Raw genomic sequence first — 1,099,017 nt, forward strand, 5'->3', positions numbered from 1 at the left:
CCCACGACTGGACCCCCCCCCAAAAAAAAAAAAAAAAAAAAAAAAAGTGAAGTCCATATGCAGAAGACTGAAACTGGATTCATGGCCCTCACCTTGTACTAATATAAGTGGTTCATAATGGATAAAAGTTCTCAAGGTAGGATCTGAAACTTTGAAACTATGAAAGAGTAACAAAATCACTAGAACTTACTGGCATAGGCAGGAGCTTCCTGAATGGAACTCCAGAGGCTCAGCAGATAGGAGAGAGATGTGACCAATTATATTCTACCACAGCTGAGGATATAGTCACTAAGCTAAAAAGAAAGCTTACAGAATGGGAGATCTTTGCCAGCCATCTACCTGACAGGGCCTATAACCAGAATATAAAAGCATAAAAAACTAAAACCCCAAAGAGTCAACAATAAATCCTCCAGAGAATCAACAATACCATTAATAGTGGTCAAAGGAGGTAAATAGACATTTCTCAGAAATAGAGCTGCCTCCTTTCCCCCAAACACTTGAGGAAATGCTGAATGTCTCTGGCCATAAAGGAAATGCGTTTTTCATTTTTACAGTGACTCACACCTGTTTGCCTTGAGTCACCGAGGAGACCAAAGTCATCATAAGTCTGGCTTTTGCGCAATGCTGGAACAGTTATAACTTTTAAGTACACCTGGAGAAAGCGTGAGGAAATGTATTTGGCATTATGAGCCTGGAAGCAAGGTTAGAAAGTTGAATTTGGAGACGTGAAGTCATCCAGATGCTGATGCGTTCAAGGCTTTGTCAGCAGCCTGTGAGGCATTGAGGGGTAACGGAATCTTCGGTAGGCAGGGCGCAGTGGAGGGGAGTTAGGTCATTGGGGTGTGTGTTGTAGGACCCCCAGCCCCTCTCTTCTTGGTTATCCTGGCTGTAGTGAAGGGATCTCATCCATCACATTCTCACTATGGTGTGCTGCTGTACTGCTGCAGGCTTCATACAATAGCACCGAGAGACAATGGACTGAAGCCTCAGAACCCGTGACCACGGTAAACCTTTTCCTCTTTGAAGTTGATTTATCTCAGCCTTTTGTTTCGAGGGCTAATACAGGAATGAGGACAAGGTTTTGGCCCCATCAACTGAAGTGAGGAAGACTGTGAAAGCTGCAGACTTTCCGACGTAAGTTTGAAATGCCCATTAGACTATCAAGTGGTGCTGACTAGACAGGTGAAGCAGAGGCTCTGGAGTTCATGGGATAAATTTATACGAGACAGAAGTCTGAGAGTCCTCAGTGGAGTGATGGCTCTTAAAATCACAGGATCAGATGAAGTCAAGAGTGAAGAAGCACTGATAGAAAAGGCAAGTGGCTCAAGACCGAGTCCAGGGCACTGTGGTAGCTAGAGAGAGGAGGGACCAAGACAGTAGAGAGGATCAGCAAGGATTAAAAGTTTCCTAGGGCCAGGCACAGGTATGGCTCATGTCTATAACCCTAGCTACTCAGGAGGCTGAGATCTGAGGATCATGGTTCAAAGCCAGCCCGGGCAAGGAAAGTCGTGAGACTCTTATCTCCAATAAACCATCAGAAAACTGAGAGTGGAGCTGTGGCTCAAGTGGTAGAGTGCTAGTCTTGAGCAAAAAAAAAAAAACCTTAGGGACAGCACCCAGGCCCAGAGTTCAAGCCCTACAAGTGATTTAAAAAAAAAAAAAGTTGGGCTGGGAAAGTGGCTCAGTGGTAGAGCGCTTGCCTTGCATGCTCGAGGCCCTGGGTTCGATTCCTCAGCACCACATAAGCAAAAAGAAAAAAGCCGGAAGTGGCGCTGTGGCTCAAGTGGTAGAGTGCTAGCCTTGAGCTGAAGAGCTGAGGGACAGTGCCCAGGCCCAGAGTTCAGGCCCCAGGACCAGACCCCCCCCCCCAAAAAAAAAAATTCAGTGGGCAGAGCTGTGTGCATATACTAAGATGGTGCTCCTGCAATGTATCCCTCACTGGCTGCATCTAGAAAATTCTCATTGAACATTCCGTTGTGATAGTTAGGCCTCATCTTCCATAGCTCCCCAACCGCCACCTCCCTCTCCATTCATGCCCTTCTCTGTGTCTTTCCACAGTACTCAGCTTACTCTTCTTCAGCTTCTGTTTAAACTTCAGTCACGTGGTGACTCCCCTGTGCAAGGCTCCGGCCTGGCTTGCTAGGTGCTCTTGCTTCTTGCTTCTGTGGCTTTGTATGTACCGCTCCCACTTCCCTCTTCTACACTGCCTCTCTTCCTAATTTTATTTTTCTTTCCTCACTGATGTTTCGTGTATTCATCACAATGACCCTGAGGGACGGGAAGTCTGCTATGCCCTCTACGCTCTGTCTCTGTCTCGTTCTCTCTATCTTGGCTTTTGTTGCTCTGGGTTAAAATTACTTATCTATTAGAGCCTGCCATTTGATCCTAAGCTACTTGAAAGCCAAACCTATTTTTTTATACCAGAATCAAACATAGCCTGATCCGCAGAGAGCCCAGGAAGTGCTCGTGAAGTGGAATATCTGTGTCCACATGTGCCTGGCACACTCCGCTCTCCCTGCTACAAGGGTATCACGCTACAAGGGTACCACGAGGCTGGCGAAGGCAGTTGTAGCCTATCAACTGCATTTTCCTTATCTTCCTCTTTTACGTTGGCATTTTCCTGTGAAGCATCATTAGAGGAAAGTAAAATGTTACTTAGATGAAGGAGACTCTGCTACCAAATTATAGGAAATGAATAAACATATCTCTGGAGTGTTTAAGTCAGCAAGTATGCCCGTCTATATCCCACAATTGCTTTACATTATAATTTACTTAGCGACCTTTAGAGAGGGAGAAAATGGTTTTCTAATAATTCTCAGTCTCTGAAGATTGTCGCTGGAACGCATGCCTTGCTCACAGCCCTTAGGACGACGCGTGTGCTGTGCAGTTATTAAGGCGCCTGAGTGCAAAGGCAGGTTCTCCTGGGCTCTGAATTTCACCATGAAGAATTGTTCTTCTGTGTGTGTGTGTGTGTGTGTGTGTGTGTGTGTGTACACGTGTATAAGGAAGTCATAGAATCAGCTCTGACTGGGGCCTTGAAGTCATTTGGCATCAAAGATGCACTGCTCCTGTGTCACATGATGCTATGAAAAACACACTTGGGACATTTTCACTTTGGTTATGATTCAGGAATCACGTATTGGAAATTCATTTCTGAAGTCAGGACTGAGAACACTGCTTATCACAAGCAATGAATAGAGAATCTGCCTTTGTCGTTTCCCAACTCCCAGGACCAGAAGCTGTCAGATGTGGTGTGCACCGCTGAGCAGAAAGGGGGAGGTCGTGTGTTCGGGGCCCATTGGTGGGTGCGCACTCCGACTGCCGGTCCCTGCCAGCCACAGCTCTGCCTTCCTTCCACCTTCTCAGTGCTGAGATGTGCAGTCTAGACATCCCCAGCTAACCAGTGAAGAAGCTGCGCTGAAATGCAAACCTGGTTTCTGCTATGGAGAGGCTCAGGCCTGCCGGGCTGAGCGGCATGTCAGTTACAGACGTCAGTGGGACTAAACGCCTGTGTGACTCTGAACACAGGTCCGGACCCTCAGGTGTGGGTTGCAGCAAGTCGGGCCGGGCATTGGTTTCCTCATGTGAGGGGTTTTGTGATGTCATTCTTATTTCTGATTCCCAGTTGGCAGTAGTTTTCACCCCTTCACCTTTTTTTTTTTGGTCCGGTCGTGGGGCCTGAACTCTGGGCCTGGGCTCTGTTCCTCAGCTCTTCAGCTCAAGGCTAGCGCTCTACCACTTGAGCCACAGCGCCACTTCCGGCTTTTTTCTTTTTGCTTATGTGGTGCTGAGAATCGAACCCAGGGCCTCGAGCATGCAAGGCAAGCACTCTACCACTGAGCCACCTTCCCAGCCCCACCCCTTCACCTTTGTGTGTGTGTATGTGTGTGTGTGTATGTGTGTGCGCATGTGTGCACACACACGCTTGTGCATGTGCCCTGCTCGCTGTCAGTTAACTCATATTCAGATATAACACATCCTTTTTAGAAAGAAGGAAAGAATGTGTGTGTGTGTGTGTGTGTGTGTATGTTTGTATGCATGCACATGTGCATGAACATACCCATCCTGGAGCTTGAACTCACTGGTAGTTAATTGGAGATGAGTCTCATATAGGGCTGGGAAGGTGGCTCAGTGGTAGATTGCTTGCCTTGTATGCAAAAGGCCCTGGGTTCCATTCCTCAGCACCAAATAAGCAGAAAAAGCCAGAAGTGGTACTGTGGCTCAAGTGGTAGAGAGCTAGCCTTGAGCTGAATTGCTGAGGGACAGTGCCCAGGCCCAGAGTTCAGGCCCCACAACAGGACCCAAAAAAAAAAAAAAAAAAAAGAGTCTCATGGACTTTCCTGCACAGACTGGCTTTGAACAGTGATCCACAGATACCAGTCTCCTGAGTAGCTAGGATTACAGGTGTGAGCCACCAGCACCTGGCTGGAACTTTTATTTATTTATTTTGAGTGGTTAATTAGAGATGAGCCTCATAGGTACTTTTCTGCCCTGGGCTGGTTTCGAACTGCCATCCTCGGATCTCAGCCTCCTGAGTAGCTAGAATTACAGGCATGAGCCACTGGGCCCAGGCTGTAACTACTATTCTTAACGGGTCTCACAGATGCCAAGCCCTGGTCGATCATTCCCCATCCATGATTCAGCTGAACCCTCATGAACATGGTGTGTGGTGTTGGTGACCTCTCTTCTGCAAGTATGGAAACAGATGGAGAGAGGTTAAGTGACCAGGCGCACAGCCAACCCCCATCTCTCCTCACTGCAGCCCACAGGGTGGTGGATCCAACAGCCTCATTATTTGTTCTGTGCATTTACTTGGTGCGTCATGACGAATGCGTCAGTATTGAGCCCTCAGAGGAGACATCAGATGCTGTTCTCTGCTCCTGGGGAAGGCGGTGGAGGAGAGCGCCTACTGCTGGTGTCAGTTTACTCCATCTCCAGGGCCTGTAGGGCTAACTTTGTGGAAGGCAGCACGGCAGTTCTGCTAGGAGCCATATGGGACAGTAGAGGTCAGAGGATGCTTTGGATTTGCCAGTACCTGGCCACTGCCCAGCCTGCCCTCTGACCTCCATTCTAGGGAAGGTGGTGGTTCTAGACTCTCCCCTCCCCTTTGGAGAAGCCTGTTTCTGCTTTGAGACTTTGTGGGTGCTGGTACCGGGGCTTGAGCTCAGGGCCTGTGTGCTGTCTCTTGGTTTTGCTCAAAGCTAGTGGTCTATTCTTGAGCCACAGTTCTACTTTTTTTTTGTTGTTTTATTTTTGGTAGCTAATTGGAAATAAGCATCTCACAAACATTCTTGCCCTGGATGGCTTTGAACTAAGATCCTCAGATCTCAGCCATGCCAGCCATCCGAGTAGCCAGAATTACAGGCATGAACCACCAGTGCCTAGCTGTAACTTTGGGCTTCGAAGGGTTCATTTCAAATTGGCAGCATGTGTAGGATTAGTGGATCATATTCTGTCTTCTGCTAGTTTGGACGTTACTCTGTTTTTCTTCTTTTCTTTATTTGGGAAAAAAAAAGAACCTCCCAGAATCTCAGATAGGGAACATGACATCTCATCATATATAATAATAAGGATGGTAATACTTTTTTTGAGGGAGGGGGGGTCCGGTCGTGGGGCCTGAACTCTGGGCCTGGGCACTGTCCCTCAGCTCTTCAGCTCAAGGCTAGTGCTCTACCACTTGAGCCACAGCGCCACTTCCGGCTTTTTTCTTTTTGCTTATGTGGTGCTGAGGAATCAAACTCAGGGCCTCAGGCATGCAAGGCAAGCGCTCTACCACTGAGCCACCTTCCCAGCCCCGGATAGTAATACTTTTATGTGCGGTACTGGTGCCTGAAGTCAGGGCTGGGCACTGACCTTACTTTTTTTTTGCTCAAGGCTAGTGTTCTACCACTTGAGTCATAGCTCCACTTCAGAGGCTCACTGACTTTTCTGCCCAGGCTGGCTTCGAAACTCCTCCTCAAATCTTAGCTTCCTGAGTAGCTAGGATTACAGGTGTGAACCACTGGCACCTGGCAAATAACCTTTTGCTTCATTACAAATCCCATTTCTGTGCTGTTTCGAACTCCATAGTCTGCCCGCTATGACTGGCTGCTTGTGTTCTGGGGACCATGCCTCTCTCTGGGCAGCCTGTACCTCGGCCTCCTTCTTTTTGGGCTGTATGCATGCCTGCAGAGTGGGGGTGAGGACTAGGAATAGGGGGTGTAAAACCTTGGGCTCCTTGCTTGGGCCAGTGGCTTTGGCCATTAACTGGAACTAAGTTCAAGTCTCGGACGCATTACTTTCTAGTCTGTGACATCAGCACAAGGTTTATTTATTTATTTATTTTGCTAGTCCTGGGGCTTGAACTCAGGCCTGGGCACTGTTCCTGAGCTTCATTTGCTCAAGGCTAGCACTCTACCACTTGTGCCACAGTGCCACTTCCGAATTTCTCTGTTTATGTGATACTGACAATCGAACCCAGGGTTTCATGCATGCTAGGCAAGCACTTGACCACTGATCCATGTCCAGTCTACAAGGTTTACTCTTTTTTTTTTTTTTTTTTGTCGGTCGTGGGACTTGAACTCTGGGCCTGGGCGCTGTCCCTCAGCTCTTCAGCTCAAGGCGAGCGCTCTACCACTTGAGCTACAGCGCCACTTCCGGTTTTCTGGTGGTTTATTGGAGATAGGAGTCTCACGGTCTCTCCTGCCCGGGCTGGCTTTGAACCGTGATCCAGCAGATCTCAGCCTCCTGAGTAGCTAGGATTACAGGCGTGAGCCACCAGCGCCCGGCTAAGGTTTACTCTTAAGAATCTGCTTCTTAAGGAGTCTTTGGAGTGGAGGCTGGTGGGGGAGGGGTGCCACGCTTCTCAGCATATGCATAGGGGCAATGCTTCTCTCCCTTTGCAATGTCTAGAATTATGTGGGGGCCTTGGAAATCCTCCCCAAACCCAGGCATTGCTCCAACTCTGGAGTTAGGATACAGGGAGCCATTGCTTGATAAAGCCATTGTGCATCCCTCCTGCATGGCAGCAGGTTGGGCCTGTGAGGGCTGCTAAGCCATGTGCTCCACGACAAGCGCTCTTCCATACCATCCTCAGCACGGCTCGCACGCGAGCACATCGGTAGGTTCTTTCCAGGCTGCATTTGGTGGCTGATTTAGAGAGCAACTCTGTCAGGGCCATCATTAATCCCTCCTTTGCAGTGCTTGAGTTCTCTGTGCACGTGGCTCACCTGTGTGCACTGCCGTTCACCTGTATTCATCTGATCCTATCAATGCTTGTGACCACCCCAATACCCAATCTCCCCCTTTTCCTTACAACTGCCCTTGTATCATTGGGGGCTGCAAGATGCTCTGCTAAAACAGCCATGTTTTCCAGCGCTCACACTAGCGTGCAATAAGCAGACTCTGTGGCATGCAATGTTCTGGGAAGTTCTGGCGGGAACCATGCTATCTTCTGTCCTTCAACAGCTTTTCTCCTGCCTGGAATGGGCATGGTTTGAATGGTTCAGACACTTAGGGATGAGGAGGAGGCCTTGTGGAAATGTAAGAAGGATCTTGGGGTTTTGGTGATTTAATACAGCTACCATTCTTAGCCCTGTCATTTCTTAGCTCTGAAAATTCAACCACTCCCTTGCTTGAAGCATTGCTATTTCTGGTCTTAGGTCTTCGTTGCTAGTTCCTGAATTCATTAACCTGGTGTGTTAAAAGCAGTTCAGCAAATGCTGGTGACTCTTGTCCACAGGTGAGTTTTATCTTTACACTTCATTTCTCCCACCCCTCCCCCCTGGGGCTGGAACTCAGGGCCCCGGCTCGGTCCATGAGCTCTTTTGCTCAAGGTTGGTGCTCAACCACTTTTGAGCCACAGCTCCACTTCTGGTTTTCTGATGGTTAAAGTCTCATGGACTTTCCTGCCCGAGCTGGCTCTGTAGTGCGAGCCTCAGATCTCAGCCTCCTGGGAGTAGCAGGGATTACCGGCATGAGCCGCCAGCACCTGGCCACACTTCATTATTTTTTTCTTCCTGTATCCTTGTGTAAGCATTTTGTTATAGTCCTTCCCCTCCCCAAATTATAAAAATGTATATACAAGATGCAGGACACTGGAATCAGATACATACACTTCATTTTCAATCCCTGAAATCCATCGATTCCATAGCAACATCTTAATTTCTCAGAAATCTGTTGACCCCGGGTCTTCCCTTTGCAGGGTTGGCCGAGGGTCATTCAGCTCCTGTGGGGTCACTTTGTCCCCTCACAACTTGTGGCTCTGAAGGCATCTGAGTTTGAATGCCCCCCATCCCTGCTAAGAGGGGCTGGCTGAAGCCCCTGCGCCTTTCTCTCCCAGCCTCCCCTGACTCAGTGCCTAATACATGGGGCTTTTATTTTGTTGTCTCTCCGAAACTCAAAAAACCCAAGCAAATACCTGGGGGAGAAATCAGCCTCTCAAATGTCAGGAAACAGCTGATGTAGCCTCTTCCTGGGGACGACTCTCCTTGCTTGCCTGGTTGCCATTCCTAAGGGAAAGCTGCAGGCTGAACACAGGCTCCCCGGAGAGCAGCCGAGGACGCTTGAATGAACTTCCAAGAAATCCAGAGGACATTTACATTGGGTATTGCTCAAAATGACTTTTGTTTTTCTTTCTTTTTACCACGTTGTGTGCTGACTCTGGTTGTACAGTGGGCTCCAGCTCAGCTTGCTCTCGTGGGGGTGGGTAGGGGTGATGTAAGGGATTTCTTGGGACAGGCTTTGCCCACGGGCACGACAGCCTACCCCTGCGCTCCAGGCAGCTGTCCTGGGACCAGGACCGTCTGCTGGAACCAACCCAGGCCCCCTGATGAGAGCCCAGCGGGGGCTGTGGGCTGGGCTGCTCCACCAGAGCACTATTCTCAGGACGTTAAACGTCCAGGCCGCTTGCACACACGCAGGTCTCAGGGAAAAACAAACACTGGATGACGAGTAAGCTGTAGTTACGATTCGAGGCACACACTTGTATGGGAACTCAGTTGTGAGAAACAAGAGAGGCCACATTTTGAGAGGTCGAATGGGGAGCATCACACCAGCTACGCAGAATGCATTGGCAGTAAGCACCTTGACTTGAGATGAAGACAAGAAACGGTGACGTGGAACTAGAACTCTCCAGGTTACCACTAAGGTCTTAACGGTTAATTCAACAGCAGAGAAAAGTTCTAGCTCCTGGGTACTAATGGAAGCTGCTACAGGCAGGAAGGTGACTGGGTAGCAGCCTGAGCAAGCTCACCACTCTGCCTCTGCCTGCTTTTGAACTGGGAGGTGGCTACCACTGCTGGAGGAGCATGGGACATGTTGGTGGGGCTGACCGTGGGCAGCTGGGATGGAGCCCCGTGGTGGGGGTGGGTAATTTGACCCAGCCTTGCTGCAGGTAGGCTGCATTGGACTGTGCTGACTGGGCACCTGATTCTTTTGTTATTTGTTTGTACCAGTCCTGAGGCTTGAACTCAGAGCCTGGGTGTTGCACCTGAGCTTTTTTTTTTTGCTGTTAGTGCTCTACCACTCGAACCACAGCCCCACTTCTGGCTTTTTGGTAGTGGTAATGGGTATTTGAACTTCTCTGCTGGGACTGGCTTCAAATCCTCCTCCTCCTCAAATCTCAGCCTCCTGAGTAGCTAGGATTATAGGTATGAGCCACCAGTGCCTTGCTCCTAATTCTGAGAGAATGTATTTACAATCTCAAATTGCTTTTTCGTAGGTGATGTTCTTACTGAATAGCCTATATAAGAAGAGGACTTAGAACTGTAACAGCTTCACAAAAGGATTTTTATTCCATATAGATTTGTGAAAGCCATTATATTCTAGTCCTCTGGAAGCGATATCACTTACCAAAAATTCATTTCTTCTCAGAACCAGGAGCAAAGTTACTTGGAGTCCAAGCGTGGCTTTTTTATTGATTTTTGAGAACGCAGCCACATATCCTTTGTAAGTCTATCTTCTATGCCATCTCAGATTGTGCCGGCAATATTAGATTCGATGTACTGGCAATATTAGAGAGGATGTGCTGGCAATATTCCAAAGCACTCCAATTTGAGAAAATCTGGTGTGTCTTGAGAAAAATCACTTCTATGACTTATTAATGTACGGGGTAGGCACCAGTTTCATAGGACTCATTCACCCCGATTTATCATCAAACACAATTTAAGTCAGAAAAAAGAAATCAAATGGAGTAAGTGAACTCAATTACATTTTAATTTTAAAGTTAATTCAAGTCCTGTTTGAATAATGTTAGCATTGCCGTTTGTCAAGGCGTCAAACTGTCCTGAGAGGAGCCCACATTCCTTTCCAATCTCTGGCTGGCTCTTTCTTCTGTTCCTCTATTCCTTCCTCGTCCCTGCTGCGTCCTCATCTGTGGGGGTGCCCATGTGCCTTCTCTGGCTTCCAGTAGGTTCCTGTTAGGCAGGTGAGAGGGTAACAGATTTCCTCTGAGGGTCCCGTAGCTGGTCATGCCCCCACTTAGGGGGCAGCTCGGACTGTGCCCCTCAGGCTGATACCAGCCCTGCCATAGCATCCCAGACCTATGCAAGACATCTGCTTATTAAATTCATAAATTCTCCCCAATTAAAGTGTGCTATATGCTTCGTATGGGGACCTACGCAGCTGCAAATACACATCTGATGCACAGAGATAATGAGGGGATTGCTGATTCACTAGTAAGCAAGCGAAGGAAGGGACCAAACCAGCCCAAGAGAAAGCATTTCAATTGAAAACCACCACCTCCTTAGGAAAGCTGCCCTGGGGGCGAAGGGAGCGGGGGGACTGCTTTAATTCTTGGGGGTTCCAAGCACCGGGCCTCTGCATTTTATATGGAGAGTACTCCAAGATTGTTTTGGTATGGGTTTCTGAGGGTAACAGAGTAAGACAGCTCACAGGATATGACATGCTAACTGTCACCAACCATAGAATAGAGGGACTCTGACCCCAGTCACTTTAGAACCAGCACCTGTGTTGCAGGGAAATGGAAAAGACCAATGAATGTTGGCACAGATGATGTTCCAAGCATGTCACCTATGTGATACTGTAGGAATGATCTAGTTTGAAGGTGCTTTTCTCCCGTTCTGAGTTTTGTCAGTTCCTCCTTAGAAATCACTCTACTAATTAAACAAAGAGTGGAGGCTTTTGGCTGAAATTCAAGCTTTAGAAAAGGCCAGTGTTTCTTCCTCAGGTTGCCTGAGGTTGGAAATGAGTGCATTTTCTCCACATTTAGACCTTCAGCGCTGCTCCTGGGAAGAAAAGGGGCTGGGCCGGGAAGGGGGCAGGGGAGGGCTCACAGAACCAAGCCATGCTCCGGCAGCTGTACAACTTCTCTCTTTTATTTTGTGTGCTTTTTATAGGATATAAATAATGACAAAAATTACAAAATTTATAACTGGAAGCCCAAGCTTATTTACACATATGCTTCTGTTTTAGCAGAGCTACCATTTACTTTGCTCCTATACAATATCCTTTTGGTTCCATATTTTAGTGTTACTTTACTCTCCATTTACTCTACATACATATCAACAGTGAATAGGCAAAATATGTACAAGGAACCGTTCAGTTCAAGTAATTTAATATTGTATTAAAATTCCTCAACACTGAACTAAAACCATATATATTCGTCAGTTTGAAATAAAATTTAGTCAGTCTTCAAAACTCACCAACTGATGTGATCATCTCAGGTTTAAAGTAATATTGGTTAATAAAAAACATTAATAAGACAATTCCACAATTTATCAATATCGCTATATGAACTTCAAAATGAGTCACAATATATGGTTGGTTAGAACAATATACATTAAAATGTCATTTTTTTCTATAATGATATTAGTACTGTTTATATAATTTGATTCTACACAAATATACATTATGGTATCATACAAATACTCCACAGAGACATTAAAAAATTAAAATACCTTAAAGAAATGTAAGTAAATTTTATTTAGTCAAATAGTAAGCAAACATTTATTGTTATTATTTTTGTTTCAAGAAAAGTTTTATTACTTTGGAATTAAATCTTTTTTTTGTGTGTATTTATATTTTGTAGAAAAAAAAAAAACCTCTTTGTGATAGAATCTTATTAACACCTTTCTCATACAAGGTTTCCAAATGGCAGGAATCTTGAGAGAGCAGGAGCCCTGGACCAAGATGATGATGATGATGATGATGACGATGATGATGCTTCTTAAATATGTTCTTTTACAACACAAGATTATAAAAACGCTCTCCGCCGGCCGCGGGCGCGGGACGGGCGCTGGGGGCCGCGCGGGGCCTCCCCCGTCACGGGGCCTCCGTCCTTCTCGCTGGTCGCGGGAGACCTGTGTGGAAGCGCCGCGCACGGCGAACCTGGTTTTCTCACCCATGCGTAGTGGAAACATTCGTTTAAGAGGAGGAAGTCACACAGGACACAGGCTCCCCCCCGCTCCTCGGTGCTGGCGTGTTTTAAATTCGGGACCAAGGATGAGTGAAAGGGTTTTTCTTTCTTTCTTTCTTCGTTATCCCCACAGACCTGATCACACAGAAAACGCACCCATGGAGAGGGGGGCGAGGGCTTGCTGGCAGCCGTGGAGGTGGTTCGGTCCCGCTGCGCTCCACCCGGCTCAGCGGGACGATTTGACTGATGGTGGTGGTGATGATGGTGGTGGTGATGATGGTGGTGATGATGATGGTGATGATGATGGTGGTGGTGATGATGATGGTGGTGATGATGATGGTGATGATAGTGGTGGTGATGATGGTGGTGGTGGTGATGATGGTGGTGGTGATGATGGTGGTGGTGATGATGGTGGTGGTGATGATGGTGGTGGTGGTGATGGTGGTGGCGGCGGCGGCGGCTCCCGCTGCACAGGCGCTCGCTGCGCGGCTCTGCGCGGCCGGGCCGGGCCGGGCCGGGTGGTGAGCCCCCGGCGGCGCGCCGTCCGCCCTACTTTTTTTTTTATTTTGAAAAGAACTTTGTTGTTGTTGAAATCTCTATGTATACCGCGTTGGACGGCGTCTCCCCCGTCGGAAGCAGAGCGGGAGTGGGGGAGCCGCGGCCGCGCGGGGTGGGGCCCGCGCCGCCTCCGAGCGCGCGCGCGCGCGCACGCACGCACGCGCGCGGCCGGGCGGCCGCGGCTCCCGGGCGGCGGCGGCGGCGGCGGCAGCGGCGGCGGCAGGGTGCGGGAGGGAAAGCCCCCCCCCCCCCTCGCCGAGCGCCGGCCCCGGCGGGCGCGAGCAGAGCAGTCTTCCTCCCGGGCCGGGCCGCCGAGGAAAGCCTGCTCCGGGACGGCTGGCGAGCCAGGCGCCGCGAGGACGGGACGGCGGCTATCAGAAAATCGTGGTTTCATACTTGGTATTAATGCCCCGCTTGGCTTCTTGCCCCGGCTCCACAATCCACGGCAGATTGGCCAGAGTCTTTTGCTCAGAAGGGTCGATCTGCTTTAAAACAGAAAGGCTGATGCCCGTTATCCGGCGGCCGTGCGGCGCGGCCCGCACCCGCCACCCACCCCGCGCGCCCCGCACGCGCGCGCCCCGCGCCCGGCCGCCCCCCTCACGGCCGGGAGAGCCCTGGATCGCCACCCCCGACCCGTGGCCCCGGCCTCCCGCGGGTCCTCCGCATCCGCGCGCCCGCGCCCCCCGGGCCTGCCCGCGCCCGGCGCACGCAGCGCTCACGCCCGCCCGCAGGCCTCGACGCCACCGCCTCCCCCAGGGGCCGCGCCCGTGACACTCGGGACCGAAGCGCACCCCGCTCGTGCGCTCGCCTCCCGCCCTGGCCGGACACCCCCGTCTGCCCCTCCTCCACCACACCGGCCCGACAGGCGGACATTCTGCCTGCCGCGCTCCCCGGACCCGGGCCACGCTCCGGGCCGCGCCTGGCCCGGTGGGCGCGGGGCGGCTCTGGTGGAGTCAACACGGTGTGGAGGGAGTGAGGCTGTGTTTAAGGGAGAAGTGGGGGCCCCGCAGGTGTCGGCCTGGCGAGGGAGGGAGGGAGAGCAGGTGCGGATCTTACTAGAAGGCTGTGGCTGCTGGCGCACTGTGCGGGGCGGGGGGCACGGCGGGGGGGGGGGCGTGGAGAGGGGAGCAGGTGGGCAGGACGGCCCGTCACTGCTGCTGTGTGCGTGCGTGGCTGGCCCTGGAGGGGCTGAGCTCTGAGCTCCGAGGAGGGGCCTGATAAGGAAGCCTTCCCCCCCCCCCCCAGCCTCATCCTTAGGTGGTTCCGATGCCCAGTCTGCCCCGCCTGGCCACCCTGGCCCATTCTCACCCAGCCTGGCACTGCAGCCCCCCCCCCCCCCCAGGCTGCGGGATCGGTGCCCACCGAGGCTGGCTGTTCCTATGGCTCCACAAGGCGGTGTGGGCCTTCTGATGGTCTTAGCGACTAAAGGGGGGGGGGGGGGCCGAGCCAGCATGCGAACTGAAGGGACAGATCCCGAGGCAGGCAAGGCCAGCAGCAGCACTCACTGGATTTTTTTTTTTTTTTCCCGGTTTTCCAGTGCAAGTGTCTGGATAAATATTCTAGGAGCCTGCATGGTACTCAGCCCTTTGTGCTCTCCTGGGAGAAGTCCATGGGGACCGCAGTGAAGCCGGGGAGGGGGATACCTGCTACCCACACATTCATCCCGGCTATCTAAGAAGGAATTCAGTACTTCCAAAGACACTATAGACTGCAGCAGCCCACTCATTCTCAGACTCGTGTGGTAACGCTATTCTCAAGCCCTCATTTGTTTAGCCCCATCTTTTTTTTTTCACATGCACTGAAGGCCCGTTATGGCCCTGCTGTGACAACACAGATTCCTGCATACATGAAGCTTATTTTTATTTTATTATTATTTTTGTGTGTGTGGAAGAAGACAGGTAACAGCAACCTCAGTTAATAGATGCTACACTAAATTAAAAGCAGGCAATAAAGCTTCAGTGTGCCTGGGCTGGGTGGTCAGAAGCCTCTTCATAGATGACAAGACAGAACAATCATAAAGAAATCAGGGAGAAAACATTCCAGGTGGAGCAAACAGGTGAAGCAAAGGCATCAGGTAGGAATGAGTTTCATAGTCAAAAGAATGGGCAGGCCTGAGCATCAGGGACTGTAATGAGAAGCTAGGCTTGGGTATTTGGGACCTGGGTACCATGGTGTGGTTTCTGCAGTGTGGAGGAGAGGATGTGTGGGCTTTGTGAGAGGAGGGGGACTGGGCGGATGGGAGGAATGTTCTAGGTGGGCAGTGAAGGGGCTTTGTTTCTGGGTTGGATACAGATGTGGGTAGGGGGTGGACGGAGGTGGAGAATCAAGGTGATTTATACATTTTTAGCCTGATGAGCCATTTTTAGCATGGTGCACAGACATTGTTACCTACTGATCTGGGAAGGTGGAGAGGGAGGCAGTTCTGGGGGAAAAGTCTATGCTTGATACACCAAGTTTTAGATGTCTACTAAATCTTACGGTAGAAATGGTTATGAATGAATGAATCTTAATTAAGCCAGGTTCTGGTAGTTCATGCCTTTAATCCTAGTTACTCAGGAGGCAGAGGTTCAAAGCCAGCCTAGGCAGGAAGGTCTGCCTACCAAACTGACCACCAAAAAGTCAGAAGTGGTGCTATGGCTCAAGTGGTAGTGTGTCAGCATGAGCGACAAAGCTCAGGGATGGTGCCTGGGCCTGAAGTTCATGCTCCAGAAAAAAAATTGACTCTGATGTGTGCCTCTGGAGTTCTGATGGAAGGGCAGGGCAGGGGAGAGAGAAGAGGGGGGGAGGGATGGGGAGGAGGAGGGAGAGAGGAAGAGAGAGAACTGGGAGCCATGGGGTAGAGAGGGCAGAGGCGGGAGGGCCAGGGGTGGAGTGAAGGTCTTCAGAGGGATGAGGTCACTGATGAGCAGTCAGGAGTGAGGGCGGGGTGGGGGAAAAGCTCTCACCTAGGGCAGAGAAGAAAGCTATAAGGATGGAGAGGCCAGGGGTGGAGGGACCGCCCCTGGGTGCCAGAGTTGCCAAAAGTGAGACGTGCGTGTCCCCCCAAGAGAAAGTTTGTACATCAGAAGCCACACGGTCACCAAGGAGGTGCCGCTCTGCAAATGTTAGGAATACCTATTTCCATGACAGGGGGCAAGGGGGGGGGGCTCCCCTGGGGAGGAGGAGACAGATGGAAGGATTGGGGGGGAGAGGGCAATGCACTCCGGGGGGGCTGCCTGGTGCCAGTGCCAGGGTTTCTAGAACGCAGGATGGCAGCTGGAGCAGAAAGCAGATGGGAGGTGGGTTGGGAACCTTCCAGCTTTGGGGTGTCTCTACTAGCAGAGGAGGCCGCTTTGGAAGTCATGCAGCCTGTTGGGACAGGATGTCTGCAGAGCCTGTGGGAGGGAGGAAGGAAAGGAAGTTCCTAAAGGAAGGCAGATGATGATGAGGAGGGAGGGCTGTCCCTCTGACAGTCACCGGAGGGGAAGCTCAGCGGCAGGAGGGAGGGAAGGCCCCTGGACCGGGGACATCAGCCTCGCAAGGCTGGCTCTGGGGCCTCACGCAACAAGCAGCTTCTACCAACTGGGGGGACAGGGACGCTCTTCCCTGAGCCTCTGTGAATCTCTCTGGAGCCCAGGGGCTTGGGAGAGGCTTTGCCCTGTGATGACTGGCACGGAGGCCTGGAAGTGCCCTGTCTGTACCCCTGCCTCCCACTGTTGCTGCCACAGGTGAGAGAGAAGATGGGATTCCCTCCCCCCCCCAAGACTAAGAAAGAGTAAGAGGGTAGGGAGTAGAGCAAAGCTGGATTCTAAATGGCAGCCACAACCCGCAGGGCGGGGCTCACGGACCCTCTCCTCCCTCCTAGCTCAGGATTGCGGGACACCTCTCTTCTACTTACCACGGACTTGCGAATGCTGACGCGGGGCTTGGGGATGGGCTTGGAGGGCTTGTTTTCAAAGCTTTCCGGGAGTGTGGAGGAATGTCCCCCTTTTCTTGCTTGCAGTGCGAGCTGGTAAGCCACCTCAAATGCCTGGCCCAGTGTGAGGATGATTTCGTAAGCTAGATTCTGCAAGAGAAAGGAGAAAGCATTTACCCTGGGGGGCACATGGCAGGTCTGAAGGAGCTGCCAGGCTGAAGGGCACGGTTTGGGGGCAAACTCGCTCTACCGCACCGAGGCCGCAGTGACTCACTCACATCTGTGGAGCCTGGACACAAGGCTTTAGCTATCCATCTCCATGCAGGGTCTGCACTTGGCCCCTCAGCGCCGCTGGCCGGCCCTGGGCATGGACAGATGGGCGGGGAGGGGGAGCGCAAGCGCGCCTCCACCAGGCTGTGAGGCCCTGCCCACTCGCTCCAGGGGAGGCGTTCCTGAGAAGTTTGGGTCTTTTTACCAGTGAACGTCTACGAAACAATCAAAATCTAATTTCGGCGGAGGGGAGAGGCATTAGTCATGCTGGTGTGGAGTCTCTCAGTGGCAGCAGCGAGCGTGCAAACAGTGCGCGAACGGAGCCAATTACCCGTCTATTTCTTAAGGCTGCATCTCTCCCTGTGGGTCCAGTCTATATTTCATCATCAAACCAGCCAGAGACAGGAGAGTCTGTCGGGCCAGAATGCTGTGCCAAGCCACACCGGGAGCAAGGTTCTTCTCTTTGTTTTTGACTTTCCATCACACCATCAGTCCATCTCTAACCTTCCTTCTCTCTGAGCAGCTTATCTTGGGCTTTCGTCTTTTCTTCTCTGTGTAGCTCTACCCTGTCTTCTCCCACTGAGAGAACATGACACGGGGCCCCAGAGATGCAGGGTCTTCAGAACCCTGAGTTCCCAGTACAGCAAAGTCGGTGTATGCCTGGGGACTGAACCTATGGTCTCAGACCTGCTAGGCAAACACTTTCCCAATCACCACAGCTCAGCCTGGGAATGTTCTCGAGGTTACTGCGCTAGCTGAGCACAGGCACCATCGATCCTAAATTTTTTATCCTATAAATGACCCTAGAATGTCTCAGCATGGTTTCTCCAAATCGCAGACAGCATTCTGCCTTTGCTGAGATGCGACTGTGCCTTCCTGTCCCCGCCCACCTCCACCCTTACTCACCACACTGTAAGCTTTCTGGAGAGAAGTCTGGAGACTGTCCTAGGGCCTGCTGAACATGGATACAGAGACACTGGGTAATTTTCTGAGACCATGGGGAAGAATCCTGGGGATTCTAGACCCATCAGACTTTAGGTCAATGTCATGGTCACAGAATTAAGTAGGAAAACACCTCTGAGCTGCAGAGTTGGTCTGACAGAGGATGAACCTGGCACCCCCGAGCTGTTTGCTAGGTAACAGTGGGCCTGCATGACACATGTGATGCCAAGAGTGCATCTTGCACAGCAGCTGGGCCCTTCCCTGCAGCGCACGCAGCCTGTCTTTGCCTCCAGGAATGAGTCAGACTAGTAAATTAGTAACAAACCAACAAATGATAGTGGAGGAGGACTGGGAGACAGCTCTGACCATCACTTCCCACTGCCTACACTGTCAGCGTTGCCTCTCAGTGCTGCACGGGATGCTGGGAAAGGTGGACGAGGCTCCCCATTTCCTGACTCACAGAGGGGGCAGCCCTTAGTCTGGCTCACTGCTCTTGGGCAAGAGAGTCAGTGTCCATCCGTGGGGGACGTTGTGGCAGATACTCATGGCAGGTATGAGACCTAGTGGCCGTATTATACGCGACCTTTACAAGGCAGAGCCAGAGAGCTTAAAGTGTGAATTTCTTTGTCATTAGCCTAAAACAAGTTCCTGTAAGTGAGAGTAGCTTCATGCCCGGCTGTCATCGACTGGAAGCTGGAGCTGCTCTTTTGAGCAAGTGAGATTTTTCACATGACTATTATGGGAAGCTGAGAAGTTCTGCAGGGTAATGGGCTAGAGGTTTTGCTCTTTTGTTTTAACTTTGTTTCTGCTATTAAGAAACTACTCCAAGAAGACACAGAGACAGGACTGCAGCCAATTTTCTGCCAATCCACCCCTCCTGGTTTGGCTTGAGTTCTCCTTGACCTTTTGCTTTGGTTTTGTTTTATAATGCTTTATAGTGATTTTTTTATGATGAGGTATAATAAAGAGTTGGATCTTGTTATATTTTTCTATTTTTTCTGCAGTCTTAATTTTTTTTTTTTGTCAGTCATGGGGCTTGAACTTGGCCTGGGCATTGTCCCTCAGCTCTTCAGCTCGAGGCTAGTGCTCTACCACTTGAGCCGCAGAGCCACTTCCAGCTTTTTCTGTTTATGTGGTGCTGAGGAATCGAACCTAGGGCCTCATGCATGTGAGGTAAGTGCTGTACCACTGAGCCACCTTCCCAGCCCCAGTCTTAATGTTTGAAGTATGGATACTGGACACCAGGGTGGCCCATGGGCACTGAGGCTGGCACAAAGCCCTTTGCACCAGCCCTCGGTGCAGGTGCAGGTGATCTTTCTTAGGTTTAAACCCGGGGCCTTTCGAATGCTAGAGGCAGGCACATACTCCAACGGGGCAGGAAGCCCCATTTGCCCAATCATTCTTGTGGACTCTTCGGTTAATATCCTACTGTGTGCAATAGGAAGATGGCTGTTATCCAGAAGGCCCATATTGCTGGGATGAGAATAAAAATTCTATTGCAGTAGTATTTAATTAATTGTGCATTAAAGACCATTAATCTTTGTTTTAGAAGCTAGAGATTATAAAGTGTAGAAAAAAATGTTGCTGAATTTTGATGCCAGCATGAGATTTTTGTCTACTTCTGGTTCTCATCTATCTGTATAAAACTTCTGTTCAAGCCGGGTTTGGCTCAGGCCTGTAATCCTAGCTACTCAGGAGGATGAGATTTGAGGACCGTGGTTTGAAGCCAGCCAGGGCAGGAAAGCCTGTGAGACTGTTATCACCAATAAACCTCTCAGAAAAAGCTGGAAGTGGCACTGTGGCTCAAGTGGTAGAGGCTAGCCTTGAACACAAAGAGGCCCAGGAAAAGTGCCCAAGGCCCTGAGTTCAAGCTCTAGGACTGGCAAAAAAAAAAAGGAGGAAAAAGATTCTGTTTGTTGTTTACTATAGGATTACTATTACATTTTGAGGTAAACACAGAATTTGTATTGCTTGATAAGCTACTACCTTGTAAATGAAAAAAAAATACTGTACCTCAATTAACTTAATGGACCAATACAATGATAAAAGATGTTTTCTTTAAAAAAGAAGAATGCATCAATTATATTAGCATAGTAGTTATAACATAATGACAATTCAATTGTCATGCAAATTGGGAGTGGCCCTGACTCTGCTGGGGCTTTCTTGGAGCACTGGTTCATGCAGGGGGGCTATCCAGTAGAACACTTGTAGAGGACCCCCTCCCCCGCAGGCATGAAGCCCTGGAGGAGCGATCTGAGCTGAGGCTCTAGATGCTGTGTGGAGCAGAGAACCACAGTGACAGCCCAAATCCTGACCGACAGGAATGTCACCATAATAAAGTGGCTATGCTGTCCCATGCCGCTGCCCACTGGGGTGTAGTCTGTAACTGCATCCTCCCTTGTCGGGCAGCACGAGTGGCTGCTATGAGTAGCACTGGAGCCCAACCCAGAGCCACCCGCCTCCCAGCTGCTGGTCCATCCTGGTCACAGGAGCCCGGGGAGCACCGAGGTTTCTTTCCATTTGATAGTTCAAACTGCAGAGCTGCAGTGTCCTTTTAAGCCAGCAAGGCCACACTCTCATCCTGGTTACTCTGTTGGGTATGAATTCGAACTCTTAGTTTGGCACATATTACCTCTTAAATGTTGCACCCCTGCCACCGGTCTCTGAGGGGCTCCTTCCTCCTGGAGCTTATTAATAGAAACATATTCCTTGCCTTGACTTTTCCAGTATGAGTTTCTTGAGATGCGCTGTGGCTTTGAGTAAGTTTTTTTCTACCTTACTCCGACCAGCAGTGTAAAAAGGAAACAGGAATGCACATGGATTGGTGGGGCCTGGGGAATAATTACTGTACGCTGCCTACTTGGAGCTTTGCTTTTCTCATCACAAAATGGGAGATGATGCTACTCACAGTACCCACCTTACTGGATCATGTTGAGGCTCACGAAGGGCATTGTTTTATGTAATGACCACACTGGCTAGCCTTTATCATTTACTGTGCCATGCACCATGGTAAGCGCCCTATGTCGGCCGTAGCATGCAGTTCACAGAACATCTCTGTGCCCATAGGTCTATTAGTATTTTCCTTTTACATGTGAGATCTAATTAAGCCTAGAAAGGTTAATTTGCTTCAGATTCTAGCACCTGCCTGGGCTGGTATTTGAATCCATGCTGATATGTTTTGTTCTTGACCACTTGAAAGCATACTTGAAGCAAAGTTAAAGTTGTTGGATGACTGCTCCATTTTCAGATGAAACCGGTTAGGGTCTCATGAGAGGACCAGTTAGGGGACATCCTTTAGACATAGGATGTCTGTCCTTTGTGACTTGACTGAACAGTCAACATTCCCGGCTCCAGCAACAACTGGGATAAAGGCAGGGAGTGTCCTGATTCAATGGGATCAATGCACATCACCATGTCCCCTCTTCTACAGGGATTTCAATGTACGTGTTAAGAATTGCTCTAATAGAGGACTTGAAGAATCTATCTTAAGCACAGATCTGAGAGTGACCAGGGAATGCAGGGTTATTCTCTTAAGCAACATGGGCCTATGTGAGCCGCTGGTATTTAGTGTAGGCTCCTCAAGGCAGCCAGGGCTGTGGTTTCACATCATCGGGGTATTCACTGAGCTCTTCTGAAGTGACAGGGACTGTATCCTTGGCACCTAGCTGATGCCTAGTCTATAGGGTCCAGGAAGTGCTCACAGGATGAATGTGGGAAGCAAAAAGGCCCACCAAGTCTATCTTCAGCTCTCAAAGACTCATGCAGAGACAAACAGATGCCTCTCATTGGCCTGCCTCCGAGTGAATGAAGCTGTAACCTGGCATTATCAATCAACTTGATATTAGAAAAACTGCCTCATAGATTATGGACAATCTGTCTCCTAGGATGAGATCTGATACCCAGGTAATGAATTTCTTAGTTTCTTAGTCTGAAAATCTATGCTCAAGAGTTCAATGGCATATGTACAAGAAAGCTCATTATAGTATGTAAAATTTTCAGGAACAGGGGACTGATTAAGTATAGTATATTATGTATACAGTTAGCATACTGGTTCCATGCAGTGGAATATTAACTAGGTAGTCATTTAAAATGAAAATTGAGTCATTTAAAAAAAGATTAACAAGCTGCGTAAAAGCCAGGCATAGTGGTACATGCCTGTAATCTAAGCACTTGGTAGGTAGAAGAAAGAGGATTTTAAGATCCTGTTTCAAGGAAAAAAAAGAGAACAAAAAAAAGCTGTTAAAAATGTATGCACAGAAAACAGAGATCTTTCCTGAATGTTAATAATAGTTATAAGTGTTGAGATTGTGGATGGCCGTTCTCTTTTTTCCCCTCTTTTTTGTGGTGCTGGAGATGGAGCCCAGGACCTCAGCATACGCAAGACAAGTGCTCTGCTACTAAGCTACTCCCCAACAGTGGATGACGTTTTTCTTTAAATGTTTTTTGTGTTCATCTTTGCTCAAATAAAAATGTGAATTTCCTGCAATCCTAATACACAATTTTCTATTTTATTTTTGCTTTGATAGCAAGTATAAATAAGTGAAAGCTTTTGAATTCAAAATGGTCTTATTCATTCTTTATGGTTCACATGTGTGAACCCATGTGTCTCTTTCTTTGGCTGGGAACGGTATTCCACCAAGATCTAGGATCTGTGTGCAGGTGTTAGCATGGCCCACCTCCATGTGCCAACAGGCTGGCCATCCATTTGGCCATGAATCTTGTTTAGATTCTTTAGTTTTTCACATTTGATGACAATTCTTACATCTGCTTTGAATTTAAAAATGCCTAGCTCTTCCTTCAACTGCAACCCCCAAGCCTCTTCTCCAAGCACATTAAAAAGAGTTAATGCTTTATAGCCTAGCTTCCATCAAGCCCAACTGAAAGATGCTGGTATGTGGGCATGAGCCAACCTATTCTCCTAGCTGTGGATTTGAACCACAGAGTTGAGACTTCTACACTGAAGATGAAAGAGCATCTCAGCCGCTCACGCCTGATTCTGCTTGGTGTGCACACCCGGCTCAGGTCTTGGTTTTCTGTGGACCATATAGCCTTCACAACACCATACAGGGGAGGAATTAGCATCTCCCTTTCGTTTGTTTTTTTTTTTGGGTCCGGTCATGGGGCCTGAACTCTGGGCCTGGGCGCTGTCCCTCAGCTCTTTAGCTCAAGGCTAGTGCTCTACCACTTGAGCCACAGCGCCACTTCCGGCTTTTTTCTTTTTGCTTATGTGGTGCTGAGGAATCGAACCCAGGGCCTCAGGCATGCAAGGCAAGCACTCTACCACTGAGCCACCTTCCCAGCCCCTAGCATCCCCCTTTCAAGCCACAGTGCCACTTTCCACATGCAAGAGACTCAGCATCAGTGCCATTGACTAAGTTGGCCAAGTTCACACAATGACTTGGTGTCAAAGCCAAGATTCAAACCAGGGCTAATTTCAGACCAGGGCAGTCCTGCCATAGGTATAGATCTTCCTTTTACTGTAATTCAGATTTGTGTGGATCTACATTTTTAGACTTATCATACCTATCTCTAAAGGCTGCCTGAAATCCTGTATAGACTTATAATTATGCATTCACTTAGACATTTATCCAGAGCTTACTTTTGTTTACCCCAGGACTGACAAAATGGCTGAGCCAGTACATGAGACACAGACACAGAAACAGACTGCTCATCCTCTGGAGGGTGTACACAGAGGAAGCAAGCTGAGTGGGGAGGAACACCGCAGGCAGAGGGGGCTCTCTGGATCCAGACTGTGAAGCTGCTCTTTGCCAGTGGTCCATTCAGATCTGACTGACAGTACTTTCCATTAGCAGTGGGAAAACAATGGCTGCAGTTCCTTGACTAGAATGGAAACAAAGGTGTTGGCTCCACAGCATCCAAAGTGGCAACCAGGACCTGGCTGTTCTATGCCTCCAGAGCACTTCCTGAGCTCAGGAGAGGCTCTCCCACACCAGGAAGAGCTACAGACCTGACATATGCAAGGCAAAGGCCACATCTGTACCTGGAAGCCCAGGATGGAGGTGCCTTGGGGATCTGCTGCACCTGTGCACATCAGTGACAGAGACTATGGTCAGAGTGCTGAATCAGCTGCCTGGGCTAAATCCATCAGAGGCCGCCTCTCTATGGCCCCCATCATTGCCAGTGAGGAGAGGGAGTACAGTCAGTCTGATCCAGGTGACTTTTTGGTCTCCTTCTACAGTGGGAGATCTAGAATCTTCTAATGACAAAAGCTATTGCCAGGCTTTTGCCTGGTCAACTGCAGATACAGTTGGGACATTGACGACATGAGCTGTGGGCTGGGAAGGTGGCTTAGTAGTAGAGTGCTTGCCTATCATGTATGAAGCCTTGGGTTCGACTACTCAGTACCACCCAAACAGAAAAAGCCAGAAGTGACATTACAGCTCAAGGTAGAGTACTAGCCTTGAGCAAAAAAGCTCAGGGACAGTGCCTAGGCCCTGAGTTCAAGCCCCATGACTGGCAAAAAAAAAAGACATGAGCTGTTTAGAAGGGCATGCAGAGTTGATGCTATGCTACACAGCCCAGACCATAGGACTCAACAATCTACTAGCCAGTGCTTCAAGAGGCCATGACCAAGGGACTGGATGTCATCTTAGAAAACATTACTATACTACCCTCAAACTATTCCAAATGGCTGGGCATTCTATCTATTATGAACTGACTTTTGTTACTGGTAATAAATACACCCTTTTCTAAGATCCCACCTTTGCTGGGCGAAGCTACTGCTTAGTCTTTAAGAGTCACCTCAGGTGGCTGAACCTCCAGGTGTCTCTGAATTCCCCTTCATGTCACCCCAGGCTAAACAGATGCCTCTTCTTGGTAGCCCACACATCTCTGGCATGTTTCCACCTACTCTATCATATAACTCCCCACCTCACCGCCCCCCCCCCCCCCCCCCCCCCCGCCAGGTGACTGACTGCCTCCAGGGCTCAAGTCTCCAAGGGCTGTGCAAGTCTAGGGCTTGATGTATGACAGGTGGCCAGTGAGCATTCATTATATCACGTGACAAAACCTGCCTGGCCCTTAAGATAGGAGACCTGCACTTCAGAGACAAGGGTGAATGTGGATGGCCAGAGCCAATCCCTTCCTTCTATCTTCTCTCCTCATGGGTACATGCTGAACCAATACCAGCAATGTGGGAAGGTTCGAAGACAGAGGAAGGTATCTTTAGTTTGGGTCCAAGGGTGGGATCTCCCAAGAGATATTCTATTTCTCTTTGCTTTGGACTCTGTTCCTTCTTTTTTCTTTTTCTTTTTTTAAGAGCTAGGGTAAACCTCATCTACAACTTTCTGAACCTTCATCCTGAGGCTAAAATAATTGAGAATATTCTGGCTATCTTCACAGAATTCATCTCTTTAGTTCTCCTTAGAGCTAATTCTCTCATGTACCAAGCCAGAAAGTAATCTGGATAACGTACAGAGATACTTCCAATTCTGGGTCTAAATATTTAAAGATAAATATGAGGAATGTTGTTAAGCCTGTCTAGATGAGGACTGACAACCGGCTAACATGCAAATTCCTTTTCTTTCTCTCTCTCTCTTTTGTGTGCCAGCACCAGGGCTTAAACTTAGGACCTTGTGCTCTTGCTCAGCCTTTTCACTCCTATCTGGCTCTTTATCATTTGAGCCACACCTCCAGGCTGGTATTTTGCTGGTTAACTGGAGATAAGAGTCTTAAGGACTTATCTACCCTGGTTGGCTTTGAACTGTGAACTGATCTCAGCCTCCCAAGTAGCTAAGATTATAGGAATGATTGACTGGCACCTGGCTAGATTCCTTCTTTAGGGCTAATTTCAGCTATCTAATAAAAGTTATGAAATTTCTCCTACTCTCAATAATGATAGGGGTGCATGTGAACAATACTGAAAATACAATGAATAAAAGACAAAAATTAAATTCATCTATAGAATTGCACTGTTGAGATAAAGCTACTGCTAACATTTTTCTTTCTTTTTTCTTTTTGGTTGGTTATGGGGCTTGAATTCAGGGCTTGGACTCTATCCCTGAGCTTTTTTTGTTCAAGGCCAGTGCTCTACCACCTTGAGCCACAGCTCCACTTCTGGTTTTCTGGTGGTTAATTGTAGGTAGGTAAGCATCTCATGGAATTTCCTGCCCGGGTTGGCTTCAAACCATGATTCTTGGGTCTCAGTCTCCTGAGTAGCTAGAATTACAGGCATGAGCCACCAGTACCCAGCTACTGCAAACATTTTATTGAATTTTTTATTTGAGTACACACATATACTTTTATACACTATCTGCATATTTATATATGTGAATTTACATACAAAATTAGAATTATACTTAATGTGCAGTTTCATAAGCTGTTTTTGTTCACAGAAGGTTATATCACAGTTTTTGCCTGCCATTACATATTCTTCACAAACCATACTTTTTTTTTTCAGGGTAGGTTTACTTGTTTTATTTTTAGATTAAGGTGGGGTATAAACCCCAGTGCCATCAGCCATCAGAGAGAGAGAGAGAGAGAGAGAGAGAGAGAGAGAGAGAGAGAGAGAGAGAGAGAGAGTGTATGTGTGTGTGTGTGTGTAGAGACAGGCTCTTGCTGTGTAGTCCAGGCTAGCCTGGAACTCTCCACCCTCTCAAGTGCTGGGACTATGGGTATGTGCACCACCATACTCAGCTTCGGGAACCTTTCTTTGTACTACTGGGCATTTTGAAGCCAGGATTTCCCACATACTAGATATGCACTCTAGTACTGTGTCCTAGCCCTGGGATGACTTTATATAAATCATACTTTTGAGGATGGTAGAGCATTCTGCTGCCTGCTAAGGTTCAACATCATGCCTCATCTCAAGTTTGGGTTGGATCTACTTGCTAAGTCATGACTTTTTCTTAGAATGGTCCAGACTTTCCATGGAGGTTACTTGTCTTTATGGAACCTCTATCCAAAGTGGATGGCCAGTAGGCCCCTCACACCCACCTGAGGGTCACATGTAATCAAGCTGATTGGCAAGGACCTGACAAAAAGGCAGAAAGGAGAGATTTGGTGTATTTCAACCTCTCCTTCCTCTTCAGTGGAAGTTCCTGGTGTGAGTAAGCTGCCGTAAACTCTTTACTAATTTAGGAAGCCTGGAAAAAGGGAGCACTCAGCAAATTTAAGCCCTTAGCTTAAACCTTGTGGAAAATATTTCTCCAATGGACATGCCTATTTCCTTGATTGATTTCCAAGACCTCTCTTGGGATACTCCAAAGTGTGCTGCATTTACAGCATACAACTTATATATATATCCTCTTGTGTCCCTTCCATCATCTCTAGTTTATTTATAATACCTAGGAACTTTTATGTAACTATTGTCATATTACATTTTTAAAGGGAATAATGACTAGGAAAAAAAGAGTTTGTATCGGTTCAGTATAAATGCAATTTTTTTTCTAAGTCTTTTAAATCCATGGTCGGTTGAATTCAGGGATGCAGAGCCTGTGGATATGGAGGCTGACTGTAAACTGAAGTGACTTTTTCTTTGCTCATTGCAGATGTCTACCTAATGCCCCGAGCTCATCATTCTGAAGTGAATTAATGAATTGTCATGCCTCCAAATTTACCACATGCTCACACCAACTGAACATCCGGTTTCCAGCCGGAGTATCCCTCCTCTGGGAGATCTTGTCCTGCCGTGTGCTGCCATAACTCCAGGATGGCAAGGCTATGACTTTATTATAATTATTTGTTTACGATCCTGCTTTTACAACAGTACTATGAGCTCTGGGGAGCGCAGACCTTTGTCTGACTCATGGTAGACACAATAAATAAAGGAATACTGTATTTATATGGATTTTCACTCTTTCCTTCAGCAGCAAATACGTTGTAAATAAAAGCCTAGGGCATAAATCTTCACCCAGGGTCTGATGATGAAAATAAACATCATTCTATCTCCTCTTCCTGTTCCCTCCCCATCTTCATGGGCTAAAGCACTATGTTTTAGAAAATGGGTATGTGCTACCATATTCAATCCTTATAGTATCCAAAGGTGGCTACTATTGTTATCTCTATTTTATGGATGAGGAAACTGAGGAGAGGTATCCTTGCCCAAACAATGCAGCTGGGAAGAGCCAATCTGGCATTCAAAATCATCCTGATTCTAAAGACCTCATCCGTAAGTGTGACACTTGATTTTAAAATATTTTGGAGGGTGGTGTCATGAATATACTCATCTCTCTGTGTTAGTGGATCATTATCTGTAGCAAACAAATATATCTGTGTGGAACATGTACAGATGTCTTTTTTTCTTTTTATCCAGTAAACAATATAGGATGAGAAGTATTTACATACCATTGACATTTTAAGTAATCTAGAAGTGATGTAAAACATACAGGTGTGTGTAGGTTTTAAGCAAACATTCCATCATTTTATATGAAAGATTAGAGCATCTGTGTTTTTTGGTATGCACAGGGTACTGGAACCAGTCCCTCAGATACTGATGGCTGATTATCCATATATAAGTGTGTAAAGCAATCCAACTATAAAGAAATCAGAATACTTAAATTTTTTTTAACTTTACAAAAAATAGATTGTTAACTCACTGATAATATTCAACAATAACAACAAAAAAATGAGAAAAGATATCTCTACCCATTCACTTTCGACTTAATGGCTTCACTAATTCTTAGTGGAGATAAGAATGAAATCTAGCAATGCTAATTTATTCCCCCCCCCCCCCCCCGCAGTCTTGGGGCTTGAACTCTGGGCCTGGGCACTGTCCCTGATCTTCTTTTGCTCAAGGCTAGCGCTCTACCACTTGAGCCACAGCATCCCTTCTGGCTTTTTCTGCTTATGTGGTACTGAGGAATCAATCAAACAGGGCTTCATCCACTCTACTCCGAAGCCACATTCTCAGCCCTCTATTCTTTTATTAGATAGTGTTGAAGGAGTAGTATACGTGCTGTAGAAGGACCACAGGCTGGAAGTGCTGTCTTCCTATTTTTTCCTTAATTCAGTTAAGAGTCATTGCTCCATGTAATCCCTCCTGACTTGCTAAATTTCAGCTGGCTGGACAAGTTAGGGAATGGCTTCTACTCTACATGCAAGGTGAAGTAGCACCTCTACTTATTGGTGGGAAACTAACCATATTTTTTCCTTTTATTATTATTTTTTGAGTAGTGTGAATTAAACTCAGGGCCTCCCACTTGCTAGACAAGTGTGGTACCACTTGAGCCACACTCACTGTTCTTCAGTTAGTTTTTTGGGTAGGATCTCACAATTTCCCTAGGCTTGACTCCAAGGTGATCCTCCTACCTGTTGCCTTCTGTCTACTTTTGTCAAACAGATTGAGATCATTTTTATTTATTAAAAAAAAAACAAAACGAGGAAGGGAATGAAAAAGACAACCTTCTTCTACAAACAATATTTAGTTGTCAGAAGAAAACCAACACCACTACTACCTTCATAGCCAACATTTCTTTTATACTTTAAATTTCTCACAACCGCTGCAATGTAAGCCATGAATACTTTTTGTCCTCCCCCCCCCCCCGTCCCCCCCACCCCCCCAAGAACCTGAATACTTCACTGAGAGCTTAAGAAAGGGTTTAGGAATTTACAGTTCATTAACCTGATGAGAACACTAAGAAACCAATTCACAGCAGACCCAAAGTAAGGCTGGTGTAGGTGCCCCTCATCTGAGGAAGGAGTGGAAGAGAATTCATTTTAAACATTCACATTTCCTAATGCTTCCATCCCTACTGCTGCCTTTTCTCCAAGATGCTGCTCTTTCCTATGCTTTGGCTTGCTCAGCATCAGTGGCTGGTGGAGTACTACTGCATGCTAGGCCAGTGGGCTGACCATGTTTTCCTGCATGCTGTCATTTTTGTCTTTCCAGTTTGGATCCTTTCATGGCCCACACTCCGTGAAGAAAGCATAGGGACACGTGCGCCCACCCCCCAGCACCACGGCGGTAACATTTTTGGCTGAGCCAGCCTCCGCCTGGCCGTGCAATGCACACTGAGGAGGACAGAACTGGGGAGTAGTAAGTAAGAGAAAAATGAGCGTGGTTAAAAATACCAGAGGCTGCGAGCACTTTCTTTATGAAGTTCGAATTAGCAAGGAGCTACTGTAGCAGCAGAGGCATGGCTTTCAATGCTACTTAAAAGAGAAAACAGAAAGAGGAAATCTTTCAAATGCAAACCATTTCAATGACCTCTCCAGATTCTAAAGCACATCTGATGCTCCCACAGAGAACCCACCGAAATCCTTCTCATAAACCTATGTAAAAATCGTATTAAGGGAAGTAAGCCAGACACAAAGAAATATAGGTCCCATGGTTTCCCTCATTTGCAATAATTAGTATAACCTAGGATAATCTTAGCAGATGAGCAGAAAAGCTAAAAAATATGACCAGATAAGATGATGCTAAGTGAAATGAACCCCAAGATATGGACAAAAGAGGTTTTTCTTTGTTATTGTTGTTTTTAATGAACTATGTGATTTTTTTTTTTGTTTCTATTGTATGTTCTTACCCCTCTGGTATATCTCCTGTTGTCACTGTATTTGATTTTTGGCACCTTACATCTTGTAAATACATTTATCTAATTTGGGGAGGGAAGGGGAATAACAAAATGCTGAAACAAGGACCCATTGCAACAATGATACTCATAAGACACTAGGTTGGAAATGAACTCTACAACATTGGGGGAGGGGGAAGGAAGGAATAGTAGGAGAAAAACAAAGGAGGGGGTAACAACGATTGGCAAGAAAGATACTCATTACTCATGTAACTGTAACCCCTCTGCACAGCATCTTTACAATAAAATGCAATTAAAAATACTTATCACTGAGAAACTTTACTACTGAAGAATCTAGAACAACTGAGTGAACACAGTACGGAAGATAAGTTTTCAGGCTGCCTTGGTTGTATGTGTGGCTCACCCTTAGCGTCTTAGGAAGCATCTGGGCGCCCCTCACTCTCTCAGTCCTATTTGCACAGAATCTCCTGACTTCCATTTAAGGAATGAGTGCAGGAGTGGAAGCTGAATCTACTCTTACCATTGGTAACTTCTGGTCTGGTAATAACATATTTTTCTTTACCATCATCCCCACTGCTTCCTCTTCTCCCAAGACACCACTGGAGCTTGGAAACCTTTTGTCCTACAGGCTTACCTAGTGAGTGATGTGAATTGAAATTAGCTATGACCATAGTGCGGCCAAAAATTCTAGAATTGCAAGGTAGCCTTGATTCACCTGTAGGAACAGACTGGATTCTGTTCTTGCCATTCCCAATTCTGTTTCACTTTAGAATTATTTTCATCTCCCTGTCATCTAAAACTGAAATTATCATAAGTTGAACTTATTGTAGATTCTAAAGTAATGGAAACGGGTATAGGAATTATCCGGTGTAATATTTTGCCAATTGTGTTCTGCAGAAGGCCAACCTTGCAAAAAGTGCTCTGAAAAAGGCTCCTGGGGCCAGGTAAATGTGGAGACAGCACTCTCCAGTGCCTTCCTTGCATCTGTGCATGTTCAAGGCATCAGTGTGCACTGTACATAAAACCATGTTAAAACTCATTCTAGCTTTGTGGTTCTTCCTAGATCACAGAATTTCCACAGGAAAATGCTAAGTTTCAAATCTAACTGTCCATAACCTGAAAGCTTGCTGGACACTGAATGTTCTTGGTGGGAACAGATGAAAACACACCACATGATGGCAGTACTTAAAAACACAGGTCACTGAGCACCAGAGGGCTCACGCCTGGAATCCTAGCTACTCAGGAGGCTGAGATCTCAGGATCGTGGCTTGAAGCCAGTCTGAGCAGGAAAGTCTGTGAGATCTTTAACTCCAATTAACCACCAAAAAGCCAAAAGTAGAGGTGTGGCTCAAGTGGCAGAATGCTAGCCTTAGGTTAAAAAAGCTCAGGGACAGTGTCCAGGCCCTGAGTTCCAGCTCCAGGACTGGCAACATACAAACAAAACCCAACAAATGAAAATCACACAGATGATAAAAGGTTTACAGGACTGAAGAAGCAATAAGCTTGCAATTAGAAATGTTTTCATACTCATCTCTATCAGCTCAAAGGTCCCTCCCTTCCTCTCTTCCTCCTTCCATCCCTCCATCCTTCCAAAATATTTCCTTTTTTGTGTCCCAGGAGACTGACATTCATCAAAAGAAGTTTAAGGCTTTAAGATTGGACTGAAATATTGAACTGCCCTATATATAAATACAAAATCCCTGTTCAAAGAGTTTTTAAAAAATATTTTTTTAAGTACAAGGAAAGCTTGTTGCATTCGGAATTGCTCAAAGGCCCAGGTCAAGCCTGGTGGCCTTTGTTGCTATTTTTGAAGTTAGACAAACTGTGTTCACCTAGAGAGGATTAAAATGGCAGATTTGTGTAAGACGAAAATCCTTCAGAGCAGATATGAGAATGCTCAACTGGAGTGTCTACATTAAATCAAACATCTGGATGAAAAGATAAAGCTGAAGCAAGTCTCCACGTTTCCACATGTATCAGGGACACCTATGCTGCTTGTAAGATAAACAGTTTGAGTTACAATTCCCCCTGCATCTTTCTTTCTTTGCTCTTCCCCCTTCTTTCATCAGACCGATAGGGCAGATGGCTACACTTTTATCTTGAATACAGAATAATACTTTGGATACGTTCATGAAAGCAAATGATATATTACCTTAAAAACCAATTGTATGCAAAGAAATGCTGTGTTGTGCAAGGATATGCTGGGGATCATCCTGAAAAGCACTGGAATACTAATGGTGATGATGGTGAAAACACTGCTGAGAGGCAGCAGGGTCTGAAGAACCAGTGCTTTCTTGCTATTGTTTCTCTTTTAGTTAACAAGCAGCAAGGCTTGCTCCTGTAAGCCAATTTCCTGCTTTAGCTTCTTGAATGCTGCGATTATAGGCATGTTGTCACTATGCCTCATATTTTTTTTCTTTCTAATCCCGGGGCTTGAACTCAGGGCCTGGGGAAGGCTGGTACACTACCATTTGAGCTCCACTTTCAGCTGGCCCAGGCTGGCTTCAAACTATGATCCTTAGATCTCAGCCTCCTGAGTAGCTAAGATTATAGGTGTGAGCCACCAGTGTCATGCCCAGCAGCCTACTTTACCCTTATTTAGTACTTTCACTTGAAGGTTTTACAATAGCATTGGGGAAACTCTACATGATAAATATACTTCTGGCAAGCCTATCTTTTTCTTTAGTAATAAAAGGGACAGGCTGCCAGTTGATGTCAGTTGGCAAGGAGAAGAGAGAAGGAGAAGGGACTCTTATTATTTACTAGGTTCTCCAAGAATGTTCTTTCATTTCAATCCTGGTAAAAACCTGTGGGGGGCACAAATCTTATCTTTGTTTTATAGATGAGAAAACTTGATTCAGAAAGTCTTCAAATTTGCTCCCATTTGGGAGTGAGGAGGCAGCTAGTCTGGAATGTGAATGTGGACTGTATGTTCTATGACACCAAGCCCGAGACCCAAAGTACATGTGGATAGAATGAAATTTGTTTAAGAAACATTTACAAGAATGGCAGACTCTGTGCCAGGCGTCAGAATTCTAATACATCTCACAAACCCTAAATGAAATTACTTTAATCAACACTTCAATCTCGTACAAATAACCACATCCAGAAGTATTTAGAGCAGCCTTGGAGGCTCTGCTTTACCATCCTTACTGTTACCACCTACTGCTTTTACATTATTTTCCTCATGCTTCCAAAAATAGAAGGAATATTTCTAACGGCCCATGAGCATTCTTTCTCATTTCCAATCACTAGAAACCTAAAGCGCTGATCAATGTGCAGCAGGATAAAAAGGTTATGAGCGTGAATGTGAGCGACAGACCTCAGGATGGTGTAAATTTGGAAGGCGCTGGCTTTGGTCCATGGTGTATGTGTCAGAACCAGAAGAGATTGTTCCAAATGGCCTTTTATTCCTAACACTGAACTGTAGGCCGACTCCTAAAATATATGACTGTTACTTCTCTTTAATTCTCTAAATCTGTGCTTCACAGCCTGGGATCAGAGCAGAATAACCAAGTTAATGTGGCATTTTCTGATTCTTCTGATTATACGTTATTTCACATACAGTCATATCTGTTTTGTTTGGTCCACCTGTATAATTCCGGGTATTCTATATTAGAAACATCTTCAGGCAATTTGTGCTATCTTGAGGGCATATGATACCTACAGGAACATTTGTTGTTTTCTTGAACTGTTTTCATTTGCTAAATTTGTAACATATAAATTAGTGTTTAGGCTTAATGACAAGTATAGAATCAGTGGTGTAATATCACAAGGAAGTCTTAAGACTCACTTGTGAATGAGCATATGGGCCAGGGCTTGGAGCTCTCAATTATTATTTTTTTAAGTGTCTAATTTGATGGCTATGCAAAACAGAAAACTGTAAATATTGTGGAGGCAAGCCCATCTATTATGACTGGATTTAGAAATGGCTGCTAAACAACTGACAGGGGTATTAAGGAAATAAGGAGGCTAGAGGCTCTTCACTGTACTTGGGTACCAGAGGCAGAAAGAAATTTCTCAAGTTGAAAAGTGAAGCAGGTAGTTGAGTGCAGACAGCTGAGATACCAAGATAGGAGTACAGCGCTGAGTTGAATGGAGAAGTATAATATGGGGGTGGGAGGGGAAAATGCTGAGCCTGCATAAATTATGAAAAAGCCAAAAGTTGAGGACGCCAAAGAACTTTATACTTGGTGTTATGGGTTAAATTGTGACCCACGCCCCACTTCTCACCATTAGGTTGAAATTCTAACCCCTGGTATCTCAGGATGTGCTGGTATTTGAAGACAGGGCCTTTAAAGAGATCACTGAGTGCCGGGCGCTGGTGGCTCATGCCTGTAATCCTAGCTACTCAGGAGGCTGAGATCTGAGGATCGTCGTTCAAAGCCAGCCCGGGCAGGAGAGACCGTGAGACTCTTCTCTCCAATAAACCACCAGAAAACAGGAAGTGGCGCTGTAGCTCAAGTGGTAGAGCGCTCGCCTTGAGCTGAAGAGCTGAGGGACAGCACCCAGGCCCAGAGTTCAAGCCCCATGGCCGACAAAAAAAAAAAAAAAAGAGATCACTGAGTTAAAAGGAACTCACTAGGGACATCTGACTGATGTCCTTGCAAGACAAGAAACTCTGGACATAAACATTCATGGACAACGGAACGGCCATGTGAGGATCAGGGAGGAAGGTAGCCTTCTTTTCAGCACTCTCACAAGAAACCAACCTGCCAGTTCCTTCATCTTGGACTTCTGGCCTCCAGAAATGTGATCAAATAAATTTTGTTGTTTAAACTACTCAGGATGTGGTATGTTGTTATGGCCACATGAACCAACCAATTTGCTTGCTCTACCTTAATCCACAGCAGACAAGCCAAGATGACAGGTGAATTACAAGTTGGGCCTTCATTAAAATCCAGGCATACTTTGGGAAATAATCTGTCCAAAGAAGGTGAGACTCACCACATCGAAGGCAGTAAACACGTGACAGTAGTGGTGATTGGACTTCAAATCTTTTGTGATATAAGCAAACGTTGAGAGGTCTTCAGGGTCTTGGGCAGCACAGGAAATATTACGAATTTCATGCTCAGCAATTATGTTCTGGGGGAAGAAATAAGACATAAATAACCATTGCTTTCCTAGGCAAAACAGCACATTTTAGGACCAAGGCAAGTAACCTGGGGAGCAGGTGCTTTCTTTTCTAGAATGTTCTAGACTAGCAACATTCAAAGTGATTCAGCACACTATCTGTGGGCAAATGTACTCTGGGTCTGGAAGAGATGTTTTCATTTAATGAAAAACAACTTAAAATAGTCATATCCTGGAGCGGCGGCTCCCACCAGGTGCTGTGCACGGAAGCAGGCACTGCAGACGCTTCTGAGAAAAGCTGGGTGGCAGACGCTTTTGCAAGAGACTGTAATTACGCAGCATTTCACCATTTCCATTCCCCACGTCCAGCTGTTGGTATGCAGCCCTGCCTCCTGCTACTTCTGCCCAGGGAGGATCATTTGTCACTCAACAGTGACCCAAGCAGGTGTCCAATTCCCTTGCCATTATGCTTTCCCTGTTCTTTTTCCTTTTTTTTTGAGGTGCTGAGAATGGAAACTAGGGGCTCATTTATGCCAGGGAACATGCGCCCCATCATGGAACTACACCTCCAACCTCTGCCCTCTTCTTGTGACCCACCCTGTCCCCCAGATCCAAGGCAGACACAGCCGCAGGTGGTCTAAGACATAGGGTCAGGACCGGGGGCACCATATTGCAATATTCAGGCCTTGGATGTATGATCATCTCTCCTTCCCTCACCCCTCCGTGTATATGATGGGATGTGGTTTGCTGTTACTGCCTTCATCTTACAGGTGAGAAGATGAGCCTTGCTTGCAGTGCCTCTTGCAGGTCAAGTGTGCAGCTAGGGCTGAAGTCTGAGATCATCTGCAGAAATCAGGCTCTTTCAAAAGTACTTTAATGCTGTTCGTCGACTCTCCCTTTCTATTCTGAAAGAATCTCATTTTTCCTTTCTAGCATTTCTCTGTGCCCCCCCCCTCATCCCATCCCTGCCTGCTTGAGAGTGGTTTAGTACCATTGTCCTGAAATACAAAATAACCACAGAGCATTATTTTTCCTGCAAAACCTGCTAGAAACATTTTTTGTCTGTCAGTTGTGGGGCTTGAACTCTGGGCCTGGGTGCTGTCCCTGAGCTCTTCAGCTCAAGGCGAGCACTCTACTGCTTGAACCATGGCACCACTACTAGTTTTCTGGTGATTTATTGGAGATAAGAGTCTCATGGACTTTCTTGCTGGGTCTGTCTTTGAACCTCAGTCCTCAGATCTCAGCCTCCTGAGTAGCTAGGATTATAGGCATGAGGCACTGGTGCCCATCTAGAAACTTTTTTTTTTAAAAGAAATTAATTAATGAGCTGGGAATGTGACTCAGTGGTGGAGTGTTTGCCTAGCATGCATGAAGCCCTGGGTTCAATACCTCAGTACCACTTAAGCACAAAAAGCTGGAAGTGGTGCTGTGGCTTAAGTAGTAGAGTGCTAGCCTTGAGCAAAAGAAGCTTAGGAACAGTGCCCAGGCCTTGAGTTCAAGCCCAGGACTGGCAAAAAAAAGAGAAATTAATTAATATACATTGTAAAGGTGATGCACAGAGGGATTACAGTTATGTAAGTCAGGTAATGAGTGCATTTCTTTTTGAACAGTGTCACCCCTCCCTCATTTTCTCCCACATCTTCCCTCCTGGCCCCCATTCCCTTCCAGTTGTATAGCTCATTCTCAATATAGTGCCTAGTGAGTGTCACTGCTGATTAGTTCACCCTTTGTCCCACCATTTCCGTGCTCCCCTTGACCCTTCCCCAAACAGGTAAACTTACATACAAGACCAAAGGAACAGAAATCAAAAATGTGACAAAGGAGGAACCCTCCCCCCCCCCAAAAAACAAAAATGAAAACAAAAGGCAAAGTAACAAAAAAACTCTTTTACCAATTCTTGGGAGTTCACGTCAATAAACATCATTTTATTTGATCCTATGCACAAAGCTATTGAGCCTTTGTGATCTTCTCCTAAGAATATCCTTCTTTGGTCTCACTGTGTGAATGCTGAGAGTCCTTTTTAATTTACCTTGTCTGGGTGTAAGTTTTTGTCTTTTACCATCCATTACTTGTAGATTTATAGGCACATTCTAATTTCTACAAATGAGGGAAACTATGCAACCTATGTTTCTTTGGGTCTGCCTTACTTTGCTTAATATAATTTTAGAAACTTGTTTTGATACTTAGTTATATATATATGTGTACACACACACACACACACACACACACACACACACACACACACACACACATATTTTTTGTCAGTTGTGGGGCTTGAACTCTGGGCCTGAACGCTGTCCCTGTGCTCTTCAGCTCAAGGCAAGCGCTCTACCACGTGAGCCATAGCACCACTTCCGGTTTTCTGGTGGTTTACACGGACTTTTCTGTCCAGACTTGCTTTGAACTGTGATCCTCAGATCTCAGTCTCCTGAGTAGCTAGGATTACAGGCGTGAGCCACTGGCACCCGGCTCATAATTATATTTAAAAAGAAAAAAGTTCAATAAGAGTGCAATCTTTTTTATCTTATACTAGCCCACTTACGGTTTTTTTTTGCAGCTGTCATAGATCTAAACCCCTCAATGTTTTTGTTACCTAATTACTGTTAACTGCAAGTCTTAAAGAACCTGTTGGCAATAAAGTTTGCCATGTCTACCCATCAATGCCTAAAAATGCTTACAAAATGTCCTTCCCTACCAGCAACCCCCAGCAAGCACTTCACATCATTTACTCTACAGAGTTGTGTATTTGTGAAGCAATTACAGAATTAACACATAAAAGAAAATTAAGTTAAGACATTCTTCACTGTGGCCTTGTACGCTGACATTACATGCAGCCACTCTGTCAAAAATAACTCAAACTGAAATTGGAATTCCACAAACAAGTAACATTCTTCTACTGCAAGACAATTTCAAAATAAAGGCCACGGTCCTATTCTGGCATTTGGGCAGCATGTCCTCAAGTAGGAAGCTAAAATAGGAAATCGTGCATCTTAAAAAGGAATTTTATTCTCTGAGTAGATCTTTAAAGGTGCAATGCCCACAGGTGTGGGAGAGTTGCATCATTGGGTGGGGGCTGCTAAGACCCTGGGAAGTGTGGGTGGAGTTGGTCTCATCTCTTGAAGATCGATGTCATAGGTAAAGGTAAGGAGCACTGCCTCCAACTTTACTAAACTGGCACTTTGAATTTTGTGGATCCTTTGTCTGCATAGGGTGGATCAACTTCTTGGGGGAATGGTTAGGGTGACACATGCTGGTGATCTGAATGTGTATTTCTTTTTTTTTTTTTTTTGGTCGGTCATGGGGCTTGAACTCTGGGCCTGGGCACTGTCCCTCAGCTCTTCAGCTCAAGGCGAGCGCTCTACCACTTGAGCTACAGCGCCACTTCCGGTTTTCTGGTGGTTTATTGGAGATAAGAGTCTCACGGTCTCTCCTGCCCGCGCTGGCTTTGAACCACGATCCTCAGATCTCAGCCTCCTGAGTAGCTAGGATTACAGGTGTGAGCCACCAGCGCCCGGCTGAATGTGTATTTCATTCCTGGACGGTGCCAGTTCACCTGACACTACTCTTCATGAATGCACTGGTGTGTGGCGGTATCCTGGCTTTAAGCCAAAAAGGTAAAATGGGTCTTTGAAGTTTTCCTTTCTTTCCTTGTCTTCTCCAGAACTTTCTGGAGACCCTTTCTCCTTTACTCTTAGGAGCCCAGGCTGTTTTTTTAAAAAAATTAATTAATAAACTAATTAATTGTTTTACGGTGCTTTGGATTTAACCTGGGACCTCATGTATGTAAGGCAAGTCTGATCTTTAGCATTCTACCACCAAGCTGTGCCCTCAGCTACAGGGCTGGCTTTTAATAGCGCACTGAAGCTTGTCTTCTGTGATGCTCCAGAATTTAAAAACCAGCCTCCTGCAGAGATGGTTATTCCTATTCTTCTCACAGTCTAAGCTAGGAGAAAAGCTGGCTAATAAAAGCTGTATTCAGGAAGGAGAGAATGTAAACCAATGCTAGAATGTGTGCTCTATCATGTGGGACTTCACTGTGGAAACACTGACTTGCCCTGTCTTGTCTACCAGTGTGGGACGGTGAAGCCAGTTCTCTACCTCTCATACAGCTCCAAGGCCAAGGTCTCTGCAGCTGCACCTGGAGACGGGCTGGCTGGCTTCCTCCTTGGTGAAGAATCCAGGAGGATAGCATTCTTTCCTCTCCAGCCAACCATCAACTCAAGTCTCCTCCATAAATTAAAAGGTGCCACCATGTGAAGTTACAAGTTGCCTCTCGGTTTAAAATTAAGACTCTTTGTATGTGATTAACCTTTCATTCTCAGCATGTTCTAGGGAGAAAACAACTTTACAAAGGCACAAAAGAAGGATTGGGGAGAGGCTCATCCTACTGTTCCTTTGGGATAGACAGTTTGGCATCTTGGTACCTTTCAACAGGGAGGGATTTTTGCCTGACTGCTACCCTTCTTGTTGAGAAACAGCTAAGACGGTAGCCTGGCAGGGGCAAGAAAGCATTGTATGATCTGGCCAATGAATATGATGGTTCTAAGAAGGAAAGAGATTACATAGTAACGAAGCCTAGAAACTTGCCCCTCACTGAATCTTTCCATCTGTGCGCCACCATTTAGGGCATTTCTCAAGACTTCCTCCCCAGGCCAGGCTTCTCCTCAGGGAGAGAGTGCATCCATCTCTCCAGAGAGAGTCCCAGAGCCAGGGCAGGAGCCCTGGATGAGGGCTAACTGGAGATGGAGGAATGGAGCAGACTAATAAACTCTATTACTGCTTCCTGATTTTACTTTGGATTTCCCTCAGTGGGCCACTTTGGGCTGAAGACCACAGCACATATACCGAAATTGGTCTTTACTACCTCAGAGCTGCTTAGAAAAAACAGTGGGCATTTGTTTCAGTTAATGTTCTAAATTATTTGATGCCTAGAAAACAGCATAAGCCATGTTTGAAGCCTGCATTTGAAAACAACAAAAACTCAACATCCCTCACTCCCCCCCCCCCCGCCCCCCCACAAAAATACCCAACAAAACAAAACCAACCAAACCCTGGGCTGTACTGTTCCTAATTTAGCCAGCTGGAAGGCTGAGAAGGTCAGCACAAGGAGGCACAGTCATTACTAGATGTGGGAACTAGGTCACCTTCGGAAGACCCTGTAGATCTGAAGAAAGGCCTGTCACCACACCATCACGGCCCTCCAGGCTAAATCCATACCTCTGGCCAAAGGATCGAGAGAAATCCGATGTGATTCCTCTAAAACATTTTCAGACTAAATCTAAGCCAAATTCCATTTTAAATTCAAGATTGTTTTCTGCTTCTTCCTTTTTAAATCAGGGTTAGTGATTCGTTTCCTAAGTTGCTAGGCAGTACATTTATGTGTTTCTAACAAGGCTCTAACCCTTCCCCATGAACTCAGCCAGACCTATTTATTTATGAGAATGAAAGGGAAGAAATGCTTCGCTGGAGAGTTCATCTTTCTCACAGTGTAATGGGGGCTAATAGGAAGGGAAGAGTAATTAACACATAATTAATTATCCCTTGTACTTTAATTGGTGGAAGGTAGCTGTGCAGCAATAGGAAAAGCATGAGGTTCAGGAGTGGGGAAATCAAGTTTTAGTCCTTCTCCATGACCAGCAGGCGGTGTGTCCGTAGGCAGCACTCAGTCAAGGGACGTCTGAGGCCTTATGTCCTGCATGCAGATTAGACAGTTACCTTCATTTTTTCCAGGGAGGTTGAGGGAACATACATTAGGAGAACAGTGTTGGAGAATAAACACTGACTATCAATAGGAAGGTGTCTGTTTGGTTGTACCTTAGTGCGGGATTAGTGGCCACTGGTACATGAAGTGGCAATAATACCTTTAAATTCATGTCTACTTCACAAATCCAGACACATTCAAATTCACAAATCCAAATTCAGACCAAAGTGGCCCAGCAAGACAACACTGCCCAACGGGGGAAATTTTCCAAAGGCAAAATCAGGAAGCAGCAGTGGAGTCCATCAGTCTGCCCCATCCCTGCAGATTCTTCACACCTTCAAAGCCAGTTCCTCAGCTCTGGCTGGTTCTCAGGTTTCTCAACCTTCTACAGTTCAATCCCACACATGCAACACCAATCACTTTTTTTTTTTTAGCCTTCTAAATACAATCTTTTCTCTTTGACTTTCCAAACAGTAAGTAACTACCAGGCTTTTGCCCAAGGCATCTAATCTCTCTCTTCAGTGTCCTACTGGGGAAGATTGCTGACATGGCTAGTCCAAGTGAGTGCCCCTTAGGTCATGAAAGAGCCAACTATGTTGCTGTGTAGTCACTGACAGTATGGCGCTGCTTGCAACCATCCTATGCTACGCACTTTGCTTTTGCTCTAGATCCTGAACCTATGTTGAGACTATACTGCATGATCAGAAAAAGATGCTGGCTTGCTTTACTCGGTGCCTTTAGCTATATGAAATTCACCAGGTATCAGTGGCCCATATGCAACCTTCAGCTACTCCAGAGGCTGAGAACTGAGGACTGTGGTTCGAAGCTACTGGGGAAACAAAGTCTTCCATAGATATTATTGTGCTGATACTTCCCAAGAATATGACTGGTGAGCAGCAGAGGTCTACGGATAGTCATCTTACCACCGGTGAATTGAATCAGAAATACTCCTAGAGATACAGGAGAATGGATTTCTAATCTTTGTGTGTCGACACCATGCTCTGATGGTGCAGGTGGGAGAGAGAGGATTTACTGATGCATCTGCCCCCAGTCATACAACTACTGTATGATGAAAATGGCCCTGAAGGTTTTGGAACTGTCCCAGCACAAATACCCCTTGTTCAGAAATAATTAGAGTCCAACTCAGCCAGACAGTGTCAAACTCATCCCCTGAAAATAGGTTGCTTGTCAAGTTTTTCAAATGCAAATAGGATAGAAAAAGTTGCTCTACATTAGGAGACAAAAATTCAAGTGTCAGACCTTTGGTTACATTTAGATACAACAGATACCAATGAATGCTTCATAAAGTTTTAGAACTTTTTAAACAACTGACTATAATTTAAGGATAAGGTGATTTTATGTACCAGGACTACAGTTGTCTGCAAGAAACAGAAAAACAACTCAATTGAAATTGTTCTAATGGGAGTCTCTGCAATTGCAATCTGACAAAACTAAGTATCAACAACACAGCGCAGCTCAAGTCACCACTGCAGATAAGGCATCTAGCCTGAATATCCTGTGGCTATTGTCAACTGTATCTAATGCCATGCTAGAAGCTTTCTGCCTACGTTTCAGAATTTTTTCTAAAACTGGGAGATTGTTTTCCAAAGAAGATTTGGGGAGCTGAGGCTTACCTTGCTAAAGATGCAATGATTTTTCAGAAATCCAATTAAAAAAACTTCTAATTGGTTGTCTCAGATGTCCAGGTTTATTATAGACACCAAAGAGTCACTGTGCATGTGACTTTCTCTGATATTTACATCTCGTTGCTTTGGCCCTAACTTACTGCTGATTAGCTTCACCATTCCTTTATGACTTTCCTCCAAAATGGAGTTGGAGAGGGAGTTTAGGTGGGAGCTCACAAAAGGCAGTATGGAAAACAAATGCCATTCACTATTGGCAAGCACCTCATTTCTCTTTTAGCTGAAGGGATTAGGGAAATAAAACACACAGACCTTTAAGAGCTCTGTGAGGAAGAGCAGTTAACTTGGAGTTTATGGATGGTGACGGTGGTTATACTCAAGCTTTCTAGTGAGGATTTTTGTGGTCTTGACAAAACTCAACCCAGTTTCCCACGTTTGACCTCAGAGCTGTGACCAGTTCACATGGTGAGCATGACACGTAGGGCCTGAGCTGCTTTTCTGATTGTGATCCCCAAGAAAATCAACAGCTGAAGCTCTCTTAACATCTCGGTAGTTGGGAATTATGGCAGTCACAGAATAAGGAAAGTCAGAAGCTCTGCTCCTCAGGTCAGGTGTTCTTCACAGGTATGAAAGGAATGAAAGGTACCCGGATCTCTAGAGGTATGCAAAGGCAAATGTTCTAGTTCTTCATCTAGCCTCTAACTTCTGTAACTGATTTTTTTTAACTGCTTTAATGTTCTTTAGATCCAAGAGAACCTGCCAGATAAGTAGGTGGAGTCTATTAGAGAATCATCATGAAAAAGAGCAAAATATGTACAGCAATTCTAGTTCCAGTCTCTCTCTCTCTCTCTCTCTCTCTCTCTCTCTCTCTCTCTCTCTCTCTCTCTCTCTCTCTTCTCTCTCTCTCTCTCTCCATTATGGAGAGTGATTAAAATGGGAATACTAAGATTTTTAGATCACACACTCAGGATGGTATGTGGTGTTTAAACTAGAGCTGTGACACCTACCTTATTTGTTGCATCAATAAACTTGACTCCTTTATATGAGACTGAAAGAATAATAGTAGGGACCTTCTTCATTTGCTCTGTAGACTTCTGAAATTAAAATTAGAAAGCTGTTAGAGCAGGATGTGTTGCATGGCAACTAAAGAACATAATCTTTCTTCTTGAAAGATAAAAATGAACACAAGCTAACACACACACACACACACACACACATACACAAAGCTCAAATACTCTAATTTAAGTGTTTGTCTCTCTTGGGATTAGCTATGTTTTGGACTTTTAAAGTCCATGTCTTACACTTGAGGATTAAGCAGTGTGGTCATTGGCCAGCTGCTTCCTGTGGGTGGAAAAGCGTCCTTCTCTCAGACATAGGAGAGACAATGATTCTGTATGCATTCTTCTGACATGGGTCGAGCACATTATATTTAACTCCATTGATGTACTGTACATGATCAAAATATGTGCCAAGCGGCCCCTTTCCCCCCAGTCACCCTCATTCTTCAAGGCACAGGAGCTGTTTAGATAGGGGCTTAAAACAGGGATTTAAAACAAATCCTTAAAAAAAATTCTTTTTTCAGTACTGGGGATTGAACTCAGGCTGTTGCCCGAGTTTCTTTCTGGTTAATTGGAAATGGAGTTTCCAATGACTTTTCTGCTTATGCTGCCCTCACATTTTGATCCTCTGGATCTCAGACTCTTGAGTAGCTAGGATTATAGGCATGAGCTACTGGCGCCCAGCTTGTGAGTTTTTCACAAAGCTGGTCAAATCCGTGGAAGCTGATAGCAAATTTATAGCAGACTCACATGTGACTCCATAGTTCATAATACTGTCCCATGCCAGCTAAGCCCTCCAGGAGCCATCTGTATCATGAGCCACAGCAACACAGTCCAGGTAACCTACTTTATCAGGCAGAGCTGCTATATTCCCTTAGGCTAAGTGCTTATGATAGATGTTCATGCCAGTTTAACGTGCTTAGGGTTTGTAGCTACTTCAGTTTTATGCAGCTGCAAAGAAGTTTCTCTGTAATTGAGTCTGTGCCCTTTTTGTTTATTTTCATCATTCATCATCAGTGACCAACAGTCTGTTTATTTCATTTTCCTCCATGAGTATTCTTAATAATCACATTAGATACCAAGAAGAACTTACCTGACAGTTAGCCTGATGGATTTTCCAAACAAGACAGGTGAGAACACAATAGGAGAGAAAACATAAAAAGGTGAGCTAGAGGAAACCATTTCAATAATTCACCAACAGCATAAATTCATGAAAAACTAAAGATGTCACAAAGAGAATAGGCTCTGCAGATAGATGCAGATACAGTGACACTGTTATTTTAGAAACTGCTGCAGGCTTCCCCAGATTTCGCCTTTCCTTTTCATTCTGTTTACTGCATTGCACAGTCTCAGAACTGACACACAAGAATCTTCTGCTTTAAGCTTTCTGCATCCAGCTGTCTTATGTGTATTAGAGGAATCAGGAAAAAAGAACTTTCTTATCTCTCCATTTATATTATCCAACGTTTCACTTTTAGTTCTGAAAGGTGCCAGAATTAGATAAAGTATTTAACTGGTGAGTGAATCACACTGAACTCAATAATGACAATTCTATTAGAATCTTTCGCTTGACCTCCCTAGGAAAGGTATTTCACATTGTTCTGATCATTTTTATACCAGCATCTTTTTGAGAGCTCTCATACCTGTCCTGGAAACAAAGGGATTTACTAAGAGCAGTATTTGATATTTATTGTGCCACACAGTATGGGAACAAGAAGCTCTCTTGAAATGTTTTTAAACTAGTTTCAAAATTACCTAGACTCACCAATTTTCTTTTGCAGTTGCTGAAGAGAGATATTATGAAAATGGAATCAAGATTACATACTTTGATATCCTTAATGATTCTCTCAATGACTACTTATAAGTGTGCAAGACAAATCAAAGGCAAAGCTAGAAGAAATAACATGCAGTATCCAAGTTTTAAGGCAAAGCAGTGGCTGAATTCTGTAAGGAGAATATTGTCCGTGGAAGCAGAGACAATAGTCTGGTCCACTGAATTATGTGTGAAGAACTCTTTGTAAAGCATAACAATGGGTTTTAACAAATCACCTTGCTCATATCTTGCCACATGAATACTCTCTCATGGAGAGGTCTTTCAATAACATGAAACAATACACAGATAACATCAAAAGGAAAATATCAATATTTTATTTAGTATTAAGAAAGATCCCATTTGTTATTGGTTCAGCAATTGAGTGGATATTTTGGGTTGCTTACTGTACTCACTGGAAAAGCTGAGTCCATTTTAAGGATGCCATATTGTGTGCAAGTGTCACTGCTGGCAATGGCTGCCTGAGTGAGAGGTGTGTTGAGGCTGATGAACCTGCCACTGGGTTCAACAGGAGAGGAGGGCTGGGGCACCATGAGCCCAGGGCAGTGAGGGGAGAAGAAGAATGGACACATTAACGCCATTCTTGGCTGGTGGAGCATGAAGAACGGCCATGATGCAACAACAGGAATATGACGAGAATGCGTCTGGAGCAATAAGCAGGAAAGGTGGCACCTTGCCTAAGAAGACTGGGCAAGTCTTCATTCATTCATTCAACCAATCAATATTGACTGCTTAGGGTGACGAATATGAATTTTCCAAGTGGTAAGAGAGGGGAAAAAAGGGCATTTAGCAGCAGACCCCTCACCACGCTCCAGCATGTTATAAGTGAGAAATACTGTGGAGGGTGGAGGTAACTGGTGGGGAAGGAGCGTGACATAGTATGTTTGGAGTTGTCACTGCCTCTGCCAAAATGGGACCCACTGGATGCTTAATTAGGGAGTGAGGCAGCAAAAAGATAGTTCTGGTGGCTGGATGGAGGATGGAAGCTAGATAGATGCAGGGAGGCAGGAAGCTGTTTCCAGAAAGCACCTAAGCTGCATTGACACAGAGGTGATGGAGCGCACAGGGAGGAGGCTCCATACTGATGAGGATCTGTTGATTAACCCACTAGGAAGACGAGGAAGCCATTAGTTGAGACAGGAATACTGAAGGAATCATGCTTTTGCACAGAGATAATAGAGGTACTTTTGCAGATGCTGAGGGCGATAACCAGGCAAATCAGACATGAGGAGCTGATCTGGAAATCCATCTGCCTAAAGAGGTAGGTGAGGAGATGGAAACAGGCAAAATGGCTTAGAAAAAACAAGACTAGAACTAAGAATCACATCTCAGCAGAAGGTTCTTCTTTCCTTCCTTCCTTCCTTCCTTCCTTTCTTTCTTTCACATTGTCTCATGTAGAAGAACTGTATTTTTCTTTAAAAGTTGTATTTACTGTTATTATAAAGGTGATAAGTATATTGATTTTTGGACAGTGTCACCTACTCCCTCGTTCTTTCCCAGCTTTTCCCTTCCTCCCCCCCTACAAGCCATACAGTTCATTTTCAACACAGCGTTTAGTGAGGACCACTACTGTATTTGTTCACCCTTTGTCCCTCCATTTCTGTGCCCCCCCTTACATTCCCAAAGGCAGATAAACAAGACCAAAAGAAAAAATGAAATGGCAACGAAGAAAACATCTCTGTTTCCATTTCCTGGAGTTCATTTCAATAAATATTATATTGTGTGATCAGATGCGCATGGGCATTATGCCTTTGTGTTCATCTCCTGAAGACTGTCCTCCTTTGGTCTCATTGTGTGTGAATGCCTAGAGGAAGCTTTTTTTTTTTTTAATTGTGAAAATACCGTACAGAGGGGTTACAATTACATGGGCAAGGTATGAGTACATTTCTTATCAAGCATTGTTGCCTCCTCCTTTGTTTCCCCTTCCCATCCCTTCCCATCTCCCCCCGCCCCGACCCCAGCACTCCCCACCCCCCATCCATCCCCCCCACACCCCCCGCCACCCTGGCCAAAGTTGTAAAGTTCATTTTTCGACATAATGTTTTGTACATCTCATTGTTGCAATGGGAAGCTTAATTTTTTTTAGAGCCAGTGAAGGAACCTTTTGAAATGGGGTTGGAAGATGGCCACAGACGACACTACAGAAGCCAAAGAGGAATGGCTTAGATGGTGCCCAATGTTCTAAGGTCTAAAAATGGTGCCTAGTACAGTGGCTGTTACACATAAATTGCTAATTTTTTGGGGGCATGCTGGATAAATCCCTGGCTCTAGTAGCAAGGAAGATTTGTGTTGGTCGTGTGGCTTGAACTCAGGGCCTGGGTATTGTCCCTGAGCCTCTTTTCCTCAGGATAGCACTCTACCACTTGAGCCACAGCTCCACTTCTGGCTTTTATTTTTTGATAGTTCACTGGAGATAAGAGTCTTACAGCCGGGTGCTGGTGGCTCATGCCTGTAATCCTAGCTACTGAAGAGGCTGAGATCTGAGGATCATGGTTCAAAGCCAACCCCAGGCAGAAAAGTCCGTGAGACTCTTATCTCCAATTAACCACTAGAAAACCGGAAGTGGTGATGTGGCTCAAGCAGTAGAGTGCTCGCCTTGACCTGAAGAATGCAGGGCTAGGGCCCAAGCCTAGAGTTCAAAAAAAAAAAAAAAATAAAAGTCTTAGAGACTCTTCTGTTGGGGCTGGCTTCAAACTGTTATCCTCAGATCTCAGCCTACTGAGAAACCAGCTACCAGTGCCTGGCTTAGTCTGTTTTCTTTGCTTCCTTTTTCTTTCTTTCTTTCTTTTTTTTTTTTTGAGCCAGTCTCACATTATAGTCCTGACTAGCTTCAAGCATTGGAAATCCTGTTACCAGACTTGGCCTTTTGTTTCTCATTTTCAAAGGCAAAATGACCAGTATGGGAATATCCTTTTTCTGAGGACCTGGATTCCCTGACCTCCAAGTGCATTTTCCCAAGAAGGAATGAGAAAAGAGAGATTTACAACAGTGGGCACTTCCATTGTGATTGGATGTGCTGGGTGGAGGTCTGAAGTGGTGTTCGTGTTCTCTGTGGAAATGGTTTGTGCGTGGGTCAGTAGAAGGGTGGGGACGGGGTGGAAGAGTGAAGCAGCCTGTGGGGGGCACCCCACATCGTTCCCCTTCCAACACCCTGCTCACTCATAGTTGAAGCTGAGACACGTCTGCTGGGAAAGGCATTGTGCATGGCACAACTATAAGCCAAGGCGTAACTATTAATTCTACCGTAGAATACTTTCCTTAGATAGCGTCAAAGTTTAATTATTATATTCATTTTCAGCAAGTAAATTAAAATAGGATCAAACAATTATGTTTGGTAGCCCTCAGTGACTGTCAAATGATGAACAAAATATACTACAACAAGCAGCACTGTGCTGGTTCTACGTGCGGAAAAGCTAGCTAGCTTGTGGGGATTTGAAGGCATTAAAGTTGGGCCATAAAGCATCTGTGTGAAGTGAGCCCCTCCACCCTCTGAAACTCTGTGTGAAGGGCATTTTTAGGGAGGCTTCCCAGGCCTCCTGGCAGGCAGGATGGCCTTCTTCCTGCGTCCTCATCTCGATGCCTCCGCACTGGCTCTCAGAGACCTCTGTTTCCCTCACTGTACGGGGAGATATTTGAGAGTCTCCCACACTTGTCTCGATCTGTCTCCCCATAATCACTACGAGGTTGCTATCTTGCACAAAATTTGCTAAATATAGCTATTTCAGAGGACACAGCCTTATCTGCTGAAATTCAGGCCTGTGAAAGGAACAAGCCGAGGGAGTCTTCTGTAAGGAGCACGACATCCATGATATAAAGAAAAGGCATCATGTCAGCCTTGAAACACACAGCCTTGAAACAAACTTCTCAGGGATGTAAGTGCCCACAGGCAGAATGGAGGCCTTGGAGGCACGGAGGAGAAGGTAGACACGACTGCAGGGTGAGCAACGAGCTCCTGTGGAGTGGAGGGCTGTGCTCAAAGATCCAGTGAGTAGCCAGCCCCAAGGGGAGCAGGGTGACTGTCAATTCCTCCTCAGGACAGGGGCTCCACTTGCAGGTGAGGAGGAAAGCAGCAGAGGCTTCTTGGAGGGCAGAATAATTACTGGGGGCAAAGGGAAGTTGCTCTTTAAAAATACTTTGGGCTTTCATGTTACTAGTCACCTAGGACTGGGAAATGAGGCTTAATGATCTCTCAAGGGCTTTTCTGGTCAGAAAAGCTCTTGGCACAAAGGCTGCCACAGAACCTAACTAAGACGATGCGAGCAGAACAGGCAATGGGGAAGCGGCCGTGCTGACCACTTCTTATTGGAAGAGAGGAACTCATCAACTGTGGCTGAAGTATGACAGGGAATAACCTTGTGTTCTCCATCCCTATTCTTCTACCCTCAGCAAGGCAGTCCATCAACACAGTGTCCTCAGCAGATGCCTGCGGACCAAGCCAGTGGCTCTCCAACAAGGAGAGCCTGGTGAGTAAGATAGCTTCTTCTGACTCAGGGAGTGGAGGTAGGGCCTGAGAATTTGCAATTCTAATCAGTGTCGAGATGCTGCTGATGCTGCAGGTCTGGGGCTTACACTTGGAGAAGCTGATCAGTTTGATTGAAAGTCACTGTCAGAACTGTTCTCTGCTCCTCTGCACATAAACTTGGTGCTGCAGCTCACATTAATTTAGAGAGAAGCTGGTTTATCAAAACAGGCTTTCTCCACTTGACAAGTGATTTCCAAAATTCCGTGGTTAGCATTTAGCCATAGCTCTTGTTCTTCAGAGCAATTAGTAAGAATTATTTAATCCTTTCATAGTTTTGCTCAGGGACTGTGAAAGTAGAACATTCCTCACAAAAGAAAGAGACTTGGAGTTGAAGGCAGATTCTAGCTAGAGTTTCAGTCAGAGGACCAGGCTTCACAGTGACAAGCATGGTTTCTCATCAAGTCCCCTGTGCTCCCTCTACCAGAAGAGGAGCAGACCCAGATAACAAGCATGTGCATTGGGGAAGTGGGCCACAGACACCAACAGGTGCTCAGCGCTACTCTAGGAGAATAAACAAACACAAGTTTTCTAGAAAGCAATTTTGCAACAGTTGTCCAAAGTTTCAGCTGTGAATGCCCTTTGACCTAGTTGCTCTCTATATGTGGTGGATTTTCTAAGGAAATCATTGGAGAGATTACAAAAGATTTAGGATACAATGCTTGGCAAGAAATGTACTCATTGCCTTACTCATGTAACTGTAACCCTTCTGTACAGCATCTTTATAATAAAAAAGATTTAGGGTAGAGGATGTCACCCAATTTGAAAAAAAATACAACAAAACTGGAAATGATTCAATAATCAACTGAGGGGGGGGGGGTAGGAGGCTGCATTTCAGTTCAACTATGGACTGGAATGATGTAAATTTTCCAAAAATGAAGAATACTCATTGGGAGAAAAATATTTCAAAATACACTGTGGTTTAAAATAGGGAGTAAGCAGCAGGTGTGGGTATTTTTGTTCTCCAGTAGATATGCCATGAACACACAAGTGAACCATCTGAAGTCATGCATGAGCGAGGTGTTAGCAGTGAGGCATCTCCGTGTCTGAGAGGCAAAGCTACAGTTGTTTTCATTTCATCCTGCTGGTCAAAATGGACAAGAACGTATGCATCTCACATTTGTAATAGTAAACAGAATGAAGTTATAAAAATATATGATTTTTGCTTACAAAGCTTATCGTAAGTATATGAAAAAAAAATGCACTGAAGTTTTTAACTCACTGTAAGCGCAACCTTGGTTATGGGTGTGTGTCTTGTGTGTGTGTGTGTGTGTGTGTTTGTGTGTGTATGTAGGGCCATCTTGACTTTATGATGAGTTCCTGCTTTGTGTACTGCAGTGAAGGAAAAAGGACAGAAGGGGTTGGGCGTATCAGTGCATACCTGTAATCCCAGACACTTAGGAGGCAAAGACTGGAAGGATCCTGGCTTTAGGCTAGCCTGAGCAAAACATTAGCAAAACTCCATTTCAACCAAGGCAGACATGAGGTTCATGTCTTTAATCCCAGCTACATGAGAGGCATTAATTAGGAGGACTGTGGTCTGATGCCAGCCTGAGGGAAAAAAGTAAGACTCTCCTTGACAAGGAATTTAAAGGAAAAATGGAGTAGGAGTGTGGCTTTAGTGAATGACTAGCAAACAGGAGGCCTTGAGTTCAAACCCAAGGCCAGTACTGCCAAAGAGAGAGAAAAGAAGGGAAGGTTAAGACGGAGAAGAAAGCGGAAGGGGGGGGGGGAGAGGGGAGGGGTAGAGGAGACAGAGCATGCCATAAGTTATGTCTGGATTTCTGATGTGCTGTGTGGTTTGCTGTTGAACCGCTGTTTAATTACCTCATTTGTAAAACAGATATGTTACGGCAATCTCTCTTTGTAGAGCTGTCCTGGGATTACGTAAGAGAATTTAGTGCTTAGCACAGTTTGCTCTGAACATGGAGGCACTCACAAGGCCTCCTTGTAAAGCACCGCAAGCCACTGGCAAAATAAAGCAGGAGCAACAATGAGCATTCAACACAACAATATATCTAGTTCAAACATGATCACATAACTAATGAATTTATACAGGGTCCAGTTATGTAGCCCGGGCTGGATCCACCTGCCTCAACTTCCTCCATGCTGGAATTACAGGATGGGACTATTGTGCCCTGCCAACGACAACCAATTACGTTGAAATATTTGGAAAGAGAATTTTCAACAAATGAATTTAGAATTAGAGACAGAGGAAGCTCATAAAATATTTCAATGATATAGGTGTAGTAGTGGTGTCACATGGGAGAGAAGAGCTAGTAATATGAGCAATAAAAACAACGGTAAAATAAAGGGTTCTGGGACAGGAAGCTGCCATGGGTGCTGCTTAAGTCTTCTACTGGGCAGTCCCCTGAGGAAATATGCATAAAGGAAGCAGTGGATGTGAGCAAAGCTCAGCAATACGGAGTCAGAAATGTGGCTGTTGCTTGCATATACTTCTATTTTAAAATACCATGCTATCAGAGAAAGTAAGATTGTACAGAGCATTAAACTCAATATACTGAACTATCCCTTACAAAATAGCAGATGTTGCAAGGTGCAGCGGATCAAGCTAGATACATGAAAGCAGAGGTGTGTGTGTGTGTGTGTGTGAGAGAGAGAGAGAGAGAGAGAGAGAAACAGACAGACAGACAGAGACAGAGAGAGAGAGAGACAGGGAGAGAGAGACAGAGAGAGAGCGAGAGAGAGGTTCAAAGCCAGGCTGGGCATCCAAGCTCAGGGGACTCCATCTTAACCAATGGCTGGTCACACAGGTGTGTGCTTGTTACCTCAGTTCTGCCGGAAGCACAGTGGCTGCTTTCCCTTATCCCCAGGGATAAGGGAAAGCACAAGTAGGGAGATCGTAGCCTAGGCCTGCCTGGGAAAGAAAAGGAGACACTACTTTGAAAATAATCAACACAAAAAGGGACTGGAGGTGTGGCTCAAGTGACAGCTAGCCCGGCAAGTTAGGCCCTGAGATGACACCTCAGTAACATTAAAAAAAATGTGTCCTAATAGTATATTTAATTTAATTAGGAAAGCAATGAAGTGCTGTCTATTAGTGATAATTAAACCCTGGAGCAAAATTCAGGGTTGGGGGTAGGGTATGTATAAGACTAGGAAAGCAAATGGAATAGAACTGCATCAGGTCAGAGCAAATCCCCATTCACCAAAAACTGGAGGTCTTGGAATCTTCAGGTTGGAATTCTCCAGACCACTGAATGGCCAAAGCAATATACTTCTTACTGTGTCCTATTTGGTCCTGCAGATGGACACATTATTTAGAAGGGGTAACTCCAAACATAAAGCTGCAAAATTACATTTACTACCTAATCAACAGTTTCCCTGGTTTATTTTTTCCCCTTCTTGGCAATGGCCAAAAAATGGAAATGGAAATAAAAGTATGCATCAGCCGCAAGGTTCTTCCAGAGAATCGAACCCTGTGCATGTCCTCTGCCTTGGAACTAAGTTACGTTCAGAAAACCAGACTTATTTGAATCATAGCTCTAAAAAGTCCTAAGATTTGGGATACTCTTACCTACTGTATTCTAGAAACTCAAGATTCTATCTTCTACAAAGCTGGGAGATGGTGGATTACTGCCTGTAATTCTAGCTACTCAGGAGGCTGAGATCTAAGGATTGAGGTTCAAAGCCAGAACGGGCAGGAAAGACCATGAGACTCTTATTTCCAATTAACCATCAAAAAGCTCAAAGTGGAGCTGTGGCTTGAGTGCTAGCCTTGAACAAAAAAGCTCAAGGTCAGTACCCAGGCTCTAGGTTCAAGCCCCAGACCAGCATGCCCAAGCACGTACCCACGAAACCAACACAAATCTATCCACAATTTCCTACATTTCAACCCTTTGGAGGAAGAATCTAACATGTTTTGAAATGTTATTAAACTAGGCACTTTACGTGCCATCACAACATCTGGTCAGGTAGCAATTACAAAGCAGGTGCGAGGCTCCAGTGTACCAGGCCCCTGCTTCAGGTGGTATTTATGTGGTGCAGTGTGAGGTATGACAGTAAGGTTCTCTCTTCTAAGGGGAACATGTCAGGAAGCTGATCATGCTGAGCACCCCAGGGCCAATGCTCCCCTCAGGAACAGTTCCAGCAATGAAGACTGTGCATTTAGCCAGATAACCCAACCAGCAACATAAAAGGCAGCACTAAGTGACTCTGTTCAGATTAAACACATATCCTTTACAACTCTTCACACATCAGTAATATGTTTTTAGATTAAAAACATCTTAAGTAGAAATGTCTGTAAAGCTGTCATGGTAAAGAAAATAAGCAGCCTGACTGTACTATTAGGGAGCAAACTAATTTGTAGAAATCATTCCACCTAAAAATGCTTCAATATTAAAGGATATTTAATCTGGATTCTATTAAAGAAAACAGCAAAAGATAAAACAAATTGCAATTTTACTTATGAAAAAATATCAGGTTTTAATGCAAGCTCACATTGACTCATATTCACTAAACACAATTTAGAAGCTAATCTTTTTTATTTTTATTTTTTATTGTGAAAATACTGTACAGAGGGGTTACAATTACATGGGCAAGATAATGAGTACATTTCTTATCAAGCATTGTAGCCTCCTCCTTTGTTTCCCCTTCCCATCCCATTCTCTCCCTGGCCCCCACCCAACCCTCCTCCCCCTGCCACCAAAGTTGTAAAGTTCATTTTCGACATACTACTTGTACGTCTCATTGTTGCAATGGGTTAGAAGCTAATCTTAAGAGTTTGCATCCAGGAAAAGAAAAATCTTAAGAGAAAAAAAATGCATACAAATGTTTATAGTATCCTTGTCATATTTACCAAAACTTGGAAGCAATCAAGCTACAATAGTGAATGTTTAGATTTTAATGCATCTGTCAAAACTCAGAACACTGTACAGTATAACATCATGAACAGACTCCAATGCAAACCATGGGCTTTAGTTAATAACGTAACATCAATACTGGCTCATAAATGTGAGGAATGTACCATGCTAATTCAAGATGTCAGGAATAAGGAAAACCATGAGGGTGGTAGCAATAGAGGGAATGAATAAAAACTCTGCTCAACATGCATACATTTGCATACATGATATTTGTCTTAAGGTTATTAAGATTAAGATGCTACTTGCCTAAAGATTTTTCTTTCCCTGGATGCAAACTCTTAAGATGAGCTTCTGAATTGTGTTTAGTGTGAGCATAATCAATAGAAGCTTGCATTAAACTTTGATACTTTTTTTTTCCGAAACTGAATTTTCTGCAGCATGAAGCTACTTCATGTGATAATGGTGGATACAGGTCATTATCACTTTGTCCAAATTCAGACTATACAACACCATCCTACAGTAACTGTGGACTAGGGTAATCGGAGTATGGATGCAGGCTCATCAGTTAAAACAGCTGAACCACTTTGGGAAGAGATGCTGGTAAGGATCTCTGTATGCTGGCAGGAAATCTCTGTATCTTCTTTGCATTTTTCTTTAAATGTAAAGCTGTTCTAAAGTCCATTAAAATAAAGTAGTTTAATTTTAAAAAATCTTTTTTTTTCTCTTTTTGGTCATGGGGCTTGAATTCAAAGCCCGGGCCTAGTCCCTGAGCTCTTTTGTTCAAAACTAGCACTTTACCAATTTGAACCATAGAGCCATTTCCAGTTTTCTGGTGATTAACTGGCGATAAGAGTCTCATTGACTTTTCTGCTCAGGCTGGCTTTGAACCTCAATCCTCTGATCTCAGCCTCCTGAGTAGCGATGATTACAGGTGTGAGCCACCCAGTGCCTGGCTTAATTTAAAAAATTTAAGGAGAGTTTGAAGGGGTAAAAAGACTGATCACAGAGAGAGAAATGGTATGATACTGTAGAATGATGGGAAGTAAACTTCTATAGAATATACTAGTTTGTTTCATCTTTTCTTTTTTGTGTATGTGCCACTTCTGGGACTTGCACTCAGAGTCTGGGTCTTTTTTTTTTTTGGTCAAGGCTAGTGCTCTACCACTTGAGCCACAGCTCTAACTCTGCCTTTTTGGTGGTTAGCTGGAGATAAGAGTCTCACAGCCTTTCCTGCCCAGGTTAGCTTTGAACTATGATGCTAGATCTCAGCCTCTTGAATAACTAGGATTACAGTTGTGAGCCACCGACACCTGGCTGCTATTACAATGTATTTCTAATTGAAATAACATAGAATAAAACACCAGGAAGTTAGAAAAAATGAACTTTCTTTCAAAACTGAAGGGGACCTCAGAGATGAATGAACAGGCTTAGATAAACTTAGAAGTTAACCAATTATGATTATCAAACACTTGGAATGCTTCTGAGGAGATGGGAAAAAAGTAACTTTTTTGGGGGGAGCAAAAGTGACTGTTAAAGTAAATGTTGTAAAACATTTTATAGTTACTAAGGATGCAGAGAGGACTGTTCCAAAAATACTGTTTATGTTAATACATGGGGCTGTACCTATCTGTAGATGTATCTGTGTTTAATTTAGCCAGTACATTCTTAGGGACTATTTGCAGACAACTAAAGCTATCTTCTTTTCTTTTCTTTTTCTTTTGTCGGTTGTGGGGCTTGAACTCTGGGCCTAGGCGCTGTCCCTCAGCTTTTCAGCTCAAGGTTAACATTCTACCACTTGAGCCACGGTGCCACTTCCAACTAAAGCTATTTAGCAAGTCACGTAAGTGACCTGCTTTTTAAGATGTCTTAGAACTCAAAACAAGGTTTGTTCTGTATCTTAGAGAAATGATCTAACCTGGAGAGTCAATGTGGGTAGTAGAGTTCCACTGCTTACATCCAAATCCTGACTCTACCTCCACTGCTTGAATTTGGACAAGTTTCTTGACATCCCTTGACCGCATATGTAAAGCGAGGACAACAGTTAGGATTAAGCATCATTAATCTGAAAATATAAAGTCCAAAATGCTCCAAAATCTGAAAATTTCTGAGTGCCAACATGATGCGCCAGGTGGAAAATCCCACATCTAACTTGGTGCACTGGTAAAAAATGCAGGTTCACCTAAAACACCGCTATGTGATATGAAATAACATTTGGTGTTTAGAATGGGGTCCCATCCCTAAGACACTTCATTATGTTTATGAAATAATTCTAAAATCTGAAAAATTCAAAATCTGAGCATTCCTGGGTAAAGGATATTTTGGATAAACAATAAAGTACCTACTTCATGTATTAAATAAAATAATGTACATCATTCTCTTGGCTGGGCATACATGTATTAACTGTTAGGAATCCTGCTGATCTGGTTTGGGAGATTATGACTGTTATTCTCAGGATCACCTATGATGATCCCTTAGGCTGATGGTGATGTGAAGATGCCATGGGTGGTACTACTCTGGGGTCATTAAATGTTTACATGCCTTTTTCTATGGGGCTGGCAACTCAGTGAGAACACAGACAGACATTAATCATCTTTGCTAACAAAATACATTTATGGAAACATTTGCTCACAACCAAATAAGCTACTCTGATTTATTTCTTACTGGAAATTTTAGTTTTAGTTAAGGTGCACACTGTTGAATTGAAAGCTACCTTTTTTTCAATTAAAAGAATATGCCAAGTAAAGTCTTGATCTACAATACTTTGGCTTACATAATATTACTGTCTACTTTTTTTTTTTTTTTTGGTGTTGGTTGTGGGGTTTGAACTCAAGGCCTGGGCACTGTCCCTGAGCTATTCAGCTCAAGGCTAGTGGTCTACCAGTTGAGCCACAGTTTTCTGGTGGTTAATTGGAGATAACAGTCTCATGGACTTTCCTACCAGGGCTGGCTTTGGACTGCAATCCTCAGATCTCAGCCTCCTGAGAAGTTAGGATTATAGGCCTGAGTCACTGGCGCCCAGCTTTCTCTACTTTTAAGAGCACCTGGATCCTAACGTATTTCCCATGGGGGGAGGGGAGATGATTATACTGGGATTTGAGGCTAAAATGCCACCAGGTTGAAAGCCAAGAATACAACTTTTGGTTCAAAGTGAAAATTAACTGCAAGGTAAAATCAACACTATTTTTAGTTGATGAAAGCTTTAATTCACAATATGATCAGCCCTGAAAATAGGCACTCTATGCTTCTGACATTAAAGGGCTCCATAAACACAATCTGGCCTGAGGTGTATTTAATCAGGATGAGAAATATGATATTCTAAGAAGCTAAGAAAGTTTCTATTTTCATATAGGCTACTTAACATAAACATCAGGGGCAGGAAACCAGTAAAATGGACCAAAGGCAGCGTTTTCTAAGTTTCATTTTAAGAAGCATACAAATATTTAACTCAATTGTTCACTCCTAATCTATTCAATGGCTTTATTATTGCTATCAGATATAATTTCACAGTCACTCAATTTTGAGCATTGAATGAAACTCTGATCACAGATCTGGTGTATTTCAAATGATATTATACAAATAATACAATATTTATGCTGATTAGAACACTGAAGTAGCTGGACTCAGGTAATTTACTTAATAGTACTAAGTCAGATATGCCAAATTAATTTCATAAACATGCTTATGAAAATCTCCAAAATGATTACAGGGCCTAATGATTAAAATTTTCCCCCATTTTCTCATTTATTGGTAACACAATTTAGATCTGTATACATTTAGAATATAAGATTCCCAGAATTATAGAACCAGAAAAACCCTTCAGTCAACTGTTATCATTTTCCAAGCATGAGAACAGAAGTTTAGAGAAATTAGGGGAATTTAGTGGTTGAAAGTCTGTGTAATAGCAGGGTGCCAGTGGTGCATGCCTGTAATCCTAGCTACTCAGGAGGCTGAGATCTGAGGAAAGCAGTTTGAAGCCAGCCCAGGCAGGTAAGTCTGTGAGACTCATATTTTCAATAAGCTACTCAGAAAAAGTTGGAAGTGACGCTCTGGGAAAGCACCCAGGTCCTGAATTCAAGCCCTAGTACCAGAAAAAAAAAGCCTGTACTCTAGTGTCAGACTTAAATTCCAGTCTGAATTTATTTGCTGTGTGACCTTGAGAGAGTTAATTAATCTCTTTAAGCCTCAGTTTCTTCATCTGTAAGTGGGAGTAACAATTACTCAAGGGCACATTGTAATTACTCAGTGAATGTTTGCAGCTAGCATATTACAAATAAAGTGACTCTCAAGTAGAGAAAACAGCAACAACCATCTATACAGTATCTAAGATAGACAATCAGTTGATATTGCATCAAAGAGATGAAGACTATTTTAGTCTTTTTGCTTTGGAATTCATCAATATATTATTAGTGATTACATACAGAAGTTTCATTTCATGAAGTCACACTTTTTTAGCTTCCCATGAATAGTGGATATTGTGCATTTATCTTTGTAACTAGCTTAATTGTATACTTTTACAACTTTCCCACCAAAAGATGTTCATGTAAAATTAGTGAAAGGAGGTACTGTCCACAAGTAAGAGATTTATTCCTTAAATTTGACTTCAGCTAGTTTTTCTATTGACTAAATCTAACATTCTGATTTTGGACTATTGCTCAGATATTGCCATATTCTCTATACACTTGCTGTGTACTCTTGGTATACATCTTCAAGAAGAAACGAGGCAGTCTGAAAGGAGAAGCTGTGGTCATGGGTAGGGTGTAGTTTTGGATATAGGTTCCTGGAGATCCAGTAGCCACTGATCATGGACATTTGGAATTGCCCTTTTTGTTGTTTACTGTTTTCCATATTTCATTCTACTTAGAACTGAATGTTTTTCTTTCACTTACTTATTTTTTTCTTTTTTGGGTCCGGTCGTGGGGCCTGAACTCTGGGCCTTGTCACTGTTCCTCAGCTCTTCAGCACAAGGCTAGCGCTCTACCACTTGAGCCATGGCGCCACTTCTGGCTTTTTTCTTTTTGCTTATGTGGTGCTGGGGAATCGAACCCAGGGCCTCAGGCATGCAAGGCAAGCGCTCTACCACTGAGCCACCTTCCAAGCCCCATACTTACTTATTTTTAAATTTTGTGCTGGTACCAAGTCTTAAACTCAGGGCCTTGAGCTCTCAGCTTTTTTACTCATCATTGGAACTTTATTACTTGAGCCATACACCTCCAGTCAAGCTTTTCTGCTGATTAACTGCAGTCTCATGGACTATTCTGCCAGTCTGGCTTTGAACTGTGTGATCCTCAGATGTCAGTCTCCTGAGTAGCTAGGATTGCAGATATGAGCTACCATTGCCCAGTTAAATGTAAAGTACAGCATAATTAAGAAATCACATACAATATTTGTTTTATAGCGTACATTACTGATTCTTGTGCTTTTGATAACTTTTAGTTTCTTGGCAGTGTTGTCAGTAATGTTGTCAGACTGTCAAGTGGATGCTTAAAAACATTTTTTTTTTTTGGTGAAATAAACTAAAGACCATCTGTGTCTCCCTCCCCCATGGTATAACCCCTGTTTTCACTGTATTTGATGTTGGTATAATTTGTGGAGGGGAAGAGAAAAAACAAGTCGTTTAAATAGGGATACAGGTGGACCCATTGCAACAATGAGATGTACAAATCATTATGTGGAAAAACGAACTTTACAACTTTGGGTGGGGGGGTGGGGGGTGGTAGGGGAGAAGAAGAAGGGATGGGAAGGGGAAACAAAGGAGGCGGCAACAATGCTTGATAAGAAATGTGCGCATTATCTTGCCCATGTAATTGTAACCCCTCTGTATGGTATTTTCACAATTAAAAAAATAAAAAAAGGATCATCTGTGTCCTAATCTGGAGAAGTATCTGTATTTATAATATCTGCATCTATGTCTGTCTACATCTACACATAATTGACTTTTAATCCCTTAAAAATAAGAGCAAATGTAATCCTGTACAACTGTATCAAAGAGACATAAGTTACAATAAGACCAAGTGTAAATATGAACAAAATGTAAACACCTTTTTATGTAACACCAATGTGATTCAGCAGACCAACGGAGAAAGAGAATAGTAATCTGAAAGGTAGCAATTTGTACCCATACCCAGTATTTAGTATTTCAACTACAAGGAATAATAAGAGTTTGGCAAACTTACCCTCATTTTTGCGCAAGCATCTTGGGTGGATTCTGTCCCCCTGAGCTCTTTTATCAGCATAGAACCTAAATACTAAAATACAAAAAAAGAGATTGATTTATTACAAGGCAAGTATAAATATGAGTCATGATCTAAAAACAAACTCTTGTCAATACTGGTAGCTATAAGTTGAAGAAAACTTAAAAAATTATAGTAACTAATCCTTGTAAACAGATGCATTTATAGAGAGAATGCAGCAGAACTCATCATAAGTTTGTGGGGGGGGGGGCTATAAACTGCTCTTTAGAATGAAACTACAGCATTTTCTAAAGATGTCATCTTTCAAATCATATTTAATTACAAAATGGGAGCATCTAAAAATGTTTTCCCATTTTTTTGAGGCAGCAATGTCTGCAAAAATAAATCACACTACTTTCTGTGTAATTACAGGCTTGTATGAGACAGCTGAGAAGCTAAGCAACATGTCCCCCCACTTGGGCTTATTTGGCAGCATAGGTAATTAATGTTAGGCTGTTCTTAGGCAGAGATGCAGTTTTGGACCTTTTTCATTCACAGCTGTGTGCCCTGTGTTGATCCACCTGAGAACAGGATTGGCGTGGACGGGGAGTAAGACTGTCATACTCAGTTTCACAGCGGACAGGACTGAGTCCCTGGGGCAAAGAAGGTAGATAAAGGCAGGGGAAAGAAAGATAAGACAAACCCCCAAGCCATTTTGCTGTCTGGAGTTGACTAGATTCAAGAATACCTTGATCAGAAGCTCTACTCACTCTGGTTGCAAATGAACAATTTTGAGCAAACGATAGGCTTTTTATTAACTGACTCCTCATCGCCCTTTTGAAGCTTCAATTGTTCTTTCAATTGTTCTTTTGTCACACATATTAAAAAATGAGCTAATAAGAAAAAAAAGATGTCAGCTTCCGACAATAGTAACAGAACTTTGCTATTTTCTGGGGTTTGGGTTTTTACCTTTTTTTAAATGGAGTGTGCTGGATGTCTTTTACAATTTTGTTCAGAAAATTGCAGAATCTGAATCTGTCTATCTACCTATCTTTCATTATATATGCCATACAATTTGATTTTTTTTGTTTCAGTCTTAGGGCTTGAACTCAGGGCCTGGGTGCTGTCCTTGAGCTTTTTTGCTTAAGGCTAGCACGGTACCACATGAGCTCCACTTCTGGTTTTTTGGCTACAACTTGAATTTTTAAAAACTCTAGTTGTGCTGTCAAGTTTAGGAAAAAAGTAACCTGGTTTACTATGTTGAATTGGCATTGCACATAATTTTATAGCCATACTGGTCTAGAAACACCAAACTTATTTTTTCCATTTATGCAAGGGTAAAGCATTATATTAAATATATAAGGTCTTGTGTATGTGGTTTGATTATAGAAACTAATGAAGTATTTTCTACATTAAAAAGTTAGCTAAAATAATTTCATAGAGATTTGAAGATGTGGTCCTGACTTAACTAGAGACACCTGGCCCAGGCACACATGAGGTTGAGAGTTCTGAGGATCTGGGAAGTCAGTGACTTGGCGGCGCACGATAGCAGAAGGAAGGCCTGGTTTAGGCATGTTCAGAGAGGCTCAGAGATTTGGGCTTTTGCTGTGGAGGAAGTGATTTCAGCCTTGTGGTTTTGGGGCAGCAACCGTGAAAAGAAATGCAATGCTTCAAGATAATGAAGCAGTAAGAGAGGGGATAGCCAAAGTACAAGGTGATATCCAGAATGCTTACATCTTAATCAAATTAAGGAAAATGACCGTGATGAAAGTCTTATCCATTAAGTTCTCAGGAAAGTTTGCCCTAATTGGAACATTTCTTCTAGAGAGGTGGCTTCTGTGTGCTGCAGTGGGTTCAGTGTTTGTTTTCATTTTCTTTTTTTCTTTCCCCTGCAGTAGTCATGACTACCACCACCTGCCCCAGAGCCTACAGGATTGTTTGAACATTTACGTGTTTAAATTATCACAATTCTTAGCTAAGTATAACTATTCCCTTGACTCTAAAAATAGAAGGAAAAAACCTACAGCAGCAACAAAATCCTTTTGATGACAATGAATAGAACCTGATATTCTTATTGAAGCACTAGCTCCAATGTTAGAGATCACTGTACGTAGATGAGACATTTATCTTCTTTGTGATGCTAGGAATGGAACCCAGGGCTTTCCTCGTGCAAGGGGAGAACTCTATCATGGAACTACTTTCTTAGTTACTCATTTCACTTAATACTGTTCTTTAATCATGTTTCTTTTGAAATATTCAACACTATAAGAAGATGGCAAATCAGACCTTAAGTTTACAAGATTTAAAGGGTCTCAAATAAACTTTTCTTTGTATGGAATGTTACCTTAAGAAGAGGAGAGGAAGCACTTCAGGAAACTTCAACAATGGACATTTTGCTACATTTTCAGAATAAAAGCAAACTAACCCCACTGGTACCCCAACACTGAATCCAAGGGGACTTACAAAAGCCTTGTAGTCACATGACTGGAAGATGAGCTTCTCTGGGTGATGCTGCCAGTACTGCACTGGAGTTGAGGCTGTGGCTTCATTTGGAGGCCGCAAGGTGATAGAAGGTTCTCCCCAGTCTCCTGTCTGAAAATGACATTAATTCCAGAGGCGGTATGAGCAGCATGTGATGTTCATTCCCCCTACTCGATTAAGTTCACCTACACTTGTGTGTTGTGAATGTGCAAATGCATGCGGGCCTAACATAAGTATATGAACGCTAGCTATTAATTTTCACAGGTATTAGGGCCATATTTCCCAAAGCTAAGTTCATCTTTGAAGCGTGAAGAAGTTGCATTATTCTATTCTCAGGATAAGACCCTAAGCTAAGTGATTTTTAAGATAAAGTATGAAGACATTAATGTGATTTACTAATTCTTCGTTTTGTGTTTTAAGCCTTGACTGCTGGAAATTTTTGGTTTGAATTACTTTCAAATTAGAAATTTTGGTTTCTACATGACATGTGCCACGCACTTTGAATAATTTTCTATCTCTGGAAAAACGATTCTTTAAGTAGGATATTAATAGTAACTTTTACTAGTAGGTGGGAGCTAGTTTCTCTCACTGGAGTTCAGATGTGTAACACAGTGCTCCTGGTGCTGCTATGGATGGACTTAACCATCCTCCCTAATAAATGTAAACACCAGTGCAGACAGTGAAATGCATCTGTAGGCACATGAAAATCCTGATTCCCAAGTACAAGCACACTGCATATGACTGATACATGAGTATCAATGTGTCACATGAGTTATTAGCATCATTTCATTTCTCACTTTTATTTATTTTTAGTGGTGGCACAGGGGTTTGGACTCTACTTCTCGAGCTACGCCTCCAGTCTTCATTTATTACTTTCTATAAGTTAGGCTCAATTTGTTATTATAAAGACCTAGTGAGAATTTATGAAGTTAAAATCTGTTTTGGCAGGGTTTTTTTGACTTTAACCTGTTTTACATGTAACACATGGGATATTCTTTTGGGGGGGGAGGTACTGGGGTTTGAACTCAGAGCTTTGCACTACTTGAGCCATATTTTTGCCCCTCAAATTCTTTGCATTAGTTACTCTTTTCAGCTAGGGTCTTGTGCTTCCTTCCTGCAACTCCTTGGCCTGTGATTCTCTTTACCCATATTTCCCAGCGAGTGGAATGATGGGTGCAAACCAATCTGCCCAGTTTGTTTGTGGGGTAAGAGTCTTGCTAATTTTTCTTTTTTAATGTGTGTGGGCTGGCCTCACACTGAAATCCTGCTGATCTCTGCCTCCCAAATAGCTGGGTATATAGGCATGAGTCACTGTACCTAGTCACGTAATATTTTTTTCTTCTTCCATGGCAAAGATTTTGGTTTCACAAAGTTTAGTTCTTTGTTCTCAAATGGGCATAATTAAAGTGATTAGAGGAAGATTTACAAGCTATTGTCTTCTAACCTGAATTTGGATGGCCTTACAGATTTAGGGTAAATTATTTTCTCAGGTATTTCAAGAGTGTAAACAGGTCTCATGAGCTCCAAAACCAACTAAAATCTTGGCCACAGACCAAGTCCCATAGAAGTACTGGGAAATGGATGGACACACTGGGAGGTCTTGAGGATTTTCAGGGAGTCTGTAAAGGAATGTACACATTCAGATGTGTTTTGGGGGAAAAATGCAGTCCATGGCTTTCATTAAATTCTTTGAAAGGATGTAGAAATCCTATAGGTGAAGAAGTAAGCACAGCCTTTGAGGCTCAAATGGAGTGTGAGTCCTGAGAAGAGGACCAGCATCCCAATGATGACTGTGCAATTTAGATTTAAACTAGGTAGAGTACAAGGTAGCTGTCAAAGGTGGCCTTGCTTTCTGGAAATTTCTGTGTGGTTTTGAAAGAGAAAGGGGATTGAGAAGGGAAGTTCTCTAGTCTTTTAGGAAGAGATGGGCTCTGCCACAGCTGTGGAGGGCCAGGGGGTTTCTCCTGTTGGTGGATGACTTCAAGCATAGAACCGGCCAAGTCTGACCATTCTACGTCCACCGCGTGCACCTCACTGGAGCGTGGCACCAGGGAAGCTCCTGAAGCTCCTCTTGCTGTCTTCTGAGTCCCTCTCTGTGACTGATTTCTTCTAGTTCATGAGATTCTTGTATATTGCTTGATCCTCATAATCCCTGTCTGTTGATGTTTTTTAAATTTTACCTGTAATATTAACTTAAGCACTTTTGTTTGTTCTATGATTTCTCTCTGACTCACTTCAATTTTCTTTTCATATTTATATGGGTTTTCATTTTTTAAAAGCAATAACTGACTGCCATTAATTTTAGGATTTGTATTTTGATTTTTTTCTTTTCCTTCTTTCACAAATGCCTAGGTTTTAATTATCTTTCTAGTCTTCAACTGGCTAGGCTCTTCTCTTAAAAAAAACAAACTAGTGGCAGTTATATGGATTTCATTATTATTTTGAAGCTGAATACTAATCTTTATAAGAACTTATAACTCTAGACCTAGTGCAGCTATGACTTCTTAAATAAAAACTCCCCCAGGTGTGGCAAACCATCCTCTAATTTCTCCCATTAAACTTTTCTCGCCCTTCCCTCCTCCCTCAAAAAAGCAACAACATAGCAAACAGGTATCATACATTTAAGTCACAGAGGACATTGTTAACAGAACAACAGAATTTTGCACACAACTCTGTGGGATGATACAAAAGGAGGACCTGGGCGACATCAAAAGATCCTTCTAGCCAGTATCTGCTGATGGGACAACTCAAACCAAGCATCGTCAGTTAGCCCTACAGTTTAGCTGAGCTCTAACCTTGGCCAAGCTCAACAGGCAGTTTTCAAATAAGCCTGAACAGACATGACAGGAGCTGCGGGTACCAAAGGTTGCAGAGAAAGGATTGGAACTAGGGTTGGGGCGGGGAGAGGGAGCAGAGAGTGGGTGCAGTGAAGCTAAGGAGATGGGGACATTGTACAGGTCAGTACAGTAGGCATGCAAATCATATGCAAACACATTCTGATTGTTCAATTAGCTCACACACTTTCATAATTAAACTTCAATGTGAGTTCTGTACACTTTAAAAGCAGAATTCCAAGCCAATGCTGAACCAAAATATTTACATCATCCACAGAAGCTGTAGCAGCCACTGTGGGAATAACAAGCCCCAGCACATATACCCTCCACCTAGACATCTGCGATCTCTTACTTGATAACCACTCCACCAAATGAATGTGAACCCACTAACGGGTTAGACAGCACCATCGTCTGCTCTCCTGTGAGTCTGCTTCCCCCAAGTCACAAACCACCTGCTTTGAATCCAGAGTTATCTTTTTGCACTCCCTAGGAAGCCATGAGGGAAGATTGCTACCTGAGGGAGGAATGTAATCCTTACTTTATTTCCTTTGTAGCCTTGAAATATTGTTCCATTCCAGATATTTTAAAATTCACTTCAGGGACTGATTTGACCTTTCTGGAAATAGACACTGAATTTTTTCATACTTTGTACTCTTCCCAGAAACTCAGATTCAGAGGGGAAAGTGTGCTTAAGATTGAGCTTATAATAAATTTCTTTTCTTCCTGAAAACTCATCAACTTCCTCTCTGTTTTTTAAAAAAATCTTAGATCTACAAATATTTAGTAGAGTCTACAATGCAGATGTTGGTTAGAATTAATTTAATGGGAATGGAGAGATTCCAAACTGAATTTAACATCACACTCTTGTAGAATACAGGAATGACCTTGGACACTGCCTGAGATTTAGCTTTATCTGGTTAAGTGCGAGGAAAAGACAAAAAAAAAAACAAACAAAAAACAAAGAAAGAACCAAACAACACCCCCTTCCCCAAACCAAACCAGTTCAGAGATCTACGATGCCTTGCATCTCAACTCTGTCAGAGGTAGGAGTAGGCAAGGCAGGAGGTAGGTAGAGAAGTTATACTGAGAGGCAAAGAGACTGAAAAAGAAATAGAGATTTTCCCCTTATACATAAAATAATTTTGAACTGTGAAGTCTAGTGTTACCTCCTTTTAAATTTTTAAAATTATCTTTAAGTAGTTGCATAAGGGGATTTCAATTCAAAATATTAATTCATGAATGCAATGCAGATCTAGTGTTACCTCTTAATAAAGAGCTAACATTCATGTATGTCCAATACTTGTATCTCCCAAAGCAAACATTTTAAATTAAATCTAATTGTTTTCCCACTTTAAAAAGGCTTATTAAAAATCAGTCCTAAGAAGCATTTTCTGCAAATAATAGTTTATGACTGAAACTTCTCTTTAAGGATAAGTACATTTAAACCTCTGAAATAATGATGCAAAGATATTTTATTAGAATAATAAAACAGGAAAAGCTTGGGATAAAATTCTGTCATGGTCAAAATTCTTACTGACACAGTAGTCTTTAGAGTGCTTCCCAAGATAATTAGAGAGAAATGAAACGCTTACTAAATGTCTTTGGGGTTTAAGATCCTTAGAGAAAATCTTTCCTTTAGGTTAATAGATGTAAATGATCTCAATATTCTAAGAATTTGATCATGGCTTAAAACCTCATTTCTTTGGTATTTGTTGGCTATTTATATGTATGCCTTAAGGGTTTTTTAGTTTTTATAAATATGGACATCCATTAAATAGAAGCAATATACATGGTTAACTATCACCTCAAAAATAAATAAAATTTAAACACTCCAAAAAATTAACCTTCCACCACTAAGAGAAAACCTCATTTGAGATCACAGTTTAAAATAGAGTGTTGGTTCTGGCTAACAGGCTCTTGCCAACTGCCAATCATAAGCTCCTAGTCTGGTTTGGCTTGGAGGACTATAATTGGGCCACATATAATACAATGCAATTAAACATTCTCTAATATGATCAGCTGAAAAATGTAAAGACACTGTGAATTTAATTACAATATCTGAGAAATTCACAAGCGTCTACAGATAGATTTGTACTGCATGGCAGACAGCAAAAGATGCAGTTTTAACCTTTGCAGTATTTCAAAACATGGTAAAGAGCTACAAGTTTAGAGTTCATGTGCACCAGATACCTAAGGCAATTTCTAAAACAGATCTTATTATGTAGCTCTCTCCTCCACAGGGAAAATGAATATTACATACTACATGTGCTCTGAGAGTATAAAGGGGAAACATGGTCTACATTCTTATTTTTCTTTAAATAGAGAGATTTCCTAAGGATGTCAGTAAATAATTAAAAGCCATGATTATGACTTAGCTTTCTAACATTAGCAGAAAGATATGGTATTTTCTAAGTCTTGTATTATTATTCTTTTCAAAATTAAAAAAAATTACAATTTAATTGAATCTTTTAAATAGAAGCTTTTAAATCCATTCTGTTAGGAACAGTTCCCACCTACTTGCTTGTAAATTTAGATCTGAATATTAACAAACATTCTCTATTTCTTCAGAATACTTAATGAAAAGATAAAACTAAAATGATTTTAAATGACAACTGCCACCTTAAGGTTTTACTTTTAACAATTTTGACAAATTTCAGAAGTGGGCTATTCAAGCATACATGAGATACAGGTGATTCATTTACTGCCTGCCATCTCTAAGGCTTTGAAGAAGGCTACATTGGAGCTCTAGGCTTATAAATCCATATGCATATTTAGAAGTGATTATAAGGGAAGGTCTTCAAGGAGCAGTCACCCAAGTGAAAGCAGGGCACTGTAATAGTTCTTTGAAAAAGTCTTCAAGAATGAGTAATGCGGGTCTGGCCAGATGCTGTTGGTTCTACCGAATTTGTTCTTTTGAGGAAGAGCAGAGATGGCTACTTCTGAACACATAAAAGCTTAAGCTAGCATTTATGAGTTCAGGAGGAACTGCTAGGTGATGGAAGCACCAGTACCAAGCAACGTACAGACATCACAGCCTTGAAGAACCAGAAATCCCATGCGTGGGAGAACACATGTGCCAGATGTGCCATCCCAAGAGGCCCTTCACATGCCACTTCAAGAATTCAGTGATTCTCAACCAAATGTCCCAACCTCTCAGACAGCACAGCATCCAGTGGGGAAGAATTTCACAGTACTGCATTTTGAAATACAAATTTAAAGTACTGACTTTTCAAACAATTAGGATTTTTCCCCCTAATGTAAAGGTGAAGTGCAAATATCTGGATATTTAGCAGCTCAAAGTAAAATGGCTCTCAGTTCCCTGCACATTGCAAAGATCAATTCAGTACTGTCAAACAGAAAAAGGCTGAGAATCACCTCATAGCTGTAACAGTGCTTTCTAGGGCTGTGCACCTCCCACATTTGCATCAAATATATCAGAATTTCATGCAAACCATTCTCAGTCTTTCTCACAAGGAAAGCGCATGAATCTTTGAAAGTTATTGGACACAAGGGGCTGAACAGCCCATGGACATGGGGGAAGTACAAAATATGGAAAATAACACTGATATATATGTATATCTATATATCTATATACTTATAGATATATATCTATGTCTCAATCAATCAATATACCCTTTTCATTTTCCTGTAAAAGCAATTTAACACAGATGCTGGAATGAAAGCCAAAGCTCACGTGGACGACTTTTAACTGTAGACTTTAAAACCATGTATGTTTCTCATTTAGGACAATGTTTACACATCAACCAGTCAAACAAGGCACAGTAAATGAAGTATAATAGACAATTTCAGGAGTCATTAGACATTACAAATTTTCTGCATTGCCAGACATGGTACTTGTAGCTAGTGACGACACCCTGCAACACATCACACAGCGCGAATTCAGGAAGAGAAAATAACCGTTTGTAACCTTACATTATGAACCTGATGGATCGCTGAGAAAGGAAATCCAGCATTCTGATTCGTCCATATCTCACAGACAGACGACTGCTGATATAAAAGAAAACTATCTTATCTTGTCAATATTTAAAACATGACTGCTACGAAGGTAGCATCCGGAAAGGGAAGGAGGAAAACTTTAATAAAATGTAAGAATCACATTTCTTGAAAAAAAAAAAACCCTCAATGGTTTAGGGCATAACTGACTTCAAAATAATTCTTTTTGATTAAAAATAGTTTGGGTTGGCTGGAGGAAAAAAGGCTATTTATACACTACTGTTAGATCAAGGGAAATTACCAATACATTCACCTCTCAGAGAAAGCAAACTGTTCATAACAACTGCCAAAGTTACTTTCAGAGGATAAATGTTTTTTATTAAGAAAGAGGGAAACTTTAGTTGTGCTGTCAACTTTGGAAAAAGTACCAGTTTACTGTGTTGAGTTGGTATTGAACAGAAATTAATGGCCATATTGGTCTAGAAACGTTAAGCTTAATCTTCTTCCATTTGTACAGGGGTAAATGCACTGCATTAAAATGTAAGTATCCTCTAAATAAAAAAAAAAGAAAGAGGGAAGAAATCTTTAAAGTGAGTCACTTTTTCTTCGCTTCAATGACCAAGAACAAACAATACAATACAATGACTTTCCTGATTTAGTGATTGCTCCACTTGGTAAACCTAGGTGATGTCCATACCTCCAGGATTCTATGGGCAAAGCTGTATGGCTATGAGTTTGCCACTCAGCAGTGGGTACGATGTTGGAGGCAGCAGAAGAGGAGGAGAGCAGGGAACAGGGGTCAGGGAGGCTCAGCTCTCTTAATCAAATAGAAACTTCTGGAAACAGCATTTGTGAATTGAATGAATCAGTTCCTTAATTGAGTTCTCTACCACACTGTTTACAACTTATGGCAATAATGTTTGCTTACAACTAAACACCAAATTAACCAACACTAGAGCAGAAAGCATCAAGCAACCTTGCCTGAGCTCCAGGCCTGACCTTTTCAGAGTTATTTTCCTGAATGCTGTCATTCTAAAGGACACTGTGAAATTAAATCAGTAAATGGTTGAGTGCCTGAACCTACAAAGTAAGCACGGAGAGCATCTCCAGAATTCACACTTGGACTCAAAAAGCTCGGATCACTGCAGAAGGAGATAAACATGCACCCACAATTCGGCTTAGAAATCCAGTCAAGAACAATAACAGCAGCAAACAAACTATGGAAAAACTCATCCTTGGATAAAACCTTCACAGCTATCCTCCTAGAAGTTAAGCATCTTTCTCATTGACAGCTGTGTCTCCATCCACATCTCTCCTTTGGCTTGCCAATGCCTGGTAATCTGGACAGCTTGCTGGGGACAGTCACGTATGTGGTACTCTGTAAGGGAGTTAGGTCTCTAACCTCTGGCCATCACCTCCCATTTGAACTTTCTCTGCTATTCTTGGCTCCCTCTCTAAACATCATGCCATTCCCCCCCCCCCAAAGGGATCTTCTCCTGACCTTAAAAAAAATTAGTCCTTTAGAAAGTTAACTCTGGTCCATTTATCTTGCCTCTCCTTGTCTCCAATAGTTACCATCTGACTTAAATACACAGTTGTCTTTTGATATCTGTTGGGGATGGGTTCCAAGACTCCCAGCAGATACCAAAATTCAAGAATGCTCAAATCCCTGATATAAATTATTATGACATATTCCAATGCTATACATTCATTATACTGTATAGTTTAAGGAAGAATGACTAGTAGAAATATATACATGTTCACTGAAATTTTTTTTTGTCAGTGTGGGGCTTGAACGCAGGGCCTGGAGTTCTCCCTGAGTTCTTTTTGCTCAAGGCTAGCACTGTACTACTTTGAGCCACAGTATCACTTCCTCAAATATTTCTTTTTTTTTTAGATTTCTTTTTTTTGGGGGGGGAGGGTGTCTGATTGTGAGGCCTGAACTCTGGGCCTGGGCGCTGTCCCTCAGCTCTTCAGCTCAAGGCTAGCGCTCTACCACTTGAGTCACAGCGCCACTTCCGGGTTTTTTTTCTTATGTGGTGCTGAGGAATCGAACCCAGGGCCTCAGGCATGCAAGGCAAGCACTCTACCACTGAGCCACCTTCCCAGCCCCTTCCTCAAGTATTTCTGATGCCCATATTGGTTGAATGTACAGATACAAAACTCAAGGACACTGAAGGCTACCTTGTACTAACTCAAGGCTGGCTGGATCACCATCTTTACTGGTATCAAATGTTCTTCCAGGATATCCTTTACCCTTTCAGCACTGTTTTTATGTCCCTGAGCTTATTCTTCACAGCTTCTACCATCTTCATGCACTTCTAGTACCAGTGTCACCACTGGTCAGCAGATGGATGAAGACTAACACTCGCAGATTCAGTAGTTTGCTCAGGTACACAGGGAAGGCTCTTCTGGGGTGGATAGGAAGGTCTGCAAACCTGGTACCCACTGTGCTAGGAGGCAGAGGGGAGCTACAATAACAAGGGACTTGTTTGAATTTGAAACAAGTATACAGAAATGCAGCTACTTCACAGAACAGTTTAGAATCCAAGGCATCCAAATACCTAAAGCTTTGAGATTTTCAATCATTACACCCCAATGGTTCTTGCCAGTTTCTCTGCCCTGATGGGCACCAAGCAACTTATCATTCTGGGTCAAAAGCATAGCTTCCTGATCACTTTTGAGTCATGAAAAATCAACTTTGTGTCAAACTCTTAGCTTATACATGATCCCAATTTCTCTTAATAGTCCAGCCTTGGTCCTTAAGATATGTATGTATCAGATGCTTGGGTGTACTTTGCCTTCTCCTGGGAAAAGGGAGAAGCAAGGTGAATGGCAACTCTCAGGAGGTCTGGACCTCAAGCGCTACTTCCTTACAATGTTTAGCTAGAGAAGAATGGGAGAAGAATGGAGCTTTTCTCTTGTCCTTCTGTGGCTGAGTTCTCTCTACAGCAAACACTAGGATAGGATACAGGGGAGAGGTATGAAATTCTAATCTCCTACTGCATATCACGAGATCCACATGCTATGTAAACACCTTGTCACAAAGGATGGCAGAAGGACAGGCTGCTTGACCAATACATTCATTCTCTGCCAAGACATCCCTAAATGTCTCTTCTTAGGCTATGTAATTTACCTGCCAGAAGTCTAACCTGGAGAGAGCGGCCAGTTCTCCTTCCTGACCAGCATCCCTAATCTGGATGCAGAGTCTCTAAGGCCACTAAGCTGGTGGAGCATAGGGACACATTGTCCTCTCACCCATGGGAAGGTGGGAAAAGCCTTAGCCCTTCCACTGGGGACTGTCAGTTCTTGCCTTTCCTCAGCTCCAACTAATCTTCTGCACCTATGCGCAGGTGTGTACTGTGGCAAGGTAGACTCAACAGCTCTTGGCAAGCCCTGTAGAGTTGTGTGTCTGTACTGTGTGGTACTTAGTGCCTTCAGGACAAGTATCACTTCTATGGCTACATGAAGGTATCTTCTGACAGCAACAAGGTTACCAGAGTTACAGAGGGAAGAGAAGATCCCATGCTGTACTTAATTTATTTGATGAAATTCATTAGTTCAACAAAGGGGAAAACACCCTCACTTCCAGAGATATACACTGAAGCGTGGCTTCAGCATATGTAAAGAGGTATAATAACTATTTTCTTTCTTTTTTTCTTTTTTGGGTCCGGTCATGGTGCATGAACTCTGGGCCTAGGCGCTGTCCCTCAGCTCTTCAGCTCAAGGCTAGCGCTCTACCACTTGAACCACAGCGCCACTTCCGGCTTTTTTCTTTTTGCTTAGGTGGTGCTGAGGAATCGAACCCAGGGCCTCAGGCATGCAAGGCAAGCGCTCTACCACTGAGCCACCTTCCCAGCCCCTATAATAACTATTTTCTATTTATAAGCTATATCTAAAACTCAGAAAAGCAAAATCTTGATAATTTCTAACAGTTTTAAGAGTCAACATAAATGACAAGAAGTCATATTTTAAAAGTTATTTTTTCAGTTAATGTAATCTTTTTTTTTTTTTAAAGCAGATACAGTCTAGACAGTCATTTTATTGGCAGTAAATAATTTACTAGGCTCACAGAAAAGCAAGAGCAGGTATATGAGCTGTAACTAGTGTTTCCATACTATGAACTAGTTCTTCTCCTGAAGACAGGGCTATGAGACTAGGTGCTGGAACACAATTTAAATACAGGAGAGTTCTTGCCATACAAATTCATTCTATTTATGAAGACACCGAGTGAAGGAATATGTATTGAAGTACTGAATTTTGAAAAGAAAATAGGATGCCAGTAATAAAATTTCATCTGGGGCCTAAATTCCTAGAAAAGCAGTGATGTAAATCGCAGTTGTAATTAAATCTTAGGTCTTTCTCTGCAGAGAATAATAGTCTTGACCTACTTACTTCACCAGGTTGTCACACTACCCAGGTTAAGCTTCAGGAGGGAGGGAGCTTTCTCACAGCTAAATTTCCAGGGCCTGAAACACAACAGGCTCTCAGGCACATTTACTGAATGGATGGAGTCTTAAAAATCCTTGGTTAAGTGGTCAAGCATCACGAACATTAGTCACTGATATTATTTGTAGTAGTTGCCACTAGTAAACTATGTCACTACCAACACACTTCCGGTAAAATACACCAGACATTAACCTTGCAGACTTCTTGTTAGAAGAGTCCTCATTTTTTTCCTGATAAAATTCTGACACAGGCCTGCCAGCTTTGCTGAAGAGAAAAGGAACATTTGTCATTACTGCTCCCTTCTGTCAAAGGGCTGCTTGTAGAGAGCTCGGAACAATTCTGTAAATGTGTGTTAATTACCTCTTTGCAATTTCATTTGTTCATTAATATTCTCTCCCATCTCTTTTCCACCTATACTGCAAAAGTTAATTTGGATGATCTGAACTTGAATTAAAATGAAATCCAAATATGGGACTTAAGATATAGTAGTTTTAGAATTTCAGTATTATCAATATTTGAATGCTCATTTCTTTGGTGATGCAATCAATGCACATTGGAAGGTGTTTATTTTTAGTTCAGACTTCTCCTTTGACTCTGCAAAATGTTTTCTTAAAGCACAGCACACATCATGCTCTTGTTATCTATCATCTTGTACCTCACGTGACCACGCCTTCAGTTTAGAAAATACAGTCTAATCACACAATATAAAAGAATGTTTCCAGTTTCCAAAGTTCTCCTAGAGATGGACTTCTTTTCTGCTCAGCAGTCCAGTAGCTTACAAGAAAACTGCCTATCATCCATTTTGCCCACTCTCTAGAATATTCTCAAAAAGGCGCCTAAAGCCTTCCATTAACAAACTCTGTGCTTTAACCCATCAATCTCTATGTCCATTTCTGTTCTGTTTTAAAGGAAAACTATCCAAGAATTATCTCTATTGTCTGCGCTTTCTCTTTTCCTTTGCTCACCGGAGGCCATTCTACAAACTCATTTTCCTTGATGGATCTGATACGTTTCCTCTCCCTTTCTATTTCTTGGTCTCTCTCTTGCTAAGTTTGTGCTTATGCAGAGTCTCTTCTTGCCACAAAGCTGGTGGAGCATGGGGACACATTGTCCTCTCACCCAAGGGAAGGCAGGAAAAGCCTTAGCCCTTCCACTGGGGACTCTCAGTTCTGTGCCTTTCCCTAGCTCCAACTAATCCTCTGCACCCATGGGCAGATGTATACTGTGGCAGGGCAGGACTCAGCAGTTCTTGGCAAGCCTGTACAGGCGTGTGTCTGTACTGTGTGGTACTTAGTTTATCTGGTCATCCCTGGAGCATTAGTCCTAGATTTTTCTCTAATCTTCCTTGGCTATATGAGGTAGTCTCATCTTATCTTGATTTCCCAGTTTGTAGATACAGCCCAGGCCTTCCCAGACATCTAGCGGCCTTCCTGACATCTCTACTTGGACACTTAAAGGACATCTCAACCTGGAATGTTCTAATGAAGCACCTGATCACACCTCCCCTCCAATCATTCTTTTTTTTTTTTTGGGTCCGGTCATGGGGCCTGAACTCTGGGCCTGGGCGCTGTCCCTCAGCTCTTCAGCTCAAGGCTAGCGCCCTACCACTTGAGCCACAGTGCCACTTCCATTTTTTTTTTCTTTTTGCTTATGTGGTGCTGAGGAATCAAACCCAGGGCCTCAGGCATGCAAGGCAAGCCACCTTCCCAGCCCCCCTCCAATCATTCTTATCTCAGCAAATGACAGCCTCCTTCTTCCCCCTCTCCATCCTTCCTCTCACATTTCACATTTTACCCAGCAGCAAGTCCTACTGAATCCTCCTTCTATCACTACCTGGTCTAAGCCATATCTCTTTTACTTAAATTATTACATTGGCTTCCTAACTACTTTCCATCCTTGTTCCCTTATTGTCATTTTTTTTTTTTTTTTGGTTGCTGGTCCTGAGGCTTGAACTCAGGGCCTGTGCACTGTCCCTGAGCTTCTTTTGGTCAGGGCTAGTGCTCTACCACTTGAGCCACAACATCACTTCCAGCTTTTTCTGAGTAGAATATTGGAGAAGAGTCTCATGGACTTTTCTGTCGGGCTGGCTTCAAATCATGATCCTCCCAGCCTCCTGAGTAGCTAGGATTTACAGGTGTGAGACATCAGCACCCAGCCTTAGTGTGCATTGTTAATACAAGAGCCAAGACCCATTTAAAATTAAAGCCAGACCATGTCACTCAGCTCCATTTAACTGGAAAGAAAATTTAAAGTCTTCACAGTGGCTGGCAAAGTTCTCATCTTCTGAGCCCACACCTTCTGCCTCTTTGCTCTCTCTCCTACAGCTCACTCTGTTCTTGACAGCCACAAGCACACTTGCTTTGAGGAGGCTGCCTTTGTTCCTCATTCTGCTGGAGATGTTTTCCTTGGAGGACTGTAGGGTAGTGAACTCTCATTCTGCATATTTGTCATGATACTTTTTTAAAGAAGTCTTGTTCAAGCACCCTGTATCCCAACCAGTGTTACGGTTCCCCACTGTCGAAGGACTGTTATTTTGAACTGTTATTTTAAGTTTTAAGGATGCATCTTCCTAAGACCCTGACATTCATCCCAAGACAGCTATGGGTCATCTACTACATAATAGGCATGGGTTGCCAAGTAGGGATCAGTCCTACTTTTAATCAACACATATGGAAGGGCAATTTCTATGGATACGGTCACTTCTCCACGGTCAAGAGCCAGTAGTAAACAGAGTTGGGAGTTGGATGGGGGGTTGCCAAACGGAGTGTGCTGATGACAGCTCCATCTATTCTGCCACACCAATTAGGGTCTAGAAACCTTCTGGGAGCCTGTGGATATTGTGTAGCAAGTTTAATAAGGAAACTTTTACGAACAGAGCCCTCCAGTCAGATTCTATCAGAGATGAAATTTTCTTCCTTGTTCTACCTCTGGAAAAAATAACAACTTTTCTTCTGTTTCTCTCATTTGTCATAATACGTTCACACTTCGGGGTGTTCAGAAATTGACCAGAAAGAATTCAATAAGGAATAGGAAGGTTCAGAGTGAAAGCTAATGGAATAGCCAAGTACATTTCTTCTCTTGGATGACAGTACTTATAAAATAAAACAAAAAACAAACTTGGAGTGCAAACAATACAGCTTCAAAGGCAAGAAAAAAATAAAAAGGGAGTGCCAAAAAAGGAACCTTGGTCAGCAGACAGCAAACTCAGTGATTCCTTGAGAAGGACTTAATGGAAACCTGTCAAAAGAAGAGTCAAACTCAGTGCAGTCAGGCAATAGTGCATCCATCATTTTATAGGCAGACTTCCTTCCAGCAGCGATGGCTCCATGGTTGCTTCTCCTCATAGTACTAACTGAACCCTGCCTGGAAATGAGAAAATCAGAATCTTCTGCTTCTTCTCCCAAGTTACCCAGAGGCTACTGTCCAGCCTCTGATCACTTTCTCTGTCATATTAATGTAGACAGAAAAGCAAGTCTCCCTCTCTCCTGTCACGTGAGCTTAAGCCTCTAACTACAGTGTGTGATCTTGATCTTCTCTCTAACTACACTGCTAGCTTCTTAGTTTCAGTGTTGATTATATATATATGCATATATATATATATATATTTCAGTTTTAAGAAGTCAAATAAATGCACTGCTGATCCCCTTTTTAATAAAAGGTTTCAGATGAGCTATTTTATTTGAAAATAATGTCAGACTAAAAAAAATGCTGCTTCCTGTTCTTTATCTTTCTAAAGAGCAGTCCTTCAAAATCTTCAGGAACATGACCTTCCTCAGTGGGGAAGGTTCTTGGACAGTTCAGTAAATCTGCTGGAAGGGAAAAGCTAGGCCAATAGTTGCTTTTCCAACAACACCTGCATATGTGAACTGCTACACCTGGTGTGTTACTCAACTTACTGGAGGGGGAGGATGCAAACATCAGGTTTGGTTCCATCATAAATTGACTGGAATGACAGAAATCCTGCTAGTAATGCCCAACTTCAAGGTTTTTCTACCTAGCGTCGTATTCTTCCTGTCTGTCCATTCCTTTCTCTTTTCCCTTCCTTGTTAACTCTGATTCACATAAACCAAGCCCTCAGCTGTCACAATAGGAGAGAACTATAGGCTTATAGTATTCCTGTTACCCATTTGTAGAGATCGTATATAACCTGGATTCCCTAATATGACAGTTGTAGCACTTAATGGCATTACACAGTTACTTGTTAAATCTCTCCACAGGGAAGGGAAGGGAAGTTGTCTGTATAGCCATACACAGCTCCCCAGTTCCTTAAGTGCCACAGACACTTGGGGCAAACTGGGATCAGGTATTTATAACACCAGGGACTATTTCACTTGTTCCACCTCAAAGTCTGGATGCCAATTACAGACGCAGATGTATCACAACAAGTAAAAAAACAGGAACATTAATAACATTCAGGAAAGTGGCCATTAGGTTTAAAAAAACATAACAAATGTCAGTGAATAAGCTAGATTTTTCAAATCAATGGATTTTTTGTCTACACTGTTATCTTTAAAACATACATTATGCTTTTTTTTTCTTGAAAACTGAGGCTGCCATTTTTCTTTACTTAAACTCATTTGTTAACTATATGTTAATATACAATTTTTGTTTCTTGCTTCTGGTTAAAAATGAGGTATTGGACAAAACCATTCATTCAGTGATGTTTATTGAAACCCCACTATTTCTCATTTCATCCTTAAAAAAATGCAGAAAAACAAGATCTAGATGAACAACCAGCTTGAATGATGCTAATCCAAGAGGTCTCTCTGATAGAAGGCTTCAGTTCCCTTCAGTCCTCCTTGGTCATGACTCAGTACATTGGAGAACTACTTGATGAGTGTGCTTATTAAGGTAACCTTTTAAGATTAGCATGGTACACAGTTGGAAAGGAGTGCTGGTACCCTGAGAGATAACCAAGTTCTTCAAAGGCCTCAATAGTTCAGGATTACTGAACAAACAACTGGATAAATGCTTTATCTGTAAAGCACTACAAGGTCAAACCCAGCCCTGTTGGGGGCTGAGAAAGGAAGCATGCTTCATGGCCATTGATAAAGCCTTGAACCCTTTCAGTAACAAAAGCTCACTAAGAGTTAATAATATGTGAATGTTGTTCAGCACCAACATCAACAAAGCAGACATGCACACAGCTGAAGGACCAGGATGCTGTGTAGCTCACATTCCATTTATCAGAATGACACTGGCAAGTACGTGAATATATTTAAAATAGAAAGGGGAAGGTATTGTCTTTGGTCTTAAATTACTATTCTCAGCGCTAGGGAGAAGGTTTAATCTTTGTGGTTTCACGAGACCGCATTACATTTTAGGAGGGTTTATTTCAATAGAATATAGGCATAAGTTGTATCAGTTAGAGTGTCCCTGATTACAGGACTACCTTGCAAAGAAATAGCCAGCAGTGAGATGTTAAAGCAGAACTTCTGGCTGGATGTATTAAAGTGCTTGTATCAATTAAGAAATAGGGCTAATATATTTTCTGCTCTCTTTTTTCACCCCCCCAGATTCTCTGCTTTTTAACAGATTCCCATAATCATCTAGCCACTTTTTATATCTGTATCTATTTCAACATTACCTATTTTGTGGTTCTATATTCTGTACTGAAACAGAGACCCATACAGAAAAGGATCATATAATTTCACAGTGGTTTCCATAAAGAAATTGTTTGCAATACTTGACTTTTTAAAAATATTAGCTGCCAAGCAAAGATTCCATTTCAAATACAGTGCTTACCCACACCACTTGAGTGCTTCAATTCTCTACTAACCTTGAATTTATGTAGTAGGTATTATTAATATAAACATTTTAGGGGACTATTTTTATTTATTTATTTTATTTTTTGTGAAAATACTGTACAGAGGGGTTACAATTACATGGGCAAGATAATGAGTACATTTCTTATCAAGCATTGTAGCCTCCTCCTTTGTTTCCCCTTCTCATCCCTTGGGACTATTTTTTTTACTGGAGTCTTTCAGGATTTTAGAATTTTTAGGATGTTTCTTAATGGCTGGTACCCAGTTTATAGAGGGCTGGGTCTGATACTATGTACAATAAACTTCTAGGAGATATAATATTGTTCCAGGCACTTTATTTCCTTAAAATAACTTGATACTGTCCTAATTTCCCCTCCCCCCCTCACACACACACTCAACATACCTTTGTGATTAATTCAGAGATGGATCATCCACTAAACTAGGATGATCCAAACCGATGGGGCTCAACTCCAGGACATTTTTTTTTGGAAGGAGGAGGACTCTTGGAAGGATAATCTCTTTTCCTTGTAGGATTATACATAAGAGGAACTGACTTTGAAATTCACCACAGTATAGAAAAAGCCTGTTAGGGAAAATAGCCAGTGCAGAAGAGGGCAGAGCTGGCACATGGAAACCAGGGAGCGAAGCACATAGATGTTCCTGGCTCTAAGACCTCCTGAACTTTGATGTGAAGTCTGAACTTTGTTAAGTGACTTGCCATGCCTTTTCCACTAGTCATCTTGAAGTACAATTCTGTGTTATTCACAAGCATCCCTGAGAGTTCTTACAGACATATTACTTTAGCCATATACCAACGAAATTAACCGAGATGCAGTGTCAAGTCATACACAACCAATCTTATTTCCTCCAGATGTTAAAAATCCTTCTTTACTTTTAATACCAAAAAAAAAAAAAAAAGGAAAAGGAAGAAGGAGAATAAGAAAACTCTTCTACCCTTTAAAATTTAGCAAGGTCAGATTACAACAGCCCAAACTCTGACCTGAGGACTCAAGAACTGAACTGAATATAATGAGGAACGCTGCCAAAATTTAACAAGTGGAAAAATAGCCTGGTTTGCTTCTTTGAGAACAAGCTGCTCAATGTCAGCAAGCCTTAGCCACTACGAAAAATCACAAGGTCAATTCTACCGAAATAGGGTTTTTTATACATTGTCATCTTTCTTATCTATTTAGTTAAGAGTAGAATCTTTTCTATTGATTAAAAAAAAATCCACAGCCTGGTTTTAATTAGCAACAACCCCTTAGATTAAGCAGCAGCACAGAGAGGAAAGGTGGAGACATGAGAGCTACTTTAGTAGTAAAATGGCAGAAGGTGTCTCTCAGGACAAACTCTCGTCAAATTACTTGCCTCTTAGATGGACCTGACAGAAAATGAAAGGTTCCAGATGAATGTAAAAACACTAAAAGGAATTTATCTGGATGTTGTCCTGTTTCATTTATTTATTTTAAGACCGACATAGAAAATATACAAGACACTATCATGTTAGAATTTCTAACCCCAAAGTTGTCAAAGATAGAGCAAGGTTATTTTGAAAACAGGCAGTTAATCAACTGCATTAGTAAACAAGCATTGTCTTCTATTTGTGCTTTATGTGATGCCTTTATGTGATGCCTTTAGTAATAGGTGGCTCTTGGTCAAGAGTTCTTGGCTTGAAATGAGGCAGACATATTATCAACATCTTAGATTATCTCTGAAGCTGGGATGTCAACCAGTAGCAAACTGTCAACTAAGCAAACTCCCGATAGAAGAGCTTACTGATACATTCTTAACATTCTTTTTTGGTTATATATTATATGTGCCTATGCGTAAGAATTAGAAATTGTTATTGAGACCTCACTGGAAGAAAAATTTGAAATCCTGGACAGGCTGTACCTTTCAAAGTAGACAATGTGATAAACACCAAATTTATGCATATTAAAAAAATCTGCTGTAGCACAGTAATAACAGATGTGTTTCTTTTTTTTAAGAGTTGTTATTTTCTGAAGGTTCATTCTGTAAATCCCCATAATGCTACCGTGATGGGTAGAATTTCTAGAAAAAAACAGCTTTCTCCCTCAGAAGCAGAATTATACTGTTTCTTCCATTCTAGAGGGCTGTTTGCCTCATAGCTTTCAGGAGTAGCCATATTTCTGTAACACTTTCATATACTATACTACATATTTCAAAAAAAGTTTTAAATTTTATGGAAAAATATCCTCTCTCAATGTTTTAAATAACCACATTACAATAGTAATGTTATTTGTCATAAGATCTGTGGCCACATTTTAACTTGAAGTAACAGAGAAGGATTCTTCTTTTTCTGGCTTGTCTGGCTTTGAGATATGCACATCCTTCTGCGTCATGATATATGCCTCTTTTAGACTTTGTTTTAGGCAGTTAAAATAGTTGGGGAGAATTCTGCACTTCCAGTTTAAGAATATTCTTTTTTTTTGCCAGTCATGGTGCCTGAACCCTGGGCCTGGGCACTGTCCCTCAGCTCTTCAGCTCAAGGCTAGTGCTCTACCACTTGAGCCAAAGCACCACTTCCAGCTTTTTCTGCTTATGTGGTGCCTCATACATACAAGGCAAGCACTCTACCATTGAGCCACCTTCCCAGCCCGATTTTAAGAATATTCTACTATACATAAGTCTAAGAATCAATAACATTGGAATAGAAAGATGATCTTGATAGAATGTTGCAACCACCTGACATTTGTCTTTGATATTAACTGGCCCTACAATAAATCAAGGAGATTTGAATTAGTGACAGTTGATATATCTGAATTTACAGCCATCCATCCATCCATCCATCCATCCATCCATCCATCCATCCACTCATCCTTCCTCTTTGGTTTATATTTTTTACTTTGCTTTCACATACAAACCTGAAAGGGATGTTATCTACAGTTTAAAGACAAGTAAAGTGAAGTTCAGGTTTCATTTTCCATATGTATTTCTATAAATGGAAGCCTTCCATAAATGTTTGTAACTTAAAGCATTTCGAAGCTTTGGGTGTGTGTTGTGTTAGTACTACAGCTTTATTTCAGAACCTTGAGATCTTGTTTGCTAGTACTCTTGTTCGGCTGGTACTTTATATCTTGAGCTATGCCTCCAGTTCCAGTTAGTCCAGGTTGCCAAGCCAGAAAGAAACCAATTCAGAACTTCAAAATGAAGTCATTAAGTAACACTTGCACTATTTGGAGAAAGACTCCCTGTAAGAATTTTGCTGTGTACAGAATATTCCTGCACTTATATACAATGCTTTTTGCAAACTTGGGAGGAAAGAATATTGCCAAGTCTCCACTAAAAGGATCAACAAATAATGGCTGCAGTGTTGCATTTAAAGCGTATTCTGGTGACAACTGTAAGTGAATTAAGTTTCCACTAAGCTACTTGTGATTTTCTCCTTGCTCAGTGTGCCGATACAACAGGAATCGGCTATAGCACATGAGAAATTAGCGTTTGTTGAACTGTTATCCCAATACTTTATTTCATTTTAATACAGAGGCAGCCCACAGGCCATCAGGGGCTATAGAAGAACAAGTATATAAAGCCAGGAAGATGAGAGCTTGAGTCCCAGTGCTGCTGTTCAACAGCTGTGAGGCAAGGCATTACTCCCCCTCTGCTACTCCACATGTCAATGGGCTACTGGGAGGATTAAATAAGGTACTGTGTGTGGACTCCCAGGCATGGGCTGGTCCATATGGTGTTTCTATTTCCCTCCTTCAATGATATCAAAATAATACATATTTGTAGAACTAATACATGTAAAGTACTTTCAAGTAAGGAAGTCATTGATCATTCTTAAGTAATATTGTTTAGCTCAAGAAATATCAGATTTTCAAGTGAATTAGCTTTCTAATGATTTAGAAACAATTTAGAGAAAAAAACATTAGCATATCTAACATATTGCCCCAGGCAATATTATTGGGCTGTTTTGAGTTCAATAACAGCATTCAAAGAACCCAGGATTCCTACATTAGGGATTTTCCTCATTAATATTTAAACTGAAGATATATGTATATATATACATTTCTACTATTGAAGTTTTTTAACTTTGAAAAAATTCAAATAGGTTTCATTTTCCATATGTATTTCTATAAATGGAAGCCTTCCATAAATGTTTGTAACTTAAAGCATTTCGGAGCTTTGGGTGTGTGTGTGTGTGTTAGTACTACAGCTTTATTTCAGAACCTTGAGATCTTATTTGCTAGTACTCTTGTTTGGCTGGTACTTTATATCTTGAGCTATGCCTCCAGTTCCAGCTTTTTGCTGGTGAATTGGAGATAAGAGTCTCATGAACTTTGCTGCCTGGGCTGGCTTCAAACCACTGGTGCCCAGAAATGTTTCTTTTTTCTAAGTCTGGAGAATGTGGCTTCTATACCTTATTAATTCCATCACTCTCCTCTCCTTGATTCATTTCAAGAGTACTCTGACTTCTATTAAGTATCATTCAAGAAAACTTGTAAGGAGTGCAATTAGGCCCTAAATAGTGAAAATATTTATTCCTTACGGTATATTTCCCAAGTTTACATTTACTACCTCATCTCCACAGAACTCAAAATTAAGCACTGATCCTTTATGTGCTATATGTACATCAGTAGAGTGTAGGACACCTTGTTTGTGTTAAAGGGAGATAAAACACATGTCAAAATACTTTGGAAATTTAAAAGCACTATGCACATTAAGGTAAAATTATGTAAGTGTGAATATAACATTTTTTTATTAGAGGTAGAGAAATAGGGAAGTATTTTAGATCTCTTTGGCTAATGAATCTAATGTAGACTTATAGGCCAGAGAAGCTATGTTTTTGTATGGTAGGAGACCCATTTTTAGATATGTTTACATCATTACATTCAGTGATTTAAAAAAATGCTATTAGGGTTGCCTTTAATTTTATTTCTTACATATTAATTTAAGACAAGATGCCAGAATATTGCTTTTATCAGAATAAAAGCATAGAGCCACAATATTTGTAAATTTCCTATATTCTAATGCAGGTATTTCTTAATATTGCTTAAAAATATAAAAAACAAGTTCTATTCCAGTCTTACATTTTAAATATTTGCTAAGAAATTTAATAGGTACAATGGACATTAAATTTATCTCAATTTAATCTCAACTTTGATTTTTCTCACTTAGGCAAAATACCCTTAAACATCTCTGGGGCAGACCTTCTGTATGCAAGGCAAGCGCTCTACCACTGAGCCATCTTCCCAGCCCCAATGGGCAGACCGTATGAAGGCAAAGCTCCTACGAATTATTGCAGCATTCAAGAACTTAAGGTATCAAGCCTAAGGCTAGAATTCCAAATCACTCTAGTGAGGGCTCAGCTGAACAGGAAGTAGGGTGTTGAAAGAAAGTGAACTGTCCTGGTGATTTTCTATTAACTCATTCTCTTTTTTTTTTAGTAGGTAAGAAAGAAAACCTGCGGTAGGCTTCCATCTTTTAGTGGGAAACAGACAGGCTTTCCAAGTATTAACCCACATTAAGTGTGCCTTTTGGGAGAAACCCCCTAGAAAACAAGCACAGGAACTTTTCTTTGGGTTGGGAGAAGGTATGATAAGCTGCTTGCTCATAGGAATTTTACTTGCTCATTCAAACCTATAGACTCAACTTTATTAGCTCAACATACAGTCCCAAGGAAAAATGTGGTTTAGAGGTAGTATTTAAATTGTTCTAAAGGCAAGTGGGTTTCAAAAATTATAATAGCAAATGACCAAAACCAAGAAAGAAAAAGGAGAAAAAAAACAGAGTAATTGAATGGCTAAGGACAGAAAAAAGTGAACTGTTCAACAACAAAATGACCAAGTATATCATATTTTGACACGTTAAAGCTTTGCAGTGACACTAATTAAAATAGGTGTGCATTCATTTCTCCATGATATTTGGCCATGTCAGGCTAGAGAACATTTCCCAAACAAATTTTAAAACTATAATTAACACAACCTAAAAAGTGCAATCCCAGAATCCTCTTTTCTTATGGATTAGATTCCTGTAGTGCCATCTCCCATTTTCTCTGCAGCTAAAGTACTATATTGAACTGCAGGATTTCAGAAAGCTTCTAGTATGCTCCTGTTTGCTAATAGAGCCTATGTCTCTATTAGTCATCCGATCCGTATTAGTCAGACTGGAGTAAATAAGCACATCTCACAGCTGTGCTGCAGTTTGCTGTATTCCATCAAACTGCTCATCTCATTCTGCTGTCCTCTTTCAGGTTTTTCTTACCTGGCCAGATAAAAGTTCATTCAATTTTCTCAAGGCAAGACATTTCCTAAAAGGGATTTTTTTTTTTTGTTTTTTAACTGAAGTGACACTAAAAATATTTTGGTTATTCAAAAAATATTCTTGCCCTTGCTTGGGATTCTCAGAAAGAAAATAAGGACACAATTTGGCTAGATTACCTCTGAGTATTCAGACACAGAAAGAAGTGTAATTAATTCCTCTTTGGAAAAAACACCCTAGGTGGATAAATTTCATAAATTATAGGAACAGCTGAGACAGGAATTCTATGACTCAAGTTGACACAATCAATAATAGGTAATATTTATTAAAGAACCATTCCGTTTTACCCAGGAAAGATGGGTTCAGAAAAGACTAAGTTTCAGTTAATATATAAAGATAACATGGTTCAAGGTTACAACAAACCACATATCTGAAATGCTGCCATTAGGTAAATAGATCACATATTTGGTAACAATTGTTAACAAATGCCAGGAAATTAAGCTAGGGTGTGGAGGCTGACTTTCATACTTCTTATTTAGGAGAACTTCCCTGAAAATAAATAATGCAGATTTAAAGACAATGCCTAACAGAACAAGATTATTCTTTTCTTGTCTCTCCTACATTTTCATCTCCCTTCACTAAAAGATATCCTAATCCTAATGTTGCCACTCCCTCAGAACAATTCAGTATTGAGAGACTGGAAAGGAGACATACTATCCCACATCCTCTTTCTCCAAGACATCTCTCAGGCAGAACAGCCACGGTTTCCAGAACATTCTCTTCATACTTTTCTTCCTTGAGCTGCAGCATAAAATGTTTAGCAAATTTTTTTTAAAACAACACAACCACCAAACAATTGGGAAAAAAAATGACAACTAAGGCAAAGCAATTACAGACAAATTTTCACCTCAAAATTCTTATTTTAGGTGTGGGAGGGAGAGAAAAGACTCTTAGCACATCCGTCTGAACCTAGAATAAGGATGAAAAGAGTTTGATTTTTGCCAGTAGCTGTCAATACATCCGTATCTTTGAATCTTAGGACAAAGCTGTAGATCTCGGTCTCCATCTGAATGGGCCTTAGGAACAGTGTCACTGTTTGGCAATGGTTGACTTGAGTTACTGAGCAGAGATCCAAAGACAGGCTAGAATAAATACCCATACCAAACAGGAATAGTCAGACTGTGACAAAAGCTCTTTTCAATCTGTGTGTGTGTGTGTGTGTGTGTGTGTGTGTGTGTGTGTGTGTGTGTATGTGTGTGTGTGTGTGTGTGTGTGTGTGTGTATGTGTGTTCTGGAGCTTGAACTCAGGGCCTGAGCATTATCCCTGAGTGTCTTTGTTCAAGGCTAGCGCTCTTCCACTTGAGCTACAGCTCCACTTCTGGCTTTTTGGTGGTTAATCGAAGAAGCTCATTGGCTTTTCTGCCTTGACTGGCTTGAAACCTCGATCCTTTGGTCTCAGCCTCCTGAGTAGACAAGATTACAGGGGTGAGCCACCAGAGCCAGTCTTTTCAATTATTTTATCAGTCAGCACCATCTTCAGCTCCTCAAGGTTACAATATTAGACAATGTAACTAGTCCCAGTAGAACAATTCTATACAAGCATGTAAACTTGGGAGGAAATTAGCAACATTACAAGGAGTTAATTCTCCCTCCTCCCAACTTCTTCCCTATCATCCTACCAATTTACACTTAAAATCTAAAACTTTATCATTCATTTTCATTATGTCTTGATTCAGATACAATTTTAATTCCTTTAGAGCAAAGACATCATGGGCACCAGAGATTAGACATGATTTCTTCAGTTAGAATGGATAATGACCATATTAGGTATATATTCATCCCTTAGGAAGGTCTGTTCCAGGCTAGTTCAAGAGAGCAGAGAAGAAAAGACACTATAAAATGGTAAAATTCTGTTGTGAGCTACAGTTAAATCTTTAAAGATGTTACCTGATACAGGTGAAAGGCAAACATATCAGAGGCTTTGAGTACCTTACCTGAGCCATCTGCCTCTCCAGTTTTGATCGGGGAATATCATCAAAGTAGTTTTCATTTCTTCTCCTCCTTGCATCGCCCTGCATGATAATGTGAGGAACGTCTAGGGAGCCACCAGTGGTGTAAGTGCTTTGGCTAAGTGATGGAGACAACTGAGGAGGAGTGTGATTACCACTGGGTTCCTGAATGGAAATACATCATGAAATAAATACCATGCGCTCATGGCTAACCTTTGGTTTCAAAATTTTGAAATACTAACAAGACAAGCTGAGAGTGAAGAGTTATGAATCAACTTCCAAGGAATGAATGATATTCTACCACTTACTCTATAAATAACAAGATCATGTCAATACACACCCCCCTCCATCCCAAGTATTTCACGTTAGAGGTTTAAAGTACAAAGAATAAGGCTCTATTTTCTTAAACCAGCACTGTGGATGATTACAGGAGGGAGGAAAACCTTCGTTTGGCACCCAGACACTACTGTGTGTGTGTTTACAAGGGAAGAAACTGTGGGAAGGATGTCTTCACTAGGGTAAATGCAGGGATGAGAAGCTAAAATGGGACCTAATGGGTCCCAAGCTTCACCAAAGAGTAGTCTGATGATAGGGCCAGGAAGAGGACACAGTACGGCAACACAGCATGTCACACAACATATAGAGACCGCAGAGCAATGCATATAAGGACAGAAAATGCTTTTCAATGGCAAAGACAACGCCAGCTGGAAATTGGCCAGAAGATAAGAGGCTGAGCTTTGGTGCTTTCAATCAGCTGATTCTCCAGGCCATTCTCTCTGAGATGTCCCAGACTGCCTTTGGCTGAGCAAGCTTACTTTAGCTGGGAAATTTCTGTCTTTGATCAGTTTTTTGTTCCCTCAAGTTTCTTCTGGGGAGTCAGAGTGGGAGGCTCAGAAAGGAAAGGTCAGGAAGCAGGTAAAGGAAGCTGGAAATCATTCCTCCAAGGAGTAATTTCAGGAGAATTACATCAATGGTGCCTACAGCTTCCTTCCTTTCCAGATAGCAAGAGCTAGCAAGACAGTAAGCCTCTTCCAGCCTCATTTACTCCCCCCCTACCCAATCTATTGGAGGTGCCCATCCTAGAGGGAGAAAAATAAGTCTATTTCTTCATGCCCCTCAAGTAGCCTGCATATATCCCATTCTCTTCACTGGGATCATTTTATTCTCCTGACTCTCTCCTGCAGCCAATTCTTTTGGATTTCATGGAAACTTTATTTTCTTCTTCAAAGCTGAAGCTAACTCAACTTTATGACAGTTCCTGTCTTATGGAACCCTTTGCTATGCTGACATCAATCTATCATTTGTTCAAATTCACTAATCAGAAGCATTTCTCCTTGGGCATTTGTGTCTAAGGGTCATGTTTCACCCTCACCATTTATCACCCCTACCTTTTCTACCTTTTCTGATGCTTGCCAGAGACAGGAATCAAGAAGCAAGCAGAGTGAACAGAGCTGAATCAACACCTTGCCAAGGAAACCCCAGCTTTTGGATCAATTTTAGAAAAGATCTTGTAGGGTTCATGAAAACCAGGGACTGTCAGTCTACTCCCTTGCCACTGACATCTCTTTAGAAACCATCTCTCTTGACTTCTCATTCTCTGCCCTTCCTTCTCATTTTCCTTCCTGCTTTTGCCTATCTTCTACAGTTTCTAAGTTTTCTTCCCATAATTCTAAAATATAGCTGCAAGATATACATGTAGCTTATTAAAGTTTTAGATTCCCTATTCTTAATTTTTAAAGTGGGTAAAAAATGGTCAATTTTCAATTCTGGAAAAACAGAGGGCCCTGAGGTTAATTTTAAATTGATCTTTACTTAACGGTGGTCTTTGATCAATTTCCTTTCTGTGGGTTTGAGGAGCCTGACAGAAAACTCATTTCCTCTCTCTGCATAGATGGGAGTGTGGGACTGGAGGTGAGGGAGTGGTTCTTTAAGGGTGGTGGTTTGTCAGACTGAATTCTATTACAGGTGTACCGCTGACACTCCAGTGTATATACATTTAAGTAATTATGAAGGCCAAATCTTACTTTATTAAAACATAATCAAAAGGGAAATTGTTTTCTGTACTGAGTACTGGTCCATTGCTTTAGTCATTTTATTGCACTAAGAACCTTTTGAGGTATGGGCGGAGAACTGAATGAACACGGTGTCACTTACCCTGAGGGTGATGGACCGAGGGGGCTTCTGTGGAGGATCTTCGTGCAGCCTGTCTCCGAGAGAAGCCAAAATGCGTTTCCTGTGGCCAATCAAACTGATTTTTAAAACCTGAAACAACACGTATTTGGGTTAACTATTTAATCTGAGAAAAGAATATTTTTTGCATGTCCTAAAACATGAGGAATGAATGTCCAAAGTTAGCTCTTCTCAGTGACAGATAAGATGTGAAGTCAGGGGGTACACTCAGGGCCAAAGCTAGGAAGTTGGAAAGTAGAAAAAGGAAGTAGAGTTGGTATCCCTGGACTTCTGCTGCCTAGAGTCCACAGCCAAGAGACCCTTCAAAAATTCAAGCTAAGCCAGGTACTGGTGCAGCTGCTCAGGAGGCTGAGTTATGAGAATCTTGGTTCAAAACCAACCTGACCGAATACTTGAAAGTATTACTTCCATTTAATCAGCAAAAAGCTGGACCTGGCATGGCTCAACTGGTAGAGTATCAGTGAAAAAGTCATGTGACAATATAAGGGCCTGAGTTAAAAACCTTGATATTGGCATAAAACTAAACCAAACAAAATGAATCTGCCCACCCCCACGCCAGCTGAAAACTCTCCTGAGGCTTCTTACTGCTCTTGGAACAAGAACTAGTTCCTACTTGGGTCACAGGTAACAAGCCTGATTGTCTCCATCTTTCTCTCTCGTGCCCTTAATTCTCTTCCCTCCACACAAGATGTTCAGTCGCAGGGGCTGCCTGAATGCCCACATTCATTCTTGCCTTTGAGATTCTACCTCTGTTTGTCGGTCTGCTTGGAAAGCTCCTCCTGAGATGTGCAAGTAAGTCCCCAGCGACTTCCCATCCCTCAGTTCATATGTGGTCCCCGTGGAAAGATGCTTCCCCATCTCTTAAGCAGTCCCCACATTCAATGGAACTAAGAACTGTTCAGTCTTAATCCCCAGACCTGTTCCTGGTGCTTTACAAATGCTACTCTTTTCAGTCTTCCCAAACATGTGCTCCTGGAAGTTCTCTTTACAGTTGAGAAAGTGAAATTTGTGCATGCTCTAAGATATCAATCAGGTTTTCCCAATTTCAAAGCTGTTTGACTCCAAGGCATATAAAGATTTGGTGCTGTCTTAAAGTGCTGCCAACTTTTAAAATATTATGAATCCACTAAAAATGTATTTACCCCTTCTGTGACTATGTTTATGATTCCAGGATATAACAACTCTTTTTTTTGGGGGAGGGGGGAATCGATCGGTTGTGGGGCTTGAACTCTGGGACTGAACGCTGTCCCTTAGCTCTTCAGTTCAAGGCTAGCACTCTACTACTTGAGCTACAGCGCCACTTCTGGCTTTCTGGTGGTTTATTGGAGATAAGAGTTCCACGGGCTTTCCTGCCCAGGCTGGCTCTGAACCTTGATCCTCAGATCTCAGCCTCCTGAGTAGCTAGGATTACAGGTGTGAGCCACTGGTGCCCGGCTATAACAACTCTTGATATGCAACTAGTTTCCAAAGTAGTTTCTCAATAGGGAAAAAACTGTTTCCCCTCTCTTCAAGTTTTACAGTAGAAAAGCAAGCATTTCTTTGGCACATATATTGTGCTGCATTGAATTATTATTTGTTGACCTATTGGCTTTTTTTGCCTAAATTGATTTAAATTTTCAAGTGGCCCTATACCCTGTTCCTTTTTCACTCACCCTCTGCCCCATGCCTTTAGTGATGATGAGATGATGACTGTTAACTGGGACAAGTATCCACCCGCACCACATCCCCAAGCCTTTACAAAGTTGCCTCGATAAACTTCCGTCTTCCCAGATTGATGAATCTTACTCTCTGCGAGTATGTTTTCACAAAGCAGCTCTTCTTTCCCATAAATTATTTTACTTGGCCTTCTTTGGACCTTCTTCTACCCTATTACAGCTGCTTAAGGTTGTTGAAAAATGGTTTATAATATTCTAGGTATAAGTGAACCATGGTTTTATGCCTGAGCATAGGCATAGGACACTATTCTCTCTCTCTCTCTCTCTCTCTCTCTCTCTCTCTCTCTCTCTGTGCAGGTTCTGAGGTTTGAATTCAGGGTCTAGGTGCCATCCTTGAGCTTTTTTTTTTTTTTTGCTCAAGGCTAGTGCTCTACCACTTGAGCCACCTATCCACTTCTGAGTTGTTTTGTTTGTTATTTGGAGAGTCTCACAGACTTCCCTGCCCAAGCTGGCTGGCTTTGAATCGCAATAATCAGATCTCAGCCTCCTAGTAGTTAGGACTATAGGCATATACCACCAGCACCTAGCTTGTTTTCTGCTTCTAATGTTCCTTTAAAAATGTTCTTTCTAAGCATACCTGGCTATTTTTTAGCTGCAGTTGGAGTAACTAGAGACAAAGGTACACACTATAACATCTATTAATGTTTGCTACAGCTGATAGTTCAAAACGCTTTAATCTTGAAAGAATGGTTTATTTCTCTCTAAATTCCTTTATCTTACTGTTGTCATCCATGCAGAGGCCCATATGCCATCCCTTTGCCCACTCACGTACGCTGTGTTGTCTTTCTGCATTTATATTAGCCAGCTTGACATTTCACTACCTGGAAGAGCTTAGCAGATTTTTGCAAATCTGGATATTTCACTGTGTACTCATTCTTTCAGATGATTTATATATATGCTAAGTAAGTGTGGTCCCAGTGCTGAGTACTTGCAGCAGCATTATTTATACCATCCATAGAAATGCCCCTATATTCTTGCATTGTTGGGTTTTTTTTTAAGGCATCAAGATCAAAGAATTTCCCCATCTCAGAAAAATACAACATTAACCTTTCAAAGGTATTTTGCAAGTCTAAACACTACAGTTGGTTTCGTATTCTCTTTTATTCTCATTCTCAGTTGCTTTGCCAAGGGCTTTTCTTATAGGATACAAATTCTTCCCATAAAATCCCCACAGTTTTGCTCCCAATAGGTAACTGGACCTGATGCTGATGGGGCTACTGTGAACCACTGAATCCTGTTAAGAAATGTAAAGTCACTCAAAATTACTTGGACAAACAACCGACACGAAAGAACAAATAACTATGGTAAAATGGAACTGGGGAGCCCTCAGTTGCTAGTCATTTCCTCTCTCACACTCAATTCTGGGCAAGTGATTTCACTTCTCTGACCTCAGTTTTCTCATCTACCAGAGGAAGAAGCATTAATGTTGATCTCTAGTGTCAGTGGGAAGATGGAAAGGAAATTATGAGAAAGATAGCACAGAGCATAGCACATAGAAGATATGACCTTCACTGTGTATTTGTTCCAGAGAATGAACCCTGAAGCTATACAGAAATCTTCACCCAGAAGAACTAAGTCTTGGTCGTTCTCATAAAGCTAATCATGTCAAATAAGGTGATCGTTTGCATGGAGAAATGATTCACTCTGGAAAAGCTCTCATTGAAGTAACTCATTTCGGTAAGAATATGTTTGATGTCTAGTTATTTGGTCAACAGACCTATTTTAAAAGAATGTATGTTTTTCTTCTATTCACTCCATTTAATCTCCAAGAGGAGGTAAACTGAGGCATTCCTCTACGCCAGAGCTCTGACTCCTTTACAGAACGACAAAGAAGATAGTAGGATAGATTAAGTGGGTTATAAATTAACACAGAATCCTTTCATGTCAAAAAGATGTGGGTAACTCTCCTTAGTTATCAGAAATTATCTCATATCACTGACAATAACGACCATTCATCAAACATTGCCTATGTTTGAGTTCTGTATAATAGGTGTGCTAACATGCATGTTCATTATACACCTGTACAAATACCTTATTTAATAATTAATGTAATGATATCATTCCTGTTTTACAGATGTAATACATGAAGACCAAAAATACTGAGTAACTTGTTCAAGGTCATGATACTAACAGGGGTAATGGCTGAGACCTGCTGGGATCTGAATTTAATTTTTAAAAATGTATATTCTCTGCATTTGATTCTTTACCTGCTCATTCACTATGCTCCTCTTCCTGCTATTAACCTCAATATCTTCTAACCTTACCTATCTACAGGTCATGTCATAGAAGGATTTCTTATAGTGCTTCTTATTTTTAAAACATTTATTTTGGGATTTGGCCATTCAAAAAAGATGAAAATAATTCACTTTTGGACGAGGCTCATAACAAATTTAAAAGTTTCAGGCCAAAGAACAGGAACTTCACAAAATTGCTTGTGGAAATACATACAAAGACAAAGGACAGGAAATCTTCATTACTAATATCAGAGTGGTAGAGAAGGTAGGTAACATTTGTCTCACAATATCCAAGTCAACAATAAAAAAATGGATTGGCAAGACAATACAGAAAGAATAATCCACAAGAAAGATGGTCATCATGGAAAAGTTAAGTACAAAGGCAATTGGTTTTGCCTCGTGATAGTAGCTCAACCTCTGACTATCTTTATAATTAAAGCTGTGAAGTGGTGGAATACCTAGTTTCAATAACCTGTAAACCTTTTGTTAAAATGAAAACAAATACCAACACAAACAAAACCCTCAAATAATGGTTACTGTGTTATTCTGTAGTTTTAATTACTACTTGGGTGAAAACTGGAATTCAAATGGGAGTAAAAGATAGAGTAATAGTTATGTATTGGGCACTTATTATAGTAAGATACTGAGGTTCAGAAAAAACTCAGCTCAGAAACAACTGAGTTTCTGCCAGAAATTATTTGCAAGACCCAAAGGGGAACATTTACTAACAGAGCTTACAATATTGATGAAATTAGACTCAAATAGCAGAAGTCTTAAACTGTTAACTAAGAAAAAAGTGCTGTACAAATGAACGTAAAAAAGTGGCAGAGTTCTAATAATAATTTGCTGCATGTTTTTTTTTTTTTTTTGCAGGTCCTGGAGCTTGAACTCAAGGCATGGGTTCTGTCCCTGAACCTCTCTGTGCTCTTTGCCACTTGAGCCACAGCGCCACTTCTGGCTTTTTTCTGAGTAGTTTACTGAAGCTAAGAGTCTCGTGGGCTTCGAAACATAATCCTCAGATCTCAGCCTTCTGAGTGGCTAGTTACAGGCATGAGCCACTGCATATTTTAAAAAATGGCTTCTACTATACCTGTCATAGAAGAAATGTAGGTCAAAGGCAAAGCATATTGTTAAAACAACATAGGCCTGCAGGAATTTTCTCCAGTATCAATTAAACAGGACAACCTCAGAAACCCCACTTCAAATCTGGGCAGTAAGAGGCTATTTGTGCCGAATGACAATGCCATAATATTATGCCACTGTCTTTGAAGAGTCTGGATTTAGCTGTGGGAATTCTGCCAGATAATATCATGACATTATCCTTGTACTGAATAGTTCACATCAGAAAATATGTCATAGCATAGGGTAGACTATTTTTTTCTAAAATTTAATGTGATATTAAACATACTAAGTTCAATGTGATAAAAATTAAATATGTGTTTTCTTTATTCTCACATTAGAAGTTAAACATTTTTATTATACGGATAATACTTTTCTAAGAGAAGTTATCTACAAGTTATTAACATTTAGGTATAATTCCTTTATTTCGCCCATATTTTGTGGTTGCCATATTGTAAGTATACTTTTCATCTTGATGTTTTTCACTTAATATTAAAAGTTAAAGAACTCAGCTTTACCCTAAATTATGCTAAGCTAAGAAGTCAGCAGTACTGGAGATTAATCTGAGGGCCTCACTCATGCTAGACAAGTATGTGAGCCATACTCCCAGTCTTCTGTGTTTTACTGTGTTTTCAAAGTCTCGGTAACTTTCCTTAGGCTGGCCTTGAACTTTCTATCCTCTTGCCTCTGCCTCAGGATTAGTTAGGATAACAGGCGTCTGGCTGAGTAGACATTTTAAAGAAACTCAACTTAATACTGCTTGTATAGTATTTATTTCATAATTCATTAAACATTCCCTTATTGTTAGAAACATAGTTGGTGCTTCTTTTCTGTATAACAAATATTACACTGCTTAAAAATCTCATTATTCTACAATTTCCATTTTCACTGTCAAATTGAATAGATGCAATATGAAAAACACTAAATGAAACTGCAAGAATGCACATGAGTCACAAAGCAAAGTCATGTAGCGACAGTCTGTCTCCATGTTCTGTATGAAATCTTAATCCATTTATTACTGGCTGGGCTAAGTCCTCAAGGGAAAAGCACAAATCCACATAATGTTCCTCAGTGTCACAATTTGCATTTGTTATGTTTTAGAGTTCAGAGTTAGCTGACAGATGTGAAACAGCACATGTAGCTAGAAATCTCCAGAGATGCCACATGCAGCAACGCTGAGCACATGAGCAATTCCAGTTATTACCATCATGGGACTGCATGCTTTGTATTTCTGGATTTTTAATAAGGGGAGAAGGAAGCTTCATCGTACGTGGAACCTCCTTCCATTTTGTTTTTTGAAAAAGGGGTAGATAATTCCTTCTTTTCTTTCTGAATACTTGTCAACTAAAGAGAATAGCTCCCATGCAAGTCTATGGAGCTCATTCAGAGTGTGGCCTCTTCTAACCAAACTGCAACATGTTGAGGAGCTCTAATGCTTTTAATGCTGAGTGAACAGAAGTTTATTTGCTTTATTCTCACTTCTAGAACTAAAACTTGAGTTAAATGTAAAAGTGCCTATATCCACAATTGGACAAATGATTTCTACACACTTGCACCTAAGAGCAGCAAGGCAATGTGGTGTGGACCATTCCACCTCACCTCCTATAATCCTAGAGGCTCTCATGTGAACTTGCATCCATCTGATGACTCATTTGTTGGATTGCCATAATTCATGACTGGACTGGTATGGGGGACACAAGGACCTCATAAGCAGAAAGCCATGACATTTGTATCTTTCCCATATTCTTCTTCTAGTAAGGGACCTTTCACACCTTGTGATATGAAGTGGACAATAAAAACCTTAACAAACATTTGTAAAGGGGTGTATATATACACATATGCCTCAATATGTGAATAAATATCACTTTCTATTCTTCTCTTTGTCTTCTATGTATCCATTCATCTATCTTTAGATAGATAGATAGATAGACAGACAGATAGACAGACAGATAGATATGCTTATACAGCCTTCCCAAACTAGAAAAGGTTCCTGAGGATTGAATGAGAATGATTACGAATTATGAAATATTATATTCTTTCTTTTTAAGTATTACAGAGGGTTTAAACATTTCTAAACTTATATTTGAAAACTATTAGTAATACTTTAGATATTATTTCTGTTAGTTAAATGTATTAATGTCTCTGGATAGATTTTATATTAAAAAACTGGGCCTTTCATTTCCTCAGCTCTTCTTCTTACCTCCTTGGGTCTTCCCTTCATATATACACACTGCATATTCTAGAATGTGTTTGCCTCCTTTGCCCTTCCTCCTCTTATAAGGATTTCAAGATCCACCTAAAGCTTTCCTTGCTCACCTTGGATTACATTTACCCCTTTCTTTGAATTTCTCTAGTATCTGTGGTCTGCTGTTGACATCTGACACCTCCTGGCATGTACAGCTAGCTCTCTTTTTATGTGTGTATGCTTTAACGGATCAACCTGACTGCAAGCTCCGGGAAGCAGATACAGCATCCCCACATCCTAGGCTCCCTCAGGGCACAGAGCGTACAAGTAAACTTCAAAGGTGCATACCTAAGGTCTCAACTCTGATCATTTTCAAGATGGACAACATGTGAAACAAGGAGAAGTCTCTGAAAGGCAAAGAGGAAAGGAAAAGAACTCTCATCTCTTATTTCTTTTCTTTTCTACCCTCAAGACTTTCCTATTCCTCCTGAGCTTCTGTACCTTAATTTTTATACACAACCTTACCACAGGTTATGTAAGAGTTTCTTACCCTTCACCAGTTTTAATGCCTCTTCATTCCCACAGGTTCACCTAAATCCTTACCAATTTTCCAAATTCTCTTTTCCTTCTGTTACTTGTCAAAATGATCACCAAATAACAATTAGTATGACAAATGCCAACAAAATACAACTGAATTCATCTATGGGAAGAAAAAGGCTCCAAATTATATAGATCAAAGGACAGTGTGAGAAAGAGTGAGGAGGGGGAAATGCCGGTTTCTGAATACAGCTGTTTCAACAAACAGGAAATAGTAATTATGAGGAAATGAGACCATCTTTGCATGGAAAGAGAGACCTTAATGGTATGCCTCTGAGCATCTAAAGGTTCTGGAGGTACAAAGCCTTCTTTGTAATCAATGAAAATCTTAGTGGATTTTTTTGTAAAGCTCTCTGAATTACCTCTTGATGAAGGTACTAATTTTCTGATTATATTTTCACATAAACAGTGCTCTAGAAGATTAAAAAAATGCAAAACAAACCAACCAATTGGTACCTAACTAATTTCCCTGTAAGTTCCTTTGAGTACAGCTTGCTGCAAGTTAGGTTTTCATAGGAGAAATTTGGTTTGCCTCAATCAATAACACAATCACTGGGATGACTGAGGGAAAAATTGATTTGAATTTTGTTGAAATTGGCAAGCTTGTGCAATATTCACATTATAAAGTTATTTGAGGGGATGCGATGATGTGCTAGAAGCATCTACAAACTGCAAATTTCTCTGTGGTTTTGTCAATACATCAAAATGTTTTGCATCTCAAGAAGCACAGAGACCCTGTTTTGCTAACAATACCAGATTTTTTTTTACACCATTTGGGGTATCTTTTCAACTTACTTTCGACTTTCGGGATCATAAAACGTTATATTGCATGATTCATGATCTCAATGTTGTAAATAAAATTATGGTTATCAAACTTCATTACTGACATACACTCATACATAAAAATAGGGTAAAGATGCAAAATACGTGAGTATCTATGAATTTGTTAAGATATGGATCTGAAAAGACAGTCGGGTGAGGTCCATTCAGGTTCTGGACTATGAACAGTTTTTCCTGTTCTGTGGCTGTGTTGCTCTCTTTGTGTTTGGCTACTTTAATGGCATCTAACACCCCCACAGAGGACAGAACAGTGAAGAGACAATGAGTTCAATCCAGACAATTCTGTTTCTTGTCAGCAGCTCTGATAAAAGAATTTGATGTGGGAGGAGATAGAAATCAATCTAAAACTAGCTAAAAATTAAGCTTTTAAAAATATATCCTTGTGTTTTAGCCTTGCTGCTGTACTACTGCAATTTAGAATTTGGGTGCTCACCATATTTTAACCTGTTTGTGTTGGGGAAAAAGGATGCTAAGGGTTTAAAAACTGTACTTCTAAAGAAAGCAGAGGTTTTTAGTACCAAGGGCAGGTTCAAGATGTCAAAGGACAGGGTGATGACAATGACAGAGATTCTGGATAATCCCTTTATTCTCCCACCTCCACTACATCACTATTTCAAACTTCTTTGTCTCCTGGAGAATCACATCACAGAATAAAACTGGGAACTGATAGAAAGCTATTAAGATGACTAAAAGAAAAAAAAAACGATTGACAACACCAGGTTGTGGAAAAGGTATGGAATAACTTAGGCCTTTGTACTGCTAGCAGAAACACAACTTTTGGAAAACTCTGTCTCTAGGAAACATGACTCCATTTCTGAAAATACAACCCAGTAGGCCCAATTTACTAGTCATACTGAAGAAATGAAAATCTATGTCTGCACAAGGATTTGTATACAAATATCTAAATAGCATTATTCATAATATCTAAAATTTGCAACAATCAAAATGTCCCATCTCAACTGGCGAATGGATAAATAAAATAGGACCAATTAATGAAATGGAGTATTTTTCAGGAATAAAAGAGTGAGCTTATAAGTACAGGCTACAGCATAGATGGATCTCAAAAACATTAAGTAAAAGAAGCTGGGCACAAAGGATTGTATACTGTATGATTCCACTTAAATGCTGTTTCTAAACAACTATATAAAACTATATATAAATCTATATAAAAGACTATATATAGAGAAAGGCAGATCAGTAGCTGCTTGGGACAGAAATGGAAGGGGCAATGTCTGTGACATGCATGAGGAAATCTTGGATAGGGAAAATGTTCTAAAACTGGATGGTGTGGAAACCTGAACAGTTGTGTTGGTTTATTAAAACTTACTTATGGCTGGGCGCTGGTGGCTCACGCCTGTAATCCTAGCTACTCAGGAGGCTGAGATCTGAGGATCGCGGTTCAAAGCCAGCCCGGGCAGGAGAGACCCTGAGACTCCTATCTCCAATAAACCACCAGAAAACTGGAAGTGGCGCTGTAGCTCAAGTGGTAGAGCGCTCGCCTTGAGCTGAAGAGCTGAGGGACAGCGCCCAGGCCCAGAGTTAAAGCCCCACTACCAACAAAAAAAAACAAAAAAAAAAACTTACTTATACCTAAAATGGGTGATTTTTATGATTTGTAATTATGTTGCAATAAAGCCTGTTAAAATAAAAATAAAATGTTCAAAGAATCCATTCAGTGTTCAGAAGGTATAATATAAATAGGCTATTTCTGAAGTCTATAATTCAGGATACTCTGGAGAGAGACCTCCACACTCATGAACTATTACTTACCAGCTGAACAACATATAACAGGTAAGATGCCCAGCTCATCTAAAGGGAAATGTGACCTGTAGGGTAGTAGTTTTGTTCTGGGAACCTAGTATTGTTTAGCTAAAGACTAATGGACATATTACATATTCTTTAATAACATATAATAACATATTCTTTGTTACATGTGTATAATAAATTTGTACTTCTAATATGTGGATATACTTTTGATAGTCCCTTAAAACATCCTTTAAAATTCCTTTTTCTACTGTGTCTACTTCTGTGACAGGAAGCAGGAATCACTGAATTGGTTTTTTGGGTATCTAGACACCATCTTATTAACCTTACCTGACTAGATTGGTAATTATCTCTATGTTAGAGGTTAATGAATGGTAGCTAGGTGCTAGTGGCTCATGCCTATAATTCTAGCTACTCAAGAGATTGAGAGCTAAGGATTGCAATTCAAAGCCAGCTCCAGCAGGAAAGTCTGCAAGACTTTTATCTCCAATTAACTACAAAAGCCAGTAGTGGAGCTGTGGCTAAAGTGGTAGAGTGCTATGCTAGCCTTGAGCAAAAAAGCTCATGGACAGTGCCTAGACCTTGAGTTCAAGCCCTAGGACTAGCACGAAGAAGGAAAAAAGGAAAAAAGAAAAAAGGAATAAATGAATGGCTATTAAGGTACCTGTCAGAGTACTGATAGAACCCAAATCTGGTTCTGACTTTCAAAATTCATGCTCTTTATATTCATCATATCATGCTGCCAATTCTCTTCCAGCATTGCCATGAAGCTCAAGGGAGACCATTTTAATGGAAAGCTAGCACTGTGCCTGGCACTTACCTTCTGCTCAAAAGATGTTGTTATACACCCCCCAGAGGCTCATTTAGGTATAAATTAGATACCTCTCTAAAAGATGGACACTGTATTATGTATTATAATATGAATTCTGAATTCTATTCTCTATCTTTTCAAGCTTATCAATAAATCTAACTACCACAGTAAAGAGTCTGTGGAATTTTCTTTTCCTGCTGACCACTTTCTAAAGTCTTTATTGCCAGAAGAGGAAGCTAGAGCTGGGAAAGGTACTGAAGCTTTGAGTACTATCTGAAATCTGTCAGTCAGTAATGTGATTCAGATAATTAAAACTTCTTTAAAACTTAAGGTAATTTTCAAAGGCTGCATTAGTGGTTCAGTATTGCATGATAAAACCTCAATTACCTTTAGGAAATGAGGTAGTGCATTAAGTAATGGAAGCATATGATGTGCATATAAAATGCATAGAATTTTCATTTAATTCCCTTAATTAGTTTATCTTATGGTAAAATGATTCTTACTATTTTGAGTGCTTTCTGAAAATGTATGCATTTTGTTTCTTCTCCTGCCTGGGTACAGTGCATTGATGGTTCTTTCCTTCTTTCTTGGCTATATGGAGTTTTGCACTGCTGGGAAAGATCATTTGTCACTAGGACACAGTGCTGCTGCTGGAGGTGGCTGAGGAATATACACTGGTCCAGCAGTAACCTGGAAGACTGTGCTCATTTTCATAGATAAATTCTTAGGAGCTGTTGGTTATCACTGTCTCTTGTACTAAAAACAAGAGCTGGTGTTAGTTACCTAAAAGTTCTAGTTCATGGAAGCTTCATTGTAGGAAGCAATCCTTGGCTCATGTGTGTATGTGTGCATGTTTCTACAGGTATGTGTGTATGCACCCCTCTTACTTTTCTCTCCATCTTTCTCTGGGCCTAGGCCAGCTGAGATACACAGAGCTGGAGAACGAAGAGTTATAAAGGCAGCCAGGCACTGGTGGCTCACGCTTGTAATCCTAGCTACTCAGGAGGCTGAAACCTGAGGATCGTGGTTCAAAGCCAGTCTGGGCAGGAAAGTCCATGAAGCTCCAATAAACCACTAGAAAACTGGAAGTGGTGCTGTGGCTCAAGTGGTAGAGCGTTTGCCTTGAGCTGAAGAGCTCAGGGACAGTGCCCAGGCCCAGAGTTCAAGCTCCACGACACCCCCTCTCCCCCCCACTGACACACAAAGAGTTATTATAAAGACAAGGAGTAAGTCACTCAATCCTAGAGAGAGGAGGGGTGGCTATAATGATCAGGTTGGCCTGTGCAGAGGATGAACTAAGCACCTTTGAAGAGAAGAGAGCATTTGGAGGATGGAGGTCATCTTAAAAGCCAGGACATCTTAGTTGCAATAAACAGGTCAATTCCATCACGTTCTTTAGCTCCCTGGAGCAGGTTCCAATGTACTTTCACGTGAGCTGGGCCATTTCTATGTAATGTCTTTTACCTCTTCTTCATCTGGTGAACTCCTACTCTGCTTCCAATATTTCAACATCAAGATCAAATACTATTTTTGTGAAAAGTGAAACTTCTACCAATACCATTTGCCATCAACTCCTCTCATTAATGCTACTGTTTATATGTTTCCTTCTCTTGGCCCCAAACTTCTGGAAGGCAGAAATAAGCCATATTCTCACTGTATTTCTAGCATGTAGCATAGCAGAAGGTTGAAAAATCATACCCAGGAAGCCAAAACAAAGAAGCTTCAAAGTAAGTAATAGCAACAGAACTTTTGAATGAATTAGTCCATAAAAACTTAGATTATGTTAAAAATATATGTTCTATATGATTGACATGTAAAAATCTGCACATACTGAACATACTTGATGAGGTAAGGGATAAATATATATCCAGAAAATCATTACTACCATCAAAACCATACACATGATCATAAAATATTGTTAGCTATTGGCTAAATAGCTAATATTATATAATAAAATATTATATAAAAGTATTTGCTGTTGCCACTATGCTGTATGATAGATCACAAATATGTATCTTGTATAACTAAAACTTTGTACCTCTTGACAATAGCCTTCCTGTTTCTCCTTCTCTCCCAGCCCTAGGACAACACCATTCTACTCTCAGTGGACTGTGGGTCTTAACTATTTTAGATTCCACAGGTAAGTGAAATCAGTGAAAATGCTGTCTGTGCCTGACTTATTAAGCACAATGTCCTCTAGGGTTGATATATATCATCATCCACGGCAGGATTTCCTTCTATTTCAAGGCTGAATAACAGTGCCTTGCGTGAACAGAACACTTTTATCTATTCAATTCCAGATGGGCATTAGCTATTGTGAATAATGCTGCAGTGATGATGGCAATGTATGTATCTCTTGGCGATCCTGACTTAAATTCCTTTGGATAAATACCTAGAAGTATGATGGCTTGATCATATGATATTTCTATTTTTAATATATGTTTATTTTCTATCAGGTTGCAAGCTTGTTGTTCAAAATTCTAAGCTCAAGGTGGCAAAGGAAGAACAACCACTTCTAAGAAGCAAGTGCTAAACTAGCAAATGGAAAAGTAATCTATTTGCCAATTCATCATAGCTTACAAGTTAAAAAAAACCCAACCAATCAAACAATGACTTAGACTTTGACAGAAAATGAGTCATAATCTCCATTTCTCTTTAAACTCATTATCTACATATATTATTGTTTTCACCTTAAGGTAATTGCCAAATTAAGCCGATAAGAACAACAACATACAATTAAAAATTGGTAATTTATTCTTGTATGTGCCTAAGATGATGACAGCATGGAGCATGTCATTAATTAATATAAAGTCACTTATATAGTGAGCTCTTGACACTCATGAAGTGTGTAATTCATGCCACATTGTTAATATCACAATTACTGATCATATTAAGTTTTTTTTCTTCTCATGTCTAAATTCAATCACTGAAATCCTTGTTCCAATTTTTTTTGTGTGTTGTACATGGGGCTTGAACTCAGAGCCGGGTGCTGTCCCTGAGATTTTTTTTTTTTGCTCGACTAGTGTTATATCATTTGAGCCACAGGTCCATTTCTTCCTGCCCAGGCTAACTTTGAACTGTGATCCTCAGTTCTCAATTTCCTGAATATTTAGGATTATAGGAGGTTTGAGCCACTGGCACTTGGTTCAACTTTTTATGAGATTCAAATAACCTGTGATTTTTGGATGATGATCTTAAATGCCAAAGTTCATTTCCAATGCATAATACATATGTGTATATGAATATATGTGTACATACATGTGTATATGTGTACATATATGTGTATATGAATACATATACACATATGTATATATATGTATATACATGTATGCACAGAAATGTTTTCATCTCAATTCTTTAAAGAATTTTGAAAATCATTTCAGGCCTCAAATGCTGAAATCACATGAAAGTGGCTTTCTTTCCTCAGCACTTCTTTTTTAATATTTAGTTTTGTCTTTCATCAGAGTTCATTAAAAAATATGGTATTTATATCATGTGAACATGACAGAATGTGTTGAAGGCTCCCTATGGGAAAACATGGAATACAGGTGTAAACTCTTTTGAGATCATTAGCCGAGTGTCTAGTAAAATGTCACATATGAGAAATGCTAATTAAGGAGGCTGGGAGAAAAATGATGCTACCTTTCCTAACCTAATACTTAAGAAACAAGTATTACTAGCATGGTTAGTAGGTTAGTATGGCTTTTTTCTTTCTTACAAAAAGACTGCATTTGGGCAAACCAAAAAATGAATGATTTACATTGTGAATTTGGGATACAAATTATTTAGCTAGAAATTTAATGAAATGCAGCTTTTCAAACATTTTTGGTTATATAATCATTAACATGACTATTTGCAAAATCTCTAGTTACATAAAAAGTGAAAAAGGCCCTCTAAAGTTTAGAATAGCAATAAGGTATTCATTTCCATGATTTTTACAGGCAGTAACTTTTTAAAAAAATATAAACTATAAAAGGGCTTAAAATCATAGTGCTTAAGTTTTTTTTTGGGGGGGGGGCCGGTTGTGGGGCCTGAACTCTGGGCTTGGGCGCTGTCCCTCAGCTCTTCAGCTCAAGGCTAGCACTCTACCACTTGAGCCACAGCGCCACTTCCGGCTTTTTTTTCTTTTTGCTTATGTGGTGCTGAGGAATCAAACCCAGGGCCTCATGCATGCAAGGCAAGCGCTCTACCACTGAGCCACCTTCCCAGCACATACAGTGCTTAAGTTTTTGAATGAGAACTAATTCCTTAGAATCCTTAGATTCCTTAGAATCTTGCCTATACATGAGGTCAAATAGATGCATAGCTCTGGTGAATTTGGACTGAATGCCAACCAACTTATTAGGAAGCTGGGATTGCTGAATTGATTGTTAAGACAAGAAAACAAACGGACTTTGTCTGATTGGTTCAGTTTACTTGATAATTAAGTCATCATGCCAGCAAAAAATTTGCTTGACTTCCAAGTCAGACAGATAGAAATTCCATGTGTTTTTATCTAGAACCCTAAATCAAAAGGGCCCATTTTCATAGGCTCAGCATCAAGTATCTCTATTCCTTGGGACATTGCTGAATTATGTCTCAGAAGATGGAAGGACTTCCTGTTGCCCTATTTCCAGATCTACTGCTACACTTCCCATAACTGAAGACCTTTGGAAGATAGGGAATTTGGATATCAAATATCAGGAATTAAAAGTGTCTGGGCTATCTTTAGTGTATACTGTTTTCCCAAGGTTTCAGTTTGATAGTAAATTTAGGCAGAAAGCTTCATTTGGAGTTTATAGTATGTGTCCTGCATAATGTAGGTGATGGAGACCAGAAATGCAATATTTAAGTGGGGGAGAGAGATTCTCTCCACTTCCTTGGTCCAGCTGGCCAGTATTCCCAGCTTCACAAAAATCCAGCTAGCCAAGACCTAGCCTCATGAGAGGCACAAGTGCCTTTGTTACTTCAAGTACAAACCACTAAAGGAAGACAGCTTATTAAAGAACCGCAGCCTAAGTGGTAAACTGGTCACTGTGTCCTTGAGAGCTGTTACCATCCTACAGTTTTAAGTCTCCACTGGCAGCTTCTAGTCTGAGTATCATGCATTGGTGGAGAAAACAATATTCATATAGTCATTTGTTCATTCAAAAAATACTCCTGGAGAGATGACTGTATTGGCTGATATCAGGCTCTTGAGGAGCACTCAGGAATGAAGCAGACATAATTATTGTGTGGAAGAGATCCTGGTCTGGGGCAGGGTGAGGGTGGGGGGAAGGAGGAGTGACAAGTTATGGGAGCTTTAAAGGAGAGGTCCAGAGTAGTATGAAAGCCCTGGTAGGGAGGGAGATCCTATGCCTAGCAAACTGCAGATGCCTCTTGGTGTAGAAGACAGACATCAGGGAAAAGAGAAGGAAGGGAAGGAACATATAGGTAAAAGAGCTACTGTGAATATAACAAGGCTCAAAACTGTGCAAGACTACAAAAAGATGACGTCTGTTAGTTTTTCAAAAGTTTATTCCTTTCCAGGCACTGGTAGCTCATGCCTGTAATCCTAGCTACTCAGGAGACTGAGATCTGAGGATCAGGGTTCGAAGCTAGCACAGGCAGCAAAGTGTGTAAGACTCTTGTTTCCAATTAACCACCAGAAAACTAGAAGTGGCGCTGTGGCTCAAGTGGTATAGTGCTAGCCTTGAGCTGCAGAGCACAGGGACAGCGCCCAGGCCCAGAGTTCAAGCCTCATGACTGAACAACAACAACAAAAATAGTTGATCTATTCCCCAACTAATTTTGGTGAGGAAGAACTGTGTGCGTGGCGGATGGGAGGCTGTGAAGGTGGGTCACAGGCGGACTGTTAGGGATCTTTCTAAACGAATGTGGTCTTCAATTTACTTAGCAAAGGCTAGTGAACCGTTTTAAATGATATAGGATATGTAGAGTATACTAAGCAAATACAAGCAGTGCTTTGTATGCTGTAGTTGATGAGAAATCAATACAGTCCTAAGAAGTGAAAGGATGAGCTCAGAGTTGGTTTCTAATAGTAATTCTGATGGCAGCATTGAGAATGGTTGAAGTGAGGAGACCATGTCCACGGATCAGCAAATGAGGGAAAAAAAATCCCAATGAGTGAGGAATGAGGATAGGGAGTAGGTCCTGCTCACTACTGTACTCTCAGTGTTCAGCACTGGTTGAATGCAGCAGGTGCTCAATAAGTAAGGAATAAATAAAAGGCAATGGGAGAAGCAGATCTAAGAACCATTCAGGTGGCAGAAATAGCAGGGCTGGTGAGTACGGGATGTCGGAGGGAAAGGAAGGGGAGTTGTTTAAGGTTGACTAGAAGATTGGGCTTGGGAGTATTTGGTGTTGCCAAATATCGCAATCAAAGAGAAAGGAGGAAGAGCAGGGTTGCCGGGACGATGAGACTCTGTGAGTAGTACTCTGCATCTGCTAGGTTTAGCCTCTCAGAGTGTTGAGACAAAGTTGCTAAAGGCAGGCAGAAGCCCTTCCATGGAGCTATACCCGTCACTCTAGGCTCCAAGCCTTGGTGCTTTCTTTGTTAACTCTCCGAGTTTGCTGCTGCCTTTTGTTTGTGAGAAGGGAATCCAACTGAGGCTCAAAAAAGGCAGAATCTGAACTTCAAGTGGGTTGGGTATGTAGCTCAGTGGTAGGAACACTTGTCTGGCATATACGAGGTTCTAGGTTGGACCCTCAGCACCACATACACATAAAAAAACACCTATCCATGAAAAACTAAAAACCAAAACCAAAACCAAAACCCCTTTCCCACACCTTTCTGCCACAAAACCTGTGCCTTTTAAATTCCATAATATAACTCCCTCATCAAAATGAGAGTTTAGAATATGGTATATTCCACATTCAGAAAGCCTGAAGGAGGTGCATATTTTGCAAAGAAACCACAGTATAATTCCTGCTAACTTTTTGCTTCATGACTCCAAGCCTGTCTTTCTCATTGACAGTTATTATGAGGAACCAAAAAATAAGCATGCAAAAATCTTTCAAAACTATAAAACCACCTACAAAATGAGAAAGAATACATAAGGGGCTGCAGAAAAGCACAGTACAGGAGCTGGATACTGTATCAGAACCTACAGGAACTGGATGCTGTATCAGAACCCTGTGACCGGCCTCTTTCAACCATGTTTAAAGTACTTGGTGAGTTTTTTTCATCTTTATGGGTCAATGCTCCTAACATGTGAAAAACTGGATTAGACGTATGTAAAAAAAATGATTTTGCCTTCCAAAGTCAAGAGTTTACTGTTTTCATTTCTCTTTCAATAATAAACTTGAATCCTTGTCACAGTGTCTGTAGATTTCTATTAAGGACTCTGGATGGGAAGCAAGAATGGTATGTGCTGTCTCTTCATGACAGCAAAGCCACTCAACAGCCCTGGAGCCGATGGAGAGTTTAGTAAGGTGCCTCTTCCTGGTCACAAAGCACGCATGCTGAGTAGAGGCTGTACCCATATTCTCAAGGTGGCCACAGTCCCTAACAGGAGCTCACTATGTTACTTAGATTCTTCTCTTTGCTTGTCAAGGGTTGGGCTCCTTCTCCCCACTCAGGTCTCATTTTAAATGCTACCCTGTTAAAGAGGTCTTTGGTGACTGCACTCTTTAAGTAGCTTCCTCCTGTTACTCGTTATTTCTTTCTGTCTACCTCTCATGTGGTTCTTCTGAGAGTTTACAATCACAAATGTGCTTATGTATGTGCCTCCCTCTCAAAATATACTTCAGACCCCCAGAGAGCAGGAAGCCTGATGTCCTTATCTAATCCAGTCTTTGACATGGATCCACCAGCAGGCCTCAGGACTTAGTTGTTGCTTTAACGAACAAATGGTGCTAAACCTTAGATGAGACATGCGACAAGAAAGCAGCCCTTCAAGGACTTAGTTATGATGTGGTTCAGAAATGGATAGAGGATTGGTTCACCTGTGTGTTGAGGCTATCCTTCTGGTCTTACCAAGTGGTGAGCTGATGGGCCCCACACAGCTCAGAGGAGCAGAACACAAACATCACTTCTCAGGTCTAGAGTAGGGACCTTGCTCTCTTAGTTAAATATGCATGGTACATAAAATAATTATGCAGACAGAAGGATTCACAGTTGCTCAAACTAGACAAAGAAAGTGTTCGAACCATTCAGTGGGTAGTACCCACTGGGGTGGGAAGAGAAACTACTCCAGGAAACGGTACTGTATGAGACAACTTACATGGGAGGGTCTGCACCTGGATTTGTTCCCCTCTGTTTCTATCAAAGGAATCAGTCGTTGGGACCTAAAATGAGTAGATGGTATGAAGTGATCTGGCTTGTGATCAAGTCTTATGTGAGACTATTTTTTATGGGTGAGTATGACACATAAAATTTACCACATTAGATCTTTCCAAACTGAACTAAATTATCATCCCTTGTGTTGCAAATGAGGAAACAAGTTCAGAGAGGTTATACAAGCAATTGAATCTGTTAGATTTTAACACTTGCACTTTCTTCACCATAGAGTTGAAGTCTGGAAAATGTAATTGTTGAAAGTATAATATAAAACTGCTTTGCAACAGCATTTCTTTTTTCTTTTTTTCTTTTTGTCGATCATGGGGCTTGAACTCTGGGCTTGGGCACTGTCCCTCAGCTCTTCAGCTCAAGGCGAGCACTCTTGAGCCACAGCGCCACTTCCGGTTTTCTGTGGTTTCTTGGAGATAAGAGTTTCACGGACTTTCCTGCCTGGGCTGGCTTTGAACCGTGATCTTCAGATCTCAAGCCTCCTGAGTAGCTAGGATTACAGACATGAGCCACCAGCGCCCGGCTCTTGCAACAGCATTTCTTAAACTTCTTACAAGTCTTTTAAGCGTCAGGAATAGATATCTGACTGTAGGCTAGAACTGCAAGATGGCAGCTTTCAAGAGACGGGGTACATTTTCCATTTAGAAACAGTACTAGGGTAAGGATGGTTTAATTTCCTTAGTATCAATTATAGCAGTCATTTTCATCATGTTTCTCACTGAAGAATTTTAAGCCAGATAAACAATAACCTTATTTTTTGTCTCTTTAGGAACTACCATCTTACAAACACTCTCCTTTAAAAATACTTATTCAACAATATTTTCTTTGACACCTCTAAGAAGGTTCTTGGATTCAACATCCTGGCTATAGTTGTTGAGAGGTAAAATATGCAATAGCCATATTTATAGCACCAAAATCTGTCCCCATGCTGTGTTTTGCTGATCTGTTCATCCTGAAGGGCTTCAGTGCTTTGAATATGCCCACACATCACTTATTGCTGGCTAATGTGCTTACTCACCAGTTTTGGAAAACAGAAGCATATTCTAGAACCTATTTAATTCTCTGATGTTGAAAATGATCATTTGGTTTTCACCAAAACTATATGGAATACCTAGCATATAGTAGGTACCAGGTAAATAATGAACTGCTAAGTGCTCTTTCAGGAATTCTATGGATACATAATTTGGAGAATTGCATTGGCTTAAGTACTGATACAGCCTATATAAAGAAATGGTGTAAAAAGTTTGGGAAATAGAGTTGTAAAATTGTCAGTTATTACAGATAAGGGAAACCAGGGACCTGTGTTTCTTTGAGTCTGGCTTACTTCACTTAATATAATTTTTTTCTAAGTCCTTCCATTTCCTAACAAACGGGGCAGTGTCATTCTTTCTCATGGAGGCACAGAATCCCATTGTGTGTGTGTGTGTGTGTGTGTGTGTGTGTATATATATATATATATAATTTTCTTGATCTATTCATCTACTGAGGGGCATCTGGGTTGGTTCCATATCTTAGCTATGGTGAATAATGCTGTGATAAACATAGTGGTATATGTGTGTGTGTGTGTGTGTGTGTGTGTGTGTGTGTGTATGTATATATATATATATATATATATATATATACACATACACACACACACTGTGGATTCTATGCTTCCATCAGAAATAATGACACTGCCTCATTTGTAAGGAAATGGAAAGACTTGGAAAAAATCATATTAAGTGAATTAAGTCTTCTCTGATTCTTGATTCCTTCACTTGAATCATGTCTGTCTCAGTGGAAGGTTGCAAATATAAATTAAGCTCTCAGCCAGACACCAGTGGCTCATGCCTGTAATCCTAGCTACTCAGGAGGCTGAGATCTGAGGATCACGGTTCAAAGCCAGCCCAGGCAGGAAAGTCCATGAGGCTCTTATCTCCAATAAACCATTCAAAAACTGGAAGTGGTGCTGTGGCTCAAGCGGTAGAGAGCTCGCCTTGAGCTGAAGAGTGCAGGGACAGCACCCAAACCCAGAGTTCAAGCCCCACGACGGACAAAAAAAATTAAAAAAATTAAAAAAATTAAAAAAATTAAGCTCTCATGAAAAATGTTCTTTAGATGTATGCATCATTGGTTAGGAATATATCTGAGGCCTGGTAAGTAGTTTTGTGATATGTACACAGTGTAATTACAGATAACTGACCATAAGTTTTACATATAAACCATTCTATCACTAGTACAATCTACTCTCCCTAGTTATTAGTAACAAAAAGTACACTGGCTTTAACATGAGACAGAATCAAGTTTGAATCCTAGTTGTACTGTTAGAGGCCGAATCCTTGGGAAGGTATTTATCTTTTTTAGTTTTAGCTTCTTTATCTATAAAAGATAACGATATCAACTTTTTAAATCTACTGAAAGTATTCAATGATTATGTATTATGGCTTGAATGTGTCCTCCAAATTCATGTGTTTAGAAAATCAATCCCCAAATGTTACTGGCATTTGGAAGTAGAACCTTTGGGAAGTGATTGGGTCATAGAGCTCTACCCTCATGAATGGCTAACTCTATTCATGGATTAACGAGTTATGTGTAGTGAGCTCTCTTTGGCAAGCCTGCTCTATGTTACCATGTGATGCCCTCTTCAAGTTACAATGCAGAAAAAAAAGCCTTTACCAGATGCCACTGTTTCACTGGACTTTTCAGCTTCTAGAACTGTATGCTAAATATATCTCTATTATTCATAAATTATCTAGCTTCACATATTTTGCTATAGCAACCAAAATAGATGAAGTGTACTTGTTAACAAAATGAGTTGATTTTATATGTGCATTTTCCTGGTATAATCTTAATAAATGTTCCTCTTCCATTATGTCCTATCATTTAATGTGATGAGAATGGTCAGTACTCATACTTGCCTTTTCCTTCTAGAGGTTGCAAAGAGTAGTGTAAGATGAGGACCTGGGAAGGGTCAGCTACTGAATGATCTCTGTTGATCTAAGAGTACAATGATTGCAACAAGCGAGGTAGGGACAAAAGAAGAAAAGCTAAAACAGTTCTAAAAGCATATTTTATATATCTAGAAGAATGTGCAGAAAAGTACATCATCAAAAGGAAGTTCCTATTAGAGAACAGAAATATCATGATACAGCCAGAGTGTTTACTTTTACTAAGTCCTAGTCAGTGAGAAGATAAAAGACAGAATTATGGGACACACATTTGCTAGAATATCAACTCTGTGAGACAGCCATACAAGAGAGACATGCTCCCTGCATGCACATATTCCCCGAACCTACACACTTCCTCATTTGAATGAGTGTCCAATGTACCTACATAAGAGACTATCCTGTCAGGCTTTGATTAATTCTGTATGAAAACACAATATGCCATGGGATCACAGAGTAGGAAGTAGTTATTTCTAAGAGGATAAGACATTTGTAAGGAAGCAGGGAGTCATTTAAGGAAGATAGAGGATATTCACAGGGAAGGGGAGATATAAAGGCTTTAAAGGCCTGTGTGACAGCATGAGTAAGTTATTGTAAGTAATAACTCTAAGTTTTACAAGTACTTATCAATAATACAGTCATGCTGGTATTGCTGGGCACAATGACTTCAGCATCCAAGCGTTAGGGTTATACTGAAGGAGATCTTGGGGCTGAAAAGAGAATGAACGCAACTTAGGGAGGGAGGGTGGGAAGAGACCAGAGTACAGGATCACTAGCTTTGGAGAGAAGGAGGAATGTGTATTTCTCTGAGAAGGTGACTCTAGGCTTGGATATATCCATATAAGGAGACAATAAGTTCTAAGAGAACATGCCCCTGACCTTCATGCTCTTGAAGTGGTAGATGGCAATATTCACTGGTTGATTGACTGAGGCAATCTGACTAGGGTAGAGGCTTCAGAAGCATAAGATTAAGTGTGAAGAACTATTTATGGGAATCAGAAAACATGAAGCAAATGAAGGCTTGGATTTTGAACTCAAGATATTTGCCATCTAGTTTAAGGACATCACACATCTTTTTAATGTAAGGGAAGTTAAATGAACGATTCATAAAAAGGGAAGGTATGCTTATGAACTGCTTGAGAAATCAGTATATAGTTGTGTTTTGTGCACTCTGGTGCCTCCTAATGTTTTCTGGGTAAGTGTTCCCTTTTCAGAGTCACCAAATCTCTTAGCGAGCCTATTGGACAATGTTATACTTTTAATTTTACTCAAATTTTCCTACAATACTTGGTGTACAGTTTTATGTATCAGTTTTAATCATTCCATGCATTCTGCACCTCTTCTTTTGCTCCCGTCCTTAGACATTGCACAATTAAGGCTAGAAGGAGAGGTTGGTGCTATGTCTTAATGCTAGGCTAAGCGTTCTCAGTTCATGGACCACGAGGTGCAACAGAGCAGGGAAGGGATGGCTTTTCTTCGCTGCTGGAAATTGTGATGGCTGACCTGGGCTCTTTGGAAGAGCTACCGCTACTCAATACCACCTTAGCATTCTCCCAGTTTTCCTTCAGGGTACGTCTTGTGAGCCATCTGTTTTCTGTGAGATGAGCATGTATTATCCATTTACATTAAGACTTTCAGCTCCCTTAAGGCTATTGTCTCTTTCTCAGATCTCAGGCGACTGAGTAAAAGCTATTTTCATGGATCTTTCCATTTGCTGAAAAATGCTATCTCTAGTTGAGACGATTCCTCATTACTGTGAATAATTTTGTTCTTGAGTTTTTAAAAGGGCTAGATTGTAAAAGAGCTTTTGGGTCTAACATCAGAACTTCTGACCCTGCAACTAAGAATAGACAGTAATGGGAGCTCAAGCTCCCAAAATGGCCTCAATAGAATACTCACATATGTGGCAGTATCAGAGCCTAAGTCTTCAAAGAGAAATATTTTGAAAATTCTCACTGGTTTTTGGCAAGAGCAGCAAATCCAAATTTTTCAGTTCTTTATAAAAACAAGAAAAGACTAACCATTTTAAACCTGAGCATTAACCAACTATTTAATAATGCCAACAAATGAGTTGAGCTCTACTGTAATTCACTGCGGGAAGATTAAAACAAACCTAAGAGCTACAAATAAGCCATTATGAACAGTTTATAGTGATTGAACACATGAGCTGTGATTAATAATGAATCAGAAGTAAAGCTGTGAATGCCACCAAACAGTATTATCAGAAAAATAGAATTTGAATATTGATTCACTGGTTTTACAGGTAAGAACAGAAAAAATACAATTTTATTCAATACATTTAGTTGATCAAGTTCAATTGTTAATTATGAGACACTTAAATCAATATATCTGAATAAAAAATAAAATTATACTCACAAAAATAAATAAATACAGCCCACCAGGTGTAAAAGTATGGTCTGTGTTAGTCTTTTAAACAACTGACTTTATATATTCTATTTTTTTTTTATGTCATTGAGGACAAAACAGAAAAGATTTCCTAAAAATCTGACTTTTGGGATAGGGAGGTTTTCTTCAGCCTTGTTCATATATTTGGGTCTATATACTGGCATCTTGAATTGTGACAAAATATTTCCACATTGATTATTTGGATTCATATTTTTTTCATTACATGTTTTCTTTATTCCGTTATTGCACAGGCAAACAGAAGCTAAACTGAATTGATTTTATAAGCTGTAATACGTATGGCTCCAGAAACAAATGCAAATGGAATGAACAGTTCTTACCATATGTTTCATGCAGGCTATTCACGTTTTTTCTCAACCTAAGATGATTTAAAAAACCTACTCCATTATTGTGTATGCAATTCTGCAATCTCAAAGATTTTTTTCACAGTCCTGATATCCTAATATCCATCATTTTCATACCTAGATGCTAAACACAGACAAAGGAACATGAAGGGGACCGTGGTGTTTTTCATCATATGCTAAACCTGTTTTGTATCAGCTCTGTACACAAAGGTCAAGTGGAAGAAACTCCCAACAACTGAATTTTAAGAAAAAAATGATATAGTTTTGTCTCTGTAAGCTTGACCCTTTGTTGTCTATCTTTGCTCCTTAGAGATACAAGCATGCCTTGTGCTTACTGAGTGAATACTAATGTCTTAATTAAACCTTAATAGAGAAGCACACTAGCGCCCTCATTTAAAATATGCACAAAATTAAAGGGGGAGAAAGAGCAGGATGTTGTAGGTCCTTCAAAGGGGAGAGAGAGTCCAGATTTGTTCAGACTGCTATTTCCCTAAAGGCCCTAAAGCAAACAAAGCTTGCTCTCATTTCCACTCACTGAAGACGTCTGCTAGTGATTTTTCATCAATAAACAAGAATACTGATAGATTTATGGCAATCTGAAAGACACCCTTCAAGGTCCATCTGTTCTCAACTTCTCTTGCAGTTATATAGATTGGAAGTACCTTGAATTTTCATACCACAGAGATATACTTCACTCTCTTCTCTGTATGGGGTACTGAACACAGGGCTCTTGCCATGGGCCTATACCATTAAGATATATCACTAGCCTTAGATTCTCCTACAGTAAAACGAAATCAGCCTTTTCTCCTTTGGAGTTTATGTAAGTTACTCTCATAGTTTCCAATTCTTAGTGAGGGTACTGATGTAAGATTGATTGGGCTCTGTTTCTTTCCTTCTCTTTCTTTCTTTTTCTTTTCTTTTGTTATTTGTGGGCCTGAACTCTGGTCCTGGGCACTGTCTCTCAGCTCTTCAGCTCAAGGCTAGTGCTCTACCACTTGAGCCACAGCACCACTTCTGGCTTTTTCTGCTTATGTGGTGCTGAGGAATCCAACCCAGGGCCTCATGCATGCAAGGCAAGCACTCTACCACTGAGCCACCTTCCCAGCACCCCCTCTTTTTTTTCTTTTTTGGAGAACTGAGTTTGAACTCAGGGCCTTGTATTGCTAGGCTATCCTATGCTGAGCATGCATCCAGCACTGTTTTACACTTGTTTTTAGGAAAGGATATTGCCTCTTCCCTAGGTACTGCCCAAGCTGAACTTCATCTACTGTAAGCTTCCTAATCACCAATGGAATCAAAGGTATGTACCACGGCATTCAGCTTCCCTCTGGAGAGATAGTATTGTGGACTTTTTTTCCCAGTCTTTAGAAAAATAAAGTTCATGATAGAGCAGTTATAGATTTACAGAAAAGTATGAAGACAGGAACAAAAGTTCCCACATACAATGCATCCAGTTTTCCAGGTTTTTTTTTTTTTTTTTGTACTACTAGGATTTGAAATCAGGGTCCTGAACTTGCTCAGTTAGAACTTTACCACTTGAATCATCCTTGATCCTCCAATATCAGGCTCCCGAGGAGCTAAGATTACAGATACCAGTACCCAGCTCAGTTTCCCCATAGAGACTTCTTGCCCAGGCTGGTTTGCTACCACAGTCTTTTCCATCTCAGCCTCACATGTAGTTTGGGATGAAAAGTAAGTGCCACTATGCACAACTATGGGTTGTGTTAGGAAAGATTCTCAGTAACTTTTCTGCTAGGAGTGGCTTCAAACCAGTTCTCCTGTTCTCAGTCTCCCAAATAGCTAGGATAACAGGTGTGAACCTCTGGCACCCCTCTTGCTCTTGATCTTAACATTTCTCATATCAGTTTTGCTACAAAGACTTTCGTAGTCTCAAATTTCCAATATAAAGAGAATGCTAACTTAGGGTCTCTGGGGGAAAAAGAGGGAAGAAGTGGAAGTAGATCATCCTTGATGTTCTAATGATTCCATATGGCTGGATATTATATGCCTTCTTGAAGAGAAGTAGACTTCAGCAGCCTCAGCAAATGACCAAAGATATACTTGATGATGGAGTTAATGCAGTCAATTACCAACATTTGAAGGAAAATAATGCCTGCCCAGCTGTTGGACTCATCAGAAAAATTAAAACCACAACAATTATCTTCAAAGAGGGTTTAATTCATGTTTGATTCTACAATATCAAGTAAAAAATTTGATACTAACTTCTACCCTGCAAATACTCATAAAATATTAGAGTAGTAGCAGGAATTCTGGCAATTTAGTAATTACTTTGCTTAGTAAGGAAGGATTTAGGTTTTTGAAACTAAAACTCAAGAGTAATGTATTCAAGGTCACCTGTAGTTAACAGGGAAATTTAGACTAAATCCTAGGACTTCTTGAATTCCAATATACTTTTCTTTTTCCCACTACAAATAATAGTTTTTGAGATTCCTACTTTGAAAAAGGAGGACAAAGTGACACTGCCGTTTCCTTTGGGGTTAGCTTTCTTTTATGGCAGTTGAGTGCTTTTTTTTTTTTTTTTAATCTTGACCTTGTTTCCACATGTTTAAAATATTAATATTTCAAATCCCATTTTCTTTCTCTTTTACATTCAGTAATGATTTCTGAGAGGCAAATCTGCTATATCAATTCCTAAAGGTAGGAGTTTAGGTCAGGTCTCCTTTTATCAAAATTGTTTTAGCCATCCTTCAGTGTAATACGATTTTTGTCTGGTGATGCTGACATTAAAATTTCTTCTTAAAGTAAAACTAATGACTTGACCTTGACACAGATGATTACAAAGCTCAACCGAGGTCAGTCAGTCTGAGCTGAAAACCCATCTCACCACGTCCAGCAGTGTACCTCAGAGAGTGAACTTTGGTCTGCATTTCAGTTTTCTCATATGTGACATATTTTATACGTGTTCTCGTAGTATTGTGTAGGTGGGAAGTAAGAGTTTGTGTTGTGCAGTTCTTCACAGAGGTCCAGAGTAAGTACTCAGTACAGTCAGTAACTACTATTATCATTCAAAAATATTTAGGAGTATTTTATATAATCATAGTGGTAGAATTCAGTTTTACAATCCACTGGGAATATGAACTTTCATCATTTAATCTGAATGAATCCTTTAACAACAAAATCCTTTGCTCAAATAGCATAACTTAGCTGATTTTCTAATATTGGGAAAGTGTATTAACACAAACCAGTCCCACATTCTAAGTATTCACTGAGAAAAAAATAAGCCAAGCATAATAATAGACTCTCATTCCCAGGCATGAATCAATTAGTGCATGCCTTCTCTGTACTTTCCCTGTGCCAATTGCTACTCAGGACAACTTTGCTTTATATATTACATACATTTATGTACTATACATATTTAAGAGTTCTGAAATATGGTGTGTGAAATGAGCATTTCTACAGGGATATGTTCACAAATAATTTTTCCAGTATCAGAAAATAAATCTCTACCACAGACTGTTGCAGTTAATGGTCCAATATAATAGTCCCTGCCTGAAAATCAGCACATCATTCCTTCTGACATTCAGTGTGTTTACTCTGCCCTCCTCTATGTGAAGTTCATACCATCCCTGGGCCTTGTCGCTGACTCAATCTGGACCTTATCCCAAGACAGGCTTCTTCAGGTTCTGTCAGGGGAATGGGTGATTACAGTATTGTCCTGACTAATCCAGTTTTTATGCTGAGAGTGGACTTCATTCTCCCCTCCTACTTGTAAAGGTATATTAACCATAATGACTAATAATAAAAAGGCTCTGGCCTCTCTCCCCTGAGAACCAAAAAATAGCAGGGCTTTTCCACAGTTCTGTTGGACCATGGCTTCTGTGACCTCTGCTGCTAACAGGCTCTCCACAGGCAATGAACAGGAGACACAGGCTATGCAAATTTGAGTGCAGATGTACCCCATCAGCTGCAAAACCCACAGGGAGTTGGATGTGACCCAATGGAGGCTCTGGGCTCAAGCCTGATTAGGAGAAAACCTTGACCAGCCTGATTATGGAAATAACTTCCAAACTCCTCAGTGAGGTACACAAAAAGCACATGTTAGTTTTTTTTCTAAAGAAGGCAATGAGTGTGTGAGTTGTTCAATATTAGAGTGAAAAAAGGCATTTATCTACATATACCTACATTCATATATCTATAAATATATATATATATATATAAATTATTACTCTTCACATTTGCTTGGTTGATAGGTATTAGAAAAAAATGTTATTTTCTCATTTTAGTGAATTCTTGAAAAATATCTGGAACAGCAAAATTTTGTCGGTTGGCAGTGAGGAATAAAATGCTAGAGATGTAAGTGGAGAAGTCTAGAGATAGCAAGACAGTCTACAAATACTGAGTTATTTTTCCACGGTTATCTGGAGACAAAGGGAAAGCAATGAGAATGATGGCTGATACATATACCCATGGCAGATGGGCTCACAGTTTTGGAAGTGGCTGATGGCCATGTTGATGGTCATGCCATCCATGTTATGCACTTTAATATCCATTAAGAGCTAGAATCATCCCCCCGACTCTATGTTCCTTAAAGGAAGGAACTGTCTTATCTTATTGTTCCCCTTGTTAAATCTGATGAGCTCTTCATGTGTGTGATGGTTACCTTTATATGCCAACTGGGCTGCAGCAAATATTAAATATACTTTTGTGAGGGTCTTTTAGATAAAAATTAATATTTAAAAATCAGTGATTATTGAGGATACCAGACAATTCCTCCTAATACGAATGGGCCTTGTGCAATCAGTTGAGGACCAGAGTAGAACAAAAGACTGCTTCCCCCAAGAAAAAGGAATTCTTCCAGCAGACAGTCTTTGGGATTGAACTGCAGATTTTACACTTGCCAGCTTCCATAATCATCTGGGACAATTCCTTAAAATAAATCTCTTGGTACATATATTCACAACCTATCAGGACTGATTCTCTGGAGAACTGACTAAAACAGTGTCCCAAAAAATATATAGATTACTGAGCTCATTGCTTCTTTCTGTCTCTCCAAAGCTATCCTAGATCCTCAGTACTCCTGGTTTTTTTTTAAACCTCATCCAGACCTCCATTCCCTGTGGTTTTCCTTTATTTCCCTACCATTTATCCCTTTAATGATTTCCTTCCTTCCATGTCCAGGATGAACTAGAGGGTGCTATACATCTTCCCCCTCCTATTGCTCTTATCTTTCCTCTGCTCACCTTGCAAGCCCTCAGCAAGGAGGACTATTCAAACCATGTACCTTCCTATCTGACAGTGTTTTGTGCCACTAGCTGCCATACACCGATGATACTTAACTGTAGCTGGGCCTTTAGACCCCTCAGAACACTTCTCTAAGTCCTTAATCAAGACAAAAATACTTCTATCTTCATGGACCTTACATTCTAAAAGGGAAGAAAGATCATAAACACAAAAACAATTTAATTTACAGAGAATACTAGAAGGTAGGTAAGTGCAAACAGTAAAAACTAGAACATGAGGAGGGTGGAAGGAATTCAGGTGTCTGAAGAGTAAGGGTAGTGTGTTGTTCTAAACAGGTGGTCAGAATAGGCCTACCTCAATGCAAAAGCAGCATCAGGGGCAAGACTAGAGATGAGGAAGGGACTACACAGGTACCTGGGGCAAGTCACTTTCAGCAGAGGTAACTGCAAGTGGTAAGGGCTGGTACTCGTTTGTCTGGGCTGTTATAACAATATACCACAGACTGGACAAGTGGCTTATAAACAATGCCTGTGCATTGCTCACCCTTCTAGAGCTTGGGAAGTCCTAGGTCAAGATGCCAACAGACTTGGTGTCTGGTGAGGGTTCTTTACAGATGGCTGTAAAGAACCTGGGTAGAGTCCTCGGGTGGTTTGTTTCAAAGTACTAATAACTTCTCAAAGGTCCTACCTCCTAATACCATCAATTTGGGATTTAGAATCATGATTTCAACACATATATTTTTTTGGGGGGGGTTGGTAGTGGTCACAAAACATTGAGATCCTGGCAGGCCTCAGGACAGGAGAGTCCCTGGTATGTTTGTGGAGCAGCAAAGAGGTCAGAGAACAGTCACTGTGCCCTTCAGCTATAGCACTTAGGTGAATGCCAATTTGTTCATCTCACTGCTGCCATCCCAATCTGGTCCTTTCTCACTCATAATAACAGGCTGGCTTTCTAAATAGTTTTCTTATGTCTTTTCTTACCCTACCCACATCTATTTCCTACCCTTAGCTACAGTGAGTTTTCAAAATGCAGATGCTTCTGGGTCAGTCTCCTATTATATATGGGCTGATGTGTGCATACAAACAAGATATAGCCCTCTCCCACCTGGCTCAGCCCACTGCTGAGCCATCTCACCCATCTCATCCAATCTTGGTGATATGACCATGGGGCCCTCTATGACTGCGAACTCAGGCTGTTCTCTTTGATATCTGTGCCTTTGTGCGTGCTGCTGTCTTTGAGAAACACCTCTGGCTCCTAATCACTTTTGGTAACTGTCTGCACACTGAGAAGAATGGCCTGGCCAGCTCAGTCACCCCTGTCTTCCTCAAAGAACATTACATCCTGCAGAAAGTTTCTGCTGACCTTCCTCTGGAGCATCTCTTCCTTAATTTGCATCCAGAACTGGGAGCATCTCTGTCTCTGTCTGTCATATAACACAGTACCCCCACAGTCTGTTTTAGCTCCCCAAGGATCCTTGCTAGTTTCTGAGCAGAGATGAGGATCATGCTTTTTTAATCTGTCAGCAGCTAGCACTTCACTTGATACATAGGAGGTGCTACATAAATATCAGTCAAGTGAATGAATGGATACACATACACACATACACACACAAACACACACACATCCCCAAATGGAAAGTTATGGATTACAGAGGTGAAAAAGATAAAGGAAAAACATGCATGGAAAACACACAGAAGCAGAATCTGTAAGTACAAGGCAGCTATGCAGGGGAGCAGAGTAGTGATTTGTACTGCTTCTGTCACTACAGGTTAGGATGAATTTGGGGGCCAAATGGATTGCCCTAATCTCTCTTTAGAGTCATTACAATAAACACCATCTCAAGGACAGACTAGCTCAGCACTTGATCTCTTTTGTATTCTGGTTCACACAGTGTGAGGACCATCTCCAAACAAGACAATCACTGGTTTCATGGACAAGAAGAACGTAATCCATTTCCCACACGTGACAACAAATGAAATTCTGAAATGGCATAAAAATGTAATGGTGATATTATATAGACAGGAAAGATATGAATCAAAATGTGATGTGACCAAATGCAGTCAGTGGAGAAGGGTAGGAAAAAAGGAGCTGTCACCTTCATTTCTTTCATACTTCTTAAAACATTACGTCTTCTAGAATGAAAGTAGGTTTTTTTCTTTATATATATATATATATACACACACATATATATATATATATATATATATATATATATATTACTTCTTAGTGATTTGCCATGATTGGAAAGTTTGAAGCTGTTTCTGGATTATTAGAGCCCTCCCCCCACTAGCAGAGCCCAACATTTCCACCTAACAGTATTTTCCTTTTGTCTCCTCAGCCCCCTGAATAAAACACACTGCATACTGATTAATAAACACATTTCAGCAGATCTAGAGGGGAAAAGGGAAGACTCGTATACACAAATGCAATTCAAGGCCTGAGGGGGCTGGAGACAGGCACCAAGTGTGGGCTGCGCATGGAACGGGAACACTGGTGTTAGGTGTGGGCTGCTGGGAACGTCCCAGGAGCGGCTTGCCTCATGTTACAGACTAGAAATCCAGCTGTCTGGAGGTGGAAGGATCCATGGATGGTGCACATTGCAGAAACAGTTTCATAATCTTCTGCAGGAGGCACACGTTAGGAAAAAAGCCTACACACACACACACACACACACACACACACACACACACACACACACACACACACACACACACACACACACACACACACACACACACACACACACACACACACACACACACACACCATTAAATGGCCCAGAGCATTCAGATTCCATGGCTTACATGGAATCTCCCAAATTCTCTCAAATATTGACAGTGCAACTAAATTCCCTCTTTAACCAAAGGGCCAAATATATGAAAAACGAACTTCTCCAAATGGGCTGGTTATCTTTGGAAAGGAAGAAGGCTCTGTGCAGAGCCAAATTCACCAACAGGAGAGCTACAAAGGAGAGCTAAAATGCTTATTGTGGGCCTTGGGCCTGTGTGATACATGTATAACAGATGGGAGCTTGCCTTATTGTGATGTGTTATTATTTACTCAATCTCCTGCCAGCTGAGGCTTGGGATGGAAAGACCTCTCTACCTGAATCCATGGACAGATGGGTGAGAACTTTATGAGAGCTACTCTTTATATACTATGTAGCTAGTAGGTTTCTAGTACTCTGGTACTTAATGGTCAGTCTCATTTTACCTCTTACATGGTTCTTTCAGAAAGATAACTTGTACCCATTTTGTGGAAGATAAGCACAAAGGCTCTAAGGATGTTAGGTTCATGCAGGGCACAAAGATGAGAAGTGGAGAGAGAAGACAAGGGTGTAGGTGTCAGGCAGTAAAGCCTACCTCTAGGCCCAGAAGCTACTCTGATGGATTCCAGCTCATTCTCTTGCAGGGAACAGAGCAGCCCTTGAGCCTTCCTCCCCTTCTTTAGTGCTGGGTAACCAAAGTCACTCAGGCTGCAGATTCCATGAGAACAGGAGGTTCCACATTTCTCTTTAGTGTTCATTATGGCTCAGTGCTTTCACAGAGCTCAGTGCATACTTGGTAATCATTATCTATTAACAAATAAGACCCAACTGGGCACTGGTGGCTCATGATTCTAATCCTAGCTATTCAGGAGGCTGAGATTTGAGGATCTCAGTTCAAAGCTAGCCTGGGCTAGAAAGTCTGTGAGACTCTATCTCCAACTAGGCACCAAAAAGGTGGAAGTGGAACTGTGCTCAAGTGGTAGAGCAGTAGCCTTGAACAAAAAGACCTCAGGGGCAGCACCCAGGCCCTGAGTTCAAGATCCAGGACAAGAACCAAATAATATAGATAGATAGATAGATAGATAGATAGATAGATAGATAGATAGATAGATAGATAGATAGATAGATAGATAAGCCCCAGAGCCTGGGGAAAGCATATCTATCTCCAGGACTAGCTTCCACTTTGGCAAGGGTAATATCAATATCCTCCCTTGGTTGAACCTTAGCCAGAACGTGCTTAGGGAGGATTAATCTAGGAGTACAATCCACCTACCCGTGCTTCCATTCCTCTCACAATAATGTGGTCACTCAGCTATTCTCTGTCGTTTAACTGCTGTGCGACTCGCTGGTTATACAATGGGGATAATAAACCTTCTGTCTCACATGAAGAGCATGTGATAGAATAGGCTAGTGCTCTGAACAAGTGTTATCCTTTCCACTCTGAGTGGAACAGCTCAGAGGATGCTCTGGATCCCAGCCCAGGTCCCTAGCCACCAGGAACCAGTGCACCTATGCTTTGGTTTCTTTACCTGTAACGAGAGAGCAGACATGTTCTCAGATTCTATCATCTTAAGAAGACACAGTGAGAATTCAGTGATTTAACACATCACAGGCACTTAAAAATATTTCTTGTAATTATTACTTTGCTTTCAATATCAAAATACAGTGAATGGTTGAGTCTGGTCAGATGGTAATGTACTGGATTGTCGGCTTGGCAGATTTGGGCCAATGGAAGTGATAGTCCCAGAAAAAGGTCTGTTAGACAGAAGAACCAAATAGAGGGACATTGGGGATTATGTATTCTTTATATCCACTTCCTCCCTTCCCCCTTTGAAATATTCTTCCCTATTAAAATAAGCCAGAGAATTGAGAACTGCTGGGGAAGAAGGTATGATAACTACTGGCATCCAGCTGGTAGCTAATGAGAAAACAGGCTAAGCCCTTGCTATTCCATCCCATTCACTCAATCTTCCCATTAACTGGGAGTAAGGTGGTAGCTCACTCCTGCCATCATACAACAAATGCAAATATACACACAACCTGAACATCCATGTTACCCTCTACACCATCCTGCATCTGTGACTTGGGGCAGGGACAGGTAAGGTGTCACTATTTCATGTCATTATTTCTCATCTAAAGAAAATTATATCCCACCCTTTGAACTGAGTTGAGGTCTTTTCCCCTTTTTAAAATCTGCCTTAAAGACATCTTTTTCATTGCACCTAAAGAATGACTTTCCACATGTAGTATACGTGATTTTCAAAGTTTCTTATATCTTACGTCTTTTGAACTTCAAATTTCTCTTCTTTCTAAATCAATTTCATCTTGGCAAGAGTTTTTACTTTCTGCCCATATTGGTGCTATCAGCTACATTCTTCTCTCTTTCATCACAAATCACAGTTTATGCCGATATTTAGAATAAGTTCTGATATTTAAAATCTAAGGATTGTCTTAAATGTCTATCCAGTAATATCTCTATGGTGGACAAATGCATAACAGAACGTGACAGACACAATCTGACTGACACAATCATTTGCATTTAAACAATAAGGGAGAAAAACCTCCAGAAACAAAAGTCTTGCACAAATCATGAAGATGTGCATGGCCCAGCTAAAGTTAGAACTGGCATCTTCTGATCATTACACAAGTTTTCCATCAAAGGCCATCCAAAAAAAAAATAACAAATCCGTGAGACTGCAAGGAGAATGCAAGGAAGGACATTTCAAACTCATATTTAACAATTTTTACCTCAAGGATATCTGAGAAGCAGTTACACATTTCAAAGAGGTAGGGGTTTTTAATATTCTTCGCCTACATTTACATTTTGTATGATTATATTCATCTAAATGAACATAGATAAATATATTTCTACAGTGGAAATAAAGTACTAAACATTCAGCAGTTTACAGCCTAATCATTTTACCAATGTTAATGGATGTGGTGTAGCTTTCACTGTGGTACACAAAGGTTCACATACTGTCACACGTCCTGCACTGTTAAGAACAAGTTTAGTATTTAATGACTTCTGAATTCTGTGATATTTTAATTCTGAACATACCTACAGAGGAAATCTAGGATGTTTATGATCATCTTTAGCCTGAATGTAAAATACTGAAATAGCTTTGCTGATCCCATAGGAGCTTATCATATATACCTTCAGTCAAGTCAAATGATACTGAAGTCTAGTCATGTCATTAGTACAAAAACTGAGTACAAACTGCTAGGTCCAAAACTGTATCCCCAAACTATATCTGCTGAAGTCTCAATATCAGTTGCTCTGAATGAGACAATGGAGAAGGGGGCCTTAAGAGAGTTAATTAAGTTAAAATGACATCATCAGGGTAGGCTCTAATCCAATATGACTGATATCAGTATAAGAAAATTAGGACACACACATCACAGAGGGCTTACCTTATGAAGACCTAAGAAGACAATCATCACACCTAGAAAAGAGGCCGCAGAAGACAACTCTGGCCATGCCCTGATCACAGACATCCAACTCCCAGAACTATGAGAATTCACTTCTGTGACTTAAATCCTCCAGTTCGTGCTACTGTGCTATGACAGTTCTAGCTAACAGATCCTAGCTTAACAGATCTAATACTTGTTTTCCTCTTGCAATCTTGGTCCTTGTTTTTCACAGACATAGTTTCTCCTTGATCTGCCAGTAACACAAAGATGAACGCATGTGAAAGGAAGCTCAAGGTAAGTTGAGAGTTAACCATTTCCCATGAAATGCATTCCCTCCTTGTCGGTACAGAGACCTCATCCTGATTCCTGCAGACCTTCAGGTGGATTCTTCTGAGCCTGAATTTATGTATTGTGTAAAGGTGTACACAGCACATATATACTACACTGTGTTAGAATTGTTTCCATTGATCATTTCTTGACAGTCCTGAAGATGCTTTGAAAAGAGGGATTCGTTTTCATAGTCCAGTGTTGGAAACATAGATTAAATATTAGTTGTCATTAAATATTAGTTGTCTGAATGGATGAATAAATGAATGAAATAAAGATACCTCCAATTCTTCCCATTTCAACCGCTGAATAAACATGTAAATTCCTCTGAATAAGCATGTAAATAAGCTCCTAACACAATACAGTCATATGTAAGTGCACATATGATTGTTGAAGAAGAAAAATGTGAAGTGATAGGAAGCATCTAGAAAGTAATAAAATTTGTGGAAAGTCAAATGCTTACTGATAGGTTTATTAGTGGAGAAGAAAGTAACTGAGTATGACAAAATAGAAGTCAAAGCACTTAACTTGCAGCTTGAAATGGTTGAATCCTGGAATAGATTTGGTTAGACAAATGCTCACTTGAAGGAAGAAATCATGGGGCAATAAAAATCAGACACAAGTGCACCCAATTTAAATACCTCTTCATGAAGTTCAAGAGCCAAATAAATATCAGCTCACACAGGTAATCGTACTACTCAGATATCTGAGATATAAGGAATTGTGGTTAAAGCCACAATGGACAAGCAAATCCCCAAGACTTTTATCTCCAATTAACTAGCAAAAAGGCAGAATTAGAGGTGTGACTCAGATGGTAGAGAGCAAAAAAGCTGCTCAAGTGGTAGAGTGTCAGCTATCACCAAAAAAGCCAAGTGAGAGCTCAAAACCTTGAGTTCAAGCCCCAGTACTGACACACAAAAGAAAAGTAAATTTAAAAAAGGAACCAAAGACAGTTCATGCGCAACTGAAAATATACAGTCATAGACCTGGAGGTAAAACTAACTAGTCTTCAGTAACCAATATGAGAGAAGGGGGGAATAAATAAATAGAAATGAACCAAACTGTGCCCCCTTGTGAAGGGAAGGGGAAACAGACAAGCTAATAGTACTGGTTTGTGTAAAGGGAAAAGACACAGCAAATCACAAAAGCATGTAAGACAGAGGTGCCGGCTGGTAGCATGGTGAGGATGAAGTCAGAATGACTTGGAAGTGATGTGAGAAGATGGCTTTGGCCACATTTTCCTCTAGAAATCATTCCTCTGGCTAATAAAAGACATATAACCAATGGGAACCCAAATATTCAGGCACCACAGAATGAGAAAAAGGAGAAGAGAAACTCAATGCTGAAACAATGAAAGTGACCCTGAAAAATCACAATTTGGCAAGCTTGCAATATTGTGAGTAATAAAAATATGTCAACATCTAGAGGGAATAAACCTAAAAGTAATAAGGAGCTAAGCTTTATGAAGGAAAAAAAAACACACCAAATTTGATTGCTTTTCCGATGGAATTACACGATTACAAGTTTAAGGGAGTGGAGCAGATGTGATATATTTGAATTTTATTAGAGCATTTGGAAGAATGTCTCACACAATTTCCTTCACCAAACTAAGTGACTCTGGCTTGAACATGGACTGCGGAGGTGATCAATGAAGGGAAACAATACAGTGCCTGGAGGAAGGTGTTTAAGAGGTACCAACTAGGGGTCTTGTGGTTTGAGGAGGGTAGAACATTCTTGTTTTAATGGTCTGTGGAAAAGGGAAGAATTAAAGTGGCAGACAGAAAATATGAAGATTTATTGGACAGAGGGATAAGAAACTTGGGTAAAAAATACTTGAATTTGGGAAAAATGGAAAGCTAACAGATATACTTATGCATTTAGAAAAATAAATATATTTGGAAAACAATTTATAAGAATGCATGCATCAAACAAATCAATTAACACTGAAAAGTACCTAGGAGAAGCTGTTTGTTATAAATTGCACCCATAAGGCACACATAAAGTTGTATAACGTACACCATCTCCTAATGAAGACATATTATACATTTTGCCCCAAAGTAACTTATTAGCTTCAGAAGAGTGGAGTCTTACTCATCTTTGGATTTTATAACTGCAAGTTTTAATCTTCAAGTTTAGCAACAAAACCAATCAGTTTACATGAACTATCCTGAGATGGGGACAAATCACCCACAGTCCATCTGAGATGCTGTCTTGCGTTTTGTTTGACTCTCGGTAAAACCCAGCTTTACCCTCAATCGTTTCTTGGTAAACAAACCTTCTCCAGTGCAGACATGATAGATTCTTAGGACTTGACTTTTGCACAGCATCTCTGGGGAGCTTAGCTTCTGCCAGCACCTTTATATGTCTCTTTTCAAAGTTAAAAACATGTTTTAAAATCAGTTACCCAATGCTGCTAGTAGGTTCTGAGAGATAATGATCCAAATCTTAAGGTTCATGAATCTGGAAGAGAGTCATCTAAGTATGAAGTAAGAAAGCTCTGGAGTTAACCAGGGTGGACTTAGATTGGTTACTTCGTACCTCAATGACCTTGTTTCATTATCAAAAACAAGCGATTATTGAGCCAGGCATGATGGGTCACACTTACACTCCAGCTACTTGGGAGATGGAGATCAAGAAGAACACAGCGCAAGCCTAGCCTGGGCAAAAACCTACTTATCTATAAGTTAGATGTGATGATGCTAAGCAGCATAGGTAGGAAGATCACTATCCAGGCTGGCAGGACAAAAACTGAAGACCTAATCTGAAAAATAACTGAAATGAAAAGTACTGGGGGCATGGCTCACGTGGCATAGTGCTTGTCTAACAAGTATAAAGCTCTGAATTCAAATCCTAGTATCACCAAAACCAAAATGAAAACAATGGTTAACATTAGTGCTTTCCTTATAGCCAGATGAAAGACTAAATTAATTAGTAATAGGTGAAATCACACAGTAACCTTCTACCAATGCAGAGAACTGCCCTATCAGTGAATTATGGATACCTGTTTTCATCTTAGATTTTGCCCTTATTTCAGGTGCACATCCACTGATTCAACCTCGGGCAATTTCACCTCTGTGCTCTCAATGTGATCCATCTTTGCTTCTCCACTGCTCAGGTGCTAACCTGAGTACAGACTTCTTTTTCTGCTGACATTCTGCCACAAACCAGCTGTACAAGAGAGAAACAGAGGCAGTTTATCTCCATCTTGTCTTCCACTAATCTGTTCTCTCTGCCATCACAATAATCTTGCTGTAAAGCTGACCACATAAGTTCTTCCTGTGTAAAGTGTCCTTCAAGACAGGTCTCAGTCTAAACACTTAAAGAGAAACTTCTCTGAAGAGGCAATAAGAATGGCCAATAGACATATGAGGAAATGTTCAACCTCTCTAGCCATAAAAGAAATGCAAATCAAAACAATAGTTGAGATTCCATCTCACCTCAGCTAGAATGGCTATAATCAAGAAATCTAATAACAAGCTGGGCGCTGGTGGCTCACACCTGTAATCCTAGCTACTCAAGAGGCTGAGATGTGAGGATCATGGTTCAAAGCCAGCCCAGGAAGGAAAGTCCATGAGACTCTTATCTCCAATAAACCACTAGAATACCAAAAGTGGCGCTGTGTCTCAAGCAGTAAAGCGCTCGCCTTGAGCTGAAGAGCCCAGACAGCGCCCAAGCCCAGAGTTCAAGCCCCACGACTGACCAAAACAAAACAAAACAAAAAAACTCTAATAACAACAGATGCTGGAGGGGATGTGGCCAGAAGGAAACCCTACTGCATTGTTGGTGGGAATGTAAATTTGTTCGACCTCTTTGGAAAGCAGTATGGAGGTTCCTCAAAAGACTCCATGTAGAGCTCCTCTATGACCCAGAAATCCCGCTTTTGGGCATTTACCCAAAAGATCACAAACAAGACCACACTAAAGCTACCAGCACAACTATGTTTATTGCAGCATTATTTACCATAGCTAAGATATGGAACCAACCCAGATGCCCCTCTGTAGATGAATGGATCAAGAAAATGTGGTATATATACACAATGGAATTCTATGCCTCCATCAGAAAGAATGACATTGCCCCGTTTGTTAGGAAATGGAAAGACTTGGAAAAAATTATATTAAGTGAAGTAAGCCAGGCCCAAAGAAACATAGGTTCTATGGTTTCCCTTATTCGCAATAACTAGTATATGTCTGGGACAAGCAGAAAAGGTCAAAAGCTATGTACATATGACCAGATAAGATGATGTTTAAGTGAAATGAACCCCAAGATAGGGACACAAGTGGTTTTTTTCTTTCTTGCTATTGTCCCTAACGTATTTATAATGTACCTTGTGATGTTTTTTGTTGCTTTGTATGTTCCTCCCCCAGGGTATAGCCTGGGGTATTTGATGTAGGTGCCCTGCATCTTGTATATGCACTTCTCTAGCTTGGGGAGGGGAAGAGGAAAAACAAAATGCTTAAATAGGGATACAGGTTGACCCATTGTAACAATGATATGTACAAGACACTATGTTGAAAAATGAACTTTACAATTTAGGTGGGGAGGTGGAGAGGGGGAGTGTAGTTGTGGAGGTGGGAGGGAAGGAAGGGTGGGGAAAAACAAAGGAGGAGGTAACAATGCTCGATAGGAAATGTACTCATTACCTTGCTCATGTAACTATAACCCCTCTGTACAGTATTTTACAATAAAAAACATATTTAAAAATAAAATTAAGAATGTATAATGGAAAAAAAAGATAGGCCTCAGTGTGGGTATAAAGCCTTGAGGATCTGGTCCCTTGGGATCTCTACAGCTTCATTTCTTCTCACCCTCCTCCTCCTCTCCCACACTCTAACCTGAAGCACTTCTGGCTCTCTGGCAGCTCTGCTGCTGGGATGCTTGTCCTTGGGCATTCCTGTCCACTCTTCCTTATTTCCCTTTCAGGGTGTCATGTGGACACACCTTCTGAAAGAAGCCTTCCTGGTCCTCTCTCCTCCCTTCTTTCTTTCATTACTTTCTCTATTCTGGCCTTTACCATCCTCTACTACAAATGTTTACATGTCTGTTAGCAGTGGGAGGCATGAGCTCTTCATCACCCTTTATGTCGATAGCCTGAGACACACAGGAGGTCCTCGGGATTATGTTCAAAGAGCAGATCCAGACTACCAAACCATTCAAGGAGTATCCGCCCTTAAGACAAGCCTGGGCTTGTGATCAAAAGTGTGATGGCTTTGTGAGTAGTGTACCTCATCCCACCACAGGATGGCAAGGATGATGTAACTGGAACATACCGGTAATATGTGCCAGAGGATTATTACAGTATGCAAGCTGTTGGCCTGTGGCTCTTAAATTCTGCCTTGTCCATTCATCTAGCCTAGAGAATCCTATTGTTTAGATAGATCCCTGTGAGAACTATCCTAAAAATAAAACATTAACTTAACAACCAACGTAGAGGAAGAATGCAGACTGAACCAAAGTGGCCCTTCCCAATTACAAAGCAATCAAGTCCCTTAAATCTTCCTATCCCTGGGATGCTGGTGTATAATGACCTTATTTATTTCCCCCTTCTCCTCTTCCGTCTCCTCCCAGTCAGCCATGTGGCTCTCTCAGGCCTCCAAGGCTTAGCACCTATGTATTTTTCAATACAATATCCTATCTCCTTCCTTTATCCTCTCAGGTTTTCCCTGAATTCTTCTCTTAATTTTTATTATTAAGTAGTATACAAAGAGGCTATAATTTCACAGGTCAGGTTGTGAGTATGCATCTTGATCAATGTCACCCCTTTGGTTGTTCTCCCCCATGCCCCCTCACCAGTAACTCTTGATCATCTTTGAAGATGCATCTCATCTGTCACCTCCTATGAGCTCTCTTATAAAGATGCCCTTGGTGTCACTAATGTACCTTGTGAGAGGTTTGGTCACATGGACAGGGTACAACTATGTCTCTCTGTTACAACCTTGATGCTCTCTCATCCATCTTTGCATCCTAGGATTCTATCATCATGCCTGGCCCAGATGAAGAATTCAAATTATGCCAAACTGAATTTGTTAAATTCACATGGAAAAGAATACCTCTTCAAAGCCCAAAAGGCTACAGTGGTGATCTTTGGATATTTTTTGACAATAGGGAGCACCGTGGGAATGAACTAAAATGATCACGAATGTACAGAAAGACCTTCAGAACAGATACCATTGGAGCTATCAAATATTTTAGTTTCATCAACTGGAGACAAGACAAACCATGAAAAATAATACTTAATGGTCTTACAATACAGTCAGGAGCCATATATCATTTTTAGACTGCTTTTAAAAATTTTTTAGAAATAAATCAAAGGACTGTAAAAAGCCAAAACCCAACCTTATAGAAGTGACATTTTATACTAGGTATTTAAATTCTATCTTCACTGTGCGTTTATTCAGAGTAAATGCACAATAAAGAAAAGCATTTGGCTTTAGGTCACTACACATATATAGCTAGATTATGCAATTAGATGACATGTAATTAACCAGCACAGCAAGAGGCAATCTAAGGGGGGCAGTTTGGGTCTGAGTGACTCATAAAGACATTCTGCAGTTAAGTGATAGACACCTATGAGGACATTAAATTCCAAGCGACCCAGAGACTAATGTGTCCCTTCTGTGACTAAAGAGATAATGGAGAGAGGTCTCAGAGATAGGACAATGTCAATGGAAATTATGCAAAAGAAGGAGCCAAGGTGTCATGATATTACCCAAATAAGGTAATTCTTACTATTTAAAACTTCTAAGGAGGCTAGAAATCTCTCCAAACACACTGCCGTCAACATTATCATGTTGAGCCTTCCAATACCAGACTCAAGAAAGAAAGAGCACTAGCTTACGCTTATTTCAAATCAAGCTCACAAGACGATTTACTCAGGGACTACAGCAGGATGAAAACTAGTAAAGCTAGTGGCAGAACTGTCCAAATTAGCTCTCTTCCCTTTTCTTGAAAGATTTATACCTGACAAGCATGAATAAATAAAGTTATATAACAGAGACATTATGTCTTTTGTAAGTATCAAGTTTTCTGTTGTTCTTCTTCTACTTTGTCCTTGAGTTTTGTTTCCTTGATTAAGATAAGGAAATACTCTGTTTGAAAGGACTCAAGATATGGTTGAGAAAATATCCATCAAGAATTATTACCCCAATTACTCTTCTGTTTACCAAGAGGAGTTTTGCCAATGGTGTTTTTTAAAATGCGGCAATGAATTATCTGAATTATTTCTGTGTGATACTGGAGATTAAACCAAGGACCTTAGCATGGTGGGCAAATATGCTGTCATTTGAGCCATACCCCCAGCCCTATTATTTTTAAAATTGTAAGTGAGGAAGGAAGTTAATCCTGCTATTTAATCACAAGGGTATCCTTTATTACCCAAGACCATACATATCCCATGGGACATATTCATGGGACATGACTGTACTAAGGCTTGCTAGAAGCACCAGAGGTGTGGGAGACTCAACACTTGCCTTGTAACAGCTCACAATCCATCACAGGAATCAGATCTGTCACTATGCTTTCCTTTTCTAAAATGGCCTAAATATGAAGCATATACTCTGCTGGTTTAATTAAAGTTGACTATGGATACACACTAAAATGCTATCTAGCAGAGAAAGGGAAAATTATTCTTTTTGCTAATTTCTTTTTATACAAGGAGGATACAAGCAGAGAAAAAAGGTTGTTTTGAAAAGATAGGAAAAATATCCTTCATTCTGGGTAGCCTAGTAGCTCATCCTATGTTTGAACATTTAAAGAAGTGTCCTACTGCTTGAACCCAGAAAGCTAACAGAGGGGTTTGTTGATAACAAAATATAGTTCTTACTGGTGTATTAATGTGCTGCTTTCTCCAGCGAGGGTGCTCCTAGAGGGAGAGTCTAGTCTTTTCTGTTGTTATAATTCAACGCCTAATATGGATCCAGCCCAAGGATAGCCATGAGATTAGTATCCAGGGAAGGCTGGAGGACTTCATTTTTATTTATTACTAAGTAGTGTACAAAGAGGCTATAATTTCACAAGTCAGGTTGTGAGTATGAATTTTGATCAGTGTTACCCCTTTTATTGCTCTCCTCCAGGAAAAGAGGAAAGAAAGCTAGAAGCATATACACATTGGGAAGTTTCATTCAAATGAGTTAATGCAATCACTTTGGTGAAAGAAAATTAAACAGATTGGCAGCAAAAGATGGCATAACTGATATGATGATCAATAATTTCATCTCTCAAGTGACACCACTGATAGCTAGTGTGCCCTTTTCAGAAGATGGTTCATATGATGGTGTCTGAGTCAATAAATCAAGAGCAATTTGCTTCCTTCCCCCTTTGCCTTTTATACAAAGGTTTTTTTTAACTTAAGGGATAATAAACAAAAACCCCAAACCTAAGACAGCAAAAATTTTAATGCCTTGATTTTTTTTTTTTGGTGCTAGCCCTGAGGCTTGAACTCAGGGCATGGGAACTGTCCCTAAGCTTTTTTCCTCAAGGCTGATGCTCTAACACTTGAACCATACCCACTTCTGATCATTTTGGTAATGAACTGGAGATAAGAAGCACATGGACTTTCTTGCCCCTGTTGGCTCTGAACTGTGATCTTTAGATCTCAGCCTCCTGAGTAGCCAGGATTACAGGTATTACCAGTGGGAACCAATGCATTGATTTTTAAGCTTGTTTACAGACTCTACTGAAACAGACATAAGGAAGAACATCACATTGAACACATTGTCTTTGAGAGTGGAACCTCCAGATTCTGTACAGAGGACAAAATATGAGGCCACTTTCAGCCACACTGGATTTGCTTCAGGCATTATGTTCTTGTTCTGGTTATACTTTTTCAGATCCAGCTGGTTTAGAAGTACTTTTCATGGCCTTTATCTTGGGGATATAGTGACCTTTGGGATCCAAGGATGAAAGAAACTCTTTAGATGTCTACAAAGTCTTTTATAAGAAGGTCTATGTTGGAACTTTCATAAATATAATTATTATTGGGGGAGGAGGGAAAAAGGGAGAAAAATGAGGAAGGGGGTAACAAATTAGACAAGAAATGTACTCACTACCTTAATTATGTAACTGTAACCCCTCTGTACATCACCTTGACAATAAAATTTTTTAAAATATTATTATTTATTGAGCATTTACTGTTTGTCAGAGGGATATCGGTCACTGATTTGTCTAATTATTAGTTCTCAGAAAACTGTACAAAGTAGATGAAACCACCATTTTACAATAAGCAAAGTGTTGAGTCTTAGAAATGTTGCTTAGCGCTCAATGCTAATGGCTCACGTGGTAATCCTAACTACGTGAGAGGCTGAGATTGAGTGGATTATGTTTCAAGGCCAGCCTAGGCAGAAAAGTCTGTGAGATCCCTTTTCAACCAATAGCTGGACAAATGGCACGTACCTGTTACCCTTGTCCTAGCTAAAATAGAAGTCTAAAATAGGCATAATATGGTCCATGCACATGACAGGACAGGAGGCGAGACCCCATCTCAAAAACAACCAGTGCATAAAAAGGGCTGGAGGCATGGATCAGTGGTAGAGTGCTGACTTAACAAGCCTGAGGCTCTCAGTTCAAATCCCAGTACCATTTACAGGCAAGAAGGATGCTTAGTGATTTTCTCCAAAGCACACACAAGGAATAAGGTCTGGAACTAAGGTAGAATCCACAGCTCAAGGAGCAATCCCAACCTCTTCATTCTTTCCTCTTCCTCAGGAAAAAAATGAAGCAACTTGTATCAGTTATTCTGTTAGCATGTTAGCAACACTTAACATTTTTCATTTAACTTTATTTCTCTTGCTTCTTGTTTTTCTTCCTAGCTCAAATGTCAATTCTTATTCCTCTTACAGTTTTGTGGCATTTGAAAAACCTTTGCTGATAATCCCTTAACAGTATCTGACAGTCTTTTAGAAGTATCATAAAGTAATATTTAAATAAAGTGTCACCTGGTGTGAAAAATTATATATAGGCTTTCAGCAACTCTGAGTATTAGACAAATTCTCCTGGAATCTTCCTATTGATGAGTTTGCACACATACACACACACACACACACAGAGCACAGATACACACATGAATACCTACAAATACATATACACAATGATATACAATTGAAATCATTTTTACAACCTGAAAAGTCATTTTCTTTAAAAATGATTATTACTATATAATAAAAAATTATTAATATTTATTATTACTTTCACTCTCAGCCAAGATTCCATGTTGTCTGAATAAACAGATATGGAGCTAAACACTGAGGTTCACTGCCTTTCCTCTGTTTCTGTACCTTCTGAAATAATGGTTAACATGTAAATAATATGTTTGTAATACAAATCGAAGCCATCTCCAGTGTTCTGCAGCATGTGGCCTTTGCAGACCTGAGGCTGTCCTTTGGACAGCTATAAAGTCAAACCTTGAAGTTTTCTTTGTTATGGTCACAGAACCCTTTTTAAGGCAAGTAAAGCCTCAAAGTGTAAGAATAACAGCTCCTATTTGGGACTATCTAGTTTCTCTGTGGATACCAGGGCTCAAGGATCAAGAGAAAGAGAAAAAAAAAGATCTCAATTAAAAATAGTCTAACTAACTTAGCAAAAGCAACTACAAAAGACAACTTGATGCTGGAAAGTCCACTCAAATAGAAAACACCTAAAATAAGAAAGCACTCCAAGGAAAGACAGCAGTTATGTGGAACAGGTTTGGGCAACAATAAGCCAACTCGAAATACAAACATCAATCAGCCATCACTGTGGTGAGTGTACAAGTATATCCAGATTCAAAAGGTGGTCATACAAAGTTCTGCATAAATATGATTTTCTCTAAAATTACAATAAAAAAGAGGAGAAAAATATAATGAAATCTTCCAGTAACTCCTAAATAATAAAGAGAGAAAAATTAAATGGTCAACAGACGTAGGCTGTGACTCATGGTCTGAGAAGTTAAAAAAAAAAGGATCACAAATGACTATTTGATTAGCAGAATATTTTCTTAAAAAAATGGGGCAAACTTGTGTGTAACTAGGAAGTGAAAAAAAGAGGAAAGTTAAGAAAGTCGTTTCATAGTTATATTTAAATGCTATAATGATAACTACACACTGTATCATAAAGAATCTTAGGATTTTTAAATTGTCCTATAAACTGCTCCATTCTTCAGTTCATATTTCATAATACACCTTGTCCATGGTGTACACAGCACTACGAAAATTCAGTCATCAATTATACCAGGCCGCTTTCATGGCTTTCTAGGCAGTGAGAGCTGTAGTTTATTAACTACATGTAAAGCATTTAATTAGAAGATATTATTAAAGTGCAGTTTTCCCTATTAAGTTATTTCTACACAAGCCAGTTTCCTAGTATGCTGACTTGTAATGATAGGGTTACCTTGAGTTTATCCAACACACAGGTGAACAAACTCATCTTTGCTTTCTGATTCTCCAGACTGCATTCTTTGTGCCATTGTTGAAAATAGTTTCTCCAAGCTTTTTTTTATGCTATTTTCCTGTAAACTATATCTTTTAGGACTAATGGAAATGCTAACATTACATATTGTGATATTTATTGTGTTACAAAGGGAATTATACCACAATATCTAATTATCTAACTACAATCGTTCTAATACCGATGTGCAATGTTCAAAGATAAATTTCTCTATTGTAGTACAAATCTCCATTTTGATCTTGCAGTTTAAAATGACCAATCAGGCACTGGTGGCCCATGCCTGTAATCCTAGCTACAGTTGAGGCTGAGATCTGAGGATTATGGTTCAAGGCCAGTCTAGGCAGGAAACTGTGAGACTTTACTCTCCAATTAATCACAGAAAAAGCCAGAAGTAGTGTGGTGGTTCATGTGGTAGAGTGCTAGCTTTGAGCAAAAGGAGCTCAGGGACAGCACCCAGGCCCACAGTGCTAGCCCTAGGACTGGCAAAAACAACAACAACAACAAAACAACAGCAAAAACCCCAAACCCACAACCATGGCAAATGATGGAGATTTCTCAACATAAATGACAGGAGAAAAAAGTTTGGGATCAATCTATTTTACATGGTTTCTTACATGCATGAAGAATTACTGGAGCAAATGAATTCATCTGATACACATACTATAGAGAAAACTCAGAACCTTGGCAAGAGATTCACTGGTTGTAAGGTTTAAGTTACAGATTTTTTTTTTCTTTCAGCAATTACTTTTATTGAAGAGTGCAGCTATACTATTGCTTATTGTGCAACACCTGTACTACACTGTTGTGGCTTCTTAGCTGTCTACAGAAAGGTAAAACAAAAAAAAATCTGTCAATGTCTTTAGAGTATATTTTAAGTCCACTGTTACATCCCCATGCAGAGCAATAGTTCCTCAACAATTACAGCTTTAGAAATAACAAGCAACACAAAGAAAAGATATTGACTTTTTAAAAAAAATTCAAACTTTAGCTGGGCACTGATAGCTCACACCTGTAATCCTAGTTACTCAGGAGGCTGAGCAGTTCAAAGCCAACCTAAGCAGGAAAGTCTGTGAGAGTCTTATTTCCAATTAGCCACCAGAAAAGTGGAAGTAGCGCTGTGGCTCAAAGTGGTAGTGCTCCAAGGTCTCCCTGATAAGTGGATGTTAAATCCAAAATGTAAGGTGATATGACAAAATTAACAAGACTTAAGAAACAAAGGACTTCCACTCATCTGGTTGAATCACTACTAAATAACCCCATGCTGCTGATCACATGTATGGTATATATGTGCACACTGGAGGGAAACCAGGAGGATGACATAGAACTATAGGGAATCAGGGGAAAACATACAACAGCGGGACCCATCAGCTGCACAGGACATTGATCAGAATGAACTAAGCAATTCAATGGCAGTGATGGGAGGGAGGGAACAAGTGGGAAAGAGGGAACAGCTGATGCTATGCAAAACAAAAGAAATGTACATATCACCCAATGTGGAAGAAATAACTGTATTGCAAAGCTCATAGAACTCATAAATGTTATAGATCACGATAGGCAATTTGCCTCATGAAAGTTAGAATGTGTTTGTGACTTTAACTAAACATCACTATCCCACAATACTATGAAATTTGGGAACACATATAATCACTTAATCACAATAAAGAATTTGGGGAAAAAAAGAGAAATGGAAGTGAGGGTACAGGATATGGGTACTTGCAAGAGGGAAGGGGGGAGCCCAAGGAGGAGAGGTAGATGAATGAAGAGGGGAAGGAGGGAGAAGGCAGTCAAGAATTCACTGTGGGTTGAAGAGGGGTGAGAATATTGAAGGGGACACTGGTCAAGATGCACTGTATTCATAAACTGCTTTGTTAAATGGTACCTCCTTTGTACAACTACTTAAAGATAATAAATTTTAGAAAAACCAAACAAAAAAAAGTGGTAGTGCATTAGCCTTCAGCAAAAAAAAAGCTCAGGGACAGTGCCCAGGCCCCAAGTTCAAGCTCCACAATTGACCAAACAAAAAAGTAAGCAAACAAAAACAACCCAAGAATTCAAACTTTATAACATTTGAATAGTTACTATGGTGAGAAACACCTCTTTCCAGATGATGAACCATACAATTAAGTTGGAAGGTATGGCAGTGCTATTATCAAATAAAAGCCATGCTATTGTTGCTATGCTAGAAACATGATTATTCTTGGTGGCAAAGATTAATGATCACTTAAAAAAATTAAAACAGAGTGAGCTTTGTGGACTAGCACAGCCTTGTGAATTTGCAGTAAAGTACAACCAGTTTGTCTCACCATTATCAATATGTAATACTTTAATGTATTGGATATAAATAACTGTCACTGAAAAATCATCTGCTGCATGTTCAGATAAAGCTATAGAGATTTTCCTTGTTACCTAGCAACTGGGCAAGTAACTGCCATACTGCAAAAAATAAATCTTATTTTTTTAGGTAGAATGTTCACAAAGCTGAACATTAGGATGTTAATTAAGCCAAAGTACATAGTCTAGCACATTTGCTAACCATTTTAAATGCATCTCTGGTCTGTGTTTTAAAACACCAAGCAGTAATGAAAGTTGTCAATATTTATATCTCCTGTCTGAGCTGGTCACAAATAATAACCTATTTTTTAAAAAAGAGAACCACCATGGTTACTCATTGTTTTATTGTACTATCTCATAGACAAAGGAAGTCCAGCAAACTCTTATCTAATGACTGTTGCTTATTAAAAGGCCCATGCTTACTTTTGAAGGATACAACATAGCTATTCTGAATAATTAGTTCAGGTTTAGGGATCCCAAATTACTCCTTACGTTTCACATAACAGCTTAATGCATTAAATTTATGTTATCTAAGGGAATCTGACTTGCCAGCTATGCTAAGTTCTATTTCAATTTTGTTAAAAATCTGGATTCTAAGACTGTGTATATAATCTCCTTAAAAGAGCAATAGGCAGCTGGGTGCTGGTGGCTCATGCCTGTGATCCTCTCTACTGAGGAGATTGAGATCTGAGGCTGAAGGGTCAAAGCCAGCTTGGACCGAACAAATCACAAGTCTCCATCTCCAATTAATAGCAAAATGCCAGACAGGAGGTTTATCTTGAGTGGCAGAACACCAGCTATGAACATAAAAAGCCAAGCAAGAGCACAGGCCTTGAATTCAAGTCCTGACACGTTAAAAAAAAAAAAAAAAGAGCAACAGGCAATTGTAGCAATAATATGATTTGATCTTTGATGTCCAGAATTCACACACAGCCAGTGTTTGAACCCCAGTCTGAAACCAATTCCTTCTTATTCATTGTCCAGTGTCTACATGATGGTGGCCACAGGTGAGTGAAGAAAACCTCACTGTTCTGCCACAAGCCCAAGCTGTTTACCAGGCACAAACAACCACACTTGATCAGCATATGACAGGAACCCAAACCCACTATATACAAGGCACTTCTGTGTTGGCAAAATGTATGATGTTTTATTTATGTTCAAATATAGTGCAGAGACACAAGCTAAAAATTTCTTCAAACATGGAATCAATATAAAGCAGTCTAATTAAGGAAGAACTAAGCTGGAAATGAAATAGTTGAATATGCCACATGGTTTCTGTTGGTTTTCACTTCCTTTCACATTACTACGGAGCCCATTCTCTTTTTGTGGATAGACTTCATTAAATATGCTAAATCAATGTTATTCTAAATCAAGAAGAGGATGGAAAATAATCTGAGAAGTGGGATTGGGGAGAAGGAGCAGGCAGTAGTTGGCTGAAGACAATTGGTCAGGAGCCCCACTCCTTAGGAGCAATGGAAATGTTTGCTGTGGTTGTGGTTTCCTTTACCAAGACTCCACATGCCTTTAGCCTCACAGCTCTCTAGCCTAGGGAAAACTCATTAATATCACTTCCCAAGCTTTAACTGATAAGGAATTACATACAGACAGTGGTCCAGCTGCAGGACACATCAGTTAGTCTGGAAGAGAACTGGATTTACAGTTCAATTTATAAAACATTATCCCTTAAGTCTGAACATAGAAAAGTCTGAATGTACTCTGTACATATAAATATACATAAAAAGGGGGCTGGGAAGGTGGCTCAGTGGTAGAGCGCTTACCTTGCATGCATGAGGCCCTGGGTTCGATTCCTCAGCACCAAATAAGCAAAAAGAAAAAAGCTGGAAGTGGCGCTGTGGCTCAAGTGGTAGAGCGCTAGCCTTGAGCTGAAGAGCTGAGGGACAGTGCCCAGGCCCAGAGTTCAGGCCCCACGACCGGACCCCCCCCAAAAAATAAATATACATAAAAAGGTTTAAGATGATGATCTGTTACCTGATGTGTCAGGGACTTTCAGCATGTAGTACTATCATAAAGGCTATGGGCCCTGCCCTTGAGTGGCTAATAGTCTCACAGAAGATATACCATTTGTATCCAAACACAAAAGCAAAGGGACAAAAAGCTGTAGGAGCTCAGAAAAGGGTTAGAATATATCCACAGTTACTCAAGAATCCTGAAAAAAGGACAGGATTTGAAACAGTTTGAGCAAAGCATGGTGGAAGATATATATGCTGCATGTATCCCCATGGACCAAGTCTCCATCACTTACCCCTATGCTGAGCTAGCTTTGATAAGGAATGCTTCATCTCCTCCTGACCATAAAAGCTTCTTTCCATTTACTTCAGCAAGTAAGATCACTAAAAAAATTTTAGCTTCCTGATAAAATTATACAATTGAAATTATCTTGAATTGTAAAGTTAAAGGAGAAAGCTGGCTAATTAATGCTAAGCATTAACCTAATTCATTCATACTAAAAAATTTCAGATGTTTCTTGGGTTAAGAAGTTTACTCTAAGTTTAGAGTCCACAAAAGATAGTCTGATTAGTGTATCTTCATTATAGTCATCCCTACATTTATTTTCTTCTAGTAGGCAAGTGGCTTTAGATACTCTCTAGAAAGGAAGCTGCTTAGATGTGTTTGTGGCTTTTTGATCTTTCCCTAGTTCAAACTACCTAATTGATATTTCCATATTGATTACAAATTTTTCAGACTTAAAAATGCTTATAACAGAATTTTTGGGTCCCTTCTTCCACTAATTTCTTCCTTTAAGTTCCTTCGGGCACAATCTGCTCATGATGCACTCAGTTGCTATGCAAAAGATGGAGCACTCACTCTAACTCAGTCCCTTCCTTCATCTTTGAAATTAGTTCATTAGCAAAACATCTATCTCCACAACAGTTCAACAACTGTTTAGCTTCTGTAACCCCATTTTTTTGTTGTTGTTAAATACAGGAAAACAAATTTTAATAGTTTTTATTTAAAAATAGTCACTGCATTCAGGAGTCTGAAATCTGAGAATCATGGTTCAAAGTCAGCCCGGCAGGAAAGTCCATGAGACTCTTCTCTCCAATTAGCCATGAGATAATTGGAAGAGGTGCTGTGGCTCAAAGTGGTAGAGTACTCACCTTGAGAGAATAAAGCTCGGGGCAGTGCCTGAGTTTAAGCCCCAAGATTGACAAAATAAAAAAGATAACTGCAGTATGATTCCATTGTTACAAAATTTATCTTTTCATTTACTTATTGACCCATTTGTATATACAGTATGCACTGAAAGATCACTCAAACAACAGGTGTCTAGTGCAGAAGATGTTATTCCTAGGTAGTGAGGTTTGGAGTAAGTGTGTGTGTGTGTATGTGTTTTGGACGGTTGTGGGGCCTGAACTCTGGGCCTGGGAGCTGTCCCTCAGCTATTCAGCTCAAGGCTTGAGCCACAGCACCACTTCCAGCTTTTTTTGTTTATGTAGTGCTGAGGAATTGAACCCAGCTTAATGCATGCAAGGCAAGCACGCTACCACTGAGCCACCTTCCCAACCAAGTTTGGGGTAATTGTAAGAAATTAATGTTTAGTTATATGTATTGACTGAAAAATTGAGTGGAATCATATGACTAAATAGTTTTTAAATAATAGTTCATTTTTTCCTTAAAAAGGTAAAGGTAGCCTGGCACCAGTGGCTCACGCCTGTAATCCTAGCTACTCAGGAGGCTGAGATCTGAGGATCCAGGTTCAAAGCCAGCCCGGGCAGGAAAGTCCGTGAGACTCTTATCTCCAATAAACCACTGGAAAACCGGAAGTGATGCTGTGGCTCAAGTGGTAGAGTGCTCACCTTGAGCTGAAGAGCTGAAGGACAGTGCCCACGCCCAGAGTTCAAGCCCCATGACCGACCAAAAAAAAAAAAAAAGTAAAGGTATTAACAGATATTGTTAGAGAAGTTATTCTTTGTATTTTGTGATTTTAATTTTAGATTTTCAAAGTTCTTCAAAGTTTCATATTCTGCATTTGTCTGTTTCTTTTTGCTGCTACAACACATTAGTTAAATCATAATTATTTTTCACCTGAGCTACTTTATTTTTCTATTATTTTGTCAGTACTAGGGTTTGAACTGAGGACCTCCCCCTTGCAAGGTAGGTACTCTACAGCTGAGCCACAAACCAAGCCCCTTTTTATTTTTTTTTCAGATAGTGTTTTCTGCATAGGGCTACCTCTGAACTACAAATCTCTGTCTTAAGCCTCTGTGTAGCTGGGACAACAGTTGTGAACCATCATGGCTTTATTTCATGGTTTATTTCAACCATGGCTAGTTGAGATGGCTAACTTCTGTGTGGCTGGCCTGGAAACAAACTTCCCTCTCTCTACTTACTAGTAAGCTGAGATTCCAATTGTGCCACACCTAGCTTCTGTCATCTGGGCATAGTATCCACATGTCTATGTAGAAGAATACCATGTGCCTTGGTATTACCCAGTCTTCACACAACAGCCATTATTAAGGGAAAGCTATCACCCTTGTACTTTAAATTTTCCAGTTGCTTCACACTGATTTAGAATAAAATCTAAACTTTCTACAGTGACCTCAAAGACTATTCTGAACAGGATCTAGCCACACTAGACTGCACTATGTCCCCTAAATACAATGTAGTTGTTCACTCTGGAGGACTCACATGAGCAGGGCTACTGGCCCTGTAGTGCTCTTCCCCAGCTGGCTTCTAGATGTTGTTCAAGTCTTTGATTGCAGGGTCCTTACTCAGGCAGGCTGGATCTGAACAGCTCTCAGAGCAGTGGCCTTTGCCCTTCACATTGCTCTGGAGCACTTTGTCTTGCTGTTTGGCTTTCAAGGCACTTATTGCTCTCTGAAATTATCATCTCCATATATTTATCTCTTTGTTTTGGACCAACTCTCCCCCACTGGGCATCTGCTCTGAAAAACAGGGACACCTGCTTTGTTCCACTACATCTCCTGCCTTAAGAACAGTTCCGAGAAGACAGTCTACATTCAGGTAACTACTTCACCAGTGAGTGTGTGCACCCAGAGGTAGTTCCTCATCCTGAAAACCTATCTTTTAGGGCAGTTCTTCAGAATTAAGAATGTACTTTCTTTCAAATAAATGACAAATAGTAGCTCAAGGTTATAGCTTACAAGACTACTGGACTCCATAATAAGCTAAAATTCTGTATTTCTGCAATGAAAATACTAAAAAAATCAACATGACTAATCACTGAAAAATACAACAACTTACTTGGGTATGAATAGATTATAGCTATTATTCATTCATATTTCATACTAGTAAAGACTTTGTGGGTACCTGAAGGGGACCTGAGTTTTTGGTCTGGTTTTTTAGGGGTGTAACTTCAGTTTGAAACCTATAGGTTTTGGCTGCTTGATCACAGACATAATGCCAGAAACGTTGTGAGTGTTATCAGTCATGCTTTGTCACTGCTATTAAAAAAACGCAGAAGAGGTGAGGAAAAAAAAAAGAGAAAATGAGCAGGTATAAGGGGAAGGAGGAGACTAGGAGGGAAAGGATGGAGGAGGTGTGATTTAAAAGCTACCTGATAAGGGGGAATGATGGAAGAGGTAACACTGGTTAAGACACACTGTTCTGTAAACCAGTATGTTGAATTGACACCCCTTTGTACAACTACCTGAAAATATGAGAATGCTATATTAAAAAAACAAACCTGAATAGCTACTCGGATTAAGACAGTGAATGGAGTAAAGGGGTCCATGCTGAGTGGTTACAGGAAGATGGGTCAATGAGTTTTTCCTGATAGCTATGGAGAGAAATCTCATTTCGAATACAATGGGTCTTTTGTCTGGAGTAGTTGTGAGTGGGTATAAGGAGGAAGAGCCAGTTTGTAAATACTGTTGAAACTTGGGAGGGACTATATACTTCTAATTTGGTTTGGCATGAGTTTTTATGACTAATCTACTAGTAAGGAGAAACAAATAGCATCATTCATACAGGGGTACCAAACTCTAAGAGCAATTGAGGAGACAACATTAGGCCTTCCATTGTGGGGGGGGAGGGGGGTGTTTGCTGTAGTGTAAGAAAACAATCTGAACCATTTTTTAAAAAAAAATATTGAGTTGATGACCAAGACAACATATTAAGATACAAAAGATAATGCATATGGTCTACAAATCTTTTCTGGAGAAATGGATGATGTGGATGAAGAGAAATACCTTTATTTACAGTAACATTTTATATTTCTAAAAATAATTTCAACACACTCTTGATTTGTAACTACAGGGAAATAAGACTTTCATGAATGCTATACAACACAAAACGTACCACCTGTTGCATTTACATGCAAGTTATTCTCAAGCTTTAATCGAAACAAAAAACAGATCATAAAACTTATGGTTATAAAAATACTTTAATTAAAGCATGCTTTTAAAATGACAGGATCTAAGATATTCTTAAAGTACAATTTTTCAGCCTGGCATTGATATAGCTAGACCAATGCCTATAATCACACAAATAATCCTAGCTACTCAAGAGCTGAGTTCAGAGAATTGAAGCTCAAAGACAGCCTGGGCAGAAAAATTCGAGAGACTCTTATCTCTAATAAACCAGAAAAAAATTGGAATTGGAAGTGTGGCTCAAGTGGGAGAGCACCAGCTGTGAGCAAAAACAGCCAAGCAAGAGTGAATGCCATTGCCAAGAAATTCTTGTTTTCTACATGACCACAAATCCTAGCTCTGCTCTGTTACTAGCATTTCAGAACTGAGCAGCATCTAAACATACGGCAAAAATAGTGGCACTCAATGATTCCATATCTTCTCATGCACCTCAGAAGCTTCTTTTTACTGTGGCTGAGGAGCCTAAATGTGGCTACTCTGGGTATCTAGGAAAGTCTTACAGCAGTCAATGACTTCTTATAGTTCAAGCTCTGAGCATAGTAGGTTCATTGTAATCAAATTCTAATGAGCTATCTCCACTATAGTCATTTACAGAGCAACTCAAAACAGAGTTCTATAAACAACTGTGTCCTGAATTCTCCAAACAAAAACTCACTGTACTTTGAAATAGATATCAGAACCTGTAGTTTTGCATTAAGTACTGGTTCTGTTATTTGTTGATTTTCCTCCAATTCCCACAGAAGAAACTACTAATAAGTCTTTGTTCAGTAAATATAAGAATTGAGAGATGGATTAAATATAAAGATTTTTAGAGAACTAATTTTGGATTTTCAGCTAAATAAGCCAATACTGCTCACAATTTTTTAAAGAATAAAAAAATGACAAAATGACTCAGCTTAATCATATTTTACTTCTAAAAAAATCATCTTATGATCCCATGAGGAGACAGCAAGAATCAGATGAGCAGGAATGGTTTTCATCTCACACTAGAATTATAAAAAAGGTTAATTTTTACATGAAAATTACATCTACATAAAAATAGATCTCTGGAACAATGTGATATTGACAGTTATAAAAGAAGACAAATGTACTCATGAAAATGTTCTTTCTCAAGCACATCATTAAATTTATTGACAATATTGCACATTGAAACATTCAAAGAAATCAAATATTAATATGAGTAAAGACATTAAAGCTACTGCATTCTTTTACTCAAGGCAAACTACTTATAACAGTTTTTTTTTCAAAGTTTACTGATAGTATTGCTACTGAATTCAACAGCAAACATTTATGCTCTGTATTGCTAAGGACCAGAGAAGGTAAAAACACATAAATTTGACAGATTCCATGCACACTTCTGTTCACTACTGGTGGCCTACAGAAGAACTTATATTGTATGAATAGAGACACCTGGAAATTATAACCAAGTTACTGCTTGAAACCCAAATGTAGAAAAACCACACATGTCTAAAGAAAACCAATGTTTTACTGATTGTTAGTCATTAATCAAGCAGATCTTCTTAACTGATTTTGCTAATTGCTCACTCCTTCCAACATATACTGGCTTGATAGATATCACTATGACATATGCTGACACCAGCATCTGGTCAGAAATGAGGGCATCAATAAACTCTGCCTGTTTCTACAGACTGTGCCAATACTCTGAACACTGACGGTAGAGGAGTGTTTATTTTGGTTTAATACTTAGAGAACATGTCTGCCTTTTATGTAAAGGGAGGAGAAATGTGCTTCCAAACATTTGGTGCTCAAAAATACTTATTCAGTGAACAGTGAAATGACAATGACTTGGCAAACTGGAAAGTACCTGCCAACATTTAAAGAAGGATAGTATCATCAATGATAGGAAAAGTCTTTCCCATACAATGAATGCTCTACTAATTTATACCCTATTTAGAACACACAGAGTAATTTTTAAATACTATTTTACAGAAAGCTAGTTCTTTTTTTTTTTTTGGTCTGCCGTGGGGCTTGAACTCTGGGCCTGGGCGCTGTCCCTCAGCTCTTCAGCTCAAGGCGAGCGCTCTACCACTTGAGCTATAGCGCCACTTCCAGAAAGCTAGTTCTTAACATTTCTGATCAAATGCATCAAATGACAAAAATGTTAGTAGACCTCATTTGCATATATACGTTTAGTTAAACTTGCAAACTTCTGGATTTGTTTTTTTTTCCTCACAGTGGTGGAGATTGAGCTCAGGGCCTTGTGATTACTGGTATGCATTCTACCACTAGAGCTATGCCTGCCCTACCCTTTTCTATACCTTATTGAGGTAGGGCCTCACTTTATGCCCAGACCCCTCCGCCTCCTCCCCCCCCCCCCCAAGCTAGGAATACTGCTCCTTGTGCTTCCTATTTATGCTTCCCCAGTGGCTGGGGATGATAAAAGTGTCCTACTACCCTTGTCTGAGATGTTGACTCATGAACTTTTATGCCCAGGCTGGACTCAAACTGACATCCCTTGATCTATGTCTCCCAAGCAGCTAGGGTTCCAGGCTTGAGCCACTGAGTTTGGCTTTAGGTTCTTAATAACTCCTCAGAGATGATCATGTTAGATTGCTGACCAACAAATGCACATTTACAGCTTTTTATTTAAACCCAACTTATCTCAAGTATCTTGTTAAATATTGTACCTTGTTTTATTTATGCTTTGAAGTTATTGCAGTGGAGACCTGATCTCCAAACAGGGTCAAATCATTGCTGCTTTCTGGTCTCCATTAGGGGAAATGTAACCATCCCAGGTCTCCTATTCTAGTACATGAATCTATTGCCATTTTACTGTCACTAGTAGAAAAAAAAAAAAAGACTGCTTCTACTCATAGTACAAAAGTGCATGAAGCAAAGTTAACTCCAGTGCAACAAAGGTCCCATCCTTGAACAGGATTGCTCATGGAACTCCACTTTTTCCCCATTCTAAATCTCCTAAATTGTGTGTGTGTGTGTGTGTGTGTGTGTGTGTGTGTGTGTGTGTGTGTGTCTATGCCATGGTCACTATCTCCTAGCAGCAGGCATTTGTCTTAATTCCCATGTACTCTTTACTCCCTCCTTTTTCTCTCGGGCATCTGAGCAGGAGGATCAAGGCATCACACCAAGCGCTACTCAGGATTGACTCCACAGAACTGGGTACTGGCGAGGACGCTGTTGGGGTGGCAGAACTCCAGCGCCAATCATTACAGTCTATTTTGTCACCGAGCCGTCAACACTACGGACTCAAATAACCCAGGCACCACCGGCATCTCCTTACACAAGCTCATCTGCAGAGTACCAAAAACACAGGTCTGCAAGGAACTGGGGGGGGGGGAGGGGGGAGGGGAGGCTTTCTAGTATAACCTCTCCCCTTCTCCCTTCCAGCTGGGAACTTCTACGGGAATCTACCTATTATCAAGACTCATCGAAAGGAGGAAAATTAGACCCCCCAGGACAACTCGTGTAACGTTTCAATGCATCTCACACTGGACTTAGATTCCTCGTGTTGCCATTCCAACGCCACATCCTAGTCTCCAGATGCACGAGTCCACACCGCAAATACCGTACACTGTTTAAGCATAGTTAACCGCCCCCACCCCACCCCCAAAGTTCACATGCCTGTCATCTACAACTACAATGCGTTCTGTGCGGCCCAGGGGCTGAAATCTCAGTCCTCAAACTAACACGTCCCTGACTCAGAGCAGAGAAACGGGGGGACTGCAGTGAGGACACAAGCCTTCCTGGCTCATGCCTGAAAATGCCAAAGGCTTCCTGGGCTGCCCCTGACATTATTATTATTTTTTTTAAAGGGCTCGTGTTTATAAGCTGCTAGTTCCCTGGGATACATTGATATTGACAAATAATGGATACAGGAGTAGTGACAGCATCCTGAGATGATGATGATGATGATGATGATGATGATGATGATGATGATGATGATGATCATGATCATGATTTTAAATATTGAGACCCTGCTTGGCTTTGGCAAGTTTTAGCCTGGCGTAGGATTACGTGCAAGTTCCAAACGTGGAAACTGGGATTGCACTGGGGAAGCGGTCCCGATCTGCCCGAAAGCCTTACATTGCAGCCGGGGATGCCCGGGCAGGGCTGAGGCGTAGTAGCACTGGACAAGTGCCTGCCCGCTCCCCTCTCCGCCGGATCGATGGATCCAGACATGGGGGCCGGGGGCGGGAGGGGGGATATGAGGGGAGAGCCACCGCACCTTTGCCGCCCGTTCCCGCGGCCGAGGCTCCCGCCGCACCTGGCCGGCGAGACCGAGCACACCTGGGCGCGACACGCGCTCGGCGTGGCTCGCTCATCGCGGGCAGCAATGACCTCTGCAAAACCCAGACTCGTGCAAGTCCCGGCCGTTTGGAAAGACACCCGGCAATCGATCGCTTCCAACTCCTCGGAACCCCCAGGGTGAGGACCTGGGAAATGCGCGCAACCCGGAGGAGGGGTGGGTGGGAGGGGGGTCAGCGTCCAAAACAGGTGGAGGGAGACCCCCCCAAAGGAAAAGCCCAGCCGCCGCCGCCGCCGCCGGCGCCCCAGCAAACCGTTTCCGCGGCTTTCCTCGGGGGTTGTTCCGCCTCGGCTCCGGTTTTCCTCTGCCCCGGCCACAGCGCCACTTCTTCCGAGCCGCGTCTCGGCGGCGTGCGGGGGGCCGCGGACCGCGGGGGGCGCCCGTGCCCCGCGCCGCCCGCCGCCGCGTACTCACCCGAGCCGCTCGGCACCGGCGACGGCAGCGGCCGCCGACTGGCGGCGAGCCGGGATCCGCGAGGGCTGGCGGGCTCCGGCCCCGGAGGACGCGGCGCGGCGCGGGCTGGCTCGTTCGGCCGTTCCCTTCAGCCTTTGCCGCTCAGCATCTTTCTGGACGCCCCCCAGCGAACGCGAGCGCCGAGGCGAGGGCGAGCGCGCCGAGGAGGGCGGGAGAGGCGCCGAGCCTGGGCTGCGCCGCGCTGCGCCGAGCGCCGGCTCTGCCGCCGCGAGCTCCCCGGGCCCGCGCGCGCGCCTCCAGCGCCCGCCCCTCCCGCGCCCGGCGCGGCCCCGCGACCACTCCCCCGCCCCCCCCGCGGCGCGCCCCCGCGGCCACGCCCCCCGCCTCCCCCCCCGCGGCGCGCCCCCGCCCCCCGCGGCGCTCCCTCGCACGCGCCCGGCCCCACGCGGCGCGCGCCGGCTCCCGGCGACGGCGGCGCGTCCTCCCCCGGGCGGCGTCTCCGGGGCCGCCGAGGGCGCTTTCCATTGTTCTGCGGCTGCCGCCCGCGGGGAGGGTGGCGGCCGGGGCGGCCCGCGGTGGGAGGTGTGGGCTCGGTGGCCGCGGAGGGCTTACCTTCGGGGCTGAGCGACGTGGGCCGGGCTCGGGCTCGGGCTGGGGCTCCGGCTGGGCGCGCGGGGGCCGCCTACTCCCGCACGCGCTCCCGCTCGCCCGGCGCCCCGCGCTCGCATCCCTGTTACTATGGATATCTGGCTCCTCGGCCGCCCCCTCCGCGCTCCGGGAGACCGGCAGCCTGCGGGGAGGGGCCGGCGTGGGGAGGGCCGGAGGCAGGTCCTGCTCCACACCCGCCCTCCGCCAGGCCCTCCACCTGCGGCCGGCCGGAGCCACCGCAGCCCTCCACCTGCCGGCCCCGCCGTCCTGTCCCGGGGGCTCCGGGGTCCGGCCCGCCACTCTCCTGAAAAGGTTCGAATACCCCCCCCCCCCTTCCCCGCCCGTGTCCGCCAAAGTTTCCCCGGTGCTACCGAGTTGTAGAAATTTACTTTGGCAGAGGCTTCTTCTCGAAATCATGGCGATTAAATGAAAGACATCTGATTTGAGCAAAGGTTTGCTCCCATTCCAAACCATCAGTGGTTCCCCCCCCCCCCCCGACATAATCATGTGTCTTACGACTGCTTATAGCACAACCATAGCGCATCTGGCCACTCACACCCTTCAGTTCGGTTCTGGGTGCTTCCACTCTGCAACCCTAAGTCTGAGTTATACCCACTTGGTCTTGGATGAGAGCCAACAGCTATGGTCTGAAAACGGCGAATAGGTGGAGCAATAGGAATGCAGTTCAAGTGAATGTACTTAAGGAACGGTTAGGATGAACTTCACACGGTGCTTGGGCAGGGCACGTTCACTTTCTACGCTTTACAGAGGGTTTGCTGGGTTACAAGACTTCAAGCCCCCCCCCCCCCCCACACACACAAGAAAAAATGTGATGTTTTTTGTAAAGGTAACATTTACTGACCACTTAGTTTGCCAGGCTTTGGTGCATTATCTCATTTAATTCTCACCAGTTTGTAAGTTTCATGAGCCTCATTTTGCAGAAGGGAAAAAAAAGATCTGCAAATAAGAGGAAGGAACTCTTTCTTCAGAAAACGGATTTTTCATCCTCGTGTCATGCTCTGCTTTTTGTGAAATTTGTGAAGTTCTGAGGCCACTTTGCAGCTAAGGGCAGAGCTAGGAAACGACTCCCACACCCATCAGGCTCTGCAAGCATGAACAGTGAAAAGTATGAGAGCCACTTCTCATTTGTATAATGAACTATTCAATGAAGTTTTTGTTTTGTCCCTCCCCCCCCCCTCCTGGTGGGGATTGAATTCAATCAAGCCCTTACACACGCTAGGCAACTGTTGTACCACTGAGTTACATTCCCAGCCTGAAGCCTTTGGAATCTACATCTTACAGATGGCCATGGCTGACTGGCCATGACCTGCCTTATTGTGCTCTGAATGAATTGTGACCTGACTCTGACTCTGACTGGGGCAGGTTTGGACAGCTATGTATTTTTGAGATGAGCAAACTTTCCATGGTGTGGAAGTTAGGTTATTTAGTTGTGTTTTTACTTGAAGTAAAAATTGGTGGCTTGTTTTTTTTGTTGTTGTTGTTGTTTGGGGTTTTGCTTTTGCTTTTGCATTATAATCAGAAAAACAAACTTGACATTTCTCAGATTATCATTCTCTTTGGGATAGTCTTTACAAGTAGCAATAGTGGGCAGACTTAGGGATCTCATTTATTGGAAGTGAACTGCATGCCATTTGGAAAGGACGTGTACTATCATTTTATTCTTGTATTGAGGTCTCTGTACTTTAGATGCATTTGTAACCTGTTTAATGTCTGTATCACATCTGTAGAAAGTGATGGAAACCCTAGTGCTCTGTCAGTCTTTGTGCTGGCTGATGAAAACATCTACAAGGACCTGGAAAGGTGAGTCGTTGTCCATGGTGGGGTTACTGTACTCCGTTCAACATGACCAGCTCGGGGCTGGGAAGGTGGCTCAGTGGTAGAGCGCTTGCCTTGCATGCCAGAGGCCCTGGGTTCCATTCCTGAGCACCACATAAGCAAAAAAAGCCGGAAGTGGCGCTGTGGCTCAAGTGCTAGTCTTGAGCTGAAGAGCTGAGGGACAGTGCCCAGGCCCAGAGTTCAGGCCCCAGGACCTAAAAATTAACTCCAATATGGTACAGTGAAATGTGGTAATAACCTCCAGGTATGCATGTTAAAACATAAAGGTTATCAGTGTACAAACTTCTACTTTTACTGGGGTAGAAACATTAAATAACTCAAAGAAGGCTTTTTACTTTTTGCACTAAAATAGCCATTACTTGTTGGCATTTTAAAATTTCATGTTGTAAAACAGCATAAAATATATGAAAACTTGCTCACAGGAAAAGAAAAGGAACTTGGTACCTAGAGAGGTTAAGTCACTTTCCTAAGAACCATTGTCACTGAAGACAGGAGGAAACCATGATTTTTCTTTTCCCTGTTTCTTCAGAAACCTTGACACTTTGGTGTTGTGGGATACTAAATGTCAGAATGATTTCTTTTCCTTCAGTAATTTTATTTTTCTAAAAACCATTTGGGTTCCAATTCATATCATTTGAAAATAACTGTGTTGAATATTCCAGTTTGACCAATCCAAAGATGGCAGTAGGTTTTATTAAAATATGCAATGTGTTCATATGAGACCTTTGTACAGATTTAGAGGAGTAGAAGGTTAATAATTCATTTCTTTGATGGTAGTATAATGAAACAGTTAAGCACTTTAGCATTATATCTGTGGGTTCAGTCATTGCTATTTTTATGCTTAAATGCTTTGTGATCTTGAGTAAATTGCTTACATTTTGAGGGCATTCCAATTTGTAAAATAAATGTGGCAATTATGAAAGCTACCTCATAAAGTTTTTGTGGTTGAGAGGAAATGAGATTACCCACATAGTGTGGTTCTATGCTAACCTGGCTCTTTAAAGATCCAATTATTTAGTCTGATACCAACTTAGATGATGCTGTAAAGGTATTTTATAAATGTGCTTAAAATTGACAGTCAGTTGATTTTAACTATGTGAGACTATCATAGAAAAGTTGATTTGATCAGTTCAAATGCTTTAAGAGCAGCAGAAGAAATTCCAGCTGTAGGTGGCAGTTTTAGCACTTCCCAAGTTCCTGCCTACCCTTTCTGACTGCCTCTCTGACCGGATGGGCATGTCAGTCTGGCCAGCCCCACTTCATTTAAGCTAATTCTCTGCAGTAAGTCTCTTAAAATATGTTTCCTATTGGATCTGCTTCTCTAATGGAACACTAATTGATGTACCCTGTAAAGCATAAACTGTAGCATCTGCCATAAAATTAACTCTTGAAAAAAATCATAGCTATGATTTTTTAAAAATGTATTGAACATGTCTCACATTCACAGAGTGCTTAAAAAAGAAGTAGTTCTGAAAGAGAATAGGGATAGTTACCTATTGCCTTCAGTGGTAGTTATTGTAACCAGAAAGGGATTTCATGTTTTAGCAAAATTTCCTGAACAAGGAAGAAATGCCAACAGGGTTGATTATCCCATCTGGAGCTATGTAGGAAAATTATGCACGTATGGTATGAGGACAGTTTCCTAGGTTATGGAGATAATGAATACAAAGGCAGTTAGTCACTCCTCTCTCAACAGACCCATACAGATTTAACACCTGAAACAAAGATCAGCTATCATGGCTCAGCTATGAAAGTCCATTATATAATAATACACAGATTCACTCATGGCTTGGTCTTAAGATACTAGAATTATGTAGTTAAGAGAACTGCTCTGTGATTCTCAGAGCAAGAAATATCTGCATATTATCATAGTAGACCTCTCTTATTGTTATATTAGTATTCCATATTATGGTAGTCTAGATTTTGTCATTTGTTTTGAGCATTTTTAAGCATGGAAAAAATAATTGTTATTTAACACTTAAAATTCAGACCCCACACAAATCTACTTACATAGAACTGTCTCTGTCCTTCAGAATTGTAATGCCAAATTTACAAAACTTAAAGTTATCAGCTAAATAAGCTCCCAGGGAAGTTGTCTCAGATATAAATAGGATTAAAAGGTGAAAAGAAGTAAAAGAGCTCACCTTTGGGTTTTATATTGAAGCTCTGATAACTATAATGTCCTAAATTTTATATGTGTTGTGTGTGCATGTACATGTGTGTGCATGTGTATGTGTGTATATTGCAACAGAAAGCTGTTTTGTGATTCTTTATACCACATCAGTGATTTTTTCAGTGGCACTGATAGAAAATATGTTTATCAAGTATACTGAGGGTTTTTTGGAATGCCTATTATGTCAAATGGTGAGCTGACTTCTCAGGGTTAGGAAGGTAAAGTAGAGATGTATTCTAATTTTTGGAAACTGTTTATCTAGGCAACTGAAGTTTATTCTTAATGAATTTCAACTAATATGTGGCTTAATTTAGGAAAAGTTTTATACTTCTCTTCCTTTGAATGCTAGTTCAAAGGCAGTACCCTTTAATAGTAACTTTGTTTTCACTAAGCTTGCACTTATTATTTTTAAATGACTGGTTTAGCTATAAACCTCTCCAAAATACAGCAAATCTAGGGCCTTGTTTATATAATCTTCTATTTATGTTCAGCTCCTGACCCTAAATAGGCATTAAGTTAATATTTAATGGACAAATGAAAGAAAGCTTGGGACATGTTGGATTTCAGTTGCTCTCTAAATAGAAACAAGAAGAAACAAGACAGAAAATACATCTACAGCTCAGGAGAGGTGAGGTTAAGAGACACAAATCAGCTGTTAGCTGATTCCTGATGGTTTGAAGGCCTGGAAGTGAATTGCCATCAACAGAGCTCACATGTCAAATGAAGTCAGCAAATTTTTCCCACTATATGAGCAAGTTTAAACAAGTTTAAACATAAAATATAGGGCCAGAAGCATATATACAATCAAACTGACTAAAAATATGGAATATGCAGGGGGTAGATTTCAGTGGTATAACTCCTTTGAACAATTAATTCACAGTTTAACAAAATGAATACCAAGCTGAAACATGTATTGTCTGAAGGGGATAAGGTTTAATGAATGGAGAGAGGAATGGTGTACAAATATAGTCATAATAGTCGATGTATATGTATGAAAAATGGAATCCGGTAACTTGGGATGGGTGGAGGTGGGATAGATTAGGAGGGAATGATTGAGAGGGTACCATTGATCAGGATGAATTGTACTTATTAATTGATGTGTTGAACTGAAATCCTTTTGTACAACTATTTAAAGGCAATAAAAATAGAAGAAATAAAGATATCAGAACTTAGATGTTATAGAGATGAGAGCACTATGAATATGGATTTATAATTAGGATATTATGAAACTTTACCTTCCAGCATGTAGGAACCAGGGTTTTGAATTTTGAAAGAAAAAAAAGTTGGTATGCTTTGATAGAGGGCCTAGGGCATAAATCAAAGAGGGAGGAGAGAGCAAGTGTGCATTCATAAAAGAGATAACAAGAAAGGGGGCGGAGCGGGAGAGAGAGGGCTATTATGAAGAAATTGAGGCATTCCAGGGAAGGTTCAAGTGGTGAAGGACCTGCGTGGCCGTTGGTGGTGTATGTCTGCCACAGAAGCAACACAGATCTTCTCACTTGTACTTAGGACCTAATTGTCATTAATGAGACTGGTATGGCATAAAAGGACTACCCAGCATCATAGATTAATCATTTGTATTGCTCAATCATGCATTTTCTGTGGGAAAAAAACCCTTTTTTTGGATGGCAAATTGAAAGCAACTTATAGACTGCCTGTTAACCATGGCCATATTTACAGATCTGACTACCATACTGAAACAGCCTGGAGTGAGCAGAAGGGACTTAACACTTTTTCCTGAAGGCAAGCAGGCTTGGATTCCAGGGGGAATGAATGTAAACACTGAGACCCATCTGCCAGAAGTGTTCTGCCCCAGTCTTCGAATTAAGACCTAGAGACTTCTTTTGGATGTTAACTACATTCAGGGCCAAGACACACGCAGTTCCACTGAGCCATAGCTAAGCCCTCTGCTTGCAGTCTTTGCTTACAGTTTGCCCCTGAGAGATCATTTTAGCCACACGGCATAGGTGGTAAGTACCTCATTTTTTTTAACACCCTTTAACCAACAGAGCATCTGTGCTCAGTACCAACTTTCTGGGCTAGCAGTGAAAGGAAGAGGCTCTTAGTAACATTTTTATTTTTTATACTAAATGACCATACATCTAGGTTTCCTAGGATAACCCTCTTTTACTGAGTCAGATTATAATATCTCATTTTTGGTTCAAGAAAACATGGTTTTAGGAATACTAGAAACTCAGAACTCTCAAGAAGGGACTAAAATTCAGAAAAAGTCCAGTGTCTCAGCCCTGGATTCTAGTCTAGTCTTATTTTTTCTACACTCTGAGCAAGTTGCTTCTCATTGCTGCACCAAAGTTTCTGTATCTATAAAATAGGAATAATTTTTCTTCATGGATGTTGTTTAAGGATTAAATGAGTGCACCCATGCAAAAATCTAGCACAATGCCTATAGCACAGTACTTATTCATCCAGAGAATTAATTCACCCTAGCATCAGTTCATTCACTCTAATGCCCATCCACAAGCCTTCAGAATCCAAGGGCTACTCCAAATTAGCAACAGACCTAAGCAACAAACTCCTCCCACAGCACTTTCTCCTAGGCTTATGAACTAAGTGAGGAGCACAAGGCCGTGGGGGTGGATAGTAGATATGTATGTGTGGGGGGGGGGGGGGGGTCTGGGGCTTGAATTCAGGGCCTTGGTGCTGTCTCTTGAACTTTTGTGCTCATGGCTAGCATGCTACCACTTGAGCCACAGCTCCACTTCTGGCTTTTTGGTGCTTCACTGGAGATAGAAGTCTTATGGATTTTCCTACCCAGTCTGGCTTTGAACTGAGATCCTCAGATCTTAGCCTTCTGAGTAACTAGGATTATAGGCATGAGCCACTGGTGCCAGGCTGGATAATAGCTTTTGAATTGTAGACTCTTAAGAAAGGTCTAATTTTTTTTCACCATGGGGCTTGATAGAGCATCCCATAGTCTATCATTTGCTGGTGATTATATGTACATTATTAGGATAATTATCTAGCAATGCTCATTAAGGGTGTTGAAATATGCTAGAAGGGCAAAGGAAGAATTACATGATAAATATTAATTTGGGGTTGGAATGAATGAATCTTAGGATAGGAAAGTGTGGTTGGAAGCTGTTGTTTGGTGCCAGTTAGCAGTCATTCTTACTGTTACCATTAGTCTATTTTTTAAATTAGGGACTTGTTTCTTCTCTACTCAGCCATGAATGCTTGATAATCCTACAAGAGCCATAGATCAGTTTGGGCCTCAGAATACCAACCAACTAAACAAAAAAACATGGAGTAAGAGTCTAGGAGATGCCAGTGGTAGGCTTTTGTGGCTCAGGATACAGTGCATCCCTGAAACATTTAGACTTCATCTCTAATGTAATTGTTTCTCATTTTGCTTCTTCTGTTCCATTGGATTTGCAGCACTTGTAACTGAAAGTGTCCTGATGTATTCAAAAGGGAACCCAAAGTTATTTCAACCTTCTATCTGATGTATGAATCACATCTTCAACTTCTTATGATTTATATAATCAAGCCTTGGACTCTACCAGGGACAAGGAGCTCATTACCAATCGAAAAAATCCTATCTCATAGCTTTCACTACAACTAACTATTCCACTTAGTGAACACTTCTAATTTTTTTTTGTGGCATTATCACTTATTTTGTACCACCAGCGTCCAGGGACCATGTGCTAATATGTTATACTAGCTAGTGTTAAATCATCTCATTTAATTCTCAAAACATTCTTAGGATATTAAAATTTATATTGGAAGTACTGAGGAAAACAGGTGAAAAATCAATAAGGGACTAAATTAAAGGATATAGAGTGGGGGTAAACACACTGAGCATGTGTTCAGTGTTATGTAAGTGTAGCAAACAGGAAGAAGAAGGTGAGAGGGAAAAAGGAAGCTCAGATGACCCCCTGAAAGGAGATAAATGGTAAAAATAAAAAATGGTGAGAAGAACTTGGATGGGGAAAGATGAAGGTTTTCTGAGGTAGGGTAAATGACAGGGTCATTTACTTCATGACCACTTGATAGCTATAAATTTCTTTAAAAACAACATTAGGAAATCAACAAGAATGGGAATGGATTCACAATAAGAGCAACATTTTTAAAGACCTTATGATTTTTGTAGAAACCATTAATCACATGAGTATGGGTCAGAATAATGTTTTAATGTTCAGCCCTCAAGGCCAGTTTTTCCCTTTCTGGACTCCTGCTGGTACCCCAGGAGGCAGAGGAAAACTGCAGAGAACGCATCATGAGAAGGAGCAGAGTGTAGCCAGCCCAGGGATCCCCATCTAATTTTGAGGTCCAGGGGCCGAAGGGAAGTGCACATTTATCAAAGACGTTTCTGGAATGGGAAACAGGTAGAAAAGGAAGAAACGTATTTCTAGTATCCCTTTATATGCACTACTGTAACAGCTCTAGAGTGCCACTATCATTATTTTGCTTCTTTTTTTTCACGGATGAAGACATGAAAGATCTGAGACGTTAAGAAATTTTCTAAGATTACACAGAATTAAATTATCTCCTTAAAATTAAAAGTTATGATAATCTCCTCTGATCTGCTGGGGGTACCTTCTAAGCCCCCCAGGATGCCTGAAATTATAGTATCAAGCTATTATGTTTTTCACATACATACATATCAGTGATAAAGTTTGATTCATGAAGTAAGCACAATAAGAGATGAATGATAATGACTCATGAAGGACAGCAATTCTGACAAAATGCTATAATAATCATTACTTAAAATTTACTAATTTCTTCTGGTGTTTTCCATTAATCTAGTTGCACAGTTTATTGAAACTGAAGGAAAGATTCATGTATGAGATAACTTCATAGTTGACAGAATATACAAAAATGATATCTCAATTAACTGTTGAAATAACTCAGAAGATTAGAATTACTAGTACTGTTTCTATCTTTTTTTTTTTTTTTGAGTCCGGTCGTGGGGCCTGAACTCTGGGCCTGGGTGCTGTCCCTGTGCTCTTCAGCTCAAGGCGAGCACTCTACCACTTGAGCCATAGCACCACTTCTGGTTTTCTAGTGGTTGATTGGAGATAAGAGTCTCACAGACTTTCCTGGTTGGGCTGGCTTTGAACCTCAATCCTCAGATCTCAGCCTCCTGAGTAGCTAGGATTACAGGAGTGAGCCACCTGCACCAGGCTGTTGTTTCTATCTTGTAGATCAGGAAATGCAATCCTCAAAAGATTCATTGACTGGCTCAAGGTCACATATTTAGTGGGCAGAACCAGGGCTGGAATTGCAAATTCCTAACTTCACATAGTCTGTATTTCCCGCATGGCACTGAAACTGCTACACTGGGCAAGCTGTTAGGGTCCTGGGCTTCCTCAGAACCATGAATGTTAACACCTTGGCTCTAAAATGTTCTTTCCCTGGAAGGGCAGTGCCCAGCTGGATGCTTGAGGTAATGCCTGCTTTCACCCTCCCTGGCTCACAAGACAAAACCCCCAAGGACAAAAGGACCATAGGTCCCTGGGAATTTCTGACTGTAGGTGGAGAAGATAATCCTTGAAGGACCCCAATCCTTTTCTGCTGAACAGTAAGGAGAGGTCTGAAGTGCAAAGGTCTGACTGCACCCAGTCTTCTAGGTCTGTATGCAGTTAGGACCAAGGATAAAATAAGGTTCCAGAGGACCCTTAGGGCAGACATGAGACTCTTGGCAGAAATGATGAGGGAAGCCACATTAACTCTTTCAGACCATTACCCTGTCATTTAGTAAATCACCACTTCCAGCTAAATGGATCTCTAATGTGTACAGGGGGTGGGGATGTTCTAATTTGCCTTTTCTCTCTTTCTCTTGCTGCTTTCTCTAATTAGAATGGAGATGTTTATCTTTAATAGATGCTTTATCCTGAGTCATTGGATACTCTAATAAATATCAAAAATGCCCCCTACAGATCTGCTACATGGAAATGTGTGGAATTCATGTGTAAAATATAGGAGAGTACAGGCTTTAGTTCTCTGGCTGGGCCATCCAGACATAAAGAGTTCTGAGTTAATGCATGGTGTGTGACAGAAACCTCAATGCTCATTAAAACTTGAGTGGATGGGGGGCAGATCTACCTGAAGCCTTGGGGCAAAAATTTCTTTCTCTTACTTAGATGGGAGGAACAAAAACTCTGATCTGAGGAGGATCAGTATCTCTATCTTGGCACATGTGTTTCATGGGTGATGAAATTGAAAGGCACAGATGCTACCTTAGATGGGTTTCACTCTATCTCCTAGAATGTATAGCAACTGTCAGTTAATGTAGCTGACATGGAGTTCATTTTTCTTCCCTGGTGAGGAAACAAAAGGATCAGAGGTCTTCTTCCAGCTTGTAAATCTGGAGCTATGAAAAGCCTATAAAAAAGCCTTACCTCCAACTTACAATCCTCCTGCCCCTGCCTCCCAAGAAGCTGGAATTATATGTATATATAACTATACCCAGCTTCTTCAAGGCGGTTTCTAGGACTACATTCTCTTCTCTGATGACATGAACAAGTTATTCTGCTAAGGTACAAAAATACATTTCAGTTACTCCTTTTAAAAAGATACCTCCTAAAATAATGGGGGTTTACGGAGATATTTCTAAGATTATTGAGACCAGCAAATACAACATTTAAATATTTATATATTTTCTTTTTTTTTTTTTTTTTTTGTCGGTTGTGGGGCCTGGACTCTGGGCCTGGGCACTGTCCCTCAACTCTTCAGCTCAAGGCTAGCACTCTACCACTTGACCCACAGTGTCACTTCCGGCTTTTTCTGCTTATGTGGTGCTGAGGAATTGAACCGAGGGCCTCATGCGAGCAAGGCAAGCACTCTACCACTGAGCCACCTTCCCAGCCCCGTTTATATATTTTCAAGGTATATATGTGATGTTTAGATGTCTATTGTGAAATGATTTCCACAGTCAAGCTAATTCCAATGTCTTTCATGTCACATAGTTATGTGTATGTTGAGAATATTTAATGTCTGTTCTCTCAGTGAATTTCAGTAACAAATTAGAAACATTATGCTGCCTCCAAAACTTACTCATCCCTTGACCAACATCTTTCCATTTGCATTCTTTTTGTTCATTAGCACTGGCTCTGGGGACATGCTATGGGGTTCTCTCCCACCTCTCAGAGGGCCTCATGCTTGTTTGAATGCTCCGTTTTAATTACAGTCTTGTAATTCTAAATAATTTTAACTGTGAGTCTTTCTTGTGTATGTGCATGCTGATGGGATTACAGTAGAACTAGTACTTAGGTCTTCCATGCACATGCAGTCCTGACTTTCTAGGATGCTTTGGCTGCCTCTTCTCTTCTCATGCTCCCTGCCTTGCCTGCTGTCTGGCTCATGCCACAATCACTGCTCTTTTTTTCATAGATCACAATCAGGAGGTATTGACAGGAGTGGGAATGGGGCTAGTCTGTGTTCAGTCCTTTCCCTGCCTCCTCCTATGGTGGTGGTAAGGGGTTCTCTGTGTGAAGGCTCAAGTGGCCTCTTGGGATAGAGAAGGTTGTAGCCACCTTTGCCCCTATCTACAGCATTATGGCTTGTTTAATGAACAACACATCTATCTTTGACCCAAGTATCAGGACCACCTACTTTAGAGATTAGAATCCCTTGGGTAGCCATTTGTTTGCTGTACATTGCATCCTTTTCATGATGCCTGTAGGAAGGAAACACTGTTCTCTTTCCTTGGCCAAGCTTCATACTGTCATTGTTGTTTTGTTGGTTTTTTTGTGCCACTCTAGGGCTTGAACTCAGGGCCTGGGCACTGTCTCTGAGCTTCATTTACTCTACCACTTGAGCCACAATGCCACAGTGCTACTTCTGGCTTTTTCTGTTTATGTGGTACTGAGGAATTGAACCCAGGGCTTCATGCATGCTAGATAAGCACTCTACTACTAGGCCACATTCCCAACCCATTCATCTTGTCATTGTATGTTGGGTTCTACAATATCTAGACTTGTCTAGCTATGTGTTCAAGCTATCTGGGACAAGTATATTGCTATTACTGTGTCTACTTACATTGTTTCTCTTGCTAGGGGAGGCCACTATTGTCTTCTCTGTGACTTGTACTGGCGATAGCATTTAACAGTATGTCATTCTACTTAATCCTCACAACAAGTATCTTGTAGGGCTTGTACTTCCTGGTGGCCTGCTCACTTCCCTGAGTTTTAGTTTCCTTATTTGTAAAGCTGTTATAACAGGGCCAACTTCACAAGGAAATTGTAAGAATTAAATATTCTGGAGTGTTCACTAAGAGGAGGAGAGGATTTTATTTGACTGCATTACTCCAGCACTGTATTTGTTTGAAAGAAACATCTTGAGGAGCTGAGTGAAATCCCATGGACATACTCAGATGATACAAGAAATTCACCTTGTTTTTATATTTATGACATAGAGTTTGGATTGTTCCTGAGAGGAAATAAATTTTGGAAAATGAGGAGTCAGTGAGGGCAAAGGCTTTGTATATAAGAGGATACTAATGACAATATGGTCTTTGGAGAATGAAGATACTAAAAGGAGTTTTAAAGTCCCCCATTATCCACCATCACGGGTTCCTTAGTAAACATAGATTAGATTAACACGGGGGGGGGGGGGAGGGAGGAAATGAGGGTCAGTGTCTGAAGACAGATTTGCATCCATGTTGGCACAAATGAAGATAGACAGCATGTGCTGGAAGCTGAGTATAGCACAGATGCTGAGTTATAGCATTATTGGATTGTTTCCTCTGAGTGATCTCTGTCTGGGCCGTGTGTGTGTGTGTGTGTGTGTGTGTGTGTGTGTGTGTGTGTGTGTTACAAAATAGCTATGGATATTCTCCTCAATTTATCTTCTTCCACAAGCCTCATCATCAGGCTGGGCAGACAATCAAATGTTGAGTGCTGATCAATATGTGTAATAACTACTAAGGGAAGGAAACTATGTGATGGTATATAATTATTCCACTGACCCTGCCATGGAAGAATTCATCTCTCCAGTTTAGTGATGTGTAGTATATGAGGCTCTGAAAGATTGTGGAACTTACCTGAGGTCATGCTATAAAAGTGGCAAAATAGAGATACTAACCCAAACACACTGCCTCCTGGATCATGTAGTTGCCTTAAGCAGTCTAGCTAAAGTTTTGGTAACATGTAAACCAGACCCTATCCATATCGATATATACATCTTTACTAAGGAAAGAAAAATGAGACAAACTGATCAAGCCCTTCTTGGGGAACATAAAAGTAGGAAAGAAGAGGATGAACCAAAAATTAAGAAACCATAAATCACATAATTCAGCTATCCTAGAGATAATTGTAGGATTGTACTGATATTAGTCATTGTACTGTAAACTAAAAAGGAAACTAAAAAAGGAATATGCCAGGTAGTTGCAACCTATCGTGGAAGAGTGAGCTGCTTCCAATGTGTCTAAAAGAAGCATGGTTCCTTCTTCAGCCAAGTCAAGTTCAAAGGAGCACATGAATAATTGGCTACAGCTACCCTTTAAGCAAGTGCCAGCTCTCTCTGTTCAGGTTGATACATCTCCAAACCTCAGGGAGTCAGAATCAGCTGCCAGCAGCCAATGGACTTCCGAGCATTCATAACCAGACCAGGTGCTGATCCATCAAGCTAATTAGCAGCCTGTGGGCCACAGTTAGCTGGGAAGGTTTTTGTTTTTTTTTAAATCTTTTCCTGACAGTCTGTGCCTATTTTGCCTTCTGAACAGTGTTCTATCAGTAGAGCCACAAAATAGAAAGCATTTATTTTAAAAAGGAGGCTAAATAAGAGAGATTAACAAAATAAGAGAACTGTAACTCACAAAATAACACAGATGTATGTATATACAAATATTCTATGGAACTTGAATATAGAATAATGTCATTAAAGAGTATTCATTCAATAAATACCTGCCCTTATTAATAATGACATGATGATATTTCAACAGAAATAATAAACAAGAGGAGAAAAACAGGGCAGAATTACAAAGGAGCAAGATATATAGCTTGTTGGCTCCTGATGTCTATTTAATCATCAAGCTCCCAAAAGAGCAGAGCAAACAGAATTAGCTTCGGCTGAAAATATAGAGAATATGTTGAAAGTTCAGGAAAATGGAAGACTTATTTTAACTGGAGATAAAGGAGATGAAGCACATCAGAGATAGTGTCACTTCAAATTACCAGACTTATAAACCAAGATGCAAATCAGTAGAGGAAAGGAGCTAGTAAATTTTAGTAAGTTTGTAAAAATGTTGTAAATAGTGCATTTAAAATTAGTTTTAATGTGATGATCAAACAGCAAAACAGAGCCAACCATCAAGCCAACACCATTACAAATGTCTTCACAGACATAAGAGAAGCTTTTCCCTCTAGTGTGTTCAATATTTAGTATTATAGTGAGGTTTTGTTTATCATGAATCCAGTATTTTACACTGGAGCAGTGCCAAAACATGATCTAGAGATATCAAGTAATAAGAAAACATCTTTAGTCCTTAATGTAGCCAAATACCAACATCTGAGAAAATGGCAAGGCAGGATGCTGGCAGAAGACTTCCACACAGAGGTAGCATTTATGGAGATGTCTGCATGGGCTCTCTGTCAACATATGGAAAATTGAGGAAGGGCTTCAGTAGAAGGAGAGTTTCAATGACACCCCATCACCACCATCTGGAGATAAAAATCCTGTGGTACATGTTTTTCAAATAACTGATAACTTCCTGATGAACTTGATATTAATGGCAAGATCCTAGCCAACATTCCCTTGGACTACTTACTATAAAACTGTTTACTGCTTGATTCAGGGATTTAAAAAATGAATTCATGCTTTGGCAAGGGACAGCTGCCATTGTATTTGTTGGACCAAATAATTAAGATGATGAAACTGAGATGATTTCGGAGTCTTTAGTGTCCTGAAGAAAACATTATACAGTCAGAGGAGAGGTGGATGTACTAGATGTAATTGCAAGCTCTACTGTCCCAAGAACTAATCTAAATGTTGAGATTATATGCACAGATCTCTCCCCAAATATTTACCAAGTAAAAATATGAAGAGTGGTTCATTCGGGAGAATAAGGACACAGATTGCTATAAGAAGTTAATAAGTTACTATGGACTAAAATCAATTTAGAGATTGCTATTCTTTTAAACAACCTTTAGTAGGGGTTTCAGTGTCACTGGATTCATGCCATATGAGAATTCTCTATAATGCTTCTTAGAGTATTATGTATGCAAAGCTGATGAGGCACAGGCCTGTCCTGTGGAAGCCAGTACACTAGTCCTGCAGCAGCTCATATCAAAGCAGCTCCCATTCCTACACACCATCTCCCTATGGTTTAGTCAGAGTGATCCACCAAGTGTTTTCTACTTGTGAAGGCATATCTTTCTAGTCTCAACTCTGGTCCTCCCTTAGTTGACTCCTTTGACACACTTGTTATGGTTACCCTCGTAGGTGGCTTTACTAAAAGACTTGCTCCAGCCTTAGCATCTTTCTTAATATATTACCTCCTCCTGAAAGTGTTTCTTTCTCTTTTCTTTTTTTCTTTTGGGTGGTTGTAGGGATTGAATCAGGGCTTTGAGTTTGCCAGGCAAATGCTCTACCACTTGAGCCATGCCTTTAGTCCTTTTGTATTTTTAGTTTTATTTTTGAGGTAAGGTCTCTCCAACTCCTTCCGTGCCCTCAATGCTAACGAATCCATCCACACTCAGCCAAGGCATCATTGCTTCCTCTTCCGGTTCCTACTCCCCCAGCTTGGAGAAGATTAATCCTCCACAGCACATACCCACTTAGCTGTGCTAGAGCACTATCGGGCCATCAATCTGTGAACTCTGAAGATTTGAAGAAGGGAATGGTTTCATATGTAAGTGCCTGGAGAGTATAGGTTTTGCCTAATATTTTGACTTTTGTACTAAGATATCTTCCAGCAATTTTGGCTTCCTGCTTCTAAGAACAAAAGGGATTCAATACAAAAGAAATTCCCTGGAGAATCATGACAAATGCTTAGCTCTAGTTTCAGAAAGAAGCAAGACTGTTTGTAGCTTAAGGGCTCAATATGAAAATGACCTGGACTTAATTTGTCCTTATGGCTTTGATTTGTAAAATGTTAGACTAGAAGTACCCTTGGAGATCATTTGGCCAGGTATTGCAATCTGGTGACCTAGAGATATTTTTGTGAGTCATTTTATTACTTGCTTCTGTTTTTCATTTGAACACTTTTAGCGGGACATTTGTTATTTATTTCTCTATATTCTGCACTATACACTGTCTTAATGTACAACTTCACTAATTTGTGTCATCTGACTCTGAAAGGAATTAAAAATAAAATGTCTGACTAGGCCAATCCATTTCTCTCTCTCTCTCTCTCTCTCACATACATACACTGTCTTCCCCCACCCTTCTGTTAACAGCAAAACCCTTAAATATATACTTTGGGTCTCCAATTTTCTCATTAACTCATTCATCGTTCCTTTTACTGATGTGGGAAGATAATGGCCACCATTTTGCTAAATCTAGTTCCTAGCTTTTACATAAGTCCCTCTTCTTTGGTACTTAGGACTATGTTCTCCTGGTTTGTCTCCTCTTTCCTGATCACTGTTTCTTACTCCTCAGCTGATTCCTCCTCATATCCTCAACTGCTAAATGTTGGATGCCTTAAGGTGCAGCCTCCTTAACCTAGCTTTTTTCTCCATCTGCCCTTACTCCCTTAATGTTTGTGAACAGGCTCGTTAACTTGGTCAATACATTGACACTTCCTTAATGTACAATCTCCAGATGGGGTTGACTTGTCTAGTAGGCATTTCCAAGTTAATACAATCAAGCAACAACCCTCTTAAATTCCACCTCAAGCTGCTCTTCTTATGGTCGTCCTCAATTCAGTTAAGGTTATATTCAGTCTACCAGCTGATCATGCCCAAACCCATGGAATCCCTCATTGGTTATTGCCATATCCAAATCCCCATCTCTGCTGACTTCTTAATTTTACTCCTACAGCACCTCCTCACTTCTTTCAAAGTAAAAGCCAAATAAAGCTTAAGAGTGATCCACCTGGACCTTGATAGTCTAGTTCTCTTTATTATTTCCATCTCCCCATCTTTTTTAACTTCTCTAATTCATTTTCTATCACTATGCTCAATTGACCTATATCGGCTACACTATGCTACCTATTGTTTGGGGACGGTCAAGACAGACCTAGAACATCCCTTTCCCATTTTTCTCTAACCCCTCCAGGTACCAACACAGGTTTATCTCTTGACTACTCCAATGAATCTTTTCACTGAATCCTGACCACTCTGTTTAAAATGGACTCTTCCATTGTTTTTTTCTTTTGTCCGTCGTGGAGCTAGAACTCAGAGCCTGGGTGCTGTCTCTGAGCTTTTGTGCTCAAGGCTAGTGCTCTACCACTTTGAGCCACAGCTCCACTTTTGGTTTTCTGGTGGTTAATTGAAGATAAGAGTCTCACGGACTTTCCTGCCCCGGGTTGGCTTCAGACCAAGATCCCTCAGATCTCAGCCTCCTGAGTAGCTAGGATTTATGGATGTGAGCCACTGGCTCCCAGCACATTTTAGTTATTTTGTTGGTTCATCTCTCATTTATACTCCATTAGGGAAGCATCTTTGTCTTTTTTGTTCAAAGTTTAGTGTAGGGCTCAGAACATAGTAGGAACTTATTATGGGTTACATTATATCTCCCATCTCCCCAGATTCATATGTTGAGGTCCCCATGATCCTTTTTGGAAGTAGCATCATTGCAGAACTAATTAGTTCCCATGTGGACATACTAAAGTAGGATAGGCCCCTAATGCAGTTTGACTACCGTCCTTGCAAAGAGAAAGAGACAAAAAGGGGGAAACAATGTAAGGAGACACAGGGAAAAGATGGCCATCTTTGAGACAAGGAGAGAAGCCTAGAGCAAATCCTTCCTTCACAGAACTCATCCTGCAGACACCTTGATTTTAGACTCCTAGCCTCCTAAATAGTGCGACAATAAATCACAGTTGTTTAGATCACTAAATTTAATCCTGGGAATCCTAGAAAACTTACAGGATACTCAAAAATAGTCAATAAAAAATGTGGGTGAATGAGTGAATTAACTTCCCATGAAACCTAATGACGAGCAACTTCCCAGAAACACAGTGCTAAACTGGCGGAACCAAGGAGAAAATCCAGGCTCCCTTCCTCCTGTCCCCATGTAGCTCTCAGCCACCACGGTGTGAGGCGAATTCCACCTGTCTCATGTTCTGAGATCTCTGCTGTCTCACCTTTCCTACCCTCTGACTGAACACCCCTATCTGTAATCACATACTCTGGACAATGACTGATGTACTGATACGGGTATGAGCATTTTGAGCTCTTCTCAAAGGAAAGCCCTGTGCATGACTCTTCCATTTTTCCGGAAGTAATTAAAGTTATAGTCATAATATATGGGGAAAAAAAAGAATGATTCACTGCCGAGCCCCTGAGCCTCAGGGAGCAATCCAAGGTTTAGAAACAGACAATCAACTATGATAAGTCACGATGATGTCACAGTGGAATATACAAATGCCTCAGTGGGCTGATCCAGAGGAACAGCACAATTAAATCAGCTCACTGCTGAGCACGCTTCTCCATAAGTGAGGCGCTACTCTCCATTCTGACAGCCGCATTAAGGAGAGGTGATAGAAGGAGGCGGCAGGAAGCAGCGGTCTAGGAGCATGCCCTGTGTAGGAAGAAATGATTTCAAATGGCTACTGAGTCAATTAATATTGTTCACATAGAAATCTGGAAGAGGGCAAGCATGTTTGAACACTTACCTAACAGGTCAGGAACATAGTTTTCTTCCCAGAAAGGACTGGGCATGAGAGACAGACATGAGCCAACCTGGTGATACTTGTGAAATACTTTATAAAATACCTGCAACATAGGCCACCAACTGCAGGCACAACCTGAGAAGTGCTTATCTGTGGCTGTGGTAAAACTCACTTGGCTAGATTTAGAGAGTTGCCCTTCGCCACTTGGACCTTGGGTTTAGTTTCTTCATCACAGGGTGATGTATCACTGTTCGTTACAGTGTTACCAAGGTCAGTGCTAGTCTTGTGGCAATGCCTGGTAAATGTCAAATTCTCAAGGATAGCAAACTTTTATATGTCATTATTATAATGGACACTAGAAAATACTAATTTACTTAACCCTTAAAATTCTAAAAGTTAATGACTTCTGCTATCATTTTACAGATGGGAAAAACCTAACATAGAGATTAAATAACTTTCTCAAAGCCACTGGCTAACCAGTGGCAAGCCTGGGTCACAGGACTCAAGATGTCTGGATCTCAGGAGCTCAATCTTTGGTCTATACTACCTCAGGGAATGTCAGGCCACTCTCTCCTACTGTGTGCTAAAGAGAGTCCATGTCTCTCAAGCCCTCTGTATCAGTACCTTAATGTTTTAGCTCAAGGACAGTGGAGAGGACCTCACTGTCCAGAGCTCAGTGAATGACCCTTTTTCCTATGTCTAAGTTCATTTACATGAAGAGAGGGGGAAAACAACAATACAAAAGATAAGGTCATGGGGCTGGGAAGGTGGCTCAGTGGTAGAGCGCTTGCCTTGCATGCATGAGGCCCTGGGTTCGATTCCTCAGCACCACATAAGCAAAAAGAAAAAAGCCGGAAGTGGTGCTGTGGCTCAAGTGGTAGAGCGCTAGCCTTGAGCTGAAGAGCTGAGGGACAGCGCCCAGGCCCAGAGTTCAGGCCCCACGACTGGACCCCCTCCCCCCCCCAAAAAAGCTTAGGGACAGTGAGTGCCCCAGCCCTGAGTTCAAGCCCCATGACCAACAACCCATGACCACCACCACCAACAATAAAAGACAATGAGGATGCAAATCTTCAAAAGATAAGGTCACAAGGCTTCTGTTTATACCTGTGTATTCTTTTTAACATGTACTAATTGTGTACATTTATAGGGTATAATGTAATATTTCATCACTTGTATAGAATATATACACACCAAATCAAGGTAATTAACATTGCCATGTCCTTATCATTTCTTTGTGATTGGAGTTTTTGAGCTCTTCATATAAAATCACCTATAAAATAGGTGATTATGAACTTATAGTCACAACACAAGCGTTTATTCCTTCTTCCAGTTGTGTTTTGTCTTTGTAGCTCAACTACTCCAAGCATTCAGGGTGAGCTAATGAATGATGCCATGATGACCAAAGTGTGCTACAGTTCTGAGATGACTGAGTGGCCCAATGCCTAGGGACTACCTTGTGAGACATGGGGTTTGGGAGAATGCAAGGGGGAGGGAAGCAAAGAATGAACATTTGTCAAGCAGCCACCTCATGCCAGATATCACTCTAGCTGTCTGACCTTCATCTTTTCCTTTAACTCCGATAACAACTCAACCACTCAACAAGCACTTAAGTGCCAGGCACTGGGGTTACAAAATTAAACATATGATCCCTGCCCTTCTCAGAGAAATGGATGAAGGAAAGCAGAGTAGGAATTTGACCTCAATGCAACATTTTTGATATGGGAATATCCTATACAGTCTAAAGTGGCGCCTACCATATCTATAGCTTCTGCACATGGAACTATTTCGGCCTGTGTTCTAGGCTTTGGGATACCACCACTATTTCTTGCTTCCCCCAATCTCTTCACAGCAGAGGTGGTAAATTGGTGAAATGTGTGATTCTCTACTTAGGAGTTTATATCCGGAAGCAGTGAGGGAATCAGGCAATCGTTTATGGGAAGAAACTGAGAAGGTGATCAAAAAGGAGGGCTGAAACAGAATGGAGGGAAGCTAAGTGGCTCATGTGAAAGTAGAAGATGTGAGTTAAAACAATGATTAGTATGCAAAGAGGTTGGTAGTGGGAAGGGAAATGTGTAGATTCACAGGAAACTATACCTAATATAGTCATCTCTTCAATATTAGATTATTTTTTTCTGCATTACAGTGGATATTTCGATGAACATCCTTATATATAAATGTTTGTGTTTCTTAGGTTACTAAGAGTGTTTTAGGACTCTTGAGCCAAGTGTGTGTTTTCCTTTCCAGGTAGATAATACTGATTTTTTTTTTTTTACTTCCTTATATAGGAAAGGGTCTACTTCAACCCATTATAAACACACTGAATCTTGGTCAGTTACAGAAAGGTAGTAGCTATTATCTTATTTGTTTACATACTTTTCGTATGTTTGGAGGTATTTGTATTCCTTCTTTTATGAATTATGTCTTTTGCCCATTTGTCTATTGGGCCGCTTATATTTTTCCTACTGGTTTATAAGAATGTTTTATATAATATACTAATACCAGTGCTTACTGACATATTTTGCGAATACTCCCCTGTAATATTTATTTTTTGTTTTTAAACTTGTTTGAGCCAAAAAATTTATATATTTTAGGGCTGGGAAGGTGGCTCAGTAGTAGAGTGCTTGCCTTGCATGCACGAGGGCTGGGAATTGTCCTCAGCACTACATAAGCAGAAAAAGCCCGAAGTGGTGCTGTGGCTCAAGTGGTAGAGTGCTAGCCTTAAGCTGAGGAGCTCAGGGACAGCACCCAGGTCCAGAGTTCAGGCCCCATGACTGACCAAAAAAAATTATATATTTCAATATACTGATATTTTCCTTTGTGGTTTATTTCAAAGTATTCTTTCCCACCAAAATTAATATTTTTCTTTTTATACCAGGAAAATACATGGTTTTCCCCCATCTTCAAAAATGTCTTTTTGCTTTTTAATTCTTCTGTACACTTGGAATTTATTCTGATATATTTGAATCTTTATAAAGGAAGATTTTATACAAATTAAAGATAGGATTGTGTGATCCTATTCCATAAATATCTAATTTATGCTAAAGCTTTTCCCAGTAGAATTAGCCATTAATGACTTCCAATAACCACTATAATGAATTGGGCACACAGAGATCCATTTAAGTACATAATAAAGGAGAGCATATGATCAAGGGCTGGGATGCCATCATTTGTGTGCTTTGTACAGAACATACTCTTACTAAATGGAAATTATGGTTGCTGAATAATTCAATCTACTTAAACTCTTACACAGGATCACAAACCCTCAATTCTTGAGCTGGGCCTGTTCTGGTTTAAAATAGGACTCTTAAACACATTGTACCTCCTTGACCTCAACACCACTTTCCAATTGCCAGTTTTTCAAAACTAAGTAGATTTCTTTGAGAGAGAGAGAGAGAGAGAGAGAGAGAGAGAGAGAGAGAGAGAGAAACATTTTGTCATTTGGAAGAATTTTTCTTTCTTTCTTTCTTTTTTAGTTTATACTTATTTAAAACCCAGGGAAATTTCAACTTTATATTTTCATAGTCTCTTTCAAAGTGTAGTAATTGAATGGAAGCTATGTGGTTACCCTGGCTATGTTTTATTTTTTTTAAATATGCAATTATAAGTGTAGATAACACAATAGCTAGTTTTAGAACATAGTAAAAGGCAGGTACACATGAGTGACCACATTAGACTTTCCAGTTCAACATTTTCAGGAACGAGGAGAAGCTCACTAAACACTCACTTATTTGAAGGTGATGTTTCATTTATTTGTGAAGATTGCTATAATTGAAGACCACAAGCTGGATGCCTTGAACAACACAAGTCCATCATGGGACTACTTTGTGTGTGTGTGTGTGTGTGTGTGTGTGTGTGTGTGTGTGTGTGTGTGTGTGTGTCTGGCAATCTTTGGGATTTTTGGTGAATAGAAATATCAGATCTCTGCCTTAGTCATCATATGATATTCTCCCTCTCTGAGTGTGTGTGAACAAATTTCTCTTCTTTTCCTCATAAGGAAACCAGTCATACAGAGTACACCAATGACTCCATTTTAACTTGACACTTCTCTAAAGACCCCATCTCCAAATAAGGTCACATTCTGAAGTACTAGGGTTAGGATTCCAATATATAAATATTTTGTGGGGAAGAAGATACAATTCAATCCAAAGTAGATAGGATTATGTAGTAATTATTGGGCTAATTACTCAGATGAAATGGACAGAATATAGGAACCTTATGGATAAACTAGGTTTCAATCTTGTCTTTTTATTTAGTCTCAACTATAGAGGAGAAGTGAATGAGGTAATATTTCTTTCTCCATCAGATCAACAAGAGTCACTAAGGGTCAGCTAACATGGAAACTGTCTGGTATGTGTTATTTCTCTTTCTCTGCACATGTTGATATCATAATAATATTCTGTGTGGTATAATTTATTGTATTGTGCAAATAGATAACTGGCAAAGTATTCAAGGGGTAAAAAAGGAATATTCTGAGGGATATTACTATATACTAACCTAAATATTAGCTAATGAAAATGTAATGGGAGAATTTTACTTACAAGGTTTTCATTCAACACATTTCTGTGTTTATGGTTGTAACCATTTAAGTTGTCAGGCTTTTGAAGGATTTCAGATACTCTTGTAAAGTGATAAAAGAGTCACCATTTAATGATTCTTCAAACTTAAAAAAAATCTTTAAAATATATTTTAAATAGCCTTGACATGTAAAATGGTTGCAAATGAGTAAAATCAATGGATTGATACATACTTTTTTCCTTCTTGTATATGTTATTCTTTGGAATATGTGACCTACTTTGAAACCAAGTGAAAACAATGAGTCAGTACTTCAAGAGGATTTGTCATATTTCATTGTTCACTAAATTTGATGTTTTAGTCACTAAACCATGTCCCTGTGATATTGCATTAAGAAAGAAATATCTTGTGTGACTCCCCGCCATGGTAGGCTGGAAAATATGCCAGAGAGAAAAGTTCTTGTTTAGATGCTTTTCAAAATCTCTTACCAGGCATGTGCCTTGTGCCTTTCCTGGGAGCAGAGCATCGTGATCTTCCCGAAAGATACTTTATAAAAAAATTCCTAGGCCGGGCGCTGGTGGCTCACGCCTGTAATCCTAGCTACTCAGGAGGCTGAGATCTGAGGATAACGATTCAAAGCCAGCCCGGGCAGGAAAGTCCATGAGACTCTTATCTCCAATAAAAACCACTAGAAACCAGAAGTGGTGCTGTGGCTCAAGCAGTAGAATGCTCACCTTGAACTAAAGAGCTCATGGACAGCACCCAAACCCAGAGTTCAAGCCTCACAACCAACAACAACAACAAAAAATCTAAGGCAGTGGGTTAAAAACTACAAAAAATTACTAACATTCACAGAGGAATGCATTCCTTTCTAAAGGAAGACATAACACATAGACCCATCTTTCTAGTTCATGTAGGATTGGGGCTCTGGAGATGCTTGCTTTATCCAGTTTCTCTGCAACTTACAACCAGTTATGCACAGAGGTTCTGCAGAACCCCCGGGCTCAGCGGAACAATCGGAAAGCCACTGCCTTAGAGCTAATGTGTAGAAGAAATGAAGGCACATTTTTAGGCAGATCTACTTGTTATTATAACTAATCACAGGAAGTAGTCTTCAAAGAAGGAAAAAGGAACCATATTGATACATATGCCCTATGATTCATCTGGAAATTGTAACCATAATGACTTCTGATGACTTCACATGGTCTCTTATCCATTAGCAAAGGAGGATTTAGTTTTAGAGACTGAAAGTAGCTAACATCTGCCATTTCTTTAGGGAACCCAGGTACTGGGTAAAGGTACATTTTGGAGCACCTGCTCTTACTTTGACAATCAGGAATCGTTGTAGCAATGTTACACTGATGTTATCGAAAAAGATGACTAGTTTGGCCTTGAGAAGTAAACTCAATGAGGTTAGGGACCATGGTCTTCATCATGCTTACATCCCCAGTGCTTAATCTAGTTACTTATTACTACTGTTATCAGTTAATGCTACTTTAAAGGCAAGTAGCACATATTTACTCTTCTAATCATATCTAACAATATCTTTTTTGGTTTGCCGTAGGGCTTGAACTCAAGGCCTGGGCACTGTCTTTGAGCTCTTTTGCTCAAGGCTAGTGCTCTACCACTTGGATCCACAGAGCCACTTCCTCAAACTGAATATCTTGTTTCACCCTTTCGTAGTTTAGTAGATTCTATTGCTAATCTCTTATGTATGGGTAAGAAAACTGTAGCACACACAGAGAAGTAGCTTTCCCTTTCCCATGTTGCTAAAAAGCAGTGGACCTGGCTTTCAAACCCAGGTAGCCTCTTTTCCTACTAATACTAGACAAGATAATTTAGCATTATTTTTGGAGGACACTCAATTACCAGATATTGTTCTTGACACTGAGGCTGTGTGGTGAACAAAACAAATGTTTTTTTCTTTCCTCATAGCATTTAGGTAGTGAGATGCTAAGTAAATGCCTGACAAATACTTGTTAAATGGGTAAATTAAAAGAGTATGTTTCTATATTTACTATATTTGTAGATGAAGTGATTGAGTCTCAGAGAACCAAGGAACTCTCTTCAGGTATCACAGCCCTGGGTCTGATTCAAACTCAGTTCTGTATTCTTTGAGTTCTTGCCGCTAACTAAATATATAATCATTCCATCTCAACTGTGCAAAGTGAAGGCAGTTTTGATTTTCAGGAGATTCTCAGAGATAGAGATTTCAGAGAATCTTCTTTATCTCTAATCTTTTGCATACACTGTTTCTTTCTACTTGATATTCTGTGATCCATAACTTTGACATGGATACAAACTTGGCCCAGATACTCGATGGATAAATAAAAATTGTAGTAGAATGCATGCCAGGTAACATGGTGAGTTACACAGTGTGCCTATGTATACCTCCTGTTCAATTTCACATTTTGTAGATCAGAGGGATAAAGCCACAATGTTTGTTCAGATTGTTTAAAGAAAGTACTTTCAGATTTGTTCAAAGTCTGGTCATCTAGCTCTAGATAGAATGCTGCTAGTTGTTGGTTCAAGTGATTGTTGATGTACCTACTCCAAGAACCGAAGTGTATCAAAAAGCACACACAGCACTTAACAGGCTTTGAATCATCAAATGCTTGAAGCCAGAAACAACTGCTGACTTACAATGAACTCTTCTCAGATAGCTTCAATCATTGAGCTCAGTAAATAAGTTACAGCTGAAAATGTGCTATTTTGTTCTATGCTAAATACTAAGTATATTAGACTCCACAGAATCAGAGTAATTTCATTAACTGATAAAAGCAATGTATAGAAACAAGTTATTCAGTTTTTCAAAACATGATCCAGCACACATCTGTGTGTATGTATATAAGTGCATGTGTGTGCCTATATGCATATGTGCACGTCTGTCTGTCTATGTATCTATGTATCTATCTATGTATCTATCTATGTATCTATCTATGTATCTATCTATGTATCTATCTACCTACCTATCTATCTATCTATCTATCTATCTATCTATCTATCTATCTATCTATCTACCTATCGATCTATCTATCAAGGGTATGGTATGGGGGATTGAATTCAAAGCCTTGTGTTTGTTAGGTAGGCATTTGAGCAACAGCCCAGCTACTTTTTCTGTCAGTTAAGGTAAAGTATCACTCTATGTTCAATCCAGCCTGCATAGCAGTCCTCCTGCTTGTGTGTCTCCATGTTTCTAGGGATGACAGGTTGCCACCATTCTATTTGGTTGAGATGGAATCCTAGGAATTTTTAATGCCTTGGCTGGTCTCTGGGCTCTCCTTGTTCTCCTAATCTCCACTTTCTAAGTAGTTAGGAGTAAAGGTTTATGCTACCATACCATACTTCTTCTTTCTTTTTCCCTTTTTGAATTCCCTTCTCTTCTTCCTTCTTTCTCTCTTCCTTTTCTTCCCCTCCTTCATGTTTTCTTTCCATTTACTCAACAAACACTTAAGGAACACTTACCACATGCCAGAGCATATGCCATCTGCCAAGCATGCACTCAAAACACTGGGATAATTAACAGCAGTCCCCACTTTCAACTATCTCATAATCCAGTAGAATTGTAGTTACTTGAGGATAGAAACCTATTAGTACACTTTCAGTGCTATTTGGGTCAAAGGAATCATCTCAAATCTCTCATATGCATTCCATGAGTTTCCTTTTCCATTTGTCATTGATTTTCCAGCTGTGGTTCAGCTTAATAGCTATAATGTTATGTTACTCATTCAAGTAGCTCAGCATGGTTTCTATAGGCCCTGTCAACTATTGCCATGTTCTTAAAAGATTTTAGAGCAAATGCTTGACCATTTGGGGGTCATTTAATTGTATAAGAAACATGGCCCCCCTCTGATGCATGTCTTCTATCCAATGTATAAAGAGCAGAGAGAAGAATGAACTAAAAGGGTCCCTTGTTGGCCCAATGCTGTGATCTGTTTGGCTGCTTTCATATGCTTTGATTAGAATGCATATGTTCTCTGAGGAAATCATTATGAAAGTGATTGCAAGTGAAGATGGAAATCTATTTCTAAAGATGACAACTTTAAGCGATTATTGGACACTTAGTATAGAACCTCTTTCCCAGAAAACTTCACGTCTTAAATTTTAAAAAGCTCCATAGGACGGGCTGGGAAGGTGGCTCAGTGGTAGAGTGCTTGCCTTGCATGCCTGAGGCCCTGGGTTCGATTCCTCAGCACCACATAAGCAAAAAGAAAAAAAGCCAGAAGTGGCGCTGTGGCTCAAGTGGTAGAGCGCTAGCCTTGAGCTGAAGAGCTGAGGGACAGCGCCCAGGCCCAGAGTTCAGGCCCCATGACCGGGCCAAAAAAAAAAAAACAAAAAAAAAAAAAAAAAAAAAAAAAAAAAAAAAGCTCCATAGGTTGAGCTAAAATTTTTACCTTTTAGAAAGGAACCTAGAGGAAAAGCAATATCTATAGCACACAAATATTTTCCTTCTATCACCCCAAGTAAATGTGGGGTGATTTACTCTCTTTTTAGACTTTCAGAATCACTCTGCAATTGCGCAGTGCTCCTGTCTCTACCCTCAAGTGGCAGTTCTGCTTGAGACTGGTATTTTTCATTATTTAGAGTTTTCTGTAATTTTATGGCATGAAGTTAATATTTAATAATATCACAGCCCCAGAGGCATCTTTGTGCAACTTGAAAATATACACATTTTTGTCCTGTTTTTACCATTTTAACTCGTTATTCCTCTAGTACTCTGAATGTCAGGAATCCATAAGGTTTTTAGTGAGGGTTTTTGGTCCTGGATCACGGCTATTATTCCTCGTGAGTTTTCTTTTGAGGGCATAAATCTCTGCTCCCTACACATTGTTCCTAATTTCTTCATCAGAGATGTGAATGTGACAAGGAAAGTAATTAACTTGGGGTAGTTCTCTCAATATCTCAATGTGAATATGGCATATACACATACGGTCTGATTTTATTTATGGACTCCTATGGAAAGATAAGAGTCTCTTAGAAATAAATAAACATGAAGCAGTTATTATGCATGACAGTTGATTCGATGAGGGTTTTCTTCTTCAGGGTCTCATGGTGGTGGTGGTGGTGTTATGTCTGAGGTCAGTACTTCCCAGGTAAGATAACATGCTTATGTAAGGTGGGACTGCTTAATTTGTCTGATATATATATACAGTAATTATAGTTGTCAAGCCTAAAGTTTCCTAAAGGTTAAGTTTAATTTTTTTGTTTTTACCTTTGACTGACATTTGAGCTCAGGAGCTTCACACTTACTAGGCTGGCACCTACTGCTGAGCCATGTCTCCAGCCCTAATTTGCACCAGCTACTTTTAGGATAGGGTCTCACTCCCCGCCCCAGCACATTCCCGGAATGTGATGCACCTCCTTCAGGCTTCTTGTAGTTGCTGGGATCACAGTTGCCTGCCAGTACATTCAGCTTCTCTCCATGGAGATGTAGTCTCTCAGACTTTTTTTTTTTTTTTTTTGCCAGGGTAGCCTGGATTATGATCCTCTTAATCTTAGATTCCTATCTACCTTGCACACAGTCATGGGTTAAGAAGGGACTTCACAAACTTTTCCATCTGAACTGGTCTTGAACAATGGTGTTCCCAATCTCGGCCTCTCCAGTAGAAAGTTTAGTTTTTAATTACTTTTGTTCTGCTATTCACAGATGCAAAAAACAAGCTCCTACCTGAATGGAATAGGTACACTATAAAAACAGACTGGATTTTACACAAGTAATTTTACGCAAAAACTGTTGGTCGCTGATCCACCTCATCCTCGCTCTTGGCCATCAGTATTATATGGCGGAAAAAAACATTCATTACCTATTTTGACAAGAGGTGGAAAGGACTTGGTTTTAGTATGAAGAGGAAATGCAATCTGATAGGTTTATCATTTAGTCCCCCAAATCACATCCATTTCTCTTTATTCATTTATCTTTCCTACTTTTCTCAGGGTCATTTATTTTCTTCCAGTGCCTCCCTTCTTGTTGTCCTGTTTTGGTCTTAATTTCTCTGGGGAAACTAACGAAGCTGTTTTTCTACATTCATTAAAAACAGGCTTATGGTTTTTACCTTCTTGTTCAATTTCCAGTTGAGCTGCAAGCAAGAAATAAACATTAAGGCAGATGGGGACTGGGGCATGCTGACCTTCAGATGTGGATGCTGCCGCTTGAACTTGGTGGCACCCTAGTCTTCCTGTTTTCACCTTAGGAAAGGAGGAACATGGGGTGGCAGGACCAAATTAAACATAGATAAGCCAGATGCCAGAGGCTCAGGCCTATAATCCTAGCTACACAGGAGGCTAAGATCTGAAGGATCATGGTTTGAGGATAGCCTCAGGCAGAAAAGTCCTCAAGACTCCATTGCCAGTTAACCATCAAAATGCAGACTAGAGACATAGCTCAAGTGGTAGTGCTCAGGGTTGGACTGCATGTAGCCAATGTCGCAGAAACACGTCCCACATTATTTCAAGATTAAATAGGCCAATATTCCCTCAGGTGGTTCTATTACCAGAAGGTAATTGTCTAATGCCTACGAGAAGTGCCATTTTATTTTCTGTTTATTTCTCTGTTCTGTAAGGTAGTTAGTTCAGATTTATTTCTCTGTGCAACTTGGTAGTTAGTACAGAATTAAGGAATATGTATATATTTTTTCATGAGACTTGATTTATTTTTCTTTCTCTTGCCTTCTGTACAACAATGCTGTATTTAGTCTTGAGAATACAAATTGATTCCAAGTGTTTTTGTGCATTTGACTTTAGAAAACCCAAGGAGCTTTTCCTCAAGCTACATTCTGTCTCTCCTTTCTGTTTTGCTCCCCGTTGGCCAGTTTTACCTTGTTCATACATACCATCAACCTAAAGGCACACTGCAGTAGAGGAACAAATGTGAAATTGATCTACTTAGTTTCACTGTGAGGTCATGCAGTCCCTCTGCAAATTACTAGACTGTCTTTTGTTGTCAGAAGAAAATGCTCTTCTGTGTAAAAGCTTTAAGGACTGTTGGAGAGGAATTCAGAATTGAGGCTAGCTTCTTTTGTTTCTTAATCGATTCACAAAATAGACTCTATCACATAGCAAAATTATTCCTCTTATCCCAAACTGAAACATTATTTTGAAATGGATTATCAAAAAATGGTACAGAGTAATTTCCTTAGTTCAGTGAGTAAGAAGGCAAAGTATATTATTTGCTAATACAAATGATAAGCCTGCTCCAAAAATTTTAATATTCAAATTCCAGATGGGACAAGGAGACAAAAAGTTGTTCTTTTAGTAATTTTCCAGACCAAAGTGACCTATAACATACAAAATATGGTTCTATTATGTGCCATGACACTTGCTTTGTTAAGAATAATGAACTACAGCAGAATGGCATAATGTAGAGCTCCACTGCTGATAAGCTTTCTGCATAAGAACAGAAAGAGGACATTTCTTACATAGTTTTGTGTCCACAGCTTGCTTTGAGAAAGCACTTAATGGCTATTACTGCTAACAGTAGCTGCATTAACTGGCCTATAATGAAGCAGTAGAAACTGCTGATCTTAAGGTTGGGGTATAAAAGGGGAGAAATAAATATCTGTACTCAGGCTATGCAAGAATAATACTTGACAATGTAATTTCACCTTGATGTTTCATTTATCAATGACAAACTTGTCACTCATTCCCTAAGTGAGACATCAAATCCCACCTCCAAGCTCATAATTCTCAAATTTATATATTCAGTCCTGACTTCTTTCTTAAACACTAGATCCAAATAGCCACTTTGCCACCTGACATCTGAATTTATAGAGCTGACAGACATCTCGGGTTAGGTGAACCCTAGACCAAATCTTTGGGTTTTCCTTCTGCCTTTCTTCTCTCTGTTCTTTTCATTATGAACACTCATTCACTTCGTTTGCTAGGCTTGTAACCTAGGAATCAACATTCTCTTTTTCCTAACAATCTCTTTACGGTCTCTGTTGCCTTACCTTTAAAATATATCTTAAATCCAAGCAGATATCACCAGTTGAAGCATTGTCTTTAAGTTGCTGCCATCTTTCAAACTAGTCCCTTCCTCTCACTTTTCTTCCTCTACTGTTTCCTGTCTTTAAGGTAATCAGTGAGCTTTTGAACATGTAAATTGTATCATGTCATCTTGCTGCCCAACATGAAACCTACCAGTGGTTTTTTCTCTATCCTTTACAGCGAAAGGAAGCTCCTTACTTATCCTAATCTACAAGGCCATTTTTATTATTTATTTATTTATATTTTTTAATTTTTTTTATTGTGAAAATACTGTACAGAGGGGTTACAATTATATGGGCAAGATAATGAGTACATTTCTTATCAAGCATTGTAGCCTCCTTTGTTTCCCCTTCCCATCCCTTCCCATCCTCCCCCCCACCCCCCCAATCCTCTCCGCTCCCCCCCCACCCCCACACCAAAGTTGTAAAGTTTGCTTTCGACATAACCACTTGTACATCTCATTGTTGTAATGGGTCCACCTGTATCCCTATTTAAACGATTTGTTTTTCCCTTTCCCCTCCACAAATTATAGCAACATCAAATACAGTGAAAGCAGGGGTTATACTGTGGGGGAGGGACATATAAAGCAACAAAGAAATAATCTTATAAATGCATTAGAAACAATCGCATGAAAGAAAAAAAAACATTTGAATACATATCTTAAGGTTCATTTCCCTAACATCACCTTATCTGACCTTTTCTGCTTGACTCAGACATATACTAGATATTGCAAATAAGAGAAACCATGGGACCTATGTTTCTTTGGGCCTGGCTTACTTCACTTACTATAATTTTTTCCAAGTCTTTCCATTTCCTAACAAATGGGGCAATATCATTCTTTCTGATGGAGGCATAGAATTCCATTGTGTATATATACCACATTTTCTTGATCCATTCATCTACTGAGGGGCATCCGGGTTGGTTCCATATCTTAGCTATAGTAAATAATGCTGCAATAAACATAGTCGTGCTGGTAGCTTTAGTATAGTCTTATTTGTATACTTTTGGGTAAATGTCCAAAAGTGGGATTTCTGGGTCATAGGGGAGCTCTATGTGGAGTCTTTTGAGGAACCTCCATACTGCTTTCCAAAGTGGTTAAACAAGTTTACAGTCCCACCAACAATGCAGTAAGGTTCCCTTCTGTCCACATCCCCTCCAGCATCTGTTGTTTTTAGAGTTCTTGATTATAGCCATTCTAACTGGGATGAGATGGTATCTCAATGTTGTTTTGATTTGCATTTCTTTGATGGCTAGGGAGGTTGAGCATTTCTTCATGTGTCTATTGGCCATCCTTCTTTCCTCTTCAGAGAAGTTTCTCTTTAAGTCTTTAGCCCACTTATTTATTGGGCAGTTTTTTCTTTGAGGATTTGTTGTTGGGGGATTTAATTTTTTGAGTTCAAGTATATTTTAGATATGAGACCCTTGTCCGTTGCATGGCTAGAGAAAATCTTCTCCCAATCCATGGGCTTTCTATTGATCTTGCTAGCTATGTCCTTTGTACAAGGCCATTTTCTGACCCAGTCTTTTTTGCTAGATCTCTTCTTCTCACCTCTTGAGACTCTTCTACCAGCCTCCATTCCCATTCCATCATTTGCTTAGGGGCCCCCAAATTTGCCAGTGCTCCTTGCTGAATTTGCTGTTTCTTGGGTCTTTAATGACTTTCTCACTTACTTCAGTGACTATTCCTTGACTATTCTTACATAAGCTCACACCCTTCCAACTGTAAAGTTTGCTCTAAGTCTCTGTCTTCTTCTGCGTTAATGCATATTCCAACCTAAATCTGTATTATATATTGATTTTTTTTCTTATTGTGTCCCTCTTTCTCAAAACAATCTACATGAGGCTCGGACCACTGCCTTAGTCACTCCTGTGTCACCAGTGTCTAGAGTAGAGCCTGACCACAGTACAAGAAATGCTTGTTGAGTAAGTTAATAATGGGATGATCTCTCCATTGTCTAAAGACTGAAGTGTAAACTTTTTTCTCTTCCTTAACCAAGGTTATCCTCTGCCTAACTCCCTTCACAGTCTCACTTTCTGCTCTTTCCAGTCACAACTTCTAGGTATCAATCACCAAGCACTACCATGTCTCAACAACTTAGAGGCTCTACTGTGATGTCCATTTCTCTTACCTCTTTGGCAAACCGCAGTCCATCAGTCATGTTTAGCTGTTATATCACCTTCTCCTCAGCTCTGCACTGAATTAAGTTCTCCCATTAAAATTCATTTGATATCTATTATAATAAATACCATATTGTATTACATTTGGTTATTTATGTGTCTGGTTTTCTTTGGTAGAATGTGAGTATCAGTACATTAGGCCTTTCTTATGTTGTGCCTCTAGCACCTAAGATAGTGATTGACATATAGTTAGCATTAAATAAACATTTCATAAATGAATAGGCTTATTTCAAGTCAGAAATTGTCTCCAGCCCTCCTCCATCATACCTTCTTTAGATTACACATGATAGATACTGTTCTCTAGATGTTTCTGAAAGACTTTAACATCAATAGTAATGTGGTGGTGAGAAGCACATCTAGAATGGTAGAGTAAGCACCTTTGAAACACACTCTTACATTGAAAGCAAGAACACTGGCAAATGGGTCATAATAAGGTGACATTGATCAAGATGCATCGCACTCATAAACATGTTGAAACCCCTTCATACAACTACTTAAAGATAGATATTAATTTTTAAGAATAAGCCTTTTCAGAATTTAGGATTTAACCAAAGGCCTTCTTTTTTCTTTTTGGTTGGTCATGGGGCTTGAACTCCAGGCTTGGATTCTGTCCCTGAGCTTTTTCACTCAAGGCTAGTGCTCTACCACTTTGAGCCACAGTGCCACTTCTAGTTTTCTGCTGGTTAATGGGAAATAAGAATCTCATGCAGACTTTTCTGTACAGGTTGCCTTTGAACTATGATCCTCCAATCTCAGCCTCCTGAGTAGCTAGGATTATAGGCATGAGCCATTGCTTTTAACAATATGAAAAGCACTTATATACAATGTGGCTTACCATTGGTGACAATAAGTTTTGTAGCATTTTAATGACTTACTACAATTTACCTTGCTACAGATTCAAAACATTCTTGAAAATCAACAGCCTTGCAAGCCTGGTAGCTGTGATAGCTTGGCAGCCTGGAAGGGGGAACTGGCTTGGAGTTCTCTGTGATGTTCCATTCCCAGAGAACTGTCACAATTTAACCAGTCTGGAGGCCTGATAAAAAGCTTGAAGGGTTTGTCTTTATTTGTCTCAATTTTAAGCTAAGCCTTGTCCCTGGAGCATTTGTTGAAACACCAGGAGCAATTGTTTAACATCAAAGCTTCCAGACCCAGTGATACTAATTAAGGCTAAAAACAGGATGATCAAAAATTTCATGTCCATAGGGGCTCATGAAAAAATCTGACATATTTCTGGCTATCTAGATGGCCGTGGCTTGATATACACACTGGAAAGATATGACAAGACCCTAACCCCTTTGGCTCACTTGGTGATTTTGTGCAAGGTGGATGCAAAGCTAAATTGTTAAGTTGTCTGTTAGAGCATTTAAGGTGTATCTACACACACACACACACACACACACACACACACACACACACACAAGAGTCTCTTTACAGTGGTTCGGTGTCTTATTGGTTGAAGGCATTTAAGGAAATCTGGGTAATCTTTAGCTCACCCTAGCCAACAGAGCACAGACTTCTGTGGTTATATTGAAAGTGAACGTGGTCCAGGAAAGCCACTAAAAAAGTAAACAGCAGCAACAACAGAGCAACAACATTCCTTAGAAGGAAGTAGTATGACCTTTAGAATTAGTTCAAAACATGCAGTATTCAGGAAGAAGGAAGCATACATACAAAGAGCAAAGTGTGGCACATGCACAAGCAAAGAAGTCAATAGCAATTGTCCCTAGAAGATGTTAGATTTGCTAGCCAAAGATATTAAGTCATATAAATACTAGAGGAAAGTCTGCTTAAAGAATTGAAGTAAAGCATAATAAAGTATAAAAGACAATAAAATAGAAATTGAGACTGGAGAAGTACAATAATGCAAATGACAATATTATTATGGTCCTAAATGGAAAAAAGGAATAAATGAATTTGAATATAACGTCAATTAAAATGAGTTTGAGAAGCAAAAGAAAAAAGAATGACATCTGTGGAATGCTATCTGGGACTTCCAGATAGACAGGAAAGAAAGAACAATAAAGACTATTTGACATATTCTAGCTATCATAATAGCTCCATTGCAAAAGTGCATAGGACCACATATAATGAAGCATATCAAAATGAACTCCAAGAATTAGAAAAAGAGGTTCTTAAGTCCTGTATGTAGTTATTTTTCTTTTATTATTTCTGTTTCAGTTTTCTGTACCCTTGGTCTTACATATAAGCTTATCTGATATGTGGAAAGGAAAGGGAATCACAGAAACAGCAGGAAAAAGGATGAACTAATGCAACAATGATACTCACTAGACACTATGTGGGACATGAACTTTTAACTTGGGGTAAAGGGGACAGGAGAGTGAGGAGCTGGTAAGTAGAAGAAAATGAGGGAGGGGTTAACAATGTTTAAAAAATGTACTCATTACCTTACTTATGTAACTGTAACCCCCCCCCCGTTGATCACCTTTACAATAAATTTTTAATATTTGAAGAAATAATAGCTAGAAACTTTTCAAACCTAATGAAAAATGTTAATCTGTACTTCCAAGAATTTCAGTAAACTTTAACACCCTGACCCACTACCATCAAAACTGTCCAATGCTAAAGTCAAAGGGAGAATCTTGAAAATAGCCAGAGAAATGTGACTCATTAAGTGCAGGGTACCAAAATAAGATCAACATCTAATGAAACATCAGAAGCAAAAGAATGGCTTATTCAACATTCTGAAAGGACAAGACTGTTTAAAATAAATTTATACCTGGTGAAATTATCCTTTGAAATCAAAGGAGAAACGGAAACATACTTAGATACACAGAGAGAGCTCACCATGAGCAGATCTGCTCTATAGCAAATAGTAAAGGAGAGCCTCATACTGAAATGAAAAAACATTGGACAATACCTCGACTCCACATGAAAGAATAAAGAACACTAGTAAAAGCAACTGTATTTGCAAATATGAAAGGTAATATAAAGCAAATCGCTTAAATTGGGATACAGGTGGCCCCATTACAACAATGGGATGTACAAGTTGTTAAGTCGAAAAACGAACTTTACAACTTTGGCCGGGTTGGGGGTGGAGTGGGGGAGTAGGGTGGATGGGAAATGGGAAGGGATGAGAAGGGGAAACAAAGGAGGAGGCAACAATGCTTGATAAGAAATGTACTCCATTATCTTGCCCATGTAATTGTAACCCCTCTGTATGGCATTTTCACAATTTTAAAAAAAAGGTAATATAAGTGTATTTTTGCATGCAACTATTTGCTTCTAATTTAAGTGACTATTTGCAGTGGAATAACCATAAAATTATGTCAAAGTGTTTATAATATACAAAAATGTAATTCTTGTGTCTAACAAGAAAAGAAGGAAGAGGGAACTATCTTGAAGCAAAATTTTTATTGTAGTTGAGAGTTTGCTGAAATTAATCCTAAACAGGTTGTTTCCGTTGAGATGTTAATTGTAATCCCTAGGGCAACAACTTGGAAAAATCATTTGAAAGTACAGTAAAAGAAACAGGACAAATGGGGAACCAATGTAACAGCGATATTCACAAGACACCATGTTGGAAATGATCTATACAACTTGGGGGGGGGGAGGGAAAGAGGGAGAAAAGTGAGGAAGGGGGTAACAAGTTCGACAAGACATGTACTCACTACCTTACTTATGCAACTGTAACCCCCCCTGAAACCACCTTGATAATAAAATAAAAAAAGAAACTCAGGGAACTAAAATAGGATACTAGAAAATAACTGTGTTACAAAAGAAATAAGTAACTGTGCCCCTCAGTAGATGAATGGATCAAGAAAATGTGGTATATATACACAATGGAATTCTATGCCTCCATCAGAAAGAATGACATTGCCCCATTTATTAGGAAATGGAAAGGCTTGGAAAAAATTATATTAAGTGAAGTAAGCCAGGCCCAAAGAAACATAGGACCCATGGTTTCCCTTATTTGCAATAACTAGTATATGTCTGAGTCAATCAAAAAAGGTCAGGTAAGTTGATGTTAGGGAAATGAACCCTAAGATACGTATTCAAATGTTTTTTTTCTTTCATGTGATTGTTTCTAACATATTTATAAGATTATTTCTTTGTTGCTTTGTATGTCCCTCCCCTAAGGTATAACCCCTGCTTTCACTGTATTTGATGTTGGTATAATTTGTGGAGGGGAAGGGAAAAAACAAAACGTTTAAATAGGGATACAGGTGGACCCATTGCAACAATGAGATGTACAAGTTGTTATGTTGAAAAACGAACTTTACAACTTTGGTGGGGGTGGATGGGTTGGGGCAGGGGAGGGATGGGAAAGGATAGGAAGGGGAAACAAAGGAGGAGGCTACAATGCTTGATAAGAAATGTACTCATTATCTTGCCCATGTAATTGTAACCCCTCTGTACAGTATTTTCACAATAAAAGAATATATTAAAAAAAAGAAATAATTAACTGAAGCTCACACCACAAGACACTGAAAAGTAAAGAGCAAACTACACCTAAAACAAGCAGAACAAAGAAATAATAAAACATAGTCAAAATAACTAATAGAGAGAACAGTAAAACAAAAAGCAAAAGCAAATTTTTTTTGAAAAACATCAAGAAAATCAAGGGACAAATCTTTCTGTAGACTAAGAAAGAAAGCAAATTATTAAAATTAGAGGGACATTCACTTATGGAAATAAAAAAGATTATAAGGAAATGTGAAAAATCATATGCCAGCAAATTAGATAATCTAGATAAAATGGAAAAATATCTGTCTAAAACAAAGTAACTATTGAAACTATCCCAAGAAAAAAATTTTAAAAATCTGATAATAACACATAATAATTAGATTAGTAATCAAAACATTTCCCATAAAGAAAAGCCCAAGTCTACATGACTTCACTGGTAAATTCTGCCAAATGTTTACAGAAATAACACCAATCTTCTCAGACTCTTCCAAATAGAAGAAAGAACACTTTTGAATTAATTCTATTAGACCAGTATTATCCCGATATCAAAATGAAACAAAAGCAGCAAAAGAAAACTACAGGCCAATACCTCTTAAGAATAAAGAGCAATAATGGCTGGTGTGGTAGTCTTACCTGTAACCCTCAGGAGGTTATAACTATAACTCAGGAGGCTGAGGAAGGATGCTTGAGAGTTTGAGGCCATCCTGAATCATATAGTTCTAGGCAAGCCTATTTAAGAAAAAAAAATTCAAGCCAGGTGCCAGCTTGAAATTTGCAGGCATAGAGCCTGTAATCCTAGCTACTCAGGAGGCTGAGATCTGAGGATCATGGTTCAAACCAGCCTGAACATAAAAATCAGTGAGACTCTTCCCTCGTAATTAGCCAGCAAAAAAGCCATGACTGGAGGTGTGGCAAAACAAGCAAACAACAACAAAAACAATAACCAATTTGAAGAACATATTAACAAACTGCACACAACATATTAACATATTCTGACCATTGTCTTTCCTTTGAGAGTTCCCATACTCTGTTACGAGTGTGCCTTTGCCTTTCTGCTTGCCTGCTTGCCTGCTTACTTAATAAAGCTTTGCCAAGTTTTCTTACCATTAAAAAATATGACCGCGATCAAGTTGTACATATGCTGGGAATGCAAAATTTGTTCCACATACAGATCAGTTGTACCTTCTATTAATATAAAAGGATAAAATGATCGTATGAATAAATTTAGAAAAATCCAACCCCTTTTCATGACAAAAATTGTTCAACAAATTAAGAAAAGTTTTCTCAACCTGATAAAGGCAATCATATACAAAAGACGTAGAGCTTACATCATATGCAATGGTGAAAAACTCAGTGCTTTCCATGGAGATAAGGAAGGCATCTGTTCTTTTTTTATTATCATACATTAATAGTATGAGTGTATTTCATCATGATAATTGAATAGATGCATCCATTGTACTTTGAGCAAGCTTACCCCCTCAGTTATATTTCCATATACTCATCTCATTCCTACTCTCTTTTCTCTTTGTTGGGTTTAGTTATCTATATGTCTCTCTCTCTCTCTCTCTCTTTCACAGACACACAAAACATAGTTTGGTCCTCTACATCTTCTCCTCCTCTTCCTCTTGCACTCTCTCTAGAGAGTCTCCCTGTACATTCATGTCCCACTATTTTTAAAATTATTATTATTTTATATAGCTATATAATATTAAATGCTATATCAACATTATATTATTATAATTATTTTAGATTATTATTTTAGATTCCACATATGAGAAAAAATGAGATATTTAGCCTTTTGAGCTTGGCTTATCTTGTGCAGTATGATCATCTACAGTTCGATTTTCCTGCAGATGACATAATTTCATCTTTGTTTATGGCTGAGTAATGCTTTATTGTTTACATATAAAAGACTCATGTCACTTTCATTCAACATTGTACTGAAAGTGCTAGCCAGGATAATGAGACAAAAGAAAGACATCTAGATCAAAACAGAAGACTTAGAGATGGGGATATGGATTAGTGGTAGAGTACTTGCATGAACAAACCCTGAGTTTGATCCTCAGCAAGAGAGAGACAGAGACAGAGACAGAGACAGAGGGGAGAGTGGGGGAAGACAAAGAGAGAGACAGAGGGGATGGGGAGGGGGGAAGAGAGTTCCTTCTGCAGATTTTATCATTTCACTTGTGTATATAGAAAATCATAAGGAATACATATGCTTAGTACTAATTAGGTCAATTCAAGATAAATACAGTGCTAGCACATGACCTATGTACATCCTCCTATATATTTTAAATTATCTCTTGATTTTTAACAGCCAGTACAAGGTAAATGGTATTATTTAAAGAGTAACACTCAGGAAGAAATCTTAGAAGTTTTTTCAAGTATTTTCAATCCATGAATGGTTAAATCTGTGAGTATTGAACCCATGGATACAGAGGAAAAACAGAATGTAAACATAGGTGTATTTCTATATTCTAACAATGAAATTTGGAGTAAAGAAAAATATTCCTTATGTAGTAGCACTAAGAATAAAATACCTAGGAAAAGATTTTAAAATAAATTTTGTTTCATACTGGAAACTACAAATACCATTACAAAAAAACAAAAGAACCTAAATAAAGGAAAGAAAACTCATACATCAGAAACTAAATGTTGTTAGGAAGGCATTCATCCCTGAACTGATCTAGAGGTTAAATGCAATGACTCTGAAAAATAGAAATTAATAAGGTAATACTAAAATTCACATGGATATTTAAATGACTCAGGATAGCCAAAGAAGACCTTGAGTAAGAAGAACAAAGATAAGAGAACTCATACTTTCTGGTTTTGGAACTTGCTAAACAGTTACATTAATCGGAATGTTGTGAGTAGAAATGTAGATTAGTGGAATATTGTTGGGAGTTCAGAAATGGAACATTATTAATGTTTAACTAATTAATTTTCAACAAGGGTGCCAAAAGCATCTAGTAGAGAGAAGGGAGTGGTCATTGACAAAAGGCTCTAAGACAACTTTAAAGGATGAAGCTAGATCCTTATGTCACATGATATACACAAATTTACTTAAAATGAATCTAACCTAAATGAAACCTAAGTGAAAGTTAACACTGTAAAATTCTCAGAAGAAAACAAAAGAATAACTCTTTTGGACAATAGACTAGGCAATGTCTTCTTTGAAATGATACCAAACAGACAAGTGAGAAAGGAAAAAAAAAAGTATAGCTGCAGTTAATCATAAATAAAACCTTTTAGGACTGGAGCTATAGTACAAGTGGTAGAGTTCCTGCAGAGAAAAAGCAAGTTCCTGAATTCAAACCTGGATAATTGCAAAAAACAATCTCCAAACAGCAGCAGCAGCAGCAACAACAACTACAAACCAAACAGACTTTTGAAATTCAAAGGGCTAGTTAAGAAAGTGAAAAGACCACAGGAATGAAGGAGATATTTGCAAATCAATTATCTTACAGAGAGTTTCTATTATTTGTACTGAACTGTTATAACTCCTCAACAAAAAAAAAATTTTAAACATAGTTAAAGGGGGCTGGGAAGGTAGCTCCACAGTAGAGTGCTTACCTTGTATGCATAAGGCCCTGTGTTCCATTCCTCAGCACCACATTAGCAGAAAAGGCTAGAAGTGGTGCTATGGCTCAAGTGGTAGAGAATTAGCCTTGAGCTGAAGAGCTGAGGGACAGCATCCAGGCCCAGAGTTCAGGCCCCACAACTGACTAAAGGATTTGGATATAAATATTTCTCCAAAAGTAAGTATGTAAATGGCCTATATAAAATGAAAAGCTACTCAAATTCATTAGTATTGGAAAAACACCAAATGAAAACTACAATGAAATACCATCTCACTTCCATAAAGATAATTAAAATAAAAAATCAGTAATAAGTGTTAGCAAATATGTGGAGAAATTTTAAATCACATTGTTTCTGATTAATTGTATAGCCACTTTGGAAAATAGCAATCGTCAAAAAGTTAAACTTAGAGTTACCATTTGAGCAAACCATTATACTCTTAGGTATAGAACCAAGAGAACTGAAAAATGCCTACACAAAAACGTGTGTTTCTAGCAGTATTATTCATTGACTAATAATGCAAATGATCCATGTTTATAAACGGATGAGTGGCTAAATTAATAAACCATCGAATGGGATAAATGGCATATCTATTCAAAAGAATACAAGTAGATTAAATAAAGTATTTACAACCATATGGACAAACCTTGGAAACATTGTGCTAAGTGCAAGAGAACAATACATAGATATCATAGATTCTATGAAATATCTGGGGGAGAAGCTGGAGAGAGAGACAGAGAGATGGTTATGACTCCTAATATGTACAGGGTTCTTTTTCAGGACATGAAAACATTATAAAATTACCTAGTGGTGATGGCCACATAATTGTGTGAATATAATAGGAAACACTGAATTGCACTTAAAAGAGTGACTTAATAGCAGATGAATTATATTTCATTAAAGCAATGCTGTGTAATTTAGTTCTTACTTCCTCCTTTCCCCGCCTATTTGTACAACTCTGAATTTACCATGCTGTTGGTAGCTCTGGCAGAAAATGATGGTGACAGCAAATGACATTTTAGGAATGGCTTTTAAGGGACCAGGAGCAATAGCCTGAGGATAATAAGAGTTGTTAGGCCATTCTTCTACCCTGGAAAGGAAAATCAGCCTGATTCTGTCCATCACAAAACCTGGTGGTTTGAGTTGTTGATGAATGCTCTGTAAAGTTTAGCATTCTCTGTTATGGTTTAAATGCAGAGCCAAATCAGCAACATCTTTCAGACTTGGGATATTTCAAGCACAGTTGAAGTAAAACTTGAAGGAACTTGAGGATTTCTGGTCACTGGCCCAAGGAAAATGTATTTAACATTAAATAACATCAAGTAACATGGAAATGTATTTAACATTAACTAAAATTATTTCTTTGCTGCATGAGGATTAGGAGAAGCAAAACAACCATTATTGAGATGCTGGGTAAATTCATTTCTTCCTGTTTTTGTTTTTGTTTTTAATTAGGATTATAGTTGAGGATTGATCTTGACCAGGTATGGCCCTGTAAATTTCCAAGATAAAATGAATTTAACTTTGAGACAGTATATCCTATGTTATGATTTAGAAATGTACCACCAAGGTTTTGTTAAGTCCCTAGGTGGTAGTGCTATTTGGGGAAGTTTATAAATGTCAATAATGGGGCCTAGCTGGAGAAAGTGGGTGACTGGGGGTGTGTTTTGGGAGCTGCATCTTGACCTGGCCTATTTTGGTCTGTCTGTCTGTGTGTCTGTCTGTCTCTGTCTCTGTCTCTTTCTCTCTCTCTCTCATACACACACACACACACACACACACACACACACACACACATACACACACAGAGTCTCTCTCTCTCTCTCTCTCTCTCTCTCGTTCTCTCTCTCCTCTTTCTCTCTCTCCTTCCTGGCCACCATGAGGTAAATAGTGACATCTGTCACCATAATGGATGGCCCAATATACATCCACAGAGCTGAGTGATCAGAGTATCAGAACCCTCTGAAACTATAAGCCAAAGTAAATTTTTCCTTCTTTTCAGTTGTTTTACTTTTGTCACAATGATGCAAAGGGGTAACATACACTGTGTTACTATTTTTATACTGATGCCCTATTATACTATATGTTTTTGTCCTTGGAGAAAGAAAAGGATGTAAGTTTGTCTTAAAAAATATTCCTAGACATATCCATCTGTGATAAGAAGAAAAATCATCACGAGTTTGTTTTCAGAGTTAATTTTCCTCTTTACCACTGTATTTACTCCCATCCAGCTTTGTCTCCCTGTGTTCCGATTGGTTTGTTAACATTACAAACCACAATTTCACTTCTGTAAGGAGATGGTAAGGAGGAAGAGATGGGTGTCTGATTATACTTTCTCCAAGAGTTCTGGGGACTCTTGAGAGAAACACTTCTGTGTATTTGATCTTAAGTCCCAAATCTATTTTGTGTTGATCAGTGGTTGCCCAAACAGCTGAGTAAAATAGTGGAAAAATCCCAGCAACCTCAATGTTCCTGGCTTTCCCAGAAGACAACTCTCTCCCACCTCTCTCTGCCCTCTTCCCATGTAGTGTCCTTCTCCTTTAGCCACTCTGGCAGGGTCTGATGGCTAACTGCAACTTAGCCCTGTGTTGCTCCTCCTGTTTTTGCTCAGGTCTTTGAGGTTTCCTTACTCTGGCAGGCAGTACTTCTGAATCACCCTGAAGCTCTGCCACTGAGAATTCATTATAAAGAGAAAGCTTTCTTTACTCATAGCCATTTGGGTAAGGAAAGATGTTTTCTCTTATAAGTTGTTTGGTATGCTGTACAGTCGTTTCTTCTGTTCTGAAAAGCTCACACTAAATGGGATCGTTTAATTCCTGAATGCTCAGAACCACTAAATAATACCTTTGGTTTTGTCTTTCCAAAACATATTTTCTATTTGTGAAAGGAATCATGTTTGATGAGTGGCAAATGATGAAGACTAAAGATTTATCTGTGTGGAATTATTGCTGTAGAAAAAAGCCATATAATCTTCACTGTTATGTGCCAACTAAATCTTATAAAGGGGTAGGAGAGCAGTATTCCATCTGGCATTCACTTTCTGATAATACTGAGTAACATATCAAAAGGTTTCTTTAGATAAGCATTTTCCAAACTACTTTACATTGAGTACTTGTTCCTGTATGATATTAATATATAGTCTTGAAAACCAGGAAGATTTGTATGGCCAAATGTATTGGAAAAATTTGTGCAAAGTTTAAACAAATTAGTTTCTTTCCTTTTGCAGAATCTTTAATAATAATGTATTTAGTAACATCAATACAGTTATAGTAGATTGTCTTAAAAATACCAATTGTTTTCCAAAAATTCATATGGAACAATAAAAGACCCCGAATAGCAAAAATGCTCCTCAACGGAAAGAACACTGCTGGAGGAAAATCAATACCAAATTTCAAACTCTACTATAAAGCCATAGTAATCAAAACAGCTTGGTATTGGCATAAGAACAGACCTCAGGACCAATGGAATAGAATTGAAAACCCAGAAATGAACCTACAGACCTATAGCCATCTAATCTTCGATAAGGGAGCTAAAACAATAGAATGGAAGACAGACAGCCTCTTCAGTAAATGGTGCTGGCAAAATTGGTTAACTACATGTAGAAAACTAAAGCTAGATCCTTATATATCACCCTGCACCAGAATCAACTCCAAATGGATCAAAGACCTTGAACTCAAAGCAGACACTCTGAAAACATTACAGGATGGAATAGGAGAAACCCTAGGTCTCCTTGGCTCAGGCCGAAATTTTCTGAATAGAGACCCGGAAACACAACAAATCAAAGAAAGGTTGGACAAATGGGATTGCATAAGGCTGCAGAGCTTCTGCAGGGCAAATGACATAGCTGGCAAGATCAATAGAAAGTCCACGGATTGGGAGAAGATCTTTACTAGCCATACAACGGACAAGGGTCTCATATCTAAAATATACTTGGAACTCAAAAAATTAAACCACCCAACAACAAATCCTCAAAGAAACAACTGCCCAATAAATAAGTGGGCGAAAGACTTAAAGAGAAGCTTCTCTGAAGAAGAAAGAAGGATGGCCAATAGACACATGAAGAAATGTTCAACATCCCTAGCCATAAAAGAAATGCAAATCAAAACAACATTGAGATATCACCTCACTCCAGTTAGAACAGCAAAAATCAAGAACTCTAACAACAACAGATGCTGGAGGGGATGTGGACAGAAAGGAACCTTACTTCATTGTTGGTGGGAATGTAAACTTGTTCAACCACTTTGGAAAGCAGTATGGAGGTTCCTCAAAAGACTTCACATAGAACTCCCCTATGACCCAGCAATCCCACTTTTGGGCATTTACCCTAATGTTTACAAAAAAGACCACACTAAAGCTACCAGCACAACTATGTTTATTGCAGCATTATTTACCATAGCTAAGATATAGAACCAACCCAGATGCCCCTCAGTAGATGAATGGATCAAGAAACTATGGTATATATACACAATGGAATTCTATGCCTCCATCAGAAAGAATGACATTTCCCCATTTGTTAGGAAATGGTAAGGCTTGGAAAAAATTATATTAAGTGAAGTAAGCCAGGCCCAAAGAAACATAAGTCCCATGGTTTCTCTTATTTGCAATATCTAGTATAGGTATGAGTCAAGCGGAAAAGGTCAGATAATGTGATGTTAGGAAAACGAACCCTTAAATATGTATTTTAATGTTGTTGTTTCTTTCATGCATGTGTTTCTAACGCATTTATAAGATTATTTCTTTGTTGCTTTGTATGTCCCTCCCCCACAGTGTAACCCCCGCTTTCACTATATTTGATGTCAGTATAACATGTGGAGGAGATGGGGACAAACAAGTCGTTTAAGGATTCAGGTGGACCTGTTGCAACAATGAGAAGTACAAAATGTCATGTCAAAACGAGCTTTACAATGTCGGTGTGGGGGGGGGGTATGATTGGGTGGGGGGGAGGGGGGAGGCTGGGAAGGGAGGTGAAGGGTAAACAAAGGAGGAGGCTGCAATACTTGGTAATTTGTATGCATTATCCTGCCCATGTAATTGTAACCCCTCTGTACAGTATGTTCTCAAATAAAATAAAATAAAATTTAAAAAAAAATACCAATTGTTTTATTTATTGACATTTCCTCTTAAAATTAGTATTTATTATATAATTATTTATGCAGATAACTTTTTCTGTAGTCATCAAATTTTTACTTTATCAAAGTAACAGCACATAACATGAGATTTTTCTGCCTAACATAATTTTCGTTGTACATTATCATTGGATAGATACAAAATTGTACAGTAGATTTCCAAAGCTTAGACATCCCATTTAAATGAAACTTCATGGTAACTCTCCATTTTCATTCTGCCCAGCCCTGGAAACTAACCATCCACTCTGTGATTCTATGAATTTGGCTATTTCAGATAACCTATACAGATGTAATCATGCAATATGTGTCTTTTCAGTGACAGCCTGATTTCCTGTTAGTGTAACGTACTCAAGATGCATCTGTTTTTGTTTCATAGTGAAGAATTTCCCTTTTTAAAGCTTGTATTGAGCTAAGAAATTTGAGTGAACAAGTAAGTGGGATTGGGCTAGGTGGGTGGGAAGAAGAATGAAGAAGAGTTGACACTGCATTGTATGTACAAATTGACATGTTGAATTGAACCTCCTTTGTACAACTATTTGAACATATATATGTACAATGTATATGTACATATACATTCATGTAGCTTTAATAATTTTTTATTTTATACAAATATGTATTGTGTGAGGGGGGGAGAGAGAGACAGACAGAGAGAGAGAGAAAGAGAGAGAGAGAGAGTCCTAGCTACATTTTCTTTATCCACTCATCTGTTGATGGATGTTTAGGTTAACATGTTTTGGCATGGTGAATAGTACTGCTATGAATGTAGGAGTGCTATTATCTCTTTAAGGTCTTGATTTCAACTATTTTCTGTATAAACACAGAAGTAGGATTTTTTGATCGTAGGATAGTTCCATTTCTAATTTTTGAGGACTCCCCAGTACTATCTTCTATAGTGACTGCACTGTTCCCCATGCATTGTCACCAATAGTGTGTATGGCTTCCAACTTCTCCACATCCTTGAAAATCCTGGCTGGTTTTTGTGTCTTTCATAATAGGCATCCTGACAGGTGTGAGGGGAGAGCTCATGTGGTTTTGAGTTGCTTTTCCTTGATGATTAGTGACATTGAACATTTTTCCAATAAGCCCGTGGCCATTTGTACATCTTCTTTCGAGAAATGTCGCGTCAAGTCCTTAGCCCATTTTAAGTCTGATTATTAGTTTAAAAATATTGAGCTAAGTTATTTATTTATAAAATTGTGGAGATCAATCCCTCTTCTTACATACAGTTTGCAAATATTTTCTCTCATTTTCTAGGTTGCCCTTTTATTCTATTGAACAGATCCTTTTCTGTGAACAAGCTTTTCAATTTGATGTCCGGCTAATAGGATTTTGTTTATATTTTCTGTCCTTCTGGTATTATAACTATGAAATCATTGCCAAGACTAATGTCAGGAGCCTTTTTCCCTGTGCTTTTTAAAAATGAATTTTACAGTATCAGATTTTATGTTTAAAAATTTAAATATAAAATATTTTGCTATGCTTTTTTGTGTATGAGATAAAGGTCAATGACATTTTTTGGTATGTGGATATTTGGTTTTCTAAACACTATTATGAAGAAACTATTCTTTTCCCATTGCATATATTTTACATCAACAGTGAAGATAATTTCTGAGCTCTTTGCTTCTTCTATTGAGTGTGTGTGTGTGTGTGTGTGTGTGTTTGGTATACAGGTCCTTGAACTCAGAGCCTGGGTGCTATCCTTGAGTTTTTTGCTCAAGGATGGTACTCTACCACTTGAGCCACATTCCACATTGTTTTTTTGCTGGCTAGTTGGAGATAAGAGTGTCATAGACTTTCCTGATTTGAAACATGACCCTCAATATTTCATCTTCCTGAGTAGCTAGGATTATAGGCATGAGCCAATGTCATCTAGCTTCATTTTTTTTCTTTCTTTCTTTTGTTTAATATCTGTTTTTTTTATAACCACATGTATGATTTATTTTTGGGAAAAATAATTAAAACTAAGGTTTTTGCAATAATGTAGTGAATTAACAATAAGACATCATATGCTGATTACATGTTAATTCCACATTCTTCAGAATGTGGGTATGTTTAACATGTATTCACTGACATGAATGATTAACACTTGAGATTTAAATCCTTAAATGTTGAAATAAATACCTAAAAATAAGCGTATTTGAAACATAGAAGTCTGACTGTGTTTATATAGCTCAATTCATTGCACACAAACAGTACTGCTAACAGAATGACATTACTGCTAGTTTCTACTTAATTTCTTCATAATATAGCTGTTGGACAAAAAATTTATATTTTTCTCTGTTTCTATTAAAAATACCATCAAAATTGTAGTAGAGGTTGTATTGAGTCTATCAAGTAATTGAGGAAATATTTTAGCAATATTTTAGCAATATTGTCTTTCTACTCATGAACATGGATATGTGTTATCCAGCTCCCTAATTTATTAAATATTTATTCTTAATAAATTGTAAATCAGATTGTTTTTCTGATTTCCTTTTCAGAGTACACTGTCAGTTTATAGAAACAATAACTTTTTCATGTTGACTTTCATCCAGAAACTTTATTATATTTGTGTGGTTTAGATATAATATTTCATAGATGGAATATTCAGGGATTTATATATAAGAATGTGTCATTTATACAGGTGGACCCATTGCAACAATGAGATGTACAAGTCGTTATGTCCAAAACGAACTTTACAACTTTGGTGGGGGGGGTGGGGGGCTGGGGGGAGTGGGGAAGATTGGGTGGGGGGGCAGGGGGAGGATGGGAGGGGATGGGAAGGGGAAACAAAGGAGGAGGCTACAATGCTTGATAAGAAATGTACTCATTATCTTGCCCATGTAATTGTTTTTTTTTATTTTTTTTATTTTTATTTTTTGTGAACATACTGTACAGAGGGGTTATAAGCTGAAAAAAGTCATTAAGTAAAGCCAGGAACTATTTGTAGTGGGAAAACTAAGCCCCATAGCTACAGAGTGACTCTTTGGGGTCATGCCTGTCATTAAAGCACACAGACACCTGGGACACCTAAGACTCAGGCCAGTGTTCTATCTACTGTCTTACATTACTCAGCATTACTGCTTCATGTAAAGTTCATTTTCGACATGACAACTTGTACTTCTCATTGTTGCAACAGGTCCACCTGTATCCTTAAACGACTTGTTTTTCCCCATCTCCTCCACAAGTTATACTGACATCAAATATAGTGAAAGCAGGGGTTATACTGTGGGGAAGGGACATACAAAGCAATAATCTTATAAATGCGTTAGAAACAAATGCATGAAAGAAAAAAAACATTTAAATACATATCTAAGGGTTCATTTTCCTAACATCACATTACCTGACCTTTTCTGCTTGACTCATACATATACTAGATATTGCAAATAAGGGAAACCATGGGACCTATGTTTCTTTGGGCTTGGCTTACTTCACTTAATATAATTTTTTCCAAGCCTTTCCATTTCCTAACAGATGGGACAATGTCATTCTTTCTGATGAAGGCATAGAATTCCATTGTGTATATATACTACATTTTCTTGATCCATTCATCTACTGAGGGGCATCTGGGTTGGTTCCATATCTTAGCTATGGTAAATAATTGCCCATGTAATTGTAACCCCTCTGTACAGTATTTTCACAATAAAAAAAGTAAAAAAAAAAAAAAGAATGTGTCATTTATATACAGGGATAGTTTTGACTTTCTTTTTTTCTTTCTTGCCTAATTTTTCTGGCTAGTACTTCTAGTATCATGTTGAACAAAAGTGAGACTACACATCCTTGCCTTGTTTCTGATCTTAGAGTAAGATGTTATTAACTGTGGGCTACCTATATATGGCCTTCGATATGTTGAAGTTATTTTTTTCTAATTTTAGTTTTATTGAGAATTTTTTTTGGGGGGGGGGGTCGGTCATGGGGCTTGAACTCTGGCTTGGGTGCTGTCCCTCATCTTCAGCTCAAGGCTAATGCTCTACCACTTGAGCCACGGCACCACTTCTGGTTTTCTGGTGGTTTATTGGAGATAAAGCCCAGCCTGGCTTTGAACCATGATCCTCAGATCTCAGCCTCCTGAGTATCCAGGATTACAGGCATGAGCCACCAACACCCAGCAAAAATTTTTGATCATGAAAATATGATGACTTTTCTCAAATATTTTCTGTGCTATTCAGATAATGGTGTGATTTTTAAAAAACCTTTTATTCTGTTAATATAATGTGTCATTCTAATTGATGGTAAGACATTGGTCCATTTTTGCATCCCAAAGATAAACCTAAATGGTACATAATCCTTTTTTCCTTAGGGACTGGGATGGGGGCTGTGGGGGGGGGGGGGTGGTGATGACATTACCTGTGGGTTGAACTCATGGTCTTGTACTTGCCAGGCAGGTGCTCTACTATTTGAGCCTGGCTTTACTTTTGAGATAGATTTTCACTGACTTTTCTGCCCAGATTGACTTTGAACTCCATTTTCCAGATCTCAGCCTCCTGCGTTGTTAGGATTACAGTGAATACAGTGAGTTACCAGCACTTAGCTTGTGAACATCCTATTGCTCACACTGGCCTCAAACTGTGTTTCCTTCATCTCCACTTCCTAAATAGGATTACAAGCTGTTGATACCACTCCTTACAGTGAGATCTCTTAAATATGTTGTTGAATTCAGTTCAGCAGTATTTTTGTTGAGGAGTTTTTACATCTATCAGAAATATTGGCAATAGTTTTCTTATGGTATCTTTGATATTGGTATGAGAGTAATGTTGACCTAGAAATGTGTTTGGGAACAGTGTGAGCAGAATTGCCATTAATTCTTCATTAATTAGTAGAATTCAGAGCTCATCTGGTCCCTAGCCTTTTCTTTTTTAGGAGTTTTTATGGTAGGCAGGCTTTATTCTTGGGTGAGTATTTCTCAAGATACTAATTCTCTGTGAAAAAGCTTGTGATGTGCATTTTTAGCTTAATTTCTATTAGGATAATGAAACGGTTAAGAGGGAAGACTTTGAACAAATAGGAATGGAATCTATCTGTGAGTCCTTTCTGAGTTAATTTACCCAATTAATACAATAATATGTGATATAAATCGTGTTATTGAAATTAAATAGTATGTGTGTACTAACAAAATTCTGGGCACTTAGTAGGCTTTCAATAAATGCTGGCTCTTATTGTATATAGAAAAAGCTTGTTTAGTTAATTTTTTTCAAACCAAAAACATGCATTTCTTTAATTTACAGTAATAATTGAATGGAAATTTCCAAAAACATTTTCTACATGATCCAGGAATACTAGTCCAATTTTAGTAGTTAGCATAATTTTGTCATTCTATTTATTGAGACAGAGAGGGAAAAGAATATCTACTGAAATTTATTTAGTATTTTTAGCATTGGTATAGATATAAATTATCCAGCCTGATTTCACTGGCAAACTTAAACTAATTCTCCAAATTCATGCAAAGCATGGTACTGTTAAGATTCAAACTCAAGTCTCAGGACTCCAAAGCTAGTGTTCTCTCCATATGATGCCATACTATGTTCTTTAAAAATAAAGAATTTATTTTTTTATATTTTAATAACTCTGTTACTTGGCACCATTTTATTCTTCATTTGGTTTAAACAATTTTTCTTCTGGATCTCCATGAGCTGGTCTAATGATCTTTCTATGCTGCCTTTGACACAATTTCTTCCATGTTCAGATAAGACAAGGAAGAATTATTAGCTGAAAACCAAACTATATATTCGGATCCTCTTGACTTCACATGAAGCAGTAATGCTGAGTAATGTAAGGCAGTAGATAGAACACTGGCCTGAGTCTTAGGTGTCCCAGGTATCTGTGTGCTTTAATGACAAGCATGACCCCAAAGAGTCACTCTGTAGCTATGGGGCTTAGTTTTCCCACTACAAATAGTTCCTGGCTTTACTTAATGACTTTTTTCAGCTTATAATGGTATGAAAATGACACACATTTGGTAGAAATAAAACTTTGAGTCTTGATCTTTCTCTAGCTATCAATATGCAGTATACTATTCTCCTAAGATGCGGGGTGGAGGTGGGGGAGCTATAGTTCTCATCCAGTCACATGATTATGAGGGGAAACAACTGATACTCTGCAGTTAACTATATGGTTAAGTTATGATGTTTAACTATATGGTTAAACTGCAGTTAACTATATGGTTAAGTTATGATGTTTCATAGGTTAGGTATATCAAATGTATTTTCAACTTAGAACATTCTCAATTTATGAGGGCTTGGGGGGATGTAGCCCCAATGTAAAGTTGTCCTACTTTCCTTCTAGATTTTCTGAAATGTAGATATTATTTTGTGCTCTTTCTATGTCTGCAGGTGATACATATTCCAGGGATGAGCAAAATGATTCCCTGGGGTAAAGGAAAATGATACCAGAATTTCCATTTGTAGTAACTTGTGCAGAAATATGTTTGACTTCATTTACTAGCGTATGTCTTTGAAGGGCAATTGCTGTGCCGCCTTCTTCTAGCACCTAGAATGGCCCCTGGTAGTTGTTGCATAAATATTGATAAATTATGTAAATAACAAATGAGTTGCCAGAGTACTAAAGAATGTTAAAATCTCCATGTAAATGCAAAGAATCATTAGTAATAACATATATTAAGTTCTCAGAAGTTTCATCAAAATATCTTAAAAAAAATCTCTATCAAAGGCCTCAATGTAAGACTTGATACCCTAAAAATATTACAGGAAGAGATAGGGGAAACACTGGGCTCTTTGGCACAGCTTGAAACTTCCTAAGTAAAGATCCAGACAAATAAAAGATAGGCTAGATAAATGGGATTGCATCAAACTGAACAGTTTCTGCATGGCAAAGGACATATCTAGCAAGATAAATAGCCCACAGAATGGAGAAGATCTTTACTAACTATGCATCAGACAAGGGGCTCAGATCTAAAATATGAACCCATAAAATTAGAACTCAAAAACTTAAACCTCCCCAAAATAAGTCCTCAAAGAAACAACAACCCAATTAATAAGTGGGCTAAAAACTTTATGAAGAAGAAATAAGAATGGATAATAGATACATGAAGAAATGTTCAAAATCTCTGGCCATAAAAGAAGTGCAAATCAAGACATTGAGATTTCACCTCACCCCAGTTAGAATGGCCATTATCAAGAAAACTAACAATGACAAATACTGGCAGGGATGTAGCCAAAGGGAATGCTAGTACATGGTTGGTGGGAATGTAAACTTGTTCAACCACTCTGGAAAGCAGTATGGAGGTTCCTCAAAAGACTAAACATAGAGCTTCCCTATGACCAGTGATCCCTCTCCTCTGCATTTATCCAAATGACCCAAAAACCAGGCTGCACTAAAGCCACCAGCCCAACCATAGTCATTACAGCATTGTCTACCATAGCTAAGATATGACATCAACCAAGATGCCTCCCAATGGATGAATGGAACAAAAAAATGTATACATACACAATAGAATTCTATGCTTCCATCAGAAAAAAATCACATTGCCCCATTTGTAAGCAAATGGAAAGGTTTGGCAAAATAAGCCAGTCCCAAGAAATATAGGCTGCCTGGCTTGGCTTTCCTCATTTGTAATAATTAGAATATGTGTATAAACCTAGCAGTTAATCCAATGGATAGTAAAAGATAAATGATTATGCTTGGATATTATAAGTTAAACAGGACTCTAAACATTTGTACAGTGAAAACAAAGGAGAATATTCTTAGGAGAGGACCACAGTGTCTCAATAGCTATGTGCATATGATCATATAAAATGATGCTTATGGAAATGAACTCCTAGAACTGGAAACAAGAGGTTTTTTTAAAAAATTGTACTGTTTGTAGTTTTTTTCTTTCCTTTTTTTTTCTTTTGTTTATTCCCTTTGCCACTTTATTTGTAACAAATAAAGTGCCCTTTGTCTTGTATATAAATCTATCTGATTTGGGGAGGGGAAGGGGAAGCACAGAAATAGTGGGACAAAGGGTGAACCAATTAATTCATCAGTGGTATTCACTAGACAGTATGTTGGAAATGAACTATACAACTTGGGGAGGGGAAACAGGAGGCGAAAAACTGGGAGAGAATGAAGGAATGGGTGACACTGTTCAAAGGAAATTGTTAAGCCGGGTGCTGGTGGCTCACGCCTGTAATCCTAGCTACTCAGGAGGCTGAGATCTGAGGATCACGGTTCAAAGCCAGCCTGGGCAGGAAAGACCCTGAGACTCTTATCTTCAATAAACCACCAGAAAACCGGAAGTGACACTGTAGGCCAAGTGGTAGAGTGCTAGCCTTGAGCTGAAGATCTGAGGGATAGTGCCTACGCCCAGAGTTCAAGCCCCACTACAAACCAAAAAAAAAGGAAATTGTCCTCATGCATGACTTATGTAACTGTAACCCCTCTGTTCATCACCTTTACAATGAAATTAGAAAAGAAAAATCTCAATCAAGTGATATGAGCAAAAAAAAAAAATTCCGACACTGGTAGAATTGCTTTTCAACTCTGCCTTCAATTTGAATTGACATTGTCAAAAATATATAAAACATTACTGTGGATACTCGAAAGACTAGACATAGAGCTTCCCTATGACCCAGCAATCCCACTTCTAGGCATTTATCCAATAGAACACAAACAAGGCCATGCTAAAGCCACAAGCCAATACAGCATTGTTTACCATAGCCAAGATATAGAATCAATCCAGATGTCCTTCTGTGGATGAATGGATCAAGAAAATGTGGCATGTATACACAATGGAATTCTATGCCTCCATCAGAAATAATATCATTCCATTTTTAAGGAAATGGAAGGACTTGAAAAAAATTATATTAAACAAAATAAGCCAGACCCAAAGAAACACAGATTGCATGGTTTCCCTCATATGTGATAACTAGAATGTGCCTATAAATCTACAAGTAAACACACTGGATGGTGAAAAACAAAAAATACATGTGGACATGATAAATTATACAGTATTCTAAATATTCACACAGTGAGAGCAAAGGAGGATAATCTTATGAGAGGATCACAAAGTTTCAACAGTTTTGTACATACAATCATATAAAATGATGTTTATCAAAATGAGCTCCAAGAAATGTGAATAAGAGGGTTTTTCCATCCTTCCTTTCTTCCTTCCTTCCTTCTTTCCTTCCTTCCTCCCTCCCTCCCTCCCTCCCTCCCTTTCTTTCTTTCTTTCTTTCTTTCCTTCTGTCTTTCTTTCCTTCTGTCTTTCTGTCTTTCTTTTTCTTTCTTTCTTTCCCAGTCCTGGGGCTTGAACTTGGGGCCTGGGTGCTGTCCCTGAACTTCTTTTACTCAAGGCTAGCACTCTACCACTTGAGCTACAGCACCACTTCCAGCCTTTTCTGTGTATGTAGTATCAAGGAATCGAACCCAGTGCATCATGCATGTTAGGCAAGCACTCTACCGCTAAGCCACCTTCCCAGCCTGAGGTTTTTTTTTCTTTGTTGCTGTTTTTGTGTTCTGTACCTTTTGTCTTGTTTATAAGTTTATCTGTTTTGGGAAGGTCAAAGGGGGCACAAAAAGGGCGGGACAAAGGGTGAACAAAGGCAGCAGTGACATTCTCTAGACACCATGTTGAAAATGAACTGCTCAACTTGCGGGGGGGAGGGGGATTGGGAAGGAAAAACTGGGAGAAAGTGAGTGAAGGGGTAGCACTGTTCAAAAAGATATGTACTCATTACCTAACTTCTGTAACTGCAATCCCTCTGTCCATCACCTTTACAATAACAATTATATATAATATATATTGATATATTGAAATGTGCTGAGGTGGCACATGTCTGTCATCTCAGGTACACAGACTGCATGGTTTTCCTCATTTGTGATGACTAGAATATGTGTATAAATCTACAAGTTAATCCAATGGATACTAAAAGATAAGTAATTACACCTGGATATGATGAGTTAAACAGGACTCTAAACATTTGCACAGTGAGAACAAAGGAGAGTAGGAGGATCATGGTCTGAAGCTAGCCTTGGGCAAAATTGAACACCTTATCTTCCAAAGTAACTAAAGCTCAAAGGCGCTGAGAGTATGGCTCAAGAAATGGAGTACCTGCCTAGGCCTAGACCATTCTCACAGGAATTTCTATTCAATTGGTATGGCTGAGGTCCAGATATCTATGGTTTTTAAAAGTTCCTGGATGAGCTGGGTTCCAGTGGCTTATGCTTATAATCCTAGCTACTGGGGATGGAGGTTTAAAAGCCATCCCAGGCAGGAAAGTCCATGAGGTTCTCTTTTTTCTGTACATTTTTTTTATTATGAAAATGCTGTACAGAGGGGTTACAGTTACATGAGCAAGGTAATGAGTACATTTCCTATTGAGCATTGTTGACTCCTCCTTTGTTTTCCTCCTACCATCCCTTCCCTTCCACCTTCACAACTTCCTCCCCACCCTTCCCCCACACCAAAGTTGTAAAGTTTGTTTTCAACATAGTGTTTTGTACATCTCATTGGTACAATGGGTCAACCTGTATCCTTATTTAAGCATTTTGTTTCTTCCCTTCCCCTTCCCGAATTAGAGAAGTGTATGTACAAGATGCAGGGCACCAATATCAAAAACAGTGAAAATAGGGGTTATTCCATGGGGGAGGAACATACAAAGCAACAAAAAAAATCACATGGTACATTATAAATATGTTCTTATCTCCAATTAGCCACCAAAAAGCTGGGAGTGGAGCTGTGGCTCCAAGTACAGAGCACTAATCTTGAGCACAAAAGCTCAGATACAGCACTCAGGCCTTGAATTCAAGCTCCAGGACCAGGCAGGAACAAAAAAAGTTCACAGGTGATTTTTTTTATGTCCAATAAGGGCTAAGAACCACTATTCCAGATGCCATGGGCAGAAAAAATGAAGGTTCCTGGGAAAATCCCAGTCCGATGGAATGCTTTTCCTAGAAATGCAGCTGAGGCTGTGAAAGATTCTTTGGTACCCTGTCTTTCCTTGTAAGGTTCAAGTCTGTCCTTGGGGAAGAATACATCGAAATTGAAGTTATTTGAGAACAAACTACTGAGTCACTTAGATGAAAACGTGAGAGTCTGAGACCTCCCAGCAGGAGTTCACTAAGAATAGCCTATGTCACAGAAACCTGACAATTTCTTGGAAGGAAAGGCTGAAGACATGAACAAAGGCAGTGCAGAAGAGGAACAAGTACTTCATAGAATGAGAGAGTTGAGCAAGGTGAAAACATATTGACCATTTGTAATGAAGTAGAATAGGAGTGAGTGAGAAGATGGTGGGGTTAATGGTAAGAAGTTACATCGGGTTTTAACAAGATAACTCACAGAAAAGCATTTGGAGACTAAAGGATGGTACATGGAAGGGGTTATTAGTTTTATGAGTAATATGATCAGGTCTCTCCAAAGTACTCTCTGGTAAAGACTACATCTCAGATTACATGAATAACAAAAAGGCTAACAGTTGATCAGATCTAATCCTGATTTTTGCAACAAACACCTCTTCCCCCACTTTTTCTCCTTGGGAGCTGTTAGAAAGTGGAGTGTGATGCCAAATTAGACTCTGACTACATCTCTGGGGGTAAACTGTGGGTGAACATCAGCTAATATTAGCCTAGAGTCTATGGAATTTCAAGTTTCTATAAGGATGCTTTTGAAAAACCTTGTTAGGATTAGCACATACGTTGAAGGCGATTTTCTAGAAAATTATAGCAAAAAGCTGATTAATGGCCCTTATTAATCTGTGTCTTGGACATCAAGGCCTCCTGGGTAAAACTCACCCACTTGCATCCATACTAATGTGGCCAGGGCTGCTTTGGAATTGCTTACACTGTAGTCTATAAATTGACTGTGGTGTCTTTTGCATTAAGAAAGAATTTACTAAGCAGATGCAATGGTGCACCAAAGGTCATTGCAGTTCATCTTTTTTTTTTTTTAAGAGAATATTTCCAAGCACTTAAGTGCCATGTGTTATAAATCATACCACTCAGAGACCAGTTACAAAGGCGTCATCTCTGTTTGTTGAAGCTGGACAGGCAGGACCTCTGGTGGCAGTGGCTAGTTAGCAGTGAGATGATTAAAGTTGGAGAAAATACACATTGCATTTGTTTGAATTGCTGGCTGACATAATTCACACGGACACTTCTCCCCATTAGCCCCCAATGCTCATTGCAATTCCTGGTTGCTCAAGTTGTCATAAGTTATCTATGTGTGTTTCTTAGAACACCCATAGAAAATTGTCTGATTCCTTGGCCAGTTGGACTCTTGGACTTCGTTATAAGTTTGGATCTGGAGTATCTCTCCAAAGGTCTATGTATTAAAGGCTTGGTCTCCAGCTTGTGGCATTACTGGGAAGTGGTGGAATGGGGTGGAGCCTAGTGGAAACAAGTTATGTCACTGAGGGTGTGTGCCTGAGGAGGGTATTGGGATCCTGGCTCCGTCTTCTGTCTCACCCCCTGTTGCCATGAGGTAGGGAGTTTAGTTCTGCTACATGCTTCCCACCATGCTATGCTGCCTTAGCTCCAGAGCTAACTGACTGTGGGCCAAAACCTCTCAAATCTTAAGCCCAGACAATTACCTCTGCTCCTTTAAGGTTGATTATCTGAGGTATTTTGCCACAGCAGCAGATTAACACAGATTTCTTAAAGTACTGCTGACCTTTGGGACAGAATAAAGTCAATAAAAGATCATTTTGGGGTAAGGTCTCTCTGTGTCACACAGGCTAATCTTGAACTCTTGGCCTCAGGAGACCTTGCTACCTAAGCCTCAAGTAACTGGGGTTGGCTTGTGCTGCCATGCCTGGCTTTGATGAAAGTTTTTAATTGGTTCTTGATTTTTAATATAACCAACTTACTTTATTCTCACTGTATGCCTAATGGCCTGAAATAGCCATTTGTCCTCTGAATTTGAATTTTCAAGTAACAGTGAAGAATGATTTTGAGATCTTCTCTGTTGGTGGGGGTGGGGAGAGGGTAATTTAACAGGGGAAAGCCCCAGCCACTGCTAAATTAACCCCAATGGACAACAAGCCTCACCTTGAGATCTACAGTTATATGTGAACCCTGTCAGAAAATGAAACAGCAGGGTACAAAAATTAATTTATGAAAATGTGGTATATATACACAATGGAATTCTATGCCTCCATCAGAAAGAATGACATCGCCCCATTTGTCAGGAAATGGAAAGACTTGGAAAAATTATACTAAGTGAAGTAAGCCAGGCCCAAAGAAACATAGGCCCCATGGTTTCCCTTATTTGCAGTAACTAGTATATGTCTGGGACAAGTAGAAAAAGTCAAAAGCTATGTACATATGACCAGATAAGATGAAGTTAAGCGAAATGAACTCCAAGGTAGGGACACAAATGGTTTTTCTTTCTTCCTATTGTTTCTAACATATTTATAAGGTACCATGTGATTTTTGGTTTCTCTGTATGTCCCTCCCCCATGGTATAACCCCTGTTTTTCACTGTATTTGATGTTGGTATAATTTGGGGAGGGGAAGGAAAAAATAAAATGTTTAAATAGGGATACAGGTGGACCCATTGTAACAATGAGATGTACAAGAAAAACGAACTTTACAATTTAGGCGGTGGGGGGGAGAGTGTAGTTGTGGAGGTGGGAGGGAAGGGATGGTAGGGGAAAAACAAAGTAGGAGGCAACAATGCTTGATAAGAAATGTACTCATCACCTTGCTCATGTAACTGTAACCCCTCTGTACAGTATTTTCACAATCAAAAACTTATTAAAAATTAACTTATGATATGTCTCTTCTCCCACCCCTTCCCCAGCACAAAAAATACAGTCAGTTCTTAGAATTCTTTTCTTGGTGGTATTAAGGTTTAAACTCAGGGTCTCATACTTAGTGCTCTACCATTTGACTCATGTCCTTAGGCCAGCTTTTGGCTGGTTATTTTGGAAATGGATTCTTACAAACTTTTCTGCCATGTTGGCTTCAAATGGCAATCATCTAGATTTCAGCCTCCTGGGTAGCTACAATTTATAAGATAAGACACTGGTACCTGGCTCAATTCTTTCTATTCATGGTAGTTAGGGTCTATAGTAAACATAATAAACACTGAAAATTGCACTTACTGAAAATTGCACCTAGGTAAAATACAGAGAATACAGGATTATCTGTGTGTGAGCCTCTGGTCACAACATGTTTCCTCTCAATATCTAACCTTATTATTTATTTTCCAGTGTTGGGATTGACCTTGAGGCCTTGCGCATGATGACCTTCAACCTATCACTGAGCTCAGTCCTCATGACCTTGTTTGTGTGCATGCCTATGAAAAGATACCATACTTAATATGTATTATTGGTCCATTAACATTGAGCTCAGAACCCGTAAGACTGTAATTCATGCTCTAGTGCAGCCCGTCTAAAATGTATTTTCTTCTTAAGGTTCATCGCAGCCTATTTTCATCATAGTTTTCATTTATTTAGGGACATGAGACAGTACTTCAGCAATGTGCTTAAGGGCATTTTAAACAGTAAAATTGCCAACAAACCCCACAAAAATGTGAAAGGATAATACTAAGTAGACCACAAAAAAGACAGTTATTTACAGTATTAGAGCTGAAAGAAGACAACAGAATGTTCTTGTTTGACCTCCACTGGGAAGGTGAGCATCAGCTAACTCTTTTTCTGTTTAGTGCATGAATGTATCCACAAACGACTGCAAGTATTGATGGGGTTACAATGAAGTCTTCTCAAATATGGAATCTCCAAATAATGAGGATTGATTGTATGTGCTTTAAAAAACCCGAGGGCAAATATGCTTCGCGGTGTTGTAGTGTTGTAGTTACATAAAACATTTTAACTTGTGTTTTTCTCCAATTTTCCAAATCTCTAAAATTAAATGAGTTCTTTGGCTGGTTGTATGGTATAGTAAGTTGAGGAACAAAAGGCCCAAACTACCAGTATGGTAGTTCCAAGGACATACTAAACCATAAGTTTAAGATGGTTTAGAATGGCTGATGTGCCGTGGAGTTGGGAATAGGCTGACTAGGCTGGAAAGATATAGCACGAACAAGAGCTAGCTCTATAGACAGCCACCTGAGGAAGGCAGTGCAGAAGGGACAGGTTTCCCTAGCAATTGGTGGCTTCAGCCATCACCTGCCACCCCTGTAGGCCTGGCTAGGTGCCTCCAACATTCTCCTATTATTATACCCCCCACACCATCTTACTACCCTCATAAGGTGTCGACATAGATATTATGAAAACAAGGGTTGAATGTAGCTTGTTCATTCTCCAATTACATTTCCAACCATCCTGCTTTGTACACAACAGAATGGTCATCTTTAGATGTGAAGGTCAACAATATATTTAGCAATCTCAAACCTCATCCAAAATGTTTGAAGTATTCAGATGGGAGAATTTCATAGTCTTGAAAAAGGACAGAATATCTTAGACAAGTAGGATGATAGAAATAAGAATCTTCATGTGCATGTGAAGTAAACACAATTATCATTTCCTTCAAGTTCTTACAGTTGTACACTATGTTTGGCAGTCTTCTGGGTTGTGATTACTGGGTGCAACACAGCTATTTCTTGAAGTGACCATAAACACAGATAGCAGAGCTCAATTTCTGAAGTGTGCTCCTACTTGATAAAGTAGATTCAACTGGATCTTGTTCAGGCTTTAATCTAGTTCCTTAAGTATCTGAAATCATTCCAATCTCAAGTGTCTTTCAGTACTTTTCAATTTTCAGTGTGTGATTCTACAAAGTGATAACTGCATTAATTTTCTATGGCTGCTGTAACAAATCGGCACAGATTTAATGCTTTAAAATGGTACAACTTTGTTATCTTGAAGTTCTATTCCTTAGGAATCTGACATAGATCTTACTGGGTAAAGATCTAGGTGTCAGTAGGGCACATTCATTTCTGGAAGTTTTAGGACAGAATCTGTTTGCTTGCTTTGGCCATCTTTAGTGGCTACCTGCTTACCTTGGCCAAGACCCATCTACTTTCATCTTTAAAACCAAGTTGAGTTATTATCACACCCTCATTTTGTTAGTTCCTTCTTCTGAGTTCCTCTTCCACTCCCAAGGACCCCTGTGATTATATTGGGCCCACTGGGACAATCCAGAACCAAAGGAGAAATTTAATGTCCAATGTGTAGCAACCTTAATTCCTTGCCATTGAACAAGGTAGCTGGATTAGGATGTGGATATCTTTGGATGTCATTGTTCTCCCTGTCACAATTACATTCACACACAACTTAGGAAACATAGGTCATTTAAGAGATTCGATCTCTAGCTTAAATCTAGTCTTCCACAGCCCCACAGCAATATAAAAACCAATAACAAAAACAAAGGAAAGAGAAAAATGATCTCAAGCCACAGGAATGAAATGATTTAGGAATTGAATTTAAGACTATTTATCTGCAAGTATCACTTGCAGGAGGATGTCTGTTCATGCCTGTAATCCTAGCTACTCAGGAGGCTGAGATCTGAGGATTGCAGTTCAAAGCCAGCCCAGGCAGGGAAGCCCACGAGACTCTTATCTCCAATAAACCACTAGAAAACCAGAAGTAGCACTGTAGCTTAAGTGGTAGAGCGCTCGCCTTGAACTGAATTGCTGAGGGACAGTGCCCAGGCCCAGAGTTCAAGCCCCACGAGCGACACAAAAACAAAAACAAAAAGAACCTCTTTGTTGATAACTTTTTTTCCTTAAAGTCTTCCTTGTAAAATGGATAGATGGGATCCTTCTATACTCTTCCCACGGATGGCATGGAATTGTATGTACAAATTGTGTTTAAAGCCTTTTCTGTATCATTCCTCTTTCAGCAATTTTAGTTTTTTAATTTGATTAGACAAGGCTTTCCCATCCCCTGTTACTTTTTCCAACAGCACAGAGATAGACTCTGGCCAATTTCAGGAGGAATGACTATTGATTAAAAATCAGCAGGGTCGATAAGCTCTCTGTGTAGTTCTGCAGAAAGCAAAAACCTGCAGAATGAGAACTATAGACTCCTGTACCATATGTCCCCAGCATACCCCACACTGCATATTCAACAAATGAAAAGACAACAGAACCACCAGATTTCCATAGTCAGCTACTGTGCTCCATCTACAAACTGCAAGATGGTGCCACACTTGTTATATTTGATTTTGAGTGAAACCAGAATCAATAACAAATTTGTTTTGCAATCATTCCTAAATATATTTATTGTGTGAATACAGATCAGCAGGGATGGTGTGAGACTGCCACACTCGAGCCCAGGTGTCTGTGCGATTCACATCAACGCTTCCAATACTCTCCAGCAAGACCATGGAACGTATCGCCTGCATGCTACTGAATTCAGGGTTCTACCACCAACAAAATCATTGAGATGCTTTTAGAGTTTCCAAGTCTCCCAGTTTCTCTTGTTGAACGAATCCTTTCTGTCATTCTGTCTGCCTGCCTGTCCTTCTGTCTTATCTGGCTAACAATGAGGAGGAGCCTCTCCACTCACCTCTCTTCTCTCATTGTGAAGTAACCCCATGGTTGGCTAGAGCCAAGCTTAGTCATGTGCATTCCACCTTTCTCTCCATAAGAGGCAGCGTTTCACATCATTCCCTTGGCAACAAAAGCTAGTTCAATTAGACATCAGCAGAAGTTTGATATGACTTCTAGGTAAAGTGTCTTAAGTGAAGTCTCAAAGAATGACTTTCTCCCATCCATCCCAAGTGGTCCTGGAACTTTTGCTGCCATTTTCATATCAGCCTGATGAAGTAACTAGCCTCGGAGACTTGCAGGAAGTAGAGCTCCTTACCTAGTCTCTCTCTATTGCTGAACTTATGTGAAACAATATTTTTTGTTGAAGCCTGTTTGAATTGGATGTTTTCATATTCACTCTACAAATAATTATGTATGTCTGCTATGTGCCAGGCACTGCTCTAGGTACTTGAGATACCTTATAGAACAAAAAAAATCCCTGTATTCTTGTAACAAAAGTTAAAAAGGCAAATAAATATACTAAATCAGTCGTGTGGGGTTTGTGTTCCTATAATCCTAGCACTCAGGAGAGAAAGGAAGGAGAATCTTGAATTCAAAGCTAGCTTGAGGTATACAGTAAGACCTGTTCCTCTCCCATCAAGAGCTGAGGCTATAACTCAGGTAGAGCTTACATGTAAGGGGCCCTAGTTTCCATCCCAGGACTGTGACATACATAATACATACATACATACATATATATACATACATACATACATATATATGTATCTATATCTATATACTTACAATAAATTAGGAAAGTAAATGAGCATGTTAGAAGGAAAGAAGAAAAGCAAGACAAAGGAGCTAGGAGAGTCAGGAGCTGTAGAATAAAAGCTGAGAGTGGCTGATTATAATTTTAAGCATGATGGTCTTCCATTGAGAAGAATATTGTAGGTGAGGAAACTTCCAATGAAAATTCCCTAAACTAGGAGCTTGTGGGAAATGCAATCAGTATGGTAGTGGTGAAGAGGCTCACAGGGAACCCTGGGATCTTGAAGAGGATTTTGGCATGACCAAGTGCCAAGAGGGCCACTGAAGGCTTTTGAGCAGAACAGTGGAGCTGGCTGCAGGCTGTACAGTTGGAAGCACACTTTGGAGGGGAAAAAGGAAATGAAGGGAGCCAGTCTAGAAAGCATGGAGCTAATTAGGGCTGGAGCATTGTTGTCCTGGTCCAGGGTAGTGAGATGGGGGATGAGAAGTGACTTGGATTCTGGGAAGATTCTGAAGGCAGAACAAACAGGATTTTCTGACAGAGGAAATGTGGGTGAGAAACAAGTAAAGCGGATGGGATGACTGTAGCTGAATACTCCATCCTCAAGTCAGTGCCTGACTTGCCTATCGGCTATCACCTATTTATAACCAACCAGTAAACGTTACAAACTGCTAAAAAGTCCAACCTAAGCCCAGACTTCCTATACAAATCAGTAATTCAGTGGTGAGGTTTTTGTATTTCCCATCAACTACATGCTTCCACTTAAAATACTTTTCTTGGGTGGGGTGTGTGTGTGTGTGTGTGTGTGTGTGTGTGTGTGTGTGTGTGTGTGTGTGTGTGTGTGTGTGTGTGTGTGTGTGTGTGTGTGTGCTGATCCTGAGCTCAGGGCCTGGGCTCTGTCCTGAGATTCTTTTGCTCAAAGCTAGTGTTCTACCACTAGAGCCACAGCTCCACTTTGGGCTTTGATTTTTTTTTCATTTTTATTTTTGTTTATTGGAGATAAGAGTCTCATGGACTTTTCAGTCTGAGCTGGCTTTGAACCATAAGCCTCAGATCTTCTGAGTAGCTAGGATTACAGGTGTGAGCCACTAGTGTCTAGGTAGTTGACTGCTTTTGAAGAATCGTTATCTTCCCCAGTCTTTGAGCATTAACCCAAATGGGACCCAAGTAATGACTGTTGTAGCCTGGGCAGTAATGTCAGCACACTTCTTCTCTCTTTCTTTTTTAATGATGTGTTTTCTGATCTCTGTAGCCTTCTGCTGCTGGGTGATGCTTTCCTTTTCTGGTTGATGGACTCAACATCTGTATATGAGATATTCTGACTCTAATTTTGCTGATGCATCATCCTAATTGTCTGGTTGTTACCGCCTGTCACTTACCAACCAGTGTGAGATATTCTTTAGCTCTTCATCTGGAACAGAATTATAGCCTCTATCTTTAGAAATGATATATGCCAAGGATTATTCACGTTTGTAATTACAAATCTTCTAGCGGGAGCACAATTATTAAAAACCTTTGGAAATAACATTTTGTTGTATACCACAGAACCTGCTGTTAGCTGCTCTTGTTGGAAGTGCTTTTGTTGCAGTAATCTCCACCTGCACTTCAATTGTAATTTAACATTATCTCTTCCTCGATGCCTTTCTACCTGGTTGTAATGGCTAGATCTCCTGCTGTTTATCCTTAAACACTTCCCTGTCTCACTGGGCTATTTCCAGTGCTTCCAACCTGAGAAGTGGCTATAGTATTACTTGTTGCATGGCAATAACCTGGGAAGGTTGGTTGGTTGATTTCTAGCCTGAAACTAGGGAGGGAAAGTTCCAGAGGGAATTTTGAAGGTCATTCTCATAAACCTATCATTTTGAGGATGATGACACAGAGGATCTAGGTGGTTAACTGAATTGCTGGTGATTACCTAGATTCTTATTGTCAATCTGTGCTCTGATAAACTTATTTACCAGTGACTTGGATAACAAGGCTGATGATGGGAAGGGAAATGACACAATTCTTGTTCTAAGCCAGATGCTTTGCTTCATAAACTACCTTGTACCTACAATCTGATAAGGTAGGAATAATGATACCTATTCTTTCTCTCTCTCTTTCTCTCTCTCATACACACACACACACACACACACGCATACACACACACACACGCATACATACACACACACATACACACACACACACATGCATATACATATACACACCACCCACAGGAATTAGATTCTTGGGACATCAAGCATCAGACTTCAAGAGCACATAGCAACTGCCGGATAGTAAAACTACTTGACTTGCTACCCATTCTTTTTCAACCACCTCAGCAACAGAATAATAAATTTCTGAGAAAAGTGGTGTATGTGAGCATGAGCTATGTTGAAAGTAGTTATAAACCTAAGGAGTTTGAGAAATGGGAAAGAGAGTGTTAGAGATCAGAGCTCATAACAGCTATTGTCTGCTCAGATTCTGCCTACATTCTTTTTTTTTTTTTTAATTTAATTTTATTTTATTTGAGAACATACTGTACAGAGGGGTTACAATTACATGGGCAGAAAAATGCATACATTTCTTACCAAGCATTGCAACCTCCTCCTTTGTTTACCCTTCACCTCCCTTCCCAGCCTCCCCCCTCCCCCCCACCCAATCATACCCCCCCTCCCCCCCACCACCACCAACATTGTAAAGCTGGTTTTGACATGACATTTTGTACTTCTCATTGTTGCAACAAGTCCACCTGAATCCTTAAACGACTTGTTTGTCCCCGTGCCTACATTCTTTTATTCTGAGCCAGCCATACCTAGTTAAGCAATGCCATCCTACTGTTCAAACTTGGAGGAGGCAAGAGGGGTTTGGGGATACAGCTCACTGGTAGAATGATTGTCTAGCATGTGTGAGGCTCTGGGTCCCTTAAAATCAAACAGGAAATAGGGAGTTAGAGAATTGGCTCATGATTGCACTTTTCAGTTTTGACCACAGCAGTCCACAGTGGCTGAATTTGACATGGAAAGGAAGCCAGGAGGAGGAAGAGATTGAAAAAGGAAAGATGCCTTCTGCATCTCTGTGAAAAACAGGCTGCTTTAGGTTGCCTGCAGGTAAATAAATAAGAGTTTGACTGCAATGAGCTGTCTTCCTGAAACAGTCAAGCTGAAACAGGAAAGCTGGACTGAATTAAATAGCTGCCTTCTGATGATTAATTCTGTATCCTTTAGCTATTTCCATGGTTCCTGCAGAGACAGAGAGATGGCAGGAAAATCTAGTTCAGGAAATCATATGGAGATCAAAGTTCAGCCAAGATATTCCGTTGTTGTACTGATCTAAGGGGCCCTCTGAACGAGCCCTCCTGAGGAGGATATTCCTCAGGAACTCTAATGTGTCTCCTTCTCAAGGGACAGTCTAGAGCACTGAGTTTAGCACTGAGCCCTAGAAAGTCAGGAACTACCAGGTCGATGAACTAGAACTAGAGTGTGAAAGTGTGGCACCGGGGAAGGCTGAAGGAGGGAGGTAGTGTCCTCCAAGAGGGAATGGTAGCCATGCTGAGTGAGGAATGAAGTGAAAAAAAATGAACAAAAGTTCAAGTGGTGTCACCCTAAGCATTCAAGGAGTGTCAGGTTCAAATAATGTGGCTCTAAGTGTTCAGCCCCATAATGGCACAAGGAGGTATCTCTATTTGGATCTTAAGAAATAGCAAAGTGCCCACTAGCCTAGAAAGGGCTAGTGCTATAGAGTGAAATAAATAGCTTAGTGGCTTCAAATCCTGATTCTCATTAGAATGACTTTGGTTGATTGAAATCTCCAGGGTTTTGAGTCTTGCCTCCAAACTCTGATCCATCAATGAATCGGATAATTCCTGCAAGGAGCCTTATGGAATCATTGGGGGAGCCAATCCTGACTTCTGTAGTGAAAGTGTTTACTTTGGTGGCATTTCTGAAGCAGCCCCCTTTTTTTTCTTTTCAAGTGTACAGACTCTTAATTTGACTATCTGAGGCTCAATGGATAATGGGCCAGAGGGCCCTAAACCCTTTAAATTTGTATGTGAACTTCCATATACATGAGTATATACAAAGGCCTGTGTGATCACCGAAGGGTTTAGGACCACCCCATCTTTTTTATGCCAATACCAGCTGAAGCTCGCATGTGGTTCCCTGCCCTGGCCAGTTTTCCCAGTTCTTATATTTTGAACATTGCATTTGAACATAAAAAATCATGCTGCTATTAAAATGAATTTTTTCTGGAAGGATAGTTCTGTGACAGTTTTTACAACCCTCTTGTTTTAACACGCAACTTAAATTTAATCCATAGCACCACATTTCTACTTTCACCATCTTCTCCCAGAAGCCTACCCTGTGGAGAAATGATCCTGAGCATGATCCCATTTGTCTTACTTACCTGATTTTTTCAGGTCCTTTATTGGCCTCATTGTGCTTCACTGTCCACAGAATAAAGCCCCATTCCTCAGCCTGGCATCTGTGCCCTTTACAATCTGACTGCCTCCTGCTGCTTCCCTAATTGTCCCATGTTCCAAGCTAACTGTGCGCCATGCCTTTGCCCAAGCCCTGTTGGTGCCCTCTTCCCTCTGGGCTTGTGTGGCATGCCCTCCCCTTTCTCCCCATCTGTCACAGTATATCCTTGTTCAAGGCCTTCTCCCTATCCATCCCTCAGCCAGAAATTTCCTCTTCTCTGAGCATCAGTTATACTTGGTTCATATGGGTCTTACGGCATTTGTTACATATTGATTTGTGTTTCATTATTCATGAGTGGTGCTTCTCTTCTTTCTTACTAGATTCAACTCTGTATCTGATATATTTCCTGTCACAGTATCATGCATATAAAGAGTCTTAATAAAATCTGGTGAATACATTTATAAGATCCTAGATTTTTTAATTAAAAAATCTGTTTGCTATTTCCAATGATAAACTAAGTTTGTCAGTACCTTGAGAACTGCATATAAACTAGATTCTTGATGAGTTGAAAAATGGCCTGATGACTTTGTTGAAATTTGTACTAAAATTATTTATGTGCTTGCATTTGGTTCGATATCATCATAAAGCTTAGAGTACTGCAGAATACTCCCTCCCTCCTCACTTTTTCACTAGTGATTTTATGGAAGTGAGAAATTAAAGGGCATCTGGAGATGGAACTCTGGCTGTCTAAAGACACTTTAGCCAGATACAGCATGGATTGTGCTAAGTTTGGAATATAAGCATGTTCCCGCATTGTCAAAGACGATTAAGCTTGTTGTATAGGTTTAAAAAAATCAACAGTATAGGCAATATGAATGATGAAAATTCCCTTTGAAATGTGAAATTTTCTTTTGTCACTAGTTTATTTTGGCATTATACACCCATCTTTTTCTTTCCATAGTAGAAGGGCCCTGATCTACCCAATTTAGGTACTTAGATTATACTTATTCCAAGCACCACCTTATATATGTCTCTGCACTCTTGAAGGTCCTATAGACTGGGCACTTTGTTATTTTTACTTTTGTATCTCTCTTAAACATAATTTCATAGCAAAGTAAGTGTTTTGGGAGTAGCTACTATTTTCTCTCTGCTCCTATTAAGCAGGAGGAAAACATTCTAAGACTTCTAGAAAATGAATTTAAGCTTCTATATATTCACATAGATATTCTACGTATCATAGTCAGGCCAGTATGATAGTATTAAGAGATAATTAGGTCATAGCTCCTCCTTTATGAGTGGAATTAAGACTTGTAAAAAAGTGGCTTCATAGCTTGTCTCTCCATCTGTGTGTGTGTGTGTGTGTGTGTGTGTGTGTGTACTAGTACTGGGGCTTGAACTCAGGATCTCACATTCTTGCTCAGCTTTTTCACTCATAGCTGGCATTTTACTACTTCGGTTATTCTTCCAGTATTGGCTTTTTGTTGGTTAATTGGAGATAAAAGTCTCACAGACTTGTCTGCCCTGGCTGGCTTCAAACTGTGATCCTCAGATCTCAGCTTCTTGAGTAGCTAAGATTCTAGGCATGAACCACTGGCATCCAGCTTTTGTCTTTCTGTCTTTGTCCGTATGAATAGCCTTACTCCCCTCCAGAGGATGCAGATTTCACCAGACGAGTGAGACTGCCAATGCTTTGACCTTAGAATTTCCAGCTTCAGCTTCTAAAACAATGAGCAATATAGTTCTGTTCTTTGTAAATATCCAGTCTATGGCACTCAGGTAGTTATAGCACCACAGAATGGGTAAGCCATGTGTCTTGGTTCTTACTTTAACAAAGACCAGGTCAATGGGCTCCAACTCACACTGGCAAAGAAAGCAATGGCAAGTTCCTTATATGTTAGTCTTGTTATGTTCTTGAAGCACCTTGGACTCCCAGCCATCAGAGTATCTCTCCCTCCTTGCCCCCCCATCTCTCTCCCTCACCCTCCCTCCCATTGCAACATAGCCTTGGACTTGCCTTTCCTACCCAGATAGGGAGCTCTTGAGAGCACGATTGTCTTTATCACCATTTTATCAACAGCCCCTCACTCATCATAGATAAATAGCCAATAAGTGTTTATGGATTTGATTTATAAATAAATGGAGTAACTTTCTACATGGGTAAATTGTAGAAATTTTTAAAAATATAGCCAACTAGACTACATCTATCACCACAACCTGTATGACAGGTAAATTGAGAAGATTCTCAAAGCCCAACATCTCCTGGCTTTTGCTCTATTGCTACCATATTTCAGCTTTTAAGGGATAAACATGAGCAGTATTAATCCTAAAAGTAGAAACAGAAGAAATGTTAAGAAGATACTATGCTCTCATGACAACGATATAAAAGGGAGCTTCAAATGAAAAGAATTTTCCCAACTGTGAATGTCTCAATATTCACATTACAAAGTGTGTTCACCTCTAACAAGTTCATCCAACAAAAAAAAAGAATAAGGTAAATGACTGTGGAGCAAAGTGGTGGTGTTTATATAGCTTGATGATACATGCTACTTCACAGTTCCATTTTGGATCTGCAGAACATGTGGTTTTGCTGAGTGTAGCGAATTTGTGGTAATATTATTCATCAGTTAATCTAAGAGAAATATGAGAACAAATAGTGTCACTATCTTCTATTAGCCTCAGTTCAAAAAAGGCAAAAGGATGTGGTAGAGTGTTACAGCTGACTCCAGCATGTGCTTATTACTTGACTTTTTCTTGGAATGTGTCTTATTTCTGCCAACTGATTGCAAGGAGGTCGGGAATACACATGACATCATTTTGTATATAAAAATCAATGATGCTCAGCACATAGACCTTCTCCCCCTCCCTTCTCCCTCTATTTATGGAGGGAATGAGATAGAATATTGAGATAGTCTGTCTTATGGAATAGACTAAGCCATTCTAGTGCTATTCTGTAAGGTGAAGGACTAGTCACTTTTTAAAACAAAAATTCTTCTTTATGGACCATATATTCCAGTGGAGGTAAAAAAAAAAAAACAAAATAAATAAGGGAAACAAAATTGGATCATAATGTATACTGAGGAGGTTCAGGAGCTGGAGAGGTATACTTTTAAATGGTGAGTTAGAGAGAACCCCCTCTGAGAAGATGATACACAAAGAAGGACCTGAAGAAGTGGAGGAGGAAGAGAGAGCTTGAGAGTAGAAAAACAAGTACCAGGGCCATGAGGTGGGCCTGGGCTAGAATGAACAGCAAATAGCAAAAGAAGGTTTTTTTGAGTTTAGGATAATAGATATGTGGGGAAATGATAGGAAAGAGAAGGCCAGCTCCTGTATCTTAATAGAATCTCTCTGGCTGCTATATTGAGAAAGACCTGGAGGAGGGGATATGAGTAGAGGTGGGAAGACCAATTTCAAAGCTACTGCAACAATACAGACAAGAGATAACTGTGGCTTGGACCAAGGAAGCTGCAATGGAAATGGTGAGAAGTAGTTAAGATTCTGGATGTATTCTGAGGGTAAAGTCAACAAGATTAGCTAAAGGATGAGATTTGGAGTACAAGAGACATAGAGGCATCCAGGATCCAGGCATTCGAGATTTTTGGCTCAGCAACTAGAAAGATGTAGCTGCCATTCAGCTAGCAGGGGTGGGGGTTTATGGAGAGATAGGTTTTAGGAATTCTTCTTTTCTTTCTTTCTTTCTTTTTTTTTAAGACTAGGGACTTAGTCTTGGCAGTATTGAATTTGATATATCTTTTAGACAAGTAGAGATATTGAGGAGGCAGTTGCATTTTTTTATTTTTTGGTGGAATCAGTGAATAAACTTGATCTGAAGTATTTAAATGGCAAATTCTGGGAATGTAAATCAACATTTTTCTCTATGTTCTTACTATGTAAAGTATTTTCAAAAGTGGCATTGGAGGTTCAACACGTCTGGCCTGAATTCCAGGTGAGAAGGTCTGACAGCCTGCTGGCTATTTCCCCTTTTATGTTTCTAAGAGTTTCTGCACATTTCAAATGACAGTTCTCTGTCTTCCAAATCTGGTCTGATTCTCTGTGAAGGCAGTGAGTGGAACCACCAGGCATGGAAAGGGAGTCTTATCTCCTTCTGGCCATTTGCTCATCCCCGTGTTTCCTTGTTACCATGTGAATCTTACTTCATACCATCTTCAGAATGTATTATCTTCTCAAGTCTCTAACCTGATTTATATGTCACTCTACTGGTGTGTCAGTCTCCAGTCCTTCACATAATTCCTACAATGTTCATTTAAAATGGAAATGTGGCCATGTCATTTGCCTGCCTAAATTCCACCCCCTTCCCACCTCCCCGCAAGGTTTCCTTCTATTTATAACTACCCCAGATCTTGAGTGTGGCCAACATGCAGTATCATGAGCTGCTTCTGGCTATTTCTCAGATTTATTGAGATTGTTCCCAGGACCCACATCAATCCTATCCACTGGCCATGCTATACTACTTGTAGTAAATCCTTCAAAAACTATTTTGTTATCTACTCAATCGTCAAATAGAAATAGAGTGCTTCTTATATCATAGGCACTGTCCTTAGCTCTGGGGACTAGATGCAGAATTAGTTTCTGTACTAGTAGACTTGTACCTTTTCAGTTTCCACGTATTTGATCTTTGAACTGTCTGCCTTGAATTTGCTACTACCTGCCCCTTTCCCTATTCCACTGCTACTTCTTCCCCTTACCAGCCACTTACAGAACACCAACTCGCTTTTTAAGATTCAGCTCATATTGTTTCCTTGTATTAGCACTTTCCTTAATCTCCTTCTCACTTCTAAAAATGTTTCCTCCTTCAGAAGGTATTATTGAATAACTTAATAGCTCTAAATTCATTCCAAATTCTGTCCAGGCTCTGGCATCTTCTCTTACACTAGGACATTATAACTTAAGGAATAAACAGGATTGCTTTCTTGATCTCTGAAGAGAGAAAAATCTCCTTTCTCCAAATTTTTCCTGTGGTCTTTGGGCTCCAGCGTTCTACATGTGGGATAAGTAAATGTTAACTTGCCTCTGATTGAGTGAACACAATTACGCTGGATTGTCTAAAAGATGGATGCTATAGGTTTGGTGGTTTTTTGTTTTTTGTTTTTTGCTTTTAGCAGAGACTTAGTGGTGGCAACCTGATAGGTAGAGGTTCTAAGAAACATAAAACTGTATTCCAAGTTCTGGTTCACAATTTTTACTTAACACATCTACACTTGTGACAGCTATGAGACTGTAGAGATGGGGAGTAGAGTTGTGGATACAGCTCCATGATACAGTGCTTGCCTGCCATGTGCAAGGTTCTGTATTTGATCTCCAGAACCATAAAAATGATGAAGTTTAAAAATCCCCTTTTAAGTTATCACTGTACAGAAAGATGGAAGAATGATTGCTTTCATATACACCTGTCTATGTGTCTTCATCTTCCCTTAGTTTCAGCTCCTAGAGTATATAGCTTGGAAAAGAAACTATATAAAAGTTGAGAGGAGGTGGGATTGGGGATGAGTTCCAATTTAAAAAAGACCCTTCCTAATTTGTGTGTTCTTATCACCGAAACAGTGCTTCTGAGTACCAGAGGGACACAGCACAGCCAGAGGAACCTTAGCTATCATTAGTTCAGCCTTAATCCCTAAGTCTGTCTCTTCTCTCTTTTTTCCCCTGTGTCTCTAAGCCATAACCCCTCCCCCCCCACATATGCACACATATCTACATTCATTTAAAAGCTCCAGTGGAGAATAACATTTTGGTGGTGGTTGTGCCAGTACTGAGGCTTGAACCCAGGGCCTGGTTACTGAAACTCTGGCTTTGACCTACGTCCTCAGATCTCAGCCTTCTAAGTAGCTAGGATTATACACATGAGCCATCAGTGTCCAACAACTATGGTTTATAAATATGCAATGGCACTAATATCAAGTATTCTAGTCAATACATCTTAAAAAAAAACAACCTCTTGGGAGTCAGGTGCCAGTGTCTCACGCCTATAAGACTAACTACTCATGAGGCTGAAATCTGAGATTCATGGTGTGAAGGCAGTCCAGGCAGAAAAGTTTGTGAGACTCCATGAAACTACCAAAAAAGCCAGAAGTGAAGCTGTGCTCAAGTGTAGAATACTAGCTGTGAGCAAAAGAAGCTCAGGGATAGAGCCCAAGCCTTGAGCTCAAGCCCCAGGACTGGCACACACACACACACACACACACACACACACACACACACACACACACACACACCTCTACCCCCCCCCCCCAAAAAAAAAAAAACCACCCAAGTCTTGGTTATCTTTCTTCTCACTTACAGTCTACATATGGAGGTATATCTTATCATGAAATTGTAAAAATGGATATCTGGTAATTACTCGCTTCATTGCTAATGTGATTTAGGCTATCAACAGCCCAGTTATTTCCGGTGAGACTTTTTTTTTTTTTTTTTGAGACATTTTAAGGATACTACCAAGCCACTTTGGCAATGATAAAAACCACAGTCCTCAAAATAGTCTAGCAGGTTGATCCTTCCAGGATGCCTGTTAGCATATGTTTGATTACACAGATGTGCACACATATGCACACACAAACACAAAAGCCAAACATTATAACAAGATTACTCTTTTTTTCTTATATTTTGTAGGGAACTTAAAAATAACATTGCAGGCGAGACACAGTGATACATAGCTTTAATCCCAGCACTCACAGGCTGGGATTAAAAGAGAATTGTGAATTTGAGGCCAGCCTGAAAGGGGGGTGAGACATAGTAAGACTCTGTATTGTAACCATACTAAATTAGTGATTGTTTACAAATCAATATTATGAAGTCATATTAACTTAAGCCATAAACATTTTGATTTTATTACAAAGGACATGATTTGCTCTATAGAAGAATTAGTACAACTACTGCTAATGTGTTTATTTAAAGAGATGCCTTCTCTGTGAGTACTTAAAATATAGTTACATGAGTAGCTGATTATTTGTTAATTTGTTGCAACATTTAGATATATCAGTGAAACATTTTATAAATTAAAATCATTTCAAGTAGGGAGATGATCTTGATTATGAAGACTTCTTAGGTGGTGATCATCACTGCCTTGTAATTATAATAGCTTAATAACTCCTATGGTTATACTTTATAATAAAAACCCACACATTTAATAATATGGAAAAGATGGGTGTCTAGTGAACAGACAAGTAGAAAAAGTGTTGATTCTGAAGCTTTAAATTAGATTCCTATTGATTCGGTGACTGAAATTTTCATTGCAAAAAATGTTTTCATGGTTGTCAGTTTCTATTACTGCATGTCAGCGATTTTACAGGCTGTGTATAATAGACAAATTAAATGCCAGGCTGTGGCATGTCCAGAGTCCCACTGATGGCTTTGACTTGCTACTGGACATGGCAAGGTCCTTCCCTACCTCTGTCCTATCTCTGTTCAGGAAGTTAACCACAGGCTTCTAAACATGCCTCACACACACTCATGCCAAGTCAAAGGCAGTATGATTTTGCCTATAATCTGGTAGAGACTAGATGGCCATTTGCCTCTTCCTGCTGGGCCCACGGCCCTTTATGTCATAGGTAGACATCTGCTTGAAGCAATCATTTGGGCAGCAGTACTTATTAGAGGATAACCAACAGAGGTTCTGGAGTAAGATTTACTTTTTAATTATTTCATTCAAGAGATATTTGCTGAGTGCCAACGGCCTGGTGTTGTTCTAGATTCTGGCCTTCAAGGGCTTTTACTCTAATGATGGCTTAGGCTCAAATCCTACTCTTACCTCATCACCCTGGGCAAGATATTTACTACCTGAGCTTCAGTCTCCTAATGGTTTTTTTCAGCCTACTAATTTTTACTCGATTTCTGTTTGTTGGGAGAATTAACTGAGGCACTGCATATAAAGCAGTTGATATTATGCCTAGCACATTTGTAATGTCAGTTATTTTTATTGTTGGACAAAAAGTCAGGGGTAAATCTTATTTATGACGTCAATTTAGTTGGTTGTGAATGCAATCCATTAGTTGAGATGACTCTGACTTCTATGCTTTTTAGTCCGGTCTGTCCAGCGTTTACAATGCAGTGATGAACGCACTACAATGGAAATATTACAGCTTGCCTTCCTAAGGATGGTTTTCTTTTCAGATAGCACATTTAAGATGAATTGACAAACACATTTTCCTTCAGGGTACTGAGAATAAGAATAAAGAACCATTCTTCTGAGAGCCATATGAGACCCCAAAATAGAGGGGAGAATCCCCCTAAACTTCACAACAATGTTTTTAAATGTCAAACCTATGATATCATAAACTCTGGGTCAGGGGAGTTTAAAGAGTGGAACTTTCCTTTTTTAGGGACAGTTTTATCTTGTCACTGAAAATTCTTAAAGGACATGAGTCAAGTTAGTTGAAAAGTCTAATTAACTGTTGATCTGTATGATGCTCCCTAATAAATACTATGAGGTGTTTTTGAGTGTTGGAATGAATGTCCTAGCTTGATCACCTAAATAATGTGTTGTTTTATCAAAATACTAAGAGATCTGTCAAGGATGAGGGCTGGTAAGTGGCATATGCTGCCCTTAAGGAATACTGGTTTATTTTTATCTGTTAGTAATTAGTCCTCAGCTGAAAGGCAGAGGCAGACATGAATATATTCTGCTATGGCATGGACTTGAGTAGGTACTAAAGACATCCAAAGAAGGTATTTAAGGGGAAACAGGAAGGGGTGCTAGAGAGCGGATAGCAGGGGAAACCCAGCTCAAGTGCTTGACACCTGAACAGAAGAATCTACAGGGTGGGGTTTGAATCATAACTGCTGAATCACTTGGGAAGAATTTACAATGTCTTTGTTCTTCTGTTAGCCTAAACTAACTGCATGCATATCTCTGGCACTGGAATCTGGCAGAGATCTTGTTCTAATGTTGGCAGGGATGGAAACTACTGCTCTGGGCCAGGGGTTCGCAAAGTGTGATCTGGGGAGACTGTGACCAGAGGTCTGGTCTTTTGTAGACATGCAAATCATTGGACTCACAAAAGACCTATTGGGTCAGAAATTCAGGAAATTGTGGTTTGCCTCTCTCTCTCTCTCTCTCTCTCTCTCTCTCTCCCCCTCCCCCCCCCCCCCCCACATGCCTGTACTCAGGCTTGAACTCAAGACTTCTCACTTGGCTTTTTCACTCACAGTTGGCATTCTTGAGCTGTATTTTTGCTGGCTGAATGGAGATAAGAGTCTCCAAGGTATGTCTGTTGGTACTGGCTTTGAATCATGATTCTCAGATCTCAGCCTCCTGAGTAGCTAGGACTGCAGACGTGAGCCAGTGGTAGGAATTTATGTTTTAATAAGTTCCCACGTAATTATAACAATTCTCTCAAGTGTGAGAGTCATTACTCTAGACAAGTCATATCAGAGGGGGAAAAAAAAGAAAATCAAAGCAGGTAGGAAGACAGAAGAGTTCAGGCTGGAGTCCCTTTTGTATTTTAGAATAAAATATAGTACACATTGTTTATCCCATAATACATTCTTTGAGAGGAAAGGAGATACAAGCTTCCATCTTTATTTCTCTTAAACCTAGGAAAGAATTATAAAGCCAAGAAAAGACAAAGACCCCTTAGGTCCAAATCATATCATATTATTTTTAAATAAAAGGCAGAGATCAATAATGGAAAGTCATTTGACCACAGAAAAGATGGCTACCTTTGAACCTAAGAGGGAAGCAAAGAGGAATGTTAAGGGTTTTCTGGACCAGGGGGGAAAACACCTTAAAGGAACAAATATTAAAATTGAACATTGCTTTTCCATTTTAGTTTATGAAAGTAATGCTTTTTGAGCATGGTCTTGATATGGTGATAAAACTAAACAATGTCCCTTGTGTTAAGTTTTCAGTACGAGATAAGAACATGTTCTGATGATGCGTTGATTTTCTCACAGTAACATCCAGCCTCCAGAACATTCCCTGGCAGCACCCACACTCTCCTGTGCTGGTGAATAAACTTGGAACAAGGTTGGAAATCAGATGGGTTGGCGCCTGCGTGGTGAAGGATATATTGGTGCCTGGCTTTACTGACTTAGAATGGCATAATAGGAAATCTCTTAGCTTCTCTAGACCTCAATTTTCTCAAGCAGAAAATGACAGAAACCACCCAGATGAAGTGAAATGTCAAAGTGATCTGTACAGGACTGGGAAGAGAGCCAGATGCCACAGCCAAAACAGGATAGAAGAAAATATTATAGGCTCATGGTGTCACCTTCTGGTAAATGGGCATAATGAAATCTAACTAAACTCAAACCTGAGAAGGTTAATTACCAATGTGGACTAAACACTTTATGGACATTTTTGTTGTTTATTTTAATTAACATTTCTTCTCTATAAACATTGTCTTTACAAGTCAATCATCAAAGTAAACAAAATGACCCTTTATATATGAATCATATAAATAAATAACTAACCTCACCCAGACAGTTGATTCTGTGGGACACACACACACACACACACACACACACACACACACACACACGCATACACACTTAAAGTTCATTTTGTGAGAAAACAAAATACCACATACGATTATTATCTTAAACATGAACAACATTTAGGAGAACATGTTTAGCTGGGTGAGGGTGGCTCATGCCTGTAATCCTACCTGTTCAGGAGGCTGAGATCTGTAGATTGTGGCTTGAAGCCAATCTGAGCAGGAAAGTCCATGAGACTGTAATTCCAATGAACCACCAAATGCCAGATGTGTGCGATGCCTCATGTAGTAGAGTGTTAGCATTGAGCACAAAAGCTCAGGGACAGTGTATAGGCTCTGAGTTCAAGGCTCAAGATCAGCACGCACGCACACACACACACACACACACACACACACACACACACACACATACACACACATACCCAGAATGTGTCCAGTAAACCTCTGGGGCTATAAATTAGCTACTAATTTCATTTGACTCAAGGCTGTGAAATGCATTTCTGAGAATTATCACACACCACTTCCTCTCCCTACTTCAGAAGACAGAGATTTGTGGGCCTGGACAGAGAAACAGGGTACCTGTTATTAAAGTGGGGTTGCTCCATGGCCCAGGCCTTATTCTCTTAACTACATAGCTAGCTCTTCTGCATTACAAAAGATGAGATCTCAAGAAAGAGAACGAGAAACAATGAGTCATTCTCAGACACATAACTAGCAATTTGAAGCGGGTGTTTAGATCATTTGATCTTTCTATCTCCTTTCTTGTTCAGTCTCATTCCAACCTCTGAAAGTTTCCCAGGGACCACTTATTATTTTGTTCCATCCAGTCCCAGCTATATTCAATTACTTCTCTGTGTTTCTTTAATGGAGTTTTGCTTCCAAAAGTAATAACAAGTCTTTTCAATATAGTTACATTTGTTTTCCTTCTTTATACAAGTCCTATCACTTCCTTCTGTATTCTTTCCTCTAATAGCTTTATTTTAAATTCCTATGACACCTCTTCTCCATTTTAATGTTTTTCTCTGGAACCGTGTTAGGGTGCCTCTTCCATTTTATTTGCCCGAGCCTCTGTGGCACAGAAAAGGCCATGCCGCCTTGCCAGCCGGCTGGTCTGCCTTCCCTAGGATCTGGCATAGTGCAGGCACTCAGACCAATATCTTGTCCAATGTTTGCCTAAATAAGAGTAGAAAGGGTGACAGTAATTTAAACAAAATCTTAAGCAAAATTATAAAGTAAGAACTTCAACCTCTTCAATTGTGTCCCAACTTAACTTTTGCTTAAGTTGATTGAGAAACAAAAACCTGGCTCTTGGGTATCAAAATCAAGTCTAAATATGACATAGGAGAAAGGTGTCCCCAGAGTTTAACATCCCATCCTCTGGGATCTGAACAGTGCCTGCAGAAAGAGATGCCTGACAAATGATAGGGAATGACTAGAAATGGACAGATGGACCACCTTCTAGCTGTGACTGGTGATTACTTCTTGAAAGCTGTTTTTGAGAAAGTGCTCTTTATGGACATTGTGAAGCACTGGGGTTCTTGTTTGGCTTTGAACTCAAAGCATCAGTCTTGCTAAGCAGGTGCTTTACCACTGAGCAATACCTCCAGTCGTGATTTTTTACTGCTTATTTTTAAGACAGGGTCTCACTTCCTGCCTTGCATGCACTTGGATTGAGATCTACCTATTGAAGGGTTTCAATTGTTGGAATGGCAGGTATGTACCACCACATTCAGCCTCCCTCTATGGAGATACAGTCTCTTTGGGATGCCTGGAACATCGATCCTCCTAATCTCAGCTTCCCATGTAGTTTAGGATGGTAGGTATGTGCCACTGTGCCCATATATAGGTTGACAAGGGGTGGGTGATCTCAAAACTTTTTCTGCCTAGGCTGGCCTTGAATGTGGTCTTCCCATTCTCAATCTTCCCAGTAGTTAGGGTTAGAGGCTCCAGTCACCAGAAAGTGCCTGGCTGGCAGTCAGGGTGTTTAATTGAAAGACTGTGGGCTTCCTTAGAATTTCAAAACATTTGCTAACCTCTTGAAATTACATGTGATTTCTGGAGAAAAAGACAACAGATTCCTTAATATTCTCAAAGAGACATGTAACCCCCCCGCCCCGCCCCAACTCTAGAGACTCCGTGTGGAACAAGTCATCACAATCTTAGAGCAATTAGAAAGTTCTGAACATCTGGGACTTTAGTGAAGCAGACTGGGGCTGAAATCCCAATTCTATTCCTTGCTGACTGGGTCAACTTGGCTCAGTTTTACAATTTCTCTTAGTTTCAGTTTCTTTATGCTAGAAGGGGGATGGTAATGATAACAAATCTCTAGGTATAGCATGGAACTTTAGCTTAAATCCAATTTTTTTTCCCAGCTCTAAAAACCATACCTTGAATAGTTACTATCCTTCCATAGTTAAATGAGATAACTAGTGTGAAATGTCTGATATAAATTGCAGCAACAATAAAAATATATTTATTAAAATATCAATAAGAAGAAAAGCAACAATCACAAAATGAAAGTCATTGTAGATGGTTGTTTGTTCAAAATATGTTTGCCATTATGATCATTAAACCCATCAAGAAGTTGGGGGTGAGAGAAGGTAGAAACGAGTTTGAGGTTGGGTAAGTATGGTTTAGGGGCTCCAGGGAGCTGAGGGTGGACTTATGACATGGTTTTGAAAGGGATGGAAAATTAGGGTCACTTGACATTCAAACATAAAGTAGTTTGTCTTCTGCACCTTATAAACATCTGATCATTACACCTCAATACATATGGCTTCTACTTTGCTAGGTTCCCACCAGGGTAGTTCTATATAAGCCATGCTGTCTTCCCAAAGAACAACTTTCGTAGCAAACAGGAGATCCAATAGCAGTCTACTTCCAGAAGAGGAGTGATTTAGTGTCTCAACATGGAGGAGGCTTGTTGGGGAAGGTGGCGATTAGGACAGGCCGGGGATGACTTCAGATAGGAATTGTCCAGAGGCAGAGTTGATGGGGTTGGGAATGCCTACTCCAGCCTTGGCAGCCTATAGATCTTTGGGAAAGTGGTTGGTTATTAGGGTCTCCTGGATTTGTTTTCATTTGTCCTGAGAAGAAGTTACAAAGACAAGATGTGTATGGTGGCTCTTTAAGCATTGGTCTAAGCAGGAGGTTCTGAGTCAAGGGAAGAGCCATATACAGAATGGGCTGGAAAAGGGCCAAGCTAGATGCTTCTTTTTCTTTTGTAATCAGAAAGATACCCACCAACTTGCAGGTGTAGGGAGGAAAGAGGCCAGCTAGGAGGATGAGGCCTTATGTAAAGAAAAGAGTCTAGCAGACACATTTCAGATAAAGCTAAGAAAGTAGTTCATGGGCTGGGAATGTGGCTTAGTGAGAGAGTGCTTGCCTAGCATGCATGAAGCCCTGGGTTCAATTTCTCAGTACCACACACACACAGATAAAGCCCTAGGTGGTGCTGTGGCTCCAGTGGTAGAGTGCTAGAGCGCTAGCTGTGAGCAAAAGAAGCTCAGGGGCAGAGTCCAGGTCTGAGCTCGAGTCCCAGGCCTGACAAAAAAAATAGTTCATGTAATTACGATAAAAAATCACTATTAAAGGTGTGCACAGCTCAGGAAAACATTATTAAAGAGGAACTAGGAAAAGTCACAAAGCTAAATGATACTCACTTTGATGAACATGGCAGAACAGAAGTGACAAAGGTTCTCAGCTGACACACAGCTGCTCATTGGTAGTTGGAGGTTTATTTATTTTGCTTTTTCCTGAAAGTAATTAGCTATCAGACCAACTAAGGGATTTGCTTTTCATGTCAGGTAATCAAAGATTTCAAATACAAGGCAAAGCTGGATCGCAAGATAGTTCATATACAAGTTGAAAGAAAATATTGATAAACCATCAAGGTTTATCTGATAAACCATCAATGTGTATGAACCTTATTAGATGGCCAACATACAATGGAAATATGTAAGTACAAGAAATAGCATCATTGGCTATTCAAAGTCTGTGTGTTCTTAGAATAAAAATATGGCTTAGAGTGAATAACAATAATCAGTTCTGAATACTTGAAAATTCCTGCAGCTCTGAGAATGTTGTTAGTATGCCTTCAGTGCCCTAACTACAAAACTTATCATTGTTTTATTAAGAAAATCTTGTTCAGTTTTGTAAGAAATCTGCATTTCTTTGCAAAGATGGAACACAGCATGGTTGGCTGAGTTATTTTCTATAGAAGTACCATTTCGTGGTATATGATTAGCACATTCTAAAGGCAAAGATTCCAGAAGGTTTAAATTTAGTGGTGAAAAACTGACGGCATTTCTCCATTCACATAGAGGCATGAAAATGCAAGTTTCACTCTCAGTACTTAAATGCCACATTATTGTAATGGAAATTCCACGAGCTATGACTGAACTCTTGAGCTCACATTTAGAAACCAAATTTAAAAAAAAATAAAAGAGAGAGACATGGGCATACAATTAGCAAAATAATCAGCTCTAATACGAAAAAATGTCAGGGACAAAAAAAAAATATTCCCTAGTCTTTCTGTTTTAGTTACTTTCCAGATAATTACATATTGTGCCCAGGGCCATGTTTGGATTTTGATCCTCCTACCTTCCCTGTAGTAAGGATTATAGAAATCAACCACTATGCCTGGCTTATTTTGTTGAGATTGGGGTCTTAATGACTTTTCTTTTGTTCAGACTGGCCTCTAACTACATTCCTCTGATCTCTACTTTCTGAGTAGCCAGATTACATGTATTGGGCTAGGATGTAGCTTAGTGGCAAAGTGCTCTCTAGCAAGTGTCCTGTGTTCTATCCCCAGTACCAAAAAAAGACAAAAATACATGTATGTCCTACCACACACAGCATAATAGGATACAATTCTTAATGGATGTTCTAGTCAGTAGAAGTTGAAGAATCAAAATCTTCCTTAGCTTTGGCAACTTTTATCTCTGAGTTTTCTAAAATAAAATTCAAATATGTGGAATAAAAGTTTATCCTTCATATTAGTATCACCAGTGGTAACCTTAGAAAGAAGTTACTGAGTGATGATCTAGAATCTGGTACACATTGAACAATATTTATGATCTAGTATCTATTTAGATGATCAAATTAGGTTACATTATGGAACACAGGAGAAATATCAAATATGTATAAAGAAGTTATGTTCTCATGATAAGAAAAAATAATCCAATTAGGCTTGATCTACCCATGTCTTGATATTCAAAGTAGGTTTTTCCCTAGACAAATTATAATTAGGTATTATCTTAAATATCTTTTTTCTTTGCTGATCGTGGGACCTAAACTCTGGGCCTGGGCACTGTCCCTCAGCTCTTCAGCTCAAGGCTAACTCTCTACCACTTGAGCCACAGCGCCACTTTTGGCTTTTTCTGCTTCTGTGTGGTACTGAGGAATCCAACCCAGGGCCCCATGCATGCGAGGCAAGCACTCTACCACTGAGCCACCTTCACAGCCCTGGCTTAAATATGTTTAAATCCAATGTTTGTTTGTAAATTTACAGTGCTGGGATTGAATCCAGGACTTTGTGCTTGCTAGACAAGCACTATCCCACTGAGCTACAGCCTAGCATCCAGTGGCTATATTTTACATGCTTAAAATAGTTATTGGTATGGCTGAATTTAAATCTATTATGTTGCTGCTTTCTATTTATTTCACCTGTTCTTGTTCTTTTTACCCTTCAGTTTCTACATTCTTTTAGATTACGTATTTGTCTTAATATCCTATTTTATTTCCACTATTGGCTTATTAACTATATTTTTATTTTACTTGTTTAGTTTTTAATTTTTGCTCCAAGGCTTACCTTTGAATTTATAGCTTATCATAGTATACCTTTTTATTTTCCCTTTTTTGTGCTGGTACTGGGGCTTGAACAGTGAGTTTCATGTTTTTAAGTGGTTTTTTTCACTGATGACTGGTCCTCTATCACTTGAGCCACACCTCTACTTCCAGCTTTTTGCTGGTTAATTGGACATTATTGTCCTATGGACTTTTCTTCCCAGGTTTGCTTTGAACCTCTGTCCTCAGATCTCAGCCTCCTGAGTCACTGAGATTACAGGTATGATCCACTAGTGCCTGTCTTTCTCAGTGCATCTTGAAATAATATACAACACAATGTTTAATATACAGCCCTTCTTCTTTTATTCCCATCTCTCTCCTGTTATTGCTACTATCTACTTCCATGTATGATTTTTAAAACCATAATACATTATTATTTTAAATTTAAACACTCAATCGCTTGTGTGTGTGTATGTGCATGTGTATTGTGTGTGTATGAGCATATGTTTATTTTATTTAGGGAGTGTTATGGTTCTGATATTGAAGAAATTTGATGGTCATTAATTTCTTCAAATATAGGCTAGTTGTTAATTAACATATGTACTATTTTCTAACTATACATGCTAGATTGCTTCATATTATTCAACCTGGGACTGAGGCTTTAGTAACATTTTCACCAGCTTTTTTCTTCATACTTCATTTGGCTGACTCTATTGCTATGATTTAAAGTTCATGGATTTCTTCTCTTCTTAGCGTCTGTAATCCCCTGATCAGTTCAGTTTAAAGCCCTACTGGAACCAATCTAGAATAATGTCTCTAGGTTTATTTCATTCTGTTAAGGCATGGAGTCTCACTTAAGGCCTAGGTAATTGAAGGGAACTTTCCAGAGATCCAGTATCTTTGCCCCCTGTGTGCGTTCTGGGAATTGCCTTTCTTACAAGTCCCCAGTCTTGCTTGTCTGTGTCCTCAGACATAGACATAGACAAGTCTATGTCTGACTTGTGAAACTACATGGCCTAGTGGTCAACATGTGTTATGCAGTTTTGGAGATGCCCCCAGCACCACTTATTGTAATTTTTTCCAAGTCTTTCCATTTCCTAACAAATGGGGCAATGTCATTCTTTCTGATGGAGGCATAGAATTCCATTGTGTATATATACCACATTTTCTTGATCCATTCATCTACTGAGGGACATCTGGGATGCTTCCCTATCTCAGCTATGGTAAATAACAAACAAGACCATACTAAAGTTAAACATTTTTAAATGTGTATTTATTTATCTGAGCTTCTAAGTCAGTGAGGAAGTCCATCCTCCCAGCCTTACTTCTGCTCATGATCCATAAACTGCCTCCAGGCAGAAATCTATAGTCATTGGAGACCTGATTTCCTTTCCTCTCCTTCTGTCCAAAAACACCGTCCTGTCAGCCTGTGTTGTCTAGTGTTTACACACAGTTGCTTACATATTTTATCCTGTTTATAATGTCAGGTTAAGAATAGATCTTGAAACACCATTATGGTCAAACATAAATCTCAAGTCTGCTTTAGATATGCTTACATGAAACAATCTTACATAAAATATGAAAGTGTCCACAATTAGATCATTACTCTTAAAGAAAAGTTACTCAGTTAATGTCAAGTGTAATATCAAGGAAGTTGATTTGATAATAAATGCATATTGCTAAAAGAGACTGTTTAACTTGTCGAGATGTTAAAATGAGTATCCCCAAAGAATGGAGGCATCTGATATAAAAAGGAAATTAATCACCATTTATCCACCACTGACTCAATGGCTACTTTCTGAAGGGCAGTGAACCAGGCTTGAGATGAAGTCATTTGCCTCATTTTTGATAGATAAGTCTTTGGGGAAATTATATATATATATATATTTAAGAAATAGGACATTTCAAAGAGCCACACACATAAGTAGAATGTGATATCAAACATGAATCAATACTTTAAAATGATTTCATTAAATATTTATTAGATACAAAGGAATATTTACAAAGTATATATAAATTTTAAAGTAGTGTTCCTAAAATTTTAATGTGCAAACAAACCACCTGGGATCTTGTTAAAATGTAGATTCTGATTCAGGCTGTGTGGGGTGGGACCTGTTTTCCATGCTCCTACAAAAAGTCCAAGGTGGATGCCAATGTTTCTGCTCTAATTAGCAAGAGTAAAACACGGGTAATAGAGCCATCACTGTGAACAGGCACCATCATTATCTGAGGTCCTTTCTGTGCCCTTCATGAGCTCATTTTCTTCCTTTTACTTCTCAAGAGATAAATAATCTCCTGAATTTTTTTTTTTTTGGGGGGGGGTCGGTGGTGGGTCTTGAACTCAGCCTGGGCGCTGTCCATGTGCTCTTCAGCTAAAGGCAAGCGCTCTACCACTCTAGCCACAGCGCCATATCGGTTTTCTAGTGGTTTATTGGAGATAAGAGTCTCACAGACTTTCCTACCCGAGCTGGCTTTGAACCGTGATCCTCGGATCTCAGCCTCCTGAGTAACTAGGATTACAGGTGTGAGCCACCGGCGCCCAACTGAATTTTATTTTTAATCATTTTTTTTCTTTTTTGATGGTACTGGGTTTGAGCTCACAGTCTTATGTTTGGGAGGAAGGTGCTTTACTATTTGAGCCATGTCCCCAACCCTTTTGGCTTTTGTTATTTTTAAATTAGGGTATTAATTTTTGCCTGGCCTGGACTAGATTGAGATCCCTCTTATTTATGCCTTCTGTGTAGCTGGGAATGACAGGCATGCATCACTGTGTTCAGCTTTGTATTGGCTGAGATGGGGTCTTTTGAACTTTTTGTCTGGGCTAGCCTCAAGGGGAAATCCTACTGATCTCAGCTTCCTGAGTAGCTGGGATCACAAGTGTGATCACCTTTGCTTTTCTTTATCATTTCTCTAAGTACATATTCTCAGGCTGTACATATTTTTGAATGTAAGAGTCTCACGTAATTGATAGAAATCTGCCTTGCCCTCATAACCCAACTTTGCCCCCATGACCCACTGATGATCCCCACTCCCCGCCAAGACCCTATCTGGGAGAGCCTCTGATTCCACAACCCAACAGCGCCCTTATTCCACTGATCTTACACCCCAATCCAACCCTGGCCTGTCTTCTCAGCCCTTCTATCTCTGAATGTTTGGTGTTATGGGTACCTGTCTTCAGGGCTGATTAAATTCTGATTGGATCTGCTGACGTCTCTGCCTCCTTTCTCTCCTTATGTCCACTTGATCTTTCCTAACAAAGTGGAATCACTTCATATCTTTTTCCCCTTTTTCTGTACTGCAGTATATTCCTGAGGCGTGTTCATACAGTTATGTGTTTGTTCATTTTTGATGCTGTGCAGAACTCTATTTTATATATAAATACATACATATCTACATATATAGGATTTCCCTATATATACCTATAGGATTTCCCTGTTTAACTGTTGTATAAATTTCTGGTACACATATGCAAGACTTCCTCAGGTAATATATGTAGGTGTTCAACTGGAAGACGCACATTTTCCATTTTATTAGATAATGTCAGGTTATTTCTGGTGTGGTTGTGCTGCCACCAACTGTGTGCATCTGGTTGTTCTTCATTGGTTTTGGACTGGCGTATAATAAATTGCCCATCTGATTGGTAACCTAGATCAACACCTATATTTTATATTATACTCCATAGTTGAAACGTTTCAAGTGATTGTGGTGGTGCATGCCTGCTACTTCTACCTACTCAGGTGTCAAAGGCAGAGGATGAGAACTTCAAGGCCGGCTGGTAAGGAGTCAGCCAGACCTTAATATTGGAAAATCCCAAACAAAACAAAACAAAACCCCAACTAATCAGTTTCCTCTAACCAGAAACCAAACCAAACCAAAACCAAAAAGAGCCAAGGAGCAGATCCATGACCACACCAGGGTACGTTTTCCCAAGCACCCTGCTTCACAGGCCATCTGGAGATGATTGAGGACACCCTCCCCTCCCCCAGCCCCGCAACGCCTTGGCCTTTTGGCACAGCAGCAAACCACCCTCAGCAGGTTATCCACAGGCCTCATCATCTGGTTTGATGTATGCCTTTCTTCTAAAATCACCACCTTGGCTCTGAGGGCACCTCCCTGCCTCTCATTCCTGGACAAGCCTTCTCACGTCTTAAGTAAACGCCACAGTTATGCACACAAAACCCACCCATCTAATCTCCTTCAGCCCATAGAAGTGCCAGAGACCGGACTGTGTGCTTGGGGCGCTCTGCGTGGCTTTGTGTCTCCACTGAGGATGGACTTTTGCATTTGTGTGTTTCTTTTGCTTCAGTTAATCCTGCTTTGTTAAAACTCAGCTGTGTATGGTAAGACCAAGAGCCTGCCATTTGTCTCTGTGGACATAGTGATGAATATTTTGAACTTAATTATTAACTTTTTAAAAATCTGCCTGTTTGCTTTTGTGCTTTTCTCTTCCTCCTCCTTCCCCTTTTGAAGAGTATTTTTATGATTCTGTTTTAACCTCTACATTGGAGAAATGTGTTATTTTTTTTTTTTAGTGACTGCTCTTATATTCTTTCTTTTTTTTTTTAAGTGATTACTCTAGGGTTTACATTACTCATCTCAACATTTTAGCACTCTACCTCCAAATAATATAATAATCCATATTATTTCCCAGTCTAAAACCATTTCCTTCTCCTATCTTTTGATATTATTGCTATGCATTTTACTTTCAGACCAGAAAATTTCTAAACCATGAACTTCTAAACCAGTAAACTTCTAATCCAAAAACATCTAAACTAATAAACTTTTAAATATGAATGTCTAAATCAATAAACTTGTAAACCATGAACTTCTAAACCAGTAAACTTTTAATCCATAAAGTTCTCAACAAATTGTTTACAGTTTTTGCTTTAGATATCAATTATCTTTTAAAAATGGTAAGCCAGAAAACATGACCCAAATTTATTCACATTGAACATTGCCAGTGTTCTTGTTTTTTTTTTAAATATGTGTACCTATGTCATGTCCTATTTCTAGTTCCTGAAGAACTTTCTTTAATATATTTTTTAAAAAATTCCTAGGTATTTTATTTTATTTTACTTTATTGTGTATAGGTAATGTATCTTTTTTAGCGCAGATATGCCATCAATAGTTTTTTTTTTTTTTTTACTATTCTTATTTGTATGAAAAGGTCTTTTTGTTTGTTTTGGCTTTTAGCTTTCAAAGATACTTTGCTGGTTACAAAATTCTCTGTTAACGTTGTGTTTTTTCTTTGAGCATTTCAAAGACTCTGTTCCATTGTTTATGGCTCACCTATTTTTTTTAACAAGAAGTTTTTTTTTTTTTTAAATAATTCTGTTCATTGTTCTGTTTGAATTGTTTTGATGTTGAGATTTTTCTCCTTAACTTTGGTTTTCATCCACTCATCTGTAATGTGTCCAGCTATATGTTTCTTTGTATTGATCCTGCTGGGTGTTCTCTATGCTTCATTAGTTTTAGAAATTTTCAATATTACCTCATCGGACATTTTTCTCTTACTGTTTTTTTTTTCAGGCACTTTAATCCTTTGTGTCTAAACCATTTGAGGTTTCTCCATGTTTCTGAGGTGTTCTGTTTGCTTTCCTTACTTTTAGTCTCTTCATTTCAGCTTTTTTCTTTCTTTCTTTCTCTTTTGTTGGCACTATGGGTATTTAGACTCAGGGCCTCATGCTTGCTTGGCTTGCTGATCTCTACCACTTAAGCCATGCCTCCAGTGCTGCTTTTTGTTGGCTACGTTGGAGACAGAGTCTCACAGACTTTTCTACTTGGGCTGGCTTTAAACCTAGCTTCATTCTCCTGAGTATTTAGGATTATAGGCATGAGCAACAGCTTTGATAATTTTTACTGACAGGTTTTCAAGTTCCCTGAGCCATTCTTCTACTGTGTCCAATCTGATTATGAGTCTGTCACCAGTCAGAGGTGAGGATTAGTGAAGCTCCCTTTAAATACAGGAATTCTTCACTTAGAGTTCTTGACTTCAATAGCAGAATAAGAATTTCTGGACAAGTCACAATGGTAAGAAAACTTGGCAGAGCTTTATTAAATAAACAAGCAAGGAAACAGATAGACAAAAAAGCAGACAAACAGAAGGGCAGAGGCACACTCTAGCAGAGTGTGGGTGCTCTCATAGGGACACAAAGACACAGACACAGACACAGACAAGGAGACACCCAGCTCCTTGGGCTGTTAGGTATTTATAGGGGAAAGGCAGGGCGTCTGGCTTTAAGTTATGCAAAGCTAGGTGCTTTGTCTTTGCTTTAACTACATCTGGTGTTCCAGGTAAGAATGCATCCTGCCACAAAGAGGAGACATCCTGCTATCTACATTTTGGGTCATCCTGCCAGGCAGTTGTGAATCCTTGTGTGAGACATGCATCCTTCAGGACAGAATGCATTCAGTTCCCTTTGTTTGAAGCAAAGATAGCATTTCTCAGTTTTTAGTAACATATTTCTGAGTTGCCTACACCAGGCCTCAGTTTCCATAAGTTATCCTGCTTCAAGTCCAGCAGAGGCATTCTTCATGTTTTTCCTTAGATTATTCCTATATTTTCTTGTCTCTGTTAAAATTCCCTATTCTTAGGCTGGGAAGGTGGCTCAGTGGTAGAGCGCTTGCCTTGCATGCCTGAGGCCCTGGGTTCCATTCCTCAGCACCACATAAGCAAAAAGAAGAAAAGCCGGAAGTGGCACTGTGGCTCAAGTGGTAGAGTGCCAGCCTTGACCTGAAGAGCTGAGGGACAGCGCCCAGGCCCAGAGTTCAGGCCCCACGACCCGACCGCCCCCCCACCCCCACCCCCCAAAAAATTCCCTATTCTTTTTGCTTATTTATGTTTTCTACTGAATCCTTTATCCTCTGGATCATAGTTATTTTAAAGACCTGCCAAATATTTTTATGTGACTGTAAGGTCCGCTCCTGGATGGCCAGCAGACTCCACCTCCTTGCAGCAAAGTCTCCACACAGTACCTGCGTTACCTAGGCAACTGGCACACCTGGAAGAGGTCACATCTGCATCTGCCCAGGTCACATCTGGATTAGATGTGGCCACACCTTTCCCTGCCCCTACCCTTGTTAAGGCATAGTCCAGGCCAGACGCCCTCTTTCCCAGGTCTCTCCCAGCCACATGAAGTGCCAACATGGCCTGGTGCTAGCCGGAACGATGAATAAACCTACCCCTTACCTGAATACCATGTGCGAACGATGAATAAACCTACCCCTTACCTGAACACCACGTGCATGGTGCTCTTCTTTCTCGGCCACATCTCTTAAAAGACCTAACAGTGACCATGTCTAGGTCTAATTTGGCAAACTTTTCAATCTTTTAAACAAATACATTTTCTTCTTTGGTTATTATTGTATTTTTATTGAGTGTTGGATTGTATATAAAAGTACAGTGGCAGCCAGGTTCCAGTGGCTCACGCCTATAATCATAGCTGCTTGCAAGGCTGAAATCTGAGGATTGTGGTTTGAAGCCAGCCTGAGCAGAGTCTCTTATCACCAATAAACTACTCAAAAAAAGCTGGAAGTGGTGCTGTGGCTCAAGTCATAGAGCACTAGCCTTAAGCACAAAGAAGCTAAGAGACTGAACCTAGCTCCTGAGCTCAAGCCCCAGGACTGGCAAGGAAACAAACAGTAGAGAGTAGGGTAAAAAAAAAAAAGTATTTTCATCCCGAGATGGACATGCTTGTTCTTGTGTTTGGCAAACAATCTAACTACCATGGAGAATTGTTGTTGTTGTTTTCTTTCTCAGAAATGGACGTATGGGCCTAAGCATCAGAAATGCATGTAGCATATGGTCACTTTTTAAATTTTGGTGCAAATGTATATGGCATACATCTGGAAAACCAGCCTGTCGTCCACCTCATAGGTCAGGGTTAGGGAGTGAGACATGAATAAGAAATTTGCACAATAAAGAGAAATAATAGTTGTGCTAGTGAGTCTCACAAAAATTAGAAACTGAATCTTCTAGATGGGTGCTGGTGGCTTACATTTGTAAATATAGCTACTCAGGAGGCTGAGCTCTGAGGATCTCAGTTCAAAGTCAGCCTAGGAAGGAAGCCCTCAAGACTCTATCTTCAATTAACCAGCAAAATGCTGAGCTGGAGGTGTGGCTCAAGTGGTAAAGTACCAGCTGTGAGCGGAAAAAGTTGAGTGACAGTGTGAGGCCCTGAGTTCAAGCCCTGGTTTGCACACACACACACACACACACACACACACACACACACACACACATGAAAGCTTCTTTAAAAATCAACAGTAAGATAATTTAGAAACAAATGTTCCTAAAACACTTCATCACACTGAATATTTTAGAGAAACAGTTCCAATGATATTTGTGTGGCATGTAAACAGATTTTGACATTTTCCTGAAATAGAAAAACAGCAGTAATAACCCCATATTTGAAAAATGCCTCACAATTTACAAATGGCTCCGAAAATATATTTTTATATCCACTATGTCATGAAATACCTGAAGATCTCACTGACCAAGGAATCGAATGTACTTGTTAAAGCTATTCACTATTTAATTTAATATTTATTTAATACTTGCTTTATTCAAGAATTGGGAATGCAAAGATAAATAAAAATTTTCAGGAGGCTCATGGTCTAGAAAAGATGCGGTAGTGGAAAAAAGTAATTACCAAGCAAAGTGATAGTGTACAAAAGACAATGTGTTCATCAGGGTCAGTGGAGAGGGGATTTCCCCGAAAGCCACAGGGAGTCTGAATGGACTTCACCTCTGGATAATCAAAGCACCACATCCCTGGGTTATAGCCCTTGTGTCAGCAGTGGTCACAGAACTCAAAGCAAATCTAGTGGGTCCAATAAAAGCTTGGAACTTTACTTATGCAAATGAAAAAAAAAAGAATAACTGTCTTAAACTGGAATAGCAAAGGTTTGACTTTCTGGTGTTTGACTTTTTGGTGTTGTCTTGGTGTTATGTAGCTCCTGGGCTGGCTGAGCTGATTTGTTACTCACATGTAGGATTATGGTGTCCTTCTGCCTGCTCTGTGTACATGGCACACCCAAACTGGGATTATGGTAATGACTGGTCTGCTGTGGTACTACAGCAGGCCAAGTAACTAGGTTAGGGTCCAGACTGAGGTATTTAAATAAGAAATTCAGAAAGGTTTTGTGAAAACCAGTCACTAGGATTAGGGATGGATTTAATGTGTGATTTGAGGGTGGGTGTGATTTAATGTGGGGTTTGAGGAAGAGAAGCAAGTAAAAAGCTACCAGGGATGCTAGCTTGCTTACTCTGGATGAATTCCAACACGTGTAGCTTCAACTTTAAAATAAGTCTTCAACTATAATCAAAATTATCAAAGATATTGAAATGAGAAGTAAGCCTCTGAGAAAACTTTAAATAATATATATTGCTTGATATGTTAGTGGAGATTTACCAAGGAAATAACTAGAGCCGATTTGGTATACATTTAAAATTCTAGAATAAGCTGGGTACTGATGGCTCATACTTGTAATCCTAGCAACTCAGGAGGCTGAAATCTGAGGATTGTGGTTCAGAGCTAGCTGGGGCAGGAAAGTCTGTGAGACTCTTATCTCCAATTAACCACCAGAAAACAGGAAGTGGAGCTGTGGCTCAAAGTGGTAGAATGCTGGTTTTGAGCAAAAGAGCTCAGAGACAGCCCTGAGTTCAAGACCTATGACTGACAAAAAAAATAAATAAATAAATAAAAGAAAATTCTGGAATACTTCCTTTGGGCATACTGAGTGTAGGGCACTTGGAAGGAGAATTTTATGTTAAGTTTTATTTTATATGGACAACAAATCTTTTTCTAATGAATTAGGGAAGTTTTATGTTAATGTAGCAGTCATATACTTAAAATTTTGATTGCTAAGATGCACGGAATACATAAATGACACATTAAATCAATACTTTCACATATATATATATATATACATACTCACACATTTAAACAAACAAAACTTATAAATGAAACATATTTAAACCAAACACAATAGGGTCTATAGATAATAGCTAGTCTTGCTGCTAGGAAACTTTTAATTGAGTTGGGAATATAGAATATTTGTATGTAAAAAGTAACACTAGAAGACAGTGCATACGACATGACCGATGGATGGCAAAGACAAAGTATGCCTCAGAGGTGTTTGGGCATTAGACAGTGGTAGATTACAGGACAAGTTATCTGAACTGCTGGATAGGATCTCCCTGTGTGATCTAGCTCTTGCTCACCTTTCTGAATTTATCTTCCAGACATTCACAAGTTCTCGCCTCACTGATCTGATTTCTCTTCTTGTCTCAAGGCCTTTACATAGTTGCTGTACAAGCCGAGAAAAGTTTTTCTTTTTCCTTTTCCCTTCTACCTGGGGGGAAGAAAAAAATCTTGGAAAGGCTTTAGCTTTTAGGCCTTTAGCTTTCAAAACCGAGATCTAAGCACCTTCCTTAAAGAAAAGTTTTTAAATGACCCAGATTGACATAGTTCCCTATTCTTTTCCCACAGGTCACCTGGCTTAATTTTATTCATAGTGCTTTTTCTTATTGGAACTCTGTTTACTAACATACTTTTGGCCCATCTCTTTTTGCCAGGTGAAAATGTCGCACGAGGATTTATTTTGTTGTTCTTGTCTCCATCTTTTTCCTTTAGTTTCTGCATCTTCTACTTCATCTTCAGAATCTTTCTGGATTCAAAGGCTATGAGAAGATGACTTTTTTAACCTGCTTTGAAGCCTTGACCTACTATTTTGTACAGAAGAAGGCATTTTAAAGTGCTTGTTTCTTTCCTTCCTGTCTTCAACAGGCAGAATAGCCATCGATGAACTCAAATACACATTTTGGCTCCTGAGGTCTTTTTGATTTGCTGTCATCACCCTTGTGAGTGATCGATGAATAACATGAAAGGCTGGCTCTCTGTAGCTGCTTTCCTTTGAGACCTTCCTGTACGTCACAGGTCATGCTGATGGCTGCCCTTTATATGATTTTATAGGTATTATCAGCCATTACAGGCTTGGCTTGCTGCTTGCAACTTAATCAAATAGCTTTTTTGTTTCTTTATGGGCAAATGAACACAAATGGCTTTCGAAAAATACTACAAGGAAACAGTGTGCTACAGAAAATCTCTTATTCTTCATTTATAATATACTTTGGTATTTAACTAGTCAATTCTTGGGCCAAGTGCTGAGAGAAAAATGATGAATATTGGTGAGGAATAAACCTGTGAATTATAGAAAACTTTCAACTCTGTTTAAAAATCTAGTTAACATTAATTTTCCGTCATTAATTTGTCCTGTGAAATAAATACCCTACTAACTATTTAGAAAATGATATTTAATCTTCCTAATGGAAGTCCAGCATATTCATTTCAGCTCTATTTAAAGGAATGTGATCCGAAATGGCAAAGTAAGTGATAGTTGCATTGAAATAATACTGGTTTCCAATTATGCAGCAATTTTTGTTTGACATTAATTTAAGTTCCACACTGTAATTAACTAAAAGTCTTTTACTTTTTTATAGGCATTCAGTTTTGGAAGTACTTGTGTGAATGCAAATGTGTGTGTGTGCATGTGTGTGTGTATAACTGTATCTTTTAGTTTTTTTTGTTTTTTTTGGGGGGGGTCTGGTCGTGGGGCCTGAACTCTGGGCCTGGGCACTGTCCCTCAGCTCTTCAGCTCAAGGCTAGTGCTCTACCACTTGAGCCACAGTGCCACTTCCAGCTTTTTTTCTTTTTGCTTATGTGGTGCTGAGGAATCGAACCCAGGGCCTCTTGTATGCAAGGCAAGCGCTCTACCACTGAGCCACCTTCCCAGCCCCTGTATCTTTTAGTTACATGGCAAATTTGTGTGTGTGTGTGTGTGTGTATGTGTGTGTGTGTATGTGTGTGTGTATGTGTGTGTGTGTGTGTATGTGTGTGTGTGTGTGTGTGTGTGTGTGTGTGTGTGTGCCAGCACTGGGGCTTGAACTCAGGGCCTCTAGCTCCTCATCTGGCAGCTGCTGTGGTGGTGGAGACGGGTAGGAAAAAGCTGCTGTTCTAGCTGCTCCAGCTAGCTGCCTCTTGCAGTTTCTCCAACCCGGTGGATGATGGCATGGTTTGGAATCTTTTCAAGGGCAAATGATACTTGTTTGGTGTTCTTTGTGAAACCTGTCCATGTGCCTCTTTCCTAGTGTCACAGGAAGGGAACAGATGCCATCTGTCCTGAGAACTCAGCACTGTGTCTGGCACCGTCAGAATTTATCCCAGACTGCTTTGAGGAAAGACACCTGACACTCATGATAGCTAACTGTGCACTAGAAAGCCACTGGTACCAGAGGGATTCAAGGGATCTTAGACAGGGGTTAAGAATGTGAGGCCATTTCTGGAGCTAGGGTAACCTAAGCATTCTCTAAAAGTTAGTGAAAAGGTTTTCTAATAATGAGCCTAAGAAAAATCTGTACATTTGAATCAAATGTCAAAGCTTACTGGAAATACTAATAAGGACAATTATTTGAAAATGGTAATTTACTGTTTTGAGTTGGAGGAAAGCTTCACATACAAAAAAAAAAAAAAAAAAAAAAAAACCAAAACATTTTGTTAATGTGGGAACTTGTACCTCTAGATAAGGGATAGTGGGGCTGGGAAGGTGGCTCAGTGGTACAGCGCTTACCTTGCATGCCTGAGGCCCTGGGTTCGATTCCTCAGCACCAAATAAGCAAAAAGAAAAAAGCCAGAAGTGGCACTGTGGCTCAAGTGGTAGAGTGCCAGACTTGAGCTGAAGAGCTGAGGGACAGCGCCCAGGCCCAGGGTTCAGGCCCCACGACCGGACCCAAAAAAAAAAAAAAAATAGATAAGGGATATTGAGAAAGGAGCTGCAAAAAAATGGCAGTGTCTATGATATATGAGCACAAGAACATTAATTAATAAATTTTATTAACCATAAAAATAAGGTTAAGCCAGGTGCTGGTGTCTCACAACTATAATCTTCCATACTCTGGAGGCTGAAATCTGAGAACTGCAGTGCAAATCCAGGCTGGGCAAGAAATTCCATGAGCCTTGTATTGCCAATTAACCTCAAAAAAGAAAACGAAATGAAAAAAAGAAAAGAAACTAGAAGTGGACCTTTCGTTCAGGTGGTTGACAGATAGCTTTGACCAAAAAAACTCAGAGATCGTGCTCAGGTATGGAGTTCAAGCCTCAGGACTGGCACAAAAAAAAAAGAGAAAGAAAAGAAAAAAAGGTTAAAAGACAGGCACCGTGGTGCATAACTGTACATACAGTCCTTGCAAGATTGGAACAGTAGAATTGTGAGTTCCAGGTCAGCTTGGGTGGCATAGTGAGAATCTGTCTCAAAAAAGCAAAACAACTTTGAAGAAGAACAAAATACAAAAAGTAAAAAACATTAACAAACAACAACAAAGAGCATTAAAATATCTTTTTAAAAAAAAAAAAGAGGAAAAAAATCCTCAGCACTATGGAGAAGCTTGGCCTCGAAGTGAGCCATCAATCACTACAAATACTGATCTAATCACATGAAAACTAGAATGATGATTAAACAACAGCAAGAGAAACATTTTTTGCTTGCACATTTTGCTTTACCTTTTGGACACAAAGGGATGGAATCCGCTTGTTGGAAAGTCCCTTGACTTCTGCTTAGAAGAACACCAGAGCCACCTAGTGGACTTTTCCTGTACTGCATATGCTTTAGGCTTTATTGTGCTAAACTGTAATTGCTGAGATAAGCCCTAAAGTGAAATCAGTGCTTATCATCTCCAAGTGGGTTATAACAGAAATAGTAATTGTTAATCTGCTACAGATAAATATGTTCCTGAGTCCCTGAAGGGAAGTCCCTGCCCACCAAGCCCTCACCACGCAGCATGCTGCTGCATTTAGAAGCAAGCCAGAGTTAAACATTTGGCTGCTGAGACATGTACCTGATAGGCATCTGGAGTTTTAAATTTTCCATGAAAGTCAGCAAGCAAGGCAAATGGTGGCAATTCATCTACATTCACAGCACACTCAGCTTTCCCGTGAACAAGGACGGAGCACACTGCACACCGCAGTTCCAGCTTGACCTTTGTATAAATCGTTGGGTACACACGTTTATGATCAATTTCAGTTTTGGAACAAAATGGCTCATGCGATTACCATGTGCCTGGACCACTCGGTATGATGACACTGAGCCCGCTGGGCCTCTACCTCCTCTGTACCTTGGTGATGAGGACAGATATTACGTGTATGATATTGGAATCTGGGTCAGAGAAATAAATATGCTGGAAAAAGAATCATTTAGTGCCACGTGAGAGGTTATGAAATACCAAATTTTAGTAACTTCTGATTCAAGGCCAAAGGTTAATCCTTTATATACATGATTTGTTATGCATCAAAGGCAAAAAAGTCAGGATCTAAAGGGAGTGGAAAAGCTACAGCTATCCTAACCCGGGGTAGTTTCACTGGTGGGCAGATGGCAGGCTTCTGGCTATGAGGCTGATTGGCAGCCAGCACCACATGTGAAGGGCATGTGGCTGGGCCCGGCTCTCCCAAGGTTGCATGGCTGGGCTGACTGTTATCAGAGGCATGCTGTGGCTAGAACGGCTGCCTTCCTGAGTTTACCAATAACTCTCACTAGATTCTCTTCTCCCACAGCGTGAAGGACATCAGCTCTGAGACTTGAAGTGGCGCACTGTCTAATTTGAGAGCATGAGGGTCTCTTCAGAACTCTTTAGAAACCAAGATAGGAACAATTTCTCCTCACAAGAAGAAAGCCCAGTTGTTGTTCTTTTGGGAATATCCAGTAAAAAAAAAAATGCCAAGAGATAGATGAGGGAAAGGAAAGAAGGAACAGAGAAAAGAGCGAGAAATGGAAAAGGCAGAAAGAGTTTGTGAGACTCTTCTCTTCAATTAACGGCCAGAAAACCAGAAGTAGAGTCTGGGGTTAGTTTTGAACCGAAATTCTCAGATCTCAGCTAGGATTACAGGCGTGAGGCATCAGCATCTGGTGTGTGAGTTCATTTTTTTTTTAAGGCATTTTGAAAGTGTGTTCTTCTATATGTGAGAATGTACAGGACTTTGTGTATTTATTATTTTCATGGCTCTCTGAAGGCAGGAACATGCCTACTTATTTTTAAGGAAAACCCAGCGCCATTATCTTTCTTTCTTTTGAACTTGAATGTGGACATAATGCTCACTTACAGGGCAGCTATTGTGTACTCAGAGGGAAGAGATCAGTCCAGTCTCAGAGATGCTAGTCCTACATTGGAGAGCCACAGAAAGGACTTGACAAATTAATTACTTCCTTGATGATTGTTATAGAGGATGAAATGTCTTGGTTTCAGCCACTGTCAGAGTTGGAGTCTATTACTTTTAGGTGAAAACAGTCCTGCATGTTTGTGGCATTGGAGAGAAGTTACTTTATTCCATTTTAATAGCCTCATTTAAAAGTGGGGATCATATCAATAGCTTTCTTATGTGTCTGATGTAAAATTTAATGAGATAATTCCTGCATACATAAAGAGCACAAAGTAAGGACTGCGGATAGGTAAGTTTTTTTTAATTGCTATTTTGATGGTGAGCTCTCAATAAATCTTTCGTTGAATGCATGCATGAGTGGGAGGAAGATTGGCCGTGTGGAGGTTAAAGGATATGAACTGATTAGAAGACAGAAAGAAAGAAGAACTCATTTATTTTTTGGCTTGCGAAAACAGAAGCAGCAGCAAGATGAGGATGGGCTCTGAGAAGTGGGCGGATCTCAGGAGGGCGAGGAGGGTGTGCTGACTGAACGTGGAGGATGGAGGGCTGGGGCATTGGTGCTAAGGAGTAAGCCCGCAGACCAGGTGATCTAACGTGGAAGAAACACAGAGAACAGCCATTTGTTGACTCCCCGAATAAATGAATGAACACCCAGGGTGCTCATTGAAAAAGAAATGGCTACCTCTTCTTTAAACTCCAAGTGTCACACGTGGCAGCAGTACCATCTGCGTGCCTTTGGTAATACTTGCCTGAAGCGGTGTGGGGGAAGGCGCACCCCTCTGTAAGGGCCTGCGCCCTTGCAAGGAGCAGATAAGAGCATCCGGCGGGGGTCGAGGCAGAGCAGAAGGAAAAGATTAACCACAGAGGAAAACATTCTGTTTTCCTAAGTCGTCTCTTGCCACGACCAATGAGAGAACAAAAAGGGGGCCCATTCGGGAGAGGCAGACTCCGCTTAATAAACACACATCACCAAAGTTTCCCAGCACGAGCCAGCTGTCCCCGAAACCAGGGACAGAGGCTGGGGCCTGCTTATGGCCTGCTGCGTTCCGGTGCCCCGCGCGGGCCGCGAGGCACACACACGGGTGGCCCAGGAACAGCGGGGCTGACATCAGAACCGCCCTGCACAAGCGCTCCTTTCCTCTGCTGTCACCCAGACCTGCCTCGCGGCGTTTCTGATCCTTCCTAAACACGTGTGCAGGCAGCCACGAAAACGCAAGATAGAGGAAAAGCTGAGTCCTGGGCGTACAGGATGAACTCCTTGGCCGTGTTTCTGAAAGCGATTTGCATGGCAACTTGGTATGAGCGCTCCAGATGTAGTTATTTTTCTCCCCTTTTCTCTTTCCACATGTCACCTTCTCCCTCTACATTACTTTGGCTTGATCTTCTGTGCATTTTAATTGTGGTAAGCAAACCCAAAGTGAAACTCCTTTCAAAATAGTCAACAGTTTTACATTGTTTTCATGTGTTGAGAAATATATGTCCCTGTGAATGATAATACCTTAACAGAGATCACACACACACACACACACACACACACACACACACACACACACACACACACACACACACAAACCACCACCACATCAGATGTGATTCAACCACGTGCTGGTAACTGAATTTGCTGACAGAATGCTGTCCTGTGCAGCAAGTCTACTAGGTACAGCTGCAGGGTCTGCATGGTAACGGTTCATGGAAACAAATACTGGGACAAGACTTAAGGCTGAAAGCCTTCCAGTGATGGAGAGAGGCAGAGAAATGAGTGTTTCTTCCATGCACTCCAGCCAAGGTCTTTGGTTCAGATTTAGGAGCTAAGATTTAAATGAGAGGCTCATGTAGTTTTCTAGATCACGTTCCAGCTCAGAAACATTTTCAGAAGACTTTATAGAGCTGTTGGGGAGGAGTGAGCACAGACTTCCAAAACCAGGTTCAGAGCCTGGAGCGAAGTTTTATCTCCTTGTTTTAAGACTGTGCCAAATGAAGTTTCCTTTACGTTTCTGTAACACCCCCTCCCTCCTCCCTCCATCTGATTTCTCCATTCACTCACAAATACCTACTGAATGCCCAGCACAAGCAATGGGAATTAGAGCTTCCTGGGAGGGATTCATGGTTAATCAGAACACTGCTCTGGGTGAACTAACTCAGACTTGATTTTTATATTAAAGTGATATATACCAGCGGCTTATTGTGTTTTTTTTTTTCTTCTTATTTCTGCAAATCTCTCTCTGGGGTCCATCTGAACACGACTGTATTGGATGCAACGGCAAAGGGCAAAGCAACTTAAAGAGCAACTGTCCTGTTCAATGAGCCAGAAACTCAAGGGAGGTCAGGAACAGACTTCTTCCTTCTTGTTCTGAATCCTGCTCTGGCTGCTGCACTCAGCTCCAAAGCAGTTTTGAAATCTCAGAAACAAGTGAAGCTTGGGGCTCTCCAAACTGCTTTGAAATTTACCTGTAGGCTGAGGATGATGATGGTGGTGATATGAACTAATGTGTAAAGCGAATACTGACTTTGTTCTTTAGTAGAAATGCCATGACTACTACCCCATAGATCATCTGAGGAAACTGAGGCACTGAGTTAAAAATTGCTCCCAGAAGCTATTCATTTTATCTGGTAAACGAATTCTATGGGCCACATCAATTCTTGACCATCCAGGGAGGCTACTTCTTTGCCACTTCCCTGAAAAGGACACAAACTCACAAATCCAAAATAGGGTACAACAAAATAACAAAGACTGGGGAGTTCTCTCTTGATTTTCCTTTACTGTTTTTGTTTTTCCCCAAAGAATCCCCATTTTAAAATCCATAATCTCTGTCAGGATGCAACGTGGGAGCTGAGCCATCTGCCTACCCGTGAGCTATTTTTAAAGGAAGATGATCAGGACCTAGTTATGAAAGAATCATATTATTTAACCTGGCGTCACAGAACTTGGGAAACAATAGACTTGGTGAGTTGGAAAATATGTAGGCAGAAGTGATGTCTCTATGGAAACAGATGTGAAGATTCAAGTAAATCATAGGACCGATGGGCTTTTCATAAGGAGAGCAGCAGAGTTTGTTTTGCTACCTGTTACTCTTGTATAACCTCTCCATTGAAGAGTCTGACCATGGGAGGCACAGGCTGGGAACTCATGTTTCTTTTCTCTCTACTTACTGCCCTCAGTTCTGCAATGGAGACCCTCTAAAGCCTCTCAACCCTCTCAACCAGACAATCGTCTCTCCATGATGTCCTGTGCAGGATGTCACTATTCATTGGCAGTTCTGTCAGGTCCAGCCTTGTGTCATGTCCAGCCTCATGCTCACTTCAAGATTTTCCTCTGCTGTATGACTGGCTAGACTCAAACCTCAAGGACCCAGTGTGGGGGTGCTTAGGGATGATGTTTTCACCTTGGAGTATGGTGGATAGGCTTCCCTGGTTCTAGGATGCCCCTTGAATAAGACTTCATTCTTCTTGTTTGGGAAGAGAGGGGATGAGGTGGGATAATGTCTTTCCGGTATGTATGTATGTATGTATGTTTGTTTTTGGTCGGTCGTGGGTCTTGAACTCTGGGCCTGGGCACTGTCTCTGAGCTCTTCAGCTCAAGGCTAGCGCTCTATCACTGAAGCCAGAGTGCCATTTCCTGTTTTCTGAGTGGCTTATTAGAGATAAGAGTTTCTTGGACGTTCTTGCCCGGGCTGGCTTTGAACCGTGATCCTTAGATCTCAGCCTCCTGAGTAGCTAGGATTACAGGCATGAGCCACCTGTGCGTGGCTTGGTTTTTATTTTGAATGGCTCTGGCTTGAGTACTTTAGCTTTTCTCAGCAGCCAAGGTACCTGGTGGGTGTTCTGTTAACAATATGAGACACTGAATGCCCCCTTTCTTCAGCTTTGGACTCTAGACTCTAGCTCAGACAGAAGCAGAGCTTCATGTCTTTTTATGATGATAGCTTTGACTAAAACCATGAGGATAAGAAGGCCTCCAGATGTCTTTCTCTTCTTTACCTCCTCCCCCCTTTCCCTCCCTCCTTCTAGACAAATCATATAAATGAAAATCTGAATTATCAAATGGACTAGTAAATATGTTGTTTTCTTAATGCCAGTGAGAAAACTTGAATGGAATCAGAGGAACTTGGATAATTATAAGCTAGGAAATGATCTTACTTTCTTAAGCATTGTGGCGGTATTACCATGCTCAAGTTACGAACCATAATTTTCCATGCTTAGGGAACTGAACTTCAAGCTAGCTGTCCCTGCAATCAGGACTTTCTTGCTCAAAAGAGCTCAATCTGCTCTTCTGTGGCTCTGAGTTTGATTACAGGTCCAAGGGTGTAATTTGAATAAAAATGTAGAGCTCACATCCTCCTTATGAATGCTACCAAAAGTCCCTCTTTTAAAAAAGATAAAAATGTTTCTGAAAACTAGGAAAGGTGTGGTTCACCTGTTAGATACATCAGGGAATTTCTGCAAGATTCCATGTAGGAGAAGAGTTAGTGAACAGAGGAACAGCTTCCTTTGTCTGTGCTCTTTCATCAGAGAAGGAAATAAACCCGGGCAGAAACCTACTGGCACTCTTAAGCCCAGGACTGACTGAAGGTGAGGGTTAGTGTCGGAGAGGTTGGTGATGAAAATGTTTATCTCACCTCAACACCAAGTACTACGTGAGGTGCTGGGGCCCACAGGGACCGGGGAACAGCCTCCCCAGCATGGTTTCCATTTGGCAATGACAAGGCAAGATGGATGCTACAATACTCATTCCTCACCAAGGAGTTTTCCGTTTCCTTTGCACACCATAGCAAACACTCTGTTTGCTGGAACTCATTCGGCTGCCTCAGTCTGCTGATACTAGTTGATCATCTCACCAATGAAAATCCCAAACCAGAACATTTCCAAAATCTGAAATGTTTTCAGTGTTGATATGACAACCATAAGTAGCAAATTCTACGCATGACCTCCTGTGACAGGTCATATTGAAGATGAGCAAGGCTCTATAAGATATTGTCGAAATGTACCGTAAAGGCTATGGTGTATATGCAATCTCAACAAATTCTATGTTTTAGATTTCAGTCCTGTCTCCAAGAGCATCACATTACACGTATGCAGCCATTTCACAATCCAAACAGAGCTGAAACACTTTGGGTCCCAAGCATCTTAGCAGGGGACCCCGAGCCCGAACCTCCTTTTTTATGTAGGATATCTCAAATGACTCAGAAGTAAAAAAAAAAAGGAAAATCGAAATATCTCCCTTCTTGGAGTTACTAAAAGATACTAGTGCAACCTCCCTGAGAAATCCTTTACAAATAGCAGAATCTTTGTAAGGACAAGCAAACAAGATAGCTGGCCAGATGAGGAGTTTGTGGGTGTGCCAGTGAGTGCAGCTGATGCTAGGCTCTCTGTCGGTGTCCCTCACATTTTCTTCTCCACCTGTGGCTCCTCTGTGACCCCCCCTTGCCCATTGAGCCCCATTTTGGAAAGAGGAGACATATGTTCCATGTTATTTAGCTCAATACCCCATTACTTCCTTTGGCCAGCACCGAAGGATTCTTTTCCTTGGCACCTAGTCTGGCAAAACTCTGTACTGAAGAGTGTATGTGGCATTCAGTAAGTCCTGGAAACAAGGGAGAACTTGAAATAGGAGAAGACAATTAGAGAGTGCTAAAAAAATATCTTCCATCAAAATTTCCTCCCCCAATGTAATTAACCCCCTGATTATTAAAGGATTATATCACTTTTTCTTTGATTAAGAGTTGACTCAGCCATACCAAAAAAAAAAAAAAAATTCTGGGTGAATTAAAATGAGGGAGCTTTAGGAGCTAATGCCTCAAGAGCAATAACAGGCCCCATTTCAATTAGAGCAAAGCTCACTGGGAGTGTGTGTAGGATTAAGGAAGTGGTGGAGGTAATATCAAGGGAGACAGCAGGGACGGGGCGGGAGACATAGCAGAGAAGGAAAGGTGGGAGGAGCCCACAGGAACCTTTGCTGTTGATGGGGGCCCTAGCCCACCACTAGGGTTCTCTGCCTCCTTGTGAAAGGCAGAGGAGTCTAGCGATAACACGGCCTCTATAGCCAGACTGCTGAGTTTAAGAAGGATAACAAGTTGACGCTGCCTCCATTTGCCCCAGTTTCTTCATATAACACATGGAGGGCTGTTGTGAGGATAGAACAAGTCAACACACATGAAGTATTTCGAACAGGACATGGCATAGAGTAGAGCTAGTTGTTATGTTTTCTGTTTCACAAAAGGACCTCAAAGGTCAGGATCCACTGAGGCAGGAGTGAGAACCTGAGGATTTATGTCCCAGCATACTATATGTAAGTATTTCACTAGGTAACACACCCTAATGAAATAGGTCTTCTCTGTATCAGAGAAGGTAAGAACTTGGTCCCAGGTCACACATCATGGTTCTTGTTTAGCTCTCTTTGGAAGTAATTATATACTTGGTATAACTCCTTCTACTTGAGCGCAGGCAGGGCTGGTGGGCATGAAGAAACCCTTATCCTGTGGACTGGATTAGATCTAACTCGCCCATCAGGTGAACCATTTAAATGAACACGAGTCCTCAGACATTTACGTTGTGAACTGGAGAGTAAGGAATGGCCTCAGGGAGTTGAAGGTATGCGTCAATAAAAATTTAGTCAAACTTCTTGTGACTAGAAATTCATAGATTTGTTTTTAGGATAAAGATTGATTTAATTTTTTAAAAAGAAGAAAGTTTAGTTCCAGAAATGGGACCTTGTCAGCAGTTTTCACACTGCACAGGGCAGCTTTCTGGTCTGAAACACCTTATCTAGAAGCATGCTTAGAAGCAGCAGTAGTTTTTTAAAGTAAGGGTTATTCAGAAGAAAGACACATCAAAAGTATTCTTTACATGCAGTTAGATCATCAAAGCCACAATAAGGCACTGCTACGTTTACTGCCAAGAATTCAGAGATGAGGAAATCAAATAGCCTTATAATGGTGACATTTCTTTTTTTTTTTTTTTTTTGGGTCCAGTCGTGGGGCCTGAACTCTGGGCCTGGGCGCTGTCCCTCAGCTCTTCAGCTCAAGGCTAGCACTCTACCACTAGAACCACAGCGCCACTTCCGGCTTTTTTCTTTTTGCTCATGTGGTGCTGAGGAATCGAACCCAGGGCCTCATGCATGCAAGGCAAGTGCTCTACCACTGAGCCACCTTCCCAGCCCAATGGTGACATTTCATAATTAGCCAAAATGGATTAATTAGAGTAGAATATCAAAAGTTTCTCTCCTCCCCTCTCTGTTTTGATGATGGGGCTTGAACTCAGGGACTGAGTGCTGTCCCTGAGCTTTTGTGCTCAAGGCTAGTGCTCTACCACTTGAGTCATAATCCCACTTTCCAGCTTTTGGCAGGTTAATTGGCGTTAAGAGTCTCACAGCCTTTCTTGCCAGGGTGGCTTTGAACTGTTATTTTCAGATATCAGACTCCTGAGCAGCTAGGATTATAGGCTTGAGCTACTGACATAAGGCTCCAAAAGTTTCTTTAAAGGGAACAAACCTCAGAAATAGTGAGAAAAAGGGTGAAGTAATTCAGCAGTGATACTCACTAATCATTGTGTTGAAAATAAACTCTACAACCTAGGGGTGAGGGGGTTCAGGAGGGGAAAAAACTGGGAGAAAATGAGGGAAGAGATGACATTGTTCATGAAGAAATGGATTCATTACCTGATCTATGTAACTATAACCCCTCTGTACATCACTTTTTACAATAAAAATAGATTAAAAAATAAAATGAAGGGAACAAAGGCTATAGCTTAGTTACAGAGATCAAAGAAAGCTCAGCTTTCTTGAACATAACTGGTACTCCACAACCTGAACTATACCTTCAGTCTGGCATTTTGCTGCTTTATTGGAAATAGAGTCTTGCTCACTTTTCTGTCCAAGCTGGCTTCAAATCACAATCCTCTAATCTCAGCTAGGAAAACAGGTAGGAACCATTAGCACCCTGCTCAGCCTGTTATTTTAATTTAGTTTTCTAAAAACTGGTGATGTTAAGAATCTTTGAGTGTTTGTTAGTCATCTTAATTTTTCTTCTGTGGATTGACAGTTCAAATATTATGCAAATAGCCATCCTTCAACATCCACTTTTATTGAACTATAATAGGCATAAAAACTTGTGTGTAGATTCTCTTGAACTTTCTACACAGAAACATGGAAGAGACAAAGATGCTCATAGAAGCCATTTCCTCTTAGGCATACAGCTCGCCACAGGTCCCAGGCTCCCTTCCAGGTGCTGTGCCACGTGACTGACAATTCTAGAAAATGTAGTGGGAACAGAAAGTTTATATTCCATAAAATTTTCCACTAGGAGTTGGGCGCTGGTGGCTCACGCCTATAATCCTAGCTACTTAGAAGGCTGAGATCTGAGGATCATAGTTCAAAGCCAGACCCGGCAGGAAAGTCTGTGAGACTCCTATCTCCAATAAACCACCAGAAAACCAGAAGTGGCGATGTAGCTCAAGCGGTAGAGCACTCGTCTTGAGCTGAAGAGCTGAGGGACAGCACCCAGGCCCAGAGTTCAAGCCCCATGACTGACTCCCCCCCAAAAAAATTTCCACTAGGAGCTGGGAAGGTGGCTCAGTGGTGGAGCGCTTGCCTTACATGCATAGACTCTAGGTTTCATTCCTCAGCACCACAGAAGAAAAAAAAAAAAAGCTGGAAGTGGCGCTGTGGCTCAAGTAGTAGAGCACTAGCCTTGAGCTGAAGAGCTGAGGGACAGTGCCCTGGCCTAGAGTTCAAGACCCATGACGGACAACAACAATAAATAAATAAATATTTAAAAATTCCACTAATGAGTCTCCATTTGTTTTTATCACTTGCTTTCTTATTAGAGCGGCCTCTACTCATATTTATAGAGGACTTAATTTACTACATTTCCTGATCTAAAAAACTTCTTTCCCAGCATAGCCTTGAACTGAGATCCTCTCACTTTCAGCCCTCTGAGTAGCTACAATTATAGGCATAAGGCACCTTTACTTGGCTCTGGTCATTATTTTTATTATGGGTTTATGAACACTTCTTTGTGGGTTTTATCATTTTGGGCTGTGGACTCCTACTAAAGCTTGAATTCATTTGAAGGAATCCTATGTGTATCAGTTAGGGGTAATTGTGTACAGAAGAGCACTGATTTACTCCAGCAATTAGACCTCATGCAGTTGGGTTTGCTGGTTAAGAGCTCCACACTAAGCTGTTGTCTTTCCATGGCTATTAGGCCTGAGGGCACTATAGGTCAGGCAATCAGGAAGAAGGATTTATATTTGAAGTAGAAGAGGGCGAGGGCAGACTGGACTCTACAAGATTTGACTACAACCCCAGAGGACAAAATAAAAACCGTGAAGTCATGTTGAAACATGACTCCTATAGTTTGGTTCTGGAAGATCCCTGAAAGTCCTGAGTCTCCAGTGTGGCACTGTTGAGGGTGGATGGAAACTTTGAAAGAGAAGGCCTAACGGGAAGTCTTCTGGTCATGGGAGAAGAATGTCCCTGAAGGAGTGAGCGGGACTTTGAGCCTTCCTTCTTTTTCATTTGCACACAGACTTGAGGCAAAGACAGTCCCTGGACTAAGCATTTCTATCATGAGGTACGGTGCCACCAAAGGTCAGAAGCAATAAGAGTACTGTGATCCAAAATGAACTTCCATCTTGTGATCCAAAATGAGCTCTTCCTTTATGGGAGTTGGTTATTTCAGGTGTTTTGCTATAGTAACACATTGACTGTCTCTAGATCTTTAACTTCAATGATGCTGATTACCTACAGAGAAGTCTGAACCCTTCACTTTGGAGTTGCAGCCACACTTGACCCAGGAATCAGGAAGCCAGAGGAGGCAATTCAATGGGTGCCAGAGTGGTGCAAATCCAGGTACAGTGAGATGGGTGGGCAGATGATGAATGACCATAGGTGCAAGCTTCTGATAGCTGATGTCTGCTGTTAGCTTTCACAGTGCCAACGTGGCTGCTTTTATATTTGTGCCATTCAGTTCTTAAACCAATGTCCTTTGTGGCTAATTTGAGCTAAAAAAAAAATACAACTTTTTTTTTGAGGGGGAACATAGTTTTGGCTTAAGTTGACATAAAGACATCATTCTATGCTAGTTTAGTTGAAAGTATGTCTGTCTAGAGATGTTTGCATTTATATCTGTTGGCATTATAATTGAGCTCCCATAACCAAATTAATTTTTTCTTTTGTAAGAGGCTTGAACTCCATCTAGAGTTAAAATTTACAAACAAAACTGAATTCTTTTCCTTCCTTTCTTCCTTCCTTCCTTCCTTCCTTCCTTCCTCCTTCCTTCCAGCATATACTTCCCTACCATTATGTCTATAATTATTTGCTAATAACCTGCTGTGGTTATTGCAGAAGTATGAACTAACAGTGTCACAAGATGTTATTTTACAGAACTGTAAGTTGTTCAAAGGTCTACCAATGGATATCTGCGACATTAGTGCCAAGAAGTCTAAAAATGTAGAATCTTCCTGAATTCCCCTTTCTGCAGCCCTTCTTCTTATAGAGCCATAGTCATGCTTGCTCGGGAAGGACAGATTTGAGGCCGTCCCCCATCTTTTCAGCTGGTTTCCTCTCCATTAAGGATTCTCTACTCCATACATCATTGGTCAGTGTTCATCTTGTGCCCAGATAAGGATCCCCAAAGACCACCAAGGAGCCGATTCCCATGCAAGTACATGAGAGTCGTTTATTGCCAGCTCAAGCCTGGACTCACAACTGTCCCCAATGCAGTGCAGCGGGTCAGAGTTGAGAGCCACAACCCTTCCTCTAGCAGGGTTTTTATAGGGTTTTTAGGGACTTCTATGCATCATTGCAATACTTAGCAAACCATATCACATGGCAGGAAAATCATAAAATAATTCTGAAAGATGATTAGTGTAACCAGTGGCGGAACAGACCAGGTACTGGGGATTGGCTGGTTCATGGTGATGATGCTCTTTGAAATGACTGGCTAAAGCAGATGGTCTGAGCCAAGACCGAGTGGTCTTTAACTTGCAGCAATACCTGGAACTTTGGGTTTTTCCTGTTAACTGCTGATTAGCTATAGTTAGTGGAATTCACCGTAGAGGCTTGTTCCTGGAATTTGGGCTCAAGGGGATCAAGGGGAGTTGCTGACACATGTCCCAGACAAAACGGAATCCAAACCTAAAATTACTATATTTTGTTCAGGCTTCAAATTTAGTGCTGTAGTGCATCAGGCATACAAATTTGATGTGGGGATTTGGCAATAGCATCTTGGGAACATCTTCATCCTGAGATCAATTATCATGTAAAGTTTTAATTCAGGGATTTCCCCAGACCAATAATTCCAACTTAAAATGAAGTACAACTTGTTTAGGTTCATGGCTCTCTAGAAGTCTCTATTCCTTACTCTGAACCCAGTCTGAGAATATAACCCACCCTGTTATTTCTGATGCTAGCAGAGAATTATTTTGCCTATTTTTATTCAGACTAAAACATCTTCTAGGCTTCAGACAATGTTAGTGCTTCCATTTCAATTTCCTGAATTGAAGGAAGAACTGGTTTCCTGACACTACCTCTCCCTGCCCCCAAGAGGATGTACAGTACAAATCTCTGGTTTATATACAGGATCCTCTCCCAGAATGGTCATGAGTCAGATCTGGGCTTTGCAACTGGAAGTTTCAGTTGTCTACTAGCCTCTGTTCCCTGAAGTTCTACTTAGTTTCTATTTTTTTAAATAACATTATATTTATATTTCCTGTATAAGTTTAACAGGTATTTTCAGGCTAATTAAATAAGCACTCTGACATGATGCCTGACCAGGAAATCTATTGTGTCCCCTACAAAGAACCTAAACCCACAAGTCCTTTTTATTAGTGATGGATGCTTTAGTAAATTCTGATTTACAGACAAAAAAAAAATGTGCATATACAAACAGATCAATTAGAGGGATGTTTTGCATAACAAAAGGCTCTACCATAAGGACTACTTAAAATAACTAGGATCTCGGGTGTATTTAGAGCATCTGGGAGAATGTGTATTGTATGAATCTATCTGGCTTATACTTAAAGAAATGCTAGGATGGATCCTTTTGTGAAGCAGAACATCCTTTTTATAATGTGAATGATCACTCTAATTTACAAGTTTGTAAGTTTAGGTCTTTGTGTATCTGGGGTTTTTGTCTTTTGGCATCAATAATAGAGATCTGGGAAAAAATAATTTGAATAGAGAGTGCAGGCTTAACTCTCCTGAGCATGTTTTTCATATATTAACATCAAATAATCAAAACAATCTGCATATTTAAAGAATGGCATAATACTGGAAGTGGCTCAGAAATGAACTTACAGACATATAACCACCTAATATTTGATAAGGGAGCCAAAAACACAGGTTGGAAGAAAGACAGCCTCTCAACAAATTGCACATGAAGAAAATTGAAGCTATATCCTTATATATTGCCCTGTACCAGAATCAATTCAAAATGGATCAAAGACCTCAAATTAAGGCCAGATACAATGAAAATTTTACAGGAAGGGGATAGGGGAAACACTAGGGCTCTGGGCACAGGTTGAAACTTCCTAAGTAAAATGGGACTGCATTAAACTGAAGAGTTTCTGCATAACAAAGGAAAAGAAAAATAGAAAGCCCACAGAATGGGAGAAGATTTTTTATATCAGCTCTGCATAACACAAGGGCCTCATATCTAAAATATTCTTCAAGCTCAAAAAATTACCTCCCCCAAATAAACCCTCAAAGAATCAATAATCCAATTAATAAATGGGCTAAAGATTTAAAGAGAGACTTCATAGAGGAAGAATTAAGAATGGCCAATAGACACATGAAGAAATGTTCAACATCTCTGCCCATAAAAAAAGGCAAATCAAAACAACATTGAAATTCTACTGCACTCCAGTTAGAATGGCCATTATCAAGAAAACTAATAATAACACATGCTAGAATGCTGGCAGGGATGTGGCCAAAAGGGAACATTACTACACTGTTAGTGGGAATGTAAACTTGTATAGAGATTTCTCAAAGGAGTAAACATAGGACTTCCTTATAACCCAGCAATTCCATTCCTGGAACACAAACAAGGCCACACTAAAGCTGCCAGCACATCCATGTTCATTATAGCATTGTTTACCATAGCCAAGATATGGAATCAAACCAGATGCCCACTCAGTGGATGAATGGATCAAGAAAATGTGTGTATATATATATATATATGTATATATATATATATATATAGTCAAATTCTAATCTTCCATCAGAAAGAATGACATTGTACCATTTGTAAGGAAGTTGAAAGGCTTGGAAAAAATATATTAAGTGAAGTAAGCCAGACCCAAAGAAATATAGGTTGCATGGTTTCCCTTATGTACAAGTAAACACACTGGATGGTAAAAAAAAAAAAAAAAAAAGAGAAAGAAAAAGAAAAAGAAAAGAAACAACATTGAAACATAATAAGTGATCAGGTTTGTAGACATTCACAGAGTGAGACCAAAGGAAGATACCCATAGGAGCAGACCACAAAGGCTCAATAGCGATGTGCATGATCATATGAAATAATATTTTATGAAATGAATTCCAAGAAATGGAAACAAAAAGGTGGGAAAAAGGTGCACACATACAGCAGTGGTACTCACTAGACACCATGTGGAAGATGAACTATACAACTTGTGGGTGGAGACAGGAGGGAAAAACTGGGAGAGAAGGAGGGAAGAGGCAATGTAGTTCAGAAAGAAATGTACTCATTACCTTATGTATGTAACTTATGTCCAGAGGGGTTAACCTCTGTACATCACCTCCACAATATCAATAAAATATATTTTAAAAAACTGTTACAGCTAAAGAGTAGAATAATAAAACTCTTCAAACATTGAATGTTATATATTTATATAATTTCCTATAGGTCTTCTGCTAGAAATATTTGAAAGATATTTCCACATAATGAATGATTTCTTTGGATATACTTACAAAGTAAAAAAAAACATATTGACCAAAAATATAACTGCTCATTTATTGTGTTCAGCATTAGTGATTTCTGATGATCAGTTCTAAACTCTTAATACCTGGCATGTATACAGATTATTTCACTAGGTATCATAAACACAAGGAATGGAAATATTTTTCATTTCCATATAAGTTGAACAATGATCAAAAAGCTCAATCATTAGCTTCATTATCTGTTTTCAGAATTCCATTTCAATGAAACACTAAATATTGAATAGGGTGGCACATGCAATGTGTGTATTCTAAAGAAAACAATTTTATATCAGTGTTTGTCTGGTCACATAAAAGAGTCCTGATTTTCAGCCTTGGCTGCAATGGAAATCACCAGGGGAGCTTTAGAAAATGCTGATGCCTTACTTCTGCATGAGAGATTTGGTTTTAATTGGTCTGGGGCACAGTCTGATATTAGAATTTTAATGTGTAGTCTGTGTTAAGAACTGAGTTAAGATAGTCAATCCTCAATTACTCAAACTCACTTAATCAGTATTCTCAGTTAATGGACCTGAAGAAAGCGGAAAGTAGGTTGAATTGTAGACTTAAATAACAAAAGTCACTAAAAAAATGTTTGAAACAAGTCAGGCATATTTGGTGTACCTTATCTGAAAAACAAACTAAAAAGTGGTAAGGGCTGGGGATGTGGCTCAGGTAGTAGAATAGAAGCAACTAGGACCTGAATTCAGTATGCAACGAACACAAAAAAATTCATATGAGGGATTTAGTCTAAAATCTGTTTCTGAGCCTAATTCGTAGGGAAGTTCTACATTCCTCAAACTCTTTCATTTATAATACTGAATAAAATTAGTGTCACAGAATGGTTGTTTTTAATGCACTGTGTGACTTTCTTTTGTATGTTCTTCCCCCTATGGTATATCCCCTGTTGTCACTGTATTTGATTTTGGTACCCTGCATCTTGTATATACATTTATCTAATTTGGGGAGGGGAAGGGAAATAACAAAATGCTGGAAGTGGCACTGTGGCTCAAGCGGTAGAGCACTTGCCTTGAGGTGAAGAGCGCAGGGACAGTGCCCAAGCCCAGGGTTCAAGCCCCACGACCGACCAAAAAACAAAACAAAACAAACAAAACAAAATGCTGAAACAATGACACAGGATGACCCATTGCAACAATGATACTCACAAGACACTATGTTGGAAATGAACTTTACAACTTTGGGGGGCAGGTAGTGGGGGAGGTAAGGGATAGTATGAGAAAAACAAAGGAGAGGGTAACAATACTCGACAAGAAATGTACTCATTACCTTACTCATGTAACTGTAACCCCACTGTACAGCATCTTTACAGTAAAATAAAAGTTAAAAAAGATAATTCGAATCCCTGCACTATACAGAAAAGAGTTATCTTTTGCTTTACTTATTATAGGAAGTTGACTCAGCTATACATTGTTCAAATGCATCAAACATGTGTGAAACATGGTTGCAATATTACAAGGCAGTGCCACAGCCCCTAGCTATTGCTTTAATTTTCTTCCTGCCTCTAAATAAAACTTGGGAAGTCTCAGTTATTCTTAAAACAATACTGTGATCACTTTAGGGAGAAAAACACAATTTCAAGGTAGAAATCTAGAATTTTTCATCTCATGAAATAGTGAAAAGCTCTACTAATGATTAAAAGTTGAGGCCTCTCTGCTTTCCATGTTGACATGTTGGGCCCTTTTGTAAGCAAGAACCATGCCTCTGTGTGTGTGTGTGTGTGTGTGTGTGTGTGTGTGTGTGTTGTGGAGAGGAAGTCTGATGTCCTCTCTTGCCCTATTTCCCAGCTCTGAGCACTAGCCTCCCCTGTGTGACACTGCGGTCATACAAAAAGCTTCACCTTCCTCTCTCTGCCACACACACTGCCAAGCCTACACAGACAGCTATACACTCACCTAGACTACCATTCACTCTTGCTTATTTTGAGACCCCCAAACTGTCCTTCAAAATTATTTCAGAGGCAAGCATGCTGGTGTATGCTATAATTCCAGCTATTTGGAAGGTAGAGGTAAGAGGTTCTCAGTCTGAGGTTGTCCTGGGTAAAATTGAAAACGCTTATCTGAAAAAAACAAACTAAAAACAAGAGGATCGGAGATATGGCTCACATCTTAGAGCACTTGGCTATGAGGCCCTGAGTTCAATCCCTAGTATCATCCCAAACAAACAATAACAACAACAACAACAACAACGTACTCTGAACATGTATATTTAGCATTACTTTTCTCATTGATTTACAGAAGAGGTGGCAATAAGGACGAGGTTAGAAATCATACAATGGAATCTAGTAGACAGTTATCAGAGGACCTGCCTTTGAGTGGCATGTATCCAAACCCTTCATTTTCCAGATGAGGAAACTGGTGAGGTTCAGTGTCTCTGCTGAATAATTTTATGGCTGCTCAGAGGACTGCCTGAAAGTTGCCGCATATTAGGCTGCTTTCTGTAATATAGCGGAACACTCCACTGAATTAAAGAGGTTGCCAAGTCCATGGATGAAAAACTTCCGGGAGAGAACCATGACTCACTTCAGAAGATGATAGGCTACATGTGCGGTGAGATCAGAGTGCACAGGGAAGAGCACCCAGCCAGGCCTGCCGGTTTATTTAGTTTCTCTTAGCGGCAGTTCCTCTATGGTTAAAGCAGAGAATTATCTTAGCTTGTTGAAAAGGAATATGATTGTATGGAATATGTACTTTATTATCTCCAAGGTACCTTAAAATGTCAATTGCTATAACAATCGCTACCCTTAAAAAGTTTTATGTACCTTCACAGATACTTTGCAGAGTAATCAAGAGGTATGCTGTTAGCTTTCTGATTCAGTAGCAATGAAGAAGAAACAAACTCCGATGTTTATATATAAAAATCATTGTTATATACAAAAACATCAATCTTTATATATGTTATTTCTAACGAACTCTGTCAAGTGTCATTTGTTATGTTAAAATGTGTTACTTAAAGAATCCATTAAACCATCAATATAGATATAGAGCAATTAGAAAAGCGACTTGCACATAACTTAAATAAGCATTTGTGATGGCTGTTACATGTATCATCATGTGTTTCTATTCCTTCCACAATTTTCAAAAGCCATTGTGACTCTCCAGACTCTGAATCTCATTCTCTATTATTTGAATAGCACAGACTGTGGGTAACTATGTTCAAGGATTGTTTCTATTCACTAGGGAGCAGAAAGGTGTTGCTTCAGAGAGTAAAACATTCGGGAAGTGCTGTTTATAACAATTGCTTTGGCTTCAAAGAGCAGTGCGTTCTAGAATGCATGTGCATTACACATTTATTGTTATGTAGCTTCTTTTAAAAGAGTTTCGAAATATCTTCTGATCTTCATTCTATATATAGAGCCAGATGTTCGGGAGAAGAGACCAAAAGTTGGAGAGAAATTTTAGCAAGTAAGCTGCAAGTTATAAGCCTTCTTGTTTAGTAGTCATCTAGGAAGGTTACTTTGCCTCAATAAGAAGAATCCCTGGATGAGGAAGACCAAATTCATTTCTATACAGAAAGGAAATGGAATTGAAATACTGTGCATATTTTTACAAGAATCTTCCAATTGCTCCTTACCCCAGGCAGATGAGCAGATGACAGACGTGTCCATGGCTCCCCCTTCACGCTTACTGCAGCTACTTTTACATGTTATGTAGTGGTTTCACTATGAATTTCAATTGTTCCTCAAAGAATGAACACCCGGAAGAGGTAATTCAGCCAAGGGATTTTTGTAACTCAATGTTTTCTCTTACAAAGGGAATATAGCTGTCACCAAGTTCATTAATAATAAAGATTTCACGCAGCAGAGCGAAAATACGAAGAAATCAGAAAAAAATCCACACTCTTGTAGTTATCATCCGTGCTCAGTGATCTGAGCCTACTTATAAATATCCATAATTATTTTTTTGTAATAGAAATGCAAGAGTTTGCTGGCTTAGCCCACTGCAGGTAATTATAGTAAAAAAATGACATGAAAGTAGGCTGCTCTGTTCTGATTCTTGCGGCTTCTCTTTTGAGATGGGATTATCAGAATTAGAAAAGAACATTTCCATTTCCCTAGCAAGGTACAGATTTACTAGACAGGGATCCATCGTTAGCATGGTAAATATCAAATGAAACCACCTTTACTGTCTGTGAGTTCTCTCCTGAGCCCCATGCTGTATGTCAAAGTCCTTGCCACTCTGTCACCATCTAGGAGAGTGAGGAGGGTGATCACCTAGAGGGTGATCAGGGGGAGGAGCCCAGGGGTTGGTGCTGCACCACAGGTCACAGGTCACCAGGGTGGGGCAGCCCAGCTTCCTCTCCCCACCTCCTTTAGCAGTGCAATCTGCAGGAAGTTCTTGGCGGTGGGGGGAAGAGGAGGTTATGCCAAGGGGAAGGCCCTGGTCGTGCACAGTGGGTGGATTAAGAAGCAGATTCTTTCAGTGTTTGGCAAGAAACCCCGGAAGCGTGAGGATCGTTCATGTTTCACAGAAGTTCTGGGAGATGGCAGCTTTAAACATGATGTAGTTAGGTTATAAAAAGACTGAAGACACACTGGGGTTTCTGTAGGAAGCGAATCAGATTTGAATACATGGGGACTTGAATTGAACAAGGCTTGGCCTTGCCAGGAGCTAAGCGTGTGAACGGCACGTGAGTCACCTGTTCCTGTTTTTTTCCACCCCAGTTGTAAGACAGGTGATAATGTCTATCTCACCAGACCACTGGGAAACAGCCTTTCAAGATATGGAAAGGTTGCCAATTCTAAAGCTGATCACAATGCACAGGAAAAGAACAGGAACTTATGCCTGGTCACTGGCAGGAGAGCAGTCAGGGATTGGTAGCTTGCTCCTAGTTCTTGTGTTTGCTTCCCCCTGGCTCAAAAGGAGGCTGTTTGTCCCTGCTTGCACAGTTCCTCGCTGGCTCCAGCCTTGCCCGCATGGATGGCTGGGGTGGCCGGTGTGGGCACACCCCAACGGAGCATTGCCATACGGTCTGTGTGGCTGTCCTGTGCCTGTGTGTAGGCAGTGTCTGGCAGAGGCGGCTGGAGCCTGGTGTCTCCAGGGAAGCAGGTGCTACTCCACTCTGGCTATGGTGATTGTGGGGGTGGCTGGTGCGTCTTCGTGTCTTGTTGCTGAGCACTATTTCTGGGTTCTTGTAGTTGCACGGGGGCGTCAACTGCACGGCCTCCTCCTTCTCCATCTCCCCTGGTGCCTTTCTCTCTCCTGTCCAGGAGGAGGAGGGAGGCCAGAGGTGTGGGAAGACCTGGGGATTCCGAGTCGCTGTGGGCAAGGATGGAGGCTGGGACCAGGGGAAGGTCTGGTGGCTAGTTAGCAGTTGCTTTGTCAGACCTGGATGCTCATTTACACACTCACAGTTAACTCAGAAAGTCGCTGCCTGGAGCTCTGCAGCCAGATAAGCAGTAACAGGAAGAGCTAATCGTGTTTATCTGGAAGGCCTTGAATGTGAGGAAAGGTCAGAGGAGACAGGAGAACCTGGAACCTGACAGTGGCGGCTCAGATTTTAGGAAAAGAGCATGGAATACTTTAGATGATGGGAGTTGTAGTGTCACCTAAGTGTGAAGTCCTGGGATGGGAGCTAAGCGGGAAGGAGGGGAGAGCAAGCTACTGAGCTAGATATTAAACAAACAGACTACTGATGACATAGGCATGGAATTGCATCTATGGGTTTATGCACTGATCAAATATTCAGCAGCTATCCTCTATGCTTTATGCTTTTCTCTACATCGACGTTGTGGAGGTGAACGTATGTTCCAGCGAGGGGCACCAGAACTAGCACCTGGATAAGTGAGGGGATCTAGGGCTACAAAAAGAAACACATCCATCCTGGGTAACACAGTGGAGAATGGAGGGGCAATATGGGGAGGGGGAGGAGCAGCTTTGGTCCAAGGAAGTGCTGTTCTAGCCAAAATGATGTACAAGGAAAGAGATGAGACAGGCAGAAGAGACCCAGACAGCAGAACAGTAACTCTGAAGACCCTGAAGAGATGGACACAGTTGGAGTTTGCAAAGAATCAGATGATACTTAGTTTGGAATGAGAGCAAGGACACATCGGGAAGAGGTGGAAATGGTAGCCAGCGTGGAGGCCAGCACATGGCCGTGGCCATACTTTGGGAAGGGTCAGGTTGCAGGTTTTTCTGTTCTGGTCTCAAAGGGACTCGGGTTCCTCTGGCACAGTCTCTTGGGGTGCATCTTGACACACACAGCCTGTCAGCTCTGACAGCGGCTGTCCCATCCTCCCTAGCAATGTCGTCCCTTGCTAGCTTGGCTCTGAGTATTCCATCCCCTGAGGGTGGGTTTGATAGTTCTGTGCTACATGCACAGTGATCTGAAGGCAGGAGAGGTATGAGAGATTGCAGTAGTCTTAAGTCAGAGATGTCTATGCCTGCCAGCTTCCCTGACAGAAAATGTCTCATTCCTGATGGACTTTATTTATATGGCCACATCCTGACAGATTCTGAGGTCTCTCTCGGTCTTGGAATATAATATTATCTTACATCTATGAGAATAAATAAAAGCATGGGATTTTTTTCTATTTCTTTTTAAAATTTTATGGCTAAGGTGATGTACAGAGGGGGTTACAAATACATAAATAAGATAGTAATTGCATTTCTTGTCTAACTAGTTACCCCTTCCCTTGTTTTTCTCCCTCTTTTCCTAACCCTCCCAATGCTCCCCTCCCCCTCAGATTGCACAGATCATTTCCCACATGTTGTGAGTATTGCTGTTGCATAGGTTTCCCCTTTGTCCTTTGTCTCACTATTTTGTTGTTCCCCTTCCTTTCCCTTCCCTAGTTCAGATAAATGTATATACAATACCCAAGGTATCAAAATCGAACACAGTGACAATAGGGGATAAACCATAGGGGGCAAACACAAAAGAAAAAAGGATTCACATAGTACATTGAGAAGAACAACAACAACAAAGAAACACCTCTTGTGTCCATGTTTTGGAGTTCATTTTGTTTCATCTGCTAAGATTATCCTAGATGAATACTAATTATTTCTGTTTCTAAGCAAAGGGAAAATATTAACTGAAGAGGTAAATGCTGTTTTTATTCATTTGTTCATTACTATACTGCCTTGCTTATATTCTAGGGTATGCACATTTTCCTCATGAACTAGTAGATTCATTTTACCATCAGTGTGACCTTGTGATTACTGTGATGCAGTTCTTATAACCTGTATACATAACACACATCTTCAGTCATAGCTGTCTGCATGTTGAGTGTAAGTATTATCTGAATTATATTTAAAATGATAATAATTTGGTGTGAATATGAATTCAGTACTCAAAAAGGGACACAGAAAGTAGGGAGATGGCAATTGGATGTTTGTAAGTATCTTCAATGTAAAAGGGACTGATGTTATATTCATTTCCTTAAAGCAGTACTTCTGTGCATTATGGGGTAGAATGAAGGAAGATCTTCACAACTGTGTGCAACCATGAAATACGTGGAAAAGATGACAAAATACATGCCAAGGGCCTCAGCAAAGGCAGGAGGAATTAGCAAAGCACTCTAGTGGAAGAAATGACAGCAGAGCAAGGCTGTAGCGACGGACAGAAGCACTGGGTCAATTATTTACATCAGTAATTGTTTTGTTTGGGAGATGTATAAAATAATGGTTCACCTCCTAATAGATGGCGCTCCAGATTTCATAAAATAGAGTGGAACTGAGTAGTTCTTTTTGTTCTTAAATGACCAGGGCTATGCAAATTACTAGATCCTATTTATTTTATTACATTCAAGATGATCCTGAAGTCCCTTTATATATTACTAGAGATTTGTCCACTAGGAAACTTTAACTTATGAAAATGTTCTCAAGCCTATGGTAGCACCCAAAGGGCACCATGGTACCCTTGATTAGTGAACCAAATTTACTTAAATCCAATACTTCGCTTACTATGGGATGTAGGCGGATGATAGTGATATAGATAGCCTCAACAGCAAATAAATTTCCTCAGGCAGTTGTTTTAAATTCAGTTCGAGTTGTTCCCTGTGTTTTAATGTCTGATCTTGAATATTAGGACTAAAGGCCCTGAGGTTTCCTTTCCCTTTAAGGTCTTCTCAGATTCTTATGAGAAAGCAGGTGGGAAGAAAATCAGCTGGAAGTGGATGAAATAATTCACACTCATGCTGTGGGCAAGTTGTCAATCACTGTGTGTGAAGCTTGTTTTTTTCTTTGGTGGGTAAGGGGGCTCTTTAAGTCTTGTCTCATAGCTATATAAGGGAAGTGTGTTAAAGTTGTAGTCAGGTGGCTTGCTAAACAGCAGGTCAACAGCTGGGGACAGGCTGTGGGTTTGCGGTGGAAGAGAAAGGGCATCTCTCCATGCCCTAGGTAGTCTGTGCTTGGTAATGGTTGGTTGCAAAGGCAGACAGCTTCTGCATGACAGGAAAGCCTTTATCCAAGGTGAAGAGCATGGAAATGTTTTCTGGCCACACATGGTTTTCCAGCCATAGGTGACCATCATTTTGTTTCAGATGAGCTGAAATGCTACGTACTCTTACATATAATTGCTTTTAGACATTTCTACTGAAGATGTAATAGGTAGCTCAACTCACTACATCCTAATAGAACTCTTGATTCTCATTCCTCTAAGTTGCTTTCTCAGCCTTGGGAATATATCAGGACACCCACAACTGATCTCTTTTCATCTCTGCCAGCCATGTGGACTTTACCAGCTTTGTGGAAGTCCTGAATCAGATGGTCTCATCTTTTACTACAGATACTTTGGTACTGGCACTGCCATTTCTTGTCCTAACTATTGGGAGAGTTTCAGCTAACCTTCCTCCTGCTCATGCCTAGAACCTGTATTTTTCTGTACCAATCAAAGCCAGCCTTTACAGCTTAAACCAAATCAAGTCTATCAAAATCCCCTCTGATGCTCACACACCCTTTCTCAGAATACAGTTCAATCCCTCCCTGGCTCACAGTCCCCTCGATAGGTGCCTCTTCACTGCCTACCAGCCTTCCTTCCTGCTCATGCCATTACCTCTGCCAATCAGAATCAGACTAAGGTGCTCTTACCTCAAGGTACTTGGCTTTCCTGCTCCCTGGAATGCTGCTAGTGGCATGTGCCTAGTGACACATTATTATTATTATATTGTTGTTGTTGTTCAGTACTGGGGCTTGAACTCAGGGCCTGGAGTGTTCTACTGCTTGAGCCACTGTGCAACTTCTGGCTTTCTGATGGTTAGCTGGACTTCTCTGCCCAGGGGCCAGCTTCAAACCATGACCCTTACTTGAATTTCAGCTTCCAGAGTAGCTACCAGCACCTGACCCAGTGACACTTAAAGAATTGTTTCTCATCGTTATCCTTAAGATCTACTCACGTTCTGACCCTCCCCCTGTTTTATGTGTCTTCATAGTATGCACTGCTTTATGTTTCATACAGAGTATGAGGCATGGACAGATCTATCTGCTACATCTTCATTGTCCACCTCTGTAGAATATCACTCCACCCGAACAGAAGCTCTGCTGGTTTTGTTTTGCTCCCAGTGGCATTTCTACAGCCTACAACAGTGCCTGGCATAGTAAATGATTAACAAATTTCATCTTTTTTTTTTGATGGTACTGGGATTTGAACTCAAGGCCTTCACTTCCTTAAACTTAAGCATTTTACCTGACATGCCAGGCATCTTGGCAGGTAGCAGTACTAGAGATGGCAAGGAGAGAGCTTGGGAGTCGCACAAAGTTGCTAGGGGTAGCCACTACTAGTCCCTGCAGGCTGTCAGTGAAGTTCGTCTCTAATGACTCTTTCTCTCAGAACTCCCGTGTCTGTCTTTCCCACCCTTCTTCTGGCAGTAGCTCATTCGGGGAATACATTTCAGCACCTCGTGAGGGCCCTTGGGGGTGGACATGCAGGGGAGCCCTCAGAAGTCAGGTTGTCAAGGGGTTTGTTGTCTGGCAACAGTGGATGAACTTGTACAAACATGGAAGCGGTTACTGAGGTCAAGTGTCTTGCTGAGAGGAAGGAAGAAAACAACTTGAATGTAGCTCAACTAACACAGTCTAACCCACACTCTGCCATCTTGCAGCCTCCCCCAGCCGCTGGTGCTCCTTTGTGTTTCTGAAATTGCCCTACATCTTCCCCTTTTCCACTTTCTACATCCAAAGCCCCCAGTCCTGCGGTGCTTGGTGAGGTGAAGCATCAGCTGACCATCCTATCACACGAGGTCACAGCAAGTGAGCGTGACTGACAGACTGAACTCTCTCCAGGGGCATTTTCATTGTCGCTTGCGTTCCTTGCCTCAGGCCAGGTCCACAGGAATGATGTATTTCTTTACCTATCTATTTGAGGAGGACTCCAGGAGAAAGGATACCTTCTGAAGTCTGCTTTGAGCTTTCCTGCCTGAACCTGCCCATCCAGACTTCCAAAGACCAAAGGATGAAATAAATCAGGTCTTTTTTATTATTATTATTTTAGCTTAATTTCTGACGGGAGGCTCATATTTCACTTTTGGCATTTGGAAAGTAGAAGTGACACCTTCTCTCTCTCTGTCTCTCTCTCTCTCTCTCTCCATTTTGTGTGTGTGTGTGTGTGTGTGTGTGTGTGTGTGTGCGCGTGTGTGACTGTGCATGTACTGTGTTTGTAATGGTAACCTGGGGTTATAATAGCAGTGTATTGCTACACTGCATCTATGTTTACTTGAGCAACATGTGTTATCCAGTGGTTGTCTGGAGGAAGAAATGGAGTTACATACAGCAGCTATCCTACCTAGCAATGTTGGAGGATTTCTCTGTGAGGCTAGAAACACGAAGGAAGGGACTATGGGTGTTTGGGTCAGATTAGCCTGTTGTAACTTCTTTCATAGAACGGGACACAAATGAATATCAACTATCAGGAACTGCCTGCAGCTTTTCTCCTCAAAACTTTATACCAGTCCTCTTCATCTACAAAATGGGGATGACAGCCGTACCCAGCTGGTGGAGGCGAGGTGAGCTGAGCTAGAGTGACAGACACCAACGCCTGTGGAGCTTTCACGAGGACACACTCACAAGTGTCCCTACAGCTCAATCACAAAGTATTTATTTGCCACTTTCCATGTGCTAGCTATCATTCTGGGGGTCTGGGATAAAGGAGCAGACAAAATACAAAAATACAGCTACACCATGGTGGAAAGAAAGCCCTAGCCCTGTCTGCAGAAGCCATCTTGAAGGTGCCAGTTGGAACCTTGCCTCGAGGAACACTGTCCAAGGGCACTACATTGGGGGCAGCAGGTCTGAGAACAGAGGAATTAATGAAGGGAAAGATGGCGGAGGAGGTACAAAAACTCCCATCATTGTTATCATGTGTAGACTCTGAGCCTGTCCAGAAGATTTAATTAACCCAAGAACCGAATTCCATTAAGAACATGTTTGTGCACAGAATCTGAAAAAGGATGAAAAAGTGCAGCAGTAGAGCGCACTGGATATTGATAAAAGTGAACTACACAATTCATGGGTGGAGATGGGAGGGAGGGAATGGCAGAGAATGAGGGAACAGATGACACTGAGCGAAAGGAAATGTCCTCATTACCTGATGCGTGTACACGCAGCCCCTTTGCATAGCCCCTCTATAACCACCATAAATTTATAAAAAAGAACACATTTGCTGCATATCCACTTTGAGCAGAGCTGACGTGTAACAAATCGCTGAGCAAGGCATGGAAATGATTTCTCCACTTGGCAAGTACTTCAGAGTTTAATTTTCGAAAATAATTTAGTGTGATGGTCAATGAACTCAAACAACTTTTCAGCTTTTTAACGGCTTGGTGACTCCATTATCCTGCAGTGTGTTTAGCATCTAAGGTGTTAGTCTCTAGTTACTGAGTGCTGGTTGAGGTTTTTGAGTCCCTAATTTTCCATACACTTAACCCGCCTCATATTGTCCCTCATTCTTTTGGTCTTATTTTTCTTGTTGAACCTGACTGGTTATCTTAGGGTTTCTGAGATGATTTCATCCCACAAAGCCTGATGGGAGCTTACTAACAATTACAGGATGATCCAGAATGTGGAAGTCCTTTCTCCTTTTCCTCTGATCCAAACTTTGGTTGGGCATGGTGGTGAATGCCTGCAATCTCAGCACTTACAAAGCAGAAGCAGGCAGAATCCTGAGTTTGAAGCCAGCCTGGGCAACACAGTTCTAGGTCTACCTGTGTTGCATACAAGATCCTGTCTGAGCAACAAAAGTTGTGGTAGATTCCTTGCACTGATGACGCCAATTCTTCGTTCTTCCCTGCACCCAGGCCATCTATGTGAATTTCCATCTTCACTTATGAAGAGGTGATTTAATCGTTCCTTTCTAAGTTGATCCTGACTTTGCCAGTCGCTAGCAGGTGATACAACTAGAGGCTTAAACCAGTACTTGAGTGTTTTGATTTCGCTTTGACTTGGTTGTCAGACATGCCTAAGTTCACCCGCCAGAAGATGGGAGAATGAAGTACCGACCAGTTCTCAGAGTGGAGATTTCTCACATCTATCCACTCTCTTACCCCAACAAACCAGAGCCAAGTGCTGGATGTGAGGGACCAAGCTGAGATCAGAAGAAATTTCCAGCCTAGTTTAATCTAAACTGCTGTCCACCAGACTCACGTGCGATCCCAAGGCACTTTCAGCCAAGACACTTTTGCCCAGCTTGTTATAAAATATTGCTGGGAAAATGGATATCCAAAAATACTTCCTATAAAACGTAGGAACTGGAAGCTGACCCTTTGCGTTGCCTCTTTTAAACAAAACTTGAATGCCTGAATGCTTTCTGTTTGCAATGCACTGTGCAAAATGCTTCAAAGGATTATTTTCTTCAATCCTGACAATATTATCTGGAAAACAGATAAGGTTATTATCTAAATTTCAGAGGCAAGGAAATGGAAGCGTAGAAAAGGTTAAGTGAGGTGGCTAAAGTAGAATCTCAATTACACAAAGTGTGGTTGATGTCTTCCAAACCCTGAAAGACTGCGTTGCCAACGTGTGCTTGCCACCACCGCTGCCGTGACTCACTCGCTGGGCCCAGCACTCGCCACTACCAACTTTGTGAGGAAAACCCCTTGTGTGCCCATTGCAGATGCAGAGGTTATTTTTTTGAGGATAAGACAAACGTTTTTCTGTTTTATCTTTACTTGTTCCTTCTCCAAAACACCTCCCTTCTTTATATAGATCCAAGTGTCTGACATATTTCACTTTCTTTCACAGAGATTTCATTTATGCCTAGTTTACACTCAACATTTCTCTTACAGCTTGTATATGAGTCTGGAAATTCTGTGTGTGTGTGTGTGTGTGTGTGTGTGTGTGTGCGCGCGCGCGCACCCCTATCCTAGGGCTTGAACTGGGAACCTGGTCACTGTCCCCCAGCTGTTTTTCTCAAGGCTAGAATTCTATCACTTGTGCCATAGCTCTACTTTTGGCTTTTCGGTGGTTAACTGGAGACGAGTCTCACAGATGTTTCTTCTTGGACTGGATTTGATCCTTGATCCCCAGATCTCAGCCTCCTGAGTAGCTAGGACAGATGTCTGGCTTGGAAACTCTTTAGGGGAAAGGCTGTAAAACATTTCCATTTTCCCATATGAGTAGTATACAATGTATTTCTTAAAAAATAGAAAGATTCAATTCACATTTGTCACTGTGTTCGATTTTGGTATCCTGGGTATTGTATATATATTTATCTGAACTAGGGAAGGGAAAAGGAACAACAGAATGGTGAGACAAAGGGCAAAGAGGAAACCTTTGCAGCCGTGATATTCACAAGACAGTATGTTGGAAATGATCTGTCAAACTTTGAGGGGGAGGACTGAGGGGTAGGGAAAGAGGGAAAAAAATGAGGGAGGGGTAACAAGTTAGATAAGAAATGTAACCATGGGCTGGGAAGGTGGCTCAGTGGTAGAGTGCTTGCCTTGCATGCATGAGGCCCTGGGTTTGATTCCTCAGCACCACATAAGCAGAAAAAAACTGCCGGAAGTGGCGCTGTGGCTCAAGTGGTAGAGGGCTAGCTTTGAGCTGAAGAACTGAGGGACAGCGCCCAGGCCCAGAGGTCAGACCCCACGCTCCCCCCCCCCCCCCCCCGCCACTCTCTCTCTCTCACACACACACACACAAATTAAAAAAGATATCTGCTCCATAAAAATCAATCATTAAAAAGATAAGAAATATACTACTGGACAATCTATTTATATTTGAAGGAGTACTGCTATTTAAATTAATTTGATTGGCAGAATGCATGGTAGAGGTTTTTTTATATATATATATATTTTTTAAATTTAATTTTATTTTATTTGTGAACATACTGTACAGAGGGGTTACAATTACATGGGCAGGATAATGCATACATTTCTTACCAAGCATTGCAGCCTCCTCCTTTGTTTACCCTTCACATCCCTTCCCTACCTCCCCCCTATCTCCCCACCACCCAATCCCCCCCCCCCCCCCCCCCCCCCCCCCCCCCCCCCCCCCCCCCGCCACCAACGTTGTAAAGCTTGTTATATTTTTCAAACAGTTATCTGGTGTTTGACTTTTGTGTTTGAATATATACAAACATTTTGACTCCTTATCTATTAAATTTTAGAAGCATAAATTAATATAAAACTTACATGGAATAATTGGTTTTGCAATTAGTTTCTGCATGTAAGAAATTGCTTTCTGATTTAGTAACTTGTTCTGTATGTTAGGTACATGGCCACCAGGTGGCAGTAGGGTGCTGGGCATAAAGCCTGTACTATAAAGAATTTGCATGCTTTCTGAAGTTCAAGCTAATAGCTCTTCCCTTGAGTTCAAAAAGAATTTGAAACCACAGATTTACAATTTAACATAATACATATCTTTACTAAAATAGCTTAATTTAAACTCCAGGCAACCCTTAAACATCTTTAAAACAGATATAAATCTTAAGCTACAAAAATCATCTACCTCATTATTTCTCTTCCTTAGCTTCTACTTATTTCCATAATGATGTATACCAGTCCTACACATCTTACACTGGATGACAGTGCTAACCTGGGTGATTCACTCTGAATCTTTATTTATTGCCAATCTCTGCCATGGTAGCTTGTCTATTAGATTTCAAACTTCTTAATAGTTTTTCTCTAGGAAAAATACTTCTCTTCTATCCAATACTAGAGGTTTATTTTTATAGCATAATCTCAGCTGATCTCTCAAGTTGAGCTCAAAGTATTTCTCTACCAAAGTAGCATGAAAAGCTGTTTGTTTGCATTTCATTTGTATATTTGCATTTATGGAAGATGTTTTCCTCTTATTTTCTACACTTTTAAATACTGCACTAGATTACTTCCCTTCTCAAGTATTCTAGAAGGAGGGAGGCAGTTTGCAATAATTTTCCAGCAGTCTAGTTGCATTTTCCTTCGTAAAAAAGATGCCCTAGGGCTGGGAAGGTGGCTCAATGGTAGAGTGCTTGCCTTGCATGCATGAGGCCCTGGGTTCGATTTCTCAGCACCACATATGCAGAAAAAGCTGGAAGTGGCGCTGTGGCTCAAGTGGTAGAGTGCTAGCCTTGAGCTGAAGAGCTGAGGGACAGTGCTCAGGCCCAGAGTTCAGGCCCCACAATCAGCCAAAAAAAAAAAAAAAAAAAAAGATGCCCTAAACATCTTGAGAAAAGACTCTTTCAAACAACAAAATCTTAGGCCATATTAAAATTCCAAGCAAAATATAGAAATAAAAGAATTGATTTCATTTGATGGATGATATTAAGGATTTAAAAAGTAAAGTTTGAGTGAAAAGGAACTCCTGAATTGCTTCAAAAAGAAGCCAGAAGTTCTCATGGATGGGTCATCAAGCTGAAACTTAGGCTTATTAGTTGTCTGATGACTTGAGAATGAGTACAGTCCTCACTTCTGAATCAGCATCCTCCTCTGCCTACAGGGTCTTCTGCTTTGAGAATAAAGGTCTGGGTAGGTTGAGGACAATGCGGAGGGTCCAGGATGAGTTCTTATGTATTTGGGGCAAGGGAAAATACCTGCAAATTTATACCTAAGCATAGCCAGAAAGAAAAGAGAGAGATGATGTTTTGCTTCCTCTTGAACATTGCTAAGTAAAAAGCTTAGTGAGCCTTTCCTCTTACAGGTGCCCACTCCAGGAGGGGAAAGATTTTGAGGGGGGTGAAGCCATGAGGGTTTGGACAAGGCTAGTAGGAAAAGATGATCCCTAATGGGTAGGGAGGCTGAGACTTCAGGGTGGGGGGAAGAGGCTGCATGGGGAGTGAGGGAAGACAGAAGCTGAGCAGCAATTCTTGGAGACTAGAGTTTGCTCATCAGACGGGGTGACCTATGGTCCCATGGTGGATTCTGGATTCAAGAAGCAAATGGCAGCTTAAATTGTGTCCTGCGAGCTGTGAGTCTGGGTAGGAGCCAGGGATGGTAGTGAGAAAAGCAAAAGGAAATTCAAATAGGGAGAGAAGTGAAAGAGACGGATAGCAGTAGGCTGTCATTTTATTCCGAGCCTCACGATCACGAAGGCAGCAGGGCAGGTTATTTTTATCCTCTGCTGATCAAAAGAGAAACTGAGTCTTGAAGAGTATAAGTGGCCCTTTTTAAGAAGTCACATTTTGACGGGTGCATAAAGGATTCAAAGCAGAGTGACCTGATTCCAAGACAGTAATGGAAGAGCAGAGGGTTCCTTTGACAAGGGCTGTCCCTGTCCACTGTCCTCCCATGTAAGTACATTTCCCATGGGACACAGGCTAAACTGCTCAAGGGTCAGACTGAAGCAGTTGTGGCCACTGTTGAAAAGCATTTCTGCAATGTGTTATATTTTCCCTTAGTGCCTTTGAATACTGACTGTAATTTCTCCTCTTCTTCATACACAGCATTGAAATGATGAAAACTGACTGTATTTGTGGCCTTCTAATTGAGAGATGCCCTAAGGTTCTAGGAAGATATGTAGGATTCTTGTTTTCCCACGTGAAACACTGGTGCTAGATTTAGCTACTGCTAGATATAGCTGTAAATGACATTTCCTTCTTTCATAGTTGGCTCTTCTTTCTTAAGAGTATCCACTTCTAGCCCTGTCTACTGTTTTTGATCATGCCATTCTTCTGCTTAAAATCCTTATAATGGCTCCCCAGTGATTAAAGCATCAGCTTTCAACCTTGATGTACATGAAAACCACGTGGAAGGCTTTTTATTTTTTTCCACGGTTTTTTTTTTTTTTACTAGTACAAGGGAATTTCATTTTGACACGCATACAACATACCTTGGACAGAATCAGCCTCTCTATCACTCTCCCTCATAGAAAGAAAGCTTTAAAAAACCACAGACACCCAAGTGTTACCACATAAGAGCTTGATTCAGTTGTTTAGGTATGGGGCTCTTGCCTACATGGATTATTGTAAGGAGCGCAGACTTCAGCTTGTGGCTGTGAGGGAGGAACAGGAATCACCATTTTTCTTCCCACCTGGAACAATGAACACTCCAGACAAAATAGATGAAGCACAAGTTTCCACAACATTGTACACGAGGCAACAAAGGCTTGAGAGATGGGAAACAAAATGAAGCTGACTCTGCCCTAGTTTGCTACCTAGAGAGAATTTCTGGATCACAGCACTGGGAGGAGGAGGAACTCAGAAGGAAGCAAGAAGACAGGTTGGATGGAGAAGACGCAGCTGAGGGGCAGAAAGGCTAGGGGGCTAGGGTTTTTCTGGACAGACTCCTGGCGAGAAGAATGCTGAGCGGCAGCGGCATGTGAGGAAACTACAAGGCCAGGCTAAGAGAATTCCCCAAAAGATGATGGCCAGACCTCTTAGAGCCCACACAAAGTTGGGCATAATTTCTACCTTATTCAGATTAGGAAGCCTTGAACTTTCAAGGTCATGGGGTCAATACTCAGAACATCTGGCTTCAATGGAAGAAGTATTAGCAATGGACTAAGCAACACTAATTTTGCCTAACAAACCTTAAAATCAAGCCCCCAAAGGATCCAAGTGTCTCCAAGAAACTTCCTTAAGTATATTGATGGAAACCCCAAAATACCCAGCCCACAATCAAAGATAATTAGGCATGCAGAAAACAATAAGAAATAACCAAAATCAAGCCCAAATGGACACAGATGTTGGGATTAGAAGACAGGGGACATTAAAATAGTCATAACTGGACCCCATATGGTCAAAACACGTTAGAAGAAAGATTGAGATTGTTAAAGAAAGACATGGAAATATAAAAAGAAACTCAGGTCTAACTTCTGGAGATGAAAACTACAATCTCTGCAATGAAAAAATACAATGGATAGTACTAAGGGCAGACTATTAGCAAAAGAAAACAGTAAACATGATAACATAGCAGTAGAAACTTAACAGGATGAGTCATAGAGGTAGATTTAAAAAAACTAAAAAATGAATAGAGTCTTGGTGAGCTGTTATCCAACTTTAACTGGCCAAGTACACATGCAACTGGAGTTTCTAAAGGAGAGAAGAGGAAGGAGGCAGGGAGGGGTAGGGAGGAAAGAAAACAATGTTTTATGAAATAATGCCCACACAATTTCTGAAGTTCATGAAAACTACCAACTTCATATCTACAAAGCCCCAAGAACTCCACACACAAGAATATGAAGAGCAATTTCTTAATATAGAGCATAAACGAATTGCTAATGCCAGTGTAAAAGAGAATTAAGTGTAGACTGGGGATGGGGGTGAGTGTGCGGAGACATGCTAGGTACAGAGAAACAAGAATATGAAGACACTTGATTAGCAATGGTATACAAGAAGTGTATCCACATCTTTAAAAGTCACCCTTGCCGGGTGGTGGTAGTCAACACCTAGCTACTCAGGAGGCTGAGATCTGAGGATCACTGTTTAAAGCCAGTCTGGGCAGGAAAGCCCGTAAGACTCTTATGTCCAATTAATTACTAAAAAGCTGGAACTGGAGCTGTGGCTCAAGTGATAGATCCCTAGCCTTAAGCTAGAAGAAGTTCAGGGATAGAGTTCAGGCCCTGACTTCAAGCTTCAGGACCAGAAAAAAAAATGTTACCCTAGAATTCTATACCCAGCAAAAGTATTATTTCTATAAAATGATATATATATATATAATGATATATAAATAAAAATATATAAAATTATATATATATATATATATATATATAAAATTAAGTCTTCAGTTGTACAAAAGCTGATGATGTTATCACTTGGTAGCCTCACACTACTGAAAATGTTAAAGGAAATCTTTCAGGTAAAAGAAAAATGACATCAGACAGAAACATGAAGACCTCAAGGGTAAGACCATGTAGGTATGTGAGCTTCGCCATGTTGGGTGCCCCTGTGCTTTTTCTTTTTTTTAATGTTATGCTGCTGCTCTCTTTAATTTGAATGATTCTTGAACAAGGGGCTTCATATTTTCTTTCTTTTTTGTGTGTGTGCTGGGTCCTAAAATTATGTAGTTGGTCCTGATGCAAAACACTTTGTGGGGGGGGGGGGGGTGGGGGAGGGAAAGGTGTCATGCTGACCTTGGCTTAGATCTAGGCTGTTTGTTCAGAAATGGCATGTGGAAGGGTGGTTGCTTCTTCCGAGGAAATTTGGAAAGCTTTACTTTATTGTTTTCGTGCCATTACTTAAGCTTGAACTCAGGGCCTGGGTGTTGTCCCTTAGCTTTTTCACTCAAGGCTGATCCTCATGTAAGCCATAGCCCCACTTCTGGCTTTTTGTTGGTTAATTAGAGATAAGAGTCTCACAGACTTTTCTGCCCCATCTGGCTCCTAACCCTCAGATGTCAGGCTTCTGAGAAGCTAGGATGATAGGTGTGAGCCACTGGAAAGTTTTAATTGTAATCAGGAGAAGGATGAGTGAAATCTTTTTATTTATTTTTATTTTTTGTGAACATACTGTACAGAGGGGTTACAATTACATGGGCAAGATAATGAGTACATTTCTTATCAAGCATTGCAGCCTCCTCCTTTGTTTACCCTTCTCATCCCTTGATGAGTGAAATCTTGATGGCTAAGGATACAGCAGATGTCCATTAAACAAAAAAAAAATTAGGATAGAAATTTCTGAATAATCAGAACATGATTGTTGTTCATGCACTGAGACGGATAAATCACAAGTTTCCTTGTTGCTGAGTGTTTGAGATGATTGTTTTTCAGCCCCTCCCCATGCCTATTTATTTCCATTGTTGCTATATGCTTTATCAATGCTGATATCAACACTTTATTAATACTTATTCCACAGTTTTGGCCCTGAGGTACTGCAAGAACATTGATTCACATTAAATGCAAAGAAGATTTGGTTTTGTTTCCAAGTTTTATTGCTTCCAATGAGACTTTAGTAGTTAAGAACATTTTCACTGTAGTACAATTCCATCTCAGTTTAGGACAAGTAGTATAATAATTGTGGACATGTGGTATACATAGTGGAAATGATGATGGTGGACATCTTGGCACTAACCTCCAGGCCAGATAGACAGGGCTAGAGGTTATGGGTGAGTATATATCTTCATTTGGGAGGAAGTTGTTCATCTCATAAGGGGATAAAAGTGTACTTGTAAAACTAGAGTAATACAAGGGAAGCTTCAAGAGAATCATGGGAGAGGTTGAAATGCGGATTCAGGGGGTAAGGGTGTGGAGTTCTAGAGCTTTACCTGATAAAGGAATGAACAAATCTAAAGCTGAGCTTTGTTGTTGTTGTTTTTCTTGGGCCAGTCCTGGGGTTTGAATTCAGGGCCTGGCTACTGTCCCTGAGCTTCTTTTGCTCAAGGGTATCAGTACTATCCCTGAGCTTCTTTTGCTCAAGGGTATCACTCTACCACTTGAGCCACAGCACCATTTCCAGCTTCTTCTGTTTATGTGGTACTGAGGAACCAAACCCAGGGCTTCATGCATGCTAGGCAAGCACTCTACCACTGAGCCACCTTCCCAGCCCTAAAGCTGAGCTTTGTGTCTAGCTGTCCTGAAGGTGTCTGATGAGTTGGTTGTAATATATGTTGGTATAAATAAAGTGGTTAAATCCACAGATAATTTAAAAAGTTTCCTGTACACATCTGGACACTTAGTTAAACCCTTTGGCTTTGATTAAAGTTGTTAATATTTGAAGTGTAGACTAATGTAGTCTCCCTGGTGTGGAAATATGAATATTTTTTCATTTATTAATGTCCTGTATTGAAGGCATAACCTTTTACTTAAAATAAGTGGTTTGGAAATAAAATTAGAGCATTCATCCTCCCCATTCCACTCCTGCAATTTTCAGAGTCACTCATTATTTATCTTGGTTGTGAGCACAAGGTCTGATTTGCTTTTATCTAATACTTAAGCGTGCGTGCACACACATGCACACATGCACACACACAAATGCAAATAAGAGTAGGGTAGACAGGAGTATGAGTTTATAATGCTGATCATGAAAAAAGTCCACCAAAGCAACTAATGGGTCTAAATCTGATACTCATAAGATGCTATCTTTACAGCATTTAAAGCAAGTAAACTCACATTAGCAAAGAATTAATACAAGATTAGCAAGTTTCCTTTGAAAATTAGTATCAGTCCAGTAGAGAGCTTAACACTGAATTTCCCTGGAAAGGTAGAAATGAAATCAATAACATTAGGAAAGAAAAGCAACCTGACAGTCCTAAATGAATGTAAATAGTTTCAGCAACTATTAAGCAAGAAGAAAATGATCTATCAATTTACTGTTGCAAAAATAATTTCCAGTGATTTCCATGGGATATAAAATAATTTTCATAGGATGCATATGGGTATTGCTGCCTTAGTTACTTCATTTGTTTCTACCCCGAGGTAGTTTTAAAAAGGTCAACGACTGTAGTTATATTTTAAAAGCTATTTCATACCTATGAGCAGAGTTTTCAGAATGCACTGTAACTTTTCTTTCTATCCAAAAGGTACTTTATCATTATCAATGGTATAGAATATAAAGAAGCCTAGGTTACAATGATTTCCTTGGTAAATATAGCAGTGACAAAACCAATGGGAAGAAAATGAATATACATTGAGATTTCTCCAAAGTCTCCTTAGTAGATTTACAGTAGTAAAATAAATAAACATTTTTCACAATTTTAAGATATTTTTGTTAAGAAATTGTGGGACAGGCCGTTTGCATGTGCCTTAGGTAGTTATTTTTAATTTCAAAATTAACCCACACACATTTCATGGAGGAAATATAGAGCCTTCCAGCCTATTAGCCTTCTCCGTGCGAGACTACTGAAGCCAACAGCACAGGAGCTATGGTGCAAACTTGCTAATACCAGATGCCAGTTCTGAGTAACCACTGAGTTGAGAAAATAATGATGTACCACTGCACTGCCAAGTCGCCATCAAGTCCTTTAATGAATCTTTGCAGAGACAATAACTCAAACTGGATATTCATCCAGCTAGTATCTGCAGAGGGAATAAACTGCCCAGCAATCGCTCCCAACATATTCATATTTTAATACTAAAATGCCAATATAAAAGCGAGGGTATGATGTTATTAATGGTAGTGGTGGACACAGGGGCAGAACAGAACAATTGGTAACACATCAGCTTCTGAATATAAAGCACAGATTAAGGACTAAAGACAAGTACCACTGGCCTATATTTCATGTTCTAATTTGAGACACACCTGGGCCCTAGAAAATTGGCAATACTTCATGTCCTAAAAGTTTCTCTGGGATGGAGCATGGCTCAAGTGGTAGAGTATCTGTCTAGTGAGTTCAAAACCCAGTATTCCCAAATAAATTAAAAAGTAAACAAACAAATAAAAACAATTAAAAATGAAATGTCTTTAAAAAAAAGGTTTTTCTGTATATGGACTCTCTTCCCTGACAATGCTGATCGTAAGAGTTTTACAACTCTCATTTGTCCTAACACTTTGGATAGTTCTGTAACTATTGGTTTATTTAAATAACCTTGATTTTTGAAGATAATAATGTACTCCACAAAGAACAAAGTCTTTTGGAGATTTTTTTAAATGTTACAATTTCAAATATATCTGAACTTTTCCATCACAATGTTGCTTAATTTTCATTTCTTCTTTGAAATACTTAGCATTGGCTCATACTCATGAGAATATATTTGTATTTGTCTAGTACAGAAAACATGCTACCATGTGACATTGACATATTTAATGATGCTGAAGTGAACTTACAATCATATCAGCAGTGTCTCCTCATCTCTCATTGTTTTCCCTCCACCAGGAGACCTCTGCATTAGAGTTAACTGGTATCACCTCTCGTTCTTTTTTTTTAAATATTAATTTACTTTATTATTATAGAGGTGATGTACAGAGGGACTACAATGATACAAATCAGGTAATGAGCGTCTTCCATTCCCTCATTCTCTCCCAGTCCCTCCCTCCCACCTCCACCCATGTGTTGTACAGTTCACGTTCATCAGTGTCCCATGAGCTCCACTGCTGTACTTTTTTACCTTTTTACCCTTGAGATCTGTGCATCCTCCCCCCCCCCATGTTAATTGCCGCTCTATTCACAATAGCCAAGATATGGAAACAGCCTACATCCCCCCAAATAGATGAGAAGATAAAAAAATCTGTGATTCTTATATACAATGGAATTTTATATAGCCATTAGAAAGAATAAAATAATGACATTTGCAGAGAAATGGTTGGAACTAGAACAAATCATGTCAAGTGAGGTAAGTCAAGACCAGAGAGATGTATCTCTCTGATATGCAGAAGTTAGATCTAAAATATACTTGGATTTGACAAATTATACAGGATTCTAGATACTCACACACAGTGAGACCAGAAGAGGATAGTCTTCGGAGGAGAAACACAAAAGCTCAATGCCTAAGTGCCTCTTCATATTATACAAAATAACACAATACTGTCATTCTTTACAGTGAATAACAATTACTGGAACAATTAAGTTCCCTGAAAACTCTTCAGTGATTTAGGATGGAAACTTCACTAAAAGGCTTCACACGAAATTAAGGTGACTGCACCTCCCCTTTAGACTAAGAACACAACGAATTATGGGCACCTGGCATTGGATTATTTGGCCCCCATATATTATAGGAAACTATCTCCTAGATTTGGATAACTTGCTTTACCTTCCTCATAACTGAGGTAAATAAAAGTCCTGAATTTGCCTTCTATTATTAGTTAGAATAAACAAGTCTTGGAGAATTTGAGATCAAAAGCTCTGTGAGCCAAAAGGAACAAGTATTGTCTTTCTTCCATGTTTTAAACCCAACAACCATAAATCATCAAACATCAAATGAAATATCCACTGGGGTGTGTGTGTGTGTGTGTGTGTGTGTGTGTGTGTGTGTGTGTGTGTGTGTGTGTGTGTGTGTGTGTGTGTGTGCCAGTCTAGGTACTTGAACTCAGGGCTTGGGCACTGTCTCCTGAGTTTCTTGTGCACAAGGATAGCACGCTACCACTTCAGCTATAGCTCCACTTGCAGCCTCCCCTTTATTTGATAGTTTATGGGGGATAAGAGTTGCATGGACTTTCTTGCCTAGTCTGGCTTTGAACTGAGATCCTCAGATTGTAGCCTCCTGAGTAGCTAGGATTATAGATATGAGCCACCAGTGCCTGGCTTAAAATTTTTGTTTTCAATTTTTCAAGTCTAAAGGCTCACATTAATTTTTGTCCATAATAATGATAACTACCGAGTCAAATTACTTACAAAGCCTCATCATTAAGAGTATGACTTGTCTACATAGATGCCACAAGATATTTAAATTCGATCAGTCTACTTCAAGGAAAAATATTGCTTGGTAGTAGACACAGATGTTATTCAAGACCAAGGAGGTTGGCCTTGAAGTCTAAAACATAGTGACTGTGCTTCAACTTCTGATACAACATGTCTAACAGGCACTTCTCCCTGGATTTCCAAGGTAACACTATATTATAGCAAGGGTTAGTTAAAGAGAAAATCTTTGAAGAGCCAGCATGGGTAGAAAAGGCCATCTGTGTCAAAAGTGGTTCCCATTAGTTCCCAAGCCCTGGGAAACCAAGAGTCTTTCCAGAATAATTGTCCTTGTAAGTCACTGGACTGTAGGGACTGCTAGACCACTGGTTGCCCCAGCACTGTGGAAAGTGAAGGTGCAAGCTCATTACTTCAGCACTAGTTCAGGAACCTGGACTTCAACAGACTCATGTTGCAAATAATCCTTGGTTCGATGAAAACATGTCTCTATTGAGTTCTATTGGAACCCATCTTGTTACTGATAATTCAAGTCTGGTGAATGATTCATCTGATACCTATTGTCAGATTTGTTCTTTAATGGGGAGCCGGTTTATTCAAAAGATTTTACATAGAGGTAATTGTGAAGCTATTCCATTAAACAGGGATGCAACTGTTGTTTGGCTGGACTATTTTTTGCTTGATCTAAGGATGATATCCTTGTTAATGGATGTCTAAGATGAGTGTCAAGTTTTGGTAGACAACTAAAATATTAGCCTGACACAACCAGAAAGTGATAGTTAGTTGGTTCCATTGTCATACAGACTAAGAATGAAGTTAACTGGAGGCTTTGGTCAGACAGTAAGTTCCTTCGAATAGCTTTTAATGGGATAGGAAGCCAAATGTTAAGATTTACTTAAGGCACTGAGACTTTTCAAGCTTTAATAATATGTTTGGAATCAAGAACAATTTCTTTAAGATGATGTAGAAAAGATATTATTTCTTAAGACAAGACTTTAAAAGATAATAATAATTAGCTAACAGTAATAACAAAGGCAAGCACTTTAGAATAAATAATAACATGAGAGAAAAAAATGGAATAGAGAATAGAACCAAGAGTTTGGAAGCAGAAGATACTTATTTGCTTTACTGTTCAGTTTACAAATACCTCCCCCAATCACTAGAAAGTAAAAGCTAAAAATTCTCTTACAGGTTAATTTGTCTCTGTCATTTTTAAAAAGAAGCATTTATAATGTTAAATAGAATTCAGACACATGTTTATTTTACATTTCCTTTTCCCTTGTTCCTTTATTGATGCCTTTAGAAAATAGCAGAAGTAAAAATGAAGTGAGGATGGTATCTATATCATTTATGCAGATTTAGTTGATCTCTTTGGCCTTGAAAACATAGCAACATATGTTGGCCAGCATTTATAGAAAATCTGTGCCAAGTATATGAATAAATTAAAGGCAATATGAAATTGGACACCAAGTTGTAATTTTGGTGTACAGACATTTATTTATGAAGAGCAAAAAAAAATCTCTTAAGTATGGGTTTGTGCATGTAGTTGAGGAATAAAGACAAAGAAATATGAGATAGAAAATGAAAAAAAGTGATCATTTAAATCTTCCCAGTAAATATGAGCAAAGATCAGTAAGAGAGAGTATTTTTCTAACACATATATATCATAAAATGACAAGATTTCCTAAAATGGAAACCCCCCAAATTCTTGGAAGTTGTTATTGTTTCGCAAATACAGAACATCCTGAGAATCTTTTCTTCACGTCTTACTTAGGTCTTAATTCCTCTACTGTAAAACTTCAAAAGGTAATGATCCTTTGAGATGCAAATATTTTAAACACAAGGTATTCCTGTAAATTGTTATCAGATGTTCAAACAGTCATCAAGAAATAAATTACCCATTCACAACAAAATTTCAGTTAGCAAAGGTTGAATAGCTAAGGTGTCAGTAAGAGATCTACTTACATTAATAAGTTCCACTTCCCAGATTTTTTTCAATAGGTCCATCGACGTGTAGCCATTAATTAGAAAGGCTTTGGTGTAATCACCCAGCTCAATGGAATCCAGCCACTCAGCTACGGAGGTGGGATGATACCCATCATGGCCAATTGGTCTCATCTGTAATTAAGAAAATCATAATGAGGATTAATTTAAACTGTTTGCCTATGTTTCCCTAACAGAATGCTTTTATCTGAGCTGAAGTGACGGATATTTCTGGATGCAGAAATAAGGAAAAAGAAAATGCTGTATGCCCAATTCTAAATGATTAGTAATTTTCACGCTGAATTAGTTTTCAAAAATACACCCAGAAATTTCCAATTTAGCTGCTAAATTAACTCTGTATTTGAGGGAATGAAATGTGTCAAACTTCTTCTGCAGACCTTATTGACATTCTGTTGGATGGAATTTAAAACGATGTTAGTTGGGAGGTATTTGATGCTGAAGATGCAAGGAAGTACATTTGTAATGTAAAAATGATAACTCTCCTAGGTACATCATCAGTGCGTGTGAAAATACTGCATGGCTTAAACATCCAAGGAGAATTCATGCTTATCAAGACATGCATTGTAGGTATGCAAACATGCTGAGCAACACACTGCTGTGGTAAGCTGGTTAAAAAAAGAGGTTTTTGAGTGTTTTAAGACCACGTGTTTTGCATCAGCTCTACAATATGTCAGACGTGAATAGAGAACTTGCTGGCAGACAGGCTCCTATTTTTTGTCGGCTATATACAGGATTTTTTTTTTTAATAGTTTAGGAGAACAAAGAAGTGTGACAGCGACATAATGTTTCTGAGTTTAAACTGGAATGTGAAAATAATTTAAGCAAGAGGAACTTCTGAGCTTAAAATTTTGCATGGATTTTTCTAGTCTTTTAACCTTTACTTGGAATTTCAGTTGGATTTGGTGTTTGAAGTGATTCACTTCCAAAACGTGTGCTGCTTTTGCTTGCTGGGCCTTAGATGGAGAGCTGCAGTGGGCAGGATGGACGCCCCTCAGCAACCTGGTAGCAGCCTGCATTAAAGTTCCTCATGGCAGCGCTGAACCAGAGCTAACGTGCAGCACAGACGTTCCTCTTCCTCCAGCTTTAAGGAGATAAATGTTAATGGAAATCTATGTGTTTCGGACTTGTGAGCAAAGATTAGCCTGGGCATCAGACATTCAGATTGCAATCTTCAGGGTGTTAAGCTTTCTGTCAATGTGCAGAGCGCTCTCTCTCTCTCCCTCTCTCTCTCTGTTTCTCTCTGTCTCTCTCTCCTTACTTTTTTCATGTTAAAGTTACCTTTTCTGCTTTCCTCTTTTCCACTGTTCCACACCCCAGCCACATCTCCATGTTGAAGTAAAGTTACAGTGCAATCCATTACTTGCACTGCAGTCTAAACTCCCTTCACATTGACAGTTCCACTTTAGTTATTAATTGAATCTTTGTCCACATGACAGTGTTTATTATATAGTAGCTACAAATGTAAATGGTAACTTCAGGCTTTGCAAAATAAAGTTCAGTGGTATGCGCAAATAGCTGAGTGTTATGTATGTGTAAAATTTGAGAACAGAATTCCAAGTGGAGGCTCAAAAGTGTTCACTATCTTTATATTCTGTAGACAATCCCAGAAATATTTGCCAGGAGTTTTAGAGAAGTGGTTGCACTATCCTACACACCCACCCCAGCCCAGGAGCCTGGCTGTCCCAGTGGACATAATAAATAGGTGGAGAAAGGGAAAGAAGGAAGGAAGAGAACACTGGAGTTGAAATGAACAGCCTAGTAGGAAGTTCTTGCTGTTAGCCTACACAAGAAGTTGACCATCTGGAATTAGTCTTGGAGAGCTTTGATGAGTTCATTTGACCCAGTCAGATGTACCTTCCCCCAAAATTGCAGTGGTACCCCAAATACTTGTGCATCTTTTCTTGAGAGAGCACTCAGTGGCCACCTGTCACTGAAATTTTTTTTACTGGTTAGGGTTTAATAAAGGATCAGAAGCACATAAGTAGACAGGAAAAAATAAACCCACTGAAATATAAACGAAGTTTGGTCATCCTTTGTTCTTCTTGTTGCAATACCAGAGAATTTGAAACTACAAAGGAGACTGGGACCCATCCCTTGGGTAAAACCTAAACTTAGTGTAGGTCAGATGCCACAGTTGGAGGGGGAAGGGGATGAAGCTGGGAGTTAAACTGCATCCAAACTGAGTTTTCAATACTTTACATAATGAGAAAGTTAATAGATATGTCTGAGATCAAATTAAGAAATAGCAAAGAGGAAGTTATCTGACTTTAGTTGAAGGCAGTGACTGGAAAAATAATTATATTAGTGTCTCACTGAACACAAACTGCTTAGTAATCTGGTTATACCTCGTAGACAAAACCAATCTTAAAGAAGTGATAGGGAAGGAGATATTTGGCAGGAGGGTGAAAAATAGAAAAGGTTGGTATGCAAGGTGAAACAGGTATGCAGATTTGTGCAGGGAAGTATCCATTCATCTGCATACTCAATACTTATTCAGTGTCTATTCTGATGAATGTTGTGGAAATAGTAGGGAACGGAAGAGTCAGTTTCCCCTTACATGGAAGTTATAACTCTTAATTAAAACTGTGTGAACAGATGACCAATAAATTTATGAAGGCTCTGCATACCTGAGGAGAGGAAACCATTAGAGCCAAATGAAGTTACAAAATTAACTTGACACATATTTAATGATATGCAGAATGGTTACTGTGCTGCACAATAATTTCTTCCAAAGCAACTCTCCCATCTGTTCCTTTATTTCTGTTCCTACTGCCACTACCCTGTTTAGGTTCTTGTTAGCACTTGCAAAAGCTAATGCAAAAACCTTCCACTTGGCCTCCCACCTTTCCTTTAGCTTACATTTTGTTTCTATATTAATCCTCCTAAAACCCAGCCTCTTTTAAGTCTCCTCAACTGAGAGTATATTAATCTCTCATAACTCTGCTATTTGCACCCCCAAGAAATGTGATTAGATCCATGTATGTACCTGAACAGTCATTAAATTGCTAACCACTCCCCAACATGAACTGTGCAAGGCCAAGGTGTATCTGGGCTAATACAATTTTTCCATGTTTGTTATGCTTTGACTTTTATTTCTGGACTTATTTGTCAGGGACTGGTTTCTCATTGTGAGTGTTTAGATACAAATTCCAATAGTTTTTTAGAACACCCTACAGACATCATCAACATAAGTAAAACAAACAAACATCTCTAGCTTAAAAGCTGGTTCTCTCAGTGTCTGTTTTCTTCACTGGTCCATGTACCTCCACCACTTGGCAAAGAAATAAGGTATAGTCATATTTTTTTAAATTAGTGGAGCTGGGGATCAAACTCCTGACCTTATGCATGCAAAGGAAATACAGTTCCACTGGGCTATACCCAAGCCCTGTATAGCTGTTTTTATAGTTCCTAATGAGCCCATACAGAAAAGTGTAATATATATATATAGTATATATATTATATATATATAATGTGTGTATGTGTGTATATATTATACACACATGTCTGTCTGTCTGTCTGTTATTCTTATGTTAGTCCTCTAAGGCTAACAACTACTGGGTAATAAGAAAGAAGTAGACTTATGGAGAAATGCTAAATTTCACCTAAAGCTTGGAGTGAAATTTGGAGCTCAAGAGAGTCCAGTTGGAGTTATCTGAATCACAACTGATTGCAAGTCTCATGAGTAAGAAAAATACACAGTATTTTTTGTTTTCATTGCTGTAAATCACCACATTTTTGGCATATAAGAAAAACTGAATAGAGTTCTTCCTTCTTTCGAAAATCTTGGGAGAATGTCCCTGACAAAACAAGGTTATTAGTCACTTCTGTGTTCCCTCAGGTCCAGCAGAGCCTCTCATGCACAGTCTGTATTTTCTAAATGTTTATTAAGCTATTTAATGAAAACGTGAAGATAAAATGACAAACATTTCAGTGGCTTGGTCTCCATTACGTTTATGTTTGTTATTATCTGTATTTAAGACTCCATGTTATAAAAAATTAGGGTTATTTTATGGCCCAACAGTAGCATTTGTAACATTTAAAACTTCCCTATACCAAGAAGCTAGGTATTATTCTTTTTCCAGGTAGCATGAGTCTTCAAATGATAGGTATTATCAATGCAATGGGCTTGTTTTATAACCCAGAAGTCTCGATAGTGTTGACTATATAAGCATGGGAAAATTGCTTCACCTTTTCTAGGTTTCAGTGTTGCCAGCTTTAAAGTGATACTTTTGGCCAAATGAGTTCAAAGCTCTTTTACATAGTCATCCCTATGTTTTCCAATACCATGATTTGCAAATTTATTTGAAATTAGAATCTGATTTATTGATACAATAAAGAAAAAAAATAAGCCCAATGACCAAACAGAAAGAGGACACATAGACTAAAGGTCAGACTGTCTCCATATCTCTTTCTGTAACTTCCAGCAGCACCTAGAGGTAGTACTGTAACTGTTTTCTCAAGTTAGCAGGAGTATCTGGCAAGACAGGGCTAAGAAGAGGTAGTTCCCGAGCCGCCAGGCCCGTGGTACTGTGGAGGAGCCAGGCACACTCTGTGATCTGAGAGACGTAGGATAGGCAGACAGAAGTGTTTGTAACAGATTTTCACACATCTGTCCAACTAGAGATGAGACATATGAGGTTTTATTTCCTGGTTGCTGTTATGAGAATATGAGCCTATAGCTATTAATGAAAACTTAGCAGGTAACTAAAAAAGGTTCTTTGCTCTGGATGATCTCCTCTCATCCCCTCTCCTCCTCTTATCTCTTTCTCTCCCTTCCCTCCCTCTTCCTTTCTTTCTGGCTTCCCATGGGCCTGGAATATCAGAGCCTGCAGTCCATCTCTGACTATACAGACAAAATGATGCCCCACTGAGATGCCTCTTGAAACTTCATCACACACAAATCTCATGGTGGAATATTGTTAGCATGGCAATTTAGTAAGTTTGAAAGAATATCTGATATTCTGCATTTCTAGGAAACTTACTGATGATACTAATGCTATCAGTCCAGGGACCACTTTGAGTAGCAATGAGTTAGAAGATGACAGACAGACAGAGAGCAAAGACCTTGGATCCTTTCAGAATTGCAGAGTACAGTCAACTGGTAAACCTGGGCTGCTCAGTTCAGAACTGTTAAATGAGAGTTATAAGTGTGCTATTCTCTAAACCACCATATTTGGGAAGCCTGGTCTTTCCTTGAATTCAAAAATGTAATAAGGCTAGTCCATGTAAAATATTTATAAGGAGTCTGTCCCCTCACTTGACAGTATTTGCTTTGTTCATTGTTTTGTGTAGCTCTCATTATTTATATCTGTTGTCACTAAAGAAGCTTAATTTCCTTTGTCTACATTTGATGGCAGTTTTCTACTAATCACATCATTGTGCCTTTGTGATAATAGATTAGTGAGGAAATATTGGAGACTCCCAAGTTTCTAGCTTGGATAACTGGATACCTGGTAAAGTTCTCAGTCAGGGGGCTGGGAAGGTGGCTCAGTGGTAGGGCGCTTGCCTTGCATGCCTGAGGCCCTGGGTTTGATTCCTCAGCACCACATAAGCAAAAAGAAAAAAGCCGGAAGTGGTGCTGTGGCTCAAGTGCTGGAGCGCTAGCCTTGAGCTGAAGAGCTGAAGGACAGAGCCCAAGCCCAGAGTTCAGGCCCCACGACTGGACCCAAGGAAAAAAAAAAAGTTCTCAGTCAGGAAAGATAAGACAAATGTAAGATGACCTAAGTACTTTTGTGACATGAGAAATTAAAGGTGCTGTGGAATGGCATCTTAAATTTGTGGGGAGTCATATGACCTTGGCATCACTAATAGTACAGATGGGAGTCTTGGCTGCCCCAATTATTATTTGTCCCACCTTGAATAAGCTATTCACCTTGCCAAGCTCTGGCTATCAGATAAAAGATTAAAAAGAATAGCTATTTTTGAGAATGGTCATATGTATTCAATAAAATAATGAAGTAGAGTTGCACAGTATCAGACAGAGAGAGGCCCTCAATAAATGGTAGTTATTTCCATCATAAGTGAGAGCTGGACTTGTGTGTGGATGAGATTGATCATGTAGTGTGAGAAGAGGTGTGGCCTACCAATGAGCTGGCACTTCCAGTGCATAAGGAAAAGATATAAATTACACCCAAGAGGTCAGGAACATAAAAGAAAAGGAACAGAAACAGTCAAGGCAAACAGGGCAGTGGAAGGAAGGAGTTTCAAGGGAGCATGGCCAGTGGTGATGGATCTCACAGTGAAATCTGATCAGATGAGAGAGGAGGGAGATGGTTTGTGGGAGCTGGAAAGGAGGTCACAGGGAATCTTAATTGGGAAGAGCATAGAAGCCTGAGTCTTAAGTAGCATCTTATTGGAGTGTGAGATGAGGGGGTAGAAAGTGAAATCTGAACTTCTTTGGGGGGTGTTGATGGGAAGCAAAGAAGAGAGACAAAGGCTTCAGAAAACACAAAGGAAAGGGGATGGATATGGGGAAAGAATGAGGACTGAGGGTTGAGGAAGTTCAGAGTCCTAAGGAAATGAATCTGAGCCTGTACTAAGAGATCGGGATGGTAAGCTCGTCATTTGCTTGGAGAGTTTGCTTGTCTTTCTCCAGAATAACACAGAGCTAACTTTGGGATTAGCAATCTGTGTATTAAAACAGTGGACACGTCTGTGAACTATGTGAGCTAGCTATACTTGGTGAAAGCTAGATGCTCCTATGTGAGTACTTTTGTGACCTTCTGGGGCTTTTATGTGTGTGACAGGCCACCTAGCCAGACCTAGCATTGATGAAGCCTACCTGTGCCAAGAGCACTCACAGGCCAGACCAGCAGCTTAAACTTGCTGCCTTCCATTGCAGTTTCTCTTTTCACACTTGTGTGTGCTTTGTAGTCTCAGACTTCCTGCCTGATAGGCTTTGTGGTGCCCGCAGCTGATACTGTCCTGAACCTCCCTCTGTTCCTGTTTCTTGTTCTAGCCTCTTCTGCTCTGTCCTGCTGCTACCCAAGACTCAGACTAACAGCCGCCCTGAAAATAAACCAGGACAAGCAGGGCCAGCAGACAGTGTGTTGCCAAGTCTGAAAAGGAAGTCTATCAAGTAGTGTGTGAGGATCAAATCTCCCACAGGCGGTGAGACCTGGGCTTAGACAGGACTGGGCTTGGACATCACTGTGCTGTTCCATCAATGGCTCTTAAAAGACTGATTGAACATGAAAGAGAAAGGCGGATCCACTGAGCATGGCATCCCAGAACAAAGTCTACCTATTGACATCAGGTTTCTGTGGCTATGCAACATTGCTGGAACAATGGCCTACAAGACGAATAGCACTGTCGGTAATAAGAGCATCACCTAAGACCAGTAACTGAGTACTTGAAAGGAGTTGGGTGGGGTCAAAGGGTATATAGAAATGAAGAGGAGGAGAAAGGGAGAATGTGGTCAAGAATCCAATGTATATTTGATAAAAATAAGAAGAGTGAGGGGAGGGATGGGTAGGAGAGGCATGAGTGAGCATGTTGAAAGGGGTAACATTGATCAAGATATAATAATAATAATAATAGTAGAAGCTGGGAAGGTGGCTCAGTGGTAGAGTGCTTGCCTTGCATGCATGAGGCCCTGGGTTCTATTCCTCAGACCCACTCAAGCAGACAAAACCAGAAGAGGCGACATGGCTCAAGTGGTAGAGCACTAGCCTTGAGCTGAAGAGCTGAGGGACAGCACCCAGGCCCAGAGTTCAGGACCCACAACTGAGAAAAACAAACAAACAAAATAATAATAATAATAATAATACCTAACAACTATATGGGACTTTTGAGGAGTCTAAAGTGATTTCACATACATCATCTCATTTGTGAAGAGTTTCAGATGATCTTTGAGAAAATGTTCTTTCTGGAGTCTGAGCACCTGGGTACTCCACACAAAGCTATTCCTTCTGTGGGAATTGAAAGGACTAATATGCTGTGCCTTACTGGGAAGCAAGGCTTGGTAAGGTCCTGTATTGTGTAGCTGTGGTAAGGAAGAAGTTTGAGTACAAAAAAGTCTGCTGCTTAAAAATCCCTTGTTTTAAAAACCAGACTGTACTATGGATATAATTCCTAGAAAATAGAAATCAAAACACTCAGAAGTAGTAGCACTGTGTCTAAATGTCACCATGGACTCAGTCACAGAGTAATAACCCTCTATGGTTTTCTAGGCCACCAATGAAGTTTCATTGATGTGGAGTTCCTAGACTGATTAGACAATTAAAAGATTCCCAGCTTGCCAGGTGCCAGGGTAATCCTAGCTACTCAAAAGGCAGGGATCTGAAGATCAGAGTTCAAAGCCAGCCTGGGTAGGAAAGTCTATTAGACTCTTATTATCTCCAATTAATCACCAAAAAGCTGGATGCGCAGCTGTGGCTCATGTGGTAGTACTCTAACCTAGGCCCTGAGTTCAAGTTCCAGGACCTGCACAAACCAAACAAACAAAAAGGTCTCCCAGTTTTAGGCACGGGGTGGGAAGAGCAAAGAGGGATTACATTTTGAAGAATAAAGGGAAAGTAGACTGGACATTTGTCTTTTAATGCCCTATGAGTTCTTATTTCATGAATAAGAGAAATGAATTAGGATCTAGCACAGAGAAGGTTTGATACATCTCTAATTTGGTAAGTCTCAGATCATGGAGTAAATTAGAAGTAATTCAAGGGGTAATGAATGGAAAATGTGTAGATACCAAATGTTTTCAAGACACACGAGTGACCAACTTCTAACAGCACAGTCAGAAGCACCAGTCTAATCTTTAGCCTTCAGGGATGGCACCCTCTTTGGCCCCAGGTGGTGCACTGACCACAAATTAAATGAGTAAAGTTGCCAACACAGATAAGAATAAATGATTGGAAAGAAAGTGACAGCAACAATTATAGAACAATTTATTGCCTGCAAGCAATACAAATGGTTTACTTGTCAGCTTCATCTGCAAACACAGGGACTAGACTAACACTCCACCTGCAGCATCACTTAAGCACACCAGGCTTCCAGGTAAGACCTCCATGGGTTATAAATAAGATCCATTGAGGCACTACATAGATCAAACATAAACATGGTCCTAGGGTTGGATGATTTTCCTGAATGATGGTATTGTACTTCTCCCTGAAGCCTTTGGTACATAGTGTGCTTTTAAAAAGCTTCAATGAAAAGAAATGCTTTTTTCCTACTGTCTTTTCATTTCTAAAATCTTTGTTGACCCTAGAGCCCTTTGTTAAACATCATTTGTTTTGATTTATTTCTTTGTTCCAAAGCTCTTTTTATGATTCAAGGGCTCAGATTCAAGATGAACAGAGGATTTTTTTTTTGCAACTAGAATAAGACGCTGAACAATACTCACCATCATTCACATTTCCAAGCTCTACCAGGGATGTGAGTTATATTTGGAAAATGATACAGGCCTCCCCCGCCCACCTCTGCCAGTTCATGGTTTTCAACATCTATACAGCTATTTGGTGGCTAAAATGGCATACCGCTTTCCTCTTAAAACAGGAACCAAATGCTACTATCCATCAGGAAAATCTTCTACATGTTTTTGGTCTCAACAACAACTACCATAAAAAGTTGCCCAGACTTGTCTTCAGAAGATAATAAATGCTTGGAATAGCAATTCTATTTGTGTGATGTTTAAAAACCATGTCCTTTCTCAGAGCCTCTGGGCATATGCATAATAATATCATCCACTGGAGTTCTTCAAGCAGACCAATGTTTCATGAAGCCAACCTTAACAGCATACAAATGAATGATTTGTGTTCTGCCTGCATAGGGCAGAACAAAGGCTATTATTTACATGGTGGTCAAAAGTGAGTATACTCACAGTCACTTAAGAAGTGCTGGCCTATTATCTATCTATCTATCTATCTATCTATCTATCTATCTATCTATCTATCTATCTATCTATCTATCATTGACCTACTTATCCATCCACACACCAACAAATACTAACAGCGCACCTGCTATATTTAAGGCTCTGTTCTACAGGTATCCGAGAACAAAATATTCAAAGGTTGGCCATGGGTAACAATTAGTATTATAAATAGTATATTTTATGTTAGAAGGTGATAAATACTTTTGGCAAAAAGGAAGGTTAGCCAGGGGATTGGGAGGGCTGGAGTGTGGGTGGATAGGATGGGGAAAGTCAGTATTAAAGGGGATATCAAGGACAAGTTCAATTCAGAAGAAAAGATTTGAATAAAGAGGTATAGATGGTGAGTTGGCTTGTTGGCAACTGGTGTGAGGATATTCCAAGTAGAGAGAAGGGCTAGCATAAAGGCTTTCAGGAACGAGTGAGCATAGCATGTGTCCCAGCAATAACAAGCAGACAGATGGGTTGGGCAGCTATGTGTGCACCTGCAGACAGAGCCAAAGCAGTCAGAGAAGTAATTCGGACCATGTAGGTCCTAGAAGGCCTTGGAAGGTCTGACTTTCATTCTGAAGGAAGTAGGGAGCTAGTGAATAAGTTTGAGCAGAGGGGTGACATGATCTGGCTTATGTTTTTGTAGAGCTACTCTTGCTGCTATGTTGAGAACGAGAAATAGGAAGGCCATTGAAGGGGCTGTGAGAAAGAAGCTGGTAGGTTGGGCTAGGCATCAGAGTTAAGGTGACAAAAAGTAGTCAGATCTCAGATGTATGCTGAAGGTAGAGCAGTATGATCTCCTAGAACACAAAAATGAATGCTCCTTGTTCGCTAGCATGGACAGAAATCTGTCAGCTCGATGCCACAGCCATGTGGCATGGAGCTCAGTGGGAACAGAACCATATTCATCCATCCTGTGTGGGAATTTAGGGAAACTGGCAGAGTTAGTCTTATAGGAGGAACCTAAGGCCCTCAAAAGAATCTCTGCTCAAAGAAGGCAGATTGCATTTGATTCAAGGGATCATAGATGAGTATCTGAGCTGGTGGATGATTCTAAATGGATTTCAGGATCTGGCACACTGCTAGGGCCCTGGTTCAGCTCCTCTAGGCCATATGTTAAGATGGAGAGGCTGCAATAGAAGAGTGGCATCATAAAACATTATTGGGGACACTGGGAACAAAAGCAGAATTGGCATCAGCAGCTTCATCAGCAAGCAGACATGATGCCACATTGAACATGCTCATGCCCTCAGCACTGGGCACTGATAGCTGGCACTGGCATCCACATTGGCAGGTTTCAATGGCATTGGCAGGACATCCAGTTGGCATTGGCCAAGGTGCCCTTGATGAGAAGACATCAGGCCTCACACCGAGAGCATAAGCACCAGTGCCTTTGGAATACATCGGGTACCTGTAATTGTGAAAACAGCCTTTGAAGTTATGAGCAGCATGTGGGTATTAGCATTGAGGCTATTTGGAGGATGGGGAATACTTTTGATAGGTCCTGGTGACCTTATTTCCAGATTTGGTGAAAGGAAACCTCACTATAATAAGCTAGAACAAGAGAGACAGAAAGGGCAGACATCTGTGGTCAGCCAGTGGTCTAGTTAATGGTGTACATATTGATGTAAGGCTGGAACAAATCATTAGGAGTTTCGGTAAAGTCTAGAATACTCAGAAAAATATCGCTGTGGGATCATGGCTGTAACCTCCATTTCAAAGTCCAGCCAGGAGTTGTGGCAGAGGCCTTTATCCCAGCACTTGGAGGTGAAGAGAGAGATACATGGAGAATTGAAGACTAGTTTTGGTGACATAGGAAGACATAGTCCAAAAACAAAACAAAATAAAACCCGAAGAGTGGTAACGTAGCTCAGGGGTAGCGTGCTTGTAAAGCTCCTTCTCTAGCACTGAGGGGAAAAAAAGGATTTCTTTTCTACCTACAGTTAAGAAATAATCAGTGAACAATTCCCCTACTATGGGGTGAGATAAACACGAGTTTAGTCTTCAGAGAAATGTTTTTAGCTTTAATGTCTACTTGTTTTTTGTTGATTCAGAAGCTTTACTTACTTCAGACAATGGAGTTACTGAGAATATCCAGCCCTGCTTATTGGAATCCTTACTAGAAAGTTAGCTACTGAAATCAAAATTATTATTTAATTCAACAAGAAGAAGCACCTGATACATAGTAACATCACCCTAGGTATTATGTAAATAGTTGTAAATTGTGTATGAGGGTGTAAGGTTCTTACCTTGATGAATATATAATTCCCTTCAGTATTTGAAATATATTACAAAATATAAGAAACTAAAGTGCCAAATTTTTATGTCTGAGAAATGAAAAAGAAATTTGAGTGGGTTTGAGAAAATGAGGGAGATTTTCTTGCATTCTTGAAGTTAATATATGAAAAGGTAAAGTAAACATGAAAAATTAAGTGAAGCCAAATAGAGAGAGAAAGACAGAGAGAGAGAGAAGAGAGAGAGAGAGAGAGAGAGAGAGAGAAAGGGGGAAGAGAGGAAAGAGGGAGGGGAGAGAGAGGGAGGGAGGGAGAGAGACTGATATGAAGATGGGCCTCCTCTTCTCTTTATTGTCTCTGGTCCTCACAGGATCACGTGGTCTGGAGTGACTCCCTCAGTGCCTATTTGGCTAAAAATATCTATTCATTCTTTGCGTGAGATTAAGTTCAAGTATCATCTACCTGCCTTCCCTGATCTCGATGCATGTAACACGTCTCTCTTCTTGTAACATTTCCCCCATAGATTTTACTTTGACCTATTCTTTCTGACTAAAATGTAGGGTAGAACTCTGTGGTCCCAGGGATCATGTCTCTGGACCTAGCATAGGGCCCCAAGCTGCTGATGGTCTGATTGAACAGGAGGACAAATCAACAACTGATGGATGACTGTCAGGTGGGCTGCAGGGTGGTTGCGACATTGCACTGCAACTGAACCAGCCTCCCATCCCCCCACCCCCACAAGCTGGGAGTCCACTAGGATTGCTAAGGTCTGGGGCTGAAAGGTCAATTATTACTTTGTGTCTACATCATGTAGCACTTAGTAGAGAAAAGGTTCTGTTTGAGTACTGATAAATATTGACAGATGATGATGTCATTGAGTCCCAGAGGTGAGAGGCAGAGAAATCCATCTACTCTGCACTTACTACACATTTATGGAGAAATTTCACATTCAAAAGATTTCTCCAATCCTTTCACCTCTTCCTATTAAGAAAATTGTAAATACTATCCTCTGCCACCATGCTGTGTCTGCTAAGGATCTGGGGGTTACAGCTGACACCGCATTCAGGAAAAAGCTTTTAACCTGTCAGGACTCCCTGATTCACGATTGGTAACCTTAAGAATTATTTAAAGTGAATCAATTTAGTACTTAGACCATCATGAATTCATAGAACAAGTGAAGCTAATGTGTGCTTTCTTTTGAAGACACGAAAGAGGGACTCTGGTAGTTTCTTGTGCACTCAGTTCCTCTGAGAGCAGCAGTTATCCATCAGCTTAAAAATAGAAGATAATAGTGCCATGAAAGCTAATAAAGACGGCCAGTGTTTTTTTCCTAATGGTGAATATGCTGTTAGGTGACTCCAAAGAGTCAGAGATGTGGCACTGCTGAAGGGAATAGTGCAAAAAAGCAGTTAGGAGCAGAAATTCTGGGGACAAGCAGAGTAGTTTGCATCCTGCCCTTGTCACTCACTAGCTGTGTGGTCTTAGGCATGTTACTTAACTTCTCTGGACTCTTATTTCTTCATCTGCAAAGGAGGCATTTAATTTTGAGATTTAAATGAGTTGATTTAATCTGATAATTAGGTATTAGTGGTGCCTAGCACGAATAGTATTTCTATTAAAATATTTGTGACTAACACAGGGGTTTGCTCTGCAGTGTCTTTCTGAAATGTTTTGGGCTGTCTTAGGAAATGTGGATTCCCAGTTGAGGCTAGTCATGAAGATCAACAAGAACCAAAAGTAATTAAGCCAAAAAAGATCAAGAATAGCACCCAGGCCCTGCGTTCAAACCTTAGGGTTGGCACCGCCCCCCCCCCCCCCCCATACACATACAAAGAAACCAGGGTAAAAGATGCAAGTGCATGAAGCAGGGGCCTCACAGATACTTTTACTGCAAAGCACTGACTTATTGACTCTGTATCTGAGTCCATGAATAAAGTAAACACAGGAGAAAAGCTTAGAACTCAGGTCTCATTTTGCATGTTTCATTGCTCTAAGCCATTCTCTCTGCTTTGAGTTCAAGGAAGGACAAGGTCATCCATGGATATTATCTTCATGACAACGGACTAAAAACTACCCTTAAGAAACAACAGCGCCTCCCTCAGACAAACCACCTGTTAGGCAATGACTTGTTACCAGTGATGACAGTGGTAACAACTTCTCCAGAACCTTCCCAAGTGAGGGCTGAATAATGACCCACCAGGCCACACTTAGACTATGTAATAAATATCTGTATTTTTCTTCCTTGCCTCCAGTTCTTTGTTTAAACCTATAGCTCATGTCTATATCCCAAAGAAGGCTGAAGATGAACTCAGGTTCTATCTTCCTGTGGTTTCATGAGGACTGGCTGGTCTCCGAAACCTAATATCTCATTGGTCACCAACAAAGAAATGCCATGTAATGAAAAAGAGCTTATGTTAGGCTGGGGAGAATATTAACTATGTCACTAGGTTAGCCAGCTATATTGAAGCTGACTACAAGTATTTTCTTGAGATTGAAATATTTGACTTATACCTTGGAGGACAAAGTGATGAATGAAATTCATGGATGGATTAATGGCACAAGCATAAATCAGAGGATGGTTATTAAAAGCAAGAAAAATAGCAGGTCTCTCTGGCTGAGCAAGCTAAGCAAATGTTTTGGTCATATTTTACTTGGAATGTTACGAGTTATCTCAAGGAAGTTTTTAAGGTGTTTAAAAAAATGGCTTTATTGATTCATCTATCTTCTCTTCCAGAAACTCTCTCCTGATTTCCTAAATAGAAGAGCTCTTTCCCAACTTTTATTATTGTGATAGTTCATCCATGGTTTCCTTTTATTAAAATCACTTAAATACTGGTTTAGCTTCTTTATCTAAATTAAAATTCTCTTGATAGCAGATACTGCATAATCTCACATTTTTTCCCTCTTGTGTTGCATAGGTGACATAAGAACGTGTTTAGGTCAGCAGATTTAAAGAATGGTCTTTTCACTATTGGTGGAAAATGAGAAACATAGCCAGTGCTCAACTTCTAATTAAAAACTTACTTCAAGTGGATAGTAAAGGTAGACAGGAATGATTCGACAATGATTTATTCAAAATGGCAGCTGTGTTGTCTTATACACTAGCTTTTGTGTGAATTCGCATAGCTGTGTTTTTACACGCCATCGTAAAGGTGTCTTCACCAATCTCATGGAGCCACACTGCCAAGGACTGAGTTCCCCGCTTCCCAGCTCACTTCCTTTCCCTCTTATCCCACATACATTTTGACTCTTTGCTGTTAAATATATTCTCCACTTCACCTTTGCCCTCAGCTTTCTCTTTCCGATTCCCACTGGGAATCGACTGCATTACTTCTCAGAGGTACAGGCAGTCAATTCTTTCAGCATTGTGCCAATTCATTTGATTTCCTTTATGAGAACACTATAGAAATAGGCTTAAATGCCTTATCTTCTAGCTCCTGATGAGTTCAAAATCACCCAAAAATGTTTAACAAATTGAAATTAGCAGAGGACAATCAATCAAGTTTTCAAGTCTCCCCCTTTTAAATCCAGATAAATAACCTGTGTTGTGCAAAATTCACTAGTAGAGATGGAAAGCTCGCGGTAGGGTATAGCCATGGGCAGAGACTCTCATGGCAGCTGATACCCATCCTGGTTTTGATTTCTCATCAGCAATTGAGTTTTGTAATTTAGTAAGGACTTGTTAAACAAAGGCAGGTGATCATAACTCATTTATTGGTTCCTTCCAACTGCTAGGACCATCATTTATATTTTTACTTACAACTGAACGATAATCTGATGTGGAGATTTCCTCTATTATCTTTGCTTTACAAATAAGTAAATTTAGGATTAGACAATTCAGTAACTTGCCCTAGGTGACATAAATCCCAGGTGGCTAAAGTAGGATTAAATTAGGTTTACTCAAAAGCTCAATGGAGTTCATTTTTGAGCTTCTGAATGACTTCAAGTTCCTGAGGAGGATGTAAGCAGGTTACTGAGTTAACTCATCTCAGTATTCCCATAGTATGATTATGCTTTGGATTACCATGTTTAGACAACATAGCAAGGTATTATTATATCTCCCTAAAATAGCATTTGTATATTTCCATCATTCTCTGTCCATTCCCTTGCTCAATATTTCCTCAGAGTATTTATCCTTATCTGAACTTGTGTATTTTTATCTGGGTGTCCTACTAGAATGTAATCTACATGAGGTCAATGACCTTGTAGGTCTTGTTTCCTTACCAAATTCTCAGCAGCTATAAGAGCCTGCAGCATGTGGTAGGTGGTTCATAAATATCTACTGCATGAATAAATAATAGGAAACTACTTTCACTTATTGTTTATGCCTGGAGTAGTCATTTTTGGATATAATTATTGCATGGAAGGAATCTCACATTTTTCTTGGTTCATCTTCAATCTTCTCTTTAAAAAAATTAGTATATCCAAATATAGCACATACATTAAGGCAAGCCCCATTTTAATTATCACGGAACCGCTATAGGGTAGGTAAAAATCATGTCATTCATTTTGAAGATGATGAAACAGGCAGAGGAAGGTTTAGGAACATGTCCATGGTCTTATAATTAGGCAAACAGTAGATCCAGGATTCAAACTCAGGGAATATGTCCACATTCCCAGTTATGACACCATGCTGCTTCTTGGCTTAATTCTATAAAAGTGACATCTGTGTGTAATTTAGTACTCTAAAGATTAGTACTCTAAGGATTATTTTATTTATTTCACTTTATTCCATTACGGCTTATTCCACTTTATTCTTTCCTGGAAGTGGCAGTGCGCATTGTCTGTGAAGCTTCAATGTCCGAGGCCATTGTTAAGGATAAACAAGAGGTTTGACCACTTGTAACTGCCGGGCAGGTGACCAGGCCTGTGTCTGCTTTTCTCCTCTACCATAGCTGTCTCCGTCTTGTGGTTGCAGGGCCTTTGGCTCCCTGCCATAGCTCCTCCTTTCAGCAAGGGAGTCCAGGGGTCGATAGAAGCTGTAAAAGCAGCCCTGTAATCCTGAAGACTGAAAGGAAGCCTAATTTTCTAATATCCCTGATCTTTCTTTGTAGTCCTTTGGTCCTCTCCTATCCTGTCCCTCTTTTCCCTTTCTCTCATGAACACTCTGGCCTATTCCCAGGTTTAGGTCTTTGCAGACTATTCACCCAAGAGGCAACTGTCACAAACACTCCTGGCTAGGATTTAGTTCCAGTTCTGTTACTCAGGAGCAATCTGCCTGGGGGCAAGTCAATTAATGTCTGGGGCTTAGTCTCCTCACCTGTGAAATGACTCCGGTAAGAGGATGAGCTGGATGTGTAAAGGTCCCTTCCAGCACTAAATTGATTAAAGTACTCAGATATCTAAATCCCTTCGTTCTCGCTGCTGACTGCAGTCTAACTCCCAGGGAGCCATTGCTCTTTAGTAAATGAGGTGAACTTCTCAAAGTTGAAGAACAGCAGCTGCTGGGGATAGCCATAGATGAGATGCTATTTACTTGCCTAATGCCTCCCCTATTTCTTGGTAAATATCAGGGGGCATTATGAGTAAAGTGATATTTCAGCTCTCTGGTCTACATAGTAAACCCTTCCAAGCTGAAGACAAATTCATTTCAATAAAATATTAAAAAAATACCACCCCCTTTGGTTTTGGAAGAATGTTAGTAAGCAGCTTGCTTGCTGAAATCACAGAAAAATCTTAGAAGGAAGCAGGAGTAAGTTTGGACTCCTCTACTCTCACACCCAACAGAAACTGAATAGTGAATATTCTCTAATATCTATTCAGCCCAAACCATTATAGCTATTTTGTACCCTGTGGATATGAAGGTTTGCCATTTCAAAGGAGAAGAAGAACTTCAAGTATTGGCCATTCTTTCTTGCAATGTACCCCTAAAGAATAGACTAGTTATCCCCCCTTCTTTGAAAACAGATAGCATGAAGCATGGGGAGAGGAAGTCACGCCAGGAAATTCAAGCCACCAGTGCTGTGGGTGTTAGGGCCTGCCTTATGCCTTTACAAAGAATTTAAAAGCAAAGCCAATTTTTTTTTTCTCATGAAATACCTTTGGGAGTCTTAATCTAATTCACTCAGAACTGATCTCTAATCTTCATGCTTGTTTGGCTCAGTCCAAAAACTCTGAACTGCACATTACCATACGCAAGTGATATGTGTTCCATGCTTGAGAAATGAAGAGGAACACGGCCAAGATCCTAATCTCAAGTAAGAGTGACAAATTAATCAAAAGGAGATTTTTATAGAGACCAGAGAAGGGTTAAATTGTCAATCTCATCCAAAGAGAGACAGAAAGCAATTGTCATAAAAGACAATTGTCATAAAGTTTCTCTTCAAGAAATAAGTTTATTTCTTTTGGTTGTATGTGTGTGTTTGTATATATGTACACACATGTATGTGTACAGGTGTATATGTATATGTGCCTGTCAGTCTGGTCCTGGGGCTTGAACTCTGGGTGGGGTCCTTGAGCTTTTTGGCTTGAGGTTAGTGCTCAACCTCTTGAGCTATCCTTCCAGCTTTTTGGTGGTTAATTGGAGATAAGAACCTCACAGACTTTTCTCCTCTGGCTGACTTTGAACCGTAATCCTCAGATCTCAGCCTCCTGAGTATGTAGAATTACAGGCATGAGCCATAGGTATCTGGCCTTCAGGGAATAAGTTTTAAGGAACAAACAAAAATAAATTATGTGAAAAAAGGTGGCAGCTGAGGTACATAAGGGAAATGGTGTTTCTGGCATAGAAGAGTTAGATTCTCAGGATTCTATTATCAATTTCTAGGAAAAGAGTCTATAGTTCTCACTCTATTTTGAACCTGACTCCTGGTCAACCAAATATGGTCCAAAGCAAGTGAGAAGTTTCAAGACTAACAATAACATTCTGTGTGGTCTCTCATGTTCCTCTCTGCCCTGTTTTATGGCATCTGTTAAAGAACTCTGAGATGGGAAGGCTGTGTGACCCCCATTAAACCTACCATGAATGAGAAATAAAAATAACCGTGTTAAACCACTGAGATTTTGGAATCCTTTGTTCACCACTCTGACTATGTATGACAAGCTGAAGAATAATAAGAAAAACTTCAATGACTTAACATTATTTGAAAATGTATTTCTCTAAAATTACTGAAGTTTTTACTCATAAAGTCAGTTATTATCTTGTCCTCATTCTTCAGTGGTAGCAACAATTCTACTGACAACAAAATCAACTTTCCTTTTCCCTTCCCTTCCCTTCCCTTTCTTTTTTGTGGTATTGGGGTTTAACTGAACCCAGGACCTTACGAGTGCTAGGCAAGTCCTTTACCATGTTGCTACATCCCAGCCCAAGGAATAATCTTTTGCAGTCTTATAGCAAGTAAACTGCCCTCCCGGAGTACATTTCCAGCATCCTATGCCTTTTTAATGACATGTCTTTATTTTGTATACTATATGAAATTTTATTATAGATACTATATAATAGTAGTTATGTATGACATAATAATGTAATATTTATACCTTATAAATAGTGTGTATTTATATTATACAAAATTTTATATTATATAAAATACATAATCTATAATAGAAAATTTTGTATAAAATTTTATGTATTATATATACCATAGAAAAGAATTATGTAATATATACAATAGAGAAGTATATTATAGTATCTATAATTTTACATAAATATAGTATTGTATAATGTATATTATATAATAATAGCATATGAAAAGAAAATGTAATTGAGAAGTATGTATGTATATATGGATGTACATTCTGTCTTCTCATTAGAATATATATGTCTGTGGAGGGAAGGACCAGGTCTACATTATTTATCATTATAATGCTACTGATAAGGAAGTACCTAGTATAAAGTAATTACTTTCAATTATTTGAAGAAAGAGGAAATAAAGATAAATACAATGAGATGCAGGCCAGGATTCTTTGAAGATGGAGCTCTGCTTGGGCACATTTATTTTGAAGACCATCTAGTATATCCAGAAGGTTTCTTGAAGCTAGCTAGAGCTACAAACCCAGAGAAAGGAGTTTGAGGCCACTCATGTGGAGGTGACAGTGGAAACCTCAGGGGCAGATGAAGGTGCTAAGGAAACATACGGGCAGGAAAGAGAGGAGAGGATTAAGACAGAATTCTGGAGAGTACTGATGCAAAATAGACGAGGCACACAAAGGGAACACTGAAGTTGGCTAGAGGTAGAGCTCTGTGAGAGTTACAGTTTTAGGATCAGATCTGGTAGCACAGAAGTGTTGGATCAGCACTATTTATAGTGATTGGTAGAAAGGGTGAACCTTGAAATATTCCCATGAATATGGCTAGGAGGGTGACATTTTTTCTCTAATATATGTACAGATAGTGCCATCACATTAGTCACCCCCAAAATAACCTCATTACACAGATCTCTGTGGTGAAGCCATAAGGTTTGTGGGCCATCCTGGTGCTGGGTTTTCTTTAGTTTGACATTGTAGGCTGTATTTCAGATGTGTTTTTTCTCTGTCTAGAAGACACTCACAAGTACAGAAAAGCTCATAGTCTACTAGGAGATATATTGTTAACATAAGATATACATCAGCCGGGTGCCAGTGGCTCTGCCTATAATCCTAGCTACTCAGGAGGCTGAGATCTGAGGATCTCGGTTCAAAGCCAGCCCGGGCAGGAAAGTCCGTGAGACACTTATCTTCAATAAACCACTAGAAAACCAGAAGTGGAGCTCAAGTGGTAGAGCGCTCACCTTGAGCTGAAGAGCTGAGGGACAGCGCCCTCAGTTCAAACCCCACAACCGACCAAAAAAAAAAAAAAAAAGGATATATATCAGTATGACCAGATAAGATGAAGTTAAGCGAAATGAACCCCAAAACAGGGACACAAGTGGTTCTTTTTCTTTCTTGCTAATGTTTCTAACGCATTTATAAGGTATCATGTGATTTTTTTGTTGCTTTGTATGTTCCTCCACCATGGTATAACCCCTGTTTTCACTGTATTTTGATGTCGGTATAATTTGGGGAGAGGAAGGGAAAAAACAAAATGTTTAACTAGGGATACAGGTTGACTCATTGTAACAATGAGATGTACAAGACTTTATGTTGAAAAACGAACTTTACAATTTAGTTGCGGGGCGGGGCAGGGCGGGGGAGTGTAGTTGTGGAGATGGGAGGGAAGAGATGGTAAGGGAAAAACAAAAGAGGAGGCAACAATGCTTGATAAGAAATGTATTCATTACCTTGCTCATGTAACTGTAACCCCTCTGTACAGTATTTTTACAATAAAAAACATAACAAAGAATCAAAAAAGATATACATCAGTAAATAATGATCCGCAGGCCAATCTGGCCATTACCTCCTTTGGTAAATACAGTTTTATTGGAACATAGACATATTCACGTATTCTGAATTGTCTGTAGCTGCTTTTACTCTAATAATAGGGTTGAGTAGCTCCAACAGAGGACACAATGCCTGTGAAATATAAAATGTTTACTCTCTGGCATTTTTTTTAACAGAAAAAGTCCCTTGATCTAGGAGAACATATCTATTTGTCCTAGAATGATTAGGCTTTTCCAGAGATACATGGAACTCTGGGAATGCCACGGCCTGTCTCACCAAGGACCACACCTATAAAAAGTAAAAAATTCTAGGCCCTTAGTTAGACTAAGTTTAGTTGTATAATTCCTTTACTTGAGACCGCCATGCTAAAAATATGTGTGTGAGGGAATGGGAGACAATGAGGGAACAATTGATACTATGTAAAAGGAAATGTACTTGACATATGTAAAGGTAACCCTCCTATAGATCACCTCTAAACCAGCCATAAAGTAAAATAGAAAAAAAGTGTGTGTGTGTGTGTGTGTGTGTGTATGTGTGTGTGTGTGAGAGAGAGAGAGAGAGAGAGAGAGAGAGAGAGAGAGAGAGAGAGAGAGAATGAGGGGGTGCGGGGAAGAGAAAGAAACAGAGAGAGACAGACACTGTTTTACCGTGTACCATCACTGGGTGGTAGACCATCATCATAATCCTATTTCATAAAGTTTAAGACACCAGCCAGTGAAAAAAACAAGTGGGAGTTAAAGAATAAGGATAGATGGAGTGTGAGTGATGAGATGTAAGAATGAAAAGTTACCCTGTCAAAAGGTGCTATGAGAGCATCTGTGCCTGTAGCCTGTATTCTGTCATGGGTCTTCTGAAAAATAAGGGAAGAAATAAGAATGAGCTCCTGTCATTTTTCTCAGTGACAGGGAAATAGGACTGAGCCTTCCTTTTCTAGACTTTTAAAGAAATTACTTTGCTTGCACATTTTCTCCCTAAAGCTTGTTCATGTCAGCATTAACTATGAAGACTAGAATTAACACCTGCATTTTAACAACTCTAGAAGCTAAGTGAGATGATGTCATAGTTACAATATTCCTTTCAAATACTGAATATTTTGTGAGCCTATTGCATGAAGACTACCAGTTCTAGAGAGCCGTTCTTCTCTGTGATAAGTGACAACTATTACCAAATCTGGTCCCTAATACTTTGTTTTGTTAGCAAGAAATTTAGGGAAACACACGATCTGATGGAAGAACAGGAGTTGTGCTGTGCTGTCCAGTTAGTCATAGGTCTCACTGTTCCATGTTATTTGGTCTTTACAGGTGTTTGAGATCTTGGTCCTGCTGGTACTTTGATCCTTCTTCAATTTTTTTTCAAGTCCATCTTGGGACTTGAACTCAGGGACTAGGCACTGTCCCTGAGTTCTTGTACTCAATGCTCTACTATTGGTGCCACAGCACCACTTCTGGCTTTTTGATGGTTGAGAGCAAAGACTCATGGACTTTCCTGCCCTGGCTGGCTTTGAACTAAGATCCTCAGATCTCAGCCTGCTAAGTAGCTAGGATTACTGGCATGAGCCACCAGTGCCTGGCTCCACATTAGTTTTTTTCTTTTTATAATTGTTTTGATTTATTTGCTCAAATTAGGCCTAAAGTTATTTGGTTCTTTTTTAACTTCCTAGCTTTGTTAATTTTTGAAAATGAATTTTCTTTGCTAACTTCCTTAGGTCTTACCCCATAGATTTTGACCAATTCACTTCCCTAATATTAAAAATATGTTCTTTTCAGTCATAAGACATTAATGAAGAACAAACATGGATTTTTAATTTGTGAGGTTTTGTGAGATTACCGGTTTGTGTGCATCAGATCAGTGATGTTCAGAATATGAAGTTTTTGCATGCAATTGGCAAATCACCTAGGTTTAGAATCTCCATAGTATTGTGTAATATTATGCTATGTAATATAAAAGTATAGATTAGAGACATATACCTCTTATTATTGTTTTTCATAGAACATGGGTGGAACTACTCTTTTTTAAGTTTTTTAAATCATATTTTTATGGCTTTTTGTTGTAAAAATACTATACAGAGGGGTTACAGTTACATGAGTAAGGTAATGAATATATTTCCTATCAAGCATTGTTACCTCCTCCTTTGTTTATCCCCTACCATCCCTTCCCTCCCCCCCCCCCCCCCACCCCCTTCCCCAACTCCTCAAGTTGTAAAGTTCGTTTTCAACATAGTGTCTTGTACATCTCATTGTTACAATGGGTCAACCTGTATCATTATTTCAGCATTTTGTTTGGAACTACTCTTGGGATCAGCTTACAAATGAGTCTGTGGGACACGAAACAGAGAGGCCTGGGGCCAACAGCTGTGAGGCACTGAGGCCACAGCACCCCCAAAGAACTGAATCTTGCCTGCACCTGGGAGAGGGAGCTAGGGAATACATCCTTCCTAGTGGAGTCCTGAAGTAACAGTAACCCTGGGAGAGAGCTAGGGAAAAAGGGTCCAGTTATTTTGCACCAGGATTCCTGACCTCCAATTAATGTTGCTGATACAGGTGCGTAAAATTTGGGATAATTTGCTATGTAGCCATATAGAATTTTATTGTTTTTTTTTTTCACTGAAAAAAAATGGAATGCTTTTTTGGGGAGAGGGTTATTTCATTTAATTAATGAATTATTATTATTATTTTACTATTCTTAAACTCAGGATTGGAAGGATGGTAATTTAATATAATCAGAAGTATTTGGTCCCATTCAGCAAAAAAATTGAAAATACATAAGTACAACAAATAATGATTAAATTAAACTAATCTTAGAAAAGAAGGGCAACTCAAATGTGAGTTTTTATTAAGCAGTAAAGGAGGAGTGCAGTAGCAATATCTAAGATAAAGAGTGTCAGAAACAGCACAATGGTCAAGAGTCTTGTGATAATGACACTTACCAGTTATCAATTTTTTTTTAAAGTTTGAGTTTTGAAGAAGGCCAATATTTAACTGAGGAAGAGGAGTTGGTTGAAGAGAAAGAATAGTAGGGACAGCTGGGTATTGGTACCTTCTTAGAAGGCTGAGATCTGAGGATTGCAGTTTGAAGCCAGCTGGGGCAGGAAAGTCCATAAGACTTTTATCCACCAGAAAACTGGAAGTGGTGCTGAGGCTCAAAGTGATAGGGCACTAGCTTTGAGCAAAAGAGCTCTGGGACAGAACTCAGGCCCTGAGTTCAAGCCCTACAACGGACCCTTTCCCCCCCCCCCCCCCCGCAAAAAAAAAAGCCAAAAAGGAATAGCAGGGAGTAGGTACTGTGGAAGTCATAAGAATATGATGTTGGAATCTACGGAAGTCAAAGTCCATAGAGCATGCAAGCATATTGTGGACTCTGGTTCCTGAGGGCTCGTGGAACAATTGTGTGGAGAGGCCATGGAGATGCCAGTCAGATCTAAGCAGTCTGAGGGATGAGTGGGGGCAAAGCAAAGGGGGCTCGAAAATGCTGGGTGCCACTACACAACTCCAGTGTCATAAAATAGGAGAACATCAAAAGAGGAAATGTTGAAAATAGAGCATGTGACATGAAAATATGCTAAAATACATTCGCCATTCAGGATGAGAGACACTGAAAAGGGAGATATACTATGGGCCTCGACACAGTCCTTTAAACCCTTAAAAATGAAAATCCTTGACATATCTGTCCTTTAGGTGCTATATTATTGAAGGGACAATGGTGATTATACTCTTTTATAAAGGAAAATATATCCAAGGATTCAACAAATATTTGGCTGGAGAATTCTTTCCTTGAAAAAGTTAAGTTATAGGCTGCAAATAAATAATTAGATAATTTCCCTATGCCTCAGGACAGAAAAAGTACAATGTGCTTGTAGTTTCTAGGAGTACAAAACTGTCCAGTTTCCCATGGAACTAGGTATACATTTCCTTTTTAAAAAAGGGAAAATGGGGGAAATATGTTTTGCAGGAGTATAGGAAACCTTTCAGACCTGAGAAAGGACTCATTTGGGGTGGGAAAAGGATGTGGATGCTGGGTGAAAATAAAGATAGTTAGGCTTGATTTCTGGAGGTCACACAATAAAAAAGAAAGAGGAAAGAATAGATGAAGGGGAGAAATCAATATGCTTACTGTTCTAAAGACATCTGTACTCAGAGTACATCTAAGGTATTCTGTGTGTTGAGTGTATCAAATGTATTTGAGATTTTCATACTGGTCCATATTTCAATTTTGAAACATATTATTAAAAAGTTATAAATCTTTTTCTTTGAAACTTGAACAAATAGAAATTATTTGAGCTAACAGATCAAGATTGTACTTTGTAAACTACCTTTGTTCTATTTAGGAACAATCTCACCAATTCTAAAATACAGCACATTAATTAGAACATTCCAGGTAGTAATCATGGAACATTTTTCATGACAGATAAAGAACATAAACATTCTGAAGATCAAAATTGTATAAACAAAATGAAGAGACATTTTGTCCGTTTCCTTGGCAGTGGATGTTAGAATGGATGCAGATGGATGTGCTGTCAGTAATATTACCCTATTAATCATCTGAAGATTGGGCTCATTACCTAAGAAGCAAAACATCTTAGCATTATAACATTCTGTTTGTGCTGCTGAAGACATGTTTGGGTGTTGTTATGCACTGTCTATTCAATTGTGTGCATGGTGAGTATTTCTGCATCAGCCTCTTGATGGAAGCTTAATTTCATATTGTTTCTATTACATTGTTTTCTCTAATGAAACGATATCCTGTCTTAAAGATAAACACTCCACTCATTTTGCAAGTAATTGCAGGTTTAGGTTCTTTTGTGTTTCATGAAATTGCAAGAACAGGATTATAGAATTATCATTAAACTGGGGCACTGTGATTTTTAAAAAACAATGAATGATGTAAGGAAAATATTCATTCTTTTGGTCATTTATTCTTTCAATGTTCAAATATTGAACACTGAAAATTCAAGAACCATCAACTGTTTCTGTTCTCAGGATACTTCTAACATAGAAGTGCTGGAATATTATTAATATCTTCAGAGAGAAGTAAACATAAGACCATCAAAGTGTCAGAGGAATGAGAGGTCACAGGAATATAACTCTGTTCCACAAGTATTTCTTGGCCAGCAACTAGATGCCAGGCACTGTTCTAAGGGCTGAATATACAGAAGGGAACAAGATACCTGAACTCATAGAACTTGCTACACACCTTAGTAAGATGGAATATAATGAAGGAAAAAAAATCCAACACTATAACTTCAGATAGCATAAAGGCCATGGAGAAAAAAAGGGACAATATTGTACCAACAACTGATAGCTGGTGAGGGTATGATCTTTAAGGCACAAGAGTCTCTGTGAAGTGGTGATGTGTGAATTTTGATGATGTATAAAGATGTGAAGGACAGGCTTTCCAGACAGGGTGAAAGTCCCCAAGGCCAAACCACGCTTGTCATTTTCTGAAATAAAAAGAAAGCCATCTAAGTAGAGCACAGGAGCCAAGAGTGGAAAGAAAGAGCCACAGAGGTGGAAAGAAAGCAGATCTTATGATACCCGTACACCATGATAAAGACATTCTTCTAAGTGAGTAGAGACTGTATTTGACTTTAACCAGGGTGTGAAGTGATTTGATTTATATTTTAGAGGGGGTCTGTGGAGACACTGGGTGGAAATCCAGTTGCAGAGGTTAAGAGGGTAATCTGAACAGAGACTAGACAAGCATGAAAAGTCCAGGGTAGAAGGAAACAATAAGAAATCAATCTAAATAGTATGTCCAGGATGATAGATCAGAAACTTCTGTGGCTGTCAGTTGGAGGTGGTGGGCTAGGACTACATTGGAAACTGCCACGGTGGTGGGAAGGGGTTCCATTTTAAGTGAGTGTTCACAATGAGGTGATAGAATGCTATCTGTATTGAACTTAAAATAATGGAGCACTGTGACAAGGTGAAGTTGGTCACTGTGTGTCTGTTTATAGGCCAGGCACTGGCCCTCGGTGTTGGAGGTGCAGCATTAAGAAGCCATTGTGAATTGTGAGCAGGAAATGTTCCAAAGAAACAACATTTTAGGAAAAGATATAAAAGCAGGGAGGTGAACAGTGCATGTGTAAGTATTACTTTGAGAATTAGTTCTAAGGACATTTTGTTCTTTTGTTTTTAATGTAAAAAAAAAATCAGGATTAAACTCCTGTGTGTGCTCGACACTCTTTGAATTTACAAAAGTGTGAAGTTTCTATCAGCAGAACCTTGGTTGACTGTCAGTTAGCAAATTTTATCAGATAACTTTTTTAAGAACAGTGCTTAATATTTATTTATTTTTTCAGTCTGAGAAGGAGAAATTATAGCCTCCTGAGAAGGGAGAAGCAGACAGTACATAAAAAAGGTAAGGCTCAGTTATCTGTGAGTAGCTGTTAGTTCACCTGCTACCATGCCCCGAGTCTTGCTTCCCCTAATTTTCTCCCAGGTGGATGACCTCACTCTAACTTCACTTTCTTTTAATTCCCTCTGTAAAGTGCCTCCACAATTAAATTAACCAGAATAAAATAGTCTAGTCATGGCTGTTCTCCAGTGTCTACAGAATACATTTCCAATTCCCCAGCCTGATACCAACTCACCCAACCTACTTTTTATCTTTATCTCTGATTACATCCTAGAGTTTCCAATTGCTTCAATCACATTAGATTTTCTTCCTTTTTTCTGATTAAAAAAATTGTGGTGGAAATGTTGAAATGGGTGACATGGATCAAGATACATTGTATTTATAAACCGCTTTGTTAAATGGCAACTCCTTTGTATAACTAAAGATAATAGCAAAAGGAATGAAAAAATTGTGATGAAGTATACAGAGTGTAAAGATTACCATGTTAAGTGCACACTTCTGCGGCATAATGTGCATTTACATTGTTGTACAACTCTCCTTGGATTTTAAATTACTAATCATGTCCCTAACGTGTCCAGCAATCGGTTGCCTGAGCCCTACCTGTAATTATAGGGATCCTTTGAACTCCTGAAATGCCTGTCCTTTTCCTCTCCAATTATAATCCTACCCATCTTGAAAGACTAGTTCTTACATCCTTCTTCTTCCTTTAGGCTCCTTTAAAACTATAGCTGAAAACCTGAAGGTCAACGTTGTTGCTAGGTAACACAGCTTACAGTAAAAGTGACACCTGGCTGGAAAATTACACCTGGACTGGGCTGATCTGTCTATGAACCATAAATACGTGGTGGGATGGGGTACTATGGACTTCTCTGAGTAATGACTCTTACAATTTGGGCAAGTTCCTTGTGAAGACTTCCAAGGCTCTATCTATGGAATTGCTACAACTGGTAGTGCTTCTTCTGGAGCTCATATGAGACTTTCAAGTCAGGAACACCCTGTACTTACTCAATATAAAGTTTGCCTTTTTGAGCCTAAACTGTCTCTGTACCTGTATTTGGATTCTCACAATAGAGAAGCTCTGAAACTGCCCCACTAGCCAGCAGTGTTCCCTGTGTTACATTCTTCTAGGTCAAGTGAAGCTAGGCGTCGTCTCTTGGGTCGGAAAGTGCAGCGGGCCCTGAGAAGACCCGCTGGGTCTGAATGTGCAGCGGGCCCTGGGAAGACCCGCTCGAATGGACTGCACCACTATTTTGGTATTTTGTACCTAAGTGTGAATACATCTTGAAGGCCTAAAACCACTGGAACCACATACAAGATTAGAACCATTAATCATTGCTTACCTTTGGAAGGAGCTGGATTGCCTGTAGAATTCTCTGTCTGTGCCCAGAATTAAGGATGCCGATTTCCAACAAATCCTGATCTTCCATAACATTGCTTCCCTGAAACAAAACCAGGAATGTTACAAAATAAATCAAGTCTTCATACTATGGGATATAAGAATGATTTATTTAGTAGAGTAAAAAAAGCAACAAGCAATGAGCGGTCTGATTTTAATAAACAAAGGCAGAATCATCCTGTGAGGGTCTCCTATGTTACTGTTTTAAAGGAACTTGCCTCATTGCACAAATCTCTCTCATGGCTTACTATTTATGGTTGGATTATCTGCACTGGAGATTTCATTCCTCTGATTTAGAATTTTGTTCCTATAAAAATGTAAATGCTTCTAGGAAGAGTTGTCATTTAAGATTACCAGTGACTTATATATTGATGTGTGAATCAATTTGTTTTTCAAAAACTAGTCTGAAAACAGATTTTGTGAGGTGGGCTGATAGAAAAACTGACATCTCCTAGGCAGATGAAAGGTGAAAATAATTAACTTTAAAATACTGAACGCCAGATTTTTAATGAAGAATGGGAAAAGATGCAGGTTCCTGCCTATAACTGTCTTAATCCTGTCTAGTCTAGTGATAGAAATGGGTTGTTCAAAGGCAGCTAGAATGTTTCGAACAACTATGATGCTGACACTGGCTTGGTATCTGAGGATATCCGAGATGATGTATAATCTTCTATTTGACATGTGGTTAGGACCAAAAAGAGAAAGGGTGGAGGGAAAATCATGTGCAATAAACTGTAAGAAAAAATAGAGGGTGCAGACATTGTGTTAGGATATGATTTGGAGATGAAAAGGGAAGCTGATGGTTCAACTTCATTCTGAGCATCATAGATTTTAAGAAAAGACTGATACTATGAGATTGTAAGTTTAAAAAATTCTTTTTATTTGTGTGGCAGGCCCTTGTTTTCCTTTCCTATGAAATGACAAAATTGAGCCACACAGTCTACAAGGTGTAATGAAGCCCTGAAAATTGCAAATTTCAATGATGCTTTTCTTTTTTTAAAAAAATAGCATTTTTATTAGATGGTACATACACATAATGTTTCAAATAAACCTTGATACTCTTGTTAAATTATCTGATGTTCTAAACCGTTCAATGATTATTTTCAACCTCTGATTAATACTTGAATACAGAGACTTTCAAATCACTTATTCTGAGAGGTTCTCCTCAAACTGAGGAGTCAAATTATATTAAGTGAAATAGGGTAGGCAGAGGAAGATAATTCATATTCTCAGTTATTTAGGAGGGCACAGAAGTACGGAGTAGAATGCTGGTCAGAGGAATGGGAAGGAAGATTGAGAAAGTTTGGATAATGGATACCAAAATACAGTTAGATGGCAGAAAATTGTCCTAATTATTCTATGTCATGGTAAGGTTATTACAACCCATGAAAATTTATTATATATTCCAAAAAAGACTTCAATAGTTGGAAGATTCCCAACACACAGAAATGATAAATGTTTAAGGATACGAAATTTACCTTGGTTTTATAATTAAACATTGTATTCATGTATCAAATTATCCATTGTACCTATCCCACAAATAAGTAAATAGTCTACAATGTTTTACATCAATTACAATAATAAAACATAAAAATTAAGAAGTCTCTAGGAGTGCCAAAATTTTGTATCATTCTGAACAAATTCAAAATCTGCCTGTTAATGTTTAACACAAAATAATTACAAATGGGCAGTATAGCAGAAACAAAATACTTTGCTTATAGACAACAATGGATACTGATAGATGCTTAGGGCAAAAGAAAATGAAAAGGAAAGGACAATTCTGGGACCATCACGATCATGAAGTGGTAGCTGTATAGTTGTTCTAAGGATGGTATGGATTTAGACCAACTCAATAGTTAGGGGACACAGAAAGAATGTGTACTTGAAAGCATGCAAGATATTTGACATGGAGATTGAACACATAGGATGGAGAAGAAATACCAAATAAACCCTGGTTCCAAGCAGAGGTTGATCTGGGTGCCTTTTCCTAAGATAAGAGAAGAGGAGGAGCAGGTCCAGTGTGGTACAAGGTGAGATTAATGCCTTTCCTTGGACAAAGACAGATTAGATGGATGCAAACAGTTTAATATCACACTACATTATAAATGGAGACCTGACTATTTTTAGAAGGATGAAAGCCATTAGAAGAGTACCATAGCTGGAGATTTTAAATGGGTGTTCACTGGACAAAAGCATTCCACCTACTCATTGCATCATGCCTATGCTTAGACTACACCAGCTATCTCAGAGGAAGCAGAATGATCCAGGTATATAGCAGCATGATAATGAAAAGCCTAATGAAAAACAAATAAAGTCAGTCTTGGCAACTTGCCACAGGAAACATTGCTCTCAAGAAAATTACTCAGTGCTCATAATAGAGCATGGCTACGAATATAAATGACTTCATTTTGAGAAAGCCTATTACTTCTAGAAACGGACTGTGATGGTATGAGCAGCTGTATATGATACTTATTCTGACTTTCACTCTTTTAAGGATTTGCCAAAGGAGTTACTGACCCTCAAAAAAAAAAGAAAGGCGACAACAAAACCCAAACCACAAAAACCCGAACAACAACATTTTCAGGTTTTTAATGTATGAATTACTAGTCTACACTTTCATTTTGTGTGAAGCAGAGGGTCTCTTTGTATAAACACAAAGGGTCCTCCCAGAGTCCTATACTTTCTAGTACCTACTATCTAAGAAATCTGAAAACCTGATATCACTGTTTGAGTACTAGGATGGTTTTAGCAATTAAATCCTTAAAAACCACTTAACTTATAAACCACCCATATACTATCTTTTCTGTTTTCAAAAGGATGCATTTTAGAAGAATTATAGGGAAGCTAAGTATTTTTAAAGAAGGCATTAAGCGCATAATAGCACTTTCTGTTTGGGTCATATTTCCTAGCATGCAGGATAATTATCAAACACTTTTGAAAATAAGGGAAAAGGATGGAAAGCATAATGTACATTGTAAGAATGTGCTAAAAGGCAAATGGTATTAATGGGGAAATGTGGAGAAAAGGATTTGCTGTCCCTAATGAAGCATGCTGTTAGAAATTTTTCATTTTTCTAATTACTTTGATTTGATCATTACATAAATATGTATATATACACACATATACATTATATATAATCATCACATTATATGCCATAGATATATACAATTACTGTGTCAATAAAATTATTAAAAATAAATGTTCTGTTTTTTCTATTTTTATAATATATAGGGTTACTAAGAATACCCTGTTATGCTGTCTAAACAGCAGGAGTCTAAAGACCTGGGTTCAGACCATGGCTGGCTAAATTTTGCTAAGACATACATTCTTTCTAAATTTTCTTTTGGTTCTCTAGCCATAAAATTAATATCTATTCACTTAAAATGAAATTTCACTCATGTATAATGTTTGATTAGTATCAGTATTTTGAACCTACATTTTAGTGTTTCAGCACTTATAATGTTAGCTTTGAGAAATAATTGTAGATAAGTACAAGACTATATCTGATTTTTTTCTGACAAATCAATCTTGGTACTATGCATTTATAAGATTTCTTATTAAAGGAAATAATACAATAGCTTATTTTATAGCATTATGGACTGTTCTAGATTTTCAGAGCAAAGTTAATAATATGACCATTTCCTTTGCATCCTCAAGTAACAGTTACACCACCAAGGACCACAAATGTTCCTATTCTTCCTAAGGAAGGGGAATTCATTCTCACATTAGCCCTTGTCTTTACAAAATGTTATCTCAGTGTCATGATTTTCCTTTAAAAGTATAAAACCTGGTTTAAACCCTCCTGCATTCATTTTAGGCTTGAGAGCTGAGGTCTATTAGGCCTGTCCTCTGTTTGCTCACCTTCTAAAGTACCTTCCACCTCCACATCTAAGTATACTTGCTGCTTACTGCTTCATCTCCCACTTACTTAACCATCTTTCAAGACAAGATTTTATCCACCATGAACTTTCTAAGAGTCTCTCTGCCAAATGTGGAGAATGACTTCTGAGTTACCAAACCTAGGCGATGCTTTTCAAGTCTCGCTTTCTGTTACTTATTGGCCACATGTTGGTGGATGTTGGACAATGCAGAACTTCTCCACTGGAAAAGTGCTGCTCTAGAATTACAGACATCGAAACTAGTCAAATCACATAGATGGGACAAAAAAAAATAGTTCCAAGACTCAGAGTCGTGAATACTTCTCTCTCATGATATGGTTATTTTTATGCCTATTGGACAAAATTCATGAATATTAAGCTTAGGATCTTTAGCAAATTCTCTTCTAAATCTTCAGTCATCAAAACAAATTGGAGGGTTTTTTTTGTACTTTACGAGTATGAAGCTATGCTATAAAAAATGCCAAGTCCAACTGACAAATGATTATTTTCTTAGCACCCTACCAGGCACATTGCAAAGGTGTTTAGACAATGAACATTGCTTAGTTAATGACCTGCTAGAATGATCAAAGTCCCAAGGCAGTATTTTTATAACAGCTGTTCTTTTACTGACAAGAAATGACAGAGTGAGAGGATCTTTATTGCTATCTCAGGTTATGGAATGAAGAAAAAACACCTAATCTTTTATGCACTGATAGATGAAAGCTCAATTTTCTCTGGCCATGGGGAAAATAAAATGCTTGGGATGTTTCCAGTTATGACAAACTACTAAGATGACCAAATAGAATGAAAAGCAATGTTTTATATTTAATGACCCATTAGAAATAGAATTGCTATTTATTGAAATCGTAATTCAAGAATATCTGTAGCCACAGCTCTGCCTCTCAGGACTACATCTTGAAAAGTTCTCCTAGTTTTATATCCTTAGCACTATGTAACATTTCTTTAGAAACTTATACTTCATATTACAAATTATATAAGTGCTAGGAAAATATATCTCAGGGCCACAGGGAGCTGATTTCTTCTTAATGTAAGCTCAAGTTGGTTGATGTGCATTCTCTCCATTCAGTCCCAAGCTGAAAATATCAAGAGGATACTGTTGATTAGGAAGAATTGTTTTTGCTCTAAAATTAACTCAATTTGATACTGCTCTGCATTTCATGTAGCTTTAAATATTTAAGGTAGGATAGTTTTATAATCTAAGATCTTACAAACTTCCATGTGGAAAGACATATTTTATTTTTAATGTAATATTTTACAGCACAAATAACATGGTGGCATATCACTGTACATATTTTTCTTAGAATAAAAATGCTATGTGCTAGCTTCTATAAAAGTTTGAGTCAGTTCGGTATCAACTTATAAGTAAATTCGATGCATGTCTTTTCTACATGATTTATAATTCTCCTGTCAGTGTTGGAATAAAGCTTTATTTAGCTCATGCTACAGAAACATGATTACTATAAAGGATTCTATAATGGATAATGCATTTCTTCAGATTTAATTCTTTCTCTCATACTAATGAAATGGCAGTGGAAGAAAATTTTATAGTCTTTTTTTAAAACCTCTCTGTCTAATCCTCCATTTAAATATATTTTCTCTATTGCAAAGGATTTCTTATACACAACTAAATTTATGAGCAAAGTTTCCTTCAACTTGCCAATTTAAATAAATTTTACATTACTGAGGAAAAAGTTAGGAGTCTTACATATGTAAGACATATATTTTAACAAGATTAATTTAATTGTAGATATGTTTTTAATACTATATATCTTAATATTTTTAATGGCTAGCTAATATGATCACAATAAATTTTTCTATTGCCCTTTCCTCTTTACTTTTGAGGTTTATTTCCTTTGTTCTGAAGCTGCAGACAAAAAGAAGATATTTAAGTTATCATGTGTTTATTTGTTAAAGTGGTAAATGAGGTTTCAGGATATCCTAACAGAATTATGATTTGAGACATGTATTCATGTAAATTTTAGAATTGTGTGTATTTATAAAATGCTGTAGTCATTTATATAATCACTTGTGCTGCTATGGTAAAAAACTTCATAGCTACAAGGGAGGAAAGTAAAGCCCTGTGCCCGTGGCTCACGCCTGTAATCCTAGCTACACAGGAGGCTGAGAACTGAGGATCATGGTTCAAAGCCATGATAAGATAGACTCTTATCTCCAATAAACCACTAGAAAACTGCAAGTGATGTTGTGGCTCAAGCGGTAGAGAGCTCACCTTGAGCTGAAGAGTGCAGGGACAGCATCCAGGCCCAGAGTTCAAGCCCCACGACCCCCCCCCCCCCCACCAAAAAAAAGAGGAAGGTAAAGTTCTTTGGGATTTCATTAGGTAAGAAGAAAAGTTAATCTGAGTAAAACTTACTCATGTGCCTTGCTTTATTTACCTCAGAGAGATATGGAAAGAGAGATTGGTAATTAGACCAACTAACTGATCAATCTATCAGTTAGTAGATAAACAGAGGAAGCTAGAAGAATAGATTGGGTCCACTATGATTCCACACACATCCCATGCTTAGACTCAAGTGCCTAAAAAAACAAAACAAAACAAAACAGTTACAACTTTTAATATCTGCCTTACCTTTTGGGGATGATGCAAACTCAGCTAGATAAAACACTTTAAAAATATATTCAGAAGATACTTATATCTAGAAGTAGGAGGCATGGCTCAGATGGTAGAACACCAGCCTTGAGCAGACAAAATGGTGTCTATATCTAGAGCAAATGTTTATCATGAATAGTAGGAACCTCCTTCAGCTTTCACCTAGTGGCAGTTGGCATGCGTTAGTGGAAGGTAAACTGTGTTCTTCCTGAGCTCTACCCCTGTTCTAGGCACTGTTCTCAACCTTACATCTATTACCTTATTTCACTTGAATTCAAAACAACTCCCTGAGGTAGGTACTTAAATGACTTGCTCCCACAATGGAGAGCAACATTTCTCATAAATTACCCCACACTCATAAGGCTAATGGAGGAGAGAAAATGTTCTGTGAAAAATACATGCAAAGACCTAAGCCACTTAACATTTGTACCTAGGAATCCTATGAAATTCACATCTGAAAGCAAGTGTTCCAGTGTAAGTGATGGTTGGTTACAGGATTTTTAAGCAAGAGCAAATCCTTCACATTGGGAGAGAATTTGGAATGCTGTCTGACCTCTTCTGTTCCCTGGCTGCTCCAGTCGTTTCTGTTCAGTCAGTCATGGAATGAGGGTTGGCACAGACCTGGGGGGTTTTCTAGTCTAAATGTTCCCCTAACTAACCTCAAAGCTTTTGCTTCTCTTTTGAAGCGTGGTATCTAGCTGGGCTTACAGTCTCCCCAAAGGGGTAGGGCAGATATTAAATGCCTTCAATGGTCTTTCCCAGCAGCGGAGTCTGAGCAGGGGGGAAGGGCTAGGGTAAGGGCTGGTGGGGGCACCTCATTTCTATTCTTTCTGCTCCCACTGCCACAGAGACTGAGTGTGAGAAGAGAGCTATTAGAAGAACATGCCAAACGCAGAGATGAAAGGAAAACAGTTAGCAGCTGTCCTGTGTCCTTTTCCAATCACAAGCTGTGAAGTTAAAGTTTTTTTTTCCCTTGAGTAGGCTGTACATAATCTTGGCAGGTACTTAAATTTTATTCTTCTTCTTAATATGCTGAACATTTTTTCCCTTGTGCCTCACAAGGAAAAAGTGAGCAGCAATTAGGTTAGCTTGGACACCTGCTCTTTATGGAGGAGGAACATGGTGCCTTGGTATTTCCAGATGGCTTCACTTACAAATGTCCCTCACTGGTGACGCACAGCTCCAACAGAAGTGCTCCTCTGTGGGAGAAGCTCCTGTGTGGACCCCTGTCAGCCTCATACAATGAGAGGAAAAGGAGTCTAAAAAAGATGAAAATTCAACCACCAACCATGAAGGGGTCCCTGGGTACTCATACTTTGCCCAACTCATTAATATATCTTGCAAGAGTCTTGTAAAATAGGTGGGATTGTCTTCATTTTATAGATGAGGAAACTGAGTCTCAGAGGCATGAAACTGTTCGGGTAAGTGCACACAGTTGGTTAGATGATGGATTTCGAATGTGTTTTATTCTGCCAGATTAGATTCTGACAGTGATGCTCCCTTCTGCACAGAAGACAACCAAGTGCTTAAGTAGGTGACACTTTGCTGGCTGGTGGTCAGGACTGCTTCTCTGAGGAAGCAAAATACATATGAAGACCTGAAAGGATTAGTAGAAGCTGCTCAAGGATGGAAGGAGAGATTAGAAGAGCATTTTGGGCAGAAGTAAGAGCAGGTGCAAAGGCACTGAGGTGAGGAAAGAACGAGACATTCTAGGAACATCCTGGGACCTACTAAGAATAGAATTTAGTGGTTGAACGAGCAAAAAAAGGGGCTTTGGACATTCAGGGACTTTGTAGACCCTGGTAAGGACTTTGATTTTATTCTAAGTACAATGTGAAACACTAGAGGACATCAACCAAGTGAAGGACGAATGGAGAAATTAGGTGATATGGAAGTTGAGCTCAACAACCAAAATTGAAACAGCTGAGAAATATTAAAAAAAAGATTATGTGGTGAAATATGACCTTTCAGAGCAACTTGAAGATTGGTTTCAGTGGGCAAACCAATTTCCAAACCCAATATTTAGATCGGTGAGAAAAGCCAGATGACAAAAATAAAATCAGAAGTCTTTAATAAACATTCGAAATTAAGCAAGCCATGGTAGTGTACACTTGTAATCCTCGCACTTGGGCGGCCGAGGCAGAAGGATTGTAAATTTGAGATCAGCTTGGGCTACACAGGGAGATCTTAAAAAAAAAACCCTGTCTTAAAAATATTCAATATTCCAAAAAAATTTCTAAAATAAAATTATGTAATAAATAAAAGATCCTAAATTGATAAACTACAAATAAAGATTTAGCCGTACCTAGTACGCTGAAAACATCCACACTTCATGGCCCCAGAAATCGCTTCTAGGTTTTGGCAAACATTGGTATCCAGAGTCCTTTGTCTCTTGCTGCTTTCTACTTGGGAGACTGGATATGCGAAATGGTCTCAGCCTCCCTTGAAGAGGTGTTTGGGCATGTGGTAGTAGCTGTTCATTGGGAAACTTCTGGAAAAGTGTTTGTTTTCCTGATGTAAAAGGAGAATTTTATCCTTTACTTTCATGTACCTATAAGAAAGTACTGTAGGATTCCCTCAGTATGAGTGGATAAACCATTCAGAGGTGGGCCAACCATCCTTTGACCACTAGTAATAGTGCCATTGGATATCAAAAACTGTCAAGCATGGACAATGAAGAGTAGTCTCTGAATAAAACAAAGCTCTTTCCGTATTGTTCTATCTACCTGGCTCTAGTCAGTGTTTATCTGTCAGTGAAAGTAATGATGGGGCCATGCTAGGACATGTCCTAGCATGTAGCAGGTCATGATGGAGGTAGCAGGGTGTTTGCCTTTACCTCAAACAGAATGGGTGGGATATGACAAGGAAGAGCAGAGGAGGGATGTTAGAAAGAACAAAAGTTTTCAGAACCAAGTTACGTATGTATGTGTGTTTGTCGGTTTTTCAGTATCACTCCTCCTCATTTTGGCTGGAAATTTTGTTAAAAACTCACCAAAAGCCTATTGATAGATTTTTTCCCCCCTCTGGATTTTAGACTCCGTGAAAACTAACTGGATATAAAATGATGCAAGAGTTCATGGGGTTGACAAGTTTTTAAATCAGAGAGTGGCTTTTAGCTTGTAACTGAAGACGATAGACGTCGGATGAGTGTATAAAACTGTGGTTCTAAAAGTAAATTTTTACCTGAACCTGGTGTGGGAAAAATTTTACTCATGAACTGTGAGCACATTATAATTTTATTAGGGCAGAAACAATGAGAACATTTGGCAGTGTGTTAGGTAGGCCTTGGTGTTTGGCTCTGCCCTGAACTCTTGAAATGACAAGGTTTGTGTTCAAGTTTTGTCTGACCCACAATGCCTTTGGTGGCCAGGGAAAGGTGATCAGTCTATTGAAACTGCTGACTGGTAGAATATTCCTGACTTTTCCTGCATTTATTTTTGGTTTTGATATAGGTTATTTTTCTTGAGATGACTTTAGGATTAGAAAACACTTTACCCCATGACAACTTTGTTTTGACTCATTTAATTTTTGAAATGTGGTAGTGGAAAAAAGTGCTTGCATTAAAAACCTGGACCCAATAGGCAACAGGCAGCAGCCTGACCCAAGTGGTCTGTGAAACTGAAAACTGAGAAAGAACATGGCAGATGGGAACTCTTCGGCACTGTCTTGGGCTGTATGGCCACACTACTTGGCCTGGAGCTGATACTAAAGGAACGTTTGTTCAAAGCACACAAACCCTTTCCCCTGTACCACATCTAAACCATGTGGTTTGCTTTTATTTCTCACACTAATTTTGTTCCTGTAATAACATTACTCAGATTTATAAGATCAAAGAAAAGGGAGAGATATCCTTTTTCATGGTGAGTGTTATTAAATGTTCCCTTTATGTTTTTAACCTTAAATTTTTTTCTTTAATGTTTAATTGGTACTAAAAACCATAAAGACTTGCACATTTACTTAGATTGTGCATCGTTAAAAATGGACATATCTTGCTTGTAATCCTAGCTGCTTGGGAGCTGAGATCTGAGGATTGTGGTTCAAAACCAGTCTGGGCAAGAAAATCCCTGAGAATCTTATCTCCAATAAACTACTCAAAAACAGTCAGAAGTGGCACTGTGGCTCAAGTGGTAGAGTGCTAGCCTGGAGCAAAAAGAAGCTCAGGGATAGCACCCAGGCCCTGAGTTCAAGGCCCCAGGACTGGAAAAAAAAAAAGCAGCACTTATCTTGCTTAGGTTGATGAGGCAATAAACACTGACACTGACAGAATCTTTTGCTTCTCTCTTCTTGGTATTCTATGCCTTGTCTCCTTCACTGGACAACAAACTTGTTGGGGGAAAGGATTAGGCCTTAAACATCGTTGTAGTTCCCTTAGCACCTGTTTGCTAAGTATTGAACAAAATAAAAGCTTGGAAGCATGAATGCCTAAGGATGAACATGAAGCAAAGACATATAAAAACATACAACCTACAGATCATGAAGCTAAGCAAATTTGCAAGGAAAAGATTGTAAAACGTAAGCAAGACGCCTAATGTTTTTATTCCCCTCTAATTGAAGGAAAGATAAAGATGGGATTGCTGGTACACCATAGCACCAAAATGTTCTTAATTTTTTTTTCCGTTTTGCAAATTCTCATGATTTGATTTCCATCCAGGACTGTCAGTTGAGACATCTGATAATCTAAAAGCATTCAGAGAATTAGGATCCCATATGGCTCAAAAATATTTCCTACCCAGCAGGAAGAAGAGAACACATTGTGAAAATAATACTGGTATAGTCTTCAATTTATGTGTATGAGGAACACAAATGACTTTAGGTCACTTTTCAAAGAAAAATGATTATAATGATCATCAGGATCAATGATAACAACTAAAATCAAAAGAATATGCAGTTCTCCATAATCACACTAACATTATGAAAAAAGACCAGTATTTTAAGGCAATGGAGTTATGTTCTGTCTAACAGAAGCAACATTCATCAGAAATGAACACTAAATGAAGACTCCTGACTTATCACGAATTAATTGTGCAAACATGGAAGAGTCATTTAACTTCATTGGGCCTCAATTTTTCTCCACTGATTGATGAAAGGGTTGAACGAGGTCTGGACATTCTAATGAGGAATATGAATATTCATATTTTCTGAAGAAAATCAATTCCCACTTAAGGAGAAGGTCATTTTCTTCTGGTGAGTGTCTGGTATTGGCAGCTACATACATGAGATGATGAGAAAAGAAGCGGACTTGGGTTCAGTCATATCGCATTTACTGAAAAAAAATACAAGGATTTATGACTGATTCACTGAGAGCTAATTGTGGGCCAGACACGATGCTTTCGTTCCCTATAAAATAGATATTACTATTTCCGTCCTCATTTTGGAGTTGAGAACAAGGAAGCACAGAGATAACTAGCAACTTGATTGAAGTTACACAGAAGGAGTGAAGCTGCTATAGCAACCAAGGATGCAGGAAAGTGGGTGCTGGAATGTGATGGTCCCTGCCATTCCTCTCAGAATTGCCGCAGTGAGGTCTGATGGGAAAAGGTCTCCTTATGAACCCAGTGGCTTCCATTAGTCTCTTCTGCAACTTCTTTCTATTGCAAAAAGTACAGCTTCTCTCATTCTAACTGGGAATCTGGAGTTCACTGTCTGCTCTGCTTGTTTATTAGTGGTGTGACTCTGGGCTAGTGAATGTCTTTCCTCATCTGCAAAATGGGGATAATGATATGTCTTACCTTCCAGGGATGTGGTGACATAATGTTTATGAAGTTGTTTTATCAAATATAAAGTAAGATTGCTAAAAATAAAGCATGCCTGCAGGAACTAAAGATTTTTTTTTTTTAAAGAACACAGCACTGCAAATCTTCTAGTTTCATGTTGTTTTTGCCAGAAATAGTCTATTTTGGAAGAGGCAGCATGTGTGCTGGGGGAAAATGTATGTTTTATTCCTAGCTCTGCCATTTACTTAGCTTTGTAGTCTTGGGCAAGTCACTTATTAGGGTGTCCCCCAGGACTCCAGGCTTGGAGAACTTTGTACTTGGGTTTGTGTTCTGTGCTTGCTTTCTTGCAGTTCTTCATAATTCCTTCTTTGCATTTGTGTTTTAGAAGAGAAGTCTGCTGAGACGATGGGGCATGGGCGGGAGCCCTGGCATCTCAGATCATGAGTGTTCTTGTTTCCTGCTACTTCTTCAGGATGGACTCTGATGGTGAAGTTCTTCAAGGCTCCTTGGTGGCCTGGACGTGGCCCCTCCCTCCTGCCTTCTGCTCAATCTGGAGCGTGCAGCAGCCTTCCTCTCAGCAGGGGTCTGAGTGTTGGCAGAGAGAGTGTCAGGCCTCCATCCCAGGGCCTCCTGTCCAGCAGGACCATGGTGCATCTGGTTGGTAGCTTGCCAGCGAAACTATCCAGGTGTTGGTACCAGACATGGCCCAGTGCAGAGATTCAAAAATTCCTGGGAGTTCTCTGCTGTGACTGGGGTGATGGGAAAGGGAGATGACTGAGAGAGGCTGCATTTTCCCCACAAGCAGCTTGTGCTTAAGAGTGATCCCCAGACCTACTCCATGACTCCATGACCGGGACTTTTTTCTCCATCCACACTTCTTGGGTTTGGCTGTGTTTGTCCGTGTGTGTGTGTGTGTGTGTGTGTGTGTGTGTGTGTGTCAGTCATGGGGCTTGAACTCTGGGTCTGGTCACTGTCCCTGAGTTCTTCGGCTCAAGGCTAGAGTTCTACCACTTGATTCACAATCCACACTTCTTGGGTTTGGCTGTGTTTGTCCGTGTGTGTGTGTGTGTGTGTGTGTGTGTGTGTGTGTGTGTGTGTGTGTCAGTCATGGGGCTTGAACTCTGGGTCTGGTCACTGTCCCTGAGTTCTTCGGCTCAAGGCTAGAGTTCTACCACTTGATTCACAATGCCACTTCCAGTTTTCTAATGGTTTACTGGAGATAAGAGTCTCATGGACTTTCTTGTCCGGGCTGGCTTTGAACTGCCATCCACAGATCTCAGCCCCTGAGTAGCTAAGATTACAGGTATGAGCCACCAGTGCCTGGCTGTGTTTGTCTTTTTTGTCTAGCTCTAGGTGATAAGAATCAACATATGAATTGTGTAATTCTGCCAATCATGAAGAGGAGTTAGATGTTCATTTAAATGTTTGCATTTAAAAGTAGCATTGTACAATATAAACACAAATTGCTAAATTTATACTAGAACATGACATTTTAATATTCCTTTGCTTAAATATAAATAAAAGCTAAGCAAAACACCATGACAAATCCAGAGGATGGCCACAGAGAAAGTTTTATATGTATTTAAAAAACAAATGGTGGCTAGGTACTGGTAGTTCACGCCTGTAATCCTAGCTAAGCTACTCAGGAGGCTGAGATCTAGGGATTGTGGTTTGAAGCCAGACTGGGTAGGAAAGTCAGTGAGATTCTTATTTCCAGTTAACCACCAGAAAACCAGAAATGGCGCTGTGGCTCAAGTGGTAGAGTGCTAGCCTTGAGCAAAGGAGCTCAGGGACAATGCTAAAGCCCCAAGTTCAAGCCCATGACTGATTTTTTTAAAATGGCAGTCTGTTCTATTCTTTGAACAAGGGGCCCAACGTTGTTTTTTATTTTGCACTGAGCCCCATAAATGACGCAGCTGTGTTCCAGGGTGTAAGCTTACACCATCAGCTGGTCCCTGCCTCACTCCGTGGGTCTGTCCGTAGAGCTCAGTTAGAGATTGCTGGCTGACCCAGCTCAGCTGCGGTTTTACCTTTTCCATTCCTAGTGGGTAGAAAAGGAGAAATGGACGTTTTTACCTTAGAAACTATGGAGGTCGTTTAACAAGAACGATGCTTCACTAGTTATTAATTAGAAATCATTTTTCCATTTTTTTTTCCTTCTAGCGTGGCTAAAGATGATAAGGACAATGAAAACCATAGTAACTTGCATGGACTTGTGGGGCTTTCGTTGTTCTTTCTGTCATTCATTCTCTTGCTCACTTATACTATCATTTCACTTCACATTCTGGATGCTTACCATGCAGCCAGCACTTTGGTAAGCTCTGAGAACTCCAAGATGATTAAGATGTTCTCTCTCCTAAGTCAGTGGGGGTGGCTAAGACCAGGGGGAGGGTAGAAGACAGGAACTGAAATAGATTACTCTTTTTATGCAGCAAGAACAACGATTACTGCTATATAAAGATTCCTGGAGCAGGCAAGGCATAAATCAGGAATGATGTTTTGGAGAAGGTAACATCTTTGGTACTAAGTCATGAGTACAAGTTAATCTGGATACAGAAAATCATAGAGGCAATGGGGAGAAACCATTGTGTAGATCAATTACAGCATGGACCAAGGAGCTGAGAAAAGAAAAAGTATAGGGAGAGTAAAAACCCACAAGCTATTAATTGTTAGTCAGCCTGGGAAAATAGTGAGTGAAAGGCTAGGCAGTGAGCGTTGCAAACTATGAGCTTGAGGGGGTGCATCCTGGGGCTCTAGGCAGTTGGCAAATGGTTTTATGTCTGGAGAAGAGATGGCTGGATTTACAATTTAGAGAGTACACCACAGTGGTTATTTAAAGTGTGTGTCTGAAGGAATAAAATTAGAGGTTGGAAGTCCACTTAAGGAGCTCTTGCAACTATAATACAAGAGTCTTTAAGTAAAGGTTTGCACTTGGATAGTTGTGGCAGGAATGGAGATACATGAAAGAAATACTAACAAGTAAAACTACAGATTTGCTACTGATGTGGAAGGCAGAGGCTGAGGACAACTGTGAAGTCGTATTGGGGTAAAAGGGTCAGGTGAGAAGTAGACTTCACAGGGCGGCAGAGAGTTTGGGGGTACAGAGGGGAAGCATGAGGTGTTGCTACCTTTGAATTATGGCAGGGAGAGATGCCAGCAGGAAGTAAGAGGTGCTGAAATTTGGGGAGAGTTTTGGCCTGGAGCTGTAGATTTGAGGGATTGGCTAGAGGCTCTGTGTAACTGAAATGGAAGAAAGCACTCATGGTGAAAAGCTGGGGAATACCTTGAGAAAGGAAAGAAAGAAAGTAATGATATAAACAGGAAGAAGATGTTGCCTCAGAAGCTAACAGGGTGAAGAGTTTCATGACTAAGCACATGGAACAGCTGTTAAATATGGCAGAAATGTCTAAAATGAAGTGGAAAAGGCCCTTTGGTTTGGTAATACAAGGTTCTCGAGGTTCTTAAAGAAAATGGTGGGGACAAAAGCCAGATGAAAGAGGATTGTAAAGTAAAATGAGTAGAGACTGACTGAAAGTAGACTACCACTGTGTTGAAGTTAAGAGAGGAGAAAATTTGGAGATGGTTGGATAGGGAGCTGGATTGAAGAAGGCTGCTTTCTTTGTGTTCCTTTCTCTTTGTTGTCTTTAAGAATCAGTTTATAGGCATACGGGCAAGAGCTAGTAGACAGGGAATATTGGAAGACCTAGGAGAGCCAAAGGGACACTGGTGGAGGTCAGAGGGCAAACCTGGACTAAGCAAAGGGATTGGATGAAGGTGGAGATGGGGACAATGTGCTGTCTTCCCAGAGTACTTCTCCGCTGGCACTTCTGCCAACCTGGGCACAGGTCAGTTCATCTAGCTATAGTCAATTCCCCAGTTCTCCATGCCTAAAACTGAGATGCAAAACTTTTAGAGTCAGGTAACTCTGAGGAATCCACAGATTTATGTTACTTATTTATTGATAGAATGTATTTTGGATGTCAATTCTTTCTCCTGGGAGAAATTTCTTGAACATAATTCCCTAAGTCTCTAATCTTACCTTCCCGTCATTCAACTTTGCAAGATTCTGCTATTTTGAGTAGTTTGAGGTTACCTACCATGAACTCCTTCAATCTCCCTCTCATTTCTATTGCAATTTCTTTTGTCCTTACCTTGATCTTATTTTTTTTTCCAGAGATATTCAAAAGTCTACTGACCTTTCAAGGTTCAACTCAAGTGATATCCCTTATCTGTATTTTGCTTTCATCTTACATATATGTTTTAAAATTATTTGATGTCTTTTATGTTATCTTTTGAGCTACTTTAAATACTTTTCAGAAGGAGGAAGGTATTGAATCATCCAGCCAGTTATGCATCATAATGCCTTTTCTTATCTCTTCTTTTCACCTTCTTTATCTCTCTGACTCATTCTTATATCATTCTCCAACTAAACTATTAAAACCTCCAAGGGCTAACAAGTGTCTTTTAGCAGTGCTAATGCTTTGTACAGAATACTTACTTGTTACAATGAATGGATCATAGGTTTTTGGAGGAGGGCATCCTAAATAGGTTGACAAGTAGGGATAAACAGATCTATTTATATTTTCTAAGTATCTGTTTATATTATCTACTTTAGATACTTTAATACTTCAATACTTGTTATAAACTTACTAATAATGGAAGGCAGTTTATACAAAGCCTAATAAACAAGACAGTGGTCTCTGTTTCTTCCAACAGTACAAAATCCAGAGGAGCCTTCTAATACATATAAAATACCAGTATATAAGCACTAGGAACTATACAGGAGTGGGCTTTTGTTGTGAATAGGATTTTAACAGGCAAAAGGCACAGCATGAGCAAAACCACAGGTCTGTGAAGCATCATGGGTAGAAGACAGGGCACCATGTATGAGAATGAGACTGGAAACAGGTTGAATAACAGAGCCTGAGAGGGCTTCAATGACATGTTGATAAAATTAGACTCTACTATATAGGAAACCTGGATACCCTCAAACTTTTAAGGCAGAAGGTATTATTAGATGTGTGTTTAAAAAAGGTAGCCCTGGTAACAGGCAGGATAGAGGGTAAATTTAAAAAGAATGAGATTGGAGGTAGGTTTTTAGAGTAGTGTAGATAAGATGATAAAGGGCAAACAAGGGCAAGTTGAATACAGTTCAGAGAGAGAGAGAGAGAGAGCGAGAGGGAGAGGGAGAGAGGTAGGGGTGGGGTGATGGTGAGTAAGGTTACATGCCCAGAAATACTTAATACTTGCTGATCATACTTTCTAAAAAAAAAGTAAACAATAATAGCGACATACTCTTGGCTTTATTTTTGTACTTTATATGATTAAGTGTTGTCATATCACATCAGGTCTTAAGTTTTGAGCACCTGAGACTGGTTATAAATTCTATGTTCTCTTTCTCCTTGACCTTTGGAATACTCTCAACAATGAATCCTTTGTCTCTTTGCCTTCCATCCACTAGTTAACCTAGTTTCCCTCCCCTCCCCCTTCCCCCTTGTATTAAGGTTTGAACTCAGGACTGTGACAAACACTCTACCACTTGAGCTATACCTCTAGCTAATCTCAAATTCATGATCTTATGAAGCTCTTTACCTTATTTTTTAACTACCTAAAGATATTCCTTTAATTTTTTTTATTATGTCAATTAAGAAAATACATGGATCATTTTCATAATTCACTGTTAAATGCATTAACATTGTTAATATTTAAATATTCTTAAAACTTAAATCAAGAACATGATGAATCTACTGCTAGAAAGTGTATCTTACTTTGAAGACCAGTAATCAAAGGTAATCATCAACCAACTTGAAATAAACCAGTGAGTCTTTCAATCAGAAGAAACAACTAAAATGAAAATATATCTAAGAAAAATAAATTACAATGTGAAAGAGTAGTACTCAAATAATATAAAATGGAATTTGCATTGCAGTGTCCTAAATACAGTATCATGCATAACTATCTTAATGTAACTACCTTCAATTTCTAATGACAAAATCCTCATAAATAGGCATATTAAGAAAGCCTGTCCCCAAGCAAATCTAATCTCAAGTGTTAATTCTATCTATTCATTACTGTCTTATTGATTTTACTTAAGCTCTTTACCTTATTGATCACTGTACCATCATGACTGGTCCTTAGTTAATTTTGACCTAGTTAGTTCCTATGCATCACTTCTAGGAGCTCTTGATTGGTGCCCTTATTCTGAGTTACATACTTTTGCTAAGTGGACCACAGATTTACCTACTTACTTTGTTCCCTGCTAGTTCCATAAAGGATACAGCTTTTTAGCAGCTTACTCCATTTTATCCTTAGCTTGAGTGCAATGCTATACACCAAGTGCTGAGTAAAATATTTGTTAAATAACAACAACCTCCCCTGTAATATTAATGTGTGCCAATAAGATGAGTTGAGAATATTTGTTAACCAAACTTGGCTGCATGGCATTTACAAATCTGAACATATGGAAATCTGAACCTCCAAGAATCTAGACATACAGTCCTACGTCAATTGAGTGGCAAAAAGTAACAAGAGAAAGTATTTTATTTTTTATAATTTATGAGTATTTTATTTTCTTAAAATAAGAATAAATTAAAGACATTTTGCATTTTTGAGGACTTTAGTGAAATTAAAACACTAAAGAAAAAGCATGAAAACATTTCGAACTTCCATCCATTCTTTCCCCTCAAAGCATTTAAAATATTGCTTGATTGATGTTTTCTCCCATGTGCCAATTATAATCTTCAGTCTCTAAGCTCCTATTAAGCACCTCATAATTAGAAAGCAAATGTGACAACAAAGTACATATACAGAAAGCAAGTTTTGTGGTGTGTGTGTGTGTGTGTGTGTGTGTGTGTGTGTGTGTGTGTGTGTGTGTGTGTGTGTGTGTGTGTAATGGTAGTGTTCTGCATATAACCAAGGTCAGATAAAATTTAAATTCACTTTCTCTGGGATATTTGATTTAGTCATAAAAGAAAATTTTCTTCTTACTGTTTAGCACCATATTAGAGACTATAGAAAGAGGTATTAGAAGAAAATCAGTTATGATCTTTGTCCTTATGTAATTTGCAATACAGGGGTGAAGAATTGATCACCTGATTTTTGAAGAGACAGATTCAAATCAAGATCCAACTCTGGAATTGGTCCCAGTGAAAATGAGTGGTTTCTGGAAGTAAAATTCTGTGCAAGCAAACTCATATCCCTGAGATAGGGTATAACATAGGCTAAGGATTTCTCCTGCCAGATCACTTAGAGTCTCTCTACAAGGGCTCAGATCTTTATACAAATTTTCACTGTTACTCTCTGGGTATGATTTTCCCAAGGTGCACTAGAGAGGATTAATTACTACTAGCATCCCAATTTCCCAGCTAGAGATTTCTCCGTAGTCAAAGTCTCCTATGTCTAGCATAATGTAGTAGAAGATAAACTCTAGAAAAAAATAAAATGTCCTGGATTTGAAGTTCTAATAGTGAGATGACATTAGGTGATCTAAAAATAATTTTGGAAATGACCAAGAAGCTATGAATTCCTTGTTAAATCTGAGGATTCTTGTCTGCCTGCACTTGAATAATCAATCCAAGGCTATAAATATTTGTAAATTATATTCTGAATTTCATCTTGAGAGATAATAGTCTTAAAGAACTGAACCTATATAATTACACAGCAAAAACAAGACATGTGACAAAGTTAGATAGGGGAAACTTTGAAACTTCCATGAGTTCCACGTGTGTCCTTTAATTGTTGCTATGGTTTGATTCTGAAATAAACCTTGAAGGCCGCATGTGAAAGGTGATCAGCTGTAGTCTGAGAGAAGTGATTGGATCATGGAAGCTCTGGCTTTATTCACGAATGTGTCCATGGATGGATTTGTAAGTTGGTGGCATTACTGGGAGATGGTAAAAAGCAGGGGGTGAGAACTGGTTGGAGGAAGTAGGCCACTGGCAATGCGCCTTTGAAGGACGTGTCTCTCTTCCACTGAGATTTCTGGCCACCAGGTCTTGAGCCGTTTTTCTTCTTTCTTCTGCCATGCTTGTCTACCACTATGCCCTGCCCACCGTAGGCTCACAAATGCCTGAAACTGTGAGCCAAAATAAGCCTTTCTTCCTATAAGTAGATTTGCTCGGGTATTTTGCCAAAGTAACAGAAAGTTGACTGATGAATTGCTAAAGTAGTTTTGCTTATGAACACAGGATTTAAGCTAGTAATAACAATAAGTTAAGTGACTGGAAAAATGACTGATTGATGAGAAAAAGTAGGGAAGAACATTTGGACCATGGAAGAGGTTAGGGATGGAATTATGAAGATGTTTGACATGGAAAGGGGAAATGAGGAAAGAATGAACTTTCTATAGGCCATTCTATGGACTTAAGGATCTTCTCTGGGGATATTCAGAAGCCGAGAGAGCACAGGGGAGGACCAGGGTCGTGGTATGGTCATAGATGGAGTCTACATGATGGCACTGATACTCAGCAAAGAAGAAAAGAAAAGTGGCCTTGAAGAGTTCATTTCTTTTTTCTAAATGATTATCATCCAGTAGCTGTACAAAGGGGTTTCAATTCCAGAAGTCAGGTTAGGAGTACAAGGTTTCTTGGTCGGTGTCACCCCTTCCCTTGTTCTGCCCCATCTCCTCCCCTCCCATGCCTAGCCTCAAGTTACATAGTTCAGTGTTTACATGCTGTACATTGACTCTGACGACCTCCTTTCATTTGTGTGTGGCCCCCTTTCACTGCCCTCCCTGTTCCCCAGCATGTTCAGAGATCAGTTCTATCAAGCAGGAAATGTCTCCTTGTTGAGCAGGCAGGAATCAAGGTCAAACTATGAACTTGTGGTCTGTCTTTGGTTTCTTCCTCTTCTTTGATACTTTCCTTTAGCATTGTGCCCTGGCTGGTCAGAGAAGTCGCACTGGGCTATACTATTTTCCCAAGCTCTGGACTTTTCTAGACTGTTTTCTACCCATCAGAATTTGCCCGATCTCTGTCTTATTCTCTCACGACACCTGTTTCTGTGAGATGACAAAGGAAGCTAATTGGCTTCAAGGAAAGTAATTCTTATTGTAGGCTTAGCCAGCTAAGGGCCGCCCTGCAGATTGCATACCCTAGCAGGACAATTCACATAAAGGATAAAGTAAAGGAACAGATGACTTTTCATTGTACCAGTCCCTATGCCAGGTGCGGCTGAGTATGGAGAAGCAGCACATTGCAGACAGACACTAACAGTGGACTTTATTCTGTTCTCTGTGTCTGGGAGGCTATCTCTGTCCTCTGGAGCTTTGAGTCTTCTGAAAAAATGAAGAATGGGTTTTTTTTTTCATCCTCAGTTTCCTCTTCTGCCATACAGAGGTAGTGTTGCCTACTTTTCAGGGCTGATTTTAGCATTCAAAATATGCGTGACTAATATAGTCATTTATCATTGTGAATGATAATGCTATTTACCACATTTTGATTTATTGACTCATGTGTCTTCTCTTTTCAAATGGAGAGTTGGATCCCAGAGAGGTAGGAGACATGATGAGACCAACTGGAAGGTTCCAGAGTCAGTGTTTGCATCCAGGCAGTTGTTCTCCTGTTCTTAACCCACACACTGAGTCACCTGGCTGGCCAGAGGCCTCCTCTGCAGCCTCACAGTGGGGAGACGGGTATTGACTCATCTCAGCATTTCTGTGCGGGACTTTCTTCTCTGCTTTAAGATGGGTGAGGTAAGGCTACAGGCAGTGACACTGGCCAACACCCAAACAGCTAATTAGTGACACAACTTGAAATCAAACATACTGTTTATGATGGGAATGTAAATAAAAGACAGAGCCAGCTATAGGTCTAAGATAGGTAGCTGCATCTTTCCTGTTGACCTATAGGGTCTCTTTGCATTGTTCTTAAAGCTTTCTGAGTACAAAAGCTAAACACATTGGCTAGGTGTCCTGAGGTATGGGAGAAACTGGAAGGAGAAGGTGTGAGTTCAAGGGTAGGTTTTACCCCTTGCTGCAGGCTCTGCTCCATTATCTCCTACTGAGTGCTACTCTCAGTCCAGGTTGAAGCAAATATTATTTAAAAAAAAGTACAAAATTGCCATTATGACATCAGATTCTACTGCAGGTTGAGAAGCAATTCTGTCTTAGAAATATATCCTGCCCAATATTAGAGCCAAGAAACCATGCCAAGAGTTTCTTGGATGAAAACTGACATCTTCTGTTGTGGAGACAGAAGTAGAAGCAATGATTGGACAATTATATTTTGAAGAGTTCTAAAATATTTATCATCATTTAGGTCATTTATTCATTTACCCCTTTACTGCTCATTTCTCTTGTGCCACTGGGTCAAGCTTAAAAGCAAAGTGAGAATTCCCTTCATTCTAATACAGTAATATGAAGCAGGACGCTCCTTTGTTTCTTGGCTTGAAAAAAAAAAGTATATCTGAGGTATAATAGAACACTAACATGTTCCTTTAGAAATACACCTTTTTGGCTTTTCATAAGGATGCTAGATTATCTGAATAGGTTATACATCTTTACTTTTATTTTTCAGTTTTGTAACTTGCAATAACTTAAATACTTCAAGAGAGAAGACACTGTTAAGAACCATGAAACTTGCCACCGGTTCACACATCGCCTTCTTATGCTTCTTTATGGACTCAGCTCAGGCATCTCCTGGTCTAGATAGCTTTTTGCACTGTCCATTCAAAGAAGACATCCTTTCTCCATGCTCCCCGGACATTCTGCACAAGCCCCTATCCATCACCATCCTCACCACCCTGCATTGAAGCTATCTGCCTGTACAACTGTGCTCCCTGGGAGATGACAGGGACAATAGTCATGGCTTACGTTCACCTGGTGAGGTCTGCCTTCCCTGGCACTGAGCCAGAACCAGGAAATGTTTACCAAAAGGCAGTGCGTTTTAACATGACAACCTGACCACCGCACTGCAGCATGCCCTCCCTTGCCCCACAACATTTACTATTCCATGAAAAATGGCATTTTTCTAATGGCATCACAGACATGTAAAGTTAAAGAAAACGATGTTTTATTTCTCAAGATCTCAATATTTGGCTTACATAATAGCAGAAGGTATATTTTTTTAAGTTCTCATTTCTATTTCTCAGGCTTGAAGGATACTTTTGTTAGTGCCCTTATAGCTTTCTATTTTGGCTCTGAATCCAGAGACATGAAAGAGGTTTGACTCAGCTACTGCTTAATACTGCACAAGTCTGAGAGAGAAGACTTATATAAGCTAATGTGTATTTTAAGGTTTTTTTTCCCCCTTCATAGCCAATACCTAGGTGCCACCTTCTAGTCTCATGAAAGTACTGAAATCCAGTGTGTGGGCAAGGCAGAAGGCCCCTATTGCTCTGTATTCCTTCTGAGCAGAAAAAAAATGTAGTTGATTAAGGGTTAGCAATTTTCTTTTCTTTCTTTACACGTACTTGTAATTCATTTAATGCAGGAAGTGGGCTGAGTTTTCTTGTTCTTTCCAATTCAACTGTCAGGGAGCTTTCTTGCCAGCCTGCTATAGTTACCACGGCAACAGGATGATGGTGGCAGTAATATGATCTCATGTGCCTTGTGTCAATAGCATCAGATCATCACGCTTGAGAATAATTTTGACAATAACTTTCAGTTATATGTGTAGGATTTATTAGCATTTGATTGATTTGCCAGAAATACTGAGCAATTATAGCCTTCAACTACTAATAAAAGCAAGTTCACAAAGGTTAGCATTTTCCCCCAGATGACATCTTATATAGCATTCTTAACTTGGAAAGTGCTTTCATATAATGTAATGACTTCAACTGCCACTAGGTGAGAGGTAATTTTATCCCCCTTAAAAAAATACATTTTCTTGTAAAGATGCTGTACGGTGAAGTTACAGTTCCATCCGTAAGGTAATGAGTACATTTGTCGAGCATTGTTACCCCTCCTTTGTTTTTCTCCTATTATCCCTTCCCTCCCCCACCTCTTCCACTCCCTAAAGTTGTAAAGTTCATTTCCAACATAGTGTCTATGAGTCTCATTGTTGCAATGGGTCATCCTGTGTCCCATAAAGGCTCATGCAATGTGCTTGTGAAGAGTAGCAGAGCAACTCTTGGAGAAAGATAAAACTTCAACTGGGGCAACTGGCATCAGAATCACCACCTTTGCCTCGATCCCATGTTGAAGATTTTCCAAATGGAAAATGTCAGGATTAGAAATTAAAATATATCCGTAATCAATGGCAAGTATTCATTTCAAAACACTAGCAGTTTACATTCTGGTGATGCTTTTTTCCTCTTTGCATCAACCATTGCAACCTACTTACCCCCGTGGCTTTAGATGACATTATATACCCCATTGATATGAACTTGTGTTTTATTTGTGAATCATACTCAGGGCCTTCTGTGTATAAGGCAAGCATTCTACCATTAAGATACATATGTATGTATATGTATATTTTTTGGTTGGGAGAGTGAGACCCTGCTTGGTTGGCCAGCTGGCTTTGAACTCATAATCCTCTTGCCTCAATTTCTCACGTGCAGAGATAACAAAGCACCATCATGCCTAGTGTCCAGTTTCCTTCCCATTGTGAACTCTTTAAAGGTAAGAATCACGCTTTTTATTTTTAGTAAGCCCTTGTTCCTAGTATAGTACCTGGTATATAATAGTACACCACAAATTCTTATTATTAATTCATATCCACATATTTCTAGGAAGTAGGTGCAGCAATTACCATGATTCTCTTATTTTAGGAATGAGTAAACAAGGGGGGTCCCAAACATAATCATAAGAAACCTAATTGTTTCTATCCCAAAGCCATGTGCTCCTTCTATATCACCTTGCTTGCTTTTCTCCTTCTTCACCAAAGGTGACGGTGATGGTGATTTTATTTATTTATTTATTTGTTTGTTTGTTTGTTTATTTTCTGGTCCTGGGGTTTGAACTCAGGACCTGGGCACTGTCCTTGAACATTTGTGCTCAAGGCTAGCACTCTGTCACTTGAACCACAGCAACACTTCCAGCTTTGGGGGGGGGGTTTATTGACAGTAAGAGTCTCATGGATTTTCCTGCCTGGGTTGGCTTTGAACTGTGATTCTCAGATCTCAGCTCCAGAGTAGCTAGGATTACAGGTGTGAGTTACCAATGCCCAGCTATATTAAAAAGTACTGAGTGCTCCTTATAGATTAAGTAGAATGTTTGGATACAAAGACAAAGATAGCACTGTTCTTTACCACCAACAGGTGCACTGATTAAGTAGGTAGTTTTCTGCCTAGGCAGGTATACTGCAACAGCCTTGTAACCCTATCTACCCAAGAGAATCATGAGCTAAAGGATAGTAGAGGCAAAATTAGCAAGAGCCTATCTCAAAAAGATCAATTCTCAACTTAAATGGTTCTTTAAAAAACCATCTTCAGGATAGGTTTCAGGTCTATCATGTAAGACTTTAGAATTTCATAAACCTCAGGCCATCATCAATATAGGTTGACTACTTATTCAATATCTTGATTTTTTTCTCCCTTAAGCATGAAATCAGTATTTCCAAATTTCCTCAGGATTCCTAGACTTAATGCATCAAAATGAACGCAGTGTCTGACAAAAGAAGTGTTGTAGAAAGAGTCTGATGGTTAGATTCTGGACTCTGCCCTTTGGTATGTAACTTTGGTCTTGATTCTTCCATTAGATATGGCTCAAGGCATGATAAATTAACCAGGACTCTAAAAACATTCACCAAGTGAGACCAAAGGAGGATATTCTTAGAAGAGGATCACAGGGTTCACTAGCTATGGGCATATGATCATATAAAATTATGTTTATCAAAATGAACTCCAAGAAATGCAAAGAAGAAGGTTTTTTAATTTTACTTTTTGTCCCACCCCCCCCCCCCCACCCCCCGTTTTCACCCTTTTGTTTTGGTTGATTTCTGTTCCTTTTGTTTTAAATATCAGTTTATCTGATTTGGGGAGGTAAAGGGGAAGCAAAAAAAATAGTGGGACATAGGGTGAATTTAGCAATGATACTCACCAGACATTATGTTGGAAATGAACTACAACAACTTGGGGGGTCTGGGAGTTGGGAGGGGAAAAACTGAGAGAAAATGTGGGAGGGGGTAACACTGTTCAAAAAGAAATGTTCTCAATACCTGATTTATGTAACTGTAACACCCCTCTGTACATCACCTTTACAATAATTTTTTTAAAAAAAGATATGGCTCAAGGCCATGTCATTTGTACCTAGCCCCAAACATAGTACTCAAAATACTTCTTAAATAAATGGGTTAAGAAATTGTCAAAGAGATAGTGATATCTGGAACAGTGATAGCTTTAGGAAGTACTCAGTAAATATTTTTAAATGAATAAGTGGGCTAAATTAATATGGCTAGATTCCTTTTCCTAAAACATACTTATGAAAGGCAAATCTTTTAAATTATTATCACTTGCCTTTTCCTAATGTCTTGGGCTGGTGCCTTATTCTTCATCCAGTACCAGGATTTAGTCTAGTTCCCACTCTGTCTCTGCTAAGATTCTTACAGGGAGCCTTGTACTGAAATTCCTTTCTTGACAGTTCTTCCAAGTTATGGTTCAAGCTATTATTTTTTAAAGTAGCATTAAGCTTGTGTACCTCTTGTGGTTACAAATTTCGTCCTTAATCTTATGTTCTGGTTAAGAAACATTTTCAAATGGCAGTGGACATTCTTCAAAAGATGATGTCTGTAACACCGGCAGTCATTTCCTACAATATATGAAATTTTAACTTTGCAATTCCCTTCTGGATTGCTAAGCTTAGAGTTGTTCGTAGTGTTTAGTAGAATAATAAAGGGTTGTAGTACTTTGCAGGACACTTTGCAATTTGCAAAACATTTACATGTCCATTTATTAGAACTCTACAGTAACCAGTGGAAAGCAGGTATCATATTACTTTATTTCACTGATTAGGAAATAGAAAATCCAAGAGGCTGAATGATCCTGATTCTCATAATATTTATGAGAATTATGCTGGAAATATGTTTGTCCTAAACACTGAAATACTTAAATCAAATTGGCATTTGCTCCGCTCTTTAGCAGAGTGGTTAATAATATGGTTGTAAAGTAAACTGCTTACAGGGGAATCCCGGCTCTACTGTACAGTGGGACTTTGTATAAGTTAGTTCATCTCTCTATCTTTCAATTTCCTCATTAAGATGGGAGGGCTAGTAGCTTCAGCTGAATGGATATATTGTAAGACTTACTTACATACTTAAGTATATGTAGAGTGTTGGCGTAATACCTGACACACAGCAAACACTCCTATGTGTTGTTATTCTCACAGACATGGTATAGGAATTTTGGAATAGTCCTTGACTCTGAGAAGTATAGCAAATCGTTTCTTTATTGTTCCATTTATATAATTGATATAGTGACCACTAGCTGTTTTAGGGTGCTGGTTCAGGATGAACTCAGAATAGATGAATCTACTCCCAGTTACACTGGTTTTCTAAGACTCAGTTTATCATCTGAATATACTTGAAGAATATTAATTATGTGGTGATGATTTTATAAACTAGCACATAAAGGTAGTTGGCACAGGATAACTGCTGGATAAATTTAGTGCCATTACTATTATTACTCACCTAAATATTGTACCTATGACATTTTACTTTCTTGGGTTAGTTAGAGTCTATTCTCTTGTTATCAGCATCTTTATTTTTATTCTTTCTACACAGTAGATTTTTGGAATGAATGCATGGGTTTTGTTAATTTTGAAGATTGCATGAAGGACTTCACCATGCTAGATAAAGTGTTCTATGGAACCACATCCGCAGCCCTTAAAGCCTACCTCTGAATACAAAAGATTTTTCAATAAAATGATTTTGTATAAAGCTGGTATATGCTTTGCACATAAATTCTAAGGTTTTAAAATAAATTATGCAGACTTAACTGAAAGAATGACTAAACAATGCAAGTGCTAAATCTGGTAGCTAAGGCAAACTTTTCACTTTATAAAAAGTCTTCAGGAACAAAGCTAATATTTTATATGCCAAATTAAACACACATACACACAACATAAAACATGTACTGTAATGCATGCAAATGCAACAACCCACCAGATTGCCCAGAAGCTGCTATTCATGTTTGGATTAAGAACTATGTGGATTTCTAGCTGATTATCAAAAGCAACTGTACATACATACAAAGCATACAAGAAAATGAATGAGCCGGCAGAAGTGACTGAGGGCAATTTTAATAATAGCAGACTAGACATTTTCAACAGATATTCAACTTGGAATTCACTAATGTAATGTTAGGATTCAGCAGCTGGCAAGAGTAAAGAATCCTCTAGAACTTTCATATATATATATATATATATATATATATATTCAGAAGTGTTGGTTCAAAGCTTTTGGTCTCAGGGTTACAATAGCCATGGCAACCAAATAGTAACAGCCACTAACATTCACTGTGTGCTTGCTTCATGTCTGCACTTGGGCCAAACTTCAGTGCCTGCAGCACACTGAGTAATGGCTCCCAAGTATCAGGTCCTCAGCCCTGGAATTCATGAACCTTACCTTATTTGGAAAAAGGATCTTTGCAGATGTGATAAAATCAAGGATTTTTCCAGGGGAGATTACCCTGGATAAGTACAATCCGTACAGTGGACAAAATAGAGACAAAGGGAGATTTGGCAGACAGCCAGGCAGGGAGGCAGTGTGACCACCGAGGTAGTGATTAGAGTGATCACAAGCCATAGGATGCTGACACCCCCAGAAACTAGTGGAATTGAGGTGTAGACTCTCCATAGAGCCCATGGAGGCTGTGAGGCCTTGCCAACACCGTAACTGTTGGCTTACTGATACTGACCTCAGATTCTCAGCCTTTAAGAACTTTGAGAGAATAAACTGGGGTAGGGGAGGTGGTGCCAGATATCAAAGCTAGAACTTCATGCATGCTACACTTATGTTCTATCACTAAGCTACATCCTCGGCCCCAATCAATTGTTTTAAGCCAGTAAGCTTGTGATTTCTTACCACAACCATAAAAAAATAAATTAAGTACCCAACCATTGAACTAAAGTATTAACATGCTGCTGAACTTTGCTTCATTCCCCTGTAAGCCTTCCAAATTCTTGATTTCTTTGTTCTGTGGGGGCCGCTGATGCAAACGTGGAGCTATTAAAGCATCCTTCCTATGCCAGGCTTCACCTGCTGACACTCGCAAAATCACTTCCATTGTCAGCCCTACCTACTTACAAGTTGGAATTGACATATAGGTACAGTGTGTCACACTCAGCCTTGAATGCCTTATTTTTCCCTCAGTGGATTCTCTTAAATATAGAACTACAAATGCTGTTATTTCAGCATGTTTCTTTTCCTTATATAATCTCATTCATTTATACAGTTTTGTGTTCATTAATTTTTGAGAAATCTGTGAATATAATCAATAGGAAAGTAACACTTCTTCCTGCTGAAAAAATTCTATAACATGGGAGATTTAATAATTAACATGACACGCTTCCTGACTTCCCTGACTTCACTTAAATTCTTCTTGAGATAAAGAAGAAATATGATCAAGCCACAAACAGTACAAAGCAGGTTGTGGAAATACCAGAAGGAGAGGCTAGAGACAAGTGTGACATTCAGATTTCTGGCTTAGATGACTGGAAAAAAAAATAGCAATGCCATTCACTGACATGGGAACTACAGGAGAAGAGCAGATTTGGGAAGGATAATGTGATTAAGGTCTCTGTGGAACACCCATATGGATAAGTGGATCTAATGTCCAGGAGAGAGATCTTGGATGAACTTGTAGGTTTAGAGAATATGACCTGGACAATGGTGATCATGAAAGCAATGAAGCCAATTACTTCTGTATATTGTTTAGGGAGAGGAGAAGAGAGAAGCTTAAGGGAAGCACAGGGCTAATAAAGCATATGGAATATGAAATCAATAATAATGAAATAAATTTGAGATTTAAAAGAAAATAATACAAGGGCTGGGAAGGTGGCTCAGTGGAAGAGTGCTTGCCTTGCATGCATGAGGCCCTGGGTTCCATTCCTCAGCACCACATAAACAGAAAAGGCTGGAAGTGGCACTGTGGTTCCAGTGGTAGAGCGCTAGCCTTGAGCTGAAGAGCTCAGGGACAGCGCCCAGGCCCAGAGTTCAAGCCCCATGACTGACAAAAGAAAAGAAAAGAAAAGAATACAAAAGTTGACTGATGTTTACCCAATGATCATAGCCTTGAATGCAAACCCCAAGAGTTTATTTTTTTATTTTTATTTTCTTTTTTCTTGGTTATGGGGCTTGAATTTGGCCTAGGCACTGTCCCTGAGCTCTTTTGCTCTAGGTAAGAGCTCTACCAATTTGAGTCACAGTGCCACTTTTGGGCTTCTGATGGTTAGAGAGAAGAGTCACACAAGGACTTTCTGTCCAGGCTGGCCTTGAACTGCAATCCTCAAATCTCAGCCTTCTGAGCAGCTAGGATTACAGGCTTAAGCCACTGACACTTGAGTTTATATGCTTTTAAAGAATACATATTGATTAATAATTAGAGGTTTTGATAAGGGCACTAATAGGATTATAGTTTTGCTTCATAAGGAGAATCCAGAGGAGTATTGTAGAATGGACATTAGAGAAGAAAGACTAAGCTCAAAGTCTTTGTGTTAAGAGGTAATGAGACCTTAAAGGAATGTGTTAAGGGTATACCATCCTTCCAAAATACACTGAAGAAAGCTGGTTATAAAGATACTCAATGAAGCAGGGTGTTCGTGGCTCACACCGAAATCCTAGCTACTCAAGTGGCAGAGATCTGAGGATTGTGGTTCAAAGCCAGCCCTAGGAGGAAAGTCCATGAGACTCTTATCTCCAATTAACCACCAAAAAGCCAGGAGTAGAGGTGTGGCTCATGTGGTAGGGGGCTAGCCTTGAGCAAAAGAGTTCAGGGACAGCTTCTAGGCTCTGAGTTCAAGCCTTTTGACTACCATTCTTCAATCCCTCCACCCCAACACACAGCTGAATTTTTGTTGTTACTGTTGTTCTAGTTCTGGGGCCCAGATGCTGTCTCTGAGCATTTTTTTTTCTCAAGGCTAGTACTCTACCACTTGAGCCACAACTCTACTCCTGGCTTATTGGTGGTTAGGTGGAGATAAGAGTCTCATGGACTTTTCTGCCCAGGCTGGCTTTGAGCTGCCAACCTCAGATCTTAGCCCCCTGATTAACTAGGATTACAGGTGTGAGCCACCAGTGCCAACCAACAGTTACATTTTTTTAATAGTTAAAAGTTTATTTGTTCATTAAAGGTCTTGTATTTGTAAGTTGGAAAGAGAAGAAGTTAACATGTGAGAACAAAGATTAGTGTATGGTGTGACCTAGTTTATTTACTGAGATCTTTGTGGAAGCAGGGTCAGGAGGATATGCTGAGATGTTCCCTGGCAATTGAAAGGAAAGTTATTAATAACCATTTTCATGGGATGAACTGCGGTCACTTGCTGAGTGGGTTGCTAAGGGCCATCAAGAGGTGGATGAAAAGAATTATCCTCATGTTCCCTTTATAGAGATGACAAATGAACTGAGTTTAACTCAATGAACAACAAAGCCCCAGGGTAATGGTTTTACTTTATGTATGCTTCTTGAAAGACATTGTTGAGCTGCCGTGGTGATAGGATTGGTTCTTTTTGACCTTGTAATTTTGTTTTGTTTTGTTTTGTTTAGGTCTTGGGACTTGAACTCAGTGCCTGGGTGCTGTCCTTGAGCTTTTTTGTTTTGCTCAAGGCTAGTGCTCTGCCACTTGAGCCACAGTTCTACTCCTAGCTTTTTGGTGGTTAACTTTAATTAAGAGTTTCACTGTCTTTACTGCCTGGACTGGCTTCCAAACATAATCCTTAGATCTCTCTCTCTCCTGAGTAGCAAGGATTACAAGGGTAAGCCACTGGTGCCTGGCTGATCTTAAAGTTTTCTAAATATCTTTTTCAGAGTTGACAAAGAGTAAGTTCTTAGAAATTTTCTAGCAAAGGAATTCTAGGTTCTGTAGCTAATTGGGATGATTTCTAAAACCCTATTTTTAAAATGGTGTAAAAATAAAATAAAATCATGTAAAACAGTAAAAATATCCTTTTTGGGGTCACACAGATCAGTATTGAGTCCCATTTTATTACTCTGACTTTGGGTAAAATTATAGAGTCTTAAGTCATAGACAAAATGGCGATAAAATAGATTTGATGAAACTTTGATAAAATAATATATGGCAAATCAGTGCCTAAGATTAATAAATATATATATATATATAATAAATATATATGTTACCTCCTTTTCATAGTTGAAGCCTCTACAAAGTATGCATTGAGAATAGATTGAATACAAGGCATCAGAGAAGGACACCAATCCAGAGGCAATTGAGAAAATTCTGTTGAAGCCATTCAATTTGCTTAGTTTGCCACAGTTCTGTCTGGAACATTTCTCATTTATAAATGAAATCTTCAAGAATTTGCAGTTGGCAGGTTCCCCCTTAATTCCGTTTACTTTTAGTTGGATAATACAGATATATAGTTAGTTAGACTAAATAATACAATTCTTTCCTAGAGTGTATTGCAGGGTACCTCCACTTACTGGGTATGCATGGTAAATAATTCCTAATATGAGACAACAAATAAAATGCATGTATAATCAATTTAGAAAAATGTTTAGGAGCCTCCATAAACATGTTTTTATAAATGCACACTGCCTGCCAAATTGCCTGACTTGAAGAGTTGCTATAACAACCAGCAGTCCTCTCAGCAGTCTTGGTTCTCTGCATTCTCTGATCTTCCACTAAGAAATATTATTATCTTGTCTGATCCTGTTAGCGCAATTGTTTAAAGCATGGCCTTAATGAAACCAAGGTAGAGAAATCAAAAGCATATGTTAGCAACACATTTCTCTCCATAGGTCTTCTTTCAAGGAAATGTACTCATTCATTCCAATCATTCATTCAAAAAAATTTACTGAAAATCATGTACTATTCTACATTGTGGAGATACAATAGCAAAATCAAACAAACCAAAAACCAAAAACCAAAACCAAACAAAACAATCAAACCAACAGAACCAAATGCTTCTCAAACTATAAGTTTCAACAAAAACTGGAAGTGCTTGTGTAAGCAATACCTTCAGTCTGGTGTGAGGGGTAGAGGAGGAAAAGAAACACTAAATAAGTGACAAGTAAATATTCATGTCTGGATATAGGAAAGGTTATAGGTACAAGGAAGCAAAAACTGAGAGGAAAGACCTACTATGCTAAGGTGATGAGAAAATGATTCTTGGTGTGGTGGATAAATTGAGTAAGAAACACTGTAGATAAAAAGAACATGGAAGTCAGTATAGCAGGTGCATAGACCCTGAATTGGGAGACTTCTCACTGGTCCCAGGTCCAGTGGTCTGCATCATTGAAGTGGAACACTCAAGGGAAGATGGTAGGTGATAAAATCAGAGGAAAACGGAACTTGTTCATGCAGGGTTTTGGGTGCCATTGTAAAGAGTTTAGATTTTATTCTGAGATGGAAAACCAATGTGAAGTTCTGAGCAAAGAAATATGATTTGATCTACACTTTAGAAAATTCACTTTGGCTTTAGAGATTTTAGTGGGTCAAGAGACAAGAGAGACCAGCTAGAAAGCTATTGCGATAATTCAGGAGAAAGGCTTAGAGTGTGTGGCAAGAGTTGAGAAGTCATTAGACTTTGGATATTTTTGGAGCTAGAGTCAGTGGGATTTGCTGATGGAAACAGACTTGGAGTGAGTATGAGAGACTGGATTTAGAGACAATGCTGCAGTTTTTCTCTACAGCACTAGAAAGGTGAAGATAACTTACTCCCAATCCCAGGGAAAGACTGCAAAAATAAAAATACATAAGCATATTTGTGATGTGTGTGTGTGTGTGTGTGTGTGTGTGTGTGTACATGTGTATATGTGTGTGTGCATGCATGTGTGTGTCCACATATGTATATGTGAAAAGTATAAAGACTAGAATAGAGTTCTGGATATTTTCTGTGAGACATAAAATGATTAGCTAAATCAAGTGGGCAATTGGCTATAGATAGTAACATCCTTTCATAGAATTCAGAGTTCAAGGGAAAGGTCTGTACTAAAGATAATTATAAAAAAAACATCAGTGTAGGGGCTGGGAAGGTGGCTTAGTGGTAAAGCGCTTGCCTTGCATGCATGAGGCCCTGGGTTCGATTCCTCAGCACCACATAAGAAAAAAAGAAAAAAGCTGGAGGTGGCGCTGTGGCTCAAGTGGTAGAGTGCTAGCCTTGAGCTGAAGAGCTGAGGGACAGCGCCCAGGCCCAGAGTTCAGGCCCCACAACTGGACCCCCTCCCAAAAGAAATCAGTGTATTGGTACAATGTAAGGCCATGGATTTGAATGAAGTCATCGGGAAAAGGCAGGTGAAAAGAGAAAAGAAAAAAGATAGAAACTTAACACAAGTCAATGTTCGAGTTGGGAAATAGGGCAGAGGAGCATCACACCAGCTGGTGGATGAGAATCCAGTGAGAAATGATGATGAGGAATAGCCTACAAAGTCAACAAGACCTAATGGGGTATTTAGAGAAAAAGAATGTAAGACACAGGACCTCATCAGCTTAGTCAAATATGATAACAGCATATAAAATACTGAGAATTGGCAATTTGATTTGTCAATGAGAAAGGCTTTTGTGGTGACTGTATTCAGAATAGTTTGAGTAGGGTGATAAGGAGAAAAACATCTCCCATTAACAGGGAAATTATTGACACAGCTTTGGAAAGGTTTTGTTAGAATCTATCTATCGATCTGTCTGTCTGTCTGTCTATGAGTGATACATGTTGTAAGATGAGGTTACTTCTTGAGAGATAGAATGGCAACTATCTGCTGAAAGATCAATTCTCTACAGCAACCCCCACAAGCCCACAGGAAGATCTCCACCTAAATAGATTGAGTAATTTCCATGTAAACTAGATTGGGATATAGCACATGGTGGGTAGGGAAAGGTTCCTGTTGGAGGGGCCCTTCCCTGGGGATGCTCACGGAGATGGCAAAGGCAACCTGACTCTGTTTAACAGGGCCCCATTCTTAGGTAACTATTCTCACTTGCAAAGTTTTTTTTTTTTTAAGTCTGAGAACCATAACTCTGATGTTTTCCAGATTCTGAGATGGTAGCAATAACCTAAGTAGAATGGTGTCATTTATCAGCATTTACAAAGGAGAAAATGAGCTGTAAGTTTCAAAAGGGAGTGGAAATCCTTACAGTCAGAAAAGTAAAGTGTACATGACATTTTATCCTGTGGAAACTTAGGAAATATGATGTTCTTTCTGAACACAAAACATCACTCTGAAAGAGTTACCATAAGAAATTTCCCTTGAATGGGCATTATTGGCATTTCCAAATCTACAGGGAGAGCCTAAGAAATCTGTCTGCACAAAGAGTCATGGAATCTTGGAATCAGTTGGCTTGTGTTGGTTATTGCTAGAAACCTTGTAAACTTCTAATCCCTAGGGACAGCTGGTGCCTTCTAGGTCGCCCAATGTATGCTGTGCTTTTATCAGTAGATAGGTGAGACTTTGCACTTGACCTTGTTTCCTATTTTCCTTCCATAGATCATACTTCTTTATAAGATGGCATTCTCTTTTGCTGAAACAAGGATGAACACAATTTATTTGAAAAGACACTTACAAAATGTGTCAAATAAAGATTCTGCATGTGAACCACATGTTGAAAACTAAAAATCAATATCACTTACATAGAAATCCTAAGTTCTTCAACCAAATGGCTGGATGACCTTGGAAAAATCATTGGGCCCTTTTGAACAGATTTCTTCCTGTGTAAAACGTGCATATACGTTCTTGCCTCATGGGACTAATTAGTTAAAAACTACACAGTAGCTGTATAGTGTAATGGATTCTAAAATGCCTAATTTAAACTCTAATGTTCTATAAATAGCATTGTGGCTTTGCCATATGAAGAGACAGCATGGTTAATGTCCTGTCTCTCATCTGCGTGGTTGGTGAAATTAGGACACAGACCATGAATGGATTGCCCAAGACTCAGAGTCAGATATGAGGCAGTAAGAAAGGAAGCCTTTATCTAAGCAGGAATGATTTCCTGTTGGAATGCAGTTGTGCATACTTAGAATTGAGGTGGGGGGCCTGTAGCCACAGTGAGGGCTAATTTGAACATGAATGGCTCCTGAGATTCCAGTCAATAAACAGGAACCAGACTGTTCATCTGTACATTCCTCTCAAATTGGCTGAAATAAATCCTTAACACTTGATTTTTCTGACCTGGTTCTCAGCCACTCAGTGCCAGCCTGTGGTCTGGCATTATGAGAAATTTTCCAGTCTGTTGGGTAGAAGTAATCTAATCCTGCCACCGTGGTAGAGAGGAAAGAGAGTACAAAGACAAGATCCCCCAAAACAAGAATGTTTTTGAGGCTTGGGAGAAGTGGAGTTGTGGGATAGCCAGTGTGGAGAGATGGAAGGAGAGGTTACTGGGATACCAGAAGATAGACTTTCCACAGAGCAGAGCTTCTCTAGCTGGGAGTGTGAGGATGGTGAAGAGTAGAATGTTCTATATCCAATTCTTTCAGGCATAGTCAGCAACTACAGCAGGATGGGACAGATGGAGCCATTTTGGGTCCAGGAAAGAGGACTTCTCTCTTACAGGGCTGGAACAGGGCTGAGGAGCCTACTGAGTCACAGGAGTGGAGAAAGGAGGTCAGGCTATCTGGGGGTAAATCGTGATACACGAGTAGTGTACGGCAAAAGCAGAGCACAGTCCAAGTAGATAGCTCTGATGCAGCTCAAGATGAAGAAACACTCAAGATTCTATGTGTACCTGGTGCTGCCTTCCAACATGGCGCGAACCCAGCTGGGGAAAGCTGCAGAGAAAATTCAGAACCAAAACAGGGGGCTATTCTCATCCTTCAACTTGCCATCCTTCTGCAGTCTGGAAAACCGTTTTCAATCTTGTCAGTGACTCTGCACAACTTGGCTATGGAGTCAAACTTGGTAATACTGCCTGGTTCTCTGGGAGGACACTGCCAACCAGGCCGTGGACTTCCCACTTGAGACTGTCCTCATTGTTCCTCTCATTGATCCTCATTGTTTAGTATCAACAGTGAGATTTTAAGACTGTGTAAAAAAAAAATTAAAAAATGTCAAAACTTTAACACTTGCCAGGGATTCTGAACAAGATGGCGGCACATCTAGCATTTAGTCCTATGTTCATTATTTGGGAGACAAGAAGTCACGGTCCCTTATATTAATGTTGGTTAGTTTTAGGGAGACCTGATCATCTCTGAGGTTGTTATTGTTGTTGTTAAAGCTTCTGAGCAGTTATATCAAGGGTAGTTCATTGCCTCATTTTACCAATGGTAGATCATGATCTCTGCCATTTACAAACTGGTGTGTTTAAATGGTGCATCAAGGTGCACTGATGGCTGCTACTTGCACGGTAATTTAAAGGTAATCTTTAGCAATTTGTTTCACTTTTATCTCAACATGATTTTGCTTTGTGAAACATAAAAGATAAATCTTATATTTAGGAACCATTTGGTAGAGAGGATGATAGAGTAAAATTTAATTGATTTTCCCCCCTCTCTGCAGCTTTTGAAGAAACAGCGTGTGAATCCAGATGAGGTAACATCATGTATATTTTTGTAAAGAGGAATTCTGACTCGCTTAGGCTGACCTCATCCTTCATCTCTCTCCCTTTCTCATACTCTCAAACATTTGCATCTTTTCTCCATCTTTCTGCCACAAGATCTCTCACTGTCCTTCTGCCCATCACTCCAATTAGAAATTTCTCACATTACTTGGTCTTCCGTATAGGCCTTCCGTCTACACACAATCTCCAGAGTGAAGTCAGACTAGTGTTGGGCCAAGTTTGTTACGATATTCTGTACTATGATCCTCAATTTGTATGGGATTGACTTTAAATCTCAGAGGATAGCACTTCAGGTGTTAGCTTTGATTCATCTTTTAACTTCCTTTCTTTCTCCTCTCTCATTCCTGACACATGGTACCTCTGGCAACATCCCTGTTTTATTCTTTTATTTTCTGGCAGTAGTTTCTAACTCAGGGCCTCGCATTTCCTACGCAGATACATTCTCATATTTTTGCCTGTGCTGGCCTTGCACTGTGACTCTTTTACCTAATGTCTCCCATATAGCTGGAGTGTCAGGGCCATGCCACCATGCCTGACTTGTTTGTTGAGGTGGGGGTCTTGCTAACATTTTCTTTGGGCTGGTGCTGAACCATGGTCTTCTTAATCTCTGCCTCCCAAGTAGCTGTGTCAGCCACCATACATAGCTGACGTCCCTTTATTTTCTGAGCCTTCTCTGCACTGTCATTACGTGCATGCCTCTTGAAACACGTGGTTCCTTCTGCCTAGGAGTTGCTTCTGTGTTTCTGTAACTGGGGACTCTGCTTTAAGGACTGGTTCAAAGACCACTCTTGTGACATCTTCCTTGACTCCCACAGCCACAGGTAAAACAAGACCTCCACGATGCTGTTTCATGAGTATATCTGTCCTAATGGTGTTGCTTGTGATGACTTGCTTGTGAGTCCATTTCTTGCACTGGACTGTGGGAGTTCAGAAAACCAGCAGCCATGCATGGCTTCCCCAGCTGCTCTCCAGACCTCCATGCCAGCCTTGATACTCACCACACACTCCACACACACTTTTTACTTTAGAGAGTGAGTGGGGTTTTTGTATGGAACTTCATGTGTCACATTTTGCTCTCTTAACTTCTTTCATGCTTATTTATGAAGGTAAGTTTTCCCTTCTCCTTGTTGGTGACTTTTTTTGATTTCACTTCTTAGCCATCTCTCCCCTTTGGCATGCAACTGGCTTCACAGTATGTGCTGAAGTCTTACTCTTCAGGCACTATGATAGTCAGAAGGGTTTCAGGCCTTTTGCTAAGCAGACATAAGCTTATAGAAGGCATGGACTAAATGATCTCCTGGTGATAACACCCTGCCCTTCTCTGTCCTTTCTTGTCTTGGCTGTTTTTTGCACGGCAACCATCCCAGTGAAGCTTTTCTCTTAGTTTTCAGTTTAAACTTTGCATTAGCTACAGGCCATTTCTCTCAGTCCCCTCATCTTCTGAGACTGTAAATTATCCTGTTACTTCATTTGTAATGGGAACATATTTATTTTCTGTGATGATGGTTCCCCTGAGCCTTCCTTTTTCTTAGCTACATAAAGTTAACTTCCTCAGTGGCAAATTAAGGACAGATTACAAGCAGCCTGGGAACCAGGCTCCCTCACCACAGGGGCCGCCTACTCGGTCTCCTTCTGTTCAACCATCCGAGAACTGCAGCTGCTAAGCCAGCCCAGCTCTGGGCTGCTCTCCCCCTGCCTCTCCCGGGCTTGTGGAGGGAGTTGAGAAAGTCCCTTTCTCCAGCAGTATCTGGTTGGTGTCTGATGCTGATTTTTCTAGATTCTTCTCTTCTTCTCTTCTCCTCCTCCCCCTACCCCAGCTGCCTACCATCTCCTCCCACACCCAGGCCAGCAGTGACTGCACTCCAAGACTCCCCCTTCTTCCAGCACTGCCGCTCAGTTTCCATAGCAACAGAAAATGTTGGTGGGAAGCAAAGATGCTGAACTGCAACTAGTGTTGGGGTTGGGAGGAGGAGGAGGTGAAATGTGGGCCTCTCTGGAGGCTGAAGAATGAGGGGAAGGGGGAACAAGAGGTGGGGGGGTGGGGGTGGGGTGCTAGAGACAAAGGAGCCAGGTGAGAAGTCCCAGAGGAGAGGATACAAACCTCAGAAGGAAAGTGCATTGGCAAGCAGAAATCATATTGGTTAGAAAATTAAGCTAGGAGGAAGAAAGAGGCAAGGTTTATGAAAAGCAATGGAGCATTCTCTATGTAGTGGTTGATTGCAAGGTTATGTTAGGTATAAACTGGAAAGGGATGACTTCATTTTGTAGGGTGTTATTCATCTCTAGAGCTTAATAACAATAGGCTTATGCAGAAAACAGAAGTAATGATCTTGGATCTGAGTTTATAAAATGTCAGTGATTTGCCATGAGTTCCTTATTTCCTCTTAGCCTCAATTTATCCCTTTGTTTGCTGACTTGTTAACATGAAGTTATGAATATATACCGCAGAAGTTGTGAGGATCAAGTTAATAAAACACATGGAGTGAGCACTCATGGTATGTTATTATTATTTATTATTATTACTTATGCCACTGAGGTTGAGAAATGGGATTTCAAAGGGAGCTAGAAATTTAAAGTTCACCAAAAACTGTGCATTGTTATATGCGCGCTTTTTGGGTTACTTTCAGCTTGGCACATGTCTCAGTACATGGAGTCACAGTCACAATTAGTGCAGCCTTTTCACCATAGATCAGGAACCATCTAAATCTTCAAATCGCCTCACCATGGCTGCAGTTATGAGAGTTTGCATTTCCTCTCCTGTGTGACACAGAACAGCCTTATGACATTTCTATTCTCTTTCTCTAGTTCAAGAGGTTGCTGCAAAAGCCATATTCTATGTTTACAATCACCTCTATAATAATTATTTTTTGAGATTTGTAGCCGAGGCTGACCTTAAATCTGTGATCTACCTGCCTCTGTCTCTTGAATGCTGGGATTATAGTTGTGCATTGCCACGCTTGGCTTTCCATCAGTTGTTACTAAATGAATGTCTGTTCCACTGCCTCTCAGGACTCTAAGGCAAGAAGAACTACAAAATTGTCTAAAAAGATGTCTTGAAGTCTATTTATTGCAAGCCGTGTCCCTAGAAGAAGGGCATCCCATTACTGTAGAAGCATTTCCTCTCTATGTCTCTTTGAATGAAAGATAGAAAGGTAACAGCAATGGTGACAAGTAATGTGTGAGCTTCCTGTTCCACTGTTTTGGGGAATGGGCTCATACGAACCTCAGCTCAACCCACTGGTGTCAGTGTACAGTTCTTACCATGCCTGTCTCCACAAGTGCAAATGCAAGCACAGAGACATCAAGCGATTGACCCAAACTAACAGCTTATAAGGTTCAGGGATGGGATTGGAATGAGGGCAGAATCTCTCTCTTACTAATTACAATGTGCTACTGCTATGTGGAAGTATGGAAGGAAGTATGACTTGAGGACATTAGTGCTTCTTACAGATAGCTGCTTTTGCTTCCCCTGGTGTTACTGAATGAATAAAGAAATGTGACTGAACTCCTGGCTTCTATTTCAGAGTGTGTAGTGAGCCTACTGGTTGATCATTTTTCCTCTTAGAGTATTATAAAAAGATTGGGAAAGGAATGCCATTAACTGCAGAAAAGCTCTATGGGTATGAGAGGTCTCAGTAACGATTCAGAAGTCAGAAAGAATGAAAGAGTACTGACTGATGCAGAAGGACTGGGATAGTGATCAGTTACCTCTGTTCAGAAAAAGCCCTAAGCCAAGAAAAGGAGTTGACCAGCAACCACCTCAGAAGTCTCAGTCTGAAAGACTGAGGATGGGATGGAGGAAGATGGTAAGTGGGGCAGAAGATGAGGATGAGTTTAAAAACGGATGTGTACAACAGTCATCCCCGTACCCTTCAATCCCAAACTACTGTTCTCTCTGTCTTTCTCTTTCCTCTATGTCTCTCTGTTTCTGTCTCTGTCTCTTTTCTCTCTGTCTCTCTGGCTCAATTTGTCTGTCTCTCTTTCTCACAAGCACATATACCACAAAACACACTCATGAACTACTTCTCAGCTCAAAAAGGAAATGGAGGTATATTATCTAAAGACTTCAAAAAATCCTTGTGGAAAGATCCATAGCATCATTATTGGGATGGCCTGATCACTATAACAAGAAGCTGAAAGTAAAACTGTGCTTGGGTACACAGATCATCCAGTTTGCTGTTCTACTGCCTCTTTCTGAAATATGAATAGCAAACCACACATTACCTGTCTTTGGCGAATGGCCTGTATGCAGTACAATCAAGAAAGACTAAGTAAAATATAAAGCACAGCCAAAAAAAGCCACCTGACCTCTTTAGACTAGGACAAAAATTTCAAGCTAATAACCACTCTAGCTAGTATCTTTGGCATGTTTCAAAACAATACTGCATATGAGGAATAATAAAAGGGTCTAATTTGTGAAATAAATTAAAAAACACATTAAAAGTTAAAAGCAAGCTTCTAGAATATTAGGTAAAAATAGAAACAGTGGCACACGTGAGCTAAAGCTAACATTGAGGAAGTCCAATACCTAGCTAGTTTATAAAAAGAATCAGAATGGCCAAAGAATGGAAGATACTTTCTCAAAACCTATCTTTATGTTTAAAGTATCAAACAAGTACAAAACATTCAATCACACCTTAGTGATGTATCAGGCTGTGGAGGCTAAAGAGAAGGCCCTAAAATTTTCAGAGGGAAACGAATCACCAATAAAGGAATCAACTGGCTGAAAGACAGATTGTCAGACATGCTCAGTTACCACATCAAATAGCACAAGACAGAAGAGCCATGCCTTCTAAGCTCCGAGAAAAATTATATTCAGCCTGGAATCACATACTAGAACAAAATATTAATCCCCTATGGAGGAAGAATTTAGGAAGTTTTAGATTCACAAGGACTTAGAAATACATTTCTTATATATTCCTCAACTATCCCCTTTTCTAAAAGAGATTGAGCTATGCCTCAGTAATATGAGAAATCAAATAAGGAAAATAGGGCGGGGGGGGGGGGCGGGGGGAAGATCCAAGAGATAGTGGGTTTAACTCAGGAGGGTAACACAAGGCAGTGTGTCCCAGGATGACACCATGTGGTAGCCTCAGAGAAAGAATCTCAGCCTGGGACAGGAAGACTGGAATCGGATCTCTGAGAAAAAAGTGGATGCAAACTTAGGTTGACATAAAGCACACACCAAAAAGTGATATTTCATAATACCTGAATTTGTGGGCTAAGATTACTATATGGTGGGTGGAGGCATTAGGAGAGAAGAGGAAATGGTGTCCATAGGGTGGGTCCTCCTCTCTCATGGTAGGATGCCAATAAATATCATCTCAGTCCACAATTCAAGGACGTGGTGCACACATAGCATATGGAGCAAGCTACTGAAGAGATGAGGTTTAGAAAGGCTTAGAATATTTGTTTTTAGAGCGTGAAGCCAGGAATAGGGAGGAGAACTCAGGATATTTTTTACTAAGTTTCATTTATTGATTTTACCTTCAGTACAAAGGGGTTTCAATTCAGCATGTCAGTTTATGAGTACAATAGAGCCTCATACCTTTCAGATGAGAATTCCATCATTTGAGCTCCAGCCTCTGTCCTTCTGTTTTTAGTTTGTTTTTCAGAGAGGGACATATACTTGTGCCTTGGACATGCTATGAATGTGTGCCATCGTGCCTGGCCACATACAATTACTTTTTTGATGTTTTAAAATTATATATGCATTACTTCAAAAAAAATTTTGGTACCCATCCTGGGGCTTGAACTCAGGGCCTGGGCACTGTCCCCGAGCTTTTGTGCTTAAGGTAAGTAGTGCTCTACCACCTGAACCACAGTTCCACTTCCCACTTTTTTTTTTCTATTTAGTTGGAGATAAGAGTCTCATGGAGTTTCCTGCCTGGGCTGACTTCAAACCATGATCCTCAGCTCTCAGCCTCCTGAGTAGCTAGGATTATAGTTATGAGCCACCAGCGCCTGGCTCAAAATAATTTTACTTAAATAAGCTTCTTTTTATCGGTCCCACTCTCTGATTTTTCCTTGTTTAAAATTTCCTGGGTGTTATTGTTCGGGTGTATATATAAACCACTTTTTTGGAAGAAACATGAAAAGAAGCTTCTTTTTATCAAGTCTCACTCTCTGATTTTCCTTGTTTAAATTTTCCTGGGTGTTATTGTTCCCGTGTATATATAGACCACTTTTTTGGAAGAAGGTGAGGCTATAAATCATGTAATTCAACAGTTGTGGGCATCTATTCACAGACCCCTTGCCCCTACCTGCTAAGCTCCTGTGGCTTCTTTTCCTTCCTTCCTTCCCTCCTTCCTTCCTTCCTTCCTTCCCTCCTTCCTTCCTTCCTTCCTTCCTTCCTTCCTTCCTTCCTTCCTTCCTTCCTACCTTTCCTTCCTTCCTTCCTTCCTTCCTACCTTTCCTTCCTTCCTTTCTTCCTTCTCTTTTTCTTTTTGTCAGTCATGGGGCTTGAACTCATTGCCTGGGTGTTGTCCCTGTGTTTTTGTTTTGTTGTTGTTGTTTTGCTCAAGGCTACTGCTCTACCACTTTGAGCTACAGAGCCACTTCTGTTTTTTTGGTGGCTATTTGGAGAAGAGTCTCATGGACTTTCCTTCCCTGGGCTGGCTTTGAACCACAATCCTGGGTTGCTAGGATTACAGGCATGAGCTACAGGTGCCCAGCAGGCTTTCTTTTCCAGAAAGGCTCTCAGATGAAAGGGAGAAAGGATCCTATTTAGTGTTGTTATTGTTGTGAGGTAACAGGAAACTGAGGAACCTTATTTTATTTTATTTATTTTTTACCATGAAGACTGCTATGGAAATGGTAAGCTCTGATTATAGCTTTTTAGAGGGCACTGTTTTCTCTGTGTAGAGAACAGTCTTCTGAATTTGACTGAATAAATGCTTTCTAACTGGATCTCTGACACCCTAAGTCCCCACTGACACCAGTGTAATTACCATCACTGGACTCGGTCAGGCCACACAGATAATCACCTACAACCACAGGTTGATGATTATACAATCAGCCAACTGACATGGTGTGCCTGCTGGGAGACTCTGCAGGGTGACAGGAGAGGAGAAGACCCTGTGATGTCCTTTCCCCAGGACATTTCAATCTAAAAGGGACTAAGGGTATAGAGGGGAAGGAAATCAGCAAGCCACACACATAAATGAAGGAATACAAACAAATATATCAATTCTCTGTGGCAAAGAGAGGCCTGTGGAGATCCAGGTGGGAGTGGAATAAAAACAGACATTTCCACTGCCTCACCTCATCACCTCCTTTTGTTTTTTTGCCCTCTGTGCATCAACTCAACGCAACTGCTGGATATCCTCCTATGTGTCACACTCCTTTTTTTTTTTTTTTTTGTGGGTGCATTTCCATGCTAATCACCACTTGCAGGAAAGGCTGCTTCTATTGCTCAGCTCAGCCCTTGTCAGCCTACAAATCTTTCCAATCTGTCAAGAATTTGTGTGAACCTGACCTCTTCTATGGAGCGTTATCTGAGTCACTCAATTATAGTTCCAAACAGTTATAGCACTGAAGGCTTTGCCCATTTCCAGTCTGTTTCTTCTGCAGAATGTGAACTTTGTGAGAGGAGGGACTGGCTATCGTATGGTACAAAGTAATTAAAATAGTTAATACACATAAACCACTCAGAATAGTAGTGCTATAATAGAAGTATTTGCTATCTCCATCGTCACTGTCATCGTCGTCAGCATCATCTTCATCATCATCATGACTAATCTTTGCATCAGGAGCCCTTGAATAATGCATAGCACGTGAAACTGATCAGAAAAATATTTCATTATGTGAATTCTTGGAACACCCCAGACCAACGAGGCTTACTGCTGAGCAGGTTGACAGGTGTCTTGGCAGTGGTCCTGGATCCAGGTGAAAGCGAGGTATTCATTTTATTGTTCACTGGGAGCAATGACTATCTTTGAAGAAGCAGAAGCTCTCACAGGCAATAAATACAATTTTGGAAAACTGGAGGATATTCCCAGTGACATGAAATATATTTGCTGTTAGCTCGGAGACAGTGCCCTGACCTAAGGAAGGGGGGCTTGTTTGGAGAAACATCTAGTATAACTCCAGTAACTTTGTTTCCTTCAGCATTATCTAGAAATAGCTGGTTAATCAGCCTCAGACAGATGTTCCCTCACTTGTTCGCCTTTGCTGCCGATAGGTGTAAGGTGCTTGTGTGTGCTGCCATCTGGGTGAACCTGTCTGGGCACTGGGATGGGTCATTAAGCTGTCTTTCCATATGGAGCATATGTAGTGTCTAAACGGTGATTTCACAAAGTAGGGAACATTTTCATTCACAGAAGCATTGCCGGGCCTCTGGGATTATCTGTCAGACAACCGTTGCTTTCCTCTTCAAATGCTACCTGCATTTTGACATTCCACCACCTTTGTTCACAATTTCACTCAATCTTACATCATTTATCTCACTCCTCACTGTTTGCGCCAGTGTTTCTGAAGCTACTTCCTCCAGAGAGCCTTCTCTGATTACTCCAGCCATCTCTTCCTTCTCAGTCACAATGAATCAGATACTGCATAGCATTCACTTCTCTCACACTTACATGCTATACCATGAAAATATTTACTGTTAATCTTTATGGCTATTTAAATATGTATTTCCAGTTTACTGGTAAATATGCTAATCTTAGTTGCCTGAGTAGACTGTCACATCTTTATGCGTATGGTGGTCTCTACCACAATTAGCCCAGTTATCAGTATAGTAGGTATTCAGCTAATTCCCTCAGGAGCAAATGGATATAAATCTCCAAAGAATACATTTACAATGATTTTCCTCACACCCTTTTCACAAAGGTGTGACTCCTTTCCTACTTTAGATTGTCTACACAGATTACAGGATAGAAGAGATAGAGACTGGAAACACAAAGATTTATATTTCAAACTTCTACAACTTTATTGTTATAGTATGAATGCAAGCTTAGGTTTTATTATCCTTGTGGACAAGATTTCTAGATTCTAATGTATCCAAATGGTCTTACTAAATTATCATAATTGAGCAAATGTAGTTAATGGGCATGTTATACTGAAGGAGCATCTCTGGGGATGGTTGCTGGGGAACTAGATGCAGTCTGGCTCTGTAGAAGTCCCCCAGTACTCTACCAATGGCACAAAGTGCTGCCAGCCAGCCATTAGGCTGGAACGGCCCCATTCGCTGATAGTCAATTAACCAGGGTCTGTGGTGAGCATGAATGCAGTGAAGTGCTGAATCTCTGTAACTCCCTTTAGAGTTATTTGATAAGGAACACTGAGATCCATGGATTCTGGATATTTTGGTGTGTCTAGGATAATTCATGTAAGCCTTTTCTTTGTTTCTGGTGCATTATGAAGGCAAGAACACTGAAATTTGTGGCGAGTTCTATGTGTCAGCTGTAGTCCTGCACTGGCTAGTCAATAATCCTATACAGCCTGGCTGCTCTTGTCACTCTCATGATGTGCTGTCTGCTAAAGCACCCCGCTAGTCTTAATGTAATTCTCAGGGCCACTTGGAAACTAGGTGGTGCCATCTCCAATTTGCACAGGGCACCTAATGTTCACAAAAATGACCAGCTCGCAGTCTCACACTAAGAAGGTGAAGAAGCCAGACTATGAAATCAATTTTGTACCTTTAAGTGTCATTGTCTTTCCAAGTCTTATTGTGCATGACCATTTTTCTACACTAATGATCACAAATCTTACATAAGCCCTCAGCATGGTCCAATTATGCTACTGTGTTCTCCAAGCAAGTTCTCCTTCCTACTTTCTGTGATGACTATTTAATACTTTCTCTATCTTTAAATTCCCATATCCTTGTGTCATTTTTTTTTTTTGTCGGTTGTGGGGCTTGAACTCTGGGCCCAGACGCTGTCCCTCAGCTCTTCAGCTCAAGGCTAGCACTCTACCACTTGAGCCACAGCATCACTTCGGGCCTTTTCTGTTTATGTGGTGTTGAGGAATTGAACCCAGAGACTTATGCATGCGAGGAAAGTACTCTACCATTGAGCTACCTTCCCAGCCCACATCTTTGTGTCATCACTTACTGAAAAATAGAAACTATAAGGGGAAACATTGCTCCATCTTCTCCCAACTGTACGTACAAATCAGTATGGTATGTATCTTTTCTGCCTTCTGTTACATATGACTGTCCCTATTATTGATTTATATTTCCATTTGTCTCTGGACACCAATCTCTCTTACCTGTATTCTTTCATCTCATCCTTCTGTTTCAGTATCCAAACCTTTCTACTGAATCATTCCTCTCATTGTTGGAGCATAACAACAGTCTCTCTTACTTACAATAATCTCTTTCCCCTCTAAAGTCATTCTTCAGCTACTAGCTCTATGTTCCTGTCATTAGAAGAACTTCTTTCAATGGCCGTCTACTATTTATTCCACCCAATAAATATGGCTTCTGTAAGTTCTTATTTAATAACATGTGTTCTAGTGTGGTCTCTAGTGGCCTTTATATTGCCAAGACCAAAGGTTACTTTTCAGAATCAGTTTGATTGATTTCTTTCCAGCATTTTATCTAATTGATAGCTTTTTCATTAGTAAGTTTGAAAGGAACAGCCACCTTACTCTTAGAAACTTTGATTGGTCAGAAGAATACACAGGAGTTAGAAAAATTGGTTCTGTTGTACCAATGAAGGTTATTGTAGGGATTGAGAAGAGAGGAGGGTGAGGTTAAACTCTAGGGTACAAGTCAAAGTAGTGAGGGCAACAAAGGAGACAGAGCAAGACAGTACTGGTGTAGGAGATGCAAGGTTATTGAAGCCCAAGAGGAAATTAGTGATTAGCCCGATCAAAGACCACATGCAGATCAGGTCAATAAGGACTAGAAAGCTAGCATTGTATTTGGACAATTAGGGGCTTACTGATCATTTTTTATAAGTAACTTTAGGTTGATGGCATAGAGTCTTGACTGCATTAAGCTGAAGGGCAAACCAGGAGCTGGACATTTCTCTTGAGAATCTTGGTTCTAAAGGGAAGAAAAGTAAGCAGGTAGAGTCTGGAACAGATGGAGAACTGAGGAAAGGTTTTGAAAAGTAATAGGTAATATCTGAGCTTGCTCTGAGATTATAGAGAAGGTTTACCTAATGTCAAACCATTTGTGTTAGAACTAAACATAGAATCTATTTCTTCTGTCTCCCAAACTGAGACATTATGTGTGGGGGACTTTTTTTTGTTGTTGCTTTTTTTGTGTGTAAGACTTTTAACAACTGTAAAGTACAATAAGAATTATATAACATTCTTCTTTCTACTATGTTAACATGTTGCATTTTTTAAAGTGTGTAACAAACCCTTTATGCTACTCTGGCCCAAAGTACCTCATTGCTATTCACTCACCAATTCCTACATGCTTGAATCAATCTGAATGATCTTTTGCTTTCTTTAAAAATAAGGAATTTCTGGAGTCCATGTTTGCCAGCTTGAATGTTGCTATTAATTTGTTCTAGGGTAGCAGATAACTGGATAAGCTAGATTATGATGTAAGCCTGATGAATGTAAAATGTTCAGCTCTCTCTTTGCAGGATTACTCCTTACTCATAATAGAATGTGCTATATAGCTCCTGTCAAATAAACTTGGAATCCTTTAGAATCTAGGCTTTCAATTCCAAGATCTCCTTCAAAACTCTACAAGAACAAAACTAACTCTTCCTGCCAGCCATCTGAACAGACATTGGCTTATAAATACAAAATGTTCTATAATATTTTATATGAATCCTAATCATCTATGAGCAGTCCAAGAGAAGTCTAAAGCAAACAATCTGAAATTTAATTCTGTGAGCTCAAGCTTCATTTTTCTCTCCCTATTATATGCCTCTACAATTCATAAGTATAGTCATAAGGGCTCTTGTTTCTCAAACTATATAGGTTATAGACTGTTAAATGAATGTATCGTTTCCAGGTTCTATGAAGTACATAGCATGCACAGCCAAAGTTAGGTATTCTGGGATAATGTCAGGAGATATATGCAATGGCCTGAAAAGTATTGATACTATGTCTCTCTAGCCTGTGTTTTGTTATGGATAAGAACTTACAAGATGATGCTAAGTGATACAACAAAGTTACTAAAAATGAGTAGCAAATATAATGAAAACCTATATGGAGTCTTTTCTTTATGATAGGTGTGGCAACTTTCCTAAATGTACAATAAAGTTATTTTAAATTAAAAAAAGATGATGCTAAGTGAAATGAACTCCAAGACATGTGCATAAGAGGTTTTTCTTTGTTGCTGTTGTTTGTAATGTGCTATATAGTTTCTTGTTTCATTTGTATGTTCTTCCCTCTGTGGTATATCCCCTGTTGTCACTGTATTTTATTTTGGTAGCCTGGTATTGTACATACATTTATCTGAGTTAGGGAAGGGAAGGGGAACAACAGAATGGTGAGACGAAGGACAAGGGGGAACCAATGCGACAGTGACATTCACAAGACAATGTGTTAGAAACGATCTGTACAACTTGGGAGGGTTTGTGGGGAGGGAAAGTAGGAGAAAAATGAGGGAAGGGCTAACAAGTTCAACAAGAAATGTACTCATTAGCTTACTTATGTAACTGTAACCCTCTGCATATCACCTTGACAATAATAAAAAACAAGAGTATCATAAAAAAGAAGAACTTGTAGCTGTTTATTAGGACAACTCATTAGACCTCAGGAAGGATTGCTACGAAAGGGAAAGTTATGTTTTCCACGAACACTGCTACCATTACATGTGCTGTTTCCTGAATGCATGAAATGAGGCAGTTCAAGAGGTCTCATAGTCAGCACAAACTACCTGGAAATTCTTCTATACTTTTACAGCCTTGTATATGGTTAGAGTTATTCCTTAATCTGAATGCTGTAATCTCAGCAGGAGATTTTTCTTCCTTTTCCACTTTCTTGGTACTCCTCTGCATTATTATTTCTCTAAGTACAAACAATGCTTATGCTACTTCTGTTTGCTTAGACTCATACCTTTTTTTTTTTGTATCACCAAGAAATGTTTCTCTAGAAACTTTTGGAAGGTTTATTTTGGACTCAGATTGACCTGGTTTGAAGCTTCAGTGCGTGTGTGTGTGTGTGTGTGTGTGTGTGTGTGTGTGTGTGTGTGTGTGTTTGTGCATGTACACATGTGCATGTATGAGTATTTAGAGTCTGGGCACTGTCCCTTAGCCTTTTTGCTCAAGGCTGGTGCTCTACTGCTTGAACCACAGCTCAAGCTGGTTTTTTGGTAGTTAATTGGAGATTAAAAGTCTCCTGGACTTTCCTGCCTGTGCTTGCTTCAAACTTTCATCCTCCTGAGCAGCTAGGATTACAGGTGTGAGCCACCATGACTTGTTCTCTTGAGTGCTCTGGATCAGATATTTGATATCTCTAACTAAGTATTGCCAGTTGGAAAACTGAAGTAATGTGCTTTATAACATTTGGGGAAGAGGTAAATTTAAGCAATAATTGTATCATTGCACTGGTTATATTGTTTCCTTTCTATAAAACATTACTTTAATCATCTATTTCTTTGAGGCATTTCTAGCAGATAGTGGTAAACTCTGTAAAGATACCAAGCACATGTAAATGTGATTTATTGAGGGATTAGTAAGAGTGTTGAATAAATATAGGAGTGGAGAGACAGGCAGGTCTCAGTTCTGGCTTTGCTGGTTCTCATATTTACAAGCAGTATAACCTTGTACATGATTAGCCATGTAGGAAAAACTTTATCAGAAAGATTGCACTTGTCATTGATGTCACTGAGCAAAGACTAGTATCAGAATCTTTAGACATCAGAATCTCATGCAAACATCAAATGGGTTGATTTTAATTCAATCAAGAAAATATTTATTTTATTTATTATAGGTTATGTTTAGTAATACAGAGAATAATAGAAGATATATATATATATATTTCCTGAAGACAATTATGTATTTTAATCACATCATCCCAAACCAAAAGGCTAAAGATCTGATGCCCAGTAATTCAGAATGTGATCTTCTTTGGAATAGGTTGTTCACCAAAGTAACCACATTAAATGCGGTTGTTTGAATGGGCCCCAAACAATGTGATTGGTGTTCTCTTATAGAGCAGATTTCTCCCTCATATCCTCACAGGAATCAACTTTGCTGACACCTTCATCTTGCATCTGATGCTTGGAAAACTGTGAGATGATTGTGGATCAAAGTGAAGGTGAATATTTGTTTGTCAGTGAGGTTCTATCCTGGTGAAAGCAGACGTCTTTTTGAGAAGCAGAGAGGAGGGGAAAGGAAGGAGTAATAAGGCAAAGTCCTTAAAAGGATCAGAAGTAGTAAAAACTGGGAGTGTGTCAAGAGCAGATCCAGAGCCCTGCTTAGTGGCTCTGAGGAAACATTTGCTGAATAAAGGAAGAGGGAAATGGTGAAGCTGTGTACTTTTACTGACCTGAGCAGGGACTTTAATCAGAGAGAGGTTTGGTTTTCTGACCCTGGCTTTGCAGATCTTGTTGAGACTCTTTGTTTATAAATAGTAGTACTGACTGATAGATCGATGGTAATAACTACATGGGATAATTTATATGATGCCATATAGAACTTTAACATTCCATTCAATCAATATTGAGAAACTACTTTATGCCAGGCACTGTGCTAGACTTTAGGAGTTCAAAGATAAACAAGATCCACTCTCTGCCTCACAGAAACTGAGTTTCTAGGGTGGAATCTGAGATCTGAGCAGATGAAATGATTGCAATGCAGTATTATAAGGACAGAGATAGGACTAAGAACAGGGCAGCATGGGAGCACAGAGTAGGCCAGCCAAATGATAGGATAGTATTAGGAAATATTTATTTCCTGGAGGAAGAGACGCTGAAGCTGATACAATGATATACAATTAGGTGAAGAAAAAAAGGAAAGGAATTCCGTGCAGAGGGAGCAACAGACTTCCTTTGCAGCTGTGTTTTTCTCGTTTCCATGCCTGCGCAGTTCCCCTGCCGAAAATGCACTTCAGTCTGTTTGGTTAAAGCCAAGGTACCCTTCCTAGTTCTTGTCGGACTCCAGAAGGCTGGGTCTTGCTCTGAATGCATTCAGTGATTGGCTAGGTTATCTTAAAAAAGACAGGCTTTCAGATCCCTTGTTGTAGCCAACTGTCTGATTATCTTACCCCCTTTCTCTTTCTTTCTTTCCTTCCCTTCCTTCCACACCCCCCCCCCCCCCCCCCCCGGCAATACTGGGCTTGGGCTAGGGCTTTTCACTTCCTAGACAAGAGCTCTACCACTTGAGCAATGCCTCTGGGATCATGGGCATGAATCACTCTAGCTAGCCCTCCCTCCTCTTTTCATTAGACATTTTCTCTATCTACATGTAAAACCATGTCCTAGGCTTGGATATACTGAATTTAAAAAGCATATTTCTAACTCCGAGAAGTTCAAAATTCAGAGCTAGAACAGCAAACTATGGCTCATTGATCTAACTTGTCTGTTTTTGTAAGTTAGTTTTATTGGAATACAATCATATCCATTCACTTGCACATTATCTAGACCTGTTGAGACCTGCAAATCATGAGGCTTGCAAAGTCTAAATGATTTGTCATGTGGCCTTTACAAACTTAGTTTGCAAATCCCTAGTACTTACATATAGAGGGGTGGTAGGAGCAGGGGGACATGGGCAAGGCATAGGTAATATAATCCTGGCACAGAAGAATCCTTATCCTATTTTTCTGATAAGAAGGATTGTTACTAGGGGGAAAAAACTGGCAGCTAAGAGAAGTGACAGATTAAGAGCTAAAGGACAAAAAGAGTTAAGAGGGAAGAAAGATGATTCTTGGCAGAGTGGTAGCATGTACAAAAGCCAGGCAATGAAAGAGACACACGTAGTTCCCCTTCTGCAGAGAGCAAATGGTAGGAGACAGGGCTAGAAAATTAGTTAGGCTCAGGTCATAAGGAGCCTAAATATGAGAGCTATGTTATGCATTTTGAAAATATCTCACTATCTCCCATAGGTAATTGAGAACCTCTGGAAGATTTTCTAGCCAAGTTATTCTAAAGCATATGTGTGCCTTAGAAGATCACTTTGGTTGCAGAAACAGTTAACATTTGCTGGGCATTCATTCTGTACCAGATCTGTGCTAAATGTTTTGGCATGAATACACGCATATGAGAATGTATGCTGGAGAGCTGGAAGCAATAGAAACTAGGTAGGAAGGGGTAAGGCAAATCTCAGAGAGCAAATGATCTTCCTGAGGAAGATCATGGAAGGGTAGAGGGCCACATGGAAATGTGTGCCACAATTAGGAGAACTGGGGAACCCAAATGGGGTGTAAATCACAGTAAGGACTGGAAAGAGAAAATCAGGCATTGTAAAGCAGGCAACGAGAAGGGAAGTGAGAAAAAGATAGTGGGAGGCGATCCGTCAAGGAGCAGATCCAGCTGACTTAAAAGAACAATTTTAGCAGAGAAGTTGGGAGGCAGGCTGGATCATAAAGGGGTTTAAGGAGGCAACTGGAAGGGATAAGAGAGAGGTTATTGATACTGAACACTTACCTGAGAGTTCTGTCCTTTTAAATAAGAAATCAAATGTAATTCTGGCTGAATTTCTTAAAATTAGTCCATAATTCAGCAGTTTTAGTACATTTTCTGATTCATAAAATTCTTCATCCTAATATCTGGTCATTTAAAGCAATACTGGAAGATCAAATTATGCAAATATGCTGCCTAACTAAATTAAAGGCTAATTCATGTGAGCATTAGTTAGTGATGGGAGTTATATTACTGCATTATTTGAAAATGGGGCAACGTATTTTAATGCTTAAAATTTTAATCAGAGTAACTTTCAGATGGAAGAAAAGGCTCTTTACTATCACTGGATTAGAATTGTGCCTAGCATCTTCTCTGGAACTCATCCTTTTGACATGGACATTTCAGCACATGCCCTCATTTCTGACTTTCTGCTGTACAAGCAATCTGTGTCTTCCAAGGCTAATGGGATATACAAGAACAATTAATAGCTCTGCCAGCGTTAATACTGAAGCCTGCATCTTTAAAGAGCTCAAAATATTAAAATAACCACCCCCAAAGAACATTTCTGCTAGATCCCTCATTAGATTGATTTTACAGATGAGTAAACCAAATCATAGAGACTGCAAATGAGAAGCTGTAGCTCAGTTCTCCCTTACCCTACTGCAAGGCTGCTGCTGCCTATTATATTTGTAATTAAGCTGTTGTCCAGATTAAAAATGACTCCCTTTTGGCACTGACTTTTATACAGCAACAGATTTTAAATGCAAATAGTTGAAAAAATTACGTTCCTCCCCCCCCCCCCAAAGTAAGTTTGTAGCTACTGGACCCTAATGAATCTAGGAAATTATAGATGTACTTATAGATGCACCTCCTCAACCCAAAGCCTCTTCTATTTCAGAACTAGGAGGATGTAGGGAGCAGGCATTTTCCTCTTAGTCCTGTGAAACTCAGCAACTTCATAAAAATTTCCCCAAAATATTTAAACAAGAAATCATGGTGGGAATGATTAGTCTTACCATTTAGGGGCAATTTATATTTCTACTCTACAAGTTTAACTTCTTTCCTTGGATCATGGTATGCTACTAAGATACTTAAAAGGTCATTTACAAAAATCAGCCCAGCTTCAAAGAATGTCCTGATTACAGCCAAGTTATGTAAAAGTAGAAAAGAGTTTTCAAGTCCATTAGCATGTAAAATGTGCCACAAAATGGGGGATAGAGTTTAATTAAATATGTACTTTTAGGCTCAGATCCTAAATATGTACTTTTTGGCTCAAATCAGTGTAGCAAGTGCTTTCTAAATGCAATCCCCTCACGTGTACAAAATGCCAATTCCCATAGACAGTATTGTTTTTATACCTTTCCCCAGCAAGGCTGTATTTAGACATTTTAATCATGGTTAGATTATCCCAAGTCAACAGTAGATCCTTATAAAAATGAGTTGATATAATTTCATCCTTTTCCCTTTTTAGTTAGATTTTACAAATATAACTGTCAGCTAGTTACCATGGTAAGGCTATGAGTCAGTCCTCTTCTTAGTAACATAAATTTCTTATTATAGTTTTCAGACTATCAATCTACCACGTGTTCTTATGTTATCAGCATCTTTTTTTACTTTATGCAATGACAGATTTTATATCTTGCATGGCCTACTGTAATTTGGTGTTGAGGACAATTGCTAGCAAGGACAGGTGCTAAACAATGATAATTATATGGGACGATGTAGGACAAATCCTTGTAATATAATGTGTGTGAACAGGTACATTTGTATGTATGTAAGGAGGAACTCATGTATAAGGTACATGAAAATAGTATGATTAATTTGGATGTAAGGGTCATATTTACTGTTACATTCTTAGTGTCTACTACTGTACTTGGAACATAGAGAATATTTAAATAATACCGGCTGAATGCATGAGAGGAAACTGGTGCTATGTGTTCCCATTGGCAAAACCAGGATTCTACTGCTGGATACCAGAGGTCTGTCTATAATAATCTGTTATGCATTTTTTAAATAAATGTACATGGGCTTATGCTAGAAGTTTGGTGAAAGGCAAGGAAACTGAATATACAGAATTGGGACTTGCGTAGCTGCCAGTTTAGTTGGGGGAGACAGGATACACACAAATGAAAACTTCGCCGCTATTCTGGGGGAAGAAGGAGGACATGACAAATACCATTTTTCTATCAGATGTAACCAGTATATGGGTTCATAGGGAAAAAAGAGGCTGCTGTGGATCAAAGTCATTAAGGTAAATTAGGTAACCAGACAGGAATTAAGTTACATCTGTGGAAACAAAAGATAAAGGGGAAAGAAAGGAAATAAGAGTTCCAGGAGGAGTGAGGAGGGAGTACAAAGGGAATCGATGATTGAAGACTTAAAATTTAGGAAGCAGTCATCAGACTTTAGAAAAGAAAGATGATGGTAGAAACAGTCACAGACATAGGTAAGCCTGTATGTGCTGTATAAGTTACTTCTCCTACTTAGCTCCTCCTTGGGAAAAACATGGATGCTGAAACGTTGACACCTTGTATAAGTTGCAAATTCAGAAAATGAGGCTGGTGAGCAGCAAACAGATACGTCAAAGCAGGAGGGAAGGACTGGCTAGGAAAGGAGCAGGCAGGGAGAGGCCTGGGGAAAACCTCATACAGATTCTGCTGCAAAAGGGCTGTTGATTTTAACAGAGGTGTGACATTCCCCCATTTGTTTATGACCCGAGGAACTTCTGTAACTTCTGTTTGATTGTTTCCATTTCTATTTATTATATATACTTCAGGGTGCCAAGTGCCGAATCCGTGTGTTCAATTACTCTGCAAACTAGAATGCAATAAATGCTTTATGAGAAAGTTTGGAATTTTATCCTGAACATGTAGAAAATATTTTCACATATCTAAAAAAAATCAAGAATTGGTATTAAGAGCCCAAACGACGATCAAGAATTGACAGATATTTCAAAGCAAAAAGAGAAGGAATTGCTATAAGTAATCTAGTAAAGTAAGACAACCATAATCAAGAAATTGTCTGTGTATAGTGTTTACCTATAAGAGTATGTAGAACAGATGGAGCAAAAATTACTTTTTAAGTCTCAAGCCTTCTACAGCTTTCTTTTATGGCTTTGCTCCCTTCAATAAATATTTTACTCTGAAAGTTACTTATATGGAGCTTTTAAGTTCACATTCATTAGTGGGATATTGATTAAATGAAAAATTAGCTCCTGAGAATGTTTCCTAAATAAAGCATATCTGTGCACGGATATACTATGATGTTTCAGCCAACATTAATTATACCTTCTTGATGTCTACTGTCTTGTTCTTAAAAGCTAATAAGACCTGTGCTACATCATAGTTAATAGGAGCGTGGTGCTTGTTGCTTTGGCAACAGGATGTATAAATGCAGGTCAGAATGTGCTTCAAGAAAAACAAAAGCTAGAATATGATACCAAGCAGAAACTAAGCAGGTCTAACAGATTTTCCCACATTAATAAACTCTGTTTCTTCAGGTGGTCAATCTTTTTAGTATACTTAAGTTCATAATGAAATGAATCAGGTTGTGGAGATCAAATAACTTTCAGAAAGGCAGAAAATTGTCATATGACATTAGTAGCAAATAAATGGTATTTAACAACATGTAGATCAGTAATTGATGACACCATTTTATGGTTTGCTTCATGTGCATAGTTAATCAACATCTCTATGTGACAAATCAGAATTGTCTTTTTAAAAATTCTGTCTCAGGAAATTTGATTAGTTTGTCTGAATTGGCAATATGTTCTTGTTTTCTGGAAAGTTACACATAATACTTGGAATTAAACTGGAAGACAATCGTCTATGATTAAACCCCGATTTTGTCATGAATGTCTAAGGAGTTTTTCCTCCCAGATATATTTTGGAGGATTGTGTATAATTTGCTCATGAATGTGTTTTACAATCTCTCCCCAAATTATTCTTATTTAAAATTTGATTAACTTTTCATTCAGTTAAAGGCTTTGGGGATTATATTTGATTATAATACAGAGAGGAAATGTTTGCTTGGAATGTACAGAGGGAAGTTCAGCTGAATGAAAATCTTTCCATGTGGCCAAATAACCCAGGGAATCCAAAAGTCTAACTTCGTAAGAACCAGAATTAATTTGTACCAGAATCAATTTGGACCAGGGCTTGAAAGATGGGAATAAGACGTCCCACTTGACGCAGACAGGTATAAAGAAAGAAAGATTTTAAAATGTTCAGTAATCTTGTTATCCTGAAGTGACTTTCTTCCTGTTTGATAATTCCTTTAATTCTTAATGCTATCTACTTAGTGTCCCAAATCTGTCTGAAATCTGCTCAGTGTCCTAAGACTTTTACAGCCATTGAAGATCTTTTACTTTTGACCTATTTCAATATTCAGAATATCTAGTCTATCTAACTAGTGATAGCATTTGATAAGTACAAGAAAAAGAATAGCTACATATTTTGTTATTTAAACAACAACAAGCCAAGAAAACATGACACTCATAAAGGGCTATATGGACACAACTACTTAAAGCTCATAAGACTTCCTAAATTTGTCTTTTTTTTAACTAAAAAATCAATAGATATTTTTTGGAGAGGAAGCAGAAGTTTAACAATTTAAATAATCTTCAGATCTACAATAATCAAGAGAATCCTGGAGCAAAATAATCTCAAATGGAAATTTTAAAAAATTCTGACTAGCTTCAAATACTTTTATGAGAAGTGCTGGCATTAGCCAGCGGCAGGTGTCAGCCGTAGCATTTTATTTAAGGACAGCTATTAATTATTTCTACCAGCAATGTGTATACTGCATGCCTGCATTATGTTCCCTGTGAATTTAGGGTTCAGTGATATGTGCAATGGGACCTTAATAGTAAGGAAAGGTAACAAGAGCTGTGACGTAGCTTAACAAGGAGCACTGATGAGCACTGGGGGAGGTATGGAAATGATTAGAAAGCTAGATTGTTGTCCAAACACTGCCCCATCCGCCTTCGTGCCTGTATGCAGCACAGCAAGAAGTTTGCACATGCCTGGTTTCCACGGCATGGAGACCAGGATTCAGAAGTACATGAATGTACTGAGTGCATCAGCCCCTCTTCGTAAATACTGACACGCAATGGGCTGAAGTGTTTGTTTTGCACAGAAAGTAACAGACAATGCTTCATCATTCTTCAGTCGGCATGGGTAAGGAGGTGAATAGACTGTATGAAACAGTTTGCTAATGAACTGGTCCTCTACATGATTTAAACTGCTTGTTGACAATATCAGGCAAAAAAAAAAAAAGATCTCTTCACAATCAACACAACAAATTGCCTAATTAATCACTAAATGCTGATGCTCAAGTGAAATGATCTGCTTCAGGAATAACGGAATTATAGAAATGAATTCAGGAATTAGTGGAAGAGTGATATAATCTAACTGGGTATTCTAAGATTGCAGATTTTATTTTAAACACACACACACACACACACACACACACACACCACCACCACACACAAAAGAATGCCAGGGAAAATATAAATGTTAAATCTTCTTTCACTGCCTATAAATAGTACTCTTACCGATTCATTCATAGGACACATGTGTAATGGATGCATACAGATCTCGTTTTGCAGTAAGTGTCTATACGTCCACACTTAAGTTCAGTCCTAAGGGCATCCGATTTTCTGATGCAGTCACACACAGAAATCGGATCGGTTTCGCTGCGAATCAGGCTGCCTCTGAGCCATGTAAGACACATAAGAAGCCAAGACAGACAAAAGGCAGCTCCGTGGACACACAGAGCATCTTACCATAAACTGCACATTGTCAAATCCATTAGCCATCAGGTGGTTCTCGTACTGAGGTAGCCCAATGCTTTCCAACCATTGTCCCACTGATTGCACAGGGCATCTAGGTCCTGTAAGAGGATGAAGAGGGAAGCGTTTAAGCAGGGAGTAGCCATCCACGGGGTAATAGCGGTAGTCCTGGGCTGAGAGGTGGCATTGCCACATCATGCTCCGGGGAAAGTTGCTATCAAAGGAGCCCGCCAGCTTGACAGATTAATGTTCTCAGCGAGACAGCAAAGTCAGAAGTGAAACATAGTTTGCCAGGCAGGCTGTGGAGAATGACTTGATCCTAGCTCCACATTTCTTACATATTAATCTTTACTACCGACCAGTACGTCAGACAGCCCCCAAAACCAGGCAGCAGAAGAAGGCATATCAAGCTGTCAGCTTAGGCTGGTCTGCCGGTTCTATGTGATTGCTGGAGTACTCCACCACGAGCCGTGCACGGCCAGCAGCCAGAATTCTTTTTATCAAGTACTCCTACACTCATCAGTATGCAGCTCCATGCGCCTCGCTCCCCCTCGCGCGCTCCCCTTCATTACCCAGCCCAGGCTACACCTCGCATTTTCAATAATAGCCATCAGATAAGGCAGGGTTGTTTGTTTTTTTTTTTTTTTTTTGTCTGCAAGCTGTAAGCCTGCTGCTGCTGCTTCCTCCTACACGCCCATCCAAGCGTCAATCTTGAATGATGAGAGCAGTCAAAACAAATGCAGAAAATAGCAAGACTCAAAAGCAAACCAAAGTGCTTAAATCTGAATTGAATCTTCATACTGGTTATACATTACCGAGGTATTTGTTGTGGATTTTTATGGTTCAAAAGACACCAGGAAATGCAAATCCTGAACTATAGCTTAGAACACAGCTCACTACAGGTTCCTTTCCCCACCCCCATTCTCCTTTTCCTTTCTTTTCTTTAAAAAAAATTGCAACACAGATTAATGTTTCTGATCTAAAGCTTCACAGCATTGGGAGAATTATTATTCTTTTTCTTTACTGTGCTAGATCAAAGTAAATCTCTCAGATTTTTTTTCTTTTTAAAATACTGCAATATACAGAAACTGCATTGTAATCTTAAAGTCAAGATAATTCATTCCTTAGTTGCCAGGGTTTCTTCCAAACAAAAATATTATTAGGCACAAGAAATTCCTTTCTCCTGGTATTTATAACCGAATCTACCAGGGTTACCATTCTAAAATAGCTATAAAGGTAATATTAACTGGGTAGAATTTTTTTTTTAATGAAGAAGAGCTCTAACCAAAAATAATTCAAGAATAACAGATGTAAATGTGCGAGTTTTGCTGAATGGCAGACAGACTGAGTAATTTATTTAATAATTGGGAGAAGCTAGAGATTAATAATAGAACCCAAAGGACTACATTACTGGGGCTCATAGACTCCTAAGACACAGGAAAGAACTTGCAGAAAGGTTGAGATTTCTTTGTAGCAGTGTTCCTGGAAGAATTACATCCAACCCCTGCTTGAATGCTGCCTGTGACAGAGCTCTTACTATTCATCAAAAGCTTCCCTTTATTAGAGATATTTTACTTCCTACCTTCCTCCCACTCTCTGGCTCCAGTACTTCCTCTGGAGTCACAGACTGAGAAGAGGGCCTCGTCCACATAAAGTGTCTTAAAAATTAAAGATAACTTTCTCACCCCCACTTCCAGAGCAATGTCAGGCACCCAGTAAGTGCCCAGTAAATCTTTATTGAAGAAATGAGACATCATTTTTCTGTTAAATTTTTTTTTTCCCTCTAAATCTCAGCTTTATTGGTTTTCTTCTAGGAGACATTGTCAATCTCTCTGGCATGCAGACAACAAACCTGAAAACAGTTCATACTCCTCTTTCACTACAGACACCATTTCCCACATTGTAATTATCCCTAATCACAGTGTCACCCCTTGTAAACCTGTTTCCTGTTTTATATTTATGGAAATGCCACCTACTGTAACCTATGTTAATTTTGTTCCCTTGGTTGCAGCCCTCCTAGCCTAATGCAACAATAGCTTCTGTAATGGTTTTCTTGCCTCTGACATTTCTAAAATCTAGTTTAGACGTGGTATCTGTATAATCAAAGATACAGTTTTGATGATGACTTCCTGTTTCACAACTCTGCTGGGTTTTGCATTGGCTCCTAAAGATTTTGATGACATTTGGGGTCTTTGCAGTGACTGTCAATCATCTCGCTTTATATTCTCCCTACCTTCCCCAAATCCCCAGCAAGTCGGATAGCTTCTGGTTTCCAAAGAGAGCCTGTAATATGCTCTGGTTACTTTTCATTATGTCCTCACATTTTTGCCCCACATGTTGGCTTTCGGTTCAATACCATTTTCTTTATGAAACTTCTAATCCTAAGAAAGGGATGATTCCCTTCCTTCTCTGTCTTAAATGGCATTTTTTGACCTTCTATCATGAAGTATTTTCTACTTTCTGTGATAGTTCTTTACATAAAAGACTCATTTATTGAATATGAGGAATATGCCTTGCTGGCAGTGCACATAGTAAGGATTCTGTTTCATGTGCTAAACAATATGATGTAATTTCACAATCCAATCTCCACGAGGCCCTCTTAGTTTCAGATTTAGGACTTATATTTTTATTTTTCTGCCCCATCCCAAGTCTTGAATATTTTTACTAAAAAGAAGATTTTTTTTAGTTTTTAACATGATAGTGTACATCTTTCTTTTTTTTGGGGGGGGGGGTCCTATCCTGGAGCCTGAACTCTGGGCCTGGGCACTGTCCCTTAGCTCTTCAGCTCAAGGCTAGCGCTCTACCACTTGAGCCACAGCACCACTTCCGGCTTTTTTCTTTTTGCTTATGTGGTGCTGAGGAATCGAACCCAGGGCCTCATGCATGCAAGGCAAGCGCTCTACCACTGAGCCACCTTCCCAGCGATTTTTTTAGTTTTTAAATAGAACTTTCCTGTCTGGATTTTTGTTCATTATCGTTATCCCTTATTAAGTGAGCCTCTCTAAATGGATTGCATTGTATTTTATTAGAATTGATCCTTGATTGGTTCTAGTTTTTTTAAAGAAGATCAGAGGATTTGTAGAAGTGCATGAATCTGTTTTAGCAGATGCCAGTTGCTCAATATGAGAAACTGTATGAGAAGCTGTTTGTCTAAAGTTGTTCCCATGTCAAATTAAAGTTAAATCTTAATTATAGCTTCTCCAAGGATCCTATTTGCAATATTTCTGTGTCTAGTTTTATGTTATACCTTATTCACCTACATCAAAATGGAGTAAACATGACAATGGTGAGTTTTGGCTTCACTAGCTCTTCAAATCCATTTTTCTTTTCTTTTTTCTTTCTTTTCTTTTTTTTTTTTTTTGGTGCCAGTCTTATGGCTTGAACTCAAGGCCTGGGTACTTCCCCTGAGCTTTTTTTTTTTTTTTTGTTCAGGCTAGTGCTTACAACTTGAGTCACTGCTCCACTTCTGGGTTTTTGCTTATTAATTGGAGATAAGAGTTTCACAGGCTTTTTTCCTCCATGCTGACTTCGAACTACCATCCTAAGAGCTCAGCTTCTTGAGATGTAACCTAGGAACTAAGTGACTAATAAACCACAAATTTCTAGCTATTAATCATTGTTAAATATGTGAATGAATATACTGGAAGTGACTCTCTTCATATTTTGATTTTTCAATAAAGAGGGTTTGTTTCAAAGTCCAGACTTTTGTGTGAAAATATAGGTGAGAATATTACTAGTTTTTTTTTTTTTTTACTAATTAACTAGTTTTTTAACAAATCTTTATATAAATGTTCTGAATTTAATTCTCTAACATATTCAATCCTTCACTTTGTGTGCAATAGTTCTCTTATTTTTGGGACCAGGTACCTTGGCTCATACCTGTAATCCCAGCTTAACTCAAACAAAAGTTTATAAGCAACCCCATTGTAACCAATAAATTGGGCATGGTAATAGTGTCATCCTAATTCCTTGGGGGGGAGGGAATGAAAATGATTGGAATTCAGGCTGGCCTAAGAAAAAAACATGAGTCCTTGTTTAAAAAGTAACTGAAGCAAAATGGATTGGGAGTGTTGCTCAAACTATAGAGTGCTTTGTTAGCAAGCACAAAGCCATGAGTTCAAACCCTAGCATTGTGAAAATAATGACAATTATGATTTTAAAAATCTTATCTTGGTAAAAGGGTAGAATGCAATAAGTTGGGAGAGGGGGAGGTAGAAAAAAGTGCAGATGGAGAGAGAGAGAAAAAAAAACCCCAAAACCTTCAGTAATGGTGCTGTTTTCTGTTTTTGTTACACTATTTTCTTATTGGTCAAACTTCTGGTTCAGACTTGAAGATTATTTTCTCACAGTCCTCACTTTATATAAAAATAATTTCTTGAGTCTTAAAATGTCATAAAACATGACAAAGTGTTATTGGGGGCAGTTCTTCTTTTCAGCCAGAATTTCTTAAAGTTTCCAAAGTGGTCAATGAGGAGGGAAAGGATAAACTGCCAGTACTGTGGTGTGAATAATTGTTTGCATTTATGATAAGGAAACTGATGCTCAAAGTATGTGATAAGACCAGGAATCTTCTTTGACATGTTCTTCTAAAACATAATTCCAGGAGTTCTACTTCCAGAATGGCAGTGTGAGAAACTAGTCAAATAAACATAAGTGCTAAAAACTGAAGGAAGAAGCAAGACAAAACAAAACAACAAAATCAAAACAACATCCCCAAACTCCAAAACCTAATGCTACAATTAAAACAATCATTCAAAGTTTCTGCAGTATCCTAAAGCTACATAGCAGATAAAAACGTAGTCAAAATATTTTATCTAAAATATCTAAAAGAATAATAGCTAATATCTAAAAGAATAATCATATCTTAAGCTATAATTAGAAATATAATTATATTATAACAATAGTAGACAGTATACAGTTACATGAGCAAGGTAATGAATACATTTCCTATTGAGCATTGTTACCCCCCTCCTTTGTTTTTCCCCTACCCTCCTTTCCCTTTCACATCCACCACTCCAAGATAGGGACACAAGTGGTTTTTTTCTTTATTGCCATTGTTTCTAACATATTTATAATGTACCATGTGATTTTTCTGTTGCGTTGTATGCTCCTCCCCCATGGCATAACCCCTGTTTTCACATATTTGATGTCTGTATAATTTGGGGAGGGGAAGGGAAAAAGCAAAATGTTTAAATAGGGATACAAGTAACATGAGATGTACAAGGCACTGTTGAAAAATGAACTAAAATATTATTGGTATTTAAAATACTATCATAGCTAAAACTTGGTGAGATGAGAACAATTCTGTGGCAGATGAGGGGGGACTTGCTCCCCCGCTCCAGCCTGAGTCCACCCCAGAGGCCCTCGCCCGCTTGGGATGAACATACTCAGAGGAATGGTTTCTGCCCTCCTCTGCTCCAGCTAAGGGCACACATCACATCAAAAGTACAGGTCAGAAAGCAAAACAGAACGTAGAAAGTGGCAGAAACTCCCGTGCTCCTGGATTGGGAAGATCAACATCGTGAAAATGGCAATACTTCCCAAGGCTATCTACAAATTCAATGTGATACCTACCAATATTCCAACCTCATTCTTCAAGGAAATAGAAGAGGTAATTCAAAAATTCATATGAAACAATAAAAGACCCAGAATAGCAAAAACGATCCTCAACAGAAAGAACAGTGCTGAAGGAATATCAATACCAAATTTCAAACTCTACTACAAAGCCATAGTAATCAAAACAGCTTGGTACTGGCACAAAAACAGACTTTAGGACCAATGGGATAGAATTGAAAACTCAGAAATGAGCCTACAGACCTAGAGCCATCTAATCTTCAATAAGGGAGCTAAAAAAATAGAATGGAGCCGGGCGCTGGTGGCTCACGCCTGTAATCCTAGCTACTCAGGAGGCTGAGATCTGAGGATCGCGGTTCAAAGCCAGCCCGGGCAGGAAAGACCGTGAGACTCCTATCTCCAATAAACCACCAGAAAACCGGAAGTGGCGCTGTAGCTCAAGTGGTAGAGCGCTTGCCTTGAGCTGAAGAGCGCCCAGGCCCAGAGTTCAAGCCCCACGACCGACAAAAAAAAAAATAGAATGGAAGAAGACAGCCTCTTCAGTAAATGGTGCTGGCAAATCGGTTTATCACTTGTAGAAAACTAAAGCTAGATCCTTATATATCACTCTGCACCAGAATCAACTCCAAATGGATCAAAGACCTCGGAGTCAAAGCAGACACTCTGAAAACATTACAGGATGGAATAGGAGAAACCGTAGGTCTCCTTGGCACAGGCAGAAATTTTCTTAAAAGAGACCCAGAAACACAACAAATCAAAGAAAGGTTGGACAATTGGGATTGCATGAAATTGTAGAGCTTCTGCATGGCAAAGGACATAGCTAGCAAGATCAATAGAAAGCCCACAGATTGGGAGAAGATCTTCACTAGCCATACAACGGACAAGGGTCTCATATCTAAAATATACCTGGAACTCAAAAAATTAAATCCCCCAACAACAAATCCTCAAAGAAACAACTGCCCAATAAATAAGTAGGCTAAAGACTTAAAGAGAAACTTCTCTGAAAGGAAAGAAGGATGGCCAATAGACACATGAAGAAATGCTCAACCTCCCTAGCCATAAAAGAAATGCAAATCAAAACAACATTGAGATACCACCTCACCCCAGTTAGAATGGCTAAAATCAAGAACTCTAATAACAACAGATGCTGGAGGGGATGTGGACAGAAGGGAACCTTACTGCATTGTTGGTGGGAGTGTAAACTTGTTCATTTGGAAAGCAGTATGGAGTTCCTCAAAAGACTCAACATAGAGCTCCCCTGTGACCCAGCAATCCCACTTTTGGGCATTTACCCAAATTATCACAAACAAGACCACACTAAAGCTACCAGCATTTATTTCAGCATTATTTACCATAGCTAAGATATGGAACCAACCGAGATGGCACTCAGTAGATGAATGGATCAAAACGGTATATATACACAATGGAATTCTATGCCTCCATCAGAAAGAATGGTATCACCCCATTTGTTAGAAAATGGAAAGACTTGGAAAAAATTATATTAAGTGAAGTAAGCCAGGCCCAAAGAAACATAGGTCCCATGGTCTCCCTTATTTGCAATAACTAGCATATGTCTGAGTTGCAGAAAAGTTTAGATAAGTTGATGTTAGGGAAATGAACCCTAAGATTTGTATTCAAATGTTTTTTTCTTTCATGCGATTGTTTCTAACACATTTATAGGATGATTTCTTTGTTGCTTTGTATGTCCCTCCCCCACGGTATAACCACTGCTTTCACTGTATTTGATGTTGGTATAATTTGTGGAGAGGAAGGGAGAAAACAAATCGTTTAACTACGGATACAGGTGGACCCATCGCAACAATGAGATGTACAAGACGTTATGTCGAAAACGAATTTTACAGCTTTGGTGGGGGCGGAGGACTGAGTGGGGGGGGGGGGTGGGGGGAGGATGGGAAGGGATAGGAAGGGGAAACAAAGGAGGAGGCTACAATGCTTGATAAGAAATGTACTCATTATCTTGCCCATGTAATTGTAACCCCTCTGTACAGTATTTTCACAATAAAAAAAAAAAAAAGACAGGTCAGCCAAGCCCAGTGGCTCACATCTATAACTCAGGAAGGCAGAGATCAGGATTTTGGCTTGATGCCAGCAGTCTGTATATGTGATTCTTACCTGGTCATAATGACATCCCAGTTACAGAAGCCTAAACAGCGTCATGTCCAGACCAATAGGAGTATAAGTGCAACTCAAAATAACACAAAAGCAAAGGGGGCTGAGACTCAAGTGCTGCCTGGCAAACACAATGCTCTGAGTTCAAACCTCAGTATTCCTTCCAACATTCCCCTCCTCCCCCCAAAGAAAACAAAAAAAGTGCAGTCCAGCCTTTCCAATCTCCATGAGTTAGAGGTCCAGGGCTTTCTTCATCTACCTACCCAGCCCTGGTTCACAGATGGATAACCTGTACCTGTTTTGATAGGCTGGGAGCATCGGGTCACTGCCTCCTTATAGGGTGGAAGTTTCATACTGAGAAAGGTAAACCCAAAAGACTAGATGATTATTAGGATATTTAATTTTTTTTAAGTTGAAAATGCCAAGCATTGGCAAGGATATGAATCAAGTGACAATGCAGGTCAAGTAAGAGTCTCAAACACAGCTGGTACAGATATAAAATGTTATATCATGTCAGAAAAAGTTTGATGGTTTCTTAAAAAGCTAAATATACCTCTGTTATGTGGCCCAGCTATTCTACTGCTGAATATTTACACAAGAGAAATGAAAGTATGTGACTTATCTAGACTTGTATATGAGTATTCACAGCAGCTATCTTTGTAATAGAAAACTGGAAGCAGCCTGTGTTCAACAAGTGGACATACAGATATAGCATGTCCATATAATAGACTTTCATCAACAATGAACATGCGACAGTTGATACAAAGCATGATATAATTATTTTGGGTGGGGAGAAAACTGGACCACACCCCAAGAATATACTTCGTGGATTCCATTTACATACAAAGTTCTGAAGGGCACAAACTCATCTGTAGTGACAAAATGGGGATTATTGAATATCTGGGAATGGGAGAAAGAGGTTGGGAGGGATTAAAAATGAGTATGTGAAAACATTTGGGGCGATACATATGCTCATTTTCTGGGTTGTAATGATTTTTTTTCTCCCATAGTTGTCCCAATGGTTGAACTCAGGGCCTTGTCCTTGCTTAGCTTTCTTGATCACAGCTGACACTCTACCACTTATGCCACATCTCAAGTCCAGCTTTTTGCTGGCTAATTGAAAAATGGAGTCTTGCAGACTTTCTTAGCTGGGTCACTTCATACCTTAATTCCCCAGGTCTCAGACTCTTGAGTAGCAACAGGAGCATACTGATACCCAGATGTGGTGATAATTTTTTACAGGTGCACTTGCCAAACATCGAAGTATGTACTCTCAAAGATACATATTTTATTTTAGGTCAATTATGTGTAAATAAATCTGGTCTAAAAGATTTTAAAAGGCAAAATGGGAAAAGGAAATAAAGAATGATGTGGAAGGAGAATTATCAATCACAGAATAGTGAAGAAATGCTTCTTACATGTGAAGAAGTACTTAAAAATGAAGGAACAAGTCATTCTGGTATCTAGGAAAGGAGAGTGCCAGGCAGTGGGAGCAAGCAATATCCTGCTCTAATAAAATGCCAAGGTGATTGGTCCCATCAGGGGAGGGACCAATCATCTGACAGGATCTGACCTCAGTCTTACTGTCTATTTCAGAGCAACTGAAAGCCTGCGGAGATGAGATAGATGAATTCTTACTCCAGGACAGAGTCTGGAAACTGTTACACTCCCATCGACATACATCCATGATTTTAATATGATGTTCTCAAATTAGTTCTTTTAAAAGTAGAAGGTAAATAACATTTGGATTATTTTCAGAGATCTCTTAGTTATTTTTTCATTAGCAAAGAAGAAAATACTTCTTTCTGTACTTCAGGAAGAAATAATGAGAAGTGGGAGAAGGGTGCTTTCCTCTGGTGCTAACAAAGGGCGAGGCTGTACTTCTTGGATTGCAGCTGTGGGAGTGGATTCCCCATGGTACTCTGCCAGTCTGCAATGGGCAGAGCCTATACAGCCTGGAGGGTGGGAGCTCAGCCCCCTGGGCCATGCTGGTTGGGCTTGCTTCTTGGCTTTCCTCTATTTCGATATTTGTGCTGTGATTTTTAAAAATAGGAATAACAGAAAAGGTACTCTTCTTCTGTTTGACCAAATTTCTGTGGCATTGTTGCTCTTTGGCACAGTGGAGACACTTCACCTTATCTACCTCCTGGTAATATTTGAAGTTGCAATGAAATAACATAGGTGAGAAAGCTTTGTGATGCAGAAAGGGCTATTTTAATAATGGAGACCTATTATTATCTGTCCCACCGGGAGAGTATACATTGAGTTGTTCATTCAGCCCCTCAACCAGGGAGATTGGACTTGAGTCATCAGGGCTTTTCTTTGCTCAGCTCTCTTTGTTTCTAACAGACCAAAAAAAAATTCACAGGGTGAGCAATCTGGCTAAATAATAGAGGAAAGATAATTGTACTATGGAATGAACAGCAAACCCATGATATCATTAAGGGCTTTTTATTATCTAGTATGTACCAATGGTCAGGTTTTCAGTGCCAAGCAGCCTGGTATTTGCAATCCATCTGAAGGCAAAAAGAGAAGAAAAAAGTGTGGGTCTAGAAATGGAAAGAAAAGATGGTTTTTATTCCTAGCTTCATGATTAACCAAAAGGAATGATCGGTTATTTATTCCACCATATTTCAAATAGGGCCTGGTTATGTTTAAGGGTACGATAAATGTTGCATATTGGGGAGAGTAACTGCTCAATCAATTGACAACTGAAGGCTCTCTATAAGCCAAGCTTCCTGCCTTGTGTGTACTGCAGATGCAGAAACTAGATATAATCAGAGTTCTCCCCAGTAGGACAGTGTAAGAAAGATCTCTGATGTACAACTCAATTTTCGAGTAGAAAATAACAGTACCTTATTTTTTCCCAATCCTAAATGTCCTCTGAGCTGAGAATTATAAACCATACAATCATGTTCCTTAGGAGGAAAAACTGAGAATGAAAATTAACAGAAAAAGAGATGATAAAGATGATGCCTTTTGGGCCTGGGAAGGTGGTTCAGAGTGCTTGCCTTGCATGCCTGAGGCTCTGGGTTCGATTCCCCAGCACCACATAAGCAAAAAGAAAAAAGCCGAAAGTGGCGCTATGGCTCAAGTGGTAGAGCGCAAGCCTTGAGCTGAAGAGCTGAGGGACAGCGCCCAGGCTCAGAGTTCAGGCCCCACGATCGGACCCCCCCCCCAAAAAAAGATGATGCCTTTTCTATTGATAAAGACATAATTTTTCTGGAACCCCAAAATAGAAATGCAAAACAAAAGTGAAGAAAAAGGACAGACAGAAGACAACAGACAGAAGAAGAAGAAAAGGGATTACTTATTCCAGAAATTGTAGAAAATGGGGGTCAACAGAGTACATAAAAACCAAGATTCAACTAGGAAAATGTTCCAAGATCATGCCTTGGTGTGATCTAAATGCAAAGGGAAGCCGGGAGCTCAGATTTAATTTACTCTAAGGCTTTGCATTTTATTTTGAACTAAAAAACTTCATGGAGCACTTAAGAAATACCAGCCTTTACTAAACAGATCTGACAACTTATGTGCTGGGGTATGGTCTAAAATAAGAAATGAAATTTAAGCCTAAAATGCTAAAATCTTCTGGCAGAAAACAAAATTTATATACATATATATATATGTATATATATATATATGTATATATGCCATACCTGATTGGAAAAAGAATAGTAATTCCCATTGATTTCATTCTTATGTTCCCTTCTTTTAAGGTTTCTGGCTAGTGTTGGACTCCTCAATGAGAATCTGAGAAGAGCATTAAGGCACTGAGGCCTCTGTGTAACAACCGTGGGGTTAGACCAGTAGAAGGAACCTGCCCTGGCCTCAAGGATCTTCCAGTTCTGGGGGAAGGCAAGTGTCCTGCAGGATGAACAAGGCTATAATGGAGATGTGTACGAGATATACAAAGTGTAGAAGGAAGAGATGGATGCTTCATTTTGTCTGGATAAAGAGCTTACACAGGCAGACACTTTGACTTGAAGGAGCTTGTGAGGCAAACAGAAGGTGTGGGGCAGAGGGAACAATGCATGCACAGGTAACCACACATGACCCAGTAACTAAAAATTATTGCTGGAATTCAAAGGTTTTATGCTCATGGGTGAAGAAGGGAATCTGTGAACTCAAACGAGGGCAGGACAAGTAGACAGGAGACAATCAAGGGACTTGTGTATCAAGAAAAATGACAGCTATTATTTCCTGAGAGCAGGGGCATGTGACCTAATTTTTCTTGCATCACTTAGAGGACAGAGGGGATGAACTGACAGGAGAAATTAGAAATAGGGAGCTATAGGAAGTCTATTCGGCTTTCACTCTTAAGGAGTAAGTAAAAACAACTTAATTAAATATTCTAAGAGATCATCTCAAGGGCAAAGGAGACCCAATCACTTAGAACCTTCCATAGTAAGCCCTGGTTCAACAACAATTGCATTTCCTGCGAAAGAAACTTGGTCAGTGGTGCCTTGATTGCAGAAGGTAGACTTGGCATTGATTCTTCTAATAGGGAAGACTGTCTAATGATTCAAACAGAGCTGGACACTCATTGTTGCTAAAAAACAATGTCAAAACTCAAACTACCTGCATGACAAAGTAATGAAAAAGAAATTGTGTGCTTGTATGGAAATATCACAATGAAACTCCTATGGATAATATATATTAACAGAAATCATTTTCAGGGGAGAACATTTTCCTCCATTTTGATAGACAGTTAAGACAGGTGTTGTCTCTTCTCCTTATTGTTGAGAGATAGAGGTTTCCCTCTCATTGTCTTCTTAGTGCCTAAAACAACTTTTGATACATAGGAGTTTCACAAATATTTTGAGAATAAAGTTTGATACCAAGTAGTTAAAAACAGAAATTAATAACTTTTTCAAAGATTTTGCTAAGAGGACTTAAGGTATTGATAAATATGGGAAGTGCTGAAATAATAATTAGTATATAATATGCACTAAATAAAACATTGAGTGAAAATATCAATAAATGTAGTCTATAAGCATATTAGCTATATTTATCTACAATTGTCATAATGCATGTAATAATATTAATAATAATTGGCTCATGCATCAGAAACCAATGTCAAATAACTGTCTCTCTGAGATAAGTACAATCTAAAAGCCATGCTCTCTTGGCTTTCAGAAGAACTCAGGAGGAAACTCTGGGTCACACTTAACACCTATGGTTCTTTGGCAGAGCTCTATGATGTGGTCTGAATACAGAAGAAATACTTATTTCTATTTGACTGTTTTGAAAATGTATGGGAAAATACTTGTTTGCTTTTTTGACAAAGCCAACTGATACATCTTTAATTTCTATGAAGAAGAGTCCCCAAACTCTTTTTCCTCAAGGGTATTGCTCATTTCTATTTTCTGCTAAATGAAAGGCTAAACACTTGTTTTTCTTAACAGCCATTAAAGCGTTCTTTAAGTAAAGGTAAGATGAGCTTTGAAAGAATTTGAACTTTGTGTCAATGTAATTTTCACAGTTAAGAAAATCTCAGTAACTTCATATACAGAAAATTTAACCTTAGTCATGTCAAGGCATTCATGAAACATAATATAAACCAAAAAATGAAGAAAACATGGAGCTGGCTTAGAAATGTTAAATTAATATACCAAAACTTTTTAATTCTATGATATAAGCACATAGTTATGGAATCTAACATATAAACAATGAGATTCAGTGACTCAGAGTCATGGGGTGAGGATGCTCTCTTCTGCTTTCCCTACAATTCAGAACATTCATATGCCCAGGACAGTTACAGTCACGGCCAGGCAGCCATACCTCTCTTCTGATAATGACCCAATTTTCCTTGTGGGATTAATCCTAATTAATCCTTTTACTCACTCTTAGTTACTGTACTTTGACTTACATTTGATATGTAAAGAGGCTTGGAAGATTCCCCATTGATTCTTACTTCCTGGTCTTAATGGCTTTGTGCAATTTCCTCCCCTTGAGTAATTAACTTCTGATCAATAGAACAGCTAATATTAAATAGCTAAGTATAAGCTTTCGAGTTAGTATTTTGTAATCATCCTCAAAATTACATTGCAAAATGTCTACCTCTCCCATGCTAGGAGAACTTCTCCCACACTGGCTTTGATAAAGGTGATGTGTTGAAACCCATGGCAAAGAACAGAAAACTTCTGGCCACCAACCAGCTAGAAAATGAGTCCTCAGGCTAACAACCCAAAATGAACTGACTGCTGCCAACCACTAGGTAAGCTAGCTGCCAAATGGGTCTTTCCCCAATAGAGCCTTCAGGTAAGCCCTCATCCCTGGCAAACACCTTTGTTAAGGCTGAAGCAAGGATCCCATTAAGCTACACCTAGATTCCTGGCCCACTGAAACTGGAGATTTAAAAAAAAGTGGGGTTTTAAAACTAGTTTTCTTGTTATAAATTATTATAAACAGCAACAAATAATATATATCTGGCCATTTATTATGCTTCCTTGGCCAGAGTGTTTGACTCAAGTTGAACAAATGACCCAGATCAGAGAATTTTAATAAAACCACTCCCCTTACTGTATATTCAGAAAATAAAATTGTTAAGACATTGGGTTTATAGTATTGTCAATCCTCTAAAACTCAAGAGCTTGGAACCTGAGAAGGAATCCAATATGGAGTAGAACACAGCAGAGACATGGATATAGGTGGGGTATTAATAAACTCAATAGGAACAAGTTATACTTGAAACTTGAATTTCCTGTGACTAGTTTTTGATATACCCCTTTATATTTTGTATATGTGTACACAAAGGAAATAAGACATCATTTTATTTCCTTCATGTATTTTAATATATAAATAATAATTATTGATTTAATAAAATTTGTGATCATTAAAGGAAGTCTACTGTAAAACCACTAGAATCTAAAATAAGTTTTTGAAAAATAAAAATTATGGATATGGGAATGTGGCCTAATAGTAGAGTGCTTGCCTAGCATGCATGAAGCCCTCATGCATGATTCCTCAGTACCACATACACAGAAAGAGCCAGAAGTGGCGCTGTGTCTCAAGTGGTAAAGTGCTAGCCTTGAGCAAATGAACTCAGGGACAGTGCCCTAGGACTGGCAAAAAAAAAAAAAAAGCAAGCAAATAAAAATTACTAAAAATCATCTCAGAAGCATTCAGGGAGCTAACAGTGAGTGGAGAGAATAACAATGATATTACTTTGAATTCTAAAGTCACTGTGTATTTTGTTTTCTTAAAATAATATACAGATAAAATTTTCAACATGCTGCTTTTCACTGCATTCACAGACCTTTCTGTTCCATGTTAACTTCTTCTACCACCAACTAATTTTTAAAGTGTTCATGGACAGTTAGTAGTCTAGTAGTCTTCTTAGATTCCACTGTGGTTACATTATTGTGACAAATGATGGTCACAGCTTAAAATTTTATGTAAATGCATCTGTTGTCAATTTCAATTCATATGTTTTATTTAATTGACCTTTTCTTTTTCCATTGACTATGATACTTTGATATTCATTTTTGTATCTTTTGTAGTAATGGAACTTGAACTCAGGGCCTCAAACTTGATAGGCCTCTACCATTGAGGCCTGCTTTTCTATACTGGTTGTTTTTGAGGTAAGGACCTCTCTTCCTACCATAATATTTGTCTGGACCATGACCCTCCTATTTTTTGCTTCGAACAGTAGCTGGGATGACAGGCATGTGATATCATTTCATAGAGATGGAGTCGTGCAGACTTTTCTGCTTGGACTGGTCTGTAACCATGATCCTCCAATCTCAGCCTCCTGCATCACTAGGATGACAGACACATATCACCATGCCCAGCTCTTAGTTAAGGGTGCCACAATGGTTTCTGCAACAGCAGGCCCAGATTTGTGATCCTTCTGATTTCATAGCTAGGATTACAAGTAGCTGTGTCATGAAGTAGCTATGTGATCCTCTCAATTAGTGAGGACTACAGTCATCAGTGCCCAATTGTATTTTTATCTTGAGTTTCTAATTTCTTCTTTATTGGCTTTTACCAAGCTAGATTCCTGTTATAGAATGCCATTTTTATAAAAATTAATTGTTCTTATGAAAAATAACAACGATTTTTTTTTTGTAGTTTTAGGTATGTTTTAAATAAAATACAAAAAATTGTGAGATCACTTTTTTTTTTTTTTTCGGTTGTGTGCCTTGAACTCTGGACTTGGGCGCTGTCCCTGTGCTCTTCAGCTCAAGGCTAGTGCTCTGTCACTTAGAGCCACAGCACCACTTCCAATTTTCTAGTGGTTTATTGGAGATAAGAGTCTCACGAACTTTCCTGCCTAGGCTGGCTTTGAACCTTGATCCTCAGATCTCAGCCTCCTGAGTAGCTAGGATTACAGGAGTGAGCCACTGGCACCAGGCAGTGAAATCACATTAAAGTGCTAGATAACTGTTGATCCACTTACAACTTCTTAACCATTAGTAACTACACCTTATATTGGGGAAATAAAAATAATGATAAACATGGAGATAACAATAATAAAGATGTTAGCAATGATATAATAAATCATAGGCTTTAACACTCATTTAAATAATGACAGTGATTCTCAGAATCAAATGCATATTATGGATATTATTATAGAAAATGGGGAAGATGCCTAAAACGGAGGCAATTTCCTAAAGGAAATCCCTTATTTTTTAATTTTTTTTTTTACCACTTTCAAAAAGTGTATATGTACTGGTTTGAACAAACTTGAAAGCATCATAAAATCAGAATTACCAGATTGAAAATGTCAGGGCTTTGGGCAAAATTGAAAACACCATAACATAAGAATTTCCAGGTTGAAATATCAGGGCTTATTTGGGAGGGTATTCTGTACCCCAAAACCCAGGGATTTTGAATATTTTGAACTGAAGGACACAGGAAGGCCCTCAGAAAGAAGGTCTTTCAGCAGCTCTCCTAACTTCCGTTTTTCCTCTTCCTTTTCTACCCTGAAGCTTTCATGAAACCTAGGAAGGCCTGTGGCTGCTCCTTTCCTCAGTAAAAGGTTTTCATATGACATCTTTCCTGTCATATGAAGGGGAAAGTATAGCTTAGAAGAATCTGAGCAAAGAGACCTCACTAAGTCCCTATGGCTTAATATTATTTTATCCAACCCTTTTACTAATCTACACAACTTTCCCCTTTTTATCAAATGTAAGCATAAAAATACATTTCTCTACAGCTTATTTTGGGGGATACTTCAGAACATCTGTTACATAAAATAATTAGTAATATTTTTTCTGCAATTGACCTATCTTCTAAATCCATGACCCTTGTGATGAGTAAGGAAAATTACTACTTTTTCTCTTCTACAAAAGAAACCATGGCTTTCTTGGTTCTCAGTGTTTTGCTTTTGACTAAAACTTCATCATTTTTCAGATCAGTGTTCTGTCTCTCCAAATCCCCAGCCATCTACTGAACTTTAATCTATGTTTATTTTATTGCAAGCTTATTGTTCTAGGAGATGTCAGCTTTCATTTGGACAAAGATCAAAGAGAAGTTACTTTCATAGCCTCAAAGTGGAAGATTCTTAAGTAGCAGGTTAATGAACAAAAGTATTTTTGTTTTATTTTATGTGTACTAAAATATCAAGTTAACCTTCATAAAAGAAATTTTTCTTTTTCAGACTGATATTGACTAATAATATTGTCTAATTTGTGGATTCAAACAAATAGAATTTTCAGGAAAAAAAATATTTTTTTTTAACTGGGTGCTGGTGGCTCATGCCTATAATCCTAGCTACTCAGGAGGCTGAGATCTGAGTATCAAGGTTCAAAGCCAGCCTGGGCAGGAAAGTTCGTGAGACTCTTATCTCCAATAAACTACTAGAAAACTGGAAGTAGCACTGTGGTTCAAGTGGTAGAGCACTCGTCTTGAGCTGAAGAGCGCAGGGACAGCGCCTAAGCCCAGAGTTCAAGCCCCACGACTGACCGCCCACCCCTCCCCCCCCCAAAAAAAAAAAAAGAAAATATTTTTTTTTCTGGTGGTACTGGGGATTGAACTCAAGGCTTTGAACTTGCTAGGCAAGTACAACTTGAACAATGCCCTTAACCATTTATGGTTTTTCTATTTTTTGAAAACGGTCTTGTTTTTGCTTGTCTGGATCATGATCCTTCTATTTATTCTTCCTGTGTAGCTAGCATGATAGATGTGAATCACTACACTCAGTTCTATTAGTTAGATGGGGTTTCATGTGCTTATTGGGAGGGGGAGAGCTGGTTTTAAACCTTAATATTTCTGATCTCTACCTCTCTAGCAGCTAGTTTTACAGGTATGAGCTGAAAAGATGGTTTTAGTTTTGTTAATTATATAAAATATGTATATATATATATATAAAGAAATGAATGGGTACATCCATATCTGAAGGATTTAGAGATATTGCTACAATGGCTTTCATTTTCTATTGATGATACGGACAATTTAGATGTGATTTGCCAAATAAAAGGAATGTAGGGAATAATCCAGGGCTGTGTTTGGGCCAACAAGCTTTTTTTCAAAGTTTCTCTCTTTTTTTTCATTCCCATGAAGTAAAGTAAATAATACAAAATCAGAATCAGTGACCAATAAATTTTGAGAAATGCAAGTTAAATGGGTTCTTTGAAGTACTAATTTTTAACATGAATCCCAAGGAAGGTACAGATTGATGTTTCCTAACCTCATACAGCCAACAATTAAAATGATTTACCATCTCAAATGAGTATTTTCTAAATTGTAGAGAATGGTTCTAGATTATTTGCACATTAAGTTACCTGTTGTTTAGAATATGACCACTCCTTATTTAGATATTCAATTTTTTTCTTCTTTATGGTTTAGCACTGATGCAAGGTAATAAAAGGCTTTAATAAGACAGTGCATCTTCTAACTTTATTGCAATTTCATGGAGCTCTATAGGTACGTACATTCATTGACAAAAAGGTTAAAAATATGTCAAGAAGCAATATCAATAAACTTCATGGTAAGTGACTGAAAAAGTTAGAGATCAATATGGGAGAAAGAGGTGTCGTTGAACTTGATCTACAGGACTAGATAGCATTTATATAATATGTATTATATAATTATATGATTATATACAATGACACACATATATGCAACATTACATAATATGTTATATAGTATATAATATATTACATCTATATAATATATTATATAATATATGTTATATATAATACAGTTTAGCTCTATTTGAGATTGTAGAATATATGCATAATAAATGATGAAAAGATGCAGAGGTTCAAATTCACACTGTCTTGGGCCAGCAGGTAGAGATCTACATTCCATAGATGCAGATCTGTATAACCTTGAGCTTCAGCTTTCATGCCTGTGGACTGTGATGAACAATGCCTGTCTACCTTAAAATACTCTTAAAAGGAATACCTATAGCTAGCAATAATAATGTGCAGTGTTATAAGTCATTTTTGTCAACTTCCATCAAGACTCAGTCCAGGGGACTGGGGGGTGGGAGGTGGGAAGGGATGGGAAGGGGAAACAAAGGAGAAGGTAATAATGTTTGATAAGAAATGTACTCATTATCTTGCCCATGTAATTGTAACCCCTCTGTATGGTATTTTCACAATTAAAAAAAAAAGACTCAGTGCAAAGCACTCTACACACTGTGCTCTCAGAATTTGGTTTGTGAAATCATGAAGTGATGAATGACTGCTATAGCACTTACTAGCTATGTGCTCTTAGATTACCTTAGTCACTCTGAGCATTAGATTGCTTATCTCTAAACTGAGGGTTAGAAATTACCCTTATATTTCAAGATTGCACTCTGATTAAAAGGACATAATTTCTATAAAGGGCATCACACATTAGTCAGCACATATTTTGTTATTAATATACATTTTATAAATTGGACAACTGAAGAATACATATTAGGTATAATATATAGCAATATGCTTATTAAAAATCTATCAAGAGCCAAGGCACTGATGGCGCACGCCTATAATCCTAGCTACTCAGGAGGCTGAGATCTAAGGATCATGGTTCAAGTCAGCCCAAGTAGAAAAGTCCATGAGACTCTTATCTCCAATTAACCACCAGAAAACCAGAAGTGGTGCTGTGGCTCAAGTGGTAGACCACTTACCTTGAGCTGAAGAGCTGAGGGACAGCACCCAGACCCAGAGTTCAAGCCTCACGACTGACCAAAAAAGAGCTGGCTGCTAGTGGCTCATACCTATAATCCTAGGTACTCAGGAGGCTAAGATCTGAGGATAGTGGTTCAAAGCCAGCTGGGACAGGAAAGTCTGTGAGATTCTTTTTTAAAAAAATATATTTTTAATTGTGAAAATACTGTACAGAGGGGTTACAATTACATGAGCAAGGTAATGGTGCATTTCTTATCCAGCATTGTTGCCTCCTCCTTTGTTTCCCCTACCATCCCTTCCCTCCTACCTCCTCAACTACACTCTCCACTCCTCCCCCCCTAAATTGTAAAGTTCATTTTTCAACATAGCGTCTTGAACATCTCATTGTTGCAATTGGTCCACCTGTATCACTATTTAAACAATTTGTTTTTCCCTTCCCCTCCACAAATTATACCAACATAAATACAGTGAAAACAGGTTATACTGCGGGGGAGGGACATAAAAAAAAAAACCAAAAAAAATCACATGGTACCTTCTAAATACTTTAGAAACAATAGCAAGAAAGAAAAAACCACTTGTGTCCCTATCTTGGGGTTCTTTTCACTTAACTTCATCTTTTTTTTTTTTTAATTTAATTTAATTTTATTTGAGAACATACTGTACAGAGGGGTTACAATTACATGGGCAGGATAATGCATACATTTCTTACCAAGCATTGCAGCCTCCCCCTTTGTTTACCCTTCACCTCCCTTACTTAACTTCATCTTATCTGACCTTTTCTGCTTGTCCCAGACATATACTAGTTATTGCAAATAAGGGAAACCATGGGACCTATGTTTCTTTGGGCCTGGCTTACTTCATTTAATATAATTTTTTTTCCAGGTCTTTCCATTTCCTAACAAATGGGGCAATGTCATTCTTTCTGATGGAGGCATAGAATTCCATTGTGTATATATACCACATTTTCTTGAACCATTCATCTACTGAGGCATCTGGGTTGGTTCCATATCTTAGCTATGCTAAATAATGCTGCAATAAACATAGTTGTGCCGGTAGCTTTAGTATTGTCTTGTTTGTGATCATTCAGGTAAATAACCAAAAGTGGGATTGCTGGATCATAGGGGAGCTCCATGTGGAGTCTTTTGAGGAACCTCCATACTACTTTTCAAAGTGGTTGAACAAGTTTACACTCCTACCAACAATACAGTAGGGTTTCCTTCTGGCCACATCCCCTCCAGCATCTGTTGTTATTAGAGTTTTTGATTATAGCCATTCTAACTGGGGTGAGATAGTATCTCAATGTTGTTTTGATTCTGCATTTCTTTTATGGCTAGGGAGGTTGAGCATTTCTTCATGTGTCTATTAGCTATCCTTCTTTCCTCTTCAGAGAAGTTTCTTTTTAAGTCTTTAGCCCAGTTATTTATTGGGCAGTTTTTTTTTGGGGGGGGGGGCGGTGTCCGGTCATGGGGCCTGAACTCTGGGCCTGGGCGCTGTTCCTCAGCTCTTCAGCTCAAGGCTAGTGCTCTACCACTTGAGGCACAGGGCCACTTCTGGCTTTTTTTTTCTTTTTTCTTATGTGGTGCTGAGGAATCGAACACAGGGCCTCAGGCATGCAAGGCAAGCACTCTACCACTGAGCCACCTTCCCAGCCCCCGGGCAGTTGTTTAATCACAGAAAAGAGCTGGAAGTAGTATTGTAGTTCAAGTGGTAGAGTGCTAGCCTTGAGCAAAAGGACCTTAGGGACTGCACCTAGGCCCAGAGTTCAAGGCTCAGTACTGGGGGAAAAAAAAATCTATCAAGGAAGCTGGGTGCCAGTGGCTCACACCTGTACTTCTAGCTACTCAGGAAGCTAGGATCTGATGATTGCAGTTTGAAGCTAACCTAGGCAGGAAAGTCTGTGAGACTCTTATCTCCAATTAACCACCCAAAACTCGAAAGTAGAGCTATGGCTCAAGTAGTAGTGTCCTAGCCTTGAGGAAAAAAGCTCAGGGACAGTATCTAGATTCTGAGTTTAAGCCAAGGACCAGGATAGACACACACACACACACACACACACACACACACACACACACACACACACACACACACACACAATGTGCATGTGCATGCATGAAAATCTACCAAGGACAGGAATGGTAGGGTATTCAATGTATACTGGTGTCCTCTGTCAGTGTGGACAAGTGACCCTTAATATATTGTACAGTGTCTCAAAAATGATAAGCTTAGAAAGAAGTAGGTCCCTGACTGGTTCTTCATAAAGACTCTTGATTCTTATGCCATATATATATGGTATGTGTGTGTGTGTATGTATGTATGTATGTATTTAGTCTGTCGGTTGCAGGGTTTGAACTCTGGGCCTGGGCTCTGTCCCTTAGATCTTCAGCTCTACCACTTGAGCCACAGTGCCACTTCCTGTTTTTCTGGTGGTTATTTGGAGATAAGAGTCTCACGGATTTTCCTGCCTGGGCTGGCTTAGAACTGTAATCCTCAGATCTCAGCCTCCTGAGTAGCTAGGATTGCAGGCGTGAGCCACTGGCACCTGGCTGTGTGTATATTTATAAGAAAAGTAGAGCTCTAATATAATACAGGATTCTTTCTTATTATGTTAACCCTTAAATAAATAAAATATCATGTACTCATTATCTCACGTATGTAACTCTAACCTCCTCTGTATATCACCTTTATATTAACAATAAGAAATACATTTAAAAAAGAAATGAATAAAACAAACTGAAACCTGGACATTTTCTCACACAGTTCCAGCTCAGTGACAACCACCTCTAAAGAATACTGAAATGTGATGTGTCTGTTTTCTGCAGGTGTAACAGAATGCCACAGACTGAGCAACTTACAAACAATAGAGGTTTATTTGGTTCACAGTTCTGAAGGCTGGGAAGAATAAGATGGACGGGTCCCATCTGAAAAGGGCCTTTATGCTGAGGCATAATATAGCAAAAGGCATCACAAGGCAAGAGAGCTCGTTGTGAGAGAGGGAGAAGGGTCCAGCTCATTCTCTTAAGGATGCTACTTGTGCAGTAATGAGTCCAGGCTTGCAAACAGATACTAATCATCTCCAATCACTTCTTGAAGTAACCACCTCTCCACACTGTTGCATTGAGGATTAACTTTCCAAACATGAACTTTGGGGGGCATATTCAAACTGTAGCATTGTTTTGTAAATTTGTATATTGTTTCATGTTTTACTGGAAGTCAGCAAAAACAATAGATAACATGATATTATAACACATGTAGGTACTTGTCACGGTACTCAGTGATTATAAGAAGCAGCCATTGACTTTGGTATAAATTTTATGGTTAAAATGTAAGTCTAATCCTAAGATACAAAAAAAAGTTATAATGACTTGGGAATTTCTTTGTTGGATTTCTTTATTATCTTTGAAGTATGTACGTTTTTGGGGAGGGAAGGTCCATAAGTCAATAAGCTATATAGATGATCAAATGAGAATCTATTTGTTTCTCTGGGCCATTAAACTGATGGAAGCATATTAATTCCATTATTTATGATTTGCCCTGATAAAAATTTCTACTGTCTATAAGATATAAGCAGTACTATTTCAATACGTCATTTAAGTTATATTATCTGCTCCTAAAACCAGAGTTGGGTTCATATTTCTTTCCTTATTTTTCATAGATATTAATGGGCTTATTTCCAATAACAAAAGATTAACTACTACACAAGACATTTTCAAAAGGAGTGCTCATAATATCACAATTTAAATAATTGGAAAAATGTTTTAAAATACATTTTGCTAAAACTAAAGTGTGACACAGGCCATCTGTATATAATACAACATTGAATCTTCTTAAATTTTTTGGCTAATGTACTAAGTTACTATAGTTCAAAAACCCCCAAGTTGTCCTAATAGTTCTATTCTTAAAATTATGACAAACATTTTGTCTTTGCTTTGAATATTCAATGTAACAAATAGAATTTGGGTAGAGTGTTTTGAAAAGTTTTATAGGTATTTCATAGCATAACTCCATATGCTATTTCACTCTAATACTACATGCTAGAAAGGTTTGACTTAATCCTTACTCTTATTTTTCTCCTCTTAAGTAATCTATCATCAAATTCTAGCATCTCTTCCTGGGTTTTAAAATTTGATTTTTACTTTGATTTCCATTGCTTATTTTATACTTGGAATAAATTATAGGTATTATCAGTATTCTAATTTCTTGTACATTTTGTTATCAATACAGTTGAAGCTCAGAACATGAAACCACAGAATATAGCAACTGAGCAAACCAAAGAAGTGGCCACCTGGCCTTCCCTGTCTTTCTCCTTGGAAGCACAATCATGAAGGAAGCCTCTACATGTACTGCCTGAGAAGAATCTGAACAAACAGGCCTGCTAAGCTCCTCCAAGTTTATTACCAATGGGTCAAATTCTCATTTTTGTTCAATCATACTTTTAGGGTATAACTGTCCATAAGCATAAAAATAATGTCTTCCATATCTCTTTCAATCGTATTTTTGAAGGTTTTCCTGACATGTTAGACTTTGGTTAAATATGTTTATTATGCTTTTCTCTTGTTAATTTGTCTCTTTGTAGGAGTGTCAGTCTTAAACCTGCAAGGGGTGATGAAAATGTGTTGCCTTTCCTCTGCTACAATCCTAACTAGTGACTAGTAACTTCTTGGGTAACTAGTATAAGACAGATTTTCCCTTTATTTCATATTCTTTTTTTTTTTTTTTGGTACCAGTCCTGAGGCTTGAATTCGGAGCCTCAAGGCTGTCTCTGAGCTTTTCTGCTCAAGGATAGTTAGTGATTCACTATTTGAGCCATACCTCCACTTCTGGCTTTTTGGTGGTTAACTGGAGATAAGAATCTCATGAATTTTCTTTCCTTGGCTGGCTTTTAACTCTGATCCTCAGAACTCAGCTTCCTGAGCAGCTAGGATTATAGGTATGAGCCACAAGTAAAAATATGTTTAACCAGAACATGGGAGATTACTTATTTATACACATTTGAAGACTAAGTAAGCTACACTTAAATTTAATGTCCATATTACATAAACATATAAACATATATATTTATCTAACACAAAGTACTTCCTCAACAAATGTTTAATAAGTAAATGTGTGAAAATCATAGTCAGCATGAATGAGCTGAGACATTTCCTAACAAGTTCAAGAGGCCACCATTGTAAGGTGTTAAGAGTGCAGACATTCCCTGCCCTTTCCTTCACAGAGATTGTTTCTAGGGTACTGTCTTAAATCAGTGATCTGACTGTCTCTAAGACAGATTTTCATATTTGAAGAAAAGAATTTTTTAAAAATAAATTTGATACACATAATATTAGGGTTTGAATTCAGTATTGCATGATTGTTAGGCTGATGTTCTACCACTTGAGCCATACCTTTGGTCTTGGTTTTTGTTAGTATTTTTAGGATAAGGGCTTGCTTCCCATTCAGGGTTGTACCTAAACTTCAATCTGCCTACTTTTGGCTTCATGAGAGTAAGCTACTTTATTTAGCTATGTGGAGATGGGGTCTTGTGGACTTTTCTGCCTCTGCTGGCCTAGAACTATGATCTTTCCAATCTCAGCCTCCCACATAGCTTGGGATGACAGTGTGTGCCAATGTACCCAGATATGGGTTGAGAAAGTTCTCATGAACCTTTTTGCCCAGGCTGACCTCAAACTGCAGTGTCCTAAGTAGGTAAAATTACAGGTGTAAATAATCATCCAGCTTTAATCTGATTTTAAACAAAGATTATTAAAGTAATAAAAGAAGGTTTTAATACAAGTTGGCATGACTTGATCAACAAATAAACTACAAGGAATAATTGAGTCATAACAATTTGAGAAGTCATAAGAAGCTTACCAAAAGTTTTTAATATATTGACATTGGCTCTCTCCCTGACTCAAAGATTAAAAAATGATGAGAACACAAAGGAATGAGAACATTTGAATATCAAGAAGGACTTAGATGATATGAAGGAATTATTGTTTGATTTTCCTTTAGGTATTATAATGGTATTTTGATTATTTTAAAAAGTCATTATCTTGTAGAGTCGTACATAAAATGTTAATAGATGAGACGATTTGTCTGGGATTTTCTTTAAATTAATTCTGGATATGTGTAGGGAAATGAAGGGTTGGAGGAAACAAGATTGATTATGGGTTGACAGGTTTTGATCCTAAGTGTGGATGTCTGATTGTTCATAATATCATTCTTTACTCTTGTAGGTGTTTGACAAATAGCAAAGAGTTTAAGAAATATTTAGGTAAAATTACAGGAAGATCTTTGTAGACATTGCATTCTTGAGAGGAAGTGTTCTTTCAGAAAAAGAAGGTGATAGTCTATAATGCTCTCAAATTCTGTTTCCTAAAATGCTTTAATGTCTAATCTTATGTTGATATCTTCCAGGCAATGTCAATGATTAGTGAGTGGACTCATGATGTGTCCCTTGACAAGAATTTTAATGTTAAGCCCGACTATAATCAAGAACTCTAATAACAACAGATGCTGGAGGGGATGTGGACAGAAGGGAACCTTACGGCATTGTTGGTGGGAGTATAAACTTGTTCAACCACTTTGGAAAGTAGTATGGAGGTTCCTCAAAAGACTCCACATAGAGCTCCCCTATGACTCAGCAATCCCACTTTTGGGCCTTTACACAAATCATCACAAACAAGATCACACTAAAGCTACCAGCATTTATTGCAGTATTATTTACCATAGCTAAGGTATGGAACCAACCGAGATGGCCCTCAGTAGATGAATGGATCAAGAAAATGTGGTATATATACACAATGGAATTCTATGCCTCCATCAGAAAGAATGACATTGCCCCATTTGTTAGAAAATGGAAAGACATGGAAAAAATTATATTAAGTGAAGTAAGCCAGGCCCAAAGAAACATATGTCCCATGGTTTCCCTTATTTGCAATAACTAGTATATGTCTGAGTCAAGCAGAAACGGTCAGATAAGTTGATGATGTACAAATCATTATGTCAAAAATGAACTTTACAACGTTGGTGGGGAGGAGTTGGGGAAAAAGGATTAGGTGTGGGGGGGAGCAGCAGGGAGGATGGGAAGGGATGGGAAGGGGAAACAAAGGAGGAGCCTACAATGCTTGATAAGAAATGTACTCATTATCTTACCCATGTAATTGTAACCCCTCTGTACAGTATTTTCACAATAAAAGAAAATAAATAAATAAAAATAAAAAATAAAGACTGCCCAATTCTCATAGGTACAGCATTTAGTCAGACAAGTTATAGAACTCCAATGATACAATAAATATAAGTTCTCCAAGTGTATAATCTCACCTGAAAATCTACTTGAACAGTCATTTTGAAGACAGATTTCACGGAGGATCAGGCTTAATTTTTTGTTCTTTTGTTGCTGTTGTTTTTTGTTTTTTTAATATGTTAGGGTGTCACTACGTAGCTCAGGCTGGTCTCCAATTTATGAACTTCCTGCCTCAGCCTCTCAAGTGCTGGAATTACAGGTGTAAAACTCCATACCAGGTTTGATCATGGGCTTCTAATAAGTGGATGCCCTTGGGTCATTGCAATTTGGTCAATGGTGCTGTGTTTGACTGGATTAGACACAGAACTTTCTGAAGTGCAGCAGCAGCACAATCTGTTATATTTGCAATGAAAAAAACTTGGCAAGGACTATAAAAGTTAGTTAAGAAAGAACTTCACAGGGAGATGCAGCACACATGGAAATGCAGCAGAGAGTAGAATGTAGGGCAGATTCCTATGGAGATCATAAAGAAATAGCAAAGGCTTGTAGGAGTTGGGTCAACAACTCTCAGCAGGAAACAGGATGCCACATGTAAAAAATATGAAAGGAAATAGGAAAAAAAGAATTCCTTTACTATTTCAGGAACAAAAGAAAGTTAAATGACACACTTTGCTCTTTCAGTAGCCAGAGAGGAAAAGCTAATGGTTCATGGTAGTAAAATGTAAGTAGAATCACTATAGCATTGAGCATTTTAAAGCACAGAGAAAATATTTTCAAAGTTAACGTAATTTAGTATTATAATATTGTGATTTATGTGCAAAAGTTCTAAAAAAATTCACTTTCTGTAATATTATGCAGCCAATAAAAATATTGTTTTCAAGAATTCTTCATAACGCAGCAAATTATTAACAATATAACAGAAAGTGATAAGTGCAGGAAAATATTTTCTGGAATAGAATAAATTGTCAAAGATAGTTATTACTGATGTCATTGTTGTTACTTTTGATTGTCATTATCTGCTTATTAACTTCTTAGACATTCTTCCATAGAAATTACTTTTAAATCAGATATAACAATGACAATATTTAATGTTCAATTCCTCAGTCATTAAAGCTCTACTTCTCTTTGCCCTACGTCAATATACAAACACTAGTAGTTTTTTTTATATATTAATAACAAATAGGCTGAACAAATCAGGAAAAGAATCCTATTTATGGTAGTTTCCATTTTTTAAAAAAAAACCTAGGAACAAACTTACTTAGGAAGGCAATAAAAACTATAAAACAGTCAAGTGCCAGGGGCTCACACCTATAATCCTAGCTACTCAGAAGTCTGAGATCTGAGGATCGTAGTTCAAAGCCAGCCTAAGGCAGATAAGTCTATGAGATTCTTATCTCCAATCAGTCACAGAAAAAGCTGGAAGTGGCACTGTGGCTTAAGTGGTAGATCACTAGTCTTGTAAAAAGACACTTAGGCCTAGAATTCAAGCCCCATGACAAAAAAACAAAACAAACAAAAATCCCCCCCCCAAAACTGTAAGAATGATAAGGGGGTGAAAGACAAGAATGAATAACACAGAGAGAATGTACTCAAAGTATGTTATGTATAGAAATATCATTATAACCCCCTCACACAATAATACATACTAATAAAAAAATTTTAAAAAATTTAGCATGTGAAAGTTCTTGTTAAATTTCCTAATTGTTATTTTGTTAAATAGATGCGTTTTGACTATGCTAAAAAATCTCTGCTTTTTTTGTTTGGCTGCTGTAATTTAATCATTCAGCAGCCATTATCTGAATGATAGCTATGGTTACCTGTCTTTACTAGAAATCATTACAAGAACAATACTCTAATACTCCATTGCATTTCCCTCTTCAAAGACATCTCACAGCTTATAGCACAGATTGTCAAGGGGTTTTAGTTGCAAGCGATATATTGAAAGGAAAAGGATAGCTTTATAGGGATCTCAATGATATCTTTAGACTTCTAGTTCTTTCTAGTTCTCTCTTAGTTGCATCTTTTATAAGTAGATAGGTTTCTTCTCTCTGACCAGGCTATAAATAGCTCCAAGTTTGTTTCATGCTACCTACCAATCCCAAAGCAAGAGACATCTTCTCTGTCAGTGTCCATGTATGAAATCTAAGGGAAGCTTATAATTAGTTAATACAAAAACATCTTGGACTAATTACTATGACCATGATGGTAGGCCTGAACACAAGTAGAGAAGTAATATACTAGGATTGACAGCAGGACAGAACCACCGGCGGAAGGGCCAGTTTATCAAAATAAAGCAGGGACATGGTTTATAAATGAAAGTCGTGAGGATTGATGAACAAATAGGAGGTAATATCCAATCTCCTCATACTAACTCTTGTCCTTTCTTGGACTGACCTCTGCCTAATTCTCTAGCCTCTTTTGTCATTCATGCCAAAGAGCTCTGCTCTGTGTTGAACTCTTGGATTCTAAATAAGCCCCTAAAAATGTCAATACTCTAACCCTAGGAACTCATGACTATGCTAAGTAACTAGACAGAAAAAGTATTATAGTTATAATTAAGGTAAAGACTTTGATGGGGAGGTATCCCAATTAGCTAGAGGAGCCCACTGCAATCATATGAGTCTTTAAAAACAGAAGACCTTTCCCTGATTCAGAGAATCAGGGAGATGGTGGTGTGAGAAGGTCTTGACCAGCCATTGCTGGCTTTGAAGATGAAGACAAAGGATCCACAATACAAATGTAAAAAACATAAGGAAATAAGTTTTGCCTTCCAGAAAGTAGTGCAGTATTGCTGACCTTTTTTCACCCAGTGAGACTTGGGTCTGCCTTTGGATCTGTTTACACAATGGAAAGATAATGAATTTGTAATGCTAAGTCACCAACTCTATGGTAAATAGTTGCAGTATAAAAACACCCAAATACATAGACCATGCTATTCCTTTGCTTTTACACATTCTGGTTATTTCATATAAAATGTCTTCCCTACTCAATCTTAACTTACATGGTGAATTCTTTCCAATGTTCAGAATATAACTCAGTTGTCACTACCTCTCTCCTACTACCAACCCCTAGAAAGATAAATGCCCTTCCTCACTATATATATATATATATATATATTTACTATTATATTTAAAATAATGTAATCTCAAAATTGATAGAGCTCTTCCTGGAAAGTATAAATTTATTCTATACTATGGAATATATACTGTTCCCTTAGGCCAAGCAATGTTGGGCATCCAGTAAATTTAAATAACTGCTTGTGAATGCATGAGAATTCATTGCTGTCGTTATTCACTTATAAATTTACTCAAGAGTCATAAAGACTTTTGTTGAGGTTCAGCAAACCATATGCCCAAATAGTCTGCTTTTCACTTCTAGCTGAGCGCACCTTGGGAGAAAGCAAAGGCAGGAAAGAACTCTCTCTGAAGTTCTCTTATCTACTTAAAGTCTGGATCTGCCAATGAGAAATACAAATGCCTTCAAATCTTCTTACTGAAATTTCAGTAAACCAAGGAAGATTAAACTCAAATCACAGAAGAGGAAACTGAAAAAAATCAAACACCATACCTAGAGTCCTGAAGAACTTTGTCTCAGACTATTGTCTGTTCCCTGGCTCACTCATTTCACCCAAAAAACATTTAACAGTTCCCTTGTAGATGGATAGTAACAAATCTGTATGCCCCACCTTTTTTTTTTTTTTTTTACTGTTAATCTTTCTATTGTCAGCTTGTTTCAGCAGATGCAGTTGCCAAACATTCAGAGGAAAAGTTTGAACTTTCTCAATGTTTGAAGTTGGAAAAGACCCCACACATTTTTAAAAGAGTAAACAATACCATAGCTACAGCATCACCACAAAAATGTGAGAGATCAATCATTAGCACGTAAATTTTCAAATACTTTGAAGATAACAGGCATATTTTTATGATGAGTAAATCCCGTGTCAATCATTTACTAGAATTCTCTTATGTCAATGGACTAGACTGGTAAATTTAGGCATATGAAATTGGTTGGAATCAATCCTGATGTAGATAATTTTTGGATTGAATCCCACATATAAATGAACTTGGAAAGCCAAGTCTTTTCTCTAGTGCTATACATTCTGGCCAGTGCATTTATGAAGAGCCAGCTAGAAAGATAGCTTCTGAATGATTCTCTGCTGGCTATTCCCTGGTATAATCCCTTTTCATGTTGAATAGAGATGAGTTGTGTGACCAACAGGGTTTGTGAATGTCATCATATGTGAGTTCTCAGACTAAATAACACTGCTACTTCACCTTGCTGGAAAATGAAGCCATTTTGTGGGTAAATGAAGCCATGTTGTGAAGATACTGAAGGAGTTCTGTGGCAGGCTCATTAGAAAAGAGCCGAAAATCTTCCAGTCACAACCAGGATCAACTGTTGTGCTATTTAAGTAAATAGTTGAACTTTCAGATTAGCATGCTGATTACAATCTCTCAAGACACCTCAAATAATAATACTTGGCTAGAACACTTTCAAAAGCTTGACCCATAGAAGCTGTGAGAAATAAAGTCTATTACTGTATTTGGCCATAACATTTTGAGGTTATGTGTGCTATAGCCATTAGATAGCTAGTATACCACCAGTAGAATAGAATAGGTGGAAAAAAGTCATCATTGTAAGATGAGGATTTTTTTCTAAGGTTACTATCCACTTACCATCAGCTGTGGCCTCCTTCCAATTCTCTAAACTAGAGAGTTTTAAAAGGGGAATCGCTTCAAAGAATCTGTTTCTTTTAGGTTTTTATGCTAAAATAAAACCAGTCAGTATTCTTTCCTTGCCAGTTCTCAGTAACATCTCCTGCACCCTTGCTTCTACATTCTATTCTACCATTGGAAAACCTACAGGTGGATTACCAAGTTTCTAATATGAAAATGAGAGAGACATGATACTCCATCAAATCTTCCTCTTTTTAAGGTTCAGCAGAGAACTGTAACCTTGAGGCTTTCTCTGTTCCTGAGAGAGGGGGGCGGGGAGAGAAAGGAGCTATCTGCTGTTTCATGTATAACCAACAGAGAACAAATGTGTTGATGAATATCAGAAGGGGAGACCTACAGAGCAGAAAAAAGCCTCATGTTCTACATTCATACTGCCAATTGTGGCCTGGCGCCAGTGGCTCACACCTGTAATCCTAGCTACTCAGGAGGTCGAGATCTGAGATCATGATTCAAAGCCAGCCCGGACAGGAAAAGTCCGTGAGACTCTAATCTCCAATAAACCACCAGAAAACCCAAAGTGCCGCTGTGGCTCCAGTGGTAGAGCATTTGCCTTGAGCTGAAGAGCTGAGGGACAGCGCCCAGCCCAGAGTTCAACACAGGTGACAAAAAAAAAAAAAATACTGCCAATCGTGAGGAAGTAGCATGTTATTGATGAAAAGATTCCTAGTTATAAAGAAAAACTTTGAATCCTTAAAACATTTGAGTTGTACATTTTCACATAAACCTAAATACACATAGCCCTAGGTTTACCATCACTGTCATTCACAAGTCAATCAACACATTTATTGTATTATTACTATTTTTTTTTTTTTTTTTTGCCCATCCTGGGGTTAAACTCATGCCCTGAGTACTATCCCAGAGCTTCTTTGTGCTCAAGGCTAGTGCTCTACCACTGGAGCCACAGCCTCACTTCTGGCTTTTTTTGAATAGTTTATTAGAAATAAGGGTCTTATGGACTTTTCTGCGGGGCTGGCTTCATAGCGTGATCCTCAGATCTCAGCCTCCTGAATAGCTAGGATTACAGGTAAGAGTCATTGGTATCTGGCTCAATCAGCATATTCTTCTAGTTTTGGTATATACTTGCTTCAATTTATTCCCTTTCACAAGTGAAAAATACATATATTTAAATGTATAACATGTTTTGATATATATATATATATATATATATATGTATAGTGGGATATCTAATCAAGCCATTTAAAACAAATTAATTACCTTGCTTCTATATTTTGTTTCAGTAAAAATACTTAAACATCTTTCTCATCAGTTTTTATATATACAGCATGCTATTACTTAATAGTACTTGTGATGCATAATATATCTCCTGACTTCTGTCTAAATAACAATTAGTGTCTTCTGACATCTCCTTACTCTCTAGTCACCAGTAACCACTATTTAATTTGGATTTTTTATTAATTTCGATTTTTATTACACTCCACATGTAACTGAGACTACATAGTACTTGTCTTTTTGTGCTTGGCTTGTTTAACATAGTGTTCTCTAGGCCAATCCATGTCATTACCAATGACAGAAATCCTTTCCTATAAATTCTGAACAGTATTAAGTTATATCGTGGCAACTATGAACATCACTATAATGAACACAAGCATGCAGAGGTCTCTTCAACATACAGATTTCATACCTGGGTATATGTCCAGAAGTGAGATAGCTAAATAATCTGAAAGTTCTGTTTTAACTGTTTTCTAAGATGGCTGTGATAATTTGCCTTTCCACAAATGATGTGCAAGAGTAGCTTTTTCTTTCTCTTCTAGCCAATACTTAGCTTTCATTTAACTGGATAATAGACATTCAGACTAGGATGAGGTGATATATCCTCATAGTATTAATTTTCCTTTTTCTGGTGATTTCTATATCAAGCATTTTCCATGTACTTGTTGGCCATTTATAGGCCTTCTTTTGAGAAATGTCTATTCAGTTTCTTACTTAATCTTTTAGATAAGATTGTTTTCTTGCCATGGAATTATCTGTTTTCAGAGTTTTATTCTAGTTATGTATATATATATTCCTTTTAAGATATATAGTTTTTAATACTTTTACCATGTTATAGGTTGTCTTCTTGCTCTATTCTTTCCTTTGTTATGTAGAAGAAGCTGGTTAGTTTGATGTAATTCCACTTATCTATTTTTCTTTTTACTTTTGTTGCCTATAAGCTGCTTCTGCTTAAATAGGATGGCTAGACAATTGTCTTTAGTACACCAAAATTTAGTAGAAGAGCTGTGTAGCAGATTCCACAGTTTTTAACTAGAGGTGGCAAACTGATCTCAATTATTGATCTTTCGTTGATAGGACAACTTGAATGCCATGCCATTAGTATTTAAATTTTATACATTTCTGTTTATGTAGCTGAAGTAACATTTTTTTTTGTGCTGTGTGCATAGGTAGGGAAGCTGGTGGTCTCTGCATTGCTGGTAAACAGTTAATGTCCTAGTGTTATCTTCTTAGCTTGTCTGAATTGAGAGAAGTGGCTAGAGAATAAAATAGGCACAAGCTACCATACACTGAAGATTCTAGGCATTTCTTAGGATTAGGCAATGAATGTAAAAATGTACAAGGGCAGAAATCTGTGTTCTTTGTATTTCCTGACCAACTCCAAATAGCTATGATTTCTATAAATGTTTATTGAATAGATGAAGGAATGCTCATAATACCGTCAACCAAGTTGAGTATAGTGGTGGTATACTCCTGTACTCAGGAGTTACTCAGGAGGATCACAAGTTTGAGGCCAGCTTGAACCCAGTTAGCAACTCTATCTCAAAAAAGAAAAGAAAATACAATCAACTGCACAAATGGCATGTATAGAAGCCAGATGGTCAACAGACAGGGTGCTGCTACTTGCTTCCTATTCTGGGTTGGGTTTAGAACTTGGTAGCAAAAGAACATTTAATTGCATTCAGAGATTGAGGCAGGAGGATCTTGAGTCTAAAGGCAGGCTGGGCTGCACAGAAACAAACAAACAAACCTGAATTGAGAGGCATGTGTTGTAATATCTGTAGAAGAGTAGAGTTTTAATCTTCAATCCACAGAATCCCACAAGATATACGTAAGTCCTTCAGGAGGCCAGTTAGGTCCCTAAACATTTCATTTCATCCCTATATCCTGATATATCTTAGTTCTCATTGGTTACTCAAAATAATCTGAGAGCCATCAAAAGTTAAGAGGTACTACTCAACAAAAAAAAAATATTGTGGAGCAAGATAGAAGTATTGGAATTGGAGGGGCTGGGAAGGTGGCTCAGTGGTAGAGTGCTTGCCTTGCAGGCCTGAGGCCCTGGGTTAGATTCCTCAGCACCACATAAGCAAAAAGGCGCTGTGGCTCAAGTGGTAGAGTGCTAGTCTTGAGCTGAAGAGCTGAAGGACAGCGCCCAGGCCCAGAGTTCAGGCCCCACAACCGGACCCCCACCCCAAAAAAAGAAGTATTGGAATTGGAGAAGTATCATTTGAAAAGATATCTGGAGAAAAGTTAAACCATAGGGGTGACAAGAAGAACATGTCTAATAGGTTAAAAGCCCTGATGAGGTGAGCAGTGACATTTTAGAAAAGCAAAACTATGGAGGCTTTTGTCATGCAGCAGAGAAAGTGAAAGGAGAGTAAGAGGAAATGAGTAGGAGAAGTAGCTGGGAGATAGATCATGCAGGGTTTTATAGGTCATTATAAGAGTTTTAAGAATTTTGAGTTTTATTCTGGCTATAATAAGAAAATGTTATTGATTAAATAACATGGTTGAAAGCCAGAATAAGTATTCACAGCCTATAAGAATGACAGGCTGTCTTTGAAAAATGTTATTTCCTGATTAGAAAAAAATAACCCAAAATCTAAAAGCTGAAGAGCTGAAGAGCTGAAGATAGAGTTACATATCCCATGAGCACTGAATAAATGCTCTTAACTCACTAGTAGGTGGATGTGTTTGAAAGTGATTAATATGGAACATACTGTGTTATTATTCGAGTTATGATGATGGATATTGATTTAGTTCTTTAAAGAAAGCTTCTTCTTTCTGGAGAGATGTTGAATAAATTTATCATAATTTCCAGAGACCTAGTCCTTGATAGAGAGTTATTTTAGTTTAATGCCAACAAGCTTCTGTCTTCACTTAGGTGATCTTTCAGGTGTGAAAGGAATTTGCATGATAAATTTTGCACGTATATATCCCCTGTCTTTTTCTGCTGCAAAGGAATCTAAGTGATAAACATTCTTCTTTCTTAGTAAAGGGTCCAATGAACAGAAAATACTTATTTATAATAATCAAATTATGAGATCTGTGATAAGGAGAGAATGACAGGAAGGTTTAATCTATAGTTTATGCCTTTTTATTTTTAAATTTTTACTTCTTTGTGCTGTGAAAGTTCAAACTCATGGCTTAAACTATGTTAGGCAAATGTTCTACCACTTAGTTATATCTCCAGTCTTAGGCCACAATTTTATTTACCTAAAATAAGAAGACATTATGATGGCTATTATATAAACACTGCTGAGTGGTGTGTGAAGGTTGTATAATTGAAACATTGTGCATTTTTATCAACTATTATCTCATGTTCATGGATAATGAACTAGGTACCATGCAGAGAAGTTTGTAATCTATAAGGATTCAACAGATTGAAAGGACTGATTCTAAATAAAAACATTTCCTAATTTTTAATAAAAAACATTCTTTACAGTAATGAGAACTGCCAATTGACTATTAATCTATATCTTCTATTTGGATTTATTCTTCTCTCCTAACTTCAGTTTGCTATAATCAAACCTGTTAGTATAACTGATGTACCAGCTGATAATCTACACATATTTACTTCCCAAAGTCAATTCAGATGATTGCCTCCTCCTTGGACAATGCTGTAGAGCTCAACCCATTGGCCTACCATCAATAGTCCCTCTGTGGCTTTTTAGATATACAAACATACTGGTTACTCCGTTGAAAGCTGTTTCTCTGTTAGTAGAGAAAGCACACGCAACTGAAACGACGATTGGCTTTTACAGGGAAGTTTAAACTTTCCTTTTGAAGATCTACTGAAACAAACTGCAATAGATTAACAAGAGAGAAGCCAAAACAAAACATGACCAGAAGCCTTCGGATTGAAGACTTAAAAACCAGAGATGAACAGCATGTAGAAAAATAACTGGAAACCTCTGCCTGTCCATTCAGATTCTTTTTGGCTCATCAAGTTATCATACTTCCTATCCTTTCTGAGATGGAGGATTTATGATTTACTACCAAATAGGCTGGTCTTTATGGCCAACTCTTACTCAGAAGGCAGGTTTATGGATGGGGTTTATGGATGGATTTGGGGAGAAGGGGTTCTGGTGCATATGACCCACCTTGGGGAAGAGGAGTTCTATTTTCTCTGTGTTGCCTCAAGAAGAGAATAAGGGGGAACATGGAGAAAGTCAAGAGAAATTCCACTCCCGAGGCATTCATTTTGGGTACCATTTTCTGAGTCCCACTACTCTCATCTCAGTACTTAGACATAAGATAGTTAGTCTTGCTTTCTCAATTTGGAAGCACTTGGAAATATTTGTTTGAATAAAGCTTTCAACGTGTTTACATACTGGTGAAAGTTTTAACCAAAAAAAAGGAATAATCCCTGACATTTCTCATACTACTAAATATCTCTACTGTTATATAATTTGTTCATATATTTTGGTCTCAGTTATCTATTCTTTGGCCAGTGACCTCTAAACATATGACTATAAACAATGAACATTTCATTTCCTCTTGATACTGATTGCAATGTGGGCCGGGAAATGCCAAGAGGTTCTTCTGCTGTCCTTGCTGGGTTATAGTGGTGGTGTATTCTGCTAATCAGGCTGCTAGAGGATAGTGAGGTGCCTGCTCTTCTTTCTCCCCATATAGGCTCAGGCCTTTCCCCCAGGTCTTCTCTACATTTGGTCTGGATGTGCCTCTTCACATGGTGTGCCCGAACTCTCAAGAGTTCCAGAGATGGGCTTAGCCCTAGGACTAACACACATAACTTCTACTACATTCTATTGGTGACAGAAAAGCATGGGGATGACCCAGACATAGGATGAGAAGACCCAGTAGGGATGAGAATGCTTGCTCAGAGGAATAATTCAGTGAAGGCCTCTTCTTAACCACTACAAAGACTGTGAATGCCATAATCTGTAAACCTGTCTTATGACAGATAGACAGAGAACTTGAAAAGTGTCGGTATAAATTTCTACTATGTATTTTGCATTCAAGGGAAGTCACCTTACTTTAATTATCCTGGTCCCTTTGTCTGGGACAGATTTTCTCCACTTTTTCCAGTAAAGTCTCTCTTCTCTAAAGCTTCAGTTTTGGGTTCTCTTGTAGGAAACCTTTGGCTCTGTTAAGTCCTTGTTTCTGAGGTTCCAGAATGTATCTTGTTGGGCTCTCTCAGAAGTTGTTGTTTTGTATTAAAGTGTCTGGGAGTTTGTTTTATGAGTTTGTTTTCCTAGCTACCCTGTTCACAACCTGAAGGCATTGGTTGATTATTGTGATCCTGAAATAATATGTTAAAATAAAACTGGAATAGTTGGACTGTATCTTGTAGTATCTGATATCACCTAATTATCCACAATAATGTATTGTGCATATTAGTAGCTCAATAAGTATTGAATTGTTTGTTGAACACAGAAATCCATTTCTTTTAGTGACTATGTAAAAGATATAAACAGTGATTTCAGTGGCTTGGTAAATTTTCAGCCAGCTTCATAAAGATTTCAATCCTAGCTAGGAAAGAAGCAATATGCCTTGGGCATAACTTTTCAAGTAATGTGAATGTAAACCTTTCAGGATGGGCATATAGCTAAAAATAAATCCATACCCTTCTGAAAAAGCTGAAGGAATATATTCGTGCTACCAAACACAAAACTGTTCTCTTGCTTCTACAAAACAGAATAAAACGAGTAGGAAACCAAATTACCTTGCTAAGTGTGACAAATCCAAACTGCTACTAAGCAAGAGATAACATAAATCAGTGGTCTCAAAAGCAAATAACCAGGAGTTGTTTTGAGGTGAGTGAAATCCAGTCTCCACCCTAAAAACACACTGTCTTCTCATACATCAAGTTTTTAGTTTTATGCTTGATGGAAAATGATTTATGCATCATGATTTCAGACACTTGAAACCCTTAAATGAAATGTAGTAGCAACTGGGTACCACTGAAGCACTTGCCTGCACTTTTGGGGCTCTTGTCATTTTAAGGACTTTGTGGTGAGCTGTGCAACTGTCTTTGTCAATCTATCCTTGCCCCAATCAGTTTTATTTTTAAAGCAGAGATGCAGCAAGGATTTGTATTAGCAGGTGACTCAGAGCTTGGTGTGCCGTAGATACACCGTTGCTAAGGCAATAAAACATCATAAACATCTACTGCAGCTACTATCTTGTTTCATTAGCTACTGTTCTAGGACAAATAGTGTAAAAACTCTTGTTAGAAGCTAGAAGAGTAGAATTCTAAGTAAGTTTTGCAACTCCTCACCTATGGTGACTGGGCACCTTCCCTAATCTCCATAGGATTATAAGGTTCCTTACTATAGCGGGATGCCAGTGGCTCAAGCCTAGCTCAGTAGGCTGAGATCCTGAGGATCATGGTTTGAAACTAGTATGGGCAGAAAACTCATGATATTCCATCTCCAATATAATCAACCACCAAGAAACAGCAAGAAAACAAGGCAAACAAGCTTGAGTCCTTGAGTTCAAAAAGTCCCCACTACTAAAATATAATTGGAGAAAGATAAAAATTTGTCTAGATATCTTCCTTAGTTTTAAGAATATTTGGTGCTCTTTAATTAATTACTGTTGTTCTTGATTAGAGCTGTATTGGAACATAATTATTTAAAATCTGTTTCCAACACGGTGTTTCAGGAGTGTTCTGTGGCTGGCTACGTGAAGACCAGCTCCTCAATCCTAACTCAACTACAACAACAATGTACACAAAACTGAATTATGAAGAGGTTACAGCTTAACTGCTTAAATTATTTGGCTTTCAGCTTCCTCATCTGTCAAATGAGAAGGATGGAGTTTCATCCAAGTTCTTAGAGCTATATGTCACTGTTTTGTTTTTAATTTTATAGGACTATTTTCTTCAATTTATGGGACTGGGTTGTACACTTGTGTGATTGGCTTGAAGCAATACTGCTGTTCAGTGGGGAACCTCAAAATGATAACCTCAAAATGTTTGATCCTATTCATCTGTGGTGGGGGGTGGGGGTCATAAGCATGTAGGTCCTCCAGGATTATTTGGAGTCCTCAGGACTTTCAAAGACTACTATAATTCTAGTTTGGGGAACTTTGTCCAATAATAAAACCCAAACTGTAGCTCTGAATGCTAGTTTAATATTCTCTACCTGACACATACTTCACTATGAAAGCACATTATGTACACTATTTGTTGAGTCTTCATATGGAGCCTATAAAGAAAGTATTTGTTATCTTCATTTTATAGGTGAAGGCCAAAAAAAATGAAATGATTTTCTGGGTTCATATCCCTAAGCAGTATCTGTTTTTGGCAAAGATGTGCCCAGGTCATTCTGACTATATAGTCTATTATACTACCTCATGTGAAGAATCCACTTCCAATTTCTTTCTCCTCTCAATGGAACTTCATGAAAAAAATGAAGTCTCTAGGAGTGCAAACTGCCTAAAGTCCCCTTAGAATAAGCTATGGGCATTTGTCACACTGACTGACATCATTCATTATTCTCATTATCTGAGCCCCTCTTGTATTCTAGAATTAATACTGAATCTTCTTGAGAACAGACTTTTGAGTACAGTTCTTTTAGATTCTGCCTTTACTGGTTTTTTGCTCACAGTGAGTACCCAGAAACATTTGTGACTGAAATGAGTCTCCTTCTGAATGAAGCTCATCTGAGAGGAGGGCTTATTGTAACCAGCAAAGACCCCCTTGGTTCTGTCTGCCAATGGATTATTCTCATCTTTGGATTCTTTGGCTGTGGCAAACAGAAGAACAAAGTGGAACAGAAAATGTCCAGGGAGGGCAAACCATGCTAATTTTTGGTGACTGGCCCATTGAAGTGGTAATGAAGCAGAATTACTGCCTTTGGCCAGAGCAGACCTGCAGTTCCTCTGCCTTGTTATTTATCCTTTCCCCCAGGGCATTAGCAACCCAGGCAGTTCTTTTCCTGCCAGGCAAACCCCAAACCTCTTGGTAAAATGACAAACACTATTCACCCTGGTGCACATCTTCCCAAGAAGGCCCTAGGCAAAGTGCTAGATCTCTCAGTAGTTTCCAAGCAATCCAATCTGCCATGAAGTACAATTCAGAGCAGTTGTGCTACAGGGAAAAACAAGCAAACACAAGAAAAAAAAATCCACTCTGCATATTGATTTTTTTAATGTGGCATTTGCACACATGGGCGGGCACAGTTCTTCCTTGCTGCTGCCAGATTAATTCTTCTCAAATACTGCTTGATAAATCACTATCCTGCCCACAAATCCACAATAGCTCTATCTCCTGAGAAAGGTAAGCTGCCTGGGATTTAAAGGTTTGCTGCAGTGTGGCTCAAACTAGTTCTATGTTTCTTTCCTATAATTTCAAATTCCAGCTAACATTCTTTACACCTTTACACAGGCAGCATTCTCTTCATGTGTTAGATGAATCCTATACTCCAAATTCTAGCAGTTCAGCTGCCCTCATGCAAATGTGGACCATGCCAACCGGCAGAAATATTGTCTCCCTCTGAACTCTAATATGGGTGTTCTCATAGCAATTGTATTTTCTTTTCAGGATGGCTCATGTTTGTTCTATCTGCAGAAGCTAGTCCATGCCTAGAAGTAAAGTACTAGAACAGACAATAAAGGTTTGTTGAATGAACACAGATTGTAACTTAATATAGACATTGTATTGAAGGTCTCTTTGGAAACCAAACAAATGTATATGAATTCATCATTTTGAGGGTCACAGACAATTTTCAGGTCTCAAGGAATGAGGGCTTTAGAATTTCACCATATGTAAGGCTGAGAGTTGTACTCAGACACTTGGAGTTTTCTCTGTTACAGACAGATGACATAGTATTATCATGCACTCTATTTAGTGAGTGTCTAATCAGTTGACATTTAAATACCCAGTTATGCTCTCTCACTCTTAGAGTAGATGGACAATGTTCAAAGATCCAGCTCCTTGCACAGAATAACTTTTAGAGTAAGCACTAGCGTCAGGATTCACACTCAGTTGTATGTGGCCAAATATAGTTTTGTTTTTTGTTCTACCACCCCATGCTCCCTCTTTGAACTGCTCTGGAGCTTCCATGGCATTTTCTGCTATTTCTCTCTTGCTTCTCTGAGGTTCAATTCCCACTCCCACAGCTTCACAAAAGATTGATTATACCTTCAGTGAGTGACCTGTTTTGTCTAACAGGATTTCTGAGACTGCAGCACCAGTTTCACATCTGCAAGGCCAGCTTCTCTCGACCCAGTGCCCTGTGAGCCTGGTAGTGGGTCATTTTGACAGCAAACAGTTATATGATATTGCAGTTCCTGTACACCTTCCCTTGAGTTGGTCTAGAGTCCTATGAGTCACAATTGTTGCACCTCTTAGGGGTAGCATCTAGAAAGAGTAGCGACCTTACTGTCAGACTTGCTAATTGGGAACTTGGGGAAAATTCCACTGAGACTTATCTAATGCAGATTAACTTTCAAATACCAGAGAAAACTTTCTGGATCTCTTTGAGATATTATGCTGGGGCTAGGTGGGCAGAGGGAGAGCTGTATTATTTGCAAGTAACAAAGCATTCCCTTGAGAACAGTTGATGAACCAAATAGAAATACTTCTTTTATCGAGTCTAAGAAGCACTATAACAGCCCAACTTCCCATCTTAATATTCTTGTAATTGAAATGTGCTTATAACGGATACACACACCACCACTGTAGCTAAACATCAGTCCTCATATTGTTCTAGCCTTTACCTGTGTAACCATCAAATGCACCAACATCAAGATTTGCAAAATGGGAAGGAGAGAAGTGGAGGTTGAATGAATGAGTTGACTGCCTGTACATAATTGTAAAACCAACTTAAAAGCTCAAGCTTTTGATTCTTTCATAGTAGTTAAGGAAACGATTTATTAGCAAAGCTCTTGGTGGCACAGAAGACAATGTTGTATGGAAAAACTTGGACCTCAATCACGAGTCAAAAAGTCTATTCAGAAGATACAGAAAAGCCAACAGTCTAATAGTGGATTCCAGAGATTTATTAGAGATTGCAGAATTTCTCTCAAGTATTTGGAAAAATAATCTGACAAAGCCCTGTCATATCTCCTTTAAGGGATCATGGTTCGACTCAATGTCCTGTGTCCTAGGATTTCATAACTGGGCTTTGAGAATAGAATGTTTGGTGTACAAATGGTTGATTAAACAAAGACAGTATCTCCTGTCTTCACATCTTAGTGTGGCTATGTGAATTCTTACCAATGGTTTATGAAGAAAAATGAGGTGCTGTGGGTTGGATCTTCAATGCTCATACATTGAAGGGTTGGTGCTCAGCTAATGGTGCTATTGGAAGGTGGTGGAAACTTTAGGACGTAGAAAGGTCTACGTTGGAGGAAGTAGGTCATTATGGACATAGGCTTAAGGGGAGTATGAGGATATTGGAACTGGCACACTTCTCTTTGTATGCTCTCCATTCACTGTGCTCTTTGCTGCCATAAGGCAAACAGCTTTGCTCTATCCAATGCCATGATGTTCTACCACATCCAAGTCCCCCAAGCTATGGAACTAGCACACTATTGAATGAAACCTTTGAAACTTTAAGCTCAATAGATTGTTCTTCCTTTAATTTCTCTCGGGAATTTTGTCACAATGATGGAAACTTGAGTAAAACATTGAGCCCTGCTCTGAAAGGTACAATCCACCTCTCCTGCCTATTGTTTGGAATGTTGATGGGACTGGAAAACTGGAGACATTTTCTTGGGTCAGAGATGGAATTTACATATGTGTTAAAGGTGGCAGAATGAGAGGGCTTTTTTTTTCTTTTTTTGTCAGTCATGCGGCTGTACCTCAGCTCAAGGCTAGTTCTCTACCACGTGAGCCACAGCACCACTTCCACTTTTCTTGTGGTTTTTTGGAGATAAGAGTCTCAAGGACTAGCTTTGAACTGTGATCCTCAGATCTCAGCCTCCTGAGTGAGCCACCAGCGCCCGGCTGCTTTTGTTTGTTTTTAAGGCAAGAGTTATAATGATTTCAAAACCACGCTCGGACAACTCACTCAGACTCTCTTGTGAGGGAAAAGCAAACTTTATCTTTTTGGGGGGGGGGGGTTCTGGTCGTGGGCCTGAACTTTGGGCCTAGGCGCTGTCCCTCAGCTCTTCACCTCAAGGATTAGCGCTCTACCACTGAGCCACAGCATCACTTCCGGCTTTTTTTTCCTGCTTATGTGGTGCTGAGGAATCGAACCCAGGGCCTCATGCATGCAAGGCAAGCACTCTACCACTGAGCCACCTTCCCAGCCCAACTTTATCTTTTTAAACCTGTTATTACTTTGGATCTCTGTTACGGGAGCCCAAAAGTTATGTAACATTTCTTCTTTCAAGGTTCTATCTTATTCTCTCCCCTTCCTGAGCATTCTGACATATTTCCACCCAGATGTACCAATCTTACAAAAAGGTTTCTCTCAAAAAAATTCTGTCTGGTACGTAGGCTTGAACTCAAGGCATAGTTTTGCTTCTTCGCTTTTTCAGTCAAGGACAGCACCTTACCACTTGAACCACAGTGCCCATTCTGGCTTTTTGTTGTTAGGTGGAGTTTAAAAATCTTATAGACTTCCCTGCTTGGAGTTAGCTTGAAAACAGGATTCTCAGATATCAGTCTCCAGATTAAATAGGATTATAGGCAGGAACCACCATGAAAAGGGATTCATCCGAAGTATTTCTGAGGTCCCTTCTTGAGAAATAGCTAAACTTTCTTGAAATCTAGCTTTCTTAGTCTTCTACTTTGGCGAATGGAGAATTATGCTAAAGCTGGAATGCAATAGTAGGGGCATGTTCTTCTCTCAAATTTTGGTTTCTATTCCTGTTCCTAACCTCCTCCTTCTCAAGATCCTCAGCTTCCTCAAGTTGGAATGAATACCAGCTTTATTTCTTTTCCCTGTCTATATGACCCTTTTTTGTTCATCACACGTCACCAGTGGAATTCAAAGTTAGCTTTTCAATAGCCCTAGAAATAGGGCCCAATCTCTTCCAACTTTGCTCAATACTCTTTGGCTAGGGATGACTGCAAGAAGCTTACTAGAGCATATGAATATTTATACGTTATGGAGTGACTATTGTTTAAGCAGCTCCTTTTAAGACATTATCACCAATGCTTATAACTCTAGAAAGAGGTTTTATGTCCCACAGCTATATGGAAACTGAGCCTCAGATCCTTTATTCAGTAAATAACAGGATCATCAAATAAAACCCAATCAGCACTCTTCCCACCATGTATATTATCTTCTGAATTCCAGTTTAAAACAAGGGTACAGAGATCAGGGCCTACTGGGAAGGAGAGGGCTTATTAATGATCACGTCCTAACATAGGCACATGAGTTCCAGAGAGGGAAAGGGACTATTTAGCATCCCATTCCAGAGGCTGCATTAATACCAGGACATTAAGATGGATGCTTTAAAGCTGCCCAAATAAAAGGAAGCTATTCTTCTAAACTTTTGCTTCTTGGAATAAAAGAACAATGTTCTTCATCCTTCCTTTTCTTTTTATTTCTCTGACCTTGACAGATATTTCTCCCTAACTCCTCTAAATTATTATGGAATAAAATGGCTTAGTTTAATTTCCCTAGGTGTCTTTATTGAATTCTTTCACAGTGTTTTATGGAAAATATCTGATTACTGATTCATAGAATAGCACATTATGAGATTCTAGGCTAACTGGCTGACACCGCGGTGTTCAGGCCCTGGAGCATTGCAATCTCTGGTTCTGACCCACTACCTGCAGGCTCAAAGGAGACAAACTGAACTCTTGTATCTTATAGTTCACCTTATTTTTTTTTTTATCTCCTGAGTAATTTCTAAAGAGACAAAAACATCTCCAGACCCCTAAAGACTCTTGACAGATTATAAAACAAAGAATTTTGCCACAGAACTTAAGATCCTGAGTTCTGGACTAAGATTGATTTGGAATCTCATTGCTTCTGTTTAAATGAGCATGAAGAAATTAATTCACCTCTCTGTCCTTCTATTTAATGCTCTGTAAAGTGAGGGTGATTCACAGAGTATTTGTGAAGATTACATGACTTAGCATAAGCTAAATGCTTAGAAGGGTACCTGGATCATATCACATTCCACCTTTAAAATGAACTAAATAAATCTTCTATAATTAAGTGATGGTCACAGTCATATGAAACCTGGTGCAAAATATCAGATTATGTGATAGAGTCCCAAATTCTCATATATTGTGAAATCATATAAAACCATGACACGGACATGATTCTTCTGACATGGTTTGTTTAATGAATATAGCACACAGTGTGTCACACTGTGGAAGCAATGAGTTTTTCAAGAAACAAAATCTGGTAGTGACAGTATTTAATTTATAAAATTTGAAGTTGTAAATTCATATTGTATCCCATGAGGTATGATTCTTTTTCTACCCTCTTACTATATAATGACTAGGAAGCTCTTTCCTGAGCACCCAACAGCCATCTATTTGAAATATAACCATCAGAAAAGATAGTGTCAGATTCTGTGGAAGGCAAAGAGCCTACATATTTTTTGTTAACTGCCAATTCACAAACACAGATGGTCTAATCACATTGACCAACCTTCCTCCTTAATGTCTTTCACTGACGTCTTAATGTTTATTAATGTTTAAAAATTTTTCTAGCCTTTCATTAAAAGTAGTTGAGCTCAATCTCTCTTCTATATTGTAGTAGTCTTGAATAAAATCTTTCCATGCTTGCTTAACTGTCCAGTGTAAATTCTTACCATGGAACAAATAATATGATATAAAAGTGGAAATGAAGAATAAAAAAAGTATTTATTTTCATTCTGACAATCAATAAACAAGATATTTGCCTCAGTGTAAGGAAGCAGAAAAGAAACAACTTACAGAAAGTGATAAGACTTGTTCAGATTTCTGCAGAAAAACAATATAGTCATTACTGAAAAGTAATGATGATTGTATAATCATCGCTTCCAGGTTAGTTGTGTTTCAAGAACATGAGCCAGAGGTTCAAAGTTGCACAAAACATTCCTCTTATGATGCTAGTCATCTCTGTAAGTGACACCTACTTTCAGTCAAGACCAGTGATCTAAGTCCAGAAAGTTGTAGACTGTGCTGGGCCTGTCCACCTACTTAGCACTTAAAAAGTCCATTTTTGAGTATAGCTAACTCTTAGCTAGAGAGTTCCAGTAAGAAAATGAACATAATTGTTCTTAAGTTCTACAAGCACAAACTGAGCATTTCTAAACCTCGAAGAATCCGAGTGGAGGGATGTTCAAACATTTAAAATGTATTGAAATAGGAGCTTGCCTGAAATTCCCACAAGTTGGTCCCTTTGGATGTAACAAACTTGCCAGGCCTCATTCTTCAGCAGCTTTCACTTGTCCTCCAGTCTTCTCTCTATTCGTGATCTTGCAGACCATCTTCTCACCCATCTCCTGCCTTGGTTTCAGTTTACACTGTTTAATAAATTAGCTCCTTCCTAACCACCAATCATGAGATTTCTTGCCTTATCAGGAATACAACTTTAAGGTGGAGGCGGTCATCAGTTGCCTAGCCAATTTGATTCTTCAGGCCTTCTATACTTCCCAGACTCTGGGCTTCTCTTCTGACCTCAAAGATGGAGCTCTGGAGGGCCTATGTCTCTTCTAACATTTTGACAGAGGGTGTAGAGCACAAGGGTGAAATGCAGCTCCTGAATCTGCAGACTTAGTAAGGTGGATGCACCTTCTTTCTAAGACTTGCAGACCTTGGCTAACGAGGAGTGGGGTAAATCCCTGATGTCGTGGGAGCTTCTCTGGCTTTGGAGAAGAACCTCAACCAAGCCCATATATATATATATACATATATATATATATATATATAGACTGCGATCTATGTCACTTCCTGGAGAATAACCTAGATGAGGAGGTGAAGCTCAACAGGAAGATGGAAAACCACTTGACTAAACTCAGCAGGCTGGTGGGCTCCCCAGGCTGCATAAATGTCTCTTCTACAGTCTTCTCAAGCAAGGCCAGGATACTCTGGGACCCAGTAGCCTTTGAGGGTCCTGTCTGCATCTCTCACTATCAATGACCTACCTGAGTTTTCCCTGCAGCCACTTGACTGCTTGTTAACAACCCTGGTGACCACCCCCCCAATCCCAAAGCAAGAACTAAATAAAACTAGACCTATTTGCAGCAAGACTATGTAAATAAAATTAAAATGAACAAAAAATGCATTGGATGCACAAATTGCTGGGTGGAAAAATAAAGATCTTAGACACAGTATAAAGTATGCCTAAATTATGGTGGAGTGCTGCTGGTATATGAATGAATACACAAGGATAACTCAGTAAAGATAAACAGGAAGCAATATATATATTTATATATACATGAACAATAAATTTCTTAAATGATATAGAAGCAGTTGAGTAGTCTTCTGGTAAAAATAAAGTTACTCATGTAACTTTAACTCTTCTATATAGTATTTTTACAATAAAAACATTAAAAATATATATATAAATAAATAAAGTTTGGTCCATACCTCATTCTTATACAAAAGGAAATTACATATAGAAGTAGTATAGGAAAACTATAACTATAAAAGAACTAGAAGAAACTATGGGAAGATTCTTATATCTGATAGGAAAGGAAGTCTTTTTAATAATAAAACTTTGAAATGATTTGTCTTTATTAAATTTAACTAATTTAAAATTTAAAGTTTTTAAATTTAAAAAATTTTAAATAATTAAAAATTTTTACTGGGCAAAAATTAGAAGAAAAGTCATAAAATATGAAAACAGGGAAAGATTGTTTTAAATCATATCACATACACGGGGATGTATGCTAATAAAGATTTTCTTCAAATCATTAAAAATAGAGCAACAACTCCCCAAATGAGCTAAGGGTATGCAGAGAAAGTTCAGAGAGAGGAAAGGAACTTATATGAGAAGAAGCTCAACTTCATTTGTAATTCAAGAATTAGTGCAAAGATAGAATTTTCAACCTAGCAAATAGGTAAGGTCCAAAAGATGGTTACATACTGTGTTGTTCAGAACAGAACAAACTTTGAAGGGTAAACAAAGGAGGAGGTTGCAATGCTTGGTAAGAAATGTATGCATTATCTTGCCCATGTAATTGTAACCCCTCTGTACAGTATGTTCTCAAATAAAATAAAATAAAATTAAAAAAAAAAAAAGAACAGAACAAACTTTCCTTCATATCATTGGTGATGGTGAAAATCATTATAAACCTTTAAGAAGAGCGACTTTCCAGGTGCTGATAGTTCACCCCTGTAACTCTAGCTACCTCCTAAGTAGCAAAGATCTGGAGATTATGGTTTGAAGCCAGCCTAGCAAGGACATTCTGTGATATTCTCATCTCCAATTAACCACTAGAAGTCTGAAGTGAAGCTATGGATCAAGGGACAGAGGACTAGCCTTGAGCAAACAAGCTCAAGGACAGCACCCAGGCCCTGAGTTTGAGCTCCATGCCAGCACATACACAAAAAGAGTATAATTTGATGATTTTTATCTAAAACACAAATGCTGGTCCTTGAACCAGCAATTTAGAATTTTAGAATGCTTCCATTAGCATGCTTAAAGCATAAAGAAGTGTATTTATTGTCACACTGTTTATAAGAACGTACTATGCCATCGTAAAAAATGGTATAATCACATAAATGCCAACGAGTATTTTGTGTTTTATTGTGGAATAATTTCCATTCCTTGAATGGGTAAAATGCAAGGTACAGAATACTATGTGGAGCATGTTACTATTTGTTAAGAAGCTGAACAAAGAAACACAGATTTGCTGTATTTTGATTAAGTACATTTGAAAAGATATATTTGACACTGTAGTTGTCTGTTGGGAGAAGAAATGAAGATAGGAGGCAAAAGACATTACAGAGAGATTTTTTTTTTTTACTAAATGCCATTTATACTTTTATGCTTCCATATTTATGAGTCATGAATCAGATACACTATCTATGTAAAAAATAAAATCATTATGGAGAAAAATTTCCAGCATTACAAAAAAGCCAAAAAGTAATGAATATTTTTAGTTTTCTTCAACTTGGAGCCGTAAAGTTGAGAATACATGTAACTAGTGAAGAAATTCAGAAACTGCAGGGCACATAAGTCTATGGAAACCATTGCTGGCATGCAGGATGGCTATGACCTATCTGAATATCATTTTATTACATAAAATGTTCAGAGGACTGCACTGGATTCAGGATTATATGAACAGATAAAATATATTCTAACTTACTTTTCTATTAGTAATTCCAAACATGAGCACATTAAAACTTATTTGACATCTCATAATTTGAACTGTTCAATTTAATCACTTTCTAAATCTAGCATTTAGCTGTTGTTTATTTAAGATAAGAACCACAGTTAATCTTGTGCTTGGATCTTCCCAAATGGAATAGCAGCTCTATATCTTTCTCTGAGAGACTTTGGAGATATTTTTAACATGAAAGTAGACACAAAAATAATTCCAGAAATTCACAGTCTGGTATACCCTTATAAATTCGAAGTATCTTTTTAAAGTTGATAATACATTGTTAATGCTTAGATGTTTTTTGCCTAAAAGCACACACACACACACACACACACACACACACACACACACACACACACACACACACACACCCATCCATCTATCCATATATAGGTGAATAAAAAACGCTTTCATAAAAGAAAGAATGTTTACACTTCTTTTCTGAAAGAGTTCCCCATTAGACTCTCAATGCAGTTGGTGACACAGAAAAGGGTCAAATAGCACAAGAAAATGGACTTCATCTCTCCTCCCTACTCTTTTTCCCTTTCCCTATAGCTACCACTTAACTTAGGCTGTCAACTTCCCTCAGGTCTTGATGATTGTGACAGCAGCAGGATGGCTGGCCTGCCCCAGCTTCTCTAAGCTCCATACTATTATCAACCAGCTAAAGTTAGCAAAGACATTAAAAAAATAAGGTATTGTCTACCAGTTTGCTGTTGAGCCACCTGAGGTCTGCGATTTCCCTTAATAGTGTTCTCTCTCTCTCTCTCTCTCTCTCTCTCTCTCTCTCTCTCTCGATTCTCCTTCTCCTCTTCTTCCTCCTCCTCCTTTTCACCTTTCTCTTCCTCCTCTTCCTTCTTGCTTTGTCACTTTACTTTTGTGTGCAGGTCTTTATTTAATTCTTTGTTGTAGATGCCAAGGATATAGGATCTTCATTGCCATGACCACTCACTAATAGTGATTTCACCTGACTTCTAAGGAAAATATTGTCCCTCATCTAGTTATATATACAATAAAATTCCTTCTAGAGTTTCAAGCTAGACACTCTCTTCTTTCTACACGCCTTGACAGTTTTTGCCCTTCTAATGACAGTTCTACAGCCCACTTTGTCTTCACAATCTAGAAGCTTAGATTCAAGTTGAAGGCTATGCTATAGACATTTTCCTTAGTTTTGCTTTCTTGGATTATTTATTTTCTTCTTCCTCTTAATTTTTTTTATCTTTTAAACTATCTGGCTCATCTCTTACTATTGTCTTAATGGTGTTATTTTACTGTAATTATATCTTTAACTCTAAGCTTTCTAAAGTCTTTTTCGGAGTATAAGTATAGAGTTACACTCTTAAGTAACTAAGAATATGAGCACTTACGCCATTGGAAAAAAATAAGTTTAGACCAGGTGCAAATGGTTTAGTGAAGTGTGTTGGTGGCGCACAAAGAAGAATTTTTTTGTTGTAAGTGCCCAGGATAAAAGACTTGTATTTCCTTTGTTCTTGTAGTACTGTCACTGTCAATATCACCTCATGTGTCAGCAACAGGGGGTGACAGATATATGGTATCATACACTGTGCTCCCAGAAAAAGTAAACCTCTTAGTATTTCACTTATGTTTTTATAGCTATATACATTAGTTGTGAAAGAAAGAACAGTAGAATCTTCTAAGGAAATTTTTGATTAATATAGAATTGTATCAGAATATAATAAAGAAATCTTACATATATCATGTCTGTTATTCTGACTATTGTATGTATAGCAACCACAAGACAACATGGAGGTGAGTATGTAATTGTTTTTCTAAATAATAATTACAGCAGAAAAATGTGTGCATCAGAATTATCATTGAGGAACAAAAGGCAAACTAAAAGAAAATCTCAGAACTTTTTGGTACTATCAAGTTAAAAACAAATCCAGATTTCTGCAAAGTGAAACTTTCAAAACTATTCCAACAGGAAGACTGGTCTTCCCTTAAGACTTCTACCTTTCTCAAAAAACCAAAAGAGACTTTTCTTTTATAGAGAGGGTGAAGCAGGATTGGAGAGGACTTGGCAGGGAAATGGAGTGAGAGGGTAGAGCTGGGCTAACAGCATCAGGAAGGTAGAACAGGAGATGCTTCTCTCTGTAGTCAGCTGATTTGGAATGAACAGATAAGGGAGAGTGTTCTGCATCTTAGTACTCGTTTAGATTTGTGGACAAGCAAAGTTAGGAGCTTATGGAGAGGAGAGATGCTTGACTGAGGATTGGTCAAGCCAAATTAGGCTTTTTGTCATAAAACTTTTTATGAAAAGCTTAGTGGAATCAAGATATAGACAAAACTTACCATTAGCAATTCTACTTTTATTCTCCTTGTAGAATACTATACACATATTGCAGCTAGCTCTTTAAGCTATTCAAATCAGCATACAGTTCATTATAAGAGTTGAGATGCTTAGGTGAAAGACTTGCATATAAATCAAAATTTTACCTAGCCTACATAGATGGAGCCATTAGATTATGCATTCATTATATTAATATATTGCAAATGCATTATGACCTCGAAGAAGCTCATTGAAATATACATCCTTGAGATTTATTGGTCATTTGTCTTTAAGAAATTAAGATGTAGAAAGCTTTAAAGGAGAACATTCTGCCAATCATAGCTCATAAAATAAAATTCAGCAGAATGAGTCCTAGAATTATAGAGTGTGAAAATATTTTTTCCTGCCCTTCTATTTTCAGATAAGAAACTGAGGTTCTCCTATGTCACATAGCAACTAGTGTGGAGATGGAAGTAACCAGTGAATATCAGAGTGTAAAGAATGCAGTTGTGCTAGGCACTGGTGGTTCACGCCTATAATCTTACCTACTCAGGAAGACTGATATCTGAGGATACTGGTTCAAAGCCAACCTAGGCAGAAAAGGCCGGGAAACTCTTATCTCCAATAAACCACTCAAAAAACCAGAAGTGGTGCAGTGGCTCAAGTGGTGGAGCACTAGCCTTGAGCTGAAGAGCTGAGGGACAGTGCCCAGACCCAGAGTTCAGGCCCCATGATCGACCAAAAAAAAAAAATTGCAATTGTGTTTCATAGAGTCGCATTATTATGAAAACATTATGTGAAACAAGAAGAAGAAGGTTCAGAGAAATGTTTAAAAAATATAATTCATATGTTTAAAATACAGATCTCTATCTGTCTATTTTATGTAATTGCAGGAAATTAGAGAAAAGATCATAATGGAAGCAAACTTTTCATTGTAACATACAAACAAAATAAAGCAAATCAAAGGTATCCTATTCTGAGGCTAATAAATCACACCTATTTTAATTCAAAATCAGACTTGGTACTGTATTTTTAATATCAGCACTAATACCTGCAAAATTTTGGGTACATGTTTCTATATATATGTCTTTACACATGTTTCTATGTTGTCATTACATTTGTTTACCAAAATTGCAAATAATTGTTTTTATTGAATGCTTCATAGATAATAGATAAAATTAATGAAACTCATGGAAAAAGTTCAAGAAAAGCTTAGGGAAAAAAAGAGCAAAAAATAAAAATCACCAGTGATCTTACTCGGAGATATCCTCTGTTAACCATTTTGCATTGGTCCTTTCAGATCTCTTTGCATATGTGCTTATTAACAAGTGGGATGATACTTAACTTTCTTTCCACTCAGTAATCTGTTATGGCAGCATGTTCATGGTGATTTATGTACATACACTGTTATTTTAATTAGACATTTAATTTTCTGTAGTGAACTACTATAATATATTTTGTAAGTTGTCTAATAAAGGTCATCTGTTTTAAATGGTCTTAGACAATGCTGAAACAAATATCCTATCTAACTAGTTGTGCTTTCTATAAGTGATATTATTAAGCAGTCATGTCATTCAACATAGAAAATGTTTAACTTCTAACTCTCTGGCAGTTTATACTTGAGTTTCAAAGACAGCAGTAGGCTTACTTCACTTAATATAATTTTTTACAAGTCTTTCCAGGCCCAAAGAAACATAGGTCCCATAGTTTCCCTTATTTGCAATAACTAGTATATGTCTGGGACAAGCAGAAAAGGTCAAAAACTATGTACATATGACCAGATAAGATGATGTTAAGCAAAATGAACCCCAAGATAGGGACACAAGTGTTTTTTTCTTTCTTGCTATTGTTTCTAAGATAAGGTACCATGTGATTTTTTTGTTGCTTTGTATGTCCCTCCCCCAGGGTATAACCCCTGTTTTCACTGCATTTGATGTCGGTATAATTTGTGGAGAGGAAGTGAAAAAACAAAATGTTTAAATAGGGATACAGGTGGACTCATTGCAACAATGAGATGTACAAGATACTATGTTGAATTTTACAATTTAGGTGGGGGGCAGGGAGAGGAATGTAGTTGTGGAGGTGGGAGGGAAGGGATGGTAGGGGAAAACAAAGGAGGAGGCAAAATGCTTGATAAGAAATGTACTCATTACCTTGCTCATGTAACTGTAACCCCTCTGTACAGTATTTTCACAATAAAAAACATTTTAAGAAGTAACCTCAAAAAAATAACCCTGCTGGGCGCCAGTGGCTCACACCTGTAATCCTAGCTACTCAGGAGGCTCAGATCTGAGGATCGCGGTTCAAAGCCAGCCCGGGCAGGAAAGTCCGAGAGACTCTTATCTCCAATAAACCACTAGAAAACCGGAAGTGGCGCTGTAGCTCAAGTGGTAGAGCGCTGGCCTTGAGCTGAAGAGCTGAGGGACAACGCTCAGGCCCAGAGTTCAAGCCTCACAACCACCACCACCACCACCACCAACAACAACAAAAACCCAACAATATTAAATTCCTATATTATCTACATGAATAAAATTTAATATCTGATCATGGTTTGTAATAAAAGAACCAGTAGTAGTTAGCAAACCTTTTCTTATAAAGATAATGTACCACAGATATAGCCAGAATAAGATATTTTTTTTCTCCCTAGGTATCTGACTTACATTTATTACTTCATTTTTCATGATATTTTTTTGGAAGACAGATTTATATCAAAAGATAATCAGTATGATGACCCATGAATAATGAAAGTCTAATATCTATCCTTAAAATTACTAATTATTTTTGCCTCTTCTCTTGCCAGCATGAAGTCATTAATGACGAATCCTACAAAAATGTATCAATATTTATATAAAAGTTATTCAATAGGGTTTTCTTTCTTCCTTGTTGTTTTGTTTGAGACAGAGTCTCACTATGATTCGTAGGCTGGCTTTATCCTCCTACCTATGCTGTGTGTGTGTGTGTGTGTGTGTGTGTGTGTGTGTGAGAGAGAGAGAGAGAGAGAGAAAATACCCTACAGAGGGATTACAATTACATGGGCAAGATAATGAGTACATTTCTTATTAAGCATTGTTGCCTCCTCCTTTGTTTCCTCTTACCATCCCTTCCCATCTCCCATACCTACTCTTCTTGAGAGTGAGGATTACAGGTGTGTACCATACCTCGGTAGTATTTTTAAAATATTTATAAGGACATTTTTAAGCAACTGTTTATTGCAAATGTGCAAGGGAAATTTGAATCAAACAAGCATCGTAACTACAGGCAAGTATTTATCTATATGCAATGTTTATATAAGTATGCAATCATCAAATACAGTGAAAACAGAGGTTATACCGTGGAGGAGGGACATACAAAGCAACAAAGAAATCATCTTATAAATATGTTAGAAACAATTGCAAGAAAGAAAAAACATTTGAATTCTTATCTTGGGGTTCATTTCGCCTAACATCAACTTATCTGACCATTTCAGCTGGGCTCAGACATATACTAGTTATTGCAAATAAGGGAAAGCATGGGACCTATGTTTCTTTGGGCCTGACTTACTTGGTATACTTTGTGGAGGGGAAGGGAAAAAAACCAAATTGTTTAAATAGGGATACAGGTGCACCCATTTGCAACAATGAGGTGTACAAGATGTTATGTCGAAAAATGAACTTTACAACTTTGGCAGAGGGGAGCAGGGGAGGAGATGGGAAAGGATGCTAAGGGGAAACAAAGGAGGAAGCAACAATGCTTGTTAAGAAATGTACTCATTATCTTGCCCATGTAATGGTAACTCCTCTGTACAGTATTTTCACAATAAAAAATAATGTAAAAAATAAGTTTGCAATCGTAATTTTCACAAACAATTTTGTTAAATTGTATCTAGCTACATTTTTTTCTTACCTCCTTCCTTTGCCCTTCCAGTGATTATCCAGTGTTAGTCTGGTGTATGTGCATCCACTCTTCTTCAATCTCATGCAATAACAACATATAGAATGATAACTAGCTAGCTAGCTAGCTAGAGATCTGTGTTTTAGGCAGGCACTCTACTGTTGAGTCATGGCTGTGGCCCTTGAACTATATATGAATTCATGCCATATACATTTATCCTCAGCCTCTTATACCTTTGCAAGACATATGTGTGTGGTATGTGTATTTGATATTATTAGAAATAATGGAGCAACATTCTTTAAAATTCTTTCTTTTAATAAAATAATGGATGAAGGGGAAAAAGAACTCAAAGAAGGAGGAGATCATCTATTAAGATCTGTGTATCAAAAATGCTGCTATTTTCTTCTCACTAAGAGCTTCCCAAAATATTAGCGCAAGTATACATTACTTATTATAGTCATTGTTCACATGAAGAACTAAGGTTCAGACTAAGAAAATAAGGCCCACGGTGATAATGATAGTAATTGTTGGAGTAGGTATTGAAGTGTAGGTGATATATTTTTGTCTCCACAAAATAATTTTTACCCATTTGAGCTTCCCAGTGATAGAATGTATCATCTCTTATAGAAGTGAGCCCATCATCATAGGAAGTATTTTTGGCTGATGTTGGTTGACCATATACTAGAAATCTAATAGAAAGTACCCAGTGTTAGTGGATCCATGGCCTATGTTTAGTTCTCCAGGCCTCTTCTAGAGTTAGATATTTTGTTGAATTGATATGGACTAAAACAATGATTAACTACTGATACATCATCAACAAATATTAGGCCACAGAACAGTACTCTATTACATACTTAAGGAAGGTCTAATTCCACATATGAACATTACCTCTAGTTGAAAAACTTGAGAATCTCAGTCATATTGTAATGATCAAAAATCATATTGTGTTATAAGTTATTTTAGTTTTTAAAGACTTTTCAATGAATGGTGATAAATTTTAGTGTTGATTGTGCCTAGAACATAATTGTTTGGCTGATCAAAAAATCTATTGATAAAGATCAATAACTACTGTAATTCACATTTTTTACATAAATATCCTATTATTAATTGATTCCTTAGGTTTAATCTAAAATAAATAAGATTGCAAAGTGGCACATAAAATAATAATAAGATAAATCTTTTCTTGATTTACATTAAATAGTGTGATTGTATGCTAATCTATTCTACTACCCACCTTTCCCAGTTGGTTCTATTAAGAACAGTATAGTAAAGAGAAATAAAAATCAGAAGTAAAATATGCCTACTATAAAGCATTTCATAGAGAGGCGTTTATGTGCAATTTAATGGTTCATGGAAAAAGAATATTACTGAAGATGAGGAAAAGAAGTGAAACACAGATCATTATTAACATGCTCACATTCACTTTCAGGAAGACAGAGGCTCTTCAGGGCCGTGACTCATTTGCATAGATGACTGTGTGGCCTTTGCTTTAGGAGTGCTCTGGGGTTTTAGCTAAAACCTTCAATATTGACAATTAGACCTGGCCAAGGGAAAGTGGCTGGTTCTACACTTAAATGCCGTCAGCTGGATCCCCTTTATGCATATGTCACTATGCCTGGCCTAAGAGAAAGAAGCAATGGACTAGCTCACTTGTCCTGTGCCAGAAGCATATTTTATTGAAAACAGTATGGATTTTGAGAAGACAAACAACTGGCATTGAAGCTGGTGAGTCTGACAAATCCTTTAATTTTTATAAGCTTTTCTTCATCTATAAAATAGGTATGGTAATTCTTCACTACTGACCTGTTTTACAAATTGAACTGAAAATCTGAACTGCAGTAAATTGCCCAACATGTGATGCACAGTGGGAAGGAATTCAGCTTTCTCCCTCTATTTTACTTCACTAAAAGGGCAATTACAAAACACCTTAAAAAGTGTTCTGGATTTTGATGGTGGTATCTCCACAAGTGGCTTTAGCAGGACAACTATCTGCTGCATCTTTGATAAAGAACCTTCTGGCACAGACACAGAGCTATGAGAACAAACATTGAAAGAGTCTGGAAGCAACCAGGACATTAGGAAAGAGTACTGTCTGGGGCTGTAGAGATATTTGCACTTCATGCAAATTAAGACCCAAGCAGGGGAAAGGCCTGTGAGCTCTCCTTACTTCCACAGACCCATTTGGAAGGTGACACTTCACTAGGAGAAGACTGCTTCAGTCACTTCTGCCCTCATACTTGGAGAAAGGAGAGCAAAACTTTGAAAATGGGTTGTAAGCCGCGTGTGGTGGTGCACTCCCTCAACCCTAACACCCAGGAAGTTGACACAGGAGAAACATGAATCTGAGGTCAGTCTGAGCTACATTTATTGAGACACTTTCTCTCAAATTCACCTTAAGGTAAATTCTTCTCTTTGATGTGACTTTTTTGATATATTTTGTCATTCTTGTTTTGCTGTGTTTTATCAATTAGGTCTACAGACTATAAGGTTGACCCATTCATTCTGGTCATTATGAGATTAATGATTGAGTATCCCTTTTTTTGGGGGGGGGGGGGTCCAGTCATGGGGCCAGAACTCTGGGCCTGGGCGCTGACCCTCAGCTCTTCAGCTCAAGGCTAGCGCTCTACCATTGAGACACTTTCTCAAAAGTAAGACAAAGCAAAATGGAAAGAGGGATTGTGGACTGAATGTTACCTTCTGCATTCAGAAATATGTATTTTTCAACAAGGCTTTTTAAAAATTGACCCAATATATACATGCACTATATGATAAAATCTTTATTCACTCATTTGAAGAGCTTTCATTTATAATTAAAATTTAGATGAAACTCATGTATTAACAAAAATGGTAATTTAAAAATAAAAATGCGGGGCTGGGAAGGTAGCTCAGTGGTAGAGCGCTTGCCTTGCATGTATGAGGCCCTGGGTTCGATTCCTCAGCACTACATAAGCAAAAAGAAAAAAGCCGGAAGTGGCGCTGTGGCTCAAGTGGTAGAGTGCTAGCCTTGAGCTGAAGAGCTGAGGGACAGCGCCCAGGCCCAGAGTTCAGGCCCCACAACTGGACCCAAAAATAAAAAATAAAATAAAAATAAAAATGCTAGGACATTCTCTTGAATTCTGAGGGCAGTGCCCAGGCCTAGAGTTCAAGCCCCACAACCGACCAAAAAAAATGCATTCTAACTAGACACTTTTATTCATGTATTTGGCTGAATTAAATCAGTCCATGTATCTAGTCTGTTTAATAATAATTTAATAGATAATTCTAGCTAGTTTAGATACAGAGGGTATTTGCAAGATTGACTGCCACCCTAGTATTATAAAGTCTAGGCACTTGATTATTCCAGATATTTGCTGTTGTGTAATGTTAAAAATATCCAGTGGAGTGTCCACTTACTTAAGTGGATCCACAGTATAATCAAGATCATCAACCTGATTTATAGAAAGTGTGAGAATTTGAAGTAGCTCTACTGAACAAACACATTTTCAAACTTGAAATGAGCTTCCTTATGACACAATAACAATGACTAAGAAATAGAACTTCAGAAAAGATTTCACAGGAAAGCAAATTAGAATGTTCTATATCAAAACTACAATCACCATTGATCAGAAAGATAAGCAATATTTTCCAAGTGTCTTCCTGTGTGGCATACACTCTAATGAGAAAAATAAGTCATGCGTGTGTTGGATAAGAAATAAACAGAATTTATACTTATTGATCACCTGTCATGTTCTAGACACTATAGTAGTACAATATAATTTAATCTTGCAGTAGCCTTAGGAGGTGGTTATTGAAAATCTGAATTTACAGATGACGAAGTTGACATCAAAGAGGTGACAAAGCCAGGGAATTGCAACCCTTGGATTTGAAGCCAGCTAAATTTAATTTCAAAACCTGATCCCTGCTAGAATTCTGTAAATACAAACTGTGGTGTGCACCATGATTCCCTACATAGTATCACATCACATATCCAGCATCACCAGAGAAGGTGGTATTCTGCCTAACATGAAGAAGTCAATATCATAACATCCTAGTGCTAATGTTCATTTCTTTGGCATTTGAATATGACTTGAAGTTGGAAACCAGAAATGTTGTTTGTGAAAAATCATGTGTTAATATGTTCCAAGAACTGAAAAGACTGACCTGGGATAAATTTAGAAAATTTCATTTACTTGTATTTATATCTTAGTTAAGATTACTGGATAGGTTTCAAACTACATAACTGCTGGGGATTTTTTTTTTTAAATTGGAAACTGGTTTCAATAAATGTAACTAGTTATCTGAGCTTGCTCAGACCCTGAGCTGAATCATATTTATAGGAGAGAAGATAAAAGCTCCAAATCTCCTTCTAGTCTAATAAATATTGTTTACTAAATAAATACCTGGCATTGGAAATGTATAGGTTGGGGAAGGGCAAATAAAAATGCTGAAATAAAATGGATGAGAACATGGAAAATTTAATGCTAATTCCTCATGCATCTCCATTGTTCATCATTTTATTCTATCATCCTCTGAGATTTTAAGGAATAAATATTATAAATGCTCATAATGTCAGAATATTATTAAACCCATGTATGGCACTGAACTTGGTGAGCATCCAAAGTTAGACTTTAGAGACTGAAAACACATACTAAATAATATATTATTTCCCCTCCCTCATTATAAATTTACCACCTATTAATTTCATTAAACATTTCTTCCCCATTTCAAGCAAAAAAGATTTACTCAGACTTCTTAAAACATAATTTAGGCCACTTGAATCATATCACATCTTTTCAGGGCATACTTCACTTGTAGTTCTTACAGTAATACTTTCTCTAGTATTAATTACCTGGTGGTTTGGTAACAAGCATATGCCAGTTGATATACTATGACAATTTTAGGAAATATACCAGATTTAATATTAAGCCCGTGAGAATAAATAGAAGCTCCTCCTTCCCTTGTGTTCCCTTCCTCTTCCATGGTACGGGGGTTTGAACTCAGGGCCTCAGGCTTGCTAGGCAGACACTCTACCACTTGAGCCTGCCTCTAGCCCCTCACTTCCTTTTGAGATAGGGTCTTACTATGTACTTCAGGCTGGCCTGGAACTTGTGATGTAGCTCAAATCGGGCTCAAACTTGGAATCTTCCTGCCTTGGCCTCCTAAGGGCTGAGATTATAGCATGTCACAATACCTTCGCATCATAACCTTCTTAAAGGGCATTTGTCTTTGTATGCGTACAGTATTAAACACAGTCTTCTTCATGGTAGGACAAAGTGAGGGCTAAAATTTAGTGTATAAATACATGGGTGAAACTCTGTATTCTGTTGTGCATGTCTCTTACTATCTCCATTTCTGTTGTTAGGAAAATTAAGTTAGCTAAGATCAAACAGTTAGCAAATAGATTTGTAGTTTGAATTCATGTCTGTCTCTTGATTTCACCCTGTGATTTCCCATCCAGTACCACAATGTTATTTGTACAGTGGTGACATCTTCATTCATGTTCATCATCCCTCTAGTTAAACCTAGCCTTGAATGGAAAAGTCTGAAGACCAGTAAAGATGTGATTCACAATTGGCCTAAAGACCAATTGGAATGCTACATGTTATTATATAGTATATAATTAGTCTGTAATTAAGAGCTAAAAGCTAAGTCACAGACAGAGCCAGCCTTTGTCAATAGTAATGATTCTTTGTGGCCTGAATCTCTGATTTCATTTTCTTTTCCATTGTAGAAAACTGGTAAATAAAGAAAGGGGATGAATGGCAATAGGAAAGGCAGAAAGACACAACTACAGATTTGTTAATCAGGATAATGCTCTTCAAGAGCAGCTTTGCCTGAGTAGCATTTTTGATATTTGCTCTTTCTTTTTCATAATGTTTATGACATTTTTATGGTTTTGTGGTACCGTGCTTGAGGCATTTTAGAACATTAGAATAATGTACAATGTTACTTGAGTCTAACTGTGTTTTCAGTGCCTAGGTCACCATTCTGAAAGAGAAGCAATGCTAGGTCTCAGCTTGAACATTGGAGGCACTTATTATATCACTGGACAACTATCCTATCTTTGAATCATATAGTTTATTAAGGAAATAAATTTTCACCTTCATATTAATAAAAAAATTTGCAAATCCTACCACCTTCCTGAAATTATTAACATATCTGAAAAAAAACTATGTGGCAATATATTTTACTAGGATGGTTCTTTGGTTCCTGGCAAACTCCTCAGTATTGATTAGCATTTCTGCATGGGAGAATAGAATATATGTGCAGTCATAGAGCTAATATCATATTGTATCATTAAGCCTGTGGATTATGTTCAAATCTTCACTAATATTTTTCTTAAGATAAAATAAAAAACTTCTAAATTTCAAAAAATATTATTTGGCCTTTTAAAAAGTTATCATTTAACAAACATGGGACCCAGACAAATTTTTCATTCTTCTAGGATAAGAGCAATAGCCAAAGTACTTTGACAAGGGTCTCATTTAGACTCATATATTCTTATTTGATTGCAAACATGGTTTGCAATAATGCCTCTTAGCCACCTAGATGCTGGCTCCCATAAGATCATCCTCCAAGTTTCCTGCATACTATATAGTGTGGCATGTTTGTTTAAAAGGCAAATTTTCAAGTTCTACCAAGAATGCTGATTCAGTAGAACAGGGGCAGGAAGGAGTCTTCCTTTGCCACCAGTGTTGGAAGTTACGCTGGTGTGGGTGATCTGCAAACCATACCCTGAGAAACCCTCCATAATGTTCGCAGTAGTGACAGGGAAGGTTTTTGACTCATTCAAAAATTACAAGGATGGTAAGACTTTATAAAACTTCTCAAATGTGCTGATTGAAAATGTCAAAAAAAATTTACCAGGCATGTGTATATGTGGGTGTGTTCACTTTTTAGAAACTCCCAACCTTTCCAGTTTCTCTTGTGCTCTATAGAATGCTTATTATGTTGTAGATCTTGCTATGGGAGATCAGGATACATCTGATGTCAACTCCAAAGTAATATACCCATCTCTGTAAGCACTACTCATGTCCCTCAGGAAAAAATCAGTATGCTTGGATCTTATTTGGGAAGTCCCTCTTCAGGTAAGGATTTGATAGGAAAACATATCGGGGTGGGGGGGATGATTGAGAGGAAGAGGAGAATGGGCGTTTGTGGTTGGGAAGTGAGAGTATCCCCATCCTCCCATCTCAGCTGACCATCATGTTCTTCCCAGACCTATGCCCAGGATTTCCAAGTCTCATTCAAGTTTCATCGCTGCTGAGAGACAGCACAGCTTGCCTATAGAGCTCTAGCATTGCTGGCAACATCCTGTAAGTGTACCTCATTTACCCAGCTCTATCTCTGCAAAGACTCAGCTGGTTCCCTGACAAAGTATGTGCTTTTTGACCCACATCTGAGAATCAGGCAAAGTGACAAAGGTCATGCCACTGAAGATGTAACTTACTGTTATTACAATTTTGATGTTTCTTTAACATCATGGGTTTTTGGCATTAATTGTGACTTTTAAAAGTATTGCATCAAAATACTCTGTATTTCGATGACAGCTGTTCTGTACCTCCTTAGATTCTGCTTCTTAGGTAAGTTCCTCAATCACCTCATCATAGTCCCTGGACTATAGGTATTTATCCTGTGATATATTTAGACTTCTTGCTAAAGAAGATAAGATTACTTATCTTAAAAACATTTTCAATTATTATGTCAATTGTCTCTACTTATTTAAACATGAACTCTTAGCCAAGGGCTGGCTGGTGGCTCACTAACTACTCAGGAGTCTGAGATCTGGGAATCGTGGTTTGAAGCCAGCCTAGGCAGGAAAGTCTGTGAGGCTTTCATCTCCAATTAAACCAAAAAAGCCAGGGCAGAACTGTGGCTCAAGTGGTATAGAGCTAGCCTTGAGCAAAACAAAAAATAAAAACAACACAGGAACAGTGCTTATGCCATCAGTTCAAACTCAAGGCCTAGCACAAAACCACAAAACAAAAGAAAACAAAACAACATGGATTCTTGAGAACTTATAAATTATCTGTAGAAATACAGTTCAAGTCTTTGACTTTTTTAGAAATGTTAATTTTTTTGGTATGAGTATTACTGTTATTTTTAGATTTGTCTATCTGATCTGACATAAACTACCAGTATTAAGTAAAAACTTTGTAAAGAAGGTTTGAAATTACCTTCTTCTATTATTCAATGGCATGGTAGGAATATATATATATATATATATATACGGCAATATATTAACTAGTGACAGCAAAACCAACTCTGAGAGCTACTCTGCTAGGTAGTATGGAATATCAGAAGGCAAGTGACACACAGTTCTTGTCAAATGCTACTTACAACTTAAAAGTTGTTAATTACTTCGGGCAGGATAAATGGGACATTATACCAAATGAGACACCATAGTGTAGTAAGTTGTCGAATTCAACACAAGTTTGCAGTGCTTCATAGTGAACTCAACGTTAACTTGAAACTTCATTTAGTGTTAACTGACATCATAAAATAGTATATGGAGAAAATTCACTATTTGCTAAATCAGCATACTTAATTGATACTGTTTTCAGGTCAGCGTTGTTGAATGTGAGAGTGAAAGGAAATAATTTGTAGTTACAATTATTAAGATTAAACAAATTATCTAAAGAACTTGATCATTTTTCTGGCTGTTTCTGAAGCACATTCATTATAATATAGAAAAAAGTTCCCTTACTTGTGGCCTCTCCATTCATTTCTTCAAGTTCAGTATTGATGCCAACATCTATGGAATTCATTATTTTGTCAATCTGTGAGAAATAAAAGCCATGTAAGTGAATTTTTAAACTCATTTGAGTATCACATTTAAAAATAACTTTTACGTTTCAGGATCATATGTTCTTGGGTCATTGCATTACTACAAGATATAGACCAATAGGAAAAGAATAAAAAGGAAATGAATATCTTTTGGATTTGTATTTAAAATATAAATTATGCTTCTTTAAACTAGGCATGGTGGTACATATCTGTAATCTTAGAAACCTAGGAGGTAGAGATATCCTACCTGACTCTGAAGCCAGCCTGGGCAAAGGTAAAAAGACTCTATTTCAAAAACAAAATAAAACAAAGGGTCTAGAAGCCTAGCTCAAGTAGCAGAGTGCTTATCTAGTATGTATAAAGCTCTGGGTTCAATTCCCAGTAAAAATTAAATAAAAATAAAACTCAAGCTTTAGAACTGGGTTTGCATGTTCTCCGCATTTCTTGGAATGAAGTTTGTGCTCAGATAAATAAGTAAATTAAGAACTAGAAGTTTTTAAACTCAGAAAGGGACTGGGCTATTGGTGTACCAAGGAAGCTCTCTGGAATCCTGCTTCTTCTATCTGAGTGCATGAATCTCATTTGCCCAGTTAAAGTGGCAGATTTCAATTTGCAGGCATGACGATCAGAATCCAGTTTTAACTAAGTTGTTTGGCCAGACACAAACTGGCTTGTGGCATCCAATTACAAGAATATGTACATGAAAACAACTAACTTCTGAAAGGCAATATAAATGTATTAGTCTTGTCTCCAAAAAAGGATTCTAAGAATGATTTCAAATGTATTCACAGAGCTTAAAAAATACAAGAAATGGATCATCTTTTTAAATCCACATATTAGCTTAGAATTTAAATGTGTCTATCTAATTCATAGCCATCTAGAGTTTAATCTCTTTATTCCTCTTATTAGCAACCTGAGTAAGACAGCAGGTTTCAGAAAGGACAATGAGCATTACTTAAATGTCCCATTTTGTTCAACCTGAAACAGATCCAGACATACCAAGTGATTTTCCCAAATAGCTCAATTCAGACAGTCAATATCAGAACCATATCTATTTCTAGTTCTCAGAATACTATAGTGACCTAATGTGCTTTTAAACCAAATCCAACTGGCACAGCCTTTTGAAAGACAAAATGTGACAAAGTAGGATGAAATATCAATAAAGACTGTGGCCCATTCTTTAAAGAAATTCAAGAAAAGAAGCAATGAATTTTATTATTTCATGATGTAATTCTCCCTAGGGGCAAAAGATGATATTTCATAGTCTTACAAAAGCACTTGCTTTAAAAATAATTCTTTCTGATTAAAGACATTATCTTTAAGTAGACATTGTTTTTAAGTTGGAGCTACTTGGCCCCTATACTTTTTTCTTTGTTTCTCTGATATATATAAAAGGAAAATACCAAGTGTTATTTATTTATGATATATGATATGATTCTTGTAGAAAAGTCAGGACCACTGACTTTACCATTCATATTAGAACTACAAGAAGCTGTTCTGAAAAATATGATATCTTAAAGAAAGGAGATGAGTTACATAGTGTTTAGCAATTATCAAATTGACACAGAGCAAAATGTAAGATTTCTCTAGAATTCTCAGTTCCAATGCCTGGGAAGGCATGATGTGAACAACATCTTATATCTCATAGCTAGTTATTACTTCTGCATAACATAAGTTTCTATGCAGACAATAGATTTCTCCACATGTGTGGAACTGTTTATTTTTATACTTGCTATAGAAGAATCATTTATTACCCATAGAACCTTTTCCCTTCCAGTTATATATATTTGTTAATTTCTTCTTCTTTAGCTTCTAAAAGACTTAAACAGCTGAAAATCATTCCCTCATACCTCCCTCAACTCCAACGTCTTTAAAAAAAATAGCAAGAATATCTGGCCTTACTTCTTCCCACTCAGATGTGAAAGATGGTGTTCTTTCTGAAGTCTCTTTAGAACTGTGTTCCGCAGTTGAAGATTCACTCCAGTTAACTCTTGATGCTTTCTCCTTTGAAGGGTAGGCGATGAGATCAGAATCGGATTTAGAGACATTTTTGGATAAATGCATGTCGATCAGGGCTTTGGGCAATGACCTTATTCTCCCCAGAGTGCAAGCTCTCTCCACAAATCCTCCTGTGTTCACAATCCACTGGTCCCCACTCCGGGATCCACTCCTGGTTGTTCTTGTACCAACGATGGTGTGGTTCTCTAGTGGATTGCTTCTTTTGTGAAAAATTGTTCTACTGACCACTTTGGGTTTAATTTTCTTTACCAAAGGTTCTGAGCTCTTTTCTATTGCAGTCTGCTTAAAAGGCAAAGGACTGCTTGCCGAACTGCTTTCATCTTGTCCTTCTTCACATTGCTCTCTTTTCCCATACAGATGGAATGGATTTTCAGGGGACTCACAGGCTGGAGAGGATCCATGGAGAAGGCCTGCAAATTGCCCAGGATCATATTCTTTAGGGGGATCATTGGCTTCCTGTTGAGAAGGGTCCTCTGCAAAAGGAGAAAAGGTGTCAGGATACTTGCTTGTATAGCACTCCAAAAGCTACCATACACACACAGTACCTGTATGAACGTGAGCAACATACAGACATTGGATTTATTGCTACATTGCAAGACTTTTACTTTAGAGAATGGCCTTTACTCTGTAGTGCTGCGCATACAAAATGAATGTATATAGGTATGACTTAAATCTTCCTGAGTTACAAAAGATTTGAATAAGTGACCTTGTCAAAGCCTATTTGTTCATTCAATGAATTCTTAATGCTCCATGAAGTAGGATAGTCACATTAAAAGCCTCCATAGTACATGATCGTCACAGAATAGTAAGGCATCAGCCAGATGAGTCAAAATTGCACATGATGGTACCCCTTTTGCCCCATTCCCAGCCCCCTCAAATCTTGCAAGAAGTACAATTAGAAGTAATTTAATGTTAGCAATCCTGATGGTATTATTTTAAACATAAAATTAAGAATAATTCTATGACAATGTTACGATCTCAACAAAAAGAGTTTGTTCAGACCTAACAAGGGAAAATGCATTTGTAATATCATTAGAAATTAAGACTGCTATGTAAAACTGATATTGAGTTATTAACACAAAACTATCATTTTCTTTCTTCTCTGAAATAGCATTAGTTATTTTCTCATTTCTTTAAATCTTTGGAATTGTAATGTAGAAAAGAACCCAAAGAAGAGAAAACATTTTCATTGCTTTAGGGTTTTTTTCCTGAGATAAAACATAAATTTTCCTCTGAGATTTAAAATGCATTATACTAGACAAATCAAAATCCCTATAAATTGGAAAGGAAGGGGGTCTTTAAAAATGGTCAATTATAAAAGGCAGGAAGATGGTAGATAAAAGACAGCTAGCATTTTCCTGTGTCTACAGAACACTGAACACCAGGGAGTGGTGGGTGGAGCAGAAAGGCAAGACAGGGAAACAGTAAATAGAAGGCAGTTAGAAGCCAGATGAAATCCAGAAATAACTGAATTTTAGATTTATAAAAGGAACAATAGAGCCTAACATAGAGCACTAAGCAAAATGGTCGGGAAGGGGAAATTCCTCATTTGTCAGCAATAGCTGCAAGCAAAAGAAAGGAAAACATCAGGGAGCTGGATAGGCACCTTGCAAAAGTAAAGATGAAGGGAGCAGAGCAAGCATATTCTAGAGAAGGAGCCCCTGCCCTTCCTAGCTTGATTACTGGTGTATTGGAAGGAAATCTTAGAAAAGCCTTCTGGCTGGAGAGAGCAGAGGACCCTGAGGCTTTTATCTTCAACCCCAAAGATCTCTCCACTGGAGAATCAGTGTGGGCCCAGGACATTGGTTGCCATGTTGTGACTTAGATTTATGCACACGTATTCTATTTGGATAGGAACTGCATTGCAAAGGGAAACCACCAGCAAACACACTGGGGAAGCTGTAGCCTGAACTCTGGTGTGCGTGGGGTTAATCAGAAACCCATGCCTAGTTCAGCCTGTCCTGACTTCTTGGTTTGACTGCTTTGTACTTCTCTAAAGGGCCTGAGAATGTTGGTGGACAATAGCTGCTGCTTAGGAATTATACAAAGCTCTCCCCTTTCCTTTCTTCTCTTAAATAGTATTAGTTATTTTCTGATTTCCTTAGAAACCCAGAGAAAGTATCCCCTGGCTCCCCTGGGTCTCCTGGCTAAGTTGGTGGTAGTAGTTTGAGGGGAGCTTCTGAACTCCCCCTATCAGGTTTGAATATGGAAAAAAAACTAATAAGAATTTATCATCTAGAAGGAAAGACAGTACTAAGCTCAATTCAAAAATAGTCCTTTCTAGTCTTGTTTGGATTTTAGAGAGGAAAAACATCTGGCTTCGTAGGAAATAAAGTGAAAACAAGTCTGAGATGAGGTGGGATGGGAATCCATCCTATTCCTTCACCAAGCAATTTTACCCTCCCTCTCTCATGCCTTCCCTCCCTCCCTCCTTCCTTTGTATTATTTTGTTTTTCTCAGTACTTAATTTATTTTGTTCTATTATTGCTTATAGTTTCATCTCTTAGAAGTTGCTCTTTCCTGTCTTTCTTCTTCATGTTTCTTTTCCCCATCGCCCATCTTATTATTTACTAATACCTTTGGCCTAATAATTTTTAAATTCCTAGTTCATCACACAAGTATTCTACTTCCTTCCTTTTATAATCTTATTGCTTATAGTTAATACTTTCATTTTTTAAAACTAGCTTGAAATACTGGATTTATATTTAATATTTTTTATTGCCATCCACTTTCTGTCCTCTGGGTGGAAGTGGAAATTGTAACTCTAAGAGAAGGCTGCCAACTAAGAAAAGACCCTATTAAAACTGAACACAAGTCAAAAGTGACATGTATTCTAAAAAATGGACAAAATATAATCTAGAAAAGCAAGAAATTTAAAAGCTCAATGCGGTGTTGGTAGGTAGCAGGTAGCCACAGGTGATGGAGAAATGTAATGGGAACAAAAAATGGAACATGAGATCACTAGGTCTCTGAGAGAGAACTTTCCAGCCAAACAATATAGCTTACTAAGGTCATAGAATGTCACAAGATGGTTTGGGGGTTCTTTTCTTTTTGGGTACTCTTAAATATTGGTGAAAGGATTCATCCCAGCCTGAGGTGAATCAACAAACAGTTCCTGAAATAATAGATCTTGAACTAGAGGTCAAATGAAATTTAGTAAACTTCTCACAATCTGAGGCTGACTTTCTCTCCTGTAAGTGGACTTAACAATATCTTTGAAGAGTAAGCCTATTATGCTTCAATAAGAACTTTTGCCACGGTAAAAATAATTGTCATTCTCACCCTAGTGATGACGCATTTTCATTATCCACATCATGTTATAGTTAAAATGTTGATAATACAAATTACAATAGAAACCTTAAAAGCCAGAAAACAAGGAATGTATCTATTGCAGGCCCTGAGTAAAAATAACTGCCAATCAAGACTACTATTCCCAGCAAAGTTTCCTTTAACATCTGTGAATAAATAGTTTCCATGATAAAGCACAAACTGAAGTAATTCATGATCAATAAACCGGCACTGTATGCATATCTGAAAAAAGAGACTTTGATCCAAAATTAGAAAGAGATTAAGTCATTACATATTAATCAAGGGAACAACCCATTAAGAAGTTATAATGACTGTAAACATAGGCACTGAACACTGGTATACCTAATTGCATTAAAGCAACTATTGGTAATAAAAGGACAGATAGGGTCAGATACAATAATAGTAATACTCTTCTATCTTAGAAAGATACATCATCCAGATGGAAATTTAACAAAGAAACTTCAGATTAAACTTCAACACAGATCAAAGGAATTAATAGACATCTACCAAATATTAATATTAATAGGCAACTATAGAATTTAGATGTCCATAGAATTTATAGATGTCTATTAATATTTTATACTGTGGAATACACACTTTTCAGAAACCCATAGAACTTTCTCCAAAATAGATCACATTTTAGGCTATAAAGGATGTCTTAAAAACATACAGAAAAGTTAAATAACTTTATTTTTCTCAAATCACAATGGACTAAAATTAGAAATCAATAGCAAGAGAAACTATATAAGTATGGAGATTGAACACTGCAGTTCTCAATGATCAGTGAGTTGTTGAAATTGGGAAAGAAAATTTAAAATCCTTACAATGAAAGTAAAATTAAAACATAATTACTAGGAACTTCAGGTCACAGCAATGACAGTTCTAAGAAAGAAATTTCAGGTTATGAGAGTTTGCATTAAAAAAAACCAGAGAGATCTCAAATAAATAACCTAATGAGTAGGCAGAAAAAAATAATAAAGATCAAGTTAGATCTTAATTATCTAAATCAACGAAGCAAAAAGTGAAAGAATATAAAGAATGCAGTATGAGGAGGGGTTAGTTAAAAAAAAGAAAGATAAACAAGATTGACAAAGTTTTAGCCCAACTAACCAAAAAGGGAGAAAACCCAAATTAATAAAATTAGAGATGAAAAGGGATACTACAACATATATCAATGATCTAGACAGCCATTATGGAATATTTTGAAAATATATTCCAATAAATTGGAAAATCCTGAAAAAGTGAATCAACTTCTATATTTGTATGATCTTCCATTGAAGTAAAATAATATAAACAATCTAAACAGATCTACAATGAGCAATGACCTTGAAGTATTACAGTAAAAGAGAAAAATCCCAGGACTAGATGATTCACTTCAGAATACATTCAAGAATAGTTAACACCTTAAACTATACTGTAAGACAGAAAGGAAGGAATATTACTATACTCATTCTATGAGGCCAGTAGTACCCTGATACCAAAACCAGATAAGCATCCTCACAATAAGAAGAGAAAATTATAGACTACTTTCCTTTATGAACATAGATTAAAAATATTCTCAATGTAAGAATTACAAACTGAACTCACTAACACAGTAAGATGATGATACATCATGATCAAGTTGGTTTCATTCTAGGAATAAGAGGATGAATGGTTCAACATGTAAAATTAAGAAATAAACCACATAAATAGAATCAAGGGTAAAAACTCATGATCATCTCCATATATACCAAAAACTCTGACAAAATTCAACATCCATTCATAATAAAGAAAAACTCTAAAGAACCTAGAAATAGAGGGTTATATCTCAATATAACGAAGGATATATACAAAAAACTATAGTTAATATTATCCTAAAGGGGGGAAAGCAAAAACATGTCCTTTAAAATTGGACAAGGTATCCAATCTTTTCTTTTATTGAATATAGTGCTTGAATTCATATCCAGAGCAATGAGACAAGAGAAAGAAAAAAAAGATATAAATAGGAAAGAAAGAAGTTAAATTGCCCATTTGCATATTATATGATCCTATACTTAAAAGATTCTAAAGTCTCTACCAGATCCTTTTACTGCTGAGAAACATTTTCATCAAAGTATACAAAATAATATATTAACCAGCAGCTTTTTCTGTATAGTGACAATTCACATGTGAGAAAGAAATCTAGAAGTCAGTACCATCTAAAATGGCCTAAAATACTAGGAACAAGCTGAGTTGAAAGACCTCTACAATGAAAACTATAAAATATTGAATAAAGACATTGAAGAAGACATAGACTTTCTATGTTAATAGATCAGTAGAACTGATGTTTTGAAAAATGGCTCTATTACTGAAAGTGATGTACAGATTCAATGTACTCTCCATCAGATTCCAATGTTATTCTTCACGTAACTAGGAAAAAAATCCCTAAAATTTATATGCAAGGAGAAAAAGAGAAAAAAAAAAAAAAAACAAGAGTAACGAAAGCAATTGTGAGCAAACAAAGTAGGGCTGGAGGTATCACAATATCTGATTTTAAATTATTGTTATAGATCCATAGTAACAAAAAATAGCATGGAACTGGCACAAAAACAGCGTATGCTGACTAATGATAGAGAATCCATAAAAAAAAACCTATGCAAGTAAAACCAGCTAATTTTTGGCAAAAGTACCCAAAACATACATTGGAAGAATAAACAGCCTTTTCAACAAATGATGCTGGGAAAACTGGTATTATATGTAGAAGACTGAAACTAGATTCTTATCTCTCACCCTATATAAAAATCCATTCAAAAATGGATGAAATAGGACCTACAAGTTTCAAACAGATGGTTTTCTGAATATTACTCCAACAGCTCAGGAAATAATGGCAAGAAGTGTCGTGTGAGATTGCTTAGTAAAATTACCAGAGTGAAGACAGAACCTAGAGGATGGGAGAGAAATTTTTGCCAGCTATTTATCATGCAAGGGATTAATATCCAGAATATATAGCATTCAAAAAATAAACTCAAAAGAAAAAAATTGCCCAATCAGTGAATGGTTAAGTGAATTGGAAAGTTCTCAAAAGAAGTACAATTGGCCATTAAATCCACACACAAAAATGTTTAACACCTTTAGACATCGTATTCTAACATCTGTTATCCTGGAATTTATATTACACTAAAACAAAACAAAATAACAATTTAGGACTGATTTACGAAGAGGACAAGTAAGGAAGCTCCTATTTGTGATTACTTTCAGAATTTTGGAAAAGTGTGCCAACAGCATTAGAGCTATGTTTGTTTGGCATATATAGTTCTCCCTAAAGTTACACTAACAGAATAGGAAATAAGATCAGGCATTTTCTTTCTTCTTCCTAGTTGACTGGATAACCCATAGAGCTTTACAACATGAACAGGTGGGTACGGATGGCAGGCATGGTAAGCAACAACAGGAAGGAGGAATTCTGAAATAAGGTAGTTTAAAATTTCACTTTGAAAATTGCTGAAGGGTAAAGGGATTGAGTTTGAGTTTGAAAGGAAAATTGAGGGGTCATCTCAGTATCATGAAAAAAGATGCAATAAAAAGCCACCAAAAAGGGTTTCTGTACTTAAAGATAATAAAACTATGTAAAAGAGGGTTTCTGACCATATTCATTATCTAGAATAATGAGAATTTTAGGGATTTTATGTTATTTAAATTTTCTGTGAATAATATCATTAGGTTCTGACCTCCTCTATGTTTTGACAAAAATGACCATAACTACAAACTGAAAATGCTTCATATTGTCCAAGTCCTGTAGTCACAAGTTGTTACTCACCTATGCAAAAGTGAATTTAATTGTCAGCCTATTAGGGTTTTGAATAACCCCAGGATAGTGAATTATGACCTGCCTCTCTCAATGGCCAAATTGTAAAGCTTAATCAAAGAAAACAAGTTATAAACCTAAAAAGCTGTGTGAAGGCAGATTGTAGCTTATGGCTCCATGGTACCACACTCTTCCCTGCACCTACTTTTCCCTGCTAACTCCCACTATGGCCATGCACCTAGAATTCTCAGTGGGGCAGCAGAAATCATATTTGAAAGGCACTTGTGCATTTGATCCCTTGTTCTTAGAACCTTGCCATATGTGAACAAACCAGGCTGGATTGGCATACTCAGTTGTTTTAAATGTAGGTTTTATTATTTCTCAGGTATGATGAAGCTCTAGATCAGGAGGCAACTGTCATTGAAGAAAAATATGGACTGCTTTACCCAAAAATCCAAAAAGAGAGGCTCACCGCATAGTGCAGTGGGAGATGGTGGGAGGCAACCAGGTGACAAGCTAGGGCAAACAGGAGGCAGAGGGAGTAAGGAGAGACCACTAGATAAGAGACTTTATTGTAGTTTCTGTGGGGAAAAAAACCAGAGCAGAGATAGGCAGATTTAAGATTGATTAGTGTGAATAATTTCAGCGGATTCTGGAGCATAAAGACTGTCCCTTGGTAGTCAGGGTAGATGAATCATAGCCTAGAATATGGAGCCTGTTAAAGAAGGTAGTTAGGGGTTTGTGCTCTGGATTGGAGGATCACATATGGAAGGCATGCTTACAAGTGAGTTGTTCACTGTTTCTGGCAATGAATGGCAGTCCCTCCAGGATCAGCAAAGCTTCACGATGTCACAGCTTATAAACAGAACCAAGAAATACGTGAGTGAAATAATGTAAGACCAACCAACCTTAGGCTGATCTGTCTCCTGACCAGGATACATCAATGAGCACGCTAGGATGAGCTGAGTTGGCCCAGACCAGAAAAAAAAATAATATGCCCAGAACCAGGAGCTAAAATAAGGGCTTTTAAGTTTGAGGTCAGTTGTTATGTGTTAATAAACAACTACTTCAATTGAATTCTCCTTAATTAATACATTCCTTAGAAGAAATGCTGGTAATGTTTATGCTTTTGCATCTGGAAAATCATGAGAATAATAGTATAGATCTAAAAGCTGTGAACATTAAATAAGGTAATACATGTGTCTTAGTTCATATGAGCTGCTGTAACAAATGTTATAAATTTGGTAGCTTATAAACAACAGTTCTTCATTATTTCTCATAATTCTAGAAGTTGTGAGGCCCAAAGATCATGACACCAGCAGATTTGGTGTCATATGAGGACCTGATTTCTAATTCACAGGCATTACTACCTGAACATGATTGATGGGATAAAGGAGCTGTGTGGCGCTCTCTTCCTCTTATTCTTCTTCCTCCTCCTATTATTTTTTTTTTTGGCCTGGAACAATATTTGAATTCAGAGCCTTGTTCTTGCTCAGTTTGCTTGTTCAGCTGAAGCTCTACCACCTGAACCCTGCTGTTAGTTAGTTATTTTGAAGATGGGGTCTAGTAGACTTTTCTGCCAAGTCTGGCTTTGACCCTTGCTCCTCCAGATCTCATCCTTCTGCTGGTTAAGATTAGGTGTGAGCAATTTTCTTTTGTAAGAGCCACTAATCACATCCATGAGAGACCCATGAGGTCCCCACTCCTAACACCACCACATTGCAGGTTAGGATTTCAACATATGAATTTATGGGGGATACAAACATTTGGATCATAGCAAAGTAAAACAGTTGAAACAGTGCCTATTGGATAGAATAACAAATATAACAAAAATTTAAATCTAGATTATTCCATTTAAATAAAAAATATATAAACTAATTTGTTAATGATTGTTATTCTGACAGGGTAATCATATGAGTTTTACTCTTTCGTTTTTGTTCATACTTTGAAAAGTATATGCTTTGGCAAGATTTTGTGTTTGCTTACTATTTCTTTAGATGCAGTGGAGGCATGCTATATAGATCATACTGTTTTCATTACTTGCCTCAATTAATTTCACACTTCTCTCTTGATAAGTGGATATTTCATGCCAAGGTAAAGGAGTAAATTTGCATGAATTCCAATCTAATGGTTATTCAAAACATTATTAACATTTCAAAGAAATTTCAAAGTATCCAGTAGTAAGTAGTCCAATGTCTTATTCATCTTTACCCATAATCCTTACCACCTAAGTAAATACCCAAATAACAACAAAATTCAAAATGTCACGTTTAGGATTAAAAACAATTTGTAAGAAAAGGTAATTTTTATTATAGACCATACTTTTTGTTTACTTACTTTATGAAATAAACCAATAGAATCACCCTCACCCTCATAAAAAATGTGTGAGATAAAAAAACAAAATGACCACATAATAGCAAAGGAAGAATACCTGATGGGTCATCCTTTTAAAATAGCTAAACATCAAATATCATGGCCCTAAATTGGATGGGCAAAAACATGAGATGCTATCCAGAAAACAAACCAAAGCAAAAAGATTGGAGGTGTGGCTTAGGTGGTAGAGTGCTGGCTTAGGCAGGACAAGGCCGTGAGTTCTAACTTTAGAACTATAAAACTTTGGGCTGGGAAGGTGGCTCAGTGGTAGAGCGCTTGCCTTGCATGCTCGAGGCCCTGGGTTCGGTTCCTCAGCACCACATAAGCAAAAAGAAAAAAAGCCAGAAGTGGTGCTGTGGCTCAAGTGGTAGAGCGCTAGCCTTGAGCTGAAGAGCTGAGGGACAGCACCCAGGCCAGAGTTCAGGCCCCACGACTGGAACCCCCCCCCCCAAAAAAAGAACTATAAAACTTAAAAGGACAATTTGAGTCTTAAGTAATGGAACTAAAACAAGAGATGGCCATCCAATTCCATTCTCTTTTTGTTCCATGACAATTCTGTCCTGATGTCATTAGATGAGGAGGAAGGAGATACTGTCCACACCTAAGTGGAGATGAGGGCTTGCAATGGCCTGGGGTTGGGTAGCAGAGTCTGAGCACAGCAATCATTTTTTGGAGGCAAACCAGCACAGCATGGTGGAGTCTAACCAGGGTTGGGAGGAGTTCTTGGGCTCTGAACCGCCAACCTGGGATATTCCATCAGGTGAACACCTCCCAACAAATGTTCAGATTGGCTTGCCACAAAATATTATTTATTGCAAAGAGAAAAAGAATAACTATACAATAGCGAAATCTCGGATTTCTCACTCAAATAATCTTACTCAAATAATCAAGATTTTATCATTGATAAAAGAACATACCAGAAGCGTATAGCACTTGATAAACTTCAATGAAAAAATTATAGAATCATTTCTGGATTTTCCTGCCAATTACATATAACTTGTGTCCAGTCATGAAGAAATGGAAGTGTGTGGGATGGTCTACCCCACAACTGGCCTCTAATCTTCAAAAGTGTGAAGGTGAAGGCCAGAAAAGTCAAGGTGAGGCAGGAGGAAACTAAAAAGATACTGTGATTAAGTGTAACACATGCCCTGAAATGGATCCTTCCATTGTTTTAATAATGTATAAAGTAAAGCTAACGAAACTTGAATGAGTTCTGAGAAGGAGGTACTAGGAATGCATTAATGTTATTTTTCTGATTTGGTTGCACTGGGGGTGTGGAAGAATGCTCTTGATAGTAGGAAATGTTCATGGAAGTAACAGTTCCCAGCATGGAGTCCAGTCCTGAAGTCTCCAGGTTTCCAAAAGCTAAACACAATCTTTCAGACTAATACCGAAATAGTACTGGTCCTTTTCATTCTCAGTATCTCAGGACATAGTGGGGTTGTCCAGAGTCTATCTGATGTGTTTCCATATTGGAAATTTGAGATGGCTCTATATCTTAACTGGGGGAATTCACATACTTTCATTTCTTGTTGAAAGAGCAATGTCTTATGTTGGACCTAAAGGAAACGGAGGATATAAATGTCACTTATATCCCTGCACCACATTGTGAAGAACTAAGAACAGGAATGTCATCTGAGTAGATCTAACAGGAATGCCAACAGAGCGGCTCTAACGTCCCACTTCAAAGGAATGTTTAGTCTAAGTTTTGGATAGATATCATTTATTAAGTCAAACGTGTTCTCTTCTAAGGTTGCTGTGAATTTTAATCATGATTAGATGTGGAGTTTATATCAAGTGTTTTGCTGCACCTGTTGGTTATGTAATTTTCATTCTTTAATCTGTTAGTGTGAATGACATTTATAAATTTTAAAATGTTAAACGTTAAATATTAATGGGATAGTACAGAAAAAAGTGTGGACATAATGAACTTTTAAATTTTCTTTTTATATCCTTGTACATTTAGTTTGTTGGTGCCTTCAGGTTTGCACATTTACTTTCATGAATGAAGCAGGTTTCCAGCTTTACCTTTCTTCTGATTGTTTAGTTTTTTGTTTGTTTTTTTGGTTTTGGTCATGGGGCCTGAACTCTGGGCCTGGGCGCTGTCTCTCAGCTCTCCAGCTCAAGGCTAGTGCTCTACCACTTGAGCCACAGTGCTACTTCTCTGCTTATATGGTGCTGAGGAATCGAACCCAGGGCCTCATGCATACAACACAATCACTCTACCACTAAGCCACCTTCCCAGCCCTGACTGTTTATTTCTGATAGAAAAGATTCTCGTCCATTTTGAATTATTTGGGGAAAAATCCGTCAATTCTCTGTATAAGTTTGGAATTACTTGTTTCTTGAAAGCTTTTATATTTAACATTAAAATATATTCTTTGAAGGAAGATTTTAAATTAGTCATTTAATAGGTGTAGGGATCTTGTGTTTTTATGTCTTTTCCAAGTTTTAATTAGCTATCATTATCCAGGATTTCACTATTTCTCTCATTATTAAAAATCATGAGTGCTAGGTGGTTCATGTTTTTCCTTATTTTTTTGAATTCTTAAAAAATTCATCATTATACAACAAAATTAACAGGACTTAAGAAACAAAGGACTTCCACCCATCTGGTCGAATCACTACTAAATAACCCCCATGCTGCTGATCACATGTATGGTATATATGTGCACACCGGAGGGAAACCAGGAGGATGACACAGAACTAGAGGGAATCAGGGAAAAACATACAACAGCAGGACCCATCAATTGTACCTGGACATTGACCAAAATGAACTAAGCAACTCAATGACAGCGAAGGGAGGGAGGGAATGAGTGGGAAAGAGGGAACAGCTGATGCTATGCAAAACAAAAGAAATGTACATATCACCCAATGTGGAAGAAATAACTGTATTGCAAAGCTCATAGAACCCATAAATGTTATAGGCCATGATAGACAATTTTTCCTATGAAAGTTAGAATGTGTTTGTGACTTTAACTAAGCTTCACTATCCCACAATACTGTGAAATTTGGGAAAGTATGTAACCACTTAATCACAATAAAAAAATTTGAAAAAAAAATCATCATTAAATCCCTTTTCATTCTTGATATAGCTTATTTACATCTTGGTTTTTAAGAATTTTTTTTTTACTAAAAATGCATCAATTTTTAAATTGTATCAAAAATTTTGTTTCTGACTTTCTAGATTTTTATCATATTTATTTTCTATTTCACTTATTTCTACACTTTACTATATCCTTTTCCTACTTTAGAAATGTGTATTTAAATTAAAAATATTGGGAAAATATCTGACAATTAACTTAATTATCTTGTTTTTAGAAAATACAGTATTATTGTACATTATTGACACATGCTAAAATCTCCTTACAGCCAAGATTGATTTCTATCACTCTTTCATGAGATCCATGTATTCTCTGAATGTTGGCTACAAAGCTATATGCATTTTATCAGCTTTTTGTTAAATGTGCTGTTAAGGTCTTCCATTGACTAAGGAATGTTGAAATCTCCTATTTTAATGAACTTACAAATTTTCCCTATAGTTGTATTAAACATATATACACATTTCAGTTTAAATGCATATATGCTTAAGTTTTTATTTTCTGGTGAATTGAACATTGCATAATTTCATAATGTGCAGTATCCTTCATATGCCTTCAAGGTTAAAGTCTATTTTTCTGGCTTCTGACATTGTCACCCCAACTTCCTCCAGTCTAGACTTCTCAACTATAATCTCTTGCTGGATTTGGTTTTTTTAACATCCTAACAATCTCCTTTGATCAGTGAATTTAGGTAATTTATGATTGATTGATTTTTGTGACAGTTTTGGAGCTTGAACTCAAGGCCTTATACTTGCTTGGCTTTCTTGCTCATGGCTGCCACACTACCACTCAAGCTAGGCCTCTAGTCTGGAGATAGAATTTTGCAGACTTTTCTGCCTGGGTTGGCTTCAAACTGTGATTTTCTAGGGCTCAGTGTCTTCAGTAGCTAGAATTACAGGTGTGAGCCACTGATCACCAGCATGATTATTTATATATTTAAAGTTGCTTCCATTTTAGTTTTTGATATTTTCCTTTTTGGTAATGGGAATTGAACCCAGGAATTTGTACTTGCTAGGAAAGTGCTTTGCCACCTAGCTACACCCCAGCCCTAGATATAATTTTTTATGTTTCATATTCTTTTCCTTCTTTCCTTTCTTTTCCTCCCTCCCTCTCTCTCCTCTCTCTCTGTCTCTGTCCATCTCTCTTTGTCTCTCCCTGTCTTTCTCTGTCTCTCTGTCTGTCTCTGTCTGTCTGTCTCTCTCTCTCTCCCCAACTTCCTCCAGGCTAGTATTTTTCCTCCTATGGATGGCTGTAAATTTATATATTTTATTTGTATTTTTAAGGTACTCTTACCTATATTTTACCATATAATTTTAGTTTAACAAATTCTACACTTAAGCAATATTTTAGTTACACCCTTCATAAATAATTTAAATATTTTATAGCCCTTTAAATCGAATTACCCTATCTAATAAATATGTCTGCCATGTTTTAATTCTTTCTTCTACCTTAATAAATCAGAAGCTATTATTTTACTCAGACCATTTATTAAAATTTACATCCATGTTTACCACTTTATTTAGTTACTATTTCTTTCTTAGATTAATCAGAGATCATTTTCTTTTTTAAAGTAATCTTTGAGATTTTCCTTTGGTACTGGCCTGGTAATAAATATTCTCAGTTTTCAACTACAAATGGCTTTATATTTTTCTGTGGCCTCTACCTTCCCTTCTCATGGCTGTCATTGTATCTGCTTTTCTTATGAGTCATTCATCCTTTCTCTTTGAAAATCTTTTCTTTGAAAATATTCTATATGTCTTTCAATTTCACAATAATGTGTCTTGAAATTGATTTCTTTTTATCTCTCCTTCTTGGAATATAGTATATTTTCCAGACATATGAACTTCTGTTTTTATCAAGTCAGGAAAAAGACTCAGCCACTACTGATAAAATTTTTCTTCTATATTTTCTTCATTCTTTTATCCCCAATCTCTATGAATAGATTAATGTTTTTCATTCCATCCTTCATATCTCTTCACATCTTCCATATTTCTACCTTTTTGACATTTTGTGATATACTTTGACTTACAGAAATTTAAATAGCTTCTAATTGATCACTTAGCTCATCAAAATGTTCTTTATCTGTACATAATCTTTGTTAGCCTGTTTGTTGGCCTGTTTGTTTTAGAGTACTGAGAATAATTTCAAGTGCTATATTTTTCAGATCTACAGTGCCATATTTTTTTCAGATTTGTCTGCCATTTGTTGTTAGCTGTTGTTTTTATTTGTCTTCATGGTTAAACAGTCTGTTAAACATTTTGTGTATATCATAGCAGTTCTATATCCTGTTTCAGCAACAATATCTATGTAGTCATTGGAGGCTAAGTACGTGTTATTTTTGCTGATGCCTATTTTCACTGGTTTACTTTTCAAGGTGGTCAAAAATCATTCACATTCGGGCTGGGTATACGATGCAGTGTTAGAGTGTTCGCTAGTGTGCACAAAGCTCTGGATTTGATCCTTAGTGCTTCATGAGAAAAATAATTTATTATTAAAATACTGATTTTAATCTATGGAAGCTTGTCAATCTGTGGGAAGGTTTTCTGCAGAGATGATTTATATCCCTTTAAGATTCCCTAGATGGTCTTGGCTCAGTCATCCAACATTATCACTGACCCAGGGAACAGTGTCCTAAACAATAGTGCTATTATTAACATCTCAACTCATAACAACACTGACCCTCTTGTCTTCTATCATAGTGTTTAGAGGGCAAGGGTTGTTACAGTAGACAATGTCTCAAAGAAGATACCCTATTTAGAGTGTTTTATTTTTGTGCTGCTGTGAAAAGATCTCCTACAGCCCTTAGATTGGATTATACTTTAAGCAAAATAATGTTAATGTAAAATTGTGTATTCATAAAAGTTTCATATGAAAATACAAAATTTATTAGCATCCCAAAGTTTGTTTGTTTGTTCTTTTGTCGGTTGTGGGGCCCTCAGCTCTTCAGCTCAAGGCTTCCACTTCCAGCTTTTCTTTTCTGCTTCTGTGGTGCTGAGGAACAGAACCTAGAGCCTCATACATGCAAGACAAGCACTCTACCATTGAGCCACCTTCCCAGCCTACTAGAATCCCAAAGTTTTTGATGTGACTCTTTAAATGATGTGTGCCACACTGAAGGAAAGTCATCAATAGATTACTCTGTCATATAAACTTATACATTGTAATATGTTTTGCAATTCCGCAAGATAGTTTCTATTCTAAAATAAAACCTTACAAATGGGAAATCTCAGATAAAGTTTTAATAACCAGAATATACAAGAGCTCAAAAAACTTCAAAGAATCAACAACAGAAATAATAATTGGACAAAGCAGCTAAACAGACATTTCTCAGGAAGAAGTACATATGGCTAATAAACATATGAATAAATGCTCAATATCTCTGGTCATAGAGGAACTGGAATTCAAAACAACATTGAGATTCCATCTCAGTTCAGTAAGAATGGCCTTCCTCAAAAATATGAACAGCAACATTCTTTCTGATGGAGGCATAGAATTCCATTGTGTATATATACCACATTTTCTTGATCCATTCATCTACTGAGGGGCATCTGGGTTGGTTCCATATCTTAGCTATGGTAAATAATGCTGCAATAAACATAGTTGTGCTGGTAGCTTTAGTGTGGTCTTGTTTGTAAACATTAGGGTAAATGCCCAAAAGTGGGATTGCTGGGTCATAGGGGAGCTCTATGTGAAGTCTTTTGAGGAACCTCCATACTGCTTTCAGAAAGAATGACATTGCCCCATTTGTTAGGAAATGGAAAAACTTGGAAAAAATTATATTAAGTGAAGTAAGCCAGGCCCAAAGAAACGTAGGTCCCATGGTTTCCCTTATTTGTAATATCTAGTATATGTATGAGTCAAGCGGAAAAGGTCAGATAATGTGATGTCAGGAAAATGAACCCTTAGATGTGTATTTTAATTTTTTTTTCTTTCATGCATGTGTTTCTAACACATTTATAAGATTATCTCTTTGTTGCTTTGAATGTCCCTCCTCCACAGTATAACCCCTGCTTTCACTATATTTGATGTCAGTATAACTTGTGGAGGAGATGGGGAAAAACCAGTTGTTTAAGGATACAGGAGGACCTGTTGCAACAATGAGAAGTACAAGTTGTCATGTCCAAAACGAGCTTTACAACGTTGGTGCGGGGGGGGGGGGGGGGGGGGGGGGGGAAGGAGAAGGATTGGGATTAGGGGGGGAGGGGGGAGGCTGGGAAGGGATGTGAAGGGTAAACAAAGGAGGAGGCTGCAATGCTTGGTAAGAAATGTATGCATTATCCTGCCCATGTAACTGTAACTCCTCTGTACAGTATGTTCACAAATAAAATAAAATTAAATTTAAAAAAAAAAATATGAACAGCAACAAATGCTGGTAAGGATGTTGAGGGAAGGTACCTTAATACGCTGTTGGGAATAAAAATTATTTCAATCACCATAAAATCAGCATGGAGATGCCTAAAATGATAAAACCTAGAGTTATCCTATGATCCAGCAATACCATTCTTAGGCATTTATCCAAAAGACTGCGTGCCAGGTTACAACAAAGGCACCTGGCAAACTCATGCTCATTACATCACAGTTCACAACAGCCAACTTATAGAAATAGACCAAGATGCACAACAATGGAATGGATCAAAAGACGTGGTATAAACACAACGGAATTGCGTGCAGCCATCAGAAAGAATAAAATTGTGTCTCAGGGATAGGGATAGATTTGGAAATCATCATACTGAGAAAAGTAAGCCAGGCCCAGAATGACAATAAGCATGTATATTTCCTCATATATGTAGATCTTTGATCCAAAATAACAACTTCCTATAAAATCACACACAGAGTCATATGTTTATATACATAATTTAATTGACTAAAGTATAGCATATACAAAAGTGAATCCTTATGTAGTAAACGTTTTGAACAATCAATAGTTTAACAAATGAGTATCAGAAACTGAAATGAGAATGTGTAAGAGGAGGGTAATGAGAAGGAGGGTAGATGAATGAAAAAGGGAATGTGGAACAAATACAGCCAGATACGAATGCACATACATAATGAAGTGGAATGTGTAAAATGTGTCTGAGGGCGGGAACAGACAGGATGGGGGGGATGGGAAAGGTGACTCTGCACAGAAAGCATTGGACATTTAGATGGTCACATTAAATTGTAACATCCTTACACAACCTGTTGAAGTTTAGAAAAAATCAGGTTAATATGCATATGTTTCGATTTATAAAATCAATAAACTATTCTAAAATTGTATAAATGAAGATAATTATACTCCAATTATGGAAACAACTGAGGACATTTCTGTTAAAATAAGATATCCCTAAAAAGAATATAGAGAACAAAAGTGAAATTTAAGGAAGTTTGAAGAAGTAGGAACTTTTTATTATACTATGGTATTCAATAAAATTAAAAAAGCAAATTTTGCAAAATGGTCACAGTTTTATATATAAATATAATATCTACTTTATTTGACTGAAACAAAGAATTAATTAAACCTTTTTAATAAAATATAGTCCACATACCACATATCTCAACAGGCTTTTAAAAGTGCTAGATTTTTATCAGAAACATTAGGCAGAAATGTTATCTACTTTTTTCACTTGTATTGTAAACTTACATGAATATGATTGCAGTTTCTTTATCCTGTCTTTCTAACCATGGCACTGACGTGCTCTGATGTTCCGTTTTCACCAACTATTAAGAATTTTTTTTTCTCAGCTCTTCATGGTGAGACAGAAATGTGACTTAGACAGAAATGAGCCACAGAGGAAGCTCTATAGAATTTACATTTCCTTAGTTCACTAAGATCAACATGAACTAAAGTTTCCTAACTTAATTTAAGTGAAATCCAATTCCCTGCCAAAGAATTTATTTCAAGCATTACAAAAAGGCCAAGAGTCCATTCTAGGTAAGGGAAAATTAATATTTACTCTATGCTCTATATGTTCAAGGCCAGCCATCTCACCGAATCATCACATCAGGCTCTGAAGTTGGTGTCATTATGATATTGGCATAATTGTTGAAGATTCACAGCTAGTGAACAGAGTTGCCGGTAAAGGCTACAAATCTGCCTGCCTTTTCTGTTCTAGTTCTGTTCTATTTCAAGGCTTTGTATCTATCATTTATCCCACAACTTCCTATGTCATTATCACAGTGTGCCATCCAAGTTTAAAAATCATCTCCTGGGCCCCTGTTCAGGTATTAGAAATGACCCTTGGGTATTTTTTTTTCTGACTGCACAATTAAGCCCAAAGATAGCAGCTATGTGTAAATGCTAAATGGCATCCCATAAACACACAATAACCTTCCCTCCTATAAATAATAAGATCAATAGCTACCTTTCTAAAAATGCATTCAAGTAAGACCTATTGTTTCCTGATCATTTAGTTCCACATTCTGCCAAACTTAGCATTTTAATACAGGAGCTAGAGGATGCTAGACTCCTGGCAGCTCTTGGACCAGAACAGACCATGCAGTTTGGCTCTGATTTCAAACATTTATACTCTTTTCTCTTGCTCCCTTTGCTCAGTATAGGAGAGAGGCTATCAGCCAATTTCCTCACCGTTTATAGCAAATCCCAAAGCTCCCTCATTTCCAGCTGCTCAGCTGCCTGGGCAGACTGTATTACTAAATTATTGTATCTTTTTGGTAGAGTGCCTGATCTATCTTGGCAAGTGTTTTGCATTGAAAGAAGCTCCTGTTGGAGTAGAGGAAGTGAGCTGCTCTCACCCTTCCCACGCGCCTTTCCTCTGTTACCATCAACCACTAACCTCTTTGTTCCCCCAATTTAAGCCAAGCTCCTGGGGGCAGTTTCTCATCTCTCTTCTACCCCATAGGGAGTTAGCGATTTCAAAGGGAGTTCTGTGTGAGGAGTAATTCCCATAGCCTGGAGCCAGATGAATAAATGGCCTACAGTGAATAACTACATTTGGAACCAAGAGATTTTGTTTTTCTCTCACCAAAATGTATTTCTTAGTAATACTGCAGTCACTATAACCATGTATTTTCCCAAACAGAAGAGACTGTATTGGGAGAAGAGAGGAAGGAGTCCCTTTATAGCAGGTTTGCCGTTTCCAAGAGCGGTGGTTCTTCCGCTTACTTTATTTAAAAAACTATTTTTATACTAGGCCAACTGGTTATGAATGTGGGGAAAAAACTGTTCTGTTGAAACAGAAAAAGTAGATCTATCATCTTTAAATAAAATGAAAGTAATTTCACAATATTAAAAGGATGCACTTGGTTTTTAATTACTCTAAAATGAATAATCTACTCATTCAATTTTCAAGAGGCATACCTTGAATTTGAGCTCAAAGTCACTTAACTATCCTCAATTAAAGCTCTGAGAATGTAATACATTCAAATGTTTCCTATGAGTGTTCTATTCCTGTAAGCAACGAGCGGCCTAGATTGTTTTCCCATGCATCCCAAGAGATGTATCAGCTCAAAAGAGCTGGAGAGTCATCAAAAGTGTACTCCTATTAACAAGACACACCATAGAAAATATACAAATACATTAAAATTATATCTAGTGAATTATGTTTTACGTCAACACTCTGTTCCTATGGTAAGAATATTGAATGTAAGAAAGTTCTCTGTAAGGGGTTTGGTCTTGTAACCAAGACAACAATGAATGATGCTCAACTCCACTAATTTGACGTGTTTTAAATGTTTGTAGTAAGGCTTAGAAAACTGATCTTTTTTGTTTTTTTGGCTAGAGAGGTTGAGCATTTCTTCATGTGTCTATTGGCCATCCTTCTTTCCTCTTCAGAGAAGTTTCTCTTTAGCCCATGTAATTGTAACCCCTCTGTATGGTATTTTCACAATAAAAAAGGAAAAAAAACTGATCATTTATTAGTATCTCTCTATTTATTACTATCCTTTTCATGGTGTCTCAACTAATTAAAGAAGATATGATGAAAATAGCATCAGAGAGCTCAATACAGGATCTACATATTTAGTTAGGTTTTTCATGATCATGGAAGCTGTAGAGATCCACTTTATGAAAAGTGCTTGTAAATGGCATATTCATTCAGCAAAATACTTCACAGCAATTTTCAGGTTGGGGGGGCATCATGTAATTTTCCATGGATAGGAAAAGATGAAATGCAATCAAGTCGCAATTTCTACCACTTTGACACAGAAAGGGAAATACTCATTTAAAGCAAGAAAATATGAAAATCAGTATTCCAGTTCTGCAAAAGAGAAGTAATCCTATTTCTTCTCCTACTTGTGTAAATGTACTCCAAATAGGCTCTGAGTCCATATATCTTTCTCAATATATCCTCATCAATGTCAACAAGATGTCCACATTGCTAACATGGACCTTACAGATCTTCATTATATGTAACCAATTACCTTGTAATTAATAAAGATTATTGCTCCTTGTAGAGGAAATGTTTTCATTTTGCTCACACAGTAACTACATTCTTGTGGTTTTCATCCTACTTCTCTGGCTCTTCTTCTCATTTTCATTTGTTTATTCCTCCTGACATTCCCAAATTTTAATCATTCCAGATTGCAATGAGCATTTGCCAGGTGTCTTTGTTGTAATCTGATGTGGGGTCTTTTGGATACATGCATAAGAATGGAATCACTGGATCATAGGATAACTCCAGCTTTTGTTTTATGAGGAATCTCTATTCTGAGTTCCATAGTGGCTGTACTACGTTATCCTCCTACCGGTGTATTAGTGTATCTTCCTCCCCATATTCTTACCAGCATTTTCACTGTTCATATCTTTGACAATGCCCATTCTTAATGGAGTGATATGGTATCTCAATGTTGTTTTGATTTCCATTTCCTTTATGGTCAGAGATGTTGGGTATTTTTTCATGGATTTATTGGTTATCTGTACTTTTTCTTCTGAGAAGTATCTGTTTAAGTCCTTTGTTCACTTACTTACAGCGTTGTTGATTCCTACATAAATCTGGATATGACAGTATTTTATAGGTGAGAGCCTAATGCTCAGATAGTATTTGCTCATTATTACATAATTATTGAGTGGCAGAGCAGCATTTGAACGAGGTGGTGATGCTCTTGACGGCTAAACCATCTGCATTCCTAAAATGAGAAAATTAGCATACATGTCATCTGTATTCCCCAGTGCCCTATCTATTCCAATGCCCAATTTATATTCATCTGTAGTTTTAAAATAGTGTTTATACTATATGATTACATATTCTATATCTTCTCTTTTAGTCTTTTTGCATTTATATAGCATTAAAATCATACTTAAAATTATTTGCAGACATATTTTAGACTTGCAGCTTTCAATTTTCATTCCAGAATATTTTATACTAATACATTTCTTGCTCCTTCTTGAGAATTGTATTATTATTCATCCCTTGATCACATGAAATATATATTGGAACAATCAAGTTAAAAGACAGGTTGTATTGCAAAATGCATAACTTAAAATAACTCCCTAAAATCTTTCACAAATGTGGCCAGGCATATAATTGTTGAGTCTTAGGTCTTAATCGATTTCCTTAAACACCCAGTATTTATTTTTCCAATGTCTTCTGAGTCCTCAGAGTTGAATGTCTGCTAGCAGATAAGTATGTCTGCTAGCAGATAAGTTTTATTCTTTTGTAAGTAACTGTTTCTGTTACGTTAATTTCTCATAGACATTTACAGGGCATTTTCTTACTCTTGAAATGATAAAGATTTAAAATTGCCCGGAGGCTTTCAGAAACTTTGCCTACATTCAGTAATTTATGATTTATTATTTAATATATTCTTTATAGTAAATATAAATGTTTTAGTCTATTTTCTAGTATTGATTTATTCTTTATTTGATTTTCTTCCTTCCAATTTTCCTATCATATGCATATTAAATCTTTTGGATCTCTTCTCAGTTTTTAACATTTTCTTTTATATTTTTCTTTTTCTGTACATTTCTTTGGTCTAATTACTGGCTTGAGTTAATCTTTCACTTCACTAAGTGGGCTTCCCAATATATTTTTTACTTTGACTATAGTTCTAAGTTTTACATGAATATTATTCAACAACATGAAGACTTTTGAATCTATATTTCAACTCTTCATAACTGCTTATTCTGACTACACACAGCCTCAGTCTATTGAATAATGTTGAGCTCCATCTGACATTGGTATTTTTGTGAAGAATAATTTCATTTAATAGGATGACACTGTTTTAATTTCTTAGGTTAAGCTTTCTTTTGGGCGTTATTATTTAATATATTTAGTTTTTCCCCTAGTTGCTCCTTCTTGCAGAGGGAAGTCTGGCTTGTCTCTTTGGGGGAATTGAAATAAGTTTTATTATAGACTGAAAAGAGTCCTTTTCAACTTTAGGATCCATAAGAAAGAAAAATTTTCATACTAACGGCCAATTCTGCCATATTGCACAAACCCAGGGACCTCTGGTCACCTACTACAAAAACTACCTTCCATACTTGGGTATGAGGGTAGTCCTTTTGCCTGCAGTTTTATTTTGTTAGTTTATAGTTTAATTGTTCTATCTAATGGAATACTCTGTGATGACAGAAATATATTTTATGTATGTTATTCAATGAAATAGCCACTAGCCACACATACATGCATCATTGTACATTTAAAATGGAGCTGGTACAAATCAATAATTCTCAGTTCCATTTACTTTTTAAAATTTAAATTATATGTTAACAGTCATGCACACTAGTGGTTATTGTGATGGACAGTATAGGTCTAGAGCAGTAACTCTCACAGGGGTGTTATCACACATATAAATCCAAAAGCCCTGTCCTAGAATATCTGGAGGTGGGCCTTAGCAAACTCTGTTTGAACTGACTGTCCAAATCACTCTGATACACACTAAGAATTGAGAATGGCTGGTTTACTGATTGCAGTTAGGAGAAGGCTAGAACGAAAGAGGGGTTTTCTTTCTGTTCTACTGCTTCTTTTCTATATTTGACTGAGCTTCCAGGAGTTAACTAGGGCAGTGTCCTCATTCTTTACTTGTCACAGTTGTCCTCATTACAAAGCAACTGTGACAATGCCTCCCCTAAGTGTAAGACAGGAGTGAGTCTGTTACAGGATCCTTTCTTGTGGATCTCTGGAAGCTGGTTTACTTTTCAGTGGGATGAGGAGTATCAAATACCTCTTCACTGCCCCTGTATTATTTCTTTCCTTCCTGCCCTTCACTGTTGAAGTCTATTCTAGGAACTATCTTTATGAGTTATTTTCTTCTTCACACATGAGGAATTATATATTTTGTATATATATCTTCAATCTAGTTTTTTTGCCTTTTAATTTTGAAATAATTATGCCACCTATTCTTAATTTCTCATGCTGACATATTTTTTCACCTTTTCTTTTTTTAAAATAAGTTTTTTTTATTGTGAAAATACTGTACAGAGGGGTTACAGTTACATGAGCAAGGTAATGAGTACATTTCTTATCAAGCATTGTTGCCTCTTCCTTTGTTTTTCTCCTACCATCCCTTTCTTTTCACCTCCTCAACTAATCTCCCCTTCCCCCCACCCCCAGCCCTTCCTCACCTAAATGTTCATTTTTCAACACAACATCTTGTACATCTCATTGTTGCAATGGGGCCACCTGTATCCCTATTTAAACAATTTGTTTTTTCCCTTCCCCTCCTCAAATTATACCAACATCAAATACAGTGAAAACAGAGGTTATACTGTTGGGGAGGGACATACAAAGCAACAAAAAAAATCACATGGTACCTTATAAATATGCTAGAAATAATAGCAAGAAAGAAAAAACCACTTGTGTCTCTATCTTGGGTTTCATTTCGCTTAACGTCATCTTATCTGACCTTTTTTGCTTGTCCCAGACATTTACTAGTTATTGCAAATAAGGGAAACCATGGGACCTATGTCCACCTTATTTTCATATTTTTTGTTATATTTTACATTTATGTTGTATATTATATCACATCAGAGTGCATACAAAGAAAAAGGAAACAGAAAAGTATATAAATTCCTACTTTTCTGAGAAATACCCATATCCTTCTTAATTCCATACCTTTTCATATAATACCATAGTGTTCATCTACATTTTTCATTTCATTTAATCCACAAAACAATCCTGTGATCTCAGTTTTATTCTTCCCATGTTAAAGAGGAGGAACATATGCTTATTTAGTTTGAATTCCTTATATAAGAGAAATGGGTAGAGTTTCTACTTTGTAAGGGTCCAGATCATAGTAATTGTTTTATATTCATTGTCTTACTTAAGTTGACAACAATTTCCATTTTGCAGGTGATGAGCAAAACTAGAGACATTAAATAATTTGCCTAATTTACTCAACTAGTTAATAAAACTGCCATTGTTCATCACTACTGAGAATAGCTGTCAAAACGTAACTATCTAGACCAATTAAATATGAATGATTCAGAGATGTTCAAGCAATTGATTTTCCATATAGTACACTTTAAGTGATGACTATATGTCTAACTCTGTGTTCAGAGGAATAATTTTATTCCTAATACTCACTATGTAAGAGACAAATCAGTTGTAGTTCAGTTCTACATTGCTAGAGTACATTATTTTTTATAAGGATATTCATCTACAGTATTTAATTCAATGTAATACTCAGGATTATATCATTCAATGTCAATAAGAAAACAAAAACTCTCTAACATGCATTCATTCATTTCAGTTATTTATTTATTCATGCAGTCAGCAATAAATATATGCGAGACCTTGAAGTGTTAAAAATTTAACAAACACAAGCCATCTCCATTAAGGAGCTTATAGTTAATAAACATGCAAACAAATACACTAAAATGTACATCTATTAGAAAAATCCATGGGATCAGAAGAGTATGGGAACAAATCTTGTTGGGATAGAGTGGGGTACTAAGCACTGGAGAACAGGCAGGGTTTAGGTAAAACGAGTGAAAGGCTTTGCAAGCAAATATATAACAAGATGAGGAGACTGGAAAGCCCAGAGGGCATGAGAAGACTGAGTAATTACTGTCTGATGGCTGGAGCAGGATAGGAAGGCAATAGGACATAAAGTCACAGAGGAAGGTTGCAATGTTTGTTGGTAATAAGTAATTTAAGCAAAGATATCCATAGAAGTAAGCTCAAACTCAAGTTCTCTTGCTGTAGAATTGGATCTCTTTAAGCCATAGCCCAATAACCTTCCTGATGTTATATTCAAAATATTAATGTAACAGCAACAAAGACTTGATAAAAACAGGTATTAGAATATAAAACAAACTCTTGACTTGTTTTTGAAAGCCATCTATGTCATTCTTTCATTTAAGAGTTGGCAGATGAGCATTTTAAGGCAACTGATGGAAAATCTCTGTAGGCAGTGACCTCTTTATTGTCATTTGAAAGTCTGTCTGCACACTACCAGAATATAGAGCAGAAATATGAGATAAATATTATGAGCTTCGACAAAAGGGACAGAAATCCCTGAGTTGCTAAGCAGTTGGTTATCCCTGTCCACTTTATAGTAAGTGAAAATGGAAATCTTGGATGACTGTTCATTAAACTAGATAAAGTCTCAGTTCCATCAACATGGAAGGCAATTGATTCAGCAGCTGTGTCTGTGTCTCCTTGTTCTCTTCTGTGACAGCCATTACACAGAGTTCACTCTTGTAGTTTGTGGCTCCAGTGGGTATTCACTGCCTGACTCTGAATTTTGAAGAATTAGAGATTAAGATAATGACCATAAAATTTGGTCCACATTCAGATAGTGGAATCAAGTGAGAAATGTCATAGAAAAATGTAATCCCTCTTTAAATACTAAATTTAAAGAAAAACTCTAATTTATGCTCTAGCTAAGGAGGAAAAAAAATTTTAAGTGTTAACTTCTACAATATAAAGCGGATTGAAATTTCTGTTTTCCATTTTCTTTATCTTTTCCATAAGGCACCCCCAGGTGAGACAATGGACACTGCCTGTCAAATAAAATCTAAATTGGGGAGGAGAATAAAACTCATGCTTCTAATTAATTCATTGTACATAAAATCAAGGGCCATTGGTTGTGTTGTATAATGGTTTGTGGAAAGCATTGGAAATATACAAATGGATAGGCTTTTTGTTGTTGTTTTGTTTTGTTTTGTAGGTCATGGTTTTGAACTTCTGGCCTGGGCACTATCCTTGGGCTCTTTCGCTCAAGGCTAGCTCTCTACCACTTTGAGCCATAGCTCTCCTTCTGGTTTCCTGGTGGTCAACTAGAAATATGAGCCTCACAAACTTTCCTGCCCAGGCTGGCTTTGAGCCATGATCCTCAGATCTCAGCCTCCTGAGTAGCTAGGATTATAGTTGTGAGCCACCAGTGTCTGGCATATATGGATAATCATACTATTTCATGTCAGCTTCCATCGAAGACAAAACCCCCAAGTTATTTATAAAAAATACATCCTTAATTCCGATCTAAGTGAACAAATGGTATTTTTGCTGTCTGAATTTAAAAGGTGCTTACTTGCCACTTGGGTTGTTAGTTTTGAATATGCAGTGCTTGCTTTATATCAAGCAAACGTATTTTTTTATTTTTCATGTTTTAAATATTTTCATGATTGCATTTATGTAGAGAAAATTATCTATAGTCTGAAGATAAAAAGGAGGCATCAATTGAACAAATTATGGCATTCATGATTAAATACTTCTTGTATGCAGTCTCCAACAGTCTCCTATTAAAGGAAGCTATCCACTCCAACATAATATTAACTAGATTTAGCATACAACTGCATTAAGCAAATCCTTAGGGGTTTTCATTAATTTATTTGGGATGAAGTCATCAGATTTCTTTTTTTTGGGTCACAGTTAAATCCACAAATTCAAAAGCTTTGTTCATGGTTTTTAAAAACATATTTCACATAGGCGATACCTGCATGCACTTGATAACTGAATGGGCCATTGTTTTATTTGAGATAAAAATAGGGAGATATTTCAGATGAGGATTTTTGACATAACACCAAAGAATGATGACTAGGTATTTGCAAAAAAAGATATCTATATTATTCAAACATCTAACAAATAGAGGAGTCTAGTAGATTAATGGAGATTGGAAGGGAAGTGAGGTAGGCTGTCTGGATTGGAAGAGACACCAATTGTGTTGATCAGTGGAGTTTGAAGACAAAATATAAATTTTAAATTAAACAACTCGACTTTTCATTCTGCTTTACTATTTAATATACTAGATTATCTGATTTTTATCTCTAAAGTATCTCTAAAATCTGTTTCTCTCTTTCCTACTGATACTTGGTTCTTGCTGATTATTGAGATCTCAGCTCAAATATCACCTATTTGGATCCTAATTTTAGTAATCACCTGTAGTCTTTACACCATCTAACCCTCATAGCTTACTTCCTCTTCCTCTATCTGATTTTCTTATTTTATTTACTAGAGATTAATTATCTTTGTTTTCTTATTGTTTATCTCTTCCCTCACTGGAATATAAATTTTATAGGGACAATGTCTTCATCAGTTCGCCTCTGAATCCCAATTACCCCAACTCTTCTCTGGTGTGTGGTAAATGCTTGAACTAATACCTATGTTGTCTTAATTCACATCCTTATAATACCTTGTCTAAGTAATTCTGCATCAGTGTTGCACTGTTCTCCATCACATGAATCTAATTATATCATACCACTACTCAAAGCTTTTCATGGGTCCTCATTACCCAAATGAATAACCCAAAGTATTCCTTTTAAGTAGTTCAGGGAGAACATGTAATAGTTACTTTTTATTTAATTTAATAAATTAAATAAGTGCCACTTAAGTTTATGATTTCACAGATTATTGCATAAGATGAGAAAAACAAAACCATTTACATGCACAGAAAAAATAGTGAATATATCCTCCAATGAGTTTTCATTGTATTGAGCTAAAGAACAAGGCCTAATACCTTAGTTTTTATTTCAGAGTCCTGCCCTACTCTCTGGGAGAATAGCTACTACCTCTTGTCTTGTACTTAGGTCAGCAAATTCAAATTATCAATTACTTAACAGCTCTCCCACTCACCACCCTATCCATCACCCTTCTGTTTTAATCAGTTATTTCCTGTGCCTTAAATGTCTAGTTTGTTCCTTTGACCAGCTTAGTTCTTCTCATCCTTAGAATTAGGATCATGGGTCACCAACCTCTTGAAGCCTTCTTTCTGTTTCCTCTAAACTCAGCCTTGGTTAGGTACTCTTTTTGTTTCTTTCCCCTTTATTCTTTTGAAAATCTACTGTACTAAAATATAATTATTTATGTATATCCATCCTGTTAAAAAGAACATTTCTGAGATAAAGATTGATGTCATCTTGTAATTAGTATTCTTACCTTCAATTATAATGTGTGAAAAGGTGTTCAATTAAATAGTTATTTAACTATTGAAAGGGGCACCATAAAAATATTGAGAGGAAAATCCATTCAATGATAATTACTTGTTCAATAACTGTGTTTTCACACAATGCTTCCTAGTAAAAAGTATTCTTTTCACTCATTCATTCATTGAGTCATGAAAAACTTATTGAGTATTTACTAAATAAGAAATAAGAAAGTATAGGCACTTAAAGCTAGTTGTCAAAGAGATGAATGAAAAGGTCTTAGCTACAGGGCATGTTGGGACTTGATAATAAGGAACAAAGCTGAACCAAGAATGTGTAAGGCAAGAGCTAGGTAATGACTACAAGTAATAGTTAAATATCTTGATTAGAGATGTTACATCTCTTCAGAGATGTTGTAACAGTCCATACTTCAAAAATCAGAGAATTTTGTGGGAATGGCAATGGGAAGTCTTATAGTAGCATATGTATCAGCCAAAACTTCCAAGTATTTGGGGCTTTTTGTCTGATTATTGGGAGGTTGAAGGAATAATTAATGTTTACTTTGAAACACTTCAAAGGAGCTAGGAAAAACAGCTGGCAGGACTGGGATAGCATTCCTATGGTAACTGGAATTGGAATAAAGAATAGAAATAGAAACCAGGGCTGCATGCTGATGGCTCATACCTGTAATCCTAGCTGCTCAGTAGGTTGAGATTTGAGTATCATGGTTCAAAGCCAAACCAGGCATGAAACTTCATGAGGGATTTTTTGTTATATTTTGTTTTTTGGTTTTAGTTTTTTAATCTCTGATTAGCTACCAAAAAAGCCAGAGTGGAGCTGTGGCTCAAGTGGTAGAGGGCTAGCCTTGAGCAGAAAAAACTCAGGGACAGGCCATGAGTTTAAGCACCAAGACAGACGCAGACAGACTGACACACATGTGTGCACATGTGAGCACATGCGTGAGTGCATGCGGCGCACGCACGCACGCACGCACGCACACACACACACACACACACACACACACACACACACAGAAACTAGGAACCAGACAACCTAATGTGAGATAATTTGTTCATTAAAAAGATCATATTCTGCTGGGTGCTGGTGGCTCACATCTGTAATCCTAGCAATTTAGGAAGCTTAGAGCTGAGGCTCACAGTTCAAAGCCATTTCAGGCAGGAAAATCTGTGAGATGCTTATCTCTAATTAATCACCAAAAAAGCTGGAAGTGGAGGTAGTGCTCAAGTGCGAGAGTACTAACTTTAAGTAATAATGCTCAGGGACAGCATCCAGGCTCTGAGTTCAAGCTCCATGACTGGCAAAACAAATTTTAAAACGATTGTATTATTTGGACAAGTTACTAGATTTGGATTCAGTAGGGATTATTCTAGACATACATAATGACAAATAATTGCAGTTACAAAAGGAAGCTATTGCCCAATTTTATTTACAGTGGTAACACAGGGATTACCTCTTTGATAGACATGATAGATAAAGAACTATATAAACAGGACACTATTTTCAGTCTATTTAGTTAGTGCTTGAGAAATAACATATTAAATAACATATTAACATAGCTAATTCTGTAAAGATAGATAGTAAGCATCTGAAAAATGTCCTCTCAATTAGACAATTGCACTGGCAGGCCTTATCTGGTAAAAACTATTTTCAACTCTGTGGTCTATTGACGGCTTGAAACTTCCAGTGGAAGATTTGATAAGTTGCTTAAGTCTAGTGAATTTCAACTATCTCTTTTCAGCCATCTATGCCCCACACTTTAGCACCATGATAGACAAATAAGCACCTGTTCTTCAGTAGCTCACACACAGCTGGCAGGAGCCCAGGTGAGCAAAGGCAATTTTGTTCTCCTAAGATCAGTGATTTCTGTCATTTTACCTCTCAGCACTTTGCAAGTATCTCCCCTATACCCCAAACTAACATGGCTTTGTAGAGATTTTTTTTTTAAGATTGTTTCTTTTCTCATTTCTTCTTTCCTTTTTCCTCTTTTGGAAGCCAGAAATGGAAGACCAACACACATGCAAAAGCAATTGGACGTACAAGTAAAATTGAAATGCCACTATACATCTTCAGGTGCAGGCTGATCTTCAGGACAGAGATATGGTAACACCATACAACAAAACCAAAACCAACAGCACAAACCCTGGGAAAGTGAAGAATCAGATTGCAGAGCTACCAGACTGTTAGATGCAAATATCCAGGTGTCAATAGTAACCAAAAATCACAAGACATAGCAAAGAAACATAAAAATATGCCCTACTTAAAAAAGGAAAGCATAAATGACTAGAAACTGTTTCTAAAATTGAACTGTAGATAGATCTATTAGAACTATAAAGAACTCAAAATAATTATATTAAAAAGCTCAAAAGATTAAAGAAACAAGTAGGAGAAAAATACAGAAAATACCATATGAAGAAAGTGGAAATATCAATAAAGGAATAGAAAATATAAAAATAATACAAGAAAATATTGCATCAGAAAAACTACTAATCAAAAAAAATTTACTTGGAGAATTTAGTATCAGGAATGACCAGGCAAAAGGAAAAAATAAATCAATGAATTTGAACACAGGACAATAGTTATGAAATCAGTAGAAAAATGAATTAAAATAAGATTTGTAGGAGTCCTATAAGGAAACAAAAGAGAGAGAATACTTCAAAGAAATGGCCCCAAACTTCCTGAATACTGAAAAGAATTCTGCAAATACCATTGAAAGAATATTAAATGACAACTAGAAGTTGGATCAAGAAGAACTAAGCAAAGGTAACTGTAAAAACTGGCTTGATGTGACTTTGGATTATTTTCTACATATCCAAGAGACTAATGAGCTACGAGCCATTTATGGTGTTGGTCATGGGATATATAAGGATTTATTTTGTGAGATGAACAAGTGAAATAAGTGAGAATGATTATTAAAAAGCAAAGTTTTTTGTACCTTGCTAGGTATTTGGTGGCTCACGTTGATAATCCTTATTACTCAGGATGTTGAGATCCAGAGGATCTAGGTTCAAAGCCAACACAGGAAAAAAAAACCCATGAGACTCCATCTCCAAAAGAACTAGTAAGAAAAGCTGGACTGGAGGCATGAGTGTTGAATGCCAGCTGAGTGACAGGCTACACAGTGTGACAGCTTGAGTCCGAACCCAGGTACTGTGCTCTTGTATATTATCCAAGTTAAGCTGCTATAAATTCAAATTATTGTGTTTTAATTTTAGGATATTTGTAATCTTCTATGATAAACACAAAGAAAACAACTAGAGATTATACACAAAGGGAGGAAAATGTGAATGCTTCAACTAAAGACAGTAACATGTAACATGAGAAATAAAACAGATACAGAGAAAACAAATGGTACATGATACAATTAGGTCTTTAATTACCAACACAATCTTTATTTTACCATGGTGTGACTTATGATTTTACTTTACACCTAGCAAAAGCTATATTCATTTAGTAGAAATATGCTTGCTTTGGAATTAGGGCCTTTCCTTGGGCTAATAATACCTAATGAAGTGCTCTCACAATGCAGGGCAGTTGCAGGTAGCGGCAATTTCTAGTTATGATATGATCCAATGATAATGGTAAACAACTAATATTTTATAATATACCATGCTATTATGTTCAGTAGATCAAGTATATTAAGTGAAGTTTTTACTTATATTTTCAACTCATAATGTGTTTGTTGGGACAAAATTAACTATACTGTAACTTGAGGAGAATTTAATTATTATAAATCAGAAGATAAGGGCTGACAGAATGAATGAATAAATATAATCAAAATACATGACTATGACAAGAAACTCACTTTATGTCTAAAGATATATATATATATAGAGAGAGAGAGATAGATAGATTGAAAGTGAAAGAATATGTTCATTCCATTCAAAGAGATTTTATATTAAAATGGTCCATTATGAAAGAAGATAGATACTTACATGTACAAGAAAAGACTTCTATAAATATGTAAAGATTTTAGAAACATAAGTCCCATGGTTTCCCTTATTTGCAATAACTAGCATATGTCTGAGACAAGCAGAAACAGTCAGATAAGTTGATGTTAGGTCAAATGAACCCCAAGATAAGGATTCAAATGATTTTTCTTTTTTGTGATTGTTTCTAACATATTTATAAGATTATTTCTTTGTTGCTTTGTATGTCCCTCCCTTATGGTATAACCCCTGTTTTCACTGTATTTGATGTTGGTATACTTTGTGGAGGGGAAGGGAAAAAACAAATTGTTTAAATAGGGATACAGGTGGACCCATTGCAACAATGAGATGTATAAGACAGTTATGCTGAAAAACAAACTTTACAACTTTGGCCAGGAGATGGCGGGGGGGGGGGGATGTAGGGGTGGGGGAAAGATGGAAAGGATGGGAAGGGGAAACAAAGGAGGAGGCAACAATACTTGATAAGAAATATACTTATTACCTTGCCCATGTAATTGTAACCCCTCTGTATGGTATTTTCACAATAAAAAATAAAATAATTAATAATAATAAAAAATATGTAAAGATTGACAGAATGAAACAGAAACAGTTCTACAATAATAGGTTGAGATTTCACTATGCTACTCTTAATAATATTAGACATGTTACATTAGGATTAGGACAAGATGTGTTAAAAATGGCGTTGGAGTTGGGAGGTGTAACTCAATGGTAGAACACATAAATATTTAGCATGTAAAAAGCTCTTGGTTCATAGAAAATAAAAAAATGGTGATGGCTCAGACTAACAAGCCCTTCATTCATCATTTGCCATTTGTCTCAATAAATGGAAAAGCCTTATTTTAATTTTTTAATTCTGTTTACTTCTTAGAAAAGTAGCCAATTACAAGAAGATCACCTCTGTTTACCATTACCAAGAGCATAATTAAAAGCAAAAGCTAAATGACTGAATTCTCTCATAGACTTACAAAAGCTGTTTTGATGGCACAAAGTAAAATGGTGGCTAAGAATCTAAGGAAATTCCAATTTTACCAGCAGAAGAGTTTTAGGAATTAAAATAATATTGTTTAATGGAGATAATATAATAAAATATGAGTATCACAAGTTATATGCATAAAATGTGCAATATTAGGTTAGTAAAGAGTTCTTCCCTTAACTTATGACACTTTCCAGAAGTGGTGCTTCCCCCCACCCCCCACCAAAGTTTTTAAGTTCGTTTTTGACATAACGACTTGTACATCTCATTGTTGGAATAGGTCCACCTGGAAACAGAAGATCTTTGAATTTTCAGTTTTATTCAAAAGCTTGGGAAGCAAAACCATACTCCAGGCAATAAGGATCTAGTTCAGGATACTTAATGACTTCAAATTAGTATGAGTCACTCTTTGGGCCCTGTGGGAACTCAGATACATAAAGAAGTAGATTTCGGATCTTTCTAAGATGGAATACACATTTTATGAGGTGGAACAGACCATGGTGAAGTTTTGCCCTAGGGTCTGTTCTTGAACAGGTCTCATCTGGTAGCCTGAAGAGTGGATGTTCGTCTTTCCTACTCAAAGAGAGAATTTTGACATACTCTGTGATTATTCTCACTAAATTTACTTGTAAGCAAATTGAGAAAGTGAATTATATCAATAGTGTCGTCTTACACTTTGTGACATAAAGAAAACTATTCACATGAGAATGTCAGCTATCAAACTGTCCATCAAAGACATATGTTTTGTATAGCTTTAGTGATGTCAGGAAGCAGTTGCTTATCCAGGAATTATATTTCTCTTTTTTTTCCTGAATTTAAGTGGAGCTTTATGATAGATCTGGCCAGGAGAAGGCAGCCAGAAGTGATAAACCTCACATCTGGGCCTGGCCTATGGAAACCTCTTATATAATCCTCCATTCTCTTCTCTGCTGGCTAGATATCAACACCCTGGGTGACGCTGGTCACATGTTGAATCTTGCAGAGTCTCTGAAAGAACTTCTCAAGCCCTTTCACTCAGACAGTGGGAGGAGGAAGAAGAGGAGGGGGGGAGGAGGAAGATGAGGAGGAGGAGGAGGAGGAGGAGGAAGAAGGAAAGAAAGAAGGAAGGAAGGAAGGAAGAAAAAGGAGGAAGGCGAAAAAGGAAGATGAGGAGGAGGAGGAGAAGGAGTAGGGGGACAAATCTTGCTCCTATGTTAGCCACTGAAATATTCAGAGTGTATCTTTCCCCCCCAGCTAATATTTATACTAACCAATGTATAGTGAGGCACAGAGAGAAGGAAGTATGCAAAAATATTTGTATACCCTCCTCTGATCTTCTCCCACTTTGATTTTGCTTATTCTCTGAGATTTCAGCTCTTCCAAGAAGTCTCTGGGGCTTCTTTGACATGAGTTAAATATGGAATAATAATGAGTTTTATCTTCATTATATTTGAAATTATATTAATATTGTAATTATTTATAATGATTATAATCTTCTATGTAGATAACCATCTCCCAATAGCTAACAACTTAATTGATAAACATTTAGTAAATTAGTTTATAAAGTACTAAAATACATGAGGAAAAGTGAATACTTCAAGCACAAATGTGGAAATTATAAACACTCTTGCAAATAAGGAAGTAAAAGTCTTTTCTCATCATGAAAACTACAACTGCACTAAATAGTAAGTGTGTGTACTACCAGTCTTTTTGTTGCTTTGTAGTTCTTATCCTAAATTATAGCACCAAAGTATAGCTCTATACTTCATACTTCAGTCTAATGATGAAGTCATTAGAAGTCAAATTTTAAAAACAGAGGTCACAATCTTCTTTTTTTCTATTTCCACTTACCAATACTGACCTGGAACTGATATAGATTCCTAATAGCTGCCCATTGATTGACTTAATGACTATCTGATAGAATCAAGAGGCAAAATCAAAGCTTTTGTCTAAAAGTTAACTGAAGTAGATTAGTTTTATTGTAAGAAAAAGTCCATTCAGATATAATGCAGGAACTATAAACCTCCTCTACTTAAAGTAATCTATCCAATGAATTTTAGCACCAAGAATTGTGGAACTATTCCCAAAAACTAATTTTAGGACTTTTCCATCATCAGCAAATGAAATCTTATAGTTACCACTCTTAATTCACACTTTCCCATTCCCAGCCCTAGGCAATCACTAATTCATTTTTTTTTTTTTTTGAGAATATTGTCCAGAGGAGTTACAATTACATGGGCAGGATAACGAGTACATTTCTTATCAAGCATTGTTGCCTCCTCTTTGTTTCCCCTTCCCATCCCTTCCCATACTCCTCCCCTCCCCCCACCTGGTCCCTCCCCCCACCCCCCACCAAAGTTTTTAAGTTCGTTTTTCGACATAACGACTTGTACATCTCATTGTTGGAATGGATCCACTTGTATCCCTAGTTAAGCAATTTGTTTTTTCCCTTCCCCTCCACAAATATACCAACATCAAAAACAGTGAAAGTATGGGTTATACTGTGGGGGAGGGACATACAAAGCAACATAAAAATCATCTTATAAATATGATAGAAGCAATTGCATGAAAGGAAAAAAAACCAAAAAAAACATTTGAATACTTATCTTGGGGTTCATTCCCCTAACATCAACTTATCTGACCTTTTCTGCTTGACTCAGACATATACTAGTTATTGCAAATAAGGGAAACCATGGGACCTATGTTTCTATCTCTTCAGCTTCACTTATTCTGGATACTTCATATAAAAAGAATCATGTAACTTAGAAGTTGTTTTTTAAATAGGAGTGTTATCTATTGACAAATGCTGATTATCTTTTTAAAATACAGTTAAATGTTGTAAATTGTGTTCTTAAAATTAACTAAAATAGGAATAAGATGAGATTTTTGCACAACTCTCTATATTGCTTAGAAACAACACACACCATTTCATTGGTTTTGCTTTTCTGGAGCTCTCTGACTAATAAATAGCTAAGTCCAGAAATTGTCCCTCTGAGGATTCTTATTCTCTTATTTACTGAGTAAATGAGGAAGTCTATAAATATAGGGAAAGGTGGGGGCCACAAAATGGCAGCTGTCTGGGTCCCTAAAAAAAGAGTGATAGGAACTATACTCAGCTATCAACTTGCATGAAAAATGAGCATTATGAGAAACATGCCTGAGAAGTCAGCATAGATCATGCTGTTCATGGAAAACACAATCATTATAAACACTAAATAGATTCAAGTATTTATCTGTTAGGGCAGCTAGAGCACATGTCACATGCTAGATTTTTATGGAAGTGAAGGCAAATCCATTCCAAGTTAAAACATGAATAAAAATTAATAGATCTGTGGAATGAATACCTTTACTTTTGCAATGAAAGAAAACAAGGGAGGGGGAATACCATTCGAAAAGAAATGTACTCAGTTCCTTGCTTATGTAACTGTAAGCCCTCTTATAGCAACTCTACAATAAAATAAATAAAGAGTTCACTAACTCTAAACAAAAAGTGTAAGAGGAAAAAGTTATGATGGGAAGGGGGTGCTTTGTCATGGCTAGTGTCCTGATTCATGTGAAAGCCATGAGTCCAACTCAAGCAACCTAACTTCATTAAGTCTGGCTCTTCTTAATAGACAAAGAACAGTTTGTAGGCAATTCCAAAATAATTAGCTGGCATAAACATGTTATTGTTACTTTATAGTTATACAAATGTCAGTAACTAGTGACTAATATACTGAACTTTGTAATGTTGAGCAAATAAAAGACCTTGTGAAAAGTAGGAAATACTTTGCCAGTGCAACTTCATTAATAGAGAAGCAGAACTATAAAAGGGGCAGAACACAGACTTTAGAAATAGACTGACAAAGGATTAATTCACTTACCAATTAATCAAATGTTTTATTGAAAATACATTTTAGGCTTATGTCTGTAATCCTAGCTACTCAGGAGGGTGAGATATGAAGACGGTGGTTCAAAGCCAGCCTGGACAGGAAAGTCCCAGAGACTCTTATCTCCAATTAACCACAAGAAAATCAGAAGTGGCACTGTGGCTCAAGTGGTAGAGTGCTAGCCTTGATCCAAAGAAGCTCAGGGACAGTGCCCAGGCCCTGAGTTCAAGTCCCAGTACCAACAAAAATTAAAAAAAAATGCTTTATAAAGATTGGTAATATAAGACAAAGAAGCTTGGAGGGTTTGTGGGGAGAAGTTATATATACAACAAATTATCATTCTGGTTAATCTGTTGAGAGCAGACTGTAAGGAAGACAAGGTGGAAGCAGAAGACCAGTTTAAAGGGAAATTCTAGTATTCTTGGTGATTATGGCATGGTTCATAGTCTTTCAACTAGTGAGACATGATTGGACCTTGTAATTTTATAAAGGTGGAAGTAAGGAGATTTACTGATACACAGAACATGGAGTATTAAAAAGTAAGGCGTCTCCCTGATTTTTTTTGGGGGGGGGGGGGTCTGGTTGTGGGGCCTGAACTCTGGGCCTGGGTGCTGTCCCCTCAGCTCTTCAGCTCAAAGCTAGCGCTCTACCACTTGAGCCACAGTGCCACTTCCAGCTTTTTTCTTTTTGTTTATGTGGTGCTGAGGAATCAAACCCAGGACCTCAAGAATGCAAGGCAAGCGCTCTACCACTGAGCCACCTTCCCAGCCCAGTCTCCCTGATTTGTAAGCAAGTAAAAAGGTGGAGGTTGTCATTAACTGAGATGGGGAAAACTGTGGTGGAGAAAAAGGAGTTTAGCTTAAAATTTGTAAAGCTTGAGATGCCTAGTAGAAATTCAAGTAAAGATGTCAAGCAGTCAGGTAGAAAGCTGTAATCAGACAGCTGATTACAAAAGTTACCAAGGTCCAAGTCAGAATAAGAAAATAAACTTTAAGGTTGTGATATAAACAGAGATAGGGATGATAGGGCATTCTGGAGTTTAGAAGGGCAAAAAAAAAAAAAAAAAGAAAAGAAAATTTAGAAAGAGACAGGGAAGGAACTACTGATGAAGTCAGATTTGTTATGGTTTGAATTCCAGTCTCCATTCATAAGTGATCTCCTAAATTTCAGTATCCCTAATGAAAAATGCAGAAAGTAATTCCTGGTTCATAGGAAAGGCTAAAAAGAGATTTCGTTAGAAACCATAGGCTAGATCTTCAAGGTCTTCAATACATGCTATACTTGACCTCTGGTGAAATATTGCATATTGCCTCCTTCTATGATTTTTGTTCAAATATATTTAAATATTCAAATATGAATCCTGTAATTTTATGGTGTTGGCTACAGAATAGCCTTATTACTCAATTATTAATTAATGCATTATTAATTCATGTAGTCCATTATTATTAGGTATTTGCCTTTGTTCTTTTCTCTCTTCTGTTTTGAGAGTCAGCTAAGGCTTAAAGGATAAGTGATCACTAATTTGGGGCTAGGAAGATAGATGGGCAATGGGTTCTTTGTCTGTTGGCTAGCATTAGTGTGTCATTACCTCAAAATCTATCCTCTCACCAAATAATTTAATTTTAGAGACTTTGTTCAGTGGTATGGAAGAACTACCTGTACATAAATAGCTGAGTTAAGTAGACCTTTCACTGCAGCTGTTAAATCCTATTGTTGTAGCTAGACACCTTGTAGTGATTCGAAATCATCTGAAGAAAGTCTAGGCTTTCTTTGATGCAAATGTGGTTTCTTTTAGCTCTGGAAAAAAAGAAGCTTTACTTAGGAAGACTAAAGAAAATGTTTCTGAGTAAATCAGGGGTAGCTGAAATAATACTCTGCCACAGACTCTTGCTTTTATTTCATTTCTGTGCTTTCAACATATACCACTGAATACTTACTGAAAGAATGAATGAAAAAAACTAAACAAATGACTGCATTAATACATGAATATATGAGCTGAGCTGAGATTAGAAACCTTCCAAATAATTCTACATAAACTCTGGATTACCAAGGGGAAGGAGTGGTTTTGTTTTTTGTTTTTTTTGTTCTTTTTGGTTTTTGACAAGAATCCTGAGGTAGGGACAATTTTCATAAAGAAGAGGCAAATCTTTTTTTTTTATTTAATTTTATTTTTTTTGTGAACATACTGTACAGAGGAGTTACAATTACATGGGCAGGATAATGTGTACATTTCTTATCAAACATTGCAGCCTCCTCCTTTGTTTACCCTTCACCTCCCTTCCCAGCCTCCCCCCCACCCCCCCACCCAATCCTTCCCCCCTCCTCTCCCCCCCCCCCCCCCCCCGCATCAACGTTGTAAAGAGAAGAGGCAAATCTTAGAGTAACATCAAAATTTAGTCTGTAGAAAATCTTAGTCAATATTCTGATCTGTAGCATGTATTTCCGTCTCTCCAGCTTCAGTTTAAATTTCAGTTTTGTTAGATTCTTGGTGTGAAAAGAATTGGACAGCAATAATTAGAGAAGGAAAGTGCTTAATGCTGTTGCTAGTACTTCAAGGTTCAAAGAATGCAAACTATAAAATATCAAACCATAACAATAACAATGACAATAACAATAACTGGGTGTATCTTGTACCTTGAGAACTAAATTATATGGTGCTTTGCAAGAAATATTCTAAACTACAACCTCTTGCATTATTTCCCCAGTCCTGGGGCTTGAACTCAGGGCCTGGGCACTGTCCTTGAGCTTTTTTGCTCAAGGCTAGTACTCTACCACTTGAGCCATTGTTCCACTTCTGGCTTTTTGGTAGTTAATTGGAGATAAAAGTTTCATGGACTTTCTTGCCTGGCTTTGAACCATGATTCTAAGATCTCAGCCTCCTGAGTAGCTAGGATTACAGACATGAACCACTGGCTGTCTGCTTAAAAAAATGATTTCTTAATCCAGAAAGCCATTCACTTTAGAAAGATGTTATTTCCTAATATCCTTTTTCCCTCTATTCCCTCTCCAGCTAGCTTAGTCTAAAACATTGTCTTCTTTTGTCAGGATAATTGCAAAAGCATTTTAACCAGTCGGTTGCTTCTGTGATTTTCCTGTAATCAATTCTCTATATAACAGTTGGAAAGATCCTTCTAAAATGTAAATCAAATCAAACCACTCTTTTACTTGAAATCTTCCATTGGTTATTCATTGCACCTGAAAGTTTAAACTCTCCCTGTGGTCTTTAAGTGCGTGTGTGAGCCAGCCCCTACTTACTGACTTCATGTTGAACCCTTCTATATAGTTGTTTAGAGGTTTGTGTTATTATTTATATTAATAATATATTGCTTTTAATTAATGCCAATAGCATTCAATTGTATGAATACAGAAGAATTTGTTTATCCATTTACATGTTGTAAAGGTGAGTTGCTTCTAGTTTGAGATGCTAGAAATAATACTTTCATAAACATTTGTATGCAAATCATTGCATGGATATGTGCTTTCATTTATTGTTTAGTAAATACTAAGGAATAAAAGACTAGGCTATGTGGTTTGTATATGTTTAACTTTTAAGAAATTGTCATTTTTATTCAAGATGATTATACCATTTTACATTCCTACTAGCAATATATGAAGATATGTTGCTCTATATTCTCACCAGCATTTAGTGTGGTCAGTCTTTTGAACTTTAATCATTGTAATAGGCATGTTTTAGACCAAATGGTTAATCATATTGAGTGTTTTTTTCCTATGTTTATTTGATATCTGTATTATCATCTGTGGAGGGACATGTGTTCATTTTTTTTTGGTCAGTCATGGGGCTTGAACTCTGGGCTTGGGTGCTGTCTCTGAGCTCTTTAGCTCAAGGTTAGTGCTCTACCACTTGAGCCACAGTGCCACTTCTGGTTTTCTGGTGGCTATTTGGAGATAAGAGTCTCATGACTTTCCTGCCTGGGCTGGCTGGGAACCACGATCTTTGAGATCTCAGCCTCCTGAATAGCTAGTATGTATTCATTTTCTTAGTAGAGATTATGTTTCTGATTATTGAATTTGTTTTTACATATTCCAGATCAAGTTATTTATCAGATATAATAGTTAGAAATATAGTCTTCCAGTTTGTGACTTGTCTGATGATTTTCAGTATTAAAAAAAATCCGATGCTCTTATTTTGTTATTAGATTCAAATTTATCAAAATTGTCTTTCACTGATTATCCTTTCAATGTCATTTTAAAGAACTCTTTCCTAACCAAGATCACAAGCACTTTTTCCTGTGTTTTCTTTTAAACATTTTATAGTTAAAGGCACTGTATTTTATAATCCATTGAAATTAATTTTTATACAGTATAAGGTATAGATAGTTTTTTTTTCTTTTGAAAATGAGATCTAATTCTCCCATGAATATTTGCTGAAAAGGCTTTCCTTTCTTCACTGGACTGCATCTTTGTTTTAAATTAATCAGACATAATGTAAGTCTGTTTCTGAACTCTGAACATAGTATTTGTAAGTCAGCAGAACGCCTCAGACCTAAGCTCTGCCCTTGATGGTGGTACCTGCTGGGCAGACCTCCCATCTCCAGTTTCCTGGCTGTATAAAGGTCCCCCTGGGAGACAGACTGGTGCCATTTTCCTCCCTCTCTTGTGGGAACTTAGCCTTGTCAGCTCTGATGGCAATAAAGCTTTTGCTCCAAGTGACTTTGTCCTTGTGGTATTCTGGGGTTAATTTCCTTTCAGTATTTTATTCCACTGATCTATTTATCTTTTCACTGATAGCACATAGTCTTAGATACTGTGACTCTGGTAGTAAGTCTTTAAGTCAGCTGTTGTAAATCTGACAACTTACAAATGTTTCAAAGAATTATATTATTGTTGTTGTTTTATATCCTTCCTATTTTCACATGAATTTGAGACTCAAATTTCTACAGAAGCCTGTTAGAATTCCTCCCCTGCTAGAATTTTTATGGGATTAACATATGCTCTGGCCTCTGAAAATTAAAAGCCTTTGTATTTTTTGGTCTGTTTGTTTTGTTTATCTTTACATGAGTCTCCCTGTGGCTGGGTCCTTTGTTCCATGCTAATTTCAGCTCAAAGGTAACAGCCTCAGAAGTTAATTCTCTTTATCTCTACTTCAAAACATTCAACTTTGTTGGCTTTATGGCATTAATTAACATTTGAAATTAATCTTGTTCATTTGTTTATTAGTTATTTATCTATAGATCCAAACTGAGAATTTAAGTTATAATATGGAGATCTTGCTTGCCTTTTTCTGTATATCTGACACCCAAAAGTGCCTTTCCTAAGCATATTCCCTCAGGTGGCAGAGTACCTGTCTAGAATTTGCGAGGCCCTGAGTTCAAACCTCAGTATCACCACCAAAAAAATAAATAAAAGTCCCATAAAACACTCCATATTTGTTAAATGTTCCATTGACCATTTGACAAACATTGTTTTTAAGTTGTCATATAAAGGAGTTGTCATTTAACACAGTTTATGAGACAGTGCATCTTGATCAATGTCACCCCTTTCAGCATTTTTACCCATTCCTCCTCTACTCACTCACCTTAATTTTGTAGAAAATACATTGAATTTTTGACTGATAAACATGTCTCTAATGCTGAACTAGCATACAAGTATATATTAACAAGGACATATTTGCTCATGTATAAAATGATCACTTTTTTCTGGGCATATTGTGGAGACCTAAATGCTGCATAAGGTTTCCAGTTATGTTTGCTACAATAGATTATAGAAATATAGATTTTTATAAACAACACTTCACAATATGGCTCATTTGTGATGTTAGCAGTATTTCAGAAGCCTGTAAGTTATCTCTAATTACATTAGGAAAGTGAATATATCTGAACAAATAAAACCTTTCCCCAGACATTACAGATGAAAAGCAGAGTTTCAGGGCTATGAACAATTAGGTCTTTCCAAGATTATATTTGATTTAAAAAAGGAAAGGAATTAACCAGAGTTCTGATTTGCGGAGGGAGTAATTAGAAAGTATTTTATTATTGTGTTTACTTGTGTAAAGTAACCAAAACCAATCTACTTATTGAGTCCTATCTATGGTACAAATGTATGAGTCCTTAAGAAGTTCATGCAACAACAATCATAAAACTCAAGGCTATCTGAAGATCTCTGAAAATAGAATTTTATTCACTGAGTGATTTTTCTTGCTTGAAACTTTTATTTAATTCATTTAGCTCACCAAATTTCCACACTAGCCACATGGTAGGAGCTGTGCTAGGTCATGGACATAAAAAATAAATAAAGACATAGATCCAATCCTTCTAGAAGCCACAGAGTTTATCATTTCTATTGCTGGAAAGACAAAACATAACTGAAAGGACTGAAAATCATGAAAATGACTCTTTCCGGTTTTGTTCCCTTTGGCCCTCAGATGGTCTCCATTCAATATCTAAAGCTCACGGTAGGCCTAGCTTTCCCCTTCCTCAGCCAAGTGACTCACAGGCAAGCACAGATCTAGTATTCTATTATTACCTAAGTCAGACCTGATTATTCTAAGAAGCACTTCCCACTGGCAACATGGTAATCATACTTAAAAATAACTCTCCACGATCAATCTAAATCTCCAGATTTTTAACTGGGCTTCCTTGGTTTAGACTGTTTTGTTTTCTTTGTTTTGAATGAATCCACATTTTAATGATCATAGATAATTTAATACATGTATATGTATGTTTATGTGTGTGTGTGTGTGCATTTGTTTGTCTTTTTTCTTTCTTCTCCTTGAATGTCCTCTTTCCACCTACTCTGCCTGCATCTTCCAGGAATTCTAGAGCTAAAGTTGTCAGGATTAGTGCTAATGCTAACTATCATTACAGTTGTTAGCATTCATTGAATGCTTCCTGTGTGGCAGGAACTGAGATACAAAAGCCCTCCTATAAGGCAGGGATATTTTACTGCTTCGTTTTACCAAAAAGGCTGAGAAAGGATAAATTATTTGGACAGTTTAAATCAATTAAGTATAGAGACTAGGATTTCAGCATAACTTTGTCTGCCTGGTTTTGATGAGCAGAAGCAGCAATTAGAAAATATTGAGTCCTGTCCATGTTTCAAATGTATGAGTCCTTAAGAAGTTCATGCAACAACAAATATAAAACCCAAGGTTATCTGAAGATCTCCATAAAGGAGTAAAAAGAATTTTATTCACTGAACTATTTCCCTTACTTGAAATCTTTATTTCATTTAGCTCACCAAATTTCTACCCTAGCTACATGCTAGTGGGTATGGTCTGTCTATTTAGTTACCGTATTAATGTAATTGTATACTTTTAGGTTAGAAAATATTAATATTAAAAACTGTACTTAGCTTGTGTATACTATGTAGCTCCATTTAGCCATCTTTCTGTAACCAAGGCAATAAGACAAAACTTGTTCATTGTCTGCCTTCATAGATATTTCTGTTTTTAAAAACAAGCTGTGAGTAGAAAATTTCCGCCTCTGTGGATTTGGAAACATTAAGCTATAGCTGACCTTTCCATTATTTTTACAATTTTGTCCATAAGCTCTTTATTCTAGGTCATGCTTGGAGCTTCTCAAGAGCTAGAAGAAGAGCTTGCAATTAATGCCTAATATAAAAATGTCAATATCCTATGAAATATATGTATGGTTTTCATGGTAAATTTTTCTATAAATTACCTTATTCTTTCTCTTTTTCTTTTTGTTTACTCCTTCCAAACTACATTAGAAATAAGCATGAAGGAAGTGGCATTGTGGTTTGAAGTGATAGAGCACCCAGACCCTGAAGTCAAGCCCCATAACCAACGAAAGGAAAGAGAAAAGAACGAAAGGAAAAAAGAAAAAAAGAAGCAAAGAAACAAAGAAGGAAAGAAAGAAAGAGAAAAAGCAAACAAGCATTAAATACAAATACACTCACTTTGGTCCTTAAGCTTCTTTCTATTTTGCTGTTTTTTGAGCATCTTCCCCATGTTACCTTAAAGTCCAGGTGCTAGCTTTCACAGAAAACACTATCCAATTTTACAAAGATCATACTCTTGGCAGTAGTATTTAAGACAGATCTATATGCATGCCCATCCTTAGGAAAAAGCAATTGAGTGACAAAAAAATTCAAAGTATTTTTTTAAATCTCTTCAAGCCGGGCACCAATGGCTCACGTCTGTAATCCTAGCTACTCAGGAAGCTGAGATCTGAGAATCATGGTTCAAAGCCAGCCTGGGCAGGAAAGTCTGTGAGACTCTTATCTCTAATTAACCACCAGAAAACCAGAAGTGATGCTGTGGTTCAAGTGGTAGACTGCTTGTCTTGAACTGAAGAGCAAAGGGAGAGTACCCAGGCCCAGAGGTGAAGCCCCATGACTGACAAAAAATAAAAATAAAGTAAAAAGTTAAAAAATTCTCTTCATATTTCCTTTTGGTTAAGCAAATTGTATTTTATTTTTGACATCCTCTGTGCCTATACGGTTCCAGAGATGAGTACTTAGTTTATTGATTTCTTTACCTCTCCTGCAAAGGGAAAGACAATGAAAGATCTGAAACTATTTCTATTCCCCTCTTTGGTGGGCAAATCACAGTTCCTTCAAACTGTTTATTGAATTTGCATTTCTGGTCAATACAGATGGCGGTAATCAAATGAATTCTTAGATGGGCTGCATTGAATGCTAAAAGCTTGATGATGGAATCTGTGCTGCTGCCATATAATTAATATGCTTAAGAGAAATAAAAATGTTCTAATACATTTTTTAGGAAGTAAAAATACTAAAATGAGTAAAAACCCTAATCAGTGATATGAAAAATCCCCAAGAATTAAGTAAAGGATGATATATGAATAATGTCCAAAAGCCTTTGGATAGACCTACACATCATGTAATGAGTGGTTACTAAGTAGTACCAAATTCAGCTCATTATCCTTTTAGGAGGACGCAGATTACAGATAATTATAGGTGAACTGTCATTATAACACACAATGTGATGTAAATGATATATTGGGCCTTTTGTTTTCTCCCACAAGACTTGTTGACCATCTACTAAGTTTTAATATCACTGAGGTTCAGATTTGCAAATGAAAAAAACCACATAGATCAAAACCCATTATATTACACTCGATGAAACATCTACAATTTTGTTACAGCACAATTGCTTTGTTTACATATTTTGAAATCATTTTCTCAATAAAAAGACATTAGGCAAAATTATAGCAAGCAAAATGTGTTCTTAATGAAGTAGTTGTGTAAAAGACAGATAAAATGTATATAGTTTTACTTTTGCTTGTTCTTTTAATGAGTGAGTTGTGGCCTGGTTTTGTCCTGGAAAAAATAAGAATGCTACTTGATGACCAGATGTATTTGTTAAGTTTCTCCAGAGAAACAGAACTAACAGGATGTTTCTGGATATAAAAGAGAACATTTATTGTGGGAATTCAATCACAAAACTATAGGAGTTTAGAAGTCCCATGATATGCCATTGACATGGTGGAGACCCAGTAAAGTTGTATAATCCAGTTTGAGTCTAAAGTTCTGAGAACCAGGGGAGCTAATGCTATAAATTTCAGAGTCAAAAAGCCCTAAGAATCAGGAATCAAGTGTTTTAATGTCCAATGACAGGAAGTGATCAATGTTCCAGCTCAAGATGAAAGTTATCTTTTTTTTCCATGACTTTTGTTTTGTTGTCTTTGCTGTTCTATCTGGGCCCTAAATGGATCGGATGATACTTGCCCACATTGGTGAGGGTAGGTCTTTTTTTATTTAGTCTGATTCAAATGCTAATCTTTTCCATAAAACACCCATTCAGACCCCCTGGAAAAATGTTTTACTAGCTATTGGGGTATCCCTTAGCTTTGTCAAATTAACATATAAAATTAACTTTGACAACAGCAAAAACCACCTGCACTGTAAGAAATAAAGTGATACATAGCAGAAATTCTATTATAATACAATAAGTGTACCATTGTGGTATATGGAAAAGGAATCCGGCATGGGAAATTCCATGATCATTTACTGGTTGAATATAGTCTATTTGCCAGGTGCTGAGTGAACTAAATAGACTTGATTTTACTTGTATGGAGTTTAGTCAGGTGGAGAAATAGACAAATTATTGGGGTACTAAAACTTGAACACACATGAAAACACATAACCATATCAATAAGAAATGTCAAAATTCATAAGCATAATTACAAATATTTGTTAATACTCCTATAAAATACAAAGTATAGGATAAAAAAAGGAATAAACCACTAGGAAGGCTTTGGGAAATATAATCAAATCGGGAAAGTTCAAAATTTGTTCAAGTGGTGTGGGAAGAAATCATTAGGAAGATCAAGCAATTCTTGGTAGAAACCTATGTGCTGAAAGATACTCTCAGCAGACACAGGGACAAATGTGGTGACTGTTACCAGCTCCTATTTCTGCCTCAGTTTCTAAGAAGTCAGTCACAGGCCAGGCACCCATGGCTCACGCCTGTAATCCTAGTTACTGAGGAGGCTGAGATCTGAGGATCACGGTTCAAAGCCAGCCCGGGCAGAAAAGTCTGTGAGACTCTTATCTCCAATTCACCACTAAAAAGCCAGAAGTGGTGCTGTGGCTCAAAGGGTAGAGCGCTTGCCTTGAGTTGAAGAGTGCAGGGACAGTGCCCAAGCCCAGAGTTCAAGCCCCACCACCGACCAAAAAAAGAAAAAAAAAAAAAAAAAAGGAGTCAGTCACAAATATTTGTAAATGGAGAAATTCTCTTTTCAATGGGATAATAGAATAAAGTAATCCACCACCAAGAGGCTACATAGATGAAAATCATTTTATTTAGCCATTAATGAGAAAAAGGCTCAATTTAAATAGATTATTTTTCAGAGTTGAACAAACACTGACTCACCTTTAAAATAATCTTAGAGGTCAATAGGGACTATGTTTTTAAGATAATTTTAGGCAGGTAAAGAATGAAAGGTTAATATGACATTGTGTTTTAGAGATATACTAGGCATATAAATTACTATAGGACATTAAAAGAAGACAATTTTTAAGGATCTCTATAATTTCTCTTCATTTTATGGCTTTCCCATCTATTAAGTATTTTGAATAAATATTTCTAATATAAAAACTTAAATTAGGTAATACTTATTTGGCTTTTCTTCTACAAAAGAAATAAAGCCATGAATACAAACTAGTTTGGTTTTCTTTAATCCTTGTCATCTAATAAATAAAACATATTCTATATAATCCAAAACATTAAAATATGAATATAATGTTTCAGTTCATAAAAGACTTAAAATTGAGTGCCAGGATTGGAGACATGGCTCAAGTAGTGGAGCGTCTATCAACAAGCAAAGGCACTAGATACTAAGTTTGAGTCCCAGTCTCAGACAAAAAAAAAAATAGTGCCCTAAGAGGTCCAAAGATTAGTTATCATGGTTTTTTTAGGCTAATTGGGTTCAAATGCTGGCTTTTATGAAATATGCCCAAGGTCATTTCATTCTTAGCAATTGCATTTGATGATTAAGTAATCTTAATGGATGTATACACTGGTCAGAATGGTCCTACATGAATAAAAGTCACATAATACTTGCATATGGTAATAAAATAAATCCTAATAGAGTCACACTATTGGAAATGTGCACTTCAGTTACTGATGACTTTTAAAATCTCATCGACTTGGGGAAGTATGTATATTATGTAAGTCATGAATTTACTTCAACATCTACATTTGTTTTTTGTTTTTTGGTTTTTTTGGTCAGTAGTGGGGTCTGAATCTGGGGCTGGGCACTGTCTCTCAGCTCTTCAGCTCAAGGCTAGCACTCTACCACTTGAGCCACAGCACCACTTCCAGCTTTTTCTGCTTATGTGGTACTGAGGAATCAAACCTAGGGCCTCATACAAGCAAGGCAAGCCCTCTACCACTGAGCCATCTTCCCACTCCAACATCTACTTTTGTAAACCCATCACAGATGAAATATGTGATTAGTCAGTCAGTTGGTCATCTTCCTGGTATCACTTTTCTGTTTCTGGAGAAAAATAATTGATTCTGAATCTTAGTCAGCTTTTCCTGTTGGGTTCTGATTGACCTATCAGAAAACTGACCCATGAATCATCATGTATTTATCTAAAACAAACATATTATATGCCAAAATCCTAGAATTTTAATATTGAACACAATGAAGTGCCTGTACTCATTCTGCAGTAGACAATTTTTAAAAATCATATAATTACAGTACTGATTAAATTATGTCATGAAAAATCAATTTATTTTTCAGATAGGGTCTTCCATTTTGGCTTGGGGCTAGCCTCAGACCTGGGTTCTCCTATCTAATTTTCCTGAATAGCTTAAGGTTTGTGCACTATCAAGCTCAGCTGGTTGGTTAAGATGTATCGGAGTAAAATTTTCCCAGGATTGGCCTCAAACTCAGTCTTCCCAATAACTGCCTCTGATTGGCGAGGATTACAGGTGCATACCACCACTTCTGGCATTCTATGATCGACATGTATTTCATAACTTATAGCCAAGTACTTTTCTGTGCACTGCTGATTCTTAGCTTTTCTCTCTCCTTCCTACTGTTTATTTCTATTAAAGTTCGCCTTTCAGAGAATGTCAGGTAAGTGACAGTTCTGTTCCTGCTGACAGCTCTATAAAGAGATGTGGTTGCAAAGGAGGCTGACGATAATGGATAAAGCGAGATTCTAGAATTCTGATTGTATACATTTTCTATGCCATCTTGAGCTCAAATGACAGTAGATAATTGAGAATGACTTGGTTTTCTAAGTGATTTCAATGAATTTTAGACTCTAAGGTAAGGCTGACTTTGGTCATTTACAATAAATTACATGTTATAGTTTTGTAGTTCATTCTAGTTTATTCACCCCAAGTTTTCTAGGAAGTCATCTTAGAATCATTACCAGTAAGTTTGTACTTTGATATTTCCTCAGATTAATAGAATGTTAATGTATCAATGTTATGTATTATGTTTTCTATTACTAATTTAAATGAAATTAAATTGTTTCTTTATGCTCTGACTCATTTAACAAGGTCTATCACTAAGTGACAAAAACTTGGGACAATGTAACAGATTCAAAGTACTGTTTTCCTAGGATAGTGATGTACCCTACAGGACCAAAGCTGTGGGACTATCTTAATATTGAAAGAAGTAGTTATAGGAGCAAAGAAAAGCTCTTAAAAAGAAAAGAGACTGAGAATCTTTGGAAATATAGACATACTAAGGAATCTCATGTCATCAACATTCTTCTTGAGAAGTTAAGTGGCACTGTACAGCTAAAATCAGGAGTCTGACTTCTATCTTGGGAATTTGCCCTATACACAGAAGTGGTCATGAAATCTTGCTAGGTCAAGGAAGGATTCCCCAAATCAAATAAGCTTGGGTAGAAAGGGATGATTAAAAAAAAAGTCTTCTGGTTCAACTTGTTGAGAAAAGTGACCAGGCAATTTTCCTCTGCGCCATATTTAGATGACAATGCTAAAAAATTAGTTTATTCCTAAAGGAAGTGATCCTTTGATGGTCAAATGAATGAAATGTTCATTTAGTTGAAATTAAATTGATTTCTTTCTGACATATATTTCCAGAACAGAAACGAAGGCACACTTTGGGGTACTCTTTTTTGCTTTTATATAACATTTCGAAGGCAAGAATTTGAATTTGGGAGCTTGTTAATTTAGGGGAATAACATGATGGGAAAAGGCAGGTAGAAGAGGTCTTAGTATTATGTTTCAATCCAGAATTTCCTCAAGCTCTTTACCAACTATTCTTATGCAAATCTTGATATTTTAGTCTTTAATTAATTAAGCTCTAATTTCAGTCTTGCTATTGTTCCACATGCAGCTTCCTCAGCAACCTAAGTGCAAGTGGGTAAGCAGGATTGAAAGATAGCCTTCCCCTATCCCTGGGTCTCTAGGCTTAAAGATATCAGTACTACTACTTCTTCACTATCACTCATAACAAAGCTGAGCTACTAGAAAATATTTTCTTATGAATCCCTCCTATCCCCTAACTTTTGCCATTAAATACTCTATTGGTTAAACAACACATACAGGTCTTTGTAATTCTCCATGGAATCTAATTGGATGATAGTGTTTTTGACTACGTTATATTACATGACATGGTTTAGATTATCTCAGTTTTCACTCATTGGATGTTAACATATAAAAGATATTCAAACACTCTTAAATCAGTGCCACCTAATCAAGGACAAAGAAAATGTGACTCCTGGTGATCTGATCACTTTGCTCCCAGTGCAATATAATTTTATAAGCATTTTGCATCTGATTGCAAATTAGGTTACTCAAATATTCTACATCATTTTCATGATCAATTTTCAAGGCTAATACCCTATGATCTTCTCTAATACAAGTAATATTTTAACCTCAAGTGGATCTTTAGATTTATCTGTAGCATATTTAATACTAATAGCTTTTTGTCCAGCCTCTGAACATCATTCTGCATCTGATTTTCTCATCTATCATATTAACCATTACTCCTTTTAAAGGTTTATAGCATCTACACATTTGAAAAACACAATACAATGGTCATCTTGGAAATCCACCATTCTTTGGATCTGTGTAGCCCTTTCCCATGGAGGGTTATTTTATTATGCGGAAATTCTGTGACTAGTAGTTAAAAACAGCTCAACAACGAATAAAGCTTCCTTGGTGTCTCTTTACTTCAGCTTCTGGTGACTATATATTTAATGAAAGGTTGCCTAAACAAACAATTAATTGTGGCTTATTTAACCATATCTAGACAGAGAAATACTTATTTGATATGCTTTCTATGAACTTTTATAAGAACAGTTTTGAATATTATAACTCTATGAGAAGTACAGAGAATAGAATCAGTGAAGTTACTATACAACTTTAAGAAGCTGCTTTGTGTTATTTAAGACATAACATAAGCTGGGTACTGGTGGCTCATGTCTGCAATCCTAGTTACTCAGGAGGCTGAGATCTGAGGATTGCAGTTCAAAGCCAGCCTGGGCAGGAAAGTCTGTGAGACTCTTATCTCCAATAAACCACCAGACAACCAGAAATGGCACTGTGGCTCAAGTGATAGAGCACTTGCCTTGAGCTGAAGAGCTGAGGGACAGTGCCCAGGCCCTGAGTTCAAGCCCCATGACTGACCAAAAAAAAAAAAAAAAGGGAATAAAAAGAAAAAAAAAAGAAAAAAGACAGCCTATTATAGAGATATTTGAGACTCCTAATGTAACATTCTCTAATATATTTCTTCTATTTGATCCCTAAAGTTGTTTATCCTGTTCTATGGATTACACTGGTGAAGCTTTAGAGATTTTTTTAAAAAGAAAAATGAAACTACTTCAAGTATGAAACTGCATAGACACTGATACACAACTGTTTGTCCTTAAATTTCTGTTCAAGCATTGGTTTACTTCTAGTATGTCTTTTAAACATGGTCTATTTCTGCATCAATTCTCCATAATGTTAGCTACTAATAGTTTCATGGTAAGTCCTATATGCTGGTAAGACAGGTTCTGTTGCCTTTATGATGAAAGGATTCTATTTATGTGTACTATGTGTATATAACATTTTTGCCATAAGTGCACTTTATGTACTATAGAGTTAAAACTACAAGCACATACAGAATGTTAGCAATTTTCCTATATCAATCTTATTTCTAGATATGTTCCTAAATTCCCTTTTTGGGTTACTTTTTAATTTCTACAACCTCATAGGTCACATACAATTTCAGTTTGTGTCTCCCTTTTCAACCATCATGTCTTTCATTACTTCTTATCTTTTTTTAATTTTTATTTATTTTTTATTGTGAAAATACTGTACAGAGGGGTTACAATTACATGGACAAGATAATGAGTACATTTCTTATCAAGCATTGTAGCCTCCTTTGTTTTCCCTTCCCATCCCTTCCCAGCCTCCCCCGTCCTCAAATGGTCCTCAAATGCTCATGTAATCAGCTGAATGTCCTGCTTGTCATAGAATTTTCAAAACACAAATCACAAAGTGTGTGTCTTGCCATTAGAGATCAAGTGGCAGTACATGTCCTTTTCTGGTAGGCTGGAGAATACACTCATGGCCTTGTGTTTGCTAGGTACCTGGTTCACTAGAGTGAGACTCCCATTCTGTTTATGCCTTCAATAGTTCTTAGATAGGGTTTCACATTTTTTTCCGCAGGCTAGTCTCAGACTGCAAGCCTCCCAATATCTACCTCCCACATAGCTGGGTTACAGATATGAACTGTGGCACATACCAAGCAATGTATGTTAAATTAAGTGTTTTGTGTGCACAATATCCACATAAATTTACATAGGCACATACGTATAGTCAATTATATATAAATACTATAATACTAGGTACTTTAAACAAAAATATAATACAAGAAATAGAAAAAAAGGAACTTCGACTTTGTCTATTTTATCTGAGGACAATCACTAAAGTTTTCATGGTTAGTAACATTCAATTTTAATAACTATTCAACAGCCATCTATTATAATCAGTATAGCAATGAGGGCACACTAAAGTGAGATTCTACAGACTTTTAATTAAGTCTAAGCAATACTATGAGCAACGTTTTTTTTTGTTTGTTTGTTTTTGGCTAAACACTATGATGTCCTCTTAAGAACATTACTTCAAAATCTCTAAAGCTCATTTTCTCTTTAGTAATCACGAGTTTGGAGTGAAGTGGCAATGTAGGGGGAAAAAGAACCTACTATAAATGGTATTTGAAATTTCCTCATGTGAATTCACAGTGTTGCTAGGGAACATGGCTCCTTAGCGCTTAAACAACTGAAAAACCAAGCTTCTTACCTTGTTTGGTCATAGAAGTATATATCTTGAATCTGGCTTAAGATAATTTGGACATAAATAAATTGGCTTCCAAAAAATCTGGATAATCAAAATTTGCATTTTGTGACCAATCTCCCTTTAAGAAGTTATTACACATAATGAACTTAGGTTTGGAAACAGGACATGCTATATTACCTTTCATTATTGGGATGCCACATAACTGTGAATTAATAAAAAACATGGTTAAGAAAATAACTGTTATTGATAACAATTATTACTAATTCTTTTTTTTCTTGGTTGGTTGTGGGGCCTGAACTCTGGGCCTGGGCACTGTCCCTCAGCTCTTCAGCTCAAGGCTAATGGTCTACAACTTGAGCCACTACACCACTTCCAGCTTTTTCTGCTTATGTGGTGCTGAGGAATCAAACCCAGGGCCTTATGGATTGAAGGCAAGCACTCTACCACTGAGCCACCTTCCCAGCCCCTATTACTAATTCTTAATGATAATTTAAATTATCAACTTGATCGGGCAACTGGGTGCCCAGATATCTGGTCAAACATCATAGTTTATGTGTCAGTGCTGGTATTTTAGATGAGAGTAAGATTTGAATTGGGGGACTTAGTATAGTACAGTGCCTCTTTCTAGTAGACCTCATCTTTTTGGTTGAAGGCTTTAATAGTACAAAAAGACTGGTCTTCTCTCAATAGGGATGTTTTTTCCTGCTTTACTCATTTGCATTAGGATAATAGTTGTCTTTCTGCTTTTGGAGTCAAAGTGAAATATTTGTTTTTTGTAGTTCTCAACCTATCTTATCTTTGTACAGAAACTACACCACTGGCTTACCTGGTTCTCAGGCTTCAGATCAAGGCAGAGACTAAATTTTTGGCTATCCTCGTCTTCTCTAGTTTGCTATTCATCTTACAGATATTTAACTTTGACTTTCTTTGTGATTGTTTAAGTCAACTCATTAAAACAATTTCATCCATCCATCATATTCCAGTGGTTCTATTTTCCCTGGAAAATCCTAATATAAGAATAAACTCTTGGGCTGGGAATGTGGCTTAGTGCCTAGCCTGTATGAAGCCCTGGGTTCAATTCCTCAGTACCACATAAACAGAAAAAGCCAGAAGTGGTACTGTGGCTCAAGTGGTAGATTGCTATTCTTGAGCAAAAAAAGCTCAGCAACAGTGCCCAGGCCCTGAGTTCAAGCCTAGGACTGGCAATAAAAAAGAATAAACTCTATAGCCAGATCACCTATGTTAAAATTATAGCTCTACCCTTAGTATTATTTTTTCCATGTAGTACTATGGGTTGAACCCAGGGCCTCAACTGGTTAGACAGCTGTTCCACTATTTGGGTTAGATATTTGGTCAAACATCATTGGGTTGCTGTTTGTTTGTTTGTTATTTATTTTATTTTGTGACAAGGTCTTGCTCACTTTCCAAAGACTGGCTTCAAACACTGTTCTGCCTCAGTTTCACAAGTGCTGCTGGGTATGAGGCAAGACTGATGCCCTAGGTACCAGTAAAGAAGTTAACACTACTAAAACTCAGTACCAGAAGCAAAGAATACTTCTGTATGCAAAACTACCAGAGGGAACCTATGTAGGTGGAATGTAATTATTGAAACTGGAAAGTACCCAGGATACTGGATTAATAATCTTCCCATGTTCTTTTTAAGTGCCAGGTAGTTTTAAATGGTCAAAAATATTCAGAAATTTTTCATTAGATTTTATAATAAAAAATTATTTTTAAAATAAAATACATTAAAATAGCTGGAATCATACCAAAAGAAGAATAAAATGAAGAGGAAAGAGGAGCATAGTATTTTCTATTGTTAAATATATTTAAGTTTTTATAGTGTGGAAGAGGTATATATTTAAATAGAATGACAGAAATGAATGATTCCTTTTTGACGAGTTTGAAATTTTAGTGTTATTTTTCCCTCAAAGAAAACTATGCTATTCAATTTCCCTTTACAGGAAAAAATGAAAAGGTATAATAATGAATTTTATTGAGTATTCATGTGGAGCATTTGGTAGAATTTTAATGATAGATTTTGACAATGGCTTAGAAATGAATTGTAGGAATGATTATTCCAACTTTCTAGGCAGAAGGCTATGTACTTTAAATTAGTCATATCTTGGGCAGTGAGATTGGCCCTCCTGTAAAGGATGTACCCGGCTGTACAAAGGACAGTCTGTTAGGGCTTTGTCCTTAAAAAAAATGACTGATCAAACTTGGTTAATTAAAAAAGCATTGGCACCTTTTAGGGACTTCCAGGTAATTGGAAACATTGTTCTTTCCATTTTATAATAGAAAAGTGCTACTATTATTACTTGTAGTCCTTGTAGAGTCGCTCAGAACAAGGGGCTCTGATAGGACCTACATGTAAAGTGGTAACATAGATGTATACTTGTTTTAGAATATCTGCTTTTAGGTCATTCTGTTCTAAGTTATAGAGAGAACTTAAAGTCAGCTTGTGTGGTGCAATTTCAAAATGATTACACAGACCAAATTTACATTTCTCAGTCCTTCAACTAAGGCATTTTCCTATCTTGAATTAACACCGAATGAACTAATGCTTTGAAAAAGAGGCAGAACATGATGATTAGCCTAATAAATAGATAAATGAATAGTTTTTACCATAAAGTCAAGAGTAATTATAATTGATGAGTCTCCATATAAGATGATCTTCAGCATCCATTTAGTATTGGACAAATCTATACTGTTTGCTTTGTATTTCAACCTTTCCAAACAGAACTTTTAAAATTTACGCTTAAATGGACATATTACATTGAAATTCCTTCATATAACTATTTGAAGATAATTTTTACAAGAATTTTAAAAATCCTAAAGTTTCTACAAATTTATTCACATCAATTCCTACTTAGTTATATCTTGCCTTTCCCTGCTGTGAGCTGGCTTTCTATGATACAACTGTAACAAATGATCTGTGTGCACTAACGATACCGTTTTCACTAATTATACCAGTCTTCCTCTCAGTTTAGGTTGTGTTTTCTTTATATTGCACAGCACGAAGATTCTATTTCTTTAAGATTCAATTCAAGCATCAGCTCACCTATATAACCTCTATTACTTTCTGGCAGAAGTATGTTTTTCCTTCATTATGCTTCACTTGAGCCTTACCTATTTCTATTATAGTAACAATCATTCTACTGTGATATGTATTTGCCTGTACTAGATAGAGATCCTTGAATGAAATATGTATACCCTATAATTAATCTTTGCCTGACGTTTACATGGCCATATTTCTTTTCCATCATTTTACTATTGAGAGTGAATATAATTACCAATATTTTGTAAGTTCTTAAATTGTATTCTGTTGGAAAGCACAGGATCCTGACATCATTTTTTTTCTCATCTTCAGCTAGGGCTCAACTGTAGTTATGATGAATGCTTCCATGCATGAAGTATATTGAATAAGAGCTATTTGTTTCCATATTTATTTAAATATGCTCCTTGCTTTATATTTTAAACTTTATTCATTATTGTCTGCCATATTTGTCACATTTAGACAAACTAAATTAGTTAATTTAGAGTTCATTTCTCTTCATCTTATATTACTCATACTGTGAATAAGCCAGTGACTTTCTCTCTACAAAAGCAGAATCTAAGGTGTAAGAAGAAGGATAAAGCCTTAGGGAAATAAATCTAAAAGCAGGCCTAAAAATCAAGTTAGTTAGACCTTAATATTTTTTTTATTTTAACTTCTTGTATAATCATTTTCTTCTTTGGCCTCATTTTTTTTATTTGTTAAGTGAAAGGAGTAAACTTAAGGTTTTTCATATACTGCCAATATAATTTTTGCAATGTGCACACACATACATCACACGTGTTGGTATATGCTTAATTAAAATAGAAAATTAATGTTTTCAGCTTTATGTCATCAGCACAAATATATCTTTATAATTATGTTAGTTATGCATTCCTTTTTGGGGGGGGGAGTCCGGTCATGGGGCTTGAACTCTGGGCCTGGGTGCTGTCCCTCAGCTCTTCAGCTCAAGGCTAGCGCTCTACCACTTGAGCCACAGAACCACTTCTGGCTTTTTTCTTTTTGCTTATGGTGCTGGGGGATCGAACCCAGGGCCTCATGCATGGAAGGCAAGGGCTACCACTGAGCCACCTTCTCAGCCCTAGTTATGCATTTCTAATGCACATTAAATATGTAGACATATTTAGTATCTAGAATACCCCCAAAACAATAGTATTTGTTTAAAGCTTACCATTGCCAGATGCTATCCTAAGATCTTTACTTGCATTAATTCATATATAATCTTCCTTACACCACTTTATTCCTGATGGCAAGTTGTGGTATATAGAGCTTAAGAACTCATTCAGTCATACAGCTTTTAAGTAATAGAACTTGGGTAGGTTGTAATGTACTCAAGAAATGATGGACTAAAAGATGCTCATGGTCTTTCCCATACAATGCTCTTTCTGCTCTTTTTGAGTTCCTAAAGTGTACTTACATAGCTACTTAGCTTTATATGTTCTTTTCCAATAGAATCTGTCTTAGGTTATGATTTTTAGCCTTTTTACTATCTTTCATTTCCTCATGATCATATAAAATTGCTCACTTAGCCTAGTTGTGCACAAATGCAGATGTCAATTTCACGACATTCTCAGCAATTGCTTTATCTGATAGTTCCATAGGAATAATTTATTCTTGATGACAGAGGTTGAACAAAATTACCTCTTGTCAAGGGAACAAGTGTGTCCTTAGAATTTAAATTTATTATCATTTAGGTTATTTCAAAAGAAATAGCATGTCCACAAATTTAGAGTTACAAGTGTTATATCTATTCCCACCATCAACCATGAGATGTCCTTCTCATGTCTCTAAATGTGGGCTATTTGGCTTTTTGGAGAAAGGTTCTAGTAAGATGAACCTACTACTTCCATTGGTCATTTTATTTACAGTAAATACACTTAATTTCTCGATGAAATGAGGTATGTTATATAGATATATCAGCCACTTAGTCTTAATTTACTATTATATTATTTTACAGCAAAGTGGAAGTAATTTTTTTCGGAAATTATATGTATATTTATATAACAGATAACATTTATTTTTAGTAAAATTAATATATTTTCATGGTAGAAGATACTTAGAAAATGAATACAAATTATTCATAATCCATGGAGCAGCATTATTACTATTATTTTGATATTACTTTCTTTTCTTAATTTTCATGCGTATTCATGTGCTAGTGTTTTTCTCATATTGGTTCTTGAACTAATTTGGAATTATTTATATGCTTATATTTTCTGTGTGTGATAAAGTTCTTGAAACCACATACAGATGAGTCAAAGTTTAAAAATGTTTCAGGAAATTAGAAACATCCTAAAGGTATTGGCTTCACTTCTAGACATGAATGAGTAACACAATCCAATTTTCCCCTGAACTAAGAGAAGATAAAAAAAATAAAGACAAAATATGTGAAATGATTTGACAGGCACTGGGCAACAGGAAGTGAAGGGAAGAAATCTCTGAGAAATAGCAAAGAATCCTGAACTTGTCCTAGCACACTGCCTTGACAGGGCGTCCACACTGTGGCTCAGTAAGAAGAAACCCAGGAGGAGTTGTGGGCTCTTCAAGTTGAGAAGACAGACTGAAGAGACCATGGTGCACAAAGATGGCTGCAGGTGTTTCACAGATATTAAAGATACACTGCTTCTACTGATAGTTTTGGAGTGTGCTGGAGGGTGTGATTTAGCATTCCTTAAATACATAATTTTCAGGAATTTGAATGTGGTTAAACAATGTATAGATTTTGAAACTATTTACCTTTATTCTCAATACAATTTTGAACTTCTAGTTTTTATAAATTGTATCATTATATTTAAATTATAATCATGTATATGTTTACGTTTGTATGTGTTTGTGATAGTAATGGCATATAATTTAAGACATCATGCCTATGGCTTTCTGGATTAAACCTGATTCCTCTGGGTTTACTTAAGTTTCAGGAAAAAAAAATATGGTACTATAACACGGGGGTAGATATTACTGAAAAAGTCAACTGGTAGCAGTAAATGTCAAAATTCCCCTTAAAATGGCATCTCTATTTATAAATTGACACTAGCAAAGCACTGACAGTTTTTTATGATATTACATGTCTTCTCAGGCTCCTGCAGCTGCCAGCCAAATCTCCAGCATATTCCTCTTTCTCTGTCTTTGTCTTTGTTTTCTATCTCTGTGTCCCTGTCTCTGTCTCTCTCTCCTACGTTTGCTTTTTCTGCATGACATTTGATCAATCAACAATATGAGCACTAGTGTTCTCCTAAGCTACTCTGCAGTTTAAAATCCTGATTATTTCATGTTTCTTTGAAAGCAGGGCTGGGAGAGCAGCAAGTCTCTTAGAATGAGATCTGTACTTATCAATCACGGCGGCAGTTACTTGGAAAATGGCCTTAACAAAGGTGAAGCTGGTTTGTTCACTGGAAAAAGAAAATCAGTTTCAGATTAAAATGGAGGCAAAACAATTCAGACAGATGGAAAGGCTTCTGAAAACTAGAAAGATTGGATTTCCAGGGTTTGGGCAACGAAGCAGAGGCTACTTAAATTTATGGGAAACAGACAAGAAGAACAGCTTCAGGTTAGTTTAAAAATGGAATCTGGGGAGCTTTTCTATAGAGAAAAAAATAATAAAGCCTGAATTATACTGAAGGGAGTAAATAGGAGGAAAACCTGACTCTGGAGGGCTATATTTAAGGAAAATAAAGGCAGTAAAGAAAAAACTTAGCCCTAGCACAGCCTCAACAAAAGGTTTGCCTAGATATATTCATAGTGGGCAGGTACCCTTAAGTAGTCGACCCTTCTATTGAGTTCCTTTTACTATTTGGCCCTTCTTGGGCCTCTCATGAAGAATACTTACTCTCAGTACAGTATTTCTGCAGAAGCTTTTACTCTGAGTGTGATATGAGGACCAGCAACATTGGCATCTTCTATTAGCTTATTGGAAATATGGAATCATGGTTCCAACCCAAAGGCATCAAATGCTACCTTTTTCCTAAGACCTGTGATGATTCATAGGCATGTTCATTTAAAGAGCATTGCCCTACAACATACAGAAAGTGTTGTCTGAAAGAGAGATTTACTCTTACATTTGAAGACAATGGCATGCATCTTCTATTGATTTTTTCTACACAAATTCTGTAAGCACAATGAGAACCTCATAGTCCTTATATTCAAGAAGCTGGCACTTTGCTGTTATTTATTGAGCTGCATTGAATGAAATGCTCAGCATTTCACAAAGACAAAAAAATGAGACAATGTCCTTGCCACTTAAAAAAGCCAGATATATATGTTATATTAAGAAATGGGTAATGAAAACTTCATACTTTTAATGTTCAGAAGATATATTTGGCACTGAGGTTACTGGAAGAACGAGCAGCCAATGGGGGTTAAGAATGGTGGTGATCAAGTTTCACAGAAATGGAGAGGTTTCTGAAAAGGTGATAGTCTGGAGTTAAAGTGTGTGTGTGTGTGAGTGCCAGGGCTTGTACTCAAGGCCTTGTGCTGTAACTTAGCTTTTGTGATCACAGTGGGTGCTCTACCATTTGAGCCATTTGAGGCAAATCTCTAACCCAGGTTTTTTTGTTTTGTTTCCTGGTTTGTTGAAGATGGAATCTTGAGTACTTTTCTTCCAAGACAGGCTTCAAATCACATTCCTCAGTAGCCATGATTATAAACATAACTCACCAGCTCCTAGCTTTGAATTAAGTCTGGGGAGGGGTGAGAAATAAGATTGCCTCCCACATTTTTCCAAGTGGGCATGGAGCATGGAGGGTAGGATGATCAAAGAAGAGACAAGAAAGGTGTTAAAGACAGAAAGAACAATTCTAACAAAGGCACAAGAAACAAAAAGGCCTATTCAGTTAATGTAGAGTGGTTCTATATGGCTGGACTATATAGGTCTTGAAGAGGTGGATGTGGGCTAGTGGCAGAGATAAGTTAGAAGAGCCAGGTTTAGAAGATTTGTAGACTAAGCATTTTGGGTCAATTCTACAGCACACAAAGCCACTGAAGAGTTTTAAGTAGGGCAACAGCAGAATCATGTTTGTGATTTAGAAACATCACATTGGTGGATGTTTGGGGAATGGTGGTTAGCCAAGTTGGCAGAAGCATAGAGTACATAGAGAAAAGCAATGGCAAATAATGCTGGAATTGTCGTCTTGGATCCAGATCACAGAGTATACTAATTGTCATGTTTTGTGCTTAGTAGGCCATGGGGAGCCGTTGAAAAATTTTGAGCAAGACAGTGCTTTAGAGTGAGAAAAGATTAAAGGCAGAAGGCCAGTTAGAAGGTTACTGCAATAATTCAGGCAAGATGTAATAGAACCTGATGACTCCAAGAATAGAAATTAAAGGATAGATTCAAGAAGCAGGTGCATAATTATAAGCACAGTTTCAGTACTCATTTTAGGATGGTACAATTTTACACATAAATCAGATCTTTATAAACACTGTTATTTTCACATCCTAATATAGCTAGTACTTGTCTACCAATCAATGTATGAAAGGCTCTTAAAATTCTTTGGGTCACCAAGGAGAAAAGCTCCTGTTGATCCACCTGCAGCTCCATATTTTAATTCTGAATGGACACTTCTGGGTGTCTTGATCTCATCCAAACCCAGAATAGAATGTCTTCCACTTGGGTTTGGTTATTTCCCAACCCTGAATATATGTCTAGGGAAGTTTCTTTGTTATTTTTTTTATCTTCAAGACAATGGTCTTCACTTTCTACTATTTCAGTGAGGTCATAGGGAGACTAAATTTCATTTCCAGTTCTCAGTTTCTTTACAACAGTTGTAGGGCAGGTACAATCACATTTCATTTACCTTAACTGTTACCAAACTGTTTTGGGTTTTTTTGTGATTTGGGGCTACATAGCTTTATTGTTGGTGTTACTGTTCTGAATTTCTTTGGAAAGGCCCAGCTAGTGTTCTAGTTTCACATTACAGAATATTTATAATTTTGGGTCAAGCATCATGCTTGGCCTGACTTCCAATATACAGTATTCCAAACAGCCACTTTCTCCTCTAAAAAAGATATGCACACACCTTACAAAGAGAGGAAGTACAAGTGTATATCTATTATTACATATCAGTTTGTACCACATGAAATTTGTCTTCTGGTAAGGGGTGATTCCATTCTTTCTAATTCAAGATCCACCAGGCCTAGAGAGTAATTAGAAACATTCATGCTATAATATTAACACTTAGAAAAATCCTACTGTTTTTATCTGAGGTTTTCATTTTTTGTTAAGATTGCTTAGCCAGAATGGAAGCTGCCCACACAATGCTTGTATGAAAAGTATATTGCTCAATAATATTCATATCTCTACCCACTTTTGAGTAGAACAGAACAAGCATTAACATATGCATGTATAAATTTGCATGAAAATATACCACACACAAACTGAGGTTTTCATGTTCATTTCAAATAAATACCACTAAAGAAATGTATGTTAGAAAAAGCATAAACTCGATGTTCAGATGTTAACTTTCCAGATTGTGATGATGACGATAATTAAGATGATGAAAAGTTTTCCCATTCTCTTTCCTCGAACAAGAAATAGGAGTGGACTTTTGTGGGCAACATAAGGTACAAATCTCTTCCTCTTTCATGTATGGACCAAGGCAAACTGATATGCAAGAGTGATCTCTGTTCAGATTTGAGGAAGAAATAAAATTCAGGTCAATATGCCTTCTTTTATTATGATAGACTTGTCTTCTCTTCAAGTTAATCACTCTCTGGCTCCTTATCCTACTGTGGAACTCTGTCAACCATTATTTTACACTACTTCATGGCATGGAGTATTTTCATTCTCCAAACATAGGCTTACATAATCTTTATCAATCCTCATAATGATTCTTCATGTTGTAATCTCATGCAGCAATATTGTTAGACCAATCCAGCAAACATTTTTGTTTTTACTAAGAGTTAGAATTCCTTTTACCTATTTACTGTTGATTTCTTCCTGGTTTTGATCAGTAATTTCTTGTCTTCTTGATGTAATTCTTTGGCCTCTTATTTTTCATCTGTTAGAGTGTTCTGTAAAATTAATCTCATCTTGAAGGAATCAGATTTTGTTGGATGTACTTTTTGATTTTAAATTCTTAACATATTCTTGAATTTTGGTTTTCAGACCCACAGCTTGTCTCTGACTCTGGCTTCTGATAGTTAGCCTGGATCCAATCTCCACTTCTAAATGTAACAGAATACTTTTAGTTCCTCTGTACACAGAACTGGAGCTTCTGAATCAACCTCAGAGTCCTCTTACCCAGTCCTGTTTACTAATTTGGGTTCCCATTGAATTTCAGGTACACTGAAATGATTGTCTGGTTTTCAAATTTGACTTTGTCTTTTAGATTTTTAGTCTTACAATTTATTTCTATTTGCTGTATATCATGAACTAATGAGGTAATCTTGACCAGAAGTTTACAGTATCTTCATTTTATAGATAGAAACAAATTGATAAAAGATTTATTAGTTTGCCTCAAATTGCAGATGTAATCAATAGTTTAATTTGGGCTCCAGTTCAAAGCTTTCATTTGATTCTTGATAATCAAAAATGCATTTTATTTTCTAGAGAATTGATCTATGGAACTGTTAATCAGGTGGAGTAAAGAAATAAAGCACATGATGCAGAACCAAAAGATGTGCATTTGAGTCTTGACTGATAGTCACTGGTTTCTTTTAGCTTCAGGTTACTTATTGGATAATGGCAATATTTTCCAGTGCTTTACAGTACTGTCATGAGATTAAAGCACATGATATCTTTTTTAAAAATGCAAAACACCACATAAATGCAGAGGTTTTCATTGCTGAAAGAATTATCTTCTTAAAAGATATAGTTATTAAGTAATATGCATTTATTTCTAAGAAAAATAAAATTAAGATAAACATGAAAGTAAGGACACATTGTAATATAATTTAGCAGTGTATTCTTTTAGTTTTATCTCAGTGTGTTATTTTATAAAGTAGAAACTGAGTTGAGTACTTGGAAAACTTTATATATTTGCTCCTCAAGGAATTTTAGGGAAAGATGTTACTGACGCAAAATAAGAGAAAGCAATATTAGGTTGTTTTTCAAATATAGTACTGATTATATAGCTTTATTGGCTAGTCATTGTGTTTAGATCTCAAGATAGGACCTTCTACTTAGATTAACCCTCTCAACACATTATTTGAAAATCAGTCTTGCAGATTTTACTGCTGTAAGCCACAGATTTTCCATTAGCTATTTAAAATGAAGTAAGTAATTCTAGCTATCGAGTAGCTCCAGAGATTGTCTGGAAAGGCTATTGAACCACATTTGGCATCCAAAGGCAGAAGAAGAGATACCCATTGACACTACCAGATGATTTTAAAAGACCTAGCTATTGGTTTCATCTATGAGGATCAGTATCTATGCCTAGATTTAAATGATTTCATTGAAATTATCCCACAGAGTCAAATATCTCTTCTACCATGCTTGTCAATATAGCTGCTGCCTTCCCAGCTCTCTTTTGCTTCTAGCTCTGTTCACAGAATCCAAATTGCAAGTGAAATTTTAGTTTCAAAGTAAATTAGAAATGAATTGTTGTTTTATTTAATCTTTCAGACTCAATGACAGGAATGTGAGATATAATAGAATTGGACCAAATAATGATATGCCAATATGCAGTGCTTTCTACAGGTACTATAATTTCCTCAATTTTACAGATAAGAAAACTGAGCTTTAGGTAGAATATGCTCTTTTCTTAATAATAAAGTTATTAGAGGAGGAAGCCATGATTTTGTCCCATGTGTTCTGATCCAATGTTTCCCTGTAGCTACTACTTAATGATTACTTATTCACACGATTTCTCTCTAAATGAATATAAGTTTCTGAGCAAAGAGAGTTCTTCCTGATTCAGTATTTTCAAGATCAAATGCTAGATGCCATTCCTCATTCCTTCATTCAAAATATTTTATTGAATGTCAATTCAATAAGAGTACTGACACATTTAGGGCACTAGGTATGAAGTGATAAACAAAAGACATAGATACTGAAATTGTGGAGTATAATATTTAATGCTAGAGAATCTTTAAGTTAAAAGCTTATAAATTCTTTAAACACAAATAGAAAGATATATGGAAAGAAAAGATTATTTAAATGGGAGATTTAAGCTAGTCTTGGGGACAGGCAGGGTTTTTTCTCAGTAAGCATCTTAAATCATAGAGACCTTTAAGAGAAGTAGTATTAGGCAGATCAAGGGATGGGTTCTGGAAAGTGAATATTGTAGACACATAAAATAAGTTGAGTGTGACAAGACCTCAAGGTTAATAGAAAGATATGAGATTGAAGAAAGTTCAGTGTGGCTAGATCATGGATGGTAAGCCTTGGGAAAGGCTAAAACAATAGAAACTAAACAATCAGTGAGTGCCTGTATACACAGTGGGAGGTAATTATGATACCCTTTAAGCTTCCATTTTATGCTGACAGCATATCTCTGCACATTTAGAAAAGAAAATAAAGCCCAATAATAAACTATTCCAAATTCATTACAGACATTGATTGTTTACATTAACCATTGTAGAATAAATCACATTTGTGAATGCCATAAAGTAGGATGGAGTCAACTATTTAACATCTGAAAATAAAATGGGCAAGACTGACAAAATAACTCAGTATAAACAAAATGAAATACATGGTTCCTTGTTTTCTCCTTTATATGGCTTTTGAAATAACATTTTATCATGATGAATGAACAAAAATTTTTAGAATTTTGCCTTAAGCTCCTTTTCAAAACACACAAAACACAAAGCACATTAAGAATACTCTGATCTGTTCTTGATATATTTTAATCAAATGCAAAAATATCAGAATGCTCTATTTCTTTCAAAAGAGAAAGTTTTAAATTCCATCTATTTACAGTACAACCATTATTCAAAATTACTCAACCAAAATCAAATTCAACTTTTCAAAGATCTGCATTATTATGTATTTCAAAGTAATAACTAGAATCATATGTTAATTTACCTTTGTATTTCTAAGACTATTAATGAAATGTCCTACTATTACTCAAACACATTCAGGAATAAGCAAAAACCACATTTAATTAAAAATGCTGTGACTCATTGGGAATAAATTCAAAATCCTGTGGTCCATAATGATTTTCCAACCTCATTCAATGAAATAGAGGAAGCAATCCAAAATTTCATATAGAACAATAAAAGACCCCGAATAGCAAAAATGATCCTTAGTAGAAAGAACAGTGCTGGAGAAACCCCCAGACCTACAGCCACCTAATCCTTGACAAGGGAGCTAAAGAAATAGAATGGAAGAAAGACAGCCTTTTCAGTAAATGGTGCTGCTGGCAATATTGGTTAAACACTTGTAGAAAACTAAAACTAGATCCATATATATCACCCTACCCCAGAATCAACTCCAAATGGATCAAAGACCTCAAAATAAAAGCAGACTCCAGGAAAACATTACAGGAAGGAATAGGAGAAACTCTAGGGCTTCTTGGCACAGGCAGAAATTTTCTTAACAGAAACTCAGAAGCACAACAAATCAAAGAAAGGTTGGACAAATGGGACTGCATGAAACTGCAGAGCTTCTGCAAGGCAAAGGACATAGCTAGCAAGATCAACAGAAAGCCCACAGACTGAGAGAAGATCTTCACTAGCCATACAACGGACAAGAGTCTCATATCTAAAATATACTTAGAACTCAAAAACCTAAATCCCCCAACAATAAATCCTTAAAGAAACAACTGCCTGATTAACAAATGGGCTAAAGACTTAAACAGAGACTTCTCTGAAGAGGAAATAAGAATGGTCAATGGACACATGAAGAAATACTCAACCTCTCTAGTTATAAAAGAAATGCAAATCAAGACAATGCTGAGATTCTACCTCACCCCAGCTAGAATGGCTATAATCAAGAAATCTAATAACAACAGATGCTGGAGGGGATGTGGCCAAAAGGGAACCCTACTGCATTGTTGATAGGAGTGTAAAATTGTTCAACCACTCTGGAAAGCAGTATGGAGGTTCCTCAAAAGACTCCACATAGAGCTCCCTTATGACCCAGAAATCCCACTTTTGGGCATTTACCCAAAGGATCACAAACAAGGTCATACCAAAGCTACCAGCACAACCATGTTGATTGCAGCATTATTTATCATAGCTAAGATATGGAACCAACCCAGAGTCCCTTCAATAGATGAATGGATCAAGAAAATGTGATACCCACACATACACACGCACACACACACACACACACAAACACACACACACACACACATGAATTCTATGCCTCCATCAGAAAGCATGACATCGCCTCATTCATTACGAAATGAAAGACTTGGAAAAAAATCATATTAAGTGAAGCCAGCCAGGCCCAAAGAAATATAGGTTCCATGGTTTCCCTTGTTTGCAGTGACTAGTACATGTCTAGGACAAGCAGAGTAGGTTAAAGGCTATATACATATGACCATATGAGATAATGTTAAGCAAAAGTCAGGGACACAAGGGTTTGTTTTTTTTTTCTTTCTTGCTAGTGTTTTTAATGTACTTACAATACAGTATGTGATTCTTTTGTTTCTATTGTATGTTATTCCCCCATGGTACAACCCCTGTTTTCACTAGATTTGATGCTGGTGCTTGCACCTTGTATATCTATTTTTGTAATTTGGGGAGAGGAAGGGATATTGTAGAACACTTAAATGAGGATTCAGGCTGACATATTGTGATGACAAGATGTACAGGACACTATGTTGAAAACAAACTTTACAATGTCGGGGTGGGTGGAGTGGGAGTGGGAGGAGTTGGGGAGTTGGGGAGGTGGGAGGAGTTGGGGAGGTGGAAGTGATGGTAGGGGGAAAATAAAGGAGGAGGTAACAACACTCGCTATGAAATGTACTCATTACCCTACTCATGTAACTCTAACCCCTCTGTACAACATTATTACAATAAAAAAGAAAGTAAAAAAAGAACTTAGGTTCTGAAAAAGAATAACACATTTTCAATTGTTTTGTTTTCATTTAGTTAAACCCTACCTATTAAAGATTTATAACTTGCTTAAAAATAAACTCTTGCTTACCACAGGTTTTAAAGATTACTTTTGGGGAACTGCTACATGGACCAGCTAAATCCTTTGATTCTAATTTTCTTAGAGGTGATTTTCTATACATAATAAATTCATCTTTTGCAAATAATCTTTGCATATAGGTCCTATTTTGTATGCCAAATGTATTAATATTTTAATTGGCAAAATGCAATAGGAAAGAGATTTATCCAGTCCACTGTGGAAGTGCTAATATGATTTAAGAAAAACAACTGAGAACACCAATTTTCTTGTCAATTTTATATCCTTATAATTACCTTGTAAATAGGCAGCATTTTTTTTCTCAGGGCAATCACTGCTGTTTTCAATGGCTTAAAAAAGAAGAAAAGCATTTAAGCTAATTCTTACAACAGATGAAACTATTTATTTTGACATTTGTTGGCTGTGGTTACGGACCAGGTCTTTTCCAAGTCTGAAAAAAAGAGAAGCCGGGCGCTGGTGGCTCACGCCTGTAATCCTAGCTACTCAGGAGGCTGAGATCTGAGGATCGCGGTTCAAAGCCAGCCCGGGCAGGAGAGACCCTGAGACTCCTATCTCCAATAAACCACCAGAAAACCGGAAGTGGCGCTGTAGCTCACGTGGTAGAGCGCTCGCCTTGAGCTGAAGAGCTGAGGGACAGTGCCCAGGCCCAGAGTTCAAGCCCCACGACAAAAAAAAAAAAAGGAAAAAAAAAGAAAAAAAGAAAACCTGGAAACTTCTGCATTTAGAACAAATGGTTTTTAACAACTTTAAAGGTGATTAAAACAAAATAATTTTAGGTGACAAATAAGATGATCCTAACTTATTGTAAAGGTGGTAGAAAACAGGGACAGTGGTTGGGGTACAATCACGTAGCTACTGTTCTATGAATCAATGGATATGAAGTGGGGACCTGAGAAATAACTCCCTTTCTCTCTAGCCCCTACCCGTATAAGATTAACCTCCAATAAGAATAGCAGATGTGGGGCGATTCTTCTAGCCAAGGTCATGTTAGTTGGAAGGAAAACAAATTAGCTTAGGAAATAGGTTGTGATACAAGTGATGGTTCAGAAAGGAACACTGAAATGGAATGGTCATATAGTTTATAAGGTAGAGGTTCCAGATGTTAAATATAGATAAAGAGAACAGAAGATTCTAAGCTGTGTCAGAAAGAATCACAGAACTTGAGGCATTTAAAGGACTTTAGAGATACATTATTATAGTTCCAACCTTTCATTTTTCAAGAGGAGGAAACTAACCTTTCAGAAGGTTAAATCACTTGGCCCCAGTTTTACAGAGTTCGTGAAAATAGTGTCTTGGGTTTCTATGATGTGGATATGGATGGGGAAGAAAGAAAGTGGGTCTCTTTCATTCTGATCCAGAAACACAAATCCTTTAAAAAGGTATGCAGACCGTTCTTTAAAAAAAAAAAAAAAACATCTGGCATCACCTGCAGAGCTGAACCAAATACTTTGGTTGGTACTTGGGCTAAGCCAGAAAAATGTTCTTCGTAAAATTTCTCTTTGTGCATGGATAACCTTCATAAAAGTAGTTCATGTTTGTTTTTAAATTACTTTTCACCTTTTCAATAGCTCCTGGGTGGAAATGTCCTAAGAGCTACAGAAGGTTTGTAAAATTGGGCTTTTGTTATTACTTTTGAGATCACTCTTAGATCCAATATGCTACAAAACTCAATTGTAATTTTCCTTCGGAGGAGATTTTCCTTCCAATCTATTATCCTTTCTTTATTGCATGTTTGCTTTAGGAAACAGTATCTACAATGCTGTTTGGGATATATTACATGCATTCCATAAGATTACTTTTATGAGCTTTTACATTTTGATCCACTTTCATATATATATATATATATATATATATACACACACACACACACACATATATATATATGAATTCATATAAGCCAGGTGCTGGTGGCTCTTTTCATAATCCTACCTACTCGGGAGACTAAAATCTGAGGGTTCAAAACCAGTACAGGCAGGAAAGGCTGTGAGACTCTCATCTTCAATTAATCACCAGAAAACTGGAAGTAGAAGTATGGCTCAAAGTGGTAAAGTGCCAGCCTTGAGCACAAAAACTCAGGGACAGTTGAAATTCCACCTCCAATTCACTAGCAAAAAACCATGAGGAAGCAAACCAGATGAGAGTGTGAGTGTGAGGCCCTGAATTTAAACCCTGGTACAAAAGAACTACTAGTTTAAATCATAAGGCCCTCAAAAAAGCAGAATGCTTTATTTTAGTGCTCTGAAAGGCTATGTCTCTCTATATGATGCCCTCTATCATGTTATTATGCAATAAAAAGACTCTTTCTAGATGTCAAATAGCTATTTGTTGTCAAGCTTTTTTAATTTTCAGGTGTCCAGAACTGTAATCTAAATGAACCTCTATTCTTTATAAATTCTCCAGCCTCAGATATTCGTTATGGCAACAAAATATGCAAGACATTGAGGAAACAGGGAGGAAGATTTGGAGGAAGAAATGTAAGGTTGAGCAATGCTATGCAAGGGAAAGAAGCCCGAAAGGAAGTATGGTCTTAGACATCTATGAGGGCAGCCAACTGGGCTGCATGTGTACCAGAAGTTGGGAAACGAGATGAGCCAGAAACTGCACAGCAGGTAGACATGTGGGCTCCAGAGGGACCCAGCAGGACACATTAGCTCATGGGAGGAACTGAGTTTGGAAGAGGAGGATTGGTTTTGATAAAGAAGGTAGGAAGCTTCCAATCCAGATTGGAGTTTAGATTGGAAATGTATTCATTACCTTACTCATGTAACTGTAACCTCCCCGTACAGTATCTTTACAATAAAATATATATATATTAAAATTAGTGAAATAGAATTTGTGAGGGTAAATACAGTTTTGAAAGATAAAAAACAATCAAAAATTCCATGTTAGGCAAGACTATCTTTCAAAACTGAAGGAGAAATCCAGACACTTCAAAATAAACAAAAGTTGAATGAGTTGTCATTAACAGATTTACAAGAAATGGTAAATGGAGTCTTTCACACCAACTCCCAGCTCTGTAGCTATTTGATTAAGTGAAAATCACCAGTGAAAGTAACTGCACAGGTGAATATAAAAAGTGAGATTGATGAATTTTTATTTGGACTCCTTTTTCCTGCATAATTAAATAAATAAATTCCTCAAGCAGTAGTTTTGAATCTATATTAAGGGGCAGATAGTATATAAACATATGATTTGCAACAAACCAGTTAAGAGTTTTGCATACTATTGAAGCTAAGTTTGTATTAACTCAGACTAGATTGCTTATACGTTTATGATGTTAACTGTAATTACTAGAGTAACCATTTTAAGAAAATAAGTAGAACATGTACAAAGATAAATGAGAAGAAAAGCAAAAGTTAGTTACATTGACTTGAGTGCAAAAAACAAAACCATGAAGGCAGTAATGGAAGAATTACAAATAGAAAAGATAACATGTACAGAAAACAAATAGCAAAATGGCAAAGTCCTTCCTTCTCAGTACTTACTTCACCTAAAAATTGTATGACCCAATTAAAAGGCAGAAATTCGAATAAACAGTTTTTAAACTGATCTAACAATATGCTGTTTACATGAGCTCCACTTCAGATACAAACATACACATAGTTTGGAAATAGAATGGAATAAGATATTCCCTTCAGGAGAAGAGTAGCAACAAGACAGATGGAGTGGCTATACTCATTTCACATAAAATATAATACATCAAAACTTGTTGTAAGAATGGAATAAGGACATTATATAATGCTAGGAAGGTCAGTCCATCCTGGAATTTATAAATATACACACACCTAACAATAGGGGCCCAAAATATACAAGGCAAGAATAGACAGAAATGAAGACAGAATAAATAGTGCTATGATAATCACAGGAGATTTCAGTATCTCAGTTTGAATAATGGATAGACTAACGGAAGGTGATTAAGGAAATGGAGGCTTCGAATGGCTCTTTAAGCCAATAGACTTGACAAATATAGAACATGCTCTGGAGCTATACAGTGGTGACAGCTGCATAAGGCTGTGAAGTTTACTAAGTAGCACTGATTTGTATATTTTTAAATAGTTAGAATTATAGATTTCATATCATGTGCATTTCATTATAATAAAACACTTCTTCCCTATGCAAACACACAAGAAAAGGAGGCTTCAAAAGAAATGAAAACTATGTAAGAAGTCAATACCAAATTCCTAAACGTAAAGCCAACACAAGTCAAACTGAGCAATCCTATAGCACAGGCAGGAGAGAACAAGACAAAAGAAGCTGCTGAAAAGTAACAGTCCTCCTGGAAAATTATAACAAGAATTAAAGACAAGTGGGAAATGCAGAAAAGGATTCAGTGGGAAAAAGAAATGATTAGGGTATGGATGTATATTACTTTTTTTATTGTATTGGGTTTTGAATTCTAGACTGGCATTCCACCTCTCAAGCCATGTCTCCAGCCTTATTTCTCATTGTTTACCTTTTCTGTTTTAGGATAGGGTCTCATTTCCCATATGGGCATGCGCCTGAGTCCAGATCTGCTTACTGTTGTTGAGCAAATTGTTGGTCAAATCATAGCAATGTACCATGCTGCCTAGCTTCTTTCCTAGAGATGGATCTTGTGACCTTTTCTGCCCATGCTATTATGGCTTGGCATTGTGATTCTCCTAGTTATCAACCTACCATCTAGCTTGCGATTACAAACACACATCATTGTAACACTTATGGGTTCAGAAGTGGACCTCACACATTTTTCTGTCATGGCTGGCTTCAAACTGTTATCCTCCCATTCTCAGCCTCCTAGTAGCTAGTCACTAGTGTGAGCCACAGTGATGGTAAGAATATTGCTTTTTTAAAATAGAGAATTCTAAGATAATTTAGTACTTTCAACTTGTGAATACATCATCTGACTTAAAAGTAAATACCAATTAAACAAGCTCCAAAGATGTAGTGTAAATATTCCTTTATGCTGATAATTCTCAGGAAGATTGAGTCACATCATGTCTTGTACATTTGGTTATGTTCACTTAGTTCTTCATTTGTTTCCTGTCTATCTTAATAGCTATCACTCTAAACTTAATCGTCTCAATAGCATCTATCAGCTGTTTCCTCTTTTCTCTAAAGAAATCTCATTTCATTCTGGGAAATGTCTCCCCTTACAGTAATCTAAGTTTATGAATCATTTTCAAAATTCCAGAGCTGTATCCCTACCTATCTAGATTCAAGTATTGTGGAGAAATATTGATGATCTCTGATTTGTAAGTCTGCTGCTACAGAAAATAGGTATCACAAGAAGAAAGGAAAATTGGTTGTAGAAACGCCACATTTCCTTGGGATTTTGAAATGGTCTTCTAATTTTATGATATAGAATTCTCAAAGGTGAGGCCTGTTTTAACTTAATCTTCAGTACTGACTCTTTTCTTATCATTAAAAATTAAACTTTTAACAAATGCTGTTCTCAAATTCTTTCCTGTTTTTTGGCAAATATTTTTAGTTTTTAATTTTGTTTAAATTTTTCTCATTTTAATATCTGGTAGTAAAAAACATGTTAAAAACCATTAAAACCTGGATTTGAATTCTAAGCCAAGAACTTACAGGTTTGGTAAGTATGGACAAATTAATATATTTTAAGATCCGAGATCTGGGATCTCTGTATTTGACTGTGCTTGTAGTCTGTACTACATATAATATAAAATGATTATCAAGACATCAAGGTATCTTTGAGGCCATCTCCATCAGGCAAAAGACAAAAAATATAGCCCCATACCATATATAAAAATCTTAGAGAGATACTACAAATCAAATAATTTTTCACCTAAAAGACTCAGGCATTGAATTACTCAGCTCTCACTGGCAAATATTTTTGTACATTGACTCCCAATGATTTTGTTTAAGAATACAATACTATTCTTGAAATAGTCTAAGTTATAGAGCACATTTCAGATAGAATTAAATATTCTCAATTATCTTCAAAATTTATTTAATGTTGTAGTCATAATGTTAGGTTTGTTTATCCTTCACTCCTCCTGGGTTTAAAGTTTACAAAGACATCAAATCAATCTCAGATGAAGCAGATGTAAATGGGAGAAATTATGGATATGCTTTGTTTTATCTATAAATTCTCTTATACCCCTTAATCCTCAGTCTCCTTGAGTAAAGCAGATAATACCAATCTTTTTATGGAGGACAGTAACTGCCTATATTGTATGTAAAAAGTCTGACATATGGTAGCCACATAATTGATAGTATGTTGTAATACATTCTAGCTCTTTCCTATGACTTCATACTAAAAACCAGAATATGTTCCTTGGGCCATACCATTAACACAGTTTGCCATACTGAAGGGCCGGAAGGCCCAAATACCATCTCCATTCCTAGGATTTCAGATCATTAGACCATAATTCTGGTCAGGCTAGTTTCCCTTTGATGTCTTTTACTCAGCATTATCAGTTCCTGAATGTTGTCATTATTCTTTTCCTTCACTTTGCTTGCTTATATGTATGCTCAGAATATTACCATTCCTTATGGCTTCAGCTTATAACGTACCCATTTCCTCTGTGGAACATTCCCTTAATGACACTCATTGCTTTCTTCACTAGTAGTTAGTACCTGCTCTCAAGAGGAAGAAGGAAATGGATGGAGTCTGTCTACCAGGCATTCTCACTTTATCTGTAAGAGCTTGCTCCTCTTTCTACAATGTACATCCATTTTACACTGGAGAGAGGCTGTTAGTAAATACCAAACATTATTTGCTATTGATGTTCCTAGGATTATGGTCCAGAGAAAAGATAACCTATGTTTATGAAAAGGATCTTGATTTCAGCTAAGCTTCTTATTGGCATACTAGATTCTTTCCTGCTTCATACATATAATAGAGGTAACCCCAAAAATCTTAGGAATGGAAAGAGTAAAAGTAAATAATAACACAATGAAATACACTTGAAGAGTATTAACAAATAACCAATATTGATATCTTCAGTAATATATCAGTCACAGGGGTCTGATATGAGCCCTACACCCTTTTCTGTTGACATGGGATATCACGGAATAGTGAAGCTATTCTCAAAGACAGATTTATGGGTTCTGCTTCAGACACTGTTGAGTAAAGCCTAGAAAACACATAAAAAATGATTTTATGTGCTTGGGATGTACCAGAAACAAAAATATAGTGGGGAAACTATGTGCATCAAAGAAAGTCTAGATTCCAAGATTGCCTGTATTCCTTTCTTTTTATGTGACATTGAAACTCTCTGAGCCTGTCTTCATGATGAACAGTGAGTTTATGTACGTATGGTGTCCTACACACTGTGTACATTCATTAAATGAACCACTTATCTATGCTTCACATGACTATCCAAACAAAATGGTATCAAATCCATTATTATCACCAAAATGTGAGTGAAAGCTAACATACAAAATACTGAAAAGACCTTGAGTCTTACTTAGACTGGCTAACTGCTCACAATATTAATGTGGATAGAATTCGACAGTGGATTTAGGCTACAAAATCAATTATATAAGCAAAGTAAAGGAAGCTGGTGACTTCTATTTGCTGTGCTTTTTGATTTGGTAGCCTCTACATGAACACTGAAATTTCATTTCTTATTTACATTCATCATTTTGTCTTCTGACACTCAGCCCCCTTTAAGGCCTTGTTTGCTAATGCCTCTGAGTTTATGCTATTTGGCATTGCAGAGGGAATGTTTTTCCTTAGTATTTTACAGTTTACTCTTTCCCTGTTTGAGATTATATTTACTCAGCTTATACAACGTACCTGTTCATTTATGTGGAATTTTATATGCTTTGAAGAGACTTTAGTTTCTTTCCATATTTGAATAATTATGTTTCTTGAGCTCTGTGACAAACATACCCCTTGTAATATTTTATCTATATACTTCACTTTTCCTTAGTAAAGAGAAAAAATTAATAAAATTATTTAAATTAATTAAGTTTAGGGATATTAGAGTGCAATTGTGAGAGGAAAACACACTAATTTGAACAGGAAAAGTCTAATACATAAAGAATTTTAATAACTGGGCAAATGTTTTATGCCTACTAGCCCAGCTTCTCCAGAAATGGATATTAGATGGGTCATAGGTTGAGACCAGTCCAGGAAAAAAGTTAATGAGATTCCATCTCAATCAATAAGCAGGACACAGTGGTATTAAATTGCCATCGCAACTATACAGGACGATCAATGTAAGTATGAGGATTGTGATTAGAGGCCAGCCTTGAGCAAAAAGCAAGACCTAATCTAAAAAAATAACCTAAAGCAAAAAAAAGGCCTAAGGTATGTCTCATACCTTCACAAAAGGCTGAAGGTATGTCACTTACTTAGCAAGTACAAAAACTCTGAGCTCAAATAACTACTGGAAAAACAAACTATCTGTTACAGAAGATGGAAACATGAAGGGATTATTCAATAAAGAGTAAAGGGAACTCTTTGAAACTATAGAAATACTAAACATAAGAAGGCCCTACACTGGAATTGAAACAGAAACCAAAGATGTCCCTGCATTCTCAAGGCTGAGATCCTGATCACACTGAGAGCACAGCTATGGTTCATGGATTGGCAGACAATGTATAAGATGTTGTGCCAGAATAAGTTGTTGATGTTCTGCCCTCCAGAACTTGCTTTCCAAGACATCAGAGAACACAGTGCAGCTGGTGGTGGTGGTGGTGGTGGTCATGGGGCTTCAACACTGGGCCTGGGCTCTGTCCCTCAGCTCTTCAGCTCAAGGTTAGCACTCTGCCACTTGAGCTACAATGCCACTTCTGGATTTTTTGGTGGTTAATTGGAAATAGAGTCTCACAGCGTTTTCTGCCTGGGCTGGATTTAAACAGTGATCCTCTGATCTTAGCCTCCTGAGTAGCTAGGATTACAGGCATGAGCCACCATCGCTGGGCTGAGAACACTGTTTATAGAGTGGTTTGTCACTCAAGTCTCTGCACTATGAGGCTGCCCAAGGAGAATGCTGGAGGAGGCAGGGCCTGCAGTCTAATAGCTGCTCACACTGTTAGAACCTGCAAGGAAAAGCCCTTTCTCCTGTGTGTCCACAACAAACCTAGCTTACACCCTGGCAAAGAAAAATACTGATAGCACTCATCTCCACTTTTTCAGAACATGAAACAGAGCATACATTTATAGCTGAGAGACTATACATTGGCACCAGGTAACCTATGCCTAGCAGAAGCCTTGGAAGATCATCTGGCTTAATTTCTGTTTCTCAGCAGATTGATGTCTAAGCTATTTAAGGCATATAGTTGCTGATTCTGTTTAAATATAGGTTAGCTTTAGAACCTACTGCACTCTTTAAAAATGTAAGTTAATTAAATCTTTACATGTTTACTGGAGAGAATTTTGTAAATACTGAAAAATTACAACAAGAAAATAAAATAACCTATGGTTCCAAGGTTTAGAGAAATCATTTGGGTATGTCTAAGACTTCCTATATTGGCAGTGAATATATGTTTAGGCATCAGGGGATGTCTGAAACAACAAGCTATATAAAACCCTATATAAATATTTTCCCTATATATATATATGATGAAGTTTATTTCATAGATTAAGGAAAATAAGTGATTATAACAGTAACAATAAAGTAAAATACCATTAGTGGTAGTATTATAACAATATATTGTATACAACATAACAGTATACTGTAATAAAAGTTGTGTAAATGTAATCTCAAATATCTAATTATATAGAGTTCTCCACCTTTTTGATAATGTGGCATGATTAATGCCTATGTGATAAGATGAAGTGAGGTGAATGACATTAGCCTTGTAATCTAGTATTAGGCTGTTATGGGAGGGTTATTTGAACAGAATCTCAGCAGTTCTTCCACAGTAGTTCTAATAACCCAGATGTCTACTCAGTGACTAATGGTTGGGTCAGCTATATAGCATGGATACAGTGAACAGAGATTTTCATGTCCTTGGAAGAGTTGGAATGGGTTGATATGAGATTTCATTCCACTGTTCTTAGTATGGTGCACAATACTTTTCAATTTCTGGAATTCTCCAGTTAATATTTTTGGACTATGGTTAAATGTGGGTCACTGAAAACATGGAAATGAAACCATGGAAAAGAGGTGGCTACTATTTCTTCTTCTAGGCCAGGGGTGGAGAGCCTTCTTTTCTGACAAGGTCTATTTGGTTATTTATAACCTTGTTTGTGAATCATACAGAATTATTAATATAGACAGATAGCTGTGAGGTGCCAACAAGAAGCATATGAGAAGCATGTTCTGTCCAGCCATGTATTCCAAATGATTTTAAAGGCCTTATACAACCTACACCTAGATACTTCCTACCTCTGCTATACACTCCTTTATCTTTTCAATTTAAACTTAATTAACACCTACAAGGTCTAAGCAGTAGGAATTACTAAATAAATGCACTAAGCCAATGAAATACCAATTCATCAATTCAGGATCTAGTGAAAAAAGCATGCTAACTATATATGTGTATACACACACACACACACACACACACACAGAGACACACACACACAAATATGTATAGGATACATGTCTATAATATTTTAATAAAATTGAGTTTATTTAACTGAGTTTATTAAACTGGTTTGCCATTAAGTTTATTTAACATTATTTTCTACCATTAGCAGTTTGTAGAAACTTATATTACTAATGGCTGAATATAACCCTACCACTTAAAAATATATGTTTTTCACTGTATTTGATTCTGGTGCCCTGCATCTTGTATACACATTTTTCTAATTTGGAGAAGGGAAGGGAAATAACAAAATGCTGAAATATGGATACAGGTTGACCTACTGTAACAATGAGAAGTACTAGACACTATGTTGAAAACAAACTTTACAACTTGTTGGGGGGAGAAGTTGGGGAGGTGAGGAGGGAAGGGATAGTAGGGGAAAAACAAAGGAGGGGTAACAATGCTTGATAGGAAATATACTCATTACCTTACTCATGTAACTGTAACCCCTCTGTACAGTATCTTTACAATAAAAATATATTTAAAATATAGCTTAATATTCTTAACACTTTAGTATTGTTGGACAAATTGTTTGCCTTTTAGATAATATACTGTGCATTGTATCAACTTCTGCATCATAGTTATTACTAGAGATTTAATGGGACCAGTGACCTTGAGGGAACATCACTTACCATTCAATGAGATTATGATACTACCTACATCCTCTGGAGGCTGGGAAGGTCAAATAAAGCTTAATACAGAGAAATTATCTTCAGCAGCAATTGAAAATTAAACCATTAAATATTAGCTATCATACTTATCATCTGTTTATTTGTCTCTATGTTCCTCTGAGATGTAAGAGCCTTGATTATTTTGTTTGCTGTTACATCCTGAACATCCCTAACATTTAATGAAGTTCCTTATTTATTTCATTATATGAGGGGTGGGGTGAAGTTTAGTGGAGAGCTTTTGTATGAAATGCATGATGTGCTAGATTTGATCTCTAGCAATAAATACATAAACACATATACACACAAATAGCATGAAAAATTCCTCTGTTTACAAAGAAACCTGTTAATTTATGATAGGATGAATGAATTCCTACAAGTGGATTTTCTAGACCAAAGACTATAACACTTTTAGGAATTTTGATACAATTCAGAAAATTAGTAATTCACTTTCTAACTACAGCATAGGATAAAAATCTTCTTCATAGTCTACTCTTAAAGAACATTATTACATTTTTTAAAGTTTCTAATTTTTAAATCAAACATAGAACTATCCTATCATCAGTCCATACTACTCCTAGGTATCTACCCAGAGCATCACTACAAGTCAGGATACAGACATTTGCACATGCACATTCATTGTTGCATTATTCATAATAGTCAAGTTATAGAAACAGACCAAATGCCCTGCAACAAATGACAGTATTGAGAAAATGTGGTATATACACACAATGGAATTTTACTTATCCATTAAAAAGAATAATAATGGATGGATCTAAAAAAATTCATGTTAAGTGAAGTAAGCTAGGCTCAGGGAGACAAATGGCATATGTTTTCTCTCATAAACTATCCATGAAAACATATATAGGGCCCAATACCTTAAAACACAAACAAACTGACTAAAGGAAGGGTAAACTCAAGGGAGCAATCCAAAAGCCTAACTCTTGTGAACCAATAAAGTACTATTTATCAATATGAATACCAGGAAGTAGAAACATGTTTTGGGGGAGAGAGCAAAGGGGGGAGCACATGAATGAAAGGAGGAAGGAACAAATGTAGTCATTAAGTTTAATGAATGCTATGCAAACATTAAACTACTCAAGGGTAGAGAAAGGAGGGGAAAATTGGAGAGAACAATGAAGAACATTGACCTAGAAGCATTGTACTTATAACCTGACTTATGGAATTGTAACCTCTTTGTACAACTACTTCATCATCATCACAACCACCATCATCATCAAGAAAACTTACATTGCTGCTTTAGTTTGAATCTAGTTATTGAATAGGTGAAAATGTTTATCCAAATGAATATGTTCTTCAAAATATCTATTGACTTTACCCAGTTTCCTATTGTCATAGATGTTTTCCAACTATGTTTTAAGAACTCCTTTTATTCTTAATATATTAAACACAATAATTTTTATCATTATTGTAAAGGTGATATACAGAGGAGTTATACTTACCTAAAACAGATAATGAGTACAATTCTTTTTGATTAGTGCTACCCCTTCCTTTGCTTTCTCCCAAGAATTCTAATAACAACAGATGCTGGAGGGGATGTGGACAGAAGGGAACCTTACTGCATTGTTGGCGGGAGTGTAAACTTGTTCAACTACTTTGGAAAGTAGTATGGAGGTTCCTCAAAAGACCCCACATAAAGCTTCCCTATGACCCAGCAATCCCACTTTTGGGCATTTACCCAAATGATCACAAACAAGACCATACTAAAGCTACCAGCACAACTATGTTTATTGCAGCATTATTTACCATAGCTAAAATACAGAACCAACCCAGATGCCCTTCAGTAGATGAATGGATCAAGAAAATGTGGTATATATACACAATGGAATTCTATGCCTCCGTCAGAACGAATTATATTGCCCCATTTGTTAGGAAATGGAAAGACTTGGAAAAAATTATATTAAATGAAGTAAGCCAGGCCCAAAGAAATATAGGTCTCATGGTTTCCCTTATTTGCAATTACTAGTATATGTCTGAGTCAAGTAAAAATGGTCAGATAAGTTGATATTAGGCAAAATGAACCCCAAGATAAGGACTCAAATGGTTTTTCTTACTTGCGATTGTTTCTAACATACTTATAAGATAATTTCTTTGTTGCTTTGTATGTCCCTCCCCCACGGTATAACCCCTGTTTTCATTGTATTTGATGTTGGTATAATTTATGGAGGGGAAGGGAAAACAAATTGTTTAAATAGGGATACAGGTGGACCCATTGCAAAAATGAGATGTACAAGACATTATGTTGAAAAAGGACCTTTACAACTTTGGCAGGGGAATGGGGGGGGGCATGAAAAGGGGGGAGCGGGGGTGGGAGGGGAGATGGGAAGGGATGGGAAGGGGAAACAAAGGAGGAGGCAACAATGCTTGATAAGAAATGTACTCATTACCTTGCTCATGTAATTGTAACCCCTCTGTACAGTATTTTCACAATTAAAAAAAGAAGACTGGGGGCTGGGGTGTGGATCAGGTAGAGTGCTCTCCTAGCCTGTGTAGGAATCAATATAGGTACTTCATGAAGGCAAAAGAACGTAGAGGTTGTACTGGATGAGCAAGCAGGCAACTCTCCTCCATACCTGAGGGTGAAAGAAAGCTTGCCACAGAAAATGAAATGCAATCTAACACCTAGAGGGTATTTACCATGGAGATAAATTATTCAGGAAAAGTCAAAACATTTGTTAAATGAAGAAGTTGCTGTTTATAAGGTTTCCTTAAATATTTTTATTCTTTTATCAAATGGCTTTGATAAGCTAGTTTCTGATTCATTTTGGGGGCTAATGTTGAAATATTTCTCTATTACCTATACCCCTGCCTTTCCTATGACAGGCATTAGATATAAACTAATGTATTACTGCTCTATATAGTATTTATCCATAAACTTCACACTAGCTCCTTTTTTCATATCTTTCTCTTCTGGTTATACCTAGCTGAAAGTGTTATACAAGTAAATAATCTAATACATATTATTCCCTAGGATTTATTGCTTGCTTCCCAGGTGACATGCATAAATCATAGGCAATTATTATTTTTATTAGCATATATTAATAGCACAAGGAGGTTTTGTATAATTCTTTAAGTGTAACCATGTACTTTGAATAAGGTTGGCTCTATTATGTACTCTTAAATCCTCTAGCCACCTTCCTCCTTTTCAAACAGGATTTATGAATTCCATTATGTGGATTTCAATAAAATCCAAACACAGGATCAGTTTTTTGTTTCTGCAGAAGCCTCAGGAAATAGAACTCACTTCTTACCAGGAAAGTAGAGCCTTGAACCATGCCCTTCATTGCCAGTAGAGTTCTCCATCGCTTATATGTCTCTACAGGACTACCTGGAATCCTCTTACTATCTCCCCGACCACCTTTCAAGATGATCTTCCACCCAGACTGTCACCTTCCTTGTTTTCAGACCCCTAGAGTATCTTAGTTTTGAACAGTAGGGCCTCTCTCAAGATCCTGTCTTGCTATCACCCTCAGGGATGAAAAGAGCAGCAGAATATCTTTCTTCACTGAAGCTACTCTTCCATACTGGAGCAGACACTGTCTCACAAATTGCTTTCTTTGGGTTTAAGTATTGTAGGTGGACTTACCTTGTAGGTACGATTGCTAATTTGTCATGAGGCCTCTCTGTGTTAAATTGAGATGTCTTCTTCATTTCTACTCCTTGGAACAGCTTGCTGCTTTATTTTGATGCCAGGTTTTTCTGTGCTTTTCTCCACTGTCTTGCTATCTTCTTTCATATTCCAGTTAGCCTTTCTCTCTTGCTCTCATCAGAATATAGTCTCACCTGTGTTAACTGGTTCCTCTCATTCACGAAGTTAAAACCATGATGTTTCTAATCCGTAATTCTTCCCTGCCTTTCTCTTATAGATGTTTTTAAAGTATTGAAAAACATTTGTAGTAAAGTGTGGCAAGAGTATGAAAAAGTCACAATTATTCTTTATATAGAAATGCTGAAGTTCATTGGTAAAAGAGAGGTTAAAAAGAATTTTAAATGAATTGTTTCTTTATATATAACCAACTATTATAACTTTTTTAAAAACTTTTCTAGCCAGGCTCCAATGGCTCACACTTGCAATCCTACTCAGAAGGTGAAGATCTAAGGATCATGGTTTGGAGCCAGATTGGGCAGAAAGTCTGTGAAACTCATATCTCTAATAAACTAATCAGAAAAAGCTGGAAGTGGTGCTTTGGCTTAAATTGGTAGAGTGCTAGACTTGAGCACAAAGAGGTTCAAGGACAGCGTCCAGGCCCAGAGTTCAAGACCCAGGACCAGAAAAAAAAAAAAAGCTCCTGAGATGGGAATGCAAAATATGATGTCATTAACCATTCTGACCAAATGTACAACCTCAAAATTAATTCATTGATTTTTATGTAGTTTTAAGGTTGTGTATAGATGTATCTTAGCTTAACTTACTTTTCATTACTTTCATTTATTTTATATATCTAGATACTCATATAAATATAGGTTTATATTTTTCCCATCTAGTGATTACTGTTTTCAGTGATTTAGAAGAAGTGTTATATTTTACTTATAAAGCTTCATGCAGAATCCATTTCACTTTAAATGGTCAATTACTTTTAGCAGAACTGAATTTGAATTATTAAATATTTCTAGGCTAAGAAGAAAGCTTTAGTAAACCATTAATGTCTCTACTCTGAATTGAAATTTTTAGTATTTCTGAGAAAATACTTAGTCTAGAATAAATAATTAACCAGTGAAAAAGTAATGTACTCATTGTAAAGCTGGGCTTCACATCTATCTTTGCTGGTAACAAAATTCAATCATGGGTAAGAGTCCCTTAATATCTTTAGACCACGCTAATTTATCTATAAAATGAGGCAATAGGATTATAGACTCTTTGAAGTCACTCTATTCTAGAACATAAAAAGATCAAATTATCTGAGTATGACTGTGGGTTTCTGAAGGAATAATGTCTTCTACTAAATAATATACTAGAGAAGATGCCATATATGCTCACAATTGTTCCTCTCAACCGTCAGCACAGCTTTCCTATAGACAAAGTATAATTCCATACCCACTGATTTTGAGCTTGGCCTGTAGAAGGTTGTAGAAGGACAGTGCATATTCCAAGGAGAGATTCTGAGAAGCACCGATGCTTTCCTTACTCTTGGGATTATACTCTGCCATAAGCACAACAGGCCTCATAGAGGTTTTCTTTGAGTGAAAAGACATGTAGAATAAAACTGACCCAAGTCCAACTAAACCTAAAATCCATCCAACTTATAAACCTGTGAGCAAGAAATAATGGTTGTAGCCTATTAAGATTTTGTTGTTTGCTGTCACAGAGTAAGTTGACTAATCAAATAACTTTTTGTTAAACTAATAAAAGGAAATTATTTTTAAAAGTCTTATTCCAAACACTTTATTGAGCAACTCCTTATTATCAGGGCTTTTCTTTTTTCCACATACATGAGTAGGGTAATGCATATTTCCTAATTAGATTATTATTTCCTAATTAAATTAGATTTAATAAATATTTAGTGAATTTTGTCTGCTTGAATGGTCAAATTTAAGGTAATGCATTGTTACCTCCTCCTTTGTTTTTCCCCTACCATCCCTTCCCTCCCTACCTCCCTAACTCCTCCCCCTCCCCCCAAAATTGTAAAGTTTGTTTTGAACATAGTGTCTTGTACATCTCATTGTTACAATGGGTCAATCTGTATCTTTATTTAAGCATTTTGTTATATCCCTTTCCCTCCCCAAATTACAAAAATGTATATCCAAGATGCAGGACACCAGAATCAGATACAGTGAAAACAGGTTATACAGTGGGGAAAGAACATATCAACGAAACAAAAGAATCACATAGTGCATTATAAGTACATTAAAAACAATAGCAAGCAAGACAAAAACCACTTGTGTCCCTGTCTTGGGGTTCATTTTGCTTAACATCATCTTATATGGTCATATGTACATAGCTTTTGACCTTTTTTGCTTGTCCTAGACATGTACTAGTTATTACAAATAAGGGATACCATGGGACCTATGTTTCTTTGGGCCTGGCTTACTTCACTTAATATAATTATTATCAGGGCTTTTTTTTTTGTTCCTAGATGCCTAGCATTGTACTACATCAGCTAAAAATAAGACATAGAAAAGAAGAAATGAAAAGTAATAATAATAACCTAATAATATCTTCCTGAAACTATCTCTCAATAAGTAAATGTTAATCATAGAAACAGATGGACAGTTTTGGTTCTATAACATAGCATTATTGTCAATATATCATCAATATGACTTGGTTCACAAATTAGATTTAATCAACATTTAGTGAATTTTGTCTGCTTGAATGGCCAAATTTAAGTATCTATATGAAGCTTTCTTATTAACTAGATAATATTTATTATTAAAATCTTTAAAGTTCATAATTGTCAAGGTAATTGATGGTACATTTATGCTTTGTAACTGAAAAGGTGGGGAAATGCTAAACATTTGACTTCATTTTTCTTTTAAAGGAATGTTAATTTTAAATTGTGTTCTGCATTTTATATTCAATTTCCTCTATAATCAAGAAGATGACTAAGTAACTTACATTAATATGCAAAAGCTTTTACATAAATTCTAAATGCCAGGGGGAGGGAAAGTGATGCAAAATGTGTGTACTCTTTAGGGATGATGACAATCCCATGTTTTCTAAAAGTATAAATCTGGAATAATTAGGAAAAATATTAGTAGTCAATACCACTGTAGATAGTACCCTACAGCATCACAAAGATATGGATTGCACCGCTCAATGAAATGAAATGACATATGGCTAAAATTTATTGACCTGTTCAAAAGTGGCAAGTACTTTATGGTTGCCATAGCCTTAGCAGTTCTATCTACACACGGGAATAACTTAACAAGATTTTGATTAAATGTTGCAAAGACTGGATGAGCTCTAAATACTTGCCAGTCTCCTTGATAAGAATTGATCATTATCTCTATATACCTTATTCACCCAATTTCACATGGCATAGGGTCTATTGTTATCCTTTCAGTACAGACGGAAAATAAAATACCTTTCCCAAGGTAAGAAGCTAAAGTTCAGGAAATCTGATTTGTGAGAAATAACAAAATGCTGGAACAAGGATACAGGATAACCCATTATAACAATGAGACATACAAGACACTATGTTGAAAAACTTTACAACTTTGGAGAGGGGGAGGAGGGAGGTAGTGGGAAGATGGGGAGAGAAGGGATAGTAGGGGAAAAATAAAGGAGGGGGTAGGAAATGTACTCATTACCCTACTCATGTAACCTGTAACCCCTTTGTACAGTATCTTTACAATAACAAATATTTTTTTTTAATGTGATTTATAGCTGGATGTCAGTGGCTCATGCCTGTAATCCTAACTGCTCAGGAGGCTGAGATCTGAGGATCACAGTTCAAAGCCAGCCTGGGCAGGAAAGTCCACGAGACTCTTATCTCCAATAAACTACCAGAAGACCGGAAGTGGTGATGTGGCATGAGTGTTAGAGCCCTTTCCTTGAGATGCAGAGCTGAGGGACAGTGCACAGGCCCAGAGTTTAAGACCCACGATGGACAAAAAATAAAAAAATAAAAAATAAAAAATAAAAAATAAATGATTTGTGAATTTGAACTCTTCATGTTAAAGAAGATCTTAGTGAATAGACAATTTTTAAGTCCTTTAAAGTCATAAGCCTGATATAGAAATACTATATGTCGGGGTTGGGAAGGTGGCTCAGTGGTAGAGCGCTTGCCTTGCATGCATAAGGCCCTGGGTTCGATTCCTCAGCACCACATAAGCAAAAAGAAAAAAGCCAGAAGTGGTGCTGTGGCTCAAGTGCTAGAGCACTAGCCTTGAGCTGAAGAGCTGAGGGACAGTGCCCAGGCCCAGAGTTCAGGCCCCACGACTGGATCCAAAAAAAAAAAAAACCAAACAAACAAAAATCTATATGTCATGTCCATAGTTAAATAGATTCAGAAATTGATCAAGAACTTAAGTTTTGACCATGCTCTTTTAACACATTATATATTATATATTTACTAAAATACTTTCTATAAAGTTCTTGGAATTTTATTCCTGTAGTATGTATTTTTACCTACCAAGCTCCAGAGTAACTTTTATGGTCCTGCAACTTAATAAGACCAATTAATTTGTTAATTTCTATGAACCTCTGAAGGTTATATTTTATCCCAGCAGGGGTATAGGAACATGAGAATAATTAATTAACTCCTAAGGTTTCTTTGTAATTGTATTCATATTTGGTTGTTTTAGGAATTGTGAGATGTATACCCAAAGCAAGTTGATCTTAGACTGTATAATTATAAGTTCCATTAGGAACAAACTGCACATCTTAGTGATGTTTGGAAATTAATAGAACTTAGAAAATTGTTACAAATATGCTCTTAAATAGCCAAATATTTTGCAATGATTAAAGGAATTTCTCTCTTATCTAATGATGTCATAAATTATGACCAATACTGATAAAAGACCTTTCCTTCATGTAGCTGTAAATAATGCTTAGGTAATTGATATTTAGCAGACTTTTCAATTTCCAATTTTAATAAAGTAATAAGATAGAAGAGCTTCACGTTAACAAAGAAAGTACAAACTAGATGGAAAAAGAAGGGAAATATTATTTTCCCTAGACACAAGTATTTCTATAGGACCTATAGAGTAAAATCAATTTATTATCTGACCAGTGACTTAAATGAAGTTACAGATAAAATGCTATAATTTTCAAACGGCATGAAACCAAGAGGAATAAACAAAGTATACAACAGATGCAATCCCCCCAAATTTAACAAGGTGAAATTTAGAAGTGACAAAGACAACATTCTGCACTAGAAGTGAAAGTAAAACCTTGTATTCCAGCAGAGGTAATTTTTACCCTAAAGTTCATGGAGCAGAAGCTTACAATGACAGCTTCCAGAGCCCGTGCCTAGTAATATATTCTCTTTTTAATATACTGGACCTTACATTGTATAAGTTTCAGGGCCCCATAAAACTTAGATTTGTCCTTGAATTTCAGTTCTGACAAAATAACGTAAGATGCCTACATTTCTGTCCCTACTTAATGAATCTTTCAGAGCCAACCAGTAGCACAAATAAAATCATCCTATCTCACATCTGTGGGTAACTTGGAGAAAGAAGTCAAATTTACACATATTCAGGAGAAATCTTTATTTGAGGCTACAAAACACAGTTCTAGAGCCCTTACCTGTGAAAAGCAGGAGACTTTACATGTGTAAATAGAAAATGAGGCCTGTTAGCAGTATAGATTAAAATCCCCTTCTCAACAAGTGAGAGCAGTGGAGATAACTTTAGTGGTCTCAAATAAACACTTCTCTTACTTAAATGTAAATTAAGTTCTGCAAATATCCCTTCATTAAAATAAAAGAGTCCAATTTGGATTGCCCTTAAGATGTGGGAGATACTCTGGGAAAATATGCAAATATTTTGTTTTGCTTTTTATGACACATATATTTGCAATTTATATAATGTATAGTCAGTGCATATATATAAATATGTATATAAATATATATTTTGTAGTAGGTGGACATTGGCTCTTATTCAAATCCTGAAGCCATTATCTTCATGTTCTCTATTGATTTAAGTACTGTTTGTAATTAATTTCATATCACTCACCATGAGAAAAAGGCAGCAATACATTTTTGCTTATGTTTTTGGTATGATTCTTTAGAGCCTGAGTCTATTTTAATACAATTTTAAATCTGTAGTTCCATAATACCATTCACTTAATGCTTGTTATCTGATTGCTCATCACACGGTACCATTTATAAAGCCTCCTGTGTATCCTGACTTTAGTGACTTCCCAAAAGACAACCTGGTGTTTCAATAATAACCACAAATGGAAAGTCATCCCCACAGTATTTCAGGAAATGTGAATACCAGTTTGCTTTCTGGTCATGTTAAGTTTACTGGTTGTAATTTGATAGCATAGATTTCATTAATTTTCCTGCCAAGTTTCTCTTGAACATTTTAAGTCAATATCATTCTATTCCTAAAAAATGTGATTGCTTTTGATGTGGGCTGTATTCCTTCCCTCCACAAACTAACACCAGTGCAGAAGATAGACAAAGGGCTTATAACCAGTGGCAAAAGGGATTCTCTACTTGAGGGAAATGAGCATCCATTCTTCATTCAATGTGGCTGAGAACTGCACTTGTTTCCCTCTCTCCTCCCTCCCCACCCCCCCTGGCACAATTACTGATAAACTGGAGAACAATGATCTGAAGGATCCATTGGTAATGCTGAGAAATAGCCTTGGAAAGTCTCAAAGGATGGGCTAAGGACATAGCTTAATTAATTGGTAGAGTACGTGTTTGACTCTAAGTTTAATCTCTAGTAGTACAAACAAAAACAGTCTTAGAAAAGACTGAGTCATCTCCAAAGCATTGCTTGACCTGTAGCATGGAGCCAGTCAGTAGAGAGGGAGGGAACAGCATCCTTGATGCCTATGTATGTGACTCTGTAGAGTCAATAATACTTTGTAAAGTTCCTTATGCCCACAGCACTGTAGACTAGAGGCAGCACAATGGACAGACATACCTAAGTGGATGCTAATATACAGGCTTACAGCTGTAGCCTAAGAGTCAGTAACCAATAGGTGGTGGCCCAGAGCTTTAAAATTTACCCGGTATCATTCAAATCAACATGTCAGCACTACCTTGGTCACCCATAATTGTGATCCTAGAAAAGAAATAATGAAGAGGAAGAGTGAAGTTTACCCTTCCAGAGCCAGGGCTAACCATGGGATCCTGAGACAACCCAGAAAAATATGAGTCCCAAAGTTCTTGTCAAACAGCACATGGATGATTCCAGGTGCACAGCAGATGGTTCCAAAGAACCTTAATGATGAGTAAAGGGGGCCAGGGCCTTGAAGCACAAAGTCTGAAGCTAGGAGCATAGTCACCTAGGTCTAAGGGTAGGTAGTAGGTTCTGGGTCCAATTCAAAGTGAGAAAATAATCAAAATAGGCCTGAAACTAAGGAATTAGACTGCTGGAGTTGGGGCACTGTTAAGAAGGAACTTAGTGGACAAGATATTGAAGTGGTGGTCTCTGACAGGTATCTCTCCTGATGGAGAAGGAAGCAGTTTAGGTCATATACGTGTTTCTTGGAGGTTTGATTATAAAGGAGAAATATAAATTTCTTAAAAAAATCATATTAAAACAAAATTGTTCTAAAATGAAGACACTAACAAAAATCAAGCAAAGAAGAAAACAATTAAATTTTTTTTTCACATGTTAATAGAAGAAACCCTTGAGCTAAGAAAATTGGGTTGCTGGATTAGGAGTTCCTTGACCCAAAGATCCAGCCTTGCTCTTCTGTTCTCTCCATCAGGGACTGGCTCCTGTGGACTGCATTATCTGAGGCTGCCAAATCAGCTGACTCCCCTGTATGGATTTGAACATTCAATTAGCAGCTCTTGACAGTAGTAATGTTAGGGAAGGGATGATTATGGGTAGTTCTCTTCCTCTTTCTGATAGCACAAAATCCTAGAATTCTTGGCCCCTGGGCTCTGACAACATTGTCATCTCCTTTGTTCTTGAAGCCTAGCACTGCTGATGACTTCCAGCTTCAGCCAGACTCTATGTCATCCAACTGGTTTTTCAACTCTTCTATCATCTGTGTAACTATTCCTTTGTCTGGTGTCCCTTTCACTGTAAAGCCTCTATAGTTAAAACAGTGTGGCACTGGCCTACAAACAGACAGAAGAACAATGAAATAAATATAAAGTCCAGAAATAGACTCAGGAATATATGGAAATTTTGTGTATGATTAAGTTGGTCTCTCAAATCACTGGGGGAAAGATGACCTTTAGAATAAATGGTATTGGTACAGTTTGCTAGCCATTTCAAAAAAAAAATAATTGAATCCTACAGTAGACATTACTTTAAGACTACTTCCAAGATTAATTTTATATAAATGTAAAAATGTTTTCCCTTATTTGCAATAACTAGTATATGTCTGAGAGAAGCAGAAAAGGTCAGATAAGTTGATATTAGGTGAAATGAACCCCAAGATAAGGATTCAAATGTTTTTGCTTTCATGCAATTGTTTCTAACATATTTATAAGATTATTTCTTTGTTGCTTTGTATGTCCCTCCCCCACAGTATAACACCTGCTTTCACTGTATTTGATGTTGGTATAATTTGTGGAGGGGAAAGGAAAAAACAAATCATTTAAATAGGGATACAGGTGGACCCATTGCAACAATGAGATGTAAAAGTTGTTATGTTGAAAAATGAACTTTACTGGCGGGGAGGGAGGAGTTGGGGGTAGGGGGTAGATGGGAAGGGATGGGAAGGGGAAATAAAGGAGGAGGCAACAATGCTTGGTAAGAAATGTACTCATTACCTTGCCCATGTAATTGTAACGCCTGTATACGGTATTTTCACAAAAAAAGCACATAAATTCTAGAAGAAAACACACTGAATTCTATTATAAACTGAGAGAGGAAAGATCCTTTCAGACTATAACTCCAAATACAGATGCAATAATAGAAAGGGTTGACAACTCAAAGAAATGATGTATATGTGGCAAAAAAGAGAAGCTATTATAAAAAATAGGATAGATAACAAACTGGAAGAAAATATATGCTACTAATAGCACATAAACTTTTTTTTTTTTTTTGGTCAGTCGTGGAGCTTGAACTCTGGGCCTGACTCAGCTCTTCAGCTCAAGGCCAACACTCTACCACTTGAGCCACAGCACCACTTCCAGCTTTTTTCTGCTTATGTGGTGCTGAGGAATTGAACCCAGGGCCTCATGCATGCGAGGCAAGCGCTCTACCACTGAACCATCTTCCCAGCCCCAGCACATAAACTTTTAATACAGTGTTTCTAAAAATGATTATATTGACACTTCACAGTAGATAGTTCCTTATTACGGGGGTTGTACTTTCATTATAGGATGTGTGGCAGCACTTTTGATCTCTACCCACAAGACGCCAATACCACCCCTTGCCAAGTGTGACAAGCAAAAATGCTTCTTAATACTGCCAAATAGCCTACAGAAAGGTACAGAGGGGGAAGTAAAATAATTCTCAACTCAGAACCGCTGTTCCATATTAAAAGAGCTTGAACTAATAAAAAGAAAATTCAAAACCCCAACAGAAAATTGGGCCAAAAAGATATGGACTCTTGATTTTTTTGAAAGGAAATGAAAAACAGTCCTAGATCATATAAAAATTTGCCTGCACTCATCCGTGAGAAGGAAAACATAAATTAAATTCTTACTTATCATATTGGTCAATATCCAAACATCTGAAACCATCCTGTGAGCCATACGCTGATAGGAGCACAAAATGGCATGACTTTCTGAAGGAGAATTTATAAATATGTAAACAGTTACTTTTGTATTTTCCTTTGACCTGGAACTCTTGTGGAACTCTTTTGAAAGGGCTACAGCTATACAAATTCTATTCAGCATTTGTGCAAAGTAATTTACTTCTGCAGAAGACAAAGTAATCTGGAAGTCTATCAACAGCAATGGTGGAAGACAGAATGTCACATACACCAGCAAAGTTATCCTTCACGTTTACAATGCATTGCTTTGTTTCAGCTTTTGGTTGGTACTGGAGATAAACACAGGGCCTCATGCTTACAAGGCAAGCCCTCTACTATCTCTTCACTTCCAACCCTACAGTGTATTATTAAGTACTGTAACAATACAATGTATTGTTAAGTTGCAAACAGTCAGCCCTCCAAATCTGCAGAGCCAAGCATGTTTTGAAAAGCCAAAATGTTTTGAAAAGGTTGATATAAGACATTTTTGTCAGTTTCTTAAGGAAACCGGGTAACAATTCTTGAATGTTTACATTCTATTAAATATTCTAAGTAATCTAAATATGATGTTAATATATAGGAGTATATTTATAGGGTATATACGAATACTATTGCCATTTTACCTAAGAGTCTTGAACATTTGTGAATTTTGCTCCCCACTAGGGTCTTGGAACCTGGTGGGTTTTGAGGTTCTAGTGTATGTGTTTGTGCATGTTTGTATGCTATAGAAAGAAGACTCTTAAAAATGGTAATGTAGTAGTTATGAGAGGCAGGAATAAAGTAGGGCATAGAAAAGCAATTTTCTAAGTTCATCATTTTATATAATTTTGACTTTAGAAGTATATAAATAAAATTTTAAATAGAAAAGTTAAACTGTAAAATTTAAGAGAAAATAAAGGCAATATTACTTTAATTTAGCAATCTGAGGCAGAAAATTATTTCTAGTGAGTTTAATGCAGTATTTTGATTATATTTTATGGCTATTTTATATTTTAAACTATACTCTAACTACAAAAAAGTACTCAAAATAAAGTTTAAATTTCAATACTTTTGCTATTATTAGAAATACTGGCTTTATAATGTAGGACCTGATTTGTATGATAGGATAAAACAAATACCTTAGAACCCAAAACTTCAAATATAAAAGAAATGAGACAGCCAGGCACCAGTGGTTCACACCTGGTTTCATAACTACTCAGGAAGCTGAGATCTGAGGATCATGTTTGAAGCCAGCCAAGGCAGGAAAGTCCATGAGACTCTTCAATAAACTACCTAAAAAGCTAGAAGTGGTGCTGTGGCTCAAGAAGACTGCTAGTCTTGAGCCAAAAAAAAACTCAGGGATAGCACCCAGGCTGAGTTCAAGCTCCAGGACTGGCAGAAAAAAGAGAAGTGGGGAGAGAGGGACGGAAGGAAAAAGAGAATGTGAAAAAAATTAAAAACTTAAATGTTAAAACATCCATATGATCCAAATTCAGAAACATTGAAGTTATACCTTGCATTCTCTCTGACCACAAGGGAATAAAATTAGAACTCAACACCAAAAGCCACCAAAGAAAGTCTTGCAACACATGGAGTCTGAACAACACATGGCTGAATCATGAGTGGGTCATGGAAGAGATTAGAAAGGAAATTCAAATGTTAATGATATTCAACAAAAATGAGCACACAAATTACTAGCTCCTCTGGGACACAGCAAAGGCAGTACTCAGGGGCAAGTTTATCGCTCTGAGTTCCTACACCTAAAAATTGGAGAAATCTGAAACCAACAATTTAATGAGACATCTGAACCTCTTTGAAAAAGAGCAGCAAGATCAACCTCAATCCAGTAGATGGAAATGAATAGTTAAAATTAAATCAGGATTAAATGAATTAGAATCCAAAAAAACTATAGAAAGAATCAACAAAACAAAGAATTGGTTCTTCGAAAAAATTAACAAAATTGAAACACCCTTAGCAAATCTTATCAGAAAAAGAAGAGAACACACTCAAATAAATAAACTCAGAGATGAGAAGGGAAACATCACCACAGAAACAACCAAGATTCAGAACATTATAAGGGAATACTTCTCAAAACTTTATGCTAATAAGTTTGAGAACTTGGCAGAAATGGACCTTTTCCTAGCAAATATTGACATACCGAAACTAAACCAATATGAGTTAAACCAACAAGCCCATATCTAGCATTGAAATAAAAACAGCAATAAGAGACGTCCCATCTAAGAAAAGTCCAGGAACAGATGGTTTTACAGCGGAATTCTACAAGGCCTTCAAAGCAGAACTCACACCAATACTCTTCCAACTCTTCAATGAAATTGAAAGAGAAAGTTCACTACCGAATACATTCTATGAAGCCATAATAACCCTCATCCCAAAACCAGGCAGGGACTCATCAAAGAAAGAGAACTATAGACCCATTTCTTTGATGAACATTGATGAAAACTTCTCAACAAAATTTTGGCCAATCGACTTCAACAATTTATCCAAAAAATCATACACCACGATCAAACAGGATTCATTTCAGGGATGCAAATCTGGTTCAATATATGCAAATCAATTAATATAATTCATCACATCAAGAGGAGCAAGGATAAGAACCACATAGTTATCTCAATAGATGCAGAAAAAGCATTTGACAAGATCCAACACCCCTTTATGATGAAGGTCTTGGAAAAATTAGGAATCCATGGAACATTCCTCAATATAATAAAGGCTGTATATGACAGACCTACAGCCAGCATTATACTTAATGGTGAAAAACTAAAGCCATTTCCTCTTAACTCCGGAACAAGACAAGGATGTCCACTCTCTTCACTTCTCTTCAATCTAGTATTAGAATGCCTCGCTATAGAAATAAGACAAGATGCAAACATAAAAGGGATCCAAATAGGGAAAGAAGAAGTAAAACTCTCCCTCTTTGCAGATGACATGATCTTGTATTTAAAAAATCCCATAGACTCCACTCCCAAATTACTCAAGCTGATTCAAAACTTTGGCAAAGTAGCAGGGTATAAAATTAACCCTCAAAAATCAATGGCTTTTCTGTATGCCAACAATGAAAAAAGTGTGGCTGAAATTAGGAAAGCATCTACATTTGTAATATCCCCACAAAAAATAAAATACCTAGGAATTAACTTAACCAAAGAAGTGAAGGACCTCTATGATGAAAACTTTAAAAACTTGAAAAAGGAAATCAAAAAAGAACTCAGAAAGTGGCAAAAATTCCCATGCTCCTGGATTGGAAAGATCAACATCGTGAAAATGGCAATACTTCCCAAGGCTATCTATAAATTCAATGTGATACCCATCAAAATTCCAACCTCATTCTTCAAGGAAATAGAAGAGGCAATCCAAAAATTCATATGGAACAATAAAAGACCCCGAATAGCAAAAACGATCCTCAACAGAAAGAACACTGCTGGAGGACTATCAATACCAAATTTCAAACTCTACTATAAAGCCGTAGTAATCAAAACATCTTGGTACTGGCACAAGAACAGATCTCAGGACCAATGGAATAGAATTGAAAACTCAGAAATGAACCTACAGACCTATAGCCATCTAATCTTCGATAAGGGAGCTAAAACAATAGAATGGACAGCCTCTTCAGTAAATGGTACTGGAAAAGTTGGTTAACTACTTGTAGAAAACTAAAGCTAGATCCTTATATATCACCCTGCACCAGAATCAACTCCAAATGGATCAAAGACCTCGGAGTCAAAGCTGACACTCTTAAAACATTACAGGATGGAATAGGAGAAACCCTAGGTCTCCTTGGCACAGGCCGAAATTTTCTTAATAGAGACCCAGAAACACAACAAATCAAAGAAAGGTTGGACAAATGGGATTGCATAAAGTTGCAGAGCTTCTGCATGGCAAAGGACATAGCTAGCAAGATCAATAGAAAGCCTACAGATTGGGAGAAGATCTTCACTAGCCATACAACAGACAAGGGTCTCATATCTAAAATATACTTGGAACTCAAAAAATTAAATCTCCCAATAACAAATCCTCAAAGACACAACTGCCCAATAAATAAGTGGGCTAAAGACTTAAAGAGAAACTTCTCTGAAGAGGAAAGAAGGATGGCCAATAGACACATGAAGAAATGTTCAACCTCCCTACCATAAAAGAAATGCAAATCAAAACACCTCACCCCAGTTAGAATGGCTATAAACAAGAACTCTAATAACAACAGATGCTGGAGGGGATGTGGACAGAAGGGAACCTTACTGCATTGTTGGTGGGAGTGTAAACTTGGTCAACCACTTTGGAAAATAGTATGGAGGTTCCTTAAAAGACACCACATAGAGCTCACCTATGACCCAGCAATCCCACTTTTGGGCATTTACCCAAATGTTTACAAACAAGACCACACTAAAACTACCAGCAAGGCTATGTTCATTGCAGCACTATTTTACCATAGCTAAAATATGAAACCAACCTAGATGGCCCTCAGTAGATGAATGGATCAAGAAAATGTGGTATATATACACAATGGAATTCTATGCCTCCATCAGAAAGAATGATATTGCCCCATTTGTTAGGAAATGGAAAGATTTGGAAAAAATTTTATTAAGTGAAGTAAGCCAGGCCCAAAGAAATATAGGTCCCATGGTTTCCCTTATTTGCAATATCTAGTATATGTCTGAGTCAAGCAGATAACGTCAGATAAGGTGAGGTTAGGGAAATGAACCCTAAGATATGTATTTAAATGTTTTTTTTTCTTTCATGCAATTGTTTCTAGCACATTTATAAGATGATTTATTGTTGCTTTGTATGTCCCTCTCCCACAGTATAACCCTTGCTTTCACTGTATTTGATGACGGTATAAATTGTGGAGGGGAAAGGGAAAAACAAATCGTTTAAATAGAGATACAGGTGGACCCATTGCAACAATGAGATGTACAAGTCATTATGTCGAAAATGAACTTTACAACTTTGGTGCAGGGCAGGGGGAGCGGGGAGGATTGGTGGGGGGACAGGGGGAGGATGGGAAGGGCTGGGAAGGGAAACAAAGGAGGAGGCTACAATGCTTGATAAGAAATGTACTCATTATCTTGCCCATGTAATTGTAACCTCTCTGTACAGTATTTTCACAATAAAAAAATAAAAAAGAAATTAACAGCAAAGCATAAAAACACCCATATGAAATAAATATTATATATATGCATGTTGTATGCTTTTTTCTGGCACTATTCACTGTATCGACTGTGAAATACTAAATATACAAAAATTCACAATGTCATAGTTGTCTAAAAGAGAAAGTGGGCTAAAGACTTGAAGAGAGAGTTCTCTGAAGAGGAAATAAGAATGGCCAATAGACACATGAAGAAATGCTCAACTTCTCTAGCCATAAAAGAAATGCAAATCAAAACAACACTGAGATTCCCCCTATCTCAGTTAGAATGGCTATAATCAAGAACTCTAATAACAACAGATATTGGATATTGGAGGGGATGTGGCCAGAAGGGAACCCTACTACATTGTTGGTGGGAGTGTAAACTTGTTCAACCACTTTGGAAAGCAGTATGGAGGTTCCTCAAAAGACTCCACATAGAGCTCCCCTATGACCCAGCAATCCCACTCTTAGACCTTTACCCAAACGATCACAAACAAGGCCATACTTACACTACCAGCAAAACTATGTTTATTGTAGCATTATTCATCATAGCTAAGATATGGAACCAACCCAGATGCCCCTCAATAGATGAATGGATCAAGAAAATTGGTATATACACACAATGGAATTCTATGCCTCCATCAGAAAGAATGACATTGCCCCATTCATTAAGAAATGGAAAGACTTGAAAAAAATCATAAAGTGAAGTAAGCCAGACTCAAGGAAACATAGGTCCCACAGTTGCCCTTGTCTACAATAACTAGTATATGTCTAAGACAAGCAGAAGAGGTCAAAAGCTATGTACATATGACCATATAACCTGATACTAAGCAAAATGAACCCCACAATAGGGACACAAGAGGTTTTATCTTCGTGGCTGTTCTTTTTTAATATACTTATAATGTATTATGTGATTTTTTTTGTTTCTTTGTATGTTCTTCCCCCATGGTACAACCCTTGATGTCATTGTATTTGATTCCGGTGTACTGCATCTTGTGTATACATTTTTCTAATTTGGGGAGGGGAAGGGAAATAACAAAATGCTGAAATAAGGATACAGGATGACCCATTGTAACAATGAGATGTACAAGACATTACTTTGAAAACGAACTTTACAACTTTGTGGTAGGGGGGATAGGAGAGGAGAGGGAAGAGTTGAGGAGGTGGGGAGGAAAGTGATGGGGAAAAATAAAGGAGGGTGTAACAATGCTTGCTATCAAATGGACTCATTATCTTACTCATGTAACTATAACTCCTCTGTACAGTATCTTTACAATAAATATATATTAAGAAAAATAACAGTGGACTGATCTAGACTAAAATAAGCTTTAAAAGTGATTTAATAATCAAAGCAAATATGTGAGCTTTATTTGAAAATATCTGTAAAATTATCTAGTGAAAAACTGGTTAAATTAGATAGATTGATTAGTAAACATCAGTTGATTAAAATTTATTAACTTTCTTAGATTTGAAAAATTATGGATAAGGGAATTTTCTTTCCCCACAGTAAAATGTTTCAGAGTAACACTTCTTCAAAATTTTCAAGATTGCTGAAGAGGATGGATGGATGGATGGATGGATGAACAGATGGGTGGACAGATACACAGGCAGAGCAAATATGGTAAATGTCAACTGTCAAATACAAGTGGTTAAATGGAGGTTAAGTACTATTTTTTCCATTACTCACACTCTAGTCTTTCGTTCACCATTCTTGACTGGAAATGTTAATAAAAATGTAGTTAAAACTGTCATAGAAGCACCAAAACTTAATTGCAGACAGCTGAACTTGGTCTACCTTCTATGGGTAAAAAGGCACTAAAGGAACTGTCTCAACCACTGCTGCTTATGAGAGAGCTAATTGGACAAAGGTTTTCAGAGCTAACATTGCCTGGCTATGGTTTTCAAAAACAGGTAGGATAAAGGATTAGGATGTTGGTAATGCAGGACCTAGCCAGCTAAACGTGTTATAATTACAGAACACAGTGATGAGTACAACATCATGGAATCCAGAATGGAAGCAAATGTTTTAGGAAGACAGATGTACAAAAAAGATTTAGGCTGAAATTTAGGCAAAGGATGTAAAAGAACTAGACAGAAACCTAGGAAGCAGAATAGCTTCAAATGAACTCTGAGACTCTTAGAGACAGGCAACAGACATTCCATAAGTGTATTTAAAATTATATAGTTGGGGAATACTTGCCTAGTTTATGGTTTTTGCCCTCTGGGCAGAAAGTAATGGTTTGTTAATGAGTTCCCAGCTTTGCCATGTAGAGTAGTTTAAGGGTGAAAAGGAAATATTATTTTAATTGACTAGTTAAAATTTTCACAGGCTTGGAATTTAATTACCTGTTAGAACTGTAGCTAAGATCATTGTCTCATGACATTTTATTACTTTTAAAAACAAACATAACTTATCACAATCTTGGAATAGAAACTGAGGGCAACCTATGGAAATAGTGCACTGGATTACAGTTAATTCTTTTTTTTAATTGTGAAAATACCATATAGATGGGTTACAATTACATGGGCAAGATAATGAGTACATTTCTTACCAAGCATTGTTGCCTCCTCCTTTGTTTCTCCTTCCCATCCCTTTCCATTCCCCTCACCTCGCCCCCCGCCTCAGCCAATGTTGTAAAGTTTATTTTTCGACATAATGACTTACACATCTCATTGTTGCAATGGGTCCACCTGTATCCCTATTTAAATGATTTGTTTTTTCCCTTCCCCTCCACAAGTTATACCAACATCAAATACAGTGAAAGCAAGGGTTAGACTGTGAGGGAGGGACATACAAAGCAACAAAGAAATCATCTTCTAAATATGTTAGAAACAATCGCATGAAAGCAAAAAAATTTGAATCCTATCTTGGGGTTCATTTCATCTAACATCAACTTATCTGACCTTTTCTGTTTGTCTCAGACATAAACTAGTTATTGCAAATAAGGGAAACCATGGGACCTATTTTTTTTGGGCCTAGCTTACTTCACTTAATAGAATTTTTTCCAAGTCCTTTCATTTCCTAACAAATGGGGCAATGTCATTCTTTCTGATGGAGGCATAGAATTCCATTGTGTATATATACCACATTTTCTTGATCCATTCATCTAGTGAGGGCCATCTGGGTTGGTTCCATATCTTAGCTATGGCAAAAAATGCTGCAATAAACATAGTTGTACTGGTACCTTTAGCATGATCCTGTTTGTTTCTTTGAAAGTGTGATTTACATTTAATCTGTAGACATAAGTACTATAGATTATGTTCCATAATGTTAACAGGCTTCATCCAATCAGTGAAAGTCTTAAGTGAAAAGGGCCATGAAGCTTGACCTTGGGTCCTGGACACAATTCTAAACTTTTTTGCTCAACTAGAGCTAGCATTCTACCACTTGAACCACAGATCCACTTCTGGCTTTGTTGTGGCTAATTAAAAATAAGACTCTTAAGGGCTTTTCCTGTCCGGCTAGCTTCAAACCCCGGTCCTCAGATCTCAGCTCTTGAATAGCTAGGATTATAGGTGTGAACCACCAATGCCTAGTTGAAGCTGTAGCTTTGTCTTGTAAGGAAGAAGGAATTGTTCTGCCAAATTGCCTTTGGACTTAAATTACATCAGCTTTTTCCTTGATCTCCAGCCTTCTGGCCTACCCTAAAGAATATAAACTTAGCAGCTCTCATAATCACATTAGTCATTTAAAGAACCAATAACTTTAAACATCTGTCTTTCTCTTTATCTGTGTCTGTCTCTCTCTCTCTATATATATACACATACATATATGATACATATATACATACACATATATCTATACATATCTCTATATATTTATATGTATGTGTTTCTCTATATATCTACATCTATAAGTCTATATAGATATATAAAATCCCCCTACTGGTTCTTTGTCACTGAGGATGTCTAATACAATCTATCATCTTATGGTAAGGATATTCCCAATTCTTCAGTGTTACCATTTCATATAAAGGGCAGATCTTTGTTGCTAAATTGCTGCCTAAACATAGTGAGTTACTTCCTCACCAGGTGTAGTGTCTCATAATCCCATCTACTCCAGAGGGGAGATCAGGAGAATCACAGTTGAAGATTTGCCAGCACCAAGAATGAACCCAATGGGACTATGCTTATCAGTTGTACTATTGTACCACTCTGGTGGTGTGGGGGTGGTTTTGATAATGGGGGAGACTCTTCATATATGGGGACAGATAATATTTTGCTGTGGATAAAAACTGTTCTATACAACAAAAGTTTTTTTTTTTTTTTAAGTAATGACCCAAGTGTGAATAAAACACAAATTACATAGAACTTCAGGGCTTAAAATCAACTTGCCCCATATTGATACCACTTAGGGTTCTTATCACGCTGTGTTTCTTATGATTCAGTTGTAATTAGTCAGAATATACTGCAGCTGGTAGTGATTTCAGGGACGAATAAGATGTTTATAAAGAGGAAATGTTTCATTATCTCTGCTCTTAAAAAATTCCTTTCTTTTGTTAATGATGTTTTATGTTTTCCCATCTTCATTTCAAGTCCTAAACAAGATTGCTAAATAGGGCTTTATCACACACTAGAAAACTGCTGTGAGTTAGTTTTCTTTCCCCTCCTTCCTCCCATAGTTGCACGCACACATTCCTATACAAGTATACATTATTTCTATATATGCCAGTTTGGGGCTCCATATAAGATGTTACTGCTAAAACAATGTCAAGTGTTTTTAGCTCTTTGAATTTCTACCCTGTGTCCATTGTTAAGACTTCAGATGCGTGGAGACTTCCTTCAGTTTTTTCATCTTAGCAATTCGTTTGAAATTTAATAACATGTCTCATTGAGATACTACAATAAACACATACACACATACATACATACATACATACATACATAAATACATAAATCCTTATGTGTGCCTTCTACATTATGTTTAACTAAACTCTTCTTCCTATTTATAATACTTCTGTTTCTGGATTGACATTAAAATCAGTCATTGATCTAACAGCAGAATGATATTTTGAGATACCATCAAAATATTTTCTCCAACTATCTAATAAGACAATTACTAAGTTAGAGTTGTAGGTTCACTCTCATTATACAATTTTTTACAAATGTATGATATTGTAGAGGAGCTAATACTGGGATTTACCACTAATAAGGAAAATGAATCACTATTGGATAGTACAGGGAAAGGAAAGAATAGGCAATTATGGGCCCATGAGAGGAAAGAAGCAATAGAAGCATCAAGAAGTAGAGTATGCCAGTTGAAAGAGGCAGAGGCAAAAACATATCCTCAGGCTTTCGACACACTTGGGAGAGAAAAAGAAAAAGGCCAGTGTGGTGGAATCTGTTGCTTTTAATTGATTTGACTCCTTCTTCACCTAAGCAACAACATCATGATTTCCCATGGAAATCTCCCCTTTCCCTATTGGATGGTTGAGAGTTTCAACCATTCTATGGTTATATATACATATTGCTTCCAGTTCTTATAGCTTTTCAGTTTGAGCAACTGATGAAGATTGGAGTTCTTAATCCAAAGAACATGCTCATTGACCCCTTTTGTTGTAGTATCTAGAATTTAGATGGTTTCCATGAGTATAGAAGTCCCAGAAAAAATATAAATCCAAGGAAAGTATATGATTTTCTGTAGCTGAAAAAAAAATATAGCTATGGAAAGTTTCTTGTGTTTATTTGAAAAGAACTAGGTCCCTAAATTCACACCATTTTTTTGTGTTTCTGATATGCTAAGTTTTGTTGTTTGTGGGCTTTCAAAGGATTTTTCTGAGGTCTCTAAGTCTATCTCAGACTGCTCGTGATCTCCTGATCCTTCTGCCTTAGTCTCCTGAGTGCTGGGATAATAGGTATGTCCCATTATGCCTAACCCAAAGTGAATTTAGAAAAATTTGACTTGAATTCTTGACCTAGATTAAACTGTAACTCATGTTTATTGATTTCTAAAAGTAGACTTTGTGTTGTCATTAAAGATATGTTCTTCCCATACTGTTTTCTAGAACCAAGTTGATCTCTATGATAGATTTTGAGGTAGCTTCATATTAAACTATGTGGTAAAACCACGAATAATCCATTCATTGATCTAGGAAAGTATTAGGGTCCTTAACCTTGGCCACTTGAATTTCAGAGCTAAATAACTCTTGTTATAGATGACTACACTGTAGTTTTCAGCATTGCTGACCTGTATATCCAGATGCAAATAGCAAACACCCTCATTTATTAAGTATGGCTTCAGAGATGAGGACAAAATTCCTTTCAGTTGAAAAGTAGGGGACACTGTTGTGGCTAACAGCATTAGTTTAGAGCCTGAAAAAATGTAGTTTGGCTTTTTTTCCCTTGTGCTTGGTTTGAGAAAGTTGCTTCTTTCCTTATCTGGGAAAAATTGAGTTTTTAAATGGTTTATCTCCTAGGATTCTTGGAGAGATTAGATAAGACAATAAACTTAGTTTGATGACTTTTCCATAGTGAAAATGTAATGAAATTAATAATTGCTATCAATAACAAAACCATCATAACTCCTAAATCCAAAGCCAAAAATCTGACCTACATGTTGTTTATCAAAGTTATACTTACCTAAAACTTCAAAACAAGTAAAAAAAATAAGAAAAGTAATTTCTAGCTACAATTCCTAAATAGGACAAAGCAAACTTAAAACTAACTCTTTAAATGAAACTATTTTCAGTAAAATGCTTGGAATAATGTTACTTTCCTTACATGAAAAGGACAGATTGGAGAAATGAAATAAACAAGAAGTATGTATCCAAAGCTCTGGTCCTAAGAGGAATACTTTTATTTTCTCTTCCTTCTTTTTACATATTCTTGGCTATTCATAGAGAAAGAGACTATGAAAGTGAGTTATTGCAATGTGGAATACTGTTACCTGGAACTAACATAAGTATAACAATAGTAAAAATTGAAATGAAGGAATTTTGCAATTTCCATTTTGCATTTCCAATCTTTTCACGCACAAAAAAAATGACAGTTGAGTACATGAATTATCAAACCTGTTGCTTCACAAAAATAAATTTCTGAACTTCATCATGTTTTTTTGTTTTGTTTTGTTTTGTGCAAGTCCTGAGGATTGAACCCAGGACCTGGGCATTGTTCTGAGCTTTTCTTTGCTCAAGGCTAGCACTGTACTACTTGAGCCTCAGTTCCACCTTCAGCTTTTTGGTAGTTCATTGGAGATAAGAATACCAGGAGCTTTCCTGCCTGGGTTGGCTTCAATCCTCAGATCTCAGCCTCCTGAATAGCTAGGATTATGGGAGTGACTCTCCAGTCCCCAGCAATGAACTTCAGCATTTTGCTTGACTGAAAAAAAAAATCTCTTTTTTAACTCAATTATGACCTCAGACAGGCGTCAGAACTTAATGCATATGAAAACATAATTTCATGCCAAACTTTGAAGTTGTAGAAAAATGCATGAGTAAAGTGACATTTAAAATGCAGATTTACATTCCTAACCACAAAATTCAACCATATGGGGATTTTATGTGCTTTACTCTTGCATTCTGGTACACTCATTCAGGTGAGTGTATACCAGAAATTGTTATTCATTTGTTAGCCATAAACAAATGGGTGTTCTATAGGACAGTTGTTTAGGCTCTTTAATTATCAACTTCATTTCAACTAAGTATGTTTAGATAGTACTTTTATTTGGGAGACTTTGGACAGGCTACGATATAAAAAGCTCAAGTATTTTGTTAGGAGGCTGCTGAGGAGAGGAAACCTGATTATCACTGTACTTATAAGTCAATCAACTTATTTATCAGGAACAGGGTCCTTCCGAAAGAAGTCAATTGAGAGTTCAGACCACAGTGAATAATGTTGAAAACAATCTCTAAGAAAGTAAATTGCATGGCTCTGGTGGTGTACCACTCTCACTATATGCCAAGCCATGATTAATATTGCTTTATTACTAAATTTCACAAGGATGCCTTGTAAGATATTCAACAAATATTTCTTGTTAGCGGTTCAAACTCTACTTTTTCATCAAATTAAAATGGAGTTGCAAATGTTTGAAAGAAATCTTACTGTCAGTTGTAGTTTGTTCAGGAAATACAGTCTCCTGAATCCCAGTCTAGCTCTGAGCTGGATGGTTACTAGATCAAGGATCCATTGGTTATTTTGATGAAAGGAGATTAACTATCCACTTAATCTAAGGCATCCATCATCTCTTACACATATTACCTCTACATGTACCCTCATTTATCAAGTATTCCTTCAGGACAAAATTACTTTTAGTTGAGGAGTAAAGGACACTGTTATGGCTAACAGCATTGGTTTAGAGCCTGAAAAATGTAAGCCTGTCTTAAATCAGTTAGCAATCACAGAATCTCTAAATATGAGGTCAAAATAGGTTTGAATGCAGTTTTAAAAATCATTCAGTACTATGGATTAGAGAGCTACCTAATTCTTCTGTCTTCCAGATGTTAATTAGGAATAATTAATAAAAGTTCAAAGGAAGTGAGTTATTATAGGAGAAAGACTACTATGTGGTATTTGATGCAAAAGTGTCTAACTCAGCTTAGAGTCTACATGCTCACCAACCATAGCGATGGCTATATGCAGAAAATAATAGAATCACCAGGATGGTGCACAGAGAGATGCACAGAAGCAGTAACTTTTTTTTGAAATCTGTCCCCCCCCCCCCCATTTTTATTTCTTTCTCTAAACAACTAGAAATTTCTTGGACTTGGCATGGTAGGTCATGCCTGTAATACCAGTCCTGGGGGAAGAGAGTGGCATAAATGAGAGGATCAAAGCCAGCAAAAATGGGAGACCTTATCTGAAAAGTAACTAAAGCATTCATTAGTAGAGCAGCTGCATGGCAAATTTGAGGCTTTGAGTTCAAAGTCCATACTAGAGAGAAAGAGATAGAAAGAGAGAAAAAGAATTTCTTTCCTTTATTATCAAGTTGTTTCTTCTTGGATTTGAGTTCTTTTGCGATAAGGACTGAAACTTTTATGTTTGTATTTCTGGCACTTAAAGTGGCTGAAGAATAGAAAGTGCATAAATATGGACTGAATAAAGGGAAAAGTGGTTCTGTAACAAAGCAGCTGCTCTCTAAACGTATGTACACAGTATTTGGGGGAATCAGATAACAAAAAAAGATGTGCTTCTCTAGATCCTCTTGCACTCCCAAATGTGTATATATTAATAACCACCATAAAAAGCAGAAATAGTATATATTTCCTAAAGAATATTATAATAGAATCTAACAAAATTATGAGAGACAAGCTAATGTGGCTGTCAAAGGTATTGGTCCTAAGTTAGAACATACAGCATCTGTGATGTGTAATCTTTATTGTCAAGTTGACAGACTTGAGAAGCATATAGATTAGTAAAGCATAGATCTAAGGGTTTTTACAGAAACAGATCAGGAGAGCTCTTATCTAATGAATGGATTAATTCCTTGATGGATTTATAATATGAGGGCATATTTGAAGGTGATAAAAGGTGAAAAATAGAATTCGTTTGGAGGAAGTTGGTCATTGTATGTGTCCTTGGTTGCAATGTTTTGCTCTGGCCCCTTCTTTTATTACCCTTTTCTTGGCTTCCTTAATGAACAGGTTTCCTCCATTACAGGCTCTGGCCTCTATGATCCTCTGCCTCAGAATAAGCTTTGAAACACAGAAGTATGTGACCATGGACTGAATCCACTGAACCCATAAGCCAAAATATACCTTTTTTCCCTTAGTTGTTCTTGTCTATATTTTTCCACAGTAATGAGAAAGGTAATTAATACAGCATCTAAGCCTAGCTCTATCTTCTTCTAGCTATATGAACATGAACAAGTCAGACAAGTCCTCTGTGACTTATTTTCCCATCTGGAAGTCAACAAGACAACAGTACCTACTTTATTCCAAGGATAAAAATAGTTAACATGTACAAGCTAAGTGCAACAATTTTAATAGAGAAGGTTTATCTACAAAATTTAATTAACAATAACAACTTTCATTATTGAAAAGAGGGAAACTGTTTCAAGTACTCTAAAATTTCTGGGAATTAAAAAAAATGTTCAATGAAGCAAATTGCTACCTAAACCTTTAGAAATGGTTACATAAGTACCTGGAGACCACCTCCTCAATACAATAAAGCTAGAATCTTCTAAAGTTTGTCGAAATTAACTAAAAATAGATAAATAATAATAAATACTAGCTGTGAATTCTAGTGTCTACTTTGGATAATTTAATCACAATAAATCTACCCAGATCCACTGGGTTATAGTCAAAGACAGTTTTCTAACTGTATCTGATTTGGTTGAATTTTTTTGCTTAATTAGTGAGTATTATAATTATCTGTTCTGAAAGTTGTGTGAATTTAATATCATTAAGTAGCACAAATGCACAATAGAGCAAAATATCAAGACTTAGAATTTCTTTTGAGGACTTGCTTTTTTTTTTTTTAATTTAATTTAATTTTATTTGTGAACATACTGTACAGAGGAGTTACAGTTACATGGGCAGGATAATGCGTACATTTCTTACCAAGCATTGCAGTCTCCTCCTTTTGCAGAGAACACAATTAGTTTCCTGGAGTAATTCGTATTTGCCTACATAATGAATGCTGTGGGAAAATGAGGCACTTCTACTTCACTCCTCATCAACACCTAACTGACCTAATCTGATTTAGTTGAACAAAGGGCACTTTCAATAATTGCCAACACAGGGGTCTTCTCTTAGGAGAATTTATTGATGTAGCTAAAGTAGACACAACCCTTCATGTATGATCTTTAATTTCTTGGTTGTCTAAATGTTAGATCAGATCTTTCATGATCAACCAACAATATATGTACAAAAGCCTAACTGTTTTGCAAAGCCAACTGATACATAAATTACAAGTGAAACTTCCATTTTTAATTAGACTGAGTTCTAAAAACCTTTTGTTAGGATGCAAATAAGAATTTTCTTTTTTTTTTGGTAATTAGGATAATATAGACTTATAAATTGCTTATCCTTATTTTTTGGAGGATAAGAAATACCATTACAAAAATACTTGGGAAGAATTCTATATCTTGTTATATCAATAATGATAATTTTTTATTAATAAACATGGTGGAGATTCTGGAAGAAGATGGAGGAGGAGAAGCTGAGGGCTAAACAAGCTCTCGCACAGAAACCAGTTTTAGTGTCCAGTGAAAAGTCCAAGGCTAGAGAGTCACACCAAGTATGCTATCATAGTACAGAGAGTTTGACCGGACAGGTAAAATTCAGTCAGCTTGGTTAAGTAGACAGATTCGAACACTTGCTGGTGTTGACGGCAGTGGCAGCAGTGGCTGCTATTGCAGCTGCCATATCAACAGAGAGAGCCCAGAACAAAGGTGCCAAAGGCGAGGTATGAGCTGATTCTACTCACCACCAGCAAGAACAGACAAGGAACAGAAATTTTTATCCTGCTGACCACAGACAGACCCAGACTGGATTGCCCAGAAACCAAGGAAAAGGTATGAGTACCACGCAAGACATCCTCACTCCTTTTCACAGAATAGCGGTGGGAAGGTAGCCCCTCCCCAACCACCAGAGAAGAACTCCATCTTTGATACTGACAAAGACTGGGCCAGAGCAGCTAGCATGGAACTCAGGCCTTGGAAGAAGACATTAGGAGCCATTCAACAGAGCAAAGGAACCTGACCTGCCGGGCTCAGTGCCACCCCAGGAGAAAGCTGCCCTTCCCAGGCAGAGGATCCTCTACCCATGGAGAAGTGACTTTCTTCACTGGGTAAACAGAGCCAGAGGCTGCCTCACCCAACTGTAGCACAAGCAGCAGACCCATCTGACCCAGGATAAAAGATAAACAATTGGAAACTCAGTAAACATAAATTCTGAGAATGGTTCCAGGCTGGAATGTGTGAGTATCTCAGGAGCTAGCCCCCCAGGGAAAAGGTACTGATTGCTGACAGGCCTCACTCCTCCCAACAACCTAGCCCCATCACAGCAACCCCAAGTTAGAGAAACAGCCATCTCCCAGTTTGTGATACTCAAAGCAGATCACCCTCCCACTGAAAAAGCCTGGAGGAAGCTCATAAAATCCCTGGTAAGGCAAAGCTTCATTTGTCTGCTCAAACAAATTGATTTAAGAAACCAATCAAGCCACAGGAAAACCAAACACCATAAGCAAACCAGAGACTCCACCAAGAGACTGGTTATGGACATGGGAGAGACACAAGATCCCCTCCCTGCCAACATAATTTGAAGAGCTTTTTTTTCTACTTAATATTTTAATTAAAAAATTGTTTTTTTTTCATCAATTTTATTTTATGGGTTTTTTTTCTCTTTTTACTCTTTTCCCTCTTGGTCCTTTTTGTTTTTTTGCTTTACTTAACTGCTGTTCTGTTCATCTTCAGATATATACCTGTCTTCAAATATTAGACATTATCCTTCATTGTATACATACTTTATTCAGATATTGATTACTCAATTCATAAACTCTCAGCCTTAACTCCCTTAATAATAGTGTTATTCCTTTATATTTATATAATTTTAAGTGTTTCATTTTTAATTTTTAATAAGTTTTTTATTGTAAAAATACTGTACAGAGGGGTTACAGTTACACAAGCAAGGTCATGGGTACATTTCCTATCAAGCATTGTTGCCTCCTCCTTTGTTTTTCCCCTACCATCTTTTCCCTCCCACCTCTACAACTGCACTCCCTCCTCCCCCCCCACCTGAATTGTAAAGTTCATTTTTCAACATAGTGTCTTGTACATCTCATTGTTACAATGGGCCAACCTGTATCCCTATTTTTTTTCCCTTCACCTCCCCAAATTAGACCAACATCAAATACAGTGAAAACGGGGGTTATACCGTGGAAGAGGAACATACAAAGCAACAAAAAAATCACATGGTACATTATAAATATATTAGAAACAATAGCAAGCAAGAAAAAATCACTTGTGTCCCTATCTTGGGGTTCATTTCGCTTAGCATCATCTTCATGGATATATGTACATAGCTTATGATCTATTCTGCTTGTCCCAGACATATACTAGTTATTGTAAATAAGGGAAACCATGGGACCTATAATTTTTTCCAAGTCTTTTCATTTCCTAACAAATGGGGTGATGTCATTCTTTCTGATGGAGACATAGAATTCCAGTGTGTGTGTGTGTGTGTGTGTGTGTGTGTGTGTGTGTGTGTGTGTGTGTGTGTGTGTGTGTGTAACATTTTCTTGATCCATTCATCCACTGAGAAGCATCTGGGCTGGTTCCATATCTTAACTATGGTAAATACTGCTGCAATAAACATAGTTGTGCTGGTAGCTTTAGTATGGTCCTGTTTGTGACCATTTGGGTAAATGCCCAAAAGTGGGATTGCTGGGTCTTTTGAGGAACCTCCATACTACTTTCCAAAGTGGTTGAACAAGTTTACACTCCCACCAACAATGCAGTAGGGTTCCCTTCTGTCCACATCCCCTCCAGCATCTGCTGTTATTAGATTTCTTGATTATACCCATTCTAACTGGGGTGAGGTGGAATTTCAATGTTGTTTTGATTTGCATTTCTTTTATGGCTAAAAAGTTGAGCATTTCTTTCATGTGTCTATTGGGCATTCTTATTTCCTCTTCATAGAAGTTTCTCTTTAAGTCTCTAGCCCACTTATTAATCAGGAAGTTGTTTCTTTGGGTATTTGTTGTTGGAGGATTTAATTTTTTGAGTTCCAAATATATTTTTGATATGAGACCCTTATCCATTGTGTGGCTAGTGAAAATCTTCTCCCAATCCGTGGGCTTTCTATTGATCTTACTGGCAATATCCTTTGCCATGCAGATGCTCTGTAGCTTAATGTAGTCCCGTTTGTTTAACCTTTCTTTGATTTGTTGTATTTCTGGGTCTCTATTAAGAAAATTTTGGCCTGTGCCAAGGAGACCTAGAGTTTCTCCAATTCCATCCTGTAATGTTTTCAGGGTATCTACTTTGACTCCGACGTCTTTGATCCATTTGGAGTTGATTCTGGTGCAGGGTGATATATGGGGATTTAGCTTTAGTTTTTTTTACATGTGATTAAACAATTTTGCCAGCAGCATTTACTGAAGAGGCTGTCTTTTTCCATTCTATTTTTTTAGTTCCCTTATCGAAGAAGAGGTGGCTATAGGTCTGTGCGTTCATTTCTAGGATTTCAATTCTATTCCATTGGTCCTCAGGTCTGTTCATGTGCCAGTACCAAGCTGTTTTGATTACTATAGCTTTATAGTAGAGTTTGAAAGTTGGTATTGATATTCCTCTAGAATTGTTCTTTTTGTTAAGGATCATTTTTGCTATTCGGGGTCTTTTATTGTTCCATATGAAATTTTGGATTACTTCTTCTATTTCATTGAAGAATAAGGTTGGGATATTGATAGGTATGACATTGAATTTGTAGATAGCCTTGGGAAGTATTGCCATTTTCATGATGTTGATCCTTCCAATCCAAGGAGCATGGGAGGTTTTTCCACTTTCTAAGTTCTGCTTTAATTTCCTTTTTCAGGTTTTTAAAGTTTTCATCATAGAGGTCCTTCACTTCTTTAGTTAATTCCTAGGTATTTTATTTTTTGTGGGGCTATTACAAAAGCAGTTGCTTTCCTCATTTCAAATACACTCTTCTCATTGTTGACATACAGAAAAGCCATTGAGTTTTGAGGGTTAATTTTATACCCTGCTACTTTGCCAAAGTTTCAAATCAGATGGAGTATCCTGGGAGTGGAGTCAGTGAGATTCTTTAAATACAAGATCATCTTATTTGTAAACAGGGAGAGTTTTACTTCATCTTTCCCTATTTGGATCCCCTTTATGTTTCATTTTTAATTTTTTTATTTTTTCCTTTTTCCTTTTTCTTTATCTCTCTTCTTTCCTTCTATGCTTTCCCTCTCTCTGAATTTAGGTCTTGGTTATATTTCCCCTCTCCATTTTCCTCCTCACATTCCTCTAATTTTATTTTCTACTCACAATCCTCCCTAAACCTATTAATTTCTGGTCTGCTGTCTCCTTCTTTGATCTTCTTAATCCATTGATCCTTAGTTTTTTGTTGTTGAACTAGATTGTATCCAGTGAACTAGATTGTATCTGTACTCATTTTGACTGTGTTAAACATGCTGTACAACTACAGAGCTCTGGTTAATGCTTGCCTTAAAATAGTGTTCTAGCAGGGAATTGGTTTTGCTTTCATACCCAAATGGGCAAAACAAGCTGGAGAAACACAAGAAAAATGGCAAGTCCGGGGAATCTCAACTCTCGTTCATGATAATCAGGCAACAGAACAGTTAATGAATAATCCAGTGGGGAGTTCCCAAAATGCTCTACAAACACTACTGGTAAATCTGCTGAGTGAAAAGATTGAAAACCTGTTGTGATCATGATAGGGAAATGCATGAGCGTGAGAGGCTAACCAAAGATTAATACAGGATTTTTGCAAGTATGAGGAGGCTAATCAAAGATTAATAGAGGAATTCTGTGAGCAGGATGAGAATAAATAAAGATTAATAGAGGCATTCATGGAATCCACAAACAGAAAGATGGAGGAATCCATGGAGGCCAGAAAGGGAATGTTGAATGAAACCCAACAGATGGAAAGGGAGTCCAATGAAACTATAACCAATCAACTAAGGGATGGGAGAATGAACACTGAAAACCAAATTAAGGAGGTAAAGAAGGTCATACAAGATCTAAAACAAAACTCCATTAAAGAATTTGAATCCATCAAATCTGACCAATTAGAAAGAAAGGAAATAAAAAACAAGCTAGAAAGTCTTGCCAGTAGGTTAGACCATGCAGAAGACTGAATCTCTTGGATTGAAGACAGCCTAGACATTATAGAGAAAGAAGAGACAAGTATTCAAGACAAAATCCAGGAAATATGATAGATCTATTCAACATTTAGAAGACATCATCAGAAGGCTTAATTTAAGGCCAGTGGGGGTAGAGGAGGGCCTAGAGACAGAAGTGAAAAGACTAGAAAATTTATTTAGCAGGATCCTAGCAGAGAACTTTCCAAACATGCAAAAAGATAGGCCAATTCAGATACAAGAATCGTTTACATCCCCAAATAGACTAGATAACAACAGGATATCCCACCATCCCATTGTAATCTGCACAGGATCAATTGAGACCAAGGAAAGGATTCTTAACACTGTCAGGGAGAAAAGATCAATCATCTATAAAGAAAAACCAATCAGAATAACTTCAGATATCTGGGCAGAGACAATGAAAGCAAGAAGAGCCTGGAAATATGTATGCCACGCCCTAAAGACAAAAAACTAAAGATACTTAAAGATATCCTACAAATAGAAAACCAACAAGAGCACAATAAAGACCAAGAAACAGCCCCCAAACAGAGAGTCCAAGAATTATAGGAAGAATCCAGTTGGCACAGCCCCCAAGAAGGTGGATAACATCGAAGGAACTACCAAACACCTCTCAGTCCTAACTCTCAATATTAATGGACTTAATGCTCTAATTAAGCAACATAGATTGTCTAGTTGGATCAAAAAGCAAGATCCTTCTATCTTCTGCCTTCAAGAGACACACTTTGCCCACAAATGCAAACATATTCTGAAAGTGAATGGCTGGAATAAAATCTACCAAGTAAATGGCCCCCATAAACAGAAGGGAGTTGCAATCCTCATATCTGATAAAATAGAATTCAAATGAAAATTAGTGAGAAAAGATAAACAAGGTCATTACATACTAATTAAGGGATCTCTCCTTCAGGAGGTTAATACAATTCTAAGTGTCTATTCACCTAATAAAGGAGCACACAAATTCATCCAAGAAACACTACTTTCCCTAAAAAAATTTTTCCCTAAAAATTGCTGGGGATTTTAACACCACTATCCCCGCTGGATACACCAACCCAGCAAAAACTCAACAGAGAAACCTTGGATCTAAACAACCACAAAGATCAACTAGACTTAACAGATATCCACCAAATATTTCACCTAGCAGCATCAGAATACAGGTTCTTGTCAGCAGCACACAGAACATTCTCCAAAATAGACTACAGTTTAGGTGATAAAGGAAATTTGTCCAAATTCAGAAATATTGAAATTGTGTCCTGCATTCTCTTAGATCACAAAGGAATAAAATTAGAATTCAACACCAAAAACCACCAAAGGAAATCCTGCAACACAAAGAGGCTGAAAAACCACACTTGAACTACCAGTGGGTCATGGAAGAGATCAGAAAGGAAATTCAAATGTTCATGATATTTAACAAAAATGGACACACAAATTACCAGCTCCTCTGGGACACAGCAAAGGCAGTACTGAGAGGAAAGTTTTTAGCTCTGAGTTCCTACATCAACAAATTGCAGAGGCAACAACAATTTAATGAGGCACCTGAAACTTCTTGAAAAAGAACAACAAGCTAAGCCCCAATCCAGTAGCTGAAAACAAATAATTAAATTTAAAAAAGAATTAAATGAATTAAGAGTCCAAAAACAAAAACCATAGAAAGAATCAACAAAACAAAGAGTGGGTTCTTTGAAAAAATTTAAAAAATTGACACAACCATAGCAAATCTTATCAGAAAAACAAGAGAACAAACCCAAACTACCAAACTCAGAAATTAGAATGGAAACATCACCACAGAAACAACCAAGATTCAGAACATTATAAAGGAATACTTCTCAAACCTTTATGCTAATAAGTTTGAGAATCTGGAAGAAATGGATGAATTTCTAGCAAATATTGACAAGCTCAAACTAAACCAAGATGATTTAAACCAACTTAACAGACCCATATCAGGCACTGAAATAAAAACAGAAATAAGAGACCTCCCACCAAGAAAAGACTAGACTGGATAGATTCACAGCTGAATTCTACAAGGCCTTCAAAGCAGAACTCACACCAATACTCCAATGAAATTGAAAGTGATTTGCATTTCTTTTATGGCTAGAGAGGTTGAGCATTTCTTCATGTAGACATTAGCCATTCTTATTTTCTCTTCAGTGAGGTTTCTCTTTAAGTATTTAGCCCACTTACTTATTGGGCAGTTTTTCTTTGAGGATTTGTTGTGAGGGGAATTTAATTTTTTTGTATTCCAAGTGTATTTTAGATATGATACCCTTATCTGTTGTATGGCTACTGAAGATCTTCAAGTCTGTGGGCTTTCTATTGATCTTACTATGTCCTTTGCCATGCAGGTGCTCTGCACCTTCATGCCATCCTATTTGTCCAACTTTTCTTCATTGTATTTGATGTCAGTGCCCTGCATCTTGTATATTCACTTCTCTAATTCGGGGAGGGGAATGGAAAAAACAAAATGTTTAAATAGTGATACAGGTTGACCCAATGTAACAATGAGATATACAAGACACTGTTGAAAATAAACTTTACAACTTTGGTGGGGAGCATAGTTGTGGAGGTGGGAGGGAAGGGATGGTAGGGACAAAGGAGGAGGCAACAATGCTTGATAGGAAATGTACTCATGACCTTGCTCATGTAACTGTAACCCCTCTGTACAATATTTTTAAAATAAAAAACATACAAAAATTTGAAAGTGAAAATTCACCTACAAAACTCTTTCTTTGAGGCTATCATAACGCTCATCCCAAAACCAGGCAGGGACTCATCAAACTAAGAGAACTATAGACACATTTCTTTGATGAACATCAATGCAAAACTTCTCAACACAATTTTTGCCAATCAACTTCAATAACTCATCAGAATATTATACACAATGATCAAACAGGATTCATTTCAGGGATGCAAAGATGGTTCAATATACATAAATGAATTACTATAATTCATCACATCAACAAAAGCAAGGATAAGAACCACATGATTATCTCAATAGATCTAGAAAAAGAATTTGACAAGATCCAACACCCCTTTATGATGAAAGCTCTGGAAAAGCTAGGAATCCATAGAACATCCCTCAATATAATAAAGGCTGTGTATAACAAACCTACAGCCAGCATTATACTTAATGGCGAAAAGCTAAAGCCATTTCCTCTAAACTCAGGAACAAGATAAGGATGTCCACTCTCTCCACTCCTCTTTAATTTAGTATTAGAATGCCTAGCTAAAGCAATAAGACAAGATGCATACATGAAGGGGATCCAAATAGGGAAAGATGCAGTAAAACTCTCCCTCTTTGGAGATGACATGATCATGTATTTAAAGAACCCTATGTACTCCATTCCCAGGTTACTCAAGCTGATTCGAAACTTTGGCAAAGTAGCAGGGTATAAAATTTACCCTCAAAAACCAATAGCTTTCCTGTATGCCAATAACAAGAAGAGCCCAGCTGAAATCAGAAATAGCTCCAAAAATAATAAAATACCTAGGAGTTAACTAAAGTGAAGGACCTCTATGATGAAAACTCTGAAATCCTGAAAAAGGAAACTAAAGCAGAACTAAGGAAGTGGAAAAACTTCCCATGCTCCTGGACTGGGAGGATTAACATCATGAAAATGGCGATATTGCTATCTACAAGTTCAATGTGATACCTATCAATATCCCAACCTCATTTTTCAATGAAATAGAAGAAACCATCCAAAAATTCATATGGAACAATAAAAGACACCAAATAGCAAAAACAATACTTAGCAGAAAGAACAGTGCTGGAGGAATAGCAATATTAAACTTCAAACTCTACACAAAGCCATAATAATCAAAACATCTTGGTACTGGCCCAAGAACAGACCTGAGGACCAATGGAATAGAATTGAAAACCCAGAAATGAACACACAGACCTATAGTCACCTCATGTTCGATAAGCGAGCTAAAAAATTAGAATGGAAGAAAGACAGCCTCTTCGGTAAATTCTGCTGGCAAAATTGGTGAATGGCCTGTAGAAAACTAAAGTTAGATCCCCATATACCACCCTGCACCAGAATCAACTCCAAATGGATCAAAGACCAGGAAGTCAAAGCAGATACCCTGAAAACGTTACAGGAAGGAATAGGAGAAATTCTAGGGCTCCTTGGCATGGGTTGAAATTTTCTTAATAAAGTCCCAGAAACACAATAATTCAAGGAAAGGTTGGACAAATGGGATTACATGAAACTGCAGAGCATCTGCATGGCAAAGGACATAGCTAGCAAGATCAATAGAAAGCCCATGGATTGGGAGAAGATCTTCACTAGCCATACAACGGACAAGGGTCTCATATCTAAAATACACTTGGAACTCAAAAAATTAAATCCCTCACAAGAAATTCTCAAAGAAACAACTGCCTGATTAATAAGTAGGCTAAAGACTTAAGGAGAAACTTCTCTGAAGAGGAAATAAGAATGGCCAATAGACACATGAAAAAATTGCTCAACTTTTTAGCCATAAAGGAAATGCAAATCAAAACAACATTGAGATACCACCTCAGCCCAGTTAGAATGGCTATAATCAAGAACTCTAGTAACAATAGATGCTGGAGGGGATGTGGCCAAAAGGGAATCCTACTGCATTGTTGGGGGAATATAACCTTGTTGAACCACTTTGGAAAGCAGTATGGAGGTTCCTCAAAAGACTCAACATAGAGCTCCCCTATGACCCAGCAATCCCACTTTTGGGCATTTATCCAAACAATCACAAACAAGGCCACACTAAAGCTACCAGCACAACTATGTTTATTGCAACATTATTCACCATAGCTAAGATACGGAACCAACCCAGATGCTTCTCAGTAGATGAATAGATCAAGAAAATGTGATATATATATATATATACATATACACATATATGTATATATATAATGGAATTCTATGCCTTCATCAGAAAGAATGACACTGCCCCATTTGTTAGGAAATGGAAAGACTTGGAAAAAATTATATTAAGTGAAATAAATCAGACTCAAAGAAACATAGAACCCAAGGTTTCCCTTATTTGTATATGTCTAGGACAAGCGGTAGTGGTCAAAAGCTATGTACATATGACAGTCTAACCTTTTGCTAAGCAAAATGAACCCAAAGATAGGGACTTAAGAGATTTTATCTTTCTTGTTGCTCTTTTTAATGTATTTATAAGGTACTATGTGGTATTTTTTTGTTTCTTTGTATGTTCTTCCCCTAGGTACAACCTCTGTTGTCACTGTATTTGATTCCAGTATCCTGCATCTTGTACATAGATATTTCTAAATTGGAGAGGGGAAGGGAAATAACAAAATGCTGACATAAGGATACAGGATGACTCATTGTAACAATGAGATATACAAGACACTAGTTGAAACAAATTTTACAACTATGTGGGGGGCGGGAGGGAGGAGTTGGGGAGGTTGGGAGGAAAGGGATGGTAGGGAAAAACAAAGGAGGGTGTAACAATGCTCCACAGGAAATGTACTCATTATCTTGCTCATGTAACTGAAACCCCTCTGAGCATTATCTTTACAATAAAATATATATTAAAAAATAAAATATGTAGGAGTTAACTAAAGAAGTGAAGGACCTCTATGATGAAAACTTTAAAAAACCTGAAAGAGGAAATAAAAGCAGAACTAAGGAAGAGGAAAAACCTCCCATGCTCCTGGATTGGGAGGATTAACAATTTGAAAATGGCTATACCTATCAATATCCCAACCTCATTCTTCAATGAAATAGAAGAAGCAATCCAATAATTCATACAGAACAATAAAAGATCATGAATAGCAAAAAGAATCCTTAGCAGAAAGAACAGTGCTGGAGGAATATCAATACCAAATTTCAAACACTACTACAAAGCCATAGTAATCAAAACAGCTTGATACTGGCACAAGAACAGACCTGAGGACCAATGGAATAGAACTGAAGACCCAGAAATGAACCCACAGACCTATAGCCACCTTATCTTCGATAAGGGAGCAAAAAAAAAAAAAAACAAATAGAATGGAAGAAAGACAGCCTCTTCAGTAAATGGGGCTGGAAAAATTGATTAAATACTTGTAGAAAACTAAACCTAGATCCTTATATATCACCCTGCACTAGAATCAACTCCAAATGGAAAGACCTCGAAGTCAAAGTAGACACCCTGAAAACATTACAGGAATGAACAGGAGAAACTCTAGGGCTCCCTGACACAGGCTGAAATTTTCTTAATAGAGACCAGAAACACAACAATTCAAGGAAAGGTTAGACAAATGGGATTACATGAAACTGCAGAGCTTCTGCATGGCAAAGTACATAGTGAGCAAGATCAATAGAAAGCCTACAGATTGGGAGCCATATAATGGACAAGGGCCTCATATGTAAAATATGCTTAGAACTCAGAAAATTAAATCCCCCCACAACAAATCCTCAAAGAAACAACTGCCTGATTAATAAGTGGGCTAAAGACTTAAAGAGAGACTTCACTGAAGAGGAAATAAAATGGCCAATAGACACATGAAGAAATGCTCATCTTCTCTAGTCATAAAAGAAATGCAAATCAAAACAATATTGAGATTCTCCCTATCCCAGTTAGAATGGGTATAATCAAGAAATCTAATAACAACAAATGCTGGAGGGGATAAGTTGATGTTAGGGAAATGAACCCCAAGTTAAGTATTCAAATGTTTTTCTTTTTTCATGCAATTGTTTCTAACATATTTATAAGATGATTTCTTTGTTGCTTTGTATGTCCCTCCCCCATGGTATAACCCCTTCTTTTACTGTATTTGATATTGGTATAATTTGTGGAGGGGAAGGGAAAAAACAAATCGTTTAAATAGGGATACAAGTGGACCCATTGCAACAATGAGATGTATAAGTCATTATGTCGAAAAATGAACTTTACAACTTTGGTTGGGGGAGGGGGGAGGATCAGGTGGGGAAGGATAATGGGAAGGAATGGAAAGGGGAAACAAAGGAGGAGGCAACAATGCTTGATAAGAAATGTACTTGTTATCTTGCCCATGTAATTGTAACCCCCCCCCCCCCACACACACACAAAGGTATGGTCAAGAATTCTAAAGAACAACCCTATAGGGGTGTGCAGAAAATAGATGTACACAGAGGTAGATGACAAAGGGAAGGAAAAAGGTAGAAGGAGCCATGAAGAAAGAAATGTCTCAAAGCCTCCTGTAGTGCATATCCTAAGGTTTTAAATAGAGCAGCTTGCCCAGGTAAGGTAAAGCCTTGGTCCGATGTTCTTAGGAAGAGATCAGTCTGATAAGTCATGGAACCATTTTGAGGGGGTGATTAAAAGTTATCAAAGAAAGACCAGGAAGTAAAAACAATGCTGTATACAGGATATGCAGTTGAAGAAATCCCCTAGAACTAGAAGCAGACAAAGGATCATCAAAAGGTCATTTACTTACAGATGACTGTGCTCTTATCTAGTGAGGTGACTTGATATTTAGATAATGATGATGAAAGAGTGTATCATTATAATGATTGTAGGACATAAAACTACTTATTAATTTATAGTGAAAAAACAGAATATGTTTTACAGATAGAAATCTAAATCAGTTTAGAATCTGTTGTTGGTAGACATTTTCTGCATAATTTATAAAGAGGGAAATTGTAGGCAGGATAATGTTTTGAAATGCAAAACATCTGACTCACAATAGAGATGAAGCACATTGAATGACCCATGAGAAAAACTTATCTTATTGTTCACATACAGGGAAGAGAAAATTCAAACCTGATAAGGCATCAGGCATCAAGAGCAAAGCCACTTTAATGAGGGTGAGTCACAATGCCACCCAGGGAAATGAATCAGGTGCCCACATGTCTAATTTTCTTCATGATTACAGGTTTTCCCCTTTTAAATAAAAACTAAAGTCAGGTAACAACTAATGTCTCTGTAGAACAAATTTAACCAGATGGAAATATACAGAGACCTAAGCAGTAAGATGAAAATATCAAAAGGAAGTAACATTTCTACCAGAGAAAGTAAGGAGGGGTGAAAGGAAGAGAGGGATGAAGTATGGTAGAAGGAAAAGAAGGAGGACAAAGGGAAGAGAAAGGAAGATGGAACTATCTTTATAAAGTCATGCCTGCTGGCCCCAAAGAACGTTGAATTGCTTTTATTGTACCCTCTTGTCCAATCATGGAATAACCACAGTAGGTTTTTTTCTCAACATTAAAGCTTTAAAAATAGTACTTGAGGCTCTTATGGTTTCCTCCTCAAGCCAGGAGAGCAAAAGCTATTGCTGCCTTCTCCCACCTCCTTCCCCTCTAACTTCCACAGCAGATGATCTGTGTCCTACAAACTCAGTACCTTAAACATTTCTCCTGCCCTAGAGCTGCACCCTGATCTAAGCTGCCACTGACTCACCTAGGCCAAACTGCCTCGCTTCCTATCTTAGACCCACTAAAAGAAAGTAGTTGCCATACAGCTAGGGTAAACATAAGACAATGCAAACCAGCTGTGGTTGTGTTGGCAACATAGGAGTACATCAGGCCACCTCAAACCTACAAGAGAAGTTGGTTTAAAATGTAACCACTTGGACTGGGAATGTGGCTTAGTGGTAGAGTGCTTGCTTAGCACACACATGAAGCCCTGGGTTTGATTCCTCAATACCATATAAACAAAAAAGGCAAGAAGTGGCGCTGTGGCTCAAGTGGTAGAGTGCTAGCCTTGAGCAAAAGCTTAGGGACAATGCCCAGGCCCTGAGTTCAAGCCCCAGGATTGGGAGGAAAAAAAAGTAATCACTTGCTAATATAGAATAAGTGGAAATAAGCTATGTTTTAGACTATTTACTCTACGGCCCAGCTTTTTGTGCTTTCTTCCTGCCTCAGCTTTTTACCCTTAAAACCCAGACTTCTTCTTTTTTTTTTTTTTTAAGACCAGATTCTAAAAGCCTCTACAAGCTGGTCCCTGCAGATCTCTGTGGATAGATACATCTTGCCATTCTTTTACTCTGGCTCTCAGATCCCACTCTCCTGGATTGGTTTCAGTTCTTGGAACATATCATCGTGTTCACGTTTACCTCTTTGCCAAACCTCCCACTGTTTGGAACACTCTTCCCTCCTCTCTGTCCACATAATTCCTGTGCACTCTCCAGGTCTTGGCAGAAACTTTCCTTCTTCCCTCAGGACTTCCCAGATTCCCTCAATTAGAATATGTCTTCTTCTCTCACACTTCCCCAGAACCTAAATGTGCCCTTGCACAATTCAATAAATTTAGGATTTACTGAAATTGCTGCTGTGAAGGCTAGCACACTTTCACCTCAAATATATCAGAGACTTGGTTTCCCAATGTATCATCTGCATACAGTAATGTGTCTGACACTTAGCAGATGCTAGGAAATACTTGTTGATTGAATAAATAAATGAATGGAAAAGCTAGAAAACACTATACTGTGTTGCTGCACAGGAGGAAGAGTTCTAGTTCTGTTTTTGCCACTGATTTGCTAGTTGTGTGACCTTAAGTAAATTTTCTAACCATTGTGAGCTTAGTCTTTAAAATGTTAATACTACTATTTATGCTGTCTACTTACAAGTTTGTCACAAAACTCAAACAAAGTGAGGAGAAAGAACTATATTTATTGACCACCTGTTATGCCATGAGTTCTTTCTAAGTGCTGATATCCTTATTCTTTCAAAAGAAACTTAAAAAAAATCTGAACGGTATTTACCTTAAGACTGGGTAAGTAGAAAAAAAAGGGCTTATATGAATTTCTCTGATTTCAAAGCTTTATTTCCTCTACCTCTTTCCTTTTGAGAGATCTGAGAAAAGCGTTATTTGTTCAGTGAAGCTGTCTGTGACTATTCTAGTCTTATTCATTTGATTCTCTATTTATATTATACTTATCATAACAGCATTAATTATTTGCTTACCTCAAAGATTTAGGAGGAAGGAAGCATGCATTAGAGCAGCTTCAGAATCTTCCCTGGGTATTAACATTTTACAAGTACTAATTAAAAAATGAATATACTCTTATCATTTACAGAAAGTATCTTAATATGATTTTTATTAGTATTTATAAACTCTTACATTTTGTTTATAATAAAACAAAATTAAGGCCTCAAATATGCTTGGGGTTGCTAAGATAGTGTTATAAACATATGATACCAGCTCCAATCCAATAAGAGATCTGATTTTAGGTAAGACAGATAATCTAGATTAAAGATAGATTTTAAGGTATAAAATTTTGTCTACAAGAGAATGTATCAAATATGGATATAGGAAAATTATTTTGAATTTAATATTCTAGCTTTAGTTTTCTTTTTCTTTTTCCTTTTCTTTTTGTCAGTTGTGGGGCTTGAACTCTAGACTTGGGTGCTATCCTTGTGCTCTTCAGCTCAAGGCGAGTGATCTACCACTTGAGCCACAGTACCACTTCATATTTTCTAGTGGTTTATTGGAGATAAGAATCTCATGGAGGTCGTGGCGCTGTAGCTCAAGTGGTAGAGTGCTCGCCTTGAGCTGAAGAGTTGAGGGACAGTGCTCAGGCCCAGAGTTCAAGCCCCACGACCAACTTAAAAAAAAAAGTCTCACGGACTTTCATGCCCGGGCTGGCTTTGAACCATGATCCTCAGATCTCAGCCTCTTGAGTAGTTAGGGTTACAGATGTGAGCCCACCAGTGCCCAGCTCTAGCTTCAGTTTTCTTTATGACAACTTCAGGAACTAAATATATTGGTAGTCAAGAGCAAAATACTTAACTAAAAGAACCTGGCATAGTTATTGTAATGTTATCCTATTCCAGAAGATTGTAATTAATAGTAGAAACAAAGCCCAGCTGCAAATTAATGGTCTACAGCACATCAATGGACTAGAAAACGTGCTAGGGAAACTAAAATAGGTCTGAGGTTTCATTCAAATTAAAATGAAAATGATCACTATTTATTAGTACTCAAATCAGGAAAAATACTTTGAACTTATGTAATATAATATCTAAATCCTTCATTTAAGACAACAGCTAGTCAAAATGCTAATCACTAGGGAACTGAGAGATTTGTTTAGTTAATAATACTTCCTTTTATGTATGCTTATATGCTTTCTAGAAGGAAATTTGAAATCTATAATTAGCTTTATATAGTCAACTCCTGATTATGTGAGTTAATAAAAGATAACACAGACATCTGTGCTAATAGGGAGAACAAGCAATAGAACTGATAGAGAATCAACCACTGCAAATTACAAAAATTATATCTTTAACTGTGGAATAAATGTTGACTCTTGATAGCATATTTGCCTTCCTAACACAGTTCGTTAGCTTTCTAAGCAAGGAGAGCCATGTTCTAGAAAGACCACATACAGATTCATAGCTCCTGTGAGTTGGAATGTTCTATCAGTGTAGTCATTGTGCATATTGATTCTAATATGTTAAAAGGCATTCTCTTTAAGGTTCAAGGACCTAACACAATATTCCCAATTTCATACTACATAAATGCACAAAGTAGCAAAAACAATACATAAAACAGATCAGTTCTGGCAAAGAAAAAAGAGCCATCGCTTTGACCTTGTGAACGAATAGATATCACCATTTCACAATTACTTTTAAAACTAAGATTTAACCAGCAATCCACTCAAATGAAAAAGGAACAAAAATTAGAAATTAGTACACATTAAAAGGTATGTTACACCTTCTAGAGTGACAGTAATAATTTTGGGAAAATATGTCTCCAATGGATCAACTACTTAATAATTGTCAGGGAAAACAGGAATCTTTCCCATGTAAATAACTTCAATCTTTTCATCTGTATGATCAGATCAATTACGGAACAAGAATTTATATAGAAAATGACATCTCTCTGAGGCATTTATGAAATAAACAATGAAAAATGGTCTCCATGGCTCAAAAGGAAGCAATGTAGTTAATAAAAACGCTAATCTCTTCCTACTATAAAGATTGAAATAGACTCAAAATAAATAGTAGAATTCCAAAACAGCAAATATTCATTCACTTTTTTCAACTATTTATCATTTAGGAAGCATCTAATACAAGCTCTACCTCTCTAGGTAGTAGTTATACATTCCATTTGAGACATGGAGCTGCACTAAAGGAGCTCACAGACATGTAAACACATTTGTGTGAAAGATATAATAGCAGAAAAATGTAGAGTTCTGTGTACCAAATGGATACAAGAACTGATGGAGTGGGGAAGCCTTCACAAAGGGGCTACGGTTCTGGACTTTACATTTGTCTCCCCTAACATTCTTATGTTGAAGCAGAAGTGATGGTTTGAGGAAGTTGGAACTTGAAGAAGTCATCCAAGAGAAATGCTCAAGAATGGGTTACAGCCCCAATAAAAGAGGCCAGAGGGAATTCATTTGTGCCTTTTGCCATGTGAGGAAGCAGAGAGAATATTGAATCTAAGAATCAGAAAGCTGGTCCTAACCAGCCTTGACCTCTCAACACCAAGATTTGTAAGAAAGTAATTTCTTTTTTTTTTAAGAAAGTAATTTCTGTGGTTTAAAAGCTGTGATGTTTTGTTACAGCAGCATCAAAAGACTAAGGTAGCTGCCTTTAACCAAACTTCATATAAGAATTGAAGCTTGTCATGTGGGATGGGGAAGGCATTCCACGTTGACAGATCAAAGAACCATAAACTCTAAGAATGATGGTCTTAGGGTACACAAAATACTGGAATTGTGGTAAGAAGCAGAGATAGTTAGACCCAGATTAACAAGAATCATGTTAGTTGTACATGCCAAAACATTTGAACATGCTCATGTATATGTTCTTAAATACTAACTAAGCAAAAAGAGCTCTTAACAGTACAATGTCATATCAAATAGATACTTGGAAAAAATTAAAATTCTGCTAGTTTTGATAAATAGCAAAGTCCTGGAGATAGGACTCTTAGGTGAAAATCATCAGCAATTTTGAGATTTCTAGCCTGGATTATCCTTAATACATAGTTAAATCTTAAGAGTTCATAACACTGGGGAGGTGATCTGATAATAAAAGTCCCTAAGTGGTTAACTGAGGTGGTCTTGGGATATCATATAAAGAAGAAAAATTTCACATCTTCCATTCTCAGTTGTGTAATTTTGATAATACTAAGACTTAGTGTTACTCTGAAAGGTATCTTGACCTAGGGCAGGTGGAGAGAGACTTCTCTCCCAAATATAGAGAACATAGGACAGTGTAACTTTTTACTTCTGCATAATAAATCATAATGAACAGTCTTACAACAACCAGTATCTCACAACTCACATGAGTCTGGGCGTGCCTTACATGCACAAGATCTCACTGGGTTTCAATCTAGACACTGGCCAAGACTGTAGTCTCATTTGATGTTCAGGGTCTCCTCCTACTCACATGTAATTGGCAGGATTTACTCCTTTGTAGTAATACTCATATGGCTTATTCCCCAAAGCCAGCAGCATAGACATAAAGAGTGCTTCTTGTTGTTTAAAGGATCATTTGATTTATACAGGATCACCAAGAGACTCTCATTTTAGTATCTTACACTCAAAGATGGAGAATTTAATTATTTCTGCAAAATTCTTTTGCCATAAAATGTATAATGAGGGAAATATATTCCATCACCTTTGTTATTGGCTAATGGCACATTATAGGAACACGCACACACACACATACACACATGCGCGCGCATGCACACAAACACACACACACACACACACACACACACACACACACACACACACCCCAAAAGAATATTGCACAAAAACATGGTTCAGAGAGTAGGAATAATGGGTCCTTATTTGAATTCTATCTATCATGGATGCTAAAAGTAAGGTAGAAGAATTGAAGTCATTAGAGTCAAACTGGATAGACTTGAGAGCACTTGAGAGACAAAGGAGCAGTTGGCCATCGAGTATGTAGAAAGTTACTCAGAATAACTGGAGGAAGTTCTGTCACAGGCCTCCTAGGGCAAGACACATAAACGTGTAGCCTGCTTTGTTGAAAGGGCCAGGCCAAGGTAATCACACAAAGCACCCACCCAACACACAGAGATGTAAAGGAGCAAATGAGAAAATGATAATCCAAGAGAAAACTGAGGCAATAGAGGATGTGAATAAATAAAAAAAGGCCTAGAAATCTGAAAATGTTTTAATTAGATGTTGAGAGGGGATTTCTCTATAGCACAGACTGGAAATACCAATAGTCTTTCTTTCCTCGCACCTCTCCTTTCTTTTAAAACATCTCTATTTCTCCTTCAATTTCACCCTTAGTTATAATGATCACACATATATTGCATAAATATAACTGATAAGCGAGGTGATTTTTCAAATTCTATATGCAATCTGTTAGAGAAAAGCAAAGGAGGAAAACTCTTTAGCAAATTGAAGTAGACAGGGTAATTACAGAGAAGATGTATGCAGCAGTGGATTTGAATCTCAAAGAAAATTCCAGCTAAAGAAGCATTTTTTTCACATACATCAACAGAGGGTGAAAAATGAGCAAAAATTGAGTCAATAAGAGATTAAATTAAAAATATATTTTAGCACAAAACCTTTTTGGAACTGTTGCCCTTTGCCTCTGCTATAATTTTGGATGGCTTAGCACCTGTGGAACATTGGCTGTTACCAACAATGCCACTTATCCAGCTTTTGCTGCCCTCCCAACTCAGGATGTATTCATTTGGGACATGGAGCCAACAGAATTCCAGCCCTGCTCATGAGCAGATTGACTTGCTTGGTCTTAGCAATTTTATGGGTTTGAGAATTCTGATACCTGGCTGGACTCTCTACATTTGTACTAAAATCATAACATTCAAGCTGTACTTACTGACTGTAGCTATAGTAATAGAAATAGAAAAAAATAATGCTCATATTTATTAAGCAATTATGTTTTTATTAATAAAGCATATGTTATATTCATACACTTTTTATTTAGTGATTCTATCTTTATGTAAAAGGAATCTCCACAAAGAAATTATTCTAGAAACTGATTTATTTCCATCTTTAAATTGTGTTTCGTTGGAATCTCTGAAAAGGCAGGCTGTCAGAGGAAGGATATAACCAGCTCCTGAGGAATGTTAAAAAGAAAAAGTCTGGATGAGATAGATAAGGGAAATAGTTCAACATGTGTGTCCTAAATACTTTTTTCTGGGCTTAGACTCTCAAAGGATGTAGCAAAACAAAATCAGTACTGGAAAAACATAAGGAAAGAGGGAATCTGGCTTCAAAATCCCACATAGATTCTAGGCATGATCATATCCTGATAAACTTAACAGTTCTACAAGGTAGGGAATAGCAAGATCTTGAGGATAAATTTTATGAACTCTTATTTGCCTTAATCATGAATGAATTATGAGTGAAACCCAGAGGTTCTCATGACTTCCAGAAGAGGGCCGCCTCAGTTTAGCAAAAGGAGAGGTGACTATAGTGTGAGGGTAGATGGATGGCAGGCCTGGTAGAAACTCAGAGCAACTCCTTCACCAGTAAGAGTGAGTGAGCCAGCCAAAAAAAAGCGCAAGCCCTGATCAGAGGAGTTTGGGCATTAATGGCATAAATGTATGACCTGCAGGCTACACAGTAGGGGAATCTTCAGACTCTGGTACCCCTTAGGCTATGCTGACAGGCGTCACACATACTAACCATGGGTCAGGAGTCTAAGCAAAAAGGAAACTCAGACTCTTGACTTTCCCCAAATATCTGGTCTTTGCTTTCTTTGGTCACTCCAAGAACACCCTTGATTTTAGTTCACAGAGAAAAACAAGATCCTTTCAGACAGTAAAATGCAAATTGTATTATCTCTCTTCACTTACCAGCCAATGACTTCTTCTTGCTCTTAGGATAAAACAAAACCCAGACTTTTCATGAGCAGCTTTTATTCCCTCTGTGGTCTCAATCTTTCTCTCTGACCTGTATATGCATGTTAACTTCTATTTCATGGAATTATTCTTAAAGACGCAGTCCTTCTTTGAAGAATAATCTTTCCTTCCCACCGTAACCTAGTTATTTTCTCATTGCTTGTCTCCCAGAGCCTTACTCTTTCCTCGGACAATCTCAATCATTTCTTAGATTCTCTCACATACCTTGGACTTCCTTATGATGGCACACAAAGTAGACCTATTTATTTGAGATTGTCCTCATAAACGAATAGTCTTATATTAGTATATAGATATATATCTATATATATCTATATATCTCACTTGAAATAAGTTCCCACATGATTGCTTGCACTAATTTACATTTCATATACTTTTATTTTTAATTTATTTTTAGTGCTAGTACTTAAACTCAGTAGTAGATGGGCACTCAAGGATGATCTCATTCAATTGATCCACAGCCCCACTTCTTACTTTTTGGTGGCTCATTGGAGAAGAGAGTCCCACAGACTTTCTTGCCCAGGTTGGCTTTGAACTACAATCCTCATATTTCAGCTTGCTAAGTAGCCAGAATTACATGTATGAACCATTTGTATCTAGCCCCTTTTTATATTTTTAAGTATTGAAAAACAATCCACTTTTCTTTGTCAAGCATCTAGTACCCTAAGTCTTACCATCTGTGTGTGTGCTGGAAAAAAGCACATCACAATAGAGGAAAAAATGTGAGAGGCATTCATGCCTTATTAAGAACTAAGAATATATTTTATTATTTTGGCATTTGACAATTTACTTTTTCTTTGGATAACCAAAGTTCTGATCTATTTAAAGTACTGAATTTAATCATGATAATTTAACTAATTTGTAAGGAAGTAAGTCCCACAGATAAAATTGTGTATCATTCTCAGGACCTTTAACATTTCCCTTATCAGTTTACCCAGAATCTTGGCTCAGAGTTACACAATTGTCTCAGGAACCTGACTTTGGCCTTCATGTATGCTAGAGGCTAAAGCTTCCTTCAGCTCACTGTGTCCAGTGCTATGGTAATAATGAGTTCTAATTTTCGGGAAGTCTATTTAAGTCCATATGAGCTAATTAAAAGGAAGGCCTTCATTTGCCTTTCTGGTAATCCCAGATCAGCCTGAGAACTCTATGCCACCCTCTTCCCTCTAATTGTACCTCCCCTGTAGCAATTCTCCTTTGCAGAAAAACGTCCTCTGCTGCTGAGCACCTCCTGACTTTTGTTTTTGTTTTTCTTCCATCCGGAAATATGCACTTTTCTGGTCTTAAAAAAAATTTCCTCCTCCCATCAGTTTTCTCCAGCAGGAGGTAGATGCTTTGGAATTACTAACATAACTGGAAGTAATCAGGTACAAAGGGTACGGTTGATTTGCTTGGTAGGTATACTGGAAAAGCTGCTAACTCACAAAATCATTCATAGAGAGCTTTCAGGCTACAGCTGTCCATAAAAAGGGAGAATCTGTTATTAGTTTTATTCTTAGCATCTTCTCCTCCAGGGATTCACAACATACTGACCTAGGACATTGTCACAGAAGAACTCAGAACTCAGAAGCCTCTCCTTGTAGGCATAGCTATTATTACTATTATTACTAGCTATTTATAACTGATACCTTCATTTTTGATGAATATGAAATTATCACACAGATTCTTTCCATGCTGCCCGTCCCTCCTGAAAACCATTATCTCAACTATCTACCCAACATAATGCCTTAGATATTCAATCAAGTTCCAAATTAAAATGTCCAAAATTGAGTTTCCCATCCCAGTGACTATCAACCCCATCCCTCCAGTGATTCAAAAGGACCAAGCTCCTTTAATCACATATTTGATGTCTTCCATTCTACCATATCCTACCATCCATTCCTTTAAAAATGTTGGCTCTAACTTTAAAATAGATCAAATTCCATCACCATCTCTATTTTAAGGAAAAAAAAACCAACAAAGTGAGACAAAACAAAAACCTATTACCAACTTATTTGCATGGAGGAGAGGGGAGTAATACACTGACAACCATTGAAAGTATCACAGTTCATTTAAGAATGGGATGCTGAGTGTGCAGGTGCAGAGAGGACCCCTTAGAAGAATAAACTAAAATGAACCCCCTCTTAGGGCAACTTTGGGGTCTAAGTAATAGTATGAGAGGTCTTGATACCTCAAGGAAAAGTGGGACAAAGAGTAGATGTGAGTTTAATCCATACCACAATTTGTTAAACAAATGAAAAGTTAATTTTAAGTATTATGAATGGTGACTAATGTAGAAGTAGATTTGTATTTCCAGGAAATTGTTGTACTGACCTAATTAAGCATGTTGTGTGGAGACAGGCAAACTTAGCTGCTCAGACCCATGACTGTAAGGCCTTGTGATTATCAATAATTGCAGTCAGTCCTGCTTTCATTTGCTTCCTGTTCACAGACTCTTATCTTTCACTCTGGTCCTCTTCTTTAGTTTTGACTCCACCTAGCCCTACTGAAATCTCCAACCTATGGATTTTTCACTGTCACGGTCCTTTTGTTCTTTTCTTCTTTTATTTTTCTATCAAAATTTTATACTCACTTTCTTGTATCCATGTTTCTTGCTTTCAGTATACCCATTTTACAAAACCACAACCTATAGAAAATCAACTCTCCCAAATTTTCTGTACCTGTGTCCCCTAGACTGGAGAAAAACAGAATTGCACTGGTTTAACTCATAAACATGAATACTGAGTGAGTCTTAAATAAGTGGCCTTTACGCATTTATTGTCTCTTCAGCAATGATTTGCTATTCTCCTTTCTCATAATCTAAGCCACTTCCATCTCTATTCTTAACTGGAGTTGCTGCTTTTCTATATTATAGAGAAAATGGAAACTATTTTATTTTCCCACAGATTTCCACCACATGGATGCCCTGCCACCATTTGTATCCACATCCAAACACATCCTGCCTGCCAGAAATGTGTGCCCAACTTAGACCAAACTTGCCACTTGGTTCATAGAACTTGTTCATGATTCTCTTCCTTTGCTATAACTTAAAAACTTCCTCTTGCAGGTCTGGTGGCTCACTCCTGTAATCCTAGTTACTCAGGAGACTGAGAACTGAGGATCACAGTTTGAAGCCAGCCCAGGTAGGAAACTCTGTGAGACTCTTTATCTCCAATTTAACAGCAAAAATCACCAGAGGTAGAGATGTGGCTCAAGTAGAAAGCACCAGTCCAGTGGAAAAAGCTATGGTGAGACAAAAGATGAAAAATACAGCCATGGTAACTCACTAGACAGCATGTTGAAAATAAGCTACACAACTTGTGGGGGACAGGGATAAAACTGGGAGGAAACAAGGAAAGAGGTGACACTGTTCAAAAAGAAATGTACCTGACTTATGTAACTGTAATCCCTCTGTATACCACCTTTACAATAAAAATAAATAAAATAGCTCTTTAAGAAGATAAAGCTAAGTGATAGCGCCTAGTCCTGAGTTCAGTCCTCAATATTGGCACTAAACAAAGAAAAAGACTTCCTCTTGGAAAATTTATCTTAATTCTAACCAAGTTGTTGGTGTCAGTTCACCAGTGACCTCCCCCGTATTAAATCCAGGAATCCTCAACCTGCTCCATGTAGCAGCTACATTTGACCGAGGTGACCACTACTTTATTATAACTTCCTTCACCTGAGTCCAGAACATGGCACTCGCCAGATTTCCTCTTACCACACAGGTAGTTCCTCCCCAGTCTCTTTTAATTTTTTTTTACTTTATTGTAAAGGTGATGTACAGAGGGGTTCCAGTTACATAAATAAGGTAATGAGTATATTTCTTGTTGAACACTGTTACCCTCTCCCTTGTTTTTTCCCACTTTCCCTCTCCTACCCTGAAACCCCTCTCCCCCGAGTTGTAAAGTTCATTTCCAGCATAGTGTCTTGTGAGCATTGCTGTTGTATTGGTTCACCCTTTGTCCTTTGTCTCACCATTTTGTTATTCTCCTTCCCTTCCCCAAATCAGATAAACATATATACAAAACACAGGGTATCAAATCAAAAGCAGTGACAACAGGGGATAAACCAAAGCAAAATGAAATATCTCTCTGGTTTTGTTTCTGTTCTTGTTCTTGTTTTTGTTTTGCTGGTATTGCTTTCTTTCCCCTCCTCTACTTTGCTCAGTTTTTGGTCCAATTTACCTGAGCTCACATCTGCTATATAATGATACTCACATCCGTATCTTCAGAAGGAACCTTCAGCTGCTTACTCTACTCATGCTTTCAGTTATCTAATAGGTGCCTGGGATTTAAAATTAAATCCTGATATTTCACCCTGTTCACCAAAAGTACTTTTCCCACAGTTTCTTGGCCATCAGACAATAGGGAATCCATTCCTAGAGTTCTTTTATGACAAAACTCTTGGAGGCATAGGTAATCATTCTCTTCCTCATGAACCACATATACTTCAAGATGAAATCCTATTACATCTACCTTAAAGATATGTCCTTCTATTACTCTTTTCATCTACTGCTTCCTCCTCTGTTTTTGCAGTGTTGCCATCCTAACTAATCTTCCAGCTTCCACTTTCATTCTTGCCTTCTAGTCCACTCTCAATGCAAAAGTCAGAGGTATCCTGATAATACAGAAGTTACATCACAAGACTCCTCTTTTTCTGAGAGATCTGAGTGGACTCCCACACCTTTCATTGTGAATAAAAGCCAGAGTTCTTTAAAAATGACTAGTTAGGCTTTACATAATATATGTTCCATCCTGCCTTCTCACTTACAAATAAATATTTCACATTTCAAGGAGTAGCAGTAACATTTGATTAATCTGCTTAAGCCAGAAACTTTAGTACTTTCTTTAAGCACGTCTCCTTTGTCTGGTCTGTTACCAGCACCTATTAATTACTCTCTCTTGTCTCCATCCATGGCACTATTCCATTGCTGTTGCCACTGTGTCTCCCTACCTCCAGTCTTACCACATTTCGCATTTTCATACCATATCATAAAACTAATATTTCCAGTTAAATGCAGTTAAAATGTTCTGTTTATATCATTTCCCTGTCTGTCGAACACCAAAGTTCTTCCTCTTTAACCACCTTTTATGACGATTCCTAAGTTGAAGCTTTAATCACCATTCAAGATGCTTTCTAAATAGCTCTCTGTTATAATAAATCCATTGATTCACTTAGTATTTTGAAGCATGCAATTAATTTTGAGGTTAGTCTTTGCTCTTTTAAATGCCATTTTTGTCAAGATTAATTCTTTGTGCAAGAAATCATTTATAAAAAGGAACTGTGGATAGATCGCTTCATTTAGATTATACTTCTTTGTCAAGGAAAGCAAAGTTACCTTAAGAAACATGGGCTTACAGAGAGCTCTCTTTCACAAAACAATCATAGAGTTCAAATACTACTGTCATTAAAGAAGAAAAATAAAATATTAGATAAGAATATGAAGAATATTTGTATTCATAGTTTATAGAGTACATTCAATAGTACTTAGCTCACTTATTACTACAAATACCCAAAGAGTAGATACGATTTCTCCTTTTCAGAGATTAAACAATAAAACTGACTTGTCCATTCCCTTTCAATGTATACCATGTGGCCTTGTCTTTAGACAAGGCTTTTTAATTAAATATCATGTATAAACTATCTGTAAGATAATGAAGCACTACTGTTCAGGTAGATGACTGTCTACTATAAAGGTTTTACTTTTAAAATTAGAAGTTTTAATTTTAATGTGAAGTGATCACCAATGTCCTTCCATATACTTATTAAATCTCAGTCTATTCCAAAAGTTTTGGTGAACAGTAGAAATGACATATTGCATTTGAAAACCATAGCAACATGCGACTGGAAACCATTTTAACTGTTCAAAAGTTAGACTTTTGGCTCTGTTTAAAGGTCACACCTGAAAACATCCTGATGATGACAATTGCTCCACACATTTTAGATGGTACTAGCGAAGACCTGTTGGCAGTAAATGTGAGTTCTTATTCTATTCCCTGGTAATCAGTCTCAGAGTGAAGAGAAGGCAAGGGGCTTTGAAATTAGATTTATAACTTCTCTTGGTTTCAATATAAAAATAAATCATATTTCTATCTACTGCAAATTTAACAATTTAATCATAAAAAATACTTAGTGCTCTAACTAAAGCCAAGAAGCATTTTCCTAAAGGTAAGTTTCAAAATACTTGTCCTCCCTACCATTTTGGGATTTAAAATCTGGAGCTAAAATCTGGTTGAATAATAAGTACATACTCAGAGCCCTTTCTGGGGTCCACACACCATTTGTTTTTATAAATCATGTTCTATCTTTCCTGTCTGATAAGATTGCTTCTGGTACATGGCAGATAAACAATAAGTGATCATTGAATGAATACTAGACTACAGAAAATTTTACTTCTTATGATTGTTTCTATTATTATTAATAGTTATTGAGTAATAATTATATATCAGATACTATGACAATCACTTTACATATAGTATCACACTACAGGGTAAGATCTAGTCATTGTTAATGTAATTCTACCAAGAAGAAAACTAACACAAAAAGGTCCAGTTTCACAGTTAAGTGAAAGGTTCAGCATCAATACTAGTAATCAACTTTACTCAATCTAACTTTAGTGCTTAAAATGCATCAAAGACTCACCTAGAGTGTAAATTTGTTCAACCACTTTGGAAAGCAGTACGGAGGTTCCTCAAAAGATTACACATAGAGCTCCCCTATGATCCAGCAATCCCACTTTGGGGCATTTACCCAAAGGATCATAAACAAGGCTATACTAAAGCTACCAGCACAATTATATTTATAGCAGCATTTATTTACCATAGCTAAGATATAGAACCTACCCAGATGCCCCTCAGGAGATGAATGGATCAAGAAAATGTGATATATATACATATATATGAATTCTATGCCTCCATCAGAAAGAATGACATTGCCCCATTTGTTAGGAAAATAAAGGATTTGGAAAATATATATTAAGTGAAGTAAGCCAGGCCCAAAGAAACATAGGTCCCATGGTTTCCTTTATTTGCAATAAGTAGTATATATCTAGGACTAGCTGAAAAGGTCAAAAGCTATGCACGTATGACCATATAAGATGATGTTAAGTGAAATGAACCTCAAGATAGTGTTTTTTTCTTTCTTGCTATTGTTTTTAACGTATTTATAATATACTATGTGATTTTTTTTTTGTTTCTTTGATATGTTCTTTCCCCACAGTATAACCCTGTTTTCACTGTATTTGATTCTGGTGCCCTGAATCTTGTATATTTGAGGAGGGGAAGGGAAATAACAAAACGCTTAAAGAAGGATACAGGTTGACCCATTGTAACAATGAGATGTACAAGACACTATGTTGAAATGAACTTTACAATTTTGGCTGGGGTGGAGGGGGGAGTCGGGAGGCGGGGGAGGAGTTGGAGAGGTGGGGAGGGAAGAGATGTTAGGGGAAAAACAAAGGAGGAGGTAAAAATGCTCGATAGGAAATGCACTCAATACCTTATTCATGTAACTGTAACCCCTCTGTACAGTATTTTCACAATAAAAAAAAAGTTATTAGTAAAAAAAAAAAAGACCCAACTACTCTAGCTAGATTCTAGAAAGAAGAGAAAAGATAATAACTAAGTAAACAAGAGGTCAATATTATTTCCTGTAGTAAATAAGGCTATGGAAAAGGAAGATAGGACTATTTAATGGAAGTGAGTAGAGCAAGCTAGGTGTGCTAGTTTATGTCTGCAATCCCAGCACTTGGGAGGATAAGGCAGGACAGCCTGGACAACACAGGAACCTGTTTCAGAAGAAAAAAAATGAGCAAGGCAGAAAAATGGTCATGAACATTTACTCTAGCACCAGATTTGAACTTCAGTTCTGTCTTTAAGGGGTAGACTATTATTAATTTATCTTTTTTGTATTTTCCTATCTACAGAAAAAAAATTACCCAATTTCTATGAGAGTCATGAGATTTGATTGAGTTAATATACTAAAACACTGCCTGACACAAAGTATTATTTAAGCATTTGCTTATTATTGCTAGTTATTTCCTTCCTTCCTTCCTTCCTTCCTTCCTTCCTTCCCTCTCTTCTTTTTCCCCCCCTCCCTCCTTGTCTGCTTTCTTTCCTCTTTCCCTCCAGTGAGGGTCCTACACTCTGCCTTGAACTCATTATGAAGTTTAGCCCACAGTCAAATTTATAATCCTCCTACCTCCACCTCTCAAGTTCTATACAGACATACAATACCACATCCTGCTATTTCTTATTATTATCACATTGAGGTAGAGATAGTGTGATCTGGGAAGGCTTCTACAAGGAAGTGCATTTAAGTCAAATCCTAAACAACACTCAGCAACACAAAAATTTAAAGATAGAGTTTGGAGGCAAAAGAAACTAAAGTACAAGCCAGGTATTGGTGGCTCACGCCTGTAATCCTAGCTACTCAGGAGGCTAAGATCTGAGGGTCATGGTTCAAAGCCATCCAGGTCAGGAAAGTCGGAGAGACTCTGATCTCCAATAAACCACTCAGAAAACCAGAAGTGGCACTGTGGCTCAAGTGGTAGAGCACTCGCCTTGAGCTGAAGAACTGAGGGATAGTGCCCAGGCCCAGAGTTCAAGCCCGACCAAAAAAAAAAAAAAGTACAGAAACCCCCAGAACCAGATGTGTGACACACAAGGCCAGGATGGGCCTGGATGAGCCTGCTACATGTAAAGAGCTGGTCAGCAACCGTGTAAACGAGTGACACTGGTTGTAGGAAGGAGTTGGACATTATTCTAAGGAGAAGCCTTGGGTGCTTTGTCAGCATGGCATTAACATGCTTTGTTTTACATTTTACAAATATCAATGCAATGAAAGTATCAATAACATCCATCTTACCATTAATCCTTACTTTTCAAATCCTGTTTTTTTCCCCTGCAGGGTAAATAATTCTCTGACTGTAGTTTTCAAATTTATAATAGTGCTTTTAAAAGTAGAATCAGATTAAAAGACTTAGCTAGATACATACATATGTTCATATATATGTGTGTGTGTATAGATACATAGATAGATACATATCCAGCGTGAACAAAGATTATGTAAAATCACATGTAGACCATATTTTAGGATTCTAAAATTCGTATTAAACATATTTATTAGGTTAACAGTCACAACCCTTTATAGGAGAGCCATTGAATGGTTTAGTTGCCTGTCAATTAGACAGAGGAAGAAGAGACTTTGGGGGTTCCACTTCTCAAATTTCTGTCCCACTGGCCTTACCAGTTAGTTATTAGCTCCTTCTTTCTCCAGAGAAAGAAAATAGTGCAAAATGATTGGTTGGAACCAGGAAAAATTTACTAATGGATGTTGCTACTTTCCTTAGTCTTCCTCTTAGGCTATATTCCTCTCTAAATTCTTAGTGATTTAGCAAATTGAAGCCCACCTTGGCCACAATGTCCTACCCAATCTCACCAGATATCCTGGGTATGGTTCTCTGGCCTCAAAGTAACTATGTTAATTAGTTGATAACACGTGTGGAGAGGGATAAATTATGATGGAAAAAGAGCATTTCTATTCTACTAGCATACAACATTAAATCATCAACCTTAATATTTAACACTTGAAGGACTATTAGTGTAGTTAAAATATTATGTTCAATACTCCTTACATTACCACATATGTGTATAAACAGAAGTATACCTTACAAGAGGACATTTTTGAATCTTCTTAATTCATAAAGGTTCAGTTTTAAAAGTTAAAATATATAGGTATATAAATGAACAGTTTACCTCTTTGGTCAGGTCTTTCATTATTGCCTTCTGTGGTTTCAGCAGAAGAGGTGGGTGGACTAACAGGAGGGCTGGAAGTAAAGTTTATACACCCTGTAGATGTGTTGATTTCAAAGTACTCTTGATTGTGATTCATTCGATGAAAATCCAGAGATGACACAATGGATGTTCGCTGTTTTGGCTAAAAATAAGAAAGCACGATGAAATCATTAATATGATAATATTCCCATCTATTTAACCATCTATATTCCCATCTATTAAACTAATCTTTTTTTTATTCAGTTAAACTCTGTGGGTTCTGTACTTAAAAAAGAGATACCACACACTCACTCAACTTAGTGAACATATTATTTAATGACAAAAAATCATGGCATAATTGTTATAATTTAGGCATTTCATTCGATTCAACACAGCATGATAGAAATATAGTACTCAGCATTTCTCTTAATGATCCATTTAGAGAGTTGCAACTTTATGTCACCTTTCATTCAACTAACATTTATTAAACATCTGGCATTTGCTAACCCTACAGGTATAGGATCTAATAAAAGGTCTCTTACAAGACTGAAGTATAATTAAAGCAGTTCTGTTTTTTTATTCTTTATATAGTTCAAGGAATGGTGGCATTGGATATTTTCCCAAATTATCATATGCTGGAATTTAATCATCAGAAGTAAGTGAAGTTCCATGGAATATTCTCCAGGACCAAAGAATCTATTTGGAATTCATAGTGAGCTTTGATTTTTTTTTAAGGATTTTAATTAATCCCACATAACCAGAAAAGTCAATTTAAGCACAAAAGTAAAAATCGTGGAATATTGGCAGATATAATCTACACCCTTTGTCAATAAAGGATTATTCCTTATAGTAGATCTTTGTTCTATCAATAGTACCCAACTTCTTTCTTCTTACATGAAGTTTTAAAAATTTGTCCTTTGGAACCACTGAAATCCTTCTGTCTCACAGATGTGCATAACTTTCCCAAGAATCAACCTGTTTACTTTTCATTCTTTTATTAATATTATTAAAATATTAATAATTTCTTGTAATAATCACAAACATCATCTCTATATAACAAGATAAAGTTTATTATACATTTACCTTCTCAATAATACAAAGATTTTAATTTTCTAATATTTTTGTTGCTTTCACTATCTTGTAACTCACTGTACTCAAATGTCTAGCCTCTTCCAAATCATCATAATTTAATCTTTATGTAGATACCAGTTAGTATATAATCTAAAGCAACTGAGTGGAAGACATCTGCATTTTGCAGAATGTTTTAAAATACAAGGTATAAAATCATCACAATATGCTTTATTCTTTCATCACTGCAATATTTTTAATGAAAGAGGTTGAGAGGGATAAATATTATTATAGAAGAGAGCACAAGTCATTTATTATTATGACATATCAATTTGGTAATAGAATTCCAATTAGAACTCACGCAAAATTCAGTTGCTTTTGAAGTATGAAAGATCAGGATTTAATGTCAGGTTTGGTTTCTCATGAAATGTATGTCCTTGGGGCTACGAATCTCAATATTACATTCATTGCCCTTTCCACTAGAGTCTGGAACAGCAATTACAGAGGCACAAGCTACGACCATGGCTCCAATAGAAACACGGGTATAATCATTGTTCTAGGTTTTTTTTTTATTATTTTATGTTATAATTTGTTTTATTATATATAGATAACAATTTGCTATACTGTTTCCTCCTATAAGTAAAAGTTAAGCCAACTGATATATGTGATCTCCTTGTAAATGTTTTTAAAATATGCTCTGAACTTAGACCACCCAGAATTCTAATTGCAATAAAATGCCAGATGCCAGTGGCACATATTTATAATCCTAGCTACTTGAGACTCTGAGATCAGAAAGAACATGGTTCCAGGCCAGCTAGCAAAAAGTTCATGAGCCCACCATCTCCAAAGGAAAAGCTTTATGTAGTGACACACACATATTATCCTAATTACAACAGAAAGCAAAAATAGGGGGACTCAAGTGCAGACTAGCCCAGGCTAGTCTTAAGAAATAACCAAAAAATCCTGGAGGTATGGTTCAAGCAGTAAGGCACCTGCCAAGCAAATGAGAAGTCCTGAGTTCAAACCACAACAATATTACTCAAACATAACAAAAATAAACACACACAAGACATATTTTTATATGGGACCTCTATATAGGACATTTTTCTGCATTAATTCATTTTATAAATATTTGCTGATTGTACACTAAATTACAGAGAATGATGAGCACTGCAATAGGAATAAAAATGTAAGACATTCTCCCTGTTCTCTAGGTGTCTGTAGTCAAGGAGGGAGGAAAGACCAACAACACAATGACTGTCAGCACAGTACAGAAGCTACAGTCAGCAACAGCCAAAAATGTAAGGAACTTCAAGGTGGGCCTCTACGTTAGGGTGAGGATCAGAAAAGGCTTCCCTGGGAGTTGATCCATAGCTCATTAGAAGCTTGATGAACACTGGTGAAAGGCAGACAAAACAGAATACAGAAAGTGAAGACAAAGCTGCAAATAGATCAGTATGGCTGTCGTGGTGTATGTGAAGGTAGGTGAATTTCAGGCAAGTTGCGGAAGCCAAGTTATAAAGGGGCCTCAATGCCACAGTAAGCAACAATGAGATGTTTAAGTTGTTATGTCGAAAAACGAACTTTACAACTTTGGTGGGGGGGGATAGGGCAGGGGGGGTGTGGGGGAGCAGGGTATGGGAAGGGATGGGAAGGGGAAACAAAGGAGGAGACAACAATGCTTGATAAGAAATGTACTCATTATCTTGCCCATATAATTGTAACCCCTCTGTAGGGTATTTTCACAATAATAAAAAAAAAAGACTACTTAAAAAAAAACAAGAATAACCTGAACATGTTAAATGACTACTGAAGATTTCCAAACAGGAGTACTTCAAAGTTTGGTTAGTATTTTAATAAACAAATTTTTAGCAGTTTAAAGAATAGATTTATAGGTTGAGGTGTAGGAAAGGAGACTAGTTTGAGAGATGTTATAGATTTCCAGCCAAGACAGGGTATGGTCATGCAACAAGACAGTAGACATTATTTTTTCAGAGATAGGTCTCACATTTTTGCCTGGGACCAGCCTTGGAGCACAGACTTCTTACCTATTCCTTCTGTATGTATAGGTTATAGACATGAAACACTATGTCCATGAATGTATCCAGATGCAGTGTGGTAAGGGTCTCACTAATTCCTATCTGACCTTGTACCATGAGACTTTGTATGCCACCAAGTAGCAGGATTGTAGGCATTTGCCATCACTCCTGGCTCTAGCAACTCTTGTCCTATAAAAGAATCATTTTAAACAACATTTTCATGCTCAATACAACCATATCTGTAGCTTTGCCTTTATTTCCCAGTCTCACTTGCATTTGATTGGGTCATGTAACTAACTGCAACTAATTGGTGGTATAAGTAAACTCTATCTCTCTCACTGTGATGATGTAGCTGCAAATTAAAAGAAGGTCATGCAACCCTCAAAAGGCTTTAGGAAGTGTTAAAGTAAACTTGTTTCATGCTAAGCCATTATGATCTGGGTTTGAATGTTATGTCAGATAGCATTGCTTACTCTACCATAACCAGAACAGGATGCAATGGCTAAAAGAGGCTCAAGGTTACATAAAGAGTTAGCCAAAGAGCCATACATCAGAAAGAAGGTTCATGTGCTCAAATCTAGGGACATGTGAATGGTATCTCAAAACACAAAAGGCAAAGGCAAGATTTAAAAGAGCCTTGCCTTTGGAGAGCTATAAATAGCAGTAGGAGAAACAATAATGGATAGTAGCAATACTAAACATGGAGATTAAAGAGGATGGGTTTAGAACATGCTCTTAAACTTTGATATGAATCCATTTTTAACTACTCAAATGGAATTCTGCTAAGCCATTAGGTATGAAAAAGAGTGTTGACACAGGTTCACTGAATTACAATTGGAGTTGTGTTCACTGTGGCTCATCCACTTTAAAAAAACCCCCTCCCTGTGGTCCAGTCCTCACATCTACTTTCCTAAGGACTTGAACCCACACATATTAACTTAGCACACATCAGAAAACTGCATCTCAGGGGCCACAACCAATTTTCTGCACGTTTTTATCAAACTTATAAGCTAAAAATGTTCTCCACATTTTTCATAGTTGAAAAAAATCAAGGGAAGTATTATGCTATTCACACATGAAAATTCCAAAATTCTGAATTAATTGTCCCTAAACATGGCTTTACTGGATTTTGCCATGCCTACTGGTTCTTGTCTGGCTGTCTTTCTGCTCCAGCAACAGGTGAGTGTTTACTCCAGAGCTATGAGAACTACAAAGCTTAAGCTATTTTACTTTCTAAACCTTCTCATAAAAAAAGCTTCTCATCCATACAAGACAGTGGTTAAGGATGTCTCTGAGGAACTGAAATTAAACAAACTGCAACGCCTATAAAGGTTCAGGACCTGCCACGAAAAGTTATTGGAACCAGCAAAACATGGAAAAATGGACTTCTTCCAAACAGTGTTTTCCATGATCTCTATCTTGATCTGTTGTGGTATTTTTAACTTTTTTTAAATTTGTTATTAATGTCTTACTCCAATGGGCACAGGGACAATCACAGCACAAGAGTAAATTCTTACACATCTCTGGGGACTCTGCTTTGCAATCAGTTAAGTGCTCCTGACCTTGACCCTCTCCACACTCAGGCTCTCACTGCTATGTCAGCGGTTGCTGGGGTGGGGAGTAGTGGTGGTACTAGGGTTAGGGGAGTTGATGGCCAAGAATCCCTCTGTGTAAGATAGAGATATGGTGGGATGTAAGACAAAGATCAGCAACTCCAAGTCAAGGGTAGATTCCATTATAACCCATATGCCTTACTGAAAAACACAAGTTCAGACATATAACCATTAAGAATTTTAGATGCAGCAGTAAATCTCAGTCCTCTGAGCACAGAACTGGCTGTGACTGCATTGGTTTCACACCCATGGAACCAGCCCAATCTTAGACAGAGACTGCTTGAAAGGGACCATGGTATCTGTTTGTTAGATGCACAGGAAGCTGGATGTATTTCTTATATTTGCTATGGATCTTATTTGTTAATCAGAACCTGTTATCATAAGAATATTTTTCTGCTGGGCACCAGCGGCTCACACCTGTAATCCTAGCTACTCAGGAGGCTGAGATCTGAGGATTGTGGTTCAAAGCCAGCCCAGGCAGGAAAGTCCGTGAAACTCTTATCTCCAATAAACCATCAGGAAACCTACAGTGGTGCTGTAGCTCAAGTGGTAGAGCACTAACCTTGAGCTGCAGAGCTGAGGGACAGGGCTCAGGCCTAGAGTTCAAGGGCCACGACCGACAAAAAAATATATATATTTTTTTTTCTGCTACATATAGATACAAGTGAAATATACGCTTTTCTTGCCCATGTAATTTTAACCCCTCTGTACAGTATTTTCACAATAAAAAAGTCATTACCTGACTTATGTAACTGTAACCTCTCTGTACACCTTCTTTACAATAATATAAAATAAAATTAAAATTAAAAAGTGAAATATATTCTGCTGCAACTTCAGTAATGTCTTGGTATTATAGAAAACCACATATGAGATCTACACATGAATACAATAAGTACATATAATTCCCAAATGAGATAAAATTTCAATAATGTGACATGTCTTTCCAAATTTAATATAAATTTTAAATATTCACTTTATGGTTTTTCTTCGGTTATTGTCAAATTTTTTTAACAAATGGACATTGGAAAAATCCACTTACTTGAACTTAAGTGGATTTAAATCAGTCGAAATCACTTAATTTAATTATAAAGGGGCCTTTTCAACATCATAATAAAATGTCAAATAGGACTAGAGGGTTCTACTGATGTCAGCTCAAGAAAAAGTGATGGTAGCAAAAGTCAATAGTAATATTAAATTAGCCAGGCAACACCAAAGTTCAAAATGAGGTCTCAGAGAAAATCACTGGAGGTCAGAAAATTAGTGGCAAATAGAAATATAGGAAGATGACCAACTTTCTGGATAAGTGACAAATTCTCTCAGTATAAAGCAATGTCCTATCAATTCAGGGGGAGTAAAATTAGGTACTTCCTTAAATACTTTTTTAAAAGACAGTGAATAAGACAGTAAAAACTAAAGTTAAGAACCAAAAAGGAAACTTTTGGAAACTTAATCAACCTGGAATATTTTGGGTATATAATTTATGGTGAAATATTTAATTCTAAGTATTTTTTTTCCAAAATGATGGCCTTACCATATCACTACCATCATTTCTCCACTGATTTGAAATGTCACATTTATCATATATTAATTTTTATTTATTTATTTTTATTAATAAGTTTTTATTGTGAAAATACCGTACAGAGGGGCATAGCGGTTACAATTACATGAGCAAGGTAATGAATACATTTCTTATCAAGCATTGCTGTCTCTTCCTTTGTTTCCCCTTACGATCCCTGCCCTCCCATCTCCCCCATCCAGTCCCCACTCCTCCCTCCCAACCAAAGTTATAAAGTTCATTTTTGGACATAATGTCTTGTACATCTCATTGTTGCAATGGGTCCACCTGTATCCCTATTTAAACAATTTGTTTTTCCCCTTCCCCTCCACAAATTATACCGACATCAAATAAAGTGAAAACAGGGGTTATACTGTGGAGGAGAGACATACAAAGCAACAAAGAAATCACCTTATAAATATGATAGAAACAATAGCAAGAAAGAAAAACAAATTGAGTCCTTATCTTTGGATTCATTTCACCTAACATCAACTTGTTTCTAAGTATAGATTTTTGGACTTTGTTCAATTTCCATTGATAACTTGTCTGTCTATTCCTATGTTAACCCCAACCTCTGAATTACTGCTGTGCCTCTTTCTGCTATTAGAGCTCTTAGTAAGCAGATGTCAGTTCTCTCTAAAGACTTCTTGTCTTCTATTCTACAAGTATTCTTCAGGGGAATATTCTATAGCACTTCCATTAATGTGTTCATTATATTTATAGTGATGTGTCAAGCACTGCTCTAGGCTGTGAGAAAATATCAGAGAACTAGTAAGAAAAGGTAAAAAAAAAAAAAAAACCCTTTTAAACATTTTACTGTAACATTTTATATGATGGTCCTATTTTTAGTTGTCAAATAATTCTATTTTTTTGCTAAATATTCCATTTTCAAAAAGCCTCTTCTTAACTTTAATGAGTTTAATAACCCCTCAAATCTTTCTAAAGAAACTGATTGGAATCTTACTCTGGTGTTAATTCTGTTTTCTCAGGGGTTATTTTCTTTGTTCATTGATTATGCTTCTCTCATTTTTGGTTGTGAATTTCCCTCATGTGTCTGGCATAATTGATTAACTATCTTTGATTACCTAAGACACTGCCCTATAAGTTCTCCTGCCTCAATTCTCACAGGAGGAGTTAGGCAGACTTCCCCTCTTATCTGGACAAGTTATCATCTGGTGAGCAAATGGAAAGGCCTATTGCTCCAACTATGCAGTGCTGACATTCTTCAGTTGCTATTATTCCACTGGGGTTCCAGGATTCTAGCAAATATATCAAGGACATTCGCTTGTTCCAGAGATGTCTTCCCACTGTGGATTTCTTGCCCTGGTTTTGTCTACATCTTACAACGTTTTGCTTGATCCTTCAGAACTTCCCAAATACCTCTGCTAGTAATACTCTCAATTTTGCCACGGTTACATAGATTTATTGTTAAGTTTCTGCTTATTTTACTATCCTAATTGTATTTAATGAGGGAGAAAATGTAAACTGTTGGGATCCATTCACCTCAGAGTCTTCATTTTTCTCTCTCTCCTCTCTTTCCTCTCTCTTCTTCTCCTCTACTCCCTCCCCCTCCCCCTTTCCTGTGCCAGTCCTTGAACTCTGGGATTGGACGCTGTTCTTGAGCTGTTTTGTTTAATGTTAGTGCTTTACCACTTGAGCCACAGCTCCACTTCCAACTGTTCAGGTAGTTAACTGGAGATAAGAATCTCATGGACTTTCCTGCCCTGACAGGCTTTAAACTGTAATCCTCAGATCTCAGCCTCCTGAGTAGGTAGGATTACAGGCATGAGCTACTGATGCCTGGATCACATTTCTCTTTTTTAATCTTTTATTATTTTTTAAGTGATAGAGCTCAAAGTCAAATTCTCTTGCATACTCTGTCTTGATCAGAACAAGTATAGAGAAAGATTTGAAGTCCAGATCATTCGGTGAAGGTAGATATTATAATACTTTCATGATAGATGTCATACAAATTAAAAACAATATTTCTTTTCAAGAAAATGAAAAAAATTAAAGTGAAGTATGTGTGCATATGAATATGTGTGTATGTATGAGTGATGACTATGATATTAATATAATTAAGACTTGTTCTAAAGGTATAGAACTTTTTATCTCTAGATAGGCAAAAATGCCATTTTCTGCATTATATATTATACATATAGCTTATACATAGTTCAAATATATACAGGAAAGTATATAATGACCACAGAGAAGTTAAAGTGAATGTGCATGAGTAACTTTTGAGTACTTAAGAGAAATGGACATTCTTCTAGGCCCTTTGGACTTGTCATATTAAGCTTTTAATAGAATTAAAAGCACCTCTTTTTCTTTCCCTTTTGCAGACTTGAGGTGCAGATTTGGTCTCACAGTAGCACCTGGGAAACTGATCTTTAATTCCTCATCTTTATATCAAGCTGTTTTCCTCCTCTGCACTATATTGATAGTAATGATGTTTTTATTTATTTATTTTTGTAAAGGTTATGTACAGAGAGGGTACAGTTTTGTAAGTTGGGTATTGAGAACATTTCTTTTTGAACAGTGTCACCTTTTCCCTCATTTTCTTCCAGTTTTTTCCCCCAATCCTCCTCTCCAATAACTTTTATAGCTCAACAGAGTGCCTAGTAAGAATCACTGCTGAATTAGTTCACCCTTTTGTTCCACCATTTCTGTGTTTCCCCTTACCTTCCCCAAATCAGATAAACTTACATGCAAGACAAAAGGTACACAAGTCAAAAACAAGGACAAAAGGGGAAAAATAGAAAAATCAACCCACAAAATAAAATAAAAAGCTTCTTGTTTTCACTTCTTGGAGTTCATTTTGATAAGCATCATTTTATATGATCACATGCACATAGCTATTGAGTCTTTGTGAGCCTATCCTAAGAATATCCTCCTTTGACCTTACTGTGTGAATTTTTAGAGTCCTGTTTCATTTATCATGTCCAAGTATAATTTTTTTATCTTTGATTATCCATTGGGTTTACTTGTAGATTTATAGGCATATTCTAACTATTACAAATGAGGGAAAACATACAACCTATGTTTCTTTGGGTCTGGCTTACTTCGCTTAATATATTTTTTCCTAAGTCTTTCCATTTCCTTGAGAATGAGGCAATGCCATTCTTTCTGATGGAAGCATAGGATTCTATTATGTATCTATACCACATTTTCTTGATACATTTGTCCATTGAGGGGCAAGTAGTGATTTTCTTTTATTGTGAAAATACCATACAGAGGGGTTATAATTACATGAGCAAGGTAATGGGTACATTTCTTATCAAGCATTGTTACCTCCTCCTTTGTTTCTCCTTACCATCCTTTCACATCTCCTGCTCCCTCCACCGCTGAAGTAGTGATTTTTTAAAATATCGGCATTGTTAAAAAGATTTTGAAAGAAAATAAAAATGTGTAGAAAATGGAAACAAATAGAATCTAATACTAGAATCTAGTATTAAATCTTCTAGGTAAGACATTTTCTTCCTTTTTTGATTGTTGTTTCTCCTGATTCTTTTCAATTTATATAGAGATTTGATATAGATTAAAATATGTGTGGCTATTATTAAAAGGGACAGACTACAAGACCGTTAGTATATTTTTCATATTTAACATATATAGGCATCACTACAAAGTTTTTAAAATGGAAAATCTATAATACATGTTTCTTGTTATAAATTAGTTTTCTCATACAAGTTATTCAAACTAGCATTGGAAAAACTATATACTATTAAATGATAATGTTTTTGGGTTTGTTCTAATTTTATTCAATAAAAATGTTAAACAAGTTTGGACTCAAAGCTGATATTGAAAAACTGGAGAGCATTTTGGATTTACAGTCAGAGAAGCCTCTCCCAGCACTGTAATACACAGGATTGTCTACAGCTATATTCACAAGACACTATGTTGGAAACAAACTTTACAATTTGGGGGGGTGGGAATTTGAGGGAGTTGGAAAGTGGGAGAAAAATGAGGGAGGGTGTAACAAGTTCGATAAGGAATGTACTCACTACCTTACATATGTAGCTGTGCATCACTTTTACAGTAAAATTAAATTTAAAAGAATTTTTTTTTGCCAGTCCTGGAGCTTGAACTCAGAGCCTGCCCACTATCCCTGAGCTTCTTTTGCTCAAGGCTAGCACTCTACCACTCTTCCACTCTACAGCGCCACTTCCAGCTCTTTCTGTTTATGTGGTACTGAGGAATGGAACCCCAGGGCTTCATGCATGCTAGACAAGCACTTTACCACTGAGCCACATTCCAGGCCTAAAAAATATTTTTAATTAAGCATTTCAAATACTTATACATTAATATTTCAGAGATGCTCTGTCAAATTCAAAATAAGTAAGAAAATGAGTTTTATTTCCCCTGTTTTAGTATCTTTTAAAAATACATAAAATGATTTGGTCCATTTTAAAGAACAGCAGGAAGTAATTATGCAAAGTATTATAGAAATATGTTCTGAACAACCAAAATAGGAAGCATGTATTAGTGTGTGGGTGAAAGAAATTTGTACAAAGAAATGTGCACATTGCTGTTTTTGAAATAACAGCTTAATTTTTAAATTTAAAATATTGTTTTGAAAATGTTTTGAAGAATTGTGGATTATGATGCAGCTTGTAAAAAATAATACAGAAGAGCTCATATGGTCTTTACCTAATTCTCCCCAGTGGGAAAGTCTCACAGAACCATAGCACTTATCACAACGAGATCAACTATGAATTTCATCAGCTTAACAATCCCCCCTCTCTTTCACACACACACACACACACACACACACACACACACACACACACACACATGCACATACACGCACATACACACGCACACACACACAGGAAGGAGGCTGAGTCTAAGTAATTTCTTACAGCCATCCTGGTGTCTCTTGCTGGGTGGAGGGAATTCTCCACCCACTGCTGAGAAGCACAGAGGTGAAAGAAGCAGATGCCTAGCTCAAGATGAGCTAGGAGGGCTCTGCTTCAGAGACATACAGATGTCATAGCCTTTGCACATTGAGAATGCTCTGATTCTGCATTAACTCCTGAAATAGCTTGAATCTCTAGCCTCTGAGTAGCCGCTAAGTATACCGTATATGGAAGATTAAGGCCTATCATCCCTAGATGGAAAAGTTCTGCTGGTACCTGAGTATGTCCATTTAAGATCTGGCATCTTGTCTTCATGGTGTGGGAAGGTGAAGCCCCTCCCTCAGGTGATGGGCATACCTGAATCCCTAGGTCTGGGAGTTTCTTGTGACCCTTCCCCCTGGCCTGACCCTATTTAGGCCTGGACCAGCTCAAGGGTGTATCTCCATGTTCCTGTATAGTTTCCTGTCTCCTGGCTGTTCTCCAGTCACCATGACATCCCACTGCAGCTCTCCATTGGAGGTGAATTGGTTGCTAGTATTGTTTTTGCTCTTTCTTTCTTCTCTGGCCTGTTTCCTGTGTTAAGTGTATTTGCTGCTGCAGTCCTTTATAACAATTGGTTGCCTGCACACCACTAGTGCTCCAATAAAGACTCCAAGATTCAACTTCTCAAAATGGGGCTTTGAGGCAGGGTAGCTTAGGGAAAATGAGGCATGGTAATTGGCTGCCAGGGATTCAAAGACTCAAGCTTAAGGCTTGTCCATGTTCCTCCCTTAAGATGAAGGGAACAAAAGTTATTTGAGGGGAAATGAAGCAGGATAATTTAAGGAAACTGAGGCGTTGTGAAGGCAACTCAGAAATATGGTATTTAGAAACCGAAGTGCCATCCTTGCTTCAAAGAGAGACAACAAGAAGCATTCCTTCCTGAGGGATGCATTCCTCACCCCAAGAATGAACCCTTGTCTGACAGATGTATGCCTTCCTGAGAAAGATGCTTCCCCAAACTGAAGACACTTCCTGCTCCACAATGCAGATAACAGGATAAGGATCTGATTTATGGCAGGATGCATTCTTACCTGGAAATTCAGAAAGTAACACCAGGTATGGTTAGAGCAAAAACAAAGCACCTATCTTTGCATAACTATGAAGCCACACTCCCTTCCTTTACCCTATAAATACCCCAACAACCCAAAGGGCAGTGTGTCTCTCTGGGTGTCTCCCTGTGTGTGCACAAGCATGCATGTGTGTCTCTTCTCTGTCACTGTCTCTCAGCATGAGAGCACCCACACTCTGCTAGAGTGTGCCCTTTTGTGCATTTGTCTGCTTTTTTGTCTGTCTGTCTACTTGCCTGCCTGTTTACTTACTCAATAAAGCTCTGCCAAGTTTTCTTACCATTGTGACATGTCCAGAAAGTCTTATTCTGTGATTGAAGTCAAGGACCCTAAGAGTTCCTACATTTAAAGGGAAATTTTCACTAAACCTCACTTCTGTCCAATGGCAGCTTGGTTTTCCCGCTTTATAAAAATTATATATATATATATATATATATATATATATATATAAATCTTAAATGTTTTAAAATATTTTAAGTAAACTTTTTGAAGTATTAGATATATAAAATACAACATTTTTACTTTACAGAAAGTTGATGAATTCTGACAAATAACCCTCACTACTATCAAGAGAGAACATTTTATAACCTCAAAGTCCACTTGTGATCTTCCACAGGTACTTTCTTCCTGCCTCCTCCTCATCCTTAACTCCTTCCTGGAAAGCATGAATCTGTCTGTTTCTTTAGTGATTTTTCAAATCAAGAATATAATATAGCCGAGCATGGGTAGCTCACACCTGTAATCCTACCTACTCAGGAGGCTGAAATCTGAGGATTGAGGTTCAAAGCCAGCCTGGGCAGCAAAGTCCATGAGACTCTTATCTCCAATTAACCACCAGAAAATCGGAAGTGGTGCTATGGCTCATGTGGTAGAGTGCCCATCTTGAGCTGAAAAGCTCAGGAACAGCACCCAGGCTCAGAGTTCAAGCCACATGAGGAACAACAACAAAAAAGAATGTGATATAAATGGAGTCATGTTTATTTAATCTTTTAAGATAGGCTTTTTTTCACTCATCAGTTTTCTGGAAGTCCTAATTTTCTGGAGATCCATGTTTTTGTTTGTATCAGTTGCTTGTTCCTTTTTTTACTGGGTAATATTTAATCCATATGAATGTTTAACAGTCACTCACTTTATGGTTCCCAGTGTTCAGCTATTTTTGAGTACTGGTATTATAAGTATTTGTGTATAGGTTTTTTTAGTAAATGTGCTTTCATTTACCTAGGATTAATTCTTAAGAGTATAAATGTTACGGCTGGGAAGGTAGCTCAGTGGTAGAGCACTTGCCTTGCATGCATGAGTCCCTGGGTTTGATTCCTCAGCACCACATAAGCAAAAAGAAAAAAAGCCAGAAGTGGTGCTGTGGCTCAAGTGGTAGAGCGCTAGTCTTGAGCTGAAGAGCTGAGGGACAGCACCCAGGCCCAGAGTTGAGGCCCCACAACCAGACCCCCCCCAAAAAAAGAGTACAAATGTTAGAAGAGTAATTTAATGTTTCAATGTTTTAAGAAACTGCCAAACTTTTTTTCAGAATCATTTTACTACTTTGCATTTCTGCCAGTAATGCCTGGACTTTCTTTGGTCTTACTAGCATCTAGTGCTGGCACTGTTTTTTCATTTTGGCTGTTCTGATAGGGGTGTAGTGCTAGATAATTGTGGCTTCAGTTTATTAATGACATTGGTTTTTTCATGGGTGTATGTGTCATCTGTATATCCTCTACAACAAAATGCTGCTTTACCTTTTGCCTATTTTCTAATTGTATTGCTTGTTTTAGACTGTAAGTAATTATTTAAAATATGTCTTCCTAATAGGAACAATGTGGCCCTTTCTTTTTTGAAAATAAAAAAATGTTAATTTAAATTTATTTTCCTTAATTATTTATAAATGCAATTGCCATGAGGGTGATCACCAAGCAATGAAACAGTAAGAAAGAAATAAAGGGTCAAACCAGAAATATGACTGTAAGTACTTATACGGATAAATTTAAGACAACTTGAAGGTTCAAGAATAAGTACATAAACTTCCTTTGGAGAAAAATGTAATTGATGTCATAAAATTATAGAGGTTATTATTACTAATTTTGTTGGTGGTGCTAGGGATTGAACCCAGGGCTTTACATTTGTTAGGCACATACTCTGCCACTTTAGCCACATCGCCCAACTCTTTTACAGTGGTTAAATTTGAGGTAGTTCTTGCTTTAGGACCAGGCTAGCCTGGGTTTCAGTCTTCCCACTTATAATTCCCAGTGTCCCTAGGGTTGACAGGCATTCACCATTGTGTCCACTCACTGTATTTTCTCCTTGGCTGGAATAACACACACTTGCCACTGTACTCAGCCATTGAGTATGATGTAGTCCTGTAAATTTTTATGCTCAGGCCAGCTTCAAATCAAGTCAACTAGGATTAAGGGCTAAACCTGAGATTTTGTTAAAAATTAATTTTAGATAATGATTTCAACTCTTTTTTTCCAAGTATTTATCTAAAACAGTTATCAAAATGCCCATTCATAAAAGTTTCCATAAATGCAAGACCCTGAGTTCTAACTCCAGTACCACCAAAAATGAATAAACAAATAAAAAGCAAATGTTAAGAAAATAACTTACACATAGAAATTCTGTTTGCACTTCCTATAAAGAAATTCATTAAATTCTGAAATATTTCCTAGTTCGAAAGTCCCAATTTCCACCTTTATATAAATGAAAAATTGAGAAACTACTTGGTTCATTTGCATCCTAAAATCAAAGAGTAAGAGGTTTATTTTCTACAAATTCCTGAATTTCCTGCCAATTCTTGTAGGTAAAATTTATTGACACTTATTTGGGAGACAGAATCAAATTTGGGGCAAGACAGAAATGGATTTAAATCATACAGTATTTACATCTTAAAATTGTTGTCTGGATCAATCAAGATAATGTAAATGAAGCACTAGAACAAAACCTTCTTTAATGTAAAGAAAGGATAAGTATTTGTATTCTTTCATTACAGCAAGATTTAATATAAATGAGCCCCAACTGAAAACATAAACAATAATGGGTTAAAACATAATATAGTCTTTCTAACATAACCACAGCATCTCCAACTACAGTGAAAAGACTTAGCAGAGGGGACAGCACCCAGGCCCAGAGTTCAAGCCCATGACTGACCACCCCCCACCCCAAAAAAAAGACTGGCAGAGCACCTCTAATGCATTAGTTATTTGTAGAGATAAGGAAAAGAGGAATCAGTAAGGTTGGAAGAAAATACAACACATAGACTTAACAGTGTTTAACAACAGCTGCCCTAGCAGCTGCAGTGATTTCTGTGAGTAGAAACCTTCAGAATTTCTGCTAGAATTTCCCCACAGGGAGCCAGGAGACCCTCTTTAGACAGCCCACCTTTATCTGATTTGGCAGAGGGAAAATTGGAGACAGTAAGGGACCACAGAGGGAGGAAAAAAGAAGGGAAGGTACCCTTCAATGAATTGCTATTACATGTGATAAGATTAACTTTCAAAGCTTATTTAATGTTTTTGATATTCCATCCTCAATTCTAACTTAAAGGTTTTATTCCTCTCTCTCTTTTTTTGCTATTAAACTACTTCTGCAGAGCATACATTTTACCGATAATTTTCACTTCCTGAACATTTCATTTGTCCAATACTGAGATGTAAATATTTCCACCATCAGTCTTGGGGACCACTGGTCGATGCCTGCATCACCACATCACACATCACCACATACTTGCCAAGCATAAGGACATATTTCACTTTTTCATAAAGCTTTGAGTACTTCTTAAGTAAATATTATCATTGCATTTTCATTTCTTTTATCTTCAGTGTTATTAAGCATATTTCCTTTTGTTAGATATGCATCATTTTCTTTCTAAAAATAGGCATTTATATTCTTTGACTTTTATTCTCCATGGTATATTGTCTTTATAAATGTTCTCTGTATATTAAATACTAACATCTTAACCAGTTACATTTACTATAAATATTTCTATCTCATTGGTTACTTGCATGTACTTATAGATAGAATAATACAACAAATATGATTGAAATATATGAGTGCATAAGGGCAACTCACAGAAGACAGGATGAAAAGGGTTATTTTGACTGGTACGTGGATCTTATCCTGAGTCAGAGGTCAACTAGATAAAGAAATGTGGGGCTGGGAAGGTGGCTCAGTGGCAGAGTGATTGCCTCGCATGCATGAGGCTCTGGTTTGATTCCTCAGCATCACATAAGCAGAAAAAGCCAGACGTGGTGCTGTGGCTCAAATGATAGAGCGCTAGCCTTGAGCTGAAGAGCTGAGGGACAGCGCCCAGGCCCAGAGTTCAGGCACGATGACCGACAAAAAAAAAAGAAAAAAGAAATGCATCAAAAAAGTGAAGAAGAATAAGCATGAGATTATAATCACTGTAATCATAGCTACTTGAGATTTGGAGATCAGGGGATCATGATTTGAAGCTACCCTGAAGCATGAAAGTGTATGAGACACCATCTCCAACAATGGCCTGGACTGTTGGTGCTTGTCTCACATTTCCAATGACAAAAGAAGGCACAAACAATTGCAGTCCAGGCCAGCCTAGGTGTAGAGTAAAACTGTATCTTGAAATTAAACAAAGAAAAAAGGGAAAATGAACTGGTGGAGTGGCTTATGTGGTAGAGCATCTGCTTAGCAAACATGATGCTCTGAGTTCAAACTCCAGTGCCATCAAAAGAACGTGTTTCCTTTGATGACCTGAAGACTTACATGAGGTCTAAGATGTGGATAAGTTGGGGAAGGTGGTCACAAAGAGGAATTCCATGCTCAGAATATTGCCTGAGTCAGGAGTTTGAATGATATCCTGAAGGTTAAAGGCAATTGTAATAGAAAAGTCAAAAGAATTTAAACAGTTGCTGTGGAATGGGAGAAAAGGAATTGTTTGAAAAAAATTAAGAAGCAAAACGGACATGCTTTGGAGGCTAATTAAATATAGAGACAGAAAGAAAGGGAGGAGTCTTGGGTAACTCAGATTTCTGCCTTGCGTAACTAAGTAGATGGTGGTGCAATTCATTGACATGAAGAAGGGTGGACAGACTTTTTTTGAAAAACTATAATAATTCTGATGTCAAGAAAGTCTCAATTTCCAAATACCTAGGGTTATCTGATCAAATGAGGTATGTTATCATCTCACTTTTGGGTTGAACCTCTATAATGTCATGTTTCTGCAAGAAAGAATTCCATTAGAATAGCATTCTTGACCTATACCTTCCATCTTCATTCACTCTCCTCTAAGGAGTCAGAGTTACTTAACTGGAAAGTGAATTTGGGGAGGTAACTAAGCACCCTCATTGCTGTTGCTTCTGTGCTCCACCACTTCAGAGCAAGAATGTCAACACAATGAATATGTCTACTACTCTTCTATGGTAAAATCGCCTCATAGGTTATCTAGCTGCTAGTGACTGGAATGTGTCTAATTAAAGGACAGTTAAAGCAAGCACATTCAGGCACACATCTGGAATTCAATCAATGATAAAAATACAACATTTGATTTCAATTTCTGAATTCCTGTATCCCATCTCCTAACTGCCTACGAATGAAGAGAAAGAAGGGATATAGTTAATTTGTCCCCTAAACTCAAACAAATGTTTAATATTCCTTAGAGTGTCTAATAAAGTGTTTAAGCAAATGTGATGAATTAAATCCAATCAATGTAAAATAGGACAATATTAAAAGAGCACTATCTTAAATGGGAAAACAGAGATTCTTCTAATGACTTGTTTTTCAATTTTATACATTTAACAACATTGATTTAGAATTTAATTTTCAAGATAATCAATATACAGTATACTTTATCTTTCATTGTACAAAAAATTGAAATCATAATGGCACTATCATAATGGGTATAAAACTCAAAGGATTGCTTAGAGCATTAAAGAAGATGGTGGACAGATATTACTTTGCAGCAAATAAAGAACACATTTGTTTCAGAATTGGGGTATTCCATTTCTCAATAGTGTGCACTTGTGCAAGACAGCAGAAAAATCCAAGCATAATGGAATTGGTAGGGTCAGTTATAAAAGAGCATATGAAATGCCCTGGATCATGCTTCCTAAATTGTGTTTTGCAGATCATTAGTTATGAAAGATATTAATGGGCTTCCAGAGTTGATAGTGGGAAAAGGTTCTGAAAATTCTTTTAGAATTGAATTGACTCACGTGTTTGACAAACTACGATACTTACTGAGCATTCAGATAGTGGTGTAGGTGCTAGGACTGAGGATTTAATTTTTTTGTCAGTAGTGGGGCCTGAAATCTGGGCCTGGGCACTGTCCCTCAGCTCTTTAGCTCAAGGCTAGCACTCTACTACTTGAGCCACAGTACCACTTCTGGCTTTTCCTGCTTAAGTGGTGCTGAGGAATCAAACCCCAGGCCTCATGCGAACAAGGCAAGCACTATACCACTCTACCACCTTCCCAGCCCGAAGATTTAATTTTTAAACAAATGTAAATATATACTTCCCATTCTCCATACAAGTTGGAAAGAAAGGCATTGGGAGTAGAAAATGTCATAAGGGAAAATAGCATAAAGGAGACAAGGGGAATAGTAGCTACTTTACATTCAACAGTCAAAAATAAAAGCATTTCTCATGAGGCAGCCTAAGCATAATAACCTAGAGGATGAAAATGAACACTGTAAGTATCTGAGAAAAGGGCATTACAGAAACTATAATAGTTAAGTAGAAAAAATCCAGGCAGAAACTGTTTAGTTTACCTCAGGTAAAATTCAGAAAAGGCAGCACAACTACAGTAAAACAAGATAGGTGGAAAATGGCAGTAGGTAGCTTAAAGGTTAAAGAAATAGTCAATTATATATGGCATGCACCATTACTCTGAGATGGGAAGTGCTTAGAAAGCTGAGCATATAAAGAACATGATCTGATTTATGTGACTAGCTATTGAGTTGCCAAAGGACAATAATGGAACTAAGGTCAATGCCAGAAAACAAGGGAGGAGATATTACTCCAGGTAAAAGATATTAATGACTTTATAAAAATAATAGAGATGAGGGCTGGGAAGGTGGCTCAGTAGTAGAGCTCTTGCCTTGCATTCATGAGGCCCTGGGTTTGATTCCTCAGCACCACATGAGCAAAAAGAAAAAAGCCGGAAGTGGCGCTGTGGCTCAAGTGGTAGAGCGCTAGCCTTGAGCTGAAGAGCTGAGGGACAGCGCCCAGGCCCAGAGTTCAGGCCCCACAACCAGACCCCCCCCCAAAAAAGTAATAGAGATGAAATAGTAAGAGGGGCACAATTCAAGATGTAATTTTAAATAAAAGAATAATTTTTAATCTTGTTAGCTTTATACTCTTAAAAATTATTGAATTATCAAGAATTTTTGTATATGTGGGTCATATGTGTTACTATTTAATACATTAAAATTAATCCTGCGAGCTGGTACAAGTGATTTACATCTGTAATTTTAGCTATTTAGAGGCTGAGATATGAGGATTGCTGTTTGAAGCCAGCCCAAGAAGGAAAATCCCTGAGACTCCAATTCACTACCCAAAAGCTAGAAGTGGGGCTATGGCTCAAGTGGTAGAGCACTAGCCTTGAAAACTCAGAGATGGTGCACAAGCTCCAGGTCAAGCTCCAGGACCAACACACATACAACACAAAAATTAATCCCAATGTATTTTATAAAACCATCAGAGCTCAAACAACTCATATTGTAGGGCTTCTGAAAAACTCCATTTAGTTCTCATGTAGAAAAAATATCTTTGTACTATTATGAAATAACTAATATCCTCACAGACTTTCTGACATAGTCTAGTCAAGGAGTCCTGAATCACGCTTTGAATGCTGTTGGCCTAGAAGATTTTCTGATGGGCTGGATATGGGGTGTGAGAGATAGAAAGGAATTGAAGAAATTGTTGGAAATACAAAGTTGCTATATTATTATTATTATCCCATATTATTATTGTTATTATCCCATTGCCCCTGGCTACTCTAAAGTTCAGAGAACTAGTTAGGGCTAGAAAAATTTAGTAGTAATTGGCATATAGATAGTACTTAAAGATGAGATGAATGTTGAGAAAAGAAGAGGTCTAAGATGGCTCCTGGGTGTCTGATCAATGAACTCCATCAGGGAAAAAAAAGTTACATAGTATTTTTAGAGCTGAGTCTCACAGTTCCTTAAAGATTCTTTTTGGGATAGAATCCATATTTTAGTCCCTTTTGTAATTAAATCATAGATTTAAATATAAAAGATGCCCATCATATGGTAATCACTCAACTATGCTTAGTGAGTAAGTGAATAAATCTAAAATGGTATGTGCCATTGTACTTTCACAACTATCTTCTAGGACTGCACAACAGGTAAGATTAGCAAGTAAAATGATTTCCTTCAGAGTCATATATTAGGTACACTATTCATTATATACACACATAGGTTCCCTTGGATTTAGAGGCAGAACTAACTGAAGAATTTTAACTTTACTTGGTATAATCAATAAGAAGTATTCCTATGGGAAAGATGAGATTAGATTTCAAAGTTTAGTCTGTAATGATATTTAAAGCAATAATGCTGATTGTACTTTCTGGAAATTGTATTTTTCAAGGAAAATTTTCCACAGAAGTTTTCATCTATTCATTCTTATGCATACTGCCTACAAATGCTCCAGGGAAGAAGATATGCGAAAAACTGGCATCTACTGATATTCTTATGCATGTGGAAGAAAAACCTGAATAATAAAATAGACAAACATATTAGCAATCTGCTATTATCAGTAGCAATCTGGGCACAAAATAGACTTGTATTCCATGCTTTGGATAGAACATAAACTTGTTTTATATGTGGAAAGTATCAGTAACAATTATTTTCTCTTGTTTCCTTCTTTACTTCCTTCCTTCCTTTTTTATGCTGGCCCTGAGGCTTGAACTTAGGGCTTGGGCAATGTCCCTGAGTATTTTTGCTCAATGCTAGCACTCTACCACTTGAGTCATAGCTCCATTTCTGGCTTTTTGGTAGTTAACCGGAGATAAGAATCTCACAGACTTTCCTGTATGAGCTGGCTTCAAACTGTGATCCTCAGATCTCGTACCTCCTGAGTAACTAAGATTATAGGCATGAGCCACCAGCTCCCAGCTTTCTCATATTTCCGGATGAATTTAGACAGAAGGATTTCTGTTTAAAGAGAAATGAAGATGAGCAATATTCTACTGGCATATAACTTGAATGGCACACACACACACACACACACACACACACACACACACACACAGACTTGCCGTACTTCAAATGTTTTTATTTCTTAAAACTGCATATTGAAAATTAACCACCAGCCTATTAATTAACCACCAGTTTTAGGAGGTAGGGCCTCTAGTGATAAAATCACTGTAATGGGATTAGGTGCCTTTATAAAAATGCTTGATGGAGGAAGTCGGTCCCTTACCATGAAAGAACACATGGTCCTTTCCTGTGGAGGAAGGAGCATTTTGTGCCATCTTATAAAATATAGTCCTCATCAGACAACCAGACTTGCCAGCTTATTGATACTGGAGTCCTCAGCCTCCAGAACTATGAGAAAATAAGTTTCTTTTCTTTGCAACTATCCAGTTTCATTTGTTTTGTTCTAGCAGTAGAAATGGTCTAAGGCAAGACTGAAAATTATTTTATCAATTAATAGATGTTACAGTGCATAAAGTGTTTAAACTCAATTCTGATTTTTCCCTCTTCTTCATTAGATCAGACTGACCACAACCCTAACATTTGCCTACACACATCCCAAAGTCCAGGAGTTTACTTCCTGTGCCTATCTTATATTCATGACCCCAAAAAGAGAAATACTAGAGGTGGGGAACCCCCTACCCCAATACCTAGTTGATGTTATCTGGGGTAGATTCAAGTCATTAAGGGAATTTTAAAAGGCTTGCAAATATATTTTTTAAAATCTGAAGTTTCTATCAAACAATATAAAAATATGTATTAGAAACCAGACTGCAAAGTTGGAATTTTTCATCTTTTTCAAGGTTAGTGATGTGTGGTATAATAGGCTCTCCAGAGACTATGCAGTGACAGTGAATGGCAAACTTAGTCAGCTGCACAACCACGAGTGGCAATACTCTACAGAGAACTATGGTGCTAAGCCATGCTGCTCTGCAGAGTAAATATTCAGTGAATTCAATAAATATTCAATGCATTTTGACTTGATGTTTTCACCAGACAAAGGTTTATCAGGTCATAACTCCACTGTAAGTCAAGGAGAACCTGTACTTGCCATTAGATTGATTTAATTGGTTTTGCATGAAGTCTAACCATTATTTTTCTTCAAGTTTGCTAGGAAATTCAAGTTTCTTTGACTAATAATGGTAACTTGGTCAGTCACATTGACTTCTTTCTCAATTCTTATTTTTTTCTTTTAAACTCCTCTTATTGTAAGGGAACTTAGTAACAAGAAACAGAGAAGACACCACTTAAGAGGCCAAATTGTGAGTCTTTATTGGAGATATGGAGACTGCTGGTGGACTCGTGTGAAAGACTAGCAGCTGCAAGTGAAGCTAGTACAAAGCTTATATAGGCCAAAACCACTTAACGTGTGAGGAATTGATCCTAACAAAAGTGTTATACATAAGCAAAGCAAACCAGATGCAGACACTTAAACCTAATAGAAGTATTAAATAAAAGCAAACCATCTAGGGAAAAAAATCATGGAAATCAAGGGCCAATTATCCGGGGGAACCATAGACACTATCTCCTTTCTCCACTCTTTTTCACATAAGATCATTTTCTATTATAATTATTTTTTTTCTTGTTTTCAGCTTCTCTTCTCATACAGCTTTTATCAAGTGTCAGATTAAGAATATAGTTACCCCTTGGTTCTCTCCTTTAGGGTATCTTTGACTATGTTTCTATTTTTCTTTTCTGCCTACCTATTATTCTCTCAAATTTCATCCCTCTGGAATATAAATATATAACCTTGATTATTTTCTCCATAATGAGCCAATTAGCATTAATAGGAAGATGATAGGAAACCAGAATTCTTTCAATCAGTCACTATGTCACACTGATAGAAATATTCGGCCCTTTTGAAGCCTCAGGCCCAATCTGTAAAATAAAGAAAAAGTACCTACCTCATAGCATTTTTTTTGTTGATCATGGGGCCTGAACTCTAGGCCTGGGCACTGTCCCTCAGCTCTTTAGCTCAAGACCAGCTAGCACTCTACTACTTGATCCACAGTGCAACTTCCAGCTTTTTCTGCTTATGTGGTGCTGAGGAATCGAACCCACGGAGTGTAGTTGTGGAGTTGGGAGGGAAGAGATGGTGGGGGAAAAACAAAGGAGGAGGTAACAATGCTTGATAGGAAATGTATTCATTACCTTGCTCATTTAACTGTAACAGTATCTTTACAAAAAAAAAAAGAAATCATAGGCATTAAGATTAGACAAGAAGCAAACTAAAATCCTCAAAAAAAAAAAAATGAGAAAACTAGGGAAATTGAGACTATAGAAAATTGAAATTCTAATTTACTGTTATTAGTATTATACAACGAAATGAATATTTTCAAAAACTGTTGGACAGTTTCTTAGAAACTCAGCTAGGTAAAGCCCTGGGTTCAATCTCCAGTACAGAGAGAGGCGGGGGAGAGAGGGGAGGAGAGGGAGAGGAAGTGGGGAGGGGAGAGAGAGAGAGAGAGAGAGAGAGAGAGAGAGAGAGAGAGAGAGAGAGAGAGAGAGAGAGAAAGAAAGAAAGGGGCTAGGTGTGATGGTGCCATACCTAACTACATGGGAGGGAAAGGTAGGAGGATCATAGGTCAAAGCAGGCCAAGGCAAAACCATTTGTTTTTCTCTATCCGAAACACAAATTTAAAAGTATAAAGAACTACAGGTGTGAATTAAGTAGTTGGTCATTTTAGCAATTCATCCACTAATAAGAGATTTAGATTGATTCTCCATCTTGGCTACTGTGAATAGTTCTGCAGGAAGTACACATATCTCTTCAACACACTGATTTCAGTTCCTTTAGCTATATACCCAGCAGTAAGATTGCTAGATCAGATAGTACATCAATCATATAGTAGGTGTAATTTAAGTTTTCCTGTTTTACACAGTGGCCATACTAATTTATATCCCCACTCATAGTGTAGAAGAGTTCCATTTTTTTCATCTCTCTTCCAAGACTTGTTAACCTTAGCCATTTTGAAAGGAATGAGGTGATATGTCATGCCAGGCACAGAAAGATACATACAGAATAATCTCATTCACCTGTGGAATCTAACTAGTAGATCTCATAGAAGTACAGAACAGAGGGTGGGTAATTAAGATGGAGAGGAGGTTGGTCAAAGGATACATATTTATAGTTAAGGGAATATGTTCAAGACATTTATTGTACTATGCTAATGTCAGTAATAGTTGAAAATTTTAATTGGAGTGGATGGGTGTTACATGTTCTTACCATAAAAATGGTAACTGTGAGGTAATATGTTTATTAATTATCTGGATTTACTATCTCATGATATATATATTTATTTATTTATTTTAAAGCATCCTGTTATCCATAGCAAATATGTACAGTTTACAGTTTTACATGTCAATTTGAAAGAGGTACTAAAAACTGCTTTATTTTGCAGAGAAACTTTGACTCCTTACCTTGCCCATGAATTAACTAGGAACAGGATAAAAGTTAGGCATTCCAGACTTCTCCATTATCTATTTGTGTCCTGAGTCATTCTCTTCCCAGTTACTTTACAGCCATTTTGGAATGGAGTAATGGCCAGACTACCTGCCAGGTGTCAATAACTACAGTAAGGCCCCATCTGCGCAATCCTGAAACCGTTGATTGTTAAACCACCTGGTATCACCTCTGCAAACCCTTCCTCCAACCTTCCCCTCATCCCCATTTAATCTAAGGCCAATGTTTATATCTCCAGGACAAAGTATTGTCTTCTTGTGGGTGCCATAATCTGCCTTCTCATGTCTCTTTATTTAGCATACAGGGGTGAATGGTCAGACCTGACAAGTGGAACTTCTTGAGTTTGAGCCTGGGATCCAAAACTCTGGGTTCAGACTTAAAAATAAAAACCCAAGTGAAGTAACATGTAATTATTTAGTAGAAAGAAGATAATTCATATGACAATAGACCAACCTAATATTTATTTCAAGGATAATTTTTCCACATATCTTCAAGTATTTTTTTCAAATGTAAAAATAATTTTATTTTCAAGTAAAAGCAAGGGAACCCAGCTGGTGGGTTCTTCTAAATAGAGAAAATCAATCTTGTAGGTTTAGTATAATTGAAACAAAGAGAAGCTGAGAGCATATAAATATTTTAGTTCCTATTAATTAAAAATAAAATGTTTCACAGTCTGGAGGATCTTAAAAACATGAAAGAACCCAATGAAACAAAGGTGAAAAGATCAAACAGAGATTCAGAACTAACAGCTGTGACTTAGCCAGTTAATAAATATTCCAGATAAAAACAAACCTGACAAAGCATTGGAAAGTCTGTAGCCTTAAGTAATTAACACACTAATCAGAAACATATGCAATGCAAAACCAGTACCATCTCATACTGAAAACAGGAATTAATTCTTTGGCTATGAGAGCTATTCTCCATTCACAGGTATAGAAAAAGTAAGCTAGATAAAGGAACATATGAACATAAACGAATAGTCCAACTTGTGCTACTTAAGCCACATTTATTTTCAGTGGGTAAGATGCAAGTTCAGGCTTCATCTCTTCAATGATATTCTTCCCACAATAAAAGATAAAATCATCAGCTAATGCCCAGAAAATATAAAACCACACATTTTGCTTTTATACTTTTATTTCTGAGGCTCATCACTTGTTCTTTTCCTTCTCTCATTTCTTTTCTCTCATTCCTACCCCTTCCTGCTTTTCTTTTCTTCCTTTCTGTTCCTTCCTTCCTTCCTTCCTTCCTTTCTCCCTTTCTTTCTTTTCTTTCTCTTGAAAGAAAAACAACTGCTCAACCACTTCAGCCATACCTTCAGCTCTTGCTGCTTTAATTTTTAGGTTGTCTGTTTCCACTGGCCTCAGACCAACAATCTCCTACCTTTATTACCAGAGCAGCTAGGACTCAAGCTTGTTATTTGAGGGAGAGTTTTCATAATTTGTTTTCCAAAATGCCCATGTCCTTGAATTATGATCTTCCCATCTCTGCCTCTTAGGTATCTGAGATTACAGGCATTATTACCAGTTTCAAAAGTGAACTCATAAGTTCAACTTTATTAGTTTCTAATTACTAAATGGGAATAAAAGTGCTTGAATACCCACAAGTGAAACTACCTTCATATTCTTCACAGTCCCAGACAGAAAGCAAGTATGTTACAGGTTCTGATTCCCCTTTAATTTGGACAGACATAGAAAGATACTAGGCAGAGTGAAGATGGAAGGTCATGCTTTTTATTCATAAGCTTTCCTGTACATAAACTCAATAACCACAACAGTACACTCTCCACAGGCTCACATTCTGTCCATCAGTATGTATTTAGCCCTTTGTCCTCTTGTGGCAGCTTATGGCCCCCTATCCTCCAGGAGTAACATCCTGTCCAGCAATGGTACCTGAGTATAATCTCTCTGACAAAAGTGTCATTTGGCCAAGATAGCCACATAAGATTACACACACACACACACACACACACACACACACACACACACACACACACACACACACACACACACACGTCTCAGAGCCACGTGCAGGGCTACCTAACATAGCATATGTCCGTGACTCAAGGTTATCTGCATCTGTCCTAGTTAAGTGCAGGGCAAAAGCCCTCTAACATTGTGGTAAGAGACGTGACTTACTTTACTTACCCAAAATTCAGCAAGGTTAGCAAACATTTTACAAGATTTAGAAGCTTGAACTTGCTATGAAAATATACACTTATATAAGTGTATATAAGCTAACTAATATCTTTCTTCGGGACAGGAGCTTACAATACTTTTCATCCTTAACACACCTAATACTTGTCAGAACATACCAGAGAGTTTCTTATTCTATCCATTCATAAAACCTCTGTATAGACCCTCTGGGCTCCAAATTATTTCCTAAAACCACGTGTCCTGTCCCCAATATTATTATAATATATCCACAGAAATAGTCTACTTCTTTCTCTCTACAATGAATGTGAAGCTCCATCAAGCATGTCAAGAATGATAAAGGGAACAGAGGGAACCAAGCAATAGAGTAAAAAGGGGAGTTTCTGGCTTTAATTAAAGTTTACCAAAATAAACTAACCTGAACTGAGATAAAACAAAATAATGCAGAGAAAGATTTATGGAATAATATCTCATACACATCTGCTTTTCCTTCATTGAAGGAAGCACATTTAGTATTACTGACTGTATCAATATTTAGTGATGAATTTTCTTATCTTATATAGGATATTGTCTTTCCCAAATAGTTTTTTTTTATTGTAAAGATACTATACAGAGGGTTACAGTTACATGAGTGAGGTAATGAGTACACTTCCTCTTGAACATTGTTACCCCCTCCATTGTTTTCCCCCTACCATCCCCTCCCTCCCTCCCTTCCCCGAGGTTCTTTTTTTTTTTTTTTTTTGATTGTGATTAAGTGATTACATAATTTCAAAGTCACAAGTTCATTCTAACTTTCCTGGAGCAAATTGTCTATCACAGTCTGTAATATATAACAGTGTTCATATGTTATATACCATATTTGTGATCAGCAGCATGGGGATATTTAGTAGTAGTTCAACAAGATGAGCGGGAGTACTTTGTTTCTTAAGTCCTGTTAGTTTTGTCGTATCACCTAACATTTTGGATTTAGCATCCACTTATCAGGGAGACCATGTACCGTTTGTCTCTTCGTTCTTGGCTTACCTCGCTCAACATGATTCCTTCTAGCTCCATCCATTTCCCTGCAAATGCCATTATTTTGTCATTTCTAATGGCTGCATAATATTCCATTGTGTATAGATACCACAATTTTTGGATCCATTCATCTGTGGTGGGGCATCTAGGTTGTTTCCATATCCTAGCTATTGAGAACAGTGCTGCAATAAACATGGAGGTGCACGTGTCCTTGTATATTGGTTCCTGTTGTTCAGGGTAGATGCCTAGAAGTGGTATGACTGGGTCGTAAGGGAGGTCAATCTTTAGCTTTCTAAGGACCCTCCAGACTGCTTTCCAAAGTGGTTGTATAAGTGTACATTCCCACCAGCAGTGTAATAGGGTTCCTCTTTCTCCACATCCCCTCCAGCATTTGTCGTTGGCTGATTTGAGGATGTGGGCCATTCTGACTGGGGTAAGGTGGTATCTCAGGGTTGTCTTTATTTGCATTTCCTTCACCACCAGGGATGATGAACATTTCCTCATGTGTTTCTTTGCCATTTTTATTTCTTCATTTGAGAAGTCCCTCTTTAGTTCCCTTGCCCATTTAGTAATTGGTTTGTTAGGTTTGGGAGGGATTAGTTTCTTGAGTTCCCTGTATATACAGGATGTTAACCCCTTGTCTGATATATTGCTGGTAAATATTTTTTCCCAATTAGTTGGTTGTCTTTCTAGCTTAGTTGCGATAGATTTAGCTGTGCAGAAACTTTTTATTTTAAGGTAGTCCCATTTGGCGAGTCTCTCTCCAACTTGTTGTGACCCTGGGACTCTGTTCAGGAAGTTCCTTCCTGTGCCTATTAGTTCAAGTGTCTCTCCTACTCTGTCCTGCAGTAGTTTCAGAGATTCAGGTTTAATGTTAAGGTCTTTAATCCATTTTGAGTTGATGTTGGTGCAGGGTGATAGGCTGGGGTCCACTTTTAGTTTTCTGCATGTGGCTGCCCAGTTTTCCCAGCACCAGCGGTTGAAGAGGCTGTGTTTCTTCCATTGTATGTCTTTGGCTCCTTTATCGAATATCAGCTGGCTGTAGGCCTGTGGATTTATTTCTGGATCTTCTATTCTGTTCCATTGGTCTTCGGGTCTGTTTTTGTGCCAGTACCATGCTGTCTTTGTTATTATAGCTCTGTAGTAGAGTTTGAAGTTCGGCATGGATAGCCCTCCCATATTGTCTTTATCCCCTAGAATTGTTTTGGCTATTCTAGGTCTTTTGTTGTTCCATATAAATTTTTGGACTGTTTTCTGTATTTCAGTGATGTACGTCATTGGGATTTTAATAGGAATTGCATTGAATTTGTATATTAGTTTTGGAAGTATTACCATCTTTACTATATTAAGTCGGCCTATCCAGGAGCATGGGAGGTCTTTCCATTTCCTAGTGTCTTCTGCAATTTCTTTCTTTAACTTTTTATAGTTCTCATTAAATAGTTCTTTTACATCTTTGGTTAGGTTAATTCCTAAATATTTTATTTTTTGGGAGGTTATTGTGAATGGGGTTGCTCCCTTTATTTCCCTCTCTTCCTGTACGTTATCAGTGTATAGGAAGGCAACTAATTTTTGTGGGTTTATTTTGTATCCTGCTATTTTGCCGAAGTGACTTATGATTTCTAAAAGTTTGGGGATGGAGTTTTTGGGATCGTGGAGGTATAGTATCATGTCATCTGCAAAAAGGGATAGTTTAACTTCTTCTTTCCCTATGCGGATCCCTTTAATGTCTTTTTCTTGCCTTATTGCCCTGGCTAAGGGTTCTAGGACTATGTTGAAGAGGAGTGGAGACAGTGGGCATCCTTGCCTTGTTCCTGATTTTAGGAGGATTGGTTGTAGCTTTTCCCCATTAAGTATAATATTGGCTATTGGTCTGTCATAAATGGCTTTTATTGTTTTTAGAAATGTTCCTTCTATTCCTATTTTCTCCAGAGCTTTTAGCATGAATGAATGTTGAATTTTATCAAAGGACTTTTCTGCATCTGTGGCGATAATCATGTGATTCTTGACCTTGGCTCTGTTGATATGTTGGATTACATTTATTGACTTACGTATGTTAAACCATCCCTGTGTCTCTGGGATGAAGCCTACCTGATCATAGTATATTATTTTTTTTTATGTGTTTCTGGATTCTGTTAGCTAGAATCTTGTTAAGGATCTTTGCATCTGTGTTCATCAAGGAAATTGGCCTGTAATTCTCCTTTTTGGTTGGGTCTTTGCCTGGTTTGGGGATGAGTGTGATATTGGCTTCGTAGAATGAGTTTGGGATAGCTCCCTCCTTCTCTGTTTCTCTGAAGAGCTTGAGGAGTATGGGTATTAGTTCTTGTTTAAAGGTCTTATAGAATTCTGCTGTGAATCCATCTGGTTCTGGGCTTTTTTTTGTTGGAAGACTTTTGATAGCTTCCTGTATCTCATTATAGGATATTAGCTTATTTAATTGGTTAACTTCTTCTTTGCTCAGTTTGGGTAACTTGTATTTCTCTAAAAATGCATCCATTTCTGCCAGATTTTCTTCCTTTAGAGAGTATAGCTTTTGAAAGTAGTCTGTTAGAATTGTTTGGAAGTAGTCTGTTAAAATTGTTTGGATATCTTGGGTACGTGTTGTGATGTTTCCGGTGGCATCCCTAATCCTATTAATATGGGTTTCCTCTCTTCTTTTTTTAATTAATCTTGCCAACGGGCCATCAATTTTGCTTATTTTTTCAAAGAACCAGCTTTTTGTTTGGTTTATTTTGGTTATGGTTTTCTGATTTTCTAATTGGTTAATCTCTGCTCTTAATTTGGTTATCTGGCTTCGTCTAGTAGCTTTAGGTCCCATTTTTTCTTGTTTTTCTAGCTGTTTTAGTTGCAACATGAGATTATTTACTTGGTCTGTCTCCATTCTCTTGATGTGGGCACTGAGGGCAATAAATTTGCCCCTCAGGACTGCTTTTGCTGTGTCCCACAAGTTTCTTTGTGAGGTGTTTTCATTTTCATTGAGTTGTAGGAAATGCTTTATTTCTTCTCTGATCTCTTCTGTTACCCAGGCATTGTTAAGGAGTGTGCTGTTCAATTTCCATGTATTAGAGAAATTTCTGCGGTATGCTTTGTTATTGAGAGCTAACTTGATTCCACTGTGGTCAGATAGGATACAGGGGATTATGTCGATCCCTTTGTATTTGCTTAAGTTCCTTGCATGAACTATGATATGGTCTATTTTGGAGAAAGTTCCATGAGCTGCTGAGAAGAATGTGTACTGTGTTGTTTTAGGGTGAAATACTCGGTAGATGTCAGTTAATTCCGCTTGAAGTATGGCCTCACTTAATTCGGTAGCTTCTTTGCCAATCCTCTGGTTGGTAGACCTGTCCTTTGGTGAGAGTGGCGTGTTAAAGTCTCCTAGTATTATCGTATTGGGATCTATTTTATTCTGTAAGTTTGAGAGCATTTGTTTGACATATCTGGGTGCACCAATATTTGTTTCCCAAATAGTTTTAAGATGCTGAAACTATAATAAATTCATAACAATAATAGAAATATCCTTATAGGATGCGAACCAATGACAACACATGTGACATTCCACATCTAACCCTATGATAAGATGTATTTCTTGAATCAAATAGATCAAATTTCTCTGAAAAGAAAGGGAATGTTAGAAAACACCTTCTTCCTCATTATAGGGTACTATAAAGTGCTATCTGTGTCTAAACAACTTTTTACTTATAAGTTCTATACTCATAAAGATGTATCTAGATGTACAACTTCTGAACAGAACTGGAAAAGATAGCTATTAAACTAAAGAGAACAAGAAACTCAGAATCAGTTGGACAGAACAGCATCTTAGAGCAGCAACCTTATCTACAACACTAGATTATAAATTCTTTTGGAAATGATGAAGGTGAGTGAAATAGTTTGCATGAAGTATTCTACATGCTATAGTGGACATGTGAAATTGAAATACCATTTTACTGATGAATCTAGGATTATAATAAAATTATCCTAAATTAGTTATATTAGAGGAGGTAAGATATTTGACAACTCATTGCTCACTTAAACAATCTTAAAAGACAAATTTGACCTACAGATTGTCTGAAGGGACATATTCATACTATATGTCTCAGTAGAGTAAATGGCATTGATAGGGTCCTAATCTCTAGCTCTCTCTTACATGTGATGAAGCCCATTCAGAATGAGCTAGGTTGAGACACCACCAATTCCATGTTCTGGGTCCATCTGTTGGCAAAATTGTAATGCAAACAGCTTTATAAGTGCTATTTTTCAATGAAATATCACAGAACAGCTTGTCCCAATGATATTTCTAAAGCTTGCCTGCAAACCGCCTACTGGGAAATCCAACTGAAAGGAAGGGGGAAGAAAGAAACCCATACAGACAAATGACAGAAATGGAAAAAAGAACAAAGGGTAGAGAGACTAGAGAGGAACACTGGAGAAAATAAGGAGCAATGAGAGGTGTAATACCAAACAGAGAGTATTATTAGAAACCATAAGGAACAGAACACTTAAAGAAAAATGTATTTAAACACACACACACACACACACACACACACACACACACGCGCGTGCGCGCGCGCACACACACACACACACACACACACACACACACACTGGTGCAGGATGGTAAATAAAAATGAGCACAAATAATGCAGCTGGACCACAAGAATAAAGAAAAAAAAATGATAGGAAACATCAGAACACTTTAACAACTCAATAATGTTGTGAGAGAAAAATATGAAATAGCCATTTTCTAAACTTCTCTTGTTTCTTCTTATAAATGCAAGATCACTTTTCCAACAGCTAATACTTATTTCAGTGTCTATTGTCAATTTCATGGGACGCAATCAGCCTCTTTTTAGTTTCTTAACTTAAAAAATACATTGCATCGCATATAATAATCTGGGCATTGCAAAGTAAGTGATGAATCTGCATCGATTTAAAAACAATACATTACCATGCAGACAATGTCATTGTTGGCACTTACCTGCGGTCGAATAACTTTTACAATATTCTTGAGGGCAGTATCGGGGGATGGAGGTGAGCAGTCAGGTGTTGGACCTGTTGAACTGTTTCTATGGTTACTAGTTCCTGGAGCAATAATTGCTACCTCAGAGGCATTATCTGTGAATGAAAACAGAACTTGTCATGAACTAAATCACTCGGTTTACCTTTTTAAGACTTGAAATTACTTCCTGCACACAAATTGACTTCAATGAAAAATTGGTACCAATTAGAAGATCATAATGAAGAACATGCTTAGTGGTCTATTTTAAAGATAATATTAATTCAATGTTTTGTTTTCTTTTAAGATGATAAATGTTATACCCAGTGATGTTGTTCTAAAGAGAAAGAATAATACTATTTAGTTCATAATGAAAGATCATCGATCATAGCTCTTCAGACTACAACTACAATATGAACAAAATTTAATTTTAGTAAAAAGGAATATGAATTTACAATATGATTGAACCAAAGTTTTACTCATAATTTTTCTAATGAGTGTTGGTCTTTACTAAGTAAGAATTTCATAGCTCCCTCATTCCTAAAAGGCCAGTTTCAAGCCCCTTCAAATAACTTTTCCCAGAAATGCCTCAAATTTTAGAAATTTTAGAAGAGCATCCCTAATGAATGGAACTTTCACAAAGAACTGTCTTTTGTGCAAACTGACAAACTCACTACTTTAGATAAGAATATCATCTTGCTAGCTCTATCCTTTGCCATGAAGGTCTTCAGTTTGATACAATCCCATTTACCTAGTCTTTCTTTGATTTGTTGTGATTCTAGATCTTTATTTAGGAAGTTTCACCCCATGCCTCAAAGGCCTAGGGTTTCCTCTATCCCTTCTTGTAATATTTCCACAGCATATGGCCTTATATTGAGGTCTTTGATTCATGAAGAGTTGAATCTGGTGCAAGGTGATATGTGAGTATCTAGCTTCAGTTTTCTGCACAAAGACAGCCAATTTTGCCAGCACCATTTGTTGAAGAGACTGTCTTCCAGCCTGTGTTTCTAGCTCCCTTATCATCAAATATTAGGTGGCTATATGTTTGTGGGCTTATTTCTGGGTCTTCTATTCTGTTTCATTGGTCCTCAGGCCTATCCCACATGGTTTCCCTCATTTCTGGTAACTAGAATGGGCCTATAAATCTACAAGTAAACATACGGAATAATTAAAATATGTACACACAATGGGACATGATAAATTATATAGGACTCTAGACATTCACACACTGAAACCAAAGGAGCATATACATAGGAGTAGTTGACAAAAGCTCAATAGCTATGTGCAGATGATCATATAAAGTAATAATCTATGAAATGAACTCCAAAAAAAAGGGAAACAAGAGACATTTTTAGCTGCAAAAAGAAAAGAAGATCATCATATATGGTCAAAATTAAATGAATAAAATTTCAAATCTCCCCTAGTATTTGATTATGGGAGTAAGAAATAGTTTTAATTGTGTTGTATATACAATGAATTCTTGCCTGCATTCTTCCCCCTTCATTCTTCTACCACTATCCCATTGGCTTCATTCTCCTCTCTTGCAAGTATCCATTTCCTGGTACTTATTTTGTTGGGCTTTGACTTAGTCTTTCTAGAGAATTACACTATTTGAGCTCTCCATACTGTCTATTATACTTCAGTTAATTCGTTTGTAATCACTTGCATACAACCCAATATGTTTACTTATAGATTTATAGGCACATTTTAGCTACAAAACTAAGGAAAACAATGTGTTTCTCTGGGTCTGGCTTACTTGGCTTAATACAATTTTTTCAAACTCTTTCCATTTCTTTACAAATAGGCTGGGGTAAATCAGAGGGGCGAGGGTGAAGATGTTGAAGGGATCACACAGATCAAGGTGCATTGTATACTTAAATAAGCTGTTTCGTTACATGGCAAAAAACAACTCAATACATAACCTAAAATTAGAAGAGAGAGGGATGGGGTCAGAAGATTGAGTGAGAATGCTGAAGGGGGTAACATTGATCAAGATGCACTATATTGATAAGCTGCCTTGTTGAATGGCAACTCTTTTGTACAACCACTTAAAGACAATGAAAAGATTCAAAAATAGTTTTTTGTAAAAAGACAAAACAAAGATACCTTGAAAATGAACATTATATGTAACATTTTATTCTTAAATTTATATTAAAACAAAATAACACCAGTTTTGTAATGTTTAAATACTTGGAAAAGGATGGTAAATGTTCTATGAATAACTTCTGCTAGCACATAGAAATGTTATATATTATTTTAACGATAATTTGGCAATTCTCTATAGCTTTTTAGAAAAAAGCTGTTGCAAACTCAAATCTGTAAAAAGTCTACTTCTCTATTATGTTTTTAATTGGTTCCCAATAATTTTCTGTCTTAGGCAGCTAAAAAGAGGCAAAAGAGACTAAAACTATGAATCTTTATAAACCAGCAGTACTTTGTGAAGGCACCTCTTGCTCATAAAAATCAAGAGGATGAATTCCCATAAAATTGCCAGCCATATAAAAATACAATTCAATCTCACCAGGAATCATGAAACAAAATTCAAGTATGACACATTGAATTAAGTAGATCAATCATAAAATAAACCTTAAAGTGCCTAGGGCACATTTTTTAAATGTTTAATAGACAATATGTATTGACTTGATATGTCAGAGTAGATGGAATAATCTTCCGAGTGGCATAGTAAAGTATAAATATTAAAACAGACCAAACACCAGTTGGTAAGATAATGATAAGATGTCCTAATTCTCTCCAATTACTACCTTCATTCTTTCATTCTTTCAACCATATATGAAAACACCTATGTGTGTGGGGGGTGGAGGGGTAGATAAGTTTCAGGTATTATGTTAAAAAGATAAATGTAAAAGAATCTTTTGTCAGGGAATGTGTGGAGGGGAGAATGAGGTGGAAAAACACAAAAGATTTTCAGGGTAGGGAGACTATTTTGGTGTATAAATACCATTACACATTTGTCCAACGCAAAGAATGTATAATACCAAGAATAAACCTTATGTAAACAATGGGTTTGGGATAAAAATGAAGTATTAATATAACCTTTATCATTTGTAACAACTGTACTACTCTACTGAGGGGTATTGGCAGTGGATGGTGATGCTAGGAGTATATTAGAATTCTGTATGTATACTCAATTTTGCTATAAATCTAAAAATGTCCTAAAATAATGTTAATGAAAGATATGTTTATCAAAAATAATTATAGTTTTAGTAAAACAGTATCTTCGTGTGGAAATAGGAAAAGCTTGGGAAGAGCATACATTCTTTACCTTCTTACTTCCAATATTGTCTCGGCTCTATCTCTCTCATTTCTCCTGTTGGACTCCAATGAAACAATGTTAGAAAAAGTTTATGCTGCTTATTTATTCTCTGTTGTACTTTTCACTTACCTCTCTATGTTACATTCAGAATACTTGTTTCCTATAGTCTATATTATCTTTGTTCCACTGTGTCTAGTCTATGAAACCCCTTTTAAATTTTAATTATGCTTTTCATTCTAAAATTGTTATTTGTTTCTTTACTAAGGGGAAACAAAGGAGGAGCAACAATGCTTGATAAGAAATGTACTTATTACCTTGCTCATGTAATTGTATGGTATTTTCACAATAAAAAAAAGAATACTAGTTTGTATTCTTTGGTCCTTAACAACATTTTGTGTGTGTGTGTGTGTGTGTGTGTGTGTGTGTGTGTGTGTGTGTGTGAGAATACCGTACAGAGGAGTTACAATTACATGGGCAAGATAACGAGTACATTTCTTATCAAGCATTGTTGCCTCCTGTTTGTTTCCCCTTCTCATCCCTTCCCAGACTCCCCCACCTCCCCCCACCCGATCCTCCTTACCCCCCACCAAAGTTGTAAAGTTCGTTTTTGGACATAACGACTTGTACATCTCATTGTTGCAATGGGTCCACCTGTATCCCTAGTTAAACGATTTGTTTTTGCCTTTCCCCTCCACAAATTATACCAACATCAAATACAGTGAAAGCAGGTCTTAACATCATTTTTTAGCTTAGCTTTTAGTTATTTAAAAATGACAAATGTAGTTGTGTTCCGAATATGTGTGTTAAAATGGGATTTATGGGGTGACACTATTTCCAAAGAAATGTATTCATTACCTGGTTTATGTAATGAATTCCCTCTGTACCTTTACAATAAAATTAAAAAATAAATAAATAAACAGAATCTCTCTATATATTTTGAGACAAGGTCTTGCTAAAAAGTCTAGGCAGTCCCAAATTCATGTTCCTTCTGGGTGCTCTGATGACAGGTATGTAACTATATGACTGGCTTAAAAGTATTTTCTTACATTTTAGTTGGAAATTAATAATTTAATATATTTTTGAAGTATGGTGTGATATTTTAATACATGCAGCTGATGTGTAAGAATCAGTGTACTTAGCACATGAATCCTCTCAAACATCATTTCTTTGTGTTGAAATATCTAGGAAAGGGTAAAAGTGTAGAAAGGATGATTAACAGATACTGGAGTATAATTTGATAGAACAACTTCTAAAGATTTTTAAAATCCTATCTAATAATTCCAATATCTAAAAAGCCTGTTTCTATTGTTATTATTCTCCTTCTTACACCCCTGTCCTATTGTTTCAGCATCCAATTTGTGCTTCTTCTTCTTGTTTTGTTTTGGGTTTTGGTTTTGTTTTGGTCGGTCGTGGGGCTTGAACTCTGGGCCTGGGCGTTGTCTCTGCGCTCTTCAGCTCAAGGCAAGCACTCTACCTCTTGAGCCACAGCACCACTTCCAAATTTGTGCTTCTTATTGTCAAACTGTTAAAGCAGTATATAATATATATATTTATTTAACATTATTTTACATATATTACTAATCTCTCTTAAGATACGCTAATTAAAAACTCATCAAAATTTACATTCAAATACCTCATGGTAAAGTCTGTAAAGTGTCCCTGTGTTTGACTAGACACTTTATTTAACCTTTCCGTATTTTAGTGTTCTTAATTATAAAAATGACCATGCTTAATAACCATTTTTAATGACCTATATGTACAGATAAAATGAGAAAGCAGTTCTGTGTTATCTGACATATAGTAATTAAAAAAATAAACATTTCCTTTTCTGCTGTCAAATGCAGTACTATCATAATTAAACAAAATGTGGAAAATGAAAGACATCCTGGCAAGGCAGCCACAAAATTAATATGAGTGCTTTATAGGCAACTTATCCACAGAAATGCTCCAGAAAAAAAAGAAAAGATAAGAAAGGAGATGCTCCAGAGTACTTGGGTGAGATTTGAGACCAGTATCTTTAGATATTAGTATGGAATTCAATTCCAGAAAAATGTGATGATCCCTTGAGAAATTGTATTAGTTTGGGTTCTCTGGAAAATTGACTGACTCACACAATTTTCTGATGGCTGAGAGGTCTCAAGATAGGTTGCTGACCAACTAGAAACTCAGGACAGCCAGTTTGTAATTGTAGCCTGAAGCCAAAGCACTGAGAACAAGGAGTGCTGACCATGAAAGTTTTGTCTCAAAGGCCAAGTCCCAAGGCCAAGAGGCAGAAATAAACAACCAATGTTCCAACCCAAGCAGACAAGCAGGAGCAGGAGATTCCTCATACTCAAGGCCTTGGGCCTTAGCTATTCAGTTGACTGGAGAAGGTCGGCAACAGCAGGGAGAACAAATTGGTTTGCTCAGTCTACCATTCAAATGTTAATCTCATCTAAAAACAAACTCACAGACAAATCTACAATAATGTTTAGCCAAAAGGGTGAGTGCTCTATGGGCCAGGTAAGTTGACATTATAAAATTAATCAGCACAGGAGTAATCACTACAGGAGTTTTTCCATTAAGGTTTTTTTTTTTTAAAAAAAAAAAAAGCTAAACTCCATATATACTATTAGCCCAAAGATTCCTCACCATAACTTAAATTAACTTAATATATAGTACAAGACCATGATAATCACGTGTTAAATTGTTTAGAAAAGTCTGTTTCTTTATCTTTTATATCCAAGATTTTATACTATTGTACTGACAGTTTATGTACTACCTTACACTGTTCAGGATCTCTTCCAGACTAGGTTATATTTTGGCATAAACTCATATTTGTTTTTATCTCTTCAGTAGATCTTAGCTCAAAGCAATCTTTTAAAAATAAAATGGATAAAGCAAAATATAGTTCACAGAAGCCATGTACCATTAATAATGCAGAGAATGGTGGTATGGCTTTTATAACCCCATGATCTTTCCATTTGAAAAAAATCAAAATGAAAAATGTTCTAGATGAGCTAGGAGATATGTAAGAGTCTTAAGAAGTTTGCTTATTCCTAAAACATCTTTGATTTCATTATTTAACCAATTACCCAGAGAACTTTACAACATGGTAGCGTATGTCCATGTCAGTCCATGCTCAATCTGCAGTTACCAAACACTGGTGATAAAAGAAAATAAAGTGCAAAAAAAACTGCTTATAGAAAACTGCTAAATGAACTTGCAGTTTCAGTTTGGAATGAATTTAGATATCCTTAATACACATTAGATTATGTATTATGTCAGTTACTGTGGCAAACTTAGGAAAAAGTAGCTTATTAAGCTTTTGGAAGAAAGATATGCTACAAAAGTAAAATAATTAATGCACAATGGTACAATCTCATATTTATATTACCACCCACTAGCATGGATTGAACAGTTAAAGGGGACCAGAGACATAACCATGATGTAAATATGTAACTACTATGTAAGTGACAAATAAAGCTGAGATTACTTCTGACTGGGGATTCAGGGAAGGTAATATGAAACAAGTGATAATTAAGAAGAAGCCACATATCTGTGGAAGATAAAAAGTTGATTTCTAGAAGTAGTGGGCAAATTAATGGTTACAAGAGGATAAGTAAAGGGAGAGGTACAGGGTAGAGTTGGATAGGAAGAATAACTTATGGTATTTTATAGTATGATAGAGTAGCTAGAGTTGACAAAGTAGTTATTTCAAAAAAGTTAAAATTGAATATTCTCAAAATAAAGCAATGATAAATATTTGAGACAATGGACACATCAGTTAATTAAACTCTGCACTCATATACTAAAAACAGTATACCATAAAAAGCACAATTGTGAAATGCTATTTAAAAAGGTTTCTGACAGACATATAGTAATAGGTGTGGGAAGGGAATTCCAAGGGCTGGAGATAAGATGCGCAACAAATAGAGAGATGGGAAAGAGTCATATATTTGGGAAAAAGGAGATTTGATTAAAATGTAACATTTATGAATGAACTAAAAACCCTCTACAAAGATTTTTGGTTTGAAATTAAACAGACCAAGCTGAAATCCTGAAAACCTTAATTTCCTCATTGATAAAGACTTCTTCATTTCTCATAGTGTTGTTAAGAGTAAATGAAGTATGTGTGCATGTGCACATGAGAGAGATATTAGTTCATAAGTAAGTGCTCAATAAAATTAGCTAGTGTTACTACTGTATTATATGTACATAATTGTATACATGCATATAGTTACAAACCTTATTGGGACATTTTTGACATTATTACAGTTTGAATTCAGCACTTCATGCTCACTAAGCTGGTGTTCTATCACTTGATCCACACTTCTAGCCCTTTTTGCTTTAGTTATTTTTCTGAATAGAGTTTTGCATCCATGCCTCTACTGGCCTAGACTGCGATCCTCCTATTTTCATTTCCTATATAGTTAGGATGAAAAGTAGGTGATAAGGAGCTCAATTGTTTCATTGGTTGAGATCGGCTTTCATTAAGTTTTTGCCCAGAATGGCCTGGAACTACAAGTTTCTGAATCTCTAGTTATTGAGTAGCTAGAGTTACGAGTGTGAGTAACCAAACCTGGCTTATTATGAAAAATCTTGAATAATCATCAAGCCATAAGTATTTCAATTCATAGTCTAGCAATTCATAAAGCATAATTTTATTGGTCTCAAGTCAGAGGTTAACAAAGTTTTCATGTAAAGAACCAGATGGTAAATATTTTAGGCTGTGCAGTCTTTGTTATAACTACACAACATTTCTGAGGAAGTATCCAAAAGGCTACAAAAGTAGTCAGGGACATATGTAAGCAAATGAATGTGGCTGTATTCCATGACAATTTTAACTATAAAAACAAGTGGACAAGATTTACTTGTAGTCCATAGAGTGTAGATCCTTGTCTTAAATATTTTTCATGGAAATATTTTCTCTCTTATGAGAAACCTAGAATGTTATTCCCATCTCCATATTCCTATTACATGTGAAATTTTTTTCTCACCGTGTAATTAAAAACTAAGGTTGATTTGTTTCAAATACAGACTGATGAGAAATGGTTATAAAAATATAGGTTATGTTCTTTCTCCCTTCTTGAGCTCTAGTGCTGAGAAAAACTAGTAGCTATATTGTGAATCATTTTATGGAAAGGCCCTTGTGGCATGGAGAACTGAGGCCCTCAGTTAATAGCCTACTAATAGGTGTTTTCCTACTTATAGGAACTAAAAGGTATCAACATTCACATTAGTCAGCTTACAATTCAGCTGGAACTTACTATAGTCAGGGTCTTAACTGTACTCTCATGAGACCCTGGTGAAGAACACTTAGCTAAGTCCTTCCATGATTCCTGATTAAGTGAAAGAATAAACATTTCTTGTTTTTAGCCATTTTTGTAGTAATTTGCTAGGCAACAATAGATAATTGTAATGTTAAATGTTGTTTGCTATTTGGATGCAATGATGAATAAATTGTTAGGCTTGTTTGGAATCCATCGATTATACAAGGGAAAATGTAGAAAAGCAAATATAAAGTACCCTTTGTCTAGTATATAAGTTATCTGATTTGGGGAGGGGAAGGGGAGCACAGAAACAGTGGGACAAAGGGTGAACCAATTCAGCAGTGTTATTAGACACTATGTTGGAAATGTACTATACAACTTGGCAGGGGGAGGGATGACTAGAGGGGGAGAAGATGAGGCAGAGGCGATACTGATCAAATAGAAAGGTACACATTACCTGACCTATGTAACTGTAACCCCTCTGTACATCACCTTTACAAAAAAAATTAGAAATAAAACAAAATTTCAAAATTATGTAGTACTAAATATTAGGCACATGCAAACAAAAAGGAGTCACTAACTGAATAAAGGGACCAGGAGATAGGTTATGAGTAGGAAGAGGAAGTAAATAAGAAAATATAACCATAAAAGAACAAGTGCCATATAGCATTCAAGGAGGAAAATCTTTCCAAGTAAAGAAAAAAAGAATGTGAAATGGTACTGAGGCATTTTGGGAATGGTAAATAATCCAGCCTGACTAAAGCGCAGGGTATGTGTAGAAAAGTGAATGGAAATAATATTGCCAAGTTTAGATACTAAAATAAAAAAAAGGATAGAAAGGGCTTGGAAGGTAGCTCAGTGGTAGAGTGCTTGCCTCGCATGCATAAGGCACTGGGTTCCATTCCTCAGAACCATATAAGTAGAAAAGCCGAAAATGGCTCTGTGGCTCAAGTAGTAGAGTGCTAGCCGAGAGAGAGAGAGAGAGAGAGAGAGAGAGAGAGAGAGAGAGAGAGAGAGAGAGAGAGAGAGAGAGAGAGAGAGAGAGAGAGAAAGAGAGAGGGGGGGAGGGAGAGAGAGAGAGAGAGGAAAAGGAAACAAAATTCACTCTGTAAAAGGTTGGATTTTTTTTTTTAGAAAAAAAAAGGTCAGTCACATTGTATGTCTAACACTGTTTCCCTTCAGACTTTGATCAAATGCTGCTGTCATAGATAAAAACAGGCCACAAGGCCATAAACACTTTAAAATTCTCTACATGGAAGAAGCCACATCTGTGTGCTAAAAGGTAGGATAATTGACTAGTATTTGATGAACTCTAATCTGTAAAGACTTTTGGTCTTACTTATACCGGAGAAGTTTTTCTACTGGACCAATAACCCTAGAGCTGAGATATATTATTATAAAAAATATAAGATCTCACATCGTCCATGAAATGTAGCCCAATGGGAAGACTGGTTGAAAATATGCCCACTCGTCCACTTACTCTTTTATTTTCCTATTCTTCCACCATGGCAGGGAGAAAGTAACCTGAGTTTAAAATTCATTAGAATTATGCTGTATTAGTAGGATAAAGGTTTGAATGCTATATAGATTCTATACCTAGAAGAATCTTAAGGATTCGGGGAGAATTCAAGAAGTCCCTGATAATCCATTTTCACTATATGTTCCTTCCAAGATAGTGTCAGGAATAAGAAATTTTGTGGCTAATCAGCAAAAACAAACTAGAATTCTAGAGAAAGGCACAGGAAAGAAAATGAAAGAGTAAGGGAGGCCACAATAGATAATTTCCTCTGAAAACTGACTCATGGACTAAATGATAAGAAAATAAAAAATATATTAAAGAAGTTAAATATTTGGGCATTCTTTTGGTGTGTTGATGCATTTGTGCTTTAATGATTAACTCATAGTTTTGCTCTGCAGGATCTTTTGGCTTTATTTAATTCCATTTGGGGTCCCATACTTCCCTGTTAAACTTGCCAACAAATTATTTTCTCTGGTTTTACTTGCATTGGTCCCTTGTGCTCATTTTCCTGTAGCCTTCTATTTTTTCTAAAATGATGTAAACACCCAATCTGACCAGGCTTTCTTCTAGCACTAGCCTTCTAGGCCAGAACTCCTACTAGATAGGCACTCTCTCCCATTAAGGGAAATTAGAAAATGAGTCATTAAAACCTATACAAAGGTGTTAAAGAAGCTGGAAAAGAATTAGTCATTCTTCCATATCACAGAAATCAATTCAAGTGTTTTTCTACACTGATGGAAAATGAAACTAATATCAGATTCTGTTGTACTCTGTGTTGACTCACAGATACCAATTATGAACTACTTACTCCCTTATATATTCTTCAAAGCATTAGTATGTGTCTGACAGACACATTCCTCAGAGATAATCAGTCACCTAGACCCAAGAAGGTTCTGCTATCATGTGATCTTTGACTTAACTCTATTCAGGTTTCCACGTTTAAGACTATGAACTTCTCCTTAAACAGCAACCGATTTAAATAAACATTTAATCTGTAAGAACTCATTCCATAAGTATAATATTTAAGCATTTCTACTCCCTCAACTACTCACCACACTACCCCTACTGTTGTGTTCCATTGAGACCTCAAATCCTTTTGCAGGTCTAATTTCTTCCAGCCTATTATCTTCTTCCTGTTTATTCTTAGACACATAGGCTCATCATTCATCAACTAGTGTAACTACGTTTGCTTTTGTTATTTTCCATATACAATGAACAAATGTTATTCCTATTTGTAGTTGACACTATAATGCACTAGCCAGATTGAACTGCAGATCTGAAAGATTTTTTTTCCCCTTCAATGTTCGAAGTGTTGCTAACTGATTGTCTTCAGCTGTCAGCTTTCTTTTGGGATTGCCTCAACTGAAGAGAACTGAGTGCCCTGAGATCATGACGCCTTCCAAAAGCAACCAGCTTTCAATGTCTAGACAACACAGGCGTACAGAGGTACTGTCTTTCACCAACTTGCAATGACTTTGCAGTGTCATCCTAGTTTCAGATTTCCCTGGGGAGTCTATGGATGGCTATTTTGAGACTGAATCACATCCTAACCTCTCTTCTATCCTACTTCTCTTCAACAAACATTGATTCCAGATACCCTCTTAATAAACCGCTTATATGGAAGTCCTGATTTAAAGGTTGGCTTCATGTCAAATCCATGCTGGATTGAATCTAATCCAGTTATTCTCAATGGTACTTTTGCAATTTTTTTTAACTAGGTACTAATCACTAAGACAGTAAAAATAAGTCCTACAAAATAAAGTAACAATTTGTGTGCTGTCACAGAAAATTCATGTGCTGGGAGAAAAGAATTTCAATAGAAAAATCAGACCAGAATTTATCAACAAGCATTTCACAAAAGTATAAAAAAGTATACATCTCTTGATTTAATTTTGTTCACCTTTTTATATGTGTATATGAATTTTATACATTCCTTTGATTTTTGCATTTAATTAAATTAGTTAATTCATAGTTCAATATTCAAATATTCAAACATCATAATAAACAATTATATAAATCACCTGATTCCTTCCTAAGGTCTCCATACCCTACTGCCATTTTATTGGGGATTCTTGAAGGAATTTGTCTGAGCAGATAGAAGAACCATATATATTTCTCAGTGTATACCATACTTACATCATGTTCTGATACAAATAGAAGCATATGAATACATGATCCCAGTTTGTATTAGTCATATAAGCTTCACTTAATATCTCTACCTTATTTTCCTATTATTCTATCTTACATCCTAATTCTTATTAAGAAGCTAAAATTTATGTTTTTCATTCATTTTGATCAGGTAATTGAGCTGCAATTAACACAAATTTCCCCTTTAAGCAATTAAGACAATGAATAGCCTATAACAAAGAGTCTAGAGTCAGAATGGTTCCAAGTATCACTGGTTAGAGCTCTGGGGTCTTTTTTTGTTCGGTTTACTAGCTCTGCCCTCCTCTTTGTGATGCTTCATCACTGTTGGATGAAAATGGCTGTACCAGCTCCCAATATCATATTGTATCATACTATATCACATCACATCATATCATATACGTGATAGTATTAGGATGGAGCAGAGAGCTGTCTCTTCTTTGCCTACTTTTAAATCCTTATTAGTTGAATTTCTATCAAGTGTTATTATCCAACCCAATCACTAATAGGAATTGGTTTAGACAAATAAACTACCTACTCCTTGATAGGAGGAGTCCTATGGTTTGAATGCTGTGGCCTCTCCAAATTTATATGTTGAAATCTTAACTATTAAGGTAGTAGCATTAGGCAGTGAGACCTTTTTGAGAAGTAAGGAGATGATGAGAGCAGACCCCCCACACACTTCCATGAAGGATAATAAAGGCAACTCCAGAGAGATCATGTGATTTCTTCCATAATGTAAGGATACAGTAAGAAAACCATTTGTGAGGAAGCAGACCCTCACCAGAAACCAAATCTGACAGTGCCAGAATTTTGGATTAAGATTAAGATATTCTTGCCTTCAGAACTGTAAGAATAAATTTCTGTTGCTCATAAACAATTTAATTTATGGTAGTTTGTGATTCCCACATGAGCACACTAAGATATGAGGATAGGGACAACCTCTCCCAAAAGACATAGTCATTAGAAGATTCTGTTAAGAAAAGACAAAGGCCAAAAATGTGGGAAAAGTCAAGGAATAAATGTTGGCAGGTAATCATGGGTATTAGGTAGACCTTACAAATTTTCTATTACTTCTGCAGTACAGCCAGAGATAAATACTCCTGTATACATTCTAACTTATTCTTTATTACCTTCTTTTTTTCTACCTCCTGATCTCCCACCCTGCCATGCCTCCATTTTTTATAAGGCTTTTTCCTCTCCCTTGGTCTTTCTATTCTCCATACTTTCTCAACATACTTTTATTTTTGGTCTTTATTATCCTTCTTGGCTTAATTTGCATTAGGTCAAGAATCATCTCGTCAGAAGTAGCACTGTGGCTCAAGTGGTAGAGCACTAGCCTTGAGCTGAAGAGATGAGGGACAGCACGCAGGCCCAGAGCTCCACGACCTCCCTCCCACCCCCACCCAGCACATACACAGAATCATCCCTTCATGGAGGAGTACCTAAGCCTGTTTAGTGTGAGGTTGGAGGGACAAAAGACTGTGGTAAGGGATGAAGATTTAAATAAGGAGCCTTCTGATTGGACCTCAGCATTCTGTGCAGCTATTAAACTTACTGCAATCTGCTCAGTGTCCACATTTTTTAATTTAATATATATATATATATATTATTGTAAAGATACTTTACAGAGAGGTTACAGTTACATGAGTAAGGTAATGAGTACATTTTCTATCGAGCATTGTTACCTCTTCCTTTGTTTCTCCCCTACCATCCCTACCTTCTCCACCTCCCCAACTCTTCCTTCCTCCCACCCCCCAAGTTTTAAAGTTTGTTTTCAACAGTGTCTTGTAAATCTCCTTGTTACAATGGGTCAACCTGTATCCTTGTTTCAGCATTTTGTTATTTCCCTTCTCCTCCCCAAATTAGAAAAATGTATATATAAGATGCAGGGCACTGGACTCAAAAACAGTGAAAACAGGGGTTATACCATGGGGGAAAAAACATACAAAAGAAAACAAAAAAATCACCTAGTACACTAAAAACAACAGCAACAAAGAAAAAAAAACTTTTGTGTCCTTATCTTGGGGTTTATTTCGCTTAGCATCATCTTAGGTGGTCATATGTACATAGCTTTTGTCAGTGTGCAGTTTTACCAGACTCAGCTCTATCAACACACAGTGTCTAATGTCTCCACATCACCAGCACACAGTACAGTTGGGATTCATTTTAGTAGAAGTATTTTAGGGGGAAAAACCCTACTGTGTTTTAAATAGTATGTGGTATATTGTTTACTTAATATCTGTATTTACAAAGTAATGATAAAACTTTCAAATATTGAAAATTTAATAAAGTTTCTCTTTTTATTTTTTGGTCCAAGGCCAGGACCTGACTCTTTTACTCATTGGCTAGAGCTCTACCAACTGAGTCATGCCTCTTTAAGTGGATTTATTAATACCTATTGTATTTATATTCTGCCAATTTTATTTGAAAACTTTATTTGTGGAAATTTTTTGAAAAGACAGAATAGTGAAATAATTTCCAAGACTGGAAGTAAGTTCTCATAATCCAAAGGTACAAACTACTTATAGCCTTATTTTCATCATGATATGCAAAATCATTCATGGGGATAATAGGTATTGAGTATCACATAATCTACAAATTCTTGTTCATTTCACAGTGACTGCTCTCAGGAAGCATAATTGCATAAAGTCAGCTTCAAAGCGAGTTATGACTATTTCCTTTCTTACTATGGCAGAGAAAAGGGGAAGTAGATCAAGTCATGATTTATTTTGTGATGGGTCTGGTTTTACACTTAAATCATAAGGAATTTCAATTTCATGGCAAACTTTGACCTTTTGTGAAGGAGCCTTTTTGATTCTTCATTAGCAAGCAAAATTCTTACTTAGGAAAATCACTAATTTCCCAATTTCTCTACTTTTTTTACACACCCATTGCAACATATAAATTATATACTAATAAGGATGTGTGTACAAGTACATATATAACACAGTTCTATATTTGTCATATCAATTAAAAATGTGCCAAATATTTTACAGAACTGGTATTTGGATTTTACTTAAAAATGTCAGTAAATTCTAGAAAAACTAGGTGAAAACGATCTACTATATAAAGAGTTTTGAACAAAATGTATATTAGGCAGGAACTCATCTTTATTTCAATTATCTGGTATTTTGGCACAAATATGACCTTAAATAAGTCTAACTGTATTATCATATGAACATATATTCCCTTTGATATGTCCTTCAGGTAATGTGAATAATCATGAGGGCAAGAGTTACACTTCATAATTATATTTACTATAGATTTTTCATTCTTACAAGGAATGTTACAATCAATCTGTCTCCGTTTTGTTTTAAAGAGCTATACATAGTGGTAGAAGTAGAATTACCCTACATAGTTGAAAAATGTATGAGCCAATTGTAAAAAATAATAATATATGGTGAATTAGAAAGGCAAAGTCCAGGTTGGGAAGGTGGCTCAGTGGTAGAGTGCTTGCCCCACATGCATAGGCCCTGGGTCCAATTCCTCACCACCACATAAGCAGAAAAAGTCAGAAGTGGCGCTGTGGCTCAAGTAGAGCGCTAGCCTTGAGCTGAAGAGCTGAGGGACAGCGCCCAGGCCCAGAGTTCAGGCCCCACTACTGGGAAAAAGAAAAAAAAAAAAGAAAAAGAAAGAAAGGCAAAGTCCAAGTTCAACAAACACCAGGAAACAGGTACTTGAAAGTGGTGGGATCGGGTCAATGGGACAGAGTAGATTAATGAAGAGGAGAAGGGGAGAATGCGGTCAACAATTCAATTTTTATCCTACAAAATTAAGAAAAGTGAGAGAAGTGTTGGGTGAGGATGGATAGATGAGGATATTGAAAGGGGTGACATTAATCAAGATGTATCGTACTTATAAAACTGCTTTGTTAAATGGCAACTCCTTTTTACAGCTATTTAAAGATAATTGAAATACTGAGTGATTTTCTAATATGGACTACAATTTTACATTCCTGTAACAGTGGCTGCCCTCATATATCCTTTACAATAATTAATAGTTCTAAAACTTTTGTGTATTTGTCATGGATGGATATAAACTTGTACCTCACTATAGTTGTAATTTAATTTTCTCCATTTCCTGTGTTAACCAATTGCTATTGATTATACAAAATTCATCTTCAGTTAATTGCCTTTGCCATTTATTTAATTGGTTAGTTTTGTCTTTATAACAAACAACCCTCTTATTTGTTAGCACTAATGTTTTATCTGTATGCATTACAAACATCTATCTGAACCTGTGGCTTTAAAAGCATACTTTGTAGCAGTGTATGCTAAACATGAGTTTTAATTTTGATGCAGTTATTTTCACAAATTTTTTGCTTACCATTGCATGCTCTGTATCTTGTTTAAGAAATTCTTCCCGGGGCTGGGAAGGTGGCTCAGTGGTAGAGTGCTTGCCTTGCTTGCATGAGGCCCTAGGTTCGATTCCTCAGCACCACATAAGAAAAAAGAAAAAAGCCAGAAGTGGTGCTGTGGCTCAAGTGGTAGAGTGCCAGCCTTGAGCTGAGGAGCTGAGGGACAGTGCTCAGGCCCAGAGTTCAGGCCCCATGACTGGACCCAAAAAAAAAAAAAAAGAAATTCCTCCCTTAAGATCAATAGATGGATTATTTCCTTTAATTTGTTAATTTAAAAAAAAATTGAAAGATGTTTCTGGTGACTGAACTATCCTTGAAATAATGAGATAAATCCTACTTATTTATTTTAAGCTATTTAGATAAATTTTTAGAGTCAATGTAGTAATAAGTAATATTTTGTTTAGGATGTGTGCATCTGTTTTTATACTGGATATTAGCCCATACATATTATCATTGTCTCTTTTTGTCTAGTTTTACATCCAAGATATACAACTACAAGGTTGGGTAGATTATTGTTTGTGATTTCTCTTAAACAATCCAGATAGCCTCGGTATTATCTATTCATTAAGGTTTGGTAACTATCCTATCCTAACCTATCCTAACCTATATCATCCTATTCTATCCAAACCATCTTGACCTTTTGTTTGTGTTATCAATTCTATTAGTTATATATATTTGGTTATAATTGGTAAATCTTCTAGAAAATTCTAGATTTTACTTATACATTATTTGAATAAAATCATCCATGTATCATCATATGATTTTTATAGTTAAAATATCTTCTGAGTTCTTAGTTATATCCTTACATTTTTTTCTTCATGGTATTTATTTGTATTAGTTCTTACTAGGATATATTTATAGTATGAGCCTTTTAAAATACAGGTTAATATCTATTGTGATTTTCTTTCAGTCTTTGAGTTATTTTGAAATGTACTCCTTTTGAGTTTCTAAAATTATGGGAATGGTTCTGGAAAGATGAAAAAAGCCATTGTAATTTCTTTTTTTTTTCATTGTAATTTCTTTTTACTACAACCTATCTGCCTGTCCCAATCCACGCAGGTCTTGGAGCTATCAGAAAAATTATGCTTGGAAATAAGAACAAGAAAATTGTTAGAATCCTGTCTTCCCTTCATGATAGGTCAAAATCTTAGAACTAATGAAGGAATACCTCCAGACAAGGCTCAGAATGGCACAGAAGGTGATAGCCATTGGTCCTGTTGACATTAGGGGAAGTATAGGCTCTGTCCCTATGATTCCAAGAATAAAGGCTTGCTAAAATCGCCTTTCCTGTAATGCTGACAAGTTCAGAGAAGTTTTCTCCTAGAGTCTTGGCAGGTAGGGAGCATCCTGCCCTCAGTCAGGGTGGGCATTATTTTACAGACTACCATTCTTTAAGGCACTGAAGCAACTAAATTAGAGAGAGCCACAAGAAGCAGATGGCAAAAAGTACCTACTAACAAAACAAAAAGCACCTAAGAGGGTCTCCACTAACTAGAGAAAGAACCTCAAGCAAACTATAGGAATAAACCTCAAGCAACTAGAGCAGCTGTAGAGACAGATAAAAATTTTAACACAAATAATAACACAAAGCATTAAAAACATAGAAATATAGTATATAAAAACAACTATAGAAAACAGGGTAATGAATAAAAATTTCAGATAATTTGAAGTTAAGGATGATTTATTATTGAAAACCAAATTAATGCCATATAATAGGAAATGAAAAAATTATCTCAAACTATAAAGAGAGCTCCAACAAACCTATTATACAAATAATAGAAACTCCAGGAAAAAAGTAACATCTGAAAAATGGTAATTATTAAAATGTGCAATTAAAAATCCCATCAGTGAATAGGATCCTTAGTTGTATGTTGAAAACTCAGGCAGGATTAATTTTAAATAGATTAATGAATATATGGTAATATACTGATAATAATCTGATTGCCTTACAAGCTTCAAGATGTAAATAAAACATTATTTCCAGGGGACAAAGTCACTGGCAATAAACTTTTCATGTGTAGCACAGATAAATAGAAGATACTGCATTATCATTTGAAAAACATTTGGAAAAGAACAGTAGACAAAATAGGGACCTCATGATAGGTTAGATATAAAGGAAAAAATAACAATGAATACTAAAACTATGTCTGCAGATGCAACCATCCATCACATAAGATCTCTAATAATGGTTAAGTGGTTAAAAATAAAGATTCTACAAAAATACTCAAAACAGATGAGTTATGCACAAAGGAAATTCCACTACAATTCTGAAATTTATGTCAATAAAAGTAAGAAGGAAGAAAGAGCATTCATCTATTTCTGAGAAAGGATTGAAAGCAGAGAATTAAAATTATAGTAGTCTAATTTATTGAATGTCAGAAGCCAGTAGTCATAACTTCCATATCCCATCTTCTTTTATTGTATCATAGTTGAATCTTTATTATTATTATTATTTTTTGTCAGTCCTGGGGCTTGAACTCCCAGGCTGGGCACTGTCCCTCAGCTCTTCAGCTCAAGGCGAGCATTCTACCACTTGAGCCACAGCGCCACTTCTGGCTTTTTCTGTTTATGTGGTGCTGAGGAATCAAACCCAGGGCCTCATGCATGTGAGGCAAGCACTCTCCCACTGAGCCACCTTCCTAGCCCCTGAATCCTTAATTTTTATAGAGCTCTGGCATTAGCATTACAATTATGGAGTGTACTATGGAAGTTCCTCAAAAAAATTAAAACAGAGCTCTCATTTAACCTCACTATTAAATATATAGACAAAGGAAATTAAATCAGCATATCAAAAGACACCAGCAATTCCATGTTTTTTTTATTACAACATTAGTCAAAATATCCAAGAAACAGAAACAATCTAACTGTACATCAACTGATGAGTGGATAAAGAAAATTTGCACATCCATAATGGAATGCTATTCAGCCACAGAGTGGAATGAAAATCTGTCATTTACAATAGCATTCATAAAACTGGAAGGCATTATGTTATGTAAAACAGAAAAACATTCATATATTGGATATAAAAAATCTGGATTGATAAAAGGTGATATTAGATAGTTAGAGGCTGGGGACTAGAGAGGCCAGGAACAGAGGGTAGGAGTTGACCAATGGATCCTAATTTACAGTTAGAAATAGGTCAGAAATTCTACTATCCCAAAGTGGGTGACTATAGTAAACATTATTTAATTAAAAAGAAAGATTAAAATCTAAGATACAGTAAAGCCACCAGCACAACCATATTCATTGCAGAACTATTCACCATAGCCAAGGTATGGAAGCAGCCCAGATACCCCTCAAATGAATGAAAGAATAAAAAAAATATGACACACACACGCACACACATATGTGTGTGTGTTTAAAGTGAAATTCCACTCATCCATTATAAAGAATGATATTGTAGTACTTTGTAAAGAAAGGAAAAGACCTGGAAAAAAATTACATTAAGTGAAACAAGTCAGGATCAGAGAGATGAAGGTGTATATAGATGCATTAGCTGAAATATGGTAAATTCAAAGGACAACTCAATAGTATAATTCGTTAGAAAGGCTAATTCATAGTTCAACAAAATTAACACCAAGAAATAAGTACTTTTAAAGGGGTGGGGTTGGGATCAAGGGGAGAAAGGTAGATAAATAAAGAAGAGAAGCAGGGGAAAATGTAGTCAAGAACTGAATGTATATCCTACAAAATTAAGAAAAGTGAGGAAAGGGATGGGTTGGGAGTGATGAGGAAGGAGACTATCAAAAGGGGTAACAGCTGGGCGCTGGTGGCTCACACCTGTAATACTCGATACTCAGGAGGCTGAGATCTGAGGATCACGTTCAAAGCCAGCCAGGGCAGGAAAGTCTGTGAGACTCTTATCTACAATAAACCACTAGAAAACTGAAAGTGGCACTGTGGCTCAAGCGGTAGAGCGTTCACCTTGAGCTGAATTGCACAGGGACAATGCCCAGGACCAGAGTTTAAGCCCTATTACTGACACACACAAAAAGGGAGGGGGGTAACATTGATCAAAATGCATTGTATTCATAAACTGTTTTGTTAAATGGCAACTCCTTTGTACAACTACTTAAAGATAATCCAAAATAAAACAAGTTTGAAGAAAAGATTATAAATTTTCACTATTGAGAACTAATAGAAATTGGAAAAGGGGAATATATTTAACCTGTATTAGCCTGACACACGACATATTTTATATATAAATTAAAGCACCATATGTTACTCTGAAGAAAGGTACAAGTTTTTTGCTTTATGCATCACTAAAAGAAGAGAAATACAAAAGAAGTAAAAAAACAAAGGAAAACAAAAAAGAAAAATATATGAATATATTAAAATGGGTAAAGTCAGATTTTAGAGATAAAGTTGTTAATAGAAATAAAGGGATCTTTATACAAAAACAAAAATATAACTTGTAAAGGAACTATCAAGTCATTCTAGGAGTTAAAACTTAAACATTATATTATTGGCAAGTCAGTATTGAAGTTTCAACTCAGGGGTCTCATACTTCATAGGCAACTATTCTTCCACTTTAGTTGTTTTGGCTTTTAATAACTCAAGGCTATGATATATGTTGTTATATGTGGAAGAAAATTATGGCTTTTATACTTTAGCATTGTATTTTCTTTGGTTTGGTCCTTCTTTCTTTTTTAAAAAATTATTTTCTTGTAAGGATACTGTACTGAGGGCTTACAGTTACATGAGTAAGGTAATGAGTACATTTCTTGTGAAGCATTGTTACTCCCTCCTTTATTCCTCTTTGACTACTTTAAAAAAATTTTAGCCTTCTGTCCACTCCAGCATCTATTGTTATTAAAGTTCTTGATTATAACCATTCTAACTGGGGTGAGGTAGTATCTCAGTGTTGATTTGATTTGCATTTCTTTTATGGCTAGGGAGGTTGAGCATTCAGAAGGGAACCCTACTGCATTGTTGGTGGGAGTGTAAACTTGTTCAACCACTTTGGAAAGCAGTATGGAGGTTCCTCAAAAGACTCCTCATAGAGCTCCCCTATGACCCAGCAATCCCACTTTTGGGCATTTACCCAAACAATCACAAGCAAGGCCATACTGAAGCTACCAGCACAACTATGTTTATTACTGCATTATTCACCATAGCTAAGATATGGAACCAACCTAGATGCCCCTCAGTAGATGACTGGATCAAGAAAATGTGGTATAGGCTGGGAAGGCGGTTCAGTGGTAGAGCACTTGCCTTGCATGCATGAGGCCCTGGGTTCGATTCCCCAGCACCACATAAAAGGAAAAAAGCCGGAAGTGGCACTGTGGCTCAAGTGGTAGAGCACTAGCCTTGAGCTGAAGAGCTGAGGGACAGCGCCCAGGCCCAGAGTTCAGGCCCACGACCGGACCCAAAAACAAAAACAAAAACAAGAAAATGTGGTATATATACACAATGGAATTCTATGCCTCCATCAGAAAGAATGACATTGCCCCATTTGTTAGGAAATGAAAAGACTTGGAAAAAATTATATTAAGTGAAGTAAGCCAGGAGGCCCAAAGAAACATAGGTCCCATGGTTTCCCTTATTTGCAATAACTAGTATATGTCTGAGACAAGCAGAAACAGTCAGACAAGTTGATGTTAGGCGAAATGAACCCCAAGATAAGGACTCAAATTGTTTTTCTTGCTATTGTTTCTAACATATTTATAAGATGATTTCTTTGTTGCTTTGTATGTTCATCCCCATTTTTACTGTATTTGATGTTGGTATAATTTGTTGGGAGTAAGGGAAAAAACAAATTGTTTAAACAGGGATACAGGTGGACCTGTTGCAACAATGAGATGTACAAGACGTTATGTGGAAAAATGAACTTTACAACTTTGGCACGCAGCAGGGTGGGGGAGGGATGGAAGGGCAGGGATGGTAAGGGGAAACAAAGGAGGAGGCAACAATGTGGTATAGGCTGGGAAGGTGGCTCAGTGGTAGAGCACTTGCTCTTGATAAGAAATGTACTCATATCCTTGCTCATGTAATTGTAACCCCTTTGTGCAGTATTTTCACAATAAAAAACTTATTATAATAATAAAAATTTAGCTTTTAATTACAATTTGACTAGTGATATTAACTTGATTTTGATTGATTTCTTGTTTTTGACCCTAGTTTTCATTTACATTTAATTCCTATAAAACCAGACATCCTAACTTTAAAAAACTTTATCCAATGTGAACAGTCTTTATTTTTCACTAATTGTTTCCTTTTTCATGTTTTTGATTTGCTATGCTCATTTTTTGATTCACTACTTTTTCTAGACTTAGGTACATTTTAATTTGTAATCTTTTTATTCTTTTACTTTTCTTTTTTTTTCATTTTTTTTCTTTTACTTTTCATTACTGGTTTTACACATACAAACTTTGTGGTTTCTCTCCATTTTTTTTTTACTAGAAATGTTAATAAAAATGAAAAGTCACATAATATCTTTTTCTACATCTTTCATTCATTTTATCCTTTGAACATAAACTTTTATCTCCTTTGCTTCCACTGTCGGGGAACTGCATATGATGAGTTGCTCATTTTCAGTAGGTAGGGATGACTTCTGAACCCCTCAACTGAAGCTCCTTTAAGACACATTTAAGATGACATTTCCCTACAGCTCTGTCCACTCCTGGGTCAAAACATAACCCAAGTGCCTTGTAGAACTCGCTTGCTGTTTTGTGTTACTGACCCAAATGAACATAGAGTGTGTTGTTTTTCAACCCAGCTAGAATTTAGCATTTTCTTGTTTTATATTTTATCCTTCATGATGCATTGGGTTGGTAGCAAATAGGGGGCAGATGCGTCTAACAAAAAACTGGTCAGATCCTGCCAAATTGATAAGGCATCTCATACGTCTATAGTCACAAACATGTTTAATTTTAAAATGGCTACAATACACATGTATATATGCCAAGTGTTCAAAGTTGGACAAAGCTATGCACACCAAAAAATGTAAATGTGCCAGAATGCTAATTGCTCTTATAAGTAGTATATAAAGTTCTTATTCTTTTTACTTTCTATATTTTGTGCTAAATGGCTAAGATAATTCATTCAATTTTATAATGCAAATATAAATTTGTTTTAAAAAGCTACTGGGAAAAACACAAGCATTATAATAACACTACTATTAAATAAAAATAACACTCCCATTAATTAAAAATAACACCCCCAACACTGAAGGAAAACAATTAATTAAAAGGTATTTAAAGTGAGCTAGAAAAATTTCTATGCTGATTGATGTGTCTCAGAATTAATTGCTGTTGTCCATGCTGGAGAAGAATAATCGAAGTGTGTTTCACTTGAAATGATGACCTAAGATACTCATAGTTGCTTGTGGTTTAGGATCATTTACTTTAAGAAGAAGAATGGAGAACCCAGTTAGTTCACTGTTCTGTTCTTGTACATGCACAGCTTTTAGCATCCATTGTTCTCATTCCATTTATTTTACAATCAGGTAAGAGACAAAGAAGACAATAATCTATTGGGAACAAATTGAATCATCCTGTGGAAATTAAAAGCAAAGAAAACCCATCTGAGTATTGCTCTGGGTTCTGTGTATAAATAGGACAGGATCTCCACAGAGAATCAGTGTACGTTCAGCAGTAAAATATACCTCTGGATGTAATAATGCTTTGTGCTTTTATTTTATAATACATTCTATTTTGAAATCCTTATTAATATTTTATTTTTCTTCTTTGTTTCTTATACAACTATACAAGGGCTTAGTAAATATTAAAAAAAATGAATGAACAGTCTTAAAAAAAAAAAAAAAGCAAGGGCTAGGAAGGTGGCTTAGTGGTAGAGTGCTTGCATTGCATGCATAAGGTCCTGGGTTTGATTCCTCAGCACCACATAAGCAGAAAAAGCTGGAAGTGGCTCTGTTGCTCAAGTAGTAGAGCACTAGTCTTGAGCTGAAGAGCTGAGGGAGAGTGCACAGGCCCAGAGTTCAGGGCCCCTGACTGATAGAGAGAGAGAGAGAGAGAGAGAGAGAGAGAGAGAGAGAGCCAGAGGAAGCACTTGGCAAGATCTATACTAGTTTGTTTCAAATGTTTTTTTCAGCAAGCTACAATACTGCTATTTTCCTCATTTAGAATATACTAGATGATGATAAATGTAGTGAGTTGATAAATCTGGAAATATACTTTGCACTAACTCTCAACAGATCAAATAATTAAATTATTTTAGTTGTCTGTTTTTCTAAACTATTAAAACCCCAAATTACTACTGAAGAATAGATACTTTTGTTTTACCCATTTTAAAATAAATTCCTGTAAGAGATTAACAGTGGAACAATTTACTAGGGGATTCTTAAATTTATACAGTCTAATATAAATATAAAATGTTATGCATTGAATAAAATCTAGAACAAAATAAAATTAAATTGTTGCATTGAATGTAGTATGACTAGCTGTGTTTCAGTTAATTTTGCTAATTTATCTAACTTAGACTGTAGGAATATCTAAAGAGAGACTGGTAATATTAATATTACATCAATTATACAGCATCTATAGAAAAATATAAAACAAATCAGTGAGCCTGCAGTAGATGTGTCTGACATATCTAGACAATGCAGGGAAGGGAAATGGGGTGTTATATAGAGGATGAAAAGCATTATGAAAGACTTGTATAGGTTATATTTTCAGAAAAATACCATGTCTATTTTAATGTTGCTCATACAGGCTGCTGGCTGCTAACAGCAATAATTTAATGAAGTAACAGCTTAATTGTTAGAACAGACTGAAATTATACAATTGCAAATTCTCATAAGCCATTATGCCACTGCTCTTTTAAGAGAAATGAACTCAGGATCCTTTGCCCTTCTTGCCCCAGTGAGCTGCCAGTGATCTCAAATAACTGTCAGATAAAACAAAGAGCCAGGGTGTTTACAGAAAGCCTAAGCCCCTTTCTGGTAGTAAAGGAATGTGATGAAACAGGTGTGTAACATCCAATGTTTCTGTTCCTGTACCTGTGGGCATGCACTATTATCCCTGAGCCCAATTTATAAGCCTATTTTGTGCCTGGAAAATAGTCTGCATCATTTTCCAGAATGGTTTCAAGTATGACCTCATCTCTAGATAGCCTTTCCTGATCCTTGCAAGTACAGTTTAACTCTCTGCAATTGCCCTTGTCTTTACCTTATACATATTTCCATCATATATTCTTATTTATTCTTATATTATTACAGGCTGAAATGTATCTCATTCAAAAGATTTGAAATTCTCATTCTCAGGACCCCTGAATGTGACCTTCCTCAGTTTGTAGATCTAATTAGTTAAAATGAGGTCACACTGAAAGAGGGTGAGCCCTTAATCTAATATGACAATATCTTCAGAAGAGACAAGAAAATATATACAATTGAAACAAGAATTGAGATGCTCCATTCTAAGCCAAGAAGTGCCAACAATTATGGACAATTCAACAGAAGCTAGAAAGAGGCACAGAAGGAACAGAAGGGGACAAGTAAGTATAGGTGGCAGAGAGGAGCATAGCCCTGTCAAGAGGAAAGAGAGAGGGAAGGAGAGAGAGGGAAGGGGGAGTGAAAGTAACAACTATCAATGTTTCTACCAGTACAGCAAACAGGATAATCTAAATGCAAATGTTTTTAGAACATACAATAGAGATTAACTGTCCACTATATGTCTCAAAAAAACTAAAAGGAAGGTTTTTTTTTATATCTTTGCTCTAAACAGTTAATAACTATTTGGGGAGCTAGATATATAATCTGACCATATTATGTATATTACTTAGCTTGAAGCATGTTCCATCAAAAGATGAAGTATTATTGTAGAAGTCTCAGTATTTTAGAGACATTATTTCCCTAAATGTATTTATCTTTCTTCAAAAAAGAAAATCGTATACATAGTCAATATTAATTAGAGGGCTAGTAACTGTTTTGACATGATTCATTTTATCATTCTAAATGAACTTTCTAATTGTAAAAAGTAACGTGTCTTATGTCGAAAAACGAGCTTCACAACTTTGGCCAGGGGCGGGGGGAGGGAAGGGGAGGAGAGAGAATGGGGAGGGTTTTTGGGGAGGGCGGGATACAGGAAGGGATAGAAAGGGGAAACAGGAGGAAGCAACAATGTTTGATAAGAAATATGCCCATTATTTTGCCCATGTAATTGTAACTCCTCTGTGTGGTATTTTCATAATAAAAAATTTAAAAAAAATTAAAAAAAGTAACGAGTCTTAACTGTAGAAAACATTCACAATACAAAAAGTAGAGAAAAGAAAATAAACATCACATGTAATCCTACCATTTACAAACAGTACTATGATGTGATACCTTTCTAGTCTTTTCTTTCCTATGCAAATACAAATAATATCAATCTTAACCTAAATTTTATCAAATGGTAAATATGTATTCATTTTTTCATTTAATATACATTTATTGAAGATGATATGCCATTATGAAAATTAAAATGAAACCCAACTTGAAAACATTAATATCTGTATGTTTTCTACCTTTGGATGTCTCATTATTACTTAGGCAATAATTCATTTTGACTTTGGAGTTATGTCCAATTGACCCACTTATTTTAGATTGATTAGAACCATAGATAGGTACAATATTGATTTTTCCCACAAACCAGTAAAACTGTTTCCAAGCCTTCCTATTTTTAAAACACTTCAAGATATATCCTGCCAAATTCAATATAACCTCAAAATTCCATGCTTTATTAATTTAATGAGGTAACTATAAGTATGTTTGTATTTGTGGCCTCTAGAACCAACATCTAGGAGTGTTCAAATTCTAGTACTCTCATTTTCTAGCAAGTTCTAAGGTTTTTTGTGACTTGAGTCCCTTATCTGTAAACTGGGAGTGATAATACTATCTCACAAATTAGTTTAAGATAAATAGTATGCATAACTCCTAAACATGGACACAGAGGTTTTTCTTTGTTGTTGATGTTTTTAATGTACTATGTGATTTTTTGTTTCTTTCTTATGTTCTTCCCCCTACAGTATATCCCCTGGTGTCACCGTTTTTGATTTTGGTACCCTGGTATTTTATGTATGTTTATTTGAATTAGGGAAGGGAAACAATCGAATGGTAAGACAAAGAACCAATGCAATAGTGATATACACAAGACAATATGTTGAAAATGATCTGTACAACTTGGGGAGGGGAAGTAGAAGAAAAATGAGAGAAGAGGTAACAAGTTTGACAAGAAATGTACTTAATACGTTATTTATGTAACTGTAACCCCTCTGTATATCACTTTGACAATAAAAAATGCAAAAAAAATAGTATGCATAAAATAAATGGCACTGGCTTTTCTTAAAATTGTCTTCTAGATGGTAGAGGTTTTGTTAGAAGTTGTGGCTACAAAAAGCTCAGATAAGATAATGTTAAGCGAAATGAAGCCCAAGAAAAGGACACAAATGGTTTTTTTCTTCCTTGCTATTGTTTCTAACATATTTATAAGGTACCATGATATTTTTTTTTGTTGCTTTGTATGTCCCTCCCCCATGGTATAACCCCTGTTTTCACTTTATTTGATATTGGCATAATTTGGGGAGGGGAGGGGAAAAAACAAAACGTTTAAATATGGATACATATTGACCCATTCCAGCAATAAGATATACAAGATGTTATGTTGAAAAACGAACTTTACAATTTAGGCTGTGGGAGGGGGGAGGTGATGGTGGGGAGGGGAGGTGTAGTTGAGGAGGTGGAAGGGACAGGATGGTAGGGGAAAAACAAAGGAGGAGGTAACAATACTGGATAAGAAATGTACTCATTACCTTGCTTATGAAACTGTAACCCCTCTGTACAGTATTTTTACAATAAAAAACCTATTAAAAATAAATGAAAATACTCATTAAAAAAAAGAAGTTGTGGCTGCAATGGTGAACAGACAGACAAGATTTGAATTATAAAAGGCAAATGACTGGTACATTTTAAAATAAGTAATTCCCCAATAACTATATAATTTCCATTAAGGTAAGGCTTCTCAAGGAAAGGAAAAATTAGTAGTCACCATAAGAAAAGTTGAAGCATTTATACAAGTGGGACACACATATGGGGGTTCTCCACAAGGGATTTCCTAAGGAAAAGTATGAGTTTACTCCATTAGTAAAGGAGTGGAAAAGAGACTAATAAGATCAAAATCTTTAGGCATGAGAAGGTCCATCAGTAGGAAGATACTTCTATTAATGAATTTAAAGTAGTTAACTAAATATGTTAAAATGGAGTCTGTTGAGGCAGGAGGCTACACCTGAGACATAGTCCATCTCAAAAGATAAACTATGTAAAAATCTACCAAAGAGTTCAGTGGCTCAGGACTATGATCCTAGCTACTTGAGAAACAGATCAAAGGGTTAAAGTTGAAGGACACAGATGTTCAAGAAACAAGAAATTCCATCATAGTTACTGGCTGGAAAAGATAGTACACACTCATCATACCCTGAGACAAGGGGAAACACAAGTAGAATAATAGCTCAGGCTGGCCCAGGTATAACGTGAGACCTACCTCAAAAATAAGAATGAAAAGAGGCTGGAACTGCAGCTCAAGACATCTCATTTACAAGCACAAGGTCCTAAATTCAATCCCAAAGTCTTCCCCCACCCAAAATCAGAGCATTCTGAACCTTATCAAGGATTTGGATCATTTTTCTAAGAGAATGGGAAGCCACTAAAGGGTTTAATCAGGCCAGTGAGGAAATCCAATTGTGCTTTTTACAATTACTTTGGCTGCAATGTGAAGAATAAATTCAAGGAAGGCAAATAGGACAATTAGAGGCTATTAAAATAATTCAGAAAAATGATTGGTGATGATAAAGACTAGGAGAGGCAAATAGATTTGAAGGACAGTTAAGACAATAAGGTACAGAATTATCCTCTCTCTGTTACCTATTCTACTTTTTTAAAAAAATCACAAGAACTGGTGATTGAATGTGGGGGTTGATGGAGGTAGGTGGCAAGAATGACACTCAGGATTCAGCAACTAGATAAATGATTCAATCATGTACTGAAATAAGAAACCTGGCATGAAGAACGGATTTTGGGGGAAAATATGTGATTTTATTTTGGGATGTATTAGGAAGTGAAGTGCCCCTGGAAATATTCAGTAGACAATGGATAGATGGATACAATTTAAATTTAAATTGAAAGAAGTTACTGGAACTGGAGATGAAATAGTTGGAAGTGTTCAGCATGTTGATTATAGCAAAAGCTATACATACTATAGATGAGATCATTTAAGAAGAAAGAAAAGTAAAAATAAGGACTGTTTTGTCTAAAGATTGAACAAATCACAACTTTTAGAGCAATTGGAAAAGTATCAACTGTCAAAATTGAAAGAATAGTAAGATTAGCATCTGCCTTGGACAACAAAGGGAAGAAAGGATGTGATGGAGATACCATCAGCCTACACTGCAGAAAGGTTTAAAAAACAGGAGGATTAAGAAACATACTTTTGGATTTTGTAGTATCAAGATCATTGTTATCTTTAGAAAGTACATTTCAAGGAAGAAGTGGAGCATGGAAATCTGACTAAGGTAGACTGAGAAGTGAAAAGGAAGAACGAAAATGAACACACTGAGAATGTGGGATAAATAGAAAATAGCAGTCAGATTATAAGTGATATGAAGGAACTTTGTATTTATTGTTCAGTTGTTGTTGCCTTGTCAGTTGTTTTTGTTGATTTGTGCTATTTATCAAATGAAAAAAAAACCTGGAGCAAATTTAAAGTTGATGTTCATGATCCAGTAGAAAAGTATAATTATACATTAGTATAGTGGTAGAATATCAACTGGCTAGCAAGTATTAGTGTATGAGTTCAAATCTCAGTACCACCAAAAATTAACAATACAGAAATGAGTGATAGAAGTGTTGAATCAATAGTAGAACACTTAAGTGGTATTCACGAGACCTTGGACTTACTCCTTAGCACTGCTATGTGTGTGTGTACACACACACACACACACATGTATGGATATATATGTATGTTTATGTGTAGCACTCATATGTATATATGAAAGACAAACAGTGAATGAGAGTCATATTCCTAAGAAGGCAAAGGCATAAAGAGGACAAAGCCAACCTTGAATAGGAAAAGAAAAACCCATTAATCTTAATAGGAGGGACAAACAAAAAGAAAAATACAGTATACAGTATACATACAGTATTTGTACAATTTTAGAGAAAGTTAACAAGTTTACCTATTGGCTTTTACTTTTATGAATTAAAATATATAACCAGCTTCTGAGAATATAAGACAAACTAGGAATAACACCAAAGATTTAAGAAAAGTAAAGGGGAGAGGGAGAGAGAGAAAGAGAGAGAGAGAGAGAGAGAAGAGAGAGAGAGGACTGTGAAGCAGTATGGAAGGCTTGTTTGAATTTGATGGGGATGAATCTTTATCTCTTTACTATAAATACTCTGTCACTTTAGGAGAAATTCTGTTCCATAAAAATACATACATCATAAAATGTCTGTATACCCACATCATCACTATATTTTAAGAAATATTAAAATTATTTAAGATTGTATTTTAAGAAATCTTAATCTATGTTTCACGTTAATTCATCTATAATACAAATAAAATTAGTTTGAGAATGGAAATATAATTTTCTTTTCCTTTACAATGTTGTTTTCCAAATAAGCAAACTTCTGCCAATTTGACCATAGTAAGATAGTCACCAGAAAACAAGAGCAAAGATAAGAACCACATGGTTATCTCAATAGATGCAGAAAAAGCATTTGACAAGATCCAACACCCCTTTATGATGAAGGTTCTGGAAAAATTAGGAATCCATGGAACATTCCTCAATACAATAAAGGCTGTATATGACAAAGCTACAGCCAGCATTATACTTAATGGTGAAAAACTAAAGCCATTTCCTCTTAACTCAGGAACGAAACAAGGATGTCCACTCTCTCCACTTCTCTTCAATCTAGTATTAGAATGCCTAGCTACAGCAATAAGACAAGATGCACACATAAAGGGGATCCAAATAGGGAAAGAAGAAGTAAAACTCTCCCTCTTTGTAGATGACATGATCTTGTATTTAAAGAATCCCACGGACTCCACTCCCAAATTACTCAAGCTGATTCAAAGCTTTGGCAAAGTAGCAGGGTATAAAATTATCCCTCAAAAATCAATGGCTTTTCTGTATGCCAACAATGAGAAAAGTGTGGCTGAAATTAGGAAAGCAACTCCATTCGTAATAGCCCCACAAAAAATAAAATACCTAGGAATTAACTTAACCAAAGAAGTGAAGGACCTCTATGATGAAAACTTTAAAAAACTGAAAAAGGAAATCAAAGCAGAACTTAGGAAGTGGAAAAACCTCCCATGCTCCTGGATTAGAAGGATCAACATCATGAAAATGGCAATACTTCCCAAGGTTATCTACAAATTCAATGTGATATTCCAACCTCATTCTTCAAGGAAATAAAAGAAGCAATCAAAAAATTCATATGGAACAATAAAAGACCCCAAATGGCAAAAATGATCCTTAACAGAAAGAACAGTGCTGGAGGAATATCAATACCATATAGATACAGAAAGTAGCTAGTATACCAGAAATCTCACTGCAGGTACAGCTGCCCTCATTTTCTTTTTACCCTCCATAAACCAGCAATGGGTTACCAGTTTACCATGAGATATCTGCTTTAATAGATGCTTAAGAAAGTACCAAGCATGGAGCAAATGCCAAATAAATAATTGCCATTTGATAAAAATGGTTCTCATCAGAAATACCAATATTTGTATGTAAAAGAATGCTTCCAAGGGCCTTTAAACAGTTTGCTCTTTTAAATGAGTTAAACATACCCACAGAAATCATGTTGACACTACTCTCTTGCTTAGCAGAGATAAACATTTGTCCTTGGCCAGTTGGAGTTGTTTTAACTTCAAAATTTTTGCATTAGAAGTAAAGAAGCTTTACTATCTCAAAAAAAATTTTAATTGTAAATAAGTTACAGAATCATCTTCACATTTCTCCTTATTTCTAGTATGGAGAAGGTGTAGGGCATGTGGAGGATTATTCAACAGATAACACTTCTTTTTCAGGTTCACCATGGTCCAGTAAGCACATTATTAAATTGAACAGAAGTAATGAAGACCCACACTGCCTGGTATATAGCTATTAAATGTATTCATTTTAAAAAATTTCAGCATAGATCACCTATTCTTTTTCAACAGGATTGGAAATAGTCTTCACTAATGTTGTTATAAATTGGTCATTAATCAAAATGGATTTACTGAACATCCATACTGTGCAAAGCCTGTACTAAGTGATTCAAAATAACGGGTTGCTTAGTTACCATCAAATGGAAAATTTCCCCTGTGAAGGTTAAAGTTAAATGAAAAGCAGATAATAAAACATTATCTTTGATGGAATCCGACTATTTCATAAAGGCTTTTACTGCCAGTCTAGTCATTTTCTTTTTAAGAAAATTCATTTATTCATTCTTTAATCATTCATTCATTTAACAAAGTCATCATAATCATTATACATGGTAATGAGTAAAGGGCAACAAATAATAGTAACTGCATAAACATGACTTAGCACACCTACAAAACAAGTACTGGACCACGTTATTTTACTTTAAAGAGTCCCCCCAAGGGTTCTTGTGTTGAAATGTAATTCCCATTATAAGATACAAGAATACAGAAACTTAACCTGATTACAGAGTTGAAAGGCAGGGCCTCTGGGATGTGATTAGGATTACATAAAGTCATCAAGGTAGAGCCTCAACTGAACACTACTGTCTCGATAAGGAACCTACAGACATACACACTGTTCCAGTCTGGCCATGTGGTGATCTGTGCCACCTCAAGCTTCTGCCAGCAAGAAGACACACTTCTGTAGTCTCAGCACTTGGGAGGCTGAGGCAGGAGAATCTTGAATTCAATGCCATACCAAGTGGCTACATGAGATTCAGCATCAAATTAAATTTTTTAATAAAAGGCCCACATTATATGCAACCTCCCAACAATGGCCCTTCAGAACCATGTGTCAAAATAGATATATTCTCTTAACTTAAGAAAATAAAGTCCAGTACTGTAACATTATCATTCTTTACTCCACATGAAGTCTATGGTCACTGAGATACTAATAAAATGCTCTTCTCATAGTACCTTTTAAGTGTATATGAGACTAACATAATGAAACCAACTAAAAACTAAAAGGAAGGTAAGAGGCAGAATGGAAGATAGGAAAGATGAATAGAAGTGGTAAATCTGATCAAAGTGTATTATATGCATGCAAGCACACATGCAGAAATATTATATGTATGGAAAATCACTATAATACCCCTTCATACAATTAATATACTAATAAAAAGAAATAAGTGCAGAACTATAGGTAACATTTAAATGTATCTCAGCTTTTGGTTAAATTATGAAATCCTGAATATGGATATACTGACATTTTTGCTGCAATATTTAAACTAGTAAGTTAAATCTTGTTGTAAGGATTTTGTAGTAGTTCATCTGTTAATAAATACAAGAAGCAACTACATGCACACTTACCAGATATTTTGAGAAGATGGATAGTATATCCACAAGTGGAATTACTCAAGGCCTAAACATCTTCATTTCTCTCTCCCTCCTCTCTCTCTCTTTCTCTCTCTTTCTCTCACTCTCACTCTGGCTCTTGCTCTCACTCTCGCTCTGTGTGTTGAATTTACATGTTCCATTGTTTGGCCCTATATTAGTTTCATAAGACCATTGTAACAAAGCACTGATAGTTGCACAGCTTAAACAACAAAAGTTGATTTATTTAGTTCTGTTATCTAGATCTACCTAGATTTGAGACTAGGTATTAGTAAGGTTGATTCCTGATCAGGGCTGTAAGGGAGGAAGAGGGTACTCTTTCAGGGCTCTCTGTTTTGTAGATGGCTAAATTCTTGTGCTTCTTCCGTCTGGAGGCAAACTCTTGTCTCTAAATTTTTGTTTTTTGTTTTGCTTTGTCAGTTGTGGGACAAACTCTGGGCCCGGGTGCTGTCCCTGAACTCTTCAGCTCAAGGCTAGCATTCTACCACTTAAGTCACGGCACCATTTCTGGTTTTCTGGTGATTAATTGAAGATAAGAGTCTCACGGACTTCCTGACTGGGCTGGCTTTGAACCATGATCCTCAGGTCTCAGCCTCCTGAGTAGCTAGGATTACAGGTGTGAGCCACTGACACCTGGCTAAAATTTCTGCTTTTTATAGGAACTTCAGCCTTGTTGGATTAGAGCCTACTTAATTACTGTAGTTTAAGCCTTCATTATTTCTACAGCAGAGTCAAACTTTGAGACATTAGGTGTTAGGATAACTTTTCTTTTTGGTGAGAGAAAGGGAAAACAATCCAACTTATAACAGTTCCTCTTCAGGCTTCATCATCCTTACTGTTTCTCATGTTTCCCTCTTTTCACCATCTGCAACTTTGCTTAAATGTGTGAACACTTCTTAGTATGTATATTTCAAGTGCCTTAGTTTCTTTTTTATATTTTCTTTTGTTATATCTTTTTTTTATATTTTTTATACCTTTTTGTGCAACACTAGAAACTTCTTTCTGATCTAATTGTCCAATTCACTGTTTCTCCAGCTCAGTGTGAGAATAGGTCCGTCTACTAAGTTTTAAATTTTCTATGTTGTATGTATTGTTGCTTTTCCATTTCTAGAAGTTTGCTTTTTTCTCACAAAAATATTAGGTAATATTTAGCTTCTATTTCCCCTAATACATTTTAGTTTATCTTTTCTTTATGTAAAATCATTTTGTAGCCTGAATCTGGTAACTAAAATACATGAAGTCTTTTCAGGTATGGACCTAGTCTTCTTTCTTTCTATTGATTTCTATTTAGGGTTCTTTTCCCTGTTGGCTTACATATTATAAACTACTAACTTTATTAGGAAAACTATGACTTATTTGGAGCCTAGAAAGAAGAGTATATTCCTCTCCAAAGGGGTTATATACATGTTTTCACTTAATACCTAAGGGTCTCACTTAACTAAATTCATAGATTGACATTTTGGGGACCCTTTGGGCATATGAGCTTTGGGGACATATTTATACAAGGCCAATTTTGTAGTAATAACTCCTTAGGAGTCTTCTCACTTGTAATTTTAACAACAAACCATCTTTCTTTGAAGTGCTTATGCTACTCTTCTGATTAATCTGGGGGTGTAACCTTTGGGGAAAAGAGTTCACAATAGAGTCCCCATACTGGGCAGGCAGAGAAATTTCTTTCCTATATTTAAATTCACCAAGGCTTGAAGCACGAAAGAAGGTTCAGCAAATTCCTCAGGACAAAACCAGCTTTACTGCTTGCACTGGGGATCCCACAGTCATCAATGTTTGGGCCTGATTATTTGTTTATAACATGCTGATTTAAAAAAAAAAGAAATTCCAAATTTAGATGTGCTTCAATTTATATAATTTTTATATAATTTCTCATTTTTTATTCTTTTAAGAAGCTTAAAAAATATTTTCATTCAGCATTACTTGTTTTTAGCAAGAGGGCCTAATCAGCCTTGTAACTGGGGTCCATATCATATTCACCGCTGTTGTCCTCAGCATTCAGAATGATGCTGATCCATGCATGAGTTTTATTAGCGTTGGGTAGTTGGTGAATAAACAGTAACTGCTCTTCCACTCTTCCATCTCTTTTTCTATCGTCTTGACATATCCTCTATTTCTGTCCCCTAACTAAAACTTCTACATTTTTGTACATACCTTCCCTCCATTTACCTTCCCAGAGTTGTTCCTCTGAGTCCACCGTATCCCTCATTACCTCTCTTATAGAAACGTTCTTGTTTTTCCCAAACCCATAATTTGGTTTTCCATAGCTTGGGATCGGTACTATTCTTTAAAATGGCATCTCAATTACTCACTATTATGCTGCCTTCATCCATAATCTGCTGGTGTAGGGAACTCAGAAGCTAAGCTGTGAGACCTGGAAAAGGTTTGAGAGATAGGAACTCTGCCTCCACAGTACTTGGAATGCTGAGAACTGGCCATGTGAGGGTTAAAACAGACAGCTGTCTAGAGAGTTAGAGGCTGGAATGCTGCTCCCTTCCTTTCCTGCTGGAAGTGCTGAGAGCTGGAGCTTGCAAGGTGGATAAAGTGGAATACATATTTGGATTTTGCCTAGTTGCAGTCTTCACTGTCAAAACAATAAGGGAGCCGATTATTCTCAAAAAACTATCTCTGTGAGTGAAATAATGCAATAGATTTTTGTTTTCTGTATGTACCAGTGGTAACCGTCCCTGTTCTAAACCTGATAAATACGCTGGGCTTACAGGAACTTGGGGTCCAAGAGCTGGTAAGTCTTGAGTTCCTTGGTGCCTGCTATCTCTCTCCCTCTCCCTGCCACACATCTGTTTTTCTCTATTTTTAAGCTCCCATTATACTGCCTCAGGTTGCAGTTACCAACAGCTGGTCAGTTGATGCTTATACTATCTTCTTACAACATATGTCTTCTGACTTTGTTACTGTCATATGTGGAACTCCAGCCCTACCTACATGTTTGTTGAGAGTAGTTTGTTCACAAACACAAGAACCACTTCACTTCATCCTCTCACGTAGTGCAACATTCACTGCCATATAGGTCTTAAAAACACACATTGCACAGCTCAAGTCTCAGATTCGTTCCTTATTAATGTGTGACACTGGAAAGCTACCGAATGCTTCAGTACCTCAGCTTCCATAAAGTGGAAATAATAATACCTTACAATGCCACCTGTCACATAGCAAATGTTCAATACATTTTAGCTATTTTCAATACTGTGTTTTAACTCTGAAAGCTTATGATTCATACATAACTCAAGCTTTAATACCAATGAAAAATTTATTTGTTCATCTCTATGAAATTCCAAATCCTATTGTCTACAATGTTTTTGGTTTTGTGTTTTGAGTTTTACTTCAGTTCTTCTCTAGATCTAGCTCTTCATTTCTACCAGAGCATTTTGTTTCCTTTTAGTTTTTGCTAGCACTCTGGGCCTCAAGCTTTCACTTGGCTTTTTTGCCCATGGCTGGTACTCTACCACTAGAGACATGCCTCTACTTCTGACTTTTTCTTGTGAGTGTTCTGGGGCTTGAACTTAGGGCCTGGGCACTGTCTCTGTCTCTGAGCTTTAGTAGACTTGAGCCACAGCTCCACTTCTGGCTTTTTGATAGTTTTTATTAGAGATAACAGTCTCACAGTCTTCCTGACCAGGCTGGGTTAGAACTGTGATCCTCATATCTCAGCCTCCTGAGTTGCTAGGATTAGAAGTGTGAGCCACCGGCATGTAGTATATTTCTGGCTTTTTGATGGTTAGTTGGAAATAACAATCTCAGATTTGTCTAAACCATGATTCTCAGGTCTTAGCCTCCTGAGTAGCTAGGCTCATAGGCATAAGCCAGCTGCATCCAGCTTAAACTAATGCACTTTATCTTCAGAAATTGAATGCATTTAGAAATGAATATTTCAAAATATCTCTATAAGCTCTTCTCTCTGTAGTAGCAATGCCTACCAATTCTTATATTATCTGTCTTAACTTATACCCATTCTGTTTTTTCATTGATCTTCAACACCTTGCTCTAACAGAAAATTCTTCTAGTCTCTAAACCTCAACAAGTCTTACTGATCCTAAAATAAATTAGTATGTCTTTTTCATATCTACTTTCCTCCTATGCTACCATCCTGTCTGTCCTAATCTTGAAAAAGCAACTTGTGTTTTCCACTCCCATTTCCTTAAACAAGCATTGCTTGCTTCCAGAAAACTGGTTTTTAAAACTTCCCTTCCAAAGCTTACTATTCAAAACTAAAACAGCCTCTCTTCAAAAACTTTTCTTAAAACTCCTTGTAGCAATGAGTACATTGATCATTCATTTGTAACTATCCTCCTTTGTTCTTTTACAAATCATTCTGTATTTCTTCTGGGAAGTGGACAAAAGACAATAAGATAGTCATCAAAATCCACATTCAGTCACAAGCTTCACCATTTGTTGATCTTCAATTTCCTTTGCTTCACTTTGTGTGCTAGTTTGTAATGTGAATAAAGAAAATGATGGATTTGAAAATGCCACAAAAGACAAAAAATATGTAATATAACTAACTAGTTAAGTATACTTGATAACTTGGAAGTAACCAGGATGCCAAAAAGTGTAGAGAAAGACTCTTGCTATAAAATCAACTATGAAGTCCTAAGGGCTCAAATCTTTGTATCTGACCTAGAAAGAGTTTTATGATTAAAAGTTTCAAAGTGTTTTCATCAGGGCAGAACTGTCTTTATGAAGGACATTTATCAGTTGAGAGATTTCTCACCAAAATCCATGATTTTACCTGTACTCATTTAAAAATGCAAAAATTATTAGTTGGACTACTTTGGGGGCACTTTCATGTTGACAATCAGGGAAATCAAAATACTTGTGATGCATCTTCATTTATAAAAGCATGCATATTGAATTAGCCCAATTGTGAATAAGAAATTACCAGTTCTTGGGGAAGGTGCCCTTGCGATTTCTAAGGAGCAAGGTTTCTTTGTAACAGCTGTGTCCATGAGATCACATAGAAAGTTCTCATTTTCTGGAGGAAATGTGTCCAGAGAACCAGATGGTACAATTTCCATAGTGTAATTCCTCTTCTTTGGATAGGACTCCTGAAACGGAGAAAAAATAAAAAGCTTTGCAAGAAATACACAGCCTTGTTTGATTTTATTTAAAAAATACTAGGAGAGATAATCAGGTTCATCTATTCTTCTCAAAGAGATTGAGAGCTACTAATTTATCTGTTTGAATAAATAATTCACTGTGTAATCCCAGTCATACCAGCGATATTTTAGAAGAGTTCTTACATTTGTTTCTTTGAATTTAATACTAAACTAGTAAAAGCCTTGACCTCCTTTGATATACATGTCTACTTTATATTGTATGTTAATGACTAGCCATTTCCAAGATTCTGCTCCTTTGCCTGGCTCCTAGAGAGTTATATGATTCAATTTTGACCATTTGCTGGGAAGCTTACAAAAATATTTTGCCCCACAGATAAAGCTTGTAAGGAGGCATTTTCAGAGCTGAAGCTATCCTCAGACTGGATACAGTTTTAGTATCTAGGGCTAAGGCAATCAGTTTGTAACAATAAGGCATTAAGCCTAAAATAGAAAAGATGACAAAAGCCAAAGATAAAGAGTCTGTTACTTTGATTATATCATTGAACTGCTTAAATAGATCCAGGACCATCTTTTCAGGCTTCTTAACTGTACACTAATATTCTTACACTTTAAATTGTTTCTATTTGGGTTTTCTTTCATTTGCTATTAAAGTATTATCACCCAAAACACTAGTATTTTTCTTTGTGAATACTATTAATGAGCTTACTAATATTCTTTTTCAGGTTAGAATACAATTTGATCCAATCTCATGTTACTGATTCTTCAATATATTCTAATAATTGGAAATTCATTTAATTAAATAATATCTTAATTTCTTATGCATGAAGCACTAACTGGTGATCAGATGTTTATTGGACATTTTAAATAAATATATATGTTATATATATATTCATATATGTTTATGTGTATATAATACATGTGAGTGTGTGTATATATACATGTGTGCATGTGTATATATGATGCTAAGAACTAGTCATCTTAAAAACCTGATAATACATAATTCTTGTTCTCAGAGAGTTCACAGTCTACTTGAGAAGAAAGACAAATTATATGCATGATGAAATTAGCCATTTTTTGGTAGCTGTTACCTTATAAAGTATACTTCACTGACAAGAAATAAATAAGAACATAAACTCATATTTTCAAAAAAAATCTTCCAAGATATATTCAAGAGTTGATAAAGATTTAGTGTAAGCTGCTATTTTGCTATAATGATATTTACAGTACAGTAGAATCCAAGGTCAGTGTAATTGCTTTCAGAGCAAAGCAGACCCTCACACATCAAAGAGTCAATTATGTTCACTCTACTCTATTGAAAGCAGGAAATTGGGAGTAATTTATTTTTAACAACAAAGGGTGACAAAGTAGAAAGCATCCAGGGGAAAGCAATCAGGATGGTATATGATTTAAAAACCATGTCAGAGTCAAATGATAAAAGGAACTGCAGTGTTCTGTCCAGAGAAGGCTTACAGGGACATAACAGTTTTCCCAACATATTTGAAAGGCTCTCCCTGTAAAGAGCTATCCCACAAAAGGAGAGAAATACAGAAGTCATCACTGTAGATGATTTATTCCAAAGTTCTTAAGTGCAGAAAAAGGACTAGTGTTTTTAAGTCTAGGAGGGAGAATTTCGGTCAATTCCAAAAATATGATGATATGCATTAATAATAATATCTTAAAATAAAATTCACTGATACAAAAACTAGTTAAGAAATAACACCAGAAGACATCAAAATGAACTCATCATGGAAGAAAAGAAAAAATGAAGGAAAGAAGAAAAGGAAGGAAAAAGAAGGGACTAAGATTATAGCAATAGAATTGTAAAACGTCTGTGTAAAAAAGAAATTCTAGCTCTAATTTATCCTAAATTAAATTAGTCAGAGCAACTCATGGATTTGGTAGACATTTTATTGTTTTTATAAAGAATGATGATGGTTTTTAAAAAATCTGAATAACTATTTTATTTTCATGCCTTATGTTTGTATGTATTTTACCTAAAGTTAAGGAGCTTTGTTTAAATCATCTATTCATAAATAACATTTATTTGAAACTTAGTCACTTAAAATAATAATAAGCACTTAACATTTCAGTTTCTTGGATCAGGTATTTGGAAACAGTTTGTGATAGTTTTGCTTTGAGGTCTTTCATGAGCTCAAAATGTTGACTCAGGAACCAGTCATGGTTGTACACAGCTGTAATCCAGACTAGCCTACAACAGTGAGTTCCAGGATTTACAGCCTGAACTACCTGTCTTTCAAGGGGCTAAAGTATCCATTTCCAAAACAGCTCAGTAAGACTGGCAAGTCTGCAGCATTTTTGAGAGGTTTCAGCTTTTCCCAATAAGACACCTCCATAAACTACTCTATGACATAACAGCTGACTATAGAAAACAGACTGTATGTTATAATTTATTTTCAAGCAATTCAAAGAAAATTGAAGAAGCAGATACTACTGACTCAAACTTACCATCCAAGCTACTAAAACGACTAAGACCTGAAGAATCTTGGTCCAAAACCGGTATGAGCAGAAAAATCTTTAAGACATCATCTCGAAAATAACCAGCAAAAACAAAGCTAGACTAGAGGCTCAAATGGCATCTTAGATGTAAAACAAACATCTTAGAAGCAAAATTACACACACTGTTGCTTCTCATTTAATAATATTAAAATACTGTATGCAACCTAAATGTGAACAAATTGCAAGCAGGTAATTATGTACTTTTTAATTACAGAAAAATATCTGGAATCCTCACTGCCTTTCCTTCCTCAAGATTTCTACAAAATCTACAGAGCATATGATCTCAGTTCTCATTATTCCCCCTTGCTATGAATTCCTACTCATATAGAAGTATTCATTTCTTATCTGTGTCTATTCTTGACTCTGTCCCATAACTACTAGAATAAGTAAAATAACCTGGTTAGTTGTACCAAGAGACTTTGTGCAGGAAAATTCATGGAAACCCTGGGTTACATTTAAAAGCACATTGTCAGGGGAGCTGTGGGATGCCTATAGTAAACTTCTGGAAGTCAGACCCAGGGAGACAAAGGATGCATGTTTTCTTTCATATGTGAAAGACAAATCCAATTTATAAATAAATAAGTAAATACATACAGTGTGCACCAACAAAGTCAGTATTAAACAAAGTCAGTACTATATACATTTAGTTAGAAAAAGCACACAATACCAAAATATTGTTCTTTATTGATACTTAGACAACTAATTAAAGTTTAACAACAACCCAGAAAGTTTTAAACATGAACTTCAAAGCAGCATTTATCCTTGGTAGGAAAGTAAGAAGGATGAATTAAAAGGGGAATATAGGGCTTTAAAAATTATCTTGCAGTGTAGTTGTGGAGGTAGGAGGGAAGGGATGATAGGGGAAAAACAAAGGAGGAGGCAACAATGCTTGTTAAAAAATGTACTCATTACCTTGTGCAGGTAACTGTAACCCCTCTGTACGGTATTTTCACAATAAAAAATGAAAATTATCTTGCATATTCTCCTTTGAGAGATATTTCTTAGATATTTCGTTGATGGGCCTCATTGATGACATGTAATATTGGTTACAAAAGCATAGTTTTACTATTTTTATTTTGCATCTTCTTCTCTTAGGGATGTCTCACCTTTATAAGGAAGTCTCACATTATAAGACTTACCTTCCATCAGTGGCTCATTCCTTTGTACAACTATTTAAAGATAATAGAAAATAAATACATTTATAATATAACTTAGAAATCATGATTGAAATGGAAAAATAATTCCATTATTGATATATATATATATATATATATATATATACATAGATATGTAAGCTACATCTCTTTTATCCATTCTTTTCTTTTGTACACATAGACTGATTCCAAATTTGGCTATGTGAATAGTGTTGTAATGACATGTGAATGTAGCACATTTCTTGAACATAATGGTTTCATATTGTTTGGATACATACCCAGTAGTGGGAATGCTGAATCATATGTTAGTTCTATTTTGAAATTTTGAAAAACCTCCATATAATTTTCCACTATGGCTTTATCAACTGACATTCCCACAAACAGCAAAAAAGAATTCTCCTTTCTCCACATTCTCCTACCACTATTACCTTTTTTATATAGTAATTATTCTATATTTGTGAGGATCATTGTGGTTTTGATTTGCATTTCCCATATCATAAGTGATATCTTTTGTCATATACCTGTTGATCATCTGTATATCTTGTTTTAAGAAATCCCTATCCAGGTGTTTTGCCCAGGTTTACTAGCATTTTTTTTGTTTTCTCAGAATGGAATTTGAGTTAATTATATATGTGTGATATTAACTTTTTGTGTAATGTATGATTTATAAATACATTCTCCTATTCTGTTGGTTCTTTCTTCTCTCTGTATATATAACACAAATTGAATATATATGTATATATAAAATCTTTCTCTAGACCAATGTCATACAACTTTTCCTCTATTTTCTTCTAGAAGTTTTACAATCTCAGGTTTTAATTCACTTGAGTTACTTTTTTGTATATAGTGCAAGATGAAGGTTCTCATTTCATCCTTAAGTATGTGGATGTCCAGTTTTCCCAGCATCACATATTGAAAAGGCTGGATTTCCCCTACTGTGTGTTTTTTGCATCTTTGTCTATCCTATGGTAATATTATATATTATAAATATGTAAAGAGATTACATATAATATTTTTAATCCAGTATTTACTTCTAATATGTATCATGAACTAATTTTATGGCATACTACAGGTCTTTGACCTAAGGATGCTTGACTTAAAGTCTTTTAACTTTATGATGTACAGAAGCAATATTTATTCAGTAGGATCTGGACTTTGAATTTTGAGCCTGACCTTTTCCAGATTAACCATAGGTAATGTAGTATGTGATACTGGCAAGCTACAGTGAGTCAAAGTAAGCCATGTGATCATAAGGACAAACCGTCAATACACAATAGCATACAGTAAGTTATGGTAGGTTAAGTGAATTAAATGCATTTAAACTTACAATTTTTCAACTTACAAAGGTTTTATAAGAATGTAACTGCATTCTGTGCTAAGAAGTATCAATACATGTCTACATGATAAATTTAGGGCTAGTTCTCAAATACACAGTTATTTCTATCGCATTGAAATTTTAATGCTTTACTCCAAAAGGAATATTCCATATATATAGATATATATATATAGATATATATATATATCTTCATTTACTTATTAATCTCTTTCTTTTTAAATAGTCCTTCCTGAAATAATAAGTATATCCGTGTGTTTATATTGAATCTGTAACCAAATCTTTTTCTGAACTTTCTAATTTGTTCCATACATTAGAATTATGTAGTTTTGGTTATCAGGGTCCTAAAATTGATAGGGTAAGTCTTTCTTCAAATTCGTCTTTGCCAAAGACAATCATCTTTGTATGATTGCCTTCAGAATTAAAAAATATTTAAATGTTTTTGTCAAATTCTCAGGCCAATCACTATCCTTTGTTCCTTGTCAGTAATTAGCACTTCCATATATCCTATAACTCAGACAACCTGGAGTATTCCTTTCACTTCTCATCTTCCTCAGTGCCATTCCCAGTCAATCGTCAAACTTATATTTTGCCATTTAATAATATCTCAAAAACATTCATTTTTCTATCCCCCTGCATCTACCCTAGTCAAGATTACCATTGTATTTCACCTGAACTTTGGAACAAATTCAAAACTAGACTTCATGTCTCCAGTGTTGTTTCTTCACCAATTAATTCATGTTCAAACACTACTTCCTGTAAAATTAACTCCTTTGCTTTAATAATACCTAGTTATTCATTTATTTATGTTGGTCATTGGGACTTAACTAAGAGCTTACACGCTGTCCCTGAGTTTTTTTGTTCAAGGCTAGTGCTCTATCATTTTGAGCCACAGTGCCACTTCCAGTTTTTTATGGTAGTTAATTGGAGATAAGAGTCTCACAGGCGTGATCCTCAGATCTCAGCCCCTTGAGTAGCTAGGATTATAGGTATCTGTGGACTATTAGTATCTATGGATTCTTTTTAAACATTTAGCAAGGTCTCTCATAGGGCCTCAAAACTTCCCTGTTGAATGATTTCATTCAATGAATGAATGAGATAGAAAGTTCATTCAAAAAACCAAATTCGAATAAACCAAGCTTATTGTTTAAAAGTTTAAATACAACTATTAATCAAGAGGATAAACAGAGTTAACATTTAAGGTTTTTATCTAGCATTTAGCACAGTTTCATGTTCACAGTAGGATTCTGAATTATGCCAAAAATGAATGCATAAAATAACAGTTAATTAGTATTCTATAGCCTGAATCCTTTACTAGAATTAAAGCACAATTTAGGCAAGAACCATGACCATTTTTTTCCCATGTTATCCACTTAGTAAATAGTTGTTGAATGAGATCGGAAACGAAGTGATTCAAAACTATCATTGATTCAACACTGTAGAACAGCAACTTTGTGAAGTATTTTGTATTCTACAAAATGAATAACATTTAACTTACCCTTATGGTTGTCATTTATCTCACACAACAATCCTGACAATGTCACTATTATCTCCATTCAGAAGAGTACTCTTGGAATTATGAAGAGATTTGTCTAACATTAAGCATCTGTATAATGGAAGTGGTCCAGGATCTAATCTAGATTTCATGAGAGCAAATCTAGTGTTCATGCAATTTAATTGCCATAAAAATGACTATGGCCAGGCCTACAGCACCAGAACCAAAGAAAAGAGGAAAATAAACGCATTACCAGGTAGAATCTCGACCTGCTAATTTTAAAGCATTCGCAAGCCTTTTTTTCCACAGAGTGGAAAATGTTGATTTAAAAACTGGAGTTATGACCAGGTACTGGTGGCTCACGTCTATAATCCTAGCTACTCAGTGTGTTGAGCTCTGAGGATTGCAGTTCGAAGTCAGTCAAAGCAGGAAAGTCTATGAGACTCCAGTAAACTACCATTAACGCTGGAAATGAACCTGTGCTTCAAGTGGCAGACCTCCAGTTTGAGCAAAAGAAGCTTGGGGACAGTACCTAGGCACCCAGGCCCTAAATTCAAACCTCAGGGCCATCACACACACACACAAACACACACACACACACACACACACACACACACACACACACACACACACACACACACACACAACCAAAAGACTGGAATACTTCAAACCAAGGGATGCCTAATATTGCCATAAAACAAGCAACTAAGAGAGAGGCGTGCAACAGCTCATTTCTCACAACCCTTAGAAGGACCCATCCCTAAAAACATTTAGTTTCCATTTTTAGCCATCAGAATTGTGAGACAATAAATTTTTGTTATTTAGGCTTGTAGTTCAGTATGTTAGTCCTAGAAAAATAATGTAGAGTAAAAGAGCAGGAAGAAAAATATGTAATGTATATTCATATATGTGCGAAAAATAAAAAGAATTAATAGAAAAGTGTTTGACCAATATTTATATGTTCTGAAATCTTTATTCTTTGGGGGAAATTGCCAACTAGGAATTAACAGGAATCCCTGAATGATCCCTAAATAAAATTATAAATAAAATTCTTAAAAGTTTAATAGCTAGCTGGGTGTCGGTGGCTCACACCTCTAATCCCAGCTACTCAGGAGGCTGAGATCTGAGGACTATAATTCAAAGCCAGCCAAAGCATAAAAGTCCTCATGAGACTCTTGTCTCCAATTGACTACTCAAACATAGGAAGTGGCATTGTGGCTCAAATGGTAGTAAACTGGCCTTGAGCACAAAATGGTTCAGGGACAGTGCCCAGGACCTGAGTTCAAGCCTCACAACTGACCAAAAAAAAAAGCATAATAGCTATCAAATGTAAAATCCACATATCTGGGGCTGGGAAGGTGGCTCAGTGGTAGAGCACTTGCCTTGCATGCTCCAGGCCCTGGGTTCGATTCCTCAGCACCACATAAGAAAAAAGCCAGAAGTGGCGCTGTGGCTCAAGTGGGGGCTGAAGAGCTGAGGGACAGCACCCAGGCCCAGAGTTCAGGCCCCACGACCGGACCAAAAAAAAAAAAATCCACATATCCTTAGACCCGGAGATATACTGGAAGGAAAATACTTTTTACAATTATACTCATAAATACAAGCAAAATGTGTATTTAATGATATAAAATATTTATATTAAAGAACTAGAACTTTTCTAGGTCTTCCTTTAAATGACTGTTAAATAAACACCATTCATATAAACAGGTGAAATAGTATAATACAGAGATTCAGAGACTTCAGACTTCATAAAATCCACTTGAATCTCTTGTAAACAGTGTCTACCTATGACTTTCCTCCAAATTCTAATTAAATCAGAATCTCTAATGATAAGCCTTGAAATCTATATTATCCAAGTATCTTGATCATTTTGATACACATTGTTGGGGAAAGACACTGAAATACTGAAAAATAGCAGTTAAAGTGTATGAGTCAGGAAGTCAGAATCCAGTTCTGCCTTTTTGTTATTTTTTGTGTGAATATGAATATGAAGTCCTCCACAGTGTTGAAACCTTAGTGACCACATGATACCAACAATTTTGGAAGTGCTAGAAACTGGGAAGTAGGTCCTAGCTGGAGAAAATAGGTCATGGGGTACACATGTCCTCAAAGAGTATTTTCTGCCTTGACCTTTTCCTGAATTCCTCTCAGTGCTTCCTGTCCACTATGAGGTAAACAGCCTCTGCAACACGTTTCTGCTGTTATGATATCCTGTCACTTCTACTTTAAGGCCCAAAGCAATAGATTTAGCCAACTATGGACTGAAATAAGCCAAAACAAACCTTCCTTACTCAGTATTATTTATCTCAGACATTTGTAACAACAACAACAAAAAATAATTAAACAAAAACCTAGTGGTTGCTTTGGCCAAAACTCAGTTTGATCACCTGCAAAATTAAAAACTTAAATCTTCAAAATGTTGATGGTAATTAAAAATGAAATAATAAGGACACTGGTAGCTCATGCCCATAATCCTAGCTACTTAGGAGCTGAGATCTGATTATTACAATTCCAAGCCAGCACAGACAGGAAAGTCCCTAAGATTGTTATCTCCAATTAATCATTAAAGAATCTAGGAATAGAGCTGTGGCTCAAATAGTAGAGTGCTAGCCTTGAGCAAAAAAGCTGAAAGATAATGCCCAGGCCCTGAGTTCAAGCTCCAGAACTGGCACCAAATAAATAAATAAATTTCAGCTAAAGTGAAATGCACTATATAAAGTATTTACTGTAGTGTCTAGGTGCCTATATGATCAATAAATTAGGCCATTATTATAATTAAGTTATTTAAAAATGAGGTAAGTATGCAAGTATCAATATGTTGAGCTAAAACAAAGAATGAAAATTCATGTTCATATCTGTGCAAAACTAAAATATTTCCACATGTCACATATGTGAATGAAATGTTTCTGAAAGAGATTACTAGAAATTTTGAAATAAAAAAATTCAACATTGAAGAATGAGATCACATTCTCTTTCCCAGCTTGATCTTTTTAAAATATATATGTATATGTTATTTTCAAGGGAAAATAATAGTTTATGAGTCTAAATGCCACCTGAAGGAGATGATACCAGTTCAAAAATAGATAAACTTTGGCTTCTATTTCTGATACTATCGTATATTGAAAATAGTGCAATTCAAAAAAAATCCTTAATAAAGAGCATAAATGAAATTAAAGGTATGTCAAATGCTAAGCAAAACTAAATAGTTTATCTCAGTATGAATCGCCAATAAAAGACTTAGATGATCCTCATAAGAAATCAAAACAAAAAGAAGTTCCTTTATTAGGAACTAATAATGATGGACTAATAATGAATTAATATTAGTTCACTTTAAAAAATGAAGAAAACTGTTAAATGTGAAAAACCTTGAGGTTAAAAGACTAAAGGACTGCATTGCCCAGGAACCATTAATTATAGTTTTAAAAGGAAAGGAAAAAGTACAGAAAGAAATGCAGATAATTGTGATTCTTTTGTTTGCAATGAGGAGTCAATGACTCATACTCTTTTTGACAGGAGGAGAAACAAAGACTTAATTACTAGAAAAATGAATAAAATCTGAACAAATAATGTACTGATATTTGGATATTTGTACATTCATAAGTAAACATTCTCACAATTAGGAACAAGTGGCCAAGAGATAAACTAAGTCACTCTGCTAAAAAAAAAAAAGTAGATGATATTCAATATAAATATTAGGGCAATAAAGAGCATCATCAAATTCAAAGAAACAAAATGTTTGCTAGTTGTAGGTGTTGTGGAGACAAATGTTAAGTGTTGGTGAGAATGACCAAAAGGAAAATGAGGACTAATCATAGTGAGGGGTTCTATGTGATGGCTGTAGCGAGTTTGGAGGTTTTTACAAAGGACAAAAAACATTGCATACCTCTTCTAGGATATTTATCCAGTTCTACTAGACTCAAAAATTTACAGTCATTTTGCTTTCTCCTGTTCTATCATGTTAACTGCTCCTGTGAATAAGCAGTCACCTGCTTTGGTTAACTTTTTACTTCATTATTTCTCCTAAGTCCATCATTACTTTTCCATGATCAACCAAACTAATTCCCAACTACTATTATCTCACATATATACACTTGAATAGTCTTCCAATTTCCACCTTTGACTCCATTCCACTTTTATGCCAGGAGCTTCCATCATTTTGAATACTAAAGCATATGTTTCAAAGTAATATTTACAGATCCTAAATGATAATACTAGTCAACTTAGAAATTTAGAGAATACAGGGCTGGGAAGGTGGCTCAGTGGTAGAGTGCCTGCCTTGCAAGCCCTGGGTTCAATTCCTCAGCACCACATAAGCAAAAAGAAAAAAGCCGGAAGTGGCACTGTGGTAGAGCACTAGCCTTGAGCTGAAGAACTGAGGGACAACGCCCAGGCCCAGAGTTCAAGCCCGAGGACCGGACCCCACCCACCCCCCAAAAAAAGAAAAGAAGTTTAAGTGAAGTAAGCCAGGCCCAAAGAAACATAGGTCCCATGATTTCCCTTATTTGCAATAACTAGTATATGTCTGAATCAAGCAGAAAAGGTCAGATAAGTTGATGTTAGGGGAATGAACCCCAAGATAAGTATTCAAGTGTTTTTTTTTTGTTTTTTTTTCTTTTCATGCAATTGTTTCTAACATATTTATAAGATGATTTCTTTGTTGCTTTGTATGTCCCTCCCCCACGGTATAACCCATGCTTTCACTGTATTTGATGTTGGTATACTTTGTGGAGGCGAAGGGAAAAAACAAATCGTTTAACTAGGGATAGAGGTGGACCCACTGCAACAATGAGATGCACAAGTGGTTATGTCAAAAAACGAACTTTACAACTTTGGTGGGGAGTGGGGGAGGATCGGGTAGGGGGAGGGGGGAGTATGGGAAGGGATGGGAAGGGGAAACAAAGAGGAGGCAACAATGCTTGATAAGAAATGTACTCCTTATCTTGCCCATGTAAGTGTAACTCCTCTGCACTGTATTCTCAAAAAAAAAAAGAATCACTATTTAAAAAAAGAAATTTAGAGAATACAATTAATGGTTTTCTTATTCTCTTCCCAAATTATAGATAAATTCAGGAGTCAGCAAAACTTTCCTGTATCAGGCCAGATAGTAAACATTTTAAGCTCTGTAGGCCCAAGAGTCTCTGTTTGTATTACTTCCAATGCTGCTATTATAGCTTGCAAGCAGCAACAACAGGTAAATAGAAAGGCTTGGCCATAGTTGACCTGCCATGAGGCAGATTTGGTCCAGTGAACTCAGCTTGCCAACCAGTGGATCAAACAATGTCAAGCAACTAGGATTAAAATATCAGTAAAGCTAGTGATGAAACAGATACTGGCTTAGGCACAAGACAATAAACGCTTCCTACTATTAAATCCTAGAATTAAGTAGATAGGCATCAGGTCCCCTGAGCTGGTTCTTTATTACTAAATTTACCTCACATACTTGTTGAAGGTCAGAAAACCAAAAAGAGAGTGACATATGTTAGTTCTTACTCTCAAATTTACAAATCAATTAACTTGAAGAGTGAGTGGAACAGAGAGAATCCAAATTACCCAAATAAATGGCACTCTGCAAACAGCAAAGCTAAGGGAAAGAATCTCATTTTCTTTGCCCAATCCACAGATATATCACCAAAAAGAAACAATGAATTTCTACTTAATCACAGAAAAACATACACAAACCAAGTATCAGGGCATCAACACAAAATCCCTTACCTAAAGAGAGACTTTTGATTCAAAGCATTTAGGGAGATTTTTCACTGATGCAGCATACCTAGAATCCCAGCACTTAGAAGGCTTCAATGGGGAATCATAGTTGGAGTTAGCTATGTAGGGACAGTCTGGGACAGGGGAGGAGGAGAGCGGAGACTGAAAGGGGATAAGGAGAAAGAACAAGAAAAAGGAGAGAGTGAAAAATGCTTGTAATTCTATATAATCAAGAGGCTGAATCTAGAGGATCACAGTTGGAAGCCAGAGTAGGCAGAAAAGTCCATGTGATTCCATTTCCAAAATAACCAGTAAAAGGCAGAACTGCAGTCAATGGTTCAACTGGTAGAGCACCAGCCAAGCAAGCAAACCAAACAGGTATGGGGCCTTGAGTTCAAAACTCAATATCACCAAAAAGAAAAGGGTTGCAAAAAATTGAAAATAGTAAATCTGTGTATGATTTTATACAACCCATTATTTATTTAACCTATAAATAAGGTTTAGTGCCTGTATAAATACTTCCAGTCTCACACTTGTTAAAAGTATGTACAGAAGTCAACTACTGAATGAGAAATGTTATTTGAGCTTGATCCTACTGAGAAAATTAACGTTTTTCAATTACAAGGAATAAAGTGACCATCCTGATGATAATCATCTAATTCTTTCATTTACCATTTTCTATTTTCAAGGTCTGAAGAGGGAAGTCACAGGAAAAAGAATGAGTCTCCATGCTGACCAAAAACATTGTGCTCCAAGTAGCAAGTGGTACTTGAACTTAGGACTCTTTATTTTGGCCTATCAATACATATTCAACACTGTGAGCCTATAATTTCTTTACATTGTAATTAAATCCTATTAATACTAACTCCTAGAATTCTTATATTTGCTTTCCAAGAGGATCACATATTAGAAAAATAAGTAAATATGATAAATTCGAACATCTTTAGAGTTTTAGAAAACAATTTTTTCTTTTTTTAATTAATGTAATTTAGAAGGCTACTTAAAGATATTCACCTTTTGATGACATAAAAATCCTATCTTTCATAATGAACTAGTTATTTAACCCTTCTGATTGTATATCTGCAAGGAGCTTTAGAAATCATTAGCTAAATGAAGGAATTTTTAAGATATTAAGAGATATGTGGCTATGTGTCTATTTTCCATTGTTCTACCAGCATCAATATTTGTCTCTAAACAAACAAAGCAGCAATATTTGTCTCTAAAACTCTCCTTTCCTACAAAAGCATAAAAGCAACAGTAACTGTTAAAAAGTAACAGTCTTATTATTAAGGGAATTCCAAAATGTTTGAAGCGCTGAAAAGTCTCAGACCCACAGAGGCTTTAACTATTTGATGTTCAGCAGCATCCTTTAAAAAAAAAAAACTCACTTGTAAAACTGGTCTATTTAACTCAGTGTGGTAAGGGATCTGTCCTCATGATGTCAGAAGCAATTGTTTAACATTAGAGCTATTGAACATCACAGTTGTTAAGGGAATGATATATGATATCCACTCAGCATATTAGTGACTATACAAGAAACTTGAAAGTAAAATCTGAGTTCTGAGATATCCATATGGGTCTTTGAAAAATTCTGGCATATTTCTGAGGATCAAAAAGGCAGCATGTTCTGAGCTCTATGAGTGCTCAGGAATTATCTGGGAAGATCTCATCCTCAACTGACTGACATTGAAGCTCTGCACAAGGGTAACTATCAAAACTTTCATGTGTCAACACAAAGTCCCTTACCTAAAGAGAGATTTTTGGTTCAAGGCATTTAGGGAAATTTCTCACTGATGCCGCACACCTAGAATCCCATCATTTGGGAGGCTTCAATGGGGAATCATAGTTGGAGCTAGCTATGTAGTGATAGTCTGTCCCAGGGTGGTAAAGGGGGAGGGGAGAGGGAAAAATAGGATAAGGAGAAAGAAAACAAGAAAAAAGAGAGGGAGGGAGGAAGGAAAGAAGGAAGGAAGCAATGAAGGAAGCAAGGAAGGAAGGAAACAAGGAAGGAAGGAAGGAAGGAAGGAAGGAAGGAAGGAAAGATTTGTTCAAAGATATTTAAAAATACTCCATAGAATAATTTATTGGTTCTCAATCAAATATATGAAGAAAATAAGGCAGAAATTTATTATTCGACTCATTTATTATAGGAAGATCTACTTAGTAAAATGATATTTAATAGAGTTCACTGTAAAATACAACACTGAAAATATTTCTTTTCATAAAGTAGTGAGTGTTTCAAAAATTACATTTCTCTTCTCTGAAGAGGAAAGAAGGATGGCCAATAGACACATGAAGAAATGCTCAACCTCCCTAGCCATAAAAGAAATGCAAATCAAAACAACATTGAGATACCACCTCACCCCAGTTAGAATGGCTAAAATCAAGAACTCTAATAACAACAGATGCTGGAGGGGATGTGGACAGAAGGGAACCTTACTGCATTGTTGGTGGGAGTGTAAACTTGTTCAACCACTTTGGAAAGCAGTATGGAGGTTCCTCAAAAGACTCCTCATAGAGCTCACCTATGACCCAACAATCCCACTTTTGAGCATTTACCCAAATGTTTGCAAACAAAACCACACTAAAGCTACCAGCACGACTATGTTTATTGCAGCATTATTTACTATAGCTAAGATATGGAACCAACCCAGATGCCCCTCAGTAGATGAATGGATCAAGGAAATGTGGTATATATACACAATGGAATTCTATGCCTACATCAGAAAGAATGACATTGCCCCATTTGTTAGGAAATGGAAAGGCTTGGAAAAAATTATATTAAGTGAAGTAAGCCAGGCCCAAAGAAACATAGGTCCCATGGTTTCCCTTATTTGCAACATCGAGTATATGTCTGAGTCAAGCAGAAAAGGTCAGATAAGGTGATGTTAGGGAAATGAGCCCTAAGATATGTATTCAAATGTTTTTTTTTCTTTCATGAGATTGTTTCTAACACATTTATAAGATTATTTCTTTGTTGCTTTTTATGTGCCTCCCCCATGGTATAACCCCTGCTTTCACTGTATTTGATGTCGGTATAATTTTTGGAGGGGAAGGGGAAATCGTTTAAATAGGGATACAGGTGGACTCGTTGCAACAATGAGATGTACAAGTCGTTATGTCGAAAATGAACTTTACAACTTTGGTGCCGGGGGGGGGGGGGCAGGGGTAGGATGGGAAGGGATGGGAAGGGAAAACAAAGGAGGAGGCTACAATACTTGATAAGAAATGTACTCATTATCTTGCCCATGTAATTGTAACCCCTCTGTACAGTATTTTCACAATAAAAAAATTACATTTCTGCTGGAATGTAATGGTAGTACATTTATATAATATAATGGTAGTACTGCATAGACTAATTATTATACATAATTATATTATATTTATTATATTATATATAATATATAGTATGTAATAATTATATAATTACTATTATATCATATATTTTATAATGGTAGTACTACATGAAATGGATGGTAATACATTTAAATAATTCCACCCATTGGGACATAGAGGCAAAAGGTACTAAATTTGTGGCTAATGTGTGATAGTGGAGACTGTTTCCAAAAGTAAAAAATAAATTAAAGAATGATACTTCTGACACAGCCTTTATCAACAGGTATACTTGACTTACTAAAGAGCGTGGCCATGCCTCACCAAAATGACCACCAAGAAGTTAAAAGGCCATAAATTACTAGTAAAAACAAAAAAAGTCCTATTTTAAAATACAAGGAAGTGTTTCTTTGGGATATTTAAATTTTAAAATACCAAGCCTAGCTCAATCAGATTATTAGATATCATATAAGCCTAAGGCAATATAATTAAAATGTCAATAAAATTTCCCTTTCCCCTTCAAACCTTGAAAGATTAGAGTATTGGACAGACCCTAGGAATTGTAACTTTATTCACAGCAGAAAACAATTCTTCCCTACCAAATCATATAATTCCTTTAAAAATAATCCTTTTAGAACAACCATATGACACAGTTTTGTGAAAGAATTTATCTTTATTCTTACACACTTAAAATCTCTGAGCTGTCTCTGGTACAAAGTAACTTAGGTCTCATTCACAGATTCAACAGAATCACCAGACTCATATTATCTTGAAATGCACAAATGCTTCTCTGAAGGCAGATTTCAGCCAGAAAAATAAACAAACAGTAGCTACTTCTCTTATTTTAAAAAAAAAAAAACAGTTTTCAACAATTTACAAGTTCTCTAGATATAAAGACATTTATTTCTATATATGGGTAATTGAACTATTTAAATGGTTGTTCATCTCAGACTTAGATTTGTGGAGAAAAATGAGACTTTGAAAATTCAGTTAAGAATCTGTATAACTTCTTAGTCACAGCTTGGATACTATAGATGGAGTCTTATAGTTAGTCATAGTGATACATACTTCACATCTATATTAGAAGTGTGAGGATCTTGGTCCAAGGCCAGAAGTTTGAGGCCATCCTTGTGCAAAAAAAGCATGAGATCCTACTTGAAATAAAAGCTCAAGTCATAGAGTGCTTGCCTACCAAATGCAAGACCTGAGTTCAAACCCTAATGCCATCAACAGATGAAAAAGGGACAAAATTATCAAAAAGTAAAGAAATGTGTTATAGGAGTTAAGATCTTAACCTATACTGCAATAATCATACTTAAATATTGTTATTGGTAACAGAGAACCAAGTGCATCAATAAATTTCTCCACATAAACAGCACAAAAATTTACTGGAAGACAATAATATAAGCAGCAATAATGCCATTATACCCTTTCAGAAAAAGCATGGTGCTGTATGGTGCTGATAAATTTATCAGCAGTTATAATGTATGGGCCTCAGTCTTGAGAAAACTGCAAAATAGGCAACAATGCTCAATAAAAAATGTACTTATTACCTTATTCGTGTAACTGTAACCCCTCTGTACAGTATTTTTACAATAAAAAAGGTAGGAAAAGCTGCAAAATATGAACTGGAGTGATCAAAAGTATTATATAAAGTTGTTACTCCTTAGCATAGTTGTTTAGATATGTGCATATATGAGTTAACAAAAATGGTTAAAGGGGATCGTGGAGGATGGATATGACAATCAGGTCTAAACAAACATGTCTGGACATCAATTCACCCTTACCTGACAGGTAAAGGAATAGGCCAATATGTGGTAGAGAAAAGGATGGCCAATATGGAACATACACTAATAAGAGATGACTAACACTAAAATGTCAGTTTGGTGACACTTGAGGAGTGCTTGCAGCAATAGCAAGACCAAGATCAACTGATGTAAAGAGACAAGTAACTCTCTAAACGTCACAAGGAATCACAATTTGCTAGCTGAAGTAGAAGATGGTGCCATTATGTCTCCAACACACACAAATCAGAACCACTCTAAAATTCTACATGTTGTGAGAAGATGATCAAAGTAAAAGTCTTCCCACAAAAAAATGTCTTCAGGATTGCATTGTTCCATCCACTACACGCTGATATCTGACTAAGAGTAGATAATACATAACTTATCATACAGTTTATGGCAAGAACAAATATCACAATAGATACATTTTTTATCAAATATCAATTATTTCCATTTTCTCCCTGCAATTCTAGTATCCAAACCAGGATTTTATACCCTAGACCCACTATACGCTGAATAAAAACACATGGTAAAGGAAAGAGAAGATTTAGTCTGTGGCAGCCACCAGAGAACTACCCTTCAGTATATTTTCAGGAGTGTAGACACTGACATTAGGTTAAATCAGGAAATTTGAAGGCATGCGGGGAGAAAAAAGTATGTGTAGTTAATCACAGCCCCAAGTTACAGATGTGGCCTAATTGACTGTTATCTCAATTTTTTGTATCCGGTGGGGTTCTGGAAAATTTGTCACTTTAGGAGATCAGGAACAAAGCAGAGCTTGTTGCCTGATGGATTGTCTGTAGCTTTTAACTGTTTCCTTCCTTTGGAGAAGTTTTACTTTTTGTCACAAGATGGTAAGAAAGCTTAGTGTGTCTGAGGGGCAGCTTGTCTTTTGTCACAGACACATGTAAGCAAATCCTGTCCTTCCCAGAGGATTGCAAAGTGACTGTAGTGCAGAACAGCTTAGATCAAAGGGCAAAGGTACAAAGTAGGGTCTAGGTATTCAACCTTAGCTCTACATGTAGAACATTAGAAAAGCTTTAGCAAAAGAGGTCTGAGCCCTAGCCCTTCAGAGTAAGTGTGATATGGCAGTTAGAGATGGACTACAACAAGGGACATGCTTATTTTACAGAGTGGACAGGACAGCTCTGACATGGGCAAGGAAAAGATGAAGAAGATGAGTATATGAAATAGGTGGCCTTAGGTTAAGGTTCCCACAGTGGTGGGATACTGACAAACTTTAGGGCAAATCTGTGGTAAAATTCCCAGTAATTTTTTGTCACCTTGGAGACAAAAGTGACAAAAACGATAATTCTTTCAACTATACTAGCTATATAAGCAGAAGTAGTTGGGTTTTAGAATTAAGCCTGGACTTGCATTTGAGTTTGCCCATTTACTTTCTAATCTTTAGTCTTGTATGGTAATACCTATATCAAAGAACTCTCCGGAAGATTAGGAGCTCACACATGAAAAAAGCCTAGCATTGCTTAATCATTTGTTCTAGGTTTTCTTTTCTTTCATTTTGGAGTTGTCAAAGAAAATTTATAGGAAGCCATTGGACTGGTCTGAGCTTTCTCACAAGAGCCAACAGACCAAATAGAAATAGTCATTTACATCAAAGTTCCATGACAAGAAGTATGGAATTTTGTGGTTTATCTTGACCTTTTAAAAACGTAGGAAAGATGACAGAATAAAGTATAGCCTGGTATCCAAACAGGCCAGCGTTAGTAATATGATAAAGTCATCTCTATTTTAATCTTTATAAAGAAATTAAAGTCAAAATGATCCATCTCCTTTTTATTCTTTATCTGCTTTCTAGACTCATTTTTCTCTCTATAAACCAAACTCTTCTGCTCAACTCATTTTATAGAATGAGATATTATACAACTCTAGGATCACAAATAAACACCAACTAAAGTCTTTATATTTGTTGTAATTGTCTTTTGGCAGTATACAATATAAGTTCCAAACAAGAAAAGTTTATCTTTCTGCTCAGGAGAGATATCCCAATCCCTAGTTCATAAAGATAAAGGAACATGGAAACTTAAATGAACACTCAGAGGTTCTATTTATTGTTGTGAGATGCCAAATCTAGAAAGCTATTGGACACTAAATTCTAGCCTTAACTCCACAGCCAAGCAATAGCATAGATTAGGGGCTGAATATACTGCCAAAGAAGGTGTCCTTTACCAATGCATTTCTAGCCTCTATATAGTAGGGTAATGGTAACCCTGAAATTTTCTCCTGACAGATGGAATAGGAATCACTAAGCTGAATAGCCCATGGGGTTTTGATGTTCAACATACCTAATACTTTAGTATTAATTTTTTTTCTATAAAATTTTTTTTATTTAATTGTAAAGGTGATGTTACAGAGGGGTTACTGTTATGGTAATGAGTATATTTCTTGTTGAACATTGTTACCCACCCCCGTTTTTCTACCACTTTCACTCCCTCCACACCCCCTCCAAATTGTAGAGTTCATTTCCAACATAGTGTCTTGTGAGTATCTCTATTGCACTGGCTCACCCTTTGTCCCTTGTCTCACCATTTTGTTATTCCTCTTCACTTCCCCAAATCAAATAAATGTATATATAAGACACAGGGTAGGGGCTGGGAAGGTGATTCAATGGTAGAGGCTTGCCTTGCATGCATGAGGCCCTGAGTTTGATTCCTCAACACCACATAAGCAGGGAAAAAAAAGCCAGAAGTGGCACTGTGGCTCAAGTGGCAGAGTGCTAGCCTTGAGCTGAAGAGCTGACAGACAGTGCCCAGGCCCAGAGTTCAGGCCCCACAGACCGGACCCAAAAAAAAAAAAAAAAAAAAAAAAAAAAGACACAGGGTACTAAAATAAAAAACAGTGCCAACAGGGTACTAATCAAAGGAAAAATATGAAAGAAAAAAAGAAATAACTTTACACACACAGTACATTAAAAAACAAAACAAAAAAACTTCTTGTTTCCATATCTTGGAGTTCATTTTGAATAGCATCATTCTATATGGTCATATATACATAGCTATTGAACTGTTGTGATCTTCTTCTAGGACTACCCTAGACATACACTAAATATTACAAATGAGGGAGACCATGGAGTTTATGTTTCTTTGTGTCTGGCTTATTACTTCACTAATATGATTTTTTACAAGTCTTTCCATTTCCTTATGAGTGGGGCAATGTCATTCTTTCTAATGGACGCATAGAATTCCATTGTGTATCTATACCACATTTTCTGGATCCATTCATCTACTGAGGGGCATCTGGGTTGGTTCCATAACTTATTTATGGTAAGTAATACTGCAGTGAACATAGTTGTGTTGGGGGCTTTAGTGTGGCCTTGTTTGTGTTCATTTGGGAAATTATCCAGGAGTGGGCTGCTCTATGTTTAGTCTTTTGAGGAACCTCCAGACTTTCCAGAGTAGTTGAACAAGTTTATAAGTTTCTCAACAGTGTAGTAGTGTTCCCTTCCTTTTGGCCACATCCCTGCCAGCATCTGTTATTATCTGTTTGCTTGACAATGGCCATTCTAACTGGGGTGAGATGGAATCTCAATGTAGTTTTGATTTGCATTTCTTTTATGTCCAAAGATGTTGAATATTTATGTGTTTATTGGCTAAATCAGAAAAGCAATTCCTTTTTAAATAGCCTCAAAAAAATAAAATACCTAGGAATTAATGTAAGCAAAGAGGTGAAGGACCTCTATGATGAAAACTTTAAAAACCTGAGAAAGGGAGGAGGCTGCAATGCTTGGTAAGAAATGTATGCATTATCCTGCCCATGTAATTGTAACCCCTCTGTACAGTATGTTCTCAAATAAAATAAAATAAAATTTTAAAAAAAAAAAAAACCTGAGAAAGGGAGCTGGGAAGGTGGCGCAGTGGTAGAGCGCTTGCCTTGCATACATGAGGCCCTGGGTTTAATTCCTCAGCACCACATAAGCAAATAGAAAAAAGCTGGAAGTGGCACTGTGGCTCAAGTGGTAGAGCGCTAGCCTTGATCTGAAGAGCTGAGGGACAGCGCCCAGGCCCAGAGTTCAGGCCCCACGACCAGACCCCCCCCTCCCCCAAAAAAAATCTGAAAAAGGAAATTAGAGCAGAACTAAGGAAGTGGAAAAGCCTCCCATGCTCCTGGATTGAGAGGATCAACATTGTGAAAATGGCAATACTGCTCAAAGCTATCTCCAAACTCAATGCGATACCCATCAATATCCCAACAATATTCTTTAATGAAATAGAAGAAGCAATCCAAAAATAATTCATATGGAAAAATAGAAGACCCAGAAGAGCAAAAACAGTCCTTAGCAGGAAAAAAAGTGCTGGAGGAATACCAATACCAAACCTCAAACTCTACTATAAAGCTGCAGTTATAAAAACAGCTTTGTACTGGCTCATGAACACACTTGAGAACCAATGGACTAGAATTGAGAACCCAAACAGGTCTATGGCCACCTAAACTCTGATAAGGGAGCCAAAATTATCAGATGGAAGAAAGTGGCTCTTCAATAAATGGAGTTGGCAGAATTGACTATACACATGTAGAAAACTGAAGTTAGATCCTTATATATCACCCTGAACCAGAATCAACTCCAAAGACCTCAAGGTAAGAGCAGATACCCTAAAAAAATCACAGAAAGAGATAGGGGATACATTAGGGCTCTTTGGCACAGGTTGAAACTTCCTAAATAAAGATCCAGAAACACAACAAATCAAAGAAAGTCTGAATAAATGCAACTGCACAAAACTTCAAAGCTTCTGCATGGCAAAGAACATAGGAAGATAAACAGAAAGCCTACAGACTAGGAGAAGATCTTCACTAGCCATAAAAAATACAAGGGCCTCAGATCAAAAATATACCTAGAACTCAAATATTAAACCCCCAGAAAACAAATCCTCAAAGAAACAATCACTCTATTAATAAGTGGACTAAAAGAATTAAAAAGAAACTTCTCTTAATTTTTTAAGTGAACCAAGTATTACTGGGTAAATAAATTACTCTTGTACATACAACTCTATTAGGGATATATTCAAATATTCTAAAACATCAACTTATATTTTTATTTTTCTGCTTTTCATATTTAAGAACTACATTCCAAGGAAGCAGACTTCAGGAGATTATGCTATATTTGTTATAGGGATACTTTCAGGGGAATAAATAAATTACTTGCAAAAATTATAGAAGAGTTTGGTCTGTTTTTGTATTATAATTTTACAAATTTCACTGATGCATTACTATTTAGCAAAGAACTAAAACTAAAAATCATAAGTTATCTGAAAGGAATTATAACCACAACAAAATCTGTCTTGAGTAATCAAAAATACCAGGCTGGTTGTACTATTACAAAAATTTTTCATTGTTCAGGTAAGTCAATTTGTTTTGTCTTCCAAAAGGTAAGCACAAAATATATAAAAGCATATCATCAGAATTTTTTTACTGAATTTGGCTAAATAACTTCTAGATATTTTGCTATAGCACTCTATGTAAAGTGAGCTATCTTCTTGGCATGGAATATAAAATTCAAATTTCTCTATCTGATTCTGGGAAGCTCTCCACTGGATGTTCCTCTCCCTTTTCCTATTAATTGCTTTGTTTTCTTATGCACTACAGGTTAACACATCGCATGTTGAGGAAAGGAAGATGTGTTTCTTAGACAGTATTAACTACCCACTCTCTTGCCTGGTACTCCAAAGGTACGAAATTTACCTTCCCATTTGACTGGTGAATGGGGTTTTTAGCATTAATGCTGTATTCTTTCATAGTAATTTCTTTTTTTTCTTTAATGTAAATCTCCTTGAAGGATCAATATTAGTAATTTACTCATAATGCCATCCTCAGAAGAAATTTTGAAGCTAGAGGAGAGAAGGCAGTAGGCACCTGAAAAGGAAAAATAATATAGAAAAGGAGTGTACTGGAAAAGAGTGCTCTTTGCCTTTGCTTTTTGCTAAACTTCTTCATTCCTCTGGCTAACTACTCAACAATTATTAGCAGTTATATTCTAGGACTACAAACATTTAGTTGAGGTTGGGAAAAGATTCATTATACAAACATTAAGTTCTTACTACATGCCAGTTGCAGAAGAGTAGGGAGAAGAGTGGCCAAAAGTACAAATCCCAATAGATAATTGCAATTGTGATGAGTGTGTCCATGGACAATTGTCATGATGACAGAGATTAGAGAGAGGCATAATATTTGGGAAGTGGAGAAAGGGATGGGGCTTAGGAAAGATCTTTGGTGAGTAGCAACTACCTATATCTTTTCACCAGATATTTTTTCTAAATGTCTACCCACTCTAATGTTTCAATCTTTGCTTCAAATATCCTTTTAGCCCCAATTGACTATGCCTTTATTTCCTTTTGTTCTTTTAGTACCTGAATTTTCAGTACTTTATGTGAATCACAAGATTATTCCCATACCCAAATTAATTATCCATGTATATATGTAATATATAATGTAAATATAAATATGTGTTTATATATAAATATATATAAATCCAGATTTATCATTCATATTCAGAGGAAATTTTTACTTACAAAAACTAAATGTATCATTAAATAGTTAACTATCTCTTGTTCAATAAATATTCTATATAAATTTTAGCAATTGATTTTAGCACAATTATGGGTCCACAAATACTTAAAGTTCCTAACAAGTAAGGTTAATTAAACATTCAAAAAATATAGTTCAAAATTGTATTCTTTTTCCCAAACCAAGCAATTTTCCTGAGAACCTAAAAATCTTATATCATTTATATAACTGTGGTAAAAATGTTATGGGTGACAAAAAGCTTTTCTTGTTGTTGGTAACCTTGATATATTTATAGCTATAAAATAGGAAAGGCTTATATCAACTATACTAGTTGCTTGGACAAAAGTAATTCAGTTTTTTTTAAAAATGGCAGCAAGATAGCAAAATCAACCATTTCCTACTTTGCTCCTACTTATCCTAACAAGAATATTTAAACTAAATAAAAAATTAATTAATGTAAAGAAATTGAAACTCAATATATGTCATACAATAGGAAGATTACGTCAGTTCATATAACTGAAGTCCCAGTGTCCAGCCCTGGTATACTATATTCTCAAGAGTAATAAAATAATTTACATATATTGAGTACCTCAAATATCTTCTATTATCCTTCAAAATCCAAGATCAGTGAGATGGATGACAAAAAAAACTGGAGATAGACAAATTCTCAATCCAATTTTCACAACAGCAAAAGACCAGGAAGCTTAAGAACAGTCCTGCCAACATTTTTTTAAGTTGAACAGATGGTTTTTGAGATCTTAGTAAATAAAGTGGCATTCATGAAAAACAACAGGACTTGCCAAATCAAGTTATATTAAGATAATTCATTTCCTTCTCTCTCCCTTGTTTCTTTCTCCTCTCCTTGAATCCATACTTTCCTCCTATCTTTCTTAGTTCCTATTCAACTAGCGCTTGTCCAGTGCCTCTAGGAATACTTTACATAGACTGGTTGACAAAGCAAGCTGTCAGGCAAACTACCATGCAACGATGTTTTATAGATAAGAAGAAATTTGGCTTAGCAATAATAGTTAGACAAAAATAAATAAATTCACCTAAAGAACACACATTTGTTAATGAAAGGAAAAAGATAACTCTAGTGGATTCTATAGAATTTTGTTCCTTGAGTCTCCTATGTAACACTTCTGTTGTGTCTGCATAAAGACCTAATAGTAATAAAGTTGTGGGTTATATAAAGAAATAGGATATCTAGAATAAGCAGCGTGATTGATGAAAATTCATACTCACAGATACCTAATCAAAAGTTGAGAGTTGTATAGAAATCTATGCTTTTGACAAACACTGTATTACAGTGCTTTATACAAAATACTTGAAGTATTTTGTACATTTAGGTCTAAGAACCCTCATTAACATGTTTAAAACACATTTTCTAGCTCCAACTCATATTCCTGTGTACATAGGGGTCCTAACAAAGCTTCTATAGTTCTCAGAAATTCAGGGCATTTTGCTTTCCTGTAGTTGTCATTAGTTTTGCAGCTCATCTTTGACCATCTTCTTTTGTTGCACTCCATGATTTGATGAATAATTTGTAGTTTTTTTTTAATTCAGAGGGTCTCCTCTATTCTAAGGATATGATTATTTTTGGAGGGGAGAAGTGACGTCCTACATTCACCTCTATCCAAGCTCTAGAACTATCTAGATAGACAGTGTCTGACTTCAATGTCTCCTTGTTTTCTTCAGGATCTCCTTTGATTGGGCAGGACACAGAAGGATGTCAGGCATGGTGGATATAGATAGACATGATTTTACTAATGGGCTCTCCTGTTCATAGACTCATCATACACTCACAACACTGTTCCCTGGTTCACATTCTATCCATCAGTATACCTTTAGACCCTTGATCTCCAGTAGCATCTTAGCATCCCATTATACCTTTTCCTCTAGTGTTACCAGTTTATTCTCCTACTAAACAAAAGTGGCATTTGGTCAGGGATGGCCACACATGCCCTCTCACATATACAGTCTCAAAGTTACAGGGTCACCTAAGACAGTTCATTGTCTGCATGACTCAGGTTACATGACCATGCTTAATCAGCTGAATCAGTCTTTAGGAAGTACATGTTCAAAGTCCTCCAAAAGCTATGATGACAGAACCCTGACTTACTCCATTTACCCTACACCTGTTATTTTGACAAATATAAAATTCAAATTAATTTCATCCATAAGCCAAGCACTGGTGGCTCACGCCTTAATCCTAACTATGTAGGAGGCTGAGATCTGAGGATTATAGCTTGAAGTTCAAAGCCAAGCCAAGCAGGAAAGTCCAAAAAGCTGGAAGTGAAGAAGTGGCTCAAGTGGTAGAGTACTAGCCTTGAGCAAAAACACTCAAGGAGAGAGCCAGAGGCTGAGTTCAAGCCCCAGCACCAGCATACATACACAAAAATTAATAACATTCACAAAGCCTGTCTCTATCAGGAACTCTTCTGAGATTATAAAATTTTATCTTACACCTAAAAATTATCAAATTATCACAGTTGCCTTCTAGATTAATTATGGATATCAAAAAAGAAAATATAATGTAAAAGTTTCATGAAGGTGTGCAAGACACCTTCCTAGTAGGCGCATACCTACTAATGAGATGGAGACAGGAAGATTATAAGTTTAAGGCCAACCCAGGCAAAGTTAGAAAGACCCAGTCTCAAAAACAAAATACAAGGTCTAGCTCAAGTAGAAGAGTACTTGCCTGGAACATAGGAAGTCCTTAATTTAATCCCCTATATGAAAAGGAAAGAAGAGAGGAAGAGAGAAAAGTGGGTGGGGATTAAGAGGGAAGGGAAGGGAAAAGGAGGAGAGTAGGAAAGAGGAAAGGAGGCAGGGAGGAAGGTAGAGAAGGAAAGAGGAAAGAAGGGAAGGAAGAAAAGAAGGAAGGAAGGACACAATGAAGGAAGGTGTTTTAGAGTGAAATCAAATTTCCTTATGGTGGCATTTTCTCAGGAGAATTAATTATTATTCAGAAATAAGACTGAGTTTTAAGTAATTATAAAAATGAATTTATTATTCTTAGATTGATGATTATCACCATCATTCTGGTCAAAACAGAACAACGTGTAATAATTCATGCTAATAAAGTACACAAAGGATTATAGATATTTAGTTATCAGCCATTCACCAGATGCTATGTACAAAGAATTGGGCACACTGTAATATATGAAGACAGACCAGCTTTAAATCTCAATTATGTAATCTGTATCAAGTGGGAATGATGCCGTTGGATAGAATCCATTAAGTTTACCTCCTAGATGACAATTCCTCCCAACTATGGACCCGTGAAACTAAAGAGATTTATCTTCCACTAAACTATGGGATAACAGCTACAGAAATTCTGGTTCAAAAGTGGAAAATGGAAAGTAATTGATTCGGTTCTGAAATCCAGATAGACAAATGGGAGTTTCCTGATCAGGTTTCAAGACTTGAGACTAATCTTTCTTGGCTCTCATCTGCATTCTCTCAAGGCTGCATTCTTTTTGATTCTGCCCTTTGAGTCATCTTTTCTGTTTGTTTGGTTTTGCTTTATTAGGACAGAGTCTCACTACATAGCCCAGGATGGCTTTAAACTTATATATAGTCTAGGCTTGCCTCATATTCTCAAACCTCCTGTCTCATCCTCCTGAGTGCTGGTGTTATAGACATGCACCACCACACGTCTCAAACTTTCTTTTTCATTAAAGATAGCACATGTTTGTTGCTACGTGCTTTTATCAGACTGCTTCCTCCTGGTATATTTTGGAGTACTGACAGCCTCCTTTCCTTTTGCAATATTTCTGTCCAAGCTGGAAATGTTTCTGCTGAAATGAATTTCTCAAAAATTTTGTGGGTTTTCTTTGATTTTCACAGATATTTACATCATAAGGGATATTTTCAAGATTCTCTATTTTCTATATGGAGAGTCCTGAAATGGATGGGGGATATTGCATATTAAGATTCCTAGAGACTCTGATGGTTTGCTTGCAATCTCTTGAAAGGAGACTGTGACTGAACACTCTGACCTCTGATCTTTTTGAGATTTCAACAAAAGGTTATACAGTCACACCCAGCTGTTTCTCAATGCATACATTTTGGCAGCCATTTCAGAGTTTTAGCAGCTTTGCCATCTGGAAAGACTGAATTTTCAGTCATTCAGTCTTAGTTCATTTTATTTAACATTTCTTCCTTCAATTTCTCTCTCTTCGCTTGAATGTTATTATAAGTAGCATTAGAGAGGGAAAAAGCAGTAGCTTTGATACTGTGCTTGGAAATCTCCCTAGCTCTACATCCAAGTACACTGCTTATAAGTTCTACTTTCCACAAGCTCTACATGCAAGTAAACTGCTTATGAGTTCTACTTTCCACATAATGGCAGAACACACAATGTCACTAAGATTTCTGCTAGTATATAACAAAAATTCCCCTTCCTCTGGTTTCCATTGACATTCTCCTAACTTCTGAGCCCTGAAGAACAGTGTTCTCAAAATCCAGATTTCTACTAAGGGTATATTCAGGGTGATTTGGCCTTTATCATTTTTCTTAAAAATTTTCCACCTTGTGTGACTGCTCAAACCCATTGCTGTCCCTATATTTTAGGTATGGATTACAGCAACACATTAATTGGTACTTTCTTATTGATGCGTAATACCTTACTATAAAGTTAGCAGCTTAAACAACATTCATTTATTTTCTCTCAAGTGTTATGATCTGGACATTGCTGGCTCCTCTGCTCAGTGCCTCCAAAACTACACTCAAGACTATGGTTCTGTGAGTCTTATCTACAACTGAAGTTCTCTTTCAAGTTCACTGAGATCATTGGAAGAATTTCGTGTCTTGCACTAAAGACATGAAGTCTATAGTTTATACAGCTTCCCTTTTCCATTGGCAGTTCACAATATAACTCTGCTTTCTTCCAGGCTAGCAAAAGAATATCTCACTTTACAAAGTCCACCTGATAAGGTTGAGCACATTCAGTAAAATATCTCTTTTGACTAAACTACAGTTAATTATTAGGAAATTCAATTAGATATGAAAATCACTTTATAAGTATATATCCCTTTGAGGACGAAAACTACCTCTCGCCACATACACAAGCATATGTAGTTATAGATCATAACTGTTTCCTAATATACATCCATATGGCTTGATGATTTTCCTCCCAGTGGTGCTGAACATCCTTTATTTAGCAGCAGAAAATGTTGGTAATGAAGCTACTATAACAAAAAGGAAGCAAGAAAAGGTCCCTAAGGATTCTCAATATGAAGCTGCAGGAGACATTCATAAGAGGAACTGAGATCCCAAACTATTGAGAGTAGATATCACAACCAAGGCAGTGACACACTAAAGAGCAGCCAATCACCCCTCCCTGGAGCAGGAAACAGAATAAGAAAGCTTTCCTAATAAAACTTAAAGGCAAGTCTTCTAGTACAAAGCATATCAAATGAGACTGCTTTTGATCTGGAGAAGGACAGAGGTACCTCAGACACCTGAGTTAGCCCTACTTTTCAGCATCACTTCCACTGGGTGCTTCTCAATTTATCAAGTACTGTTTATTATTTCATGTTGACCAAGATCCAGGAGTTAACTAAGGCCAGTCTTATTGAGTTAGCTTTGTATTACTACATTCATAAATTACAATAACTTAACTGATTTGGGGAATGGTAGGATAATCACAGAAACAGTGAATCAGTGTAACTCTAGACACTATGTTGGAAATAAACTTTACAACTTGGGAGGGGGGTAGGAGAATCAGGAGGGAGGGAACGTGGGAGAAAATAAGGGAGGAAATAACACTGTTTGAAAAGAAATGTACTCATTGCCTTACTTATGTAACTGTAATCCCTCTGTACATCACCTTTACAATAAAATAAAATTTAAAAATTACAATAACTTATTGCCTAACCTCTACATACACATTTGTTATTTTACCTGTCTGTAAGTCACAACTATAAGAGTCAATGTGTACTGCATCAACATATTAACAGGCTTGCATTTATTCTAGAAGCTGGAGAACATTTTCTTGGCTTTTCTAGTTTCTAGAGAACAGCTCTAAGGCACAGCACCTTCGTCTAGCTTCAAAGGCAATAGCAGAGCATTTTCAAATCTCTTCTACTCTGACTATGTTACCTCTGTTTATGAGTATACCTTTGATTACATTGATTCTACAATATTATCCAGGGTAGTTTTCCCATCCCAAAGGTTTTAGTTTACATTAGAAAAATCCCTTTTGTTATATAAAGTATAGTTCACTGTTTTTTTAAGATATGGACATCTTTGGGGGGGTAATTATTCTGCTCATGAAAATGCCAAATGCTTTTCTGGTATTTAGACTCAACCAATGCAGTTGGATACTGATTTAGTAATGTATTATGAGTCTGCCTATAAAGTTCATTCGAGTTTTAAACCAAGGAATCATAACTAATAAATTTGATTATGTAACAAATTGTTTAGTAATATTGAATTCTTAAGGAGTTGGTTTAAAGCATTTACAAAGCATCTAATATATCCTTTGACATTTAAACTTAAAAGTGATTATCATTACATTTCCAATAAGAAAACTGAAGCAAACAGTGGGTAAAGTGGGTCTCCCAATATCATTCAAGGAGTAATACTCAAGGAGGTATGAATAGAACTCAGCTTCCTGTATTCCATTCAGTAGCTTAAAAGACCAGAAATAATGGTTACAATAATTCATTCTGATTATCTAGTACTTCATCTCCAAAGCACTAAAAACCCAGAAGCAAAATCACCAGACATTAATATGCCTTTGCTTTGCTTTTCTATCTACTAGTTTCAAATAGCTTTAAGGAAATATATATAACATGAAGCTTTAAGGAAATATATATAACATGAAACAACCTGGAGTTGTTTCCACTTGAATTTCAAATAGGTTTAGGTCTTAAACATGACTTCCAAATTTAAAAACATATTATTAGCTTGACTGGTGGGTAAAAACCAGATGTGCTGACTGTCTTAAGGCTCCAATTATAGGTACACTGAGACAGGACAGTGAGAGGTTGTGAACTACATGGTAGAGACGTAGAGGGTCATATCAAGATTTATTTAAATCCTAGTCCTTCTACTTCTCCCAGCTGTGAAACCCCTCTCAGATTCCTTATCATAGAAATAACAATAGCTATCTTGTCAAGATAATGTAAAGATTAAAGACAATAAATGTGAAAAAGAAAAACCAATTAGAAAAATACTGAAATGCAGAAACACATTTTCCTGCTAAAAAATGTTTGTAAGGGATGTTCTGGTGTGCTGTCCAGAGTCTGCTTTAGAGTAAAAGGATTTGTTTAGAGTAAAAGGAATATAGCTTACAAAGCTCCTTGTTGTCAGTCCCTACAGAGATTGCTTTGGCTAAACAGAGCCTCCTCAGCCTGTGCCTCCCCTATTTATCACAACCTGCCTCCAGCGGCTGATCAAAAGGTCTATCATCCCAGATTAGATCATGCCAAATGGAAATATCTAGGGTACCTGTTGATGCTTACCTTTTCATCTTTTCCCTGTGTCAAATTCTGCCTCCTTTTCACTAACGTTGATATTAACATAATTCTAAATAAACCTCTCAAATCCTAGGCAGAGTTGTAGATAAGCTTATTACCAGGAAAGCCCAGGGAAACTGAAAAATTTCTCAGACGTTTTTATATTGGCTTTAGAATCATCATTTCCCACAAAAGCACAGGGCCCATACCACACCCAAGCATTTTGTGGTTTGTTCTAGTAGCAGATCAAGAGTAAAGATTCTTAAACAGTGAACCTTGCTTCTGCTATTATTTGGCAAGAAGCTAGAGTAAGTGTGAACCCTCTGTCCCACTTCTAGTTCACCCCTTTGAAATACATTTACTCACAAGTGTGTGTAAAACCCCAGCCTCTTATATTAGAAATACTACTTATTTTACAATTCATCAATTTTTGATATAATCTGTATAGTAGATAAATGAATAATATTCTTAGTTCAGCTTTATAATGCACTAGATAAAAAGAGGAGGATATATAAAACAAGGATATATGATAAAATATTGATTACTAATGAAGCTGAGTAATTGGCATACACAGAAAATACTATACTTGGACTGGGATGTAGTTCAGTAATAGAGTGAGTGCTTGCCTATCATGGGTTTGACTTAACACCAAAAATAAATTCCAAAACTAGAAATTTGTTATACTAGTTCTCTAATTGTGCGTATGCTTGAAATATAATCAATAATCAAATTAATGGATATTGATACATTTTACTAAATTGTATGTGTGTGCATTATAAAAATAGATCTAACACATGAACGTTAGCAGTTTTAAAGTATTTAATAATACTTTTAGATTCAGTGTTCTTTAGGCTAAGCAAATAAATCTATCAAGGCATAAAAACTTCATGTTTTTCAAGGAACAGGACTTATCAGGCATCTGCTAAATCTTCTCAAAAGTTAAGAAACATAGGTCCCATGGTTTCCCTTATTTGCAATATCTAGTATATGTCTGAGTCAAGCAGAAAAGGTCATGTTAGGGAAATGAACCCTAAGGTATGTATTCAAATGTTTTTTTCTCTTTCATGCATTTGTTTCTAACACATTTATAAGATTATTTCTTTGTTGCTTTGTATGTCCCTCCCCCACAGTATAACCCCTGCTTTCACTGTATTTGATGTCGGTATAATTTGTGGAGGAGAAGGGGAAAAACAAGTCGTTTAAATAAGGATATAGGTGGACCTGTTGCAACAATGAGAAGTACAAATTGTCATGTTGAAAACGAACTTTACAGCTTTGGTGGTGGGGGAGGATTTGGTGGAGGGACGGAGGAAGGCTGGGAAGGGATGGGAAGGGGAAACAAAGGAGGAGGCTACAATGCTTGATAAGAAATGTACTCATTATCTTGCCCATGTAATTGTAACCCCTCTGTACAGTATTTTCACAATAAAAAATAAATAAAATTAAAAAAATTTTATTCTAAGGGGTCCACTTTTGATACTAAATTATAATATACAGTTTTTCTTTTATTATACAGACTTTAAAATTATGAATGTATTTTACAATGGAATAGAAAATTATCCCAATACTTGAAAGCTCAACTTTAGTGATTTTTTCTGAAAAGGATGCATGTAAGTTATTAAAGCATATTATAATGCAGTGAAGGCTGCATATGTAGTTCAGTGGATTCTTGCCTACCATACTCCAGGCCCCAGGTTAGATCCTAGAAATGCAGAAACAAAGAAAAATCTAAAATTTAGTCGAATCACACCTAACAACTGGTACTACCTAGGCTATTTAAATTTTGAGCAAAAAATATATATATGAGCAAAATACGTATATATATATGTGTGTGTATATACAATGGTTAAAGGTTAAGTCAAGATCAAAGTAAGTAGTAGTATAGAACTCAGTCATTCAGGTTGTGTAGAGAGGAATTATCTCCATCAAACTCTTAAATACTTAAATATTCTATAATGAAGAAATTCAAATATGTGATACAAATATATCTCCTGATCTCATATTTTTTTGTGTTTGAAGAACTTCCTGCTTTGTGTGGTCCCATCATTTGAAGTGAGTTCATCTAGCATTTTGAAGAATACCATTACTTAGAATATAATATCTTTCAAAAGGCTTTTATTATTTCAATAATCATAAAGATGCTTGAAGGTATTTCTACAGCCAGGTCATTATTATTCTGGGGCATTCTTCATATAAAATAATGGTTTATGCATCCAAAACAAAAGAAAGGGACTAGAATATTCTAGTGAGAAAGACATAGCTGTTGTGAATTAGACCTACTCTTACAGACATTAAAAGGCTGAAGTTTCAAGTAAACAAGCCAACAAAATCCAAATATATGTCCAGGTCTGTGGAAAACATGAAAGGTTTAAGGAGCATGTGATGTTGAATAAATAGGATAAAAGAGATGATAATCAGAAAAACTAGTTTCTAGTACCAGATCTAGTACTAGAATCCTGGGCATTTTACCTCTGTGGCTCCCAGTTCCTGCTTCTTACAATTTTATGCTAAGAATTAAGAAGTAAGGACTATATTTTCAATACTAAAAACTAATTATAAAATTTAAGCAATTGTATAATCTTGAACAGAAATGAAGCCATAAAACATTTTAAAGATGCTTTTCTAAACTTTTAAAACAAATTTTACATAAAACTTACATAAAGGTCAAAAGCTATGTACATATGACCATATAAGATGATATTAAGCAAAATGAACCCCAAGAGAGGGACATAACTTTTTTTCTTTCTTGCTATTGTTTTTAGTATATTTATAATGTGCTATGTGATTTTTTTGTTTCTTTGGTGTGTTCTTCCCCCACGGTATAACCCCTGTTTTCACTGTATTTGATTCCAGTGCCCTGCATCTTGCATATACATTTTTCTAATTTGGGGAGGGGAAGGGAAATAACAAAACATTGAAATAAGGATATAGGTTGACCCATTGTAACAATGAGATGTACAAGACACTATGTTGAAAATGAACTTTACAACTTCAGCAGGGGTGGGGAGGTGCGGGGAGGAGGGCAGAGATGATAGGGAAAAAACAAAGGAGAAGGCAACAATGCTTGATAGGAAATGCACTCATTACCTTACTCATGTAACTGTATCCTCTCTGTACAGTATTTTTACAATAAAAATATAAGAAACCTACATAAAATTTTAGGTTTCCATTGGTATGTGCTCTTTTCCCAATATTATATTTTCTTAAAGCTCTCTGAAATAACATGAGATTGACCTCCTTAGCAGCCCAGTGAGGGGTTCTATAAACCTGGCTCTAAAGAAAACTGACAGTTCAAAATAAACTGTGGAATGTTATATTTCTAGTCAAGACTGACCAATGCACAATTAACATTCAAAACTTACAGTCCAAGATTTTTGTAAATTTCAATTTTAACCACAGTGTATAATGTTTTAAATGGTGCATGACAGGTACTTGTGAGCTTATTCAACAGGAAACTATTTTGGGCTAATATGAAGATTTATTCTGCAACATAATTTTGAGGCAGTATCAAATTAGGAAAATTCAAGTCATAAGCCTGAAACCCTAAGGTAATTATAGATACAAGTAATTATTTTTTAATATTAGAATTCTCATATTTGTGAAAATAGCAACTATAGACCTAAAACATTAATTTATATAAATAGTTGTGTTTCAATGATGTCAGATGTATAATAGCCATATATTCATTCTTTATATATTCTGAATGTGTTGTATTACTTTAGCCATACCAATATAAATTTCTCTACTCATTACTATCATTTCTGTTTTAAGAATATAGAAATTGATCATAAAAAATTTTTAAGGAAACAATAGGTTATCTGAAGTGAATGGAGACAATGATAGTAACCAAATCAATTTACTTGTTTAAACTCTCAGACTTGTAGATTCTTAGTGAGAAAATCAGATATTGAAAATATATGTAGGCCACAACTATTTTCAGTATCTATTGGTTTACTAATATAGCCCTTTTGTCATTTAATTTATTGACTCAATGAATTGGATTGATTTCCTGAAATTTAACTATGCTTTTATTTCTGGAGTAGATTCTATTGGTATATGAGTAATTAATTAAATTACTGTACCATCATATGAAAGTATTGTTAATCCTCCTTTTGCACTATCTTAATTGGATTTAGGGATCAGCTAGCTTCACAAAATGAAACTTTTTTTTTTTTTTTGGTCGGTCATGGGGCTTGAACTCTGGGCCTGGGTGCTGTACCTGCGCTCTTCAGCTCAAGGCAAGTCCTCTACCACTTGACCCACAGGGCCACTTCTGGTTTTCTGGTGGTTAATTGGAGATAAGAGTCTCATGGACTTTCCTGCCTGGGCTGGCTGTGAACCACGATCCTCAGATCTCAGCCTCCTGAGTAGCTAGGATTATAAGCGTGAGCCACCAGCACCCGGCTGAAACTCTTTATCTTTTCAATGGCCAGAAGTAACTAATATTTTATAGTTTCTAGTGATGTTTGGTTACCATAGTTACTCTCTTTAGAAAAATATACCTGAAATAGGCCAACGTCATTAAATCTAACTCCTTGCCTATTGAAGCAGCTTGGCAAGGTAGGAGAAGCTGGAATTTCCTATTTTCTAAGATGACCCAGAATTTCATTCTCCTCTAGCACTCCATTTTCCATATCACTGTCAGTCAATAATCCATATTTATTATACTTCACTGAAAAATAACAATAAAGCCAAAAGGAAATCTCATTTTTAAAATGCAAATCTGATAATACATTTATATCTAGAGGGATATAGTCTAGTTTTACTCTTTTACAATAGCTGAGTAGGCCATGACATATTTACCAGATATAAACCTTGCCTTTTAAGGTATTTGTTCCTGAAAAGCAAGCAAGCAAACAAAGCCCAATAAGAACAACAAAAACATTTCCTTTTCATCATCATTATTTGCTATTTGTAGAAATACTGTCTGCTGTTAGATTCCGCGTCAAAATAGCACTCATTCCCATCCAAAATGCTAGGAATTCTCTTTTCAAGTGATAGCTTCTCCTTCTGTAAATCCTTCTTCTCTAACTCCCTTCTAATTGTATGGTTCCTGAAAACACTCCCCTAATAAACAACCTACTCACAAATATCCACCATAGAGTCTGTTTACTGGAAAACCTAGACAAATGAAAAGAGTAATACCTAAGAATAGGAACTAAAATGGGATAAAGCAAATGGAACAGGTAAAGAAACTTGCATCAATATAAGCAATATTAGCATATCTTGTCATAGGATTGAAGGCACACATATAAAAGATACTTCCAAAAAAAAATAAAAATAAAAGATACTTCCAATACCCTTTACAATCACAAACTAAATGTAAGAAAATTACATTGAAATTGATATACTTAGAAAACCTAAGAGTTTCTAATAGTCAAGTTATTATAGAATTACTTTTAAATAAGGATACAGGTGGACCCGATGCAACAATGAGAAGTACAAGTTGTCATGTCGAAAACGAACTTTACAACTTTGGTGGGAGGTGAGGGGAGGATTGGGTGAGGGGGCGGGGAGAGGCTTGGAAGGGATGGGAAGGGAAAAAAAGGAGGAGGCTACAATGCTTGATAAGAAATGTACTCATTATCTTGCCCATGTAATTGTAACTCCTCTGTACAGTTTTTTTCACAATAAAAAAAAAGAAAAAAAAAGACAGGATTGTAAAGAAAGTTTCACATATGCACATGTTGTCATATAAGGCACTAAAGAGCATCCCAGACCAAGATTTTTGTGCCATATGTAGTTTCAAATAGGATCTTTTGTTCAAATAGAAGATCTAGGCAGAAAATAGTTGAATCTATGTAATAGAATTGCCGTCAATATGAACACTCAGAGACTGAAGGCATTAAAAAGGAATCAATCAGTAAAGCAGTTAAGATCCAAACAGAAAACAGAAGTGTTACAGAAGGTAAAGGAATGAATAGGACTGATTGAATAGTACTTAACCCTATGGATACCAAGTTCAATGAGTTGAATATTATACTATATTATCTAACCTTTCTACTTTCTTGAAATATTAAAGATACACATAATGAAACAATGCAAAATTAATACAAAAGAACAAATATCTAAAGGTTTCAGTTCTGGAAGTAAGAAAAGAACATGAGAATGCTACTAAGTCTTAAGACAAATTACAGTTCCTATGAAAGTGCTCTGAGCTAAACACTCCTAGAATTAATAAGCTGCATGGTTATTCAATATAACTTCACATGATTTATACCAAAGATTCATCTACATTCTACAGATGGGAAAATCCATTTTCTCTATTCTTTCTAAAGAATTTCTGAACTCTGAAAGTCTATGATGATTAATAGAGGGTTACTAGAAATTTGTGTTGAGAGAAAAAAATCCAATCTTTTATACATAAAGATGATACTTCGGGCAACTATCTGTAAAAATTATGTCTTAAATTTTTTCCAAGAATATTGCAAGTTATATTGGGTTTTTTAGAACTTTCTTAGTGAACTATGCCATACTCGAAGTAGTTAGCTGGAAGTAAAAACAGAGTATATCGCCTTCTTCCAGGTTTTCTTTACTCTCAAGCTCACCTTGAGTTAATGCTAAACTAAACTCTTAAATACCACATTTAATAAGAACTTATCAGGAATAGCACTTAGGAAATATTAAACAATATATTTTTCCATTTCTCCTAACTTAGGCTATCTCACATTTCTCTGCCCAAATTATCAAGTAGTGGATTAGATAAAATTAGGGGACTTTGTGGACAATGTGGCTTCTTTATATTCTCTGACAAACTAGAAGCACTACAAACTATCCTTAAGGAAATGCTCTGTCCAAAATGAAACCATTTCAGCAGTGAGTTAGAAATAGTTGAGAGAGAGAATGACTAAAGAAAACTTGATTGTGAAATTGGCAGGGATGGAGAGGAGAGTACAAGGGAGGTTGAGTTTGAACTTGGGGTTCTGTGCTTGCTCAGCAGACACTCCACCATTTGACATACACATCTAAGCTATGAGTAGGGAAAAAATGGAATAGCCTATAAAAAACCCAACCAGTTGTAGGGATGGGATGGAAAACCTAAGCCCTTTTAAAAATGAATGAACTAAACAGCTGAAGATGAACAGCCAGAAAGTATAAATGCTTAACGTTAACCACTAATTTGACTTAAGATATGTTTGACTGTAGAGACAAGATCCTACAGTAATTTCCACATGCCTATTCCACTTAACATTTACCCACACCAAGACTTTCAACACCCTCCCCTCCAGACTCTACCACATAACATGTGCACTTCTTTTTTTTTGGGGGGGGGGGGAGTCGTGGGGCCTGAACTCTGGGCCTGGACGCTGTCCCTCAGCTCTTCAGCTCAAGGCTAGTGCTCTACCACATGAGCCACAGCGCCACTTCCAGCTTTTTTCTTTTTGCTTATGTGGTGCTGAGGAATCGAACCCAGGGCCTCAGGCGCGCAAGTCAAGTGCTCTACCACTGAGCCACCTTCCCAGCCCACATGTGCACTTCTTGTTGCCTTAATTTTTGCTCTTCTAGGGTCATATACATTGCTGAATTAAAATTTAATGAAATGAGAGGGGACAGTGACTCATGCATGTAATCCTAGCTACTCAGGAGTCTTGAGGTCAACCTGGGCAGAAAAGTCCCCATGAGATTCTTATCTCTAGTTAACCACTTAAAAAACAGAAGTGGCACTGTGGCTTACGGGGTAGAGTGCTAGCTTTGAACACAAGAGGCTCAGGGACAGTGCTCAGGCCCTGCGTTTAAGCCACCCCACCAAAAAAAAAGCTAATAAAATTGTCTGAAGTATCCTTTAGTGCAGTATAGTTTCCTTTTTTATTGGAAAAAAACTTGGCAGTCTATACAGAAGATTTTTAATACAAAACCTCTGTCCAGTGACTCAATTTTTCTGAACAAATTGAATAAAAAATATAGACATGCATACAAATATTCATCAGAGTATAACTCTTAAGACCAAACTCATGGAAATAATCTCGGTAAATGTATGATACTGTGTTTGATGCCTCTAAAAGACTGAAAATAAAAATTCCAGTAGGGGGTAGTTAAATTATTATAGTATGTTCTAATAATAGAACAGTATGCAACATTTATTCACATAAGAATATGATCACAGTTTGTAGAAAAATTACAGTAGGTATTATGAAGATTCAATTTTAGTATATATCAGAATATGTTCATTTAAAAATATAAAGCAATATGATAAACATACAAAATGTTAAGTTATTGCTCATTTCTTTGGCACTCATTCATTTAAAACACAAACACATACACACATATTCATTTTATTATGTGTATGTGTATTTATTATTTATTTTCTAAATAAATAAATTTTCTAAAGTCCATGGAAGTGATGGTAGAATAGGGAAAATATATCTCACAAGTACTTAAAACACAATCATATTTACAACTTCATTTTTGTATATTATCCATTTCTATTATAATTGAAAACTCTACACTGCATATTGGATATGTGGCATAATGATGATGCTATGTGTGGTACAAAAAGATAAAATACATTAATTTACTTGAAGACCCACTTAAATTTGTAGGAGGAAATTCTCAATTAGAGCACTGGAATTTATAGCAATATCCTCCATATTATAAACTAATCAAAAGGAAATCATAATATCATATCCCTTGTATCCACAGCTTTTACTGTGGAGCACAGAATTCTAATAGTTTGGGAATACAGTGGAAGTTCCAAGACTAAATGGTAGCATGTTGGCAAGCACTCTGAAATAATTTAGAGTGTTTGAAAACTTTAACTGAAAGACAGTGTCACTTAAAATAAGACCAAAAGAATGAGTATCATTGGCCAGATGAAAATGATTGTGACAAGTGTAATAGGGAGAAAATAGCTGCAGGGGAACTCTGAATTCATACCAGCAAACAGTAGTCATCTCCAACTGAGGGTTCATAGGCAAATTATTTTCCAAATTTTCTTTTTTTTATTTATTTTTATTGTGAAAATATGGGCAAGATAATGAGTACATTTCTTATCAAGGCATTGTAGCCTCCTCCTTTGTTTCCCCTTCCCATCCCTTCTTCCCCCCCCCCCCCCCCCCCCGCCCCCGCCCCCTCCACCCCCAAATTTTCTTAAGTGAGGATTCTTTTCTTTTTTTGTGTGGTAAGCAGAAAAATAAAATTCTGAGAAAAACAGACTTAAAAATCTCTGACTTGGAAGTGGTGCTGTAGCTCAAGCAGTAGAGCGCTCGCCTTGAGCTGAAGAGCTGAGGGACAGCGCCCAGGCCCAGAGTTCAAGCACCATGACCAACAACAACAAAAAAATCCTTGGTATTTTACCCATTGCAACAATGAGATGTACAAGACATTATGTTGAAAAACGAACTTTACAACTTTGGCCAGGTGGGGGGTGGGGTGGGGAAGGGGGGAATAGGGGTGGGGGTGGGAGGTGGGAGATGGGAGGTGATGGGAAGGGGAAACAAAGGAGGAGGCAACAATGCTTGGTAAGAAATGTACTCATTACCTTGCCCATGTAATTGTAAACTCTCTGTACAGTATTTTCACAAAAAAAAAAAATCTCTGACTTGATGAATTGGGGGAATGGGTTGGGCTGGGATAAATGGGGGAATGATGGAAGGGGTGACACTGATTGTCATGTTGCATTGAAATTCTTGTATGTGGTTACTGAAAGATAAAATAAATACAATTTCTGACTTCTTGGAAATTACTCCAATTCTATATGCTTACTCTCTTACTCAAAATAGTTATTAAATTAATATAAAATTCTGAAAGATAAGGGAAATCCTGGGACCTATGTTTCTTTGGGCCTGGCTTACTTCACTTAATATAATTTTATCCAAGTCTTTCCACTTCCTAACAAAGGGGGCAATGTCATTCTTTCTGATGGAGGCATAGAATTCCATTGTGTATATATACCACATTTTCTTGATCCATTCATCTACTGAGGGGCATCTGGGTTGGTTCCATATCTTAGCTATGGTGAATAATGCAGAGATAAACATAGTTGTGCTGGTAGCTTCAGTATGGCCTTGCTTGTGATCGTTTGGGTAAATGTCCCAAAGTGGGATTGCTGGATCTTAGGGGAGCTCTATGTGGAGTCTTATGAGGAACTTCCATACTCCTTTCAAAGTGGTTGAACAAGTTTACACTCCCACCAACAATGCAGTAGGGTTCCCTTTTGGCCACATCCCCTCCAGCATCTGTTGTTATAAGATTTCTTGATTATTTTAACTGGGGTGAGGTAGAATCTCAATGTTATTTTGACTTGCATTTCTTTTATGGCTAGAGAAGTTGAGCATTTCTTCATGTGTCTATTGGCCATTCTTATTTCCTCTTCAGAGAACTCTTTCTTTAAGTCTTTAGCCCACTTATTAATCAGATGGTTGTTTCTTTGAGGATTTGTTGTTGGGGATTAAATTTTTTGAGTTCTCAGTATATTTTATAGATATGAGACCCTTGTCCATTGTATACCTAATGAAGATCTCCCAATGCATGGGCTTTCTATTGATCTTGCAAAAGCTATGTACATATGACCATATAACCTGATGCTAAGTGAAATGAACCCCAAAATAAGGACACAAGAGATTTTATCTTTCTAGTTTTTTTTTTAATGTACTTATAACACACTGTGATTTTTTTTGTTTCTTTATATGTTCTTCCCCCATGGTACAATCCCTGTTGTCACTATATTTGAGTCCAGTGTCCTGCATCTTGTATAAACATTTTTCTAATTTGGGGAGGGGAAGGGAATAACAAAATACTGAAATAAGGATACAGGATGACCCATTGTAACAATGAGATGTACTAGACACTATGTTGAAAACAAACTTTACAACTTCGGCAGGAGGGGAGGGGATGAGAGAAGTTGGGGAGGTAGGGAGGAAAGAGATGGTAGGGGCAAAACAAAGGAGGGGTAACAATGCTCAACAGGAAATGTACTCATTAGCTTGCTCATGTAACTGTAACTCTTCTGTACAGTATCTTTACAATAAAAATATATTTTAAAAAATTCTGAAAGAATATTATTGAAAATTTAATGCTCTTCTCTAAGAATTTCTTGTATTTTCTCCTACATTTTATATTTTCCATAGTACTAGAATTGTGCCATGCACCAAATAAGCATTTTAAAAAACCAAGTAATTCACATACAGGCATAAACAGTAATTGAAACCCTGAAACCTATAATTCTGATCTTATTATATGATGCTAATTATTATTTCAATGACTTTAGAGGTAGTCCTAGAAAAATCAATGAGAATTATAAAATTTCCCTTTATGTATTGTTAAAGAATTATCTCATTTGATGAAAGTACTGCACGGTTGAATTGGAATAAAATTAATATTATTTGCTATCCTAAAATCTCAGAGACAGATGTTTTGGTATCTTTCCAGGATAAAAAGGAGGGGAAAATATTCTAATAATCAAAGTAACCATGGCTACAGTTTTCAGACTCATTACAGGGGTTATTTTCATACATTCTATGTTGGTTAAAATAATAATCTATTCTTGTAAATAAAATCTGTTTTGGTGAACATTTCTTCTATACAGCAACAAATTTTTTCCAAATTATTCATACAGTAGAAGCTTCTAAATGTAATTATTTGTCCAATAAAAACCAGTGTGGACACTCTCGAGGGACTAAAAAGAACCTCTAACTCAAAGTCATTTAGGATTGCCGCCTTGTTCATTACCAAGATCATAAATCCCTTTTAACATTGTTCTCCCCATCCTCAAAAGTGGGAATGATTTCAGTTTTGCCAATCCAAGCTCAGAGCTGAATGTACAGGCATTTGACAGGAAATATTAGAAAGAATGGAACATAATGAGTATTAGAAATGCTATGACCTAGGTAAAGCCAGGGAATCTTTCTTCCCTGCACAAATAGAATACAAACTCTCATATATAAGACTGCACTCTAAGCTATTAAATAATTTTTTCCCTGACTACTGTTATTGTCAAAAACCTTTATCTTTAAGACAATGTTTTGGCTTCTGTGACGACATTTCATAAACAGAACAAATAATGTGGATAATTCTTTAATACTCAACTAGACTAAAAGTGGGTTTGCCTTTCCAAAGAACTTCTGTGAGTAGAGCATGGCTTTATACTTTAAAGCTGGCTTTCTGTTCACACCAAGACAATTGTCACTTTATTACTTGGAATAAGACTTTTCCCTACCTGAATTATTTTAGTTCTGTTCATTTCAGAAAAACTATGCAGAATCATCTTGATGATTGAACTGAAACATATGAAATTCTCATTGACAACTGTGTGTATGAATGTGAAATATATACTGCAAAATGGAAGCACAATTCCTTTCTAAAGCACTCCAAATGGAAATGTATGGTTCTGTCATGACAAATTATCAAGTGGAAGGAAACTGACCATTGAGTCACTACTAGGTGACAAAGGTATTTTCTTTTGTTATTTGCATCAGAAATAGGAGGTGTCTAACCTAATATCTGAATAAATGACATCAACAAATGATCCTTAGTTAAAGCAATTCAAGCGTTCAAGAAGTAATTATAAAACACAAATTGGTAAACTACTAGACAACTTTTAGTTTTACATTTAGTTTTTAGTTTTAATTTTTAGTTTTAATTTTTTAATTTAGTTTTAATTTTTAGTTTTACATCTAGTTTTATTAGTTAAATGAAGCAAAATTCCTATCTTACTTTAGGAAACACATCAATAGGATTGGGATGTGATAAACTCAGGATCCACGAAATTTATTAAAAAGAAAATGTCTTCCCTGAATTTCCTCCACAGTAAAAGGAAAGCATTCATAATAATTAACCTTTCTTGAGTCATTTACAGTGTGCAAAATGCCTACATACAGATTATTTACGTTCACAACCAGCCAGTGTAGTATTACTTATGTCCATCTGCACAGAAACAAATTACAGTCATAGGCTTAAATGCTGCACTTCATGTTCTAGCACCGTTACAACTCTGGGCAGTTATATAAACTCTCTGAATCTCATTTTTCCTATATGTAAAATGGGATCACACAGTTATATCATATATTTATTCAGCACTTTCAAGAAATTTGAATATTCTCCCTCATGAGCAAAGAATTTTGTAGAGACTCAACTAAGCAAAATCAAGATTATATTCAAGCCATTGACCTATCAGGTATTCTCTCAAGTATTTTCTCATCTTTAAGCAATCATATAATCTCTCAGCTACTTTATTTTCTTTGAAAGGCATTTGTAATAATATATTGAATAAATACATTGTATAAAAACTCTATTTAAGTTACCTTTAGGGAAAATGACCATTATTATTTTAGGAGAATTTCCACAAAGATGATTTCAATACAGTAGATTTTTCTGTGGTACAATAGCAATCATTTTTTGCTAGTTCTTAAAAAAAAGTCAAATGGATCCTATAAAATGAGGTCAAGACAGAAATCAACAATTGTGAACACTCTGTTATAAACGGTACTCTATACCTCTCAGCTTCTGATTATAAAGCAATAAAAATGAGCTGCACACATGGATACATTTTATTTAACTAAGTGTTAAATTATCTTTCCTTTAAAGTTTGTCTTATAACCTAAGGTCAAATAAGCACAAAAAAATGAAGAATTCTGAATTATGTATGAAGCCAAGAAAGCCCTACCAAAGAGTAGAGAATTACCACCTGAGTCTTGTAGCTGTAAGAACCCATTACAGAGATGAGAACAAATATATTACCAGACTATGTAGATAAAAATATGATGTCAGACTTTTGAAAGAGGAAGGAAAACAAGATTAGGCATTTAAGAGCTCCAGGTAAGGGAATGATGATTTAATAGCAAAACTTCCAGTAAAAGACGTACCTTACTTATCAAATACAACTCAAATATAAAATGTCAGCTTAGTATTAGCTATAAAAAGAGTTCTATTTTCCTTCAAAAAGTTGTGATCTAGTTAAAAGTCATGTATGAAAATAAATTAAGAGCAGCTAACATTTATTGAGTGAATGCTTTCTTTCAGTTATAATATTTATATGCACTTTCTCTGACTCTCTTAACAAACCTGCAAGGTAGATACCATTATAGTTGCTATTTCATAAATGAAGAGGTTTCACAATAAATAAGTTGCACGACATTATTCAAATTGTTCATAACTAAATCAAGTGGCTTATAATCCTAACCATTGAGGCAACTATACAGTTTCCTTTTTTAAAAAATTATTTATTGTAAAGGTGATGATCAGGGGAGTTACAGTTATATAAGTAAGGTAAGGAGTACATTTCTTTTTTTAACACTGTTACCCCCACCCTCATTTTCTCGCACTTTCCAAACTTCCCCACTTGCCTCTCCTACAAGTTTTGAAGTTCATTACAACATAGTATCTAATGAGTATTATTGTTGCATTAATTCATCCTTTGTCCTGCAGTTTCTGTAACTTGCTTTCCCTTCCCTGGAGCAGATAAATTTATATGCGAGACAAAGGATACAGAACACTAAAAAAAAAAGAAAGAAAGAAAGAAATGCAGACAGTACATAGTAAAAAAAAATCTCTAGTTTCCAATTCTTGGAGTTCATTTTCATATGCTTCATTATATATGGCCATATGCACCTAGCAATTTGGCTATTGTGATCTTCTGCTAAGAATATTATAGACATATTCTAGTTATTACAAATGAGGGAAACCCTGCAACCCATGTTTGTTTAGTCCTGGCTTGCTTTACTTAATATAGATTTTTTCCAGGTCTTTCCATTTCCTTACAAATGGGACAATGTCATTCTTTCCATGGAAGCATAGAATTCCACTGTCTCTTATACCTATCTCTTTTTTAACCTATCTCTTATATTTTTATATAAAAGGCTATATTAAAAACTAAAAGCAAAACAATAAACCAATAGCACCCATAGGAGGACAGAGTACTGGCTTATCAGAGAAAGTCACAAAAGGTTTCATAAAATTCAAAACAAACAGGAATTTTCCAAAGAAAACAGAAAAAACATTCCAGATTGGGAGAGGGAACAATATTGTGTAAGAACAGTAAATAGGAAAATAACAAGAGTATTCATTCCCAATGGCTAATGGAACAAATCACCAGTAAGTTTCTGGCTTAAAACAACAGTTCCAGAAGCTAGACATCTGAAATTATTGTTACTCCTCCAAAATAAGGTACCAGCAGGGTCATGCCCTTCTAGAGGAAAATTCATATCTTGCTTCTTTCAGCTTTTGTTGGCCACCAATATTTCTTGACTGCCAACATTTCTTGACCACATCATTCCAATTTTCAAGTGCAGCATCCTGAGATTTCTGTATCTATAAAAGCTCCCTCTGTCTCTTCCCTTACATGGATCTATGTTATCATACTGAGGATCTACCCAGATAACCTGGGATACTCTCATCTCAAGACTCGGTTTCTAAATAAGATAATGTAAAAGGTAGTTAAAAACCTGCTTTTGCTGGGCCCCAACAGTAGAGAGGAAGCTTGGCATTCTGCCTCCATTGTGTGTGTGTGTGTGTGTGTGTGTGTGTGTGTGTGTGTGTTCGCACATGCACACACTAAACTACTCTTCCTGCAATAACTTTGGAATTCACGAAGGATAGAATGGGTCTAATCACTAACATTTTTATCACAAGAGAAAAAACACTAAGATATAATACAGCCTACTGAGGACAGACCACCCACCAGGAAAAGATGACTTCATCCTGACCAGAGATCACAGTAATAACAGTAATAACCATTTCTCCAGAACCTTTCCCAAAATAAAGACTAACATAATGGTCAACCAGGCAATAATCTCTCTAGTGTTGTTTCATAATTATAATACATCTCTCTTCTCTCTCCAGTTCCTTGTCTATTTGAAGCTAAAACTTTGTCTGCACCCCAAATATGGCTAAAGATGTCATGAAATGCTATCTTTCCTGATATACCATATAATAAATATTCTTTCTCTGACCTTCACCACATCTTTTTACTCAGCATATTGGGGTATACCTGATATGACATGCAGAGTTTGGGTCTAGAGTCTAATTTCTAGTTTCAACTTGAGGGGTTAAGGAAGGTTAAGACAATAGGGGAAGAAGATAGGATTGACGTTGTTCAAGATTCTAAACAGACATCTTGAATTGAAACCCCTTTGTACAACTTATTAGGATAATTTTTCTTTTAGTACGTCATGGGCTTGAACTCTGGGCCTGGGCACTGTCCCTCAGCTTTTCAGCTCAAAGCTAGTGCTCTACCACTTGAGCCATAGGATAATTTTTTAAAAGAAAAGAAAGACAAATATTCTGGTTTCAATAATATTTTTGGTCTCCAAGAATTAAGACCTCGTAACTTTGGAATAATTTGTCATCCTAGGCATACTAGTGATAGAAGAGACCCAGAAGGCATAGCAGGTGGGAAGTAAAAGAAGCTAAACAGTGATGATGATTGCATTCACTATAGAGAGGTTTAGCTTTTATGCTAGATCTGATGAGTACAATTGAAGTATTTGATTTGCAGGGTAACACTGTGATATTTACAGGCTAAAAAGATATTCCAGAGATAATATTTAACAGAGATTAGTATAAAGCAGGGGATTACTAAACGTCTTAATTATTCTTGGAGAAAAGAATAGATTAAATATGAATATGCCTATTATAGACTAGACAGAGATTAAACAACAGGGATAAATTTATAGCAACTCTTAAATTTCTAGTTTTGGAAACAAGATAGATAAGGGGACAATAATAGTGGACATAAAACACCAGAGAAGGTTCAAAGTGAAAGGATGAGCTTGACTTTGTACCTGCTGATTTTGAAATGCCTGTATGACATTCAAGATACTAATATATGACTCTGTGTGTGTGTGTGTGTGTGTGTGTGTGTGTGTGTGTGTGTGTGTGTGTGTGTGTGTGTGTAATACACCAGAAGGCTTTAGAAATTTAGATGTGTATATCTAAATTTGGAAACTCAAATTGAGATTTAAGGATTATTGGCCATGAGTATGTTTGAAATTTTCAAACAACTGAAAATTAGTCATAACCACTTCAGTGGCTGATGTCATTGTGTTCCAAGACAGTTCCTCCAGAATTTTTTTAAATTTTTATTGTTATTATAAAGGTGATGTACAGAGGGGTTAGTCACGTAAGTCAAGTAAAGAATACATCTCTTTTCAGATACTGTCACCCCTTCCCCCTCCCTCTCTCTCAGTTTCTCCAGAATTTTTACATTTTATAGGTGTTTCAACTTGGCCCTTGATGAGTTTTAGCCACTTTGGTTCAGAGTAGGTATCCCAGCCTATGACATTTCTCTACAAAACCATATCATATAACTGCAATGGGAAGAGACTATCATCTCTATCAGAGCAGATGCACTCAGGAAATGCTGTTGAAAAGGGAGCCACCAGGCAAAGATGGAAAACAAAAATCTACTGGAAGACTGCAGATTCTGGAGGTTTGACAAGCAGGTGCTTCTGTGGTCATCAAATCACTATTCATAGATGTATGTTTTGGGCCAAAGAATCCTGCTTTGAGAAACAACACTGCAGCCATTAGACCCAGGAGACATCAATCACTTCTGCCAAGACAGGCAGTTAGCTCAGGAGGGATTTAAAAACTTAAACTGGGTCAAATTTTCTTCTAAGCAGGTTTCCTTAATCTGATCTAAACCAAAACTTGAGAAAATAAGAGGAATTCTATGTTCCTCCAAATTCTGGTCCCTACCCTACATCTCCAATCCTATTTTTATCACTTTTTTTCAAGTACAAATTACAATGTTCCAATCTAAATGAGTTAAATATTACTTTCTATAAGACATACAAATCCCTACCTACATTCTCACATTATTCCTTCTCCCAAGAATGTATGGCTTTTCTTCTCTACTGCTGAGTTTCAGGTGGTAGCTTGGGTTCTACTTAACCATGGAGATTTTGTAGGACCACGCCAACTGTTGTTCATAATGCCTATCTAATATTCTTGCCATGGCTGTTGTAAGATTTGAGCACAGCAAATGTTGCTATTTATAATTTTTTTTCTTTTTCTTTTATCATGAATATGTCCTATGCTTCTAACTAGATTATAAGCCTCATGGATGGAGTCAGCATATAATATAGAGTAGTCTCAATAGACTAAGATGATAAAGAGTGCTTTTAAAAGATTTTAAAAACATTTATTCTAGACTATGAAGATATTTTAGCCAAATTTTTAATCTGTATAAACAATTCTAACTAAAAATTTCACCATTTTACTACTACAGTTTTGTTCTCATAATAGGTTTCCTTACATCTTTAACTTGATAATAGTACTCTACTTTTCAAACTATAATACTGGCTAGAAAAAATAATTTTCTAATATAAACTTGTATCTTTAGATTAATTCTCATAATATCTGGTATATTCATGCATTAAGGGAAGCAAGAAAACAACTATGAAACTGCTTTTGTGCTATTTTGTGTAAAGGGAATTATACAAAAAAAAATACATCCTAATTTGAAAAGTCAATTTATTGGGTTCAACCTTTTTATCAGGAAGACCACCTGGGTAGACTTTTGAGACAAGAATTGAAGACAGTTTGGGGGAGAGGTTGTACTTTGGTTTTTGCTATAGAATTCCGTAAGAAAGTCAAGAATACTTATTGGTATGCCTTTATTGCACAAATTAATTAAAGAATATCAGTAACTGTACTTATCTGGTAGGAGTAATAAGAGTTAGAAGTTATTATCACATTAGAAATAATCTAGTTCAGGTGTTCCCAAAGGGTATTCAAAAACTCAGTGTTACTATCAAAAGAGTCTGTAATCCTTTAACCTTGGTAAATTCTCTTTGCTCCTTTCCCCCTTTTGGAGATGCATAGTATTCTCCAAGAAGTTCTGAAGAAAATAAATCTCTTCCAAGTCATAAACATATTTGTTCATGAAGTCTACAGAAATCGGAGCTAGTAATCAACACCACCACAATGCTAATCTTACCTATTACTGTCACTTTATAAATTTTAAAACAAGAGTCAGAAATTAAATAGTTGTTCAAGTCAGACATTGTAGACAGCTACAGAGTCAAAAAAAAAATCACTGTATCCTAATCCTCCTTCCTCCCATTTTTGTTTACATGTAAAATCTAGTGATCACTTTGCAACTCAGTTTCCCTATCCAAATTAAAATACTCTTTTAAGTATCATATGCTAATATCTATTTAGAGCATATCTAGAGCTTTATCTACTATCTTAATTCTACATGTGTAGCTTTATTGATAAAAGTAAAAACATTAAATTGAATTGAAAATAACCTGACATTTTCTGTGATAAAGGAAATAGGGTCTTGGGGTGGGGGTGTTTTAGCAAGGCTCTGGAACTAGGTTTAACACACCTCCCTCTCATATAAACTCTCAGACACTTTTGCTACAATAAATCTTCCATGATAGCAATTTTAATTCCTAGTTTGAGTTTTTTTTTTTAATAATAGAGCATTTTATGACGGCACTAAAAGCAGAATTCTTAATGCAGTAATACACAAGAAAATGGATTTAGAAGAAAGATTGCTATGATTACAGAAGTCATGCATCATACTTAATATATGTCCCAGAAATTTATTATTTAGATTCAGATTAGTGAAGAACCAATCTGTGAAACTCCATGAGAAATTCTTTTGATAGCTTAGATATTCCTATCATCAGAAACAAATTCTCACACATGAGAACTGCTAATTTAAATGTTCTGATTATCGAGACCAATTGTATTTCACTGACAAAAATGTACTTTAATTTTACTATTCATGATATTCACTTAAAGGAAATGATGAGAGCAAATGTATTTTTTTAATATTTACTATATATTTGTCATGACATAGAAGAATCTGCATAAGATAGATATCATTAGAAATTAGTTCCAAATATGTGTAATCAACTGTTTTCATTATTCTTTTTTTTTTTATTTTATTTTATTTTATTTGTGAATATACTGTACAGAGGGGTTACAATTACATGGGCAGGATAAAGCATACATTTCTTACCAAGCATTGCAGCCTCCTCCTTTGGTTTACCCTTCACATCCCTTCCCAGCCTCCCCGCTCCGCCCAATCCCAATCCTTCTCCTTCCCCCCCTTCCCCCCCCCACCGACGTTGTAAAGCTCGTTTTGGACATGACAACTTGTACTTCTCATTGTTGCAACAGGTCCACCTGTATCCTTAAACAACTGGTTTTTCCCCATCTCCTCCACAAGTTATACTGACATCAAATATAGTGAAAGCAGGGGTTATATACTGTGGGGGAGGGACATACAAAGCAACAAAGAGATAATCTTATAAATGCATTAGAAACACATGCATGAAAGAAAAAAACATTAAAATACATATCTAAGGGTTCATTTTCCTGACATCACATTTTCTGACCTTTTCTACTTGACTCATACATATACTAGATATTGCAAATAAGGAAAACCATGGGACCTATGTTTCTTTGGGCCTGGCTTACTTCACTTAATATAATTTTTTCCAAATCTTTCCATTTCCTAACAAATGGGGCAATGTCATTCTTTCTGATGGAGGCATAGAATTCCATTGTGTATATATACCACATTTTCTTGATCCATTCATCTACTGAGGGGCATCTGGGTTGGTTCCATATCTTAGCTATGGTAAATAATGCTGCAATAAAAATTGTTGTGCTGGTAGCTTTAGTGTGGTCTTGTTTGTAAACATTTGGGTAAATGCCCAAAAGTGGGATTGCTGGGTCATAGGGGAGTTCTATGTGAAGTCTTTTGAGGAACCTCCATACTGCTTTCCAAAGTGGTTGAACAAGCTTACATTCCCACCAACAATGAAGTAAGGTTCCTTTCTGTCCACATCCCCTCCAGCATCTGTTGTTGTTAGAATTCTTGATTTTTGCCGTTCTAACTGGGGTGAGGTGATATCTCAATGTTGTTTTGATTTGCATTTCTTTTATGGCTAGGGATGTTGAACATTTCTTCATGTGTCTATTGGCCATCCTTCTTTCTTCTTCAGAGAAGTTTCTTTTTAAGTCTTTCGCCCACTTATCTATTGGGCAGTTGTTTCTTTGAGGATTTGTTGTTGGGGGGTTTAATTTTTTGAGTTCCAAGTATATTTTAGATATGAGACCGTTGTCCGTTGTATGGCTAGTAAAGATCTTCTCCCAATCCGTGGGCTTTCTATTGATCTTGCTAGCTATGTCCTTTGCCCAGCAGAAGCTCTGCAGCTTTATGCAATCCCATTTGTCCAACCTTTCTTTGATTTGTTGTGTTTCCGGATCTCTATTCAAAAAATTTCGGCCTGAGCCAAGGAGACCTAGGGTTTCTCCTATTCCATCCTGTAATGTTTTCAGAGTGTCTGCTTTGAGTTCAAGGTCTTTGATCCATTTGGAGTTGATTCTGGTGCAGGGTGATATATAAGGATCTAGCTTTAGTTTTCTACAAGTAGTTAACCAATTTTGCCAGCACCATTTACTGAAGAGGCTGTCTTTCTTCCATTCTATTGTTTTAGCTTCCTTATCGAAGATTAGATGGCTATAGGTCTGTAGGTTCATTTCTGGGTTTTCAATTCTATTCCATTGGTCCTGAGGTCTGTTCTTATGCCAACACCAAGCTGTTTTGATTACTATGGCTTTATTGTAGAGTTTGAAATTTGGTATTGATATCCCTCCAGCAGTGTTCTTTCCGTTGAGGAGCGTTTTTGCTATTCGGGGTCTTTTATTGTTCCATATGAATTTTTGGATTGCCTCTTCTATTTCCTTGAAGAATGAGGTTGGAATTTGGATAGGTATTGCGTTGAATTTGTAGATAGCCTTGGGAAGTATTGCCATTTTCACGATGTTAAACTTTCCAATCCAGGAGCATGGGAGACTTTGCCATTTTTTTAGTTCTGTGTTGATTTCCTTTTTCAAGATTTTAAAGTTTTCATCATAGTTAATTCCTAGGTATTTTATTTTTTGTGGGGCTATTACAAATGGAGTTGCTTTCCTAATTTCAGCCACACTTTTCTCATTGTTGGCATACAGAAAAGCCATTGATTTTTGAGGGTTAATTTTATAACCTGCTACTTTGCCAAAGTTATGAATCAGCTTGAGTAATTTGGGAGTGGAGTCTATGGGATTCTTTAAATACAAGATCATGTAATCTGCAAAGAGGGAGAGTTTTATTTCTTCTTTCCCTATTTGGATCCCCTTTATGTGTGCATCTTGTCTTATTGCTGTAGCTAGGCATTCTAATACTAGATTGAAGAGAAGTGGAGAGAGTGGGCATCCTTGTCTTGTTCCTGAGTTAAGAGGAAATGGCTTTAGTTTTTCACCATTGAGTATAATGCTGGCTGAAGGTTTGTCATATACAGCCTTTATTGTGTTGAGGAATGTTCCATGGATTCCTAATTTTTCCAAAACCTTCATCAGGAAGGGGTGTTGGATCTTGTCGAATGCTTTTTTCTACATCTATTGAGATAACCATGTGGTTCTTATTCTTGCTCCTGTTGATGTGATGAATAATATTAATTGATTTGTGTATATTGAACCAGCTTTGCATCCCTGAAATGAATCCTGTTTGATCGTGGTGTATGATTTTTTGGATGAATTGTTGAAGTCGATTGGCCAAAATTTTGTTGAGAAGTTTTGCACCAATATTCATCAAAGAAATGGGTCTATAGTTCTCTTTCTTTGATGAGTCCCTGCCTGGTTTTGGGATGACGGTTATGATGGCTTCATAGAATGTGTTCGGTAGTGAGCTTTCTCTTTCAATTTCATTGAAGAGTTGGAGGAGTATTGGTGTGAGCTCTGCTTTGAAGGCCTTGTAAAATTCCGCTGTAAAACCATCTGGTCCTGGACTTTTCTTAGCTGGGAGGTCTCTTATTGCTGTTTCTATTTCAGTGCTTGATATGGGCCTGTTAAGATAGTTTAACTCATCTTGGTTTAGTTTTGGCATGTCAATATTTGCTAGGAAAAGGTCCATTTCTGTCAAGCTCTCAAACTTATTAGCATAGAGTTTTGAGAAGTATTCCCTTATAATGTTCTGAATCTTGGTTGTTTCCGTGGTGATGTTTCCATTCTCATCTCTGAGTTTATTAATTTGGGTGTGTACTCTTCTTTTTCTGATAAGATTTGCTAAGGGTCTGTCAATTTTGTTAAGATTTTCGAAGAACCAACTCTTTGTTTTGTTGATTCTTTCTATAGTTTTTTTGGATTCTAATTCATTTAATTCTGATTTAATTTTGATTATTTCTTTCCGTCTACTGGATTGGGGTTTATCTTGCTGCTCTTTTTCAAGGAGGTTTAGATGTGTCATTAAATTGTTAGTTTCAGATCTCTCCAATTTGTTGATGTAGGAGCTCAGAGCTATAAACTTGCCTCTGAGTACTGCCTTTGCTGTGTCCCAGAGGAGCTGGTAATTTGTGTGTTCATTTTTGTTGAATAGCATGAACATTTGAATTTCCTTTCTAATCTCTTCCATGACCCACTCATGATTCAGCAGTGTGTTGTTCAGCCTCCATGTGATACCGGACTTTCTTTGGTGGCTTTTGGTGTTGAGTTCTAATTTTATTCCCTTGTAGTCAGAGAGGATGCAAGGTATAACTTCAATGTTTCTGAATTTAGACAAGTTTGCTTTGTGGCCTAAAATGTGGTCTATTTTAGAAAACGTTCCATGTGCTGCTGAGAAAAACGTGTATTCTGATGCTGCTGGGTGAAATGTTCGGTAGATGTCTGTTAAGTCTAGTTGATCTATGCAGCTGTTTAGATCTGCGGTTTCTCTGTTGAGTTTTTGCCGAGTTGATCTATCTAGTGGGGAGAGTGGTGTGTTAAAATCCCCAACGATTAATGTCTTTGGATCTATATGGGATTTGAGGGAAATTAGTGTTTCTTTGATAAATTTGGGTGCTCCATTGTTTGGTGAATAGATATTTAGAATTGTAATATCCTCCTGAAGGAGAGATCCTTTAATTAGTATGTAGTGACCTTCTTTATCTCTTCTCACGAATTTTAATTTGAAGTCTATTTTATCTGATATTAGGATTGCAACTCCCGTCTGTTTATGGGGGCCGTTTGCTTGGTAGATTTTGTTCCAGCCTTTAACATTGAAAATGTGTTTGTTTTTTCGGGCAAGATGTGACTCCTGCAGGCAGCAGATAGAAGGGTCTTGTTTTTTAATCCAACTAGATAGTCTATGTCGCTTAATTGGAGAGTTCAGTCCGTTAACGTTAAGAGATAGGACTGAGAGGTATTTGGGAGTTCCTGCCATGTTATCCACCTTCTTGGGGGCTGCAAAAACTGGGTTCTTCCTATGGTTCTTGGATTCTCAGTTTGGGTGCAGTTTCTTGGCCTTTATTGCGGTCTTGTTGGTTTTCTATGTGTAGGACATCTTTAAGAATCTTTTGTAGGGCTGGTTTGGTGAAGATGTATTGTTTCAATTTTTCTTTGCTATGGAAGGTTTTTATTTGGCCTTCAGTTATGAAGGAGAGTTTAGCTGGGTACAGTATTCTTGGTTGATAGTTGTTTGTTTTTAGGGCATGGCATACATCATTCCAGGCTCTTCTTGCTTTGATTGTCTCTGCTGAGAAAACTGAGGTGATTCTAATTGGTTTCCCTTTATAGGTGATTACCCTCTAATTCTCTATTTTTAAAGAAAAAAAAGCATTCTTTGTTTCTACTCACAAGAAACCATTTCTTTTTTTTTTTTGTCTTTTCTTTTTTGGTACTGGGGATCGAACCCAGGACATTGCACTTGCTAGGCAAGCGCTTTGCCACTGAGCTACATCCCAGCCCTCACAAGAAATCATTTCTATAGAAATGCTCTAATAACTTTTTGAACCTTGATTTATCTTCTACATGAAACATATTTGTGAGATCTCTCCAATTGTATCTTTCTCTGTGTATTATACTGAAAGATGCCATTAGTGACCACTTTCACAGTTTTTAGTCATGTTTCATCCATTTTATTACTTATCATCCCATTTCAAATCAGTATCAATATCTTAGAATTCTTATAATTCGCAGTAAGAAAAAATTTTTGAGCCTCTAAATTAATTCTTCTTTATGCAAACAGTTGCTTTGGTTATAGTTTTTTTTATCTCATCACCTACAAAATAATCTCAAGGATCTTCCATGAAAGGGAAGAACCCTTATTTATCCCTACACCTCCACATATATACTTCTCTTGCATAGAAAAAAAAGAAATTCAAAAATTTTTTATTTGGACATGTCTGATCATAGTTTTTCCTTAATTTTTTTATTTTTCCAATTTTAAATAAGCAGGTACTATCTTAATACTAAAAACTAAACATTTACTTTGTATTTGCAAAGCAGAAATATCACTTTTTTCCAAAGTAATGAGTTGTTTCTGAATTTTACCCTATAGCTAACCATATCTTCCTACCAATTCAGGGTTCTGCTTGAGTAGGTTGTCTTTACAAACATTTATGAAGGTAAATAAACACTTAATAAAATTGAGTATTTTAAATGAAAATTAAATAATATCACCCCTTAAAATATTTTAATTACTTTTTATTTGAAAAGAATAGAGTCAAACTCTTTTTTTTTTTTTTTTGTCGGTCGTGGGGCTTGAACTCTGGGCCTGGGTGTTCCCTCAGCTCTTCAGCTCAAGGCGAGCACTCTACCACTTGAGCTACAGCGCCACTTCTAGTTTTCTGGTGGTTTTTATTGGAGATAGGAGTCTCACGGTCTCTCTTGCCCAGGCTGGCTTTGAACCGCGATCCTCAGATCTCAGCCTCCTGAGTAGCTAGGATTACAGGCGTGAGCCACCAGCGCCCGGCTAGAGTCAAACTCTTTACTCATACAAACCCAATAAAATTTTATCCCTGACTACATTTTTTGAGACTGGGTCTCACTATGTAGCCTTGGTTAGTCTTGAACCCAGGATCCTTCAGCCCCGCAAAGGCTAGGATTATAGGTGTGCTCCACTACTTAACTACTGCTTTGAACTCAGCCCCTGATGCTTATCCTGTTTTTACTAAAACAGCTCTCTGATTTCACTTTTGCTTCATTCTGCCTAACACAAAGATCTCCCTGTGGCTGGCCCCTTCCAGTTATCAAATATCAAGTAAAATGAGGCCTTGTGAGAAGGCCTCCCTTTATTATAATAATTTAATATTCTATTTGTTGTCCTCATTATTCATTCCCACCACCTCCAATTTTTTCCCTAGATAGTTTTATCACTCACAAGATCTACTTGTTTATTTTTTTCTTTAGTGCTAAAATACAAAATTTTCACCACTGGATCATCATTGAAACAATATCTGATATATAGCAAGATCATAATAAAATATGTAAGCTTGGTTCAGTGATATGTACCTATAATCCCAGCTACTCAAGAGATTGAGGTAGGATGATCACTTAAGGCAAGAAATTCTAGACTGACCAGAGTAACATAGCAAGACCCTATCTCAATAAAGGAATGGCTAATAAACTTCTTTGGTACACATTTAGGACTCTACAAAACATGCAACTGGTTTACAGTCTTATCAACTTCACGATGACAACAAAACCGATGCAAAGTAATATGTGCAAGTAAATGAGTTCTTCTAAGGAAAACTAAGCAGTAAAGAAAATGTTGATAGAAAATGAGACTACAGGATTTTGTTTATCACAGACATTGGGAAGCACAGGAATTGAGGAGAAAGGGTCAGGAATTGAATGCAATAAGAGCACAAGGAGTGATAGATGTATGATAGTAGTAGAAGACCTGAGAGAACTAGCTTCTACTGGAGGTTCAGATTTAAGGGGATCAGTCTGAAAAGTCTTCTTGTGGAAAATAAATATTGTCTCTGGTGTACATCATGCCCAGCTTTATATAGAAGATAGTCACAAGAGGAATAGCTGATATTGGATCATCAATTATGATCATCAATTATGATCATCGGTTAAAATATATTTAATTTTTTTCTGTAAGGAATACTAAAGTTCATTAACTGGATGATGTTATGCTTTCTTCTATATAAATATAAAATGCTCTAATTTGAGAAAAGGTAGCAATAGTGAGAATGGAAATACCTGTGTGTGCGTGAAGAATAAGAGTTCTTGTTTATTTATTTTCTATTGTTTGGCTTTCCTGCTAAAATACATACACATATAGATATAACTATATATAAAATATATATAACTATATGTATGCATATAAATATATAAGACACAAGATAAATATAAAAGCATCATATATTATATATAACTATGTAGAAATAATGCTTATATATAATACGTAAATACATAATATGTATAAAAACATATATGTTTTAGCTAAGATATGTCATTAAAGTATAAAAACACTTAGAAGTAAATTATAAATTTAATTATCATAAAACAATCAATTATTCAAATAATCAGTGGATTTTATATAGCCTTCTGTCTACTTGTTGTAATGAAAAATAACACATCAAAGGTATAACATTCAGTAACTTCTCCATATTCAGGTGACAGTGATAAATTGCTCAAGTTCTCTCCTTGTATTCCCATCATCACTACATGCTTGAAAAATCAATCCATCACTTGTGGCCAAGAATTACAAATGCAACCTACATTCTTTCTTTCTGTATTTTTTTCTATTTTTCATCTATCTTCTAATTTCCCTCTCATTACTTCTCATCTCTTCTTTCCATTTTTAGCTATACTCTCCCAAAAGCCCCAAACCCATCCTTTTCATTACCACCCCCAACTCCTCTTCAACACCAGCAAGAAGCAATTCTTTTCCTGTATTCTATCTATAAGCCCATAGGGATTGATTGACACTCCCAAGCAACAAGTTGGGAACAGGGACAGAACCTGGCAGGGCTAGACTGAAGGGTCCCATTCAGAGTGCCTTATTCTTCCAAGGCAGAGAAACATGCAAAGATAAGGAAGAAAAAAAGTAGACATGACTTCCATTTCCTATAGTTGTTTCTCTCTTGTGGTATAAAATATAGATTTGTGGTTAGTAGTGTATGTAAAAATAATAGATACTACTTTCTTTTTTCTAAGGTCAACTCTCTTGAAATTCTTCTCTTGTAATTAATAAGAGTCCAATAAGATGACCTAAATCTTAATTATGCACCAAAGTCAAAGAATTCCCTGGAATAGCTTTATTTTTGCTAAGGTAAGCTCAAGAAATATAAATAAAATGGATATTTGTTGATACAGAAAACAAAACAATTATATTTTATTGATACACATGAAATTGAGATGTTACTTCCTTTTTTGAGTTGGACAGTAATTATTAGGAGACCTTTTTAATATATATTTTTAATGTAAAGATATTGTAGGGGCTGGGAAGGTGGCTCAGTGGTAGAGTGCTTGCCTTGTCTGCATGAGGCCCTGGGTTCAATTCCTCAGCACCACATAAGCAGAAAAAGTGGGAAGTAGTGCTGTGGCTCAAGTGGTAGAGCACTAGCCTTGAGTTGAAGAGCTGAGGGAGTGCCCAGGCCCAGAGTTCAGGCACCATGACTTGCCAAAAAAAAAAAAAAAAAGATATTGTACAGAGGGCCTACAGTTACATGAGTAAAAGTTCTTCTTTTTTAATCAATCTTATTGTTACTGAAAAGATGGTGTCCAAAGGGGTTACAGTTATATAAGTCAGGTAATGAGTACAATTCTTTTTGACCAGTGTCACCTCTTCCCTCATGAGAGATGTTCTAATTAGTGATTTTTATATTTAGATGATAGGATAGTTACTTGAGCAAAAATAAAAAGATCAATTGAATGTATATTTGAGATATAAAAAAGGCCAAAGGTCACATGCTACTTTCTTCTGGGCAAACAAAAATGTTAAAAATGGATTGACATTTGTCAAGTCATTGAATCCTTCAAAATATTGCAGTAATGGAATTGCCTTCATTTTACAGAGGAGCAGAACAGGAGAATTCAGAGAGGTTAAGTACACTTGTGGAAAGTGATCAAATAAGAATTTAGGAAACAATGATTCTGAAGAACATCAGAATTTAACAAATACAGTCTCAGCCATGTGGTGCCTCTGGTGTTAAAAGCACATGTGTGTGGAAGTCATAAGCATTTGTCACATTCAGAAAGCTTATAATCAAGAACGTATTTTTTAAAAAGTACATACAGCTATAAATAAGGAGGGTGGGGAAAGTCACACATGTCAAAAGTAAATTCCTTGACTATTAAGAGAAACGAGTTTGTTTCTAGAAAAGAAAGATTAAATAACACTTTAAGAAAGAAACTCTATTTGAGTTAGGCCCAAAAGACAATAAAATTAATAGTTTGTATTAACTAGCTTATCACCATTATTTGGAAGAAGTACCCATCTAACATACTAGTTTCTAAACTTCAGAGTGGTTCTACAAAAACCCTAATCAGGTTTCAGTTTCTGAAAAAAAAAACGTGTTTAAACATCTAAAAGATATATTTGATTGTGCAATTTTCTTTCACCTTAAAAGTCTGGACACTAATACTGAAGAGTTTTATTTCAGTGGAGATTCATTACACTTCTATTTGCAAAGCTTCTATTTTTCAACATACGTTAAAATATTTTTTTCACTTGAAAATACATTCAATTAGTTTCCGATTGATATGGATGTTTTTATCAGTACTATGATTCTAATTTATTTTGTAGATATGGTTAAGAGTAAACATCAAAAATCTAGCCTGCGGAAGGTTCGGAGGAAGATGGTGGAGGAGAAGCTGGAGGCTAAACAAGCTCTCACACAGAAAGCAGTTTTAGTGTTCCAGTGTACAGTCCCAGGCTAGAGAATCACACCAAGTGTGCCATCACAGTACAGAGTTTGGCCAGAGAGGGAAAACCCAGACAAGAAGACAGATCTGAGCATTTGCCCAGTAGCTGTGGCTGCAGCAGCAGTGGTAGCAGTGGCGGCCATAGCCACCATACCTATAACAGAGAGTCCAGGACAAAAGCACCAGACACAGCAGGTGAGCGGATTCTACTCAACACCAGCAAGAACTGAGAAGGAGCAGATATCTTCATCCTGCAGATCACAGACCAGAGACAGCCCAGGAACCAAGGCTCTGGCATGAGTAGAACCCTGACATCCTCACTCCTGCTCAGGGAGCAGAGGAGGGAAAGCTGACCTTCCCCCCCCACCAGAGATCTCCATCTTTGATACTAAAAAGGCCCCAGTGAGCAGCTAGCTCCAACTCTGACCTTGGAAGAAAACAAAAGAGTCATTTAGCAGGTCACAGGAATCTGACCGGACTTGCCAGCCTCAGTTCCACCCAGGAGAAAGTCACCCAGCCCAGGCAGTGAAAGCTCCGCTGCCAGGTGAGTGACTTTCTTCATCTAGTAAACAGAGCCAGAGGCTACCCCGCCCTACAGCAGCCTAGACAAACAATTGAAATTCAGTAAAGATAACCCCTGAGAATGGTTCCAGGCTGGGCTCTGTGAGTGTCTCAGGAGGCAGCCCCTCAGGGAAAAGCTACTGTCTGCTTAAAGGCCTCAACCCTACCTAAAACCTAGCCTCACCACAGCATCTCCAAACTAGAGGAAATAGCCATCTCTCTCTTTTGTGATACTCAAAGCAGATCTGCCTCCCACTGAACTAGCCTGGGAGGAGGATCACAAAATCCTGGGTAACTCAGAGCATTTTTCTGCCTGCCCAAACAAACTGACTTAAGAACCCAATCAAGCCATAGGAAAACCAAACACCACAAGCAACCAGAGACTCCAAGAGACTGGGTATGGACACAGGGGAGATACAGGATCTTCCCATCCCTCTACCCCCCCCCCAAAAAAAACAACCAAAGAACTCTTTTTTGTACCTTTTTTAAAATTTTTAAAATTGTTTTCCATTAATCTTTTTTTCCCTCTCATAATTTTTATTTTAGGTGTATATGTGTGTGTGCTTTTTTTTAATCTCTTCTGATCTTTTGGTCCTTTTTTTTAAAAATTCTTTTCATTTTTTTCTTTCTTTTTTGCATGACTTACGTGCTATTCTGCTTATCCCCAGATATATACCCGTCGTTGATTATTAGACCTTATACCTCATTGTGTACACACTTAATCCAGAAATGTATTACTCAATTCACAACCTCTTGGGCTTAAATTCTTTAATATCAGTATTATCTCTGTATACCTATATAATTTTCAAGTAACTAATTTTAAGAATTTTAATTTTTTAGTTTTTCATGTCTCCTTTCTATCCCTCCCCTCCTCTCATTTTATCCTTCTCTCAATATCATTTCTTTAAACTTACATAATTTTAAGTGTTTCACTTTTTAAATTTAAATTTTTGTTTTTCCATATTTTGATTTTTTTTTAATCTCTCTCCTATCATTCAGTCCAATCAATTTCCCTCTCTGAGATTAGGATGTGGTTAAATTCACTCTTTTACCTCTCCACATCCCTCGAATCCTATTTTCCCCCACATTTCTCTCTAAACCTAATAATTTCTGGTTTGCCAAATTCTTCTTTGCTGTTCTTAGCCCAATAATCCATAGTTGTTTGATGTTGAATAGATTGTATCTGCAGCCATTTTGACTGTGCAACTATAGGACTTTGGTTGATGCTTGCCTTAAAATAGTGTTCTAACACAAAATTGGTGTGACTTTCATACCAACTAGGCAGAACAAGCTGGACAAACACAAGAAAAATGGCAAGTCTAGGTATCTCAACTCCCACTCATGATTACCAGGTGACAGAACAGTTAATGAATAATCCAGAGGAGTATTCCCAAAAAGCTCTAAAAACACTACTGGTAAATATGGTGACTGAAAAGATTGAAAACCTGCAAAGGACTCTGTGAGCATGATAGGGAGAGAGATGAGGCAAACCAAAGATTAGATTAATATAGGAACCTCGTGAGTGTGAGGAAGTTACTCAAAGATTTATACAGGAATTACATGAACAGGTTGAGAACACTCAAAGAGAAATAAAGGAATTGCATGAGCAGGCTGAGAACAGTCAAAGAGAAAGACAGGAGTTACATGAGCAGGCTGAGAACAAACAAGGAGAAAGTCAGGAGTGGCATGAGCAGGCTGAAAACAGTCAAAGAGAACTACAGGAATTGTGTGAACGTGAGGAAACTAGTCAAAAAGTAATACAGGAATTGAGAGAGCAGGATGAGAATAGACAGCTGAAAGAATTCAGGGAGACCACAAAGGGAATGCTGAATGGAGCCCCACAGAAGGAATGGGAGTCCAAGGAAACCATAACCAATCAACTAAGTGGTTTGAGAATAAATTCTGAACACCAAATTAAGAAAGTAAAGAAGTTCATACAAGAGCTAAAACAAAACTCCAACAAAGAATTTGAAGCCATCAAAGCCAACCAATTAGAAGGAGAAGAAATTTAAAAAAACAAAGTAGAAAGTCTTGAGAGTAGGTTAGACCATGCAGAAGATCGAATCTCAGGGATTGAAGACAGCCTAGATATTATAGAGAAAGAACATACAATGGTCCAAGACAAATCCAAGAAATATGATAGATCTATTCAATATTTGGAAGACACTACCAGAAGGCCCAGTCTGAGGATAATGGGTGTAGAGGAGTACCTAGAGACAGAAGGACCACCTAGAGACAGAAGTTAATGGTCTAGGAAATTTGTTTAACAGGATCCTAGCAGAGAACTTCTCAAACATGCAAAAAGATAGGCCTATTCTGATACAAGAAGCTTTTAGACTCCAAATAGACCAGGATATCCCACCATCACATTATAATCTGCACAGGATCAATTCAGACCAAGGAAAAGATCCTTAAAGCTGTCAAGGAGAAAAGATCAATCACCTATAAAGGGAAACCAATTAGAATCATCTCAGATTTCTCAGCAGAGACAATTAAAGCAAGAAGAGCCTGGAATGATGCATGCCACGCCCTAAAGACAAACAACTATTAACCAAGAATACTGTACCCAGCTAAACTCTCCTTCATAACTGAAGGTCAAATAAAAACCTTTCATAGCAAAGAAAAACTGAAATAATAAATCTTCACCAAACCAGCCCTTCAAAAGATACTTAAAGATATCCTACACATAGAAAACCAACAAGACCACAATAAAGGCCAAGAAAACACACCCAAACTGAGAATTCAAGTACCATAGGAAGAACCAGTTCCTGCATCCCCCAAGAAGGTGGATAACATGGAAGGAATTCCTAAACACCTCTCAGTCCTCTCAACATTAACAGACTTAACTCTCCAATTAAGCGACATAGACTGACTAGTTGGATTAAAAAGCAAGATCCTTCTATCTGCTGCCTTCAGGAATCACACCTTGCCCATAAAAACAAACACATTTTGAAAGTGAAAGGCTGGAACAAAATCAACCAAGCAAATGGCCCCGATAAACAGGCCAGAGTTGCAATCTTAACATCAGATAAAATAGACATCAAATTAAACTTAATGAGAAGAGATAAAGAAGGTCACTACATACTAATTAAGGTATCTCTCCTTCAGGAGGCTATTACAATTCTAAATATCTATTTGCCAAACAATGGAGCATCCAAATTTATCCAAAAAACACTATGTTACCTCAAAGCTCACATAGATCTAAAGACATTAATTGTTGGGGAATTTAACACACCACGATCCCCTCTCAATAGATCAACTCAGCAAAAACTCAATGGAGAAACTGCAGATCTAAACAACTGCATGGAGCAACTAGATTTAACAGACATCTACTGAATATTTCACCCAGCAGCATCAGAATACACGTTTTTCTCAGCAGCACACGGAACATTTTCCAAAATAGACCATATTTTAGGTCACAAAGCAAACTTGTACAAATTCAGAAACATTGAAGTTATACCTTACATTCTCTCAGACCACAAGGGAATAAAATTAGAACTCAACACCAAAAGCCACCGAAGAAAGTCCTGTAACATATGGAGCCTGAACAACACACTGTTGAACCACCAGTGGGTCATGGAAAAGATCAGAAAGGAAATTCAAATGTTCATGATATTCAACAAAAATGAACACACAAATTACCAGCTCCTCTGGGAACATAGCAAAGGCAGTACTCAGAGGCAAGTTTATAGATCTGAATTGCTACATCAACAAATTGGAGAGATCTGAAATCAACAATTTAATGAGACATCTGAACCTCCTTGAAAAAGAGCAGCAAGATAAACCCCAATCCAGTAGACAGAAAAAATAATTAAATCAGAATTAAATGATTTAGAATCACAAAAAAACATAGAAAGAATCAACAAAACAAAGAGTTGGTTCTTCAAAAAAATTAACAAAATCGACAGACCCTTAGCAAATCTTATCAGAAAAAGAAGAGAACACACCCAAATAAATAAACTCACAGATGAGAATGGAAACATCACCACAGAAACAACCAAGATTCAGAACATTATAAGGGAATACTTCTCAAAACTTTATGCTAATAAGTTTGAGAACTTGGCAGAAATGGACCTTTTCCTAGCAAATATTGATACACTGAAACTAGACTAAGATGAGTTAAACCATCTTATCAGGCTCATATAAATCATTGAAATAGAAACAGCAATAAGAATCCTCCCATCTAAGAAAAGCCCAGGACCAGATGGATTTACAGCAGAATTCTACAAGGCCTTCAAGGCAGAGCTCACACCAATACTCCTCCAACTCTTCAATGAAATTGAAAGAGAAAGTTCACTACAGAATTCATTCTATGAAGCCATCATAACCCTCATCCCAATACCAGGCAGGGACTCAACAAAGAAAGAGAATTACAGACCCATTTCGTTGACTAATATTGATGTAAACTTCTCAACAAAATTTTGGCCATTCGACTCAACAATTCATCCAAAAAAACATACACCATGATCAAACAATATTCATTTCAGGGATACAAAGCTGATTCAATATACACAAATCAATTAATATAATTCATCACTTCAACCAGAGCAAGAATAAGAACCACATGGTTATCTCAATAGATGTAGAAAAAAGCATTTGACAAGATCCAACACCCCTTTCTGGTGAAGGTTCTGGAAAAACTAGGAATCCATGGAACATTCCTCAATACAACAAAGGCTGTATATGACAAACCTACAGCCAGCATTATTCTTAATGGTGAAAAACTAAAGCCATTTCCTCTTAACTCAGGAACAAGACAAGGATGTCCACTCTCTCCACTTCTCTTCAATTTAGTATTAGAATGCTTAGCTACAACAATAAGACAAGATGCAAACATAAAGGGGATCCAAATAGGGAAAGAAGAAGTAAAACTCTCCCTCTTCGCAGATGACATGATCTTGTATTTAAAGAATCCAACGGACTCCTCTCCCAAATTACTCAAGCTGATTCAAAACTTTGGCAAAGTAGCAGGGTATAAAATTAATCCTCAAAAATCAATGGCTTTTCTGTATGGCAACAATGAGAAAATAGTGGCTGATATCAGGAAAGCAACTCCTTTCGTAATAGCCCCACAAAAAAATAATAAGTGAAGGACCTCTATGATGAAAACTTTAAAAACCTGAAAAAGGAAATCAAAACAGAACTTAGAAAGTGCATAAACCTCCCATGCTCCTGGATTAGAAGGATCAACATCATGAAAATGGCAATACTTCCCAAGGCTATCTACAAATTCAATGCAATACCTATGAATATCCCAACCTCATTCTTCAAGGAAATAGAAGAAGCAATAAAAAAATTCATATGGAACAATAAAAGACCCCGAATAGCAAAAACGATCCTTAGCAGAAAGAACGGTGCTGGAGGAATATCAATACCAAATTTCAAACTCTTCTACAAAATCGTAGTAACCAAAACAGCTTGGTCCTGGCACAAGAACAGACTTCAGGACCAATGGAATAGAACTGAAAACCGAGAAATGAACCCACAGACCTATAGCCATCTAATCTTCGATAAGGGAGCTAAAAAATAGATTGGAAGAAAGACAGTCTCTTCCGTAAATGGTGCTGGCAAAATTGGTTAATCACTTGTAGAAAACTAAAGCTAGATCCTTATATATCACCTTGTACCAGGAATCAATTTCAAATGGTTCAAAGACCTCGGAGTCAAAGCAGACACTCTGAAAATATTACAGGATGGAATAGGAGAAACCCTAGGTCTCCTTGGCACAGGCAGAAATTTTCTTAATAGAGACCCGGAAACACAACAAATCAAAGAAAGGTTGGACAAATGGGATTGCATGAAGTTGCAGAGCTTCTGCATGGCAAAGGACATAGCTAGTAAGATCAATAGAAAGCCCACGGATTGGGAGAAGATCTTCACTAGCCATACAACGGACAAGGGTCTTATATATACCTGGAATTCAAAAAATTATATCCCCCAACAACAAATCCTCAAAGAAACAACTGCCCAATAAATAAGTGGGCAAAAGACTTAAAGAGAAATTTCTTTGAAGAGGAAAGGAGAATGGCCAATAGACACATGAAGAAATGCTCAACATCCCTAGCCATAAAAGAATAGCAAATCAAAACAACCTTGAGATACCACCTCACCCCAGCTAGAATGGCTATAATCAAGAAATCTAATAACAGATGCTGGAGAGGATGTGGACAGAAGGGCACCTTACTGCATTGTTGGTGGGAGTGTAAACTTTGGAAAGTAGTATGGAGGTTTCCCAAAAGACTCCACATAGAGCTCCCCTATGACCCAGCAATCTCACTTTTGGGCATTTACCCAAATGATCACAAACAAGACCACACTAAGGCTACCAGCACAACTATATTTATTGCAGCATTATTTACCATAGCTATGATATGGAACCAACCCAGAAGCCCCTCACTAGATGAATGGATCAAGAAAATGTGGTATATATACACAATGGAATTCTATGCCTCCATACGAAAGAATTACATTGCCCCATTTGTTAGGAAATGAAAAGACTTGGAAAAAATTATTTTAAAAAATTATATTAAGTGAAGTAAGCCAGTCCCAAAGAAACATAGGTCCCATGGTTTCCCTTATTTGCAACAAATACTGTATGCCTGAGACGAGCAGAAAAAGTAGATAAGTTGATGTTAGGTGAAATGAACCCCAAGATAAGGATTCAAATGTTTTTTCTTTCATGTGATTGTTTCTAACATATTTATAAGATGATTTCTTTGTTGCTTTGTATGTCCCTCCCCCACGGTATAACCCTTGCTTTTACTGTATTTGATGTTGGTATAATTTGTGGAGGAGAAGAGAAAAAACAAATTGTTTAAATAGGGATACAGGTAGATCCATTGCAACAATGAGATGTACAAGACGTTCACTCGAAGAACGAACTTTTTAACTTTGGCAGAGCGGGGGAAGGGGGAGAGATGGGAAGGGACAGGAAGGGGAAACAAATGAGGAAGCAACAATGCTTGATAAGAAATGTACTCATTACCTTGTCCATGTAATTTTAACCCCTCCGGATGGTATTTTCACAATGAAAAAAAAAAATCTAGCCTTCTACTTGAATTCACTAAGTTTTACTGAACTGCCACTCATTTATTTTCATAGTCTCTATAACTATTTTGTCACAATGGCACAGAAATCATAAGACATTCAAAACATAAAATATTTACTACATGACCCTTTGCATATGGAGCTTATGAATGTCTATCATTCAGGCAGCAAATATTTACTAATGGCTTATAAAGACCTAGCTAACCAAGAGGCTGTGATCTGAGGATCACAGATCAAAGCCAGCATTGGAGATACTGAAGTAGAGACTACCTTCTTAAAAAGACATTGTGAGTTATACTTTAAAGAGATACAAGTATACAAATACTACTACTAATAGTAGTAATAATAATAATAACTAACATTTATTGAGAGCCTACTGTGGACCTGATCTTACTCTCTTTGGTTTAAATACATTCTCTGATTTTTCACATTAACCCATTAAGTTAAGTTACCTCTCTTGAATACTGTAAAAAAGTAAAATACAGGGTATGTGTTTGACAAAAGACACATATCTTTAAAGTTGTAAAGTTAATGTTAAAACTTAGGTCTTCCCAACTCTTTTTACTAAACCATATTACTCCCATTTCTCAAAGTCTAAGTGTTCTGTAGTTTATGAAACTACATCATATTTAAAAGTGAAAGCAACAAAGGTTTAACCACTGAACAATAAAATATCAGTCAGGGAAGGTAAAGAAACAACAATCTATTATACAAAAACAATGTGAAAAACAGAAAATATTTCTAAATGCAAATTAAAATCCATTAATAAAAACTGCTAAATAGAATAAGAAATGATGACACATTTATACTTAGAAGATATCTTTGACATAACCAAGTAATCCTTTTCCCCAGGGAGAAGAAGTCTGGCCAGCCCATTTCCACATGTTTGTTGAAACAAAATGTAAATGTGAATATTATTTTTCCCTCAGAAGACATGATTGAATAATAAAGGAAAGGAGGACAGGCTCTATGCTTTCGGACCCAAGAGACCTGAGCAGCTACTTGAGACTTATTTCTAATACTTCATAACTGTGTCAACACAAACAAGTTCACTGTCTTATCTATACTTTGTTTCTCTTATTTAAAAAGCTACTTATAAGAAAGGCTGTAAAAAAAAAAAAAAAGCCTCAAGCATGCCTTCTTGGAACACATCCAATGAACAGAATTATTATTCTTTAAGCTATAATCATTTTCCTCAAGAGAAATCATCAACAAAAGATATTTTCTCCTTTATTCTCTTCCATAATGATTTTTAATTTGCATATAGACTCCTTTATGTCCTTTTAGTTTGAAAAGGACAAGAAGGAATCTTAGATGTGTACCTGCCATTAGTGTTATCAGATATTGGTAAAAAGACATTTCAGGTAATATTGAAAAGGACTTAAGAAAAATGTTCTCATAAGTTGGACAGTTAGTGTATATTTCATTTCTAAGCAATCATCACACTGATTCAGTGTGAAAGGAGAGTGTAATGGGAGCTGTACTCCAGAGAAACTCAAATACTATGTTATTGAATGGGGAGTCTAATACAAATAGTGCATCCTATATGTAACTAAGAAGTCACAATTTGCAACATATATTCTACTGTGACAGAGCATATTTCACACAAACCTTTCCTTATTGTCCATAACATAGCCAGATAATCTGGGGTGGGGCACATTCAATATTTAGTGAATATTTATCACAAAGCTAATACTGTGGTAAATATTAAGGAGTTATAGATAGAAGTGAAATATCACTTTCATGGAGTCATATAATCAGAAGATTAACATAATTTGTTAAGTGATATTTTAGTAATAATGTTCAAGGGGTTTGTTACCATAGAAACTAAATATATAATGCATATAGGATACAAATTGAGAGTCTAAAATCTATGTACCAAAATCAAAACCTTAGATAAAATAAGATAGAAAAGGGATTAGTAATATTAGAACTATAATTTAAATATGCATAAAGATGTCAATCTGAGAATTGCTAAGTCCATGCTACAAGTACAGGCCTGGCCAGGTGCCCGGTGGCTCACGCCTGTAATCCTAGCTACTCAGGAGGCTGAGATCTGAGGATCGTGGTTCAAAGCCAGCTGGGGCAGGAAAGTCTGTGAGATTTTTATCTCCAATAATCTACTAGAAAACCGGAAGTGGCGCTGTGGCTCAAGGGGTAGAGTTCTCACCTTGAGCTGAAGAGTGTATATGTCATATACAGCCCAGAGTTCAAGCCCCACGACCTACCCCCCCCCAAAAAAAGTATCCAGGCCTGTAATAGTGAGTACAACTAATTCAGCTAATTCAATGGTGAGTACAACAAATTTCTGAAAATTCAACTGACTGTCACCATTGAAAAATCAGACACATGATTAGTATTATTTGTATATTATTTAATTGTCTAAATAGAAAATCAACCTAATAATCAACTTTAAAACAAAATATAAACTTGGCAAGGTACAAGAATAGAGTAAGTATACCAAAGTCAATAATTTCCTGTCTACTACCAAGAACAACTTGTTAGTACCAAGAACAACTTGTTAAAAAACACAACGAGAAATATACTTATTCATAATAGAAACAAATACCATAAATTAACTAAGAAAAATCTTAACATATACATTTATGTAATGTGTCTGAATGGTAATCTTTATATTATAAAATTTTTCTCGTTATTTTTCTAATGAATCCCTAAATATGGCATTACTCTGATCTATACCTTAGTTTATCAGCAGGTAAGAACTAAATTATAAAATTCTTAGAATAAAATATACAAGAAAATGTTTCTTGACATTGAATTTAGCTATAACTTCTTGTATATAACACCAAAAACACAGCCAGTGTAAGTGAAAAATGGATTACAGCTTACCTTCCGGGGAGCTAAAACAACAATGTGTGTCACCTGAGCTAAAACAATATGTGTCACCCTACCTGCTAGTTTCTTGAGATAAGATCTTGATAACTATACCAAGACTGACTTCAAGCCATGAACCTATACTACTTCATTTCCTATCATGCATGATTTGTTGGTTTGTGGGGAGAGGTCTCTTTGCCTTTAAGAAGAGGGCTTGTTAGGTATCTCAAGCTGGATGGATGGCTGATGGACTTAATAAATGGATGGAAAGATACAAGGAATAATTTTTCAGTAACTATGGAATTGATGGTACCATAATGAATCATTATGATTTTTATAACAAAATATAAAAGCACAAATATAAAATCTCTGTGTGTGTGTGTGTGTGTGTGTGTGTGTGTGTGTGTGTGTGTGTGTGTGTGTGTGTGTTGGTACTGAGGCTTGAGCTCAGGATCTCATACTCTTACTTGGATTTTTTACTCAAAGCTAGCCGTCTATCACAAGCCATACATTCATTCCCTATAAAATCTTATTTAAACGGTAGATCTGCTAATTTAAATAAAGTAGGAATTTGAAATCTTTCATAAATATTAAGCCTTCCATATATATGGGGTAAAGAATACTCTGTTGGTAAAAATGTAAACTTGTTCAACAATACTAGAAAGTAGTTGGAGATTTCTCAAAAGACTAAACATAGAACCACCCTCTTGGGCATTTATCCAAAAGATTACAAATCATAATATAATAAAGCTATTTGGAAAAGCATACTCATTGCTTCACTATTCACCATAGCCAAGGTATGAAAAGAGCCCAGATTTCCCCCAATAGATGAACTAATCAAGACAATGTGGTATATATACACAATGGAATTTTACTCATCCATAGGAAGAATGGTATACTAATTTGCAAAGAAATGGAAAAATCTAGAAAAATTAGGTTAAATGAAGTATGTCAGGCCCAGAAGATATGTGGAAGCTATATCTAATTTATATATGTACAAGTAAATAGGGGGGTTATACATAAGTGCACACAAATGTATTAACCTAAGTTTGGTATTTGCAGAGAATTCAAATGGTATAATTCCTTGGAAAACTAATTCAGGGTCCAATAAAAATGAATACCAGGAAACTGGCACTTGAAAGGTAAGGAGAAAAGGGCAGAAATAGAGGAATTAAGAAAGGAAGCAAGAGGAAAAATGCAGTCCTAATATTCAATGCATATCCTGTGAAACTAGGAAACCTGAAGGGAGGGGACAGGGATAGGAGAATGATGAAAGGGCTGACATTGACAAGATGCGCTGTTCTTATAAACTGATTTGCTAGACAGTAATTCTTTTAAATAAAATAAAATTTATTTAAAAATAATATAATCATTATTAGCCAAACAGTATGCTATTTAAAGCACAAATAATTTGAGGTAAAATGGAATTGAAAATAAACTACTGCTCTTATCAAGTCATCAATTTTTAACCTTAAATATATATAATGAGTACGCTTAGAAGCTCACTCACTCTGGGAGCAAAATGTAAAATCATAAATGAGTTAAACATACTCTAGGTAAGAAGGATACAAACAATTCCTAATATCCACTTTAGCAGCAAAATGTTAATCAAAAATTTTGCACATAAGACAATGTATAGATTCACTCTTACTATGAAAAGATATGTCCTGTTTAAATTTTTCCAATGTCACACTATTTACTAGGTTTTGAATAAAATATAATAAATATACAAACTTGAGCTTGTTCCATAACGTCTTGAAATTCAATTATCTAAAAGCAAAGTGAAAGTGTACCCTAGTATTACTGTGAAACTCAATAATGTAAGAAATTTTTCACTGTACTTGGAATGTGATAGGTACAAATATTGAGTAATTGTCAACATTATTAATATTGTCATCATTGTTAATACTATTATATTAAGATTTGCCTAAAACAGCATAAAACAATATTTTCCAATGGCAAAGTTTCAGTTGCATCGATTTAAAAATTATAAAACATTGGCACAAACATCGTAAAAATCTAGACCACGTGAATATTGAATAGGAAAACCCTATTTGTTTAGGGAAGTCAACAATCATAAACAGTTTAGAAATTCAACTGGGAAAACTTTATTTGGTTTCAAAGACTAAAAACAATCTTTTACAGTTTTTAATCTCTGTCCTGTGGTCTCACTCCTATCCGCTGGATTCTTCTTCCTGTTTTATAAAGGTTAACATATTTCTGCAACTGAGTTTTATAAGCCTTATTTCCCGTATGTAGAATTTTAAGAAACCCAACTGTTTTAAGAGTTCTCTGTTTTTTTCTAAGCTGCCAGTGTCTGTGATAATATACCACTCTCAAAAGTCTTATGGGCCTTCTGTCAAGGCCTCACAACTTTCAGGATGATCTTAGCTCTACATTATGGTAAGAAGATCTAGGTGCCTGAGAAAGTCGGTGGATCATGTTTCTAATCTCTTCAAAGGTCCAAATGTATTTTCATTGAAAAGTCTTATGTTTTTATTCTATTAAATTGCTAAACGAAATTGATTGGACACATTTTTAGCTTGCTTTCTTGATGGTGAAATTCTAAATTTTAGCCTTCTTAACTATCTGGATGGTTTCTTTTTGTTTGAAAGTTCTATACCCCATTTATTTCTTTTCTAGTATATTCTACTATGAGCAACAATAAAAAAAATACAAGGTCATACCTTCAAAATTTTATTTAGAAATCTACTCAACTACATACCCAAGTTCATCAGATACTAGTTCTGCTTTCCATGTAAGTATAGAACACAATCCTGTGGCTTGCTATTCTACAAAAAGAGTATTCTCCATTAATCTACTTTCTATGTTCCACACTTACTTCTAAATACTTACCAAAAGCACTTTGAAAATTTATATTTCTCCCTACATTCTTTCTATGGTGATCACTAATCACTGCAAAATATGGGTATCAGAGAATACATATGTTCTCTAAAGTCATTAAAGATTTCTCTACCATTCTCCTCATTTTCTTCTAGCCAATGCCTTTAATATCTTCAGACATTCTCTTTATGGCAATTTAGATATTCTCTAAAATAATGTAGTATTTGTCTGCCTTTCCACTTCTTTCTGCATCATCAGCAGCAGAATAATGTCCACATTCAAGTTCAATGCAATGTAGGTTTTTATATTATGCTCCTCAAAATTCTTCCAGTATTTATCAAGTGCAAAATCCTAATGTCATATTTATGAGTATTTTTTAAAACAGCACCTCACTTTCAGGTATGAAAAACTGTTGCTGGGTGCCGGTGGTTCACGTCTATAATCCTAACTACTCAGGAGGCTGAGATCTGAGGATCATGGTTTGCTTCAAAGCCAGTCGAGGTAGAAAAGTCCATGAGACTCTTATCTCCAGTAAACTACTCAGAAAAAAAACAGATGTGGAGCTGTGGCTCAAGTGGTAGAGCACTAGCCTCGAGCACAAAGAGGCTCAGACATAGTGCTCAGGCCATGAGTTCAAGCCCAAGGACCAGTTAAAAAAAAAAAGAAGGAAGGGAGGAAGGGAGGGAGGGAGGGAGGGGGAGAAAGAGGGAAAGAAAGAAAGAGGGAAAGAAAGAAAGAGGGAAAGAAAAAAAGAAAGAAGAAAGAAAGAAAAAAAGAAAAAGGAAGGAAGGAAGGAAGGAAGGAAGGAAGGAAGGAAGAAAAGAAGGAAGGAAGGAAGGGAGGGAGGGAGGGAGGGAGGGAGGGAGGGAGGGAGGGAGGGAGAGAAAGACAGATTTAACCATTTTCTAGATTACAGAAAATTACTACATATTGAATGTATTAATACAATAGCAATTATTCTCTAAATATTTCTCATAGTTAAAAATTCAACATAATGGGCTAATGTCAAAGTGTCAGCAAGACTAATTGCTTCTGGAGGCTCTACAGGATATCCCATTTTCTGCTTTTCCAGCTTCTAGTGCTGCCTTCATTTCTTAGTTCATGCATGTATCACTTAACTTCTACTTCTATCATCACATCGTCTCTGACTCTGGATTTCTTGACTCCTCTGTCACCACTTTGATTACACTGGGTCTACATGCAGGACACAGATATTATCCCTGTTTCAACATGCTTAAGTCAATTACATCAGCAAAGTCCCTTTGTAATGTTAGGAAGTGAACACACAAGAAAGGGGGAATTATTATCTACCATGACCATATTCATTATTAACTAAATTCTACTTAAAACCTTTAACTCAGCCAGGTGCAAAAAGCTCACACTTGTAATTCTACCTATTTAGGCTGTTAAAATCTTGATGAGGCTACTCCAGGAAGAAAAAGGTTGCTAGACTTTACCTACAAAATAACCAGCAAAAAACAGGGTTGGATGTGTGGCTGAAGTGATAAAGCAGCCTAGTTACTGTAAGGCTCTGAGTTCAAACTCCAGTCCCACCAATAACAACTTTAGTAATTTTAAGCACTGCCCCCACTGAACTAACATTAGTCATTTCTACATGTTAACCTACATATTTTAGAGGTTCTAAAGAAGAAATTCGGCAACATACTAAGATTATATACTATATTATACAATTCCCAGAATTATTATTATTTTAATAATACTTGCATCATTACTGTTGCTATTAGAATATCTCCAAAGTATTAGTTTTATTATAATAGTGAAAAGTTAAACCTCTATTACAAAAATACAACTAAACTATTCTGTGTTGAAAGACATCTTAAAGGATAATCTCAAATTCAAGACAAAACAAACAAACAAAAACTAAGGTAGGTTACATAACACACTCAAGGACATAAGCTCTAACATCCAGGAGATAGAAAACATAGTTTTAAGAATCTCTGGTAACAGCTGGATGCCTGTGGCTTACGCCTGTAATCCTAGCTACTCAGGAGGCTGAGATCTGAGGATAATGGTTCAAAGCCAACCCGGGTAGGAAAGTCCAAGAGACTCTTATCTCCAATAAACCACTAGAAAACAGGAAGTGGCACTGTGGCTCAAGCAGTAGGGCACTAGCCTTCAGCTGAAGAGCACAAGGCACCCAAGCCCAGAGTTCAAGCCCCACGACAGACAAAAAATTTAAAAAAAGAATCTCTGGCAACTACATGAAATCTGATTTGAGAACATAGAAAGCTATGTTAATCTCCAGTATGTTCCACAGATTTTAATTCAACCATTTAGGCTTCTCAAGTATTGAGATGAATGCTAAAAAGGTAGTTTTCTTAATAGCTATAGGGATTACAGATAAATATCACTAGACTCTTAAAGATAGGAATAAATTTGCCAGAATATTACACATCATGGCTATCATATCAAGAACAAATAATTCTACTGTTGTTGGTTAAATAATTGGAAAATCTGAAAGTCTATATACTCTACAAGTAATATGATTTCTGGTTTCCCCAGAGACAAGGCAATTTAACTATGTTCTTACAAAATCCTCAAATACTTCATCATATATCACATAAAAGTGCCTTTGTAAACTGCAGGTAAATTATATTAAACCATATCCAATGCTACTATCCAATCTTTGCTATATAAAACCAAAAAAACCACTTGATTATTCTTTAAATGTAAATTTACTGACTGTCCATTAGTCTTGTTTTTGCTAATTATATGATGAGTAACAACTGAAATGGAAGTTAAGATATAAGGACTTTGGAAAGACCAATGGAATGTACTATTTATATATTAATCAGCTCTCAATAAATACATGAAAAAACTCTATCAGAAATAATCAGGAATTTCAACATAAAGGGAAGAAACTATATTTGCATAGTCTTGGGGGACTAATACTTCAACAACTATGGCTATATATGTTATATATATTGTAATAACATTACAACTACTAGAAACCTATGGAACTGGTAATATTTATAATAGCTGGAAAGATTGATCAAAGTTTTTCAACATTTGATGTCACATAGTATACAGAATGTAATAATGATATCAGGTGAACTATAGAATTTAAATCCAATGCTCAAAGCTATGTTCAATAAATAATCACAGCACAGATATCTAAGTTAAAGTTTTAAAATGTCATAAGGAATTGAAGTTGATTCAAACATAAAATATAGCCAGGTACCAGTGGCTCATGCCTGTAATCCTAGCTACTTAGGAGACTGAGATCTGGGATCACAGTTCAAAGCCAGCCTGGGCAGGAAAGTGTGTGAGACTCTTATCTCCAATGAACTACCAAAAAGATCAGAAGTAGAGCTGTTGCTCAAATGGTAGAGCACCAGCCTTGAAAAAGAGAAGTTCAGGGATAGTGCCCAGGCTCTGAATTCAAGCCCTAGTATCAACAAAAAATAAAAATAAAAATTTAAAGTGGCTATAAAAAGACATTGGATATAAAAACAGCTCTATTTTACTTGATAATAAAAACAGTAATTTTCCTAACAAAGAATAAAAGTATCAAGAAAGTAAAAATTATACTACTCAAAAAATATGTATTTGGATACCCAAAAATAAGCACATTATTTTAAATCACACTTATATTAATAGTTTTAAATTTGCTTTGTCAAAAGACTCCACATTAGAGCTCCCCAATGACCCAGCAATCCCACTTTTGGGCATTTACCCAAAGGATCACAAACAAGGCTATACTATATCTACGAGAACAACTATGTTTATCGCAGCATTATTTACCATAGCTAAGATATGGAACCAACCAAGATGCCCCTCACTAGATGAATGTATCAAGAAAATGTGTATATATACACAATGGAATTCTATGCCTCCATCAGAAAGAATGACACAACCCCATTTGTTAGGAAATGGAAAGACTTGGAAAAAATTATATTAAGTGAAGTAAGCCAGGCCCAAAGAAACATAGGTCCCATGGTTTCCCTTATTTGCAATAACTAGTATATGTCTTGGACAAGTAGAAAAGGTCAAAAACTATGTACAAATGACCATATAAAATGAAGTTAAGGGAAATGAACCCCAAGACAGGGACACAAGTGTTTTTTTTTTTCCTTTCTTGCTATTGTTTCCAACGTATTAATAAGGTACCATGTGATCTTTTTGTTTCTTTGTATGTTCCTCCCCCAATGTATAATCCTTGTCTTCACTGCTTTCACTACATTTGATTCCGGTGCCCTGAATCTTGTATATATACTTCTCCAATTTGGGGAGGGGAAGGGTAAAAACAAAATGCTTAAATAGGGATACAGATTGACCCATTGTAACAATGAGATGTACAAGACATTATGTTGAAAACGAACTTCAGCAGGGGAGTGGGGGAAGGGGTAGTTGAGGACTTGGGAAAGAAGGGATGGTAAGGGAAAAACAAAAGGGGAGGCAACAATACTTGATAGGAACTGTACTTATTACCTTACTCATGTAACTGTAACACATCTGTACAGTATTTTTACAATAAAAAAGTATTAAAAATTTGCTTTGTACCTCTTCAGAAAAAAGTGTCAACAAACAGAAAAGGACATAATCATTTTCATGGCTACTAAGTTTCCTATGATACAAAGCATCATTATTTATTTACCCAATCTTAATTGTAACCCAATTATAAGATATAAATCTTGTTTATGCATATTAACCTTGCTGATTTATATTAATTTTATGTTCATACAATAAACATTGATAAACATCCTATACTAACCTGTTTACCAACATGTCCATTGGTCTCTAAATGTCTAGAGTTAAAACAGTGAGATAAAAGAGAATGTTAAGCCTGTATATTTTATAGTCCTATATTGAATAGCCTAACTTTTTAAAAGTAATTTGCCAGTCTGTATTAAGATCTATAGATGGCTTCTTTTGGGGGAAGAGATAACTTGCTGAGCTGTGAAGAGGTGGCAGGGTATGGCAGGTGAGTGGTAGGGTGGGGTGAAAAGAGCAATGTCCTGCCCTGAGGGAGGGGCTGCTGAGTGACAGAGACAAAGGTTGTGTGATGGTGACAGGTCACAATGGGCAAGAGGATAAAAGCAGATCCTGCAGGGTAGCTTAGGAGGGTGTGGATGCTTCCATTTGGGAAGGAGAAGCCCAGTAAGCCTATGATTTGCAGTTGAAGTTATGGAATCAAAGAGAAGAGACTATTGTGAACCAGTATGTCAGGCTCAAATGTTGGTCCCTCCCAAGTGAGAGCCCACGTCTGGGCACCTTGAGACATGGATGAAGACCCCAACATCTACAATGACCTGACATCTGTGCGCCACCTTATCTCCATGCTATAGGTGTGGCATTGTTTGCATTCAAGTGGCCAATTGCCTAAGGCACAGAACAGTCACTGAACAACACTTCACAGGGGCCTCAGTCACCCAGAGACAAAAAAGCTTGCAGAAGACAACTGCTCACCTGCCAGAGAAGCCAGAGAAACAGGATGCCCTGTAAGTATGTGAAGGATGGTGTGGAACAGCCCTTAGGAGCTGTCTTGATCAAAAATAGCCATGAATAGCCAGTGTAGGTTACCTTATTACACAGCCCAGAGCAGCCCTGCAATGGGCATGTTCAATTCCTCCATGGGGAAACTTCAGCAACAACTTTACAAAGGGGAGTATACAATATTCAGGTACGCACCAATGTTCGAGAGTGACTTCATCCAGATCAGCAAAAGAGGAGAAGTGATAGATGTGCACAACCATGCTCGAATGGTGACTGTGGGCATTGTACGCACCAGCCCCAGCCTCACGTTACCTGATGTCATGCTACTGGCCCGACCAGCAGCTATTTGTGAAGATTATGCCAGATATACGTTGGTCACCCAGGAAAGAAATAAGAAGCACACCCAGACCTTGGAACTAACAAGGCTGCTTCCCTTGAAGTTTGTAAAGATAACCATTCATAACAATTACAAACAACAGCTCCGCCTGAAGCTTGCCACTGGCCGTTCTTTTTATCTTCAACTCTGCCCCCCTTCAAATACAAGAGAAGATCTATTTGTTCACTGGGAAAACCTTGTTTACACCCTGAGACCACCAGTGGAGGCTTACAGCCGTAGTAGCCAGGCCATCCTGGCCGGGGATACACTAGACATAGCTGTGTTTGAAAAAGAAGACGACAGCTCAGCAGTAAGTCTTTGCAGAGACTAGAAGATGGGGTCTGGGCACTTTGGGGGAGGGCAGCTAAAGGTCCTGCACAACTTTTAGTGCTGAGGCTCACCTAGAAAATCCATCACATTTTGAAGGGCTGGATACCAAATGAACCTTTATTTGGAAGCTATAGCACGTTGGGGAGGTTCCTAGTGCTTCTCCAAATCTGAATTCAAAGATTCCTTAGTTATCAGCAACTTTTAATTTCATATCCACTGGTGCAATACCATCCACAGCATGCGGACCATCCAATCTGCTCTTGAACACATACTACTCCAATCTAGGTAAGCCGATATATGGTGTAACATATGTTTTCCTGTGACTGTCAGTCAATATATGTCACATGTGAAACAATTTTTTCCTGTTAAGCTCCAGGAAGAGAAGGGAGACCTTGCCGGTGCCCTTGCTTTACTTCACTCATTTGTTCTCCCCACAGGCACATGCTATGAAGTATTTTGGAAGATATAAAGATCAAATCAGCATCAGTAGCCTTCAGATGAACCCTGACCTGTTTAGGCTCACCTATTTTGGATATTCTAGGGAAGAATGAGTCCAAACTGCCTCCCACATATACAGAATTCAAAAGTTTACACACATCACAAAATCTAATAATGGGATGTGAGTAGCAGCAGGAGTAGTGGTGTCAATAAGTACCACTGAAGGTGCCGTGAGTTTGGCTGCAACCAAGCTGGCAGACTCACAAGAGAAAGAAGACTGGCTAGAGCAATGTTCATAGATCCAAGAGAAACTCCAGCCAGCAAAGTCATATTGGATGCTTAGGGAATTTAACATAGTTAATATATGAACTGCAAGCACATTCTGTCCTTGAAGGGTAACTTCAAGCCTATCAGCAAAAGCTGTGGGCCTCTCATCAGAAGGCAGCATAAGTATGGTGATTGCAGGATCAAAGACTACTGGCAAGCCTGTTGCCAAATTAGGTAAAGAAAGGTTCCTTTTAGGAACCTTTCATCTCAGCTCTGCAGAATGAAAGCTACATTCATGAATGGAAGTCAGAGTGTCACCACCCAGCAGGATTAACTCTTCAGCAAAGAGCTTCCAAGTTCTACTACATGTGTGTAGAGACCAACATCATCTAAGGCTGTGAAGAAAAGCAATACCTTTCACTATGACACAATCCATCAATTTAAATTACAAGATTTGCTCTATAACACAGGAAATATAGCAATAAAAATTTTAAAAATTCATGATCAGACTCTGGACTCTCTTTAACTTTCCTTTAGCTTCATATTTGTGATTAATAGAAGCCAAAGTAAAATGCTGGAGGTTACCCTCAGAGACAGGATCCTGCATCACAACCAAAAAGAATTCTGAAACTTTGAAAATCAAGGTTTTCAAATCAAGGAATAACAGCAACCAACTGGAAGCAAGAAAATGTAAGCAAAACCAGAAAAGCAGCCCAGTAGCCTATTTAAAAAATCTAGATTTAAATCATAGCACTGCCACTTCATGAACTGACTTTGAGTCTCCTTTATTGCCTATCCTTGAAAATCAGAAATTATACTTGTGAAATATCTGGTACATCATAGGCACTCTGAAAACAGTAACGATTATTATGGTCAGGAGTGTGGTGAAATAAATTTGAGTTTTACCCTATTTTCTAAAAGAGCATTCCCTTCTAAGTTGTTAACTTAAATCTTACTTTAACTGATTTGAAACTTTAAAAAATCTCTATTGACACCAAATCTTAGTGCTAAAAATTAAATTTTCACAAATTTGAAAGGAATTGCTTGTCAAAACTTCAGTCTAGTTACAATGAGAGGATAAAATGTTATATAAGATATTCATAAGCATGAACTTCCAAAATACCCATGTTTTAGCCTATTCATTCTAATTTTAGGATTCTTGGCGATAAGAAAAAAAACTAAAACTTGAATATAGGATTAATCCAAACTTAGGCAAAAACTAGAAAATAGTTCTAATTTGTGTTTAAAAGTGATATATCCAGGACCACATACAGGTAACCTGGCTCCCAATTGGGTATATACTTTTTCCATAATACTCATGTATCTAAATACATGTATTAATTTACTATAAAAGATATTTGGAACATTTGCTGGATTAAATTAAATTAAGGATTATCAATGTACAACATAATGTATGCCAATGCTATAAATCTGGGCAAAATTTACATGGCACAAAATTAATTACACCGATTCCAAAGGCTTCTATAGGAAATTGTAAGGAAATGGTTTTTCTTTAAACCTTCTATGCACAGTGCCTATGGTTACTGATGTAACAGTTTTTCTAAAATGCTCTACTTAATAGCTTTCAATAAAACACAAACTAAGTTTGTGATAAAAAATAGCTACCAACCTTGAAAAGCATCGGTAGGCTGTGTGTTTTAGTTTTTCAAACATCAAGATTGTATTCTTGAAAAATTTAGAGCAAATAATTGAAATTGAAAAAAAAATAAAAACACCTATTTTTAACAATAAAAATTTTCATGTCATATATAGTCTTATTTCAATGAATTTCATTTGATGCTGGTGAATCCCTAAAAGACTTTTTTCTTTGTTGTTTGTAGGGCTTGAACTCAAGGACTGAGCCTCTTTGTGTTCTAGGCTAGTGCTCTATCACTTGAGCCACAGCACCACTTCCAGTTTTTGAGTAGTTAATTGGAGATAAGAGTCTCACAGGGACTTTGCTGCCCAGGTCTCAGCACCCTGAGTAACTATAGGATTATAGGCATGAGCCACCACTGCCAGCTCCTCAAAGACTTTAAAACAACCATGTTGTCAGCTCTTTACAGACAGGGTGTCGGCTCTTTACAGTTTATAGGTAGAGACACACTTGATATTCAATGTGGCATTCTTGCCACATTGTGGTCCTTGGATAATCACTGAATGGATGCTTATTAAAAGTATGCCATAGTTTGCATTTCTTCACTAATACTTCAGTATCAGTATAAATACTATTCATCTGACCCAACCTTTTTACAAACTTCACATTCCTGTAGTATATACTTTCTCATTCTGCTTCTGACTACAAATCCTGATCTTCCATACCACAAGATCTTACTATTAAGTCAAAGGGGTCTCATCAAATTTGGAAGCAACACATATCCTCTTACTTCTTTTAATCAAAAAGAATTTGAAATTAAATAAATTAAAAATAAATTATAGGAACACATTTTAAAATTATTTGTGAATAGCTGAACCTAACATCCAGAAAACCTGAGTTAGGGTATACTTATACATACATATATTTTAATCACAAAATAATGTTAATTGCAAAATAATGTTTACGGGCTAGAGAGCCCATAGATAGTAATATTCGTACACATACACCATAAGAACTTATAAAGAACACTAGTGAAAGAATCCCACTTCATATTTTTAAGATTAAATCCATAAAATAAATTTGTATTTTAAAGTAAAAAGATAAAGTAAATTTGTATTTTAATGAAATAATAAAATTCTAATAGGTATATTTTTTAGACTTCACATTGTAATTTAAATAGTAAAAAACACTGAAGTTAGTTAATGATTTTAATGTGTTATCATTTAATGATTTTGAATCAACATAAAGTATTATCAACATCACTATGCCTTGTAGTTTATATTTTAGGAAAATAAGTAACTTATACTTCAAAATTATGTCCAAAATACTCAGGATGAAATGGTTAGAAAAAACTGGTCCTGGAAAGAATCTAAAGTTATTAAATTTGTTAGGTTGTAAGAAAATAAAGTAATAAAGTAATATTAATCATAAAATAAAAATCTAACAAAAATTATGAACCAAGGGAATATACTACCAAACCTAACAAAATAAAAATTTTTAAATATTAAAACTAATTCTTAGTAAGGTGTTGCAGAACTAGATATAAGGATATTATTAATAACTTCAGTTATCAAGTAATCTGTGTATGACAGTAAGAGCCCTAATATTTTAATTTTGTTGTAAGATTTCTACTTTCAAGACACAGCAATAATTAAAATATCTTTACAAAGACATTAATTTTACAAGAGAAAAAATAAACACAATCCAGTATTATAAAATTGCTAAGCAAATGAGAGTATATTAATAAAACACAATTTACTCTTGTTCATTTTCTTTTCTCCTTCACTCATGAGGTAAAAATCTATACTATGTGTAAAAACATTAAGTGAAGATCTAGAACCTAGAACATACATATTTGTTCATTGAGTCATTCAATCATTCCTATTTTCTGCCAGGAACTATGCTTGATATTATAGCACAGATTTTTAACATAATTTTTAAACAGAACTGAATTTCTACCTTTATGGAACACACAATTCAGTACCTATTAACTCTATAAAAATATGCAAGCTATTTTAAAATTCCTATGAAGATATTTTAAATACTATATGCTGATTTAAATATCCTGTTTAGCTTTCCACCAAAAAAATGTAATTTTCATAGTGATGACCCAACTGTGATGCACACAAGTAAAAAATAATAGTGTCACACAGCATATTTATATTTGCAAAGCAGAAAAATATTATACTTCACATTTCCCGACAATTACTGTGATTAGCTGTCTATTTTACTCCAATTTCTTACCATCATTCCATATTATATTCTTTTCTATTGTTTTTTTCATTTGTACATAGATTTTCATAGTAGATTCAAGCTTTCTAACTGAAATATTTTGCTCATTTCTAAAACTGCCCTAAGCGATTATGATCCAAAACACAACAGAAATTTAAAATTGAAGTGACGGAATTAAAGTTGACTTAATGAATAACGAAATGATTTCAAATGGTAGTATGAAATGTTTTAGTATTTTGTTATCTTCTCACTTTTGGAATGAACCTCTAAATCCTCAGTAGTGCATATGTGCCTTATTCTAAAATGTTCCCATTGTTTTGTGAACAAATGTGTGTGTATGTGTGTGTATTTTACTGGGTATGCTTTTAAACATTCTAAACTGTAACTAGATCTATCAATCACTTTAATTTTTAATGGCATTCTTTAAAATAATTTATTTCTGAATAGTCAGTATTAAAAACCTCATACACAAGAACTGTATTGCAAACAAAGAAGATTGGGAGTGGGAGGGAGTGCCAGTTCTGGGGCTTGTACTCAGGGCCTGGGCGCTGTCCTTAAGGTTTTTCTCAACACTAGTACTCTACCACTTGAGCCACAGCTCCGCTTCTGACTTTTTTTTTGACTTCTGACTTTTTAATGGTTAATTGGAGATAAAAGTTTCAAGAACTTTGCTGCCCAGGCTGGCTTCGAACCACAATCCTCAGATCTCAGCCTCCTGAGTAGCTAGGACTACAGACAGGAAATGCCATGAATGAGCAGTTTGCAAACCAGCCTTTAAAAAATAAAATTTATGTAAATTATGGTTTTTCATATTGTACACACATGCATAAAAAGTTAACTGAATAAAAATTCTAAAGAAAAAAGATAGTAAGTTTTTGAGGGGAAAAGTTTACTCTCAAGTAGGCAACTGTTTTTTAATGTTTTATTGTACCTTAATAAAAACAAGCCTTTACCTGTGCAAGCATGGGAAAGCCAAGGTTCCTACATCCATTACAAGGGGTTAATGCTTCCCAAAGTCCTGTGGGCCCACAAGTATTTTCATCATCATCATCTTCTTCCACTTCTCCTGGTGACAAATTTATTGTAGATGAAGTTCTCTGAAATTAAATTTATATTATACCAATATATTATATCAGTGTTGTTTATATATGTTAACATCAATCAACTTATATAAATTACTTGTGGTGTTATCTTAGCAAGCAAAAGTCAGCTCTCTTCAAGCCAGTTAGCTAGGTCTGCCATGTGACTGAGCCAAAAAATATGTAAAATTCAATTTATGTTGAAAGTGAAAAACTGAGTGAGAAAAAATATATGTAATATATAGTTCATAATATAAGACAGGACATAAAAAATGACTCAAGAATGTCTGCAAAGAGGAGTAAATGAGAAAAATCTTATAGCTTATTAAGAATTTAACTTTGGGATAAAATTATAAGAAAATGCAATTAAGAGGACCAACATGAAAACACTTTAATGAAATAATTGGAGGCTAAAATGGAAGTTTCACCATGCCATCAAAAGCAAACTTTATAAATTTGTATACATACAACATAGCATTTTAAAATTTTTAACAAGACTTCTATGTTGATACCATACAACATTAGTTTTGTCACATCCAAATTCTCACCAAAGTGACAGTAGAGAATTTATTAAAATATTTAAACCACAAGAACAAGGACAATAGTAGAAGTGTTTGCTGATGAAGAATCTCAAGAAAATGTTTGGGCAATGATGGGTAATTTTGGAGGAAGAGGTAGGTATTAACTGTTTTAATAATAAACTTCAAAACATTGTAAGATGTTTGTGGTGGGGGGATAATTGGAGGGACTGACTACCAGTGAAGTTATGAGACTAAAACAGGGTAAACAATATCAAAAGATGTTAGGCCTGTAGGCTCATTACCCAGCCAGGAAGCCAGGAAAAGAAAAAAAAATACCTGGCAAAAACACCCCACAAAAATTGCAAATGTATTTTTTCAGTTGTTGAAACAAAGAGATTATGGATTCTAAGAATCCATATTCAGAAAGACTCTAAAAATGAGAATTAATATCATATATATACATATATATAAATGAAAATTCCCAACCCACTCAGTGTCTTCTCATGTTTGCTGTAGAAAACATAAATGTTTTATTTGGTATTTCCCAGGTACAGAATACACTAAAATGCACTTATCTATAGAGTTTAAATATAGTTTGTCACCTTTAAAACTCATTTGTAGTTTAATGCCTATTGTGAATTATTAAGAGGGTAGAAACCTAATCCAGCTATGGTGATTGGAAATGGAATCTTTGGGAGATGAGTCATTCAGATCCCAGAAAGAATCTTGCTGAGTTTACAAAAGAAAGAAACCAGGATACACAGGTGTGTCAGGATGCTACCACCAGATATGACCCTTCAGCCTTAAATCACAAGTATTGTGGGCCAAAAATAACCCTGCATTTTTAAAGCTTACCCCATGTGTGGTACAAATTTGTAACAATGAACTAAGGCAATCTCCTAAGACAAAAGATTTATAAATAACCAAGAAAATGGTGGTTCTACATCTTAATTCCTACTGTGAAGCCCACGCTCAACAAATTCCATAAAAATAAGCAGTATCTAGTGTTTTCATTAACTATAAACAATAATCATTACACATTTGAAGAAAGGCTCTAATAGACAAAGTATTTTTAAAACATAGATTGCCACAAAATGCATGCATGCATGCATAATATACACAAACATGTGTATACACATATTTCATACATACATTTATACATGTATACATATATACAATGTAATTGAATATTTGGAAAATAAATTTGAGGATATTTCCCAAAATAAAGAATAAAAGAAAAAGTTGTATGTTAAGAAGACTAAGAGATCAATAAAGGGGTGCAAAACTTGGTCAACAGGAATCCTAAACATCTGAACATTTAGGGAAAAAAATTGAAACTGGAAGGTCAAAGAAACTGAAATTTTGCAGGAACTAAAGAAAAATTTTATATTAAAGTCTGTAGACTATCCAGCAGACTGAAATTTTTAATATGTCTATATAAATGAAAATAATAAACATATAAAAATCTTCATACTGCTCAGCACAACACTGATAGATAGGTCTTAAGTACTGAGATTATCAAAAATATTCTATATACTTGATTGTTAATATTCCACACACTTTTTAAAAAGTGGTTTCTTTCTAAATTGGAATATAAGTTTCTTTTTCTTACTTCAAGGAATTTTTCTATATCCATATCTTCGCTTTCCCCCAATTTCTGATAACTAAGCGATAATAAATTAATACCTTCCTCAATTACTGTCTGGAAATACAATAATATCTGTATTTATGTGGAAAACTTAATTATGTGACTGTGTGCAAAAGAACTATTTTTCATGGATTATTTTAATTTATACAACAGCTCTTTGGGGCAAACAGCATTTTCCTCTAGTTTTATAAATGAGGAAATAAGGCATACAAAGGCAAAACCAAAAGTCACAGAGATGGTAATGACCAAACCATAGGCCTTTCCCAATTCCCCACTGTTACATAAACACAGAATAATGTACTATAAAAGAGGATATATTTTTTTAAAACACACAAAACCCAGGATTATGTCATTGTAGCTTAAACCAAAGAGACATATTTCTTAATGTCTCTACTTATAATACTCCTGAAAGCATTCTTCCATCTGTGACATACAGTGACATTTTCTGCAATTTGTATGTAGAAGCCCATAGCTTCCAAAATAAACACTTCTCAAATTAACAATAAAAAAATGATGAGCACATGAACTTTTAATTCTGGAGATTCACTGGGTGAAAAAAAAATGGAAATTCTAAAACCTTAATCTAACAAGGACATTTATATGTCTGATCAATATTATCTGCAAAAAGAAAAAGTATTAAACTATCAGAAGTTTCTTTACCAATTCATGTCATGGCACAATAAACCATTACATTCTTGGCTAAGACCTACCACTGTTTTATACATCAACATTTCAACAGCTCTGCTTGGGTTTTGTTAATGGATCTAAAATTATTTAATTCAATTATAGAGTGAAACTCCATCTCCATCTTCTTTATAAAGAATAAGATATTTATGTCTCCTTCCTGCTTATGATTCTCTATTTTCTGCTACATGGAAAATAATAACCAAATTCTCTATAATCAAACTTTTTCTCTTTTTTTTCTTATCCATAATATTCACCCAGATTGTAATGAAGTGGAACTATTTACACTTGCCTAATCATGTTTCAGTGTTTTTTTATTCGTTTATTTTGTACCTTCTACTTTACTTCTTTATATAGCAAACTGTTGTGGTTAAGAGCTTAGTCTCTAAAATTACAGAGTCTTGGATTCAAGTTCCAACTGTCATACTTGTTAGTGATTCAATTTTCAGTAGATATGAACAAGTCAGTCTCACTTGCCTTGTGCCATGGGAAAATAGCAGGGTTTTTTGTTTTTGTTTTTGTTTTTTCTAATTAAATGGGGTGGGGAGGAATTGGGAGGTGGGGAAGGAAGGGATAGTAGGGAAAAAACAAAGGAGGAGGTAACAATGCTTGATAGGAAATGTACTCATTATCTTGCTCGTGTAACTGTAACCCCTCTGTACAGTATTTTTACAATAAAAAATATAAAAAATAATAATCAAATGAGGTAATGGATATAAAATACCTGACAGTTCATAAGATTTCAAAAGATGCTACCTACTATTTTTAGCTCTTATTTTCTTATAATCCTAGAGATTGAAATTTTAGTTCAGATTTTATCCTTTATCTAAAATTTTCCTTATTTCTCACTGAAATAGGTACTCTCTTCTGAACATCCAGATGTCAAAATTATACTTATATATTTCACATATATATTTAAAATGATAGATGACAAAGTGGCAAAAGGCATTGACTTCAAATAAGTTTACATTCAAGTCCTAGCTTTGCAAGTTCCAGCCTTCATGACTTGAAGAAAAATCACATGATTTTACTAATCTTCAGTTTCCTTATCCACAAAAAGTAAGCGCAATAATATTGCTATTTTTATTATTATGTTTATCTGAAAGAGTTCTATGTACATACAGTGTACATGCATACCAACATACACATACAGATGTGATTTATTTCCCCTGTTGAATTGTAAGCTACGTGAAAGGTTTGCATTTTCACAATCATACAATTGATTGTACATAATGGAACTTAATATTTACTAGATGAATTAGCAATTGAGTATACTGTCATTTTCATTTGACTGCCTAGAAAATTTAACTAATATTAAGGGGTACACATATTGTATCACAAATACTGTCATTGCTATTTTAGGTTTATTTTTTATTAACCATTACCAGTAGCTTTAGCACAAATAAAGGAATTTATCGGTGGTATAGCACTGCCCCCTAAAGACAGTATAGAAATTTACTATATAATATAAACCATAATTTTACAACTTAACTTCAGTAGGGTATCTTAGAACAATTTATCCAACTAAATATAATGTTCAGTTATATATAGGACTGAAGCCACAGGAATACACTTAAACTCAGAGGGTCTCCTTTATTTCAAATGCCTTTTAAACATTTTACTAGAGATCCAACTGTGTTCCTAAAGTTCTAGAAAAGTGAAAACTCTTCAATTAAGGATAGACTTTTATAATGTATAGAGTTTGAGGCTATTACATGTCTTGATTATATACATATATAATTATTACATAATTATATAGCAGAAAAGCTAGACCATTCTGCTCTTTTACAAAAAAGTCATAATGTATAATACTACATGGAAACAAATTTGAGTTCAAAGGAAAATGCCTTTTAGAATAATTTTATCTAACATTGAGAAATGGGATTTCCTTATGAAATTATATGAGTGATTTTTCATATATTTTATATGTACCATACAAACTATAGTTATTATCTAATATGTAAAGATGCTTTATAATTTATAAGATGTTTCCAGATATGAAACAATAATAAAGGATAATTCACTATTTTCCAAATGAAGAATCTGATGTTCAAGATGTTACTAAACTTGAAAGGTCATCTTGAAAAAGAGGCAGGATTATAATTCAAAATCCTATGTGTCAAGGTCTTATTTACACTGTGGAAGCAAATTCCTAACTGCTAGAATTCTTCAAAGAACAATAAATGTTCAAGCCAGCTATGTTTGAACAGCTTTCTTTGCTTCATCTCCAAACTAATGTAGAACTCTATTAGAAAATTGTTAGATTTAGCAGAGGATCACAATAGGTCAATAACTATGTTTATATGACCATAAAAAATGATGCTTATCAAAATTAACTCCAAGAAATGGAAACAAAAGTTTGTTTTTTTAGTGTACCATTTGCAATTATTTTTTTTACTTTCTTTTCCCCCCTTTGGTTTATTCCTTGTTGTCACTGATTTTTTTTTTATTTCTGTACTCTTTGTCTTGTATATAAGTTTATCTGATTGGGGGAAGGAAAAGGGGGTCACAGAAAAGATGGGACAAAGGGTGAATCAATGCAATAGTGATACTAGACACCATGTTGGAAATTAACTCTACAACTTGAGAGGAGTGGGGGGGGGGGAGAGAAAATGAAGGAGGGGGTAACATTGTTCAAAAAGAAATGCTCTGTTACCTTACTTAAGCAACTATAAGCCCTCTGTGTACCACCTGTACAATAAAATGTTTAAAAAATAAAAATACGTAAAATATATTAAATTTCAGTAAGAGCACACTCATGACAATCTTCAGTGTGCTTTTCAGATGTGCCATAAGCTCTATAGTGGAGTTTAAATTATACAACTTAACCTCTCTTCCTCCCACATCAATTTTTTTTCTTTATCATGATGGTTTCATAGAAGGGTGTTTTCATCATCCCTTCTACCCAGAATAGAATTCTGTTTCTTTCCACAAGCTTTTTTTCATTAGTTCTTCAATTTCTCTCCATTATTATGCGGAGCAATTTCACTCGTGTACCTCTTATCTGCAATTACCTCATCACATAGGAGACCTTGCATGAGAATTATTTTTCATTTATTCAAAAGGTGGCAACAATTATGAATTAACATATCCATATTTTATTTTTATAACATTTTAAAAATTGGGGATCCAAGGGCCTATCTGGGCTAAAGAGAAAAAAGTAAGATGCTAAGCTGGTTTGGTTATCTTTTCATTGTTTTGGCTCTATATTCCTATGTGTCCCTTTATTAAAGACATTGGTAATCTACAGTCTTCTTTCATTTTATAAATGTTATTGGTCTTTTCAAGAAATCAACTTTCTATTTCAGTGGGGTTTTTTCCTGTTAGATGTCATATTCCACTGTCCTAACTTTGGGTTTTATACCATTTCTACTTTTATACTACTTCTTAATAAAAATCTTGACCCATTGAGCTTCTCCTTTTTTCATATAACAGGACTCTCCCTCTAAGTACTGCATTAACTTCACCTATAAATTTTCATAATCTCTGTTCTTATTTGTATATAATTCAAGGTATGATATTTTGTCATGTCTACTTAGACCCAATGTTTATTGTAAAGCATATTATTTAATTTCTATTTAGTTGAGTTTTCAAATATCTTTGTATCTTACTTCATTCTAACTTGCATAGTTTCTAAAAGTCACTTTCTTTCTCTCTTTCTATATACCTTTATTCCTCTAGAAAGAGAAATGAGTTCAACTTTACTGGTGTTCAGCAATATGATTATGATATGTCTCTAATTTTCTTTGTGTTTGTCAAGCTTGGCATTTGTGGAGCTTTTGGGGTAGGAAGGTTTACAGTTTAGTAGACATTTTTTTAGCCACTGTTGTTTACTTTCTTTTCTCATTGTGCTCTCTCTTCCAACATCTCTTGTCCTTCTGGAACTAATTAACACGTTTGCCTGCATATTTTTCCACAGGTCACGAGGGAATAGTTGCTTTTATTTTTCTGTGTTTTATTTTGGTTATTTTCACCTGCAATATTTTCTATTTCATTGATTTTTTTTCCTTTTTCAGTAATAGTCTGTTCTGTTAAAACACATGTCATTTTTCATTTTAGATATTGTATTTTTCATCTTCACATGTTCCATTTGAATCCCTATTTGTATCTCTTCTATGTCCCCTTCTTCTTTTAAACTGTTCAATATGTTAAAATATAACATATAACAACAAGCATATTAACGATATTTTTTTTGGTCAGTTGTGGAGCTTGATCTCTGGACCTACGTGCTGTCCCTCAGATCTTCGGCTCAAGACAAGCGCTTTACCACTTGAGCCACAGTACCACTTCCTTACAATAATTTTTTTTATCATGAATTTGAATTCAAACTATAATTTCCAGGCATATTTTATGCATATTTTCACATAATTATGTTTCATTTTCTTTTTTCATATGTAGTTGTTTTTGTTGCATTAATTTATGTATTATTGAAGTTTGAATTTAGTTGTAGTTCTTTAAAGTATTGAATATGTTTGTAATAAAGTTGTTTGGATATCACTTTGATCCACCCAAGGCTTGTTTTTTGTTGTTGTTTTTATTGTTGTTGTTGTTGTTATTTTTTGGTCAGTCGTGGGACCCGAACTGTGGGACTGGGCACTGTCCCTCAGCTCTTCAGCTCAAAGCTAGCACTCTACCACTTGAGCCACAGCACCACTTGCAGCTTTTTCTGCTTACGCGGTGCTGAGGAATCAAACACAGGGCCTCATGCATGCAAGACAAGCAGTCTATCACTGAAGCCACCTTCCCAGCCCCCCATTCAAGGCTTGTTTTTAAGTTGGTTTGCTTTTAGGTGACTGTAAAATAATTATTACTCCAGGGATAATTCAGGCCACCACTGAGTCTGAACTTCCCTTCTGAGATCTACATTGATCCCATGAATTAAGCATAAATCCACTCTCCACTTGGACTGATGGAACTTTGAATGGTTCCTGGCCCTGTGTAAGTTCTGGAATGTTTTTGCTGTATTCCTTAAGTATTGTTTTCATGGAAATATTTTATTTCTGTCTTCATGGATTTTATACTCACAGTTGTGCAGACTGATATTCAGGTAAAAATTCAAAGATAACTTTAAGGCAGTTTTCTGTACTTCTGTCTCTGTGTAGTCTATTCTTTTCTGTTCTTCTGTCTGAAGAAGAACTCCAATAACTATTTCAAACTCAGACTATTTGACTTTGTTTTGCCTTCTTACTGTATAGGGGTTGAAACCTAAAATAACAATAGGATTTGTTTCTTTTGTTCCTCCCCACCCTCTGAGGGATTACATTCCTCATTTACCTTAATCTTATAACAGAGGTTTTTATCTATTCACTATTCCAGCAGTTTACAAAAGCTGCTTCATATTTTTTATTGCTTCATATAAGTCTGAAAACACTTTTTAAAAGTAAGACATTATGCATAATTGACTCTCCATTTTAGAGCTTTCTTCACTTCTCACATTCTGCAACTAAATCATCACATTTTTCCTCTATCTTGTACAGACTCTTTAAATATATTAATATTCACTCTCCTGTTCTGCCAACTACACATTTACCACTTCAAATTAGTCATTTCCTTCTGGCATGCTTTCTTGCCAATTTTCTAATTTCCATATAAAATGGTCCTGGGAAAACAATCTCACTTTATCACATAGAATTTGTTTAATTATTTTTGCATCAATGAAGATACACATCTAAAATCAACCTTTCTATGAGCATAATTTCATTACCATTTTTAAAGTTAACTCAATTAACTATATTGCATATACCTAACATTTCAACAAATTCATCTAAGTTTATCAAATGTTTATTGATCAAAAACTTGTACTATATACAGGCTAAACTAGAAGATCAGAGGGAAAAAAAAAACCTATATACCTCATGAACTCTGAACTTGAAACATGAAAGGACACAGAGAAATGGCATATGGTAGAGTACTAGGCTAGCAAGTGTGCAAGGCCCTGGGTTTAACCACCAAAAAAACAAAACAAAACAAAAAACACACATGTAAATGGGAAGGGGAAACAAAGGAGGAGGCAGCAATGCTTGATAAGAAATGTACTATTACCGGGCTGGGAAGGTGGCTCAGTGGTAGAGCCCTTTGCCTTGCATGCATGAGGCCCTCAATTCGATTCCTCCGCACCACATAAGCAAAAGGAAAAAAGCCAGAAGTGGCGCTGTGGCTCAAGTGGTAGAGTGCTAGCCTTGAGCTGAAGAGCTGAGGGACAGCGCCCAGGCCCAGAGTTCAGGCCCCACAACCGGACCCAAAAAAAAAAAAAAAAGAAAAAGAAAAAGAAATGTACTATTACTTTGCTCATGGAATTATAACCCCTCTGTATGGTATTTTCACAATAAATAAATAAATAGTTAAGTAAAACCAGATCAAAGGTATCTGCATTGGAGAGACTGAAATAATTTTTAGAAGAAGATAATGAGGAAGAGTAGAAAAAAGGATTCAGAGTCCTTGAATTTGAGCAACAGTCCCTTATGAGGTCCCTTATGAGGAGAAAAACTAGAATGCAAATGAGGTCAAGAGATTAAATGATCACAGCAGCATGACGTAATGGCTGTGATGGGCAAGTCAGCTCTAAAGGAAAGCATGGCAGGAAGATGGAATAGAAAAAATAAATCAGAGTTTTGAACTCAAGTATGGAGGCAAAATAAAATGAGAGTAGAAATGAGGATTTTCACAGACTGTTAATATTAATATAGCCAAAGGTATGTTAAGGACAGAGTGCTGCTAAGTGTTGTGGGACAGATGGTTGAGACTAATGACTTAATACTTTGGGGTAACTTCCATGATTCACATTTTGGCTGGAGGAAATTACATAATAAGTTATATTCAAGTTTTTTAATGGAGAAATATATTTTATTACAAACAACATAATCTCAATGCATTTAAATATAGCTTCATTTCTTCAATTCATACACAAAGACTATACCAATTCACTGTGAACTATGTGAATGTGAAACTTATGTAACTAAAATTAGAACTTAGACCACAATTTGATCAAATCATTACTCAGGAAACAAAACTTAGTAGGAAAAAATAAATCAAATGTATTTTAAAATATTTAAGTATATTATTGCTCATTCAAAAATTTTCAATTTTGTTTTCAAATATATACAGCATGATATGTATCATATATAAGTACAATTTTCTGAAGAAGGCATTCTTGGTCTGTGTGTGCACGCATGTATTATGAAATATACCTACTGAATTTGTTTCCATTACAGAGAAGTTATTTGTAGTTTTTTTAGTTTTTGATTTTGTTTTGCCAGTCCTGACTCAGGGCAGCACTGTCCCTGAGCTTCTCTTGTTCAAGGTTTGCGCACTAAAACTTAAGCCACAGCACCACTTCTGGCTTTTTCTCTTTATGTGGTATTGAAGAATCGAACCCAAGGCTTCATGCGTGCTAGGCAAGCACTCTACCACTAAACCACATTCCCAGCCCTGTAGGGTTTTTATTTAATATGTCTTGTTAGAAATCATCCAGATATATAATCCTAGATGAATAAGCTTCAGTAGTACATACAAAGGATATCAAAGACATATAAGAAAAATGGAAAAATTATTAGGCAAAAGAATAACCTTTCCAAGCTTTCAGAATGAGCATTCAGATTGCCTGCTTTGCTTTTTCAGTATTCTAGCATGCAAATAAATAATAGTAACTGACGGTAAGGCAGAAAATCCATACAGCATACTGCATAGTGTATTAATCAATGAGAAACCTACAGAATATGGCTCTAGTAGAATACCACTGCAATTTCAACTTTATTAGTAACTTGGAGGTCTGTTCCAATACAATGTTTTGCACATTGCAGAAAACTAGAAATAAAGAAAATAAATCATTTGGATAAGTACAGTAGACTTTGGGAGTCTATCATACTTATACCAAGGATATCCTACTGATCTTATATTTTTGCAATGTATGCATTATAAGAATCAAATAATAGAAAGTATCAATAGATTATTCAGTGTATGATTAGAAGTCAACAGTTTTATACCCAGAAAAGTTACTGTTTATAAAAGTAGGACTTAGCAAATGTAGCTTTCACTCTTCTTGCTATAACAAATGCATATTTGAAGACAGACTACAATCTACTAAAGGACAAATGGTGAATCAAAATGCATAACACATAGAATAAAAGCTAATTACTGAATAGTAAAATAGATTAATAAAAAGTTTTAAGTATCCTAATTATTTAACATGGATATAATATATGGACTTTAATATGTTTATTATTTACAGGTGGAACAATTACATACTTTACTATTTTATAAGATTGGCTAAAAGTTATTATAATTTGAGAATAAAAAACAATTGGTAATAAATTAAAAATATAAGTCTTTCTACACGTAAGCAAAACCCACTAGAAAACATGGGTATTTAAATTCAAATTTTTAAATTGATTTAAATTTTTTAAAAAAACAAACAGCTGAAAATAAACTTAGCAAGAACTGTCAGGGTCCTATGTAAATAAAAGTATGTAATTATAGAACACAAATGCTTATATTAAGAAACAGTAAAACTAATATAAATAGAAATATCAGAAGGCTAAGACAGCTGAATGTTCCAAAGATTTGAAGACTATTTGAATAGTCTTCAAGTAAAAATGTTAGTTACAATTATAATAAAAAATAAAATTATAACAAAAGGAAACTATTTAGAGACTTAATTGCTTAAAATCCTAAAGCTTAAAAACTGGTTAGGGTGACATTGTGACACTGTGCTCATAAGCCAACATGTTGAATTAAAACCCTTTGTACAGGGGCTTGGAAGGTAGCTCAGTGGTAGAGCGCTTGCCTTGCATGCCTGAGGCCTGAGGTCCGATTTCTCAGCACCACATAAGCAAAAAGAAAAAAGCCAGAAGTGGCACTGTGGCTCAAGTGGTAGAGCGCTAGCCTTGAGCTGAAGAGCTGAGGGACAGCGCACAGGCCCAGAGTTCAGCCCCCAGGATCGGACCCTCCCAAAAAAAAAAACAAAAAAAACAACCCTTTGTACAACTATTTAAAGATGTTTAAAAAAAGTAAAAATAAAAAACAGTAAATATATTCTTACTAGTCAAATACTTCATTTATCAGCAGCAAAATGGTATGTAAATGAAAACACATACAGAAGATCTTAAAAGATACTTTCAAAGATGTAGAACTGATCACTGATCATACAAAAAGTGTTTAACTTTATTAGTATTCAGAGAAATAAAAATACAAATAGCAAAGAAGAAAATAATTCTACTCATCAAACTGGTATTTTTAAATCATATAATTCAAAGATAGTGAAGAATTTGCACTGAATAGTAAAATAAATTAATAAAAAGTTTTAAGTATCCTAACACAAATTTGTAAAAGATATTGTAAAAACTAAGTGGATAACATGCACAAAGAACATAAAAATAACCTTTTTTCTCTTTCATCTCTTCAGAAATCCCACTAATTGATATTAATAATATCAGGATAAGCATAAATGTGTCATGTACATATATTCAGTAATACTTATTATGACTATAAGAACCAAATATTTAATATAAAAACACAATTAAATTTATTCTGATAATGTAATATTTAAGGGCCATTAAAAACATATTCTCAGAAAATATTTGCTAACATGAAAAATTATAGTTTTATCTTTAATGAAATAGTTTGAAAAGATATAATAGTAACTAACTTAAACAAGGTAATTTTTTGTTTCTAATTACATGAAAAGTCATGTTTTATTAATTAACTATACTCAAATCTTAGTATAGTGATCCAATGATCAATTTGAATGTGCTCTTTACATTTTTCCAAAGTTTGCAAACTTTCTACAGATTGACATAATGTTATAATTACATAATATTGCTGATTTTATGTATCTTGGTGAAGTTCTACCAATTTCATTTTAAAAATGCTAGTTATACATAAAGAATTGTATATATAGGGACATTTTTCATGATGCTACTTATAATCAAATAAATTAGCAAATGTTTAGCCATAGGAGATAATTAAATCATAAACTTCACATATTGGAATATTACTATATAAATACAATTTTCAAAAACACTTATTGGCCAGGCACTGGTGGCTCACACCTATAATCCTAGCTACTCAAGAATGCTGAGATCTGAGGATCACGGTTCAAAGCCAGTATAGGCAGGAAAGTCTGTGAGACTTATCTCCAATGAAACTACTCAGAAAAAGCTGGAAGTGGGATTGCGGGGTCATAGGGGAGCTCTATGTGGAGTCTTTTGAGGAACCTCCATACTACTTTCCAAAGTGGTTGAACAAGTTTACACTCTCACCAACAAAGCAGTAAGGCTCCCTTCTGTCCACATCCCCTCCAGTATCTGTTGTTATTAGAGTTCTAACTGGAGTGAGGTGGTATCTCAATGTTGTTTTGATTTGCATTTCTTTTATGGCTAGGGAGATTGAGCATTTCTTCATGTGTCTATTGGCCATCCTTCTTTCCTCTTCAGAGAAGTTTCTCTGTAAGTCTTTAGCCCACGTATTTATTGGGCAGTTGTTTCTTTGAGGATTTGCTGTTGGGGATTTAATTTTTTGAGTTCCAGGTATATTTTGGATATGAGACCCTTGTCCATTGTATGGCTAGTGAAGATCTTCTCCCAATCCATGGACTTCCTATTGATCTTGCATACTAAAGCTACCAGCACAACTATGTTTATTGCAGCATTATTTACCATAGCTAAGATATGGAACAAACCCAGATACCCCTCAGAAGATGAATGGATCAAGAAAATGTGGTATTTATACACAATGGAATGCTATGCCTCCATCAGAAAGAATGACATTGTCCCATTTGTTAGGAAATGGAAAGACTTGGAAAAAAATTATATTAAGTGAAGTAAGCCAGGCCCAAAGAAACATAGGTCCCATGGTTTCCCTTATTTGCAATGACTAGTATATATCTGAGACAAGCAGAAACGGTCAGATAAGTTGATGTTAGGCAAAATGAACCCTAAGATAAGGACTCAAATGGTTTTTCTTTCTTGCTATTGTTTCTAACGTATTTCTGATATTTAAGATGATTTCTTTGTTGCTTTGTGTGTCCCTCCCCACAGTATAACCCCTGTTTTCACTGTATTTGATGTTGGTATAATTTGGGGAAGGGAAGGGAAAAAACAAATTGTTGAAATAGGGATACAGGTGGACCCATTGTAACAATGAAATGTACAAGACGCCATGTCAAAAAAACAAACTTTACAACTTTGGCGCAGGGAGACGGGGTAGGGAGGATGGGGCGGAGGGTGGAGATGGGAAGGGATGGGAAGGGGAAACAAAGGAGGAGGCAACAATGCTTGATAAGAAATGTACTCATTCCCTTGCTCATGTAATTATAACCCCTCTGTATGGTATTTTCACAATAAAAAACTTATTAATAATAAAAAAGATTAAATGAGCCTATATGCTCCCCCAGATTTGCTACCAAGGGTATATAATGTACAGAAAGAAAGAAAGAAAGAAAGAAAGAAAGAAAGAAAGAAAGAAAGAAAGAAAGAAAGAAAGAAAGAAAGAAAGAAAGAAAGAAAGAAAGAAAGGAAGGAAGGAAGGAAGGAAGGAAGGAAGGAAGGAAGGAAGGAAGGAAGGAAGGAAGAAAGAAAGAAAGAAAGAAAAGAAAAAGCTGGAAATGGCACTGTGGCTCAAGTTAGGTAGAGTATTAGCCTTGAGCAAAAGAAGCTCAGGAATATCATACATGGCCTGAGTTCAAGCCCCAGTATCAGCAAAAACAATAACAACATCAACGAAACATTTATTATCATGGACAACTCTCATGATAATCAAATGAAGAAACATCATGGCCAGTATAATTCTGACTTCACTTTTTATAGTCAACTGCATAATAAAAAAGCTAAAATGTATTTATATGACAGTCAATTTTCATTTTAAGTTTTCATAAATATTATTTTTGCAAATTGTCCATAATAAGAAAAAACAATATGTATTTTCAAAATTGGACAAATATTTTCCTTATATAACTTCAGTTATGAATAGTGATTTTTGAAATGTCTACCATCAAGCAGAAGGAATACTAAGAATCTCACTGAAAATTTCTTAATTTTCACATATCTTCACAATTCCTACTTTCTATATAATTTATAAAAAATAAGTCAGACAATTTTATCACATTTATTAAATAAATAAAACTGGTGTTAATTTGAAGTACTCCATTAAAAGTCTTTTCTAGATAGTTTATAAGAGCCAGGCATCAATGTAATCCTAGTTACACAGGAGCCTGAGATTTGAGGATCACAGTTGAAAGCTAGCCCGGGCAAGAAAAGTGGTCCTTGAAACTCTTATCTCCAATTAACCACCAGAAAACTGGAAGTGGTGTTGTGGCTCAAGTGGTGGAATGCTTACCTTGAGCTGAAGAGCTTAGGGACAGCATCCAGGCCCAAAGCTCAAGACCCACAATTGACAAAAAAAGAGAAAAATAGTTTATAAAGTATATTCTTAATCTCATTCCTTTTTATGCTTTTGCTTTAGAATGGTAAGTAACATGACTACTAATCACACCTCAATTTCAATGTGCCATATTACCATAATGAAGGTAAAATTTGGAAGTAAATAGAAAAAAGCAGTATTTTCTTCACTTAGATCTTTTAAAGAACTTTAAGACAATTGAAGTATTAATACAATACTAGTTGACTTAAAACAAGCAGAGGAGAGGAGATGGTGTGATCTATAATAGCAAACACAGAAAGAACTACACTGTCTATTCTTATTTACATGCTAAATGAATCATACTAAAGTCAATATTAAATTATTTCAAGTTTAAAAACACCTATCAAAAGTAATTATAAAGTTCTTTAACATAAAACTTCCAAAATATCCAAAAGGGCTTACAAAATAAATCTTTACTTTGATTCTAAGTATAACTTTCTCCACAAACTCCAAGTCCAATATCTACTTTTAGTTTCTGGCCTCCTTCCTATTTTTAAGCATTAAAAAGAGGTATGATCAGAAAGATAGGTACCACCATAAACCTGGCCTGAGTAAATTCATAAAAACAGTGATGGATGTCCCAAAACTTTTTGTTGGTTTTGGAGGCTATTTTTCCCCTTTTAAGGCTACTCAAGAAAGTCACAAATAATACAGCCTAAATAATACATACACTGGTGAGGACATTGGGGGAGGAAAAGAAAGGAATGTGATTACTGTATTTAAAACTATGCCAGCGTGAAATAATTTCTAAATGTTTTCCATAAAATATGTTATAATTAGATTCTCTTCTGAAACTGCTAGAACTTTAAAATAAAATCAAGCCTGCTGCTGAGAACACTGCTGAATTGAAGTTAAAGCCTACCGGTGATCAAAATGACCCAGTCAAATCTCCAGCTGCTTATGTTATTCTGAATAAAGTTTCCATTTAAAAAATAAGATTCACTGGAGAAAAGTTCCATTAAAAGTTATCCATCAAAACTCTTTCTTGGCAAAAATGACCATATTTTAGAAGATACTTGGCATGTTTCATGTATACCTGGATATAAAGTTACCAAAAAGAAAATAAAAACATAACCTGTGCTGGATAGGACAATGATTCTGAGAGAGGAGAGCCCATATCCATGTTCTATATCATCCCAAGTTCCTTACTGGGCTACTCAGCCTTGAAAGAATTGAAATGTAGTTTCAGAGAGCAAAGAGCTTAAAATTATCTGAGATCTCAAGTCCTAAAAAAAGAAGATACAATTCTGGCCTGATATTTATTGGCCAGGGTCAGAGCATCTTCTAAACATCCTTCTCCACAAAATTTAGAATAAATGTCAGAGATGTGTAGACATTTCTAGGCAATTGAGAGAATGTTTACCCATGTGGGAACTGATAAAGGTCAGGTATTGTTTTTTACTGAAGATATATTGGAGTGTTGGAGCAAGTGCAATCCACTAAATCACAATGCACTAAAAAAAAATAAAGGTGTTTCTTTTTCTAAGCCTAAATTCTACTAGAAGTGTTTGGGGACAAACTGTAGCCTTTTTACTGGTTTTTAATTATTACTTTCCAAGAAATTTCAAAAGCCTGAACAGAACAATGACCCCATATCTAATAGTATAAACAGAAAGACCAATTAAGTCATTTTATGTGACATGACAGCTTAAAAGAATAGACTTTGGAGTGCAAATAAAATCATAAAATAGACTAGGAGTGCAAGTAATATCATGTAGGACAGTCTGGAGGAAGATGGCAGAGAAGCTGGGGGCTAAACAAGCTCTCATGTAGAAACCAGTTTTAGTGTTCCAATGAAAAGTCCAAGGCTAGAGAGTCACACAAAGTGTGAGTTTGCCCAGAGAGGAAAAATTCAAGCAGCTTGGTAACAGATTCAAGCACTCAGTGGTGTTCACAGCTGCTGCAGCTGCCATATCAACAAAAAGAACCCAAAACAAAGGCACCAGAGGTGGCAAGAGGATTCTACTCACCACCAGCAAGAACTGACTAGGAGCAGAAATCTTCATCCTGCTGACCACAGACAGTCGCAGACCAAGGACACCCAGAAACCAAGGGAAAGGCGTGAGTACCCCATAAGACATCCTCACTCCTTTCCATGGAGAAGAGGTGGGAAGGTAGCCCCTCCACCACCACCAGAGAAGAACTCCATCTTTGATACTGACAAGACCAGACTAAAGCAGCTACCATGTAACTCAGGCCTTGGAAGAAAACAATAGAAGCCATTCAAGAGGCCAAAGGAACCTGACCTGCAGGTTCAGCACTGCCCAAAGGGAAAGTTGCCCTTCCCAGGCAGAGGTAGCTCCATTCATGGAGGAGTGACTTTCTTTTTTTTTTTTTTTTTTTTTTGGGTCCGGTCGTGGGTCCTGAACTCTGAGCCTGGGCACTGTCCCTCAGCTCTTCAGCTCAAGGCTAGCACTCTACCACTTGAGCCACAGCGCCACTTCTGGCTTTTTTTTTTTTTTTTTTTTTGCTTATGTGGTGCTGAGGAATCGAACCCAGGGCCTTGAGCATGCAAGGCAAGCGCTCTACCACTGAGCCACCTTCCCAGCCCCAGGAGTGACTTTCTTAAACAGAGGCTACCCCACACAATTGCAGCACAGGCAGCAAACACAGCTGCCCCAGAGTAAAAAGAAAAACATTTGGAAATTCAGTAAACAGAAATCCTGAGAATGGCTCCAAGCTGGGCTGTGTAAGTGTCTCAGGAGCTAACCCCTCAAGGAAAAGCTACTGATTGCTGACAGGCCTCAACCCTACCCATAATCTAGCCCCATCACAGCAACTCCAAGCTAGAGGAAACAGCCATCTCTCTCTTTTGTGATACTTAAAGCAGATCATCCTTCCACTGAACTAGCCTGAGAAGAGAGTCATAAAGTCCCTGGTAAGGCAGACCTTCATTCTGACTGCTCAAACTGATTTAAGAACCCAATCAAGCCACAGGAAACCAAATACCGCAAGCAAACCAAAGACTCCACCTAGCAACTGGTTATGGACACGGGGGGATACAAGATCTCTCCCTCCCCCCAAAAAATTGAAGAACTCTTTTTTTTTCTACATAATTTTTTTTATTTAAATTGTTTTCTATTTTTTTTGATCATTTTTCTTTTAGGTTTGGTTTTTGTTTTGCTTTTTTTTTTTAATTGTCTTTTTATGCTTTCCCTTTAGGTCCTTTTTGGTTTTTTTGCTTTACTTAATTGCTGTTCTGTTCATCCCCAAATATATACCTGTCTTCGATTATTAACCTTATCATTCATTGTGTGCATACTTAATTCAGATAGTGATTACTCAATTCACAAACTCTCAGCCTTAACTCCTTTAATTGTAATATTTCTTTATACTTACATATACAAATTGTTTAAATAGAGATACAGGTGGAGCCATTGCAACAATGAAATGCACAAGTCGTTATGTCGAAAATGAACTTTACAACTTTTGTGGGGGGGGAGGATTAGGTAGGGGGGTATGGAGAGGAAGGGACAGCAAAGGACTCGGTGTGAGTGTGATATTTGAGAAATGAGTGAGTGTAATGAGGCTAACCAAAGATTAATACAGGAATATCTCAAGCTTGAGGAGGCTAAGATTAATTGAAGAATTCAGTGAGCAAGATGAAACTAAACAAAAATTAGTAGAGGTATTCATGGAATCCACAAACAGAAAGCTGGAGGAATCCATGGAGGCCACAAAGGGAATGCTGAATGAAGCCCAACAGATGGAAAAGGAAGTCCAATGAAACTATAACCAATCAACTAAGGGATGGGAGAATGAACACTGAAAATCAAATTAAGGAGGTAAATAAGTCCATACAAGATCTAAAACAAAGCTCCAACAAAGTATCTGAAGCCATCAAATCTGACCAATTAGAAGAAAAAGAAATAAAAAACAAAATAGAAAGTCTTGACAGTAGGTTAGACAACGCAGAAGATCGAATCTCTGGGATTGAATACAGCCTAGACATTATAGAGAAAGAACAGACAAGTATTCAAGACAAATCCAAGAAAATATGATAGATCTGTCCAACATTTAGGAGACACCATCAGCAAATGTTAAAGACTATAGAGGTCTATTTCTTTTCTTTTTTTAAACTTGTCGTTGTGCGTCTATTAAATCTTGCTCAGAGTTTCAAGAATGACTACAGTAGGTTTTGAAAACAGACTTATCATTATTGATTTGAGGTTTCCCAGAAATACAGTTCACAGTTAATTGTTGAGCTCTAATACAACTGACCATTTCAAATTGAACAACAGTTTATTGTTTTGTAACAATGTCAATTTTTAAATCTTGGTATTTCCATTAAAATATGGCATTTGCATTAAAACATGAATTGTAGTTGGAACTTGATGTAAATTCAACAGCTGTATTGGAGGTAAATTATTTTAACAAATTTATTTAATGAAAAAAAGACATCACCAGAAGACCTAATTTAAGGCTAATGGGCGTATAGGAGGCCTAGAGATAGAAGTGAAAGGGCTAGAAAATTTATTTAACAAGATCCTAGCAGAGAACTTTCCAAGCATGCAAAAAGATAGGCCAATTCAGATACAAGAAGCCTTTAGAACCCCAAATAGACCATACCAGAGCAGGACATCCCACCATCACATTTTAATCCCCACAGGATCAATTGAGACCAAGGAAAGGATCCTTAAAACTATCAGGGAGAAAAGATCAATCACCTATAAAGGGAAACCAATTAGAATAACTTCAGATTTCTCAGCAGAGACTATGAAAGCAAGAAGAGCCTGGAATGATGTATGCAACGCCCTAAAGATAAACAATTACCAACCAAAAATACTGTACCCAGCTAAACTCTCCTTCATAACAGGACAATAAAAACCTTCCACAGCAAAGAAAAATTGAAACAATATATCTCCACCAAACCAGCCCTACAAAAGATATTTAAAGATGTCCTACACATAGAAAACCAACAAGAGCACAATAAAGGCTAAGAAACAGCCCCCAAACAGAGAGTCCAAGAATCATAGGAAGAACCCAGTTGGCAAGCCCCCAAGAAGGTGGATAACATTGCAGAACTATCGAACACCTCTCAATTCTCAATATTAATGGACTTAACTCTCCAATTAAGCGACATAGATTGTCTAGTTGGATCAAAATGCAAGATCCTTCTATCTGCTGCCTTCAAGAAACACCCCTTGCCCACAAAAGCAAACATATTCTGAAAGTAAAAGGCTGGAATAAAATCTACCAAGCAAATGGCCCCCATAAACATGTGAAAGTTGCAATCCTAATATCTGATAAAATTGACTTCAGATTAAAATTAGTGAGAAGAGATGGAGGATATTGAAGGCTAATTAAGATGTCTCTCCTTCAGGAGGATACTACAATTCTATTCACCTAATAAAAGAGCACCTAAATTTATCTAAGAAACACTGCTTTCCCTAAAATCTCACATAGGCCTAAAGACATTAATTGCTGGGGATTTTAATACACCTCTATCCCCACTGGATAGATGAACCCTGTAAAAAATTCAACAGAGAAACCTCAGATCTAAACAACTGCATAAATCAATTAGACTTAACAGACATCTACTGAATATTTTATCCAGCAGCATCAGGATAAACATTCTTCTAAGCAGCACACAGAACATTCTCCAAAATAGACCACATTTTAGGTCACAAAGCAAATTTGTCCAATTCCAGAAACATGGAAATTATGCCCTGAATTCTCTCAGACCACAAGGGAATAAAATTAGAATTCAGCACCAAAAGCTATCAAAGGAAATCCTGTAACACATGGAGGCTGAACAACACACTGTTGAAACACCAGTGGGTCATGGAAGAGATTAGAAAGGAAATTCAAATGTTTATGATATTTAACAAAAATGAACAAAAATTACCGGCTCCTCTGGGACACAGCAAAGGCAGTACTGAAAGGCAAGTTTACAGCTTTACGTTCCTACATCAACAAATTGGAGAGATCTGAAACTAACAATTTAACAAGGCACCTGAAGCTCCTTAAAAAGAGCAACAAGTTAAGCCCCAATGTGGTAATTGGAAACTAATAATTAAATTTAAATCAAAATTAAATGAGTTAGAGTCCAAAAAAATAGGAAGAATCAACAAAGCAAAGAGTGGGTTCTTCAAAAAAATTAACAAACTTGACAGACCCTTAGCAAATCTTATCAGAAAAAGAAGAGAGCACGCTCAAATAAACAAATTCAGAGATGAGAATGGAAATATCACCACAGAAACAACCCAGATTCAGAACATTATAAGGTAATATGTCTCAAACCCTTATGCTAATAAGTTTGAGAAACTGGAAGTAATGGAGAAATTTCTAACAAATATTGACATGCCCAAACTAAACAAAGATGATTTAAACCAAATTAACAGACCCACATCAAGCATCGAAATAGAAACAGCAATAAGAGACCTCTCACCCAAGAAAAGCCCGGACCAGATGGATTTATAGCTGAATTCTACAAGGCCTTCAAAGCAGAACTCACACCAATACTCCTTCAACTCTTCAATGAAATTGAAAGTGAAAGTTCATTACCAAACTCTTGTTTTTAATTGAATTGGAGTCCAATTTATTACATACACTCACTACTAATTCAGAATAGCAATGTATGTCTTAAGTTCCTTCTAAATTAGAGACTTTTCTTCTAATTGAGTCATAAATCATTGAGAGTCACCTGCTTTCTTACAGTGCAGCAGTCCATATTCAAGATGGTTCCTACTGTGTCTTCATAAAAGTGGCGCTTTTTTTAAAAAAATACATTTTTATTGTAAAAACACTGTAAAGAGGGGTTACAGTTACATGAGCAAGGTAATGAGTACATTTCCTATCAAGCATTGTTACCTCCTCCTACCTCCTACCTACCCCCTACCCTCTCTTCCCTCCCACCTCCACAACTGTACTCTCCCCCTTCCCCTTTCCTCTACCTACTACCAAACTCTTTCTATGAAGCCATTCATAACCTTCATCCCAAAACCAGGCAGGGACTCATCAAGGAAAGAGAACTATAGACCCATTGATGAACATCGATGCAAAACTCAACAAAATTTTGGCCAATTGACTTCAACAACTCATCAAAAAAATCATATACTATGATCAAACAGCATTCATTTCAGGGATGCAAAGCTGGTCCAATATACACAAATCAAATAGTATAATTCATCACATCAACAATAACAAGGATAAGAACCACAGGATTATCTCAATACATGCAGAAAAAAACATTTGACAATATCTAACACCCCTTTATGATGAAAGCACTGGAACAACTAGTAATCCATGGAACACTCCTCAATATAATAAGGGCTGTGTATGACAAACCTACAGCCAGCATTATATTTAATGGCAAAAAGCTAAAGCCATTTCCTCTAAATTCAGGAATGAGACAAGGATTGCCCACTCTCACCACCCCTCTTCAATATAATATTAGAATTCCTAAATAGAGCAAAAAGACAAGATGCAAACATAAAGGGGATCCAAATAGGGAAAGATGAAGTAAAATTCTCCCTCTGTGTAGATGACATGATCTTGTATTTAAAGCACCCCACAGACTCCACTCCCAAGTTACTCTAGCTGATTCAAAACTTTTGGCAAAGTTAGCAGGGCATAAAATTAACCCTCAAAAATCAATGGATTTGGGCTGGGAAGGTGGCTCAGTGGTAGAGCGCTTGCCTTGCATGCCTGAGGCCCTGGGTTCGATTCCCCAGCACCACATAAGCAAAAAGAAAAAAAGCCGGAAGTGGCGCTGTGGCTCAAGTGGTAGAGCGCTAGCCTTGAACTGAAGAGCTGAGGGACAGCGCCCAGGCCCAGAGTTCAGGCCCCACAACCGGACCCAAAAACAAAACAAAACAAAACAAAACAAAAATCAATGGATTTTCTGTATGCCAATAACTAGAAGAGCGCAGCTGAAATCAGGAAAACAAGTCCTTTTGTAATCGCCCCCAAAAATAAAATACCTAGGAGTTAACTAAAGAAGTGACAGAACTCTATGATGAAAACCTTAAAAACCTGGAAAAGGAAATTAAAGTGGAAAAACCTCCCATGATCCTGGATTGGGAGGATTAACATCATGAAAATGACAATACTTCCAAAGGCTAACTAAAAATTCAATGTGATACCTATCAATATCCCAACCTCATTCTTCAATGAAATAGAAGAATCAACTCTAAAATTCATATTGAAAAATAAAAGACCCTGAATAGCAAAAAAATTCCTTAGCAGAAAGAACGGAGCTGTAGGAATATCAATACCAAACTTAAAACTCTACTACAAAGCCATAGTAATCAAAACAGCTTAGTACTGGTACAAAAACAGACCTGAGGAGCCAGGCGCTGGTGGCTCACGCCTGTAATCCTAGCTACTCAGGAGGCTGAGATCTGAGGATCTCGGTTCAAAGCCAGCCCAGGCAGGAAAGACCGTGAGATTCCTATCTCCAATAAACCACCAGAAAACCGGAAGTGGCGCTGTAGTTCAAGTGGTAGAGCGCTCGCCTTGAGCTGATGCGCTGAGGGACAGCGCCCAGGCCCAGAGTTCAAGCCCCACGACCGACAAAAAAAAAAAAAAAAAAAAAACAGACCTGAGGGCCAATGGAATAAAATTGAAGACCCAGATATGAACCACAGACTTATATCCACCTAATCTTCGATAAGGGAGATAAAAAAAAAAAATAGAATGGAAGAAAGGCAGCCTCTTTAGTACATAGTGCTGGCAAAATTGGTTAAACACCTGGAGAAAACTAAAGCTAAATCCTTATATATCACCCTGCACCAGAATCAACTCCAAATGGATCAAAGACCTCGAAGTCAAAGCAGACACCCTGAAAACATTACAGGAAGGAATAGGAGAAATTCTAGGGCTCCTTGGCACAGGCCAAAATTTTCTTAATGAAGACCCAGAAACACAACAAATCAAAGAAAGATTGGACAAATGGCATGCATGAAACTGCAGAGCTTCTGCATGGCAAAGGACATAAGATCAATAGCAGGCCCACCGATTCAATGCTCGATAGGAAATGGGCTCATTACTTTGTTCATGTAACCCCTCTGTACAGTATCTTTACAATAAAAATATATATTTAAAAATAAAAAAGAAAGACCATGGATTGGGAGAACATCTTCACTAGCCATACAAAAAACAAGGGTCTTATATCTAAAATATACTAAGAACTCAAAAAATTAAATCCTTTAAAAACAAATCCTCAAAGAAACAACCACCCAATTAATAAGTGGCTAAAGACTTAAAAAAGAGTTCTGACCTTTTCCGCTTGACTCATACATATACTAGATATTGCAAATAAGGGAAACCATGGGACCTATGTTTCTTTGGGCCTGGCTTACTTCACTTAATATAATTTTTTCCAAGTTTTTCCTCCCCCACAGTATAACCCCTGCTTTCACTATATTTGATGTCAGTATAACTTGTGGAGGAGATGGGGAAAAACAAGTCATTTAAGGATACAGGTGGACCGGTTGCAACAATGAGAAGTACAAGTTGTCATGTCGAAAAACGAGCTTTACAACGTTGGTGGTGGGGGGGAGCATTGGGTAGGGGGGGAGGGGGGAGGCTGGGAAGGGATGTGTACGGTAAACAAAGGAGGAGGCTGCAATGCTTGATAAGAAATGTACGCATTATCCTGCCCATGTAATTGTAACCCCTCTGTACAGTATGTTCACAAAAAAAAATTAAATTAAATTTAAAAAAAAGACTTCTCTGAGGAGGAAATAAGAATGGCCAATAGTCATATGAAGAAATGCTCAACTTCTCCTAGCCATAAAAGAAGTGCAAATCAAAACAACATTGAGATTCCCCCCATCCCAGTTAGAATGGCTATAATTAAGAAATCTAAGACCAACAGATGCTGGAGGAGATGTGGCCAAAAGGGAACCCTACTGCATTGTTGGTGGGAATGTAAACTTGTTCAACTACTTGGAAAGTAGTGTTCCTCAAAAGACTCCACAGAGCTCCCCTATGACCCAGCAATCCCACTTTTGGGCATTTACCCAAACAATCACAAACAAGGCCATACTAAAGCTACCAGCACAACTATGTTTATCGCTGCATTATTCATCATAACTAAGATATGGAACTAACCCAGATGCCCCTCAGAAGATGAATGGATCAAGAAAATAGGAATTCTATGCCTCCATCAGAAAGAATGACACTGCCCTATTTACTAGGAAATGGAAAGACTAGGAAAAAATTATATTAAGTGAAGTAAGCCATGCCCAAAGAAACATAGGTTCCATGGTTTCCCTTATTTGCAATAACTAGCATATATCTAGGACAAGCAGAAAAGTTAAAAGCTTTGTACATATGACCATATAAGATGATGTTAAGTGAAATGAACCCCAAGATAGGGACGTAAGAGGTTTTATCTTTCTTGCTGTTTTTTTAATGTACTGTATGTTTTTTTGTTTCTTTTGTATGTTCTCCCCCATGGTATAACCCCTGTTTTCACTGTATATACAGTGCCCTGAATCTTGTATATACATTTTTATAATTTGGGGAGGGGAGGGGAAATAACAAAATGCTGAAATAAGGATACAGGTTGACCCATTGTAACAATGAGATGTACAAGACACTATGTTGAAAGAACTTTACACCTTGGGGGTTGGGGGAGTTGGGGAGGTAGGGAGGGAAGGGATGGTAGAGGAAAAACAAAGGAGTAAGTAGCAATGCTCCATAGGAAGTGTATTCATTACCTTACTCATGTAACTGTAACCCTTTGCACAGTATCTCTGCAATAAAAATATACATTAAAAAATCATGAAGGCCACAAAATAATAAACAAAACTATGAACTCCTAGTAATTGAAAAATTCTAATATGTGAAAAAGTCTCTAATTAAAGTTCACCTAGCTTTAAAATTACATCAGAGAAAAATTAAAAACTCATGGGAGAAAAGTCATTTAGTGTTTTAGAAAATAGAAAAAACAAAGTTGAAAAATAGAAACATTAATAGACATCAAACACAGCCATAAGATTTCTAAGTTGGTGAATACTAGGAAAAAATTAAGACATGATAATCAAAGAAATAATAAAGAAAAGCTTTTCTAACCTGAAGTTATATTCATATTAAAATAGCTCACTAGCTCTCAAGAAAGAAGAATTTTGTGCTGGGGCTTTAGCTCATATACAAGACCTAATAATCTCAACACCACAAAAAATGAATAATTTCAAATGGCAGATATTTAAGATGATTTGAAATTTTGAACTCCAAGACTAAATTAAAATTTTCACCAATCTGGGCATGTAGAATGCAGGGAGCAAGTATTCATAAAGAAAGAAACAGATTTATAACAGACTTCTCAACTGTAATATGAAAAGCTAGAAGGGAGTATCAATTTTTACATAATATAATTATGAATCCTAAAATTCGTATTCCCAATGAACACATCATTCATATGTTAGGAAAATAAAAGACAAACCAGATGTCTGAGTTCCTTTATATAATTTAACAAACTAACTCTACTTCATACATAATACAAAAACCTTACAGAAGTACTTCCATCAAATGTTTTTTCTTTCTTGTGATTGTTTCTAACATATTTATAAGATGATTTCTTTGTTGCTTTGTATGTCCCTCCCCCACGGTATAACCCCTGCTTTCACTGTATTTGATGTTGGTATAATTTGTGGAGAGGAAGGGAAAAAACAAATTATTTAAATAGGGATACAGGTGAACCCATTGCAACAATGAGACATACAAGTTGTTATGTCGAAAACGTACTTTACAACTTTGGGGGGGGAGGGTTGGGTGGGGGGACTGGTGGAGGATGGGATGGGAAGGGAAAACAAAGGAGGAGGCTACAATACTTGATAAGAAATGTACTCATTATCTTGCCCATGTAATTGTAACCCCTCTGTACAGTATTTTCACAATAAAAAAAATAAAAAAGAAGTACTTCCATTTCTTCTTACAATTTTTATATTCCTGTTAGCATATTGTTTTTATTCTCCACATGTTATATGTTATGTAGTATTCTGCTATTATTTGTGCTTTAAACAGTCAATTCTCTTTTAATAACATTGCATTTGTCATTCTGGAACTTTTCTCTTTCCTTTTTCTTTTTTCTTTTTTTTATTTTTTATTTTGCCAGTCACAGGACTTCAACTCAGGACCTGGGCAGTATACTTGAATTTCTTTGTGCTCAAGGCTAGTGCTCTACCACTTTAGCCACAATGCCACTTCCAGTCTTTTCTGATTAGTTTATTGAAGATAAGAGTCTCACAAACGTTTTCTGCCAGGGCTGGCTTCAAACTTCAATCCTCAGACCTCAGCCTCCTGAGTAGCTAGTAATACAGGCATGCGCACTGGCGCCTAGCTAGTTCTCATTCTTTAAAGGATCAAATATCCCATCTGGTATCATTTTCTCTTTCTTATATAACTTTTATGATAGAGGTATGGTGACAGTGTTTCTAGGTGTAGCTGAGAAGATTTTATTGCACCTTTACTTCTGGTACATAGTTTCAATGGGAATAGAACTGTCTCACATAGGTACTTTTAAAATATGTCATTTTGGGCTATATAGTTTATGACAAAAAGTTTTTTTATTCTCATATCTGTAATTCCAGCAAGTGTTACATCTTCATTCTCTGCTCTTTAGATTTTTTTGCTCCATAATTTTATTTTAACATGCTTTAGTGTAGCTTTCTTTAAGATATTAAATACCATTGGCTGGAGATGCAATTCAGTGGTAGAGTGATCAAGGTCCTGGGTTCAATCCCCAGAACCAAAAAAAATAAAATGAAATAAGGGTGTTCCTGCACTGAAACACATACACACACACACACACACACACTGGATTAAGAAATGAAGGAAAAGCCTCTGAGTATTATTATAGGAATCAATACAAACTCATGATTTTAAACAATGCTACCTTCTCTATTCACTGCAAGACTGTAAAAGTGAAAGTTCCTTATCATGAGCACTAAATTCTCTCATTGCATGATTAAGTATCCATTCATGATCCACATATTCTGCCATCTGTTTGTTCTCTTCCTGAAATATTTCAATAATTTTTCCTTCTTGAAGAATGATGCTTAACTATAATAGCCATACATGATAAATGACTTCCTAACTCTCTCCTTAAAGACAATATGTTGAATTCCTACTGATTCACTAATACATGTTCTTCTCAGGTTCTTTAAAAAAAAAAAAAAAAAAACTAAATTAAGGTAGCTTGAGCACCCCCACTCTTTGCCACTGTTTTTGTGTTCCTTTTACAACGTCTAACAGACTTTCTTATCATTCAGAGTTTATTCATTCACTTGTTTGTTCATTCAAAAGCTCATTCAGTAAAATAGGCAGTACATCAGTAATTCACCAGTTTCAGTCTATGCCTGGAAAAGTAGTGATTCTCTACCATGCTTTAGGATGGACACATATATGTCTGTCCACGCAAGCACATACAAACACACATCTCAATTCTATAAATTCTCCTCTGACTAATAGAAGAGTGTTAATCTACTTTCCAAGAAATAAATTATTCCTTCGATAAATATTTTCATTATTTAATTCATGTATTCATCCCAGTTTTGCTCAGTTCTATCTCTTTGATGTTGCCTTTCTTAAATTATAATATCCTGGAGAGTAAGAAAATATTATTTTTACTACCTTTGACCTTTGGTAAACAGAAGCCTTCAAGAAATACTTGAGGATGATAGTAATATTGTACAATAAATACAAACAATGAAAATAATGCCCTTGACAAACATTGGAATGTGGGTCTGCCTGGGGTACAGTTTTAAGTATTCTATAACTTCTATTCAGATCCCTATCTCACTAAAAGTTACAAAATATTAAGACTTTATACTCTGGAGGATAGAGCATATATTCATCAAAGCAAATAAATGAAATATAGAAGAGTAAAATGAATTTTCATAAATTTATTCCACTTTAATTTCAATAAACAGGTGCTAGAACTGAAAAATGTAATTTCATGATTAAATTCAGTGGAACTTTTACCTTCAAGAATACTTCACATACTGTAAGCTTCTTGCATTTTCATGCATATGATTATTCTAACCCTAAAAGCACATTTTTTTAATCTATTGTAAAGGTGAACGGGAGTTGAGCGTTACAGTTACATAAGTAAGGTAATGAGTCCATTTCTTTTTAAACACTGTTACCCCCTCCCTCATTTTCTCCTGCTTATCACTCCCCACTCCCTTCCCCACCCAGTTATAAAGTGCCTTTCCAACATAAGTTTCTAGTATCATTGTTGCATTAGTTCATCCTTTGTCCTGCTATTTCTGTGACTCCCTTTCCCTTCTATGGATCAGAGAAGCTTATATACAAGACAAAGGGTACAGAAAATTAAAACCAAAAGAAAAAAACAGAAATAACTGCATACAGGACATAATGAGAACCTCTTGCTTCTAACTCTTGGAGTTCATTTTGATATGCTTCATTATGTATGGTCTAATAGGAGCATCTTTAAATATGGATTACAAATTCAGCTACCTTAAAATGAAACTGTAAGGCTTTTTCCTCCCAGTCATTTTTTTTGGGGGGTCCGGTCGTGGGGCCTGAACTCTGGGCCTGGGCGTTGTCCCTCAGCTCTTCAGCTCAAGGCTAGCACTCTACAACTTGAGCCACAGTGCCACTTCTGGCTTTTTTCTTTTTGCTTATGTGGTGCTGAGGAATCGAACCCAGGGCCTCATGCATGCAAGGCAAGCGCTCTACCACTGAGCCACCTTCCCAGCCCCCCTCCCAGTCATTTTTGATATATATAATATTAAAAGAACTATTTGAGCTTAGAAGGTTGAACTTCTTGCCAAATCTTTTTTTATGGTTTTTGTTTTTGTTTTTACTTTTTGTGACAGTTGTGGGGCTTGACTCAGGGCCTGTATCCTATCCCTGAGCTTTGCAGCTCAAGGCCAGTCCTCTCCACTTCCAGGCTTTGGTCTGCCCAGGTTGTCTTCAAACCATAATCTTCAGATCTCAGTCTCATGAAGGATAAGGATTACAGGCATGAGTCACTTGCACCTGGCTCACAATTTTGTTTTTTTTATAAAATATGAAAGAGACTTTGATCACCTTAAATCTGAGAAACCAACAGATATTACAAATGTTATGGCATATCAAAGATATTCACATTCTCATTAATAGAATGTATAGTTCCTAATCAAAAACCACCTTCACCATGAAGAAACTTCTAAGTTTGATACAATCCCATTTATCCAGTCTTTCCTTGATTTATTATGATTCTGGATCTTTATTCAGGAAGTTTTCCTGAGTATTTCCTAGTATTTCTCTAGTATCTCCCCCTTTCTGTAATATTTTCATGGTATCTGGCCTTACATTGAGGTCTTTGATCCATTTAGAATTGATTCTGGTGCAGGGTGATATATATGGGTCTAGTTTCAGTTTTCTACCTGTGGACAGCCAATTTTGCCAGCACCATTTATTGAAGAAGCTGTCTTTCTTCCAACCTATGTTTTTGGCGCCCTTATTAAATATTAGATGCCTATAGGTCTGTGGGTTCATAGCTAACAAGATAAATAGAAAGCCCACAGAACTAGAGATTTTTTTTTTTACTAGCTATGCATCAGACAAGGGCCTAATGTACAAAATATACTTAGAGCTCAAAAAATTAAACCCTCCAAAAATAAACCCTCAAAGAAATAACAACCCAGTTAATAAATGGATTAATAACTTAAAGAGAGACTTGTCAGAAGAAGAATGGCCAGTAGACACATGAAGAATGTTCAACATCTCTGACCATAAAGGAAATGCAAATCAAAACAACATTGAGAATGGCCATTATCAAAAAAACTAACAACAAATGCTGGTGTGGAGTGTCCAAAAGAACTCTATCACACTGATGGTGGAAATGTAAACTTACTTAACTGCAATGGAAAGCATTATGGAGTTTCCTCAAAGAGTTACCCCAGAGTTACCCTAGGACTCAGCAATTCCACTCCTGGGTATTTATTCAGAAGAACAAAAACAAGGACACACAAAAGCTACCATGTTCATTGCAGCATTATCTACCATAGCTAACAGAATCAGCCCAGATGCCTATCAATGGATGAATGGATCAAGAAAATGTGGTATATATACTCATCCATCAGAAAAAAAAATGATACTGTACCATTTTTAAGGAAATGGAAACACTTGGGAAAAATTACATTAAGCAAAGTAAGCCACACGGAAAACCATAGGTTGCATAGTTTCCCTAGAATATTCCTATAAATCTACACGTAAACACAATGGATGGTTAAAAAAAAAAAAGAAAGAAAGCAAAGAAAAAGAAAAAAAGTACACCAAGACATGATAAATTACACGGGACTCTAGGCATTCACACACAATGAGACCAAATGAGGATATTCTTACGAGAGAAATACAAAAGCACAATACCTATGTGCATCTGATCAAATAAAATAATATTCATCAAAATGAACTCTAGTAAATGGAAACAACAAGCTTTTTTCTTTGTTAAAAAAAACTTCAGAACACACTAGAGAACTTATTTTCCACAATTTAGTAAAACTTGATTGTCCTTGAGTCACAGATCATTAGAGTTAAGCAGCAAGTTTTAATGACTTCAGAATAGTCTTCCATTTAAACTAGTGCTTAATTCTCATTTGTAATATCTTATGAGAAGTGAAAAAATAACTACCAATTGTACTACAATAATATTTCCTACAAAGTTGAACTTTAGTGGGTATGTGGTCCTGAGTCCCAAGAAATAACATACTGTAATTCAACTTTGTCACCATGTTTCAAGATCAATGAGTTTCTCAGCTGGAAAACAGAGATTACAAGTGAGCTCCTGGCCTATTTTGCTTACTCCACCACACTTGAGATTCTGTTGATTAAGCTACCATTTCCCAATACCAGTGGAAACCCTGGTCTTAAGTGACAAAATGTGAGTTGAAGTGACAGAAATCTAACTCAAACTGAAGCTTAATCATAAATTGGAATTTACTATCTCGCAAAATCCAGAGAAAGTTTAAACAATGGGTTGTACATAAACCTTAATAAAAAATAAAGCAGTATATATAATGTGGCTTAATTTGTCATCTAGATTGATTCTTTCCACCTCCACAATGTAAAAAGTATAACCGTAACATTTAAGTTTTATATTTCATAGTTCATTTAGCCTTTATTAACACTGACCCTCTCTAGATTCCAGTATCAAAGATCTTGAAAACAATTCTCGTTGATATGACTTGAATTAAGCCAATCTGAAATGTTCCATATATACTTGACAAGGCATAAAGTGACCAACTGTCCTGGTTTGCTTAAAACAAAGGAGTCTCTGGGGGCACAGAACTTTCCCTGCTAAAATCTGAATGATTCAGGGCAAACCAGGATATTGACCATCTTAAGTCAGGTATATAGATTGCTATTTTTATTTATAAGATAGTAGGAAGGAATGTAGTGAGAAGTTCCCATGACTACACAGACAAGACCATAGGTGTCATTAATTGGTCTACTGTAGCCTACAAAAGTAGTCACTGGTCTTTGAATCTACTCTTATTAAGACATAGACTGTCTCTACCACTTATAAATATGAGTTATTCTTGTGACATATTTTGGCCAAGATCTATGATTAAAAAAATGTGCATTGGTTCTAAATTGGAAATCTCTCTCTCTCAAGACCTAAGACTAAATAATAAATGACCCATCCTAACTAGCCTGCTAAATAGCACATAACCATATAAGAGTGAACCTAGGCAATCCAGCTGCTAAACTGAAGCTATCATTAATCTAGAAGTCCCCACTGAAGATCAGCCAATATCAGTCAGACCAGCCCAGACCAGAACTACCCAGCTGATCTCAACCTAAATGAACAAATGTCAAATTGCACTCTTTAAGATGGTGGTTGTTTTACATAACAAACTTTAGGCTACTGTGGACACAAAACAAACTAGTAGAGCACTGGCCAATGAGATTATAATTGATTGCTTGTAACAGTAAATTTAACATCACCTCTAATATGTTCAGAATACTTAAGAATCTTTCTAAAAGAAACTGAATGAACTAACTGGCTTACATTGCTCTTCTCAAAATGTTTCTATATTTTGGCTGGTGTTCATCATATATTGGGGTCTCGCCCAAGTTTATGCTTCAGTATTCTTAAAGCATATTAACCAATTTCATGACTCATATCTTTACATATGTTATTCTCATCCCTCACTCCTGTTTATGAGTCACAATCCTCTTCATTCAAACTCACCACTTTTGTAAGGTAATTCTGGACCCTATTCTCCTCTGGGAGATTCAGTCATCTACTGTTTTGCTCTCTATACTCAGGATATGTTTCCATATTTCACATATAATAACACTTTATGCCAATTTCTTTATATAAGTGTGTTTCCTTGCTATACCATAAGGTCCAAGAGGTATTATGGACACCTATTACAAGGTCTAATATAGTTAAACTGTACTGTCAAAGACTGCATAAGTATAAGAAATTGAAAAAAGGAAGACTATTTTGATTTCTGTGATCCATGCCTGTATAACAATATATATATTAATACAAAGGATACCGGCTCAAAAATGATTTGACTATGAAAATCTGGTTACATGATTTGGGTGAATTTCACCTGACTTTAATGTAGACTCAAAGCTTATAACTTGTTTCTAAATACAAGTTAAATAACACAAAAATAGATGTGTAAATAAGAACAGAAAGTATAATCAGCCCAATTTTCTGACAGGTGACTTGGAAGCTGGAATGCCTACAATAGTAAAGAAAGTCCTCTGTGGACTAACGTAAGAAGGATAATTTGGCTTTCTCTCCAGATAGGCAGATGGAGACTTTCTCCCCAAACACACACACATCATTTCCAAGAATGCAATGAGGAAGGATGATTGTGATGTTCATGTAGAATAAGCATAGTATTTGGCTTATGTTAAAAAATAGAATGAAATGAGTATTCCTAGGAGAAACTAACTTACCAAAATACTTCAACATTTCTAGCCTAATTTCCCTGATACCTTGGCACACATACATGCACATAAGATAGGTAGGTAGGTACACAAGCAGAATAACAGACAGACAGACACATAGGTAGATGTACAGGTATATACACAGGCACATTTCTGATGGAAACTTAACCAGTTTAATAAAGCTAGATTTCATATCTACTTTCTCTCATCAGACCATAAGGTTCTCCAGCTTACTGCTGGCATTCTTAAGCCAGATCAAAAAATGAGGAGCTGAGAAACTGTTCTGCATTTACATCTCTAGAAGGGTGAACAGCTCACATTTTTTCAAATTAAAAGAAGTTTCTCAGAATTCGATTTTTTTAAAGATATGGCAGTACAAACATATATGCATATCTTCTAAATTCCATTGAAATTACAGAAGTGTATTCATATAGGCATAAACACAAAGACACACAAAATGAGAGGAAGCCACAGTTAACAAAATTCTGCAAGCTGTGTATGACAAATGACATAGCTGACTTGAGAAGTGGGTCCAAAGCCAACCATAGGAAAGACTAAAATCAACCTAATAATGCTACAAAAGATACATAAATTTCTTAGCAGATATTTTCAGAAGCAGAAGCAACATTTTTAACTATGAACTATTTGAAAGTATGTTTTATTTTTTAATTAAGTTTTTTATTGTGAAAATACTGTACAAAGGGGTTACAGTTACATGAGCAAGGTAATGAGTACATTTCTTATCCGCATTGTTGCCTCCTCCTTTGTTTTCCCCCTACCATCCCTTCCCTCCCACCTCCTCAGCTACACCCTTTCCCACTCTCCCCACCCTCCCCACCCACGCCTAAATTGTAAAGTTTGTTTTTCGACATAGCGTCTTGTACATCTCATTGTTGCAATGGGTCAATATGTATGTTTTATAAACATTTGGGTTCCCATAACACCCTACCACTTTTTATATCCTGTCCAGCCCTTGATCTTTCAAAAGATGGAGTGTTTATTCATAGGGACAGTAAAATAATGATCTAAGCAATACAAATTACGAATTGTAACATAGGAATTGTAACCTATTGAAAATAGGATGGAAAAAATTAAAAGTATACTGTATATGCTAACATCCCTGGGCTCTCTTTAGAGCTAGCCTTAGGAACACCTCATTAGGAGCTTGAACAAAGGATTTTCTAGGATATTATTTTCAAAAGAAAAGATCTAAGACACCAACATCAAGCTTCCCTTAACTAAACAGCTTAACCGAACCAACCTAAAACAAAATATATAATGACAATGATGTCTTGAACAGTATAGAGTAACTGCTTTAAAGTCCTTGAGAAAATTATTTCCAATTCCAATACCCAGTCTTACTATCAATCAAGGGAATAAACAAGATAAGGCCCTTTTCAAGAAATTATTTAGAAATATGCACCACAAAACAAGAGAAAGCAAGAGATATAAAAATAGAAAGCAAGTATTATAACACAGGGGACAACAAAATCCCCAGCTAACGGTAAAAATAATTCTGAAGACAATATCTGTACAGGAGTAAATGATCAGTTGAGATTTAAATGAATAATAAGCTCAGACGAGATTCTTTAGAGACAAGAAATGCACAGAATACTTTATGGGTCTGAATATACTTGGAATTATTGACTATGTATACATTCAAAATCAATCACAAGGAAAAAAATGATTTAAAGCTCTGGACAGAACAAAAATAGATTGGAAAGGAAAAGAAATCAGAGTTCAGTAATATATGGAATGTCTATCAATACCCATAATTCATAAATACAGAAAAGTGATCTAATTCAAATCATGCAATTAATATACTGAAAAAACAGTAATGGCACATGTATTCACACATATGTTTATTTGCAAGATATACTGCTACAATGGGGGTGAATAAATCTCCTCTTCCACAGTGGTATGTCAATAAAACCTCAAGATTAAGGTGAAATCAAGTTTGGAGCTATAAAGATAAATACTTAGATACTCAGGTATAAATGATTGGAGGAAGATGGATAGGGGAGTGTTCTTTAAAATGCTGTATTACAGAGATATTTAACACTTTCAGTAAAATCTTTACAATTTATAATCTTAACCATAATTAAGAGCCAAAAAGTATATTCTATAACTGTGCTGTCCCTGAAAGGGTTTAAGGAATCGCATCCATGCCAGGCACTTGTAGCTCATGTCAGCCACCCGTGGCTCATGTCTGTAATCTTAGCTACTCAGGAGGCTAAGATCTGAGGATCGTGGTTCAAAGCCAGCCTGGGCAGGAAAGTCCATGAGACTCTCATCTCCAATAAACCTCCAGAAAACTTGAAGTGGCACTGTGGCTCAAGTGGTAGAGCGCTCACCTTAAGCTGAACAGCTCAGAGACAGCACCTAGGCCCTGAGTTCAAGTCCCATGACCAACAAAACAAAACAAAACAAAAAAAGCTGAAGTAGAGCTCTGGTTCAAAGACGTAGAATACTAGCCTTGAGCACAAAAAGCTCAGGGACAGCACCCAGGCCCTGAGTTCAAGCCCTAAGACCAGCACAAAAATAAGAAACAAAGATTTTCTACTCCCTTCACGTAAGATTGCCTACCTTAACCCTCTCCCAGAGCTTTTGGGAGGAAGAAAGGACATAATGTCACTTAAAGGTCTTTATGTACAAGAGCTGCAAATATAGCATAAATTTCACCCTACAAAAAGTATTGCATACTTGTCACCTGTTAGGCAGGCATAGTTGAAACTATTATTATTCCTTTTCATATGGTATTATATAATTTGGCTAAATTTAAAATAGCAATTCCTAACCATGATTCCTCTTAGATAAGCTTTAAAAAATGAGAGGAAGGTAGAGGTGTGAAGGAGTCAGTAATCCTTTTTAATTTGCTTCTATGTTAGAAACACAGACTCTAGGATGACCCTCAATTATCTTGCCTCCTGGTATCCATGCCCTGGTCTGATCCTTTTCTCCTAAGTATAGACAGAACCTGAGATCTATTTGACAAATGTGATGAGTGTGTCATTTCCATGATTAAGTTACATAAGACTTTTAACTTCCATCATACTAATAGATGTTCTCAGCTGATTCTCTTAACTAACTTTGATGAATAAGCTGCCATATGACAAGATCTGTGTGGTAATCAACTGAAGAAATTTTCCAAACCAAGACCCTCAGACAAAGAACTAAGGGCAGCCAGCAAGAAAGTGAGACTCTCAGATAATAACCCAAAAGAGAAAGAATCCTGCCAACAGCTATCTGAGCTTAGAAGTGGAGCCTTCCCTAGTTGAGAGACAGATGAGATCTCATCCCTGGCTAACAACTTGTCTTTACCCTGAGAGAATCTCAAGGAGAGGATACAAGCCAAGTTTGAATTCCTGACACACAAAACAGCAATAAACATTTTCTTATGCCATTAAATCTGTGTTAATATTATCATAGAGCAATCAACTAATAGTCCAACCAAAAGAAACAATAATTTCAGTCTTGAATTAGCATAAATATGTAGAGTGAGGGGGTGGTTCACTGTGATATTTCACAGATGCACACAGTGCACTTTAAACAAATTAACATCCTCTATCAATATTCTTGTCATCTCTTGGGTATTACGAAACAAAGATTATTGTCTCCTATTGCCACAAAGATATGAAAGCTGATGGTGAAGCCCCTGGCTTGTTTGCATCATAGGTTCACATAAGTTAAAACTGCTATATCTAAGGATCAGCACTGAAACCTGAGTTGACTTTTCCTGGGCCATGTCATATATAAGTCATAAAAACATCACTCAGACACTAAAGAATATAAACATGGTACTATTCTTAGCAGTGTCAATCAACTATCACCCAAAAGGCAAAGTAATATCCACTTCACTATTTTAAGGGGGAAAGTCATAAGAGGTAACATGATAGAAGACTTCTATTTAATAAGATATGAGAAGAAAAGAATACAGCTTTGAATAACCTCTTCCAAGTCTACATTCTAATTCTAACACATTAAATATTTAACAAACTCTGGTTTCTAAGTAAATGGAGAGGAAGTTTCCTTTGCTTTTAATCTAGAATAACATATCATCTGTAGGTGGCAAAATAGTGAAGCTTACAGAGTATGCACATTATAGAAAGAAAAGGCAGCAGGGCAAGAGAATTACAGAAACAGAAAAAAAATGGTATAACAACTAGGTAAGCAGCACTAGCCACCTGACTCTCCACATACCAGCTCTTATATACTTTCTTGCTTTAGAGTTATCCTAACTGCACTGTTAAGAGAAAATATATAGTTGTTTTTTTGTTTAGATGTCCCTATCACACTGACCCAGAATGGTGTGCATGTGTGAAGAAACCTTCCAAAGAAAATCCATGTATAGCTGTGAGTCATTCACCTGAACCATGAGCAGAATGGGCTATCACTGCAACAGACTCACTTATCAAAACTTCTGTATGCAATGTGGAGGCTAACGTGGTGGTCCGAACCTGTCAGCACCAAATTTCTTGCAGCTGTCATGAGTCTTTAAGTTGTCTTCTTCATAAAATAACACTTGCAAGCCAGATTCAGGTGAAGATTCATAAGCAAAAGATGAAATTCAAACACATTCAAATTCTACTAGATGAGTTCATGATAAAGTTGGTTAACCAGTGATTGGAAATGACAGAACATATAAGTATGGCATCCTTGTTTTAATGGTCTGACATCATGAGTAGGCATGTCAAATAACTAAATATATGTGCTCATCTTTAATATCATACGAAGAGGTATGGCTTACATTATCTTCAGCAGGTACTGTTAGTTTCCTTTGTGGCTATAAATAATTATTACAAAATTGTTAGTTAAAACAATGCAACTTTATTCTCTTTCTGTCCTGGAAGCAGAAATCCAGTTAGTTTCATTGGGTTGAAGTCAAGGTGTCAAAAAGGCTGCTTCCTCTGGAGGCTCCTGAAGAGCATCTGTTGCTTGCTCTTCCAGCTCTGGAGGCTGTTGGTATTCATTGTTATCTCTGGCTCATAGTCTCTTTCTCCATCTTCAAAGCTAGCATCATTTTAGCATTTTCCATCATTCTACTTCCTTCTTTGGGTAACCTGCTCTCTCCTTGACTCCTTATGAAGAAAGTTGTGATTATAGTTAAGATCCACCCAAATAATTAGAATTATCTCTGAACCTCAAAAATCTTAATTTGAGGGCTGGGAAAGTAGCTCAGTGGTAGAGCGCTTGCCTTGCATGCCTGAGGCCCTGGGTTCAATTCCTCAGCACCACATAAGCAAAAAGAAAAAAGCCGGAAGTGGCACTGTGGCTCAAGTGGTAGAGTGCTAGCCTTGATCTGAAGAGCTGAGGCACAGCGCCCAAGCCCAGAGTTCAGGCCCACGAACGGACCCCCCCCCCCAAAAAAAATCTTAATTTGAATCATATTTGCAAAACTTATTTTACCATGTAAAGGTAATACTGACAGTTGACAAGAAATTAGGACCTGGACATGCTTGGGAGCCATTATTTAGCCTTTTAAAGATCTCCTAAGTACAAAGTGTTTCCCACTTCTAGGTTGCTGTTTAACTTTTTTTTTCCAGTACTGGAAAAGCCATAGTTTAACCCTTAGGTTCTGTTTTGAGCTCCTTCCTCTCTTGCCTAAGCAAAGATAATTCATGGTATTACCTTTTCCCATTAAGTGAACTCTACAACCAGTTTCTAACTTGATTTCAAATGTAGCTTTACACCTTTATTTAAACTGAGATTAAATATAGCTCTCCCTTAATAGGGTGGTACGTTATTTACTTTGTAAAGTTGTTTCAACTAAAACAATATTCCAGCTTAGGCTTTTACAGAAATGACTTTGCATTTTATTGTTTGGCTTTTCTAAACATTATAAGCAAAACAAAAAGACAGATGGAAATGATGAACAGAGGCCAAACCATGACTGAGATCTCAACTGTATGTGCATGAGAGGTGCATCATAATCAGCAATATACTTGAGCTTAAGTGATGAATCACCACCTCTCCCCCACATTCTTGAATCATAATCCAATTTGTTTTGGTTATGTTTTCTATAACCTCCCAATTCTTCCATATAGACTAAAAAATCCAAAAATCAATAAACAAAGCCATTTTCCTTCAGTTCCCACAACCAATGACACATCCTGAAGATTCTGTATCCAATTTACTCATGCTATTTTTTTCCATGCCTGGGTGGATTTGTATTTATAATGAAGCCAAAGGGGTCAACTAAGAAAAGAACTAACTAAACTGCATTGTGTGCTAATGTTATCTTTACTTGGAAAGTACATATTGATTTCTTAATAACATATAGAAGTTAGAGATATGAACAAAATGGAAAAAATCAACTGTGTCTGCATATACTAAACATTTCTCAGAGAGAAAGTACTCTTGATTTATCTAGCTAATTTGAAGAATAGAATGATTATGTCTATGACATTATCCTTGTGTAGTATGTGAAATTTAGTCATATTACCTAATTGTAAAAATGCTAAACTTTCTAGGCTAATGTTAACCAATAAATTTATAGATTACTTTATCTTTATTGTTAACAGTTTTGTTGATGCATGATTGACATGTAGAGCCAAGCCCAGTGGTATATGCCCTTAATCCCAGCACCTGGGAAGCAGTGGCAGGAGGACTAGGAATTCAGTGAATTCGAGGCCACCCTGAGACTACATAGGGAGTTTCAGGTGAACCTGGGCTACATAATAACATTCTGTCACACACACACACACACACACACACACACACACACACACACACACACACACACACACAAAATAGCACCACTGCTAGTAATAATAGCTACACATATACAAAGTATTTGATTAGATATACAAACATGTACATGCAGTTATAGAAAATAACCCATAATCAAGGTAAACATAACAATTACCCTCCCAAAGGGGAAAATAAATCATGTTTCTGTGTAATAATACTCTCCTTTTCCTCTCTGAGAGACAAACAAGGCCCTGATTTGCAGTTAGTACAAATTCAATTCTATTATGTAGAATGGAATGCTTATACATAAGTACTCTATTTTGCCTAATTTCTTTCCTTCAGATCTAATTATAGATTCACCCTTGTTAAGTTTAGCAGTAGCTTATTCCTTTTTATTGCTGAATAGACTATCATAATTTGCTTATCCATTCATCTATCAGTGAATATTCAGGTTATTTCTGATTTAGAGCAGGTGATAAGTTGAATAAAAGCTCTCTCAAGATTTCCACATTTTAGTCAATCCAAACCCTGTGAATATTTTACCTTACATAGCCAAGAGTCACATGAAGTTGTGACTGGGAGATTATTGTGGATTCTGTGGGTATCATATCTATGATATAATCACAACAGTCTTTTTAAGAAAAAGGTAAGAGTCAGAGTCAGGGAAGATAATAAAATGGCAAAGGACCTAAAAGTTTCTCGCTATTAAAATATCAATTTAATGCAAAATTGCATTTAAGTCTCATCAGCTCAAAAATATCAAATCTCATTGTGTATGGGTATGGTGCTGGGTATACTCCATCCTGGAATAGAATATATTTCCATCTGTGGATCTGTAAAACTAGATAAGTTATCTTCTTAAAAAGGTAAAATATTGGCAAGGCATGGCATCACCAGTATATTCTCATTTAGAAATGGAAATTTAAAAAAAAAAAAAACAGAAAAAATAGAAAGTAGTAACTGGACAAACTCTTAGGATTTAAGGCTTAGGAAAAATCCTCTGGCTGCAGGCTCCATTCCTTGGGTATATGGTTCTGCCCTTTCAGCTCTTATCACTGACGTCAGTTAATGTGGGCAGTTTAGTAATTTCATTAGCATGCTTCCTGCCTGTAGAATTAAAATACCACAGAATGTTTTCATGTGTTAATTTCTTTTTCCATATAAGATGAAAGTATTCCTAGTGATACATGATTCTCAAAAACTTGGGCATCTCCCATGTATGCTTATAGGAATTCACTCCACTAAACAAGAAACTCTCCTACCAACATAGGATGTATATTCCCATTTCTATTCTTCATTTCCATTGAGATGTGTGAGAGAATCCATGAATCATACGCTTAATCTTCAAACAGTTCTTTGAGTGCTGACCTTTATCTGAGGGCCTTACAGAGTACTAGTAAAATGCTGCTCAGTAACACCTTTGGCTTTTCTCTAGGGCACACTTTCCTGTAATTTTATCATCTTTTTGAATTCTGAATAGAGTAAGAATTTTTCAAATCATAGAGTTATGGATCTTTTTGATTTAACAATTTTTCCTTAATCTATTTATTTTCATCTCCCATTTTATGACAAAAAGCAAACAAACAAGAAACCAAGCCACATCTTTAATAATATTTTGCTTGGAATCTTAGCTAAATAGCCATGTTCATGGCTTCCAATCCTATTTTCAATAGAACTTAAAAGCAAAATTGTGCTAAGATTTCTTCTCCTGTTAAAAGATAACCTTCCATTTCCCTCATAACATCCATATTTCTGAAGTTTGCTTATAATTTGAGTATTCTTTAATGTCAGCTTTAGCACATTCTTCATTTTCTTTTGAACCTCACTGACAGAATCTTTAGTAGCCATATCACCACTATAATCTGTCAAAATTATCCCAGTCTTTTACCTATTACCTAATTCCAAGGCTCCTTGTACATTTTTAGGTTTTGTTAGTTTCCTGTTTCTGTTGTAAGGAATTATCATAAACTTGGTGACTTGAAACAATGCAAATTTATTTTTTGTTCAAGAAGTTTGAAATTAAAAAGGATTATAAACATATTCATAAAGTTAATGAATCTTACAAGTCTTACAAAGCTAATCTTAAGGTGATCAAATTTTTCATTCTTGCTGGATGTGTTCTGACATAATACATTCCCTGACTTTTCCAGCTTCTATAGGATGGACACATAATATGGCTTGTGACTACATCAATGTGATCTCTGCTTCTGTCATTACATCTTCTTTCTCTGTTTCTATCATCAAGTATCATACTCCTTCTCAAAAGGACCCTTGTAATCACACCGATCAATAGAGATAATCCAAAGCAACATCCTTTTACAAAAAATATTAATCACACTTGCGAAGTCCCTTTTGCTACATAAGGTAATAAATTCATAGATGCTGGGGATTAGGATGTGGACATCTTTAAGGGGATATATAAGTAAATACCTTACACTATTTTATATGAAAAGTTTTTATTCATCTTTATATTAACTTAAAATATTTTTTCTGGGTAGAAAAGACTATCAGCCTATAGGCTCAATGATAAAGCACTTTCCTATCGTGTGCAAAGTCCTGGATTTGACACCACAACAACTTCAAAGCAAAATGAATAAACAAATCATCTAGTTCAATGGCTGTTTTTAACACCTTAAAAATGATCCATTGTCTTCTTGCTTGCATAGATAGCAATGAGAGGTCTTCTGTCATCCTCATCTTTGTCTCTCTTCAAGTAAGCTGAATATTCTGTTCTTTAGAGTATTTGTTTCCTCTGCTTGTAGTTTATTCAGCCTTATGAATCTATAGGTTTATAATTTTCAGCAAATTCAAGATGATTTTGGCCAGTATTTCTTCATATATTCTTCCTATTCTCTACTGAACCATGACTTCAATTGTGTAAACACCATTTATACAACACTTTATCCAACAATCACAAAATATACATTTTATTTAAGTGCACATGTATTATTTGTCAATACGGACATACAAAGCCCAGCACTACTAACTCATGCCAGCCATGCAAGGAGGCTGAGATCTGTAGGATTGCAGCTTGAAGGGGCCATTCTAGGCAGATTCCATCTCCAAAATAATTAATAGAAAGCAGGGCTACAGGCATAGTTCAAGTGTTAAAGAACCAGCCTACCAAGAATGAGGCCCTGAGTTCAAACTGCAGTGTGATCATCAAAAAAAAAGTTTCCATATAAAAATAAAAATTCTGTAAAACTAATTTTTTTCCTGTCTTTGGTTTTCAACATTTTCACTGTAATGTTGTTTGTGGATCTTTGTATTTGTCCTGTTTAGAGTTTGTTGAGCTATCTAGATGGCTGCTTTTCAATAAATTTGTGAAATTATCAGTTATATGTTCAAATATTTCTCTCTCTTTTGGTACTCCTATTACATATATGCTCAGTAGGCTAAATAATTCCCATAATACTGTGAAGAGAGAGATGTTCACTTTTTTACATTTCCTCCCTGTTTTTCAGATTCCATCATTTCTATCAAGATAGCTTCAAAATTGTATTTCTTTCTTCTGTCAGCTTTACTGTTGAAGCCCCTATTGTTGAAGCCCCTGAGATTTTCATTTTAGTTATTGTACTTTTCATCTCTGGAATTTGCTTTTAAAATCACTTTAACTCTTTATTGATATTTTCTACTTGATACAAAATTATCATGACCACATTTTCCTTTACTCTTTCAAGTAGTTTCCTTTGGTCTTTGAACATATTCATAAAAGCCACTTTGAAGTCTGTTAATTTGACTTCTGACCATTCTCATAGGCAGTTTATTCTATTTTATTTACATTTTGCATTTTCTTGTTAATTTGCATGTCTTGTAATTTTTTTTAGGAACAGAACATTTTAGGCAATGTTATTGGAGAAACTTTGAGCAAACTGACCTCTACTCTTGAGTTTGTAATTGCTATGTGTCCTTTTGTTTAAAGGCCAGCTGGATTATTCTAGTGAAGTCTTAACTTCTCCCTGCAATGTAAGCTTCTGAAGTGGCTCTTCAAGAGGTCACAAATTTGTGTATGTATTCCCACCATCAGTCTGGTATGAAGGTGGTCTTGGCAGGATTTTACCATTTTCTTTAGCCAGACAGAGCTAACAAGATACAATAAATCTGGCTAATTAATTTAGTTTTCAACAATGCCCTGATGCCTAACTTTTTCTACAGACTAATCTGTTACATTTGGTTCCTTTGAGGAAGCCCTGCTCTGAATGCAGGTAGGTGCCTCCAAGTTCTTTCTTTCCCAGATTACCTGTTTCCCCTTGAGACAGTAAATAAATAAATAAATCTGAGTCAAGACTCTAGAGCTAGGATTAGCTTACTCTTTCTGAATGACATTCTTCCTTTAGGATCCCAATGATCTTTGGAATCCAGAGAGAGTAAACAGAAAACAGTAACCTCTTTTTTATTTTGGTGGGGAGGACTTTCCTCATCTAGAATGTACTATTACTGTGTAGTACACTGCAAGGCCTATGAGGGCTTCATCAATTTGAGCAAGGCCACACTTAAGAAACAGCCTAAAAACCCTAAGTGGGACCTACACAGACACAGGAAACACTGGTTCTCAGCTAAGCACTTGGCATCATTAACAGGTATCTGGTGAAGGATGAGAAAAGCTAATGTTCTATCCTTCTGAGAAGACAGCCCTCTGAATAGGAGCTGCAGGGGAACCTGTGTTCTTGGCTATACCAGACTGTGATGGAGTTTCCATTTCACTGAGTTGGGAGAGTTTGGGTCTTAGTTCAGATAGTAGAGTATTTGCTCTTCTCAAAATAGATTTTCTTGGGGCTGGGAAGGTGGTTTAGTGGTAGAGTGATTTCCTCACATGCATGAGGCCCTAGGTTCAATTCCTTAGTACCAGATAAACAGAAAAAGCCAGAAGTGGCACTGTGGCCCAAGTGGTACAGCACCAGCCTTGAGCTGAAGAGCTGAGGGACAGCGCCCGGGCTGAGTTCAAGCCCCAGGACTGGCAAAAAAAAAAATTCTCTTGATAAGGTATTTGTTCCTTTACTAATGACTTAAATAACCTTAAGGCCATTCCAGACACATTGGAGGCTGTGGGGCTTTTTGAAACTGACCTTCACCAATTTTCCTAGGAATCAGGTCTGCCAAACTCCTGATGTTCTCATGTCAGAAGTCCCGCCAGTCAGTTGGTTAATAAAGATGGCAGGCAATGCACTGAGAAACTAATGCCTTTCTCAAAATTTAAGTCTGAAAGAAAATGGTTTTTTCCCAGATATAGGGAGAACCGAATTCAACCTAGCCTTTTACCAGATACAGAATGAATTCAAATAGATCATATGGCCTAAAATATAAAACTAAAAAATTTCTAAAATAAAATACCTGAGGGACTCTGTGACTGGGATTTTGAGAATATTTCTTAGCTAAGACAGATAAAGTATAAATCACACACAAAAGATGTTAAACTGGATTTTATCACAAATTTTAAAGTTTTACTTTTAAAGAAAAATTAAAAGGCAAGCCACAGGCTGTCAGAATGACTTTACAGACTAAAAAGCTGTAAAAAAAATATATTTTCAAGACATATATATACTTATATATTATATATAGTCTTTCAGTTGAATAATAAGAATATAAATAAGCTTATTTAAAAACAATGAAGATTGAACAGATATTTTCACCAAATATGTTAAACTGATAACAAATAAAATGTTCAATGTTAGACTTCAGAGAAATGAAAATTTAAATCACATGAGACCACTACACACCCATTAGAATGGCTAAAAGTAAAAATATTGATGATACTGTACATGGTAAGGGTGTAAAACAACTGAAATATTTATACATTACTGGTATAAATATGGTATGACCACTTTGGAAATTAGCTCAGCAATTTTGCAAAGCTTAAGCATATATTTAATATGCTTTATAGTCATCACACTCCTACACACTTTCCCAATAGAAATAAAAACACAAAGACTTACATGCAAGTGTTTATCACTTTATTAATTGTAGCAAAAGCCTGGAAACAACCCAAATGTCCATCAACAGGTGAAGGGATAAACATGTTCTGATATATCTATACAATGGAATACTAGTTGGCAACAAAAAGGAATAAACAAATCAGTGAAAAAAAGCCAGGCATAAAAGGCTGTACAATTCTATTTATATGAAATTCTAAAGAAAAATTATATTGATAGGAATCAAATCTGCCCTGGAATGGGACTATTGGATAGGAACTAACTGAAAAGTAACATGAAGGGAACTTTTGAAGACTAATAGGAGCATTCTGTCTTTATTTTAGTTTTATTTATGCTAATTACATTCATCACACTCAGTTGTGACCTTAAAGTAGGTACATTTTGATAAAGTTTATACTTCAGGAAAGTACTTTAAAATAGCAATCAAAGAAAATATTAAGTTAATAGTGGGGAAAGATCAGAGATACTCATTTTTCATATACTAATTAACATTAGATATCAAAGATTCTGAAAGTATGTTATATATCAATTGAAACTGTTCCTTTGCTAGCCATTTTCATTTGGTTATAAAAACTAACATTTCTCTTAAGCTAGATTTGCGAAAATTAAATTTAAACATGCTATTATTTTACCTTGTTCACTGAGAGAGACAAAAAGAGAGAGATAAAGACAAAGAGAAGAGAAAGAATAGTGGAGAATTAATAGTGTCATACCTAATCAAAACTATGGGATTTTGTTCAGCAAATACTAATTTTTTATTTTCCCTTCACCTTAGGTACACCCAATACATCTTCATTGCATTTATGCTTGGCCATCTAGTTTGTTTTCACCAACGGAATGTGAGTATACAAGATGTTTGCAGAGTTTTAAATATGCTTATATGACTTAGCTTGAACTTAAACTCCTATTATCACTTACAAGTACAACTCATGTACCTAGTACCACTTTAGAACCACTTTAGAATCAAAATAAAAATAAGGCATGAACAATAAATCTTAACCTATCTCAGAGCCTGAAATACACTAAAGCAAGGGTCACTTAGGAGCAAGAAAATCAAAAGCTTGCCACAATATGACAGTGAATTTGACAATGGTTTGTTTAAACACATTATTATTATGGGAACCATTAAATAAACATATCTGGAATTTATGGAAAAATTATTCTAAGCACTAATCTAAGAATTTTATGTGCACTGGCCTGTTAATTACTACAATGACTATAAAAATAACATTTTTCATTATCCTTTACAAACACATGAAGATGCTGGAGGGGATGTGGAGAGAAGGGAACCTTACTGCATTGTTGGTGGGAGTGTAAACTTGTTCAGCCACTTTGGAAAGTAGTATGGATGTTCCTCAAAAGACTCCACATGGAGCTCTCCTATGACCCAGCAATCCCACTTTGGGGCATTTACCCAAATGATCACAAACAAGACCACACTAAAGCTACCAGCACAACTATGTTTATTGCAGCATTATTTACCATAGCTAAGATATGGAAGCAACCCAGATGCCCCTCAGTAGATGAATGGATCAAGAAAATGTGGTATATATACACAATGGAATTCTATGCCTCCATCAGAAAGAATGGCATTGCCCCATTTGTTAGGAAATGGAAAGACTTGGAAAAAATTATATTAAATGAAGTAAGCTAGGCCCAAAGAAACATGGGTCCCATGGTTTCCCTTATTTGTATATCTGAGTCAGGCAGAAAAGGTCAGATAAGTTGATGTTAGGGAAATGAACCCTAAGATATGTATTCAAATGTTGTTTTCTTTCATGAGATTGCTTCTAACATATTTATAAGATTATTTCTTTGTTGCTTCGTATGTCCCTCCCCCACGGTATAACCCCTGCTTCCACTGTATTTGATATTGGTATAATTTGTGGAGGGGAAGGGAAAAAAACAAATCGTTTAAATAGGGATACGGGTGTATCCATTACAACAATGAGATGTACAAGTTGTTATGTCAAAAATGAACTTTACAACTTTGGTGGGGGGGGAGGAGGGTTGTGGGGGGAAGATAGGAAGGGATGGGAAGGGGAAACAAAGGAGGAGGCTACAATGCTTGATAAGAATGTACTCATTATCTTGCCCATGTAATTGTAACCCCTCTGTACAGTATTTTCACAATAAAAAAAACACATGAAGATGGAACTGAAGATAACAGAGGATAACTCTGCATTATCCAAAATCTCAGAGCTAGAAAGTATTGATCAACTGGGATTTAAATGCTGTTATACTTGAGTCACTCACTCACACATTCATTGGTTAAAGTATTTCATTGGTGCTCATAAATTGGCACATTTAAGAGAAAATTCTGCATGAGATAATATTTTCCATATGTAAGAATATAGCTTATTACCAGGTTATCAAAACCAAAATGAATTTTAAAATTTTAGTCTTTCAGTTAGCTGCTAAATAATGTTTAACATTCTACAATTAACATATATTCTTACCTTATCTTCCACCTTATCTTCCAATCTTCATAACTGAATCTAAACACCCATCTATATATTACTCTACTCCAGCTCCTGAGTTATCAAGTAGTTACAAAATATTTTTCCTTGACTCAATTATAAGATCATGATTCAAGATGCTGAAGGATCCTCCATATTACTTTTTAATATTGCGCTTATGCATATTGATTTCCTTTTAATTCCCAACAAATTCCAAAGTTTTATGACTAACATAAGATCTACTTTTCAGTATCACCCTTTATTTTTACAAGATCTTCCTGTATTTTCACAGAGAATGAATATTTCACAAGGCATTAACTGTCTCAAATTTTCTCCTCCCAGCCTCATACTGATCTTTATTTCTCATTATCTGTTAATGCTTCTGTCTCCAATGACTAAGCCCATCTCCATTCTCTTAAATCTGTTCCTTCCATTCTGCACCTTGGCTTTATCCATTGAACACCCCCTTTTCTCTCTACTGGGAAAACTACATGCTCATCATGAAAAAAAAAACTCACAAACTTGACCCCTCCACAAACTACCAAATCATGTCACTCCTTGCTTTCACTATAAAACCTCTTGAAGTAGTCTGATTAAGCTATTTTAATTTTTAATTCCATCTTCCTTAATACTTCCTCTTCTATGAACTATGCCTAAATTGTTATTTCCAAATTGCTCATCATTGGTCTCCTGAAAAATTTTACCATAGTTCTTTGTAGTTTTAAATGACAATGCTATTAAAAAAATAAATTCCATCACTTTAGATTTACCTCACACCTAAAAACTTTTCCTTCTGTTTTAATTGTACAGTTATTACTAACACTGCCCTATCAGTCACCCAACCTAAAGGCATGTTCTGTTTCCTTCACATCATAGCTTCTTAATACCTCCAATATTTCAGCTCCTATCACAAGTCTTCTGACTTATTTTTTTTTATTTTTTTGGTGGTCATGAGGCTTGAACTCTGGGCCTGAGTGCTGTCCCTCCGCTCTTCAGCTCAAGGCAACATGCTCTACCACTTGAGCTACAGCGCCACTTCTGGTTTTCTGGTGGTTTATTGGAGATAAGAGTTTCATGGAATTTCCTGTCCAGGCTGGCTTAGAACCACGATCCTCAGATCTCAGCCTCCTGAGTAGCTAGGATTACAGGGGTGAGCCACCAGCGCCCAGCCCTGACTTATTTTTAAAAAAAAAACAAATCCAACACACATTTAGTATGACCTCCACAATTTCAAAAATGCAAATTTAGCCAGGTGCTGGTGGCTCACACCTGTAATTCTAGCTACTTAGGAAGCTGAAATCTAAGGGTTGAGATTCGAAGCCAGCGGGACAGAAAAAGTCCATGAAACTCTTATTTCTACTTAATAACCAAAAAGCTGGAAGTGGAGCTGTGGCTCAAGTGGTAGACCACTAGCCTTGAACAAAAAAGCTCAAACAGCACTCCAGTCTTGAGTTCAAGCTATAGGATTGGCACAAAAAAATAAAAACATAAAACTTTTCATATAATAACTCTTCTCTTCTTCCTTCCACATCTTTCCCTGCGCTTAATACTCTCCAGTGGTATTAAATAGTAAAATGAATTACTAGTAAAATACAAGGTGATTTGTGGGTATTTTTACAGTCTCATCTTCTGATAACTGCCCTATACACATCCTTTGCAACCTACATTCCACTAATACTAAACTTACAGCTTTCAAGTAAAAGTTATCTGGTCTAATGCCTTGGTGTTTTGGTTTGTATCACTTTCTCCACATACATTCCTATCCAAATCCTCCTCCACCCTGCTTGAGGAAAAGCTAAAATCTTTCAATACTCAAAATAAGCATCAACAGTCTGGGATGCATATTTTGTCTTTCTCCCATACATATTTTAATATGCCTTTATGTACAACAATAGTTACCTGGACATCTATCTACAGAAGCATTTGTTTTGCATGCCTGACTCTATCTACTAGAGTTTGAGCTTCTTGTAACCCGTAGTCATTATTAGACCTTATCCCCCATTGTGTACACACTTAATCCACAAATTTATTACTCAATTCAAAACCTCTTAGACTTAAATTCCTTAATAGCAGTACTACCTCTTTATACCTATATAATATTTTAAGTATTTTTATTTTTAAGTTTTTCACATCTCCTTTATATCCCTCCCCTTCTCATTATATTCATATTCTTCGCTGAATATTTTGTTTTCGAATTATATAATTATTTTTAATTTTTACCCTTCTATTTTTTCTGGTCTCTTTTTGTAAACCATACTTTAAATACATGCATGAATCCATTGCTTAGCATTATATTTGAAACATGTTTTGTACTTAGTATATTATTTCTTTAAATTCTCTCCTTGGATCCTTCAACATTACCTTTCTTATTTTTCCCCCTTCAGTTTCTTTTTTTTTATTGTGAGAATATCGTACAGAGGAGTTACAATTACATGGGAAAGATAGCGAGTACATTTCTTATCAAGCATTGTTGCCTCCTCTGTTTTCCCTTCCCATCCCTTCCCATTTCAGTTTCTTTTTCAAGTTCTGTTTCTCACATTTGTTTCTTCTTCACTTTTAGTTGTTCAAACTCAAACAGCCTAAAAGTCTTTTCCATTCTGATATACTTCCTTGTGTCCTTTTATAATAATTGTTTAACAGTTTATATATTTCAATCTATAATGCACTTCTATCATCAGCTACAGTCTTATGAACATCTTAGTAATCCAAATAATTATAGCTCACTTCCTGAAAGATACTAAATGTCAGCAATTATATTAGATATGCCATGTAACACATCCCAATCAAATATAAAACATTTCCATTAAATCCTCACAACAATCCTGTATATTTGGTACAATTACTCTAATTGTCTTTAGGATGAACAAACACTTGAGTTTACATAATTTCCCAGAGGTTAGGGTTTGAAAGTACTAAAGCCAAAATATAAGCCCACATAAGTGAAAGTCTATTTAACTACAATCTTTGCTACTCTTTACTAGAGCCCTTCAAATCAACATGTTCAGTGCTTATTTTATTATTTCCAAACTCAAATAACTCATGCTTCTGATTATTGCCCATATTACTATTTCTAGCAACACATAAATTTTCTAAGCCATACTGAACTTCTTCATCTGAATTGCCCACATTTACCTGTCTGAAAGTTTCTTGTGTCTCTTTACCTCTTTAATATAGTATTTCAGCATCTGTCTTATTGTTCTTCACTCTTGTTGCTACTCTGGCTTAAGTTCTACTTTTCTAAGAGCTTTATTTACTATATGAATCTGCCTAATCTCTGAATTAGAGGGCCGAATACAGAGAATCCTCAGCTCTACTTAAGGTTTTAATTTAAACAATCAAACTACTTTAAAATGTGATAACTAGTAATAAAAACCTAAAAGTAACATTCTTGTATTATAAATCAAAAAAGGATTTAACTTTTATAATAATTAAGTTGCAAATGCTAAGGACTGTTTTTGCTATTCAAGGCCCTTTATTATTCCATATGAACTTCTGGATTGCTGCTTCTGTATCATTGAAGAATGTTGTTGGGATTTTTATGGGTACCGCATTGAATTTGTAGATAGCTTTGGGCAATATTGCCATTTTCATGATGTTAAATCATTCCAATTCAGGAGCACAGGAGACTTCTCCATTTCCTTAAGTCTGCTTTAGTTTCCTTTTTCAGGTTTTTAAAGTATTTGTCACAGAGGTCCTCCACCTTTTTGGCTAAGTTTATTCCTAAATTTATTCCTATTACAAAAGGAGTTGCTTTCCTGATTTCAGCCTCACTCTTCTCATTGTTGGCATACAGAAAAGCTACTGATTTTTATGGGTTAATTTTCTACTCTGCTACTTTGTCAAAGTTTCAGATCAGCTCAAGTAGCTTGGGAGAGGAATCAATACGATTCTTTAAATACAGGATCATGTCATCTGCAAAGAGGAATAGTTTTACTTCTTCTTTCCCTATTTGGATCTCCTTTATGTTTGTCTCTTGCCTTATTGCTCCAGCTAGGAATTCCAGTACTATATTGAAGAGGAATGAAGAGAGTGGACATCCTTGTCTTGATCCTGATTTTAGAAGAAATGGCTTTAACTTTTCACCATAAACTCTGTTACAAAGCTGTAGTAATAAAAACAGCTTGGTTCTGGCACAAGAATAGGCCTGAGGACCAATGGAATAGACCTAGAAGTGAACCCACAGGCCTATAGCCACCTAGAACTTGATACAGAAGCCAAAAACACAGGATGGAAGAAAGTCAGCCTCTTCAACAATGGTGCTGGCAGAATTGGCTATACACATACAGAAAACTGAAGCTAGATCCTTATATATCACCCTATACCAGAGTCAACTCCAAATGGATAAAAAAATCTCAATGTAAGACCAGATACCCTGAAAATATTATAGGAAGGGATAGGGGAAACACTCCTTGGCACAGGTTGAAACTTCCTAAGTAAAAATCCAGAATCAAAACAAGCCAAAAAAAAAAAAAAAGACTGTATAAATGGGATTGCATCAAATTGCAGAGTTTTTGCATGGCAAAGGACATAAGCATGATAAATACAATGGGAGAAGATCTTTACTAGCTATATATCAGACAAGGGCCTCATATCTAAAATATCCACAGATCTCAAAAAATTAAACTTCCCAAAAACAAATCCTCAACAATAACCCAATTAATAAATGGGCTAAAGACAGAGAAATTTCTTTGAAGAAGACAGAAGAATGGCCAATAGACACATGAAGATATGCTCAACATCACTAACCATAAGAGAAATGTGAACCAAAACAACATTGAGATTCCACCTCACCCCTGTTAGAATAGCCATTATCAAGAAAACTAGTAATAAAAATGCTGGCAGGGATGTGGCCAAAAGGGAAGCTACTACACTGTTGGTGAAAATGAAAACTTGTTTAGACACTCTTGCAAGTAGTATGGAGCTTCCTGAAAAGACTAAACATAGAGGTTCCCTAAGAGCCAGCAATTCTACTTCTGGGCAGCTGTCCAAATGAGCACAAATCAGGCTACACTAAAGCCACCACACAACCATGTTCATGGCAGCTTTGTTTACCATAGCCAAGATATGGAATCAACCCAGATGCCCCTAAATGAACAACTGAATCAAGAAAATGTGGTATATATACATAATGGAATTCTACTCATCCATCAGAAAGAATGGCATTGCCCCATTCATAAGGAAATGGGAAAACTTGAAAAAAAAATTATATCAAGCAAAGTTAAGTCAGACCCAAAGAAACACAGGCTGCATGGTTTCCCTCATTTGCAATAACTAGAATAAGTCTATAAATCTACAAGTTAATCCAATGAATAGTAAAAAAAATAATTATACTTAGTTAAATCTTCTTGGAGCATACTATTTAATATTAAACTCCTCTTTCTATTTCTTTCTACTTCTACCAATTCCCTACCCTGCCTTATACTCTTCTGTTGAGTTTATAATTTTCTTTCACACTGTGTATTTTTATATTTGTATTTTATATTCTTTTTCCTCCCACTAAATGTATGTATCATAAAGAATACTGTCTGGCAAGCAGAAAAAATCAAAAGCTATGTACATATGACTATAAAAGTTGATGCTAAGTGAAATAAACCCCAAGATAGGGACACAAGGTTTTTTTCTTTGTCCCTGTAATTTTTAATGTACTATGTGATTGTTTTCTTCTGTATGCTCTTCCCCCATGGTATAACACCTACTATCAGATATAGTCAGGCCTAAAAATATTGAGGCTGGGTGTGAGTCAACATGAGTGAGTGTCATGGTATATGCAAGATGAAAGGCTAAGCACACATCATGTGCCATCACAATCTTCACCATGCTGATTTGAAGGTTACTAATTTTGGATAGATAAGAAGTTCAACAAGAAATGTATTCATTACACCTTACTTATGTACCTGTAAGCCATCCAACATCACCTTTTCAATACAATAAAGAATAATTCTTATTCTTCATACTTAAAACGTTTTCTCTGAAATGTGTATTACATTTGCCATGAAATATATTCCTGGTTGGATGCCGGTGGCTCACACCTGTAATCCTAGCTGCTTAGAACTGAGGATTGAAGTTCAAAGCCAGCCTGGGTAGGAAAGGCTATGAGTCTCTTATCTCCAACTAACCACCAGAAAACCAGAAGTGACACTGTGGCTCAAGTGGTAGAGTGCTCACCTTGAACTTAAGGGCTCAGGGACAGCGCCCAGGCCCAGAGTTCAAGCCCCATGGCCAATGAAATAAGGAAGGAAGGAAGGAGGGGAGGGGAGGAGAGGGGAGGGGAGGGGAGGGGAGGGGAGAGGAGGGGAGGGGAGGGGAGGGGAGGGAAGGGAAGATATTTCTTTGCCAGATGGCAATTACTGAAAATTATTTTAATATATATTTAATATTCAACAAATTGTTAAGCACCCCAATCTCCCCTCTGGCATGGTGATCCTAAAACTGATTATAACTATTTGGAGTCAAGTTCTTAGAACTAATAAATAGGACCTCACAGATTTATTTGGTTTATATGCTATAACACACACTATAAATTTAAATTCATTGGTATTCCCAATGTGTCTAACATGAGCTTTTTGCCTTATAGAGAAAGATAGCTATTTAATAAAGAAATGAAATCACAAGAATAAAAAAGCTCATTTTAATTACAAAATAAGGAAGGTAGAAATTGTATGGCAAATAGAAAAGTTTTTGAAAATTAAATTTTTAAACTTGCTTTCTATATATTTCAAATTGAAAAAGGTAAATTATCAAACTGATTTTAACTTAAATATTCTGAGCCAACTATATCTTTTCCTTATTTCTTTTTCCTTTTTCTTTTGCTTCTCCCTTCCTCAGTACATTCCTCACTCCCTTCTTTCCTTCCTTTTGGAGATAGGGTCTCACTTTGAAACCTAGACTAACCTTGAAGTCCTGAGCCTCCTGCCTCCATCTCCCAAATTCTAGGATTACAGCTATCACAGCCATGCACAGTGACTCTGTTTTCTAAACAGGTATTTCAGCAAATCAAAAAAAAAAAAAAAGAACAAAGAAAAAGGACACAGCTCTCTATATATTTTACTAATAATAGTTAAGAATGGAAACAACTGCCTGATAAATAAGTGGGCTAAAGACTTAAAGGGAAACTTCTCTGAAGAGGAAATAAGAATGGCCAACAGACACATGAAGAAATGCTCAACCTCCCTAGCCATAAAAGAAATACAAATCAAAGCAACATTGAGCTTCCACCTCACTCCAGTTAGAATGGCTATAATCAAGAACTCTAATAACAACAGATGCTGGAAGGGATGTGGCCAAAACGGAACACTACTGCATTGTTGGTGGGAATGTAAACTTGTTCAACTACTTGGAAAGCAATATGGAGGTTCCTCAAAAGACTCCACATAGAACTCCCCTATGATCCAGCAATCCCACTTTTGGGCATTTACCCAAACAATTACAAACAAGGCTATACTAAAGCTACCAGCACAACTACGTTTATCGCATATTCACCATCGCTAAGATATGGACCCACCCCAGATGTCCCTCAGTAGATGAACGGATCAAGAAAATGTGTTATATTTATACAATGGAATTCTATGCCTCCATCAGAAAGAATGGCATCACCCCATTTGTTAGGAAATGGAAAGACTTGGAAAAAATATTAAGTGAAGTAATCCAGGCCGAAAGAAACATAGGTCCTATGGGTTTCCTTATTTGCAATAAGTAGTATAAGTCTAGGACAAACAGAAAAGGTCAAAAGCTATGTACATATGACCATATAAGATGATGCTAAGTGAAATGAACCCCAAGATAGGGACACAGTAGTTTTTTTTCTTGCTTGCTATTGCTTATAACGTATTTAAAATGTGCTATGTGATCTTTTTGTTTCTTTGTATGTTCCTCCCCCACTGTATAACCCCTGTTTTCACTGTTTTTGATTCCAGTGCCCTGCATCTTGTATATGCATTTTGTTAATTTGGGAAGGGGAAGGGAAATAATAAAATTCGGAAGTAAGGATACAGGTTGACCCATCGTGACAATGACATGTACAAGACACTATGTTGAAAACAAACTTTACAATTTGGGGGTGGGGGGGGTGGGGGAGGAAGGAGTTGGGGAGGTTGGGAGGGAAGGAATGGTAAGGGAAAAACAAAGGAGGAGTTAACAATGCTCAATAGGATATGTACTCATTACCTTACTCATGTAACTGTAACCCTTCTGTACAGTATTTTTACAATAAAAACATAAAAACAGTTAAGAATGTATAGAATAAACTATAGATTCTCATGCTAGTTTAATGGGAAAAAGTGTCCAAACAAGTTGAATATGCTGGGGACTAGGTTTTGAACTTAGAAACTAATAAGGACTGTGGCATGGAGGATACATGACGCACATTTTAAAATATGGTTATTTTGCTGTTTTGTTAACAGAGAAGCAAAATATATATTAAAATGCATTCTAGTACTTAGATTCTTATTCTCTCACTGCTTTACTTTTAAATAACTGATGTTAGAAGCTTTTAACCCTTTACCTTTTTCAGGAAATGGGTTATCAGTTTCTTCCTTTCTTTGCTGGCCAAGAAGTTAAAATTCTATATCTAATTCCTCTAAGTCATTTCCCTAATTCATAGTAAAAGAGACAAAACTCTACCTTAATTATTCAAACAGTGCCTATTTTTAAGTCTCTTCTAAGAAGGAACTCAAATAATTAAGTGTTATAATTTACTATAAAGTAAGTAATGATTATCGAGAGTTTCTCTGTAAAATAAACTTTTACTCCTGAAAACCTAAAAACATGAGAAAAGACCTGTATTGAGTACAATAAAATATAGAGGTTAACTTTAACCTGTCATGAGAAAAAGAGGAAAAGAGATGTAATAGGGAATCTCTTATTCCAGTACAAATGGGAATTTGTGTGGCTGTGAGGTACATTTTTACCTGACAATTTTAAAGTTTTATATGATTCTGCAATTTCTTGTCAAATGGAACTCTGACAGCAGATAAAGTGTTTGTTACCAACTATGAAAAGTACTAACTAGATGGGTGCTGGTGGCTCATGCCTGTAATCCTAGCTACTCAGAAGGCTAAGATCTGAGGATTGCGGTTCAAAGCTAGCCAAGGCAGGAAAGGCCATGAAACTCTTATCTCCAATAAGCCACCAGTAAACTGGAAGTGGAGCTGTTGCTCAAGTGGTAGAGTGCTAGCCTTGAGCTGAAGAGCTTAGGGAAAGTGCCCAGGCCCAGAGTTCAAGCCCCACTACCAGAGAGAGAGAGAGAAAGAGAGAGAGAGATACTTTCAGAGAATTACAATGTAGTCATAAAAATATATAACATTAGCATAATCAAAATTCAGTCAAGACTGTGATGCAGTAACAATGCTTTCATTATATCACTTATGTTTTTTGTAGTATTAAATTACCAAAATATTTACAAAAGGCTAGGAGTAAAAAGTAGGTTTTAATCACCCTCAGTCATTAGTTACATACTATCTAACTTTCCAAGTGTACTCTTTCAGAAGTAGATTCATTACTCAAAGCCAGTTTGAATTGACCATGTGGGTCACAAACCTGTTTTCAAGACTGCTGGCTATAGCTCAAGAAGAAACATTGAGATATGAACTGAACATTTCTGTTTAGAGGTGGACTTCTCAAATTACCACTTAATCCAGTTTTTCTAATCAGTGTATCTATCACTTCAACTAGTAGGAAAGGCTCAATAGTCAATATGTGAATATCTAGAATCTTGCTGGAATCTGGAAAAAAAGAAGTCCTTTCTACTTAGGGGTTGTTAAATTTAAAATAAATAAACCTGGATTTATTTCCTTGATACCATATGGAGAAAGTGTGTCTGAGATTGAAACCAATATTAAAGAAAAAAGTTGAATTGGGAAGAAGTAGATTTCAGACTGCATTTTCTGAGTCTTAGGTTCACATAAAAACCTGTATTTTTCATTTACTTTAGCTAGTGTATTCTTTTTGTGCTTAATTTGAATTCATCTTAAAGAAATACATAGAAAATTAGCAAATCAGATGTTGCAGAAGTGTAGAAATTTTGTCTTCCTATTTTCAATACTGTATATGAGTGTCACCTCTCTAATGGAAGTAGACAACCTCACTATGTAACCTTAACTGTCACCACAGGACTACTTCAAAGTAACAAAATCTAATTCTTAAAAAAAATATATAAACAAAATGCAGTTTAAGGCTATGTTTATAACCATCAGAAACTAGTGTTACAAAAAGATTAAGATACTGACAGCAAAACAGATGAAAAATACAACCTTGAGATAGGAATTTATACACAGAATAAGAGGAATTATAAATCAAATCAAATAGTTCACTAAGGAAACATAGAAACCAGTAAGGCAAGACAAAAACCAAAAATAATATATCCAGATATGCTATCATATGCAGCAGCATATAATCCAACTTTTCAACATAACTTATGGGCTTATACTAAATTTCTCATAGGGTTTCCTATTGCCTATTAATAATCATCAGCACCTTAATGCGTAGATTTTTTAATCCTTAAAAGAGACAAAGGTCCACTTAAAAATAGAATCTTAGATTCTTTCACACAAAATTATTTATTTATTTGACCAAATTAGCAAGTAAAACATTTACAATATTCTTATGTGAGTAAGTTCATGAAAATATATATTACTAATAATCACTCTAAGCAAGCAATGGGCCATGTAACCTATTATTTAGGTAAAAAATGACTACAACTACAGACAACTATAGTATGTAAAATAAAATCCCTTTGTATAAAGGCTTAGTTTTTATTGTGTCTACAATTGTAACTGAGAAATTTTTAATAAGTTCATGTTTACATGTGAGACTATCTATAGCTACAGGAAAAGTTTATATGAATATTATAAAATCAAAATGTATATAGAGAAAATTTATTTATATTACAAAGATACTGTATGCTCAATTCTAGTTAGTTGGTTACCAATGCTGTTTTCTCTAGTTCTTCAGGCCTTAGCTAGACTACAGTTATTAGTATTGTATGCCAGGACAGCCATGTGACTATATAACTGAGCCTCATTTGGTATAATAAGATGTCTGTTATTCACTCCTGGGCATTTCTCCAATAGAGCACCACCAAGGCTACAGTAAAACATAACCATGTTCATTTCAGCACTATTTACCATAACCAGATATGGAATTAGCCCAGATGCCCCTCAGTGGATGAACAAATAAAGAAAATATGGTATATATACACAATGGAATTCTACTCATCCATCAGAAAGAATGATAATATACTCTTCATAAGAAAATGGAAAGACTTGGAAACATTTTTATTAAGTGAAGTAAGCCAGACCCAGAGAAACAAACCTTCCATGGTTTCCCTTATTTATGGTAGCTAGAATGTGCCTACAAATCCGTAAGTAAACACACAGGGTGTGGTGTTATGCAAGAGGTTATGAATGAATTAACTGACTCCATGGAGAGCTCAAGTAGTAATTCTTTTAAAAGACTAAGTCTAAGCCCAATAAAATATGTACTACTGGAAAGATGGGAGGGGGAAGGGGTAAAGATTAAATGAATGAAGGAGGAAAGTGGGGATGAATTCAGTCAAGAATTCATTGTATATACCACAAAATTAAGAAAAATAGGGAAGGTTAAAAGGAAGTGAAAATGTTGAAGAAATGACACCAATTTAGATACACTGTATACGTAAACTGCTATTAAATGGAAAAACAATTCAAAATATATCCTAAAACATTAAGAAAAGTGTGAGAAGGTAACCGGACCCCCCCCCAAAAAAGAAAAGTGTGAGAAGGTGTGGGTTGGGAGGGGTGGGTGAGAATGTTGAATAGGATGACACTGATCAAGACTCACTGTAGTAATAAACTGCTTTGTTGAATGGCAATTTCTCTCTACAACTACTTAAAAATATAAAAGTATTCCCCTCAAAAAGATGTCTGCTATATCCATGCATGCCCCCCCAAACCTTTCTATCCATGTGTGTGTGGTTATACATGCTGAAAAATAGGAAACAGAATAGGTTAATTCATAGACATATTGGTTATGGGGGAAATGACAAAAGACAAACACACAGGAGCCAGTTCATTGCATGGATGACCAGTTGTTATCATCTGACTTCTTTCATATCCCTCTCAAACAGAACAGAACCATCTTTCCATTTTCAGTGATCAAAATACAGCTATTGTTTTTTTTCTATATAGTTTTTTTTTTTTTTGTCGGTCGTGGGGCTTGAACTCTAGGCCTGGGCGTTGTCCCTCAGCTCTTCAACTCAAGGCGAGTGCTCTACCACTTGAGCTACAGCGCCACTTATTGCTTTTTTTCTAATAAAATACTTCCATGGAATAGTTCTTGTGTGTGAGGCAATATACCAGATTCTGAAGATATAAAAATAAATATCTACTTCCTCATTTTCCCTAACTGCACTCACTAATATTTATTGAACTGTTTGGTGATACCTTACCACCATTATTTGTTAATATCTGCTTTCTAAAACTCAAGCTCCTGACAGCAAGAAAAATACTTCATCCATTTTTAACTGTCCTGAAACAGGAGCTCTACTACGTTGTAGATTTACAACATTTACTGAGTAGATTAAATGAAGTAATTCAGAAAAATGGAGCAGCTTGAAACAGAGTCTATAATTTTCATTTTGTCAGTGCATATCAGGCTTTTTAAGTAAATGAAATAGCATGTGCACTTTAAACTTTTCCGAACATTTACATTAATTTAACGATAAGAATGTCCAGCTTTAGTACCCTTCTCAATTGTGCCAGTATCTATTCAACTTATACTCTGGTAATTACAAAAAACATAATGACATTGAATGTTACTTAAAATATGACTAGAATTAATTTTAATCCACAAAAATATTTATTGAATATTTACTATCTTCATGTCCCTACACCAAATGCTATGTGAAATACTTGATATATATATTTCATTACCATGACATACACTGATGATCATGAAATAAATATATCAAATTAATCTTTTAATCCTTATTTTTAAGCCATGTCCTGTACAAAAAGAATAATGTTACCCAATATCCTATTTCACAATTAATATACTTTGGAACAAAGACTGATTATTGATTATGTGAATGAACAATAGATTATAAATTCAACTAAATACAACTATTTAGGTTTTTCATGTGATATATTGTACTTTTTGGTTCTGGAATTTCCACTTAATTTTTAATAGTTCCTATTTCTCTTCTGAGAGTTTCCATATGTTCAAAGGAAAAAAGTGATCTGAACTAGAGTAAGGAGGTTACTATATAAAGAAAGACTCGAACCACACCTTGAAAGATGAATAAAATTTAGAGTCAGCAAATTCACAGAAGAAGAATTGTCTAGATATATTTAGGCATGACAAAAAATAAGTATACTGGTAGGAGGAAAGAAAAAAGAAAACTATCATTGAATAAGGAGGGGCAAAAACAGAATGGAAATCATCATAGACTCAAAATCAAAGAAGAATGTGGCTATTATATAGCAATCAAGGAAGGAACTCATCTATTGCTGACCTTAAGGAAGGGGGTAGAAACTCCTTTATTAAAAAGCTCCTCTGGCAGTATGACATAGGTACAGATCAGAATGAAGAAAAACTATTTGTAAGGAAAAAGCACTGGTTTAGCACTTTCTGTGTATAAACACACTATTAAAAACCACATTACAATGAGATGTACAAGTCGTTATGTTGAAAAATGAACTTTACAACTTTGACCGGGTTGGGGGTGGGGTGGGGGAGGGGGTAGGATATGGGAAGGGATGGGAAGGGGAAACAAAGGAGGAGGCAACAATGCTTGATAAGAAATATACTCATTACCTTGTCCATGTAATTGTAACCCTTCTGTATGGTATTTTCACAATAAAAATTTTTTTAAAAATACCATACACTTTAGCCTAAATAAACAAATAAATAAAAACCACTTTCTCACATTCACTCGTGTGCTGCTTAACGGCAGGAATACTTTCTATGAAATGCATTGTTAAGCAATTCTGTTATGAAACATATAAGATGTACTTAGACACACTAAGATTGCTACATCTGATATCATAACCTCCCTGTTTCCTCTCTCCCATCTCCCCTTTACCCTCCCTGTAACCCTGCTGTGTAGTATGGGGGTTGTACCCAGGACTTCATGTATGCTAGGCAATTCCCTACTACTTAAGGCATAATCCCAGCACTTTTCCTTTGTATTTGGTTTTTGAGATAAGGTCTTTCTAATTTTGTCCAGGATGGCTTCAAACTCCTGACCATACCGCCTGCCTCCTGAGTACATGGGGTTACAAGCATATACTACCATGCTCTGAGATACATGTAGTCTTATGGAACCATCATTATACATGTTGGTGAGAATGTAAACTTGTTCATCCACTCTGGAAAGCAATATGGCAGTTTCTCAAAAGACTAAATAGAAATAAGAGCTTCCTTATGACCCAGAAATTCTACTCATAGGCATCTGTACAAATGACCATAAACCAGATTACTCTAAAGCCACCAGCACAACCATGTTCACTGCAGTACTGTTTACCATAGCCAAGATATGGAATCAACTCAGATGCCTCACAGTGCTTGAATGGATCAAGAAAATGCAGTATACACACACACACACACACACACACACACACACACACACACTAGAATTCTATTCTTCCATTAGAAAGAATATTGTACCATTAATAAGAAAATGAAAAAACCTGGAAAAAAATTACCTTAAGTAAAGTAAACCAGACCCAAAAGAAATATAGATTGCATTGTTTCCCTCACTTGTGGTAACAAGAATGTGCCTAATAAATCTACAAGTAAATGCACTGGATGGTGAAAATGATAATAATAATAAAAATACATTGGCACATGGTAAATTATACAGGTCTCTAGGTATTCATACACAGTGAGACCAAAGGATGATATTCTAAGGAGAGGATCACATAACCACAATAGCTATGTTCATCTGAACATATAAAATAATATTTATCAAAATGAACTCCAGGAAGAGGAAACAAGAGGTTTTAGTTTTCTTTTTTTAATACATATTTTTTGCTCTAAAGATACTGTACAGAGGAGTTACACTTATATGAGTAAGGTAATGAGTACATTTCCTATCGAGCATTATTACCCCCTGCTTTGTTTTTCCCCTACCATCCCTTCAATAAATTAGTTATTTTTTGTTTGCGTTTGTTTTTGTCGGTCGTGGGGCTTGAACTCTGGGTCTGGGCACTGTCCCTCAGCTCTTCAGCTCAAGGGAAGCGCCCTACCATTTGAGCCACAGTGCCACTTCCTATTTATCAAAATGAACTCCAGGAAATGGAAACAAGAATTTTTCTTTTCTTTTTTGCCATTTTTGTTTGCAGTTTCTTTTGTCTTGTTTGTTTATCTGTCTTTGGGAGGATAAGGGGGCACAGAAAACAAATGCAGCAGTGATACTCCGTAGACATTATGTTGAAAATTTGGAGCTTTATATAACTTGTGAGTGGGGAAGGGAGGGAAAAACTTGGAGAAAACAAGGGGAAGGAGAGACATTGTTCAAAAACAAATGTACTCAATAATAATAATAAATAATTTTTTTAAAAAACTAAGGAAGTTCAAGGATCAAGCCTTGCAGTGTTTTAATGTTAAATGATTAGGGATTGAAGAGGAACCAGAAAAAGGGACTGAAAATGAATGAATAGGCTGTCAAGTACAGGGTGGGGGGACCTAGAGTATGTATGAGGGAGAAAGCCAGAGTATGGTATCTAGGAACTCAAGTGGAAAAAATGAGCATGATCAGCATTCTCAAATGCTCCTCAAAAAATCAAGCATGATGCATAGTAGGAAGTCACTGGAGATCTTGACAGGAAAAACACCTAAAAAAAAAACTAGAAAATAGAAGGGAAACAAAGACAGCCAGAAGTGACACACTTCTTCCAGAGTTTTATTATATAAATGAGAAAAGAAATGAAGCAATCCCTAGAAAGTGAGGTGTAGTCAAACAGGAATAGTGAGTTAAACAGAGGAAACTCTGTAAGAGAATGAAAAGTGAAACAATCCAACATAATACTAAACCTGTCCTATTACTGAAAGAAAAAGTGGAAATGAAAATAAGGATCAGAGCAGAAGAGTTTGAATTTACATTGTGATAGGTTATATTTGAAATGACATTGAGATATTTGGGGAAAGGAGTCTTGAAAAGGGTCTTTCAAGTGATTGAAACAAGTTTAAGACAACTGTGAATTTTTTAAGTAATGTTAACATAAACCCGAACTCACAGAAGTGTGCTTATGTAGAAAGTAATGTGTTCAGTAACATCTGTATTTTCTTTACCATCACACTAATTGTATTGCTTTATAATTGCCTATGTCCTCAACTATATTCTTCAATAAATTACAAGTTCAGTGATAGTGAGGACAGTGTCAGTTTTGTCAAACTTGTGAATATGTTGGGTACAACACAGAACTTTGCACAGAAGGCTTAAGAGTTGCCAATGCAAATATGATACTGATGATAAAAATTCTTTTGAGTACTAGTTTATACTTCATTTGATTCTTTAACACCACTTGTCATTTAATTGAAGGCATAAAAGAATTATTTAAAGGGAAGTTATTTTGCACTGGTGATCAATCTCACATTTAAGAAATCAACTTTGTGGGCTGAGAAGTTGGCTCAGTGGTAGAGTGCTTGTCTCACATTCATGAGGCCCTGAATTCAATTCCTCAGCATCACATAAGCAGAAAAAAGCCAGAAGTGGCACTGGGGCTCAAGCGGTAGAGTGCTAGCCTTGAGCCTTGAGCTGAAGGACAGCGCCCAGGCCCAGAGTTCAGCTCCCACAAACAAAAAAGAAATCAACTTTGTGGTGTGTGTGTGTGTGTGTGTGTGTGTGTGTGTGTGTGTGTGTGTGTGGTGTGTGGTGTGTGTGTGTGTGTGTGTGTGTAAGAAAAAGAGAGAGAGGGAGAGAGAAACTGAGAAAGTGGGGTTTGAACTCAGGGCCTGGGACCTGTGCCTGAGCTGCTTTTTGCTCAAGACTAGTGCTCTATCACTTGAGCCACAGCTCCACTTCTGGGTTTTGGAGTAATTAATTGGAGATGGATTCAAACTGCCTGAGTAGCTAGGATTACCGGCATGAGCCACCAGTACCCTGCTAAGAAATCAACATTTTTAGAATGTTGTAGGGCAGTATGCACAAAACTACTTTTGGCAGGAGTCACTACAGAGTTTATTTAAAATGTTCTATCCCCAGACACTGAGCAGGCTAAGGTAAGAAAGACATAAAAAAATGTCTTTGGGAGAATATCAAGTAAGGAAATAAGGGAATAAGGGAATAAGGAAAGAAATTATACTTCAGTAGGAAACAATAAGAAACTAAGACAAAATGGAAAATACAGCTATAACTGTGTTGTAACCTTTTGGTGATATATAAAAAGCATTTGTAAATGACTCAGACAAAACATAATAATAAGCTACCATTTGTTTAGTGTTTAATTATGGTAGACCCAATGTTAGCACTCTGAATTCCTTACCTTACTTCACAAAACTCATGCAAGGTATTATCATTATTATTATTATTGTCACTATTATTATTGCCATTACTATCATTTTCAGAGGAAAAAATCTAGAGAGTCTGTCTAAAAAAACTTGTATTCAAACACAAGTCTGCTTGAATTCAGATTCCTGTTCTCTTCATCATAACACAATTCCCAAGTTACAAATACATGTTATTGCAAAAGTTATAATAATTTCTTAATTCAGGGACTCTGTAACTTAGTGGGCTGACAATTTCTGACACTAAAGACACTTCAACTATTTAGGAAAATAACATCAGACAGGGTAACAGTGAAATTATACAACCTAGGACATATAAGTAAAAATTTCTTCAAGGCTGAAATAGACTTATTCAGTAACAAAAAACAAATTATATACAGACATGCTTTGTCTATGATTTTAAAGTAAAAATGGTAGCAAAAAGAATTATATACATATACATAAACAAGGAGACAGACATATGCAGAAATAATACACTTTACTGAGCACTATAGTTATCTACAGCATTAGTAGAAGACAAAGCTGGAAATATGTCACATGCCAGAAATTGAAGAACTTAGATGCCTCTGTTAAAATTTGTATTTAATTTTTGTAGTGAGGAGTAGAACGAAGCTTGAGTAGGAGAATGAAATTATCAGAATTACACTTATGGCACTGTCTTTTGATAGCATTGTTCAAAATAAACTGGTACAAATAAAGAGGAGAAGTAAAGAGAAAGAGAAAAGGATCAGGTGCTTTCGTAATAACTGAGGTAAGAGATGAGGGTCTGAGACCAGAGAAATGTCAGGGATGATGAAAAGGTGAGATAAGTCATCAAGGAAAGGCAGAATGAATTACTGGTTAGACCATGAACTTGTAAAACATGTAGCCAAAACTTTAGATGAACTACTCCCCCAAAGTACATCACTACAACTTGTGTTTACACTGTTGATTTGAGGAAAATCCAAATATAGTTAACTCTCATTGACTTCTGAGTTGTTACTTTTAGGCAAGCATTTGAGCCTCTTGAGATAATAGTCCTAAAAATTCAGACTGATTATGATATAATAATATTTTAATATTGACTAATCCAAGAACCAAATATTTGACATTACTAGAGATATCCTTTTTATACTGAGCAAAGATACCCTTTAGTCTTAGCAAAATTTGACAGTCTATTGAAGAAAGACATATTAAATATCATTTTAATGGATGAAACAACTAAGTTTTGGAAATATTGTGTAATTTTCAAAGGTCACCCTGCTGATAAGAGGCAGAACAAACCTATAAAGCCAAGTATATATAACTCATAGCTTCATGTCTTCACTGCTAAACTATTAGCTCCCTATGAAAGATGGCTGAGATTTTCTGATCAGTGGAAGATTCTATAATAAGAGATTCTACATCTCAAGGAGAAATCTCTCCTTCAGCTCTGATATTCACCTTCAAATGATTAAATATGCTCTTAATTGATGATGACGTATTTACAAGAACATCTGTACTTTTACTTGCAGTGTTTCCCTTTTTATGTATTTATTCTGTCAATAAATCTTTACTTAAAAATCACCACATGAAAAGGCACTGTGTTAGGCACAATTCAGTTGCAGTTATCAATTAAACATAAATCCTACCATCAAGGAGTCTATATATATATTAAGTAATGAACACATGTTTACACCTACAAGACAAAGTAGAAACAGATGTGTCATGAAAGGTAAAAGTAATTGTGTTAGGAATTCAGAAAAATGGCTCTGTAGTAGCCATTTATTTCTAAGGTCTTCCTAGAATCACAGACATAAAAAGTTACTCAGGTGAGAACAGGGACAAAATTTTTTCCATTCTGATTCTGAGGTTTTCCTTGCATGTATTATACATATAAAGAGTACAGACTGTAGTAAATACTATTATTTTCCAAGTATTAATCCAAGTCAACTGAATCTATATTCTACATATACCTTAATTTCAAAAAAAATATTTAGGAGAATTAAACCTTGGCTAAATACACAACAGCTTTGAGTCATCATTTCAAAAAACTTTCAACTATATAAACATGAATTATTAGAGTTAGAAATTTTCTTCTGAACTTGGTATCCATTTCTAATGAGGCTAATGAGGTAACAGTTGCCACTATGCAAGATTTAGTTCCACTACAAAATATCTAATATATATTAAAGAATCATTTATAAGAAGAATCTTAAGAAGGAGTCTATGAATGTTTTTGTTTGATTTTCCAAGGTTCTCTGACATATGGATTGAATGGGATAGCCATTAAGTGTCCATTTTGAACACTTTTGATGCATTACTGAAATGTGTTGGAATGTGGTACTTTGTTTCAGAAACACCATTTTGTTTTTAGTCAACCTAATTTCACATTATTGGATTTTAAGACTTGATGATTTGGGCACCAAAATCTAAACTAATGACCTCCTTTCCTGAAAAGTATACTCAAGGAGTTTACAGACACTTCCTGTGAACAGAGATCTTCCAAGGTGAATCCCGTATTACTAAAATAACACCATCTACATAAGGCTGATGTGTAAAGTTGTGATAGAAAAGAAAGTGAAATAACATGAAAGAGGTACACTTTCTGAGCAAAACTGCATGAAATCTGCCACTGCTACCTTCTCAAACAAAAAGATTCAGATGCTGCTTGTGTCCAGGTTCTTATCCCTCAGTAGAAAAATGTATAAAGTATTTTATCCCTTAAACTTACTTATTTATTGAAGACATATGTTAATTAGGCAATAGTGATTTTTATATTCTAAATCTATGAAAAAATGTTCCAAATAGCTAAATTCAATCCACCATAATTGTCTTTACATTACCATCAGATTTCCTGTGGCGTGGCATTGTGCACTTTGTTCATGCTCATGTAGAAAAATTGAATTTGAGGCTTGGGAAAATGTTTCACATTATATTGTGTTCTTAAACATAAAATTTATGGGTGGGTAAAGACTGTGAAGATATTTATATTTCTGCAAAATTTACATTCTAGATTATATAATGTCCTAATTCAAGTTAGAAATGGTCTCATATGCCCATTATAAGAGTAGTTAAAATGAACTGACTTTCAAATTAAAATGTATGCAAGACAAAATACTTGAGCTAGCCATTACTTTAATACAAAACCTATAAATGAATATAATCATTCAGAGAAAGAATTTAAATTTTAATTCACTTATATTAGCAAAAATTTCAAACTACTACTTTAATACCAATACTTTAATGAAAACAGATCTCTGATTCAAAAATAAAAGTTCTTACATAAGATGGCTGATTTCACATATTAAATTCCTGAATTAGAGTGCCCTCTATTGGAAGCAAAATGCAATAAAAGTTACATTTAAACAGCTATAATATTCTCAAAATTCAAGCCATATCACTAATAAGTAAAATATATTTTATGAGAAATATAAATGTTTAAAAAATCCTATATCTTTTTATTTTTATCTCTTCTAAAATACTTTTCAAATTGTCATAATGACCAACTTAGATATTTCATATCATCTGAAATTAAATTTTAACTGAATCAAAATGCTTGTTATATAGTCAGAAATATGAATCAAAGACAAACAAATACAGATGTAAGGTGTCACTGTATTTAACTGTTGTATTTGTCAACTTTCAATAAAGCATATAAAATGTTGATTAAAAAGACAAACAAATGTTTTCCACACTTAAAGTCCTGATATAGAAATAATTGTTATAATTTATAACTTCTGTCAAATTATTGTTTGAATTTTCTTTTATGTTAATTTATAAACCTCCCTAGTCTGAACTGAAAGTTTCTATATTCAATTTCACATTCTGAAACCCCAAATGTGGTGGCATTGTAGGGCAGCAAAAGCGGAGGTGTCAGATAATACAGCAGGCATGAATATGATTAGTGCCTGTATAAAAGAGCTTGCTTCAATTATATACTCTCAGTTATGTGAGAAAATAGTGTGAAGACATCTGCTTGCAAAACGGGAAGCAGGCCTTCACCAGAGACCAGCATTGCAGCATCCTGATCTTGCTCTTCACAGTCTCCATAACTGTAAGAAATAAATGCTACACTTGAAGCTATTCAATAATGGTAATCTGTTTTAGAATTCCAAAGTAAGATATTTCCTAATTCAAGAGACTTTCAGAAGCTCTTGTGTTGGAAAACTGGAGAAATACATTGGCCACTATGAGTTCCATGCAATTTACTCTCTCAAAGACTTCTATAATTTTGTAGCATTATTAATACTATTTTTTGTTCCAGTAGTGAACAGGACTTGTATACTGTCTCTTAGCTTTTAGCTCAAGGCTGGCACTCTGCCACTTGAGTCACAAACTCCTGCCCAATCTAGCTTCAAACTGTGATCTTCAGATCTCAGTTCTCTGAGTAGCTAGGATTACAGGCAGATATGAGCCACCAGTGCCCAGCTGAGGTTCACTATGTGTGTGCATACGTGCACAGGTGCATGTGCACGCACGCACGTGTGCATGTGCACACACACACACAGTGGACCTTGAACTCAGGGTCTAGGCTCTGTCCCTGAGTTTTCTTGAGCCACAGTTCCACTTTCAGCTTTGTATGTGTATGTGTGTGTGTCTGTCTGTCTGTGTCTGTGTCTGTCTGTGTCTGCCTGTGTGATTAATTGCAGATGAGTCATACAGATGTTCCTGCCTAAACTGGCTTCAAACCTTGCTCCTCAGATCTCAGCATCCTTAATACCTAGGATTAAAGGCATGAGCCACCAGTATTCAGCTAAAACTCTCTTTTGACTCCTCATTTTAGGCCCGAGGGAATTACTTCATTAAGATCCTGGCAGATATTTAGTTACCTAGATCAAAAGTGTACATAGGAAGCTTCTTAAGTGAGCAATGCTCAGAGCTATCTTAACTTTTTTTTTTGAGGTAGAGTCTTACTGTGGCAGAACACTGTCCTCCATATATCCTCAGACTGGCCTCAAACTCACAATCCTTCGGCATCAACCTCCCAAGTGCTAAGATTATACAAAATTACAACTATGTTTAGCTCTCAACGTGATTTTGACTTAGTTGGTGTGGTACTTGAGGTATCGTTACTTATTTTTCAGAGCCTCTCTGGTAAGTCTAACATATAATCATTATTGAGAATCATGGTTTGCACCAGTCCTAAGAATATCCAACACACATTTTTTACTTTATCTTCCAAAAATGTCACCTTCATAAGAACTTCCCTATTCAAATAGTTTTATCTCCTCTCCAAATGTAAACTTCTGACTAGTCTTCAATCTACTCATCTGCCTTTTCTGTGATGATATAGTTGAGTTAATAAGGAATATGGTTCTAGCCTCAGACTGCCAAGGTTCAGATCCTGGCTCTGATACTTACTGTGTAAACTGGAAAAGTCATCAAGGCCCTCTACCTCCATTTTCTCACCTGTAAAATGGGAGAGATAAAACTATCTATCTCAGAGGGTAATTGTGAGTCTTCTTTGAGTGTTAAGTGTTATCATTAGTTATCCAGCTTTATTTCTCACTACTTTCAAAAGCAACTCGCATAATGTCATATACTTTTCAAATTATATAATAAGTCTCTCCTTTGTGCTTTAATGGTACACACTATTTCTTCAGGCTGGAAATTTCTTTCATTCACTCTCTCATTCATTTATTCATTAATTCCTTGCAAGGGACATCTCCTTCTCCTTCAGGACCATTTTAATCCTCCCCTTCCTTCATGAAGCCTTCAATAAATACCTTATAGGTCTTCAATGACCTCTCCCTTTTTAAAAGTTCCATTGGTCACAGGGCAGCTTACTATAAGAAAGATGGCTAGGAATTTAAAATATTGTCTGAATTTGAGTCCTCACTATGTCACCTGAGTTATTTCCTAAATCTATAACTCTGTTAAGATTTCTTAATATTAGCTTAAATGATGTAAAGCATTAGGAAATACCAAGCTCCTAGTAAATATCAACTCATAATATATATTTGCTTTACACATTAGTCTTCTTTGCATGGTAATCAAAGCCTCCTTTAGGATCAGTATTTTAAACTCTTCAAAAATAATAATTATATTTCATTCTGATATTATAAACCTATAACTTAAAACATCTAGATTAGGCAATATAAAAGATCCATTAGGCTTCTTGCATATTGTGAGGAACCAATTCATAACAAAACTCTGGAAAAACATTTTTAATAAATGAAAAAAACACTCAATAAAACAGAAAATGAACACGAAGAGAAGGTTCAATGTAATTGGATTACTTCTTAAACATCTGAAAGCAAGTTTCTAACAGATTCAGTCTCTGAAAGGCCAGTTCCAATTATTTTTTTTAATTTGTCCCAAATCCTTAGATTTTTCTCATTTCCTAAAAAAATAAACACCAAAGTTCCTAGTCTGACATTCAAAATCACCCCTGGCCTGACCTAATCAATCCCTTTACTCTTATCTCTTATCTTTCCCCTTTATAAATTCAAATAAATAGAATTACTTGTCATTCATATACATGGTGCTTTTCTGCTTCATATATCCCTTAATACTTTATATAACAATAGTTCCAAAGATTTTTTATGTGAACAGAAAAAGTGTAGGAATATATGGGCTGGTATTTTAAGAACTTATTGCTTAATTTTTCATGTTAATTTCTCCCTTGGTTCTGTCACAATACAATCTTCAGTTTATATTTTTAAAAATTTTAGTCATCTCTTCCCTCTCAATGTCAGAGGCCACTGACATCACTTCCTAAAAAGCATAAGCACACATGAGGGCAATAAGATATTTACTGAGTAAAAGAAAAACAATTAGCTTCTATTTCATATTTATTCATTACCTTCCTCACTTTGAATTTCTTGTACAGTATATCTCTCATAATTTATATCATATATTATTAGTACAGTCATAGAGATATACATAATTTACAAATAAATAAATAAAGGATGTTTGCTTAAGATTTATTTATGGCATAACAACAAGAAAGGTTTAAGAAACACTGATCTAGAATATTGAGACTTTTTAAAAAAACATCCATGGGTTTAGAAGTAGAGAGCAAGAAGCAACCAATTTAGAAAAATCGTTAGGGAAAGATGTAAAAAAATTCAAAAATCATATATTATTTATGTAGGACAAACACATTTTAAATTGTAAGTCATTTTCAAGACAATATTAAAATAGAACTGATTTGGGAAGGAACACGTACATATACCTGTTTTAGGTTTTTAAATATGAAATTTTATCCTGACTACTATAAGTATTGCATTAAAATAAAATTTTCACTTTGTGAAACCTATAAGCTTTTAACTCCATTCATTGTTTAATTATTCACAACTATTCATAAAGGACTGTGTGGACAATAAGGTGGTATTTTACAAAAGACAATGCAGTAAGAAAATGAAAACAAATGAAAAAAAGTAGGAGCAGGCAGTAAGTTTAGCCATAGAACTAGATTAGTAAGTGCTATCCAAGGAAACAGTGTCACAGCTAACTTAAGTAACTATATAAAGTGATTGTTTTCAAAATGGATACTTGCTATACTCAGAAATTTTTTAGGTTTTCAATACTAATATGACATACTTTCTATTGATTTTAAGTAAAATTTAAAGCTGCTTGAACAAATTAAGTTCTAAAAGTGAGCAAAGGATTTACTTTATAAAATGTATTAATTTTAAACAGATTGATTTTCTACAGTTTTTCTTACTACTGTAATAATATAAAAATCCATGATGGGCAAGAATCTCTGATTCATATGTTAGATTCTGAGCTCATAGACAAGAACTCTCTGCATATCTGTGTATTATAAAACCATGTGGGTTGAGTTTTCCATAATTTCTCCCTCCTTCCATGATATAGTAAGTGACTAAGGAACTATACATATGATTTGGCTCTGTATGTATTTTTCAGAGAGGGGTCAGATTGAATTTACAGAGAAAGTGAGGAAAACAGACAAACAGAAGGCTTTCTTCTATATCATTTCAAGCACAGTAAAACTAAATGAACATAACCAAAGAAACTATGACTTATGTTATAGAAGGAAGTCTAAAAGTAGAAAGACAATCACAAACTGTAAGAGAATTATCAAGCATTTCTTCATCTACACATGCAGTGAGCATAAACCCTATCAGTACCAGAGAAAAGACCAACAGGGAGATTGACGTTTGACAGTGCAGAAGCTGATAATCTACTGATACACCAAATCCCATGCCACTTGAGCAAATATACTGAACTTGCAAAGACAGCTGTGTTGTCTTCATTTCCCCCCTTACTTACTACACTCTGGCTTCCATTTTTCCCAAGTTCTTCCTCTGAAATCTTGCTCAAATTATCTAAGTAGTGGTCTGATATTGTGTTGCACAAATCTTCAAAAGAATAATCCTTTTCTTGACAGAGTTTTATTTCATCAAGTAGTTTTGATAGTTCTCCTGTCACAGTTTCACCTGTAAGAAGATAATTTTTCAGATATTTCAAGAAAGAAATTGTTAAAACTTAATGTTTAAATAATTAAAATGTATTTATTATGATAGTAGAACTAAAAATACAAAAAACAAGATTAAATAATCAAATATCTCTGGTAAAACCAAGAAGTAAACTATAAATAATACAAGATATTGACACAGCAACTTTGTGTGAATTTATTATTTCTCAAAAGAGAAATGAGTATTGAAAGTTTAAATATATGTAGTAAATAAAAGCACAATGATGAATTATAATCTAGCAGTTACAACACAGATCTTCATATTCTGAATTAAAACTACACTGAAAGAGCATCTGATCTTAGATACATGCTTATTTCTGAATTTTCAACTCTGTTTTATTGATTTTGGCATCTGAGTTTATATCAATACAATCCTGGCTTGACTACTTTCTTCAACAACAGTACCAAAAACCTACCATGCAGAAAGGATAGTCTTTTCCATAAATGCTGTTGGGCCATCATGTGCATATACAGGATAATTAGACCGGGCCTTCCTACCATACACAAAAGTCAACTAAAACTGGACTAAAACTTACTGTAGGCAGGGCACTGGTGGTTCATACCTGTAATCCTAGCTACTTAGAGGCTGAGATCTAAGGATCACAGTTCAAAGCTAACCTAGGCAGGAAAGTCTTATCTCCAATACAAGTGGGATTATATCAAACTAATAAAACTTTTGGAGCCAGGCATGGTTCCTCACACTATAACCTCAGCTGCATAGGAAATAGATATAGGAAAATATCAAGTCAGGGCCAGCCCAGGAAAAAGGTCAGCAAAATCTTATCTCAACAAACAAGCCAGGTGTGCAATCCTACAATCTCAGATCATGGTCCAAATGCTGGCCCAGGGAAAAAAAACTTGAGATCTTACCTTAAAAAAAAACTAAAACAAATAGGGCTAAGGATGTAGGTCAAGTGGTAGAATGCTTGCTGAAAAAATGTAAGGCCCTGAGTTTAAAGCCTGGTACTGCCAAATATAAAATAATTAATTACTAAAAAATAAAAAAAAAGTCTTCATAGTAAAGGAAACAATCCGCACAATACAAAAGTAACTTAAGGAACGGAAAATATATATGTGGATAATAGCCGAAATGTATAAGGAGCTCTAACAACTCAATAGCAAAATAATCAAATAACTTGAACAAAAAATTAGGCTAAGGATCTAGTTATTTCTTCAAGTAAAAAAGAGAAATACTAAAAATATTCAACATCGCTAAATACTCTGGCAGATATAAATCAAAATCATAATGAGTTATGATCTCATATTTGTTCATATAGCTATTACCAAAAATATGAAAGAGGGACCTGTGGAATGGCTCACCAATGGAAGAGCACCTGTCCAGCAAGTGCAACACCAGAGTTTAAACCTCCAATTGAAAGATAAAAAGACAACAAATATCAAGTAGTTGTGAGACTATGACAAAATGGAGCCTTATACACTGTTGGTATGTAAAGTGGTACAGTCATTATGGAAAATAGTATAGAATTATTCTCAAACAATTAAATATAGAACTACTAGCAATCTCACTTCTGGATATTTATTCAAAGCAAATGAAATCAATGTTATGAAAAGAGATATCCATGCCCCATGTTCATTGAAGCATTATTCAGAATAGCCAAGAGATGAAAACAATCAGTGTGGCTGGGAAGGTAGCTCAGTGGTAGAGCGCTTGCCTTGCATGCATGAGGCCCTGGGTTCAATTCCTCAGCACCACATAAGCAAAAAGAAAAAAGCCGGAAGTGGCGCTGTGGCTCAAGTGGTAGAGTGCTAGCCTTGAGCTGAAGAGCTGAGGGACAGCGCCCAGGCACAGAGTTCAGGCCCCACAACCGGACCAAAAAAAAAAAAAAAAACACAATTTAAAAAAAAAAAAAAAGACAATTAAAAAAAAAAAGAAAACAATCAGTGTGCAATTTTGAATAAATGGATTTAAAAAAACTGTGTGTGGGTCTACTAGTGGTTAACTATGTATACATAGATATACAATATGTATATACTTTTACATATACACATGAACTATAATATAGATGATAGACTATTATTTGGTCTTTTGAAAAATACATTCTGTCATTTGAGACAATACAGAAAAAAGTGAAGTTAATTTTGTTGAGTGAAATTGGATAGATATAGGCAAATACTGTATGGATTACATTTATATGGGAAATCTAACTCACAAAATGTCCAACTCATAAAAGCAGAGTAGAATGGTGGGCACCAGGAGCCTTAGGTTAAAGAAAATAGCTACATTCTGATGGATGGGTTCCAAATTTTAGTTATAGGAGAAAGAATAACTTCTGGACATCTATACAGTTAATAACATTATATTGTATAGATAAAATTAGTTCTTACCACCAAAACAAATGGAACTATATAAAGTAATGGATATGTTAATTAGCTTAATGGTAGCAATCAATTCACAATGAATGTGTATATATATCAAAACATCACATAGTATACGTAAATACAAACAACTATTTGTCTCATTTATGTATCAATAATGCTGGAAAAACAGATTTATAAAATATGTACTCCTCATAAACTTCATATCACAGTGATTGCTATCTATTTTGCTCACTTCTTTGTCTGAGAGCCATCATGGTCTCTAAATAAAAACAATAATAATGTTTGTGTTTTGGTTTTTTGGGGTCGGTAATGTGTCTTGAACTCTGAGCCTGAGCACTGTCCCTCAGCTCTTCAGCTCAAGGCTAGTGCTCTACCACTTGAGCCACAGCACCACTTCTGGTTTTCCACTGGTTTATTGGAGGTAAGAGTTTCATGGACTTTCCTGCCCGGGCTGGCTTTGAACCACGATCCTCAGATCCCAGCCTCCTGAGCAGTTAGGATTACAGGCGTGAGCCACCAACACCTGGCAACAATAAATTTTGATTGAATAAAAATATAAAGTATAGCATGTAGGACATAACTTATTAAACTTGAAATTTCTCTAACTGTAAGTCTTCTAATGAATGCATGATAAATTTATTTACAGAAGACTAGTGACATTCCAAAGGCTTTATAGTTAGTTACTCACTTTTAGTCTTTTGGGAAGGAGACTCAACAGGAGACGAAATACGTATTTCTTGTGTTGTATCTTCCTGAACAAGTTCTCCAAGCACTGCTGATCTTCCGACACCTTCCAAATATTCTGTGTATATATGTTTTTGATATTACAGACTTAAACTTATGTTAAAATAAATACTTTATGCTTTACTTCTGATTATTTTTATTAACTCATATCTTAAATATATCCTAAATTTTTAAAAGAATTTAAAAATCAAAAGAACTTCGTGATAATCTGCTAATTTTTAATGAAAATATTATATTTCCTCAAAAAATAAATATATTGACCAGGTGTTCTGGCTCCCACCTATAATCCTAGTTATTCAGGAGATAAATATAGGAAGGATTGTAGTTCAAGGACAACCTGAAAAGTTAGAAAGATCTCATCTCAAGAAATAAGCCAGATGTGATAGAGCTTTCTTTCAATTACAAATGTTTTCATTACATTTTCAAAATGCACCAGTGATTTGAAATCTGGAAATGTAATGGAATATGTTTATATTCTGAAATGTGCCAACAATTTGAAAAATTCAAAGATGTCAGATACAAATTAACATATCTAATGAATCTTAGGCATGTCATAGTTTATTATGGTCACAGTTTACTCCTACCTAATATCATTTTCATCTACATTTTTCATCTACATATTTCAAAATGTCTAGAATTACACCATGTTCCTTTTTAGTATACAATGTTCATTTTACTTTATTTTAATTTGAATTATGTGAAAAGCCATATGTGAGTTTCTTAATACATCACTGCATACATTTAGCATGAAATTAACTTCTTTATTGACAAAAAATTCTAGGGGGCTGAAATTTCTTGAAATCTTCTGGAAATAGAGAAGAGAGCATATTGAACACTTAGCCTTTGATGGCTCATCATGTCCTGCCCCACTTGGATTTAATTCATGTATCTCCCTGCATATCAATGCTGTTCTTTAGTTCCCAACTGCTATCTACTGAAACTGTCCCATTTCCCTTCTCTGTTATTCTAGTTAATCTGTAGTAATTGCTGGACATAATCATTGGTGAAAGGTGCAATAACTACTAGAAAGGACAGAAAGAACATTGGGGGTTTTTAAGGAAACATGATATATGACAGGCTTAATTGTCAAGGAGAAAAATAAAGCATTTAAATCTACATTTTTTTCAAAGAAATTTTAAATAAATGAAAACTTTGTTCCTCTATAAATGAAAAGATAGCAGCTAGAAGGTTGTCTAATCTTCAATAAACCTAATGACTGCAACTAACTACAAATGAACTAATCTTTATCAAAAACAAAGGCTGATAAGACTGAATTGGTTATATTGTCTACTGGTTTAGGAAGAAAATAGTGTTCTTTCAACCAAAACCAATGCTGGCTGTTGTTGCTTCTAATCCAACATTCATGGACTAGCTCTGCATACAATAGATAGATGAGTTTGAGTTTAATCTCCTGGCGCTTCAGTTTCCCACATGTACAAAAAAAGGAGAATAATATCTACTTTACCTATTTTTCATTCATAGAAATCAGACAAAATAATAGAAAGAACTCTAAAATCTCTCAAAATATTATTCAAATACTTAATAAAAGTTAAAATTTAATTAATTAAAAGTTAGGATAATATTTAATCATTACCATTGTACATAGCCCTATTAATCTTAAGTTGTCACTATATATTTACTACATGGATTTTTAAAAGATTTTTAAATACCCAAGTAGTGAACAAATTTTTTTAATACTGAATAGTTACAACAAGGTGTAAAATATTTATAAAGTAGTATTCTTTAGTTATAACATGCACTAGGAGAAAATGTAAATAATGAGTCCATTAAAAAAAAAAAAACAGTAACTCAAAAGCCCAAAAAACTATGACAGTTTTAAATTAATCTTAAGTTTAAAGAAAACTTGTCCATCTTTTAATGCCATTTACCTTGTAAGAGTGTTGCAATCTGGAGAGATTTCTGAGATGGATGTTCTTTCAGGATGTCTAAGACAGTTCTACCTAAACTGTCCTTTATGTTGGCATCAATTCCTGAAAGAAAAAGAAAAACTGGATGTACCACTAGAGTGTCCTCAGATGATACTGTCAATACATAACTGCTCTAATTTCAAACATATATAGGCCAAGCACTGAAAGTGGTTTTTAAAAATTAAGTTACCAGATTTTAGAAAGAAAGTAGAACTCCATTTCTACCAAAGATTACGTGTTAACCCTTAAAGGTCACTGTCCCAGTCATTAAGCTCTATTTTCAGGACCCTATGGTTCTTTTCTGGGTTGTAGCTAGTTAACTTCATACTGTCAAACTGAAAAATATTAATTTACAAAGTTAATTCCCAAAGTGTCATGTGGTTTATGTTTTCTATACAATATGGTAAATATATTTAATAAATAATAGTCGTGTATTACATGAGTAATATAAGACTACTCAGAATACTTCAGTATTCATAAAATACATGATCTGAGCACTGGTGGCTAACGCCTATAGTCCTAGCTACTCAGGAGACTGAGACCTGAGGACTGCGGTTCAAAGCCAGCCCAGGCAGGGAAGTCCATGAGACTCTTATCTCCAATAAATTACTCAGAAAAACCTGGAAGTAGCACTGTGGCTCAAATGCCTTGAGCTCAAGGATAGTGCCCAGATCCCAAGTTCAAGGCCCAGGCAGGACCAGCAAAAAAAAAAAAAAGCATTATTATTTTCAAGTGCATGAACTAGTGTCAAAAATATTAGGTGTTTGAGGGGTGTAGGGGGTGTCAGTTGAACTCTGGGCCTGGGTGCTGTCCCTCAGCTTTTCAGCTCAAGGCGAGTGCTCTACCACTTGAGCCACAGTCCCACTTCTGGTTTTCTGGTGGTTTATTTGAGATAAGAGTCTCAGAGACTTTCCTGCCCAGGCTTGCTTAGAACCGCGATCCTCAGATCTTAGCCTCCTGAGTAGCTAGTATTACAGGTGTCAGCCACCAGCACCCAGCTCAAAATATTGTTTTCAAGTAGAAAGTCAAACATTCCATGGTACTTGTTTATGCTAAATTACATTCAATGTCAGTCACATTCATCATCCACCTGAACAAACCTTTTGAATTGTGTAATTGAAACATCTGGTTTTTTTTTTTTATCTTTGTTCAGAAGATAATTTGCTATACTAGAGAATTTAATGAAGCACATAGCTTTCACTACCCTAAAAAGAAACCTAACTTTAAACAAAGCAGTTTTATAAGATCTGGTCCCAAGTGTCAGTTCATAAGATTATTAAGTATTTGTTTAAATTTGTATCAGAATGTATGGCCAACATATATTTACTTCCACATCACTTGTTATAACACTCTACTCAGATCACAGTTAGATATACACAAAATTTTAACTTTGAGCAAACACAATCACCTAACCAAGTTTTTTTCAGTTTTCCTACAGAGAAAAATAAACACATTATAATCCATAATATAAAAAACTTAATTCTTTACAAGTATGAATTTGTACACAAGTCTACTGAATTCTTTAAAATAAAACTGATATCAATCCCAATTAAAATATATATGAAAATAAATAAGCCTACTTTGCTGTTCTGTCAAATCACATTCTCTAAAATATTAACTTTAAAATAAGCCACTGTAGCCAATAAACAATTATTTACTCAGTTGATAAAGCAGGAGAATTTACTTTAAGGAAAAGAAACTCAAATCTTTGTTTACAATAATTCACATCATAAAAATCTAAGGTAAATCATTTTCTATAATAAACCAAGCAACTGTCATAACTTCTATAGGTCAATTATTCCTTGTAGAAAGCAGAGATCTCTTTTCTTTTTGGCAGTATCTACATGTATCTAAATAAAATTTAATTGTATAAAATAGTAATTACCCAGATCTTTTTACTAAGACGTCTACTGAAAAAAGGAGAGGGCATATTTATACCAATTGTATCTAAACACCAAGGCTAACTACCACAATACTGAATACTATCTGCAATTGAAAGTAGAGAGAAGTAGGCTCATTTGTGCAAAAGACTAATTTTCCTTTATCTACTTTATTTGACAAGACTGGATCCCTGCAGAATTATTATACCTACCTGTTTCTAACAGAACTCGTACAACATCCACCTTTCCAAATAGAGCTGCTTCATGAAGGGCACTTCCCTTTTCTGTCTGAAAAAAAGAAAAAGAAAACATAGTTACATTTGGAATGCATGAAAAATTTTAATTCGTGTACCTATCTTTCAATTTATGTAGTCATACATATTTTCTGCAATCTCAGTGCACTTGAGAGAAAAGTTGTATCAAATAAAAAGAATCCAGGAACAAACTTTAGAGGCTTAGGTTTGTAAAGCACTTCTACTTCTAACTGGCCTTGTTATAGTAGGAAGCAATTCTTTTTCCCTTAATCTTGGTTGTGTTAACTTTAAAATAAATAGTAATACTTATTGCAGAAAGCTTTTATAGTGTCCAATGAATTTAATCAGTATGAATTTAGTAAACACTAATTATATCACAAGATCAGTGAAGAATGTTCTGAGGCTTATCATTCTATCCTGGCCACTGTAAATCCACATTCTCTGTGAGGGGAAAATGTGTAAATCAATATTTATGATAAATAAAATCCAAAAATTGTATTATGGCTCACAAATCTAGATGATCTCCCAGCTTTCTTCTCCATTCTCTTTCCCATATATCAAAAACTCTCCCTGACCTATGCTTAAGACATACTGATTTTATTCATATTAGTGTCATCAAATATTATAGAGGTCTTCTGCCTGGCTGTATCTAATTCCTAGATTTCTTGATCTGGACATCACTCAAATTACTAGTTCTTAATCTTCAGCATGAGTCACAATCACCTGGAGAGTTAAAAACAGGTTTCTGGGCCCCATCCCCAGAGTTTCCATTTTAGTAACCAAAGATAATTTCTATTTCTAACTAAATCCCAGATGACATTGATGGTCTAAAGAGAATAATTTGAGAACCACTGACCTATTCAGTATGTCAGATCTTAATTTAATTTCCTTAAGGAAGATTTCTTGTGCCTCTGAAGCATAGTGTTTTTCCTGTGTATATCTATCTATATATTCCTTGCCATAGCACTCATAACACCACATTACAATTCCAATTGTTTATTTCCCTTCATTACCTGTACATTCAGTGAAACTATAATTTTTAGAAAAGTACTTTGGAAAGGTAGAAGCTTAGGATCAAGCTTCTGAGAAGAGGTAAAGATTCAGGGACAGAAATAGGAACCCACAATGAAAAATAATTTGTGAGTTATGCAGATATGTTTTCTTTTATTGATTTTTATGTAATTTTTTCATGTTTATATATTAATTTTGCCGTCATAGTTCTACTTATTTTTTCGCTTGGTCTTGTTTATAATGCAGCTCAATTAAAATCTGATTTTAAAATGTAGGCATTTGTAGCTATAAACTTTCCTCTTAGTACTGCTTTTGATGTATTCTAAAGGTTCTGGCAAGTTGTGTTTTCATTTTCGTTCAATTCACTTATCCTCCTCCCCTTATTTCTTCAATGATCCGCTGGTCATTTAACAGTGTACTGCATGTTTGAATGTTTTCTGTAGTTTATTTTGCTACTGATTCCTAGTTTTATTCTACTGTGTTCTGACAAAATACAGGATATTACTTTAATTTTCTTATATTTGCTAAGACTGTGTGTCTTCAGATATGTTCTATTTTGATAAAAGTTCTAAGGGCCTCTGAGAATGTTTATTCTGTAGCAATTGGGTAGAATACTCTTTAGGTGTTCAAGTCTTTAAATTCAATGTTTACAGATGTCCTCTAATTTCATTGCTCATTCTTATCATCACTCTTTTTCATTGAGGTTTCACCCACTTCACTATCATTCAGGTCCTTTGGAGGAGACATATTGTCTTATCTTTCACTTGCATTTCTAAGTTGGGATCAATACATTTGAGGCCAAGTTTTTGGTTATAGATTTTAATCTCCTGTATCCCTTCAGGCGAAATATTCACAGTGTTTTTGTAAGACCATATGTGGCTGTTAGGTTGTGATGGATTTTCTCAACAATAGACTGAGGAGTTATAGCTCAAATATTTGCTCATAGCAATCAAAACACTAGGTCCAGATCCTTGACTCCGTAAGGACTACAGAAGCAATCACAGTTGATAGATACAATGACAGTAGAAAATACAATAATCTAATTAACAACAATCACAATCACTGCTCCAATATCTTTAGAGAAATAAAGGTGCAAATATACTATTTTGTAAGCTAGGATGCCACTAGTTAAATAATGATGGTAATGCAAATAATATAGGAAGGATAATGCAATGAAAAGTACAATATATATGGTATAATAAAAAGGATAGAGCCAGGCAATGGAGACTCACAGCTGTCACCCTAGCTACTCAAGTAGTTGAGATCTGAGAATAGCAGTTTGAAGCCAGCCAGGTCAAAAAAAAAAAAAAGTCTATGAATTTTTTTATCACTCCTAGGTCTTGAACTCAGGGCCTGTGTACTGTCCCTGAGCTTTTTTATTCAAGGCTAGCACTCTACCACTTTGAACCACAACTCTACTTTCAGTTTTCTGGAGGTTAACTGGAGTTAAGAGTCTCATGAACTTTCTTGCCTGAACTGGCTTTAAGACGTGATCCACAGATCTCAGACTCCTGAGTAGCTAGGATTACAAATATGAGCCACCTGTGCCTGGCTCAAGTCCATGAAATTCTTATCTCTAATTAACCAGCAAAAAACTAGAAGTGCAGAGTGCCAGCATTGAGTTGAAAAAACTAAGTGAGAGTGCAAGGCCCTGAGTTCAAATTCCAGCAGCACATACAGAGAGAGACAGAGAGAGAGAGAGAGAGAGAGAGTAGGAGGAGGAAGAAGAGGAAGAAGGAGGAAGAAGAGGAGAAGAAGGAGAAGGAAGAGGAGGGGGAGGAGAGGGTGGGATTAGGGATGGCTGACAAAAATAAGGCAAGATTGTAAGAAAGAAGGAAATTTTAAAAAGTTATAGCTAAAATATAGTGGGAAAGAAAGACAAAAGAAAAAAGAGAAAGATCTAGCAAAAAGGAAATTGAGTGAACTAATCTAGTTGTAGACATAAAAAAACAGTAAAAATGGGGAAGTACTATAGGACAAAATAGATTATTAAATTGAGTATTGGAGCCAGGCATGAGTGATTCATGCCTATAATTTTAGCTGTTCAGGACACAAAAAGTTAGTTAGATCTCATCTCAATCAACAAGTCAGGTAAGATGGTATGTACTTGTAACTCCAGATACACAGAATTACATTGGAAATAGGTAGGAGGTTTGTAATGTGAGGCTGGACTTGAGGAAAAATGTAAAACCATATCTGAAAAATAACTAAAGCAAAAAAGGTCTAGGGCAACGTTGAAGTGATACAGTGCCTGCTATCAACTCTAAGGCCCTACCTCAAATTCCAGCACCACCAAAACATAAAATAAAAAGTTTAAATCTAAGGTTGATTTTCAGTTATTCAAGAAGTAATCACAAAGTAAAGCAATAAATAAATGGGATAATTTTATCAGATGAGCATAAAAGCTCAAAAGCTATGTACATATGACCATATAAGATGATGCTATGTACATATGATCATATAAGATGATGCTAAGTACAATGAGATGTACAAGACGCTATGTTGAAAAACAAACTTTACAATTTAGGGGGGTAGGGGGGCCGGGGGGCATACAGGGAGTGTAGTTGTGGAGATGGGAGGGAAGGGTTGGTAAGGGAAAAACAAAGGAGAATGCAACAATGCTTGATAAGAAATGTACTCATTACCTTGCTCGTGTAATTGTAACCCCCTCTGTACAGTATTTTCACAACAAAAAATATTTTTAAAGATGATGCTAAGTGAAATGAACTCCAAGATATAGACAAAAGAGGTCTTCCTTGGTTGTTGTTTTTTAATGTACTATGTGATTTTTTTTTTTGTTTCCTTTATATGCTCTTCCTCTAATGGTATATCCCCTGTTGTTACAGTACTTGATTTTGGTATCCTTCATCTTGTAAAGTGAATAACAAAATGCTGAAACAAGGACACAGGATGACCCATTGCAACAACAATACTCACAAGACTATATTGGAAATGAACTTTACAATTTCGGGGGTGGGGGAGGGCAGAGGGGGAGAAGAGTAAGGGAGGTGGGGGAAGGAGAGGGATAGTGGGAGAACAACAAAGGAAGAAGTAACAATGCTAGACAAGAAATGTACTCTATTGTCTTCCTCATGTAAATGTAACCCCTCTGTACAGCATCTTTACAATAAAATAAAATTTTTAAAAATAAAAACTGGAATCAGAGAAAACTGATGGTACAAGGCAATGTGATATGAGGAAGAAGTTTTTAAGATGGTAAATATTACAGTATTTTTTTGTGTACTTGTGTAAAAAATACATTTAGAAAGGAAAAATGGGATCTTAAAGACAAACAAAATATTGCAAAGATATAAGGAGAGAATAAATACCATGTGCAAAGTAGCAGAACTGGCCTTGTTATAAACCTAGAAGTTTCATTTAAAAAGTAGGAAAGAAAATAGATGCAAATACATTGGTAAAATATGGTGATAAAAATCACTATTTGCCTGTTTTAAAAGTAAAGTCATGTCCTTGTTTGTAAATAAAGTTTTAGCAAGGCACCAATGGCTTATACCTGCAATTCTAGCTACTCAGGAGTCTGAGATCTAAGTTTGAAGCCAGCCTGGGCAGGAAATTCCACAAGACTCTTATCTTCAATTAATAACAGAAAAATCACTGTGTCTCATGTGGTAGAGTGCTAGCCTTGAGCAAAAGGAACCCTAGGACAGTGCCCAGGCCCAGAGTTCAAGCACTAACCAGCAAAAAAAAAAAAAAAATGTGTGTGTGTGTGTGTGTGTGTGTGTGTGTGTGTATGTATGTATGTATGTATATATGCACCTCAGTCTTTATTTTTACTACAAAGGGTAAGTTGTATAGTACCAGAAAAGAAATATAGCCAACAATTCAAATGTTTGTGCTATATGGCACTCTTAAGAACAAAATTCCCAACTCTGTTGCACAGAGAATTAAAATACTGAGTAAGGTACATGATTGCATCTTTGTTGCAAATCAATGAACTGTGTATGTGTCAATCCACTTTGGTGCTTGCTACAGTATCCTGTTGCTCTAAATGCCTGTAATAATGTCACTACCATTGGTTCAATTATCACAGCTTTAAAATAAATTGTTAAACAAAAAAAGTAAACTCTTGAGAGAGATTTCAGAAAATGAAGTGTTGGAATTTTGAAAAGAGAAAGATTGTAAAATTATCTAGGAAAATCAAAGAGTAAATAGATTATTCAAATGTAGCATATTTATTTATGCACATATCTTATTTTTGCTGCACTATAATTTTTGAGAGCAAAACTGTACTTGATTCAGCTTTGCATTTTAAGTTTCTAGCATGGTAATTTACACACTTTTTATAATTAACTTTCAATAATTTAACTTTAATTTGCTTTAATATTCATATAAAGGCTTAATATTATGCTAGTGCTTTAACTTTTCAAATTTGAGTAAGGTAGGTTTATAAGAAACACAAAGTATTAACATAGTACATTGCTATTGCCAGTTCAACCCCACCTTTTAAATATTACTGATTTTTCTTATTAATATTTTAAGGTCAAAAGATTAATAGAGAAATATATAGGTTGAGCATCTCTAATCTAAAAATTCAAAATCTGAAACTATTTGAAAATTAATATGCCACAAATAGAAAATTCTACATCTGACTTCTGTTGACAGGTCACAGTCAGAATGCAAGGAGACTAAAAAGGTTGTATAAAATTACTTTCAGGCTACATGTGCAAAATGTATAAGAAACAAAACGTATTTTGAACTTAGACCTGGGGTCCTATCCCTATGATATCTCATTATGTGAAAATACTTCAAAATTTAAAAAAAATCAGAACTTGAAATCCCTCTGATAGGCATTTCAGATAAGAAATGGTCAATTAGTATAAAATTCAACCATAAAGAAATTATACCATATCAACCTAGATATGGTATAATATAGAATTGCTCAGAGAAAAATACAGAATACAAAAATGTAAAGAAAATAAACATAAATGCTATATTTTAAAAATATGTAATTATGAAGAAAAATGTTTTTCTGAAGCACTCTAAATTTTTCAGATTTAGTCACATAATAACTTGAATGTAATTAAAATTTAAATAAACATAATGGTAATTTACCAAATGAGATTACTCTTAATACTGTTAATCCTCAACTGATCTAGTGCAATTGAATCAGTAGAAAATCTTCTAAGACATTCTAAAGTTACTGGCTGGTATTGTCCACTCTCAGCCAATGAGAAATATGAACAAATACCTACTTGACATTAAAAAAATTCTATGCCAGGCACCAGTCACTCATACTTGCAATCCTAACCACTTGGAAGGCTAAGTATAGAAGGATCATGGTTCTAGGCCATGCCAGAAAAGTTCTTGAGACTTCTCAAACCATATTTGGGAGTAGTGGCACGTCTGTCATCTCAAATTACATGAGATGTTCAAAAAGGGATGATCATAATTCCAGACCAGCTTATGCAGAAATGCCCACAGGATTGTTTCAAGAGAGGAAAGAGAGAGGTAATGGGGAATGCTTGTGATCTCAGCAATTATGAGATGCCTAAAGTAAATAGGTCACAACTCAGATACAGCAGAGGCAGAAGTAGCATCTATCCTAAAAATAACCATTAAAAAAACAGGACTGGAGCTGGGTGCAGGTGGCTTATGCCTGTAATTCTAGCTCCTCAGGAGGCTGAGATCTGAGGATCATGGTTCAAAGCCAACCCGGACAATAAAGTCCATGAGATTCTTATCTCCAATTAACCACCAAAAAAAACGTAAGTGATGCTATGGCTCAAGTGGTAGAGAGCTCTCCTTGAGCTGAAGAGCTGAGGGATAGCACCCAGGCCCAGAGTTTGACCACCACAACTGAGAAAAATAAAAACAAAAAAACAGGGCTGGTGGAGAACCAGTGTTCAACAGCTACAATCCTAACTACTCAGAAAGCTGAGATCTGAGGATCATAATTAAAAGCCAGTCCAGCCAGGAAAGACCATGAAAAGCTTATCTCCACTAAAAGCCAGATGTGGAACTGTGGCTCAAATCAGAGACAATGCTCAGGACCAGAGTTCAAGCCCTAGGACTAGTAAAAATAAAATTAAATTAAAAAACAGGCTGAAAGTGTGTCTCAGTGGCATTGTTCCAGTTCAGAAGCAAAAGGCCCTAAGTTCAAACCATATCACTGCCAAAATAATCTTTCCAGTGAATGTGGTGGGAAAAAAATTGCTGACAATTAATTTGAATAACAAAATTAAGAAAGAAAGACAATGTCCCATCCTCCTCAAAATTTTTGAGATAGGGTCTTGCTATACAGTTTAGTGTAGCCTTGAATTTGTTATGTAGCCAAGAATAACCTCAAACAATCTGTCTTCCTGTTTCAGCTTCCCAAGTGCTAAGATCACAGTTATATGCCAACACACTCCACCAAAATATTGTTTTATATGAACAAAGTATGTTTTCTATAAACAAACTTAACTAAGGCCACAATTTTCTGATGGACACTTAATCTCATTGAACTATATTTTAGAAATATATTGTTAGTTCTACTTCCTGAGTGTAACTAAAGGAGTTTATAACAAAACAAAAGGTTGCCCACTATACTAAGGTACCAGCCCTGCTGCTTCTGATAGCCAAGTTCTGAATGCTTGATATCCTTTTCCTCTAATACATGAGTGATGAACACAAATGTCAAAAGTTAAGTAGAAATCTAAAGCATGTCACTGGTAATATCACAAAACAGTAGAAAGATGTGCATATGCTCCAATAAAAGTATTCAAATTCAGTATTTTTAAAACATTCTTTTTTCAGTAAAAGTTTTATTATTAACCGATGGGATAAGGTATATATATATATATATATATATATATATATATATATATATATATATATCTTATATATAATATATTCACATATATGTACATATGTATATATACAAATATATATACAGGGTAGCATAAGAATATATGAGTTTATTATTCCATGGGCTAGAAGTCTAGAATCAAGGAATCCACAGGGTGGTCCCATGTTCTCTAAACTCCATAGGGAAAACTTCATGTTGCCTTCTCCCCAGTTCTTGGTAGTTTTCTGTAGTTTTCTGGCAATCTTTGTTTTTTTAAATTTTTTTATTATCTTTAAGTAGTTGTTTTATTTTATTATCTTTAAGTAGTTGTACAAAGAAGTTTCCATTCTACAAAACAATATATGAGTACAAAGTGTCTCACAACATTGTCATCCATCTCCCTTAACCCATCCCTTCTCTCACTTTTTTTCTTTGAGATTAGGTGATTAAATGAATTTCACATATTTCACAGTATTGTGGAATAGTGATACTTAGAGTCACAAACACATTTTAACTTTCACAAGGCAAATTGTCATTATCATGATCTATACAGTTTGTGAATTCCATGAGCTTTGATATTACAAGTTATTTTTTCCACATCAGGTGATGTTTACATTTCTTTGCTTTTGCTTAGTGTGGGCTATTCCTACTTATTCTGTTCCTCCTCCTGGCTTTCCTCTATTGCATGCATATATTTACCATATATGGTCTAGAACATGGAATCATTTAGCAATGATATGACAAAATAGATGGCTGTCCTTTGCTTCTTGAGTCCTGTTTGCCATATCTTCTTTTATTTTGGCTTTAGCATCCACATATCAGGGAGACCATGTGCTGTTTGTCTCTTTGTTCTTGGCTTAGTTCACTCAAAATAATCTGCTCTAGTTCCATCCATTTCCCTGCAAATGCCATTATTTTGTCCTTTCTAATGGATGCATAATATTCCATTGTATATAGGTGCCACAATTTTTGGATCCACTCATCAGTAGTGGGGCATCTGGGTTGTTTCCAAATCTTGGCTATTGTGAATAGTGCTGCAATAAACATGGAGGTGCATACATCTTTGTATACTGGTTCCTGTTGTTCAGGGTAGATGCCTAGGAGTGGTATGGCTGTGTCATAGGGGAGGTCTATATTTAGCTTTCTGAGGTATCTCCAGATGTTTTCCAAAGTGGTTGTATTAGTATACATTCCCACCAGCAATGCAATAGGGTTCCTCTTGTTCCACATCCCCTCCAGCATTTGTCGTTGGCTGACTTTAGGATGTAGGCCATTCTGACTGGGGTAAGGTAGTATCTCAGTGTTGTTTTAACTTGCTTTTCCTTTACAGCCAGGGATGATGAACATTTCCTCATGTGTTTCTTTTCCATTTTTATCTCTTCTTTTGAGAAGTCTCTCTTTAGTTCCCTTGCCCATTTCATGCTTGGTCTGTTAGATTTGTGAGGAGTTAGTTTCTTGAGTTCCCTGTATATAATGGATATTAGAGCCTTGTCTAATAATTTGCTGGAAAATATTTTTCCCAATTAGTTGGCTGTCTTTTTGGTTGTGATTTCTTTGTCTATGCAGAAACTTTTTAAGTTAGTCCCATTTGCCCAGTCTCTCTCCAATTTGTTATGACCCTGGAACTCTGTTCAGGAAGCTTCTGCCTGTGCTTATAAGTTCAAGTGTCTCTCCTACTCTGTCCTACAGTAGTTTCAGAGTATCAAGTTTGATGTTAAGGTCTTTAATCCATTTTGGGTTGATGTTAATACATGGTGATAGACTAGGGTCCACTTTCATTTTTCTGCATGTGGCCACCCAGTTTTCCCAGCACCAATAGTTGAAGAGGTTATGATTCTTCCAATGTATGTCTTTGGCTCCTTTGTCAAATATCAACTGACTGTACATATGCAGCTTTATTTCTGGGTCCTCTAGTCTGTTCCATTGGTTTTCAGGTCTCTTTTTGTACCAGTACCAAGCTGTCTTTGTTATTATGGCTCTATAGCAGAGCTTGAAATTCGGTATCATGATTCCTCCTGCGTTGTTTCTTTTGCCTAGAATTGCTTCAGTTATTCTAGGTCTTTTGTTGTTCTATATGAACTTTTGGACTGTTTTCTCTATTTCTGTAAAGTACATCATTGGGATTTTAATGAGAATTGCATTGAATGCGTATGTCAATTTTGGCAGTATAGCCATTTTCACTATGTTAATTCTGCCTATCCAGGAACATGAGAGATCTTTCCATTTCCTGGTATTCTCTGATTCCTTTTTTTAGGCTTTTATAATTTTCATGAAATAGATCCTTTACATCTTTGGCAAGGTTAATTTCTAGATACTTTATTTTTTTGAGTTTATTATGAATAGGGTTGTTTCCTTGATTTCCCTCTCTGTTGTACATTGTTGGTGTACAGAAAGGCGACTGATTTTTGTGGGTTAATTTTGTATCCTGCTACTTTGCCAAAGTGGTTTAAAAGCTCTAAGAGTTTGGGGATGGAGCCTTTGGGATCCCTAAGGTATAAAATCATGTCATCTGCAAAAAGAGATAGTTTAACTTCTTCCTCCCCTATGCGGATCCCTTTAATGTCTTTTTCCTGCCTTATTGCTCTGGCTAAGGATTCCAGAACTACATTGAATAGGAGTGGGGAGAGTGGGCATCCTTGCCTTGTTCCTGTTTTTAGGGGAATTGGTTGTAGTTTTTCCCCATTAAGTATGATGTTGGCTGTTGGTCTGTCATATAAGGATTTTATTGTTTTAAGGAATGTTCCTTCTATTCCAATTTTTTTCCAGAGCTTTTAACATGAATGAATGTTGTATTTTATCAAAAGCCTTTTCTACATCAATGGAGATAATCATGTGGTTCTTGATCTTGTGACAGATTACATTTATTGACTTACATATGTTAAACCATCCCTGCATCTCTGGGATGAAGCCTACTTGGTCATAATGTATGATTTTTTTTTTTTGTTTCTAGATTCTGTTGGCTAGAATTTTATTGAAGAGCTTTGCATCTGTGTTCATCAAAGAGATTGGTCTGTAGTTCTCTTTTTTGTTGGGTCTTTGCCTGGTTTGGGGATGAGTGTGATATTGGCTTCATAGAATGAGTTTGGGATTACTCCCTCAGCTTCTATTTTTCTGAAGAGCTTGAGAAGTAAGGCTATTAGTTTCCTCTTTAAAGGTCTTATAGAATTCCATAGTGAATCCATCTAGTCCTGGGCTTTTCCTTGTTGGAAGGTTTCTGATTGCTTCCTCTATCTCATTGTAGGTTACTGGCATATGTAATTGATTTATTTTTCTTGGTTCAGTTTGGGCAATTTGTATTTCTCCAGGAATTCATCCATTTCTGCTAGGTTTTCCTTCCTTTGTGAGTATAGAGTCTGGAAATATTTCTTTATAATTGTTTGGATATCTTGGATGTTTGTTGTAATTTTTCCTGTGACATCTTCGATCTTATTGGGTCTCCTCTCTTCTTTTTTTAGTTAATCTTGCCAGTGGTTCATAAATTTTATTGATTTTTTTTTCAAAAAAACAGCTTTTTATTTTATTAATTTTATTTATAGTTTTCTTAGTCTCTATTTTGTTAATTTCAGCTCTTATTTTGGTTATCTCACTCTGTCTAGTGACTTTAGGTTCAACTTTTTCTTGTGTCTCTAGCAGTTTCCGTTGCAGTTGCATCATGAGATTGTTTATTAGGACTGTCTCTGTTTTCTTGATATGCACACTGAGAGCAATAAACTTGCCCCTCAGGAATGCTTTCGCTGTGTCCCATAGGTTTCCTTGTGATGTGTCTTCATTTTCATTGAATTGTAGGAACTTTTTAATTTCTTCTTTAATTTCTTCTATGGCCCATGTGTTGCTCAGCAGTGTGCTGTTTAATTTCCATGTGTTTGAGTTTCTTCTACTATATGCCTTGTTATTGAAAACTAGTTTGATTCCACTATGGTCAGATAAAATACAGGGGGGATTATGTCAATCTTCTTGTATTTGCTTAAATTCTTTGTATGAACGAAGATATGATCTATTTTAGAAAAATTTCCATGGGCTGCTGAGAAGAATGTGTACTGGGTTGTTGTTGGGTGGAAAATGGTATGTCAGTTAAGTCTGTTTAAGATACGATATTATTTAATTCAGAGACTTATTTGCCAATTCTTTAGCTGGTGGACCTGTCCTTTGGTGAGAGTGGAGTATTAAAGTCTCCTAATATTATTGTATTTGGATCCATCATTTCCTGTAAAGCTGAGAGTATTTGCTTAATGGGTGCACTGATGTTTGGAGTGTATAGATTGACAATGGTGATGTCCTCTTCTTGGATTGTTCCCTGTATTATTATATAGTAACCTTCTTTGTCTTTTTGTAGTGATTTTAGTGTAAAGTTTATTTTATCAGATATCATAATGGCAACTCCTGGCTTCTTGCTGGGAGCATTTGTATGATAGATCTTTCTCCATCCCTTCACTCAGTATTCACTTTTATCTTTGGTTGTGAGGTGAGTCTCATGAAGACAGCAAATTGATGGATCTTGTTTTCTGATCAGGTCTGCAGTTCTTTTTCTTTTGATTGGTGAATTGAGTTCATTAATATTTATGGTTATTATAGAGATAAAACAGTCTTTAGGTTGGTGGGAATGCAAACTTGTCAACCGCTCTGGAAAGCAGTATGGAGGTTCCTCAAAAGATTAAACACAGAGCTGCCTATGACCCAGCAATCCCATTTCTGGGCATTTACCCAAATGACCACAAACAAGGCCACACTAAAGCTACCAGCACAACTATGTTTAGCACAGCATTATTTATCATAGCGAAGATATGGAACCAATCCAGATGCCCCTCGGTAGATGAATGGATCAAGAAAATCTCTCTCTCTCTCTCTCTCTCTCTCTCTCTCTCTCTCTCTCTCACACACACACACACACACACACACACACACACACACACAGTGGAATTTTATGCTTCTATCAGAAAGAATGATGACACACCCCATTCGTAAGGAAATGGAAGGACTTGGAAAAATTGTTATTGTGTGAACTAAGCCAGACCCAAGGAAACATAGGTCCCATGGCCTGCATTATTTGTAATTAGTATACATCTAGGATAATCTTAGCAGATGAACAAAATAGCCCAATAGCTATGTATATATGACCATATAAGATGATGCTAAGCGAAATGAACTCCAAGACATGAACACAAGAGGTTTTTCTTTGTTGTTGTTGTTCTAATGTACTATGTGATTTCTTTTTTCTTTTGTGTTTTTTTTCCCTCTATGGTTTATCCCTTTGTCATTGTATTCAGTTTTGGTACACTGGGTATTGTGTATATGTTTATCTGAATTAAGGAAGGGAAGGGGAGCAAGAAAATGGTGAGACAAAGAACAAAAAGGGAACCTATGCAGCAGTGATACTCACAAGACAATATGTTGGAAATGATCTGTACAACTTGCAGGAGAGAGGATTAGGGGAGGGGGAAGAAAGAGGGAGAAAAATGAGGAAAGCGGTATTAAGTTAGACAAGAAATGTAATCACTACCTTATGTAACTGTAACCTCTCTGTGCATCACCTTGACAATAAAATTAAAAAATAAATAAATGAAACATTCTTTAGCCAAATGATGCATGTATACAAGTTAAATTATACCTAATATTGAGAACCCTATTGGACTGCAAGGTTCTTTTCAAATATCACTTCCACCAATGTCTTCCCATACTATCCATCTTAAAGGAGTAGGTGAGGACCTACTCCTCCACAGGTCTCTGTTTTAGCATTTATTAGATATCATGTATTTATTCTTATAAACTTGTGTCTCCTCTGTTTAATCTGGCATGCAGATATTTTTATTTTTAATTTTATAAAACACAATCTATAATGTTTTATACAAAAGATGAACCATATCATATCACATACATTTATAAAACTGAATCTAAACTCTCTGGTCATGTCATCTAGTTTAAAAAAATGTGAAGATCTAGATCAGTAATGGTATACTGGTCTCAGTTATTATGGCTGTACTACTGTCTGTGGCTGGGCAGGTGGTGCATACCTGTAATTCCAGTACTCAGGAGACAAGATTCAACCTCTGAACAATTTTTAGGAAAAGGAACCCCACAGAGGAAGACTACACCTTGAGCACATATGGAGTGTTTACAAAACTGGCCATCCTTATTTCCTTTCAGTATTCACACTGCATCCTTGTTCTAGCATAGAGTATATTTTCACACTTCTAAGACACTCTTGTGACTTCTTAGGCCAATCAAACATGGTATAAATATTGATATGCTACTTTAAGCCTAAACTTGAAGAAGCCTTGTATAATAGTATTATCTCTCACTCTCACTCTTGTACTTACTCTCTTTTCTCTCAATCATTATGATGGCATGTTAATAAACTCAGGCTGATCCATAGTAATCTTGTCTATCACCACAGACAATATCCACCTAACCTCTGAAATAGAGATGTTTATCCAACTCATTATATGTGAAAGAACCCAGGCAAAATGAGAACTACTCAGCTAAGCTTAGACTAAATTGTGAAATCCAGAACTGTGAGTTGGATGGTTATTATTGTTATAACATTAAAAGTAGTCCATCATGCGCAATAGTTTACTATAAACATAGGAAAGACAATTACAATCTGACAGAAACCAAAAATTTCCATTGGAAGGTTTCTTCGCAAGTCAAGAAGCCACCCTTAAAAAAAGCCACCCTTGAAAGTACAAAATGCTCTAAAAAATAAAAATACAAAGACCAGCTTTGAAGTGGAGGCTATTTTTTAAATGAATAATAAAAGTAGGCTTCCCTTTCCTTGTGGAAAATCAAAACCTACCCAAATGCTAACCTTCCTTCGAATCTCAGTTCAAGTCCTATTTCTTCAATAAGTTTATAAGTCCCTTAAGCACCATGATTGTTCATTAGTTATACATAGATGGGAAATTATATTAGAAAGAGGCCTGGCCTTTAACCTAAAGTATGTCTAAACCCACATTCTAGTTTTATCCATTGTGTCTCAGTTAAGTTTCTTAACTCTTTCGATCTGATTCCTAACCTCTTAACTGAAAATTAGTAGCTCTCAAGTTCTTGGATAGCTGGGAAAACTAAATTCTACATGCTAAACATTACATATGTACTCAAAAATAAAGAAATTTTTGTTTTATTTATTTGACTGGATGCCTAAAGTATGCAAGGCTATATACACTAGATTCTGGGAGAAAGGAAACAATCACTAATGATATCACATATAACTGCCATCTACCAATAATTTTTCCTATGCATAGCTTTCCAATTAGCTAAAGCACAGTTTTAAAAAAAGACTCACTTGACAGCTCACATCCATTCCTGCTTCCAATAGCACCTGTACAACTGCTTTATGACCATTACGGGCAGCAAGGTGGAGTGGTGTGTGCTTTCGGGTATTGCAGCTCATTAAGTTTGGATGTGCAGTGATGATCATTTTGACGACTCTCAGCCGTCCATAGAGTGCTGCCAGGTCCAATGGGGTCTCCAGCTTGCTGTTCCTAATTGTAGGGTCAGTGAGTTCTTCTAGAAGAACAGCAACTACTTCTGAATGTCCATATTGAGCAGCACAATGTAGGGCTGTTTCATTTTCATTGTTCTGTTTAAGGCAAAGACACATTTTCACAAATTCAGTTAGTTTTCAAAATTACAGTCATTTAAACCTTGATAATGTTTTGAAAACATAAACTTAAGATTTATGTGTTTTTGTAAATATGACTAATTCTATTTTGTATTTGATAAAAGTATCCCTCATTCATTATATCAGAAATATCATCTTTTATTTTTGCCACTTTAATATGAAAAAGAAAACTTTTCTCTGCATCATATATTCCAACTTCGTGCTAGGCCCAGATGGCCAGTGTTTTCCACACTGTGCATAATGTCTCCATGACATTTGTTAATGAGAGGGATTAATAACAATTATAACACTTTCAGTAGTGGTGTTTTGCAAAAGTCAATTGAGTTGATAACTTCTTTAAAATCAGAGGTTTGCAGAAAGTCTTCTCAAATTAAGTTTCATTTTATTTTCCATCGACATAAAGTATCACATTCTTTTGAAAAGAGAATCAATAAAAATCATTATTTTTCTTATTTGCAAAGAGAGATGGCAATCTGACTGTAAGATATAAAAGTGCTTTTCTGAAACATAATTATAGATTAAGAGTCAGATTTAAGTCCCATGCAAGTTATCAGGATTATCATAGTACTACCTGTGTAGCTTATAAGTGTTTTTGATGAAAATCAATGAGATTTTCCTACAAATTCAGCAAGATTAATATAAAAAACCCAGTTCCAAGGCAGATCAATTCTTCAGACCATTTAAGCTGACAGCATAGAAGATAAGGTCTTGATAATCAAGAGAAAGCAACCAGATGATCCTGACCATAAGTCATCAAAAAATGTTAGTAAACAGTATTTTTTACAATAAAAATATATATGGAAAAAATGTCAACAAAAAACTTTAGCATAAGTAGAACACTCCTAAGTGAATGTTCTGGGAAGAATGAGCACCTGCATTATCACAACCATCACTTTATATAACATTAGGAAACAGACAGGTTGCATTTCATACATGTTTACTTATGTAATCCTCAAAAGGAGATAGATACTATTATTATCATTATCCCCATTTTAGATATGAAGAAAAGGCACTGAGTCATAGAATATGATTACACAGGTATATTCAGTCATGGTCCAAGATTTAAACCAATAGCCCAGACCCAAAGTAAAACAATTAATCAACATGCCACTTTCTAAAAAAACTGTTACTATTTCCATTGGCAGAAATTTTACATATATTATCTCACTGAATTCTTATAACAATCCTGCAAGACAAGTATTATCTCTATTTCATATATGATACAACTAAGATTCAAAAAGGTTATACTACATGTTTAGCAGCATTAGCATCTTTGACACCTATATTTGTCCAAATCTAAAAGTCATGCTCTTTGCACTATCTTACACTATGCTATTTTACACTATCTTACACATTGCTATGTTGCCAAAGAAGAACCAGTAGAAATTAGTGTTCTAAAAGGAAAATTTCTAGGGATCTTGCCCCATAATACTGAGGTGGTAGGAAATGGCTGCTTAGATAGCACTTCCCACCCAAAAAGGACAAGACAAATTCAAACCAAAGTAAATTTTAATCTCTTTCTTGAAAGCATCTCAAGCTTACTCTGAATGATAAAAAGAATACAGACCAGTAAGTTGAGAGTCTAGAGGAAAGATTTAAAAATTTAAAAAGAATAACAAGGGGAGAGGGCGGGGGAGAGCACTAAGAAAGGCTTTTTGGTACTTTGTGTTTCTGCTAAGAATCGACAGAAGGCAGTGGGGAGTCAAATTCACAGGAAAAAAAATAAAAACTTTTCATTAAACACAGTAATTAAAAAAAAAAAAAAAAAAAGCTTAAGACCTGACAGACGGGCATCCAACTGAAGATGGTGTTTTTTCATCATTTGTAGGAAGAGATTCTTTTTTATATTTATTTATTTATTGGTGTCAGTAATGGGATTTGAAGTTTGGCTTGGGAACTGTCACTAAGCTTTTGTGTTAAGGCTAGCAATATACCACTTGAACCACAGCTCCACATCTGGCTTTCTGGTGGTTAACTGGATATGAAAGTCACACACTTTCCTTCCCAACTGGCTTGAAACCTTAATCCTCAGATCTCAATCCTCCTAAATAGGAGGACAGGCAGGAGCACTGGTGTCTAGTAGGAGTAATTCTTTGGGGTTTTTGTTGTTGATGGTGGTGGTGATGGTCGTCGTGGGGCTTGAATTCTGGACCTGGGCGCTGTCCCTGAGTTCTTTAGCTTGAGTCTAGCACTCTACTACTTGAACCACAGCACCACTTCCCTGGCAGAAGCAATTCTTATATTTGGTTTGACTGTGTTACTATAATCCTCCTCATAAAAACTGACCACATATAAGTTTAGAAACTGTGATTTGGTATTGTTGTTGTTGCTGTTGTCATAATTGCTGTTTGTCCATTTGTTTGCTTGCTTCCTTGCAGTTCTGGGGGTTGAACCCAAGGTCTCCAGCAAGCTAGGTAAGTGCTTTATCACTTTATATGTCCTATTATTTTATATACTATTTCATTTTATAGCATAAAAACATGACATAGAATATATGTTTTGACCCACCTAATTTCATTTTGAATTGAATTTGATTGAATTTTATTTTTCTAACTACAGTACCTCCTGGAAAAAAAAGGGAAAAGCTAATTGTGAAGTAATAATTTCTCAAAGATCTGCTTTTCCATAGTCCTCAAACTATGACAAGAGCAAAATTTAAAGTTTTTCTAATATTATCAATTAGCATTGTTCAAATCTCAAGATAAATTATTTCAATATTTTAAACCTATTTTTATCCATGATCAACATATACTTGAACTGTCATACCAGTGGAGACCATTGTAGCTTCTTTACAAAGACATGATTGTATACATATGTCCACAGTCTCTAGTCTAAATATAAAGCCATCTAATCTGAAATAGGCTGTGAAAGAGCACTGATTAATAATTGTTAATATGTATATACAAAAATTCTTAAGCTTTATAGTTTCTTTTTAAAAAAACTAATTTGATGTTCTCTGACAAATTAGGACACCTTTAGACAATGGGTGGCAGAACAAAAAATGACTGAGAAAAACCTATTTATCAAAAGATCTTACTTCAAAGTGAAACATTTAACACAATGTTCAGAAAATAACCAAAGGTAATGTATTTTTGAGATGTGCATCTTCTGATGTTTGCCACACGTTAAAATAGATTTTTAAAAATAGAGAAAAACAAAGTGAAAGTGACAGAAAAATGAATATATTATACAACATATTTATCACCAGACAAAAGGAAATAAATCCATTGTAAAATATAGGAAGTATGTGACAATTACAAAAACCATAATCTGATGGGTACCAGTGGCTTACTACTGTAATCCTAGCTAGTCAGGAAGCTGAGATCTGAGGATCACAGTTCAAAGCCAGTCCAAGCAGGAAAGTCCATGAGACTCTTATGTCCTATAAACTACCCAGAAAAAGCTAGAAGTGGAACTGTGGCTCAAGTGGTAGAGTGCTAGCCTTGAGCACAGAGAGGCTTGGGGACAGAATCCAGGCCCAGACTTCAAGCTGCAAAGCAGAAAAAAAAAGAAATTATAAAAACCATAATCTGGAAGGAGACATTGTTTTTCCAAAATTATCACTCTAAGTTAACTACCAATTATAACAGAATAGAATAGTGTACAGGACTTAAGACTGAAATGTGCAACTTAACAATGTCAAGTGACTGATCTCTCCAAACCTCTTACCTGTGCTTGTAAGAATATTATCTTTTCTATAAACCTTACAGTGTGGTTTAGAAATCAAAAGATAATGTATAAAAATGCTTTGAAAACTTCAAACATTAAGATGTAAAATATCTTTATTTTTAAAGAAAGCTGTACATTGGTCTCCCCTTATCTATGGTTTCTCTATCTGCAGTTTCAATTACATGCACTCAATCAAGTTGTTAATATATTAAATGGAAAATTCCAGAAATAATGACTCAGAAGTTTTTATTTGTGCACTTGTTCTAAGCAGCATAATGAACTCTTACAGCATCCTGTCTATCATGCCCAGATAGTGAATCATCCTTTTGTCCAGTATGTCTATACTGTTATCTACAACTAGGGTTACATAGTGGACATCTCAGTTATCAAATCAGCTCTCATGGTATGCAGAGCTTAAAGCATAAGATCCCAAAGCATAAGAGCAATGATGAAAAGGAGAAACAGAGCACTTCTAGTAGGGCTATGTACTATGATACTATGTAGCTGCAGGACATATAGGAAAAACCATAGTATAAACAAGGTTTGCTATCACTGTCATTTCAGGCATCCACTAGGGGTAGTGGAATAGATCTCTCATGATTAAGGTAGCACTTAATGAGAAAACAAAGATAACTTTCAGAAATTAGAAAGAATCCTTGGATATGGTACATAATTTCAAAAGCATAGTATAATGTATTATTAAGAGATTGGGCCATGGATCAGAAAACCCTGTATTCAAATATGAACTGCATTTCTAAGTAGCTGTGTGTAATATCATGTGCAAGTCATTTCATATCTAAGGCTGAATTCTCATACATAGAGGAGGAGTGATCATTATTATCCACCTTTTGTGGCTATAATAGAGCTTACTGAGGCAATGTAGATGAAATGCTTTACACAATGCCTGGCACAAAGTAAACATTCTATAAGTGATAAGATTTAGGATGAAAATACTATATGCTACTGTGTAGAGCCCGGAAGTCAAAGGTCCTTAATTCACATGTCTTTTTTTTTTTTTTTTTTTTTGGTGGGGAGGAGTCAAAGGTCCTTAATTCACATGCCTTTTTTGGGGGGGTGGGGGTATTGGTCATGGGGCTTGAATTCTGTCCCTCAGCTCTTCAGCTCAAGGCAAGCACTCTACCATTTGAGCCACAGTGCCACTTCCAGTTTTCTGGTGGTTAATTGGAGGTAAGAGTCTCACAGACTTCCCTGCCTGGACTGGCTTTGAACAGCTATCCTCGGATCTCTGCCTCCTAAGTAGCTAGGATTACAGGTGTGAGCCACTGGTGCCTGGCTTCACATGTCATTTTTATTCACTCAATAATATGTGGCTTTAGAAAATTTAGCTTAACAGCCTGATTTCTCATCTAAAAGGGGAATGATATTGGCTTATTATTTTAAAATTTTATTTATAAAATTTACACTCCCATATCAGAAACTTTTAGGAAAAATGGTATGGAGAACTATGTCACTACTAAAGGAGAATATACTTAGCAAACAAACAAAAATACTTAAAGTATGGCATTTAAAATCTGAGGAAATTTTCTGACTTGCTGCCAATAGGATCCACAACACAAAGGACTAAACGTAAAAAAAAAATTAAAAACACGCTTTGCATTTCAATTTCCTTAAAAAAATTTTTTATAATGTATCTGTTCAATATTACCAAACAAATGATTCCCTTAACATCAATTGAGCTATAATTTGAAATTTTCAGCTTTCAAATATAAATGAGAACTATGTTTTACTTATTTTCATGTCATTTAAAAGCATACTCTTCTTTAACCTTGATTTTGCTTTTCCATTTCATTACTTCAGTTTTGCTTTGCGTCATTCAGACAGTTTTAAGAATAACCACCAGATGGCTCATCCCATAAATGATAAATTTTGGCCTTCTCACAAATAAAATTCTCATAAATTCTCCTTTAACATATCTGAGATAAACACAGCCATATCTGTCATTTAAAAAAAAGATTGAGTGTATTCTTGTGGTAAAATTCCACAGTTTTGTAAACTTATAAACACAAATTTTCATTGCGATGAAAATCAGTAAGATACTTTTCCAACTAATAATTTTTTCTTGTCTAGATCATTTTAAATTGTGTTTGTTTGGGGAAAAAAAAACTATATTTTCTTTCCCTTGCCATTTACAGCTAGCATACATCTTATTCTTTAGACTGAATTTCAGTCAAAGGTCTGCAAAGCCTACATTTGTTTGAATAATATGCTAATCATACTTGCCCTCCAGTAATCTACTTGCATTGATATTAGACAATTGCCAACCTGAAGCTTAATGCCATGGTTATAATTCAATTATTGGACTGCATACTGATTTTCAAATATAGTTTTATAAAATGGGAACAGCAGGGGGCATACAGAGCTCAAGATGTTTGGTATCATATTGTATTGGAAGGCCATATTTTACATTCTTGAATTTCTGATTTTATGTGTTTTAATACTGAGAAAGGCATTCCTTTTTAAATATGTTCACTATGTATAATATATATTTGTTCCTTTTAGTACTTTGACTTTATCAGCATCATATTATTCTGTAATTTTGCTCAATTTATTCTGTGTGTGTGTGTGTGTGTGTGTGTGTGTGTATAAAAGTGGGGAAGGAGGGAAAAAAGGAGGCAGAGAGGCAAGGAGAGAGGGAAGACAAAAAATGTTTAACTTAATACCTGAGTAGTAACTATATATAGTGTATTTTGCATTTTGATTTGCAAAGACTGTGCTTCACTGCCTTCTCTGGGAGGGGACCAAATTCCAGCCTTTTACCCCTATTGTCAACACCCCTTGTCAGCAGGAAGTAGCCAGAGAGAATCCAAGTCCTATTCCATGATTATTAAAAGGCTGGAATGTAAGGTCCACTCCTGGATGACGAGCAGGCTCCACCCTCTTTGCAGCAAAGTCTCCACCCAGTATCTGCATTATCTAGGCAACTGGCACACTTGGAAGAGGTCACATCTGCATCTGCTGAGGTCACATCTGAATTTGATGTAGCCACACCTTTCTTCCCCCATACCCTAGATAAGGCCTAGCCCAGGCCCAGACACCCTCTTTCCTAGCTCTTTTCTAGCTCTTTCCCAGCATTCTTTTTCCAAGCTCTCTTTCCCAGGCCTTTTCCAGCCGCGTGGAGGGCCAACGTGGCCTGGTGCCAGCCAGAATGATGAATAAACCTACCCCTTACCTGAAGAAAAAAAAAAAAGTGCTATGTAAATGGTAAAGCATTATACAAGGGATAGCTATCATTATTGTTTTAGCACTTAAAATTTTATTAAGGAACACTCTAATTCTCATTACAAATATAAATGCTGTTCTAGCTTTAAATATTCAACAGCTATAAAATAGATTATATAAGGCAGGTAAAAATACTGCACAAGTACTTCCTTTAAGTGGGATTTCTCTCATTAAAATCATATCTTCACAAATGGCTGGCTTAGTGCCTATATACCATGCCCATATGTTTGAATATTTCAAATTTGTTCTTTAGGAAATTCAGCATTGCAAATGTTTGAGGCAGAGTAACAATAAAAGTAATTTCTCAATGTGGCTTTGCCTTTGCAAAACACTTCAATAAATTATAGGCTGAACAAATATTTGACAAGTGCACCTGTTCATTGACTCTGGAATGTGATGGTCCATGATGAATAAGAATTTTCACAATTTCCACATCTCCTTTCCAGGCAGCCAAATGAATAGGAAAATAACCTTTGTTATCTGCTACATTTGTTGATGCCTCATATTGAAGTAGTTTGAGAACTATGTCCCTAGAAAGAAGAAAACAAAAAAATAAAAGAACACAACAGAAAAGAAAACATACTAAACAACACAGATTTCATTAGATTGATATATTTCATTAGATTGATATTTTGATATATATTAGAGGCTGACTGGTATTTAAAGAAAAATTCAAGGTATTAAATCATAAAATTGGGTTTAAGAGTTTGCATAGTTAACACAATTTTTTACTTCCAACATGCACACACATACTTTGTACTGACTAACCAATGAACTACTACCTAGAATTCATTTGGGTAAAACATTTATTTTATTAACCCAATAAATTTATTTTATTAACCCAATTAACACAAGTGTGTGTGTGTGTGTGTGTGTGTGTGTGTGTGTGTGTGTGTGTGTGTGTGTGTGTGATTGGATTAACCATAGATAGATAGATATAATACCAAGAGATATTTAGGGAAATTCTATGTCATTCCTGTAGAAAATTATATACATAGGAAAAAAAGGTGGTATTAGGTCAGTGTTAAAAATTTTAAAGGTTAATTATCTTTCAGTCATGGTATATAACACACTTCAAATGTATGTCACAATATGTTGCATTACCCTTTCTCCTCCAAGCCTAAGGAATGATTTCAAGGAGGAAAATTCATTTAAGAGATAAGTTCTGAAATTGATGCAATTTCAACACATAGTCAAATCACAGTTATTTGAAGATTCCATATTCATGCTTCACCAGGATTTCAAAGTAAAACTTTTTTATTATTGTTAAATGGTTGTACAAAGCAGTTGCCATTCACCAAAAGTTTTTTTTGGGGGAAGGGGTAAGTGGGGAAATGTTGGTCCTGGGGCTTAAATTTAGAGCCTGCACTGTCCCTGAGCTTCTTCTGCTCAAGGCTAGTACTCTACTACTTGAGGTACAGCTCAACTAACAGCTTTTTTGGTAGTTTAATGGAGATAAGAGTCTCACAGACTTTTCTGCCTGGGCTGGCTTTGAATAGAGATCCTCATATCTCAGCCTCCTGAGTTGCTAAGATTATGAGAATGGGCCATGGGTGGCCAGCTTAACAAAGCATCTTATGAATACAATGTGTCTTACTCAATGTCACCTCTTTGAACATCCTCATCCCTGTCTCCCAGCCCCCTCTTCTCTACTGTTTCTAATTTTGTAAGATATGCATTAAATATTTTGCTGCATTTTGCCCCCTCAAAGTAAAACTCTTGAATTAAAGTAAGCCCAGGAAGAATTTATTAATAATGTTGCTATACATTATACTGTACTCTGTAAAAGAATCAAAAAAGGATTTCTAAACAAAAACTATTTTCATTTAGATATGTTTAAGACACAAATTCTAATATTTCATTAAGGGCTATCCCAGACACATACAGATATACATACAATTATAGTATATTCTAACATTATTTCTTAGGTAAAAATCAATAGGATATATGTAACAGAAAAAAATAATTTTTACAAAACCAAGGCTCTGCAAGTCATAAATTAAAAAAAAAATAGAGAAAATCTGAGTACATCAAGGCTAGATTTCTGATAGCTCACAAGAAACATTCACCTATTATACAAAATAATGATGCTATTTTATGAACTGATAAAAAAAAAAAACACTGCCCTAAATGTGACCTAAATAGTCGACTCAGTTGCTACATGTATGAAATCCTAAAGAATGACAGAAATATATTAGGAACATTTAGAAAGTTCAACAGATACCTAAAGTTTCTAGTGACAAGATTTCTGACAAATTAAGCAATACTTTTATCTTTTTTTTTTTTTTTTTGGGGGGGGGGTCTGGTCGTGGGGCCTGAACTCTGGGCCTGGGCGCTGTCCCTCAGCTCTTCAGCTCAAGGCTAGCGCTCTACCACTTGAGCCACAGCGCCACTTCCGGCTTTTTTCTTTTTTGTTGGCATGTATTTCTAAAGCCAGTATTATTTTTTTGTGTGTGAAAATACCTTACAGAGGGGTTACAATTACATGAGCAAAGTAATGAGTACATTTCTTATCAAGCTTGTTGCCTCCTCCTTTGTTTCCCCTTCCTATCCCTTCCCATCTCCCCTCCCCGCCCCACCCCTCCCCACGCCAAAGTTGTAAAGTTCATTTTTTAACATCTCATTATTGTACATCTCATTGTTGCAATGGGTCCACCTGTATCCCTATTAAAACAATTTATTTTTTCCCTTCCCCTCCACAAATTATACCAACATTAAATACAGTGAAAACAGGGGTTATATCGTGGGGGAGGACCAGTACTATTTTAAAAGACCTAAATTTAGAAGGCTTGCGTTTGAACCACAGCTATTCAAACTACCTAACACTGTGACCCTGGAAAATTTTAGTCTCATTTCCTTTTACTTTTCTGTAAAGAATACTGTAACAATGATAATGATACTACTAAAGTCTGATAAAAGAAATAAATGAGATAACAAAAGACAAGTCAGTTTATAAATAACAAGACACTATATAAATATTAGCACTAGTCCCAAGTAAAATTAAAAAACTTTAGATATAAAAATGCTTATGGAAAATCACCTTTCAAAAGATTATCTGGCCCAACCACCTAGTGGTTCACACCTGTAATCCTAGCTGTTCAAAGAGGCTGAGATCTGAAGATCATGGTTGGAAGCAACCTAGGACAGTAAGTCTGTAAAACTCTTATCTCCAATTAACTACCAAAAAGCTAGAAGTAGAGCTGTAGTTCAAGTGGTAGAGTGTTAGTCTTGTGCATAACAGCTCTGGGACAATGTCCAGGCCCCGAATTCAAGTACCAAAACAAGCACAAAAACATAATAAGTAAATAAAAAGAATTCAAAAAATCAGAAGTTCACATCATCCTCTTTGTCTCTCTCCATAAAGAGTTGTTATTATAAGGTCTTCCATTTTGAGATACTGAGGTAATAAGGATTCAATTACTACTTTTAAGTAACAAAAACTTCCAAGAACCAGAAGATCTTGCTTAAAGTTCCAATTCTCTACTAGTTATGAAGTTGATTACCTTGAGGCAAATCAAATAGCCTCCATCTCTCTCTCAAATATTATTAATATAGCCAGGCACTGGCAGCTGTAATTCTAGCTGTATTGAGTAGCTGTAATTCTTGTACTCAAGAGGTTGAGATCTGAGGATCACAGTTAATGACAACCTGTGCAGGGAAAAGTCCATGAGGCTCTCATCTCCAAAAAGCCAGAAGTGGAGCTGTTGCTTAAGTGGTAAAATACTAGCCTTGAGGAAAAAAAAAAAAGCCAACTAAGAACTTGAGGCCCTGAGTTTAAACCCCAGTACTAACATATAGATAATAAACAGACTTTTAATATAATAATAATGTAGAATGATATGCTATCAAAAGGTATTCAAGACTGACTAGTGCCATGTTAACAATTCTAATAACTTTTTAAACTGAAATGCTTCAGCATTTCAGAAGCTGGTTGAACTACATATCTAGAATTAAAAAGGATTTATCCTACTATAAAATAAATTCCTCTAAATTAATGCTAAAGACAATTACAAGAAATGTTTTTAATTTCCTTTCTTCATGATAAGCAAATAAAAAAATTCTAAAACTTCTCCTATAAAGCAATTCCTTCTGATATGGTTTGGATATAGCTTGAGAATGCGAGAGTTTATGTGTTTGGTACTCATGATGAGGCATTAAGAATGTAAACCTAGGCTGGGAAGGTAGTTCAGTGGCAGAGTGTTTGCCTTGCATGCATAAGGCCCTGGGTTCGATTCATATTAAAGTGGCAAAAATAAAACATGATATTTCTGATATAATGAATGAGGGATACTTTTATCAAACACAAAATTGAATTAGTCATATTTACAAAAACACGTAAATTGATTATACTCTGATACTTGGCATAAAAAATTAACTCAAAAGAAACATAGGTCTCATGGTTTCCTTTATTTGCAATAACTAGTATATGCCTAGGATAATCTTACCAGACAAGCAGAAAAGATCAAAAGCTATGTACACATGACAATATAAGATAATACTAAGCGAAATGAACCTCAAGATAGGGACACAAGAGGTTTTTTCTTTGTCACTGTTGTTTTTAATGTACTATGTGATTTTTTACTTAATTTTTTTTTTTCGGGGGGGGGGGGGTCCGGTCGTGGGGCCTGAACTCTGGGCCTGGGATCTATCCCTCAGCTCTTCAGCTCAAGGCTAGCGCTCTACCACTTGAGCCACAGCGCCACTTCCGGCTTTTTTCTTTTTGCTTATGTGGTGCTGAGGAATCAAACCCAGGGCCTCAGGCTTGCAAGGCAAGCGCTCCACCACTGAGCCACCTTCCCAGCCCATGTACTATGTGATTTTTTTGTTTCTTTTGTATGGTTTTTCCCCATGGTATAACCCCTGTTGTCACTGTATTTGATTCCAGTACCCTGAATCTTGTGAGTACATTTTTCTAACTTGGGGAGGGGAAGGGGAATAACAAAATGCTGAAACAAGGATACAGGTTATAACAATGAGATGTACATTATAACAATGAGATGTACAAGACAGTATGTTGAAAACGAACTTGGAGGTGGGGAGGGGAGTATATGAAGAAGTAGGGCAGAAAGGAATATCGGGGGAAAACAAAGGAGGGGGTAACAATGGAAATGGACTCATTACCTTACTCATGTAACTGTAACCCTTCTGTACAGTATCTTTACAATAAAAAAAATGTTTTAATTAAGTCATATTACTGATTTATATACACAAAATACCACCTTCTCCTGTCTAGTCAGGAGCCAAAATCCTTCTGATCTCACTTTTCCAGTTGCTAAGATGATAGGTACGTGCCACCAAATCCAAATATTGTTCAGATGGGGTCACATGAACTCTTCGTCTTTGTTGTTGTTTTGTTTTGTTTTTGTCAGTTGTGGGGCTTGAACTCTGGGCTTGGGCACTGTCCCTGCACTCTTCAGCTCAAGGTGAGCACTCTACTGCTTAAGCCACAGTGACACCTCCAGTTTTCTATTGGTTAATTGGAGAGATGAGTCTCACGGACTTTCCTCCCTGTGCTGGCTTCAAACCGTGATCCTCAGATCTCAGACTCCTGAGTAGTTAGAATTACAGGTATGAGCCACCAGCACCCAGCACATGAACTGTTTCAAAGGCTGGCCTCAAACCATGATCTTCTCTCTTTCTCTCGTGTAGAATTTCAGATGTAAACTACTGCCAGACTACTAGATTTATGCAATGTTTCAAGAGTGTCTTAGTGATAAATAATGAGAAAAGAATTGTATATTTCTTACAGTGAGAGGTTATGGCTATCAGGTTTAAAATCAAATAGAACCAAGTCTCATGTGCTTCAACTTACAGAATAACAACTATATATTAGATGGGAAAGTAAAATATAACTAGTATTCTTAAAACATTAATTATCAAATCTAAAGTGCTAAAGCTACAAAAACTATCTTGAATTATTCTTTAAAAAAGAAAACAGGGCAATATAAGAAAAGGATCATTTTTCTTCTATAAGGACAGAAATCTGAATTACTTAGAAGATCCATCATACTTTGCCACTAAGTGGTGGGTTACTAGCTGAAATACTAGATACAAAGTGGTGAATATCGTTCATATACATATCCATGGCTTATAATAACAAGATTGTACTACCAGTGAATATTTCTATGTTGGGTGAGGATTAAAAAAACACCAAACAGGATAGTGTTATAAAGTGGTTTTATTCTATCCTCTTCCCAAAACTACATATGGTCCTGTTACTGCCTTTATCTTCCCTGGGTAAAGTTTGATTATTTCAGAGTACTGCAGTTCACACTCAGTACACAATCATCCTTGACATCCTTGCACCTCTCCAAATTCACCTAAGACAGGTAGACTCATGGCAACATAAGAAATATATCATCAGAAATAATTATATCACATGTAATTCAGTATACAAGAATTCTAGTCAAAATAAGTAGCACTTACTTATGTCCATTTAAGGCTGCATGGTGTAAAGCAGTGTAACCAGAACTATCTGTGCAGTTGACATTGGGGCCTCGCCAGATACTGAAAATGAAGCACAGCATAGAGTTAATGGTTAAAAATCAGGCTTAGAAAAACATAACAAAATTCAAAAGTTCCACAACCAACAGAAAAATCTTAATCATGTAGTAAACAATTGTCATTTTTCATTCATATCCCTCAAAGTAACTTAATTTATCTGGTGCAGGGAATATAACTATCTTCAGGAATTATTAGTGAGCGTGTATTAACCGCAATGCATTAAACCTGCTTCTAAAAACTCCTAATGGCTATTATTACTTAAATATTAACATTTGGATATATATTCTCTATCAGAGAATAAAGATTAATGACACCTGCCTCTTCCCTTTTAACATACTACATAAGCAGTAGCTTATGTAAGGTAAAACTCATTTTTTCCTTGTGGGAAGAATACAAATTCTTCTTGCTATTCCATTGCTACCAAGAAAATATAATCAATATTTCATACTTGAAAATAAAATTAAAATATTTGGACTACTGTAAATCATAACAATCTGTAATTATTAATATATTTACAATATATTCTGGAGATAATATGGAAGAACTCATTTTAGCTGGGCACTAGTAGCTCATGCCTGTAAATCCTAGCTACTCAAGAAGGTAAATTCTGAGAATTGCATTTTGAAGCCAGCCCAGGCAGGAAGGTTTGTGTGACTGACCCTTATCTCCAATAAACTACCAAAAAGCTGGAAGTGGAGCTATAGCTCAAGTGGTAGAGCACTAGACTTGAACAGAAGAGCTCAAGGACAGTGTGTAGGCCCTGAGTTCATGGCCCAAGGCCAGCACAAAAGAAAGGAAGGAAGGAAGAGAGGGAGGGAGGGAGGGAGGGAGGGAGGAAAGGAAAGGAAAGGAAAGGAAAAGAGTAAGGAAAGGAAAGGAATAAGGAAAGAAGTAAGGAAAGGAAAGGAGTAAGGAAAGAAGGAAAGGAAAGGAAAGAAGTAAGGGAAGAAAGAAAGAGCCGGACACCAGTGGCTCACACCTGTAATCCTAGCGACCCAAGACGCTGAGATCTGAGGATCACAATTCAAAGCCAGCCTGGGCAGGAAAGTCCATGAGACTCTTATCTCCAATTAACTTATCTCCAATTAACCACCAGAAAACCAGAAGTGGCACTGTGGCTCAAGGGGTAGAGTGCTTGCCCTGAGCTGAAGAGCTGAGGGAAAGCACCCAAGCCCAGAGTTCAAGTCCTTCACCAGACAAAATAAATAAATAAAAATAAAATAAAATACTGAAAGACTACTTTCCTGAAAAATGAACAAGAATGACTTTAATTGATGTTCATGATATGAAAATTATCAAAGGTATTGTATAATGACAAACTGAATATTCATGAAATATTTATTATAAACCATTCATAGGTTACATATTAAGATAGATACATTGAGCAAAAATCATAACTCAAGGTCTTTCTTTATCAGAAGACAGACTAATGGGGAGGTCAGACACATGAGCTAATAATTAAGAGTACTGAGATAATTAAGGTACCAGAGAACACACAAAACAGCTATTGCAAATGAAAGATTGAGAGCCTACAATTATGATGAAGAGTTCCTCAAAAATTTCAAAAAACTGGGCTGGGAAGATGGCTCAGTGGTAGAGTGCTTGCTTTGTATGCATGAGGTCCTGGGTTTGATTCCTCAGCACCACATAAGCAAAAAAAAGCCAGAAGTGGCACTTGAGCTGAAGAGCTGAGAGATAGTGTCCAGGCCCAGAGCTCAGGCCCCAGGACCAACAACAACAAAAAAAATCCAAAAAACTAATAAAATTAGGTATATTCAGCAAAGTCACAAGATACTACATATATATGTATATGTAGTATATATGTATGTATATATACATGTGTATATACATATGTACATATTTGTGTGTGTGTGTGTATATATATATATGTATGTATGTACTTTTTTGTCAGTCATGGGGCTTGAACTCAAGAGCCTGGGTGCTGTACCTGAGCTTTTCTGCTCAAGGCTAATGCTCTACCACTTTGAGCCACAGCTCCACTTCTGGTTTTCTGGTGGATAACTGGAGATAAGAATCTCATGAACTTTCCTGACCAGGCTTGCTTTGAACCATAATCCTCTGGTCTCTGCCTTCTGAGTAGCTAGGATTTCAGGCATAAGCCACCAGTGCCAGGCTTCATGTATGATTTTTTTAGATGCTAGTAAAGATCAGTAGCTGAATGTTTAAAGAAAATAGAAAATGTTGGTTACAAAATGGACCATTTCATGAAGAATATAAAATATTTGGAATAGACTTGATAAAAGATATGCAAACCTATACCGTGAAAACTACAAAATATTGCTGAGAAAAAGGAAAGAGGGATTAAACAAATGGTAAGATATGCCAAGTCAATAGATCAAAACTGTTCTAATATCAGGTTTTCACAAATTGATTTTTAGTTCAATGCAATTAAATCACAGTCCCAGCAAGCTGTTTTACAGAAATTGACTGCCTTTAAAATCATATGGAAATGCACAGGATATGAAAGCCAAGAAAAATGAAGTGGAAATTTATACATCTGATATCAAGATTATGAAAAAAAATACAGTAAACAGACTGACAGTGTAGTAGTTGAAAGAAGAACAGATCAATAGATCATAATGGAGAAACAGAAAGTTCAGACAGACTCCAGTATGTATGTTATTGATTGTTTTTGACAAAGATTCAATGGAAATTCATTAGAGTCTTTTCAAAAATGATGCTGAAACAAATGGGTAGTCTAGGGACAAAATAAAATCTGATATATACCTCCCTCATGATGCCATGCATACTACTAAGACTGAATCACAAATATAAAAGTGAGACCAAAAACTATAAATTTCTGCAAGTATATGTAGAGGAGAATTTTTGTGATCTTGAGTTAAGCCAAAATTTCTTAACTGTGACATTAAAAGCATAACCCACAGAAAGTAATTTGATCAACTAGACTACACCAAAATAAAGAGATTTTAGTCCTCAACAGCAGTATTAAAGAGAATGAAAACAAAATGGACTTGGGGTGGGGGGGGGGGGAGGGGGAAGATTTGGATAAATCAAATATCCCAATACAGTTTTTGAACCAGAATAAATAATCTTCTAAATGCACTAAGAAAATCAACATCCCTATTCAAAATGAGCAAACAACAGATATTTTTATAGAAACTTTATGTAGTTGGTAACTAAGAATATGGAAAGAAGACAGGTATAGTAGAGTAGGTCTGTGATCCCAGTACTATGGGGCTAAAGCAGGAGGATCATGTGCTTAAGGCCAGCCTAGACTATAGAGCAAGTTCAAAGCTAGCCCAGCTATATAGCAAGCCTTGGCCTCAGGAAAAAAGAAAAGATACTCAACATCATTTTTCTTTTAAGTAGTAAAAACTTAAAATTTAAGGTTCAAGATATGAAAATGAAAGTGAAGAAATTCTGAGACACCAGAAATGAAAAGGATTCTAAGGAACTACTGTTACAGTTTGAATATGAAATTTTCTCCATCAGTTCTTACAGCAAAGGCTTGGTCAGAGTCCATGGTACTATTTCAGGAGATGGCAGAAACAGAATGAGAGATCAAGGTGGAGAAAGTGAGTCGCCTTAGGTAGATAAAGATGAGGGAGGAAATTCAAATATGCTTTTATGTTTAAAAGAAAACTGATAGGATATGGTTTCCATATGGATAAGAATAAGAGAATGACTGGGGTATCTTCTATGAATGAAATATATCCATAGTGATACAGCTCTATTCGAGAGAATTGCAGGGCAGTGATATTTTCTGGGGGAAGCCAAGTTTCAGTTAAAGATGCCTAGAAGACTACACTGCTCATTGTATTTCAGGAAAAGAAATGAGAAAACACTGCAAATTCGTGTGTGTGTGTGTGTGTGTGTGTGTGTGTGTGTGTGTGTGTGTGTGTGTGTGTGTGTGTGTGTGTGTGTGTGTGTGTGTAAAATCCTGAATGTAATTAGACCTTGTGAATACTTACCAAGGGAAGATATTTATAGCCATGTATAAGATCCATATATTTTATTTATCTATACCATCTCAAGGCCCTAGTATGAACAATAAAGAATTATAATGAGGCATTTTAAAAGTCCACAACATGTCTTTTTCTGGCTGAATAAAGGTGGATAAATGTGGGCGTTTTGGATAGCACTGAGATTTGAATTCAGGGCCTCAAGTGCTTGCTTAAAGCACTCTACTATTTACTTGAGCCACGCCCCTCATATATTTTATGTTTGTTTTTCAGAGTCTTGCACCATTTTTTTTTTTGTGAACAGAGGGGTTACAATTACATGGGCAAGATAATGAGTACATTTCTTATCAAGCATTGTAGCCTCCTCCTCCTTTGTTTCCCCTTCCCATCCCCATCCTTTCCCATCTTCCCCCCCTGCCCCCGTCTCCCCCATCCTCTTCTTCCTCCCCCCCCACCAAACTTGTAAAGTTCATTTTCGACATAACGACTTGTACATCTCATTGTTGCAGTGAGTCCACCTGTATCCCTATTTAAACGATTTGTTTTTTCCCTTCCCCTCCACAAATTATACCAACATCAAATACAGTGAAAGCAGGGGTTATACCATGGGGGAGGGACATACAAAGCAACAAAGAAATAGAGAGTCTTGCACTTTTGCCTGGACTTGCCTCAGACTTCAATCGTCCTACATCCCCAATAACTGGGATTTCAGGTATGTACCACTATACCTGGCCAAGATTCATCATATTTTAAATAAGGATAAAAAGTTAGTTAAATATATTTATATACATATGACTACAGACAGAGCTTATAGATAGCCACAATTTCACAGAATACCTACAAACTTTTGAAATACCATAAACAAGCCAAACTAAAACCCTTCTGACTAAAAACTTAAAAAAAAATAAACTTTAATATTTAAAAGTTCAAGCTTTGAGTTTTTCATTCCAAACAGCTACCCTGGAAATTAATCATCATTATACACCCACCCCCCCCCCATCAATCTTTTGGAAAATCCATCAAGAACAACATAAGACTGTCACTTTTGTTGTCCCTATCTGATTCTTGACACATTAGATAACTCCAGGGCACAAGATATGCAGTTCACACTCAATGCCTCAATGCTTCTAATGTCTCAGGCAGGGTTGAATATGTAAAAAGGGACTTCTGACTTAGTGAAGCCTTTGGAATAGATGAATTTTGAATTTCAGACAAATGGGTTTTAATACGTTCAAGAACAGCAAGGAGACTAGTATGGTTAGAGCAATAAGGCCATGGGAGAAAGCAAGTCAGTGATATACAGCCAGATCACAATGAGCCTTGAGGCTACTCTGACTTTGCTTTTCACTAATAAGAAAAACCACTGATGGGTTCTGAAGAAATAAAATGGCATCATTTACATTATTAAATATCATTCTGAAGAAGTACAGCATATGCCTAGCAGCACAAAGCCGTGTTACATGCATCACCATCATCATCATCATCATCATCATCATCATCATCACTATCATCATAATTTTGTTTCTGTTTGGTTTGGTTTGGTAATTGAACCCAGGGCCCTTGGTATGCTACCACTTGAGCTTAAGGGCAGTTAGAAATAGAAGGCACCTGGGACAGAGGCACATAGGGCAGGGAAACAAAGAAAGGATGTGGTAAATCACCTTTCTAGTTCTTGCCCTAGTGGGGAGCAGGTTCTAAGTCTAGCATGTGTGCTTAGATCAAAGGCAAAAGCAGAAGACAAGTCCTCCCATTTTCCCCTTCCTGTTCCAGGATAGGAAGAATCCAGCCAGATAGACACTTAGCTCCAATTGGAAAGGCCTTGGCAGTGAGCAAGCAACACTGCTTAGCAAAACAAACCAAAGATATAGCTCAAAAAACAAGAGAACTAGGGACCAGATATCTACCTGGACCAGACAAAAAGACCTCAGATTTTCCTTCACTGGGTGACAGGGAGATAGTCTCCCAACTTGGGGAGTTCACTAATTCTTTCTATTTTCTTTCATGACATTCCTTTCACCTTCAAATAAACTTACTTTGTTTACCTTAAACACTACTTTTTATTCTTTAAAGGGCAGAGTAAAGGACCACAAAAGCCCCTAGGATCATATCACTCTATACCTAAAGCCATGTTTTTCTGGGAAAACAGTTACTTTTGTTTTCTAATCTATGAACTAAAAACTAGTATCTTATATTCACATTTCTACTACCACTGTAATGCTTGATGCTCTATAATGTTGTTTTTGTTTTGTTTTGTTTTCTTGATTAGCCATCGTGGTTCTATTTTATTGGAATATTCAAAGATTTGGTCAGTTAACTTTATTTTTATTAAACATTTATCAGTTTTTTATTTGTACATTTACTTTTTACTTACTTTGTAACTAAAAGAATATAATCATCCCAATTTTCATTTGTTTTCTTTTTACTATTTCTTTAAGTTGAATACTTAACTGGTTTAATTTGATTCTCTCTTACTTAAAAGTAAAAGCACAATAGATGGTAACTTTTTCTTCGTCTGTCTTGGGGCTTGAACTCAACCACTATGAGCCTTAGAGTCACCTCCAGTTTTCTGGTGGTTAATTGGAGATAAGAATCTCATGGATGGGCTGGGAAGGTGGCTCAGTGGCAGGGTGCTTGCCTTGCATGCATGAGGCCCTGGGTTCGATTCCTCAGCACCACATAAGCTGGAAAAAAAAGAAGCAGAAGTGTTGCTGTGGCTAAAGTGGTAGGGTGCTTTCCTTGAGCTGAAGAGCTGAGGGACAGCACCCAGACCTAGTCATGGTCTTGAAACTTTTCTAAGACATATCTGTGTACTTCCTTATAAAATCCAATTTTAGGAGAAACCTTGCTAAGTCAATTTAGCAAGTACCCCCACTAGATAACTGATCATTCTCAATAACTGATAAGATTTCTAACCTTGCACCATTCTTCCAAGTGATGTCTGATCACCTAGTCTGTCTTCATCTTGAACTCCATTAGGCCATTTAGCCAGAATTTCCCTTAACCCCCACATTTTCTGTTAGCAATTTTTCATCCACTATTCTTGTTATATTTGGAGTCGAGGCCAAATTCCCTTCTATACAACAAAATACCAGCAGATTTTGTACCCTATTAGGATAGTCTAAAATAAAGAGTTCCTTACCTTTCTTTAACAAGTGTTATCAAATAATTTTTTCCTTAAAACATGAGCAGTGAGTAGTATATTGTTTTACAATGAAAGATATTTTTCAAGCTTACTGACTACATAATTCAAATAATCTATAACTCTAGTGTATTTCATCCTCATGTTCTAAGAAATGTTACTGTACAAATATTCTGCGATTTAACTATTATCTAATTTTCTTTACATTTCTAAGTTTCTTTATTGTGTTCTGTTGTTTCCCAATTAAGCCAAAAAATGATACAACATCTTTATGGATTACATGTTTTATTTTCACCAAACTGCAATAGTGTCTGTTACCAAGTGCCACACAATCCACCTGAAACTTTAAGGTAGCAAGTAGGTCCTAAAAGTAACCTATTATTTTTTTGTTACAAAATAGATTTTCAACCTGAGATGGTATAATTATTAGGAAGCCCTCCTTTTCAGTTTTAATACTTAAAACTTCCCTGAAGGAATCTGAGGTTAACCATTCTGAGGATTGAACAACTCAAGGCCTCAAACTTGCCCACTTGCTCAGTCCACTTTTTTACATCACTCCATTTCCTTGTTCCCACCTTACAAAAATCTACTGTTTTGATATTCCAGTGGACTATCTTACTCTATTTTACATTTGTGAATAGCAAATAAGGCCAATTTGATCTTTTAGCTAAATTTGTTGTTTTTTCTAGGGTTAGAAATAAAGTTAGTGGCCATCCATTTACAAGTCAAGGCATTTGATCCTCAGTGGAATAATACCAGTAGCTGGCTTGCATAGTAACTTGCATTGGAGCAAACAGGAAGTTAGAAGGGGGTCACTAGGAAGTAAAAATGGAAATAGGTAGAAACTCTGGAAGGAAAACATCAGCTGACTGGTTTAGGCCAGCTTGGGACTCCTCCTAAACTGGTAGCCACCACCTAGGAGAGGATCTTGGGTCTTGCCATAACTCAGGGGCCAGCCCTCTTGGAAGTTACCTCTTAGAAAGATCTTGTCTGAAATTAGTTAATCACTTGTAGAAAACTAAAGCTAGATTCTTATATATCACACTGTACCAGAATCAACTCCAAATGGATCAAAGACCTCGCAGTCAAAGCAGACACTCTTAAAACATTACAGGATGGACTAGGAGAAACCCTAGGTCTCATTGGCACAGGCCGAAATTTTCTTAATAGAGACCCAGAAACACAACAAATCAAAGAAAGGTTGGACAAATGGGATTGCATGAAATTGCAGAGCTTTTGCGTGGCAAAGGTCATAGCTAGCAAGATCAATAGAAAGCCCACAGATTGGGAGAAGATCTTCACTAGACATACAATGGACAAGGGTCTCATATCTAAAATATACCTGGAACTCAAAAAATTAAATCCTCCAACAACAAATCTTCAAAGAAACAACTGCCCAATAAATAAGTGGGCTAAAGACTTAAAGAGAAACTTCTCTGAAGAGGAAAGAAGGATGGCCAATAGACACATGAAGAAATGCTCAACCTCCCTAAGCCATAAAAGAAATGCAAATCAAAACAACATTGAGATACCACCTCACCCAAGTTAGAATGGCTATAATCAAGAACTCTAATAACAACAGATGCTGAAGGGGATGTGGACAGATGGGAACCTTATTGCATTGTTGGTGGGAGTGTAAACTTGTTCAACCACTTTGGAAAGTAGTATAGAGGTTCCTCAAAAGACTCCACATAGAGCTCCCCTATGACCCAGCAATCCCACTTTTGGGTATTTACCCAAATGATCACAAACAAGACCATACTAAAGCTACCAGCACAACTATGTTTACTGCAGCATTATTTACCATAGCTAAGATATGGAACCAACCCAGATGCCCCTCAGTAGATGAATGGATCAAGAAAATGTGGTATATATACACAATGGAATTCTATGCCTCCATCAGAAAGAATGACATTGCCCCATTTGTTAGGAAATGGAAAGGCTTGGAAAAAATTATATTAAGTGAAGTAAGCCAAGCCCAAAGAAACATAGGTCCCATGGTTTCCCTTATTTGCAATATCTAGTATATGTCTGAGTCAAGCAGGAAAGGTCAGATAAGGTCATGTTAGGGAAATGAACCCTAAGATATGTATTCAAATTTTTTTTTCATTCATGGGATTGTTTCTAAAGCATTTATAAGATTATTTCTTTGTTGCTTTGTATGTCCTTCCCCCACAGTATAACCCGTGCTTTCACTGTATTTGATATTGGTATAATTTGTGGAAGGGAAGGGGAAAAACAAGTCGTTTAAATAAGGATACAGGTGGACCCCTTGCAACAATGAGAAGTACAAGTCGTTATGTTGAAAACTAATTTTACAACTTTGGTGGGGGGCGGCGGGAGGATTGGGTGGGCGGTAGGGAGGAGGATGGGAAGGGATAGGAAGGGGAAACAAAGGAGGAGGCTACAATGCTTGATAAGAAATGTACTCATGATTTTGCCCATGTAATTGTAACCCCCCCTCTGTACAGTATTTTCACAATAAAAAAATAAATAAAATTTTAAAAAATTATGAAAGAAAATTTTTTTTAAAATGTGGTATATATACACAATGGAATTCTGTGCCTCCATCAGAAAGAATGACATTACCCCATTTGTTAGGAAATGGAAAGACTTGGAAAAAATTATATTAAGTGAAGTAAGCCAGGCCCAAAGAAACATAGGTCCCAAGGTTTCCCTTATTTTCAATAACTAGTATATGTCTAAGACAAGCAGAAAAGGTCAAATAAGTTGATGTTAAGTGAAATGAACCCCAAGATAAGGACTCAAATGTTTTTTCTTTCTTGCGATTGTTTCTAACATATTTATAAGATGATTTCTTTGTTGCTTTGTATGTCCCTCCCCCATGGAAAACCCCTGCTTTCACTGTATTTGATGTTGGTACAATTTGTGGAGAGGAAGGGAAAATACAAGTTGTTTCAATAGGGATACAGGTGGACCCATTGCAGCAATGAGATGTTCAAGTCGTTATGTCGAAAACAAACTTTACAACTTTGGCAGGAGGGAGGGATGGGAAGGGAAAACAAAGGAGGAGGCAAGAATGCTTGATAAGAAAGGTACTCATTACCTTGCCCATGTAATTGTAACCCCTGTGTATGGCATTTTCACAATAAAAAATTTTTAAAAAAAACACATCATTACAAACTCAAAAAAAAAAAAAAAGATCTTGCCTGTTTTAAACAAACCAATCTTGAGCCCAGGCCAGCCCACCCTCCTGTGGCCACCGCTCAGTCTTGCCATGATTCAGGCCAGCCCTCCTTCAAATCACTTCACAAAAGGAGAGTATTGCTTGTTTCAAATAAACTAATTACAATCTGATAGATGGCTTAGAGGGAAGAGGAAGAGGGGATAGAGACAATAAAAGATCATGTGGCAGACAACTGCTTTCTAGCCTACTGCTTACTCACCTGAGCTGTCTTTACTTTCCCTTTGTTAAATAACTGTTACCTTTTTTTTTTTTTACTTTGAGACATTTATAGGCAATTTGTTGAACAGATAATTCATACAGGTATTAGGATAAAACTTGCCTTGAGAGCCCATTATCTACAGGTAGTATCTATTCCTGTGTTCTTGAGAATGCTACAACTATCTAATCTATCTAATCAATAAACTGTTATCTTAACTGTCTTCGGTGTTCCTGACTTTATTTTTGTACCACTGCACCGCACACCTGCATTACCTTGTATGTGTATCTTCCTGCCACAAGAGAATAAGAGGGTGAGGACAGCCAAAACTTTAAAAATTCAACCAATCTTGCAGGGTGCCAGTGGCTTACACCTGTAATCCTAGCTACTCTGGAGGCTGAGATCTGAGGATCACAGTTCAAAGCTAGCTGGGGCAGGAAAGACCATGAGACTCTTATTTCCAATTAACCACCAGAAAACCAGAAGTGGTGCTGTGGCTCAAGTGGTAGAGTGCTCACCTTGAGCTGAAGAGCTCAGGGACAGGGCCTAGGCCTAGAATTCAAGCCCCATGACCAACAAAAAATAAAATAAAAGTTCAACCAATTTCAAGAGGTGCAAGTGCTCAAATCTCCCAATAAGAAATAATGACATTTAGGCCATGCCCAGGAGAAAATGTATGTACCTCATAATACCAGCCAATGGAGATTGAGGGAGGGACTTTGAACACTAGAGATAAACTGCTTGTAACCACCCAGGGCATGCCTGCCCATCAGACAAGATCACTATTAAAGTCTCTTTTGCTATATTCCATGTCTATTCCTTGAGCATGGACACATGAGAGTATTTCTCACATCCTATGACATTCTTCTTTTTTGCTTTATTGATGGAATTTCCTTTTTCTTTAGTTCATTATGGTTACTTTTCCTTAACATTTAACTTATATCTTAATAGTCCTTTAAAACTATATTAAATCTATATCTTTTTTGAGGGACAGGAATTTGATCCTGGTCAGGTAGTTAGGGATAGAAGTTGACTGAGGCAAAGGCTATAATGGTGGGAAACCATAGAACACTAGTCACTTTTCTTGTTCCTGGGCTGGGGGACAAGATAAGCACAAATACTTAGGCAAGATGCAAAAGCAGAAAGCAAGCCCTCCCACTTTAACTCTCACATTCCAGAATGGGAGGAGTTCAACCAGACAAGTACTTGCAGACAAGAACTTGCTCCAGAGCCTAGAGACAGAGGATCCAATTAGAAAGGCCCTCAGCAGCTTGCAACCACTGCTTACCAAATCAAATCAAAGTTACATTCTCCCAAGGAGAAGACTGGAGACCAAATATCTAGCAGGACAAGGCAAAGAAGCTTCACTTCCTCTCACCATGGTTACTGGGAAATTCCCTCCCCATACTTCCAGAGTCAGATATTTTTTCATACTTTCATGGTTTTCCTTTTACTTTCAAATAAACATTGCTTACCTTAAATACTTACCTTCTTTTTTGTTCTTTAATTGGTAGAGAAAATGACTGCACCCACACCCACACCATCCCTCTCCTCTCCCCATAGTACCACTTTGCTTGTTGGCTGGTTAATGCAGAGGATAAAATGCATGGCATTGCAAATACTAGGCACAAGATTTACCACTGAGTTACACCACTACTTTACATCTGTAGTTCTTATTGTTGTTAAGATGTCTAATTTGTATCTTTTGCCACTATCAATCCAAAAGTTTTTAGGTCAAATAGTGTGGGTTTTCCTACTTTGAATTCAAAGTCTCTGTTTAAAAAATAATAGAGAATTCTGATGTTACATTACTGCTTCCTCTTTATGCATTTTACCTCAGAAATATTTCTTAGTAATTACTGAATCTAACAACCATATTAACAGTAAATAAGGTTTTGCTGATTTTGCTGTTCATCAGCTTCTTGTACATTTTAAAAGACAATAGGAACAAGGCACCAGTGGCTCACGCATGTAATCCTAGCTACTCAGGAGGCTGAGATCTGAGGATCACGGTTCAAAGCCAGCCTGGGCAAGAAACTCTGTGAGACTCTCATCTCCAATAAAACACTAAAAAACTGGAAGTGGCGCTGTGGCTCAAGCGGTAGAGCACTCGCCTTGAGCTGAAGAGCACAGGGACAGAGCCCAAGCCCAGAGTTCAAGCCCCACGACTGACAAAAAAAAAAGACTATAGGAAACATTGACTAACATTGCCTTCTATCTTTTGTTGCCTTGAGGCTTACCAGAAGTCCTAAATATTGGAATAAGATACCTCCACTCCACAGCAGCAAGTAGCTATTAACTCCTGAAAGAATAGAGACATGATCTGGCCATACTTTGGTGAATGTAATCTTTGTAGAAAGTCTCTCTTCATACATAAAGGGCAAGAAAAAAAATTAAACTGATTTTCTTACTAAATCCCAAGGAAATGAACACTAAGAAAGTTAGAGAACACTGAATGAAGAAATAACTGTGTGACTGAAAAGCTCATACCATGTTTGTACACTGTCTTTGTTTGACCTATCCTGTAACTTCTGGAGTTAAGGCAGGGTGGGAATGGAAGAGAGCTGGACAGAATGACAGGACAAATGCTTCTGGTCAAAAGTGAAGCTTTTTTTTCTTCAAGAAACATCAAAGAAAAAGGAACTAAAGAAGGAGTCAAGGCAGTTAATTGGAGAGAAAAGAGGAGAATAAAAGCCAAGTACTTATTTACATGCAAAAAACCATTAAAAATAATTTTTAAGTCCAGTTTCTAAAATGTGTAGAATATAGATACCCCCTGGGGAGCCTGAACTGGGGCAGCAAATGGTAGATGAAATTGAGAGCCACAGGCTGGCCATCAATCAATGCAGCAGGAGGCAAACAAGCAGGAGAAGAAAACAGCCTCAGGCTACCTGCTGGGTGTGACAGCATCTGTCAGCGGGAGGCCATTGACAAATCTGGTTTGGAGTAAAGACAAGGAGAAAAGGGTCAGAAACCTTGCCACAGGCAGTCACATGGTATAAGAAAACATACTTTTTTTTCCTTTGCCCACCTTCCAGAAAAGTGACAAGGTGAAGGTCAGAAGCAGAGGGAATGGAAAGGAATGGGAGGAGAGAGAAAAACAGAACATGCAACCCCTACCATACCAAGTTGCTTAGGCAAAAGGAGAAAACTTAAAATGAGATATGAGAATGGAGTTTCCAAATGAACAGGTCCAATAAAGCTGAAACACTCAAACCACCATATACCATGACAATGTAAATCAACACAAGAATAGGGATACACAGATAAATGTGTTACAGGTGCCTGAGGTGCTCCAGTGATCCTATTTTCTTTAGATACAATGACAAAAGTAGGATGCTGCCTAGGTGCAGCTAAAGAACTGTGGACAGTAGAAAGATATCAAGGAATGATTTAAGAGATAAGCGAAATTATATCTTTAGCAAAATTGAATTATATCTTCAGATGTGAGCAGTTCAGATAAGGGCCAACTATGATGAAGTCATGGAGCCTTTGGATTTATTAACCAGTAGGGTAATATTATTAGGTAGCAAGAAATTGGGGCCCTGCCCTTGAGGTTCCTCCCTTCCTAAATGGTTTGATGATACTGCTGTCACTGCCTAGGAAGTCATAACCCTGTGTTTTTGAGAGAAGTGCAGATGCCTGTTCTCTCCATCTTCTTTGAGCCTCCCCGTTTATCTTTACCAGTAGAAGGTCATTATCCAGAGATACAGTGGTCATTATTCTGTCAAGGCACATGCCCACACTTCATCTGAAGAGTGGGCTCCATAAAGAAGATAAGCAGTCATTATCTTAATCATTGGTTCACCATATGGGCCATCTGGGATTTCAGAACGGAATCAAGTAGAATCATCTTCTCAGAATACTAGCCCTTGAATAAAACTGATTTCCTTCTCAAACATACTGGCTTTCAAGTGACAAGTAGCTAGACTTGGATCCAGTGAAAATGTTTTTCACAAATTGGTCTTACAAACATAAAGCTGAACAATATAAATTGTATATATCACCCTTTGACCAACTACTTAAAGATAAGAAAAATATGATTAAAAAAATCGCATACAAAACAATATATTTACTAAATGATTTTTTAAATAATTTTAAAAGGAGGAAAACTATTACGTTATTCTTCCTTTACTACAACAAAATCAACTTATAACTAGAAAATGGTTATTGTAACTCAAAGTTTTGGACATTTCAGTCTGAGGTGCTTTGGGGTCTATGTAAAGGGAGCATATGAAGGCAGGGAAAAGCATAGTGTAACCAAGCTCCTCACTTCACGGCCAGAAAGAAACAAAACACAAGAGGAGGATGCAGCTGAGGTCTCACTATTCCCTTCTAGGGGATAATAACTACATGTCCACTAGGCCCCACTTCCTAAAGTTTCTACTACCTCCCAAAAGAACCACTGTGGGGAATAAGCATTTAAAACATCCACCCTTAAAAGATATTTCATATCCAAGTTGTAACTTAGGATTCATACACCTCTCTCTGAGGCTTTATTTTTTCATAAGTAGTTCTTAATAAGTGAAATGTAACTTATTAATAATAAAAAGGTAAAAATTACAGAATTATATATAAGTGTCATTAAGGTATATGTTTAATAGTAGGAGTAGGAATTACATTAGAACACAACTGTAATAGAAGTTGGAAAAATATAATTACTTGTGTTTACACTTTAGGACTTAAGAAATTTCAGTTATATTAATTAGGCTTTTATTTTCTTGAAGTTGGTGGGACTCAGGAGATGCTATCCCAATGTGTGATACTTTGGCACTTGAGAAAATAACAGCAGGAAGTTCTCACTGATTTTCTCTGCTAACATAGGCCATAAAAGCTAACTAACCTTATCCTAAAGCAGATCTTAAGATCTTCATATATAAGGTTTCTTCCTATAACCAGAGGAAAGGAATGTACTCATTTCTGAAGACACAGGGATGCCAAGAAGAATCTGAATTAACAGGCCTTACTAACCTTCCTGTAGTTCAATATTGAAGTAGACTCTTCTGTCTTCCAATCATATTTCTTATAGTTGTCCATAAAAAATGGTTTTGTTTCTTTATTCATTTCTGAAGACTCCTCTAACACATAAAACGTATGTGAAAATAATTTAATGCTTTTCCCATATTAACCTGTCTTTTTAAAATAGAAGTCTTAGCCAGGAACTTTGCAACTAGTAAAGAAATTTGATTCATACTTTTCTTCTAACTCTGGATTTCAGTTCAACTTCATTTGACCAGATGTCTTCCTTGAGGAATTTTGTGTGAAACAACTGTCTGGATACCACAAAAGAATATCTAAGCTTTATCCTCATATGTATGAGTTGAAAACATAAAATGAATACATACAATTGTCCTAGGCTAGGTATCAGTGGTTCACACCTCCAATCCTAGCTATGTAGGAGGCTAAGATCTGAGGATCACAGTTCAAAACTAGCCCAGGTAGGAAAGTCCATGAGATCCTTACCTCAAATTAGCCACCAAAAAGCCAGAAGTGGAGGTGTAGCTCAAACAGTAGAGCACTAGCCTTGAGCAAAAAAAGCTCAGGGACAGTACCCCAGCCCTGAGTTCAAGCCCCAGGACTGGCACCGAAAACAAAACAATCCCTTAGAACTCTTAAACACTTCGCTCCACTGTATTTTAGGAACTGCTGTAACAGACAAGAAGACCGAAGTTAATTGGATTCTCTCTTCTTTATGAGAAGAGCTCCTGATTTTCAATCTAGAGACATGTAAATTATGTCTTCATCTGTGAGATTTATAAATCCTGTTAGAGTTATCTAAGTGCCAGTCTTTCTTTACTCCTTTCACATAAGCTTTTGTTAGTACTTTGTCTTCACTTTTAATTGAAATACTGAAATTGGTCTTCAGCTCAGGTTAATATTTTTTATTTTTTATTATTGCTTTTCCTATCAACTTTATTTCCTGTTTTTACAATATAAATGACTAGAATATTTTATCTCTGAACAAATCACATCCATCTTTTTTCCTCTCATTCCTCCATGTTTTTCTCTGCCTTCTAAAGGAAATATTCTAGTGGTACTTTAAATCACTGGTTTACTTTTCAAAGTTACCCATGTATTGTCTGAGTTATCTTACAATTTTTTTCTTCACTAACTTTTATTTTAAATCTTGTCATAATTTGAAGGCTTCATCTAGTTGCTATAGCCTTTATTTTATACATGTATTTTCAAAGTCAACCAAATTATTTATCATCGATACCAAATTTTCCATGCATAAAGTACAATAATTCCAGATTTCTATAAACATAAGATACTTAATATTGCCTTCCTCTTTCTGTCACAAGCATTTTACAATCCCAATCACAAATACCCCAATTATGTTAAATGACTCAACAACTAGAGTTAATTTTGTATGATGAGATTAAATTTGTTTGATTGCTTTTTCAATGAAGACTGTGTTAATGTAAAATTTAAAATTGATAGCTTTAATGGCTTTGACAAAGACATATGAAGAAAAGTCTTCTCAACTAGTTCAATATACTCTAAACCAACCGCAAAGGAACATATCAACCAATTCCTTTAAGAGAAATCACAAGAAACTGAAAAATCCACAAATTAGTATAATAAAAATGAAGAGTACAAGGAAAAAGTCAATATGTGCCTCCTATTTTCTTGTTTTCAGTCCTTAAAAATCTTTACTAATGATATATGTGTATTTGTTGTGTGTGTGTGTGTGCGTGCGCACGCATGAATGGATATATACGTGTATATATTCACTCTAAGCAAAATATTAACTCTCTATAACAATGACCACATATTGTTAATGGATAGCTACTCTCCACTTCCATACTTTCAATTCCATATTTCTACATCTAGCTAGTAGTGCCAAGAAGAGAGGAACTGCAATTTGTCTTTTTAATCCAAGCCACTTTAAATTCTGGAAATAGTCAAAGTACAGGAAACTATTATGTTGGTATGTTAGAGGAATATCAAAATAATCCAAATCCTAATCAGAACATGTCCAAAGAATTCAAGCTAAAATTTATATTCAGATGATTTCTCTTCTATTTCATACCATCCATGCTTTTGCCATTCAACTCTTTTGAAATGAGTTTTCTAGTCTTACCTTACCTACTTTATTTTCCTAGCTAGTTTCTGTAACAACTCAATAAACCTTTTTACTTGGTATCCAGAGACAAATGTTCTGTATCTCACTTTAGTTTTCTGTCCAGTAAGTGCTACCTGTCTACATTGTAGGACAGAGTTCCCTGAGTCACTTCCTGTTCATAGGAATACCTGACTTAGAAACTGAACTTTGCTACTAAGGAAGTCCATTAAATTTCATTTGTTTAAAGTTTTTCTTTTAATGCAATTCTTTTTACCTAATCAACTAAAAATAAGAAAAAAATCAATATTAAAATAATTCCTTTGGTGCTCAGCATGGTGGAGCATACTTATAATTAGACAAGTATTAGACAAGGATAAGGCAAGGAGATCAAAGTCCCAGGCCATCCTGAGGTATGAAGCACCAAAACCTTGCACAAAAATTAAAAAAAAAAACAACTAAGTGCTATTTACTTTTTTTAAAATTTAATTGTCAAGGTGATGTACAGAAGGGGTTACAGTTACATAGTAAGGCAATGAGTATGTTCCTTGTTGAACATTGTTACCGCCTCCCTCATTTTCTCCCACTTTCCCTCCCCCCAACTCCCATCCCAAGTTGTAAAGTTCATTTCCAATATATTGTCTTGTGAGTATTGCTATTGCATTGGGAAAAAAAGAGAAAGAAATGAAAGAGTGGAGGAAGGGGTGAATAGGGAGAGAAAGTGTTGAAAGGGATGATCAAGAAATACTGTTTTCACAACTCCAAATGGGTCAAAGACCTCGGAGTCAAAGCAGACACTCTTAAAACATTACAGGATGGAATAGTAGAAATCCTAGGTCTCATTGGCACAGGCCGAAATTTTCTTAATAGAGACCCAGAAACACAACAAATCAAAGAAAGGTTGGACAAATGGGATTGCATAAAGTTGCAGAGCTTCTGCATGACAAAGGACATAGCTAGCAAGATCAATAGAAAGCCCACAGATTGGGAGAAGATCTTCACTAGCCATACAAAGGACAACGGTCTCATATCTAAAATATACCTGGAACTCAAAAAATTAAATCCCCCAATAACAAATCTTCAAAGAAACAGCTGCCTGATAAATAAGTGGGCTAAAGACTTAAAGAGAACCTTCTCTGAAGAGGAAAGAAGGATGGCCAATAGACACATGAAGAAATGCTCAACCTCCCTAGCCATAAAAGAAATGCAAATCAAAACAACATTAAGATACCATCTCATCCCAGTTAGAATGGCTAAAATCAAGAACTCTAATAACAACAGATGCTGGAGGGGATGTGGACAGAAGGGAGCCTTACTTCATTGTTGGTGGGAGTGTAAACTTGTTCAACCACTTTGGAAAGTAGTATAGAGGTTCCTCAAAAGACTCCACATAGAGCTCCCCTATGACCCAGCAATCCTACTTTTGAGCATTTACCCAAATGTTTACAAACAAGACCACACTAAAACTACCAGCACGACTATGTTTATTTCAGCATTATTTACCATAGCTAAGATATGGAACCAACCCAGATGCCCCTCTGTAGATGAATGGATCAAGAAAATGTGGTATATATACACAATGGAATTCTATGCCTCCATCAGAAAGAATGACATTGCCCCATTTGTTAGGAAATGGAAAGGCTTGGAAAAAATTATATTAAGTAAGCCAAGCCCAAAGAAACATAGGTCCAATGGTTTCCCTTATTTGCAATATCTAGTATATGTCTGAGTCAAGCAGAAAAGGACGGATAAGGTCATGTTAGGGAAATGAACAAATGAACCCTAAGATATGTATTCAAATGTTTTCTTTTCTTTCATGAGATTGTTTCTAACGCACTTATAAGATTATTTCTTTGTTGCTTTGTATGTCCCTTTCCCACAGTATAACCCCTGCTTTCACTGTATTTGATGTCGGTATAATTTGTGGAGGGGAAGGGGAAAAACAAGTCGTTTAAATAGGGATACAGGTGGCCCCATTGCAACAATGAGATGTACAAGTCGTTATGTCGAAAACGAACTTTACAACTTTGGTGTGGGGGAGCTGGGAGGATGGGGGGGGGGGGGCAAGGGGAGGATGGGAAGGGATGGGAAGGGGAAACAAAGGAGGAGGCTACAATGCTTGATAAGAAATGTACTCATGATCTTGCCCATGTAATTGTAACCCCTCTGTACAGTGTTTTCACAATAAAAAAAATTAAAATTAAAAAAAGTAATACTGTATTTATAAACTGCTTTGTTAAATGGTAGCTCCTTCATATAATGACTTAAAGATAATAGTACAATTCTAAAAATTAAAAAAAAAGAGCTGGACCTAGGCAACTGGGACACCTGGAAGAGGTCACATCTGCATCCGCTGAGGTCACATCTGAATTTGATGTGGCCACACCTTTCCCCACCCATACCATACATAAGGCCTAGCCCAGGCCCAGACGCTCTCTTGCTCTTCTTTTCTAGCTCTCTCTGCTCTCTCTCTGCTCTAGCTCTTTCCTCTCTCTTTCCCAGCCACGTGGAGCGCCAACCTTGCCTGGTCCTAGCAGGTCTACTGAATAAACTTACCCCTTACCTGAAAAAAAAAAAAAAAGAGCTGGGTATGCTTGTAATCCTAGCTACTAAGGAGGCTGAGATCTGAGAACCATGGTTCAGAGCCAGCCTGGGCAGGAAAGTCTGTGAGACTCTTATCTCCAATTAACCATCAGAAAACCAGAAGTGGTGCTGTGGCTCAAGTGGTAGAGTGCTCACCTTGAGCTGAAGAGCTGAAGGACAGTGCCCAAAAGCCCCACGACTGAACCCTCCCCCCAAAAAGAGCTATTTACCCCATCATTGGCTCTACTAGAAAAAGTATGTTTTTGTTTTGTTCATTTTGGTTGTTTGTTTTTTTTGTTTGTTAGTTTTTCCTGGTTTGGTTTTTTCTTTCATGGCTGGCATTTTACCACTTGAGCCATGCCTCCACTTCTGATTTTTTTTTTGCTAGTTAAAAGAGATAAGAGTCCCAAGGTATGTCTGCCCAGGCTGGCTCCAAACTATGATTCTCAGATCTCAGCTTCCTAAGTAGAAAAGATTATAGGTATGAGCTAGGGCCTGAACTCTGTGCCTGGGCGCTGTCCCTCAGCTCTTCAGCTCAACACAAGCACTCACCACTTGAGCCACAGCACCACTTCTGGCTTTTTTTTTTTTCTTTTTGCTTATGTGGTGCTGAGAAATCAAACCCCGGGCCTCATGCATGCAAGGCAAGCACTCCACCACTGAGCTACCTTCCCAGCCCCAGGCATTTTTTCCCCTACCTTTGGTGGTACTGGGCTTGAACTCTGGTCCTCGTAGCCTAGGCAAATGACAGGTGCTCTACCTACCACTTAAGTCATACTCCCAATTCTTTTTTGCTTTAATGATTTTTTTCCCACAGTCTCCTGCCTAAGACCAAGATCCTTCTACTTATGCCTGCTGCATAGTTAGATTACAAGCATACAGCAAACATTCATTTTCTAAAGAGTCTTATTACCCTGACAATCTAGATCAACTTGAAAATTTTAATATCATATGATTAAATAATAAAATTGATTTTAATTTTCCATAAGCAATTAATTATCTTCATTGTTATTTTTCCACATTATATTTGGTAAAAGTTACTTACTATAGTAACTTCTATGACTAATAATCAGTCTTTTACAAGTCTGAGTGTTCTATGTCTCTCATCATCTAATTGCTGCTAACATTATGCAGATTTCATAAACAATTAAATCTGCTCACATGCAAGCAATTTTGATTTAATCATGAACAATAAAAAGGTTTGCTTACTCCTTTTATGTTACTCATGAGCTACCCATGCTCCTTTTAAAAGCACACTAGCTTGTCCTATTATGTATGCCAAGCTATTATACACAAGTGAATATTCTTTTCAAAAAAATTTTGACTTGCCACTGGAGCAGCTCCAGAAAAAGAATTAACACTCTTGGGGAAATTTGCTGCATCTCTTTTAGTAGCCAAAAGGGATGCAGGTGGGGGATGGTAGGGAGGCAAAGATTAAAATAAATGCATTATTCATTTTTAACATGGTAGGTTTTTTTTCTAATTCCTTGTTATACTAGCTCTAGCACTATATTTTAACACTGAATATTTAGAGTCGTGGTATATAAATCATTTTACAAAGAAGGTTAAAAAGATTTTTCTGCATATCATCAGTGTTCAAAACAACCAGTGACAATCTTCACATACATAATGATTCCAATGAGCATAATCTTATGCATTAAAAAAAAAAAAAGGAAACAAAGCATTTCAGGATCATGTGTGCAAAGAATATTTTTAATAGAAGACCATATAAAAATTTCAGAATGGAAAAAATATCAAAGACTCTCTAACAGGGGAGGGTGGGGGGGAGGCTGGGAAGGGATGTGAAGGGTAAACAAAGGAGGAGGCTGCAATGCTTGATAAGAAATGTATGCATTATCCTGCCCATGTAATTGTAACCCCTCTGTACAGTATGTTCACAAAAAAATTAAAATAAAATAAAATGAAAAAAAACAAAAAAATAAATAAAAAATAAAATAAATTAAAAAATTAAAAAAAGACTCTCTAACAGTTAAAGTGGTAGCTAGACTCTTATCTAAGGCAACATTTAAAGCTATTTCCATATAATCAACAAAGAGGAAAAACACAAAAAAAAGAAGATAGCTAAAGAACATACCTCATATGCCTTAGGATATTTCTATGATTCTCTCTAACTTGAGCAAGAGTACTATCATTTTGCCAAAGCAAATACATTTTAAAAATGGTCTCATGTTTTATATAACACTGACTAATCCAGCTTTTTAAAAATCTTATTGCAGCAAAAATTATAAATGTTATTCATTTTCCAAAGATAACAACAAACCATGTAAATTAAAGAAATAATTAGAATCTTTAACATAGAATAATAGATTCATCCCATGTACTGCTTTCATCTTCCTACTCAATATTCAAATATTAAATAATCTATCCTATTTTTCTCTTTTACCATAACACAAAAAATATTACTATAAGCATTAAATGTGAAAATATAAAATCTAAGTAGAGGAGAAAAGGAGTGAAAGAGTAACAATGTAAAGGAAGAGAAGCTGACATGGAGAAAACAACTAGGATTGAATTCCCTTGAATTAAGTTATCAAATCTCAAATATCTCAAGAGAGTTCACCCAGTATCTTGAGATTAGATGGAAATAACAAGGTAGAATTATTTATTCCTAGACTTAGCTCATATCAGAAATGGAAAGGCAATTCTAGTAAGTAACATCTAACATACTTATATAGGTGTAACCTTCATTCACATATAGGTAATGTTTTTGTTGTTGGTTGGTTGGTTTTATGTTTGTATTGCAGGTTTCCTTCATGTGTGTCTGTCAAATTTCTATCAATACTTGTCCCATCCTCTAGGTCAAATAACGTTTTCAGGCCCTGACAATGATCATTTTGTACCTGTAGCTCATCATGCCCAGAAACTAAACTAACTTTCCCCTTTAAAAAGTTCCACTTGGGGGGCTGGGAAGGTGCTCAGTAGTAGAGCGCTTCTTGCAATGCAAGAGGCCCTGGGTTCGATTTCTCAGCACCACATAAGCAAAAAAAAAAAAAAGAGAAAAAAGCCGGAAGTGGCGCTGTGGCTCAAGTGGTAGAGCGCTAGCCTTGAGCTGAATTGCTGAGGGACAGCGCCCAGGCCCAGAGTTCAGACCCCACAACTGGACCCAAAATAAAACAAAATAAATAAAAATAAAAAGTTCCACTTGGGTGTCAGTGGCCACTCAGGAGCTTGAGATCTGAGAATCACAGTTCAAAGCCAGTCTGGACAGGAAAGTCCATGAGCTTCTTATCTCCAATTAACCATCCAAAAAGCCAGAAGTAGAACTGTAGCTCAAGAAGTAGAGAACTAACCTTGAGCATAAAAGCTCAGGGACATTCAACAGTGATACTAGACACTGTGTTGGAAATGAGCTATACACCTTGGGAGGGGAGGGAGGTCAGGAGGGAAAAAGCTGGAAGGAATGAGGGTGACATTGTTCAAAAAGAAATGTACTCCTTACCTGACTTATGGAACTATAACCCATCCATACATTATCTTTATAATTAAAAACAACAACAACAACAAAAATAACCGCTCCAAGATAGCACTCAGATTCTGAGTTCAAGACTCAGGACTAGCACAAGGAAAAAAAATGTTCTACCACTTGACTATTTCCCTTGCAGCTAGTCTAGCAATTCTATTCTCCTAATGCTATAAACTTTTGATTTCTTTTTTTCTCTTTCTCTCCCCTCCCCACTATATCATACCACTAAAATATTTTTTAAAGTCTAATAGCAAAAAATTCTGTCACTCTTTTCAAATTTCCTTTGTTACTTAATTCCGAAATTTGGTTTTATCTATCCTTCTCACTTAACTTTTCACAAAAGCCTAGTTTTTCTACTTTCAATATATATTCCTCTGGTTTATTACATCCACTGCTGTAAAATTAATATTTGTACAGCATAACTATGATTCTACTCCAATGTTCTACCTAGAAAATAACCTTCTTTGAAGATCAGGAATGAAGAAGGCTTAAAAGTTCTCTTATCTTCCTATCAACAGCCTTTTCACTACCTGAAGATTCATGTCCTCAGCTCCAAATACTACAATTATATAATGATAGAAATTATTTTCTTCTGAGCTCTCCTAGTTAGACATATCTCCTCAACTATTTACAGACCAGTTTTTAATCCATTTATTTATTCAAGATATAGCTTTTAAATATTTTTGATGTGATGATTAATTTCAGTGTCATTGAGAAGGTTATTCTACTCAGATATACAGTTACATACTCATCTAGATGTTTCTGTGACTGCATTTCCCGATGAAGTTAAATATTCAGAGGAATATTTAAATCAAATTCCTATGGTAAAGCATATTATCCTCCATAATATGAGTCTCATCAAGTCAGCTGAAGACCTCACTAGACTGACCTCCAAAAGGGACTTCTGTAAAGATCACCTTTATACTCATAAACAACTCTCCTGAGTGCCCCATCTACTAGTATAACCTGCAAATTTCTGACTTGCCAAGTCTCCATAATTGTGTGAGTGAAGTCCTTAAATAAATTAAGGAAGAGAAGACAGAGGGAGGGAGGGAAAGGCGGGGGGAGATCATATTGGCCCTGTTTCTTTGGAGAATTCTGAGGAATACAGTAATATTCCAAGAATACAAGTAGGATAAACTATCCTCGTGGAATCAGTCACTCTCCATTTCTCTCAGTCTAAATTTATTTCATTACATCCACATAACTCTTAAAACAATTCCTAAACTACACAAAATACAATCTGTCTGGAGTATAAAATGCTATGGAATATAGAATTTTCTCACCCAATTCTAGCTGCTATAATTCACTTAATGCAGCCAAAGAGCAACATAATCCTAATCGCTACTTATATTGCAATACCAAAAACGTTCAAAAGAATTACATACTTCAACATGTGCAATCTCTTTTATTATTTTTAGAGGGGAACATATCCAATATTTGTCCCTATTAAATTTTATTTTGAAAGTTACTTTCTTGTTAATATTTTCAAATCTTTTAGAATCCTTATTTTCTCATTTAATATATTTATACTCTCAACTTTATTTTAATGAAATACTAGTCTATCAAACTAAAAAAAAGCATAGCTGAGATAAAGGGAAATATACAGTGTCATTAATTTTAAACAAGGCTTTAATTCATCAACATACTTCACTTAAATTCTCAGGTAGTATTTGACAGCAACGAAGTCAGGATGCATGTTGCTCCAAACTGCCTCCAAACTTTTATGTTTTATAATAAGACAAATTTCCTATACTTCAAAACAGTGTCAATTTTTTCAGTAAAAAAAACTTACCTTTATACACATAAAGCACTTTTTATAATGCCCAGTACAAAGACGTAGTTGATATTGGTGTACTTTGAAACACACAGTGAGAACTCAGTGGGAGTTAAGTATACTACTGCTTTAGTAGTGTACTTCAGTCCCTTAAGTCTCTCCCAGCATTTGAGTAGGACTAGGGTAAAGGGTTGAAGTATAGACAAATGTAAGACAAAGAAAGAGACAGTGATTGATGAAGTTGCTGCATGAAGTAAGAAGAGATAACTGTTAAAGGCTGGGAAGGTGTTTGGGGCTGGGAAGATGGCTCAGTGGTAGAGTGCTTGCCTTGCATGCATGAGGCCCTGGGTCGATTCCTCAGCACCATATAAGCAGGAAAAAAAAGCCGGAAGTGGCACTGTGGCTCAAGTAGTAGAGTGCTAGCCTTGAGCTGAAGAGCTGAGGGATAGCGCCCAGGCCCAGAGTTCAGGCCCCATGACCAGAACACCCCCCCCCCCCCAAAAAGAAAAAAGGCTGGAAATTTTTTTGAAGATACCAAATAGTTATTTACATTCAGTCTCTTGGCATCCTGTACCTTCTATTCAAAAAGAAAAAAAAATGCAGTAATGTTTAGGATTTTCTTAAACATTTAAATTGCCTTTCAAAATGTTAGATTTGACAAAATCTAAAATAAAATTTGCCAACTTAACTTTTTAACTTGCATGTATTCAAGAGAAAGCCATCTTGTATATTTGAAACATTTACATTAGAAACTCATTAAAATGCATGGAGTACTTTATCCAGAAGCAAAAACTCTACCCAAATTATTTACAGTATAATTCAAAGAAAGAAGTCTTACATAAACCACATCTCTATACACTCAGTTGATAAGACTGAGTTAACTCAAAAAAGTCCTCATGAAAAAGAATTTGAAGAGGGAATTGAAGGACTGAAATAACACTAAACACACAGAAACTGAAAAGCATTCAAAGTATGCAAAAGGAAGAGATACTACATAAAAACTGACAAGAACAACAAACAAAATCTCATCAATTGCATTTTAACTTAGATATTTTCCTATAATGTTGGAAGAACAACTGCATTTTAAGAGACACCCAGAGGATGACCTTTAGGATATACACATTCAATAAATGTTTATTGTGCATCTCCACATTCAAGTCTCTACAACAGACACTGAGTGACCATGCTAACCAAGGCAGAAGTGTCCTGGAAGCTTATAGTCATGGAGAAAATAAATTATTTTTAAAGTGAAGCCATAAAATAATTACAATTATTCAGTAAGAGCTGGGAAGTACAAAGATGTGGAACGTAGTCTATTATTTTTAAGATGTAATTGTTAGGACCATTAATAAAAATAAATTCTTTAAAAGACTTAAATTCCTAGGGCTATTGACACTCAGCACATCCATTTTAACAAAGAGGACTCTAAGGTACCACTAAGTAAAGAACTCTGATCAAGGCAAAGACAAAGAGAAGTAAAAACAGGCTATACACTATATCCAACATTTACTCTTTCATTCAACTTCACTGAGTATCTATTATGTATTAAAATACTGAAGAGGAGACAAAAATCCAGCCCTTCAAGGATGATAATAAGCATGAAAACAGATCCTAAGATATAAAAACAAGAACATAAGACAGTACCAAGTTTTCTAGCACTAAGGAGGGAGACATAGAGGACATCATTTCCACTAAATCCTATAAAAATGAGTAAGACTTTCTTAGGAACACAAAAGGAAAGCAGTCAAAAAGAAGAAAATCACAATTTATGTTCAGAAATATGTAAATATAAAAAACTATACTTAATTTTTCTCAAGTAATACATGTACATAGTCAAACAGTGCTAAACTCATAAAAACCACAAGTCCTGTGATGTCCTCTGTATAAGTCACCTTGACATTGAGGCTCTCTCATTCCCATAGGCAACCATGTTAAACTCCTATAATGGCTTCTCCTGGCATTTAACTCCATTGGTCAAAATTATATGCATGTACTTACATATTAGTATCCTATATGACATAAGGAGTTTTGCTTATAGCCTACTCCAGTTGCCCAATATAATTGAAACAAAGTCTGGGGCTATATCCATAATTATTCTCATAATTAAGTAAATAGTGCTACTGATTAGCCTCTTGTAATACCTTTTCTCTTTTCTCATGTTGTTTTGCTTGTGTTTTATCCTTTTCAGTCTCCATTCCAATAGTGCTAATTTATTTTTCCCCTCTATGGCTACAATCCCTATAAATCTTCTGCTCCAGCTCTAATTTAACCTAGTCCTTTGGGTTATTCAGAGAAATCCTTTTGCCCCGTAACTGTAGGAAAACTTATAGTTCACAGAGTCTGAGTCTTTCAATGTCTTGATTTTACATCTTAACTTTGGTAAACACCTTCCACTAGCTTCCTGAGAAAGAGACAGGTGATGTAAATATTTTTTAATCTTACATATATCTCTGTCAGAAACACTTGACTGATATTTAAACATTAAACAATTGAAAGTAAAAAATTACTTTCCTTCAAAATTATTCAATCATTACCCTATTATTTCTTAGTTTATAATACTACTTGGAGAAATCAGACTCTACCTCTTATCCTCAACTTTGATATGTGATATCTTTTTGGTCCTCTAGAAGTATGAGGTAGAAGCAAAACCAACATATGTTGGTTTAGCAAGGCAGGGAACCACTTACTCCAATGTAATGTGAAATCTACCAAGAGGTAGTTGCTGACATTGATTCAGGGTTTAAGAACTATATCAGGTTCAAGAACCCTGTAGTTCTCATGCCATAAAGGACAAATGTGGCTCTAAACATCTTGCTACTATTCCAAACAGAAAAAGAAAAGAGCAAAAGATATGGAACATATATTAGAAAATGAAAGATCTCTCTAATTCTACAGCAAACTTTCACATATATGTTGTACATCAGCATTCTATTATATTTGACCATACTTAGCTATGAGGGAAGTTACCTTTCCAAACACTAAAATGTAGAAAAAGTAGGGCAAAAGATTAGAATAGGTTAAGAGAATCAAACTAAAGTATGAAATCACATTACAATATGCCTTGAAGATCCCTTGTTCTGGATACTCCATGAACCCTTCAAAATTTGACACTTTTCCATCCTGACAACTTTTCTTTTAAATTTATTTGATAATGTTTTTTCTATGTTTCTCTCTTACAGGCTCCTGAAACTGAGGTTGGACATATATAGCTTGTTTCAGGGAAACTTTTTTTATTTGTGATATTGGGGTTTGAGTTCAGGCTGGTACTCTTCCTCTGAGTCATGCCACCAGCCCTCTTCTCCTTTTTTAATACTAGGGATAAAACCAAGGCTTGATAAGATAGTATTGTACCAATGAGCTACACTTTTCATCTGCCCTATTTCTCCTATTTTGAATCTCATTGATTTTTACTACTATTTTCTAGATTTTCTCATTTATAATTAATCCTTCCATTGAATCTTGGGCTGTCTTATCCTTTTCATAGCAATATGTTCTCATTTTATGGATGTAAAATCTACTTGTAAAAGGGCATTAATTATATTTTTTTGAAGTTCTCTTTTTCCTGATTCTGTTTTTCTTCTGAGTTTTCCTTTTTAGTTTCTTTGTTACTTTTAGTAAGCATTTGCTTAACCAGTGGCACTGGCTCTGTGGTACTGGCTCTTTGTTCTTGTCTAAGAAGAAGATACTAACAAAAAGTGATTGGAAGATATGTAGACAAAGTTGGTGACTGGGAAACCTCACTATGGCACACATAGGAGGCCAAGTGTTTTTCCACAGAGAAGCTCATATGTTATTAGCTGCTGAGATTTTTTTTCTGGAATATGTAATATTTTCACAGAAGGGTCCTCCAACTTCCTATCTCAGGAGAACATAAAGATGGTTGGAAGCCTTTTTTTTTTTTGCTAAGATAGAGCTAAATAAAGGAGAAAGCTATAAGTCTTACTATATAGACTTCCACTTAATTATCCTAACTCCTACACTTCCCTTTGCAGTTTCTCATGTATAGATCTTCACATATTACATCTTGACATGATACAGAGATAAAGAGGTGATAGCAGAGCCAAAAAGTGAAAACTAAAATATATCATTTAAAACAACCTTCCTATTTGTATCTCACCTAGCTCAGCCCTCCCCACACCTCACCTTTGGTCTATCCCTCTTAGTTCCTCAGATTCTGCTCCATGACTCAGTCTGCTTATCATTGGTATGTCCTCTGCAGATGGTTAGATTTGACATTTTCTCTGCTGAGTTATCCATAATTCTTCCATCTGCTTTCTCTCTTTCTATATTCTAGATGGAAATTACAGATAACTCCTAGCTTTATAGAAAACAAAATGTGCTTATTTATTGTTTTGTTCATGGTAGTTGGTGTGTTATTTTAAGCAGCTTCTAGTAAGGAACAGAAATAATTTTTATACTATTTGTTGAAATATTTGTCTCTGAATAAAAAATATAAAGACATTCACATACATATATTATATATTTATATTCATATATATGCTATGTCCCATAGCAAAATTCTATCCATTAATAAAAGACAGTATTGGTGTTCATACAACATCAGTTTACAATATCTATAAATGTACAGTGGCAGCAAGGATTAAGTGAACAAAGTATTTGGTATATCAATAGCCAAAGAGGGTTATTCTGATTAAAATGTAATATTCACAAAGTCAGAAATACCATGATAATCCCTTTTGTGAAATTAATATACACTAAAAAATGAATGACAGGAAAGTAAAACAGGCTCCATTGGATGATTATCAGTGGGAATAGGGTAGAAAAATAGAGAAAGTGATTGAGAATGAATATAGTTAAAGAAAAGGGGAAGGGAAGGAGAGGATGAGGTTGATTGAGATATTATTTGCAATGTAGAAATACTACAATGAAACTCCTTCTTGTAAACCAATATACCTAAATTTTAGCCTATTGCTCCTATAGCATTCACTGTGATTATATTCTTTAACACATGAAAATATGTTTCCTATATTTATCTTTGAATGGACTGAAAGATTTATAGAAGTGAAAACTTAACCTTCCTCTGCCAAGAGCCCTATTAAGATAGAAATTCTTAATTAGAAAAGCATTTAGTCACAACAAATAAAAGCAACAAGGACAAATACATATTTTTCCTCAAGTAAAACCATTAGCCAAAAGTTAACACTAGGTATCTTTGATGTGGAACTTCTAGGAAAGAAAAGACTTCAAAAAGTAAATAACAACAGGTATATTGAAGAAGAACAGAATTCAAAACACTAATATTATTGAGGTTTTGCTTTTCCTTCATTCAGTATGCCCAGACAGGACTCAAGATAAATGTAAACCAGGAGTAGACAACCACGATGCAAAATTCCAGAGAACCCCTCTGTTACTGGCTCCAAATCCAGGTAAAGAGATTACTAACATTCAGAAATATGAGTAAATCTTTTTCCTTTTCTTTCAATCTCTCCCTTTCTTCCTCTCTCCTTTCCTCTCTGTCCTTCCCACTCTCCCTTTTTATTCTCCTCTTCCCCTCCCTCTGTCTCATACCCAGCCACATAAACATGGATTTATATATGAATAGGACATGGTGGGCACAACAAGGTAACTAAAACCCCAGTTTCATGGCCAAGGAACAAAAAATTACAAGGTATGTTGGGGAGATATAAACTCATTGTGAGTTTTACATGCATAAATATTGTCCTAGGCAGCATAAAAAAGAGTTGAGTACTTTACTGAATTTTAGACCAGCACCCTGATCTCTTGATTGGCCACTTCACTGTGAACACATGGAGAAAACAAAATGGCAATGCAGAATCTCTGAAAACGGAATTAATATTGAAACCACAAACAACAGAGGAGCTGAACAGGCCTTACAACTTTTGAGATTTTGGATGATTGCCTGATACAATATTAGTTTTCTCCACAGAATGCAAGTTAGACCCAGAGTCTCATAGAATGATATTCAAAGTGTTCAGGGTACATGCTGGGTGCTAATGGCTTATGCCAGTAATCCTATCTACTCAGAAGGCTAAGATCTGAGGATCATGGTTCAAAGAGCCTGGGCAGAAAAGTCCACGAGACTACTATCTCAAATAAACTACTCAGAAAAAGCTGGAAGTGGTAGAACTCTTTGAGCAAAAGAAGCTCAGAGAGAGTGCCCTAGCCCTGAGTTCAAGCCCCAGGACTGGTATCAAAAAAAAAAAGTTCAGGATACAATACAAAATTGCTCAACATTACAAAGATCCAGGAAAATCTCAAATTACACATGAGGTAAAAACCTCATACATTAATGCCAAGAAGACACATGTGCTAGAATTGTCTGTGAAAGATATTAAAGAATGGGAGCCAGGGAAGAGGTGACATTGCCCAAAATGAAACATAGTCATTACCTGACTTATGTAACTGTAACTCCTCTGCACATCACCTTTACAATAACAATAAACATTAAAAAATTAAAAAGGTACTAAAGAAGTCATTACAAAGAGAAGCCAGGTTCAGTGACTTAATCCTATAATCTTAGTTACTTTTAGAAGGTAGAGATCTGGGAATCAAGCTTCTAGGCTAGCTTGTGCATAAAAATTTGAAAGACTCCATCTCACACAATGGCAGGGCATAGTGTTGTATGCCTGGTATTCCAGATACAAGGGAAGCACAATGGCTGGGTATAGTAGCAGATGATGGGCAGCTCAAGCTGCAAAGGAAAACACAAGTAGGAGGATCCTAGCACAGGCCAGCCTGTGTATGTAACAAGACTCAACTTCAAAACAACCAATGAAAAAGGGTGCAGGACACATGGCTCAAGTGATACCTTGCTTTGCAAATTCAAGGCTTATAGTTTAATCTTCAATACCACCAAAATTATTTTTAAACCACCTTTAGAAAACAAAAACACTCTTAAAATTAATGAAAAGATAAGAAAGTTTCATCAAAGATACAAAAGATATAAAGAAGAGCCCAGCAGGAAATTTAGAAGAGAAAATGTCAATAACCAACACTTTAAATTCACCAAATGAATTCTGTAACTAAATAGAGATAGCAAAATAAAGTTTCACTAAATCTCAAAAGACATCAATACAGGGCTGGGAAGGTGGCTCAGTGGTAGGGTGCTTGCCTTGCATGCATGAGGCCCTGGGTTCGATTCCTCAGCACCACATAAGCAGGAAAAAAAGCCAGAAGTGGCGCTGTGGTTCAAGTGGTAGAGCGCTAGCCTTGAGCTGAAGAGCTGAGGGACAGAGCCCAGGTCCAAAGTACAGGCCCCACGACCGGCAAAAAAAAAAAAAGACATCAATACAAATTTTCCAATCCCAGCAATAGAAAGAAAAAAGATATTAAAAAATAAGCAATTCTAACACCTGTAGGACATCAAAAACAGTTAATTGAGACAAAGGAAAAAGTAAATGGTAAAAACGTATTCGAATTTGTCAAAAGTCATAAACCCACAGGTACAAAGGATTCACTGATGCTGGGTGGCTGGGTGTCAATGACTCATGCCTATACTCCTAACTCCTTGATAGGCAGCAATCAGAAGGATGGAGGTTTGAGGCTAATCCAAGCAAAAGGTTCATGAAACCCTATCTCAATTATAGCTGATTATATCTGTCATCCCAGCTACATGAGAGGCTGAGATGGCTGAGTTCAGAAAGACTGTGGTTTCAGGACAGCTTGGGCAAAAATATCTTGACATCCCCTTGGCAACAGAAAAGGCTGATGTTCACCTGTAATGTAGTATGGTTGGAAGTATTCCAAGTTGACCTAAGCAGAAAGCAAAAGTCTATCTCAAAAAAATCCAGAGCTGAAAGGTTTGGAGGGATAATTCAAATAGTAGAGTGCCAGTCAAACATGCATGAAGCTCTGAGATCAAATCCAAGTACAAAAAAGAAACCCCAGGCCCAATACAACCAAAAATGGCTAAAAGCCCCACAAAAAGCCAACAATATCCATACCAAGATACATAATAGATAAAACTCTAAAAATAAAAAATAAAAAAATTAAAGTAGCCAAAGGAAATATATCATCAAGAAAAAAAAATGATTCCCAAAACAAAGGTTATCTCATAGAAATCAGTGACCAGAAGGAAATGGCACATATTTTGAAAGCATGTAAAGGAAAGAACCATCAAAGCAGAAAACATCTTTAGGGAATAAAAATGAAATGCAGACTTTCTTAAAGAAATATAAAAGAATCCATTAACCACAAACTTTTATAAAAGAATAGCTATAAGGAAGACCTTCAAACAGAAGAAAATGGTAAAATACAGAAAAAAACATGAAATACAGAAATGAATAAAGAACAATAAAAATGGTAAGTTTTGGGGAATATATGATGAACTATTCCTTTTTTTTTCTTTTTTTTTTGGGGGGGGAGGTCTGGTCGTGGGCCTGAACTCTGGGCTTGGCATTGTCTCTCAGCTCTTCAGCTCAAGGCTAGCGCTCTATCACTTGAGCCACAATGCCACTTCAGCTTTTTTTTTCTGCTTATGTGGAGCTGAGGAATCGAACCCAGGGCCTCATGCATGCAAGGCAAGCACTCTACCACTGAGCCACCTTCCCAGCCCTGATGCACTATTCTTCCATCTTGAGTTCTTTAAAATATATTTAATGGCTCAAATGGTGGAATTCCCCCTAGCAAGCATAAGACCCTTAGTTCATAACCCAATACTACTGAGAAAGAGAAACAGAGAAAGAGACAGAGATCATTTCACTAAACAGGAAACATAAATTGTAAATCAGCATCATTAGTCATTACAAAATTGTAAATAAAAATCCCACAGAGAAACACTATACACTTATTATAATGATGGAAACACTGACAATACCAGGTGTTACCAAGCATAAAGAATAATTGAAACTGGCAAAAAGGCAAATCTGTACAGCCACTTTGGAAAACAGCTTGACAGTTTCAAATAAACTTTAACATATGACTCATAAATTTCATGCTTATGTATTCACTTAAAAGAAAGGATAAATTGTAGTACGTACACACAAAAATAATAATACTCTTCTTTAAAAATGAACTATTGATACAACAGCATGGATGAATGTCACTGTCTTACAAGTCAAGATTGCAGAGAAGATACTATGCATAAAATTATTTCATATACATGACATTCTGGAAAAAGCAAAAGCAAGGACCCCAAAAAATAGATCAGTAAGGTTGTCAGAGATTAGGGTTAGGGGAAGGATTGATGATAAAAGAGCAGTAAGAGTATATTTTGGATAGGGGTTAGAGCTCTTGGGCACTGCAGTAGTGTTTATATAATCATGCATTTGTTACAACACATTCAACTGTATACCAAAAACAGTAAGTCTGGGGCTGGGAAGGTGGCTCAGTGGTAGAGTGCTCGCCTTGCATGCATGAGGCCCTGAGTTCAATTTCTCAGCACCAAATAAGCAGAAACAGCCAGAAGTGGCACTGTGGCTCAAGTGGTAGAGACTAGCCTTGGTCTGAAGAGCTGAGGCACAGCACCCAGGCCCAGAGTTCAAGCTCACAACCGAAAAAAAAAAAAAATTTTTTTTTTTTTTACAAAACAGTGTCATATTGTGTATTAATTGCTCTTAAAATTTTAAACAATGTACCAAATTTGAAAACATTTTAACTTATGATCCATACATTTTATCTTCATTTTAAATGTCGCTTGTGATCTTAGACAAAACTGCTTAAAGGTTGCCAAATCCTTTGTTTTCACATAGTTTCTCCTTTCAAAAATGTTTTATCCCTTCCTCTTTTTCCCTAATTTGTTTGACTAATTGCTATTTACTTCTTAGGTCTCTATTTAAATATTGTTTCTTCACAAAAGCTTTTCCTAATCCACATTTTAATTCAGGACCCTGCTATGCTTTTACTACACGCTGTACTTTTATCTATAACATTTCTCACATTCATATTTAAATATTGTATTAAATTTAATAATTCTATCCTCTTTCACTAAATGAAAAACTGTGTCATGAGCAAACCACGTCAGAAACATAGAGGGACATACTTAGGTCTTTCTACAATGTAAAATTTATTGAATAACAGTAACTTCACAAGCTACACAAATTATACTGGCATTAACCAGACAAGTCCCATTGATTTTTGCCTGACAGCCATAATTATTAAATTAACTCTTGTGTCATACATTACACACTTCATAATAATAAAGAACAGGATTTCTAAACAAGCTTTGATGAAGGAAAGAGTAGCAAGCTGACACAGAGGCAAAGAGAGTCTCTGCAGGCAACATATCCATAAATGAATTTATCAAATTTATTAAAGAACCATGACACATACATATAAGTCTACTAACTTCTAGGCATACATCCATACACACAGAAAACAACCAAACATTTTCTCTCTTATAGAAGCTGTCAGAAATGTTAAATATGTGACTTTAAAGAAACTCGGTGCATGACCTTTAGACTACCTTTACATATAATGATTAAAAAAAACTCTTGAACAAGTAGCAGCACTAATAAACTAATAATTAGCTAGAATTCAATTATGGATACTCACCAGAATTAATCCCAAGGAAATCATCTCTTATCCTTGTACCTGATCCTGTATAAATTATCTAAACATCATCCTACAGTACATGTATGTAAGATAGTATCTTCCATTTAATGAGTTAGTAACTAAAATACTGAAAGGGTCAATTTATATCAAAAGGCAATTAATAATGGTTGCATAAGCATAATGCTCTAACAAAATGCAGTCTGACGTAGTAGTCACTAGCCACATGGACTTTTATGAGTATTTAAAATGTGGCTAATACAAATAAAAAAAAGCACTATAAAGTGTAAAATACACCAGATTTTACATACTTGTTTCACAATAAAAATGCAAAATACCTTATACTAATTATATGCTGAAATTTTCAGACCTATCAGAATAAACACAATACTTTATTAAAATTAATATCACCAGTTCCAGGCAAGATAATTTAAATGTAGTCACTAGAAAATTTTAAATTGCTTATATGGCTTCCATTGTATTTCCACTGGCACTAGATAAAGCACATCTGGAGCAGTATGGTTTAACATTATAAGTCACTTGGAGGCAAACAGATTCCATGATATACATACTGAGTGATTTTTGCAGAGGATTACTATCACTATATAGTTGAAAATCAGAACATTAATAGTGGTGCATGCATGTAATACCAACTACTCAGGAAACAGAGGCAAGGTGATTGTGGGTTCAAGAATAGCCTAGGAAACTTAGCAAGTTTCTATCTCAAACACAAAACAAAACCAAAAGCAAGGGCCAAGGGCATGGCCCAAGTGAGAGAGTACACAAGGTTCTTGGTTCAATTCCCAGTACCAAGAAATATTGAATATTAAACCTATAGAATAATATGACACACAACAACTTCTCAGTTTTAATAGTGAATACATTATCCCAATGCTTATCAATTCCAGTTTCTTGACACAATTAGGTGAAGGTTAACACAGCTACCAGATTAGAAAAACAGATGAGCACAGGCTTATCGGTCACTGATTATCCCAAGCACATATGAATTTTCTAGTTTGGTCAGTGAACAGATTTATTCAATAAGTTTAAATAGTAAACAATAATACTTTGCTAAATCAGCTATATTTGCTCCAAAGGAATGCATCCTAGAAACAGACTGGCAAATAACAAGATAATGAAAGAGTTAATGAGGAGATACTGAAGAGAGAAACAGAAGTAACACACTTGTTCATTTTACAAATATTAATGATGATTTATTTACTATGTGTTATACAACCCAGAAAGGGTCTAAGACAAGAATAATTCCTAGAGTTTAAGGGATGTACTTTCAAATCTCTTTATAATAAGCCTTTAAAATGGATAGATTAAAGAAATTGTTTTTTAGGAACTAAAATAGCTTCATAAAGGAAGGAATAGAAAACAGAAAAATGTCTTCTGTTAGATGCTCTTCCTGGCTTCCACCAAAAAAGTCAAAATATGCCTGACCCTAGGTAGTAACTTTAAAAAAAAAAAAAAGCTTTCCTCCTCACATTCTATAGTTCCTGTCCTAAAATTGATAATAAACATAACACAAAATGACACCTAAAAATAGCAAGTGGTATTAACTTTTAATACCACTTTATAAGACCACTACCAAAATATACTTTAGGTATCTTATCTATACTGCATATAAAATGCAAGTAAAGAAAAAAAAGTGCCAACTTAACTGCAGACTATAAGTCTGTAAAGACTTTTCTCAAAACACAAATGCAATGCAATGTATCAGAGTTCCCTAAAAAGCTTCTCCCTAAAGTAATTTGGTTTTGGGATTCTAAGGCAAAGGAGAAGAAATTTCTTCATTCTTAATGTATTGCTAAATAGGCTTGATGTCCAGCCAAAGCATTAATTATGTAATGAATAACAACAACTAGTTATTTAAACTGTAACTGTCTGATAATATATCTCACTGAATCAGTAATAAGTCTAACATTAAAGAAAACTCCAGAACCTGGTGTATTATTTGCTGAATTTAACAATATTTAAAATACTAAATTAATACTCAAACTCCTTCAAAAACTATAGAGAAAAGAACATAATCACACTTTCTACAAGAATAACACACCCTGAAACCACAGCTAGACAAAGATAGTACAAGAAAAGAAAATTATGAGCAATATCTTTGGTGAACACATGCAAAAAGTCTCAACAAAATAATAGCAAGTCTAATTTAACTCTACAGTAATAGACTCTCTCATCATGGTCAAGTGGAATTTATACCTGTGATGTAAAGATGGTTCAACTTACAAAAATTAGTAGTAATAGTTCACATTTTACAGAGTAAAGAACAAAAAGCATATGATATAAACATGTCATAAAATCCGACATACAGTGGGGCACTGGTGATTCACGCCAGTAATCCTACATACTCAGAAGGCTGTGATCTGAGCATTGTGGTTCAAAGCCAGCCAAGGCAGGAAAGTCCATGAGACTTAATGCCAATTAACTACTCAGAAAAAGTTGGACGTTGTATAGTGCTAGCCTAGAGGCAAATAAGCTCAGGAACAGTGCCTAGGATGAGTTCAAGGCCCCAAGACTGGTGCCAAAACAAAACAAAACCCAATATACTTTTTTGTCTTAAACTTTTATTATTATTATTATTATCAAGTTCATCACAGAGGGGTTACAGTTACATAAGTCAGGTAAAGAGCACATTTCTTTTTGGACAATGTCACCCCTTTCCTTGCTCTCCCAGTTTTTCCCTCCAATCCATTCCCACCGACAAGCTGTATAGTTCCTTTTCAATAGTTTCCTTTTCTCGTTTCATTGCTACATTTTCTCGCCCTTTGTCCCTCCATTTCTGTGCCTCCCTTACATCCCAAAGACATATAAATGAACAAACAGAACAAAAAGAAAACAAAAACAGCAACAAATAAAAACATATTGTTTCCATTTCATGGAGTTTATTTTGATAAATATTATTTTGTATGATCAGATGTACATAGGTATTGTGCCTTTTTGTTCCTCTCATAAGATTATCCCCTTTTGGTCTCACTGTGTGTGAATGCCCAGAGACCTGTATAATTATTATGTCCAATGTATTAGACCTAGCTTCCACATAGCGACATACTTTTATAATTTTAAAAAATGCTTAGAAAGCTAGATGCAGAGGAATGTGCCTTAAACCATTAAAGCTAACAGCTTATACTTGTGTAAAAAAAATGATAGCTTTTCCTCTATGATCTGAAACAAGACAACACTTACCACTTCTATTCAGTATAGTTCTGGAAGTCCTTGCCAGATCAATCAAGCAAGAGAAAGAAATAAGAGGCATCTAAATAGAAAAGAAGAAGTATCAATGTTTCCCAACAACATGATCTCATATATAGAAAGCCTTAAAGACTCCACCAAAAAGTTTTAGAACTTTATAAAACTACATTATAAAACCAACATAGTAGCTGGGCACAGTTGGCTCATACCTGTAATTCTAGTTACTCATGAGATTGAAATCTGAGGATCAAGATCCAAAGTCAGACCAAACAGACAAATCTGAGAGATTCTAATCTACAATTAAACTTCTGAAAAGCCAAGAGTGAGTGTATGGCTCAAGTGGTAGAATGCCAGATGTGAATAATGAAAGCCCAAGGAAAGCAAGACACTGAGTTCAATCATGTCTCAGTAATGGCGCGCACGCGCACAAACACACACACACACACACACACACACACACACACGTACACAAAAATACAAACACACACAAAGAAAACAAAGCTGCAACAAAATCAACACACTAAACCAACGTGATTCTCTATATAGATGGATAAATACAAATACCTTCAATGAAGCAAAATAGTTGTCTGAGTTCATTAATTGGAAGATATAACATTGTTCAAATATACAATGAATCTGTAGATTCATTGAAATCAGTATCATAATTTCAGTCATTTTTCATAGAAATAGAAATAGAAAAAACCTAAAGTTCTATGAAACCACACACAAAAAATCTGAAAAGCCAAGGCAAGCATGAGCAAACACAACGCTGGAAGCACTACACTATCTGATTTTAAATTATACTAAAAAGCCATAGTAATTAGAAGTGTTGTACTGGCATAAAAGTAGACCTATTGGTCAATGGACTAGAGAACCTCGAAATTAATCCAAATATATCCAGTAACTGATTTTCAACAAAGGTATCAAGAACACACATGGGAAAATTATGATAGTCAATAAATGATGCTTAACTGAATATCAACATGCAAAAGAATGAAATTAGATTCTATCTCACACCATATATAAAAACTAACTCAAAATAGATTGAAGATATAAAGGTAGGACCATAAATAGCAAACTTATTAGAAGGAAACATAGGAGGAGAGTACAGCACTCTGGTCTGGTCAATGAGTTTTTCAGTTTAACCCCAAAGCATAGGTCACAAAAAACAAAGCTAGGAACTGAAATTACAGAAATAGAAAAGGAAACAATTAGTAAAGAGACAATCTTCACACTGGGAGAAACTGTTTGTAAGCTGAACATTTAATTAGATTTTGATATCCAAAATATATAAGAAACTAAACAACTCAATATTAACAATTAATCCAAATAAAAATTGGATAAAGGTCAGGCTCCCTAGCTCTTACTTGTAATCCTAGCTACTTGGGAGTGTGAAAGAGAAAAGATTGCAGTTTGAGGCCCATCCAGGCAAAAAATTTGAGACACCCTATCTTCTTGTCCACAATAGCCCACAGAAACCTTTATCTCTTTGGTAATGCAATTTTAAGATGGGTGCCATGGCACAGATCTAAAATTCCAACACTAAGGAAGCTTAGGCTGGAGCATCATGAGTTCCCCACTAAGGAAGCTTAGGCTGGATCATCATGAGTTCCCAACTTTATTTGGGATGGGTTTTCCATTATAAATGACTTAACATCTCTTTTACAGATTTCATAATTCTTTCCATGTTCAACATCTGTGATGCTTACAGATATGATGTGTCTCAGGGTTGCTTTTTTTGGTCTGTTTAGTGTCCAAAAGACCTCAAACATAAATTACTCTTTCTCAAGATTTGGGGAAATTTCTCATAATGCTAGTAAGTACATTTCCTATCCCTTTGGATTGCATCTTTTTTTCCTTCTTCAATGCCCATGATTCTTAAGTTTGGTCTCCTATGCAGTGTCCCAGGGATTTTGCAAGTTCCACAGGTATTTCTTTATTTTTGTTTTCCCTAACCTTCTGTCTTCAATTTGACCCTCGACTGGTGGAACTTTCCACAGAGATTTTTATTTGATTAACTGGGCTTTTCATTTCTGGAATTTCAATGTCTTTATCATGATTTTTTATCTTTATTACTCTTTCATATCTTGTATTATCTTCCTAACTTCAGCTGTTCATTTGTATCTTCTTTAAACTCATTCAGCTTTTTACACAAGTCCTCTTTTTATTTCCTTGATCATTCTTTTTAAAAAATCATTCTTATAATCATAATTTTTTGTTCATTTGTATATCTTCTCTACTATCCTTAGTAATTTATTACTGTGTGTTGTTGACTTTTGGAGGTGTCATGCTGCAGTATTTTTTTCATATATCCAATACTCCTATTTTGAGATTTATTTATCTGAGGCTGATTTGTCAGTTGGACACACTTCAATAATTTGTAGTCTTACAAAATGTTCACAACTCTTGAGCAGGATTATTTTACTGGGAAGGTTACATGTAGTTCTTCCCCACACCCACCTCCAACCACTCTACCCCCAGAATTGAGGGTTTGTTTGATCGCAAGGCTTTGGACCATTGCTCAGTACATCAAGCCTGGTTCCTCAGAATCACTCATGTTGTGAAGAACTACCTAGTGTCTCTTGTATTTCCCTGTATTTAGATTGGTGTTGTATATTAGTTAAGGGTAGAGCTGGTTAAGGGTTAGTTGTTTACTTCTATGCTGCTGCCAACTTGAAACCTTCCTTTCTTTCTGTATTTCCTTTCTTTCTGTTGGTCATATAGTGCTTTTAGTCTGTGGGTCAGTCAAGCTCCCACTTACTGTACCACTTCCCCTCTCTTTGCTACCTGGTACAGCAGATGGTCTATCTATGAAATGTCTACCTAATTAATCCACCATATAGCAGGGAGAACAAATAACACTGAGCTCTACACCAGGTTCTAGGCTGTATGCAAGCACTCAATGTAAAATGATTACTTTGTAATCTGAGCTCTCTATTGGGGTAAATATCCTTTGTATTCTGAAATGGTCTTTGGGCAATGAAATTGTTCTCATGGGAAGAGTAGGGTCACTAACTGCTGAGCCAGAGTTAAGACTCTCTCATTATGTCTGCCTCTAGTTGAAGTCTGCCACCTGGACACTGGTTTAATATGCAGACTTCCTCATCACTGATTGCTTCTTGGTTTCTAAGTCCCAAGTTGCAGTCTCAAGGTCTGCCTGGTTACATACAAGCTTCTTGCACACAGTTAATGTAATCTGATTCCCTGAGTACCTCAAGTCTTGAGTGGGAGGCATTTCTTCAAGATGGAGCTTCACAGTGTCTCTCAAAAATACGGGGATCAAAATGTCTTCTTGTCACACTGGGAAGTCACTGTCCTGCCAAATCTCCATATCCAGATTTAAGGCTTGCAAGAGGCATGGATTTGTTCCACAGCTAGCTTTTGTCATTCTGTTCTGGATACCAGCAGACATACACTGTAATGGAGGCTTTGGCTTGTCCTCATTACTATTCAAAAGATATCTCTAGTTTTCCATACTTTAAATCAGTTTCTGACTGAGCAAAAATTCAGCATGGTCTTTCCCAGAAATGATAACCTTCCCTGACACCCTCTAAGGTTCCAGTCCTCTGAACAGGACTTTCTGCCCTCCAGAGAGACAAAAGCTTCAGCAAGGAGCAACTTTGTAAAAGATGAACTTACAGTCAGGTTTGTCTTTTCTATAACTTCTGTACCTATCCATTCCTATCCATGAGTGCCTAGAAGAAGAAAAAAATCACTGACAAGGTCAAACTCAGCTCTAGTCTTCCTTTATTTTCTTCCTCTTTCTTTTTTCCTTGGCTCCAGAAATCCTATTTCCTATAATTTGCCATGTATAATGGGTAGATATGGAGTAATCATGAGAAAACTCAAAATAAGGGGTTTGTGAAACAGCTCAGCTTTAGCCTTAGTTTTAACATAAGGCAGGAAAGCCAACAATTAATATTATAGATGGGTTTTAATTTTTCATAACATTTCAGCATCGACTAACCATGAGAAAGTGATAATGGTTCTGACATACATTTATACAACCTTTTACAAAACACTCTTTAAAAACATTATCTTGGCTGGGAAGGTAGCTCAGTGGTAGAGTTCTTGTCTTGCATGCATGAGGCCCTCAGTTCAATTCCTCAGCACCACAAAAGCAGAAAAAGTAAGAAGTGGCACTGTAGTTGTAGAACACTAGCCCTGAGCTGAAGAGCTGAGGGACAGTGCCCAGGCCCAGAGTTCAGGCCCCATGACTCACAAAAAAACAAAAAACAAAACACAAAACATTATTTTCTGTTAATACTAACAGCTACATAGAGATCAACTAGTTTAATTCTTTTTCAAATGAGAGAACTTAATGAAGACAGAGAGATCATGTAATTTGGCCAAAACAACTAATTATTGGCACTGATGATAACGACTGTGATGATAATGATAATGATCTTGGTGATATTAATAAGATGTTAAGTACTCTATGTGAATTATCAGTTAGTCCTTATAGAACACCTAAACTAAATACTATACTATCTTATTTTTAAGTTGAGGAATCTAAAGCTTAAAAAGAAGACACTCAAACTTAAGACCACAAAGCAAATAAATAGCTCTACTATGATTCAAAAACAGACTCAAAAATCCTCTTTAGTTAATCACTAACAAAGCTCATTGTAGTTAAAATTACAACTTAATTCATCTGAATCTTATCCTAGTATAATGTTTTATCCTTCATGATAACTCATAAATTTAGTGAGGTTTGTGTTCAAATAGAAATATAATATATATTGCATTTGTTTTCTAATATATTTAACTATCTGATGCCCCCTGAAGTCTGTTATATATTATAAATTCATTTATAACCATAAATTCTTATACATGTGTAATATATATTAAATAAAATAATTAAATAGTATTCTCATTTAATCAATTCAACATTGGAGCGATTTGAAAGATTTTATAAATTATATGCAAATAATTCACCTTAAGAGAAAAAAACCTTACAAGTTGTTATATTTTTAGATTTACTTATGCAAGGATCAAATTATTTATAACTAATATTAACAAGTCAAAGGAAAATCTCTTTAAAGTTCTGCTTTAGGAAAAAATAAGAATATAAAAGAATAATAATTTCATTATTTACAATCTATCCTCAGGGGATTTCAAAGCACTTTATAATTCATAATAATTTTAAAATGCTTTCTGGTTAGTAAAAGCAAAGTATAATAAAGCTATAATCTGCAGAACCATTTCAACCCTTACAATAGTCCTAAAAGGCAAACTGGGTACATCATATTTTCATCTTAAAATAATCAAAAGAGAGGGGCTGGGAATGTGGCTTAGTGGTAGAGTGCTTGCCTAGCATGCATGAAGCCCTGTGTTCGATTCCTCAGTACCACATAAACAGAAAAAACCAGAAGTGGCACTGTGGCTCAAGTGGTAGAGTACTAGCCTTGAACAAAAGAAGCTCAGGGACAGCGTCAGACCCTGAGTTCAAGACCCAGGACTGGAAAAAAAAATCAAAAGAGAATTACAATTCCTAATGGATACTTGTCTTGGACAAATCAAAAATCACAGTAACCAAGAGACAAAATCAGGATTAGAACTTTTGTCTCTGATTCTTAGGAATTTTTTTAAATATTAAAAATGTTCAGTTAATATCTGACAAATGAACACATAAAATGCATGACTAAGTCAGATCTCTTCAGAAGTAAATGCTGAAACTAAATGTAAACCCATTATGTCCACATTGTATAATCCTTTTATTACTGAGGAATGAAATTTTCCCTCCTAAAAGTATGCTTCTCCTCCAAAAAAGCAAATTATCTTTGATCTAACAAACGACTGACAAACCAAGAAAACCAAATCCGGTAAGCTTTAGTCCTAGTGCATAGCAGACCTAGGGAACAATCACTCTATATGCTAGACACATTTTTGCAATTAACTGAATTATTTATACTAACAAGAAAAAAAAGAATCCCAACACTCAGTCCTTCCATGATTTTACACATCTATTAAAGGAGAAAAATATTATATTCTCACAACTGTCAGTCTGTACTGTCAGACTTCACATTTAGCAATTATCTTGATGTCAGCTGTCCTCACAATTTCATTCCAAATTTAATATGCCCTAGAAAATATTACATTTACATATTCAAGTGATTTTGCCAAGATAGTGACAAGAAATGTCCTCTACAGAAAAGGCATGTGCAGCACTCTCAGCATACTGACAGAACGTATTTTTTACCTTCTCTATAATAATCCTAATTGTTGTTTGGATAAGACTGCTTTACCCACTTACACAATGAAAAATGGATGGGATCTTTTCCATTATGAAATGATACTTCTTAATGTCTTTATCACTGCTTTCTACTACATCTTGATACAGCAGAAACTCATGATGCAGTAGACATTTTTTTAATCTACATACCACAGCATTCTCTTCTTACATCATAGTAACTAACAGTGAGGAGTTATAGTCAAGTTTCTAAGTTGAAATCTGTTTGTACAACTTCATATCCATGAAAAAACAAATTATTTCACTTCCAACTCTCAGTTCCCATACCTACAAATATTCATTCACATATTCAACAAATATTTGTTGAATACTTACTCTCTTCTAGGAATTATGAAGGTAAATGAGATTAGAATAGTGAATAAGACAAAATGTCAATATACTCATGAAGTGCATATACTGAAGGATTCAGATAATAAACAGGAAAAAAACAGATTATGAAAAATGCCATAAAGTAAATATGGTAATGAATTAGTAAGAGAGTAACTGTCAGTCTACATTTTTAGGAGGGTCAAGTTCAGCTTCTCTGAGGAAATATTTGAGCTGAAATATAAGAGTATGTAAAGAGATCTGGAATATCATTCCAGGAAGAGAGAGAGACAGAGATTTTTTTTTAAAGGCTTGGCATGAAAAGAAGATCTATATAACTGACATAAGATTAGAAAATGAAACAGGAGCCAGACCATGCTTGAGCCTTATGCATACAGGAAGGAAGTTAGATTTTACTCTATAAGCAATAAAAATCCAGTAAGTGCTTTTGTTAAACTGTTACATTTTTTGAAGATTGCTCTGGCTAGTGTGTAAAGAATGGATATGAAAAAAAGAAGTTGAGCTATTCAAGATAGATGGAAGGAAAAGGAAAGGAGAAAAGGAATCAGGTTATTTGGCTTGAGCAGTTCAGTAAATGGTGGTCTAAAGATTGAGACTGGAAAGATTAGGTCAGGTTCAAAATATATTACATTTGGGATTACCTATTAGACTGTCTCAAAATAGTGTTACAGACATTATATAAGATACGTTTTAAAACATAAATGATAGCTATTAGCATTGTTCTGGGACATAAAGGAAAATCCTAGTTTACACATAAAGTTCTGGCAATAAGTGACCACTTCTATCTTCTCCTATGTCTAACTGGAAGACTGGACATCTAGGCTAGATGCAGCTAATCATTGTTTCATATTCTCATAGGCTCCAACTGCACTGAGTGAAATTAACTGACAACTTATAACCAAGGTTTAGAGTGGGAGTGGAAATTTGATCAATTAACAATTAAGCAAGGACTGGGAATATGGCTGAGTGGTAGAGTGCTTGCCTAGTATACATGATATCCTGGGTTCAATTCCTCAATACCACATAAACATAAAAAGCTGGAAGTGGTGCTGTGGCTCAATTGGTAGAGTGTTAGCACTTCAGGGACAGTACCCAGGCCCTGAGTTCAAGGCCCAGCACTGGCAAAAAAAAATGAAGCAAGAGACCAAGCACCAGTGGCTCATGCCTGTAATCCTAGAGGTTGAGATCTAAGGATCAGTTTCAAAGCCACCTCTGGGAAGTAAGTCCTTGAGACTTATATCTCCAATTAATCACCAAGAGGGCAAAATGGAACTGTGGTTCAAGTGGTAGAGTGCTAGCCTTGAATTTTTAAGCTCAAGGACAGAGCTCAAGCCCTAACTGCCACCAAAATTTAAAAATAAAATAAGAAAGGCTTGTGGTATAGCTGGTAGTGTTCAATCCCAGAATACTTCCCCCACCAAAAAAAGATTAAGTATTAAGAATACCAACTAATTCCTCCTGAACAATACTTACATGAAAGAAATCCTATAGTTTATGGAGGACATATCACACAACAACATTGAATGGTTCTCAGTTTCTTCTCCTTTCCATACCCTCAACCCATTTTCTGCTTTAGTTACTTTTTTAAAAATGATCTCAACTTTTTAAAAAATGATCTCAAATTTTTGTCCAGGGTTGGCCTAAGACCACAAAAGTCCTATTACCTATAATGGTAATAACACACATAAACCACCATTCCCAGTTTATTTGTTGAGATGGGGTCTTACTAAATTTTGGCCTGGGCTGACTTCAAGCTCTTATCCTTCAGATTCCTACCTCCTGACTAGGGTTACAGTAGTATACCACCACCCTGGCTCCTACCCTCTGAATTCAAAGAACTCCCTCACTAAATATCATAATATTGCTTCAAACATGTTAATGTCCTTCTAAAACGTAATATTTCATTTACCATACCCAAAGTATCTTTATATGACTTAAAGTGAGAAAATCAGTGTGTGCATAAACATACATGTAATCACATATCACTTAAATACATGAATGACAATATATGCTTAACTGAAATTAAAAGACAAACCAGGAAACTGGGTGATGGTGGCTCATGCCTGTAAGCTTAGATATTTAGAAAGCAGATATTTCAAGGATAGTGGGGTTTGAGGCTAATCCAAGCATAAACACAAGACATAGCCTCATCTCACTCAACAGCAGGATACAGTGGTATAGGCCTGTCATCTTGTATGAAAACTATAAATAGGTAAATCGTGGTTAGCATACATATGAGAGAACTTATTCAAAAAAATAATGGAAACAAAAAGGGCTGAGTGTGTGGTTCAAGAAGCAGAACGCCTACTTACTAAGTACAAAGCACTAAATTCAACCTCTAATTTCTCAAACAGCAGGACAAGACCTAGGCATATTAATATTCTAAAGAGTTTAAATTCAGGCTGTACCAAGGGCGTACAGGGAAAAAGTGTTTTTACTTATAAAGTGTACACAAAAGCAATTCAAAGAATACTGAATAGATTAAATTGGAAAGTCCCAAGACAATGTTTGGTTAGTAGTTTTTGACTGGGAAAGTCTCTAACAGAGATTAGTTGGTAGTTTTTGACTAGTTAAACTTAATTTTTATTTTATTGTTTGCACCAAATTGGGTTTTTTATTTGTTTATATGGAATCCAAGGCACTGGAGCTATCTCAGCCTACTGGTCTCCAATTAATATATTTTAACAATGGCAAATTTCATTTTGAATGTTAACTGAAGCTATCTGTATATTATAATTTTCTATCATTACTGAGTCTGTTTTAACATATTATTTCTATATATAATCTATCATTTCTAAAATTAATCTCATTTTTTATTAAATGTCAGGAATTCATTAATGTGTCTATTTTAAAATAATAGAACTTTCTATATATACTAAGCTTATTAGGTTTCAGCTGTTCATTGAGTATGCCTATGTTTAAAATAAATTAATTAGTTCAGCTTAATGTGTTTCTGATTAAACTTTGCTATCCTCTACCGTTCTACTTCTTATATACTTGTGACATCCAGTGACCACTTTATTAATTGTTCCAGTAACTTTCCAACTACCAATATTCTCAAAATACATATATAACATCGAGCTGAGGAGGTGATTAAACATTTTATTCTGTGACCATTTTTTTATAATTCCACATAAGCAGTTTGCTCCAACCATGTTCACTTACTCCAATATCATCCCTAAAATGCCTTTCCCTCCAAAAAAGGACTTCAAATTAGCAAAATTGTTCATGTATAGTTCGTTTTATTTGCTTTACCTGAAATTTTACTTTTAAAAATTATTTCCTCAATATAGCTAATTATATAATGATGAAATCAAACCACAGAAGGAGAATTTTTTAATTTTATGTTCTAAATTTATATAGTCTCAAAAGTACTATGGGTATTTCCTCAGAGAAAGGTTTTAATTACCATTTCACTATAATAAAAATTCCCATGAGACCTAAAAAAAGCCCATATATGATAGTGTCTTTTGAAAAAGAAAATTGAAATTTTAATTTTCTTTCATCATATCAACAAGAAGTAAAATATTACAGTGAAATGAAGAGATTAGCTTGAAAATCAGTTCACTACAGGTCCTAACTACTATATTAAGGGCATCAGAACTACATAAAGGCTAATCATTATCTAATTGTTACAGTTGCATGGTAAGTCAAAGCTTATAAGAATAACAAAAAAGAAAAGAAAAATAGTTGGAAAGTTGGAAAAGTCTGGAAATTTCCAAAAATCAAACCACAGTTAAAAAGTATCCTGGCTATAATCCCGGCTACTTAGAAGTTAAGAGATTAGGAGAATCACAGTTCAAGACAAGCCTGAGCAAAGATCTCCTCAATTAACAAGACAGACATAGTGGTTCTTCACCATGACCATCTGTTCATGTTCTGATCCCTGAGTGTAAAACAGGGATAGATGCACTTAACAGCAGTTAAAGTCCTTACATTAGTTCTCTAAACTATGAGAAAAAAAGAAAACTCCTTATGTTAGAAAAGACATTAGGAAAAAGTATGCAAAGTATACTCATTAAATTCCTAATTATATGTTAAAATTATAATATATTTGGTTTAAAAACACATTGTTAGCTTTAACTTTCCAGCCAGGACTTGTTGGCTAACACCTATAAATCTAACTATTCAGGAGGCTGAGATCTAAAGATCATGGTTCAAAACTAGCCAAGGCAGGAGAGTCTATGAGATTATTATTTCCAATTAACCATCAAAAAAACTGGAATGGAACTGTGGCTCAAGTGAGAGCACTAGCCTTGAGCAAGAAAACTCAGGAACAGCATCTAGGACCTGAGTTCAAGCCCCATACCAGCACAAAACATTGACTTGCCTCATTTCTGTTTACTTTCTTTACTGTGGATACTAGCAATTTTAAATATACATATAAACCTCACATTATATTTCCATTGGACAGTATCGCTATGGAGTCCTCAGTCCTCATCCTTATCCCTGTATGGTCTTTTCTCCCACACTTAAATTCTACAGGCAAAGATCCAACACTTAAGTAGTTAAAATTTCATTCACATCCTTACAGAGAAAGAAGTACTCTGCTAGATATAATACAAGGGTGGTTTGCTACAAAGAAAATAACCTTTAAATTGTTTACAGACTGTAAAAGGACGAATAAAGGGGAAAATCTCTCTCAAATGACAACATTCTTACATGTAGGACTTTGACTGCATCTGAAATGTATCAATGATTTTATGGTACTTTATAACACATTTTAAAAGGAACATTATCTTAATACACATATTCCTTTCATCAATACAAATGAAGGTTATGTGTCTACTAGAAAAATAAATTTTAAATTTGAAGCATTTAATCATATAATTTAGTCTAAAAGCTGCCTGTGTTGCTCAGGTTTCTCCCCCAAAAGCCAGAACGAATGAACATAAATATATATATATTTATATGTATATATGTTGGCCAAGTTTCTCTCCTCAAAAGCAGAACAAAAATACATACATATATGTGTACAAACATATATGTATATGTATATATGAATATGTGTATAACTATGCATATATAGTCCATAATAGACATAGCTATTATAATTATATGGAGATTTATGTAAACTAAAGAAGCCCATAATATGCCACTTATAAAGTAGAAACTCAAGAAAGCTGATGGTGTAATATAGTTAAGTCCAAATTTAAGAACTAAGAAGGCTACCATTTTGAGTCCCAGCACCCAAAGACCTGAAAACTAGGAATTTCATTATCTGAGGACAGAATAAAAGGTGTGTTCCAACTCAAAAATGTACCCTAACTCCTCAAACCCTGGATGTATTTGATTATGCCACTCACATAGAAAGCATACCCTTTCTCAATATACTCAGTCAACTACTAATCTCTCCCAGAAATACCTGCACAGACACACTCAGATATCATATTTTGCCAGCTATCTAGCCATCACTTAGCCCATCCAGTTGTCATATAAAATTAACATCATACTCTGCCCCTACCCTCTACACTACTTTGGCAGAGATTAGCTTGCTTTCCGTAGAAAAAAATCACAAGGACTCCAGACTCTGGACATCTTTTCCAAGTGTTTCACAGGGAAGACAAGTGACCAAGATGACTCCTTGAGCTCATTTTAACCTTGTAATTCCCTAAAATAAATGCCCTCTCTTTTGAACACATTTTTTTTTCTGCTTGGTGGGTTTTTATTCTTCTTTGGGGTACCACTTATTCACATGCTCTGAATCCCTTAGCTCAATAACTAATAGTGGACAGAGATGATGGCAAACTTCCTTTATATTCCCAGTAGTACTAGAACTAGGGTAAAGAGTGGTTCATGCCAGTGCAAGGCTGAAATCTGGCTTTATTTAAAAGCTTGGTAATTTGTCCACCAAGGAATTTTTGCTTACGTTTTAGTTTATTAAAACACTATTGATTATTGAGCTATTCGGCCACCCTCTTACACCGAAGTACAGTACCTCACTTACTTCACCCAAGTCCCAGCAGACTGCATCACACAAGTAGGCACTTACATGCACACTGAATTCAAGAAGAGCAAACAAATACCATAAGCAACCTGATTGATGATTATGGGCCTTTCCTAGAGACAGGACAGTGAAAGACTTTGAAAAAAGATAAAAGTTTATAATGCATAAGTATTACTTGATGTATCATCTTATATATTCATTTATTATTCAATACTGGCAAGTGATTATTATAAGAAATATTAAAGACTGAAATTACTCAAGGACTTGTACTAATGATATCTCTTCTTTAAAACTTATTAATAATTGACATAGTATAGTAATACCTGATTCTTCACAAGGCTTGTAAGTTACTGCTTAGAACGCCGAGATGTGCTGCTTATTACTAAACTGTACTGTTAACACTACTATAAGAATATTTGTAAAGAAGGAGGTAACAATGCTCGAGAGGAATATACTCATTACCTTACTCATGTAGCTGTAACCCACTGTACAGTATTTTTACAATAGAAATATATTTTTAAAATTTTTAAAGAATATTTGTGCTACAAAGAGTTCCTATGTTGAAGTCCTACCCTTCAAGTTGATGGTATTAAGAGGCAAGGCCTTTTGGGTCATGACTGTACCCTCCTAAGCATGCTTCAGACCTTTCCCTTTATTCCCCACTTAAAAAGGTAAAAGTCTTGTTTTCTTGTGCCCTCTTTTCATTGTCTCCATCCCCCTAACACCATCTTCTCAAAACACATTTTTCATTTTATCTCTATAATTATTGTGTTTTTCACCTTAGGATTCCTGCCTAACCCTCACCTCAGCCAGGCTATCACTGTTAAACTAGGGGAGATAGGGACACCTAGTCCAATCTTGGCCAATAAAAGTCCATAAATGGGCCACGCACCAGTGGCTCAAGCCAGTAATCCTAGCTACTCAGGAGGCTGAGATCTGAGGATCACGGTTCAAAGGCTGCCTGGGCAGGAAAATCCATGAGACTCTTATCTCCAGTTAATCACCAGAAAACTGGAAGTGGAGCTGTGGCTCAAGTGGTAGAGCACTAGCCTTGAGCTGTAGAGCTCAGGGACAATGCCCAGGCCCAGAGTTCAAGTCCCACAACCAACAAAAAAAAAAAAAAAGGAAAAATCCGTAAGTGTTAAAAAATTATATAGGCATCTTTTCCAAAGGCCCTATGCAGACATCAGGTCTATTATACTGAGACACACACATCAAAATAGAAGCAAGACCTAGAGAAGAAAGGAGGGAGGGGAAAAGAGACGGAGGGGAGGAAAAAGAGAGAGACCTACTGATACACCATTCCCTTATGCTATTACTGTTCATTGCTGAACCTTCTCTATTCCCATTACTGTAGTTAATAAACTCCCTTTTGGCCTAAAGTGGTTTGAATTAAATTTCAGTCATTTATAACCAGAGAATATATAATAAATCTCTATTGTGCACAGATTAAAGAAATATATGCAATTAAACAAAAAACATCAAACTAACTTCAAATGCTTTATATAACCTGTATTCCATAAAGTTATATTGTTCAAAAATTATATTCAAATATTGGTTCTAAGAATATCACGAACACTGAATCTACTTAAAATGCAAAGCTTACCAAGGAAAAGTGTCTCTTTGCTTATAACAGAGGGCTTACCAAATTTGTAAGCAGAATTAAAAGTCATAATGAGCTCCTTATTATCTGACAAACGTTATGTGGTCTCATTAGAAATACTATATAAAAATTTTTAAAAATTCACTGGATGCCTACAGCTCATGCCTATAATCCTAATTTCTTAGGAGGCTGAGATGTGAGGATTGTGGCTCAAATGCACAATTGGAAAGTGTCCAATTAATCACCAAGAAAAAAAAGCTAGAAGTGGCTCGTCAAGTGGTAGAGTACTAGCCGTGAGCAAAATGCTCAGGAACAGCATACAGGCCTCCAGCCCAGGTTGAATGGATGGATGGATGGATGGATGGATGGATGGATGGATGGATGGATGGATGGATGGATGGATGGATGGATGGATGAGTAGATAGACAGATAGATAGACAGACAGACAGACAGATAGGATAGATACTCTGATCAAGAATACTATAGTCACAGAATGTTTAAGGCAAACCATACACATTTACAAAAATAAGGTCATCAATCAAATATCTTTTCTGCACTTTTAAGTTCAATGGTTTCTTCACAGTTGGCTAAAGGCTGAAATTTATTATCTCCCTACACAGTATAACCCGCCTCCTATAGAGAAAGCACTTAATTATGAAGTAGTTATACATAAATAGGTAAAGAATAATAAATTGGTCCTGCATTTTTCTTCTCAACAAGAGACACGCTAAGCTAAAAACATGATGGTTTCAATTATTACAATTTGGTCCACAAAATCTTCAATACTCTCATTTCATTGAATTCAAGATTCTGAAGAAAATATTATTTTTTAAAATTCCTGACAAGTTGTTTTAATGGCTGATTTCTCTAGCCTTATTTCACCTTTATTTTTTCTACGTATATGCTTAGTAGTAAAACTATGAATAAAGAAAAGCAAAAGAGAAAATAAGAAGCTAACACACATATTACACTTCAAAAACAAAACTTGGTAAGAATTAGTCACAGGAGTTTTTGTTTTCTCAGGATTATAGTTCCAGATAATTTTTTACTTATTCCAGTTTCACTAATTAGCCAATACAATAATCCTAAAGTTGGTAAGACGAGAAATGCTAGCTAAGAAGTAGTTCAAGAGATTGGTAATTAGGTGAATAAAAGTCAGTGATAAGAAATACACACATTAGTAAAAATTGTAACAAAAATTTCAGGCCTTAGAGTCATGCTCATAGGTGAGAAAGATTAGATTTTTTTTCCACATTCTTATATAAGTCAAAAATCCTTGGGAATATGTTACCATATTCCCAATCCCATCTCCATTAAGTTCCTTTACAAAATAACCACTATTCCAAGAAAATGGCAGAGGGATTAACAGTAAAGGTAAAAACCGTACATTTGCTGATATTACCATCCAATTCAGAAATATCTGTCCATGTAGTTCTAAAAACAAAAGTAGTTATGTAGTTATAAGCCCTTAGCATTTTGTGATATAGAACATCATGTAAACAGTGAAAAAGTCGTAAGTTTTTAAGTCAGAATTTATAAAAGCATTTTCATCAATATGTCTATCAAAATGAAAGCCAAATTAATAATAATTAATAGAAGTAAGAGAAACTAGAAGTAACATAAATGAAATGTTTGGTGAAAAGCTTAAATTTAATTTTACTTTCTTTTTTTTTAAATCTTACTTTCTTTCAGAACCACAAGTAGGGAAAATTCTTTTTACAACTCACAATAAAGAGAAAATATACAGGACTAGTTTTGAATATAAAGGATGGAAGACTTAAATATATGTATAAATATGGTGGATTGTACATATACATATGCGTATGTTTGTATGTTATAGAGTCTCTATAGAAGGATACAAAAATATGCTTGCCTCTGGGACCAGAGGAGTAGAGAATTGGTCAACTGGGCTAAGAACACTTATTTCTCATTACAGACTCTGCCCTTGTTGAAACATTTGCATATATACTTTTCATTCCAATCAAAAAAAGTTTAAAATAAAAATATAAAGCATGTATAACAAATAACTCTTACACAAAAAATTATTTTAAGTCACATGAAAGAGATATTAAGTATACTAAATATTCAAAGGATAAGAATTCTATTCACCTATGAAAATAGGGTGTCAATAAAAGAGGCAGCATATGACAATAAGTGCTAATAAAAAATAGGTAGTACAAAATATAGTACAGTAACTTGGTAGAAAATGATAGATATATAGAATAGACTCCAGAATTCATTCCAAGTAAGGGTATACTTGAGTACTGAAACAATGTTAACAAGGAATGGGGCATGTTTAGAAAAGTCTTTTAGAAATTAGACCACATCTACTGTAATATATTTTTCCTTCAGCTGCTTTACAACTTGCCATACAGCTGCCAGGGCATATAGGACAAATTTATCATCTCATAAATTCTGTGGTCAGGAGGCTGGGCTTGAAAGACATTCTACTCTGTTCAGAGTCTCATCAGGCTAAAATCAGTGTCTGTCAGGGCTATAGTTTCCTATATGTGGTTCTCTTCTAATATCACTGGTTTATGGCAGAATTAATTTCCTTGTGATTGTAAGATTGACATTTCCCATTACAGGTGGCCAAGAGTCACTCTCAGACCTTAGATGCCATCTGTAACTTCTTTCCTCGTGGTTCCCCTCAATAGGTCCTCCTGATACTAAGCTTTGAATCTAACTTCAGAAATGACCCAGGCCCACCCAGAATTATTTTTGGTGCGAGGTGGTTTGAGGGGGTGGGAAGGGACCTCTTACTGGGGTTTCAGCCTCAGGTTTGCTTAGCTTGCTTGGCTGGCATTTTACAACTTAAACCATGCCTCCAGGCTCAGGTGTCCCTTTTGATCAACTGCTTAGTAACCTAATCCCAGATGCAATGACTCATCTAAGTCACAAATCCTGCCCTGTTACACTCAAGGAAAGAAAATTATACAGGATGTATATATACTTCAGGGGTTGAGAATCTTTGGAATCATAAAAAAAATTATCCTATATTTCTGTGCTCCAAAAATAGATTTCTGTGCTTGTAAAATAGACAGTTGCAACTGGTGATATTATCACATTTGATAAATGTTCTTTGATTACTGATAGTCACTATTACAAGAATGTATGGATAAAAATTATTTTGAATAAATAATTTTTGGAATGAATTCTACCTTTTTATTCAGTATAGGCCATTCTTACTTGACTACTGTATTTTTGATCTGCTTATCTGCTACTGTTAGATTAATACTGAACTTATAACACAAATCTCATTCTACAAATATTCATCTTTGTCACATATTTTTCACTTTACTGATCTTTACTCTTTTGGTTTCTTAAGTACTCCATGGTTATTTAATCCCCATTTTAACTATCCAAAAAAGAATTACAAACAGCTTAGCATGGATGTAAAAAAATGTCATTTCTACAACCATATGGGTAATCAATACACATGTAATTAATATTTCTATAATGCTGAATATGATTACTTAGGAACAAAGTCTAGAAATACTCACTTCTTCTTTGACCTGATAGCTTATATATTTTTCATAGACCAAAATTTAAAATTTTTGCCTCTTTAGCCTGCTGATTAGGAACACAAGTGCTATTCAAACAGTTAAAAATAGAATATCATGAAAAGAAGGCCAACTTACACAAATATTTGTTTCATATGCCACTGTGGCATAAGGTTCCAGAACTTCAGACTCCTTACATTGCTATATGAATTTAACAAGTTAATCTGTGTTTTCATCTTTAAATGGAACACTATTAGACCTTCTGAGAATAGGATGGGACTTTCCTTCAGCATCTCAAAAAACCCATCATAAGTTGAAAATGCCTTAAAAACGTACTTAATTCACCTAATCTACCATAGTAGCTTAGCCTAGTCTATCATAGAACATACTCAGGGGTAGAGATATGGCTTAAGTGGTAGATTGCCATCCATGAGCAAGAAAGCCAAACAAGAACAGTAGGGACTGAGTTCAAGTCCTAGTATCCTGAAGATAATAATAAACAGTGTTACACGCAAAAATAAAAGTAAAATATTCTCAGAACACTTACATTAGCCTAAAGTTAGGCAAAATCATCTAATATAAATCCTACTTTATAACCAAGTGTTGAACAGCTCATGTAATTCATTGAAAGTATGAAACAAAATGGGTGCACAAATATATTTTCACACCAATATAATGTTAAAAAGTTGTAAGCCAACTGGGCATAAGTAGCTCATGCTTGTGATCCTAGCTACTCAGGAGGCTGAGATCTGAGGATCATGCATCAAAACCAATCTGGGATAAAAAGCATATAAGACACATCTCCAATTAAACAGTAAAAAGCTCAAGTGGTAGCATGTCAGCCTAAGAGACAGTGCCCAGGCCCTGAGTTCAAGACCCAGTACTGGAAGGTGCGCACACACACATGTGCACAAATACAAACACACACATATACACACACACACACACACACACACACACACACACAAAAACACAAAGTCAAACCATTTCTAAGTCAAATACTGCCTATTTTTATTTACAATTTCTATTTGATAATAGAAATACATTGCTACTGATATAATTACATCTTTAGTAGCTTCAGCTCACAAACGATGACTTTCAACTTTCAAAATCACAGTTTCAGCTTTGTTTGATAGCAGTGTTATATTTTATTGCATAGTAGTTAATACCAACTGAAGTCCTAAATTTAAGATACTGCTTACAAAGTCTTATTAAATTAGATACTGCTTACAAGTCAGGATGGGAAAGAACAAAAGACACAAGATGAATCAGACACAAATTCTGGCTTTAAGTGAAAAAATAAAATACAATAAGTGAAAAAATAAAAGTCCTGAAGGCAGAGGCAATCCAACTTTCCTTCTCTCTCTGTGGCAGGTAGACTATTAAGGTGATCTGTATTACACCTACTGCCTCTTCCCCTCAAGTGTAAGCAGGAACTTTTACTTGTTTCTAACCAAAAGAACCCAGCAAAAGTGACATGATAGATTACTAGATGTAATAATATGATTATGTTATGTAAATTTGTAGCACCAATCTTGTTCTGTTTTGTTTGTTTTAGTCATAGGGCCTGAGCTCTGGGCCTAGGTGCTGTCTCTCAGCTCTTCAGCTCAAGGCTAGAGCACTACTACTTGAGCCACAGGACCACTTCTGGCTTTTTCTGTTTATGTGGTGCTGAGGAATCTAACCTAGGACTTCATGCATGCAAGGCAAGCACCACACCACTGAGCCACCTTCACAGCCCACCAATCTTGTTAGAGACTGGCTATCTTTGGTTGGCTTTGAGAAAGCAACCCACCACTGTGTGGAATGCCATGTGGCCAGGAATTGCAGAACTTCCTAGTGCTGAAGCAGAGCATATTAGGAAACTGAATCTCTCAGTTTTACAACCACAAGGAACAAAATTATGCCAGCAAGTTGAGTGAACTTGGAATCTCCTTCCTTAATCAAATCTCACCTAGAAGCTGAGTCCTATGAAATATTATGAATGAAATTTTGTGAGTCAGTGAGAATAGAACTCATATAAGCTATACCTAGAATCATGGCCACAGAAACATATAAAGATATAAATATATGCTGTTTTGAGACACTACATTTATAGGATTATTGCTACAGAGCAACAGAAAATTAATATGACTTTCCCATTATTAAAGCTGTTAACAAATCAAAAATGTAAATGCAAGTCTCCTAAACAATAGATCACTGAAGACAATATGAAATCCTCAGTCTACGTACTAGAGAAAACTAGAATCAGTCACATTCACACTGTTTTATAAGATTCAAGCTCCAATTTTCTTTCAATATTACCAGAATGGCCAGTCTGGCTGCCTGATTAATATGTAAAAAACTAAAAATCAGCTGCTTATTATCACTTTGTACACTTGTAGCAAGAACTTTCCATTTCTTAACTAAATGTCCAGAATGAGCTACCAAACATGGGAGATAAGAAGGGAAAATTGGAGGACCAAGGGATATTACAGAGGTTAGTCAAGAGGGCAAGCTGAGGAAACCATCTTTCCCACTTACTCAAAGAAAATATCACAGAAGTTCTTGTCAAATACAGCTGTTTCATATATAAATAGTTCTTTCATATTAAACAGTCATCTTTTTTAAACAACAACTAGCCCTGTTGGGGGATATGCCTCCCTACAAACAAAACCAGTAAAGAACCTTAATGTTCTCACCATCATTTTTTCAGAAATCCCATCATCACAGGCACATTATGATATAAATATTTTCACACAATAAATGGAAATGATTAACACAATTTATCAGGATGACAAATGTAACTAAAACAAATAGCAATTTTGTAATTAAATTTGGAGGTGCAGAAAAATGTTCAACTATCATTACATATTTAATGCTCACTTTTAAAAGAGGAAAATAAAATAGCTATCTGTTGTAAAACAAAAATGTAAAAAATGCATGTGTAATGAGTTTTTCTCTTTTAAAGGAAATTCACTACATTTAATTTATTTTATATATAGGGAAGGTAAAATAATAACCTATTTCCAAATGGGTAACAAACAATGTTGATTGCTCATTTGAGTTATTTTAAGTTCATTTAATTATACACAATGTTAGAAAGGATTTTTACAAATCATTAACGTTAAAATGCACTTTCTTGAATAATTTAGGTATATAAATATTCACAATCTGAGAAAACCACTCCTATAACATTAGTAAATCAAAAGCATACTCCCCAAAATGACAAGAAATAAAACAAGTGAAGAGGAAATGCATTTACTTTGAGTAAAACTTGTGTGTATACTTAAGAGATGAATGTGCACAGCAGAGCTTGATCTACACCCCCAGTGCCTCAAGGTATCTCTCTCCCAATGTCCCAATTGTGAACATATGGGTCAGTCCTATGGCTAACATAATCATGTCCTAAATAGGGCATGAAAATAAATGAAATGTGCAATACTGTCAGCCAACACATCTTCCAGATACAATGTAATGGATGTAAAAAATGTTTTAAAAAACAATATATAGAAATTGATTACAAAACAAAGAAAAATACAGAGCTTTGTGGTGAGGTGAAAAAGAGTAAATGAAAGATAACCTATAGACTTCTACTCCTGTCTCAGGCAGGGACAAATTTCACATAATGTCTCACTTGCTACTTCTAATTTCAAGTAACATTGATAAACAAATTTATAGACACAGCCCACAGATTATATACTTAGAAAGCCAAAATACACTTTCCTTATTGTATCTAACTAGCTATGAGACACTGAGAAGCAAAAGTGGACTTGAAAGTGGTTAAAGTTTCAATAACAACCTAAGTACTTTGAAGATAATTCATAATCATACATAATAGTACAAAGGGGAAATGAAAAGAGTATAATGAGAAAATACAGAAAGAGTATTTCCATCTTACGGAGGAAAAGATGACTTCCAGCTATGATAAAGAAACACATGACAGACAAGTGGGCATTGACATAATGTAAAAATTTAGAATATGACTGGTTTAATTTTCAAACAAAAGAGAACAATACATACCTTTATAACCACTCATATAATTATACAAGTAATGATTTAACAGTTCTCTGTCTAGGCTTTGAGTCCTCAGAAGGCTGAAACTAATATGCTTTTAATGGTCTTCACAGTACCTAGCAGAGTCCCTAGTATATAACAGACATTCAGCAAATATTTATTGAGAATAAATAAATAGAAGCATGGAAGAATAAATTGTAAAAATTGCCTAATAAATGGGAAAGAAAGACATGAAGATCAAAGAATCCTTAGGGCAAAATCATGGAAGACTACAAAAATCAAAATGATGAATTTATACTTTGGTAATAAGGAGTCACTGCAGATCTTTATGAAGTATAATGACATAACTAGGTCTATGCTTTAGAAACTATATCTAAGAGCACTGCATACTCTTGAATAAAAACAGCAGAATGAGACATTCAAGGCAACCAGGTGATCATTACTGTATAAATGACAACAAGGACCTGGACTACAATAAAAGCATCAAGAATGGAAAAGAAAAGCTCTACAAACACTACTGGTAAATATGGTAAATGAAAAGATTGAAAACCTGCAAAGGACTCTTTATGAGCGTGATAGGGAGAGAGAGGAGGCAAACCAAAGATCAATACAGGAATATCATGAGCATGAGGAAGCTTCTCAAAGATTGATACAGGAATTGTGTGAGCAGCTTGAGAACACTCAAAGAGAAATAAAGGAATGGCTTGAGCAGGCCAAGATCAGTCAAAGAGATAGACAGGAATTGCAGGAGCTGGCCAAAAACAGACAAAGAGAAAGTCAGGAATGGTGTGAGCAGGCTGAGAACAATCAAAGAGAACTACAGGAATGGCGTGAACGTGAGGAAGCTAATCAAAGAGTAATACAGGAATTGAGAGAGAAGGATGAGAATACACAAAGATCACTAAAGGCATTCATAGAATCCATAAACAGAGACCTGAAAGAAGTCAGGGAGCACACAAAGGGAATGTTGAATGGGACCCGACAGAAAGAATTGGAGTCCAAGGAAACCATAACCAATCAAACTAAGTGATTTGAGAATAAACACTGAACACCAAATTAAGGAAGTAAATAACTTCATACAAGCTCTAAAACAAAGCTCCAACAAAGAATTTGAAGCCATCAAAGCCTACCAACTAGAAGGAAAAGAAATAAAAAACAAAATAGAAAGTCTTGACAGTAGGTTAGACCATGCAGAAGATCGAGTTTCGGGCTTGAAGACAGTCTAGATATTATAGAGAAAGAACATACAACCATCCAAGACAAATCCAAGAAATATGATAGATCTATTCAACACTTGGAAGACACCATCAGAAGGCCTAATCTGGATAATGGGTGTAGAGGAGTACCTAGAGACAGGAGTTAATGGTCTAGGAAATTTGTTTAACTAGATCCTAGCAGAGAACTTCCCAAACATGCAAAAAGATAGGCCTATTCAGATACAAGAAGCTTTTAGAACTCCAAATAGACCAGACTAGAACAGGACATCCCACCGTCACATTATAATCCACACAGGATCAATTCAGACCAAGGAAAACATCCTTAAAGCTGTCAAGGAGAAAAGATCAATTACCTATAAAGAGAAACCAATTAGAATCACCTCAGATTTCTCAGCAGAGACAATCAAAGCAAGAGGAGCCTGGAATGATGTATGTCATGCCCTAAAGACAAACAATTATCAACCAAGAATACTGTACCCAGCTAAACTCTCCTTCATAACCGAAGGTCAAATAAAAACCTTCCATAGCAAAGAAAAATTGAAACAACGTATCTCCACCAAACCAGCCCTACAAAAGATTCTTAAAGATGTCCTACACATAGAAAACCAAAAAGACCACAACAAAGCCCAAGAAAATACACCCAAACTGAAAATCCAAGAACCATAGGAAGAACCGAGTTGCGGCAGCACCCAAGAAGGTGGATAAAATGGCAGGAACTCCCAAATACCTCTCAGTCCTATCTCTCAACATTAACGGATTTAACTCTCCAATTAAGCGATATAGACTATCTAGTTGGATTAAAAAGCAAGATCCTTCTATTTGCTGCCTTCAGGAGTCACATCTTGCGCATAAAAACAAACACATTTTCAATGTGAAAGGCTGGAACAAAATCTAGCAAGCAAATGGCCCCCATAAACAGGCGGGAGTTGCAATCCTAATATCAGATAAAATAGACTTCAAATAAAAAAAGGTCCCTACATAGTAATTAAGGGATCTGTCCTTCAGGAGGATATTACAATTCTAAATATCTATTCGCCAAACAACAGAGCACCCAGATTTATCCAAGAAACACTACTTTCCCTCAAATCCCACATAGAACCAAAGACATTAGTTGTTGGGGACTTTAACACACCACTTTCCCCATTTGATATATCAACTTGGCAAAAACTGAACAGAGAAACCACAGATCTAAACAACTGCATAGATCAACTAGATTTAACAGACATCTAACGAATATTTCACCAAGCAGCATCAGAATACACGTTTTTCTCAGCAGCACATGGAACATTTTAGACCACATTTTAGGCCACAAAGTAAACTTGTCCAAATTCAGAAACATTGAAGTTATAACTTGCATTCTCTCAGACCACAAGGGAATAAAATAGAACTCAACACCAAAAGCCACCAAAGAAAAGTCCTGTAACACATGGAGTCTGAACAACACATGGCTGAATCACGAGTGGCTCATGGAAAAGATTAGAAAGGAAATTAAAATGTTCATGATATTCAACAAAAATTAACACACAAATTACCAGCTCCTCTGGGACACAGCAAAGGCTGTACTCAGGGGCAAGTTTATAGCTCTGAGTTCCTACATCAACAAATTGGAGAGATCGGAAATGAACAATTTAATGAGACATCTGAGCCTCCTTGACAAAGAGCAGCAAGCTAAACCCCAGTCCAGTAGATGGAAAGAAATAATTAAAATTAAATCAGAATTAAATTAATTAGAATCCAAAAAAAATATAGAATCAACAAAACAAAGAGTTGGTTCTTCGAAAAAATTAACAAAATTGACAGACCCTCAGCAAATCTTATCAGAAAAAGAACACACACAAATAAATAAACTAAGAGATGAGAATGGAAACATCACCACAGAAACAACCAAGATTCAGAACATTATAAGGGAATACTTCTCAAAACTTTATGCTAATAAGTTTGAGAACTTGACAGAAATGGACCTTTTCCTAGCAAATATTGATACACCAAAACTAAACCAAGGTGAGTTAAACCATCTTAACAGGCCCAGATCAAGCACTGAAATAGAAACAGCAATAAGAGACCTCCCATCTAAGAAAAGCCCAGGACCAGATGGTTTTACAGTGGAACTCTACAAGGCCTTCAAAGCAGAGCTCAGACCAATACTCCTCCAACTCTTCAATGAAATTGAAAGAGAAAGTTTACTACCGAATTCATTCTATGAAGCCATCATAACCCTCATCCCAATACCAGGCAGGGACTCATCAAAGAAAGAAAACTATAGACTCATTTCTTTGATGAACATTAATGCAAAACTTCTCAACAAAATTTTGGCCAATTGACTTCAACAATTTATCCAAAAAATCATACACCACGATCAAACAGGATTCATTTCAGGGATACAAAGCTGGTTCAATATACGCAAATCAATTAATATTATTCATCACATCAAGAGCAAGGATAAGAACCACATGGCTATCTCAATAGATGCAGAAAAAGCATTTGACAAGATCCAACACCCCTTTATGATGAAGGTTCTGGAAAAATTAGGAATCCATGGAACATTCCTCAATACAATAAAGGCTGTATATGACAAACCTACAGACAGCATTATACTTAATGGTGAAAAACTAAAGCCATTTTCTCTTAACTCAGGAACGAGACAAGGATGTTCACTCTCTTCACTTCTCTTCAATCTACTATTAGAATGCCGAGCTACAACAATAAGACAAGATGCAAACATAAAGAGGATCCAAATAGGGAAAGAAGAAGTAAAACTCTCCCTCTTTGCAGATGACATGATCTTGTATTTAAAGAATCCCACAGACTCCACTCCCAAATTACTCAAGCTGATTCAAAACTTTGGCAAAATAGCAGGGTATAAAAATAACCCTCAAATACCAATGGCTTTTCTGTATGCCAACAATGAGGAAAGTGTGGCTGAAATCAGGAAAACAACATCTGTAATAGTCCCACAAAAAATAAAATACCTAGGAATTAACTTAACCAAAGAAGTGAAGGACCTCTATGATGAAAACTTTAAAAACCTGAAAAAGGAAATCAAAACAGAACTTAGAAAGTGGCAAAAACTCCCATGCTCCTGGATTGGAAAGATCATCGTGAAAATGGCAATACTTCTCAAGGCTATCTACAAACTCAATGCGATACCTATCAATATTCCAACGTCATTCTGCAAGGAAATAGAAGAGGCAATCCAAAAACTCATATGGAATGGTAAAAGACCCTGAATAGCAAAAACGCTCCTCAACAGAAATAACAGTGCTGGAGAAATATCAATACCAAATTTCAAACTCTGCTACAAAGCCATAGTAATCAAAACAGCTTAATACTGGCACAAGAACAGACCTCAGGACCAATGGAATAGAATTGAAAACCCAGAAATGAACCTACAGACCTATAGCCATCTAATCTTCGATAAGGGAGCTAAAAAAATAGAATGGAAGAAAGACAGCCTCTTCAGTAAATGGTGCTGGCAAAATTGGTTAATTACTTGTAGAAAACTAAAGCTAGAACCATATATATCACCCTGAACCAGAATCAACTCCAAATGGATCAAAGACCTCCCAGTCAAAGCAGACACTCTGAAAACATTAAAGGATGGAATAGGAGAAACCCTAGGTCTCATTGGAGCAGGCCAAAATTTTCTTAATAGAGATCCAGAAACACAACAAATCAAAGAAAGGTTGGACAAATGGGATTGCATGAAGTTGCAGAGCTTCTGCATGGCAAAGGAAATAGCTAGCAAAATCAATAGAAAGCCCACGGATTGGGAGAAGATATTCAATAGCCATACAAAGGACAAGATTCTCATATCTAAAATATACCTGAAACTCAAAATATTAAATCCCCCAACAACAAATCTTCAAAGAAACAACTGCCTGATAAATAAGTGGGCTAAAGACTTAAAGAGAAACTTCTCTGAAGAGGAAAGAAGGATGGCCAATAGACACATGAAGAAATGCTCAACCTCCCTAGTCATAAAAGAAATGCAAATCAAAACACTATTGAGATACCACTTCACACCTGTTAGAATGGCTATAATCAAATAATAACAGATGCTGGAGGGAATGTGGACAGAAAAGAACCTTACTGCATTGTTGGTGGGAATGTAAACTTGTTCAACCACTTTGCAAAGCAGTATGGAGGTTCCTCAAGAGACTACACTAGAGCTCCCCTATGACCCAGCAATCCCACTTTTGGGCAGTTACCCAAATGATCACAAACAAGACCATAATAAAGCTACCAGCACAACTATGTTTATTGCAGCATTATTTACCATAGCTAAGATATGGAACCAACCCAGATGCCCCTCAGTAGATAAATGGATCAAAAAAATGTGGTATATATACATAATGGAATTCTATGCCTCCATCAGAAAGAATGACATTGCCCCATTTGTTAGGAAATGGAAAGACTTGGAAAAAATTATATTAAGTAAGCCAGGCCCAAAGAAACATAGGTCCCATGGTTTTCCTTATTTGCAATATCTAGTATATGTCTGAGTCAAGCAGAAAAGGACAGATAAGGTCATGTTAGGGAAATGAACCCTAAGATATATATTCAAATGTTTTTTTTTCTTTCATGCGATTGTATGTCCCTCCTCCACGGTATGGGGAACCCCTGCTTTCACTGTATTTGATGTCGGTATAATTTGTGGAGGGGAAGGAAAAAAACAAATCGTTTAAATAGGGATACAGGCGGATCCATTGCAACAATGAGATGTACAAGTCATTATGTTGAAAACTAACTTTACAACTTTGGTGGGGGGGGGGAGGATTGGGTAGGGGGGTGGGGGGAGGATGGGAAGGGATGGGAAGGGGAAACAAAGGAGGAGGCTACAATGCTTGATAAGAAATGTACTCATAAAAAAATAAAAATAAAAAAAGAAATGTACTCATGACCTTGCCCATGTAATTGTAACCCCTCTGTACAGTATTTTCACAATTAAAAAAATACTTAAAAGAATGCAAAATAAAGTAATAGTAACAACTGCAGAGCAATTGCACGGATAAGATAAATAGGGTATCAGCTATCCACTCAACATCTTTTGAGCACTTACTAGGTATCTAACAGACAATACTAAGAGTCAGTGATAGGAAAATTAAGTAAGCCATATTTCTGTACCTCAAAGGGATTGACAGTCTCTCAAAGTAATCTCAAAGACATTATGAATGGAGAAAAGGAAAAGTCTAAGTTCTGAGTCTGGGTGACTCAGGATGGAAGCACAGAGGGTGGAGAAAAGGATATGGATAATTTTGTTACACATTGGCCTTCTGTGTAATATCCAAGTGAAAATGTTCATGAGTTAATTGCAAATTCTAGGACTAGAGAACAGAAGTTAAGGATTATGATTTTGAAAATATTTAGTATAAATATGAGATCTGAAGTTGAGGACCAAAAAGATAAGAGATAAGCTCTCCAGTGTGTCTTCTTATAAGGGCATGGATTCTATCATGAATTCTATATCTTCACAACCTTATCTGAACCTAGTTATCTCCCAAAGGTCTATCTGAAAATACTGTCATATTAGCAGTAAGGATTTCAACACATGAATTCCAAGGAGACAAAATTTAATCCACAGCTGAGTATATGCTTGTACTTCCTGGTTTGTGTCCCCTACTGCATAATTATAGATTACGGCAGAAAATTTGAGGGGGCCCTCTTAGAATTCTGCCTACCATGTGTACACATTTTAAGTCATTTAAAGTCAGGTGCTGTGGTGCATGTCTATAAACCACATAATCAGGAGGTTGAGGCAGGAGAATAGCAAATTCTAGGCAAGCAAGTCTCAAAAAAAAGAAGAAAAGAAAAGGGACCATTAAAGACCATGAAGAAGCTGTGTGCCTGTGACTCACGCCTATAACCCTAACTATTTAGGAGACTGATATCTGAGTATCATGGTTCAAAGCCAATCCTAGACAGACAAATCCATAGACTGTTATCTCCAATTAACCAGCAAAAAACCAAGACTGGAGGTTTGGTTCAAGTTGTTGAGCAAAAAAAAGCTCAGGGACAGCACTCAGGCCCTGAGGTCAAGCCCTATTACCAGCACAAACACACACACACACACACACACACACACACACACACACACACACACACACACACACACACAATATCAGAATCCTTATTTGCTGTTCTTTTGAGATAAGAGCTCACTATCTAGCCCAAGGTGGCCTCAACTCAAAATCCTCCTACCTCAATTTCTCAAATGCTAGGATTACAGGTATGCACCATATATCTAGCTTCAATTTCAAAATCTTATACTATGTAAGTTACTAATAATTGGAAAGGAGTGTAGTAAAAGAAAAATTATGCTATCCTTTCCATAAAAAACCGTATCTTTTCTTCAAGATTAGAAGGGAAAAAAGTAGAGACAAAAATGGCATTTATGCTATTTACTCTGCCAAAATTAGTATAATTTTAATTTAGCTACAAAGAGACATATTCTCACATTCTGAGCTATTTGAAAAAGTTCTTCCAGATGGTTGCATTTCTCTGGAGTGACAGCACCCAACGTAACTTTGCACATATTGGGAATTCAATTAAATACTGATGACCATCTGATTGAGAATTCAGTCTGGAGTAGCTGACTCAATACAAAACATATGGCTTAGTTCCCATCAAAGGAAAAATTAAGCCACTGTATTTCCTTCCCCCACATTAAACCTCCTTTACAATAAGGGAGAGAACAGAAGAAAACTAATAAAAATAGACAATGTAACAAAAATTAGGGAACAGGCCAATTGAAGGACACAGAAATTCTCTAATTTTATAATAAAACCAAAATTGTTCTGCTAAGGATCAATATTTTGGATATATCCTTAATTCAATTCAATCAGATCAGTACATTGCTTCAGTAAACCAACAATGAGGAAGCCAATCTGAGCCTATTTTTTATAAGTTGTAAGTACTAAAATGACAGTTATGTAAAATTAAGCAATTAGTAACTTTTTTTATTCTAGTACCAAGATTTGAACTCAGAGCCTCACTGCTACTTGTCTTGCTTGCTTGGCTGGCACCCTACCACTTGGGCTATATCTGTAGGCCAGTTTTTTGCTGGTTATTTTGAAAATGGAATTTTGCAGACTTTTAACCTGAACTGGCTTTGAACCTTTATCCTTTGGATCTATGTCTCCTGCATAACTAGGATTATAGGCATGAGCCACACATGTTCGGCTAACATTAATTCTTAAAAGCAGTGAAAGTAGTGTGGTAGTGAGTGAAAAAGCTAAGGGACAGTGCCCATGATCTGAGTTCAAATATATCGATTTTCATATGGAACTATCCTGGATCAGATCCTGAACTTGCTGAACTCATCTTCTATGTTGTTTTTTTTTTCTTTACTATGTTCCATTTCTTGGGTTTAATTTTCTCTTTAGTCTGTTGTTGTAATGATGGTAATAATATGCTTTCTAGGAGATTTCTTCAATGTTACTTCAAAACTCAACTATGAAAATGCTGAAAGGGGCATTGATTGAGAAATACTCTTTTCATAAACTGCTTTGTTAAATGGCAGCTCCTTTGTACAACTACTTAAAGAATTAAAAAAAAAAAACTCTTGCTGGGCGCCTGTGGCTCACGCCTGTAATCCTAGCTACTCAAGAGGCTGACATCTTAGGATCATGGTTCAAAGCCAGCCTGGACAGGAAAGTCCATGAGACTCTTATCTCCAATAAACCACTAGAAAACCAGAAGTGGTGCTGTGGCTCAAGCGGTAGAGCGCTCACCTTGAGCTGAAGAGCACAAGGACAGTGCCCAAGCCCAGAGTTCAAGCCCCACGACCAGCAAAAAATAAAAACAACAACCTTATAAATATTCAATTTCTAAGCTACTTTCTTATCTTGTAGCTCCTTTATCGGAGTATTTATTCTTGTCTTAAGGATGGAGTATCTTATTACCCTGATGATATTAACAATATAGGTTATTTTGTTTGGTTGCTTGCTTGATTTGGTTTTAAAATGAGTTCTCATTATATAGCCCAGGTTGACCTCAAACTCAAAACCGTTCTGCTTCAGTCTCCTAAATCCTGGAATTATAGGCAGGCACTGCCCTGCTGGCTTAATAAGATTTGGGAAGTATATCTACCTTTTTCAGAAGTGAACTATCACCAAATTCCCAGAGGAGGTTATTTTCATTGTCACTTTCTACCAAATTCCATGTTCTGCTTCATATTTTACTAGATGCTATGGTACCAAGAACTTCCAAATATGAGTCTCTAAAGGGTTGAATTCTAACAGATATTTCAGTTATATCTTCTTCTTCTACACTGAGTCAATTGCAATTCTTCCATTGTTCCATCATCCAAAAATGTGTTACATTCTCTCATCTGCTATCCCACTTTCTTTGTCCATAAGTCAATACCTTTTAAGTATCTACTACATTTGAGGAAGATTTGGGAAATATGAAGGATTAAGTTCACATTGTTTAATCCAACATGCTTAAGTGTTACTTGACAACAATAATAGCAGATATCCACTATTTGCATAAACAAAGATGAAGCTCAAGATAAAGGTCAGGATTACAGATATAAAAAGGAGAGTGGCTTACATTGAGGGGGTATACCATTATCAAAGGAAATAACAAAATATGTAATCTTTGCAAATGTCTAATCTAGAAAAGATATAATGATTTTTTAAGTGAAGGGTAAATGGGTTAGTATGAACTCACAAAGATGAAGAGATGTAGAAGTCTTAAGAGAAAAAAGTCAATAATGTGGCTGAGAAACACATGGAAATGAGGCTGTGTCTTATAAGAAACACTACTTGGTAATGGATAACATAGCCATCATGTTTAGGATTGTTGTTTCAATAGCACATAAAAATATAAAATATAGTGGTACTGTAGCTTTGTGTTTTGGTTCTTCTTTTCAAATAATCTAATGGTAGAGGAAGAAAAAAAGGCCAATGTTAAGTGGAAGCAGTATCTAAATAATGCACTAAAATTGAGGAAAGTCTTCTTAGGTTTTTGTTTCCTATTTAAGGGAAACAAAAACTGGATAGGAGTACAGAAGAAAAGCTCTAAGGAGAGAATACAAAGACAAGAGGAAAATTAAAGTATAATTAACAGGAGGAGAGCTAGACACCAGTGGTTCATTCCTGTAATCCTAGCTGTTCAGGATGCTGAGAAGATCACCATAGGAAGCCAGCCTTGGAAACACACACACACACACACACACACACACACACACACACACACACACACACACACACACACACACACGCCAAAAGCCGGAAGCCAGAAGCCAGAGTCAAGTGGTAGAGTGCCAGCTTTGAACAAAAAAATCTCAGGGATAGTGCCCAGGCCCTGAGTTCAAGGCCAGCACATGCATGCATACACACACACATACATACACATACACACACACACACACACACACACACACACACACACAGTTTGAAGGAGAAAGAAAGTATATGTAACAATGAGTACAATTTCCCTTAGACAAGAAGAACTTTCATACTATGGGCAGAGGGGCAGAAAAAATTCTAAAAGAGCTCATGACCAAATGTCCTCAATCTCAGTTATATAAGAACCCAGGTTTTAGCTACTGAACATTACTATAGCAAGAACGGGATTTATGAAAAGTGGAAAAGACTTGGAACAGCTGCTCTGGTAAGTATAAAAAGGAGTTTATGGGAGGATTAGTAAATAATCTATTCATTTACCTCAGCAAAAGTAACAACAGGAAAAGTCCAAATGAAGTTACCATTTGTAAGGACTCAACTGTGAAGAAAAATATACTTTTAGAGACAGCAATTGTTCTATTTTTCCCAAAGGTGTGTATAGTAATTTGTGAAGTTCAGTAGGTAGACGATGCCAGGTAATATAGATAAAATAATAAAACCTAAATTTGTATTCTACTTAAATAATTAACTTTTTTGGTGCCATATGGGGCTTGAACTCAGGGCATAGGTGCTGTCCTTAAGCTTTTTTGCTCAAGGTGGGTGCTCTACCACTTGAGCCACAGTTTCATTTTTAGCTCTTTAATGGATAATTGGAGATTAGAAACTCATAGATTTTCATTTTTTAAAGTAAAGTAAGAAAGAAGGCCAGTTCCAGTGGCTCACATAATCCTAGCTAGTCGGAAGGCTAAGAGTTGAGGAGAACTGTTCAAAGTCTGCCCAGGCAGAAAAATCCATGAAACTTTTATCTCCAATAAACTACAAAAAAAAACATGTGCGAAGTAGAGCTGTGGCTCAAGTGGTAGAGCACTAGCCTTGAGCAAAAAGAAGTTCAGGGAGAATACCAAAGCCCTGAGTTCAAGCACCGAGACTGACAAAACAAAACCAAAAGAATCTTCCAACATCCATTCCTTGCTAATTTCAGACTAATCAAGTCATCCAAGCTAATTAAATCTAACTGACATTCAAAGTTCTCCTTAATCTAATGGCTAACAATTTCCTTTCAACCAAAGACTACTTTCTCCACTATAATCTGAAATAGTTCACATTTCCATGCATAGTAGTTCATATTTATGAACACAAAGGCTGCTTGGAACTTCTTTTATCTTTGCCTACCACTGTTCACAATTATTTTTGGTCTTGATTTATTTTGGAATTCATATGAAAAGATGCAACATTGACAGAGCCACTTATAATCTTTGCTCTTTAAAAAAAAAAAATGTTCCCATCCCCACTTAGCAAGATCTAGGGGTGGGACTTATTTGGGTTTTTTGTGTGGTGGTAGTAGAAGTGAAAAGCTGCTATCCCACAATGCAAAGAACAGCCCCACTTTGCTTCACACAAAGTTTCTGGCCCTATATCAATAAAGTGCAAAAGTTTATAAATTGTGCTCAAGAGCTACTTCACTCATATTCTAGGGCCTAGAAAGAGCTCTACAATCAAGTAAAATGTGCCTTTGCTCAAGCTCACCCTTTCTGCCCTATGACAGCCCCTGTTCCTGCTGACCATTGAGGTTTTGCCTTTCTTACAGAATTGTTATGACAAGCTGATCTAAGATCCTTAGCTCCCTTCTGATATTTGACACTTAAGATATCCTGTGAAGTTCCCAAATTCATCATGCTTGTTTTTCACCATGGAAAAACAGGAAGATTTTAATCCCTTATTTTCTAGACTTAACTTACTTCTTTACACAGTTTGGTTTCCAACCCAACCTCACTAATATTAATCACTGATTGTTCCCTACACCCCAGGGTGACAATATGGTTTGACACTGGACATTGAAGCAACCTTTAAAAGATTGCTTCCTGTCCCAACATTCCATCTCCTCCTTTTGCAATCACTTAAGGGGCTGTTACTTATCTCTAGAACAAGAGTTTATAGGTTTAACAGCTTATTACATGGACACTAGAGAAGTTCATGAACCAATAACTTGCAGGCTTAAGTTAGAAAGGTCATACATTTAGATAGGCTGAACTTTAGATCTTAGAGCTCTTTCATTCAGTCCCTAAAATATGTATTGAAGTACTATGCCAAACATAGGTTACAGAATTAAAGGGGGCAGAGGAGGGATAGCTCCTACATTTAAATAATTTACAACCTAGTATATAAGTCAAATATATTAATAATTTGAGGGCTAACTGCAATCAGATTATTTCGATAGACAAAAAAGATTGCAACAGGAAGCAGAGATCTGAAGATCACTGTTTGAAACCAACCTGGGAAGGAAAGTCCATGACACTCTTATCTCCAATTAACAACAACAAAAAAGGCTGGAAATGGAGCTGTGGCTCAAGTAGTAGAGCCACAAGTAGTAGAGCTTTAAGTAAAAAAGCTCAAGGACAGTGCCCCGAGTTCAAGTCTCAGGACTGGCACCAAAAAAAAAAAAATTCAAGATAGAAAACCCTTCCTCAAAAATGACATAGTTTCAAAATAAAAGTATGTTAGATGAACAGGTGATCAAATTAATTAAAGTTTTTGGGGGGCACTGGTAAGCAAGGTAGTATACCATGCAAATAAGAGCTTCAATATTCTACTATAATCTTCTTTCACTTTCCTTAAACGTCATTCTCATTATAAACATTAACTATTTTAGTACATGTAACAAGTTAATCTGGGTAGCAGAATAATTCTACAATAAAATCCATGGTGAAAAAATCTTTAATTCACAGTTTTGAAGCCTCTAAATGGGCCTATCTACCAGTCTTTACATACCAGAACTGATACTAAGCTAAAATGCACCAGTCAGCCTCTCCAGGTCCATCTGATAGTCAGTGTCCATCTGATAGTCAATATTAGTGCTTCATTGATTGTAAAATGTTCCCTAAGGGCAGTATGGACACCCCCCATTTCCAAAGGCAGATTAGCTTCTGCCCTCTGACAATACATCATACCACCATGGCAGCAGGTTCTGACCCCATGAGGGGTCCAAACAGCTGCCCCCACTCACCCACCCAACCCTGCTCAGTCCTTCCTCATACCCTCCCTGCAGCACTGGTGTCCTAGTTTGACCTGAGCAATTCATTGCTGAATGACTGGATGATGCTTTAGCTCAGGTCTCCACATCCCCTCCAGCTAAACCTCTAAACCCCTCTTCCCCTGTACCCCCAAACAAGAAAAATATGTTCCCTAATGGCACATGTGTTGATAGCATGAGTCTTTGGTGCTGCTATTAGGAGCTAATAAAACTTTTATATAGTGTGGACTAGATGCAGGAAGTTAGGCCACTAGAGCCTGCCCTTGAGGGGGGATATTGAGATCCTAGTCTCTTCCTTTCTCTTTTGCACCCAGGTCAACAAGATAAAGCAAGTTGCTTTACCAATAATCCTCCCAATATGACCATATGCTGCCTCACTGTCCAAAGCAAGAGTTCACTGACCATAGATTGGAACCTCTGAAATTATTAGCTAAAATAAACGATTTCTCCTATTAAATAACTCATATATTTCCTGTAGTGACCAAAAGATAATGTAGCAGTTTTAATGTTACATTTAATTGACACATTCTCTCAATTTTAAAGTATCAAGAAAATATATCAGAAGCCAGACTGTTGTTTCATGCCTATATTCCTAAGTATACTGGAGGATGAGATCTGAGGATACAATTGAAATCCAGCCTGGACAGGAAAGGTCAGAAGACCAATCAACTACCAAAAAGCCAGAAGTGGAGCTGTAGCTCAAGTGGTAGAGTGTTAGCCTTAAGCAAAAAAGTTTAGGGACAGTACCCAGGCCTTGAGTTCAAGTTCTACACGCGCAAACGTGTACACACGCACGCACACACACACACATAATACATACATATATATTCATTCTCCCTTTAAATGTACAAAACTATCAATAACCAAGACAGCCAACAAAAAGGTTCCACCTGGTTGGACTGGCTTTGCCTCTGCATACCAGCCTGTTAATCCATCATAATAATTTATTTCTATCGCAGTTGCGCCAAAATATTGGATGCTATAAATAATTTATCATCATTTGTTATAAGAGTTGCATTCAAGACCCATTAAGTACTATCTGTGAGTACTTGAACAAGATGTTTAACCTCTTTTGAGGCTAAAATGTATGCAGAACTTTCACTAAATGTAATATTTGCCTTAGAATACTTCTGCAAGAGTTGTTAAGGTCATGATGTCTCTCTAGTGAGTAGCATATACTAGGTGCTCAATGAATAGTAGATTTCCCTTTTATTTAAAACATAAAAAGTTACTGAATAAAGTTCTAATTCTTCTCTTTTGTTTAATTTTCTATTTCTCTCTCTCTCTCTCTCTCTCTCTATATATATATATATATATATATATTTATATGACAATGAACACAGTATCCAGCATATAACAGATATCCTAGTAAGTTATACTTAATTATATTGAACCAATTTGTACCACCAATGTTGTTAACCAAAGTTGTGTACTATCTCAAAGGATAATGTCCAAATGGTATATATTAGAATGTGACTTCTTGCACATTTATTGACTTTATTTATTTGCCAAATAATTTTCTGAATACACTATATGCTTTAGGCATAAAGTAACATTAGTACATCATTTCAGAAGATAATTAAGCAAAGGTATCCATCCTAAAGAAACTCATGGTGTAGTGGAAAGGCAAATATGTAAATAAATAAATTACAATTCAGTGTTCTATGTGCTAAAAATAGAAATAGAGCCAGGGAAGCACCAAAGAGATAAGGCAAGGTTCCCCAGAAGAGACTACTGGTGCAGAATCTATGAGGATGGAAAGGTTCCCTTCAGCACATAGAAAAGACGGTATCCTGAGGGGGACCTTAATAAAGCAATCCTAATGAGTACTATCAAGTGCAAAAATCAGGCACGTTTACAGGATGTTGCTACAAAGAAAGATTGGTGGGGGAAAAAAAGGCAGGAAAGAAGAACCAAATCATAAGTGGGCCTCAAATTATATACCAAAGAATTGGACTTTACTCTTTACTCTTTGAGTCACTGATACATTTCTTAGTCAAATAGTAAAACGGTTCCTACTGTGTCAAAAGAAGGAATGGACAGATTGGAGAGACTGGTGTTAGAAACAGTGAGACTGAAAGGATGTAAGTAGTAAGTAAAACATAGCTCTAGAGTATCTAGCTCAGATGAGTAGTTATAGTTAGTTCCTTAACACAAAGGATTTATACAAGATGCAGAGAAAAACTATGGGCTAAATTAGTGAATATATTGGATTTCAGATCTCAATTGCAAGGAAGATATTTATTAGAACACTGGGAGTAATGTGTCTGAAATATAGGAAAAGGAATGAATATAAGTTTATTACAGATTGTTTTAGAGTAATAATCTTTAAAATCAAGAAATATGCTTTTTAAAAGAAATGTAATGCATCCAAATATGATGATACATGCCTGTATTCAACACTACAAAGGCTAAAGCAAGATAATAATTTTGAACCCTTGTAATAACACATAGTGAGATCCTGCCTTGAAACAACAAAAAAAGAATGGGAGAACAAATGTAATTTGTTTAGAATTCTTCTCAAACTTCAGATAGTTACAAATTGAAAACCTTAAATTATTATCAACTGCACACATTATATTTAAACATGAGAAGTATCAACATATTTAAAGTAATTATCTCTAACCAAAGATAAGTAGTTATATTCATTTGCTACTTTTCTAAAGCAGACTACTAATAATATAAAGACATTTTCCTTGTGGACAGAAGGGAACCTTATGGCATTGTTGGTGGGAGTGTAAACTTGTTCAACCACTTTAGAAAGTAGTATGGAGGTTCCTCAAAAGACTCCACATAGAGCTCCCCTATGACCCAGCAATCCCACTTTTGGGCAGTTACCCAAATGATCACAAACAAGACCATAATAAAGCTACCAGCACAACTATGTTTATTGCAGCATTATTTACCATAGCTAAGATATGGAACCAACCCAGATGCCCCTCAGTAGATGAATGGATCAAGAAAATGTGGTATATATACACAATGGAATTCTATGCCTCCATCAAAAAGAATGACATTGCCCCATTTGTTAGGAAATGGAAAAACTTGGAAAAAATTATATTAAATGAAGTAAACCAGGCCTAAAGAAACATAGGTGCCAGGGTTTCCCTTATTTGCAATTACTAGTATATGTCTGAGATAAGCAGAAAAAGTCAGATAAGTTGATGTTAGGTGAAATGAACCCCAAGATAAGAATTCAAATGGTTTTTCTTTCTTGCAATTGTTTCTAACATATTTATAAGATGATTTTTTGTTGCTTTGTATTCCCCCCAGCCCCCACGGTATAACCCCTGCTTTCACTGTATTTGATGTTGGTATAATTTGTGGAGGGGAAGGGAAAAAACAAATCATTTAAATAGGGATACAGGTGGACCCATTGCAACAATGAGATGTACAAGACTTTATGTTGAAAAACAAACTTTACAACTTTGGGGGGGGGGGTGGATAGGAAGGGATGGGAAGGGGAAACAAAGGAGGAGGCATCAATGCTTGATAAGAAATGTACTCATTACCTTGCCCATGTAATTGTAACCTCTCTGATGGTATTTTTACAAAAAAAAAAAAACAGCTAAAAAAAAAAAGGCAAAGTAGGCAAGGACCTCATTGAGAAAAAAAAAAAAAGACATTTTCCTTCCCTATAAAATTAAAATATTTCCAAAAGTTGTCTTGGCATAAAACTTAATCTGGTTCATCTTCTGGAAAAAAAAAAAAAAACACTGTAATTTCCTGAGTAAGCATTACTCTTACTTGACACTGAACAGAACACTAACTCACCAAAGGAATTTAAAAAAATTCTAAAATCCCAACAGCAATAAACTTTACACATAAAACCTAGTCAAGAGCATATAATAAAGGACTAAAAGTCAATGCTACACCAAAATTTTAAATAACATCATGCATCCCTCTATTTAATAAATTATTTCAAAATCAGGTCACAATTGATACACACTATCTTGGGCAGACGGGAGAGAGTAGATAATCAGGGAAAATTTCCTTTTCTCTACTGAAGCATGTCCACCAACTGTCATATCTGGAAAATAGCCAAAATGAGCACTTTATTTGCAAAAAGAACAGGAGCCTTGAAACATGAACAAAATATATGGTGAATAATTGTGGAATGCAGGGAATTCTTTCAGAATTCACATTTATGATTATTTAGAAATATTTCAACAGCACAAATTCATCCATGTTACAAGCTCTAAAAGTAGAAATTCTTGAATCCTACATTACCCTTTTTTTCTAGACTATGACCACCCATCCAGGGCAACATTTCCTTATTCAGTTTCAGAACAGATAATCTGACCTCAAAAGTATCTGACTAAATTAGTCACATAAATTAGCTCAAGAAAGCTATACTCAAACCATGTCTCTTTCGCTTAACTTTCTTTCTGTTCTCTTTAGTCACAGAGCATTCCTAATTTCTTTTCTATGGAGTATAAAAGCAAAAGCTGACACAGCTGAGGTGCTGAGGGAAAACAACTGAACTATTAAGAAAGCAAATCAGTCAGGAAAGAAGCAGGGAACCTAAAAAATGTTAGCAACTAGTTTAAAAAAACATCGAATTGTGTCTCAATCTGTATGAATTTATAAATATAAATTAATATTCTTAAATCAGTTGAAGGTCCATAGCCAACAGTCAAGGGTTTCTAACTGGGATTCTCCCTGACCTAAAGTAAGTACATCTTAAAAATAATAAGCCACCACGTGCTGGTGGCTCACATCTTTAATCCTAGCAACTCAGGAGGTTGAGATCTGAGGATCACAGTTCAAATTGAGGCAGGGCAGAAAAGTCCCTGTGAGGCTCTTTTTTTTTTTTTGGGTCCGGTCGTGGGGCCTGAACTCTGGGCCTGGGCGCTGTCCCTCAGCTCTTCAGCTCAAGGCTAGCGCTCTACCACTTGAGCCACAGTGCCACTTCTGGCTTTTTTCTTTTTGCTTAGGTGGTGCTGAGGAATCGAACCCAGGGCCTCATGCATGCAAGGCAAGTGCTCTACCACTGAGCCACCTTCCCAGCCCCCTGTGAGGCTCTTATCTCCAATTAACCACTCAAAAACTGGAAGTGGTGCTGTGGCTCAAGTGGTACAGCACAAGCCTGGTGCACAAAGAGGCTCAGGGGCAATGCCCTGAGTTCAAGCCCCACAACAGAAGAAGGAATAGGAGAAGAAGAAGAAGGAAGAAGGAAGAAAGGAGGAGGAGGAAGGAAGAGGAGAAAGGAGGAGGAGGAAGATGAAAGAGGAGGTGGAGAAGGGAGGAAGGAAGGAAGGAAGGAAGGAAGGAAGGAAGGAAGGAAGGAAGGAAGGAAGGAAGGAAGGAAGGAAGGAAGGAAGGAAGGAAAGAAGGAAGGAAGGGGGAGGTAGAAGAGGAAGAAGGAGGAGGAGATGATGATGATGATTTTTGTCTTCTTTCTGCCCAAACATGAGGTTGAATTAAAGAAACCCACCATTCCCTAGTTTACAATAAAATGCCCTGTCCCTTGGATCTTTGTTGTCTTGATTCCTGGTCTTGTCCACCATCTGGTAGCTCAATTTTCCCTTGATTCAATAAGAGACTTAGTCTCATGAATTCCTATTTCCCTTCAAAGGGCAAGAAAGCAAGACTTCCAACATATTAGGCCTTCCTTTGCTTCCAACAAGAAATGTTAATAATAAAGATTAGATCGTTAAGCAAGTAAGTTTTTGATTCAAGACCTTTAAAGAAACTTAAAATGGTGATAGGGAAAAGAGATAGGTAATCGACATGGTCTTTTATTTGTGAAATATCACAAATGGAAAAGTTTAGGAACAATTTCTGTGTAATCTCAAGTACTTCATCAAAATATAAAGCCAAAAGAATGTCTGTAGAGTCTTAGGCACTCAGCATATAGGGGAGAGATTTGACAAATAAAATTACATCAAAATAAAAAAAGTTGCTGCACATCAAAGGACATAGTTACTAAACTAGAAAGACAGCCAACAGACTGAGAGATCTTTACCAGCAATACATCTGACACAGGCCTAATATCCAAAATATACAAGGAACTCAAAAAAATAACCCCCCTACTGTCTGTCCAATGTTGCTGGCAAAAGTCTTCTATTCTGTAGGGTATCTTTTCAGTATATTGGCTATGTCCTTTGCCATGCAGAAACTCTTTAGATTGATGCAATATCATTTATCAAGTCTTTCTTTGATTTGTGCTTCTGGATCTTTACTCAAAAAGTTTGTACCTGTACCCAGGAGCCCTAATATTTCCTGTACTCTTTCTTGTACTAATTCATCAAAATAAAATGTAGGATGTGGGTACTCAAAAGGAGTGGAATGGGGTCAAGGGGAAAAGGTAGACAAATGAAGGGGAGAATGCATTCAAGAATCCAATATAGGGGCTGGGAATGCGGTTTAATGGTAGAGTGCTTGCCTAGCATACATGAAGCCCTCGGTTCCATTCCTCAGTACCACATAAGAGTAAAAGAAAGGGTGGGTAGGGGAGGGATAGGTGAAAATGTTGAAAGGGGTGACATTGTCGAGATACATTGTAGTCATAAACTGTTTTATTAAATGGCAATTCCTTTGTACAACTACTTAATAATAATGAAAAGAAAAATAATCAACCTCTCTCCCCAGAAAACCTAATATATCAATCAATAAATGGGCAACGGAACTAGAGACTTCTCAGAAGAAGTAAAAATGGCAAATAATCATGAGGAAATGCTCAACATCCCCGGCCATAAAGGAAATGCAAATCAAAACAACTCTGAGATTTCATCTCATTCCACTTAGATTGGCCAACATCATGAATTTAAACAACAAATGCTGGCAGGGATTGCACTGGTGGTAGGAATGTCAACTAGTGCAACCACTTTGGACAGCAGTCTGGAGGCTCCTCAAAAAAAAATAACAAAAACCCAGCCATACTACTCTTGGGTATCTACCCAGAGCACTATATGCCAGGATATGGTAAAGACATTTGTGCACCCATTTGCTGCACTATTCACAATAGCCAAGTTATACAAACAGCCCAGATGTCCTACAATAGATGAGTGGATCAAAAGATGTGGTTCATAGACACAATGAAATTTTATTCATCCATTAGAAAGAATATTATGTCATTTGCTAGACAATGGATGGACCTGGACCAATCATGGTAAGTGAGGTAAGCCAAACTCAGAGAAACAAATAGCCCATGTTTTCTCTCATATTTTCAAGCTAGCTCTAAAATACACTGAGATGTGATAAATTAAACAGGACCTTAGGCATTCTCATACAATCAGACTAACAGAGGATTCACTTAGGGGAGTAACTTCTCAGAACATTTAAAATACTATTTATTGAAATGAATTCTAGGACATGGAAACATGAGGTTTTTGTTGCTGTTGTTGTTGATAGTGGTGTTTGGCTTTGCTTTTGGTTTTATTTTGTCTTTGTCTTTTTATTGAGGAGTCAAAGGGGGAGCAGAAAGGGAGGGAGGAAAAGTGAACAAATGCAGTCATATATTCAATACATACCATAGGAAAATAAACTATGCAACTTGTGGACAGGGATGGAAGGGGGAAACAGGGGGAAAGCAAAGGAAGGGGTGACATCCAAAGAAGAAGTGTACTCATTACCTGACTTATGAAATGGCAACCCCTTTGTACAACTCCTTAATAATAATAAAATTATGGATATATATACATATTAAGCCAATCAATAAACAGTATGAAAAGGTTATATATTATGGTAGAGGTACTGATGAGAAAACAAGAGTATAAGAGAGTAGGAAGCTGGGTGCCAATGGCTCCTGCCTGTAATACTTGGGAGGCTGAGTTCTGAGTATTGCAGTTCAAAAACAGCCTAGGCAGGAAAGTCCATGAGACTCATATCAAATGAATCACACATGCAGAGAGAGAGAGAGAGAGAGAGAGAGAGAGAGAGAGAAATGGAGCTGTGGCTCAAATGGTACAGCACTGGCCTTGAACAAAAAAAGCTCAGGGACAGAGACTGGGCCCTGAGTTCAAGAAAGAGAGAAGAATATGGTTTCTTTACATCCTTACATAGTATCTTGCTCTTATCTAAGTATGTGACTTTTTAAATCCAGGTCTCTTTAGTTCCCTTCCAAACTAGTACAACTAAAATTCTGATCATCTTTCCACTGAGCTTCTTTTCCCAAACTTAGAAAAGGAGAGCAGCAACTGATAACACTGCCTGCTGTTTATTTTTATTTTTATTTTGAATTTGGCATGAAAAGCTGAATGGTCTTTTAAAGTGAAAAATGTAATTTACCATGAATTATTTTTATAATGCTCTCATCTATTTTTTCCCATTTTCCCATTTTATTTTTCCCATTGTAAATAATTTGGTATTCTTCAGCTAAAGCAAATGTTTACTAGAGAGCTTCCTAGAAGTTTTATTTATCAGATTTGTTTCTAGGAAGTACAGGTTCCTGGTAATAATCTGAAGTCTGAAAAACCCCCAGTATGCATTTCTTACTACCCTAATTCATGTGGAACAATAATTACCTTTATAAGACCTGTGCAGATTTACTTTACAACTTCAGGTGGGGGAAGGGGTAGGAGTAGGGAGGTGTGGGGGAGGTGGGAGAGGGAAGGGATAGTGGGACAACAATAAGGAAGGGGTAACAATGATCAACAAGTAATGTACTCATTGTCTTACTCATGTAACTGTAATCCCTCTGTTCATCATCTTTACAATAAAATAAAATTTTTAAAAATTTTTTAAAATTTTTTAAAACTTAAAAAAATATACTTGGTCAATTTCCTAGCATAACATCAATGTGACATTTTAAAAATCTTAGTGGGAAAATCAAATAACCAGAAGAACCTACTTGCTGTACTTTATCAAATTCTGAAAATACTTTCTCAGTGAATGACAGTCACTAACTCTATTTTTGTATAACTTTTTCTGCATTACCCTCAGCTTGCTGAAATTCTTGAGAATGTACCTTGTTGATGATTATGAGAAAGAGAGACCTTCCACTAAAAAGAGCAAATGTATCTATAAAGGTTTTACTGTCTATGTCAATCTGAAGGCCTATCAAATGTCCACAACAATATACATGGAAAGAAAGTGCTCAAAAATCAAGGTGCTGATAAGCCTATCAAATGCTCATTATTTCTCTTCCAAAAATGCAAAAAGTATCTGAGAAGATGGCTATCTAGTACTCATACTTTGGTCATAATCTCCATGTTACCTAAAATTCTTAATTGCTCATAACTTGATCATTTTCCAACACAAGGTATAGGCATAGTGATTTGGAAAAATACAGCATCAGCATCACCACCACCACCAATTTTTAAAAAGACTATATGCTACTTTCCTCCTCCTTTTTTTTCTACTGTCTCTTCATTTTTTTCCTCCCCATTTCCACTTTCTACACAAACAATTCTGTCCCTAAAGGCACCAAGTAGGGAAGAGAAAAGTAGCCATCTACATCAGGAAAAAAAAATTTTTTAAAAGAAGAAGAAAGAAGCTGTAGGGGCCTATAGCAGAATTACTGAGTCCAAAGTCAGGGCAACAATGTCTATACAGGGAGCAGTTTAGTGTTGCATAAAAGAGCTCAAGTTAAAAAGCATCCTGAAGAGAATGGCACAGATTTCAAACAAGTGAGAGGGTATGCAGATGGAAAGGTAGCCAAATGCATGAAGACTGGACTCCTATAGAAGTAGACCTGCATATGGAGTCAGAGACTAAAAAGCACAATGATTTATTTATGCAGAACATCACAGGCTGGTCACCAGTGGCTCATACCTCTGATCCTAGCTACTCAGAAAGCTGAGATCTAAGGATCTCCCAAGCAAGAAAATCCATGAGAAGCTAATCTCCAATTAATGACCAAAAAGCCAGAAGTAGAAATTTTTGTACACATGCAGAAGCTAGATCTAAAATACACCAGGGCATGATAAATTATATAGGACTCTAGGCATTCACACACAGTAATACCAAAGGAGGATACTTTTAGGAAAGGAACCTAAAGGTGCAATGCCTGTGTGTCCCTGATCATATAAAATATTTATCAAAATGAATTCCAGGAAATGGAAACAAAGGGTTTTTTGTTTTGCTTCTTTGCTTATCTGTCTTTGGAGAGGGGATAAAAGAGATGCAGGAATGGAGGGACAAGGGTGAACAAATGCCCCAGTGGTACTCAGTAGACACTATGCTGAAAATGAGTAGACAATTTGTGAGTGGGGATAGAAGGCAAAAAACTAGGCAAGAGCAAAGAAAGGGGTAACATTGCCCAAAAAGAAATGTATGCACTACCAGACTTATGAAATGGGACCCCCTCTGTAAGTCACCTTTATAACAATTTTAAAAAGACAAATTAAGAAAGGGGAGAAGATGGCAGTAGATGGGGAGTACTGGATACATACAGTAAAGTTCGATAAAATAAATGTATGTACAAAGAAATAAACACGGGTTGGAAACAGATGAAGTTACAAATCTAGGAATTACTAGATGAATTCTGTTTGCACAATTGGATTTGAATTAGAGACACCATTAAAAACCATCTTTGATAAATACAACTATACACATAAATATGTGCACTTCTGTAGATGTACAAATACATGTAACTTTTCACTCCCTGGTTAAGAGAATATGGATGTTCCAAAAGCCATGAATGTATCTTATATCCATATCTTACCTTCTAGTTATCATTTTCCAATAAAAGGAGTGGGGTCTCTGGAAGTTATGGCTGATTCTAGGACTGGGGCAGGGAAAGATAGGCCCTGGAACATTTCAGGATAGCAAAAGTATGGAAATGCTTGAAAATGCTAGCCTAAGAATTCTCTTTCTAATCTGGAACAATTTAATGTTCAAAATTAGTGATAGTAGTACATTATAAATGCAGCAAAATACTAAGCCAGGTGTTCATTTTAATATAAACAAAAGTCTGTCAGGAAATGAGATATTTACATAGTTTAAAGATATATCCTCACCAAATATTTTACAGAGAAAAAAAGACAGAAGTTTGACAGCAGCCATCATAAATAAGTGATTAATGTAAACATTATCATCAGTGAGACTAATCAAGTCACATGCCACCCTGTAAGAACCAATGAAAAGGACACAGCATCCATTAGAACAAAAAAGATACATAACTTGAACCTAATCAAGGGAAAACCTTAGGTCAAACGCAAGCTGAGGGACATTTTACAAAGTAACTTTCCTATAGTCTTCAAAAAATGTCCAGATTGGGCTGGGAAGGTGGCTCAGTGGTAGAGTGCTTGATTTGCATGCCTGAGGCCCTGGGTTCGATTCCTCAGCACCACATAAGCAAAATGAAAAAAGCTGGAAGTGGCGTTGTAGCTCAAGTAGTAGAGCGCTAGCCTTGAGCTGAAGAGCTGAGGGACAGCGCCCAGGCCCAGAGTTCAGGCCCCACTACCGGACCCCCCAAAAAAAAAGTGTCCAGCTCATGAAAGTCAAAGAGAGACTGCTAAACTCCTTTACTGAAGACTACTGTCTGACAATTAAATATTATGCATGATTCTGATGTAGGTCTTGAAGAGCATTATTAAGATGACTGGAAAAAATGAATGGGCTGTGAGGATATTATTGTAATATAATAAAGTCAATTCCTGATTTTAGTAGCTGCAGTGTCACTATGACAGAGGATTTCTTTGTTTATAGAAAATATAATTATAGTTCTAGTATACTAGAAGCATAACTCAATGGTAGAACATTTGCTAAACACATACAAGGCTCTGGGTTCCATTCCTAGCACTGAATAAACAAATATGTAACTGGCGGGTAATCAGGTTCACAGGGGAAAAATGGTTCTTTGTTTTCCCAGCCTTTTCACTTCAAAACAAAAATTTTAATTTTAAAGGAAAATATTTGAGAGTATACAGTTCTTTCTACAACTATTAAAAAATTACTTAAGTTTTGATATGGTCAGATTTAGCTCAGACAGTGATATAAAATAGGAGATGGCAGCTAAATATTGACAGTGGATTGATCAAAAAGAACAAGTTGAATTTGTAAGCTTTTGTGCCATAATAAATTTCAATACTACTATATTGTTATTTCATGCATATAATTTTTCTAAGAGCCTGAAGAAAAAGACTATTTTTTATCCTCCAAAACACCACCAGCATGCTAAATACATTGTCCACACCCTCCAAGTATGTCATTAGTGTTTTTAAAAAAGACTAATGACAGGCTTATTAGGAACCCATTAACCTCATGGATTTCAGCACAGCGTAACTTCACTGGTATACAATCACTTTCTGTTCAAATTAGTTTTGTGAGAAAACAATTTTTTTTAAAAAATGCTAAGCCTGGCGCTGGTGGCTCACACTGTAATCCTAACTACTTAGGAGGCTGAGATCTAAGGATCACAGTTCAAAGTCATCCTAGGCAGCAAATTCTGTGAGACTCTTATATCTCAATTAACCACCAAAAAGCCAGAAGTGGAGCTGTGGCTCAAATGGTGGAGTGCTAGTATTGAACACAAAAGATCAGACCCTAAATTCCAGCTCTAGGACACACACACGGACACACACGGGGACACACACGGACATGGACACACACACACACACACACACACACACACACACACACAGAGCTAAATCCTTCATGACTAGTACTACTTCTAAAAGTAAATAGGAAAAAAAAATCATCTGCCTCTGGAATAAGACGACAAATTGGCCAAGCAACTATCAACTCCAATGTCCTGCCCTTCTGCCTACAATCACACCACTATAGATTTAGGATAATATGATGCACTGAAAGGCGTAACCTATTATAGAGCAAATGACCTGGAAGTTTTCATTCGAATAAATATATTCATGAAATTTATGACCAGGATTTAAAATAACATTTAATATTTTATTGTTTATATGTTACTTGGTCATTGATGTCTCAGTAATAGTAATAACCAAAACAAGAATTTTTTTAATTCCTTCCTATGTGATAGGCACTATGGGACTTTAAATATATTGCAATAGGCTTTCTTTAACAATAGAGGTATGTTCCAAGACCTCCTGCAGAAGCCTAAAACCTCCAATAATAGTAAACATTTTATATATATATAATATATATATTTGCTATATATACATAACTATAGTAAAGTGTAATTTATAAATTATAGTAAGCACAAAGCCTGAGTTCAAACCCAATACTGAAATGTTGAAAAAAAAACAAATAAATCAGGTACATTTATAGATTAAATAATAAGATATAATAATATACTATAATAAAAGTTAATTAAAACGTATAAATTGTTCATTTTAGGATTTTCCACTTAGTAGTTTCAGACCATAATTGGCCACAAGTAACTGAAACCATAGAAAAGGGTTGACTACTGAATTTTAATCCTTATGATTGGTATTATCATCCTTTCCTTATAAATAAATTAAGTCTAAAAGTTATATAACTTCACTAGGGCCTAAGGTCCATTGAAGATCAGAGCTTCCATTCAGTCTCAAAACTCAAAGTTTTCCCATCCCATTCTGCTATTTCTTTTACTTACATCAATTAATTTTCTGAAATATGCGGATCTATACATGGGGAATAAAAGCATAGCATAAAAAACTTTTTAATTGGTATAGTGTAAAACTGAATTGTAGTTCTGGGTTTCAGGTAAAAGCCACCAAAGAACACTTAGAACCAAAATATCTTTTTAATACTCAGAAATCTGGGAGCTAGTGGCTCATGTCTACAATCCTAGATACTCAGAAGGCTATGAGCCTTCCTGCCAGAATCTGTAAGACTCCATCTTTGATTAACCAGCAAAGCTGAGCAGCAAAAAGCTGTTGCCCAAATGGTTGAGCAACAAAAATAAGCAAGAAAACCAAGTGAAAACATCTGATCCTGAATAAAAGCCTAGGTACTGGGCTGGGGGCTCAGCACAAAAAAATGAGGATGAGACACACTGATTCCCTTGTTTTTCTGGAGCCTAAAACTACAATTAAGAAAGCCCATGAGTTAAATAAATTGGGATGGTTCGTTCAGTGGTTTGAGATGTCATGTGAGAAATAAAACCCGCATATTTGGCATGTGGATAGATTAGTTATCAAGCCAAAGAAGACAACAACAGATATCAGAAAGTATCAAGTACAACATTGTTATTCAAACAATTTAAACTTAGCTCTTATCCATGCTCCATACTAAACTGTGCATATTATCCCAAATCATATTCTACATTTTCACACACTGCTACCTAATGTACCGTTCCATCTAGCTGGAAAGTACTTTTCCCAACCTGTCTGCTTGACAAACTCCTAGACATCCTACAAAATTCAAACATCACCTCCACCCCACATAGAATTAAGGATGCCTCCTTTCTTGCCTCTTGCATTTCTGTAGCATCGTTTAGTACTTCAATCTCCACAAATACCACATTATGCTTAAATCTTTGTTTATACTGCTGTCTCATTATTCTAAGAACACTTGGGGCTTTTAGAAATAATGTCATTCAATTTTACAATCTATAAGGCATGCACTAGTTGTTGAAATAATAGAACAATCATTCATCACTATATGTAGTTGTCAGTTTCTATAAAATCCTGACTGACTTGGTTAATATTTTGTTGGCTAATTAATAAGTCTGGTCTAAATATACCCTAATACATAGCAGCAAAGAAATACAAACTAGTGAAAACTTTTCTAAGAACTTGTTTAACCTGCATTTATAAGTCTTCATTTTTTTTCTCTCTGATAATATCTTCATAGTTTCTTTCAACCTTCAGAATGACAAACTACTCTGGTCAACAATCAAAGCAAACCAAAGAAACCAATCTGTTCTACTGCTGGAAAGCCAACGAATATCCCTGCATAATTCCTACTGCACCCACAAACACACTCCTACTCAATTCTATATCTCCACACTAGCAGTAAAATGTCTACACAGACAGAGATGTTTCTGTAAGTAAATATAGCAGTATTTTTGCATATCTGAAGTACTACAAATTTGACAAATTTGTATCATACACAAGGTATGTCAATGGAGATTAATAAGAACAGAAAAGAACCCAAAGTAGCTAAGAGTAATTTCAGCCCAAAAGAAAAAAAAGTAAAAACTTAATGCCAAAACATGGTAATTGGGATTCAGGGTAAGAACTTCAAATACCTCTACTGTACGGTAAAACATAAGTTTATGGAATCACCTAAATGCTAAAACCATTTGCAACCTGGAAATTTTTTTTTTTTTGGTTAGTCATGGGGCTTGAACTGGGCTTGGGCACTATCCCTCAGTTCTTCTGCTCAAGGCATGTGTCCTACCACTTGAGCCACATCACCACTTCTGATTTTCTAGTGGTTTATTGGAGATAAGAGTCTCACAGACTTTCTTGCCCAGGCTGGCTTTGAACCATGATCCTCAGATCTCAGCCTCCTGAGTAGCTAGGATTACAGGCGTGAGCCACCGGCACCAGTGCAACCTGGAAATTTTTAAGTAAAAAGAAATATTTTATATTTTTGAACTTGAATCTAAAACCACATTAGATACTAAAGCTACTACTATACAATTTTATTCCATGTTCCATTAGCTGTAATTGTATAGTAAGTGTATTTACCTAGGGAATAACTTCTTGAAATAGGCAAATAATATGTCATATGTTTATATGTGAGGGTAAATACATCTAATGTCTAGTTCTATGAAGCTGGAAATGTAGCTCAGTGGTAGAGTATTTGACTTGAGTTTAAGCTCCAGTACCACCAAATAGAGTATAAGGATTAACTAAATAATAAAAAGAAAAGGCCTATCACTAGCTCTTTGTTTCCAATTAATTAAATCCCTTTGTACTTCAGCCTTATTAAAAAAAAATAAGGTTAAATGGGTAAATGGCCATCCTTATCTGCGCCCCCCTTACAATTAGTCCTGCTACAGAGCTTCACATTATAGCTTTACTATTTGGGCCTGTTTTGTTGCCTCTTTAAAGCTTCCTAAAAGCTCAACCAGTCAATTATACTTCACTATAACTTTTACTGTCAGCTCCCACAAGCAATTTTTGGCGATGGGGTAAAGACAAGAAGCATATCAGGCACTGGATCCAGTAATTCAGGACAGCAATTTACAATGACCAAGGGGAAGACTAGAGCTGTTAAAGGAAACTACAGATTCCATGTTGAAGGTCCATTATTTGTTCTTAATCTACTCATTACACATACCACCCCAGCTCTACTGCTCACACAAAATCTGCTTCTCTTTGGGAGGAGGTCAGCTGATAAACTATGGCTAGTTGTGAACTTGTAGTCACTAAAATAAGCTAGTCCTTTCTTTAATATAAAAAAGTGGGGGGGGGGGTGCTGGGAAGGTGGCTCAGTGGTAGAGCACTTGCCTTGCATGCATGAGGCCCTGGGTTCGATTCCTCAGCACCACATAAGCAAAAAGAAAAAAGCCAGAAGTGGCACTGTGGCTCAAGTAGTAGAGCGCTAGCCTTGAGCTGAAGAGCTGAGGGACAGCACCCAGGCCCAGAGTTCAGGCCCCACGACTGGACCCCCCCTCAAAAAAGTGGGGGGGCGGGGTGTTTGGGTGGGGAATGTTAAGGAAAACATGGTATGGGGAACAGAAACATGGAACAGACATCAGGAAATGTAGTTGCCTGTTTAGGCCCACAACCATTCAGCCAATTTGACCAAACAATCTAGGCAGATTTTTAGCTTTATCTAACTTAACTAGGCATGGTTAAACATTTTAAATAAAGCTACTCTCACAACATAAAATAATTCAAATAACTCTACAGCACACATATATTAAAGTTCCATTTTATAGTTAGACTCAGGAAGACATGTCACTTCATTTAGAAAAAAATCACTGTTCTTAAGAATCAGATACAGAGATGAACACTCCTGAACAAAATAAATTTATCCTTTGAGCATATTTTTTAATTGTACTTTTTTTGCCTTTTCTTTTTTGGTACTGGGATTGAACCCAGGATGTTGTGCTTGCTGGGCAAGTGCTCTGCCACTGAGTACATCCCAGCTCCCTGATTATATTTTTTGATCCACAAAACAATGTCAACTCTCACCCGAGTTTAACAGAAATGTAAAATTCACTAGCTCTCCTACTGATAAAAAACGATTTTTTTTTTTTGTCTGTCATGGGTCTTGAATTTTGGGCCTGAACGCTGTCCCTCAGCTCTTCAGCTCAAGGTTAGCGCTCTACCATTTGAGCCACTGGGCTATTTCTGGGTTTCTGAGTGGTTTATTGGAGATAAGAGTCTCATGGACTTTCCTGCCCAGGCTGGCTTTGAACCGCAATCCTCAGGTCTCAGCTTCCTGAGTAGCTAGGATTACAGGTATGAGCCACCAGCACCAGGCTCATAAGTTTAACTATATATTACACACAAAAGATTCACTGGATTTCGACTGTCATTATGCCTCGCCTGCCAATGTGGTTTATAAAACCATGCCATCATATACACTATACACCAAGGGGTCCTTTATCTTTCACGGGTCTTTATATGTTTTATGTTGTATGTGGGATGGGTAATAGGGCTTGAACCCAGGGTCTTGGACTTGCTAAGTATGGTACCATGTGAGCCATGTCCTAGTTCAGGTCCTGATTGTTCAATATAATATTCTCTCATATCAACATATGAGTAATCAAATTCATCATATTTTAATTAACTAAAACTATCCCGCAATGTGTTTAAGCTGGAAACCGAAGATATACCAAAATGTATTAAATGTTAAATACTTTCAAGTTCCCTGGGTTGAAATTAGTCTTTGATTTGTATTATAGTCACTTTCAATTTCTAGTTACTAGGGAGAATGTTCTGTAACAGGATCTTTGAAAGAATTTTCCAAATTACCTCAAATCTATAAAAGTATTTCGGTGTACAGCTGATCTGTTTACTGTCATCTGAGATGCTAATTGCTTTAGTCAACAGACACACACTGAATACTGTATACCTCTGTGTTGATGTCAGTAAAGAGTTGTTCCACCTTACCATGCCAAATAATAAAATCACTGAAACACACACATAAAATGTGCAGTGCATCGTTAGAAGGAATTGGGTATGTAGTTCAATAGTAAGACCCTTGCCTAGCATGCATGAGGCCCTGAATTTGATTTACAACAAGAAAAGAAGGAAAGAAAAGGAGAGGAAAGGGAAAGGGAACATCATGATAAGCTGGGTGACTGTGGCTCACACCTGTAATTTTAGCTACTCAGAAGGCTGAGATCTATGAATCACAAACCACATTTTGAAGTCAACCCACACAAGAAAGTCTGTGAGACTCTCACCTCTAAGCACCAAAAATAGCCAGAAGTAGAGCTATGGTTCAAGTGATACAGTGACAGCCTAGAGCAAAAAAGCTCAGGGACAGTACCCATGCCCTGAGTTCAAGCCCCAGGACAGGAACAAAAATAAATACAACAATCAACAGGGTGAATAGTAGTCACTAGCTGACTGTGCTAGTTCACTGTGGCATTATATTCTCACAGTTTTAAACAGAGCTCAAAACTCATCTCAGCAGAGAAAGAGGTCAGTACCAAAATTCCTGCTCCTTTTTCCTTACTTCCCATCATGCAGCTGGCACTGTTCTCTGGCAGACACAGCTCCCTCAACATAATGGTGTAATCACTGCCTCAAACATCATTACTATCTAAAATAGATAACCCACTTGCAACTTGACTATTTTTATAGATACAACATTTTCATGAGGCTTAACTGCTCTGTTTGTGATTTTATTCCATTTACTCAATGCAGCTTCCATGAAAGTGTTTCTTCTGTCAGAGTCCCGGTAACTACAATTGCCCAAACAGTACTGAAAATTACAATGCTTCTTATTTCTAGTTGCTTCTTATCTCCTTGTACTTGGCAGAAAAGTTCATGAATTAAATCTAAATCTGAAACATTTGTAAGGTGTCTCTGGTCTATATGTCTTGGTGACCATACTTTTTTTCTAGTCACTTTTTATTAATCACTAGTTGTCATGTTGAGCTTAAGAATGAACCCCTGGCAGGGCCCAATGATTCATACTTGCAATCCTATCTACTAATAAAGCTGAGATTTGAGGTCATAGTGCAAGCCAGACCAGACAGGAAAGTCTGTGAACCCCTTTACCTCCAATTAACTACCAAAAAACAAAAGCTGAAAATGGAGCTGTGGTTCAACTAGCCTTGAGCAAAAATGACCAGGGACAGTGCCCAGGCCCTGAGTTCAAGTCCCAGGACCAGCAATTCCCCCCTCCCCCGCCAAAAAAAATGAATGAACCCTTTATGTTCAACAACAATTTACAAAATATCCTTTATATAGTACTCAACTCTTTGACACATCAAGAAAACCAAGTAAATCTAAAGTATTTTATTGCTTTATTGAAATACAAGTAATTAATATTCTATCTTAAATGTTATTTGGTATAAAAGGTAGTTGTGCCAAATGAGGTAAGATTTCAAAAGGTTTTTGTTTGTTTGTTGTTGTACCTGTCCTAAGGGCTTGAACTCAGAACTTGAATGCTCTCCCTGAGTTTCTTTGCTCAGGGCCAACCCTCTACCACTTGAGCTACAGTTCCACTTCTGGCTTTTTGGTGGTATTGGCAGTAAGAGTATCCTGCCCAGGCTGGCTTCGAATTTCAATCCTCAGACCTCAGAGTCTTGAGTATCTAAGATTACAGGCATGAGCACACCCAACTAGAGTTCAAATTTCTTTAAGGATGAAAAGGAATGGTAAGGTGGTGAAAAAAAAACACAAAAGAAAAATATACTTCTCAGGTAAAAAAGAGAGGGAGAGAGAGAGATGGAATAGTTTGCTAATGTAACCTTAAGCTTTGACAGTACAAAACTGTGGTTTCAGATCATAAAAGTACTTTCCATATCAATAATGCAAGGAATCTTACCCTTCAGAATTTCTATTTTATTTCTGTCTTCCCTATCAGGAATCATTTTCTAACTAAGGATAAACAAATAAGGAGATTACTGAAGATCCAAACAGAGCAATCATAAAAGACACTTAGCTGTTTAAAATGAGTGTTAAAGATCCAAACCCAGAAGAATTAGATGCAAAAGGATATTGAAAGGGTTTCCATCAAAATTTAGAATTACTAGCGGCTCAGGTTTCAGAAACAAGCTGCAAGAAAAGCAGCTTGATTTGGATAGAATTTACAGACTTACAAGTGAAAGGCTAGATCAAAGAAATGTAAACAGAATATGGCATGATTTAAGACAATGAATAAAATACCTCACTAATTCTCATGGGTATAATGCAAAAGCAATTGACTGATAGGTCTATTAAGTGGCTTCAATAGAGACAAATATCAAGTATAAAGATTGCCACTTTTAAATTTATACTAAGCTGAAGAGAGGTTCTTTAGGGATATATTATGGTGTATCAGATTTCAGTTATAAAGCATGCTTATTAAATCTACAGATGATGAAAAGAGGTTAATATGCTAAAAAAAAAAAAAGACTCAAGAGTCGAGAAGATCTACATAGATTACAAATATAGACCAAAATAAGATAAAATAATAGGAATTATTTAAGTTTAACACTTTTACAAGTATCAGATGGGGGAATTACAGCTTCACAGGTCATTAAGAAAAAAAATGCCTGGGGGCTGGGAAGGTGGCTCAGTGGTAGAGCGCTTGCCTTGCATGCCTGAGGTCCTGGGTTCGATTCCTCAGCACCACATAAGCAAAAAGAAAAAAGCCGGAAGTGGCGCTGTGGCTCAAGTGGTAGAGTGCTAGCCTTGAGCTGAAGAGATGAGGGACAGCGCTCAGACCCAGAGTTCAGGCCCCACGACTGGACCCCCTCCCAAAAGAAAAAAGAAAAAAGAAATGCCTGGAAGCTGTTATTGACTACATGCTCAGTGACAACCAACACTATTTTGTGGCTCAAAAATCTTGACCTGTATCAAGATCCTAAATCAATAATAAGGTGGTAATAATTTTATTGCATCATATTTCAATAGTTGGAATGCCTGCACTTGAAGAATAGTCCTGGCAGGTAAATTAGAGGACTTTGTATTGACCCAAAGTCAATCTAGTACCAACTGCTGGAAACGCCAAAAGGTGCATTTCAGCTTGATAAAGACAATGTTTTTAATAATCAGAACTATCAAAAATGGAATGATTTGGCTCACTGGAAGACTTAATAAGAGTTTGGAAAAACTCACTGGAAAGGGCTGAGAAAATTCTTGTACCAGGTAAGAAAATGGATTAAAGGCCCCTATTTGAAGACTGATTCTTAATGGAAAACTTACTAAGGAATCACTCCCAATTTAACATAAAGCAAATCTTTAGTAATCAGAGCCTTAAGTGTCACCCTGGCCCTACCAGGACCAATTGGGTTAGATAGTCTGGGAGCAGAGCCCAATACCCAACAGCTATAAAGGACTACCAAGAGATTCTGAGCCACTGAGTCACAGGCAGACTTGGAATCAGGAATGGCTGCAGAGGAGGTTCTGGTACTAGCCTCTAACTCCAGGTAAAGGGGTGACCTGACTACATGTCATTCCCGGTCCATCCGTAAGTGTGAATGCCTGCATATATTCATGTGTGCAGGTGCATGCCTGCATACAGGCATCTGAACAGATCTGGTTGACTCCCACCTACACACACTGGACAATGATATGATAATCAACAACAAAGTTGAATTATCATCAAAAATTATAGTCAGATAGTTTCATGTGCTTTTGAGCTACATGAGATGTTGAATATGCTCCATGCTTTATATCTTTTACTTTAAACTTTAATACTTATAACAACTCTATTTGGTATGTACTATTATTACTTCCACTCTATAAAAAGGACAGTAAAGTTTTTTTATATTTAAAGTGTTCTAATTTCTTATTAAAAACTGTCACTTAGGCATACTAAATTCCACAATTATATAGCCATTGGTCACACAGTAGACAATAAACAATTAAAAGCATCTTCTGACAAGTTCTTATCTAGTGAACCCTCCAAGAGCAGTCAAGAAATAACTTTATTCAAGAAAAGTTTGAGTCTTTTAATGTAATTATTATTTGCAAGAAAAAAATGTTTAGGTTGGACTACCTAAATTAACTATGTACTTTGTAAAAAAATTTAAAGATCTAGTAAAGTAAATTGGAATCATTGAATTTCAAATCCTTGGCATGAGTTTGGACATGCTGTTAATCTTTAGTCATTTCTTTAGTCCTTCATCTGTGAAAAGAGGATCGACCTTTTAAGGTTGATTTAACTACTGAATGAAATGTGACACATAAGTATTTAGGAAGACTGACACTAGGACTACACTACATAAGTAATAAACAAGTAGAGAAAAGTGCCAGATCTATTCAAGAATTCACTCCAAAATACTAAAATATTTCAGTGTTATTATGTTTGATGGAAAGGACACATTTTCCCTATCCCATAAGTAAACTTCTGATGACAATCATTCATGAAACAAAGTGATAGTGAAATAAAATGTGCCCCCTTAGAAATTTCATTTTGTGCAAAGGGCCAAAAAACATAATTTCAACTCTTGTTTTCTTCAAAGACAGTTTTAGTAGTTTATTCAGTAGAGATAAATACAGGTTTGAAGGTTACTGGTTTTGTGATTTTCACAACTTAGTCCAAACTATTCTAAGTCATATGTCTTTGGGTTTGTTTTCTATGTGCATTCTTGTTTTAGAGCTACTACAGCAGCTTTTAACCAGCACAAAAAAAAGAAAAAGAAAAACTCTTATGTTGAGATGTACAATGTAGGTCACAATTTTGGTACTTTAATATTTATTAACTTTAACTTGTGTGTTATTCCTAAGGTTTAACAGCTACCCTTTTTTAAATATATATATATATGTGTATACATATATATACACACACACACACATATATATATACACACACACACATACATATATATCACAGCTGGAAAAGAAGTATATAAAAGAAGTTTGCCTTTGAGTTCTATCAGTCTTTTTAAGAATACCATTTGTCTCAATGAAATTAACTGAATTTCTCACTGGGCTCTAAGAAATCTTTAATGTTTTTACAAAGGAATCAATTTTTTACAAATTTGCAGCATGTAACCACAATCATTTTTATAACTAATGGATCTGCTGGAAAATACATTTCACCAAACTACAACTAGATAAACTGCTTTTCTACAAATGACCTGTGACTAAGAGTAACCGGCAGAACCATAGTCTGAAATGTGTATGCCCTCATTGTATTTAAAAATAAAAATTATTTAACAAGAGTACACACAAATGCCAGCACTTCTGAGATATGTTGGGAAAATGTCCCATAAAAAACCATTATTCTAAAGTGAATTGTCATTTCAATAAAATGCCACTGTCAGCAAGTATGGATAACAAATATGGAGCTATCTTAAATCCCATCAACTATTTTCCAACTAGATTTAGTTCCCTTTTAAGTATTGTAAGTATTCACACGGCTGGTGGACCACTACAAGCTATGAGACCTTGTGTGAAAAGCACAGTATCACTCAAAAGTTCATATTAAACACTTAACAAGAGTAACACCGAATATTTTTACTTAAAGATAATCACGGGCTTTTAAATAATTAGATTTCTTAAAATGTGTTTTAAGAAGATATGGAGATATTGATACCTTCAAAAATACTAAAATATTGACGAATTTAATAGCTACAAAAAAAAAAAAACCTAAAGAGCTTTCCCTGGATTTTATCTAGTGAGTACTCTTCAAGCTTCCTCCCTCCCAACTGATTTCATTTGTCCAATTCAACTTGTAGGTTAATAGTTTCTCCACTATGCAAATCAACCCTGCTATTTCTGAGGTGCTACCTGCTGAATAAAGACCTTGACATTTTTCTTAAATGTCACCTTAGATTCTCCAAGCAACATCCGTCTCACCTGCAACATGTTTCACATTAAAGGGCCTCTACCAGATTCCATGCACACCATGCCAATCCCCACCTGGCATCCTGCATCCTGAGTTTCTCTCAGCTACATCCAGGTGACTGAAAGTACTGCTGGGGCTGTCTAACCTGCCTCATCAAGTTTTACACACTCTTCCTCTCTGACACCTCCTCAGAAGGTTCTCTTTCTTCATTTTGTAGGATCATAACCCCACAACCCAGCAAATGCCTTCTGCAAGAGAATACAAGGCTGTGGCTTTCAGCAGGATAATTGCATGCACGCAACAGCTCCTCTATCAATTTCATTTAAATAGACCAAAAAAGGGGAAAGTGGGGGAGGCAGTCCTGGAAACTGCAAATATATCAACAGTGATGGAGAGCAGGTGGAATGCTGGTTCTCTTCAAGCAACACTAGTACATGTCCAAGTTCTGCACCACAGCTCAGAGAAAAGTAGCTGACTGATGCATTGATAGAAGGCTATTTTAACATTACTAAAAAAAAAAAAAAAAAGATTTAAAAAAAATCGAAGGCATTCGTCTAATCTGGAGGCTCGTTCCTCCTCTCCCTACACAGTCTGTTTTCCTAATTTAAGAATGAATCGCTGGCTGCCACCAGGTGAGGGGAAGGAGGAGGACGTATCCATCACAATGCACAACGAGGTGTGCCACCCCCGGAGGGGATGCCAGTGCCCGTCCTTACCTTAGCAGATTAGACAGGGGCAGGGGGCCGGATCCACCGCCCAGGATCCCTCCTTTCCTGCCAGACAGGAGTTTCTCCACCAGAGCCACATTTCCAGTGCGAGCAGCTTCCAGCAGCTCCTGGTCCTTCCCCATAGTCTCTCACCGACTCCCCCACCAAAAGCAGGGTCTTTTCCCTCCACGGGTCCTCCCCGCCCACCCCCCACCCCACTCCTCAAAAGCCAGGGCCCTCCCCGCCCCACCCTAAATAATGCACGAGCTTCCGAGAATCCCTGCAGCCCCCCCACCCCACCCCACGCAGGAAACACCTCGCTCTCCTCTTCCTCCTCTTCGGGGGCGCAGCTCTTACAATGGGGTTCAGACCATGTCTTGGGAGAGGGGCTGGCCGAGCCGCGACGCGTCCCTCAGCCACTCCCCTGAGTTCCCCAGGCCTCGTTCCCGCGGGTGGGGCGTCGGGGGGTGGGGACCGGGCGGGGGTGGCGTGCTTTTGAGGAGCGAGGAGAGGAGGGCGGTGAGGACTGAGAGGACCGACGACCGGGGAGGACCGAGGACTGAGGTGAACCGAGGACGGAGGAAGGCTGGAGACTGAAGCAGGCGAAGGACTGAGGAGGACCGAGGAGGGAGGAGGACGGAGGGGAGAGGAGGACGGGGGACTGAGGCGGGCAGAGGACTGAGGAGGGAGGAGGACTCAGGACCGAGGGCTGAGGAGGACCGAGACTGAAGCGGACGCAGGACTGAGGAGGACCGCGGACTGAAGCGGACGGAGGACTGAGGAGGACCGAGGGCTGAGGAAGGCCGGGGACTGAGGACGAAGGCGGGCGGAGGAGCAGGCGGAGACCGTCCTCGCTGGAACCCGAGCGCCACGAACCACCGCGGCTGTGGTGACAGCGGCCCGTGCGCGCGCGCTCGCGCCGGCCCCGAGCTCGCCTCAGCTTCCGCGCCCGGCTGGATCGGCGGTTACGCGGCGGCGGTGGCGTCCGCGGCCCGCAGCGGGGAGGAGCGCGGCGGCGGCGACGGCAACGGAGGCTCGGGAGGCTGTAGCCCCAGCCGAAGCAGGGTGGTGCGGACAAGCCGCGGCGGGCGCGTGCCAAGGGCGGCGGCGGCGCTGAGGCCTGGAACGCGGGGCTGGGGGGAAAGGGGGGTGAACGCGGGCAGGGGCCGCCCGCGGTCCGTCCCGAGAGGATAGGGGGCAGGGAGGGGGCGGGGCCTTGGAGGGGCGGGGATTGGCGGAGGGGCGGGGATTGGCGGAGGGGCGGGGATTGGCGGAGGGGCGGGGCCCTGGGGGCGGGGCGTCGGCACCGTATTAACTTCCTTTGCGTGGGCGGGCTCTCTCTCTTCCCTCCTACCTCTTCCTTTCTCCTCTCCCTTGTCCTCTCCCCCTCTTTTCCCCCCTCCCCTTCCTTTGGTCCCCTTGGAAGAGTTTTAACTGTGTGAATACTGCAGTTCTGCAGGCCTGGTGGCCCGGTGCCACGCCCGGGGTCGGTCAGGAGATTTGAGGAAAGTTCTCAGGTGCAGTGATGGGCAGGCTGCTGATGCTGAGAACCGGCCCCTCTGCTGCTGCTTCTGTTCAAACCACTGGGTTTCACACTCTCTGGCTTTACCTCTCCAAGGTAGTCGGAGGTATCTGCCTTTGGTTAGGGATAAGAGGTTTTAGCTGCTAAGTCACTGAGCAGTTTGTGACTGCACCTGTTTGGGGTATTGCTGTTGTTGTCTTTAAGATCTTTAATTAGTCTATTTTAATTGGGCTTTGGAGATCTGCTGACTTGTAAAAATACCAGGAAACGGGGTTCTCATTGAAAATCCCTCCACATTCACCCTAGGAAAAATATAAATGGGTACAGATGAGACAGCTACTTTAATTTGCATATATCATCTGCAATTCATTGTGTGTGGTTGGCTTGATTTTGTTTATTTAGATGGATCTCCCTAGCTATGGTGGAGAACATGTGCTTATTTTCTCTAGAAACCTCCAGTGACACTTTGTGCTCTGCCTTGTCCTCAGAGTAGGCTTCATAAATGTTAACTTGTTGATAATCAATTGGTAGGAAAGGGCCATAATAGGCACTTAGCTTACAACGATCCAGTGAACTGGATATTATTACTATATATTCGTTTCATAAATAAAGAAGCAGTGGCTCAAACCGTTAATTGAAATTCTCAGTATGCCTCATAGGCAACTGGCTGACTCAGAAGCCCATACTCTTCCCAATCCACCTTTCTGTTCCCATGGAAAACATTTAAGACAGACAGGTAATGCTTATTTGCAGATTTGATGAGCCATCACTATGTATCAGAAAACACACCATGAGTTTTCCTTATCTTTTTCTCAACTTTAACAATTTTATGAAATAGGTACCATTTTCATCAGGTATCATTTCACCTTCAGAAATAGTTTCTCTAACTATTCAGGAAGCAAAGACTGGGAAGATCTAAGTTAGAGGTCAGCCCAAGCAAAAGTCAGCAACAAACGAATCAGTCATGGTGATTCACAGTGTGAATCTACCTTTATCCCCACCTCCAGAAGCAAATATAGGTAAAATGATTGTATGCCATCCAGGGGCCTGCCAGACAGCACACATATATCTTACCTGAAAAATAAGCCTTAAAAAGGCTGGTGGTGTGGCTCAAGTGGTAAAACACAAAGCAGCAGGCCCTGACTTAAAACAGCAGTACCACAAAAAGGAAAAAAAGGAAATGGAGTTCAGTGTTCTCAGCTTTGACTTGAATAACTCAAAGTACTAGGCAAATTGTAGCTAGTCATTGGAGGTTTCCTGAGGATATACATTTTGAACTACTGTGTTGTTTTCTTTTAGAATCTATTTTAATGATCACATATGATTCCTGGCAGAGCAATTAAAGCAACAAAGAGGTAAAGAGCTACCAAACTCACATTTAAAATGGCAGAGGGAAATCCTTCTGCTTTGCCACCTAACCAAACAAACCTGTCCTAGGATATGCTGTAAGTATTCAATTAGACAGAATTTTTTAAATCACCCAATTTTTCACAAACAGTAGTTAATCATGACTGAATTAATGACGGGAGACCTCTGAGTCAGCATTATTAAAATCATGCAACCTCCAAAGGGAAACTATTACAAATGAATTACACACCAAGCATCAGTTCCACTGACATACGATGCTCAAAGGCAATCTGACAACCTTACACTTTTTAGTAGTTACTTCTTGGCTTCTTGTTGAAGAGAATAAACCTTACACTTTGTAAAAAAAAAAAAAATAATAACATGGAAATTAAAACTGAAAACGTTGTTCCAAAAATCCAATTGTCAGCTAGGCACCAGTAGCTCTCACCTGTAATTCTAGTTACTCAGGAGGCTGAAATCTGAAGTTCAAAGCCAGACCTGGGAAGAGTCCATGAGACTCTTATCTCCAGTTAACCACCAAAAAGCTAGATGTGGAATTGTACACAAAAGTGACGGCACCAAGGCCTTGAGTTCAAGCCCCAGTACCAGCATACACACACACACACACACACACACACACACACACTCAACACATTCAAATGTTCAAATATCATTAAGACAGTTTTCGTATGTAAATACTATAAATTACCAAGGAATCTTAGAAATCAAACAATGTAAATAAATGAAATTTTTTGTGTGTTCTGGACCTGGGGCTTGAATTCAGGGCCTGGGCACTGTATCTAAACTATTTTGCTCCACTAATTGAGCCATGGCTCCACTTCTGGCTTTTTGGTGGTTAACTGGAGATAAAAGTCTCATGGATTTTCCTGTCTGGCATTGGCTACGAACCATGATCCTCAGATTTCAGCCTTCTAAGTAGCTAGGATTACAGGTATGAACCCTTAGCATCCAGTGATAAATGAAATTTTATATCTCCACTAGTTTTCCAGTCCTAATATGTCTATGGTGAAATATGTACAATGCAATATGGAATGCAGATTTTTCACTCTGTTTTATTTAATCCTGAGACCAAGACTAGGAGATAAATATAATTCCTGAAAAATCTAAATTCCTTTTTTATTGGTCAGTATGGGGCTTGTACTCTGGGCCTGGGCACTGTCCCTCAGCTCTTCAGCTCAAGGCGAGTGCTATACCACTTGAACCATAGTACAACCTCCTGTATTTCTTTTTTTAGCCCTTATTTTAAATTCTAATATGGAGAAATATAATTCATATGTGTATATATATTCAACTTGATGCAAAGTATTAATGAGTTGATTAATAAAGGACAGTGGTTAAGACTAGTGATGAGAGATAAAACAAAAACCAAACAAGTATAGAAGTGTTTGCAAAAGATTAAAGCCTTTAGAAACAAAAGATATCAAAGGAACATGAATCCAGATCAATCTTAGAACTATACACTAGGGTCTGTGTACAGTGTAGGAAAAGAAAACATGTCTTGTGGCAGGAAGTTATCAACTAAACTAAGAAAAACTGCAGCTTTATCTCAAACTCTGATGGAACTTTCCATCTGTAGGCCTGGCTAAGCCATAGGGTAGAAATCAACTGATAGTTATAGAATGTAAAGATGTACTAAGACCCATGGTTAGAAGACCAGCTTTTAACTTCTTATATAACATGTAAGTTATTTTTAACAAAAAAAGATGAAGGGTAAAAAAAAATCTGCCCCTCTTCACCTTTGTGAATCATTTTCCTATGTCACAAAATATCCTTTTTATCTTTTTCAATTACTTAAAAAATAAAACCACTGGCTATGTTGACTCTCTCCTGTAATCCTAACTACTTAGAGACTGAAATCAAGAAGGTTGAAGCTCAAGGCCAGCCCTGGCAAAAAGTTCAAGAGACCCCGTGTCAACCAATAAACAGCTGGGCACAGTGGCGTACCTGTCATCCCAGCTGCATGAGAAATACAAACTGGAGGATCACAATCCAGGCCCGCCTGGGATAAAAGTAGTACCCCATTCAAAAAGTAGCTGGGCGCTAGTGACTTACACCTGTAATCCTAACTACTCCAGAAACTGAGATCTGAAGATCACAGTTCAAAGCCCGCCTAGGCAGAAAAGTCCCCATGAGACTCTTACCTCCAATTAACCACTCAAAAACCAGAATTTAGCTGGCACAAGTGGCTTACACCTGTAATCCTAGCTACTCAGGAGGCTGAGATTTAAGGATCGCGGTTCAAAGCCAGTCCGGGCTGGAATGTCTGTGAGACTCTTACCTCCAAGTAACCACCAGAAAACTGGAAGGGCACTGTGGCTCAAGTGATAGAGCACTAACCTTGAGCTGAAGAGCTCAGGGACAGCGCCCAGGCCTAGAGTTCAAGACCCAGCACCACCACAACCATCAAAAACAACAACAAAACAAAAGGATTTGGAGACACATCTCAAGTGTCAGAGAACCTGCCTAAGAATCATAGCACCCTAAGTTCAAACCCCAGTACCATTTTTAGAAAATTAAAAATACTTTTAGTTCACTAGCCATACAGTCTACCAGTGGAACTGACGTGAATTAAAAGCCTATAGATTTTGTAGTGAGTTGTCCTAAGACATGGGTTAAGTGGAAACAAGTTGTTTCCTCTAATCTATCTCTCTCATTCTAGCCAAGGCAGAAAGGAATTCTTCCCATCACCAAACCCTGATTCTCTTATATCTCAAAGAGATGTGGGCAAAGATTCCAGCATCATCTTTGTCTTCATAGGTTGAGTTACAACCCAGCAGGCCACTCTTTCAAGACAGGTACTGTAGTTGTGGCAAAGGAGAACATCTCCATGGAATGAAATTAACGCGGGGGCCGAGGGAGCGGAGTAAAGTGATGATAGAGATCGAGAAAAAGAATCTGAGGTATAAGAAAATCAGACATTGTAATAGCTTCTCCCAAGAAATTAAACTAACTTCTGCTCTTTACACCAGCATCCCTAAATTCATAACTAGTGTTCTATCCATAACTTCTGAGAATTCTGGATTTCTTGGATTTCCTAGAAGCCTGATCCTTCCTCCATTCCTAAAATTCATGGTCCTTTAGGGATGTTTCTCTTCTGATATATCCATTACTAGATCCCATGAAAAATCCAATCACATTCAAAAACTTTGAAGAACTAGTTACATAGTATCTTATGGAATTTTATCAGCCACCTGCTAAGCCTTTTATGGTGTCTTCATTATACTCTGATACTGACTAGAGGCTCAAGAGCCCAGCAATTGACTGTCTGCCAACTAGGACCCTGAAAATTGTGGTCCAATTGTAGCCCAAAACAGCCCAACTGTTTTTCCATGGAGAATATCCCCCCAGATTATTTTTTTCACTGTAGCCCAAACTGGCCTTGAACTATGTAGTCTAGGTTGCCCACAAACTCACTCTCCTGTTTTTCCCTGCCCAGTGCTTAGATTATGATCATATGTCACTATGCCCAGCTTTCTCCAGGATTTTGATGGATAAAAAGTTCATTATTGTATTACCAATACCAAAAATAAGACTTGCTAAAATGATTATTTTAATAAGGAATGGGTCATAAGTAAAAATTAATTATATACTGTTCATGTAAGTATTTTGGTTAAAATTTAAATTTAAGGATAGCCAACCACATTCCATTTTTAATCTTATATAGCAGCCATGTCTATTAGATGTAATCAATACTATGTTATTACGAACATCATCAGAAATACCTTCATAAGGCTTCTGCTCTGAAAAGTATAAGTAGAAAATGGTGCAAGTACTTGTAAAACATATGTAAGACATAGAAGACATATTGTTAAAATGGAATGTTATTTATATTCATTTTACATTTTCCACATGATAAAAGGAATCAGATGGGTTTTTGCATATCAGAATACAATTTTTCTCCTACTTTCCATTGCTTGATATGAGAGCAATGGACCTAATAATCAAAACAAATAAGAAAATAAAGAGGCCAAGATGGCAGTGAATTTAATGTTCATTACTAATTGTTTATGACTAAATGTTAACTCTTCTGCAGTTTCTCTCATTTTGGGGAAAGGGTGTATGATCTATTTTTACCAGTAAAAATCTTGAAAACATCAAACACAGTTCAAGTTGTTATCTGCTGCTTATACTAAAAGAATCAGATATGTGGAGAGCCATAGGAATAGAGCCAAGGAATTAATATAGAATGTCAGAGAGAAAATAAGCAACATACATTGGTTCTCATAAAGATATACTTAAAAAGCCAGGTGCCAGTGGCTTACACTTGTAGCCCTAGCTACTCAAGAGGCTGAGATCTAAGGATCACGGTTCTAAACCAGTCTGCGCAGAAATGAATGTGAAAATCTTATCTCCAGTTAACCAGCAAAAAGCCAGAAATGGAGCTGCGGCTCAAGTGGTAGGTAGTAACCTTGAGCTAAAAAGCTGAAAGGCAGTGCCCATTCTCTAAATTCCAAGCTCTAGAATCGAATATATATATTTTTTTGATAAAATGCTAAAAGTTTAGTAGGTCCCTAGAAATAAACATTGAACCACTTGCCAATTAAGTCTGAAGGAATAAGTCTAACACTAAAAGAACATGATATTCTGGAAATTTTAATAAAAAAAAGAACAGTGCATATAATATGGTTGAATTAGAATTTATCATTTCAAATCTTTTCCTTTTTGTATTTTTTTAAATTTTCTTTAAGTAGTGTTACAAAGAGATTTCAATTCAACGTGTCAGTTTATGAGTCAAACCTTTTCATGGATTTACAAACCTCATATAAAAAAATAATGTCTTCTGTTTGGAACAAAATAAGGTAACAAAACAAAAACTTGGGAAACACTAAAAAAAATATTCCAAGGAATTCCTATATATCAGAAGTCACAGGGGGAAATACTGCCATCTGTCTGAAGGCAATGTGTGGCACTATATTCCCCGAAGACAAGGTAGGTGTGGTTACTGTATTGGGCAGTAGAACTGAAGTAGTAGTCAGAATGGTTTGATCTTTATGATCATTATGATTTGATCTTTGGCACTGGTTGATTAATCATGATGTCCCTAGAACATCATAGAACAGGACAGCCTACAAGTCTTACTTGGTTTGAACCAGCTGAAAAACTGGTGTTTAGTCATTTGACTATAATCTCATAGCCCTTCCAATAATTCCAGTGTCACCTAGAGGAAGGATCCTAATACACTGGTTTCTAATGACAATGAAACAACAGAGTTATCATGCCAGCTGGAGTGCTTCAATCATGACTACCAAGAGGGAAACTCATTATTGCACCACTGTGGTAAGAAGGAATATGCCTGTAATGTAGGAACTCCCCTGGAGCTCTTATGACTCTTATGTCCTGTGATACAAGGCAGTGGAATATTGAAGAGTCAAATATAGCACTACTAATGGCCCAGACACTGCAGAAATAGATGCTTTGGGTTATCCCACCAGACCAGTAACCATATCCACTTGAAATATTTACTACAGGCAAAGGGATTGTGTATGGTATTCCTAGTAGAAAAAAAGGAAATTAAAAATGTCACCTATGACAACATGACCAGTTTTAGAAATGAGGACTATAATAATGGTGAGAATTTCTTTTGAGATGAATAGATTTGTATGTGCACAACTTCCTTCTCTGCCCTCTCTTCTAGTATAAACTATAATTATAACACTTAACCTTAATTCAACACTATGTCAACTATCAGAGTTTCAAGGTGAGCATCAGTGACATCACTACTGGCTTTTTCTGAGTAGTTTTTCTGAGTAGTCTGTTGGAGATAATAGTCTCTACTTCTCTGAAGAGGAAATAAGAATGGCCAGTAGACACATGAAGAAATGCTCAACTTCACTGGTCATAAAAGAAATGCAAATCAAAACAATATTGAGATTTTAACATTCCCCAGTTAGAATGGTTCAAGAAATCTAATAACAACAGATACTGGAGGGGATGTGGCCAAAAGGGAACCCTACTGGCATTGTTGGTGGGAGTGTAAACTTGTTCAACCACTCTGTAAAGCAGTATGGAGGTTCCTCAAAAGACTCCACATAGAGCTCCCCTATGACCCAGCAATCCCACTTCTGGGCATTTACCCAAAGGATCACAAACAAGGCCATACTAAAGCTACCAGCACAACTAGGTTTACTGCAGCATTATTTACCATAGCTAAGATATGGAACCAACTCAGATGTCCCTCAGTAGTTGAGTGGATCAAGAAAATGTGGTACATATATACAATGGAATTCTTTGCTTCCATCAGAAATGGAAAGACTTGGAAAAAATCATATTAAGTGAAGTTACCCAGTCCCAAAGAAATTTAGGTCCCATAGTTTCCCTTCTTTGCAAAAATTAGCATCCATACAGGATAATCTTATCAGATGAGCTGAAAAGCTCAAAAAACCATGTACAAATGACCATATAAATTGACGCTAAGTGAAATGAACCCCAAGATATGGACACAAGAGATCTATCTTTATTGTTACTGTTTTAAATGTATCATGTGATTTTATTACTTTTTGTTGTTGTTTCCTTTGTGTGTTCTTTCCCCTACGGCATACCCCCTGTTGTCACTGTACTCCATTTTGATACCCTGCGTCTTGTATATACATATGTCTAATCTGGGGAGGTGAAGGGGAATAACAAAACACTGAAATAAGGACTCAGGATGACCCATTGCAACGAAGATACCTACTAGACAATATATTGGAAATGAACTTTACAACTTAGGGTGGTGAGGGGCGGAGGGGGGATAGGAGTGTAGGAGCTGGGGAAGGGAAGGGATAGTGGGACAACAACAAGGAAGGGAAGTGGTGACAATGATGAACAAGTAATGTTCTCATTGCCTTACTCATGAAACTGTAACCCCTCTATACATCATCTTAACAAAATAAAATAAGATAAGTCTCTCTGCCAGAGCTGGCTTCCAACCTTGATCCTCAGATCTCAGCCTCCTGAGTAGCTAGGACTATAGGAGTGAGCCAGCAGTGCCTGGCTTGTCTAGGATTTTCTTGACACACATCTACATCCCTGATACTGGCTTCAAAATAGTATTTCCTGCCGAGTGTTGTTGGCTTATGCCTATAATTGTAGCTACTCAGGAGGCTGAGATCTGAGGATCAAGGTTCTAAACCAGTTCCGGCAGGAAAGTCTCTGAGACTCTTATCTCCAATAAACCACCAGAAAATCGGAAGTGATGCTGTGGCTCATGTGGTAGAGCGCTAGCTTTGAGCTGAAGAGCTGAGGGACAGCGCCCAGGCCCAGAGTTCAAGCCCAAAGACAGACAAAAAAATAATAATAAAATAATATTTCCCTAAACAGGAAGTGGGATTAAGACAAATTTTTGACCTTTACTAAAATGCAAAGCTTCTTTTGTTTTGTGTGTTGTTGTTGCTGGATTATCCATACTCAAGACTTTAAAGACACTTCAAAGTGTCTTTAGGAAAGTGGTTAAGCTTTGTCTAGGCTACAGAAAAGAGCGTGACATTTCACGTTAGCCAGGGTTTACTTCTATGGTAAGCCAGGAAAGGCTTACCTTGGCACTTCTAGAGTTCCACAAATTTCTTAATTTTGTTGTATCTCCATTGCATTTTTATCTTCAGTAGAGAGAGACAGACAGACAGACAGACACTAGACTACACTCTTACAACTGAAAGAATTTATATCTTGTGCACATATTAAAGTAAGCATAAAGAGGATCCTTTTTCAACAAATACTTTAATAAACAAATTTTCTTTGGCCTTACTAATGCAACTAAAGAATTTTTGTTCTCTTCATCATTCAATACTTGTTGAGTGCTTGCTTGATAGCAGAAAGTCTGTCAAATGCTGGAGATCCCACAGCAAACAAGGCAAATGTGATCATGGCCTTCACAGAGCTCACATTCTATTCAAAAAGAGAAGCATGAGTCTATAATCCTACCCAGGAGGCTGCCATCTGAGGATCACATTTCAAAGCCAGCTCGAGCAGGAAAGTGCTTAGCTCCAATTAACCACTGAAAACCAGAAGTGGCACTGTGGCTCAAGTGGTAGATTGTTTGCCTTGAGCTGAAGAGCTGAGGGACATCGCCCAGGCCCAGAATTCAAGCCCCATGATCAACAACAAAAAAGAAAAAAGAAACAAAAGAAAAGAGAAGCATGAGCCAGGCACCAGTGGCTCACACCTGTAATCCTAGCTATTCAGGAGTCTGAGATCTGAGAATTGTGGTTCAAAGCCAGCCCAGGCAAGAAAGTCTGTGAGCTCTTCTCTCCAATTAACCACCAGACAACCAGAAGTGTTGCCGTGGCTCAAAGTGGTAAAGCATTAGCCTTAAATGAAAAAGTTCAGGGACAGTGCCCAGGTCCTGTGTTCAAGACTACAACCTACCCAAAAAAGAAGAAGAAAGAGGAAGAGGACAAGGAGGAAGAGGAGGAGGAGGAGGGGGGAAGAGGAGGGGGAGAAGGAGGAGGAGGAGGAGCAGCAGGAGGAGCAGGAGGAGCCAAGTACCAAAAATCATGATGGGGTGCTATGGAGTGAATAGCAGAGGACATCTGACTCTGAGAGATAGGTGGAAAGGATGTATCCAGATGCCATGTTTAAATTAGGATCGAAGAGATAAGTCGGCAAAGAGATACAGGAGTGAGAGAAGGTTCCATGCAGAGAGCTGTACAGGAAACACTGTACCTTGTTCATTAGAGACAAGTTATCCTTTCAGATTAGCCTCCCTTCTTTAATTTTTGTCTCTAACTTCTTATGCACATCTCCAAAGCATATTGGTATTATTCATTGAATTTAAATTTATTGTTGTTATTGCATGGTCTTAATTTCAAAATTATATGTTATTTAATGCTTTTTCTAAAATTAAGACAATTTTGATTTTTACTTCTATGTAGACACTGATTCTGTTTTAATGGGTGATGTTTGCCTATTTAAAAGAAGTTTCCCTTGTTCTTTGTATTAAAAAACTAAAGTAAGTAAATCATGGCTCATACTTTCTTTTAATGTCACTGTGTACTTTATGGATCTGTGAATAGGATTGGGAATATTTCCAGCAGTTTATCTGAAAACAAAGCTCAGCTAGATATGAAAAAATTAAGATAATTCTAGCTATAATTGTCCAGCATACATATGCTTTGTAGCTTCTATACACTAACACAGAGACATGTGCAACCAATTCTTTATTTGCCACAATCCAACGTCCTCCCACCTACCCCATTCATGAGGCAGCTTCTTCACATTACCCAGCTGAGGTCCAAACCTCTCAATATGGGGACCAAGCTGAACTCAGTGTGTAGTCAAGCATAGAAGGGAGAAATTGTGAGATTTTTCTGAACTCAGTAACTCACATCTGACTGAATATGTATGTTCTTCTATATTGTTACCTAAATGCTTCCCAATGCTTTTTTCCATTATGTTTCAAGTTATAGTTTGGTAACTGAAAAACACTAGAAATGTGATCTGAAGATGTGGGTTTCAATTGGAACACCTGAGTTTCATTCCTGGCAGGACTCCTTCTTTGCCTAAAAAAATTGTATAACTATAATTTCCCATGGGAAGAACATGACGCACATCTTCACAGGTGTATTGACTTGCTGTGATTGCCATAACAAAGGAACCCAGACTGGGAAGTTTAAATAACAGAAATGTATTTCTTCACAGTTCTGGAGTTAGAAGTCTGAGGGTTTATTTCTTCTAAGGTATTCCACCTTGGCTTGCCTTTTATGTCTTCACATCCTTCCCTCCATGTACTGATTTTTTTTTTTTTTGGTCACTTGTGGGGCCCGAACTCTGGACCTGCGCACTGTCCCTCAGCTCTTCAGCTCAAGGCTAGTGCTCTACCAATTGAACCACAGCGCCGCTTCCAGCTTTTTCTGTTTATGTGGTGCTGAGGAATTACCCAGGGCCTCATGCATGCAAGGCAAGCACTCTACCACTGAGCCACCTTCCCAGCCCCTGATTTCATATTCTTATAAAGACAACAATGATATTGGATTGGAGCCTACTCTAAAAACTCATCTCAACACAGTTACTTCTTCAGAGATCCAATCCCCAAATAAGTCACATACTGAGGTATTAGGGGCTTGGACTTGGCAACAGAAGAATTTGGAAGGGTACAATTCAATTCACATAACCAGAATAATATCCATTACTTGTAAAGTATCCAGTAGTTATAAAGCATTTACAAGTGGAGAAATAGAGAAATTACTTGACTATAATAAATTTGATCAAAGATTTAAAATTAAGGAGAACAAAGAATTAAGTCACGTGCAGAACCTATCATCTAAAACACGTATATTATTTGTTTCCTGGTTAGACTGTGTTAAAATTAATATATGCAAAGTAGATGGAAAGAGAATAAAAAAGAATTTACCTAGAGTCTGGACAATGGAAAAGAACTAATTATATATTGATAATTAGAACAGCATAGAAAAAAAACTACTGCCTTGAGGCTGAAGGAAGAGTAAGGAAAGAAAATTTTTGAAACATTTAAAATGCTAGGGTAAGTAGAAACTTGAACTTTTCTTTAAATAACATGAAATAAACCAGCACATTAAAAACACCTCCCCCATAAGAGGTTAAGAATCATTACTCAGTAACTTTCTTCTCTAGATATATATTACTTATACACTTTTCTTTTTAAATCCTCATCTTCTATCCCTTTTTTCCTTTGCCTTCTTCCTTAGCACTCACCTTTCTCAAGAACGTCAGCTTGTCCCATTGCTTAAGGAAAGCAATGGGATAGAAGGGAAGAAAACTACAGGAAAGCAATTCCATGTGAACTATAACCACCTGCTCCCACTTAGCTCAGAACCATCTGTCCCAAGACTGAGGCCAACTGTATCAATATGAGTTATATTTACTCCAGGACATTCTTTCCCAGGAAGAGAATTCTTTTTTTTTTTCTTTTTTTTTTGCTTATGTGGTGCTGAGGAATCGAACCCAGGGCCTCATGCATGCAAGGCAAGCACTCTACCACTGAGCTACCTTCCCAGCCCAGGAAGAGAATTCTTGAACTAGTAAATAATTTCACTGTGTACTTCAGGAAATTCCGTGTAATAAAGTTATCTGCTTATAACACTCTAGTACTTCTCTAGCTTCTCTTAACTCCAACTTTTCCCAATTCTTCCCACAATCCAGTTAAAAAGGCTGAAGAGTCAGTCACATGTCAGGTTTGATCACAGCAATGATACAACTCTAAATATCAGTTTTCTGTATCAGTTACTTTTCTCATCACTGTGGTAAAATAACTGACAAAAACAACTTTGGAGGAAAGATTTCTTTTGGCTTAAGAGTTTTAGAGGGTTCAATCCACTTCCTCCCAAAATAATATCAGCAGCTGAAGATCAACAGGTGAGCTTGCAGGGACATTCATATACAAACCATAACACTGCCTTTGTTCCTTTGGCTATATACCCAGGAGTGATATAGCTGGGTCATATAAAAGTTCAATTCAAAAGAAAATTTCACACTGACATCAAAAGTGTATTAAAAAGATTACTTTTTCCTCACATCCATACCAACATTAATTTCCTGGATGTTTCCTGGATGATAGCCATTCTAATGCAGATGCACTTTATTACGTTGTAACATTTCTTAATTAGATATGGATACAAATACTTTCTCAGATAAATGTCTTTCAAATATTTTCTCCCAAGCTGTAGTTTGCAGATTCATTTTCTTAATGGTGTTCACAAGCAAACATTTTAAATTTTTTGAAGTACATTTAACATGTTTCATGTTTTGCTTTGTGTGCCTTAGCCAGTGACAAAATGCCTGACATAAACAACTTAAGGAAATAATAGATTTATTTTGACTCACAGCTTCAGAGTCTCAATGCATGGTTGCTTAGCTTCATGCTTCTTCCATCTTGCAGTGGTCAGGAAACCAAGAAAGAGAATAAAAGAAGAAGCAGGGCAAGACATGTCCCCCAAGGACACTCCCCCCCATATCCCCTGCTGCAGTGACCTCTTCCCTCCAATGAGGAACCATCTACTTTTCACTTCTTGCCCATAATGTCACCATATTAGGAACTCATCAAAGGACTATTAGTTGATTAGGTCAGAGTCCTTAACGAAGGCCCATCAGCTGGTAACCAAGCCTCAACTTTTTCTTCTATGCATCAATCTATTTTCAATTTTTGTATATGATATAGAGAAAATCAAAGTTCATTTCTTTTCCATGTAGGTATACAATTATTTGAAATCTGTTTTTTGAAAAGACTGTTCTTTCCCACTGAATTCCTTTGGTACCTTTACTGAAAATCAATTGCCCACATAAGGATGAATTCACTTCTGGATTCTCAGCTCTGTCCAGTTGATCTATGTGTCTACCTTTACAAATCCTTCATTTTTAATCTTCCAACACAGGATAATATATAGAGAAAAATAAGCATGTTCCATATAATTCATGGAAACAAACATCAAAAATTTTCATAATATACAAACAAGGACAATTAATCTTTAAAACACTCATCACAAAAACTTTAAAACAAATGTGATATTCTTTTTCGATTTTTACTGGACATAGAAATGTTAGAAGAAAAATACTTGTTGCTTGAAGAATATACTACTGTTAATAACAAGTACATTGCTTACATTTGTTAAAGAGAGTAATTTTCAAATTTGAGAGGTCAAAATAAGCATTATTGTGGAATAATTGAAGCATAGCAAGAACAGGCATTGTTCTTTTAAACTGGTTCAGCTCTTCAACCAGCAGTAATTTACATCCATGCATATAGAACATAACACTAGGTGGTATAACTAAGGGTGGCAATGGTATTGACCATCGTCAACAGTTTGAGAAACAGAACACAAGAGTTGCCAGAAAGCTGAGGGTGCTTAGCTGTTTCCAATTTAATGCAAAGAAAAATTGGTTCTAGAAAGTAAATATTAGTATGGTATTGAAAGCTGACAAAAATTGTCACACAAATGAAGTTTATAGCTTATCAACACCTTTTCAAAGTAATCAAACAATGCAATTGTTTTTTCACCACACTAAATTACTAAAATTACATATCTGATAATAACTAACATAGATCCCAAAGTACTATAAGTATACAGAATATACCTTTATTTAAAGAAAAAACAAAAGGGGCTGGGAAGGTGGCTCAGTGGTATAGCGCTTGTCTTGCATGCATGAGGCCCTGGGTTTGATTCCTCAGCACCACATAAGCAAAAAGAAAAAAGGTGGAAGTGGCACTGTGGCTCAAGTGGTAGAGCACTAACCTTGAGCTGAAGAGCTGTGGGACAGCGCCCAGGCCCAGAGTTCAGGCCCCACGACCGGACCAAAAAACAAACAAACAAAAACAAAAAAACTACAGCTGGGCATTGGTGGCTCATGTCAGTAATCCTAGCTACTCAGGAGCCTGAGATATGAGGATCATGATTCAAAGCCAACCCTGGCAGGAAAGTCCGTGAGACTCTTATCTCCAATTAACCACTCAGAAAACTGGAAGTGGCACTGTGGCTCAGCTGAAGAGCTGAGGGACAGCGCCCAGGCCCCCTACAACCAAACAACAACAACAACAAAAACCTTACAAAGTGTGTTTGTACTCCCTTGTAATCTGAGCATGATGGTGAAATGAAATCAGCCTGAGCCATAAAAGACTCTGTCTCAAAAGCAAAACAAACAAAAAATAAAAATAAATTCAAACCAACCTCAAAACTGTCTCTGGTAAATCATATAACAAAAAGAAAGAATTGATATGAAGTGAAAATATAGACAACATATTAGTCATAATTCTACATCTTAAAAATGGCAAGTCTTGACAAAATGAACTTATCTTAAATTCTCAAAACTGCATGCCCCTTTCTCTCTCTATGGCAGCACCAATGATAAAGAAATGTCCAAGACAGAATACGTGAGCTAACTGGGAAATACCTAAGCAGAATATGTGGGTTTAGTACACTGGGAAATCAACACTAGAAATATAAATTTGGGAACAGTTAAGACATTTATGGTATTTATATCCATCAGACCAGAAGAGAACACTTAGGAAATGAGTAGACGTCCAAGGATTGAGTCATCAAACAGCCTGAAATATATGGAGCATTCAATAAAAAAGACTGAAGAGGGGTAGCCAGTAAAGGGAGAAAAGACATGGGAAAGAGTAGGTTCTGAAAGCTAAATGAATGAAGCATTTTATTGTTGTTTGGGTTTTTTTTAACTGTATTTTTTTGTCTTTTTCTTTTTTTGGTACTGGGGATCGAACCCAGGACGTTGCACTTGCTAGGCAAGCGCTTTGCCACTGAGCTACATCCCAGCCCGAATGAAGCATTTTAAAAGGAGAATAATGAGCAACATAGCGAGTTCAAGGCCAGCATTGGCTATACAGTGAAACTCTATCTCAATAATAAGAGAAAATGAAATGAAAAAGAAAAGCGAATGAGGGACTAGGAATGTGGCTCAGTGGTAGAGTGCTTGCCTAGCATCATGAAGGCCTGGGTTCGATTCCTCAGTACCACATAAACACAAAAAGCCAGAAGTAGCCCTATGGCTCAAGTGGTAGCGTGCTAGCCTTGAGCAAAAGCAGCTTTGGGACAGTGCCCAAGCCCTGAGTTCAAGTCCCAGGACTGTGGGGAAAGAAAGGAAAAAAAAAAAAGAAAAGAAAAAAAAAAGTGAACTGAGTCCAATGCTGCTGAGAGGCGAGGTAAGGACAAAAAATGGAAGCCAAGTACAGACTGGACTACCTAGTCATTTTCATTAGGCTTTTGTTTTTAAGTTAGGGACAAAAAGCCTAATTGGACATGGTTCAAAATAAAATGAACAAAAGAGAGATAAATAATACTTTGAACAGAGTTTTCTATAGAAAGGAGTAGGAAAATATAGTAGGAGCGGAAAGAAAATGGAGAGCCAAGAGAAGTTTTGTTCATTTGCTGTTTGGGAAGAGAGATTTTGCAACTGTGTGTTCTGGGGGAAAATATCCTATAGAAAGAGAAAAAATGATGATGTCAGAGGGGGAGGGAACCATTTCAGGAGACAGATCCCTGAATGGTAGGTAAGCATGTACAAGTGGAAGGATCTGGTAAAAAGGGAAAGACCACACAACAAACACATGCAAGCCAAACATTGATAGATCAATAGATTAGGAGATAAAAGGGAATGACTCCTATGAAATGAAAACATGGGTCAGGGGAGCCATTAGACCATCATGCATTCTTTTCCAGTATTGTCCTAAAAGTCTCTGCCAGTCTAGGCCCAGAGGTAAGGCATTCGGTTAGAGGAGTGCCACATTGGGTGAAAATGGATAGACATGCATACTTCCTTGCTCAGACATTGGCTGGGGGTCAGGGGAGAATCCTCTGTCCTAAGCCTATACTCTGAAAGCATTAATAACCGGAAGCCATCAGTCAAGCACACTTCATGTCTCACACAGGTAAGAAAAGATAGACATTTTCTTTTGATTACTTTCAGCTTCACAGTGAAATAATAGTCATTGGCTTCAAGGGACACAGTGAGGAGTGTCCTGCAGCAAGAGTAAGAAGCATTAAATAGTTGAAGAGCAGAAGAATGAAACTAGCCAGGATACCTGGCAGGGGGCTTGTGAGTTCAAGGCCACTCTGGGCATCATAGAGAGTTCCAAGCCAGAGAACAAGACCCTGTCTCAAAAAAAATAAATAAAAAAAAATAAAAACATGAGAAAACAAAAACAAGGAAAATCAGAGTTTATGAGTGAATATAAAGAGGTTACTAGGCATCACTGATGATGTATTAAGCAGTATTTAGTAATCAAAATTTTAAGTAAGAGGGCTGGGAAGATGGCTCAGTGGTAGAGCGCTTGCCTTGCATGCATGAGGCCCTGGGTTTGATTCCTCAGCACCACATAACCAAAAAGAAAAAAAGCTGGAAGTGGTGCTGTGGCTCAAGTGGTAGAGCACTAGCCTTGAGCTAAAGAGCTGAGGGACAGCACCCAGGTCCAGAGTTCAGGCCCCACGACTGGACCCAAAAAAATAAAAAATAAATTTAAGTAAGATTAATAGAAAGATAAAAAGAAATAAGAATTACTGAAATCATTGAAGAAAACATTTAGAGGGACTTGACTCTTTCCAGTGAAGGAGCTAATGCCAATAAGAGACCAACGGCTAGACATGTTATAGAGCCTTTTGATGTTAAAGATTTGTTGAAGTTGTTAGCAATTCATCAATGAGAGTTATATGCATAGAAACAAGCATCATTCTGGCTTCCAACTTTTCTGAGAAAGCAATGGCATAACATATAAAATTAAAAGTTGATTATGAAGCCTGGTCCTGGCGTCTCACACTTGTAATCCTAGCTATGCAAAAGGCTGAATCTAAGGATTGTGATTCAATGCCAGCCCTGGTAGGAAATGCCATGAGAGTCTTTTCTCCAATTAACCACCAGAAAACTGCAAGTGGAGCTCTGGCTCAAAATGTTAGCATACTAGCCTTGAGCAAAAGAGTTCAGGTGTAGTGCCCAGGCCTTGAGTTCAAGCCCCAAAACCAACAACAAAAAAAATAGTGATTATGGGGAGACTTTGCAGCCCCAAGAAACAAAAAACCCAACAGTAATGTAAACATTAAGACATTTATATCCCATGTTAGAATTTCTAAGTTATCTTGATTGGCTAATTTAGTGGCTCATGGACTAGGTTTTTTTTTCTGAACTTTCTGCTTTGCTTAGCTCAAAGGGATCAGCTTTGTCTTGAGTTACTCAAGAGTTACCATGTCCATGACATGGGCCTACAGTTTCAGGCATTACACATTGAAATGCTAAGAATGAAGAAATAAAATCTCACTGAACAGAGTTTTTCGATCACATACCCATTCTAAAACCAATCACTTGTAAAAAGAAAACAACTGGCCTAGTAGATTGTATGCTAAGTAGAGAAGGGTGGATTGTCCACATAAAATCAGTTTCTATAAGGAAAAAAGAGAAAGGGCTTGGGTAGACAACCAACAGTACATCCTTTATAAAGGAAAGAAAATATTGTACCCTCCAAAACATCTAACTATACTATCATTTTATGACTATATATTCTCATATATAAAATATTTAGAATATATGCCACTCATATACTTTCAGTTAACATTTTTGAGGATATTACAGATAGCTGAGAAACAAATCAAAACAGCTGAAAAAGGGAAAGTCATGTTATTAAAGAGTAACAATTAATCCAATAAAAGTTAAATCTAATTATTTTAACAGATTCAAATTATATTTTTAAATGACACTTAACTTGGAACCTGAAAATGGAGAAATATTTAGACAGGTAGTGATGAAGGAAGAGCATTCCACTCAGAAGGGATGACAAGGGATCATTTCCTTAAAGTTGAAGTGGAGATAAACACAAGACAGATAGGTAAGGCAATAGTCATATGGTACTGAACCTTGTGCTCTGTTACGAATCTGGAGTTTTAAGTATATTAAAAATTGATGTTTTAAGTAGAAGAATGACATATCTGAATTCTATTTTAAGAAGATCATACAGGTTGCTCTTTAAAAAGACAGATGAGGTGGAAGTTGGAAGTTAGGAAGCTTGAAAAGCAAGAGATCTTGTCTTTGACTGAAAGGAAGATAAAAATAGAAAGTTGATAAATTGGAAATATGTGGAGACTCAATAGGACAGGATGAAGGATTGCATGTGCATAGGGATGAGTTGAAATTATAGAATCAAAGGTCCAGAATTTTGGCTGAGAGTGATATTGCCATTTACTAAAATGAAAAAAAAAATGGACATTTTTCAAAAAAAGTTCCTATCGATCTAGAAAATGTAAATTGTTCAAGAATCTATTTCCACTACCATAAAAATTTTCTCCTCCTGTCAGCTATTATTTCTTCCTTACATTAAAAAGAAAACATTTTTTTCAGCCCACTTATCTTCTATAGTCTTCTCTCTCTTCTTTCCTCCACAAAATGAGATTCATTCCAGTTGTCATGGCAATTCTGGATTATACTTAATTAATTCTTGGCTTAATTATTAATGGTGCCCTTTTCAAATGTGTTTCATTTGGATTATAAACTATGTGGTTAGCTTCCCTTGCAATATAAAACTGTTGGAAAGAGCTCTCTATATTCATTAGCTCCAATTTCTCACCTTCTACTATCTCTTGGACCCAACAAAAACAGGTCTTGCTTCACTATTCTATTGACACTTCTATTTTAAGATCATCTATTGGGTCACTTATTATGTACATATTGTTAAATCTGAATTTCTTCAGTTAGCTTTCAGAGCTACCACACTTCCAATTTTTTCCCTGTCTACAGGAGGAAGTGTGTCCCAGCTAGTAGAAAGGAAAAACTACAGAAAAATAAGTCCTTCCTTTTAAGAAAAATTCCCAGTAGTATAAATACCTCTGTTTGGGCACAGGTCCACCTCACCTACACAAGAATTTTGAATTTCATTATTAATATATACATATTTGTCACCTAAGTAGCTAATCAAGGACATTATGCTAATTTACCCTAATACATAAGCAAGCATGTATTCCAGGCAATCACCTAAAACCTTTGCCATAATTATGGAAGAAAGTGAAAAAAAATATTGGAACAAGAAATATTTCATTTTGTATGGGATTGTATTTTTTAATAATATGAGGAAACAGTCTTTTACAAGTAAAATGGTAAAAGGAGATGAGAATTTAAAAGAATAAAAAATATTTGTTTCCCTTTTGTTTTTTCTTAGTGAAGTTTTGACTGTAGAGCCAAATGTATTGGACAATATTTCTAGTAAATGTGATAGTAGCTACAGTACTGTATATTTAAAAAGATCATGTAACTGGGAGGTAAAATACTGATGTCTCAAAAAGCAAAAACACGTAATTCACAGAATACGCTACAATTAAGTAAATATAGCCTTTATCCTTAATAGTAATTATACGAAATAAATTTAAAGAATAAGATGTAGAGTTACCTATCAGTTATTCAAAGTGCATTTTTTTTGGGGGGAGGGGGGGGTGTCTGGTCGTAGGGCCTGAACTCTGGGCCTGGGCGCTGTCCCTCAGCTCTTCAGCTCAAGGCTAGCGCTCTACTGCTTGAGCCACAGTGCCACTTCCAGCTTTTTTCTTTTTGCTTATGTGGTGCTGAGGATTCGAACCCAGGGCCTCATGCATGCAAGGCAAGCGCTGTACCACTGAGCCACCTTCCCAGCCCCAGATTTTTTTTGGGGGGGGGGGAGGGGTCTGATTGTGGGGCCTAAACTCTGGGCCTGGGTGCTGTCCCTTAGCTCTTCAGCTCAAGGCTAGCACTCTACCACTTGAGCCACAGCGCCACTGCCGGCTTTTTTCTTTTTGCTTATGTGGTGCTGAGGAATCGAACCCAGGGCCTCATGCGTGCAAGGCAAGCACTCTACCACTGAGTCACCTTCCCAGACCCCAAAGTGCATTTTTTATAATGATGTTCCCTACCAGCTGAGAGCATTAAACTTTGCCTTAGGAAGCAATTCCTATATTAGAAAATTAATACCCTTTAATGTAGTTGTATATATAGGCAAACTTTTGGCACAAAGATTTGCATTATGAAGTTATAGTGAAATGTTGGTGAAAACCCACATGATTAATAATAGAGTGATGATAACTTTTATTATTGCTACTTCATGAATACAATAAATATAATTTAAATGGTTTATAAAGAACTCATAATCACACAGGGAAATGTCCATAATGTAAGAGAAAAAATATTCTGTGATTGCATAAATGTCCTAAAATAACAAGCAGTAACTTTTAAAAATACTTAGTATGCTAAAAAATACACTAAAAGGATACTTTAAGCCGAGTGCCGGTGGCTCACACCTGTAATCCTAGCTACTGAGAAGGCTGAGATCTGAGGATCACGGTTCAAAGCCAGCCTGGGCAGAAAAGTCCCTGAGACTCTTATCTCCAATTAACCACAAGAAAACTGGAAGTGGAGCTGTGGCTCAAGTGGCAAAGCGCTCACCTTGAGCTGAAGAGCACAGGGATAGCACCTGAGCCGAGTTCAAGCCCCAAGACCAACAAGAAAAATAAAATTTTAAAAAAAGAAAGAAAAAAGAATATTTTAGACCTAAATGGCCAATTCAAGCAATTATGCTAAAACCAACCTGAATGGAAAGAGAAGTAAAGTATAAGGAGGCTGTGTTAGGCAGAATAAAGTAGCTGCCACAAGACCACAAAATACTCTAATCCACTACAGAAAATGAATTGTTGACTCCAGACCTAACAAATATTGAGCCTAAACAAAATGAAGTAAAAGACTTGCCAGGCACCAGTAGCTCAATCTGTAATCCTAGCTACTCAGGAGGCTGAGATCTATGGATCATGGTTCAAAGCCAGCCTGGCAGGAAAACCTATGAGACTCTTATTTCCAATTAACCACTAGAAAATTGGAAGTGGTGCTATGGATCAAAATGGTAGAGTGATAGCCTTCAGCAGAGTGATAGCCTTCAGCAAAAATGCTCAGGGACACTGCCCAGGCCCAGAGTTCAAACTCCACAACCCCGTCCCCCCCACCCCCACATACACACAAATACAATATTTGGACCAATCCTTGCTAGTCTCCTGGAAATAAGCCATATGGTCTAGCACTTTCTAATTTGTGGTAGTTACCATTTTTCAGACTTTAGCTCATATGTCATGTTGTCTGAGAGTCTTCTTTGATAATCCATATTTTATCATGGAATTTAGAATAGCATATTGGCATTACCTTGTTGTCTCCTCATGCAGACTGAATCCATGTGAGCAGTCAAGACCAGAACTCCATCAGGCTCCCTACCTACTATTTAGTAAGTTTTTGGCTATTGTGGGAATTGAACACTGGGCCTCATGTTTACTAGATAAATGTTCTACCCTTGAGCTGTGTCTCTCATCCTTTTTGTTTTATTTTAGAGTCTTGCTAACTTTGCCTGGGCTGGCCTCACACTCCCAATCAATGTTTCTAGTTCTTAAGTAGCTGGCATTACAGGTGTGCACCACCATGTCTTCTCCAGTAATAGGTTAAAAAAAAAAATTTATTGGTCCAGGGGTTGTGGCTTATGCCTATAATCCTAGCTGCTTGGGAAACTGAGATTGAGTGACATGATCACAGTTCAAAGTCAACCAGGACAAAAAGTTTGGAGACACTCTCTCAAGGAGGGATAGTCTACATATAGGCCCTATCTCTAAATAACCAGTCCAAAATGGGGCAGAAGCATGGCTCAGTGGTAAGAGAATCTGTCTAGCAAGCATGAGGTCCAGAGTTTAAACCTCAGTACCAAAACAAAAAAGTAAGAACTGGGTTCATGAATGAATGCCACCCCCATTATACCATCCTCATTAATCAGTCTGCATGGCATAAGCACTGTATTGGTGATCCACAGACTGATGGTTTCCTATTCAAATGTAATTCCCTTCCCTGTGTTTCTGGTAAAAAGAGTTCAAGTTTTAACTGGGTGATCTCCTTTGTGTGTCAAGTATTCAGAGCAGAATCAGTCCTCGGTTCTAAAGGAGGTTCATCCCAACCAATAGTATTTTATGCTGGAATGTGAGGGATGCATTTAAGTAAAATGGAATGTAAAAGAATGACTACTGAGGAATTTTGGGAAGAACTTTACTTAAAAAGAAATGTGGTAGCAAGACCCAAGTTTCAAGAGGAAAAAAGATGCATGATGTGGCCATGTTTAAGAGGTTTTGCTAGGAGCTACTTGTAAACCCTAACATGGAGTATGAAGATAAAAATCCTCTGCATTCAGCTGGGCGCTTAATTACAGGCTCATGTCTGTAATCCTAGCTGCTCAGGAGGCTGAGATCTGAGGATCGTGGCTCAAAGCCAGCCCGGGAAGGAAAGTCCATGAGACTCTTATCTCCAATAAATCACTCAGAAAATTGAAGTGGCACAGTAGCTCAAGTGGTAGGAAAAATAAAATCCTCTGTATTGATGGAAGAGATGCAAGACACAAGAATCTGGGTCTTAACATCGCTATGCATCTGGAACCATCCTATCCCCACAGGCACTACTTCCGTATGTTACATAATGAACCATTTATATTTAAATCAGTTTTAGGCCAACACTTTCAGTTGAGTTTTCCTTTATTTGTATATTTAAAAAGCATTCTGGATTGGCGCCAGGGGCTCACTCCTATAATCCTACCTACTCAGAAGGCTGAAATCTAAAGTTCAAAACCAGCTTAGGCAAAAAAGTCCAAGAGATTCTTCTCTCCAGTTAATCACAGAAAAAGCCAGAAGTGGAGCTCTTGGTCAAGTGGTAGAACACTATCCTTGAGCAAAAGGAAGCTCAGGGACAGCACCCAGGCATTGAGTTCAAGTCCCAAGACTGGCCAAAAACAAACAAACCAAAAAAACCAAAAGCATACTAACTCATATAAGTAACCATACTTTCAGAGGGAAATTTGCAAATTGAATACATCTAAATGACAAAGGTGAAGACTTGGAAGCCATATAAAAACCATGGTTTTGGAGGAATGAAGGATTAGAGATGTTAAATCTAGAAGACTTGGACAGAGAAACAGTATAAATGGATAAAATCTAGGACCAATAAAGAAGATGTTTAAAGAGGTTTTATATATATGAAAGCAATTACAATTACATTAAACACTCAAAGATAGTTTCTTCTTACATTATTAAGAATTTGAGCTATAATTTGGGGGCTGTATGAATAAGCTATTCTAATTTTGTTTTGATGAGAAGTTTGGACTAAAGAAGAGCTTACTTTTGTTTTCAATTCTAATGATGTCATTACTTTATTCTTTGGCTTTGTCTTGCAATGTAATAATGACCTTAAGAAACAGGAAAAAAAGTAAACATAAAATCAGTGGTCTAGCTAGCTAGCTACTAGCTTTGAGATTAAGTCTTTTACTGTACCAGTTGATCTTGAACTCAAGATCCTTCAGCTGCACCTGTCTCTGAGTGCTGAGATTGTAGATGCGCACTATCACCTCTATATTAACATTGTATATTTTTATATTCTTCATACTTCAACTTACAAAACTGGTCACAAAAAATGGTACCTGGAGTTATTAATAAAAGTATCCTCAAAGTCGACTGAAACAAAAATCAAAGTTGAAGACTACTCAGCAAAAAATATTAACTATAAGATTTGAAGAAAGGAGCTGTCTACATGGTTGTTCAGGCAGAGATAATTAGAACCGACTGTGCCGGCCAAGGAGATGGAGCTATGCAAAGGGGCGATTTATGGTGGGAATTGAGGATCTCACCAGGGAGAAGGTGGGAGGCAGTATGGCTACAGCAGATGGGTAAGTGGCCTCAGAGCCTGGGGGACCTCCCACTACCTCCTGGGTTACAGTTGCTGGGAAGGGACTTCTGGAGAGAGCCACAAGTTCACTCAGGGAGAACAATGGAGGAGGGGCCATTTTTCCTAGGCAGACCTAACATTAATAATTAATTCTTCCTGAAGGCTACATTGGAAGAGAAAAAATTATCAATGATACTTGTAAAACCGAGGAAGTTTAACTAGACCAGCAACAAAACTATAAGACTAACATACATGAATATATTAATCTCAAAATGATTATGCTAATGCAGAGTAAATCTACCATTTTAAATAAAGATATGCCTGAATTTAGCATGGTTTTGTCTTAATGAGAATGTCATAAACTCTGGAAATGTATAGGAATAAGGTATTAAAGATTGCTTAACTTGCAATATATCACTCCCCCAAATCTTTTTCCTTCATATTTCTAATTTTTTAATATTGAAAATCTTTTATTTAATTCCAAAGAATGGAGAGTAAAAGTAACCCTAGTGAAGAAAGCAACAAACAAGACTATCACACATACCTATGTCAAATATGCTAATAAGAACTATATAACAAATACACTGAATTCAAACAAATGACCCTAACATTAATGTTATAATAGATGGTCTCCAATAGGAGCAAGGATCCATGATTCTCATTTCATGTCAAAATTGGAAATAACAGATTCATACATATACACACATACACAAAGATGCCGTGAATTTATTCTTTGACTTTATAATATCCAATGAAATAATGATTATAAGAAGTAGGAGGGAAAAGTAAATAAAAAATCATCTATCTATACATCATCTATCCATATATACATGTATATATACATATACACACACATACACAAATACAAAGAAAAATGGTGTGTGATCATTCACTGAAAACTGAATTGAATGCACCAAATTTTTCACATTAGCAAGTTTCTCTATAAGCCACTAGTTTTCTTGCTTTAGGTTAGTTTTCTTGCTTTAGGTTTTAATCCAAATAGGACAACCCCAAGTGGATTCGTTATCATAGACCATTCTTGTAGAGTGAGTGAGTGAGTGTGTGTGTGTGTGTGTGTGTGTGTGTGTGTGTGTGTGTGTGTGTGTGTGCAGGTCCTGAGGCTTGAATTCAGAGCCTGTCCCTGAGCTTCACTCAAGGCTAGCCCTCTACCTCTTGAGCCACAGCTCCACTTTTTTTTTTTTTGACAGTTAATTGGAGATAAGAGTCTCACAGATTTTCCTGCTCAGGCTGGCTTTGAACAGTGATCTAAGATCTCAGGCATCTGATAGCTAGGATCACAAGTAAGAGCCACTGGCACCTAGCAATCACTAGAATTTTGTTCAACCTATCTCTTTACAATTGAATTGTTCACTTTGACTACTTTACAAAGCTCATGCTCTTAAATGTATCTATTTTAGTTGGAATGATTTTAAATATTGTAAAGCATGGAATTTCGTCATACCATTGTGCTTTTAAGTTACCCATACACTTCAGGAATACTTCTAATCTTTTCTTTCTTTCTTCCTCTCTCTCTTCTTAAAAAGTATATATTTAGGCAGTATTGAAGGTTGAACCCAGGGCCCTTGCCAGGCAAATGTCTACTACTAAAGCCACACCATAAACCCTTTCATCTTCAAGACAGGTCTAACTTTGTTCAGGGTGGACTCAAGATCTTCCTCTGCCTTCTGAGTGGCTGGAATTACAGGTGTTTGCTACTGCAAATAAGCTCAGAGACAGCATCCAGGTGCTAAGTTCAAGCCCCAGGACTGGAACATGCTCATGTGTGCATACATGCATTCACGCAACCATACACACACACACACACACACACACACACACACACACAGCTTTATCAAGCATTAGAATTTAACAAAATTATTTTTTTAATTATTGCTTCCATGTTTATACACACTAGTTAATTCTAACTTAGGTATTAGTATATTCACAGAGAAAAACTAAAATGCAGCTCAGAATTTATTCACCATAGCACCTTGCAGTACAAGAGACAATGGGGATGTTTGCACTTTAAGGAACACGGTTCAAATGAAATCAATTCTAAAGACCAGTTTCCCAAAGAGAAACTACCAGCCAGTACTCATATGGCCATTTTTCCATTCTGTTTAGCAAACTGGATTGGCAGATCTTAGCAGTCACAACACCATATGCTACAGTAAAAGCCACCAGATGACATTCTGGCACTGTAGCAGTAGTAACGTGTATGAAATAACGTGTATATTTTTTGTTCCGTGATAAACCAGAAGTTCATATATTCTGAACACAATATGGTAAATATTCCCTATGTCCCACTGCTCTTAAATCTAACTGAAGAATCCATACCTTGAAAACTGCTTTGATACCACACTCACTTTTCTTATTTTTTAACAATATTACTGAGCAACTAACTACTATTAGAAAAAAAAAACATAGGAAATACAAACTTGAACAATGACAATGACACAAACACAATTCCTGTCCTCATGGGATTTACAATTCAGTAAGCCCAACATCACCCAAACAAATACAAAAACTACAAAGGCATGAGTGCTAGAGGTTCATGGTGCATGAAAATACACAGCCACCAGTCTTATTCTATGAAAGAAATTAGAGAGTATTTCCTGGAAGAAATGATGAATGAGCTGAGATCTGAAAGATACAAAGATCTGTATTTCAATCCAATGGAACTGCATGAACACAAGTCCTATGATGGATAAAGTGCTCCAATTCTCATTCTAGATCCTTAAAGAGCAGTGAGCATAGAAAGTAAACAGTACAAAATGAGGCTCAATGGTAACAGCCATTCTGTTTTAGGTGAAAGGCCCAACAACTTTAATCATTTCATATACTAGCTCATTTAATACTTTGAACTATGTAGAAGTGGTCCTAATCATTTTGTTAAAGTGTAAGAGCAATTTAACACCAATGGAAGGGTTTTAAGCTACAGGTAGGAGTTGGAGTAGGAGAACTGCCTTAAAAACTGCACTCTGGGCAGGACACCAGTAGTTCATGCCTGTAATCCTACCTACCCAGAAGGCAGAGATCTGAGGATCACAGTTCAAAGCCAGCTGGGTAGGAAAGTCCGTGAGACTCTTATCTCCAATTAACTACCAAAATAAGCTGGAAGTGGTGCTGTGGCTCAAGTGGCACCTAGGCCCAGAGTTCAAGCCCCTGGACCAGCAAAAAAACAAAAACAAAAAGCAACAACTCTGCACTCTGAATTAAAAAGGATTCTGCTTACAGAAGGGAGAGTTCCAGGAGAGCCAGAATAATTGCAAGAAGACCAGGGAGGAGACAATGCAATCATGCAGACAACGGTGATGATGCAGCCAGGATTTGGAGTGGTGAAAAGTGAAGCAAGCTCAAGAGGTGAAATGACGGTACTTGGTGATGACATGATGGGGAGTGAAAGATGTCTTAACATAGTTATAGGTTACCAGTTTGGGAACCAAGATTGGCTAAGATGTCAGACACTGAGAAAGATACTTTGACTAGACTAAAACGGAAAATCGTTAGAGCAAATACAACTTTCATAATGGCATGCACTGAACAATAAAAATGTAAAACCCAGGAAAGTCTGTGCAGTTAAATGTTTCCACGTATGTTTTCCTGTGATCATACACCATCTTAATAGGCCTAACTAGCATATGGTGGTATTTTGAGGTTCTTGGGTAATATGAAATGCATGAAATTAAAAAGGAAAACATAGAAAATCTACATGAAAACTATACTATCAAAAAAAACCCCAAAAACCAGTGTGACCCTGGCATTAAAAACATACAGAGACTACAATACACAATGAAACACAATATACAGCACAGAAATAAGTCCATGCATTTAGAATCAATTGAGCTTTCAAAAAAGTTCCAAAAACACACAATGGGGAAAAGATATTCTCTTCAACAAATGGTGCTAGAGAAGTTTTTTGTTTTGTTTTGTTTTTAATATAACCCCAACACACAAGCAACAAAAGCAAAAACAAACAGGATTATAATCAAACTGAAAAGCTTCTGCCCAGCAAAGCAACCATCAGCAGGGAGGATAAGAGATATACCACCTCCATTTGTATATCTGATAAGGGATACTATACAAAATATGTAAAGAATTCAGTTCAACAGCAAAGAAACAATCTAATTATAAAAATGGGCAAATGATCTGAACATCTCTTAAAAAGAAATATACAAACAGGGATATTAAAATCTGCTCCTTACGGGCTGGGAAGGTGGCTCAGTGGTAGAGCGCTTGCCTTGCATGCCTGAGGCCCTGGGTTCAATTCCCCAGCACCACATAATTAAAAAGAAAAAAGCCGGAAGTGGCGCTGTGGCTCAAGTGGTAGAGCGCTAGCCTTGAGCTGAAGAGCTGTGGGACAGTGCCCAGGCCCAGAGTTCAGGCCCCACGACCGGACCCCCCCCCAAAAAAATAATCTAAATGTTAACTAATAAATGGATAAAGGAAACATGGAATTCATACACAATAGAATACTACTCAGCTTTGTGTGTATGTGTATGTGTGTGCACGCGTGCACCTGTGCATGCACCAATACTGTAGCTTTAGCTCAGGGCTTCCTGCTCATACTTTTGGCTTGATGGCATTCTACCATTTGAACCACACCCTTATGTCAGGCTTTTGCTGGTTAACTGGACATAAAGTGTCTCACAGACTTTTCTAACTGGGCTGGCTTCAAACTTCAGTGTCAATTTTCAGCTAGGATTATAGGCATACTCAGCCTTTTGTAAAAAGGAAACCCTGCAATTTATAACAAGGATGAACCTAGAGGCATTATGCCAAGTATAATAAGCCAGGCATAGAGACACAAACACTGCATGATCTCACTTTTATGTGGCTTGCAAGAAAGTTGTATGCATAGAAACAGATATTAAAATGGTGGTTATCAAAGGCTATGGGGGTTGGTGTGGGGAAATGTTGGTCAAAGCATACATATGATTTCAGTTAGGAGGAATAAATTCAGAACATATACATCACGGTGACTATAGCCAATAACAATATGCTACTATTTATTTGAAAACTGGTGAGAATAGATTTTTAAGTATTACAAAAAAATGAGGTAATATGTATGTTAAATAGCTTGATTTAGCCGTTCCACAATAAATACCAATAGCAAAAACATCATATATCATAAAGATTTCACTTTTACTTACCAATTAAAAATTTAAAAAACATAGCTCTCCTAAAGAAAAATAAAAAAAACACAATTACCATTTCCAATCCCTGATCATTAGCATCTATTTGTTAGAGATATAACCAACACAATTTAAGATATGACAACTCTATTTCTAATTAATAGTCATTTCTGGTATTTCTCACCCTGTTAAATACTTCCTTGATGCAAAAATAGTCCCATTACTTTCAAGTAATTTGAATAATACACACTACTAAAAATATTATAGTCATCTTAAAAGGCAAACAGGTAAGACAGTGACTCTTGCCCTATTCCTAACCCAGCAAATCTGTGAATTATGAAGCTAAAATGAAAGTATAGAACTGGGCTTTAAGTCAAAAGCCTGACTGTGGGTCTAGCTGACTCACTTGATCTTCCTGTCTTCAGGGTTTATTGTTGGTTTTGTTGTTTCTTTTCCCAAGCTCCCCAAAACCAAATAATATCTACTTCTCAGGTTGGTTGTGGGAATTATATTGGGTAATGTTTTGGAGGTGTTTCATAAAATTTAAAGTTCTATAAAAAATACTACTTCTTATAAACTAAAAGAAACCTAACAAAGTATATATAATGCTCAAAATATTATCATCTCTGTTGTTTATGATTTGTTTGGGAAGGGCATGTACCTTGAAAAGGAATAAGGAAATATTTCGATTCTATAATATTAAACAATTATAATATACCATAGAAAAAATTTAAATTTATATAGAAAGGTCAATCTTGAGAACAACACAATTGGCTCAAAAGAAGTTAATGTGGGGGCTGGGAAGGTGGCTCAGTGGTAGAGCGCTTGCCTTGCATGCATGAGGCCTTGGGTTCGATTCCTCAGCACCACATAAGCAGAAAAAAAAAGCCGGAAGTGGCACTGTGGCTCAAGTGGTAGAGCGCTAGCCTTGAGCTGAAGAGCTAAGGGACAGCGCCCAGGCCCAGAGTTCAGGCCCATGACCCGACCCAAAAAAGAAAAAGTTAATGTATCATCAGTCCTTTTCAGTGAGACGGCCTTTGCTGCTGTTTATGTACCTATACAAATAAAAGGACCTACACTATACATTTAAAACCTTTAATTATACCTTTGTATTGACTCTACGGCTACTATACAGTTTTAGAGTAATATAGTTTAACACTATTTTTAAAATACTCCAAGGTAAAACTTTAACATTATGTACTGAGCTACAGCTTCAGTTCCCCATACAGTGCATATATTTCTAAGTAAGGTCAATTAAAATGACAGAAAAGGTGAGCAAGTTTTCACTGTTTTCAGTAAAACCTAAATCACCCGCTACTTTAACTTAATGTAAATGAAATAGGTACTTCTCCCAAGCACTCGGTGTAGGGGCAGCTATGTAAGTCATGCCAAACAAGCAAAGCACCATCAAGTGTTGCAATGTGGTTTAGAATTCTCAAGTATCCTAAAGAAAGCAGTTACAACTATTTCATGTTCTACTTAGATATGTTTAAGCAACTTTTTAAAAAGTTAACTGTGAGATGGTAGGCATGTTAATTTGCTTTACTACACTAATCATCCCATTATGTGTTTGTATACAAAAACATCACACTGTATGCCTTAAGTATATATATTTTTTTTTAAAGAAAAAAATGCCAATTTTAAAATAGACAGCATTTACTTTCATTCTATTGGAAATATAACTTAAATCCTTTTCCAAAAGCTTTTCTTAAACACTCTCATACTTTTATTTCATAAACATGATTGCTGAGATTCTCTCATCTTCAACATTAATCTCTAGAAAATAGAATTCAAATTTTACCAATGACTCATTATAGAAGATTTTGTGTGTGCATATATATACACACATATATATCAGATAGAGCTTTAATCAAAACTAGCTTTATAAATTCAGTGTGCAAATACCCATGTAAAATAATACAATGGTATGAATTGTTTTATGTGTGTGAAAAAAAATTCTCCAAACCATTCTTCTTAAAGAAAGATAAAGAAATATAAATAGTATTAATTATAATTTTTATAGTAACAAATGCTGTCAAATTTAGCAGTTAAATTACTCTTCTAACAATAAATGTTTAAAGGAATGTACAAGTAATGCTTTTTAAGTCACTTGGCATATACTCTTAATATTTGTGCTTTTTTATTTTTACATTTGTACCATCTTTTTGTTGAAAATTATAGCTTCTACAAACAGAGTTTACCACATCATTTTAAAAGTGGGTTTTTTTTCACATTTTTAAGTAAATTTGTAAGTCCAGAAAGGTGAAGATATTTTAGAGTTCTTAAACTCAGTAATTATATAATTACTGATTAGAAATTTTACAGTAATTAAATAATTATAGATTTAAGTACATAATTTTAATAACATTTAAATGTAAGCCTCTTTATTTTACATTAGCCCTAAGAGCATCTGAGTCTGTAATAACAGTAAATTATTAACACACAGAAATAAATTCAACAATCTGCATGAACACAGAGGTTTTCATTGTCTTTTTAAAAATGTATATGAGATATTAAAATTAGGAAATGGTATCTTCTTTTCGCTAGGCATGTAATTATTTTACAGTATGTGCTGATTTCTAGTTTACACCAGTTGAGAAGAAGGTTAAATCCCAAACATAAAATAGGAGAGATTGTAATGCTCATTTATAATAACTTTCTAAAAATGGCTTTGGAACAGTCACAACGTCATCACATTCCATTTCATTTTATTTTCAAGAAAAGGAAAGTCTTCCACTAATTGATAACATCTGAATTGTAAACATAACTTTCCTACTCCATAGCTGTGACCTGAGTTCTGATGGCTCTTGCTGCTATTCAGCTGTCATCTTCTTTAGATGATGAAGAAGTGCATCTTTTTCCAAGTGAGCCTCTGCAAGAGCCATTTTAGCTTTAGCCAGTTCTTGTTTAAGTGATTCATTCTCTTCCATGAGCTGAAATAATACATTTGGAAAACATAAGGAACGTCATCATTTCCAGGAAATATAGTTTATTCATGGGTATGACATTTGGGATTAAAAAAAAATCACTGTTGCAAAGAGCCCACTTAAGCTAAAAACTGCTTTGAGAAGCTATTGGGAAACACTTATCATGCAATTTAAAACGTCCTAAGTTTTTATCCAGCAATTTAAAACTCTAACTCTTCATTTCCAATTTAATAAAGGATCTTTGGATTTCTCTGTGGCCTTAGACATTGCAGACCCTTTCTCCTTCCAAGTGTCTCCTTTTTCACTTTGTGTGTTTGTTTTTAATTGGCGGTACTAGGGTTTGAACTGAGGCCTTTGCACTTGTTATAGAAGTGCTATATTTTGCGCGATGAATCCAGTCCTATTTTACAACACCTATTTTGAAATAAGATCTTTTGTGCTGTCCAGGGCCCATGCCTGGACCACAATTTTCCTGTTTATCATGCTTTCCACTTAGCTGAGGCAACAGATGTGTACTAACACTCCCAGCTTTTTTCTGTGTGAGTCTCTTGAACATTTTCCCCTGGCTCTCCTGGAATAGAAAGCCCTCCAATCTCTTAACTCCTGCACAGCTATGATGTTAGGCAAGTGTTACCACATCCAGCTATTGGTTGAGAAGACGTTTTATATACTAATTGCCTGGACAGGCTTAAAGCTGTCATCTTACCAATCTCAGCTTCCCATGTAGCTTAGAGTTATAGATGTGAGCCACCATGCCTAGATCCATTTCCAGCTTTTATGCCATACATAGTTCTTTCATGTTTATCCCTCTTGACTTATGCCACTTTTCATCTTTTCCTAAACTTTTTTCTTTTCTGTGTGTGTGCGTGTGTGTGTATTGTGTGCACACACATGCATGTGCATGCACACACCTGCCAGTTCTGCTAGTTCTTGGGCTTAAACTCAGGACCTGGGCACTATTCCTGAGCTTTTTTGCTCAAGGTTATCACTCTACCACTTGAGCTCCACAGCTCCACTTCCAGCTTTTTGGTGGAGATAAGCACCTCACAGACTTCCTGCCTGGACTGGCTCTTAACCTAGATGCTCGGATCCTCAGCCTCCTGAGTAGCTAGGATTACAGATGTGAACTATGGGTGCCATAGGTCCTTTTTTTTTATTTCTTAAGAAGGCTTATATTGTCATTCTATTAGATTTAATGGTTGGTTGTTTTCTCTTATCATTTAAGTCATTCTCTTGGGTATCTCCTCTGTAGGTAGACTGAGCTAGCATTAAACTTCCTCTTGAGTTCCAGACTCACATTCTGAACATAATCCAATAGGCATTTTCTTACAGATGGGCCAATAGCTCTGTCCTCCTTTTTAAGACTTAGTTCAAGCATTTTGTCTCCTTAGAGGAATTTGCTAACCCATGTAAGTATGAGGATATGATAAAGCCACAGTCTTCCTATATATACAGAGATGCATTAAATCATAGCTTCTAATTTCAAAGAGTTCCCAAATTAAGTGGGGGTAATTCCAATCAGAGGTGTAGCCCCTGAGACAAAATGTCCTAACCAGTGATTGCAAACTCTTTCCTGATAGACTGAATTTTTCAATACAAGGACTGTATAGGGTTTGATCAAGAATCTACAGGAATACATAAATCCTCATTTAGCAGGTTCTATCACATATAACTCAAATTCTGCTAAACATTTTTTTTATAGTAACAGGAAATAAATAATGTGAATGTTAACCAATGTTAAGAGAATTCAGAAATGATCATATATCCTCAGCTGTCAAATTAGGAGGATGTCAGCCATTACAATAGCTGAGGATATATTATCATTTGTATGAAGCAAATGTAGCCATATGAAAAGCTTGCTGAAAACATAAAAATATACTTGAATAAGCTTTTAAAAGGCCCAAGAATAAAAATAACAAATATATTATTGTAAGATTGTACAAGGAATTAGTGTTTTCTTTATCTTAACACTAAAACCATACTTTCTAGCACAGTACTGTACATAACGGGTATTCAATATATTTTATTTAAGTAAACAAATGTTGTTTTAACTATTAATATATTACTGTTATTTGATTACTCTAAATTAGGCTTCCCATTACCTGTTCCTTAGTAAAGTGAAGTGAGCACTCAGGAACATCTGGGCTTGTCTGAGTGGCTTGAGTGACACTGGGCTGTTTCTTCAGATCGTACGTATCACCAGTCATCAGCACTGAATCACTTTTGAAATCTTCTTTCAAATCATTTTCGGTGTTAAACATATGAGAATCTGATCAAGCAAATAAAAGACTCAAGTAACATTTCCAAATATCTGACATCTTTAAATTGTTGTAAAAAAAAACTATTTTAAAAATGATATCCCCATTAATGAGTACAGCATGGAAGGGGAAGGGCTGGGAAGGTGGCTCAGTGGTAGAGTGCTTGCCTTGCATGCATGAGGCCCTGGGTTCGATTCCTCAGCACCACATAAGCAGAAAAAAAAGCCAGAAGTGGTGCTATGGCTCAAGTGGTAGAGCACTAGCCTTGAGCTGAAGAGCTGAGGGACAGCGCCCAGGCCCAGAGTTCAGGTCCATGACTGACAAAAAAAGAAAAAAGAAAAATAGCGGGGAAAAAATCAGTAAAATCAAAAGTTCATTCTTTGAAAAGATCAGGACAACTGACAAATCTTTAGTTAAGACTAACCATGAAAAAAAAAGAAATTACTTAAATTAATCAAATGAATTAAATACCTAGCAACATACTATAAGAAACTAATATACAGAGCCGGGGGGCCAAAGGCTGAGATCTTAGGCTCACGGTTCAAAGCTAGCCTGGGCAGGAAAGTCAGTGAGACTCTATCTTTCCAATAAACCACTCAGAAAACAGGAAGTGGTTCTGTGGCTCAAGTGGCAGAGTACTAGCCTTGAGCTGAAGAGCTGAGGGACAGTACCCAGGCCCAGAGATCAAGCCCCATGACTATCGACAAAAAAAAACAAAAAAAAAAACTAATACACAGAAAAGTACTGTATTATATGAAAAATTCATATAAGGTAATAAAGAATGCCTCATTAAAAAGAAGTAGAATTAGCCAGATGCCGGTGGCTCACACCTGTAATCCTAGCTACTCAAGGAGGCTGAGATCTGAGGATCACAGTTCAAAGCCAGCCCAGGCAGGAAAGACTCTGAGACTCTTATCTCCAACAAACAACTAGAAAACCAGAAATGTCACAGTGGCTCAAGTGGTAGAGTGCTCACCTTGTGCTGAAGAGTTAAGGGACTGAGTCCAGGCCCAGAGTTCAAGGAAGAGAAGAAAGAAGCAGAGAAAAGGAGGGAGGGGAAGAAGGAAAGCAAATGGGAAAAAGGGAAGGAGGAAGGAAGAAAGGGGGGCAGAAATAACTTTGGAAAGATGGAACATAGGTTAGAAGCAATTCTACATTTATTTATTTTTTTTTTTTTTGTCGGTCATGGAGCTTGAACTCTAGGCCTGGGTGCTGTCCTTAAGCTCTTCAGCTCAAGACTAGCACTCTACCACTTGAGCCACAGTACCACTTCCAGTTAGAAGCAATTCTAAAGAAACAAGAAGGTGCCGGGCATCGGTGGCTCACGCCCGTAATCCTAGCCACTCAGGAGGCTGAGATCTGAGGATCATGGTTCAAAGCCAGCCTGGGCAGGAAACTCCATGAGACTCTAATCTCCAATAAACCACTAGAAAACCGGAAATGGTGCTGGGGCTCAAGCGGTAGAGCACTTGCATTGAGCTGAAGAGCGCAGGGAAAACAACCAGGCCCAGAGTTCAAGCCCATGACTGACAAAAAAACAAAACAACAACAACAAAAAAAAAAAACAAAGAAAAACAAGAAGGTGATTAAAAAACAAAACTATAAATTCTATTACAAGAAAAAGACCAGATTGGGTGCATACATAAAATAATAATGGAGCAGGGCGCTGGTGGCTCAGGTTGTAATCCTAGCTACTCAGGAGGAAAGTCCGAGAGACTCTTATCTCCAATAAACCACTAGAAAACCGGGAAGTGGTTCAAGCAGTAGAGAGCTCACCTTGAGCTGAAGAGCACAGGGACAGGGCCCAAGCCCAGAGTTCAAGCCCCACCACCACCACCACCAACAACAACAACAAAAGAATAATGGGTACAGGTGGCTCACACCTGTAATCCTAGCTACTCAGGAGGATGAGATCTGAAGAGTGCAGTTCAAAGCCAGCCTGGACAGAAATTAACTATTCAAAAACCAGAAATGGCTCTGTGGCTTAAGTGGAAGAGCACTAGCCTTGAGCGCAAAGAGGCTCAGGGACAGTGCTCAGACCCTGAGTTCAATACCCACAAATGATTAAAAAAATATATATAGTGGGACCAAGTATCAATGCCTCTTACTTATAATCCTAGCTACTCAGAAGGCTGAGACTTCTGAATCAAAATTCAAAGCCAGCCAGGCAGATAAATATAATACTCTTAGCTCTAGTTAACTAGCAAAAAGCCAGAAGTGGAGGCATGGCTCCAGTGATAGAAAACAAGTTGTAAGTGAAAAAGCTGAATAAGAATTCAAGGCCTGGAGTTCAAGCACAAACACACACACAGACACACACACACAGACACACACACACACACACACACAGAGGAAGAGAAAGAGGGAGAGGGAGAGAAACAATTGAGAAATAAAGCTAAGAATTCAAGTAGAAGCAGATTTAAGATCAAGAACCATATAAAACCATAAAAACCTCTCTCATTTTCATTCAAGACAGATTTGCAAAACAAGTATTAAGATAACTATAGATGAGTTATTTTCAGGTTCTATGTATTGATGGTATTTTATTGTAATGCACTTAAAGTATTCCTCAATCATCTACTACTGCAAATATACACACATAAACAATGACTGGGGAAGAAAACCATCAGAAACAATCTGCAGGTAAGTAATTTAACTTCAAAATCAGAGGTGATCATTTGTATTATTTTTCATACATACCTCTGATATGAAAAGAGCCATCATCATTTCTCTCTACCACAAGATGATCAATATGTACAGTTACAGGAGTTGGTTCAAGGGATGTTGTACTACTCCGAGGACTGTCATCCTAGAGGTAGGAGAAATATTTGTATGTTCTTAGTAAAGTAGGTGACAAAATCAATGTAAATACGAACTGCTTCTATCAATCCTAATTTAAATGAGTTACAAACATGTCAGTATAAGCAGTGGTTGATACATAGCATCAAAACATAAAATTATCTATTAACTTACTTTCAAATTTATTTTTGTGTTAGAAACTTGTATCTTCATTGGCATTACTGTTGCAATAGTTTCATCTTCCAAAAAATGTTGAATATTTGTAAGAGAAGATGTAAGGAATTCAGTGCTGAAGTTTTCTATATGGCATTGCAAAAATCCATTTTTTTCTGCTAGCAAAGAGTGCATGACAGCACCAGGCCCACTTTCAAACCTCAGAGCAATCTCAGGAGAGGATTTGGAGTGAATCGTAGATTTCTGATCAGAACCTTAGGAAATGATCATTAAAAAAAAGCATAGCTTTATAAAGCTAATAAAATATAACTATAATTATTAAGAAACTACAGTAAAATGAAGTTAATTTGTATATTAAAGCAATAATAAAATCATTTTAATATTTACTCGCAATTTAGCTGATGTTCTATAATATGTATAAAACACACCATGCATATAATACTACATTGCTACCTTTTTTGTGGTAACTTTCTACTAAAGAATGTTAAGCTTTCTTTTTTGGGTAACAGAAAAAAAAAAAACAAATCATGATATAAATCTTAGACAATACACATCAGATATTTAAATATGTGTTTATGTGACTGACACATATCAGATATATAGAGTGTGTTTACGTGAGTACTATCTATACATCTGTAGTACAATAGACAACTATGATGAAGAAAGTCACGATTATGAAGCAATAAAAACTTAAGGTTTGGTACCATCCTATTAAACTGGGTCTTTAAATAATACAAAGTAAATACAGAATTTATCACTTAAAAATATTTATATCAGAAGACAAATCTAGCCATAATCTGTGTGGTGCAGACCTATAACCCTAACACCCAGAAGGCTGAGGCAGGAGAATCACTAGTTCAAGGCCAGGTTGGGATAGAGTGAGAAAAAGAAAATCTGAGACAGTTGAAACTGTAAGGTATTAGCACTGACTATATAAGCTACACATGTAAACACTTAAAAATAAGTTAGAAACGGGCTGGGAATGTACCTTAGTGGTAGAGGGCTTGCCTAGCATGCATGAAGCCCTGGGTTTGATTCCTCAGTACCACATAAACAAACAAACAAAAAAAAAGCCAGAAATGGCGCTGTGGCTCAAGTGGTAGAGTGCTAGCCTTGATCAAAAGAAGCTCAGTGCCCAGGCCCTTAATTCAAGCCCCAGAATTTGGGGGGGGGGGGGGGGGAGTTAGAAACAAATGAAACAATGTAATAGGATGGGTGCGCTGAGAGGGGTGGGGAAAGGGACCATAAAGGGGCCCGGGAGGGCGGAGGTAAGGGGGACGATACATAAAAATGGTTTGACTGTAGAACCTAGAACTCTATCACCTGAAGTATGCCTCCAGTCCATCTTACAGTTTTTTGTTTTTTTTTTTGGTCAGTTATGGGGCTTGAACTCCGGGCTTGGGCGCTGTCTCTGCACAAGCGCTCGAGCTTGAGCTACAGCGCCCACTTCCGGTTTTCTAGTGGTTTATTAGAGATAAGAGCTTCATGGACTTTCCTGCCTGGGCTGGCTTTGAACCGTGATCTTCCGGATCTCAGCCTCCTGAATAGCTAGGATTATAGGCGTGAGCCACCACCCAGCTTCCATTTTACTTTTTAGTTACTGTTCAGATTAGGGACTTGCTTTTTATCTGGAGCTGGTCTCAAAATATAATTCTTTTCCTCATGCCTCCCACACAGCTGGGATCAGAGATGTGCCCCACCATGCCAACTACCAACTTCTCCAGGTTGGGTTCAAACCACAATCTTCCTAATCTCCTCTTCCCAACTAGATGAGATGAAGGTATGAGCCACTATACCCAGCCTAGAATAAGGTAAACGTGAGCTATAGATAAGGAAAAAAAAAAAGGTAGGCACCTGAATATAATCTGAGTATACTCTGAAAAGTATTGGAGTTAGGTAAAGAATGGGGTCCAGGTTTTGAAATATTAAATCATATGAAATATGAATCCTCTACAAATATAAATTTATATGAATTTAACTTCTTCCATTTTGCAAATTATTAAGATTTTTTGTTAATAACATAAAATCTTGAATTTTGATGGCTCTTGCCTATAATCCATCTGAGGATTGTTGTTGGAAGCCAACCTGGGCAGGAAAGCTCATGAGACTCTCATCTCTAATTAACTACCAGAAAACCAAAGTGGAACTGTGGCTCGAAGTAGTAGAATAGTAGTCTTGAGCACTAAAGCTCAGAGACAGTGGCTGGGACCTGAGTTCAAGCCCCACTAGCAAAAAGAAAAAAGAAAAAACACAACTTGAATTTTAGTAGGTATGTGGTAAATGCAAGATAAATTTACCTATGGTGTTGGCTTATAAACAAATGCAATTTCCAATTTGTGATGTAACAACATACTTATCTGACACAAGACTACATTGATTTCTATATATTACATGCCAAATATATGTGTGTGTATATATATATATTTATTGATTGATTTTAGTGCTGGTTCTAGGGCTTGAACTTAGGTACTAGACACCGACCAAAAGGTCCTTGTGCTCAAAGCTGGTGCTCTACTACTTTAACCATGGCTCCACTTCTGTCTTTTTTGGGGGAGGAGGGGAGAGAGTTCTGGTGGTTAATTGGAGATAAGAGGCTAGCAAAAATAATAATATAGCTCATTGACTTTTATTCTCAAATGCAAGTTTTCTGGAGTTCAGTTACATAAAAGACAAGACTTCAATGTGTCATATAGAAAATGATTTTAAATCATGTCATTTCATGTAAAAAACTTTTTTTAAGTCTTACCTATGGGACGATTGCAAAGGTAGTGGCGAAGACTGATATTACCTAGCTGATTTGGTGTCACCTGGTTTACCTGAAGACATATCTCTGTATCTTCTCCTCGAATGTCAATTTCCCCATTCACACCGGTAATTTTAAACACCACAACTGACATCTAGTAATGATTGTATGAATATATAATTAGTTTATCAAAACAGTTCTAGGAAAGATAAAAGAACTATTAATCTCTAAAAATACAACAGTGACTTCTCAAATTACTGACCTGAAGAATATGGTTGTTGCATTATAAAAGTTGAGCATCTCTAATTCAAAAATCAGAAAAGTGAAATACTTGCTCCACATGGAAAATCCCACAGAATGAAACTTTGTTTCATGCATAAGATTGTTAAAAATATTGTAAAAAATTATCTTCAGGCTATGTGCATAAAAGTTTACATGAAATATGAATTTCATATTCTGACTTGGGTCCTATTCCCAAAATGTCTCATTATGTATATACATATATTAAGAAATCTGAAATTCAAAACATTTTATCATACAATTTTGGATAAAGGATATTCAACCTGGAGAGACCAAGTTCAGATCTTTTTTTGCGGGGGAAGGAGGGTCATAGGGCTTGAACTCTGGGCCTGGGCACTATCCCTCAGCTCTTCAGCTCAAGGCAAGCACTCTACCACTTGAGCCACAGCACCATTTCCAGTTATCTGAGTGGTTTATTGGTGATAAGAGTCTAACAGACTTTCCTGCCTGGCCTGGCTTTGAACTGAGATCTTCAGATCTAAGCCTCCTGAGTAGCTAGGATTACTGGCGTGAACCACCAGCACCCGGCTAAGTTCAGATCTTTTTTCACTTATCTCTTTTGAAAATGACAGAGATTCCAGGTCATTAATTTTTAAATGATTTTCACTAAGTTGATCACATTTCATAAGAATGTTTCTTTTTTGTTGTTTTCTAGGTAGGGCAAAATGAGTGTACAGATATGGAGGGAGGGTGAGCAAATGCAGTTATTGTATTCAATATATATTATGTAAAATATGAACTACACAATTGTGGGCAGGAACAGGAGGGGTTAAATGGAGTAAAGGAAGGAGTGACACAGTCCGAGAAGCATTGTACTCATTAACTGACTTATGAAATTATAACCCCTTTGTACAACTTAATAACAATTTTAAAAAGAATATTTCACTAGATAATAAGTGCTTAAAAGAAAGTAGCAATATATTTCCTTTGTAGAAAGCTCCACATTAGCCAATTATAGTGGTTTATTCCTTTAAGTCCAGCACTTGGGAGTCTGAAGCAGAAGGAGGCCAATCTGCATTATATAATGAGGCCCTGACTCAAAAATAAAAATCTCCTTCTTATAAGGATTTGCCTTTGCTTCCTCCTTTCCACCAAGGAACTAAAATGTAATTCAAGAACCAAAGAAAAACAGACCCTCTCTATGAATAAAAACAAATTAGAAAAGCAAAAATATAGGAAAAAATACTTCATCAAGCAAGAAGGAAACATTTTTTCTAGCGTAGGAAGAGCAAAGCAATTCATCTACCATCTAGAATTCACTTTACATATTTATGTCTTAAAACATGTACATATCAAATATGAAATAAAGTTAGTGACTTCTTTTTTCCCATGAATCCCTTTAAATGATTACCAGGTCGTCATGGGCTTCTTGAGCACCCTCTGAATTTGTACTAATGGCATCTGGAGAGTTTTCCCCGTAATTTTGCACGTTTGCACTGGCATTCATACACTCTGCTGGGCTCTGGTAATTTGTAGTCGAGTTCTTTTTAATTCCTGAAACACAAAAGTAAAGTAGAGCCAGGTGCTGGTGGCTCATGCCTATAGTCTTGGCTACTCAAGAGGCTAAGATCTGAGGATCATAATTCAAAGGCAGCCCAGGCAGGGAAATCTATGAGACTTTTCTCCAATTAACCACCAAAAATGATGGAAGTAGAGCTGTGGCTTACGTGGTAGAGCACTAGCCTTGGGCATAAAAGTTTAGGGACAACATTCAGGCTCTGATTTTTGGCATACACACAAAAAAAATAAAGTAACAGACTGAAATCACTTTCATACAGGATCTAACAATGTCATGTTTATTTAATCAAAACAGACTATCACTTCCACTCATGATTGCTTAAAAGCAGCCGGCAAAAAAAAACCAGATTATGGTTAGCTAGCAAATAATGAGAAATCATTTCCTCGAAGACATAAACTTAGTATGAAAAGATCTCACAATGCTGAACACAGAAGTAGCTGGGGTCTCCTGCTGTAGCTACAGTGAGGTTCCCCTACCTGTCCACACTGAACAGTTCCAGTCTGACCACCTCATTTTTCTCTTCAGCATCCTATAACAACTCCTAACCATCTATTCTAAGAACTTAACTCCATGCTTATTAATGTGATTATTTTCCATTCCTATCTATCTCTGCTGTACTTCAGTATTTCTCAAGCTAAAAAGAAAACAAAATTGTGTCTATCACATAGTAATCCTTTAAAGTGATCTATCATAAGCAGAATTGTTAGAAAAGCCAAAAGACCTAAAAAATAGAAGCCTCAATTATTTTATTAACAGCCATATAACTGGCTTTAGCTTAGACCTTGCAAACAAGCAGATGCTTACTAATGTATCTATTATTAGATGAGAGCACCTGGGAAGATGTACATATATACAATGGTGGTACATGGAGCTAATGGAAGCACCTTAAAGGGTCTTTCTCCCAGTTGGGGGTTTTCCAAGGCTTCTTTGATAACATCTTTTTGCTAAAGTGATTAGAAAGAAAAAGAGTTTTCCAAACTCAAGAACAAAATTCAAGATGGAAAACACTATCAGTACAGAAACTAAGAAGTGTAGTAAACACAAGCAAAACACTGGAAAAAGTTAGGATCAAATTACACACTGTAATTAATTTACACTGTAAGTAATGTTACGTTACCATAGTAAAGTTACATAAATAATGTTATACTGTAAGTAACATTAAGGATTTAAAACTAGCCTTACAGTAGTAACAAGCAGTTATAAGGATTAAACTAGGAAAATGGCATGTGTTTAGAATGGTATTTTGCCTATAGAATAAACTACAGATGGACAAGAACAGATGTGAGGAGACTACATAGGAGCTGGTGGCCCAGCTACGTGTCTGTGTGTTCATAAGAATACATACTCATAAGTAGTATGCATGTAAATATACAAATACCTGTTTGTAACTGGTATATATGTATGACACACATGTATATAAAAATACAGGGGTGAAGGCCTGGAAGTATAATTACTTATGAAATAGGGAATGTAATCAAGGTAGACTAAAGATGATGTTAAAATGTTATCTTCAGGGCTGGGAAGGTGACTCAGTGGTAGAGCGCTTGCCTTGCATGCATGAGGCCCTGGGTTCGATTCCTCAGCACCACATAAGCAAAAAGAAAAAAGCCAGAAGTGGCACTGTGGCTCAAGTGGTAGAACGTTAACCTTGAGCTGAAAAGCTGAGGGACAACGCCCAGGCCCAGAGTTCAGGCCCCACGACTGGACCAAAAAAAAAAAAAATGTTATCGTCAAAAAAACAGTTTTGTAATCTAGAAATTTTCATATTATCTGATGTTTTTCTTACAATGAGAGTATTCATAGATTTTCCATAAAATTAAGACCAAAAAAAAAAAAAACTCTGGGAAACTCTTCCCAATGAGTTATCAGTTCCTAACATAAGAAAATAATTAAGAATTCAAGAATACCAGGAATGCATAGCATTTAAATGTTATATATAAAGTCAGTATGTTTCAAGAACTTACAAATAATACACTCCTGCAATCTATTCTAAGACAGTAACTAGAAAGTTGTAGATAAAATTTATAAAACAGTGCAATTATTGATAGCATTTTTGAACTGTCAAAAATTATATGCAATTTAAAAACTCCACATTAAGGAAATGCCTAAAGACCACAGTATTCTTATGTCAAATTTATGAAGGCTTAAAAACATTTTTGAAGTGATTAAAATAATATTAGGTAATGCTTACCAGTGATAAAGATTATAAAAACATGTCTATAACATAATAAAAACTACATATACACAAGGTTCTTAGAACTGAAGATATCTCGAAAATGTGACACTTTGGTATGATTTTATTTTCTAAATTAGAGTTGTGTTTTCTAGGTTTCTCACATTAAGTGGTAGTTATTTTTATTACTTAATACAAATAAGCAAATCACTACACTTTTTGTGGAAGAGTAGGGATATTTGCCATAGGAATAGTTTTTGAAATACATATGGATCATAGGACAGAAATCTTATTAAGAAAGGATTTGATACCATAAGGGGACAGGCAGTAACTAGAGCTATCAATTCTAGAGCTGTCTAGGATAGTTTTTATAACTCATAATAATTCTAATACTATGTACTATAATGCTATGCTGAAAAGGAGGTTGCCATGAATTACCTGTACTGGGGTCAGATTGGGGATTTTTTTTTTTTTTTACATGTGATAAAAATCATTCCCTGAATCTAGAGAACCAGTATAGCATAAACTTAAAAGTTTGAACTTTTTCAAGCCCCATGACCGACAAAAAAGTAAAAGAACCAAAAGTTTGAACTTTTAAGTTAGACTGGCTAACAAATCTGTCTCTGCTACTTCCTGGCTATATAACTTTCAACCAACATTGTATGAGTTCCTATTTCAATTCTTGCTCTTCTTTTCTGGGCAATTGTGGTTTCCTTCAGAAAATAATTATTGTGCCTATATTTTCAGAATTTTCCTTATGTTTTACCATAGAGGTTTCAAAGTTTTAGGCCCTACTTAAAGATATTTGATCGATGTGCAGATGATTTTTGTACAGAGTGAGAAATAAGGATCTGGATTTAGTCTACATGCTGCATGCAAATAGCCAATTAGTTTGCCCAGAACCATTTGCTGAATATGTGTGTGTGTGTGTGTGTGTGTGTGTGTGTGTAGCTTTAGTGTTGGTTGCTTTATAATCTAAACGTACAAGTAATTGCTGAATGTCAGTCATAAAAGACAGGAGTTTCTGGCTAAAGAAAGCATGAGAACAACTATTAGTAAGGTAGTGTAAGGGCGTGTGTATAAATAAAATAAAGCTATTTACATATTTAAATATATAATAAGAAAATTTAAACTTCTCTGCTTTACCTTTTTCCAAAAATATCTGACTATCACTTCCATCACTTTCTAACAACTGTTCTTCCAGTATCATGCTGTCAATTGAAATAGTATCCAAGGAGATTTGGGAGGAGCTTCTTTTCATGTTCTTATAAGAAACACAGAGTGGAACCTGGTTGGGTGGGCAACGTTCCTTAGGTTTTCCACTATTAAACAAAATTAACAGAAAATTATTACAAAGAATTTTATCTTACAAATTAAATAAATATAATGTAGTTTCCACAGTTTTTAAAATTTAATGTATAAGTTCAAAGAGTTCTCAAATTTTCAATAATCTACTCCTTCTAGCAACTCTAACAATGTCATACTTTTTAATGAGTAAATGCCCTCCCCAAAATACATCCATATGTAAATATACTCAGCATAACAAAGAAACACCAAATTTTAATAGCATGTTGTTACCTTAAAGATGACTGAGGTTTAAGTGTTCTAACTGTGGATCCTTCTTCTTTACTCATTTCCAGGCTATCAGGGAGTGAAGATGCTTCTGGAAGCAAATCTTCAGCTTTGAAGATCGACTCTATGGTTTCATTTCCTTTATTAGTTAAATTATTTGAAAGCATGTTTTGACTACTGTCATTACCAAATGATGGCATTTTTGATCCTTCCCTGTAGTTCAAGACATTACTTGAATCTGCATGAGATGAATCCTTTCTGTCACTTATTTGTAATCCAATTTCTCCTGAGCCACTCTTGTAAGTAAGTCCACTACTTTCATCTTCACTTATTTTCCCTAAATGCTTATCTGATAAATACTCCAGAAAAGAAGTACCTTTCTGCAGATTTGTATCACTAGCTGATTTAAAAAGCAAAGAATCCTTTAAAGGGACATGACTAAGATCAACACTCATAGACCTGTTGTCTGACATATGATTAACAGTTACACTTCTTATTTGATTTATACCACTACTAAATTGTTTTCTTTTGGAAGATAAAAATTCTCCATTTTCTGTAGGCAAGTAATCAGGAACCATTGGGCTCACACTTTCAGAAAGAGGTGACTTAAGAGTATTGACATGATCCACTGGATGTAGCAAGAGAGCTAGTTCTGCACTTTTAAGTAAAACACCAATACAAACAGATGTCTGGCTAGCAGGACTGCCAGTCACAGCTTCCACATCTTTCCTTAAGTTATCTGAAAGGAGAATAAGTGATTCATGTAGGAAAAGTAGCAGCAGATATTGGTAGTGATTGATCTGCAAACTAACATGTTTATGAACATGAACCAAAACATGAATATCTGCATCTGATGATGAAGAGGAAAAGCTTATAAATGTATCTGATGAAGGTTTCTGACCACCATCTGTCAAGGGCTCAGATTCTGTACTATAATACTCTTTCAAGAGCTTCTTCCGCTTCAGTCGGCCAGCCAGATCACTAGATTCACTTTGGGATGTATTTAGAGATACTTGATTACAATTCTGCAGCTCTTTTTGTGACTCTGCATATCTTGTTGGTTGACAAATCCAGAAAGATAGAGGGAACGAATCTACAAAACTTATTGGTCTTCCTTTCCCACTTTTCATGCCTTCATAATCTATCCAAAATTGAGAAAAGTGTACTGCCCAAACATCCATGGCAGCAGAAGACTTAAGAGTATATTTATTCAACTCAGGAGTAATATTTCCTTTATACACTTCATGCATTTTAGTATCTTGTTCATGAGCATGTCTCTGGAAAATTGGATGTAGAAGATGAAAACTGTCAGAAGACTTAGGGAAGCGAGTGTAAGTTTTACTAAAAAAATCACAATCTTTGAAGTCTTGAAACAGAGCTTCTAGATCAGAATGTCGACAGTTTGGACAGTGCCTTGTATTTGTGGCAATCATTTCAGAACTCTGAATAGAAAGGGTGTGTGGTTGATCTTGATGACATTCAGATTTCATTTCGGAAGGAATGACAATCTAGAAGGTAAAAAAATTACTCCAGTCCAACTTATAAGCCCACATATCTTGAAGATAAAACAAGCTCATGACTTAAGAATACTATTTCTTGACATGTTCTCCACAAATATTTTTTTCTTGCCCAGGCATAAAACATGATCTCTCTTTCAAATCTTTTACAAACTGAGTTTAAGAAAACTACAGGATTGACAACTAAAAATAAACTTCAAAAATAAACATGAGGGGGACTGGGGAGGTGGCTCAGTGGTAGAGTGCTTGCCTTACATGTATGAGGCCCTGGGTTCTCAACACCACATAAGCAGAAAAAAGCCAGAAGTGGCACTGTCAAGTAGTAAAGCACTAACCTTGAGCTGAAGACCTGAGGCACAGCGCCCAGGCCCAGAGTTCAGGCCCATGACCAACAAAAATAAATAAACTAAATTTTAAAAAATGAATAATGTATATAAAATACTATAAATCATAAATCACAAATAAAAGAATACATTTAAGTTAAATGACTTTTTACTAATTGTACACATAAAAAATGCCAGTTCTGAAAAATTCATTTTTTAAAAGATATTTTAACTTCAAGTATTTCAAGAGATGACTTTATGAATGAATGAAGTGACTATAACAGAATCAGTTTTCTGGAAGAAAACTTAAGAAAATAACCCTAACATAATGGCTCAAATTACTTTCTATACTAATTCTCAAGAGATAATCCAATCTTCAAAAATATTCACATCAAGAGTTCAAAGTGACTTGACTTACTACTATTCATACTCAAAAAAATGCAAAGATCACTATATAATTCTAACTTAGCAAACTGTATGTTAGAAAATATACCAATTAAAAAGAAGAAAGAAAATATACCAATTAATACAGAATTCTATAAAAATCTTTCATAGAACGAAAAATTCCTGCTCTACAATTTTTGAGTTTTACTAACATCATTTCACAGAGAAAATATTAAAGGTATACAGTATATATACCGATATATACAAACAATAGGCCTAGAAATCAAAACTGTCATCCATCTCCAACTCTGCTTTTATTTGCTAAACTAGTTTCTTGGGTTGTTGTTGGTTTTGTTTTGTTTTGCAAAAGAGCATTTTGAGCCAGGCGCTGATGGCTCATGTCTGTAGTCCTAGCTACTCAGGAGGCTGCAATCTAAGGATCATGCTTCAAAGCCAATCCGGTCAGGAAAATCTGTGAGATTCTTACCTCCAAGTAACCATCAGGAAAGTGGAAGTGGCACTGTGGGCCACAATGTTAGAGCACTAGCCTTGAGCAAAAGAGCTCATGGACAGTGCCCAGGCCCCGAATATAAGCCTCATATAGCAGGAAGGAAGGGAGGAAGGGAGGGGAGAGAGAGGGACAGGGACAGGGAGACAGAGAGGGAGGGGAGGGAGAGAAGGAAGAAAGAAAAAGGAAGGAAGGAAAAGGAAGGAAGGAAGGAAGGAAGGATTTTGGTGGGTACCAGTGAATCACACCTGTTAATTTTAGCTTCTCAGAAGGCTGAGATCTGAGAATCAAGGTTTGAAGCCAACGCAGACAGCAAAGTCTGCGAAACTCTTGAATTAATTAGCTAGAAGTATAGTTGTGGCTCAAGTGGCAGAGTGCTGGCTTTGAGTGAGAAAACTAAGGACAGTGCTCAGGCCAAGCCCCAGAACTAGTAAAAACATAATGAATAAAAGACTAATGAAGAGAGGAAGAGGGAAAAGAAATAATCATAATATTCAATATACATATTATGTAATTAGCAAAATCAAGGAGATGGGTGAAGTTGGGAGGGATGGAGAGAACAATTAAAAAGGAAACATTGATTAACTGACACGCTGCATTCTAACCCATTTGTACAACTAAAGATAATAAAAATGTAATCTAAAAACCAGTTTTTATTTTAAACTTCTTTCTTTTAAAACTTAAATATGCATACAGTTCAGATTATTGACTAGCTATATAACAAAATAAAATAAAAAACCAACTTTCCAGCTGGGCACACATGGCTCATACTTATAATCCTAGCTACTCAGGAGGCTGAGATCTGAGGCTTATGATTCAAAGCCAGCCTGCAGAGAAAAGTTCCTGTGAGACTCTCATCTCCACTTAACCACTCAAAGACCAGAAGTGGACCTGTGGCTCAAAGTGGTAGAGAACTAGAGTTGAGCAAAAGAACTCAGGGACAGAACCCAGGTCCTGAGTTCAAGACCCACAACCAACAACAATAACAAAAACTTTCTATTTTCTTGGAAACTAATAATAAATAATGGAATAAATGTAAAAGAAATACTGCTTATCTTATTTAAAATTTTTTTAAGTTTTATTGTATAATTTACCTTTCTCAGAAAAACATTTTTTTACCAATTCTGAAGTAGAAAAAAATTGCTAAATATTAAAATTTTGACTATAGCTTTTGTCCAAATGGATGGAAAGGGGGGGAAAAAACAAATCATGAGTGGAGAGAAGGAGTCTCTTACAGTTTCTATAATTGAGAATCAAACTATATCTGAAATTTCAAAATAAAAGTATCATGAGGAAGTCATTTTCTATCTGAACATCTATCTTATATCCTGAAAATTATAATGCATTCCACTTATCTTCCATATAAATGGTTCCGTGCTCATAGCCACTTGTTTATGTAATACCTTTAGCATTAATCCATCCACTCGAATATCAACATGCTCATCAGATTTTGAGTCATTCAACTTGTACACAGTCATGAACTGATTAAGGCTCTGTTTTAAGTCCAGAAGAAATTGATTCAGCCATAGAATGCTTCTTTCATCCACAGTAAATTGCAGTGCATTCAGCTGGCTATACAGGTTAGGAGATGGAACTGTGAAGAAAAGAAGTTTTTCAAGTATGAATAAACAAAGCAGCCAGGCACCAGTGGCTGACGCCTGTAATCCTAGCTACTCAAGAGGCTGAGATCTGAGGATCAAGGCTCAAAGCCAGACCAAGCAGGAAAGTTTGTGAGATTCTTGTCCTCTATTTCAAAAAGCCTGAAATGGACTGTGACTTAAGGAGAAAAGTGTTAGCACTTCGTCAAAAAGCTCAGGGACAGTGACCAGGCTATTGAGTTCAAATTCAAAGACCAGCACCAAAAAATAAAGAATGCCATAAAAAGAGAAGAAAAAGGACATATGAACAAATAATATCAGTACAAATGTTGTATTATGGTTATGTTCTATAAATTGTGATAAGAGTAATTTTTGTCTTTCATACTTACAAAACTCCAAAACTTAGCAAAAATAATTGATAATACCAAAATAAATAGTAAACTCTCTTACTGGGAAAATCCTTTCCATCTGGATAGTAATATTCTGTGAATTCTATGTAGACAGCTGACATTTCTTGTGGAAGATACAAGGATTTTTTGTTGCAGGAAATCATACTTTTAGGGGAAGAACGACATTGTTCTGCTGTAGAGACCTGAAAAAATATCTATGTTAAAGTAGTACTACATAAAGGCTTTTCCAAAGAATTTATTCATCTTAGACATTTTCAAGTCTTGTAAAGCTATTTTAATCATCTGTCAATGGTTAACTACTAATGCAAACTTGTATATTTAACTTCATATTATATAAAAATAATATCCACCAAATATTTAGAAAACACTATAATCATTTTGGATCTTTATCAGTTACAAAATTAAGCTTTGTACAATATTCCTTACAATTTTATTTTGAGCCAAAAGGAAAAAGAAAATGACAATAATAATAAATGGCAGAGTCAAGATGTAGATTTAAGTCCTCAAGACCAGAATGCCTCTCCATGGAAGCTGGGAAGGTAGCTCAGCGGTAGAGTTCATGCCTTGCAAGCATGAGGCCCTGGGTTCGATTCCTCAGCACCACATAAACAGAAAAAGCCGGAAGTGGCCCTGTTGTAGCTCCAGTGGTAGAGCACTAGCCTTGAGCTGAAGAGCTGAGGGACAGCGCCCAGACCCAGAGTTCAGGCCCCATGACCGGCAAAAAAAAAACAAACAGAATGCCTCTCCAGAATGTGCTTTATAATAATTCACCATAACTTCTCTATTATTATGAAAACCAATAAAGTATTTAAGAGTTTCAGGAAAGGAAGAGTAGTATTGATTGCACATTGTGAATGTACTTAATTTCACTGAATTGAAAATTCTGTCATATACCGCAATAATTTTAAATATAACTGTAAATGGTTCTGTCAAACAGATTAATCTCTTATTTTCCAAAAGAACCCTATTTAAAAGGTCTAGTTTCTTTTTTTCACTCTACTTCTCAAACAGATAATTTATATAATTATATTGAAAATAATTTTTCCAAAGTTTAAACAATAAAATTTTATCTAATTCATTTCTTTACACTAATTTACAAGGCCCACCTATGGACCTCAAAGTTTTTTTTTTAAATGTTTCTTTTTTCTTTTCTTTCTTTCTTTCTTTTTGTCAGTCATGGGGCTTGAACTCAGGGCCTGGGCACTGTCCCTGAGCTCTTTTGCTTATGGCTAGCATTCTACCACTTTGACCCACTGCTCCACTTCAGTTTTCTGTGAGTTAATTGGAGATAAGATTCTCACAGACTTTCCTGCCCAGACTGGCTTTGAACCATGGTCCTCAGATCTCAGCCTCCTGAGTAGCTAGGATTACAGATATGAGCCACCAGCATCTGGTACAACAAATGTATAGATTTCTCATATTAAGAACAATACTTTTTCCATGGACATTGTTTCATCTTGTAATAAACATTCTATCTGTATCCTTTATAATGTTAAATCACATTCTTACAGTACATAATTTTTTGGGGGGTCCAGTCGTGAGGCCTGAACTCTGGGTCTGGGCACTGTCCCTCAGCTCTTCAGTTCAAGGCCAGCGTTCTACCACTTGAGCCACAGCGCCACTTCCGGCTTTTTTCTTTTTGCTTATGTGGTGCTGAGGAATTGAACCCAGGGCCTCATGCATGCAAGGCAAGCACTCTACCACTGAGCCACCTTTCCAGCCCTACAGTACGTAATTAAAAAGCCTTTTATCGCATGTAAAAACTAATTCTTTTCAATTATGTGTCTCATTTTAATTCTCCTTTCCCTTACTAGAATTAGAAAGAATATTCTCTCTCTTCCTCTCTCTCTCTTCATTTATTTTTGGAGACAAGCCTTCTCATATAGTCCAGGATGGCCTAGAACTTGCTATATAACCCAATCTAATCTAACCTGGAATTCCTGATCTTCTTGCCCTGTCTCCCAAGTGCTGGAATTACAGGCATGAGCCACCACATATGGCTCAGCCTAATTTTTTATTTCTACCACTATTTTATTTTTAGTGCATGTGTGTATGTATGTATGTGGAGGGGGGGATTCGCTCTCTTTTTCTTTCTCTCACTGGTGGTCTGAGGATTGAACTCAGGGCCCTGCCATTGTTAGACTCTACCACTTGAGCTATAGCACTAGCCTCTATTAACACTAGCCCCTATGAGGTTTCATTACTCTCAGAAATATGTTATTATGAGTGATTCCTGTTCCTCATTAACGTATGATCTTACTTAAGTCTAAAACATATATACCGCAACAAAATATACAACAAAATATACTTTAAACATGCTGCATTATAAAAAGAGAATATAAAGAAAGAATTAATTGCACAATGAGAAAATAACTTAAATCAGGGTTACTCAAAACTGACACTATTAGTATTTTGGGTCAGATAACTTTATGGAGAGAGTCTTGCACACTGTCACATTTTCAGCAGCATTGCTGGCCTTTTACCCACTAGATGTCAGCAGCACTCCTTTCAAGTGTGACAAACAACTTTGTTTTGTCACTCTCAATGTGACCTGGGGCACAATGGAAGCTACTTTTCAGATAAACCTACAGGCTTATCAAAAGCTAGTACAATTTATAATTTTTTTTCCTGTCATGGGGTCTGAACTCTGGGCCTGGGCGCTGTCCCTCAGCTCTTCAGCTCAAGGCTAGCACTCTACCACTTGAGCCACAGTGCCACTTCTGGCTTTTTCTACTTATGTGGTGCTGAGAAATTGAACCCAGGGGCCTTATGCAAGGCAAGCACTCTACCACTGAGCCACCTGCCGAGCCCCCATTTTATAAATTATTATGTCTGAAATCTGCTGAGTTTTGTTGTTGTTGTCTTATGCAGGTCCTGGTTTGTCATCTCTGAGCTTTTATGCTCAAGGCTAGTACTCTACCACTTGAGTCATAGCTCCACTTCTGGCTATTTGGTGGTTAATTACAGCAGAGTTTCACAGACTTTCTTGCCAAGACAGGCTTCAAACTGCGATCCTCTGATCTTAGCCTTCTGAGATATCATGGGTTATCAGTGCCTGGCTTAAAATCTGTTACTTTAAAAAAGGTTCACAAAGCCATGCATGGTGGCATATGCCCTATAATACCAGTACATGTAAAGATGAGGGAGTAAGATCGCCAAGTTTGATAATACACTCTCTCAAAAAATAAATAAATAAAAATAAACTGGGACTCCTCTTTAGGGCTCCTGTCTTACCACTTTCATAGTTTTCCTTTGGCTTTCAAATGAACTTTTCTCTTTGCTTAAAAACAGACAAAAAAAAAAAAAAACCAAGAAACAAAAAACTGGTTTCAAATACAGTAACATTAGACCATTTTGTAAGATTATAGCCCACATAAGATAATGAAAATGAGGGTTTGTAGCGATTACATTATGTACACAATATGGTCAATCCATACTAAGTTTAATAAAGTGGAAAAGGAATTTTAGTTTCTCCATAGACAACTATATAGTAAGAAATTTGATCACAAAAGGAGTTCTGGCCTTTGTCCTTGTTCCTTTGAGATAACTAGGGCTTGTCATTTCCTATTCATGTGTGCAACTGGTAATTTCTGACATCAAAATGACTTTGGTGGGGATGGTCACATTTGATAGTCTTATTTGTTTGGAGGAGGTGGAAGGCTTCAAGTCATTTGCTATCAATCTATTCTCATGCTGAGTTCAACTACAAATTTCAAGCATATTGTCATACATCTACATGTAGTGCTGGAGTTTGGGCTTCATAAATGTTAGGTGAGCTCTCTACCACTGAGCTACCTCTCAAACCCTAAGTTTAACATTTGGAACCCTTCCAGATTCTGCTCTACACACTTTTTCCTATGTTTGGTTCTTATTTATATTGCTTCCTTATAATAAAACCATAAGTATGGTAGATTTTGGGATATGAGACAACTTAGAGAGTGCTGGCAGCCTCAAGTAATGTGTCCTTGTCATTAAATTTTGGCTAATTAAGGTAACACCTTAAACAAAGATTCATGAGCTGATATTATCTATCCTATCTTATTGAGTCATTTTACAAAACTAGTCAAGTATGTTTAAAACAGTGGCATTAGTTGTTAAAGTTTCTTGTAAAAGACACTGAAAGTGTTCACGAGATTAATTTAAAAAATAAAACATACCTGGTATATATTGAAATCTGCAAGTCTAACCACAACGGAACTAGACATAAGCTTAGCTTTTGATTGTTGAGATAATACTGAAGATGTTCTAGAACTGCTTTTCAGAGTAGAATCCTTCTCTGTAGGAAACAAAAACTCTGTTTAATTTATTACAAAATTCTTTTTTAATAGATGCACTTTTGTTTTTAAGAAAGCTGATGGAAGCTTGGGTTGTTCATACCTATAATTTTAGACACCTAGGAGGCTAAGATCTGGAAGATCACAGTTCTAAGCCAGTCCAGGGGAAAAACACTCAAGACTTCATCTTCAATTAATCAGCAAAAAGCTGAACTGGGAGCATGGCTTAAGTGGTAAGAAAGTCACCCATGAATAAGAAAGTAAGCCAAAAGTATACAAAAGCCTCTGAGTTCAAATCCCAGTCTTGGCCAAAAAAAAAAAAAAAGGCACTAAAAATGTAGGTGAACACTAACTTCTCACGCAAGAGTGTATATATGGAAATTCTTTATAAAAATCATACAGAAATACTGCTCTTTTTTTTGGTAGATGGCCTTGAACCCTGATCTTCCAGATCTCAGATAGGATGACAGGTATGAACTACCAGCATCTAGCTAATTACTCATATGTAAACAGAAATCATATTTTTCACACATCCAAGTTACTATTTTACAATGTTAAAAATGACAGATCTATGAGTCATTTATCAAACTGAAAATTTCTTTACTCCAATTGGTTATATTAAGTGTAAAAGTACATACACCTATGTTGTTCTGGATAAAGTATACAAGATCTTTTGACCTTAATCAAAAATAATACTTTACAGAAAATACATTGGAAAACACACACACACACACACACACACACACAAAATTAGGTAAATGCTATAATGTTAATAAGTAAAATACCTGTTTGTGTGTGCTGGGGAGAGGCATGTGTTGGGGATTTAGGAGGTGAACCTACATTATGGTCCTTTACAGCCTGTTTAAGCATTTCCACGTTGCACTCAAACTCATGTAACAGTTCATTGGCCCATCCATTTTTTGTCTTGGTTGCATCACTAAAATACATCCAGTGACTACAACTGTCTCCTGTAAAATGAATAACATCTTTTCACTGACAATGTACAATTTCCATTTATTCTCTCATAACAATGCTCTGAATGAACTTTGGTCAACTTTTCAAGGTAATCTTTACTCTTCCAACAAGCTTACAGTCTTCACCTACTTCATTTTAAAATGAGAGCAAGACATTGAGAACAGAGGAAGAGAATGCCAAAAGCAAGTGATCTGGAGAGCTTTCTATCTAAAATCATTTCTGATGGAAGAGTACTCAAAGTTTCAATTCAAATCCACAGGACAATCTTCACTAGAGGTTAAATCATCTGTCAAGCCTTCATTAGATAGAATCTCAGAAAATAACATCGAGGCATAAAATCCTTTCATCAAAAATGAATATAGAATTAACTTACATAGAATTAATCCTTTAATTTATTAATTAATCCTTTTAACTAATATAGAATTAATCCATAAAATGGATAAAATCTAATAAGAAATCAACAGAACCTCTCAAGATAAACTCAGTCATAAAGAGATACACATGTTTGGGAAAGGAAAATACAAAATCAACATTAACTTTCTTTGCATCAACTAAGGAATGTGTTCATAAAAAGATTATGAAAAGAAAATCTACCGTGACTGAAAGTCTTATCTTCCAATATATGAATGATTTCTACAGCTATAAGATTCTAAGAGTTTGTAAGTATCTTTCTTATAAAATGCTTTTAAAAGAAAATCAAAATAAATAGTACAACTTTGTGTGCATGTGTGTATGTATATATGCACACACATGAGTATAGGGGTTTTTTTGAACTCAGGGCCTCGTGTTCTCACTCAGTTTTTTTGTCCATTGCTGGCATTCTATCACTTCAGTCAAGCCTCTAAACTGGCCTTCTACTGGATATTTTGGAGATGAAGTCTCAAGAATTTTATCTGCCTTAGCTGGCTTCAAACCTTGATCCTCTGAATTTTGTCTTCTGGGTAGTTAGGATTATAGGTATGAGCCACTGGTACCTGGGTCTAACCATTAAATTCTGTAAGGTAGTGTTATAGAAATTATAAAACCATTTGGTAGGTAGCAATATGAATCTGAAAGTATCTGTATCTTTTCAAAGCTATGGAAAATTTGTTATGTTTTTGTTTTTAGTCTTTTCCTATTGCGTAAAATTAAAAAAAAAAAACAAGACCATATACTATCAAAAGGCAGAGATGTGTGCTGAGGCTAAATTACTTAATTTGGTTATAAATACTCATATATTTTCTATTTTTATTATTTGAAAATAAAGAACCTATCAGGATCACATCTTACAGATGAAATTTAGAAAATATAAGTGAAAATGTTCCTAAATTTGTATAATATACAAAATATCATGGAAAATTCAAAATATTAATAACTTGCTTTTGCCACATACAAAAATAGTACAAATATGTGTTAGGTCTTGTTATTTAGAAAATAATTTCTCTCTCTCTCTTTTCTTTTTTTTCTCCTTCTTTCCCTTCCTTTTTTGGTGCTTGGAATTAAACATGGCTTGGGGGCTGGGAAGGTGGCTCAGTGGTAGAGCGCTTGCCTTGCATGCATGAGGCCCTGGGTTCGATTCCTCAGCACCACATAAGCAAAAAAAAAAAAAAAAAAGCCAGAAGTGGCATTGTGGCTCAAGTGGTAGAGTGCTAGCCTTGAGCTGAAGAGCTGAGGGACAGCGCCCAGGCTCAGAGTTCAGGCCCACAACCGGAAACCCCCTCCCCCCCCCAAAAAAAAACCAACATGGCTTGGAACATTCTAGGAATGTACTCTACTACTAAATACACCCATACCAAAATCAATCAATTTATTTTCTTTCCTCCCTTCTTTCTCTTTCTTTCTTTTCTTTCTTTCCTTTCCTTTTTCCTTCCCCACCTCCTCCCATTTCTCTACTTTTCCCTCCCTCCTTTTCCTTTATCATAATTCAAAGAATGATGCAATGGCTAAAGCCTATCTATAATCCCTACTACTCAGGAGGTTGACATCTGAGAATAAATCTTTAAAGTCCATGAGACTCTATTTCCAGTTAACCAGAAGTTAATTGGAAGTATGACTGGTAGTATGGCTCAATATAGGGTCAGCTATGCTTGAAAAAGTTGAGCAAGAACACAAAGACCCTGTTCAAGCCCCAGTGTCCACAAATTAAAAAATAAAATGATTAGACAAGAAAAACAGAAAGAAAATGTGCAATACCTGAACAACACATTAAAAAGTAATGTACTGATATAAAATCAAGACATTGGACATATACAGAATTCACTTAAAAACTGTCCATTCCTAACAAATTTAGTTTCTAACAATCTACATGAACCTCAACATAAATTGCATAAGTATTTTTTAAGGCAATTCTATTTTCTTGGTAAAATACCATAGAAGAAAAATAGTAAAGACCTTTTTACTCCTTAGCAAATTAGATTAAAACCAAAGAATTAAAAATAACAAATTGAAAATGTCCATATCAAAAAGATTAACACATTTAAAGAAATAGTTATACATACCAGCTTTATGATAAGGATAATAATCTATGGTCAACTGTGTAAAAGAGAGTTGCATGGCGCCTCCAGTAATACGTCTGTTTGATTCTGGAAAAAGAAAATGATGAGCCTGAGAAATATTAAGCAAATATTATGCAAATGTCAAAAACACTTAATTTACCACTGAAATGTTTAAAATAATTGGGATCTAAGTAGTGGTGATTTTCTTTTGTCATGAATAATACCATCTAATTTGTATTCGTTGAGCTTCTATCATTTGATAGGCTCTAGTCTAGAAGAGAATACAAAAATAGGATCTAAGCCCACAAGAACTGACAAATGATAGTACTAGAAATTTTATATTTACAATACTTAATCATATTAATAATTTTAAGTTTTTAGGCATACTTACTCATTTCATTTTTATAATTCCAAGAAATATTATTATAATACCTACTTTCTAGATCAGAAACTGAGGCAAAAAGAGGGTAAATAGAATAAGATCATAAAGCTAGTTCTAAGTGATGAGCTGGATTTGAACCCAGATAATCGTATTTTTAAAATATAACTTTATTGTTATTATTAAGGTATTGTACAGAAAAGATACCATTTTATAAGTCAGGTAATGAGTACAATTCTTTTTGGACAATGTCACCCCTTCCTTCACCCTGAACCTGAAAATCTTTTTTCTTTTTTTTGGGTCCGGTCGTGGGGCCTGAACTCTGGGCCTGGGCGCTGTCCCTCAGCTCTTCAGCTCAAGGCTAGTGCTCTACCACTTGAGCCACAGCACCACTTCCGGCTTTTTTCTTTTTGCTTATGTGGTGCTGAGGAATTGAACCTAGGGCCTCAGGCATGCAAGGCAAGCGCTCTACCACTGAGCCACTTTCCCAGCCCTGAACCCGGAAATCTTAACCACTTCATTATATGCATCATCCTGCCTCTTTCCAAACAGGAATATATACAATCAGGTAAGTTGTCAAAAGTTACATAGTAATCAAAAGTCAACATAAATCAGTATAATGCCAACACAAAAATCAAATGCTTAAAACACCATGAACAATTTAACTGTAAGTAAAAAAATATAAGCTAGAAACAATGTATACATTGCCTATATTAGTTAACCCCAATTCATCTCATTTACAATCTTTTAAGATAATTCAGTATTTTTTAGATTTTATTAAATTAATATGATATGTACAGAATATAATACACAACAAGGGATATAATAATGCATTAGCTCGGTTTGCATCCAAATGATCTTTTGCAAACTTATGAAAAAATATTTCATAGTCTTTTGGAAAAAGCCTTGTCCAAAGAGTAGAAGTGCCTACAGACCTGTAAAATACGGAAAATAAAATACAGGGATTTCCCCTTTAATAAAATCCCTCAGTTTATTCTATGAGGGAATAATGAAAAACAAGGAATGTAAAAGAGATCAGAAATTTTCTAAGTAAAAACTTCTTTTTGCTCAATTTTATTACTTTGATTTGTTTTAATGTGTTTGGATTTTCCTTTCAAACTAAAGCAGAAAATGGCACCAATAATCCAAATGACACACAAGCTAAAGAAACAACAAATCTCTCTGCAAACCCCAAATCTTAAGCTATACCCTTCTGCCTTTTTATTTTTAGCTGATTCCCAGCTGCCGTGTCTACTGCTAAGTAACTAAGACTCATAATTCACTTTTTTGGTTTTTAGAAAGTACAAAGAATTCATGATAGAATTGATTTGGGTCAAATACCTCTATCTATTTTGGGGGAGAGGGGTGGTCAGTCATGGGGCTTGAACTCTGAGCCTAGATGCTGTCCCCTCAGCTCTTCAGCTCAAGGTGAGCATTCTACCACTTGAGTCACAGCGCCACTTCTAAATACCTCTATTTTTAAAAAATCATTAGCTTATTTTATAATCAAGGTGCAAAAGTCAAATATTTCTGTTTCTCTTTCAACGATCTTCACATTAAAGCCAGATGCTGTTGGCTCATGTTTGTCTGTAATCCTAGCCTCTCGGAAGAGTGAGAGCTGACAATTACAGTATGAAGCCATCTTGGACTGGAAAAGTCAGTGAGACTCTTATCTCCAATTAACCACTTAAAAGCCATAAGCAGAGCAGCGGCTCACATGGTAGAGACACCAGCCTTGAGCCAAAAAGCTAAGAAACACAGAGTAGGCCCTGAATTCAAATCTTAGTACCAATGCATCCATGCACACGTGCATATGTGCACATTTACACATGTGCGTACACACACAAACATAAACACACACAAAACCACCAAAGTCAGAGAAACATTATTCTTGAGATGTCTACCTGCTGAATTTCCTCAACACTAGTGGGCCAGGGATGCTCCATGGCAGAAGAAACAGAAAGGCACAATTCCTAGACTAGGGAACCACAGATTTTTCAACATAACCAAGAACAGCTTCCTGTATGCGTATGTCTGTAACGTTTGAGTAAGTAAGAGTTAAAAGGAGGAAAATGAGGAAGAGAAGTAGGAAGAAGAAAAGGAAGAGGAAAAGAAGGAAGAAAAAAATAAATCACACTGGAATTTAACATCCTAACCAAATATTTGTAGGGAGAAGGGCAGAAAACACAAACGTTAAAGAGCCACATAGTTCTGTTGGTGCACACTCATCTAGAAATGGGTAATCATAATGCTGAAAACACGTGTGAATAATAGTGAGTAGAATCTTTGTTAAAATTTATAAATTTCAAATTTACAAAAAAGTTAATACAAAGACAAATCCAAGATATTTTATTCAGCAGTCATCTATTTACTAAACTCTTATTTTTTAAACAGAATTTTACAGTTAATTACTAGTAGCCTAACACTTAAGCTTTAAATACAAACTACTAAGACCAAATAAAATTTTATGACAGCATAAAGCTTCAAATTTTGCCTTTCATTTATTTATCTATATATATGGCAAAACAATAAAAAAATTACCCTAAATACGTATTACATATTATATGTAAAATATACAATAAATTCAGTTTTATCGTTAATTCTACAAAGGCCAAAGTATTTTGAAATGAGCAAATTATATTACCTTTTTCTTTCGCATGAATATCATCACAAATGTGGAGATCTAGGTGAGAAATCACTAAATGATGGGAGGTTTCTTTAACATCAAAGTCACTGAAGAGTTTCACAATTGCATCATTCAGATCAGGAGCACTTGGAGTCTGTGGTGTCTTTACTTGCTGAGTAGATGGGGCTACTGTAGAGCTCTAGAAAAATTCAAAACTGCATTACCACTGCCAAGTTACATACTAGAAATTTCACACCAAAGCAAACATAAATATTTGCAGTAATAAAGCCATTAAAAATGTAATTTCTTTTGTATCAATAATTGAGTTCCCCTAATTTTTTTTCTGAATTACAGTAGAAGGAAACTAAAAATTAGTCAGACACTGGTAGCTCATGCTTAGCCCTACTTACTAAAGAGGCTGAGATTTAAGTATCCTCAATGAATTCAATCCCACCAGGAAAGTTGATAAGAGTCTTATCTCCAATTAGCCAAACAAAAAGCTGGAAGTGAGGTATGGGTCAAGTGGTAGAGTAACAGCTTTAAGTAAAAAGGCCAAGCAAAAGCAATAGGCCCTAAGTTCAACCCCTAGTACCAGCACAAAAACATTTTTAAACTTTGCAACTTGAATATGAACCAAGTAGGTTTTAGTAAATGCTTACGTTATAGTCACATACGTATGATTCTAAAAACAAAAAGTTAGGGCTGGGAAGGTGGCTCAGTGGTAGAGCACTTGCCTTGCATGAGGCCCTGGGTTTGATTCCTCAGCACCACATAAGCATTTAAAAAAAAAAAAGCCAGAAGTGGCGATGTGACTGAAGTGGTAGAGTGCTAGCCTTGAGCTGAAGAGCTGAGGGACAGCGCCCAGGCCCAGAGTTCAGGCCCCACAACCGGACCCAAAAAAAAAAAAAAAGTTATTAACTACTATAGACAACTTAGTTGAGTATTAGTTTTAATTCTATTTTTGTGTGTTTGTGTGTGTGCCAGTACTGACATTTGAACTCAGGGCTTAGTTGCTATAACTTAAGCTGTTTTGTTCAAGCCTGGTGCTCCACAATTGGCTCTATAATTTCACTTCTGGCTTTTTCTGGTTAACTGCAGCTGGTTATATCAGATGCTTTTATGTCAGCAGTAAGTCTGGTGGTGCTTAGTAAAATGTTCCAAACAAAAACACTAGGCAATATTAATATTTCTCTATACATAATATATATATAAACTTGTAAGGCATCTTATCTTATAATAAGAAATTTAGTTTTAGCTGAGTACCAGTGGCTCACGCCTGTAATCCTAGCTACTCAAGAGGCTAAGAGCTGAGGATCATGGTTCGAAGCCAGCCTGAGCAGGAAAGTCCTGAGACTCTTATCTCTAATTAAACACCAGAAAATCAGAAGTGGCACTGTGGTTGAAAGTGGTTGTGCGCTAGTCTTGAGCAAAAAGAGCTCAGGGACAGTGCCCAGATCCTGAGTTCAAGCCCATGACCAACAAAAGAAAAATAAGTTAAACCACTTACATGTAAAGTTTTTTATGTTAATTTACACCATACCTGTGTAGGTTCAGGAGCCATACTTTTCCTCTGTTCTGTAGATCTTTCTATTGCTTCGCTAAGAGATTTTGCATATTGTACCATAGCCTTCAACTGAGAATCCGTTAAAACCCATAATAAATCATCCAATATTAGAACTAACTTTGTTGCTATGACATTGCAGTCTTTTAACTGTCAAAAAAAAAGTATTGACAAAATTAAGACAAAAATAAAACATAATACACTTGTATTTTTTAAAAAGCTTAAAGTTTATGACAGAATTACAAACAGGTATGGATAATTATTTCATTTAATAAATACTTTTAACTCCTAGTGCTAGATATAGCAGTGATAACAAAAGAATGACAAACTCCTTATCTTAACCAATACAATTTATATAGCATATATATATATATATATATATATATATTTGCATTTATACTTGACAAATCATTTAATTACAACTAGTTAAAAACTAAAATGCTCTTTTACCCACAATTCAGAATATCTATGTTAAGTACCAAACTTAAAAATGCTTTCACTTTTTATTATTATTTGTGCCTGGTTATACAAAGCTTACTGTTGAGTCTTTAAAATGCCATGCTTTCAAAAAAGTTATCACCTACAAATTAAATTTCACTGCCAAGCTTAGCAGACTGTCATCTTCTAATACCTTAAAATACTATTTTCCCTATTTATCTAAGTAACTAATTACATCTTTTCTTTTGTGCTAGTACTAGGGCTTGAACTCAAGGCCTGGGCACTGACCTTGAAATCTTTTTCTCAAGGCTAGAAACCTACCACTTGAGCCACAGCTCCACTTACAACATTTTGTGGCTAAATGGAGATTCAATAGCCTCTTGCTCAGATTGGCTTTGAACCCCTATCCTAAGATCTCAATATGGATAGCCAGGATTATGGCCATATCTTAAGATTGTTGGTTATCAATAATGAAGGCTTTGATATTTATTCCTGAAGATTAAGTAGGAGAAATAAAATTACTTTTCTTCTGTTTTGCTGTATGATAAAAGTAAATACTGTACTTACAAGCTATACTCCCAACCCAAGAAACAAAATCATAAAACAGTAAATGTTCAGCAGCCATTTGGCTCTGAAAACTCTACTCAATTTATTAAGAATAAAACTATGTAGCGATTACATATGAAATGAAGAATGTTATAATTAATTATACTAGCTTTCTATAAATATTGTTTGAGGTATTTCATCTCCCTTTACTTGACATTATTTTAATATACCATTCATATTATGTCAATACTTCACCCAAAATGTTAAAGTGTTCTGCCAATTCTAATAGGCAACAAATAAGTCTGAAAGGTAATTTAGTTGACTCACTCTTCTTTTAAGTGTGACTCTGATTTTTGATTGATTAGTTATTAATCGAACAGGAGCACACATAATTTCAAGATGTGAACTTTGGGTGGCATCCGCCTCTATTCGAATCATCTGCCAATTCATTTCTTTAAATGTCAAAACCTAAGGAGAACACAGAGATTAGCTTCACATAGGCAAAGTAAAATAAGAAAAATATACATTCATATAAAAATAAAATACTATCTTCCCAACTAATTTTCATATTCTATATATTCATCAAATTGCATTTAATTGTATACTTCTATCAAATATATGATCATAATTATATTCATCATTTAAAAAATTACACATTAATACTTTTATTCTAAGACATTTGACACAAGGTATAAAAAGCACTTGAATCATGGCAAAAATGTACTATAAATGTAATGTATTTTAAGACATTTTAGTTTTGTAAACTCAAATTCAATAAAGCGAATTACACTGTTTTTGTGGTTTTTTGGTCGGTCATGGGTCTTGAACTCTGAGCCTGGGTGCTATGTTGGGCTTTTCAGCTCAAGGCAAGCACTCTACCAGTTGAACCACAGTGACACCTCCAGTTTTCTGGTGATTAACTGGAGATAAAAGTCTCACAAATGTTCCTCTCTGGGCTAGCTTTGAAACATGATCCTCTCAGATCTCAGCCTCCTAGAATTGTAGGTATAAGCAACCAGTGCCTGGCATGATTATTTGATTAAAAAACACTTTTGTGGGCTGGGAATATGGCTTAGTGGTAGAGTGCTTGCCTAGCATGCATCATACCCTGGGTTTGATTCCTCAGTAGCATAGAAACTGAAAAAGGCAGAAGTGGCTCTGTGGCTCAAGTGGTAGAGTGCTAGCCTGAGCAAAAGGAGCTCAGGGACAGTGCCCGGACCCTGAATTCAAGCGCCGGGACTGGCAAAAAAAAAAAAAAAAAAAAACCTTTCCTTTTGCAGTACTAGAATCAAATCCAGAGCCTTGCACATACATGCTACGCAAGTTCTCTATCACTAAGTCCTCAGCAGTAAAATATAACTATTTTAAATATTTTTATTTAATTCATTACTAAGACATTTTAAAAAAGAAAATGAATTTTTACCTCTCCTCTCTGTGGATCTTGAATACGAGTAAATCTTAAATCTCCATGTTCCCAGTTTGCATTTACACTGTAGATCCTTAGCTGAGAAAGTTCAAAGGATGCATTGAAGGCTTTTGCTCCTATTCTGATGACAATAGAATTTACAGAAACAGTAATTCCCTCAACTACTTTTTCAGCAAAGCCATATTCACTAAAAAAAAGAAAAACAGATACAATGCATTAAAGTCAAAGAAAAAAAAATTATAAATACACATATTTAAAAACATTATAAATACATACACAAACCGCCTTAATAGTATATTATTCATATTTGTTAGAAAAAGAACAAATCTGTTTCTATTAAAACAAGAAACTGATTACATATAAATTATAAAAATGTTCCTTTCGTCAGGCACCAGTGGCTCACAGCTGCAATCCTAGCTAACCACCAGAAAACCGGAAGTGACACTATGGCTCAAGTGGTACAGCACTTGCTTTGAGCTGAAGAGCTGAGGGCAGCACCCAGGCCAAGAGTTCAAGCCCCATTACTGACAAAAAAAAAAAAAGTTCCTCTCAAGCCAGGCTTAGAGACATGTAATCACAGCACTTTGAAGGCTAAGGCAAGAGAATCACCTGTTCAAGGCCAGTCTAGACTTAAAACAGTGATACCTTCTTGTGTTCCAAAGAAAAGTATTGGACAAAATGTACAAGATTTTTTTTTAGTTTACTAGAATTAATATCTACAGCTATTCATTCTCAAAAAGCCTTAGTCAATTAGCATCTATAAAGTAAATGAGAGTTCAATTCGTAAGAAGGCTACAGAGTCCAGCTGGAGTGTAATATTATAATTTAAGATCAGAAAAATTATACATTCTCTAATTCAATTCAACAAATTCCATGTGAATGAAGCTTAAACACAGAAAACATTAGTTGCAGTCTTACAGGGCTCACAAGTAACTGAAATAGAAATGGTCTGAAGTTAACATTTTTTATTTATGTCCTGTCACTTTTAGTAATAGAGCTGACTATAGAAAAGAATACCCTTTTGGCAGTCACACAGATTAAAGGACATACCTTACCTTTGTCCTGAAGCAGTTGCAATTGGTGATGGACCATTTGGAGCACGGGGCTCTTCACATGTACTCATTTCCATTATTACTTTATCTAAAGACTAATAAAAATGTTTTTTTTTAAAAGTAAATAAATAGGTATTTTATTTTATGTGTATTCATGAAAGTAGTCAGACTATTTTCTCTTTTGTTTTTTTAGGAGCAAACTAGTTCTAAAATTGCCAAAAAGGGAAACAATATATTCAGTCCTAGCTCAAGCATTTAGTATATGGTGCAAAAACTGTACATGAATATTATATATATACGGGAGAAAAAATTCAGAAGATGCCACTGACCAATGAGATCACTGTATTTTATGAAATTTCTGAGGCCATTATGTGTAACATATTAGTTAATAAATTATATTAGGAGAACTGAACCACCTCTAAAAAGTTTAGCTCAACCTGAGACCTGAAATATAAGATATAAAACTAAGAAAAATTATGAAATAAGCAGAAAATATAAACAGTCTCCTAATGGAAAAAGTTCTTTCTCAGGTTAAGATTTAAATGTCTTTTCAGGACAAGAATTAAGGAAAGATCTATGGAAGCGAAAGTATGGTTCACGTGGTAGAGAAAATTTCAAGCAGCAGCATGAGGCCCTGAATTCAAACCCCAGTTCCAATTTTTTTTTTAAATTAAGATCCAATGTCCTTAGCAATTCCTGTCATTTCTCATTCTCCTTACACTGAGAGCATTTATCATTATCTGAAATTATTGTTCTATTTGTATTCAGTTTCCTCTATTAAAATGTAAGTTCCCTCAAAACAAAAACCAAATACTCAAAAATATTTATGGACTAGAATTGAGTGGTAGCTCAGCTTAGCACTAAACTCAGCTAGGCCCTGGATTTAATCTTCAACACCAAAAAAAAAAAACAAAAAACAAAAAAAAACCTTTGTGGAACTAATATATCAATAAATGATATTATTAACTTTCTTCAATTTTCCCTAAAAGGCAAAGTATATTAAAGAATATGTTACTAAATTTACTAGGCCAGCAAAAACAAATGTTATTAAAAGAATTTCACAATAAATCAATTATGAGTTATAATTCTGAGGATCTCAGTTTGAAGCTACCAGGGCAGATAAACCTATGGGACTCTTATCTGAACCACCAAAAAGTTGAAACTGGAGACATAATTCAAAGGGTAGAGCCTCAGCTTTGAGTGAAAAAGTGGAATGAGAAAGAGAGCAAAGCCCTAAGTTCAAAGCTTCAGTTCTGATATCTCCCACCAAAAAGAGGCTTAGAGTTAAATAATTGCCAACTTAAAACATGATATTCTTGACCTGATAAGCTTTAAATATCCTCTATTTAAAAATTTAAACTTGTCTACACTACATGAATGTGCAAAATGTTTAGTATAAAACACCCTATAAATTGATTAGAGGGTGGGAAAGTTCATGCCTGTTAACTGCAGATAGCTACTCCGGAAACAGACTAGGAAAACGACTGTTCCAGGTCAGCCTGACCAAGAAAATTGGCAAGATTCCTATCTCAACAAAAAAAAAGAGTTGGGGATGATGACTTGCACCTGTCATTCCAGCTGTGTGGGGAGTATAAGTACAATTGCTGCCCAGTCTGATCTAAGCAAAACCACAAGACCTATATCTCAAAAATAACCAAATATAAAAGGACCTGGTATGGGTTCTAGTAGTAGAATAGCTACCTAACGATTGCAAGGCCTTCAGTTCAAACTGCAGTAAAAACAAGAGCAGGGTAGAGAGGTATAGAAAGCTCAATAGAGGGGGTAAATGTGGTCAAAGCACATCATATGCATGTATAGAAATACCAAAATAAATCCCTTCATATAACTAATGTATGCTAATAAAAACTTTTAAAATAAAATTCAAACTTCTCATACAAGAACTGAAAAAAATAAATCTAATCAAAATAAGAAGGAAGCCAATGGATGCAAAATCCAGGAAACAGTTTATGAAACAAAAGATTAATATCAACAGTAGTTAATTTGAATCTATAAATGCTTGTTCTTGAGTAGGTTTCAGAACTCACCAAACAGATGGGATGTGTTTTCAGTTTTGTCCATGGGATCTACAAATAGAAATTGTTTCTTTAAAAAATATATTAAAAAATAATGCAAAACAGGTTTACTATATACAGTGACAGAAACTTACATGACTTTTTTCATAGACTAAAATAAGCAGAGCAGCTGATCTGTACTTTTGAAATTAGATATATCACTTTCATGATCAGCCTATTTGTGCTTTTGAAATTAGATGTATCTATTTTATGCAAGAAAATATTAGCTATATTTCCTTAGCCAGCTATTTAAATAAGAACTTTAATTTCTTTTAACTATCTATTCTCAGGCCTTAGAACACATTTTAATTTTGTAATTTAAATAAGAGTTCTCAGCTGGTGCGGGGCAAAGTGGGGGGGGGGGAGGGAGGGAGGGTTCCGGCCCTGGAATGGGAGGGCAGGGATGGTAAGGGAAAACAAAAGAGGAGGCAACAATGCTTGATAAGAAATGTACTCATTACCAGGGCTGGGAAGGTGGTTCAGTGGCAGAGTGCTTGCCTCAGTGGCAGAGTGCTTGCCTTGCATCATGAGGCCCTGGGTTCGATTCCTCAGCACCACATAAGCAAAAAGAAAAAAGCCGGAAGTGGCGCTGTGGCTCAAGTGGTAGAGTGTTAGCCTTGAGCTGAAGAGCTGAGGGACAGCGCCCAGGCCCAGAGTTCAGGCCCCCGACTGGAACCCCCCCCCAAAAAAAAGAAATGTACTCATTACCTTGATCATGTAATTATAGCCCCTCTGTATGGTATTTTCACAATAAAAAAAAAACTTATTAATAAATAAATAAGAGTTCTCAGGAAGGCTGTTCTCTCATTAAACTGTTTAATCTTAGAATTTTGAATAATATCTTGGTAAACATTTTTAAAAATCCAAAAGTATTATCATTAATATAAAATGTAATAATATCAAATAAAGTTTAAATAAACCCTAAAATAAAAATGTCACTTTTGGGGGGGGGGGTCTGTTGATTGTGGGGCTTTAACTCTGGGCCTGGGCGCTGTCCCTCAGCTCTTCAGCTCAAGGCTATCGCTCTACCACTTGAGCCACAGCACCACTTCCAGTTTTCTGGTGTTTTATTGGAGATAAAGAGTCTTACAGACTTTCCTGCCTAGGTTGGCTTTGAACCGTGATCCTCAGATCTCAGCCTCCTTAGTAGCTAGGATTACAGGTGTGAGCCACCAATGCCTGGCTCAAATGTCACATTTTTACATATTTCAGTTTATGGAAAGTAGCACCAAAAGGAAATAGTATCATCTCCTCTATATCTTTCCTAAGGAAACCAATTTTTAATTTTATGGAAAACATCATCATACAGTATTTTCCACTAAGTAGACTCAATTTAAGTCTGGTCTTTCAGCGCAAGATATGATACAAATTTACAATGGCTACAATCAAAAACAAATAAGTGGTTCTATGGCTCAAGTGGTAGAACGCTTGCTGAGAAACAGCATCCAGGCCCAGAGTTCAAGCCCCATGACCAGCAACAACAACAAAAAAAAGAGTTCCTGGTCTTTCACTTGTAAATAAGCTGGGGTGATGATAATGACAATGATGTCAATGATGATTAATAATAGAAAATTTGAAACATAAAATGAATAAAGTTTGAGCAAAATTAAAATAAAATTAATTGACTTAACTTATATTTGACTTAATATATATTTTAAGACACATAGCCAAAAAATTTTCTCCTAAATTTCATTAATAAAATGCTTCTTTATGGAATTATCTATCATAGTATTTTAAAGAAGACAAATGAAAGAAAAAAATGCAAACAGAAAAGGACCTCCATAAATATTAAGGTCTTACCCTAATGGATGCTTTATTACAAAAAACTTTGTTGATAGCAAGCCATGTGGGCAAATCCAACATATTCTGTAGCACCTCTTCATCTAACTCCAAATTCTTCAGTTCACCTTCTCCTTTAAGGGTACTTAGATTTATCTTGTCAGGAGATAAATTTTTGGTAAATCTGAAAGACAATATGTGTTTCATTTAGTTTTATTATCAGTAACTATACTTCCAAGTCACCCTTGCAAATATAAATAATCATTAAAAATATATCAGCAAAGCCGGTGAGCCGGTGGCTCACACCTGTAATCCTAGCTACTCAGGAGGCTAAGATCTGAGGATCACGGTTCAAAGCCAGCCAGGGCAGGAAAGTCCGTGAGACTCTTATCTCCAATAAACTACCAGAAAACTGGAAGTGCAAATGATAAAGCACTAGCCTTGAGATGAAGAGCTCAGGGACAGCATCCAGACCCAGAGTTCAAGCCCTATCCAGAGTTCAAGCCCCATGACCAACAACAACAACAACAAAAGTTCCTAGTCTTTCACTTGTTTTGAAATTCACTGGGGTCATTTACAAGTCCTAAATGTTTACAAGAATACCAGTCATTCATTACACACATGCTTCTCCATCAACTCAAAACCAGGAATTTCTTTTTTTTTTTTTTTGGTCGGTCGTGGGGCTTGAACTCTAGGCTTGGGCACTATCCCTCAGCTCTTCAGCTCAAGGCAAGCGCTCTACTGCTTCAGCCACAGCGCCACTTCCGATTTTCTATTTGTTTATTGGAGATAAGAGTCTCATGGACTTTCCTTGACCGGGCTGGCTTTGAACCGTGATCCTCAGATCTCAGCCTCCTGAGTAGCTAGAATTACAGGAGTGAGCCACCAGCGCCCGGCTAAAACCAGGAATTTCTTGCAATAGATTCTACCTAAATTTATATCTCCTCACAGAATGTCAACTAGAAATACAAAGTCCACTTTTAAGCTAGATTTGACCAATAATATTAGGTTGTATTACACTTCCCAGTAAATCATGTTTGATTCAATATGGTGATGGTGCAGTGATTACCATTCCTAAACATAACTTAAAAACAAACTCCTTCTTTAAGGCTGAATACTGACTTGGCTACAAAGAAGCAACCAATATATATTTATTGAGAATTCACTATTCAGACATATGCACTGATAAGCAGTACATTCAAGGTTCCTGTCCATTCTAATGGCATTTTCAGTTTAAGGAGACAAAAAAGTCAAATAGCATGAATTAGAAAGAATATTACAAAATGGACATGGTCTCCCTGATATGTGGATGTTAAATCCAAAATGTAAGGAGATATGACAAAGTAAACAGGACTCAAGAAACAAAGGACATCTATTTAATTTGTCATATAATGTCTAAATGACTCCAAGTTCTTGACCCCATATATGGTGTGTGTGTGTTTGTGTTGCATGCATGCGCACGTGAGCACGTCTAAGGGAAGCTAGGAGGAGGGCAGAGAATCAGAGGGAAACAGGAAAAATTACAGCAGAGGACCCATCAGCTGAACTGGACATTGATGAAAATAAATTAAGCAACTCAAGGGCAGCAATGGGAAAGAGGGAATGAGGGAGAGAGGGAACGGCTAACACTAAGCAAAAGGAAAGAAATGTACATATCACCCAACATAGAAGAAATAGTTGTATTGTCAAAGCTTATAGAATTCACAAATTTTATAGACCAAGATAATGACAATTTACCTTGTGAAAGTTAAAATGTGTTTGTGACTTTAAGTATCACTATCCTACAATACTGTGAAATTTGAGAAATCAATGTAATCACTTAATCTCAATAAAAAAAAATTAAAAAAAAAGAATATTACAAGCCAGGTGCTGGTGGCTTATGCCTATAATCCTTGTTACTAAGAAGTCTGAGATCTGAGGACCATGGTTCAAAGTCAGCCCAGTCAGGAAAGCCTGTGAGACTCTTTATCTCCAAAAAAAACTACCAGAAAACTGGAAGTGGTACTGTGGCTCAAGTGGTAGGTAGAGTGCTAGCCTTGAGGGGAAGAACTCGGGGAAAGCACCCAGGCCCAGAGTTCAAGCCCCATGACCAAAAATAAAAGGATATTAATAGAGGTCCTAATGCAGAGATTCTTTGTGTTACTTTCTAAAAAGAGAGAACTCTTCAGTGCTTATTAAAAGGCACTCGAGATTTTAACATGAACAAAACTGATAAAAATCTACCTTCATGCTAGAAGCTAGTGGTTCACACCAGTAATCCTAGCTACTCAGGAGGCTGAGATCTGAGAATCAAGGTCAAAGCTAGACTTGGTAGGAAGTCCATGAGACTCTTATCTCTAATTAACCACCAAAAAGCCAGAAGCACAACTACGTGGCTAAGGGACAGAGTCCAGGTCCTAAGCTCAAGCCCCAGGATCAGCACACACCAAAAAAAACTACCAGTTCCATGAGGCCAGGATCATCTCTCTGTATATCCCCTAAGCACTTAACATAGTATGTAGGACATACTGAGAACTCATTAGACATGGAAATGGAAGAATGAAGACTGTCTATTGGGAACATTGTGTCCCTAACCCCAGGTCTACGAGCCCAAGACACAAGGCAGAGTTCTTATAGATTGTAATTCATGGTCATAGTTAGCAGACTCCAGGAATGCCAGTTCTGTAAGTAGATGCATTGACAGAAAGTTTATAAACTCCATTTTGTAGAAAGAAAAGGAGAAAGATATTTCCTAGTATTTCAAGTGATTTTCACACTCTGGGACATAAAAATACTTCCCTTTATACCTTAAGAATAAATATCTTGACTACTGAATAGCTCAAGTGGGAGATTAGACTGAAAAATATTTCCAAGAAATAGCAGTCCGCTTACTACTACCTACCACCTGTAATTAACATCTTGTATAGTACTGGGACATACTGAGGATTTTCGATCTACAATTTATAAATGTAGTTGTGTGATTTCTGATATACATATACATTTCAAATTTAATGTCAAGTGGCAAGGGCACATTTAAAATTAAAAAAAAAAAAAGTTCTGCAACCGTGTTTACCATTGTTGGCTTTCAGACACATTTATATACACTTAACTTCTCATTACTTTTGTCAATCTGGCTAATTAAGTGCTTTACTGTTGGAAGTGGCGCTGTGGCTCAAGTGGTAGAGTGCTTGTTTGAGCTTAAGAGCACAGGGACAGTGCCCAAGCCCAGAGTTCAAGCCCCATAACCAACAAGAAAAAAAAAAAAAAAGTGCTTACTGTTGCTTTGTTGTTGTTGTTTTTAAAGTACTTTTAATTCTTTTAAGTTCACTTTAGTACATCTCTTCTACCCATTAAGACCCAATTTAGAATTTATATCCAAAGCTATTACTGATGGCTTACACTTGGAATCCTAGCTACTAAGGAAACTGAGAACTGAGGATCAAAGTTTGAAGCCAGCCTGGATAAAAATGTCATGAGACTCTTATCTCCAATTAACCACCAAAAAGCCAGATGTGGAACTGTGGTTCAAATGATAGAATGCCAGCCTTCAGTAAAAAAGTTAAGTGAGACACAGGCCCTGAATTCAAGTTCCAGTAATAGAATGCCTGTGTGTGTGTGCGCTTGTGCGCGCACAAACACACACACACACACACACACAATTCTGATAGTAGAGCTGCGGCTCAAGTGATAGAATGCTGGCCTTGAGTGAAAAGCTAAGAGACAGTACCCAGGCCCTGAAATAAAGCCTAGGATTGACACGGAAGAAAGAAAAAGACAAAGAAAGAAAAAGAGAGAAAGAAAGGAGAGGGGGGAGGGAGGGATATAAAAAAGGAAGGAGGGAATATATATCCAAAATTATATTTTTATAACTCTCTGAAGCCCTAAAGATAAACAAAAACTATTTAAAAATGGGGTGAATCTACCTATTTACCACATGTCCATGAACCATGAAATTTCAAGAAACTAAAGTTTTTATTTTTATTTTTTTGCTAATACTGAGGCGTGTCCTTTCTACTTCCACTAATGCTTTTAGTACTTCAGTCACACCTTCACTTCCAGCATTCTGCTGATTAAGTGGGGATAAGAGTCTCTTGAATTTGTCTGCCAGAGCTGGCTTTGAACAGAGATCCTAAGCTCTCAGTTAGGATTTTAGGCATGAACATCAGCACTTGGCTTAGAATAAAATTTATAATTCCCTTTTATTACCCAAAAGATTATATAGTTTTACAGAGTTGTCACTAGGAACATCAATATATTGTATAAATAAAGCTAAATATTTACTGCCAACATACTGGTACTATTTTTCATTCTGTCTGCCCTAACGACTGCTTTACCTGTAACACTTTTCATAAAACTTGAGGTTAATTTTAATTTTTGCACTCATCAAAAAAGATACTAACTTTTGTGTAAGAAAAGGAAATAAGAAGATATGAACAGCTCTGTCATTATGAAAAGAAGAAAAACCAGAAGACAATGAAAGTGAAACCTAATCAGGGTGAGAGAGAAAAGGATAGGGTAGCAGAGATTTAAAAAGGAGTGATACTATTTTCTAAGTAGAAAATACTATTCTAAAATTAGAAAATAGGGCTGGGAAGGTGGCTCAGTGGTAGAGCGCTTGCCTTGCATGCCTGAGGCCCTGGGTTCGATTCCTCAGTACCACATAAGCAAAAACAAAAAAAGCTGTGGCTCAAGTGGTAGAGCGCTAGCCTTGAGCTGAAGAGCTGGGGGACAGTGCCCAGGCCCAGAGTTCAGGCCCCATGACCGGACCCCAAAAATAAATAAATAAATAAAATGAAATAAAATAAAATAAAACTAGAAAATAGTAAAATTATTTTTAAATAATTTTGATTTTTGAAAGACATACTAATACTCTCTATTTGTAAAATAAATAAATAAATAAAAAATAGCCAAATATGTAGTATATATCTATAATCCCAACACTTGAGAGACTGAGATAGGAGGATCACAATACAGCAAGATTCTGTATCAAAGTAACTAATTAGTCAATTACATTTAGTGAGAAGAGTATAAATAACCAAAAACAGAAGTAAACTGAAATAAATGAACCTAATCGTATTTCAGAAACACCGTAACATGGTGGATAAAGGAAAGGAAGGCGAGGGTCTCCTATCATTATGAAAAGAAATGAAGGCAGGCAGACAGCACAGGGTACATGGTTGCTAGGGACAGGCAGAGTATACGTTCCCCAGTTACTACGGCTGCTGCAGGTCTAACACAGGAATTCATTCACACACAGATCCTAATAAATTACCATAGATGCGTAATAAATTCCCCAAGACCACCAAAAAGTGCAGAAAATATTCCTAGGGGTGCACTGTAGTCAAGGCTCAATTAAAATCAGGTATATTTATCTGGCAAAGTCCTTATCCAGTGTGCATGCCTGGGGGAGGGGAGGTGAAGGTGCATGTATGTGTCATGGACTATGAGTTTTCAATGACCTTTGGGCTCCACCACATCCAGGTCCTCCATTACAGACTGAACAACCTCTTTGAGAAGCATCTAACAAACCTGTGCATGCCCAAATGCACATCTGTAAACATATGCTCCAACTGTCAATCAACTTGCCCATTAGACTTCTTGCCAAACTTTACTCCAGACCCACCTACCTTTTTTGATTCCCTCTGGACAGAGTGTTATCTCTGTTGCTGCAGAGATACTCACCCTTGCACTCTGGCAGGGTACATTTAAACTTTCAAGAAACTTGTTCATCACTTTCATTATTTTGCATCTTGCTTTAATCTTCTCTTACCACACCCAAGAACAAAGGTAGATACCTGCATTGACTCTCCAGTGACTTATTTTCCAGGGACAAAATGACAGGGGAAGGAAAGAAAGAAGGGAGGGTAGGGAAAAGGGAAAGAGGAAGGGGAAAGAGGGAGGTAAAATGGGACAGAGAGACTAACCTGCATAACTCACAAATGTGATAACATTTCACTATATCCTTGGATGAGCAGAATACGTGTGTCGGTAACAAGAGAGTCAAGGCAGAACCTTGTCTGGATATGTACAAGAATGTTCATCTTAATAATACAATACATACTATCAGCTTCCCATCTGTTATAAGATACCTGAAAATAATAACTTAATTTCTGATATGTTTAATATAAATACAAATTCTTTTTTAAAATGTTCAATCTAGCCAGGTGCTGGTAGTTCACACCTATAATCCTAGCTACTTAGAAGGCTGAGATCTGAGGATCATGGTTTGAAGCCAGCCCAGCAAACTCTCATCTCCAATAAACTATCAAAAAGCTGAAAGCAGAGCTGTGGCCCAAGTAGCTGAGTGCTAGCCTTGAGTAAAAGAAGCTCAGAGACAACGCCCAAGCGCTGAGTTCAAGCTCCAGAACCAGAAAAAATAAAAAATTCAATCTAAGGTTGGTTGCTTCTATACATGCATAACCCACAGAAACAAATGCCAATTGTATATATAAGAAGTATAAGCCTGGAGGCTGGGAAGGTGGCTCAGTGGTAGAGCGCTTGCCTTGCATGCGTGAAGCCCTGGGTTCAATTCCCCAGCACCACATAAGCAAAAAGAAAAAAGCCGGAAGTGGCGCTATGGCTCAAGTGGTAGAACACTAGCCTTGAGCTGAGAACTGAGGGACAGCGCCCAGGCTGAGTTCAGGCCCCAAGACTGGACCCAAAAAAAAAAAAAAAAGTATAAGCCTGGCGCTGGCAGCTCATGCCTGTAATCCCTGACACTCAGGAGGCTGAAATGTAGCCCAGGCAGGAAACTCCATGAGACCCTTATCTCCATTACCAGCCCCAAATGGAAAGTGGTGCTGTGGCTCAAAATGTGAGTGCTAGCCTTGAGCAACAAGTGCTCAATGCCCAATCCCTGAGTTCAAACCCCATGACCAACAAAATAAAACAAACAAACAAAAAAGAGGTATAATAATTTTGACCTAGAATTTACTCCAGAAACGTAGGTTGCCTTCACATTTAAAATCAACTAAAGGGCTGGAAGGTGGCACAGTGGTAGAGAGCTTGCCTTGCATGCATGAGGCCCTGGGTTCAATTCCTCAGCACCACATATGCAGAAAACGCCAGAAGTGATGCTGTGGCTCAAGTGGTAGAGCGCTAGCCTTGAGCTGAAGAGCTGAGTGGCAGCACCAGGACCAGAGTTCAGGCCCCACAACCGACAAAACAAAACAAAAATCAACTAAAGAGCAAGCTGCTGAAGGCTCTCTCCTATAACCCTAGCTGCTTAGGAAGCTGAGAATTGAGGATGAAGGTTCAAAACCAGCTAAGGCAGGAAAGTCTGTGAGATTCTTATCTCCAATTAACTACCAAAAGCTGGTACTGTGGCTCAAAGTGGTAGAGGGCTAGCCTTGAGCACAAAAACTGAGAAACAGTGCCCATGCCCTGAGTTCAAATGCCAGTACTTACAAAAATAAAAATAAAAAATGAACTATTGAGCCAGTAGCCAACAACTCATACCTCTCAGGAAGCTGAGATCCATAGATCACAGTTTGAAGCCAGCCTGATCAGGGAAGTCTGTGAAACTCTTATCTCTGAAAGTAGAACTATGGCTCAAATGGTAGAATGCCAGCCTTAAGTTTGAAAAAGCTAAGGGAGAGTGATTATACCCCAGTTCAAACTCTAATACTGGCATCAAAAAAAAGCATTAAACTGGTAAAGAAGTAAAGTTGTCTTTTTCTTTCCCAGACAACATGATCACCAATACAGAATGTCTACATAGTCTTTAGAAAATGTAACCAGAACCAGTAACAGTTTTAGCCAAGTTGCAGGACATGAAACCAAAGTTGAAAGAATAAAGAAGCCAAATAAAAGAGCACCCAAAAGCCAAAGCTGGGACAATTTAGACAAACAAAATAAATCAAACAGTACTGAATATTAGCCCAGCCTATAAAATAAATATGCATAGTATATACTGATATAAACAGACAATTGAATGAATAAATACCTGAGAGGAAATAGATAAATGCCCTACACAAAACAGCTCCAAATAATTTACATAGATACTTTAACCTCAGGGAAGTACCATATAATTCCTTACTCACAGAATGCAAGCTGCACATAGTACTTTGTATTGCAGTGTTTCTTTCAAAATATACAGTAAAATAGTGGGAAAAGGGAATAAATCTGAAATGGAGACAAAAGCTATCAGCCAAGTAAGTGATCAAGATCATCATCAACAATGATAAACCATATTACAGTATATACCCTTGATATTTAAAAAAAGCACTTAGACCAGGCCCTCATGCCTATAATCTTAACTATGCCAGTGACTGAGGCCCTGAAGATAGTTTGGACTCAACTTTCAGACATTTAGCAAAATACTGGGGTGTTTTTGTTTTTTTGTTTTTCAGCTGGTTGTGAGCCTGAACTCTGGGCCTGAGCACTGTCCCTCAGCTCTTCAGCTCAAGGTGAGCACTCAACCACTTGAGCCACAGTGCCACTTCTGGCTTTTTCTGCTTATGTGGTGCTGAGGAATCAAACCCAGGGTCTCATGCAGGCAAGGCAAGCACTCTACCTTCCCAGCCCTCAAAATACTGTTTTTAAAGAAAGATCTTTTGACAAAGTACATAATATGCATGTATATAAACATCAATGAAACTCTTTTGTGCAATTAATTTATGCTACTAAAAATTATTCATTAAAAAAAATAAAACAAAAATCATGCCGACCATGCTAGCATACACCAGTAATCCTAGCACTTCAGGAAGATCCTGAGTTTGAGCCAAGCTTGGGCTACAGAGATTGTGATTAAAAAAAAAAAATCAAACAAACAAACAAAAAAAACCCATTCAACTTTGATAATACTGTGGCGTTTTAACAAAAACTCATAACCTAGTCCAATCAACAGAAAATCAGTACAAAAATCACAATTTGGCACTACTGCTCAAGCCTGTGCTCCTAGCTATTCAGGAGACTGAGATCTGAGGTTGTGGATTTGTAACCAGCCTGGGCAGACAAATTCAAGAGGCTCTAATCATTAATTAACCTGCAAAAGGCCACAAGTTGAGGTGTGGATCCAGTAGTAAAGTGCTACCCTTCAGTGAAAAGGCTAAATAACAGCGTGAGGCCTGAGTTTCAAGCCCCAATACCAGAACACAAACACACACAGACCACACACACACAAATCTGGCAGAACTACTCAAAACTTTCACTGGCATAAAAAACAAAGAAAAGTGAAGAAAGTGGCAGACTCAAGAGAAATCTACAAAGATACGATAACTAAATATAAAATAATATTTAGAATATGAACCTGGAATAAAAAATTACATTTTAAAAAACTCAGATACATGTAACTATTATTTGGATAATAATAACAAATCAATATACATTATGACAATGTGACAAGTATACCCTACAAATATTAATAATAAAAGAGGATTTGGAGAAAAGGAGAACTCTACCCCTTTACAACTTTTTGTGTAAATATAAAACTATTCTAAGATGAAAAGCTTTAAGCGTTTTTAAAAGGAGTAAGTGAAGTTCTATATACTTTTATGTAAGTTTCACCTAATAAAAATTTATAAGCCCGGTGCTGGTGGCTCATGCCTGTAATCATAACTACAAAGGAGGCTGAGATCTGAAGACTAAGGTTCAAAGCCAGCCCAAGTAGGAAAGCCCATAAGACCCTTATCTCCAATTAACTACTAGAAAACCAGAAGTGGAGCTCAAAATTGAAGAGCACTAGCCTTGTGCAAATAGAGCTCAGGGACAGCACCCAGGCCCTGAGTTCAAGCCTCAGGACCTATAATCCCCTACCCCTCAAAAAAGGTGAACATTAGCCATTAATCATTAGGGAATTGCAGATTAAAAACAAAATAAGATATATTAATTATTATTAAAAGGTAATTATATTGAGTATGGATTAAGTAGAATTTTTCATGCTCAAGAGAATGAAGGTATTTATTTACTCGAAAAAGAATGAAAGCCAGGCACTGGTGGCTCATGCCTGTAATCCTAGCTACTCAAAAGGCTGAGATCGGGCTGGGAAGGTGGCTCAGTGGTAGAGCGCTTGCCTTGCATACATGAGGCCCTGGGTTCGATTCCTCAGCACCATATAAGCAAAAAGAAAAACCCGGAAGTGGCGCTGTGGCTCAAGTGGTAGAGCTCTAGCCTTGAGCTGAAGAGCTGAGGGACAGCGCCCAGGCCCAGAATTCAGGCCCCACGACTGGACCCAAAAAAAAAAAAGGGCTGAGATCTGAGGACTGCGGTTCAAAGCAAGCCCAGGTAGGAAAGGCCATGAGACTCTTATCTCCAATAAACCACTAGAAAACCAGAAGTAGCATTGTGGCTCAAGCAGTAGAGCACTCTCCTTGAGCTGAAGAGCACAGGGACAGCGCCCAAGCCTAAAGTTCAAGCCCCATGACCGACCAAAAAAAAAAAAAAGGAATGATGAAAAACCTATGTTCTTACAAATACTTATATGGGAATGTTCACAGCAGCTTTATTAAATAACCATAACCAGAAACAACCCAAATATTCATCAACAGATAAAGTAATAAGCTGCAGAATATCCACAATGGAATATTCCTCAGCAGTAAAAATATACATATACAACAAAAGAGGTTAACTGCAAAATAATTATACTGTGGAAAAGAAGTCAGAAAAAATGAATACTACATGACTGTTTATCTAAACTATACTATAAACTATAAACTAATAAATCTAAGTGAAGTATGTTGCTTCCTGCTTTGGCCTGAAATTGAAAGAGGAACTGCTTTGGGGATAAGGAAGAATCATTGAAATATAGGTTTTGTTTTAACTCGTTTATGAAAGATGGAACGAAAACATACCTTTGAAGATGAGCCTCAGACTGCTCAAGAAATAGCAGCAGGTGTGGGTATATTTTTATGTATTTGTATATTATATATTACTTGTATACTGTTATTTCAGGTGAATTATTTCATTCTTTTTTTGGGGGGGGAAGTCCGGTCGTGGGGCCTGAACTCTGGGCCTGGGTGCTGTCCCTCAGCTCTTCAGCTCAAGGCTAGTACTCTACTACTTGAGCCACAGCACCACTTCGGCTTTTTTCTTTTTGCTTATGTGGTGCTGAGGAATCAAACCCAGGGCCTCATGCATGCATGTCAAGCACTCTACCACTGAACCACCTTCCCAGCCCTCAGGTGAATTATTTCAAAGTCACCTTATATAAATACATTTTACCCTATACAAACTAGCCAATCATAAGCAGATTATGAACCTGAGTTCAACCAATTTTAGCAGAGGGGCAGGGTCTGCTGTCTTAGGCATAAAGGAGGGGAGCAGCCTGCCTGCTCTGCTTGCTTGCCAGATTTTTGGCTGATGGTATACCTGCTGCAGAAGAAAATTTTGCATAGCTGAGACAATTCTTTATTTTCTTGACTACTGTTGTGAATTCAATGGTTCTTGGAGAGCATGTTTGTAACAAGTAGAAGACCAGTGAATGTCAGGGATGAGGTAGAGCGATAGAAGATTACAGAAGAGAATGAGGAAACTTTGGAGGATGGCAAAAATGTTCATTTCCATAGTTATAGGGCTAGTTTCATGATTCATACATACGTTGAAATCATAAAACTGCACATTTAAGCATGTGCATAAATTACTGCTCAATAACCTGCTTAAATCAAGTATATACATATCAATTAAAAAGAGTAGTTGTTTAATAAAATACAAGGAATAAAAGAATATACACAGTATTTATGGCACTTTAAAAGCACTCTACTGCATTTGTCCTTTAATGAAGATCTTAGCAGCAACTTTAAGATATGTTTTTAAAAAAATGAGTATAGAAATAGGCAAACTTGATACTAGCAAAGAATATCAAATTAACTTTATAATTTTAGTTCCTGAAAAGTTCTAAAACAACTTCCTCATTTCATTGTAGAGAATATGAAGGCCTGAGGGTCTATATTAACTGTTCCAAGTGACAATGAAACATATCCAAGACTATAAACAAACTGATACAAAGTTAAAGGTATTTTTAGAGGAATTACCATTCTATTATAACACTGATAAATTTACTACCTTGAGCTATGTTCTAACCCCAGATATGTTTTACCAGGCCTATATGGTGCTTTGTAAAAATCTCAGCTTGTTGATAACAACAAATGATAACAAATAACCCTTCATCAAATACTGTATTTCTGTTGAGATATCAAAATGTAACTAAACTAAATATGCATGTTTCATAGCAAAGGCCTACTATGCCCTTGGGAAGCTAAAACAAGACACAGCTACTGCTTTCTGGAACCTCACAATTTATTACTAGAGACAATGTAGAACATTACATGGAAAGTACCGTATAATAGATATTACAATAAAAATGAAAACAGAAGCTCTACCAAGTATAAGGCCCCAGTACCAATAAACCAAAGCAATAAAAACTAGAAGAAAACAAAAAGGGCAATCAATTCTTTTAATTGTAAAAAAGACTACTTTGGGAAGAGAACTATGTTTTGTGACTTTTATTTGTTGTTGTTTTGGGGGGCGAGGTGGGAGGGGGTCAGGTTTCAAGAGGGTTGTTTTTGAGCTGTTTTTAAGAATAGGTTTTGCCTGGAGAATACAGAAAAGGGGTCATTCCAGATACAAACAGTATCCTGTTTCAAGATCATAGGATCACATACAGTAGGCAAAAATATATGTAGTATGTAGGGTAAGGCAGTACAGTATACTGTGGTATTATGCATTTTCAGTGCAAAGAAATGATGTAACTAGAGAAATAGAAAGAACTCTTATTTTCTGTGACAAGGAATATGGGTTTCATCTTATGAATCAATGTTGTTCCTATATTGTCCCTCAGCAGACTGGTTGAACATGGTTGAACCCACATGGTAGAAGTAGTTAAAAAAAAAAAAAAAAAAGTAAAAGGATGGGCCGGGTACCGGTAGCTCATGCCTATAATCCTAGCTACTCAGGAGGCTGAGATCTGAGGATCACGGTTCAAAGCCAGTCTGGGCAGGAAAATCCACAAGACTCTGATCTTCAATTAACTACCAAAAAGCCAGAAGTGGAGCTGTAGCTCGTGGTACAGTGCTAGCCTTGTGCAAATTAGCAAATTAGGACAGTGATCAGGCCATGAGTTCAAGCCCCAGAAATGGTACCCCCCCCGCAAAAAAAAAGTTTTGTTTTTTTTGGTCCAGTCGTGGGACCTGAACTCTGGGCCTGGGCGCTGTCCCTCAGCTCTTCAGCTCAAGGCTAGCACTCTACCACTTGAGCCACAGTGTCACTTCCAGCTTTTTCTGCTTATGTGGTGCTGAAGAATGGAACCCAGAGTCTCATGCATGCAAGGCAAGTGCTCTACCATGGAGCCATCTTCCCAGCCCCCCCCCCAAAAAAAGTTTTTAGCAAAAAACCTTAATAGGATAAATGTTTCCAAAACATTTTTTCCAGTAACAGTGCCAAGGATAGAAATAGGGAAGTAGGAGATCAGAAGGAAATGAGAACATTTCGTTGCAATAACGGATGCAACAAATAAATAATACATCTGGGTAGTGACAACAGAGATACTTAAATTTGTGCCAAGTAGTCTGCTTCAGGATAAAAACATAAATTCATTAATTACTAAAATGAAAAAATCATGACTGGTTAGAATGGGAAGGTAAAACAAAACAGTGGAGTGGCTAAACATGTAGATTGACTTAAGTAAATACAAAGACAGCTGTATTTTAAACATAAAACACAATCTTAATCATAATGGGCCAAAAAAAGATATAAGGAGATATAAACTGAACAATGTAAAGCATAATGGCTACTCTACTTCATGAGCAAACTGTCCAAGAGGATTTGCGAAATGTATACAAAAAAAATCATACAAATCAAAAAAATGTATACAAAAAATCAACGATAGTTGAATACCATTTTAAATAACATAAGACTTGGTTTTCTGAGCTGTTTAACAGTAAGTTAATAAAATAAGATGGAGAGGACATTCCAGGCAGAAACCATATCCTAATTTTCTAAAATATACTAAAAATGAATCTCAAAGTTTCTACCTGGCATCTTTACTTTGGTAGTTTTGGATTCCCAAATGATAACATGGAATCATGGGTAAGAAGCATGAAAAAATAATATTTAGGTCATCATACCTATACAATTGCTAGCTAGTATATGGCAACAAAGTTACAATGGTTCCATTACTCCTGAAGTATACTAATGAGTTACAAAATTCCACTCAGGGTTCCTTTTTATATTTTTAGTTCATTTACTTTCTTGTTTGTTCCAAAATGGTATTTTATTATGTTGCCTAGGCTAACCTAGAACCTAGACTCAAGTAAACCTTCATGCCTTAGTCTCTCAATTAGCTAGGACTACAGGCATGCAATTACAGGTCCCAGCTAATAACAGATCTTTTAAAAGGAACCCAGAAGAACAGAATGGTAGGAAACACAAAACTGCAAAACACTGAATTATATTTTCACTGTTACTGTGAGTCTTATTTCAGTCTCTTGATATAAACATTATAACTAATAGTAAACACAAAATAAATTCTCAAGTCCTTCAATGGTGAATGACAGAATTGATCAAAACACCTCATGATCAATAGAGTATTTGATCTACGTTAATTGGTAAAACATCATACTAATTACTATTTACAAATAACTGTCTATAAATTATAAAACTACCTTGCCACATCGGAAAGAACTGGTTACAACTTTTAAGTCTATTGCCAAACCTAATCTGTTAGAAAAGATTCTTTAAAGAGGAATAGTAAAGAAAATGAAATAGGTATCTGACTAAGACAATAAGAATCAGAAAATAGTCTCAAGGTATCCTACTGTGGGGCATAAATAGTGTTTGCATTTACAGACAGAAAAAAAATGGGGAATAGAAGTATTACCTGAGGGCAGGAAATTCAGACAAAAGCTCCCTATTCCTGATGAAAGCAAGTAGTCAGTTGCCAGTGGCTCTTAGACTCTTCTGGTACTCATTTAGGTGGTTATGCAATTCACAGCACACCAATCTCCACCACAGCCAGCAGGGAACGCTGCAGGGAATGGGTACACAGGGAATACAGAAGGGAGCAAGTTTAAGGGAGGGAAGAGGAAAGGAATGATATGATAAAAATATTTAGCTGTGATGCACTTTAAAAATACAGTTGTATTTTACACTGGATTAATGAAAAGCAAACACTGTTTAAATTCTAAGATAAATTAACCTTTTAATTTTCTTCATTCTCTCTACCACTGGTACTACACTTCTACATTATATTCATATTTTAAAGAGACTTTCAAATTAAAATGTTGACTATGAGATAGCTATTCTGTATACAAGTTATACAAATGCTCAACTGTTTAACATTAAATCAATCAAGGCACTGCAGAAAACAAGCATCCAACAAATACAAATTAGAAATTAGTTTAACAGCCAAAAAATCTCAAGTAAAACTATAATCTGTATTTCATAGAGCTCCTATGAAAGCTAATATAAACCAAAGATCAAATGATAAACTACATATATTCAAAAGTACATTAGAAGCTGGTGCCAATGGCGCATTCTTGTAACACTAGCTACTCCAGGAGGCTGAGACCCAGAGAATCAAGGTTCAAAGCCAACCCAGGCAGAAATGTTTGTGAGACTCCATCTCCAATTAACTAGCAAAAAGCCAAACTGAAAGCACGGTTCAAGTGGTAGAGTACCAGCCATGAGCAAACAAGCTGAAGGAGAGCATGAGGCCTTGAGTTCAAGCCATAGTACTGGCCAAAAAAAAATTTTAACACAAAAACTCATATTAAGGATAGTTTTATCCAGAAAAAAAATTTAACCTAAATTCTCTGAATATGAGTCAACTTTTTAAAAATGTCAAAATGTATTCAAGGCAACCAATTTATGCCCCATGTAATCTATGAAGAAGCCCTAAAAAGATGATAAGCTAAAAGTCTGTTTTAATTTTAAAACAAAATAATATATATCTGAAGACCTAAAGGTCTTAAAAACAAAGCTCAGTGAAGACTAACCTCGTTGCTTAGTTAAAACTGCTATGTAGTGGGGAAATGAAACTGTCATAAAGCGATGAAGACAACATGACTGTATCAGTAAGACAACCTAAGACAGATGAGGAGTAAAAGGAAGAAAAGTGCAGTGATGGAAAATAAAAACGTAAGCAAACTGGATGAACTAGTAGTGGGGATAATCAGACAATCACACTTATTTCTTCAAGATCAACTAGAGCTCACATTTTATAGTTGCCCTTTTTATAGTATACCTCAGTTATATATAAAGTCACACACAACAGAAGTAAATATTTAGGCAAAAATTCTATTACTTAAAAGTGTTGTTTTACATCAGCCAACCAGGCCAGGATAGCTTTCCCCTCCTCCCCCTCCTCCCTCACCAACCAGCCACCATGGGAAAGTGAGGGGAGGGTCTTGGGTCATGCCATAACCCAGGTCAGCTCTCCTCCAAACCACAGCCCACAGGAGGGTTTGGCTTATTTCCAACAAGCTAATCACCATCTGACAAACTGCCAACAGGGAGGAGAAAAAGGTGAGGAGGGTGAATACAAAATAGCCAGTCCCTGACCTACCACATACAGTGGTATGTGGTAGACAACTGGTTTTCAAGTTCCCCTGTTTACTCTCCTGAGTGGTCTTTACTTTCTCTTTACCAAACAAACTCTTTACAACCATATGAAAGAAAAAGTGCTGTTTTACCAACTTTGTAAAATTACTGAAATTTCTGTTAATACTATTGTTAAATACCGATTCCTACAAACAAATTACACATAAAGATTTACAGACAATAGTGGCAAATAAGACATTATGCTATACTAGTAGTAGCAAAACAAGAAGCCAGAGCTCCTTCTTTCTGGGGGTCTTGGGGAGGGCACAAGTCAATTTATCTTGAAAATTGCAGTATGATACATGTCAATTCCTGCTACAATAAAAGTACTTTTAAGAATTTTAAATCTGACAAATAGGTACTAGTGCCTCACGTTTGTCATCCTAACTACTTAGGAGGTTGAGATCTCAAGACCAAGGTATGAAGTCAGCCCACAAAAGTAAAACCAAGAGACTATGATCTCCAGTTAGCTAGCAAAAAGCCAAAACTGGAGGTGTGGCTAAAGTAGTAAAGTGCTAGGCATGAGTAGAAAAGCTGAGTGAAAATGCTGAGTGAGATGGAGGCTTTGAGTTTTATGTGTACCAGTACTGAGCTCATCTACTCAGATTGCAAAACAGTTAAAAGAAGAAGAAGAAAAATAAGGGCCAGGAATAGTGGTTCACATCTGTAACCTTGCTACTTGGGAGGCAAAGATTTGGAAGATGGAGGAATATGATCACAGAAACATGAAAACTGAGGCCCAGTCACTAAGACCCACTGTATTATAAATGTAAAATATGATGCATAATGAAAACACTAATATGTCATATGATATGCATACTTTAAGTATACACAATTGGTAAAGTCAAACTAAGAAGATATTTAAAATGTGAACTACAGTACTAACGCGAAGTAAAATATTGCAAAAGGAAAATTACGTAAGTAAAAATGGAGAAATTATGTTTCCTAACTTCAAAAATATTTCAAATCAATATGTTAAGTTGAAACTTTTTTGTTCAACTACTTAACGATAAATCTTTTTAATAGTAGTGTCAATGTCCTTTGTCTTTTTTCTCATTCATTCCACTAAAGGTGAATTTGACCAAAATAGTTACTGGTTAAATTTGCAGTAAAGCAGTTGAAATTGGCTAGGTTTTTAATTTTGCCCTCATATTTTAACTAAAATTCCTTTGAAAAGAATAGCGTAGTGAAAAGACTATAGCACCTCAACTTCAAATGATTATACAAACTAAGGACTGTATCAAAACAGCCATACCTGCAGAAAGTCCAATCATAATGTTTTAAAAATTTTCTCCATTGACAGAGGAACAGATACTTTTGATTCTTAATTTTAGTATGATAACATTACACCCACAAAACCAAGTATCCAATCCCCTTTTCACTCCAGGTTTCCAAATCAATTTCCTAAAAGTAAATTCAGCAAAATCAATGTCTGAGCTTGGCACTCATGGTTCCTAGCTATTTGGAGGCTGAGATGAGAAGGATCAAGGTTCAAGGCCTTCCTGGGTAGAAAAATTTGCAAAACTCATTAACCCACAGCTTGGCACAGCAGCATACATCTGTTATCCTAAGCTACCTGAAAGGCTGAGAATGGAAAGATCTCTGTTACAGGTCAGCACAGGCAGAAAAGTCCATGAGACTGCACCTCTGCACAGGGGAAGCTAGCGGCAGCTAAGAGCCTATTATCCCAGGAACTATGGAAAGCCTAAAAGTAGGAGATATGGCTAGGTAAGAAGCAAGACTCTATCCTAAAAACTAACAAGCACAAACCCAGGTGCCAGTAGCTCACACCTATAATCCTAGTTACTCAAGAGTCTGGGATCTAAGGATTTTCCTGCCACCCTGGGCAGGAAATTAACCACCCAAAATTAACCACCAAAAAGCTGGAAGAAGAGCTGTGGCTCAAGTGGTAGAACACTAGCTGAGCACAAAAGCTGAGGGACAGGAGCTAGACCCTGAGTTCAAACCCCAAATCACACACACACACACCCAAATCACTCACACACACACACACACACACACACACACACACACACGAAAGGGGGATGTCTATAGGATCCCCTCAGAACATTTCAAGCCAGGATATCATAAAGACACTTGCACATCCATGCTTACTGCTGCACTATTCACAAAAGCCAAGTTATGGAAAAAGCCCAGATGCCCTACAATAGATGAGTGGATCCAAAAAATGCTGCACCTGTACACCATGTATTCTACATAGCCATTAGAAAGTTTTATCATTTGCAGGGAAATGGATGGACCTAGAACACATCACATTAAGTAAGCCAAGCTGATAGATAAACAGCGCATGTTTTCTGTCACATGTGGAAGCTAGATCTAAAAAATAAACCAGGACATGATAAATTATATAGGATACTAGACAGCCACACACACTGAGACCAAAGGGGAATACTCTGAGGGGAGGAACACAAAGGCTCAATGCCCATGTGCCTCTGATCATATAAAACAATATTTATCAAAATGAACTCTAGGAAATGAAAAAAAGAGGGTTTTTTCTTTGTTGTTGTTTTTGTTTTTTCATTTTGTCTTCTCTGTTCATTGATCTGTTTGGGGGAGGGTAAAGAGGGAACATAGAAATGGAGGGAAAGGGTGAATGAATGCAGCAGTGGTACTCAGGTGAAAATAAACTACACAACTTGTAGATGGGGATAGGAAGGAAAACCAGGAGAGAGAGAAGGAAGGGATGACACTGTCCAAAAAGAAATGTATTTATTACCTATGCAATTGTAATCCCTCTGTACATCCCTTTTTAATAATAATAAACATTAAAAAAAAAAAAAAAGCTGGGCACTGGTGGCTCACACCTGCAATACTAGCTACTCAGGAGGCTGAGAGCTGAGGATCACAGTTTAAACCAGCCAGGGCAGGAAAAGTACATGAGACTCTTACCTCTAATTAACCACCAGACCCTAAAGTGGTTCTGTGGCTCAAAGTGGTAAAGAAAAAAAAAGAGCTCAGGAACAGCATCCAGGGCTTGAGTTCAAGTCCCACAACCAAAAATGGAAGGAAGGAAGGAAGGAAAGGAGGGAGGGAGGAAGGTGTGACTCACTCTGTGTTCAAATCTCACTATCTCCCCATTATCTTGTGAAAGAAACACTTGCTCTATTTCTGATACTTCTATATAGTGCTCTTATTAGCAATCCTACATGCTTTAAGAACATTCAACTCACAATTCACTTTGCTATTTAAACCGAAGGATAACTAGGTAAAAGTATTTTTATTATTGTTGCTAACTAAAACGTGTGGTCTAAATCAGAGAATATCCTTTTAGACAGGATTCACTCAAATTAGTAAACCCAAATCGAAACTCCTTACCTTCCATACACCTGCTCCTTCTACAGTCTTCTCCAACTGAGTTTAAGGAAATTTCATCATATCAAGTGCCTTTGAAGACATGTGTTATTGTTTTCTGTCCATTCATCAGTCAGTTAATCCTGGCTCTATCTAGAAACTGTTGATAATAGCTCTCTCATCTTCACTGGCTTACTGCTTCTGACTTTGTCCCTCTGTTTCCCACATAGCAACTAGAGGAATCTTTGGCTAAAAGCCTGCCCATGGCTTCCAACTTACATGTCAGGATAAAAGTCAATGTCATTACAAAGTTCCACATGATCTGGCCTTTGTTAGTTTTTTTTGTTTTTTGTTTTGGGTTTTTTGGTTGTTTTTTTTTTGTCAGTCGTGGGGCTTGAACTCTGGGCCTGGGCACTGTCTCTGAGCTCTTCAGCTCAGGGGGAGCACTCTACCTCTTGAGCCACAGTGCCACTTCCGGTTTTCTAGTGGTTTATTGGAGATCAGAGTCTAACGGACTTTTCTGCCCAGGCTAGCTTTGAACCATGATTCTCAGATCTCAGCCTCCTGAGTAGCTAGGATTACAGGCGTGAGCCACCCGCGCCCAGCTGCCTTTGTTGTTTTTGTAGTGCCTAAGGCCTCAAACTTGGTATATGAATGTTTTACCATGCTGAGCTAGTCTGCTTGCCAGTCATGTGTTTTCATTTTTATTTTTTATTCCTCTACTCACCTTACATCTAGTGGAAGCCTTGACATATTTTCAAAATGATAGGTTTCCACCTCTGGACTCTGCATTTGCTCTCTAGGGTATCTTCTCAAATAAAGAGACTGTCCTCAATTAAGAGTTCTTGATTTTAAAACTAACTGCAAACTCTATTCCTACTTCCTAGGCTCTTTCTTTATGTTAGTATTTGCTATAGTATTTAACGCTATAATACTTAACAGACTGATATACTATGTATTTATTTACTAAATTTTCCTCTCTGATTAAAATGTAAAGACAGTGAATGGAGGGATTTCTTGTCTGTTTTGTTCACTGTTATATCTCCAGGAGTACTTGGCATGAAGTAGTATTCAGCAACTTCTTTCTTTCTTTCTTTCCTTTTTTTTGGTCATGGGGCCTGGGCACTGTCCCTGAGCTCTTCAGCTGAAGATGAGTGCTCTACCACTTGAGGCACAATGCCACTTCCGGTTTTCTGGTGGCCAACTGGAAATAAAAGTCACACAGACTTTCCTGCCTAGGCTGGCTTTGAACCACGATCCTCAAATCTCAGCCTCCAAAGTAGCTAGGATTACAGGCGTGAGCCACCAGCACTTATCTGTTAACTTGTTAACTAGTATATTTCACAACAGTAGATCTAGGGTCAAAATACACATTAATAATTATATAAAAACGAATGTTGTCAATGTAAAGAAACCAAAAATTAACAACAACAAAAAAAAAAAACAGCTCAGGTACCCGAAGTTTAGTCCCTTTGCTCTTTCATTCAAAGCTAGCATTCTATCACTTGAGCTATACCTCCACTTTCAGCTTTTTGGTGGTTAATTGGAGATGAGTCTCATTGACTGACCTGCCTACGTTGTCTTTGAACCACAATGCTCATATCTCAGCCTCTTGAGTAGCTAGGATTACAGGCTTGAGCTCTAAAACCCCCAGCTCAAAAACCAAAACAAAACAAAAAAAATCCCAAACATAAAAATAAGTTTATTTGCAATCTGAAAAAAAGTCTTTATCTCAGTTTTCTCCCAGCTGCCTAATCTAAGTAAATCAAATCTTGAATGTTTCAGGTAACAGTGGACTTTAGAAATAGTTATGGTAATAGAATTATAGAATCACAAGAATCAAGTGATAAAGCATTGGCCTAGAGCAAAGTCCTGATTTCAAAACCTCAATACCACCAAAAAGAACATTAGCCCTACCTAGTGACAATAATTATAGCCCCTGAGATTTATTCAAGGTATTATTGCTAACTGATCATTGCTAGTACAATCATTAAAATTTCTCAAGAGCTCAGGTCATATCTTCTAATTTTGTATCTCTAATTTCCAGTGTGTGATGTGTGGGTGCATACATGCGCACTTGAGCTATTTTTTTTTAGTTAGTAGGTCATGCCTGTAATTCTAACTCCTCAGTGGTAGAATGACACCCTTGAAAAAACAAGCCAAATAAGTGTGAAGTCCTGAGTTCAAACCCCTAGTACAATAAAAAGTCCTTAGAGACATCAATATCTTTCCATACATTATCTTTTTACGTGTTACTTACTAGTTATTGCTGAGCCTGAGACTCCAACATTCAAACTTCAATTCTTTATTAGCAGTCAGTCCCCATTCCAGGGATGAAATTCAATTTCTTTAATGTAGCAAATGAGGGCTGTGGAAATCTAATTTACTTCAGGACCTAGTATTGACATTAAACGGAGCAGCAACTTTGACTCAAAATAATCTCCCTCAAATAATATCTTTGCTGTATAACTTTACTACTGCTAATTGATCCATGAATAGTTGGAACTGGGTCATATGGATTCTCACTCCTAAGAAACTGAACCTGACAAGATAGACCAGAGACTATATTGGGAGAGATGGGCCAGTACCCTAAAATTGTAGACCAGGAGGAATTTTGTCCCTTCAGGTATGTGTGGATCATCTGAAAGCATTAAATATCCTATAATTCACAGATCAGCACTCCTCAAGAATGAATTATTAGCAGGTCCAAGATGTCCATAGTACTGAGGTGGAAAAACTCTGTTCTGAAAGGAAAGTCCAGAAGCTCTTCCAATGAGATCTGAGGAGCTGACTGGTTCCTGTTGTCTTGGTTTGCTCTTCATATCTTTCTCTGATTCTGCAACCCAACCCTATAGCTTCCTATTACATTTACCATTTTGCTTTAGAAAGTGGTTTCTTTTGTTTGCAGACAAAATAACCTTAACCAGCAAAGTGCCCTGAGTCAATCATTTGATACACATCTCGTTCTTCACCCTCAAGGCTACTGACATTTGGTGAACTATACACCTATACACACACACACACACACACACACACACACACACACACACACACACATTAATTTAGGAGAATGTGCTATGTACTTCAGGATGTATAGATATATCCCTCCCATCTCACCAGATACCAGTAGCACTACTACCAAATCATAACAATCATAAATGTCTTTATACTATTGCTTTAAAACAAAGACTTGCTGGGCGCCAGTAGCTCATGCCTGTAAGTAATTTTAGCTACTCAAGAGGCTGAGATCTGAGGATCATGGTTCAAAACCAGCCTGGGCAGGTAAGTCCAAGAGAATCTTATCTCCAATTAACCACCAGAAAACAGGAAGTGGTGCTGTGGCTCAAGTGGTAGAGCTCTTGCTTTGAGCTGAAGAGCTCAGAGACAGCACCCAGGCCCAGAGTTCAAGCCCCACAACTGACCAAAAAAAAAAGGAAGGAAGGAAGGACGGACGACTCACCCACCCATTTGTGGCATAAGTCAGCCTGGCCATTTCTCTATCCATAGAAAACCTGTGTATAGTAGTTTTATTATTATGCGGTTAGAGTGATAAGAAAGAGAAGCATTTGGTTTTTTTTGTTTTTGGGGTTTTTTTATTTTTTTTATTTTTTATTGTGAAAATACTGTACAGAGGGGTTACAATTACATGGGCAAGATAGTGAGTACATTTCTTATCAAGCATTGTAGCCTCCTCCTTTGTTTACCCTTCCCATCCTTTCCCAGACTCTCCCTACTCCCCCCACCCAACCCCCCCCAAAGTTGTGACATGACAACTTGTACTTCTCATTGTTGAACGGGTCCACTTGTATCCTTATTTAAACGACTTGTTTTTCCCCTTCCCCTCCACAAATTATACCGACATCAAATACAGTGAAAGCAGGGACATGGGAGAGGGACATACAAAGCAACAAAGAAATAATCTTATAAATGCGTTAGAAACAAATGCATGAAAGAAAAAAAAACATTTAAATACATATCTTAGGGTTCCTTTTCCTAACATCACCTTATCTGACCTTTTCTGCTTGACTAAGACATATACTAGATATTGCAAATAAGGGAAACCATGGGACCTATGTTTCTTTGGGCTTGGCTTACTTCACTTAATGTAATTTTTTCCAAGTCTTTCCATTTCCTAACAAATGGGACAATGCCATTCTTTCTGATGGAGGCATAGAATTCCATTGTGTATATATACCACATTTTCTTGATCCATTCATCTTACTGAGGGGCATCTGGGTTGGTTCCATATCTTAGCTATGGTAAATAATGCTGCAAGAAACATAGTTGTGCTGGTAGCTTTAGTGTGGTCTTGTTTGTAAACATTTCTTACTTCATTGTTGGTGGGAGTGTAAACTTGTTCAACCACTTTGGAAAGTAGTATGGAGGTTCCTCAAAAGACTCTACATAGAGCTCCCCTATGACCCAGCAATCCCACTTTTGGGCATTTACCCAAATGTTTACAAACAAGAGAAGCATTTGTATGTCAATATTCTCTGCCCTTTTTCAGATCCTGGCTTAATTAAATACTTTGCTCTGTTTGTTCCTGCACACATACCTGTACCCACCTGTATAATAAAGTCAGGAGCTGAAAGATAGCGCTGGCTCTTATTGGATATAACATTTTTTTAACTTTCTATTCTCTGATGAAAAAAGATTCTCCTACAAACACCTCCAACACATACCTTGTGCTGTTCTAATCTAAAGGGTTATGGTAATTTCTCCTTCAAAGTCTTTTCCTGTTTCACTTCTCTTAAAAAAAAATGTAACTCATAGGGTTGGGGGTGTGACCCAAATGTCGAGTGACTGCTTGGCAAGGGCATAGTCCTAAATCAAAACCCTGATGCGGGGGCTGTGGCTTAATGGGAGAGTGCTTAGTGGTAGAGTGCTTGCCTAGCATGCATGAAACCCTGGGTTCAATTCCTCAGTACCACATAAGCAGAAAAAACCAGAAGTGGTGCTGTGGTAGAGTGCTAGCTTTGAACAAAAGAAGCTCAGGACAGTGCCTAAACCTTCAGTTCAAGCCCAGGACTGGCAAAAAAAAAAAAAAAAAAAAAACCTGGTTGGGGGAGGAGAGGCAGTGTGGGATTTCCTCTAACTTCCTCCCCTTCCTCTATAAGAACAACTTCCATTCAGATTAGTAAAAGTATAGAAACTTCATTAATCCAAGACACTCTTAGATTACAAACTGAACAATTAGGCAAGAAACAAACATACAGATAATCATTCTCAAGTAGTTCATCATTTAAAGCATTTGTTAATCTCTTAAAGAATAATTCCTCCTTCACACCTAACACACCAGTTCCTCAAATCTTTACATCCAAAACAACACTAGCTTTAATCTCTAATGCACTATACTTCAACCTCGAAGTGAATGTTCTCTTTTCTCCTATTTGTTCCTACAGTCTTTCCTTTTGCTAAAAGACTCCCTATAAAATCCTGTAAGAACTAGATTATTTTCCTACCTCCTCCTTTGCAGAGCATGAAAGGTACCATATTATTTAATGACTGAAGAAAACCATAATAAAATGACTCATCCTCAAATCTATGAAAATACTGGTGGCATATGGTTTTGTCTCAGTTAAAAAGCTTTAGCAACTTAAGGAAAAGTCAACATCTATGCTATTCATTCAACTAATAGTTACTGAATGACTGTACTAGCCTCAAGAAAAAACTCTTGCCTTCATAGAGTTTATATTCATTCAAGTAGAGAGTGGGACATAAATAAAGATGTATTTTGACAGATGAAAATAAGTGCTACAGAGAAAAGTAAAGCAAGTAAGAGAGTTGGAAGAGATGCTGGGACAGTGGTTCAAATGGTAGAGCACCTGACTCTCAAGTGCAAAGCCCTGAGCTCAAACCCCAACACCAACAAAAGTGGGGGGGGGAGGGGGTAAGTAGGGGACAGAAGTTCACAATTGTAAACTGAACATCTAGAAAAGCTTCCTTTGAGAAGGCACCATGGGGTACATGCACAAGTTACATGACAAATCTGTTAATAGAAAGTAATACCTTTTGAGTATTTTCTGTTAAATATTAAATTGTATTGTAGAACACCAGATTAAGATAGAGACAGCTTCACAACAACAAACAGTGTATACAATTAAACTTGACCGAAGTAATTTCAAAAGTTCATTCCTATTGGAACCAGTATAATTTATCACAACATCTGCCTTGTTTACCTAAGATGAATAGCTATGAGATTTGTGATTAGTCATTTTCTTAGGAAGATGACAACAATAATTAAAATCAAATATACAAACCAAATTATAAAACTGATACTCTTAAGTAACCTAAAGACATTGTTAAATATGAAATAACTGAAAACTGTAGTGTTTAACAAACATTACTATGCCAGGCGTGGTGGTGCCCAGCTACCCAGTAGGCATAGGCAGAACAATTCCAAGTTTGAGGTCAGCCTGGTCAAAGGTAAATACAAACAAGATGGCAGGTATATGGCTCCAGTGGTCCAGTTTTTGCCTAGCATGCTCAAGGACAAGGCTCCTAGTTTGAATCTCGGTGCCACTTTAAAAAAAAAAAAAACCCACTCCAAAAAATTAATTATCATTTACGACACAGCTGTAAGAAATCATAATAACCCTAAAGACTAAATTCTGAATATACAAAATGTGTATATCTAATGAATCTAATGGATTAAGCCATTATACTTTGCTCTTATTTTTATTTTTCCTGGTGCTGGGGTTTGAAGTCAAGGACTTCTATTTGCTTGGCTGACATTTTACCACTTTAGCTATGCACTTACATTCAGCTACTTTCTTTTTTTTTTCTTTTTGTACCAGTCTTGGGGTTTGAACTCATGGCCTGGGCCATGTCCCTGAGCTTCTTTGCTCAAGTCTAGTGCTCTACCACTTAAGACATAGCTCCACTTCTGGCTTTTTTTTTTGGTGCTTAATTGGAGATAAGAGTCTCACAGATTTACCTGTCTGGCTTTGAACTGCAATCCTCAGATCTCCGCCTTCTGAGTAACTGTGATTACAGGCATAAGTCAACTGGGCCAGGTTCTACTAACAGTTTTTGGTTATTTGGAGAAAGGAATCTCAAGGATTTGTCTGCTTGGAGTGGCTTCAAATCTCCATTCTCAGATCTCTTCTCCTGAGTAGCTAGGGTTTAGAGGCTTGAGCACTGATATCTGGCTCCAGCTCAGCTTTTTGCTGGTTATTTTAGAGATAAGTCTGTGGGACTTTTCTTTCCCCCAGGCTGGCTTCAAATTTTGATCCTCCAAATCTCAGCCCCCTGAGTAGCCAGGATTACAATACTAAACCCTGCCGGTCTTAGTTTTTCAGTATTTCCCAAGTGGACTTACTTCTTCAAGAGAACTGAAAGGAGAATGCACTAAACTATTTATCGACTGAATTAAATTTTCCTCAATCCATGTAAGAATGACAAACTATTCAGATTATTGTCTGTGGATTTGAATTTTCTTATGGAATTGGAGAGAGAGAACTGAGGGCATTTGATTAGAAAAACAAAAAATAAACGGGCAAAACCTTCTTCCAGAATGGTATAGGTCAGTATTGAACTACATGTACAATTTTAAAAGAAATCTTCCACGCAGTGGTGGTGATGCAGGCTTGCAGTCTCAGTACTTGAACTTGGGAGACTGAGGCAGGAGAATTGGGAGTTCAAAGTGAGCCTGGCTACAGTGAGTTGCAGGCCAGTCTGGGCTACACAGCAAGACCTTGTCTTAAAAACAAACTTTCTAGCTGGGCACCAGTGGCTCACACGTGTAATCCTAGGTACTCAAGAGACTGATATCTGAGGATTTCGGTTCAAAACCAGCTGGGACAGGAAAGTTCTTGAGACTCTTATCTCCAATAAACCATTCAGAAAATCAGAAGTGGCGTTGTGACTCAAAGGGTAGAGCACTCACCTTGAGCTGAAGAGCTGAGGGACAGTGCCCAGGCCCAGAGTTTAAGCCCCACAACTGACAAAACTAAATAAGTAAAACTTTCTAATTAGTGATAATATCAAAAAGTAAAAAGTCAGGCATCAGTGGCTCAGAATTGTAATCCTAGCTACTCCGGAGGCTACGATCTGAGGACTGTGGTTTGATGCCAGGCAAAGCAAGGAAAGACCAGTGAGTATTTCATCTCCGACTAACCACTAAAAAGCCAGAAGTGGAGCTGTGGCTCAAGTGGTAGAGTACCAGCCCTTAGTGGAAAAAAAGTAAGGGAGCACACATAAGACCTGAGTTCAAGCCTCACTACCGAAAGACACGCACACACAGAAAAATTCAAAAGCATTACTATAATTTGCTACTTCAAATATACCTGCTGTATCTTATTCAGTGTGACAAGTCATAAACACTTGCTGAATTACAGAATTGTTTTCCTTCCCCAATATATCACCTGTGGTATAACACAATCTGAATCGAGGATCAACAATCATTCTTACTACACAAGTCTATCTTCATTCCCAGGTCCCTTCCTAAAATCAATTCTAAAAATAATCATTAACATACAAATAACAGAGAAGAGAAAGGTATTCCAACCAAGAGCTTCGAATTCCCTGTTAACCAACTTGGAACGAGGTCCTACATTTAGCCTGTGTGTTGAGACAAATATGGAGAAGCCAAGAGCAGTAACAAACTGCCGGTTTACTGAGTCATGATTCTGACTAAAACTGTTGGGAAATGGAAAGAATGACATGTCTTGGGTTTAATCACCACAGATGTTAGCCTGAATTAAAGGGGCGCAGTATGCAAAGGGGGATGGGGGGGGGGGGCGAACAACTCTTTAACAATGATGTAAGGACTTAAAAAATGACTCCCAGAAAGAACTCCGCCAAAGCTCGGCCGTCTGGCTGCTTATCTCAAACAAATCCGAACAGTGCAAACAGGCACACCCTTTCAGTGGACCCGAGCAGGGACGCCAGGTGGTGGGGACGGCGAACAATCCCAAGGTGAACGTGTCCCGGCCCCGAGCGTACACACCACGCTTCACGCCCTGGGTTAACGGAACCGCCGTGCGCTGAGCCCCACACCGAGCCGTAGTCGGCAGGCGTCTGGGGGACGCCAGGTCAAATCCAGCCTCCGCGCTGGGACGCCCCCTGGACGCCGCGTACGGGGGCGACCCCAGCCCGCCGCTCCCTCGAGGCGGGGGGGGGGGGGGGGGGGGGGGCTCCCGGCGCTCCTCCGCGGCCGACACCGGAGAAGCCGCCCCCGGGCGGACCCGTGAGGCCAGCGCCCGGCGCCGTCGGCGACGCACCCCCGGGGGCCGCGACCTCTGCCCCGGACGGGAGCGGAGCACCCGAGGCAGCCAGTGCCTCCCGGGCGGGCTGTGGACGGAGGCGGACTGCACCCCGCGGCCGAAGCGCTCGCTCACTGACCTGGAGAGGTGCTTCAGGATCTGTTTCTTGATGATGCCAGCCATGGTGCCGGGGAGCGGGCAGCCGCTCTCTCAGTGTTCCTCTCTGTCCGGACTAACCAGGCCAGAGGAGAGGAGCCTGAGCGCTCACTCCCGGAAGAGACTCGAGGCCTTGGCCGAGGCCACAGGCGCCGCCGTCGGCGAGGACCGGGAGCATGACGCTCAGGCCGCCACGGCTGCTGCCAGCGCCATCTTGGCTGCAGCATCACCTAAGAGACCAGAGGGCGGGCCTGGCAACGCGGGGGCGGGGCTAACACGTGGGAGGCGGGGCTGATGCGGGCCCCGGAAGCTTGAGGCCACGCCTACCTCTCCCTGTTAAGGGTCTTCTGCTTTCCAGAAGCAGCGGGCTCATTTATTTGACTTCAGATCCTGGAACCTACTTTGTGTTAATCCTCCTTGCCTTCCCTCTTAGCCTTATTTCTGCTTGTATCAGTGAGTTTCCCTTCCATATCCTACTTCTCTTTTTCATGCCTTCCAGACTTACTCTCCCCAACAAATTGCTCAGCCTGCTTTCTTCTCCAGACCTCGTCAGCTTTAGTCACATGCCTCCCTCAGGTTTCCTCCCTTTTGCTAAGATCTTTCCCGTAGCTAAAAGCTGTAATGTAATGTTTCATCTAGCTAGATGCTATAATTTATGTTTCCCTTGGTTATTCTAATCCTAAAGGAAGTGAGGATTGAAAATGTGTCTTAATAGAATCTAGGAGCTAGACATAAGAAAGCCAAATACAAGTTCTAGCTCGAATATTTTCTAGCTGTGTTAACCTACATAGAGTTTCTTTTTCAGCTTCGTTTTAATTATCTATAAAATAAGATTAGTAAGCACACAGGAGGGGAGCTCAAACAGGTGCTTAGGAATATTTGAGCAACATTTGCTGCTCAAGACTGCAGAAGCAGGTTTAAAAAATAAAACTTGTAACTGATCAAAATGTTTCAGGAAATTGGAAGATAGACAATGTAGCCATTATGGAGTGGCAAGATGAGCATGACATTCCCATGAGTCATATAATTGTACAGATGATATGTGTAATATATAATCTGTGGGTCAGTGAAAGCAATCTGCAATGTGGATAGAAAGAGTAATCAAGTTAGGGCTGGGAAGGTGGCTTAGTGGCAGAGTGCTTTCCTTGCATGCATGAGGCCCTGGGTTTGATTCCTCAGCACCACATAAGCAGAAAAAGCTGGAAGTGGCACTGTGGCTCAAGTGGTAGAGTGCTAGCTTTGGGCTGAAGAGCTGAAGGACAGCGCCCAGTCCCAGAGTTCAGGCCCCATGACGGACCAAAAAAAAAGTAATTAAGTTAGGAACTGCCAAGCTAAAGTTAAACTACTTAGGCTAGGATCCACTCATCATGAAAAGGCCTGTGACTGGAATCTCCATGACTCAGAACTAGCATATCAGTCTTGTGTCCGGTGTTGTGGAAGCCTTGCTGGAAGAGGCCCACCAGGACTACCCATGCCTTGCTGAAGCTTGCGTTGCTCAGTTCCTGTGCTCAAGTATGGTAACATTCCTTACCCACAGGCCCAACCTGTTTCATCAGCTAGTTTTCTGCTTCTTATCTTGAAGTTAAGTGTAGGTGAAAATCAATTGTATTTGCAGAATAAAAAATGTTTAACTCAGCCAGTTTATGGGAAATGGTAAGCATTCTTAGACTATTACAAAACAGTGGAACAAGCCAATATAGAACAACAAAATTGAATACAAATGGCCTGAAGGCCTAGATCATTCTCTGAAGCCAGCGTGAACTGGACAGACTAGTCTACCTCAAGTGAGTTCATGTGAACTACAATAGATGGCTTTTTGCCAGTCAATGTGTGTCTTTTGGCCCCAGACCTTATAATATTCTTGTCCATGGAAACTCTCAGTTTATGTTTAGAAGTGTTTTAGTTTATACACACTCATGGTGCTTACCTATATATTGAAAAGATAGGAGAAAGGGATTAGTAAAAGTAATCTTTAGTACCTATTTTTTACTAGATCATTTCCTGAGGTCAGCTTATTTGCTCCCATTTGTACTCCAAAATGTATATGAGAGGGCACTTGTATAGAGTTTAAGGCCAGTTGAAGGATATGCCTGTTTTATATACACATGTAACCCAAATGGCAAATATTAAATGGCTGCAGTATAAAAAAGTAATTTAAAAGTTTAGGGGCTGGAAGTTACAGAAGCAGTACTGAGTTCCCTGTACCACCAAAAACAAAGGTTCTATGGTGATTAAGAATACCTATAATCCCAGCTTTTTGAGGCTAAGTGGGCTGAGGATGCATGAGTGGTAAGAGTACTTGCCCAGAGCAGACAATATTCTAGGTTCAATACACCACCAGTAAGTTGCAGAAAGTTCTATTATGTTGGTAATCTTAAGGATTAATATGTTAATATGCTTTCATCAGCATTTAATAGTTGTAGCCAAATTAGGTGATTTCAGTGCACTTTTGAACAAAAAAAACTTTTTTTTTTTCTGGTGCAGCAGTTTGAACCCAGAGATTCCTACTTGCTCTGCTTGCTTGGTTGGCCCTCTACTACTGAAGCCACATTGTTAGCCTTGCTTTTTGCTCAGCACTTTGGAAGTAAAGTCTTGAATACTTTCCTACCCAGGCTGACTTTGAACCATAACTCCCTGGATCTCAGCTTCCTGATAGTAGGATTACAGGTTTAAGCCACCTGGGCCAGGCAACGTCTCTTTGGGGAAGAGGGTGAGACGTGAAACTCCACCTCCACTGTAGCATGAAAGCTGGCCTCAGACTTATGACCCTACGTATGGCTCCCCCAAATGCTGAGTTTACAGATTTGCATTGTCTTACTGGCCCTAAAAACAAGATTGTTTTCAAAAATAATCTCAGGAAAAACTAACAACAAAAAAAGAAAATAAAAATAAACAAGTTAGAAAAGTACAACTGAGATATAAAAACTAAAAATAAAATAAAAATAGGTTAACCATTTTAGCTTTACCACTTGGCTAAGTTTTATCTAAAGAAATAAATATGTCAATGTTATTTGAAATTTTTTATAGAAAGGAAATTGTTGAAATGGGGAAAAAATGTTACAGTACTGTACCTTCACATCACCCAGCTCAAACCAACATTTTTCAAAGGTTAAAAATGACCACAAAAATGATTTCTAAAAGAGGAAAAGAAATTGCTCTACTTTTTGTGGGACAGACATATCAGGGAAGGATGTGTTTTTTTTTTTTTTTTTCTTGATGAGGGGAGGAGTGTGCGTGTTTGTGTGTGTGTGTGTGTGTGTGTGTGTGTGTGTGTGTGTGTGTATGTATTCCATCAAACTGACCCTCTCAGAAGAATGGAAATGTATGGAGTGGAATGTGGTCGTGTGTACCTGGATTTCTAGCTACTCATGAGGGTGAGGCAGGAAGACCCTTTACCTCTGTACTTCAAGGACAGCCTAGGCAGAACACCTGTCCCATAAGGAAAAAAGAAAAACCTTTAGAGAGGGAAATGTGTGGAATGACTATCCACTCACACTTTTAACCACATGCCAGGCATTGCTTAGGTATCTTCGGTTGCCTAAACAAAAACCTGTTCTGTAATTCTACCTACTCAGGAGGCTGAGATCTGAAGATCATGGTTCAAAGCCAGCCAGGGCAGGGAAGTCCATGAGACTCTTATCCCCAATTAACCACCAGAAAACTGGAAGTGGCACTGTGGCTCAAGTGGTAGAGCTCTTGCCTTGAGCTGAAGAGCTGAAGGACCCTGCTCAGGCCCAGAGTTCAAGACCCACAACTGACAAACAAGCAAACAAAAAACACAAAACAAAACAAAAACACCTGTTCCTGGCATCAAAGAGTTAACAGCCAGTAAGAAGGTAGATTATCAAGACTATGGCCTTGAGTAGGTCATTTGACTCTAGTTCTTATGCTGGTTCAGCCACTTCATAGATGTGTAAACTTGGGCAATTTTTAAAAATCTTTGTCAGCTTCAGTTATCTCATTAGTCAGAGATAACATTAACAAAATCTAACCAGATACCAAAAGAAATGTTTAACAAAGTGCTTAGTGTACAGCAAGCCTAAATGGTTCTAATTATTATTACTTAAGACAGAAGCAAAGTGCCAATGAAAACACTGAGGGAGCAAGTTTCATTTAGAGACAGGTTTGCAGTGGAGGTATTTCAAAGAGAATAATATTTATTTTAGTGGTCACATGGGCTAAAACTCAGGACCATGTGCTCTTGCTTAGCTTTTCCACTCAAAGCTAATGCTCTACCACTTGAGTTATAGCCACATTTCCGGCTTTAGGGAGTTTCCTTCCTGGGGCCAGCTTGGAACCTAGATCCTTAGATCTTAGAATCCTGAGTAGCTAGGATTACAGATGTAAGCCACCAGTGCTCAGCTGTATAAATTACCTTAATTTGTTTAAAAACAAAATTGGTGAATCAAACCTAAGTCTGAAGACGTTTTTTAGCCATATGCCCATAGGAAAAGTACTGAATCTCTCTGAGCTATTATGAATTTCTTCTGAGGATTAACCAACCTAATAAAATTGAAGTATATAAAAGAATACCTGACATAACAAAATGGTAGCTGTTAATTCACTAAGGCAGAAATGTTTAAGGTGGAGCACAATTATGAAAAGGGATAGTGGAGTTGTGAAAGTTCATGGCTATAAATGGTAGATGACTTACTGCTGTGGTCAGAACAAGAAGTTTACACATTAATAATTATAATCCTTTCCTTGTGAAAATAAATGGTAATTATTTTACTTTCTGAGGGTTGGGAATCCATAATACCACAAACCAGCATAAATTTAGTAGTGCCTTTAATTTACATATTTATTAATTGCCATTGAATTATCAAAGTATAATTTTCAGACCAGGAGTATAGTTTAGTGGTTAAAGTACTTGCATAACATGTACAGCTCCAACACACAAAAGAAGAAAAAAATTTTGAAGAAAGGATTTTGAAATAGGTTTTCATTAAGTTACACAGGCTGGCCTAGAACTCACTGTGTAGCCCAGGCAGGCCTGGAACTTGACATCTTCCTGTCTCAGCCACCTGAGCACTGGAATTACAGTTCTTCACAATCATATCTAGTTAAAAGGATAATTTTTAGATGTTAAAAAAACATGGAATCTTTAATTTCTATTTCCTGAATGGAAAATAGGATATATTTCTTCAAATTCTCCCTATTTAACCTTGTTAGACACTAAAATAATTCCTTGCTAAACATTCAAAAAGTCAAAACATGACTGTCATACATCATCAAATATTAACATATTAATACAGGAATTGTTATAAAACTTTATATGACTTAAATAAGTCTATTGTATGTTCATTATGTTTATGTGTCAAAATATACTTATATTTGAAGAGTGGTAGTATATGCTTGAAACTGATTGTACTAAAACCTGGAATGCATATGGCATGAAAGTGAAGGGACCAGAGATTTTATTGAACAAATTTCCAATGGAGCTGGTTCAACCAGTTCATAAGAGCACATTTTATACATCTATTCCATTTCTGGGTTGTGTTTAAAATCAGTGAGGTTTGAAACCAGCCATGATGGCAGTACTTACACTAAAGAAATTGATAAGTGATATAAATTAGGGATTATTTCCCCTAGATATCTAGTGGTTAAACATTTACCAGCATTCTGTAAGATGAATTGGAAGGGGATAAATCATAAATTTAATACATGGACTTTATTTCATAAACAATAGCAAATCAGAAATGGGCAGGTCATATTTCTTATTTTAAAAAAGTTGACTGTTAATTATACTTGTGGTATAGGGGATGGAGAGTGAAGACAGGAAGGACCTTGAGAAAGTAGTTGCATGATTTTAGGTGTAAGAGAAGGCAGTATTAATAGAAGTGGAGGAAGGCCAATGACAGATTTCAGACACTCAAGTATAGAAGTTGAAGGTAATTGAAGTTTCTAGCTTGGAGCACTAGGTGGATTTTAGGGAACATTAATAATTAAGATAAAGAGTGCAAGTGGAACAAGCAATTCCGGAGATAATAGTCAATGTTTAATTTCTTAGCTTGAAGGCATTCTTGGGATTTCTGGGTAATCTTATAAAGTTACATTTCAGAGTGGAAATTCTGCTTTAGGATTCTTCTTAAAGATAGCTAAAGACAAAAATAATCTTGGACAAAGAGCATGTAAATAAAGAAGAATGCCAAAGTAGCTTAAATGAGAAAAGGCTAATAAACAGAAAAAGATAAGATTGGAAAATATTACCTTGAGAAAACAGAATGACTAAATTTTGACATAACTTTAGATATTGAATGCAATTTTTGATTCAAATAGAGATGCCAGTAGACTAGCGTGCTTGCTTGGTTTTTGTTTGTTTGTCGTTTTTATCGGTCCTGGTGCCTGAATTCTGAGTTTGGGCACTGTCCCTCAGCTCTTCAGCTCAAGGCTGGTGCTCTACCACTTGAGCCACAGTACCTGAACTCTGGGCCTGGGCACTGTCCCTCAGCTCTTCAGCTCAAGGCTGGCGCTCTACCAGTTGAGCCACAATGCCACTTCTGGCTTTTTCTGATTATGTGGTGCTGAGGAATTGAACCTAGGGCCTCATGCATGCAAGGCAAGCACTCTCCCAGCTCCTAGAGGGCTTGGTTTTAAAGAACCTGCCATTTAGGAAAGTTAATACAGGATGCTTGTATGATAAAAAAGAATGATGGTAATAATGATAATATATACTGTTATCATTTACTCTTCATAAGACAATTCTTTTTAATTGCTAAAATTGTATTCGTTTATTAGTTATACAAAGGGAGATAGATTTTGTTACATTTCCATGTTTATAATGTGTTCAATAAATCTCAACCCCTCTGTCATTCTCCTTTCCTCCTTTATCCCATCTAATAAAAAATTCTGCAAGGGAATATGATTAAGTTTATTCCATTTTACTTTTGAGGTAACATAGGACACAGTGGTTAACTACTTATATAAGCCATCTAATAAATGAACATGAACTTTATTTTTTGTACATTTTTTATTATAAGAATACTGAACAGAGGGGTTACAGTTACATGAGCAAGGTAATGAGTACATTTCTTACCAAGCATTGTTGTCCCCTCCTTTGTTTTTCCCCTACCATCTCTTCCTTCTCACTTCCACAACTTCCCCCCCGCCCCCCTAACCCCCCTCCCTCGCCCCCCACCCCCGCCAAAGTTGTAAAGTTAGTTTTCAACATAGTGTTTTGTACATATCATCATTAAAATGGGTCAACCTATATCCTTATTAAGCATTTTGTTTTTTCCATGCCTCTCCCCGAATTAGAGAAGTGTATATACAAGATGCAGGGCACTGACATCAAATACAGTGAAAACAGGGGTTATACCTTGGGGGAGGAACATGCAAAAAAAATCACATAGTACATTATAATTACGTTAGAAACAATAGCAAGAAAGAAAAAAGATATTTGTGTCCCTATCTTGGGGTTCATTTCGCTTAACATCTTATATGGTCATATGTACATACCTTTTGACCTTTTCTGCTTGTCCTACACATGTACTAGTTATTGCAAATAAGGAAAACTATGGGACCTATGTTTCTTTGGGCCTGGCTTACTTCACTTTATAATTTTTTCCAAGTCTTTCAATTTCCTAATAAATGGGCATTATCATTCTTTCTGATGAAGGCATAGAATTCCATTATATATGCATATATGTACACATATATGTGTATATATATGTACACACACATACATATATATCACATTTTCTTGATCCATTCATCTACTGAGGACCATCTGGGTTGGTTCCATATCTTAGCTATGGTAAATAATGCTGCAATAAACATAGTTGTACTGGTAGCCTTGTTTGTGATCATTCGGGTAAATGCCCAGAAGTGGGATTGCTGGGTCATAGGGAAGCTCTATATGGAGTCTTCTGAGGAACTTCCATACTGCTTTCCAAAGTGGTTGAACAAGTTTACATTCCCACCAATGCAATAAGTTTCCCTTCTGTCCACATCCCCTCCAGCATCTGTTGTTATTAGAGTTCTTGATTATAGCCATTCTAACTGGGGTGAGGTGGATCTGCATTTCTTTTATGGCTAGAAAGGTTGAGCCTGAGAGTTTTTCCTATTCCTTCCTGTAATGTTTTCAGGGTGTCTGCTTTGACTTTGAAGTCTTTGATCCATTTGGAGTTGATTCTGGTGTAGGGTGATATATAAGGATCTAGCTTCAGTTTTCTACAGGTGTTTAACTAATTTTGCCAGCCCCATATACTGAAGAGTCTGTGTTTCTTCTATTCCATTTTTTTTTAGCTCCCTTATCAAAGATTACATGGCTGTAGGTCTGTAGGTTCATTTCTGGGTTTTCAGTTCTATTCCATTGGTCCTCAGGTCTGTTCAGTACACCAAGCTGTTTTGGTTACTGTGACTTTGTAGTAGAATTTGAAATTTGGTATTGATACTCCTCTAGCACTATGAACTTTATTTTCTCCAAGAACTATCACTTAATAATAATATTCAAAGACATATACACAGGCAATTCACTACAGAGATTAGAAAAAACAGAGGCATAAATTATTCTTCACAGTAAAGAAAAACATAAAAATAATGAGAAAATACTACAGAATTTCACTTTAAATGTTTAAATTTAGAGGTTGCACTCAACTGTTTAGCTCACAGAATTGAATGATGAAATTAATGTGTGTAAAGCTATTGGAACAGCTTACTCTCTCATGGTAAATACCATGATAGTATTAATCTTTCTCATCTTCATTGCTAAAGGCTACACAGCAATTTTGTGGTAGTCTGGCTTCCAATCCAAAATTCACTTACCATTATGAATAACTGGTATATGAAAGGAATAGTAAAGAGAACATCTAATGCCATGAATCAGAATTAAGAGGGAGCATGTTTGATGTGAGCAGCTTTCTTCAGATAAGACACGAAAACTAAGTCTTGAAGAATAAAGCAAGGGAAATGTGAATGTAAATTAAAAAGCAAACAGACCAGTAGCCAGTGGCTCAAGCCTGTAATCCTAGCTACTTAGGAGGCTGAGATCTGAAGATCGTGGTTCAAAGCCATCCCAGGCAGGAAAGTCCATGAGACTCATCTGCAATTAACCACCTGAAAACCGGAAGTGGCGCTGTGGCTCAAGTGGTAGAGTGCTCTCTTTGAGCTCAAGAGTTGAGGGACAGCACCCAGGCTCAGAGTTAAAGTCCCATGACCGACAAAAAAAAAAAAAAAAAAGCAAACAGGAAACTCAGCCTAGGTGTTGGTTCATGCTTCTGATACTAGCTACTGTATGTGTGTGTGTGTGTGTGTGGGGGGGGGGGGGAATGGCTGAGACCTAGAGGTTTAAAGTTTCAAGCTTTGAAGCTGTGGAGTTTCCAAGACTCCATTTCCACTTAACCAGCACAATGCCAGACTGGTTAAGGGGTGGGGGGGGGGGGGGGAAAGGGGGCGGGGGAAGCCAAGTGAGATTTTAAGACCTTGAGTTCAAGCCCTGCTACAGATACAAAGAAAAAAGAAAGGAAAAGAAAAGCAGTTCCCCAGCTGCAAGTGAGAGTGCGAAGCTGTGAGTTCAAGCCCAGTACTGATACAAAGAAAACGAAAATATGCCCCAAAGGACTGCGAAGCATGGTGCAAGTCATAGAGCACTTGCTAGTATGTAGGAATCTCCAGTCCATCCTCCCGCCCCCCACAGAAAAATGGTCGATGGAAAAACACATATACAAGTCGTGGTGGCTGAATCTTACAATTGGATGGGCAGGTTAGAAAACGAGGTGGGAGACATCTCACATCCAATTCCAAGCTGCATACGGTTCTGCTCTTTATTTCTTCAAAAAACATCACTGTTTGAACGATACACTTCGAAGACGCACACAGAGAGAAGGAACTTGCTGGCCTAATCTGCACAACAAAGAAAACGAAATGGGAAGACAATGTATTTAGCAGTTTCTCCTCTTCTGGAGTCTTTCTCCATCGTCCAAACACGGTTTGACTTGGAAACAGCAGACCCCAGCTGACAACCTTCCAGACTCTGCCGCCTCGGCTTCCGGCGTCCTCTGTTGCTATGGTAACCGGAAGCGCGCGCTCTAGCTCCGCCTCCCCGGGGGTGGGGGGAAACCATAGAGTACCGGAAAGGGATTGAGCAGACAGGTCGGAAAGAGACTGATCCCATTGCACCGAAATGACGACTTTAGTGTTGGATAACGGAGCCTACAACGCCAAAATCGGTTACAGCCATGAAAATGTGTCGTAAGTGTTAACCTTCTCGGAAGGACAAGGCGTTGTATGCCAGGGGCTACGCTTTGTCTACGGACTTCCGTGTGTTGCAAACGCCCCCGTGTGGCCCCCAGCCGGGCTGGTGGGACGCTCGGGTTGGAGCTGCGTAGTCGGTTGTCATGCTTGAGCTAGAATGGATGGTGCTTTTTAGTTTCCGAGGCTGCGCGGCTTTGCAAGTGAGATCTATGTTTTATTTCGTAACGAGAAACAAATACGCAATTAGGCTTCTGGTCTCCTTTGTCAGGAAGCAGAAAGTTCAAGATCCTTCAGAACACGTGGGCATTATTCTGGGTGTCTAAGCATTTTCTGCAAGGCGATTATAGGTCTCATTGGATCTTTTTTGGTCGGTTGTGGGGCCTGGGCACTGCCCCTCAGCTCTTCAGCTCAAGGCTAGCACTCTACCACTTGAGCCACAGCGCCACTTCCAGCTTTTTCTGCTTATGTGGTGCTGAAGAATCGAACACAGGGCCTCATGCATGCAAGGCAAGCACTCTACCACTGAACCACCTTCCCAGCCCTCACTGGATCTTCAAAAGGTTCTGTGATCCACAATAGTCTAAAAGCCATTGTCTCAGGGTTTACAGACTTTTTAGGATTTGATCACTGATCTGGTTGATGAGGTTAACTAAACAGAAACTACTGCAGTGGTTTCCATAAGAAGTAGAACATCCGTGTTTGAATAAATAACTGATTTTTGTAGACAATTTATACATTAGGTTTTTTTTAAGGATACAAGCTAAATAATAAGCAGTAGCAAATTGGTTAAGTACATTAATGTGAAACTGAGATTGGCAACCATGTAGCTTCTTTAATTTGTAGAGTTCTACTGCCCGGCTACACCTCCAGCTCTTTTTGTTGTTGTCTATGCTGCCCTCCTGACTTAGCTTCTCAAAAAGCTGATTGCAGGTCCCTGCTTATGGAGTTTGTACAAATTATGTCCTCAAAGAATATTTAAACATGTAAAGAAACTCAATAGTATAGTAAGTGAAATAAACAAAAACACTTTTGTTATCCCAACATATGATAATGGCTCTAATTTGTCTTCCCACCTAGCTTGTAAACTCATAGTGGGTGGTAACAATATTTAAAAGTAGTTCAAGCCAGGGGCTGGTGGCTCATGCCTGTAATCCTAGCTACTGAGGAAGCTGAGATCTGAGGATCTCGGTTCAAAGCCAGCCCAGGCAGAAAAGTCCCTGAGACTCTTATCTCCAGTTATTCACCAGAAAACTGGAAGTGGTGCTGTGGCTCAAGCAGTAGAGCATTCGCCTTGAGCTGAAGAGTGCAGGGATAGTGCCCACACCCAGAGTTCAAGCCCTACAACCGACCAAAAAAAAAAAAAGTAGTTCGATTTCCTGTATCCTAATGCCATTCTAGTTCTTTAAAATCTTTGGCTTCATGCAACTTAATTTTATGCCAGAAGTTTGAACTTGTGGATATTTTTTTTATCAGAATGGCACAAAGAATTTTCACATTAAGACTAGGACCTGGCATTAAGTCTGAAATTGCAAAACTAGTACCCACCTCTAAGGATTTCTTAAAAATTATTTGAGAGCTGGGTGCCAGTGGCTCACGCCTATAATCCTAGCTACTCAGGAGGCTGAGATCTGATAATCTCGGTTCAAAACCTGCCCCAACAGAAAAGTCTGTGAGACTCTTTATCTCTAATTGACCACCAGAAAACTGGAATTGGCACTTTGGCTCAAGTGTTAGAGTGCTTACCTTAAGCTGAAGAGCTGAGAGACAATGCCCAGTCCCAGAGTTCAAGCCCCATGACCGACAAAAACAAAAAAAAAAAATTATTTGAGAGAAACAGAGTCCAATATAGAACCTGTTCAATTAAAGACATATTTTCTTTTTCTTTTTTTTTTTTTGGGTCTGGTCGTGGGGCCTGAAGTCTGAACTCTGGGCCTGGGTGCTGTCCCTCAGCTCTTCAGTGCAAGGCTAGTGCTCTACCACTTGAGCCACAGCACCACTTCCGGCTTTTTTCTTTTTGCTTATGTGGTGCTGAGGAATCGAACCCAGGGTCTCAGGCATGCAAGGCAAGCGCTCTACCACTGAGCCACCTTCCCAGCCCCATTTTCTATTTATTTAAAGGCAAAATGAGAATAATTAGTTTTGTATATACTAATCTTTTAGCATTAGTGATTAAGTGATGGTAATTTTGAGAACTAAATATTTAAGTGATAATTGTCTTGTTTCTTTGTTTCCAGGGTTATTCCTAATTGTCAGTTCAGGTCAAAAACTGCACGTCTTAAAACTTTTACTGCTAACCAGATAGATGAAATAAAAGACCCCTCAGGACTGTTTTATATCCTTCCTTTTCAAAAGGTATTATATATACATAATACATATATCATGTAGCATTATAAACCTGATTTGATGACAATTTGTGTATGTGTCTGTGTGTGCCAGTCCTGAGATGAACTCAGGGCCTAGGTGCTGTCCCTGAGCTTTTCTGCCCAAGGCTAGTGCTCTACCATTTGCGCTTCAGCTTAATTCAGGCTTTTTGGTGGTTAATTGGAGATAAAAGTCACATGGACTTTTCTGCCCAATCTTACTTTGAACTGTAATACTCAAGTCTCAGCCTCCTGAGTAGCTAGGATTATAGGTATCAGCTACTGGTTCCTAGCTTTGAAGACACTTTTTAATATTGCATATTAGGAAAATATTTTTAGCTCTCTAAAAATAATTGACTTAAAAATTAACTAATATCTAACTAAAGCCTAAAATTGAAATTATATCGTCATGTAAAAATAAATGACCATGCTGGTGGCTCACGCCTATAATCCTAGCTACTCAAGAGGCTGAGATCTGAGGATCGCAGTTCAAAGCCAGTCTGGGCAGAAAAGTCCCTGAGATCTCTTGTCTCCAATAAACCATCAGAAAACTGGGAGTGGTGCAGTGGCTCAAGTGGTAGAGTCCTCACCTTGAGCTGAAGAGCTCAGAAACAGCACCCAGGCCCAGAGTTCAAGCCCTATGATTGACAAAAAAAAAAAAAAAAATTTTTGATTGTTAAAAACTTTTCAAATAATTATGATGAATATGTTTACTTATCAAATTTTAGGGCTATTTGGTGAATTGGGATGTTCAGCGACAAGTATGGGATTACCTTTTTGGAAAAGAAATGTATCAGGTAAGAAATTAAGAGTATGTATTCAAAGGTGTCTATTTCTGTGTAATTCAAATGAAATATTGGAATTTATACTTTTAGAGTTATAAAACTATCAACATTATCAGTACATATTTTAAGTCACAAATATAGTTTTGCCTAGGCTTGATATTCTAAATAATAAATGAAAATGAAAAAAATTTCCATGTTAGACATTAAGTTGAATATACGAGGCTGAGATCTGAGGATCACGGTTCAAAGCTAGCCTGGGCAGAAAAGTCTGTGGAACTTATCTCCAACTAATCACAAAAAGCCAGAAGTAGAGCTGTGGCTCAAATGGTAGAGCCCTAGTCTTGAGCACAAAAGCTCAAGGACAGTGCTCAGGCCCGGAGTTCAAGCCCTAGGACTGGCAAAACAAAAACTATAGGTTGAGTAGGGAATAGTCTGTACTGCAATTTTAGTTCAGATTTCTACTCCAGTCCCTCTGTTAGGTGCTAAGGTTCAAACTCAGGGCCTTCTACATACTAGGCAAGAACTCTACCTCTGAGCTACATCCCTAAATTATTATTAGACAGGTTTACTATATCATTTAATTTTCAGAGTAAAATAGTTTGGCTCACATACTCGAATATGTAGATGTTGTAGAAAATTTTTTGCTTTTAGTTTCTATAGTGTGTCTAGATTTACACTGAAAGAATTTTCAAATTTTAATACATTTCAAGAATGTGGAGAGTGCTATTCTCCAGCTATACAAATTGCTTAGAAAAGCTCAAGGAACAGAAGGTAGCCCCAAATGCTGTCATGAAGTAGGCCAACAACATGATAATCTCCTGTTTGAGAAAGGGTCTATTAAGTTAGGCTTTGGGCAAGGACATTTAAACCCAAAAGAGACCTCAGCTACTTGTCAAATGGCCCTATTACAGTGACAGAAGGCTCTCCTCAGTTAGTGCCTGAAAGTGTGTCTTATGATGAACCAGTTTACCTATGCTTTGGACTGCCCACTACTACTTGACTTCTTAAGCTGTCCTCTAAATCAGAAACAAAGCAGACGTACTGGCCTGGGCCAAGAAGACGGCTGCTTGCAAAGAGAATGTCCCCACAAAATGAGTCTGGTGCAGGTAGTATAGGAGGACTGCTGGTGAAGAGTCTCTTTCAAAGGCAGACTTATACCACCATCTTTCACACAAGTTATCTTGGAGGACAAAGGAGCTCTGGCTCAGCTGGTGGAAAGTATCAGGACTAGTTATGTGGACATGATGATTTTCACTATCACTTGGAAGCAGGGTTCAAAATAAGAATGGCTACACTGTAGTTTGTTACTTTTGCATAATTAATCTTTAACAACTTGACAGTTCCATTTATTACTGCTATCATTAAGAGAGAGAGGTTTGCATTATTAGTTGAGTGATTAGATTTTGTAGTATACACTCTTGAGTTCAAATCCTATGTCTACCCTAAGTAGCTATAGGATGTACGTAATTTAATCAACTTTTCTATGCCTCAATTCGGTCATATATTAATGAGAATAATAATCAGTAGGATTGTTGTGAGAAGTAATTTTGTGAGTATACACGTATGTATATACATATTGTGTTGAGATATATATTATATATGCATATATAATTACAAATTAGAAAACTTTTGTTTTTCTTTTCTCCTGTAGGTTGATTTTTTAGATACGAATATTATTATCACAGAACCATATTTTAACTTCACTTCAATTCAAGAATCAATGAATGAAATTCTATTTGAAGAATACCAATTCCAAGCAGTATTAAGAGTAAATGGTGAATTAAAGTTTTCATTGAAATTGAATTTTGTGAATATGGATATTAATATGAATGGGGTGAAGAAACGTGAAATCCCACATACTACAAAACATGGAATTTTAAAACTAGATCCTTAGATATGATATAATCAGACTTAATCAGTTTTTTTTTTTACTGATATTTCTCTCAAATGAAGTTACTAGCCACATATTTCTAATCTCTGAAAGATTTTTCTAAACTAGTTATCTTTCTGTTAATGAAAAGCTTGCCATTTTTCCTTCTTTTTTTTTTTTTTGTCAATTGTGGGGCTTCAACTCTGGGCCCGGGCACAGTCCCTCTGCTCTTCCACTCAAGGCTAGTGCTCTATCACTTGAGCCACAGTACCACTTCTGTCTTCTGGTGGTTAGTTGGAGATAAGAGTCTTATGGACTTTCCTGCCCCAGTTGGCTTTGAACCTCAATCCTGAGATCTCAGTCTCCTGAGTAGCTAGGATTATAGGCATGAGCCACTGGCACCTGGTGCCATTATTATTTCAAATAAGGTGAACCACTTTTGTCTGCCAATGTAAGTGAAAAGAATCTTAATATCTAGAAGCAAGTATATTAAAGGGAATTATTGTATTACCTGATCAGGTACACTGAAAGTCTTTAATTAGCTTACAGAATTTAAGTCATGTAGACTTAAACAGTTAAAAGGATAATCTCCAGAAGTGTTGTCAGCCAGTGGAGATTTTGGTCCCAGGAAATGTTTGACGGTGCTGTAGACATTACCTAATTGGTAGAGTACTACTGGTATTGAATAGATGCAGGTTATAGATGATAAAGGAGTTAGCTGACCCAAAGTGTTTTGTGGATCCAAGGTGGAAAAACCCTGCTCCAAAGATACTGCTTTGATTATTTACCTTTACTTGCCCATGGTGCAGTTTCCCACAGAAACAAACATAACAGGGGCTGGGAAGGTGGCTCAGCGGTAGAGTCCTTGCCTTGTATGCATGAGGCCCTGGGTTCGATTCCTCAGCACCACATAAGCTAAAAGAAAAAAGCCAGAAGTGGTGCTGTGGCTCAAGTGGTAGAGCGCTAGCCTTGAGCTGAAGAGCTGAGGGACAGCGCCCAGGCCCAGGGTTCAGGTCCCACGACCGGACCCAAAAAAAAAAAAAAGAAACAACAAACCCCACATGTATATGCTTATATACATACACAATTACAAGTTTTAGAACGCATCAACTGTATAGAGTTTGTGTGTGTGTGTGTGTGTGTGTGTGTGTGTGTGTGTGTGTGTGTGTGTGTGTGTGTGTGTGTACTGGGGCTTGAACTTAGGTTCTTGTCCTCTCAGCTTTTTCCTTCATGTCTAGCACTCTACCACTTGAGCCATACCTCTACTGGCTTTTTGATGGTTAGCTGAAAGTAAGAGTCTCTTAGCTTTGTCTGCTCAGGCTGTCTTAAAACTTCAGTCCTCATATCTCAGCCTCCTGAGTATCTAGTATTCAAGGTGTAAGCCTCTAGTGCCTGGCTTATCTAGAGTGTAGAATAGAGTCTGGCATGTAAATGCTCAGTAATTAACAACTGCATTATGCTAAAAAATTTACATTTAAAAAAACTGATCACAATTTTTTATGTTTACCAGATAAATGTGACTTAATTTTTTTAAACTTATAGAGATCTTGTGAGATTTGTGAACATAACTTTTTGTTTTGTTTTTGCGCTTGCCTTAGTTTGCTGCTTGTCTATAAGTTAGTGGTATACATTTACTTAATGTTGCTAATATTTTTAAAATGTTTGTAATTCTTAATAGCTGGGGCTCTCAGCGCACATCGATATTTCCGAGATAATCCTTCAGAATTATGTTGCATCATTGTAGACAGTGGGTATTCCTTTACACATATAGTTCCTTACTGTAGAAGTAAAAAGAAAAAAGAAGCAATTATTCGGTGAGTTGCATTTAATTTTCATATTATTTCTTAATTCATATAATTTCTTAGGGTGAATTGTGTGAAAACTGAACTAAGATTGAATTCTCCCCTTATAGGATAAATGTGGGAGGTAAACTCTTAACCAACCATCTGAAGGAGATCATATCTTACAGGTATTCCTTGGCTTTGATTCTTTGTAAGCGTAGGGGGTTGAGAATGAACTTTACATATCAAAAACAAAGATAACAAAACAAAAAGCAAAACAGAAATCCAAACAAACTGTTCCTCTTATTCAGCTGCACCCCCAAGACAAGACTAACTGTCCTTTATCCCAAACCTTTCCTAAAATCTAGTACTCACTAGATAGGTGTTCTTGAAATTTGTGTTGTTGCTGTTGGTCATGGGGCTTGAACTCAGGGCTTGCAAAATGTCCCTGAGCTTTTTTCGCTCAAGGTTAGCACTCTACCACTTTAAGCCATAGCACCACTTCCAGTTTTCTGGTGTTTAATTGGAGATAAGAGTCTCATGGACTTTCCTACGTGGGCTGGCTTTGAACAGTGATCCTCAGATCTCAGGTTCCTGAGTAGCTAGAATTACACATGTGATCCACCAGTGCTTGGGTTTATTTCCAATTTCTTTATCTAAAAATAAACTAATAACTTCCTTTCAAGGAATAATGTGCAGATTAAGTATACACTAGAGTATTTTTATAAAATTAAGAGTATTTTAGGTATGGAATGTAGCACAATGGTGAAGCACTTGTTTAGCAAGTAGTGTCCTGGGTTTGATCCCCACTAACAAAAAGGAAGAGACAAAATAAAATACAATTAAATGTATTTTTACAGCTGGGCGCCGGTGGCTCACGCCTGTCATCCTAGCTACTCAGGAGGCTGAGATCTGAGGATCTCGGTTCAAAGCTAGCCCAGGCAGGAAAGTCCGTGCGACTCTTATCTCCAATAAACCACTAGAAAACCAGAAGTAGTGCTGTGGCTCAAGCGGTAGAGCGCTCGACTTGAGCTGAAGAGTGCGAGGACAGCACCCAGGCTCAGAGTTCAAGTCCCATGACCAAAAAAAAAAAGTATGTTACACATTCAAGAATGTAATATTTCAAAAACCAGTTACTTGGAAATATAATTCCAAGAAAATATTTTAAATGACCATTATAAGTTATATTCAAATTTTTTCCATTTCATATTTTATAATTTCTATTTCCTGTAGGCAGTTACATGTTATGGATGAAACACATGTGATTAATCAGGTGAAAGAAGATGTATGCTATGTGTCTCAGGATTTTTACAGAGACATGGATATCGCAAAGTATGTATAATTGTAATATTGACTTTGGGTGATATTGCATATAATTGAAATAGTTTATAAATTTTTTTTTTTGTCTTATAGGTTAAAAGGAGAAGATAATACAGTAATGATAGACTATGTTTTACCTGATTTCAGTACAATTAAAAAGGGCTTCTGTAAGGTAATTTTTGAAAAACCTCTTTAAGTGACTACCTCAATCAGAATTGAAAAGCATTTGTCATCTAGCTGGAGTTGACAGGCCTAACCCAATTGTGATTGACTGCCTTCCTGGTGGCCATTTCACAAGATAAAAGTATGTAAGTTTGACTAATAGGTTTCTTACTAAATTTATTTAGACAAAGAACTATTAGCCAAATCACAGCACATGAGATAAATATTGGAGATAAATAAGATTGTTACCTATATCATGACTCAGCCTTTTCTGTTTACTTAAGAATTATTTTAAATCCAGGTGTTTTTCCTGTTGTGAAAATGGTTGACAAAGCTGACCCAGGACTGAATGTTAGTCATGTTTAGCCTGATGGAATGAGCATGTCAATTGTAAAGGGCAAAATCTAATGCACTCAGTGTTGAGAAACAGCTTCTCTTGTATTTCAAAATTAAGTAATTCTGTTTTGTCTTTGACCAGCTCAGGTAAAGACAGGTCTGTGTTTAATGAATACAAAGTTTGCCATCTACTTACTGCCTTGATGAAAACTGTTGGAAGGTTAAAAAATGTTTCATCAGAAATGTAAGGGAGTTGAATGCCAGTGGCTCATGCCACTAGTTACTCTGGAAGCTGAGATTTGAGTATCATAGTTCAAAGCCAACCAGGCAGGAAAGTTCATGAGACTTTTAACTCCAATGAATGCTGGAATTGGAGCTGTGGCTCAAGTGGTAGAGCTCAAGCTTTGAGCACAAAAGCTACAGTGCCCCGGCTCTGACTTCAAACTGTAGTGACAGGGAAACAAACAAACAAAAAGAAATATAAAGAGACATATGATACTACTTATTACACTATACCATAGAATGGTAAAAATCTGAGAACAGTCTACATATCCAGTTATAGAAAGAAATTTTTAAAAATTCATTTATGTAAGAAAATAATTGTGAAAATGAAATACAGGTACATGACCACATAGATAAATCCCAGAAACATGATTTAGAAGCCATAGGTACTTTGATTCTATAAAGAATTATTATGTTAATTAGGAATACATTCATGAAATTAAAGTGGAAGACTTATAAATGGTAACACTAAATGAAGAAAGGGAATCTTGTTTTTTTAAAGTGTATTAAGCTGATAGATACTTGTGTTTTATGTAATTATACTTAGTATGTCTGTTCAAACCCAAGTAACTGCAAAAATAACAAGACAGTGGCTTAATGTTCATGAGTTAATTTAAGATTTATACTTCATTCACAGTCCATGTTTGAACTCATGTATGAAAGTTAGCATTTTGCATTTGGAAGACTAATTCTAAAATGTGTTTTTTGAGTTTAGTACTTCACTATGTGCATTGTTAGGTGTTATTCAGTAACTTCAACAAGAGCTAAGTATGAATTTAGAAAAACAATATTATATAACCTGAAAAAATATTTGAGAGGCTTTATATTTAGGTTATTGTTAGAATTCAGATTTTGATTATTTACTCAAATATTTTTAGCTATTCAAATTGGTATACTTCTTAGTGACTCAGAAAGTAGAGGCAGAAAGGTCATGAGTTAGAGCCAAGCATGGGCAAAGTTAGAAAGGTGCTGTCACAAAACAAAATATAAAACAGAAGATCTGCCGGGCGCTGGTGGCTCATGCCTGTAATCCTAGCTACTTGGGAGGCTGAGATCTTAAGATCCTGGTTCAAAGCCAGATCGGTCAGGAAAAGTCCGAGAGACCCTTATCTCCAATAAACCGCTAGGAAACCAGAAGTGGCGCTGTGGCTTATGCGGTAGAGCACTCACCTTGAGCTGAAGAGCGCAGGGACAGCGCCCACGACTGACAAAAACAAACAAACAAACAAACAAAGAATAGAAGATCTGAGGTATGTCTCATGTGATAGTCTTCTGTCATGGGAGAGGGTTTGAGTTCAATCCCCAGTTCTGCCAAAAAAATGAATGCACAAGGCAAGTAGACACACATGTCTGTGTCTATCCACATGTCACACATAGACTGGTGTATAGATATGCATTATATGTACTTTATATAATGTGTACATATATACACATATAAATGTACGTTATATATTATAAGATATATTAATTTTGGGGAAACTTTGCAGCCTTGATTTTTTATTGGCAATAGTAAGAACAATAGCAATAAAATAATAAGGTCTATAATATCGTTGTAGATTATAACTGATGCCGGGTGCCGGTGGCTCACACCTGTAATCCTAGTTACTCAGGAGGCTGAGATCTGAGGATCGTGGTTCTAAGCCAGCCAGCCGGGGCAGGAAAGTCCGTGAAACTCTTATCTCCAATAAACCACCAGAAAACCGGAAGTGGCGCTGTAGCTTAAGTGGTAGAGCGCTTGGCTTGAGCTGAAGAGCTGAGGGACAGCGCCCAGGCCCAGAGTTCAGGCCCCATGACCGACAAAAAAAAAAAAAAAAAGAAATTCCATGATAATGTCTTATCAGAAAGCTGATGTCTACAAAATTTGTCTGACCTAAATTGAGAATATTACAGTAATCATTAATGATTATTATCACTGCAGAAATGTTACAACAACTGGTTTTTTTTTTTTTTTTTTTTTGGGTCCAGTTGTGGGGCCTAAACTCTGGGCCTGGGTGCTGTCCCTCAGCTCTTCAGCTCAAGGTTAGCGCTCTACCACTTGAGCCACAGCGCCACTTCCGGCTTTTTTCTTTTTGCTTATGTGGTGCTGAGGAATCGAACCCAGGGCCTCAGGCATGCAAGGCAAGCGCTCTACCACTGAGCCACTTTCCCAGCCCCAATTGGTCATTTCTTTAGTGGTACTAAAAGTAGATTGATGAAGACTATTCAGTAGCTACAGACTACATCAACTAAAATAACTTTAACAGCCCTTACAAATTCCTTTGTCCATGTCTGTAAAAGAGCAAAAGAACTTTTTGGGATTATACTTTTAAAAACAATACATACCTGGGTATGGTGGTACAAGCCTGTAATCCCAGCATATGGGAGACAGAAGCAGGTGAATCATAAATTTGAGGCTGTTGAAGTCTACATAGCAAGCCCCTGTCTCAAAACACAAAGCAAAAAAGTCTTTCAACAAAACCCTACCTGTTATATACCAGGTTACACATTAACACTTAATGGCTTCAATGCTGCCCTTTAAAAAGGACATCTAGTGCTACCTCTTCACTCATTAGATATTTGATCCCTCTTTGTAAATCAGGGCTATAGATAAGCTAGTGGTTTTTTGTTTGTATGTTTGTTTGTTTTTTTTGTTAGTGCTGGGGCTTGGACTCTAGGCCTGGGTGCTGTCCCTGAGTTCTTCAGCTCAAGGCTAATGCTCTACCACTTGAGCCACAGAACCACTTCTGGTTTTCTGGTGGTTTATTGGAGATAAGAGTCTCATGGAGCTGGGAAGGTGGGAAGCAGTGGTAGAGTGTTTGCCTTGCATGCATGAGGCCCTGGCACCACATAAGCAGAAAAAGTCGGAAGTGGCACTTTGGCTCAATTGGTAGAGTACTAGCCTTGAGCTGAAGAGCTAAAGGACAGTGCCCAGTCCCAGGGTCCAGGCCCCACAACTGAAAAAAAAAAAAAAAAGTCTTACAGACTTTCCTGCCTGGGTTGGCTTTGAACTGAGATCCTCAGGTCTCAGCCTCCTGAGTAGCTACGATTACAGCCACCAGTGCCTGGCTAAGCTTGTGTTTTATCAACAGAAATTCCCCAAGTTTGTATATGTCTCATGTTGTTTTTCAGTATTAACAAAATAAGTTATATCCTTTATGCATTTGTATATTTATAGGAAATATCCTTCATAAGAAGGAAGACTACACTCTTTGTGAAGAATAATATTCTTGATCGAGGTTCAAAGCTGGCCCAAGCAGCAATGTCTTTGAGACTCTTATCTCCAACTAACCACCAGAAAACTGGAAGTGGCGCAGTGGCTCAAGTGGTAGAGTGCTTGCCTTGAGCTGAAGAGCTCAGGGACAGCACCCAGGCCCAGAGTTCAAGACCCACAGCTGACAAAAAAAAAAAAAAAAAAAAAAAAAAAAAATATATATATATATATATATATATATATATATATATATATAATCTTTGTGTTACTATAGTAATAGTTTAATTGGACTAAAAGAAATTTATAGTATACCTTATTCTTCCTAGAATATTGTGAAATTTCCAGGAATTCTTTATTTGTGTGTGCCAGTCCTAGGACTTGAACTCAAGAAGGGTCTGGGCACTGTCTGTGAGCTATTGCTCTACCACTTGAGCCACAGTTCCACTTAAACCATTTTTGGTGGTTAATTGGAGATAAGTTCACAGACTCATACTTCCTGCCAAGGCTTGCTTGAAACCTTGATACTCAGATCTCAGCCTTTGAGTAGGTAGGATTATAGTTGTGAGCCACCAGTGCCTGGCTCCAAGAAATTTTTTTGGTGCCAGTCCTGGGGCTTGAACCAGGGCCTAGGTTCTGTCCCTGAGTTTCTTTTGTTTTGTGGGTCATAGTGCTTGAACTCTGGGCCTGGGTGCTGTCTCTGAGCTCTTTTTGCTCAAAGCTAGTGCTCTACCACCTTGAGCCACAGCAACACTTCCGGTTTTTGAGAATTGATTGGAGGCAAGAGTCTCATGGGGACTTTTCTGTCCAGGCTGGCTTCAAACCACAATCCTCAGATCTCAGCCTCCTGATTACCTAGGATTACAGGTGTGAGCCACCAGCACCCAGCTTTCCAGAAAAAAAAATAAGAATAATGTTATGAACACAAACTTTCCACATTATAGAAATCTGAATCATTCAATCTGAAGTTTAGAATGACACTATAAGGGGAGGGATATTTCCTGTGTATATTGGGTGACTATATGGATTACCTTGGTGAGCCCAGTGAAGTCATTAAGGAAAGGAAAATGGGCCCATTTTACAGGACCATGTGAGAATTCAGTAGCCCAATGTTTGTAACATTCCTAATACACATTGGTTGTGTGCCATTCAAGAATTTGTTGAATACATGCTTGTATACCTCATACTTTGATGGAGAATAACATAGGTTGTGGAGAACAGTATAGGGTGATAGCAGAGATATGAGGGTTTGTATTTGGGATTCAGGGGAAAAAAGTCTGATGAAGCTGAAATCCAAACAAGAATGGGTAACTATGTTAAGGGCCCAATAATATCCTTCATATACCTTAATCTTTTTTATTTATTTATTTGTTGGCAGTACTTAGGTTCAATGCAGGGCCTTAGGTTTGATAGGCTGGCATTCTATCCCTTGAGCCATGCCTTTAGCCCTGCTTTTTGCTGATTATTTCATTGATGGAGGTTAATGTGCTTTTCTGATGGGGCTTGCCTCAATCCTCCATCTCTGTATCTCAGCCTCCTGAGTACTAGGATTACAGGCATGAGTCACCAGTGCTGGGTCTTATATATTACTCTATTTATTTGTGTGTGTGTGTGTGTGTGTGTGTGCTTTTTTGCACAGGGCTAGTATTCTACCACTTTAGCCACAGCATCACTTCTAGCTTTTTAGTGGTTAATTAGTCTCTTGGGTTTATCTACTTAATTAGGCTGGCTTCAAATCTCAATCCTGAAATCTCAGCTTCTGATGAGCTACTAGTACCTGTCTTACATTACTCTTAATAACTTATCTTTTTATATGTTATATATACTATATAATACAGTTTATCTTTATGCCTCAGCTAACTTGGACTGTGAATTTCCTATTTTTGTCCATACTGGCTTGGAACTGTAACATGACTGTTATCTAAGCTATGTGTAAGAGAAGCACCAATGGGAGGCTTACAGTCCAGTGTAGCCTGTCTGGAAAACAGCCTATTCAAAAAGAAGATAAATGGGTGGCTCAGGTGGTAGAACTCCTGCCTAATAAACGCAAGGTTCTGAGTTCAGCCCCCAAGACTGCAAAAAAAGTTTGGAATTAAAGCTGCTAGATTATCTTTTGGGGGATACTCACATTAGCATAAGTAAGAGTTGAGTGATTTTGGCAGTGGGAGAGACCGTGTTTTTCTACCTTTGGGAATCCTGAGATTTCCAAGAAAATGGTACAGGAAGTGGAGCTGTGGCTCAAAGTTGTAGAGCACTAGCCTTGAGCAAAAGACTTGAGAAAGCTTCCAGGCCCTGAGTTCAAGCCCCACGACTGCCAAAAAAAGAAAAGAAAAGAAAATGGTTATTAGTATTAATTATGTACTGATAGTAATTGTTAGTTATGTGAACATGTAGCTTAAACCTTTTTTCTTTAAGCCAAGGGAAGAGATGGTGTTGAGTGGAAAATACAAGTCTGGGGAACAGATTCTTCGTCTGGCCAATGAGAGATTTGCTGTTCCAGAAATACTATTTAATCCTTCTGATATTGGCATTCAAGAAATGGGAATTCCAGAAGCTATCGTCTATTCAATTCAAAACTTACCGGAAGGTACCTCAGTAATTAGAGTAAAATATTGAAGAATAATTTTTAAAAACTAAAATCCTACGAACACTATTTCTTCTAAAACCATTGCAGGAAATAGCAGATAACAGTAGATTTCCAAATCTCATGTTTTGTCCTATATTTTGAAAATCTCTTCATGGTTTGTTTAAACATAAAGAAATATATCTTGGATTATATTCAGTTTAAGAGTTAGTTGTTTGAGACAGGGCCTTTTTTTTTCTTTGCTTGTATTGGGGCTTGAACTCAGGGCCCTTTATCACTCATAGCTGGTGCTCTGTCATTTGAACCATGCCTTTAGTTCTGGCTTTTTGCTGGTTAGTTGGAGATGACAGTCTATCTCATGGATATATCTGTGCAGGCTGGCTTTGAACTTCAGTTCTCAACTTTCAGCTTCCTAAGTAGCTAGGATTATATATACAGTATATACATATATATACAGTATGTATATATACATTTTTTTCAGGCTTTTCTGACTGGGTTTTGCCTCAGTCCTCCATCTCTGTATCTTAGGAGTACTAGGATTACAGGCATATATATATAGGTATATATACACATATATCCTACACACACACACACACACACACATACACACACACAAGCGCGCGTGCGCACGCACACACATAATTTCTACCATGTGCCTTTTGAGGCAGTGTCTTTGTGTGCAGTCCAGGCTGGCCTTGAACTCATGATCCTCCTGCCTCAACTGCCAGCTAGAATTACAGATGTATACCACAAGACTCAGCAAAAACTTTTAACCCAAAGTAGAAATTTATAGTTTAACAATTTAATGTTTCTCAGCAATTGATGGGACTGATTTCGCCTTGTGGTTGTATTTGGGACAGCATACAAAACTAACTACATAAGACTTGAGTATGGTGCTTGAAGTGACCACTTCTGAGTTATCTTGAAGCACAATTTAAATAAATAATGTCCTAGGGCTTTTAGAGTACTTTTTTTATGTTCTCTTTCTAGTTTGTATGAAATAACTTAAGAAATCTAACATATCCAATGTGCTTTCCTTTCATTAAAACAACCAATAAGAATAAAAAAAATCAAGTCACATAATGCTATTAACATTTTACAAATATTTTCATATTAATTTCACATTTGACATAAAGTTACAGCATGATATACCCAACATTTTATCCTACACTGGTTTAATGTTATGTTTCAGAGTCAATGCTGATAAAAGGAAACTATTTTGAACAGAAGTATGAGGTGGGCTGGCCAGTACTTTTGAAGTTCTGGTGGTCTCCTGTGGTGCTCTGTCGATTCTGCATGTGTGTGCTTGTACTAGGGTTTGACTGTAGGGCCTGGGTGCTGTCCCTAAGCTTTTTTTGCTCAAGATTAGCACTGTACCACTTGAGCCACAGCTCTACTTTTGGCTTTTTCCTGTTTTATTGGAGATTAGAATCCCCTAGACTTTCATGCTTGGACTGGCTTCTAACTGTGATCCTCAGATCTCAGCCTCCTAAATAGCTAGAACTATAGGCATCAGCCACAGTTCCCAGTTGTTCTATAGACTTTCAGTACTGGTTAGCTTTATGTTTCTTAACGTTTGCTGTCATGTAACTTTAATAATTATTTGCAACATGCTTTCTTTAAAGGTTATTAGTGATGATGATTGTTTTTGTGCTTTCCTTTATGGTAATTATTTGCAATGAATTTATCTGTTTTAGGAAGGTAACAGAGTTTGGACTGGCATGTTTAAAATGCTATGAAAATCTATTCTGGAGGATCAAGGTTCCTGGCCACCTTGGGTAGAGTTCATAACACCCCATCTCAGCCAATTGAAAAAGCTAGGCATGGTAGTGCATGCCTGTCATCCCAGTTGTGCAGGAAGCAAAAATAAGACCATGGTCCAGGCCAGCGTTAAAATGAGACCCTATTGGAAAAATAATAAAGGCAAAAAGAGTTGGGAGCATATTTTATGTAGTAGACACTGCTTGCCACACACACAGCTTTGAATCCAAACTCCAGTACCACCAAATAAAGACCTTTTTAATTTTTACAGTATATAGTCTCAGCTATAATAAAACTACTCTATTCTAGGGAAGATGGATTATAAATAACTGAAATATCTGCTGTTGAATGTTTCTCATTTATTTGTAGCTTATATGTGCATATAATAAGTAGCTAGTAGTTTACTTACCTTAGTTTTTTCTTCCAAAGATCTGTAAGTTCATGTTTTATTGTACTTAATATCTAAGTATAAGTAACTTCATTACGTCTTAATTGTATGACTTCCCACCAGTAATGATGTTCTCTAAACCTTTAACCAGAAAGTCTTTTGAGAAAGATAATTTTTTTTCTAATCCCTTTTTCCTTTTTCTCCTTTTTTCTCTTAAAGAAATGCAGCCACATTTTTTTAAGAACATTGTTTTGACGGGAGGAAATTCCCTTTTCCCAGGATTTAGAGATCGGGTTTACTCAGAAGTTCGATGTCTCACTCCAACAGACTATGATGTTTCTGTAGTGCTGCCTGAAAAGTAAGTGTTGGTTTATATGGGAGAAAATCATGGAAGCTATCTTATAAATACAGTAGCCTGTAGAAAAACTTGAGTTAAAGCCTGCTGGTTTAAAGCAAATGATGAACCTTATGTTCCATGAGTTAATATAGGATGAAATGTGAAGTACCAGCAACAATATTTGGTATATAATGAGTAATCAATTAACATAAGATTAGTTCCCTGTAGTAAATCAGTCCTTGTTTCTAAGAGATGTAAAAAAATTATTGTAGGGCTAGGAAGGTGGCTCAGTGGTAGAGCGCATGCCTTGCATGCCAGAGGCCCTGGGTTCCATTCCTCAGCACCACATAAGCAAAAAGAAAAAAGCCAGAAGTGGTGCTGTGGCTCAAGTGGTAGAGCGCTAGCCTTGAGCTGAAGAGCTGAGGGACAGCGCCCAGGCTCAGAGTTCAGGCCCCATGACCGGACCCAAAAAAAAAAAAAAATTATTGTAAAGGTGATGTGCAGAGGAGTTACAGTTACGTAAGTCAGGTATTGAGTACATTTCTTTCTGGACAGTGTCACCCTCTCCCTCATTTTCTCCCCGTTTCTTTGCTCCCGACCCCCCAGGTTGTATAGTTCACTTCCAACATGGTGTCTAATGAATAGCACTGCTGAATTCGTTCACCCTTTGTCTCACCATTTCTGTGCTTCTCCTTCTCCCCAAATCAAGTGTACTTACAAGACAAAAGGTACAACAATAAAAACAGCAACAGAAGGGGAAAGACAGAAAAAAAAATAGAAAACCCACAAAAAAAAAAGACCTTTTGTTTCCATTTCTTGGAGTTCACTTCAGTGTTTAATTTTATATGATGATAAGCACATAGCTATTGAGCCCTTGTGATCTTCTCCTAAGGATATCCTCCTTTGGTCTCATTGTATGAATGGTTAGAGTCCTGTTTTTTGTTTTTTTTTTGTTGGTCATGTGGCTTGAGCTCTGGGCCTGGGCGCTGTCCCCCAGTTCTTCAGCTCAAGGCTAGTGTTCTACCACTTGAGCCACAGCACAACATCTGGTTTTCTGGTAGTTAATTGGAGATAAGAGTCTCATAGACAAGGCTGAGAAGATGGCTCAGTGGTAGAGTGCTTGCCTTGCATGCATGAGGCCCTGGGTTCGATTCCTCAGCACCACAGAAAGCAGAAAAAGTTGGAAGTGGCTCTGTGGCTCAAGTGGTAGAGTGCTAGCCTTGAGCTGAAGAGCTGAGGGACAGTGCCCAGGCCCAGAGTTCAGGCCCCACAACTGGCAATAAATAAATAAATAAATAAATAAAAGTCTCATGGACTTTGTTACCCAGGCTGGCTTTGAACTGTGATCCTCAGATCTCAGTCTCCTGAGTAGTTAGGATTACAGATGTGAGCCACCAGCACCCACCTAATGACCTTTTTTAAAATTCAGAACTATTTTATATTGGGCTTGTGGGCATGGTCAGGCAGTAGAGCACTTGCCTAGGATGCAGAAAGCCATAGGTTCATTCCCCACTGTTATAAAACTTTCATCTACCTTCTATCCAATTTATGAGAAAAACAAAGATACTATCATTGTCATGTTAGAAGCAAATAAAAAGATTAAGTTGGATTTTAGAGTTGTAAGGACTTACAGGTCATCCAAAAGTGCTTTTGCATTGTAAATAAGGTGTCATTCATTGCAGTGAGTTAACAGCAATGACCAGATTAAAACCCAGTTCTTTTACCTTGAGTGAAGAGTTCTTACCAAAAGATATGTCTAAATAATAAAATCCTGGCAGTCATGTCAGAATTGCAAACAAAACCCCATATATCTAACTCTAGTTAATTATAGAATTATACACTTAAAGTAGAATCATTCCTTCCTTCTCTCCCTCCCTCCCTTCCTTCCTTTCTTTTTAAGAGTGAACACTTGTATTAGCTCATAGTTTCAGTCCATGGTGGCATGGAGATACAGTTGACAACTCATGGCTGCTGGAAAGCAAAGAGAGCTAAAGCAGAATTTTAAATATAAGAATGATTTTTATTTTTTGGTCAGTCATGGGCCTTGAATTCAGGGCCTGGGCACTGAGCTCTTTTTGCTCAAGGCTATTGCTCTCCACTTTGAGCCACAGTGCCACTTCTGGTTTTTTGGTGGATAATTGGAGCTAAGAGTCTCATGGACTTTTCCTGCCTGGGCTGGCTTTGAACCACGATCCTCAGATCTCAGCCTTCTGAGTAGCTACAATTGCAGGCGTGAGCCACCAGCACCTGGCAGAAATAATTTTTTTTAAATTAGTAATGTTCAAAGCCGGGGACTGGTGGCTCACGCCTGTCATTCTAGCTACTCAGGAGGCTGAGATATGAGGATCACGGTTCAAAGTCAGCCCGGGCACGAAAGTCCATGTGACTCTTATCTCCAATAAAGCACTAGAAAACCAGAAGTGGCTCAAGTGGTAGAGTGCTCGCCTTGAGCTGAAGAGCACAAGGACAGCGCCCAAGCCCAGAGTTCAAGCCCCATGACCGTCCAAAAAAAAAAAAAGGCAGTAATGTTCATATGCTCTCTTTAGATAGGAAGCATATTGGGTTTTTGTCTTCCAGATACATATCACCAGCCAAAGGATTCACTGAAATAGCTTTAATATTCAATGTATTGATGGCAAATCCATTGCTCTAATATTTCTGTTGTTTTTTTCCTCTCAGAAAAAAGAATATATATAAAGTTATAAATGAAGCTATTTCATAAAAGGTTAGGCAATGAATTAAATATAAAGAAAACATTTAAACTGTTTTCTTTACCTTTTCAGATTTGAAACTGTTGGGGAAGAGGAACAATAGAAATACAATTGCATTATAAGAAAGTATAGCTTTGGTTGTAGATAGCTAAACCAAAGTAAATACTGTAGCTGATCTAGTCTTATTTATTGTCTATATCCTTCCATGTGGTTATCATGAGTTATTTTTGAAGTATTTCATTTATTAGAGGCAGTCAAATGTAGCAGGGAAAGCACAGACTGTGAACACAGTTCTGAGCTGAGTCCTAGTTCCAGACTTAACCTCTCTCAACATCATTCTCCTATATATAAAATTGGACGTGTAATAACTATGGGAGGTATGATAACTATCAGAGGTGTAATAACTTTTATGGTTTGCTGAGAGAATTGGATGATGAATCTGCCACCAACACAAGTTAAGCTCAATTATGATCCTGCTTTTAGGCATCTTGGTCTTGCATTCTTGTTTTTTATATTAGAAATAGAGCATCTATGAATTGGGAGACTAGAGGGGAACCCTCCCCCCGCCCATATCCCTCACTTTTTTGTAGTGGTGACTAAGATTCCTTTCGAGTTTACTTGTGTGAAACTCTTATTTCTATCTCTTCTCCAATATTCCTTCAAATTGGGTTGAATTTGCAACTTTTTAACTTCAGCTTCAGGCATTTCATTTGTTCTTCATGTATGTAAAATAATTTGTCCTTCATTTTACCTTATTTTTAGCCCTATTACTTACTCCTGGGAAGGTGGAAAATTGATATCAGAGAATGATGATTTTGAAGATATGGTGGTAACAAGAGAAGATTATGAAGAAAATGGACATAGCATCTGTGAAGAGAAGTTTGATATTTAAAAGACATTTCTAAATAAAAGCCTTGATTGATGGTAACTGAAAAGTTCTTTTTTTTCAGTCGTGGGGCTTGAACTCTGAGCCTGGGTGCTGCGCTCAGCTCTTCAGCTCAAGGCTAGCATTCTACCACTTGAACCACAGCACCACTTCTGGCTTTTTTCTGCTTATGTGGTATTGAGGAATCGAACTCAGGGCCTCATTTATGCAAGGCAAGCACTCTACCACTGAGCCAACTTCCCAGCCTGTCTCACAGTTCTTTTAAGGTTAAAGACCCGTGTTATTTTTTTTATCCTAAGATAAAGCCTTGGAACTCACATAAATACTTTGCTCCATGGATAATTTTTCAAAGTTTCTTAGGAAGGTTATAATAATAGACTTTAACTCAGATAGGTTATTATAGTGGACTTTAACTCAGCCCCCCCATTTTTTGGTGGGGAGCTAGACTATTACAACAATGCTTAGGCTATTTTGGAGAGTAGCCTGTTCTTCATAAGGTGAATGCAGTTTGATTCTTCATAGTTGAAAGCACAAACTATATCCTGCTCGGTTTTCCTTAGATGGTCGTTTTGTGTGATTGACTACAAACTGGCCAATGTATTTATAGGCTCATAGGATTCCTCTTTGTCTCTTAACACTTAAGTATCTTATTTAAAAGTTGTCATTCTTACGTTTGTGTAGTAAAGCTGGAAGGACTAATCTTAAGTATGTGTGTTTAATTTTTTACTTAGTGTATGTTTGAAAGAGTGGAATCTAAAATCAGTTCATTGAAGTTCTTCTGGCCACCATTGTTTTGGTGATCAGGAATGTAGTGTTTTGTATTAAAAATTATTCTATATGATCCACAATAAACATATGAAGATGTTAAAGGCTGTAGGTTTTTTGGGTATATGATCCACAATAAACATATGATCCTCAGTAAACATATGCAGATGCTAAAGGCTGTAAGTTTTTTGGGCTGGGGGTATAGCTGGTGCTAGTGAGCTTACTTAGTATGCTCAAGGCCCTGGGCTCAAGTGTTAGTACAAATGAATAAACAAACCACCAAAACTTTCCAGTTTAAAGAAAGTGTGGCGTTAGTGCATTAGTGGATGTATCAGGTACGCTTCTTGGATTGCAGATGTGACAGGCAGAAGAAATGGATTGAGCTCATGGACCTATAAGCATGGGAACCATCAAAACCAAAAGAGACACCTGCCCTGACCCAGTCCTGTAGACTACAGATTTTGCTCAAAGGGAGACTCAGGACTTTCCCTAAACTAGAACATTTGCAAGAAGAACCCAATACCAACTGTAACCTTTGCTTCATTACCATAGTAACATAGGCCACAAAGAGGGGAGACACTATTGTAGGCACATGTTTAGCCTAATGTAAAATGTCACATGCACCATAGAAGTCTCCCCCTTTTCCTTGGCATTCCTTTGGAGGAAGTTCATGTTTCTTTCTTTCCTTCCTTTTTTTCTTCTGTCCCCCTCTTCCTTTTTTTGCTTTGTGCCAGTACTGTGGCTTGAACTCAGGGCTTCATGCTTTTTCAAAAAGCTACGTAGTGCTCTTCCACTTGAGACACGGCCCTACTTCTGTTTGGTGGTTAATTGGAAATAAGAGTCTTCTGGATTTGTCTTCCTGGGGTAGCTTTGAACCCTCAGATCTCAGCCTCTTGAATAACTTAAGATTACAGGCATGAGCCACCAGCACCTGGCTCAAAATCCAGTTTTCTGCTTTAATCTGTGTATTGTGTTTGAAGCTAGGTTAACCAGTCATTAGTGAAATGTTTTCATCATAACACTTGTCTTAAGTAATTTGACAATGTGATTACATGGTCTGTATGTAAACAGTGGCTCTAAAATACAGTTAATCATGATTTCTTTTTCTTTTTTCTTTCTTTCGTCAGTTGTCAGCTTGAACTCAGGGCCTGGGCATTGTCCTTGAGCTCTTTTTTGCTCAAGGCTAGTGTTCTGCCACTTTCAGTTTTCTGGTAGATACGTGGTGATGAGTTTCATGGACTTTCCTGCCCTGGCTGGCTTTGAACCACAATCTTCAAATCTCAACCTCCTGAGGTTAGGGTTACAGGTGTGAGCCACCAGCACCCAGCATCATGATTCTCTTAAGATAGGTAAATACTTCTGTTCCAATTTTGGTTACGCTATAGACTATAACTCAGGTCTGGAGAAATAATTCCTTGGCTAATACTGTTACAGAGGGCACCTGTCGGTATTGAAGGTATTTTCTAGACAACTTTATTTTAGCTTGCAGGCTATCTTTAATTGCTTCTACTTGTCTAGCCACTTTCTTACCATGAAGCTGACCCCATTAATTCATTCTGTCATAAAAACTGAATGGTTGCTATATTCTAGATAGTGTTCTAGGTATCTAGAAAATGAGTTCTTGAATTTATAGTCTCAACAGACAGGACAATTACAATCTATTGGAAAGTAACAATCTTAGGTAGTGATAAGTGCCTAAAGAAAGCAGAAAGCAGGGCGAGAGGCTGAAGTGAAGAAAGCAATTACTTTAGGCAGTAAGGAGACTTCCATGTTTTGAAGGTAACATTTCAAGCAGAGGACTGCTCAAAAATCTGCTCAAGGAGTGAGCCATAGGAAGATTTGTTAGACAAGGTTTGTACAGATAGCTGGCAGGACCAGTAAGTCTTGTAACAAGAACAAGCTTAGCAAGTTTGAGAGTCCTTATGTAAATACTCCCAACTCAATCTTCCTGCAGAGCCCCTTTCCCTGCTTCCTGGCTTCACATGCCACTTCTCCAGCCCATGTCAAGTTTCTTATGCCATGGCCTGCTATGAAATTTGAACCATTTTTTTTTATAACCCTGAGGTTGAAAAAAATAAAAATACAAAAACATTTTTAACTTTTGTGTCATACAAACGAAAGAGGCAGATTCATTTAGGCAAGAGGAAAAAGTGAAGAATGGAGAAGCTGAATGGTAAGGAAGAAGAGGGAAGAAGAAATGTTCTATCTAAATTCTTAGAATCTAGGGCCCATCTTAGTATGTAAACTATGTAAGAATTTTTGTTAAGTGACTGAAAAGTTAAATGTTTGTATACTGTGAGCCCTAATCTCCAATTACTATATTTTCTGATGAAAAAGTTAAGGGTAGCATACCTAGGGACTGACTTACAAATGAGCTTTAAAATACATGTCAATTCAGAATTCATAATGGATAATTGCCTTTATTATATGTACTTACTATTAAATTTTTTGTTGTTGTTGGTCATGGGGCTTGAACTCAAGACCTGAGTGATGCCCCTGAGCTCTTTTGCTTAAGACCAGTGCAACACCACAGCTCTATTTCTGGATTATCTAGTGGTTAACTGGAGATAAGAGTCTCATGGCCTTTTCTGACTGGTCTGGCTTTGAACCAGAATCCTCAGAGCTCAGCCTCCTGAGTAAGATTATAGGTGTGAGCCAACAGCTCCCAGTCAATTTTTTTCTTAAGTATCAGAAACTTGTTACATGTTAGACCTGCTACAGAATTTGAGCTAAATATGACATGAGACAAAATGTTTATTTTTCATTTGTTATTTAGTTATATACATCCTGGAGCTTAAATTCAGAGCCTCAAGTTTTTTTTGCTCAGCTTTTGTTTCTCATGGCTGGTGTTCTACCATTTGAGCCACGACTACAGTTCCAGATTTTTGCTGGTTAGTTGATTTGTCTGCTGAGGCTGGCTTTAAACCATGATCTTCGGATCTCAGTCTCCTGAGTAGCTAAAATGATAGGTCTGAGCCACCTGTGCCCAGTAAGACAAAAATTTTAAATTAAGAAAGCAATGGAGCTAGCTACGTGGGAGCCTGGGATCTAAGGATACCAGTTCAAAGTCAGACCAGGAAGGGAAGTCCATGAGACTCTTAATTAACCATCAAAAAAGCCAGAAGTAGAGATATGGCTCAAGAAGAGTGCTAACCTTGAGCAAAAGAAGTCCATGGACAGTTCTTAGGCCCTATGTTCAAGCCCCAGTACTGACACAAAGCAAACCAATAAACAACACACAAACAAAACCCAAAACAAAACTATCTGGTCATCTCATTTGCTTGTCAAAATATTAGTCTTCCTTGGAGTTCTCTTCTAGACCCTCTTCTGATTCTATCCCTCTTCTTTGGGTCTTCTGTTCCTTCATCTGGCCTCTCTTAACTCTTGATAAACTATACTCGAGTATAGTTTGGACAAATTATAGACAAATTGTGCTTGTCATGTCTTTTATAATTTAACCCAATGCAATAAAGGGTAAAGCCATTAACAATATGTGTCTGTATTCCTCCCAATGGTTCTATTAGGTTCATCTTTCAATTACTAGTTGCATTATCAGGAGAGAAACAAGTAGATGAAGGAAACAGTAATGAAGAGGAAAAACAGTAAAGGAGGTGGGCCTTGTCTGAGTAAGGGAAAGCACAGAGATGTTTTTTAGAGCAGTTTATACAATGGACAAAGAACACTCATAAAAAGATGGTCTTGGATTACAAATAATAAGTGCTGTTAGTGAATCTGTATGTTTTCTCTGTTAGGACAGACAATAGCACTTCTAGTTACTCTGGTTATGGCCATTATGAAAAATAAACTAAAGGTTATTGGTCATATGTTACCTTACTGGTCTTCTCTGATGTAATTGCTATGTAGGAGTAAATTCTTACTGGGAGGAGGAGCAGGGTCAGCAGATTGAGGACACTTAAGTCAGTCTGTGGAAGCAGTAAAATATTAGTGGTTGCCAGGGGTAAGAAGAAGAATGAGAAGGTGGACATGGAGGGTTTTTAGAGCACAGACACTATTTTGTATGATACTAGGATGATGGGCACATCATTATATGTTGGTTTTAACATTAGAATGCACAACCGTAATGTGAACTATAGGCATTAGGAGATAATGGTTTTGTTAATGGAAGTTTTAACTTTATTACCACTCGGGTGCAGGATGTTGATAGTGTTATAGTAAATAGGAAATGTCCCCCACAGGCTCACATGTTGGACACTTGGTCTCCATCTGGTGACACTAGTTTGGGAGGTGGTAGAAACTTTAGGAAGGGGCCCTCACTAGTGGAAGAGGTCACTGGGAATGTGTCTTTGAAGATTATACCTAGTCCTGCAATTCCTGACTCTCAGTTTCCTGTCTGTCATGAGGTGAGCAGTCTCCATGATGTTTTGTCTCATTACCAGCCCAGAATCAACAACATCAAGGAATATGGATTGAAGTCTCCAAAACTCTGAGCTAAAAGTATTTTTCTTGCAAATTATGAGCCTTTCAGTTCTCAAGGATTTTGGTCAGAGAAAGGAGAAAACTAGCTAATATTGTTGTAGGGGAAGAGAAGAAGTATACAAGATGTCTGTACTTTCCACTAAAGTTTGTGTTGAAACTAAGTTGGTTTTAAAGTCTACTTAAAAAAACAAACAATTCTTTCTTACAAAGTTCTGGGAAAATTACCTTCTTTTGAAAGGTGGAGAACATAGTATTTTGTAGAGCTGGATTCCTATTCACTCTATGAATATACAATCCTCAATTCTTCACTGATTTTTTAAAAAAACCATTTCATCTTCTAGTATATTAAAAAGATGCAAATTCTTCAATGGATACAGGTCCAACATTTAAATTCACATTTTAATTAATTTATTAAAATATATGTATCCATTTCCTGTTGCCTAAAAGAATTTTAGGCAACTTTCAACTAAAGATACAAGTAATTTAATAAAACTACACCAAAAGAGGACAAATTAGCTAAATAGAAAACAATATATGAATTCAAGTGTAACTTAACAGAGTAATTATGATGGAATAGAAAGTTTATGCTCTAATCTGCTAGAGAACCTTTGCTTTTAAACACATTGGCTAAGTCATTTTACAAAAGTAGGAAGCTATCAATTCCTCAGTCATAAGGGTTTTTTTTTTGTTATAAATTCTGAAAACTTTATGTAATAATATCCTTTGACATAGCCTTTAAACAAATGCAGAAATAGCTCCATTTTTACATGACTGACTCCTTAAAAACTCTTGAAAATATAACATTCAAGCTTAGTTAACTGGAGAAGTTTGGCCAGGCTCTAGCTACATTAACCTCAAAAGTCTCTTTACTTTTATTTCATCAATTAACCAATTCTGAATAACCTTTTTTTTTTTTTTTTGTCAGCCATGGGGCTTGAACTTAGGGCTTGGGTGCTATCCCAAGCGTAGTGCTCTACTACTCAAGCGTAGTGCTCTACCATTTTGAGCCACAGCACCATTCCTAGTTTTCTGGTGATTAATTGGAGATAAGAGTCTCATGGACTTTGCTGTCTGGCCTGGATTTGAACTGTGATTTTCAGGTTTCAGCCTCCTGAGTAGCTAGGGTTACAGGTATGAACCAACAGCACCCAGGTTGACTTACCTTTTTTCTTTTGCAAAAACATAAGATGATTTATAGTCTAGAAACCAGTAGAGACTACTATTAGAATCTACAAATTCCAAGACTTTCTCATTTTTCAATAATTTCAAAGACAAAGTCCTTTAGGATGAGCAATGTCTCTGCTACTAAGGTATATATTTTGCATAAGATGAACTAATACTACATCAACAACATCAAAACTGGTGAAAACATCTTTATACGCTTGTAAATGATGACTTTTCACTTGGGTCTGATAGAAGTAAGTAATACTATCCAATAGCTGAGTAGCTTGAAAAGTATGGTAGTATCCTGGCAATAAAAGAACAAATCCAGTATATTACACAAAATATATAACTTCTGGCAATTATATTTTAAATTTTGAGTCAGACCTCACTGTCTAGGAAGGACCTAGGTCTGTAGCTCAGGCTGGCCTCAAATTCATGATGCTCCCACCTCACTGCCTCAGTTTCCTGAATGTTGAGATTATAGCTGTGTGCCACCCATCTGACTAGACTACCTTATATTTTTTCATGGCATATTCGAGGCAATTTTTCTTTTCTTTTTCTTCCCCCCACCCCCACGATTTTAGTGTAACTGTTAAAAGTAAAAAGGGAGACATGTCCTGTTCCACAAGTTAAGATTCTTTTGTAGGAGGGTAATTCTAATTTTTAAATTATTTTTATTTTTTTTTGTGGGTTGTGGGGCTTGAACTCTGGGCCTGGGCGCTGTCTCTGAGCTCTTCAGCTCAAGGGGAGCACTCTACCAATTAAGCCACAGTTGCCACTAATGTTTTTCAGGTGGTTAATTGGAGATAAGAGTTTCATGGGCTTTCCTGTCCGGTTTGGCTTTGAACTGTGATCTTCAGATCTCAGCCTCTTGAGTAGCTAGGATTATAGGTGTGAGCCAGCGGTGCCTAGCTTTGTAGGAGGATAATTTTTGAGCTGGGTGAGTCCATAAAGTCTAGGAACACCTAATTTTTAGACAGTGATTCTTGGTGGACCCCAAATACAGGTAATTTTCAGGACTTAATTTTTCAAAACATACCTTTCATTTTTTTCTGTTTTTAATCTATCCGTGAAGAAATCCTAGATTTTTAACATTTCAAGGGATAAGAAAAATTTAGATAACCCTATTTTTAAACTGAAAAAAAAAATTAAATTGTACTTACCACACAATTCATTATCCTTTTTTCTATGATAGGGATAGAACCTAAGAGTTGCAGGATGCTAAGAAATACTCAGCTCTACACCAGTTCAAATCCATTCTTTCAAAGTGCACAATCCTGTGGGATTTTTTTCCTTAGCATTCATAAAAATTTACAGCCATTACTATTATCTAATACCAGTCCAAGCAGCGACTCCCCC

General features: G+C 37.5%; 4 protein-coding genes across 22 annotated transcripts; 2 read left to right on the top strand and 2 right to left on the bottom strand.

Moving 5' to 3' along the window:
- Positions 1-13,131: 13,131 nt before the first annotated feature.
- On the bottom strand, positions 13,132-959,337 carry Anks1b (ankyrin repeat and sterile alpha motif domain containing 1B). Of its 15 annotated transcripts, none has more exons than XM_042693310.1 (27): positions 959,204-959,337; positions 860,412-860,492; positions 854,359-854,515; positions 846,738-847,034; positions 831,619-831,694; positions 829,488-829,589; positions 827,543-827,656; positions 824,310-824,476; positions 749,285-749,428; positions 663,292-663,457; positions 624,311-624,447; positions 591,272-591,452; positions 450,881-451,470; positions 448,899-448,971; positions 383,891-383,997; positions 323,753-323,851; positions 294,636-294,788; positions 91,201-91,308; positions 89,032-89,211; positions 70,578-70,649; positions 63,793-63,921; positions 61,333-61,404; positions 45,080-45,091; positions 43,936-44,022; positions 35,459-35,596; positions 16,791-16,958; positions 13,132-13,398 (listed from the first exon to the last, which is right to left on the bottom strand). In XM_042693310.1, the coding sequence occupies exons 1-27, from the start codon at positions 959,335-959,337 to the stop codon at positions 13,288-13,290; spliced, it is 3,855 nt and encodes a 1,284-aa protein (XP_042549244.1). In that variant the 3' UTR covers positions 13,132-13,287. The 15 variants fall into 15 exon arrangements, with proteins under 15 accessions (XP_042549244.1, XP_042549247.1, XP_042549252.1 ...); XM_042693311.1 differs by having other exon boundaries at positions 13,237-13,395; XM_042693312.1 differs by having other exon boundaries at positions 13,237-13,398; positions 70,578-70,652.
- Positions 743,157-744,348, top strand: Fam71c (family with sequence similarity 71 member C). The gene is made up of 2 exons (XM_042693036.1): positions 743,157-743,777; positions 744,235-744,348. The coding sequence occupies exons 1-2, from the start codon at positions 743,157-743,159 to the stop codon at positions 744,346-744,348; spliced, it is 735 nt and encodes a 244-aa protein (XP_042548970.1).
- Positions 959,338-992,851: 33,514 nt separating the features above from the next.
- Uhrf1bp1l (UHRF1 binding protein 1 like) lies at positions 992,852-1,060,566 on the bottom strand. 2 transcript variants are annotated; one of them, XM_042693399.1, is made up of 22 exons: positions 1,060,332-1,060,566; positions 1,045,954-1,046,100; positions 1,031,184-1,031,346; positions 1,029,357-1,029,395; positions 1,027,315-1,027,406; positions 1,026,257-1,026,446; positions 1,025,161-1,025,301; positions 1,023,829-1,023,999; positions 1,022,307-1,022,487; positions 1,019,287-1,019,370; positions 1,016,620-1,016,802; positions 1,015,718-1,015,836; positions 1,011,601-1,011,742; positions 1,010,956-1,011,146; positions 1,006,827-1,008,328; positions 1,006,395-1,006,570; positions 1,002,908-1,003,050; positions 1,001,260-1,001,410; positions 998,514-998,767; positions 998,241-998,349; positions 995,385-995,551; positions 992,852-993,288 (listed from the first exon to the last, which is right to left on the bottom strand). In XM_042693399.1, the coding sequence occupies exons 3-22, from the start codon at positions 1,031,244-1,031,246 to the stop codon at positions 993,169-993,171; spliced, it is 4,218 nt and encodes a 1,405-aa protein (XP_042549333.1). In that variant the 5' UTR covers positions 1,031,247-1,031,346; positions 1,045,954-1,046,100; positions 1,060,332-1,060,566; the 3' UTR covers positions 992,852-993,168. The 2 variants fall into 2 exon arrangements, with proteins under 2 accessions (XP_042549333.1, XP_042549332.1); XM_042693398.1 differs by lacking the exon at positions 1,045,954-1,046,100.
- A 9,840-nt stretch (positions 1,060,567-1,070,406) lies between these two features.
- On the top strand, positions 1,070,407-1,091,334 carry Actr6 (actin related protein 6). Of its 4 annotated transcripts, XM_042693026.1 has the most exons (11): positions 1,070,407-1,070,539; positions 1,072,777-1,072,894; positions 1,073,631-1,073,699; positions 1,075,339-1,075,462; positions 1,077,236-1,077,371; positions 1,077,470-1,077,526; positions 1,078,572-1,078,670; positions 1,078,752-1,078,830; positions 1,085,041-1,085,212; positions 1,087,578-1,087,716; positions 1,091,169-1,091,334. In XM_042693026.1, exons 1-11 carry the CDS (start codon positions 1,070,472-1,070,474, stop codon positions 1,091,296-1,091,298), a joined length of 1,191 nt encoding a protein of 396 aa, XP_042548960.1. In that variant the 5' UTR covers positions 1,070,407-1,070,471; the 3' UTR covers positions 1,091,299-1,091,334. The 4 variants fall into 4 exon arrangements, with proteins under 4 accessions (XP_042548960.1, XP_042548961.1, XP_042548963.1 ...); XM_042693027.1 differs by lacking the exon at positions 1,072,777-1,072,894 and having other exon boundaries at positions 1,070,425-1,070,539; positions 1,073,631-1,073,713; XM_042693029.1 differs by lacking the exon at positions 1,072,777-1,072,894 and having other exon boundaries at positions 1,070,509-1,070,539.
- Positions 1,091,335-1,099,017: the final 7,683 nt, after the last annotated feature.

The sequence above is a fragment of the Dipodomys spectabilis genome, unplaced genomic scaffold (genome assembly GCF_019054845.1).
Source record: "Dipodomys spectabilis isolate Male_0828 unplaced genomic scaffold, ASM1905484v1 ptg000163l, whole genome shotgun sequence".
Taxonomy (NCBI): domain Eukaryota; kingdom Metazoa; phylum Chordata; class Mammalia; order Rodentia; family Heteromyidae; genus Dipodomys; species Dipodomys spectabilis.

What these genes read in the sequence shown, in the direction of transcription:
- Fam71c (XM_042693036.1), top strand. Translation starts at nt 743,157, where the DNA reads ATGAATAGCCAGTGTAGGTTACCTTATTACACAGCCCAGAGCAGCCCT. An exon ending in AAGAAGACGACAGCTCAGCA is followed by an intron (nt 743,778 to 744,234) that starts GTAAGTCTTTGC and finishes TTCTCCCCACAG; the next exon opens with GCACATGCTATGAAGTATTT.
- Anks1b (XM_042693312.1), bottom strand. Translation starts at nt 959,337, where the DNA reads ATGGGGAAGGACCAGGAGCTGCTGGAAGCTGCTCGCACTGGAAATGTG. An exon ending in ATTCCAGAGTCAATGAACAG is followed by an intron (nt 847,035 to 854,358) that starts GTGCACTTGTCA and finishes TGCCTTAAACAG; the next exon opens with AACAATGAAAATGAAACAGC. An exon ending in GCTTTCCCATGCTTGCACAG is followed by an intron (nt 663,458 to 749,284) that starts GTAAAGGCTTGT and finishes TCTCCGTTTCAG; the next exon opens with GAGTCCTATCCAAAGAAGAG.
- Uhrf1bp1l (XM_042693398.1), bottom strand. Translation starts at nt 1,060,375, where the DNA reads ATGGCTGGCATCATCAAGAAACAGATCCTGAAGCACCTCTCCAG. An exon ending in GAGTCACACTTAAAAGAAGA is followed by an intron (nt 1,024,000 to 1,025,160) that starts GTGAGTCAACTA and finishes TTTTTTTGACAG; the next exon opens with TTAAAAGACTGCAATGTCAT. An exon ending in TTATCCTTATCATAAAGCTG is followed by an intron (nt 1,016,803 to 1,019,286) that starts GTATGTATAACT and finishes TTCATTTTACAG; the next exon opens with GAGACAGTTGTAGTCACTGG.
- Actr6 (XM_042693026.1), top strand. Translation starts at nt 1,070,472, where the DNA reads ATGACGACTTTAGTGTTGGATAACGGAGCCTACAACGCCAAAATCGGT. An exon ending in TTGGAAAAGAAATGTATCAG is followed by an intron (nt 1,073,700 to 1,075,338) that starts GTAAGAAATTAA and finishes TTTCTCCTGTAG; the next exon opens with GTTGATTTTTTAGATACGAA. An exon ending in AATTCAAAACTTACCGGAAG is followed by an intron (nt 1,085,213 to 1,087,577) that starts GTACCTCAGTAA and finishes TTTCTCTTAAAG; the next exon opens with AAATGCAGCCACATTTTTTT.